The sequence below is a fragment of the Bos indicus genome, chromosome 25, assembly GCF_029378745.1.
Source record: "Bos indicus isolate NIAB-ARS_2022 breed Sahiwal x Tharparkar chromosome 25, NIAB-ARS_B.indTharparkar_mat_pri_1.0, whole genome shotgun sequence".
Lineage (NCBI taxonomy): Eukaryota > Metazoa > Chordata > Mammalia > Artiodactyla > Bovidae > Bos > Bos indicus.
In genome coordinates, this window is record NC_091784.1 from 24072200 (window position 1) to 25225632 (window position 1153433).

Genomic DNA, 1153433 nt, shown 5'->3' on the forward strand with positions numbered 1-1153433 from the left:
ATTGGGCCTGTCTTCAATCCATGATTCATGGTTCCATTCATACTATGCTATTTAATTATTGTAGTCCTGCAATATATTTTAATTATTTGGTAGAACTAGTTGTTGATCTCATGTTAGATTTCTTTTTAAAATGTCCTCCAAGATTACATTTTAACATTTTTATGCCATTCTGCACTAAAAAAAAACTCATTGGAATGTTATTAATACTTGGCTGTTACTTGAGTTTGGAAAGCAATATGGTAGTTTTCTTAAGGGCTTTAGTGTTAGACAATCCAACCCTCCTACTAATTGGCTGTTTTGACTTTAGTCAGTTACTTAACATCTCTAAGCATCGGCTCTCCCCATTGAACAACAAGAATAATGAAAGCATCTGTCATTGTAAGGGATGTAAGGCTAATCACTACATTGTTTCTACACATTAATTTGTTGTAAGTTTACATTTTCACAGTATTTTTAGCTTTCTTATCCAGGGTTATGATCCATACCTTCACTTTATAAGGTTTATTTATTCATAACTAGGAATAAAATTTTATAAATAACACCTTTTGGAGGGAATAAAATTTATTCATATATCTGTTTTTATTTGGTTGAAGTTCTTTTTGAATAGAATTTCTTTTTTTCTTTCTGTTTTTCTAGTGGTGTGTGGTAATATGATTTATTTTTAAATATTTACCTTGCATCTGTCCTTTGTATTCATTTAAAAATTAATTATATGTTTTATGTATTAAACATTAAGTAACATATAGATGACTAATAAGCATATAAAAAGATGCTCTATTTCATAAGTCATCAGGGAAATTCAAATTTAAAAAACAATAAATACCATTACACATCTATTAAAATAGCCAAAATCCAGAATACTGACAACCCTAAATGTTGGTGAAGATGTAGAGTACTAGGAACTCTCATTCATTGCTGGTGGAAATTCGAAATGGTACCAGCCACTTTGGAAGACAATTTGGAGGTTTCTTACAAAATTAAGGGCATCCCTGGTGGCTTAGATGGTGAAGAATCTCCCTGCAATATTGGAAGACTCAGGTTTGATCCCTGGGTCGGGAAGATACCCTGAAGAAGGAAATGTCAATCCACTTTAGTATTCCTCTGTCCTACAGAATTCCATGGATATAGGAGTCCATGGGGTCACAAAGAATCAGAAAAGACTGAGCAAAACACTCTCATTAGTTATCTATTTTATACATAGTATCAATAATATATGTATGTTAATCCCAATCTCTTAATTCATCCCACCTGCCTCCCCTCCCCCTTGGTATCATACGTTTGTTCTCTACGTCTGTGCCTCTATTTCTGCTTTGCAAATAAGATCATCTACACCATTTTTCTAGATTCCACATATATATGATATTTGCTTTTCTCTTTCTAACTTATATCACTCTTTATGACAGTCTCTAGGTCCATCCTGCCTTCCTTTTTGACATATCAGTGGGGGAATTAATAGACCATGAGGGACTGCCAGAGTTTGTCTGGTAATGCCAGCTTTCAGCCCTTGGAGACATCTGGGCCCATATGAAATTGTAGTACTTTCTTCTAGGGTTCAGAGAAGGCAATGGCAACCCACTCCAGGACTCTTGCCTGGAAAATCCCATGGATGGAGGAGCCTGGTAGGCTGCAGTCCATGGGGTCACTAAGAGTTGGACACGAGTGAGCGACTTCACTTTCACTTTTCACTTTCATGCATTGGAGAAGGAAATGGCAACCCAGTCCAGTGTTCTTGCCTGGAGATTCCCAGGGACGATGGAGCCTGGTGGGCTGCCGTCTATGGGGTCGAACAGAGTCGGACACAACTGAATCGATTTAGCAGCAGCAGCAGCTTCCAGGGTTGGGAAGATTCCATTAGCCCCATGGTGCAGCCACTCCCAGCAAGAGAAGAGGGGAGCTTGATCATCCCTGTTATCTCTTTGACCAAGCAATCCAGGGTGAGCTTCCGGGTCACGCTGAGATGATTTGGCTGTTTGCATCCAAGCAATAGATTATGTAGCATACACCATTATTTGACAGTAGAAAGTATACAGCAGGGTGATACAGAAATGCAGCAAGCTAACCAGGAAGAAAGATATGATAATAAATCAGCAAATCTACTTCAGACTGATCTTCACCAGATTTGCAAGTCATATTCATCTGATAAAGGTCTGATATGGTACTCCAAAATATCCTTCAAAACTACAGTTAAAAATAGAAAATACAGTGACAATTATATACAATTTCGCTTTTCATTTATTGAGAATAATGACTCTCCACACCTGCAATGTGTTATTTGCAGAGAAGTGCTTGCAAACATCAGCTGGAAACCTTTTCTTGTGGCTTATGGTTTAGAACAACAATTATATGTTTTTTAAAATTCAGCATAAAATTTAGAATTCTAAACATCCGTTCATAAAAGGAGTTTCTGTCTTGTTGATGCCTTACAACATAGTAAAACTCTGTTCTGAAGTTGACTTATTTTTTTCTTTCATAAATAATTTAAGGTAAATCTGCATTTTATATCACAAATTAAATGGGGACAAGTCAACACTTGTCTTAATGTTATAAAGATTGTAGCATGATCTTTATAGAATGCTGCTTAATAATACAGACCTATAAGGAACCAATTTTTTCAAAAAGAAGACACATGTATAAATGCTGAAATGATTAAAAGTCCCTAAGGATTTACAGTAGTATATTTATTTACGAGAGGGGTCCATGAATCAAGGGCTTTCCTGGTGGCCCAGCAGTAAAGCATTTGCCTGCAAATGCTGGAGACACAGGTTTGATCCCTGGGTTGGGAAGATCCCCTGGAGAAGGAAATGGCAACCCACTCCAGTATTATTGCCTGGGAAATCCCATGGGGAGAGAAGCTTGGCAGGCTATAGTCCACAGCAGGTCACAAAAGTCGGATTTGACTTGGTGACTAAACCACCACCACCACGAGTCAAAAAGAGGTTGGAAAAAGCTGATGTAATGGTAACAGCTCTCACATTTTTATTTGGGTAAGTTACTTAACCTTTCCAAAACTCAGTTTTACTCATCTTTAACTTATATGCAGAGTACATCCTGTGAAATGCTGGGCTGGATGAAGCACAAGCTGAAATCAAGGTTGCTGGGGAGAAATATCAATAACCTCAGATATGCAGATGACACCACCCTTATGGCAGAAAGTGAAGAAGAACTAGAGAGCCTCTTGCTGAAAGTGAAAGAGGAGAGTGAAAAAGCTGGCTTAAAATTCAGCATTCAAAAAACTAAGATCATGGCATCCGGTCCCATCACTTCACAGCAACTTGAAGGGGAAACAATGGAAACAGTGACTATTTCTGGGGGGGCTCCAAAATCACCGCAGATGTTGACTGCAGCCATAAAATTAAAAGATGCTTGCTCTTTGGAAGAAAAGCTATGACCAACCAAGCTACTGCTGCTGCTGCTAAGTCACTTCAGTCGTGTCTGACTCTGTGCGACCCCATAGATGGCAGCCTACCAGGCTCCCTGGTCCCTGGGATTCTCCAGGCAAGAACACTGGAGTGGGTTGCCATTTCCTTTTCCAATGCATGAAAGTGAAAAGTGAAAGTGAAGTCACTCAGTTGTGTTGGACTCTTAGTGACCCCATGGACTGCAGCCCACCAGGCTCCTCCGTCCATGGGATTTTCCAGGCAAGAGTACTGGAGTAGGGTGCCATTGCCTTCTCCGACCTAGACAGCATATTAAAAAGCAGAGACATTACTTTGCTGACAAAGGTCTGTCTAGTCAAAGCTATGGTTTTTCCAGTAGCCATGTATGGATGTGAGAGTTGGATTATAAAGAAAGCTGAGCGTCAAAGAATTGATGCTTTTGAACTGTGGTGTTGGAGAAGACTCTTGAGAGTCCCTTGGACTGCAAGGAGATCAAACCAGTCCATCCTAAAGGAAATCAGTCCTGAGTATTCATTGGAAGGACTGATGCTGAAGCTGAAACTCCAATACTTAGGCCACCTGATGCAAAGAACTGACTCATTTGAAAAGACCCTGATGCTGAGAAAGATCGAAGGCAGGAGGAGAAGGGCACGACAGAGGATGAGATGGTTGGATGGTATCAGTGACTTGATGGACATGAGTTTGAGTAAGCTCCAAGAGTTGGTGATTGACAGGGAGCCTGGCATGCTGCAGTCCATGGGGTCACAAAGTGTTGGACATGACTGAGCTACTGAACTGAAGTTGAGAAAGTGGCATCTACTTCACAGGTTTTTTTTTTTTTTTTAACTTTTCATTTATTATTGGAGTATAGCTGATTGACAATGTTGTGATAGTTGGTAGACAGCAAAGATACTCAGACATACCTATACATATATCTATTCTCAATTACATAAAATATGTGAAGTGCTTGGTACAGAGTATGTTCTCATTAAATGGTAGTTATTATTAATTGATCCATTCATTGAATATATTTATTGAATACCTACAATGTATCAGGCATAGGGTTACATATCAGAGTTAAAAGAATGGACAGAATGAAATCTCAACCTTGAAGTATTAGATTAAACTCTACAGCAGTGTGTAAAATATGATAATCAAGTATGACTTTCTAACTGATTAAGAAGGTGAGATATTCTCTCTATATCTGTATTAGTACTAGAGACTAATACTTACATGGAATGCTTCCTATGCACTTGGAACTGTTTAATGCTTTGCTTTCATTGTCATTTAATACTTATGACAAACCTACAAAGCATTTACTATTACTGTCATAATATCCCTTGCACAGACGAAGAAAACTAAAACCCAGGAAGATTAATTAATGAATGAAGGGTCAAGCTGGGCACTGACTGCTGGGAGTTTGGCTTCAGAGCCCTAACATTTAACCACTACACATTAGCCTGGGAGTACCTTAAGGGCTAAGAAAATTGATTCACAGGGTTTGGATTATGGACGTGATTGAGGAACAAGGCTCTAAAGTGTGGAGTGAGGTTGGTCTGGTTGAAATAACTGATTAAGCAGTTGACTGTGGCTGAAAGGTCAGGACAGGATGGAAGGAGTCTGAGAAGGAGAAGTGACACTGATGATATAATAGCATTTTAGGGGAAAGACAAAGAGAAATTACACTAAGAGAGGACAAGTAGGATGGAAAGCAGAAAGAAGAGGCTCTCAAGAGAGTAAGAGCAAGATAAGCCAAGTAATGTGAGCAAATAGCAAGTGGCATGTGGAATTTTTCCAAAAGGTTGACCCAGGGTGTCAGAAACATAATGGTAGTCCTATCTTCACATTGGAAATTTGATCCGGAGTTGTCAGGGGCAGGTACAATTAGAAGTGTTTTCCTTGGGATGATGCTCTGGTACTAAAAAGAAATTCAGTGAATTCCTCCTAAGGTGAGTCCTGTAGAAACCACTGGTTTCTGCAGAAGATGGTGAACCAGATCTATCTGAAAAGAGTTTATTTGGATAGATGAGGTGTCATTTTCCTCATAGAACAGGACTGTGACATCCCAGGATCTCACTTCTGATCATCTGAAAAATTAAGACAATGTGTAAGAGGACTAGCCCAGAGAGCAAATGGGATCATCAACTTGACAAATAGGGGCGCCCTTTTAAAGGAGAATTATTTAGTTTCAGGTATACAGTGAAGAGATTCAGGTACATGTACATATATATGTACATAATATTGTTTTATATATATATATATATAGAGAGAGAGAGAGCGTGCTCGAGAGAGAGAGAGAGAAGGAAAAGGCAACCCACTCCAGTATTCTTGCCTGAAGAATCCCATGGACAGAGAAGCCTCACAGGCTACAGTCCATGGGGTCACAAGAGTCGGACATGACTTAGTGACTAAACCATCACCATACATACTTACATATGTGTTGTCATATATATATGTATGTTGTTGTTGTTTAGTCACTCAGTGGTGTCCAACTCTTTTACAATCCCATGGACTGTAGCCTGTCAGCTTCCTCTGTCCTTGGGATTTCCTAGGCAAGAATACTAGAGCAGGTTGTCATTTCCTTTTCCAGAGATCTTCCCAACAAAAGGATTAAACCCATGTCTCCTGCATTGGCAGGTGGATTCTTTACCACTGAGCCACCAGGGAAGCCTATATATACAAAATATTGAGTATAGTTTCTTATGCTGTACAGTAGGTTCTTGTTGGTTATCTATATAACTATACATCTTGTTAGTTATATATAGTAATATGTATATGTTCACCTCAAGCTCCTAATATCCCGCCCCCCACCCCCCAATTCCCCTTTGGTAACCGTAAGTTTGTTTTCTATGTATGTGGCTCTATTTCTGTTTTGTAGATAATTTCATTTGTATCTTTCTTAGATTTCACATGTAAGCGATATCATACAACGTTTGTCTTTCTCTTACTTCACTTAGTGCAATAATCTCTAGGAGGCCGCCCAAGATGGCGGAGGAATCGCAAGGGAGCACCACTTTCTCCCCCACAAATACGTCAGAAGAGTATCTACACGTGGAGCAACTTCCACAAAACAACTTCTGAACGCTGGTGGAGGACCGTAGATACCCAGAAAGGCAACCCAATCTCCTCGAAATGAGGTAGGACAAAAGATGAAGACGCAAAGAGAGACAAAGAATTCAGGGAAGGAGATCCCTCCTGGGGAGGGAGTAGTGAAGGAGAAGTTTCCTCACAATAGGAAACCCTCTCACAGGTTGGGCCAGTGGGGAGTTTTGGAATCTTAGAGGGCAGCATAAACAGAAAAAAAAAAAAAAAAAAAATCACCACAGAATTCGCACCAAATGGCAATTACCAGTGGAGAAGCGGCTCACACGCTCACATCCGCCGGCAGTGAGTGTGTGCTGGGTGCGGAGGCGCGGGCTTCGTCCTTGGTCCTTAGGGTAAGGACCGGAGTTGAATGCCCTGAGGACACTCTGAGGGGACGAACATGACATAGCAACTCAAACCGTGCAAACGCCAGAGAGACAAAGTTTATCTCTAGGTCCATCCATTTTTGCTGCAAATGGCAGAATTTCATTATTTTCTATGGCTGAGTAATACTCTGTTGTATATTTGTATCACATATTTTTTATCCACTCATCTGCTGAGGGACAGTCAGTTGCTTCCATGTTTTGACTATTGTAAATAGTGCTGCTGTGAACATTGGGGTGCCTGTATCTTTTTGAATTATAATTTTCTCCAGATGTATGCCCAGGGGTGGGATTGCAGGATCATTTGGTAACTCTATTTTTAGTTTTTTGAGGAACCTGCATACTGTTCTCCATAGTGGCTATACCAATTTACAATCCCACTAACAGTATAGGAGAGTTCCCTTTTCCCCACACCCTCAAGGAGAGTCATTTTAAAACTCAGTGGATGAGAGGCATGAGCACGGCCACTTGTGTGCTATCTGAGCTGAGATGAACAAGGCTGGACTTGGCGGGTCATATTATTCATGTGATTATAGTCACCTGAGTCAGGATATGTGGTCTCTTTTCACTCAGTGCTGGGGTCTTTGGCAGACACCCCAAGTTAAAGTTTTATAGCCATTGAAAATAACATATTTGTGAGGAAACCTTTTGAAAGCTCAAACTGGTTTAAGTCCAAAAAACGTGGGAGGGGGGTTTCTGGACTCACCAGCAAAGTCTATTATGTCAGCTAGTTTTTATGCAAGACTGGATCCAGGGCTTTAGATAACACAGTCAGATCTTTCTCCTTCTCTTTCTCCCTTCCTTCTTCTTCCTTTCTTCCCCCCACTCCCCCACCCCCCCGGATTCTTTCAGTTTTAGACAGTCTCTTTCCCATTGGCTATGAAATAGATATGTGTAGCTTTAGAATCACGCAGTCCATAGTATCTGAGATCTTGAAGTGAAGGAAAGAATATCCCTTTTCCAGCGTCCATGGGGGCTCTGATGGGTCACCAGCCCACTTCCGGAACAATCACTGTGTTTGGTGAGATAAGGTATACTGACTGGAGAGCTGAGGTCAAGAAAGGCAGGGCCCCGGTTTTCACAAGCCTGGGAGTTGGCGAGAGGTCATCCTCAAGAGTATGGGGCAAGGAACTTGCCGATATTGGGCTGAAATCTGCCTTTGTTTCCTCTAAGCAGGCATTACCCAAAGTGTGGTCTATGGGCCACCAGCATCAGCATCACCAGGGAGCCTGAAGATTTCTGAGCTCCAACTGAGACGCACTGAATCAGGAATCCCGTTTTAATAGTCTTTCATGTGCTTTTGTGTGTGCTCAATTTTGAAAATCATTTTCCGTTTGGCGAGTCCCTTACACATTCTCTAGATCAACTTTCTTTCTTCAGTCATGTTGTGAAATGTGGTCAGAGTCTGGGGAAGGCATCACTCATACATCCTTGGGTCCCTGATGATCGAGTCAGCAAAGCCCCAGGAGCCCCTCATGCAGAAGCCATCTTCCATCCGAGAAACACCCCTTACTAAATATTTTATCCTTTCATCTTGGTGGCTGAGAAAGAGCAGGGTGTTTTAGTATTCTTGTCTGGTAACAGATATCACTTAGAAATCCATTTTATAATCATTTAAACTGGTTTGCTTTGGGTCTATTTACATAATTCCGTGAGATGCATGGAAAGAGAGCCAGTGTGTTATTTTTCTGCAGCCAAAGACATGGAAAAAGCACTTTCTAAGGTAATTACCACTTCAGTGCTCCCCACACAGTTAGAGGGCACTGTGCAGAAGTATGCCTTCTGGGTCCAGGGCCACCGAAGTGTGGAAAGAATGTACTTTCTCCCTGGGAAGGGGAAGCAACACACTTAGTATGAAGCCTCTTTTACTTATCGGGGTAATCTGCACAAGGTTAAGGAGCTGTGGCTTCCGGAGCGTGGGTGTGGGGGTGGGGAGATCTCATCTCAGAACAAACAAGGCACTTTCAAGACCTTTGAGGTGTAGTGCACCGGGGGAGGAGGACACTTGACCTCCTGCCTGCAGGACTGGAAATGCAAGTCACTCCTGCAGAGGATTACATCAGAGTTTAATCTTTCAGTTGATGCCAATGGGGACTATTTTTTAAGATTAATTTTTATTGGAGTATAGTTGCTTTATAATGTTGTATTAGCTTCTACTGTGCAGCAAAGGGAATCAGCTATATGTATCCATACGTGGATACATATGTGTGTTAAGTCACTTCAGTCATGTTCGACTCTTTGCAACCCTATGGACTGTAGCCCAGCAGGCTCCTCTGTCCATGGGATTCTCCAAGCAAGAGACCTGACCCAGGGATCTTCCTGACCCAGGGATCAAACCGCGTCTCATGTCTCCTGCATTAGCTGGCAGAGTCTTTACCACTAGCGCCACCTGGCAAGCCCTATATGTATACGTATACACCCTCTTTTTGGGATTTCCTTCCCATTTAGGTCACACGTTGAGTAGAGTTCCATGTGCTATTCAGTAGTTCCTCATTATCTATTTATTGTTATTGATTTTAGTTATCTATTTTATCCTCAGTATCAGTAGTGTATATATGTCAATTCTGATCTCTCATTTCCTTCCACCTCACCCCTCTTTCCTCCTTGGTATCCATACATTTGTTGTTCTCTCTGTCTGTGTCTATAGATGATCTTATTTGCAAAGCAATAGAGTCAATGGTGAAGACAATGGCACCCCACTCCAGTACTCTTGCCTGGAAAATCCCATGGATGGAGGAGCCTGGTGGGTTGCAGTCCATGGGGTCTCTAAGAGTCGGACACGACTGAGTGACTTCATTTTCACTTTTCACTTTCATGCATTGGAGAAGGAAATGGCAACCCACTCCAGTGTTCTTGCCTGGAGAATCCCAGGGATGGGGGAGCCTGGTGGGCTGCTGTCTATGGGGTCGCAAGAGTTGAACACAACTGAAGCGACTTAGCAGCAGCAGCAGAGTCAATGGAGACATTTTAATGGGAAAGAAACCTTGCTTTCTCAGACATTAGTTGTATTTGAGAAGCTTGTGTTTGTCACATGAAGGCTTACAAATAAGGAAGGATCCTTGAATTTTCTCAAGGAGTGATCAGTAGAGGAATATCAGGAATATCCTGACTGACTCTGTCTTCCATCCCCCAGGACTGTGTTTTTGGATTCATTCAGGCTTTAGATCTCCCCCAACTCCACCTCTAGCCTTTTCTGTTGTCCCATGAGGCAGATTTTGACATTTCTCTGGTGGCTTCCAGTTGCTGATATCCTAACTCTAGTCTTCAAAAAACCCAATTGGGGTATCCTGTTCATATCCCATTAGCATCTTGAACAATGCATGCATTGTATATCTGGTACCTTTTGTTATGCCCCTACTGTATACCTGAGAACTATCAGATACCAGTGATCCAAGGATGAATGAGATCTTTACCCTCACTTTACCCTCATGGAGCTCCAGGAATAGGCTCATTTCAATTTTGTGGTCTGGAAACTAATGACTTGGAGGGATTCTGGGGTGCTATGGAGCTAAAGCAGAGTTTGTAATCTGAGGCCTCTGGACCTTCAAGGGATCTATGGATAGAACTCAGGTACACATAGAGAAGGGGCTTCCCTGGTGGCTCAGAGGTAAAGAACATGCCTGTAATGCAGGCAACATGGGTTCAATCCTTGAGCAAGGGAGATCCCCTGGAGAAGGAAATGGCAACCCATTCTAGTACTGTTGCCTGGGAAATCCCATGGATAGAAGAGCCTCGCCTCGTAGGCTATAGTCCGTTGGGTCACAAAAGAATTGGAAATGACTTAGCGACTAAACAATAACACACAGCGATGGGGAAAATGACATCTTTGTGTTCTTATGACCTTTCTTGATGACCTTGTTTCTCTCTATGGTTGCATTCCATTTCCAAACAAGGATTCACAATTCCACCTATAGATCAGCTCTGTGTCCTCCTAGGGCTATCTTACATTAACTATGGGGCTAATTGTCAGGATACTGGGCTTTTATCAAAATGCCATCCCACCTCACCACCCTCTTCTCACTGCAAATGCTACCATACTAGCTTCTTACTGTCCCCTTCCTCCTATCTTCTAATCCGATCAATAATTTCAGTGCTTCTTGTTGGTTTATTTTTGCTCATACTCTGAGGTCAGCGTTGCCCATGAAATGTTGAATAAAATTTTATCTCACAAGATCATTGGCTTAGTATCAACTCACTCTTGTTCCCAGGGCTGTTTTCCTTGTTCTTTAGATCCATGTGAAAGTCGCTCAAGCTGAGTTCTCCAAGCCAGAATACTGAAGTGGGTAGCTGTTCCCTTCTCCAGGGGATTTTCCCAACCCACGGATCGAACCTAGGTCTCCTGCACTGCAGGCGGATTCTTTACCAGCTGAGCCACCAGGGAAACCCATGCCTACTACAGTTTGAAGCACAGGCCTCAAAAGGACCCTTCTAGACCTGCTCTAGCTTATGTGCCTGACTTACAGAACCTGTTTCTCCATCTTTATGCTGTCTCCAAAAACCAACTTCTATGTAGACTCACTTGATCCAAATCCTAGCTCTGAATCTTCCTAGCTGTGTAGCACTGGGCCAGTTGTAACTTAACTTCTCAGAGTTTCATTTTCCTAATCTATATTCATAGTACATACTACCTGAGTTCTGTGGATTAAATGAGATAATGCCTAGTCAGTCTTCATGATGTATTAGTTATAATCATTGTATTTTTCTTTATAATTGTGAATAAGAAAGATTGCCTGACATATCAGTAAACAAAGGATGTTGCTTCCATCAAGCCATCACATTACAGCGGCCCCAGTAGTGAGCCCTGACGGAATTCAGAATAGAAACAGGATGCCCACCATCAAGTCATCAGCCACTGCAGCTACCCCCAACAATGCATCCTGAGGAGAATCAGGATGCGAAAACACAGGAGTCTAGCCCCAGAGAGCTAAGATGCATATCAAAGGAGTGATTTCTATGAGCTCAGACTCTTGGATCTTTCCATACATAGAAAAGCACTATATTCCTTTACTTGAGATACCTGGTTTTCTTTAATTAATAGTAATATTTTGATGTTCCTACTACCTGGTCTTTGTTGCAAAAGCTTCTGTATATCCTGGCTCCTCCCTTACCTCTTTGGAAGCAGTTTCTTACAAACCCAGAGTTAAGTACAAACTCTTAACTTTCTTCCTGGAGTTAAGTACAAAGTTTTGTCCAACAAATAAAGCATTACTCGCAAGTGTTAGACTGTGCTGTTTTTTTTTGTTTTTTTGTTTTTTGCATCAACATAATCATTATTAGGGCTTCCCAGGTGGCACAGTGGTAAAGAATCTGCCTGCCAATGGAGGAGACACAAAAGATGTGGGTTCTATCTCTGGGTTGGGAAAATCCCCTGGAGAAGGAGATGGCAGCCCACTCTAGTATTCTTGCCTAGAGAATCCCTTGGACAGAGGAGCCTGGCAGACTACAGTCTGCCATGGGGTCACAAAGAGTCAGACATGACTGAGCAACTAACACACACACACACACACATATGCAATCATTATTATTGGTTTTACATATCATAGTTAATGATCTGAGAATATTGGGCAAAAATATTAGAATATTAGTAACACAGAAAATAATAAAATATTATTAGAACATTCAGTTCAGTTCAGTTCAGTCACTCAGTCTTGTCCGACTCTTTGCGACTCCATGAATCGCAGTACGCCAGGCCTCCCTGTCCATCACCAATTCCCAGAGTTCACTCAGACTCACGTCCATCGAGCCAGTGATGCTATCCAGCCATCTCATCCTCTGACGTCCCCTTCTCCTCCTGCCCCCAATCCCTCCCAGCATCAGAGTCTTTTCCAATGAGTCAAGTCTTTGCATGAGGTGGCCAAAGTACTGGAGTTTCAGCTTTAGCATCATTCCTTCCAAAGAAATCCCAGGGCTGATCTCCTTCAGAATGGACTGGTTGGATCTCCTTGCAGTCCAAGGGACTCTCAAGAGTCTTCTCCAACACCACAGTTCAAAAACATTAATTCTTTGGCACTCAGCCTTCTTCACAGTCCAAGTCTCACATCCATACATGACCACAGGAAAAACCATAGCCTTGACTAGATGGACCTTTGTTGGCAAAGTAATGTCTCTGCTTTTGAATATTAGTAACTCAGTATTAGTAACTAATGTTAGAATATTAGTAACTCAGAAAAATAATAGAACATTAGTACTTCTACTTTAGGGGCAGCCCACAGATTCTTACCTCTTTTGCTTCCATTCTCTTGGGTTCACCGTTCTTCACTGCTAGGTAGTCAGTGTCTTACAAACTGTTGTTTCATATATTATGTACATTTTTAGTTGTTTTTGGTAGGAGAATAAATGTGGTCCCTGGTATTCCATTTTGGCCAAAAGTTGAGGTCTATGCAGTTTTTTTTTTTTTCACTTTGATGTTAAAAAAAGAGTCTCAAAAGGTCATTACATTTCAGTTCTCATGGATGAATGTATTTCTATTTTAATGGCTACTTAATGTACCAAAACTATAATAATATGCATATTACTATTACTGTGTGAGCTCTAACTGTGCATCAGATACTGTGCAGAACACTTTACATATGAGGACCTATTTGTAGAATTGGACAAGAATCCAGCCTGGACTTAGGGTTGTGGCTGTCAGACATCCAAGGATGTCGAGTGTTGCTAAGAGACAGGAGCCAACTCATATTTGAAATCCCCATGACTCTGTTAAGTATTGGGCTTCCCAAGTGGCTCAGTGGTAAAAAATGAGCCTGCCAATGCAGAAGCCGCAGGAGATGCAGGTTTGATTCCTGGGTTGGGAAGATCCTTTGGAGGAGGAAATTTGTCTTTTTAAAAACTTAGTTTACGCTCTCCTTTGACTTTAAAAAGTTTTTAATTTTATTTAGTCAAAACAGTAAATCTTCCTTTATGGGCTTTGCCTAAAAAGTCATTCTGGATTCTGAGATTACAAACATAGTTTCCTGGATTTTCAGGTAGTATCTCAATAGCTTTACTTTTCACAATGTATTTTTTCTATCTGGGATCTATAGTTATATGTAGTGTGTGTGTATGATGAGAATTTAAATTTCTTTCTAAAGAAGAAATGACATTGTCCCAATACCATGAATTGAGTACAAAGTATCACCTTTAACTCAAACTGAATTTCCATATAAACATGGATCTGTTTGAAACACTGTTGAATTTTACTGATTTTTTTAAAAAACAATATCAAGTTGTCTTAATTATTAGAGCTGTGTGATAAAGACTCTACACATGGACATCACCAGATGGTTAACACCAAAATCAGATTGATTATATTCTTTGCAGCCAAAGATGGAGAAGCTCTGTACAGTCAGCAAAAATAAGACCGGGAGCTGACTGTGGCTCAGATCATGAACTCCTTATTGCCAAATTCAGACTTAAATTGAAGAAAGTAGGGAAAACCACTAGACCATTCAGGTATGACCTAAATCAAATCCCTTATGATTATACAGTGGAAGTGAGAAATAGATTTAAGGAACTAGATCTGAGAGACAGAGTGCCTGATGAACTACGGACGATGGCTCCTGACATTGTACAGGGGACAGGGATCAAGACCATCCCCATGGAAAAGAAATGCAAAAAAGCAAAATGGCTGTCGGAGGAAGCCTTACGAATAGCTGTGAAAAGAAGAGAAGTGAAAAGCAAAGGAGAAAAGGAAAGATATAAGCATCTGAATGCAGAGTTCCAAAGAATAGCAAGGAGAGATAAGAAAGCCTTCCTCAGCTATCAATGCAAGGAAACAGAGGAAAACAACAGAATGGGAAAGACTAGAGATCTCTTCAAGAAAATTAGAGATACCAAGGGAACATTTCATGCAAAGATGGGCTCAATAAAGGACAGAAATGGTATGGACCTAACAAAAGCAGAAGATATTAAGAAGAGGTGGCAAGAATACACAGAAGAACTGTACAAAAAAGATCTTCACGACCAAGATAACCATGATGGTGTGATCACTCACCTAGAGCCAGACATCCTGGAATGTGAAGTCAGGTGGGCCTTAGAAAGCATCACCACGACAAAGCTAGTGGAGGTGATGGAATTCCAGTTGAGCTATTTCAAATCCTGAAAGATGATTCTGTGAAAGTGCTCACTCAATATGCCAGCAAATTTGGAAAACTCAGCAGTGACCATAGGACTGGAAAAGGTCAGTTTTCATTCTAATCCCAAAGAAAGGCAATGTCAAAGAATGCTCAAACTACCACACAATTGGACTCATCTCACACGCTAGTAAAGTAATGCTCAAATTCTGCAAGCCAGTCTTTAGCAATACGTGAACCCTGAACTTCCAGATGTTCAAGCTGGTTTTAGAAAAGGCAGAGAAACCAGAGATAAAATTGCCAACATCCGCTGGATCATGGAAAAAGCAAGAGAGTTCCAGAAAAACATCTACTTCTGCTTTATTGACTATGCCAAAGCCTTTGACTGTGTGGATCACAATAAACTGTGGAAAATTCTGAAAGAGACGGGAATACCAGACCACCTGACCTGCCTCTTGAGAAACCTATATGCAGGTCAGGAAGCAAGAGTTAGAACTGGTCATGGAACAACAGACTGGTTCCAAATAGGAAAAGGAGTACATCAAGGCTGTATATTGTCACCCTGCTTATTTAACTTCTATGCAGAGTACATCATGAGAAATGCTGGGCTGGAAGAAGCACAAGCTGGAATCAAGATTGCCGGGAGAAATATCAATAACCTCAGATATGCAGATGACACCACCGTTATGGCAGAAAGTGAAGAGGAACTAAAAAGCCTCTTGATGAAAGTGAAAGAGGAGAGTGAAAAAGTTGGCATAAAGCTCAACATTCAGAAAATGAAGATCATGGCATCTGGTCCCACCACTTCACGGGAAATAGATGGGGAAACAGTGGAAACAGTGTCAGACTTTATTTTTTGGGGCTCTAAAATCACTGCAGATGAAATTAATTTTAATTTCACGAAATCACAGCCATGAAATTAAAAGACGCTTACTCCTTGGAAGGAAAGTTATGACCAACCTAGATAGCATATTCAAAAGCAGAGATATTACTTTGCCAATGTCTGTCTAGTCAAGGCTATGGTTTGTCCAGTGGTCATGTATGGATGTAAGAGATGGACTGTGAAGAAAGCTGAGCACTGAAGAATTGATGCTTTTGAACTGTGGTGTTAGAGAAGACTCTTGAGAGTCCCTTGGACTGCAAGGAGATCCAACCAGACCATTCTAAAGGAGATCAGTCCTGGGTGTTCATTGGAAGGACTGATGCTAAAGCTGAAACTCCAATATTTTGGCCACCTCATGCGAAGAGTTGACTCATTGGAAAAGACCCTGATGCTGGGAGGGATTGAGGGCAGGAGGAGAAGGGGAAGACAGAGGATGAGATGGCTGGATGGCATTACTGACTCAATGGACATGAGTTTGAGTAAACTCTGGGAATTGGTGACAGACAGGGAGGCCTGACGTGCTGCAATTCATGGGGGTCACATAGTTGGACACGCCTGAGCGACTGAACTGAACTAGTTAGTCCCATGTCAGTTGCCACTCATCATTTAAGTATGGTGAACTGCATGTGTGAAGGTATAAAATCATGAAGGATCATAATGTGATCAAGGTATCATTAAATACTGTATTATTGCAAGAGTATAAACTGTGAAAAAGTGAGAAAGTGAGGCTAGAGAAATAGGTAGATCTTGAAGTAATTCGTGTTCCATGCTAAGGAGTTTGGAGAGTCATTGAAGGGTGAATCTTGAGGCCAATATGGTTAATTTGTCTTATAGTCACTTGGGCAATGATGAGAGATTAGGTTCTAGGTCTTAGGTTTTGAGATTTAAACACAAGGAAGGGGAGAAAGGCATTAGGAAAGCCCTGGAGAAATCACAGATCCAAGCAAGCACAATACTATTGGCTACATTTTGTCATTCTGTACAGCACAATGGTTTCCTCCAGATAATAAATAATTATAACTACAACAATAGAATTAAAAGGCATCATTCATGGATAAGGAAGTTGTGGTACATATGTAAAATGGAATATTAATCAGCCATAAAAAAGAAATGCACTTGACTCAGTTCTAATAAAGTGGATGAACCTAGAGCCTGTTATACAGAGGAAGTTAAAAAGAGAAAAATATTGTATTGTTATTCAGTCATTAAATCATGTCCAACTCTTTGTGATCCCAAGAACTGCAGCATGCCAGGCTTCTTTGTCCTTCCCTATCCCCCTGAGTTTGCTCAAGCTCATGCCCATTGAGTCAGTGATGCCATTGTAATATATTAACACATATATATGGGATCTAGAAAGATGGTACTGATGAACCCATCTGCAGGGCAGCAGTGGAGACACAGGCATAGAGAACAGACTTGTGGACACAGCGGGGGAAGGAGAGGGTGGGATGAATTGAGAGAGTAGCGTGGAAACATATACATTATCAAATGTAAATAATATAACGGGTGGAAATTTTCTGTATGACACACGGAACTCAAATCCGGTGCTCTATGACAATGTAGACGGGTGGGAGAGGGGTGAGATGGGGTGGGAGGGGGTCAAGAGGGAAGAGACATATGTATATCTATGGTTATTTTGATATACAGTAGAAATCAACACAATATTGTTTCAGACGCAGGCAAGGAGGCAGAATGTACTTGGGGATGAAGGTGGAAAGCAGCCCGAAGGAGAGGTATGCTAGTGTCTAGGAGCATCATGGAGAGTTGGACCAAAAAGAAGGCTGAGCACTAAAGAGCTGATGCTTTCAAACTGTGGTGTTGGAGAAGACTCTTGAGAGTTCCTCAGACACCAAGGAGATCAAGCCAGTCAATACTAAAGGAAATCAACCCTGAATGTTCATTGGAAGGACTGATGCTGAAGCTGATGCTCCAATACTTTGGCCACCTAATGTGAAGAACTGACTCATTGAAAAAGATCCTGATGCTGGGAAAGACTGAGGGCAAGAGGAGAAGGGGGCGGCAGAGGATGAGATGGTTAGATAGCATCACTGACTCAGCGGACAAGAGTTCAAACAAACTCAAAGAGATAGTGAGGGACAGAGGAGCCTGGCGTGCTGCAGTTTAGGGGGTCACAGAGTCAGGCATGACTTAGCAACTGAACAAAAACAGCACAACATTATAAATCTATTATCCTCCAGTTAAAAATAAGTAAACTTAAATTTAAAAAAATTTTAAAAGGCATCATACATTAAGCACTAACTATACACCAGATATATATTCACAACCTTAATCTCTACATTACTTTGATAACAACTGAGGTTCAAAGAAGTTAGTACTACTAAATCATGGGATTAGAACCTAGATTTATCTGATTCTGTCCTGAACTTCTTCACTATCTCACCTCTCCAGCAGCAAGCAGGCTTACATCCAAGCATTTCCCAAACATATATAACAAAGATTTCTCCTCATATCCCCTGTGAAAAAAGTTTGAAAATAAATTCAAAATTCACCTGCCTGAAGAAAGAGGTATACTCAATTTTTTAATTTTAGGCTCCTTCTGTATTTCTGAAGACTCTAGCACACTTGAGAAGTTGTAATTTGATATCTCATTGAAAATTATCTTTTTCTATCCTGCCTCTTTTAAGGCTTGTACATGTATCCGGTCTCTTGACTGACTCACTCTTTTTTTGTTGTTGTTATTGATGACTCACTCTTTTTTGATGGAGACTAACTTACTAGATTCCATAATATTTAAAGTAAACCAACCAACCTAATCTCTAAGATACAATATTACCTTTCCTGAGCTTTCTTCCATGAACTCTCCTAGCTCCTTTCCTTCTCCACCCATCCTACTAGCATGAAAATCTACTTCTAGGAAATTATTTGCTATTAGAAACTTAATTTACAGGGTCTGTTTTCCTCCATGAATCAGCAAAATGCCTGGTAGAAGAGATTAAAATAAGGCTTGCCAATAAATTCAGGAGATCTCAGAGTACTAGCCAAAGTGGAAGGCAGCTTTCCAAGATGATTTGTGATTGAGATATAAAGCCAGAGGCATAAAGCCCATCCCATCCAGTATTTCCTCTTCCTGAAGGACCATTGCACCCACCTCACAGAAATGGAATTGAGGAGCTATTTTTGAGCTATGTACTCCTGCCCTATGCCACATTGATAAGATGGATACCTGACCTTAAATGGAGCTTGCGTGTGTGCTAAGTTGCATCTAAGTGCATGCTAAGTGGTGTCTGACTCTTTGCAACCCCATGGACTGTAGCCCACCAGGCTTCCCTGTCCATGAGATTCTTCAGGCAAGAATACTGGAGTGGGATGCCATGCCCTCCTCCTGGGGATCTTCTGGACCCAGGGATCAGACCCATGTCTCTTATGTCTCCTGTGTTAGCAGGCGGGTTCTTTACCACTAACTTCACTTGGAAAGCCCATTCTTCCTGCCAGGAACTTGGAATTGGATTTAGAATTGTAATTTAATCTTTGCTGGTCATTTTGAAACAAGAATATGCAAATTTGGGAGCTGTTGGGCAGCTACATTTGGCCATTTGCTCTCTAAGTCAGCCAAAGATAGTCTTCGAGGGGGAATAAAGTGGACATATGGAAGCAGAGATGAAAGGCCATCTGGCCTCAGAAAGGGTGTGAGGAAGGGAGAGAAGGAGTAAGGTGGGGAACAAGAGGTATATGGGGAGGATGAGGGTGAGGGAAGGAGAGAGAGACAGCCCCTTGTTGGGAGGTTTGGCTGTACTCTCTAGCCTTCAGTTCCAAGCCATACTCCTGCATTATTTTCATTTCCCTTTTTTGGTTGGAGATAACAGAAGGAACCTTGATTAAGACACACTTGCTCTTTGGCTCATCTCCAATTGTGGTGTAACAAAACAACAGAAGCCAGTGAGCATGCTGGGCCAACAGGTGGACCTGCATGGGTGGAAGTGACACAAAGGAGCTTACCTCGAACTGCTGACGTCAGCCCAGGAAAACGCAGATCGACTTCGTAGAAAGAACGTGTTGGGAAGTCCCCTCACCCTCAGCAGAAAGGAGCAGCATCTGCGGCTTCGTCAGAACTGCAGGTAGATGGTCCAGTGGGAGAGAGGAATCAGGACTGGCACTAGATGCTTCCATTTTTGGTGGGGTGGTTAATCCAGAAGATAAGCAAAATGGGCAAAACAGGAAGTCAAAGTAACTTAGCGATCTGGTACCACGATTCAGGAGAATGATTACTTAGAGGGTCTGAGCGAAAGAAGCAGGAAGATCTAACAGGTGCACCTTAAGTGATGCTTAAAAGCCTACATATGCTTTTACAGGAGGGATTCAATTATAATCCCCTGAATTATTGTTTCTAGAGGGATGTTGTATGATGTTTCATAGAAAGTACCTTCTGTTGTCTAAAGGAAAGACTTGCTTTTAGACCAAACTCTAAATGGAAAGTGGGCGTCCCTGGTGGCTCACATGGTAAAGAATCCACCTGGGTTCAATCCCTGGGTTGGGAAGATCCCCTGGAGGAGGGCATGGCAATCTACTCCAGTATTCTTGTCTGGAAAATCCCCATGGACAGAGGAGCCTGGTGGGCTACAGTCCACTGGGTTGAAAAGAGTCACACAACTGAGCGACTAAGCACAAGCTAAATGGGAAGTACTTCCTTTTCTTTCTCCAAAAGGAGTCTTCATAGAACTGCATCAAGGTTCACAGAATACTGTTCATAGCAAGAGAATTCATCTAGTAAAGTGATTAAGCTCAGAGATCTTTTTCTTCCTTTTTTTCACTTACATGTGCAGAGATCTTTTATGAGAATTAAATAGATTTATATAAGATAAATTTTGGCCACTGCTAATGCTGCTACTGGGATTTCCCTTGTGGCTCACTGGTAAAGAACCTGTCTGCCAAGCAGGAGATATGGGTTTGATCTCTAGGCCCAGAAAATCCTCTGGAGAAGGAAATGGCAACCCATTCCAGTATTCTTGCCTGAGAAATCCCATGGATAGAGGGGCCTGGCAGGGCATAGTCCATGGAGTTGCAAAAAAATCAGACATGACTTTTTGACTAAACAACCACAATAGCTACTACTACTGCTATTACTAACGTTATATGCTTGTGGAACATAGCTAGTACTCAATGCCTATTCTTTCCTTTTACAGCAAAAAGAAACTTCTCATTTTTTCTTGTTCTCTTTAATCCAGCTTTGCAGCTGGCCACACAGAGATGCTGTCTTTTTGTTTTGTTTTGTTTTGTTTTTTATAGCTGTTCAGACACAAATTTATTTCAAACAGATAATTGGCAAGCAAAATTAATTACAAGTTAGAATGAGACGGTCCCAGTGCTTTAAAACATTAATATAGCAGTATTTTACAGTTGCTCAATTATGGTTAGCAAAATTAAGTCTGGAGTACAGCTGAAAATTACTGCTTATAAGCCCAGAAAGTCAAGATTCCTCGGGTGCTGAAGTCCCCTGCTATAATTTAGTAAGCACAATTCAAAGGTTGTGTGCATATCCAAAGGCCATGACCTCCAAAGGAACAAGAACTTCTATATTGAACATGCAGAAACAACAACAACAAAGTCCATTTGTACAGAATGTCTTTTGTTTTTATAACCACTGAGAATGATGTTGTTGTGGTGTGCCCTGAAAAATGCCCTCTTCTGTGGAGAGCCTCCAGCAGGGGACACCTGGAGAGGAATCCCTGCCACAGAGTCAGAGCTGAAGAGAGTTTTTAGACACATATTCATCTCATTTACTGACCACTCCCCTGGAGCGAGAACATTCTCCCTCCCAGGGCTGGTCATCCCAGCAATGGATGACTTTGATTATTTCCACTGGCTTGAAACACATTTCAACTGGGGTTTGAATCTTTAGGCTCTGGAACCACACAGGGTAGATGTAATTTCTTCCTCACAACAGAAGCCAGTTCATGGATGTTCCGTGTGTCTACCGTCTGTGCTTGCCTGCTCTGTTCTTTCAACCGTTCCATGTCTTATATGATTTTTAGACTCTAACATTCTGCTCACTCTTTGCTGGGCTTGCTCCAGTGTAACCAGTGTCTCTTTAGAAAGATATGTCATTTAAAATTGGACAACTACTTTCTGAGTTTCTCAGAAGGTGCAGAACAGGTAGGATTCTATCACACCCTTAATCTAGATCCCACATTATTTCTATGAATGCAATCTAAGTTTGAATTAGCTTGTTTTTTCTTTTCCCTCCTTTGAAGTCACATAACATGCTGGTTCAAAGAAAACCCTGAAGTACTTTTCACATAAAATATTACACTTTCTCTCATTCCTGTGCAGAAGATCTTTTGAACCCACACTTATTAACCTATTTATTTCTATTATAAATGGATTTCTTTGTGTGTCACCCAAGAGTCTGTTCTAAGTTTTATGGAACAGATCCAATGACTCTCTGCTGCTCATTGTATTGTTGCTATTTAGTTGCTAAATCGTGTCCCACTGTCTTGCTACCCCATGGACTGTAGCCTGCTAGGCTCCTCTGTCCTTGGGATTTCTCAGGCAAGATTACTGGAGTGGGTTGCGATTGCCTTCTCCAGGGGAACTTCCTGATCCAGGGATCAAACTCACGTCTCTTGCATTGGCAGGTGGGTTCTCTATTACACGTTTTATGGAACACATCCAATGATTCTCTGTTGCTTATAGGATACTATATATAATTCCCTTGAATAATGTAAACTTTGTCTCATGACTTGAATTCTGGCATCAAGACATAAAACTCCCCTTCTTCCTACACTTTAGCTGTTTTGAACTACAAGCAGGTCACCAAACATATACTTTGTCACATCTCTGGGTCATTGGATTTGCTATTTCTTCTGCGTAGAATGTCTTTATGTCCCATGTGTGCCTGGTGAATGCTGTTGGGGAGAAAAAAATTTCCCTTCTTCCCTTCTAGGTTCTTTGAGTGGTTTAACAATTAAATTGACATAGAACAGATGAACAGCAGAAAAACAAATTTAATTTTGTACATACAGGAGCCTCATCAAGACATGAGAGGCTCCCTAGCAATCAGGTAATTACGTTTTATATGCCATCATGAGCTAAGGAGAAGGGGATAGGGATCTGGGCTCCCAAAGGGAAGGAAACACAGGAACAAAACACAGGAAGATGAGAAGGATAGATGTTTGGGAAACAAATGTTTGCCATGCAGATATGTCTTTTTGGCATAAAAATTTATCTTTGGTATTTTTAGGCAGTCAGTTCAGTTCAGTTGCTCAGTCGTGTCTGACTCTTTGCGACCTCATGAATCACAGCATGCCAGGCCTCCCTGTCCATCACCAACTCCTGTAGTTCACCCAAACTCATGTGCATCGAGTCGGTGATGCCATCCAGCCATCTTATCCTCTGTTATCCCCTGCTCTTCCTGCCCCCAATCCCTCCCAGCATCAGGGTCTTTTCCAATGAGTCAACTCTTCTCATCAGGTGGCCAAACTATTGGAGTTTCAGCCTCAGCATCAGTCCTTCCGATGAACACCCAGGACTGATCTCCTTTAGAATGGACTGGTTGGATCTCCTTGTAGTCCAAGGCACTCTCAAGAGTCTTCTCTGACACCACAGTTCAAAAGCATCAATTCTTCAGCGCTCAGCTTTCTTTTTAGTCCAACTCTCACATCCATACACGATCACTGGAAAAACCATAGCCTTGACTAGATGGACCTTTGTTGACAAAGTAATATCTCTGCTTTTGAATATGCTATCTAGGTTGGTCATAACTTTCCTTCCAAGGAGTAAGCGTCTTTTAATTTCATGGCTGCAATCACCATCTGCAGTGATTTTGGAGCCCCCAAAAATAAAGTCTGACACTGGTTCCACTGTTTCCCCATCTATTTCCCCATCTATTTCTATGAAGTGATGGGACTAGATACCATGATCTTAGTTTTCTGAATGTTGAGCTTTAAGCCAACTTTTTCACTCTCCTCTTTCACTTTCATCAAGAGGCTTTTTAGTTCCTCTTCACTTTCTGTTTAGGCAGTCAAGGAGAGATTTAAAAAATCTCTTCCTAGGTCTATTGGGTCTTGATTGTCTTTTGTTCAAAATAATCCATGTCTCAAAGCAGCCTGCCCTGAACTCCATCAATTTCTATTCATCCTTAAAAATCTAGAACAAGTGTCACCACCTTCAGAAAGTCTTCCATGATTTTACCATCTACTCCTCCAAGGAAAGCATATAATGTAGTGGCTTTCCCTCTGCCATACACTTAAGATCACAGTTTGATACCTGTGTTAGTGAAAGCTGTTTTCCTACATTTTTGCATTTCCAGAAATGATCTATTACATCAAGTGCTTTATTTTGTTCCAGTCATAGAACTAAGGACTTGACAGGCACTACCACTTTGGGGTATATCCCTGTAGTGGGTGCCATTGTTGAGCCACCATATTCCTGTGTCCACATGGCTTCTGACTGAAAGCATCCATGACTCTCTGCTTGAGGGCTTTTACTCATCTCAGGAGGATGCTTGGCCAGTGTTATTTAGGGGAGCCTCATTGAAGTGTCAGAGGGTTAACACCCTGGAGCAGCTCTCAATCAGTAATGCACAGCAGTTGGTGGGGATATGTCCAAGCTCCTTGGCTCTTGGGAGGGACAACTCTGGTGAAAGTTCTGCTTCATCCGCCAGAGGTCCCCAGAAGGACTGAGCACCAGTTGCAGCAGTAACCTGCTCGCTAATGTACCTCATGTTTGCTGCCCCCCATTCCTGTCTCATTGCCCTATTGCCTTACCTGTGTTTGCTGCTGTCACCTCTCAAACTTGTTCGTTGTTCAGTTGCTAAGTCATGGACTCTTCACAACCCCATGGACTCTCCAGGCTCCTCTGTCCTCCACTATCTTCTGGAGTTTGTTCAGATTCATGTCCATTGAGTCAGTGATGCTATCTAACCATCTCATCCTCTGCCGCCCCCTTCTCTTTTTGCATGCCAATATGACTCTTGGGGTCTACTTTGGAGGAAACCTAAAGTAAAGTGATTCATTTGCCATATGAAGAAACTGAGGCTGGCACAGATTAAATAACTTACTCAAGTCATCTTTCTAGTAAGCAGCAGAGTCATAATTAAAGTTCAACTATGTTGAGAGCCCAATCATTATCTCTCCAGAGACCTGGGAGGAGAAAGGATCTGCAAAGCTGGATCTCAGAGCTATCGTCAATGGAAGGCATTCACTGGCTTGAATCCTGACAAGACTAGCCATTTCTGCCTTTATCCACTACCTGAAAATGAGCCAGTGCACAAGCCTCCGAAGGGCAGTAAAGTGACACTGAATAATTGAATTCTGAACAAGCCAGACTAATGCAAATATCTGACAAATTGATTTAATTGCATTCACATACAATAAAGTTGAGCTCTAAAAGGTCAGCTAGAAAATGGGGAAGGACCCCTGGGAGCTTCCAGGGAGAGGCTGAGTTTAATACGCATTCATCACATTTTATCATCTAATTAGTCTGCACAATGCCCAACCGATAGACGGAGACCGAAACCAGTGTATTGATCGATTATTTGCTTGGCATCTATCATATCACCTTAAGGCTGTCCCTGATACAGGCAGGCAGAAGTTATTTAGTGGCTCAGCAAAAAATGGTTTTGTGTTGAAGAAATTGTTTTTCTATAAGGGATTTGAGGATCCCAAAACATTTTACTCAGGCACGGAAGCTGCCTTAGACGGTTACTATTCAATAGTTTGCTACAAAGGCAGCCACTGGAAACCAACATTCTCTCACATCCTGCTTTCTGAAGAATGAATATTTATAAATCGTGTAGTACAGAGAAGCCTTTTAGGCTGTAAAATATTTAATTCAGGTAATTAACTAGTATCAACCTTGCATGGAAATACCTGGGCAGAGAAAATGTTCTGGGGAAGTTAATGCGAAGCCAATTTTATTCCATTGTAAATAAAAGTAAGGATTTCAATCAAACAATTTGCATGGTGAGTCAGGTAACATGCTGGCTCTGTTTTGCTCTTTGCAAGGATGCTAAAACTTAGGTTGATTCAGGACTTGAGATGTGGGATTGTGCCTAAGATGTAGTAAAGTGATGCTTTAAAAAAAAAATTTTTTTTTATTGGAGTTTAGTTGATTTACAAAGTTGTGTTAGTTTCTACTGTACAAAGTGAATCGGTTATATATATAATCAGTTATACACACACACACACACACACATCCACTCTTTTTAAGATTCTTTTCCCATATAGGAGTATTGAGTATTGAGTATAGAGTATTGAGAAGGGTTCCCTGTGCTGTACAGTAGGTCCTTATTAGTTACCTGTTTTATAGGTGCTGTGCTTAGTTGTTCAGTCATGTCTGACTCTTTGTGACCCCATGGACTGTAGCCAGCCAGGCTCCTCTGTCCATGGGATTTTCCAGGCAAGAATACTAAAGTGGGTTGCCATGCCTTCTTCCAGGGGATCTTCCCAACAGGGATCAAGCCCAGGTATCCTGCATTGTAGGTGGATTCTTTACCATCTGAGTCACCAGGGAAGCCCAAGAATACTGGAGTGGGTAGCCTATCCCTTTCTTTAGGAGAGCTTCTCAATCCAGGAATTGAACCGGGGTCTCCTGCATTGCAGGCAGATTCTTTACCAGTTGAGCTACCGAGGAAGCCTGATTTTATAGGCAGTAGTATGTACATGCCAATCCCAATCTCCCAGTTTATGCCCCCCAACCCCAGCTTCCCCTCTGGTTTGTTTTCTGCATCTGTGCCTCTATTTCTGTTTTGTAAATAAGCTCATTTGTACCATTTCCTTTTAGATTCCATGTGTAAGCAATACCATATGATACCTGTCTTTCTCTGTATGACTCAGCCATAAAAAAGAATGAAATAATGCCATTTTCAGCAACATGGATGGATCTAGATATTGTCATACTGAGTGAAGTAAAGCAATGATTCAATTGTTTCTTTCTTGTGCCTTTTGGGAAGGCAGTTCATTGTTATTTTGCTCAGCCTTAGTTACCTCATCAATAAAATTGAGGTGAGTCAGTGAGGTGAATGTGAAATGCGATTATGTATGCAAAAACCTCTTTGAGCTGAACTTCTGTATAAATGTGAACTATTGTGGGTAGAGGGGTACCCTAAAGCTCTAGTGCTAATTTATTACTATATAAGAAGTTTTCTTCAAGCTGACCTTGTATTCTGTATCTTCCTGTTTACTATCAAACTTCTCTGAGAGTTTTTTTGTATTTACCATCCCTACCTTGAAACCATCCATTCCCACCTCAACCTCCTGATACTGAGTTTCCACTTCCATCTCTGCCACTGCACTCACCAGGGTTGATTTTCATGTAACTAAGTCCAATGTCAACTTTTACAACCTTATCTTATAAAACTCTCAGCTTGATTGGAGACACTTTTTGCCTTTTCAATAGTCCTCATTTTATTTTCCATTTGCTTCTCAAGTATCTACTTCTCATTTTCTTTTGTAGGATCCTCCATCATTTTTTATTCCAAAGAGTTTATTCCAAGGAGTTCTGTCTTAGCTCACTTCTCTTCTATGAAACTTCTCCAGGCTTCCACCTAATTTTATCACTTAAATTATCATCAATAAGCTGATGACCCCAAGCTCTACAGCTTTTTCCTGCCTACTTCTTTTTTCTTAACTCATGACCTTTCTCAGACTTCATCATCTCTCTTTTGCATGGATTCATTAGTTTTCTCAATGGTTTTCCTGTTTCCAGTCTTGAGCAAACTCCTGCTCCCTACATCCTTCCTGCTTCCTCATCTTCTGCAGTGTTTCTTGTTTGAGCCAAAATGATCTTTCTAAAATACAAATCTAGACTCTCCAAAATCTTTTATATATTTAAAGCATTTTTATCCATTCTCTTGGGTAAAACCAACAGTAAACAAAAATAAAGAAAAGCAATAAATAGAATTCTGTATTCAATAAAACTAGGAAAGATTTGCAGCTCCAAATTACAACATATGAAGAATATCGTTAAATTGGTCCAAAATAAAAACTGTACATCTAGAGCAGATACACCTCTAGAGGTTTCAGTCATCATTCAGAGTTCTCCAAGTATATGTGCCAAATATTGTTGTCTGTAAAGATGAGGCCATTCAAATGTCACACACTGGTGGGGGGCGATTTAGAAATTATGAAGACATGTAATATTTACAAGAGAGGAGGAGAGATGGAAAGAGAAGAAAAATAAACATTAAATCATAAGATGAAAACTTGGAAGATACGCCATACAAGGTACTCAAGCCTGTACATCACTACAAGCTAAATAGAACAATCTCTCCCAACACACCCAGGCAGAGATACCACCTAAAGGAGGGGAGAAATTTGATAGAAGGGAAACAAGGCTAAATAACACAATTGGTAAGAAAGTATTCTAAGACAGAATACCTAACTCTGTGTGACCAGCTGCCATAGCTCACCCTTCCAGCCTGTCCTCCAAACCATTCTTTGTTTCAGAGCTTTTCTAGAAACATGTGATTCTCATTAAAAGATAAAGAAAATTTAGAAAATAAAATACAAGGCAAATGTGAAATAAGGCCTAGAATAATTATGTAGCAATTTAGGGGAAGCTTATATAAACACTTCTCTATTAAGTAAAAAAAAAAATTTTTTTTTAATCAAGTAACAGATACAAAGGCTCAGAGAAGACATATTAAGACAGAGAAGGGAAAAAGTAAACTTAGAAGAGCCTAAGAAAAAATGGAGGAGAAAAATAAACCCATAAAGTAAATAAAATGCATGGTGCTGTGTACTGTGCTTAGTCTCTCAGTCGTGTCCAACTCTTTGCGACCCCATGGACTGTAGCCCGCCAGGCTCCTCTGTCCATGGGGATCCTCCAGGTGAGAATACTGGAGTGGGTTGCCATGCCCGCCTCCAGGGGATCTTCCCAACCCAGAAATCAAATCCAGGTTTCCCACATTGCAGGCTGATTACCATCTGAGCCACCAGGGAAGCAATGGTGGGAAGCATCACCAAGAAGAGCTAACATTTCTAAAAATACAGTTAGGAACATAAACAAGCTTGATAAGTGAATACAATGGAGTAAAAAGAACAAAGAGTTTGAAAGGTTTGGAAGCCAAAAACACTGCAATGTATATGTAATTGGCAGCCCTGATTAAAGAGAACACAGCAAATGTAACAACAACAACAAAACTATAATATTATAGAAAAAAACTTCCCTGAATAAAGGATAATCTACATTTGAAAATTAGAAGGACACAACGCCAACTAAGAAGCACTGATATCAAATGACCAACATACATTCCAGTGACATTGGACATGAGGATGGAGAAAAAATCCTTTAAGCATTAAGGAGAAGAAGAAAAAACCCTAGTAACTGAGAAGAGATGAGCTACTTTTATCAGCCTTCTGGCATAAGATTAGACAGTCATATTTTAGAACTTTCAAATGGAAAGATGTAGAACTCATGAAAAACAGTCACCATGTTTGATGATAAAATCCAGGGCCATTTAGAACTTTCACTAAATAAGGCTGATTAAAAGGGAAATTGTATAAGGAGTATGAACAAATCATATAAAATAAAAGAACAATAACAATAATAAAAAAAGGATTTTTCATCTTTAAAAAAATGTATATAATCCACTGAAAAGTTCTAGAAATAATGGCTAACTCATATTTCATAAAATGCAAGCATTTTTCATTTTGGGTGAACAGGCTTTCTGAAACTCTTATGAAAGTTTAAAGGTTTATAATACTCTCTTTTTAAAGTTATTGTTCACATATATATGTATATATGCATACATATATCCCTGCCCTCTTGAATCTCCCTCCACCTCCCTGCCATTCCATCCATCTAAGTTATCTAGCTCACCAGGCTGAGCTTCCTGTGCTATACAGCTACTTCCCACTAGCTATCTATTTCACATATGGTAGTGTGTATATGTCAGTGTTATTCTCTCAATTTATCCTACCCTTTCCTTCACACACTTGTCCACAAGTCCATCCTCTATGCCTGGATCTCTATTCTTGCCCTGCAAATAGGTTCATCAGTATTATTTTTTCTAAATTCAATATATATGCATTAATATATGACACTTGTTTTTCTCTTTCTGACTTACTTTACTCTGTATGACTGACTCTATATTCATCTACATCACTACAAATGACCCAACTTCATTCCTTTTTATGACTGAGTAATATTCTACTGTGTATATGTACCACATCTTCTTTATCCACTCATCTGTCAATGGACATTTACATGGATGGGTGGTTGCTTCCATGTCCTGGCTATTGTAAGTAGTGCCACAATGAACATGGGATACATATGTCTTTTTTGAATTATGGTTTTCCCAGAGTATATGCCCAGTAGTGGGATTGCTACCAATATGCTATCATACTGCTACCAATATAGTAGTTTTAGTTCTAGATTTTTAAGGAACCTCCATACTGTTCTTCATAGATTTTCCTAATTTAACCATGTTAAGTGTTCAGGTTTATTCTATTCTTAACACATATGTGTTAATTTAACACATGATGTCATAGAATATACATATCTAATATATATATAATTATCATATAACCAACATATGTTGCATGTTATAACACTTGTATGATATCACTAATATATTATGTTAATTTAGCATAATTCAACATGCAGCCAATAGTGCTACATTAACACATATGTGAATTAACACAGTTTAACATATTGTAACATATATATGTATTCAACCCATGTTAATTACATAAGCGATGTATTAATTAGAGAGAGAGTCTGTGTGTTTACATGTGTGTGCATTTGTATCTCCTTTTTTCTTATGTAAGTGGTAGTATTGTATACATACATTTTAACAACTTGCTTTTTCACTTAGCAGTGTAACCTGGAGAACACACCACATACACAGTTTTGAGGAGGAAAAGTTGTAAAATTCTTGCTCAAATTTGAATGCAATAGAAGGATAATTTCTAGATATACAAGGTGAGGGAAGTATTTTACTAAAATCAAAGCAATAAATAAATTCCACAAAAAATTTACCAATCTAATGTACTGATGAATTAAAGAAAGTAAATCTTGCTGCTAAGTCACTTCAGTCGTGTCTGACTCTGTGCGACCCCATAGACGGCAGCCCACCAGGCTCCTCCGTCCCCGGGATTCTCCAGGCAAGAACACTGGAGTGGGGTGCCATTGCCTTCTCTGAAGTAAATCTTAGAGAAGGAAATTTGAGGCTAAAAGGATTGGCAGAAAGTGATGGAATCAATTGAACATAGAGTTAAGACATAATTGTTGTCAACTAACAGCATACCAATGTGAACAAACCTTAAAAGATTCCCTTGACAAAACAGTATCACTTTGAAAATAAAAACTCGAGCTTAAGTTTTCAGATAATAACTAACTGGGAGAAAGAAGGGAGAGTAATAAAAACAAAGTATGCTCTTTTTCTCATCTGCAGATACCATGTATTCTTGATTTTAATAACTGAAAAAATGAATATTCAGTTTTTAAAAGTGAGCCATGAGTATACTTTCTAAGTTGCTAATGAGAGGGTGGGCCACAGAGAGTTTCCTGGGAGATGTGCAGGACTGATGAGCAGCAGCAGCCATTTTGCAGCTCATAGGTTATTGATCTGCTGCCTCCAGTCCTTGGTTTGAGATAAGACTTCTCCTGAATCTTCCTTCATTCCTGTGTTATATGTGTGTCCATGATGAAGTGAGGTCAGAGAGCTCATGAGATCTAGCCTGTGATAGCCTTTGTGGACTTAGCATTAAACATGAACAGAATAGTCTTCCAGAAATTGTTTAATGACTTCGGCTGTGTACGATTAGATTGTGTGTGTGTGTATGTGTATTCTAGTGGTGCTTTTTCCATTGAATCCTGACTGATATCCACACCCACACTGATACATGTTTATACTGTTTATTTAGGAATATAAACATATTTGGAAGATGCTAATTAATTCTATGCTTGACTCTGCCATTCATCTTGTGTAATATTGGACAAATTCCTTACTCTGTTAATCTCGGCTTCCTCATCTGTAATATGGTGGACTGGTACTGCTAATTTCTAAATGTATAGTGTTTTTTTTCAAGCTGCAGTTTAAGATCCACTGACAAATTGTGAAATCAATGGAGTAGTGGGTGGAAACCAGAATCATAAATAAAAGTAAATGGAATAGAATGCTGCTGCTGCTGCTGCTGCTAAGTCGCTTCAGTCGTGTCCGACTCTGTGCGACCCCATAGATGGCAGCCCACTAGGCTCCTCTGTCCCTGGGATTCTCCAGGAAAGAACACTGGAGTGGGTTGCCATTTCCTTCTCCAATGCATGAAAGTGAAAATTGAAAGTGAAGTTGTTCAGTCCTGCCCGACTCTTAGCGACCCCATGGTCTGGAGCCTACCAGGCTCCTCCGTCCATGGGATTTTCCAGGCAAGAGTACTGGAATCAGGTGCCATTGCCTTCTCCGAAATGGAATAGAATAGAAAATGTCAAAGTGCTTAACACATAGGAAGAGTAACATTTTTATTTCAGGTGGATAGATAGACATGTGTGTGTGTGTTGTAATGTAGAATGTGTTTCTTACAGGGAGTCAGGTTAGAAAAGCTTGAAAAATGTTTACTTTTGTAATGATCAAGTAGATTATGTCTCAGAGCTAAAACTATGTGTTCACTCTTGTCTGCACAGTACCAATACGTGGAAAACCATAGATTATAATCTGCAGCTCTGGTGTCTGGCTATTATATTTCCTCTGTCTTTGTTTTCCTCAGCTTTCTATTGTTTGAATATATGCATGAACCGCACAGAATTTTATGTCTGAATTACTTATAAACAATAAAACTTTAAGAAGTAAATAAAATCAGGTTTCTGGCTTTTCTGAAAAATTCAGAATGTCTATAATATTAGGCAGATTCTTGTTTGACAACAATCAGCTGGAAATGAGTAGAGATTTCTCCCCTATACAGGGGCATGTGTTTTAAAATGGATGTTTGATGTATTATTATTTATATACAGTGAGGCCAATTGATTAGGAGAGAATGGTCATTGAAAGATAGCTTTCTACACATAGAGGAGGGGGTATTCCACGCCATGCCACTGGGTAGGGGGCACACAGGGAGGTACCAGGGTTGATAGCAGACAGAGCAAGTGGGAAGAAAACATGAGTCAGAACCTTATCATGGTATCTGCAGGCAAAGACAAGGCAAGGCAAATCAAGATAAGCAGGTATAGGAATAGCCAGTGTGAATACTTTCAAGGGTCTCTGGGACTGTCCTAGATGTCTAGCATCTGGTCCTGGGGTGATTAGAATTGCAGGGCACTAGTGGTTCAGAACGTAAGACCATTTTGAAGGACACGGTTTGGAGGTGTGAGCTCTGGATTGGTTGGTTTGCATATGAAAGGCATGCTGTTGGGCAAATCCTTTACTATCTTTAGGAATTGACTAGCCCAGGGAAATGTCAGCCAGCTCCAGTATTCTTGCCTGGAAAATTCCGTGAACAGAGGAGCTTAGCAGGTGACAGTCCATGGAGTCACGAGGAGTCGGAAACGACTGAACGACTGAGCACACAGGCAAACTACTTCTAATAGGATCTCCCAAGATGTCGAAGCATCAGAAATATGGAAAATAGAAGGGCATGATCAATACAACATGTAGGTTATAGTTTGCCCTAGTCCCCAGCTGGCCATTCATTTGTTATGTGCATTTGAGTCTGGAGTCCCTAGTTTGGTCAATTATTTCCCACTGGTATAGTGGTGAAGAATATTTTTTTTGCCTAGGATTTAGCTACCTGTTTTTCAGTTACAGACTGTGAATAGCAGAGACCCTAGAAGTACAAGGTAGTTGTCTGGAGTAGGAAGTAACACTGCAGAACATGAAGCAATGGCATACCAGCTACATGGCTCATCTCTCAGGGCTGATGGATTTGGGTTGATGGCGGAGACACAACATCTCTTTAACTTCCTGACTGGCAAGGGATCCACTGCCAATGAGGCAGAATTTTCTGGCTGGATTATCAACAGGGTTCAAAGTCCTCTGGGCAATAATTGTCCTTGGTCAATGCCATCCAAAACAGTAGTCTTGGTTTGTTTTTACATTTCTAGATTGGGACCAGCACTTAGGATCGTCTCTCCCACCAATGTTGGTACCTTTGGCGAAAAAGTCAGCATTTTAGGACTTCATTCACCAGGAGGACAATATGTCAAAGAGTCACCTCCTCTCACAAGCCTCACTGCACTTTGCAGTGATGGTCCTAGATCTTGATTAACATAACTAAAAAATGCTCTTCTTTTTGATTCTTATTCAGTTTAAGTTAGTGATGAATCTTTTTTTTTTTTTTTTTCTATTATGCACACAAGGTCTGGCATCAGAAGGACCTGGGTTCAAACTCCAGTATTATCACTTTAGATTGTGTGATATTGCAATGTACTTCACTTCTTTTAGTCCGTTCAGCTATTAAGTTGGAATAATATTATCTATTTAGGTCTTTGTTAGGGGTTTAGCTGCAACTCAACTAAAGCACTTAGAACCCTTTTGGATACAAAATAAATGCTCATGTGTGAAAAGCAGAGACATCACTTTGCCAACAAAGGTCTGTATAGTCAAAGCTATGGTTTCTCCAGTAGTCAGGTCGGATGTGAGAGTTGGACCGTAAAGAAGGCTGAGCACCAAAGAATTGATGCTTTCAAACTTTGGTGCTGGAGAAGACTCTTGAGAGTTCCTTGGACTGCAGAGAGATCAAACCAGTCAATTCTAAAGGAAATCAACCCTGAATATTCATTGGAAGGACTAATGCTGAAGCTAAAGCTCCAATACTTTGGCCACCTGATCCGAAGAGCCCACTCTTTGGAAAAGACTTTGATGCTGGAAAAGATTGAAGGTAGGAGGAGAAAGGGATGACAGAGGAAGAGATGGTTGAATGGCATCAACAATTCAATGGACATGAGTTTGGGCGAACTCTGGGAGATAGTGAAGGACAGGGAAGTCTGGTGTGCTGCAGTCCTTGGGGTCGCAAAGAGTCGGACACGACTGAATGATTGAACAACAACATAATGGCCATTATTTTACTTTTATCCATAAAATATACTATACCAGGCAGGGTGCTGGTGCCACAGAGACGAGACGGCATGGTCTCTGTCGTAAGAAAATACAATTCACTGTAGGAAATACTGTAGCATGGAAAGGTATGGAGTCTACATGAAGGCTCTATTCTTGGGAAGGTGTGGAGTATAACAGGGAAGGCATCAAAGAGCAGGGTCAAGAGTAGGACAGGGTGCATGTGGTCCCTGGGGCATGAAATATAAGGAGTCACTTACCTGATTTTGAGCGCCTCTAAATTTTGTGTCCTGGGTACCTCTCTCGCCTCATCTGACTCCTGGCCCTACTAAAGATGAGATGCTATTAGAAGTAGACTTTCAAGCATAAGCAGGTGATGCCAGAGGAATATCCAAAGCAAAGAGGGAGGTAGCTATAAAAGCATAAAGCAAGGAAATAAAATAGTAGATACACGTCATTCACCATGAATGAAACATCATGTGGCCATCAGGAAGAGTGGCCATCAGGAAGAGAAATGAGGCTGCTAAGGTAGGTTCAGTTCAGTTCAGTCGCTCAGTCGTGTCCAACTCTTTGCGACCCATGGACTGCAGCACACCAGGCCTCCCTGTTCATCAGCAACTCCCAAAGCTTGCTCAAACTCATGTCCATCGAGTTGGTGATGCCATCCAACAATCTCATCCTCTATTGTCCCCTTCTCCTCCCACCTTCAATCTTTCCCAGCATCAGGGTCTTTTCAAATGAGTCAGTTCTTCACATCAGGTGGCCCAAGGATTGGAGTTTCAGCATCAGCATCACTCCTTCTGATGAATATTCAGGGTAGATTTCCTTTAGGATGGACTGGTTGGATCTCCTTGCAGTCCAAGGGACTCTCAAGAATCTTCTCCAACACCACAGTTCAAAAGCATCAGTTCTTTGGCTGTCAGCTTTCTTTATAGTCCAACTCTCACATCCATAAATGACTACTGGAAAAACCATAGCTTTGACTATATGGACCTTTGTTGGTAAAGTAATGTCTCTGCCTTTTAATATGCTGTTTAGGTTGGTCATAATTTTCTTCCAAGGAGATAGGGGTCAGAAAATAATGACCGTTTCTAGGCACTCAAAGGAACTTGGCATTTATCCTTGGCAATGAGGAAGCTCTGGAAATTACTTAATAATACACTTAATAAGAAACGTGCAGGGCCCAAAGAAAAAGAAATATAAATATCTTTGAGAGGCATCAAAGAAGTCCTGAATGAATGGAGAAACATAGAGTTATCTTTGCATTCCTGAGATCATCGAGACTCATTGTAAACTCTCTAAAGTATATTATCATCCAACTCTTCTTTCCATCCGATTCGACAGCACCTAAGGACTTTCTACTTAGCCTGACCCAGTCAAGTAAGGGATGATGTCAATCAGTAAAAAGTGAAACCTCCCATTTCACCACTAACTTCTAAACCTGCCTGCAAGAGTGATAATACTGGTGGAATTCCAGAGTAATGAAGGGGTAAGGGCAAAACTGGGCACCTCCTTGGCCCCTTCTCCATTTGGCTGGTAATATAAATGCCTGGTATATTTATATGAGACTATATAGTGGGGAGGGAGTTTAATACTGAATGATATTGGTCATGTCATCACTTCAGTACCTGGAAACTTACAGCTGTAATTAGTTTGCCTTAAGAAAGATAAAGAAATCGAGCATTTCTGGCTTTATATATTGAGATGTTCTTACCTGCTATCCATGAAAAATCAATAATCCTTTTTAAAAATCTACACGGACCCTAAAATTTAAAGGCAACTATGTGGAATGAGGTTTGTGACATTGTACAGGAGACAGGGATCAAGACCATCCCCATGGAAAAGAAATGCAAAAAAGCAAAATGGCGGTCTGGGGACGCCTTACAAATAGCTGTGAAAAGAAGAGAAGCGAAAAGCAAAGGAGAAAAGGAAAGATATAAACATCTGAATGCAGAGTTCCAAAGAAGAGCAAGAAGACAGATGAAAGCCTTCTTCAGCGATCATTGCAAAGAAATAGAGGAAAACAACAGAATGGGAAAGACTAGGGATCTCTTCAAAAAAATCAGAGATACCAAAGGAACATTTCATGTAAAGATGAGCTCGATAAAGGACAGAAATGGTATGGACCTAACAGAAGCAGAAGATATTAAGAAGAGATGGCAAGAATACACAGAAGAACTGTACAAAAAAGATCTTCATGACCCAGATAATCACGATAGTATGATCACTGACCTAGAGCCAGACATCCTGGAATGTGAAGTCAAGTGGGCCTTAGAAAGCATCACTTTCTAACAAAGCTAGTGGAGGTGATGGAATTCCAGTTGAGCTATTCCAAATCCTGAAAGATGATGCCGTGAAAGTGCTGCACTCAATATGCCAGCAAATTTGGAAAACTCAGCAGTGGCCACAGGACTGGAAAAGGTCAGTTTTCATTCCAATCCCAAAGAAAGGAAATGCCAAAGAATGCTCAAACTACCACACAATTGCACTCATCTCACACGCTAGTAAAATAATGCTCAAAATTCTCCAAGCCAGGCTTCAGCAATATGTGAACCGTGAACTTCCAGATGTTCAAGCTGGTTTTAGAAAAGGCAGAGGAACCAGAGATCAAATTGCCAACATCTGCTGGATCATAGAAAAAGCAAGAGAGTTCCAGAAAAACATCTATTTCTGCTTTATTGACTATGCCAAAGCCTTTGACTGTGTGGATCACAATGAACTGTGGAAAATTCTGAAAGAGATGGGAATACCAGACCACCTGACCTGCCTCTTGAGAAATCTGTATGCAGGTCAGGAAGCAACAGTCAGAACTGGACATGGAACAACAGACTGGTTCCAAATAGGAAAAGGAGTACGTCAAGGCTGTATATTGTCACCCTGCTTATTTAACTTATATGCAGAGTACATCATGAGAAATGCTGGGCTGGAAGAAACACAAGCTGGAATCAAGATTGCCGGGAGAAATATCAAGAACCTCAGATATGCAGATGACACCACCCTATGGCAGAAAGTGAAGAGGAACTCAAAAGCCTCTTGATGAAAGTGAAAGTGGAGAGTGAAAAAGTTGGCTTAAAGCTCAACATTCAGAAAACGAAGATCATGGCTTCCGGTCCCACAACTTCATGGGAAATAGATGGGGAAACAATGGAAACAGTGTCAGACTTTATTTTTCTGGGCTCCAAAATCACTACAGATGGTGACTGCAGCCATGAAATTAAAAGACGCTTACTCCTTGGAAGGAAAGTTATGACCAACCTAGATAGCATATTCAAAAGCAGAGACATTACTTTGCCAACAAAGGTTTGTCTAGTCAAGGCTATGGTTTTTCCAGTAGTCATGTATGGATGTGAGAGTTGGACTGTGAAGAAGGCTGAGCGCTGAAGAATTGATGCTTTTGAACTGTGGTGTTGGAGAAGACTCTTGAGAGTCCCTTGGACTTCAAGGAGATCCAACCAGTCCATTCTGAAGGAGATCAGCCCTGGGATTTCTTTGGAAGGAATGATGCTAAAGCTGAAACTCCAGTACTTTGTCCACCTCATGCAAAGAGTTGACTCATTGGAAAAGACTGTGATGCTGGGAGGGATTGGGGGCAGGAGGAGAAGGGGACGGCAGAGGATGAGATGGCTGGATGGCATCACTGACTCGATGGACGTGAGTCTGGGTGAACTCCGGGAGTTGGTGATGGACAGGGAGGCCTGGCGTGCTGCGATTCATGGGGTCACAAAGAGTTGGACACGACTGAGAGACTGATCTGATTTGATCTGATGTCAGTCAACTATTTGCAGCAATATTGTGCATAACAAACTATTCCACAGTATACAGGCTTAGAACACCCAGCGTTTATTTCATGCTTATTCATCCATGATTTTTTTTTTTTTTTTTTTTTTAAGATTTGCTAGGTTAGACTCCATGCTTTGAACATCAGCATTTAGGCTGGGCTAGGTGACTTCACTTTCACTTTTCACTTTCATACATTGGAGAAGGAAATGGCAACCCACTCCAGTGTTCTTGCCTGGAGAATCCCAGGGATGGCAGAGCCTGGTGGGCTGCTGTCTATGGGGTCCCACAGAGTCAGACATGACTGAAGCGACTTAGCAGCAGCAGAGCCCATAGATGTGTCTCTTCATTCATTTTTGTTATTAATTAATTTTTATTGCAGTATAGTTACTTTACAATGTTGTGTTTGCTTCTATAGCACAGCAAAGTGAATCAGACATACATATACATGTACGCCCTCTCTCTTGGGATTCCCTCCCATTTAGGTCACCATCCTGCACTAAGTAGAGTTTCCTGCACTGTACAGTGTGTTGCCATCAGTTGTGTACTTTATACTTAGCATCAATAGTGTATATATGTCAGTCCCAATCTCCTAATTCCTCCCACCTAACTCCTTTCCCCCTTGGTATCCATACATTTGTTCTCTAAGTCTGTGTCTCTATTTCTGCTTTGCAAATGCTGGTAAAGAATCCGCCTGCAGTGCAGGAGACCTGGCTTCAATCCCTGGGTTGGGAAGATCCCCTGGAGAAGGGAACGGCTACCCACTCTGGTATTCTAGTATTCTGGCATGGAGAATTCCATGGACTATGTAGTCCATGGGGTTGCAAAGAGTCAGATATGACTGAGTGACTTTCACTTCACTTCATACCATTTTTTTTAGATTCTACATATATGTATTAATATATGGTATTTGTTTCCTCATTCTTTTTGGATTCTCCACTTTCTAAGGCACGCTCTTCTTGGAGTGGGTCACATAAGGGAAAGAGGACAATAGAAACCCATGGAGCTTCTTCAGGTCTGGAACTGTAATATACATTTGTGAGGTTAAACCAATCACATGGCCAATACTCAAGGGAGTATGTTGGACAATAACCACAGTCACACAAGAGGACAGTTGAGTTTGCTTGTGACTCAAGTGATAAAACCTCCTTAGCATGCATGTTCTTTGCATCTGAGTTATTTCTAAGAGTGGTATCAATCTAACTTACAGGCTTATTTGGAAACCCCGGTAAGTGCAGAAGTGTTCTATGAAAGCATGGCCTTCCCTGGTGGCTCAGAGATAAAGAATCTGCCTGTCAATGTAGGAGACAAGGACCAATCTTTGGTCTGGGAAGATCCCACATGCTGCAGAGAAACTAAGCCCATGCACCACAACTATTGAGTCCATGTGCTGAAACCCCTGAAGCCTGTGTGCCTGAGAGCCCATGCTCTGCAACAAGAGAAGCCATTGCAGTGAGAAGCCCAAACACCACAGCTAGGGAGTAGCCCCCGCTCGCCGCAACTAGAGAAGCCCACGGAGCAATGAAGACCATGTACAGCCAAAAATAAATAAATAATTTAAAAAATGTCTTTAAAAGTCAAAGCACTTAAAATGTCCTCTTCATAATTGTTAAAATGGAGATGATAAAACTCAGACGTGGCTGTGAGTCTTCAGCCCGTGCTTCCTAGTTAGACGTGAATTTTTTGTGGGATGGCTCCAGGGTCAGCCTGAGGCTGGCGCAGACCACACAGACCGCTGATGCTGACCCTTGAGTTTTAGGCTGGCAGAAAGACGACCGTTGTGGGGTGCACATTCTAAAAAAGGTATGCCGAATCTCTTCTAGCTTTTAGTATTTGTCTGTTTCTGGTTTTTAACCTGTCCTCCATTGCAATGGAGAAAAGCCAGAACTCTACATTCTTTTTTCATAGAAAGCTCACATGTTAGTCCAAAATGAACAATGTAGGCTAACCATCCTTCTGTTGGTTTAGATCTTGCTGACAATTTCCCAACCCCATTGCTGACAGGTGTACTCTAACGTCTGCACGATGGATAGGAGAAAATTACTTGCAAATATATAAGAATGAATCTGGGCTTGGAAATCAGGATGCTTGGCTTCCAGGGCTGGCATCGCCACTTTTCCTTCTGTTTCCTCATCTATAAAATGGAGATAATAATAACTGCCCTACTTTCTCACATGGTGGCTGTGAAGACAAAATGAGAAAAGCACGTTGCAAAATAAGAAACGCTATTCAAATGCAAGACAGTTTTAGATTCTTCAATTCCTCTCTGAATTAATAATAGCCCCTCACATTTGTACAATGCTCTTCTCATTTTTCAAAGAGCTTCCACTAGCATTACTGAATTTTGTCTGAATCACAGTCCTAAATTTCTCAGGGGAGGAAACAGAGGCTGAGAACAGTCTCATGGCTTATGTAGGGGTCATCCAGTGGGTAACAGGATTGTGTTGTGCTTAGTTGCTCAGTCGTGTTGAACTTTGCGCCTCCATGGACTATAGCCTGCAAGTCTCCTCTGTCCGTGGGATTCTCCAGGCAAAAATACTGGAGCGGGTTGCCATACCCTCCTCCAGGGGATCTTCCCAACCCAGGGATCAAACCCAGGTCTCCCACATTGCAGGTGGATTCTTTACTGTCTGAGACATCAGGGAAGCTCAAGAATATTGGAGTGGGTAGCCTATCACTTCTCCAGGGGATCTTCCTGACCCAGGAATTGAAACGGGGTCTCCTGCTTTGCAGGCAGGTTCTTTACCAGCTGAGCTACCGGGAAGCCCAACAGGGCTGGGAGAGCAGCTTGTTTCCCCAGCGCCATTCCTATACTTGGTTCATTGGAATCTACTGCTTCAGCTTCTCCATCAAAGCCCTTGGAAGCCCACCTGAAAAAAATGCCTATGAAGACAATGCTTCAGTTGGCTGAGGGCAGTCAGGGTGGGAAACCGCCCCCTGGGAATGTGAGTTAGGGCTAGCAAGACTAACTCCAGAGCCTGTCCAGTACTGGGCAACACTGATAGGCCTTGTGGTCTAACCCCCAGGTCACTGACGGGTTCTAGATTAATCTCATTTCACCAGCTGCTTCTTTTAAGAATGATAGAAAGATGGCTACAAGGTCAGATACCCAACGGAGATTTCTTGAATTTCCTATAGTGTTGGGAAAGATCCTCCAGGACACAGAGCTATCTACTTACTTAACATGGAAGGAAATACAGAGATCTTTCTATTCCAAAGTGCTCATTCTGTAGCTAGAACACAGAGGGTTACAGAAGAGTAGAAGCTTGCTCTTGGTTTGAGAATGAGTTTGGCATTCTTACAGATCTTGGGATATATTTTCTGATTTGCCACTTACTTATTGAAGAGCTGGTGAAGCAGAGCAAGATCCTGTGTGTCCCCCCCTGCCCCCATGTCCTCTGCTTGCCTATTGCCTGTAGAAAACTTTAGCCAAAGAATAAGTTTAATCAGGGAAATGAGAACATACAAAAACAGAGGCAAACAGTCAAGGAGACCAAATAATAATAATGTAGTCATTAAGCATAGTCAAGGACATTTAGTTCCTTCTCAAGGGCAATAGATAATATTCTGAGCCATATCTTGTGAGCTGTCTTACAGATAGTGAAACCCCCACCAGGTGGAAGAGGGTAACTACATGATGACCAGACTGTACCCATGTCATCAGATCAGACCAGATCAGATCAGTCGCTCAGTTGTGTCCGACTCTTTGCGATCCAATGAATCGCACCAGGCCTCCCTGTCCATCACCAACTCCCGGAGTTCACTCAGACTCACGTCCATTGAGTCAGTGATGCCATCCAGCCATCTCATCCTCTGTCGTCCCCTTCTCCTCTTGCCCCCAATCCCTCCCAGTATCAGAGTCTTTTCCAGTGAGTCAACTCTTCGCATGAGGTGGCCAAAGTACTGCAGTTTCAGCTTTAGCATCATTCCTTCCAAAGAAATCCCAGGGCTGATCTCCTTCAGAATGGACTGGTTGGATCTCCTTGCAGTCCGGGGACTCTCAAGAGTCTCCTCCAACACCACATTTCAAAAGCATCAATTCTTTGGCGCTCAGTCTTCTTCACAGTCCAACTCTCACATCCATACATGACCACAGGAAAAACCATAGCCTTGACTAGACGGACCTTTGTTGGCAAAGTAATGTCTCTGCTTTTGAATATGCTGTCTAGGTTGGTCATAACTTTCCTTCCAAGTAGTAAGCGTCTTTTAATTTCATGGCTGCAGTCACTATCTGCAGTTATTTTGGAGCCCAGAAAAATAAAGTCTGACACTGTTTCCACTGTTTCCCCATCTATTTCCCATGAAGTGATGGGACTGGATGCCATGATCTTCATTTTCTGAATATTGAGCTTTAAGCCAACTTTTTCACTCTCCACTTTCACTTTCATCAAGAGGCTTTTTAGTTCCTCTTCACTTTCTGCCATAAGGGTGGTCTCATCTGCATATCTGAGGTTATTGATATTTCTCCCAGCAATCTTGATTCCAGTTTGTGTTGCTTCCAGTCCAGCATTTCTCATGATGTACTCTGCATATAAGTTAAATAAGCAGGGTGACAATATACAGCCTTGACGAACTCCTTTTCCTATTTGGAACCAGTCTGTTCTTCCATGTCCAGTTCTAGCTGTTGCTTCCTGACCTGCATACAGATTTCTCAAGAGGCAGATCAGGTGTTCTGGTATTCCCATCTCTTTCAGAATTTTCCACAGTTTATTGTGATCCACACAGTCAAAGGCTTTGGCATAGTCAATAAAGCAGAAATAGATGTTTTTCTGGAACTCTCTTGCTTTTTCCATGATCCAGCAGATGTTGGCAATTTTATCTCTGGTTCCTCTGCCCTTTCTAAAACCAGCTTGAACATCAGGAAGTTCACAGTTCACATATTGCTGAAGCCTGGCTTGGAGAATTTTGAGTATTACTTTACTAGCGTGTGAGATGAGTGCAATTGTGCGGTAGTTTGAGCATTCTTTGGCATTTCCTTTCTTTGGGATTGGAATGAAAACTGACCTTTTCCAGTCCTGCGGCCACTGCTCAGTTTTCCAAATTTGCTGGCATATTGAGTGCAGCACTTTCACAGCATCATCTTTCAGGATTTGGAATAGCTCAACCGGAATTCCATCACCTCCACTAGCTTTGTTCGTAGTGATGCTTTCTAAGGCCCACTTAACTTCACATTCCAGGATGTCTGGCTCTAGGTCAGTGAGCACACCATCGTGATTATCTGGGTCATGAAGATCTTTTTTGTACAGTTCTTCTGTGTATTCTTGCCACCTCTTCTTAATATTTTCTGCTTCTGTTAGGTCCATACAATTTCTGTCCCTTATCAAGCCCATCTTTGCCTGAAATATTCCTTTGGTATCTCTGATTTTCTTGAAGAGATCCCTAGTCTTTCCCATTCTGTTGTTTTCCTCTATTTCTTTGCATTGATTGCTGAAGAAGGCTTTCTTCTCTTTTCTTGCTATTCTTTGGAACTCTGCATTCAGATGTTTATATCTTTCCTTTTCTCCTTTGCTTTTAGCTTCTCTTCTTTTCACAGCTATTTGTAAGGCGTCCCCAGACAGCCATTTTGCTTTTTTGCATTTCTTTTCCATGGGGATGGTCTTGATCCCTGTCTCCTGTACAATATCACGAACCTCATTTCATAGTTCATCAGGCACTCTATCTATCAGATCTAGGCCCTTAAATCTATTTCTCACTTCCACTGTATAATCATAAGGGATTTGATTTAGGTCATACCTGAATGTTCTAGTGGTTTTCCCTACTTTCTTCAATTTAAGTCTGAATTTGGCAATAAGGAGTTCATGGTCTGAGCCACAGTCAGCTCCTGGTCTTGTTTTTGCTGACTGTATAGAGCTTCTTCATCTTTGGCTGCAAAGAATATAATCAATCTGATTTCAGTGTTGACCATCTGGTGATGTCCATGTATAGAGTCTTCTCTTGTGTTGTTGGAAGAGGGTGTTTGTTATGACCAGTGCATTTTCTTGGCAAAACTCTATTAGTCTTTGCCCTGCTTCATTCCATATTCCAAGGCCAAATTTGCCTGTTACTCCAGGTGTTTCTTGACTTCCTACTTTTGCATTCCAGTCCCCTATAATGAAAAGGACATCTTTTTTGGGTGTTAGTTCTAAAAGGTCTTGTAGGTCTTCATAGAACCATTCAGCTTCTTCAGCATTACTGGTTGGGGCATAGACTTGGATTACTGTGATATTGAATGGTTTGCCTTGGAATCGAACAGAGATCATTCTGTCGTTTTAGAAATTGCATTCAAGTACTGCATTTCGGACTCTTTTGTTGACCATGATGGCCACTCCATTTCTTCTGAGGGATTCCTGCCCGCAGTAGTAGATATAATGGTCATCTGAGTTAAATTCACCCATTCCAGTCCATTTCAGTTCGCTGATTCCTAGAATGTCGACATTCACTCTTGCCATCTCTTGTTTGACCACTTCCAATTTGCCTTGATTCATGGACCTGACATTCCAGGTTCCTATGCAATATTGCTCTTACAGCATCGGACCTTGCGTCTATCACCAGTCACATCCACAGCTGGGTATTCTTTTTGCTTTGGCTCCATCCCCTCATTCTTTCTGGAGTTATTTTCCACTGATCTCCAGTAGCATATTGGGCACCTACTGACCGGGGGAGTTTCTCTTTCAGTATCCTATCGTTTTGCCTTTTCATACTGTTCATGGGTTCTCAAGGCAAGAATACTGAAGTGGTTTGCCATTCCCTTCTCCAGTGGACCACACCCATGTCATAGGCTGCCACAATTCTGAGAACTGGCCTCAAAGACATGGAGACAAGCCAACCCTGGAACTGAAGATTAACTGTACCTAAAACAACCAAAACGATGCTGATGACCAATTTGAAAATGACTGTCAGAGCTGTCTGTGCTATTTTTCTGCGTGTAGTCCCCCTTAACTTCTGTCTATAAAAGCTCTTGCCCCACTGGCTGGCTGCGGTAGAGGAGGGGAGTCAGCGTTTAGTCAGACGTCTACCAACCTCCCTCCCCCAGTAGTCGATGTCTGAAATAAAGCCAACTTTCCTTTCCACCAATCTGGCCTGTTTATTGGTTTTGAGCAGTGAGCAGTTGGACCCCTCACACTCTTTTGGTAATGCTGGGATGGAAGGACTAAATGAGATAAACATATTTAAAACACAGAGCATATGATGGGCACTGCAACTATAGTAGAGTCTGTTAGCCAATGTGCTTGATTGCAAACAATGGAACTCCCTGTAGCTAGTGAAATGGGATGTTATTTTCTTTTTTTTAATTAATTAATTTATTTTAATTGGAGGCTAATTACTTTACAATATTGTGGTGGTTTTTGCCATACATCGAGATGAATTAACCACAGGTGTACATGTGTCCCCCCATCCTGAACCCCCGTCCCACCTCCCTCCCCAACCCATCCCTCTGGGTTGTCCCAGAGCACTGACTTTGGGTGCCCTGCTTCATGCATCGAACTTGCACTGGTCATCTGTTTTACATATGGTAATATACGTGTTTCAATGCTATTCTCTCAAACCATCCCACCCTCCCCTTCTCCCACATAGTCCAAAAGTCGTTTCTTTACAGCTGTGTCTCTTTTGCTGCCTTGCATATAGGGTCATCGTTACTATCCTAAATTCCATATATATGCATTAATATACTGTATTGGTGTTTCTCTTTCTGACTTACTTCACTCTGTTTAATAGGCTCCAGTTTCATACACCTCATTAGAACTGACTTAAATGTGTTCTTTTTTTAATAGCTGAGTAATATTCCATTGTGTATATGTACCACAACTTCCTTATCCATTTGTCTGCCCATGGACATCGAGGTTGCTTCCATGTCCTAGCTATTGTAAATAGTGCTGCAATGAATGTTGGGGTACATGTGTCTCTTTCAGTTCTGGTTTCCTCAGTATGTATGGCCGGCAGTGGGATTGCTGGGTCATATGGCAGTTCTATTTCCAGTTTTTTAAGAAATCTCTACACTGTTCTCCACAGTGGCTGTACCCACCAACAGTGTAAGGGGGTTCCCTTTTCTCCACACCCTCTCCAGCATTTATTGTTTGTAGACTTTTTGATGGCAGCCTTTCTGACTGGAATGAGATGGTACCTTATTGTGGTTTTGATTTGCATTTTTCTGATAAAATGAGTGATGTTGAGCATCTTTTCATGTGCTTGTTAGCCATCTGTCTGTCTTTGGAGAAATGTCTGTTTACTTCTTTGGCCCACCTTTTTGATTGATACTTATTTTTCTTGTATTGACCTGCATGAGCTGCTTGTATATTTTAGAGATTAATTCTTTGTCAGTTGTTTTATTTGCTATTATTTTCTCCCATTCTGAAGGCTGCCTTTTCACTTTGCTTATAGTTTCCTTTGTTGTGCAAAAGCTTTTAAGTTTAATTAGGCTCCATTTGTTTATTTTTGTTTTTATTTCCATTACTCTGAGAGGTGGGTCATAGAGGATCTTGCTGTGATTTATGTCAGAGTGTCCTGCCTATGTTTTCCTGTAAGAGTTTTATAGTTTCTGATCTTACATTTATTTAATCCATTTTGAGTTTATTTTGTGTATGCTATTAGAAAGTGTTCTAGTTTCATTCTTTTATAGGTGATTGACCAGTTTCCCCAGCACTACTTGTTGAAGAGATTGTCTTTTCTCCATTGTATATTTTTGCCTCCTTTGTCAGAGATAAGGTGTCCATAGGTGCATGGATTTATCTCTGGGCTTTCTGTTTTGTTCCATTGATCTGTATTTCTGTCTTTGTGCCAGTACCATACTGTCTTGATGACTGTAGCTTTGTATATAGTCTGAAGTCAGGAAGGTTGATTCCTCCAGTTCCACTCTTCTTTCTCAAGGTTGCTTTGGCTAGTTGAGGTTTTTTGTATTTTCAGAGAAATTGCAAAGTTCTTTGTTCCACTTCTGTGAAAAATACTTTTCGTAGCTTGATAGGGATTGCATTGAATCTATGGATTGCTTTGGGTAGTATACTCATTTTCATTATATTGATTCTTCCAATCCACAAACATGGTGTATTTCTCCATCTATTTGTGTCATCTTTGATTTCTTTCATCAGTGTATTATAGTTTCTATATATAGGGCAACAAGTACCTCCTTCTCAGAATCTTCAAGAGGCTTGAATCAAAGTTGGGAAGTACACAGATGGGAACAAAGTTCATCCACATCCTGACCAGGGTTGCCCTGGTGGCTCAGTGATAAAGGCTCTGCCTGCTAATGCAGGAGATGTGGGTTTGATCCCTGACCCAGAAAGATCTAAACCCATGTGCCACAACTACTGAGCCTGTGCTCCAGAACCCTGGAGCTGCAACTACTGAGTCCACATGTCCTGCTCCATTGAGAAGTTCCTGTCCTGCAACTAGAGTGTAGTCCTCACTCACCGCAACTAAAGAAAAGCCCAAGAAGCAGTGCACAGCCAAAAATTAAATAAATAATTTTTTAAAGTTATTGTCTTATTAAAAAATTCCCTCATCATAAGAAGAATTTTCATATGTGATGGAGAATTTAAGAAATAATCACTAAGGTTTCCCTTGCTTTTCTCTGTCCCTGTCGCTTTATATGTACCCCAACTGTTGCTGACTCACGCATAGGGCTCCAGACTCCCAAACTGTTTCCTTATATCATATTTTCCCCTCCAGCCTGTCTCTGAACTGGCCCAGTTAAGCTCATTAAAGGCATTTACCAGCTTGTGTCTTTCCTGGCATCAGCTCCTCACTTGCACAGCTCTCATACCACCATCACTAACCAAACAATATACTGCAAGCATTTTTCCATGTCATTAATTTTTCTTTTGCAACATGATTTTTAATAGCTACATAGTACCCACAGTGTAGATGCATAAAATGTATTTAACCAACTCCAAATTGTGCACTAATGTTATTGTCTGTTTTTTTTTTTCCCCTTGATATCACAAATGTTCAGCAATGAAAACTCTGCAAAAATCACTTTGCATACTTATGGTTATTTCTAGAGGTCAGTTTTTTAGAAATAGAAGTACTGAGACAAATGATCTTTAAAAACTCTTAATAGGTACTGCCCACTTGGCCCCCAGAAATGTAGTGTAAGGTTTTATATTCCCAACCACTGTGGCAACCTCATCTTTGCTTCTGCCCTTGCAAACATTGGGTATTATCATTCTTTAATCTCTACTAATTATATAGATGAAAAATGTTTCTCATTATTATTTTAGTGCAAACTTCTTTGATTATTAGTGATATTAAATATTTATTTTAATTGTATTTTTTTATTAGCAGAAGTTTGTAATTTTTATGTAGTCAACTTCATTAATGTGTAAAGCTGATCTCACCATTTCCCCTCCTAAGACTTCATCCAAGCACTGTGTTCATTATATCAGATGCTATGTGATGGGTAGTGTTGATCAGCACAAATCTGTTTAAACAGAATAAGGAAATGTATTAGACTGAATAACAGGAAGATGAAAAGATATATGATCATAGTGTCTTTAAAAGGGTATATGTACTTGAACATATTGTGTGTGTATGTGTGTGTGTGTGTGTGTGAGCACGCGCACCCTCACCCAGTAGAGTTAATGGACAGAACTTGCTGGCACAAAGAACATGCCTTAGTCAACAGGATATTTAGATCTGTAGAGATGATAAGGAGAAAGACATGGTATACTTTTAATATTCTGGGGTCCGAGTTAAAGAATTCGGGTGGAATTTGAGAGATGTTTGTGCATAGCACGATACCTTAAATCCTGTGGGCAAGGTTTGAATGTAAATCAAAGGATGCATACATCCTGTCTTCCTGGGTTTGGCATCTGCTTTTTGTTTCTCCTGCTGGATCGAAGATGTAAAGCCATTAATAGTGCAAGAAAATAATACAGTCTTTTTTTAGTTGTCAATACTTATTTACTTTTTTAATTTGTTTCTATTACACTGATTTATAATATTATGTAAAATTTAAGTGTACATCATTGTATTTCTATCCATACTTCTGTAACGTGGTACAACAGGCTCACCACTCAAAATCCGTTTTCCATACATCACCATGCTACTGGCCCCTTTTATCTATTTCTCCCTCCCCCCAACCTCTTCCCATCTGATAACCATAACTCTGTTCTATGTATCTCTACATGTTTGGTTTGTTCATTTCGATTTTATTAGTTTTTTATATTTCACATATGAGTGAAGTCATGAGGTATTTGTCTTTCTCTGTCTGATTTATTTCATTTAGCATAACACCCTCAAGCTCCATTCATGTTGTCATAAGTGGCAAGATTTCATGTTGCTTATGTCTGAGTGGTATTTCATTGTATATACATACAGTATATATACATATATGTATCCATACACATATATGTAAAACTTCTTTTTTGTTTTTTTAGAGTACAATCAAAGCTTTACAATGTTGTGATAGTTTGTACTATACAATGAAGTGAGTCACCTTTATGCACACATATATCCCCTCCTTCTTGAGCCTTCCTCCCACCCCTCCATCCCACCCCTCTAGGTCATCACAGAGCCCCGAGCTGAGCTCCCTATGCTGTAGAGCAACTTCCCACTAGCTATCTATTTTACACATGGTACTGTACATATGTCAATGCTCCTCTCCCAGTTTGTCCCACCTTCCCCTTCCCCACATTGTCCACACACCAATTCTCTATGTCTGCATCTCTATTCCTGTCCTGCAGATAGGTTCATCTGTACCATTCTTCTAGATTCCATATATATGTGTTAATATATGATATTTGTTTTTCTCTTTCTGACTTACTTCACTCTGTATGACAGATTCTGGGTTCATTCACATCACTACAAATGACCCAATTTCATTCCTTTTTATGGCTAAGTAATATTCCATTGTGTCAGGAAGCATTCAACAGGAGGCTTCCTGTGTGCTCTTTTGGGTCTGTCATGAATCCTCTGCTCCTTATTAATTCCTGAATATTCAAACCGCTCCTGGGGCTGAAGGATGCATGCATTTCCTTCGTTAGTTTTTCCATACAGTGATAAGTAACTATTTACAACCCTCTTCCTTTTTATGAACCATACAGTAAAAGTGATTATTTACAACCCTCTCTCTTTGATATGGATTGCTTTATATTTCCTTGATAATTTGTAAGTCTGCACTTTTGATCTTTATCTCTGCTGAACAAAGCTACCTTGTAAGACAGTATATATACCCACACTACGTTGAATAAAACACCCTTGTTCCATCAGAGCTTGGGTCCCCGTGTCTTTCTTTCTTTTTCTCTCTCTTTCTTTCTCTCAGGCTAATTCTTTGGAGTGCAGAAGCCCGCTGAGCTCACTTTCTTGCCCGGGCTTGCAAGACCCTCGTGAGAGGGCACCTTATGCCTACGTGAAGCAGTGCAAGCCCCGTGTCAAGGGCTTTATTGGTTTTCTGTGTAAACCAAGGAATATCAGCCTCTTTCTCTTTCTCTTTTACTTTCTTATCATTGACTCTGGACCACCAGGTTCTGGTCCATTAAAGGACCTCAACACCATTGTATATATATATACCACATCTTCTTTATCCATTCATCTTTCAGTGGACATTTAGGTTGCTTCTATGTCCCAGCTGTACATAACATCTTTATCTATTCAAATATTTTTAAGTTTTTTCAATATCTTAGTTATTGTAAATAATGCCTTGATGAACACGGGAGTGTAGATATCTCTTGGGATTAGTATTTTTTTTGGGGGGGGGATAAATATGTAGAAGTAGGATAGCTGAGTCATATGGTATTATTGTTCTTAATTTTTTGAGGAACCTTTATTTCACAGTGGCTGTACCAATTTACATTCCCACCAACAATGTGTGAATGTCCCCTTTTCTCCACACCCTTGACAGCACTTAATATTTCTTGTCTTTTTGGTAATGGCCATTCTGACAGTGTGAGGTGATATCTTGCTGTATAATTAGTGATGTTAAACATATTTTCATGTGCCTGTTGGCCACCTGTATGTCTTCTTTGGAAAATATCTATTAAGCTCCTCTGCCCAATTTTAATCAGGTTGTTTTTTGTTCCATCCACGGGATTTTCTAGGCAAGAATACTGGAGTGGGTTGCCATTTCCTCCTCAAGGGTATCTTCCCAACCCAGGGATCAAACCTGCATCTATTGCGTCTCCTTTATTGGCAGGCAGATTCTTTACCACTCGTGCCACTTTGCAAATATCTTTTCTCATTCAGTAGGTTGTAGTTTTGTTTTATTGATGATTTCCTTTGCTGTGAAGAGGGTTTTTAGTGTAATTCCTTCTGTTTATTTTTCTTTTGTTTCCCTTGCCTGGTGGTATGTACACAGAAAGATATTGCTAAGACTGGTGTCAAAGAGCATACTGCCTGTGCTTTCTTGTAGATGTTTTATGGTTTCAGGTCTTGCATTCAAATCTTTAAAACACTCTGAATTAATTTTTGTGTATGGTGTGAGATAGTGATCTAGGTTCTCTCTTTTTTTTTTTTTTTTTTTGAGTGTGGCTGTCCAGGTTTCCCAACACCTTTTGTCAAAGAGACTGTTTTTTCTCCATTATGTATTCTTTGTTCCTTTGTAGTAAATTAATTGTCCATATATGTGTGGATTTGTTTCTCAGCTCTCAATTCTGTTCCATTGATCTACTGATCTGTTTTTCTGCCAATATCATCATATTTTTATTATTATGTCTTTATAGTATAGTTTGAAATCAGGGAGTGTGATACCCCCAACTTTGTTTTTTTTCTCAGAAGTGCTTTCACTATTCAGGGTCTTTTGGGGCTCCAGATAAATTTTAGACATTTTTGTTATATTTCTGTGAAAAATGTCCTTGGGATTTTGATGGGGATTGCACTGAATCTGTAGAATTTGCTTTAGTTAATAAAACACTTTGATAATGTTGATTTTTACAATCCATGAGCACAGAATATCTTTCCATTTTGTGTGTGTCTTCTTCAATTTCTTTCAACAATTTCTTAGAGTTTTCAGTGTAAATGTGTTTCATCTCCTTGGTTAAATTTATTCCAAGGTATGTGTGTGTGTGTGTGTGATTTTAAACAGGTTACTTTTTTGGTTTCTCTTTCTGCTAGCTCACTGTTACTGCATAGAAATACAACAGAGTTTTATACATTGATTTGAACTCTGAAACTTTATTATATTCATTTATGATTTTTATCACTGATTTTATTTATTTATTTAAATTTTATTTTATTTTTAAACTTTACATAATTGTATTAGCTTTGCCAAATATCAAAATGAATCCACCACAGGTATACATGTGTTCCCCATCCTGAACCCTCCTCCCTCCTCCCTCCCCATACCATCCCTCTGGGTCGTCCCACTGCACTAGCCCCAAGCATCCAGTATCGTGCATTGAACCTGGACTGGCATCTCATTTCATACATGATATTTTACATGTTTCAATGCCATTCTCCCAAAACTTCCCACCCTCTCCCTCTCCCACAGAGTCCATAAGACTGTTCTATACATCAGTGTCTCTTTTGCTGTCTCGTACACAGGGTTATTGTTACCATCTTTCTAAATTCCATATATATGCGTTAGTATACTGTATTGGTGTTTTTCTTTCTGGCTTACTTCACTCTGTATAATAGGCTCCAGTTTCATCCACCTCATTAGAACTGATTCAAATGTATTCTTTTTAATGGCTGAGTAATACTCCATTGTGTATATGTACCATAGCTTTCTTATCCATTCATCTGCTGATGGACATCTAGGTTGCTTCCATGTCCTGGCTATTATAAACAGTGCTGTGATGAACATTGGGGTACACGTGTCTCCTTCCCTTCTGGTTTCCTCAGTGTTTATGCCCAGCAGTGGGATTGCTGGATCATAAGGCAGTTCTATTTCCAGTTTTTTAAGGAATCTCCACACTGTTCTCCATAGTGGCTGTACTAGTTTGCATTCCCACCAACAGTGTAAGAGGGTTCCCTTTTCTCCACACCCTCTCCAGCATTTATTATTTGTAGACTTTTGGATTGCAGCCATTCTGACTGGTGTGAGATGGTACCTCATTGTGGTTTTGATTTGCATTTCTCTGATAATGAGTGATGTTGAGCATTTTTTCATGTGTTTGTTAGCCATCTGTATGTCTTCTCTGGAGAAATGTCTATTTAGTTCTTTGGCCCATTTTTTGATTGAGTCATTTATTTTTCTGGAGTTGAGCTGTAGGAGTTGCTTGTATATTTTTGAGATTAGTTGTTTGTCAGTTGCTTCATTTGCTATTATTTTCTCCCATTCTGAAGGCTGTCTTTTCACCTTGCTAATAGTTTCCTTTGATGTGCAGAAGCTTTTAAGGTTAATTAGGTCCCATTTACGATTTTTAATAAGTTTTGTTTTGGGTGGAGTCTTTAGAGTTTTCTACATATGAAATCAAGTCATCTGCAAATGACAGTTTTACTTCTTTGTTTCCTATTTAGATATCTTTTATTTCTTTTTCTTGTTTAATTGCTCTGGCTAGGACTTCCCATATTATGTGAAATAGGAGTAGTGAGAGTGAGCATACTTGTCTTGTTCCTGATCTTAGGAAGATAGCTTTCAGGTTTTCACCATGGAATGTGATGTTAGCTGTGGGTTTGTGATATTCAGCCTTTGTTATGTTGAGGTATGTCCCTCTATATCCATTTTATTGAGAGTTGTTTTTTTTTTTATCATAAATGAGTGCTGAATTTTTGTCAAATGTTTTTTCTGCATCTACTGAAATTATCACATTCCTCTGTTAATGTGGTATGTTTCATTGATTGATTTCCAGATGTTGAATCATTTTTTCATCATTGGAATAACTCGATGATGGTGAATAGTGTATTCTTTTGATGTATTGCTGAACCCAATTTGCTAATACTTTGTTGAGGATTTTTCATCTATGTTCACCAGATATATTGACCTGTAATTTTGTTGTTGTTGTTGTTGTCTTTATCTGGTTTTGGCATCAGGGTGACTTTGGCCTTATAAAATGAACTAGAAGGTGTTCCTTTCTCTTCAAATTTTTTGAATAGTTTGGAAAAGTTAAGTATTACATCTTCTTTGAGAAATCACCTGTGAAGCCATCTAATTTTGAATGTTTTTTTGGGGGAATTTTTTTTGATTACAGCTTCAATCTCTGTACTGGTGACTGGTCTATTTAGATTTTCTGAAAATTATACAATATTGAAGAACAGAAGGTTTTTCTAATCTTTGTGTAAACAATGTCTAAAGAAAAAAGCTATAAATAACCAGAAATTTCTGAAGGAAAAAGCTTCATGTGTAAAATTGAAAACTAAACACTAATCTGGGGAAAATATTTACAACAAACCTGAAAAATAGTGAAGTTTATAAATATATATATAAATAGCACCCCTAAAACAATAAGAAAAGCATAAAGATCTCAACAGAAATATGAACATAAGATGTGAATAAACAATTATCTAAAAGAAACCCAGAGATAATAAACATGAAAAACTGCTCTGCTTTGCTGGTATTAAAACAACTGCAAATTTAAGCAAAGAAATAACATTTTATAGCCATAATATTAACTGTAAAGTAGTATGATATAGAATTTGCATAATTATAGGCTTGTTTTAAAAAAGACACCCATGTTGACAGTGATTAGCTTTGAGTTGTGGATTATAGGTAATTTACCTTTGTCTCTTTTCTAATATTAATTTAAAATTTTTCTATAATAAACATTAATTGTTGTGAAAATAAGAAGACCAGTTATGCATGTATTTATTCACTTTTTTAGTGATAATATCCAGTGCTGACATGGTTGTATGGAAATAGGAGTATAAATAAGTTCAACATTTCTGGAAAGTGATTTGTCAGGAAAGAAACTTCCAAAATCTGCATAGCTTCAAATTGACAATTCTGCTTTATTAAACTTATATTAAAATATATGAAGGGCATGAATATATAGTAACAAGAGTATTCATTACAGTACAGGTATTTGTGGTTAATAATTGTGACAACTTGTATGTTTAAGAAGGCAGGACTGGAATATAATTACAGAGTAATTGGCACTGCTCTGAAGGATGTTATTCGAAGTGTCTCAAAAAAGTGAGTCATGCTTGAATAAATTTTAGAAACATCATGTTAAACAAAGTTAAATATTTTCTTTAGTTGTAGGATTTTCAGAGACTTTAATAGCAAATGTGCATTATAACAATTCAAATAGGCAGTATTTTCCAAACATTTTCTTCTCAATGTACCTATTAGAATCTTTTAGAACAACCTGCAGAGAACTGCAGTTTTTGAAACATTGTCATGTAGAGCCCTTCCAATGCTGTTGTAGGAAAGCACTTCATTACATGGAAGTGTATAAACAATACATGTGAGTGCATGCTCAGTTGTTCAGTCATGTCCAACTCCTTGTGACCTCATGGACGATAGCCCATCAGGCTCCTCTGTACATTGGATCTTTCAGGGAAGAATACTGGAGTAGGTTGGCATTTCTTACTCAGGGGATCTTCCTGACCCAGGGATCAAATCCATGCCTCCTGCTTTAGCAGGTGGATTCTATACCACTGTGCCACCTGGGAAGCATATACAATACACACAAAATGATAAAACAGTGTACAGAAAGGTACACATAATGTGATCCCTCTTGAGAAACCTGTATGCAGGTCAAGCAGCAACAGTCGGAACTGGACGTGAAACAACAGACTGGTTCCAAATAGGAAAAGGAGTTCGTCAAGGCTGTATACTGTCACCCTGCTTATTTAACTTATACACAGAGTACATCATGAGAAACGCTGGGCTGGAAGAAGCACAAGCTGGAGTCAAGATTGCCAGGAGAAATATCAATAACCTCAGACAAGCAGATGACACCACCCTTATGGCAGAAAGTGAAGAACTAAAGAGCCTCTTGATGAAAGTCAAGAGGAGAGTGAAAAGGTTGGCTTAAAGCTCAACATTCAGAAAACTAAAATCATGGCATCCAGTCCCATCACTTCATGGCAAATAGATGGGGAAACAATGGAAACAGTGGCTGACTTTGTTTTTGGGGAGCTCCAGAATTACTGCAGATGGTGATTGCAGCCATGTAATTAAAAGACACTTACTCCTTTGGAAGGAAAGTTATGACCAACCTAAATAGCATATTCAAAGGCAAAGACATTACTTTGCCAACAAAGGTCCGTCTAGTCAAGGCTACGGTTTTTCCAGTAGTCATGTATGGATGTGAGAGTTGGACTATAAAGAAAGCTGAGCGCTGAAGAATTGATGCTTTTGAACTGTGGTGTTGCAGAAGACTCTTGAGAGTCCCTTGGACTGCAAGGAGATCCAACCAGTCCATTCTGAAGGAGATCAATCCTGGGTGTTCATTGGAAGGACTGATGTTGAAGCTGAAACTCCAATACTTTGGCCACCTGATGATGCAAAGAGCTCACTCATTGGAAAAGACCCTGATGCTGGGAAAGATTGAGGGCAGGAGGAGAAGGGGACGACAGAGGATGAGATGGTTGGATGGCATCACCGACTCAATGGACATGGGTTTGGGTAGCCTCTGGGAGTTGCTGATGGACAGGGAGGCCTGGCGTGCTGCGGTTTATGGGATTGCAAAGAGTGGGACATGACTGAATGACTGAACTGGAACTGGATGAATGTACTGAAAAGAAACTGGACAAAAAAGCTCACAACAGCAAAGTATTAACAGTGGTTGAAAAAGTGTTAGTCACTAGGTTGTGTCTGACCTTTGTGACCCCATGGACTGTAGCTTGCCAGGCTCCGAAAGTGGTTACATCTGGGTAATGGAAAATGGGTGATTTTTATTTTTCTCTTTGCTTATACCCATTTAATAATATTTCACAATGAATATGCTGAAATAAATGATAAAAGTTATAAAAATTATGTAAAAGAATATGCAATATATTGTTCACAATGTGTTCTGTAGGGAAAGGAGATTGCAAAGCAGTTTGTCCGTTATAGTTTCTTTTTTAAAATACTTCCATGTGTGGGTAGCTGTGCAGAGAGAGAGGAAATGTACCAAGATATTAACAGTTATAATCTTAGGGTTATAGCTGAGGTTACACATAATTTTATGGAGTCACATACTCCTTCCTTGTTTGTCTCCCCTCCTTGAGAATGTGGCTTAAACCTCTCGGTTCTGTAAGGGAGAGAGTCTCCAGAGTGGAGTGCAAATATTCCAAGGAGAGTGTGAGATAATATATTGGGTGGGAAATATTAGACCATATATTTATTTTTTTCATCCTTTAAAGGTTTATATTTCTGTGTTCAGTAATGTACATATTAATAACAAATTAGCACATTAGTACATGTATGAAGTTTATGTTGTGGTTATTTCTCAGTCACTAAGTCATCTCCAACTCTTTGCCACCCCATGGACTGGCGGCTTCTCTGTCCTTCACTATCTCCTAGAGTTTGCTTAAACTCATGTCCATTGAGTTGGTGATGCTATCTAATCATCTCATCCTCTGCTGCCCTCTTCTCCTTTTGCCTTCAATCTTTCCCAGCATCAAGGTCTTTTCCAATGAGTCGGCTCTTATAAGGTGGCCAAGGTATCAGAGCTTCAGATTCACCATCAGTCCTTCCACTGAATATTCAGAGTTAATTTCCTTCAGGATTGACTGGCTTGATTTCCTTGCAGTCCAAGGGACTCTCAAGAGTCTTCTCCAGAACTCAATTCTTCGGTGAACATCATTTCTTTGGTGCTCAGCCTTCTTTATTGTCCAGCTGCCTCCCCATGCATGACTATTGGAAAAACCATAGAAGTTTATAGATATGTGTATGTATGTCACATACATTTCTATGGAGTTTCATGATTTTAAAATGTTGACTGTATTGCTAAGGTTAAGTTACCAAAACCCTGACATGTGACATCAACAAGTACACTGTCAGTCTTCTAAATGGTACTCTCCTGATGACTTGGGCACAGGTTCAGTGATATAATGGTTAACTCTGAATTTGTTGACCATGAAATCTGATGATCCCAGCTTTCCACTCTGTTCAGATTCCAAGGTCCCTCCTGCTGTTCTCAGGAAATGCGAAAGGGCATTATATTGATATGGTAGCTGGTAATTCTAAACAGCAAGTACTTCTGGCTCTCCACAAGGGCTTCCCTTGTGGCTCAGCTGGTAAAGAATCCACCTGCAATGGGAGAGACCTAGGTTCCGTCCCTGAGTTGGGAAGATCCCTGGAGAAGGGAAAGTCTACCCACTCTAGTTCTCTGGCCTGGAGAATTCCATAGATGGTATAGTCCGTGGGGTGGCAAACAGTCGGACTTGACTGAGCAACTTCAAATAAAAAAAGAAATCTCCACCTTCTGGATGCCTGATACTTGCTCTTCTTAGCCCCATTGAGTGGAGCCATGTGAACAATTCTGGCCAGTGAGATATGATTTTTAGAGTCATGTGTCACTCAGTACAAACATTTGATTACTATTGTGAGACTCTTCTGCAATGTTTGATATTGTGGGGGGCTCCATCATTCTGAGTCCTAAAGAGAAAACAAGATGACAGAGAGCAGAGCCCCCAGATGAGTGAGTGAGAAATAAGCCCTAAGTGTCCATTGATGGATGAATGGATAAAGAAGAGGTGATACACATATACAATGAAATATTACCCAGTCAAAGATAAGAAGGAAATACTGCCATTTGCAACCATATGGATGAACTAGACATCATGGTCTGTAGAATAAGGCAGACACAGAAAGATACATACCATATAATCTCACTTATATGTGGAATCTAGAAACTTTGAACTCATAGAACCAGAGAGTAGAATGGTGGTTGCCAGGGGCTGTGGGGTGGGGAAAATAAGGAGATATTGGTCAAAGGGTACAAACTTTCAGTTATATTAATAAGATAAGTAATTTCTGAGGATGTAACATACAGCACGGTGACTACAGTTAACAATACTGTATTGTATAATATTTTGCTAAGAGAGTTAACCTTAAATGTTCTCATCAAAAAACCAAAAACAAGATAATTATATAAGGTGATAGATGTGTTAGCTTGATTGTAGTAATCACTTCACAATGTATACATATATTAGATCGTTATGTTACATCCCTTATATATGCACACTTTTTGTCAGTTATACCTCAATAAAGCTGGAAAAAGAGAAATAAGCCCTTATCTGTTTATGTCCCTGAAGTTTGAGGGCATACCTGTTACTATAGCACTATATAATCTATGCTGATTTTGAGATCAAAGTTCACCAGAAAACCCCAAGTATGTTCTGCTGCTGCTACTGCTAAGTCGCTTCAGTCATGTGCGACTCCGTGCGACCCCATAGACGGCAGCCCACCAGGCTCCCCCGTCCCTGGGATTCTCCAGGCAAGAACACTGGAGTGGGTTGCCATTTCCTTCTCCAATGCATGAAAGTGAAAAGTGAAAGTGAAGTCGCTCAGTCATGTCCTGACTCTTAGCGACCCCATGGACTGCAACCCACCAGGCTCCTCCATCCATGGGATTTTCCAGGCAAGAATACTGGAGTGGCTTGCCATGCCCTTCTCTAGGGGATTGTCCCAACCAAGGGATCAAACCCCAGTCTCCTTTGGCTTCTGCATTGGCAGGCATATTAGGCAGATTCTTTACGGCTGAGCAACCAGGGAAGCCCCCTTTGTATAATTAAGGGTTACTTTTTGTGACCTTCTAAAGGCATTCTTTGACTGCGTGGATCACAATAAACTGTGGAAAATTCTGAAAGAGATGGGAATACCAGACCACCTGACCTGCCTCTTGAGAAACCTACACGCAGGTCAGGAAGCAACAGTTAGAACTGGACATGGAACAACAGACTGGTTCCAAATAGGAAAAGGAGTACGTCAAGGCTGTATATTGTCACCTTGCTTATTTAACTTATACACAGAGTACATCATGAGAAACACTGGGCTGGAAGAAGCACAAGCTGGAATCAAGATTGCTGGGAGAAATATCAATAACCTCAGCTATGCAGATGACACCACCCTATGGCAGAAAGTGAAGAGGAACTCAAAAGCCTCTTGATGAAAGTGAAAGAGGAGAGTGAACAAGTTGGCTTAAAGCTCAACATTCAGAAAACGAAGATCATGGCATCTGGTCCCATCACTTCATGGGAAATAGATGGGGAAACAGTGGAAACAGTGTCAGACTTTATTTTTTGGGGCTCCAAAATCACTGCAGATGGTGATTGCAGCCATGAAATTAAAAGACGCTTACTCCTTGGAAGAAAAGTTATGACCAACCTAAATAGCATATTGAAAAGCAGAGACATTACTTTGCCAACAAAGGTCCATCTAGTCAAGGCTATGGTTTTTCCTGTGGTCATGTATGGATGCGAGAGTTGAACTGTGAAGAAAGCTGAGCACCAAAGAATTGATGTTTTTGAACTGTGGTGTTGGAGAAGACTCTTGAGAGTCCCTTGGACTGCAAGGAGATCCAACCAGTCCATTCTGAAGGAGATCAGCCCTGGGATTTCTTTGGAAGGAATGATGCTAAAGCTGAAACTCCAGTACTTTGGCCACCTCATGCCAAGAGTTGACTCATTGGAAAAGACTCTGATGCTGGGAGGGATTGGGGGTAGGAGGAAAGGGGACGACAGAGGATGAGATGGCTGGATGGCATCACTGACTCGATGGACGTGAGTCTGAGTGAACTCCGGGAGTTGGTGATGCACAGGGAGGCCTGGCGTGCTGCGATTCTTGGGGTTGCAAAGAGTCAAACACAACTGAGCGACTGAACTGAACTGAATACCTATTTCCACAATGGATCTTCCCTAAGCTCCTTTCCTAATTCTTATCTGGTGGTTAAGCGATAACAGTAGAGTCATAGTTGATGCAGGAGTGAGATTTTAAAGTCAGTGAACAGAAAACAAAATAAAATAGTTCGTTCTTAAAAATCTTTTCATTGGGTTTTACAGTTTTCCAAAAGTGCTGTTTGCAGATCCAAAGACACCTGAAAATTCCTCAAATTGCTTTTAAAGAATAGTCCACATGATTTTCTCTGTACAATCCTGCACATATGCATAAATATTAACATACACAGACATCTTAAATATGTAATAAAGGATATATGACTATCTACATGCACTAGAATATAGAGGGGCAAATGCTTGCACCATGAGAGGACTGAGGGCAACTGAGGTTGATGGGTGAACAGTGGATTAATGTCATCTATTTTACTCTCACTTCCATACATCAGCTTATGGAGTGCCTGATGGGCAGAACATCCTGCATTATTAAAGTTTCTTTTTCCCCTTTGGCTACCCCCACAACATATTTGAATTTTCAGATGTTAAGTGCATGGCTGTTTCAGTTATGCTATGCTTCCTAATTATAGCATTTGATTCACTTCTTTCTCTTCTATACATTGTTGATTGACTTTTCCCATTTATGGAAAGCAAAGCTAATGTACCCATCCAACCATTGGTTACTGAAGAGGAAGATTTCCTATTTTAGCCAAATGGATGCTTGTTCACCCCCAGAATAGCAGACAGGCCACACTCTGCATTCAGCCTCTACTGTCCCTTTTCTGACACCTGATTTCTGAAGAGCAGGGACCCAGGCAAAAGAGGTTGACTTTTGAACTAGAATTTCACTTCGCTTTTCCAGCTTTCTCTTCAGTTTTCTCCCTGCTCTGTGCCCTGGCACTTGCATCACCCACTTTTCCTTATGTGCAACTCCTGATTTTGTAAGCCCAATGGGAAGCACCAGCAAGAGACAGGAAGGTGGGATGAGACAGATATCTACCCCTCCCCACTTTGCTCAGCCTGCAGATGGTTAGAGATTGGGCTCTTCTCTGGAGATCTCTCCCCGGCTCTCACTAGGTCTCCTTACATGCTCCCTCTCCTTACTGTTTCACACTCAAGATGCTAATGGCTTCTTGCTAATAGTAGTCTTTTTTTCTTTAAAGCAGAGAAAGGCTTATTGCAAGGGCCAAGCAATGAGAATAGGTGGCTTGTGCTCAGAAGACCTGAACTCCACTAATACTGGTCTTAAACTGTCATATCACCCTCATTAATTTCCCTTATCTCTGCCCACTACTTTCTAAGTGGTCACTTCTGTAAATTCTCATTTACCTCTTCGGAATACATTATATTTCTTGCTAGAATCTCAACCCTTATAGACTTGTGGGAACAAAGGTATCACAGGAAGTTGAAGCTACATGAATCTTCAATGAAACCAGTTTCCATGGGGAAAAAATACCTGCCTGTTTTATTCAAAATTATTTAGCAATTTAAAATGTAAAGGCATGTCAGGAACCATACAATGAATTGCCATGAATCTAAAGAAATTAAAGTATCAATATTGGTGAAATCTTGTTATTTTAAATCCTCTGAAGTATATTCCCATGGTGTTTTCAAGCTGAAAATCCAGGTCAGGACCTGCCTTGCTCCCAGGAGGACAGATTTCAAGGTGAAATATACCATCTGGGGTGTTTTGAAAAGTAAATGTTGAACTTGTGTGTGAGTGTGTCAGTGTGTTTGTCTCTGAGGGATAAATATTTGAAGTAGGCTATCAGGAATGATATACTGACCAAGCTGAATTCTATTTAAGCAATTGTTCTTTTCTGAGTCACCGGATGTACATGGAGAGTGCCAGCTTTGGAATGGGGCAGGCCTGCATCTAAATCTTGACTGTTTTATTCATTCGTTCTGTGAACTTCAAGGAGCCTTTGCAAGGGAATCTCCTGGATATAGAGATCCATTCTTTATGGGAAAACATGACCAAGATGGAATAGTATATATGGTGTATTATGGTGTGTAAGGGAGCATTCATTGTACACAGGGATTATTGTTAAGCAGGGGAGATAGGTATACAGGCTGATAAAAATAACGCAAGGTTACGTGCTGTAAAGGTGGTGGGATCTTAAGAGCTAGATCATTAAGGTTGCTGTCAAGGGAACAGAGGAAAGAATCTTGGAACCACATTTCTCAGCTCTCTTATCATGCAGATGAGGACATGGATCATACTACTGTACAGGTTCGTTCTAGCTCAGCCTGACTCCTGACTCCCACTTTGACCTCTCCACTGCATTGCCTCTTAGGTGATTCCTGCTCCAAGTGGCAGTTTTATTCTAGGTTAACTAGATCTCAGTACAGTTTCATTATTTTCCCCTTTCAGAATTTAGAAAGAGACACATTGGGAAGCCAGATAGGCAGACAGATTTGCAGTTAGTATTGCCATGTCAAGACATTTTTCATGCTCTTCTGATCATGAAGGCTTGGTCTCTGTGTGCTGGTGCCAAATCGAATCTTAGAGACAGAGTTTTGGGTGAAGTAGAAAAGAATAGCTTTATTGCTTTGCCAGACAAAGGGGGACACAGTGGGCTTGTGCCCTCAAAACTGTGTGTCCCAACCCAGGAGAGTCTGATGAGGAGTTTCATAGCCATAGTTTAAAGGTGGGGTTTAGGGTATGTGCAGGGCCTCCACTCCTTTAATCTGATCTCAGGTAATCTCTTGATGAGCTTCTCTGATTCCTTTAATCTGGCCTCAGGTGGTCTTCTCTGGAATGAAGAATGCTGACATCTTCCATTTATGGGGAGGGAGCATGCTCCTCTATGAAGAGCTAAAGGATATTTTTACATGTATCCCTTAAGGCAAACCAGGACCCTGCCCAGAGCCTGCACTATTGTTTCTTGGCTCCTCCTCTCTTGTCTCTGCATCCCCTCCCTCCTCTGATTAGCAACTGTTTGGATCTGCCCTTTAGAACTCAGGGAAGGTCAGGGAGGCCGAAAGGAAAAGCTCCTGTGCCCAGGAACCCCACAAGGTCCTGCTTGGTTTCATTTCCACTCACCGATTACAGTAGACAAAGATATAGATTCTGGAATGCTTCTGAAGGACTCTCCCTTTGACCTAATTCATGTCAAGCTATTCTGAGTACTCTTTCTCACTGGAACTTGCCCTTGGGCTCTGTCCTGGGTGCCTTTAGCCCAGCTATAGGGAGAAGAAAGTAGGGAAAACCACTAGACCATTCAGGTATGACCTAAATATAATCCCTTATGAATATACAGTGGAAGTGAGAAATAGAATTAAGGGACTAGATCTGATAGACAGAGTGCCTAATGAACTATGGAATGAGGTTCATGACATTGTACAGGGGACAGAGATCAAGACCATCCCCATGGAAAAGAAATGCAAAAAAGCACAATGGCTGTCTGAGGAGGCCTTACAAATAGCTGTGAAAAGAAGAGAAGCGAAAAGCAAAGGAGAAAAGGAAAGATATAAACATCTGAATGCAGAGTTCCAAAGAATAGCAAGGAGAGATAAGAAAGCCTTCCTCAGCAATCAATGCAAAGAAATAGAGGAAAACAACAGAATGGGAAAGACTAGGGATCTCTTCAAAAATATTAGAGATACCAAGGGAACGTTTTGCACAAAGATGGGCTCGATAAAGGACAGAAATGGTATGGACCTAACAGAAGCAGAAGATATTAAGAAGAGGTGGCAAGAATACACAGAAGAACTGTACAAAAAAGATCTTCACGACCCAGATAATCATGATGGTGTGATCACTCACCTACAGCCAGACATCCTGGAATGTGAAGTCAAGTGAGCCTTAGAAAGCATCACTACGAACAAAGCTAGTGGAGGTGATGGAATTCCAGTGGAGCTATTTCAAATCCTGAAAGATAATGCTGTGAAAGTGCTGCACTCAATATGCCAGCAAATTTGGAAAACTCAGCAGTGGCCATAGGACTGGAAAAGGTCAGTTTTCATCCCAATCCCAAAGAAAGGCAATGCCAAAGAATGCTCAAATTACCACACAATTGCACTCATCTCACATGCTAGTAAAGTAATGCTCAAAATTCTCCAAGCCAGTCTTCAGCAATACGTGAACTGTGAACTTCCAGATGTTCAAGCTGGTTTTAGAAAAGGCAGAGGAACCAGAGATCAAATTGCCAACATCCTCTGGATCATCAAAAAAGCAAGAGAGTTCCAGAAAAACATCTATTTCTGCTTTATTGACTATGCCAAAGCTTTTAACTGTGTGGATCACAATAAACTGTGGAAAATTCTGAAAGAGATGGGAATACCAGACCACCTGACCTGCCTCTTGAGAAACCTATTTGCAGGTCAGGAAGCAACAGTTAGAACTGGTCATGGAACAACAGACTGGTTACAAATAGGAAAAGGAGCACATCAAGGCTGTATATTGTCACCTTGCTTATTTAACTTATATGCAGAGTACATCATGAGAAACACTGGGCTGGAAGAAGCACAAGCTGGAATCAAGATTGCTGGGAGAAATATCAATAACCTTAGATATGCAGATGACACCACCGTTATGGCAGAAAGTGAAGAGGAACTCAAAAGCCTCTTGATGAAAGTGAAAGAGGAGAGTGAAAAAGTTGGCTGAAAGCTCAACATTCGGAAAATGAAGATCACGGCATGTGGTCTCATCACTTCATGGGAAATGGATGGGGAAACAGTGGAAACAGTGTCAGACTTTATTTTTTGGGGCTCCAAAATCACTGCAGATGGTAATTGCAGCCATGAAATTAAAAGATGCTTACTCCTTGGGAGGAAAGTTATGACCAACCTCGACAGCATATTCAAAAGCAGAGACATTATTTTACCAACAAAGGTCCATCTAGTCAAGGCTATGGTTTTTCCAGTAGTCATGTATGGATGTGAGAGTTGGACTGTGAAGAAAGCTGAGCGCCGAAGAGTTGATGCTTTTGAACTGTGGTGTTGGAGAAGACTCTTGAGAGTCCCCTGGACTGCAAGGAGATCCAACTAGTCCATCCTAAAGGAGACCAATCCTGGGTATTCATTGGAAGGAATGGTGCTAAAGCCAAAACTCCGATACTTTGGCCACCTCATGCGAAGAGTTAACTCATTGGAAAGACTCTGATGCTGGGAGGGATTGGGGGCAGGAGGGGAAGGGGAAGACAGAGGATGAGATGGCTGGATGGCATCACTGACTCGATGGACATGAGTTTGAGTAAACTCTGGCAGTTGGTGATGGACAGGGAGGCCTGCAGTGCTGCCATTCATGGGGTCACAAAGAGTTGGAGATGACTGAGTGATTGAACTGAACTGAACTGAATAGGGAGAAGTCTGCTGGGACAATTTAGTGGAAAATCCCCCACCCTTGATACCTGATCAAATCTATCATCCTCCACTCTTCATATCTTGTCACTCTTGCCTGCAGCAAAAATCCTATCAAGTCAGTTTAGCCAGAATATCCCTAGCCCTGATTTTTCTTTGTAATAATTTTTCACCCACTGACTCCTGCCCTGATCCTTAGCTATAAATCTACTTGTCCTTGTTGTATTCAGATTTGAGTCTCATCTCTCTCCCCTCTACAGCCTCCATTGCAGTAGTCCCCTGAAAATATCTGACTTACAGTTTTTAATGTGTCATAACACAATTTTTTCTTTAGTACTACTACCTGGGATTGAACTCCAGGTGTGCATAATCTCTGCATATTATTCTTCTTATCTGCAAAATGAAAATAATAATGAGAACTACCTGTTGTGTTAGAATTAAATAAAGAGTCTTTATGTGTTGTGTAAGAATTAAAGAAGTGAGATATATAGATATATATCTATGTTTATAACCTATATCTATATCCATATGACAATGCCTGGGTTATAGTAACACTCAATTCTTTTTAGCTGTTACTATTTCCTACAGTAGGATGTAAGCTCCTAAAAGTAACTTTTGGTCACTTTGTTTTACTACAATATCTCCAGTGCTCAGGAAAGATCCAGGCACACAGTAAACTTTCAACAACACTTATTGACTGAATAAATGAATGAATGGGATCTCCGATTTCCATTTTGGAAGGCGCTTCCAAAGGTTTTCACTTTGCCTGAGGTGACAGAACAAAGCTATATCCTTTCCTCTATCTAATCAGCAACAGCAAATTAAGGATAAAGAGTATTTTAAGATACACTCAATCATTCATTCATTTGACAAATATCTAATTGTAGCAAGTGATAGAGCTAAAAAGATAACTAAGATCTGAGGAAGGGCATAGAAAGATTGCATGCCATGTATAGATGATTTCAAGAGTCATCTTATTATTTCTGTTGCATTAAGGATACCACATTGATTGGCAAGAGGTGAAGTTGGAGAAGAAGACAAGGATGATATCATGGATGACTTTACAAAAAGTCTTAGATTGGCTTCCACAGAAGCAGTACTTGAGGACAGGATTTAGCTGCAAGTGACTGATTTAGAAGCAATGCTAGGAAAATCTGATAAGAGAATGGTTGGAGCAGGGTAGAGAAGAGGGAGAAGCCATCTGTGGTATCCAGTGTCCAAGATGACCCCAGCAATTCTCCACTACCTGGTATCCTTTTTTTGCTATCCCCTCTCACATTGTACCAAGACTGATCTGTGTGACCAGTAGCTTCTAGCAGAAGTGATGGCATGGCCCTTCTGAGATTAGGTTTATGTTTTGGGTGCTCTCTCATTTACTTACCAGCTCCCTCCTTCTGTGGATCATTCGATTTGTGAGAAGAGAGCTGCCATGTCTTGTGAACAGCCCTACAGAGAGGCCCATCTGGCAAGGAACTGAGGCCTTCTGCCAACAACCATGTGAGTGATCTTGGAAGCGTGCTCTCTACCCCCATCAGACAACTACAGCACCAGCTGACAGCTTGACTACAGCCAGGTAAGCTGCTCCCAGATTCCTGACCCTCAGATAATGTATGAGATAAATATCTGTTGTTTTAAACCATTAATTTAGGGGGAGGGGTTGTTAGGCACAAGTATACCAAGTAGGTTTGTGACATCAGGCAAAGTCCTAGACGTAACTCAATCCTGCAGAGGAGCTCTGGAGTGTAAGTTACACCTCAAAGTTGGCCTTTACTTGAAGCAAGGAAGTTGGGTTTCCCTACTCTTGTTTCAGTCAGTTGATAAATTTCCCTGACACTTCTGACTCTCTCAACCTGTGGGCACAGAGGTTCCATTCATGCAGGGACAATCCTCCAGGGAGAGTCTAAGCTATGGCCTTGAGGAGCAAAGCCTATAGAAGCTGGTAGAAGGGCTAGGTACTTAGAAAGCAGAAGAGAGTCAAGGGGAGCTGGGCTAAGCCCTGACAGTGTCCAGTATAGGACCATTCCTGACCTTGAACTCTGCCCTGTCGGTGATAAGAAGCCATCACAGACTATAACACAAGGACATGATATAATTTATCTTCTGTTTTGGCTCTTATCACACTGGCAGCTAAAGAGAAGGTGGCATTATGAAACTGTCATTTAAAGATTTAGGGCAGAGATACCAAAGATGGGAAGACAGTGATGAACACAAGAAACATTTGGAGGCAATGTCAGCAAGGAAAGTGATGGAGAATTAGGGCAAAGAGGGAGGAATTATGGACGCCTGGACGCCTTCCAGGCTGTGAAATTCAGAGGGGGAGAGGAAGGCAGCAAATTTAAGTAGTAGAGAAAGACTTTGAGCTTTTGAGCTTTCAGCTTTTTTGCCTGCCCTCCCCCACCCCTGCCCCTTTTAGCATTCATATTTATTAAATATCTACTTCAAGAATGCTTTGAGGGGGACTTCCCTGGTGATCCAGTGGTTAAAACTTCGCCTTCCAATGCAGGGGTTTCAAGTTCGATCTCATGCCTCAGAGCCAAAAAACCAAAACATAAAACAGAAACAATACTGTAACAGATTCAATAAAGACTTTAAAAATGGTCCACATTAAAAAAAAGAAAAAGATGCTGTGAGAATTATAGTAGTGATCTAGGCAGTTTTCTCTGTCCTGAATTCAAGGCAGGATCAGAGATATAAACTAATAATTATAATGCTGCATGACAAGGACTACAGTTTTGGAAAATAAGTTTCCTAATCGATTTTTTTTCAACAAAGGTTAAATACAACTCAATAGAGAACGACTAATGTTTTTCAATAAACAGTTCTGGACCAATGAGATGTTTATATGCAAAATAAAGAATCAAAACAAATCTGGGTTTCTTAGGTCATCTTTATTATTTTTTCCTGTATTAATTTTTGCATATGAGGTTCCTAATGACACATGAATCAATTGATACAGACCAGGGAACCCTTGATTATATATTTCTAGATCTATTCTACATTGATCTGTAAATTTCTTTCTATCTTATCTGGGCTTTAAAAGTCTTTTTTTTTTTTTAGGTTTTTTTTTTTTTTTTTAGTTTTTATTTTATTTTGGAGTATAATTGAGTATTGTGTTAGTTTCAGGTGTACAGCTGTATACATATACATATACATATGCATATGTATACATATGCATATGTATATGTATGTATAACTGAATTATACAATTATACTTTTTCAACTTCTTTTCCCATTTATATTATGACAGAATAATGAGCAGAGTTCCCTGTGTTATAAAGCAGGTTCTTGTCAGTTATTTATTTTAGATACAGAAATGTATCTAAATACATTTAGTCCCAAACTCCCAATGTATCCCTGACCCCCACTCTTCCCCACTGGTAACCAGAGTTTGTTCTCTAAGTCTGTCTGTTTCTATTTTATAAATAAGTTCATTAGTATAATTAAAAAAATATTCCACATATAAGCAATATCGTATATTTGTCTTTCTTTTCTGACTTACTTCACTTAGTATGATAATCTCCAGGTCCATCCCCGTTGCTGCACATGGCATTATCTCATTCTTTTTAATAGCTGCGTGATATTCCATTGTGAGTATGTATCACATCTTCTTTATTTATTCATCTGTCAATGGACATTTGGGTTGCTTCCATGTCTTGACTATTATAAACAGCACTTCAATGAACATTGGGGTGCACATATCCTTTCAACCATGATTTTCTCCAGATATATGCCCAAGAATGAGATTGCTGAGTCATATGGTAGCTCTATTTCAAGTTTTTTAAGAAATCTTGTACTGTTCTCCATAGTGACTATACTATATCCCCACCAACAGTGTAGGAGGGTTCCCTTTTCTCCACACCCTCTTCAGCATTTATTGCTTATAGGATTTTTGATGATGGCCACTGTGACTGGTGTGAAGTGATCTCATTTGTAGGTTTGATTTGCATTTTTCTAGTAGTTAGCAGTGATGAACATCTTTTCATGTGGCTCTCAGCCACTTGTATGTCTTCTTTGGAGAAACATCTATTTAGGTCTTCTGCCTATTTTTGGTTTGGTCTTTTTTGGGGGGGTTGATATTGAGCTGCATGAGCTGTTTGTAAATTTTGGAGATTAAGCTCTTGTTAGTTGCATCCTTTGCAATTATTTTCTTCTGTTTTTGTTGGTTGTCTTTTGTTTTGTTTACAGTTTCTTTTGCTGTACTTTTGAGTTTAATTCAGTCAGTTCAGTTCAGTTCAGTCGCTCCGTCGTGTCCGACTCTTTGCGACCCAATGAATCGCAGCACGCCAGACCTCCCTGTCCATCACCAACTCCAGGAGTTCACTCAAACTCACATCCATCGAGTTGGTGATGCCATCCAGCCATCTCATCCTCTGTCATCCCCTTCTGCTCCTTGCCCCCAATCCCTCCCAGCATCAGAGTCTTTTCCAATGAGTCAACTCTTCGTATGAGGTGGCCAAAGTACTGGAGTTTCAGCTTTAGCATCATTCCTTCCAAAGAACACCCAGGGCTGATCTCCTCTAGAATGGACTGGTTGAGTTTAATTAGGTCCCATTTATTTCTTTATGCTTTTATTTCCATTACTCTAGAAGACAACTCAAAAAAGATATTTTTGTGATTTATGTCAAAGAGTGTTCTGCCTATGTTTTCCTCTAAGAGTTTTAGAGTATCCAGTCTTACATTTAGATCTTCAATCCATTTTGAGTTTATTTTTGTGTGTGGTGTTAAAGAATGTTATAATTTCATTTTTTACATGTAGCTGTCTAGTTTCCCAGCACCATTTATTGAAGAGATGTATTTTCTCTATTATATCATCTTGCCTCTTTTGTCACAAATTAATTGACCATAGGTTCATGGGTTTATTTCTGGGGTTTATATCCTATTCCATTGATCTGTATTTCTTTTTTTTGGTGCCAGTACCATACTGCTTTAATGGCTGTGGTTTTGTAGTATAGTCTGAAGTCAGGAAGCCTGATTCCTCCAGCTTTGTTTTTCTTTCTCAAGATTGCTTTGGATATTTGGTGGTCTTTTCTGTCTCCATGCAAATTGAAAAATTTTTTGTTGTATTTCTCTGAAAAGTGTCATTGGTAATTTGATGGAGATTTCTTTGACTCTGTAGATTGCCTTCAGCAGTATAGTCACTATGAAAATATTGATTCCTTTAACTCAAAAACATGGTATATGTTTCCATCTGTTGGTGTCATATTTAATTTCTTCTAACAGCATCTTCTAGCTTTTGTAGTAAAGGTCTTTGAACACAGACACAAAAATCCTCAACAAAATAGTAATACTAGCGTACTGAATCCAGCAATACATTTAAAGGCTCATATACCATGATCAAGCAAGATTTATCCAAGGGATGCAAGGAGTTTTCAGTATCTACAAATCAATCAGTGTGATATACCACATCAAAAAATTGAATTATAAAAACCATACGATCATGTCAGTAGATGCAGAAAAAGCTTTTGGCAAAATTCAACACAACTCTCCAGAAAGTGGGTACAGAGGGTATCTACCCCAACATAATAAAGACCGTATGTGACAAACCTCCAGCTAACATCATACTCAATGGTGAAAAACTTAAAGCATTTCCGCTAAGATTAGGAACAAGACAACGATGTCCACTCTTGCCACTTTTGTTCAATATAGTTTTGGAAGTCTTAGCCACAACAATCAAAGAAGAAAAAGAAATAAATCCACACTGAAAATGAAGAAATGAAACTGTCACTGTTTACAGATGACATGACACTATAAATTAAGTCCCCTACATGTGAAAGAATTCCATTCTGAGAGCACATTCATAAGTCCAATTGGTTTGTAAGTCAAACAAAGTTAGCCTAGACACCCAACTAACACAATCTATTCCATAGTACTGTACTATAATAGATTTACAGGAGTACAGTAGTACCAGCTACATCACCATTGCTTCCAGACATTCTGCACTTGGCATAAAGATACTATACTGCTGTACTCCATAGAGTACTGTACAGTAAAGTACATAAGAGCACAGCCACTTGTAGAGGATGCACATGAGCTAACTTACATGATTAGACATGCAAACACATGTTCACATCATTGAAAGGTTCTTATGTAGGGGAATTGCTGCACATAGAAAACCCTAAAGATACTACCAGGAAGCTACTGGTAATCATCAATGAATTCAGTAATGTTGCAGGATACAAAATTAATACACAGAAATTCATTGCATTTCTACATGTTAACATCAAAAGATCAAAAGAAAGAATCCAATTTACCATTGCATCAAAAAGAATAAAATACCTAGAAATAAACCTACCTAATGAGGCAAAAGATTTGTACTCTGAAAACTGTGAGACTGATGAAAATAGTTTTATTTTCATCATTTCTCCATTTTAAACTAAACTTCTTTGTTTCTTTCATCCTCTCTGTTTTCCTACTTAGTTTTTCTCTTTTTTCTTGTGCTGCTTCTTTCATTTCCATCTTTCTTTTCCCCATTAATTCCCTAGGTCTTTTAATATCTTGGGTAAAAGTTTCTCTGTGCCCTGCCTCTGTTTCTGTCTTCCCTGCCCTCCCACTATTTCTGTGTTACTTAACCCTGTGGTACTGGTAGAAAGCTTCTCTACTAGATAAAACTGTGCCTGTGTCTGCACTGATATTTTCTGTGTTGGTTGGTTCCCCTGAGAGGATGGTGCCTGAAATGCAGAATTTGATGTTCAGTGACACTGCCTGTGGGGCTCATGGTGTCCTGTGTCTTGGGTGTGCAAATGACAAGGTGTTTGAGTTTCAGAGAACTGTCACTCCTACGTAGACATGCATGGTTCATAGTGATCACCATTAATAATCGGTTTTTCCAGTTTCAAGTCCCCCTTGATTTTCAGGGGTGTGCTTCTGCTCGTAGAAGCAAGCCAGATGCTCTTCCTTGTAATTGTCCTGAGGAAGCAGGCAATGGGTTTGGCAAAAAATACTGCTGAAACTAACAGGATCCCTAACATGATCCCTACTTCGTTCTTGTTCCTTAGAGTGGCCTTAAATGTCCCAATGTCCCTCTCCTTCCTACTTCTTCCTTGCTAAGTTTTCCCCCACAATGTCCCAGCTATTTATACAAGATGGTGAGTAAAGTTGGCAAGATTGAACCCAACACAGGCTCAGAGGTGAAGATGCCTTTAATCCCCACTCCTTTAATTGCCTCCAGTCTTTTTTTTTTAAAGTCGCAGTGATTTCAGTTTTGTTTTGTTCTTTTTGGCTGAACCACATGGCAGGCAGGATCTTAGTTCCCTGACTGGGGATTGAACCCATGCCTCCTGCTGTGGAAGCATGAAATCTTAACCTCTGGGCCACCAGGGAAGTCCCCTATCTTCCATCTTGAAATGACTTCTAAAAGCTACATGGGTAAAATACCATTTACAACTAATTCTGCTTGTTACTTGGTTGCTATTTAGGTCCAGATCTCAGTTTCCTCCCTTTTCCCTTTCCTCAGTCACAAAGGCTTGATTTTTCTCTTGTGGGTTTGATAAAGCAAAACCAAGAAGTTTATCTTCCTGCCACAGGTAGTAAATAACAGCAGATGCTACTTTGGACTAAAAGTATTCTTATTATAAATGTATGGAGATTCCTTAAAAAACTAGGAATAGAATTTATCATACAACCCAGCAAACCCACTACTGGGCATATACCCTGAGGAAACAAGAATTGAAAAAGACACTTGTACCTCAGTGTTCATTGCAGCACTATGTACAATAGCTAGGACATGGAAGCAACCTAGATGAATGGATAAAGATGGCAGGTGAATGGATAAAGATGGCAGATGAATGGATAAAGATGGCAGATGAATGGGTAAAGATGGCAGATGAATGAATAAAGAAGTTGTGGTACATATACACAATGGAATATTACTCAGCTATAAAAAGGAATGCATTTGAGTCAGTTCTAATGAAGTGGATGAACCTAGAGCCTATTTTAAAGAGTGAAGTAAGTCAGAAAGAGGAAGACAAATATCATATATTAACACATATATATGGAATCTAGAAAGATAGTACCAATGAGCCTATGGGCAGGGCAGTAAAGGAGACACAGACATAAAGAACAGACTTTTGGACACAGTGGGAGAAGTAGAGGGTGGGATGATTTGAGAGAGTAGCACTGAAACATATACAATACTGTATGTAAAATAGATATCCAGTGGGAGTTTGACGTATGATGCAGGGAACCCAAAGTTGGTGCTCTGTGACAACCTGGAAGGATGGGGTGGAGCAGGAGGTGGGAGGGTCACATGTATGCCTGTGGCTAATTCATGTTGATGTATGGCAGAGGCCACCACAGTATTGTAAACTAACTATCTTCCAATTAAAATAAATAATTTTTTTTAAAGGAATCATTGCAAACATCTTAAGATAGGCTCGGGTTTAGGATAAACTTGGCAAACCGGTAGTTTCCTTTCTACATCATCCTACCGGTGCCTCTGCGGCTCAGTCTGGGATCAGAGGGTGACTGAGCAGGCAGACTGTGCTGCTCAACTGGTGACCCAAATAGTGCTCTCTAACTCACAATGTAGAGAAGTTAACAATTTCTTTGAGCCATGTTTAAAAGTGAACACAAAGGTGGCCTCTGGGTCACTTGTTCATTGGTCAGTCTCAGTATGTGGTACAAGTGAGGTGGGGTGGTGAGATCAGCTTTTGGTTGGCCTTCAGGAAGCAAGGAAAGTTGCCTGATGCTATTTTAAACAATAGGTGATGTCACTGTGGTCAAAAAAAGCTTGCTCTTAAGTTTGCTAAATTACAAAGGTGTCAAGCATATCTCCTTAGTCTGCATTTTTGCTTATCATTGAGACTTTAATATGTCTGAGCCACCAGGGAAGCTACTCTCCTGTAATTTCTATTTGGCCCCTCTTCAAATATACTTCCCCTTTTTCATAATGCTTTATTCTTTCCAAAGTTTACTCACTCACATGACTGAAAGCTGATGCTATCTATTAGATGATACTTCAGCCTGAGTTGGTATCAGGTTCAGACTTCAGGATTTTATTATCTACAGTAGATCCCGGTCAGGGTGTGTCCGCTAAATTTAAAGACTTAGAGAGACAAATCATCTGCCTTATTGCACTTCTAAGATACAATGGTGATCTAAGGATAAAATTACCGCAATAGGCAATTCAGTTAAAAACACTGTGTGTGGGAGACAGATATGTATCAGCCACCAGTCCATCACAATTCTGAATTCTAGCCAGGCAAATGTCAGTTCCTTGCACTCAGTCTTGTACTTTGGGGGTGGCTTCCCTGGTGACTCAGACAGTAAAGAATCTGCCTGCTACGTGGGAGACCTGAGTTTGATCCCTGGGTCAGGGAGATCCCCTGGAGAAGTGAATGGCTTGTACATCGGGAGTTGTTCTGCATGGCTCTGGTATTCATATTTTGAGCTTCTGTTTCTACACTTTGAGTCAGTCTTCTGTGTTTTTCTTTTCTCAGCTTTATAGAGATATAATTCACATATAATATTTTGTAAGTTTAAGGTATGTAAAGTAATGATTTGATATACGATATACTGCAAAATGATTACTCAATAAGGTTAACACATCCATCACCTCACATAGCTACAGTTTTTGTGTGTGCAATGAGAGCTTTTAAGATCCACTCTTTTAGCAACTTCCAAATGTGCAGTGCTTCCCTGGTGGCTCAGCTGGTAAAGAATTTACCTGCAATGTGGGAGACCTGGGTTTGACCCCTGGGTTGGGAAGATCCCCTGGAGAAGGGCAAGGCTATCCACTCCAGTATTCTGGCCTGGAGAATTCCATAGACTGTATGTAGTCCATGGGGTCGCAAAGAGTCAGACACGACTGAGCGACTTTCACTTTCTTTCAAATGGGCAGTACAGTGTCATTAACTATGCTATGCATTATATCCCCAGGAGTTACTCATCTTAAAACTGGAATTTTGTACGCTTTGACCCCTACCTTCACCCATTCCCCACCCCCACCCACCTACTTCCATCTTTGCCAACCACCAATCTGCTCTCTACTTCTGAATATTAAAAAATTTTTTTTAGATTCCACTTATAAGTGAGATAGGGGCTTCTTCTGTGTCTCAATGGTAAAGAATCTGCCTGCAATGCAGGAGACACGGGTTTAATCCCTGGGTTGGGAAGATCCTCCGGAGAAGAAAATGGCAACTCAGTCTTGTATTCTTGCCTGGGAAATTCCATGGACAGAGTTGCTGGCGGACTATGGTCCGTGGAGTCGCAAAAGTCGGACACAACAACAATGAACAACAACAAAATAAATGAGATCATGCAGCATCTGTCTTTCTCTGTCAAGCTTATTTCACTTGCTATAATGCACTCAAGTTTCATCCATGTTGTCACAAATAGCAGGATTTCCTTCTTTTTATGGCTGAGTAAATGTGTGTGTGTGTTCACATTTTCTTTACCCATTAATTTATCAATGGACACTTAGGTTGTCTCCATGTCTTAACTATTATAAATAATGCTGCACTGAACATGGGGTAGAGATATCTCTTCACAATAGTGATTTCGTTTCCTTTGGATATATACCCAGAAGTGAAACTGCAGGATCTTATGGTAGCTCTATTTTCAGTTGTTTTTTTTTTTTTTTTTTTGAACCCCCCCATACTGTTTTTCCATGCTGCTGCTGCTGCTGCTAAGTCACTTCAGTCGTGTCCGACTCTGTGCGACCCCATAGATGGCAGCCCACCAGGCTCCTCTGTCCCTGGGATTCTCCAGGCAAGAACACTGGAGGGGGTTGCCATTTCCTTCTCCAATGCATGAAAGTGAAAAGTGAAGGTGAAGTCGCTCAGTCGTGTCCGACCCTCAGCGACCCCATGGACTGCAGCCCACCAGGCTCCTCCATCCATTGAATTTTTCCAGGCAAGAGTATTGGAGTGGGGTGCCATTGCCTTCTCCGTTTGAACAGACAGTTCTCCAAAAATGCATGCAAACAGCCAACACACGCATTAAAAGTTGCCCGGTGTTACTACTCATAAGAAAATGCCGACCCAAACCACAATGAGACATCACTGTATACCTGTTAGAATAGCTATTATCAAAAAGATGAGCGTTAACAAGTGTTGGCATGGATATGGAGAAGACTGAACCCTGTACACTGTTGATGGAAAGATAAAATGGTAATTTGGAAAACAGTATGGAGTTTCCTTAAAAAATTAAAAATTGACTTATCAGATAATCTGGCAATCTCACTTCTGGGTATATATCCAAAAGAATTCAAAGCAGAATTTTAAACAGATATTAGCAGACCCATGTTCATCACAGTTATTGATGATAGTCAGGAAGTGGAAGCAGCTCAGATGTTCATAGAGAGGTGAATGGATAAAGAAAATGCAGAATATCTGTACAATGGAATATCACAGAGCCTTTAAAAAGGGAAATTCTCTCACATGCTATAGTATGAAGGAGCCTTAAGGACATTATGCAAAGTGAAATAACCCAGTCATGAACAAAAACTGTATGATTCTTCCCATACACATTATCTGACATCCTCAAAATCATAGATACAGAAGGCAGAAAGGTGATTGCTATGGACTTGAGGAGGGGAAATTCATGGTTGATAAGTATTTCAGTTTTGCAAGATGAAAACGTTTTAGAGCTCTGTTGTACAGCAATATGATCTGTACACTTAAAAATGGTTAAGATGGTAAATTTATTGTTTTTTGTTTAAACCACAGTAAAAAATAACATAGCCATTTAAGTTTTGTCATGATCTATGGGTCAAGAATTCAGGCAAGGCACAGCTAGAGATCTCTAGCAATTGTAGTCAGATATCAGCATGATGCTATGGGGCTTCTCAGGGGTGCCAGTGGTTAAGAACCTGCCTGCCAATTGCAGGAGACATAAGAGACGTGGGTTTGATCCCTGGGTTGGGAAGATCTCCTGGAGAAGGAAATGGCAACCCACTATCGTATTTTGCCTGAAAATTTGCCTGAAAAATTTCACAGAGAGAGTCTGGCAAGCTACAGTCCAAAGTGTTGCAAAGAATCGGACACAGCTGAACATGAGCCTGAGTCAGCAGTCACACCGCATTACTTCTGCCACACTGTTTGTTACACGTGAGTTACCAGTCTGCCTTGATTCAAGAAAAAGGGCCACAGATCCAACCTCTGAATGGAAAGATTGTCCAAGAATATACATTTATATATATAAGCATATGTAAAATGTAAGATATATGAATATATCTTAGGACTATCTTAAAACTGATATATTATCTAAGCTTTAAACACATGATATCACCACCCAAATTAGAAGATAGAATATTTTACTAAAAACTGATAGACAGTGAGCTGTGCAGAAGATAATTCTCAGCTCAGGAACCTGAACGATTCTCTGTTTAGATATCCAAGTGACGGCATCCGGTCCCATCACTTCATGGCAAATAGATGGGGAAACAATGGAAACAGTGACAGACTTTATTTTCTTGATCTCCAAAATCACTGCAGATGGTTGACTGCAGCCATGAAATTAAAAGATGCTTGCTCCTTGGAAGAAAAGCAATGACAAACCTATACAGTGTATTAAAAAGCAGAGGCATTATTTTGCCTACAAAGGTCTGTATAGTCAAAGCTATGGTTTTTCCTGTAGTCATGTATGAATGTGAGAGTTGGACCATAAAGAAAGCTGAGTGCCAAAGAATTGATGCTTTTGAACTGTGATGTTGGAGAAGACTCTTGAGAGTCCCTTGGACTGCAAGGAGATCAAACCAGTCCATCCTAAAGGAGATTGGTCCTAGCTGTTCATTGGAAGGACTGAAGCTAAATCTGAAGCTCCAATACTTTGGCCACCTGATGTGAAGAACTGACTCATTAGGAAAGACCCTGATGCTGGGAAAGATTGAAGGGAGGAGGAGAAGGGGACAACAGAGGATGAGATGGTTGGATGGCATCACTGACTCAATGGACATGAGTTTCAGCAAGCTCCAAGAGTTGGTGATAGACAGGGAATCCTGGCCGTGCTGCAGTCCATGGGGTTGCCGAGTTGGACATGACTGAGTGACTGAACTGAACTGAGATAGCCAAAGGACTATCCCAAGATTGGAAGGCATTTTTTTTACAAATGGCCAGATTGTAAATATTTTAGGCTTTGTGGGCCATATGGTCTCTGTCGTAAGTCCTTAACTCTGCTCTTACAGTACAAACCCAGCATAGACCAAACATAAATGATTGTGACTGTGTTTCAATAAAACTTTATCTATAAAAACAGGCAGTGGGCCAAATTTGGCCCACAGATGGTAGTTTTCTGACTCCCTGGACTAGACCACGGTTGTTTACTATGCTCCTGACTAGCCATGGAGAAGGCAGTACTCAGGGACAGATACCTAAAAGTGATGCTGACATTGACATATCTGGCATTAGGTATCTTTAGACTCTTTCTCTCCTGACCTCTGATGGGGGCTGGGAGTCTGAAGCTACTCATAAGTTTCCCTTAATGATGAAAGTGCCAGCTGGGAGTTCACATAAAAATTCATTTACATAAAAATACAACTTCTTTTGGCACATTCAAAGATGCAGCAATGCAGATTCTCTATGAAAGCACAGTGATTGGTCAGTCTTTGCTTGTGGACAGCAAAGCCAGGCCTATCAGCAGGTCCTTCATGAATTTTTTGGAAGTCATCCTTAACAGAGAGAATGAAACAAATTCACGTCTGGGGTTTTAATTCTGGGGACAAAGATTTTGTTAGATTAAGGAGATTCCTCCATCTCTAGAGATAGTCAGGGAAACCAGAAAATTATCAGAAGAGCAACTTTCAATGAGGACCAAATTGGAAACCCAGCATTAAGATTTAAGGTACAATAAAAGCTGATAGGAAGATTAGGCTACCTCATTATCAGAAGAAGAACATCAGAGGAATCAGTGATCTCTGACTCAGGACCTAATTCATCATATATCCCTTTATGGCCAGTGCTTTAGCCAGGTCTTGCCCTTTCTGGTTAGGAATCTGTGTTAGTACAAAGGAGAGAGAATAGCATTTGACTTAATGTCATGGTCTTTTGTCTGTTGTATTAGAACTTCCACGTTGAATCAGTTCCATTTATTTATATGGTCTCTGGAACTGTGTTTTAAGAGAATAAGTGTTCTCTTTTATTTATGATTCTACTCAAAGGCTAAACTGTAATGTGAAACAGCTATCATGTCACCGAATGGTTGCACATTATTTTGGCTCAGAGTTACATTTTCTCTCTTTCTCTCTCTCTTTTTTTTTTGGAATTTCTATCTAGGAACATATGGATGGGATTGCTGCCGTGTTAGAAGCCAGTCTTCCTGCTACAGTCCTCTCTGCCTTTCTCTTCTATTCCTTTTATGTCTTGTAACCACAGGGATTTGCCCATACAGGGGTTTGATCATGACTGTGACTGTCCAGCATGCAGACAAAGATCAACTATTGATACCAGTGATACATTTCAAAGACTCAAAAATGTATTGAGCTTCTGAAGATGGGTAATGACTTCTAGATGTGGGAAGAGAGAAAAGACTCAGTGTTACAAAGTGCACAGGTGATCTGTTTTCAAAGTCTGTTCTAGTAACAGACTTACTAGCAAGTGTGTGTGCCATTCATCAGCTTATCTAATCTCTCTGAAACTCAATTTCTTTACCTGTAAAATGGAGGTGATTATGTATACTACAACAGGGCTCTTGTGAAGACTGCTTTTAATAAAATGAAGTGCTTGATGCAGTGCCATGCACAATGTATTTCCTCAGTGAATACTGTGATAGATATGATTAATATTTAGTGTCTATTCATTTCTTCCTCCCATCCAGATCTCTATGGGGCTGTGTACTTGATGCTCCATTAAAGTTGTGTTTTGCCAAATGACTTGCTTTGGCTTGAGGAATATAGATGGAAATGATAGCATATGAATTGTGAGCCTGGGCTCATCTTTAAGAGCATTATATGTTTCTGCTTGCTCCTCAGGTAGCCTCTATTCTTCCCAGGTAGCCTGGGCCCCAGAAGTGGGAGCAGAGCTATGTCAGATGAGTTGAGCCAGACCTGAAATCTAGAACTAGATTCTAGAAGTAGATTCTACACTAGAGTGCAGCTGAAGACAACTGAACTCCAGCTGACCTGCAGACACATGAGTGAGAAATAATTACCTATTAAGGTATTCCATTAATATTTTATAGTTGTATGTTATGCAGAAATAGCTAACTGCTGCAACCAAGAACAGATTAATCAAACACACAATGAGCCCTCAGCCCAGGCATGAGATACTCCACAAAGCTTGTTCTTGTTCTCAAATTCACTTTGACAGGAACTCATTCTATTATCTTTGAGTCACGCATTTTATCTATCTGACTCTGGTTTCTTCTAATGTGAGGATATCGTACTCATTTTAGATGGCCTGATATAGTAGCGACTTTAGCTACAAACTTTCCATATCTATAGAATTACTGTGCTATGAACATAGACTCATCTGTAGTATTTGTTCAGAAACAAGAACACTGAATGGGGCTATGATTGAAATCAGCAAAATAACAAAAGACATGGATGAATCGAACAGGGTCTAGTTCCTAAATTCCTGGCACAGCGTAGATTCTGAGAGATTTGGAAGAATGAGACTTAAGGCCAATGACAAGAGCTAATTTTGTAACTGAAAGAAACTTTTGGAACTCCTTACAAAGTTATCTCAAATTGTAAACTTTTAGCTTCAAGAATGTTAAGAGTTCTGGGATTATGAATGAATTCTGCCAGCTAACACAGTGTATTTTTTTTTTTAATGAAATACTTGTCAACATGTAAAAATGGGAGAGTTTATATAAGAATCCGTGTACATAAAAGTTTGAATAACTTTGAAATATACGAAGATCTGGCAATGCAGACCCTGTATTAAAGCTCAGGAAAAAACATTTGGAGCTAAATAAGAGTTTAGTTTTTTTGATAGAACTTAAACTTTCTCTTTCACTTCAGTAACCCCCTGATCTGCATCACTTGTTTGCCCAAAAGTCCTTTGAGTTTACAATCCTTGGTTTTTATAAACTCAATGACTGAACCTAAATAAATATAAATAATTTAATATATAAAAATGCTTATTAATAGTTTCAGATTGCTGTCATGAAAAGTAACTGAATCCTTCCCCAAGGATCTTTCTGTCTCCATCTTAAAGCAACTCAGAGACTTATTTTTCTATATGCTTAAGAGAAATAACGTTAGTTGAGAGTCTTCTTTCAATTGTTGAAACTACTTTCAATGGGCAATTTCAAGTAAAAAACTGAGCCTATTTTATATACTACCTTGTTCTTTCTCCTCTATTCCATGCTTTGGTAAATGGTACCATTGCCCACAAAGTACAAACGCCTCAAGTCAATGGTCTCCAAAATTTAGCTCTGTCTTCCTCTTCAATCTTAGCTCTTACTACCCTTTAACCCATACAGTGTGTCATGATCACTCTGACACAGTCGTCAAAACAAACTCTTCATATGCATGATTATTTCTTTCTTTCTGGTTTCCTTGCCTCCTTCCTTCTACCTTCTACTGCTATCCAGAAAACTTCTACTCATATATGAAATCTCAGCTCAACAATTACCTTTTCCTTGAAGTCTTTTCTGGTTCTCCATAGCCATAAGTCTGATTTAATTGTATCACTCCCTCCTCACTGCTCCCACAGCTATTTCTAATTTTGTCTGTTAGAAGATTTACTCTGATGCCCATAATTAGTTGTTTCTCTGCCGTGTTATTGACTTCTGGAGGATACGTTTAGGTTTCATTAATTGTTGTAGCTCCACCATCCACCACAGTGCTGGAAGTGACGTAGGTGACAGTAAATGGTTGCTTAAATAAGGGATGAATGAATATAAATGGATCTTTCTGTGTTCCCTCAGTGAGGTAAGACCCAGAAAATAATATGGGGATCTTAGCAGAGGCTTACAAATACCAATGTTCATTTCGTCCTGTCCCATTAAACAGTCTAGCTGACCCCCACCCACACAGCTAAGCCTCTGTTGTTCTTTCTTGGATCTTTAACTGTCTTAAGTTTTACTTTCCATTTTCTGCTGCTCACTTCATTTTTTTTTAATCTTTAATTTTTTGAAACTTTTTATTTAGCTTTAGGGTATAACCGATTAACAATGTTGTGGTAGTTTCAGGTGGAAAGTGAAGGGACTCAGCCGTACATATGGATGTATTCATTCTCCCCCAGATTCCCCTCCCATCCAGGCTGCTGCATAACACTGAGCAGAGTTCCCTGTGCTATACAGTAGGTCCTTGTTGGTTATCCATTTTAAATATATCTGCTATTCATTTTAGATTCTCCACTTAACTCTAACTTTCCAATCTGGAATTGTTGGGGGAGCTTTCAAATATTAATGATTAGATTTCATCCACAAAGATTTTGATGTAACCGGTCTAGCAGAAGATTGGGTATTGGTGTAGCCAAGGTTGAGAATTTCTATTCTAGGTCTTGAGTTGGTACTTAATTCCATAAACCAAGAAGTTATCCTCACATTTTCAATGGCTCTGTAGTTTCCAGCTTGTTCAAGTCAATACTAACTAGCTTCCCTTCATGAAAGAGGAACTGATCTCCAGTGGCCTTGGCCTGCATCAGCTGGAAGCAGCATTCTTGTTCCTGGCCAGATACTGAGGTCGGGCAGTGACTGTGAGGGTGCTAGAGCTGTGGTCAGCAACAAGGTCCTGGCCCTTTGGCTTTGAAGGAATGAATTCCCATAAAGAGGGAAAGTGGTGAAATAAGAAAAGTGTTTATTAGGAGGAAAAGAGTACAGTGGGTGTGGATAGACACATGGCAGAGACTCCTGCCTTCATGGCAGTTTAAATCACTTATATGGGGCATTTCTTCTGGGTTTCCTTTGGCCAATCATTTTGATTTGCCTGGTTCTCAGTCCATATTTGATTTATCTCAGAATCCTCCCATGGGTGTGTGCCAATCTCTCGGCCAAGATGGATTCCAGGGAAGAGGCCTATGGTTAGCTTGACATCACTCCCTCTTTGACCTTCAAAGGGCTTTTATAGTTGGGAAGGTCTCCTTGGCTTTGAGAATGAGAACTATGTGGTGTCTTGCCTTTCATCTGGGCAGGGCTTAACCTCTGGATGCGAGAGTTGGACTGTGAAGAAAGCTGAGTGCCGAAGAATTGATGCTTTTGAATTGTGGTGTTGGAGAAGACTCTTGAGAGTCCCTTGGACTGCAAGGAGATCCAACCAGTCCATTCTGAAGGAGATCAGCCCTGGGTGTTCTTTGGAAGGAATGATGTTAAAGCTGAAACTCCAGTACTTTGGCCACCTCATGGGAAGAGTTGACTCATTGGAAAAGACTCTGATGCTGGGAGGGATTGGGGGCAGGAGGAAAAGGGGACAACAGAGGATGAGATGTCTGGATGGCATCACCCACTCAATGGACGTGAGTTTGAGTGAACTCCAGGAGATGGTGATGGACAGGGAGGCCTGGCGTGCTGCAATTTATCGGGTCACAAAGAGTCAGACACAACTGAGCGACTAAACTGAACTGAACTAACCTCTCCTGTTATCCTGCTGTTACAGAGTTTCCATCCACAGGGGGTGAACTCCAGCTGTTAGTTCTGGGGCTCATCTAGGTCCTGCCTCAGAATCAGATGTGGGAGTTAAAACTAAAACATTCTTATGGTCTCTTCATGATCCTTTAGTTATTCATGTTACTTTTTTGATTTATAAAATAAACTTGGCCTCTGTGGGAATGTAAGCATCTCTTCATGCCTGTTTTTCCTTTCTCCTCTATTTTGGTTCTGGGACATGGAAGCCATGGTTCTGATTTCAGGTGGCTTGAAGCAGGCCTTTGGTTCCCGGCCAGACATTGAGGTCAAGTTGCAGCAGTGAGAACACCAAATCCTAGCCACTAGACCACTGGTCAGTGACAATGCCCTGGCTCTTCAGTTCTGCAGAGAATTCCCACAGATACTGGAAGTTGTGAAACAAGTAAAGTACGTATTAGGAGGAAAAAAGAGTACGGTATGTGTGGACAGACACAAGGGCAGGCTCAGAGAAAGAGTCGCACCCTCATGGGGGTTTGCATCACTTACATGGGGCATTTCTTCCTGGTTTTCCTTTGACCAGACATTCTGATTTGCCTGGTTCGCAGTCCATATGTAGTACATCTCAGGATCCTTCCCTGTGTGCACACACATCTCTTAGCCAAGACGGATTCCCTTGAAGAGGTCTGTGGGTAGCTTGGCATCAGTTAGCATCATTCCCCTTTTGACCTCTGAGGTACCTTCCTGTGCATACGTAGTAGGGGAGGTCTCTTGACTTCAAGACTTAGAAAAATGTGTGGTGTCTTGTCTTCTATCTGGATAGAACCCAGCCTCCTCTCTCAATTGTCCTGCAGGGGATGAATCTCCAATTGCTTTACCTTGGGGGCTCATCTACCTCTTGCTTCAGTTCTGTTGTCCCTTCTGGCTTTTCTCTCAACATTTGCCTCATTTCACTGAAAAACAGGAACCTTTCCCTCAACATCAAGCTAATATGGTGAGAGAGTTTTTAGTATCCAGCTTGTAAGCCAGGATGAATCTTGAAATCAGCTCTCTGTTGGAATATAATCAGCATGATCCAGCCCAAATCCAGCTGGAAACTTAACCAGCAGCATCATTATTATTTTTCATTGTTATTACTATGGTAATGCTTCTAGAGGTGCATCAGACACCATGGGAGACTGCAATAGAGGCTGTGGTCCTGTCAGTCTGGCCATTCTGAGGATTTTAAAGATGTCTTGAGTGAACTCAGGAAGATGGAATTCAGAGTATAATATGGATGGAACTCAGAGTATAATAAACCATTTCCAGCTTTTGTTTCTGAACAGAAAATATCAATGAGGAGGCTGAAAGCAAGAATGTGACTTCTTGAGATGCCCAGTTAACACCCATAGAGCATCTGAAACCCCAGAGGAATCTGGCTTGGTTCCATAGAATGAGCCAGAGATCCTAGTCTATGGCATAGTGTCTGGAGCCAAATTGAAGCGGCACCGTGGGAGTTTGGGAACAATCCCAGGAACTTGGCAGCCTGAGCAAACTCAATGACCTTCTTGAAACTGACAGCTCACTCTGGCTGTTCATCCCTCTCTTCTCAGTCTTCTATCTCCCTTGCACTTGCAAAGCTGGAAAGGACAGTTTGAAAATTTATTGTCTGGATGTAAGACCCCCAGATTGCATTCTTATTGGGCCCAACCCAAGTGGAGAAAACACTACAAATGCTACTCTGGGTCAAGAATACTAAGTCAACTCATAGGGGAGATTGGGGCTGAAACGTTCTACAGTTATCTATTTTTTGAAAATCTTTTCACAGGGGTCATGTGTTCCATGGACTGTAGCCAGGTTCCTCTGTCCGTGGGATTTTACAAGCAAGAATACTGGAATGAGTTGCCATTTCCTCCTCCAGGAGATCTTCCCAACCCAGGGACTGAACCTCTTGCATCTCCTGCATTGGCAGGCGGATTCTTTACCACTGAGCCATCTGGAAGCCTAAGTTTGGTAAAATTGGGTTACTAGTAAAGGGTACCAGAATATGCCACCTCAAAATATGCCTCTTTGGCATATGGATTATTTTGAGCTAAAGGCCATTTAGAGCCAGCAGATGCAAGGAAAGCTCTAAAAACAGGGTACAAATTTTCCTTTTGTAAAGGAAATTTCCATTTACAAAGGAAATTTCCATTTGTAGAGAGGGCTCTCATTCTCCTACTAAGAAGAGGAGATGTTAAAACAACTCATCCTTGGAGATGGCGCCAACTTAATTTGCATGACAGATCTTATCAAACAAGCCTTGTTTGCTGTGCTTTCCCTGATCACCTTCCCATCTCTTCTTCTCAGGAGCTCCAAACTTTCTCCTTTGTTTAGCTTAAGATAGTATAAAGCCCAAATTCCAACCACCCCTTTGCACTATTCATCACTGGGTGCCTCCAACAATGCCCCTGTTAGTAAATCTCTCTTTGTTTTTCTCTTGTTGATCTGCCTTTTGCCAATTTAATTTATAGGGTTCCAGCCAGAGAACCTAAGATGGGTAGGGAAAATGTGTGTGCTTCCTCTGGATCCCACCTCCTCTATACTATCAAGGATTAGAGCTGCATTTGTGTTCTCATAATTCCCCAGGGTTAAAATGTAAAGTTCTACTATTTACAGTAGCTAGGACATAGAAGCAACCTAGATGTCCATCAACAGATGAATGGATAAAGAAGATGTGGTACATCTATACAATGGAATATTACTCAGCCATAAAAAAGAATGAATTTGAGTCAGCTCTAGGAAGATGGGTGAACTCAGAGCCCGTTATACAGAGTTAAGCAAGTCAGAAAGATAAAAATAAATATAGTATATTAACACATACATATGGAATGTAGAAAAATGGCCTTGGTGAACCTACTTGCAGAGAAGGAATGGAGATGCAGGTATAGAGAATAGACTGTGGACACAGTACAGGGAAGACAGAGTGGGATAAATGGAGAAAGTATCATCCATGTATATACACTGCTGCTGCCGAGTCGCTTCAGTCATGTCCGACTCTGTGCGACCCCATAGACGGCAGCCCACCAGGCTCCCCCGTCCCTGGGATTCTCCAGGCAAGAACACTGAAGTGGGTTGCCATTTCCTTCTCCAATGCATGAAAGTGAAAAGTGAAAGTGAAGTCGTTTAGTCGTGTCTGACTCTTCACGACCCCATGGACTGCAGCCTACCAGGCTCGGTATTTTCCAGGCAAGAGTACCATGTGTAAAATAGATAGCTGGTGAGAAGTTGCTATATAACACAGGGAGCCCAGCCTGGCACTCTGTGATGACTTAGAGAGATGGGGTGGGTGCAGGGGAGGGAGGTGACATATGTATAATTATGGCTGATTTGTGTTGTTGTATGGCAGAAATCAACACAACATTGTAAAGTAATTTTCCTCCAATTAAAACATGAATAAATAAAATGGAAATTTCTTAGAAATTGTAGAATAGTCCAAAGCCAGAGGAGGTGGAGAAGCCAAAAGCCATCCTGTAGATCAATGTCCAAAAATGTAAGGTGAGGCATTAGTAAGTTGCTTTATTTAGCAAGGAGTTCAGAGGCAAAGAAATGAAAGTAAGTGCAAACAGTTAAGAATTGCACTAGATTCTAAATTCCTCCATAGCAAGGAATGTGTATTGTTTGCCATTGTGTTCCCAGGCCCTGGTGCAGTGCCTGGAAAATTTATTTATGTAACGACTAACTTAATGATCAGTGGTTTTAAAAGGAAAGGGGTTAGAAGTTAAGAGAAACATTATCTCCTGTTCGTGACTTTCTAAGTGAGCTGGCTGAAGCTTATTCAGTGGTTGTTTTGACTGTACTTCAAGGGCTCAGAGTGGAGCAAAAACATTCAATTTTTTTTCATCTCCTGCTGGTTTTCAGGTACTATGCAAGGCATGAGTGATGTAAAAATAAAAAAAAGACACTGTGTTTTCCCCTGAGAAGCTCAAAGTGTCACAAAATAAATGACATTCTCACCCTCCATTTAATGATAAGTAGTTTTCCGTGTAAAGAGAAGGAGAAAGAATTCCAAGTAGATAGACTCTTACATGCTAGTGATCTGGGGTGGCCTTGGCTTGCAGTGACTTGAAGCAGATTTTGGTTTCCGGCCAGAGATTGAGGCCAGGTCGTGGTGGTGAGGGCACCAAATCCTAACCACTAGAGCAGTGATTAGAGACATAGCCCTGACCCCTTGGCTTTGGAGAAAAGAATTCTCACAGAGACAAAAAGCAGTGAAACAAGTAAACCGTTTATTAGGAGGAAAAAAGAGTATATAGTTCATGTGGATAAACACAGAGCTGGGCTCAGAGAGGGAGTTGCTAAGTTGCACCCTCGTGGCATTTGAATTTCATGGGACATTTCCTCAGGTTTTCTTTCGGTCAGTCATTTCATTTGCCTGGTTCTGAGTCTGTATTTGGTATATCTCAGGTTCCTCCCTGTGTTCGTTTGCATCTCTTATCCAAGAGATGGATTCTAGTGAAGAGGTTTATGGGTACGTTGACATCACTTACTATGAGGTGATGCCCATTTTAGTTTTGACCCTCAAAGAGCCTTTCTTCATGTGTCTAGGTGGGGTGGCCTCCTTAACTTCAAGGATGAGGAGTATGTGGTCCTTCATCTCTTATTTGAGCAGGGCTCAGACTCTTCCATCCTCCTCCTTTTATGGAGTTTCTGTCACAGGGAAGAAACTGTTCAGCCTGGGGTCCATCTGTCTCCTGCCCTAGGGACCCAGCTGTAACCTTCCTAAGGTAATTGCATGGAGTTAAGAGTATAAGATGTGTAGGAGAAAGTGGTGATGATGTTTGTAAAGTAGTTTAAATTAATGGTGATGAACAGACATTAATGGATTTTAAGTAATCTTAAGTTTTTTTAAGAAATACTCTGTGTACATGTACGGAGAATGAAATGAAAAGGTTGACACTGCAGACAGAAAGACCAATTGTGAAACAGAGTCCCATAGGAAAAGATGAGACCAAGAACTGACATCCAGAGATGACAGGGAGCAAGACATAAGACAAAATTTGATAGCAGTTTAGGAGTTGAAATCGAGAACATTTGGTGACCATCTAGACGTGGAAGAAATCAAAGCTTACCATGACATTTCTAACTTTGGAAATTAAGTGGATGGTGATGTTATTAGTTCAAGTTCAGAATGTAAGAAGGTGAGTACTTTATTAAGACAATGAGTTCATTTTGTTACATTAGTGGTTAAATACCTGTAGACATCCGCATGGACTTGTCCTGTGTGAGTCTGGAGCTCAGTGGAGTGGGCAGGCATTGGCTTCCTTGGGACTCGGACTTTTTCTAAGTACATTGCTCCATGAAGGAGAAAATTACTCCTGGACTTTGTTCAGCTGCCCCTAAATTGACATTTACTCTCCTCATGAATATCCTCCAATTTTCCCTTAGTTAAATCCCCCAGTTTTTGTTTTTTTTCTATAAATTGAGGTTTGAATTATAGACTCAAACTCCGAGTTCTCATTCTATTTGTCAAGGGCCGTCTTAGGCTTACCATCTTTTTCATACCCTTCATCCAGAGGCAGTTCCTGACTCTATACTACTCAACAGTTATCCACTGCTCAAATTTGTTCTCTCTCCTTTCTCTCTTCTCAATAACTCCTCAGCTGCCATATTTTGACTGCTTCCCCAGTCACTGAACTAATAAGACTTTCCAAGGTCACCAAAGAACTCCTAGTTGCTAAATGTAATGTTATTGTTGTTGCTAAATCACTCAGTCATGTCTGACTCTTTGCACCTGCCTGGACTGCAGCACACCAGACTTCCCTGTCCATCACCATCTCCTGGAGCCTGCTCAAACTCATGTCCATTGAGTCAGTCAGCCATTTCATCTTCTGATATCCCCTTCTCCTCCTGTCTTCAGTCTTCCCCAGCATCAGTGTCTTTTCCAATGAGTCAGTTCTTCGCATCATATGGCCAAAGTATTTGAGCCTCAGCTTCGGCATCAGTCCTTCTAATGAATATTCAGGATTGATTTCCTTTAGGATTGACTGGTTTGATCTCCTTGATCAAAAGTCTTCTCAACAAGTCTTCTGCAACACCACAGTCCAAAAGCATCAATTCTTCAGGCTCAGCCTTCTTTATCATCCAATGCTCACATCCACATGTGACTACTGGAAAAACCATAGCTTTGACTATAAGGACCTTAATCGTCAAAGTGATGTCTCTGGTTTTTAATACACTCTTTAGGTTTGTCATAGCTGTTCCTTCTAGGTGCAAACATCTTTTAATTTCATGGCTGCAGTCACCATCTGCAGTGATTTTGGAGCCCAAGAAAATGAAATCTGACACTGTTTCCACATTTTCCCCATCAATTTGCCATGAAGTGATAGGACTGGATGCCATGATGTTTGTTTTTTGAATGTTGAGTTTTAAGCCAGCTTTTTCACTCTCCTCTTTTACCTTCATCAAGAGGCTCTTTAGTTCCCCTTCACTTTCTGGCATTAAAGTGGTATCATCTGCATATCTGAGGCTGTTGACATTTTTCCTGGCAATCTTGATTCCAGCTTGTGATTCATCCAGCTCAGCATTTCACGTGATGTACTCTGCATATAAGTTAAATAAGCAAGGTGATAATGTACAGCCTTGTTGTACTCTTTTCCCAATTTTGAACCAGTCTGTTGTTCCATGTCCAGTTCTAACTGTTGCTTCTTGTTTTGCATACGTTTCTCAGGAGGCAGGTAATGTGGTCTGGTATTTCCATCTCATTAAGAGTATTCCACAGGTTTTTGTGATCCACACATTCTTTTCTATATTATAAATATAATGCAAGCATTAGAAAAGTCATAGTAGAGTTGATTTTTCTAGATTGGGGGATATTAGGGAGAGGCCAAGAAAAGATGGATGGTTTTTTATTTTATCCCTCAAACCTACTTATTAGGATACAAGCCAGGTTGTGTGAAGGAGGCAATACTACCTCAGTCTCACTCTTGGTTACCACAAGAGGAAGAGTTTTATAAAATATGACATTATTATCCAGTTAACAGTTGCTTAAACCAGCATTGAAAGTTTCCTGAATTGAGTCAATCAAAGTGGATCCTTGAGGACTTGGAGCTGAGATCATAATAGTGAAAGTGAAAGTCGCTCAGTTGTGTCCGACTCTTTGCGACCCCATGGGCTATATAGTCCATGAATTCTCCAGGCAAGAATACTGGAGTGGGTAGCCTTTCCTTTCTCCAGGGGATCTTCTGGACCCAGGTCTCCTGTATTGCAGGTGGATTCTTTACCATCTGAGTCACCAGGGAAAGCCAAGGAGACCAAGGAATATTAGAGAGACCATAATTTTCTGGTCTAAATAGGCAACTTCATTGAATCAAAGAAATGCTCATTTAGGATAATATATTGGTGACCTGTTTTCTGCTATATGAACTGGAAAACAGAAATGGAAGGGTGGACTGTGACTTTAAAAACAACCTCCTGTATATAAATGCCAACTAAAAATTGACGCAGGTGGCAGAGTGGTAAAGAATCCACCTGCCAATGCAGGAGTCACAAGAGATTTGGGTTTGATCACTGGGTCAGGAAGATCCTCTGGAATAGGAAATGGCAACCCTCTCCAGTATTCTTGCCTAGAAAATTCCTTTACAGAGGACACTGGTGGGCTACAGACCATGAAGTCACAAAGAGTCGGACATGATTGAGCATACACACACAACAATAACATCTACCTCTATTAGGATTAAATCATGAGCTCCTGCAGCTTCCAACCTGCAATACACCCTGAAAGGAATTCAGAGTGTTCAGGGGTAAGGCACTCTGTATTCTGGGAAAAATCAGCAGAATAGGACTTCAGATAGATATTTTCAGAAGATTTTATGAGCCCAATTCTTACAGTTCTTCATGTCCAGATGAGCAGTAAAATTATGAATGGCGACGTCTGCTCCTTGTGGCTAGCAATAACCTTTATGAGACTAGCAGCAGCCTTCTGCAGAAATGTATGTTTGATTACATGTAACTGCCTCACCAAACTCAAATATATACTGACATTTCCCCCACCTCTTCAGAGTAGTTTCTTAGGGCTATCTAAAATGCTATTTCCCAGGCTATAGTCCTCATTTAAGTGCCCCCAAAAGCTTAATTCACAGCTCTTACATTGTTCTTTTTTTTTAAATCAACACAGAGGAGGAGAGGAGAGGGATACAGAGAGAGAGTTATAACAATGTGTGTGCTGGGTCTAGCTGCTGTTTTGTTCTCAGTGGCTGTAGGATTCCCTAACACCATTATGGAAAACTCTCTTTTTCAAATAAGCTAGATTGATTATGAACATATAATTGTATATTTTTGATCAGACAATACAATTCTGTAGCTTTGTTTTTTTTAATTAAGCAATATAATTTAGCCAATTTTCCAGGTCAATAAATATAAATCTACAAGGGCTGTATTTTATTTTTTATAAACATACCATAATTCATTTAACAAGTTCTTTTTTTTTTTCTAAGTAGTATTAAGTTTTCCAATATGCTCATTCCCACAATGAACATCATTGAATATAATTTAAAAAATATTTGCACAATTATCTTCTTTCCATAAACTCTTTGAAGTCAGATTGCTGGCAAAAAAAGATATTTTCATTGAAAATTATTTACACAATGTCATACTTCCCTCCCCCAAATTATATTACTTTGCACTTATTTTAAAAGTGATTGTGAGATACTGTTTTTCCAAAATTATTACCAACACTAGATTTTGTAAATAGCTTCAGTATTTGTAATCTGGTGGAAAAGTTCATGTTACATTTTAAACTTTAAATTTATATGATCACCAATGAAAACGGACATCACATGACTATCAGTGATTGGTATTTCTTATTTTGTGAGTTACCTTTTGACCAGTTTTGATTTGGGGGTTTATAGTTTAATGTTGATTTGTAAGCAATCTTTACATATCAGAACTCTGTTATCTAAGTTGCAACATTTTTCCAGCTTTGTAATTTTTTTCCTTTGATTTTTGATCTTGTATTTATATATACTGAAAGAGTGAAGGTATTTTTAAAGCCTCTGTAGTCAAATTTCTCAACATTTAATCTTTTCCTGGATTTCCTGCTTATGAAATGAAAGGCAATAGCTTTCACCCATATTTTATTCTGGGACTTTTATTTTTTATTTTTCAAATATTTGAACCACCCTAGTTTCTAACTTTTTGGGTTTTCCACCCACAGCCATTTGTCCCTGGAATTCTTTCATTCTATCTCTATAATATCTTTGGAATGTATCCCCTTGTTCCACCTCCAACTTCCTTACATTGGCCAAGAACTCATTATTTTTGGCCTACATTATTGCAACAATCTCTTAACTAGTCTCCTTGCTTCCAACCTGAGAATTCTAAAATTCAATCCCAGATGTTGGCAGAGCAGTTTTTCAAAAGCACTCCTGGGGGACTTCCAGGAAAGATTTTGATTTGAGCATAGTCATTTTTTTTTTCCTGCAAAATTTCCATGGAAGATGCTAGCTGAAGCAGTTTGAACTACTCTACAATTTTCAGAGTGCAACTCTGGCCATATTTTTTAGTTTCTCAGAATTAGATTAAAATCCCACTAGGATCCCATGCTTCAGAAAAATAGGAGGTTTGGTGTTGACTTGTATTGCATCTTCTGACTTAAGACCTAAAACACTGCTGACCATTTGAGGAGCCCTCAGAGCAAGAGGGATTTCTGAGTTTAATAATATCCCCTCCATGACAAAGAAATCTACCAAATATTTGTGAACTCCTTTGCATTTCCAAGCTTTCTGCAGTTAGGTTTGAGGCATGTGACTGGTTTTTGTCAACAGGCTGTGAAGAAATGTGAGACGTGTCATGTCCAATGAGAAGCTGAAAGAGCCAACATACGGTTACTCTATTTTATTTTTTCCCTTTGCCATAAAATTGTCCAGATAGAAGCACTTTATTCATCCCGTGACCGATCATAAAGATGATGTGGGTTAGAACTGCAGTTAACTCACACTGAACTTGAAATAGGAGTAAGGATCAAATCACTGAGATTTTGACATCTTTTCCTTCTGAAGCATAACCATATTTCTAAGAGACCATGGCAGAAACCGTAGGTCCTCTTAAAGCGTAAGCTCTGAACAAAGCTCTGTCTAGGATCTCAGTTTTATCCTTGAGATGATCTTTACCCTGAGGCCATTTCTTTTATTGAGATCTTTCTGCTGTCTTGACAGTCTAGGAATGAGAAATAGTTTTGTTTTTTAATTTAGGTGTCCTGGCTCCTTTGTATTGGATTGGCCAAGAACTTCACTCGAGTTTTTCCATATAATGTAACAGAAAAATCCAAACGAACTTTTTTTGGCCAACCCAATATTTCCTCCAAATTGTTGTTGAAATTGAAAACTGGAGAGTTCCTTTTTTGGATCATCTCTTTCCGTTTGCACTTTATTGTGTGTAGCTAAATAAAATCAACCAGTAGTTTCAACATTCTTCCTGGGACTCTTCTTAGCTGAAACTATAAATTTATTACATATAGTACAGTGTCACTTCTGTATTGTTAATCAAAGAATTCACAGACAAGCTCAGATTCAAAACAGGAGGAAATGGATTGGAGAAGGTGTCAAAGAATTTGTGGTTATCTTTCATTTGCCATAATTCTCTGGCCACAAATACATTCCTCTCACATGAAAAACACACTTACTCCCTTCTAACACCTCCCAAGTCCCACCTCATTATGGCATTGACTCAAATTCCAAGTTGTCATTTAAATCATGTCCTGGTATAGATGAGACTCTTTGAATTTGGTCATGAGTATGTTTTCTCTTGACCTGAAGACCCACACATTAAAAAACTAAGCTATCTCCTAAATTTACTACCATGCAATAGAAAGACACAAAAGACACTAAAAGTGGTGAAATTGGGGTCACACAGCAGTTGTTTGTTTAAAGCAGTTCTGAAATACATCCAGGAAGGCATTGTTGGTACCTTGATTTGGGCCCAAGCTTTACTTCCCAGTAATGGTTTTTGTGATGGACAGGGAGGCCTGGCGTGCTGCAATTCATGGGGTTGCAAAGAGTCGGACACAACTGAGCAACTGAACGGAATGGAATGGTTTTCCACCCTTATGGCAGAAAGCAAAGAAGAACTAAAGAGCCTCTTCATGAAAGTGAAAAAGGAGAGTAAAAAAGTTGGCTTAAAACTCAACATTCAGAAAACTAAGATCCTGGCATCCAGTCTCATCACTTCATGGCAAATAGATGGAGAAATAATGGAAACAGTGAGAGACTTTATTTTCTTGGGCTCCAATATCATTGCAGATGGTGACTGCAGCCATGAAATTAAAAGAAGCTTGCTCCTTGGAAGAAAAGCTATGACCAACCCAGACAGCATATTAAAAATTTTATGGAGACATTACTTTGCCAACAAAGGTCCATCTAGTCAAAGCTATGGTTTTTTTCAGTACTCATGTATGGATGTGAGAGTTGGACTATAAAGAAAGCTGAGTGCCAAAGAATTGATGCTTTTGCACTGTGGTGTTGGAGAAGACTCTTGAGAGTCCCTTGGTCTGCAAGGAAATCCAACCAGTCCATCCTAAAGGAAATCAGTCCTGAATATTCATTAGAAGGACTGATGCTAAAGCTGAAACTCCAATACTTTGGCCACCTGATGCAAAGAACTGACTCATTTGAAAAGACCCTGATACTGGGAAAGATTGAAGGGAGGAGAAAGGGACAATAGAGGATGAGATGGTTGGATGACATCACCAACTCAATGGACATGAGTTTGAGTAAGCTCGGGAGTTGGAGATGGACAGGGAATCCTGGCATGCTGCAGTCCATGGGGTTGCAAAGAGTTGGACACAACTAAGTGACTGAACTGAATTGAATGATTTTCCATGGTTCTTGGTTATACCATCTAAGACCATTCCTTTCCATAAGAAATCGATCAGGTATGCAATTGAGTAGACTTCTCAGTCTTCTCCTGGAAAGTTGAAGACTCATAATTTTAAGCTATTTCGGTCCCTTTTGTAAGTTGCCAGTACTTCCACAAATTTAATTATCTTAAATATTATGTGAGTTTCCTATAAATTGTACTAGGCTTTGCTCCGTTAGACAAAAACAACATTCACAGGTCTCTTCATGATGGGCTCTCTTTGGCTTCATTTAAGAGTCACAGTGCTGTGAAACAACATTTTAAAGATGTTTAGAAGCCTTTTTGTTTAGTTGAGAATCTGCAAGACATACCTGTACATGTTTCCTTATTATTAGCAAAGGATCTGGGTCTCATCCTTGAGATGATCTTTACCTTGAGGTCATTTCTTGTATTGAGACCATTTTGCTGTCTTGAGACTTGGAGTGAGAAACAGTTTTATTGAACCTATGGGTCCTGGCTCACTTATATTTCCTCTAAATTATTATTGAAATTGAAAGCTAAACAAGTTCACCTTTTTCCATTTGTCGTTTTTTTTTATACATAGCTGAAGAAAATCAACTGGCAGTTTCAACATTATTCCTGGAAATCTGTTTTCCACATTACCCCAGGCAACGATGTTGTCATACTTTTCACCATTAAAAAGAATATATATCCTTTTCACTCCAGTCTCTAATAACAAGTTCTTTACTTGCCTTCAAGGAGTCAACTTCACAAAGACTCCGTGAGGCTCTTCTAGTTCTTATCTACATCTCAGTCCAAAAGACAATGTCACGTGTCTTAGTGAGGTTGTTGTTGTTGTTGTTGTTTTTTTCTGGTGATGGTGTTGTTAATGACAACACCCCATTGCAAGTATCAATGTAGGATCTGATCTTTAGTTGTTCTGTTACCAACCACTACAAATCTTTCAGGCATAAAACAAAAACAAGCTTATTATGATCATAATTATTTGGATATGGGGTTCAATTAAGGTAAAACAGGTACCATTATTATTTGTCTCTGCTGTAAATACAGAAATAGATAATTAATGAAATTCTTCTGCCCTTACTCATAGTAATATGTGGGGCAGAAAACTTTTAGTCCATAAGTTTGGGGATAAAGACGTAGAGATCTTAGGCTTTGAATGGGACTTTCAGGCAGCCCTCTTCAGAGAGTGTGTGTATATATAGAAGGAAAGGAACTGAATATCCATGAAAAGAAGGTGGATTGTGGAGCATAGTTTTATATTTACAATATTTGCTGTTTCTTCCTTGGAGCGGATTCTACTTTTCCATTCCATTGATACCTGATAGACCATATAACTTTCCTTGGCCATGAAATACAAGTAGAATTGAGGTGTGCCATTGTGCACAGGAATTTTACTGTTACCTTAGAATCCTTGCCTTCTATCTCTTCCCTCTGCTTTGAGAGTGGTCACTGACTCGATGGACGTGAGTCTCAGTGAACTCCGGGAGTTGGTGATGGACAGAGAGGCCTGGCGTGCTGCAACTCATGGGGTCGCAAAGATCGGACACGACTGAGTGACTGATCTGATCTGATCTGTCCTTGATGAGTGTTGCTTCTTTGGCCTTGGACCTGGAGTGAAAAAAATGTACAGCAGCTGATTCATGATGGACATGTAATGTGAGCTAGAAATCAACCTTTGTTGTTGGAAGCCATTGAAATTTTGGGACCACTTGTTATTGCAGCATTACTGAACCTAAGGTGACTCATATTGGAGAAAGAAATAGCAACCACTCTACTATTCTTGCCTGAGAAATCCCATGGTCAGAGGAGCCTGGTGGGCTACAGACCATGGGGGTCACAAAAGTTGGATGCAGCTTAGTGACTAAACCACTGTCACCATTTTTAAATTAGTTAATAAATATTTTTGAAATTTATAAGATTTAATTTCTAATGCAGTAAATATTGATAGATATAACCCACACAAGCAAAACTCTGAGGTCCTCAATAATTTTTGAGTGTAAAGGGATCCTGGGGGCTTCACAGGTGGCTCAGTGGTAAAGAATCTGCAAATGCAGGAGACACAGGAGACTCAGGTTCGATTCCTGAGTCAAGAATATCCTTGGAAGGAGGAAATGACAACGCATTCCAGTATTCTTGCCAGAAAAATCCCATGCACAAAGAGTCTGGCAGGCTACAGTCCATGAGGTTGAAAAGAGTAAGACACAACTGAGTGACTGAACACATAAGCATGCTGACTCATACATTGACCCTCTAGCTCTCTTTTCTGTTGCAGCAATCATAGAGACTGCCTCCCTGCCATGATTCCCTGTGTAACTGTGGGGAGAAAAGACCTATGTGGACTTTCATCAAATTTGTAATAGAAACAATAACTCAACATTTTTTTCCGTTAGCCTCTGAGATATCAGAAGGTGAAGGTAAAGATGTTAGTCATTCAGTTGTGTCCGACTCTCCAGGACCACATGGACTGTAGCCCACTAGGCTCTTCTCTCCATGGAATTCTCCAGGCAAAAATACTGGAGTGAGTTGCCATTCTCTTCTCCAAGTGATCTTCCTGACCCAGGGATTGAACCCTAGGTCTTCCACATTGCTGCCAGATTCTTTACCAGTTGAACCACCAGAGATATGAAAATTATGCTTTTAAAAAACTGCAATATAAACAAGCCTATTCTGACTAATACAATTTTTTTCTGAGTACTGATCCTATTTTGAAATATTTGATATTTGTTCATTGTGGATTTTTGCACTAATTTTGATTTAAAATACTGCATTAAAATAATGTTCATCTTGATTACTGAGTTTTGGGGAGCACCCTTAAATTTTACTCTGATGTGAGTGTCTCACTTTCTTCTCCTTAATCATGGCTCTGCCCTGAGGTGATGCAGATGAATACAATTTTATTCTTGAAGATTATGTGACTTGACCTTATCATCTATTATTACCACAAAGCTTTAAGTCTTGAGACATTCTGGCCAGAGTGTTACAGCATTATTAGAAGCATAAAGGCATGGGATTTTATAGACAGAGATCATCTTGGGGATAAAATATCCTAATCTTTCTGTTGGAGAAAAGGAAACTGAAACTTAAAGGGATAAAATAATTTGACCAACACATAGTTGATAAATTATAGATCTTGTATCCAAACTTATTATCTTTTGCCTCAAGTTTAGCATTCATTTTGCTACAATAAAAAAAGCTAACTGATTCTAGATCCTTTTATTCACAAAAAGAAATCATCTCCTTGTTAAATTTCATTTGGGTGTTCTGGGATAAAATGTTGAGAAATAATAAAAATCTGCAGTTCCTTTCCTATAACTCCAGAGTGTGATTTTACTTCAGTTTAGTCTATAAATTGACATGGATTATGAGGTTGTATGGTATTTAGCTTTATGATAATTACCTATTTGAATAGCTGATAAGAGTTAATTTATCCTGAAGACAACTAGAAATAAAAGAATAATTGGGTTATAAAATTAAAGCAATAACATCTGTAGTTTCTACTACATTGAGCATATTTGATGTAGAGAATATTTCAATTAGGCTGAAAAAAACCTGTGAATGCTTTTTCATCCTTATATTCTTCTTCAAAGATAAAAAGGCCTAGGACACTCAAAAAATAATCAAAACCAGGAAACTTTCTTAGCCTCTGGATAGTTCACATTTCTTTAGAGAAAAGTATCTACTCTTGACCTCAAGTACTTTTACACGACCTGTCATTACTGAAGTGAAATACATGGTCAGCTTTCTGTAAGTTTAGTTTAGTATGAATGGGCACTTTCTGCATGATTGATGGCTTTACTTAAATCAGATAGTCATGGATTCCAATCAGTTCCATTGATAACTCTCTGTGACTTTGGGTAAGTTATTTAACCTCTCTGAGACTCAGCTTTCTTACCTATATTCACTCATGACTTTAAAAAATATTGAACTATAGTTGATTTACAATATTGTGTTAGCTTCATGCATATAGCAAAGTGATTCAGTTATATATATGTACATATATATATAAATGACATATATTGATTATTATATATATAAAACATAATATATATATATTTTCAGATTCTTTTCCATTATAGGTTATTATAAGATATTGAATATAGATTCCTGTGCTGTATGATATATCGTTGTTGCTTTTTTATATATAATAATATGCATCTGTTAATCCCATACTCCTAATTTATCCCTCCCCACTCTTTCCCTTTGGTAACCATAAATTTATTTTTCATGTCTGAGTCTGTTTCTGTTTTATAAATAAGTTCATTTTAATCTTTTTTAGATTCTACATTTAAGTGATAACATACATTTGTCTTTTCAGTGTGGCTTACTTCACTTAGTATGATAATCTCTAAGACTGTCCATGTTGCTACAAATATATATACATATATATATATACACACACACATATATATATATTTAAATTCATATATGTATATATGGACTTACTGGGTGCACTATTGGCAAAAAACCCACTTGTCACTGCATGAGTCATAAGAGACATGGGTTCAATCCCTGGGTTGGGAGGATCCTGCGGAGGAGGGCACGACAATCCACTCCAGTATTCTTGCCTGGAGAATTCCATGAACAGCAGAGCTTGGTGGGCTATAGTCCATAGGGTCGCAAAGAGTTGGACATGACAAAAGTGACTTAGCATGCACATGTATGTGTGTGTGTGTGTGTGTGTGTGTATATGTGTGTGTGTGTGTGTATCAGTTCAGTCGCTCAGTCATGTCCAACTCTTTGCAACCCCATGGACTGCAGCACACCAGGCATCCCTGTCCATCACCAACTCTTGGAGCTTACTCAGACTCATGTCCATCGAGTCGGTGATGCCATCCAACCATCTCATCCTCTATCGTTCCCTTCTCCTCCCGCCTTCAATCTTTCCCAGCATCAGAGTTTTTTCCAATGAGTCAGTTCTTCACATGAGGTGGCCAACGTATTGGAGTTTCAGCTTTAGTATCAGTCCTTCTAATGAATATTCAGGACTGATTTTCTTTAGGATTGACTGGTTGGATCTCCTTGCAGCCCAAGGGACTCTCAAGAGTCTTCTCCAACACCACAGTGCAAAAGCATCAATTCTTTGGTGTTCAGCTTTTTTTATAGTCCAACTCTCACATCAACACATGACTACTGGAAAAACCATAGCTTTGACTAGACAGACCTTTGTTGGCAAAGTAATGTCTCTGCTTTTTAATATGCTGTCTAGATTGGTCATAGCTTTTCTTCCAAGGAGCAAGTGTCTTTTAATTTCATGGCTGCAGTCACCATCTGCAATGATTTTGGAGCCCAAGATAATAAAGTCTGTCACTGTTTCCATTGTTTCCGCATCTATTTGCTATGAAGGGATGGGAGCAGATGCCATGATCTTAGTTTTCTGAATGTTGAGTTTTAAGCCAACTTTTTCACTCTCCTCTTACACTTTCATAGAGAGGCTCTTTAGTTCTTCTTTGCTTTCTACCATAAGGGTGGTATCATCTGCATATCTGAAGTGATTGATATTTCTCCCGGCAATCTTGATTCCAGCTTGTGTTTCTATATATACACATGCAAATGTATGTATGTTTATACACATAAATATGTGTGTATGTGTATATATATGTATACACACACACATACCACATCTTTTTTAATCTATTTATCTGTTGATGAACACTTGTTTTCTTTCATGTCTTGGCTATTGTAAATAATGCTACTGTGAACATTGGTGTGCATGTATCTGCTTGTGAGACTGGGTTAGGAAGGGACTAAGTATCCCAGGTCACACTCTTTTATTCCTCAAGCTAGCTCAGGGATCATCTGAAACAGGTGACTAAGTAGAATGGCATGTCCTGAAAAGCATGAATGGTTTGGTATGACTCAAACACAGACGCTCCCACATGGGGCTTCCCTGGTAGCTCAGATGGTGAAAAATCTGCCTGCAGTGCAGGAGACCCAGGTTTGATCCCTGGGTCGGGAAGATCCCCTGCAGAAGGGAATGGCAACCCACTCCAGTATTCTTGCCTTGGAGAATTCCATGAAAAGAGGATCCTGGAAGGCTACAGTCCATGGGGTTGCAAAGAATTGGACATGACTGAGCGACTCTCACTTAAACACAGAAACCACAAACATGTTGTGCGGTAAAATGAGCTCACAGAGTAATCTGGGGAAAAGTGAATGTAGGGGAAAGATCAGAGGAGGCATATTTGTTATTCTAAGGGGTTTTGTTATTCTAAGGGTTATATTCTAAGGATATAAACCAGTGGATGGTAGAGAATATTAGCAATGTCAACGTGTTGAAATGTTAGAAAGGTTTACCCATTGGTGGTGAGAGAGATTACAAAAAGAGTAGGCATGGTTGACATTTTCTTTGAATGACAGTTTTCATCTGATAAGGTTTCTCTATAGTATTGCCTAAGATAAGCTGAGGGTCAAGTAATCTACTCAAGTCCCCTGAGAATGCAAGGAAAGACTTTCTATTCTCAAATAGAATCCTGGAGAAGGCTGTCACAGTGGTTGGCATCTCCATTCCCCTTTTTGTGATTGTAATTAGGAAGTACTTGGATTCCAAGGATCGGATTGGATTACCTGTAAAGACAACTTTTAGCTTCATAAAAACTACTTCCCTTAAATTTCTTCTCATTCAACTACCATGACTGAATTTGCAATTTTCGGGATGTAAAACCCATTAGGTTCCCTAGATAAAAGTGAAGCATTCCCGTTCCCTGACTATTTACAGTAACAAACACTCTTTGGTCCTTTATAACCTCTTTTGAAAGCTCCTGTCTATGTTTGCTACGTTGTCTGTTTTTTGCTCCAACACAAAATCAAATTGGCCAGACAGTTTTATATGGTTTTGATGAAGAACTTCCAGTATCAGACTCATCACATAGAATCTACCTTCAGAGGAGCTACGTTGTGGGCTAATGCCTGAGAGCATAGCATATATTAATAATACAGCCACTGGTGACTAGCATTTTGCCTAGTAACACAGAACTTTTCTAAAATGACCCATAAACACACAAACTATTCCTGCATATAATGTCTTCCTCATCTTTTCCTGCTCCCCAGAGTCTGTGCATGAAAGAGAATACTGTCTTAAAATGCAATAACTTTCTGTGACACTTTATTATCCTAATAGCCATAAAATTACCAAATACTGCATCTTCTATTTTTCTGCATGGTAGCTAGGGAAACAAATTCATGTGCACATCTTGCTTCAGAAAACAAAACGGACTAAAGGTCAGAAGTTACCCTTTTGTTTTAGTTTGTCACTGTTTCATTTGGGATTTACCCTGTTTTCATTCTCTCCATTTCTGACCCACAGCATCGAAATGTAAAGATGGTCAATAACTAGAACTGGAAAAATTCAGATGTCTTAGAGGATATGCAGAAAAGGGCTAACATCTTTAATCTCCCTGGAAGGAGGGTTTGGGGGTTCACACATTCTGTATTCCCATTTTTAACAACCCATGTTGATACCAAATTGAAATTACCAGGACTTAATCACTCTTAAAAGCTCTTAATGGATCCCCATTGCCTTTAAGAGTATTCTGGACTCAGTCAGTCTTTTCAGTTTCAGCTCTTTCAACCATGAGCCATTTGACCTCAACCCTTGATTACTTATACTTTCAACACCCATGTGATTTCATGCCCATAGACCTTTCTACCATCCATTCCTTCTGCTTGAGATGCTCTTCAACTTAGTTCTTTAAAGCTAGACCAAAAGCAGAAACATCACTTTGCTGATAAAAGTTCATATAATCAAAGCTGTGGTTTTTCCAGTTGTCATGTACAGATGTGAGAGTTGAACCATGAAGAAGATTGAGCACTGAAGAACTGATACTTTTGAACTGAGGTGCTGGAAAAGATTCTTGAGAGTCCCTTGGACTGCAAGGAGATCAAACCAGTCAATCCTAAAGGAAACCCACCCTGACTATTCATCGGCAAGACTGATGATGAAGCTGAAGCTCCAATACTTTGGCTGCCTAATAGGAAGAGCCAACCTATTGAAAAAGACCTTGATGCTGAGAAAGATTGGCGATAGGAGAAGGGTGTGACAGAGGATAGGATGGTTGGATGGTATCACTGACTCAATGGACATGAGTTTGAACAAACTCCAGGAGACAGTGAAGGACAGGGAAGCCTGGGGTGCTGCAGTCTACGGGGTCACGAGGAGTTAAACATGACTTAGTGACTGAACAACAATGAATAAACTCTGTAGGCTAGGAGTTATTTACCTACAGTGTCAAGCCCAGTGTTTGATGCATAATAGACGCTCAATAAATGTTTATTTACTGGCTGCCTGATTCAGGTCAAAAATTCTTTCTCCAGAGATAAACCCACGCACCTATGGTCACCTAATCTATGACAAAGGAGGCAAAAATGTACAGTGGAGAAAAGACAATCTGTTTGATAAATGGTGCTGGGAAAACTGTACAGCCGCTTGTAAAAGAATGAAACTAGAATACTCCCTAACACCATACACAAAAATAAACTCAAAATGGATTAAAAACCTAAATGTAAGGCCAGACACTACAAAACTCTTCAAGGGAAACGTAGGCAGAACACTCTTTGACATAAATCAGACCAAGGCCTTTTTTGATCCACAACCTAGAGTAATAAAAATAAAAACAAAAATAAACAAATGGAACCTAATTAAACTTAAACATTTCTGCCCTAGCAAAATAAACCAAAAATAAAATGAAAAGACAACCCTCAGAATGGGAGAAAATATTTGTAAATGAAGGAAATGACAAGGGAATAGCCTCCAAAATATATAAACAGCTCATGTAGTTTAGTATCAAGAAAAACCTAATCAAAAAATGGTTGAATGACCTACATAGACATCTCTCTAAAAACATACAGGTGGTCAACAAACACATGAAAAGATGCTCAGCATCACTAATTAGAGAAATGCAATTCAAAACTACAATGAGATATCGCCTCACACCAATCAGAGTGGCCATCGTCAAAAAGTCTACAAATAATAAATGCAGAAAAGGTGGGATTGTAAATTCCACACTGTGGTGTGAATGTAAATTGATACAGCCACTATGGAGAACAGTATGGAGGTTCCTTAAAAAACTAAAAGTAGAGCCCAGCAATCCAACTCCTGGGCATATAGCTGAAGAAAATCATAATTCAAAAGGATGCATGCACCCTGATGTTCATTGCAGCACTATTGAAATAGTTAGGACTTGGAAGCAGCCTAAATGTCCATCAACAAAGGAATGGATAAAGAAAATATGAAACATGTAAAATATCATGTATGAAACGAGATGCCAGTCCAGGTTTGATGCACGATACTGGATGCTTGGGGCTGGTGCACTGGGACGACCCAGAGGGATGGTGTGGGGAGGGAGGAGGGAGGAGGGTTCAGGATGGGGAGCACGTGTATACCTGTGGCGGATTCATTTTTATATTTGGCAAAACTAATACAATTATGTAAAGTTTAAAAATAAAATAAAATTAAAAAAAAAGAAGATATGATAATGTGATAATATGCAATATTACTCAGCCATGGAAAAGAACAAAATAGTGCCATTTGCAGAGACATGGATGGACCTAGAGACTGTTATACAGACTGAAGTAAGTCAGAAAGAGAAAGACAAATATCATATAATATCACTTATATGTGGAATTGAGGAAAATAGTACAGATGAACTTATTAGCAACACAGAAATAGAGTCATAGATGTAGAGAACGAACTTATGGTTACCAAGTGGGGGAATGGGAGAGATGGGACGAATTGGGAGATTGGGACTGACTGACATACATTACTATGTATAAAGTAAATGACTAATGAAAACCTACTTCAATGATCTGTGGTGACCTAAAAGGGGAGGAAATCTAAAAAAAAGAGTGAATATATGTATGTGTATAACTGATTCACTTTGCTGTGCAGCAGAAACTAACACAACATTCTAAAGCAACTATATTCCAATGACAATTTAAAAAATTATCTCTTTCTTCCTGAATTATGCCTTTTGACAATCTTTCTGTGAGTGCCCAGAAGGGCCTATGAAAAAGTGAAAGTGAAAATCTCTCACTTGTGTCTGACTCTTTGTGACCCCATGGACTGTAGCCTGCCAGGCTCCTTTGTCCATGGAAACCTCCAGGCCAGAATACTGGAGTGGGTAGCTGTTCCTTTCTTCAGGGGATCTTCCCAAGCCAAGGATACAACCCAAGTCTCCCACACTGCAGGCAGATTCTTTACCATATGAGCCATCAGGGAAGCCCAAGAATACTGGAGTGGGTAGCCTATCCCTTCTCCAGCGGATCTTCCTGACCCAGGAATTGAACCAGGGTTCATTGCTCTCCTCCAGGTGATCTTTCCCACTCAGGGATCGAACTGAAGTCTCCTGCTTTGCAGGTGAATTCTTTTACCGGATGAGTTACAAAGGAAGGATCTACAGGCAGTATTTAATTTAATCATTGATATTTGAAAATGCATTTATTTTTCCTTTACATTTAGCCAAGTATGAAATTATAGGTTATGGTTATTTTCCCCTCAGCACTGAAGATACATTACTCCATTGTTTTCTGGCATTAATGGTTGTGGATGAGAAGTCTGCTGACAATGTAATTGTCATTTCCTTGTGGGTAATCTATTTCTGCTGGTAACTTAAAGGCCAATATTTCTTGATGTCCTTAAATTTCCCTACAATGTATTTGGATGAACATTCATTTTCACATAGTTTACTTGGATTTGGTGCATTTTTCAGCAAATCCAGAAAATTCTCAGCCATCATCTTTTTAAATATTTCTACTCTGCTATTCACTTTATTCTATACTTAAAATTTTTCTGTTAGATGTATTTTAGTTACTACCAATTTATTCTCTATGTTTCTTAATTATTGTTCAATGAAAAAATATTTTTGTCTGTCTGCATCTTACAGTACTCTAGTAGTACTTTCAATTCACCAATTCTTGCTAGTTATATCAGTCTAGAGTTTATGTCGGGGCTTCCCTGGTGGCTCAGGGATAAAGAATCTGCCTGCAGCACAGGAGACTTGGGTTCAGTCCCTGAGCCAGAAAGATCACCTGGAGAAGGGCATGGCAAACCACTCCTGTAATCTTGCCTGGAGATTTCCATAGACAGAGGGGCCTGTCTGCAGTTCATGGGATAGCAGAGTCAGACATGACTGAGTGATTAACACTTTCACTTTCACACACACACACATATATCCCACATATTCTTTTTTTCTGTTTAAAATTCAGACTTTTAATGGCGACAAATACAAAGCCTTACTATGAAAAAAGTAAGGGTATAAATCCAGTTTGAGGAAAAGACTTGAACTTGCTTAAGAGCATATAGTGTTTTAAAATAATCTTTGGAAATTCAGAATTGCCATTTCCAAGTGACTATAAAATCCAGATTCATACAAATGTCAAGTTACGACCTACCTTTCCAATTTGTCTAGTGAAGTGTGGTAAACAAAATACTTTATTTTAATGTACTTGTGTTTATTCATATTTTACTTTATATTTAGTAATTTCTCTATATTGGTTAAGAAATGCCTCACTACCTAGAGAGACTGTCTTCTATACTGATCCTAAAAGATTGAATAGCTTTGCCTTGTACATTTTTAGACTGTTTCTAATTTTGTATATATGGTGAAAAGCTAAATCAAATTTATTTTCTTGCAGTTTCACATGTGTGTGTGTCCATGTGTGTCTGTATGTGTGCACCAATAAAACTGTTCATCTCATGCACTATGGTGCACCCCAACTCATCTGTTTTCCCCCAACAGTGTACTGGAACCTGTCCTCTTGAAACCTAGACTTTTGCAAAGGCTCTTTTATCTGTGGGTGATTATCTAAGACGGTGTTTACTGGGGGCTCATGGGCTGCAACGGAGAGGGGCTGGAGCCAATTCACAGCCCACAGCAGGTCCATAGCCAGGACCAAGGTCTACCTGCACATTAGCCCACACACGTGGGTACGGCTCCTCTCAGGTCCTATATGATGCTGGATCTCGCAGCTCCATGAAGATACTTCTGGCCATGGATGGCTACTGCATCTTTGTTGTTGTTTGGGAGAGAGGGGGACAAAAATGAGGGGCTTCTTATGCCACCATGATGCTGATAGCACCCTCTGAAAAATTATTTTAACATTAACTTCAGGTTATTCTATTTTTTGCTTATTGTTATTTTTATTAATCACCACTCTGTTGGTTGTTCGTTGCAGACTCTATAGGATCTCTTTCTTAATATTAGACCTCACTGAATACTTCATTATTCTGTATTATTGTCTCATCTGCAGTGAAAAGCTTTTATTTCCCCTCCTCTTTTTCTCTGTGTTCACTCCTCTCTGCTTGCAGGTTTGCAGCTGGCTCTCCACAACCCCCGATCCAGAACCGGGTTTTCTGTGGTTGAATTAAGGTACATGTTGATCATACTGGACTAACACAGATGCCTCTACTGAGCCACTGGGCTGCTTATCCAAATTTTGGAGAGAGGCTGTGTTTACTCCCTCCTGACTGCCTCACTCTCTCATTGTAGTAAGTCTCAGCTTTTTCAGCTTTCTTTCAGAGGTGGGAAAAGAGAGTCTATCTCCTGCACCGAAGCAGTAATCTTGGCTCTTGTCCCCTTCCTGTTGTGGGGAATGTTTAGTCTCCATCTTCTCACAGGAGCCAAACCCCCACCTGCCTTTTGACTGCTCCAGGATCCCCTATACTACCTTCCATTTCTGCTCTACAGATAATGATTCTTGACTGGTTTTGGATTGGGGTGACACAGACTGGAGGGTAAGTCTGTGGTTAATTTTGAGGTTATAGGAGAGGTTGATTTTTCGCTCTCACTCTCATGGGATACAAGTAAGGAAACTTTGCTCTAATTACTGTAGAAAATCATCTCATTGTGATGAAGACTCATCTCGGGCCCAGGAAGAGCATTCATATTAGGGCAACGTGTCAGATATACGTGGGCTTCCCTGGCGGCTCAGATGGTAAACAGTCCAGCTGCAATGGAGGAGACCTTGGGTCGGGAAGATCCCCTGAAGAAGGGAATGTCTACCCACTCCAGTATTCTTGCCAGAGAATTCCAGGGACAGAGGAGCCTGGCGGGCTACAGTCCATGGGGTCATGAAAAGTGACTAACATTTTCACTTTTAGATATATGAATATATCCTTAAAATTCTTGTTTTTATATCTTATATGAAAGCACATCTTCACTAATTACTTTTTGTAAAACCTAAGATTCTTTTTGTTTGTTTATCTTTGACTGTGTCAGGCCTTCACTGCTGTGTGCAGTCTTTCTCTAGTTGCAGTGAGCAGGGCAACTCTCTAGTTGCGGTGCACGGGCCTCTCATTGCAGTGGCTTCTCTTGCTGTGGAGCACAGGCTCTGGGCCACGCCGGCTCCGTAGTTGCTGCTCATGGACTCTAGAGCTGGGGCTCAGTAGCTGTGGCACATGGGCTAAGTTGCTCCACGGCACGTGGAATCTTCCCTGACCACAGATTGAACCCACATCCCCTGCATTGGCAGGTGGACTCCTATCCACTGTACCACCAAGGAAGTTCACTAATTACTTTCTACATTTTCTCATTTGTTGCCATGTGTTTGGAATAGCAGTAGAGCTTTAAGACACATACCTTATAATTCTCCCTTGACCAGAAGTCAAGCTATACATTTTTAACTCCACTCCCTGGGGTGCAACCGCCCAGATTCCCCTCAGAACCAAGGCATTTATTCCTCAGCTTCTGGGAATGTTGGCTGGGGATGGCTCACAGCTGAGTCACTCTGCCAGAATTGTTTTCTGCTGAAGGGAGCTGCCTTGCCGGAAGTTACGGCCTTTCGTCAGCAGCTGTGAAATTCCAGTGACTAGTCAAGTGGATGAAGCACACCGGCTGGCTTCCTTGCTTCAATTCAGGGTAACAATAAAAGGCCATCCCCCATCCAGAGCTCCCTGTGGGAATGAGCTCAGTCCTTTGCTGCAATTGCATTGTTGCTCAATTTCTTCTTTTGGTCAATCTTGCTTCACTCACTCTTTCACAGGTGCTAATTCCAAGAGCACCTCTAATAGACCTCCATCTCAGTAGTCTGTGTCTTTGAGGAACTTTATTTAAGACACTGAGGTTTCCCTGGTGGCCCAGTGGGTGAGGAATCCACCTACAATGCAGGAGATGTGGGTTCATCCCTAGGTCGGGAAGATCCCCTGGAGAAGGAAATGGCAACCCTCTCCAGTATCCTTGACTGGGAAATTCCATGAGCACAGAAGCCTGGCAGGCTACAGTCCATGGTGTTGCAAGAGAGTTGGACATGACTTAGTGACTAAACAACAATTTAAGACACTACTCTATGGGTGGAGCGGAGAAGGCAATGGCACCCCACTCCAATACTCTTGCCTGGAAAATCCCATGGGCGGAGGATCCTGGTAGGCTGCAGTCCATGGGGTCGCTAAGAGTTGGACATGACTGAGCGACTTCACTTTCACTTTTCACTTTCATGCACTGGAGAAGGAAATGGCAACCCACTCCAGTGTTCTTGCCTGGAGAATCCCAGGGACGGGGGAGCCTGGTGAGCTGCCGTCTATGGGGTCGCACAGAGTTGGACACGACTGAGGCGACTTAGCAGCAGCAGCAGCAGCAGCAGCAGCAGCTATGGGTGGAGAGCATCTAGGTCTCCCTAAGGGTCTCATCCAGCTGCTTTCTCATAGGAGACATTCAGGAACATGTGTGGAATAAATCCATGAATAAAAGCAAAGTCATTCAAATTTGACCTGCTCAGCTTTCCCAAGTTACATAATTTTTTTTCTAATTTTACTAACAGAACTTGGACCTTCAAAGTCTGAAAAATTATTCTTGGGCCTAGGTAAGATAACATTCACTTACTCTGCAAGTTTCTGTTTTAATTGAACTTTAATGTTGCCTGGATGAACCTAGCACGGTTGACACTTTTGTAATACATTGGACGATGAATTACTCCCACACACGGTATTAATATAGGAGGTGGAGGCAGATAGCAGCGTGATCAAGAACTGAGCATGAGCTATAAATTGAAGTCAGGCAGTAGAAAGGAATGGTAATGTTGGAGAATAGTAATAACGGTCACTCTTTTTTAAATGTCTCCAGGATTGGGACAGCATCATGGCTTTATCTCCCAGAAAGCTGACTCAAAACTCTGATGGGGATTCTCCTTTCAGTAGCAGCAATTAAGATCCTCCAGACAGGGCTTCCATGGTGGTCCAGTGGTTAAGAATCCACCTGCCAATGCAAGGGACACTAGTTCAGTCCTTGGTCCGGGAAGATCCCACATGCTGTGTGGCAACTAAGCCCACGAGCCCCAAATACTGAGCCTGCGCTCTGGAGTCCGTGAGCTGCAACTACTGAGTCCAAGTGCAGCGACTCCTGAAACCCGCATGCCCTAGAGCCCGTGCTAAGTAACAAGAGAAGACACCGCAATGAGCAGCCCACATACCGCGACTAGAGAGTAGCCCCTGCTCTCTGTCACTACAGACAGCAAATATAACAGTGAAAATCCAGTAGCCAAAATAAATGAGTCAATATTTTTTTAAAAAGACCCCCCAGGCAACTTTCATTTCAGAGGGCACATTGAGTCTACTTGCTGTAGGGAGCACACAGGCAGTGACGGAAAGACCTGCTCCTTGGAGAAAGTGTGGTGTGAGGGCTATAAGGCGTTTCATAAATGTGTTGTCAGGTGCCTGAGGGTTCTCTATGAGGATCCTTAAAAGGTACATTGTCATGCTGGCACTAATTATTTATTTATTTAATTTAAAAATTTTTTATTAATTAATTTATTTTTTTTTTACTTTACAATATTGTATTGGTTTTGCCATACATCAACATCCGCCATGGGTGTACACGTGTTCCCCATCCTGAACCCCCCTCCCGCCTCCCTCCCCATCCCATCCCTCTGGGTCATCCCAGTGCACCAGCCGCAAGCTTCCTGTATCTTGCATCGAACCTGGACTGGTGATTCGTTTCTTGTGCTTGGTCATCCACCAATGGTGGGCCCTGTTATTGAACCATCCTGTGTCCTATTTCCCAGTCATCTTTTTCAAAGCCCCATCTTCCCTTCAGGTATGCCCACATCTCACTCAGCCCACGTTCTCAAAGTGGATTCTGGTTTCTTTTTGAAAATCATGGCGATCCTATTTCTCTTGCAATTATTTGTTTCAGAAACACAGATTTAAGTACGCTAGCATTCCTGGTGACTTCACAGTGTAGGGTAGGCTTAAGATTGCCAGGATGACTTTTCTCTTTTGTGGTTGGGGTAAGGTTTTTTCCCCTCCTCTCTCATGCACACAATTCAAAAGAGGGGAAGCAATTTCCCTCGTTGCCTGTAGTGTCCGTGAAGGAAGCCGCCTTCTGCACATACAGGAAGCCGTCTTGTGTTTATGCAGGAAATCACCTTGTGTTCGTGCAGGAAGCCATTTTGTCACCACGTGGAAGCTAATGTGAGTCCACATACATATAAAAGCAGCCAACAAAATCTCAAAAATAAACAGAGTCCTAATTGTACTTACTATGGGTCTTGCCTCCCCCGACTTAATGATGTATGAGATAATACATTTTCTTATTGTTTAAACACATTGAGTTGAGGCCACTTATTACTTATAGGAAATACCATCTTTAACTGACACATACTCTTATGATCAAGTACTGTCTTTGCATGTGGTTTATAATTTCATTGACACCAAGTAATCACTGGTGCCAATTAAAGGAAGCACCTACCTTTAACGATCTAGGGAAGGCTAGGCTGCCAGTAGACTGGCATTTCTGATGTCAAGGGAAGAATAATGACTTCTGGTTGAAGTTGACTGTTTGACAAAATTCCCTCTCCCAAATACCTCCATAAAATGTTACTACAGGAATGAAAATAACATCTCGATATTCAATGACAAGAGAATATAAAAGAGAATCATCAGAAGAATGATTTCATCTAATTTCTGGAAGATGGATAAGATATGAAGAATTGAAAACCGGTGAAGCAGAATCCAGAAAGCCACAGCCCAGCATAAGTAGAGGAAGGAGATTTAAATGAGGAGGGAGCCAGTATGTCTTTCCACATATTTAAGGGTCCCTAATGGCACCCCACTCCAGTACTCTTGCCTGGAAAATCCCATGGATGGAGGAGCCTGGTAGGCTGCAGTCCATGGGGTCGCTAAGAGTCGGGCACGACTGAGCAACTTCACTTTCACTTTTCACTTTCATGCATTGGAGAAGGAAATGGCAACCCACTCCGGTGTTCTTGCCTGGAGAATCCCAGGGACGGGGGAGCCTGGTGGGCTGCCGTCTATGGGGTCGCACAGAGTCAGACACGACTGAAGCGACTTAGCAGCAGTAGCAGCAAACTATGAAATATGAGGTATAAAAGAGGGTAAAGATTACCATCATAGTGGTAGAAAACAAAGTGATTAATGAAATGGGTAACCATCAAGGACCTACTATACAGCACACGGAACTCTTTTCAGTGTTACGTGGCAGCCTGGATGAGAGGGGTATTTGGGGGAGAATGGATACTTGTATATGCATGACTGAGTCCCTTGGCTGTTCACCTGAAACTGTCACAACATTGTTAATCGACTATGCGTGCGTGCTCAGTCACTTCAGTCATGTCCAACTCTTTGTGACCCTGTGGACAGTAGCCCACCAGGCTCCTCTGTCCATGGGATTCTCCAGGAAAGAATACTGGAGTGGATTGCCTTTTCATTTTCCAAGGGATCTTCCCAACCTGGGGACTGAACCCTCGTCTCCTGCATCTCCTGCATTGCAGACTGGTTCTTTACTACTGAGCCACCTAGGAAACTGCCTAATTGACAATGCCCCAATATAAAATGTAAAAGTTCATTTAAAAAAGTCTATATACGAAACAGTGAAATCCACTTCACTCTGGAAGACATAATTCTTGGAAGCTTGGCTTCTATTCCAATACTTTTAAAAAGGAGTATTCTCGTCTAGAGAAACTGGAAAGCTCCAGAGAAATGTCTTTTACGTTTGATCATTTAGCGACTCACCAGGTTAGGATTTACTTGCCTCCTGGTCTCACTTAGAGCAAATTGGCAAAATGAGCAAAATCCACTTATGCCACAGGAACCTCATCAAGTTTAACTGACTTGTTCTTGAGCTTACAGAGCTCAAAGTCTTCAAATGAGAGAATTTCCCACATTAAAAGGGGCAGACACACAACATGATTCTGGAGGGAACAGGAATCTTGCAAAGAACAGGAGGGAGCATACCCAGACTCTAAGGTACGTCCTCAGAGAGATTTAAGAAAATATTAAAAGAAGCATTGGGTTAGGGATAAACACATACCAAGAAAATGGAATAAACACAGACCAAGAAATTTTCTCCCAGATAGTAAAGATATATTTGTCAGAGTAGAAAATAATTCAATCGAAAAGTTGGAAAAATGATCTGGGAAATATCTCAGAAGTAGAATGGTAAAACACAGAGGTGGAAAAAAAAAAAAAAAAAAAAACCCAAACCCTCAGATCAGCACAGGAGCCCTGAACATCTGACCAAGAGATGAATGATAGGGAAGAGTAGCAATGAAGTAATGAGCAAATTTGAAACACAAACAAAAAGACAGCTTTATACTACTCACCAACAACTTGAGACATTAGGAACTTTTGACTTTTGGGGGGAAAACCAATTCAGTTTAGGATTCAGTACATAACTAAAGTATCAATAAAGAAAATGGTAGAATAAAGACATTATCAGACACATGAGGCTCAGGCGGTGTTCTCCAGGGAAACAGGAGGACTTGATAGAATGCCAAATTTGTGGAAGAGGTTGAACAAAATTTAAAATATGCCAAAAGTAATTAGTTCCAAAAAAATTGAACTCCAGATGAAAAGTCATACAAGAAAGAAGATTTAATCATAGAAATGCTGTGTTGTGAGCCATGTTTGCTAAGTTGCTTCAGTTGTGTCTGACTCTGTGCGACCCCATAGTCAGCAGCCCACCAGGCTTCCCCGTCCCTGGGATTCTCCAGGCAAGAATACTGGAGTGGGTTGCCATTTCCTTCTCCAATGCATGAAAGTGAAAAGTGAAAGGGAAGTTGCTCAGTTGTGTCCGACTCTTAGCGACTCCATGACCTGCAGCCTACCAGGCTCCTCCATCCATGGGATTTTCTAGGCAAGAGTACTGGAGTGGGGTGCCATTGCCTTCTCCAAGTCATGTTTAAACACTCATAATAATGAAATCACTATTGATTTTCAATTTTCAGAATCAATCTACTGATAAAGTTCAGAGGACTAATCACCATTGTAGAACCAAATGTAAGTACTGTAAATATGGCATTATAAAAGTAACAATTCAGAAGAAGTTGGGGAAATAGACATGGAAACAGAACTGATACTCTATATTCTCACATGAGGAAGTAGGAAGTAAAAATATACTGTTTTGATGAAATAAAAAAATAAAAATTAAAAAAATAACTTAAAAATTAATAAACAAACAAGATGACATAATTTTGCATCTTCTGGTTTTTGTATTCCTTTAGAACTATTTTGTCAGAAATAAAAGCAAAGATTCCTTTTCGTAATCCAAAGACATTTTGATGAGAGAAGACTTTGGCTTCTAATGTTGTTAAAAGAAAATTTTGATTTGTCATCATGGAAGCAATAACATATGACTTTCATTGTCACAGGCTAATGCAAAAATGAGAGAGGTGAGCGTAACAGATAAAAGATAATTTTGAATCAAATGAAGGCCACATAGCATCATCATGAGCTTTACAAAAATAAATTTTGCAGTGATTTCACACTAAGAATCAGAGAGACACTGCTAAAAGGAAGAGAAACTTGTCTATAGTAATTTATATCCTGTTCACTTAATAGGTGCTGATTTACCACAATATTAAACATATTACCATCTCATTAAACTGACGTTAAAAAATTAGCTTTATTAACTTTGTGGTTTTGCTACATTGAATGTGCAATTTTTTAATGTTGTGTAATGGCAAAGCATTTTAGCTTCATTTGGGGAACTAAGGAAAGATCCATGTGAGTGGCTGTGGAGTCTCATTTCCTTGCGACTGTCCCCTCTGCTAATATAGCAATGAGTTGATTTGGCAGGTTTGAATTAGCTCAGTGGCAGAATAAGTTGAGACCAGAATTAGGCTACTCCTTTCCCACAAGGTCAGTTCTTTAACCACAGGCTCCATTGTTTCAGAGTTGCCTAGATCCTTGCTACCCACGATGTGATCTGTGGACCTGCAGAATTGGCACCCCACTCCAGTACTCTTGCCTGGTAAATCCCATGGACAGAGGAGCCTGGTAGGCTATAGTCCATGGGGTCGCTAAGAGTTGGACACGACTGAGCGAATTCACTTTCACTTTTCACTTTCATGCGTTGGAGAAGGAAATGGCAACCCACCCCAGTGTTCTTGCCTGGAGAATCCCAAGGACGGGGGAGCCTTGCTGGGCTGCCGTGTCTGGGGTCGCACAGAGTCAGACACGACTGCCGCGACTTAGCAGCAGCAGAAGCAGCAGGGGATTTTAAGCTTAGTAGAATCTTGGCCCTCACCCCAGATCTACTGACTCAGAGTCTGCATTGTAATAGGATCCCCATCTGATTCACAACCACATTAATATCTGGAAGGCATGGACACTGCTGTTTCCCTATTACCATAGGAAAGTAGAGTCAAGTAGAGGATTCCATCTCCATGGAATCCTCACCTATGATGCTTCCGGCCCATCTCTGCTCAGTCTGAACATCAGCCCTCCTTGAGGACAAGCAGAGCTCAGTGGACCACATGTACTCTTGCTACTGAGTCAAAACTTGTTCTTCTCAACACAAGACTGGCCAATAAGTTGGGAGATGGATGAGTCATTGGGGCAAGGAATAACAACCGTATTTGAAAAGACAGCAGACTGAGAAGATGGCAGGCAGACATCCTAGAGAACCGCCTTACCTCAGTCAGAATTCAGGCTTCTTTTATACTAAAATGGGGAGGAGAGTGGTTGTTTGTTGCAAACTTCTTGGGGCAGGAATCTTTTGTTCCTGCACCTGTTCAGGTAGGTCAGTTCATGATGTTCCTGAAACCTCCAGCAAGACAAGTGTTGTTCTGTTCTACAACTTTTTATCTCTCTTTTATGAATGGGGAAGTGTTATGCCCTTAAAGGTCAGAGCCTTGAGAATGGACTATCCTGTATATCTCAAGTTATAGGCAGTGTTTTTAATTCAAAGCAAAAGCAATAGAATAAAAAGGTTAAAGTGAAAGAAAAAGATCTAATGTGGAGTTAGATTCCCTATTACACTCTGTTACTTCTCTACTTGTGTCTCTTAAACCCTCTAGATGTTGGGAAGCCCGCACTTCCCAACACTGAGTGGGAAGTGCTTTCATCTGCCCAGATTCCTGATCTGTAAATAAGAACAGTAATAACAATTTTCTCATAGAATTGTTGTGAGGCTTACATGGGATAACCCATATAAAGCACTCCCTGCACAGAGTAACATCTCAATAAATGTGATTATAATTATTAGCTATTATCAAAGAGTCCCAGGTGATAATATCAGCAGGAAAAGGCTCATACATTAATGGTCTCCAGCCCCAGCTGTCATCAGGTTCATTTCCTTCATCAATAGCTCATTACTTGATTGTCAAGTCACAGACGCTATAAGCCACACACCATCACACTGAATAATAGCAATTATTGCAAGTCTCATGTGTAAAGCACTGCATAAGCCAGTATTCCTTTAATCCTGAGAGGGGTTTGTCTACTGGGGATGGTGGTGGTGAGAAGCAAACCCTCACCCTCAGAGTCCAGTTAGTCTCATGAGCTTCCAAACCATCCTGCCCTGGGTCCCTGTGTTTTACAGAATCAGAGCAGCTCTTTTCCTTTTGTTCTTCTTGTGCTCATTTGTTGATGCACTGCCTTCAGCTGGGCATGTGCCCACAGGTGCTGTGGACACAATCCCAGTGCTGAGAAAGACCTTTACCCTACTCCCACCTCCGCCTCTCAAATTGGAGCATTGGAACTGAATGAAACCCCCTCCAATGAGAACCTCTTCCTGAGATGACCCCTTCCCCTGGTAGATCCTCCATCCCCCCCACAGGTTTCCAGAAGGCCCTGTCTATCACTGAGGTAGGAGATAGATGGGCTCCTGGGCTGGACAGCTGGTGTTTGTCAAGTGGAGTAAAATTCAAGCTTTGTTCTCACCCAGATACTCCAGGGACAAAGCTAATGGCAGAAGCTGAGCTCTGCTGAAGTAAAGAGATAAGATGACTACTCCTAAGGTCAAGGAAGACCTTTCCTGTCTGCACATGCTCAGGAAGCCTTCTAGGGGGTCAAAAATGGAAGGGGTGCTACCCCATAATAGGTGTGGATATGAACCCACAGGGCTCTGGGTTGGGGTCCATCTTAGCAGAAGTCGTGCTCGCATCTTGGGGAGGGTCCTAGGAGCAGTCAGGAGAGAATAAAGAAACAAGATAATTGGCCAAAGGTAAACAAAGACCCGGAAGGACGTCCTATGTAAGTGATTTAAATCGCCTCCTTACTGAGCTCCTCCTGTTTATAGAGGATGCCCATACACCTTCTCACTGGGTGTGTGTCTCTGCCTCGATTCTGACTTACATATATAAACTGCTTCTCTGTGTGTGCTGTCCCACACATCGTGCTGTCTTTAATAATAAGTTTTGTGCCTCTTTTTATTGTTTTTGCCTCTGTGAAACATTCTTGCTTTCAGTGGGGGCAACAGCCAGGGGAAATTTTCTTCTAGCCTCTAGCCCCTGGTGGTCTAGGATTCCTGGTTTTCCTTCCGGCAACCCAGGTTCAATTCCTGGGGAAGGAACCAAGAGCTCTCATAAGGACTGCTCATTGTTGTCTCTCCAAATAATCATGACTGCATAAACACCTCCCCATCTTGTCTGAAACCCAGGAATGACCGGGGTTAATGTCCATATGGGGTCTCTCTACACTTGAAATGACCAATTCCATTGAGTCTAGAAAACACACAGGAAGATAGGAACATGGCTCTTACTTTTGAAAGACCACAATGTGACAGTGAGATTTGACATATACTCAGGAGGGCATTCCCGAGACCAGTGGACAGGAAATGATAGATTGGAAACCACTGCTATGATCCTCGCACTTCCTATGTGAAAGGGACACCATGCTGACCAATGTCATCACATTTAATTCCTCAAATGAGTATTTGTTTAACAGATGAAAGTGGCTTGCCCAGGCTAAGTAGCTAAGCTGGGATGAACTTGTATTTATTTTACTCCAAAATCTGCAGGCTTTCCATTACATTATATGACTTTATATGATGCAATCTGCTTATGGGCAGTAGTAAATTCCCTGTCATGGAGAGCATTCAAGCAGGGGCTGGAGGCTGGAAGGCTTGGCCAACCATCCTCAGGCTTGGAATGAAGTCAAAGGGCAACTAAGGATCAGAGTGTGGAGTAGTTCCTAGAGCAACACCATAAAGCAAGTGGTCTGGAATAAGGTTATCAATTTCAAACAAGGCAAGAGAATAAGGAAGAACAAAGCATAAAGTATAAAGTAGCCAGAAGCACAGGAAACTGATATATTACAGGATGCATTGCAGAGATGAAGAAAGGTCCAGAGCTGAAAACCGAGTGCCTAGACTAAAATCTATCCATAAACATGTCTTGTTTGGTCTTCAAGCATGAATTCCCATTTAGTTAATCATCAAAATCCAAAAATTGGTAGATTTACCCACAAGTCCAGATTTCAAGACTTCTCTTGAACAGTGGGAAGACCTGGGTTTCCCCCGTGGTCCAATGGTTAAGAATCTGCCTTGCAGTGCAGGGGACATCAATTTGATCCCTGGTCTTGGAGTATCCCTCATGCCTCAGGGCAACTAAGTCTATGCACCACAACTACAGAGCCTGTGCTCTGGAGCCCATGAGCCACAACCACCGAGCCCACGTGTAGGAACTATTGAAGCTGGCATGCTCTAGAACCCATGCTCGGCAGCAAGAGAAGCTACTGCAGTGAGAAGCCCATGTGCCACAACTGGAGAAAGCTCACATGCAGCAACAAAGACCCAGAGCAAACAAAAATAGATAAATGAATGAATAGATAAATACTTTTTTAAAAATTGGGAAGATCTGGCAATTCTGACCACACATTTCTATATGGCAACAGCTGAGTGGCCGCTGGTTCTATAAAGCAAGGCACATACTCTCTGATACCCAGGCTCCCACCACCTTAGAGTGCCCTATGTCTTTCTATATTTATTTGTTTGCATCATCTGCTTAGACCTGAAAATAACCAAAGCAAGTTCTGTGTTCTACTGCCGTGTAGCAGTTCAGCTTAGAAAGAGATAGGCTGCCTTAGTGGCACATCTCAGAGACTCACTTTCTCTTCATGACTCCCAGAAGGAAAGACAAGCCATTAGGATGTTGGCACTGACACAAGAGGGCTTCCCGGGTGGCGCTAGTGGTAAAGAACCTATCTGCCAATGCAGGAGACATAAGAGACAGTTCAATCCCTGAGTTGGGAAGCTCCCCTGAAGGAGCAAATGGCAACCCACTCCAATATTCTTGCCTGGAGAATCCCATGGACAGAGGAGCCTGGCAGGCTACAGTCCATCGAGTCACAAAGAGTTGGGACACGACTGAAATGACTTAGCATGCATACACGGATACAAAAACAATTACTAAAGCATGTTCCAAACAGTAAGCTATGCCAGTCACTGAGGGATGGAAAAGTGGATAAGTTAAAATATGGAAGAAACCAAGATAGGCAAGAACTAGAGCATGCATACTTCTAGCACCACTGCCTAAGGACAGCATCGATATCCTAGTGAGAAGATACCAATAGTTATCATTAAAATTGTGCTTTGAGTATCCTTGATTTCTATGGGGATTCAAGAGAGAGAGAGATGGGGCAGTGTCAGACTTTATTTTTTTTGGCTCCAAAATCACTACAGATGGTGACTGCAGCCATGAAATTAAAAGACACTTACTCCTTGGAAGAAAAGTTATGACCAACCTAGATAGCATATTGAAAAGCAGAGACATTACTTTGCCAACAAAGGTCTGTCTCGTCAAGGCTATGGTTTTTCCAGTGGTCATGTATGGATGTGAGAGTTGGCCTGTGAAGAAAGCTGAGTGCCGAAGAATTGATGCTTTTGAACTGTGGTGTTGGAGAAGACTCTCGAGAGTCCCTTGGACTGCAAGGAGATCCAACCAGTCCATTCTGAAGGAGATCAGCCCTGGGATTTCTTTGGAAGGAATGATGCTAAAGCTGAAACTCGGTACTTTGGCCACTTCATGTGAAGAGTTGACTCATTGGAAAAGACTCTGATGCTGGGAGTGATTGGGGGCAGGAGGAGAAGGGGACGACAGATGATGAGATGGCTGGATGGCATCACTGACTCAATGGACGTGAGTCTGAGTGAACTCCGGGAGTTGGTGATGGACAGGGAGGCCTGGCGTGCTGCAGTTCATGGGGTCACAAAGAGTCGGACATGACTGAGCGACTGAACTGAACTGAACTGAAACTGCATGTAATGTTCTCTACAGCATGGATTCAGTTATTCTTTTTATAAGATTTATTTATTTTGGGGGCTGTGGTGAGTCTTTATTGCTGCACGTAGGCTTTCTCTAGTTGTGGTGAGTGGGGGCTTCTCTTGGTTGCGGTGTACGGGTTTCTCATTGCAGAGGCTTCTCTTGTTGCAGAGCACAGGCTCTAGGTGCAGGGGGCTTAGTAGTTGCGGCTCTAGAGTTCGAGCTTAGTAATTGTTTCCCACAAGCTTAGTTCCCCCGTGGCATATGGGATCTTCCCAGACCAGGAATTGAGCCAGCGTCCCTTGCATTGCGAGGTAGATTCTTAACAACTGGACAACCAGGGAAGCCCAGCTTCAGTTATTTTCAACTAATTTGTTTTATCAAATCTTTATCAAAATGATTTAAAAAAAAAACGTCCAGATTTTGGTAAGATGTTGTACCTAAGGCAACTTAGTGGCCAGATGGACTGAGAAGCAGCTCCAATGTTAGGGCAGCCTCTTTGCTTACAAGCAATAAAAATCGATACTAGCAAACAAAAACAAGAGTGTTTTATTGGAGGTATATTGAAATAGATGAGTCCAATCATTTTTAGTTATTGTGTCATTCTGTATAAGATCTTAACTCCATAGAGGGAGCTTGACAATTAGTCCTACTTATGTCAAAGGAAACCAGATTGTACACTAGCATGTAAGCTTCATGAAGTGAAAAGTGAGAAGACACTGACTATTAATTATGAATCCATATTTTCAGCACCAAGGACAGTGCTTGAAACAAAGTAGATGCTCAGTGAATATTTGTGAAATGAACCAGTGAAGGAATGACAGTATTTCACTCTGACTAGGGTAAGATAAAACATTTGGGAAAAAAGTCCCTAATACAGTGGGGAAGAGATAATTTTTCCAAAAGGAAATCAGGGTAATATTATCAAAAGACAATTGAATGGGTGCTGGGCAGCCAATAGAGTTGGGGGTATGTAAAGAAATGCTTTTAATTTCCAAGCAAGGTTTATATATAACATGGGAAACTTCAGATATCTCCCAGTATTTCACATTTCAGCATAGTAACAGAAAAATCAGGGTTAAATACATCTAAATCCATCCTCGTTTTCATGTACACACAATAGTAGCCAGATTTGAGGTGCTATTGACTGCTGACCCAAAGCCTCATGCCCTGCTGTTCCAGTTCTGATAGGGAAGGCCATATGCTAGTGCCAGCCTGGCCCCAAGTGAGTTCCCCGAGATGCAGGCACATCTCCTCCAAGAACATGCCATATGTACAAGATGCTGTTCCAAGGAGAAGCAAATTTGCACATCCCACTCAAAGAGGGAATGGAAAGGATGGGTGTGAGGAGCCCCCAGATTTTCTGTGCTTCCTCTGAGGTACTTTAGGAAGGAGTACATGGCTCATTTCAAAGAATCAACGAAAGAATACCACCTGGGGGGTAGGAAATGGTCAAGAAGGCTCAGATAAGAAGCAGCTTTAGGGTTGACAATGAAGCAATCTCGCTTTCTTAAATCGATCTGACTGATCATTGTTTTATGGCCCAACATACTCAATTTGCCAGCTGGTCATATATAATTTAGCTCTTAATTATAAGTTGTCTTGTGAGGTCCTCAGAATGCTTAATATGTGAGCCTCATTCTGACAGCTGGAACAAGGCTCAGAGATTCCTTCAGAACATTCCTTTCAACATTAGTGGGTTTGCTTTCTAGCCTCTGTTTCAGCTGTAAGTCGGAGACCTTAGTGTATTTCTATTACTTAGGTTGGAAGCATCGGTGCTGAGTATTAGGATGTTTTGTTTGGAGAAGGAGGGGGAACAGACTAGAGAGATCTGAGGGCTCATGGACCTAATCTAACAATGTGCATTTTTTCAGCCCCCCTAAGATTAACTTTTTAAAATGTTATTTTCAAATTTTATAAAATTAAGAAGCTTTACATACAAATCTAGATTTTTAATTGGTCTTTGTGTGTGTTAGTCACTCAGGCATGTCTGATGCTTTGCAACCCCAGGGACTGTAGTTCTGCCAGGCTCCTCTGCCCATGCAATTCTCCAGACAGGAATACTGGAGTAGGGAGCCATTTCCTTATCCAGGGAATCTTCCTGACCCAGGGATTAAACTGGGGTCTCCTGCATTGCAGGCAGATTCTTTAGCATCTGAGCCACCAGAGGCATGTAGAGTCTTGTGATAGCAGGCCAGATCTCTCGGGAGGGACAGAAGAGGAGCTGAACTGAGTGGTGGTAGCTCCCCTTGGATTGGACCTGAGCTTGGTCATAACAGCTTGGTCATAACACAGGTGTGTGTCTCTGTATACATGTGGTGATGGGGCTATGTAGGTATATGAGTTTGCAACCCACATTTACATCTTTATTTCTAATTGAGTGTGAAGGAAGTGAAAGTCACTCAGTCATGTCCAACTGTTTGTGACCCCATGGACTGTAGCCTGCCAGGCTCCTCTGTCCATGGAATACTTCAGGCCAGAACCAGAGTGGGTTTTCTTCCTTCTCCAGGGGATCTTCCCAATCCAGGGATTGAACCCAGGTCTCCTGCTTTGCAGGTGGATTCTTTAGCATCTGAGCCCCCAGGGAAGTCCTGGATCTTGAATTACTGAAAGTCTGTTCTCTGCCTCTTTGGATATGGCTAATGACTATTATGGGCTTCCCAGGTGGCGCAGTAGTAAAAGAATCCTCCTGCCAGTGCAGGAGATGCAGGTTCAATCCCCGGGTCAAAAAGATCCCCTGGAGCAGGAAATGGCAACCCACTTCACTATTCTTGCCTGGGAAATCCCATGGACAGGCTACAGTCCATGGGGTGGCAAAAGAGTCGAACATGACTGACAGACTGACCACACACACAGGGCATCACACAGTACAGCTTTCTAGAAGGAATCACCAGGCTTGCTGGCTGGCAGGACAGAACAGGTCATCTTAGGCTCCCAGTGAGAGCTGGGGTTTTTTTTTTTTTTCTTGGAATTCTAAGAAAAACTCTTAGGTACTATGTGATTCCTTGTAGATATGCTTGGCGAGTGAGTCAAGAAGGTACAGAGACGGCGCTCCTGTACTATTTTCTACATCTTTCCTTGCTGAGACAACTCCTGCCTGAGACTGTCTCCTTCCACATATCTAATGGACACAATACTGTTTATCTTTTACACTCTGGGAGCATTTCAGGAAAGAAATAGTGGAGATAGACTCCATCAAGAAGGACTGTGTCCTCTCTTATGAGATACAAGGAATGTCTTTGGTCTCCCCAAAGGACAAAGGATGATGGCTTACTTGCTTCAACACTTAGGACATAAGCAGAGTGGAGTTAGGGTGAGTGAGACCAAGTCTGAGACCCAGGAAGGACTGGAAAGGGGATTCTAGAAGATAAAATTCTCTTCAAGCAAAAGAGAGAAAGGAAAGGAAATATACACAAACATTGTAGCATCAGATGCATTTGAGGAGCAATGAATAGCTCAGAGTGGTTGGGTCACAGGCGGAAATGGGAGAAGCAGCTGGGGCATGAGACTGGAAAGTTCTGTAGGGAGTTTACAGTTTATTCTGGGAAAAAATGTGATTCCCAGGAGGTTTATTATATATGAGAATAATCATCTAACTGTATTCGACAAAGATAACTAGCAAACGTATTGGATATAGTTACTAGAATAAATTCCTCCTGGCTAGAACCAAGAGAGACACAATGATTGTAATGATGCTATCTAGCTCCAGATGATAAACCTTGAAGGAAGGCAGTGACAGTGGGGATACAGGAATGAGGGCAGATCTGCAAGGAATTTGTGGAGTAAAAACCAATAGCTTGGTGAGCAACTAAATGAAGAAGCAGGAGGAATGTCAGTAATGACTTTGGGTGTTTGGCTTAGTGAGAACAGTGACTTCACTCCAAGAGACAGAACACCCAGCTGAAAGAATAATTTTTGACCTTGAAGTCTGAAATCTTTGTATTTCACCCAAAATAAACATTGTCTGTGAGTGAATGCCCTCTGATTGCATGAATTTGCTTGACCAAACATTTACTAAGACCTCATGCTCATCTATGGATGTGAGAGTTGGACCATTAAGAAAGCTAAGTGCAGAAGAATTGATGCTTTTGAACTGTGGTGTTGGAGAAGGCTCTTGAGAGTCCCTTGGACTGCAAGGAGATCCAACCAGTCAGTCCTTAAGGAAATCAGTGCTGAATATTCATTGGAAGGACGGATGCTGAAGCTGAAGCTCCAATACTTTGGCCACCTGATGGGAAGAGCTAACTCATTAGAAAAGACCCTGATGCTGGGAAAGATTGAAGGCGGGAGGAGAAAGGGGCGACAGAGGATGAGCTGGTTGGATGTCATCACCAACTCAATGGACATGAGTTTAAGCAAGCTCTGGGTGTTGGTGGTGGACAGGGAAGCCTGGAGTGCTGCAGTTCATGGGGTCATGAAGAGTCAGACATGACTGAGAGACTGAGAAACAACAACCATATTCTGGGAACTGAAAACAGGGATTGTGTCAGGGGTAAAGGTCAAAACAATCTTTTGTTTTGTTTTTTCAAGAAAATCTTTGGACTTGAATATTTTGTCTCTCTCCCTCTCTTCCAATGGAGCCAGCAAGGATATTTCGTCTTCCCTTCTAAAGAAACATGAGAGCATCCACAACAATTAAAAAGAAATAACAGCATTGTTTTCTGAAGATCAATTTCAAGCCCTGTTATAGCAGGGCGAAATTCCTTCTACTTCCAATAACTTGGGGGTAACCCAGGAAAGACAGCAAGGAGATGAGTCAATTATGAGCAAAGTCAGTCAAGAAAGACCACGCAAGATTAGCAAAGGTCATAGTTGTGAGTGGGAAATTACCAGGTTGGCCAAAATTTTCATTTGGGTTTTCCTGTAATATCATACCAAAGTTTGTGGCCAACAGGATACTTCTATTTTGTTGCAAGCAGCTTGGACCCAGGGGAATGTGGGAATCTTTGGAATCACTGGGAGGGACAGAGTGAGACAATGGGGGATCAATACTTAATTGGCAGATTGGCTTCATTGCTGCTGGCAGTCCTGCTCCAGGACACCCTGGCAAGGTGTCTTGGGCTTACTGGGATGTGGTTGTCATACTGTCTTGGGGAGGGCAATTCCTCCTCCCCACAGTTTCCTGGAAACTGCTGGAATTTCTTTTGCTTCCAGCAGAATTTAACAAGCCAGGGAGGTTTTCACTCTGTTGCTTTTTCTGCATCTCTTTTCTTGTTCAGGTGCCAGCGGGCCCTCATCCTTCCTTCTAGGATTCCAAGCTGTAGCTCCTCAGAAGGCTGATATAACGGTTCTCAGCCTCAGAATAGAAGACCCACTTTCTGATAATCTCTCTGGTGTATACTCACCTTGCTGACTCTTCTTTCCCCTCTTAGCAACCCTGGTATAAAGACCTGCAGCATCTGTCAGCATCTTCCCCAGGAAGATCTTTCCTTGAACCTCCTTTCCTCTCTGCCTCTTCACTCTCTGCTTGGGCTGCCCCATTAAGTTGTGTGCTTTCAGCTAATGGCTCTATATAAGAATACTCCAAAAATAGTCATTTCCAGCCTCAACTTCTTGTCTGAATTCTGGCCCAGCTCCCCCCGTTCATGCATTCATTCAGAAAGTGTTCGTTGACCATATGCCAGATCTTGCCATAGGCACTGGACATATGACAAGAAGGACATGATCTTCATGGAAACTTCATCCTTTAAAAATTTTTTCTAATTTATTTAATTTATTTTTGGCGCCACTGGGTCTTCATTGCTGCAACTGGGCTTTCTCTAGTTGCAGTGATCAGGGGCTCCTCTCTAATTATGGTGCACTGGCTTCTCATTGGTGGCTTCTCTTGTTTCAGAGCATGGGCTCAGTAGTTGTGGTGCAAGGGCTTAGTTGTCCCATGACGTGTGGGATTTTTAGTTCCTGGACCAGGGATTGAACCCTTGTTTCCTGCATTGGAGGCAGTTTCTTAACACTGGACCACCAGGAAAGTCCCGTCCTTGCTCTTCTAGCTGTCTGTTAGATGTTTAGGCTTTTGTGTTCCTCAAACCCCTCCCGGGGAGGATATATTCTCTTTGTTCATCCAACCTGTCCTTCTTCTGGGCAGACTTCTGTTAAGGGCATCACGATCTCCTCGTCGTCTGGGGTTGAGCCTCGTCTTCACTCTTCACTCCTCTCTCTGTTAACCTCATATCGAATCTGTTGCCCAGCTTTGTTGATTCTGCCTCCTCATTTCCTTAATTTGATTCTTCCACTCCTTGACCACCTCTGGCACCTTAGTTAAGCTTGCTTCCTTCTTTACCTGTGTAGCTTCTTGGCTGCTTTCAAAGCTTCTGATCTCCCCCTACCCGCCACCTCTCCATACATACACACACACACACACACACACTCAAAATTGTTGCAGACCCTCTTGTTATTTAATGACCATCCATGACTCCCCATTACCTTGAAATAAAACCCATGGGCATGGACTCTCAGCTGCATGATCTGCTCCTAGCCTGCCTTTTGGAATATATTTGCAAGTAGCCTTTAGCAGAGCTTCCCTGGAAGAAGGAAAAATAGGAGAGTAGAGGAAAGAGGGAAACAGGAAGAAGATGAGATTTAGGGACATTGGGAACAATGAATTGAGTGTCTACAATGTGCATCAGTTCAGTTCAGTTCAGTCACTCAGTTGTGTCCGACTCTTTGCAATCCCATGAATCGCAGCACGCCAGGCCTCCCTGTCCATCACCAACTCCTGGAGCACAGCAGTGTGCTAAAGGCTGTATATACAATAGCCGCCACCACATCCATGGGGGATTCTTTCCAAGATCCCCAGTAGACGCCTGGAATGTGGAGAGTACTGAACTTTATACCCAAGGGTTTGAACCCTGAACACAAGCACCGCCATACTGGGACAGTCCATCTGATAACAGAGGCAGCTATTAAGTATCCAGCAGGCAGGATCTCTGGATAAAGGAGTGATTCATGTCACAGGCGGGACAGCAGAACAGGCAGATTTCATCACACTGTTCAGAACAGTGTGCAATTTAAAACTTGTGAATTGTTTATTTCTGAAATTTTCCATTTAGTATTTTTGGGCTGCAGTTGCCCACAGGTAACTGAAGCCACTAATAAGTGGGGGAGGACCTGCTGTATACCAGGCTATTTAATGATCCTCCCAAAGGGGCAGATAGGTTTCCTCTTTTTAAACTTGAAGTTTTGTTGTTTCACAATGTTATTTTAATTTCTACTGTACCACAGACTGATTCTGTTATACATATAAGGGACAGATTTCTTAAGATATCCCAATGAAATATAAGGAAAGAGAAATTCCAAGAGTTTAGACAATTTATCCAAGGTAAGTGAGATAATAACAGCTAACATGCACCAAGAATTTAAAAGGGTCAAGCACTGCCAAGAGTTTTGCCAACATTAACTCCAAGAGGTAGGTGTCTATAGGAGTCCCATTTTACAGATGATGAAACTGAGGCACAGAGAGGTATGACATGCTGGGTCCAAGGCCACCTAGCCCTTATGTGGTGCAGCCAAAAAAACTTTCAACCTATGTTCAAAAAAAGGGGGGGGGCAATTTAATACACACTGAACTCTTTTATAGGAGCAGCAAAGGGAATTACATTGCTGGATATAAAAAGAAGCCTCTTATAATCCCCTTTCCACCTTTTTTCTAAGAGTTCACACATCATAACGTGGATGATACGTATAGTTTCTCCCCTATTCTCCCCAAACTCCCCATTGCTATCCCCTCTTTTCCTCCTTCCATCTCAGATCTCTTTTTGCAAGGAAGTAGCTCTGTTCCTTTTAAAATAAAAATTCATCAAGCCGTTCTTCAGTTCAGTTCAGTTCAGTCGCTCAGTCGTGTCCGACTCTTTGCAACCCCATGAATTGCAGCACGCCAGGCCTCCCTGTCCATCACCAACTCCCAGAGTCCACCCAAACTCATGTGCATCAACTCGGTGATGCCATCCAGCCATCTCATCCTCTGTCGTCCCCTTCTCCTCCTGCCCCCAATCCCTCCCAGCATCAGAGTCTTTTCCAATGAGTCAACTCTTCACATGAGGTGGCCAAAGTACTGGAGTTTCAGCTTTAGCATCAGTCCTTCCAATGAACACCCAGGACTGATCTCCTTTAGAATGGACTGGTTGGATTTCCTTGCAGTCCAAAGGACTCTCAAGAGTCTTCTCCAACACCACAGTTCAAAAGCATCAATTCTTTGGCACTCAGCTTTCTTCATAGTCTAACTTTCACATCCATACATGACCACTGGAAAAACCATAGCCTTGACGAGACGGACCTTTGTTGGCAAAGTAATGTCTCTGCTTTTGAATATGCTATCTAGGTTGGTCATAACTTTCTGTCCAAGGAGTAAGCGTCTTTTAATTTCATGGCTACAAGCTGTTCTTGGCTTTATTCAATTCTCCTCTCTACACCAACTGCCCCAAACCAATGGCCCAGAGGTTGTATTCAGCCACCTGCATGTTTTTGTTTGGCTAACGCGATTTAAAAAATAATTTTAGGTTAACACTGAAAAATTGGTGGCTTTCCCACTGACTTCCAAATTTCTGGCTTGACTTTGCCTCATTTCCAAAAGATTGAGCAAGAGTAGGGCTACATCCCTGGCTACCCAGTCACACACTCTCCTATCTGTCTCATCCCCACCATTAACCCCGCTTGTCTCCTCATCCCTGAATCTTGGTTCTATCCATGCTTGTTTCTAGGTGTCCTTAAAAATAAGAACATTGAAAGGCAGAGTGACACATTGACACATTGCATGTGTCAAGACCCCATATTTTACTTTGAATGTGAACAGTAAGCATCCACGTTTGAAGATTAAAAAGGAAGGAAGTAGATCAAGGGTCTTTGGAAAAAACACTACACTTCTGGGTTCTCACTCATCTAAATATTCCTGTTGGCACTTGAGTTTATGATCTCTAGATCAGACTGACAGAACAAAAAGACCCCCTCTCACCTACCCAGGTCCAGACCAAATGAGCAACCAAAAACCCAGCTGATCAGACAAATATAGAAAGCACCTTCTGAGGTGAGATGGAAGGAGATGATTTGTGGGTTAAAGATTAATATTTCCAGCCATTCTAGTTGCAACTTTCAATCTCCCTTACATTGCAACAAACAAACAAACAAACAAACCCCTTCCTAACAGAAATCTCCAGCTGTTAAGTGTTCTAGATGTTATTTGAATTTAAATAAAATGACTCCTTTGGCAACTATCTGGCAGCCCACAGCTTTTACGACATATTTTCTGATACAAACTGTTTTACAAAGAACTTGTATCTTTTTACTACCAAGCATTACATTCTGAATGGAAAACTTAATAAGATTTTCAGTGGCGATTTTAAGAGGATCTATGGTAGGACTTAACAACAACTGTGATCTATTCTTTTTAGTGCAAGTGTAAAGACCTGAGAGAAATAGTATTTTTGATTTGACTTTATGGTCCCCCAAGTTGTGTTCCAGTTAAATTAAAGTTTAAAAATTGGTGCTGGGGAAAGAACGAAGGTTTTGGACTCAAACTTTGATTAGAATGCCACTGTTACTCACTTATGAACTATTGCACTTTGGGCAAGTTGCTTAACTAATTTGTGCTTCGGTTTTCTCATCTGTTAAAGGCAGAAATCCCTCTGTATAGGATTGTTACATCATAGCTTTGTGGTCCAGGGCCTGGGACATAGTAGATGGCCTAAATGCTTTAAGTTATATGTGACAGTAGCTCAACTCAAGCCAGCTTAAGCAAAATGAGAATTTCTTGGCTTACCTAACTGAAAAGTTCAAGCGTGAATTGACTTCAGGCATAGCTGGATCCAGGAGCTTAAGCAATGCCATCAGGACTCAGTCTCTCTCCATCTGGGGCACAGTTTTCTTTAGTGTTTGGCTTTATTTTTCACTGAGTCCAGCAGACCAGCTGGTTATTTTTTGAAGGAAGCAGCACAGAGCTCTGAAGGAATATGGACTGAGATGTGGAAAGTATACTTGACAGCCCTCTTTGGGCACGGCAAATTTAGTATGGGCACCATGGTTTTCTTGTGGGATGTCCTAGGGCATGGCACTGACATTGACATTCAGGGCCAACATAAGGATCCAAGACATTGAGTCTACATCAAAGCCACATGTAATAGGCAGATCCAAGATTATAATTTCTGTTTGACAGATAAAAAAACTGAAGCTCTGTATTATTGAGTCCTGCCCCCAGGCCACAGGTGCAAGCCTTGTACCAAGGCCACAGAAGCAGAGCCCAGAACCAAGGACACCTCCAAAGCTGACTGAGCCCTTCTGTAACCATTGCCCCAAAGCCCCCTGATCATCATTAACAAGCTTCCTGACTCCAAATTCGGCAAAAATGCCCACCTTGGTAGTCACCGTATAGTGCCCTAGTGAAAGTGAAAGTCGCTTAGGCATGTCCAGCTCTTTGTGACCCCATAAACTATACAGTCCACGGACTTCTCCAGGCCAGAATACTGGAGTGGGTACCTTTCCCTTCTCTGGGGATCTTCCCAACCCAGGAATTAAACCAAGGTCTCCTGCATTGCAGGTGGATTCTTTACCAACTGAGCTACAAGGGATGCCCTAACCAATCACCTAATGTCAACCTTCCAGCAGGAATTTTGTTTGTCTTGAGGCTCTAAAAATTGGCTACTAACCCACGAAAACTGTCGACTCTCCCTGGTCTGTCAGGAGGTCGGCCCACTGTGCTCTCAGTGTTCACATGATCTCTGCTCCTCGTTCTTAATAAACTCACTCCCTTCTAAAATGCTCTGCATCTGGAAATTCTCTTCTAACCTGTGCTCGGACTGCCTCAACATTTATTAGCCTCTTACTGTTGCTACACCAAATTACCACAAACTTAGTGGCTTAAAATGATGCAAAGTAAGTTCAAAATGTATCTTATGGGGCTAAAATCAAAGTGTTAGCATAGCTGCTCTCTTTCCGAGGGTCAGGAAGAGAATTTGTTTCCTTGCTATTTCCAGCTTGTAAAGGTGACCCTCCCTTTCATCTTCAAAGCCAAAAGCACAGCATCTTCAAATCTCCTTGACTCTGTCCCTGACCTTTCTGCCTCCTTGTTTCCTATATGAGGATTTTTGTTATATAGGCCCACCCAGGTAATCCAGGAAAATCTTCCCATCTCAAAATCCAAAATTAATGACATTTGCAAAATCCTCTTTGCCCTGTAGGGTAACATATTTACAAGTTTCAGAGATTAAGACATGGACATCTTGGAGGACACAATTATTCAGCGACCACAGGCCTATGAAGGTCAAACCCCCCTGGTCACTCCTTAAGTTAATAGCTGAGTTGTTACTAAAACTGAGGTTAATGGTTCTAAATTAAGACACAACATGTGAGAATTCTGGCTCCATGGCAGAGTAGCTGTTTGGCCTCAGTCATATTTCTCCGAGGCTTTGTGTTCTCATCTATAAAATGGGGATAGTGTTATTAAATAATTTTAAATGAGACACTATTCAAAAGTATCCAGCACAGCATCTGACATGGAGCAGAAAGTAGTGATGGTCAGCATTCCTGCTACTCTACTCTTAATGGACTTGAATGAGCAGATGCTCTTGAACATTTGGCTCAGGGAAAACAGAAAGACAAGTGGCACGGTGGGGTGCAAAGAGCGTGGGATTGGAGTCTGCCTTGTGACCATAAAGAACTTGAACTTCTCTGAGTTCCAGTTCCTTATTAACACACGAAGACAATAGGTCCTTCTCTCACAGAATAAAGTGGAGGATGCCTACATGATGCTTGGCATCCTCAGGCAATATGCCGCTCTTTGTCACTGCCTTCCTTTTCTTTTCCTTCTCAGTTTAACTTTTTCCCTTTTTCTTTTCTCTCTCTTCTGTCCTTCTTTCTCCCATTTTCTCTTCCTCCCTCCATCCTGCTCTGATTTCCTTCCCTTCTTCCTTACCTCTCTCCTCTCTCCCTGGAGTTGCTCATTCTTGAGATGTCCATTTAAGGGCAGTTGATCAATTTCAGGGACTTGTGGTATCCGCTCTTGGTCTCCCCTCCCAACCTGTTTCTTCCATTCATCAGTTTCTTAGCTGTGCAATCTAAATGCTAATGATCCCTGCCTAACCTGCTCTTTATCACCCTCTACTGATAAACAGAACACCCCCTAGAAGAATTGCAGGGAAGCAAACAGGAGCTACGCTCCCCTCCCCCACCTTTTTGTCTAGGATGTGGGCTTGAAACCGTATGATCTTTTTGAAACTTCTAACAGTCCAGAAAGGCAGGGGAGCCCTTCATCAGGAGTCCCCCCGAGCATCTTCCTCCCCAGCAGAGTCCTATCTATCAAGCTGCCCGATGCCCACACAGATGCCCTCATTCCCTTTCACGCACTGGTGGTTTTCAGTCGGATATTGAAAGTGCAATATGCTTGCCAGTAATGATGTCTTATTGGAGTGTAAAGATTTTCCCATTTCACTGCTTTATCCTGAATTTAAAGTGTTTTGAAATTCACTTACATCGGAGAGGACCAGCAGCTCGTTTGCTGTGAATAAACTGGGGGCTTCTAAGGCGTTATCTCTGAAATGGGAGATGGGATAGGTTACTGCTCTCCGGTGGACTGGGCAGAATCAATGGCAGAGTTTTTCCATCATGAGAACCAGGCAGCTTTTTTTTTTTGCTCTCAAGTGCTGGTCCAGGGTGTGAGGGCGCTCTGCCCTTGTCTTTTGAAACTATTCAATTGAAGCTTGTCTAAGGTGTTGAGTTGGAAGATCACTTTACTCTTGAATACTTGCTTGGAAAATCAGTAAACTCTTAAAGCAAATGCAGAGACTGACATCGAAAAGGGGCTGGTGGCTGTGGTAGTTATTATTATTGCTGTTGTTGTGTTGTCTGGTTGTTAAGTTCTGTGACTCTTTTCAGCCCACGGACTGCAGCCCACTAGGCTCCTCTGTCCATAGGATTTGCCAGGCAAGGCTAATGGAGTGGGTTGCCATTTCCTTCTCCAGGGGGTCTTCCTGACCCAGAGATCAAACATGAGTCTCCTGCATTGGCAGGCAATTCTTTACTGCTAGCCACCAGGGAAACCCATTATTGTTGTTACTGCATTCACTGAATGCTCTGGACTCTGCACCAGGCAGTCTGCTAAGGGCATCACAGGAGTTATCCTCATTAAGCCTCTTAACAACCACTGAGATTGTTGGGATACCACCCAATCTGGCGGGCCAGACAGATACCCCAGGGAAGCTTCTTGCCATCTAGTATCAAGGTCATGGCCACATGAGTCTGTGGAGAATAAACCAGGGTAACTCTCACACTGGTTGCCTTGGTTGCTTAGATTTACTGATGCATTGCACTGTCCTACCATGACCAGCGTGTGAAGAGGCATGCCTGATACTCCAGACACAGGGGTGTGTCAGCCACAGTGTGTGACCTGGCATCAGTCATTCCATCGGCACCTCGCTTCCCTCCTCTCTGAAACTGGATAATAGTGCTCCCAGCTTACGGGGTTGTATGGGGATTCCCTGATCACTGTGTGTAGAGCACCTGGCATGCACTGAAGACTGTATTTCTTTTTTAAAAAAAATTAAATTTACTCATTTTTAATTGAAGGATAATTGCTTTACAATATTGTGGTGCTTTCCGCCCAACATCAACGCGGATCAGCCATAGGTCTACCCATGTCCCCTCCCTCTCAAACCTCCTTCCCACCTCCCTCCCCACCGCCCCTCTAGGTTGTTATAGAGCTTCGGTTTGAGTTCCCTGAGTCAAACAACATATCCCCCTTGGCTATCTATTTTACATATGGTAGTGTCTATGTTTCCATGTTACTCTCTCCATACACCCCAACCTCTCCTTCCTCCCCCACCTTGTGTCCATAATTCTGTTCTCTATGTCTGTGTCTGCATTGCTGCTGCTGCTGCTAAGTCACTTCAGTCGTGTCCAACTCTGTGTGACCCCATAGACGGCAGACCACCAGGCTCCCCCATCCCTGGGATTCTCCAGGCAAGAACACTGGAGTGGGTTGCCATTTCCTTCTCCAATGCATGAAAGTGAAAAGTGAAAGTGAATTCGTGTTCGACTCTTAGCGACCCCATGGACTGAAGCCTGCCAGGCTCCTCCGCCCATGGGATTTTCCAGGCAAGAGTACTGGAGTGGGGTGCCATTGCCTTCTCCAGTATCTGCATTGCTTCCCTGCAAATAGGTTCGTAAGTAACTTCTTTCTAGATTCCATGTAATGTAATGTGTAATGTGAAAGTTGCTCAGTTGTGTCCAGCTCTTTGGGATCCCATGGGTTATACAGTCCATGGAACTCTCCAGTCCAGAATTCAGGAGTGGGTAGCCTTTCCCTTCTCTAGGGTATCTTCCCAACCCAGGGATCAAACCCAGGTCTCCCGAATTGCAGGAGGATTCTTTACCAGCTGAGCCACAAGGGAAGTTTCATATTCAGGGACTTCCCTTGTGGCTCAGCTGGTAAATAATCCTTCTGCAATGCATATAACTATTTCTTAACTGAAACCTTTAAATTCTGCTTCACCTTTTCAGGCCAGGTGAAGTTCTACATTGTTCCTCACAGGTCTGGGTGGGTCATCGCTATGTTCCAGATGATAAGCAACAGAACATGGGGCTCTAAGTTGGCTCTAAAGCCAACTTTTCCTCTTCTATTTCCTGTCCTTTCCAAAGGGCCTGGTGTGGGAAGGTTGTGGTAGTATAGGGAGGCCAACTTCTTCTTGGTTTGTCTGAGCCTTTGCAGGGGTTAGCATCCCAAGTCCTAGGTTCAGGGAGCCCTCTCCAGTTTCAGACAAACCAGGAGGAAGTAAGATGTGCTGACACTGGGCTTTGGGGAGGATGAGTGTATGACTGGAGACTGTATTTGTTTGCTAGGGTCACCATAACAAAACACCAGGGACTAGGCTCAAAGAACAGAAATTTGTTTCTCACAGTTCTGGATGCTGGAAGTCAGGTCTACGTGTCAGTGAGATTGGGTTCTCCTGAAGCCTTTCTGCTCTGTGGTTGGAGATGTAAGTCCCCTTGTGGGGTCTTTAAGGGTCACTCCAACACAGCCGTGGAAATTATACTTGGTTAGGCATAGGAAATTAGATTTATTATACTGATGTGTGCTAGTGAGGCAGGAGGCAGATGGGCCCCCCTCCACCCAGGGTAAAACAATTGGAAATTCATTCTCTATTGACTGAAACTCCAAGACAAGAATCTCAGGGCAATTAAAGGAGGAGGCTGGAGCCTGCACTGACCACATATTTCTTGTTCCAGAAGTCAGTAGACCTCCCCAACCACATATGTGCAGAAAAGGCTCCTTGGAGGCCAAAGGGGAGTCATGACAAGGAATGTTTTACCCATAGGCCTTTGTGGTAGAACCCATCTTGGCTAAGAGATGCATGTGCATGTGAGAGGATCCTGAGAAACACCAAATATCGGCCACGAACCAAGCAAATCAAAATGAATGGCCGAAGAAAATCCAGAAGAAATACCACATAAAAGTAATTCAAACTACCATGAGGATGGAACTCAGCAATGCTCCCTCTGAGTCTGTCGTGTGTCTATCCACATGTGCTGTACTCTTTTTCCTCCTAATAAATACTTGACTTGCTTCACTAATTTTCATCTTTGTGGAAATTCTTTTCTGCAGAGCTGAAGGGCCAGGGCCCTTGTCATTGATCACTGGTCTAGTGACTAGGATCTGGTGCTTTTACCGCCACAACCCAGCCCGTCTCTGGCAGGGAACCCAGGTCCTCCTCCAAGCCATTGCAGGCCGAGGTCACTGGAGATCACTAGAAGGGGAGTCGTGGCATAACATACAGGAGGATACATGGGAGGAGAGTCCAGGGAGTAGGTTGGGGATGCCAAGGAGGGGCGGGGACCTGTAGGAAGTACCTTGACTGGGAGTCGGGGTGGAGTTACAGAAGCATGAGGGAGGTTCACTGGTGCATTTGAACATCACTAGGTCACACTCAGGTTTCCCTGGTGGCTCTGATAGTAAAGAATCTACTTGTAATGCAGAAGACTCCTTGGGAAAGATCCCCCAGAGAAGAGAATGGCTGTCCACTCCAGTTTTCTTGCCTGAGGAATCCTGTGGATAGAGGAGCCTTGCGGGTTATGGTCCATGGGATCACATAGAGTTGGACATGACTGAGCGACTAACACAACGCTACTACTAGGCTACTCAAAGGAGGGCGAGAAGAGGAGCTTATGACACGAAACAACCTTATCACACTGATGCAGCTGGTCACCTGGGCAGGGACTCACAGGCTGTTTATGGGGACGGGGAGGCATCAGGAGAATTAAGTTTTAAAAATGTACTATACACACCTTGGCTTGCAGATGGCTGTCTTCTGGCTGTGTCCTCACACAACCTTTTTCTCTGTCTGCAGGCATCCTTGGTGTCTCTTCCTCTTCTTAAAACGGCATGGATCATATTGATGAGAGGCCTGCCCTTATGACCTCATTTAATCTTCATTATGTCTATCAAGGTTCTATCTCCAGACTCACACAGGGGGTTAAGGCTTCAACATATGAAACTGGAGCGAGCACAGTTCTCTCCATAATAGCATCTGTGAATTTTTTAAATTCGTTAATTAATTTTTGTCTGTGCCGGGTCCTCACTGCTGCGTGCAGGCCTTCTCTAGTTGCAGCCAGCGGGCTGCTCTTCATTGCAGCGTATGGAATTCTCATTGCAGGAGTGGCTTCTCCTGTTGTGGTGCATGGGGTTGAGGGCATGCAGGCTTTGGTGATTGCAGTTCCGGGGATCTATAGCACAGGCTCAGCAGTTGTGGTGCATGGGCTGAGCTGTCCCACGGCATGTGGAATCTTACCTGATCAGAGGTTGAACCCGTGTCCCCTGCTCCCCCCTCGCTGACAGGTGGGTTCTTAACCTCTGGACCAGCAGAGAAGTTCTGTGAGTTTTAATGCAAAGGCTTTTCAGAGCATCCATTCCTGCATCGGGAACTCAAGGCAACTGAAAATGTTGCAGAAAGGGGGACCCCCTCCAGGGCCCAAGAATCTCTTGTCCCACATTAAGAAATGAATTGTCCGAGGAGACACCATGCTGACCAAGCAAGAGACTTTATTGGGAAGGGGCGCCTGGGTGAAGAGCAGTAAGGTAAGGGAACCCAGGAGAACTGTTCGACCACGTGGCTGGCAGTCCCTGGTTTTTTGTTGATGGAATTAGTTTCCAGGTCCTATGTGGCCAATCATTCTGAATCAGGGTCTTTCCTGGTGGTGCACGCATTGTTCAACCAACATGGATTCTAGCAAGGAGATTCTGGGAGGCTGGAAGGACATGTGACATTTTGTTTTGACTTTTCCCAAATTATTCTGATTGGTGGTGGCTTGTTAGTTCCATATTCCTTACCAGGACCTCCTGTCATAAAACAACTCATGCTAATCACTGCTGTGCTACTTGACCAGGATGGGAGGTTTCAGTCAGTGTTTCTTCTAACAAAAGTGCTCTCTGCACATTGGTGCTCTGTTACTTCCCTGTTGCTGGCCTTTGTAGCACATGCAGTGATCTTTAATTGGAGGGCATATCTCAATACCAAACGAGCAACAAGTGGAATTTTGATGATGAGTTCAGATCCCCTGAGGGTTTCCCAGGTGCTGCAGTGATAAAGAACCCACCTGCTAGTGCAGGGGACACAAGACATGCAAGAGACTTGGGTTTGATCATTGGGCTGGGAAGATCCCCTGGAGGAGGAAATGGCAACCCATTCCAGTATTCTTACCTGGAAAATTCCATGGACAGAGGAGACTGGTGGGCTACAGTCCATGGGGACACAGAGTCAGACCATGACTGAGCATACACACATACACATACATACATGAGATCCACTGACTCCAATGTTTCTAAAGCAGAAATAAGGCCTCTCCCAACCTTTCCTTGCTCCAGGCCCTACACAGTTTCCAACTGCACCAGGAGCAGCATCACAGATCCTCAGCTCCTAGATGCGCTGTGCCATCCACCTGTCTCTCTGACCTCATCTCATCCACTCCATGATGCTGCTCCTCTGCTCTGGCTGGTCACACTGGTTTCCTCTTCTTTCCTTGAAAATGCTTAACTGGTCTCTCTCAGGGGACATTTGCATTGGCTGTTCCTTCTGCTCAGAACTCTGTTCCCCATATCATTCCCTGGCACCCCCTTCATTCTTCAGAACTCCACCTCTTTTGTGTTCTGTCCATTAAATTCCATTGTTGGGGGTTGTGGGGGAGGCTCCTCTCATGCATCCAACGAGCCAATCTACGGACATCGTCTTAGGGTCCAACAGTTCCACCCAATTCCAACACTATCTACCTGGATACAGTCAGATTCCACAGACTAAGGGCTCAGTCCTACTGTCCCCCAAAACTTCAGATGCCAGTCACAAGTCCAGGTTGTTACCTGTACTTCTGACAAACTGGCTGGAAATCAGAGGTTCCCACAACCCCCTCCTCAGGTTCAGTTAATTTGCCAGAGTGACTGATACAACTCAGAGAAATATTTCATGTATTAGATTACTGGTTTATTACAAAGGATTTAACTCAGGAACAGCCAGATGGAAGAGATGCACAGGGCAAGGTTTAGAAAAGGGGTGCAGAGTTTCCATGCTCTCTACAAACACTTTCCCCAAATCTCCATGTGTTCACCAACCTGGAAGTTCTCTGAACCTAGTCCTTTTGGGGTTTTACGAAGGCTTCATTACCGAGGTATGATTGATTATATCATGTTACTGAGTCCAAGCTCACTCTGTTCACTGCATGACAGGCTAGTTAACCCAGGCCAGTCAACCTGAGAGACAGGTGCGAAGGCAAGGAATGTGACTTTATTCAGAAAGTCTGCTGACTGAGAAGATGGAAGACTAATGTCTCAAAATAACCATCTTATTGGGGTCTGGATGCCAGGTTCTTTTATAGAACAGAGAGGGGAGAGGTGAGGAAGTAAAGTAAAAAACCCATTAATCTTGCAAATATCTCCTGAAATGGCTAGCCTTGGGGACTGGATGTGTTCATTTCTTCATTCCTGCAGCCATCCATGGGTGGACAGGGTCCTGAAAAAAGACATTTGGATTTGATATTCAGGCAGAGGGGCAGGGTTGCCCAAGGCAGGCCATTACATGTAAATAGTATCCTTTCAGTAAACAAAAACAATGGGAAGCAAAAGTGAAAGTGAAAGAAACAGATTCAACATGGAGTCAGTTCTTCCTTATCACCATCATGGGCCATGGCTGATTGAACTAATCTTCAGCCCCTTTCCCATCCCTGGGAGGTCAAGCAGTGGGACTGTAAATTCTAACTCTCTAATACAGCTTGTTTCCCCTGGCAACCAGGCCACAGTCTTAGGTGTAGTCCAGAAGTCACCTCATTAACATAAAAATAGACACTTTATCACTCTCCAAACTAGGAAATTCCTAGGGTTTTGAGAACTGCCAGCAGGATTGTGGACGAAGACCAAATACGTATTTGTTATTACAAATCACAGCATTGTACCACTCAAGTGCCACCTCTTTTGAATGGCCTTCCCTCTGTGTCTTAGCCATATTTCCCACCAAATTTAAATTATTCCGTCACTTGTAGGTGGTGGGAGAGATCAGGTGGGTCTGTTCATCTGTTATCTATTTATTGGGATCCTCATTATTTATGAGGGAATGGAGAATCAACAGTAAATAAGACAGATCTTCTCTTCCCCAAAGAACTTACAATTTGGAGTAGGGAGGAAGACAATAAACATAAATGTCCAAATATAATCATCTCTGGTTAGATGGATGCTTTGAAAAAGCAGCATGTAGACTATCAGTCCTTCTGGAAAACTGCTGGAGTAATCCGTATGGCCTAAACATTTATTTCTAAGATTCCACTTGAGTACATGGTTAGGATGTTCATCTTGGGTTGGTTTTCAAACCAACATGTAGTGCTCTGTGTACAAGTTGAAGAATTTTCAGGCATATGGTAGAATGAGAGGAGAATAAAGTTTATCAGAGTGGGAGATGCTGTTAGAACAGCAGACCAGCTCAAGGGAGAGTCAACCCCTTTCTCGGGCTAGTAGCCAATTTTTATAGCTTCAAGACAGAGAAAGTTCCACTGGAATTTGGCATTAGGTGATTGGTTAGGATGCTATCAGCTTCCCAGTTGGCACTAGTGGTAAAGATCCTGCCTCATGATGCAGGAGACATAAGAGACATGGGTTTGATCCCTGGGTCGGGAAGATTCTCCAGAGAAGGGCACGGCAACCCAGGGTAATAGGGTGGGTATTTTACCTAATATGGGGTCAGGGAACTGGCCAGTTTTGATCCAGAGGCTCATGGCAACAGTTGTTATGGGGCTTGGTCAGTTCCAGAGAATTTTATCCCGTGACCTTGGTACAGGGTTCCACACCGGTGACCTTGGTATAGGGCTCCATGGAATCTGCATACAACTTTCCATATGGGAATCTGGCTCTGGCTCTGTGTTTGCATGCTTGATCTTTCTGATCTTGTATAGTTACAGATTATAGTGATCTTAAGAAGGGTGAAGGCAGGAAAGTTTCCGTGTGCACAAGAAAAGGAAGGGTGAGTTTTGACAATGGTGTATTCATCCCATATCTAACACTGAGGATGGATCTGTTAACTTGAAAAATAGTCACAACCCAAAAGTTGAGAGTTAAAATTTATTTGGTAGGAATTTTTAAGACTTCAAGCCTTGGACACAGCAGCTCAACTAACACTGAGAGAACTGCTCTGAGGAGATGAGGGGGAGGAACCAGGTTATATAGAAGTTTTGCAACAAAAGGCAGGTAGTCTGAAGATCAAAAGATTATTTTTAATGAAAGAAAAGTAGATACCCCAAGTTAAGGAATATAGCACTTTTCTATGTATGGGAAGATGCAAGAGGCTCACTGAAATCCTCCCTTTGATAAGCACCTCTGCTGTCTGGGGCCAGCATCCTGTGTTTTTCACATCCTGAGCTTCCTCAGGGCTCATCATAGGGAGTGGCAGTAGTGGGGCTGTTAGATGGTAGGTATTCTTTTCTCCCTGAGTGCCCTCAGGAATCGGGAGCATCACATTGGAGGGCTGCCATCACCGATGACTATGACATCCTTGTTTACTGATGTGGCAGTAGATACTCCATTTCTCAGATCCCTCTACATATGAAGAAAATTTTGTAACAGCTGGAAGAGTACTCTTCTCCAAAGGACTCCTGGGTCTCAACTGGCTATAAACTTGCTATAGACTCAGTGTCTGTGTCCTGTCCACATTCATAATGTTGAAATGATGGTATTTAGAGGTGGGGCCTTTGGGAGATACTTAGGTTCAGATGGTGGGATTTGTTGCTGTTGTTTAGTCACTAAGTCATGCCCTACTCTTTGAGACCGCATGGACTGTAGCCCGCCAGGATCCTCTGTCCATGGGATTTCCCAGGTAAGAATATTGGGGTGGGTTGCCATTTCCTTCCCCAAGGGATCTTTCTCGGCCAGGGATTGAACCCAATGTCTCCTGCATTGGCAGGCGGATTCTTTACAACTGAGCCACCAGGGAAGCCCTATGATCCCTTATAAAGGGAGCTCAGCTCAGCTCTCTCTCTTCTCCCCACTGTATGAGGATGCAGTGAGAAAGCAGCTGATTGCAAGCCAGGAAGAGAGCCCTCACAAGAACCCAAGCATTGCTGACATCCTGAGCTCAGTCTTCCAGCCCCTACACCTGTGAGAAAAGAAACTTCTGTTGTTGAAGCCATCTAAACTACAGTATTTTGTTATGACAGTCAGAAGAGATTAAGAGCTCAAATCAGCAAATATTAACCGAGTGTCATAGGGCAATATGCCAGGCCTGGGGGACATAAAATAAAAAGGTCTTTGCCTTCGAAGAGCTCATAGTTCAGTGGTGGAGACTGAAATTTAGATTGCACTACAGACAAAAAATGCTTTCAAGTGACCTCCACTTAGTCTTTTTCCAGGGATTCTTGACACTTTCTCATTTCTTTTGTAAAACCTTGTAGGGGGCTGAACTATGTCTTACTCCAATACCTACGAATGTGGCCTGATTTGAAAACAAGGTCTTGGTAGATATAATTAAGTGTTAAAAATGTGATCATACTAGATTTAGGGTGGATTCTAAATCCAATGATTGGTGTCCTTATGAAAGGAGAGGGAGATTTGACACACACTCAGAGGAGAAAACCACATAAGGAGGGAGGTAGAGATTGGAATGAGTCCTCTACAAGTCAAGGAACCAGAGGATATCCAGAGCCACAGGAGGTCAGAAAGAGGCATGGTATGTTCTCCTCCAGAAGGAAACAACCCTGCCAATACTTTGATTTTGAACTTCTCCAGGACAGTGAGAGAGTAAGTTTCCATTGTTTAAAGGCATCAACTTTCTCAATCTCAGATGTGCAGATGACACCACTCTAGTAACAGAAAGCAAAGAGGAACTAAAGAGCCTGTTGATGAAGGTGAAAGAGGAGAATGAAAACAGCTGGCTTAAAACTCAACATTCGAAAAGTGAAGACTATGGCATCCCATCACTTTATGGCAAATAGAAGGGGAAAAAGTGGAAGCAGTGACAGATTTTATTTTCTTGGACTCCCAATTCACTGTGGATGGTGACTGCAGCCCTAAAATTAAAAGATGCTTGCTCCTTGGAAGAAAAGCTATGACAAACCTAGGTAGCATATTAAAAAGCAGAAACATCACTTTGTCAGCAAAGGTCTGTGTAGTCAAAGCTAAGGTTTTTCCAGTAGTCGTGAATGGATGTGACAATTGGACCATAAAGAAGGCTGAGCCCTGAAAAATTGATGCTTTTGAATTGTGGTGCTGGAGAAGACTCTTAAGAATCCCTTGGACTGCAAGGAGATCAAACCAGTCAATCCTAAAAGAATCAACCCTGAATATTAATTGAGAGGACTGATGCTGAAACTGAAGCTCCAGTACTTTGGCCACCTGATGGGAAGAGCCATTTCATTGGAAAAGACCCTGATGCTGGGAAAGACTGAAGGCAGGAGGAGAAGGGCGCGACAGAGGATGAGTTGGTTGGATGGCATCACCGACTCGATGGACATGAGTTTGAGCAAACTCTGGGAGATAGTGAAGGCCATGGAAATGTGGCATAATGCAGTCCATGGGGTTGCAAAGAGTCAGACACGACTTAGCGACTGAACAAAAACAACTCTGTAGAGCTTTGTCAAGGTTATCTCCTGTTTGTTGGAGGATTGAATGAGCTTAAATGTATAAAGATACTAGAATAGTGCCAGGCAGGTGGTGAGTGCTCAGTGAGTACCAGCTATCAGCATTGGGTGATTTGCTCATTCTACAGTTTTTTACTGAGTATCACTTTATGGCCAGCGCTCTGATTCTACCTCAATTTTGCATTGAAAGGTTTCAGTAGATTACATGTTCATGTCCACCCACCCCTCCACATTCATATGCTGAAATTCTAATCCCTCATGTGATGGTGTTGGTGAAACGGAGCAGGACTCTATGGTTCTTGCCCCTCATGTCCTCTGCCTCCTTTTTATCTGTGGGAGAACTTTGGCCAAAGAATGGATTTGATCAGAGAAGTGAGAAAAGTGCAGAAACAAAGGACACCAAATAATAATAAGGCAGTCATTAAGCATCGTCAAGGACCTTTAGTTCCTTCTCAAGGGCAATAGATAATATTCTGTGCCATTCGCAGTGAGCTGTCTTTTAGATACTGAAACCCCACCCCACCCCACCCCCAAGTTCAAGAAGTTAACGACATGATGACCAGATTGTAGCTAGCCATGACATAAGCTGCCACAATTCTGAGAATCAGCCTCAAGGAAATGGGAACAAACTGACCATGGAACTGAAGATTTACTCGACTTGAGAGTCAAGATGCTGCTGGTCAGACCACCAATGACTAATTTCAAGATGACTGTCGGAGCTGACTATATTGTTTCTACAAGTAGGCCCCTCCTTCATCCAATAAAAGCTCTTGCTCACTGATCATCAGTGTGTGTGTGTGTGTGTGTGTGTGTGTTTGGTGGGGGAAGTGGGGGTCAGCTTTCAGATAGGTGTTCACTCCCACCCCCCACCCCAGCCTCCTGGTTGCCAGTATCCAAAATAAAGCAACCTTTCCTTTGCACTAACCTGGCCTCTGTATTGGCTTTTGAGCACCTAGCAACTGGACACCACTTTTGGTTACACTGGGAAGAATGGAGGCTTTGGAAGGGAAAGAGGTCATGAGAGTGGAGCCGTCATGAATGGGGTTACTGTCCTATAAGAAGGACCCCAGAGAGCTCTCTTGCCCTCCTTCTGCCATGTGAAGACACAAGGAGAAGTTTACCTCCCAGAAGAGGGTCGTCATCAGAACTGGCATCCTGATCTCAGACACCCAGCCTCTAGAACTGTGAGAAATAAATTTCTTTTATGTATAAGCCACCCAGTCTGTGGACCTTTGTTCTATCAGCCTGAACGAACACAGAGGTTTTATGTTCAGTGTGTTATTGGGCATTACCTTGCACGTGAACTACATTCCCAAGGTGCCTTTAGTCTGAAACAAATGTTTGACATCCATAATGACCCAAGATGTCAAAGAGAAAGTGTTAACAGCTCAGTCATGTCCAACTCTTTGACTCCCCATGGACTGTAGAGTGATTAGCCATTTCCACCTCTTCCTGACCCCAGGGATCGAACCCACGTCCCCTGCATTGCAGGCAGATTCTTTACTGTCTGAGCCACCAAAGATCTCAAAGAGAATAGAAATATTGCATGTTTATAAACACATTTTTTTTTCATATAATTGGAAAAAAGAGTAAATTCCTGGAACATAGAAAACAAAGAATCATCCTTAAGTTGACCATCCATGCTTAGCCACTATTTACATTTTAATGTCTTTTCTTCTGGGCATTTTTTATGCATAGTTTTTTGTTAACATAATTATATCCATTCCCTATATACAATTTTTATCTGTGTTTTTTTCAGTGTCTATTATATCACAAGCATTTTCCATATTATACAGACTTTCACAAGCATTTTCCATATTATACAGACTTTATGAACTTTGCATTTTTACAGTTCCATAATGTTTCATGCTAGGATTATGACATAGATTAGTTAATGAAACATTTAAATTAAAAAAGAATTCTCACTGTACTTACGCTGTTGTGCCGATAATCTTGGTGCATACATCCACCCCTTCTCAGTTCCCAATCCACCACCAGTATTTCCCGTGACTTCATGAAGCGATACACTCCATTGTGTAATTACTGGATCAAACGGTGTGACCATTTTAAGGCACTGGATATGCATTTACAAATCACTCTCTTAAAAAAAGGCTGGGCCAATTTACACTCTGATCTGCAATGTTAAGAAAATACCCATTTTGCCACACTTGTGTTAATATACCTATTAACATTTTAAAAGACCAGCTAATTTAAAAAGCATAAAATGTGATTGTTTTTATTTGCATGGCTTTGATTAGTAGTGATATTGAACATTTCCCCATGTTTTTTAAACAGTAACGTTTTGTCTCCGGGGAAATGTTTGTTTAAGCCATCTCCCCATTCATCCATAGTATCTCTGTTTCTCTTAAAGATTTGTATTAATCCAAATGTATAGGTACATGGTTCCTTTTGCTTATATCTGCTTCAAATGTGTTTCCCTGTTTGTTGTTTTCCTTTTAAGTTTGATTAGTTTTTTTTATGGGCAGAAGATTTAAATTTTTTGTAACCACATCTACCCATCTTTTCCTTTGTGATTTTTTAAACTCTTTTCTAAATCTAGACACTCCACTTTGCAGAAGGTGATAAGTATTCGTTTTTCTTATAATTTATTTATACTTTGATTAAAAAATAGCTCTTTGATCTATTTGGAATTTGTTTTATTGCATAACATTGAAGACACTTTTCACATAATCATTTGTCCCAATACAAATTATTCAATACCCTTATTTTTCCTCTCTTTATTATATACTGAATTCTCCCATATAGTGGAGTATAATCTAAGCTATCTGTTATGTCTTGTTGAACCGTTGTACCACATTGTTTAAATGACTGTATTTGCAAAGTCTGTTTAAATATCTGTTAATGCTGGTACTAGGGTGGTTCAGGTTAAGGAGAGATATCTGGAATAAAGTATCTTTTCTCTTTCTCCTGCCTCATAGCAAGAAACCTGTCAGAAGACAAGCAACGGTGACATGACATTACCATGTAGTAGTAGTTTAGTCTCTAAGTCGTGGCCGACTCTTGCGACCCCGTGGACTGTAGCCCGCCAGGCTCCTCTGTCCATGGGATTTTCCAGGCAAGAGTACTGGAGTGCGGTGCCATTTCCTTCTCCAGGGGATCTTCCCGACCCAGGAATCGAACCCAGGAATCGAACCCAGGTTTCCTGAATTGCAGGCAGATACTTTACTGACTGAGCTATGAGGGAAGCCTGACATCACCATAAAACAAAGAATAATGCTAATCCCAGCAAATGTGTCCACCTTAAATGATTTTTGGATCTTTTGTTATTTCAACTTTATTGAGGTGTATTTCCTATACAGTTATAAGATTTTAAAAGTGAGACAGCAAAAGAGACACTGATGTATAGAACAGTCTTATGGACTCTGTGGGAGAGGGAGAGGGTGGGAAGATTTGGGAGAATGGCATTGAAACATGTAAAATATCATGTAAGAAACGAGTTGCCAGTCCAGGTTCGATGCACGATACTGGATGCTTGGGGCTAGTGCACTGGGACGACCCAGAGGGATGGTATGGGGAGGGAGGAGGGAGGAGGGTTCAGGATGGGGAACACGTGTATACCTGTGGCGGATTCATTTTGATATTTGGCAAAACTAATACAATTATGTAAAATTTAAAAATAAAATAAAATCAGAAAAAAACAAACAAACAAAAAAAACAAACAAAAAAAATAAAGTGTACATCATGGTATTTTGATACACATTTACATTTTGAAAGGATTTCCCTGACGTAGTTAATTAACACATTCATTACTTCACATATTTTTCTTTTTTCTTTTTTTTCGGTGAGAACATTTAAGTTTTGTTCTCTTAGCAAATTTCAGTTATACAATACAGTGTTTTCAACTCTAGTCACCATGTAATTCATTTTCTAACTGAAATTTTGCACTCTTTTACCAACTTCTCCCCATTTCTCCTATCCCCAGCTTTTGGCAACCAGATTTCTAATCTATGAGTTTGACTTCTTTTTTTTAGATTTTACATATAATGATACCTGTAGTATTTGTCTTTGGCTTGTTTTACTTAGCATAATGCCCTCAAGTTCCTCCCAATTTATAAAAAATGGTGAGACTTCCTTCTTTCTCAGGGTTGAACAATATTCCATTGTATAAATATACCACATCTTTATCCATCCATCCTTTGACAGACAGATCATTTTCATATCTTGGCTATTGTGAATAATGCTGCCATGAACATGTGAATGCAGATACCTCTTTGAGACAGTGATTTCATTTCCTTTGGATGCATACCGAGAAGTGGAATGGCTGGTAGCTCTCTTTTTAATTTTTTGAGGAACCTCTGTACTGTTTTCCATGGTGGCATTTTACATTCCAACCGACAGTACACAAGGGTTCCCTTTTCTCCACATTCTCATCAACATTTGGTATCCCTTGCCTTCTTGAGGACAGCCATCCAAATAGGTGAGAAGGGATCTCTCACAGTGGTTACTTTGCATTTCCCTGATGACTAGTGATGTTCAGCATCTTTTCATGGGCCTGTTGACCATGTTAATCTGATGTCTGAAGGTCATTTGTGTCTAGCTCTCCTCTGTGGTCCACCCTGACACCTGCTCTTGTTACTCCAAGTTGGGACTAGGAGTTGAGAGAGGATGGACTTCCTGGAGGGGCTTCCCAGGTGGCGCAGTGGTAAAGAATCTGCCTGCAAATGCAGGAGACACAAGAGACAAAAGAGACATGAGTTCGACCCCTGGGTTGGGAAGATCCCCTGGAGAAGGAAATGGCAACCCACTGCAGTATTCTTGCCCAGGAAATCCTATAGACAGAGGAGCCTGGTGGGCTACAGTCCATGGGATCGCAAGGAGGACTGAGCACGCACACAGGAGCTTCCTGGAGGCAAGTTTTATTCTCATCCTCCCCACGTGCAGCTCTGTAGGTCCTCGAGCATCCAGAGCTCAGTCCTTCACTGACTTTTCTTCCGTTTTCCTCTACCTTGTCAACTACAAATGGGCACCTGCCTCTCCTCTGCAAGGGTTAAACCATGTGCTGCTGCAGCTGCTGATTTTTAACACCCCTGAAAGGAGTTCAGGGTGGAGGGTAGAAATGAGACACTCTGTGCTCAGCCAGGGTAGGGGCTGGGGGGCTGGAACTGGCAGGACAGATCTTCAGATAATTAGATACTTTTAGGAGCCAATTTTATGAGCCCAATTCTTGTATCTCCTTATATCTAGAAAAGCACTGAAACCCTTTATGGTGATAACTGTTTCTTGTGACTAGCGGAAAGGTTCATGAGAAGAGCAGAAACCTTCTGGGAAAATAAGATCACATGTACTCTCCCTTCACCAAAATCACATATATACTAACCTTTCCCCCAAGCCTCCTTGAGCAGTTTCTCAGAACTATCTGAAGTATTGTTTCCTGGGCTGCCGTCCTCATTTTTTAAAAAAGTATGTATTGATTTATTCAGCTGCACTGGGTCTTAGTTGCAGCACGTGGGGTCTTCATTATACTCTTCATTATACCATGTGGAATTTCTCGTCGTGGCATTGTGGCTTAGTTGTCCAGTGGCATGTGGGATCTCAATTCTGGTTATGTGGGATTGAACCAGTGTCCTCTGCATTTGAAGGTGGATTCTTAACCACTGGACCACGAGTGAAGTCCCTGAAGTCCTCATTTTGCGCCCAATAAAACTTAATTTGCAACACTCACCATGTGCATTTTTTAAAATCGACAACCTGAATCTCCTCCTTCCCCTCCAGCCTGACACAAACATCTTGCCATCACAGGCATCCACTGATTTGCCTTTTTTTCTCAGAGGATTGCATTTCTCCTGATATTAGCCAGGTGCCCCTCCCAAGGTGAAAACCTTATCCTTAAATCCTTGGAATACATCTTTGTCTACTCTCTTTCAGACCTGATGATTTTCATATTTTGCTACTTCTAATTTTCCTCACGTACTCTCAGGTGCTTTGCTATACAGAGTGGGGGATGGGAAGAGCTAAATTAGAGGGATATAGAACATATGATAGGAAAGGGGGACCAAGGAGCTGTTCCAGAAGAAAACCTTCTCAGTCATCTGAGTGGAACTCCGCGTGTCTCAGAAGTTTAAAGGAGCAATATTCAATACACATGCTGCCTACGACACTCAGGCAGGAACCTCTAGCAGACAGGGCAAGCAGATCACAGGAAATTAACACTCCACCACGTCTGCAGGCCAGCCCAGACGTGTCATCCTCTCATCTAGCTATAGGAGTTGATATTCTCTGTGTAGCAGTTTGAAAATGAATTCAGATTCTGAAAGGAGCATGTTTTCAAAATTCATCAGAACGAGTCCATGAAAGATCTGAGCAGATCACACCACTATGGATCAGGTATCAGCAAAGGTGACAGGTGTAATAAAAATATTCAGGCAGGATTTATTCTTTCACTTAGTTAGTCATTCGTTCAGTCATGCAACAAATGCTTATCAAATTCCTACTCTATGCCAGGTATTTTTCTCATCCTAGGAACTTGAGATCCAGGGGTGAAATCAACCTGGTCTCCTGGCGGACGCATTCTAGCCAAATCAAATGGAGGAGACAGGTAACATAATGCATTCTTTCTCCTTCTATCTTTTACTTTTCAACCTTCTGCATTAATGCTTATAAATGAAATGTGGAAATCAATTCTGGTGGCAGTTTACCGGTAATCAGTAGAGGTACTTTCCACACAGGCAATGCTGCTGGAAGCGATGTGGTGAATATGTATTGTGACTCTTATAAATATGTTTCTGCTCAGCACTGCCTCTTGAAAAGGAGTGATTTTACACCCACTGAGCTATTTTGCCGATATAACAACCGAAAGACAGATAACAGTTTTGCCCACATGCGATCAGGGAAATGGGAGACGTCCAAGGGGGATTCTTTTTAAAATTATTTTTACTGTTCTTATTAAAAATTTTTTTCTTTTTAAATTAATTAAGTTTGTTTGGCTATACTAGGCCTTCTTCATTGCTATGCAGAGACTTTCTCTAGTTGTGGTGAGTAGGGGCTACTTTCAAGTCGCTTCTCATTGTTCGTGAGCTTCTCATGGGCTTCTCATTTTGGCGGTTTCTCTTCTTATTGAGCACAGGTTCTAGGCACGTGGGCTTCGGTAATTCTGGTGCTGAGGCTTAGTTGTTCTGTGGCATGTGGAATCTCCTCGCACCAGGGACCGAACTCCAGTCCCCTGCACTGGCCGGTAGAGGTTTTAGCCACTGGACTACCAGAGAAATCCCAAGGGGAAGTCTTGTCTTGTGGAGCCACTCAAAATATCAAGTTGTTTGAAAAACAAAGAAAAAAATTTTTTTCCTTTCCCCAAGAGGTTAAAAAGGGAGGGGGAAAAAAACCTAACGTTCAAACAAGGAAGATTCAAGATTAGTTATAGATACTTTGTGGGCTTAACTGAGAGTTGGGAAATTCTTAATTATAAGTTACAATCTCTTGACTTCTTTATTTGATTTGGCAAATCCATACTTAGCCATGGCTTATTATCGGCCTCACACAGTGTTTGGGGTAGAATGCACTCTAAATGAGTTTCTTTCGTTATTTATTTATTTTTTTTAACAAACACTGTGACAGATTCTGGAGATATAAGATATTGCCATTAACCTTGCTGCTGCTGCTAAGTCACGTCAGTCGTGTCCGACTCTGTGCGACCCCATAGACGGCAGCCCACCAGGCTCCCCGGTCCCTGGGATTCTCCAGGCAAGGATACTGGGCCATTTCCTTCTCCAATGCATGAAAGTGAAAAGTGAAAGTGAAGTCGCTCAGTTGTGTCCGACTCTTAGCGATCCCATGGATTGCAGCCCACCAGGCTCCTCCGTCCGTGGGATTTTCCAGGCAAGAGTACTGGAGTGGAGTGCCATTGCCTTCTCCCACCATTAACCTTAAGGAGATCATAATTTAGGGTGGAAAACAGTTTCGTGAACAGCTAACTCTAATGTAATAGTGACCAAAGCCTGTTGAACTCTTACTATATTCCAGGCACCAGGCTCAAAACTTATTGCCTGCTACTGCCTTTAAATCTTATAACAATCCTATGAAATGGGCACTAATGTCTTTTTAGGTTAATGATGAGGACACAAATGCTGAGACAGGTTCACAATGTTATGAACTGTGATTGGAACCCAGATCTTTGGGATTCAAATATCCACTTGCTTGCGTACCTAGCTGCCTGGCCTCTCTTGCCTTCTCTGTGGCCTTGCAGATGTGAGTGATGTATCTAGAAGGCAGGACAGGGAAGGCTGCTGGTTCTCCTGGAGAAGGGTCTAGAAAATGTTCACAGGGAAAATGCATTTCACTTGGCATCTTGAATGTTTCAAGCGCAGGTGAGCTGAGTGATTTGGCACGCCATTAATTGAGATAAACGACATGGGACACTGGACATGGTATCACCTCATTTTGCTGGTCTGGTTTTGTCCTGATGACCACATCCGGGAACCTGTAAGCTCATCCATCTCATCAGGCACTTCAGTGTCTGAGTTGAGAGAACTTGGCCCCTCCTTCCAGCTCCTCTTCCCTGACCAGCGACTGAGGCTGTCTCCCTGACAGTCTGGCTTTCCTCCCTGTCTGGATGCCTTCCCCATCTCCCTTTCTATTGTGACTTCACACAGGGCTGTGCTGACTTTGGGCTGAGCTACCACTTCTGTTATTGACACAACCTCACTGGAAAATCTGCCCTGTCTTCTAGGCTTTCTCTCTTCATCTGTAACCAACTCTCACTCTGCACTCCCCTCAGTGTGGATTCCAGCGCAGTGGTTCTGTCAAGTCCCAGCTAATGGCCTTTTCATTCCCCTTCTATCATGCAGCTCACCCCACTTCAGGCTTTAGGAAAAAGGCTACAGCACCACTCTCAGAGCTGGGCAAGAGGGATCCCCGTGCTATGGAGGCCCCATTCTGGTTCCTGTCTGCCTACCTCCCCTCCCCGCACCACACACACACACACACACACAGAGTATGAAAAACTGTCACAAGGTCCTATGGTAGAGCACAGGGAACCACATTTCATATCCTGTGATAAACCACAGCAGAGAAGTATATGAAAAAGGATGTATATATATATATGTATCTACAACTGAGTCACTTTGCTGTACAGAAATAATTGATACAACATTGTAGATCAACTATAATCAACAACAGCAACAACAAATTAACATGCCAAAGAACATACGTATCCGGAGAGAGTGCTTTCCTAGACCATACTCTGCTCGTCAGAATCCTGCATTTCCTGGTTCAAATGGCCCCATGCTCACATTCAAGGCCTGTTTGGGAGTTTTTCTGTGTCTGTGTTTCAGAGGCTGGGCTGTGTGGGTTTGTGCCTTTTGAGGCCCGAGGGCTGTTTGAAGCAGAGTGTGGATGGTCTTGGACATGCAGGCTAGGGGATCCACAGGCTTATACGAGAGGATGTGGTGTAGAACAGAGCTGAGAGAGGGCCCAGGGCTCAGAGTTGGCTTTTACCATACATGGAATGGGTTTGAGAATTCTGCATGAGAACTTGGCCTTGAGGTTGTTATGAAGGTAGAGTGTATTTTATTTAGGTTTTCTTTTTGTAACAGTTTAGCATGTGGTATAAGGGTCTTATGTTTTTACTCTTGCTCTTGACTCTTGTAAATGTTAGAGATGGGCTCACATTGTACAGTTATCTTTCATAAAGGAGCCAAATCTGGTAAATTTTATTTTCTCCCAGGGAGAGGTGTTTCATGGTGTATGTCTTGCCAACATGAAGATACTAGTTCTGGGCACAGCCACAAGATGCCAGATGGTACCCAGGTACCAAATGCTAATCATTGATGGATTGTACCATTTAGAGCCTAGAGAATCCTCAGTGCTTTCTATGTGGCCCTGCAGTAGCTCATGAGACATGGAAAAGATTTACTGCCTTGTTTAAACAGAAAGGGGGCTTCCCAGGTGACTCAATGCTAAAGAACCTGCCTGCCAATGCAGGAGATGTGGGTTCGATCCCTGGGTCAGAAAGATCCTCTAGAGAAGAAAATTACAACCCATTCCAATATTCTTGCCTGGGAAATCCCATGGACAGAGGAGCCTTGTGGGCTATAGTCCATGGTGTCAAAAAGAGCTGGATGTGACTTAGTGACTAAACAACAACGTGGTAAGCCATACATCTTCATATATAACTTATATGAGCCATGTTTTATGAAATATTATTGGGTATGATATCGTTCTTTCTTCACTCAACTTCTTGGAAATAAGCCAAATAGAGGTCATACATACATAGTTTTTATTACATTGCTTCTGTTAAGAGATCTTGTAGTAGTTATACACTGCTGTGTAAGAAATTGCCCCCCCACCACCCGCCACCCCAAACTCAACAGCTTAAAATAGCAGCATGTAGAAATTGGGGTGTGGCTTAGGTGGGTCCTCTGGCTGAGCATCTCTCATGAGACTATAGTCAAGGTGTGGTCAGGGCTTCACCGTGAGGCTCAAAAAGGGGGAAAGGAGTCCTCTTTCAAGCTCACTCATCTGGCTGTTGGTGAGATTCACATGCTCACTGGCTGTGGGACTGAGGCTGTGCTCAATTTCTGCCACATGAGTCTCTCCACAGGGCAGTTCACAACAGGGTAACTTGCTTCAGCAGAGGAAGATGAGAATAAAGCTAGAGAAAGGAAAGTGTCAGCAAGACAGAAGTCATCATGTTTTCTTGGAGGTGACTATGGAATACAGAATTATAAGACATTCCCCTGGTGTACACATCCTGTATGACCCAGGAGTGCAAATATGATGGGATGGTACTCCCATGATTCTATTACATCATATGGCCAAAAGGGTCTTGCAGATATAATTAAGGTCTCAGATCAGTTGACTTAAAGATAGGGAGATTATCCAGGTGGAACTGACCTAATCACATGAGATCTTTAGAAGGGTAGATACCACATGTATATTTAAGGAGGCTGGTCTCAAGGTCAGAGATGAGGGAAGTAGGAGATTCAAGCACAAGAAGGATTAGACATGCTCTCACTGACTTGAAGATGGAAGAGGCTAGGTGGTGAGGAATGCCGGGGCCCCTGGCAGCTGAGAAGAGCCCACAGATGATAGCTAGCAGGGGAACAGGAACCTCAGTTCTACAATCACAAGAACTGAATTCTGCCAACAGCAAGAATGAGCTTGCAGGTAGATTTTCCTCCAGAATCTGTAGACAAGGACTCAGCCTGACTGACAACTTGATTTCAAACTCATGGCACTTAGAGCAGAGAACCCAGCTAACCTATACCCAGAGTCCTGGCCATGAAAGAAAGTGAGAGTGAAGGTGAAGTCGCTCAGTCGTGTCCAACTCTTTGCGACCCCATGGACTATAGCCTACCAGGCTCCTCAGTCTACAGAATTTTCCAGGCAAGCATACTGGAGTGGGTTGTCATTTCCTTCTCCAGGGGATCCTACCAGCCCAGGGATCGAACCAGGGTCTCCTGCACTGCAGGCAGACGCTTTACCGTCTGAGCCACCAGGGAGGCCCTGAAAGAGTGAGGTAATAAATGTGTGTGGCTTTAAGCTTCTCTCTGTGGTGATTTGTTGTGCCCTGTTGTAGTCTGGACTGTATCTCCTTCTACCCTCAGATTCACATCTGAAAGCCCTAACCACGGCCCTGCCCCCTGCCCTTGAAGGTAAGGCCAATAAGGAAGTAACTGAGGTTGAATAAAGTCATAGGGTGGGACCCTCATCCAATAGGGTTAGTGTCCTTAAAAGAAGAAACACCAGGGAGCTGGCTCACTCTTTCCATACACACTCACCAGAGGAAAGGCCATGAAGGGATGCAGTGAGAAGGTGGCCATCTGTGAGCCAGAAAGGGAGCTGTCAGCAGAAACCAGATTGGCTTGGACCTGATCTTGGTCTTCTAGGCACCAGAACTGTGGGAAAATAAAGGTCTGTTGTTCAAGCCAGTCATCTGTGGTATTTTTTTATACAGCCAAAGCTGACTAATGCATGCAAATATAGGAAACCTACTTTCCTTCACTGTTGCTACTTTATTCATTAAAGGTAAGCCACTAGATTGAGCCTACACTTGGGAAGAGGGGTTCTACAGAGTGTGACACCAGGTAGTGGGGATTCTTGGGTGCCACCTTTCATGTCTGTCACAGATTTAACATAAATACAACAAAACAAAAATATCATTTAGCACATATGCCAGACATCAAGTAGGTGAACTGCTGTCATGGATAGCAATGCTGAGACTACTGGGGGTAATTCCAGTCCTAAACACAATGTACTCCTTGTCCAGTTGTGGCATTTTTCTATTCCCCAAGTGGGCATGGCAAATCATGGGGCATCTTGCTCCTCTGTTTATCTGGGTGGCAATGTGGCACAGAGGTACTTGACATATGATAAATTCAAGTCCCAATGCTACTCCTCACTAAGTATGTGGTCTTGAGCAAATTGCTTATATATTCTGAACCTTTGTTTTCTAGCATGTAAAATGGGCATAAAAAAGAGTACTTGACCCAGAACATCATTATGAGGAATAACTATGTTGCTGCTTGCAGATTTAGAGCACAGGGCCCAGCACATAGTAAATGATTAAAATTTTTATTTATGTTAACAAAATTTAATCTGAGTAAATTTTAAAGATCTTGTTGGCTTTATTCAACAATTCACAAATTGGACAGCATCCAATCTAGCAGATGGAAAGAAGCTCCAAAGAGCTGTACAAGGCAAGGGATTTTATAGGCAAAATGAGCAAGGAAGTTGGATAAGACAAAGAGGCACTTGGTTATTGCAAGATTACTTTCCTACTTGGAATGGCAGGGGTTTATCAGGAGATGACCTAGCTAATTCTCATCATGTGATTCCTGAGTAGCTGGTTTAAGATTCCACTTCTGGGAGAACTAATACGTTAGCTGAGTCTAGGTTTGTTGATGTGGGGCTTAGTACAAGTGACTCCATTTTGGGCCTGTTGTCTTGTCTATTATTATCATTATTATTTTGGCTGCTCTGGGTCTTCTTTGAGGCATGCCAGCTTTCTCTAGTTGCAGCACATGGAGACTTCTCTACTTGTGGCACGAAGGCTTGTTTAGTTTTGAAGCATGGGCACTTCGCCTCTAGAGTGTGTGGACTCAGTGGTTGGGGCACATGGGCTTAACTGCCCCTGTCATGTGAGATCTTAGTTCCTGAACTAGGGATCCAATCAGCATCCCCTGCTTTGGAAGGCAGATTCTTAATCACTAGACCACCAGAGAAGTCTCAACATCTGGTATTAATGTCATTATCAGGAAGGTCTCCTGGACTACCTAAAATGCCACAGACTTGTGATGATGTCTGCCTTTCACTGGAGCAAAGAGTTGATCATGTTCATAGATATTATTTCATTTAATGACATTGGTATTTATTATCCCCAACTTACAAATAGCAAAATTATTAACCCCTAAGGAGGCTGAACAGTATCCCACAGCAATTTAGCGATGAAGTCAGGATTCAAACTGAGGTTCCATGACTCTGAATCCCGTTGCTTCCCACTCCACCATGCTGTCTTTATTGATGTCCTGGGTTTCATGGGGCTCCAGATTTCAGTACCAGCAGGTCACATTAAAGAGCTCATTCTCTTTAATGGAGAGTACTTTTGGCCCAAGCAGAGGTTTTTCTTTATCTAGGATTCCCAGGTCATCAGGACAACTGAAATTATTTACCTTTTTTTTTTCTTTGTAGCCTTCCTCACTTCTCCTTTTTATAATCTATTATCTCAAAAAGCCTGGCCTGCTATGAGGATTCCACACAGCTCTCTGGGAGAACATGCGAGTGGTTGGAAGTCAAATTCTCCAGGTCTTTCCCTGCCTGGCCTTACCTACAGTCCTGGGACGCTGCATCTGAGGCTGAATGTGGGGGTGAGGGAGGTTGCTGTTGTTGTTCAGCTGCTAAGTCTCATCCGACCCTTTGTGACCCCACGGACTGCAGCCTGCCAGGATCCTGTCCTTCACTATCTCCTGTAGTTTGCTCAGATTCATGTCCATTACATCGGTGATGCCATCTAAGCATCTCAACCTCTGCCCCTTCTCTTTTTGCCTTTAATCTTTCCCAGCATCAGGGTCTTTTCCAATGAGGTGGGGCGGGGGAGGGCTGGGTCTAAATTCCTCCACCCCCATCGGTGCCGCTGGGCCTCTGGGGGCACTGTAGGGATGCAGTCCATTAAGGAATTAGCTTGGTGCTAATGCTTTCCACTGAGAAGAGCTATTCTACTGGGACCTCCTGAGGGGTAGCTGAAAGTGCTTCATTCCTATTCATTCTATTCTCTGCATTCCCTGATTTAATGAGGTCTTTACTTCTGCCTTTAAAGAGAGTTTTCATCCCTGTGGAGTCTGGCTGTTAGCTGGAATTTGAATACAGAAAGGAGCTTGGAAAGAAGGGGTGAGAAAGACCAGAAGGGTAACCCCACACACACTGAGAAGGAGCTGGCTCTCCTGGCTCCCCATCTTTGGTAGGCCCCACCTCTACCTTTCCCCAAATTCCAAATTTGGGGTCTCAAAGACCTCCCACCTCCTGAATGAACGTGCCCCAGTACCGGGGAGACTTCCTCTGGGGCAGAGAGTTTATTAATAGTCTCCACCCCCAGACTGTTAGGGAGCATAATGAATTCATATTCTCAGAAAATAGAGCCAACACAATAACTGGGCCTCTGACTGCCTCCCTCATCCTTGTTCCTTCCCAGGCTCTGTTGCTAGCAATCAGACACCCCTCACTGGACTGAGAGTTCCAGGAGATCCCTAGTTGCCCACAGAGTATTCAAGGCAGAACTTCTGGAATATGGAATTTCACTCAATGTTTAATCCACTCAAGCAACAGGGCTTCTGGCTTGATTGACCTCCCAATAATACTGTTAAATGCTCTAGACTCACCTTTATTTATTTATTTTTAAAAATATTTATGCATTTGTTTATTTGACTATTGGGTCTTTCTTGCAGCCTGTGGTATCTTTGTCCCATCATGAGAGATCTTTCCTTGAGGCGCATGGACTCTCTTTTTGCAGCACACAGGCTCCAGAGCACCCAGGCTCAGTGGTAGTGGCTCATGGGCTTAGTTGCTCTGCTACATGTGGGATCTTAGTTTCCTTCAGATCAGATCAGATCAGATCACTCGCTCAGTCATGTCCGACTCTTTGCGACCCCATGAATCACAGCACGCCAGGCCTGCCTGTCCATCACCAACTCCTGGAGTTCACTCAGACTCACGTCCATCGAGTCAGTGATGCCATCCAGCCATCTCGTCCTCTGCCGTCCCCTTCTCCTGCCCCCAATCCCTCCCAGCATCAGTCTTTTCCAATGAGTCAGCTCTTTGCATCAGGTGGCCAAAGTATTGGAGTTTCAGCTTCAACATCAGTCCTTCCAATGAACACTCAGGACTGATCTCCTCTAGGATGGACTGGTTGGATCTCCTTGCAGTCCAAGGATGTCAAGGGTCTTCAACACCGCAGTTCAAAAGCTTAGGTGCTTAGGTACTCAGAAACTGAGTAGCAAGGAGAAGTAAACCAAGATATGGCATGATGGAAGACTGGAGCACCACCGTGAACTCAGGCTGACCCTGACACTCTCCAAGAGGGACAGGCTGACACTCTGCAAGAGAGTGACAAAGTGATTCGGATTCCTCTATCAGCTAGTGTTTGAAGTCAGGCAACCGTAGGCAGTGGTATTATTGGAAAACAGTTCCTTCTTGACATCACCTGCCATCATCTGAAGCTAAGTGTGGCTCTTCGCTTTAGCACTTTAGTACACTGGAATCTTGAAGGCAGCTTTTGAAATTTCAAATGCATGTTCTCCATAATGAGAACTACTGGCCAAAAGAGAATAGGATTTAGAGCTTGGTGGATGCTGTGAAAGTGCTGCACTCAATATGCCAGCAAATTTGGAAAACTCAGCAGTGGCCACAGGACTGGAAAAGGTCAGTTTTCATTCCAATCCCAAAGAAAGGCAATGCCAAAGAATGCTCAAACTACCGCACAATTGCACTCATCTCACACGCTAGTAAAGTCATGCTCAAAATTCTCCAAGCCAGGCTTCAGCAATATGTGAACCGTGAACTTCCTGATGTTCAAGCTGGTTTTAGAAAAGGCAGAGGAACCAGAGATGAAATTGCCAACATCCGCTGGATCATGGAAAAAGCAAGAGAGTTCCAAAAAAACATCTATTTCTGCTTTGTTGACTATGCCAAAGCCTTTGACTGTGTGAATCACAATAAACTGTGGAAAATTCTGAAAGAGATGGGAATACCAGACCACCTGATCTGCCTCTTGAGGAATTTGTATGCAGGTCAGGAAGCAACAGTTAGAACTGGACATGGAACAACAGACTGGTTCCAAATAGGAAAAGGATTTTGTCAAGGCTGTATATTGTCACCCTACTTATTTAACTTCTATGCAGAGTACATCATGAGAAATGCTGGGCTGGAAGAAGCACAAGCTGGAATCAAGATTGCCGAGAGAAATATCAATAACCTCAGATATACAGATGACACCACCCTTATGGCAGAAAGTGAAGAGGAACTAAAAAGCCTCTTGATGAAAGTGAAAGAGGAGAGTGAAAAAGTTGGCTCAAAGCTCAACATTCAGAAAATGAAGATCATGGCATCTGGTCCCATCACTTCATGGCAAATAGATGGGGAAATATATGGGGAAACAGTGGAAACAGTGTCAGACTTTATTTTTTTTTGGCTCCAAAATCACTGCAGATGGTGACTGCAGCCAACTGAGTGCTCCTTACTTGCAAGGAGTAAGTAAAAGACACTTACTCCTTGGAAGGAAAGTTATGACCAGCCTAGATAGCATATTCAAAAGCAGAGACATTACTTGGCCAAGAAAGGTCCATCTAGTCAAGGCTATGGTTTTTCCTGTGGTCATGTATGGATGTGAGAGTTGGACTGTGAAGAAGGCTGAGCACCGAAGAATTGATGCTTTTGAACTGTGGTGTTGGAGAAGACTCTTGAGAGTCCCTTGGACTGCAAGGAGATCCAACCAGTCCATTCCGAAGGAGATCAGCCCTGGGATTTCTTTGGAGGGAATGATGCTGAAGCTGAAACTCCAGTACTTTGACTCATTAGAAAAGACCCTGATGCTGGGAGGAATTGGGGGCAGGAGGAAAAGGGGACGCCAGAGGATGAGATGGCTGGATGGCATCACTGACTCGATGGATGTGAATCTGGGTGAACTCTGGGAGTTGGTGATGGACAGGGAGGCCTGGCGTGCTGCTATTCATGGGGTTGCAAAGAGTCGGACACGACTGAGCGACTGAACTGGAACTGAACTGATGGCAATCAGATTGAAGGTACCAGCTCTGGCTTGGGAAAGGAATATGAAGCAGAAGAAGAAAGCAAACCTAATCACAGACTAGGCCAACCTATACCAGTTTCTTGACATTTCTCAGGTCTACCAGTCGTAGACTGGTACATCTACATACATCTACCTGGATGTATTGGGGACTGACATTTTGTTAACACCACTCTTCCCATTAAAATTACATCTGTAATAATATTCTCTGACATAAAACCATTCCAGGAGTCTCCTTTAAATTGTTACAATAAGAGGACACTATAGACCTGAGATGCGTAGAAGAAAAAATGGGCCGTTGAAGAGCCTTCTTTTTGAGTGCAATGGGCCAAGTGCCTTCTTTTTAGAGTTAACTAGGAAAGAAAACCATCTGAAAACAAACCCTGCAGACGATGGTGATGTGCAGAGAGAGGATTGAGCCTGGAATGTGGTACAGGAGGTAAGCAATGCTAATGGCCAAACAATAATCCATTAGCTTGCAGAGTTGAGCAACTGTTGGGTTTGCTATCAACCATATCCAAGTGAGAGCCCTTCAGGGATACGCAGTGGCTGTCAGTCCTCGGAATAAAGCTGTGTGAGGCTGCTGATGTCTTTGGCTGGTTTCAATGAGCAGATGTTGCCTAACACAGCTCAGCTTCATTTCCATAGAAGCAGCCCATGCCTGTCCCAGGCAGCCTCTGAGCAAGAGTCTTTGCTTCCCCAGAAGCGGTGCCTTGGTTCTAGGTGAGGATGGAGGAGGGTGCAGGGACTGTTCCTAAAACCAATTTTTTTGGTGGAGGGGGGAACAAACTTACCACTTAACCCTATACTTTTCTCATGGCTAACGTGTTGTCCCTCACAGTCCTGCTTTTTGCTGGGAGAGTACAAATAATCTTATGTCTATTTATGCAGAATATTTATCAAATGTCTACTTTGGAAAAGGACTATTTTAGGCATGGAGGATGGAAGTGTGAGCACAATAGATAAGCTTCTGCCATCAGAGGGCTAATAGTCTAGTGGGAGAGAGCAAAGAGCCAAGGATAACTATAAATAAATAAATATCCTGCATGTGTGTGTGTTTAGTCATGTCCAAATCTTTGTGACCCCATGGACTGTAGCCTTCCAGACTCCTCTGTCCATGGGATTTCCCAGGCAAGAATATAGGGTGGGTTGCCATTTCCTCCTCTAGGGAATCTACCCAACCCAGGGATCAAAGACACGTCTCCTGTGTCTCCTGCATTGGCAGACCACTGAACCACCTGGGCATGGAAACATAAAAGCTGTGAGGAAAACATGGGTGACCTGAGGATCACCCAGGTCAGGTGACCTGACCTGAAGTCAGCAAAGGGAAGAATGAAAAAAATAGATTAATTGGATTCGATCAAAATGAAGAGCTTTTATGCTGCCAAGGAAGTGATACAGTGGAAAAGACCAAACAATTTTCCTTTTTTTAAAGAGAGGGCCAATGATCTGAATAGATATTTCTCCAAAGAAAATATACAAGGGACCAATAAACACATGAAAAGTAATTCAACATCATTAGCCTTTAGTCAAATGCAATTAAAACTGTTTTAAGATACTACTTCACACCTACTCATCTGTAATAAAAAAGACAGATGTTAAGCATAAGTAAAATATGACAAGCCAAAGCCTCCATACATTACTGCTGAGAATGTCTTTCATATTCTCAGTTCCTCCATATTAAACACAGAGTCAGCTATGACCCAGCAGATCCAACTCCTTTATATATACTCAAGAGAAATGAAAACATGTGTCCACACAAACACCTTATGTGAATGGTCATAGCAGTGCTGTTGTAGTAGTCAAAAAGTGAAAACAACCCAGATGTCCATCGACCGATGAACAGATGAATTAAATTTGGTCTATTCATAAAATGGAATATTACTTGGCAATAAAAATTAATCAAGTACTGATACATTCTGCAATATGGATAAACCTTGAAAACATTATGCTGAGTGAAACAGGCTGCTCACAAATGCTTCCATTGTTTGATTCCATCTATGTGAAATGTTCAGAAGGGCAAAACAAATGAGCCAGAAAGTAGATTAATGTTTGCCTAGGGGGCTTCCCTGGTGGCTCAGATGGTAAAGAATCCACCTGCAATGCAGAAGACCATTCTGGAACCTAAATCTAAACACAAGTGTCTGTACTAAAGACAGAAGAGAAGACATAGACACAGTGGAGAAGGCCATGTACAAATAAAAGCAGAGGTTGAAGTTATATATTTGCAATCCAAGGAATACCTGGAGGTGCCAGAAACTGAAAGAGGCAAGAAAAAATCAGAGTGGGGCCCAACCAACACCTTGATTTCTGACTTCTGGCCTCCAGATCTATGAAATAATACTTTTTTGTGTGTTAAGCCATGCAGTTTATTACAGCAGCCACAGGAAACCAATATGGTACTTATGAATAGTTACACTATGAATAAATAAATATTGACCAATTGAGGATGTTAGCAGCAAATGCCACAAAGAGGCAGAGGAAGAAAGGAAGGACTGTAGTCAAAATTTTTGGCACCTGTTGGTCTTCCCTCGTGCCTCAGATGGTAAAGAACCTGCCTGCAGTGCAGGAGACCCAGGTTCCATCCCTGGGTTGGGAAGATCTCTTGGAGAAGGGAGTGGCTACTCACTCCAGTATCCTTGCCTGGAGAATTCCAGGGACAGAGGAAGCCGGTGGGCTACGGTTCATAGGGTCGCAAAAATTTGGGCACAACTGAACCATACTCACAGAAAACTAGTCAATCTAATCACACTAGGGCCACAGCCTTGTCTAACTCAATGAAATTAAGGCATGCCCGTGGGGCAACCCAAGACGGGCGGGTCATAGTGGAGAGATTTGACAGAATGTGGTCCACTAGAGAAGGGAATGGCAAACCACTTCAGTATTCTTGCCTTGAGAACCCCATGAACAGAATGAAAAGGCAAAATGATAGGATACTGAAAGAGAAACTCCCCAGGTCAGTAGGTGCCCAATATGCTACTGGAGATCAGTGGAGAAATAACTCCAAAAGAATGAAGGGATGGAGCCAAAGCAAAAACAATACCCAGCTGTGGATGTGACTGGTGATAGAAGCAAGGTCCGATGCTGTAAAGAGCAATATTGCATAGGAACCCGGAATGTCAGGTCCATGAATCAAGGCAAATTGGATGAGGTCAAACAAGAGATGGGGCAAGAGTGAATGTCGACATTCTAGGAATCAGCGAACTGAAATGGACTGGAATGGGTGAATTTAACTCAGATGACCATTATATCTACTACTGCGGGCAGGAATCCCTCAGAAGAAATGGAGTGGCCATCATGGTCAACAAGAGTCTGAAATGCAGTACTTGGATGCAATCTCAAAAACGACAGAATGATCTCTGTTCATTTTCAAGGCAAACCATTAAATATCACAGTAATCCAAGTCTATGCCCCAACCACTAACACTGAAGAAGCTGAAGTTGAACGGTTCTATGAAGACCTACAAGACCTTTTAGAACTAACACCCAAAAAGATGTCCTTTTCATTATAGGGGACTGGAATGCAAAAGTAGGAAGTCAAGAAACACCTGGAGTAACAGGCAAATTTGGCCTTGGAATACGGAATGAAGCAGGGCAAAGACTAATAGAGTTTTGCCAAGAAAATGCACTGGTCATAACAAACACCCACTTCCAACAACACAAGAGAAGACTCTATACATGGACATCACCAGATGGTCAACACCGAAATCAGATTGATTATATTCTTTGCAGCCAAAGATGGAGAAGCTCTATACAGTCAGCAAAAACAAGACCAGGAGCTGACTGTGGCTCAGACCATGAACTCCTTATTGCCAAATTCAGACTTAAACTGAAGAAAGTAGGGAAAACCACTAGACCATTCAGGTATGACCTAAATCAAATCCCTTATGATTATACAGTGGAAGTGAGAAATACATTTAAGGGCCTAGATCTGATAGATAGAGTGCCTGATGAACTATGGAATGAGGTTCGTGTCATTGTACAGGAGACAGGGATCAAGACCATTCCCATAGAAAAGAAATGCAAAAAAGCAAAATGGCTGTCTGGGCAGGTCTTACAAATAGCTGTGAAAAGAAGAGAAGCAAAAAGCAAAGGAGAAAAGGAAAGATATAAACATCTGAATGCAGAGTTCCAAAGAATAGCAAAAAGAGATAAGAAAGCTTTCCTCAGCGATCAATGCAAAGAAATAGAGGAAAACAACAGAATGGGAAAGACTAGGGATCTCTTCAAGAAAATCAGAGATACCAAAGGAACATTTCATGCAAAGATGAGCTCGATAAAGGACAGAAATGGTATGGACCTAACAGAAGCAGAAGATATTAAGAAGAGATGGCAAGAATACACAGAAGAACTGTACAAAAAAGATCTTCACGACCCAGATAATCACGATGGTGTGATCACTGACCTAGAGCCAGACATCCTGGAATGTGAAGTCAAGTGGGCCTTAGAAAGCATCACTACGAACAAAGCTAGTGGAGGTGATGGAATTCCGGTTGAGCTATTCCAAATCCTGAAAGATGATGCTGTGAAAGTGCTGCACTCAATATGCCAGCAAATTTGGAAAACTGAGCAGTGGCCGCAGGACTGGAAAAGGTCAGTTTTCATTCCTATCCCAAAGAAAGGCAATGCCAAAGAATGCTCAAACTACCGCACAATTGCACTCATCTCACACGCTAGTAAAGTAATACTCAAAATTCTCCAAGCCAGGCTTCAGCAATATGTGAACTGTGAACTTCCTGATGTTCAAGCTGGTTTTAGAAAAGGCAGAGGAACCAGAGATAAAATTGCCAACATCCGCTGGATCATGGAAAAAGCAAGAGAGTTCCAGAAAAACATCTATTTCTGCTTTATTGACTATGCCAAAGCCTTTGACTGTGTGGATTACAATAAACTGTGGAAAATTCTGAAAGAGATGGGAATACCAGAACACCTGATCTGCCTCTTGAGAAATCTGTATGCAGGTCAGGAAGCAACAGCTAGAACTGGACATGGAAGAACAGACTGGTTCCAAATAGGAAAAGGAGTACGTCAAGGCTGTATATTGTCACCCTGTTTATTTAACTTATATGCAGAGTACATCATGAGAAACGCTGGGCTGGAAGAAACACAAGCTGGAATCAAGATTGCCGAGAGAAATATCAATAACCTCAGATATGCAGATGACACCACCCTTATGGCAGAAAGTGAAGAGGAACTAAAAAGCCTCTCGATGAAAGTGAAAGTGCAGAGTGAAAAACTTGGCTTAAAGCTCAACGTTCAGAAAACGAAGGTCATGGCTTCCGGTCCCACAACTTCATGGGAAATAGATGGGGAAACAGTGGAAACAGTGTCAGACTTTATTTTTCTCGGCTCCAAAATCACTACAGATGGTGACTGCAGCCATGGAATTAAAAGACGCTTATTCCTTGGAAGGAAAGTTATGACCAACCTAGATAGCATGTTCAAAAGCAGAGACATTACTTTGCCAACAAAGGTCCATCTAGTCAAGGCTATGGTTTTTCCTGTGGTCATGTATGGATGCGAGAGTTGGACTGTGAAGAAGGCTGAGCACCGAAGAATTGATGCTTTTGAACTGTGGTGTTGGAGAAGACTCTTGAGAGTCCCTTGGACTGCAAGGAGTTCCAACCAGTCCATTCTGAAGGAGATCAGCCCTGGGATTTCTTTGGAAGGAATGATGCTAAAGCTGAAACTCCAGTACTTTGGCCACCTCATGTGAAGAGTTGACTTATTGGAAAAGACTCTGATACTGGGAGGGATTGGGGGCAGGAGGAGAAGGGGACGACGGAGGATGAGATGGCTGGATGGCATCACTGACTCGATGGACGTGAGTCTGGGTGAACTCCGGGAGTTGGTGATGGACAGGGAGGCCTGGTGTGCTGTGATTCATGGGGTCACAAAGAGTCGGACACGACTGAGCGACTGATCTGATCTGATCTGATCTGAACAGCTAACAATTTCACTTTCATACACAAGACATTGTCTTGATACTTTCACAGCCATTAACTTCCTACATGATGGAACCAATCAGGATGATTAATTGTATGGGTTTTGAAGTTAGAGTCAAGTTCTGCTCCCACCACGTATTTAATATGTGATACCAAGCAGTGAATGTCATCTGTATGTACCTCAGTTCTTCTATCTGTAAAATAGGAAACATCATAGCCTCTAAGATGGTCGTGAAGAATAATGAGAAGTAGAGCTAATATTTGAGACAAGTTATTTCTTTGATTAAACAAATGGGCTTTCTTGGTGGCTAGTGGTAAAGAATCCACCTGCCAATGCAGGAGATGCGGGTTCAGTTCCTGAGTCGGGAAGATCCCCCGGCGAAGGAAATGGCAACCCACTTCAGTATTCTTGCCTGGGAAATCCCATAGACAGAGAGGAGACTAGCAGGAGTCCATGCTGTCGCAAAGAGTTGGACATGACTGAGCAACTAAAGAACAAAAAGAGTCTCAAAGGACATATGCTCCTACAGAAAGATGAGCTCTAGATAGACATTGCTCCCAGGATTTAGTTATAGATTTTCAGCAGTCTGATTACGACTTGCCTAGGCAGGGTTTTTTTCATATTTGTTTTATTTGCTGACCTTCTTGAGTCTATAAACGTATGTCTTTCACCACATTTGGCAAGTTTTCAGTCACTATTTCTTTAAATTATTTTTTCTGCTCTATTCTTTCTACACTGTTTCAGCAACCCTAAAAAACCCATATAGTAGATCTTTCAATTACCCCCAACAGATCTCTGTACATTTTTTTCTAGTATTTTTTGTTTCTTAATTTTTTATAATCTCTATCGACCTCTCTTCAAGTTTACTTTTACTGACTCTTTCCTATGTCATCTCCATTCTGTTATTAATGCCATCCAATAAATTTTAATTTCAGATACTATGGTTTTAGTTTTACAATTTCCAACCAATCCTTTTTCATATGTTCAGTTTCTCTTTTGAGTTATCCTATATTTTCATTCATTATGAGCATACTTTCCTTTACCTGTGGAGCTTATTCATACCATTTTAGAGTTTTTTTTTTTAGAAAGGGTCTCATTTTCTTTATTCTGCATATGTTGAATAGCTCAGAGTTGTATTCTGAACATTGTAAATGCTGTGATTTCAGTTATATTTTTCCAAAGATTATTAATGTATACAGCCTGCATTAATCTGGTTAGGTAGGTGGCAACTCCAATCTCAGTTTTCATAATGTATATTTAGCTGGGCTATTTGTAGCCCATACATTTGTGCCATGCATCAGCCTGGAACAGAATCTCTATACAGAATTTAGGGTTCTTCTTCTCTGATTCTCTCCTTTTATGAAGATTCCCTCCATTGGTCTTCAGCAGTCATAGTCGCTCCAGTTTCCATCCCTTTGTTCCTTAGACCAGAAAATTGGGTTTTCTATGGTTTTAGATTCCCTAAATTATGATTGGAGTGTGCTATCAGAGCAAAGCCTTCATCCTCAATGGGAAGCTCACTTTATCATGATTGTTCCTTCCAAGTTTTGACTCTCCTCCAAAATCTCTTGCCTTTCTTTATGCTCTAGAGCATTTAGGTGGTTGTCTTGTGGGTATTTTGTCCTGAGTTTATAGCTGTTTTCTGTAGGAGCATCAGTCTACTGAAACTTATTCCTTCATCCTTGAGGTAGAATCTTGCATTTAGCAGTAGATGAAGAATGTAAGAAGCACTTAGATAATGCCTGGCATAAGGTAACCCTGAACAATAATCACTGTTTCTTATTTTTATTCAAACACTGTGTAAGATTAGTATTATTATTCCCATGGTGCAGATTAAGAGTGAGGGCTCAGAGAAGTTAAGATACTTACCCAGCGTCTTATAGCTAGTAATTGGAGCTTTATCAAAAGGAATGAATCTCAATTTGACATTTTTGGCTAGATATTTTCATTCCTCTTCTCTCTTGAATCTTGAATAACCTTGAATATCTAAGCTTCATTGATTTCCATCTGTAAATGGAGATTCATAATTGTGTTCCTGAACTCCTGCTGCTACTTTTCATTAGGAGAAATGGGCTTGAAGAAGTTACTGAAGAGTGGCAGATTCAGGTTCACCTTGAGAGCAGATACGATAAATAACCACAATGTCTATTTCAGTGAGGATGAGAAAAGGACTCATGAAATCACAAAACCTCTACTAGGCTACTGCAGAGACACTCAACTCCTCTCTTTATTAACCATGCATTAATAGCATTGATCAGTGATTTTTCCTTGGAATCTCAGTTTCTTCACCTGCGAATTGGGTATAATAATTCCTAATCCTCCAACTGGGAAAGAATTCAGTGAGAAAGCTGACTTTCCCATGTACGACTATGTCCATCACAAATGGCAGGGTAGATTTAAGTTAGCAGAATTGGAACAGTGGCTCCATATGTAGTCCAACATGTAGTGGTCATGTATGGATGTGAGAGTTGGACTGTGAAGAAGGCTGAGCACTGAAGAATTGATGCTTTTGAACTGTGGTGTAGGAGAAGACTCTTGAGAGTCCCTTGGACTCTTGGAGACCCAACCAGTCCATTCTAAAGGAGATCAGCCCTGGGATTTCTTTGGAAGGAATGATGCTAAAGCTGAAACTCCAGTACTTTGGCCACCTCATGTGAAGAGTTGACTCATTGGAAAAGACTCTGATGCTGGGAGGGATTGGGGGCAGGAGGAGAAGGGGACGACAGAGGATGAGATGGCTGGATGGCAGCACTGACTCGATGGACATGAGTTTGAGTGAACTCCGGGAGTTAGTGATGGACAGGGAGGCCTGGCGTGCTGCGATTCATGGGGTCGCAAAGAGTTGGACACAACTGAGCGACTGAACTGAACTGAACTGAACTGATGTAGTCCAAAGAGAGAGAAAATGAAAGTAAGTGGCACAGAAGAGACAATTAGTTGTTCTTGGAGTTTTCCCATGATACACTTTTCCTTTTCAGATGATGGGCTGAGGCTTCCACTTGCTGGGGAGGCCAGTCCTCAACAACATTCATCCTCCTCATGGCCACATACCACCACTCTTTCCCTCTGGTGGCTTCAGGCTTTGGAAAACGATTAGGTAACAGAGAAGACCTCATACAGCTTCTGGGGAAGTGGATTCTTCTTATTACTTGATGCTTCATTTTTATTTGTAATTTTCTTATCCTTGTCCTCATCCCAGGAGAGGGAGAATCCTCTCACGTGCTGTAGTACTAAATTCTTGCAATGGAACGATGGAACAAGTGATAAGAAGTAGAATTTGTAATTCCCCAGTCTCTCTTGGGATGGGTTTGAATAAACAAAACTATTTGTTTCAATCTTTTAGACTTATATTTGGAAATATTGGTTCATCTAAGGTTTATCACATTGGTTTTATTATCCCCATTTAACACATAAGGAAACCGAGAGGCAGAGATGGTGTTACTTGTGCCAGATTCCACAGCTTCTTAGTGTAGAGCTGGTATTCAATGACATTAAGGGCCTATGGAAGAGTGAATATAGCTGGAGGAACACCATTTCTTTAAACTGTCTCTGGCTTTTACCTCTAATTTTATAGTTGCAGTCCAGATTAGAGACTGAATCCTGTATTTTCTCAAAGGTTTTACTTTTTTTTTTTTTTTTGCATTGGCACTTGGAGAATGAGAACCCAGTGCATGTGTCCATTTCAATTTAGAGATTGCATTTACATGTCTGTGGATGATGCAAGAATAGGTTTATACTAAACTGTACATTTCAGGTCTGTTTACACTCTTCATTTTACTTCTGGCACCTAGCTCTTTTTTCCTACTATATCACAGCTGTCTCCTTTCCAGCACAGTTCTTTACTGTCTTCTATATGCCCAGGAACCACATAAAAAAGACAAAGAGCAGCACGTGTAGTCAGTGTCCTCTGAAAGTTGAAGTGAAATCCCCAGAGATGAAATCTCAGCTCTCCAAATGAGCCCACCTCTTCCCCAACCTGGCTCTGCTAAAGAAGGATTTGTCTGGGAAGGGCTCTGAGTCCGTGTCTGTTTGCTGACAGCTGTCCAAATGTAAGAGGTATTATGCATTTGGAGAATGAAGTTATTTGGCTGAATTGATGGTGCGTGACCATGAGTGGCAGATGTCTATTTTTTGTGCTGGGCATTACACCCTCACTTCTTTTGGTTTCCAAAGCAAGCATGATAGAGAGAGATGATTTTGAGGTAAAAACCAATTCTCTTTATGGAAAGAATAATATTATTCCAGCATGTGAAGGTTCTGCTATGAGGGTCTCTCCAGCCCTGAAGCTAGTTCATGTGTTCTGCTTTCTCTGAAAACCTTAGTGACTTTTTTCCTTGACTTCTTCATCCACTGGAATCCAGAGGGCCATTGGCACTGAAGGATCCTCCTTTCAAGCTTCATCTTCTCTAAGTTTTTCATATGGGTCCTGCTCAAAGTGGAAACTACCCTTTATTTATTTAGGCCTGTAATATCTGTTCTAGCTTTATTCAGGTCGAGTGCCCGGGCCATCTGATAGATTCTTCTGGATGGAGTTGTATCCAGGGGCTGTAAATCCGTGCTCAGTAGCTCAGTCATGTCTGACTGTTTGCCACTCATGGACTGTAGCCCACTAGGCTCCTCTGTCCATGGGATTTTCCTGGCAAGAATATTGGAGTGCATTGCCATTTACTCCTCCAGGGGATCTTCCTGACCCAGAGATCGAATCTGTGTCTCCTGCATCTCCTGCATTGGCAATCGTATTCTTTACCACTGAGTTACTTGGGAATCCATCCAGGGACCATTGGACATCAAATGCCATTTCAATCTTATCATCAGGACATGTGTCCCATAATCAGCTCATAAGTTCCAACAAGTGGGGTTACAATATATGGTCAAGGGTATTGCTTACAGGGTTTCCCTCTTTCCTGTAAAGCCCCAAGTTCACATCTTGAAGTTCCATCAGTAAGATAAAAATGTCCCAACATGCTCAGGTGATGAGAAGGTCAGAGATGTTCAGAGCAGACTTGCTGCTGGTCTCACAGAAGCATAAAGGAGGGGGTATGACCTTCACCATGTATGACCTCTGCTCATTAGAAAACATGTCCCAGTCCCTACCCTTTACTTTGACCACACATGATTAGCATTTATCCCTTCTGAGGAAGAATGAGGTTGAGGGTAGGAGAAAGTGTCTGCCCTAGTTTCTTTATAGGAACAAGCATTTAACCCTTACACTTTGCCCTCTTTTCTCAAATTCTCATCGCTCTCATCAAAGGAATGTAAAAATAGGATTGAAATCCACATTTGCAATAGAACTAGGAGAGAATTCCATCCATGGGCAGGAGAGATAAGGAGCTTCTTCTAGAATACAAAAGAAATCAGTGTGGAAGGGCACACTGTTGTGTTCTGCTCGGTCACGTCCAACCCTTTGCAACCTCATGGACTGTTGTCCACCAGTTTCCTCTGTCCATGGAGTTGTCCAGGTAAGAGTACTGGAGTGGGTTGCTATTTTCTCCTCCAGGGGATCTTCCTGACCCAGGGATGGAACCCGTGTCTCTTGTATCTCCTGCATTGGTAGGTGGATTCTTTATCTCTAGTGTCACCTGGGAAGCCAATTCTCCTTCTTAAAATTACAGTAGAAAATGAATAAAACTCATCCGTCATCTGCTAGCTTGGAAAAGGCTGGAAGGCATCTGAGACCACTGGACTCTAAATCCCTTTTCAATACTGTTGAACTTTGAAGGGTTGGAAGGTCCCAGAGACTGAATGGAGATCCAGCTGTTACCGTGTGTGCGTGGGATAAAGACAGGCCAACTAGAAGATGTCAAATTCTAGGTGATTGCTAGGTTAGAAAGTTGCAGAGAATATTAGTATGATGCCTGGGTGATTGGACTGCATAGCTGTTAGTATGTCTTCCTAGCCTGAGAATATGTGACTGTGTGAATTAAATCAAAATTAATTCACTCTATTTCAAGTTCTCTGTTGCTCTATAGATTTTGATCAACTGCCCCAAGGGAATGAAATGGAATATACACCTGAAACATGCTTTCAGAGAGAGTGACAAATTGACATGCTGTAATTCAACAAATTACATATATTTGAACACCTACTGTATAGCAGGTCATGGGACTCCAAAGATAAAGAATAAAGCATCATATTTTAGAGGGGCTCACAGTTACATGGAGAAGAAAGACATTTAGTGTAGGATATCATGTGATTGGGCTTCCCTATTGGCTCAGACAGTAAAGAATCTGCCTGCAATGAGGGAGACTCGGGTTCAATCCCTGGGTTGGGAAGATCTCCTAGAGAAGGGAATGGCTACCCACTCCAGTATTCTTGCCTGGAGAATTCCAAGGACAGTGCATTGAACCTGGATTGGTGACTCATTTCATATATGATATTATACGTATTTCAATGCCATTCTCCCAAATCATCCCACCCTCTCCTTCTCCCACAGAGTCCAAAAGACTGTTCTATACATCAGTGTCTCTTTTGCGGTCTCGTATGCAGGGTTATTGTTACCATCTTTCTAAATTCCATATATATGCGTTAGTATACTGTATTGGTGTTTTTCTTTCTGGCTTACTTCACTCTGTAAAATAGGCTCCAGTTTCATCCACCTCAGTGCTTGGAAACACAGATGAAGGGTAATTAACTTGCATCACAGAAAGCTAGAGAGAAGAGATGACTTTTTTTTCTGGGCATTGAGTATTCACTCATGATATTAACTCATCAGACATTATGAGAAGAGAGAAAATAAAGTAATATGATTGAAGCATGCAGTTAGGGAAGGGAATTGTCTGTCATCAAAGTGAAAAGACTGAATGAAGCCAGGTTTGTCTGCCACTTCCTTCATTCTGCTGGAAATGAGAAGCCATTAAATTCACCTCTTAGAAACTCCATTCTGCAACAGAATCAAAATGGATTGAAGACTTCTAAGCAACATGGTAGAGAGAGGACATCAGAGATCTCTACCCTCCAGTTCAAACATATAGAAGTGATTAATAAAATGCTTTGAAAGTATAAAACTATACAGATGTGCTACAAATGAGCAAAAATAAACAACAAAAATACCTCTCTCCCTAATTCAGCTCAGAACTGAATCCAGAATTCCATTGCATGCTGTTGGTGGTTTCTTCATTCTGTTTCTAAGTGATGACCACCAAAGATTTCAAAAAACTCGAAAGCATTCAAATCTTAGTAAATTAATGGATCCCTAGAACTTATTCATCTTGCATAACTGAAACTGCATGCCCTTGATCAGCATTTTCCCATTTAACGCACAGCACCTTGACTATAGTTAACAATACTATATTAGAACCTGAAAGGGAAAAGAAGCTGAAAAGAATAAATGTATGTATAACTGAATCACTGTGCGGCACACCTGAAACCAGCACAGTACTGTAAATCACCCATACTTCAAATTAAAACAAACTTTTAAGGTACTTAGATACTTGAAATTTGCTAAGGGAGTAGATCTTAGGTGCTTTTGTTTGTTTGTTTTTGTTTTTTTTGTGGGGGAAGGGGCATACTGACAAGGGATCTAACCCATGCCCCCTGCAGGGAAAGCCCTAACCAGTGAATTGCCAGGGAATTTCAGACCTTAAGTGTTCTTGCCATTAAAAAAAAGAAGAAGAAAATGGTAACTATGTGAGGTGATGGATAATTGTGGTGATTATACACAATGTTGTCATTGTTTAGTTGCCAAGTCATGTCAGACTCTTCCTGACCCCACGGACTGCAGCACGCCAGGCTGCTCTGTCCCTCACCATCTCCCGGAGTTTGCCCAAGTTCATGTGCACTGAATCAGTGATACCATCCACAATGCACATATATATATATATATATATATATTAAAACGTCAACCAGTACTTTTTAAACAATTTTTATCTGTCAGTTATACCTTAGTAAAACTGGAAAGGCAACTAAAAGGAATAGCAATTTTAACCACTCTCTTTTCCATGCAGATCTGAGGCAGATTAATAGATCTTTTCATGTACTTTGCTTTGAGATTCTTAAAGCAAAAATGTTGTATGATTCTAAGACAGAGATTCCTAACCATTTTCTATGCCATGGGCCCCTTTAGGAGTTTGGTAAAACCTGTAGACTCCTTCTCAAAATAATGCTTTTTAAGTACATAAAATGAAATACATAAAGGAAGTTAATTATATTGAAATACAGTTACCAACATACAAAGAGAACCCCAAATCTGTAATATGGTAATATATGTGCTTTTAACACATATATTTAACATATTAAATAAAAAAGAACCAGTACTGAGCCCAGGTCTCCCACATTGCAGGTGAATTCTTTACCAGCTGAGCCACCAGAGAAGCCCGGTAGTAGGTCTAATAACTCATCTTATTATTTTTTATATTTAAAAATATTTATTTACTTATTTGGCTGTGTAGGGTCTAGTTGCAGTACACGAGATCTTCACTCTTGACTGCATCACGCGGAATCTTTGATTGCAGCACGCCGACACTTACGTGCGGCATACGGGACCTAGTTTCCTGATCACGGACCAAACCTGGGCCTCCTCCATTGGGAACGCAGAGTCTTAGCCACTGGAACTCCAGGAATGTCCCTCATAACTCATTTTCAAGTGAGGAAGAACATCAGCGATATTTCTATGTATCTGCAACAACAGTAATATGACATGAAAATCTCTAACATTTATTAATGACACAGTCACGGATACAAATAAGAGTTATATTCAGAATTCAAATTTACAGCTTTCATTTGAAAATCAAGTCCCACACAAGGCTTCTATGAAACCATTTCCAGTGTTGGCCAGATTTTGTGTCCCTGTTAGTGGGGGAGGATAACCAATGATCATGTGAATACTTAGCAGAAGGAAGGCGCTCAAAAAATATTTATCAATGAATGAATAACTAAATGATTGAATAGAGCTGATGTACCTGAGAAACAAAAGTAAGCATTCTTCCCTCCTACCCACACTTCCTTATCCGTCCTTCTCCTTCTTTCTTCTCATCCTCACTCATACATGCATGTACTCACTGCACTGATGTTTACTGAGCAGCTTCTATGTCCTTGCTGTTGTTCAGTCACTAAGTCATGTCCGACTCTTTGCAACCCCACGGACTGTAGCACACCAGGCTTCCCTGTCCTTCACTATTTCCTGAAGTTCACTCAAACTCATGTCCATTGAGTCACTGATGCTATCTAACCATCTCATCCTCTGCTGCCTCCTCCTTTCGCTTTCAATCTTTCCAAGCATCAGAGTCTTTTCCAATGAGACAGTTCTTCACATTGGGTGGCCAAAGTATTGGAGCTTCAGCTTCAGCAACAGTCCTTCCAGTGAATATCCAGGACTGATTTCCTTTAGGATTGACTGATTTGATCTCCTTGCTGTCCAAGGGACTCTCAAGAGTCTTCTCCAGCACCACAGTTTGAAAGCATCAATTCTTTGGCATTCAGCCTTCTTTATGGTCCAACTCTCATATCCGTACATAATTATGGAAAAACCATAGCTTTGACCATACAGACCTTTATTGGCAAAGTGATGTCTTTGGTTTTTAATACTAGGATTTGTGGATAACACTGAATGAACTAGAAATGAATTTGGTTCTAAGATACATAGCCTGGGAGGATGTGATGGGAACACAGAAAAACCTCATTCATGTTCAGCATGTGGCCATTTTTTTATTGATTGCCTATCTTTTCCTTAAGATTTCCTATAAGACCTGGGACATCACCAAGGGAAATTTCAAAGTTGGCAATAATGAAATAGCAGTCAGGTTGCAGTCTCTGAAAAAGAAACTTGTCACACACAGGGCTTGTTCAAACCATGCAATTTCCAAAGCTGAATTTGGAAGAAGTAGGTCAGTTTGCAGAGTTAGCTGTCATAAGATTCTGCAAACAGCTGCCTTAGCTGGAACCTGTGTTAGCTTGGGAAAAAATCACAGATGGGACCTCTTTAAAATATGCCATAGAGTGGTGCTTGCTGTTGAATTTTCTAAAGTTTGTTTTATGAGATGTTTCCGTACTGATTTATTGAGAAATAGGTCACTTCTTCCACAAAATTTGCTAACATCTGATTGGAAGTGCAAACTCTCTTCTAAATGCTACCACAAAACTTTCAGTGGGCTTCCCTGGTGGCTCAGTGGTAAAGAATCTGTGTTCCAATGCAGAAGATGCAGGAGTTCTGAGTTTAGTCCCTGGGTTGGAAAGATCCTCTGGAGAAGGAAATGGCACCCACTCCAGTATTCTTGCCCTGCGAAATCTCATGGACAGAAGATCCTGGTGGGCTACAGTCCATGGGATCACAAAGAGTAGGACACGACTGAGTTATTAATCAACAGCAACAACAACTTTCAATAACCCCACTTACAACCCCATTGAAACCCCAAATTTTCAATAAACTCTGGCAAACTTTCAACCCGCTCTGCTGTGGGTTGGTGACGACCGCTACACAAGCACAGATGTGGTGCTTGGTTGATTGTAAGGGAAACCTTGCCTCCTTTCACAGTGGTCAACTGGCCTGCCAAGTGAATGTTCACGGGAGAAGAAAGAATCCTGCCTATTTTCCATTTTCTTGGTGAAGAAGTCCATGATCTAGAACAGAGGTTGGCAAACTATGGCCCAAGGGCCACTGCCTGTTTTTGTAAATAAAGTTTTATTGGAATATGGCCACACCCATTCATTTGCAAATTGTCTGTGCCTGCTTTTATGCTATTACAAAAGACTTGAGTGGTTGTGACAGATACTCTAATGCCTGCAAACCTAAAATATTTACTATCTGGTCTATTGTAGAAAAAACTTGCCAACCCTTGTTTTAGATCAACAGTTCAGATGTGTCCTGTTGCTCATGAGATGGCTGGAATTTCCAGGATATGTTGGGAAAGTTGCAAGGCAATCATATGGGCTGACTTAATTCAAACTTGCTTCTCCTTTTCCAGTCTTAAGCCCTGTAAACATGCTAGAGGGCATCAAAGTCTGCTCCATCTAAAGAGGAAGTATTTTTATTTTGTATAGGTATAGGTGATGTAAGAAAGGTCCATAAATAACTATAACACAAAAATCAAAGTAGCAAAAGAGATACAGAGAAAGGTACTCTGGGAGCTCAGTGTGGGAAAAACTACTTTAGACCTTGGCGAACAGAAAAAGCTTTACCAGGTTTAAAAAAACAAAACAAAACATATTCAATCCAGGCTTTGAAGCATGAATAAAATCTAAACAAGAACCTTACGAAAGGGATCAGAATCACAGATCACAGATGATCTGTGAGAATTTGGGAAAATCACCCAATCTCTAGGGTCCTGTACATCTATCAATACATCCAATAAGGATTTATTAATTTTCTACCAAGTCACAGGCATGGAATTATGAAGATCCAGAAACAGTGGTCCAATTCCTCTCTCTTTTCTTTAAGTGTTCAAGGTCTTGCTAAAAATGACCCAAGGAGGACACAAAGAGGAGTACAAAGGAAAGTTAAGGAAGACGGCAAATATACGCTCCAAACTTGAAGAAATTTCTCCTAGAGTTAAAGAAATTAGGACTAGATTAAAGGATGTGTGCCAGTTAATTTTATGTGTCAACAGGACTGGCAATGAGATGCCTGGATTGCTGGTTAAACATTATTTCTGGATGTGTTTGTGAGGGTCTCTGGAAGAGATTATCATTTGAAAACAGTACACTGAATAAAGAAGGTCTGTTCTCACCAATAAAGGTGGGCATCACCCAATTTGCTGATGTTCCAAATAAAGCAAAAAGACAGAGGAAGGATGAATCTCTCTTTTCTTGAGCTGGGACATCCATCTTCTCCTGCCCTCAGCCATCAGAGCTGGTTCTTAGGCTTTCAGACTTTGGGACTTACCCTAGCAGCTCCCCTGTTCTAGGTCTTAGGACTCCGAATTCCACCACCAGTGTTCCTAGTTCTCCAGTTTGCAGAGAGTATATCATGGAACTTCTCGGCCTTCATAATCATGTGAACCAATTCTCATACACTAAATCTCTTACATATCTATATGCATCCTATCAGTTCTGTTTTTCCAGAGAAGCCTGACTATTACAGAAAGGCAGCAAAAGTCATAAGAAGAGACTTGGAAAGTTAGAAGGACATGGCACTGCTCTTTAAATCTGGAGAAGAGCTGTCCAAGGAAGGATAAATCATGGTATGTCAGGGAAAAACTAAGTATGGATTTATCAGTCAAGAAGCTGCTGCTTCCATGGTCAAAGATAGTAACATCCAGTGGGAAGCTGAAAGACACAAGACTTTTCCATGACACAGTATGATTTCCCCAATCTAGGTAGCAGCACAACTGGGAGGGTCAATGGAATCGCTGTGCCTACTTGAAGCAGTGGTGAAGATTCATAGACTGTAAAAAAGATGACAGGTGCCCAGCTCAGTAGCCTTACCAAACACAAAGTAAATCAGAGACCTTCTATAGCACCTAGATTCTCATCCAGTCTGTACAGTCTGTTAGATCCTGTAACTGATAAGGAAAAAAATCATGATGCTATTGAAGCATCCAGATGGACAGGAGAGAACTTAAGGAGATGGTTCACACAATCTTTCAGAAATATTAGGCAAGGATCAAAATATCTTCTATCAAGCCTAAAAAATAATAATAATAATAAAAAAACAACCTGAGACTCATAGAAAGATATTTCAACAGAAAAGAGGAAAGAAAATATAGGATTCAAAAGAAGATATTTTTAGGAAAAAAAAAAGGAAGCACATTTTAGATAACATGTACTTTCCACTCTCTGTGAAGTGAAAGGAGAAAGATAGGATGATATCACAGCAGTCTGTGATGAAATTTTAGGCTGAGATAAAGAGAAAATACAAGAAAGCCAATAATGACAGTGTAGACTTTTAAATGACATTAGAAAACTAAATCTGTGTGACAAGACACAAAACTTAGGAAGCTCTAGAAGGCAAAATACAAGAAAAGGGAAGGAAAGCCACGAGAAAGACTGTCGCAGCTTATGGGATGGAGATTCACGACATAAAGAATTGGTCCTTGGGAGAAAGAGAGCGAATACGTGTTATATAATAATCAAAGACAAAATTGAAAACAGCCCTCCTGAACAGAAGAAAGAACCAAACCCACTGATGTCCAGGTTCCAGCTAGTTGTGGGCAAATGTAACAGAAGAAAAAAAAAAAAAATGAACCCTGAGCTATCTTTTATTTTAAAGGATAAAGAAAGAATTCTATAAGCATAATGACTATATGAAAAGCATTACCTACAAAGGCAATACCCATTACCTACAAAGGGTATTAGGCTGGCAGTATTTTTTTTTTTAATGTGTCCCTCGTGTTCCCTTTTCCCTTTCTCATTCTTGAAAAGGAAGAAATCTTTCCAGGCTCAGGAGTTCATAAAAACACCACCTTAAAAGCTCTTGTTTTCACTGTTTACCCTTACGTATCTAAATCCCCTCCAATCCTTCACCCATCTACCCATCATTTCTTCACCCATCCATCCACCAAATATTTATTGAGCACCTACTCTGCACCAATTATTCTTCTAGACACTGCAGTTATATCAGCAGACAGAAGAAACCAAGCTCTTACTCATGTGGAACTTATTTCCTAGTAGGGGAAAAAAATCATTAACAAATATGCTATGGAAGAGAAGAAGAGTGGTCTCAAGGAAGAGAGTGGAGGGGAGGTAAATTGCTCTTCCCCAAGTTGTTGGCATTTGCACAGAAGCCCAAATGAACTGAACAAAAACCCAGGCAGATATCCCGGGGAAGAAGGAACCATAAGTACAAATGACGTGAGCTGAAAATGGGCTTGTTGGAGAGTTTGAAGAAGAGCAAGAGGTGTGCTTGGCTGAAGCAGTGTATGAGAGGGGAGAGTGGTTAGGATGGGAACTCAGACACATAGGTGGATGGGGTTTGACTACTAGGGCTCTGAGACAATGGTTAGGAGTTTGAATTTTTTATACAAATAAGATGAGAACCATCTACAGCATTTTGAGCAGGAGGGACATGATCTGACTTACACTTTAAAAAAAAAAATTAAAACCAATTTTTATTGGAGTACAGCTGTTTTACAATGTTGTGTTAGCTTCTACTGTACAGCAAAGTGAATTAGCTATATATATACCCATACCTCTTCCCATTTAGATCAAGCTTTCTTGGTGGCACAGATGGTAAAGAATCTGCCTGCAATGCAGGAGACTTGGGTTTGATCCCCGGGTTGGGAAATTCAAGGATCTTCCCCTCAGAGAAGGGAATGGATTCCCACTTTCCTGGAGAATTCCATGCAGAGGAGCCTGGAAGGCTACTGTCCATGAGGTCGCAAAGAATTGGACATGAATGAATGACTAACACACTTTTCCATTTAGATCACCACAGAGCACTGAGCAGAGTTCCTGTGCTATATGGTTGATTCTCGTTAGTTATCTATTTTATACATAATAATGTATATATGTCAATCCCAATCTTCCAATCTGTCTCTCCTCACCGGGCTCTCCTTGGTATCCATATGTTTGTTTTGTATGTCTGTGTCTCTATTTCCGCTTTGCAAATTAGTTCATTTATACCAGTTTTCTAGATTCCACATATATGTGTTAATATTCAATATTTTTATATCGACAAATATACAAGGTCTTTCTGAGTTACTTCACAAAGCAATCTCTGTGGCTTCTGTTTGCAAGATAGACTATGGGAGATGGCAAGGGAAGGTGCAGGGAGACCCTCAGGGAGCCATTGAAGAAGCCCAAGTCAGGGAGAATGATGGATTGGAACTGATAAGATCTTCCCAAACTTCCAACAAAGGGCAAGCTGCAGCTGTCCTGTCAAATTCTGTTTGTATTCAGTTCCTTTCCTCAGGAAGCACTATCCTCTGAAGTGACTGCTTCTTCCTAAACCCACTGCCAGCTTCCACACACCTCTGACCTGAAATGCTACATGTAAAGCAGCAGTTGCTGTCACATGTTGCTCTCAGACTCTTACTACTTCACCCCTCGTGCCTTTCTCATGGAGACAGCACCTCCACAAGTTCCATCCACTTCCACTCTCTCAGACTGAATGTGGGGATGTGTTGGGCAGTCCTTGAAGGAGGGTTGACCAGTTCTCTATGGTTACAGCCACCTCGTATCTGAGCCAAGGGAAGTATTGGACTGTTGAAAAGTTGTTTTGCTTTCTTCTGGTGCCCTTGGCTTTCATGAATCAACATAAACAGAAACCCAAGCAAGTCTTAATCTTCATTCATTTAGATCCATCTGGGCTTCCCCAGTGGCTCAGATGGTAAAGAATCTGCCTGCCAATGCAAGAAATGTGGGTTCAGTCCCTGGGTCAGGAAGATCCCCTGGAGAAGGGAATGGCTGTCTACTCCAATATTCTTGTCTGGAGAATTCTATGGACAGAAAAGCCTGGCAGGGTACAGTCCAGGGAGTCACAAAGAGTTGGACACAACTGAGTGACTAACACACTTCGGCCCATAGATCCATTTACTCTGTAACTGAATTAAATTCTCCCCAGATTTACACATTAAAGATTTTGTCAGTTTTGTTCATTTATTTTTGCTGTAAATATTCATCTTTAGTGTCTTTGTCATGTTTAGACAGAGATTATACCTAAAGTTGTTAACCATTGGCCATATTAAAATAGATATTACCAACATTGTACTTAACAGTATAAAGTATAAAGTAAGATGCCCTTCCACTGCAGTCAAGGGCAAGACAAGAATGGTAGTAATTATCACTATTATAGGCATTTCCACAAAAGAATAAATTTTCAAAACAAGAATTGGATGAAACATGACTAGTTAATTAGGGAACACAGTTCGTACCATGTAGTCCACTAAAGTTACAACAAAATCTCCATTTTAAACACAGTAAATCTCTTACATATTAATGAGTTTCATTCCAACAGTGTGTTTGTTAAGTCCAATTTGTTTATAAGTCCAATGAAGTTAGCCTAAGTATCCAACTAACACTGTCGGCATATAGTACTATAGTGTAGTAAGTTTATAATACTTTTCACACAAATAGTACCTAAAAACAAACACAAAAAATAAAGAAAACATTTTTAACCTTATTGTACATTATCTTGAAAAGTACAGTAGTATAGTACAACAGCTGGCACTTCTTAGAAGTACCAGCTATATGACTGCTTCTTTTATACTTGCTTCCAAACATCCTGGGCTTGTATTATGGTACCCTGATGCTGGGAAAGATTGAAGGCAGGAGGAGAAGGGGACAACAGAGGATGAGATGGTTGGATGGCATCACCAACTCAGTGGGCGTGAGTTTGAGCAAGCTCCGGGAGATTGTGGAGGACAGCCTGGCGTGCTGCAGTCCATGGGGTGGCAAAGAGTTAGACATGACTGAGTGACTGAACATAAATACAGTGCTGTATAGTAAAGTACACAGAAGCTCAACCACACACATGTCAAAGTATGCCAGATGCATGCACTAATTTATGTGATCAGATGTGTGAATGCATGTTTGCATCTTAGAAAGTTCAAAACCTGAAGGTTTGTATGTAGGGGACTTGCTGTACATACACAGAGAAAAAAGCTATTGTTTAGGCCAGAAACACACACTTGCTTTGCTGTAAAGATGGACTGTTCCTTTATATTGCACTATTTTGTTTGCTTGTTGAATATCAGTCAAAACTTCAAAGTCAAGGTTTGGATGATAGGGGAGAACAAGAAATAGCTGAGTATATAGAATGAAGAACAAATAAGGAAATGTTTAGGTCTGGTTTTGTCAACTTTGAGTTGGCATTTTTAGCTTATAATTACAAAAATAGAAAGCACCACACTTTAAATTCTTGTAGGACAAAAAACAATTGTAAACCTAAAACTCTCTAGATCCACAATTATCTTTTTTTTTCCAATGGGCTCTACGTTTACAATGCATCTTTGAAACTTTTACAATGTGTTTTTAAAAAATAATTCAGTTATAGAAAAACATACTGTACACTGCTCTAGAGCTTCTTGCCAACTTAATAAAACAAGAAAAGAGAAAGTATCAGTCTATATATTGGAAAGGCAGAAAAAGTTAAATTTACTAAGATAAACTAATTTAAACAATTTACTAATTTAAACGATACAAAAGTCTACCTTGAAAACCCATGAAAATTAATTTAAAACCTATTGGGATTAATATGAAAGCTCAGTAATGTGGCCAAATACAAGAGAAATAATATAAAATTAGCAACGTTTAATATGCCTTTAGAAAGTGAGAAAATTGAATGGATCAAAAGGTGCCATTCATATAAAGATCTAAAAATAAAATGTCTAGGTTTAAACTTAAAATAGAAGAGTGGCATTCTTATGAAAAATTAACTTGGCTATGGGACGTGAAAAAAGACTTAAAAATAAAGACAGCCAAATAATGAAAAGACCTATCAAGTTTTTGGAGAGAAGATGGAATTTCATAAAGATTTCTGATTTCCTGAAATTAATCTGAAGTTTAAGGATAGCCCAATACAAATACCAAAATAGTTTTTAAAAGCAAGGAGGATGACAAAATAACAGCACATTTCTTAGAAGACATAAAATCATAGCAAAGAATATTTTGAAAAGAAATACAATGTGATACATGTATGTATTTAAACATGTTATGAAGGCATAATCTACTGGAATTGTGTCATTCACACAAAGACCAACAGATCTTTGAAACAGAACAGAAAACAAAGACATAGATTTAAGTACAAATAACTATGTATTATACAGGTTTATTGGCATTTTAAATAAGTAAAAAGATGATAAACTTTCAGTAAATTTCTCTAAAGCAATTGATTAACTATTTGCAAACAAAGTTTAAATTCCCATTTAACACTATACACCAAAAAAAAAAAAAATCTCCAATAGGTTAAGAAATTAAATGGGAAAAGTAAACATAACATGATGTGAAAGAAATGTTAGTAAACATGTAATGTAAAATTTAGTTAGAGATGACTTTCCTAAATGGGCTTTCCTGGTGGCTCAGCAATAAAGAATCCGCCTGCCAACGCAGGAGATTCAGGTTTGATCCCTGGGATGGGAAGATCCCCTGGAGAAGGAAATGGCAAACCACTCCAGTATCCTTGCCTGCCAAATCCTGTGGACAGAGGAGCCTGGTTGGCTACAGCCCATGGAGTCACAAAAGAGTCAGACAGGACTTACTGACTAAACAACAACAAATAACCTTCTTTGAAAGCGATTCAGTTGTTGGACACATAAGTCAGGTATGATAAACTTGACCCAGTATCTAGATTTGGTGATTACAGTTAAGGATTTTTTTCTTGGATCCACCAGATTTTGTCCCTGTTTAGCCCTGTGCACCGATTGTGTGTGCTTAGTCACTTCAGTTGTGCTGACTCTTTGTGCCCTATTGACTGAAGCCTTCCAGGTTCCTCTGTCCATGGGATTCTCCAGGCAAGAATACTGAGTAGGTTACCATACCCTCCTCCAGGGAATCTTCCCGACCCAGGGATCCAACCCACGTCTCCTGTGTCTTCTGCATCACAGAGGCAGATTCTTTACAGCTGAGCCATTGGGGAAGCCCAGAAACACCTGCACTTACTATAAAAACTAGAGGATTTGTTTCACCAAAACTTAAAAAACAGTGGCACCACTTTGGTGCAATTTATAACAGAATGCAACACAAAACAGAGGTATCGGAGGGAAATTGGATAGATATGTTTTCAGTCAGGCTAGGCTAGAAGATGCTATAGTAACAAATGATCCCAAATCTCAGTGACTTATAACCACAAATGTTTATTTCTGGCTTTCGTTGTATGTCCATCACTGCTAGCTGCAGTCTTGCAGCACTGCATCTTCACCCAGAGTCAGGCTAACAGAGCAGCTTCTGTTGGGGTCAGTCCATGCAGCATGCATGGCTAAGAGAAAAGCAGCATGGTAAACCACACGGTCTTTTAAAGCTTGCATTTGGAAGAATCACTTCTGCTTACATTTCAGCGACCCAAGTTAGTCATATGACAAAGGCTGATGTCTTTGGAATGAGGATGCACAGCCCTCCCACGAGGAGAGGCATGTATAGGAGGGCACAGGAACATGGGTGGATCGGTAACACTAACGCAGCCTCTTTCCTAAAGACTACTTTGCTGCTCTGGAACTCACAGAAACCTAGGCACTTCTGGTCCATTTGGAAAAGTGCTTTACATCCTGCTTGCTCTTCCCTACCTAAGGTGAGCGCTCAGCCAGTGGAGCAGATGTTGGCTGCCGAGGTGGCGCCAGAGCCCACTGTGATGGACAGCTCCTGTGTTTTGTTTACTCTTCCAGGCAGGGTGATAAATTCTCCTTCTAATCAGGTTCGGTGTTTCTCCCTCTCAGATGCACCAGCCCTGCTAATGAATGATTCACGGAAGTTAGCAGCTCAGACAGAGCAGGCGGCACCCTGCTCTGCCTTTGTTATGCAAAGTCATGCCCTCACTATCTCCCAAACACAAAATCGAGTTCCCAGAGTATGGCGTGGATAGATGATGGAGTGTACAACAGCCTCGGGTAATTTGTTCACAGTAATTCAGGCCAGTATATTCTGTCAAGTCCTCTGCTGAATACATTTGGCTTAACTTGCTGAGGGAGACTGGCACTTGGAGAGAACCTTTTGAGGTTGACCACTGTCAGTAAATAAAGTCCCGAGATTTCCCAAGCTGTCAGTCCAAGGAATCTGATGGAGCTAGTGCTCTGAGCCTTGTCACTGGGTCCTGAGAGAGCTCCAACTGTTGGAGGAATCTCAGGAACCAGGTCCAAGGGAACCCTGTCCTTGACTGTCCCCATCACCATAGCTTGAGAGAAATTAAATTGAACAAAGAACGGAGATTTTCTTTTCCTTTTCAAAATTCACATTAAAACCAAGACCAGTGAAAAACAAGTAAAGGAAGAGGTTCTCAAACCATCGCACTTTCCACTGGATGTATTCTTGAAGTTACTTTCCAAACTTGTGTATTAAAAATAGGGCAAGCTTTACTCAGCCATAAAAAAGAACAGAATAATGCCATTTGCAACAACGTGGATACAAGCAGAGGTTATCACACTAAGCAAAGAAAATAAGTCAAGAAGAGAAAGACAAATACCATGTGATATCACTTATATATGGAATTTAACACAACACAAATGAACATATTTATGAAAAAGAAACAGACTCACGGACATAAGAACAAACCTGTGGTTGCCAAAGGGAAGAGGGCTGGGGAGGAAAGGAGTGGGAGATTGGGGTTAGTAGATGCAAACTACTATATATATATAAAATGAACTATTATAGATTATATTATTATATATAAAATGAAGAGTTACTGACTAGAGGAGGGAGAGGAGGTAGAAGATGGTAGAACTGAAATATCAGTGATAGGAGACAGAGGACAAGCTGCAGACTCATGCCTGACACTGATGGAATGCACATTCACATCTTTGAAAGCCCAGAACTTGAAGTTTTGTAAGTTGGAGACTTACTGTAGCACAATCTGCCATCTACAAGCTGGCGGCCCAGGGAAGCTGTTGGTGTAGTTCCAGTACAAACCCGAACCGGGGGAGCAAGGTCATAAAGGCTTGGTCAGAGTCCGAAAAGGCCTAAGAAACAGGAGCGGTGATGGCTGAGGGGAGGGGAAGACGGATGGCTCAGCTCAGCACAGGGCGGATTTAGCCTTCTTCCTTCACCTTTTCGTTCTGCTCAGGCCCTAAGCAGATTGGAAGATGCGCACCTGCCTTGGTGAAGGCAGCTCTTCTCCACTCTACTGAATCAAATGCTAATCTCTTCTGGAAACACCTTCACAGACACACCCAGAAGTAACATTTTACCTCTGTCTGCGCATCTCTTAGCCTGTCAAATTGATACGTAAAACTAACCATGGCAAAGCCATTTTCTCTCTGGAGTCTAGCTGCTGTCTTGCTGGTGTGACTGGGAAGGAGGGAATAGGATCCTTTTTGGGAGGCCCTAGACAATGAACTCTTATTTTTACCCTCTCCCCAACCCCACCTCCAGACTAGGGAACTGCTTTTCTTTGCTGAGCCTGAGAATACCCAAGATATTGATTTTGTAAAGAAAATCCAAGACAAGAAGACAAATTTGGTAACTGATTTTTCCACTCTGTTGCCTCTCTCCTCTGAACCAACAAGCGTAGATCCAACTTCTATGAATGAAGGGAAAGATGAATGGAGGAATATGTATGGACCAGGCACATAAGGAAACAGGATATTTCAGGAAACTCATGTACAACTGAATCTCATACTGAATTATGTGTATGTCGCTCAGTCACGTCTGACACTTTGCAGCCCCATGAACCATAGCCCACCAGGTTCCTCTGTCCATGGAATTTTCCAGGCAAGAATACCAGAGTGAGTTGCCCTTTCCTTCTCCAGGGCATCTTCCCGACGCAGGGATCAAACTGGTGTCTCTTTTGTTTCCTGCATTGCCAGGCGGATTCTTTACCGCTTGGGCCACCTGGGAAACCCCCATAATGAACTAGAAAACATCAAAGAACCAAGGCCGCCATGCTCTGGTTCTCTGGTCAGAGTCCCGGAGGCTTCTCATTTCTGCTCTTCTCGGTGAGTCTGATTCACTTTCCTTTCTTAAGACTGGTTTCTTATTCCTGCTCATACATAATCACCAATAGCTGCCCCAATACAGCACCCGCAGTTCTGGGATTACATGACCTTTCTGTAGAGAATCCATGGTAAATGACCTATAGCTCTTGACCCCAGTTCCAAACATATGTGAGAAAGCAACTTAGTACAACCATTTGGGACAAGCTTGATTACCTATAGTTTAAGGAACTGGAAGCCCCATTTAAGGAACGGACTTCCCTGGAGTCTCAGCTTGTAAAAAATCTGCCTGCAATGTGGGAGACCTGGGTTCAGTCCCTGGGTTGGGAAGATCCCCTGGATAAGGGAATGGCTACTCACTCTAGTATTCTGGCCTGGGGTTGCAAGGAGTTGGGCACGACTTTCACTCGCTCATAAGGAACTGGAAGCGCATGGCACAAATAGAACTCTGGGACCAGGGCTTTTTGGTGAGCACAGTTCTTAGAGAGGGAGGCATGGATTGGCTAGGCACTCAAAAGAACATCCACCACAATTCCTCACTGAATAAATGGCACATGAATGCTATCATTATCATAGACAATGATTCTGTTATAGTAGCAGGCTACAAGGTTGATTCATGGGCAACGTAAGGAAGAACATGATCTTTGACATTCAGTGACCTAGTTGTGAATCTAGCCCCTCCAGACAGTAATTGAACAACCTTTTCTTTTTAAAAAAATTAGAAATACTTATTTAATTTTTTAATGTTTATTTTTATTTATTTGACCATGCCGCATCTTATTTGTGGCACGTGGGATCTTTGATCTTAGCTGTGACATGCAGGATTTCTAGCTGCAGCAAGTGAATTCTTAGTTGCAGTGCGTGGGATCTAGTTCCCCAACCAGGGCTTAAACCCAGGCTGTCTGCATTGGGAGTGCGGAGTCTTAGCCTCTGGACCACTGCTAGCCAAGTTTCTTAGGAACATTTATTACAAAATAAAGTTATTTCTAACGAATTAAACTTTACAACTAAAAGTAATACATTTACACAACCGACTGAAAATTTAATTTTCTTTTCTTACCATGGTGCCCTTAGTACTAACAATGAACAACATTTTCTCAGATGCAGCCTGGTGAGTTTCTTCCTGTGAAAATGGAAGCGAAAGTGAACAGCTCACAGGGAATTATGAGAAAGAAGCCGATTCAGTTCCGTGAAAGAACACAGAATTTGAAATCAGAGAACGCTAGCTGTGACTGTTAAGTATTCACTAAGTCTTTCTGGGCCTTCTAGGCAAAATAGTGAGGAAGTGGTGAAAACAATAACAAAGTCACCGTACAGCACAGATGCTAAGAGAAGAGACTTTCGCATCAGAATGTGCTAAGCTGAAGTTTGCTTCTGCCTTTCCACAGCTCTGTGCCCCATCTTCACTGGGAGCTTTTAAACTGTCCCGCCTGGAAATCTAACCTTTTTCCAAGAAGCTTTCTTGGATCACTGCCCTAGTTCGGGCCTTCATCATTTTTTTAAGAATTTAATTTTTATATTAGGATATAGCTTCTTTACAAGGACTGAGTGACTAACACACACACACACGCACACAAACACTTGTGCAGAGTTGGACACGACTAAAGCAACTTAGCACAATGCACAATAAAATACACCAGCTGTTTGTGTACCTATATCCCCTCCCTCGTGGATCTCCCTTCCTACCATCCCATCCCACCCATCTCAGTCACCACAGAGCACCCAGCGGACTTCCCTGTGCCATACTGCAGGTGCCCACTAGCTGTTTTACACATGGCAGTGCATATACCTCAGTCCCGATCTATCAATTCATCCCATCTCTCCTCCCTGACCTGGGCCCACACGCCTGTTCTTTTCATCTGTGTCTCTATTCTTGCCCTGAAAATAGGTTCATCTGTACCATTTTTCTTGATTTCTACATTTTTCTCTTTCTGACTTACTTCACTCTGCATGACAGACTCTAGGTCCATCTATGTTTCTGCAAATAACCCAGTATTGTTCCTTTTATATAGTTGAATAATATTCCATTGTATATTTGTACCACATCTTCTTTATCCATTCCTCTGTAGATGGTTGTTCCATATATTGCTTATTATGAATAGTGCTTCAGTGAACATTGGGGTGTGTGTGTCTTTTTGAATGGTTCCAACACGTTTCTGATTGATCTTTTTTTGTCTCCAGGTATCCTGAGAATCACTTGATCCCATGTATGACTTACAGATCTCAGAATACCTGTTACTTATTTATAAGCCTCTAGTGATTTCTTCCCAATTCAAGGATAAAATCAAAATGTCGTCACTTTCATGCAAATTCCTCCGAATCTCATCCATTCATCTTCCTTTATCTCCCTTCCTTCCTTTATTCCCGCTCTCCTTTCTTTCTTTACCCCACCCCCCGCCTCATCCATCTGCCTCTTTTTCTAGTGGCAGACTGTCTAGATACAGTCTTATCACAATTACCCACAAGCATGTGTGTGTATTTAAGGCAGATATATACAAAATACAAAGTGAAAATTCCCTTTCTCATTCTTCTACCCACACACCCAAATTGCCACCCTTGAGGTAGCCCTTGATATCAGTCTGATGTATAGTCTTCCAATTATTCTACATGTATTATGTATATCTCTCTGTATCAGCATCTAAAGCTATACCCACAGCTGTGTCTATGTCATCTACATTTGAATCTATATGTATAATATATAATGAGTGTTTGTGCATTATTTTAAAAATAAGTTTGCCTTTGTTTGACTTTCTTTTAACAGAAATAGTATCATGCTATATGTTGATACATCATATTACTGCAACTTACTTTTCCACTTAACAATATGTGCTGAGGATATTTCCGGATAAACATTTATAAATTTACTGCCATTGTTTAACAGCTCCATAGCGTTCACACTATCATTTAAGTGTTCTGCTACTGCTGTTTACAGACAGTCCCTGATTTAACAATGGCTTGATTTATGATTTTTCTACCTTATGATGGTACTAAGGCAATGGGCATTCAACAGAAACTGTACTCTGAATTTTGCTCTTTTCCTGGGCTAGCCAGATGTGACATGGTGCGCTCCCTGATGCTGGGCAGTGGCAGCTGCAGCTCCCAGACAGCCAGGTGACCAAAGGGTAAACAACCCACACACTTAAAGTCATTGTGGACCCAGATAACCATTCTGCTTTCCACCTTCAGTACAGTAGTCAATAAATTACATGAGATAGTCAACACTTTTTATAACACAGGCATTGTGGTAGATGCTTTTGCCCAACTGCAGGCTAATGTAAGTGTTCTGAGCACATTTAAGACAAGGTAGGCTAAGGTGTGATGTCCAGTTGTTGTTTGACTACTCAGTGGTACCTGACTCTTTGAGACCACATAGACTGCAGCATGCCAGGCTTCCCTGTCCTTCACCATCTCCTGGAGTTTGCTCAAACTCATGTCCATTGAGTTGGTGATGTCGTCCCACCATCTCATCCTCTGTCCTTCTATCTCCTCCTGCCTTCAATCTTTCCCAGCATCAGGGTCTTTTCCAATGAGTCAGTTCTTCCCATCAGGAGGCCCAAGTATTGGAGCTTTGTCTTCAGCATCAGTCCTTCCAGTGAATAATCAGGACTGATTTCCTTTAGGATTGACTGGTTGGATCTCCTTGCAGTCCAAGGGACTCTCAAGAGTCTTCTCCAACACCATAGTTCAAAAGCATCAATTCTTTGGTGCTCACCCTTCTTTATGGTTCAACTCTCATATCTGTACATGATTACTGGAAAAACCATAGCTTTGACTATGTGGGCCTTTGTTAGTAAAGTGATGTCTCTGCTTTTTAATATGCTGTCTAGGTTTGTCAAAGCTTTTCTTCTTAGGAACAAGTGTCATTTAATTTCATGGCTGCAGTTACCATCTGCAGTAACTTTGGAGACCAAGAAAATAAAGTCTGTCACTGTTTCCACTGTTTACCCTTCTATTTGCCAGGAAGTAATGGGATCAGATGTCATGATCTTAGATTTTTAAATGTTGAATTTTAAGCCAGCATTTTCACTCTCCTCTTTCACCTTCAGCAAGAAACTCTTTAGTTCCTCTTTGCTTTCTGCCATAAGGGTGGTGTCATCTGCATATCTGAGGTTATTGATATTTCTCCCGGCAATCTTGATTCCATCTTGTGCTTCATCCAGTCCAGAATTTTGCATGGTCAGTAGGTTAACTGTATTAAATGCATATTTGACTTGCAGCATTTTCAATTTGTGGCTCATGTGCTCAATTGTGCCTAACTCCTTGCGATCCCATGGACTATAGCCCACCAGGCTTCTCCGTCCATGGAATTTTCCAGGCAAGAATACTGAAGTGGGTGGTCATTTCCTCCTCCAGGGGATCTTCTGGACCCAGGAATGGAACCCGAGTCTCTTGTGTCTCCTGTACTGGCTGCAGATTCTTTACCACTGAGCCACATGGGAAGCCATATTCAACTTACTATGGGTATATGGGCTTCCCGGGTGGTACAGTGGTAAAGAATCTGCTTGCCAATGCAAGAGGTACAAGAGACATGTGTTCAGTTCCTGGGTTGGGAAAATTCCCTGAGGAGGAAATGGCAACACACTTCAGTATTCTTGCTTGAAAAATTCCATGAATGGAGGAGCCTGGCAGGCTGTAGTCCATGGAATCACAGAGTCACACCCGACTGAGCAAGCATAAACAGCCACATATATGGGTATCAGAAAGTAAACCTTGGAAGCTGAGGAAGATCTATATTTTCTTCCTCTCCAATTATATGTACCACTCTGCATCCATGAGTTTACAAAGGATATCCATCCAAATCTCTTGGTAGGGAGTCAGATGCATTTCTTTTTTTAAAAAATTAATATACTATTGCATTACTTTCTAGAAAAGTTTTATCAGATTGATTTTCTGTCAACATTGTATGGAAATGTTTGTCCACAGGCACTTAATATTGCCTAAACTTTCCTATTTCACTGTGGAAAAAACCCATGAAATATTGTTATTTTGTTTTACATTTTATTGGTTACTCATAAGATTAAACATTGTTTTGTTTGCATTTCTCCTTTTTGTGCATTGCCTGTTTATATTATTTGCCTAGTTTTCTATTGTTTTAGTATTTATATCTTATTGCTTTTGGAGAAATCTCTATATATTTGGATATCAAGCCTTTGGTTAATTTTTTTCAGCATTCTTGGGACATATAACATCATGTAGGTTTAAGATGTCCAATGAGTTAATTTGATACACTTACATGCTTCAAAATGATTACCACCATGGCACTAGCTAACACTTCCATCACGGGGCTTCCCAGATGGCACAGTGGTAAAGAACCCCCTTGCTGACACGTGAGACAAGGATTCCAACCTTGGATTGGGAAGATCCCATGGAGGAGGAAATGGTAGCCCACTCCAGTATCCTTGCCTGGAGAATCCCACGGACAGAGGAGCCTAAAGGGCTGTAGTCCATGGAATATCAAAGCATAAGACACAGCTGAGCACATATGCACAAAGCACATACCAGACACACATTGTGATAGGTATAGCTTTTTAAACTTTTTTTAAAATACATACTCTACTTTTATTTATTTATTTAGCATACACTCTTTTTCTTTTTTGGGGTGCATCACGCAGCATGTAGGATCTTAGTTCCCTGACCAGAGAATGAACCCACTTGCCTTGTATTGAAAGAATGGAGTCTTAACCATTGGACTGCCAGGGAAGTGCCAGATTGTAGCTTTTTTTTTTAAGATTGATTATTATTATTTTTTTTGCTGGGTCCTCCTTCCTGCACAAGGGCCTTCTCTATTTTTGGTGTGCTTATTTCTGTTTGCAGCGGCTTCTCTTGTGGAGCATGGGCTCTAGGGCCCACAGACTTCAGTAGCTGCAGTTCTCTGGCTCCGTGCCCAGCAGCACGTGGAAACTTCCTGGATCAGGGGTGGAACCCACGACCCCTGCATTGGCAAGCGGACTCTCAACAACTGGACTACCAGGGAAGTCCAGGCTGCATCTTTTAAGGAGGCTTTCCTGGAGCTTTGATATCATGGAAAGGAGTTACTCTCTGGGATGCTATGAACTGTAGCCCGCCAGGCTCCTCTGTCCATGGGATTCTCCAGGCAAAAATACTGGAGTGGGTTGCCATGCCCTCCTCCAGGGGATCTTCCAGACCCAAGTGGATCAAACCCACTTCTCTTTGTCTCCTGTATTGGCAGGCAGGTTCTTTACCACTAACACCACCCGAGAAGCCCCTACTGAGAGAATAACTTAAACCCTCACCCATGCCCGGAGGCCTCCTCAGTAACTCTGCCTCAGCCCCTTTCCTGCTGCCGGAGGCTAGGGGAAGCTTATGCTCACCCCTGGAAGAGATTCAGGTCTTTTCATAATTTTATAATTGGCCCAAATGTACTAATAATCACAGAAAGAAGACAGAAAATTTCCCGGATCATCTCAATCTAGGCCTGCCTCTCAAATCCTCATGTCCAAGGACTCAGCCCTTGCCAAGATGACTGAGGCAGCAGGAATTGTTCACTTTTGGGCCAACTCCACTCAAACGTGGGAGCACAGGGCCTTCTGGATGGCCACTGCAGGATACCCACACGATGGTCCAGCATCAGGGACTTCACAGTGTCTGGGTTCTTTCGCATGTGATGTCGCTGCCCAGGGAGTTTAGGATGTGCCGGTCAATCTCCTTACTGGTCAATTTCTTATCGCGTGTTTAAAAAAATAAACATAGACTCCGGTTGCACCCAGGACCACATGGCTGCCTATTTATCATTGGACTTCACACCACAGCTTTTTGTTTCTCTCTTTTTTTTTTTAATGGAGTATAGTTGATTTACATTGTTGTGTTAATTTCTGCTGTACAGCAGAGTGGTTCATTTATATGTATATATGCATTTTTATAGTCTTTTCCATTCTGGTTTCTCATAGGATATTGAATATAGTTCCCAGTGCTATACAGTAGGACCTTGTTGTTTATCCATCCTACGTATAATAGTTTACATCTGCGAATCCCAAACAGCTTTCTGTTTCTGAATCTGCCTCAGGCTCTAGACTGTGAGCTCCTTTAAGGCAGGGATAATATCTTATGGAGCTTTCCAGGTGGTGCTAGAGGTAAAGAACATGCCTGCCAATGCAGGAGACATAAGAGACAAGAAGAGAGTTTGATCCTTGGGTCAGGAAGATCCCCTGGAGGAAGGCATGGCAACCCACTCCAGTATTCTTCCCTGGAGAATTCCATGGACAGAGGAGCCTGGTGGGCTAGAGTCCAAAGGTCGCAAGGAGTCAGACACGACAGAAATGACTTAGCACACATGCAATACCTTCTGTGTCTTTACTTACTTAGCTTTAAAGTCTTTATTGAATTTGCTACAATATTGTTTCTGTTTTATGTTTTGGTGTTTTGGTCACGAGGCCTATGGCATCTTAGCTCCCTGACCAGAGATCGAACCCACACCCCCTGCATTTGAAGGTGAAGTCTTAACCACTGGACCACCAGGGAAGTCCCCTCTTCTGTACTTCTAAATTTTCTTGTCCTGCTTTCCAGGGCTGAACACAGAGCCTGGCGCAAAGTAAGTGCATTACCGCAATAACCTTTATCTAAATGGATTGAATAATTACCCTTGTCACACCTCCCCTCAACATTATCCTCTTCACATAAAGCTTTTTTTAACCCCAGTCTCTCCTCCTGCAATTTTCCCTTGCTCCTCTACCACCCCACGATGCCCCTGTATAATTTCGTTATCTCAATATATGCCCCATTGTCTGCGTGACCCTCATGTCTGTCTCCATTAGTGTCTTTTACATTCAATCAGATATCTGCACCAGCATAAGAGGCTCCTCGTAGCTTGATCAGCGAGCAATGGATCAGACAGCTGAATGGTTGATTTAATTGGCATGAAATAACTAAGCCATCTGTTCCATGGAGTTGATCTTTTAAGTGTTACTCTCTTGTCTGCACTGAAATGTCTTGGCCACTTGGAGAGACCATGCATTTCAGATGGCAGGTCACAAAAAGTGATTGCTTTAAGACAGAGAGCAACCGTTTAAGGGAAATTGAAGAATTTTATGGTGCTATCTTTTTTCCTGCTCTTTCTTTATAGCACTTGTTAGTACCTGTTATATTACATTTTCACTTATCTCTCTCTTGCAGTAGAGGCTAAGCACCAAGAGGGCAGGGACTCTGTCCTTTATGCTACCTGCTGACACCAGGGCCTGAAAGACACGCCCTACCTTGAGTTGAGCACCAATGAGGTATGCTTAGCTCCTTCTTGGGTTAATTCTGTGTGACTTGGTGTTGCAAAGGTCCACTGGAATACCAGGTAGATGGAAAAGGGTGCAGAGGCCAACTCGGGAAGGAGTCTAAAGTCTAACTTGGCAAGTTCAATGCCTACATGTGTGTGCTGAGTCCCTCAGTCGTGTCTGACTCTTTGAGACCTGATGAACTGACTCTTTGAGACCTGATGACAGGCTCCTCTGTCCCTGGGATTCTCCAGGCAGGAATATTGGAACAGGTTGCCATTTCCTCCTCCAGGGGATCGTCCCAACCCAGGGATTGAAACTGCTCCTCTTAAGTCTCCTGCATAAGCAGACAGATTCCTTGCCACTAGTACCACCCGGGAAGCCCAATATGTGTCTATAGCAAGCTTGACTTTTGTTCCGGGTGGTGTGGGGTTGGGGATTCCTGGGTGGCTTCCCAGGTAGAACCCGCCTGCCAGTGCAGGAGACATAAGAGACAAGCGTTTAATCCCTGGATTGGGAAGATCCCCTGGAGGAGGAAATGACAACCCACTGCTGTATTCTGTGAGGTTCAATGAGTCTAATCTGCAGGAATAAGGAAGAGGCAGTAAACAGTGATGAGCTGTGGCAACATATTGACATACAGCGTGGGAACATCCTTTAATCTTTCTGAACCTAGATACACTCATTTGTACAATAGGGATAGTATTCGCCACCTTGAATTGATGATACTTATGATGATTAAATGAGATAACGTTCATGAAATAATGGTCATCACTTGTCACACTTACTACACGACAGGTAATATTTTAAGGGCTTCTGTATATTGACTCACAATAACCCTCTTGTTTAGGATCTGTTATTACTTCCAGCTTATCCAGATGGGGAAACTAAGGCAAAGAGGGGTGCTCAAATTCTCCTAGATAGAAAGTGGTAGAGCTATATCTATCTATATTGGTATCTACTATATTGATAGCTATCCATCTATCTATCTATCTATCTACCTATCTTAACTTGTCTTATTCCCTCCTTCCCTCCTATCTATCTATTCATCTACCTACCTACCTACCTCGAGGGCACACTAAGAATCTGATTCAACCATTACAGCGGACAAATATATAGAGAAACCAGAATGAGGAGATGATGGACACATTTCAATCACTCTAATAGACAAATACACACAGCGAGAACACACTAATATCCCAGATCTACTTCAGCCATTGTAATACATGAACACACAGAGACAATGCACTGATCTGCATTTGCACTCGAGACTTTAATCTCTCCTCTACACAGCACCCCCAAGGGATCCTGTTAAAAACTATGCCATGGTGAAGCCAAGAGTTCAGGTGAGCCCAGCAGTGTCACTTAGGCCTGGCTGTATTTCTTGAGTAAGAGGATCAGAAGGTACATCGGCCCCCTAAACATCTGGGGATCAGATGCTAAGAAATCTGAATTTAGTTGCCAGCTAGGGGCACTCACTGCTGGAAAATGACAGCTTCCATTGCCTGGAAATTTTGAGAACTCCCTATCAGGAGAGAACTTGAATTCAGGCAAAATTCTTTTTTTTTCAGGGACAGCTGGGTCATCAACATCCTCGCAGAATTTATCCAGATTCACTCTTCAGGAAATGCTGTTTGGTTAAAGCCTTTAAATGGTATCCTCTTGGATGAAGTTCCAAGTCCCTCTCATTGCACACTAGTCCTGGCAAGAGCTGGTTCCTTCTCCTCATTCACTATGTTCCAACCCCCTTTCCATTTTTGAAAGCATCATGCTCCTCCCTGCTCCTGGGCCTTTGTACATTCTGTTCCATTTGCCAGAGTCTCATTATAGCCCTGGCTTAATTAACTCTCATTCTCCCCTCAGCTATCAACCTAAATGTTTTTTCTTCTGGGAAACTTATCCAAGCCTCTAAAAGAAAGATTGTCTTTAAGAAAACTTTTCTGGTTAGTACCCTATAGTTTTTCTTCATGGTATTGAAAAATATTTATTCATTCCTTTGGCTTCCCTGATAGCTCAGTTGGTAAAGAATCCGCCTCCAATGCAGGAGACCCCAGTTCAATTCCTGGGTCAGGAAGATCTGCTGGAGAATAGATAGGGTACCCACTCCAGAATTCTTGGGCTTCCCTTGTGGCTCAGCTGGTAAAGATTCCATCTGCAATGTGGGAGATCTGGGTTTGATCCCTGGGTTGGGAAGATACCCTGGAGAAGGAAAAGGCTACCCACTCCAGTATTCTGGCCTGGAGAATTCCATGGACTGTATAGTCCATGGGGACACAAAGGGTCAGACACGACTGAGCAACTTTCACTTCACTTGTGTATTTATAATTTGCTTCCACCACTAGCCTGTAATCTCCATGAAAGTAAAAGCAATTTTAGAGTATGTTTTCTTTGCTATTATTTCTCTAGTGTTTAACACAGCCCCTGGAATTCAGAAGATACATTTGTAAAATGTATGAATGAATCTTTAGAACATGCTGATTCAAGTTAAAACTATTTATCAGTGAAAGTGGAGAATGCAATCCAACTTAACCCATTGCCTGGATCATAGTGCTGCTGCTGCTGCTAAGTCGCTTCAGTCGTGTCTGACTCTATGCAACCCCATAGACGGGCAGCCCACCAGGATCCACTGTCCCTGGGATTCTCCAGGCAAGAACACTGGAGTGGGTTGCCATTTCCTTCTCCAATGCATGAAAGTGGAAAGTGAAAGTGAAGTTGCTCAGTTGTGTCCAACTCTTCACAACCCCATGGACTGCAGCCTACCAGGTTCCTATGGGATTTTCCAGGCAAGAGTACTGGAGTGGGGTGCCATTGCCTTCTCTGTGATCATAGTGGGGGAATCAATAAATATTTGTTTACCAACTGGCAACTGTATCAGTAGAAGGAGGTAATGAGAGATATTGCCCAAACAGGCTTATTGTCCTTAGCATCTCCTTTCCAGTCCATCAATTCACCACAGGCATTCCACCTGCATCCTATGGCCCTCTGGGATGCTTTCCAAATTCTGCCTCCAGAACCCACTTACTTGGTTTCATTTCCTCTCTATTGCAGATTATCTGCTGTAGCTCCCATTCTGTCTCTTGGAATGCTTGGTGACCCTATGATTCTACTTACTGCTCTCTCCTTTTGCTTCATCCTCAGCCACTGGAAACAGGCCCATTTTCCTCTGGGATTCCTTTTGAGATATCAGTTTTTCCTCTGTGTTTTGAAGCCCTGTATGAGTCTCATTTTCTCTCAAGCTCAACAGGTCTTTAGAGACAGTCCAGGCCAGAGCATTTGAACAACATCCCAGGAGATGAATTCATATGGTCATTCCCGCTGTGATTAATATTGCTATTTCAGACACTTAACTGGTCCATGAATTAACTTATAAAACCAGAAAATAGAGTGGTTTGCATTATAACTACACGATCAGGCCAAGCACCAAAGCCAGGCTTCGATTCCTGACCAGATGGGCCATTTGTGGATCAGTTACTTTGGCCATTGGCCACTCCAGGCATTGGCTGGTTGTCACCCTCCAATTGGCCAAGTGTGATGTAGCTTCATTTCTCAGCAAGGTCTCGACTGTGGGAAGAATTTGGAAGTGGCGGGGAAAGCAGTGGTGCTGGGTTCTTGGCACATGGGGTAGAGTCAGGGCTCCTATCCTACATAGCCTCACAGCAGTTCCTCCTAGATATATGGGCTGCCGGGCAGGAACAATGGACTTCATGAAAATGTGACTCCCATTCCCAAGCTTCAGCTGAAATCACCTCTCTATTCAAAAAATATGTTTCTATTTCTGCAGTTTGGACCAAATGCACAGAAGAATCTGATGTGAACTCCTAGGGTGGAGGTCTTCAAACTTGCTTGCATATTAGTACCAACTGAGTTCCAATATGACTAATATAACTGAGTTCTAAAAGCCCTGGTGCCCAGCTCCACTCTCAGTCAATTTTAAAAGGCTGTAGGCATCAGTATTTTTAAATCACAAGGATTCCTTTACACACTAAAGTAGTACAACCACTGATCTATTCAGTGCTTCACAAACTTGAATATGCAGAAGAATCATCTGTAGGATGTGTTTTAATAAAAACAGACTTCCAAGACCCAACCCCAGAAATTTGTATTCAGTATTTCTAGGGTTGGGCTGAGAATATGCATTTCAAACAAGTTCCCCAGTAATGCTGTTGCTGTCTTTCCACAAACCATACACTGAGTAGCTCTGTTCTTTGCTATTCTGCCTGTACTCCATGGAGCAGCAGCCTTAGCATCATACAGGAGCTTGTTAGAAATTAAAAATCTGAAGTCCATCCAAGACCTGTTATATCAGAGCTTATATTTTTAAAAGGGCTCTAGGGAATATGTACGTACATAGGATTGGAAACCATCACTATGTAGAGAGTGCAAACGTGCGGCATCCTGGCCAAATTTTGCTGGCAGATGGATATTTCCTGGATTGCATGGTATTTTTTGGAATTTAGAATTGATTGACAAACTTAAAAGTTGGGGTTTTTTTACCTCTCTTGAAAAATTGGAAGATGAGAACCACTGGGGCTCCATTCTCACATGATGACGACTGGAAACAAACTACGCGTGCTCCCAGCTCCCACGAAACCACTTTCACTGAGGCTGTCTGCCTCGTCCCTGCAGGCGTTTCTGTTTGCAGCTCTTGGTTCATGCCCTCAACTCTCCACTTCTTCTCTAGTTAAGAATTACTGCTCCTAAGCATTTCATCTTGAGCCAGCCCATTTTATCTCTTTGCACCTCCCTTGATTCATCTGTAAAATGGCTAAATAGCACCTACTCAGGATTCTGCTATTCAGTGGAACTGGAGATCGTGGTTTGAGCTCTGGATGTCTGTTTTGCACACAAGTTGTTTCCCAGAGTTCTATTCTCCAAGTATGGTCCTTTGATCAGAAGCACTCACATTGGTCTCTGGGAGGCAGCAGTCAGTGGTGGTGTGAAGTGAGATCTTAATTCTCTGCCCAGGAATTGAACTTGGGTAGCCTGGATGAGAGCCAGGAATCCTAGCCACCAGACCAGTAAGAGCTAGAGGCTATAAGCTATTATCCCTGGATCTTTGCCCCCAGTGAAAAGAGTATTTCTCACAGAGGCATAAACTGTAAATGCAGGTACAAAGCTTATTATTAGAGACATAGTGGGACAGCATTCAGAGAAATGGTTTGTTTAGTAAAAGATAGAAGCAAGGCAGAGATGCTCACCCAGAGGGAAAGGGTGTGGGTGTCCCTGCTAGTGAGGAGGAGTGCAGTAAAGAGGTGGTTAAGTCATTCATGTAGGTTGGTTCTTCCAGGTCTTTGTCTTCCTTCAGGCCAATTATCTGGTTTCTTTTTCCACACCTGACTTACCCTGGGACCCCTGCTCTGGGGTGCACACGTACCTCTCAGCCAAGATGGATGTCAAAGTGAAGGCTTCTGGGAGGAGCAAGAGTCATTATGGTTTGGCATTCTCCCCTGAATTTTGACCCACAAGGAGCCTTTCTGCACATGTGTAGTGTTTCCCTTGTCCCAAAACAGGGGGGGATAGAGATCCTTCAATCCTTTACTCAAATAGGGTCTTGCCCCTCTTTGTCTTTGCCATGACTATTACCTTGACTATTGCCATGGCTATCACCTTAAGGTGTTTACAAGAGACAAACACTGGCTATTTATCCTGTTGCTTTTGTCACTTCCATTTCAAGAGGCAAACAGGAGGCTGATTGTAAATGCCTTAACTGAAGCCTACCTATCTCTTGTCTCAGAAAATGCAACAGTTGTGAGTATCCAAGGTGAAGCCCACTTCTTCATACCCATGAAATTGAAACAGGAGGCCATTTGGGCTTCCTGGGTGGTACTAGTGGTAAATGCTAGTGGTAGAGCTGCCTGCCAATGCAGGAGAAATAAGAGATGTGGGTTTGATCTCTGAGTCGGGAAGAACACCCGGAGGAGGGCATGGAGAATTCCATGGACAGAGGAGCCTGGTAGGCTATAGTCCATAGGATTGCAAAGAGTCAGACACAACTGAAATGACTTAGCACATAACCTATCTCCTACATCATCACCACCTGAAAGTGTTTGTCACTCAGTTGTGTCCAGCTCTTTGCAACCCCATGGACTGTAGCCTGTCCATGGAATTCTTCAGTCAAGAAAACTAGAGTGGCTTGCCATTTCCTCCTCTAGGGAATCTTCCCAACCCAGGAATTGAACCTAAGTCTCCTGCATTGCAAGCAGATTGTTTTACCATCTGAGTCACCAGGGAAGCCCCAATACCACTTGGGAGCTTGATAAAAATATAATTTTTCAGGCTTAACCTGCGACCTAAATGCTTAGTGAATTACCTAAATTGCTTAATAGGTGTTTCCGAGGCAAGGTGGAACTTTGTGTGAATTTCACCAGGATCAAAAGTCCATTATGATCTCCATAATTTTTGTGAAGGTTCAATCAAGACTTGTGGGTGGAAGTCAGAAAGAGAAAAACAGTTATTGTATGTTAACACTTATACATGGACTCTAGAAAAACAGTACTGATGAACCTATTTGCAGGGCTTGCGGGCACAGCAAGGGAAGGGGAGGGTGACACACATTGAGAGAGAAGCACTGACATATACACACTCTCACGTGTGAAATAGACAGCTAGCGAGAAGTTGCTGTATAGCACAGGGAGCTCCGCTCGGTGCTCTGTGATGCTGGGAAGGAGGAGTGGGAGGCAGGAGTAAGAGGGAGGGGATACATGTGTACATAGAGCTGATTCACATTGCCATACAGCAGAAACTAACACAACATGGTAAAGCAATTATATTCCAAATCTTAAAATAAATTAGTTAATTCAAAAAAAAAAAAGAATTGTGGCTGGATGAAGTTCTGCAACTGAGAGAGACCAAGGGGAAAGGTCAGGATGTGTAGGATGGAGCTTGCACATCTCTTTTCCTCTGGAATTCTGACATGTCTACCTGGCGGCTCACCTATGATCTCATCCTAAGCCAATGAGCTAGGCTGAGACCTGGTATCTGGATAGTCTACAGTGAACCTGGGCATTCACAGGCTCATAGAACAGGTGGCTCCTACTCTCACCACATTGGCCCAATCCAGATAAAGCTTCTCTTGCCTTGGTTTCCCCAGGACACAAGAGCTGACTGGACAGCTCTCCAGCCAGTGCCATTGCCACCTCTCTGTCCTGACTTTTGGTCCTGCCTGCTGCCTGGGCTCCCATGATTTCACCATATTCACTGAATTGGGCTCCTCAGATCATTCTCAGCCTAACCTGGAATTGCTGCCAGTACATTTGGATCAGCTGTATGGTGAGGTCAGTTTCCTTGATGCCCCCTTCTCTCTCTGTCAACACTGGCTGAGCTCCTGGAGTCCCAGGATGCCTACGACCAGATCCTGCCTGAGTAAACAGCAGAGACTTAGAATCATAAAACTTCTTTGTCTTGATTGGAAATACAACGTGCATTGGAAAATCAGTGAAAGGGAGAGCTGGGAGACAAGATATTTTCCTAAAGGTGATGATGGATATGTATTGGGATGTATTGCAGAAGAATTCCTTGGAAACTCTTGGTCCAATCATTTTTAAAGAGTGAGGCAGCAAGAATGACTCAGCCATCTGGGATTCATTTGGTCTAATATTGATGGAAACAGAACTGGATGATGTAATTTTTCAGAATTATTTCTAAGCAGAGGAATCAATCAATAATGATAGTAGTAACATTGATAATAATAGCAGCAGCATTTTTTGAGTGACAGACATCATTCTAGGTAGTTTAAATACATTATCTCAGGAGTCTGCAAAATTCTGCTATAAAGGGCTAGACAGTAATTATTTTAGGTTTTGTGGGCTATGTGCTCCCTATCACAACTCAAGTCTGCCTTGGAGCACAAAAGCAGCCCTAGGTAATATGTAAATAAATGGGTGTGCTGTGTTCTAATAAAACTTTATTTAAAAAAAAACAACGTATGGTTGGCCAATTTGCAACATAAGCTATAGGATGCTAACTCCTTATGCATTATCTCATTGACCCAAATGATACTGGGAAGCAGGTACTGTTACTCTTCCCCATTTTACAGATAAAGAAACTGAATCCGAGAGAGATGAAGTAACTTGCACGAGATCCCAGAGCAGTAAGTGGTAAATTTAGGGCTGAAACTATCTACTGAAAAAATGCACAACCCAGAAGTTGAGAATTATATTTTATTTGGTGGACTTTCTGAGGACTTCTCTGAGGAGCTGCTCCACAGAGGTAAGGAAGGAGCCAGGATACATAGGGGGTTTTGTAACAGAGACCAGGTACTAGTTGGAACTTCAATAGATGACTGTTAATTAAGAAAACCAGATTATTTCTTGCTAATGAATTCTCTGCTTTTTCTTTGTATGGGAAGACACAGGAGTCTGGGCTCATTGAAATCATTCCTTTCATATGCACCTTAGGTATCTAGGGCCAGTATCCTGTTCTTTTCCATCCTGAGTCCCCTCAGGGCGCACTGTTGAGGGTAGCTGGAGTGCCTGCTGGCTTGATGGCTGCAGCATCTTCTGTTTGCTGATATGGCAGGCAACATTTTCATCCACACAACTAAGGACTTCATACAAGATAGTGTCTCAGTTCAGTTCAGTTCAGTTCAGTCACTCAGTTGTGTCTGACTTTTTGCGACCCCATGAATTGCAGCATGCCAGGCCTCCCTGTCCATCACCAACTCCCGGAGTTTATTCAAACTCATGTCCATTGAGTCGGTGATGCCATCCAACCATCTCATCCTCTGTCGTCCCCTTCTCCTCCTGCCCCCAATCCCTCCCAGCATCAGGGTCTTTTCCAATGAGTCAACTCTTCCCATGAGGTGGCCAAAGTATTGGAGTTTCAGCTTTAGCATCAGTCCTTCCAATGACTACCTAGGACTTATTTCCTTTAGGATGGACTGTTTGGATCTCCTTGCAGTCCAAGGGACTCTCAAGAGTCTTCTCCAACACCACAGTTCAAAAGCATCAATTCTTCGGCACTCAGCTTTCTTCACAGAAAGCTTCTCACATCCATACATGACCACAGGAAAAACCATAGCCTTGACTAGACGAACCTTTGTTGGCAAAGTAATGTCTCTGCTTTTGAATATGCTATCTAGGTTGGTCATAACTTTCCTTCCAAGGAGTAAGTGTCTTTTAATTTCATGGCTGCAGTCACCATCTGCAGTGATTTTGGAGCCCAAAAAAATAAAGTCTGACACTGTTTCTACTGTTTCCCCATCTATTTCCCATGAAGTGATGGGACCAGATGCCATGATCTTCGTTTTCTGAATGTTGACCTTTAAGCCAACTTTTTCACTCTCCTCTTTCACTTTCATCAAGAGGCTTTTTAGTTCCTCCTCACTTTCTTCCATAAGGGTGGTTTCATCTGCATATCTGAGGTTATTGATATTTCTCCTGGCAATCTTGATTCCAGCTTGTGCTTCTTCCAGCCCAGTGTTTCTCACGATGTACTCTGCATACAAGTTAAATAAGCACGGTGACAATATACAGCCTTGACGTACTCCTTTTCCTATTTGGAACCAGTCTGTTGTTCCATGTCCAGTTCTAACTGCTTCCTGACCTGCATATAGGTTTCTCAAGAGGCAGGTCAGGTGGTCTGGTATTCCCATCTCTTTCAGAATTTTCCACAGTTTACTGTGATCCACACAGTCAAAGGCTTTGGCATAGTCAATAAAGCAAAATAGATGTTTTTCTGGAACTCTCTTGCTTTTTCGATGATCCAGCGGATGTTGGCAATTTGATCTGGTTTTAGAAAAGGCAGAAGATAGTGTCTAGGTAAGCTTTCCTTCCCAGGGAAGTTTCATCATTAGGCTCCCCACACCCCAGATTCAGTTTTTTAATTATGTAACAATTTTTAGGCAGCCTCAACATATCTATCATGGTGCATCTATTTACTTAACTATTAGGACAACTCTGTAAAGTAGCAGTGTTTTCCCCACTTAGTACCTGAGTTCCCAGAGGATAAAGTAGAATACTCAAGGTCCATTCTTCATGAGAAGTTGAGCTTGAAGTTAGATTCTGATTCTCAGTCTCTCTAAGTTCAATGATCTTCCCTCCAGACCTGCTGCTTCTAGATTTTAAAAATCTTTCATAATTTTTAATTTATCAAAGTGGCACGTGTCTATTGTTCAAGAACTAGAACAATTATAAAGATAGTGACAAAGAAACACTCATTATTTCTCAACCCTAAATAATCTCTGTTATCAATCTGATGCTTCTTTCCCCATCTTGATCCAAGCTCCTTCTACATAAATGTCATACTAAATAAAATATTTTGTGTATTTTTACTAATCACGTAAGATTGACAGCAATTTTTTGAATTATTATCTTAACAAAATTATAATTTTAATAATTGAATTTTTTCATTATAGAATGTAGCATAGTTTCAACAATTTAGATACTTCCTATTTTTTTCTATCATAAATGATTTGATCAAATTCTGTATATAAATCTCTCTCTGAATTTCCAGTTATTTCCCCAGGATAAATTCCTAGAAGAAGAATGATTGCTCCAAAGGGTATCGATTATTTTAAAAATTCTTTATACATAATTCCAGATTGGATTTGTAAGAAATTTGTGCTAATTCTCATTCCCCTCAGTAGGTCAGTTATACTGAATCCCAAATAAACAACTGATTTTTAAAAATTTGATTATTTTGTGAATTAAAATGTTAAAAGTTTTACTTTGATTTTTATTACATAGTAGGACTTTGAGTATGGATGTGAGAGTTGGACTGTGAAGAAAGCTGAGCACCAAAGAATTGATGGTTTTGAACTGTGGTGTTGGAGAAGACTCTTGAGAGTCCCTTGGACTGCAAGGAGATCCAACCAGTCCATTCCGAAGGAGATCAGCCCTGGGATTTCTTTGGAAGGAATGATGCTAAAGCTGAAACTCCAGAACTTCGGCCACCTCATGCGAAGAGTTGATTCATTGGAAAAGACTCTGATGCTGGGAGGGATTGGGGGCAGGAGGAGAAGGGGATGACAGAGGTTGAGATGGCTGGATGGCATCACCGACTCAATGGACATGAGTTTGAGTGAACTCTGGGAGTTGATGATGGACCGGGAGGCCTGGTGTGCTGTGATTCATGGAGTCGCAGAGTCGGACACGACTGAGTGACTGAACTGACTGACTGACTGAGGAGTTTGAGATTTTTCTTATGGATTTGTCAGAGTCCTTTATTTATCAAAGACATTACTAGTTCTTTTTCTGGCAAATATTATTCCTAGATTTTCATTTACCTTTAAAAGGAAAATACACTCATCCCCATTTACTTGTCATCTTATGCATAGAAAAGGATATTCTGATCATTAGCATTCAACCCATCTAACAGCATGAGTACTAACAAGAGCAAATACTTCGTCTCTGAGTAGGATTTGCCAGGTGGCTAGAAATCCCGAGCAGAGTCTTAGCCATGACTTCTAGTACAGACTCTGCTATGGATTGCAAACATGCTGGGCTGTGCTTTCGCACCTTCAGGGTAGAAATCAGCCCAAACAGGAGGCAGCCAGGAAATACATAGAGGATCTTTTGAGGTTGACTGTAAGACTTGAGCAAAGGGCTGTCTTTGTTTTCTGTGCAGCCACCAGGCACTGAGTTCCTCACCATCCTTATCCAAATAAGTATAAGGAGGTAAAAAACAATGTAACAAAGACTTTATTTAGAAGACTATGAAGTCAAAGACAGATAAGAGCTTCATTTTCATGCTCTTTGGTAAATTTAGAGAAAAGAGAAATGATTTGAGGGCTGACATTCTCTCTCTTCAATCCTAAAGCATATTTCATTTTGAGAAAAAATAATCCTTCATGTCAGGTAAATCCTTTCTTTGGAAACAGTAACATTTCTATGTATTAGAATGGGCTATGGAATGTTTCTCAAACTGGGTGCTACTGACATCTGGGGCCAAATAATTATTTGTTGTTGGGAACTAAAGAATAAATTAGTGAGTGAATAAATGAGTGAATGATTCAACAGTCTCCATTTAAATATTTGGAGGATTACGATATGAGAAATTCAATTACCCCCCTCCCTCCCAAAACCCATTGGCCCATAGGGCTGAATTAACAACAGGGAGAAAGATATTGGAATCAGGGTAAGAAATTTTTGTCATAATATAACTATGCAAAAATGGAATGGTCTAGTTCCAGAATTAATGAGCTTGTGTTCACTGGAGGCATTCAAGGAGAGACTGGGTTGTTCTTAGGATCTTGTAAAGACATTCATACAAAAGAGGAAGGATTCAAAGTTTAAGTGTTCTCTCATCCCTGAAATCCTATAAATCTGTGTTTCTTTCTGTCTTTCTTTTTTAATGTTTCCTATTCAGGTAGTATTTCCACTTAAGGAACTTATTTCTTTTAAAATAGAAGATAAACTTTTTTGGAGTGCTCACACACTGCATAAGCTGGTTCTCTGGGGCTTCACAGAGAAAGCAGGCTTTAAAGAAGTTGAATTAGAGATTTTCTGCAAAAATTAGCCCAGTTTCACTAGCCTAGAACTGGAAGATTTTTCATGGTCTCTTTCAGATAGCTTATGATTGAAAATGGGCAGTGGAGTTAATTGAGGAGGGTTGGGGAGGGCGCAAAATGCTTGTACAGGGGTCATGCACCACTGGGCAGTTTCCATAATCAGGGCTACAGATCTTAGTTGAAATTCCAGGCCTACCCTGAACTGAGATCTAGTTTTCTGAAACCCTGAATCTTCTGAAGGGTTGGATCTTCCCACTACAAGTCATGGGTTAACAGAAGGCACTGGTCAGCAGGACCTATGTTTCCGCAAAGGGCATAGGTCAGCAAAGGACCTAAGTGAATAGGGGCCAAGAGTCAGGGTCATCAGAAGTCATAGTTCTGCAGGATCCATGGAACAATAGAAGCAAAGTGTCAACAGAAGCCATGGGTCAGGAAGAACTGCGGATCTATAGAAACCGAGAGTTGGCAAGAGTCATGAGTCAGCAGAGGCCATAGGTCAATAGGAGATAGGGTTCAATAGGAGCTTTTATCCATCAGGACCATGGGTCAGTAGGACCTATTGTCAGTAGGAAGCATACATCAGCCAGAGAGAGTCAGCAGTAGGTAGTGGGAGCAGAGGCTAAAAGACACACAGAAAGAGACCAGCACCAGACTTGGAAGCTGCTGCTGATGCCATAGATGGTGGAAAGCCATGATTAAGCAAAGGCTACAGAGTAACAAGAAGTTGAGGAGAGAGTGCGTATGTGTTGTCACTTCAGTCATGTCCTTTACATAAAGGTCATAAGACTCTTTATGACCCTGTGGACTATAGCCCACTTGGCTTCTCTGTCTATGGGATTCTCCAGGCAAGAATAGTGGAGTGGGTTGCTATGCCCTCCTCTAGGGAATCTTCCCAAACCAGGGATCAAACACACATCTCCTGTGGCTCCTTTCATTGCAGGCAGATTCTTTACCACTGAGCACCAGGGAAGCCCATGAGTAGAGAGTACTTAGCAGTAATAGTATAGATTAAGTACAGAGTATAAGTAATTCACCATCATAGAGGGTAGGAAGCAACATGTTTCTGAGCATGTGTCAAGATAACTTAGGGTTTACAAGAGTATTAAAATCCTGAATGATCTAATCCTGAATGACATTCTAGTCTCTGTGAGAACTGGGAGTGTAGCAAATGAGATTCTTGTCTATCCTAATTTCCCAGGTGTTCTTATCATAAACCCACACTGTAAATAATCTTTTTAGGTTCAATGTCTAAAATGTGGAATTCTTGAGATACAGTAGACAAGGTTGCTTTTTTAGGGTTCTTGATATATATTGCTAACCTACTTTTCAAAAATCTTGTAATTAAAGTACTTATAAAAGTGTCTCCTCAGAGTTTTAAGGGATACTAAAAACTATTAGTGTTGCTATCTGTCAGGAAGAATTTCCAGTACAAAAATTTCAGATAGATGTTTGATGTATAGAGCAAGAGGGCAACAGTGATTGATACTTTTTATTCTGTTTTTCTCTACCATACAAGTCAGTACTGTTTGGAGTCTCAAGGGAAAGAATCCAATCAAGTAAAAATGGCTTGAATCAATAAAATAATTAAAAAGGGCAGGTAACTTGGGAGTTTGCAATGTAGTATGGTGGATTTCAGGTATGATCTGATCCAGGAGTTTGATGTGAATCAGGACAAACATGTCTATGCTTCATCTTTCACCTCAGCTCTGGTGGTTGAAAGCTCAGATTAGCCAGGTCAGGTCCATGTTACATGCCTGTTCTTGGAGGCAGATGTTATGGGAGTTATCAACTGATGTCCCTCTACTCCAATTTATGACCTAGGAGAGTTAATGGAGATGGTGTAGGCAAGTCAAAACAGATGTCAACAAAGCCCATAATATGGACATGGAGGCTTCAGGACACACTTCAACTAGATAAAAGCTGCTTTTGAAAATGTTCAGAATGATCTGGACATAATAACATGAATTATTTCCATTGAAATAACTGAAATAACATCAGTTATTTCCACTTTATACATCTTCTAGAATCTGGGTTTTAATTTTTTTTAAGCAAACTTTGATTATGTTGATTATAGTCATTTTTTTTTTAATTATTGATTTTTTGGCTATACTGGGTCTTCATTGCTGCACATGGAGTTTCTCTAGTTGCAGAATAGGGGCTGCTCTCGTGGTGTATAGGCTTTCCATAGCAGTGGCTTCTCTTGTTGCGGAGCATGGGCTCTAGGGCTTGTGGGCTTCAGTAGCTGTGCCTGTACTGGCCCAGTTGCCCCGTAGCATGCGGAATCTTCCTGGACCATATACTGAACCCGTGTCCCCTGCATTAGCAGATGGATTCTTAACCATTGGGCCATCAGGGAAGTCCTAGGCTATATTTTCCAATGTTACAGTGTTACTGGCTGGGGAAAGAGGGAATGTACTTGCCTGTTACATCTAAGATGTGGAGTCAACAGAGATGAAAATCTAAACTTGCAACAGCCATAGGACCATTGATTTATTTGTTCATTTTTGGCTGCATGCACAGCTTGCAGGGTCTTAGCTCCCCAACCAGGGATCGAACCTTGGCCCATGACAGTGAAATCATGGAGTCCTAACCACAGCACTGCCAGGGAATTCACTAACCATCATTTTAAACAGCAAAACAGTCTGTTATTTTTGGATGATGGAAAGGCTGATAAAAGCCCTTCTACACAAGGAACTTTCTGTTGAGAGCAGCCTGAGTCCTCTTCAGTCCCCACCCCTTCGTTGTGGCATACTGGACGAAGGGGCATGGTTTTGATTTAATTTGAGTCCTTCTAATACCTCACTATGCAAAAAGAAGGGTCCCCAGACGCTCAGGAAATTTGAAGTCATCCCTCCTCCTTACTTGTTCTTCCCCTGCATAAAGACATTTCCAGATTATCACATGCTCCTGAAAATGCACTTCCTTGTATGTAAAGCCTGCTAACAGTTCCCCCGGGAAGTGTTTGAACACATAATGAGAGCCCAGGCTCCCGGTGTCAGAGCGCTGATAGAGAGGATTCTCTTCCGGAGCCAATGTTCCACCAGGCCGCCCTGGGGAGCAGTTGGTGTTAACTTCAGGCTGCTATGGTGGGGAAACCACTTTCCATAAAAACTCAGTCCTCTCTTTCCTGATGGCCCCAACTCTGGGGTGAAAAATTGAGTCTTCCACAGGCTGCTCATAATTTGCCTTCTTACCTGTCCCAGAGAATCTGCCTCTAAGAAGATCTAAATCTGTCCTCACAGGCCACATCATTTGGTGGGGAACACAGAGGCATAATTGAGCAGTGATGACACAGTTTGAGAAGTACCAATTTTAAGAATAATCAAAATGCTAGAGTACCTTAGAGGTAGAAAGAAGAAAATTTGCCCAGGAGATCTGGAAAACTTAGAAGAAGAGGAAGCATTCAAATTTAGTCTTGAAAGAACAGGAGTTAAGTGGAAATGAGAGTGAATAATGATAATAATAATAATATAACATTTTTGAACACTCAGTGTGTGTCAGTTACTGTTCTATGTGCTTTATATTTTTTTTATAATTGTATTTATTTATTTATTTTTGGCTGTTCTGGGTCTTCGTTGCTGCAAAGACTTTCTCTAGTTGCGGCGAGCAGGGGCTACTCTCTAGCTGCTTCTCACTGCGGGGGCTTCTCTTGTTGCAGACAGTGGAACAGGGCCTCTAGGGCGCACTGGCTTCAGAAGTTGTGGCTCCTGGGCTCTAGAGCACAGGCTCAATAGTTGTGGCCCAGGGGCTTAGTTGCCCCGAGGCATATGGGATCCTTCCCAATCAGGAATCAAACTGTCTCCTGCATTGGTAGGTAGACTCTTCAGAACTGAGCCACCAGAGAAGCCCCTCTATGTACATTATATCAGGGGTCCCCGGTGTCTGGGCCGCAGACTGGTACATGCTATCAGATTGGTGGCAGCATTAGATTAGAAATAAAGTGCACGATAAAGGTAATGCACTTGAGTCATCCGAAAACATCCCCCTCTACCTTCAGTCCATGGAAAAATTGTCTTCCACGAAATTGGTCTCTGGTGCTAAAAAAAAAAAAATCACTGCTTTGTCTGTATTATGCATATGCTATTTACATGTATTAACTCATTTAATCCTCGTAACAACCATATGAAGTAGGTGTTAATATTATTACCATTTTTAAGATAAAGGAGACTGAAGCCCAAGAAGTTATTTGCCTAAGAGTGAGCTCAGTTACTTCAGTTGTGTCCAACTCTTTGCGACCCCATGGGCTGTATCCCGCCAGGCTCCTCTGTCCACGGGATTCTCCAGGCTAGAATACTGGAGTGGGTTGCCATGCCCTCCTCCAGGGGATCCTCCCCACCCAGGGCTCATACCAGCATCTCTTACGTCTCCTGCATTGGCAGGCAGGTTCTTTACCACTAGTGCCACCTGGGAAGCCCTATTTGCCTAAAGTCACACTGAAATGCTAAGCGGCAGACCTGAGATTCCAACCTAGGCATTTTGGCTCTAGAGCCTGTGTTTTTAGCCTCTTTGCCATACTACCCAAAAGAGCATAGCATCAGTGTCATCAAAGGCATGGATGTATGGTGGTGGTTTAGAAAGATGTCCAACTCTTTGATATTTCTTCCTGCAAGTGGTGGTGTCTAACCCCCCTCTCCTTGAGTCTGAGCTGGATTTAGTGACTTGCTTCTAAAGAATACAAGAAAACAGAAGTGATCACATGTGGCTTCAAAGACTAGGTTATTAAAAGCACAGTGACTACATCCTCACTCTCTCTGTCTCAGATAACTGGCTCTGAGGAAAGCCAGCTTACATGTTGTAAGGATGCTCAAGAAGCCCTCTGGAGAAATGCATATGGTGAGGATACGAAGTATCTGGCCAATAGGCAGAAAGGACCTGAGGCCATCTGCCAACTGTGATGTGAGTGAGTTTGAAAACAGATTCTCTGGTATCCCTTAAACCTTCAGGGACCGTGGCCTCAGCTGACATCTTAAATGTAACCTGGTGAGAGATCCTGAATCAGAACCACTCAACTAAGCTGCTCTGAATTCCTGACCCATAGATACTGTTAGAAGATAAATGTGTGCTGTTTTAAACTGCTAAGTGTTGGGGGAATTTGTTACACAGCACATAACCACTACTAGCCTGAGAATGTTTTCTATCTTCAGTGTATATGGGCAGTTGATATTTTGGAACTGAAGCTCAGAGTTTATAGAGAATTGACAAGAAGGAGTGAAACTTTTAGGATAAATGATAAAGCCCAACAGCCATTCCACAAGCTCAAGTTCACAGAGCCCACTTTCCAAAAGCAACTCTTCCCATCTCCAATCCTGAGCCCTCTGAAACCCAGCCAGAAAATGCTTCCATTTCCATGACTCCTTGTTCTTGCTACTATATGTCTTTCATTATGCTATTCCTTGTTGTGCTACCAGCTGTGGACATGCCTTTCTTCCCAACTAGATGGCAAGCTCCTGGTATGGTCAACTCATATTTTATTCATCATCCTCTTTGCACACAACCCTTTGGTCACTGCCGTGTACATGTTTCGGGGATGAATGCTCCCATTCTGAAGCCATGTGGCTTCCATTCAAAACCAGTCAACCTGCTTTGTTGTCTTGGCTTGGAGTACAATGTCCATGAGTGGGATAGACTCACGGAGACTGAAAAGACAAATTAAAGTATCAGTAAGTATTCTGGACGTTTTCACCATAGTGATGTGAAATTTTTCATACCTATATACACCATGGATAATTTATACTAAAACTTTCAAGTTGGGCCAGTGGAGACAGGACAATAAACCAGGGATATATGGGCTTCCTTGGTGCCTCAGATTGTAAAGAATCTGCCTGTGATGCAGGAGACCAGATTTGATCCCTGGGTTGAGAAGATCCTCAGGGATCTTCTCCAGTATTCTTGCCTGAAGAATTCCAGGGAATGGCTATCCTCTCCAGTATTCCTGCCTGAAGAATTCCATGGAGAGAGAAGCCTGGTGGGCTACAGTGCATGGGGTCTCAAAATTTCAGATACACAAGGTACTCTTACAGGCAAGAAAGGCTGGCCACCAAGGGTGATGCATCTCAATATAAATTAAAGTTTTAATGTAACATTTGAATGAATTCCTCTTTTCTGCCTTATTCTCCACTGTGTGCTCAGTTCCTACACACAGAATATGTTTGATAAATATTTGCTGAATGAAAGAATGCTGATGTTGAGAATAAGTAAGAATCATTACATCTAAGTTCTCCAGGCTGTTCCTACAGATAAAGAGTTTGGTCTCATTTAAGAGGATGTTTAAGGATAAAGTACATTATCCAATCACCTGAGGCTAAGGGAAGTCATGTCATAGATACACACCTAATGTAAGCAGGCAGGCAAGTGTTGTCAGAACTCCAGGACACTAGGGAGGGGTTCGGGAAAACAAACAAAAAATAAGAGCACTGAAGAATTGATGTTTTTGGACTATAGTGTTGGAGAAGACTCTTGAGAATTCCTCAGACAGCAGGGAGATCCAACCAGTCCATCCTAAAGGAAATCGATCCTGAATAGTCATTGGAAGGACTGATGCTGAAGCTGAAAATCCAATACTTTGGCCACCTGATGAGAAGAACTGACTCATTTGAAAAGACCCCGATGCTGGGAAAGATTGAGGGCAGGAGGAGAAGGGGATGACAGAGGATCAGATGGTTGGATGGCATCACTGACTCAATGGACATGGGTTTGAGTAAACTCCAGGAGTTGGTGATGGATAGGGAGGCCTGGCGGGTTGCAGTCCATGGGGTTGCAAAGAGTCAGACACAACTGAGCGACTGAACTGAACTGATTAGGAGAACCCAACCATATCAGTTTTTATAGAAGACATTTGCTGTTTTTGTTGTTGATGTTGTTAGTTTATTTGTTTTAAGCTATCTATTATTTTCTTCTTCTTTAATAATAGACCCCTGAGTTCCATCATCATTTGCTGACTCTTGGTCCACGAGACTTGAATGGAATTAAAGTGTCTCTACCCCACCATCCTAGCCCAGATCTGACCAATAGAAGCTCTGTGTTTTCTTGGTAATAATGATTGGTTCATGAATGGGCATGTGACCTAGTTGGAGCCAATGAGAATCAATAAGACTTTAGGAGCTGCTCCTGGAAGAGAATTTGCCCTCTTTTCTGCTATACTTGAGCCTGAGAGGAATTGGCTTTAGAAATGCTGGTCTCCATCTTGCCTGCCGCTAAGTGGTAGAACTAGAGAATGAAGCTAAGGGAGCGGCCGTCAGAGATAGTAAGAAACAGATTCAAATGACACAACTTCAAACTATTGAGGAGGCCGTATCCCAATTTCATCTTTGAGCTCTTAAGTTGCATATATGAACCTTTTTTATCTTAAGACACCTTGAGTTTAGTTTTCTGTCACTTGCCCCATTAAGATGCCTGACCAAAGGGTCTGTTTTTAGATGCCAGACACAGGCTCAAGGCATCAAGTCAGTCTCCACTTATTGCTAACCTTACTTCTGTCACTTAAAGAGAAAGGGTTTTTTTTTTTTTTCTTTCTGTATTCACCTGTGTAAGTCTAACATTTTTTACAAATGGTTAAGCAATTGTCTTCAAATTATTATCACCACAAATATGAAATACTTCTTTATCACATTTTAAACTTCCATGTAATTTTCTTTGATCTATTTCTAGACTCTAGTTTGTTCCATTGATCTGTGTATTCCTTTGTCATCAATTTGCTGTTTTATAATTTAGCTTTATAGTACATGTTAGAATCTACTGAATCTCATTACCCTTCCCCCCCTCCCCACCAAAGTTTTATTCTTTGTTTCTGGCATGATATTGTTATAGATGAGGATTAGAAATTTATCATCAAAGTCTAAAGAAGTTCCATTGGGATTAAGATTAGAAATAATTGGAGATAACTGAGTCTTTCCCTTCAGGTTTCTGGGAGTATGTTTTCATTTATTCAAGTCTTTGCACTCATTGTTGTTCAGTTGCTAAGTCGTGTCCAACTCTTTGTGACCCCATGGACTGCAAACCAGGTTCCTCTGTCTCTTACCATCTCCCAGACCTCTAAGTAAAATTTTATAACTTAGTCTCATTAAAAAACAGACTATTCTTCTAAAGTTCAAGTCACTCAACTCTGATCTCCTATCCCCTCCACATCGCATTCATCTAATGTCATTCTGGACTTTGTTATTTATTTCACTTTTTCCGCAGTTTTACTGAGATACAGCTGACATACAGTTCTGCATAAGTTTAAGATATACAGCATAATCACTTGACTTATATGTATTGTGAAATAATTACCATAGTACATCAACACCCATCATCTCTTACAGATAGAAAAAGAAAGAAATGCTTTTTTCCCCTTGTGATGAGAACTCTTAGGATCTACTCTCTTAACAACGTTCAGATACACCACATGACAGTCTTCGCTACAGTCTTCATGTTGCAGGTTATACCCCAAGTACTTATTTTTCTTATAACTGGAAGTTTGTACCTTTTGACTGCCTTCTACTCATTTAATTCTTGGCACACATTCTTCCTTTCCATCCCAGCCCTAGCCAGCATTTCTGAGCTGGTTTTAGTGGTTTTGCCGTGCATGTCAGGTCTATGATTTCTTCATCTCTAATACCCTTCCCCTCCTCTCCATCTCAGCCATCTATTCTGACCAAAGCACCCTCCACCTTGTCATCACTTCCAACTCTTCCACTCTAAAAATTCCTAATTTGAGCATGCACACCTCCTATCCTTCCAATTCACTTCCTCACGTATTTTTATTACTACTCTTCCTGCACTTCTTAGGTGCCTCTAGTTCAGTGTTTCCTAGATCTCTCATTCAAGAAAAGCACCATGTGACTTAGTTGAGTGTAAAGAATTTAATATGAAAAAGTATTAATGAGTATCAAAGAACTGAAAAGGCTAACCTCTCTCATTTTCAGGAATAGCTGCAGGAAGCAGATAATATCACTAAAAGAGAAAACAAAGAGAAGATGCTGGGATTGCTAAAACACAGAAGCTTGGAGGAGGGGTCCCCTGGTGCTAGGTCCCAGATCTCTGAGGAGGGGGAACTGGTTGGCAGAGACTGCTGTCTTTGAGAGGGTGCCCTGAAGCCAGGTCTGAGAGTGTTGGAAAAGCTGCAAACTGGCTTCAGCTGCTGCTTCAGGAAGGAAGTGTCACTGCCAATATGAAGAAGCATTGCTGGGGTGATGGTCAGAGGAACAATAGGCATACAGGTACGAGCAAATCCCTTCTCCCACCTCCAGCCTTGCAATCACCTTCTAGATCTCCCTTTCTTCCTCTCTGTCCTCTCTCTCTCTCTTTCTGTCTATCTGTTGGTACTGGCTAATAGAAAGCCAGTTGGCCATGCTGAAATGTCACTTGCAGAGTACCAAAGCCAGCTCGAGGTGAGCTAGAAGCTGAAACAATAGCTTAATAATTGAAACAACTCTTTTACTTTCTTCCTATCCATCATTCCCACCTGTCTTCACTTCCTTGTCTGTCCAGCTTCAGATTAATTATAAGCCTTTCAGTTACTCTCTGGCTGATATCATAAACTCATTTGTTCCAAACAAGCAGATTGGTAGCACTGATTACCCACCCAATACCACCCGTACATCTCACTATATTTCTCTAGACAACTTGTTTGTCTACACTCTGCAAAGATTGCTTTAAATCTTTCTCCAGTCTTCTCAAACTTCAACCTCCTTTCCTCTTTTGCTAGTTTCTGCTTCAGTGATGGAAACTGCCTCTCAGCTCTGAGAACAAGTCAGTGTCTGCACCAGCCTTCTCTCCCTCTTTCCTCTCACAGTGAGAAAGGTGATATTTCCCTGAATAAGGCCAGCTTCCGCTTCTGTTCTCTGGATCCCATCCCTTTCTTTTTTTGGAATCTTTAAGATTCACCTATCCCCACTCCATTCTGTATCTTCATTCGGTTCCTCTGTACCAGGTTCTTGTCTTTGGCTCTTTATGTATTTTAATTTCAGTCACTATTTTTTGAAAAAATTACATCCAGCAGAATGGTATAGCCACTTTAGAAACAGCTTGGCAGTTTATGATAAAATGGAACATACAGTGATCAGCAATACCATGTCTGGGGATTTACCCAAGACAAAGGAAAACTTATGATCACACCAAAACCTGCCTGTGAATGTTTATTGTGGCTTTCTTCATAATTCTCAAAACCTGGAAATGATGCAAATGCCCTCTAAGTAGTGAATGGATAAAGAAACAGTGGTACATCCATGTAATGGGTTACTGCTGCTGCTGCTAAGTCACTTCAGTCGTGTCCAACTCTGTGCAACCCCATGGACAGCAGCCCACCAGGCTCCCCCGTCCCCAGGATTCTCCAGGCAAGAATACTGGAGTGGGTTGCCATTTCCTTCTCCAATGCATGAAAGGGAAAAGGGAACATGAAGTCACTCACTACTCAGTAATAAAAAGGAATGAACTGTTGGTATCAACAACAGCACTGATGAATCGGAAGTATTTTGCTAAGTGAAAGAAGACAGACTCAGAAAGGGACACACTATTTGATTCCATTTGTATGACATTTTAGAAAATCATAAGGACAGTAAACAGATCAATAATTATCAACAGGAATTACTTTGAAATTTAAGTACAGAAGACTCTTTTATTTTAAAAAAAAAACCTCACAGAAGACTCTTGTGAATCTCAGCCTCTCTTGCAAACTATAGCTAATATCGTTTTGACTTTCACAATCAGTTCAGTTCAGTTCAGTTGCTCAGTCGTGTCCGACTCTCTGTGACTCCATGAATCGCAGCACGCCAGGCCTCCCTGTCCATCACCAACTCCCAGAGTTCACTCAGACTCACATCCATTGAGTCGGTGATGCCATCCAGCCATCTCATCCTCTGTCGTCCCCTTCTCCTCCTGCCCCCAATCCCTCCCAGTATCAGAGTCTTTCCCAATGAGTCAAGTCTTTGCATGAGGTGGCCAAAGTACTGGAGTTTCAGCTTTAGCATCATTCCTTCCAAAGAAATCCCAGGACTGATCTCCTTTAGAATGGACTGGTTGGATCTCCTTGCAGTCCAGGGACTCTCAAGAGTCTTCTTCAATGCCACTTTCACAATAAATTTTATCAAAAACCATTTTTCCCCCATTACTTTTCTTTCCACAGGCTCCTCAACCAACTTCACCTTTGCTTTCATGTTGTTAAATCCATTGAGCATTTCTTTACAATCATCTTTCTCAACCTTGCTCAGCAACATCCCCTAAGGAGTTGAAACTCCCCTCTCCATTTACCTTTTGGAAGACTCTTCTGGCCTAGACAGTGCCAAGGCAGACATTATACTGAGTCAGTGTACAGTTGGCCCAGTATCTAGCATAGTTCATGCCAGGGACTAGGAAGGACGCAGAGAATGTTTCTGAAAAGTAGCTTTGGGACAGGTAGCTAGAAAAAATGCTAGCTGGTGCTATATTAGGTTTTCAGAAAAATTCTGTATCTCACCTGCTTTGCACTCGATAATGTTTCCCCATACATACCTTCCTGTCATTTATCCTGTACAACTGGAGAACAAGACGAACTGTGACTGCACAAAAATTAACAAGGGCCTTCTATTTATTTAATTTTTGCCCCTCTCCATCCTTTTCCTAGAAGGATGAACTTCTTTTATTGAACCTTGAAGGCGACGTCTTTTCCTCCCTGGAGCAGGTTCAGATTCTGGATTTATTGCACGTTCTGTGTATCTTCGTTGATTGATTGGTGCTGAACCGCCGAGCAGCAACATTACTAATTATCCTTAGAATGTAATGTGGTTGAAGAGTCATTAAGGACTCTCTAAATTTGGAAAGTGTCCACTGCCAAACAAAGGGACTCTTTTCTCGCCTCAGCCATGGGGAGGATGCACAGTCAGGTCCCTGGGGCCCTCTTTAACTCAACTTGGGCTTCATTTATGTTCCAGCAACTCCACTAAAGCAGGACATACCCCTAATTTTGCCCAGTCACAAAAACGAAGCAGCATTCTGCTGAAAGGCCAACAGTTTATTTTTATTTTTTCTTTAGTAAGAACTTGGTAGACTTTTCCTCCTTGGGGGGCATGGGGCTGCTATAGGCCAAGTAGATGGAATTGGCTTAATCATGAAGCAGAGCCAATGGGATCTGAGGGGCCCATGTATTTCCTCCATCAGCCTGTCTCTGATGCCTAAAATTCTGCTGTAGAGTATATAGTAAGTATATTATGAAATTACGAAAGTGTGACCCAGTAAAAACAAATTAAGAAGGAGGAAAAACACATTAAACTTAGATCATGTATGCAAAATACTCAGTACAGTGTCATAACAGAAGCATAACAAGTACTCAATGAATAGTAGCTTTTATTTTTTCTATTACTCATAATTGCTGGAGCATTCATTAAGTAGAATTTTTGTAGTACATCTACTTGGTGTTAGAATACTATGATAGATGTTAGGGTTATAGGGATTGCCATAATCCCTGCTGTCAAAGGCTCTGTGATCCAGGTAATTAAACCCTTAGATAAACAATTAGAATTCAATATTGTAAATGCTTTCTACATTAGGGGTACTGAGTACTACATAGGGAGCAGCTAGCTATGCATACGGTTAGATGCTGTTTAGAAGAGATGAGTCAGGAAGAACATTTAGGTGCCATGCCAGTTGAAGAATGAGGGAAAGGTATTCTGAACTAATGAGACCATATAGAAAGGTAAGGTGACATTAAAACAACAACAGAATAATGTGGGACTTTGATCAGTGTGTTCAGAGCATAGGTTTCATGGAGAGGTATGGAAAGATGTGGAACTAGAAAAAAATATCCTAAAGAAATGCTGCTGCTAAGTCACCTCAGTCGTATTTGGCTCTGTGCGACCCCACAGACGGCAGCCCACCAGGCTCCCCCATCCCTGGGATTCTCCATGCAAGAACACTGAAGTGCTTGCCATTTCCTTCTCCAATGCATGAAAGTGAAAAGTGAAAGTGAAGTTGCTCAGTTGTGTCCGACTCTTAGCGACCCCATGGACTGCAGCCTACCAGGCTCCTCTATCCATGGGATTTTCCAGGCAAGAGTACTAGAGTGGGGTGCCATTGCCTTCTCCAAAGAAATGCTATGCTTAGGTAAATGGACTTAGTCCTATAAGAAACACAGGATCAAGTGTTGATTTTAAGCAGGAATACAATAAAATGTACTGTTAAAAAGATTCTTGATTAAAAATGAAGAACAGGATTCTGGAAACTATGGCCTGTGGACTGAATCCAGTCCCTCATCTTTTTATTTTATGGCTCAGCTAAGAGTGGGTTTCTTTGCATGTTTAGATGATTGAAAATCAATCAAAATAAGATTTCATGCCATACGAAAATTCTATGAAATTCAAATTTCAGTGTCCATAAATAAAGTTTTAGTGGAATACAGTCATGCCCACTTGTTCATGCCTTGTGCTAAATATTAATAATAGAGATCATTTACATCAGTGGTCTGATGGCAACTGGTTAAAGGATGTAGATTAGAACAGAGATAAAACAGAAGGGACGGCTTCCCTGGTGGTACAGTGGTTAAGAATCCACCTGCCAATGGAGGGGAAACAAGTTTGATCCCTGGCCTGGGAAGATCCTATGTGCCATGGAGCAACTAAGCCCTTGTACTAAGCTCATGCACCTAGACCCTGTTCTCCACAGCAAGGGAAGCCACTGTAATGAGTAGTCCATGCACTGCAATGAAGACCAGTGCAGCCTAAACTAAACAAATAAAAACAGAGCCCAGGGGACTCAGTGCAAAGGTGTGAGGGAGAAGTTTCTTCCTCTGTGTTTCTCAAACCTGAAGAATGTACAGTTTCCCTTACAAACTTCTCCGGGAGTTCTAGTGTCACTTATTTTTATTCAAATGTAAATTAAATATTTACAAACAGGCATTTTGGTAAACATTTTTTACTCTTTTAGTTCTTATGGTATTATAAAACAAAGAAAAAACTGGAAAAAATTAAACAAAACTGTAAGAACCATGCATTTCACAACCACAGATTTAATTTGATGTGAGAGAGGATAGCTTTCTGCTGCAACAAGCTTGCTGCTTTGAGGCCCAGGGCCAGTCCCCAGATTCGCCTGAGTGTGACTGCAGGTGTCTACTGCCATACGTGGTGATGATTTAATTCTCTCACAAGCTTCTCTGGGTGCGAATTCTTCAGAAAACTTTATTCATACAGAATGAGGGCTTGGCAAAACTGTCTACAAAGAATCAGATGATAAATATTTTGGGCTAGCAGGCCCCTGTTGCAGCTACTCAATGCTGCTGTTATGGCTTGAAAGCACTCACAGATAATACATAAATGAATGAGTGTATATGTGTTCCAATAAGACTTTATTGACAAAGCCAACAGTGGGCCAGAACTGGTCTGTGGGCTATTATAGTTTGGTAAAGCAATGGCACTCCACTCCAGTACTCTTGCCTGGAAAATCCCATGGACGGAGGAGCCTGGTGGGCTGCAGTCCATGGGGTCTCGAAGAGTCGGACACGACTGAGCGACTTCACTTTCACTTTCATGCACTGGAGAAGGAAATGGCAACCCACTCCAGTGTTCTTGCCTGGAGAAGCCCAGGGACGGGGGAGCCTGGTGGGCCGCCGTCTATGGGGTCGCACAGAGTCAGACACCACTGAAGCGACTTAGCAGCAGCAATCTTTATTCTAGATCATGGACTTCCACCAGGAAAGTGGAAAATTGGTACTATTTCTCTTCAGCTGTGGATGTATACTTGACAGGCCAAGAGACCATGTAAACAGAGGAGTCACCACTACAACCACTACTACAGCCAACCATAAAATTTACTTACAAAAACAGGCAATAGGCTGGATTTTGCCCACAAACCATGACTTGTCAACTCTGGATATAGAAAAGTGTGAGATAACCGGAACCTCTTTCCCTAACATCTGTATCCAAACCAGCCCACAGCAAGAATGATTACATTGCCACTTTCCTTGTCCCAGTGTGTGGTTTCTACACAAAGCCCCTCAACTTTAAGAGACTTCAGAGATGTTTGCAAGTCATAACCATTTGGTTCTCACTGGGACATCCAGAAGGCCCAGGTAATTATGGACTTTGCCCATTAGCCACCAGAGACTAATGCTTACTAACAGAGTCTGAGCACCATAATGTTACAATTCTGAAACTTCAAAATGCAGTTAGAAAGGAGATTTGGAGAAAATCTTTTTAATTTGGTACCTAACTTTCTTCCCACACTGCAAGGCATTTGGGATCAGAGAACTGATTCTTTTTATGAAGTCCTTCTATATATAGAATCACATCCTACCTTTATCTTACATCCTGACACACCAGAGAATTAATCTTATTATTATCATTATGTTTTAATTATAGACAAAGAATACATTTTGAAAGAGGACCAGGAAATACTATAATTTGGATAAGAAATGGTCTCCTTTAATAGCCTGTTACAAGGAAAGAAAATTTTGTCAAACATTTTCCTTACCTGGCTACTCCTCTCTATCCAAAATAGTAAATTCAGGGCAAAAAAAAAAAAAAAAAGAGGGATAAAATCCAATTACTGTTTCTGGGTTTAAACTTCTTATCCTGGTGAATAAATGGATAACTATTTACCAACCAGAGGTTGAGTTCTCCAGTGGGACTTCAGGCATGTTTTTCCAGGTATTCTTGACGAACTGGATTCCATTGCTCATAACCATACTTACTCATGACAGACTTTAAGCTGGGCACTAGTAAACTAGCATGGAAGATGAGCAGGAGCTTGCCCAAAAGAGATGGCATTGATGTGAGGATCACCAAGAAGTATTACCTTTAATGACATGCTTAGGGCTTCCCTGATAGCTCAGTTGGTAAAGAATCCACCTGCAATGCAGGAGACCTCGATTTGATTCCTAGGTTGGAAAGATCCGCTGGAGAAGGGATAGGCTACCCACTCCAATATTCTTGGGCTTCCCTTGTGGCTCAGCTGGTAAAGAATCTGCCTGCAGTGTGGGAGACCTGGGTTCAATTCCTGGGTTGGGAAGATCCCTTGGAGAAAGGAAATGCTACCCATTCCAGTATTCTGGCTTGGAGAATTTCATGGACTGTACAGTCCATGGGGTTGCATAGAGTCAGACACGACTGAGGAACTTTCACTATTGTGTGCCAAACGTTAGCTAAGTGGTCTACGATTTCTCTGATAATACTAATGACAACTCTAGTAGAGACTATTTTACTTTTACGGATAAGAAAATTGAGATAGTAGAGGTTAAATAACTTGCCCAAGGACAGTCAGTGTTAAGTGATGAGTCCGAGTTTATCTTGATTTGCCCTAGTCTCTGAGCTTCTCTACTGACTCGTAAAGTAGATAAACATCCAAACAGGCAAGTTCACGACATCCCATCAAGCTGAAATGTGGAAGGGCTGGAGAGGAGGCTCTGGAAGCGTGAAACTTGTCAGGGTGGTGGGCTACGTTTAGAGTACTAAGGAAGAAATTGATCAGGTCACGTGACTTATGGGTAGGACCCAAGCAAAAGCCAGCTTCTGAGCCTAGTGGTGCGCTCGGCTAAAAATCCCATTTTAAATGACTCTGGACTACCTTGGAGAAATCAACAACAATCGACCAGGTTTTCCTTCTAAAGATCTCCATGGCTGACTCCCTCACCTCGTTCAAATCTTTTTTTCAAGCATCATCTTCACCAGCAGAGCTACCCAACTGTCTTACTTCAATTGAAACCTGCCCCTCCTCTCACCATCACTCTGATCTCAGTTATCCTGCCCTCTGTGTTTTTTTTTTTTTTTGGTGTTGTTGTTATGGAACTGTTTTCACCTTCCAAAAGATGTTACTGTATAACTTACTCATTCATTATGTATGTTGCTTATTCTTATTGCTTATTACTTGAATCCTTCCTTTAGAATCTGAAGTCACTAAGAGGAAAGATTTCTATTTTCACTAACATATCCCAGATTCCTAGAAGAATGCCTCATGTACAGTAGGTGTTCAACAACTATTTGTTAAACTAATGAATGAGTAGATAATTGCTTAAAACACAAGCCAAAGATATAAGCTTGGCCTGAATGATTTTGATGGCCCATCCCAGCCTTGGCATTCTGCTCCCATGTCCAAAAAAAATCATCCTTCCACTTGGGATTCTGGGGTATTGGAAGGCAAATTCTCACCTGTCCAGATACTTGATTTAGATCTCACTGGGACTGTGCTTTTGAACCTGGATTAAGTCTACGTGTTTGGTCTACTGTGCTCATCTTCATTCAGGTCCTGTGCTCTCCTGACATGGGCAGTTAAAAAAGAGAATTTAGTGCATACAGCAAATATTCCCCACATCTCAAAGGCAGGCAGAACAAACTCTGAGATCTGAGCTGGAAATATTTTTTTAAAAATTCATGGGAGTGTCTTTGAGTTTGAATTAACATAATTATAAAATTTACAGGCATCCAGTGTGCTTTTTATAAGTCTTCTATAACAGATGTGTCAAATATCTAGTTTTGAAAGGACTTCATAATTCAGTTACAATTTCCTCTGGGTTAAATATTGAAGTCTGAGAGTTGGGGAGCGGGGAGGAGCAAGAATAATACATTCCTTGACATGCCATCTGAATGTGAGATGAATGCACTCTGTATTAAAGGCTTCCTGTTTTTCTTTTCTCATTATGTTGAGTCATACCCCCTTACCAGGGTGAGGAACACTCCCCTCTCTTTGAAAGTTGAAACTAACTTTTCAATTCTTTCAGGAGCACATTTGGGTTTCCATCAGGCTTCCTTTCCATTTCAACTGCAGGGAATGGAAAAGATGGAAGGTACCAAAATGTATACCTTTGTAACTCAATAGTGATAAAGTTGAGAACCTTGATTTGACAATTGATGTCAGTGAACAAATTTAGTGTTATTTGTTTGTGTTTTCATTCTTTTTTATGCATATTCCTTTGGTTTCTAAAGCCAAAAAAAATATTGTCAGTTCATTCTTGATTATTCCCTCTATCCTGCTTCCTTCCCTGGCTGTCATTTAGTCATCAAGTTCTACCAGTTTACCCCTAAATATTTCTTAAACCCATCCACGTCTTTCCATCTTCACTACAGCTGCCTTGATTATAGCTACTGTATTGTTCTTCTGCTAAGGTCCCAAATCTTGAATAAAGCCTGTAAATAAGGTGATCAATTTATCCAGTTTAGTTTGGGACTGTCTTAGTTTTGAAACAGAAAGTCCATATGCCAGGACCCACCCCCACCCTTCAATCCTGGCCAAACGGAACAGAACCCTACCTGTAAGTCTTTGAAACTCTCTGCTTGCTTTGTTTGCTCTGCCCCTCGACCTGCTTCCAGTTACTTGAACTTAACCATGTTCTTTCCTACCTCAAGACCTTCACACAGGTTGGTTTTCCTCCTGGATTGCTTTTCCAGTTGCTTCTTGCCTGGTTAACTCATTCTCTTTCACCAGACATTGGCTTAAATGTCAAAACTTCAAAAGCCTCTCATGATACAGCACCCAGACTCACATTAATTTTTGATCTTGCTGTAACCTCTCATTGGAGTTTTTACTTTTCCTTCTTACCACTTTCAATTTGTAGTTATATTTTCACCTGATAATTATATGTTTAAAGAAGCACTTCCTCATCCAAAATTCAGCTCCTCCAAGGCAGAGGACATATCTCTTTATACAGCTGTTTTTTCTCCCAACAGCTAGTCCAAGACCTGGCAAGTATTAAGCACTCTGTAAATACATCTTCAGTAAATTTACTTTCTCTGTAGTTTCCATTTCCCCTTGATTAAACTTGCAAGACCTTTGTCTATCCTTCCTCCACCAACTTCTGCTTCCTTTCCATCCTGTTTCTTGCCTCTCTTTCCTTGCCTTTTCTTTCTGTGTAGAAACAACTCTTGGGATTCATTTTTAAAGAATATTTACTTACTTATTTGACTGCATCGGGTCTTGGCTGGGGCAGTGGGATCTTTGTTGCCCAGTGTGGGATCTTTTGTTGTGGCACATGAACTCTTAGTTGTGCGAGCAGGCTTACATGCTCCAAGGCTTGTGGGTTCTTAGTTCCCCGCCCAAGGATCAAACCCATGTCCCCTGCTTTGCAAGGCAGAGTCTAAACCACTGTACCATCAAGGAAGTCCCTGGAATTACTTTTTAATTCTCCTGTTTTTCTGCTCTTCAGTAAGTTCTGCTTGTATTAATATGTTTTCCTTCCTCTAAAATTTTTCCTTCAGTATTCTCTTTATTTTCTGAGCTCTCAGGCCCACTTGCTCCCACTCTTTTCCTCCCTCTCGATTTAGCTACACTGAGTCGGCACTTTTCCTGTAGAGACTGAAGTAGTGAACTTTGTCACTCCGGCTGCACAGCTTGTTTTCTCCATGTGATATGCCCTTCATTTGCTGATCTAACAGGTATTGAATGGATACCTCCCCATCTTGTCTACTCAACTACTAATTCTGTAAGACCTGGCTCAGCTATACCTTGTCTATAATGCTTTTCTTCCACCCCCAGAGAGCTAATCCATGTTTTTGTGCCACAAGAGTACCCTGAGTAGACATCCATTATAGGACTGATGCTGCATTGTAACGGATACACTACCTTCCTCACTGAACTCTGAGCTCCACGATGATAGCGTCTGACCTCTGTGTCTCTTTTTAAAAAATATTGATTTTTTTTTTTTTAAGTTGGCTCTGCCGGAGCTTAGCTGTGACATGTGGGATCTTTAGATTTATTTATTTACTTGTTTATTTATTTATTTTTTGCTGTGCTGGGTCTTCGTTGCTGCGCAAGGTTTTTTCTAGTTGCAGAGAGTGGGGGCTACACTCTAGTTGCGGTGGGTGGGCTTCTTATTGTGGTTTGCGGTGCCTTCTCTTGTTGCAGAACAGGAGTTCTAGGGTGTGCAGCTCCCAGCCTCTAGAATACAGGCTCATTAGATGTGGTGGGTGGGCTCAGTTGCTTCTGAGCACGTGGGATCTTTGCAGGAAAAATACTGGAGTGGGTTGCTATTTCCTTCTCCAGAGAATTTTCCCAACCCAAGGATGAAACATGTGTCTCCTGCATTGGGACTTTATCACTGAGCCACCAGGGAAGCCCCTCTGTGTCTTTTTTGGGGATGGTTTAGATTCTGGAGGAAAGAAATCTACAAAATTAGCATAGCTCTATCTACAGTCTCAGGCCCCTAATAAAGAAAGAGAGCCTCTAAAAAGTAAGTACCGGAGAAGGCAGTGGCAACTCACTCCAGTACTCTTGCCTGGAAAATCCCATGGACGGAGAAGCATGGTAGGCTGCAGTCCATGGGGTCTCGAAGAGTCGGAAAAGACTGAGCAACTTCACTTTCACTTTTCACTTTCATGCATTGGAGAAGGAAATGGAAACCTATTCCAGTATTCTTGCCTGGAGAATCCCAGGGACAGGCGAGCCTGGTGGGCTGCCATCTATGGGGTTGCATAGACCCCTAAGTCAACTTAAGTGACTTAGCAGCAGCAGCAGCAGCAGCAAAAAGTAAGTACAGTCAGTCAATAGGAAAAGAGACAGGAAAAAAAAATTGGTCATAGACTATGTACATTTTCAACCTTATTAGATAATGCCAAAGGAAATCTCTTCATTTCAGGTGAGAAAGAAAAAAAGAGAGGCAAATACAAATATAAGTTTGATGTAGATAAGAGAGATCTTGAGAAAACTCACATTGGATGGGTTTGGTCCCCACAAAACATGGTTTTGTAGGGTTTGGAGGTGGTAATGGAATATGTACCTTGATCAGAGTAGAATAGGTTTGAAGTCCTTTAAGAATGTGTTATGTAGTCAACCAGGGAAAAGTTAAGGATGTTAGAGCTACCAAAGGACCTAGCAGATAAACAGCCAATAACTCTTGTGACTTTGTTAAGTGTTGCCTGACATTCTAGATATTGAAGGGGTGGTGAGTGGCATACTCCGGATGTGTAATGGGCAGGGGTAACAGAAATCCATGGAGGCAAGGGCATGGGGGATGCTCATGAGAACCAGGGAAGTGGCTGACCCTGGGCTGAAACATGTGAGATCAGAGAGCTGTGAGATTGGAGCTTCTGGGCTTGACAGACTGTTCCAGGGGGAAAGAGAGGCAAAGAGGTAGAAGGAGAAGTTGTGACCAATGGGGTTGATTTCAGAATTCATACTAAGTTGTAGGGTAGGTCAACATAGGGCTTTCCTGGTGGCTTAGATGGTAAGAAATCTGCCTGCAGTGCCAGAGACCTAGGTTTGATCCTGGGAAGGTCAACATAAGGGTTACATCTTCTCGCCAGCCAATAGCATGCTTTTACTCCATTTGTTAGAAATGAAATAAACGTTTGTGTGTGTGCATACTCAGTTGTATCTGACTCTGCGACCTCACAGACTGCAGCCTGCCAGGCTCCTCTGTCCATGGGATTACCCAGCAAGAATACTGGAGTGGGTTGCCATTTCCTCCTCCAGGCGATCTTCTTGACCCAAGGATTGAACCTGGATCTCCTGCATTGGCAGGTGAATTCTTTACCACTGAGCCACCTGGGAAGCTGGAAATAAACAAGAAATAAGATGGAAATAAGATAAGATGTTAAAAGAATAAAACTGGTTCAAGGGTTTATCTATCAAACCCAATACTAGGTACTATTCAGGTAATATTGTTGTTGTTCAGTCACTAAATCATTGTCCAACTCTTTGCAACCCCATGGACTGCAGCATGCCAGGCTTCCCTGTCCTCCACTATGGCCTGGAGTTTGTATCTTACCTACACTATTCCTGTCTTCTGGTTATAATCAGGACAGCCCTGGGACCGAGAGCTACTATGGTTCATTTAGCAGTGGAACAGATTTCAGCATAATTGTTTTAGCTTACAGGTGAGGCTTTGTTCATGGGCAGCAGAGAGACAGGGTCCCCTCCTCTTATATGTACTATTCAAACACAAACTTTTTGAACCTTATTTGGAATACAGAGGGATAAGATTCTCTATACATTTTTATAGGAATATAAAAATCTAACAAGAATAATTTTTAGGAATTTCCCTGGTGGTTCAGTGGTTAAGATTTTGCCTTCCAATGCAGGATGTGGTCAGGGAGCTAAGATTCCGCATGCTTCATGGTCAAAAAACCCAAAATGTAAAACAGAAGCAACATTATAACTAATTTAGTAATGGTCTGCATTAAAAATCTTTTTTTGTAAAAAAAAGCAGAATGATTTTTAAATACATAGGTCTTGAAGGAACAGATTTGCAAACACATATTTCTTTTCCTTGAGAAAATCTCTATCCTTGTATATATCTATGCTTTCTGGGAGAAAACACACAGATCTTGGTGTTCTTTTCCTTCAAACAAGATAAAAGAGTCAAAATAGTTAATCTTACATGCTTCAAGTGGTAACAAAAAATCAGCACAAGCTGGTATAGGGGGAAATATAGATAGTAGAGCCAAAGTAGAGGATTCTCCCAGTGGGTTCCCATAATGATGCTCTTAGGGGAGGAAAGACTCAGAGCAATACAAAGATCCAAGGTGTGGCCAGGCCTGCAAATGACTCAGGTAGTATGAAGGTGATGGTCACGTCTCAAGAGGAGGTCAAGGAATCACAGCCAACAGACTATGGATATAGTGGCCCTGAGGATAATATAGCAGAATAAGAAATAAAGGTATAGGAGCCAAAGGCCTAGGTTTGAAACTTCAGCAACTAAGATGATGATGATGTCTTCAATACAAAAAAAGATGCAGAAGGAAAAGGAAACATACACTGTGAAGGGATTGGGTAAGATGAGCCTGCTTGAGACTGTAAAGAGATGGCTTCTTGAACTGCAGGTACGGAAGTTGGGGAAATCAGAGGGAAAACGGCCACTTTGACCCTCTTCAAATTCTGGTTCAACAGATGTCTAAGATCCATCTTGACTTTCTTAAGACGGAATGTTAGTCCCTTTGTTTCCTTATTTGTACATTTGGAAAATCAGTTTCTAAAGCACCCATCGTGGCGACTGACAGGGAGGCACTATGGTAATAACTTGACAGCTGCAAGACTTTTGGTCTTCAGTTCAGTTCAGCTCAGTCTCTCAGTCGTGTCTGACTCTTTGTGACCCCATGGACTTCAGCATTCCAGGCTTCCCTGTCCATCACCAACTCCCAGAGCCTACTCTAACTCATGTCCATCGAGTTGGCAATGCCATCCAACCATCTCATCCTCTGCCGTCCCCTTCTCCTTCTGCCTTCAATCTTTCCCAGCATCAGGGTCTTTTCTGATGAGTCAGTTCTTCGCATCAGGTGGCCAAAGTATTGGAGCTTCAGCATCAGTCCTTCCAATGAATATTCAGGAAAGATTTCCTTTATGATTGACTGGTTGGATCTCCTTGAAGTCCAAGGGACTCTCTAGAGTCTTCTCCAACACCATAGTTCAAAAGCATCAATTCTTCGGCCCTCAGCTTTTTTTATAGTTCAACTCTCACATCCATGCATGACTACTGGAAAAACCATATTAGGTCTTGGATGTCCTCAGTCAGCAATCCCCAACCTTTTTGACATCAGAGACTGATTTCATGGAAGGCAACTTTAGCCCTGAACCAGGGGTGGCAGGGGATGGTTTGGGGATGATTTGAGTGTATCGTGTTTATTGTGCACTTTATTTCTAATTTAATGCTGTCACTCATCTGAGCAGAGGTGCCAGGCTGTGGCCTGGAGGTTGGGGACCCCTGCTCAAATACACACTTACCATTTGTTTCCTCTACCTCTGCACTTCCATGAGGAACAGTAACAGTTTTAAAGATTTTAAATCACTTTGTGAGTTTCCACGCATATGCCAAGTCAATGCTCAGTGGTCAGCTGGTTCATTCACCATCTACCAAGTTCAGCATCCAATTCCATGCGTGAGTTCAGTTCATGCTCCCGCCAAGCTACCTCATGTACGAATTCACAATTGTTACATCTCAGAATCATTTAAAAATAGTCTTAAATTTTAAGTACTGAACATGTAAAGCAACAGGGGACTGGTGTTTAACAATATTTGCATATAAACTCATTTCTAACCCATTCTGTAGGTCTCATGCCATTAGTCAATGTCTCCATAGGCTCTTCAAACATGAATTCATCATGTTTTATTAGCTTCTGCTGTAACTGTGGCTCCCGAGGGGTTACACTAGGGAAAAGATACTTAATCATGTCTTTGAACTTTGAACTTTCTGGTAAATAAACCCCCCAAAACCCTGTCTTTAACCAAATTAGTTTCATTTCTGGGAAAGAACAGATCTGGGATTGACTTGTTGGTTCTCAAAGATTAACACAGAGTAGCATTTATATTGAATTTTAGATTAAATGATTTTACTAGAGCCTCTAAAAAAATAGCACTTTTTATCAGGTCAGACAAACAGCTCTGCTTCTGAAATGCCAGCACTGCCTCTAGGGTGAATTCTTTGTGTGCAGTGTCTCTCCTTTTTTTTTTTTTTTTTTTGTCCCCACCTCCGCTTCCCAGATGAGAAGCTCTTATGCGCCTTAGGCTGTGGGAGCTACTGTGTGGCTGGTTCCAGGGATGCCATTCACATTTGTGTCTGCCCATATGAATCTCCACCATGGTTAGATGTTCAGGGGTCAGAGAGAAAAGTTGTTTTCAGTTATGTCAATAGATAAACCACTTAAATAAAGCTTCCTAAGTGACTGACACCTACCCAGGTGGCTCAGTGGTAAAGAATCTACCTGCCAATGCAGGAGATGCAGGAGACACAGGTTTGAGCCCTGGATTGGGAAGATCCCCTGGAGGAGGGCATGGCAACCACTCTACTGCCTGGAGAAACCCATGGACAGAGGAGCCTGGTGGGCTACAGTCTATGGGGTCCCAAAGAGTTGGATATGACTGAGCAACTCAGCACATGTCCAACTCTTTGGGACCCCATAGACTATAGCCTAGTATCCCCTGTCCATGGGATTCTCCCGGCAAGAATACTGGAGTAGGTTTCCATGTCCTCCTCCAAGGGATCTTCCCCACCCAGGGAAGACTTGAACCCAAGTCTCCTGTGTCTTCTGAATTGCAGGCAGATTCTTTACCGCTGAGCCATTAGAGAAGCCCGCATGCATGAAAGTGGCTAAAGGAAGAATTCCTAGAAGCAGGGCCTGAGATGACCCTGGTAGAAATGAATTACTGGGAGAGTGCTTTCTGGAGAGGGGGTGTGAAGGAAGCAGGACAAAACTGGAGAAGAAAACTAAGCAAAGTTGGGGTCTCAGCTGGAGACCAACTTTAGCCCAATACCCTGGAAATGTTGGTCCACTTTGAGGCCAGGCGGTCAGCCTTTGATACAGCCTTTGGCCACTGACTGTCACCTGGTCTGGAGTAACTTCCCAGGCCAGGCAGCTCCATTTTAGCAATGAATATGCACAGCAGCTGAGGGGTGCACACCCTACCAGTGAGGGGGAACTGGGCAGGACAGCAGCAGCATCCTCTATACTTTCAGGGGTGGGAAGGTAGGGAAAATTAGAAAAGCAGGAAAGAAAGGCTTTCTGAATAAACAGCTTAAAGCTGAGATCAGAAGGGTAAGATTTAGGATAAGTAAGAGACTTGGAGGGGAGAAGGCAATGGCACCCCACTCCAGCACTCTTGCCTGGAAAATCCCATGGACGGAGGAGCCTGGCAGGCCACAGTCCATGGGGTCACTAAGAGTCGGACATGACCCAGCGACTTCACTTTCACTTTTCACTTTCATGCACTGGAGAAGGAAATGGCAACCCACTCCAGTGTTCTTGCCTGGAGAATCCCAGGGATGGGGGAGCCTTGTGGGCTGCTGTCTATGGGGTCGCACAGAGTCGGACATGACTGAAGCGACTTAGCAGCAGCAGCAGCAGCAAGAGACTTGGAGGAGGAGGAGGAGCAAGGAGAAGGGTGTCCCAGGTTGAAGAAATAGCATATGGAGTGGCCCCAAGGCAGAGAAGAAGACGTTGGCCTCCTTTTCTCTCTTTCAAGATGGTTTGGCCTCTGGATTCTGAGTTTAATAAAGGAATAGAGTTCCCATAAGGCAACAGCAGAATAGGCAACCGTTTTTGTACTTTGGAGTCTGAAAAAGACCCAACGAAGGCCAAAATCTGGGTTTATAAGGGCAAAGGGTCTTCTGCTCTCAACGGTGTAATGTGGTCCATCCCTCCCAGGTAGGACATCCTAAGTGCCATCCTCAATTGACTTATGGCATCTCAAACAATGGTGATACATAGACAGAGATAGATAATAGACAGGTGGATGGATGGATGGATAGATAGGAAGGAAACAGGGAGTTAAAATACATTTTTTTTAGCATATGGATTCTGATGTATCAAAAGCAACACCCCCCTATGAAATGAAACACCTGAAGTGTCCAGTGAAACTTAAGGTACAGGGAGGAATTAACCCTTGGGTTTCCTCAGTGTCTCAGAATGAGATTTTTTTTTTTGATGAGCTATTGTCAGTCAGCTGGAGTCAAGCAAGGCAGGTGCCCTCAAGGACAACTTGTTGGGGAGAAGAACTTCAATTTTGTTTGCAGGTAAAAGATGCCAAATAAATACTTACTGGGTAGTGAGCAAATAAACTATTGAGGCCTCACCTCTGACCAGCCACTCTAAAGACAAGCTGAAAGGAGAAGAAACAAAGATAAAAAGAATAGCAAAAAGAGATTAAGATAAGCTTGCTGCTAAGTCGTGGCAGTCATGTCTGACTCTGTGCGACCCCATAGATGGCAGCCCACCAGGCTCCCCGGTCCTTGAGATTCTCCAGGCAAGAACACTGGAGTGGGTTGCCATTTCCTTCTCCAAAGATAAGCTTAAAAAGCTACAAATTTTTAAATGAGATAAAAGAATTTCAATTAAAGACTGACTTGAGGACTGACATATACCAAGATCCTTAAATACGTAAAAACAAAACAAAAGACCAACAATTCTGTGTTTCAAAAAAAATTGATTCAAACAATAAGGACTTGCACTATAGCACAGGGAAGTTTATTCAATACCTCATAATAATCTATAATGGAAAAGAATCTGAAAATTGAGTGTATATAATATATATAAAACTGAATTGCTTTTTTTGTACACTTGGAACTAACAGAACATTGTAAATCAAGTATACTTTTTTAAAAAAATTAATGCATAATAATGCTAGAAAACTAGAAAGGCAGGCAGCTGGAGGACATTTTGAAGAAATCTAGAAGAAGAAAAGCAGATGGATCTGATTGATGAAAATGGATCATGGGAAGTTGTAGCCCAAAATGCTGGAAGGAAGAGGCATCATTCTCATAGGAGTCATTTAAAAGCGCCAATGATGAAGGTGAAAGAGGAGAGTGAAAAAGCTGGCTTAAAACTCAACATTCAAACAATGAAGATCATGGATATCCAGTCTCATCACTTTATGGCAGATAGATGGGGAAAAAGTGAAAACAGTGACAGGTTTCATTTTCTTGGGCTCCAAAATCACTGTGGATGGTGACTGCAGCCACAAAATTAAAAGATGCTTGCTCCTCGGAAGAAAAACTATGACAAACCTGGGCAGTGTATTGAAAAGCAGAGACATCAATTTGCCAACAAAGGTCCCTATAGTCAAATCTGTGGTTTGTCCAGTAGTCTGTGAGACTTGGACCATAAAGAAGGCTGAGCGCTGAAGAACTGATGCTGTTGAACTGTGGTGTTGGAGAAGACCCTTGAGAGTCCCTTGGTCTGCAAGGAGATCAAGCCTGTCAATCCTAAAGGAAATCAACCCTGAATATTAATTGGAAGGACTGATGCTGAAACTCCAATACTTTGGTCAGCTGATGCAAAGAGCCAACTTATTGAAAAAGACCCTGATGCTGGGAAAGATTGAGGGCAAGAGGAGAAGAGGGCAATGAGGATGAGATGGTTGGATGGCATCACTGACTCAATGGACATGAGTTTGAGCAAACTCAGGGAGAGAATGAAGGACAGAGAAGCCTGATGTGCTGAAGTTCATGGGGTCTCAAAGAGTTGGACATGACTTAGCAACTGAACAACAAAAAAAGCTCCAAGCTCCTAGTCCACAAATATAAAGCACAAGGATGAGATACAGCACAAGCATTAAGGTAATTCGTACATTAATTATAGTCCAGCTCCTCCCACATGGTCTGTTTCCCTGACTTCACAGTCTTCCACTCAGTCTCTCCTTTGCTCACTTTATTATAGCCTTGTTGAACTTTATGTCCCTTTAATATGTGAAGTGTGTTCCCACCTCAGTGCCTTTGCAAGTGCTGTTTCCTTTGTCTGGAACAAATATCTCTAGACCTTCTCATAGTTGGCTCCTCTTTATTATTCAGATCTTTACCCACACTTCAGGATTTCAAAGAATTCTCTGATCACAATATCTGTATTAGATTCCAACCCTAGACAGCCACTCTGTCACATCGTCTTGTTTCCATTCCTTCACAATGTATATTATTCTCTGAAATTGTCTTCCTCATTTATTTGTTTATTACCATCTGAGGGCAGGGGCCTTATCTACTTTGTTTTGTATGCATAGTACCTGGAGTACTAAAACAATTTGGTACTTGTGTCGGTTAGCTTTTGCTGTATAACAATCTACTCCAAAACTTAATGGCTTTAAATAATAACGCTCACCTACCACTGAACCATCATCCTGTTTCTCAGCTGTTGAGTTTACCATTAAGAGTTCCTCACCTTTTTAAAGGAGTTTTAGTGAAAACAAAACAACAAACAAGAAACCTATAAAAACTCTTTATTCAGTTCATGATTTGGATCAGCCAGGCAGTTCTTCTCTGTGTGAGCTCAGCTCATCTCTGCTGGACTCTTTCAAGCATCCATGGTCAGCTGTGGATTGGCTGCTGGTTGGATAATCAAGGGAAGTCTTTTCTCACATGCTTAATGTCTAACAGGCCATTGATCAGAGTCATAAAGGCAAATGGGCCACATGTCTCTTCTTATAGCCTCTTGGGCTTCTTCCCAGGGCTGTTGCTTTTGATATCTCAGAATTCATATGTAAAAGAATGTATTTTTAACTGTCTGGCCTTTCATCTATCTTCTTTACAAGAGCAGCAAGAGAGAATAAGCCCCAGTGTTCAAGAGATTTTCAAGTCTCTCTTTCAGGTCACTTTTTTAACAATCCTACTGAACAAAGCAAGTCACGTGGCCAAGCCCAGATTCAATGGGGTGGAGAACTTGAGCCCAGCTCATGCCCAGGGGGAGTTCCAAAGTCACATTGCAAAGGTGCATGGGGACAGAGATAGGCAGAATTTCTAACTGTTGTTGTTGTTGTTTTTTACTCTGGTCATATTGTTAAATAAATAAATGTTGAATACATTTGATATAAAGGACTGAAGCCAAGAAGTCTGAGTAGCTGGATGCCATCTCTTTTCTCTGACCTCTTCCCAAATATATATAGCAGATAACTTGTGGCCCCCACTTAAAAATCCAAGCTGTGCACTCTAAAGAAAGTGTCTCACTCATGTAGAGATGCCTCCTTATTTGAGTATAAGATCATGAATGGGAAGCAAAGCAGAGTTCTAGAAAACTCTGGAACACATTAGCTACCTAGTGGAAAAAGAAAGGCAAGGCAACCTTTCTCAACAAAAATACAGCAAAATAACCCACTGCTAAAGTCAAGTCCTCCTTTTTCTGACTTGCTATCCATAGCCTACTGACTCCTTGTCAACAACCCTTAAATATGGTTTTCCAGTTCTCACACCCCACCTACTAGTACAGAATCATCAAGGGAGACGTTTTCAGGGGAACAGATCTATACAAATGCAAATGAAATGGTCATTACTTAATAGCCAGATCTTTCTTCCTAAGCACAAATCAACAATCAAGGGTCAACAAACATGAGAGGAAAAGAAGTCACATGTGTGAGAAATGTTAAAATTCACAAATAAAATAATTGTGCTTTTAGGAAATAAAGATCTTGCAGGAAACAACAGTTTAAAAAACATTAACAAAGGACTCCAGTGAGATTGGAAAGATGGCACACACATAAGTCATAACAGACTGCTGCTGCGAAAAAGGAGCAATCAGAACAAAAATGAGTACCTGGTAATTAAAAATATGTTTGGCACTAAAAATATGTTGAAGAGGAGAATGACTATGTTTAACAACCATGTCAATGATCTGATGATAAAGTCAGTGGAATCTCTCAGACCTGAGCCAAAAGCCAAATAATGGAATGCATGCAAGAAATATGTATGGAATGTATGAAAGAAATGTAATCCTAATGGAAATCAGCCATGAATATTCATTGGAAAGACTGTTGCTGAAGCTAAATCACCAGTACTTTGGCCACCTGACGCGAAGAGCCAACTCATTAGAAAAGACCCTGACACTGGGAAAGATTTGAAGGCAAAAGGAGAAGGAAGCAGCGGAGGATGAGATGGTTAGATAGCAATGCCAAATTAATGGACACGAATTTGAGCAAACTCCGGGAGATAGCAGAGGACAGAGGAGCCTGACATGCTGCAGTCTATGAGGCCGCAAAAAGTCAGACACAACTTAACGACTGAACAACCAACAGTGAAACACCCAACTGCATGGGTGTCTGCTATTTCTTTTATTGGGATTCTGAAGACAGAGAACAGAGGCAATAAAAAGAAGGAAAAATGAAATGTTCTATTAGAAAATAATCTCCCTGAGACAGGCTGGGGAGGTCCCTTGGGCCTCTTTTATAAAAGTACTACTCTGTTAATGACCAAAATACTGGAGTTTCGGCTACAGCATCAGTCCTTCCAATGAGTATTCAGGGTTGATTTCCCTTAATATTGACTGGTTTGATCTCCCTGCTGTCCAAGGGGCTCTCAGGAGTCTTCTCCAGCACCAGAGTTTGAAGGCATCAGTTCTTCGGCGCTTAGCCTTATTTACGATCTGGCTCTCACAACCGTGCATGACCACTGGGAAGACTGTAGCTTTGTTATATGGACCTTTGTTGGCAGAGTAATGTCTCTGCTTTTCAACACACTATCTAGGTTTATCACAGCTTTCCTGCCAAGAAGCAATCATCTGATTTCATGGCTTCAGTCACCATTCGCAGTGTTTTTAGAGCCCAAGAAGAGGAAATCTGTCACTACTTCCACATTTTCCCCCTTTATTTGCTGTGAAGTGGGCTTCCCTGGTGGCTCAGAGGATAAAGTGTTTGCCTACAGTGCAGGAGACCCGGGTTCTATCCCTGGGTTGGGAAGATCCCCTGGAGAAGGAAATGGCAACCCACTCCAGTATTCTTGCCTAAAGAATCCCATGGATGGAGGAGCTTGGCAGGCTACAGTCCACGGGGTCGCAAAGAGTCAGACACGACTGAGCGACTTCACACACACAGTGGGGCTGAATGCCATGATCTAAGTTTTTTTTTTTTTTTTTAATAGTTTTAAGCGAGCTTTTGGAAAGATTGAGGCAGAAGGAGAAGAGGGCATAAGAGGATGAGATGGCTGGATGGCATCACTGATGCAATGGGCATGAACTTGGGCAAACTTCTGGAGATGGTTACAGACAGAGAGGCCTGATGTGCTGCAGTCCATGGGGCTGCAAAGAGTTGGACATGACTGGGTGACTGAACAGCAACAACAACCCCATTAATGAGAGCTCTGCACTTGTTACCAAATCACCTCCCAAAGGCAGAGCTTCTGAGTATCATCACATTGGGTGTGAGGATTTAACAGACAAGTTTTAAGAGGACACAACATTCAAACCACAGCAATGGGGCCACAGAGAACGGTACAATTCATCTTGCTTTGAGCATCTGGGTGCACAACAAAGAAGAGATATTTTCACTTATACTTGCAATCTAAAAAGAAATGATGCCAGTCCAGGTTTGATGCACGATACTGGATGCTTGGGGCTAGAGCGCTGGGATGACCCAGAGGGATGGTATGGGGAGGGAGGAGGGAGGAGGGTTCAGGATGGGGAACACATGTATGCCTGTGGCGGATTCATTTTGATATTTGGCAAAACTAATACAATTATGTAAAGTTTAAAAATAAAATAAAATTAAAAAATAAAAAGAAATGATACAAATGAACTTATTTACAAAACAGAAAGACTCACAGACTTAGAGAATAATGCTGGAGTGGGGGCAGGGGGAAGGATGGGGGAAGGGATAGTTAGGAAGTTTGGAACCCACATGTACACACTGCTATAGTTAAAACAGATAACCAACAAGGACCTACTGTACTGCACATGGAACTCTGCTCAATGTTATGTGCCAGCCTGGATGGAAGGGGAGTTTGGGGGAGAATGGGTACATATATATATTATGGCTGAGTCCCTTTGCTGTTGACCTGAAACTATCACAGCATTGTTAATTGATTACATTCCAATATAAAATAAAAAAAAAATTTAAGGAAGAGAGCCATTTCTGTTCCACTCCAAAGGGTAAATGGGAATCTCTCACTGATCCAAGAGAGGCAAGGCATTTCAGGCAGAGGAAACAGTGTATGATCAAAAATGAAAAGGTTTGGAATTACCTGGCATATTTAGAAAAAGGGATTAATAATCTAGCTTGCTGAAAATTTAAGATACATGGAAGCAGGTGAATAAAAATGAAGTTGAAGAGATAGTCTGGTGCCATATTGTAAAGAATTCACATGTAAGGCTTTTATACCTTACAGTACATATAATTGGAAACTCTTGAAGGATTTTATATAGCAGAGTGACATAATCACAACCTACTTCATTCTGAGTTATGATGGTAGAAATACAATGACTTCTGATTAGCCATTCCAGACAGATGTAAAACTCAAGAGGAGATGGAGAATTTCAGTAGCACTGGGAATTAGGAATATTATACAGCGACCTGCTGCAAAACAGGAAGACTACCCAGGAGTCAAACCTTTAAAGCCCATAAGTATAATGGTGGTACCATCAGTGAAAAAACATTTCAAGAAATCTCAAAAACTTGGACTTTCTTCCTTCAGAGCCTCGTATGGAAACTGTTGACTAGAGTATTCAGAGCCTTTGAACGCCCTTACACAGCATCAGTTGTGATATAAAATCTGCATTTGCAAAGAAATGAGCTGTGGAGTGGCCATGGTAAAGATTGTAGATTTTTAGTCATAAATGCAGAAATAGTCTATTAGGGAATAAATTCTAAATACTGTAGAGGACAATGAGGGAGTAGCACTAAAATATCCCTCTTTAGAACACCAGAATATTTAATAACAATTGGCTTTTTCAACTAGAAAGTTTAATGATAATTGGCTATATTAAACTAAAAAGTTGGCCAAAGGCTGCACATCAAATAACTCTCCAGCATTAGAAAAGAAAGAAGGAATAGATCACATTGCAATCTGATGGGCACTCAGGGGAACTAAGGAGGAAATTTATACGTGTAGCAAAGAGGAAAAGCTATAAATTTCTTGTTCCTTGATGAATAAGCAGAAATAGAAATATGAACAATGTATATCTCAGCCATTTAGCTTAGCCTTATTTTTTTCAAGATTATACAGCATGAGGACAGAAATGTTAAGATCAAGAGTCAGAGGAAGGGTCTTTAAAAGAGTACATACCCTGCAAACTATCAGTTGTGTCTGTATTCTAAATAAAATTTCAGGAAATTGTTTGCTTCTATCAACCAATAAACAAAAAATTATACAGTAAATGGAGAGATTTAGATGAAAAGGGAGGTTGAAGTATAATAAATAGAAATAGATAAAGGAAATATTTTGAAAAGGATGAATTTCCCTCAAGATTAAATGAAGCTTAGAAACAATAAAAAATAGAATTTCTGCTCCTGGGAATGAAAACAATAATGTTGAAACCATTCTTGGGGAATTCTCTCTGAAAGAAGGACATGAGGAAAAAGATAAAATGAGTGAGGAGATTCCAGAAATGGAAGAGATTTCCACTATAAGAATGGCTGCCATATCTGATGGAGAGAACAGAGAAAACAGGGAAAATAATATTTAAAGATATGAAAGAAAAACTTTCTTGAAGTCAAAAAGAGCCCCAATCATCAAAAGCACACATCCTATACTAGGCAAAAGTAATAAAGCAGAGGGCTTCCCTGGTGGCTCAGACAGTAAAGAATCTGCCTACAATTCTGGAGACCCAGGTTTGATCCCTTCGCTGGGAAGATGCCCCAGAGAAAGGAATGACTACCCATTCCAGTATTCTTTCCTGGAGAATTTCATGGACAGGGGAGCCTAGCAGGCTACAGTCCATGGGGTCACAAAGAGTTGTCATGACTGAGCAGCTAACACTTTCAATAAGAAAAAATATTACCATAACATATATTGAGAAAGTTTTTAAATTTAAAGAATAAATAAAATTTTCTAGGTATCTAGGAAGAACGAGAAAAAAAGGGTCATGTTGCATTAAACCACTCATCTGCAATTTTGGAATGGAATGAAATTATGTCTTTAGATTGGGATGAGGGGCAAAATTATGTGAGATAAACATTCTATAGTCAAACAAGCTCCTCCCATTCATGAGTGAAAACAAAAAGAAAAAGAAACATTTGCATTCATGTGCAAGGTCTCAAAAATACATTATATACTATCCCATTTAGTAACAATTCTATAAACATAGTTGAAAGATGAGTCAGAAAATAATATTATCAACACACTAAATAGACACATGATTAATATTAATACTGAAGAAGGAGCTCCATAAACCCAATTAATAAACAGATAAAGGATAGAAATAAACAATATACTTAGAAATAAATATAGATAACCAGTAGGCAAAGACATTAGAATTCATTAATTTAAAATGAAATTGACAATGGAACACCCTCCTCAATCATCATATTGAGAAGAAGAATAATGCTGATAATATTGTGTGAAGGAAAAGCACATGAAAATAGGTACTTGTAAAATCATAGGGAGAGCTTTCAGGATCTGAAAGATAATTATAGCTCTCTGAATCCAAATCTCTCCACAGTCATCAGTCATCTCCCTCCAATAAGTATAATCAGGAAGAAGAACAGACAGAACTACATATAACCAAGACTTTGGCATTACAAGAAGATAAAGACTACCATAACCTTTAAATTATCTGTATGTTAATAAAAAAAAAAAAATCAAATTCCAACCCAGTTCCACCACTACTGAAAGTCTTTAGGAGAATGGAAGATTAGAAGGTTTAAGAGACTTGATGAAAAGGAGGAGAGAGTCATGGGGGAGTCATATGAAACACAGATAAAATCATCCTCCAAAATAAGTTCAGTACTAAATGCTAAAATACTAAATACAGGTCTCAGACTTGGTGGTTCTGAGCATTGGCCATAAGCAAGTAGCTTGAAAGTGAAAGGCTCTGGGTAGAATGGACACATTATATGTATAGCTGAGCCTCTTCACTGTTCACCTGAAACTTCACAACATTGTTTATTAATCAGCTATACTCCAATACAAAATGAAAAGTTTAAAAATAAAAAAAAAGAAAGTGAAAGGCTCTGGAGGTGTCAGCCATGAAAGCACTGCTTTTATGGGAGAATCAGAAATTTGGAAAAGAGGTAATACTCCTTAAAGATGTGGCAATGAAGGAACAATGAAGTAAAGAAACTAGAAAGGAATAGCAAGGATCTTCTATATATGAAAAAGAAACAAAATATATTTCTTATTTCCCAGTAACATTATTGGTTAAAGAAACTGCACTTAATTATTTATACTGACAGAAGTAGATTCTCTAAAACTTGGAATTCTGTCCATAAAATATGTAGGAACAGGAAATTTTTTTCATTAAACTATAAGAATAAAACAGAAAAAGTGAATCATAACATTTCAGTTAATAAAATTTTAACATCTCAGTTAATCAAAATTTTCTCCTCCTTTCTTCCAAACACATGGAGAAAAACTATAGCATAACACTCCACATTTAATTATTTTAAACAAGCATTGAAAATGTTTTTAAAAAACACCTAGAATTAGAAACCCAAATACTAAGAAGAGAAATGGACATAGCATAGAAAGAAATAAAGAGAAATTGGATCAAACTTAAGGGAAAAAAAGTATCTCAAGAAATGAAGATTAAAATCAAAGGTGTCTTGCAAGAATGCGTTTAAATGTGAAAATTTAATGAAAACATTGAAAAGAGGCAGTAAATCAACAAACAGTTGAAATGGAAGATAGGCCAAGAAGGTCCAAACTACACACAATTGGAGATTCTGGGGTTTGGGAGTAGGGTAGAAAAAATTGGGGATTTTTTCCAGGCAAGAGTACTAAAGTGGGTTGCCATTTTCTTCTCCAAGAAAAAAAAAAATAACTGAATAGAACTAGTAATTCAAGAAAAGTTTCTGGAATAAATTGAAAACTTAAACATTCATTTTGAATGGTACCACAGTGGTCTTGGGAAAACTGACTTGGAACAATCAATTCTAAGCCAATCCTAGTAAAATGATTAAAATTCAGAGACAAAGAAAAAATCCTTTGGGTTCCTAGGCAGAAAATAAAAATCAAATTTATTTATAAGAATAAGAAAACTAGATTGGCATCAGACTTTTTAAAAGCAACAAATTCAAAGGAACAAGCTATCTCAAGGAAAGAAAGTGCTGACCAAAGGTTTTATATCCAGCAAGCTGTCCTTCGTGTGTCTAGGCTGTAGAGTAATAAAAACTGTTGAGGCAGTTTCTTCCCCAACCCTACAGGGCAATTTGGCAACATCCAAAGAACTTTTCCATTGTCAAGACAGGAAGAGGGGTAGTAGGGGGCAGAGTAATAAATAAAGTGCTACCGATATCTATTTGTTAGAGGCCTGAAAAGCTAATAAACTTCTTACTATGTGCAGAACAGTCCTACATAACAAAGACTTCAGTTCAGTTCAGTCACTCAGTCATGTCCGACTCTTTGTGACCCCATGAATCGCAGCACGCAGGCCTCCCTGTCCATCACCAACTCCCGGAGTTCACTCAAAGTCAACGTCCATCGAGTCAGTGATACCATCCAGCCATCTCATCCTCTGTCATCCCCTTTCCTCCTGCCCCCAATCCCTCCCAGCATCAGAGTCTTTTCCAATGAGTCAGCTCTTGGCATGAGGTGGCCAAAGTATTGGAGTTTCAGCTTCAGCATCATTCCCTCCAAAGAAATCCCAGGGCTGATCTCCTTTAGAATGGACTGGTTGGATGTCCTTGTAGTCCAAGGGACTCTCAAGGGTCTTCTCCAACACCACAGTTCAAAAGCATAAATTCTTCAGTGCTCAGCCTTCTTCACAGTCTAACTCTCACATCCATACATGACTACTGGAAAAATCATAGCCTTGACTAGATGGACCTTTGTTGGCAAAGCAATGTCTCTGCTTTTGAATATGCTATCTAGGTTGGCCATAACTTTCCTTCCAAGGAGTAAGCATCTTTTAATTTCATGGCTGCAATCACCATCTGCAGTGATTTTGGAGCCCAAAAATATAAAGTCTGACACTGTTTCCACTGTTTCCCCATCTATTTCCCATAAAGTGATGGGACCGGATGCCATGATATTCGTTTTCTGAATGTTGAGCTTTAAGTCAACTTACCCAGCCCAAAACAATAAAATTTTCAGGTTGAGAACCTATACTATAGATAAGTTTTGAATATGCAAGAATTCAGGAAATATTGTACCCTTGTACCCATTCTGAATAATCTATTTGAACATGAACTTCAGTCAAGCAAAAGATAACTGGGAAAATTTAGGCAAAAGGGTTAATTGTGAACATTTAGTATTTTAAATTGCATTTAATAAATATATTAAATATATTTAAATGTAATAATATATAATTATAATATATTTAACTGCAAAAAGACTAAAACAAGGGAAGGGATACATGTGAAAAAACAGTATGTAAATGTCATGTATTCTTATAATGTAGACAAATGCAATTATGAATGTGGATGTTCTACATATTCAAAAATAAAATTTAATCATCATAATGGAAAAAGCAAAGCCTAAATTGAATGTAAAAAGAGACACATGAACTCTCTCTCTCTTTTTTTTTTTTTTTGCAAATTTAAGACAATCAACTATAGAGGAAAATAGTAGTGGATGTAACTTTTGCATACAGTACTTTTACTATGGGCTTCCCAAGTGTTACCTGTTGCAGGAGATATAAGAGACTCAGGCTCAATGCCTGGGTTGGGAAGATCCCCTGGAGGAAGGCATGGCAACCCACTCCAGTAATCTTGTCTTGAGAACATGGACACAGAAGGCTGGCGGGCTACAGTCTGTAGGGTTCCAAAGAGTTGGACACAACTGAAGCTACTTAGCAGGCACTTTTACTATAGACCATCTATCTAAGAAACAAAATCCTACAAATTAATCACAAACATTTTATTATTAGATATGCTTTCCATAGTACCTGGTTGTGGCAATTCTGAAACTCTGTTTTGTGTGATGCCAGACTGTGCAGAAGAGTAAGTGTGTTGATGTTCTGGGAGCCACGGTTCTCACTGGGGTGTATGGAACAGCAAAGAAGAACTTGGTAGGATTAGATTGGAATTTGAGGGAGTATCAGTATCAACTCATGATTTCTAATGTACAAATAAATATAAAAATTTCATACTCTGGCAACTGAAAAGACCTAAAAGCAATGACATCTCAGTGATAACAAATAAACCCAGAGCCCAGATCTTAGTTTCCAGTCCCCACCAAAGAAGACCAGGAATCCTTGGAGGAAGTACTAATTACAGGACTAGAACATGGAAGAACTTGGAAAATCTTATTGTGCCAAAAGGTAAGCAAGTACTGAAAAAACAAAAAAAAAGTTACAAGGATTTATCAAAAGGACACATGATTCTACTTAAAGGGGATGCCACTGGACAGATCTGGGGAAAACTGAGTACCAAAATAAGTAAGGATTTAAATGTTTTATAACCCACAGGCCTCAGGGCAACTAAGCCTGAGTGCCACAACAATTGAGCCTATGCTCACAGCCCAGCAGCCACAGCTACTGAGCCCAAAAGCTGCAACAAATGAAGCCCTTTGCCCTTTAGAGCCCCTGCTCCACAAGAGAAGCCAGCACACCACAGCTAGAGAGTAGCCCCAGCTCAGCCCAGCTAGAGGAAAGCCTGTGCAGTGACAAAGACCCAGCACAGCCAAAAGTGAATAAACAAATCACTTTTAAAAGGTCTCCTAAATCTTTGTGACAAAATGAATTTGATAAGTAATATTATTTTTTTGTAGAATCCTATTTTTATTTGTGTACAAAAAAAAAGAGACCAGTGGCAATCAAACTGTTAACAATTGTTACTTAAAGCAAGTCTATACTCTGGGATAAATTAGGTTCTGAAAGGATATTGTAAGCCCATATGTTTTCAACTCCAAAGTAACTAAGACAGATTTAAACTTGTGATCCCCACCGCGTTTCTGCCTAACAGGAACGTGAATCAATTTCTTTGAAGCTTGAAAAGCAGGCATATTCTTCTCCCTCTTACACGTATATTTTCCAACAGATTTATTTTCCCCAAATAGATAAATTTTGTCTTCCTTGGAAATCTGTTAAGGCAGGTATTTGTCTCTTCCTGCATAATCTTTGCAGGTGTCATACATCAGTCTTTAGCAATTTGAAGTCCACGTGTGCCAGTTAGCCACTCACATGGATGGTGTCTTGATTCAGATATGCTTTCAGCCCTGGTGGGAAAAATCTGTGACACAAAAGAGTCAGGAATGGCCTGTTAAGACCTACTTTGCCCTTTAATTATCCATATCAAGTCTTGTCAACAATGAACACTAGGCGGATGGATAGCTGACTTCTTTCTCTCACTCAGTCAAATAGCTTTGCTCGCTCTTAAATATTTTTTAATTGGAGGATAATTGCTTTAGGATGTTATGTTGGTTTCTGCTATACAACAACGTGAATCAGCCATAAATGCACACACACACACATATATATATATATGCCTTCCTAGGTAGCACCGTTGGTAAAAGAATCCGCCTGCCAATGCAGAAAATACAAGAGATGCAGGTTCAATCCCAGGGTCAGGAAGATCCCCTAGAGGAGGAAATGGCAACCCATTTTAGTAGTCTTGTCTGGAGAATCCCACAGACAGAGGAGCTTGGTGGGCTACAGACCATGGGGTCGCAAAGAGTTGGACACAACTGAGCGTGTGCACGTGTGTGCGCGTGACACACACACACACACATACCCTCCTTCTTGAGCCTCCGGTCCATTCCCTACCCCCCTACCATAATCCCACCCCTATAGGTCATCACAGAGCACCAGGCTGGCCTCCCTGTGCTATATAGCAGCTTCCCACTAGCTAGCTATTTTACACATGGTATGGAGGAGCCTTGTAGCCTGCAGTCCATGGGGTCGCTAAGAGTCGGACACGACTGAGCAACTTCACTTTCACTTTTCACTTGCATGCATTGGAGAAGGAAATGGCAACCCACTCCAGAGTTCTTGCCTGGAGAATCCCAGGGACGGGGGAGCCTTGTGAGCTGCCGTCTTTGGGGTCACGCAGAGTCGGACACGACTGAAGCGACTTAGCAGCATCAGCAGTGTATGTACATTAATGTAACTTTCTCAGTTTGACCCAGCCTTTCCTTCCCTCACTGTGTCCACATATCCCTTCTCTATATCTGAGTCTCTATTCCTGTCCTGTAAAAAGGTTCATAAGTACCATTTTTCTCGGTTCCATACATAGCGTTAATATACAATATTTGTTTTTCTCTTTCTGACTTAACTTCACTCTTCTTGATGGATACACTGGGTTTCATAGTCACGGTTCTCTTCTTGCACAATTCATTCTCACTTCAAAATCACTCACACTCTCAATTCATGCCATGCACACAGACCACCTTCTTCCTTCTCTTGCTTTTTATTTCCAGAAATCTCTTTTATTCTTTTCTAATCATGTGCCCTTTCTTAGCAACTTTTTCAATATCCCTGCTGCTGGTTTTCTATTTATCAGATACGATGGTTTCAATAATATTTGTAAACCATCTCCACACCAAGTCAAAGCATGGGAAGTACAGTGTAGGCTGAGAGGTACCATGAGGATCAGGGTAAACAGGATCACATCATCAGCCAGCGGTAGACTTGCTTTCGTGGTATCTACTGAGAATTTTTAAGTTCAGTATTTGTTAATAGAGAAGCTTCCAATTACATCTGCCTTCTTGGATTTATTTTTTGCTAAATTCACTACCATGTATTCATATTTCACTTTGTAATTACAAAACCAGAAAACAATAGAACATGAAGATGTGTTTTAATTGTGTTATTTACTGGTGGGCTGAATGAATTGCATTTTGGTACATGTCTATAGTCTTATGAAAAATGTGTTGGGTTTGTTTACTTGTTTGGATCTAAACATGGCTGGAGAATCCTTTGTGTCCAGAGCAACAACCAATCATTGTTTTTTATATAAAAGCAGACTATATTTAATTGGGTACTCTGCCAGGTTCTGGTCCCTAGTTAGAAGTTCAAACCCTGTGGAACAATGTATTCCAGAAAACCAAGAGTCAAATTGAAATACCTCAAGTATAGGGAATATAAAAGGACTGGAATGAATAATTGAAGTTCAACATAGTATGCATTGAGAATATGTGATTATATAGACAAAGATGGAAAATACATGTAATAGCAAAGAAGATATATTTTTAAAATATTGATTTAGCAATGATAAGTCCAAAATCTCAAAGTTTAAATGAGGAATTGGTTGACAGAGAGGTTGAGAGGAGCTGAGAATAAAAGCGGGATAATTTATTTTACATTAGCGATGTGATAGTTAATTTTATGGTCCAACCTGACTGGCCGCAGGGTGCCCAGATATTTTCTCAAACGTTATTCTGGGTATTCCCATAGGGGTGTTTCTGGATGAGACTAACATGTGAATCAGTAGAATAAATGAAGCAGATTGCCCTCCCTAATCCAGGCCTTCTCCAATCAGTTGAAAGCCTTAATAAAGCAAAAAGGCTGATGCTTTCTTGAATAAGGGGGTATTGTTCCTGGCTTTGCTGGTAAAGAATCTGCCTGCAATGCAGGAGACCTTGGTTCAATTCCTGGGTTGGGAAGATCACCTGGAGAAGGGTTAGGCTACCCACTCCAGTATTCTTGGGCTTCCCTTGTGGCTCAGCTGGTAAAGAATCCACCTGCAATGTGGGAGACCTGGGTTCCATCCCAGGGTTGGGAAGATCCCCTGGAGGAGGGACAGGCTATCCACTCCAGTATTCTGTCCTGGAGAAATTCCATGTCCATGGGGTTGCAAAGAGTCAGACACGACTGAGTTAGTTTAATTTTCATTTCATGTTACAAATAGGTTTGGAAAATAGATATATATTTTAAATATATAAATAAATATTTAAAATATATATCTATGACATGTATTTATATATCTCTACTTATAAAAATAACCTCAGATATGCAGATGACACCACCCTTATGGCAGAAAGTGAAGAGGAACTAAAGAGCCTCTTGATGAAAGTTAAAGAGAAGAGTGAAAAAGTTGGCTTAAAGCTCAACATTCAAAAAACTAAGATCATGGCATCCGGTCCCATCACTCATGGCAAATAGATGGGGAAACAGTGGAAACAGTGGCTGACTTTATTTTGGGGGACTCCAAAATCACTGCAGATGGTGATTGCAGCCATGAAATGAAAAGACATTTACTCCTTGGAAGGAAAGTTATGACCAACCTAGGCAGTATATTAAAAAGCAGAGACATTACTTTGCCAACAAAGGTCTGTCTAGTCAAGGCTGTGGTTTTTCCAGTGGTCATGTATGGATATGAGAATTGGACTATAAAGAAAGCTGAGCGCTGAAGAATTGATGCTTTTAAACTGTGGTATTGGAGAAGACTCTGAGAGTCCCTTGGACTGCAAAGAGATTCAACCAGTCCATTCTAAAGGAGACCAGTCCTGGGTGTTCATTGGAGGAACTGATGTTGAAGCTGAAACTCCAATACTTTGGTCACCTGATGCGAAGAGCTGACTCATTTGAAAAGACCCTGATGCTGGGAAAGATTGATGGCAGGAGGATAAGGGGACAGCAGAGGATGAGATGGTTGGATGGCATCACTGACTCAATGGACATGGGTTTGGGTAGACTCCTGCAGTTGGTGATGGACAGGGAGGCCTGGTGTGCTGAGGTTCATGGGGTCACAAAGAGTTGGACATGACTGAGTGACTGAACTGAATTTGTAAAAAACATATATAAATATATATTTATCTCTATTTGTAAAAAAAAAAATATATATATATATATATGTATATGTATATAAATGGGTTTCCCTGGTGGCTCAGCAGTAAAGAATCCACCTGCAGTATAGGAGATGCAGGAGATGCAGTTTTGATTCCTGGATCAGGAAGATATCCTGGAGAAGGAAATGGTAACCTAACCTATTCCACTATTCTTGCCTGGAGAATCCCATGGACAGAGGAGCCTGGCAGGCTACAGTCCATAGGGTCACAAAGGGTCAGACGTGACTGAAAGGACTGAGCATGCACACACACGTGTGTGTTTGTGTATATATATATATATATAAATTATATTCATACATATCTCTATACAAATAGAGATAGATACACACATGCACACATACACACACATGTACATATATAGATAGGTGAGCCTGGAGCATCTTGGAGTGGTCAGAAAGAAGTAAGGAAATGTCAAACAACAGCAATGAGCAAATGTGAGAGCAAGCACAAAGGACATAGGACGTCAACATGAAAGAACTCCCAGTGACTAAAGTTGGAACATTTTCAACAACAAAATAAATTACAGTTATATAGAATTATACTGATTGTGTAGATCAAAGACTAAAATAAATGACCATGAGTTCATACTGATGTAAGTAAACAACTGAATAAACAAACAAATGGAAGTAAAAGGATAAGTCTTCCATAGATGAAAATTCCAATTAATAAAGATTAAAAAAAATGAGAGAAATAGAAAATCAACATTATAACCACCACAGTAATAACCGCTGCAGGTAACAGCCAGTGCTGAATGCTAAAATTAGTGGATGAAACTTTAAAGAGAAAAAGGATATTTGCATAACCTCAAATATCTCCCCCCAAATAATTATTAATTATTGTGCTGGTTTTAACATATGTTTGCATAATCTTTGACAGTCCTCCATCCAGGAAGTGAAACTTAATTGCTCTTCTTTTGAGCATGGCCTGGACTGTCACTCACTTCTAAAACAGAGTCTAGAAAGAGAAAGAAAATGACTTTACAGCAGAGAATCTGGCAGACACCACGTGAATCTCGTTTGCAAGATAACTATCACCAGGAAGTCATGGTGCTGTCCTGTACCCTTGATGGGGTGTGATAAGGAGAGTGCTTTACTTTTGTGGTCTTCTTCTTCCAAAGCCATAATCCCAAACTGATCATGAGACAAAAAACATCCCAAATCAAGGGGCATTCTACATAAGACCCATCTGTGCTAAGTCACTTCAGTTTGTCCGACTCTTTGTGACTCTGTGGACTATAGCCCACCAGGCTCCTCTGCCCAGGGCATTCTCCAGGCAAGAATACTGGTGAGTGGGTTGCCATGCCCTCCTCCAAGGGATCTTTCTGACCCAGGGATCGAACCCTCATCTCTTCTGTCTCCTGCATTGGCAGGCGAGTTCTTTACCACTAGTGCCGCCTGGGAAGCCCAATACCCATCTGGTGTTCTTCAAAAGTGTTAAGGTCATCAAAGACAAGAGAAGATTGAGAAATTTCTTCGGTGTTGGCTCACAGCCTCCAAAGATCCCCTGGGGTGAAATTTGAAACTAATGCCATTACACAGAGGGTAAGGAGGGACCAGAGACAGAGGCAGCCACTCCAGATTGGTGGTGTATTAAGCAAGGAAATTTACAAGGACTGTCTGGAGTGGCCACAGTGTGAGTAAATCTTTACACCTGCCCTCTAGAATCTTAAAGGTTTATATAGAGAACCTAACTGGGCTTAGTTATGTATACCCTCCAGACAGCCTCAGCAACACATTCCTCTCTGGAGGCTGCGTCCTTGAAAAAGGCTCCAACTGTGGGAACAGTGAGCAGAACATACATTTCAAGGACAAGGATGAGGGTGAGGAGCCTTCAGTCGCCAGAGTCCAGCTCCAGGGTCACCAGTGGTCACAACGCCTCAATGACCTCCTTCAATGCACAGACCAGAAGAGACGAAGCAGATGTGACAATAAAATGCAACACAATTGGCTACTGGAACAGGAAAAGAATATTAGTGGGAAAATAGCAAAATACAAATAAAACATGCGGTTTAGTTGGTAGTGTTGTAGCAAGGTTAGCTTCTCTGTTTTGACACAGGAACCCTGTTTCATGTAAGTTGCAGCCTTAGGGGAAGCTGCATTAAGGGTATGAGGGAACTCGGTGCTATCTTGATGCCCATCTGTAATTCTGAAATTATTGTAAAATAAAAAGGTTTTTAAAAACGCAGTGAGTTCATCGGAAATGAGTTCACCGACAACAGTCATTACTTTCTCCTACATGAGTCATGTTTTATGGCTTCTCATAATTATGGAAAATGTATTTTGCACATTTCAACATTCATGCACATGTAAATATTTACCTTTCACATAGGTAAAGACATACTCTCTTATAAAAATTACTTCACAGCTAGGGACTTCTTTTCTTTGTACACGGAAGGGCAAGAAAATACACAAGCTCAAGCCTGTCACTTATGATGGAGATCAGATTATAAAGTCACATGTATTTATACTTGCAATATTCCTACTTGAGAATTCATCTTAGTTTAATATCAACAAACCTAAGCTCCTTGATTAGTTCATAAGGTTGTCATGGCTTTCTTAGCAGCATATGGAAAGACTTTATATCATAGTACCTGAATAAACAAAATAATTTTCAGACTAAGAAATTTATTTTAAATTTTCTATTTAATTAAAAAATCTGATGATTTTACATACAAAGAAATAGAAACACAGACATAGAGAACAAATGTATGGATGACAAGGGGGAAAGCAGGGTGGATGGGATAAACTGGAAGATTGAGATTTGACATATATACACCATTGATACTATGTATAAATAGATAACTAGCGAAAACCTGTGTATAGCACAGAGAACTATTCAGTGCTCTGTGGTGATCAATCCAAAAGAGACGGGATATATGTATACATATAGCTGATTCACTTTGCTGTGCAGGAGAAATGAACACACCATTGTAAAGCAACTATACTCCAATAAAATTTTTCTTTAAATTTATTTCTTAAAGGGAGACTAGTTTTTCAGATTCCACATTTTCTTTTCTTTGCTCAAAGAGCAAAATTTATGTCATTTTGATTCCATAACTCCATGTGAAACTTAGAAATAACTTATTAAGATATACAAAATCCATATCTATACAGATCCTATTGGGATTTTGCTTGAAAATACTTGGAATTTATTGACTAATGGTAAGAAATTTTATCTTTACAGTGCTGCATTTGCATTTGTTTCATAAATGAACAAATGAAATGTGTACGTTTGTTTATGCACACATGTCTATGCCTGTTGTAAGTTAAATTGTATCTCCCCAAAAGATATTTTGAAGTTCTACCCTTTGGTACCTGAGAATGGGAACTTATTTGGAAATAAGACTTTTGTAGATTTAAGTAAGTTAAAATGGAAGTTATCAGGGTGGGCCCTAAGCATGACTGGTGTCCCTGTAAGAAGAGGAAAGTGCCATATGAAGACAGAGACACACAGGAAGAAGACCATGTGGCGACAGAGGCAGAGATCAGAGTGATGTGGCTGCAAGCCAAGGAGAGCCAAGGGTGGATGGCCACCACCAGACGCAAAGAAGCAGCAAGGAAGGATTCTGGTGAGAGTCTCAGAGGGAGCATGGCCCTGCTGACAAGTTGATTTCAGACTTCCAGGCTCCAGAACTGTGAGAGAATAAACTGCATCTTAAGACACATAGCTTGTAGTACTTTGTTATGGAAGCCCTAGGAAACTAAGAGGGCTTCCTTCCCAGGTGGCTCAGTGGTAAAGAATCCACCTGCCAATGTGGGAGATGCAGGAGATCCCTGATTTGGGAAGACGCCCTGGAGAGGGGAATGGCAACCCACTCCAGTACCATTTCCTGGAAAATCTCATTGTCAGAGGAACCTGGTGGGCTACAGTCCATGGGGTTGCAAAGAGTCGGACATGACTGAGGGACTGAGCATGCATGCAGGAGACTAATACAATGCCCTTGTGAATAGCTGTAGAATTTTCTCTATAAAGGACTTGCTTGCCTTTTATCAAGTTTATTTCTAAGTACTAAATGGATTTTTATTGTGGTTATGAATAGTGAGTGAGTGAAAGTCACTCAGTCATGTCCAACTCTTTGCAACCCCATAGATTGTAGCCTGCCAGGCTCCTCTGTCCATGGAATTCTTCAGGCAAGAATACTGGAGCGGGTAGACTCTCCCTTCTTCAGGGCATCTTTCCAATCAGGGGATTGAACCCAAGTCTCCAGCATTGTGGGCAGATTCTTTACCATCTGAACCACCAGGGAAGCCCAAGAATGCTAGCCTATCCCTTCCTCGGGGATCTTCCTGACTCAGGAATCGAACTGGGGTCTCCTGCATTCCAGGCAGATTCTTTAGCAGATGAGCGACCAAGGAAGCTATATTCTCTTAAAATTTTATTTTCTAATTGTATCCAGATTATATATCAGAATGCTATTACTCTTGGTATTTTGAATTTTATTCAGCAATCTTGCCAAAGTCTTCCGTTTGTAGATTTCCATATAGTTTTTTTTTTTTTTTTTTTGCTAACGAACACATAGTATGCAAATAATGATCATTTGTTTTTGGTTTCCCACCTCTTGTGTTTTTTTTATTATTCTTTCTTGTCTTACTGCATTCACTTAGAACCCCAATTTAAGGTTCAATAGGATCTGTGACGTCAGGCATACTTGTCTTACTCCTGTTGTTAAAGGTTCAGCTCTAATATTTTGTCATGTCTCATTATAATGTTTGCTATAGGTTTTTGGCAGATAAGGGAAAAAACTTCCTTTCTCTTAGGGAAGTTACCTTCAATTTAGTTTGCTAAGTGTATGATAATGAATGAAGTGGGTGAGGTGTTGCATGTGCTAAAAATAAACTTGTTTTACCTGGCTTAATTCAATTTTCCCTTTATACTTGGACTTAAATGTCATTTCTTCTTTGAAGGCTTCCCTGTTGCCTGTATACTAGTTGTTGTTGTTTAGTTGCTAAGTTGCGTCTGACTCTTTTGTGACCCCGTGGACTGTAGCTCACCAGGCTTCTCTGTCTCCATGGGATTTCCTAGGCAAGAATACTGGAATGAGTTGCCATTTCCTTCTCCAGAGGATCTTCCTGACCCAGGGGTTGAACCCGCATCTCCTGCATTCCAGATCAATGCTTTACTGCTGAGCCACCATGGAAGCCCATATACTAATTCAGTTCAGTTCAGTTCAGTTGCTCAGTTGTGTCCGACTCTCTGCGACCCCATGAATCGCAGCACGCCAGGCCTCTCTGTCCATCACCAACTCCCAGAGTTCACTCAGACTCACGTCCATCGAGTCAGTGATGCCATCCAGTCATCTCATCCTCTGTCGTCCCCTTCTCCTCCTGCCTTCTAATATACTAATTAGGAATCTCCAACAATGTGTTCCATAATATCTTGTGTTTTTTCTCTTTTAAATGCCTAACTTTATTAAACCGGCTTGTGTAATTGTTTCTGCCTTCATGAGAACAGGGACGCTGCTTTCTGCTTCACTGTTTTATCCTCCATGTCTAATCCGGGACCCAGACTGCTAGTCTCTTCAAAATGACAACGGAAAGAATGACTAAATGAATGAAACAAAAGGAGAGCAAGAGACTATAAAATTGAACAAAGCAGAATTAGCTGTCAAAACAGTCACCCAAAGATTTGTGTAGAGTATATGTCAATAAAGTTACAGATGTCTAATAAGAGATATAAAAGAAGATTGAATAGAGATTCGCTTTCTACATTTCTGGGTGAGAGAACTCCAACATTCTGGGTTTATTATGTGACATTGGCATTTCAAATTGTTGGGAAATAGCTAGTGCTAGGAAAGTGAAGAAAAAAGTAAAGTTAGATCCTCATGTAAGACTTCAATAAATTTAAGATGGTTTAAACATTTAAATGTAGAAAATAAACCAAAAAATGTACTAGAAGAAAATGTACATTTACATATGTTGGGGACATGGTTTTCCACCAAAGGTAGAAACTACAGAGGAAATAACAGAGAGATTGTGCATATAAAAATGAAAAACTTAAATAATTAAAAACGCTAAAAAGCAATTTACTGATAAAGGCAAACTGATAATTTAATAATTGAAAATATATGAAAGATGAAAAATCTGATATCCTTACTAATTAGAGGCTTTTATCAGTGATTAAAATTATTTATTAAAATGATTTATCATTTTAATCAGTAAGAAATAGCAACTAGGCAATGAAAGTGAAAGTTGTTTCTCAGTTGTGTCTGATTCCTTGCCACCCCTGCCAGGCTCCTCTGTTCTTGGACTTCTCCAGGGAAGAGTACTGGAGTGGGTTGCCATTCCCTTCTCCTGGGGATCTTCCCGACCCAGGGATTGAATCTGGGTCTCCTGAATCGCAGGCAGATTCTTTACCACTGAGCCACCAGGGAAGCCCAATAGAAAGTTTATAAAAACAAACACCTTCTTCACAAGAGTGTGCTCAGACTCAATATGAACATGCATGGGGCTAAAAGCATGTCCCCACTGGATGGAGTTCTTGGTTATTCTGCTGGATCTGGGGAAGAGGGGGTGGGGAAGGATGCTGGTATTGATCTTGGAGAGACACAACACGAAGTACAGGAGAGAACACAGAAAAACAATGTATTGCTGGGCAGAAATACACACCCAGAGAGAAAGGGTATGGGCATCCTCTCTAATGAGGAGGAGCACAGTAAGTCTGAAGCCAAGCAGAAATATCCACCTGGAGACGAGTGCAGGCCTCCGGAATGGGGAAGTGCAGTAAAGGGATGAGGTATGATTTAAATCACTTATATGGGCTTCTCCGGTGGCTCAGATGATAAGAATCTGCCTACAGTGGAGGAGACCGGGGTTCGATCCTCTGGAGAAGGAAATGGCAACCCACTCTGGTGTTCTTGCCTGAAGAATTCCATGGACAGGAGGAGCTTGGTGGGCAACCATGAGGTTGCAAAGAGTCGACACGATTGCACAAGTTTCACTCAGTCACAAATCACTGATACAGGACAGTCCTTCTGGGTCTTTGTTTACCTTTGGCCAATTATCTTGTTTGTTTCCTCACACCTGACTTGTCCTTCGACCCTTCCCATGATATATGCACAACTTTTTGCTAAGATGGATCCCGCTGCAGAGGCCTATGGGTGTATGTCCACACTTACTATGGGGTGGTACCCCTGCCCTTTTGATCCTTGACGAGCCTTCCTGTGCACAGGGAAGTCTTCTTGACCTCAAGAGTGGTCATCTTATCTCTTTACTTTAGCAAATCTCAGCTTCTACCACTAAAGCTAATCTTAGGAGTGTCCTAGATGTGTCTGGGTGAGAACAAAACTTCAGTTTTACTCCACTTGGCAAACATCAGCTGTCTAGCCCAGCAGCCCATCTATCTCCTACCTCAGTATGACTCCAGGGAGAACGCTGATCATTATGGCTATACCTCTCTTTTCCTTCCCTATGTCTTCTGAACTTTCCCGGCTGCTTACTTGATGCAGTGGTCAGAGGACCAGGGCTGCAATGACAGGGGTGAGAAGTAGCGATGATTCATAAGCAAAAAACTGTAACTATATTTTTAACCTTATGTCAGAATTTCTAAGGGCCTGATAAGGTAGGCTGTGCCTTCACCCCACTCAGCCAAATTGAAATTAATAGTAAGTAGAAGGCATTGGCAAGCCACTCCAGTACTCTTGCCTTGAAAATCCCATGGACGGAGAAGCCTGGTAGGCTGCAGTCCATGGGGTGGTGAAGAGTCGGACATGACTGAGCGACTTCACTTTCACTTTTCACTTTCATGCATTGGAGGAGGAAATGGCAACCCACTCCATTGTTCTTGCCTGGAGAATCCCAGGGACGGGGGAGCCTGGTGGGCTTCCGTCTATGGGGTCGCACAGAGTCGGACACGACTGAAGCGACTTAGCAGCAGCAGCAGCACAGCTATACTAGGGCTTCCAAGGTGGCACTAGTGGCAAAAACCCACCAGCTAATGCAGGAGACATGAGATGAGGGTTCCGTCCCTGAGTTGGGAAGATCCCCTGCAGGAGGGCATGGCAACCCACTCCAGTTTTCTTGCCTGGAGAAGCCCATGTACAGAGGAGCCTGGTGGGTTGCAAAGAGTCAGACATGAGTGAAGCGAGTTAGCATACAGGCATGTAGCTATACTCTCTGGGGAGAAAGACAGCCTGCTAGCTCTGTGCCTGTATAAGTATCACTTATCTGAACAGAAGTGGAACTGAAAGAGAGGCATTTGCTAGACCAGTATTGCTGCCTTCAATCCAGACCAGAGCAGTGGCTGAAACTACAGTCCCTTCCAAATGTGGAAAAGTTTGGGTAAAAATGGAAAAGGAAAAGGAAAAAAAAGTAGCTGAGGGAAAGAGAATGAGTGGGTAGCCTATAATGAAGGAAATCTAGTATTATTACATTAACACCTCCAATGGCTGAGGGCAAGAGATGCTATTGTCTCTTAGCCTGATGATACCAGATTCCTGAAAGGCTGAAGCCATATATTGCCGACATGATTTGTGCTTTTGGGACGCGATGGAACGCGATAAGATTGAAAGGAAGCCTGAAAACCTGAGTGGACTGGTCCTGGGAGGCTTTTTCATACCATCTGATGACAGTTCTTAATGACAGAGTGGGATTCTAGTAATGTGTCCATATTTTTTTACCTTTATGACTGTTTAGCTAGAAGAGATCCTCATTAGAAAACCAGGGGATGGACTGAGATACTGTGAGTCATAAAAGAAATATAAGGGACTTCCCTGGTGGTTCAGTGGTTGATACTTCACCTTCCAATGCAGGTCATTCGGGTTCAAACCTTGGTTGGGGAGATAAGAACCTACATACCTTTCGGTCAAAAAACCAAAATGGAAGCAATACTGTAACAAATTCAAATAAAGATTTTTTTAAAAAGGTCCACATCAAAAAAATCTTAAATGTATTTAATTCCCACCCTGGTTCCAGACACAGAGTTCCTCAAATCCTGGGAATCTTCATGACAATACCAAGCAATAAAGCTGCCATTTGTTGCGTTAGTGAGGTGACTTTTGGAAAGGCTGTAGGTAGCCTAAGGATGGAGCTTGGTTGCCAGGGGAACAAACCATGTGCACAGAGCATTGGAACTTTCAGTCCCTGCCCCACCCTCCCAACCCTTCCAGCCTCTTGGGGGGCGTGGTTGGGGGGAGAGGAACTGGAGGCTGAATCAATCGCCAATGGCCAATGACTTAATCAGTCCAGACTGTAAAGCACTGAGGATGCTCAGCTGCTAAGTTGTGTCCAACTCTTTGTGACCCCGTGGACTGTGGCCTTCCAGGCTCCTCGGTCCATAAGCCTCCATAAAAACTCAAAAAGGCAGGTCTGGAGAGCTTCCAGGTTGGTAAACCTGGGAAGAATGGAACACGCAGAGAGCAGGGAAGCTCGGTGCTCTTGCCCCTGGCCTTGCCCTGAGCATCTCTTCACGTGGCTGTTCCTGACTGTAGGATTGTATCCTAATAAACTGGTAACCTAGTCAGTCAAATGTTTGTCTGAGTTCTGTGAGCCTTTCTAGCAAACTAGGCTTCCCTGGTGACTCAGATGGTAAAGAATCTGCCGGCAATGCAGGAGATCTGGGTTCGATCCCTAGGTTGGGAAGATCCCCTGGACAAGGGAATGGCAACCCCACTCCAGTATTCTTGCCTGGAGAATCTCATGGACAGAGGAGACTGGTGGCCTACAGTCCATGGGGTCCCAAAAAGTCAGACAAGATTGAGCGACTAATGCTTCTAACAAATTAATTGAACCTGAGGAGGGGTCTTTGGGAACCTCTGACTTATAGCCAGTGGGTCAGAAGCACTGAACAGCCTGAATTTGTGATTGGCATCTGCAGTGGGGTAGGTCTTGTGGGGCTAAGCCCTTCATCTGTGGAATCTGAAGGCATCTCCAGCCAGATGTTGTCAGAATTAGTTGAGTTACAGGGCACCCAGCTGGTGTCACACGAATTTCCTGTTGATGTGGGAACTGCCCCCCACGCCTCTCCCCCTCAGAAAAACTTACACACATTGGAATTGGTACAAGGACCTATTTACAAACCATAAAGTCTTAGCTTGGGTTAACACAATAAAGTACCACAGAGCAGGTAACTTAACAGAAATGTATTTTCTTACAGTTCTGGGGGCTAGAAGTCTGAGATCTGGGTGCCGGCACCGTCAGGTTCTAGTGAGGACTCTCTTCCTGGCTTGCAGAAGGTCTCCTTCTTCTTGTGTCCTCAGATGGTGGGGAGTTTGCATGTGTGTGAAGACACTGAGAGGTATGGCTTTGACTTCTTATGAGGCCACATGCACGCATGCTAAGTCGCTTCTTCAGTCGTGTCCGACTCTTTGCAACCCCATGGACTGTAATACGCCAGGCTCCTCTGTCCATGGGATTCTCCAGGCAAGGATACTGGAGCGGGTTGCCACGCCCTCCTCCAGGGGATCTTCCTGACCCTGGAATCGAACCTGCATCTCTCAACTCTCCTGCACTGGCAAACGGGTTCCTTACCACCCGTGCCACCTGGGAAGCCACACAATCCTATCCAGTTGGGGTTCTACCAGTATGACCGTGCTTAAACCTTACTTTCTAAAGACCTTGTCTCTGGATATAGCCACACTGAGGGTTCGGGCTACAACATATAAATTTGGGGGTAACACAATTCAAACCACAGCAATAAATTTATTATTTCAGTTCTTCCTCATTTGACTCTCTTGCTCTTCTTCTGGCTTCCTGAGTTGAACACGTAGCTCATTTCCTTTTAATCTTTCTTCTTTTTGGATAAGTATATTGAAGATATAATCTTTCTTATAAGTATTGCTGAATTCCATCCACCAGATTTTGTCATGTAACACTTTCAGCTCTAAGTATTTCCTGATTTTCCATGGGAGATCCTTTTCAATGCAAGGTCCTATAAATTTGTAACCATTATTATGATTTTTTAACCTTTTGCTTTTTTTTACAAGAATATAACGCTCCTTTTTGGTACTATGTTGCTTTTGACTGGAGTTTTACCTCTGGATTTCTATAGGTATCCTTTTTGTTGACAGGTAAAAGGCAAAACAGGGAAATACATTTTCTATATATGAAGTAAAGCTTCTGTTTACACCGCTGGACAGTGTAGACTTCTAATTTGTTACTCATCCACCTCTAAGGGAATTTTAATATTGGCTTGTGGAAGTCATTTTGGTCAACAGCAGAGAATATTCATAATATGTATGTTTTCATCAGTCAGATAGTCCAGGCTGTACTGTATTCACAACCAACCCCCAGGTCCCAGGAGCTGAAAACAGGCAAGGTTTATATTTCATTCATGCTACAAGTGATCATGCTATGGTTTTTCCAGTAGTCACATATGGATGTGAGAGTTGGACAATAAAGAAGGCTGAGTGCTGACGAATTGGCGCTTTTGAATTGTGGTGCTAGAGAAGACTCTTGAGAGTCCCTTGGACTGCAAGGAGATCAAGCCAGTCAAACCTAAAGAAAATCAATCTTGAATATTCATTGGAAGGACTGATGATGAACCTCCAATACTTTGACCATGTGATGCGAAGAGCTGACTCATTGGGAAAAAACCCTGATGCTGGGAAAGATTGAAGGCCGAAGGATGACGGGGTGGCAGAGGAGGAGACAGATGGTTAGATACTCACTGACTCAATAGTCAGGAATGTGAGCAAACTCCGGGAGATGCTGAAGGACAAAGGGAGTCTGGAGTAATGCAGTCCATGGGGTTGCAAAGAGCAGGACACGACTTAGTGATTGAGGAACAAGAGATCAGGGGCTGGATCTTTACTGTCTTTGCTCAGTGTGGAAGACTGAGTAGATGGTGGCAAAGAGGGCCTCAAGCCCCCTCTTGCACAACTGCCAGGCAGGAAAATCACTCCTACCTGGAAATCTCCCACTGGCTGCCAAAGCTTCTCCCTGAAGAGGCTCTGTCACTTCCTCTTGTTTCATTAGCCAATGTGGCACAGAGTCACACCTGACTTCAAGAGGCTGAGAAAACCCACCCCTCCTGTGGCCCACAGAGAACCAATAGTTGATAAATGGAAGTGATGGCACCATACTCTTATCCACTCCATTTATTGTCTTTTCAGAGCTGACTGTTGCATTTTGTTTGTTGTTGATGTTTAAAAACTCCCTCAGTGAGTTAAAGATCCTTCTGGTCAATTTCTTTTTCTTTTATTTTTTTAAAAACAAACCAAACCAAAGTTGGCCAGAGTTAGTTTCTATTGCTTATAAAAGCCCAAAAAACTATCAAAAGCACTGGACTTGGCATTATCAATGCAGCTGATCAGCTTAAGAAAGTGAACTCCAGCTGACACATTTGGCTGAATTTGAAGGAAGAATGTACACACAGAGAAAAACGTGATTTGAAAGGATACATGCATACCAGTGTTCTCTGCAGTAATGTTTACAATAGCCAAGACAAGTGAAAGTTGCTCAGTCATGTTCGACTCTTTGCGACCCCATCGACTATACAGTCCATAGAATTCTCCAGCAAGAATAGTGTAGTGGGTAGCCTTTCCCTTCTCCAGGGGATCTTCCCAACCCAGGGATCAAAGTCAGGCCTCCCACATTGCAGGTGGATTCTTTACCAGCTGAGCCACCACAGAAGCCCAAGACAAGGAAGCCACCTAAATGTCTAAGAGACGAATGGATAAAGAAAATGTGGTACATTTATACAATAGAATATCACTCAGCCATTAAAAAGAATGGAATGCCATTTACAGCAACATGGATGGGCCTGCTGCTGCTGCTGCTAAGTTGCTTCAGTCGTGTCCGATTCTGTGCAACCCCATAGCTCCCTGTCCCTGGGATCCTCCAGGCAAGAATACTGAAGTGGGCCTAGAGATTGTCATTCTAAATGAAGTTAAGTCACAGAGAAAGACAAATATCATATGATATTGCTTATACGCAGTATCTAAAAAATGATATAAGTGAACTTATTTACAAAACAGAAACAGACTCACAGACTTAGAAAACATATTTATGGTTACTGAGGGGAAGGGTGACGGGGCATAGATTGGGAGTTTAGGACTGACATGTACACACTGCTATATTTAAAATAGATAACCAACAAGGACTTACTATATAGCACAGGAAACTCTGCTTAATACCTTGTAATAACCTAAATGGGAAAATTTTTGAAAAAGAATAAAGCGAAGTCGCTTAGTCATGTCTGACTCTTTGCGACCCCATGGACTATAGTCTTGTCGGCTCCTCCATCCATAGGATTTCCCAGGCAAGAATACTGGAGTGGGTTGCCATTTCCTTCTCCAGGGGATTGTCCCAACTGAGGGACTGAACCTGGGTCTCCCGCATTGCAGGCAGACTTTTTACCATCTGAGCCACCAGGGAGGCCTATAGATACATGTATATGTATAACTGAATCACTTTGCTGTACATCTGAAACTAACACAACATTGTTAATCAACTATGCTAATTTACAATAAAAATAAAAAAAGAAAAGGTACACACATTTTTTGAGAATAAGGTTTTAATAGGAAAAGAAGCCTGACATGGATGAGCCAATATTTATATCCAAATGATCATTGGTAGTTACCACATGCAGGCTGGGAGCCAGGTATTTTTGCATATGCTCTGTATGCCAGTTTGATTCTCTATTAAAACCATTTGGAGTGAGTCTAATTGTCCATAATTTATATATGCAGAAAATGGGGCTCATGGAGGTGAAATGACCTGTCCGAGAGTCACTTAGCTAGCAAATGACAGCTTTAACTCTATTGTCTGGTCACATAGAGATGAAACAAGGATTCAGTGTGCATGTCTGAATGGTAGGTGCTGTTTGGTTTGGCAATGAATGTGAGATATGTAAAAGGAGGAAGGGCACTCTGAGTGCAAAGGTTAAGAGGTTGGAACTTATTAGTCTGGGAGTGAGAGGAGGGGTTCTGAGTCACAGAGCATCTGCAGAGCTCTGTCTCAGAAACACTGTTGCCTAAGATGGATAGAAACAGGCTCCTGAGGCTCACAGGAGGCCTGGAGAGCAGTTGGAGGAATATTGCAAACACTTGGATAGGCCTGAATGAGCATGGGTGTTGGCAGTGGAAACAGGAAAAAAAAAAAAAAATTCTATCTGGTCTCCAGATCTACTGGGAATTGCTGAATGAAGGCTGAGTTCTCCCTATGTAGATAGCTTCTGCTTTTTATCACAGGTTTTTCAAGAACTCACTCCCAGAAAAGCTGGATCAAGACTAGAAAAAAAATAGACAGCTGCCTAAGTGAGAAACCTACAAACCTCCTCTGTCCCCCAAATCAGCTCCTCCCATCCGCTGGGGGACCTATTGTCTTACTAGTGGCGCTCTCTTCCTCCAAGAGTCTTTCATTAAAATGTGACTGTTTGGGGACAAGAGGGAAAAGGGATCCCAGGAAATTTCCTCATTAGCATCATCCAGGCAAGTAACATAAATGTAGGGTGGCAATCTGGGTGCCTCATGAAGAAGAGGGCATCCATGCCCCTCCTATAGAGGGATTCTCAGCTCTGGCTGAGGGACCCAAAACTGCTGGATCTGCTATTTCAACAGAAACCACATGTCCAGATTTTGGGGGGTGGAAGGCCCTTTATGCTTAAATATTGCAGCTAGTTGAAATTTCTTCACATCACTGTGCGAGCCACATTCGGCTTTGTTGGTCACCAGTGTGATACCTCTGAGTTAAATTTTAACATCCTTTTATCAAAACCTTTCCAAACGAGAAAGCACATATTTAGTGAAACTAGATGCCTAGCAGGTTCATTTGGATTGCTGACGGCAGATGTAAAAGTTTGGGAACGTGTATTACAGGGCAGCCCTGGACCACATGCTGAGCATCCCTTTGGAGGCTGGTATCTGGGCCGTGGAAGGGAGACGGGGGCACAGCAGCAGCAGTATTTGCTGCCACCGGGGCCTCCCAGTGGGAAGAGGGATGGATCAAGCCTGTGGTTTCTCCTAGCTCTGGTTGGCTTCTTCCCATTAACATTACAGTAATACAGTCCTGTGGTGTTTGAAAAAAGCATCAGTAGTTACACGGAATGATTTACAGGACACCAGACTCTGCATTTCAGAGGTCTCTCGTGTACCATAAAAATATATATATTATAAAGGAATAATCTTTATCTGAACTAAAGCTGTAGTGAAGGAAACTCGTGTCCAGCTGAGAGCAGCAGTGAGCTTTTGTTCACTCAGGGAAAAGTCCGCGTTCTTCATCTTATTTGATTAACATTTTCTTCCCCTCTCTGGCACTAGGTATCTGGTTAATATTTAGACACTATATACATTTTCTTTCAACTGTTGTTCCTATTATGTGATCAAACAAAACCCGGGGATGTCAACCAGATCAGCCGCCAGGTGAAAACAGACAGACCCGCCAGGCACCCAGCTGTGGCTGGCGGGGTGAATGGGATCCCGAGAGCTGGCCCCTGGGAGATACTGTTCGCGGGTGTGTGCAGAGCCAACCCTGTCCCCAGGACTCCGAGTTCACTAGAGCTACTCCGTTAATGACTCTGCCTCATCTTCCCTTTGCAGACTCCGATTTCCCCCACCTCCGGGAAGCAAGTCTAGTTTTGAATCTTCCAAAGCCTTTTGATGTTTACCATTACCTCCCCTGGAGAGGGACGTGAGGGGTGGAAATTTCGCTGAAAAGAATGTACTTAAAAAAATTCAGTGAAGCGATGCATAGACACCCTGCAATCCAACTTGCCTCTGCTTATAAGGTGTTTAGAGCGATAATGGTCACAGTCTATTTCAGTCCAGGGAAATCTAACTCCTTTAGTGGCAACGCCTCCAAGGGGCGCAGGTGTACCTGTGGTTAAGGGTGTGGATGAGGGAACAGACTCATCTTTTGGAGCAGAATGCGCAGTCACCCGGTGGCGGGGAAGGACGCGAAAGCTCTAGGGGTAGAGAAACCTGGGGGTTTGTGTCAACGCTCCACCCGTCAGGAGCTTCAAGATAAGATGGGGAGAATGGAAAGATGGAAGTTGGAATGAGAGAGCAGTTATGAAGAAACCACTCCTGGACTAAAGGCAGGAGGCTATCCAGGGTGAGAGACGGGCGGGTCGGGGGATGGGCCGAGTTTGCTCGGAGTCCCAGGGGAAAAGGGGAAGCGAGAGGTCGCTGCCCTCGGGTCCCCCAGCTCGCAGGTGAGCAGCACCGGCGGCGGGCGTCCGGCTCTACGTCCCTCAAAAGTACCGGGAGAGGAATGGAGAACCCGGCGTCCCCGGCTCCCAGGGGAGGGGAAGCACGCGGGGCGGGGCGGAGAACACCTCCAGCGAGTGCGTGCGGCGCGCGGGGTTGGGGGCGCGATCTCCGCCTCCCCGGGTGCCCCAGCCCGAGCGCACGCCCGCGCGCCCGCGCCCCCCTCCACAGGCGCGCGCGAGGCGCACTCCCCCTTCCCTCGGCGGCGCGGGGCGCGCGCCCGGCCCCCTCCGCGTCTCTCCGCTCTCCCGGCAGAAAGTTAGCAGCGGGGAAGGAACTCGGGGCTGCCACAGCGCGCGGCGGCGGCGGCAGAAGCTGGAGCGGGAGCCGCGGCGGAGCCGGGGAAGCGGGGGCGCTGCAGACGGAGCAGGTGCAGCCGGCGGGTCCGCGCGCCCCCCTCGGTCCCCTTGCCAGAGACTGAGGGGGGTGGTGGGGGGCCCCCCGGACGCCGCGAGGAGAGCGGGGAGGGGGGGGCCATGCGGCCGGGCTCCCCCCCGGCGCAGCGGGACAGCGGCCAGGGCCGGGGGCGCAGCGGCGTCGCTTCATGCAGCCGGGGCGGCTGGGCAGCGGCGGCGGCGGCGGCGGCGGCGGCGGGGGCGGCGGCTGAAACCATGTCCGGGCAGCACCGGGGGCCGCCGCCGCCGCCGCCGCCGCCGCCGCGAGCCGGGAGCCGCGATGGCCCCGTGGCCCGCACCTCCTCCGCCTCCGCCTCCGCCTCCGTCTCTCGCCGCGCCGCCGCCGCCCGGCGTCTCGGCTAAGGGCCCGCCGGCGCGCAAGCTGCTTTTCATGTGCACCTTGTCCCTGTCCGTCACCTACCTGTGCTACAGCCTCCTGGGCGGCTCGGGCTCCCTGCAATTCCCCCTGGCGCTGCAGGAGCCGCCGGGCGCCGCCGAGCCCCCGCCACCCTCGCTGCCGCCTCCCCCCGTGCGCCTCGGCGCCCCCTCGCAGCCGCCCGCGCCGCCGCCGCCGCCGCCGGACAACGCGAGCCGCGGGGAGCCGCCCGAGCCCCCCAGGCAGCCCGCCGCCCCCGGGGCCGACGGCTGGGGACTGGCGAGCGGCAGCGGGGGCGCCCGGGACGCCTGGCTCCGGACCCCGCTGACCCCCGGCGAGATGGTCACGGCGCAGAGCGCGCTGGTGGAGAGGGAAGCGCCGGAGTCCAGCACCACGGACGAGGAGCTCGCAGGCCGGAGGGCAGCCAACGGGAGCGGCAACGCCGCCAGCACCCCCGACTACGGCGAGAAGAAGCTGCCCCAGGCGCTGATCATCGGGGTCAAGAAAGGAGGGACCCGCGCGCTGCTGGAGGCAATCCGAGTGCACCCGGACGTGCGGGCGGTGGGCGTAGAGCCGCACTTCTTCGACAGGAACTACGAGAAGGGGCTGGAGTGGTACAGGTAGGACCCCGGGCTCGGCGGATGGGATGGGCGCGTGGGGACAGACCCACTCGGGAAACAGCCGCTCCCTCTGCCCTTGGGGATCCGGGCAGCGTTCCGAGAGCCGTGAGCCCCCGAGGGCTCTGCGCATCCTGGCGGGGCAGCCTGGGGGGGAACGGCGGGCAGGGCTGGAGGTTCGCCAGGGATCACTTTATTCCAGGGCGAGGAGAGAGGGGTCCCCTTGCTCTGCCTGCCTCAGACTCCTCGTCCAGGGAGCTGTTTTCGGAATCTGCCTAGTTCCGAGTCTGGGAATCCCCAGCCCTCGTGTCCGCGGGGTGTTTCCTAAGCCAGGCTCTTGCGGGGCGGTGCGCTTCTGTGTTGGGGACGCCGAGGAATGGAGCTGGACAAGCCGGATTGACTAAAGGGCTTTGGGATTTCCTGGAATCTCTCAAGATCGCCCTCAAACGCATTTGCGTGGCTGGAATCCAACTTCAGTGTTTTCAGTTTAGAGCAGAATGAACCGGGAACAGTTAACAAGATGATGCTGGGAGTTTGGGCTTTCTCGTAAAGACTAAGGATGCCCCCCATCTCCAGAACTTTCCGTCCCTCTTGGGCTGCTTGAACCCCGGGTTAATTTTGCATCAGGAGCATCTGTGTCTACATGACAGTTGATGCCCTAGGAGTTTTCATGCCCTGCACCTGTGCCCTTTCTAACCCGTGCCTCATTGCAACAGATTGGAGCTTGTGTCTAGTGAGTTGTTTGTTCATCTCCCTCCTTTCCCACCCTCTGCCAGCAGCGAGGGAAGGGAGAAGTAGTAAGTTAAGTGCAGGTAAAATAAATTAATCGACCAGCGTTCTCCCCTGCCCTTCCCTCTTTCCTTTTCTTTTTTTTTTCTTAATGATTCTGGAAAACAGATCTGGATGGCTGGCTGCATCTCGGTTGCATCTCAGTAATTAATTGCAATTGTCAACCAGAAACACAGGCTTTGTCAGCTAAGTGATGTTATCATATTAACAGAGCCAATAGGTAAAATAAGGATTGTTTCCTGACAGGTCGCCTTCTTGTAGAAGAGATGTGCTTTTTAAGTTTAAATTACAGGCTGGGGAAGTTTTAGAAATAACTTTGGAAATATATAATGTGTGTATTGTGATTGATTTCTTCCCCTTTTAAAAATATGCCTTATGCTTTCAAAGCTTGAGAGAAGTACACTTAGGCATAAACATTCCAGCACATTAAACTGAAACAGCAAATGTGTCTGTTCATGTCTTGTCTGTTTCAACAGAGAGAACTAATTGCAATGTTTTAGGAGGCTTCAAACAGTCCCTTTCTATCAAAACATAAAACAGCAAATGCCTAATTTAACTGGAAAATCAGTATTTATAACATCACAAGCCATGGCTTCCAGTTTGCAATTATAATTAAAAAGGTGTTAGGATGATTAATGCAACAACAGCAAAATAAAAAAAAGGGGTATGATGTCTGGGAAGGTTTCAGTTGTTAAATTGTTGGTTGTAGGAATGTTCAGGTTTCTGCTGTGGGGTAACGGTGGCTCTAAGGGGGTAACCATGGCTTTTTCCAATTCTAATTTTAGAGCTGTATATCTTGTGAGAAGTGTCAAATGCCCTTTGGGGGAGAGGGAGGAATAAAGATCAAATCTTTCCAACATGTGTTTCAGTTGCTCTGTGGCAGCTGGAAATGGAAAAGGAGGTGTTTTATTCAGATGACTTAAAATAAAGTTGATGAATGGTGTAATGTGGACTGCATGTCACGAGGTCCCATTGTAGGGTCGGGAGCATTCTCTGAATGAAAAGATAGATGATGCTGACAGATGCCACATTCTTTTACACTGCAGCTGGGAAAAGGAGGTGTGTAAATTGCCTCGCTCATAGGACATGGCTGTTGAAGATCTTATTCCAACATGTGGTACCCTCAGCCATCACGGGTGGTATTTGGGACTCCGCATCCCATAGGACTAAGAGATGCAAATGGAACTAGATTCACCCGATCCTCACTTAAGAGGACCATGTGCTATCTCTGTATCTTCCATCTGCTGCCCCAGCATCACACCCAGGGTAAGTCCTTATTACACTTAGTGAAGCTGATGGCAGTTACTGCAGGAGAATCTTATCTAACATCGAAGCGTCGTTTTCCACCCAAATCTGGATGTTGAGAAGACTCCCAGAAACCTTTCAGATCCTAGGATAGCTCTCCAGCCTTAACAGATTCAGCCTTGCTTTGAGGGCATTTTAGGGATTTCTGTTGACTCCATCCCTTTAGCTCCCCTCTCTCTTCATGGGTTTCCCAGGTGGCTCAGTGGTAAAGAATCCACCTGGCAATGTGGGAGATGTGGGTTCGGTCCCTGAGTTGGGAAGATCTCTTGGAGGAGGAAATGGTAACTCACTCCAGTATTCTTGCCTGCAAAATTCCATGGACAGCGGAGCCTGGCAGGCTACAGTCCATGGGGTTGCAAAGAGTTGGACACAGCTGAGTACACACTCACACTCACTCTCTCTCTCTCCCTCCCATATGCCAAGAGGGGATGGCATCCTCACCGTATTGTAGAAGGGACGCAGTGGCATTGATTCAAACCAGTAACAGAAACCCTTCTTCCTGGTTCCCTGGTTCCAGTCTTTTAAATGGTGGCATCTCTACTTAAATGGTTATAGTACCTCCCCGTTAAATGGTTATAGTATGGTATGTGTTTTATCTGAAATCTTACTCTACTGTTTGCCTGAATGGAGATTCACAGGTTAATTAAAGGTTTTGATCCCCTTTTCCCATTATTTGTTTTCCTGTTCTTTTCAATGTGCTTCCCAGTAGCCTACTGATTCTGCAAGTGATTCCGGTGGTTGTGATGTCAGCGAGAGGGAGAGCAAGAAGAAACTGGGGCTGCTCTCGGCAGAGCTGGCGAGAGTTTTGTCGCATTTAACTAAGCAGCCCGGGTTTTATTTCCTCCGTGTCACTCCAGTTATGTCTAAATCCGGGTTTTGCTTTCGCCTATGCTGTGGATCTACTGTGATTTAAAAACACGTTTGAGATTAGAACGTGTGCATCAGATTTGCAGGGCAAGATAGGCTGATGGATTAGGATGTGTGTTAAAGCTATGGAACAGCAAGCCTCACTTGGTGGATTGACACAGGCCAGTGATTAATAAATGGGGGTAGATCAAACACCCCCTCCCCCGAAAGTAAAAGGACAAAGCTACGATATGCTTTTCAATAGGAGCTGATACATACTGTCTGGGCAGACACCTTACAGTCCTCTAAGGGGTGCGGCCTTGTGGCAAGCCAAGTGGCTGCCATTGCAGAACTCATCAAAGTGAATTCGATGACATGAGCCGTGGTCTATCTTGTAGATCACAGACTGTCCAGTGACTGACTACTTGGCTTTGGAAGCCTCTCAGCTGTAGGGCAATGGGAAGTGACCCTCCATGGGGTCAAGATGTCTCCACTGTCAGCAGTTATGACACACGTCCTGTTGGCTGGAGGGAAATAGCCTGGGGAAGCAGGTTCAGTAGTTTTGCTTGCGCTACCGAGAGGAGCGTAGTCCACAGCATCGTTCAGATGAGGTGTTTAGAGAGAGAAGGAAGGACGGCTGTGTAAGGCACTGGCATGAATTGAACATGTGTTATCATGGCAGTTCACGCTTTATAGACGTGTAATCACATCTAGGTGGCATGATGAGACTGTGAGCAAATGAGCAGCCTTTCTGCTTTACAGTTGGCCCTCAGATGGGAAAACAATTTGCTCGAGGTTGCTTAGCCGTTCAGGGGTTGAGCTGAGATTTGAAGCTGCAGTTGTCCAAAGGCTGGTAGGTAGAGTGCTAGCAAAATCTTTTCCTTCCTTCCTTCTTTCATTCATTTAATGATACTTACAATGATACATTTAATGATACAGACATTTAATAATACTTACCCTGTTTCCAATACTGTTTTAGGTGTTGGGGATACAAGGGTGAACAAGACAGATGAAGCACCTCTTCTCCTGGAACTGACATTTTAGTGGGGGTGGGAGTGGGGAAAGGGGAGACAGCAAATGAACAGGTCTTTCTGCTTACTCTTTTAATGTGGCTACTGGAAAATTTGAAATTACACGTGTGCCTCCTGCTGTATTTATTTCCATCCTGTAGAGCAGCGCTGTTTAAACTTTAAATGCACACAAATCACCTGGGGGTATTGTTAACATGCAGGTTCTGATTCCATAGGTTAGGGGAGGGACCTGAGAGTGTGAATTTCAAATTTCCAAAGTGATACTGATTCTGCGGATTTCTGGACCTCTCTTTGAGTAGCAGGGGCATAGAAAGTAATGAGCGTGCGTGCGTGCGTGTGTGTGTGCGTGTGTGTGTGTACGTGTTATCAATGATGAGGGAAAAACTCTCTGGAGGTCGTATAAGTATCGTGAATGAGTAAGATCCTCCCATGTGAAGACCTGAGTGGAGAGGTTGCCAAGCAGAGGGAAGAGCAAGTGCAAAGGCCCTGAGGTAGAAACAAACCTCATGGCTTCTCAAAGTATTCTTTTCAAAGCATTCTACAGTGTTTGTAACTGAGTAAAACTGGGTTCAATACTCGGCTTTGCAACTTACTAGTTGAATGATCTGGGTTGGATAACTGACTTAAATATCACTCAGCTTCAGTTTACCTGAGAGTAATTCCTTCCTTGCAGGGTTGTTTGGAGGAATAAGTGAAATAATAAAAGTGAATATATATTCTAAAACAATGAATATCCCTTCACAGCTGCCATAACATTAACTGGAGGCTTTTATTGGGGATGTTTTTGGGAAAAGACTAATAATGATGGGCTTTGCAGTCTACATCTGCTTAACCTTTTAAATCAAGGGTCACTCATCAGATGCCTTCAGGGCTCATGTGGGTAATACACTGGAGTGAAATAGACTAGGTGGGGAGAAACTGGGCCACAGACGCTCTGTCCAAAAGGGCAGCCGCTGTTCTGTTCCAGCCACGCCTTTTCCGTTTGCAAATGTGGCATCAGAGGAACTCTGTCTTCCACTTGGGAAGAGAAACTGCAAATCTGGGTTTTGATGGAAGTGGCCTGGTTTTTAACGTTGGCAGCAGATTGAGATTTCTTAAAAGTGCCATGTGGGCCAGCACTGTGGGACAAGCAAAACACATCTGTGGGCTGGTTACAGCCAGCTGGCTACTGGTTAGTGACCTTTGGTTTAAACTCATTTCTGAAAGTAACTGGCATACCAGTACCCTCTGCAGTTGCCAGAATTGTGGCTTAAGTGCGCTCTTTCAATTTAGATGTTTTCCCCCTTAACCAATTTTGCAACAGCATGAGGGAAGTCTCTCAGATATATTGTAACAACAACAACAAAGGAAGCTGGATATAAACAGGAGCCTGAAGCAGAAAAAGACAATTACAAATAAATTTCCCTTTTGTTCCCAGCAAACATTTTCTTGAGGGCGGGAAAATTCTCAGTTGTTCACTGCTTAATCAGGAGTGCCTGTATTTGATCCATGTGATCAGTTGCACCAGTAAAACAGATTCTGGTCCTGTGAACAGAGTCCTGTGAAGAATAAGAGTTAGACTTAAGACTAACTCTTAAGTAAAGACTTAAGAGTTAGAAAAATTGGGTTCTAGGTCCTTCTTTGCCACACACTTATTTTATTGGATATCAGTTTTCTTAATAGCTTCTTCCTTTCTCCTTCTTTTCTTCCTCCCTCTCCTTTCTTCCTTCCTTCTCTGTTGTTTACATGATGCATGCATGCTCAGTTGCGTCCGACTCTTTGTGACCCCCATGGATTGTAGCCCACCAGGCTCTTCTGTTCATAGTATTTCCCAGTAAAGAATTCCAGAGTAGGTTTCCATTTCCTTCTCCAGAGGATCTTCCCGACCCCGGGATTGAACCCACCTCTCCTGTGTCTCCTGCATTGGCAGGTAGATTCTTTACCACTGAGCCACCAGAGAAGCCCACTTACATGATGAGACTTTATAATCTCCATAAGGTCCATTCAGTCACTAACATATTTTGGTTCTAGAGCAAACTTGTATTGGACTCTTTGGAGGAAAGAAGCTAGTCGGCTAGAAGCAATGTACTTTAGAATGTGTATTTGTATCTCTGAACCGGTCATACAGCATCCTCACTGTAAGACCTTGGATGAATTAATATCACCAAGCCTCAATGTCTTCATCTGCAGAATGGGCTCAATAGTATTTCCTTCCAAGGGAATGATGTGAGAATGAAATGAAATGACATTCAAAGTGCCCTACACAGGTTATGACATATTTTCCTTTCCCCTTCTTTCCGCTCTCTCTCCCATTTTCCTTCCTCTTTTTGCTTTTCTTCTTCATTTTCCTTCCATTCCTTCCTTTTATCCTTCCCTTTAGGGCCCAGAAGGCCCTAAAGAGATGCTGTAATGCATTTTTCATTTGAACATAGCCTTTTATTTCAAGATTATGTCTGAATGAGGGATTTCCAACCCTGAAGCATCTCTTAAGTAGTTCTCCAGAGAATAATCAAAACCAGATTCCAGAATTTAGTCTGTTGTAACTTGAGCTGAAGGAGAAGAGTCTGATTTCAGGAGGCAAGTGAAGCCAAAATTCTCCCATAAAGGAGATGGGACAGGGAGCTGGTGAGGCTCTCTGGGTTGGCCCGCTGACATTTTTATCTATGATAGAAATGGATGCCACTTGCCCCGATAGGTACAGAGGAGTTTAGGATGCCAAGGCCATGTTTGTCTTTAGTTTTTCAGCAGAGTTGAAAGCTTTTGAGAATGCAGGATGGTTCAGACAGACCCCGCAGAACTCCCTGTCTTGAGATTTGGCAGTTTTCACTAGGGAGTTCTCCAGCCATCACGTCATGATTTATTTATTTTTATTTTTGTAAATCATGCCAGTCATTTTTACTTTTAAATTGAGTCAGAAGAGAAGCTGTGAGACTTCAGGTGAATGAGGGATTGCTAGGGTTGTACAGTAGAAAGTTTTAAAGGTTTTGGTTTTGCATAATGGATGGTATCTCTGGAACTGATGGAACCATCACCCTATTAAAGTAATTTCTTGATTCTATTGGTTTCTGCGGTTTAACAAGATCTTCTATAACTGTCTTGGGAATTTCAATCTGAAATTATAATTCACGGAGGGAGCCCTTCTGCCTATCTTGCCATTAATTAAAAGCAGGAGGTTGATTTTTAACACACGCTAGTTAGGATCGCTTTCCTTTAAAACACTTTTTTACTTTCAACCTTTATTTAAGAATGTATAAAGCACATATGCAGGAAAACAAATCAGCACATGCATTAGGCCTTATTTTTTTGGTTATAAGTGGTAGAAATTGAGCTTAAACTATTGTAAATCAAGAAAGGTAATTATTGATTTATTCCTTAGAAAGTCTAAGGGGTAATGGCTTCAGGAAGAGTTGAATCCAGGTCTCTGTTTCTTTCTGGTCTTTTCTGCTGTACCCGCTTCGTTCTCAGGTTATCTCACTACACCTTAAGCAAGACAGTAAGCAGCAACCCTAGACAAGCAATTTTTGGTTTATCAATTCTTTCGGAAAACTTTTTTTCTTAAGGGTTTCTGTAAGAAATTGCTGGAGATGCTGTTGACCCAGATTGGATCATGTACCCATTCCTAAACAATCTGTGTGGTGCTCTCTTCAGGCCTGGGGGATGTAGCCACCCCTTTGGCTTGGGGTGGTGATGGGAGTAGGGAAGGAGGCTTATTCCCATTGCAACCATAGGGAAGAGTTTCCCCATAAAGAATGAGATATTCAAGGATTCTATTGATAAAAGAATTAGGGACCACTGTGAAGAAAGCTGAGCGCCGAAGAATTGATGCTTTTGAACTGTGGTGTTGGGGAAGACTCTTGAGAGTCCCTTGGACTGCAAGGAGATCCAACCAGTCCATTCTGAAGGAGATCAGCCCTGGGATTTCTTTGGAAGGAATGATGCTAAAGCTGAAACTCCAGTACTTTGGCCACCTCATGCGAAGAGTTGACTCATTGGAAAAGACTCTGATGCTGGGAGAGATTGGGGGCAAGAGGAGAAGGGGACGACAGAGGATGAGATGGCTGGATGGCATCACTGACTCGATGGATGTGAGTCTGAGTGAACTCTGGGAGTTGGTGATGGACAGGGAGGCCTGGTGTGCTGTGATTCATGGGGTCGCAAAGAGTCGGACACGACTGAGTGACTGAACTGTACTAACACCACATATACAGTAAACATCTGAAGATCCACTCTGGGAAAGGTGTATGATCTCTCCCACTTTTTTAGGTCAGAAAGAGGTACAAGTGTTTAGTTTGAGGAGGTTGAGTGTACTTGTTAGTTCAGTTATTTATTCATTAAACATGTATTAAATGTCAGCTATGTGTCAGACATAAATCAGTCATAGCCAGTGATCTGAAAGAACTCAAGTGGAGAAATGGACAATTAAGCGATTACATTACAAGGTAAAGTCCTGACAAAGTGCCATTTATTCTAGGAGTGGAAGGATGGTTTGATCTTGGGAAACCTAAAAAATTGTGTGGTTTATTCTTCATACTTTTCACTTAGAGAAAAATCTTATTTATTTTGTGGATGCTAAACAGTCTGGTAAAGCTAAGTGTTTATTCCTGATTTTTAGAACATTTGCTGATAAAATCAGATCATACCCAAAGCCAGCATCGTATTTAATGGTGTAACACTAGAAATATCACCGTTAAATCCAGAACAAGACCAGAATGCCAATTATCATCATTGCTATTTACCATTGCTCAGGAATAAATAGATAATCCAGTGAGGTGAAAAAGAATAAGAATGGAGAAGATAGAATTATCACCTGTTGCTAGTAGTTTAACCTCTTTTTGGAAGACCTAAGATAAGCAATCCCCACTCCCATGCGTAAAACTATTAGAAATAATAGTGAAATTCTTTAAGGTGACTGGTAAGGAAATTACTATGCAAAATCTATAGTTTTCCTATATGTCCATGCCAAGCATTTTGAAAATATAATGAGAGAAAATATCCTATTTATAGAACCAAGCAAAGAGACAAAATAACCAGGAATAAATTTAGCAAAACTTGCAAAGGACTTGCAAGAACAAAATTTTAATACTTTAGGGAGGGGTGTCAGAGAAGAAAACAGTGACTAGAAGGAGTCCTCTTTCTCTGGGACAGCACTTCTTCCTTTTCCTTCCCACCCACTTTTGATTGGCTATCTTTGCTACTAGAGGTGTGTCAGGTGTGTTTGAGAGTAGTCTGAAGATATTGTTTCTATGAACATAGCCAAAATGTCGTACTTCAAAGACAAGATTCCCTTACTTTCTACCTTTTATTGAACTGAGGGGAGGATTGTAAGATAACTACTACTGTTCAGGTTCATAAACAGTGTTAGAATTCCTCATAGGGGGCTGGTACTGACTGCTTTATATCCCAGACTGAAGGGACTTCACTCGTAACTCAGTGGTAAAGAATCCAGCTGCCAATGCAAGAGACATGGTTTCTCATGTTGAGGTTTGACAGAAAACAGCAAAATTCTGTAAAGCAATTTTCCTTTGGTAAAAAATCAATAAGTTAAAAAAAAAAAAAGAGATCCCTAGATTGGGAACATCCCCTGGAGAAGGAAATGGCAACCCACTCCAGTATACTTTTTTGGGAAGTTCTATGGACAGAGGAGGTTGGTGGGATTGCAAAAATCGGATACAACTTAGTGATTAAACCACAGCAAGAATCATTCCTAGTGTAGATTAACTGTTGAATTGATGTAAATGAGTGAGTTTAGGTGCACTCCTGTTGTTACAAAGCAGCACCAAAAAATGAATCGCAGCCAAGTGATGGTTATTTAATGAAACGGAGAGGTGACGATTTAAGCGTTGGACCTGAATGAATCATAGTAGCAATATGTAAGAATGCCAGTGGTGGACACATGTTGTGGGTGCCAGGCTCTGCCCCAAGCCATGGTTTCAATCATTCCAAGAACCTGGTGAGACAGCTACTGGGATCAGTCACGTTGTACAGGTCAGGAAACCAAGGCACAGAGAAGTCAAGGAACTTGGTCAAGATGTGCAGTTGGGATTCAGACCTAGGTGTTTGGCTCCAAACACACAGCATTTCTTTTCATTTGTCCCCAAGCTGTCTTCCACTGGAAGGGTGGTCTTCCAGCTTCCTGGGAGTGAACAGTAAATGCTGGTATTTCTGTGCTGGAAGCTTTTGGTTTCCCATATGTGCATGGCCTGCCTACTGGACAGGCTGACTGTGGGGTTTTGCCCCCAAAACGGACTGTGGAAATGTCTCCTTTTCTCTTCTGGGACCAAGTTCATTCTCACTTCAGGGCATTTTATTTAAAAAAATTTTTTTAATGTAATTATTTTGACTGTGCCACGTCTTCGATGGTTTGAGGACTGTTTTTCTTTAGCTGTGGCAAGCAGGGGCTACTCTCTAGTTGAGTGCATGGGCTTCTCGTGGCGGTGGCATCTCTTGTTTCGAAGCACCAACTCTAGGGCCCCCAGGCTTCAGGAGTTGAGGCTCGAGGGCTCAAGAGCACAGGCTCAGTAGTTGTGGTGCCTGGGCTTAGTTGCTCCATGACATGAGGGATCTTCACGGATCAGGGATCAAACCCGTATCTTCCGCATTGGCAAGTGGATTCTTTACTACTGAGCCCCCAGGGAAGCTCCAGGACATTTTAATTCTCTCTTCTGGGAATTCTCTGCCCCCCACTGCCCTCCGCCCCCCCCAATCCCACTACTACAATGCAGGTATCTGGTTATCTGTCCTTCAGATCTTGGCTCACATTTCAGATTCCCCCAAAGACCTCTCCACACTACCTAATTTAAAGACCTTTTTCCACTTCTGAGCTTGTTCCACTGTTCTATTTTCTTCAGAGGATGTATTACTCTCCCAAATCATCCTAATGACTTCACTCTCCCTCCCAGAAGATCAAGTGCATGGGAGCAGGGTCTTGTCCCACCTGATTTCGCCAGGGTACTGAGCCAGAAGCAGTACTTGGCACAGGTAGGCACTTCATGACGGTGGCGTATTCATCACTAATTCTGAATCAGTGACAGTTTATTGAATGAAAGGGGTACCTTCTCTGTGCCATTTTCTTACAAAACTCCAGGCTTCTGCAAAGAAATCACACACTCACACTCCTTGGGAACTCTGGCTAAGAATTGTTTTCAGTTCTTTCAAGTACTATTTTTGCAAGACTATTTTGGGTACAAGAAAGAGAAACCCACTCAAACAAGCTGTGTGGGCTAGACAGTCTCCCCAAAAGGTCCTGCCGGCACACCACGTTACCTGATTTATCCTTCACGGCAGCTTCATGAAGTAGGTACCGTCTTATCCCAGTGTTACAAAATCAAGAGAATGAGACTTCAGTAGGGCAGTGACAGTCACGGGGTCACACCGCAGGCCTTCCCAAGCCATGGTTAACAGGTGGCCTTTGGTTCCTGGCCTTTGTTGCTATAGTTGCCAAAGTTTTAGGAGAGCCTGGATTATTCCTGATAGGCTGTTATGCTCAGGAGTAGTTGGTATTATCTTTCTCTAAATGCATGATCAAAATGACATCGTTGCCATTTAATCAAACAGTGAAGTGGAGGCTGTGTTTGATTTGTTTCACACGATAGGTGTAAATCCACCCTTCTGCCTCCAGGTTAAGGCCTCAGCAAAGGGTTGGAGATTTGGAGCTGAGGACATGTGAGTCATTTCCTCAGTCTGAGTGCCTTTATCCTAGGGCCGCTTGCCTGTTTGGAGCTCTGTGATATTTAGGAAAGAAAGCTGAACCTAAAATCAGAAATTAAAGATTGGAGTCTGAGTGCTGTGTCTACCTTGCTTTGGGTGCCTAGAGAGTATTTAGCCTTTGAGCCTTTGTTTTCTCATCTCTAAAATGGGAACATCCGTTTCTGATAAGCCCCGAGTGATTTTGCAAGGGCAGAATCATGGTGATGTGCTTGCATCTGCTTTGTCCATCTCCTGTAGTTGTTGTTAATCCACACACATTTCCATGAACTCCCCCAGGTAATTGTTTTTCTGGAATGTTGCACTCCAGGGAGTCCCTGAAATACAGGACAGGTACTCTTATCATAAAGTTAGATTAAGAAGTTTAATTTACAGAAACTATTATATACCATGGATATCAAACATTGTGAGGGCAGACTGCATGAAGATCCAGAGAATTCCTGGAGAACCTCTGTCTGCATAATTCTTTTACCTGACTCATGACCACTGAGGCATCTTTCTTTCACACTGAGAGAACATAAAAAGCCATAGAGCACATGTGCTTTTAAGGATTGCCCTGGAGTGGATGAGCTCTGGGAGTGACCAGGAGATTCTCTCGTTTTGCTCCCAAATGGCTTGTCATCCCTTCTTCCTATGCACCCTCTCTGCATTTACCAGATAGGCATAGTAATGTCCCACCTTCTGGCTGCCTGACTAGCCTACTTTCTAAGCTGTGGAAGGCACGATAACACATCCTCCCAATAACTACATCCTGATCTCCAAAACCTGTGATCATGCTGCATCACATGGCAAAGAAGAATTAAGGTTGCAGATGGAATTATGGTTGCTCAACAGCTAAACCTGAGGGGGGAGATTATCCTGGGTTATCTGGATGAGCCCCCATGTAATCACAGGAGTCCTTTCAAATGGATGAGGGGGCAGAAGAGAGAGATTTAGAGGGATGGCTGCACAGGAGGGACTCAGCCCTCTGTTGCTGGCTTTGAAGATAGAAGGGGCCAGGAGCCAAGGAATTCAGGCCGCTTCCAGAAGCTACAACAAAGGCCAGGAAATGGGTTCTTCCTTGGAAGATCCAGTAGGAATACAGCCCCCTTGACACTTTGATTGTAGCCCACGGAGACCCATTTTAGACTTCTGACTTCCAGGGCATGCCACCAATTAGTTTGGGGTCATTTGTTACAGCAGCAAAACACTCTTCCCAGAGCTCTCTAGAAGCCACCATCTTGTTCCTTTTCTTCCCTTTCCTTTTCCTCTTTTTCTGGAAAATATCACCTCTGAGGCTCTTGAGGTATCTTGCCAAACAGCAGCATAGACATCACCATTGGCAGTTTGCAGATGGTCACTGTACTAGTTGGGCTTCGCAGGTGATGCCGTGGTAATGAATCTGCCTGCCAATGCAGGAGCTGCAGGTTCTGTCCCTGGGTTGGGAACATCCCCTGGAGAAGGAAATGGCAACTCACTCCAGTATTCTTGCCTGGAGAGTTCCACGGACAGAAGAGCCTGGCAGGCTACAGTCCAAGGGGTCACAAAGAGTCAGACACAGCCGAACATGCATACACACACTGTACTAGTTAGGGGAAGAACTGAACTGTTGCAGCAAAGAGATCCCAACCTGTAGTGGCTTTACATAAGATAGATGATTTTCCTCTGAAATTCAGTATTCAAATTGAATATTCAATATTCAAATTGAAATGTCAATATTCAGAGTTTGTAGCAATCAGTGCTGCCTGAGACCAGCCTCTCAGAAGGAACACAAGCTGAAAACTATGAGTTCAGGTGTGTGGGCGTGTATGTTTGAGTAGCAGCACCCCCTGGGTACTCCAGTCTGGACTGCTGGGGTTATCATGCTCAGGAAGACCAATCAGAGACTCAAGTTCCATTCTTTCCATCTTGTTGCTCTACCATCCCCTGGGGAGCTTGTTAGAAATGCAGAACCCCAGATTCCACCCCAGACTTTCTGAAGCAGAATTGACTATTTTTAAAAAGATTTGTTTATCTGTTTTTGGCCGTGCTGGGTCTTCATTACTGCCTGCAGCTTTCTCTAGGTGTGGTGAGTGGCTGGCTGTTCTTTGTTGTGTTGCTTGGGCTTCTCACTGCTGTGGCTTCTCTTTTTGCAGGGCTTGGGGCTCTAGGCACATGGGCTTCAGTAGTTGTAGCGCGTGGGTTCAGTAGTTGTGGCTCTCGGGCTCTAGAGCTGGATCTCAGTAGTTGTTTCGCATGGGCTTAGTTCCTCCAAGGCATGTGGGATGCTCCTGGGTCAAGGATCAAACCCATGTCCCTTGCATCGCAAGATAGATTCTTACTCACTGGACCACCAGAGAAGCCCCAGAATTTACATTTTAAGAAGACACTTGGGGAATTATTTTGCACAAAGTTTGAAGAAGGTTGCTTTATAGTAAACCTGTTCAACTTTCAGCACTGTGGACATTTGGGATCAGGAAAGTCTTTGTGGTGGAGGGCTGTCCTATGCATTGTAGGATGTTTTGCAACCCCTCTGACTGCTGCCCGTCCCAGCTGCCAGTAGTTAACTCCTCACCCCACCCCCCCACCATCTGAACAGCCAAAAATATCTCCAAACATTGCCTGGTGTCCCTGGGGAGCAAAATTGCCTGTGGTTGACTGAGAACCCCTGCCTTAAAGGATTTTTCTCCTAGGTTCAGAGCTGATACTCTACCCCATTTCAGTTCTGTTCTGTTCAGTCGCTCAGTCATGTCCGACTCTTTGCGACCCCATGAATCACAGCACGCTAGGCCTCCCTGTCCATCACCAACTCCCGGAGCTCACTCAAACTCATGTCCATCGAGTCGGTGATGCCATCCAGCCATCTCATCCTCTGTCATCCCCTTCTCCTCCTGCCCCCAATCCCTCCCAGCATCAGGGTCTTTTCCAATGAGTCAACTCTTCGCATAAGATGGCCAAAGTATTGGAGTTTCAGCTTCAACATCGGTCCTTCCAATGAACACCCAGGACTGATCTCCTTTAGGATGGACTGGTTGAACCTCCTTGCAGTCCAAGGGGCTCTCAAGAGTCTTCTCCTTCCAGCAAATAGTCTGGCAAAGAGGACAAAGTGCAGGAAGTAATTTCCTCTTTAGCAAGTGGAGTAAATAACACTTATGACTTCTGCTCTTTCTCTTGGTGAGAATTCCACTACAGGACCACATCGAACTGCAGGGGATTCCAGGACCGATATGAATGTTTCTGTGTCCAAGAAGGAGGGGAGAATGAGTCTGGGGTCATCTGCTAAAGTATCTGCTAAAGTAACTAACACAAGGATGTGGTCATACTTGACCTCTTTTTATTATCTTCCATCCAGAAGGGAATCCAGTTGGAAGGACGAAATAAATTGAGTGGGCATAATGCTTTTTGCTGGGCTTCCTAGGTGGTGCTAGTGGTAAAGAACCTTCCCCCCCTGCCCCCCTCCAATGCAGGAGATGTAAGAGACATGGGTTCGATCCCTGGGTTGGGAGGATCCCCTGGAGGAGGAAATGGCAACCCACTCCAGGATTCTTGCCTGGAGAATCCCATAACAGAGGAGCCTGGCAGCCTGCAGTCCACAGAATTGCAGTCAGATACAACTGAAGCAACTTAGCACACATGCAGTGCTTTTTGTGTGGAACATAGAACTATTTTAAGAGGTCACAGGATATTTTAGAAGGACACATAAAATGTACCTGATTTTCTACTTCTATTAAGAATTTGATATTTTCTAAACATCAGTCTTAAGTTTTATTGCCATAAAAATGTACTTACTTATATTGATTTTTATATTAAAAATAATAATTTTCTTCTGTATTTGTAAAGACTATGTTATTATGATAAATGTATTTGATCAGATGAAGATATATGTATGTACACACACCTGTGTTTGTATACATAGGTAGCTGTCTACCTATCTATCTACATATCTGTCAGTCTGCCTTGGTACCACACACAGCTCTTGCCCAGTAGACTTCTAGCCTTGTTTCTGCTAACACTCTTTTTTATTTTTTAAATTAATTAATTTATTTTAATTGGAGGCTAATTACTTTACAGTATTGTGGTAGTTTTTTGCCATACATTGACATGAATCAGCCACGTGTGTACATATATCCCCCTGTCCTAAACCCCCCTCCCACCTCCCTCCCCATCTCATCCCTCTGGGTCGTCCCAGTGCACTGGCTTTGAGTACCCTGTTTCATGCATCAAACTTGGACTGGTCATCTGTTTCACATGTGGTAATATACACGTTTCAATGCTATTCTGTCAAATAATCCCACCCTTGCCTTCTTCCACAGAGTCTAAAAGGCTGTTCTTTATATCTGTGTCTCTTTTGCTGTCTTGCACATAGGGTCATCATTGCTGCTGCTAAGTCACTTCAGTCGTATCTGACTCTGTGTGATCCCATAGACGGCAGCCCACCAGGCTCCCCCATCCCTGGGATTCTCCAGGCAAGAACACTGGAGTGGGTTGCCATTTCCTTCTCCAATGCATGAAAGTGAAAAGTGAAAGGGAAGTTGCTCAGTCATGTCCGACTCTTCAGGACCCCATGGACTGCAGCCCACCAGGCTCCTCTGTCCATGGGATTTGCCAGGCAGGAGGACTGGAGTGGGGTGCCATTGCCTTCTCCAAGGGTCATCATTACCATCTTTCTAAATTCCATATATATGTGTTAATATACTGTATTGGTAACACTGTTTTTTCAAATTAATTAGTTAATTTATTTTTGGCTCATCGGCTTTTCATTGCTGTGCACAGGCTTTCTCTAGCTGTGGCGAGCAGGGGCTCCTCTCTAGTTGTGATGTGTGGGCTTATTATTGTGGTGGTTTCTTTTGTTGCAGAGCCCGGGCTCTGGGGTGTGTGGGCCTCAGTATTATGCCCTTTGGACTGATTTGACCCTCAGCATGTGGGATCTTAGTTTTCTGACCAGGGATCGAACCTGTTTCCCCTGCATTGCAAAGTGGATTCTTAACCACTGGCCCACCAGGGAAGTCCCTCTGCTAATGCCCTTGACCTCTGTAGTCTGCTCTTCACATTGACTAGAGTAAGTGATGCTTTTAGGACATAAAGCAGACCACATCATTCTCCTACTTCATATTTTCCAATGGCTTTTTATCAACCGAAAAGAAAATTCTAAGTCCTGATCATGATTTATAAAGCCCTAAAGAACCTGATCCCTGCCCACCTCTTTACCTACAGTCAAGAGCCTTCTTGTCTTTGCTTCTTTGCCTGAATCATACTTATCTCCTCACTTTGTATGTGCTGCAAGAAGCCAAACGTTGCCTGTCATGGAGCCTTTGCATTTGTTGCCTCCTCCACTGTAATGCTTTTTCCTTAGATAACTGCATAGTTTACATTTGCCCTTCATTTGGGCCTCTGGTAAACTATCTCTCCTCAATATGACTGTATCTTGAACTACCTGTACTTACCAGGGCTTCCCTGGTAGCTTGGCTGATAAAGAATCTGCAATGCAGGAGACCCTGGTTCAGTTCCTGGGTTAGGAAGATCCCCTGGAGAAGGGGTAGGCTACCCACTTCAGTATTCTTGAGCTTCCCTGGTGGCTCAGCTGGTAAAGAATCTGCCTGCAATGTGGGAGACCTGGGTTCAGTCCCTGGGTTGGGAAGATACCCTGGAGAAGGGAATGGCTACCCACTTTGCTCTTCTGGCCTGGAGAGTTCCATGGACTATACAGTCCATGGAGTTGCAAAGAGTCAGACATGACTGAGCGAATTTCACTTTCACTTTTCACCTGGACTGACTTTGTGGACTCCTCGTGGTAAGAGCTCCAGTCATTGGAAAGTGCTGATAAACCACTGTCATCATTAACATTTTCTTAATTCCATAGTTATTTTGATCCTGCCCAGATTTCTGTTTTCTTGTTGTTGTTTAGTCGCTAAGTCGTGTCTGACTCTTCACGACCCCATGAATTGCAGTACAACCAGGCTTCCGTGTCCTTCACTATCTCCTGGGGTTTGCTCAAACTCATGTCCATTGAGTCTGGTTTCTTAATTTCTTGGTTTCTAATTCTGCCATCCTGGAGGGAAGATCTCGTTCTGATCAAAATGAGCATGACAAAAAAACAAAAAAAAAAAACAAAAAACCAGGACGGTGCTGGGGTCCATTTAAAAGGTGTTTATGGAACTGTCAGCTATTCCTGCTATTTACGTACCCCACCACTAGGTGGTGGTCATGTGACACAGACTGATCTCAAAGCAAGGCTTTTCTTGAGTTAAAACATGGCGTGACTTCAGGTTGCTTCCAAAGTGGGCTAATCCCACGTATTTTGCCCCTGCAAAATAAGAGACTTTATAAAAGGCTTACATTCAGTAAACAATAAACAGGCAAAACAGATGTTTAGAGAATGTTTAAAACAAACAAACTCAAACACAGTTGGCTATCTTTTTTCTCTACCCACTTCTTAGCCAATTTTTAAGATTTGTTTTTGGATACAAAGAGTATATTGCCAGGTGGCATTTTTCTTTCCTTACTAGCGATGAATATCTGAATATGGACAAACAAAATGAACATACCATGTTTCCATAAATATTTAAGACATTTAATGTTATAAATTATTGTAGTAATGTATATGCCAGGTGTTAAATAGATTATTACCCATTTAGACTCTAAAAATTGCATGGTGATCTCAGCCAACAAAAACCCCATAACCTTACCCGGAACCACTGATTTTCTTATTTAGAATAAGAGTTTTATTTTCGGTACTCACTGGTTCTCATTCATGTATGAATTGCTGTGTGAGAGTCTTCTTTGAGTTTACCTTCAACTCTTGACATTGATGCTCCTAGATATCTTGGGATTATGTCTGTTTCTAGTCTCTTTTCCTTTCCTCCACGAGGAGGAAGAAACTGTTCCCATCATAATATATTAGAGCATGTTTAAAGAAAATCTTTCCCAGTGGTTAGAAGTGTAGCCGTGGAACTCTGTTGGTTAGGGTTGTCCTGGTTATAATATGCATAAATTCCACATAGTATCTGAACCAAGCATGAACCAAAAAGGAATTTAACGGTTTATATGTTTGAGAAGTCCTGGGTGGGAATGGCCTAAAAAGGTGGAAGTGAAAGTGTTAGTAGCTTGCTGCTGCTGCTGCTGCTAAGTCGCTTCAGTCGTGTCCGACTCTGTGCAACCCCATAGACAGGAGCCCACCAGGCTCCCCTGTCCCTGGGATTCTCCAGGCAAGAACACTGGAGTGGGTTGCCATTTCCTTCTCCAATGCATGAAAGTGAAAAGTGAAAGTGAAGTCGCTCAGTCGTGTCCGACTCTTAGCGACCCCATGGACTGCAGCCCACCAGGCCCCTCCGTCCATGGGATTTTCCAGGCAAGAGTACTGGAGTGGGGTGCCATTGCTTTCTCCGTTAGTAGCTTAGTTGTGTCCAATTCTTTGTGACTCCATGGACTGTATCCTGCCAGGCTTCTCTGTCCATGGAATTCTCCAGGCCAGAATACTGGAAAGTGAAAGTGAAAGTTGCTCAGTTGTGGCCCACTCTTTGTGACCCCATGGACTGTAGCCCACTAGGCTCCTCTGTCCATGGGATTCTCCAGGCCAGAATACTGGAGTGGGTAGCCATTCCCTTCTCCAGGGGATCTTCCTGATCCAGGGATTGAACCTGAGTCTCCAGCATTGCAGGCAGATTCTTTATCATCTGAGCCACCAGGGAAGCCCGGGAACGGCCTAAGTCGGGCTTAAACAGTGTCAGCAAATCTGTCGTTTTTGAATTTAAAAATGTTTCTTGACTGTGCTGTGTGGCATGTGGGATCTTAGTCCCCTGACCAAGGATCAAACCTGTACCCCCTGCAGTGGAAGCTCAGAGTCTTAACTGCTGGGGAAGTCCCAGCAGATGTCTCATTTTTGGATTCCACTGCCTCTGAGGTAGCTGGTTGCTTTCTGAAAATCTGTCCCTTGTGCATGGCAATGGGTGCCAGCCCAGTCTTCTCAGCCCAAATGCAGTAGGAAAATGCGCCATCTTTGTCCCAAAAGTGTCTGCTGATGCCTCATTCCCCCTTATGGGGTCGCACACAGACATCCTGCCACCAGCCCTTGTTGTCAGAGGGGGTGTGAGGCTTGAGGTACGTGCCTCTTTGGAGCAGAGGCGGGCTGCTTCTCCTGGGGGCACGGAGGATGAGACGCGGGCATTTTCCCAAAGCAGAACCAGGATACGGTTATCAAGGAAAGGAAATGGATGCTGGTGCCAAAACAACAGATGTCTGTTTCAAGATTCTTCTGTTCAGACATAATCTTTTGCCGAAGCACAACAGAATAAAACAGATACAGTGAGTGTTCCGCTGCCTTGCGTGGGGTTGGGGGGCCTGGGTCCTCGTCTGTGTCTTTCCACCAAGGTGGGCACAGTGTGACTCCAAAGCTCCCTCTGTGGCTCACTGCTTGAAGATTCCACTGCTCCTTTTAAAAATAATTTTTATTGGAATATAGTTGATTTGCAGTGTTTTAGTTCCAGGTGTACAGCAAAGTGAAGCAGTTATACATACACATATATCCACTTTATTTTAGATTTGTTTTCTGTATAGGCCATTACAGAGTATTGAGTAGAGTTGCCTAGGTTATACAGGGGATCCTTATGGGTTATCTATGTTATCTTCTTTAACATAGAAAGAAAGGAAGGAAGGGAAGGGGAGAAGAGAGAGAGGGAGGGAAGGCAAGACAGGACACTTGTCGAGTGTTGGTACCTATGATGTGTGACAGCCTGAAAAAAACATCTCAAGAACCTGCTCCTCAGAAATCACTAATTATTTATTTAGAATATTTTCTATTTCCATCATTTCCTTAGCAACCTCTAGCAGCTGCCTGGGAAAATTTAAAGGGATTGTATATCTTACAAGAAAATTCTTCAAATAGCAAGTGAAATCGTTTCATCACATGAAGTCTTCCTGCCCAGATTCCCTTCAAGTCGAGAGGGAGAAATGATTTGGCATTTCATCAGCCTTCATGTAACAACTTGATAGCCCAGAATTTCTAGAACAACCCTGATTCTGTGTCATTTTTCCTCTTTGCAGTTAAGGTAAGGCCGGTGTTAGAGAATTAAGTGTGATTTAATTTTTTACGCTTTTGAAAGACTTATGAAAATAAACCTACATTCTAGGGAAAAACGTTTTTGGGTCAAATCTAGGGTCGTGGTGTTTTGTTTAAAAATAGGTACCTTGTGTATTGTCTGGGGTTTTTCGTTAGCACAAAGTGATGTTTCCCCCTGAGGTCCATCTCCTATCCTCTGTGGGAATGGAAGTCTAGCTGTTTCCTTATTCACACCCCACACTCAGCAAAGAAAGCCACAGAACACTTCCCTGTAAGGGTTTGCCTGCTGGTTCTTGCCTGGAGAATCCCATGGACAGAGGAGTCTGGCAGGCCATAGTCCATGGGGTTGCAAAGAGTCAGACACGACAGCGACTAACACACACTGCTGGAGGTAAAAGAGACGGATGAATTAGGAAGAGCCATAAATACATCCAGCCTCCGTTAGCCTTTCCACCTAACAGAGTGTATTTGAACCCTTGTTTTCAGAGGGTCCAGGTTCTCAGCTCTGGAAGAGTCCAGATTCCTTGTGATTTGAGAGTCTGAAGACCTCTTCAAAATTCTTAGTTTGGAAAAAGGCAGAATTTTAAGACGGATAGATTAGGTGGGAAGTGAACCTTTGTGATTTCTCCTTTCTGGCAACTGTGCTTTTGCAAATTATACATTCTTTAATAACAACTGTTAACTTCCTTGGAGTGCTTATAGGATTAAAGGAGAACCCCAGCGCCTGCATGTCCCTCTTATTTAATCCTCACAGCAATCCCTGTCGAGCTGGGGTGCCTGATATTAGGTGAACACTAAGGCACAGAGAGGTGAAGAACGATACCCTAAGATACACACGTCAATAGCGATGTGAGCAGGATGCCAACATAGGCATTTAGGGCGTGCTCTTTTGGCCAGAAGGCTGTGATACTGAGAGAGTGTTCCATCCACAGTCCAGCTGTCTCTTATTCCTGTCGGCAGACAGAGTCGGAAGCCACTTCCGCTGTTGAATTCTGCATGCCTGCATCTTAGAGAACAGCTCCCGTTGTCGCATTTCAAGGCTGTTTGGGAGAATAAACCCTCATCTCCTGATACCGTGAAAGACTGTTGATAGTGTCTGCCTACTGGAGTTTGGTTAAAGGTCTCAGCACTTGGGATAACTTCAGAGAGAGGTATTGATTTTCCAGGCCCTGCTGTGAGCTGGCAGCTTCAGACACCCCGTGACTCAGCTACCCCTTCCCTGGGGCAGAAGAAGTATGAGATTTGCCCTGGGTTGTATATTTTTTTAAAAAGAAAGGGAAGGGGAAAAAAAATCCTTCGGTCTTGGCTATTTCAAAGCTGCATGAGGGAGGGAAGGCGTCTCTTTGCCTGCATTTTGCTTAGGAGTATTTCCCACCTGCCGCTCTGGTTACGGGATGTCTCTTCAGGGAGGGGCTGGTGGCAGAGGCTGTTTTGCTCAGGAACATTGTGGTCACGGTCTTGTTTCTGATGAAGAGAGTCTCCCTCCAACCCCCCGCCCCCAGGTTCACAGCTGCCTTTGGCAAAGTGTTTTCATGAACAGTACTTAGGCTGGCACTTTGGTAATCACATCACCGCTTGTTATAAATCTCTGTGACATGAATACTCCTAGTCTTTATAAAAGTGCAAGGTGACTGGTGTGGAGTAGAAGACCTTCCTAATCCTTGCTCCTCCTTAAGCCCAGCTTTATTAATATTTCTTTTTTCAAGGGAAATACTTTATTTCATATATTTATTTTCTGTTTTTAAATTCAGTGTGTAATTTGAGGAATATTCCTTTACAACGCTGTGATGGTTTCTGCTGTACAGCAACTCGAGTCGGTTGTAATCGTGTGTATATATCCATCTCAAGCCTCCCCAGCCCCCACCCTGTCTCCCACCCCGCCCTCTAGGTCTTCACCGAGCTCCAGGCTGGGCTCCCTGTGCTGCATAGCAGCTTCCCACTAGTTCTCTAGTTTGTGCGTGGTAGTATGTATATGTCAATGCTGCTGTCTCGATTCCAGCTTTATGTCTTGTTCCACTGCCCACACTTCATGGACCACGCCTATGGGATTGCCTCTCCACCTGCTGCTCCTGGAGCTTTGCCCTTCTTTGAAGTTGGCGGGGACATTACAGTGCCATTGACTGAACGGGTGTTATTCCCACCAAGAACACTCTCTTCCCAAACAACAGACTGCATGACCACCCTATGACCACCTGTTCTTATCCCCATTTTACACATGAGAAAGCTCACGTAGGGGAAGTGAAATAACTTGTCCAGGGTCACCCTGATGCAATCATGGGTTGGTCTGAATCCCAGGGTCTCACTATCAGATTCTATATTATGGTCATTGTTGCTCCCCCCCAACCAATTCATGTGTTAAAACCCCAAGACCTCAGAATATGACCCTGTTTGGAGATAGGGTCTTTTCAAGAGGTAATTAAGACAAATTGGGGTCATTAGGGTGAACCCTAATCCAATATGACTAGTGTCCTTATAAGAAAAGGCAATCTGAGACACAGTAGGGTTTCACTTAAATTAATGTTATTTTGGTAAAGTCAATTAGAAAGTCCTGAAAGCATAAAAAGCCTATTACCCAGAGATAACTGTGGCTAATAATTTAGTGTCTGTTTTTCATACATTTTACAGTACTTACAAAGTATATATGAATCATTTTACTTCAAAAATGTGTTTTTTAAATATTATTTCCTCTTTTCACCTAAATGTGTATCATGAATGTTTTCCTGTGTCCAAAATCCACTTCGACAATAGTTATAGCAGTGTTATGAGCACAAAAGTAATATAGACAATGGGCCACCCCAAAGTTAGGGCCTGACCACACCCAAGTTACAGAAATATATTTCAGATAAGGAGCGACACCAAAGAGGTACCGCAGGACAACAGTAGCAATGGCAAAAATGATAAGAAGGTGGTATGGATATATCTTCGTAATGTGGGGATGGTAGGGTGCTTTTAAATCAAGATTTAAAAAAGAAAATGACAACCCAGAATCCATAAAGGGGAAGATGGATGGATTTGCACATAGAAAATGTAATATTCATGTACGGAAAAAGAATCACTAACAGAGTGTATTAGTTTGCCAGGTCTGCCGTAGGAAAATGCCATACACCGAGGAGCTTAAACAGCAGAAGTGGGTTTTCTCACGGAGCTGGAGCCTGGAAGTCCAAGATCAAGGTGTCAGCAGGGTTGGTTTCTTCTCAGGCCTGTCTCTCTGCCTTGTAGTTGTCTTTTCTTCCCTGTGTTTTCACATGGTCTTCCCTCCGTGTATCTGTGTCCAGATTTCCTTTTCTTATAAGGACATTAGATATATTGGATTACGACTCCCCCTAATGACCCCATTTTGCCTTAATTATCTCTTGAAAGATGCTATCTCTGGGACTCCCCTGGTGGTCCATTGGTTAAGGATCTGCCTTGCAATGCAGGAGACTTGGCTTCCATCCCTGTTCAGGGAACCAAGCGCCACATGCCTCAGGGCCTCTAAGCCGCCATGCCCTAATAGAGAGTCCATGTGCTAACTGGAGTCTGTCTGCTGCAGTGAAAGATCCCGCATGATGCAGCTAAGACCTGATGCAACCAAATAAATATTTTTTTTAAAAAAAGAAAGACCTATTTCACGGGTATACCCGTGGCGGATTCATTTTGATGTTTGGCAAAACTAATACAATATTGTAAAGTTTAAAAATAAAATAAAATTAAAAAAAATAAATAAAAACAAAGTAAACAACAAAAAAAGAAAGACCTATTTCCAAATAGGGTCATATTCTGGAGTTTTAGGGGTTAGGATTTCAACACATGAATGTGGGCTGGGGGATGTAGTTCAATCCAGTGAAGTGAAGAGCCTGGAGGACACATCTGCAAACAGAGTCTACGGGCTTCCTCTCCCTGTGAGCTGCTTGGGCACCCTGCCACTTCTGCTGTCCCTATTCTTCCTGAACTACCAGGACTCGGTGCCAACCCCACCTCCAGCCCATAGGCAGTCACATCCTTTCTTTAGATATGTGACTATTTTCAGTCCCGTTGCATCAGGTCCTGAGACTCCGAAACCCCTACCTGGGGACTTCATATATCTCTGCTTGCCTCCAGGAAGAGATGCAATTAATGTTTAATTCTTAGAGGCCAATCTTGAAAAAAAAAAACACTTTATGATAAAAGTAACATGACCTGGTTTTTAGAAGGAAAAAAACCCACTAACACATAAATGAAAGTAAAGCCAAAGACTTTTCTTTTCCCCAGCACTCACATCTTGCTTTCTGCAATGCCAGCTTCATTCCCAGATGGGCACCATTGCTTACCGATGACTTTCTTTACTTCTTTTTGAGTGATTCACACAGGATAGAGGAAGATGTGGAGACTGATATAGTCTGCTGACACTGATGGCATGTCCTTGATACTGCTAGGACGGCCAAAAATCTGGACTGAGTTAACAGTTACCCCATGGCAGCTCACCGTCTTCTAGGCTAAGTATTTCATCCTTACGGGACCCTGTGAGGTGATCCTCTTATTATCCCATTTTTCAGATGAACATCCTCTGGCTTAGAGATCTTGAGTAACTTACAGTCACAGAGTGAGGAAATGATTAAGCCAGACCTTTTGGCTTCATAGCCTGCATTTGCACTAGCAATCTCACCGGATTGTGAACACCCTTCCACGACACTCTATAGAGGTTGAGTTTGGTGTTTTGTAGTCTTGACGTTGTATGTTCTCAGTAGGGTTATATGATGATATATAATTAACCTCCCCACTCTTTGTGAGCATCTCTGTCACTTCCACCCTTTGCTTTTACAAACAAGGCTGTGGAGGATACCCTTCTGCTCTTGAATGTGTGCATCTGTAGAGAAAATAGAAGGATGATGTACTTTTAAAATTTTGATACACTTTGATATATTTTGATAAGCTGTCAGGTGGCGATCTTATTTCTAAGTTCTTGGGAGAGACCTCCATGTCATCCCCAAGTAATGTTACAGATTTAGTAAAAATCAGCCCCCTTTGTGCCCCAGGCATCTTGATAAAAAGCTTTTAATAGTAAGGATGGTGATTCCATGTACCATTTCCATGAGATGAAGGAAAATAGGCAGTTTGAATATGTTTATCCTTATTGGATGATCTTATTTAGAGTTTAGTTTCCATTATCAAAATAATAATCAATACTCCTTTCCCTTCTGCATGAAAGGGGGAAAAAGTAAATACTTCCTTTCTCTCTTTGAACTGTGGCAGAATCTTTTTTTTTTTTCCTCTCTCAGTCTTGAGGATTCATAGGGAGGGCAAAAATTCCTTTTTTTTTTTAACTTTTCCCAAGCGAATTTAAGTGGAGGGACAGGATTGCTTTAGCTGTAAAGCAAGGTTAGATTTTCAAGGTGGTGGTTAGTGACAGGTGGGGGAGCCCTCAATGTGTCAGGTAGGCAAAGCCACTGTCCTTCTGTTGGTGACCTGCCCTGGGCAGGTGTAAGGGGGAGTTCCATGGGCAAAAGTCTGCCCCAGAGCCCCCTGAGAAGTCCAGTTGGGCACCTGTTGGCATTGTGCATCACTCAGAGAGCAAATCTCAAGATAGGCATTATGTGAGTGGCAATGGGATGAACCTCTGAAAGATTCTTTCTGGGTAAGACCAGAACTGAATACTTCCACTGGAGTCTGGGGCCCAGGGATTTAGAAGGTTCACATAGTGGGATGGTGGTGGTGGATTTCATTAAAATCCAACAAATGCATTTATGTGCCCATTACTGTGACCAGATGTGTTTCCGTGGAGGGTGCTTCCACAGTCTCATTCATCCACATCATCTTTTATGGAGGCACTCCTTGACATAAAACGCCCAATTTCTGTGTAAGAATTTTCCTTTCACTGTCTAGCTATAAAAGAGACTGGTATTCGTCTCTCAATTTTTGCTGGGCACGTGACAATCTGAAATAAAAACCATGTTTCCTGGCCTTCCTTCTGCTTGATGTGGCTGACAAGGTTAAGTTCGTGCCAGTGGGATTTGCGAGCAGATCCTGGGTATGACTTCAGAGGAAGGTCCTTACAAGGATGCTCTTTGCTGTGGATGAAAATGCGAATGTAAGAGTTGAAGTTGAGCAGAAATTTGGCCCCATGTGGGGAGAGCATCATCTTGAGGATGAAGAACCAGGAGGACTGGAGGAGCCTGATGGAAACCTCTGGATAAGACAGAGATACCCTTCGGTATTGCTTCAGTCATGCTATATTGGGTTTTAATTGCTCTTGGATAAACTTCATAGTAATGGATACGTCTGCCTTCTGCATTCCAGGCATTGTTTTAAGTGTTTTAGGGAGATTGTCTTATGAATCTTTATTATTGTCCATATTTTACTGATGAGGAAATTGAAACTTAAAGAAAGACTGTGAATGTTATGTCTAAGGTGACACACCTTGTCTTTCTGTGGGCCCGGGATTTTAACTTGTTTGACTCCACTCTCTCTCCTTTTAATCTGCGTGCTTTCCAGAAATGGTTCCAGGCATCTCTCATTCCGTATTGATTGCCTCTCAGTGAGCCAGGTACTGTGCTTGGGGCTAGAGACACACAGGTAAGTGCAAGCAGTCAATTCTTGGGCTTGTGGTACTTGTCTTCCAGTGGAGAAGAAAGGTGTAATCAACCAAGGTAAATAAAATGAGAAGGGACTTCCTGGTATTTCAGTGACTCCCAGTGAAGGGGGTCTGGGTTCGATTCCTGGTCAGGGAACTAGATACCACGTGCTGCAACACAAGTAAGAGTTTGCATGCCACAACCAAAGGTCCCATGGGCTGCAGTGAAGATCGAAGATCCTGTGTGCTGCAACTAAGACTCAGCGCAGCCAAATAAATAAATATTCAAAAAATTAAAATTATGAGCAGGATGAGTACTATGCAAGACCAGTATCCAGTACTGTAAAAAGTATCCAGTACTGTAAAAGACAGTAACGAAGGGAGTGCAGTTTGAGCATTTACTAAGAGCTGTAACCTATTAGAGGTTTGGAGAGTTGGTCTCTCTATGAGACATCTATACATAGATATTAAAGTGGAGTTAGATACATGTAGCTTGAGCTCAGAGGAGAGGGCAGGGCTAGAAGGTATAACTTTGCGAGTTATCAACATAAAGGTGAAAGTTGAAAGCACGGTCAATGATGATTGCGCCAGCATATGGTGGCTAGAAAGGAAGGCTTAGAAATTTGGTGCAGAACAAATAAAGATGAACTTGTAAAAGAAAGAAAAGTGCAAGGGAACTATAGGAAAGCAAATGCATCCGTATCTTGGCAATTGTAAATAGTACTGCTGTGAACATTGGAGTATATGCTTCGAATGACTGTTTTTGTGGTTTTTGTATATATACCCAGGAGCAGAATGGTTGGATCATATAGTAGTTTTATTTTTAGTGTTTGGAGGAACTTTCATACTGTCTTCCATGGTGGCTGCACCAACTCACATTCCAACCAACAGTGTACACGTGTTTCCTTTTCTCCACATCCTTGCCAACATTCATTGCATGTAGACTTTTTCCTGATAGCCATTTGACAGTATGAGGTGATATCTCATTATTATTTTAATTTGCATTTCTGTAATAATTAGTGATATTGAGTGTCTTTTCATGTGCTTGTTAGCCATTCATATGTCTTCTTTGGAAAAATGTCTATTCAGGTCTTCTGCCCATTTGGGGGGATTTTTTTTATTTTTATTTTTGTTGAACTGTATGAGCTACTTGTCTGTTTTGGATATTAACCCCTTGTCCATTTTACCATTTGAAAATATTTTCTTCTAGTCTGTAAGTCAGTGTTGCTTCAATAAAAAGAAAGCAAATGCAGTTTTGGCACTAAGGGTTTTAAAAAGGGAGGCATGATCTACTATGTTGAATGTCACTAAGACATTTTCTAAATTGAAGTCTGAAAAATATCCGTTTGATTTACTCTTAAAGCTTGAAGAAAAGTTGACTTTTTAAGACGTGTCATAGCATTCTGAGAGCTAAGAGATGCCAGATCCAACATCAAAGATATCTCTAAAGGTTCAGAAAGATAGAAATGGGTCAGCATTGAGTGTTAGTTCTTGGGAACATGGGAGGCGGGTGTGAGGAAAATGAGTCTCTTGTTTAACGAATGTTTAAGGCAACTGGTTCTTTGCCAAGTGCTGTAGATGCCAGGGAAATGGTAAACAGTGAGACACTTTCATCCTTCTGGACCTCATGGTCTAGGTGGGAAGACAGACAAGCAAATGCCAGTCACAATTTAGGTTAATAAGTACAGAATGTGGCAGTCTGGGTGCTTTTGTCTATAAGAGAAAAATTCTAATGAACAGTGACTTAGGATATTTAGATTTCACTTAGTAAAAAATCCAGGGGTGCGGTCCGAGGATAGAGTCAGCAGTTCACCAGGCTGTAAAGGGTTCAGGCTGTTGATGTCCTTTCATGCTGCCATGGTAGCCTGTTGGATTTTGAACCATGGGTTGTTACAGCATGATCCGAAGATGGCTTCAGCTTTAGGTATTCTCACCTGAGAGTTTGCAAAGATGGGAGGGAGGAAAAGTGTGAAAAAGGCTATTTCTCCAGCTAGCTCCTGCCTTTCATTATGGAGAAAATGCCTTCTAGAAGAATCTAGTGTATTTTCTTTATACCCACTGGCCACAAGTGGGTCCTAGTCATTTATTCTAAAAAATTCTGTTCATCACTGCTATCTGCCAGGCACATTTGAAGGTAAAGCAAGGGAAGTGACTCTTAAGCTGAGAAGTAAGGGACCTGTAGGGGTTAGCCATTTAAGCTAAAGGCCAATGGTGAGGGAAGTGTTTGGGGCATGAGGAACAGTATGCAGAGGCTTGGAGGAGAGAGAAGATGTGATAGATACACATCTGATGGTGACAGGATGCTATTCTTATCTTTAAATGTGACTTCAGTGTGGATTACTACAGACTGGGGCTTGGGAACTGTAACCGCAGTCTAACTGTGGTGATCCCTGAGGCACCCTTATATTCTGAATTGAGGGTTGCCTTGAAGAACTACCTTATTTGGGCTATCTTATTCGGGCTAGCCTTAATCTTTTTTTGCACCCCCTACCCCAGTGGCACATGTCTGCATAGCAGTGAGATATACCCTTCTTTCACTGAAAGGAATATTTTTCACAAATCTCATCCAAATGAATTAGCATTCCCATCTCACCTGACTCAGGAACAAATTTCTGTGCTTACACCTGGGTTGACCATGTGCAGTTGACCGCTGCCTTGAACATCAAAGCCAGTCAGTGTCTTTTTCTGCAGACAGCCCTGGAGAGGCTGTTTCTGGCCACTGCCTGCTCCATGTTCACAGTGACGCTGTTGAATTACAGCTGACATTCTGTGTAAAGTGTACGACTGCTCAGTGCAAGAGGCAAGTGGGAGAGAAGGAGGGAGGGCGTTGTGAAGAGAGGTGAGAGGGGTCAAAAACGCTTTATAATTTTTACTTAGACATTTGTCCTGGAGCCTCTTTTTTTCCCTCTCATTCTCTGCAAAAGTACTGGGTGGATTTGTTTTATGATTCAAATGCATATTTACAGTGAAAGTTTTCCTTCTCTTGACAAGAAATGTCAGGCTGGGAGGAAGGCCTGTTGGGGAGCCCTTGTGTGTCTTCTTGCTCTTGTCTGACCAGGTTGCCTTAATGCACCCAGTTTTCTTCCATGCTAAGAAAAAAGGCTCTTTGTTGTCAGCATTGTGTTTTGGCAGTGTGTAGCTTGTTTGGGAAATTCAAGTTTATTAGTTAACTGTCTGGGGAATTTCTCCTGGGAGTGGGCTGACATAACCAGATTTTTCAGAGAATAAAGCTGACCAACTAACTCCACCCTAAAATTAGCCTGCCACCTTGTGCATCCCACAATGCAAATTGTTTTTATTGAAACTTGTAGACCTCTGTCAGCTCTTGGAGGGTACAAAAGCTAGGACATAAAGTACATCTTCATATCTCTGAGACTCCATGTGAAGGGTCATCTGGTCTACCAAGCTACAAGGCGACGATATATGTTCCCACTTGCCAACCCTTTATTAAAACTATTTTGTTTATGTCCAGTTCACAGAATGCCCAATGAATGCCTCGTGTTCCTTTTCTTTTGGTTCATTTTGCTTTGCTTTTCAGCTCATGAGGAATGATGCCGGCCTTCTGGGAAATTACTTTGGTCTTTCAGACAATCCCCAGCAAGAGCATGTGGATATACAGTGACTTGGGAAAGGTCACAGTATTTTAACAAGTGATTTAAAGTGGTTTTGGGGAGAGAGAATTAAGGTGCTGGGTGTTTAGACTGCGTTGGAAATAGGAGCAGTCAGGTAACGTGTGCTTTGGAGCCAACAGCTTGGCTGTGAGTATGAGCTGTGTGACCTTGAATGAATTACTGAACTGGTTTGCAAGTCAGTTTCTTCATCTGTAAAATGGGGATATTAATAGTATATACTTTATGGGTTAGTTATAAGGATTAAATGAGATACACATACAGAGCTCTAGAAAAGAAATACAATAAAGCAAAGTGGATAATGTGAGCATTTTTAAAAATGAGAAGTCAGTTATCTATCAGTCTAGACAAATGAATCCAGGTGCCTTGGGTATTTTTTTTTTTAAATACCAGTTGTTCTCCTTAAGCATCTGTTTCTTTTCACAAATCCTTACTGGATTGCACTAAAAAACCAAGCAGCTGTATTTGTCTAATATTGGATAATTACTGTATAACTGTCTGCTCTCTCTAGTGCTTTGCAAATTGCTGGGAAAACACAAGTAAATCACAAGGTTTGAAAAGAGTGGTATAAATTTGACCAATACACTCTTTGAAAATCATATGTAGTCAACTTGAGTTTGGCTCCAAATTTTCACAGTAGCATCCAAAAGGATGGGTTTGTCCATCTGTCTAACAATTTTGTACCTCTTGTTCCCAAAATAGAATTGGTGAGGTTGAAATGCTTTTTTTCCCTTCAACCTACAAGTGATGTCACTCTTCCAGAGTTAGCACATTGGTCTTCATATCTTGTTATTCACATCTCATCTGAGTGGCAATAGGAAGGGTGGCTTAAAAAAATTTTTTTTATTATAGTGGCTTAACAGAGTCGTGTTAGTTTCTGCTGTACAGCAAAGTGAATCAGTTATATGTCTACATATATCCCCTCTGTTTAAGATTTCCTTGCCATTTAGGTCATGACAGAGCCCTGACTAGAGTTCGTTGTGCTATACAGCAGGTTCTCATTAATTATCTCTTTTATATGCAGTACTCTATATATGTCGGTCTCAATCTCCCAACTCATCCCACCTCCCCATTCCACCTTGGTAGCCATAAGTTTGTTCTCTACATCTATGTCTCTATTTCTGCTTGGCAAATAAGTTCATCTCTACTATTTTTCTAGATTCCACCTATAAATCAGAAAGAGAAAACCAAATATGGTAGAATATCACTTATATGCGGAAGGGTGGCTTTAAGTCTTATCACCAGTCATTTCCATCAGCAAGGATCTCTTCCAAGCAGAGTAAACCTCTACATCACTTACTTAAATAGAAATCCCAGAGCTGCCATTGTTTCTCCCAACAGAAGAGAATCATTATGAGTTCAGGGTCGCATCTCTACTTGAGAAAGATTTGGAAAATGAAGAAATGGAATTCATACAGAAAAGCTGCCTTTTCCTCGTTTCGTATTTGGCAATGTTATTAGCCACATGCCTGACGGGGGTACCACTGAGGTGAAGCAGGAGATTTTAAATAGCATCACTAATGATTATGCTTCCAAACTAAAGCCCCTTCCCCATACTCTTTTTTTCCAGGTAACTAGGTTTTCCAACAGTGCAGTCATCACCTGAACCTGAATTAGCGCTGACTATCAAATTCCTCATCTGGTTCGAAGAGAGGTCAGGTCATTGGCCACTTCATTGCCTCATTATGAATTAAAACAAAGTTGAACTGGGTTCAACTGAGTTCTTGGACATTTTAAAATTTATTAACCTCAGAAGGATATTTGGTGGCCGAAACCTCTAGTTATAAAGTGAAAGTTCTGTCCAATTTTTTGTGACTATATATTAAAGATAACCTTTTTCTATCTCTTTCTCTCTCTTTATAAGATATCAGGCATTTTTGATACTTTCTTTCCTTCTCATTCTTCATTTCTACTTATTTCCCTTTTCCCCTCCCTTCCTTCCTTACTTCTTTTTTTGTTTTTTAAAGAAACAACACTTATGTGTACACTTCGATACAGAATGCTTTAATTTCTGAACTGCTATCATTTGATTTTTCCTGTGAACCTTCTCATAGGACCATGCTGCTTGCCCCAGTGCTTTGGCATGTAGCATTTCTGAAAGGATTTTTTTACAGGAGGATGTCACAGGTGACCTCCTTCATTTATTGTTACCATTGACTCATTTTTAGGGGCATCTTAAAACTCTTAACTTACTTACCAAAACCTCACTTGAAAATAGCCTGTGTTTTCCTGCATCTTAACATAATAATTGTTCATTATAGGAAATTTAGAAAATATCAAAAGCATGTAGGGAAAAACAGAGAAAAATTCCCTTCACCCATAATATTACTACCCAGAGGATGTTTATTTTCTGTGCATGTATATGCATATATATTTGATTGTTGGTATTTTTTGTCAAATTTGGGATTATCCTCTATAGTTTTTAACTTATTTCCCCCCCACTTAAATATAGAATGTTGACATATTTTCATGCAAGAAAATTCTGTTACTACAGTGGTTTTCAATTTTGTTTTTACTGTATCCTGCAGTGGGCTTCCCTGCTGGCTCATCTGGTAAAGAATCCTCCTGCAGTGTGGGAGAACTGGGTTCAACCCCTGGGTTGCCTGCAGCAAGAGATACATTTCATATAATGACCTAGAATAAACACACATGCATTTCAAAAAATTCATAAAACCATAGTGAAACGTTGTGTGGTGCACTCTGATATGCTTCTATTTAAAAAGCTGTCCATGGGAGGACTTCCCTGGTGGTCCAGTGGTTAAGAATCTGCCTTGCAATGTAGGGGATGCGAGTTCAATCCTTGGTCAGGGAACTAAGATTCCATATACCCTGGAGCAGCTAAGCCTGTGTGCTACAGCTACGGAGCCTATGTGCCAAAACTAAGACCCAACACAACCAAATAAGTAAATATTTTTTAAAAAGCTGTCCATGGCCCACGAAAACTGGTTTCATGTCTCATTAGGGGTTTGTGACCCACGGTTTGCAAACTACTCCTTTACTGCATGAATTTTATTGGCTGTGTCGTGTTCATTGTATGGTATGAGTGTATCATAATGTATTTAACTCATGTCCTATAGGCAGACATTCATTCACCTTGTTTCCAGTCTTTCCCTGGTCCTACAACATTGCAGTGAGTAAATGGTACAGAAACACACACACACACACACACACACACACACACACACACACACTTTCTGAGGACAAGTTCCAGGGCATACATGGACATATGATTACTGGGTCAAAAGGTGAGCAAGTGAGCATGATTTTAAAGCTTTCTGTACACATTGCTGAATTTCCCTCCAGGAAGCTTATATAAATATTTACACTCTCGCCAGCTGTGTATGGGGATGCCCAGTTCTCCCTGCCATCACCCATAAAAATGAAATTCTTTGAGTTCACTTAGAATCTGAATCACAGATGAAATTCACAGAGCATTCAATGGTGAGGGGAGAAATGTTTTTGGCAGTGATCGAGGTCTGCTCTATGACTGAAGATTGCTATTGTGTCTAAATTGTATATGTTAATGTCCCGTGCAGCATGCTCTGCAGGTGAGGTTTAGTATGTATATTTTCTTGTGTGCCTCCAAAAAGAAGTGTGTATTTTAAACATTGTAGAGTGCTCTTTAGATTCTATAGACCTTCCCATCGTCCTTGGCCATGGGCCCTCTGCTTCTTTCAGAAAGAATATAGATGCAGTAACCATGTGTCATACCATCTTCAGGACAGACTTCATTGCACGTGTGCCTGCTCTCTCTTGGTCTAGTTATATTTCTTTGTTGTCCTTACTTTTGAGTTTGATTGTAGAATCTCTGTAAGAACAGGTATATGCCCTTGTTAAGAGCAACACTACTCTGTGTTCCATTCAAAGGAATAGTTGTCCAGCAAAAAGGCATGTGCAAGTTACTTTATTTTTAATCGCAATAGATTGAGAACCACCACTCAGTCCCAATAGATTAAGAACCACCATTCAATCGCAATAGATTGAGTAGATTATGGCTTATCCGCAGAAGGGATACAATGTAGTTGTTAAAAAGAATGAGACAGCGCCGTGCATACAGGCATGGAACAGTCTCCAAGATCTATGGTTGATGAAAAAGAACAGGCTGCAGAGAAGTGTTTAGTGTAAATCCTTGACACTGTGCACTGTCCTGTGAGTGTATTACTTCAATCAAAATAGATAATGGAAAAAAAATAAAGATTAGCAAGTCTCTAAGATATTTTGCAAAACTGTTTGTCAGAAAAACACACCACCTCGACTGTCTAATGTTGACACTGGTGTTTCTGATTGAGAATTTTTTTAAAGTCTATTTTATTGACGGATAGTTGATTTATAATGTTGTGTGTTAATTTCCACTATACAGCAGAGTGATTCAGTTATGCACATGTGTATATTCCTTTTTGTATTCATTTCTGTTATGGTTCATCACAGAATATGGAGCATTCATCACAGAATATGGAGCACAGATCCTTGTGCTGTACAGCGGGGCCTTGTTTATCCAGTCTGTGCCTCCTCACCCCAGCTTCCCACTCTATCCCACCCCGATCCTTTCTTCCCCTGGGAATTTTGAGCTGAGTCCTCCCAGGGTGGTGGAAATCTACTGGGGTTCAAGTAGACACTTGGAAGGAATTAACCCCATTTCCCCGAATGCCCGTCCATGACCACCCTATGCACACCCAGGGAGAACCTGCGTCATTCAGGCAGACTTAATCCATTTAGAGCGAGCCTTTTCAAAGCTGAATTATGCCAGTTGGTACACCTCATGACTAGAATTATGATCTGCTTCTGGGGTTGCTGATCATTCAAGTGTTTTATGGAAAAGTGAAACTGACAAAAAGCACATGTGCATGCCCAGACACCAAGGCACACACTTTAAAATGAAAAAGTCAGTATTTATGACTTCAGTGCTATGGGCCTTGTGGAAATACGGGGGTGAGCTTAAAGGGAGGAGGTTTGGCTTCACGTGAAGACGCTGAGAATCTGTGTTATACACTTTACACCATTTATCACCTGAATTTAACTATTCTTTTATTCTGATTGGGTTTTCAGCAGATTTTTCTTTAAAATGTGTGTTTCCATGTTACTCTTTCCATATACCCCATCCTCTTCTTCCCCCCACCCCTCCTAGCAGATTTATAGTCAGGTTTTAGCATCATTCTGACCCAGGCTTAAATCTCAGGGTTGCCCAGTCCCAGCTGTGTGACCTTGGGCTAGTTTCTTGGCTTCTCTGAACTTTATTTTTTGATCTTACAAAGTGAAAAGTATAATACTTCTGTCATAGGACTGTTGATTGGGTTCAGTTGTGTCTGACACTTTGCGACCCCATGGACTGTAGCCTACCAGGTTCCTCCATCCGTGGGATTTTCCAGGAAAGAGTTCTGGAGTGGGTTGCCATTTCCTTCTCCAGGGGATCTTCCCGATCTAGAGATTGAACCTGGGTCTCCCACATTGTAGGCAGACGCTTTACCATCTGAGCCAAAATTATATCAAGTCCCTACTCTGATGCTGTCCCTTAGTAGAGCCTGGTTAATTGAAGGCTGCTTCTTGTTTTTATGTTGTTCTGGGAAAAGAGGCCTCTTGTTTACAAGGTGTTCGTGGGAACTGAGAAGGTCTCTGGGACAGGGACTTCCCTGGTGGTCCAGTGGTTAAGACTCCTAGCTTCCCCTGCAGGGGGCAGGGGTTCCATCCCCGGTTGGGGAGCTAAGATACCTGCATACCACATGGCCTGGCCAAAAAACACAAAACCTCATTAGGATGCATATGTTGAATGTGTGCAGTTTTGTGTATTAACTGCATCTGAATAAAGCTTATAAAAAAAGGTCTTTGGGCTGTGCAGGACTGGAAGGCCCACAGCAACAACCCCTTAGAAATAAGGACTCAGAGACTCAGTGGGAAAGTGGCTGTACAAATCAAGATTCCAGAAGAATCTTCAGTGTTTGTGTCTCCTGTTTCTCATCAATGATAGCTAAAACCTTAAAATGTTTTAGTACTGTGGATTTGGGGGGTCATGAAAATCCACAGGATTGGAGAGACAGGGCATGACCAAGGAGCCAAGCTGGGAGAATTCAGTAGGGAAATTAGGAGTTTTTTCCTGGGATACTCTCCTGAAAAAGAAATGAAACACAGACAAAGATAAATATATTAATATGATGTCACATATATATGGAGTCTGGAAAATAATACAAATGAACTTATTTATAAAACAAAAGTGGACTCACAGACATAGGAAAAAAAAAATTATGGTTACCAAAGGGAAAGTGGGGGAGAAGGGATGAATTAGGAGTATGGGATTAATAGATACATAGCACTATAAATAAAATAGATTAACAACAAGGATATACTGTATAGCACAGGGAACTATATTCAATATATTATAATAACCTATAGTGGAAAATAACCTGAAAAAAAATACACACACGTATGTATATATATTTATATATGTCATGTCATGTCATCCGGTCCCATCACTTCATGGCAAATAGATGGAAAAACAGTGGAAACAGTGGCAGACTTTATTTTTTTGGGCTCCAAAATCACTGCAGATGGTGACTACAGCCATGAAATTAAAAGACACTTACTCCTTGGCAAGAAAGTTATGACCAGCCTAGATAGCATATTAAAAAGCAGAGACATTACTTTGCCAAAAAAGGTCTGTCTAGTCAAAGCTATGGTTTTTCCAGTGGTCATGTATGGATGTGAGAGTTGGACTATTAAGAAAGCTGAGTGCCCAAGAATTGATGCTTTTGAACTGTGGTGTTGGAGAAGACTCTTGAGAGTCCCTTGGACTGCAAAGAGATCCAACCAGTCCATCCTAAAGGAGATCAGTCCTGAGTGTTCATTGGAAGGACTGATGCTGAAGCTGAAACTCCAGTACTTTAGCCACCTGATGTGAAGAGCTGACTCATTTGAAAAGACCTTGAGGCTGGGAAAGGTTGAGGGCAGGAGGAGAAGGGGACGACAGAGGATGAGATGGTTGGATGGCATCACTGACTCAAAGGACGTGAGTTTGAGTAAACTCTAGGAGTTGGTGATGGACAGGGAGGCCTGGTGTGCTGCAGTCATGGGGTTGCAAAGAGTTGGACACGACTGAGCGACTGAACTGAACTGATAGATATATATATCATATATATATATATATATATATATCATATGTCATATGATATATATCATATGTCATATGTATATAAAACTGAATAACCTTGCTGTATACCTGAAACTAACACAATATTGTAACTCAACTACAGCAGTGGTGGTTTAGTTTCTCAGTCATGTCCGACTCTTTGTGACTCAGTGGAGTGTGGCCCACCAGCCTCCTCTGTCCATGGGGTTTCCCAGGCAAGAATAGTGGAGTAGGTTGCCATTTCCTTCTCCAGGGATCTTCCTGATCCAGGGATCAAACCCACGTCTCCTGAATTGCAGGCGGATTCTTTATCACTGAGCCACCAGGGAAAAGGTGCACCTGTTCTAAAAGCAATCATTGCTATCTCCAGCCATACTACGCTGAATATGCCTGATCTTGTCTGATCTTGGAAGCTAAGAAGAGTGTGGCCTGGTTAGTACTTGGGTGGGATACCAGCTGGGAATACTGAGTGCTGTAGGCTTGTTTAAAAAACAAACTATTGCATAAAACTTTGATTCATTAATTGTCAATGCTCCTTCAGATTATATGGATTACAGAAGAGATCAAGTATAATTGAAGGTGTGTCAACTCTGAAACTATGACTGTTTTTATTTCTAGGACCATGCCTTTCCATCCTTTAAAAAATTGTTGTGATAAAATAAAAATAACATAAACTTAAAAAAAAAAAAAAAAAGAAATGGGACACAGTGTTTGGAAAATGTCCCAGACATCTCATGGTGTGAAAGCCTGTGGTTTTCTCTACTGCCCACAACTTCCACATGTTTGCATATTGAAGCCTCTAAAATACTGGTCTTGCCATCAGATCCATAACTCACTTCCATCATTTTGATTCGAGAGATGCAGAAGACATAGAATAGATGCAAGTTCTGTCCTGGTGCCCAGATTCTCATCCTCTTTAGATGAAATGTACTTTGGTTTAACAATACCACTTGGGCAGGCAGGAAAGTGATAGAGAGGAAGTTATTTTTTGCGATTTCAATCCCAAAGACAGATTTCCAAGTACAAAGTGGTAGAGTCTTGTATTGTGAGAGACTTGAAGCCTCAGATTCTCGTGAGAGACTTGAAGCCTCAGATTCTCACTCATTTCCTTCCCCTCCTTGTTGTCATGGGGACTTCTTTTCCCTGAGTTATTACATCTTGCACTTCAGCAAAAATTTTATTGCTTCGGGACCATCGAGTCTCGGGTGGGACATTTTTCACTGGTCATGGTGTAATACACAGAGGTAATTTCTTTTAAATGACTTTTCTTGAAGTGGTTTTCAATGAATTGAGAAGGGTTAAGAGTATAAATGGAGGCCTGAATTTCCAGCATCAGGTCCAGGCGTGGAGTGTATCCCCTCCGCTTTGCCAGAGCCTTCGAGGTGGGTGTGCAGTGGTCTTGGTGGTGCAGAAATAGGCAGAAATCCGTTTGATTCTCTTGTTTGACCACAAAAAAAGCATTATTCAATGCTATAATCTGTTTTAGTCTCTCCCAGATCACTTCTGAAAGTTTTATTTCTGAAGTGGAGTGTTTTCATCAAAAGGGAATAGTCAGGATTTCCCAAAGGTGGAGGTTAGTCATTATACTGGGGAAACAGTTAGACAAAGCAATCTCGATGGATGAGTGCATGCTGGAGTCTTCAATGATGCCCTGGGTGTTGCACTGGCAGCCTCTGATTTTTATCTATTTTCTTTGTCTTTTGAGGAGCTTGTATACATGGTATTTTCTTTCCTGTTGTTACTTTGAGCCCAAACAGTGAGAGATTTGACATTTGAACAGTTCTTGGCTTGTTTTCTTCTTGTTTCTTTTTCCTCCTTTCCTGCCTCTCCCTTCCTCTTCCCCTTCCCTTCCTCCCTTCCTTGCTTCTTCCCCTTCTCCCTCCTCCCTCCCTCCTGTTCTCCCTCCCTTCCTGAGTTGGGGGATCTCCAAAACCACTTTCCTGTTTGGTGGTTTGCAAGCAGGACTCACAGAACTCAGAAAAGCTGTTATTCTCAGAGTCCTGAAAGGATGCATGTTAAAATCAGCAAAGGACAAAGACACAGAGGGCAGAGTCCAGGAGAAACCAGACCCAGGCTTCCATATGTGTCCTCCCAGTGGAGCCGCACAGACAGCACGAATTCTCCCAGCAACAGTGACAGATGTGCTAAGTGGTGCCAACCAGGGATGCTCACCGAGGCTTGCTGTCCAGGAATCGTGCTGGGGACCTGTCACCTAGGCCTGGAGTGCCTGTGCATAGACCATAGCTACTCAGCCTCCAAGATCCGCCCCTCCAAAGATCCAGCTGATTTGGCATGGCCCACACAAAAACAGCTGTTCACTGTACATCACAGTGTTAGCATAAACTGGCATGTTCCAATGTCTCAGTTATACAGACCCTTCTCAGGTGGGGTATTTATTCCAAGGGTTCAGAGTTTACCTCCCAGGGCATGGTCAAGGGTCAGGCTTTTCTTTGGAGTGTGCAGGGTTTGGGGCCTGCAAACCTCCTGAGTTAACCCTTTAATGCACTCCCATCCCAGCACGGACTGTAGGTCAGGCAAGTGTAAGCTTCTGGGGAAAATAAAGATGCTTTCTTCCATTACACGCAAACCTGAAGACTTGCTTGGAGGCTGTTAGGAGGTTTGCTTTGGTCACTTTGCTGTCCCACAGTGAGCAGGCCATTTGGTTAGAGTCTATTATGGGAGGATAACACTTTTCATAATGTTTGCAAAGGAGCACTTCCATCATATTGCTGCATTTCCACGTGGCCTCGCCTGATCCAAGATTGGGGTAGAAACACTGCAAAACCCACAAGGCCTGCTAGAGATGGCCTGCCCTCTTTTAGGATCCAGGGAATAAGTGGCAGTCAAAGCAACTGGATCAGGCTTTCCAGTTTTGAAACTTATGTCTTTAAAACAAATATTCTAAAGAAAATATTGTAGCTTTTCCCTCTCCTTTCCTTTCTCTCACTGCCTTCCCTGCCCGCCCACCCCCCCCCCCCCCCCCAGCTCCTCAAACCCAGGACAGCAGATGAACATCAGGAGAGATTGCCGAACAGGTGGTACTTTTGGGAGGCAGTTTACATCAGCTACCTTTTTACATTGGATGAATTCTGTCAACACATGTCTGCTCCAACAAATGGATATTCTCATTCTGATGACTCATTTGGTGAACTGCATTGATATGCCATCTCTTGGGCTGATCCTTGTAACCCTGCCACCCAAACAGTAGGAAATGAATGATTATTTTTGTGCTAACAAGCACTGGAGAACAACAAGCTTTTTTTCCCCTTGGCTATTCACACTGGTACCCATTGACCTTCATCTGGCATTCTGAATGGCACAGTGGATGGGTAGAGCCTGAGTGACCCCATGGGGCTCTTGACACCCTGAAGAGGCATTAAGAAATGGGTTTTGGCAATAGGGTCATGCAGTCTTGGCTGATGGAATAACAATCCCCAAAGCATCCCACTGCATGAATAAGATCAGTTAGATTTCTGGAAGGAGGCAAGGTTGTGTGGGTTATTGGAGGCTATGCATTTTACTTGTCGATCTTGCTCTTGATGCTTCCTAGCCGTGGGACTTGGGATGTGTCATCTAATCCTTCAGGCTGTCTGTTTCCTCGTCAATTACAGCAGGGTAACAATAGTAACTATTTTACTGGATAGTTATGCTGATTTGCAGGGTAGAGCTAGTAAGACTTTCCACCAGGAAAGCCTTGGCTGCTTAGTACATAGCCATGTGAGAAATAGATTTGGGGGCCTGGATCTGATAGATAGAGTGCCTGATGAACTATGGAATGAGGTTCGTGACATTGTAAAGGAGACAGGGATCAAGACCATTCCCATGGAAAAGAAATGCAAAAAAGCAAAATGGCTGTCTGGGGAGGGCTTACAAATAGCTGTGAAAAGAAGAGAAGCGAAAAGCAAAGGAGAAAAGGAAAGATATAAACATCTGAATGCAGAGTTCCAAAGAATAGCAAGAAGAGATAAGAAAGCCTTCTTCAGCGATTAATGCAAAGAAATAGAGGAAAACAACAGAATGGGAAAGACTAGGGATCTCTTCAAGAAAATCAGAGATACCAAAGGAACATTTCATGCAAAGATGAGCTCGATAAAGGACAGAAATGGTATGGACCTAACAGAAGCAGAAAATATTAAGATGAGGTGGCAAGAATGCACAGAAGAACTGTACAAAAAAGATCTTCACGACCCAGATAATCACGATGGTGTGATCACTCACCTAGAGCCAGACATCATGGAATGTGAAGTCAAGTGGGCCTTAGAAAGCATCACTATGAACAAAGCTAATGGAGGTGATGGAATTCCAGTTGAGCTATTCCAAATCCTGAAAGATGATGCTGTGAAAGTGCTGCACTCAATATGCCAGCAAATTTGGAAAACTCAGCAGTGGCCACAGGACTGGAAAAGGTCAGTTTTCATTCCAATCCCAAAGAAAGGCAATGCCAAAGAATGCTCAAACTACCATACAATTGCACTCATCTCACACACTAGTAAAGTCATGCTCAAAATTCTCCAAGCCAGGCTTCAGCAATATGTGAACCGTGAACTTCCTGATGTTCAAGCTGGTTTTAGAAAAGGCAGAGGAACCAGAGATCAAATTGCCAACATCTGCTGGATCATAGAAAAAGCAAGAGAGTTCCAGAAAAACATCTATTTCTGCTTTGTTGACTATGCCAAAGCCTTTGACTGTGTGGATCACAATAAACTGTGGAAAATTCTGAAAGAGATAGGAATATCAGACCACCTGATCTGCCTCTTGAGAAATTTGTATGCAGGTCAGGAAGCAACAGTTAGAACTGGACATGGAACAACAGACTGGTTCCAAATAGGAAAAGGAGTTCGTCAAGGCTGTATATTGTCACCCTGTTTATTTAACTTATATGCAGAGTACATCATGAGAAACGCTGGACTGGAAGAAACACAAACTGGAGTCAAGATTGCCGGGAGAAATATCAATAACCTCAGATATGCAGATGACACCACCCTATGGCAGAAAGTGAAGAGGAACTCAAAAGCCTCTTGATGAAAGTGAAAGTGGAGAGTGAAAAAGTTGGCTTAAAGCTCAACATTCAGAAAACAAAGATCATGGCATCCGGTCCCGCCACTTCATGGGAAATAGATGGGGAAACAGTGGAAATAGTGTCAGACTTTATTTTTCTGGGCTCCAAAATCACTGCAGATGGTGACTGCAGCCATGAAATTAAAAGACGCTTACTCCTTGGAAGGAAAGTTATGACCAACCTAGATAGCATATTCAAAAGCAGAGACATTACTTTGCCAACAAAGGTCCGTCTAGTCAAGGCTGTGGTTTTTCCTGTGGTCATGTATGGATGTGAGAGTTGGACTGTGAAGAAGGCTGAGCGCCGAAGAATTGATGCTTTTGAACTGTGGTGTTGGAGAAGACTCTTGAGAGTCCCTTGGACTGCAAGGAGATCCAACCAATCCATTCTGAAGGAGATCAGCCCTGGGATTTCTTTGGAAGGAATGATGCTAAAGCTGAAACTCCAGTACTTTGGCCACTTCATGCGAAGAGTTGACTCATTGGAAAAGACTCTGATGCTGGGAGGGATTGGGGGCAGGAGGAGAAGGGGACGACGGAGGATGAGATGGCTGGATGGCATCACTGACTCGATGGACATGATTCTGAGTGAACTCCAGGAATTGGTGATGGACAGGGAGGCCTGGCATGCTGCGATTCATGGGGTCGCAGAGTCGGACACGACTGAGCGACTGATCTGATCTAATCTGATCTGATGTAACAAGGACTTTGTTGCCAGCATCAGTAGTAGTAGTAAAGATGTTACATTCTGCTACTAAACTGATACTGAGGTAAGGATTTCTGTATTTACCTTCTAGATTTATAGGTGAAAGATGCCTTCCCAATAAGACAGTCTCTGAGATCCATCCCATGGAGGGGATTTCTAGAGTCTAGACTTCCTCTTCCTCCAAGGTATGGGGAACTGGAAACAGTGGATGATATATTTTAGAGGTTATCAAGATGGATGCACACACATTTTATTATTTTAGAAGTGCCAGTACATTGGTGATGTAAGATACTCTTTAGTGTCTTTGGCTATTGTACCTCTGAGTAATCTTGACTCCATACATCTTGAGCCTGGGCCCAAGTAACTGAGTTTGTTACATATTCTCTTTTCATCTTAGGGCATGGTACAAGGAGCTCACTGGGAGCCATCTGTCCGCCAGGAAACTCCCATGCGCGAGGCGACACTGGATGGCCCCTGTGCTTGGACTTGTTTCCTCAGGTCCGTGATCCTCAAGCCTGGTCCTGTAGCAATGAGGTAGTGAGTGAGACTTTCTAAAATGACTCCGTTCTCTAGGATCCTGAAGAAGCTACATGAGAATTTATCTCCAGCCTAGGCTCTAGGACTAAAATTCCTGGTATTAGAAAAAAAAGCAATGCTGGAAGTTGGTTGGCTTGGATTGTGGCCTCTGTCCTCTCCCCATTTTTTTTTTGGTATGAATTTTTGGGAAAATTGGGGAAAAAATAACTTCCCATCAGACTCAGTTTCCCTTTCTGAAAAATGGTGGGGAAGCAGAGGAGACTAAACTGGTTAATAGGTGAGTACAAAAGTCTGGCTTGGTCCTTTGAGCTTAAAAGCACGTGGCAGTGGCATATGATGGGTGTGTGGAGGCTGCCTGGGTTCCAGGCTTAGAGGCTGCTCACTGACCGTGTGATCTTAGATTACAGAACCTTTCTGAGCCTCTGTTTCTTCCTTTTAAAAATTTGGATAGCCATAGTATCTATCTCATATTCATAGGTAAAGTTTCTATAAGGACTAAATGGGTTAAATGAAAGTGCTTGAAAGTGAAAGTCACTCAGTCGTGTCTGACTCTTTGCAACACTTGGACTATACAGTCCATGGGATTCTCCAGGCCAGAATACTGGAATGGGTAGCCTTTCCCTTCTCCAGAGGATCTTCCCAACCCAGGGATTGAACCCAGGTCTCCCGCATTGCGGGTGGATTCTTTACCAACTGAGCAATCAGGGAAGCCTTGAATGGGTTAAATGAATGTAATGTGCTTAGAATGGTACTTGGCGTCCCTAGTGTTGCTGCATAGGTGATGGATATATTATAATTGTTATTATATGAGGGTGTATTGGAGAAGGCAATGGCACCCCACTCCAGTACTCTTGCCTGGGAAATCCCATGGGCAGAGGAGCCTGGTAGGCTGCAGTCCATGGGGTCGCTAAGAGTCGGACACGACTGAGCGACTTCACTTTCACTTTTCACTTTCATGCATTGGAGAAGGAAATGGCAACCCACTCCAGAGTTCTTGCCTGGAGAATCCCAGGGACTGGGGAGCCTGGTGGGCTGCCGTCTATGGGTTTGCACAGAGTCGGACACGACTGAAGTGACTTAGCAGCAGCATGAGGGTGTATTATTATTATATGAAGGTTAAATTCGCTCCTACAAAGGATCGTGCTCTCTGTATTATAAACATTTTTAAAAACATGGCTCTCTTGGTCTGTCTTTATAGATATTTATTTACTAAAAGAAAGCACAGTCATGTGATCATGAACAGCTGACCCTTAGCCTCAGTGCAGGGATCAATCACATGGGGACTGCGGAGGGGGAAGATTTCAGGCTCCATCCATCCAGTGGCACAACCCTCACTCTCGCTGGCCCTTCACTGCATGTGCACTGTGGACTCTGTGTTGCCAGAGCCTCCAAAATCACAAATATGAATTTTCATATGAAATCTCCCGGCTTTTTAGATTGTTAGTGAAGTGAAGTCGCTCAGTTGTGTCCGACTCTTTGCAACCCCATGGACTGTAGCCTACCAGGCTCTTCCATCCATGAGAATCTCCAGGCAAGAATACTGAAGTGGGTTGCCATTTCCTTCTCCAGGGGATTTTCCCAACCCAGGGATTGAACCTGGGTCTCCTGCATTGTAGGCAGACGCTTTACCATCTGAGCTACCAGGGAAGCCATTTAGAATTTAGATTGTTACCAAAGTGTAAAATTGCATGATGAGGCAAACGCACCCAGCTGTGCAGGACTCCTGGCTTTGATCTCAAATCTCAGTGGCCCACCTCCTCATTTGTGGGAATGAGGACCCAGGGCCCCAGAGGAGTGTGGCATAAATGGGTGTGTAGACTTGGCAGGTTTAGGACCAGAAACCAGGTTCTAACTCCCACCTATATTGATTGTGTGCTTGTGTTCCAGGCACTATATGAGATGCTGGAGTACAGTGGAGCCCAAGGAGACATAGTTTCTCTTCCTTAGGGAATTTACAAGGTGGTGGAGCCACAAACAAGCCGACAATCCCAGGCCTTTCTGATTCTTCTAGGAGGCTGCAGCTAGTGTAATGAGCAGCCCCGTGTGATCTGGACAGGTGAGCTAGTGAATTCAGGTGACCCTTCCTATGTGACACAAACATATCCCACCATAAATCTCTGGGGGAGAGAGAGAGTGCTAGAAGCCAAAGGGAGCACCTGTTGGTGTGGATTTCAGGCTTTATAATGGGAATGATGAAGGGACTAGTAGCTTCATTGGCCCAGTCGAGTTTTCTTCTATTTCTTACATTATTCTCCCTGGGACATTCATGCCAGGCTATGGAAGGCTGACCTTACCAGGAGTCCTGTCTACTGTGGAGTGTGCTTCGTGAATTCTGAGTCAGGCTTTGATCTAGAAAACCCTTGGCAATGTAACTGATTTCCTAGGATATTGCAGTGAATACACTTTGTGTCCTCTGTGTATGTTGTTCAATGCACAGTGGGGTCCATGCATGGAAGGGCATTGCCTTTAGTCACTTACACTCTTGTGGAAGAAGTCTCATCCTAACCTCGGGTAAGAGGCCGACACAGTCTACCTGCTTGAACATTTAAGCCACCAGCCCTCCAGGGTCTAGTAGTGAACAGGATTCCCCTGCTATCTGAAAGTAGAGCATGAAACCTTTTTGTAAACTGAAGTGGTGTGAGGCGAAGAAGCAAGTTACCTTAGGACACATTCTGCTTGTTGATGCACAAAATCAATTAAGGTAAAGCACAGGTGTTCATGGACACAGTTCAGAGCCATGGCGGTTTGAGGCTGAGATGCTGAGTGTGGTTCCCGGGGAAGGCGGTTGGTGGTGCCTCCTCACTGCAGGGGATGATTTCTGCCTCTATAATGGCTGAACTTGCAGTAAAACAAACCCTGGATGGTATTTTTGCTTTTTACCTTTTTTCATAACAGTGAAAAATCCTCTTAGAATTTCTTTCAGTTAGCATAAATAGGTAACTTTTGTTGTTTTGCAGTTGCTAAGTTGTGTCCAACTCTTTGCGATACCAGTGTATCGGTCTTTTGTAAAAGCAAGGTGACATAAAGCAAATTTTTGAAAATGCTGCTGCTGCTAAGTCGCTTCAGTCGTGTCCAACTCTATGCGACCCCATCGACAGCAGCCCACCAGGCTCCTCTGTCCCTGGGCTTCTCCAGGCAAGAACACTGGAGTGGGTTGCCATTTCCTTCTCCAATGCATGAAAGTGAAAAGTGAAAGTGAAGTCACTCAGTCGTGTCCAACTCCTAGGGACCCCATGGACTGCAGCCCACCAGGCTCCTCCGTCCATGGGATTTTCCAGGCAAGAGTACTGGAGTGGGTTGCCATTGCCTTCTGAAAATGAGGGATGCCTATATGTTTGTAAGTCAGAGCTCCGTATTTTGCAAGTGACATCATCCTTCCCCAAGAAAGGAATTGATTTGTTTAACTAAGTGAAAAATCTAGCATCCTGCAGTGGTTTCAGGCACAGCTGCATCCAGGGATTCAAAACCATCCAGGCCCTGTCTGTCTCTACTTCCTTGCTCTGCTCTGTGCTGGCTTCGTTCTGAGACAGGCCTCCTTCATGGGGTGGCTGCCAATAGTTCCAGGCTTACTTTCAGATGGCCCTCCCACAGTGGAAGAGAGGGAATGTGGCTTTCTCAAGAAGATTCAGCAGAGGTTCCAAAGGTGGTTCTCATTGGCTCTGATGGGTAACATACACATCCCTGAACCAATCACTATAAACCTAATGGCACAGACCAGGTGTCCTGCCATCCCTGGAGCTGGGCTGGAGGCATCCTGCCCTGAACAACACAGACCAAGAGGAAGCAGGGCTGTTCCCCAAACGAAAGTTGGGGTACTAATTACTAGAGATTGCAGAATAAAACCTAGGCAGAGAGGCTTTAATGGGTCAAAGTCTTTGCCTAAAATCTTTATGTAACAGTTGAATTTTTTTTATTATTATTAATCATTAAGTTCCATTCCAGTTTGCAATGATTCTTAGGAAACATTCTCCATCTGTCTGAGTGCAGGTTGTATCCCTTCCTGCCTCAGAGTGGCCTCTGAGATACCACCTTCCTGTGGTGTCTGAGCAGTTGCTGCTGCTGCTAAGTCGCTTCAGTCGTGTCCAACTCTGTGCAACCCCATAGACAGCAGACCACCAGGTTCTGCCGTCCGTGGGATTCTCCAGGCACGAACACTGGAGTGGGTTGCCATTTCCTTCTCCAATGCATGAAAGTGAAAAGTGAAAGTGAAGTCGCTCAGTCGTGTCCGACTCTTAGCGACCCCATGGACTGCAGCCTACCAGGCTCCTCCATCCATAAGATTTTACAGGCAAGAGTACTGGAGTGGGAAAGGATATTTCCAAAGCTGTATTCAGGTTTTCCAGAGAAACAGAACCAATAGTATTCGATCTCTCTCTCTCTCTAACTACGCCTGTTTGTTGTTGTTCAGTCACTAAGTCGTGTTCGACTCTGCGACCCCGTGGAATGCAACATGCCAGGCAACTCTGTCCTCCACTATCTCCTGGAGATTGCTCAAACTCATGTCCATTGAGTAGGTGTTGCTATCTAACCATCTCATCGTCTTCCACCCTCTTCTCCTTTTGCCTTCGATCTTTCCCAGCATCAGAGTCTTTTCCAATGAGTCAGCTGTTCGCATCAGGTGGCCACAGTATTGGAATTTCAGCTTCAGCATTAGTCCTTCCAATGAATATTCAGGGCTGATTTCCTTTAGAATCTTCTGATCGGTAGTCAGACATATTATCCATTGCACCACTGCCCCCCTGCTGATTTCCTTTAGGATGGACTGATTTGATCTCCTTGCTGTCCAAGGGATTCTCAAGAGTCTTCTCCAGCACCACACTTCAAAAGCATCAATTCTTCGGTGCTCAGCCTTCTTTTTAAAGAAGACTGAATGCATGCCTCTACCTCTATCTATCTGTGTCTGGAGTTGGGCTGGAGTAATCTCTATCTGTACCTGTATCTGTGTCTCTACATCACTTATAGGAAGATGTTAATTTATTATAGGAATTGGTTCATGTGATTACAGAGGTCAAGAAGTCTCATGATGTGCCACCTCCAAGTCAGAGAACCAGGAAAGCTGGTGGTGCGTAATTCATTCCGAGTCTGAAGGCCCAAGAAGCAGGAGTGTCAGTGTCTGAGAGCAGGAGAAGGTGGGCATCCCAGCTCAAGCCTAGAGCAGATTTGCCCTCCATCTTTTTTTCTTTAAAGCGGAGTTGTTGGTTTTTCTTTTTTTTAAATTATTTGTTTTTGGCTGCACTGGGTCTTTTTCCGTTGCGACGAGCAGGGGCTCCTCTCTACTTGTGGTGCATGGGCTTCTCGTTGTGTGGCTTCTCTTGTTCTGGAGCACAGGCTCCAGGTGCCTGGCTTCGGTGGTTGTGGTTCCTGGGCTTTAGAGTGCAAGCTCAGTAATCGTGACACTCAGGCTTAGTCACTCCATGGCATGTGGAATCCTCCCAGACCAGGGATTGAACCCATGTCCCCTGCACTGGCAGGCGAACTCCCAACCACTGGACCACCAGGGAAGTCCATTTCCTCCATCTTTTTGTTCTTTTCAGGCTCTCAAAAGGATAGATGATACCCTCCCACCCTGGTGAGAGTGGCTTCTCTTGGCTCAGTTCTAGTGATTCAAATACTTGTCTTTTTTGGAAACACACTCAGACACATCCAGAAATCATGTTGTACTGGCTATCTGGGCATCCCTTTGCCCAAACAAGTTGATGCTTAACATGAACCATCACAAAGGCGGAGTGAGAAGCCTGGTTGGAGTGACGATCCAAAATGATGTTAGAACCTGTCTTTGAAGATGTGATCACTCTTGGTCATCTTGTCCCTGCAGAGTGACCTTGGCCCCTTAAATATTGGATGTGGTTCATTTGAAGTGAGAAAAGAAAGCAGGCCACAGGAAGTTGCTTATTAGTGTCTGAAGCAAAATTCACTGTGTGGATTTAGGACAGTTGCTGTGAGATCACGTGTTGTATAGCATATATAAAATTCCTGGCACCCACTGGATGTTCAGTAAAGGTTCTCAGATTTCCTTGAATCTATCCTGTCCCCTGTTACCCTTAGGATCACTAGGAATAGAGCATTGCAAATTAAACTGTCACAGTAGTACTTTTACATTTAGAATTTAAAAATTTTTGTATTTATTGGAAAGAGCATTCTTATGCTTGAACATTTATCATCCGTCAGTCTCCTGCGTTCAAACATCAGTAAAAAAAACAAATGAACTAAATTGGCCCGTGGACTCCTTAACATTTCCTATTCAGTGTGACCCGTCTAAGCCACCCTCAGTTTGCAATGTCTTTCTCTTGCATGTTCCTTGCGGTATAGTTCTTATTTCACCCAGGCGGTTGCCCTGGCAGCATTTCTTAAAGAGCACTCCATCCTTGTCCCCAGAACTTTTTTTGCAGGCTGCTGTTGGTTTTGACGCACAGGCTCGGGAAGTGACAATATGTGATGATAACTGTGACACACATTTTAATTTCAGATAGGTTAAAATGTGAATTAAAAATACACATTTTAGGATTAATGAACTGTGGTAGTTTGCCCAGCTTCCTCTGCTCCTCCCAGCTTTGCTAATTGCAGCACTGGGGCAGCAAAATGTCATCTAATTGCCCATAGAATCATGTCCCCTTTTCTGATGTGGTTCAGAAAGTGTGTGGGTAACTTCTGCGTTCCGCTCATCCTCTTTCTCCTACATGAAATCTCCCCAGCTGACAGCAAGCAAACTCAGTCTGCCGCAGCTAAGCATCTATGGCCATAAAGTCAACTCTCGCCTCTTTCCCCATCGCTCATTATGTGCCAGGCACACCAGCCTTCTCCCTGTTCATTACACAGCCCAGGCTTCTTTCTAACTGGGGGCCCTGGCCTTTGTTCTCTCCTGTATCAGTGGTTCTCAACAAGGGGTGTGATGGCCCTTCCTTTGGGGAAAGGAGCGGGGACATTTTTTGCTACCCCAGTGACTACACCGGGGACCCTATAGAGATTGGGTGGGTGGTATACAGTAAAGTGAGTCGGCTGTATGTTTACATAGATTCCCCTCTGTTCTGGATTTCCTGCAGTTTAGGTCACTGCAGAGCATTGAGTAGAGTTCCCAGCCCTACACAGTCGGTTCTCATTAGTTAACTCTTGTATACAACATTGTAAAGCAACTACGCTACAATAAAAAAAAGTTACAATGAGTTCTCAGGGGGCCCAGGTGCTTTTACTGTTATTATTTTTTAAGAATTTCTTGTGCAGCAAGGATCTACTGTAAAGCACAGGAAACAGGGAATTCTACTCAGTATTTTATAATAATTTATAAGAGAATCTGAAAAAGAATATATATATATGCATAGATTCAGATATATATACACATATGTATGTATATACACATGATATGTGTGTGTATACACATATGTATGTGTTTGTATGTGTGTGTGTATATATATACACACACATGAATCACTTTCTGTACACCTGAAACTAACACACATTGTAAATCAGCTTGTCAATATGTATTTGTGTGTGTGTGCGTGCGCACGCTCAGTTGTGTCTGACTCTTTGTGACCCTGTGGACTATAGCCCTCCAGGTGCCTCTGAACATGGAATTTTCCAAGCAAGAATACTGGAATGGGTTGCCATTTCCTTCTCCAGAGGATCTTCCTGACCCAGGGATCGAACCCGCATTTCTTTTGTCTCCTGCATTGGCAGATGGATTCTTTATCACTGCACCCACTGGGGAAGCAAAAGAAATTTAATATAACTAAAAAAAAAAAAGATATTGGGTGGGGTCAGGGTGCTAAGTGTCCTGCAGTGGTCAGGACAGACCCACACAAGGAAAACGATCCCACGCAAATGCCAATAGCACTCCCTTCGAGGAAGCCTGACGTCAGCGGCGTTTGCCCTTGACTTTTCTTGGCTCTCTCTCCCTTGTCACTCAGTCGCAGAATGGATAGTATCTTCTAGAAGTGTTGAGAGCACAGCCTACCTGCCTGCCTTGGCTGTAGCCCTGCTCCTTCCAGCCCGGGTCACTTTCTGTCATACCGCTTGGTTTATTCCCACTGCAGTAATTGTCAAAGCTTGAGATTATCTTTTTTGTTTACCTGATTATTGTTATTTTCCTTGTAGTATAGTTGACTTACAAAATTACATTAGTCTCAACTGTACAGTATAGGGACTGAAGATTTTGTGGATTATGCTCCATATAATGTTGACTATATTCCCTGTGCTGTCCATTACATCTTTGTAAATTATTTTATACCTCGTGGTTTGTCCTTCGTGATCCCCTTCATCTGTGATGCCCCTCCCCCATACCCTTCTCCCCTCTGTAGTCACTAGTTTGTTCTCAGTATTTGTGGGTCTGTTTCTCTTTTGTTATATTTGTTTTTATTTTTAGATTCCATATGTAATTGAAAACGTACAGTGTTTATCTTTCTCTGACATTTCCCTAAGCACAGTATCCTCCATGTCCATTTATGTTGCTGCAAATGGTAAAAATTCATCCCTCTTTTTATGGCTGAGTGTATGCACACACACACACACACACACACACACACACACACACACACACACACACATACACACACCACATCATCTTTATTCACTCATCTGTTGATGGACATGTCACTCAGGTTGCTTCCATGGCGGTTCTTCAAAAAATTAAAAACAGAACTACTGTGTGATCCAGCAATTTAACAAATATCACTCTTAGGTATTTAGCCAGAGAAAATGAAAACACTGATAGGAAAAGATCAGCGTTATTACTTAATTAATTTTGGTTGGTGTCCTTCCACTAGCATATGCGTTGAGAGCAAGGCTCTCACCTGTTTTGTTGATTGCTGTGTCCTCAGCGTCCAGAACAGAACCTCATTCTTACGTGTTTATTGAATAAGTGAACAAATGAACAAAGTCTCAGAATTGTCTGCTAATTACCTCAAGCTTCCAATTAGATAGGGAGCTGCTTTTAACTTGCCCACTTTCCCTGTCTCCTTTTTGGTGAATGACACAGTTAAAAAAAGAAAAGAAGCGACTCAAAAGCCTCGCCAATAGTTAGTTGGCTGTCGTAGTGACCTGCCATTCCTGTTTCTGTTTTCTAAGGAACAGTGTCGTTGCTCATCACTGTCAAAGTGAATTGGATGGGTGATGTCTTAAGCTGATTGCTTCCTGAAAAGTGCTTTATGGCCCACGACTCCCTGGATGTCTCTATTTGGGATGGCAGGACGTGGGGAGGATTATGATGTTGGTCATTGAAAGATGTCTTTTCCACTTAAGCGTTCTTTGAGATTTCCAGTGTGAGTTCACAGACCTTTTGATTACAGGGGAGCAAAGATGCATTGGCCTCTTCCTGTGGTTGAGGTGACTAAAGTATCAGCACCTCTTCCTTCAGAAAGGAAGAGAGGAGACTCAGGAGAGACTGTTTAACTAGTGCTCCGGGCTCCTTCTAAGCCAACGACACATTTCTGCCAGTTCCCATAAGATAAATACTTGGCTGCTCTGAACAGGTCGAGCCTGTTAGATGGAATGAGCCTCAAAGATATTAGGTTCTGAGTGACTCTTTTGCAAGAGGGTGAATTTAACTTGGTTAAGGTGGGATACATAGTTAGAGCCACAGTTGGAAACCAGGTATTCTGGTTGTGGCTCCCTTCCTGTAAAGAAGGCTTGTTGATGTCATGGTCGCTGATTTTAAGCCATGCACAATGAAAGGATGATTTAAAGAATGAGAATTCCTTTGTGGTGAGCACATAGCTCAGTTGGTAAAGAATCCGCCTGCAATGCAGGAGACCCTGGTTCGATTCCTGGGTTAGGAAGATCCACTGGAGAAGGTATAGGCTACCCACTCCAGTATTCTTGGGCTTCCCCTGTGGCTCAGCTGGCAAAGAATCTGCCTGCAATGAGGGAGACCTGGGTTAGATTCCTGGGTTCGGAAGATCCCCTGGACAAGGGAAGGGGTACCCTTCTAGTATTCTGGCCTGGAGAATTCCATGGACTATAGTCTATGGGGTTGCAAAGAGTCAGACACGACTGAGCGACCTTCACTTCACTTCAGGCACTCTCCATGCCATTTTCTCAAGCTAACCCACCAACCTACGAGGGTGCTACTGTGTTAACCCTGGTATAGATGAGGAATCCAGCTCAGAGGGGTGGGGTGACTTGTCTGAGGTCACAGTGCCAGAGCCAGGGACTCGCATGTTCCTTGCTCTCACAAACCCACATTTTTCTTTTAAAGTAAAATTGATTTACAATGTTGTGTTAATTTCTGTTGTACAGTGAAGTGACTCAGTTATACACACATATACATCCTTTTTTGTGTTCTTTTCCATTATGGTTCATCACAGGATATTAAATGTAGTCCCTATGCTATACAATAGGACCTCGTTGTTGGTCTATTTTATATATAATAGCCAAACCCACTGTTCCTAATTGCTATACTGGGTAGGGTTTCCTTCCCTCTTATTATTTACTTTTTAATCTCTGCTCAGATCCAGGGAAAGAGAGAGTATATGAGTGGAGAGAGTTGAAAGATATGGTGAGAGTTTCTCATTATTGAGCCTATCACAGATTTTTAGTTTCTGTCTTGAGTCAGTCCCTATTACATTTCTGATTATACTATACAGTTTGTGTGTGTGTGTGTGTGTGTGTGTGTGTGTGTGTGTGTGTAGTTTCCTTTTGTGAAAAATATTTGAGGAGATTTCTATTTTTGAATCGTTTGTCTTCTTTCCTTCTCTTGCAGGACTTTAGCAAATGTTGCAGAATTCATTATACACAGACATTTTTCCATCCCATTTTGCATTTGAACATCAGAGATGGATCATAAATTGTTTTTTTTCTTTACTTTAAATGATGTACTCCAAAAAAAAAAAATGATGTACTCCTCCTCAGTCTTTTTTGTTTTGTTTTTGTATAAAAGAAAACATGTACCTTGCCAAGATTTGATTTTAAGTACCAGCTCTCCATTTCCTTAAAAGGTGCATTCCAGAAAGAAGAGGAGGGGGAAGGCAGTGAGCCAAGATGGGTAGGATTATATGTAGCTGAACAGATACTTTGAGGGCACTACTTCTTAATGAACTGGATTGAACTTCATGTTCGGTAAGCTTAAAAAATAAAGAGAGGCTGTTGTATCATCTTTCTTTGAAATAATAGTTAAAAACAATGCTCTGTGGCTTATAGCACCCTCTTACCAGTATTATTTCATTTAATTGGTTCAAAATCATTCCGTGAGGTTTGTTCTTGCTAAGAATGTGCCTGGCCCTGTGCTTGGTGCTGCCATGTGAGGAAGCACATTTATTGCTCTCAAGGGGTTTCTGATGTAGTAGAGAGGCATGGATCCCTGGAGGAGGGCATGGCAACCCACTCCAGAGGAGCTTGATGGCCTATGGTCCATAGGGTCGCAAAGAGTCAGACACGACGGCAGCATCTTAGCACAGCACAGCACGGCAGAGAGAGGCATGGGTACATATGAAAGAGGTCTCTGAAACATAGATCATATACTGGCCATCACTTTCAGTGGAAAATGACAGAAACCAACTGCAAAGGAGAATTTATTTGCTCACATAGCCAACAAAATCCAGAGAATATAGGTAAATATTCAGATAGCAAAATCTAATGCACAAATGACCCCCTCTCCATCCCACCCAGTCCTTTGGTTTTACTTTCTGACATGTTTATTTGTTTATGGACAAGCTCTCTGCAGAGCAGCAAAGATGGTCCTGGTAGCTCCATGGGTTCATCTTACTGGCTTAAGTCCCCTGGGTAGTAAAGGGAAAATGTCTTTCCTAATATTTCCAACAAATGTTTCAGTGTTGATTCTCACTGGACCCACTTGGGTCTTACGTTTACTCTCAAGCAACTGTGGGGAATCAGGGCAAAGTCTTTTCTTATTGACCAGCTTTGAAACATGGGCAACCTCGTATTCCCCAAGGAGCGGGGTCAGCCACATCAGGAGAAGATGACAGAGCGGGATGGTTTCCAGAGGAAAATGTAGGGGGCTGTTGGAAGAGTAAGGGGGGATGAATTCCAGGCAAACAGAAGCAACAGAGATCTCACTTCCCAGTGTTTCAAAGACGTTTGTATTGTCTTCAGGAGCATGAGGCTATTTCCATGATTAGCTGCTTTTGGCTTTTCTTTCCTGTCTCTGTGTGCAGGGCATGGCTTAATCCATGATTAAACCTTAGCATCTTCCTTCCTCGGTCTCTGCTTTCTACCTTCTCAAATGTGAGTGCTTCATGGCTTCGTTGGTCACATATCCAAAGAGGGATTTCAGATTGTTTATCTCTAGCTTTGATATTTGTGACACATGTGTGCCTCTGATTTCTAATGCTTGTCTTGAACTACCCTCCAGTTAGGTTTACATTCACATCAAACTCCCCATGTTACACACCCAGCATATCCACAGTTCCATGGAATCCCACTGGGCTTCCCCAAATCCCAAGTCGTTGAAGGTGTCAGGGGTCCACAATACCCAGTTATCACCTTAGCATTCCAGACAGTTAACTATTATGGTCTGCTCCAGTAACAGGACAGTTATAGGAAGCCTTGCATATTTCAGCAAGGAAGAAGCGATGGAGCTGTCTGATGATAAACACATGGGCTTCCAGGGCCAGTACACTTGCCTTTGAATCTTGGCTGTTGAATCCATCCTCTTGTCTGTGTGACCTTGGGTGAGTTATTGGACTTTTCTTTCTCAGTTTGCTCATCCATAAAAATAGGGATAATAATAGTAACTACTTAAGAGTGATGTGTGAATCAAATGAATTATACATATAAAGCGATCAGAAGAGTGTTATCACATAATCATTTTAAAACGTTAGATATTTATTTTGGGCACAAGGTGAAGAGTAAATCAATTAATCAATCAGCATATCAGAAAAGTCAATATTTTGTAAGACAGTTAATCTTTTTTTGTTTGTTTGATGGGTCTTATACTCGTTTCCTTTGACTCTCACATGCAGTTCTACCTCCTTCTTCTCTAGCTACTCAGAATGAGTCTAGAACATGGTAGCTTTGCAGATTTTTCCCATCATTTGTGTAATCCCATCCCATTATTCCCTTCTCCAGTTTAGGTAGTCCAAATTCTAGACTAAATGTCTAGTTGACATTTTCTAGGCCTTTGACCATCCTCTCTATTCCATTCTGGATCACCTCAGTTTTGTCAACATTCTTCTTCAAAAGAAATGTTCAGAAATAAATTCAATATTCCATCTACTGTCTAAAATGCCTGTTTTAGAAGGCTCATCTTCTTTGTTCTTTATACTCTACCTCCTTTAACCCACTAATGTAATTTGACATTGAATTTATTTTTTAAAAATTATCTATATCACAAAGTTGACTAAAAATGAGCCTGTGGTCAACTAGGATTCCCAGTAGACATTTCCGTTTGTCCCAATTTTGACCAGATATCTTTATTTAACCATTTTTTCTAATTTAAGTATAGTTGACTAACAATGCAATGTTAGTTTTAGGTATGCAGCAAAATGACTCAGTCACACACACACACATTCTTTTTCAGGTTCTTTTCCATTGTAGGTAATTATAAGATACTGAATATAGTTCTGTGCTATACAGTATGTCCTGGTTATTTTATCTGTTTTATATATGGTAGTGTGTATATGTTAATCTCAAGCTCCTGATTTATCCCTCCCCCTCCTTTTCCCTTTGGTAACCATAAGATTGTTTTCCATGTCTGTGAGTCTGTTTTGTACATAAGTTCATTTGTATCATTTTTTAAAGATTATATCTGTAAGTGATATGGTGGCTCAGACAGTAAAGAATCTGCCTGCAATGCAGGAGTTTGATTCCTGGGTTGGGAAGATTCCCTGGAGGAGGGAATAGCTCCGCACTGCAGTATTATTGCCTGGGAAATCCCATGAACAGAGAAGCCTGGCAGTCTACAGTCCATGGGATCACAGAGAGTTGGACATGACTGAGTGACTAAGCATAAGTGATATCATATATTTGTTCTTCTCTGCCTGACTTTGCTTAGTATGATAATCTCTGTGTCCATCCATGTTGCTGCAAATGGCATTGTTTCTTTTTTATGGCTGAGTAATATTCCATTATATATGCCACATCTTTATCCATTCCTCTGTCAGTGGACATTAGGTTGCTTCCATGTCTTGGCTATTCTAAATAGTGCTGCTGTGAACATTGGGGTGAATGTATCTGTTCAAATTAGAATTTTCTTCAGATATATGCCCAGGAATTGGGTTGCAGGATCATATGGTAACTCTGTTTTTAGCTTTTTAAGGAATTTCCATAGTTCTTTTCAATGTACATTTGGACCAACAGTGTAGGAGGGTTCCTTTTCCTTTTTCTTCACACCCCAGATATTTTTTATAGTTGTATTTTTAGTGGGTGTAGGGATTTGCCTGAAATTTAATTCTGTCATCCAGCACACTGGGTAATAAAGCAAGCTTGGTGTGAAATACAAAATTAATAAATGGCATATATGAGAGAGAAAAGGTTCAGGTGCATATAGTAGGAATGTCCCAAATAACAGTGACTTAAAATAAGACATAAAAGAAATCCCAGAGTTGAGCTTGCTGTAGCATAGTCTATAGATTCTCCATGGCCATCAGGGACTCAGGCTCCTTTAAACAGGTGTTTCTCTGTCTTTAACATGCTGCATCAGAGTTCAAGACAGCTGCTGCGACTCTAGCCATTGCATTCATACTCTAAGTGGGAGGAATAGAGGAGAGAAAATATGGGACACATTTCTTCCTTTTATAGGAGTCTTCCTGGAAATCTTGAGGAACACTTCTCATTGGCCAGGACATAATCACATGGCCATGTCTAGTTGCAAGGGAGGCTGGGAAATAGTCTTTTGGCTAAGGAGCTATGTACCCAAATAAAAACGAGAATTCTATTACTAAAAGTGGAAGAAAGACTAAAGGGCAATGGACAGTTTTGGCCACAGATATGTTGTTGATAACATCTTGAGCAAGGTCATGTATTGCACAACCAGAGACCTTCCCGAATATGACTCTGAGTAGATGATCACTCCATCAGCATTCTGAAAGGGTTGTTCTTAGACCATATCCAATTTGTTAGAGATGCTTATTAAAGATGCAGAATCCTGGGCCATGTCCTATATTTTTATACACATTAAATATTTTATTACGCCCTTAAAAATCAATTTTATTGAAGTATACTTTACAGTTAATACAGTTCACAAAATGCAAGTGTTAAATTGTCATGTTTTGATGAATATATACAGTCACGTGTACCATCAAGGTATAAAACATTTATATCACCCCGAAAGTTTCCTTGTGTTCCTTTGCTGTCCCCTCCTAAGAAATATAATTCATGTCAGCTTTATGTTTGCCTTGCCTAGAATTTTATATAAAAAGACTATATAGTACATAGTTATTTGTACACCATTAAAATTTGATATGCAGTGATCTACGTGATTTCAGTGAAAAGAAGTTCTGACTTAACTATTGTTTCATCTTAGTCTGGTGTCTATAGGATCATTGGACAATTTGTCAGGTATTATATTTGACAAATTTTGAGACATAAATCTCCACTGTATACTGGCTTTCCCTTTCCTTTTAATCCAATTAAGTAATCCTCTAGGTCTTAATGTAGATTTCACTTCCACTGAAAAGTCTTCTTCATTCCTCTTGTCATGCATCAGATATGCCTGTTCTATACACTTCACTGCTTCATGGATTTAACCTGTTGATTCTAAGCTTACTCTAAGTCTGCTCTAATTAGACAGTGAGCTTCTTAAGGGCAGTGCCTATTCCTTGCTCACCATTGAATCCCCAGTGCCTACTTTTTGTGACAATACCTTTTGTTTTTTTCAAGTGATTAAATGAACACAAAACGGTGTTACAAGTGCAATAATTTGATGTAAAGTGCTATAGGTTTATATGGCTGAGGAGGTTCAGAGAATGACTTGTAGAAATTGTCATCTGGACCTTGAAGGAAATTTTCTAGGCAAAGAATGGGATGAGAGCAGCCTGAGTAAAGCAGTCCGTGTGCACAGAAGGCATGGAGTTATGAGTGAATGTGAGGTGCTTGAAGAGGAAAGAAGAGTTACAAGTGATCAGAGCATGAGATGTATAGAAATTGAGGAGGGGATCAAGCTGTGAACCAAAAGTTGGTGTTAACCATTGGGCTTCCCTGTTGGCTCAGGTGGTAAAGAATCCACCTGCAATGCAGGAGACCTGGGTTTGATCCCTTGGTTGGGAGGATCTCCTGGAGAAAGGAATGGCTACCCACTCCAATATTCTTGTCTGGAGAATTTCATGGACAAAGGAGCTTGGTGGGCTACAGTCCATGGAATCTAAAAGAGTCGGACATGACTGAGTGACTAATACTTATTAAAATAATCCTAAAAGAGGGATAACCTCAGATATGCAGATGACACCACCCTTATGGCAGAAAGTGAAGAGGAACTAAAAAGCCTCTTGATGAAAGTGAAAGTGCAGAGTGAAAAAGTTGGCTTAAAGCTCAACACTCAGAAAACTAAGATTATGACATCTGGTCCCATCACTTCATGGGAAATAGATGGGGGAACAGTGGAAACTGTGTCAGACTTTATTTTTGGGGGCTCCAAAATCACTGCAGATGGTGACTGCAGCCATGAAATTAAGATGCTTACTCCTTGGAAGGAAAGTTGTGACCAACCTAGATAGCATATTCAAAAGCAGAGACATTACTTTGCCAACAAAGGTCTGTCTAGTCAAGGCTATGGTTTTTCCTGTGGTCATGTATGGATGTGAGAGTTGGACTTAGAAGAAGGCTGAGCGCCAAAGAATTGATGGTTTTGAACTGTGGTTTTGGAGAAGACTCTTGAGAGTCCCTTGGACTGCAAGGAAATCCAACCAGTCCATTCTGAAGGAGATCAGCCCTGGGATTTCTTTGGAAGGAATGATACTAAAGCTGAAACTCCAGTACTTTGGCCACCTCATGCAAAGAGTTGACTCATTGGAAAAGACTCTGATGCTGGGAGGGATTGGGGGCAGGAGGAGAAGGGGACGACAGAGGACGAGATGGCTGGATGGCATCACCAACTCGATGGATGTGAGTCTGAGTGAACTCAGACTTGGTGATGGACAGGGAGTTGGTGATGGACAGGGAGGCCTGGCGTGCTGTGATTCATGGGGTTGCAAAGAGTCGGACACGACTGAGCCACTGAACTGAACTGAAAAGAGGGAGAGAAGCATATCTTTGACATGGGAAACACCCTGGGCGTTATTCTTGACACTCATGTAAGTCCTCTTTCCATTGATTTCTGGCCAAGTAGAGGCTTGTGAACATGATAGTCAGAGACAGCCTTGAGTGCTAGTCCTGAAGGTAAAACTAGAAATCTGTTTCAGCACCATGCTTGTGGACAGCACCTATTGGAAAGTTGAGCTTTTGCTGCCTTCTACAGGTCAAGATCGGAGAAGGCAATGGCACCCCACTCCAGTACTCTTGCCTGGAAAATTCCATGGATGGAGGAGCCTGGTGGGCTGCAGTCCATGGGGTCGCTAAGAGTCGGACACGACTGAGCGACTTCACTTTCACTTTTCACTTGCATGCATTGGAGAAGGAAATGGCAACCCACTCCAGTGTTCTTGCCTGGAGAAGCCCAGGGATGGGGGAGCCTGATGGGCTGCTGTCTCTGGGGTCGCACAGAGTCGGACACGACTGAAGCAACTTAGCAGCAACAGGTCAAGATGGGGGCTTCCCTGGTGGCTCAGGGGTAAAGAGTGGCCAATGCAGGAGCCACGGATTTGATCCCTGGGTTTGGAAGAGCCTCTGGAGAAAGAAATAGCCACCCACTCTAGAATTCTTGCCAGGGAAATCCCATGGACAGAGGAGCCTGGCAGGCTACAGTCCATAGGGTCACAAGGGAGTCAGACATGCCTGAGCAACTAAACAGTAACAGGCCAAGAGGCCAAGATATTTAACATGTCTGCATGTCTCCATGCAGGACATGGGACAGGATAAGCCCCTAAACCTGTGGTCCAGAGCATTTATGCTTCCAAATAAAAAGTAACAAGTACCTTGTTGGCCCAGGGATATTGCATTTCCCCATAGAATTCTCATTACTCAGGTAGATGTCATTTTTGCTGCTCTTTTACAGAGAACTGAGGCACACAGAGAAGAGATGGGTGGCAGGTCTAGGACTCAAGCTTGGGTCTTCCTGACACCAGTATCTGTGCTCTGGGCCACTACACCTGTCTTCCAGCCAGCACTAAAAGAGTCTTGTGGAACTCTCCAACTTCCGTCCGATGCCCAGGCATGGGTCTCTTCTCAGTGGGGCACCAGCTTTGTAGATACTTCATAGTTGGAATCTTGCTTGAGCCAGCTCAGTAATAGCCAGGAGTGGTGGAAGGCAAGAGGGTTTGTCCTAGCTTGCTTCCTCCTGAGTTTGAAAGGATGCTCACAGATAAATGTGTCAGCTGGCAAGCAGGTGTATGCATCTTAATGTTCTAGCGATTGCACCTGTAAAAGGGAAGTTAGTGAAATTCAGGAATTAAGTCCCTTTCTCTCTCTCTTGCCAGTAGGAGTCTTTGAAGCTCCAGTGGAAAAAACCTTGGCTGCTATCTCACTAATCTCATTTGTAATTATGCTTCCTTAATGATGGTCTGGGTTCTGGTCAGTGGGAGGTCAAGTTCCAAGTCTGTGGGAGGGATGTGTTGAGTTCTCCCCAGAGAACTCCTGGCTCTGCTTGGATGGGTGTGCTTACATATGGCATAAGCATTTCTTTCTTAATGGTTGCATGCCACTCCTCCTCGCTTTAAAATGAGCCCATACTGTGCCCCATTAGCTGAAATTGACATGATGGTTATTTTCAATGCCGTTTCTTTAAAGAACTGTCTTGCTGAGCCTTGCTTGCTTTTCCCTCGTGCTAAGTGGAATGAAGAACCCCTGGGAGAGTGTGGTGGCAGTTTTTCACAAGCTGCAGAGCCCGGCTTCTTCCTTCCCACCCTCACATCTACAGCTCAGAGAGCATCACACATTATACAGACATTAAGGATTCCTCTCTCAAGGCAGAATCCTCTGGAAATCTCAGAATCAAAAAGCTCCATGATAAAAATGCATGAAGCAATATCCTTATTGGTAAACCTACATATCCAGCTGAGATACTGCCCATGATAATGCAATTTTCTATGCAAAAAGGGTTTATCTCCATCCAAATATTATTCCACATCATTATTCATTCTGAGGAAGTGATTGCTGTCCTAGGTTAACTGATTGAACTTTTGGAACCAAAGCGTCAAGCTTATCTTACTGTCTATTGCCTGACTTCTCAAGAATTGCCATTAGGTTTGTAGGAATGAATAAATGTACACTCCATTAGGAAATATTAAACTTTTTATATTGGTTTAGGATAAAAACAGGATTAAAGGAGGGCATTTGTAAGGTTCAGTACAGCATGAAATTGAAATTTTTTTGGTATATGAAATGTACAATATGAATAGTTCTTCCCATTTTCTGGGGTGGGGGGCAGATTATAGACAGTGGACAAACCGCTGCCAAATTCACCTGTAGATGCTAACACGGGGGAAGCAGGAAAGCCCATCTTGGTATTTCCTGAGTCTGTGTCTATTAATGATCAGATTCTTAAACAACAGTGACAGCAACAACGATAATTACACCAATAAAGCATCACTCAAGTTTAAATACATGTCAGGCACTGTCTTCATGCTTGTCTTATCTGTAAGCCGTTTTTTAGAGTGATTAAGAAGCTGAAAGAAGCCTGCTTTGGTTTTGAATTCATGTTCTGTCTCTTAATGTCTGAGTTTCAACAGGCTGCTATTCTCTCTCTCTGTCAGTTTCCCATTTTTAAAAGGGTTAATCACAACTTTGTATTGCATGAGGTCGTTAAAAGAATTAAATTACGTAACATGGGTCTAGAAACACAAGAGGCTGTAAACAAATGTTGATAGTTTATTATTGTTATTGTTACTGCTGTTATTATTATGATATTTTAGTGGCTCTTCAGAAAACTTTAGACATTATTAGTTCCGTTTTCCAGTTGCTGACATTAAGGCTGATAGTGTAGAAATGGGTTATTTTCCGAAGAAGCTGAGAGAATAAACACGTGCTATTCTGGTTTGCTGTTGCCATATAACTGACTCACAGAATTTTGTACTGTGTGACAGGAGGCGGTTTATTAGGCTCGTGGATTCTGTGAGGAAGGAACACACCATGCCCAAGGTTGGCGTGTCTCTGCTTCACAGTGCCTGGGGCCTTAGCTGGGCGAACCTGAATAGCTTGGTGCTGGAATCCTCTGAAGGCGTCTTAATTCATTTTTCTGGGGCCTGGGCTGGTATGTCACAAAGGCTGGGCTCAGCTGGGATGGTTGATTACGATGCCATCATGTGGACTTCCTCACAGCATGGTGACCTCAGAGCAGTCAGACTCCTCACACTTCTGCTCAGGGCTCCCAGAGTGGGCCCTCTAGTGACAGGTAGAAGCCTCAAGGACTTCCCAGGTGGTACTAGTGGCAAAGAAGCTGCCTGCCAATGCAAGGGACTCAAGAGACATAGGTTCGATATCTGAGTCAGGAAGATCCCCTGGAGTAGGAAATGGCAACCCACTCCAGGATCTTGGCTGGAAAATCCTATGGGCAGAGGAACCCAGTGGGCTACAGTCCATGGGGTCGCAGAGTCGAATACGACTGAGCAACTAAGCACACACAGAGAAGCCTCCTGGTCTTTAATGAGGAAGTCACATAGCATCATCTTGTTATCCAGGGGTCAAAGGTGATGAGCCCACCTGCATTGACTTCCCTTTTCCATGAAACAAGTGTCATAGGCTTTGCGGCAGGCTCACTTCGCAGTGTTTTTTAGCCACCATACATGCTCTTGGGACTTGATGTTACCTTTGTGTCTGGATGTAGACTATTACTTGCTTCAGCTAATATGGTGTAGCTCTTGGACAGCTCAGACTATTCAGTGCTTGAGGAACTTTCTCAGTACTCGTGAGCCCAGCCCTCGGCGGTGTTGCCATCTTGGAAACTCTTTGCATTCACGCATGCACAGTTTCTCTTCTATGAGGATTTCGGTTGCCACTCACCTGTACTGCCTCGTATGTGTGTGTGTGTGTGTTCATCATTCCAGCCTATTACTTCATTCTCCTTTTCGCCTCTTTCCTTCTAATTCTTTCTTTCCAGTGGATTCAATTAGTTCTCTTTGCTGCTTTAGCAATAATGCAGTTCCCTCTGCAGCATTCGAATGAACCTCTCTCATTATTTCATTGAGATTGTTGTTATGTTTGAAAACTTGAGGGCAGGGCAGGCAGGAAGAGAGGAATGTTAATTTGCAGGGAGTCCCTGTTGTGTGGTGGGAAGGCCGCTGAAGAGGAGCCAAGAGGCTGCCACTTGATGTGCCTGCGATACAGAAAGAATTGATGAAAGATGCTTAAAGCCGCCCCTGCGCCCCTGCCTCTTGTGTCTGCACATGCCGAGATTCAGGACCTTACAGGAAGGTGTCACGCGGGTCCTGGCCAGAGCCTGGTTTGAAATGGCTCATCACCATCTCTGCCCACTTGAGAAGAGGGCTTTTCCTGGAAAGTGTGTTTGGATGCTGGTGGATGCACGTGTGCTAACGTGTCGGTGTGCCTGGCTTCATTCATTTTCCGCTCTGTGCTCTCCAGTCATGGAGATGTCCGTTCATTGTGGCCATCACTGGGCAAAGGCAGGATGTGGCAGAGACCAAGCTGAGGATCCTTGTAATCTGACTCACAGAATGTCAGAGAACGTTACACAAAGCCAGGAATTAAGCTCCGGGAGCGCCGGAGTGACGTTGATTATGTAGGAATGACATGGAAATAATTACAAAACGCTCTGGGTTTTTGTTAGGAATCTGTGTTTCGAGTCCCCTTTCAGGAGTTTGAAATGTCATCAGTTAGCTGAATAGTGTGCACAGACCTGCATTTCATTCGTGCTTCACACTGGGCTAAACAGGAATCATATTTGTTACTAGACTGAAGAGCCTCTTAGTGGAAAAAAACATGAACTTGTGGGGAGTAGGCAGGACTAGATTTCAATCTAATTGCCTTTCATGTTTTCCACTGCTCTTTGGCTTACTCGCAGTGGTAGTATTTGTGGGGAATGAGGATTAGACTGTTTGCTGGGAGGTTGGAGTGAGAAAAGATGGGTCTGCTGCCATTGGTGGTTGAAAGGAAGTCCCTAAGTTGTTATGCATTCGATTGTTAAAAAAAAAATGGCTTCCCCACTGTGTTTCTGTGGCTCGTGTAAGTTTTAAATCTGCTCTACTGCTTCCATTTCCTTTTATTTTCTTTTTTATCCTAAGATTTAATCTGGGGTTGTCTGGAAGCTTCCAAGCCAGGGAGCAGTTCAGACCAGCTTCGGGAAATGCAGGTGGAGATTGGACTAGGAAGGGCCATCCCAGTTCCTTTTACTCTGTGAATAAATATGTCATGAAAAGAGAACTTTCATGAAAGACTCTGAGGGTCACAGTCACTAATTATGCAGACTAATTATCAAATCAAGGTGTTGGGCTCTTCTCCAGAATCATTCAGCCCACTCTAGATATATTTCACATTTGCAAATGACCAGCCGAATGGGCCAATTGAATACTATTATTAATAACCTGGAGACGTAAAATAGAGATGCTTTGAGGGGCGTGCAGATATGTGTACTTGGACAAGAAAGGCCATTCTGCACATGAAAAATGAGATCTTAGAGTTGGGCAAGAATGAGAGAAAAGTTTAGCAATTAATCACATTGGTTATAATGAGAGGAAATCAACCTGATAAAAGGATTTGTCTGAATGGATTATATGGAAATTTAAAAGAAGGAGGAGAAAAGCAACAAAGGGCATTGCTGGCTTGGGAATTGGGCTCTTTCAGAATCCTCAATCAATTCTGCATTTCCTCAAGAGCCACGTGAAACAAGGCTCTCTCTTCATTGTCTGAGATTAACCACTAACTGCAAACCATACATTAAATGAAGTATCGAGTGTTTGTCTTCCAAAAATACACTTGAAGGCTGTTTATTTCCCCGATAGGTCTTCTATGATGCATTTAGGTGCCATATTGCTAAATACATACTGTACTTTCATATCTGCACCAACTCCGCTCCAACTGCCTTACTTAGGGAGCAGCTGTGCGGGGGCCACACAATTACAGATAGAGTTTTTCTCATAAACCGTTTAATTGTTTGCTTCTGGAAACAATTAGACTGACGGTATTATAGAGTGAGTGTCGTATTGCAGCCGGCAATCCTCTTTATGAGTTTTCTTAGCAAAATACCATGTTGACATATGCCAGGCTTGCAGAGAAGATTCACTTATATGATGGCCTGACCTCCAAGGCAATAGGGCTCGGGAGACATTTCCCCAGAAGGATGGCACTGCGGAGAGGAAGTCAGCCCGGAAACAAGTGTTGTCCTGGCACGGGTTGCTTCTGATCAGGCTGGCACTGGCTGTGGACACCTTACCTCCTCGGCTGCAGCGGACAGGGGGTGGGGAACCCTGAATCTCATGAATAGCGCAGAGGGTGACTCAAGGCATTTGTCCAGACCAGCAGGCTTTCACAGAGATGTGGAGGTTTGCAAAGCCCCAGTAGGTAAGGTGCTTTGGGAAGGAGTCAAGTGTTGGAACCTTAGTTTTACAGGCCAGGTCTCATGACAGCAGTGCTCAGTGGGCAGCATGGCCTCACAGGCTCTTCTCCCCACGGTGCTGCTGCCTTTCCGTTGGGTGTTTGGTTAGGCAGCTTTGCGTTCTGTGCTTTTCCTGCACAATGATCTTATTTAATCCTCAGAAGCACTTCATGAGTTTGTCTTGTTATTATCATGTCTGTTTGACAGATGAGGAAACTGAGGTTTAGTGAGTTAAGTGGTTTTCCCAAGGTCACTTAGTGATGATAAGAGACAAGTCCTCGTCTCAATCTTAAATCTGTCATCAGGTTCTAAACCCCAGACTCTCAACAGCTATAATATACGGCTTCCTAGAGAACACTTTAATAAGGACAAGAGATTTCTTATTCCCAGTGGTTGTTTTGTGTTATTTTGTTTTGCCACAAAGGCCAGTTAAAAGCACCAAAGAAGTGGGTTCTACTCATTCAATTGATTATTTCCTCCCTTAGTAATCATTTTATTCATATTATTCAGCATCTACAATGTTCCAGATACAGTGGTGGACATAAATCTATAGCAATGTCTTCATGAAGCTTTCTAAAGGAGGTGGATGGGAGACATAAAAAACACAGGTAAACAAAAATATAGGCAAAGCAAATTTTATTCAGTGAGAATTACTAACAAGCACAACAGTGTAATCATTATTGACTTTGTTGTGGTTCTTAAGATTGGGGTGATTGAGAAAAGCTTTTCAAAGGAGGTTTCATCTGAATTGAAGCCTGAATCATAAGAAGGAGCTCATCTTGGAAAGAGCTACAGAAAGAACAAGTTCAAAGTCCCTGGTAAGGGAATGAGTGTGGTGAATTTGAGGGACTTAAATAAAGCCAGTGTCTGGACTAATCCTTGACAATTGTTCCTAAGGTCTTGGTGAGGAGCCTTCATTTATACTCCATTCATCCATCCATTCACCCACCCACCCATGCAGTCATCCATCTACTCACTCACCCACCCAGTCGTCCATCCAGCCAGCCAGTCATCCATCCCGCCAGCCAGTCATCCATCCCATCCTCCCAGCCAGCCAGCCAGTCAGTCATCCAGCCTGCTACCCATCCATCCAATCAATATTCATGCAGATTTACTCTACAATGAGCCCCATCGCTAGCAGAGCCAGAGAGATGGGTAAGACATGATTCTTGCCTTTAAGAAGTTTCTGTGCTATTGAGAAAGACAGAAATTAATATAAACAATGTGAAAAGTGTGTACACCACATAATGTTCAGTGTACTAAGGGAGTCCTAAAGATGCAGTGATGAACTCTGCCAGGAGTGTCAGAGAAGACGTCACTGAAGAGGTGACATCCCTGCTTTGGAGGAAAAGGGGTTTTCCCAGGTAGAAAAGGAGTAAGAAGAAAGTGCATATACGAAGATGCAAAGGTGGGTAAACCATGGCACCCATTCAGTCAGTTCAGTTCAGTTGCTCAGTTGTGTCTGACTCTTTGCAACCCCATGGAATGCAGCATGCCAGGCTTCCCTGTCCATCACCAACTCCCAGAGCTTGCTCAAACTCACATCCATCGATTCGGTGATGCCATCCAACCATCTCATCCTCTGTCATCCCCTTCTCCTCCTGCCTTCAATATTTCCCAGCATCAGGGACTTTTCCAAGGAGTCAATTCTTCGCATCAGGTGGCCCAAGTATTGGAGTTTCAGCTTCAGCATCAGTCCTTGCAGTGAATATTCAGGACTGATTTCCTTTAGGACTGATTTCCTTAGGAGATGATGGAGTGAGACTGTGCTGTGTGGGGAGGTGAGGACACTTTTGTATTCTGGGTCAGAAGTTATAAAATGAAAGTCACAGGTTACACTTGACCTGCCGCTCTGCTTCGTTCAGCCTGGATGGAGATTTTCAAAAGTAAATCTCATTTCCCAGTTTTAGTTAGGAGATTCATACACAGATCTCCAGACTTCTAGCTTCTCTTGGAAAATTCAGAAAATCCAGCAATGCTGAGTCCACCTTGGGATGACCGTCCAGTCAAGGCTGCTCTTTTCCTCTGGGGCACACACCCTCCACACTGCATCAGTCCTGCCCTCCCAAACGGTGTCCCCACATTGAAGCTGAATATCAGTTTTCTTTTATCATCACACTTGCACTGGTGTTTGTCTGAGAAGAAAGAGGAAAGTAAAATATTTCCTTTCCTTATGTCTCTATTAAAAAGCAGGAAAACAAAAGCTAGACTGAGAGGTCTGTCTCTTTCAAGAAAAGAGAGGGAGAAAACATATTTCTTTGTGGAAGTGGAGAATATTCTTTCATCTTTAATATGCAAACAAAGTATGTCAGTGTGGAAAGGATACAGCTCTGGGTGGCATAGATACACACACACACACACCCCTGCTTGTTTCTTTCTCTTTTTTTAACTTTTTATTTTCTGTTGGAGTATAGCCGATTAACAAACAATGTTGTGTTGGTTTCAAGTGAACAGCGAGCGAAGGGATTCAGCCATACAAATACGTGTATCCATTCTCCCTCAAATGCCCGCATGTTTCTTTCCTTTATGTTACCTCTTTGCTCTTGAAAGACATTTGAGTCTGTAACCCTTACTGTAGGAGCCACGGGATCTTGGAAGAATTTTAAGCAGAAAAGTGACACAGATGTGGTTGGAACCGTGATTTAGTAAAATCACTCTGGTTGTTGATGATGATGGTTTTACAGTTGGAGGCGAAGATGCTGGACAAATCTACAAATAGAAAGGGTGTTCCAACTCTCTAGTTGAAGGTGGGTCTGAATGAGAGTAAGGAAGCAAGCTACAGGAAGAATTGAGAGCGAGGGCAAGATGAGAGACTGAGATGGAACCTGTAAGGGATGAGTCACATAGCAACCAGTTGTACCCCTTCTCCTTCTCTCATTTCACCCCAAAGGAGATCTCAGGTCTTCAGATTCAGTAGTGACCACAACCTTCCTGTGGAGGCAGAGAGACCTGCAGCCTCTCAAAACCTACGCTCTCTCCCTGTAGTGAAGCAGTTTTGTTAATAAAGATGATCTTTAGTGAAACAGATATCACTGGTGCTGGTGCAGAAAGATAAGGAAAGATAAAGATTGGAGTGGAAAACACTGTTTATTTTTTTTTTTAAACAAAGACCTAACAACGTAGCACAGCAAAGAAGCGAAACTGCTTTGATGGTATCTTTTCTGCACCTGATGGTGAAAGTCTGTGAAACTTCATGTTTCATTGAAACAAGTGGAGCAAAAAATTCATTAGAATAGCTCCTTCAACTCTTGTCCCGAAAGTATGTCTAATCTATTTAATAAGGTCAAGAATAACCTGAGGGTAGCTACCTAGCCATATGTTTCCTATGTTAGTTTAGCAAACCCTTACCTGTGTTTACAGTTTAATCAAATCGTTTTCCTGTATATTCAGAGTTGTCATGTAAGATTGAACAGCTTGTGCCCTGCACAACTCTAGGAGGACATTTCACCTAGAACCCAATGTAAATGAAGCTCACTGGATGTATGCCCTGTTCAACCCCACAGGACTATACTAAGCGGCCCTGTTAGATTAAATTAATTCCAATACAACACTGTTTTGACTTCTGTATCTTTGTTGCATGTTTGAAGATGGGAAGTACGACTCCTCCAACTTCATTTGAAACCTGGCTTCAAATATCAAACACTTACGGGCTTGAGACCTTGGGCAAGACCTTTAACTACCTTGCACCTTACGTGCCTTACCTTTAAATGAGATACAGGTATGATACCTACCTTCATCCTAGGCTCTGGGGCCTGACTGCCTGGGTTTGCACCTTTCTGCCACCTTCTGGTTGAGGGACTTTGACAAAACTTGCTTAAACTCTCTGTGCTGTCATTTTATCGTTCATAAGATAAGAAGATAGTAGCGCATGTACATCATAGAATTATCAAGGATTAAATGAGTGAATATATGTAAAGTGTGCAGGAGGGCGCTGCCCATAGTAAGTGTTATAAAGGCCAGGTCTCGCTATGGTAAACGCTTGATGCTGTATCTGGTCTATAGTAATAGCACAATGAAGATGATTATTTTAACTCTGAGAGCAAAATATTGCTTGTTTTGTTGGCTTAGGACCTTATATCCTCCCTTGAACTTGCCCCTGGCTCTGTAGGGCCTTGGGAAGACCTCAGGGACTGATACTTAGTAGGTGTTAAGTTAGTTGGATGACTGATACATGCCAGGTAGTTGCTAAGTCACGTCTGGCTCTTCTGTGACCCCATGGACTGTAGCCTGTCAGGCTCCTCTGTCTGTGGGATTTCCCAGGCAAGAATACTGGAGTGGGTTGCCATTTCCTCCTCCAGGGAATCTTCCTGACCCAGGGGTTGAACCTGCATCTCCTGTGTCTTCTGCTTTGACAGGCAGATTCTTTACCGCTGAGCCACCTGGGAAGGTACATCAGCCTTGCCGATCGGGTTTTGAAAAGACTAGAATGAAGTAATCCCAGTTCAAGCCATTGAAGCGGGAGATCATAAGAGTTTCTTTTCCCAAAAGAATAGTAGTAGAGTCCTACTCTGTATAAAAATATATTTAATTTCATACTTTAAAGGTTTTTTTCCTTACATATGGGATCTAAAAAAGAAATAATACAAGTGAACACATTTACAAAAGAGAAAGAGACTCACAGACTTAGAGAACAAACTTATGGTTGCCAGGGCTGGGGGTAAGGAAGGATAGGGAGAAGGGATAGTTAGGGAGTTTGGAATCACCATGTACACACTGCTATATTTAAAACAGATAACCAACAAGGACCTTTTGTATAGCACAGCGAACTCTGCTTAATGTTATGTGGCAGCCTAGATGAGAGGGGAGTTTGGGGGAGAATGGATACATGTCCATGTATGGCAGAGTCCCTCTGCCGTGCACCAGGAACTATCACAGGATTGTTAACTGGCTGTACTCCAATATAAAAAAAAATAGTTAAAAAAAGAAATTAAGACACACACAAATTTATTTTTATACTTTAAAGTTATACTTTAATTAATTAATTTGCCATTTATACTTTAAAATTTATCGATTGCCATTTTTTGCATCTTTTAAAAAACAGACTTTTTAAGAGCAACTTTATATTCACAGCAAAATTGAGGCGGCACAGAGATTTCCCTTCCCACACGTGCATTGCCTCCCCCATTGTCAGCACCCCCAACCGGAATGGTACCTTTGTTACAGCCTCAGTGTAGTGGTACCTTTGTTGTCATCTGCAGCGACACATCATGGTTACCAAAGTCCGTAGGCTGTCATTCATGATGCTGTACATTCTGTGGGTTTGGACAAATTTTGAACCACATGAATCAGACATTATAATATTGTATAATATCTTTTCACTGCCCCCCAACTCCTCCGGGCACTGCCTAGTCACCTCTCTGTCCCCAACCCTTTGCAACCCCTGATCTTCTTTTTACTGCCTTCGTAGTTTTGCCTTTTCTAGAATGTCATACAGTATATAGCCTTTCCATATTGGCTCCTTTTATTTAATAACATGCATTTAAGGTTCCTCCGTGTCTTTTCATGGCTTGATAGCTCATTTCTTGTTGCGCGCTGAATAATATTCCATTGTCTGGAGGAACCACAGTTTATCTATTCACCCACTGAAGGGCGTCTTGGTTACACCCAAGTTTTGGCAGCTGTGGGGAAGGCTGCTTTGAATATCTATGTGAAGGTTTTGTGTGGACATTTGTTTTCAACTCCACTGAGTAAATAAATGCCAAGGAGCACCATTGCTGGATCCTCTGCCGGGAGGATGTTTAACTTTGTAAGAAACTGCCAAACCATCTTCCAAAGGGACTGTAGCACTCTGTATTCCCACTAGCCGTGGATGAAACTCTCTTTGTTGCTCCACATCCTTGCAAGCATTTGGTGGTGTCAGTGTGCGCCATCCTGATAGGTGTGTGGTGGTCTCTCTGTTTCTTTAATTCACATTTCCTTCATGACATATGACATGGATCATCCTTTTTTTAAACTTAGTTTTAATTGGAGGATAATTGCTTCACAGCTTGGATAAGTATACTTATGTCCCCTCCTTCCCATCCACCCCCATCCTGCCCCTCTAGGTCATCACAGAACACCGGGCTGAGATCCCTGTGTTATGCAGCAGGTGGGACATTCTTTTGAATTGAGTTTTCTATCTAACCATTACACTTGTGTCCTATGTTATGGGATTCCTTCTTTGCATTTCCTAAAGTGCTTGATTTAAGGGGCATCTCAGACTCCTCAGCCTTTCTCCATAGACACTAAGATGGAGACGTCTGGGTGTGCGTATCTATTCAGGTGGAGAAAAGGAGAAGCAAAACCATGGGGGAGTCAAGGACTGAACCTGTCTTGTTGAGTTTCCAGCCCCTATTATGCTGTTGAGAACACTGAAAATTCAGAATAAAAGTTTAATATGTATGCTCCCAGTGGAGACCTTGAAGGTAGCATCTGTTCTGCAGAGATAATCTAAGCCACATACAGTCCCTGCACTCTGTCTCCCCTGCCCCTCCCCTGAGCCCCCAGAATAACTTGCAGCCTTTCCATGATGTCAGGAAAAGACTCTCTGGGCCCCAGATGGACTAGGAGAGATATATGGACTTTTCCATGGTGGAGAAACCCCAAACGAACTTTTTGGCCACTGCAACACAGTCTTCCTTGGAGAACCTTCCTCACATCTTCCCCAGTTCTATCCATCCTGAGTGAGCACAGAATAAGGAATTCTGAACAGAGTAGGCACTTCCCTACTCTTTCTCACCCTTTTCAACAGTGTCTGTGCTCTAATCATTGTATCATTCCAATCCTATACCAGTATAGATCTTATCATCGATCCTGTTTGTAATATTTCTGATTATAGATGTTAATAAAGGTCTCTGCCTCGCAGATCGTGAAAGTGAAAATGAAAGTGTAGTCGCTCAGTCATGTCCGACTCTTTGAGACCTCATGGACTGTAGACCACCAGGCTCCTCTGTCCATGAAATTCTCCAGGCAAGAATACTGGGGTGGGTAGCTGTTCCCTTCTCCAGGGGATCTTCCCAACCCAGGGATTGAACCCAGGTCTCCTGCATTGCAGGCAGATTCTTTATTGTCTGAGCCACCAGGTGAATGCTGGTGGATGCTAGCAGATCGTATTTGCCATCAATACCTGTGCTCAGACTGCCATTGCCTGGTAGATTTTACCCATCATCAGCATTCTTCGAGGGCACCCAGTCTTATCTCTTCCTCTGTCCTTGGCTCAAGCCTGCTTCTCTCAAATTTCTTCTTTCCATGTGGGCAAAACTACCAGGGTCCTTAAGAGGGTCTGGATCAAACATGGGCCTAGCTTTCCTCTTTTATGTGAACTTCAGAAGGGATCATTCATTTGCTCATCCTCCATCCCCTCCCACCTTAGCCAGGAAGGCTTCAGGCACCTGTACAGAGCTTTTTATGCTGTATGAAGGCAGATAAAGTGGGTGGTTTGCATGCTAATAGTTGGTTGTCTGGCTCCAAATAGTTGTAGCCAGAGAGGAAGAGGGGCCTTTAGTATAAACAAGGTGCTGCAAAAGGTCAGCATGGTTCAGAGACGATGCTTAGGAAGAGGAAACCAGGGGCTAAATAAGGTCAAACAGTTAACTAGCAGATGATCAGAGCATTGTTCACTGAAGAATTCACTAAGATGCAACAGATGGTATTTGGGAAGCGCCTGCCTTGCACCGGGTACTGTGTTAGGTGCTTTGTATGGACTATCTCATTTGATTTTCCCAGTAGCCTTTTTATTTGTTCATTCAACAGTGTCTGCCGTGTTCTAGGCACAGCGCAAAGTCTGAGGATGCTAAGATGAGCAGGAAAACATGGCCCGTGTCTTATAGGTTACAGTCTAGTTGTGCGAATCAATATTAATGAACTAACCACATAGACACTGAGAACAGGTGTTAGGCAAAGAGAGGGCCATGCCTGAGCTGGCGACAGGAGCTACACACTCAGAATAGGCCTTTGATGGAAAGTTGGGGAGTGATTGGTCAACTGAGATCTGGAGGCAAAGGTTTGGTGGCTGAAGAGGGGAGGGAGGGAAAGATTCCCTTAGTAGAGGAAACAGACATGGAGCAAAAGTGATAAGCTGGAGGAATGGAAACCATTGGAAATAGCAGATGGGCGTTTCCCTCATTTATAAATAGGAAAACTTAGGCTTCGATTCAGAAAGCCGCCTAAGGTGATGTAAATTAAAGAGACTTGTACTCCCTGCTAGGCAACTGTGTTTGTCAGCTTGGGCCACCCTAATGAAATGTTGCATACCATGGGGGCTTCAAGAGCAGAAGCATATTTTTTTCATAGTATTGGAGGTTGGAAGCCCAAGATCAAGGTACGGACAGGATCGGTTTCTCCTGAGGTCTGTCTCCTTGCAGTCGGTCACCTTCTCTCTGTGGGCTCACATGGTTGTCCCTTGGTCTCTGTGTGCCTGTGAATGTCTGTCTCTCTGTGTCCTAATCTTTTCTTCTTAGAAGGACTTCAGTCTTATTGGATTGGGGACCCACCCTAATCACCCCATTCTAACTTAATTATGTCTTTAAAGTCCCTGTAACCCAGTACAGTTATATTCTGGTAACTAGGGGCCAGAGCTTCAGCCTGATGAGAATTTTTGTAGGATGCATGCTCGTGTGCTAAGTTGCTTCAGCAGAAGCTAAGTCTCTTCTGACTCTTTGCGACCCTATGGATTGTTGCCCACAAGGCTGCTTTGTCCATGGGATTCTCCAGGCAAGAATACTGGACTGGGTTGCCATGCTCTCTTCCAGGGGAATCTTCCTGGCCCAGGGATGGAACCCATGTCTCTTTCATGTCTCCCACATTGGCAGGCGGGCTCTTTACCACTAGTGCCACCTGGGAAGCCCCTTTTGTGTGTATGGGGCACAATTCAGCCCATCATAGTGAGCCTCCCCTGAAGAGAGGGCTTAGGATAGTCTGTGAAAGTGGGCTGTAGAGGTGGTGCTGATTCAGGGATAAGATGGACGAACTCCAGAACCTCCCAGATATGGGGCTTGGGACAGGAAGCCAAGCCAGACAGGGCAGGGGGTTTTATGGCTTGCCAGGGTGATTGGATGCACGCAGAGTGTTCTCCAGACTAGATAGCAGAGTCAGAGAGAGGCAGGTCAGAGCCCAGGTAAAGTTCGGGTCCTAGGGAAAGCAGGGCCTAGAGAGGCTCTCTCTGGTGACTTTCCTGCAGTCCGTCTCGCTCAGCAGGTCATCACCGCGCATTCTTCTGCAGTCATCGTTTAAGTCAGATGGCCCCGCACCTTCCTTGTTCAACAGAACCTTTTGCCGCGATGGAGATGTTCTCTGTGCGCTCAGACATAGTGATCACCAGTTCCCTGTGCCTGCTGAGCCCTTGAAATGTGTCTAGTGAATGGGATTGACACTTTTAACTTAGCTTAATGAATTTAAATTTAATTTTTTTTTTTAACCTTGATGGGATCTTAGGGATTGAACTCAGGTTCTCAGCAGTGAGAGCACAAAGTCCTAACCACTGAACCACCAGGGAATTCCCTAAATTTGAATTAAACTTTAACAAAAACAGACATATGGATGGCAAATGGTCATCTGAAAATATACTAAACATTATTACTTACAAGGAAAATGCAAATGTAAATACATGATAAGTTGTGTTATTTTTTTGTTTGTGGAGCAAAAGATGCATTAAAGTTCATTTTGGGGGCTATGGAAAAAGATTTAAAAGGTCCCGTGTGTCTAGTGGCTACCATATTGGATACCTCAGACAGTGCAGCCTGGATCTGAACTGAGTGGTGGATCATCCAAGAAGAAGTTGGGGTCTTGGGGTCTCCATGAACCAGGGCTGGGGTGGTTCCTGAGAGCTGCCTGTGTTGCATAGAGCGGTTTGTCCATATCTGCTTGACATGGAAACTGAGCCGAAAGGCTGAAGGGAACCGGCTCCGGGGAGATTGCTCTCTGGTATCTTAAATAAAGGGCAGAGTTTACTTATTCATTCAATAAATATCTCTTAAGTGCCTACCCTGTGCCTCTGTTCTAGCATCACCGCTGTGCTCCACTGGCGTAATCGTTATTACCTAATTAGACTATTTACTGAGTGGTTGCCATGTGCCAGCTACTCATGCTTTATATATATTAATTTAATCCACACAGCAATCCTCTGAGGTAGCTATTATCCATATACCTTTTAAAAATTTTTATTTATTTATTTTAATTGAAGGATCATTACTTTACAATATTGTAACATCTTTGGCATACCCAGAGCCTGTTATACAGAGTGAAGTAGTCAGAAAGAGAAAGACAAATACTGTATATTAACACATATAGATGAATCTAGAAGGATAGTACCAACAATCCTACGTGCAAGGCAGCAAAGGAGACAGAGAGCTAAAGAACAGACTTCTGGACTCAGTGGGAGAAGGAGAGGGTGGGATGATTTGAGAGAATAACACTGAAGCGTGTACATTACCGTATGTACAGTGAGGTAACTATTCTCTTTCTCATTTTATAGTCAAGGAGAGTGGAGCTCAGAGAGGTTGACTGACTTGCCCAGGTCATTGGAAGAGGCAGGATGGGAGCCCGGGTCGGTCTGACTCTGGAGTCCACACTCATAATCACTGTCCTCTTTTGGAAGGTCTGATTGGAGAGCGGGTGCAGGGGAGGGGTGAAGGCCAGGGCGTATTCCACAAAGAATAAGACAAGGAGCACGTCTGATTGGCTGTAGAGATGCTGCCGCTTGCAAGATGAGCTGGAGTGAGGAGGATGCTGTGGGCATGGCATCTGCAGGTGTCTGCCGAGGGATTTAACTCAAGCAAAAGCCTGGGAAAAGACGATGGTGAAATGCAGAGTTTGTTCTGCATTTTCATAAACCTATAAGGTTGTGAAATACATGGTGGGGATAGGAACAGACACTCAGGTGCCCAAGATGCAGAGGGGATGGGGAAAGTTGAGGAGCTGGTCTCCTGTACCTGCTTCTCATCACTTCCTACACCCTTACCTCTCTGGCAGCCACACCTTATCCATCTTAGAGCAACAGCAAGCTCAGGTAGCCAAGCTACCTCCTAAGAAGGCTGCTCTGACCTCAGGCAAGGTCATCCAAGGCCCAGGAGTTATGGGAGGAAACTTCAGATTTAAAGGAGAAACTTGCCCTTGGGGACATTACAGCACTTGTGATCTCCAAGGCTGTTTTGCTTTCTGCTCAGCTGCTTCTGCAGGGTGGAAGACAGCCCAGGCAATAGGAAATGCCATCTGATAGCAGCCTCCCAGCTTTCCTCCCCACAGGCTTCAGCCAGTTGTGAGGATGAACTCGACAAAGGTAAACCCAGACCAGGCCCTCGGGGGTCCAGAACAGATATTCTGCTGTCATCTCTGATTGAGCATCACATTTTTCATGCATTTATCAATTATCTGTCAAGTACCAGGCACTGTGATGGGCTCTGGGATACAGGCACGGACAGGACAGACAAGGTCAAGGTCAAATATTGGAAGGATGAGAAGTTAGCTAGATGAGGGGATGTGCTTGGGAGAGGAACTTGGGGTCTTGCAGGCAGAGGGAAGGAACATATTCAGAGTTCTGAAGAGTGCATTCAGGAGACAGAAAAAAAGTCACTTTGTCAAGATCTTAAAATGGCAGAATTTACTTATTCACTCCATAAACATTTCTTAAATGCCTCCTCTTTGTCTCGAAGGGGCCAGAAGTAGGGCTGCAGAGACGGAGGGAGAAGGTCAAACAGTGAAGGGCTTCCTAAACTAGGGCGGTAAACATATTGTATTTTATGTTGAAGGCAGTGACGAGCCACTGAAGATTTCTAAGCAAAGAAGTGACTTGTTCAGATTTGAATGTTTGGAGAAATCACTCTGGCTGTGTGGGCTTAGAGATGGATGAGATAGGCCAAGGAAGGATACAGGAAGAGCAGTTAGAAAGTGTGTCTAGGTAATGGCCTGGATCGCATTAGAGAGACAAGCAGGGATGGAGAGAAATGGATAAAGTCAGGAAATAGGAGGCAGATTCTAAAGGACTCGTGAAGGAGAGCACAGATTCCAGGCTGACTACAGGCTCGGGCGGAAGGTGGTCCTGGGCAGTGATGCAGGGATGGGAAGGATGCAGGGAACACAGAAGGATGAGCAGGTGTGTGGGGGAAGATGATGAATTCTCTTGGGGACGTGTTGGGACATCGAAGGGAGGTGCCCATGAGCAATCAGACTGTGAGCCCAGAAGTTGATCTGGGCTGGAGTTGATTTGCAGAGCTGCCAAAGAAGGGGAGGGTGAGAAAGGGTGGGTTAGTCCCTACTTGGAACAGGCACTTTGATTGAAGTCGTCTCCTTTAAAATCCGTACTATAACCCCATTTTACAGGTGAGAAAACAGAGGCACATCAGGCTAAGACCCATACATGGCTCTGTATCCAAGCCAAGATTCGAATGGCACCCTTTGTGTGTGTTTTCCCCAAGAAGCGTTCCTGTCATCACTTTTGCTTGTGCCAGCCCGTGTTTGAAAATATCACAGTTGCCTTTGCCAACTTGGCGCATATCACTGGCTTCCTTCTACGGGCCATCGAGTGTTGACGGCCCCTAGAAAGGGATGGCACACTGATACCAGGAACTTGGGACTTAAATCGGTGCTAGCTGGATGGATTGGAAAGCGCAGGGAGAATAGAGTAGCCACGAGCGGTGAAAGCAAGATGTAGCAAGTTCTTTTTTGCACCCTGCCATATGGGCGGCTGCCGTGGCCATGAACGTAGATCTTGGTAAAATCACTTTCCGACTGAAGAACCCGAGATCAGAACGTATTTCCACTCGACGCTGTGTGTGCATGAACTTGCTGCGGAATTATTTGAGGTAAGAGTAACCTTGCAAAAGGCCACCTTCTGATCCTGCCAGTTCTTTCCTTTACCCGGAAAAAAGCTGAGACATAAAAGAAGAGAAATAGCTTAAGGGGAAGAGATGGAAGAGGGAGAAGAAATAAATAGCAGCGATGGGTAGCACAGCCATGTCTGTGGAGCACTTGGCTGTCGGAGCGTGACAGGGTGGGATCGTGAGAAACAGTCTGTGAAATAGCAGAGGACAAGGCCACAGGCACTGGGCTTCCAGAGGCCACCGTCATCTTATTAAAAGTTATGTTTTAATCCTTGGAAGCAGACGTGTGTGTGTGTGTAAAGGAGACAAGTCCTGGTGTGAAATTCTGTTCCACCATTTATTTTAATGGCTTGCCTGTAGCTCAGCTGGTAAAGAATCTGCCTGCAATGTGGAGACCTGGGTTCGATCCCTGGGTTAGGAAGATCCCCTGGAGAAGTGGTAGGCTACCCACGCCAGTATTCTGGCCTGGAGAATTCCATGGACTGTATAGTCTTTGGGGTCGGGACGAGTTTGCAAAGAGTCATTTATTCTGAAAGATGCTTCTGTTTAATGTGCTGAGGCATTGGGGAAAATCCAGGAATGCCACCCAGATGGTGTTTCCAAGGGACTCTGGTTGTCAAGACCCATTCGTGAGGAGCTGGTTGCCTTTGACATTGTTAGATTTGAGCTGGGACAGAAAATGCTGATTTCCCAAAGGTCCCTGAAATAAGGGCCAACGCAGATGGGGTTTAGAGCTGGAATCAGAGCACATGGTGATGGAGGTCTAGTCACTAAGTTGTGTCCGACTCTTGTGACCTCATGGACTGTATAGCCTGCCAGGCTCTTCTGTCCGTGCGATTCTCCAGGCAAGAATACTGGAGCGGGGTGCCATTTCCTTCTCCAAGGGATCTTCCCAACCCAGGGATTGAACTCGTGTCTCCTGCAGCCCCTGCACTGGCAGGCGGATTCTTTACCACTGAGCCACCAGGGACATCCTAGAGCACATGGGTGGGATTCTAAATCAGATCCAAAGAGAGGCTGTTGTTGCTTTGATAGATTCTTCTGTGAGTAGGATTCAGGACTGGAACATCTTAACTTGAAGGGCCGTGACAGTCTTCAAGTCCCTTTTAGATCCTGCCTTGGCTCTTGGCTTCTCTTCATCTCTGTAAATTTGCTCCGCTTGTCCAGAGGGCACATCCTCGTTGGCTTAACCAAGTATTGTTGCCCCCTAGTGGATGGAACCCTCTATAGCAAGCCTCCTGGTAATGGGCCAACCTGTGGATCTATCTTCTTAAAAGTAGAGTACCCCTTCTAGACTCATCAGTGACCAACTCAGACAAACCCTGTTACTTTGCTGAGTGCACCATGATGGAAGGGGGGAGTTGGATGTAGCTAAACCATGACTGAATGGCCCCAGGCACACTCTCTTGTGAGAAAAGGTGGCTCAGAGTTACCAGACTGGGTAACAGATTGATGTGTTATTCAGCTGCTGTGCTTAGAAAATGGGACCAGAAGAACACATGCGTTGAGTAGCAAGTCAAGAATCCCAGGATGATGCAAAGACCCTCCCAGGCTTATCTGGACTGTTCTCTCAGGGTGGTGGGTATATCTCTGAACTTGAATCAAATGGCAGGGTTCAGAAATAGGCACCGCTGCTTCATAGCTGTGTGGTCTTGGGGAGTTCAGCGAATCAGTCAGAGCCTCACGTCTCTTGCACTGTGAGCTGGAAGAACGTCAGAACCCACCCCCAGGGTTGTGAGGATGAGGTGGGAAGACGGTGCCTGCCATCGCTCCTGGTATCCAGACTCACATCCTCTCTTTAGTGTGCCGACAGTCGAGGTCACTTACAAGTGACCTTTCAGTGTGGAATGAATTGTCATGAGTGTGTCCACCCAGGGGCATAACATGTGTAAAGATTTTTAGTAATTGTGGATAAAAAAGCTTGGCAGACTGTGGCCAAACTCTGGATCAGTGTCTGGAGTGGAGAGATATAGATGGTAGTAGCAGTAACAGTTCTGTTTATCTTTCTTACTCATCATTTAACCCATTTTTTCCCATATCATGGGGCTTCCCCGGTGGCTCAGAGAGTAAACAGTCTGCCTGCAGTGCAGGAGTCCTGGGTTCAAGGTTAGGAAGATCCCCTGGAGAAGGGAATGGCTACCCACTCTGTATTCTTGCCTGGAGAGTTTCATGGACTGAGGAGCCTGGTGGGCTACAGTCCATGGGATTGCGAAGAGTCACACACAACTGAGCAAGTAACACTTTCACTTTTTTCTCTGTATCATATATTTGTCATTCCACCTATCAGTCATTGTGGACACACACATCATGTTTTTCACCAAGAAATAGTTATTGAATGCCTGTGATGTGCCAGGCACTGGGAATCCAGTGACTAAGAAAATGAACCCCCTGACTTCATAGAGCTTACATGTGGAGTGCAATGATGATGCAAACGATGATCCATAAAAGCAGACTCATTGCGAACAGGGACACTGTGGTGAGCTTCTCTGTGGATCACCTCCTCTGTCCTCGCAGCATCTCTTACAGGTCTTGTCATCCCATTTTAAAGATAAGGAAGGTAGGGCTCTGCAGTGTGTGTAGGGGGATCAATTTCACCAGGCAGCCACAGCCAGTCTGGGGCAGAGCCTCCTGACTCCAAATCCTGCCTATTATGGACTTCTCCATCATGTAACTTCCCGGCGGAAGGAAGAAATATGAAATGACAGAAAAAAGGAGAAAGTTTTCAAAATAAAAGTTTGTAAATCAACCCTAAGAAGTTCCGTGAATGGCAAAGGAGGAAAAAATAGCGCACTCCGTTACTTTTATTTTCATTGCTGGCTTTAAATTCCCATAGCGCACTTTCTCCGAGTGGTTCAGGTCATTTCAGCTTCTCCTAACGCCAGGCAAATATGTATCCTTACAGATAATATAATGCCATGGTCAAGTGCGTAGTCTTATTCCACTTTAACATTAGCTTTGCATTCTCCATGACTCTCGTCCTTTCTTGTTGGATGAGTCCAGGGACCACAAAGCAAATGCCCAGTAGGAACGAAGAGGTGTCAAAATGAGTGAAGGGAGCCTGGTGGGGATGCTGGGGGCCTGAGAGTGAACCACTCTCCAGGGGGCAGCCACCACTCTACTCCGTCCATTCCCAGCCAGGGGTGGTGCTCAGGGTGCTCAATATTGTCAGTGCTTCTAGTTGAAGAAAAACACCATGAAACATTTCTGTATAGTATTATGTGCTGTGTTTAGTTGCTCAGTCATATCCAACTCTTTGTGACCCAGTGGACTGTAGCCCGCCAGGCTCCTCTGTCCATGGGGATTCTCCAGGCAAGAATACTGGAGTGGATTACAATGCCCTCCTCCAGGGGATCTTCCTGACCCAGGGATTGAACCCATGTCTTTTTATTTATTTTTTTTAATATAAATTTATTTATTTTAATTGGAGGTTAATTATTTTATAATATTGTATTGGTTTTACCATACATCAACATGAATCCACCACAGGTATACACGTGTTCCCCATCCTGAAACCCCCTCCTACTTCCCTCCCCATACCATCCCTCTGGGTCATTCCAGTGCACCAGCCCCAGGCATCCAGTATCATGCATCGAACCTGGACTGGTGATTCGTTTCATATATGATGCTATGCATGTTTCAATGCCATTCTCCCAAATCATTCCACAGAGTCCAAAAGACTGTTGTATACATCTGTGTCTCTTTTGCTGTCTCACATACAGGGTTATCATTACCATCTTTCTAAATTCCATATATATGCGTTACTATACTGTATTGGTGTTTTTCTTTCTGGCTTACTTCACTCTGTACAATAGGCTCCAGATTCCTTAAAAAACTGAAAATAGAACTGCCTTATGACCCAGCAATCCCACTGCTGGGCAAACACACTGAGGAATCCGGAATTGAAAGAGACACGTGTACCCCAGTGTTCATCATAGCACTGTTTATAATAGCCAGGACATGGAAGCAACCTAGATGTCCATCAGCAGATGAATGGATAATAAAGCTGTGGTACATATACACAATGGAGTATTACCCAGCCATTAAAAAGAATACATTTGAATCAGTTCAAATGAGGTGGATGAAACTGGACCCATGTCTCTTTTGTCTCCCGCACTGCAGGTGGATTCTTTGCCCTTTGAGCCATCGGGAAAGCCCATCTGTGTACTCTCCTGAACTTAAATTTTAATTCAGTTTCAACAAAAAGAAGCAAAATCTATACTGTGGGCCAAGCTACACACACCTGGGGGCCAGGGCATTTTGGGTCATAGGCTGAGAGGTTTCGATCTCTGGGTTACTACACACTGGCGGTGGAACAATGATGGCTGCTTTCCTCAAAGTACCTACTTTGTGCCTGAGTACTTAACAATGCCTGGCTCATTGCAAATGCTCAATAAACACTTCTCAGTGAAGACAGGAACTCAGAGACGTTAAGTCACACATGTAGGGCTGCACAGCTTGTAAGTGATGAACCTCCCACTCAGACTCTTGTTGGCTGGTCTTTTTAGTTTCTTATGGAGTCTGAGCAGATCTGTGCCTTCACCATGAGGGTATATGGACAAATAGAATCACATCCGTGTCACTGTGGACCTCACAGTAGAGATTAGACATTTAAAGCTTAAGGTCCGGCTTTCCCATTTTATAAGGGAGGAAGCAGAGACACAGGTGATGACGGGACCAGGCCCATGTCACAGATGGGAGGTGGAGTCGGTTGCAGAACTAGGTTTTTGAAGCCTATGCTTTTTCTTTTTTAAATCAATTTATTTTTAATTGAAGGATAATTGCTTTACAGTATTGTGCTGATTTCTACCATAAAGCACCATGAATCAGCCATAGGTAGACGTATGTCTCCTCTCTCTGGAACCTCCCTTCCACCCTTCCCACCCGTCTAGGTTGTTACAGAGCCTCAGCTGGAGTTCCCTGGGTCATACAGCGAATTCCCCTTGACTGTCTGTTTTACATACGGCAGTGTATATGTTTCCATGCTACTCTCTCTGTTCACCCCACCTTCCCCTTCCTCCCCCTGCTCGTGTCCGTAAGTCTGTTCCCTGTGTCTGTGTCTCCATTGCCGCCCTGCAAATAGGTTCATCAGTATCATCTTTCTAGATTCCACATATATGCATTAATATATGATATTTATTTTTCTTTTTCTGACTTACTTCACTCTGGGTAACAGGCTCTAAGTTCATCCACCTCATTAGAACAAACTCAAATACATACATTTTTTATAGCTGAGTAATACTCCATTGTGTATACATGCCACAGCTTCCTTATCCATTCATCTGCCAATGGACATCTAGGTTGCTTCCATGTCCTAGCTGTTGTAATAGTGCCGCAATGAACATTGGGGTACGTGTGTTTTTTTCAATTTTGGTTTCCTCAGAGTATATGCCTAGTAGTGGGATCGCTGGCTCATATGGTAGTTTTGGAAAAGGAAATGGCAACCCACTCCAGTATGCTTGCCTGGGAAATCCCATAGACAGAGGAGCCTGGAGGGCTACAGTCCATGGGGTTGCAAACTGAAGCTACTTTGCGCGCATGCATGGTAGTTTTATTCCTAGTTTTTAAAGGAATCTCCATACTGTCTCCCATAGTGACTGTATCAATTTACATTCCCGCCAACAGTGCAAGAAGGTTTCCTTTTCTCCACATCCTCTCCAGCGTTTATTGTTTGTGGATTTCTTGACGATGGCCATTCTGACCAGTGTGAGGTGATATCTCATTGTAATTTTGATGTACCCTTCTCCAGTAATGAGTGATGTTGAACATCTTTTCATTAGCCATCTCTATGCCTTTTCATTTTGTGTTGGGGTATAGCCGGTTAACAATGTTGTGATAGTCTCAGGTGAACAGCCAAGGCACTCAACCAGTGGCTACTCACATGTAGCCATTCTCCCCCAAACTCCCCTCCCGTCCCAAAGCCTACACTTTTCCTAAAACTCTAAACTTTAGGCTTTCCTGTCTTTTTTTTCCCCATGCACATCTCAGTCAACAGAGATGAAATCATACTGTATATACATGTACACACACACACACACACACAAACACACACACACACACATATATGGGTTTCCCTGGTGGCTCAGTGGTTAAGAACCCACCTGCCAATGAAGGAGATGTGGGTTTGATCCCTGGGTTGGGAAGGTCCTGTGGAGAAGGAAATGGCCACCCACTTCAGCATCCTTGCCTGGGAAATCCCATGGACAGAGGAGCCTGGAGGGTTACAGTCCATGGGGTCACAAAAGAATTCCAACAATTAGTGGACAAAACACCATATATGTGTCTATCTATCTACCGATAGATATATAAATAGATATACACCTATATATTATATATATAAATAGATACACACACACACATATATATATATATATGTATAACTTTCCTGTGGATCATACCCTTCCAGTGTCATTTATTCTTTTCCAGTCATCATAGCACTGCTGTTTACTTGAAAGAGGAGTATGTCTCCTGGGGAAATCAGACTGATCCCATGGCCCCAGGAGGGTAGCTCTGTTACCTCTCTCTCTGTTTTTCTGGTTTCGTGAACAAACACAGTGATCAGAAGACCAAATCCTGAGTGATAGGAATTCAGGGCAGGGGGTCCCACTGGGCGCGAGCAGACCAGGAGTTGACAAGCCAGAATGTTGCTGGAGGGAGCGGATGAGACATTTTGCAGACTGGATGTGAAGTGGAACCTGGCCTGCCAGCCCGGTGAGACATTTGCTTGGTTTAGCTCTCAGGGTTTGAAGACTATTTTGAATCCATGTCTAATATTTTAAAATTGGAGTTTTCACATAAAAATTTGGGTTTCTGTCTTCTTAAAAAATCATGAACAGTGGACAACATGTGGCCCACATTCTTACCCAGTCGTGGCCTGCTGGTGATGAGTGGTGGCAATCTCTCCAGATGGTTAGGTGCTCTTTGTTTTTGCCACATTCCCCACCACTCCCTATGGTGATCTCTGGCCCATTTCATTTACCAGTGTGCTCTTTTGGGCTCCTATAGCCATTTGAATCTCTGATCCCAGGTTGAAATCTCTGTTGAAATCTCTGTTGAAATCTCTGAATGTTCTGTTGGGTCAGAACACAAAAGGGGCGTTCCTTCTCACCTGGCATCAGCGTGGACTGACAGCGAAAACCAGCAAGAATCAGAGCACTAGCTCTTCCCAAGCAAGTAATAACTCTCAGGAACCAAGCAAGTCCTGGCAGAATCATTTCACTTCAAGATTCATTTCCATTTTGCCTGCATCTGGCATAAGATCTCTGTGCGTGAGTCTGTGTGCCTGTGTATCTCTGTATGGTTTTGAGTGTGTGTGTGTGTGAGAGAGAGCATGAACTAAGTCATATCCAACTTTTTGCAACCCTACGAACAGTAGCCTGCCAGGTTCCTCTGTCCATGGGATTCTCCAGGCAAGAGTACTGGAGTACCGGGTTGCCATGCCCTGCTCTAGGGGATCTTCCAGACCCAGGGATTTGAACCTGTGTCTCCAGCGGCTCCTGCATTGCGAATGGATTCTCTACTGCAGAGCTGCCAGGAAAGCCCCCTGTGTGCATACACACCTGCATTTATTCTGTGCATGCACATGTCATGCTGGTTTGATCCTTGTCATGTGTGTTTCAATCTTTCAGATTACTCTGTGGTTATCCCTGCAGTCTTCAGCACTGACTTGAAGGCTTGGTGAAGTGACTTTTTGCTATTTGATGCAGGGACGTCCAGGCATCTTCTGGCTCATGGCATGACCCCTTAGTGCCTGGTGATCTTGGCATTTTGCCTATTGTTCCCCTCTCTCAATCATTTTCCATTTGTGATGCTCTGAAATCTGGAGCAGTCTCCTTGAGATGCGGGCATTCAGCAGGTGGTACCAATCAAAGCTTTGTCCCTCTGTTCCGCCACCACTGCCCTCCTATGGAAAGGATTTGAAAAGGAAACCTTGACTTTCAGATTGATTTTTAAATCAGCATGTATTTAACTGTTGATGCTTGAAGTACAGGCTGGATTATATTCTTCCAACAAGCAAACAACATTCTAATTGATTCCACTCCTAGATCATGAAAGGGGCCATCTGTGGGTAATTCCTCACTAGCCTGGGGACAAACCTAACATTTACAAGGTTATTGACAACTGTGGGGGGCAGGGAGAAGACTCCAATGCAGTTACAGATGGCCTTCTTTCTCCTCTCCCCAGTCCTTTTGATGCAGACTCCGTTCTGCCTCTAATTCTCTGTCTAGTTCCACTGCCATATTTTTGTCATTACTCTATAAGTTTTTTTTTTTGGCCCCACTTCTAAAAGCAAAACACAGACAAGGTAGTATTATTTGATTGTTTATGTAGTGGGGTTTCCGGTAAAGATGATGAGACAGCATTGACTATTAAAATGGAACTTAGGAATTTCAGGATTCATCATTGCCTCCCACCTCATGAAGATTGTTCTTTCTTCTTAGAGATGTCTGGAATCTAAAGTGGTTTTGCCAAGAGATGAGTAAAAGCCCTTGCTCTGCCATCAGGGCTTCCTGGAGTGTGAGAAAGACAATGTATGCTTGTTTCACTTGCGTAATGATGGCCTTGAAGATGGTAAGTGAATAGCTAACATATATTGATTGCTCCCTACATCTCTACATTTTGCTGTGTGCTTTCCCTGATCGTCTCTTGCAGTCCTCACAACTACAGAGGGAGTTGGTTCTGTTATCGTCCCTAGTTTATGAATCAAGAGACCAGAGGTGCAATCAAGGCACAGAGAGGTTAGGTAACCTCTCTCAGACCACATAGTGTGGAAGGTGGTGTTTGGATTTGAGCTCTGCCTATTCTCTTTAAGTGGAACACACCTTTATACTATAGCCTGTGTTGATACCTTTCATCTCGCTACCGTTTCCTGATACTTTGCTCTCCATTAGTTGAAGATCGGAGAAGGCAATGACACCTCACTCCAGTACTCTTGCCTGGAAAATCCCATGGACGGAGGAGCCTGATGGGCTGCAGTCCATGGGGTCGCTAAGAGTCGAACACGACTGAGCGACTTCACTTTCACTTTTCACTTTCCTGCATTGGAGAAGGAAATGGCAACCCACTCCAGTGTTCTTGCCTGGAGAATCCCAGGGACAGGGGAGCCTGGTGGGCTGCCGTCTCTGGGGTTGCACAGAGTCGGACACGACTGAAGCGACTTAGCAGCAGCAGCAGCAGTTGAAGATCAGTGGAGGCTGAATGTTGCAATTTATGAAGCTTAGTTTGCAGGACCTTTGGAGTCAGCCCCACAAGATGATATTAACAATTGAAGTGAAAAAATTCAGTCCTTTTCATATATCTGGGAGAGTTCTAAGTGCTTTGAATGCGTTTTCAGATTGGCCTGCATGGTGACTTTGAGCGCTGAGTATGAAGTCACCGACTGTGAGCCTATAGTCAGGATTTGAACCAGGATAGATAGTTAAGATTAAATTTGTGGAGTCTGTCTGCAGAACCTACCAGATAGCCCATGATATTGTAACTTTCTTCTCTGCTCTCCCCCATTCATTGGCCTCTACTGCAGCCCCAGGATGGTTCCCTGCTATTGGTTTAACGTGCTTGGTGATTTCCTACCACGGGACCTTTGCACGTTCTTTTCTCACTGCTTGGCACACCTTTCCTCTTCTCTGCTTAGCAAACTATTCTTTAGCACCTGGTTCAGATGTTATCCTCAAAAGCTTTCCTCATCTTCTAGGGGAAAAAATCTAGTTGCTTCTTCCTTCTTCCTCCCAGGGAAGCCCAGTGTCTCAGACTCTTATTAGCCTCCTTACGCTGTGTTATAATTTATATAGCTCACACAGTTGTAAATTCTTGGAGGTGGAAATTATGAGGTATGTATCTCACTAGAATATGCAGTTTCTATTTATCATTGTCTCCCCAGCCCCTGCTCCAACATCCAGTACACAGTAGGTGCTCAGTAAATATTTGCTGAGTGAGTAAATGAGTCCTTCTCTTGCTGGCTCCCAGCTTGGAACACAGCAGCAGTCATATTAAGCACTTCTGATAAGTCCCTTGTGTTAGGTGCTTGATTAGGCTTTCCAGATAAACAGACCTGGGTCTCCTACATTGTGGACAGATTCTGTACCATACGAGCCACTGCAGTTTTGGATGAGACAAACAGAACCAATAGGGCCTTTATAGATGCATGTAAGGGGAGACTTATTTTAAGAACTGGCTCTCATGTATGTCAACTGAAAAAAAAATGCATGACCTAAAAGTTGAGAGTTATGTTTTATTTGTCAGACAAAACTGAGGACTTAAGCCTGGGACACAGCATCTCAATTGCTCTGAGAGACTGCTTCTGAAGAGGCAAGGGCGTGGGGGCAGCATAAATATGAGATTTTGCAGCAAAGATCAGGAAGTTGGAACATCAAAAGATTACTGTTAATCAAAGAAAACCAGAACTCACCAGTTAAGGAATTTAGCACTTTTCTATGTATGGGAAGGTGCAAAGTCTGGGCTCATTGAAATCATCCCTTTGATACGCACTTCAGCTCTCTGGGGTCAGTATCCTGTGCTTTTCATCTTGAGTCTCCTTAGGGTGCACTGTCAGGGGTGGCTGCAGTTTCTGACTGCTAGATGGGGGTGCAAACCCTGCCTGCATCCTGAGTTCAGGGTGGCTATAATGTGATGGCTCAATGGCTACATCATCCTTTGTTTACTGATTTTTAGTTCACACATGTTTATGGAGACTAGGCAGTCCCAGGATTTGCCACTTGCAAGGTAGACAACCAAGAAAGCAGGGGCCATAATTCAGTCTGAGTCTGAAGACCCTGGAACCAGGAGCTCTGATACCTGAGGACAGGAGATGGGTGTCCCAGCTCAAGAAGAGAGAATTCACCCTTTGTCTAACCTTTATGTAGATTCCCTGGTGGCTCAAATGGTAAAGAATCTGCCTGCAATATGTGAGACCAGGGTTTGGTCCCTCAGTCGGAAAGATCCCCTGGAGATGGGAATGACAACCCACCCCAATATTCTTGCCTGGAGAATTCCATGGACAGAGGAGCTGGTAGCCTACTTTCCCTGGGGTTACAAAGACTCAGAGGCAACTGAGTGACTAACAGTTTCATTTTCTATTCTTCTTGGTCTCTTCAAGACCATCAACTAGCTGGACGATGCCTTTCCACTTTGATGAGGGTGGATCTTCTTTACTCAAGCTACTGATTTGGTCTGTTCCAAAAACACCGTCCTAGACGCACCCAGAAACAATGCTTTACCAACTGTCTGGGCCTTCCTTCGTCCAGTTGAGTTGGCACATGAAATTAACCATCACAGTACTCCATGCGTTTTTAATGATGGTTTTCCATCATTCTGCTCCCTCTCTTCCTTGTTATCTTCTGGCTTCAAATCGCATATAGTGGAAGATGGAATGATGTTTCTAGTCTGGGGGTTGATAAACTTTTTCTGTAAAGGGACAGATAGTAAGTTTTCTAGGCTCTGCAGACTGTGCAGTCTCTGTTACAACCACTCAGTTCTGCTGTTGTAGCATGAAATGAAACTCTGCTGACAAAACATGGGAGCAGGCTAGATGTGGTACAGGGCTGGAGTTCACTGATCCCCGATCCGGAGTATTCTTGTCATGACAAATACTGTAAGGTGGCACTTGGGTGTCTCTTATCACAGACAAGATTAGCTTAGGTGCCTAAGCCACCGATGTGAAGAGCCAGCTCATTGGAGAAGACCCTGATGCTGGGAAAGATTGAAGGCAAAAGGATGACATGGTTGGATGGCATCACCGACTCAGTGAACATGAGTTTGAACAAACTCCAGGAGATAGTGAAGGACAGGGAAGCCTGGCGTGCTGCAGTTCATGGGATTGCAAAGAGTCGGACACGACTTACTGACTGAACAACAAGACCTTGAAGAAAAGATTATGCGCTCGATGTCATGTATGCATCACTCTGAATACATCACTTCTATACCATTTAGGTATCGTTTTACCAGAGGTTATGTTGGAAAGGACTTACTTATGCTTTGGAGTCAACTGTTTTGGATTCTGCATTTGAGCCGTGTGGTCCTGGGTGAATTACTGAGCCTCTGTGATCCTCACTTTTGTCAATTCTGTTAGTTCAATCCTCATCCTTACTTTGTAGGGTTCTAACGGGCAGAAAATATTTAGTGTGTTTCAGGCACATAACAGAGTTTGAGTAAGTACTAGTTACTTTGTCTTCTTGCAGACTTTTATCCAAAAGCTCAACCTTTCAACCGAAACATGGAAATGTACACTGTGAAAGCCAGCGGAGCCCAGGGAGGCCCCGGTGTCTTTGGAATTCTAGAAGGAGTGTTTGAAAAGTGAGAGACATTTCAGTCTGAGGAATTCATCGTTTCTAACTGTCTCACCATTCTTTTGGAGAGAGAGTGAGAACATTTTGACATTTTCAGTTTCACACCTGTAATGTTACAAGTCTAATGCAAGCCTAGGATTCAAAGGAGGCTGTGACGTCAGAGGACACAAAAAAGGGCAGCGGCAGGGTAAGCGGTCAGCAGACCAGGGCAGAGACGCTGTGCTCAGCTCCTCAAGGCAGGTAGATCTGATACCTACAAGATATTAAAGGGACTCTTATGAAATGATCTGGGGCCAGAAGGAGTAAGAATTGAGACTCTCCATCAGGAAGAAGAGACTGGATTAACCCACCATAATATGTCTATGCACACCACACACCAAAAGTTTACACTTTCTGCAACTACTCGCATATGGTGTAGGGCAATTAAATGTCACACAGAGAACTGTCAGTTTCCGCATCTGCCCACATTTCCCCAGTTCTGTTCCCAGATAGCATCTCTGCAAATGTTCAAAAATGTCTCTGTTTGGTCCAAGCTGATTTCCAGGCTTCTTAGCGTCAATATCTTCATGATTTATACCACTGAGCTTTGGTGATCTTTTATATCTTGTGGCCATGACCTGGCCCCTCCCCAAGGCAGATAGAAATGCTACTTCTGGTCCAGACCCACAGCATTTTGTTTATAATACCCTAGAAAATTTCTCTGGTAGCTCAGATGGTAAAGAGTCTGCCTGCAATGCGGGAGACTCTGGTTCAATCCCAGGGTCAGGAAGATCCCCTGGAGAAGGAAATGGAAACTCATTCCAGTATTCTTGCCTGGGAAATCCCACGGACAGAGGAGCCTGGTAGGCTACAGTCTATGAGGTCGCAAAGAATTGGACACAACTGAGCGACTAACACTTTCACTTTCAAGGAACACTTACAACGTGGTATTGACTTTAGTTGTGAATTTGTCTCCCTAAGAGATTAAAAGCTCCTTGAAGACAGGGACCATATCTTATTAATTCTCTCAGCTTGAGGACCTAGCATGGTAGCAGGTGCTTAATAAAAGCCTGATACATATGCTGAATTTGTAAATAGGAAATTATTTATAAATGTGGAGATGTGTGCAAGTTGATATACTGAAAATGTCTAGGAAATACTGGCAGTCTGCAAAGTAAAAGTTTTGTGATGACTTCAAAGTCGAGTGGTCCAGGCTTCTAAACCAGCCCTGCTAATAAGTCTTTGATGAATCTCAGAGCATCTTGGTGAGGAGGAAAATGACTCAAAACCTGTTGTGATTGGCTTGATTGCTGGCAGCACTGTGATTCCAAATATCAGTCTTATAGGGTGTTTTTCATGGGAGCCCTAGAGAAAGGAGCCACTTTTTAAGGAGCACACCAGGATCTGAAGGTTTTGACACTGTGGACTAGTAATAGGTAAGAAGAAGGTTTGATCCAGGGTGATTGGAGGGCAAGGTGAACAGGTTAAAGGAGTCACTTTGGGAAGTGATTCAAGCTCACTGGGTGAACTCATAAATTAGAATAAGCAGCCACAGGGAGAGCCCTTTGGATAGCTTCTCAGCTTGGATGTTAGCCAACATCCACTGGCTGTCCCCTATGTGCCAGGCTCTCATTCAGTTGGTTCAAGACCTTCGGAGATAAGCACTACCAGGGTTTTCATTTCCCAGTTGGGAAAATCAAGGTTCAAAAGATTAAGCAACTCTCCCAAAGACAGAGGTAGAGCGTTGAAGGGACTAAGATTCAAACTCAGGCCTCCCACTTGCAAGAAACAGTCTCTTCCCTTGCTGTGGCCATGATGGTTTTGACTATGCAGCCTGAAGGCAAGTTTCCAGACTGAGTTTCGCTTCTAGCTCTGTTGCTTGTAAGCTGTGTGACTTTGGACAGTGGCTTAACCTCTCTGTGTCTCTAATGCCTCCTCTGTAAAGTGAAGATTAATGATACTTTCCTACTTCATTATGAGAAGTAAATGATGTAATACATGTCAAGTGCCAAGAATGGTGTCTGACATACAGAGGGCACTGCGCAAGCATTTACTATTATTATGGAGGACTGCTTCTTCCATGTGCACACAATACTTACTTGATCTATTTGTTGTGTAGTTTTGCATTCATCTTCCTGATGGGCCAGTTGGCTGACAGTAGAGTCTGTTTGCATATCACAATGTGCTTTTCACCCACCATCCCTTTCCTGGGCAGCACTGACTTTCCAGGGACACGCAAACCTTTGCTGCATAATACCCTGGCTCATAGCTTAAAAATCTGGTGTCTTTATTATTTTTCTTCTGCAAGACAGTACATCCCAGAGATCTCTCTTTTAGCGCTGATGAAATAGGATGTTATTTACGCAGGGACCTTGGTGGCTAAGCTGCTGTTGCACCCACCATGTTTGTGTGTCGTTTGCGAACTGGCAGATTGATTCATCAAGGATTCCAGAAGCACATTTTATTCTGTTATTCTGCGAAGGCCTTGGCCACCCTGTCTGTTTGATATACTGGAGGATGGCTTTGCTATGGGCCCCCAGTTCACGGGATGTCAATACTGAAGATTCTAGAGAATGGATCTGGACAATGAGTATAGCTGGTGTGTGTCTGCAGGATGAGTAGCTGTTGCCTGGTTCTTGCCCTCCCACAAAAGAAGGCAGCACATGACTGCAGAGTGTTATGTGGCTGAAAGGACACTGATTCTGTCATTAAAAAACATCACAGCTTGTTAGATGGTTCAGTGGGAAAAAGTGCTTTTTACACCAGTTCAGTCATCTTACCTGCCTCCTTGCTGACCTTGTCTGGCTATTTGTTAGGTGCAAAATCAACTCTAAAGTCTGCAGCATGGCACATAAAGCCTTTGCAGTCCCAGGGACGCCATCTCCAGCTGTATCCAGAAAGCCACCCTTTTTCACCACATCTACCCTGGTGGCTCAGCGGTAAAGAATCTGCCCGCTAGTGCAGCAGCCACTGGAGATGTGGGTTTGATCCCTGGGTCAGGTAGATCCCCTAGAGGAGGAAATGGCACACCACTCCAGTATTCTCGCCTGGGAAATCCCACGGATATAGGAGCCTCGTGGGCTGCAGCCCATGCGGTCACAGAGAGTCATACATAACTGAGCACACATGCATACAGGCACCCACCCATGGTCACTTGCCATTGAATTTTTGGACTTATCTGCAGATATTTTATACTCATTTATAGCTCTTGCCTTTGCATATTCTCTTTCTTTTGTATGGAATGCCCTTCTTCATTTTTCCAATGGCAAACTCCTGCTTATCCTTTGAAACCCAGATGTGATAACTCTCCCTTTGCAGAAGCCCTCTGCAAGATCCATAAACCAAATTACTTGCCCTCTTTTCACCTGCCACACTCTTCTCTGACATGATAATGGATTCACTTACTTTTTGTTCCATCTCTCTACCAGTTCATGGGGCTTCCTGGGTGGCACTAGTGGTAAATAATCCGCCTGCCAATGCAGGAGATGAAAGAAACACAGGTTCGATCCCTGGGTTGGAAAGATGCCCTGGAGTAGGAAGTGGCAACCACTCTAGTATTTTCGCCTGGAAAATTCCATGGACAGAGGAGCCTGGTGGGCCATAGCCCATGGGGCTGCAAAGAGTTGGACACAACTGAACACCTAAGCACCCCAGTTCATATTCCTCAATGGCAGAGGCCATTTATCTTTGAATTCCTGGCATAATCCTAGCCTTATGCTTATTAGAGAAATGAAAGATGAGTTCATGGTACCTTATGATCCAGCAGTGCCACTCTGGGGCATATATCTAGAGAAAACCATAATTTTAATGATACATGCCCCTCAGGTCTTCCCAGGTGGCGGGGTGGTAAAGAATCTTCCTACCAGTGCAAGAGATGCAGGAGACTGGGGTTTGATCCCTGGATCGAGAAGATCCCCTGGAGGAGGAGATGGTAGCCCACTCCAATATTCTTGCCTGGAGAATCCCATGGACAGAGGAGCCTGACAGGCTACAGTCCATGGGGTTGAAAAGAGTTGGACACGACCGAGTAACTGAGCACGCACATGTCTTCATTGCTGTGTGTGGGCTTTCTCTAGTTGCATCCAGCAGGGCTACTGTTCATTACGGTGCATGGGCTTCTCCTTGTTTCAGACCACTGACTCTAGGCGCCAGGGCTCAGCTGCTCTGTGGCATGTGGGATCTCCCCAGACCAGGGATTGAATCCATGCCCCCTACATTGCCAGGTGGATTCTTAACCACTGTACCACTGGGGAAGTTCACGTTTTCCTTATTTTAGTTTGTGTCCCTCTGGATCAGGGCCATCCTGCACCCTTCCTCTCTGAAAACCATTATGTATCTATGATGTACCTTTGTAGTGTGGGGCAGAATTCTCTGTTGACACAAGCACCTTGGTCTCCACGTTGGCGGGTTGAACTCACATGGCAATGGACGCAACTGATACTTAGCATTACCTGTCCCTGCTTTGTCTGTTTTGTTTGTTTCTTGAATCCGTTACGCAAAACCTGCCAATACCCTTCACACCTCCATGGCTTTGCCAGGATTCAGTAATCACTGGTTTTTCCCCCCAGCAAATATTTATTGTTTGCCTTCTGTGTCAGGCACTGCTCCAGGCAATAGGGATACAGCAGAAAGTACAACCGTGTGTAGTGGATCCATTGTATACATCATTAAATGAAAATATTATGAAGAGAAGATGAGATACTGTGGAGAACAGTGGAGGTGATAGAAGAAGCCTGGCAGATATTTGGGGGAAGAACATTGCAGGAAGAGGAATCAGCAGGTGCAAAGGCCCTGAGGAGGAAGAGGGCTTGATGGATTTCATCACAGAGGCAGATCGCGTAGGGGATGGAAGATCAGTGGAGAGACTCTGACTTTTATTCTGAGTGAGGTGGGAATACACTGGTGAGTTTCAAATGGAGAAACATGATTAACTTCATGTTTTCACGTCATTACTCTTGCTCTTGTGTTGAGGACAGACTGTATGGGCCCAAAGGTGGAAAGAGAGACTAGTTAGAAGGCTGCACAGTCATCTATGTGAGAGATTTTCTTCTTGGCATCACCAGAAGTTCTCCAGGGACTTTGGCCACATGGCTTGGGACAGTCAGTCCTGAGCCTGTCTAGTCTGCATGGTCGGTGGCTGGATTCCTGAGCTCAAAACCCAGTGTCCTGTCTCCTGCCCTCCCTTTGAGGCTTGGACCTCCTGCCCTGAGTTTTCTGCTCTTACATCCTTTTTGACTCAAATACAGCAGGAATGAGAAATATTTAAAGATCTGATTAACATTTTTAAAAAGCTTTTTACTTTGTATTGGGTTATGGCTGATTAAAGGTCTGTAGAGTCAAAGCTATGGTTTTTCCAGTAGTCATATATGGATGTGAGAGTTGGACCATAAAGAAAGCTGAGCCCTGAAGAATGGATACTTTGGAACTGTGGTGTTGGAGAAGACTCTTGAGAGTCCCTTGGATTGCAAGGAGATCCAACCAGTCCATCCTAAAGGAAATCAGTCCTGACTATTCATTGGAAGGACTGATGCTGAAGCTCCAATATTTTGGCCACCTGATATAAGGGCTGACCCATTAGAAAAGCCCCTGATGTTGGGAAAGATTGAAGGCGGGAAGAAAAGGGGATGACAGAAGATGAGATGGTTGGATGGCATCATCGACTCAATGGACATGAATTTGAGCAAGCTCCGGGAGTTGATGATGGACAGGGAGGCCTGGCGTGCTGCAGTCCATGGGAGCTCAAAGAGTCAGACATGACTGAGCGACTGAATTGAACTGATAGCTGATTAACAAGGTTGTGATAGTTTCAAGTGAACAGCAAAGGGACTCAGCCATACACATACATGTATCCATTCTTCCCCAAAGCCCCCCTCCCATCCAGACTGGCAATACTGAGTAGAGTTTCGTGTGCCATATAGTAGGTCCTTGTTGGTTGTCCATTTTAAATATAGCAGTGTGTACATATCCATCCCACATTTAAATCAGTAGATTTTGAATGAAGCACGTTACCCACCGTAATGTGGGTGGGCTTCATCAGATCAGTTTAATCAATCTCTGTCTCCGTCTTCAGTTCCATCTCTGTGTCCATCTCCGTTTCTCTTGTGTTCTCTGTCTGTACTATGTCTGGGATTCCCAGGTGACACAGTGGTAAAGAATCTGCCTGCCAATGCAGAGATGCAGGAGACTTGGGTTGGATTCCTGAATTGGGAAGATACCCTGGAGTAGGAAATGGCAACCCACTCCAGTGTTCTTGCCTGGAAAATACCATGGATAAAGGAGCCTGGTGGGCTACAGTCCATGCGGTTGCAGAGAGTCAGACAGGACTGAGTGAGCACGGCATGGCACCATCTGTGTCTATATAAATGTACGTCTCTCTCTTTCTTTATATATCTCTCCTATTGTTTTCCTTTCTCTGCAGAACTCTGACTAATACAGCTGTGATTAGCCTGGCTTGAGTCCTGGTCCTTCCCCTGAGACAATGACTTTCTCGGTGGGAATAGAACCCACTAGTTGGCCTAGCCTGTGGCTATTCATTCAACTCCTGTTGGCTGTGGGTAGAGTTATTAATAGATCCACCCAAATGACCAGAGTACCAAGGATGGGAGAGGGATGGGTCACCAAAATTATTTTACAGGAAGTAAAATAAACGGAGGCTGGAAAGAAAGAAAACAAGGCAGAGAACACAAGTCCACCACTGGAGCTAACATTATTCCCTTTTACAGATCTGTTAACAAGCTCAGAGAGCTTAAGTGTCTTGATCTGAGTCAAACAGGATGTTGGTGATTGAGTAGGATCCATGCCTATGGGGCCTGACCTTAAAGTCTATATTCTTTCCTCTGTACAGATCATTTCATTAATTAATTTACTTATTCATTCATCAGGCAATCAACCACCCAAACAGCCCACATTAAGCTAATATTTACTTGTTGCTTGGGCTTCCCTGATAGCTCAGTTGGTGAAGAATCCCCCTGCAATGCAGGAGACCCTGGTTTGATTCCTGGGTTGTAAAGACCCCCTGGAGAAGGGGTAGGCGTACCACTGAAGTGGGTACACTCCAGTATTCTTGGGCTTCCCTGGTGGCTCAGCAGGTAAAGAATCCACCTGCAATGCAGGAGACCTGGGTTTGATCCCTGGGTTGGGAAGATCCCCTGGAGAAGGGAAAGGCTACCCACTCCAGTATTCTGGCCTGGAGAATTCTAAGGACCCTACCCATGGGGTTGCAAAAAGTCAGCTCTGTTGACAGGCATAGACTGTGCTGGACCCTGAGGAATTCAAACCATCTGACCTTAAAATTATCCCTTATAAGAGAAGAAACTACGTCCTGTGCTAGAGACCATTTTTCAGATATTCTGAGCAAGATCCGCTTTTCTTGAGCTTCTCAGAGCAGGGGCATTCAAATCCAGATTGGTCCTCAGAGATGAGTACACATTCTTTTTCCACCAAGTTCACTCATTTTCAATTCACCGCATGAAGTCAGACAGAGAACAATAATAACAACAGCAACACCCACCGCAGCTTACAAGAGAGAGGTCTTCCTGATGGCTCAGAGGAAGATGTACAGCGCCCGTGCACAGAGCTGGCTCTGCATCTTGGCGGCTGAGGATTTATGGCTCGGGTGTCGCCAAAGGAGGGGTCCATTTCCACTCCTTTCCTCCCGAGGTCCCCGGGTTGGTTATTGCTCCATTTCTTCTTTATGTGAGTGATGAGGGTGTCCTAGGAGGCAAGCGAGCCTACGAGTGTGAACAGTTGTTTCATGAATTTATTGTTTCTTCACTGTTTGATTCACTCTCCTGCCTGCCCCGGTGAATGAGTTCTGCTGTGAGAGCAGCCCTGGCCTTGCTGCTTCTAGAACCTGCCACGTTCACTCCTGCCTCTGGGCCTTTGTTCTTGCCTTTGTCTGATGTGCCCTCCCTGTTACTGTGTGTGCATACTCAATCACTCAGTCATGTCTGACTCTTTGCAAACCTAAGGTCCATAACCCACCATGCTCCTCTGTCCATGGGATTCTCCCAGCAAGAATACTGGATTGGGTTGCCATTTCCTCTTCCAGGGGATCTTCCTCACCCAGGGATCAAACCCTCTTCTCTCGTGGCTCCTGCATTGGCAGGCAGGCTCTTTAGTACTGAGCCACCTGGAAAGCCCCCTGTTACTGTACATCGGTTCAAAAACTGCTCTTCCCATATGGCCAAGCTGTAATAATAGTGATCACGGTCCCTTTTGACATTCAGGGAGCATTTTATAGTTTGTAAAACTATAAAATATACCTCCTCCTTTTAGAGAGGAGGTAGATCACAGTACTTCAGAGCCTGGTTTTTGGAACCCAGCTGCATCTGTGCTTGCTCAGTTGCTTCAGTCGTCCAATTCTTTGGGACTCCATAGATCACAGCCAGCCAGGCTCCTCTGTCCATGGGGTTCTCCAGGCAAGAATACTGGTGTGGGTTGTTAGGGCCTCTTCCAGGAGATCTTCCTGACCCAGGGATTGAACCTGTGTCTCCTGCATTGGCAGGTGGGTTCTTTTACCTCTGGCACCACCTGGGAAGCTGTCTGTGTTCAAATCCCAGCTTAGCCTTTGCAGGGTAGATAAGCTTGGGTCACCTACTCTCTTCACCTTGGTTTTAGCATCAATAAAGCATGTACATTCATAGGGGGCTCCTGTGGAGAGAAATTTCAGCTAATCCACTTAAATCATAGGGTAAACCCTAAATAAATGAGAATGATTATTTTTATTGTATTATGTAGTCATCTTAAAAGACCAGAAAAGCAGAGAATTGGCACGGTTGCTAGAAACTCCAGATCTGCCACTAATGAACATGACCGTGGACAAGTTTTCTGTAAAATAGGGATGATGATGTTTCCTCTTCCAACCACATGCTCACTCAGAGCATTGTTGTGAAGGTCAAATGGGATGTTGCCTGGAAAGCATTGACCCCAGTCTCTGGCATTTAGTAAATGTCTAATGAACACAATCATTTTTAAAAAATTATTTTTTATTGAAGGATAATTATTTTACATAATTTTGCTGTTTTCTGTCAAACCTCAACATGAATCAGCCATAGGTATACATATATCCCCTCCCTCTTGAACCTCTCTCCTATCTCCCATCCCTCTAGATTGATACAGAGCCCCTGTTTGAGTTTCCTGAGCCATTCAGCAAATTCCCATTGGCTATCTATTTTACATATGGTAATGTAAGTTTCCATGTTACTCTTTCCATACATCTCACCCTCTCCTTCCCTCTCCCCATGTCCATAAGTCTGTTCTCTGTCTGTTTCTCCATTGTTGCCCTGTAAATAAACTATTTAGTACCGTTTTTCTAGATTCCGTATATATGTGTTAGAATATGGTATTTATCTTTCTTTTTCTGACTCACTTCACTCTGTATAATAGGTTCTAGGTTCATCCATCTCATTAGAACTGACTCAAATGTGTTCCTTTTTATGGCTGAGTAGTCTGAGTGAACTCCGGGAGTTAGTGATGGACAGGGAGGCCTGGTGTGCTGCAATTCATTGGGTGGCAAAGAGTCAGACATGACTGAGCGACTGAACTGAACTGAACTGAATATTCCATTGTATATATATACCACAACTTCTTTATCCACTCATCTGTTGATGGACATCTAGGTTGCTTCCATGTTGCAGCTATTGAACAGTGGGATACATGCGTCTCTTTCAATTTTGGTTTCCTCAGGGTATATGCCTAGGAGTGGGATTGCTGGGTCATATGGTGATTTTATTCCTAGTTTTTTAAGGAATCTCCATACCGTCTTCCATAGTGGCTATATCAACTTACATTCCCACCAACAGTGCAAGAGTGTTCCCTTTTCTCCACACCCTTTCCAGCATTTATTGTTTGTAGACTTTGATGAGGGCAATTCTGACTGGTGTGAAGTGATATTTCATTGAAGTTTTGGTTTGCATTTCTTATTTTGGAAATTAATCCTTTGTTAGTTGTTTCATTTGCTATTATTTTCTCCCATTCTGAGGGTTGTCTTTTCACCCTGCTTATAGTTTCCTTTGCTGTGCAAAAGCTTGTAAGTTAATCAGGTCCCACTTGTTTACTTTTGTTTTTATTTCCATTACTCTAGGAGGTGGGTCATAGAGGATCTTGCTTTGATTTATGTCATTGAGTGTTCTGCCTATGTTTTCCTCTAAGAGTTTTATAGTTTCTGGTCTTACATTTAGGTCTTTAATCCATTTTATCTTTGTGTATGGTGTTAGGAAGTGTTCTAATTTCATTCTTTTACATGTTGCTGTCCAGTTTTCCCAGCACCATTTATTGAAGAGGCTGTCTTTGCCCCATTGTATATTCTTGCCTCCTTTGTCAAAAATAAGGTACCCATAGGTGTATGGGTTTATTTCTGGGCTTTCTATATTGTTCCACTGGTCTATATGTCTGTTTTTGTGCTAGTACCATACTGTCTTGATGACTGTAGCTTTGTAGTATAACCTGAAGTCAGGAAGGTTGATTTCTCTAGCTCCATTCTTCTTTCTCAAGACTGCTTTGGCTATTTGGGGTCTTTTGTGTTTCCATGTGAATTATGAAATTTTTTGTTCTAGTTCTGTGGAAAATGTCATTGGTAATTTGATAGGGATTGCATTAAATCTGTAGATTGCATTTGGTAGTATAGTCATTTTCACAATATTGATTCTTCCTACCCAGGAACATGGAATATCTTTCCATCTGTTTATGTCATCTTTGATTTCTTTCATTCAGTTAAGTTCAGTTGCTCAGTCATGTCCTACTCTTTGCGACCCCATGAATCGCAGCACGCCAGGCCTCCCTGTCCATCACCAACTCCTGAAGTTCACCCAAACTCATGTGCATCGAGTCGGTGATGTCATCCAGCCATCTCACCCTCTGTCGTCCCCTTCTCCTCCTGCCTCCAATCCCTCCCAGCATCAGGGTCTTTTCCAATGAGTCAACTCTTCACATGAGGCGGCCAAAGTATTGGAGTTTCAGCTTTAGCATCATTCCTTCCAATGAACACCCAGGACTGATCTCCTTTAGGATAGACTGGTTGGATCTCCTTGCAGCCCTAGGAACTCTCAAGAGTCTTCTCCAACACCACAGTTCAAAAGCATCAATTCTTCGGCGCTCAGGTTTACTCACAGTCCAACTCTCACATCCATACATGACCACTGGAAAAACCATAGCATTGACTAGATGGACCTTTGTTGGCAAAGTAATGTCTCTGCTTTTTAATATGCTATCTATGTTGGTCAAAACTTTCCTTCCAAGGAGTAAGCGTGTTTTAATTTCATGGCTGTAGTCACCATCTGCAGTGATTTTGGAGCCCCCCAAAATAAAGTCTGGCACTGTTTCCACTGTTTCCCCATCTATTTCCCATGAAGTGATGGGACCAGATGCCATGATCTTCATTTTCTGAGTGTTGAGCTTTGAGCCAACTTTTTCACTCTCTGCTTTCACTTTCATCAAGAGGCTTTTTAGTTCCTCTTCACTTTCTGTGATAAGGGTGGTGTCATCTGCATATCTGAGGTTATTGATATTTCTCCCAGCAATCTTGATTCCAGCTTGTGCTTCTTCCAGCCCAGTGTTTCTCATGATGTATTCTGCATATAAGTTAAATAAGCAGGGTGACAATATTACAGCCTTGACGTACTCCTTTTCCCATTTGGAACCAGTCTGTTGTTCCATGTCCAGTTCTAACTGTTGCTTCCTGACCTGCATATAGGTTCCTCAAGAGGCAGATAAGGTGATCTGGTATTCCCATCTCTTTTGTCTCCTTAGGTAAGTTTATTCCTAGATATTTAATTCTTTTTGTTGCAGTGGTGAATGGGATTGATTCCTTAATTGCTCTTTCTGATTTTTCATTGTTAGTATATAGAAATGCAAGTGATTTCTGTGTATTGATTTTGTATCCTTCAACTTTGCTTAATCCACTGATTAGCTCTAGTAATTTTCTGTTACTATCTTTAGTGTTTTCTATGTACAGTATCATGTCATCTGCAAACAGTGAGAGCTTTACTTCTCTTCCAATCTGTATTCCTTTTATTTCTTTTTCTTCTCTGATTGCTGTAGCTAGGACTTCCAGAACTATGTTGAATAATAGTGGTGAAAGTCGACCCCATTGTCTTGTTCCTGATCTTAGGGGGAATGCTTTCAGTTTTTCACCTTTGAGAATAATGTTTTTTATAGGCTTCTCATATATGGCCTTTACTATGTTGAGGTAGGTTCCTTCTATGCCCATTTTTTGATGAGTTTTAATCATAAATGGGTGCTGAATTTTGTCAAAGGCTTTTTCTGCGTCTATTGAGATGATCATATGGTTTTTATCTTTCAATTTGTTAATATGGTGTATCACATTGATTGATTTGCATATGTTGAAGAATCCTTGCATTCCTGGAGTAAACCCAACTTGATCATGGTGTATGAGCTTTTTGATGTGTTGCTGAATTCTGTTTGCTAAAATTTTGTTGAGGATTTTTGCATCTATGTTCATCAGTGACATTGGTCTGTAGTTTTCTTTTTTTGTGTTGTTTTTGTCTGGTTTTGGTATCAGGGTGATGATGGCCTTGTAGAATGAGTTTGGAAGTGTTTCTTCCTCTGCAATTTTTGAAAGAGTTTTAGAAGGCTAGGCATTAGCTCTTCTCTAAATGTTTGATAGATTTCTCCTATGAAGTCATCTTGTCCTGGGCTTTTGTTTTTTGGGAGATTTTTGATCACAGCTTCAATTTCAGTGCTTGTAATTGTGTTGTTCATAATTTATATTTCTTCCTGGTTCAGTCTTGGAATATTGAACTTTTCTAAGAATCTGTCCATTTCTTCCAGATTATCTATTTTATTGCCATATAGTTGTTCATAATAGTCTCTTATAATCCTTTGTATTTCTGCCTTGTCTGTTGTAACCTCTCCTTTTTCATTTCTTATTTTGTTGATTTGATTCTTCTCTCTTGTTTTCTTGATGAGTCTGGCTAAAGGTTTGTCAATTTTGTTTATCTTCTCAAAGAACCAGCTTTTAGTTTTATTAATCTTAACTATTGTTTCTCCCATCTCTTTTTCATTTATTTCTGCTCGGGTCTTTATGATTTCTTTCCTTCTGCTAATTTTTGGGTGTTCTTCTTTTTCCAGTTGTTTTAGGTGTAAAGTTAGGTTTGTCCATTCAATGTTTTTCTTGTTTCTTGAGGTAGGATTGTACTGCTATAAATTTCCCTCTTAGAACTGCTTTTGAGGCATACCATTGGTTTTGAGTTGTTGTGTTTTCATTGTCATTTGTTTCTAGAAATTTTTTAATTTTCCTTTTGATTTCTTCAGTAACCTGTTTAGAAACGTGTTGTTTAATCTCCATGTGTTTGTGTTTCTTACAGTTTTTTTTTTTTCCTGTAATTGATATCTAGTCTCATAGCGTTGTGGTTGGAGAAGGTGCTTGATACAATTTCAGTTTTCTTAAATTTACTGAGGTTTAATTTGTGACCCAAGATGTGGTCTGTCTTGGATAATGTTCCATGTGAACTTGAGAAGAAGGCGTATTCTTCTGCATTTGGGTGAAATGTCCTGAAGATATCAATGAGATCCATCTCATCTAATGTATCATTTAAGACTTGTGTTTCCTTATTAATTTTCTGTTTTGATGATCTGTCCATTGGTGTGGGTGGTGTGTTAAAGTCTCCTACTATTACTGTGTTACTGTCAGTTTCTCCTTTTATGTCTGTTAGTGTTTGTCTTATGTATTGAGGGGCCCCTATGTTGGGTGCATAGATATTTACAGTTGTTATGTCTTCTTGGATTGATCCCTTGATCATTATGTAGTGTCTTTCCTTACCTCTTGTATCTTCTTTATTTTAAGGTCAATTTTGTCTGATATGAGGATTGCTACTCTAGCTTTGTTTTGCTTCCCATTTGCATGGAATATATTTTTCCATCCTCTCACTTTCAGTCTATATGTGTCTTTAGGTCTGAAGTGGGTTTCTTGTAGACGGCATATATATGGGTCTTGTTTTTGTATCCTTTCAGCCAGTCTGTGTCTTTTTTTTTTTTTTTTTTCAGTCTGTGTCTTTTGGTTGGAGCATTTAATCCATTTACATTTAAAGTAATTATGAGGGATAGTATGGGGAGGGAGGAGGGGTCAGGATGGGGAACACATGTATACCTGTGGCAGATTCATTTTGGTATATGGCAAAACCAATACAATATTGTAAAGTTAAAAAAAATCTCTTAAAAAATAAATTTAAAAATTAAAAAAAAGTAATTATTGATATATATGTTCCTATTGCCATTTTCCTACTTGTTTGGGGTTGATTTTGTAGATCTTTTTTCTTCTGTTGTATTTCTTTACTATATAAGTCCGTTTAACATTTGTTGTAAAGCTGGTTTGGTGGTACTAAATTCTCTTTTTCTTTTCTGAAAAGCTGTTTATTTCTCCATCAATTTTGAATGAGATCCTTGCTGGGTACAGTAATCTTGGTTGTAGATTTTTCCCTTTTAGTACTTTAAATATATCCTGCCATTCCCTTCAGCAGTTTCTGCTGAAAGAACAGCTGTTAAGTGTATGGGGTTTCCCTTGTATGTTACTTGTTGCTTCTCCCTTTCTGCTTTTAATATTCTTTCTTTGTGTTTAGTCTTTGTTAGTTTGATTAATCTGTGTTTTGGTGTGTTTCTCCTTGAATTTATCCTGTATGGGACTCTTTGTGTCTCTTGGACTTGATTGACTATTTCCTTTTCCATGTTGGGGAAATTTTCAACTATAATCTCTTCAAAAATTTTCTCATACCCTTTCTTTTTCTCTTCTTCTTTTGGGACCCCTAACTTTCGAATGTTGGTGCATTTGATATGGTCCCAGAGGTCTCTGAGACTATCCTCAGCTCTATTTATTCTTGTTACTTTATTCTGCTCTTCAGAAGTTACTTCCACCATTTTATCTTCCAGCTCACTGATTCGTTTTTATGCTTAAGATATTCTGCTATTGATTCCTCCTAGAGTATTTTTAATTTCAGTAATTGGGCACAATCATTTTGAGCAATTACTGTGTACCTTCAAACATTTCATGACTATGTTAAATAAGCATGATCTGTGTGGTGTCATCTTAAAAATGACTTTATTTGTGCATTGTTTTGTTTCTTTAGATTTAGTCAGTGGAGGCATCCCTGGTAGCTCAGTTGGTAAAGAATCCACCTGCAGTGCAGGTGACCCTGGTTCATTTCCTGGGTTGGGAAGATCTGCTGGAGAAGGGATAGGCTACCCACTCCAGTAGCCTACTCCACTCTTGGGCTGCCCTTGTGGCTCAGTGGGTAAAGAATCTGCCTGCAGTGTGGGAAACCTGGGTTTGATCCCTGGATTGAGAAGATCCCCTGAAGAAGGGAAAGGCTACCCACTCCAGTATTCTGGCCTGGAGAATTCCATAGACTGTATAGTCCATGGGGTCACAAAGAATCGGACAGGACTGAGTGACTTTCACTTTTACTTTCAGGCAGTGGGGCTAGTTCTGTGGCTGCCTCTGGATGAAAATTCTGAAAGGCCCTACTGACTTTCTGGTACCTCTTCAGTAATTGAAGGTCCTACAGCCCCTGTGGAAATCCCAGGTGGTGCTAGTGGTAAACAACCTGCCTGCCAAATGCATGAGACATAAGAGACACATGTTCGACCCCTGGGTCAGGAAGATCCCCTGGAGGAGGACATGGTAACCTATTCCAGTATTCTTGCTTGGAGAATCCCATGGTTAGAGGAGCCTGGCAGGCTACAGTTCATGGGGTCGAAAAGAGTCAGACATGACTGAAGCGAATTAGCACGTATGCACGCTGCCTCCATAAGTTGCACAACTGAGCTGCATGCACATCAGTAACTAAAGTATCCAATACAGTGCAATTGCTGACATCTTGAACTTGCTTTCTGGGGTTTGCTACATGCAAGGCAGCTGACTGTCATGAAAGTGGGGTGGCCAACCTCTAGCTCCTTGCTCATCATTTTGGTCAGTTTCTGCCTTCTCCGGGGTTGGCAAGGGCCCCAGGGGGAGGCAGGAGGATGACCGGGATTGTTGTGAGCTGGTATTGTTCCTTTCTGGAACTGGTGGATGTTTCAAGCAGTCTTTTCCTCTCACAGTTGCTTTAAGGGTTTCTTTAGAGATTCCTGTACACATATCCATTCCTCATTGCTGAAGCCTTCTCACCAGCAATTCTCTGGATGGCAGTAACTGCATCTCTATTTCTGCATTGTCACCTACAGCTTCTTCTTCCACCCTTAAGAAGGCAGGTTCTTAATTCCATCCTTTTTCCACTGAGTTTCCATTTTTTCTTCCAGGTAGTTCTCTTGAACGGAACCTTCTCTCGTGGCATCCATCTGAGCTGCAGACATGTGAATTTCCTCACAAACTCCTTTTTTTCTTTCTCTACCCTGGTGGAATGGGGCCTGTTACTATCTTCATTGACAGAGGCAGAACCTGAGCTATTGGGCATGCACATAACTTCTTCAGGAGTTCACATCTAGCCAGTGATGAAGTCAAGATCTTAATCCAGATCCTGTGACCCCACAGCCCAAAGTTTGGACCACCTGAGTCATACTTTCAACTTAAAAAGTTAGTGTTATTGTTTTCCTTTATTGTCTAAGAAAAGATGCCTAAAGATTATGTACAATTCTTTTTCTTCTTGTATGTATTTTTTGGTGGCTTTTTTGTGGGGGAGGGTAATGAGGCTGACGCTTACTCCTTGGAAGGAAAATTATGACCAACCTAGAGAGTATATTAAAAAGCAGAGACATTACTTTGCCAACAAAGGTCTGTCTGGTCAAGGCTATGGTTTTTCCAGTGGTCATGTATGGATGTGAGAGTTGGACTGTGAAGAAGGCTGAGCACCGAAGAATTGATGGTTTTGAACTGTGGTGTTGGAGAAGACTCTTGAGAGTCCCTTGGACTGCAAGGAGATCCAACCAGTCCATTCTAAAGGAGATCAGTCCTGGGATTTCTTTGGAAGGAATGATGCTAAAGCTGAAACTCCAATGCTTTGGCTGCCTCATGCGAAGAGTTGACTCATTGGAAAAGACACTGATGCTGGGAGGGATTGGGGGCAGGAGGAGAAGGGGATGACAGAGGATGAGATGGCTGGATGGCATCACTGACTCGATGGACATGAGGTTGAGTGAACTCCAGGAGTTGGTGATGGTCAGGGAGGCCTGGCATGCTTAGATTCATGGGGTCACAAAGAGTCAGACATGACTGAGTGACTGAACTGAACTGAACTGAATGAGGCTGAAAAAAGTTCTATTCATCTTCAATTAGTGGTCTCCTTCCCTCCTGCTTCTCCCTCCAAAAAGACCTCACTATACAGAAAAACAGAACCAAATTCAACCACCAGACAGAAACCCCCTTGTCTTTTGCTGATGTCTGTTGGTCCAGCATCCTGGAACTAGACCCTTGGTCTCAGTGGTTCCCAGTTCCCTTCTCAGGGGCTCTCTCTGTGCCTCTTGCCCTTTCTGTGTGTTTCACACCAGTTCTCTCCAGCTCACACTTAGGTTTTTCTCCACTGTCACATATTAATAGTCTAGTTTTTGATTCAGTTTATAAGGAGAACATGTTACACTCCCTCAGTTTATATGGCATACCCTCTGTATCTGTGTACATATATATCTACTGTGCCAGGATTATTTCAAAGCCAAATTGATTAAGAAAGTGCTAGACTGTTAAGGAAGGATGAGCCTTGTCACTGCTTGGCTAGTTCATTGTTCTTGAATAAAAATGTTGGATAATCAAGTGCAAGCAAATCAAATATCAGCTAGTTTTTTGTTAATGTTCTAACCTCATTTAAAATCAATGAGATTTTATTAAATTAGAAGATCAAATAGGTGAAAATAAAATTGACCCATATATTTTTGCAAACATGAGTTTATGAAATCAAACTGCCAGTCTTATTGGCTTAGCAGTTTAAAAATATTTTTCATAGATTTAGTTCTCTTGTGGTAATAGCTTGTCTGTTTCAATGGTATTGGGTCTCTTGTCAGATGCTTTCATTGTCATCAGCATTTTCTCTCTCCACTTAACACAAAGAAAATGTAATCCACCCCTCATCTTACTGCTTTCTTTACAAAAAGAGGAAGATTGAGAGCTATTTAGCCAATTTCTTATATCAGAGGAATCCTGTTCTTTTTTTTCTTCTTCATATTTTGTAGGCTGCAAATACATCTGAAGATGTAATTGTTGGTGAAAGGATTGTTTTTCAATTTTCCACTGTGTTTCTTTCCACCAATCTAATTATCTCTTTAACTCACCGTGGCTTTTATTTATAGCTTGTGACTTCTCTTCCAAACCTTCTAAGACTTTCCAGAATGGTTCTGTTTTTTAAAGCTACTATGGATTGCCCGTATTTCTAGTTTTGGCAGTTAGAATCACGGAGATTTGGCTTGACTGCCCTCGGTTTTAACATCAACCATTGTCGGTGGTTGTCACTGAAAATCACATCACTGCTTTCCACCAGAGTTTTGGCAATCAAGCCAATTCTAGGTTTTTTTCCTGCCTTTGGCAAGATGACAGTTTCCTGATTTCCAGACATTGGAGCCTTTTTGAAGCTGCAACTGCTTTCAGGGAGAAACTTATTCTGTTGAAGGGTAGGGCGAGATGAGAGTGAAAAATACGGTTAATAAAAGAATTTGTGGTAATTCAGACATGGAGGTGACTTTTTTTTTCTACACTCAGAAGAAAGATATGTGTGAACATTTTTGTTGTTAGTGAAATATACCTAACATCAAATTTGCCATTTTTAAAAGTCTCATTCAAAGGCATTAAGTCCATTCACAATGCTATACAACCATCACTATATCCATTTTCAGAACTTATATAGATATCAGAGATTTTGAACTACTTGGATGACCAAGTTTGTTGAACACCTTTAAGGCACTTTTTGTATCATTATGTATTTCTTATTTATTCTTTAAAATATATTTTTTTATAATTGCCAAGATATGGAAGAAACCTAAGTGTCCATCAACAGATGAATGGATAAAGAAGACATAGTATATATACACTATGGAGAACTGCTAGCCATGAAAATAATGAAATTTTGCCATTTGCAACAACATGGATGGCCTTGGATGGAATTACGCTAACTGAAGTAAGTCAGAGAGAGAAAGATGAATACTGTATGATATCGCTTAATATATGGAACCTAAAAATATAACAAATGAGTGAATATAAAAAAAGAAACAGTCTCACAGAGAAGTAACTAGTGGTTACCAGTGAGGAGAGGGGAAGAGGGATGGATAATATAGAGCTAGGGGTTTAAGAGGTACAAACTAATATGTATAAAATAAGTCATAAGGATATGTTGTAAAACATGTGGACTATAGCCAATATTTTATAATAACTATACATGGAGGATAACCTTTAAAAATTGTGAGACTTTATTGTACACCTGTAACTTATATAATATTGTACATCAACTATCCTTCAGTATTTTTTTTATTTACTCATTTAACATGTATCTATTGAGTGTTTTTGCTAATGTAGGCTTCATTATAGTGTTAGAGTGATAACTAGAAAGACACAAGGCTCATAGATTAGTGAGTTGGCTGGAGTGATTTACATCTCATTTACTTAATACACACATATTAGTACGTTATCCTTTTCAGAAAAATAAGCCAGTCTCCTTACTTTGATCTCTATTGCTAGCATTCTCTCAAACTCCATCCCAGTAATGTATTTGGATTATATTAGTCTAGTCTTTTTTTCTCCATAGATATTGTACTCTCTAGCCCTGTTTCATGGCTGTTTAAACAGAAATGCTATTATATTGTGTGTATGGCTGAACAAGTTGCTTTCCCCCCCCCAGTTTTATTAAACTATAATTGACATACAGCACTGTGTAAATTTAAGGTGTACAGTGTAATGACTTGGTTTACATACATCATGAAATGATGATCACAGTAAGTTTAATTAATATCCACTGGCTCATATAGATATTAAAAAAAGAAAAAATGTTTTTTCTTCTCTTGGGATGAGAACTCCTGGAATCTACTCACTTAACAACTTTTAAATACACCATTGTTGTAGTTTAGTTGTTAAGTCGAATGCTACCTCTTTGGGTTCTCATGGTCTGTAGTCTGCCAGGCTCCTCTGTCCATGGGATTTCCCAGGCAAGAATACTGGAGTGGGTTGCCCTTTCCTTCTCCAGGGGATCTTCCCAACCCAGGGATTAAACCTGCGTTTCCTGCATTGGGAGGTGGATTCTTTACCACTGAGCCACCAGGGAAGCTCTATACAGCAGTGTTAGCTATTATCATCCTACTGCATATTGTATCCCTAATGCTTATTTATCTTTTAACTGGAAGTTTGTATAAAAGTACAAATTTATTTATATTTTTTCACCACGCTGTGCAGCACATGGGATCTTAGTTCCCTGAACAGGAATTGAACCCTTGCCCCCTGTGCTGGAAGCGAGGATTCTTTACCATTGAACTGCAAACCCAGAAGTACAAACCCAGAAGTTTGTACTTCTTGACCACCTACAATTTGCTCCTTTCTCCACTTTCCTCTTTCACTTTTATCAAGAGGCTCTTTAGTTGGAAAACTCAGCAGTGTCCACAGGACTGGAAAAGGTCAGTTTTCATTCCAATCCCAAAGAAAGGCAATGCCAAAGAATGTTCAAACTACCATACAATTGCACTCATCTCACACACCAGCAAAGTAATGCTCAAAATTCTCCAAGCTAGGCTTCAACAGTATGTGAACTGTGAACTTCCAGATGCTCAAGCTGGATTTAGAAAAGGCAGAGGAACCAGAGATCAAATTGCCAACATCTGTTGGATCATTGAAATAGCAAGAGAGTTCCAGAAAAAAATCTACTTCTGCTTTATTGACTATGCCAAAGCCTTTGACTGTGTGGATCAAAACAAACTGGAAAATTCTTAAAGAGATGGGAATACCACATCACCTTACCTGCCTCCTGAGAAATCTGTATGCAGGTCAGGAAGCAACAGTTAGAATCAGACATGGAACAACAGACCGGTTCCAAATCAGAAAAGGAGTGCCTTAAGGCTGTATATTGTCACTCTGCTTATTTAACTTCTATACAGAGTACATCACACGAAATGCTGGGCTGGATGAAGCACAAGCTTCACAAGCACATCCAAGCACAATCAAGGTTGCTGGGAGAAATATCAGTAACCTCCGATACACAGATGACACCATCCCTATGGCAGAAAGCGAAGAAGAACTAAAGAGCCTCTTGATGAAAGTGAAAGAGGAGAGTGAAGAAGTTGGCTTAAAGCTCAACATTCAGAAAACGAAGATCATGGCATCTGGTCCCATCACTTCATGGGAAATAGATGGGGAAACAATGGAAACAGTGACAGACATTATTTTGGGGGGGTCCAAAATCACTGCAGATGGTGATTGCAGCCATGAAATTAAAAGACACTTGCTCCTTGGAAGAAAAGCTATGACCAACCTAGATAGCATATTAAAAAGCAGAGACATTACTTTGCCAACAAAGGTCTGTCTAGTCAAGGCTATGGTTTTTCCAGTAGTCATGTATGGATGTGAGAGTTGGACTATAAAGAAAGCCAAGTGCTGAGGAATTGATGCTTTTGAACTATGGTGTTGGAGAAGACTCTTGAGACTCTCTTGGACTGCAAGGAGATGAAACCAGTCCATCCTAAAGAAAATCAGTCCTGAATATTCGTTGGAAGGACTGATAAGCTGAAACTCCAATACTTTGGCCATCTGATGCAAAGAACTGACTCGTTGGAAAAGATCGTGATGCTGGGAAAGCTGAGGGCAGAAGGGGATGACAGACGATGAGATGGTTGGATGGCATCACTGACTTGATGGACATGAGTTTGAGCAGGCTCCAGGAGTTGGTGATAGACATGGAAGCCTGGCATGTTTCAGTCCATGGGGTCACAAAGAGTCGGACACGACTGAGTGACTGAACTGAATTGAACTGATTTCTTGGGAATGAATCCAAAATTATTATATGTAAGCTTCAAACAAATGCTAGTTGAGTCCTTACCTCATGGTGGGATCAGTGAGCTAATATCTCCATCTCTCTGCCTCATTTGATCTTAACAACCATCTTGGATCGGAGGAAGGGGTAGGTGTTGGACACCACCCTCATTTTGTATTTGAGAAAATGGAGAGTCAGAGAGTTCAGGTGTTTTGTTGAAAGTCACACAGCTGGTAAGTAGAGTCACAACATCCTTCGGTCCCTGACCTTGACACATGGATGGCGACCATTTCACCAAGCTGCCTCTGACCGCTTGTTAATTCAGAGATTCAGAAAGAATTTGTTTCTAATGAGTTCAATAATTGGGCCAGGCATCATGTGGTCACACATACAAATATAACATTGTAATTATGGTGAGTGTGTTTCACCAGAGAGGTCCATTGTTCTGTGAGAGGGCTTTGATCTGGTCCAACCTTCCTTCTGTCAGCTTCCCTGGGAAAATGATAATGAGTTGAACTTGAAGGACATAGAGAAATTAACCAAGTAAAGAAGAAGAGAAGAGAATTCTGGGCAGAGGGAGCAACATGCACGACAATTGTAATCGGAGGGAGAGCACAGAGCTTTGAGAAACCCAAGACTCTGGTATGACTTCTGGCACACAGATACAAAGAGGGGAAGTGGGTGAGGCAAGTGGGGAGGGATGGGGTTCCTGCAGGCAGGGCCCAGGGCTAGTGATGCCAGATATGGTTTGTGGTCCTTATTCTGAGAATACTAGGGAACCATCAAATTATTCTAAGCAGGAAGTGTGGTGTTTGTATTTCTACAAGATGTCAGGTGTACTAAGAACATATTGAACACAGATCAGAGTGGATGGTGGAGGTTGTTGCATTATTTGGAGAAATGTTGGTGGCTTGGATAAAGCTGCTGGTGGTGGAGATGCGAGAGAAGTGAATTGGTTTCACAGTTGCTGTTAAACAGGTAGAATCAGCAGGTCTTGGAGCTGCATTGAATTTGCGCAGGGAGGGAGGGAGAAAGAATATGAGTGAGTAATGTTTCTAGGTTTTCTGGCTTGGGCAGCTAAATGGGAGGTGGTGATAGCTGAGGGAGGGTAGACAGGAAAATAGCAAGACTTGGGGAGAAAGATCAGGAAGTTGGTATTAATGTGCAGAGTTTTGAGTGTTGGGTAGTTGATTTCTGAAGGGCCCTCCAGCTTCATAGTCTGATGGTTGAGGAGTCATGAACATATTCTCAGGCATCAGACATGGACTTGAGCCCATGCTCTGAAATTTCTGGCAGCTTCGAGTCTGTCCCCTGAGCCTCACTCAGTCTCCTTTTGGGTCAAAGGGCTACTATCCATACCTGCCCTAAGGCACTGAGAGGATTAAATAAAAAATGTGTGTGAAGCAGTTAATGCAATGTTCTGCAGATGGTAAGTACTCAATCTACATAGATCTTTATCATTATCACCATTGTTAGTATTCTGAAATGATTTGTAACTAAATACTGGAGGACCTCTAGGCAGGATAGATAATTCTTTACTTTTTCAGTATGTACCAATTAAACCTTCTTCCTGACTTTAACATTGGACTCCTTGAACAATACGATCTTGTCCCACGTAAAGGACATTGTATTACAAATAAATCAGGCAAACAGTCGCCTTTGAATGTGTGTTGTACAAGAGCCACAATACATAATTGTAAAGGTCATGGGTGTCAGTTTTTAATTTAATTTTTTCCTTTAATAGTTCAGATCAAATTCTTGATTACATGAAGTTATCCAAAAAGAAAAAAAAAAAAAAAAAACCCCGTAATTTCAGAGGCTGGTTTCTGTCTTGAGTGACAGCCACATGACTCCTGTAAGAGGATGCTCTCAGCAGAATGAATGGGAAAAATTACTTTTATGAATGCCACATTCTCCTGGGAAGATCCCGCCTCTGACATGTATCAAGAAGGAGCTGCCAGATTATTCTCTTCTCCATGCTTTCTGAATTAAAAGCAATTCAAACACTGCTGGTTGAGGTTGAAACTTCGAGGCTGTTAAAAATGTCACATAAAATATGAAGGTGCCCATTGGAATAGGGTAATTTTCCTTCTAGAATTCGCATAGGTAAAGCCATCTGATTTTCAGAGAGTGTAATATAGTTTCACTAAATAAATATATGCCAAAGCTTCTATGTCTTATCTCTGTTTGAAAGAAATATCTTTTATAAGAAGAAAAATATTGGGTGTTTGGAGAACAGATGTTAGCAATGGTGTAAGTATTGCCTGAGTCTTAGATGGAAAAATAGAACAACATGCATTCAAAATCAGAGGTGGGGAAGGGATTGTGCCCAGACTTTATTCACCTTGCAGATGTGTTTGGCCCGTGTGAGGATTGAAAAGACATTCTTTGGTAGCAACAGTGGAGTGAAACTGAGCGTCCCCCTTTGGCTGGCTTGTATTCACTGTCTTCTGTACCCCGTTTTCTTACCTGCCTGACCCTTCAGGAATTTGACTCTGAAACCCTTCCCTATGTCTATTCTTTTAAGCCTGGGATATGCCACCCCTAGGAGTACCTGGTACTGTATGGGTTTCATGGATAATTTCAAAATAATATGGTGCATCTTCTTGGCATGTTGATTTTACAACATGATATGGAGGAAGTATCTTAATATTAAGACAAAATATGGAATAGGTTTGAACATTTGCATGATTTTCTTTGTTAAAAAAATAATATTTAAGACTTCAAAGAACCATCAAGTTTGTGACTGAAAGGGTTGACTCCTGAATCTATTGTTCATTCTCCTTAGGCCATAAAGGACACTTATTTGGAAAAGTTTGGGATGCGTTATCCTAGTCATGGAATTAGAGCTGGAAGTGGCCTTGAAAATTTTAACAGTTAGGGTTCTTGGCTGCATGCGACAGAAACCCAACTTACTGCCTCAAGCAAAAGAGGGAATTTATTGGCTTGCAAAACTGAAAAGTCCAAGTTGGATGTGATTATATCCAGGTTCTCAGAAATATGTCATCATAAGGCAGTCTCTATGAATAATCTATTTATTCTCTCTTTCTATCCAGCTATCATTTGTGTATTGTCTGTCTGTGGCTCCTTCTGTCATCTCTTGTCTATCTGTCTGTCATCATCATCATTTCTGCTTTTCTCTGTTTTTTCTTTATTCTTGGGCAGAATCTCACAGTGTGATAGCAATGCTAAGGATTGTGTTCAAAAGTTATCAATATCAATGGCAATTTTGGCCTTTTTGTCACATAATTCCATCAAAAAGCTATCCTACAGATGAATGGACAAAGATGATGTGGTTTATATATATATATGTGTGTGTTTTATATATATATATATATGTATACATATACATATATATGTGGTATGTATATATATTTATGTATATGTGTGTAAATATATATATTTTTTTTGTGTGTGTGTGTGTGTATGTAGCCTGGTGGGCTACAGTCCATAGAGTCACTAAGAGTCAGAGACGACTGAGCAACTGAGCACGCATGCACTGTATTTCCATGTATATGTATATTAGAATCATTGCATCAATTCCCACAAAAGTAACATATTTGATTTTGTTTGGAACTGCATCAAATCTATGGTCTGATTTGTAGGAGAAGTGGCAACTTTACTCTTTCAATCCGTGAATGTGGTATATTCTCCCATCTCTTCAAATGTCTTAATTTACCTCAGTAATGTTTTCTAATTTTCTGTGTACAGGTTATGCACATCTTTTGCTAGGTTTGGCCCTAAGTATTTGCTGATACTGCAAATGGTATGTTTAATAAAGTTTTTCATTTTCTAATCATTTGTTACTAATATATAGAGATACAGTAGATTTTTTGGATATTGTCCAAAGTCTGTTTCATTTCTTGTAATTTGTATATTCTTTTGGATTTCTAATGTATATGAACCAGTGAACTGTGAATAAGACCGTTTTATTTCATTTTCTTGTCTTACGGCACTTTATCTCCTACATATTGTTGGATTACAGTGGGGATAGCAAGTTCTTCGGAGAAGGCAATGGCACCCCACTCCAATACTCTTGCCTGGAAAGTCCCATGGACAGAGGAGCCTGGTAGGCTGCAGTCCATGTGGTCGCTAAGAGTCGGACACGACTGAGTGACTTCACTTTCACTTTTCACTTTCATGTATTGGAGAAGGAAATGGCAACCCACTCCAGTATTCTTGCCTGGAGAATGCCAGGGACCGGAAAGCCTGGTGGGCTGCGGTCTATGGGGTCGCACAGAGTCAGACACGACTGAAGCGACTTAGCAGCAGCAGCAGCAGCAGCAAGTTCTTGTTTCTTATTTCAGAGAGGAAACTTTCAACATCTCACATTTAATTATAATTGCTGTAGGGTTTTTAAGTTGTTCTTTATTAGATAAAGGAAATATATCAGTACTTTGCTTATAAATAATCATGAGTGGGTATTGTATCTCAGGAAAAGGTTTTTATACATCTGTTATGATTTTCCTTTTTTTCTGTTAATGTGGTGAGTTGCATTGATTTTTAAAAAACATATTGAGATATATTATTATGTTAATTAGTTGGATACATGTGATAATTTTTATTTAATATATTTACATCCGTGCCTGTTAGATTGCTTTGTAATGTTCCTGTCTTGTACTTGTAATGCTAGATTTCCGTATTTGTTTAAGGTTGCTGCTGCTGCTGCTGCTAAGTCACTTCAGTCGTGTCCGACTCTGTGTGACCCCATAGACGGCAGCCACCAGGCTCCCCCATCCCTGGGATTCTCCAGGCAAGCACACTTGAGTGGGTTGCCATTTCTTTCTCCAATGCATGAAAGTAATGCTAGCCAAAAAAGTTCTGGAGAAGGCAACGGCAACCCACTCCAGTACTCTTGCCTGGAAAATCCCATGGACAGAGGAGCCTGGTAGGCTGCAGTCCATGGGGTCCCTGAGTTGGACATGACTGAGCGACTTCACTTTCACTCTTCTCACAGTCATGCATTGGAGAAGGAAATGGCAACCCACTCCAGTGTTCTTGCCTGGAGAATCCCAGGGACGGGGGAGCCTGATGGGCTGCCGTCTATGGGGTCCCACAGAGTCGGACATGACTGAAGTGACTTAGCAGAAGCAGCAGCCTAAAAAGTTGGCATGTACTCCTGATTTTTTGTTTGTTTGTTTTTTCTTTTTCTTTTTATTTTCAGTAAGGTTTTGTGTGATATGTTAATTATATAGATGATTGTAAGAATTCACTGATGCATCTATCAGGACGTGAAGATTTCTGTATTTGGAAGTTTTAATTTCTATTTAACTTCCTAATTGATATAGAACTATTCAGGTTTACCATATCTTCTTGAATCTGTGAACATTAGTAATACAATAGCCAGTTATTTTACTGGCAACCAACTCCAATATTCTTGCCAGAAGAATCCTCATAGACAGAGGACAATGGTGGGCTACAGTCCATGAAGTCAAAAAGAATCAGACACAACTGAATGACTAACACTTTCACTTTACTATCAAAACTAAGTTTATTTGGGACTAGCCAGATCAGATCAGATCAGATCAGTCACTCAGTCGTGTCTGACTCTTTGCGACCCCATGAATTGAAGCACACCAGGCCTCCCTGTCCATCACCAACTCCCGGAGTTCACTGAGACTCAAATCCATCGAGTCAGTGATGCCATCCAGCCATCTCATCCTCCGTCGTCCCCTTCTCCTCTTGCCCCCAATCCCTCCCAGCATCAGAGTCTTTTCCAATGAGTCAACTCTTCGCATGAGGTGGCCAAAGTACTGGAGTTTCAGCTTTAGCATCATTCTTTCCAAAGAAATCCCAGGGCTGATCTCCTTCAGAATGGACTGGTTGGATCTCTTTGCAGTCCAAGGGACTCTCAAGAGTCTTCTCCAACACCACAGTTCAAAAGCATCAATTCTTCAGCCCTCAGCCTTCTTCACAGTCCAACTCTCACATCCATACATGACCACAGGAAAAACCATAGCCTTGACTAGATGAACCTTTGTTGGCAAAGTAATGTCTCTGCTTTTGAATATGCTATCTAGGTTGGTCATAGCTTTCCTTCCAAGGAGTAAGCATCTTTTAATTTCATGGCTGCAGTCACCATCTGTAGTGATTTTGGAGCCCAGAAAAATAAAGTCTGGCACTGTTTCCACTGTTTCCCCATCTATTTCCCATGAAGTGATGGGACTGGATGCCATGATCTTAGTTTTCTGAATGTTGAGCTTTAAGCCAACTTTTTCACTCTCCACTTTCACTTTCATCAAGAGGCTTTTTAGTTCCTCTTCACTTTCTGCCATAAGGGTGGTGTCATCTGCATATCTGAGGTTATTGAGATTTCTCCCGGCAATCTTGATTCCAGCTTGTGTTTCTTCCAGTACAGGGTTTCTCATGATGTACTTTGCATATAAATTAAATAAACAGGGTGACAATATACAGCTTTGATGAACTCCTTTTCCTATTTGGGACCAGTCTGTTGTTCCATGTCCAGTTCTAACTGTTGCTTCCTGACCTGCATACAAATTTCTCAAGAGGCAGATCAGGTGGTCTGGTATTCCCATCTCTTTCAGAATTTTCCACAGTTTATTGTAATCCACACAGTCAAAGGCTTTGGCATAGTCAGTAAAGCAGAAATAGATGCTTTTCTGGAACTCTCTTGCTTTTTCCATGATCCAGCAGATGTTGGCAATTTGATCTCTGGTTCTTCTGCCTTTTCTAAAACCAGCTTGAACATCAGGAAGTTCACGGTTCACATATTGCTGAAGCCTGGCTTGGAGAATTTTGAGCATGACTTTACTAGCGTGTGAGATGAGTGCAATTGTGCGGTAGTTTGAGAAAGGCATTGCCTTTCTTTGGGATTGGAATGAAAACTGACCTTTTCCAGTCCTGTGGCCACTGCTGAGTTTTCCAAATTTGCTGGCATATTGAGTGCAGCACTTTCACAGCATCATCTTTCAGGATTTGGAATAGCTCAACTGGATTCCATCACCTCCACTAGCTTTGTGCGTAGTGATGCTTTCTAAGGCCCACTTAACTTCCCATTCCAGGATGTCTGGCTCTAGGTCAGTGATCACACCATCGTGATTATCTGGGTCATGAAGATCTTTTTTGTACAGTTCTTCTGTGTATTCTTGCCATTTCTTCTTAATATCTTCTGCTTCTGTTAGGTCCATACCATTTCTGTCCTTTATCGAGCCCATCTTTGCATGAAATGTTCCTTTGGTATCTCTGATTTTCTTGAAGAGACCTCTAGTCTTTCCCATTCTGTTGTTTTCCTCTATTTCTTTGCATTGATTGCTGAAGAAGGCTTTCTTATCTCTTCTTGCTATTCTTTGGAACTCTGCATTCAGATGTTTATATCTTTCCTTTTCTCCTTTGCTTTTCGCTTCTCTTCTTTTCCCAGCTATTTGTAAGGCCTCTCCAGACAGCCATTTTGCTTTTTTGCATTTCTTTTCCACGGGGATGGTCTTGATCCCTGTCTCCTGTACAATGTCACGAACCTCATTCCATAGTTCATCAGGCATTCTATCTATCAGATCTAGGCCCTTAAATCTATTTCTCACTTCCATTGTATAATCATAAGGGATTTGATTTAGGTCATACCTGAATGGTCTAGTGGTTTTCCCTACTTTCTTCAATTTAAGTCTGAATTTGACAGTAAGGAGTTCATGGTCAGAGGGTGTGCTTCCTGCTGGATAGTAAAGTAGGCAGCATCTTCTTGTAGGAAATGTGTGTTGCATGCGTGTATGCATAAGTCTCTTCCTGTTTGAAGTAATTGTCAATGTATGGCTGGGTATGAGAACTTTCCCTCCAGGCCTGTTTGGTCTCTAATTTTAGCTGCATGAGTGCTAAGTTGCTGCAGTTGTGTCAGACTCTGACCCTCTGGACTGTAGCCCGCCAGGCTCCTCTGTCCATAGTATTCTCCAGGCAAGAATACTGGAGTGAGTTGCCATGCCCTTCTCTAGGGGATCTTCCCAACCCAGGTATCTGGCCACCTCTGTTACATCTCCTGCTTTGGCAGGCGGATTCTTTTCCATTAGTACCATGTGGGAAGTCCCCAATTTTAGCTGAGGACTTTTTAATTAATGTCACAGACTTGTTTTCAAATTTTTGTTGTTCTAGGAGTGTTTTCATTAATCTGAATTCTCAAAGTGTTCTTAACATTCTCACAATCTCTTTTAAACGTCTGTAGGATTTTTAATGCTGTTGCTGTTTTTTGCTTTTTTATGGAGGTATAATTGACTTACAGTATTATGTTAGTTTCCGTTGTACACGTAGTGATTCAGAATTTTTATGGATTAAATTTCATTTAAAGTTATTATAAATACTGGCTGTATTCCCTGTGCTGTACAATATATCCATGTAGATAATTTATTTTACCTCTTAATCCTCTATCCCATCTTATCGTGCTTTCTTTCCCTCTCCACATGTATATATGAAATTCTATATATAATATATAGACATATATATAATATATGACTTCCCTGGTGGCTCAGATGATTAAGAATCGGCCTCCAATGCAGAAGACCTGGGTTCAGTCCCTGGGTCAGGAAGATCCCCTGGAGGAGGAAATGGCAACTCACTCCAGTATTCTTGCCTGGGATAATATATATGGATATGTGGATATGGATATATATATATATGAAATTATATATATTTATATATGTATATATGGAAATGGATTATATGTATATCAGTGTATATATGGAATTATATATATACACACTACATCTTCTTTACCCACTCATCTGTTAGTGGACACTTAAATCATTTTCATATCTTGATGTCTTATGAATAATGTTGCTATGAACATTGGGGGTTTATGTATCTTTTCAAACCAGTGGCTTTGTTTGTTCAGACATATGTATATATATAGGAGTGGAATTGCTAGATCATATGGTAGTTCTATTTTTAGTTATTTGAAGAACCTCCATACTGTTTCCATAGAGGCTGCACCAATTTATGTTTCCTCCCAACGGTGTACAGGGGTTCCCTTTTTATCACATCCTTGCCAGCATTTGTTATTTGTAGAATTTTTGATGATAGCCATTTTGACAGCTGTGAGGTGACATCTCATTGCAGTTTTGATTTGCATATCTCTGATTATTAGTGATTGAAGTTGAGCATCTTTTCATGTGACTGTTGGTCTTCTGTACATCTTTTTGGAAAAATGTCTATTCTGGTCTTCTACCCATTTTTAAAGAATGAGTTATTTGTTTGATATTGAGTTGTATGAACTATTTATATATTTTGGACAGTAACCCCTCATTGGTCATATTATTTGAAAATATTTTCTTCCATTCAACAACTTGTCTTTTTGTTTTATTGATGGTTTCCTTTGCTGTGCAAAATCTTTTAATTAGGTCCCATTTGTTTATTTTGGTTTTACTTCTTTTGCCTTAGGAGACTGATTTTTTTGTGACTTGATGCTCCTTTTGCTCTTGATATTGTAATTTATGCTCTTACTCTTTTTTCTTGACTGTCTGTTAGGTGTTTATGAACTTGCATGGGTTTTTTTGGTTTGTTTTCGAAGAACTACCTTCTTTGATTTTCTCTATTTTAGTATTAAATTTGCTTTTATTATTTAGTTTCTTCTGTTTCAGTTTACTTTTTAAAAATTTTTTGAACTAAATTATAGATTATTGTTTTCAGCTTTTCTTCTTCTCTAGTAGGTGCATTTAAGGTTATAAATTTCCCTCCAATTACAGCATGAGCTGCATTCTACCAATTTTATTTTTATTAAGATTCAGAGGAAACTATTTTCTAATTTCTATGTTAATAAGTTCTTTCACCATGGTTATTTACAGATATATTGCTTAGTCCTTAAACATTTCTAATTTCCTAGATTTTATTTAATTATTGATTTTTTGCTGAATTCTAATGTAGTCAAACATTATACTCAAATTATATTTGCTTGGACTTACTTTATGATCCAGAATATGATAAATTTTAATAAACACATGCATTTGAAAATTTTTTGTTTTATTATGTCATTGTTAAGTGAAGCATTCTGTATATTTCATTTAGGTAACTAGTGTTAGTCATGATAAGATTTAAAAACTTTTTTCTGGTGTTTTGCTTTGCTTGTTTTACTATTTACTGTTAGTTACTGAAAAAGTTTGTTAAAGTCTTATATTGTATTTATGTGTTTGTTTTTTCTTCTTTTAGGCATATATTTTTTGCTTTATATATTTGGTGTTATGCTATTTGTTGCAGACTAATTTAAAATGTTTGTGTCTTCTGGGAGGATTGGTCATTTTATTTGTATGAGATATACTTCTTTATCTTTAGTTACATCTCTTGCTTTAAAGTCTACCTTGCCTTTTATAACTATAGCTACATCAAGATTTAGTGTTTGCAAGATGTAAGTTTTTCCAGCCCTTTACAGTCAGCCTTTATGTGTTCTTATATTAAAAGTATGTCTCATAAAATCAGTGTATAGTTTTTTATTTTAATTCAGCATACCTTAAAGAAGTGCATTTAAACTGTTTATATTTAATTTAATTACTGAGATGCTGTTTTTACATAAATATTTAATTTTAATTTTCCCAGTGTTTTATATTTCTTTCTCTTTCTATGTTTGATTACTTTTTCATTAGCTCAACATTTTACAAAAATATCACATTTGCCCCTTCTGTTAGTTTATGGATTCCCTAGGGGTTAAACATGAATCTTTGAATTGTTAATAGCCTAATATTAATCAGTTCACAAATAATACTAGGATTATGGAATACTTTAAGTTCTTCTACCCCTCTAGCCTTTATGTTATTGTTGTCATGTATTTGAATTCTGGCCCAGCAGGAAAGAATCCTTCTGCAATGCAGGAAACCCAAGTTCCATCCCTGGGTCATGAAGATCTGGAGGAGGTAATGGCAACCCACTCCAGTATCCTTGCCTGAAAAATCCCATGGACAGGGGTTGGACACAACTGAGCAAGTGAATCATATGACATATACTACAAAACTTTATACTTACTGTACATGTTTCAGTAAGTTAATTCTCATATTTAAACTTTAAAATTCCTTTCTACATTTCTTGTTTCTGTGTGAAATTATTTTCCTTCTTCCTGAATAATTTCTTATAGTATTTTCTTGGTGAAGGTTTGTTGGCACTAAGTTTTCTGAAGTATTGTATGTTTGGAAATATTTTTATTTCACCTTTATTCAGTTAATCCATTTCACTTATTTCACTTAATTCTTTAGTGGAGAATGTTCTCCCTAAGTATAAAATTTTAGGTTGATGGTTGTTTCCTTCTCTACTTTCAAGGTGGCATTCTACTGTGTTTGGTTTTCATTGTTTTATTTGAAAATCAGTTGCTCGTCTAAAGTTTACTCCTTTGAAGATGTACCCTCAACTGCATGCTTTGAGATTTTCTATTTCTTTCATTTGGAGTCATTTAAATATGAGATATGTAGGTGTAGTTTTCTTTGTTGGTGTCCTTTGTATCACTTCTTTAATGGCTTCAATGCCATTCATCAGTTTTAGAAAATTCTGAGTTATTACCTATTCAAATATTGATCTGGGCCTGTTCTTTCTATTTTGCTCTTTGAGATCTCAAATACAATACATGGTAATCATTTTTGTAGGCCTCCCAGGAGGCTCAGTGGTAAAGAATCCACCTGCCTTTGCAGAAGCCATGGGAAATATAGGTTCAATCCCTGGTTGAGAAGATCCCCTGGAGGAGGAAACAGCAACCCATTCCAGGTTGCCTAGAAAATCCCATGGACAGCAGAGCCTGGCAGGCTACAGTCCATGGGGTAGCAAAGAGTTGGACACGACTGAGCATGTAGATATAGACATAGATAGATCTTTCATTTTCTTTTATGTACTTCTCACCTCGTTTTGCTTTTTGTGCTTTATTTTGAGTATTTCTACTCATGTGTCTTTCAGCTCTCTTCACTTATGTCCCATCTGCCATTTAACCTGCCCTCTGTGTTCTAAATTTCAGTTATTGTAGTTTTCAGCTCTAGAATTCCCATTTTACTTTTTAAAATATATTTCAGTTATTTGGTCAACTTGTCTAACATCTATTTTATTGGGCATTCTGATCACAGTTTAAAATCTGAGTCTTATAACTCCAATAACTAAGTCACTAGTGGGTTTCTTTTTATCGCTTAGTTATTTCTCATGGATACTACTTTTTGATACATCTGGTGATTTCAGTTTAATGTTGGTTATTATGGATGTCAAATTGTAGAATTTCTGGATGGTGTTCCTGCTCTTCAAAGAAGATTCACCTTTTTCTTTAGCAGACAGCAGAGGACAGATCATCTCATACCATCATGGTTAGAGCTGACTTGAAGTTGGATTGAATTCTTTATAAGGCCCCATCTACCTTTTGCTCAACCTTAATCCTAGGGTCCCGACTTAGAGCTTATCACATTTCATAGAACTGGTCCCCTTGGCAGATCTTCAAATCTAATTTTTGTCTCTCTAGCACTGTGAGACTGTCAAAACCCCTTTTTATCTCTTTTAGTTTGGCTTCTTAACCTTCTTTTCTGTGACATTTATAGATAAATGCCTCAGGAAGAAAACTGATACTGAGTATGGGTCTCAGATCTCTGCTCTTTCCTTCTGTCTCTGATCTTTGCTCCTCAAGTTCTGGCTAACTTGGCAACCCTCAACTCCAGCTTATTTTGACCAGAGCCCTGTGCAATTACCTGTATCTTTTTTGGTTTCTATCCCTTGTTAACCTACTTATCCTTTCTGCTTCCTAACTTGTGGCAAGAACTGACAGACGTCCTGTCAACATCAGCGTTCAGAAAGTTGGGCTCACCTCAGTGAGCTTTCCTTTTCACTGGGTCTGGATTTTAAATTTTGGCTTCCACAGAAACTCTGATGCTTTCAAGCAAATGACTTTTGATATGTTACTGATTTCTTTTTTATCATCGTTCTTGGTGGGAATGTTGGTCTCTTACAAGCTCCTATGGTGTAGAAGACACTGGATGCTTTGAATTTGATATTATACTCAGATGTCCTGCCTTTGGTTTAATAGTACTGGTCAATATGAGCTCATTGCTGCCACTGAGCAACCAATTATGGCATTGCGAAAATGAACTATGTATTATAAATGACTAGCATTTTGGAGTTTATAGTGGTTCCCATTCATTACCAGTTTTTATTTTCATTGCAATATTATAAAATGAGAATCATTTTCTTCATTCTGTAAATGAGGTAACGTCTTTTAGGAGTGATGAAATGGTTTATTCAGGATCATACAGTGAAAAAGTACATTGTTTGGACTCAAAACAAAGCCATCTACGTAGCAAATTTTTCTCCTTCATCTTCGTTACTTTTCTTGAAAGAAGATTCTAGATAAGGAAGAATGCCCAAGTATTGGTATTTATTTGTTTCCTTAATCTCAGGCAATATAATATGATGAACTGGTTCTCAGACTCTGATGCTGAGATCCATATTCAAATTTAAAATATTTCATTAAGTTATGATATGATTCTTTGCAAGTTACTTTTTTAATCTCCTAACTTTGTCATCTTTAAAGTATGGATAATAAATTGTGCCTTATTTTCAGGTAAGTTAGGAATGGCAAAAGAACTAACACATGTGGGGACCTTGGAAAACCATGTACCATCCAACACGAGCTGTTATTAGGTGTTATATTTAATATTTAATACTAATGTTAGTATTGTTTTTCCTGTTGTTGTGACTGGTGCTTCTTGACCATTCCCAGTGCTCCCTACATTTTCATTTTCTTCCAAGTCTTCCCCTGTAATAGTCAATGATAGGTTTGCAGAGATCCAAAAGTACTGCTCAAAAACCATTCAGATGCTTGCATTTTATTGCCAGTGACAACTATGCTTTGTTGTCGATGGGTAGAACCATGAATAACAGCCAGAATCCTAGATTCCTAGAAAACAGTGTTACTCAAACTGTAAATTTCTTTATGCAAGGCGGGAGAAACCACAGGCCCTCGAGGATATTGGCTGGAACAAGGGATTTCCTGTTTTGTCATCTTTTGGCTGCTGTCTGAAGGCCACGTCATTCTCTGTTGGGGAAGCTGTCCATTGCGTCCCATATCCTGTCATCACAGAAGTGACAGAGGGTGTGTGACATCCTGGGATAAAGGAGAGGTTTTTGATATAATTGCATGGTGAGCTTGGGCTAGATGGAAGGGACAGGGACATCAGCCTGCCATTTTGTGCCAGAGTGGGACTAGTGATGTAAACCATCAAATTCAAGGGAGAGTTCAAAACTCTTTCAATTCCAACACAGAAGAGGCACACAGTCCAGCTTTTTTTAATCTCTGACAATGCAGACAGTGGTCACAGAGCTCCTAGAAGAAGTGAGTCTTGGTGTTGAGTGCATCTCCAAATATGGAAGCATGGATATGATAATGTATAAGTCAGTTTATACTGAGACATGCTGCAGTAACAAACTGCCCCAAAGTCCCTGGCTTAACAACCACCAAGATTTATTTCTCACACTTCATGTCCATTTTGGGTCTCCTGTAATTATGCTACATAACTTATTTGCTCTAGAATTCAGGCTAAGAGAGCTGCTGTATCAATAGTTTTATGGCAGAGAGATAAGAGGACATAGCAGCTGAATGCTGTAGGTACAAGTGACTTAAAGTTTAAGTGTTTATGTGAAACTTCCACTTTTATTTTATTGGCCAAAGAAAGTCACACAGACAGTTTTGACATCAGTGGTGTTAGTTGCTCAGTCGTGTCCACTCTTTGTGACCCCATGGACTGTAGCCCACCAGGGTCCTCTGTCCATGAAATTCTCTAGTCAAGAATACTAGAGTCCCTTCTCCAGGGGATCTTCCCAACCTGGGGATCAAACCCCAGTGTCCCACATTGTAGGCAGATTCTTTACCATCTGAGCCACCAGGGAAGCCCAACATCAGTGAGGTGGAGAAAAATAAGCCTTCCACAGGAGAAGCAGTGAAAACTGAGCAATCATATAATCTACAAGGACACATTCACCCACAAAAAAGGGGACTGGATGCCCCAGGATGGCTTGAGTGGAGGAATCTGATCATTGACTGCTGGCATTTGGGAAGCGCTGAGCCATATAAGGTTCTGAAGCATCCCGATGTTTGCCTCCAGTCCTCTCTTGGAGCCGTGATTGTGTATGATATAGTCTCATGCGGAGACCTGTATACATCAGGAATGCTCACCTGTCTTACTCCTTCACCATTTCCCTGGACATTGAGTTGAGATTGTTGATTCCATAGCACAGGTATTAACATATGTGACCTCTTGAATGAGCCAATAAAGGCTTTCTGGAAGAATCCAAGTATAATCTTGGTGGTGGTATATATGAAACAGAGAGGTCCTGTGCAATTTGAATACCCCAGTTGTAGGAGTCTCTTCAATGAGGATACGTTGCCATTTTAGTTTTCACAGAGCAGGCTGGAGCCACAATTTTCCTGAGCTTTACCTTTTTTTTTTTTTGTAGCTGCAGTCTTGAAGTGAGATGATGATGGTGTTATAAGTGGTTTCCATGCCACCCACATTCAGAGCCTCATTGTTACTTTAAAGTACCATTTCTTTTTAAAACTCTCTGCCTTTCAAAGGTTCTTTCTCTGCTGGCTGGATTTTGTAGGGCTTGCCCTCATAGTGAGCTCTTACTCATTCTTTTCTGTTAATATACCAAAAAAAAAAAATGTCCCCAGTTAAATATTTATCACAAGTCTTATATAACCTTCAGAGACAAAAGATAAACTGGAAGGAAACAAAATTTAAATTACCTTTGATTCTGTGACCCAGAGATAACCATTGTTCTTGTTTTAGTGGCTAACCTTTCAGACTTTTGTCCGTGAATCATCACCAACAACACAAATCATATTACCTGCATTATATGTGGACGCTGACAGCGCAAGCTGGCCTCATTGCTCATATCTTGGTGGTCTTAGGCAGGTTATTCCAACTCTCCAAATGCATTTCTTCAGCTGTAAAGTGGTGGTTTTACTTTCTCATATGGTTGTTAGGATTGAGTGAATTATTCTGTTACAAAGTTCTTAGAATACCTCCTAACATATTAAATTCTTAATGTTGACAGGTACATTTTTTCTGGATAGTCTACATATTATTATATTTCTATATCCATATATCTATAGTCATACCATCCTTTTTGATGAAATAATTGTTACAATAGCACTGTATAACATGGTTCTTTTAATCAATTTTATATGGTAGAATATTCAGAATGCTTTCAGTATTTTATTGTTATTGAAAAATATACCCTCAAATATTTAACTAGGAGAAATCCTTAGAATTTGGGTTACTGGGCCCAATACATGACCAGTTGTACACTTTCTGCTATAAATTCCCCGGTACTTTCTCATTTGCCCGAAGCCTCTGAGTCCACTATAGCTATGAATTCATACAGCTTTAGTATTTTTCCTAATGATACTTATCAGATAAATGGGAACAACTGCTACATTTTAATACAGATTTATTTTAATTCTAGTCAAATTGAGTGTGTAAAACATACACTCAATTTAGTATGTTTTGTTAGAAATTTTTTATCAAATTTCTTTGTTAGAAATTTTTTGGCCTTTTTGTGGGAATCTCACCACTTATTTAAATCTCTTGTCCATTTTTCTATTGGTTAGTCATACGTCTCTCTCTCAGTCTTTTTCCCACTCTCTCTCTTCCCTTCTTTCTCTCTCTGATAGAAATAATTTTCCTAATTTTAAGTGCAATATGCATCATTGGAATATCAAAATATATAAAGAGGAAAAATGAAATTTCCCTTGAAACTATACCCTAAGGCAGTTTTTCTATACAGTTTGGTATCTGTCTTTCAGGTGTCTGTCTTGCTATTGGTTCTCAACGTTTAGTGTGCATTTAGAATGTCTTGGAGGGCTTGTTCAAACACTGATTTCTGCATCTCATTTCTGAAGTTTATGATTCAGTAGGTGTGGGGTATGGAGAAGGCAATGGCACCCCACTCCAGTACTCTTGCCTGGAAAATCCCATGGACGGAGGAGCCTGATGGGCTGCAGTCCATGGGGTCGCTAAGAGTCGAACACGACTGAGCGACTTCACTTTCACTTTTCACTTTCATGCATTGGAGAAGGAAATGGCAACCCACTCCAGTGTTCTTGCCTGGAGAATCCCAGGGACGGGGGAGCCTGGTGGGCTGCCGTCTATGGGGTCGCACAGAGTCGGACACGACTGAAGCGACTTAGCAGCAGCAGCAGGTGTGGGGTAAGGCCTGAGCACTGACATTTCAGACAAACTCTCAGGTGATGCTGATGATGCTGGCCTGGGGAACCACAAATTGAGAACAGTTGTTGTATAGACACGCAGGCAAGATGACCATACTGCTCAGTAACTTCCTGTCTTTTGCCCAGCTTATCACAGATCGTATTCATGTAGTTCTGACTGACCAGTGTATGTAACAAAACACACCTTATTCCGTTGTGTTGATGTAGCCTAATTTGATATCAGAGGCATTTACGTTGTGGTACTTTTATTATTATGATAGCAATGCATCAAAAATCCATGTTCCTATTTGTCTGGATACTGTATTTGTGCAGGCCTTTCTATAGGACAATTTCTGTGAAATGGAATTGCTGCTAAATGGGCATGTTCATATAAAATTTGATACATTTTCATTACTCTCCAGAAAAGTCATACCAAAATTTATTTTAGCTTCCTGGCACAAGAGTTTCCGCAGAGTATGATCACTCCTTGCCAGTCAAAGGAGAAACAAATTACATTTCACTTTTTATATGATTTCTTTTGTGTTTATGATGTGACACATTTAAAATGTTTATTGGTCATTAGCATGTTTTCTTTTGGACATCATCGTTGTCCCTTTTTATTCTTACTGTTTTATGAAAGCTAGTCATTTAATCGTAGGGAGTGTTCTTTGGAAGGAATGATGCTAAAGCTGAAACTCCAGTACTTTGGCCACCTCATGTGAAGAGTTGACTCATTGGGAAAGACTCTGATGCTGGGAGGGATTGGGGGCAGGAGGAGAAGGGGACGACAGAGGATGAGATGGCTGGATGGCATCACCGACTCGATGGACGTGGGTTTGGGTGAACTCCAGGAGTTGGTGATGGACAGGGAGGCCTGGCGTGCTGCAATTCATGGGGTTGCAAAGAGTCGGACACGACTGAACTGAACTGAACTGAACTGAGTCAGCTTTTAGGGTTGCAGATATTTTACCCTTCTGTCATATAATTTTATTCGCTTTTTTGATGAAGACAAAATTTAACTTGTCTTACATTTTATGTGTATTTCTTTTACATTGTATACTTTTCATAATCTGATATTCTTTGTTATTTAGTTAGCATGTAATTTTTACTCAGTTACTACATACTACAAGCTTCCCAAGGCACTAGGGCTAATTAGTTAAAAACCTTGCCATTTGGGTGCGTGCTTGTGTACATGCTAAGTCGCTCAGCTGTGTCCCGCTCTTTTTCCATTGTGTCTGACTCTTTGCAACCCCATGGGCTTAGCCTGCCAGACTACTCTGTCCATGGGATTTTCCAGGCAAGAAAACTGGAGTGGGTTGCCATGCCGTCCTCCAGGGGATCTTGCCAACTTAGGAATTGTTATGTCTCCTGCAGTGGCAGGTGAGGTCTTTTAACACTAGCGCCACCTGGGAACCCCCATTCTAAATAGTAAACAAAATAATAACTGATATAAGATTTAAATTTTCTTCTGTTTATTTTTATAATTTATTTTTAAATTGTTTATTCATTTATAAGTTACCTTGTCTTTTATCTAAATTTAGGTATTAAAAATATTCTTCTTTTTCTACTTATCTGAAATATCTTTAGGGCACACTTAACATATATATTTGGGTCATTTTCTTTCTTTTTTTTAATTTCATTCCATTGATCTACCTCTGTTATGGTCTTAGAAATAATTTTGTTGTTGTTGTTATTGTATATTTTATTTGCTAAGACTGCACCTTTTCCGCTGAGTCTTTTGCACTGTTTTTTGGACTATTCTGATCTTCTTTTGCTTGCTGATAATTTTTAGAATCATGTTATCAAGTTTCAAGTAAAATCGCTTTTGGATTTCAGTCAGTGGTATTAAATGTGTAGATTAATGTTTAAGGACTTAACACCAATCGATACAGTATTGAGTCGTCTTATCTAAGAACCTGGCTTGTATAACAGTATATTCTATTCACTTTATGTTTTCCATCAAAGGATAAGTATTTTTCACCTGAGTTGTGTGCATTTTTCTATAAAGTTATTTCAAGATGTTTTACATTTTTTGTTGCTCTTCTGAATGCGGTGATCAGGTATTATGTTTTTTAACTGGATATTATTGCCATATGGAGAAGCTAGTGGATTTTAAGTTATATGTATAATTTAATCTATAATAACTTAATGATATGTATTGCGGACCCCCAACTGAACAATTATAGTAAGTTTAGTGGAATCTGGATTTTTAAGTGGTATGAATGATCCAACAATAGTATTATAGTTACTTCTTCCTTTCCAAAATTTATCTGTTGCTTTGTCTTATACTTTCACATTGCCCCAAATTCCCAGAATGATGTGAAAGTAAAACTTGAGACAATTTCCTTTCCCTGTTCTTGGCTGTATCGAGAGTTCCTCCCTTGTACCACCGTTAGGCGTGATGGAGCCAGCGTTTCTCAAGCCCTCAGTGTTTTGCAGGCGTTGTATTGTGCTGGAGGTCTGGGGAATTTTACATGCAGATGTTTTCCGCACTCAATTCATGAGTTTGGTTCTTTTATGACATGCCTTACCCACAGGGGAGGATTTTATTTTTATATTTTTAATTCATTCCTTATTTTATCGAGTTCTCTTACAGACTTTATTTTTTTCTTTCTTGAAAGGTAAACAAGGGCTTCATTTCCTTGGTCAGTTTCAGTCAAGAGAATTTCTTTTTTGTTGCTTTAACAAGGGAGTTTCAGTTTACTAGTCTATACAGTCTCCTGGTTACAACAGTGTTTCATCAAAACTGCATACAGCTGGCTGTTCTTATCTGCAGCTTCCATATCCTCAGATGGGGAAAGATTGGGTGGGTAGGAGAGGGATCCAGAAAGTTCAGAAAGCACAGCTTTTATTTGCTTTGATGTGTATCAATAGTGGGGGTCCTAGAACCAACTCAAGTATCAAGGTGTGTCCAGATGGAGCTGTATTTTCACTTTTTTCCTATGATTAAAAAACAAGCCCTTCCATTTTGTAGTTTTTGGGTTCCTTCTGTTTGTGCCTCTGGTTTCTCTTCTTCCTCTGTCTTGCTCTCTCGGTTTCCCTGTCCCTTCTCCAGAGGCAGACTAGCCTCTGGCTGTGAATTCCAGCTCTGTTTCTAAGCCTTATAATCCTAAGCAGATACCTAGGTTATTAAGGCTTCGGTTTCCTCGTCTGTGATTGGTTGATCGCGCAGTGTCTGACTCTTTGCAACCCTGTGAACTGTAGCCCACCAGGCTCCTCTGTCCATGGGATTTTCCAGGCAAGAGTACTGGAGTGGGTTGCCATTGCCTTGTCTATAGAATGTAGCTTATAAAAAGTGTCTGCCTCATCAGTATGAAGTGAGGACCGACTGTATCATTCTGGCTGTGGTCAGATAGTTTCTATCCCATCGGTCCTGTGTTCTCCCTCAGGGTCTCTATTTTGCATCACTGTCATCAACATATCTATAGGAATCACTATGAAAGTCATTTCTAATTAGTTTTATCTCCTTTCCTTTTTCTTGTGCATTCAGAAAGAGCTTCTTCAATTTGTTTTGCTCAACAAGGTGCTGACGTTTCCTGTATTGTCAATGCAGCTCTTTAGCCCCTTTAATGTTTTAATTCTGCAAACCATTATTTCTTTTCTGGAATTAATTCCCTAACTCTATCAGCATTCTCTTTTATTTTTCCTGCAGTAAATTGCCTTATTATTTCTTCTTATTTTACAAGGTCTGTGTTTTCTGTGATTTCCTTGAGAGCGAAAAGCAGATGGTATCTAAAATTTCCCAAGCAGTTTTTCTTGAAAATATGATCCTCCTCTGCTTGTTGTATGTTATGTTTAAATCCTCCTTCAAAGTTCCACATTCTTTTCATAAGCTTCTTGTGGTGGTGGAGGTGGTACTCATTCTCTTTTAAATTTGTCCTCGAATGTGGACAGTCATGTTCCAGCTTGTTATTTGCTCCAAAGTTTCACAACATTTTTCCAGGGTTTTCTTCTGTTTGCCCTTATGTCCTCTGGGATGCTTATCTTTGATCACGTAACATGAATAATGAACTGAAATAATGCATTAAATGAGTTTCATTCATTGACTAATGCTTGCTGCTGCATGCTAAGTCACTTCGGTCATGTTCGACTCTTTGCGACTCTATGGACTGTAGCCTGCCGGGCTCCTCTATCTATGGGATTCTCCAGGCAAGGATACTGGAGTGGGTTGCCATGCCCTCCTCCAGGGGATCTTCCCGATCCAGAGATCGAACCCCAGTCTCTTAACATCTCCTGTGTTGGCAGGTGGGTTCTTTACCACTAGCACCACCGGGGAAGCCCAATGCTTGCTGCTGCTGCTGCTGCTAAGTCACTTCAGTCGTGTCCGACTCTGTGCGACCCCATAGACGGCAGCCCACCAGGCTCCCCCATCCCTGGGATTCTCCAGGCTAGAACACTGGAGTGGATTGCCATTTCCTTCTCACAATGCTTCCTACTAGCACTTAATAATTATTAGTTACTGTTATTGTCATAGTGTTTTCTCAAGCTGGAGAAGAGGATGATCAAAGTTGGCATCAGAAGGTCAAAGAGACCACAGACTCAGATAGGATGCAAAGGGCCTCTGGGGACTGAGGCAGTCCAGTCAGCAACTTCTCCGTTAAAATTCTGGTGCCTCTGTCTGTCTGATGGCTGGATGGCAAGGTGGTATGACTGCATTAAGCTCCTTTTGTGATGCTACTTACTGGTTACTGATTTGGGGCTTCCTATCCTAAGAGGACCCGTATGGGATGCTATTCAATTTGCCTCAAATTATATCTTGCTACCAATACTTTCCAGAAAGGAGCTTGTCTGTGGTCATTTATTTTGGTGTCCTTGTGTCTACAGTGTATATCATCTTACTTTTAAAAAAAGTATTGACAAGTCAGTGGCACCCTTTGCTAGATTCATTATCTGGACAAAATCCCCTCTTTATGATGCTTCTCTGGTCAGTTCTTCTGTGTGTGTGAGTGCGTGTCCACAGTGGAGACAGGACATTAGTTCCATCCTTCCAGTTCTGTTTCCCCTACATGTCTTCACATGTCATAAAGTGTCAGCTCACCTGTCAGAGTCACATCCACTTCGTCCCTGCATTGATCGCACACACTTGAAAGTTATCACACTCAAGTTTAGCTGTTTCTTTAAATGTTTGTCCTCTTCTAAGACCATGAGCTTCTGTTGAATGAACACTATTATCTGTTTGCTCAGTTGCGTCTGAATCTTTGTGACCCCATGGACTGCAGCACACCAGGCTTCCCTGTCCTTCACCAACTCCTGGAGCCTGCTCAAACTCAGGTCCCTTGAGTCAGTGATGCCATCCAACCGTCTCATCCTCTGTCGTCCCCTTCTCCTCCTGCCTTCAATCTTTCCTAGCATCAGGGTCTTTTCTAATGAGTCAACTATTTGCATCAGGTGGCCAAAGTATTGGAGCTTCAGCTTCAGCATCAGTCCTTCCAATGAATATTTAGGACTGATTTCCTTTAGGATGGACTGGTTGGATCTCCTTGCAGTGCAAGGGACTCTTAAGAGTCTTCTCAAAGACAATTCAAAAACATTAATTCTTCGGCACTCAGCTTTCTTTATCATCCAACTCTAACATCCATATATTACTACTGAAAACACCATAGCTTTGACCAGACAGACCTTTGTCGTCAAATAATGTCTCTGCTTTTTAATACACTAGCTAGGTTTGTCATAGCTTTTCTTCCAAGGAGCAAGTGTCTTTTAATTTCGTGGCTGCAGTCACCATCTGCAGTGATTTTGGAACCCAGGAAAAACAGTCAGTCACTTTTTCCATTGTTTCCCCATCTATTTGCCATGAAGTGATCAGACCCAATGCCATGATCTTCATTTTTTGAACGTTGAGTTTTAAGCCAGCTTTTCACTCTCCTCTTTCATCTTCATCAAGAGGCTCTTTAGCTCCTCTTCACTTTCTCCCATAAGGGTGGTATCATCTGCATATCAGGTTATTGATATTTCTCCCTGAAGTCTTGATTCTAGCCTTTGCTTCATCTAGCCTGGCATTTTGTATGATGTACTCTGCATATAAGTTAAATAAGCAGGGTGACAATATATATCCTTGATGTACTCCTTTCCCAATTTGGAACCAGTCTGTTGTTCCATGTCCAGTTCTGTTACTTCTTGACCTGCGTACAAGTTTCTCAGGAGGCAGGTAAGGTGGTCTGGTATTCCCATCTCTTTAAGAATTTTCCAAACTTTGTTGTGATCCACACAGTCAAAAGTTTTAGCATAGTCAAAAAAGCAGAAGTAGTTGTTTTTCTGGAATTCTTTTGCTTTTTCTGTGATCCAACGAATGTTGGCAATTTAATCTCTGGTTCCTTTGCCTTTTCTAAATCCAGCTAGAACATCTGGAAATTCTCCATTCATGTACTGTTGAAGCCTAGTTTGGAGAATTTTGAGCATTACTTTGCTAGCATGTGAAATGAGTGCAATTGTGCAGTACTTTGAAGATTCTTTTGCATTGACCTTCTTTGGGATTGGAATGAAAATTAACCTTTTCCAGTCCTGTGACCACTGCTGAGTTTTCCAAATTTGCTGATATATTGAGTGCAGCATTTAACAGCATCATCTTTTAGGATTTGAAATACCTCAGCTGGAATTCCATCATCTCCACTAGCTTTGTTTGTAGTGATGCTTCCTAAGACGCACTTGACTTCACACTCCAAGATGTCTGGCTCTAGGTGAGTAATTACACCATTGTGATTATCTGGGTCATGAAGATCTTTTTTGTGTGGTTCTTCTGTGTATTCTTGCCACTGCTTCTTAATATCTTCTGCTTCTCTTAGGTCCATACCATTTCTGTCCTTTATTGTGCCCATCTTTGCGTGAAATGTTCCTTTGTTATTTCTAATTTTCTTGAAATTTCTCTAGTCTTTCCCATTCTATTGTTTTCCTCCATTTTTTTATATTGTTCATTGTGGAAGGCTTCTTGTCTCTCTTTGCTATTCTTTGGAATATTCTACTCTGCATTCACATGGACATATCTTTCCTTTTCTCCTTTGCCTTTTGCTTCTCTTCTCTCAGCTATTTGTAAAGCCTCCTCAGACAACTGTTTTGCCTTTTTGCATTTCTTTCTCTTGGGGATGGTTTTGATCACCACCTCCTGCAAAATGAGTGAGTGGAGACTTGTCACTCATTAAAAAAAAATCGAACTTTTTATTCTGAGATGATCGTGAATTCACAGACAATAGTAAGAAATAATAGGGAGAGATCGCACCTGACACTTAATGCAGTTTTCCTGAATGGAAGCTTGGTAACATGTTGCCAGTGAAAAGTGAAAGTGTTAGTCGCTCAGTCATTTTCGACTCTTTGTGACCCCATGGACTGTAGCCTGCCAGGCTCCTCTGTCCATAGGACTTCCCAGGCAAGAATACTGGAGTGGATTGCCATTTCCTCCTCCAGGGGATCTTCCAGATCCAGGTATCAAACTCGGGTCTCCTACATTGCAGGTAGATATACTTTACGATGTGAGCCACCAGGGACTATAATACAATATCCCATCCGAGATACTGACATTGATGAAATCCGTTGATCTTAGTTAGATTTACTGTTCCACTTGAACTCATTCACGTGTGTGTGTGTATTCATAGGTGCATAAATGTTTAGTTGTGTGCAGTTTTATTTCATGTACAGATTTGTGAGTCCACAGCCAAAAGATAGCGGAGCTCCTAGCAACACAAGAGTTCCCTCATGTTGCCCGGTTACGGACACACCCAGTCCCCTCCTGCACCACTCCCCACAATGCCCTGGCAGCTCCTGGTCTCTTCTCTACTTCTAGAACTTTGTCATTGCAGGCATGTTATATAAATGGAAGCATGCTGCATGTAACCTTTTGAGGTTGGCTTGTTTTCACTTCACGTAATTCCCTGGAGATTCATCCAAATTGTTGCATATATTAATAATTTATTCCTTTTTTATTGCTCAGCAGTATTCCATGGTATGGCTATAACTCAATTTGTTTGACTGTTCATCTGTTTAAAGACTTCTGGGCTGTTTACAGTTAGACATAAAGCTGCTGTGAACATTCATGTACAGGTTTTTGTGTGAATATAAGTTTCCGTTTCTCTGGCCTCACTGTCCAAGAGTGCAATTGCTGAACCATATGGTAGGGACATGATTAGTATTATAAGAAACTGTCAAACTGTTGTCCAGAGTGGTACCATTTTACATCCCTAGCAGTGATGTATGAGTGATCCAGTGTCTCTGCATGTTCGCCAACATTTGAGTCATTTCTCTTTTTTAAGATAGATGTGTGGTGACACCTCATTGTGGCTTTGATTTGCATTTCTCTGATGGTTAATGATGTCGATTATCTTTTCATGTGCTTATTTGCTATAATGAAATGAAATTCCAGTTCATGCCTTGTGCATATTTTCTAACTGAATTGCTTGATTTTTAATGCTGAGTTTTGAAAGTTCTTTATAAATTCTAGATTTTTAGACCTTTGTCAGATAAGTGATTTGCATATATTTTCTTCTAGTCTGTAGACTGTCTTTTTATCTTCTTGCTAGGGTCTTCTGCAGAGCAAAAGTTGTAATTTTGAAAAGATGAAGTTTATCAAAATTTTCTTTTATGAATCGGGTTTTTGGTGCCTAAGAGATCCTTTGTCTAACCTAGATCTCAAAGGAATTCTTTGTCTAAGCCTCAAAGATTTTTTTCTTACCTTTATTCTTAAAGTGTTATAATTTTACACTTAAGTCCATGATCCACTTTGAGTTAACTTTCCTCTAAGGTTTCAGGTTTTGGTCCATTTTCAGGTTTTTGCCTATACAAACTGTCTGATTGCTCCAACATCATTTGTTGAAAAGACTTCTTTCCTTCTTTGAATTGCTTTTGCACTTTAGACAAGAATCAATTGGATGTATTTCTTTTTGCATCTATTTCTGAGTTTTCTATTATGTTTATTGACCTGTGTGTCTCACCTTTTACTAATACACACTGTCCTGATTACTATAGTAAACCTTAAAGTGAGCAATTCCTCCTCCTATATTTTTATTTTTGAAATTGTTTTAAATATTTCAGTGCTTGTGTTTTGTCAAATAAATTTGCCAAACAAATAGAGTGTATTTGTCTACTTCTACAAAACCCTTGTGTGGGTTTTGACAGGAATTCATTAAATATACAAATCAACTAGTGGGATTTGACATGTTTACTATGTAGAATCTTCCAATTCCTGAACATGATATGCCTCTTCATTTATTTAGATGTTCTTTGATTACTTTTTTTAGTATTTTGTAATTTTTGGCATACAAATCCTGTGCATGTCTTCTTAAATTTATAATCCAGTGTTTTATTTTCTTTGGAGAAGTTGTGAATGATACTATATTTTAAATTTTGGTTTATACACATTCATGGTTAGTATGAACAGTCAATTGATTTTTGTGTGATGATTTTGTATCTTACAAACGTGTGGAACACATTTATTAGTTCTGGAAGTTTTTTGGAGGTAGATTGCCTGGGATTTTCTATGTTGACAGTCATGTCTGCACAAAGGGGTTGTTTTATTTTTCCCCAATTTAGTTAGCTTTTATTTTTATTTCCTTGCCATTTTGCAGTGGCTAGACCTTCTGGTACTATGTCATATGAGAGTGTTGAGAGTGGACATCTTGCCTTGTTTCTGATAATAGTGAAAAAACATGTATTTCTCTCAGCAGTTATGATGTTAGCTATGGTTTTTTGTAGATGATATTTAGCAAGTTGATCTAGTTCCCCTCTATTTCTAACTTGCTGACAGTTTTATAATGAATGGTGTTGTTTTAGTTGCTAAGTTGTGTTCGACTCTTGCCATCCTTGGGTTGGGAAGATCCTCTGGAGGAGGGAATGGCAACCCACTCCAGTTTGCTTGCCTGGAGAATTCCATGGATGGAGGAACCTGGCGGGCTAACAGTCTGTGGGGTCGAAAAGAGTTGTACACAACTGAGCAATTAACACTTTTACTTTTTAACTTTTTCACTTGCAAGCCCATGGACCATATCCTGCCAGGCTCCTCTGTCTGTGGGATTTCCCAGAAAGAATACTGGAGTGGGTTGCCATGTCCTTCTCCAGGGGATCTTGCTTACCCAGGGATGGAACCTGCATCTTCTGCATTGGCAGGCAGATTCTTTACCACTGAGCCAGCAGGGTTGCATTTTGTTGAATGATTTTTTTACATTTATTTTTTCATCCTCCTTTTGTTGTTATGATGAATTATACTGTTTGACTTTTTTTTCTGATTGATTTTTGAATTGACCTTGCACACCTGAAGTAAATTCCACTTGGTCATGGTGTATAATTCTTTTTATATGTTGTCAAATTAGTTATTATTTTTAAAGCATTTTTGCATCTAAATTCATGAGAAATATTGATCTGTGTTTTTCTATTTGGTATTATCTTTACCTTTTTTAAAAAAGATAGTCCTGGCTTCATGAAGTGATTTGAAAAGTGGCTCTTCCTCTTCTATTTTTGAAAAGAGATTATGTACAGTTAGCATTTTATTCTTGAAATGTTTGTTAGAATTCTCCAGTAAAGGCATCTGCATCTGGAGATTTCCTCCTCTGGTAGTGATAAAATTATGTATCCAATGTCTTTAAAGGTTACAGGACTATTCAAACTTTCTGTTTCGTCTTCATTGATTTTAGTAGTTTGTGGTTTTTGAAGAATTGTCCATTTCTTCTACATTGTTAAGTTTATGAATGTAATGTTGTATGTTGTTGTTCCTTATTATCTTTTTAATGTTCCTAAGATCTATAGTGGAATCCCCAGTTTCATTTGTGATATTGTTGACTTGTATCTTCTCTATTTTTATTTTTGTCAGTTTTTCTTGTGCTTTACCAATTTTATGGATTTTTTTCCCCCAGGGAAACAGTTTTTTGTTTCATTGATTTCTCCAGTTTTCTTATTTTAGTTTTGTTGACTTTTGCTCTTACATTTATTATAGCTTTCTTCTGCTTGCGTTAGGTTTATTCTGCCTTTTTTGTAGTTTCCTGAGGTAGAAGTTTAGCCTTTTGATTTGTTATTTTCCCATTTTTCTAGAGTAAGCATATAATACTATAGATTTGTGCTCTGCATTAGCGGCATCCCAAATATTTTGATATATTTTTATTTAGTTATATATAATTTCTTTTTCCTTTGAGGATTTCTTTTGGACTCATAAATTATTAGAAGCATGTTGTGTATTTCCCAAATGTTTAGAGACTTTACCTGTTATCTTTCTATTATCACTTTTTAGTTTGATTCTATTGTGGTCAAAGAAAATTCTTTGTATGATTTCAGTTCTTTAATTTGTTGAGATTTATTTTATGTCAGACTGTGGTCTATCTTGGAAGAATATATATTCTCATTAAATAAATCTATGTATCTAGTGAATATATATATATATATATATATATATATATATATATATCTCAGAATATATATGCATTCTGCTTTGTTGGATGGAATGTGTTTTATGTGTTCGCTGGACCTGTTGGCTGATTCTGTTCAGAACTTCCATTTCTTTGCTGATTTTCTGTCTAGTAATTCTGTCATTTGCTGAGATTGGAGTGTTAATGCGGCCAACTCTTACTGCAGATTTGTCTGTTTCTCCTTTTAAAAAAACTGTCTTTATTTTTTGAGGCTTTGTTGTTTGGTGAATGCACATTTAGAATCATTCTCATTCATTTTTGTATTTCTAATACAGTGCCCGCATATAATATAGGCTTTCAGCAGATATTCCCCAAATGACTTAGCAAGTTAAAATTAAATAATTACATGAGTGAAAGATGGAAAATACTTTACTTTCTCAAGCTGTGATTTTTTCCCCCTTGGTTGTATAAATTATGCATTATATAGTTTTCAATTAAGTCTTATTCCTCATTTATGTTTTTTAATGTTGATTCAAAAATTGTTAAGTTTGAGAAGGATCACAACTCAGTTGAAAGAGCATGGGCTTTTGGGTGAGACAAATTTGATTTTAAATATCTGCTGTGTGATCAAACAGATAATTTAGCTTCTTTAATTTTCAGCCTCTTAGTTGAAAAATGAAAATGATGGCACTTTGTCAATTAGGCAACTGTTGGTGACAGTAGACAGAACTGCTGGCCTAAATAACAACAAAGAATTGGTTTATTTAACAGAAAACTTAAGAAGTAACTCATCCCAGGTGTGCCTTGACCAGTCTTAGCTTCATTTTCTCATTAGAGAATCTAGCTATATTTTTTTGTGATTTTCTGTAATTGTGGTCCTCAGTGGCAGTTTTACCTTCAGAGTGCCTTCCCTCTTGGTAGTGTATATAACTTCCAGTGTACCAGATGTCACAGGTTCTCACCTTCCCATCACAGTTTACATAGACAAGGTGACCATCTCCTTGGGCAGCTCCAATAGGAACTCCTTCACAAGGCCCCCAGACATGTTCTTGCTTCTCATTGGCTTTCACTAGATCACATGACCGTTCCTGAACCAATTACCACCGACTAGTGACGGAGAAGGCAATGGCTCCCCACTGCAGCACTCTTGCCTGGCAAATCCCATGGGCGGAGGAGCCTGGTAGGCTGAAGTCCATGGGGTCTCTAGGAGTCGGACACGACTGAATGTCTTCACTTTCATTTTTCACTTTCATGCATTGGAGAAGGAAATGGCAACCCACTCCAGTATTCTTGCCTGGAGGATCCCAGGGATGGGGGAGCCTGGTGGGCTGCCGTCTAGGGGGTCGCACAGAGTTGGACACGACTGAAGCGACTTAGCAGCAGCAGCAGCATTGAAAGTGAAAGTCGCTCAGTCGAGTCCAACTCTTTGCGATCCAAGGGTGGTGTCAGTCCCTGTAGAACCACTTGGCTGAAAATAGGGGGTCTTTCCGGGTCTTAAGTGGAAAGTGAATGCAGGAGAGGAAGACAAATGCATGTCTATTGTAGTTGCCAATATTTCAAGTTTGCTGTGAGGGTTGGAAGTAATATGCAGAGGGTACCCTTTGTAGTGCTTGGCATTATTCATTACCTGTCAAGCAACCCTGAATATTATGATGATGATCATTGCTAGTAGGGATTAGGAGGGCTTTCCTGATGGCTCACATGGTTAAGAATCCACCTGAAGTGCAGGAGACCTGGGTTCGATCCCTGGGTTGGGAAGATCCCCTGGAGAAGGAAATGGCAACCCACTCCAGCATTCTTGCCTGGAGAATTCCATGGACAGGCTATAGTCTATGAGATCACAAAGAGTTTGACACGACTGAGTGACAAACACAGGTTCACAGGAATATTAGTCAATGTCTCTAGGAAGTTCTTAGAAAACAGTACTGGAGGGATGCTGGAAATATAAGTTGAGTCCTGAAAGTGTTTCAACCAAAAATAACACTAACTCCTGAGATCTGCTGAGCTCTAACCACAGTGGACTCTTAAATGATCTTGTCTGTGATCTAGCCTCCTTCAAACCACTCTCCATGGTGCCTCCAAATTCCTAACCTGTAAATCTCATCAAATTATTTTCCTGGTCAAATCTTCAGATGACCCTCATTATCTACAACAGTGGTTTTCAGACTTCATTTGAATATGAATCACATGGAATGTTTTAAAATTTCAGTTTTTGATTCAATCAGTAATAGTAAGCTCCCAGGTTATGTTGGTGTTGATAATGCTGCTCTGAGGATGCCTTTTGAGAAAGCAGGTGTGTAGAACAAACACGGTGTGGCAAAGACTCTCAATAATCTGACCTCACCTACATCCCTAACCTCATCTCCCGTCATGTCCTAGCCTGCACTCCACACTGCAGCAGCCTTGCCTGAATGCTGCAGGTATTTGAATCCTATTGAGTTTTTTCATCCTATTGACCTACCCTTTCTTTTGCCTAGAAACTGCATCCCCTCTGCCATCTTCCTTTCCAAGTCTTTCTATTGCCTAATAATCTTCCAGTCTTTTGCTGAAAAGTTTATTTGACATGACTTTTCATGTCTGATTACAAGATTATCCCATGGATTCTCATAGTTTCTTCTGGCATCTCTCCTCCTATAGAAATACTATTTTCTTGATAATAGAAAGGGCTGCTTTTTGTTTGTTTTTAGTTAGTAAAAAAAAAAAAAAAAACCAGTTTATATGTGCTGGAGGCTGTGTTAAACACTTTCTGTGTATTATCATATTCAGTCTCATTTAATCCTCGCGTCTACTCCTTGACAGTAGGTACTTCTCAATGTCTCTGATCAGAACTCCCAACTGCAAAGGACAAAGTCCATAGACTCAATTTAGTTGACCTTGAAAAAGCAGGATTTTCCTGGTTCATATCACTGAAATTCCTGGTGGTAGGTATGGTTACATTTATGGTTCATCCCACAGACTGGATAAACAATATTTATTCTACAGCTATCTGATGAAGAATTCATGTACACAATATATAAAGAATGCCAACCTTTTTTACAATGCAGATACACACCTTAAAATGAGCAAAAGGCTTGAACATACACTTTGTAAAAGATGTACAGATAGCCAATAAGTGGATGGAAAAGGTGTTCAATATTGTTACTCAACAAGGAATACAAATTCCGACCACAATGAATTACCGTTTTACGACCACTAGAATAGCAAAAACAAAACAGAAACCTAAGTTGGCAAAACAAGTGTTAGGATCTGGAGCAGCTGCTGGAACATTACATTGCTTGCTGGAGAAAGTATCAGATGTTACAACCATTTAGGGAACTGTTTGTTAATTTCTTATAAAGTTAGGCATCAATTTACCCAGTGACCCAGAAATTCCCCTCTTGGATATTTACCCAGAGAAATATAATCATGTGGCCACAAAAAGGTTTGCCCAGACATTCTCACAGCAGCTATATTCACGATAGCCTATCTCTGGATATAACCCAGATGTCCATCACTGGGGAAAAGGATAGATAAACTGTGGATATGCAGAGGAAATGGAATATATCCCACTCAACAATAATGACAAGGCAAGCAACTAATATACATGACAACATGAATATGGCTCAAAAAACATGATATTGAGCAGAGGAAGCCAGGCATGAAAGATACATGTATGAAAATATTTATTCATAGTCATAGAAATAAGAAGCAGTTGTTTCTAGGGGACTGACCTGAAAGAGGCCTAAAGGGACTTCCTGGGGTGATGGAAGTGTTCTATGTCTTGTTCCCAGTGGAGTGTATTTGGAAGAACACAATTGTCCAAACCCATCAAGCTAAACACTTAAGAACTGTACCTTATCCTATGAAAACTCTAATTCATAGAACAATTATGTAATACAGTGGAAAATTAAACAAAGAGAAAAACTTGTGAGACAGACAGAAACAATATTCTCACTGTCACCATTTTTGTTTTATGGTAAAGACAAATTTGAAATCATTTCACATCATGCATAAGTTCCCTTAACTAGTACATGGTGTGCAAAGATGCCAGAAGCTACACAGGAACCACCCTGTTAACCATCTTTCTGGCATCTACCACAAAATCTGGGGTGTAGCAGGAGTACAGTGAATGGTTTGTAATTTGCAATGAGCACTGGTGTCGTCGTTCCTTTACCCGGGTCACAAATTCAGAAAGGTACGAGAAACAAGCGCTTCCCCAGTGGCTCAGCGGCAAAGAATCCACCTGCAATGCAGGAGTCGCAGGAGGCACAGGTTCAGTCCTTGGGTTGTGAAGATCCCCTGGAGGAAGGCATGGCAACCCACTCCAGATCCTACCTAGAGAATCCAATGGACCATGGACAGAGGAGCCTGGTGGGCTACAGTCCATAGAGTCACAAAGAGTCGGACACGACTGAAGCAACTTAGCACACACACAGGCATGAGAAATATAGATGTGTGCAACTGCTAGGATTGGTGCAAAGACTGGTCTTTACACCTCCAGTCCAGGAATAGTTCATTTGTTCTGTGAGGGAAATGTGCCTAGGACAGTTGAACATGCAGGACTTGATGGATGGAGCCTGATGGTGGAGAGACCACGATGACCATTCATTGATGTATCTGGGTCCATGTATGGATGGTTACATGGCAAATCTGAACCACATTACCTGTTTCACTGTTCTGGAATGGGAAATGAGAAATAAGAGCATTTATCTCCTTGAGAGAAGAGTGCTCAGTGATTTTTCTGCATCATGGAATGTGTCATTTTGCTTAAACATACCTCTGTGTTCCCCATTTTTTAAAAGAGCGCCTTTATTTATTTTTAATATGTTTACCTATTTATTTTATATTTTTTGGCCACACTGCACAGTATGTGGGATCTTGGTTCCCCAACCAGGGATCAAACCCACACCCCCTGCATTGGAAGCATGGAGTCTTATCCACCAGGAAAGCCCCTGTTCCTCATTGTTGAAGCATGAATGCCATCCACACAAGGCTGTCTAGAGTTTTGGGGGCCCTCCATATGCAATTATGGGGAAGGCCCCCCTTTGAGCAAAATGGAAACTAAACTATATTTCAAATTAAAAAGAAAATGACCATCTGAACATGTTGTAGGTTTTCTCCAAGATCTTGGACTGGCCCTAAGCATCTGCAGACTTAACCAAAGCTTCTGCCTCATTGGCTTCAAGGTAAAATGGACTCGGTGCTTAAGGATTTTCCCATAATCTGCTTCCTTCCTGTCTCATTCAGTGCGTCCCCTTAGAGCTCGTATCTCCACCTCACCACCCAGCTCCAGCCTCATGGAACTCCCACTCCTCCCTGAGTTTACTAAGCTGTTGGTTTTCAACATCCATTTGAAACTCAATGTTCCATTTCTATAAAAAATAATTTGTAAGACCCCCTGAAATGAAATACATAGATATTGTAACCCATCCACATGGATAATTAAAAAATCAGTATTACCTAATTGTAATATAAAGGAGAAATAAAAATGAAAAGAATTTATTATACAGTAATATACATACCACTGTATAAATGCTTGTTCATGACTTTACCAAAAGGCTAAATATATACTTATGATTTTCTATCCTCCCCTTTCTTTTCCCCACTGCCCTGCAGGGCTTGGTGCCTTTAATGTTGGGAAGCATTCCATGAAACCATTTACAACTCTGCTCTTAGCATGCCCTATACCTTCTCTCTGGACTGCCTTTCCCCCACTGTATTATCTTTTAAAATCCTCCAGAATCAAGGCTCAGATGGTGACCCTCATCTCACCCCCTCCAGAGCTTTCCATTGATAGCTGACTGCTCCAGCGGTGATCAATACCATGGCCCTCTGTACCTCTGACATCCATCCAGACTTGTGGTTTGCTCTGACTGTATCTTAACCTTCCCCCTGATGTCCAAGCTGATTAATATTATTAATCATTTATATCCAAAGTTAGAGATAATGACAGATTTATAGGACTTCAGGCAGAGATAAAGTTAGACAGTGGCTCTATTTATGAAGCCAGAGGCTGGAACAAAAAGGTAAGGAGGAGAAGCAAGAGGATGAATCTCTCTTAAGCTAATTTTGGAGTCAGCCCATCCTTGCCTGTGAAAGATGTTTGAATCTCAGCTTCTTCTTTTACCAGCAGTGCAATTTTGGTCGGGTTACTTAACCTCTACGAACTCGTTTCCTCATCTGCAAATGCTACTGAGTTTACGGTCATAGTTACTGTTGGCTGGATGACAGGCCAATAAATCAAGACATGAGATGTTGGGGCAAGGAAGAGCAACCTTGTTCAGAAAGCCAGCAGACTGAGAAAATGGTTTAGTAGAGTTGTAAGGAACCTCTTCTCCAAGTTATAATTCAGGCTTGTTTTATATTAAGAGGAGGGGCATGGTTAGTTGCTTCAAACTTCTTGGCATTGGAATCCTTTGTTCTTGCAGATGTCCAAGTAGGTCCAGTCATAAGGTTTCTACAAACCTCCAACAATAAACATGTTATTTTCTATTCTGCAACTTTTTATTTCTGAATGGATAAGTGTAATACCTTTAAAGCCCAGAGCCTTGAGAATGGCCTATATTGTATGTTTCAGGCTATCGGTGATGTTCTTAACTTGTAAAAGCAGTAAGAATATAAAGGTTACAATGAAACAGATCTAATATGGAGTCATATTTGTTCTGCCTTATTACACAAAGTAAGGTTAATAACAGTACCTATCACATAGGGTTGTTGAGAGAATGAAGTGAGGGATGCTTGCAAAATTCTCACAGGAGGACCAGCACTTAGATGGAATTCAGATGCTATAATTTCAGAGTATCCATAGCCCCCATGTGAGTGAAGTGAAGTCTCTCAGTCATGTCCTACTCTTTGCGACCCCATGGCCTGTGGCCTACCAGGCTTCTTGGTCCATGGGATTTTCCATGGACCCAATATTCCTGGATAAACTAATACAAGAGTTGGCAATTTTTTTCTGTGAAGTGCCAGATAATAAATATTTTAGGGTTTGCTGTCATGCAGCGTCTGCCACAACTGATCAGCTCTGCTGTTGTAGTGTGAAAGGAGCCATAGACAATATATAAATAAATAAAACTTTATTTGCAGTGACAGACAGGAGGGTGGATATGGTCCATGGACTATGGTTTTCTAATCCCTGTACTAAGGCATGGGCTAACAGGATGGTCTGTACCCAGAGGGAGGGCAGTATCAGACAGCAGTTAAAAGCCTGGACTGGAACTTCCCCAGTGGTCCAGTGGCTAGGACTCTGCGTTCCCAGTGCCGGGGCCCAGGTTCCATCCCTGGTTGGGGAAATAGGTCCCGCAGGCCACAGCTAAAGATCTTGCATGTCTCAATGAAGATCGAAGATCCTGCATGTTGCAACTAAGACCTGGGGCAGCCAAATAAATAAAAATAAAAACCTGGACTATGTATATTTGTCTTTTATTTTTTTTTTTAATGACAATAGGAACACACTTTATAATCTGTTCTATACCCTATTTTCTTTTTATTTATCAACATATGGAGGACATATTGTAAATATATAAATGTATTTATGCATATTCATTTTTATTGCCTACAATAATTTATTATTAGGGATGAACCATCGTTTATTTGGCTTTTCCTCTGCTGCTGGAGATAGAGCTCCAGTTTTGCTTATTATGGTTTATAATTATGCATTTGTGATGCTATGAATACATTTTTCTGGTGAGACTGGTGGATGAAGGCTGGAATTAGTGTGTATTGCCCAGCTGATGCCTGGAACTTGGGAGTCATAAAGACCCTTGCCTTGGTTACTCACTACCATCTTGGAGGAAGTCAGTTGACTTTTCCTGGCCAACATTTCTCCACCAGGGAAACATGGACCCATCAGTATTGGGGGGACATATGACTTCATGTTTATAAGATGTCACAGAACCTGCAGAGTAAATGTTCTTCCAGTCCAAGGTATCTAGGTTGCAAGCGTATTTTTTGACTTACATATGATTTAGTTTGGCCAAGGAGAGAGCAGGCTTATTTCCTTTGAGACATGTCAGTTCTGTATCAAGAAGTAGATAATAAACAATGCTGCTCTAAAGATCTTCAATAAAGAAATGAGAAAGTTAGAAAATACAGGCGAGAGAGAAAAGAACTTGCTGGGTGTTTGCATTTAGCCACCACGTGATGCTGTAAAAGCTCCCAGTCTGGCATCTGATTGTTAAGTCTTGATTTCTTTCTGTTTTCACTCCCACATTCTACCTTTGTCTTTCTCATCCAGAGCTGTTCTCAGGGGTGGTGATGCTTGAAGACAGGCTGTGCTGGCATCGGGGCTGTGAAGAGGGCACAGATTAGAGGATGGAAGTCAGACTTACCTCCATCAATGAGTCACTTCAGAGAACTATGCAGGGTGTGAACTGGACAGGCGTATAGACAGGGGATCCCTACAGGACTCAAGACTCTGCACGGCCTGCATAAGAGGCAGGAGGACTGAGGCAGTGAGGAGAAGTCAGAGAAGATCGGCCCAGGGTCACCCAGGCCCCAGCTGTTGGTAGGACCATTATCTTCCCAGGAGAATGTGGCTTAAGAAACATGGTAAGGTTGATCCATTGGTGGGGGCTCCAAGTCTTTCCTGGTGGCTGAGACAGTAAAGAATCTGCCCGAAATGCGGGAGACCCGGGTTCATTCCCTTGGTCGAAAAGATCCCCTGGAGATGGGAATGGCAACCCACTCCAGTCAGTATTCTTGCCTGGAGAATGCCTTGGACAGAGGAGCCTGGCTGGCCTATAGTCCATGGTTCCCAAAGAGTCAGATACGACTGAGTGACTAACGCTTGCACTTTCCAGAGTCTGCAGTCCTGCAGAGTTGGGAAGAACCAGAAAACACATCACACACACACACACACGCACACACGTGAACAGTGTGTTCTCACACAAAAGGTTTTCCTCCATCAACCCACTGGAGTCTGGGCCTTCTCTTTTATATGACATCCAAGAGTTTCCACAGGGGGTCATGGTCCCACTGAGACCTGGGAAGTTTCTGGTGATGAATGTGTGTTCTGTAGAGAGGCATATTTCCAGAAATGAAATGCGCTAAAAGATCACGAGTCTCCCCCTGGAAGTCTTGTGTCCATTCCTTCTTAATTCTAATGGCATCATCAGAGTTACTTCTGCCTGTGAAAATGCATGGCCCATCTGTTTTATGCTGGTGACTCTACGGTCATTCATCCATGGAATCCAGTCATCACTCACAGAGCTGCGGTCCTGGATGTAATTTCAGCTCCCCTGGACACATGCTCTGGGGGTGCTCTGAAAGAATGTGAGTTCTCATTCATAACTTGAAGCTTCTTACTAATGGGAGAGATGTTTTTCATTCATGCTATAGATCGGCTGTAGAACAGACAGGTCAAGGGATTCAATATTCATCACAAAGTCTGATCCTGACCTGGAGTCCTGAGGACATGCCCACTGTGTAAGAAGGATTTGAGTTATCTTCCTCTTCCTGCTGAATGTTTAGATCCCTAGAAGTGTACCATCCTCACATCTCACGTGATGATTCTGACCTCATGTGCAGAGAGACAGATGGTCCAGGCCCTGAGTTTGATTCACTGAGAGTTGCTTATTGACCTTCTGTGTCATCTCTTGCCTGCTTATTTTTGATATACCTTCCTCTGGAGAAGGCAGATCTGGGTTCAAATACCTGTTCTGCTATTTAGGAGCTGAAAGAATTTAGACAAGTTAGGAAACCTCTTTTTTTAACTGATTTTTTAATTCACTTGCCTGAAGATTTCCTCAGGACTAAGGCACATAGATGAAATTACTGAAGAAATATTTATCATTTTAGCATTTTGATGCGTATTGTCTTTTTCCATCCAGAAAACTCCTATCAATATATAATATCAATATATAAACTTAGCAGCAGAGTGTGAAAAGTATTCTACTTTCTTTTTCTTCTACCAAACTCAGGGTTATAATTATTTTTGTTCTTTCTTCAAAATGATAGATAAACAGTGTTTTATTATTCAGTCTTGTACCTTTAAATTTTTTAGTGGTACTAAATCTATTATTACGTTTCTGAGTATGGCATTTACAGTTTGGGGAGGGGTGGATAGCCTATTTTTTCTAATGCATTTTCCTTTTATTGATTTATAAGAACTCTTTACATAGTACTACTCTTGGCTCTGTATCTGCCTGATCAGCTGTAAGTGGTTTTTCCTTGACTGTCATTTCCTTTGGAAGGCTACTTGCTAGCTTATAGGTGATTTTTATTTTTATCTGATTAAATCCGTCAATCTTTTAAATATGATTTCTTTCTTTGTAATTGCTTTTAGAAGCATACTTTCACTTCTGCAGTCACAGTTGGGGAGCTTTGCATACTTGGTATTTCTTCTCTAATTGGATGAATCTGAAGCTTCACAGTCTGGCTTCCTAAATCTACTTGTATTGTTTTTTGTCCTCCCCTGCATTCCTGGTACATGATACATCTAGGTCCCCTCTTTTCTTTGGAGCTTCTGTAGGTCAGAGGACTGTCCCCCAGCCATTCCCAGACCTTCTTCGAGGGGCGTGGTCTCTTGGCCCTTGGATGATGAAAGGGCTGTCTGTATAAACTTCTCAGCAGCAGGGATAGCTTTATGGTTGGTTATGCAGCCTGTATACTTTCTCAGGTCCACGTGCATAGGAAGACCTGTGTTTGGTTTAATGCTCTGCCATCACCACTTTAACATTTTTGAACATGGTTGGATCTATATTTTAGTTTTCACTGGGCCCTGCAAGTTATGCAGCTTGTCCTCCTTAAGAATTCTGCCACTGACATCTCAGTTCAGATGTTTCTTTGTTGGGGGCTGACCTGTTCATTGCTGAGTCATTAGCAGCATCTCTGGCCTCTACCTATTAGATGCCAGTGGTGACACCTCCCTCCCACTTATGACACCAAATACATCTCCAGGCACTGCCAAGTGTTCACTCAGGGGCAAAGTCATCCCCTGCTATGAACCACTGGGCTAGAGAGAGCCCTTCATTCCCCACCAGTGTGCCTGTGACTCTATACTTGTTCCTCCACTGGGGGAGGGGGAAGTGGGCCTGGTGGTTTCCCCTAGGTTCCTGCTTTCACTTCCCTAACAACAAGCTGCTTTCTCAGGAAGACTTGCATTTCAGATCCCAGTTTCTTTGTGACATTTAGTCCTATCCCTGCTTTGTCGAAAAAGGATTCCTAGAAATTTTCACCAGTGGTCCTATTTGTGCCCTTGATTCTTTCAGCCCAGGGAATTCTTTCTCTTCAAAGGATGCGCTTACATGTTGTACTTTCTGCCTCCTGATTTCCCTCAGGGCTTATGTTTCCAGAATTCAAAGGCCTAAACTTTTCAAAGGCAAAAGCAGGAGAAGACTCCATGCTTCTCTCTGATTAACCACCCCTTGACAATGACCATTACCTGTCCAAAAGGAAGAAGGGCCACAGGTAAAAGGAAACACAGGAATGAGGTGTGAACCTCATTACACAACTCTTCCCGATCTAAATTTTCCTTTAACCATTTGAGATGATTTATTATATATTGGATTAGTAAGACTTTCAGGAAATCTCCTTTAAGGCTACTATTTATTTCTTTATGTACTTTTGCTTTTTCAGTTTTTAAAAATAATTTTATTTATTTACTTATTTTTGGCTGTACTGGATCTTCGATACTGCACAGGCTTCTTTCTAGTTGCATACATGGGCTTCTCATTGCAGTGTTTCGTTTGTTGTGAAGCCCTTGGACTTCAGTAGCTTTGGCATGTGAACTCAGTAGTTGCGGTTCCCGGGCTCTGGCGCACAGGCTCAACAGTTGTGGCACACAGGCGGCTTAGTTGTTCCATGACATGTGGACCAAAGATTGAACCTATGTCTCCTGTGTTGGCGGGTGGATCCTTTACCACTGAGCCACCAGGGAAGCCTGCTTGCTCAGTTTTTGTTTAAATTAGAAAATAATCGGATTTATACACAGTCTAGAAAACAATAGAAGCCTTGAATAGAAGACCTTGCAGTCCCTTTGGGAAGGAACAAGGGTGGCATGAAGTGGCACTGTTCCTGGTAACAGAGTGTGGGTGGCCTGGTGGTGTCTTGGGAGCCCTGGGAGAAACAGGGCTGAGTGGAGAGTGAAACTCACTAAGTTTGGGTGGGGCTGGGAGGGCCCTGGATAAGCCAAACATCCCTGCACAGCAGACAATAGCAGAGAGGCCTGTTGATGAGGTGGCCTAGCTCAGACATACTCAGGACCCTTCCAAGGAGAGCCCAGGCCTGGCCTGCATACTTTGTGAGCAAATCCAGTCTTCCCATGTCCTATCCACAGTCAGATGTGGGACACTGCCAACTTGACAGTGATGGGGACCCTGACACAGCCCCACCTTCTGCAGCTCTGCAGACACGCCCATTATAGATGAGGAGCCTGTTGATCTGCTGAATAACTGCATCACCACCATCAGCCTGGTGTTGTCCTGAGACACAGCTCTGACTTCAAAGGACATCTGCAGAACTTGTGCCCACCGTGGTGACCACCAGATTCTTGAACACATAGCTGGCCACACAGCTTCTCCAGGAGCTGCTCAGCAAGCACCAATGGTTTTTCCTCCTCCTCGGGTATCAGGGCACACTGGACTCTGAGCGAAGGGACCTAGGTCAGAGCAGTAATGATGGATGACAAAGGGCATATGGTCCTTCTTGTCTGATGACAAAGATTAGAGCATCCCAATGACAATTGTTTATGCTGGTGATTTTGGTTCTCTTGATGGTGATGCCCAGGGGGGTTCAAATGTTGTTTCCATGGTGATGATATCCAGGCTGTGGGACTGGTGGTTCCATCCCAGAGCAGCAACTCTAATGGAGATTTTTGCTCATACTTACACTTCAGAGTGTATCCTCCCCAGCCTGACTGTCCCAGGGAGGCGCTCCCCACATCCTTTATCCTCTTGTTCCCTCTCTGTTGTCTGGAAAAGGACCTGTGCTTTACTTTAACTGAGGAAGCGTTCTCTTTATAGTGTCAGCTTCTGCATGTACATCACTAGAAGCAGTCCCAGCAACCTCACTGGTTTTATGCTAAACAGCTCGTTCTGCCCTCTTCATGTAACACAAAATGTGTTTTATTCCCTAGGGGTCTCATCAAGCACAGTCTACATCAGAGTGTCAGAGTTTAGAGCCAAAAATAATTATTTTTAAACTTTAAATACCTACTGGGATTTCTTCTACCTTACCTGCAAAATCTATGACATACAGGTTTCATATACAATATAATATGTGTGTGTGTGTATATACATACATACATACATACATACATATATATTTTGCAAAGAGTCGGACACGACTGAGCGACTGAACTGAACTGACATATATATATGTATGCATGTGTGCATACTAAGTCTCTTCAGTCGTGTCCGACTCTTTGCGACCCTGTGGACTATAGCCCACCAGGCTTCTCTGTCCATGGGATTCTCCAGGCAAGAATGCTGGAGTGGTTGCCATGCCTTCTCCAGGGGATCTTCCTGACCTAGGGATCAAACCCGCATCTCTTATGTCTCTTGCATTGGTAGGTGGGTTCTTTACCACTAACTCCACCTAGGAAGCCCCAAATATGAGTGCGTGTGTGTGTGTGTGTATGTAAATATATAATATAAATCTCTTTATATATATTATATATATAGAGAGAGAGACAGACAATGTGTGTTTGATAGAGAGGGAGACAGAGACATTGCCTTTCTGATGGGAATGTAAGCAGGATCATATGTTTCTATGGTGTTCCAGGCATATGCTGGATATTTTCACATAGCACTCACAAGAGCTATTTAAGGGAGCTGTAATTATGTTCACTTTATAGTCGGGGAGACTGATATAATCTGGAAGAGACTTGAGCACTTTTTATTAATACTGATGGAAAGAAGCTGGTTGAGGTAGAATGATTGAAAGCAGAGAAGATTCTAAGAAGGCAGGGGTAGGATGTGCCATGGGAACCAGAGCATGAGTGAAGCAGGGTATAGGTGAGATTGTAGTCACACAGGTAGGAAGTTGAATGCATTTGCTCCTGACTCTTGTTGGAGTGTGCAGTAGGAGTGAATGTCATCATGAAGAGGGATGGAAAGCGTAGTGGGGGATATTTGGAGATCTGAAAAAAAGTAGAAATATACGTTAAGGAGAGTGGAAATGCAAGTTACTCAGAACTGTAGCAGAATTCCTAGGCCGAGGGTCCAGTGAGGGTTGGCAGTGATCATAAGTTGATAGTGAATGCATTCTGCCCAGTTGTGTAGTTTTCTCCAGTACCTCTCAGATGCTCAGGGACTTGAATTGTGTATCATTTTGCTATGGCTGTCATAACAAAGTACCTTAGGTGAGGTGGCTGAAATAACAGACATTTAGTTCTAATAGTCCTGAAGACTAGAAGTCCAAGGCCAAGGTGTTGGCAGGGTGGTTTTGTCTGAGGGTCTCTTTCCTTGACTTATAGATGGATATCTTTTCTCTCTTTTAATATAGTCTTTCTTGTGTGTCTGCGTCCTAGCTCCTCTTCTTTTAAGGACACCAGTCAGATTGGATTGGACCTACCTCCAGGATCTCAGTTTACCTCTCTCTCTAAAGACGCTTCTCCAAATACAGTCACATTCTGAAGTGCTGGGGTTTAAGATTTCAACATGAATTTTGGGAGGAACACTGTTCAGACTATGATACATGGAAAAGGGGAGACTATGGTTCATTTGGGGCTGGGATTTTTGTCTTGGTGAATGTAGGGAAATGAGAAGGGCCAGGGTAGTAAGGATATTATCAAGAAAATTGCAGAAATAAGACCCAGGACTGTGGAACTAGAGAGAGAGATGAAAGTATGAGGGAGTGGCACAAAAAGAAAGGGAAGATAGTACAAGAACCAGAGACAAAATGTCTTGATAAAGCCAAAGGGGGTCACGAAGGAAGCAGTTGAATAGGCAAGTTGGAGGGATGGGTAAGCCATTGTAGAGTGGGGTGATTGTGTTAGTGATTTCAATACCTTCCATGGTATATAATTTCTCTCAGCCATTTGTCTCTTTATAAAGCATAGACATGCTTGCCCTTTTCAAGCCTTCCACACTATGCACCCTTCAAGACAGTGATGATCCATGATTTTAGCTCCCACCTTAGTGAAAGCTGCATCTCTTGTGATGCCTTTATTTGCAGGTAACAGGAGATCATTCATATCAGGCTAAGGAAAAATGAAAGGGAGATTTATTATAAGGATTCAAAGATGTAATGTGGAACTTAATAAGAGATAGAGCTAGACCTCTTGGGAGGCTAGAATCCGAAATTGGAAACTCAGCAGGAATGAGGCACCAGAACCACGAGTTAGAAAGCCACTGAGATCCAAGGTAGCTGCTCTCTCAGTCTCTTTCTTGAAGCCACACATTGAGCCACACGGCCCCACAGACTGGCTTGCTTCTGATCATAAGTGTGGGGTCAGCCTCACAACTGTCTGAGCGCTTGTGTCTCCTCTATTCAAGCAATAATCAGGGAGTGATGGCCATCCAGGCCCTGTTTCCACCCCCGCCCCTGCCATGATTGTCTAAGACAGACATAGACATCATTCAAGTGGAGTCTGGGTATCCAAAACATGAACTGACAGTTAGGAAATCAACTGCAGTTCCTCAAATCCCTTTGAAGATTTTTCTTTGAAACTTACTATTAATTGTCATTGTAAAAAAAAAAAAAAAAACATAAAATATGCTCTTCATCTAAAAGCAGACTTTTTGTTTCTATCTGGGTTGAACTCTTTTACTGAAGGAATCAGATTTAAACAACTAAAGTTTTTAGAACAAAGACCTCTGAAGATGCATGTAGTCTATTTTGATTTCTCCCCTGTATCAGGTAACTTTAAAGTTTTAAAATTAATCTGCGAGCACCACTTTCAAGAGTAAATCTGCCCTACGACGTGCCGGGTTGACTGGTGACTTTCATCTCATTTCATCTTCACAGTACTTTGCTGTGAAGTTATTAACCTCCATTTAACGGATGAGGGAACTCATTGCAACCCTCAGAGCTTGCCATCAGTAGAGCTGGCTTTTCAACCAAGTATTGTCTTCAGAAGCTGAGGATTCAGAGAAGCTTTGTCACTGGTTAGTTTTGTGAACTTGGATAAGTAATTAACCTCCCTGAACACTGGTTTTCTCTTCTTGAAGGCGGATCATAGGAATGAAAATGTAAAGTTGACGGGATTTTTTCATGCACTTGAGGGTGCCTGTGGGGGTCTTCAGGGCAGGGTGGGTGGGCGGTGAATAAACAGCATCCCTCTCTTTTGGCCTGAGTTCTGAATAAAGACCAAGGAGTGTCAGATGAGGGCAGTCATGGGGCATTTGTGGACGGGTAAAGGGGGAGACAGATGGATGCCTCGCTTTTCCTCACACTTGTGTCTTTCTGTGTTATTTCTTCTTCTTCTTTTTGATTTCTTTTCTTTTTTCATTTTTATTTTTAATCCTTTCTCAGTAAATGCCCACCCCCTGTCTTCTGACCTGCTGATATAAAAAACTCATTGAGTCAGTCTTGAATCCTTCTTCTGTTTCACCTTCTACCTTCAATCCATCAGCAAGTTCTGTCTTTTTATCTCTCAAATATATCCTGCATCGGTCCACATGTCTACAGCCCACTGCTGATTCACTGGTCCAGCCCACCTCCATCTCTCATCCTGCATACGGCAATGGGCTTCTATCCAGGCTCCCCACTTCCTGCTTTTCATGTCATTTTTCACACAGTCACGTTTCAGAAAGTGTCAGTGCCCAGGGTAAGCACTCAGTAGCTTCCTGTGCACTTAGGATTAACTCTGAAGTCTGTAGTATGGCCTTCAGGACTCCACCAAACATGGCCCCGGTATTTCTCCAGCCTGTGTTCTGCCTCCTTCTCCCTTGTCCCCTCTCTGTGTCGGCCACTCTGACTTTTCACATCCTTCTTCTGGCCTTGGCTCTGGCTAGACCTTGAGTACCTTCCTCTGATCATCCTATGTTTGGCTGCGTTTCTTCATTTTGATTTTCTTTCAAATGGCACCTCCTCAGACAAGTGTCCCCACATCACCCCCATCAAGAGTGTCTTCCATGATAGGGACGTTTACTCATCACTCTTTGAAATAATCACATGTCCTCATTTGCTCACTTATCTAAGCATCTAGATTGTAAATTCCACAAGGGCATGGGCCTTTTCTGACATGTACATTGCAACATCTCCAAGGACAGAATCATATCTGGCATATTAGGGGCACAGTTAATTATCTGCTAAATGAATACATGCGTGGATCCATGAATGAAGAAATGGTTAGGATTCATCTTAGTGACTCTCTGCAGTTACATACATCTTTTTCTCTTAGGTCTTTCTTTGGAGCCCTGTGAGAATGATCTCTATCAGGGCCTGTTCTTTCTCCATCTGTAATAATCAGGGTTGATTCTCACATCTTCAGGAATTATCTTGGCTGAAAGTCTTCATCATCAATCCATAATAAAGCACATGAATGCATGCTAAGTCACTTCAGTTGTGTCTGACTCTGTGCAACCATATGGACTGTAGCCTGCCAGCCTCCTTTGTCCAAGGGACTCTTCAGAAAAGAATACTGGAGTGGGTTGCCATGCCCTCCTCCAGGGGATCTTCCAGACCCAGGGATCGAATCCACGTCTCTTACATCTAACCTCCGTTGGCAGGCAGGACCTGGGAAGCCCATAATAAACCATGTTGGTTTGCAAATACATCAAGCAGCAAAGGCAAGACTAATGCCATGAACACAGAGAATCCCTAGGTTGACTGAGAGGCCTGCTGGCTGAGAGCATCAAAGTGAATGCTGTTTGGGAGGGTATGGGAGGTTGTGCCAGTCTCTGCTGTACAGCACAGTGACACACACACACACACACACACACACACACACACACACACACACACATTCTTTTCCAATGTGGTCTATCCCACAAGATCGGATATAGTTCCCTGTGCTATATAGTAGGGCCTTGTTGTCTGCCCATTCTATAATTAATAGTTTGCAGCTAACAACCCCAGACTCCCATCGCCCCCTCTCCCCACACCTTTGGCAAGCACAAGTCTGTTCTCTCCGTGAGTCTGTTTCTGTTTTATAGGTAGGTTCTTTTATACCTTATTTTAGAGTCCACATATAAAGGATATTATACGGTATTTACCTTTCCCTTTCTGACTTCCTTCACTTGATAATGTCTAGTTGCATCTATGTTGTTGCACATGGCCTTATTTCGTTCTTTGTAATGGCTGAGTAGTGTTCCAATGTCTACACATGCTGCATCTTCTTTATAGATTTATCTATCAGATCAGATCAGATCAGATCAGTCGCTCAGTCATGTCTGACTCTTTGAGACCCCATGAATCGCAGCACGCCAGGCCTCCCTGTCCATCACCAGCTCCCGGAGTTCACTGAGACTCACATCCATCGAGTCAGTGATGCCATCCAGCCATCTCATCCTCTGTCGTCCCCTTCTCCTCTTGCCCCCCATCCCTCCCAGCATCAGAGTCTTTTCCAATGAGTCAACTCTTCCCATGAGGTGGCCAAAGTACTAGAGTTTCAGCTTTAGCATCATTCCTTCCAAAGAACACCCAGGGCTGATCTCCTTCAGAATGGACTGGTTGGATCTCCTTGCAGTCCAAGGGACTCTCAAGAGTCTTCTCCAACACCACAGTTCAAAAGCATCAATTCTTCGGCACTCAGCCTTCTTCACAGTTCAACTCTCACATCCATACATGACCACAGGAGAAACCATAGCCTTGACTAGACGCACGTTTGTTGGCAAAGTAATGTCTCTGCTTTTGAATATGCTATCTAGGTTGGTCATAACTTTTCTTCCAAGGAGTAAGTGTCTTTTAATTTCATGGCTGCAGTCACCATCTGTAGTGATTTTGGAGCCCAGAAAAATAAAGTCTGACACTGTTTCCATTGTTTCCCCATCTATTTCCCATCAAGTGATGGGACCAGATGCCATGATCTTCGTTTTCTGAATGTTGAGCTTTGAGCCAACTTTTTCACTCTCCACTTTCACTTTCATCAAGAGGCTTTTGAGTTCCTCTTCACTTTCTGCCATAAGGGTGGTGTCATCTGCATATCTGAGGTTATTGAGATTTCTCTCGGCAATCTTGATTCCAGCTTGTGTTTCTTCCAGTCCAGCGTTTCTCATGATGTACTCTGCATAGAAGTTAAATAAACAGGGTGACAATATACAGCCTTGACAAACTCCTTTTCCTATTTGGAACCAGTCTGTTGTTTCATGTCCAGTTCTAACTGTTGCTTCCTGACCTGCATACATACAAATTTCTCAAGAGGCAGATCAGGTGGTCTGGTATTCCCATCTCTTTCAGAATTTTCCACAGTTTATTGTGATCCACACAGTCAAAGGCTTTGGCATAGTCAGTAAAGCAGAAATAGATGTTTTTCTGGAACTCTCTTGCTTTTTCCATGATCTAGCGGATGTTGGCGATTTGATCTCTGGTTCCTCTGTCTTTTCTAATAGATGGCCATTTAAGTTGTTTCATGTTTTGACTATTGTGAATGTTTTGGCTGTTATGAACATGGGAGTGCATATATTGTATTGAATTATAGTTTTGTCTGGGTATATACCCAGGTGTGGGATTGGCGGGTCATATGGTAATTCTGTTTTTAGTTTTCTGAAGGGCATTCACGCTGTTTTCCATTAGTGGCTGCACAAACTTACATTCCCACCAACAGTGTAGGAGAGTTCTCTTTTCTGTCCACCCTGTCCAGCATTTGTTATTTGTAGGTTTTTTAGTATTGGCCATTCTGTTTTTTAGTATTGGCCATTCTGTCAGGTATGAGGTGGTACCTCATTGTAGTTTTGACTTGCATTTCTCTAATAAGTAGCGATGTGGACCATCTTTCTCCAAAGAAGCTTCTTTCTCCAAAGAAGGCATACAAAAACTTCTGCCCAGTTTTTGACTGGGTTGTTTGTCTCTCTCCCCACTTCTGTTCATCTTGGTATTGTGCTCATTTTAAGGTAATTGAAGAGCATATAATGGCGGGGACTTTATATTTTCCCTGTAATTTTGCTGACTTTGCCATTTTAGCAAAAAATAATTTATTCTAATGTGATTTGCATTGCATAAAATTATAATAAATGTTTTTAAAAACAAGGTACTGTATATTTATGAAATCGCTGTATTTATATGAGGAAAAATTTTAAATGTATTGGCATGTATTTTCCACAAACACTTATATGCAAAGCTATATACTCTGCAGCTTTGACATTAACATATATTATTTGCATAAACCATAAACAGTGGGCAATTTCTTTGTCAAACAAAAAGTACTGATTACCTTAGAAAGGATATTAATATCTTTTCTTTATCCATATTTTTAAAATTTTGCTGACTGTATTTTGATGATCATCCATCTTGTGTGATAGCACAATCTGTAGCAAAGACTCTCTCAGTATTTTCCAAAACAAAAAAATAAGAAACAGGAAAGGCAGCAGCTTCTGCCTGTGAATGGTCTATGATACAGTAATTTTGACTGATAGCAGAGAGCCTTTCTTCAGTTGAAGTTCACAGCTGTTAGACCCTTGCAAACGCAAGGTGGACATCTGATTGACAGAGGGGTACTGGTAAATATATTTTCAAATTAAATTTCATGTTTATTTTCTGTCATCCTTAATAGCTGTCCAGTTGGAATTTTGGTCCACTGAAACTAGCTAGTTTCCTTTGGGGGGGAAAAAAAAAAGGTTGTTCAAATAACTCTTTGTGTGTTTCCCCTTAATGGCTTGGGATCTTTGGGACTAATTTCAACTGAATTGATAGAAAGGAATAAAACTGAGATTGCATCTTCCCAAACTTGGGATTCCATTTATGTGTGAACAAGTGAGTTGGCTGATGCTGATGGTAAAAAAGGAAGGAACGGTAATCTTGGAGTCAAACAGATTAGGATTTCATTGACGCATCTGAGATCAAACTATTTAATTGCTCTAAACCATTGCTCATCATACTGTGGACTGTGGTGAGGATTAAATGAGTTGATCCATACAAGGAGCTTCGAAGAGTGCTTTATACACAGGATACACTCCATAACTTTACCTGATGTTATTATTATTACCACTGTGACTATACGTGTTGGAGATAATGATGCCTGCAACATAGACTTGTATGGAAATTAAACAAGATCAAGTGCCTGACACGTAGTGGAAACTCAGTGCATGAGGGTTTCTACCTCTCCCCTGAGGACAGACCCCCTCACCCCCACCGCATAAGGACTCACATAATATAAACCCTGAAGAACAGCTGAGACTCGGCCAGCATGAGTGTTGTTTGGGTTATTTACAGAGGATTATTGGATGAAAATGCAGAATTTGGAATCCAAGGAAATTAATAGAGTCACCAAGCATGTCCCTGTCACGGAAGATATTCTAGCCTCACACACTGGGGTTTTCTCTACCTCCAGGGTAAAGATGCTCTGGGTGAACTTGGAGGCTTTCCAAGTACTCATCCATTCGTAACTAACTTTTTGGAGTGTGCTGTGTGCTAGGTCTGATGAAATTAATACAGTATGAGATGCTTTCTGCCTGGTAGGAAATACTAATTGGCAACTTGGAAAAAAAAATGACAAAGGTATTTTTCCAGGGTCCATGAGAATTTGGAGAATGGGAATGCCTATATATAAGCTGAAGGTGTTTGTATTCTGTAACCCACCACTTCCCCTGTTAAATATAACCCAGAGGAATGGTTCTCAAAGTGTGGTCCCTGGACCAGCAATGTCTGCCTCCCCAGGGAACTTGTTAAAAGTGCACTTTTCAGGCTTCCCTTGTGGCTCAGCTGGGTAAAGAATCTGCTTGCAATGCAGGAGACCTGTGTTCGATCCCTGGGTTGGGAAGCTCCCCTGGAGAAGGGAACGGCTACCCACTCCAGTATTCTGGCCTGGAGAATTCCATGGACTGTATAGTCCATGGGGTTGCAGAGTCGGACATGACTGAGTGACTTTCACTTTCACCAAACGTGGGTTGTCTTGCTCGTGTGTGTTAAAGCCAATCTACTAACACTGGGTTGTGGTGAAGGGGCGTGGAGCATTTATTGCTTGGTGCCAAGCAAGGAGAATGGGCAGCTCATGCTCAAAAGACCCACATTCCCCATTGGCTTTTGGGGATGACATTTTAAAGAAGGATGTTGGTGGTGGGAGTGGTGGCTGCAGGCTGCGTGATCAGTTCAGGCACAGTTCTCTGATTGTTGGATCAAGGTCAAAGTTTCAATCATCATCAATTTTATGGTTCCGACCAGTCTGAGGTCTGTGTTCTTGCAATCAGCAGTTTTCATCTGGACGGGGTCTGCTTCCTATAAAAACAACTTGGGAATGTGTCTCTGGTCTTTATCTACATCTTTCAGGGACCAGTGAGTTCTGTGATTCTGCCATGTGTGAGATTTATAGTCTAATGTATTACTAGTTTTCCAGACCAACAGCTATTCTTTGTTTCTACATTTTCACATTCCTAATCTTTAAAACTCCAGTACTTGGGCCACCTCATGTGAAGAGTTGACTCATTGGAAAAGACCCTGATGCTGGGAGGGACTGGGGGGCAGGAGGAGAAGGGAATGACAGAGGATGAGATCGCTGGATGGCATCACTGACTCGATGGACATGAGTTTGGGTGAACTCCGGGAGATGGTGATGGACAGGGAGGCCTGGCATGCTGCGATTCATGGGGTCACAAAGAATCTGACACGACTGAGTGACTGCATTGAACTGAACTGAACTGAATCTTTAACTCTTGAGTCAGCCTTTTGAAACTTAAGGGAGATCTGGAGACTAAACCAAAAGCCCTTTCCTTCAAAGGACAGGGACACAGGGGCTTGTGTACTGTTTTAATTCTCGAGCTTCATCTCAGATTTATTGAATCTGGGGGAGGGTCCCAGAAGCCTTTGTTTTAAGAAGCCGTCCAGATGATGCTGGTGGATTCAAATTTGAGAACTACTAGACTAGAGAGACTTTGGAATTGAAGCACAAAGGATGAGAGGATGTTGGAACTGGAAATGATCCAAATGAGCATCACCATCATTATGATACATTCCTATGAAATCATACAATTCAGCACTGAGCAAAACCAGACCCTGCAAAGATTGAATCTCAAAAACAATGCTGAGGAGAACAGGCTTGTAGTTGCCAAGGGTGGAGAGTGTGGGAGTGGGAAGGCTTGGGAGTCTGGGATTAGCGGATGCAGACTATTGTATGTATAGAATGGATAAACAGCAAAGTCCTACTGGATAGCACAGGGAATTATATTCGATATCCTGTGATAAACCATAATGGAAAAGAGTATGAAAAAGAATATAAATGTGTATAACTGAATCACTGCAGAGATTAACAACATTGGAAATCAAATGCAATAAAATTTGAAACAAAAAAATGTTGCAAGAGGGAAAAAAAAGCAAGTTTCCTAAGAATCCAGATAGTATATCACCACTACTTATATACTTATAATTTTAAAATTTGCAAGAATAATTATATGTGTGTATAGTTACATATAGTTTAGGGATTTTTGTTTAGTCTCTGAGTCGCGTCTGATTCTTTTGCAACCCCATGGACTGTAGCCCACCAGGCTCCTCTCTCTGTAAGATTTCCCAATCAAGAACACTGGAGTGGGTTGCCATTTCCTACTCCAGGGGATCTTCCTAACCCAGAATTTGAACCTGCATCTCCTGCTTGACAGGCGGATTTTTTTTACCACTGAGCCTCTGGGGAAGCCCTCAGGGATGAATGCATATGTAGAAAAATTAGGGGATGGGGTAAGGAATGTGATTGGAAAAGCTACATGAACAATTTAATCACTATTAACAAGGTTTTATTTCTTAAGCTGACTGATAGGCATGTTGGTTTTTGTTAAATTATTATTTATGTTTGAATGTCTAAAATGTACCATCATCAACTAATTTAAAAAAAAGAGAAGCTTTCTGTATATCTGGAATCTAGAAAAATGGTGCTGATGAATCTATTTGCAAGGCAAGAATAGAGACGCAGATGTAGAGAGTGGACTTGTGGACACAGGAGGAGAATGGTGGGGAGGATGAATTGAGAAAGTCGCACTGACGTATGTACATTACCATGTGTGAAACGGATAGTTGGTGGAAAGCTGCTGTATAGCACAGGAGCTCAGCTTGGTGCTCTGTGACGACATAGAGGGGTGGGATGGGAGTGGGGGTGGGAGGGAGGCTCAAGAAGGAGGGGATATATGGACACACAGAGCTGATTCATGTTGTTGTACAGCAGAAACTAATGCAACATTGTAAAGCAATTATACTCCAATTAAAGAATAAATTAAAAAATACCACAGTACCATTTCCATAACATCCAGAATAAGAAATACTTGGGTGTAAATGTAACAAAATAAGTGCAAAACCTGTACGAGGAAAACTACAAAACTCTCATGAATGAAAATTTAAAAAGAACGAAATCAGTGTAACAATAGTCCATGTTTATGGATAGGAAGACTCAATGGGAGAAAAAAAAAGTTTTCCTAAAATATATCTCTTTGTCCCCAGGGCAAATTCCCCTTTCCCCACCTTTGTTGGAACATGAAAACTTCCAGCTACTTGCTAAACATTTCTTACCGGAGGAATCGCTGGGCCAGCATCGCCTTGCTATATGAGTCAGTTCAATTCTGTGCACGAACCAGAGGGCAGCTTGTCTATTTTTTTCTGGATTCATATTTGTAGACTCTATATATTTCAAAGTATTGTCTCACACATTTCATCCTGAAAATAACTCTGCAAGTGAGTGTGGCTGTTATTATTCCTCAGTTGACAGATGATGAAAAAAATCAAATGAGCCAACATTTATTGAGCATTATTTATTGCCATCTCAGAAGAGAAGTGCTTTATGCACATTTTCTCATGTAGCCATTAGAGTGACCCCATTTGATGGATGAAGAAACTGAGGTTTGGAGAGGTTTAAAGGAACTTGTTCAAGTCCAGAATGTGCAGAACCAGAAGTCAAAATGCGATCTTTATGAAGGTAAAATCTTGTGTCAATGACTGTTCTGTGATATTAAAAGAACAATGTGGTTTCCCAACCAGCCCAAGACTGATAGGGTTTGAAATAAATCTACACACTGTCAATTACGTTAAAGGGTGGTCCATGCTGTTTTTCTTTTTGTTTTAACCTCCTGTGTAAGTCGGGTTTCTTGATTGCAAGTAATAAAAATTGATGCTGGCTCATGTAAACAGAAGAGAACTTAGTGGGAAAACATCAAGAGAAATGAAAAAGAAGACTTGAAGAAATGGAAATGGATGGAAGGATATTCTGGCGGCTGGGCAGCAAAAACCACAACTGTGCTCAGGCTAGGAGGAAGGAAGAGCGAGTCTCCTCTTCTGGGAGGGAGTCATCCTGAATTCCTTTCCTCCCAAACCTACAAAATAAGAGAGAATAATCTGTTCCTCCTTGCTACCACCGGCCCCCACCAAAACAAACAAGCAAAGAAAAACACAGGAAGCTATTAGGAAGAGGTAAATGGATGCTGGCAATGCAGTCAGGGTGGCAGACACGCAGACGGGAAGTTCATATCCCTAAGCAGGCAGTCACATTAAACAAGGGAAGAAATAAATAAATACATCTTTGTTGCCTGCCATCCCCCAATGGGTAATTAAAATGATGCCACTGCTGTTTTTTGCTACATTCAAAAGTGTTTTAATTTGTATTTAGCCAGAGGCTTTCCGGCAACAGGAACATTTTTACAAATCTAACAAATAATTATAAATAAATAAAGTCTCCACTTCTGCTATTTGGGGGAAGGTTTCCTTCAGGTAACACATTTATAAATCCACCTGGTTGACAATATGGAGCTAAAATAACAGTAGAGCTTGAACTGGTTGCTTAAGTGACAGTTGAAATGGTGTATTTGTCAGCATACAAATGAAAATCAACATCACGCAGGGAGGTAATCTAGTCCCAAAGGCACCGTGGACTATAAACGCTAAATTACAATAGACCTAGAATATAACCTTGCATAATTCTTGAATAAAGGGTTCGAGGAACAGAAAACCCAAGGTAGCGAGAATTCAGATGAAAGAAAGGCTGCGCAATTTATAGTTAAGGTGACTTCGAGACTATTGATTTGGTCTTTAAGTGCACCCCCAAATGTATCTCAGAGCTATTTTTCAGTAACACTGGGTACAATAATAATGAGAAAGAGGATTTAGAGTGGAGTAGCTATGTGGTTATGTGCTCATGGCCCCTCTTGGGGACCTCAGATCTTCTCCACTTAGTATGGGTTGATGCCAATCTTGATGGATTTTCTAATCTTCAGTTCATGGATGATTACAGATGGAGCTTGGGAGATACTATATTTTCTTCTTGAACAGCTGACCTTATTTGGGGAACTGAGGCCAACTAAGATCTTTCCCCTGCAGAATGTTAGCAAATCAGAGAACTCGTTGGATGCCACACAGTTCGTTCATGTTCAAATGAGACATATATGAACTCCGAATATGAAATGTACCCATATCCTGCTTTCCTTTCACTCTGAATGAACAATGTCTTAAGTAGACAAGCTGGGGCTCTGTGTGGCCTCAGGAGAAGGAGTTTTTCAATAAGGAAGAAATCTATGAGGTTCAGTTTCTAGACATTTTCCAGGAAATGATGTAACCTTGTTCTTGAAAGTGTCTGCGGCAGGGGAGAGCAAAGGAAGGGAAGAGTTTATCTTTTGCAAAATATGCCTAAGTTATTAAAAAAACAAATGCCTTTGGGTAGGGGAGGGCTCCATCTGAAGGGAGTGTGTGTATGTTCCAAGGAGGATTTCCAGGCTTCCCAGGTGGCACAGTGATAAAGCATCCACTTGCCAATGCAGGAGGCATAGGTTTGCATCCCTGGGTCAGGAAGATCCTGGAGTAGGAAATGGCAACCCACTCCAGTATTCTTACCTGGAGAATTCCATGGACAGAGGAGCCTGGCGGGCTACAGTCCATGGGGTCGCAAAGAGTCGGACACGATTGAGTGACTGAGCTCACACAAGCAGGATAGCCCATTCAGTGCGTGGTGTATGCAAGGGTTGATTCCTTAAATATAACAGATTCATTGCAGAAATAATCTATGTGTATCATATTTTCAGTGCAATAATGGATGTCACACTTTAAGAAGTCCTGTTTTAAGTGAAACGCTTCTTTGAGAACTTAAAGAATCACTTTTGTTGAAGAGAGGCAGTATAGTGTCATGGGGAAGAGCATGGTTGGTGGAGCTAGTTGCCCGGTTGGAATCCCAACACCGCAGTTCCCTAGATGGAATGAAGGGTGCTTTGGACTCCCAGCTGCTAAATGGGAATGCCAAGAATACATTTGAATAGTGTATGGTAAGTGTTCCGTGTATATCAACTGCTGGTACTGTGACTTAACGGCATCAAGTTTGCTAAAAGCTGTCTCAGCTTTAGTGGACATATACTGCAGGCTTCTTATCTTATGCAGTCTTCCCAGGAGTACTTCCCTGACTGATTCATTCTCTTTATCGCTCTTCTCGTTCATTCAACATTTACTGTTACCTGCTATTTGTCAGACACATGTAGCTGGTTTTAACAAAAGGAGAAGATGATAGTTTCAGCTCTCAGGGAACTCACAGTTTAATGGCAGAAAACCAATGAGTCCGTGATGGTGAATCATATTGCAGGGTGTGCCTCCATCTCTCTGTGTACTGGTAAAATGTCCTCAGCGTGCCGTTCACTCCAGAATCTCTGGATAATCATCCAGTACTCTCGGTTGGCTGTTGAAGAGCTGTGATGCCCTGTTTGCTCATGGTCCTTCTTTAGAACACCAGTACCTTCTGTGTCTTTTTATGGAGCCTCCCATTTCTGAGCACTATACTGGATTTGGTTTTTCCCAGAGAAGCTGGAATAGATCCAGATCCAGAGCTGACCCTGAATCATAAGTCACTGGATACCTTCAAAATCAGATCAGTGCTCAACCAGTAAAATACCTAAGCCCTTTTGGGGTCACTTTTCTGCCACTAATACCAACAAGAAATGAAGAATCCCTTGAGGGATGGGGAGGTACCACCAGAGAATTCGGATGTGATTTCCCTTCCCTGCCACTAGGTGTCACTGCTCTACATAAATAAAGTGGAACCAGATTGGCCTTGGCGCTGTGAAATTTGACCGTCGGTTAAGGGGGTATGGCAGGTTTAGGTACATCCTCGCTTTGAGGTTGTCAAGTAACTTAATGGCTGGCTACCAGACAGGAACCAATCCTGCACAAAAAGCCTTGGAAAATTAAAGTATCTGACACATGTAAATCCAGCACTCTGTGAATATCCTCTTTGGTATTGATCCTTTAAAAACAGATCTTCAAAGATTAACTTCTTGGAACAAAGATAATGACTTAATGGAATATATTATTTATGTATCTGTTTGGAAATATCTGGGTGGATCAAGACATCATACAGACAAGAAAGGAAATCTCACAAAACAAGACTCTTTGTCCTTCTACCATGGCCTTCTTCTCATGAGAGACAAAAGGATAAAAAAAAATAACATTCCCTTTTAGACCCTCCCCCCCCCACTTCCTCTAGTTTTAAATATTTTTTTCCCAGAATTTTGTACCTTAGGACAATTAGTAGTAGTTCCTCAGCAGTTATGAGGGGTTTTTAGCAAAATTAAAACACCTCCCTCTCATGTCCCATCTGCCACCCACCCCCCACAGATGCAAATGCACAGAATTATTGTTATTATGTTTAGCTTAATTTTAAAAAACTTTTTGTTTTGTATTGGATTACAGCTGATTAACAATGTTGTGATAATTTCAGGTGAACAGCTAAGGGACTTAACCACACATATACATGTATCCATTCTCCCCCCAAATCTCCTTCCGTTTGGGCTGCCACATAACTTTGAGCAGAGTTCCCTGTGCTATACAGTAGGTCCTTGTTGATTATACATTTTAAATATAGCAGTTAGCACATGTCCATCCCAAACTCCCTATCTATCCATTTTCCCCATCCTTCCCCCCAGCAACCATAAGTTCATTCTCCAAGTTGGTGAGTCTCTTTGTGTTTTGCAAGTAAGCTCATTTCTATCATTTCTTTTCAGACTCCACATATGAGGGATGTCATGCGATATTTCTCCTTCTCTGTCTGACTCATTTCACTCAGTGTGATAGTCTCTAGGCCCATGCACAAAATTACTGATTCAATGATCTCTGACATTCGAGAGATCCTTCCATGGTTACTTATATGATGTTTTTTTCTGGGAAGAAGCTATTATGCTCTATTCTAATGTTTATTAAAATACAGTGACCTTGAAGAACAACCATTGTGGTCAGTGCCCATCGCTACTGTTTTGTCTGTGATGAGTTGGCAGAGTGAGGATTTAGAATGCCAACCTTTATCGCTCTTCTTGTTCAATAAATGCCAACCGTAGGAAGTCCTAGACAAGGTTTTCTGTCCTTGTCCTGTCCCCTAATTTTATTGACAAAGAAATGATCACAAAAGCCAACCAGTACTTTGAGCTTTATGTGCCTTGAGGATCCTAGGCTGAGTTTTAGGGCAGGTCTAGTCCTTTACAAGGAAAAGGCAAACACTACTAATTAAAAGTAGAAAAGTATAGGAAGAGAAGAAGCTAAACCTGGCATATTTTCCGTATGAAATATTTGTCATATAAGACATTGCTTCAGTCCAGAATGAAATGGTTGAGTTACACTGTCTATGGTGTGCTGGTCAACAGAAACCAGAATGTCCTTTTGGTTGCTATCTTTTTACAGCAACATAAGATGTCTTGATTGTCCCTTTCATCCTGATAACTCATTGGAATATGAGGGGTGTAAGGGAGACAGTTAAGAAAAGACTCTTGTCCAGAATTCCTTAAATATATGAAAAATCTTTGTGGGAAGCCCTCTGTTGCAAATATTGGACCGAAAGGTTTGGTTATTACAACAGAAATTTCCAACTGGCTTAGTATTCCTCTTGCCATTTTGAGAAGCAATCGTCTATGACCCAGAAGTCTCCCTACATGGTATGGTTCTGTCAAGTCAGCATGACATCTCAACTGTTCCATTAGAGTGTTTTGATAGGTTACATTAAATAACTTTCATATTTTATTTTACTCCCCAATATCAAATACATTGTTGGTCATCATGTAGCTTCTAGCCTAGCCAGTGCCTTCGTGTAAATAGTTCTCAGATGCTATCACATTGTAATGATAAAGATAATGGAATGTCAGCTTCCTCGAAGAGAAAAGTGCTTTTTTTCCATAAAGGGCATTTTTAAATGGGTCATTAACTCATTTTATGAGTACCTTAATGCTTTGAGCACGGTGAGGAAATAATGTATCAACCTACTGAGGCCAAAATTGATTCAGAAAAGGATTTCATCACCTAGGGAATATCCTCTTATTTTAGATACTACACACCCTAATGTCCTGGATCAAATAAACAATGCAGAGTTTTTATGGTTACAGGCAGCACCCATGTAAATATTACACACGGGTGAGCTTGTGGTGCTGCTCCCAATCCATAGGCCATCCGTGGCCAAGCAGGCGTTCTGTCCTAGACAGAAGAGTCTAATCGTTTGCCAAATAAAACCCACTGTTTACTTCTCCTAACATTTTATTCCTTCACATTTAATTTGAGACCAGGGTTACTCCCGGGTAGCATCTTGTATCTTTAGATTAGCTTTCACAAGTGGGTCTGAATCGTCCTCTCGTCTGTGAGTTTCTCATGAAGGTGGCGTAGTGCTCATTAGGACCTGCCTTAGTGGGTGATAAGCAGAACATGCATGCAATGTGTTTTTCCCATTCTTACAGCTGAAAGTATAGTCTTAAACCCAGAGCTGTAATGAAGAGGCTCAGGATTATCCATAGATAAGAGTTCTAAACACATTCTGATGGAGGCTTATAATCAGTACAAATTGTAACGGCCGTAGAAGGAATTGTTCTACAGATGGCTTTATTCTGAGTACTCAGGACCATCTGGCACTTTGGGGCTGAGCCCAGCCCCACCACTATAAGAAACCATATTTGTGATGCGTTGGCACAAGTACGGAAGTCAATGGCTCCTTGACATTTTGGAGTCTTCGTCATATGGTAGGTTCAGCTTCAGACCATGCCCTTTTCTAGTGGGCAGGGAAGTGGCTCAGATGAGGTTGGGTTTTGTTGAAGGAAAGGTCACCTCCAGGAGTCTTGAGGCTTTGGCTTAAGTTTGGGGGTTGCATATGGCGCTGTGAAGCACTTCTTTTAGGCTGAGTAAAATACTTGCAGTATTGATGTAGAAATCTCACAATTTCACACCCAAAGAGCTGAGTTTATGTTAAAGTAAGTTTGGATAATGGATACACTGAAACAATGTGGGCTTTTTCTTCTCTACTTTAAAAACACTTTGAACAACTTGATATCTGTATGTATCATACTGTACTGTAGCTTTTTTTTTTTCCTTCTCACGCTTACCCTAGTATGAGCTGGGATATTTTCGAAGGCAGAAACTGTGTCTTTTTCATCTTTTTATTCCCAGAATATAGGACCTGGATGGGCACATTTTGGATACCCTGTAAGTTCATTGAATTGAGTCCTGAAAACCTTCTTTGTGACTTTGCTTTATTAAACCTCTTTAAATTAGGAAGTCATTGAATTATGATTCTACCACCAGAATTCTAGGAATCAGAATCTGCAGGGACCAAGGACTATTTTGTACTCAAGAGGCTTAGTGCCATTTTGTAAATATACCTTATCGTATAGGTGTTCTCAGGCTTCCCGGGTGGCGCTAATGGTAAAGAACCTGCCTGCCACTGCAGGAGACAAAAGAGACCTGGGTTCAGTCTCTGGGTCAGGAAGATCCCCTGGAGGAGGGCATGGCAATCCACTCCAGTATCCTTGACTGGGAAATCCCGTGGACAGAGGAGCTTGGTGGGCTATAGTCCTTGGGGTCGCAAAGAGTCAGACACAACTGGAGCAACTGAACACGCATGTACACATAGGTGTTCTATTAGTATTTCCTGAGAAAATAAGTACTTTTGAATGTACTAGCTCCACTATTTACCAGCTGTAGTACCTGGAGCAAGTTATTCTGTTTCTAAAGCCTTAGTTTCTTCATCTAGAAAATGATGCTGATCATAGTATCTACCAGGTACTTCCTGAGTTGTCTAGTGGTTAAGACACCATGCTTCCCCTGCAGGGGGCACAGGTTCAACCTCTGGTTGGAGAACTAAAATCCTGCATGCCAAATGATGCGGCCAAAAATAAATAAATTAATTAAATTAAAAAAATCTTTCAGAATAGTATCTATCTATGAGGTAGTGGAGTTCCTGAAATTAGCATATGAAGAGATGAGCAGCAGGAGTCATAACTATCAGCCGTTGGCTAAGTCTTGATGAGAAGGATGGAGGCCTCTCTGCACTTCCCTAGCAGAACTTTCATTCCATCGTCTTCTTGGAAAGTGAATGGTTGTCCTCAGTACCCCCAAATTTAGTGGATTAAAACAACAAGTTATCATTATCTCTCAGAGTTCTGTGCATTGATTTGCCTTAGCTGGTCAGTTCTCATTTTGGTCTCTGAAGCAGCTCCTCTAAAATAATTGATAACAGAAAACTGGATTTGCCTCTTGGTGGATGTCAAGCCAGTAGACACAACCAAGCCAAAGATTGCAAGAAGGAAGGATTTGTTTCTTGCAGCAAGTAAGGAGGACTCAGGGATCTTTCCCCAAACAGTGTCTCATCAACAGTAAAATTAGGGAAGTTTTAAGGGATGAGTACATGCATATTCAGGGTTTCCCTGTTGGCTCAGTGATAAAGAACCTGTCTGCCAATGCAGCAGGAGCAGGAGATGTGGGCTCAATCCCTGGGCTGGGAAGATCCCTTGGAGAAGAAAATGGCAGCCCACTCCAGTATTCTTGCTTGGGAAATCCCATAAACAGAGAAGCCTAGTGGGCTTCAGTCCATAGAGTTGCAAAGAGTTGGACAAAGAGTTGAACTGAACATGTGCATGCATATTCATGAAGGAATTTTGAGCAGAAGAGAATTCAGCATAGATTTGGGGCAAGGGTCAACAGAACCCAAGCTTTACTTGGTAAAAGTCAGGAGGGTCAACAACGTCATTGCATCCTCCACTTGGGGTGGAGCCTTAGGTCCTGCAGAACTCAAAGGTGTATTCCTATGTGGATCCCCGTCAGGAGAAACTAGGACCCTATGTTGTCTGACTGCCACTTCCCTGTTCTTTCATTTCCTTGTTCCCTTCAGATCAGTGATTACTGAGATTTATTCAAGGGCAAGCATCGTGGCCAAGCTTAGATCACAAAATGGCTTAGAACAAGACGGGTTCTCTTACGTCAAGAAAGCCATTCCTGGTTCTCATTCTCCAGATCAGATCAGATCAGTCGCTCAGTCATGTCCGACTCTTTGCGACCCCATGAATCACAGCACACCAGGCCTCTCAGACCATCACCAACTCCCAGAGTTCACTGAGACTCACGTCCATCAAGTCAGTGATGCCATCCAGCCATCTCATCCTCTGTCGTCCCCTTCTCCTCCTGCCCCCAATCCCTCCCAGCATCAGAGTCTTTTCCAATGAGTCAACTCTTCACATGAGGTGGTCAAAGTACTGGAGTTTCAGCTTTAGCATCATTCCTTCCTAAGAAATCCCAGGGCTGATCTCCTTCAGAATGGACTGATTGGATCTCCTTGCGGTCCAAGGGACTCTCAAGAGTCTTCTCCAACACCACAGTTCAAAAGCATCAAATCTTTGGCACTCAGCCTTCTTCACAGTCCAACTCTCACATCCATACATGACCACAGGAAAAACCATAGCCTTGACTAGACGGACCTTTGTTGGCAAAGTAATGTCTCTGTTTTTGAATATGCTATCTAGGTTGGTCATAACTTTCCTTCCAAGGAGTAAGCGTCTTTTAATTTCATGGCTGCAGTCACCATCTGTAGTGATTTTGGAGCCCAGAAAAATAAAGTCTGACACTGTTTCCACTGTTTCCCTGTCTATTTCCCATGAAGTGATGGGACCAGATGCCATGATCTTCATTTTCTGAATGTTGAGCTTTGAGCCAACTTTTTCACTCTCCACTTTCACTTTCATTAAGAGGCTTTTTAGTTCCTCTTCACTTTCTGCCATAAGGGTGGTGTCATGTGCATATCTGAGGTTATTGAGATTTCTCCTGGCAATCTTGATTCCAGCTTGTGTTTCTTCCAGTCCAGCGTTTCTCATGATGTACTCTGCATAGAAGTTAAATAAACAGGGTGACAATATACAGCCTTGACAAACTCCTTTTCCTATTTGGAACCAGTCTGTTGTTCCATGTCCAGTTCTAACTGTTGCTTCCTGACCTGCATACAAATTTCTCAAGAGGCAGATCAGGTGGTCTGGTATTCCCATCTCTTTCAGAATTTTCCACAGTTTATTGTGATCCACACAGTCAAAGGCTTTGGCATAGTCAATAAAGCAGAAATAGATGTTTTTCTGGAACTCTCTTGCTTTTTCCATGATCCAGCGGATGTTGGCAATTGGATCTCTGGTTCCTCTGCCTTTTCGAAAACCAGCTTGAACATCAGGAAGTTCACGGTTCACATATTGCTGAAGCCTGGCTTGGAGAATTTTGAGCATTACTTTACTAGTGTGTGAGATGAGTGCAATTATGCAGTAGTTTGAGTGTTCTTTGGCATTGCCTTTCTTTGGGATTGGAATGAAAACTGACCTTTTCCAGTCCTGTGGCCACTGCTGAGTTTTCCAAATGTGCTGGCATATTGAGTGCAGCACTTTCACAGCATCATCTTTCAGGATTTGGAATAGCTCAACTGGAATTCCATCACCTCCACTACCTTTGTGCGTAGTGATGCTTTCTAAGGCCCACTTGACTTCACATTCCAGGATGTCTGGCTCTAGGTCAGTGATCACACCATCGTGATTATCTGGGTCATGAAGATCTTTTTTGTACAGTTCTTCTGTGTATTCTTGCCATCTCTTCTTAATATCTTCTGCTTCTATTAGATCCATACCATTTCTGTCCTTTATCGAGCCCATCTTTGCATGAAATGTTCCTTTGGTATCTCTGATTTTTTGAAGAGATCCTTAGTCTTTCCCATTCTGTTGTTTTCCTCTATTTCTTTGCATTGATCGCTGAAGAAGGCTTTCTTATCTCTTCTTGCTATTCTTTGGAACTCTGCATTCAGATGTTTATATCTTTCCTTTTCTCCTTTGCTTTTCACTTCTCTTCTTTTCACAGCTATTTGTAAGGCCTCTCCAGACAGCCATTTTGCTTTTTTGCATTTCTTTTCCATGGGGATGGTCTTGATCCCTGTCTCCTGTACAATGTCACAAATCTCATTCCATAGTTCATCAGGCACTCTTATCTATCAGATCTGACAGAATGTGGTCCACTGGAGAAGAGAATGGCAAACCACTTCAGTATTCTTGCCTTGAGAACCCCATGAACAGTATGAAAAGGCAACATGATAGGATATTGAAAGAGAAACTCCCCAGGTCAGTAGGTGCCCAATATGCTACTGGAGATCAGTGGAGAAATAACTCCAGAAAGAATGAAGGGATGGAGCCAAAGCAAAAACAATACCCAGCTGTGGATGTGACTGGTGATAGAAGCAAGGTCCGATTCTGTAAAGAGCAATATTGCATAGGAAACTGGAATGTCAGGTCCACGAATCAAGGCAAATTGGAAGTGGTCAAACAAGAGATGGCAAGAGTGAATGTCGACATTCTAGGAATCAGCGAACTCAAATGGACTGGAATGGGTGAATTTAACTCAGATGACCATTATATCTACTACTGCGGGCAGGAATCCCTCAGAAGAAATGGAGTGGCCATCATGGTCAACAAAAGAGTCCGAAATGCAGTACTTGGATGCAATCTCAAAAACGACAGAATGATCTCTGTTGGTTTCCAAGGCAAACCAATCAGTTTCACGGTAATCCAAGTCTATGCCCCAACCAGTAACGCTGAAGAAGCTGAAGTTGAATGGCTCTATGAAGACCTACAAGACCTTTTAGAACTAACACCCAAAAAAGATGTCCTTTTCATTATCGGGGACTGGAATGCAAAAGTAGGAAGTCAAGAAACACCTGGAGTAACAGGCAAATTTGGCCTTGGAATATGGAATGAAGCAGGGCAAAGACTAATAGAGTTTTGCCAAGAAAATGCACTGGTCATAACAAACACCCTCTTCCAACAACACGAGAGAAGACTCTATACATGGACATCACCAGATGGTCAACACCAAAATCAGATTGATTATATTCTTTGCAGCCAAAGATGGAGAAGCTCTATACAGTCAGGAAAAACAAGACCAGGAGCTGACTGTGGCTCAGACCATGAACTCCTTATTGCCAAATTCAGACTTAAACTGAAGAAAGTAGGGAAAACCACTAGACCATTCTTTCTCCAGGGACCCCTAACCTATCTGCTTACATGGTGGCTTCTGAAGATTTGTCTGGGGTCACTTACTTTGCCTCATGTGAAAAGTTGACTCATTGGAAAAGACTCTGATGCTGGGAGGGATTGGGGGCAGGAGGAGAAGGGGATGACAGAGGAGGAGATGGCTGGATGGCATCACTGACTCGATGGACGTGAGTCTGGGTGAACTCCGGGAGTTGGTGATGGACAGGGAGGCCTGGCGTGCTGTGATTCATGGGGTCACAAAGAGTTGGACACGACTGAGCAACTGAACTGAACTGAACTTATTTTGTTGGCAGTTGGTACTTACTGGCTGTCAGTTGGGAGCTCTCTGCCAGATCTCCTATACACGTCCTCTCCATAAGGCTTGGAATTTTTATGACTGTCTCAAGAAAGTAGTCCGTTTCCAGGACAGTTAATTTCTTGTAGTTGTTGTTTAGTCCTCAGTCATGTCTTAACTCTTTGCGACCCCATGGACTATAGCCTGCTAGGCTTCTCTGTCCATGGGATTCTTCAGGCAAGAATACTGGAGTGGGTTGCCATTTTCTCCTCCAGGGCATCTTCCCAACCCAGGGATTGAACCTATGTCTCCTGCACTGGCAGGAGGATTCTTTACCCCTGAGCTACCCAGGAAGCCCAAGAATACACCTACAGGATTGTTAAAATGCTAATTTCTAACAGGGAACAGTCCTAAGAGGAAGCATTCCAAGAAAATTCAGGATTTCTCTGACCTAGTCTTAGACCTGCATCACTTCCATGGTATTCTGTTTGTCAAAACTAAATCCCAGGGTAAGCCCAGATTTGAGTAAAGGAAGCTACATCTGGGTATGAATACCAGGAGACATGCTTTTCTGGGGGAAGGAGGGGTAGGAGATTATCTTTTGAGATGAGCTACCAAAGTGAGCTCAGCTCCTCTGGCAGACAGTCTGGAAATAAACATTGTGGGGGGATTTGTCAGATGATTCTCTACCTTTAACTACTATAATCAACTTCAGTCCTTCAGTCACAGCTATTAACGAGTCCTGTTACTTATACAGCAGCAGCCTGCGGCATCGTGTGCAGGATTCTTTGATTATCATGCAAGTCTTGGACTGCATTATCATTTGAAGAATGGGGATTGCTTGATGCAAGGTGATCAGCTGTGACACTGCTTGAATTTCATTCTAATGGGTTTTGAACGTCTTCTCCTCTCAAGTTGGCCTAGCTTCCTGAAGTTTGTATCCTAGGTTCTTGAAACAGTATTTCCCTCCAATTTAAGTTTTATGTTGGTATCCCTGAGCTTATCTGCAGCAAGAAGCCTCATCTCCACTCTGGCCCATCATTAATTATTAATTAATTATTAATTATTCTCCCTATATGTGTTTCTTTCTAATACCATGGCGTCCATCCTCCTAGACGGCTTTCTCTTCTCTTGCAAAGGTATATTTTATAGTTTTGTTGCTTATTAAACCAAGTTAGGATCATTTGTTCATTCAACTAAACATCCATGTTTATTGGTTCAGAAATGATTTGCTGAGTGCCGGTAGGTCTGAAGTTTTATTTCTTTTTTTAAACAACATATCTCAACCATTCTTCTGCATCAATACATATAGTTGTCCTCACACTGTTCAGTTGCTGAATAAGATTGTTCATTTAGCCCTTCCTTTAACGATGGTCACATAGTATTTCCATTTTTTTTTTTTTTTTTTTTTGATATAAACAATCCAACAATGATCTTTTTTAAACATGTACCTCTGGGCACACACACACATTTTTTTTTTTCTGTAAGATGGAGTCTAAGAAGTAGAAATTCTGGGTCAAGGGTCAAAAAGAAAGCCTAGTTACAATTTTGATGAAATGATGCTAAAAATTTGACTCTCCAAGTGGCTGTGCCAAGGAATAGCATGTAATAATGATAGTGATTCCCTGTGCTCTGACAACATTGGATACTATATTTCTCTCTCTTTAATTTTTGCCAGTCTGAAGGCTGAAAATGCCATCTCACTGTTTATTTTGTCCTTTGTTATGAGTTTAGTCTTTTGAATTTAATGCACATTTGTTTCTCTTTGCCTTTAAATGACCAGTTCTGGCCTTTGCCTATTTTTCTGCTGGGTTGTTTTCATCTTGGTGATTTCTATTATGCTCTTTTTATGTTCCTGACGGTATTTGAAAATGTCCCCTGCAAGGAACATGGAACCGGATTCACAGTAACTTTAGGGGATAGGGGCTGAATGTCCTTATGCAACAAGAAGCCTAGAGGTGTACAGCTGTTGCCTTTTGCTCTGTGGCTCAGTCTTGTCAGTAGTAGGGTCTCTTGGTTTTTTGTTTTTTTGTGTGTGATTTGTTTTTTTCTTCTTGATCACAAAACATGAGTGCTAGTAGCATCTGTCCTTTTTATCAGAAAGCTACAGCTTTCCTCGAATCTGCAAGGGAGTTTATAATGGCTGGAGTGAAGACAGGAAGAGTCAAAAGACATTGATAAGGAGTTGGGTTAACGCACCAACAGTGCCTACCACGTTGGTATTAACACCTCCTGTTATTTGCCATTTAAGTCACATTTCCCCATTTGTCATCAGTTTGGAAATACTTAATGAAGTTTCCAGTATCTTTTGGCTCACAGGAATTTACATTTTTTTAAATGTTTTCTTTAGCTCCAGAATTTTTCTTTGGTTCTTTTGTGTGTGTATGTGATTTCTAACTCTTTGTTGAACTTCTTGTATTTTCCTGATTTCACTGACTTGCCTGTGTTCTCTTGTAGCTTGGTGAGCATCTTTAAAATAATTACTCTAAATTCTTTGTTCCTGTGCTCAGTAGTAGCTCAGTCATGTCCAACTCTTTGCAACCCCATGGACTATAGCCTGACAGGCTACAGTGTCCATGGAATTTTCCAGGCAAGAATAATGGAGTGGATTGCCATTTCCTAGTCCAGGGATCTTCCTGACCCAGAAATTGAACCCATGTCTCTTGCGTCTCCCGCACTGGTAGGCAGATTCTTTAACACTAGTGCCACCTGGGAAGCCCTTCTTTGTGCACAGATGGCTGTTTCTTTGGGGTCAGTTGCTGGATGAGATGGTTACCGGCTGGTATCACTGACTCAATGGACATGAGTTTGAGCAAACTCTGGGAGACAGTGAAGGACAGGGAAGCCTGGCATGCTAGGTTCATGGGGTGGCAAAGAGTCAGACACGACTGAGGGACTGAAAAACAACTGGAAATCTATTGTGTTCTATTGGTGGTATCATGTTCCTTGATTTTCCATGCACCTTGCTTCTCTGTGCATTTGAATGAGCACTTCTTCCTTCCAGACTTTATGGATTGGCTTCTGTGGGGAAAGACCTTCATCTGTGACTGAGCACATGGGCATGGGCTGGGTAGAACATATGGTGGTGCTTGTTCTGGTGGAACAGCTTCATTTCTGGGGTGAGCAGTGGCAACTGGGGCTCTGGCTCCAGAGCCATGGACTGCAGGCAGCTCTACTAGCTGGGGTCAGGCTTGGTGCCGGCCAAGATTTCAGGGCTCTCCTCAGGGAAGGCGCAGGCATCTGAAGTGTGGCAAGGGTTGCTGAAATCCTCTGTGGCAGAGGAGGTTGCTGGAGTCTTGCCGCTCTCCTTTTCCCCCATGGGGTGGAATTGTGTCCAAGGAGATCCCTTTTGATACTGGGATGACAGCCAGGGAATGAAATAATACAAGTAAAATGCTTTCTTCACTTTTCTGCACAGTCATCCTCTTTTTGTGCTTCTTGGCTGGGTTGCTACCATTTCTTAATTATACTCCAGAGCTCTTCCAGGAGGGTTTTTGTTGGTGGGTACTTGTTAAATTGGGCTTTCCTAGTGGTTCACGTGGTAAAGAATCCACCTGCAATGCAGGAAATGCGGGTTTAATCCCTGGGTCGGGAAGATCCCCTGCAAGAGGGTATGCATGGCAACCCACTCCAGTATTCTTGCCTGGTAAATCGTATGGACAGAGGAGCCTGGTGGGCTACAGTCCATGGGGTTGTGAAATATTTGAACACGACTTAGCGAGCGACACTTAACAACAAACAAATGACAACACTTGTTAAATCACCATTTTTGTTGGGGGACCTCCTAGCCCCCCATCTTGCCAGTGTCGCTCTCTGGTTAGTGAGTTTCTCACACCATAATCAAACTTTCCATTGGTTTCTATGTTGTCCATTCTGTTCCACTCATTCATCTCTCTCCCAGAACCATATTCTTTTAGTTACTACAGCTTCTCGTATGTGCTGATACGAATGCCCAGAGTGGCAAATACCTTTGCCTATTCCAACCGCCTCTTAATACCAGATTTCTATCTTGGCATATTCTCTATTTGCTTCTCTAGATAAATTTTACAAGCAGTGTATTAAGTTTCATTTACACTCACATTTTTTTCCATGGGATTGCATTGAAATGATATTCAATAAAATAAGTAAAATAAAAGATTAATACTTAACCTTTTAAGTATTTTAACGTACTTCAGTAAAATCATGTAATTTTTTTTCACCCCATAGTTGATTTTACTATTGTTGTTATGGAAGCCTGGTGTGCTGCAGTCCATGGGGTCACAAGGGGTCAGACGTGACTGAGCGACGGAATAACAACAATGCGTATAATTAGGTATTCCATACTGCTCTCATTATAATTCAGATCTCTTCCCATTGTAAATTTGTATTGGTGTTGAGGACAGCTATTGATTTTTTTGCTGGCACTTTATAATGTTCTTATTAATTTAAAAAATTAAGTTGATTTTAGCAGATTTTTTCCCCCTTAGATCACATATTAAAACACATGCAAAAGAGGACAATTTGTGGTTTTCTTGATAATTTTAACTCCTCTGAGGTTTTTTCCCCCTTTTTTACTAAGTGCAATGTCTATAATATCCCAAAGAATTTTGAATAATAACAGTGGTAATAACCTTTTGAATGTAATCCTTCATCTTAATTGAAATGCCTATATTGTTTCACTCCTAAGTGTGGCGTTTCTGATAGATTTCTGCTGGATATCCTTTATCAGGTGAAATCAAATCTCCTTCCATTTCTAGCTTGCTGTGAATTTTTCCGGGGAATTTAAATAGATATTTATCGAAGTTATTGGTGTGTTTCAAGATGATCAGATGGAGTTTCTTCTTTATTTCATGAAAGTATTTAATTTCATCTCCTAATGATGGATCATCATAGTATTCCTGAGAAATCTCTTACTTGATCCTGTTATATTATTGCTGAAGAAATGGATAGATTAAGACCACTGATCTTTGTTTTAATTTTTGGCATTTATATTTATGTATTAAATTGGTTTGTTCTTTTTGTTTCTGGTGAAATACAGGTTGGTTTCTGTATCAGTTTTATGTTTGTCTTTGAGAATGGCTTGCAAAGCTTTCTGTCTTTTTCAACGTTCTAAAATTGTCCCAATGAAGTACAGGTTATTTGCTATGAGAATGCTGGTAGGACTCATCCATAAAACTATCTAGGTCTGGTGATTGGGGAGTGTCATTTTGCTGACTTTTAATTTTTAAAAATGTATCTTTGGTGTTTTGAAAAGGCTTTTGAATTGATTTTGGTAAGCTAACCATCCTTAGTAATAAAATGGGCTTCCTTGGCTGCTTAGCGGTAAGAATCTGCCTGCAAAGCAGGAGATGTGAGTTTGATCCTGGGTTAGGAAGATCCACCTAAGAGAGGTCTTAGGAGGAGGAAATGGCAACCCACTCCAGTATCCTTGCCTGGAGAATCCCATGGACAGAGGAGCCTGGTGGGCGACAGTCCATGGGTCTCAAAAGTATTGGACCTGACTTAACAACTGAACAAAAAAAAAAAAAAAAAAAAGATTGAGTCTGAATTTTCAGATTTATGGATATAAGTTTATATATAGTTTACATATATATAGTAATATCCCTTACATGTTTAGTTATATACCCTTGATCATTCTTGAAGTTGTTCTCTGTGTTCTCTTCCTTGATCTGTCTTGCTAGAAGTTTATTTTATTGCTCTTTTTACAGAGTTGACTTTTAGTTGTATAACTGCAGTCTCCTATTTTTCTTTAGTTTTCTATTTCATTTATTCCAACTTTTATATTTATTCATTATTTCTTTTTACTCCTTCATTTTTAAAAATATTTGTCTATTTTAATTGATTGATGATTGGTTTACAATATTGGCTTGCTTTCTGTCATACATCAGCATGAATCAACCATAGGTGTACATATATCCTCTCCCTCGTGAATCTTCCTCCCACCTCCCACCCATTCCCACCCCTCTAGGTTATTACAGAGCCCCACTTTGACTTCCTTGAGTCATACAGCAAATTCCCATTGAATACTTATTTGCATATGTTAGTGTATATGCATCCATGCTACGCTCTCCATTTATCTTACCCTCTCCCTCTCCCCCGCCACCCTTGTCCATACATCTGTTCTCTATGTCTGCATCTCCATTTATTATTGTTTTTGTTTATCTTTTCCAGCTTTCCCAGTTGAGTGTTTAGTTCATTTATTTCCAGTCTTGTTTCTTTTCTAATACAAGCGTTTACTGTTATAGATTTCCCTCAGTGCTGCAATATTCCATCATTTAGATACAAAGCATTCTAGCTGTTCACTTCTTTCTTTTTACATTTTTTAATCTTTAATTGGAGAATAATGGCTTTATAATGTCGCACTGGTTTCTGCTGTACAGCAGTGTGAATCAGCCGTGTGTATACATATGTCCCCTCCTTGAGCCTCCCTCCCCCTCCATCCCATCCCGCCCCTCTAAGTCATCACAGAGCCCCAGGCTGAGCTCCCTGTGTCACACAGCAGCTTCCCTCTAGCTGTTTTACACATGGAGATGTGTATATTTCAGTGCTGTCTCCATTTGTCCCAACTTCTCCTCCCCCACTGTGTCCACAAATCTGTCCTCTACATCTGTGTCTCTACTCCTGCCCTACAAATAGGTTCAGCAGTACCTTTTTTCTAGACTCCATGCTGCTGCTGCTGCTAAGTCGCTTCAGTCGTGTCCGACTCTGTGCGACCCCACAGATGGCAGCCCACCAGGCTCCCACATCCCTGGGATTCTCCAGGCAAGAACACTGGAGTGGGTTGCCATTTCCTTCTCCAATGCATGAAAGTGAAAAGTGAAAGTGAAGTTGCTCAGTCGTGTCCGACTCTTAGCGACCTCATGGATTGCAGCCTGCCAGGCTCCTCCGTCCATGGGATTTTCCAGGCAAGAGTACTGGAGTGGGGTGCCATTGCCTTCTCCATTCTAGACTCCATATATATGTGTTAATATACAATATTTGTTTTTCTCTTCTTGATTTACTTCACTCTGTATAACAGGCTCTAGGTTCAACCACCTCGGTTCAGCTGACTCAGATTCATTCCTTTTCATGACTGAGTAATATTCTACCACATATGTGTACGACTTCTTTATCCATTCTACTAAGCAGACTATAGTTTCAGTTTAGGATTTCTGTTTAACCCAAGAGTTATTCTGAAATCAGTGTCCAGTATCAAAACAGATAGTTTGGTGATAATGTTATTTAGTCTTTGTCTGTTTGTTAATAATTTCTAAAAGTACCACTTTAATTCCCCTATGCACCTTTAATAGTTTGGGCTTTTTTTGAATTTGAGATTTTGTTTATGGCCTGAGAAAAACATTAGAAGTTTTGGTAAGTTTATTTTTAAAGGATGTATGTCTTCTGGGTACAAAGTATAAGTGTAAAGTTCAGACCTGCATGCAGTTGACCCTTGAACAGCATCGGTGTGAATGATGCAGGCCCACTTACACATGGATTTTTTTCAATAAGTGCATTCTACATTACTACACGATCTGTGGTTAGTTGAATGCATGAATGTGGAAACTTGGATATACAGGGCCAGTGGTAAACTTATATGCAGATTTTTACTGTGGGGAAGATCAGTGTCCCAAGTCCCCATATTGCTCAAGGGCCAACTGTACTTACATACATCCTCGCTGCCTTACAACATAGTCGCTCATTTGTGTCTGACTCTCTGTGACCACATGGACTGCAGCCCACCAGGCTCCTCTGTCCATGGGATTTTCCAGGCAAGAATACTGGAAAGTGAAGTTGCTCAGTCATGTCCGACTCTTTGCAACCCAGTGGACTGTAGCCCGCCAGGCTCCTCTGTCCATGGGATTCTCCAGGCAAGAATACTGGAGCGGGTTGCCATTTCCTTCTCCAAAAGTGAAGTGAAAAGTCACTCATGCGACCCCCATGGACTATACAGACCACGAAATTCTCCAGGTCAGAATACTGGAGTGGGTAACTGTTCCCTTCTCCAGGGGATCTTCCCAACCCAGGGATCGAACCCAGGTCTCCCACATTGCAGGTGGATTCTTTACCAGCTGAGCCACAAGGGAAGCCCAAGAATACTGGGGTGGGTTGCTATCTCCTCCTCCAGAGAATCTTCCCTACCCAGGGACTGAACCCGCATCTGTTATGTCTCCTGCGTTGGCAGGTGGATTCTTTACTACTAGTGCCACCTGGGAAGTCCATTTACATACGTGAAGTTTGGTGGTTTAGTCACCAAGTCCTGTCTGACTCTTGCAACCCCATAGATTGTAGCCCACCAGGCTCCTCTGTCCATGGGATTATCAGGCAAGAATACTGGAGTGGATTGCCATTTCCTTCTCCATAACATATTAAGATATGCGTATAAATACTATAGTTTTTATTAAACTAAGATTGTGAGAGCTGGACCATAAAGAAGGCAGAGCACCAAAGAATTAATGCCTTTGAACTGTGGTGCTGGAGAAGATTCCTGAGAGTCCCTTGGACAGCAAGGGAATCAAACCAGTCGATCTTAAGGGAAATCAACCCTGAGTATTCATTGGAAGGACTAATGCTGAAGCTGAAGGTCCAGTATTTTGGCCACCTGATGCAAACAGCTGACTCATTGGAAAAGTCCATGATGCTGGGAAGTATTGAGGGCAGAAGGAGAAGAGGGCATCAGAGGATGCTATGGCTAGATGGCATCACCAAGGCCATGGACACGAACTTGGGCAAACTCCAGGAGATGGTGAGGGACAAGGAGGCCTGGCACGCTGCAGTCCACGGGATCACAAAAAGTTGGACACGGCTGGGCAACTGAACAACAATAACAACAATGATAACTAATAGAAAATAATTTGGAGAAGAGTCCAAATCATATATACATACACGCAAGCGTTTATATGAACATATCTCTGTTTACCCAGACTTGTTAACTTGATATCCTTTCTGTATTTTTCTTTTGATCTATGAAAATCAGAGCAGGAAAAGTAATCTCTCCTTGGCATGCCAAATGATTTTCGTATATTTATGTTGAAGTCCTTTTGTTTGATGCATAACTTTCCTCGACTTCTGTAGCTTCTTACCTGATCATCTTTTATTAATAAAATACCTTCCTCTGTCTCTGATGATGTCTCTTATCTTGAATTCTATTTTTTCCCTCTGATATTTAAATTACTCATCCATTTTCTTTTTTTCTATTTAGCTGACATTTTGCCCTTTTATTTTATTTTCAATCTTTTTGAGTTACTTTGTTTCAGGAGTGTTTCTTGTCAGGAGCATCTATGTATATATTTTTAAAAATTCTCCTTATGGCATCAGAAATTCAAAAATTCTATATCAGTTGGAAAAAAACCTCACATCTTGACTGCCTTGAGAAATCCTACTCAGCCTTTGAGATGATATTCAAATATCACCTCCCATATGAACCCTTTCTAGAAGTTCTTAGCCCTGAGTATAAGTGGATTTCTCCTTTCTATTTCTGTCACTTTATTACATTTAAGTTCTAGCTCAACTAACTTTCTCTAGGATTCATGAACAAGAAAACAAAATTCTTATTTTCTTGGATATTTCAATTTTTTTTTCAATTGTAAAAACAATTACAAATGTTATTCTTGGTTCAACACCCCCTGCAGAGACCTAGGGTCTCCAGAGTATTCAGAGGCTATATGCCTCCTGCATGCAGAAGGATTTCAAAGTGAAGAAAGAAAAGGAAATTTCATGTAGAGGCACCAAGGCAGGAAAGAACGAGGCCTGTTTGGCACTTTACTAGCAGGTCATTTGGGACTTTACTGTTTTTCTATTAAGGATGGAAAAAGAATTGGTGGTAGGTGAGGATGAAGAAGGTATAGTGTTTCATGTGGAAATCCTCTTTCGCTGCAAAAGGAGATGCTGAGTCTGTTGGCCCATTACAAAGTCTTTGGACTCAGCTTGGACCTTCTACCTAGTAATTTCCCATTTAACTCCTAGAGTTGGAGAGCTGGTAATCCTTGGACTCTTAAAGAACAGGAACTTAACTCAGAGAAATCCCTCAAGGAATATTTTTCCAAGGAAACTGGAAGGTGGCTGAGGATTGTGGCTCTCATAAATAATGCCACACATTCCCCTTTTTCTGCCGTATCCCTGCTAGCACTTGATTGCATTGGGGATTTCTAATATATGCTCGCTTTTCCACACAGGTGCCTGGCAGGTTGGGTGCTCTGCCCCTTTTATTTCATGTTTATTATTTGCTCACTATCCTTGATTCCATGCAGAAGGGCAAGTTGCACGTGACCGTTTTCCATTGTTCCGCTGTCTGTGAGCGTGGATGCTCGTGTGATTGTAGACTGCGCTGACTGAGGAAAGAGCCTCCCATTTCTCCTCTGCTACTGAGAGCCAGCTTCTTGTCTTTGCTGCATGCGCTCCATAATTCCCATCACTGTTATTTTTTGTGGTTACTCTTGAAACTGCCATATCCCCTTCCCACCTCCCCATATCCCAGTGACCCAGAGGTAGTTGAAACTCAGTTTCCTCTGAAAGAAAGCTTTGGAGCATAGTTAGTGGGGCACAGTCAGAGGACTTGGGCAGACAGTCTCTGTTGCTTCAATAGAAGGGAGTGGGGTTGAGTGGGAGAACTGTGGGGTATGGACAGGCAGATCAGGAGCTAGCGTGCTTGAAACACTCACGCTAGACCTAGTCAATAACCAAGAATTTTATCATAGGTTGATACTGCTTCCAAAAGGTACTGTTCAGTTTGGTTTTGATGGTGACATACAATCTCTTATAATAAATAGCTACTGACACTTCAGAAAGGTTATTAAAAGGTCTGGCCTTGATGATATAATAACAATGGTGGGCAGTTAGGGACCATGGACTGCGTGTTTTCGTCTATACATTTTACAAACTCGTGAATGATCCACGGCAGTGGTGTCAGGTGAGTTCTGTGTTACCGGATTTTATAGATGAGGATGGTCACAGACTCACCCACAGCCGGGTAAATAGATGATGGAGCTGGGATTTGAATCAGTGCTGCTAAGGTCAGATGAAAAAACCAGCAGGGCCTCTCGTGACAAAGAGGCTCTTACTTCCCTTGAGTTTCGGGCGTCCCAGGTGGCTCAGGGGTAAAGAACTTGCCTGCCGGTGCAGGAGACGTGAGTTTGACCCCTGGGTCGGGAAGATCCGCTGGAGGAGGAAATGGCAACCCACTCCAGTATTCTTGCCTGGGAAATCCCATGGACAGAGGCACCTGGCAGGCTACAGTCCACGGGATCACAAAGAGTCGGACACGACTTAGCGACTGAACAACAGAAACAATCCCTTTAGTTTCACTTTTTTCTCTTTGAATCCTCTTTGTCCATCTCTTTTCTGAATCCTTTCCCTCAGAAAGTCCTTACGTACTCCTGGCCTTGACTTCTTACTCCACCAAACTCTTTCTGAATTATGATCACCTCTTTCTGCTCCCCTGAATCTGTATGTTGACTGTCCCATGTTGACATCCACAGGCTACACGTTTCCCTAACTGTAGTGACACATATATGCTGGGTGCTCCTGTCTGGATGATTCACAAATCCCCAGCTCAACATTTTGGTAACTCTTTTGATTAATGAAATTTCTTCATAGAAACTTGAAATCCATGCTAGGTGCCTCCACTGCCTAACCACCCCAGCATATAAGGAAGGACAGCAAACTCATTGTCCACTTGATATCCACTGTACCCCCCTTCCATTCATTTTCCATAGCAAAGCGAGAATGAGTTCTGTTTTGAAAGCAATGAAGGCAGATGTTGTTACTCCTTAGTTCAAGTCCTAAGTAGTCTCCATCACTTTTAAGAACCTATCAGACATAGAACACAGCAATTTGTTGAGCATCGGTTCTCTGTATCATCACAACTCTATGAAGTAGTTATTGTTATTTACCCTCATTATACTTCCCTGGTGGCTCAGATGGTAAAGCGTCTGTCTGCAATGCAGGAGACTGGGGTTCGATCCCTGGGTCGGGAAGATCCCCTGGAGAAGGAAATGGCAATCTACTCCTGTACTACTGCCTAGAAAATCCCATGGACAGAGGAGCCTCGTAGGCTACACTCCATGGGGTCGCAAAGAGTCGGACACGACTGAGTGACTTCACTTTCACTTTCACCCTCATTATACGGATGAGGGCATGAGGTGCAGAGAGGTTTATTTTCCAGGGTCGTAGAGATAGTAAGTGATGGAGCAGAGATTCAAATTCAGGTGGTGTGAATCTAGAGACCATTCTTAGCCATTAGCCTTTGCTGCCAATTTCCTCCAATGGCACATCCCCCACGACCCTACCTGAGATGTTCAGACTCTTCCCCAGTTTTTTGGCCAAAGTGACCAGAAGACTGGTTCCTGGAAAGAGGAGACAGGGGACTCAGCAACCAGCCAGGCAGGTAGCCCAGGGGTATAGAGTGAGAGTAAGAAATAAATAAATGCCAGCTCTTCAAGGTGCTGCTGCTGCTGCTGATGGAGATGGTGATGATGTCCATGCTAATATACTGGCACATTTTGGGGCTCAATGCACTTTGGTGAATGATGGGATGAAATTGTTCAGATGCCATAATGTGAAAACCAAGAATAGGCTTCCATGCCATCCATAAAGGGCTTCCCTGATAGCTCAGCTGGTAAAAGAATCTGCCTGCAAGGCAGGAGACCCCGGTACAATTCCTGGGTCAGAAATTCCCCTAGAGAAGGGATAGGCTACCCGCTCCAGTATTCTTGGGCTTTCCTGGTGGCTCAGACGGTAAAGAATCCATCTGCAATGAGGGAGATCTGGGTTTGATCCCTGAGTTGGCAAGATCCCCTGGAGGAGAACATGGCAACCCACTGCAGTGTTCTTTCCTGGAGAATCCCATGGACAAAGGAGCCTGACTGAGCGAGTGAGCACAGCACAGCACCATCCATAAAAGTCATACATTGCTCTGGACATAAGTCTACGTATCAGTAGGGACTGAATCAAGAAGAAATGCGCAGTATGTGTTATGTGGCAGGTATTTTGCTATGGGAAGAGCAAAATAACATGATCATTGGGCAAGACTAAAGACAATAATTCTGATGGAAGTGGAATGCTCAGATCATTACAAATTTGTCTATAGCAACAGCTTCTGCATCTGAGCTGTATTAATTACATTACAATAGCTCAGTTTCCGCTATTCCTTTTCTTTATTTAAAAAGAACTTCTGTGGTTTTTGTAGGATTGACTCTATAATCATCAATTTGTGAGGTATGTGATGAGTAAACAATATTGCATTACAGTTCTCAATGGAGGAAAAACTATCAAATCCTGGGCTATACATGTAAAGCTGGGAATATGTCAGAATCATTTAGTTCAGCTTGGGGCTGATTTTATGAAGCAGAAAGAACACAGGGTATGATTTTAGTCTAAATATTTGGACGATCCTCAAATCATCAGCCTTTTGCTCTGGGAGTACAGTCTGAAGGTCTAACAGCACTCTAATTTGTGGCTTTTAAAATTTTTATTTCTTGAATTATGCTGTAGAAGTCATAGTGTACTTGAATTTTGACACATGTAAAGATTTATGTAACCACCAGCACAGTCAGGATTCAGAATAGTTCTGTAACAACCCCCCCCCCCAAATATTTCTTGTCCCATTCTCTGCCAACTCCTACCACTGATAGATCTGTTCTCTGTCATGAAGTTCAATCTTTTTGAGAATATCCTATCAATGGAACCATGCCTATGTGACCTTCATTGGTCTAGTGGTATAATGTCTTCGAGAGCCATCCAAGTCTGTGTGTATTTATTCTTCATTCTCTTTATTGCAGACAGATGGAGTCCCCTCTTCAAAATATTTGTTTGGTTTCCCCCTTCCCCTTCCAAAATATTCAGAGAAGGCAATGGCACCCCACTCCAGTACTCTTGCCTGGAAAATCCCATGGGCGGAGGAGCCTGGTAGGCTGCAGTCCATGGGGTCGCGAAGAGTCGGACACGACTGAGCGACTTCACTTTCACTTTTCACTTTCCTGCATCGGAGAAGGAAATGGCAACCCACTCCAGTGTTCTTGCCTGGAGAATCCCAGGGACGGTGGGCTGCCGTCCATGGGGTCGCACAGAGTCAGACACGACTGAAGTGACTTAGCAGCAGCAGTAGCAGTTCCAAAATATTTGTTGAAGTCCTATTCCCTAGTACCTCTGAACGCAACGTTTGGAAATAAGATCCTTGCAGATATAGTTAGTTAAGATGAGGTCATTGCAAAGTAGGGTGGGTCCTTAACCTCTTGTGACTGGTGTCCTTATATAAAGAAAAGGAAGGCACAGAGAACACACAGGGAGAAGACAGCCAGGGGGAGAAGTGATACTGCCACAAGTCCAGGAACTCCAGGGCCACCAGAAGCTAGGAACGGGCAAAGACAAATTCCTTCCCTACAGGGATCAGAGGGAGTTAGACCCTCCAGTGGCATCTTGATTTAGACTTACCGTCTCCAGAACTATGAGATGATAATTTCTGTTGTTTTAAGGCATCCAATTCATGATACTTTATTCAGTTCAGTTCAGTTCAGTTCAGTCGCTCAGTCGTGTCTGACTCTTTGAGACCCCATGAATCGCAGTATGCCAGGCCTCCCTGTCCATCACCAACTCCTGGAGTTCACCCAGACTCACATACATCGAGTCAGTGATGCCATCCAGCCATTTCATCCTCTGTCGTCCCCTTGTCCTCTTGCCCCCAATCCCTCTCACCATCAGGATCTTTTCCAATGAGTCAACTCTTCGCATGAGGTGACCAAAGTATTGGAGTTTCGGCCTCATCATCAGTCCTTCCAGTGAATACCCAGGACTGGTCTCCTTTAGGATGGACTGGTTGGATCTCCTTGCAGTCCAAGGGACACTCAAGAGTCTTCTCCAACACCACAGTTCAAAAGCATCAATTCTTCGGCGCTCAGCTTTCTTCACAGTCCAACTCTCACATCCATACATGACCACTGGAAAAACCATAGCCTGGACTAGACGGACCTTTGTTGGCAAAGTAATGTCTCTGCTTTTCAATATGCTGTCTAGGTTGGTCATAACTTTCCTTCCAAGGAGTAAGCGTCTTTTAATTTCATGGCTGCAATCACTATCTGCAGTGATTTTGGAGCCCCCCAAAAATAGAGTCTGATACTGTTTCCCCGTCTATTTCCCATGAAGTGATGGGACCAGATGCCATGATCTTTGTTTTCTGAATGTTGAGCTTTAAGCCAACTTTTTCACTCTCCTCTTTCACTTTCATCAAGAGGCTTTTTAGTTCCTCTTCACTTTCTGCCATAAGGGTGGTGTCATCTGCATATCTGAGGTTGTTGATATTTCTCCTGGCAATCTTGATTCCAGCTTGTGCTTCTTCCAGCCCAGCGTTTCTCATGATGTACTCTGTATATAAGTTAAATAAGCAGGGTGACAATATACAGCCTTGACAACTGTTGCTTCCTGACCTGCATATAGGTTTCTCAAGAGGCAGATCAGGTGGTCTGGTATTCCCATCTCTTTCAGAATTTTCCACATTACAACAGGAATAATACAAGTAGAAAATGTGGCTTTTTGAATTGCTAAATATTCCTTAAAGTCTCTGTCATCTAAGGTTGTAAGTAACAGAAGATATACCTAGAAAGCATAAGGGCAACTACAGTGGAAAGATATGGGGTAGCTTGTGGGATTAAAGATCACATTGAATAAAAAGACTGCAGAAAGACTGGGAACCCAGCCAGTTCTGGGGCCTGGGTATAGGAACAAATTGCATTTCTTGTTGATAATATTAAACAGTCTCCATTCCAATGGTTTGAGAGTCAAGTCCATTTCCCTTATTGCTAGTAAACTCGAACATCTGTTCAAATATTTATCTGCTATTTATAGTTCTTCATTTATGAATTTCTTATGTATCTTTCCCCCCATTTAAAAAATGGGTAGTCTTTGCTTTTTCTTTAAAAAAGTCTGTTGTAAGAGCTCTGAAATATTATGGATTTCAATGTCCTGTCTCTGTCATATATGATGGCAATAATTTGTCCTTGAATCTGACCTTGCAACTTTCTTTACAGAGTCTTTGGTCTAACAGACGTTTTGAATTTATCACAAGGTCAGATCAATCATCTTTTTCCTTTATTCTTTCTCTTGTTTACAGCTTAATATTTTTCCATCCCAGGATTATAAAAGTATTATACTTTATTTTCCTCTAATCTAGCTTTTAATGCTCAAGTCTTTAATGCATCTGCAGTTTCTATTTTGTTTCAGCCACATCACTCGTCATGTGGGTTTGTAGCTCCCTGGCCAGAGATCAAACCCAAACCCCCTGCGTTGAAAGCGTTGCTGCCAAAATCTTGGCTTTCTCTGCCCACCAAAGTGGAATAAAAAATATGGAGACAGAGTTTGGAGGAAATAGAAAGGTGGCTTTAATCCTCAGCTGGCAGCGGGGGAGGACACAGTAGGCTCCTGTCTCAAGAACTCTGCTGGCCCTTCCACGAGGAGCATGAAAACTGAGTGTTAGTGGTTCAGTCGTGTCTGACTCTGTGACCCCATGGACTGTAGCCCGCCAGGCTCCTCTGTCCATGGGATTCTCCAGGCAAGATTACTGGAGTGGGTAGCCATTCCCTTCTTCAGGGGATCTTCCCGACCCAGGAATCGAACCTGGGTCTCCTGCATTGCAAGCTGATTCTTTACCCTCTGAGCCACCAGGGATCTAGGGGCTTATATAAGATGAAGGCTTGAAGTCAGGAGTCGATGATGAGGAACAACAGTGTAAGGATCTTGAACTCTTTCTCTGAGTTGTTTTCAAGCATAGTCATAGTCTGGCATCAGGTAACCCAGTAATTGAGTCTGGCAGTCCTGTAGCAGGGTAGTTGGGTCCCTGTCTTCAGTGTATTGTCCCGAGGCCTTCTTTCTATAATGCCCAAAGAGAAAAACTACTCGGGGTGGTCTGCAAAGAGAGTGCTGTAAGGTGAACACCAGATACAGGGTATAATTAGCATAGAGGCAAAGCATAATAGGTGCAAAATGTAGCTCATGCAGAGCTAGGGGCCCCAAAGCAAACTTAGTTATGGATTACGGATTAGGAAAAGTTAAAGTGAAAACTGGGAGTGGTCAGACTTGCTCACTGTTATCTTCTTTGTTCTTAGGAAAGAAAAGAAAAACTCTTTCCTCTTTTTCCCTTTTCACTGCAAAAGAAGCTCGGAGTCTTAACCGTTGGACCTCCAGGGAAGTTCCATCTGCAGTTTAATTGTGTGTGTGTAATGTGAAGGATGAATATCAGTAAAAGTTTTTCAAACGTGTAGTCAGTTATGCCAACCCCAGTTTTGAAGTCAGTTCTATGAGCTTTCTCTGATTTTCAATGTCACCCTTCATGGCTCACAAACTTTCCTTCAAGTCATGATTGTATTTCTGGACTCTCTTCTGTTTTGCTAATCTATTTTTATGTCAATAACACACTTCTTGGGGCTTCCCTGGTGGCTCAGAAGGTAAAGAACCTGCCTGCAGTGCAGGAGACCTGGGTGTGATCCCTAGGTCGGGAAGATCCCCTGAAGGGAATGGCTACCCACTCTAGTATTCTTGCCTGGAGAATTCCATGGACAGAGGAGCCTGGCGGGCTACAGTCCATGGGATCGCAGAGTCAGACATGACTGAGCGACAAACACTCTCACTTTCAATGCACTTATTAAATTACTTTGGCTTTCTCATGTGTTCTGGTTGCACACAGAGCATGTGTCCACCACTTTTTTTTTTCTTTTACAGAATTTTTGTGATTTATAAAAATATTTCCTTTAAAAATAGGTTGTCAATTTTGATTAAAATACTATGGATAATTTAATTTATAGGGGACTGAAGTTGTACATACTTTAAGAGGAAGATTATAAGTATTTGCGTTATTGAGTTATTCAGATCTTCTTTAAGATACTTCTAGAAATTTACAGTTTTCTTTATATTTGTCTTGCTTAGTTTTTCCCGTATATCTCATTTGTTTGGAGAAGATCCATCTTACCATTAATCTTATTAATTCGCTGTTGTTTGTGTACAGAACAGGAAAAAACTCTTGTATATTTATAAAGTATCTGACCATCTAATAAGATTGTTTTATTAGTTTGAATGGGGTTTTGTTTTTTTTTGGTTGCCGTTCCTCATTTAACAAGGCAGGTCAATCCTATCTACTACTAATAATGACTCTCACCTTTTCTCTTCCAATATTTCATTTCCTTTACAGGTCTTACTGCTTTCATTCAAACTCTAGAATAACATTATAGCAAATATGATGTCAGGAATTTTGTCTTTCCTGTGTCAACTAAAAAAAAATATGCATGACCTAAAAGTTGAGAATTATGTTTTATTTGGCAGACTTTCTGAAAAGTTCCCTGGTAGCTCAGCTGGTGAAGACTCTGCCTGCAATGTGGGAGACCTGGGTTTGATCGCTGGGTTGGGAAGATCCCCTGGAGAAGGGAACAGCTACCCACTCCAGTATTCTGGCCTGGAGAATTCCAGGGACTATATAGTCCATGCGGTCCACAAAGAGTCGAACGTGACTGAGTAACTTTCACTTCACTCACTGAAAAGTTCATCCTGGGAGTAGCCCCTGACATAGCTCTGAGGGGCAGCTCCAAAGAGGTAAGGGAGGAGCCGGTTTATATAGGAGTTTTTGCAACAAAAAATCAGGTAGTCAAAATATCAAAAGAAAACCCAATATCTCAAGTTAAGGAATTCAGTATGTTTCTATATATGGGAGAATGGGACGACAGAGGATGAGATGGCTGGATGGCATCACTGACTTGATGGACGTGAGTCTGAGTGAACTCCGGGAGTTGGTGATGGACAGGGAAGCCTGGCGTGCTGCGATTCATGGGGTCGCAAAGAGTCGGACACGACTGAGCGACTGAACTGAACTGAACTGAACTGATACATGGGAAGATGCAGGAGTCTAGGCTCATTGAAGTGATTCCTTTGGTGCCCACCTTAGCTATCTTGGGCCAGTATCCTATTCTTTCCCATCCTGAGTCCCCTCAGGGTACACTGTTGGGGGTGGGTGCAGTGACTGAGGGCTTGACGGTGGGCACAGCCTGAGTTCCCTCAGGCTCATCACGTCACAGTGATGCCTATGGTGTCTTGATGGCTCCAGCATCCTTTGTTTACTGATATGGCAGGCAACGTTTTTCACTGACACTTGACTGGCCTCGAGATTTTAGTTCCATGACCAGGGATCAAATCAGTGCCCCCTGCAGTGGAAACGTGGGGCCCTAACCCCTAGACTGCCAGGGAATCCCCAAGAATATTTTTTTAATGTTGACATTTTTTACAGACTTTTGGTAGATATACTTTCTTGAGTTGGGAAGGACTTTTCTGAGAATTTCCATAACAAAATAAAGGCTGAAATTTATGAAATGCTTTTCTACTGTCTGTATAAATAATCAACTACATTTGCTCTTAAGCTGTAATGTAGTGAATGATATGAATAGAAGCCCTAAATCTCATCAGTTTTTTGTCTTTTAACGTGCCTGGTAATTTTTTGTTGAAAGTTGGACATGATATATTGGGTAGTAGGAACAAACTGAGGTGGGCTTCCCTAATAGCTCAGGTGGTAAAGAATCCACCCGCAGTGCGGGAGACCTGGGTTCGATCCCTGGGTTGGCAAGAACCCCTGGAGGAGGGCATGGAAACCCACTCCAGTGTTCTTGTCTGGAGAATCCCCATGCACAGAGGAGCCTGGCGGGCTACAGTCCATGGGGTTGCAAAGAGGCGGTCATGACTAAGCGACTAAGCACAACACGGCACAGGAACTGAGGTGAATAGGCCCTTAGCGTGAAGTTTTATGTTAATGTGGCTACGGGCTGGGCTGTGTTTAACGTTGCTATAGGTGTCAGGGACTTCAGAGTCCAGGAGTGCGGGAATGCCCTTCTCCCAGATGGGATAAAACTCAAATACAGCTTCATCCCCAGGAAATTCTCATATGTTATGCACATGCCCTGGACACACTTGGGCTTCCCAGGGGACATAGTGGTAGAGAATTCATCTGCCATTGCAGGAGACGCCAAAGATGTGGGCTTGATCTCTGGGTCGGGAAGATCCCCTGGAGGAGCAAATGGCAACCTGCTCTAGTATTCTTGCCTGGAAAACCCCATGGCCAGAGGAGCCTGGCAGGCTACAGTCCATGGGGTCACAAATAGTTAGACACAACTGAGTGACTGAGAGTATATATATATACACACACACACATACACTGGACACATTCTACCGTGGTTAGGTCCACTTCTTCCCCCCCTGTTTGAACCACAAACTGATTTTTCTCAGCTCCTCACTGTAAGATGCTCTTTGGGTTTCCGGTAGTATTATATACTCTGTGGTATACTAAAAAAGAAATGTGTGTTTGTTCTCAGATCCTGGTACAGAGCTCTAAAAATCCTTGGAATTTACTCTCCTTTGTGTGCTAATGAGATAATTCCTGGCAGGGGCCCCCTGGAGAGCATCATGATGGAGACTGGTCACCAGAAAGACCAGGTTGTGATTATAGGAGCTTTCAGCCCCACACTCCAACCTCGGGAGAGGGAAGCAGGGCTGGAGATTGAGTTACCAGGGGTCAATCATGGCTGTGTAATGAAGCCTCCAAAACACCCTTAAACATACATGGTGTTCAGAGAGCTTTTGGGTTAATGGGTGCACTGGGGCACTGGGAGGGTGTCACCCCAAAACTGGGCATGGAAACCTCACCCCCATACCTTGCTCTGCACATCGTTTCACTTGGCTGTTCATGAGCTGTATCCTTTATAATGTTTATTTATTTATTTTTGATTGTGCCGGGTCTTTGTTGCTGTGCGCAGTCTTTCTCTAGTTGCAGCAAGTGGGGGCCACTCTCCGTTGCAGTGTGTGGTCTTCTTCCTGCAGTGGCTTCTCTTGTTGCGGGGCACTGGCTCTAGAGCAAGGCCTCGGCAGTTGTGGTGCACAGGCTTTAGGTGCTTCTTGGAATCTTCCTGGACCAGGGATCAAACCCATGTCCCCTGCCTTGGCAGGTGAATTCCCATCCACTGTACCACCAGGGAGGTCCTGTCCTTTGAAATAAACTGATAAAAGGTAAGCAATAGTGTCTTCTTGAGTTCTGTGACTTGTTCTAGCAAGTTATAGATTCTAAGAAGGCAGTCATAGGAACCATCAAATTTGTATTTGGCTGGCAAAAGTGTGGGTAGCCCGAGCACCCCATTTGTGGCCCACATGGAGCTGTCTTGTTGGCCTAAGCCCATGACTCTGTTGAGGCTACACTAACTCTGGGTAGTTAGTGTCAGAGTTAAGTTGCATTTTTGGACACCCAGTTGGTGTCAAAGAATCAGAGACTCCCTAAGACTGGAGTCCCCAGGAATCTCTCACTCTCACACGAGTCCATACCTGGTGAATTTGTCAAAATCACCATGTAAGTGTTCCTACCATTGCTCCAGACAAGCAGATCTTGACCATAACTCTGTTGACTCACCTGTCCATTACAAGGAGGTTTGCCTTATGACTTCACTTCTCTGATAGATCCAAGAGAAGTCATTGATTTTTCACTTGTTCAACTTTTTCTTCTTGGACAGATGGGTGTGATGACTTCCAAGGTCCCATCATGCCCATCACTTTCATTATATGCTGAAACTAAAGCCAGAAGTCTCCTCATTGTTTGAATGAATCCTCCATGGCCACAGTGTTCTTCCATTCACTTCTGGAGAGGATTGCCCCAGAGTGTGCTTTTCTGCCCACGAGTGGGGCTTTCAGTTCAGTTCAGTCACTCAGTTGTGTCCGACTCTTTGCGACCCCATGAATCGCAGCATGCCAGGCCTCCCTGTCCATCACCAACTCCCGGAGTTCACTCAGACTCACGTCCATTGAGTCAGTGATGCCATCCAGCCATCTCATCCTCTGTCATCCCCTTCTTCTCCTGCCCCCAATCCCTCCCAGCATCAGAGTTGCTAAGTCACTTCAGTCATGTCTGACTCTCTGCACCCCCATGGACTGTAGCCCACCAGGCTCCTCTCTCCATGGGATTTCCCAAGCAAGAGTAATGGAGTGCATTGCCATTGCCTCCTCCAGGGGATCTTCCCAACCCAGGGATCAAACCTGCATCTCTATGTTTCCTGCATTGGCAGGCAAGTTCTTTACCACTAGCGCCACCTGGGAAACCCACTTAGGCTAGGCTGTTGTTTTCCATTGGTCTGTGTATCCTGTTTGTACAAGTTTGCCATCAGGAATCATGGAATGAGTTAAGAATAAGAAGCTTCCTTCCTTTTAAATTCTAGGGCTTTTTATTGTATCTTAAAGGTTTGGGAAGCCTGTGAAAAGCTTGTGTCAGTGTCTTTTTCATTTACTCATGTTTTTATTTTTTTATTTTCACTTTTAGCACTGATGAATACACACAACTTAAACACACATGCATACATATGCTGCTGCTGCTGCTAAGTCGCTTCAGTCGTGTCCGACTCTGTGCGACCCCATAGACGGCAGCCCACCAGGCTCCCCCGTCCCTGGGATTCTCCAGGCAAGAACACTGGAGTGGGTTGCCATTTCCTTCTCCAATGCATGAAAGTGAAAAGTGAAAGTGAAGTCGCTCAGTCATGTCCGACTCTTAGCGACCCCATGGACTGCAGCCTACCAGGCTCCTCTGTCTGTGGGATTTGCCAGCCAAGAGTACTGGAGTGGGGTGCCATTGCCTTCTCTGTGCATACATATATCTACTGCTATATAAAAAGAGTCATGGCATGAAAACGTTTTGTTATGGAATCCTTAATTTACATGTAATCTTTTGTTTCTTCCTCTTTTGCTTTTTTTTTTTTTTTAATTTCCACTTTCCTTAGCAACTCATTCTCTGACCCTCATTCTGTAACCAATATTTACAGCCTGCTAAGTACATTTCCAGAACTTTCTTTGTATTTATAAAATATACAAATAGATATATATGCGGACACACACACAGGGAATTGTTTTGGTGATTGTTTTGCAAAATCAGAATACACTTATGTGTGCTTCTCTGTGTCTTGCTATTTCTTCTATCAGTATATTTTGTATCGATCTGTACTGATTGAACACGGGTCTCCTGAATTGCAGGCAGATTCTTTACCATCTGAGCCATTACGGAAGCCCCTGATACATTCTGTAGATTGCCCCAAATCAGCTGATAAAAATCTAACTCACTTTTTCTATGACTCTACAAGTTTCCATGTAGGTCATTCACTTTCTCCCCTGCTTTTTTCTTCTACAAATAATTCTGCATTAACAACCCCAACATATATCCTGGGTACTGGTACTTTCATTTCTATTTGATAGACTCCCAGGAGTGGGATTTCTGAGCTGAGAGGTATGTGTGTTTTTAATTTTAATAGCTACTTCCAAATTGCTTTCACCAGTTCCTCCTTTTGAGTAGTTTTTTGACAGCAATTCCAATGTCTTTGATAATTACTAGTCTATTCGAGTTTTCCACCTCTTCTTGAGTCAGTTTCAGGAAATGATATTTTCCCAAGGAGTCATTCATTTTTCATGGATTTTCAGGATTGTTATAAATTTTACATAGTGCTTTCATATCATTTTAAAAATTCTCCCCCACCTCTGTAGACCTCTGAATGATATCTTCTCTTTATTTGTCTGGCAGCTCTGAATGTTACTCCCTAGTTTTTCAACTTGGAAATATCCCTGGGGACTTACATCTTTTTGTACTTGTTCATTTTATGTTTGGAAGGTGTCAAGCACTCTTTTCTCTGAAACACAGTCATTTCCTGCAATTTGGGGACTATTCCAGCATTTTCCCCAAGAGATCAGTCAGAATTCCTCGCTTTTTTGAACTTACTCTTTTAAAAATGTGTTTTTCGGCATTGCTTGGAATTTTGGAGAAAAAAGACACTTGTTCTAAAATCACACATGAATTCCATCTCTATGTGTATTTCTAATGGATTGGCAGTTTTAACAAAAGTTTGTTGAGACAGATAGTGCAGATACAGTGGAATTATTTGCAAGCTTCTAAAAAGAATAGTGGCAAACAAGAAGTAATTAAATAAGGGCACAGTCTCTCAGGGCTTCCTAGGTGGCGCCAGAAGTAAAGAAGCCACCAGTGCAGAAGCTGTAAGAAAGGTAGGTTTGATGGGTTCCTGGGTCGGGAAGATCCCCTGGAGAAGGGAATGGCAAACCCACTCCAGTATTCTTGCCTGGAGAATCCCATGGACAGAGGAACCCGGGCTACAGGCCACTGGGGTTGCAGAAGAGTCAGACAGGACTGAAGCAACTGAGCATTTGTGCACGCATACTCTGTCAAGCTAGTTCATGTCCCTTGTCTTGTTTAATTTTCATAACTGTACTGTACAGTAGCTATATAATGTCCATTTTATAGCTGAGAAAACCAAGGGCTCAGAGAGGTAGAAGATTTGCCTTGTAAGTATAGGGTCAGGACAAAATCAGTTTCATAATCAGTTTTTCTGATGTGCCTTACAAATGCTTTCCTCTAAGCAGCTGCATTGTTTTTTTCTGATAACATTTAACAACCTAAAAGACAAAACACAAAGCTGAACTACCTGGCTTCTGCTATGAATACCTGCCCTTATGAATGCCCACCATTTTTTGAGCACTATGTTTTCATAATATCCCGTGATATAAATCTTATCTTGTCCAGGTAGTATTAACAACAACAACAACAAAAAAAACAATAACAAAACAAGCAAGCAACCTCCCTGTACATACCCCCAAATTATAAAGGTTATGGAGCTCTGGCTAGGAGCTGAGAATAAAGACCAAACTATTTATTTCTTATTATATCACAATATCACAATAGCTATGAATGCTTTTGAAACATTACTTGGTATGTGTATTCAAGAGTTTCTCTAGAGTACTTCTCTGAAAGTAGCATTTCTGGTTCGTTGGGTATTTGCATCCTCAACTTCAGAGAATAATGTCAAACTGCTTTTCAAAGTGATCCTGTCCATTTTTACTCCCAGCAGCAGTGTATGAGAGTTCCTGTTATTTCATGTTGCTTATTCTTGATATTGTTTGAATTTTTCTTCTTTGCCAAAAATGTGTAGTGGTAGTTTATTGCACTTTCGTTAGACATTTCCCTAATTCTAGTGGAATTGGGAACTATGTTTTTGGTTATTTAGATGTTTTTCCTTCTTGTATCTTGCTCATTTTTCTCTTATGTAGCCTGTTTTCTTATTATACTATATCCAGATGTGAATCCTTTGTTTGTTTTATGTGTTTGGAGTGTATTTTTCACCGTGTGGCTTGACTTTTCTCTTTCCTAATGATGTTTTATGAGAAACAGAACTTATTAATTTTAATTCCATCAGAAGTTTTTATTGTTTATTTTTATAAGTTGAACGTCTTAGTTTTTATTGAAGTGTCTCTGTCCACTAAGATAGCATGGAGGTATTCTCTTACATGATCCCCTAAAAGTCTTGTAATTTTGACCAGTTGGATATGTATTTTCAAAATAGTCTATCCTACTTTAAAAGATCAAGCCGTCCACTAAAATTAAACATCACTTTGATTTTACAGACAAGTGCCATAGGGTGCATTTGGAAAGATATATTTAAGCTAGATAGAGGTTTAAAAATCTCTTTCCTTTTAAAGTCACCTGAACATAGAAACTTTGTGCATAAAATTTTCCTCCAGTGCTTCCTCGTTTTATGCAGGATCTCCAATGTTTGGGCTCATGCGTTAGTCTCCTCCAGCTGCCGAAACATAATACCATAGACTGGGGGGCTTAGACAGTACCTATTTATTTTCTCACACTTCTTGAGTCTAGAAGTCCAAGATTAAGGTGTCAGCAGGGTTGACTTTATCTGGAGGCCTCTCCTTGGCTTGAGGGCTTTCCTGGTGGCTCACATGGTAAAGAATCTGCTTGCAATGCAGGAGACCCGAGTTCCATCCCTGGGCTGGGAAGATCCCCTGGAGAAGGGAACCCATTCCAGTATTCTTGCCAGGAGAATTTCATGGACATAGGAGCCTGGCGAGCTACGGTCTGTGGGGTCACAAAGAGTCGCATACGACTGGGCGTCTAACACAACAACAACTCCTTGGCTTGCAGAGGGCAGTCGTCTTGCTTCCTTTTCACATGGTCATCCCTCTGTGCAGGACACTCCCCCGTGTCTCTCTGAGTGTCCTAATCTCTTCTTATAAAAACACCTGTCACATTGAATCCAGGTCTACCTGATGACCTCATTTCAATGGAATCATCTCTCCCAAGGCCTTAACTTCAAATTCAGCCACATCATGAAGTATTGAGGCTAGGGCTTCAACATATGAATTTTGAGGGGACAAGATTCAGTCCATAACAGAGCCTAATGATCTGAAATTTCTTATGTGTCATCCATTGATGTGAGCTCACTTGTACTTCTAAGTAATTCACAGATCTCTCTCAAGGGCTAGAGACTTGCCTTGTGCTTAGAGGGCTTATTCTTCTATATTAAAGATAACATTTATTGCAGAGGAGGCAGTAAGGTTTATTCTTCCATGCACTGGGATCTTGCAGAGGAATTTTAATGGTCAGAACATCCATCTCATTGGTTTCTCTGAGCCGTATATTCCTGCTTTATGAATATTTAGGGATTTCTGGTTCCCTGGAAGGCTCACTTATCCATTTCACAGAGAAGGAATGGACCTATTCTTACCCGACCACAGAGTCACAGGCAACATATCCAACTCAGGCTGTATTTTCTCTGTTAGAGTTAAAACAAACTTTAAAATAAAACCCATCCTTCAAATCCTGCCTTCCACCAGGAGTAAAGAAGACTTGTCAAACCCTAAACTTTATGTCCAGCCTGGATTCTGGGGCCCAGGTTATAGAGCCCTGGAGTGCTTTAGGGAAATCCACAAAGGCTTAAGGAGGATTCACAGAGGATAATCACGGGACAGGGTTAGGGTGAACGAGGGTGATGGGGCCATTAACAACCTTATTGATGGAGGAGTCCACAGTCTGCTGATCCTATAGCACCCTCTGTGTGGCTTTAGGATCTTGGGCTAGTAGTATTGACTCCTTTTTTTGAAAAATATATTATTTATTTATTTGGCTGCACTGGGTCTTAGTTGCAGACTGACAGTCCTTGATCTTTGCTGCAGCATATGGGATCTAGTTTCTCAAGGGATTGAACCCGGGCCCCCTGCATTGGGAGCGTGGAGTGTTGGTTACTGGACCAGCAGGAAAGTCTCCTCGGACTGACTTCTTTCATGTAACCAAACATGTCCTGCTGCAGTGCAGTCCCTCTGCTTTAGATTTGTGTATCATCCATCTTCACCTTTAGCAGTTACATGTGGGTGCATGCCCGTGCGCACGCACGTGCACACACACACACACACACACACACACACACAACTCAATGCACACAGGCCTACTGATGCATTTTCTATGGGGCTTTTAATCCCTAGGACTCAGCCAGTATCTCTTTCACTAGCCACAGGCCCTGGCAGATATTAGATGCTCAGTAAATCTAGACTGAGTGAATGCTGAGATCATTTATAGTCACAGTTAAGAACTAGCAAGTCAGTGGGATCTTGCTTAAGAACATTGGGAGTGAGGTTGGGAGAGCTGAGTGGGTCGCTACTCACCCATATCCAAGAATGTTGCTTAAACCTTGCAGAGCATGACCTGCAACAGGAGCTTGGTAAGTATCTTTTGGGCCTCAGTTTACTCAGCTGTAAAATATAGCAAAGGGTCAGACATGACTGAGTCACTAACACTTTCACTTTTTCAAAATGTACACACAGAAATGTAGACAGACAGATAGGTATGTAGATTTAGGTTTGTATGTATCTCCTTCAGCGTGTTTTTGGTATGCACGCTCTGTCTCTCAGTCATGTCTGACTCTTTGGCAACTCCATGGATGGTCGCCCACCAAGCTCCTCTGTCCGAGGGATTTTCCAGGTGAGAACACTGAAGTGGGTTGACACACCCTCCTCCAGGGGCTCTTCCCCACTCAGGGATCAAACCCATGTCTCCTGAGTCTCCTTGCATTGGCGGGTGGATTCTTTTCCACTGAGCCACCTGGGAAGCCTGTGTTCTTGTGAGATGTCAGAAGAATAAAGCAGTAAAGATCCTCGGATGGTTTGTATCGGATGCACAGGAATTAGCTAGATCAGAATCTACAATCGTATCCTTGTCTTGTTGCTCCTGTTGCCTCTGCCCCCAGCTTGAATGAAGTATGGGTGCTGCCAGGATGGAGAACTCCAGGACCACTTTCTTGGGAGTCCTGAAAAAGAGAATGGAACAGACTTACAACTTGGGCGGCCGCAATGACTTTTATGCCAAGAGGCATAGAAGTTTTATTTTTTTTCTTACAAATTGAAGATTCATTGTAAGATACTAAATCCGGATGGAACAGCAGGCATCTCAACCAGCTCCTCTCTTTGTCTCACCCCTCCCCTCTGTAGGAGGCTGTGGCCCTGACAACAGATGTCCCTCTGTCAGCCTGTAGCAGATGCCCAGTGGCACCTTGACACAGAGCGACAGCCTGCTGGGTCATCTCAAAAGAAAAAGAACTGCAACCCCTATTTAGGTTGGAGAGGAAAAGACTTCATCAACAGAAACCAGTTGGTGAGCCCTCATTTTGAAAAGGTTCAGAATTCAAACCAACAGAAGAAAACCCAAGCATTTCATCCAGAGGCTAAAACTCTTTGTAAGTCATTTCCTTAAGGAGCAAGTGCTGTGGTATTATCTGCTTTAAAAACTGGTTAGGAGTCAAGAGAAACAGGGATTGCCCTTGTCAACCGTGGTCATCGGCTGCCCCCCTGCCACGTTCCTTGCAGGTATGTTGTGGATAAGGTGGTTAATAAACACTGCATCTGCCTGGAAGAGAAAGCAAGATGAAAAGATCTCTGTGTAGACAGACCCTCCGGTAGAATGATGCCCATTCCTGGAACTTCTTTGTGCCTCAGCCTCTAAGAATCCCTGTGGCATCAAAGTGCCTCTGTCTGTGTGTGTCTGTATTTGTGCTTATGTGTCTCTCCGTGTGTGAGTGTTTCCACTGTACCTTTGGCATTCTGATTTTATGAACTCATTGAATGTAAGAATAATAGCAGTAATTACTGAAAGTTCCTAGGGTACCAGAAAGGAGCTCAGTGAAAGATGGCTTTAGAGACAGCCATCTGCTCCTGGGGAGCAGGCGGGGCTTGTATTGAGTCCCAGCACCAGGGGCCAGGCTGGTGATTGGTTCTCCATGGAGAAACAGCACGGATGGTACAAGTTCACAGATTCCCCTTGAGCAGAAGAGAGTCTGGGCTGTGAAATAATATCCGTCTCCGAACAAGTGGAGAAGGATGGATTGTGACAACTTTCCCCTGCATGTGGGGATGGTCAGAATGGCCTGGGAGATTTGGGGGGGGTGAAGATGCTGAAGGCTGACCTCCCTCACCTGTGGATTTGATCTTAGTGCCGCCACTTGTAAACTCTGGGGCTTTGGGCAAGTTCTTTGACTGTGAGTCTTGGTTGGCCAAAAAGTTGTTTGGGTCTTTCCATAGCATCTTATGGACAAGGCTGAATGAAGTTTTTGGCCAATCTGGTAGTTACAAGGGAGGGCTCAGGAGTTGAGTGGCTGATTCCGGAGTATCTGCAGGACCTTGGGTGTACATCTCAGATCTGCAAAGGTTATCCTCTTTAACAACAGAAGCAGCAATACTGTGCTTATTTATTGAGCTGTTACCCGTTCAGAGCCCACAGTCAGCTTGTGTCATCCTCATAGCGACTCTAATAGTGCATGCATGCTAATTCTCGTCAGCTGTGTCTGACTCTATGACCCGAGGACTATAGGCCTCCCCCTACCCAGGTTCCTCTGTTCATGGGATTCTCCAGGCAAGAATACTGGAGTGGATTGCCATGCACTCCTCCAGGGGATCTTCCTGACCCAGGGATCGAATCCATGTCACTCACGTATCCTGCACTGGCCCGTGGGTTCTTTACCGCTAGCCCCACCTGGGAAGCCTGAGTGTAAGAGTTGGTAGTGTTATTAACCCCTTCATTCTAGGGAATTCTTAGATTCTTAGGGAATCTAAGACACAGAATAACTTGTCTCTGGGAGTGACTGGCATTTAATAGATTCCAGACTCTGTGTTACGCTTTTTATATCTGTATGTTAGTTGCTCAGTCTTGTCCGACTCTCTGCAACCCATGGACTGTAGCCCGCCAGGTTCATCTGTCCATGGGCTTCTCCAGGCAAGAATACTGGAGTGGGTTGCCATGCCCCCTTCCAAGGGATCTTCCCGACCCAGGGGTCAAACCCAGGTCTCCTGCTTTGAAGGCACCATCTGAGCCACCAGGAATTATTCAAGCTTTTTGTATGTGTAATTTAATTCTGAGAATATCTCTGTTGTTATCTTGATATAAATGTATTGTTATCTCAGTTTTAGAGCGGAAGAAGATAAAGCTCAGCGAAGTTAAGTAACTTGGCCATGACTGCACAGGATCCGGATTCATATCTTGGTCTGTCTCACTCTAAAGCTTCAGATCTTCTTGCCATGTTCATCTCCATCTTTGGAATATGAACAGGCGGAAGTCCCAGGCCATCCAATCTGTTATCGCACTCACATCAGGGCCTGGAAGGATGAATGACATTAGATCAGAGTGGAAGATTGTTCAGGGTAAACGCGTGGGTTCAGTCTCCATGGGCATCAGTTCTGTCCTTGCCAGTAGCTATTTGCTTTTCTCTGATGAGCCTTGTGGTACTTCTAGCACCTGGCTGGGCCTTTCCCATACTTCCTTCTCTCTTTCCCTTCTTTTCTCCTCTCCTTTCCTCTGTCCCTCCACCCCTCTTTCAAGTCCTCCTCTACCCCTCTCTACTTCTCTCCTTCCCTCCCTCCATCCCTTCATCCCTCTTGAATCTATTCATTCACCACCCCTTAGCCTCCCTCCAGGGTCCCTCCCTCCATTCCTCCATTTCTCCCTCCATTCATCTCTCCCTCCATTTATCCGTCTCTGGCTCTCCCTTTGTTTATCCATTCATCCATCCATCGTCCCTTCCTCCCTCCTTCCCTTATGTGCCAGCTACCATAGTAGGTATTATGAACACAACAGTCAACAGACAAAATTACCTGCAGTCATTGGAATTTACATTTTATTAGGGAGAGATCCCGGAGAAGGCAAAGGCACCCCACTCCAGTACTCTTGCCTAGAAAATCCATGGACGGAGGAGTCTGGAAGGCTGCAGTCCATGGGGTCGCTAAGAGTCAGACATGACTGAGAGGCTTCACTTTCACTTTTCACTTTCATGCATTGGAGAAGGAAATGGCAACCCACTCCGGTATTCTTGCCTGGAGAATCCCAGGGACAGAGGAGCCTAATGGGCTGCTGTCTATGGGGTTGCACAGAGTCGGACATGACTGAAGCAACTTAGCAGCAGCAGTAGCAGCGGGGAGAGATCCACCATATCCAATATAGGATAATTAATTATAAACTGTGTTAAATAATGAGGAATGTTGTGGGGAAAATGGTGCAAGAGGGTAGGGAGGGGAATGTGGAATTTCAGGCAGTGTGGAGAGTGAGGGGCTCCCTAAGAAGGTGGCATTTGAGTAAAGAGAGGAAATTGAACCAAATGATGTCTTCAGAAGGAAACTTACAGACAGAGGAACAGCAAGTGATGAAACCCTGAGGTAGAAACATCAGAGGAAAAATGTAAATATAGTCAAATGAGCATGTGGCTGGGCTGGAGCAGGTCAGGGAGGGCCTTTTTGAACATGGTGAGGACTCTGACCTTTGGTCTGAGTTGTGGGATCTATCTGTCAGAAGACATTAAGCAGAGGGGATCCATCATCTGACTCCACTTGAATAGGAACGTATGGTTTTGGTTTTTAATTTTTAAAACTTGAAGTATGCTTGATTGACAGCGTTGTGTTAGTCTGAGGTGTGCAGTACAGTGATTCATTTGTATACATTTATTTATATTTATTTAAACATATTGAATATGTGTATATATATTTGTGCGTTAGTGTGGACTGTAGCCCACCAGGCTTCTCAATCCAGGGCATTTCCCAGGCAAGGATACTGGAATGGGTTGCCATTCCCTTCTCCAGGGATCTTCCTGACCCAGGGATCAAACCCAGGTCTCCTGCATTACAGGAAGATTCTTTACTGCTGAGCCACCAGGGTGCTGAGATTCATGGGGTCGCAAAGAGTCATGACTGAGCGACTGATCTGATCTGATATATATATATACACACGTATATATACACATGTATATATACACACACACATATGTATATACATAACACACACACACACACACATATATATATATCAATACATATGGGCTTCCCTGGTGGCTCAGTGATGAAGAATCTGCCGCAATTCAGGAGCTGCAGGTTCAATCCCTGGGTCGGGAAGATCCCCACGGGAGGGAATGGCAACCCGCTCCAGTATTCTTGCCTTTGAAATCCCATGGACCGAGGAGCCTGGCGGGCTACACGTGAGGTCGCAAAGAGTCGGACATGACTGAGCAAGTAGACAACAACAATATATAAATATATATACTTTTCCAGACCTTTTCCCAGTATAGTTTATTGCAGACTATTGCATATAGTTCCCTGTGCTGTGCAGTAGGGCCGTGTTGGTTGTCTGTTTTCTATATAGTGGTGTATTCATGTTGCTGCCATCACTTCATTCTAACCGAGTAGACTGGAGAGAGTCTAGTGCAGAGACAGGAAGCCTTCAGGATCCTACTGCAGCACACAGACAGGAGCGGATGGCGTCTGTGCCGAGATGGTGGGGGGGGAAGTGGTCAGGTTTCAGCTGTATTTTAAGGGAGAGGTGATAAGATGTGACTATGAGGTAGGCTGATGCCTCTAACTCTTGCACATCTCTCCTGGATGCTCTAGGTCTTGGAATCCAATTGTTTGGGAGGCTGTTGCTTGCGGTAGCAATAAACAGGAAATCAGAGAACTTCGGTAGGATATAGTGTCAAAGGCTGTGTTACTTTGGATCTTCCCAAGGAGAAGAAGGGGCTTCCCAGGTGGCTCAGTGGATAAAGCCAATGCAGGAGATGTAAGAGATGCAGGTTCGATCCCTGGGTCAGGAAGATCCCCTGGAGAAGGAATCTCAGGTTTCCCAGGATCTAAATTGGGGAAGGAAATCCATTTGGGAGTGAAAAAGTCAGAGCCACATGTCAGGAGCTTCATAGAGTGAAGAGTGAGAATAGGATGACAAGGAAGAAGGATAATAAGGAATAATGACATATATGTGGAACCTAAAATATTACATAAATGAACTTATCTGTGAAACAGACACACAGACAACAGAGGACAGACTTCTGGTTGCCATCATGGTTGGGGGTGTGGGAAGGATGGATGGAGAGTTGGGACTAGCAGGAGCGAACTATTATATCGAGAATGGATAAACAAGAAGACCCTACTGTACAATACAGGGGATTTTACTCAATATCCTATGATAAACTGTACCGGAAAAGAATATGTAAAAGAATGTATGTGTATGTATAACTGAATCACTGTGCTGAACAGCAGAAATTAACAACATTGTGAATCAACTACACTCCAACAAAATAAAATTTTAAAAACAGCATATATCGTGCCTAGGACCAGGGACTCTAGGTGTACCTTACTTAATCCTTGCAACAACCCTACAAACTAGTGACTGTTACCAGCTCTCTTTTTCCTGGAAATTAATTAACACAAATAGTGAGTCCTGAATCCAGACTCATACAGTGGAGACTATTGTGTTAACCATTCTGTGAAGAAATGAGGACAACTGTCATTCCTCCTTCCTGGGTGCTGGCAAGCAGGGTGTAGATGGATTTTTTTTTTTTTTGGCTAAGGGTCCAGGATCAGGCCAGACAATTGTCATCATGCCCCCTTTCTGCTCAAAACTCTCTGATAAAAATTGGCTCCCAGACCTCGATAAGATCGCATAGCCATGCTGGGACATGACCCATGTCTATCTTGCCTCCCTTTCTTTGCAGAGCTTTACTCTTATGGGCTCTCCATTAATGTTTCCTGAATAAATTATTCAACAGTTAAAAAGTGATGGAGAGACTTTCCTGATGGTCCAGTGGTTAAGAATCCACCTGCTAATGCAGGGGACACCGGTCCAATCCCTGATCTGGAAAGATCCCACATGCCATGGGCCAGTTAAGCCCCTGCACGGCAACTACTGAGCCCAGGTGCCTCGGAACCCATGCTCCGCAACAAGAGAAACCACTGAAATGAGAAGCCCACACACGCAATGAAGAGTAGCCCCCACCCCGCCATTTGCCGCAACTATAGAAAGCCCGTGTGCAGCAACGAAGACCCAGTGCAGCCAAGTAAATAAATAAAGAAACAAATACATGGATTTTCTTTTAAGTGATGGACTAAACACATGCATACAAGCTGCCTCTTGAATTCCAGCAATGGTCAGCTTATGGGCTCAAGCCGATGAGAAGGGCTTTTGCTAAAATTATCCCTTGTCTCCCAGGATTAGCAAATAGAAACAAGCAACTTCATTCAGACGTTTGCGGAGTGCCCTGGGGTGGCCATGGCTACTCACAGTTCCCTGTATTTCAGTGAACTTTTCAGAGCATAGCACATCATCCCAAATTTAGTGGCTTGAAAGGGTCATTATTTTATTATTTTCTCTGATTCTGTGGCTGGTGGGAGTGGTTCTTCTACTTATGGGTCAATGCCACCTGATGTCTGCAGTCAGATGGCAACCCACCAGATACTGCCTCTTTAGGATGGTCCCATCCATGCCTGATGATTGGCTTTGTATCAGCCAGGGTGATGGGCATGACTCAGCCATGAGTCATGTTCAGTGAGCTGAGACAGAAGTGAGTATCTTCTCCAGCAAGTTTAGTGAGCCTGGAGGTTCATAGTGATCAAGGGGCTCCCAAAGCAGTGAGAGAGTGAATTCCAGTGTTCAAGTGCTTTTCCGCTTCTGCTAGTATCACATTTGCTAAAGTCCCACTGACCACATGGGCAAGGTCAAATTCAAGGTGCAAATCAAAAATTACACCTCTTGATGAGAGGAGCTGCAAAGTCATATCGGGAAGGGGACCTTCTGTAAGGGTGGGAGACATTTGTGGCCATTTTTCTAATGTTCTACGTATGTCCCGCTGGATCCCACTATCTAAAGAATTCTTTTTGCCAATATCATCTCCTACTACTGGACCCTGTTTTTCATCTTCCCCATGCCATCATTTGAAGTTGCTGGCTTTGCCCCAGATCTGCATCTGAGCCTCTTGTTCCATTCAAGTTTCAAATATGTGGACATTGGCTCAGAGTAGACTGTGCTTTGCCCGTGGACTTGGCTTTTGTGAAGTCCTGACTGTTCGTGATTGTGGGCTGTTGCTTCAGCTTCCTTCTGCCCATCTGTCCATCCATGCTTCCATGCATACACACATCTGTCTTTTCTTCCTTTCTCTCTTTCATCCATCCATCAATCAATGCATCCATACTTCAGTGTTTCCCTCCTGCTTTCCTTCCTCCCCTTCCTTCCTTCTTTCCTTCCCTCCATCCATTCATCCATGTATCCATGCATCCATCCATATGTCAGTACTTCCTTCCTTCCTTCCATTCATCAATCCATCTATCCATCTTCCCTATCTTCCTTCCATTCATCTATTTATCCCTCCATCTGTTCATCATCCATCCATACACGCATTTGGTACTATTGATTCCTCTTTAAGAGTTGTGTAGACTTCTCTCTAAGTGCCTTGATTGACAGGTGAGATGATGTGTACAGTAGTAGCCAAACCAAGTGAAATAATATGGGAGCATCAAGGAGAGACTAATTCTATCCTGATTGAACAATCCCCTAGCACCCCACAGTGTCCCTTTCTTAATGCTCATCTGATATGTTTTTCTGCTGTTTTCCCTGCTGAACTAAAATTTCTTCGAATAAAAGGACTGTATTTGTCTAATTTACTGTCATATCCTTACCCCCAGCACAATATTTGCAAAGAGGACACATTTCATAAACACTGAATTGAGTTGAATTGAAAGCTACAGAGAAAGAGATAACATTTGCTTTGGGCTCCAAACAGTAGCAAATGACATTTAAACCACAGCAACTGTGTGAGTAGCTGGGGTTATTCTCATTTTATAAGTGAGGAAACAGGTCTGGGGGTTAAGTGATTTGCTCCAGATGACGCAGATGGTAGAGGAATGGAGCCAGGCTCTGGTCCTAGAGACTACATGATGCATTCTGCTGACAAATTACTGTCAAAAGCAGGAGAAAAAACACATGAAGAGAGATCCACGGTCTCTTTTATTGATGGCTCACCTGTAATAGTCAACAGATCCTTTCCATATTTCTAATTTCCACCATGTTCTTCACCCATCCATCAGCTCATTCATCCATCAATTCATTCATCTTTCTAGCCATCCATTCTACATCCATCTATCCATCCAGCCAGCAAATGTTTAATGAACTCCTGACTTCTTTTTATTCATAGCTGAATCCCCAGAAGCTAGAAATGTACCTGGACTGTCATCAATAGTCCATTAGTACTTGTTGAATGAACATTCCAGGCAGTTGGAAAGCAGTATAAGCATAGGAATCATGAGAGCGTGGACTCTGGAGCCAATTGGCTTGAAACCCTAGTTGTATGACCTTGTGCAAGTTATTCAGCTTCTGTCTCAGCTTACTCACTCATTCAAGGGGTTAATGATTGTGCCTACCTCCTGGGATTATTGAAAGGATAAAGGTCATTCTCTCTTTCTCTCTCACACACTACCTCTTGACCACTGTACCCCCCCATCCCCCCATAGTTTTATTGCTTTATCATCACTCAGAAAATGGGATACAGTGTTCATCAAAAAAAAAGACAAGGTCACTGCTGTCATGAAACCTACATTTTGGTGAATTACTCAGGTAACCATCTGGCAAACAACCAGGTAACCAAAGCAAGTCCAGATAAGCAGACTCACAGTGTTACTTTTCCCTGAATTTGTCCCCTTGTCCCTGACATTGATTCTTAGATACCCAGGTAGATGGGGGCCTTGCTACTTTTCCCCTTGGCTTCTTTTGAGGAGGGAGGGGACACTGCTCCTTCTGTATGGATTATTCATGGCACTGATGAGAATGCCAAGCAGTCTCCTGGTGTCTGTGTGCCCAGTTCAGTCTGCTTGCTGAGTGCTGACTCTGAGCCCCATCTCTTCCCCAGACACAGACAGACGTATCCTGTGTGGAGTGGCTGGAATAAATTTCTGGTGATTCCTGGGTAACTTGCAGCTGCTAAGCCTGGTATGAGGGTTAGGGACTGTGTGAATGTTAAGATGTGACTGTGGGCTTCAGCCCTGTTGCCTACTCTTGTGATTGCTCAGGAGCCCAGAAGTGGAAATTTCCAGCATCCCTAAGTGTGATTGGGTTGCAGGAACCTGAGGATGGGGGAGACTTAGCCATGGAGGTGTAGCGCATGCAATCTGTGAAGGTTACTACCACGTGTGTGATCAGCATACTCAGGGTCATGAGCTCCAGGGGCCCTGGGCACTAATTCTTACCCCGGACTCCCTGCTTCCCTGTAGATTGATGGATACAGAGAAAATGCCCAAATAACAGGCACATTCAGATCTGAGGCTGTAACTCAGGAAAGGCTGCTACTTTGGGGCTGAAGTTCCTTTTCTCCTGCAAAAGTTTCTGAAACGCAGACTCAGAAACTTAAGAATTTCAGAATTGGAAGGGATGTAAAATTTTCCCAATGAAACTCAAATACCACTTGACCTAAAGTCCCTTCTGATGAGACCTCCAACATCTCTTTGCTTACTTATCAACCACACTAAGTTCACAACCATTTCTAGAAAGAAACCTGCTATTTTGGCCTCTGTAACTTCTGACATACCATTTTTGCATCCGGGACTGCTGTTTCAATGGAGAGTCATTTAGCTGTAGGTGTCACAAAGACTTAAGCAAGAAGAAATATATCTATTGATTCCTGTAATAAAGGTCCATGGATAGATCTAGCTTCAGGTACGGTTAGATTCAGGGCATAAATAATGCTAACAGGACCAGCCTTTGGCTGTGCTTCTTGTGAATGGCTCCATTCCCAGGATCTGCTGTTTTACTTGGCAGCTTCTAGATTCTCTGCTTTAGGTTGCAGAATGGTTCCAGCTGCTGCAAATCTCATATTCTTATAGCACCGAATGAGTGGAACCCAAACCTCTCTTGCCTTCATCCTCAGCCACTGTCTCCTTGTCTCTTATTACCTCTGATTAGACAAAAACATGGGATATACTGACTGGCCTGAAACTTCAGGAGTCTTGGTTGAGATTAGTCTACTCAGTCAGCAGTGATAAGAATGGAGAAGGGGTGGTTTCCCAGAGGAAATTTATGTGTTTTTACTAGAAGGAGAAAAGAAGGATGGAACTTGGGCTGGAGACACAGTTCTTTTTTTTTTTTTTTTGGCCATATTTTTTTCTGCCTAGAGAATGGCCACTTTAGTTCACTATCTTCTTTTCAGGCTGAAATAATTACTTTAACTTCTGTGCTTTCATAGGTCTTCAGAGCAGACTTCCCTATGTTATACTTCGGTTGTGCTTTTGTGTGCTGTCTCCTCCACCAGGCTTTGAGACCCATCAAGGGATCTATGGTGCCTTATTCATGTTGAGCTAATTCACCCATATGACTTTGAGTTAGGTAGACAGTTGGGATTAGTAAATGTTTATTGAATGAAAGGATGATATTCTAGATAGAACTTTAATTTTGCAGCCTGAGTCCTCATGATTAAATTTAAAAACTTCTGCCTAATCTTTTCTGTTGTGGAGCCATCCCATGCCTAGTAAAAATTGCTCATCTTATTCAAAGACTGCACTAGTGTTCCCACAAATTCATGTCCACCCCAAACCTGTAAATCTGATCCTATTATGAAACAGGACTTTTGCACATGTAATTAGTTAACATGAGGTCATATCTGGGCTTCCCAGGTGGCTCAGTGGTAAAGAATCCTCCTGCCAGTGCAGAAGACAGAGGTTTGATCCCTGGGTCAGGAAGATCCCCTGGAGAAGGAAATGACAACCCACTCTAGTATCCTTGCCTGGAAAATTCCATGGACAGAGCAGCCTGGTGGGCTACAGTCCATGGGGTCACAAAGAGTCGGATATGACTGAGCACACACACACACATACTGGACTAAAGTGAGCCTTAAACTGAAGACTGGCTTCTTATAAGAAGAGCTCTAGGGACACAGGGCCAGAAGGGAGAATGCCACAGAGTGCTTGTTGTTGCCCAGTCACTGAGTTGTGTCCAGCTGTTGCAGCCCCATGGACTGCAGCACACCAGCCTTCCCTGTCCTTCACTATTTCCCAGAGTTTGCACAAACTCATGTCCATTGAATCAGTGATACCATCCAACCATCTCATCCTCTGTTGCCCCCTTCTCCTCCTGCCTTCTATCTTTCTTGCTTTTCAGACTCATTGGAAAAGCATCAGGGTCTTTTCCAATGAGTTGACTTTTCACATCAGGTGGCCAAAGTGTTGGAGCTTCAGCTTCAGCATCAGTCCTTCCAATGAATAATCAGGGTGATTCCTTTTAGGATCGACTGGTTTTCATCTCCTTGTTGTCCACAGGACTCTCAAGAGTCTTCTCCAACACCACAGTTTGAAAGCATCAATTTTTCGGCGCTCAGCCTTCTTTATGGCCCAGCTCTCACATCTGTACATGACTACTGGAGGAACCACAGAGCCAGGGGCAGAAATTGGAGAGATGCAGCTATAAGTAAAGGAACCCCAAGGATTAGCAGCGATTGCCAGAAACCAGAAAGTCAGGACAGATGCTTCCCCAGAGCCTGCAGAGGGAATGGAGCCCAGCTGACACCTCGGTTTCAGACTCCTAGCTTCCAGAACTGTGAAAGAATAAATTCCTGTTGTTTTGAGCCACTCAGTTTGTGAAGCTTTGTTACGACAGCCCTGGGATCCAGTACTGATGATTCTTGCTATCGAGAATAGCAAGATTGCTTATGCAAGCCTGCAGCTTGTCTTTGTTCATTAATTCACTCATTTCTTCCTCACATGTTTATCAGATATGACTATATTCTGGGCGCTGCAGATGTGATGATGGCCAAGTCAGGGCCTGAATGGTCAGGATCTTTTTGGCAAGGGAACAGGCACATGGGCATCCCACGTATCAGCCTTATTCTATGATGTGTCTCCCAGAGGGGTATCTTCCATAGAACTTGTTGCATCTTGGTTAATGTGCTAAATCCGGACTCAGAAAGACCTAACTGATAGCCAAGCTCCACTGCTCAGCAGATGTATGATCTTGGGCAAATATTCACCTAACCCATGTCACTCTCAATTTCCTTTTTCAGTTGGGGATCACATGGAGTTGTGATGAGAATGGAAAGAGTTGTTGCATGTCAAGTGTTCATACCATCACCTGGCCCAAATCTGTTGCTGTTTTTATACCTTCTTGAAAATTTGAAAATAATGATCGTGCAACTCCAAGTCTTTTCCTCTGTTTGTTAATCATTCTTAGTTTCTTCAGCCACAAAGGATGTGATTTGATGTCCCCATTGCCTCCCTGGTTACATTTATTCCAGAGATGCTCAAGAGTGCTAATATCTAAGAGTTGATAGCATATTAAAAAGCAGAGACATTACTTTGCCAACAAAGGTCCATCTAGTCAAGGCCATGGTTTTTCCAGTAGTCATGTATGGATGTGAGAGTTGGACTGTGAAGAAAGCTGAGTGCAGAAGAATTGATGCTTTTGAACTGTGGTACTGGAGAAGACTCTTGAGAATCCCTTGGATTGTAAGGAGATCCAACCAGTCCATTCTAAAGGAGATGAGTCCTGGGTGTTCTTTGGAAGGACTGATGCTAAAGCTGAAACTCTAGTACTTTGGCCACCTCATGTGAAGAGTTGACTCATTGGAAAAGACTCTGATGCTGGGAGGATTGGGGGCAGGAGGAGAAAGGGACGACAGAGGATGAAATGGCTGGATGGCATCACCGACTCAATGGACATGAGTTTGAGTGAGCTCCAGGAGTTGGTGATGGACAGGGAGGCCTGACGTGCTGCAATTCATGGGGTCACAAAGAGTCAGACACGACTGAGCGACTGAACTGAACTGAACTGAAGAGTTGTTGCTTAGTTGCTTAGTCATGTCCAACTCTTTTGTGACTCCATGGACTGTAGCCTACCAGACTCCTCTGTCCATGGGATTCTCCAGGTAAGAATACTGGAGTGGGTTGCTGTTTCCTTCTCCAGGGGATCTTGCGACCCAGGGATTGAACCCACATCTCCTGCATTGACAAACGGATTCTTTACCACTGAGCCACCAGGGAAGCTCAATATGTAGGAGAGCAACATTCAATCCTATAACGCAAAGCAGAGTGGAACATAAATATCACCTCCCTTTCTCTAGACCTTGACTTTGAGTGATGCAACCAAAAGTGATCTGACTGCCCTTTGGGAACCACATCACACTGCTGACTCATATTGAGCTTATAGGTAATGAATACCAGCCAGGTGCATTCACACCTGCTTCCCCATTCAGAGCTTGTCCAGATGGTTGTTGGACCCAGAGGGCAGGACCTTGCATTGATCTCTGATATATTTCATGCTGTGTAATTCAGTCTTCACACTAGCTGGTGAAGGTCTTCTGGGAACCAATTTCCTTTATGTAGCATATTGCCTATGTGGTAAAGTCCCAACTTTGTATCACATGCAGATTTTTATTAGCCTTTATTCAAGCCCTTGATAAAAATGTTGACTATTGGGCCACAGGCTGAGGCCACCCTCCCTTCTGGCTAAGTGGTGAGGACTCTACTCTGGCATTATCTTGGGGCCCCTCGTGGTGGCTTCAGAAAGGGCACCCGAATCAGCCATCTTCTGCTTTGAAAGAGCACTGCTGCTCTTTTCTGGCTATTACTTTCAGAAGAACCTCAGGCAAGGATCCTATCCTAGGAGGATGGGTGACTTGCTGCCTCAAGCATCTAAGCCGAATTCCCTGGGGTGACTCTAGGCACAGTGGCTCTTAGTAGACCTTCCCCAGTGTCTCATTGGTAAAGAATCCGCCTGCAATGCAGGAGACGCCAGTTCGATCCCTGGGTGAGCAAGATCCCCTGTAGGAGGAAATGGCAACCCACTCCAGTATTCTTGCCTGGGAAATCCCATGGACAGAGGAGCCTGGCAGGCTACAGTTCATAGGATTGGAAAAGAGTTGGACATGACTTAGCAACCGGACCACAAGAGGTCCAATTAGTTCTCAAAGATTTCAGAAACTTCTTCCAGGTTAACTGGTGTGTCTTTGGATGAGCAGTGAATCCTCACTTTTGGCAGTTGTTGGAGAATAGTAATCATAAATATACCTCCTCACTTAGATTCAGCACTTACTTTGGGGCAGGTACCATGCACTGACTGACTTAATCCTTTGAACAGAATTTTGATGTGAACATTACTTGGTACATGTGGAAATTGAGTCTAAAAAGGGTTGAAAAGCAGTCTAAGGTCATGTGGCTACTAACGGGTCCTTTTTGCTCACCTGGTCATGTCTGACTCTCTGCAACCCCGTGGACTGTAACCCACCAAGCTCCTTTGTCTGTGGAATTTTCCAGGTAAGAATACTGGAGCAGGTTGTCATTTCCTCCTCTAGGGGATCTTCCTGACTGAGGGGTCTAACCCATGTCTGTTGCATCTCCTGCATCAGCAGTTGGATTCTTTACTGCTAGTGTCACCTGGGAAGCCCTATGATTACTCAAACCCAGGTCTCTCTTCCCTGAGACTCTGGCTTACACCCGGCTCCTCTCTTAGCATCAGGTGACTTTTCTGTGTATAGCTCAGAGGGATCAGTTCAGTTCAGTTCAGTTGCTCAGTCATGTCTGACTCTGCCACCCCATGGACTGCAGCATGCCAGGCTTCCCTGTTCATCACCAACTCCCAGAACTTGCCCAAACTCATGTTCATCGAGTCAGTGATGCCATCCAACCATCTCATTCTCTGTCATCCCCTTCTCCTCCTGCCTTCAGTCAAATTCTGAGGGATGCTTGTGTAATTAACCAGTTAATGAAATATATTTGCTTCTTGAGACTCAGTTTCGTGTGGTCAGGGATCATGTCTTCTCGGCTGCCTTTCCTCCCCTACAGCCTAGCACCCTGCCCCCCTCACGTGGCTAACAACTCGGTAAATATTTGTTTAATGAACTAAGGGCTCCAGACACAAATGCACTGGAAACCACTTCAGTAGACTGGAAGGTAAATTTGATTTAAGGTTTATTTCTTTTGACATGCAACCATCTCTGGGCACCGTTCCCTGAGTCCCAAATGGGTGTAAATCCTTTCCTCCCAGAGTGTTGAGAATTAATTAAGGTTGGTGACACCCTTTCAAATTCCTTACAATGTATAGCTGCTTTCATCTGGCTAAGTGCAAGGCAGCATTATGGGGCCATTAGTGGGCCCTGTGCTAATGGGTGTTTGTCAACCTCCTCCCCTTCCTGTGCGTCCCCCAGTAATTGCTAAATAACTCACAGAGCGCTTGGGTTGCTAAATTAATAGATGAAATAATAGAGTGAAAATAGGAACAGGCGTGTGGAATGAATAGAGACGTCCTGATACGGAGGTTTGCTCTGCTTGGATGTCTCTTAAACAAAGAGCATGATTCGAGTTAGGATTTCAAGAATGAATTTTTATAGACTTTGGGCTAGCTCAGTGGTTTTGAGAGAGGAGGCAGTGGCTGTATTTGATGGGTGGTCTCCTCTAGTTCTGCCTGAAGTCCTGTGGAATGAGGGCCGTTTGTCTTCTTCGGCTCTGATTTCAGTGCAGATGGCTGGCCCGTCAAGAAGGTAAGTGAGAAGAACCAGCTGGCTTCTAGAGCAGGAGCAAAGCAGTGACTGGAAGACGCCTTTGGGGCAATGATTGAAAACAAGCAGGAAATGCACAGAGGTGCTCCTCTAGTGGGAAAGAGAAATAAATAGGAACAGCCAAAGTCAGGGGACAGGGGTGAGGACCAGTTCATTTCATGAAAGCCCCTGGCAGCCAAATTTGTCTAAGCCCTTTCACTTCATGGGGCTTCCCTGGTGGCTCAGCTGGTGAAGAAGTCGCCTGCGATGTGGGAGGCCTGGATTCAATCCCTGGGTTGGGAAGATCCCCTGGAGAAGGGAAAGGCTACCCACCCCAGTATTCTGGCCTGGAAAATTGCATGGACTGTAGAGTCCATAGGGTCGCACGGAGTCGGACACGACTGAGCGACTTTCACTTTTCACTTTATGACCAAGACTTTTCACTCCTTTTTGTGTGTTTTCATATCCTTTCATCTGTCAGTACAAATTAAAACACATTTTGGAGTAAGGAACTTAACTGAAACTTGACTCTTTAGAGAGTCAAAGTTAAAAAAAAGTAAACTGAAAAAGGAGTCAGCATATAGAACATTATGGGAATGTATTTGAGATTTGTTCAGTGTTTATTAGACATGTAAAATTATGATGAAATTGGCCTTCGACAAATCAGTTTTGTTTTGTTTTCTTAGTCTTTAGGTGTCAGAGACTGAGAGCAAAGAATAGATGGATGAATGGATAGACACCCGAAAGGGAATGGAATTTTGGGGTGATCTGAGTCCAGATGAAGTGGTTTTTTGGGTGTAGAAGAGGAGGAGATCTTTCTTGGTATCCAGCACCCAGACAGGAGTCTCCTGGGCCTTGTTATGCACGTGGGGCTCTTTTGTTATGTAGGAAGGACTTGTTGTGGCTGGTAGAAGCTTCATCTTTGGCCTCAGGAGGGTGGCCTCCCGGCTTCCTAGGTGGTCTTCACTGGGTTGCCCTCCTGGGCTTCACTGGGTTGATGAAGGACTAGCCAGAGAAGGGGACTGTGAACCAGAGAATGGTGATCCCCAGGGTGGGGGCTGTGAGTGCAACAGCAAAGTCAAGGGCACTTGGAACGAGACAGATTTGAGTTTGAATCTAATCTCTGTCTCTTCATAGCAGTAAGATTTTTGGATGCAGAACTTCACCTGTTCATTCTCCAGTTTTCTTATCTGCAAAATGGGGCTAAAACGGCACATAAGGAACAGATTCTTAGGTGAAAATGTTTAATTGCTTATGTTAAAAATGTATTTCCATCTTGGAACACTGTCAGGAATCAATATAGGATAGCAGTGATGGCTATTTAGTACCTTTGGTGTTATTGAAATTATAATGGAATAAAAATGGTAACAACAAAATGGCAGAGGGTCAGAGCCCCACTGAAGATTTAAAGGTGTAACCAAACAAAGGTGAGACCCAGTTAGACAGTGTCCAGATAGTAAGCATGGGCTCAGACTAGCTCTTTGACATCTCCGGGTGTTCAGGATCAGATTTCAAATACAATAGTTCCCTAATGCAGGAATACTCCTTAATATTATTGTTTAAGTGACTTTATTATTTCTCATAGTGTATAGTGAAGAATTTAACCTTGCCTACACTTACTCCTTGGAAGGAAAGTTATGACCAACTTAGGTAGCATATTCAAAAGCAGAGACATTACTTTGCCAACAAAGGTTCGTCTAGTCAAGGCTATGGTTTTTCCTGTGGTCATGTATGGATGTGAGAGTTGGACTGTGAAGAAGGCTGAGTGCCAAAGAATTGATGCTTTTGAACTGTGGTGTTGGAGAAGACTCTTGAGAGTCCCTTGGACTGCAAGGAGATCCAACCAGTCCATTCTGAAGGAGATCAGCCCTGGGATTTCTTTGGAAGGAATGATGCTGAAGCTGAAACTCCAGTTCTTTGGCCACCTCATGCAAAGAGCTGACTCATTGGAAAAGACTCTGATGCTGGGAGGGATTGGGGGCAGGAGGAGAAGGGGACAACAGAGGATGAGATGGCTGGATGGCATCACTGACTCGATGGACGTGAGTCTGAGTGAACTCCGGGAGTTGGTGATGGACAGGGAGGCCTGGCGTGCTGCGATTCATGGGGTCGCAAAGAGTCAGACAGGACTGAGTGACTGAACTGAACTGAACTGAACTGAGGAAGTCTAGTCTTGATTTTTTTTTTTTTTTTTTTTTTGACTCCTAGGAGGTGATCTAATGGAATGTGTTTGGGTCTTCCCTGGTGGCTCAGATGGTAAAGCGTCTGTCTAAAATGTGGTAGACCCGGGTTCGATTCCTGGGTTGGGAAGATCCCCTGGAGGAGGAAATGGCAATCCACTCTAGAACTATTGCCTGGAAAATCTCATGGACAGAGGAGCCCGGTAGGCTACAGTCCATGGGGTTGCAAAGAGTCGGACACAACTGAGCGACTTCAGTTTGGGTCACACAGGATGATATAACAATATGATTTAGGATGAGGGATGATCACACATGAGGATCAGCCATGCCAGAAAGACCAACAGTGTGATGTGGTGTGGGATGGAGGCTTTGGGTCGTACCCAGTGGAGATGGGAGACAGATGAGTGGCATGGGCCATTAGTCATGCTTGCATAATGGAACCACCAAAAAACTGGACATTGAGGCTAAGGGAATGTTCTTGGTTGACAGTATGCCATGAGGGCTGTTGCACATGGATGCCCCCAGAGTAATGTGTCCTTATTCTGTGGAGAGAAAACAATGGAAGGTTCCCTTTTTGTCCTTTTCCTGGACTCTGGCCTTGGCATCTCTTCTGATTGACTGATCCTAGTTTGTATCCTTTCCCTGTATCATCTGTAACCATGGGCATTCCAGCTTTCAGTAAGTGTGAGGTTTTTCTAGTCAATTATCCAACGTTAGGCTGGTGGTAGCTGACTCATTTGAAAAGACCCTGATGCTGGGAAAGATTGAGGGCAGAAGGAGAAGGGGGCGACAGAGGATGAGATGGTTGGATGGCATCACCGACTCAATGGACATGGGTTTGGGTAAACTCTGGGAGTTGGTGATGGACAGGGAGGCCTGGTGTGCTGCAGTTCATGGGGTGGCAAAGAGTTGGACACGACTGAGTGACTGAACTGAACTGAACTGAGGCTGTGATAGGTTTATTTGTTTTTATTTTCTTTGGTTGTTTTTTGCCTTTTTTAAAAAAAAATTTCATCAATAACTCAATTTATTTAAAAGAATAGGAATAATTACATACGCCAATTGACATTACCAAACAATTTTAGAGTAATTAGCTCTAGACCAAGGAATAAAAGAAACATTGTTAATTAGCCCCTATGTGTCTGTGTATTTTCTCTCCCCTTTTGAAATCACAAGCAAACAAAAGAACTAGATACTATAGTGAAAATACAATCACAGTTTCTCGCAAATACAATTAAAAGTGTGCATGACCTGGTGATAACTGAAGCCCAGCAAGCTGGCAAACACAGTTGATAGCACAAGTGAGAGCAGTCTTGGGGACCATGCCCTCAAACTTTGCAGTTGGCCTGAACCCTCACATGTAATAAGCTTAAATACATCCATGATGCCATCATTAAGAGAGTTGCTGTTTTATTCTGGTGAACATCTTTATACATGTGAATATTTGCAAACCTTGTACATACTCACAGTAATATAATTTTAAGAATGTTTTACCCTAAACAGTTCTCCACCTTATTAAATATTCTTCAAAACAGAACATTTAAGGACAATGTAATATCCCATAGGTATCTTGTAATGTAGTTAATCCTTACCTAGTTGTCATGTATTTAAGTTATTTACAGTTTTCACTAATTATTATTCATATTTTAATTGATTCTGGGATGAGCATCCTTGTAATTAGTCCTCCACACAGATGCATGGTTATATCCTTAGGATACATTGCTAGAAGTGCAGTTGTTGGGCTGCCTTCATTCTGCCAAGCTCCCTTTGGCTGGGTGGGGCTGGCCTGGGGTGCCAACATCTGGACAGGAGCAGTACATGGTTCCTGGAGCTCTAGAACCTTGGAGCTCTAGAACAACTGAATTCTCAGACCTCAGCAAACCCAGTGACCCGGAGGGCTTGTTCATGTTGAGTACAAGTCACACTGACTGTGCACTGTATTTTATGACCATTTATAAGAAAAGTTATTCAGATTCAGAGTCTGAATCTGGTCTCTAACAGTGGTTTTTAGGGGCAATTTTAATGGAAAGTTCTACTTTTTGAGTAGAGTCAGCCAATTAACCTTTTGCTTCTTAATGATTTGCTTTTATTTTTCTCATTGGTGGAATTTTATTTTTATTTTTTAGTTGGTCAAACATTCTTATGTTATACCGTTTTATTTCTATTTATTTATAACATTTAAAAACTGTACATTTCCATGTACAGTTATGACAAAATATTGCTTATATTCCCTTGATGTACGATCCATCCTTGAGCCTATCTTACACCAACAGTCTGTACCTCCCACTCCCCTCAGTTCAGTTCACTTCAGTCGCTCAGTCGTGTCTGACTCTTTGCGACCGCATGAATCGCAGCACGCCAGGCCTCCCTGTCCATCACCAACTCCCGTACTCCTGTATTAATGTTTTGTTTTTAGTATCTTAAGGTTGTTTTGGCTTCGCAAACCTAAGTCTCCCTGGGGAGACAGAGGCAGTTACTTTCTGTCCCTTACTGTCGTTGGTGTGAATATGCATAGAGTAAACTCAGTCATGGTAGTGGCTTGTGTCTCATCTGCTTCAGGGCTCAGATGGCAGCCCAGGACTGAGGCCTGTCCCTTGATGGAATACACCTTTAAGAAACTTTCCTCCATCCTTGCTTTGTCAAGTTAGTTGCTGTGTGCTATGTGCTAAGTCGCTTCAGTCGTGCCCAACTCTTTGGGACTCCGTGGACTGTAGCCCGCCAGTCTGCTGTGTCCATGGGATTCTCCAGGCAAGAATACTGGAGTGGGGTGCCATATCCTTCTCCCAGTTAGTTGTTAGCATCCCATGAAAAGTTTCTGAAGCGTGGAGTCCAGCTACTGAAAGGAATGAGCTTGGGAAACTCTCCCTCCATCTAACTCTAGGTTGCAGAAGTTTATGTTCCTGAAATTTCATTTCAGTTCTGGGAGAGAAGGTGAATGAACAAAGAGGGAAAAGCGGAGAGCTATGCCAACTTCACATCAGGCAGTTTTCGGCTGCTTTTTCTCTAGACCATTAGTTTATTGATGGTGGGTTGTCTTTCCAGCAAATCTCTTTTGATTGCAACTGTATAATGAAGACGTGTTTTAGTGTCCTCCTAGCTCCAGGGGAAACTCACCAGGGGTCCTTTCATTTCCACTGAAGTATCAATGCCGAGGCTGATTCATCTTGATTTTTAGAGCCATCATTCCATCTTGAGGGTTTATGACTACTCTGAGCCATTGTAAAGGGGATTTGTCCGTGTGAGGTGATTCAGATGGTGCTAAGCCAAGTCTTGGGATAGAGACAGGTTTCTTTTTATTCAGGATGCTGGCTGCTGTCCTTACCAGATGTCCAGGAGAAGAGTCATTAACATGGTGAGGCCTAGTGCTCACTTGGATGATAGAAGGCAGACATGGGCTTCAGCTTTTATCTCCAAAGAGCCTCCAGATCCAGGTACCCTAGCTTCTTGCCCTGATCCATGACACCAGGCCAGTGTTGACCTTCAGGAGGGTTCTGGAGAATGCCTGGATCCTGTTTGATGCCAAACCCAGCCTCTATAAGCTGGCACTGAAATAAATCTCAGAGGCAGAGTTTTGGGTGTGGTCTTCCTTTGTGGCTCAGAAGGTAAAGAATCCACCTGCAATGTGGGAGATGTGGGTTTGATCCCTGGATTGAGAAGATCGCCTGGAGAAGTGAATGGCTACCTGCTCCAGTATTCTTGCCTGGAGAATTCCATGGACAGAGGAGCCTGGTGGGCTATAGTCCATGGGGTCAAAAAGAGTCGGACATGACTGAGCCCACCAGGCTCCTCTGTTGGCGCTCAGCCTTCTTCACAGTCCAATTCTCACATCCATACATGACCACTGGAAAAACCATAGACTTGACTAGACGCACCTTTGTTGGCAAAGTAATGTCTCTGCATTTGAATATGCTATCTAGGTTGGTCATAACTTTCCTTCCAAGGAGTAAGCGTCTTTTAATTTCATGACTGCGGTCACAATCTGCAGTGATTTTGGAGCCCAGAAAAATAAAGTCTGACACTGTTTCCACTGTTTCCCCATCTATTTCCCATGAAGTGATGGGACCAGATGCCATGATCTTAGTTTTCTGAATGTTGAGTTTTAAGCCAGCTTTTTCACGCTCCTCCTTCACTTTCATCAAGAGGCTCTTTAGTTCTTCACTTTCTGCCATAAGGGCAGTGCATCTACATATCTGAGGTTATTGATATTTCTCCCAGCAGTCTTGATTCCAGCTTGTGCTTCATCTAGTCTGGCATTTCACATGATGTACTCTGCATATAAGTTAAATAAGTAAGGTGATATATACAGCCTTGACATACTCCTTTCCCAATTTGAAACCAGTCCATTGTTCCATGTCTAGTTCTAACTGTTGCTTCTTGACCTGCATACAGATTTCTCAGGAGGCAGGTAAGGTGGTCTGGTATTCCCATTTCCTTAAGAATTTTCCACAGTCTGTTGTGATCCACACAGTCAAAGACTTTAGCATAGTAAATGAAGCAGAAGTAGATGTTCTTCTGGAATTCTCTTGCTTTTTCTATGATCCAGCAGATGTTGGCAATTTGATCTCTGGTTCCTCTGCCTTTTCTAAGTCCAGCCTGAACATCTGGAAATTCTCAGTTCATGAACTGTTGAAGCCTAGCTTGGAGAATTGTGAACATTACTTTGCTAGGTGTGAGATGAGTGCAGGTGTGCGTTAGTTTGCACAAGGCTTCTCCAAGGGCACTGAACAACTGCCCCAGGGCTGCACTATTGTTTCCTGACTGCTCCTCCTTGTCTCTGCAGCTGTGCCCTTCCCGGATTAGACGGCTGTTTGAACCTGCTTTTTGAGACTCAGGGAAGGGGACACAGACAGGCATCTGTGCTCAGGAGCCCCATGGGGTCCTGCTTGGTTTCATTTTCACTTTCCTGGCTTCCACTCAGGAGAGAAGAGTTCCCCCTATTCTCTCATATCTGCAAGATTATTCCTCTTATATTCCAGTGGAGTTGGCTTCTGTAGGTACCCTGACCATATTCTAACCCTTATGCGTCTTCTCCGCTACTTCTCCCCAGCCTGTGGGACTTTTTTGTGGCAGAAGGAAACCTCATTCTCACAGATCAGTGAGCATATTCTTCTATGTCTATTGTTTAGCACGGGATTTTGGGTTTTTGAAACTCAAAGGACATAGGCTCTTGAAACTCAGAAAGCCTTTTTTTCTCAAGACTGTAGTCCTTGCCTTGAGCTTCAAAGGAATGTTTTGAACCTCAAAGGCCAAACTGACTCTCTCCTTGGATCTCTGCTAAGAAAAATAAAAAAAAACCCTACAGGGAAGACAGTGAGCATAGAATGTTCTAGATATTGAAAGGGTAACAGGAAATACCAGGAACCATAAAAATTCAAATAAAATTTACATCAGCTTCTATTACACAATCCTCAGTTCCAAATTCATTCAAATAAGAAGAGACTCAGAATCCAAATTCAGGTCAGCATTTGCAAAAAAGTAGTCCTTTAGTTTGTGTGAACTTCAGTGTGTTCTGAATCTTGTTCAAGGAAAGTAATGTAAAGAGACTAGAGTGATGAGTAACCATTGTCGAGTTTACCCAGGAAGTCAACTGAGCATTTTATTTACATTTTAAATATTTAATTTTATTTTTTATCGGCTATCTGCATGCCAAGGGCTGACTCATTTAAGAAGACCCTGATACTGGGAAACACTGAGGGCATGAGGAGAAGGGGGTGACAGAGGATGAGATGGTAGGATGGCATCACCAACTCAGTGGACACAAGTTTGAAAAACTCCGGGTGATATGAAGGCGCAGGGGAGCCTAGTGTGCTGCAGTTGGGGTCGCAAAGAGTCGGACATGACTTAGCGACTGAACAACAGTCTGCACGAAATCTTAATTGTGGCACACAGCATCTTCATCGAGGTGCATGGCACTAGTTTCCCCGTGGCATGTTGGATCTCAGTTCCCCAACCAGGGATCAAAGCCCCATCCCCTGCTTTGTAAGGTGGATTCTTAACACTGGACCATCAGGGAAATCCCTCAAATGAGCATTTTAGATCCACCATCATATTTTCACAGCAATCCTTTAAGTGTTATTGTTCCCATTTTATGAATGGGAAAACTGAGGTTAATTTTTATGGATGGGAAAAGAGAGATCAGTTACATGCTTAGTTAATGATGGAACTAAAAATCAAAACTATTGAGAGCCATATTTTTAAGTCATGTGAAAAGAAGTGGAGGGAATGAAGGAGGGTCAATACTTGAGGAAAGTTGAAAGGAAAAAAAAGAGAAATTGAAGGGCTCTCAGTGCAAGGTTGTTGTACCTGTGTCTCTCTTTACCAGGAGTGCTCTTCCCTCATATCTTTTAAGGGTGGGTTCTTTCATTATTCAAGTTTCAGAATGAAATATTATAGAGATCATTATCGATCACCAAGCTAATCACCCACCATGTACACACATGCATACACCTGCTAGAACATATTTTGGTGACTTCTCTTTTGAGCTTCCCTGGTGGCTCAGATGGTAAAGAATCTGCCAGCAGTGCAAGAGACCCAGGTTGGATCCCTGGGTTGGGAAGATCCCCTGGAGAAGGGAATGGCTACCCACTCCAGTATTCTTGCTTGGAGAACCCCATGGACAGAGGAACCTGGCGGGCTACAGTCCTCAGGATCGCAAAGAGTCAGACAGGACTGAGCGACTAACACTTCACTTCACTTCTGGTGGCTCGAGTGGCTAAGAATCTGCCCGCCAGTTCAGGAGACTCAGGTTTGATCCCTGGATCTGAAAAATCCCCTGGAGAAGGAAATAGCAACCCTCTCCAGTATTCTTGCCTTGCCAAAGAACCTAGTGGGGCTACAGACCTTGGGATGGCAAAAGAGTTGAACACAACTGAGCAACTAAACAACAAAATTTTAGATTTTAAAGAGCTTTACCTCCTCTGGAATCATCTTTTCATTTATTGATGTTCATATGTGTCTGCTGTCTGTCTCCCCTTTCTAGGCCCTCTGGAGCACAGGTATTTTGTGGCCCCTTGTTTATCCCTGGTATTTAGAATAGTGCAGGGCTCAGGAAAGCCTGCTCGATAAATGTATTTGAACGAGTTTGGTTGAGTGAGAAGGAGTGATCAGAAAGACAAGGATGAGAAAAGCCCCATCTTGCATATCTCTAAACCACATTTCCGAATAAAAATGACAAAATTAACCACTCATTACTTTTCAACCCGGACATCAGAAGCTGCTTAGGAAGGTCTGGCTGGCTTGCTTTGGCGCTGCCTCTTTAAGAGAGGATCAGAGAGCACCTTTTAATGTTTAGCTTCATTTGTTTATCAAAGACAGTGGAGCCTTTGTCCTGTCTCACAGCTGGGATTTGGCAGGATGGGAACTTCCTTGGTCTTGAACTTCAGAGGAGCCACATGTAGCTAAAACAGTAGCTTTTCAACTCTGAAATAATCCAGGAATGTGAAAATTCTGTGAAGACACTCTTAAGAGGAGGTAGAATTGGAAATTTCAAATTAGCTGGTTTCTGAAGCCCTTTATGAAGCTCGGAAGACAAGCTTCAGCCCATTTCACAAATTAACGCTTCTTTGGAGAATTTAAAGTAAACCTGCCCTTGGGTTCTTCCCACTAAACACTTCATGGGTATCATGGAAGGAGGGCATCTTAAAGTCAGCTGCTCTAGCTCCTTCTTCTAGGTTTTGTCCTTAAACTTGACTTATTTGGGTGCCAACGTCACAGATTTTTTTCATATCCAAGCACCACCTGCAGTTACTATAGGAAATTATATGTATAATATTATTTTATGTTATATATGTAATATAGACATGTATCACCCATATATGTGTAAATATCTGTGCATTTACTTGTGCACATATCTAACACTTACTTGTGTGCATGCAGTGTTTTAATTCGTTTTAGTTGTGTCTAACTCTTTGCGATCCAATGGACTATATAGCCCGCCAGGCTCCTCTGTTCTTGGGATTCTCTAGGCAAGAATACTGGCGTGTGTTGCCATGCCTTCCTCCAGGGGATCTTCTGGATCCAAGGATTACACCCGAGTCTCTTACTTCTCCTGTATGGATGGGCGAGTTCTTTACCACTAGCGTCACCTGGGAGCATTTACTTAATATGTCTAATTATTTTGACTCTGCATTTAAATGAAGATTTTACATCATTTATATAAATAGAAAAGAAACCAAAGGTATCACTAACCTGAAGTAGAAGGGAATTATAAACATAATACAAGAGGAAAACAATATTATTAATGCTGTGCCTTTTAAAAATGAGAGATTAGTAAATATTAGGTGTGAAAGACATATGATTAATGATCATTAGACTTTCCTTGTTTAAAGTTATCAGAAGGAATGGAGGAAATTTGAGGAGTGTGTTTTCTGCTGTGTGTTTTAACAGTCGGCTGCTATATTTATGTATCCCTTAATAAGATCTGGAAAACCTCTGAAATAATCACTGTTTGCCCAGAACATCGGGAACCACTTCATTATTCAAATCTGTAGTCCTGTCTCTAACACATGGCCAAGTTATCATCAGACCCATCTTGATCATCTTCTCTGAAGGAAGCTCAGTTTTCTGATGAAGCCGGTTCCAAGATTTGTCTCTTTAGGGTGAGGAGGTCCTAGAACAATAGAGTCTGAGTGGAGTGACAAGCAATCAAGTCCTTTGGAACCTCTGAGAAGACAGGCTATTTCAGGCAGATGGAACAGCATTTAACAAGACAGAAGGAAAGAGACAGCATGACCTATTTTAGGGAAATCACAAGTAGTTGATTCAGTATGTCTGGATCCACATAAAATGCTGATGGGAAGGTGGTGAGAGGTGAGTTGGGGGGTGGGGGACAGACCAGACCCCCGGGAAGCAGCAAGCCAGGCTCCTAAACTTTTGACTTCAGCTTTGGCAGCAGCCAAGTGCTTGCTGCCACCTCTGCACTGGTATTTATGCATCCTGTTTGGGTGGCCACAGCATTCCCTTCTAGAAGAAGTCTATTTTTTCTGCATGCATATATTGATACATTTTAGGGGTGGGAGGGAGGGGTATGAGAGCTTCCAGCATTTTGTTTTGTATCATGGGATATGCAGGCTGAGGGAAAAGATGAGTTTCTGGAGCTCACAAAAGGGAATTTGTAAAAGATTGGGCAGCTCAAGAGAAAAAGTCTTTTGCAGGTAGAATTTCCATTAGGGCAATAACAGAGGTGACTGATGGGAGATTTGATGACATTTCTGCTCTCAAGGCAGAAGCAGCACTGTGACAGTGATGGGGCTCGTAGTGTTGATTTAGGAGTTGTGGGGATACCACCAAGGGGGTGGGGAGGTGATGAGGAAGGGGAAGCAACTGATTGGGGTGCATTAGTAAACCAGCTATCACACTGGGGGCCTAAAACTCAATCCTGTAAATGAGGTTTAAAAATGCCTCCAAATCGAGACTTCCCTGGTGGTCCAGTGGCTAAGACTTCTTCCAATGCAAGGGGCCTAGGGTTTGATCCTTGGTTGGGGAACTAAGATCCCACGTGCCACACAACCATAAAACCAAAATATAAAGCAGAAGCAGTATTGTAACAAAGTCTATAAAGACTTTAAAAATGGTTCACATAACAAAAATGCCCCTGAATCAGCCTTACCAAAGAGTGAGTAAATGGTGAAGGAAGGTCTGCTCAATTCCCAGGCATTTCCGATTTGTCACGGGCATGGGCAAAGCAGAATTCTGAAGCCTGGGACATCTTTCCCAGGAAGATGGAGGCTCTGACTGCTGAAAGTCTGAATGGACTACATGGACATGGTGGGGAGTTTGAGAGGGTGTGTGAGAGTCATCAGCACCTGCTACCTTGGTTTGGGACATTGTATCTGCTTTCTCAGCTTCCCGGGTGGCTCAGTGGTAAAGAACTCACTGGTCAATGCAGGAGATGCCAGAGATGTGGGTTTGATCCCTGTGTCAGGAAGATCCCCAGGAGAAGGAAGTGTCAACCCGCTCCAGTATTCTTGCCTGGAACATTCCATGGACAGAGAACCCTGGCAGGCTACAGTCTATGGGGTCACAAAGAGTTGGACACGGCTGAGCGCGCACACACACACACACACACACACACACCCCTACCTGCTTTCCCAGGAATCATGTTCAGTTTTCCACAGTGTGCTGTATGTTCTTAATATATTGAAAAGTTGAATCTGATTTGAGGATGTGACTGATTGCTGAGTGTAGCCTTCAACTGGGCTCCCCAGGGAGCTGATGCTGTCCAAGCAAATCTGCCTCATCTTGGACATACAGCGACCTTGGAGTCATGAGGTCTTTCTTACTTGCAGTGATGAAAACTTAATTTGAATTGGCTTAAGACCAAGAAAAACCGAACATACAGATCTTGGACTTGGAAAATCCAGGGAATGATCTTCACGGGCTTCTCAGGTGGCTCAGACAGTAAAGAATCTGCCAGCAATGCACGAGACCTGGTCTGCAGATCAGATCATCCCTGATCTGGGAAGATCCCCTGGAGAAGGGAATGACAGCCCACTCCAGTATTCTCGCCTAGAGAATTCCATGGACAGAGCAGCCTGGCAGACTACAGTCCATGGGTTCACAAAGAGTCAGACAGGACTGAGCGACTCACTCACATACACAGCTTGATTCTAGGAGCTCCAGTGACCTAGTCAGATTTTTGATATGTCTTTCCATCTCTTATCTCTGTCTTTCTCTGGGCTGATTCTGTTCTCTTATGATAATAAGATGATTTTCCACAAGCTTTTAAGTTTTCCTCCTGTCTTCCCACCCACTTCAGTGGTAAGAAGACTTATTTAATCTTTTTTTAACAATAAATTTCAAGACTGACTCACTCTGGCCCTGACTGGTCTTTGTGGGTCAAGTGTGCATCCTGGAAGCACACTGGGGTCAAGATGCTGTTTAGCTCTGATTGGACAAGGTGAGTTAACATGCCTGCCTACCCTTAGAGCTAAAGGTGGGCTAAATCCCACCCAAATCTCATGGACTTAGAAGTAGAAAAGGGGCTGTTCCCTGACATAAAGTGGATGCTATTGATAGTAAAGGAGTTGAATGGATGCTATTCAAGCGGAAATAAAAGCTTTCCTCTGCAACCAAGAAAAAGCAACCAGCAAGATCCTTGGAGACCTGGAAGCTCAGGCTCTAAGGACCTAATGCAAAACCAGCATCTTAGGCTACTATGCCCCCACCCTGGACCCAATTTTGTTAACTGTCCCCCTTCCTGAACTAGACATATGGCTTATCTGGCTGATAGATGAGGGTCTCTGGGTATCCACAGCACTGGATTTCTGTTGACTGCTCTAACCTTGAGCTACTGGCTTTATTGGCAGTATTTAACACAAATCTGTTTTCCATCCTTGTCAGATCTCACTTCAATATGTGCCACAGGAGAAGTTGAATGCTAAATCGATTTCTTTAATGGGGAGTGCTCTGCAGCGGATAGCAACCCTTCTGGAGATGCATTAGTCGGATTACAATTGAATCTTTTCTCACTGGCTTTTATGGACTTTCCTGTCTGCCAGAAGGGTGGAACTCTGATATCATTTGCCTAAATTTTCTTCTTTTATTTTAGACCAGAAATTAAGAAGGTCAGGGCTCCCACCTCCAGCCCCTAGGTCAGACGCTGGGTCTTCCAATCACTAGACTGACCAGAGAAGATTGAAATGTAGTAACCAGTGTCTTGAGATGGCAGGGAATGATGCGTGTAAAGTGTTTCTTAGCAACAAGGGGCTGGAATTGTGTGGTAAAGACTTGGGAATCTGGGAGTTGGCCTGCTTGCTTCTCTGTGGGATTTTTTGTTGCTGTGGTTGAGTTGCTCAGTCGAGTCCCACTCTTTGCGACTCCATGGGCTATAACCTGCCAGGCTCCTGTCGGGATTACCTAGACAGGAATACTGGTCTGGGTTGCCATTTCCTTTTCCAGGGAATCTTTCTGACCCAGGGTTGAACCCGTGTCTCCTGCATTGCAGGGGGATTTTTATCACTGAGCTACCTGGGAAATGCTTATGGGATTTTAGGGATTATTAATACTGTAGTTTGAGATCATTTGGTGGTTTTTGTAGAATATAGTTAAGCATGCTTATTTCTGTTTGATAGTGACCCATTCCATTTCCGTGTATAATAACAACTGTAATGGTCATTTTTGGGGTGAAGGGTATTATGTGCTGGGCTCTCTGCATTATCTCACTTAGCACTCACAACAACCCCATGACATGGGTCTTATTATCCCTCTCTGCTGATGACAGCATGGAAACCTACTTGTTCACCGCTTGCCTGAGGTCACACGACTAATATTATTGCTGAACACTGGGACCTGTGTTTATGTATCTTTGTTTGAGACTAAAAGCGTGTTCTTTTAAAAGCCATCCTAAAAGAACATGAGAAGCCATTGTACACTTGTCAAAGGTGGATATCATACTATCAGGACCCTGGAATGTGACACAGAGAAATAAAAACTGGAGGGTTCTGGCCAACATAAATCCTCTGTATTGGCCACACCCACCGTAGCAACTCAGGAGGAAGGACCATTTTTCCCCTAGATATATTTAGGATAAAAGACGTATTTCTAAAGTAGAGGAAATCTGGACCAGACTTATTGAAACATCAAGTGGATTCTTTCTCTGCCTGGAGAAAAACTCAGTGGTTTTTCCATCTTGGAATCCATAATTTATCTTGTTTTCTACCTTTCAAGATATGACCTCTCAGGGGACACCAAGGCAGCTTAACACAACTGCATGACTGAAAATGACTTACTGTCTCTGAGCCCTCTGTGTAATGGAATCAACATTACTAATTACATAAGTTAAATTATGAGGGTTAAATTCAGTAATGTACATTAGGGATTTCATCAAAGTCGATTGCTGCTATTCTTTTAAGGGCATTTACATTTTATTTTTATTGAGAAATAACTGGCATACATCAATGTGTACGTTGAAGGTATACAGCATGGTGGTTTGATTTACATATATTGTGAGATGTTTATCACAATAGGTTTAATTAACATCCATCGTCTCATATGGATACAATAAAGAAAAAAAATTCTTGTGATGAGAACTCTTAGGATCATATCTCTTAAGAACTTTCCTTTATATCATATAGGAGTGTTTTATTTTTAAAATGTTTTTATTTATTTGTTTGGCTGTACTGGATCTTAGTTGCAGCATGTAGGATCTAGTTCCCTAATCAGGGATCCAACCCAGGCCCTCTGCATTGGAGTCTTAGCCACTGGGCCACCGGGGAAGTCCCAGGAGTGTTTATTTTATTGACGTATAGTTGATTTACAATATCATATTAGTTTCAGGTGCACAACATAGTAATTCAACATTTAAAGACAATGCTCCATTAGACGGAGAAGGCACTGGTGACCCACTCCAGTACTCTTGCCTGGAAAATCCCATGGATGGAGGAGCCTGGTGGGCTGCAGTCTATGGGGTCGCGAAGAGTCGGACACGACTGAGCGTCTTCACTTTCACTTTGCACTTTCATGCATTGGAGAAGGAAATGGCAACCCACTCCAGGTCTCTTGCCTGGAAAATCCCAGGGACGGGGGAGCCTGGTGGGCTGCCATCTATGGGGTCCCACAGAGTCGGACATGACTGACGCAACTTGGCAGCACCAGCAGCAGCTCCGTTAAAAGTTATTATAAAATAAAGGCTCTAATTCCCTGTGCTGTATAATATTTAATATATCCTGTTGTCTGTCTCTTTTATACATAGTAGTTTGTATCTCTTAATCCCATACCTGTCTTCTCCTACTTTCCTCTCCCCACTGATAACCACTAGTTTGTTTTCTGTGTCAGTTCATTTCTGTTTTGCTATATGCATTCATGTGTTTTATTTTTTTTTTAGATTCCACATATAAATGATATATAGTGTTTATCTTTCTATATCTGACTTATTTCATTAATATCCTGCAGGTTTATCCACCCTGCTGCAAATGGCAGAATTTCATTCTTTATTATGGCTGAATAATATTCCACTATTTATATATAACAACATCTTCTTCATTCATCTGTCTGTTGATGGACATTTAGTTGTTTCCATGTCTTGGCTACTGTAAGTAGTGCCGCTTTGGCCATTGGAGTACATGTATCTTTTTTAATTAGTGGTTTTGTTTTTTCTATATATAAACTCGGAGAGGAATTTCTGGATCATATTAGTAGTTCCATTTTTATTCTTTTGAGCAACTTCCATAATGTTTTCCCTAGTTGCTGCACCCATTGACATTCCCATGAACAATGTATAAGGTTTTCATTTCTGACATCCTTGCCAACATTTGTTATTTGTATTCTTGTTAATGATAGCCATTCTGACAGGTGTGAGGTGGTATCTCATTTTGATTTACATTTCTCTAATAATTGGTGGTGTTGAGCATCTTTTCATGTACCTGTTATCTGCCTGTATGTCTTCTTTGGAAAAATGTTTATTCAGATCTGCCCATTTTTTTGATTGCGTTTTTTTTAATATTGAGTTGCATGATCTGTTTACATATTTTGGATATTAACCTCTTGTCAGTCTTATCATTTGCAAATATTTTCTTCTATTCTATAGGTTCTCTTTTTCTTTTATCGATGATTTCTTTTGCTGTGCAAAATCTTTTAAATTAGGTTCCACATTTTGTTTTTATTTCTTTTGCTTTAGGAGAACAAAGCCAAAAAATATTGCTATGATTTGTGCCAAAGAATGTTCTACCTATGTTCTCTTAGAGGAGTTTAATAGTTTTAGGTCTTCAATCCATTTTGAGTTTGTTTTTATATATGCTGTGAAGAAATGTTCTGATCTCATTATGTTTTACATGTAGCTGTCCAGTTTTCCAAGCACCATTTTTGAAGAGACTTTTTCCCCATGGTATATTCTTGCTTCTTTTGTCATAGATTAATTGGCCATAGGTGTATGGGTTTATTTCTCATCTTTCTGTTCTGTCCCATTGGTCTATATGTCTGTTTTTGTGCCAGTACTATCTGTTTTGATTACTGTAGCTTTGTAATATAGTCTGAAGTCTGAGAGAATGATATCTCTAGCTTTGTTCTTTCTTCTCAAAATTGCTTTGTCAATTCAGGGTCTTTTGTGGTTATGGATTTTAGGAGTATTTTATACAATCTGCCACTCTATGTCTTTTGATTGGAGCATTTAGTCCATTGATATTTAAAATAGTTATTGATAAGTATGTACGTACTCTCATTTTATTACTTGTTTTCCTGTTTTTTTTTTTTTTTTTGTAGTTCCTCTCTGTTCATTTCTTCTTTTCATTTCTTCCCTTGCATTCTGACTATTTTCTTTTGTAATATGCCTGTCTGTTTCTTTTCTTTTTTGTCTACTGTAGTTTATTGATTTGTGGTTACCATTGGAGTTCATGCATGTTGACCTATATCATCTTATTTTAAACTGACAGCAATTTAAGTTCAAACACGTTCTAAAATCTCTACACTTTTACTCCGCTCCCTCACATTTTTTAATGTTATATTTTATATCTTCATGTTATCCCTTAACTGTTTATTGTATTTATAATTGCTATTAGAATTTTTTTATTTTAATCTTCCTATTGCCTTATTTAAATCATTGATTACTACATATTTGTCCTTCCTAGTGGGGTTTTCCCCTTCCTATGGATTTTTGCTTCTTTTCCACTTAGAAAAAATCCTTTAACTGTTATTTTAGGATAGATTTAATATTGCTGAATTATTTTAGTTTTTGCTTGTCTGGGAAGTTCTTTCTCTCGCCTTCAATTCTAAACTATATTCTTGTTGGACCAAGTATCCTAAGTTGCAGGTTTTATCCCTTCAGCACTTTAAATATATCCCTTCTGGACTGTAAAGTTTCTGCAAAAATATCAACTGATAGCATTTTTGGGGGTTCCCTTGCATATGAAGGAGGAGAGAGAAAAACTCTTTGTTTTTCTCTTACTGTCTTTAGAATTTTCTGTATTCTGATGTTTTAATTATGATGTGTCTTGATGTGGGTCTGTTTGGTTTCATCTTTTTGTGACTCTGTGTCCTTCCTGTACCTGAATATCTGTCTCCTTCAGGTTGGGAATTTTCCAGCCCTAATTTCCTCAAATCATTTTGATCCCCTTCTCTTCTCCTTCTGGGACTCCTATAATGTGAATGTTGGCATGCTCATTATTATTCCAGAGATCTCTTAAACTGTTCTCATTTTTTTGAAATTTGTTTTTCTTTTTGCTATTCCATTTGGGTGATTTCCATTATTCTATCTTCCAGATCACTTTTGTGTTCTTCTGTATCACTTAGTCTGCTATTCAGTCCTTCTAGTGTTTTTTTATTTTGGTTATTGAATTCTTCATTTCTGGGGCATTTTTATATTTTCTAGGTCCTTGTTAAAAAATTCACTTTATTCATCTATTCTTTTCCCTATTTCAGGTAACATTCTTATTATGAATGTTTGGAATTCTTTATTTGATAAATTATTGATTTCTGTTTCATTATTTATTTTTCCAGGAATTTTCACTTGCTCTTTTAATTGAGACCAATTCCTCTACCTTCTCATTTTGCTTAACTCTGCCTCTAATTAGGAAGTGGAAATCTGCTCCAGTATTCTTACCTGGAAAATTTCATGCACAGAGGAACCTGGCAGACCACAGTCCATGGGGTCACAAAGAGTCAAACACAACTGAGCGACTGAGCACACGTGAATTTAGGTGAAGCAGTTTCCTAGTACCGTCTTGAAAGGGTGTTCTTGTGTGACAGCATCCCCATACATACTGTATTCCCAGTGCTTTCAGTGAGAAATCTGGATTTGATATGGACACAAGTCATGTCTTTCCCCAGAGTTTGCTGGCAGCTCTCACTTCTGGTGGAGTGAGGTTGGAGATGGAGAGGCTAGAACTGGAGTTGGGTATGAGACCGGGTTTCCCCTCTGCTCAGTGGCTGCTAGCGCCTTATTGGGGTGGGGTCTTATCTCAAGTTGCTGGAGCATAAGATTTGAGGGTTGGGCCCAAGGTGACTCTGTTCCCCTTAAGTGTGTGTCTTCTCCTCTCTGCCCAAGGTGACTCAGTTCTCCTAGAGTGTGTATTTTCTCCTCTCCCAGCACTGGGATCCTTGTTCCAGAGACAGGGAGCATAAAAGGAGGGTGGGGGTAAGGAGCTATATCAGCTCTCAGCTTGTGTCAGCCACAGACAGAGGTCTGAGCTGACTCTGTTGCATCCCTTGCTCTGCTTAGATGTAGCCCCGAGTCCAAATTCTCTTTGTCCCTCACAGCCAATCAGCCCCCACAGCTTCTGCCTCTCCTACTGTGTTGTGGAGCCACACTGCAGGACAGGTGGGGCCCACACTGCCCCTCGATGTGTATCAGGGCATGAGCTATGGCAGAGCAGCTGACATCAGAGAACTGGGCTGCTTCTGATGCCCTGTGTGAGTAAGTCCGTGTCCCGCCCAGGCTCTGCCCCAGGACCAGGTCACCTCTGTATCCATAGTTGAGTCTCCTCCCTGGTTGGTCATCTCAGATCCAGTGTTGCACTGTTGTGGGGCTGAAGGTTTTCCTTGGTTCCTGCTGGCGCATGGGTCCAGGCAGTTGTGGGAAACGAGTCAACCAGTCGTGAGGTTTCGGTTTGCCCTCTCGGCTCTGCTTGGGGCAGATGAGTGCACATACTTCTTACCGTGGAGTCCAGGCTTCCCACAGCCTTCCTGTTAGCCCCAGTGGTCCTCCAACCAGCCAAGAGGCCCCATCTCCCCCCGCTAGACCCCAGGAGGGAGGTACCAAATCATCTCCCTTTCCCTCTGAATGCCCTCCCCTGACCTGATTGCTTCTCTTCCCTTCTTACTGGATTCCGTGTGGATTTTTCTCACAGACTTGGTTATAGAGGAGTCGTTCTGCTAGTTTATAGTTCATTTTCAGTGAGAATTGTTCCACATTATAGATTTTATCTGATCTGTTCATGCGAGGCAGTGAGCTCCCCATCTTCCTACTCTCTGTCTTGATCAGTCCCTACTATTTCGCTGGGCCTCTGTTTTTACATCTCTCAAATGGAGAAACTGGATTATCTTCATTTCTAACCCATGACTGAGTCATATGAACATGGATGGGTCTGAATGAGAGAGGGAATGAGACAGAAAACAGATGTCTGGACAAGCTCGGAGAGGTCAGGAAGAAGGAGCAAGTTCAGTCTAGCTGGTAACACTTGATGTCATGAAGATCTGGCTAGAGACAAGAGAGGTAAGTGAAAGTGGCTGTTGGCACTCAGGAAGTCCAACAAGGAGTGATGGGGTGACATATCGGGCTAGCAGAATATGATGAACCTGTCATTGGATATTAGGGACTGAGCCAGACACTGTTCAGAGGTGGTGCTCTAGGGACAGTATATACAAGGTTGTGGTTGCAGGTAATGTCCTGAATACTATTGCTATGTGACAAACCATGACAAAACCTAGGGACATCCAATGACTATTTTATTAGGCTCACATGTCCTGTGAGTCAGGAATTTGGTGGGCTTATCTCTGCCCCTTGATGTCTGGGTTCTCATTTCAGAAGACTCAAGGGTGGGAATGACTCAGTGACTCACAGCAGGAACCATCTGCAGGCATCTCCACTTACATGTCTAGTGATGATGCTGGTTATACCTGGGCCCAGAGCTGGGATGTCAGGCAGAACATCTACAGGTGATAGCTCCCTGTGGTGTCTCCATGTGGGCAGTTCAGGCTCCCAAAGCCAGCATGGTGCTGGGGATTAAGACTAAGTGTCCCATGAGAGCAAGGCAGAAGTGCATGGTGTTTTTATTATCAAGCCTCAAAGTCACATAGTGTCACATACTCTAGGCTCAAGGGGAGGAAACACATGCCCGACTCTGTTGTGAGAGGGATGTCAGAGTGACAATGTCAGAAAAGTGTCATCCTTTTGGAATCTAATCTGCCACAGGTGTTTACAATCTAACGAAAGTATTGCAGTGTGAATATTAATAGCACAGGCTCTGGAGCCAGACTGCCTGGCTTCATATCCTGACCCTACCACGTACTAGCTGTGTGATGATGGGAAAGTCATTTAAACTTTCCCTGCTCCCGAGAAACGGGACTGCTAACAATATCTGTCTTATTGGATTATTGGGAAGGTTAAAAGAACTAAGAACAAGAAAAGTACTCAGAACAGAGCCTGGAATGTAGTGAACTAAAGGCAAGTGTTTACTGTTATTATCATCACTAAGAAGGCTTCCAAGGCAGGAACTCAGGCTTAGGGAACCAGCCAGGAACATTCAGAAACTCAAACCAAGAAACAAGTGTCAGGCTGACTGTTAGGAAGTAGGTGCTAATACAGTGTGGGACTAGAGCTGATTAACTGCTTCTTTTTTGGATCAGAACTGGGGTTACTGAGATGGGGTTTCTCTTTTAAGGGGAGGCAGGATATGGGGGCTAATGGCCCGTATAGGAGTGAGATTGGCCCCAGACACACAAAGAATACAGGGTCTGGTTCTGCCACATCTAATAAATGTCTGCCACCACCACACTTCTTTTCACCTTTCTCAGTGTAAGCCCCTTGATGTCTCATCTTACATCCAGGTAGAAGGCATGGATCTAAGCCATGTTAAATTATCAGCAGGTGACAGATGAAACAGGTCTAAACCATTGTGCTCAACACTTGTCCGAATCTGTGTTGGGGAATATATGAGTTGAAACAGAAGAGAGTGATTGGCTGATCAGCTTCCACCACTAGCTAAATGTACCCCCTGGATGTAAGTCAGAGTTCTTTGGTGGCAAGTGACAGAAACACAGTTCAGTCCAGCTTACGCTGAAAAAGGAATTTATTTGCTTGCTTAACTGACAAGTACAGGTAAAGATAACCTTGGTTTGATCCATGTGCTCAAAGATGTGGTTAGGAATCTTGTCTCACCATTTTCCAAAGTTTCTTTCCTTTTCTATTATTTTAAAAAATTTTGTCCCTATTCTCAGTTGGACTAAATCCATTCATTCTTTCATTCACCAAATTCTAGTGGCTCATTTGCACTAGGCATGTTGTAGGTGTTGGGGGTACAGCAGTGAGTGAGACGGTAAAGCCTTTGATCTCATGGACTTTATGTCCATAGGGGGAAAGATATAAATAAGTACGGTAAGTTCCCTACATACAAATATGTTCCATTCTGAGAGCATGTTTGTAAGGCCAGTTTGTTCGTAAATTCAACAAAATTAGCCTACGTACCCAACTAACACAATCAGCTGTGTAGTACTGTCCTGTAATAGGTTTATAAGACTTTTCACACAATACATGAAAAAACAAACACACAAAAAATGGAGAAAAACATTTTTAATCTTACAGCACAGTATCTTGAAAAGAATAGTGGTGCAGTACAACTGGCATCCAGGGGCTGACATCGAGTGAACAGGCAGGAAGAGTTACTGACTGGAGGAGGGAGAGGAGGTGGGAGAGAGTAGAGTGGAAAGATCGTCAGCAATAGGAGACAGAGGGCAAGCTGCAATTTCCCTCTCGCCTGAGGTTGATGGCACAGGTTCTGGTTCCTTGCTGAATTCAATTCTATCTACCCTCTTGAGAAAAAAAAAAATCCAATGATGTCTGGATAGTAGCTATTTTTTTCTCGTTATAGATGACACAACAGCACTAGTTTGCATTCTGAATGGCTTCTGCAACCTTTGTGTTCTATTTTACCTTTGAGTCCTGGGCCTCAAAAACTAACGATGCCTCCTCAAATAAAATTAACTTACGTGATTGGACATACAAACTTGCGTTCACATCTTTGAAAGTTCCCAACTTGAAAGTTTGTATGCAGGAGACTTATGGTAGACACATGAAAACGTGTGTATAATTGCAGTGAATGGTGTAATGGAGGCCATAAAGCTGGATATAGAGATAGAGAGTGAGTGTGCAGAGAATGATCCCAGAGCATCTCTCTGAGCTGGTGACCTGTAAGAAGGCTCACATACAGTGAGAGGGAGCCTACTATGTTCTGATGCAGGGAAAAGTGTTGTAGGCGGAAGGAACAGCACCTGCAAAGACTTTGCAGCAGAGATGACCTTGGTGTGTTTGAAGAGCTAAAAGGATGCTATTATGGCTGGGATTTAGTGACCAAAGGGAAAAGTCATGTGAGCACAAGTGAGAGAGGCAGATGGTTCAGGGATTGTGGCCATGAGGAGGAGTTTAGGTTTTAAGTGTAAGGAGAAGCCACTGGTGATTTTTAAAGTAGGGGAAATATTTGTTCTTATTCAACTTTGTAAAAGCTCACTGTTCCTGCTTTGTAGGGAATGTGGTGGCAAAGATTCTTGAGTTCAGGCTGACATCCTTTCCAGTTAGCAAACCCTCCAGACAAAGTCCCAGGGAGGGACCTCATTGGTCAGCCTTGGGTAACATGCAAATTCATTAGGCCGATCACTGTGGCCATGATGATGTGGTATTTTGAATTATCCCATACCCACTTCTGGAGCCCTGGCCATGGAGAATGAAAGGGTAATTCCCTAAATGAAAATTGTGGGTACACTTAGCAAATGGGGTGAGGAGTATTTGATAGGCAAAAGTGATAGACGTCCTGTGTGCCCCTCATGGAATTCCTGAGGTGTAGACATCCCATCTCTGAGCAAATTCAGTGATATCCAGGGAGTATCTCGCCATCACTCACCAGAGTAGCCACTAGGGAGTTGCTTGAATGGCAAGGCATTTCTTCCAGATTTTAAACTAGAGCAGTTTTCACCTGTATGAGTTCTTGTTCTACCTTCTGAAGCCTGTCAGGTGAGCCCAAATTCCATTCCATATAGCCCTTTTGAAGGGAATGGCAACATCTCAAATATTTATTTTTCTGCCCTAAATAACCACAGTTCATTCCTTTCTCTGCCTAGGTCACAGTTTCTTTACCATTCTGGATGCTTTCCTTGGGATGTCATCAGGTTTTCTGTAGGGAATATAGTGTCAAGGATGGACATTCTTAGGTTGATGCCTCGAGACATTTTTTTGCAAAATACTTTCCAATTACTGTACTTAAGTCAAGCGTCACAGCAGCTAAGTCAATTTGCACGTTCTCCCATTAGCTTATTAACAATCTGCTCATTAAACAACTACTGAGCGCCTGTGAAAGGGTGCTAGGAAACTTTTATGGCTTTTTCTCGGGGCCTCTCAGATGAACTCAAGGCAACCCTGAGCTCTCAAGGCACGAGCCTCGAGAATGTCCTAATGGAGAGGGGATTCCTAGTTTCGCAGGAGTCATTTCTTACTTGAAACCTGATTTAGGCTGACATAAAACAGTATGATATGCAAATGAAGTTGTTCCAGCTCTAAACAAAGAAGTCACTAGTCAATAAATATCAATATGGGGGAGACCAGTTGAACAAAAAGCAACCTGACCAGTGCAAGTTCAATGCATGGAGCAGGGCACCCAGGGCCGGTGCTCTGACAATCTGGAGGGATGGGGTTGGGGAGGGGGTTCAGGATGGAGGGAACACATGTATACCTATGGACGATTCATGTTGGTGTATGCTAAAAGCCATCACAATATTGTAAAGTAATTACCCTCCAATTAAAGTAATTTAAAAAAAGCAGAATGGGAGTTACTAGGAAGACATAGTCCTGGGGGTCTTTGGGTTCTTTGTAACATTTGTGATGTCTGGTCATGGATGGACCTCTCTTTTATTAACAGGAGCAAAGTTGTAGAAATATTTCTCCCATACCATCTTGTTTTCCTCTGGTGTGGCTTTCATTGTGTTTCATAGACATACATTTACTCAGCAAGCATCTGTTGAGTACCTATTGCATGCCAGGTACTGGACCGTAGGGCTGTAGAAAGGAGCAAATGCATCTCCTGGACTCTAGGATGGGAGACAGAGAAGAGAATCGGTAATGGCAAGGAAGTGGGATTGGAGGAGGAATTGGGAGATTGGGATTGACAAATATATACTACTGATACTATGAATAAAATAAATAACTAATAAGAACCTACTGTATAGGACAGGGAACTCTACTAAGTGCTCTGTGGTGACCTAAATGGGAAGGAAATCCAAAAAAGAGGGGATATATGTATATGTATGCCTGATTAACTTTCCTGTACAGTAGAAACTAACATAGCAGTGTAAAGCAACTATACTCCAATAAAACTTAATTTAGAATAAGAGTATATGCTAGTGGAAATCCTTCTAGGAGGTATCTGAGACTGGGGCTGTGAGAAGAAGGATGGATGAAGGAGTGTGTGTGTGTGTGTGTGTGTGTGTGTGTTTGTGCGCATGCACGCACGTGCGTGCGCTGGGCAGTGGGAACATTGTATACAAAGAAAGTCAGCAGGACCTGAGAGAACAGGGTGATGTGGGTTCAAATATGACTGGGAGGAAGAATAGCTGGGCAGTGGCCAGATATTAAGCTTGGCTGGTAGACAAGGATCAGATAATTTAGGTTTGGACATGGTATATGAGGGCAGTGGGGAATGATTGAGAGTTTCAATCATGGGCAGTGACATGATCGAGTTGTGTTTTAGAAAGATCATTCTGATGAATTTGTAGAGCATGGGCAGAGACTAGGGTGGTCAAGGGACCCATGACAGGAGAATGATGAGCAAGCAGTGGATTAGAGAAGGATGAAAACCCCAGCTGGGATGGTGGCTATTTTAGTCTGTTCAGGCTGCTACAAACAGCCTACTGCAAACTTAAGACTGGGTGGCTTAAGCAACAGAAATTTATTTCTCACAGCTCTGGAGGCTGAGGAGTCCAAGATCAAGGTGCTGGCTGATTCAGTGTCTGGTGAGAACTCTCTTTTTGGTTTGCTCACAACCACCTTCTTGCTGTCTCCTCTTAAGACAGAGAGACAGAGAGACAGAAAGAGATCATCTCTCATGCTGCTCTTCTTGTAAAGGACTAATGCTATTCATGAGGGCCCCACCCTCAACCTAATCACCTTCCAAACACCCCACCTCCAAACACCATCACACTGGGGATGAGGATTTAACATATGAATTTGGAGGGACACAGACAGTCCATTGCCTTTCCAGGCGGTGCTAATGGTAAAGAACCTGTCTGCCAATGCAGGAAATACAAGAGACACGGGTTAATCCCTAGTTTGGGAAGATTCCCCTGGAGGAGGGCATGGCCACCTACTCCAGTATTCTTGCCTGGAGAATCCCATGGACAGAGGAGCCTGGCAGGCTACAGTCCATAGGGTTGCCCAGAGTTAGACATGACTAAAGGGACTTTGCATGCATGTAAACATTCCATCCATAGCAATGGCTGAGATAAAGGGAAGGGAAAGGAAGGGAGATGGAGTAGATATAATATCAACAGCCCTGGGGAGTGATGAAGTGACTTATTTCACAGAATAGGAAGTGATGGGCTAGGCTCAGCCCCCGCCCCCTGTCCCTTGCCACCAACTCTTCTTAGCCCCACCCCTGACCAACAGAATCTCAGTCCCTGCTTAGAGATTCTCCTGGAATTGAAGCTAGTGTCATCTGATTCCAGGGCCCTTTTGCTTATGAAATCTGCCACCCAGCTATCTATGTAAATATTAAAAGAAGCTAAGACTAGGTTAGAGCGAAGTGAAGTGAGAAGAGTCCTGGGTGAGTCAACATAGTCAGGTTAAAATAGTGCTCCAGGGTTCTAATTAGCCTTCACACCCTCATTTTGCTCACTCTTTCAGTTTGGTTCAGTTGCTCAGTCATGTCCAGTTCTTTGCGACCCCATGGACTGCAGCATGCCAGGCTTCTCTGCAGATCACCAACTCCCAGATCTTGCTCAAACTCATGTCCATCGAGTCGGTGATGCCATCCGACCATTTCATCCTCTGTCCTCCTCTGCCCCTGCCTTCAGTCTTTCCCAGCATCAGGGTCTTTTCCAGTGAGTCAATTCTTTCATCAGGTGGCCAAAGTATTGGAACTTCAGCTTCAGTATCAGACCTTCCAATGAATATTCAGGACTTATTTCCTTTAGGATTGATTGGTTTGATCTCCTTTCAAGGGACTTGCAAGAGTCTATTCCAACACCACAGTTCAAAAGCATCAATTCTTTGGTGCTCAGTTTTCTTTATGGTCCAACTCTCACATCCATACATGACTACTGGAAAAACCATAGCTTTGACTGGACGGACCTTTGATGACAAAATAATGTTTCTGCTTTGTAATATGCTGTCTAGGTTTCTCCTAGCTTTTCTTCCAAGGAGCGAGGATCTTTTATTTCATGGCTGCAGTCACCATCTGCAGTGATTTTGGAGCCCAAGAAAATAGTCTGTCACTGTTTCCCCATCTATTTGCCATGAAGTGATGGGACCGGATACCATGGTCTTAGTTTTTGAGTGTTGAGTTTTAAGCCAGCTTTTTCACTCTCCTCTTTCACTTTCATCAAAAGGTTCTCTAGTTTCTCTTCACTTTCTGCCATAAGGGTGCTGTCAATTGCATATTTGAGGCTATTGATATTTCTCCCGGCAATCTTGATTCCGGCTTGTGCTTCCTCCAGCCCAGCGTTTCTCATGAAGTACTCTGCACATAAGTTAAATAAGCAGGGTGACAATATACAGCCTTGATGTACACCTTTCCCAATTTGGAACCAGTCCATGTTCCATGTCTGGTTCTAACCGTTGCTTCTTGAGTTGCATACAGAGTTCTCAGGAGGCAGGTAAGGTGGTCTGGTATTCCCATCTCTTTAAGAATTTTCCACAGTTTGTTGTGGTCTATTCAGTCAAAGGCTTTGGCATAGTCAATAAAGCAGAATAGATGTTTTTTCTGGAATTCTCTTGCTTTTTCTATGATCCAGTGGATGTTGGCAGTTTGGTTCCTCTGCCTTTTCTAAAACCAGCTTGAACATCTGGAAGTTCTCGGTTAATATACTGTTGAATCCTCAGTTGTGAATTTTGAGCTCACTCTTTGGGTTTTCTTAAATATTGGCCCATAGATACAGTTTGGGCAAAACATAGGCTGGTCAAACATGATTCCTATCCCAGAGTTACCTTTTGGTGGCTGTGTGACAACATTGTGCTGGCGATCTATGTGATTCCTCTGTGCTGTTTTCTTTACAGGGCTCTGATGAGGACTGAATTAGATGGGGATTGTGGTGTTGGTAGGTGAGGGCAGGTTGCTGGAGAGGTGTGCCTGTGTGTGTTTGCTCAGTCGTGTCTGAGTCTGCAGTCCCATGGACTATCGCCCGCCAGGCTTCTCTGTCCATGGGGTTTCCCAGACAGGAATACTTAAATGGGTTACCATTTCCTCCTCTGGGGGATCTTCCCAACCCAGGGATCAAACCTTCTCCTGATTCTCCTGCATTGCAGGCAGATTCTTTACCACTGAGCCACCAGGGAAGCCCAGGCTTCTTCCCTCCCCCTTCCTCCTGCCTGGGGAAGATACGAGGTGTGTTCCTGGAGAGGCTGTCTTGTTAATAGGACTCTGTGGCCAATGATATGTTCTTCAGACCAAGGTTTTGGATCTTTTTTTAGTTTATGTTCAGATTCTTTCCCTTTTCCTCCCTTCTTTCTCATTTCAGCAGAACTCTCGCTATGTGTGACAGCTGATACTCTGAAGATGACAAGGCACCACATTAGGGACAGAATGTGCTCAGGGAGTTTCATCTTGTGTGCCTGGTGTTTATCTGAGTCAGTCTGCAGGGAGACCAGGCAGTGTGCCACAGTGAGCCTGGGTCTCAGGCAGCCTCCAGCCTCAGCAGAAAGGGGACATTCACCCTGACTTCTGTTTCACCAAAGACTGCTGATTCTTCTTAAACATTTCCACTCTTTCTCATCATCCCCACAGTCCCCAGATTTTGTTTTTGTTGTTACGTTGCTAGGTCGTATCTCTTTTGTGACCCCATGGACTGTAGCCCACCAGGCTCCACTGTCCATAAGATTTCCCGAGCAAGAATACTGGAGTGGGTTGCCATTTCCTCCTCCAGGGGATCTTCCTGACCCAGGGATCAAACTGGTGTCTCCTGCTTTGGCATGTGGGTTCTTTATCACTGAGCCACCTGGGAAACTCCAGATTTTGTTTAGTTTCTATCAAGCTAATAACCTCTTGATTCATCTTCTGTGTCCAGTCATCCATCCTTGAACTCATTTTGCCTTTCAACTGATAATGATATTAGTAGTCCTGGTAGGACTCCAATAGTTAATATTTATTTTATGTGCCAGGCACAATTCTAAGCTATTTGCATGTATGAACTCATATACTCATCACGGCAAGTCTTTGTAAAACAGATCTGCTCATCCCTTTCTGCATTAATATGCGTGGCTCCCTAGGAGCTGGGGTGAGATTTTTCAAACTTCCCCAGCTTGCCCACCATCTTCATGGTTTTCTAATAGAAAAATATCACTGTGGATAGTAATCATGAATCTATCCTATGGTATAGAACCTGTGCCATGAGTTCCTCAAGTTTTTTCTCTAAATTAACTCCCTTTTGAAAGCAAATTTGCATAGATCGAAATCAAAGAAATGCATGGTGTCATTCAAATGCAGTGTCAGTTGCCATCCAGAGAAGGTAACCAAGAGAATAAATATCATGCAAGCAAAACTAAACAAAGTTGTTAGATCCTAGCTGGGGACTGTTGACAAGATTCCCTGCCTGAGGCTTGTGTTCTTTGTGTTACAAAGGGATGTGAACAAGAGTTAAATGTTAAAGATACAGCAACCCCAAACCAAGACTCTCCTTGATGTGAAACCAAGATGTCAATGAGGGGACTATCCTTATAAGACCAGTGTTCTTCAGTACTGTGTTCCTCTCTCTTCTAAAATCATCTCCTTGTCTCCTAAAGCGGTCCCTCATTTTGAAAAGTACTGCGTGACAAGCTCAAGCTCAGTGGGAGCCTCTTCTATTAGACTGTGTAAGTCTCTCTCCACTCCCAGCATAGTTTTCCCCTCCTAGTGACTCCAGTCGCACAATTTTTAAATTTCTTACTCTTTCTCATCTCTGCCTTTGCATCACTGTTCTCTGTCCCAGGAAGTCCTTCCAACTCCAGCTGGCCCATCACCACACATTTCCTCCAGATGTTTCTCCAGCGTTGCCTCCTCTCGAAGGTGTTTCCCAGATCTCAAAGGAGAATCGGCCCATCTTTTCTCTATTCCAAGTTTAAATGTGCCCCCTTCATTTCAGTGGTCCTAACATGGTGGAAGTTTCTGAGAGAGGCACACTGTTAGTTGGCTAACCCAACAGACATCATCACCTCATCTTCTAGAAACAGAAAAGCTCAAGCTTTTCAGCCTCGCCAGAACCTACAGGGGAAAGACCTGTGACCCAGTTCTATCTAATGAGATCTTAGGACAAGTCTGTTGAATGCCTTCTGGAAAGATGATCTGCTTCTTGATGGTTAAAGCAAGCCTGGGAGAAGGTTCCACCTGAAAGCTCCCTTCCTCCTTCTTCTGTTTTGTAGGCAAAGATGGTGCCTCCTTTGGGGGCAGCCTTGTGATGAGCACATAGAAATATGTATAGGAATAATAAGGCAGGAGTGCAAAGATACACATCAAATTGGGAGATCACAGGGCTAGTAGACCAACCATGGGGCTACCTACTTTCAATCTTATTGTTAAATAAATTAGGAATGTCCTCATGGTTTTAGCCACAATTAACTAGAAGTTCTATTACATGTAGTTGAAAAATCTCTAACAGAGTTTCTTTACTGATCTCCATCCCTGGCTGGATGTTGAGCAATTCTAAGATAGATACAGAGTGTTTATCTTTATAATCCCCTCACTCACATAGGGCTTGGAGCATGGTAGTGTTTATTACTTTTATTATCAATGAAAACAGCTGATAGTTATTCAAATTCTGTGTTTGTCTGGCTCCCAGAGCCAGCATCCTTCAGCCTATGGTATAATTCTGGTGGTTGATCAAAGTGAAATGAGTGAATAAATGAATGAATAACTTATCAGCAGGAAGATTTGCAGAAATTGGTTTCTATGCCAATTTCACTTCACAACTTTGTTAGAGTTTATATTAGGATTTAAAAGATGAGGCTCTGTTGTTTTTTTCTGTATTTTGTTTTTATTTTTTCCAACTTCATTTATTTGAACTCATGAAAATGTATATTCTTGAGCTTTTAGGGGGGCCATAAAGGGAGACAGATAGGGTGGATTCAGATCCTCTTATGTGCTAAGTGAGTTAGGTGTATGGACTAATGTAACATAGCAACACTGGGATGTAGCTCTTACCAAAGGAAGGGCAGATTTAGGAAGACTGAAGATGCAGCCTGTGGAACTCTGGATGTTTTGTTCTGCCTACTCTGTTGCCTGAATGATACCTGCTTCTTGTTTTTGTTTAGTCACTAAATCGTGTCTGACTTTTTTGGAACCCTGTGGGCTGTAGCCTGCCAGGCTCCTCTCTTCATGGGATTCTCCAGGTAAGAATACTGGAATGGGTTGCCATTTCCTTTTCCAGGGGATCTTTTTGACCAGGGGATCAAACCTGAATTTTCTGCTTAGCAAGCAGATTCTTTACCACTGAGCCATCTGGGAGGACCTTGTGATACCTTACTGTTGAATCGGATCCATTCTCCTTAGAAGACAGTACAGGGACCCCAAGGTTCATCCCTGGAGTGAACAAGCTGGGAGTGTGCCTCTGTGGTGTTAGGAGAGTCTCTTTGCTTCTTTGAGCCCATATGCATTCATTCTTCCATGGCTAGTAGTTTCTTTCCCTCCTCCCCTTCTGGATTCTGATGAAAAACCTGAGTTGGAGTTCTTCTCTGTCCCTAAACAGGAACTCATGTAACTCAGATTGGAACTTGAACCCATGGGTCTTTTAACTAATATCACACACCTGGTTTCAAGACTTAATGAAGCTCAGGTTCTTGATGACTTATCACAGAAAGAATTCAGAGAGACAAAGTGATAGATAAAAAGTGGATTTGTTCAGAGGGAAACACTCCGCAGACAGTGTGGGCCATTTCAGAAGGGTGAGAGTGGCCTCAAAATATGGGGTGGTTGGTTTTTATGGACTGGGTTATTTCATAGGCTGATGAGTGTGAGGATTATTCCAACTATTTCGGGGAAGGAGTAGGTATTTCCAGGAATTGGGCCACTGCCCACTTTTTGGTCTTTGATGGTCGGCTCAGAACTGTCATGGTGCCTTTGAGTGTGTCAATTAGCTGATATGTTACAGTGAACGTGTGATGAGGTCCAAGGTCCACTGCAAGTCAAACATTATGCTATCTTGGACCTAGTTGGTGCTAACCAGTTTTTGTCATGAAATTAAAAGATGCTTACCCCTTGGAAGGAAAGTTATGACCAACCTAGATAGCATATTAAAAAGCAGAGATATTACTTTGCCAACAAAGGTCCATCTAGTCAAGGCTATGGTTTTTTTCGGTGGTCATGTATGGATGTGAGAATTGGACTGTGAAGAAAGTTGAGCACCAAAGAACTGATGCTTTTGAACTGTGGTGTTGGAGAAGACTCTTGAGAGTCTCTTGGACTGCAAGGAGATCCAACCAGTCCATCCTAAAGGAGATCAGTCCTGGGTGTTCATTGGAAGGGCTGATGCTGAGGCTGAAACTCCAATACTTTGGCCACCTGATGCGAAGGGTTGACTCATTTGAAAAGACGCTGATGCTGGGAGGGATCGGGGGCAGGAGGAGAAGGGGACAACAGAGGATGAGATGGTTGGATGGCATCACTGACTTGTTGGACGTGAGTCTGAGTGATCTCCGGGAGTTGGTGATGGACAGGGAGGCCTGGCATGCTGTGATTCATGGTGTCGCAAAGAGTCGGACACGACTGAGTGACTGAACTGAACTGAACTGATGCGATGTCATTCTTTTAAAGACTGTGCCCTGCACCGTTTTCTCCTGTTTCAGTCACATTTCTCAATTTCTACCCTCAGGATGTTCACTGTGGCTCCATGGGGTCCCAGGGCCACAGACAATCATCTGAATGCAGCTCTCAGCATCTGCAGAAACTTAACCAACCCCATGGGAGCTAGCAGCGCAGTATCCCACCTCCAGCTCCAAGGTGTGGTAGGAAATGCTCAGCAGCATGCTTTCCTTTCCTTTCCCTTCCATTCATTTCTTTCCCTTTCTATTTCCTAGTCTCACACAGAAGAGCTGATTCAGCACCTCTCTTGCTAAACCAGCTAGCAGTATTCTTCTGCCCTTTCTGCCCTCAGTCTTTTCTTGTCCTCTGCCTCCTGCTGTCATTTTTTCCATTACAAAACTTCCCCTTAAACTGTTAGTCCATTCAGGAGCTTCCTTAGAATTTGGGAAAATGAGTTTAGCCTACAGGGATTAGAAGATGGGAAATACAAGCATATTAACATTGTTTTTATCTTATGCGTATGTCTACTATCTATTGGTTCTGTCACTGTGGCTTGATCTATATTCATCTCCGCAGCACATGTTTATGGTTATATGGTTTTCAGTTACGTTTCTTTTTTCTGCAAGTCTCTTGCCTTTTCTTTCTTCTCTCTCTTGGTCCTGCCCCAGTAAATGAGCTACTCAACTCAGTACTCATTGCTTAAAAGGGGAGGGAATCTGATAGGAAGAAAACCAGTGTTGCCTGCACCACACTTTCTTTGTGGCTTTTGTGTTCAGAAATTGAAGCAGGGATTTGGGATATGAAGTAGCATTAAGAGGAGAGAGTGGGCCTCCTCCTTACCATCCCAGAAAGAAAGTCACTTCCTTCAGCCCATCTAGGTGGAGAATAAGTGCCAAGCGGTGAGAGCGAGAGAGAGAGAGAGAGAGAGAGAGAGAGAGAGAGAGAGAGAGAGAGATCAATCTCTGGGTGGCAAAAAGAGGAGGCCACACCTCCTGAATGCATGCAGGGGAGACCATAAGACTCCACAGGAAAATGTCGATATGGAACTTCTAGGCAACTGAGGTCTCAGGCAGCTTTAAAAATATTTCAGGTGCTGAGTATGCTGCAGAAGTAGCAGAGAACCTCTGAGGCAGCAGGGCAGTGCTAAAACAGCCACACTGGTTGGATAGATCACTGGAGTCATCAGCATCTTATGCTCAAACTTCCAGCACTGCGGCTTTGAACCTCTTGGTCAGGGAAAGGCATCAGGAAGAACCTGGGATATCCCCCCAGCCCCCAGGTATACCCTGTATATATAATAAAGGCTTAGGGTCAGAACTGAAATTGCTTTACAGAAAGACAAAAATGATTGGTAGACACATAGACAAACATAGATATAGATATGCATGTGTATAGGTGTGTATTTGTCCTTCTATATATGAGTGTTATATGCACATCTGATTCTTCATTTAATTGTTAATCTGTAAGGATATGGACGAGCTTCCCTGGTGGCTCAACGGTAAAGAATCCAACTGCCGATGTGATGCAGAAGACACAGGTTTAATCCCTGGGTCAGGAAGACTCCCTGGAAAAGGGAATGGCAACCCATTCCAGTATTCTTGCCTGGAGAATTCCATGGACAGAGGAGCCTGGCCGGCTATAGTCCATGGGGTTGCAAAAGAGTCGGGCGCGACTTAACGCTAATCAATGAAAACAACAACAAAGGCTATGGATGTACATATGAATATGGTTATATCAAATCCCTCCAACTTCACATAGTCCTTTCTCAGGGCACCCCTTGTAGATCCATAGAGCTACTGACATCCTCTAATTACTAGAAGCAAAGAAGAGGACCGAGCACTCTTCCCCCCACGTCTCTGTATCTCATCATTCTCCCTTCCTCCTGGTGCTCTGTACTCTCATTTCTGTTTAGCTATCCCAAACCTCCTTCCATGCCTTAAGCATGCCGGACTCCCCCCACCCCCCATGCACAGCTTGCACACATGTTGTTACTTATGTCAAGATCTACTTTCATCCCTTCCTTATCCAATATGTAACACACTCTAATCCCTACACCTATTTGCCTGAATACTTTTTATGTATCTTTCAAGTATCAGTTGAGAGGTAATTTTGTAGGAAAATTCCTTTGACAGCTCCGTTCCAGCCCTACCATATATTCAGACTTCAATAGTTCTTAAAACACACTAAGATTTGATCAATATTGAGTGAATGAAAAAAAATCAACGTTAAGATGGATCAAAGAATAGATAAGTGAAAAAACGAAATGAATGGAAAGATGAGTGAGTGAAAGTCTGTATGGATGTACGGATGGATGAATGAGTGAATGATGTATGGTATTTCTGGCCTCTCACACCTTAGTGATATGTGTAGGTAAAGAATTCACTTCTCTTAATATCCTTGGGTCCAGAATATCGGTCAAGCATCTTCATGTCCTTCATCTTGGTGTCAAGGAGCTGAAATAACGGTAGAGGCATTTGATTTCTAAAAATCAAATCTTATTTTGAGCTGCCAGAGGTCAGAGCAGTAAGCCAGAGGCATAAGTCACCTTTTTTTTTGTTCTTATATATAAGCACTTGGCCATCCAAGCAGGGTACTTTCATTGACTTGTGGGAGAGAAGAAAGTTGCTTGGCTTCACAGATCCCCAGGGAAAACAGAATGACTAACGGAAGTCATTCATGACTTCATTCCTGTCTTCACTTGTCTGTGCCATCGGTCTTTGATGATAGCTTGGCAATTAAGGGAAAGAACTTTGGAATTTTAATCAAAGTGAGTTTGGATTCAGTTTTGCCCTTAGTAGCTGTGCATCCTTGGGAAGGTTATGTAGCTTCTCTGAGCCTCAGCCTTCTCCTGCCTAGTGTAGACTGCACTGTATTTAACTCTCAGGGTTTTTCCAAGCATTTGTTGCTGTGTTTAGCCTCTAAGTTGTGTCAGACTCCATTGACTGTAGCCCGCCAGGCTCCTCTGTCCATGGGCTTTCCCAGGCAAGAATACTGCGAGTGGGTTGCCATGCCCTCCTCCAGGGGATCTTCCTAACTCAGGGATCAAACCTGCATCTCCTACATTGGCAGGTGGATTCTTTACTGCTGAGCCACCAGGGAAGCCCATGGCTTAATAAATGTAAAGCCTATTGCACAGTGCCTGGTAAACAGGCAGTGCTCAATAAATGATAGCTCTTATTATAAACCCCCTAATTTATTAATTCTTCCTGTCATCCAACACGTATTGAACTCCTATTGACTGGCAGACCCTGAGCTGAGTAAAATGTGCTTCTTGCCTTTTGAGACCTCGCAGTCAGTCGAGGTTGACAGACACATGGGTCAATAATTAGAAACTCTGACAGATTTAATGGCAGAGTGTGGGAAGTGGTAGGACCAGGAAAAGAATGAATCACCTCTCTGTGGGGGAGATGGGGAGCGTGGCTGGGGATGGCTAAGAAATTCTGGCCTAATAATGTTGGGAAGGGAATGTGGAATGATAAAATGTTTTAAGCTGGGAAGTGATATGATTTTGGTTTTTCCTCTAAAACTTCCTTGGTGGCATAAGGAAGGATGAAATAAAATAAAGGCAGATGGGGCTGCAGAAAAGTAGATAGAGCGACAGGTGTTAAATGGACCAGCTGTGAAATGAGAAGGGTCTGCATTAAGGAAGGGGGTGGTGCAAAGGTGGGGACATATTGTTAAGTAGCGTCAGTCATGTCCAATCCTTTGTGACCTTATGGACTATAAGCCTGCCCATGGGGCTCCTCTGTCCATGGGATCCTCTGGGCAAGAATACTAGAGTGGGTTGTCATGCCCTCCTCCAGGACATCTTCCCAACCCAGGGATCGAACTCACATCTCTTAAGGTCTCCTGCAGAGAGGGATCTTTACCACTAGCGCCACCTGCGAAGCCCAGGGACAGATTGGAGGCTCTAATACTGGTCTTCACTAAGACTGGTCCTTGGGGCAGCAGCACCTACAAGACCTGGGAGCTTGTTAGGAATGCACTCAGGACTTTCCAGGTGGTCCACTGGTTAAGACTCTGTGCTTCCACTGCAGGGGCACTGGTTTGATCCAGGATCAGGAAACTAAGATTCCCCCTGCCACTCAACAACAACAAAAAAAACAAAACCCTGAAGTACATACTTTCAGGCTCAAACTGAGGCTTCATGCCAGCAAGATTTCCGGCTGATTCATAGATAGACCCACTAGGATATGGTGACCACCTGGGTGTGGTGTGAAAGGGCTATAACTAATTAGGAGTTAGGGTGTCCACATAATTGAGCACACATATGTACTCGATTCTGCTTTTTTAGAAATGGAAGAAGCTTATATTTCTCATTAATGATATTTTCTCCTTCATATTGATTTAGAATTCGAGCTCCGAAAAGGGACATCCATGGTTTCTCCTTGAATTCATTGGGTTCACTTACACATCTTTGCACATCGGGGCAGATTTTGTTTTCTTTATCACCAGAGCCAAAGCTAAGTGTTTATGGCTGAGTTATAAATCCCCAGAACATGGATTTCCTTCTAGAAGTGCTGACTCAACCTTAACTTTAGCAGTGCAAATGGTGCCACAATAAAATGTATATATCAAAGTTGTGGCGACTATAAAGGTCTTTGAAAATCGAGTTGACATTGCAGTATGTTTCCTCGAGATAAGGTGAGGATTTATGTTCATAAATAGAATTGTGAAGCCTGAGAAGCATAATTGCCAATTTGGGGTGTTGAGACTTGGGGATCTTTTGTCCTTGAGTCTCACTGAAGACTTCCTTCTCTTTGTGTGGAAGGCAGTCTCAGTTTTTAGCTTTTAATCTGGCTTTGTATAAATAGATGGAGAAGCAGTTCTGAGGACCCCGCTGGTAAGTTCCTTCCTGCAAAGTTCCTTTTCAAGCCAGTTCCATTCAGCCAAACATTATTTTTGAAGTCCTACCCTGTGCCAGACCCTGTACCCAGAATATGAAATGAATGAGAAATTCTGACTTCAGTGAACTCACAGTCTATCTCTTCATCCCCCTGGGGGCGGGGGTAGACTTTCAGGGATTCATTCATTCAACAAATATATTTTAAGTGATTATTATGTGCCGGGAAGTAATCCTAGGGTGCTGGGGTTACAGCCATAAACATGACAAAATCACAGTCTTCAGAGAGGTTGTATTCCAGTGGGGAAGACAGTGAAACAAGTAAACAGACAAATATGAAATATAACGTTAATACTATGATAATATTATTATATAAATACTGAAGCAGAGGGATCCTGTGGGATCACAGTAAAAAAAACAACACACATTTATACCTGCCGCAGAAAATCAGGAAATGAGAAGAGAGGGAAGGCCCTGCAAGAGCACTTCCACAGCTAGTTGTTCACTGAGCAACTGCGTGGAGGTGTGAAAACACAGGACATGTTACGTGATGGTGTCGGGGACGTGTGTTTGGGCATAGCTCCCGACGAAGGTAAAATCAAATCGATTCCTAATGAACTGCCAAAAGTGTTCGATTTCAGGCTCTAGAAAAACACAGTAAGATGCCTGTCTTCATAAAGGGTCTGCTGGTGACTGTGTGGAAGATGGCAGACGGGTTAAACCAAGACCGTACTGGAGAGGTGGAGAAGCTGGACCTGGGGACTGGTTCTAGCAGACAGGAGGGAAGTTTGGTGAGCAGAGGATGGTTCTGGGGGTGCAGGCAGGGAGGGGAGTGAGTGAAAAGTGTCTGGGGTGGACATGGTACCTACTCGCCCAGATTAAAAGTAATGTTGGCCTAGCCCTTCTGGTCATTTGCTCTGAAGCCTATAGTTTTCTCTCTCGCCTCCTTTTCTTTTCTTCTTCCTTCCTTCCTCCCCACCTCTTTCTTTCTCTTTATTTTTGTCTTTCTCTCTCTTTCTCTCTTTCTAGAAGAGGTACTTACATACTTGTTTATTGTCTGGTATAGTTCATGACGGAGAAGGCAATGGCACCCCATTCCAGTACTCTTGCCTGGCAAATCCCATGGATGGAGGAGTCTGGTAGGCTGCAGTCTATGGGGTCGCGGAGAGTTGGACACGACCGAACGACTTCAGTTTCACTTTTCACTTTCATGCATTGGAGAAGGAAATGGCAACTCACTCCAGTGTTCTTGCCTGGAGAATCCCAGGGACGGGTGAGCCTGGTGGGCTGCTGTCTCTGGGGTCACACAGAATCGGACATGAAGGTTCTTTGTAGGGTTCCAGGCACCATCTCTTCCTGTTCATGTCCAGGAACCATCTCTTCGTGTTCTTTAATGTCACACACACACCATTTCTGGCTAGTTTTGTATCTCCCACCATGAGAAAAAAAAAGAAGCGATGCTGTGATTTCATTCACTAACATCATGGCACTTCAGAAAGTGCTTCTTTGGAAACAATATACTGGCTCCCCATGGCTATGCAGGACCCTAATAGCATTTTCACCTAATTGTATTGATTTATAATTGACTTAAAATATTGTACTAGTTTCAGGTGTACAGCATAGTCAGTCAACATTTTTATAGGTTATAATCTAGTAAAAAATATTATAAAACCTCATCTCTGGCTGATTTCTGAAAGATGTCCTCACAAGCAGGGACTAAAGAAAACTGAAGTTCATCAATGACCCAAAGCCTGGGCCACCAGCCACCACCACAGCACACAGTGTGCTGAGTTGAAGGGACAGTGCAGAGAAGGATCTGTGATGCCCTTATCCCCATAGTCAATATTTACACTCCTCCCAGGGCTGGATCACGACGGTTCCGTCAGCACGCGGCCCTGGAAACACACACACCACGCACATGTTCTGCATTGCAAAGCGCGTCTTTTTAATATTGATCCCTCCAAACCCAACAGGCCTCATTGATTTTCCCAGGACCTGGAAGAAAGGCTGTGATAAGCCAAAGACGCATACAGCTTCATCAGCTCGAAGGACATGACTTATTTTTCTCTTCCTTGAACTTTGCTTGGCTTCCTGAGGAGATAACTTATTTTTATTTCGCTCTTTCTTTCTTTCTTTTTGTATCAGCCTGTATTAAAGTCTTCTATAAATAACCTTGGAGGCACACAAAACAGATTCATTTAATTTTCCTTTAGTTATCCTAAGTCGGAACAGATGTGTGTTTGTGATAGAAGAGGGGAGGAGGAGGATGAATCATACATGTGGGGAGAGAGATGAGAAACCGGCTGGCATCTGTGCCGGAACATCTGACTGACTTTAGGAGGTCGGCAAACAATGTGGGCTCAGCCTGGCTGGGGCTGCTTGGACCTGGTGACATTCGCCACTGCTGTGTCCCTGGGAAGCTGAGATACCAGGTGACAGGGCAGGGATGAGGTCAAGTTTATAGGGTGATGTGTTTTATGGCTTCGCTTGGCTGTAGTGCTAAATCACCATTCATTATTTTATTTTAATTTATTTACTTTATATACTTTTTTGGCCACACCAAGAGGCAGGCACCAGGCTTCTCTGGTGGCTCAGACGGTAAAGAATCTGGGACACATGAACACCTGTGGCTGATTCATGTTGATGTGTGGTAAAAACCATCACAATATTGTAAAGTAATTAGGCTCCAATTAAAATAAATAAATAGATTAAAAAAAAAAAAAAGAATCTGCCTGCAATGCAGGAGACCCAGGTTCCATCCCTGGGTTGGGAAGATCCTCTGGAGAAGGGAATGGCAACCCACTACAATATTCTTGCCTGAAAAGTCCCCATGGACAGAGAAGCCTGGCAGGCTACAGTCTGTGGGCCTTATGAAAGTGAAAGCGTTAGTCACTAAAAGTTGGTGTCCGACTGCAATCCCATGGACTGCAGCATGCCAGGCTTCCCTGTCCTTCACTCTCTCCCTGAGTTTGGTCAAACTCATGTCCACTGAGTCAGTGATGCCATACAACCATCTCATCCTCTATCATCCCCTTCTCCTCCTGCCTTCAATGTTTCCCAGCATCAGGGTCTTTTCCAGTGAGTCAGTTCTTCACATCAGGTGGCCAAAGTATTAGAGCTTCAGCTTCAGCATCAGTCCTTCCAATGAATATTCCTTCCAATGATTTCCTTTAGAATGGACTGGTTTGATCTCCTTGCAGTCCAAGGGGTTCTCGAGAGTCTGCTCCAGCACCACAATTTGAAAACATCAATTAATTAAATTATTTTTAATGTTTGTTTATTTAGCTATATCAGGTCCTAGTTGTAGCACATGGGCTCAATAGTTGCGGCATGCAGGCTTAGTTACTCAGCAGTATGTGGAATCCTAGTTCCCCAACCAGGAATTGAACCCATATCTCCTGCATTGGAAGGCAGATTCCCAACCACTGGACCACCAGGGAAGTCTCCTAGTTTATTTTTTATTTATTTTTTTGGCTGCACCATGCGGCGTGTGAGATCTTCTCTGACCACAGATCGAACCCATGCCCTCTGCACTGGAAGTATGGGAGTCTTAAGCACTGGACTGCCAGGGAAGTCTCCTTTCTTTCTTATATGCTTGAGAGAGATGGATGGAGGAGGCAAGGGATGGCAGGCCTGCAGTCAGAAATACAGCTTTGGGATTCATAGATTCTGGAGGTTGGTTGGTTAATCATCAGGGCATGAATGAGGGTATGCTGTTTGCTGGGCCTTGTGCTGGAAGCTGGGGCTCTGTGAGGTGCGTTCCCAAGCCTCATGGGTGAAGCAGCCCACCCTAAGGTGAAGGCATATATCCTTTGTGTTGCCCATGAGGAATTCCTGAGTGTCACATCCCAGGCAGGAGGCTACTGGGCCATCAGGAAAATGAGCCAGGGTGAGGATAAGCCCTCTAGGTCAAGAAAGAAGGGAGACAGCATCAGCTCTTCTCTACCAGTGTCCAGGGGGCCTGTCTCACCCCAGCATGATGGAGTATAATACTCAATGCCAGGAGTGTGTTGTCATTTAAGTTTCGGGAACCACAGTACAGCAGGTATGGAAAAGATCGGGAGAGGTGTAAAGGGGTGAATTCTTAGAAGAGACCTGCAAGCCCCCAGGAAGGCATCAGAGTCCAACCACGTCATCTTGGGAGACAGACTGCGGTGCCCTTTTCGGAAAGGGTTAAAGAGAGGAAGCTGAGACAAAAGTCCATTTGGCCAGTGTGGTGACATTGTGGAGATGCTCCAGTCCATGACACTGGCTGAGGCTGACAGCGTTATCATCAGGATTTCAGCAGGGTGTGGGTTAAAAAAGAGAATTCGAATTCCCACCAAGTCACTGGAAATCCTGTTGGCCAGCAGATCCTGGATCAGTAAGTCTGGGGTGGGGCCCGAGATTCTGCATTTCTGGCATGCTCCTAGGTGGTCTGCAGGCCACGCTTTGAGAACTGAAGGAGCAGAGGAGCCTTATCAGGCTGTGTCCAGCTGGAGAGCATCAGGGAACACAGCCTGCTATCTGCAGATGGGCATGTCACCTGAGAAGCTGGAATGTTTAACCAAGACTCAGTATGTTTCTACCTACTGTACCTCATCCAACTCTCCAAACAGCTGGCTAGGTTTTATCAGGGGCCTCTTTGAACTAATGTGCAAAGTGAGACCAAGTAATTTAGTTGCCTCATTTGACAGGGTCCCTTAGCTGGTGAGGGTCAGTGCAAGTTCAGATCTCAAGAGGTGTGTGGATGTGTCAGTCAGACACAGCTGATGCAGCAATGGCTTGGGTCCTGTCTCTTCTATTTAGCACTTCTGGGACCCTGAGGCCATCACTTCTCAGCCTTGAGAGTCTCATCTGTAAACTGGGCTCTTACTTGGCTTAAAGCAGTGGTCCTCAACCTTTTGGGCGCTAGGAACCGATTTCGTGGAAGACAATTTTTCCACAGACTAGGGGTTGGGGGGCTGGTTTCAGGAAGATTCAAGAGCATTACATTTATCGTGCACTTTATTTCTAATCTAATGCCACCACTGATCTGACTCCAATGCTGGTCTATGGCAGGGCTTCCCAGGTGGCACTAGTGGTAAAGAAGTCGCCTGTCAATATAGTCGACTTTACTGGTGGTAAAGAAGATGCAGGTGTGATCCCTGGGTTAGGAAGATCCCCTGGAGGAGGGCATGGAAACCCACTCCAGTACTCATGCCTGGAGAATCCCATGGACCGAGGAGCCTGGGGGACTGTAGCCCACCAGGCTACAGTTTTTGCAACTTTGTAGGGTTGCAAAGAATCAGACACAATTGAAGTGAGTTAGCACGCAAGCACGCACACACTTGGAGGTTGGGGACCCCTGGATTAAAAGACGCAAACCACATAAAGGACTTTTGCACAGGACTTATACACTAGAAACCTAAGCTGTTGCACAAGGATTGGCAATCTTTTCCTGAAAAAGGTCTGATAGTAAATATTTTAGGCTTACCGGCCCGAGATCTCTGTGCAGTTAGTCAGCCCTGCTGTTTTATCATGAAAGCAACACAAGCCATACGTAAACAAACAGATTTGGCCATTTTCCAGGAAAATTATATTTGCAGAAGCAGCCAGAATTGCCGCAGGCCATAGTTTGCTGACCCCTGGGATAGAACATTATTATAATATTCTTACTAAATAGAAGGCACAGCAGAGGTCCAGTGAGAAAGCCCAGGAAGAAGTTTAGATGAGGCTCTGGGCTGGAGATGGAGCTCTGTTGAGCTCACAAACAAATTGCAAATGATGCCCCAACTTGCCCATTCTGCATGGCTTATCTCACCAAAATAGAGAATAAAACAAAATAATTGTAGGAAACTTAATGCCTGGTAATAATATTGGACTCTTTGATAGTGGAGCTGTTAGAGCCAATGAATAGTGACTGTATTTTATTGTATTGAGAAATACAAAGACATTCCCTCTGAGGCCCCAGAAATTACAGAATGAATCTCCTTGAGACAGAGGAACCCAGACAGGTATTATCAGTCACAGGAGGCTGCTCCGTCCGGGCGCTTTCCATGCCCGATAGCTCCTTAAAGAATCACACAAGCCGAATTACTAGAAAACACCACCCTATTTATTTAGGGGGTGTGCAGAAATGGGGATTACCACGGTAGACTGGAAGGGGCAGTGGGAAGGTCTGAGTGCCCTGGAGATGGGTCTCTGGGCAGGTGGGGCATCTTAGGGCTATCTTAGGTGGAGCTTACCTGAGTGCTCTTTCCTCCCTTATCCCCATCTCCTATTTCCTGGTCCCTGGCAGAGTCCAGAGAAGGTGGACAGGGTTTGGTTTTGTTTTATATCTGTTTTATTCACCTCTCTGTCCCCAGGACTTTACATAAAGAAGGACTCAAAATAAATATACCAAGTAAGTGCATGAATGAGTGAGGGATAACCACCTGTCTAAATGCAGCAGGAAACAGGTAAAAGATGGGGCTTGGGAAAGCATGGTCTAGCCTTCTAAGGAGCCTAGAAAGGGGGTCTAGGTCTTGGCTAAGAGGGCTGTTGATTGAGAAGATCTCAGATCCAGCTCAGAAAGTAAGCACCAGTCAAGCAAAGAAGATAAGGCCCATCATCATCTTCCCTTGTGGCTCAGCCGGTAAAGAATCCACCTGCAATGTGGGAGACCTGGGTTCGATCCCTGGGTTGGGAAGATCCCCTGGAGAAGGGAAAGGCTACCTACTCCAGTATCCTGGTCTGAAGAATTCCAACCCTGTCCACCTTCTCTGGACTCTGCCAGGGACTGGGGAGCAGGAGATGAGGATAAGGGAGGGAAGAGAGCCCTTATCCCTTATAGGAAGGTAAGCTCCACCTAAGACAGCCCTAAGATGCTTTGTTCATTGCTGATCTCCTCTCCAGAATATTAGCTCCCAGTAACTAGGGACCAGGTGTTTCCTTCCTTGCTTGCTTCTTTCTTCTTCCCTCCCTCCCCCTCCCTGCTTCTTTCTCCCTTTCTCCCTCCTGCCCTCCCTCCCTCCTGCCCTTCCTTCCTTCCATTTCCAGGGCTCTTTATTCCTTTGCTAGGGATTTCCAGGATGCCCCAGTTCTCTAGGTCTACAACTTTCATCAAATTTAGAAACCTTTCAGCCACTATTTTTCCAAGTGTTTTTCTGTCCACCTGACTTTGGGAACTAAAATGACACGTATATTAGATTACTTGAAGTTGACCCTCAGGTCAGTGGTTTTTTTCTTGTACTTTTTCCCTCTCTGTGTTTCATTTTGGATTGTCTATTCCTATGCCTTCAAGTTCACTGATCTTTTCTTCACTGATATAAAATCTTCCATTAATCCACTCCAGTGTAATTTTGATCTTAGACATTGTAGTTTTCCTTGCTAGAAATGCGATTTATGTTTTTATGTCTTCCATGTCTCTATTAGATTTTTTGGATAGTTGAATATTTAAAACATTGTTTACCTGAGGGCTACCTAGTCCACAATATTGAGGGTAGACTCGCTGAGTTTTCCACCCAGTACTCCACAATCGTTTTCTGGTCTTGCTGATGGGATAGGCACTGTTTTGACCTTGATTGACATACGGGGCTCCAGCTAATCCTTTCAAAGGGTCCCCTCCATGACTTAGGTCTCTCGGCTTCTCACATGTATGTGCAGATTGGTAACTCAGCTAAACTCTGGTGTGAGTGCTCTTCAGGTGTGTTTTCTTTAGTATTGTGTCTCCACTGCCAAGCACAGGGCTTGGTACACAGTAAGTTTCAGTGAGCTTTTACCGAGTGGGTTCTGCATCTTATTAATTCTAAGTATTGCACTTTTTCCTTGGAAGGAAAGCCATGACAAATCTAGACAGCACATTAAAAAACAGAGACATCATTTTGCTGATAAAAGTCCGTATAGTCAAAGCTTTGGTTTTTCCAGTAGTCATGTGTGTGATGTGAGAGTTGGACCATAAAGAAGGCTGAATGCCAAAGAATTGATGATTTCCAACTGTGTTGGAGAAGACTCTTGAGAGTCCCTTGGACAGCAGGGAGATCAAACCAGTCCATCCTAAAGGAAGTCAACCCTGAATATTCATTGGAAGGACTTCTGCTGAAGCTGAAGTGAAGAGCTGGTCACCTGATGTGAAGAGCTGACTTATTGGAAAAGACCCAGATGCTGGGAGAGATTGAAGGCAGGAGGAGAAGGGGAAGCAGAGGATGAGATGGTTGGATGGCATCACCCACTCAAGGGACGTGCATTTGAGCAAACTCCGGGAGATAGGGAAGGACAGGAAAGCCTGGTGTGCTGGAGTCCACAGGATCTCAGAGCCGGACATGACTTGATGACTGAACAGCAGCGGCAACCACCGGGTGGGTTGCAGAGGGTGTCCTCATATGCCTGTGGCTGGGCTCAGCAGTCTGCAGGAGGATGTAGGATTTTCATCCAGTGGGGATGGAGGAGGAATGGCTGGGTAGGCTATTCATTGTTAAGGAGTCATACATTGGTTTTCTTCTCCGTGTCCCTTGTATTTTGATGTCAGTGATACAAAGGTAAATAAAATAGACAGACTTTCTAGATGGCGTGGTGCTAATGCAGGAGATGCAAGAGTTGCAGGTTCAATCCATGAGTCAGGAAGATTCCCGGGAGGAGGAAATGGCAAACCACTCCAGTATTCTTGCCTGGAAACTCCTATGGACAGAGGAGTGTAGAGGATGTGGCTGACAGCTCACATTCCCTACAACAGTTCTCTTGCACTTAAATGTATAAATAGAGCACCCGGGGTCTTGTTGAATGGCAGATGCTGATTCACTAGATCTGGGATGAGGGCCTGAGATTCTACTTTTCTAATAAATCCCCAGGTAATGCTCATCTCTTGGTCCATGAGCTTTGGTGAAAAGGGTTTTCAGAAAGGTGGGGAAGGTGATGTCATGAAGCCTTGAGGGATGAATCGAGTTTTGCGAGGTGGAGCAGAGATGAAAGGACTCCCATGCTGAGGGAGAGTGGTGTGCAGAGACATGGTGGGTAGTGCAGGTTCACGGCGATCCTGGGAGATGGCAGGAAGCTCAGCTCATCTGGCTCTTATCGGGATAGGACATGAGACAGAGAAGGTAGCCAGTCAGGGTGGTGAAGACTCTTGCACACTCTGCTGAGGGCTTTAGACCACCCTGTAAGGCTGAGGCAGGGAGCTGTGGAGTCTCTTCAGGAAGTAATCGAAAGGAGTATGTTTTACAAAGACCATTTCATTGACAGGCTGACGGTAACTTGTTTTTCCAATTATATATATATATATATATATATATTTTTTTTTTTTCTAATTAAAACACAGAGACAATTTCTTAAATCAGGGTCTCTTGATTTGGGCATTGTTGACATTATAGTTGTTTAGTTGCTAATTTGTGTCTGACTGTTATGCAGCCCCATGGACTGTGGCCTGCCAGCCTCCTCTGACCATGGGATTTCCCAAGTAAGAATACTGGAGTGGGTTGCCATTTCCTTCTGCAGGGGATCTTCCTGACTCAGGGACTGAACCTGTGTCTCCTGCATTTACAGGTGGATTCTTTACCACTGAGCCACTTGGAACTGTTGACATTTCAGCCAGATCACTCTTCCTTGTGAGGGCCATCTTGTGTGTTGCAGCATATTTATTTGCGTCTCTCCACGAGCTGCCAGGAACATCCTTTCACCTAGCTGTGACAACCAAGAATGATCCCAGATATTGTCAGATGTCCTCTGAGGTGCAAAATAGCCCACGGTTGAGAACCGCTGCTCTAAAGTACGGCATGTTTCATTCTTCTTTGTATTCTCCCCATGGAAACCTGGATCCTTCAAATATTCAGTAGCCCTGCAAGATGCCTGGAATAGGTTCTGTGAAGAGCACCACCTCTGAGCCAGATCGATCTGCTTTGCTGCTCTTCCAAAGACACAGCGAGGAGAGGAGAGCCTGGCCTGGAGTGAGAAGTGCATAATGCACCTGCTTCTCAATTCTGTTTTAAAAGTAACAGAATTATTGGTCTCTTCTCTCCATTTCTGGGCCCTTTCCTTCTTCTTTATGCAGGAGGAGTTGTCAAGGAAAATACAATCATGTCATGAAAATTTCAAGTCCTTAACGTCTGTGGATGTGTTTAGAGTTCTAAGGATACTTTTTAAGGTAACATAATGCCCAAAGTAGACCCCCACAGATGATATTGAACTTCTAGTAATTTCCTGTCCATTGTGATAACAGATCAGGCTGGCTGATTTTTACACAGCCTGAGCTGATGTCTCCTGATCTTTCTACCTTTACATTTTCCTGGTGATTATGCATAAACAGAATGCTCGGTTAGGGAATATTATTGTGAAAAACACAGATGAACAAAAAAAGCATATGCTTTCTCAGTACTTATTGTCTTGGAGTGTAGGGAGAGAGGCAGTGTAGCATGGCAGTTCTATAGTTTGTGCTCCAGCTTAAAATAGGCTAGGGTTCAAGTCAGAGTCCTGCTCCATTACTAAGATTTTGTTGTTGTTGTTGTTGTTAGTTGCTCAGTTGTGTCCAACTCTTTGCAACCCCAAGGACTGTAGCCGGGCAGGCTCCTCTGTCCATGGAATTCTCCAGGCAAGAATACTGGAGTCGGTAGCCATTCCTTTCTCCAGGGGATCTTCCCGACCCAGGGATAGAACCCAGGTCTCCTGCATTGCAATTACTAAGATTGGGTAAACTATTTAACCTCTCCAGGGCTTAGCTAGGTTCCTGACATGTTAACAAAAAGAAAGAAAAGTTATTAGTGTCGCTTTTTAGGGTAAACATCATAGTGATCTTTCCTTCCTTGAAGTAGGAAGGAGAAAAAGTGGAAATATCATTCATTCTGGGTCTGTTATCGGCCAGACAACCACTGAGCATGTGATCGCCTGATCAGAGGTGGAGAGGGGCACATCTCTTGGCAGCACATAGCTTGTCAGTAGCAGAAGAACTCAAATCGAGATGTTGAGTCCAAAACACACACTCCTTCAGCAGTATCGTGCTGTGTGCTGAGATATGGCCATGCTGGCTCAAGAAGGAAGCGGTAGGCTATTTGATGCTCCGTGGGGCATCAGAGTCTCTGAAATGCACATGTGTCAAGCTTACTGCATCCTTTGTTGTTGGTGTGTTGTTCTTTGAATCCATTCTTCAACACGGGTACTGCACCCATTCATTATTGGCCAATTTTGTGATCTTGGGCAGGTTAACCTACTTGAACTTCCAATTCCACATCTCTAAAAAGAGATAACAATGCCTCCTAGGTAGGGGTTAAATGAGCTGAGAAGATGCCCCGCTTGGTTCTGGCAGATAGTAGGGGCTCAGTAAACACGCAGCATATTATCACACTTTCTAATCACGCCAGGCTATGAACCAGATCGGGGAACCATAGATGGGCTGTGTAGACTGAATCTATATGGGTTACTCTCACATGTGCATTGGCGCGTCATGCGGGTGAGCTTATTGGACACATGTGAGTATCCTTACGTTGCCCAGACCCACAGACCAGCTTTGGGCATCCACTCCCCATCATTGTATAACTTAGCTTTAACCGTTGTTGTTCATGAGATCTAAATATTTGACATCTCTGGGTGAAAACAGACTTCTAATAATCTACAGCTATTTTCTTTTGCTGGCTAAGCCTCCAAGTAATGAACATCGCCTTTATTGATAAACCTCAGATGCCTTTCCAAAGATAAAACAAACAGGTAAGAAACAAACTTGTTCAGAGCAAAAAATATCCACAGAAAAGCCCTTTTGCCCTGGGCTGTAAATGTATTGATTCATCCCAAACATGCTGACTTTAAGATCTCCAAACCTTATGATCAAGTCAAAGCATCTTTTTGAGACAGATGGGTAGGAGCATTAACTGTGGACTGGGGAGCTGCCATCAACTTTTGCTTTGATCTTTCTGTGGGCAAATAATAATAGCAATTCAATTCAACACACGTTCATGGGCCAGTAACTTTATACCAGATGCTAATGATATAAATATGAATAGAATAGTCTTTCTCTTCTGGATAATAAAAATGTAATACAATGGTATGCTACCTCATGGTTTTGCTTGATCTATCCTGCAATACGTATCCAGTGGTTAAGATACGTGGCGGTCCAGTGGTTAAGAATCTACCTGCCAATGTAGGAGACATGGTTTCCGTCCTTGGTCCAGGAAGATCCCACATGCCTTGGGGCAACTAAACCTGTGTTCCACAACTATTGAGACCACCAGCCTAGAGCCCGTGCTTCACTACAAAAGAAGCCATTGCGATGAGAAGCCTGCACGCTGCAACTGGAGAGAAGCCCCCACTCTCCACAGCTAGAGAAAGCCTGCATGTAGCAATGAAGACTCAGTGCACAGGGAGCTCAGCTCAGTACTCTGTGATGACCTAGAGGAGTGGGATAGGGGAGATGGGAGGGAAGCTCAAGACGGAGGGGATATCTGTATACTTACTGCTGATTCACACTGTTGTACAACAGAAATCAAAACATTGTAAAGCAATTATCCTCCAATTAAAAAAAATAATTCTGTTTTGATATGTTAAGTGTGAGATGCCTAGTAGACAAATGGAGTGGCTGAGGACTCACTTGAATGTGTCAACCTGAGGTCAGAACATCAGTGACTTTGGGATGTCATTGGCAATCATTGGGTTTGCAGGTCATGGGACTTAGGCCATCATTTAGGGAGATGGTGTGGAGTGAGAAGTGGTCCAGGCCTGAGTCCTGGCAGATTCAACATGGTAAGAAGAATATGAGGACCAGGTTAGAAGAAAGAGTGGCCAGATGATTTGGGTGGGAGATTAGAAAAACTGGTGCCACCCACATTGAGAATGGATAGCATTCAAAATGATGGCATAGCCACTTGTGCCTGAAGGCTACTGGGGGGTGTGAGAAGGTGGGGCCCTAAAAGTGCCCTGTGGATTGTCAATCATTGTAGAGGAGTGATGAGGAAAGAATCCTTATTTGAGGGGGTTGAAAATTGAGAGGGAGGAAAGGAACTAAATTCAGTCAATAAATGTCTTCTGAGAAGCTTTGTTTTAAAAGAAACCCAAATAAAAGGGCCGGTTCCTTCTCACTATCAGTGAAATCAGGGGCTAAATATCTATAAGGCAAAGGGTGTGGATCAAAGTCTTCTGCTTCATGTAATTATGAGATCTGCTCCTCTTTCCACCTTGTCATTGTTTTCTTTTAATTTAAAAATGTTTATTAACGTATGGTTGATTTGGACTTCCCAGGTAGCTCTGCTGGTAAAGAATCTACCTGCAGTGCAGGAGATCCCAGTTCAATTCCTGGGTTGGGAAGTTCCCCTGGAGAAGGGATAAGCTATCCACTCCTGTATTCTTGGGCTTCCCTGGTGGCTCAGATGGTGAAGAATCTGGTTGCAATGTGGGAGACCTTGGTTCAATCCCTGGGCTGGGAAGATGCCCTGGAGGAGGGCATGGCAACCCACTCCAGTATTCTTGCCTGGAGAATCCCATGGACAGAGCAGCCTAGTGGGCAACAGTCCATGGGGTCGCAAAGAGTGGACATGACTGAGCGACTGAGCGCAGCACACAGCACATAGTTGATTTACATGGTTAGATTAGTTTCTGGTGTAGAGCAAAGTGATCCAGTTATGTATGTATATATATGTGTGTGTGTGTGTATCTGTTTCATATTCTTTGCCATTATGGTTATTACACAATGTTGAATATAGTTCTCTGTGCTATACAGGAGGACCTTGTTGTTTATCTCGTCTGTATATAATAGCATCTGCTAATCCCAAACTTCCAATCCATCCCTCCCCACAAGTCTATTTTTTAATATTTGTGAGACGGTTTTTGTTTTGTCAGTGAGTTCATTTGCGTCACATTTTAGATTCCACGTATAAATGATATCATATGGTATTTGTTTTTCTCTTTCTGACTTACTTCACTTAGTATGAGAATTTCTAGGTCCATCCATGATGCTACAAGTGGCATTAGTTCATTCTGTTTTAATGGCCAAGTAAAATTCATTGTATATATGCCATATTATCCATTCATCTGTTGATGGACATTTAGGGCGCCTCCACTGTGAATACTGCTGCTATGAACTTAGAGATGCATGCATCTTTTCGAATTATAGTTTCATCCAGCTGGTAAAGAATCCGCCTGCGATGCAGGAGACCTGGTTTGATTCCTGGGTCAGGAAGATCCCCTGGAAAAGAGATAGGCTACCCACTGCAGTATTCTTGGGCTTCCCTGGTGGTTCAGATGGTAAAGAATCAGCCTGCAATGTGGGAGACCTGGGTTCAATCCCTGGGTTGGGAAGATCCCATGGAGGAAGGCATGGCAACCCACTCCAGTATTCTTTTTTTTTTTTAATTTATTTATTTTAATTGGAGGCTAATTACTTTAGAATACGGAGGAGGCAATGGCACCCCACTCCAGTACTCTTGCCTGGAAAACCCCATGGACGGAGGAGCCTGGTAGGCTGCAGTCCATGGGGTCACTAAGAGTCGGACACAACTGAGCGACTTCACTTTCACTTTTCACTTTCATGCATTTGAGGAGGAAATGGCAACCCATTCCAGTGTTCTTGCCTGGAGAATCCCAGGGACGGGGGAGCCTGGTGGGCTGCCATCTACAGGGTCACACAAAGTCGGACACGACTGAAGTGACTTAGCAGCAGCAGCACTTTAGAATATTGTAGTGGTTTTGCCATACATTGACATGGATCAGCCATGGGTGTACATGTGTTCCCCGTCCTGAACTCCCTCCTACCTCCCTCCCCATCCCATCCCTCTGGGTCATCCCAGTGCACCAGCCCTGAGCACCCTGTCTCATGCATCAAACCTGGACTGGTGATCTGTTTCACATATGATAATATACATGTTTCAATGCTATTCTCTCCAATCATCCCACCCTTGCCTTCTCCCACAGAGTCCAAAAGACTGTTCTGTACACCTGTGTCTCTTTTGCTGTTTCGCATATAGGGTTATCGTTACCACTCCAGTATTCTTGCCTGTAGAATCCGCATGGACAGAGGAACCTGGCAGGCTACAGTCCATGAAGTCACAAAGAGACGGACATGACTGAGCGACCGAGCATAGCACATGCCCAGGAGTGGAACTGCTAGATCATATGGTAGCTCTATTTTTAGCTTTTTGAGGAAGCTCTATACTGTTCTTCATAGTAGCTGTATCAATTTACTTCCCCACCAATAGTGTGGGAGGGTTCCCTTTTCTTCACATGCTCTCCAGAATTTGCTGTTTGTAGGAAAGTCAATGAACCTTAGGCTTTGCTTTTACTACCCTAGACACTGCTGATGAATTTCCCTCTTCTCTCTAAAGTTTGACTCATATATGGCTACATGCAAGCCTATGCCTTTAGTTGTTGTATGGCTTCTTCTTCATGGCTTCTACCACCTTCTGTATTTGTGTTTTTGGTCTTTCTCTTATCTGCTAACTGGCTATGAATAAATAGTGCAACTCCTTATGAGAGAACTGTGTAGTCAACAAATATTTAACTGAGCAGTTCCTGTGGCCTGGCACCCTTCTGGTTATGCTGGATACCTGAGCATCCCTGCCATGGCAGAAATAACAGCTGCTAAGCACAGTGCTGGCAACCTGTCCTGGGCACCAGCAACATCGGCATCACAACAGAGGAGCTTGAGAGAAATACACATTCATGGCTACACGCTGACCTACTGAATTCCAATCTCAGAGCATGCATCCTCAAAAACTGTGTTTTAGCAAATTTTCTGGGTGATTCTTTTGTACATTAAGATTTAAGAGGCGATGCCGTATAGAATAGCTGCCCTCGGGCTAGGTCTCACCCTGGTCCACTCAGCTATGAAAGAAGGCCAAGGCCATCAGTCATTCTTCCTCTGAAGGGCCCATTGGAATGGCAGCATCTAGAATGTAATATAAACATTTTCGATAGAAACACGTTTCTGGATGACCATAGCAGCCACCCTTAAAAATTAGGTTTTCTGACTCCACTACATGGAGTTCACTGACTTTGTTTTTATTGTTCTTGGTTCTTCCATTTTTTTTTTCACTACTGTTGCACAAATCCATAAGCTGCATGAATTTCAACCAAGGCATTATGGGATGACACACTTCAGAATGAGTTAACTCTTCTCTGAAAGTTCTTTTGAGGAGGTGGCAGGGTTTTTTTTTTCTTTTTTTAAGAGCTTTTGGACTTAAGAGAGAAAGCTGATGTCAGTTGGAAGGTACAATACTCAAGGCTGTTTTCTGCCTTTGTATGAAACAGAGTTATTAAACGTCTTCTCCCAGGCAGGCTTGCCTGATTCTTTTCTGTTTCACTCTGTCCATGCTGGAATGCTCAGAGCTTGGCACTTCCAGAATTCTGATGCCTGAAACCTAAGGCATCTATCAAAGAGAAAGACAGTAATGGAAGAATGATAAGGAACGGATTTCTACAATACAATCAAGTTTGGGGTTTTTTTCTTTTTGAGAGTGAGACTTCAGATATGTTTCATTTACCTGCAACTTCTGCATCTGCATTTATTTTACTATGCACATGCATATATATATATGTATGTATATAAAATATGGGCTTCCCTGATGGCTCAATGGTGAAGAATCTGCCAGCAGTGCAGGTGACCAGGGTTAGATCCCTGGGTCAGAAAGAGCCCCTGGAGAAGGGAGTGGCAACCCACTCCAGTACTCTTGCCTGGCAAATCCCCATGGATGGAGGAGGTTGATGGGCTATATAGTCCATGGGGTCACAAAGAGTCAGACATGACTCTGTGTGTGTGTATGTATGTGTGTGTGTGAGAGAGAGAGAGAGCCCAGAATTCAGGAAATAAACATTGCTTACAGGTACAGTCACTATGGAAAACAGTATGGGAAACCCACCAAAAAAAAAAAAAATAGGACTACCATATGATCCACCAATTCCACTTCTGGGAGTATATCCAAAGGGAATGAAAACACTAATTCAAAAATATATCTTCACTCTCATGTTTATCTTTATTTACAATAGCCAAGCTATTTACATCTTTATTTAGGAACTTCATTTACAATAGCCAAGCCATGAGCCAACCTAAGTGGTTGATGGATGAATGAATAAAGGTGTGGTGAATATGTATGTAAATATATATATATATAGATGAACATTATTCAGCCTTAAAAATGAGGAATTCCTACAATTTGAGGCAACATGGATGATGGCATTTGAAGGTCTTATGCTAAGTGACCTAAGTTAGAGAAAGACAAATACTGTATGATATCACTTACATGTAGAATCTTAAAAAACAACAGTAATCAGGCTTGGTCCAGTGGTTAAGAATCCTATTGCCAATTCAGAATACCCAGGGTCAGTCCCCTCGCCAAGAAGATTCCACATGCAAGGGAGCAATCAAGCCCATGAGCCAACGTGATGCAACTACAGAAGCCCACACACCTTGAGCCAGTGCTCTGCAGCAAGAGAAGCCACCACAGTGAGAAGCTGGAGCCCCGCAAGGAAGAGTAGCCCCTGCTCACTGCAACTAGAGGAAGCTGAAGCCCAGCAATGAAGACCCACCACAGCCACTAGATAGAGAAATCTTTTAAACAAAATAGCGCTACAACACCTCATAGAAAGAGATCAGACTTGTGGTTATCAAAATTGGGGAGGGGGGATTGGAGGAGAGTGGTCAAAAGCTAGAGACTTTCAGTTATAGTAAGTACAGGGATGTATCTTATATGATGACTAGCCGATACTGCAGTATGATGTATAGGAGAGAGACTAAATCCTGAGAGTTCTCATCACAAGGAGAAAATTTCTTTCTTTTCTTTATATTGTATCTATCTCAGAAGATGGATTTTAGCTGTGATGTGGTAATCATTTCACAGTATCTGTTAATTAAACCATCATGTATACCTTAAACATATACAGTGATGCATGCCAATTATTTACCAGTAAAAATGGGAGAAGCAAAAAAGAACCACAAAACTTGGTTCCGGATGGATTTTAGCTGTGATGTGGTAATCATTTCACAGTATCTGTTAATTAAACCATCATGTATACCTTAAACATATACAGTGATGCATGCCAATTATTTACCAGTAAAAATGGGAGAAGCAAAAAAGAACCACAAAACTTGGTTCCGGGCCATGGTTCTCTCTCACTGTCTCCACAGAAGGATCTAATATGCTGGTCCAGCTTTCAGTCCCACTCATGAATTGATTGATTGATTTGTTTATTCAATAAGTACCTATTGATTGAACTGGGGCTTGAGGCATGGGTGGGGGCGGGGCTCCTCAGGCTACAGTATCCACATGCTTAAGTAGATCGCATTGGCTTTCCCTGCAACTTGACCCTGGGCACCCCCTCTGGAACATCTCGTCTATACTCCTGGCTCCAACTTTGCAATAATAGTGACTCAAAATGTTTCCTTTTAAAAGTTTCTCCTCTGAGCTTCAGACATCAATATCTAGATGCTTACTTGACATCTTCACTTGGCTATTTCACATTCATCTCACATTCAAAGTGCCCAGAGATGAAACTTATCACCTCCCCACACAACTTAGTTTTCTTCTAGTGTTTGTCTCAGTTAAATGACATGGCCAAGCTGTCTGGTTGTTCAATCCAAAATCTGAGAGCCCTCTCTAAAGTGTGTGCTTTTATTCCAAATAGTCTGTCACCAAGTTTTGTCAATTTTACCCATTAAGCATGTCTCTAATATATCCGCTTCCCTCCACTGACACCATTCTAGTTAAAGAGACTGTCCTCTCACACGGTAGGGATGACTATAGCCTTCCATCTGCCTCCTCGACCCTCTGAAGCTCTTGATCAGTTCATCCTCCACCCCAAATCCAGGGGACCTTGCAAAATCTAAAAGTGGTATTACCTGTGTTAACAACCTTTCAAGTACTTCCTACTGCTGCTGTTGTTTAGCTGCTAAGTTGTGACTGACTCTTTATGACCGAAGTACTGTAGCCCACCAGGGTCCTCTGTCCATGAAGTTTCCCAGGCAAGAATCCTGGAGTGGGTTGCCGTTTCAGTCTCAGGGGATCGTCCCAACCCAGGGATAGAACCTGTGTCTCCTGCTTGGCAGGAAGATCCTTTACCCCTGAGCCATCTGGGAAGCCCCATACTTCCCATTACCCTTAGGATGATCATTCTTATTTAATAGTAACTTGCACCCTTTCCCTCTTATAAAATGCAGTCCCTTCTCAGGTCTTACTTGAGGTGGACTTGCTTCTGGAAACAATCATGTGAATTCTGTGGTGCCCAGACCTGATGAGCAGTTGACCTATCTACCATCTTGGGTAATGAACACCAAGATCCCTGGTCTGGCAGGAGAGAAGGAATCTGGTGTTAATTTTGCATTGTGATTTGGACCCACCACTCTCTGACTCAGTTAGGACACTGATTTCAGGTGAGAGGAATCCATTTCTAACTTGTGTAGGAATTTACTGGAAGCATCCAGAGTGCCTAATAAATCCCAGGGGTGTCAAAAATTGAACCCAAACCTCAGGAGGACTAGGCTCAGAAACTAGACAGCTGTCAGAATGGGTGGGTGGGGAGGAAAGGTGAGCTCCCATCAGTCTCTCCAGAGCAGATGTCAGTTTCTCATGGGTGCAGGCCCACTGACCCGCCCAGAACAACGCACACTCATCAGTTTGGTTCCCCATCCTTTGATGAGATCAGGTGACTGTCCCAGCTGGGACCTGGGATCCAATAACCATAGGTTAGGAGGGTGGGGGTCAGAGACTGTTACCCCATCTGCGGAGGTGGCAGGTGGGGCTGCCAGAGAGGAAACTGGTCTGAGTAGAAATCTTGACATCAGGTGCTGCTTTGGCCTCGGCTTTCTCATCTTGAAAAGCTTTCTGAGCGCCTTGATCTCCTCCTGCTTGCTCCCTGCACAGAGAGCTCGAAGCCTGCTGTCACATTTCACCATGGCGCTCTTGAAACAGAAGCTGAATGCAGCCCAGACTCTGAAGACCTGGGGATTAAGCCGAGAAACCTTTTGTGCCATTTCCACAAAGAAGCTACAGATGCCCTAAGTACCAGTGAAGGGGAAGCTTCAACTGGGGAAACAGCGATATCAAACACTTGACTCTGTTCTCCTGTGAGGGGATTTCTGGTTTCAGTCAGCATGGATTTTTTTTTTTTTTTTGGCTTAGGGCAGAGTCCCCTATTAGCTCGAAAGATCGAAGGTTAAACAGCAGAAGCCGGCTGGGAGAATACAGCTGTGTCCTGGGAAGCCTGCTGTCCCACCATTCAGGACTCGGTGGGATATCTCATTCTGCTTCTTCACCCATCTCTCCCTCCACTTGCCATGTTGCTGGTCCCTGATCAGCTGAGTTCTGCTGGCTGTCTGCCTTTGCTTCTGTGCCAGGACCTGGGAGGAAACCAAATCTTCTCTGTATAGTAAATCCTACTCATCCTGCAGCCTTAGCTTATAGGGCGCTTCCTCTGTGAACTCTTTTTTTTAAAATCACTCCCAGCTCAGTGCTCTGTGATGACCTACATGGGTGGGATTGAGGGGGAGTGGGAGGGAGGTCCAAGAGGGAGGGGATATATGTGTACATATACCTGATTCACTTCGCTGTACAGCAGAAACTGACACAACATTGTCAAGCAGTTATGAGTGAGTGAATGATAGTCGCTCAGTCATGTCTGACTCTTTGCTTCCCATGGACTGTAGCCTGCCAGGCTTCTCTGTCACTGAAATTCTCCAGGCAAGAATACTGGCGTGGGTAGCCAGGCCCTTCTCCAGGGGATCTTCCCAACTGAGAGATGAAAGCAATTACACTCCAACAACAACAACAACAAAACTCTCTCGAGATATGGTTTACTAAAATTCACTTAAGTGTGCAACTCAATGGATTTTAGCAAATTTACATAGTGGTGCAACCATCACAGAGTTCTACTTAAAACGTTTCCTTATCCTCCAGAAAGATCTTTCATGCCCTTTGTAATGAATCCCCATTCCTACCCTCTACCCCAAGCAGCTACTAATCTACTTTCTGCTGCTTTAGATTTGCCTCTCTAAGAACTTCAGTCGCCCCCGGGCAGAGTCATTTCATCCTCCAGGCTCTTCACATCCTTTGTATGAACTTGTAAAATGGTCTGGTAATTGTTCATGTGTGTGTTTCTCCAAGTTGAGTTTAAATACCAAGCTCACTTCCTTATCCTGGGACTTAGCGGAAGACCTGCTAATGGTAGTCAAATAGATCAGTCTGTATGTGAGTGAGCCTGAGTTTATTGCTTGATCCGGGGAACACTTCATGCCATTTGTTTTTTAGAGTAGCATAACTAATGTATACTCAGCGTTTCCTGGGTGCCAGAAGCTCTGCTCAGTGTTTGCATTAACACTGCAACCTCATGATCCTTATCGAAACTTCACTTCAACGGAAGAAGTTTTTTCTCTTCTTGTTGTCATTTACGGAAACTGAGGAGACTGGGGCTGAGAAGCTCAGAGCTTTCAGATAGTCAGTGACAGAAAGAAAAGTGAAAGTGTTCATTGCTCAGTTGTATCCAACTCTTTGTGACCCCATGGATTGTAGCCTGCCAGGCTCCTCTGTCCCTGGGATTCTCCAGGCAAGAATACTGGAGTAAGTTAGTTGCTTTGCAAACCCTTAGACTGTAGCTCATCAGGCTCCTCTGTCCATGGGATTCTCCAGGCAAGAATACTGGAGTGGGTAGCCATTCCCTTCTCCAGGGGATCTTCCCGACTCAGGGATTGAACTCAGGTCTCCTGCATTGCAGGCAGATTCTTTACCATCTGAGCCACCAGGGAAGTCCACTGGAGTGAGTAGCCATTCCCTTCTCCAGGGGATCTTCCCGACCTAGGTATCGAACCAGGTCTTCTGCATCACAGGCAGATTCTTTAACACTGAGCCACAGGGCCAGACCTCCAACTTGGATTTGTTTAGCCAGTTAATCCATATCCTTAACCATCAAACTGCAGTGCCTCCCAGCTGCTGACAATGTGTCCACAAGAACACTAGGGGTTTCCTGGGGTCTCAGTAGGTCTGTACCTTTTAGACTTTACTTTGTGATTTGGTCAGTGGGTGCCCCCACTGCATAACAGGAGTGGGACCATTCAGAATTCTGTAAGGTCTTCAAATAATTTAATGAGAAGCCATTTGCTTTTCTTGCTCTGTTAACGACGTGTCTGCCTTCCCCACTGATTCCTTGCAGACGGTGGTCCAGTGGAATATGCAGTAATAATAACAAACCTAGCATTTGTAAAGCTTTTAAGAAAGAAAACTGCCTGTGCTCTTGCTGAAAAAAACCTGAGCTAGGCTATTTTGAATTTTGAAGGATTCATGTTCCCCATTTTGGAAATGTTGGAAGCAAAGAAAGATATGGGACGAGTCTGTGACATTTTTGACTTCCTAAGACCCATAGATTCTCTTACTAGTCAGGCAAGTGATAGCCAGACTGTCTGGCTGTGCCCTCTTTAGGGACTAGAGTTGACTTAACTGGGAAAATTCTCATAATAGCTTAGATCAGAGAACACAAATGCTTACATGCCAGCAATGATGTATAGAAATGAAGTGGGCTCAGAATGAGACAATAGAGAGTGGTGAGGATTGTGGAGGGAATGGCTTCTGTCTTTAGGGAACAGCTGTAACTCAGCCCCAGCTTACTTTTCTCCTATGTTTTTCCTGAGATTTTAAAGGAGCTAGAAGTCTGAATGTTGATTGAAAAGCACACAATTCCAGTATCCATTTACCTAGCAGTTCAGTAAATGCTTATTGAACATTAATTATGTGAGCATACTCATTGTGCTGAGGATATAGCTGAACAGAAGAGGCAAAGCCTTCGTCTTGCCTGGACAACTAGAAACACATAGGCAAATGATGGATCCTGTTTGCTGGTCGGATTTGGTCCACGGGCCAGTTTGTAACCTCTGGCTTTGGTGCTTGAGCCCCACTTGGTGGCATCACTGGAACACTAAGTTGCCTGTCCCTAGAACCTCTCTTTCCGCACGTCTCTACCTGATACAAGATCTGCAAAGTCCTAGGCTGGGAAATGCTGTTCTCCCTTCTTAGGATCTTATACTTTCTCTTTCTTTGTCTAGTGAATTAAAATTCTTTTGTTTGCAAGTGACAGAAACCCCTTCAAACTGGCTGAAGTAAAAAAAAGTGCTCAGTTAACTATAAAATCGAGATGTAATAGTGTGCTCAGGTATGGCTAGATCCAGCACCATTCAGCATGACTAGGTAAGAGGATGTCAGCAAAGACCTTCTCTCCCCATCTCTTTTCCTGGCTGCTGGTTTCAGCCTTAGCCTGAGTGAGTGAGTGAGTGAAGGCGCTCAGTCGTGTCCAACTCTTTTCGGCCCCATGGACTGTAGCCTACCAGGCTCTTCTGTCCATGGGATTTTCCAGGCAAGGGTACTGGAGTGGATTGCCATTTCCTTCTCCAGAGGATCTTCCTGACCCAGGGATCAAACCCTGGTCTCCCATATTGCAGGCAGGCACTTTACCGTCTGAGCCATCAGGGAAGCCAGGCTTAGCCTGGCCCTCCCTAAATATTGATAAAGATATATAAGTCACTCCAGGTTTTACATCCTGCCAACGTAAGAATCCCAGCAAATTGAAATGACCTCTCTTTTATTTTTTATTTTTGGTAGCTCCAGCAAACGTTTAGGTGCTGTCCCTCAATGGAAACTTGGATCATATGCCTACTCATGAACCAGTAACTGTGACCAAACTCCCACCAGCCAAGTCTTGATTACAAACCCATCCTTGGATTCAGAGTAGAGTCAGGCATGCTTAAGCCATCTAGACGGGCTATAGGGAGGATCTGGGGAGAAGAGATACTGGGGTATATACTAGATTCTAAACTCCATGTGGGAAGAAATTTGTTGTTGTTTAGTCACTCAGTCATGTTTGACTCTTTGCAACCCTGTGGACTGCAGGATGCAGACTTCCCTGTCCTTCACTATTTCCTGAAGTTTGCTCAAACTTGTGTCCATTGAGTTGGTGATGCCATCCAGCAATCACATCCTCTGTCTTCCGCTTCTCCTCCTGCCTTCAACCTTTCCCAACATCAGAGTCTTTTCCAATGAGTCGGCTCTTCACATCAGGTGACCAAAGTATTGGAGCTTCAGCATCCGTCCTTCCAATGAATATTGGGAAGAAATAGTTCCTGGCTTTTCCACCACTGTGTTTTCAGTGTTGAACAAAATGTCATATACAGAACCGGTGCTCAGTAAATGTTTGCTGAATAAAGCAGTATGTCTCCAGGACCTCATATGCATCTTCTATCATAAGTGCTGATCAAAGTGTTTTCGATTTGCTTTCCTAGGGGTCTACCTCCCTTGCTTCACCATGAATCCTGGGGGCTTATGTCTGAATCACCATTTATATTCCAGCTACCTAGCACCATGCCTGGCACCTGGCAGGCACTCCCTGAGTAATGAATGAAAATGGAAGAAAAAGGAATGTAAGTTCTTAGAGACCTCAAGTAGTGATAACAGTGTTAAGACAGATGATTATATCAATAGTTTGTGAAGTTGAGTGAGCAACAGAGGACAAAATTTGGGCAACCTTGGCCCACGGACAGAAGCCATCTGCTCGTGGACCCTCAGGGTGCATATTGTGAATGGAGTCCCCTTTCTGCACTGTTGAGGTTTAGGGCAGAGTTGCGGACATCTCAGCAAAACAGGCTGGGAGTGGACACAGTGGGAGAACTGAGTTGGCAGTAACTGTGCCCAAAGGAAGCTGGCATGCTCTCTAAGTAGCATGGTATTGTTGAATGAAGGACAGTGAGGGGGAGCATACATTGGGCACTAATGCTTGCCATGAATGGTGTAGAGTGGGGATCCCCAACCTCCGGGATCCAATGCTTGATGATCTGAGGTGGACCTGATATAATAATAATAGAAATATAGTGCACAATAAATGTAATGCATTTAAATCATCCCCAGACCATCCTTACCTCCTGGTCCCTTGAAAAATTGTCTTCTATGAAACAGGTCCCTGGTGCCAAAAAGGTTGGTAACCACAGGTGTAGAGCACTTTTACACATTTTGCAATAACCCCATGGGGTAGATACTATTACTATTAGTACTCTTTATATAGATGAAGACATGAACACTCAGAAAGATTAGATACTTGCCTGAAGTCATATTTGAATCCAGCTTCACAGCCTGTGCTGCTAATCCCTGGACTAAGGGATTTCCTGGGAGGTGGGGACCAGAAAGTAAAAGGAGAGGATGCTGAGAGAAGCTCTGCTCCTAAAGCAGACGTCATCAGGCTACTCATCCACACTGTGCTGTCAGGCAAGTAATTTCTCAAAATTTAATTTCATATTCTACAAAGTAGGGATAAAAAAAATTAAAAAATGAAGATCTCCTAATAGAAGAAAGAGGACCAAAGAAAACTTGAGAACTTAGATGTGGGAGACCTGAGCTCAGTTTCTGGCTTTGCTTAGTGGAGGGAAGAGCTTGGCATAGGAGTTGAGAGTCAGCATGGGCTCAGTTGTGCTGCAGTAACTAACAGTCAGCACCAGGGTCATGGGGGTAAGAAAAGGCCAAGTATTCTTCCTCACTTTTTTCGTGCCCGTCAGGGTTAGGCTGGAGCTCTGCTTCATGTCCTCTCACTCACATGTTGCCCGGTGGCCACCACCTGGAATATTTGTTTGATCACAGCAGAGAGAGAGTCGTGAATTGTACTCTGGCTGTCCAAGCTCTACCAATGGTGATATTCTTCCCTTTGCTCAAGTTGTATGGTCCAAAATAAGTCACGGGTCACACCTCTGAAGGGGCAGGAGTGTGAGTTTCCCATGTGTCTAGAAGGAGAGAACTGGAAACATGGTTCCCGTCTGAGTTCCAGAATCCCCGTGGGGCCTTGAAAACACCCCCTTCCACTGGATGGCCCTCATTTCCCCTTGCGTAAAATGAAGCTCATTGTTCAAAACTCTTGGAGGATTGACTGTCACCCACGCGGGGAAAAGGCTTTATAAAGTGCAAAGTTCGTGCTGGAGTAAGTGATTTTTTTCTTCTTTTTATTGCCTTCCCCTCCCACTGCTTTTTTCCCCCCCTACCAGCAGTGAAGGCCTGCTTTGTCTGTTCCCCACCTTACAAAGAAACAGTTCCCAAATGCTCCTTATCCTCTGCCTTAGGCCCCTGGCTTTTAAGTACTCAGGTGATACGTTATTTATGTCCTTGTAGGAACAGAGCCTAAAAATAAAGTACAACGCACCCACGATAACCATCCGATGTATTGACCCACTCATGAGTTTATCCTGGTGAGATTCAGATGCGTTCTTTATTCCCGAAAGCCAAAGCACCCTTGATGGGCAGTTACAGGGGCATTACCAGGGCCGTTTGGCAATAAAATGTGCCTGACTTCATTATGCAGGATGGAGATGAGAAATAACTGGTCTTAAATCACAGGCCAGCTGATCAGAATGCGTGTGGCCCCGGCATATGCAGATAGATTCTGTTTGGTGGGAAAGGATGCTGCAGAAAGGGAGGCTGTTATTCAGATGCAGGAGGATTCTCAGTTCTTTTGTTTAGCTCAGTGCCAAAAGGTAATTGATGTGGAACGTGTATCAAGCCAGATGGTTCTGCCTGGGAGCTGCCAGCACCCCTGGCTGCAGCTGCTCTGCCTTCGAGGCTTTCCGTTTCTGAGAGGTGTCAAGGCCAAGGCCACTTCGCTGCTTCCAATGGGTGGGTTGTGGGGGACACGATTCTACTGGATAGGACTTGGTTTCCAAAGGCTGTGTTTCCCTTGAGTGGAGATTTTTGAAAGGAGAGGAGCAGAACACCGTATTGAAAGTTCATTCCCCTGATCTCTGCCTGCCACCCTAAAATTTGCAGTGTTTGCACTCTGTAAAGCAGTTTTCTACCTAGTAATTCTTTGCTGATGTTCTATCTGCAGTGTTTAGCCTAGAGAAAGAATAGGAGTTGCTGTTTTTTGTGGCTGCTTCCTGCTGGGTCTAGTTAAGCCCTTTATACACTATATCTTGTAGCAACCTAACATTATCCTAGTGTGGGATGTTCCTCTTCCTATTTCGTGGGTGAGGAGCCTGAGATAAAGAGGGAAACAATAGCTGATAACCATATGTGATGGAGCAAATGCTCATTTGGAGCTGGACACTGTGCTTGGCACTTTTTAATTTTAATTTTTAAAATTTTTATTGAAGTATAGTTGATTGGTGGCTCAGCAGTAGTGAAAATACCTGGAACTCTTCTTATGAAACATCCCTTAAAGTAATATGTTATCTTCTGGAGCAGGCTTCCCCACTCAACAGTAAAGAATCTGCCTGCAGTGCAGGAGACACAGGTTTGATCCCTGGGTCAGGAAGATGCCCTGGAGAAGGAAATGGCAACCCACTCCAGTTTTCCTGCCTAGGAAATCCCATGGACAGAGGAGCCTGGCAGGCTACATTTCATGGGGTCACAAAAGAGTTGGATACGACTTAGCCACTGAACAACATATATATATATATATATATATATATATATATATATATATATATATATATATATATATCCCCACTCTTTTTTAGATTGTTTTCCCATATAGATCATTGCAGAGTATTGAGTAGAATTCCCTGTGCTGTACAGCAGGTCCTTATTAGTTATTTATTGATATTTTATAAATAGTAGTGTGATGAGTCAATCCCGATCTTCCAATTTATCTCCCGCTTTACCCTTTGGTAACCATACATTTATTTTCTACATCTGTGGCTCTGTTTCATAAATAAATGCATGATCCCACTTACCCCTCACGAAATCCTTCAGAGGTATGTATTGTTATGATCCCATTTTGTAGAAGAGGTGATTGAGGCCTAAGAAGCTGAAAGGACTTGATTATGATAGAAGGGACTTACTCCAAATAGAAAGGCAGAACTGGCCTTTCAACTTGGTGCAGTCTGGCTTCTACATCTAGACTCTTGCCACCATTCCACAGAGGTCGGTGAAATTTCAGAGCTGAGAAGTTTTCTGCAAAGTTGGGAATGGGGGCGGGGGATGGGAGAGCAGATCTCAGACAACGCGGATCCTTTTTCAAGTTCTCCTTCTCTCGGCTGTCAACTGCAGCAGGCAATCACAGCCTTTCTGTTTTATTCAGGGGCCTGTTTCCTGCACTCCTCATCCCGTTTTGCCAGAGAGGTTCCAGAGTGATTCACACCCACCAGCTCGCTCTGGCTCGTGCTGCTGTCTTCCCCTCCTGCTCTCCGACACCCAGCTCGTGGGCAATCTCATTAAACCGGCTTTAATTACTTATGTGAAGGCGCAGAGAGGGACCTCAGGTGCCCCTCCGCCGCAGCCGTTATTGATTGGCTTCTGAGACGTTCCTGTTAGACAGGGGATTAGAAGAGGTTAGTTTCCCTAATTCTCTAACACTCTTCCTGGTGATAATTGGTTCCCAGGTGAAGCCTTGAACAGAGGCGTCTTGCATTGGTTTTCCACCTTCAGTTGCATTCAAAGTGAGGGTTAGCACAGTTGGAAAAAAAAAAAAAATCCCTATTTCCCCTGTTTTCTGGGGCAGAGAAGAAATCTTAGATGCCGTGGTGAAGGTTGACCCTGCCCTAGGAATGTTCTGGCAGTTATCACGAGGTCATTTGTTGTCCAAGTTCATCTGCTCTTTCTTCCGATCACCTCAAGGAAGGTGAATCACACCTGGTTTTCTGTGTCTGTGACATCTTCACATTTGTTTTAGAAATGGCTGGGTGATTGCCGAGGTTCCTTCCAACCTTGAGACTCTGTGATAATTCCTGGCAGGAGGTGCTTGCCTTTGAGATAAATACTTTTTTGACTTGTTTCTAAGGGTCTGCTCCTTGTTTGGTTTTTGATGTTATTCTGCCCTCTGCAGACTTCTTCTACACATTCACAGGGTTAAGAGGAGGTGATCAGGCATATAAGTAGGATCTAGAAACTGTTACCCATTAAAATGATCAACTGAGGTTATTTATATGGGAAAAGACAAGACTCACTCAACCAGGCGGAGACAGAAGGCAGAGTCCTCAAAATATAGAGGCATTGGGGAATGGGAGAGGTGGTCGTGATTTCCAACATGGCGCCGGAGGATAAGATCTAGTCTAATGGAGAAAGAAGGGAGGTTGAGGGGGAGACTTTACCTTCTCATGAGAAAGAACATGGGTGCGTGTGTGTGTGTCCTAAGTTGCTTCAGTCGTGTCCAACTCTGTGCAACCCTGTGGACTGTAGCCCAACAGGCTCCTCTGTCCATGGGATTCTCCAGGCAAGAATACTGGAGTGGGTTGCCATGCCCTTCTCCAGGGAATCTTCCTCACCCAGGCATCAAACTTGGGTCTCTTAGATCTCCTGCATTGACAGGTGGGTTCTTTACCACTAATGCCACCTGGGAAGCCCATGAGAAAGAACATGAATGATCAACTGTTAGAAAAGATGGAGTCGACACTGCAGCCTGGTGGGCTTTCAATACTGGGAATGTTCGCTCTTTGCTCTTCTGCTGCTGGAGCCTTGAAGGAGGTACCCATGTAGGAGTCTGTGACTGGTGTTCTCCCAAGCCCTTGACAGTTGGTTGGGCATATTGGAGGAATGCCAAGGGCCAGGGCTTGTAAATTCCCATGCTGGTGAGGGCCAGGCAGGTAAATGAAGAGTCTGGATGTGGACTATGGCAGACTGAAGGACGTTTTCTTGCAATACCAAGCTCTAGTTGGTGGCAGCAATCTGGTGCTGTGGGGCCCATGGTGTTGGGTTTGGGGGGCTTTCTTTTTTTTCATATTTATTTTTTGGCTTTGTCAGGTCTTAGTTGTGGCATGTGGGATCTTTCACCACGGCTCAGGCTACTCTCTAGTTGTGGCACACGGGTTTGGTTGCCCTGTGGCACGTGGGATCCCAGTTCCCCGACCGGGGACGGAACCCCTATCCCCTGCAGGTGGATTCTGAACCCCTGGACCATCAGGAAAGGCCATTGGGGGCTTTTTTTAAAAGCCAGAAATAGAGACCTTTATGTGAAATCTCCCACATTAAAAAAATAAAGTCAAATTTAAAAACAATCTATGGCACCAACAAAGCACTGTGGGTACCAAGGTGTCATGACTTCTGATGAATAACTGAGGGAGCATCTCTGTCTGTCCCTGTTGATTAAGATAGTGATGTATTTCCTTGACGATGATACCATTCTGTGGATTTCTGGCTGGCTGAACCTTGAAATGTGATGAATAGTTCTTTTTGCACCTGGAGAAAGACTTTTATTCATGATCCACGAGTCCACTAATGATCCTCTGTGTTTGGTTCTGCCCTAGTAAACATTTTAATCAGTGATATGACGAGAACCTAGAAGGTATACTAATCAGATATACAGATGACACCAAGCCAGGTGTAATAGTTATTAGGAAGAATGATGAAATGACGACTCAGAACTCTCTCATCAAGTTGGAGAATGAGACACATTCTCTCTAAGAGCTAAGGCAGATGGCATCATCAACTCAATGGACAGGCGTTTGAGCAAACTCTGGGAGCTGGTGAAGGACAGGGAAGCCTGGTGTGCTCTAGCTCATGGGGTTGCAGTCAGACATGACTTAGCGACTGAGCAACAACAAGGCAGAGTCTGGTGTTTAGGTCTGAAATGTGAATTGCATTTCTCACCAATATGAATTTCTTCTCACCAAGTGAGAAGAAACGCCTGACTTGGAATGTGTCCACATAAAAGGGGTGAAAGGATCAGAGCTAGGGGGATTTGTTTGAGCACAAGATGAATATAACCAGTGATTTGATAAAGATAATAATAAAAAAAATGGGGCCAAAAATATACAGATCATCATCCATTGTTTAACTCTTACTAAGCACTTTCAGTAGTCCAGGAACATGCAGGGAATAAAGAGATGAATAAGGCCACCTCTCTGCGTTTGAGGCTTTCCCAGCAGCAGATTTGGGTATGTTACCATCCAGTGGGATAAATTCTACAGAGAAGATCCCTATAGAGGATTATGGGAATCTAGAATATACAGTGCCAGCTTTTCTAGTATTATGTAATTTCACATAGGAGGTAGATGACTTTTTGTTTTTAATTGAGGTGTAATTGACATATAACATTATACAGTCAGCCTTCTGTATCCACATTTTCCATATCCTAGGCTTAAACCAATGCAGAGCAAAATATTCAGAAAAAATTTCCGGATCATTCCAAAAAGTAGAGCTTGAATTTGCCACCCTGCCAACTTAATAGTATTTACATTATATTTACAATTATTTACATAGCATTTATGTTGCTATAGTGCCTGCGTGCTCAGTTGCTGAGCCATATCAGACTCTCTGCGACCCATGGACTGTAGCCCACCAGGTTCCTCTGTCCATGGGAGTTTCCAAGCAAGCATCCTGGAACAGGTTGCCATTTCTTCCTCCAGGGGATCTTCTTGACCCAGGCAAATTCTCTTGCATTGCATTGGCAGGAAGATTCTTTACCACTGAGCCACCTTGGAAGCCCGTGTTGCTTCAGGCATTACAAATAATCTGTAGATCATTTAAAATATACTGGAGATTGTGCATAGTTTATATGCAAATACTATGGCAGTTTATATAAGGGGTGTGAGCATTGGATTTTAATATCCTGGAGGGCTGGGGTCCTGGAACCACCCCTCTGCAAATAGAGAGTGACGACTGTATTATTTTTAGATGTACAACATAGCTACTTGATATTTGTAATACATGTCATAATGATTGCTACTATAAGTCTAGTTGACAGTCATTACCATATGTGGTTACAATTTTTTTTCTTGTGATGCAGACTTTTTACAGAATGGGGTTTTGAAGCACAATGAGGAGTTTTTCACATGAAAAATGGAGAGTACGGTTGTAAGAGTAGCAGTAGTAGATCCTTGTGCTTTTTGCCCCCAGTATTTGGCATGTGGCACTGAAATTATGGGAATCTCTCAGAGCTTGTGCTATTCGTGAAGTTAACCCAGCTCCAGCGTCTCAGGTGGAATGCATCTTCAGGGCATTCTGCTGGCCATCCAGGTTGGACTAATTAGGGACAAGGCGATACCTTTATGGGACTACTTTTTAGGTTAATAGGAAAGTTGAACATCTGTCTAGTTGGTTGCCAACAAGAGAGAAAATAGATTTAGAAGCTACCTGATCTGGGTGGTGAGTTTATAGAGGGTAAGAATAGAGTCAATATCAGGAAAAAAGATGAGCAGCAAGGAGAAATTCTGTCTAGTGCTATCATTTGGACCCTGTGCTGTGCTGTGCTCAGTCGCTTCAGCTGTGTCTGACTCTTTGTGACCTGTGGACTGTAGCCCTTGAGGCTCCTTTGTCCATGGGATTCTCCAGGCAGGAATGCTGGAGTTGGTTGCCATTTCCTTCTCTCTTGAACCCTGAGTGATTGAAAGTTGCTCAGTCATGGCTGACTCTTTGAGACCCTATGGACTATACAGTCCATGGAGTTCTCCAGGCCAGAATACTGGAGTGGGTAGCCTTTCCCTTCTCTAAGGGATCTTCCCAACACAGGGATCAAACCCAGGTCTCTCGCATTGCAGGTGGATTCTTTACCAGCTAGCCACAAGGAAAGCCCAAGAATACTGGAGAGGGTAGCCTAGCCCTTCTCCAGCAGATCTTTCTGACTCAGGAATCAAACCGGGGTCTCCTTCATTGCAAGTGTTCTCTTTGCCAACTGAGCTGTCAGGGAAGCCCCAGATCTAGTTAAACACGGACTGGTTAGTTAAACTAACGTTTCAATTCACTTTTACTTTTCTTATATGACTTTGAGTTGAATTATCTCTTCAATTTCAAAGTTGGGAAATCCTATATAATTTTATGTGCCCATGTGGAGAGAGAAGAGACTTTCTAGGCAGAAGAACAGTATGTATGAAACTCGGAGGCACAGGAAGCATTGTGCGCTCATGGAATCTGAGTGGTGTGTGTCACTGGGTTTGCAGCAGGTTCCGGTGGGCGATGCAGCTAGAAAGAAGTGATAGGCTAGATTATGGTGAGTCTTAAGGACCCCCCGGGCTACAGTCTGCCATGCTCTCTGGTCAGTACTGAGATGATAATTACAGCTTTACCTGGGCAGAGCTTGGATCTGTTGTGTGAGGCTTCTATGGTTATTGTTCAGGTTGTACAGAATCCTTCTACAGTCATTTGCTTGTTCTGTTCCCCAAGGAACACAGTGAAATTGGTGAGTGTGCCATTTTGTAAATTCAAAATTAGGAACAGAGAGATTGAGCAATTAAGATTATCTAGTAAAGAGGGCTTCTCTGGTGGCTCAGTGGTAAAGAATCTGCCTGCCAATGCAGGAGATGTGGGTTCGACTCCTGGGTTGGGAAGATCCCCTGGAGGAGAAAATGGCAATCCACTCCAGTATTCTTGGCTAGGAAATTCCATGGACAGAGAAACCTGGTGGGCTATAGTCCCTGGGGTCGTAGAGAGTCGGACGTGACTTAGCGACTGAACACGAACACGAGCATCTAGTGAAGAATCTCAGCTCTGCAGTATTGAGGGGCCCGTGGAGGGAATGAGCAGCCTTCTGGCCACAGGAGGCAGAAGGGGATGGGAAGGACGAAAGCATCACCTCAGCCTGGGTTTCCTGGGGGTAACCGATGTTTGGAAGCAGCTCTGGCCAAGTTTCCCAGCTTCAAAGATGCTTCTGCATTCAGATTGCCCTGCTGCTGCTGCTGCTGCTGCTGCTGCTGCTAAGTCGCTACAGTCGTGTCCGACTCTGTGCAGCCTCATAGACGGCAGCCCACCAGGTTCCTCTGTCCCTGGGATTCTCCAGGCAAGAATACTGGAGTGGGTTGCTATTTCCTTCTCCAATGCATGCATGCATGCTAAGTCACTTTAGTCGTGTTCGACTCTGTGCGACGCTATGGACAGCAGCCCACCAGGCTCCTCCGTCCACAGGATTCTCTAGGCAAGAATACTGGAGTGGGTTGCCATTTCCTTCTCCACTTCAGATTGCCCAAGCAAGTGTTGAAACTCACCAAGGTGGTCCCTTTGGACCTAAACCACAGATCTTTCCCTAAAGCTGAGAACACCATCAGCAGTAGTCGCCAATGAGGACAGATGGGCCCAGCAAGACAAGAAGCTCAGAGCAAACTGAAACTAAAAACATAATTCTGGACACACAGGAGGCCCAGGGAAGCTCTCAGAAGCAGCTGGGAGACAGTTGGAGGGCCTCAGGCCATAATAATTTGCCTCTGAAAGAAGAGCATAATCTCATTTTGTAGTCATGGGCTGATGAGGTTGGGGACTTATGAGTTACATATATTTCATTGTCTTTTTAGGGGAAAAAAAAAAAGAAGTGCACATCATCTGCCAGGGTTTCATGCATTCGTGTGTGAGGACCCAGGCAGGAGCCCGCACACCTATCTCTTGCTCAATGGAGCATATTGGAAAGATTGTTGTTGTGATACGGAGCTGGTACCTGTTCTTAAGAAACAGTCGTAAAATCCTCCCCAGGTTTTACCTACAGTATTAAAAATGAAAACAAAAAGAAAACCTTCTTTTAATTCCCAAGATGGACCAACCTCCTGCATGCCTGAAGGCCTCTGTACTTGGTATTTTCTCATCCTAGAATTCTCCTCCCTCTATTTTTCACATCTCCTGTCTACTTCTCCTTGTCCTTGAGACCACAGCTTAAATGTCACTATATCAGAGAAGGCTTCCCTGATTCCCTGGAGAAAGCAGATTTTTTTTTCTTCTTGTATTTGTTTTAATGTTGCTGTCTTGTTTTTCTTGAAAACCTTTCTCACTTTTGCAATTAACAAGGAATAGCAGGTAACTATTTGTTTATGCCCTCCCTGCCGGCTAAACTGGAAGTCTGCAGGGGTAACTACTGTGTCTTCTTGCTCAGAACTGTATCCTCGGAGTCTAATGTGATATCTGACACCTAATGAATGATCAGTGGTGATTTCAGGGACGCATCAAGTGGACCCTTCTGACTCTAAATCAGATATGTTTGCCACTGTGAATTGTTCGGCTTGTGAAACCTACATGCAGAGATCAGAAACACATACACCTCACTGGACCAAGTGGGACGGTGGTTTAGTGGGAGCTCACACCCTGACCAAAAAGGAGCAGATGCTTTAGCTGTTGTACGTTAGCCTTCCAAGCAACTGTGTGGACTCAATGTGGCTAGGACTTGCAATATTGTTTAGAAAGTTTTGAAGTTCTTGACTTTGTGGATTTCCTTCTAGTTTACTTTTCTGGCCATGCCACATGGCATGCAGGATCTTAGTTTCTCGACCAGGGATTGAACCCATGTCCCCTGCAGTGGAAGTGTGGAGTCTTAACCACTGGACCTCCAAGGAAGTCCAAGTTCTAATTTTTTAATGTTGACAACAATATTTTTTTTTAAAGTAGACACTATATTGATCAAAGTAGTCACAAGTAGGAACTGGCCTTTGGTCCTGTGGGGATTGGGTTTCCTTCTCTGGAGAAAAGCTCAGTATATATGCCTCTCTGCACTGCTCAGACTGCACTGGAGGAGAGAATTCTGTCCTCAGTAACATTAAAAAAAAAAAAGGTTTATTGAAAGCTACAGGTGAAAATGGGGCAGCCACATGATGAAGGGTCTAGATGCTGTGCCATGAAAGGAGCAGTTGTCCAAAATGGGAATATTTAATAGGACGATTTCACATAGCTTTGCTGCCCTGGTTCTCCCAGTTTGGTACCTAATTTACCAGATAAGAATCTAGACCCCAAAGTGCTACACGAGTTACAACCACAGCTACATGGGTGGTAGGTAGGTAATGAGACCAGTTATTAACAAATTCATTGATTCTTCTGCATCCACTTGGATGTGGGCCTTCTTCCAAGAGGACCCCTGAGGAGGTCATAGCTTTATTCCAATTACATGGCAATTTCCCAGCTATTCCGGGAACGGCTCTTTGAAAATTGCTATCAGAGTCTGAACATAAATTTTTAAATGTCCTCAATTGTGACAAATCTCCATATTTGATTTTTTGAAACAGCCAACAGTTATTTGGAGCTAAGTCGAATGAATTTGTCTGATGATTAAGCTTAACAGTACTGTTTTGGGAGCACTGTGATGTGCAATTAAGCTTTAACAAGAGCATGGTTGGAACAAGGCATGCTAAGATCAACTCCAGGGCTACTGGGGAGGAAGAAGGACACAGGACCAAGTGGGACCCCATTTGGTCGGGAGAGGATATAGGTTTTAGGGTGTGCTTACTTGCTTTCAAAATGCCCAAGATATCAAGTCCAAAAGGCAAAGTAGAATTAGACATGGTTCAAAAGCCCTGCTATGAGCAGAGATTTACAGAGAGAACCAGAAGGTTGGAATCAGATCTCACTGTGCCTTGGGCTGGGAGAGAACTCCTTTTTAGGCAAGTCTGCAAGTCTTGATTAGAAGCATGGAGAGCAGAGGCAATCCTCTAGGGAAGATTTATAAGAGCTCTAAACAAATATAGGAAGAGGGGTTTAGGAGAAAACTCCAGTTCTCTTGGGACAATGGAGCATAAGGTAGGTTGACCAGATGGACCAAAGAGCTGAACAAAGCCAAAGCTTTTCATTTTAATGAAGATTATACTCTTTATCAAGTCCTTTACTACCCAAATTATTTGCTTTCTGGCCCCCTCACCATCCTTATCTCCTGCTATTCTCCCCCTTGCCTTTTAAACTTCAACCAGAAAAACCAACCTGTGGCATCCATTCTGTTCTTTGAACACATCTACTTCATTTCTGTTGTGGAGCCTTTCTCTCACTCTTCTGACCATCCACAGGAAAGCAGTCTCCCTCCACCCCCTGTTCCTTTCAGTCCAATACCCTGTCTTGTGTCTTTCAGAGCATCTCTGTGTGTACTTGCATTGTTTATGGATTCCCTTTTTAATGATGCATCTTCCAGCCCTAGAATGGAATTCCTTGAGGGCAGGATCTTTGTTCTTTCATTTAGCTTCAGAGCGGTAACAATGCATGGTGCGCCATAGGTGTTGAATCATTGTTTACTGAATGAATCAGTAAACAAATAGCAGACTGGTCCAATGGACACCATTAGCCTATTCAAAATAATTCAGGATATACATAGAATCCCCCTGTGTAATGTTGTGCATGCTAAATTGCTTCAGTGTCCAGCTGTTTGCAATCCTGTGGACTGTATCCCTCCAGGCTCCTCTGTCCATGGGATTCTCCAGGCAAGAATACTACAGTGGTTTGCCATGCTCTCCTCCAAGGTATCTTCTTGACCTAGGGATCAAACCCGCGTCTCTTGTGTCTCCTGCATTGGCAGGTGGATTCTTTACCACTAGTGCCTGGGAATCCCCATGTGTAACTTGGTCCCATAATTATTTGGCAGCAAATTTTAGGTAGTGGGGACTGTTCCAGTGGATGAACTCCAAAACTCAGTAGTAGTATAGGACCTGAGGCCCCACACCTGGGAATTGGAGGAGAAGAAACAGGAGGTGATAGATTATTCATTACAAAGTGAACGATATAAAGTGGATCTTGAAAAACCTGGCCAATAGCAGAATTCTAGGAGGAAGGAAGTCAAGAACAAACGAACACATTCTGTATATTTTGGGGGCAATTAGTATCACAGGATTACAGTCACATGTCTTATTGTATTTGCTGCTCCGCGATGGCCTCAGGGAAAAGGGCCATCTGCTGTTCCATATCTTTGCTCAGATAGTACTGAAAGAGCTTTTCATCATCCCAGGCTGATTCATCCTTTGAATCATCTGTCTGTCCATAGAATTATTTCTGTGGAGAATATTTCATATTGAAATTTATGGTAACATGTGTTCTTTGCCCTGTCTCCTTTTTACCATAAACTCTATAGTTCCTGGAGAGTGTTTTCTTTCTTTAGCTTAAACATTAAATCAATAAACCAAGCAGTTCAGAAGACAAGCCACTTCATTAACACAAAACGGTAACAATAACCAGGACTATAACACTAATGATAAGGTCTGTAAAATGGAGCCCCTGCCAACCACCAGCCATCAACCATATTCTAAACACGGGGTATTCTTTTTTTTTGATTGAAGTATAATCAGTCCTGAATATTCATTGGAAGGACTGCTGCTGAAGCTGAAATTCCAATGCTTTGGCCACCTGATGTGAAGAACTGAGTCACTGGAAAATACCCTGATGCTGGGAAAGATTGAAGGCAAGAGGAGAAGGGGACGACAGAGGATGAGATGGTTGGATGGCATCACTGACTCGATGGACATGAGTTTGAGCAAGCTCCGGGAGTTGGTGATGGACAGGGAGGCCTGGTGTGCTGCAGTCCATGGGGTCGCAAAGAGTTGGACATGACTGAGTGACTGAACTGATAATTGATTTACAAAATTGTGTTAGCTTCAGGTGTACATCAAAGAGAGTCATGTGTGTGTGTATGTGTGTGTGTGTGTGTGTATAAAACTTTTCATTATAGACTATTATAAGATATTAAATATAATTCCCTAGCACTGGGAAATTGGCTAAAGAGTAAAAGAAGACTTTGTATAAAGATAATCCCTGGAAAGGGATATGGAGGGTTTTTCAAATGTTCCAACATGAAGGATGAATTAAATACATTAGGGTGCATCAAATCCAGGAAATACTGCACAGTTCTGAAGGCTATGAAGAACCATGAGGAACTGTCTCTGATGCCAATGGACAGTGGAGATTATAAAAATGTAGAGCCAGGGACTTTTCTAGTGCTCCAGTGATTGAGACTCCACATTGCCAAGGTAGGGTGTGTGAGTTCACACAGCAAACTGATAGGACTGTACAAAACGGTAAAAGTGGATTCGCTGTTTCATTCATTCCATCACTCATGCAACAAATATTGGGTGACATTAGGGCGGAAGAGTTGACTCACTGGAAAAGACTCTGATGCTGGGAGGGATTGGGGGCAGGAGGAGAAGGGGACGACAGAGGATGAGATGGCTGGATGGCATCACTGACTCAATGGACGTGAGTCTCAGTGAACTCCAGGAGTTGGTGATGGACAGGGAGGCCTGGCATGCTGCGATTCATGGGGTCGCAAAGAGTCGGACACGACTGAGCGAGTGAACTGAACTGAACTGAACTGAGGGCCTTTTGAGGCTATGGATGGCTTTTTTCTCCCTTATTCTATTTCCCCAGCTTTTAAATTTGGATGTGGCATTTTTATTTTTTAAAAAAGCCAAAACAAACAAAAAACTGAGGCTGATTACTTGTAAAAGCCAAATCATTCTTATAAAGTACTCCCAGTCAGGGTAGATGGCTGAATAGAATCCCAGACTCCATTAAGGATTCTGTTTTTAGCTCTGTTATCAAATTCTGATGTAAAACCAGCTACGACATAATCACAGTCATGAGCAACATTTGTGTTCCATTTTACAATTTTCCTGGGGCATTCATGAGCAATCTTATTTAATCCTCTACAACAACTCCGAGAGATGTTAAGAATTATTAGACTGGGTCAGACCTGTGGTCATTTCTGCTCTGTAGTTTGTTTATCCTTATCTGCGTGGTATTTTCCTACATCAGAGCTCCAACGTACTTTGTCCTTTTAGATATTTAACTCTAAATCCCTTTCAGATGATGCATAAAAACTTTCAATAAGCCTGGTGTCAGCAGAGGTGCCTGGGGAACCTTTCTTGATCTCAGAGCTTGGTGATTTCCCTCCTCCTTGGCTTCTATTCCCCACACACCCCCACCCCCTCCACCTCCACGTTGCTGTTCCAAAATGAAACAGTCTCCTTTAGAAGTTCCTTAATGTCGGGAGGTAGCATGGGGCTGAGAATATCCACAGAGAGACCCCAGCCATCAATAAAAGGCCTCCGAACCACATCGAGGTGTCAAGAAACCTTGGTCTCACTCTGAGCAGCTTTCCCCTTTCTCTCGGCAGCAATTTCGAGTGCAATTTCGCTCAGCTCAGTTCCTTGGTTTCTTTATTACACATTCATGCTTTTGAACAAGTTGGTTTAAAAAAAAAAAAGTTTAATTTCACTGGTTTAGTCTGCCTCTGTTATTCCTTGTGAAATGAACAGAATATTATAGACAGTGCCAAAATCTTGACGACCCCCTACACCCAATTCCAGTCCCCAGCTCATTTCCAAAGATGACTGCTGTTATCCATCTGGGGTGTCATTTATCGGGCCACCTGCTACTCCACTGCACACATACATATGTCAGCAAACAATGCACAATAGAGAGTATTGTTATTTTAGATATGTATATTTAGGATAATTACAACAAGCTAGTTATGTCATCTGGCACCTTGTTTACAGTATCTTTTGGATTTCTGTTTTAATCTGAAAATAATGTTGCTGTATAGTGAAGTGACTCAGCAATATGTATACATGTATCCCTCCTTCTTGGACTTCCCTCTCACCCACCCACGTCCCCCCCTCTCTAGGTCGTGTTAGAGCACCAAGCCGGCTTCCTGTGCTTTATAACAGATCCCCACTAACTCTCTATTATGCACTTCGTAATGTGTATATGTCCCATCCTAACCTCCCAGCTAGTCCCGCCCTCCGCTCCCCTTCTGTGTGCACACATCCATTCTCTACTTCTGCGTCTCTATTCCTGCCCTGCAAATAGTTCACCTATACCATTTTCCTAGCTTCCGTACTACCACTACTAAGTCGCTTCAGTCGTGTCCGACTCTTGTGACCCCATGGACTGCAGCCCACCAGGCTTCTCCATCCACGGGATTCTCCAGGCAAGAACACTGGAGTGGGTTGCCATTTCCTTCTCCAATGCATGAAAGTGAAAAGTGAAAGTGAAGTCGCTCAGTCGTGTCCAACTCTAGCAACCCCATGGACTGCAGCCCACCAGGCTCCTCCGTCCATGGGATTTTCCAGGCAAGAGTACTGGAGTGGGGTGCCATTGCCTTCTCCCTAGCTTCCATATGTATGTGTTAATATACAATAGTTTTTCTCTTTCTGACTAACTTCACTCTGCATGACAGACTCCAGGTCCATCCACATCTCTACAAGTGACCCATTTTTGTTCTTTTTTATGGCTGAGTAATATTCCATTGTGTATATGTACCACATCTTTATCCATTCATTTGTCGAAGGACATTTAGGTCACTACCATGTCCTGGCTGTTGTAAATGGTGCTGCTGTAGAAATGTTCACCTGTATTAACATGTTTCTCACTGTGACCTAATATCCCATGGATGACTGCATAGCTGAGTTTGTTGGCTCAGTCCTCTAACACTTGGGTAGCTGGGTTGCTCCCAGTTTTTGCTGTCATGAACATGTTGTAGTCAACTTCCCATCATCTTGCCTTCCTTTGCACTTGGGTAAGTGTTTCTCTAGGAATATACTGAGAAGATTTGTACGGCAAATGTAAGTATGTCTCAATTCTTAAAATATAATGCCCGAGTGCCTTCCAAAGCCGTCAAGACAATTTCTACTCCCGTCGAGTCCTTGCCAACATTTGAGATCACTGATTTGATTTTTATGCTCTCTCAAATTGATTCTCTCTTTGGTGCCATTGCACTTGATTTTTGAATCATAGTGAGTTTATATCATAGTTTCTAGCACTATCTTTGCTTACTGCCCGTTTTCCAGTCCCAGCTTCTCCATGTGGCCTTCATGCCCACCCTTAATTGCCCCTCCTTTGACCTCTATTCAGATACAGTCTTCCATCTTATGATCAGAATTATCCTAGGGTACTGATTAATTATTTACTCAGTTCATTTATTTACTTGTGACCCCATGGACTGTAGCCTGCCAGGCTCCTCTGTCCATGGAATTCTCCAGGCAAGAATGCTGGAGTGGGTAGTCATTCCCTTCTCCAGGGAATCTTCCCAACCCAGGGATTGAACCTGGATCTCCTGCATTGTAGGCAGATTCTTTACTGTTTGAGCCACAAGGGAAGCCCCATTTCACAGATATTATGTGAATAACAGGGATGTCCTTTCCCCAAGCACAGACACATTTGAAATGAAGTCATCATCTGTCTTACCCATGGCCTCTTTTTTTGCCAGATCCCATTTTCCCATCACTCCGAAAGGAAATCCAGGTCGTCTTTGCTTAATGCCACGAAGGGATTTAAACAGCATGTTTTGATGCCAGCCACTATTTCTGTTGCTCCAGAAACTCTCATTTCTTGTGCATTGATTTTGAAGGTGATGGTATAGACAGCCTGTCGAGGGAGTTTGCAGCATCCAGATGTTTCATCCTCATCCAGTTACCAGAGTTTTTGGGATTGTGAGATTACAAGGCAATGTTGGGGAAGACACGATGAACACCTGCCATGTAGATGGATCATATTGCACTGCATAGAGTCCTAGTTCCCAGTTGATCCTAACAGATTAATAACACATTCCCACTGCACTAACACATTCCCACTGCACTCTTGCTCTGTGAGGGCTCTGTCATGACCAGGTCTCAGAGAATGCAAGAGGGAGTTGAAATGGCTGAGGAAGGAAGAAGGATTAGTTCTGTTCTTGTGCTTCAGGCAACCACAATAATCCATTGTCCTCACTGGTATCTGAGCTATCATCCGACAGCATTCTTTCATTTCGCGAATTTTACTGAGCATCAGCCATGTATCAAGGGCTGTGCTAATCCTGGCGATGCAAAGATAACTGGGAGAAAAAGATGCTGCAGCAGCTGCTTTCAGGAAGGTGACAGTTTAGTGGCTGAGATGGACACTTATCAAATTTTATGAGCAAATGTGAAACTACAACTGTGTAAGTGAAATAAAAGAGAAAGGCATGGGGCTTAATAGCACCTGGAACAGGGAAGTTGACTTACCAAAGAGCTCAGGAAAGGCTTCTGGAAGGAAGTGCCCATTAAACTGAGAGTTCAATAGGCAAAGTGTTAGTGAAAGAGCTTTTCTAGTAGCAAGAAAAGCAGGTACAAAGGTCCTGGGGTGAGAAGGAATGATGACACCCAAAGAACTGATCAAGGACAGTGGAGGTGGAGCCAGGAGGAGAGGAAGCTTGGGGCAAGATGCATTTGGAAGTTGAGCAAATCCAAGGACTCTGGATTATGTTAAAGATTTGGGATTGTATCCTATGATCAATGGAAAGCTGTTGACAGGTATTAAGTAAGTGAATGTGTGGTGATAGCTTTCCTAGAGGCTCAGTGATAAACAATCCACGTGCCAGTGCAGGAGACTTGAGTTTGATCGATGGGTTGAGAAGATCTCCTGCAGGAAGAAATGGCAATCCTCTCCAGTCTTCTTGCCTGGGAAATCCCATGGACAGAGGAGACTGGTGGGCTAGAGTTCCTGGGGTCACAAAATAGGCAGGCACAACTTAGAAACTAGACGACAACAACAAATGTGTGGTGATGGGGGGATAAGCTAGTGACTCATTATGGATTTTCAGGAAATGACTGTTGCAATGTAGATAACAGAAATCGTATCATCTTATGCTTCTGAATAGAATCATTTGAAGACTCTTCCTTGCTTTCAGGATGGGATTCAAAATATTTAGCATTATTTTTAGGATTTTTCCCATGATGGCTAATGTCAGCTTTAAATCTGCAAATCAGGAAATGCTGCCTTATCCATCTCATGCTCAGCACTTAAAATGAGACAGCTACTGCTATGATAATGCTGGGTAACAAACAGTCCCCACATCTCAGGGGCTCACAGAAACGAGCATTTTTTGTTTTTTCTCCTTCATGAGTCTGGGAGTTGACTAAGACAGTTCTGTTTCATGCTCTGGACTGGCTACAGGTCTGGTCTACTTGTTCCTTATTCCGAGATGCATTAGCTACTTGGATCAGGCTTTTTCTATAATAAATCATGAGAGTATGAGAGGCCAAGTCAAACCACAGAAGCACATTTAAAGCCTCTGCACCTGTAATCTCTACTAATATTTCATTGCTAAAGCAAGCCAACCTCAATGCAGTGGGACATATAGTGTTTCTGGGGAATGCATGGAAAGAGAGGAGAATGAAGGAAGTTGCTTCCTTCTTATAGAAGAATAATGAGAAAATAATACAATTAACCACACTTGCTCTTACTTAATCATGGTGTATAGAGGTGGTTGAGGGTGGTATTTAAGAATTAAGGTTTAAAGTACAGCTTTGAATCCTGGCTTTGAAACTTCCTAGCTGTTTGAGTCTGGGCAAGTTATTCTCATTCATGCAAAAAAAAAAAAAAAATAAGATAACAGAATCTACTATCTACATCAGGAGGATTAATTTAGTTAAATATCATTTTATTGAAAACCAGACTTATTTTGAAATTTAGAATTATTTCAATTTTAGAAAGATCACATGATACATACTCCCTGTAATAAATATATAACATCCCCAGTGGGTTCTGGGGCAACAACTGATAACCAGAGTCTTGAATATTCTGCCATGAAATGTGATCATTCACACCAAGGGGAAAAACAAAAAGGATAAACATTTTTGTATCACATCAGCTCAGGTTTTGTCACAAAAATTAGTTATAAACGTATTTTGGTTTTCAGAGCATTTTGGATTTTAGGCTTGTGGGGGAAAAGGATAATGGCCAATGTTAGCTTTGAAACATGGCGTATCTGTGGGTGTCTGGATGTGTGCTGTGCTCTGCTCTTGAAGTTCCATTCAGGAACTGCCACTAGTGATCCAATAGTCAAGACCCCATGTTCCCAATGCGTGGTCTGGGAACATGGTCTGAGAACAATTCGTGGTCTGGTTTTGATCCCTGGTCAAGGAACTAGATCCCACATGCTGCAACTATAACCCAGAGCAGCCACACACACACACACAAAACAAACAAAAAAAACACCTCAAGTTTTAAAAAATGCCCTCCAGACCCCTGTTCATGGATAAACTCTAGTCCTGCCCTGATCCCAAACATCACCTCATTCTTTGAAGACCTGTTATCTCCCAACCTGGACATAATTTCTCCTGCTGCTGCCTTATCACTGCATTGAGCGCTTTACCCTCTTCTTCTAATTACTTGTATTGATTCTTGAGTTTAGGGATTGTGTAAAATTCCCGGCACTCCATAAATGTCCTCTAATTCAAATGGTATATACATCCATCACCTAATCCTTTCTCTCATACCGGATATCAATGACTGGTAGCAGTAGGCACCATTAACCATGATGGTTATCATTGCTAGTGTCTGTTGAGCATCGCAGGGTGTCAGCCACTGTGCTAGGTACTCATCAACTGACTTGATCTTCAGGTCTGTCTGTAGTGATGTTGTTATTAGGTCTGTTTTACAGGTGAAGAAACTGGAACAAAGAAAGATGTACGACTGCCAGTTATGAAAAGCCAGAGTCTGACAATGAGAGTATTGAGTTGACAATCAGCCCAAAGACTTTCCATGTCCAGATGGTATTTGTTACCCTCCCTGACTCACAACCACTGAGATACATTGCTTTTCAGAACAGGTATCACCTAGTGAGAGTTGTTTTTGAGAGAACAAATGAATCTTTCATGTGGACCTTTCTTCCATGGCATCCATGTGTTACAGCCAACCAGAGCCAGATAGAACTTAAAGAGGTGAAAGCAAGTTTTATTTAGGGACCATTGAATTAGGGGAAGAAACTTCAATATGAACTGGGCTCCATTCCCAACACAACAAAAGACAAGTAAGGATTTAGAGCCAAGAATCAAGGTGGAGGTTAGTGGATGGAAAAATCACTTGAGGAAACATCAGGGGGAAGTGCCATTCTGGCAAAACTGACTCAACAGGATTTTTACTGAAGACAAACTGGCGTAATAAGATGTCCAGGGGACATCCAATCAGATGTCAAAGGTGGGAGATTTTTGCTAAACTCTTTGTGCAGCATTCTTGCTAAGACTGGAGCCAAGGAGCCAAGGATAGAGCCCAAGATTAGGTCTTATCAACATGGAGCTGTGGGCAACTTGACCCAAATTTGGTCAAGGAAGGAATCTTGCGCATGGGGATGGTCATCAGAGTCTCCTTGAGTAACCCCAGAGAAACCAATGCCTTCTAGTGCGTATCCCTTTGGAGGACAATTCTAATGAAGAACTTTTTACAGCCTTACAAAGTACCTTTGTTTTACTGTTGCCAGTGAATTTGAGCTTCTTCCTATGTCATGAGAGAATTTGGAGACAAAGCGAAGATGTTAAGAAAGTCAAGTGAGAGTGTATTTAAGCAAGGATACGCTGTCAGAGGGAGAGCAGGCAGGCAAGCGAAGAGCCACTGCCCTAGATTTCTTTGCCAAGCTGGTTATGAAGGTCATAGAGAAGGGGTGGAATATTTACTGGGGAAGGAAGAGTTTGGGGATCATCTTCCCTGATTTTCATCCCAGCTCCATTTTCCCCAGGGGAGGAGGCATTTTTTTTTTACCTTACTTTGCTTAGATCAGAAGTGACATAGCATCAGTGCCTGATGAGTACTTCTTATCTAAAAGTCTAGTGTTATGGTAATGAGAGCGCAATGAGCAAAAGTTTATCCATATTTGGACACAGGAGATGCCTGCCTTTCCCACTTTTCTTCGTCCCCTATGCTACTTTGTCTCTTATCACCCAAAATGGGTGGTTTTCTGTCTGTCTGCAGGTTCCTGCTTCCCTTTGCCTGCCTGTGGCTATTTCCTTTAATCAAAGAAATAGGGAAGACAAAGGCTTTGTGCCCAAGAGTCCCACCGGGCCATGCACAGTGGCCGCCAAATAGGGAACACCTGGCCAATATTGATCATATGTTTAAATGAATAATTGATTAATTGGATGGATGGCCAAGTATGTGGATATATGAATGAATAAATGGATGGATGACCAGATGCATAAACGAATGAATGATGACTATCAAATTTCTTGGTTTGATGCTGTATGAATTCCACTACTCTTTGCCTGAAATGTTTGCTTTAAAACATTTTTTTCCTTATGTAAATACTTTTAAAAATTATATTGAAGTACCATTGATTCACAATACTATATTGGTTTCAGGTGTACAGCATAGTGTTCAATATTTTTATAGATTATACTCCATTTAAAGTTATTACAAAATAATTGGTTTATTTCCTTGTTCTGCCCAATATCCTTGTTGCTTGTCTACTTTACACATAATAGTTTGTATTTCTTCACCCCATACCCTGACCTTGCTCATTCCCCCTTTGATATGTTGATGTTTAACCCAGTTCTGTTGGGTCATTTCAAACTTATCCCGGTCAATGGTTGTTGAGGCATTGTAAGCCAAAGAAGGCTAAGATCCAGACTGACACCTTCAAGCTGCATTCCTGAGCCCAGCAGGTAAAAGGGCATGGACTTTGGAGTCAACAGTCCTGCTCAGCATGATGCATTGATCAGCTGAGCTCTGGTTCCTTCATCTGCAAGTAAGTGCAGTAAAACCCACCTCCTGGTGTTGTCTTGAAGATTAAGTAAAATCATACATGTGATGCTTCTTGACCCAAGCCCAGCTTGAGGAAAGGTCCTCCACCATGCCTGCTTTGATCACGCTTGCCATTATTACTGAAAACACGCCTATGGATCAACTCCTTTGCCCACCCCCACCCCCCAGGAGGCACTGCTTGTCCTGAGCAGCATGTGGACTCCAGCACAAGTTGCTTTTGTAGGAAGCTCGGATTCTATACAAGGGGCATCCCGTTGAGTCTTCTAATTAATCCCTCCCTCTGTAAGGTTGAAGCCCACCTGCTGCTAAGACAGAGGCCTTCCAGCATCACTTGGTTCTGAGTAGCACTGGAAGCTGAGAGGGGATTTAGGTTAGAGATTGATGTCAGTGGTTCATGTTCCTAGATAAGGCCTGAAGCAGTGAATATGCAGCAGACCAACTTGGAGCCACTGCCAGTCTTTCCAGGGGCAAAGCTGACTGTGCTTCAAGTCTCTGCTTATCCTAGGCAGGATCCACAGTGCTTAGACACCTCAGGTAACCCTGCATGTGAATCCCTGCTACATGCTGAGGGACATTGGCAAGACACTTAACCTCTCTGAGTTTTGGTTTCCTTACCTATGAAGTGGGGATAATAATACATTCCTGTGCCATGACGGTGATACGCAGCAATAGAACACTAGCCCGCTAATCCCAGGAATTGTCACATGGTACTACGCCCCTAATGGCCACTTATAAAAAGTTCAGTCTGCTTGGCGAGGCTATATGGGCTCTTGCTATATGAGTTCTACTTTCGATTCTAGTCTTCAGGTTGCAGGCTAACCTTGAAATTAGACCTTGAACTTGAGGTGGGAACTTGACATGCTGGCCCCATGGGCAGACATATCCACAAAGGAGATTCAGACATTTGATTGGCAGTTGGACAAGATCGTATCTTAAATCCTGGTGTGACTCTTTTCAAGCTTTTAACCCTCTCTCTTACTCAGTTTCTTCATTTGCAAAATGGAAATAATATTTGTACTTACCTCAAATGCTCTCATGAGGCTTTGATTGCAAAAGCATGGCAGGTACTCAACCCTGTGCCTGGCACACAAAAAGAGCTAAAATGTGTATTATTATTATTATCTGCATTTAAAAACTGTTATTCTCAGTCTCTTTTTCCCTGGCTGTGAGACTGAGGGCAGGCTATCCTGTGTATCAAAGCCTTCGCTTTTTCTTTAAAATGTTGTCAATAGTGAAAACTACCTCCTGGAGTGGTTGGGAGTTTAAATGTCTTCAGACAGTGGATTTGTTGCATGTGGTAAGCGTGTGGGGGATGTTTTCTTAAACTGCCCCATTTCCCTGCATCCCTGATATTCTTTGTGGCTTTCGTCCCTGGACCACTCACTTGTCATTAGGCACATGTCATCCCACATCTTTTTAATGCACCTTCATTAGGGCTTCCCTGCTGGCCCAGTGATAAAGATTCTGCCTACCAATGCAGGAGACATGGATTTGACCCTGGGTTGGGAAGATTCACTGGAGAAGGAAGTGGCAACTCACTCCAGGGTTCTTTCCTGGGAAATCCCATGTACAGAGGAGCCTGGTGGGCTACAGGCCAAGAGTCACACATGACTTAGTGACGAAACAACAACAATGCCATATCCTCTTAGTGCACTTGTCGTGCCTCTTTATGAATCATCTGAGCCCTGTGAGGTCTGGGGTCTTGTATGCCACTTGAAGGTGAGGGTGGGATGATTGGAGAGAATAGCACTGAAACATGTATATTACCATATGTGGAACAGATCGCCAGTCCAGGTTCGATGCATGAGACAGGGTGCTCAGGGCTGGTGTACTGGGATGACCCTGAGGGATGGGATGGGGAGGGAGGCGGGAGGGGGGTTCAGGATGGGGAACACATGTACACCTATGGCTGATTCATGTCAATGTATGGCAAAAACCACTACAATATTGTAAAGTAATTAGCCTCCAATTAAATCAATAAATAAATTTTAAAAATAAAATGAAGGTGAAGGAAAAACCAGCTTGAGTGATTTTAATATACAAATTGTATCCTGGCATGGTTTGCTGTAGCTAAGTTCTGGCTTTTCTCCCAGGATTGGAGAGATCAAGTAAGTTCCGCTTAGACCGTGTTGGGGAGCAGGTGGGGAGGCAGGCACCAAGGTGTTTGTGAAATGCTATTTATGGTTGGTCAGGAACCCAGACACCTGCTCATGGGTCCTCAGCTGACACTACAACAAGGCTCTGCCTTTCCTGTCCCCTGGACACTGACAGGCTGGCTTATTCGAACCCCTTTACCCCTTATTTCTTAGTAATAGAATGCACTATCTCACAGGAAATGAACCTCCCAGCTTCCTTCATTACCCAAAGAAGCCATGTAGATTCTGGTCAATGGGGTATAAACAAAAGTATCCAATGGAATTCCCAGGAAATTTTGTTTAAAGGGAGGGGCGCATCTCTTTTCACTGTTTCTTCCTTCCTGCTGGCTGAAATGTGGATGAAATGGATGGAGCATGTGACCATTTTAAGCCATGTCTTAGATGAGATTCTCCCATAAGAGTAGATTCTATCAGAAATTTCAGAGTGAGTTAATGTGCCGAGTGATCCCAGGAAACACTGATAGGGGATGGGAAAGTGAAACAGGAGGGAAGGAAGCTAGTGTATGGTGTGTCCATGAACCAATTATGCTGGGTCATCCTACTGGAAAACTCAGGGAAACTGGGAAGCACATGCATCAGAGGCCTTCTGCATGAACGGTGGGGGAGCTGGGGTATTAATACACCAACACCTGTCTGCCATTGATTGAGAATCTCAGACGCTTGCAGTCACGAACTGTTAGTGTGTTTGAAATATCGAATGCTTTTGGGATACAGAGGCACTGGCAACAACTGCTCTAGACCAAGAGGTTGAGTGAGCAAAGTCCAAGAAGGTGCCTTGTTTCCTGCTGATGGTGGTGCCATCACACCAGGCTTGGACAGCTGACCTCTAGAGTTTAGGTCAAAGAAAACCCTCTATCTTGTTTAAGCCATTGTTGGATTTTCAATCATTCACAGCCAAACCTAATACTAAATGATGCATTAAATAATGGTGATGATGATTAAGATGGTCATAAAGATAGCTACCACATATTGTTGTTCGGTTGCTAAATCATGTCTTACTCTTTGTGACCCCATGAACTGCAGCATGCCATACTTCCCTGTCCTTCACAATCTCTTGGAGTTTGCTCAAACTTGTGTCCGTTGAGTCAGTGATGTCATCCAACCATCTCATCCTCTGTCTTCCCCTTCTCCTCTTGCCGTCAATCTTTCCCAGCATCAGGATCTGTTTCAATGAGTCACCTCAATGAATTGGCTCTTCATGTCAGGTGGTGAAGCTTCAGCACCATATTACAGTCTGTTTGTTATTGTCGACTCAGTCCCTCCCCTCGCCACACAAAGTTATAAGGCCTTTTCTGACCTGTTTCATGCCCAGTACCTAGTAGGGTGTTTGATACCTAGCAAGCATTCCAAAAATATTTATTGAATGGAGGAATAACTGAGAAAAAATGAAAGGAAAAGTCAAGATTTCAATCCTGATCAGTCTGTTTCCAGTTCCCCAGCTCTTTTTTTTGTTTGTTTTATTTTAATATTTGTTTGGCTGTGCTGGGTCTTACTTGTGGCACATGGGATCTGTTTACTCAACCAGGAATCAAACCTAGTGGGAATGGGTTAGCCCCCGTACCACCAGGGAAGTCCCTCCAGTTCTTCAGGTTTTAGTCCCTGGGCTATGGCAAAAAGTTTAGAAATCTTATTCTATAAATGATTGAAGTATAATACCTGAGAGCCCGAGTCTTGGCACAGACAGAAACCTGGGATGGGATGAAGCTGTGAACGTGCTTATAAAATAGATCATTTTCATAAAAAGTCAACATGAGGAGCTGAGTCCGCGGCTCATAGCAAAGGACAGGATCAGCTCTTCTCCTAGGAAGTCTGTAAGGCCCAGGCCAGACCAGGTAATGGCTGGTCCCCATGAAAGGGACTCAGAACAAGGTATTTCTGGAAAGCCTAGTCCTTCCCTCCCTTGCCAGTCAAAGCTCCTCTTGTTGATCTGCTGAACCTGTGACCAGTTAACCTTGTAGGTACCCCTGGCCCCCCCTGCAGTTGTTCAAACACAGGCTGGTTGGCCAATGGTCATGGATGTTGTAGAGGGCCACGGCACTGACCCGAGAGACTAGACAAGACAAGCTCCACACACTGTCCTAAAGTTGTAATGAGCTTTGTCTGCAACTTCATAGCCTTCAGAATGCATTTCCAGTCCACCATGGGCAAACATCCTTTCTTTCTTCGTGCCAGTGTTCATTTACTGATGGTTTTCCCCTAGGAAACCCATACAAGCCTAGAGTTGTGAGCAATTGCCTTTGCTGTGAGCATTTACAATGCATTTCCCACTAGGAATCTTTACAATGGCTCTGTAAATAGATGAGTATGCAAAGTATATTTATCTCCTGTTCAGGCATCCCTCTAGTCCCTGGACTCAAAGAGTTTGCCCACAGGCTGTCTAGTGATAGAAATATTCCCAAGGAGCTGTTTTTTTTTTTTTTTTTTTCCTTCTAGTTTTATCAAGGAATAATTGACATACATCAGTGTGTAAGTTTCATGTGTAAGCATGATAATGGTTTGATTTACATATATTGTGAAATGATTACCATGGTAAGTTTAGTTAACATCCATCATCTCATATAGGTACACTAAAAAGAAAAAAAATACCAGTCTTCCTGGGATGAGAACTTGTAGTATATGTAGTCCTACACACAAGTGAGTTCCATTCTGAGAGCAAGATCTAGAGTCTGATTTGTTTGTAAGTACCGCCTGCAATGCAAGAGACATGGGTTTGATTCCCAGGTTGGGAAGATCCCCTGGAGGAGGACATGGCAACCCACTCCAATATTCTTGCTTTGAGAATCCCATGGGTAGAGGAGCCCAATGGGGTATAGTCCATAGTGTTGCAAAGAATTGAGCACAACTGAGCAACTAACACTTTCACACTTATTTACCTTATACGTGGAAATTTATACCTTTTGACTACCTTACTCCAATTTCCCCTCTTCCATCCCCTGCAGCTGTCTTTTTCTTTGAGTTTGGTGGTGGTTTTGTTTTTAGATTCTGCATATAAGTGAAGAACATAGAGTATTTGTCTTCTTCTGTCTGATTTTTTCACTCCCAGGGCACTTCTAATGAGATAATGTCATTTAATGTATTTATTCAACAGCACTTATTTGAGTGATTAGTATGTGTTAGGCACTGGATAGCAGAAGATGATACCAGCAGGAATAAGATGAGTGGGACTGTAATAATACCTTAGTTTAATAATAAACTTAGGTAATAATAAACTTAGTAATAAACTTAGTTTAATAATAAACTAAGTGGTACTATAGTTTGCAGTGTCTTGGGGGAAAACAGATGCAATTATATTAAAATGACATATGTACTTTAAGGTGTCGAATAAAGAAAAGTATAACCAAGTTCATCTGGAGGGGTTGGAGAAGCGGCAACCCACCTATGCTCCCCTAGCACTAAACTTTTTTCCACCCTTCACACAGTCCCATCCTTTTGTTCACATTTATGCCTCTGCCCAGATGCATTATCTTGTCTACTGTTCTTGACAAAATCTTATTCATATTTGGAGGCTGTGGCAGAACTGTGTTGGTAGTGTACCCAAAAGTTGCTCTCCTTTTCTCCATGTTTATCCAATCCTATCTGGGGAGAAAGGGCAACATTTCTGGGAGGTCAGGACATGGTGATAAAACTTGGTTGATCTAAGCCAGCATGGTAGCCCATTTGGTTAAGTAATTCGTCACACAGTACATTATATGTATTATTATTATTGATAGTGGTAGTAAAGGTTTCATTGCAACAACATACTTACTTGGAGGCATGGACAACAAAAATACTTCTTAGACTAATGCAGAGTTGGTCCAGTGACTGAGAAATATCATCCAGTGTGAGGGTTCTGCCTGGGTCTCCAATCTGCTTCCCTCTGGGATGGCTGGCTTGTTGCCTCACGGTCTTTTGATGCCCACCCCAAGTTGGAACATCACATTCTCTCAAAACCATGCTCATGGCATGAAGTAGAGACAGGTCACCTCCCTGTTTCCTTTTTCATGGAATAAAACTCTTCCTGGGGCTTCCCAGGTAGCACAGTGGTGAGGAATCCACCTGCCAATGCAGGAGATACAAGAGACACAAGTTCGATCATTGTTTGTTGGATCGTCAGGAAGATCCCCTGGAGTAGGAAATGGCAACCCACTCCAGTATTCTTGCCTGGGAAATTCCATAGACAGAGAAGCCTGGTGGGCTGTACAGTCCATAGGGTTGCAAAGAGTCGGACATGGCTAGGCAACTGAGCACACACACACAAGCACACCCAAACCCTTCCTAGAACCCAACAATGAAGTCTCCCTGGCCAGTTTCCCCACCCGACTCCCTCACCTTAGAACTAAGCGGCGTGAAGAGGAAATGGCAAGGCCAGAGTATGAAAGATTTTAATTTCCTGTGGATGCCTTCCAGGAGCAAGAGATAGTATGATTCAGTTCAGTTCAGTCGCTTAGTCGTGTCTGACTCCTTGTGACCCCATGAATCGCAGCACGCCAGGCTAAGTTTGTCTTAAAAAGTGAAAAAAAAAAAAAAAAAAAAAAAGGACAAGGGATCTGATTTAAGTGTGAGTTTGGTGGTGGATCTGGGTGAAACTGGAGACAAGGAGGCTATGGCAGTATTTCTGTAGAGAGACCATCAGAGCCCACATGGGGCTAGTGTTGGTGAGGATGGGAGGAGATCAGAGAATGAGGGGTCTGGAGTGTTCTGTGGTCAGAGCTGGCCAGGATTCCCAACACTGGCTCTCCTACAGATCTCCTCCTCCACCCTGACTCCTTTGGGGAGGAAACCCTCTTGTGCCTCAGTCATACTGCACCTTACCACCTTGAGCCCCTTCCCCTGCATCTTCTCTCAGAAAGGCCAGAAAAGGAAAGTAATTGACTCGATCTGGGGCGATAAGCATGTGACTGCAGGGATCTGTTTAATTAAATTTTATCTGCAGCTGCGTAGCCCATGAAAAATCAGCGAACCTTCCACAGCCCTCTTAACACCAGCACTTTATGTCGCCAAACAACTGCGTGAAGGAAGAGAGCTCGTCGTTTGGCTCAGTTCAGTGTTTTCTGGGAGCTGCTGTGAATTCTGAGATGCAGGTAGCTGTGGAGACAGATGGAGTCTATCGGAGCCGCCTTCTGTGTGCAGTCAGGCAGCATCACTGCAGGTGTGTTGGCTGTGGGCTAGACAGAGCACAGCCTGGTTCAAAGTCACAGTCCAGTTCTTTCTGCGAGGAATCTTTGCATGCCTACTATGTGCCAGGGCTTCCCAGGTGGCACTAGTGGTAAAGAATCCACCTGCCAATGCAAGAGATGTAAGAGATGCAGGTTCGATCCCTGGGTCAGGAAGATCCCCTGGAGAAGGGCATGGCAACCCACTCCAATATTCTTGCCTGAAAAATCCCATGGACAGAGGAGCCTGGTGGGCTATAGTTTGTTAGGTTGCAAAGAGTCAGACACAACTGAAGCTACTTAACACACATGTGCCAGGCACCATTCTGGACTCTGGGTACTCCACAGGGAGCAAGTCCTAGAGAGTCAAATTAGGGAGAGACCCCGAAAGAGACCATAGTCAATGTTCGGAATAATAACCACTCTGATGGGACATAAGCCATGGGCAGTCTTGGCTATCTTAGCTGCCAAACTACCTCCAAATTTAGTGGCTTCAGTGACAATCATGCTTTGGTTTATGATTCTGCAAATCGAGCAGAAGGCAGTTAGGAAGATTTTTCTTTGATCTGTGCGGCATCAGCTGAGCCAGCTTATTGGAGCTGCAGGAGATGCTTCTAAGATGGTCTCTCTCATAAGGCGGGCAGATCAGTGCTAGCTCTTCACTGGAGCTGACTGTAACCGGGCAGTGCCCTCCACATGGCTTCCATGATGTGTTTCCTGCCCCCAAGAAATAATAAAAATGAGACTTAATAATAACTACACAGGATATGGGCTTCTCTTGTGGCTCAGCTGGTAAAGAATCTGCCTGCAATGAGGGAGACGTGGGTTCGATCCCTGAGTTGGGAAGATCCCCTGGAGGAGGGAATGGCAATCCACTGCAGTATTCTGGCCTGGAGAATTCCATGGGATTGTAAAGACTTGGACAGGACTGAGCGGCTTTTGCTCACACAGTATATGGGCTTCCTAGGTGGTGGTAGCATTAAAGAACCCACTTGCCAATGCAGGAGACATAAACAGATGTCAGTTCATTCGCTGAGTCAGGAAGAGGAGGGCATGGCAACCCACTCCAGTGTTCTTGCCAGGAGAATCCCCATGGACAGAGGAGCCTGGGGGGCTACAGTCTGTAGGGTCGCAGAGAGTCGGACACGACTGAAGCACCTGAGCACGCAAGCAAACACACAGGATATGTTTCTTACCTAGGAGAAGGGCGATATGTCTGTGTACACTGCCTTTTTTCACTCAGCTTAGTCTTCATTCAAACCTAGGAGTCCAAAGCTATATTTTATTGAATTATTTGAGCAATCTGGTGAGATAAATGTCTATTATTAAAAAGGAATAAGTTGATTCACGGATTATGTGACTTACGTCTGGTCACACGGCAGTAAATGAAAGAGTTAGACGAAGAACTTGTTTTCTTTGACTTAAAAAGTTCGTGACATTAACTTTCTGGCTGTGCCTCCTCTGTGCTCCCAATTATATATGCATATTTGCTCGGTAAAGTGTGAAAGAGATTTGCAAGATATGATGGTAGTGCTATTTAGAAAATAAAACTCATTAGGCTTTGAGATAATTTGCAAGGTTATTGGTCACTAATTCTCTCTTTAGCCGGGTGTGATTGTAGTATGAGATTATAAAAAGAAGGTAATTACAGAAAAATGGCTCTTGAACACACTCAGTAGCATCTTCTGGTGTGGGTAGCTCTCGTGTACACCCAGGGAAGACAAAAGGTAGAGAATTATGAATTTTATTCCCAAATATCCAGGAAAAAAGGAGAGATTTTCCCCTCTGTTGCAAGTGTCGGAACTGGTGCAAGATGATGTCTGTCCTGGAAAATGTAGAGAGGGCCACAAAAACATGAACATGATGATGAGAAAGAAAAAAAAAAAACCCAGAAGAGCACAAATTTTAGAGCTCAGTACATGAGTTCAGTCTTAGCTCTACCAGTCACTGGGTTTTGATCTTGAACATATTGTGTATCCTTTTTTTTTGCCTCAGTGTTCTCATCTGTAAAGTGGACGTGATAAGAGTCTCTACCTATTTTCATCAGTCAACAGTTCATGCTAGCTTCCCATGAAAACAAAAAAGAAAAAAAGAAAAACAACAACAGAAAAAGAAAACAAACCCATATTGGTGCCTTCCCACAGTAAACATTTCTTCCTCGTACAGACTGATGAGGGTCTCATATCTTTCCAGGAGGGCTCTCCGCAAAGTAGTGATTCGGGGCTCCAGCTGTGCCCATCATCTGGTTCTACTGCTCTGGAATTCCTGGCCCTGAAATCCAGGCTGGAAAAACATGGGGAAGGCAATATGGACACTGAGTACCTCAGTTCAGTTCAGTCGCTCAGTGATGTCCAACTCTTTGTAACCCCATGAATCGCAGCACGCCAGGCCTCCCTGTCCATCACCAACTCCCGGAGTTCACTCAGACTCATGTCCATCGAGTCAGTGATGCCATCCAGCCATCTCATCCTCTGTCGTCCCCTTCTCCTCCTGCTCCCAATCCCTCCCAGCATCCGAGTCTTTTCCAATGAGTCAACTCTTCGCATGAGGTGGCCAAAGTACTGGAGTTTCAGCTTTAGCATCATTCCTTCCAAAGAAATCCCAGGGCCGATCTCCTTCAGAATGGACTGGTTGGATCTCCTTGCAGTCCAAGGGACTCTCAAGAGTCTTCTCCAACACCACAGTTCAAAAGCACCTCAGCCTGGAGCAAAACACATTGTCCTACTCCATTCAGAATGAGATGTGTGGCTGACCAAACCAAGGAGGGCTGGGAGATGTGGAGGAGGCGATGGTGAACCCTAAGAATGTCTCCCACGCTGTCTCACATGGTTGCTATGACTAAATCAGTTAACATGTGTACGACCACTTAGAACACTGTCCAGCATGGAATAAGCACTCAGTAGATACTGTGACTACTGCTGCTGCTGCTGCTAAGTCGCTTCAGTCGTGTCTGACTCTGTGCGACCCCATAGACGGCAGCCCACCAGGCTCTTCTGTCCCTGGGATTCTCCAGGAAAGAATACTGGAGTGGATTGCCATTTCCTTCTCCAATGCATTAAAGTGAAGAGTGAAAGTGAGGTCACTCAGTCGTGTCCGACTCCTAGCGACCTCGTGAACTGCAGCCTACCAGGCTCCTCCGTCCATGGGATTTTCCAGGCAAGAGTATTGGAGTGGGGTGCCTACAGCCGCTGTTATTCCTCAACCCTCCTCCTCCCACCTAAGATGCAGAGAAAAGTGTAGTTCTAGCAAAGCAGGGAGGATGCCAGGGAGAAATTCCGGGGCAGTGTTAACAAGAGGAGTAAAGATCAGGTGTGCTCTATAAAACAAATGTGGACTTCTGAACAAATGCAGAATCCCTCACTTGATATTACACTGGCGTCGTCCCTATACCCCAAGTTGTTAGCAAAGAGATGCAGCACAGTCTGAATCTTCAGCTGCCAGATTTCGTTCATGAAGCATGAAGCGGTGCCCTTCCCCAGGCAAGGCTGACCACGTCTGCCCTTCCTTGCCAGTTCAGGTTCTTCGTGCTCCTGCTTGTATGTCCATGCCTGTACAAGTTCACCTCTGCCAGCTTCTAGACTTTCTGTGTATGTGTGCTAAGTCGCTTCAGTTGTATCCAACTCTTTGCGACCTTATGGACTGTAGCCTGCTTGGCTCCTCTGTCCATGGGATTCTCCAGGCAAGAATATTGGAGTGGCTTACGATGCCCTCCTCCAGGGGATCTTCCCATCCCCGGGATCGAACCCAAGTTTCTTATATCTCGTGCATTGGCAGGTGGGTTCCTTACCACTAGCGCCACCCAGGAAGCCCCTAGACTTTCCACCCCCTCCTTAATTAGTGTCTGAGATGGACTCTCTGAAGTGCTGCCCCCTGTGGACAATCTTGGCATATTTTACAGCCCAGGAATATCAGGACTATTCCCACCATGTTCTGATAAAACAAACCTCAGCCAGTTATAGGTCCAGCTAGACCTCAGGCCTGCCCTTCTGACTTCCATCCAGGGATGCTGTTATTATCTCTGCCTGCCCTATGAATTTCCCTACCTGGACAGACTGAATATCTTCAATGATTCTGACACTCCAGTATGTACTCCCATAGGGATTTCATCAGCATTTTATTCTGGAAATCATCAAAGAGTTTAGTGCTGTAATGCTGGAGGCAATCATCCTTCCATTTTAGCCCTACATCCCCATCCTTTGCAGACCTGAGGTCTTTCAACTGAGTCAGGACAGCTGTGCTAGGGAGCTGCTGGCTGGTGGTGGTGGGGAGGAGCTGGTGAGGTGACTCGGTGGGCTTTGTAGACAGCATTTAAAGGATGCTCTTGAATATGGACCACTCAGCACGATTAAAGAACCTTGAGAAAAAAAATATGTCACACATCTCCTCATCATGAAATTATATACAGCATTGGGTACTTACCATGTGATAGATACTGTTTTAAGTGCTTGATGTGTTTTGAATGATACAGTGCTTATTGTAGCCCTATGATGCCCCATTTTGTGGAAGAGGAAAGTGAGGCATATTAAATACCTGTCCAGAATCCCACAGCTAGGAAATCGTAGAGTGGTTTTGATCACGGGCAACCTGATTCCAGAACCTGCACTCTTAATCCCTTGGGTTCTGCCACTCAGTAAGGATAATTAGTACAACACTTCTTACTCATTCCAGTTTCAGCCCAGAAGTAAATATTTCCCCTATTACTTCAATCCTCACATACCTGTCACCTCTCTGCCTGTCATTTTATGTAGCATTAGCTTATCAACATTACTTTGTGTTACCAGTTATCTTGATGATAATACATTATCACATGACATGATGTTCCGTATATATCACTTTCCTTAACCATTTATTAATTTTGTTTCAGTTATTCCACAAACATTTAAAAGTAGCTACTGTGTGCCGGGCCATAGGCTAAGCACTAATTAACATAAAAATGAATTGGGCAGAGTCTCTATTCTAAAGGCATTGACAGGGTCACCGGGGACATCATAACAGATAAAAGAATGTGGTGAATCCGTATTAAACACTAATTCCCCATCCTCCCTGCCCACTCCACCCCCAGCCCCTGGCAACTACCAATGTACTTTCTGACTCTATGAATTTGACTACTCTAGGTACCTCGTATAAGAGGAGTCAAACAGTGTTTATATATTGGAATGCATTTTTAAGGTTAACCTAACGTATGTCCTACAAACAGATTGCACTTCATTTTTTCTTCCTCCCTGTGCTGCACAGTAGGCTCTCACCAGTCATCTACTTCACATGAAGTACTGTACATGCTTCAATCCCGATCCCCAATGTTGGGAAGCCCAGTACAAAATAGCCGGTTGGAGGAAGTCCTTGGGAAAATGGCGAAGGGCCAGAAATACCCCGGCTTGATGTACCTGGGCAAAAAAACATCTCCTGCCTTTGGTTATGCCCAGCGCCAAGATTTAATAATAAATATTAAGGATGTTGCTTAAGAAAACAGGTTATGGTATAAGCTCATGGGTCACTTAGAGTGTGCTGTCCTTGAAATATTTTTATTGATTAGGTGTTAACCCCGTACGCGCTTTGCTGGCTGTATACTCTAAGCTCTTTGTTCCTACTTCTATAAAAAGGCTTGACTGCAGAAATAAACTTGTCAGTCCTTGCAAGAGACTGTCCAAGTGTCCTTCTTTCAGATTCGTTGCTTCCAAGTCCTGGGGAGAAAATCCCCAACACCCAATCCATCCCAACCCCTCCCCGCTTGATGTCCATAGGAAGGTGAAAAATCGGGGAGATAGGTGATGGTGAGAGTTGCACAATAATGAGAGTATACTTAGTGTCACTGAACTGCACAGTTAAAGATGGTGAAAACAGTATGTTTTATATGATGTACCTTTTCCTACAGTAAAATAAAAACATTCAAAAAGGGTGATAGGTTTAACTCAAGAGATATGTACCAAGTATTCTGTGTATGAAAGGGGTTGGAGAACTGGAGGCCGGAGGACCCCCACCCTGCATGTCTGGGAGGTCAGCTGCTCTTAGTGGAGGAGCCGGGGGGTGTGGCGGGATGCTATCTTGAGCATCCTGGATCCTCGGGGAGGCAAGTCCACTCATGAAGCTGTGAGCAGATGGACTCTGCTGCCTCCAGGGCTGGACTGCTTCCACACACTGATGTTAACAGTCAGGACAGGTAGTGTGAATTCCCAGCTTGGGATGTTTCATGCCCAAGAGTTATTGAGTCCACAGGCTTGTGCACTTCCTTCTGTGGATAACTCTGACCCTTGCGCTTAGGGGCTCCACCACGGTCTTGTGCAAAACTCTCCCTTGCAAATCCTTTCCTTTTCATCATGCCTGCATCTTCAAATATGTTGCTAACTGAAACATTTCCTCCTCACTCTCCACACCACGCTCACTTAGCTAGACTGACTTGAGGCATTTTATTCTTTATCCTGGATCATAATGAATAAAATACTGGCTTGGCCAAAAAGTTCATTCAGTTTTTTTTTCCATAAGATGCTATAGAAAAACCTGAATGAACTTTTTTGCCAACCCAATATTTACAGATATACTTGATTATGCTTCCCTGGTGGTCCGGTGGTAAAGAATTCACCTACCAGTGTAGAAGACGTGGATTTGATCCTGGGTTGGGGAGATCCCCTGGAGAAGGAAATGGCAACCTACTCCAGTATTCTTGCCCAGGAAACGCCATGGACAAAGGAGCCCAGTGGGCAACAGTCCATGGGATCGCAAGAGTTAGACACAACTTAGCAACTAAACAATAACAACAAATACTTGATTATAAGTGCTTCCCTTGTACATGTTATTTAATATTATGTCTTTATTTTGAAAAGTGGTAGCTAGCATTTCCTGAGTGCCTCCTGGGTACTATGGTACTATTCTAAGTGACCTGTCCAGAGGATCTCATGTAATCTTCATGTGTGCTCATACTAAGGCACTTCAGTCATGTCCAACTCTCTGCGACCTTGTGGACTATAGTCTGCCAGGTTCCTCTCTCTATGGGAATTCTTCAGGCAAGAATACTGGAGTGTGTTGCCATGCCCTTCTCCAGGGGATCTTCCTGATGCAGGGATTAAATCCGCATCTCTTCCATCTCCTGCATTTGCAGGGCAGGTTCTTTACCATGAGCACCACCTGGGAAGCCCCTTAATCTTCAAAGTTCTCTATTGAGATGGCAGGGTTATTATACCCATTTTACAGAGGAAGGAGCAAAGGTTGAGGGAAGCTAAGGGACATGTTCAGGGTCACACAAGGATCACATACTAGAGCTGGGTATTTGAATTTATGCAGTTGTGACTTAAGTGTCTGCATGCTTAACCACTGTGCTGTATGTCTCTTTACAGTGTGTGATAATGTTATAATTCTTCCCTACTAGAAGGCTGGTGGGACCAGTATATTTCTCAGGAATGAACCTATGAAACCATGCTCTGACTCCTGGCAGAGCTGAATGGAGTGGCTCTGTCAAGGCTGTACTCAGGTTCAAGCCATCTCCTCCCTGGGAGACTGTACCTTGTATCCCACCCACAGCCTTGGACCTGGGGTGCTCTGTAGCCGGCCACTGGATTCTCTGTCTTTCTGATAGCATGCGCCCCTGCAGGTATGGGCCACCGGCTGGGGCAGGTTGATGTTTGACGAGGGAATGACCACATGATGAATATCTGAAAGTTCCAGTGAAATTGCACATTGAGTAGAAGTGAGAATTACATCAGAGTGTCCTCCCGCTCTGCTCTGGGAAGGTGGAGATGGCTGGCAGGGAGATGGGGTTGCAACACACATCCTTGTCCAGTTCTTCCTGAATATGAAATGGTGCTGGTGGGCAGTGAAGGAGGGGAGAGATGTCCCTGGAGCATGTTGCCTGGAGCCCTGTAGAAGAAAAGCTCATGGGCCTCCAATTCTGAAATAAAGTGTCTGGCAGAAACAGACAGTACACTACCTAACTTTAAATCTGTTCAGAATGTTCTAGAACAGTGATTCTCGAATGTGGTTCCTGGACCTGCAACCTTAGCATTTACCAGGAGCTTGCTAGAAACAGCTTCTGGGCACCTCCCCAGACCTGCTGATTCAGAAACTCTAGGAATGAGTTCCAGAAATCTGAGCTATACAAGTCCTCTAGATGATTCTGGGGCAAGTTCAAGCATGAGGACTGCTGGTCCAGAGCAAGAAATATATTTTATAGTTATTTTAAAATCAGGCATTTGAAATAATATTTTACTTTTATGATATAAAAAGTAAAATATTCTTTTAGAAAAATTGTGTCGTTTAGTCACTAAGTCGTGTCAGACTCTTTGTGACTCCATGGGACTGTAGCCCACCAGGCTGTTCTGTCCATGAGATTTCCCAGGCAAGAATACTGGAGTGGGTTGCCATTTTCTTCTCCAGGGTATCTTTCCAACCCAGGAATCAAACCCATATCTCCTGCATTGGCAGGCAGATTCTTCATCACTAAGTCTCCAGGGAAGGCCTTTTAGAAAAAATAGGAATTGAAAAAGAAAACTTGCCCATCAATCTTATCTCTTAGTAGGAGATAACCATTATGAGTGTTTCTTTTGAGACTTTTCTTGATTCAGATCATAATAAGGGTATCACCAGTTTGCCCTAATTTCAGTGAGTTCATCTGAGAATCACCTCCTGGACTCAGGTGAGAAGGGAAAGAAGATAAGGTTGAGACATCTGACCCTGATAGGGTTGGGAGCCTCTGGGGGGAGTTTGTGGCTGTGAGCCTCTGTGCCTGCCCTGGGGGAGGCCTGGGGCCAGGGGAGGCTGCCCTAGAGGCAGTGACCGTCTGCTGCTCTAATCTGCCTGTGAATATGGTACATGCTTTATCATCCCTGTTAGATGGGATAAGATTTATGTCAGCTCAGAAATCATCCCAATGATCAAAATATGTGGCTGTCAGAAGGAAGAGAGATTAATCTCTCAGCGATTATAGAAGTGGGAGGCTCTTTCAGGGGATGGAGGCTGGATGGGGCAGATTTTAACAGGTTCGGGAAGCAATCCGACAATCAGAACTGGAAGGGTTGCCTGATGAAGTGGAGGGCTCATGGCATGAGACCTGAGGATGCTGGCGCCTGGGCAGTGTGCAGGTGCCCGGGGCCTGCAGGTGTGCTCTGTGTGGCTGGTGCCGCCCCAACATTTTAAAATCTAGAAATTTCCCAACTCTGGAAAAGCAAGATGTCTGGAAGCACAGTAGCCATCTCCTCTGCAGGCTGCCAGCAGCGGAAGATGGACAGGGACTGCCCTTCCAGATGAGGCTTGAACATTCCAATTCCCTGTCACCCCTACTCATCACTGAGGTTGAATAGCAGGTGTCAGTTATTTCATTTGTGTTCCATTGTCCTACGACAGAGGATGAGATGGTTGGATGGCATCACTGGCTCAATGGGCGTGAGTTTGAGCAAGCTCCTGGAGTTGGTAATGGACAGGAAGCCTGGTGTGCTGCTGTCCACGGGGTCACAAAGAGTCGGATACAACTGAGCGACTGAACTGAACTGTCCTACATACAGTCTCCTTCCTGTATTCCTATTAATGATAAACAGCATCAGGTTGTATTCAAAAGTATAGATTCCTAGGACCTACTGTACAGCACAGGGAACTACTCAGTATCTTATAATAATCTATAATGGGAAAGAATATAAAAAAGAATATATATATATATATGGCAACATTCTCCAATATTCTTGCCTGGAAAATCCCATGGACAGAGGAGCCTGGCAGGCAACAGTCCATGGGGTTACCGAGAGTTGGGTATGACTTTGCGACTAAACTACAACGGTGACAAGGTATAACTGAATCCCTTGTTGTATACTTGAAACTAACACAACATTCGGAGAAGGCAATGGCAAGCCACTCCAGTACTCTTGCCTAGAAAATCCCGTGGATGGAGGAGCCTGGTGGGCTGCAGTCCATGGGGTCGCTACGGAGTCGGTCGCGACTGAGCGACTTCACTTTCACTTTTCAGTTTCATGCAATGGAGGAGGAAATGGCAACCCACTCCAGTGTTCTTGCCTGGAGAATCCCAGGGACGGCAGAGCCTGGTGGGCTGCTGTCTATGGGGTCGCACAGAGTCGGACACGACTGAAGCGACTTAGCAGCAGCAGCAGCAGCAGCAGCAACACAACATTGTAAATGAACTATACTTCAGTAAAGAAAAATAAAGACTATGGAGTTTAAATCCCAATTGCTTGGGTTTAGGTCTTGCCTCTGCCCCTCACTGGCTGTGTTACTTTGTCTTACTTCTTTAACCCCACTGTGCATTGTATTTCCTCAACTTTAAAATTTGTAAAACAAGGTTGCTGTGAGGTATGAATGCGTTAATACAAGTGAGGGGCACGGAATAGTGCCTGGAGTTAGTCACTATCCAGCGAAGGCTAATGATGCCTGCCAGAGATCCCTGTTACCACCACCAGTCATCTTGTGTAGTATATACCTGCCATGCCAATGTTTGAATTGCTAATGACTGAGTTTGTGTTATTTTAATGCCTCTCTCATGCTCTCAGGTGGCCCCAAAGTGTTTGGAACCCAAAGCTTAGGGATGATTTCCTGTCCTGAATAGATAGGTGCTCAATATATGTTAGTTTCCTTTTCCCCTTGAATGAAGGGAAGGTTTTGGCCTTTGAATAATCATTTTATGTTTGAATTAGATATTAAAGAAGCTCATGGTTTAGTAATCCATACGCTAATCATCATAAATTCATTCTATCTATCCGTCCATCTATCCATCTGTCCATCCATCCATTCATATTTTCCCTTGACTTATTCACTCATTCATTCCTCAAAGGGTGACACCCTCTTTAGAAGCACTGGGAATACAAAAATTAATAACACCAAATCCTTCACTTGATGATGTTACAGTCTTCAAGAGAAATAAAATTGTTACCTATAACATACGAGACGTGATAAGGTGATATATCTGTTAGGAGCCTTCTCTAAACTCACAGCTGTTGCATAATTGCACTGTTCCTCAACACATGCAGTCTGTTTCCACGCATTGTTCTCATCCCTCCCACACAAACACCTCCTTCACCAAGACTAGACACTCTTGCAGGGGCTACTTTTTAGTAATACACTCTGTCAGGGGCCAATAGTGCAATTTGATGAGATTAGTAGTAAGGTCTCTCTCAGGAGAGAGGAACAGGCCACTTCAATGAGGGAAGGGAGCAAACCATCCACCTGTTTATTCCCCCATTCATCCCCTGTTATTCTTGTAGCATCATGGTCAAGAGTGAAGATTATGGAGCCTGATTGCCTGTGTTCATATCCTGGCACTGCTGCTTCCTAGCTTCATAGTTGACATGAAATTCCTGAGCCATTCACAGGCCTTGGTTTACTCAACCATAAAATGGGATAGTAAGAATACCTAAGCGGTTGTATTAGCTACCTATTGCTATGTAACAAGTTAGCCCAAAGCTTAGTGGTTTGAAAAGACAGCATTTATCATCATCTCATAGGGGCTTCCCAGGTGGCACTTGTGGTAAAGAATCCACCTGCCAAGGCAGGAGATGTAAGAGATGTGGGTTTGACCCCTGGGTCCAGTATATTCCCCTGGAGAAACACATGGCAATCCACTTCAGTATTCTTTCCTGGAGAATCTCATGGACAGAGGAGCCTGGAGAGCTAAAGTCCATAGGGTCACAAAGAGCTGGACACGACTGAAGTGACTTAGTGTGCATGCATGCGTCATCTCATGGTTTCTGTTGATCAAGAATCTAGGCATAGTGTTCCTGGGTGTCCTGCTTCTGGGCCACTCAAAGGTTGTCATCAAAGTGTGAGTAGGAGCTCCAGTTATTTTAAGGCTGGAGGTAGTCAACTTCCAGACTCACTCAAGAGGGTACTGTCAGGATTTAATTCCTTGAGGGTTGTTGCATCTGAGTTACGGTCTCAGGGCTGTTGGCCAGGAGCTTCCCTTGGTCCCTTGCTACATGAATCTCTGTGTAAGCAGCTCACAAAATGCCAGCCTGGTTCATCAAAGAGACCAAGTGAGAGGACAAGAGAAAAAAGAGTACCAACCGGACAGGTGCCCTAGTTGTTTGTAACCTAACCTCAGAGCTGACATCGCATCACTTCCGTGTATTCTCTACAATAGGAGTGAAGTCTCCCTGCCCAGCTCACACTCAAGGGAGGGGATTATACAGGGTGTGAATGTCAGGATGGGGGGATTCTTGAGAGTCATGTCTAAAGCTCCCATCACAGAGGTCATGAGGATTAAATGAGTCATGCATGGTAAGCGTTTTGATCAGTGGTCCCCAAACCTTTTGGCACCAGGGACCCATTTGATGCAAGACAGTTTTTTCATGGCCTGGGGGTTGGGGAGTGATTTGGGCATGATTCAAGTGCATTACATTTTTTGTGCACTTTATTTCTGTTATTACATCAGCTCCACCTCAGATCATCAGGCATTAGATCCTAGAGACTGAGGATCCTTGATTTAGAAGTGTCAGGGACATAGTTAAAAGCACTTAAAAACTCTTAGCGATTATTGTTACTAATATTATTATTTATGTCTTGTTTTTCCAGCAAATATTTATTAAGTTTTCTACTATATCGTCATCCTCTTCTTTGCTGTTGGGAGTTATTAGAAGGATCCCTAGGAGCAGATGAATTATAAGTGGGTCCTTCCTCAAAGAGCTCCTGCTCTACCATGGGAGGGATATTCATTTAAAAAGTAAAGACCACAGAGTAGAAAATGATTGTTGTATTGTCAGGGGAGAGCAGAGATGCAGCGCCGGAAGGCCCTGGATGTGCACAGGGATTAGCAGTTGTTCAGATTGGCTGGAAAGGAGGACAGTTGAAGGTTAGAAAATTAGGTTACTGCCAGTTTGTGACAGGCATTTGGAGTCCATTTCCTATGAGGTGGGAAGCCATGAAGGATTTTTAAACTGGGGAATGTTATAGGCATAAATGAATAGTCTGCAAAGGAGGGGACAAGACCAGAGGCTCTGAAGTTACCCATTTAAGTTCAGAAAAGAGATCATCTTTCTTGATTCTGAGAGTCCAATAGAAGAAAATCCAGTGCAAGAAAACCAACTGTTTCTTCTGTAAGGCCCTTCTCCATAAGGAGAACACCATTTTCTTCCTCCTAATCTGAGTCCTGCTTGGCTACTGGGAAATAATCCCAAGGACTCAGGGTTCATTGAGTCTGAACCTAGAGCTTAGTTCTGTGACCTCGGGCTTGCCATTGAACTTTCTGCATTTCACTTTCCTCATCTGACACTGGGATGATTTCTCTAACCTTGAATACTTTGACAATCACACACACATACACAAATGGCTACCCTTACGGAGTACTTTTTAAGAATGCAACAGTGTTGTAGGTTTCTATTATATCCGTTTTACAGATAAGAAAACTGAGACTTGAAAGGTTAATGACTTAGAGAGCAAAACCTCAGGCTATTTGATCTTGTAGCTCAAGTGCCTCTACTGTAGTGCCAGTGCCTAAGAACTTAAGAAATGGCCCTTCCCTCTCTGCAAACAAACTATCAGAAAAAAGGAGGAGACTTTACGTCTGTCTGAGGATTAGACGTACAAGACAGCTTTCTCATGACAGTGAGCAGGCAAGACTTACTTCAGCTTCTTGTTCAGGTCTGACCACAGAAGGTTCTTACGTATACTTATGACCTGATGGGAGGAGTTTAAGTTTTATATGTTCTCCATATTTCTCCATAATCTGTCTGTCTTCCTTTTCAAGAATTTACTTTTACGCGTGTCTGAGCTGTGTTTAATACCTTTTTGACAGTCATCAACTCATTCGTTGTGTTTTCTGACATTGGATTTTGGGAGACATAAGCTGGCCCTCTGTGGTCTCCAGGGCTGTTGGCCTCTGAAGCTGTTGTTAACTCCCCCTTGCAATGTCTCTGATAGCATTACAGGACACGGGGGCACTGAGCTACTGAGCCACTCTGCAGCACAGCATCTCAGGAAGGCCTCTGTTATAATATGAACATTATGTTGAAGTTGAAGCTCAGAAACTAAATGATGCAAGTTCCTCCAGAGGGGTCCTTTCATCCGATTTTGGAGATGGAAACATATCCTGTTGGAGAAGCCACCAAAGGAAGTTGCTTTATAGCTCAGGATAGATAAGAAACTCCCCTTTGGTAGTGACTGAGGACCATGCTTCAAGAGTATAGCATGAAATCTGTGATCTAAAGTCAACAGAGAACAGTGGTTATCTGTGAGAGGGAGAATTATAAGCAATTTTAATTTTCTTTGTGTATATATTTTTACACATTTTCTCTAATGAATGCATTATTTTATAATTTTTACAATAAGTCCAATTAGAAAAATGTCATTAAAATATGGTATACTTCCAGTCCTTTAATAACTTGTCATAGATCACTGACATTCAAAATCACAAAAGTGAGACTTCCTTGGTGGCCCAGTGGTTGGGCCTTTGCCTTCCAATGCATTGGTGTGGGTTTTATCCCCAGTTGGGGAGCCAAGATCCACCACGCCTCATGGCCAAAAGACCAAAGCATGTAACAGAAACAGTGTTGTAACAGAAACAGTGTTGTAACAAATTCAATGAAGACTTTAAAAATGATCCACATAAAAAAAAAATCTTAGAAAAAATTACAGAATCACATTAACGTGCCATAATGATTATTAATATTTGGGGATTTATGTATCCAAACCAAACTCTTATTTATTTATCTCCTCCCAAACCTCCTCCAATGCCGGCTTCCCCATCTTGGTAAATAGCCACTCCATTTGTCCTGTTGCTCAGGTCAAAAACCCTAGAATCATCTTGACTTCTGCTCTCACCAGTTACATGCAGTAACAAGTCAGCAAGTCTTGTCATCTCTATTTTTGAAAAATATCTTGATGAATTCTTCTTTTTACCATAAACACACTGGCCTAAGGCAGCATCATTTCTCATCTAGAGTATTGCAGTATCCTTTTTTTCTTTCTTTTTTTTGGCAGTGCCACACAGCATGAGGGAGCTTAGTTCCCTGACCAGGGCTCTAATCCATGCCCCCTGCAGCGGAAGTGTGTAGTTTTAACCACTGAATAGCCAGGGATTCCCTGCAGTAGCCTTCTCATCAGTTATCTCATCCTTCCTCTGAGTGGTGGAGAGATCATTAAATATTAAGTCCAAGCAGGTTCCTTCTCTGTCAAATCTCTCTGTGGCTTCTGATCTCACTCAGAATAAAATCCATATATAAAGTATTCTTCAAAAACATGATTTTAAAAAAAATGGCTAGTATGGCTAAATAATGTGATATGCCAGTAAATTTATTTACCCCATTGATAGACTTCTCCCCCACCTCCAGTTTTATGAACAGTGTACCATGATACATGTGAACAATGCCCTTCCTTTGCATCTCATAGGATTTATCTGATGGACTCTTTTTTTTTTTAAGTCTTTATTGAGTTCATTACAACATTGCTTCTGGTTTATGTTTTGGTTTACTGGCTGGGAGGCATGTGAGACTTTGGCTCCCTGACCAGGAATCAAACCCTCACCCCTACACTGGAAAGTGAAGTCTTAACCCTTGGACCACCAGGGAAGTCCCTAGGATGGATTGGAGGTGGTTACTAAATAAAAGGAACTAAAGAAAGGAAACTCTCCAGTTTTATCTGGGCATGAGGGAAGTTTGAATAATGCTGCCAGTTTAATTTCCAGAAACTTTGTCCCAGTTGATATTTCCACCAAATATGTATATGAGGACCTTGAAAACTATACCCTCAACAGCAATGCATTTTACAAATATTTCCTGTATCCCAACTTTATCATTTTAAACATTATGTCTGTCTTTAATGGCACTTTTATTTTATTACAAGTGGCTCATATATATTTTTCTTCTAACCATTATTGATCATGTGTGAGTTGTCTATTTGTATATCCTACTTTTATTTATGCAGGACTGTCAGTTTATCTTTTGACTGGCCTGATCTCTGAAACTCCAGGAAAGTTTTGGGGTCTCCTGTAAATCCAGATTTGGGAAGGAGCGGCTGGTTGGAGGCAGTGTGGAGTCTCATTTACACATGCAGTGTCTGAAATCAGAGGACTAGCTTTTAGCCGTGGCTCTCCTGTATCCTGGCTGTGTAAAGCTAGCCAGAGAGAGAATTCTCTGAAACTCTACCACCAGTAAAATGGGTCTAGGAAGAATGCCTGCCCATCTCCCAGAGCCCGAGTCAGCAAACTTTCTCTAAAAGACTAGACAGTAAACATTTTGGGCTTTTGTGGGCCATATTGTCTCGGTTACAATTTGGCTCTGCTACTGTGGTGCTGAAACAGCCAAAGACCACATGGAAATGAATGAACGTGACTGTGTTCCAATCAATTTTATTTATGGACATTAAGATTTGAATTTCATATAATTTTCACATTTCATGAAATCTCCTTTTTTAAATAAAATTACATAATAATGTAAAAACCATCTTTAGCTCATAGGTGGGATTTGTGCCATGGGTTACAGTTTTCTGACCCCTGTCCTAGTGAATTGGCTCCCTTATGGGCCAGCTGAATGAGAAAATATTTGTAAATAACTTCGCTTGTTGTCTGGCACAGACTAAGAGTTTAGCACATATAATTAATATTCTTATTACACTAATACAATTTTGTAATATATTATCAGAATTGTCATTTTAAAAATAGGGGCTCATTCTCATTTTACATACTTGTTGGAGCATGACTAAGGTGATCTAATTTGCCTGGACATCCTTGATACATCACAGATATTTAATGCTTTTGTTTCTCTTGCCCTGTGTAAATGCAAATAGCTTGTCACTGCTCCCCATTGCTTGCGGGGTGTTTCAGTAGACTGAAATCCTTTTAGTTCTCTGAACACACCGTGACCGTTTTCACCTTTCAATTCTCATCACCTTCTGTATATTAATCCTTTAAACATAGCCCAACTGGTTTCCTCTAAATTCTGAGACAATAAATAATACTAAAGGAGCCTTGGGACCTTAAGAGATCTTTATACGTTCAGCATTATATTCTCCAACCCAAAGTATTTTTGTTTTTATTTACTTCTTTACCTGTTTAATTGTTCTTCACTTTATTTTTTTTAATTTTTATTTTATACTGGAGCACAGTTGATAAAGTTATGTTAGTTTCAGTTGTACAGCAAAGTGATTCAGTTTTATGTGTGTGTATATATATATATATATATATGATTTTCTAAATTCTTTTCTCATTTAGGTTTTTACAGAATGTTGAGCAGAGTTACTTGTGCTCAAGGAGAATTTTGTTGGTTATCTGTTTTAAATATAACGGGGTATACATGTCAATAGTTCCCCCTATAGAATCACGTTCAAGTTGTCTGAATTTCCCTTGAATGAATTTGAGAAACCCATTCCACAATATTACCCTGTTACCATCACAGCAAGTTGCTGGCTTCTTCGGAATTGAAATCCTCAGTCCTATACTTGGCCTATAGAAGGAAAGAGAAAGGGTATTGTTTATTTTTCAACTAAAGCAGTAGCTGATGTTACAGTTGTTGACAGTCTAATTTAAACTCCCCTATGGAAGGCACATGGAAAGATGTTCAACATTGCTAATTATTAGAGAAAGGCAAATCAAAACAGTGAGATATCACCTCACACCATTCAAAATGGCCATCGTTAAAAAATCCACGAACAGTAAATGCTGGAGAGGGCATGGAGAGAAGGGAACACTCCTACATCGTTAGTGGGAATGTAAACTGGTACAGCCACTATGAAGAACAGTATGGACGTTCCTTAAAAAACTTAAAAAAAAAAAAAGAAAGAAAAACTAAAACTAGAGCTACAATATGACCCTGCAGTCTCACTCCTGGGCATATATCCAGAGAAAAATGTAATCTGAAAGGATACATGCACCCCAATGTTCATTGCAACACTATTTTCAATAGCCAAGACATGGAAGCAACCTAAAGGTCCATCAACAAAGGGATGGATAAAGAACATACAGTTACTGTATACAATGGAATATTACTCAGTCATTAAAAGAATGAAATAATGCCATTTGCAGCAACATGCATGGAACTAGAGGTTGTCATACTGAATGAGGTAATTCAGAAAGAGAAAGAAAGATATCTTATGATATCCCTTATATGTGGAATCTAAAAAGAAATGGTACAGATTGAACTTATTTGCAAAACAGAAGGGGACTTGCAGACTTAGAGAATGAATGTATGGTTCCCTTCAACATATGGATGAGGGGAAAGGATAGTTAGGGAGTGTGAGATGGACTTGTACACAGTGCTATATTTAAAATGGATAACCAACAAGGACCTACTGTGTAGCACAGAGAACTCTGCTAAATGTTATGTGGCAGCTGGATGGGAGAGGAGTTTGGGGCAGAATGGATACATGTATATGTATGGCTGAATCACTCTGCTCTGCATCTGAAACTGTCAACATAGTGAATTAGCTATTTTGTTGTTCAGTCGCTCAGTCCTGTCTGACTCTTTGCCACCCCATGGACTGCAGCACACCAGGCTTCCCTGTCCGTCACCATCTCCAGAAGCTTGCTCAAGCTCATGTCCATTGAGTAAGTGATGCTCTACCCCAGTGAACTGAAGTGAGTTGGTGAATTGGCTATACTCTGAAGTAAAATAAAAAGGCGGGGAAAAAAGGGCAAGAATGTGGTAGAGGAGAGTGAGGTTGCCCTTAAAATATCTGACCCACAATAGGCACTCCAGCTTGGAGGGTGTAACTAGTACTATTTCAGCCCAAACTGGCTTTGAATTAAAGATAGGGAAGGAGACTGCCGTGTAATATACAATAACCTGGGACAATGGCAGTTGGTTTTCCCAGTTTCAGAAATTCCAGCCATTAGAAGAGAGAACAGAGGCACTTTCTGGCAAGGGTCTGCAACTTTATCTATAAAGGGCCCAATAGTAAATATTTTAGTCTTTTCAGGCCATGTAGTCTCTGTTGGAACTATTCAACTCTGCCATTATAAATGCAAAAACGGTCATAAAATATATCTAATATGCATGGCTGTGTTACAATAAAACTTTATTACAAAAACTGATGGGTACTGGATTTGGCCTGGGTCCATAGTTCAACCTCTGAGATGGTTCATTTTATATGTCAGCTTGATCAGGTGCTGGGATGCCCAGATATTTGGTTAACCATTATTCTAGGTATGTCTGTGAGGGTGTGTCCAGGTGAGGTTAACTTTTGAATTGGTAGACTCAGGAAGGAAGATTGCCTTCTCCAAAATGGATGAGCTTTAACCAACCCACGGAAGGAAAGAATTGAACAGAAAGCTGAAAAAGAGAGAGAATCTGCTCTCTACCTGACAGTCCTCAAGCTGAAACACTGGTCTTCTTCTGCCTTTGGACTTGAACTGTAACTGACACCAACTGGCTATCCTGTTTCAATATAGACACAGGTGGTGCTAGTGGTAAAGAACCCACCTGTCAATGCAGGAGATGTAAGAAACGCAGGGTTTCTTCCTGGGTCAGGAAGATCCCGTCTGGAGGAGGGTATGGCAACCCACTCCAGTCTTCTTTCCTGGAGAATCCCATGGACAGAGGAGCCTGGCAGAATTCAGTCCATACGGTTGCAAAGAGTCAGACATGACTGAAGTGACTTAACACACACACACGTAGATATAAATGGGGTTCCCTGGTGGCTTAGAAGGAAAGAATTCACCTGCCAATGCAGGAGACACAGATCCCTGGGTCAGGAAGGTCTCCTGGAGAAGGAAATGGCAACCCACTCCAGTATTCTTGCCTGGGAAGTCCCATGGACAGAGCAGCCTGGCGGGCTACAGTCCATGGGGTCAAGGTTGCAAAGAGTTGGACATGACTTAGGGCCTCAACAACAATAACATAGATATAGATACACAGATGGAGATGAAGATGGAGATAGATAGTTCATAGATCATCTCTTTTGTTGCTCATGAGGGTGATCCTGAGTAAGTCAGACCTCAAGTCTTCAACTGAAAATGAGAATGAAAATCATTGTCTTCATTGTGAATGTTGTGCCAAAATTTATATTAACATGGACAAGTCTCAGCCTCCTCCTTCTCCTCCTCTTTCTTCTTCCTCTTATTCTTCTATTGACTGACTTCCTCAGGATTAGGAACAGAAAATACAGAGAAAGGCAGAAAGAAGCACAGCATGGCTCAGACGGGGCGGGGGAGAAGTCCTGAATGAGATGAGCTAGGACCTGAGGACCTGTGGACCTGATGTCATTTTGTTTGTGAGATGTTCTTTGATCCTCTTTCTCCTTCTGCGTCTGGATCAAGTTCCCCTCTTCTTGCTCTGGGAACCCCTGGTTACTTCCTGACCACATCATTTATTGCAGTATATTACACAGTGAGTTCCAAGAAGCCAGCCACTGCTCTACTCTCAATATGCCCAGCAAGGTGACCATCTCCCTGTCTTCCAATGCAGGGAGCATGACTTTGATCCCTGGTTTGGAGCTAAGATACTACATGCCTTGATGCCAAAAAGCCCAAACACATAAATAGAAGCAATATTGTAACAAATACATTAGAGACTGTAAAAGTGGAAAGAAAAACAACTTTTTTGTGGTTTCCTTAGGAAGGAATGGGCTTCCCTGATAGCTCAGTTGGTAAAGAATCAGCCTGCAATGCAGGAGACCCCGTTTCATTCCTGGGTGGGGAAGATCCGTTAGAGAAGGGATAGGCTACCCACTCCAGTATTCTTGGGCTTCCCTTGTGGCTCAGCTGGTAAGGAATCCGCCTGCAATGCAGGAGACCTGGGTTCAATCCCTGGGTTGGGAAGGTCCCTTGGAGAAGGGAAGGCTACCCGCCGCAGTATTCTGGCCTGGAGAATTCCATGGACTGTATAGTCCACGGGGTCGCAAGGAATCAAACACGTCTGAGCGACTTTCTCTTCACTAGGAAGGAACAAGCAAGTTATGGGAAGCAGGCTAAGCAGGTTTAGGATAGGCTAGTTTGAATAGTTTCCACATCCTCTGTGGCTAGCGATTGTCCCTGGTCACCTGGTACCTGGCCTTAGAGTGGTTAGAGCAGAGGGACAGAGGCCTGACAGGTGAGAGCCCAGAAAGGAGGAAGTGAGCTTCAGATTGCTTGGTTTGCATATGAAAGGCATGCTTTAGGCTGAATTGTTTGCTAATTCTAGGAATCAGTTACCCTGGGTGGAGCAATCCTTTCTAGTGCCAGCAAGGCCCCAATTTATCAAAACATCAAAATTCAAAAGAAAAACACATCAAAAAACAAGCTCAGTATGCCTACTCATACTTCAACCCTGAGCTCTAATCTTTTCTCCAGTTAGACTGTTAATCATACATAGTACATGATACATTTTCATCATATAGCTGATTTAATATGGGGTTATTAGAATAAGCATGTGTATCCCACATCGGACTATAAAGTAATTGGGCTGAAGTGCAGATGTATTTCTCTGTGTCATAATCTCAGTCTGGCACATAGTAGGCACTCAGTAAATACTTGTTAAATGAATATATGAGATTACCAACACTATCATTCTTCTCTTTTCTAGTTTGTTAAAATGTTCTTTGTTTTAGTAATTCCTTTCTTCTGCTTTTATTTACTGTATTTGTATCTATATCCATTCCCATATGCTGTTGTTATTGTTTAGTCTTATTGTTTAGTCGCTAAGTCGTGCTTGACTCTTTGCGACCTCATAGACTGCCACAGGCCAGGCTACCCTGCCCTTCACTATCTCCAGAAGTTTGCTCAAATTCGTGTCCACCGAGACGGTGATGCTACCTCACCATCTCCTCTTCTGCTGCCTGCTTCTCCTTTTGTCTTCAGTCTTGCCCAGCATCAGAACCTTTTCCAGCGAATCAGCTCTTCATATCAGGTGCCAAAGTATTAGAACTTCAGCTTCAGCATCAGTCCCTCCAATGAATATTCAGTGTTGTTTTCCTTTAGGATTGAGTGATTTGATTTTTTATTCACATAGAGTTTTGTAATACATTATTAAATCTGAAAAGCAGGTTACAAAAGCTCATGTGTAGCATGATCTTATTTGTCTAAATACACACACACATATAAATCTACACATAGAAAGTGAAAGTTAGTCACGCAGTCGTGTCCGACTCTTTGCGATCCCGTGGACTGTAGTCCACCAGGCTCCTCTGTCCATGGAATTCTCCAGGCAAGAGTACTGGAGTGGATTGCCATTTCCTTCTCCAGAGGGTCTTCCCAACCCAGGGATCAAACCCCGGGTCTCCTGCATTACAGACGTATTCTTTACCATCTGAGCTACTGCTGCTAAGTCACTTCAGTCGTGTTCGACTCTGTGCGACCCCATAGATGGCAGCCCACCAGGCTCCCCTGTCCCTGGGATTCTCCAGGCAAGAACACTGGAGTGGGTTGCCATTTCCTTCTCCAATGCATGACAGTGAAAAGTGAAAGTGAAGTTGCTTAGTCGTGTCTGACTCTTCACAACCCCATGGACTGCAGCCTACCAGGCTCCTCCATCCATGGGATTTTCCAGGCAAGAGTACTGGAGTGGGGTGCCATCGCCGTCTCCGATCTGAGCTACTAGGGAAGCCTAATAAATCTACACATACATATACACAAATACAATGTCTCTATGTGCCTGGAATGCTGTTCAATAAATGTTAATGATATTTAACTCTGCATTGTGAAAATTCAGATGGTAGTAATTTTATATAAATACACACATATAGATAGATTTAGATATAATCTCAGATTTTTTTAATTTGAATTTTCAACATTGAACTTTATCTGAATAGCAGTGTTACTTTTACTTTAAGTAAAAGAAATAAAAACTCTCTTAGGAGTTTTTAAAGCCTAAATAAATAGTAAGTGCTCAAAAATATTGGCTCGTTCTTCTCTTCCGCCAGCCTTGGAAATTATGCAGTAGCGTAGGGCTTGGTAAACTATCCCTAAAGGGCATAATGATAAATACTTTAGGCTACGCTGGCCAAACAGTCTTAGTAGCAATTACTCATCTCTGTAGTCACAGCCTTCAAGCAGCTATAGAGCACCCATCAATGAATAGATGTGGGTGTGTTTCCAATAAAACTTAATTCTGCATAAACAAGAAATGGCTTAGAGGTTGTAATCTGCCACTCTCTAAGTGGAGAATTCAGGGTGGGTGGCACTGTGGTGGTGATTATTCAGAGTAATTATTACAGGACAGAGAAGTTGGTTTCTATGACAGGGTCCCAGGCCCACTCAGGTAGGTCATAAATGCCCAGGGAGCAGAGAGCTTTCACCTGTGGCCTATTTAGAGTTGCTGTGTAGATAGGACTGGGTCTACGGTTTCCTCTGCCACCTCATCCTATAGGTAACCATGCCCTATCATTCAAGAAAGACTGAAATGGAGGGGCCAAGCCTCCACAGGGAAGCTGTTCCGAGGGTGTAGGCCCTGAAGGTAGGTAGTGCAGCCTCAAAGCTTGATTCCCTTAAGAGAACTACCCCATCTTAGAGCCTCAATTCCTTACAGACAAAATGGGGATATGACAGTAATTCCTATCACATAGGTGAATGGAACATGCTCTCCATGGTTGTGACATGTAATTAGTGCTCAGAAACTGGCCTCTGGTACCTTGAAATCTTATCAACAGCTGCAGTTATGTTCCATGGGGGATGTAGGAGATATTTCACAAGTGCATGCCAGCATGCATGTGTATATCCATACACACATGTACACATATGATGGGATTTCTATCCACGTACCCCATGGCCTTGTTTGTGCCTACACCCTCCACCTTCAGGAAAGTAAAAAGCATCTCACTTGGCCTAGGACACAGCTATGACTGCAGGAGGATGTTAGCGTGAGATGAACGAACCGTTCCATCTTCACCGTGTTCCCTGATCTTCACTTCCCGACTTCTTAATGTTCTTGGACAAATAGCCATCCCTGTGCCTTCCAGAAGCCCCAAGCAGGAGATCGGGTCATGATTGCTAAGAAGCCTTAGGTTGGAGGAATATCTGGTCACATGTGTGGGATCATCCTGACCCTCTGTTGCCTTGCCCTCTGCTCCCTTGTCATAAACAGGTGCCTGGCTTTACTTCCTGGGGCCAAAAGCCTCCCCAGCCACAGGTCTCTTATTAAAATAAAACTTCTCTGTTTCAAAACCTGTGTTCATTGCTGGAAGTCCTAGTCCTTAGTCTGCAATGATCGCTTGTCTATTCAGCAATTATTTATTGAATGGGCTTCCCAGGTGGCACAGTGGTAAAGAATCCACCTGCCAATGCAGGAGGTGCAGGAGATATGGGTTCCATCCCTGGGTTGGGAAGATGCCCTGGAGAAGGAAATGGCAACCCACTCCGGTATTCTTGCCTGGAAAATTCCATGGACAGAGGAGCCTGGCAGGCTGTGGCCCATGGGGCCACAAAGTGTTGGACACAACTGAGCGACTGAGCACACACACACATTTATTGAACACCAGGTAGGTGGAGCTTTTGAACTGTGGTGTTGGAGAAGACTCTTGAGAGTCCCTTGGACTGCAAGGAGATCCAACCAGTGCATTCTGAAGGAGATCAGCCCTGGGATTTCTTTGGAAGGAATGATGCTAAAGCTGAAACTCCAGTACTTTGGCCACTTCATGCGGAGAGTTGACTCATTGGAAAAGACTCTGATGCTGGGAGGGATTGGGGGCAGGAGGAGAAGGGGACAGCAGAGGATGAGATGGCTGCAGGGCATCACTGACTTGATGGATGTGAGTCTGGGTGAACTCCAGGAGTTGGTGATGGACAGGGGGGCCTGGCGTGCTGCGATTCATGGGGTCGCAAAGAGTTGGACACGACTGAGCAACTGAACTGAACTGAACTGAGGTGGCGCTATTCTAGGCCGTGTGGAGACAAGGGTGAAGGAAACAGGTAAAAACCCTGGAATGGAGCTTCCATTCCAGTGGAGGGAGGTAGTGGTGCTGCAATGGAGCAGGACCCTGTGGTCCTCGCCCCCCATGTCCTCTGCCTGCCTTTGGTCTATGGAAAAACTTTAGCCAAAGAATAAGTTTAATCAGGAAAGTGAGAAAATGCAGAAACAAAAGCAGTCTGACAGGACAAAGCAGTAATAGTCAGTAAGCAAAGTCATGGACCTTTAGTTCCTCTCAAGGGCTCTAGGTAATATTCTGAGCCATATCCTGTGAGCTGCCTTGTAGATACAGTCACGTCCAACTGTGCAACCCCATGGACTATAGCCCTCTGGGCTCCTCTATCCATGGGGATTCTCCAGGCAGAAATACTGGAGTGGTTGCCATGCCTTCCTTCAGGGGATCTTCCCAACTCAGGGATCAAACCCAGGTCTCCTACATTGCAGGTGGATTCTTTACCATCTGAACCACCAGGGGAGTCCATGAATACCGGAATGGGTAGCCTATCCCTTCTCCAGGGGGACCTTTCCAACCCAGAAATCGAACCGAGATCTCCTGCACTGCAGGCAGATTCTTTACCTGCTGAGCTACCAGGGAAGCCATATATCTATCTATATCTATCTATCTATCTGTTGGCCAACATGTTTGTTCAGATGTTCCCATAATATTTTTAGCTTTCCTGATGGCTCAGGGGTAAAGAATACACCTGCCATGGAGGGGACATACGAGACTCAGGTTCAATCCCTGGGTTGGGATGTTCCCTTGGAGTAGGAAATGGCAACTTGTGCCAGTATTCTTGCTTGGAAAATTCCACGGACTGAGGAGCCTGGCTGGCTGCCGTCCATGGGGTCACAAAGAGTCAGACATGACTGAGCACACAAACATACACATAACATCTTACAGAATATATATATATTCCTTTTTCTATTCTTTTCCATTATATTTTATTACAAGATATTGAATATAGCTCCCTGTGCTATGCAGTACATGCTTGCTGTTTATCTAGTCTCTATATAGTGGTGGGTATGTGCTTATCCCAAACCCCTAATTTATCCCTCCTCCCACGCCCCCCTTTGGTAACCACAGGTTTATTTTCTAGGTCTCTGAGTCTGTTTCTGTTTTGTAAATAATTCATTTGTACTATTTGTTAGAGATAAGTGATATCACATGGTATTTGTCTTTTCTGCCTCACTTCACTTACGATGATAATTCTAGGTCCGTCTATGTTGCTGCCAATGGCATTTTTCATTGTTTTTCATGGCTAATATTCTGTTGTATATGTGTACCACGTTTTCTTTATCCATTCATCTGTTGATGGACACTTAGGTTGCTTCCCTGTCTTGGCTACTGTAAACAGTGCTGCAGTGAATACTGAGTTGCATATATCTTTTGGAATTAGAGTTTTCATTTTTTTTCCAGATATAGGTCCAGGAGTGGGATTGCTGGATCACATGGTAGTTCTATTTTTAGTTTTTTAAGGAACCTCCCTACTATTTTCTGTAGTGGCTGCACCAGTTTATACTCTCATCAACAGGGTAGATAAGGGCCCTTTTCTCCATGCTCTCTCTAGTATTTATTATTTGTAGACTTTTTGATCTTGATCAGTGACTGACCAGTGTGAGCCCTCACCTCTTTCTTGATGCTGTAATTTGACTCATTCCCTTCTGAAAGATTTTCTTGTGGAAGGAAGGTGCTGCTGCTGTTGTCCAACTCTGTGCGACCCCATAGACGGCAGCCCACCAGGCTCCCCCGTCCCCGGGATTCTCCAGGCAAGAACACTGGAGTGGGTTGCCATTTCCTTCTCCAATGCATGAAAGTGAAAGTGAAAAAGTGAAGTCACTCGGTCGTGTCAGACTCTTGGTGACCCCATGGACTGCAGCCTACCAGGCTCCTCCGTCCATGGGACTTTCCAGGCAAGAGTATTGGAGTGGGGTGCCATTGCCTTCTCTGGAGGGAAGGTGGGACAGGGTTTAATCTGTCTGCCGGTCGATGGTTCTCAAATTTTAGCCTCCACCAGAATCACCCAGAGGGCTTGTGAAGACACAGATTGCCCGCCCCTCCTGCAGAGTCTCTGGTTCAGTAGGTAGAAGGGGGCCCAAGAACTCGCATTTCCAACAAGTTTCTGGGGAATGTAGATGGGTCTAGTCCAGCGTCACATGTTGAGAATCACTGTCCTAGAGTAAACTCACCAGACAAACAGGTGGGGAAAGAAAAACCTTCATTTCCACTACTGCAGGGGAGAAAGTCTAAAATTCGCACTGTGCTAGGCCCCCGACAGTTATGAGAGATGTGATGTGTTCACAAGGATGGGGACTGAAAAGCAGGAAATGCAGTTCTAATAAGATTAGGTCATTGTTGTCAGTTTCCAGAACAGAGAGTCTGCTATCTAGAGAAGTGCATTTGAGAGCTTAGTTCACCAATTTTTTTTTTTTTTTTAGTATTTATTTAGTTATTTGGCTGCGTCTGGCCGTGGTTGCGGCATGCAGGATCTTCAGTGTGCCCCATGGTCTCTCTAGTTTTGGCATGCAGGCTTAGTTGCTTCATGACTTGTGGGATCTTAGTTCTCTGACCTGAAATTGAACCCACATCCCCTGCATTGCATGGTCCGATTCTTAATCACTCGGCAGCAGGGGAGTTCCATCATTCCCTATTCTTAGTTCACAGAAAAGATAACCCAAGGTAAGTAAGCCCAGGGCAAATAGATTCCCACATCCTGTGGTTTGGGGCTATATAAGAAACAGATGTTTAAGACAAGTCTGAGAAAAGAACTTCCTGTGGTCTCCGGTTTATCAAGAAAAGGGGACAGTATATGCCTGAGGCAGGCAATGCTTTTTTGTTCGAGGGTTGCCTGAAGACCTTAATGCTTTACACTGCTTGAGTAAAAATCCTGGCTCTAACATTTATCAGCTGCGTGATTTGGGCAAGTTACTTAACCTTTCTAAACTCCTTCATTTTAAAACTATGGCTAGTGGGGGACTTCCCTGGGAGTCCAGTGGTTAAGACTCCAAGCTTCCACTGCAGGGGGCACGGATTCAATCCCTGGTCAGGGAACTAAGAGTCCACATGCTGTGCGGCATGGCCAAGAAATAAAAAATTGTATGGATAGTAAACTTGCCTCATTCATTCAGTACATATTAAGGCCTAACTAGTGTAGTGCTGCTGGGGTTCTAAAGAAAAGATGGGGTACCCAACAAGGTGCTTAAAATGTTTAACAAAAGGAGACATTCGTATTTTCTGCCCTCAAAGAGTTCAGGATTCAGGGAGGGAGATAGAAATTAAAGAATCAACAAATCAAGAAAATCAGCTGTAGGAAAGGTGCAGTGAAGAGAGGAGTATGTATTCTGAGAGTCCAGGCAGGGCAGTAGTCAGCTAGGGAGATAAAAGCTGAGAGCTTGAGCACAGCTCAGACAGAGAACTCAGGGACTAAGAGGCACAGAAAGGGAGAGAGCCTTGCACACACAGCAGCAGCAGGTGTGGGGACCTTGAGGTGGGAGGAAGCAAGGGGGATTTTGAGGAACTTAAAGAGAACCAGAGTGGCTGACACAGAGAGAGTGGGAGAAGCCTGAAACAGCAAGTCAGAAATTTTGATTCCCATCATAAGGAAACTGGGAAATCAATAAAACAACTTAGCTAATATGAGGGCCTAGGAATAGGGGGTCTGATTTGCATCTTGAAAGGATCAGTTTTGGGGTTTAAATATGATAACACATCCCTGTTTGTTATCCATATTACAGAAGCTACTTCATAGTAGGAATTGTTAAATAATAATGATAATGATGATAGTAATTATGATGATGGTGATGATGGTGATGGTGGCGATGGTGATGATGGTGGCATTGATGGTTATGGTGGTGATGGTGGCGATGGTGGCGATGGTGGTGATGATGGTGGTGATGGTGGCGATGATGGCCATGATGGCGATGGTGGCAATGGTAGCGATGGTGGCGATGGTGGCCATGATGGCGATGGTGGCAATGGTAGCGATGGTGGCGATGGTGGTGATGGTGATGATGGTGATGGTGATGATGGTGGTGATGGTGGCGATGGTGGCGGTGGCGATGGTGGTGATGGTGATGATGGTGGTGATGGTGGTGGTGGCGATGGTGGTGATGGTGATGGTGGTGAAGGTGGTGATGATGGTGATGGTGGTGATGGTGGTGGTGGTGAGGATGATGATGGGGATGATAATGATGATGGTAGTGTTAAAGTCTGGATGTTTGTACACCCCCTGGAGTTTATAAGTTGAAACTGTAACTCTCAAGGTGATGATAATAGAAGGTGGGGCCTTTGGAAGGGCATTAGTTCATGAGGGTAGAGCCTGCAGGAATAGGATTAGTGTTCTTATAAAATAAGTCTAGAATAACCACCTCATTCTTCCACCATATGGGTACACAATGAGAAGTCTGCATCCAAGAGAAGGTTCTAACCTGACCATGCTGGCACCCTGAACTTGGACTTCCAGCCTCCAGAACTGTGAGAAATAACTTTCTGGTTTTTTATAAGTCACCCAGTCTGTGATATTTTGTGACAGCAGCCCAAACAGTGTGGAACAGGTACCATCCAATGTTTCTTGAGCACCTCCGCTGCTCCAGGCAGCTTAGTATTAGAAGTAATAGAAGTAAAACAGGGTGATGGACAAGGGTAGTGACACCACCTGCCAGAACTGGGGAAGATGCCTTCTGGCCTTTTGTCCCTCTTTCTTTCTTTCTTTTATTTTTTTAGTATTTGTTTGGAAGCTTCCTGATGGGAGAGACTGACTGAGGGGGGAACTGGGTCTTGTTCTGATGGGCAGGGCCATGCTCAGTAAATCTTTATCAGTAAATCTTTGTATTAGTTTATTTATTTGGCTGCACATCAGGTCTTAGTTTGGCACTTGGGATCATCAGCCTTCGTTGCAGCATGCAATATCTTTAGTTGCGGCATGCAAACTCTTAGTTGCGGCATGCAAACTCTTAGTTGCGGCATGTGGGATCTAGTTCCCTGACCAGGGGTTGAGTCTGGGCCCCCTGCATTGGGAGCTCAGAGTCCTAACCACTGGACCACCAGGAAAGTGCATGGCCCTCTTTCTTTCTCAATCTCATTCTCAGACTCCATCGAGTTGCTTCCTAGAGCTATGATCTGGCGTTAAGAATCTGCTTCCATCTCTGCAACCAAGCCTCTGAAATAATGGACCATGCCCTTGTCCTGATTTAATATTTATAGCATGGCATAGGTCAGCACTCGGCACTCAGTGGGCCTCAGTACATATTAATAAAGATGAGTGACTGAATTTTTCACCACTTAATGCCACCTGGTGTTTCATCAGCAGGAGAGAAATGAGCAGTGGTGGCCAACACTGGGATGGTGGAGAATCTCAGGAAAGACCTCCCGCTGGTTTGCCTGAGGTGCATGTAGCTGCATAACCTGGTGTTCACACCAGTATCCAACTGGGAGGGCACTGGGGAGCCACCCATATGACCTTAAGTCTCAATTCCCTGCCTTATAAAGCAGGCACAGTGATTCTCATCTCATAAGGTGTCTTGGTTTGTGTTATCCAAGAAGCTGACCTGAGACAATAGCTCAAGTACAAATAGTGAATTTGGAAAATGATTCTAGGAGACAGAGGTAGGGAAGTGGGGAAGGGCAAGAAGACAGGGAAGACATCCAGTAATGGGTAAGTTACCACTGTGGGGTTTTAATTCCACTGGGAACTCTGGGGGTCTATGTTGAGCTTGAACTTCAGGACCATCCCACTCAAGGGGTGAGGGAGCTGGGGTATTTGTGCATTAACTCCCATCAGCCACTGGTTCTACTAGTGGGTCCCAGGAATACAGATTAGGACTGACAGTGTTTACTACGTGGGGGTCTCATTCAGTTCCCCAAACAAGACTCTCTCCTTGTGTGGCTGTTCACACATTCTTTTCCAACACTGATCTGAGTTTCTGGGTGTGTATGTGTGTGCTCAGTCACTCAATCAATGTCTGACTCTTTGTGGCTCTGTGGACTATAGCCTGCCAGGTTCCTCTGTTCATGGAATTTTCCAGGCAAGAATACTGACATGGGTTCCCATTCCTTACTCCAGGGGATCTTCCCATCCCAGGGATCAAACCTGCGTCTCTGCATATCCTGCCTTGGCAGGTGGATTCTTTACCACTAGCACCACCTGGCAAACCCAAGTTTCTGGGGATGGTTTCTTTAATCTCTCTTTTTTAAAATCTCTTTAATCCCTTTGTTAAGGGGTATATAACAAGGACTCAGTACATGTCTTTTGAATAAATTGTGATGATTAGAGATATGTATTAAAGTTCAGTGTAATGTCCAATAGTTAGAAGGCACTCCGTGATTTTTTTTTTCATTGTATCATACTTTATTTGCCCCATAAAAGAAAGCATCATCTCAGGGATTTGTTTGGACTTTGAGAAGGATTCGTAGCCCCTTGCTGACTTCCAGAAAGTTTGTATTCCTTAGTTACCTGGGTCTAGTGCTTCCCTGGTACCTCAGCTGGTAAAGAATCCACCTGCAAGGCGGGAGACCTGGGTTTAATCTCTGAGTTGGGAAGATCCCCTGGAGGAAGGAAAGGCTACCCACTCCAGTATCCTGGCCTGAAGAAGTCCATGGACTGTATAGTCCATGGGGTCGCAAAGAGCTGGACACGACTGAGCGACTTTCATACTTGTCTCCTGATACACGTTAATGCAGTGATTTGCAGTTTGCAGATGATTTTCTCAAGCTTCATATAATTCACACAAGAGCCCTGTGGTAGGTGACGGGTGGTGCTTTTCCTGTTGCTGTAGTATAAGCCAGCCCAACAGGCTTCCCTTGTGTTTCCAAGCAGAGCTGACGTGTCAGTCTAGATAAATTAATTTCTACTTGTTTACTTGCCTGGAATAGTGGAGGCATATGCCTGTGTGGATAGAGACAGGGTTAGGGGAAGCTGCTTGCCTTTCTCAAGAAATGCATCTTATCACTTCACTTTTACACCCAATGTCCTAGACATTATTATTTTCTCCAGTTTATATGAGGGCACTGAGACTTAGATAGGTGAATGGACTTTGCCAAGGTCCCACAGTAAACTTCTAGAACTTGACTTCATATCCTCATCTCTGCCCATACACCATAGATGCTATAAGCATCAAAATCCAAGGCTGCTAAATAGGTTACTGTAATTAATGTGATCAGGCACCAAGAACCCTTAACTCTCTTACAAGTAATAGTATACATTTTTTTGGTAATAAAAATTACCCCAAAAAAATGAACCATAAGGCTAAAATGTTAAAGAATGTGTGTGTGTGTGTTAAGAGTCATTTAGTTAAACATGACAGAAACGCAATTTGAAATGGTTTTAGGAAAAAAAATAAAAGATGTATAGGATCATTTAAGTGATTCAGGTATGGCTGGATCAAGGAGTTCAAGCAATACCATCAGATATCTGTCTCCTTCTGTTTTATTCTTAATTCTTACCAAGCCTTTCCTCAGTAAGGGCAAAGATGGGCATGAGCCTCTCCAGGGTTGACACACTACCAGACTGGACATCCCAGAGGAAAGTTGTGTGTGTCCCAATACAGTTTTAGTAAACATTCTGGGGTATACTAGGTGACCAGATTGGGTGATCTGGAGCCTGGGGTTGGAGCTGTTTCTGGTAAATCACCTGGTCTGACTTTATTAACAGTGACAGACTTTATTTTGGGGGGCTCCAAAATCACTGCAGATGGTGACGGCAGCCATGAAATTTAAGGACACTTGCTTATTGGAGGAAAAGTTATGACCAACTTAGACAGCATATTAAAAAGCAGAGACATTAATTTGCCAACAAAGGTCCATCTAGTCAAAGCTATGGTTTTTCCAGCAGTCATGTATGGATGTGAAAGTTGGACTATAAGGAAAGCTGAGTGCGGAAGAATTGATGCTTTTGAACTGTGGTGTTGGAGAAGACTCTTGAGAGTTCCTTGGACTGCAAGGAGATCCAACCAGTCAATCCTAAAGGAGATCAGTCCTGGGTGTTCATTGGAAGGACTGATGCTGAAGCTGAAGCTCCAATACTTTGGCTACCTCCTATGAAGCTGACTCGTTGGAAAAGACCCTGATGCTGGGAAAAATTGAAGGCGAGAGGAGAAGGGTACTGCAGAGAATGAGATGGTTGGATGGCATTACCGACTCAATGGACATAAGTTTGAGTAAACTCTGGGAGTTGGTGATGGACAGGGAGGCCTGGCGTGCTGCCATCCATGGGGTCGCAAAGAGTCAGACACGACTGAACAACTAAACTGAAACTGAACTTGGACTGATAATTTGGATGTGAAATTTCCCTCAACGTAAAATTTGTTTTATTTTTAGAAGAAAAAGAAAAGAGACATAGGCAGGCAAAAAAAAAAAAAAAAAAACCAACACTGTACTTGCACTGCAGGTAGAATGTTTGGAGTTTAAGGTGGACCAAGTCATCCCTTCACAATTTCTGTTGGCTTCACGAGGAAGGGGATCTTCCCTTTAAGTGTGATAACCAGGACAGCTATTGTGTTGGGGAGAGAAGCAAGAGAAGCCCTTCAAGCAGGAAGACCCTTCTAAACAAAGGTCTGGGCATGAGAAGAGGAGCAGTTTGTGTAGACACTATGGATAGGGTTTGACTTTACAGAAAGATGAGAACTAGTGTCTCTTAATTAAGCACCTACTATATACTCAGAGAAGGCAATGGCACCCCACTCCAGTACTCTTGCCTGGAAAATCCCATGGATGGAGGAGTCTGGTGGGCTGCAGTCCATGGGGTCGCTAGGAGTCAGGCACAGCTGAGCGACTTCACTTTCATTTTCATGCATTGGAGAAGGAAGTGGCAACCGACTCCAGTGTTCTTGCCTGGAGAATCCCAGGGACGGGGGAGCCTGGTGGGCTGCCGTATACGGGATTGCACAGAATTGGACACGACTGAAGCGACTTAGCAATAGCAATATACCCAGAAGGGCTTCCCTGGTGGCTTAGTGGTAAAGAATCCACCTGCAATGCAGGAGATCTGAGTTTGATCCCTGGGTCAGGAAGATCCCCTGGAGTAGGGCATGCCATTGCATATACTCTGGCATCAGAATGCTTGGATTTAACCCCAATTTTCTAACTGTGTGACCCTGGGCTAAATCTTAACTTGCCAGGTTCAGTCTCATATTCTGCAAAATGGGGGTAATAATACTCTTTCTGCAAGAATGAAAGCCAGTAACATCCCCAAAGTGCTTAGCATTGGGCTTGTGTCATATTAATGCTCAATCATTGTTCAACATAATTTTTATTTTACTTTTAAAAATATTTATTTTGGGCTGTGTTGGGTCTTTAATTGCAGCATGCAGGATCTTTGTTGCTATACATGGGCTTCTTTCTAGTGGAGGCACGCAGACTCCATACTTGTGGCTCAAGGGCTTAGTCGGCCCATGATGGAATCTTACTTGCTTGACCAGGGGTCAAATCCACATCCCCTGCACTGGTCAGCAGATTCTTAATCACTGGACCACCAGGGAAGTCTCTTGACATAATTTTTAATCTGCTCAGTGACATAAGAACACTCTGATTCCTTCTTCTGAGATGAAGGTAAGTTACTTATCTGGTATAACTTTCTCTGAATCCCAAGTTCATGGCCTTCTTGTTATCAGAAAGTTTTTTGTTGGAAGGAAATACAGTTAGATAGCTAAGGCAGGGTCATACTACATGGCATCTTCCCTTGTGCCTTTAAAAGAGGGATGCCCTCACCATTCTAAATCCATGTGAGCAGGGGATTTTGAGTCAAAAAAAACCTGCATTTACATCCCATTTCTACCCCTGTCCTGGTTCTGAGCCTCATAAGTTACTCTTTCAATGCATGTTTTAGGGTACGTGATATTTTCCAATATTACACTGTTAAGTTTCAAAGGGCAGATTTGAATTTTGGTCTTTTGATTCCAGAAAGGGGAAATCACAGTCTAGAATTTTTAACTTTAGGAGTCTCTAGAAATTCATGGGCTCACATGCCAAGGTAGCATATCCTCCCATCCCCTAAAGTCCTCAAGAATTCAGGTAGTTATTGAAAAACCATGGCTCCTCCCTGCCTGTCCAGATCTCCTGGCCTCATTTAGTCATTGGGCAAATATCTGAATATCCCATATGGTATTCTCTCAGAAGTAGAGGGAAGCCACTGATAAACAAGTGAGTCAGGAGATTTGGGGTTTCCCGGGGTCAAGGACAGCTTTTCCTGCCCAGGGCACCCATCTTAAGGGTAATCTCTATGGCAGGAAGGGGTGGCAAAAGTCTACTTGGGCATTTACATGCACAAATTCATTGACTTGGTTTGCATGGTTCTTTGATGTTTTGAAAGCTCTCACACATGTATTTGCACACCATTCTCCCAGTAACAACAACGACAATGGCTACCATTTATTGACTGTTTACTGTGTGAGTCTGGCTCTTTGCTCGAGTCCTGATGTCTATAGACCTACCACTTCAGAATTATTTCAGTGTCATCTTCTCAGGATGGCCTTCTCTGACGATCCTCTTTTAAATTGCCTGCATCCTTACCCCCATTGACATGACCAATCTCTGTCTTCTGTTTAATTTTTCTCACTAGCAATGACCTCTCGTTAGCGTAATATCCACTATACTTACTCATTTTCTTCTGTCTGAATGTAAGTTCCACGAGATCAGTGTTGTTTCTATTTTGATGACTGTCGGGTGCCCAGAACCAAGATGGGAAAGCAGCATAATGGATGAATGAATAAATTGAGCTTAATATTCACAGCATCTCTCTGAAAGTGAGTTTTATTATTACTCCAGTTTCTAGATGATGAGACTGAAGGTCAGGGGTGGTTTGCTTGCATTTTTGTTTCTGGTTAATTTGCCTCCAATATCTCAAAACAGGAGAGACCAGAGGCAGGACCCCAGCCCAGGGCTCTCTGGTTTCCAGTCCCCTGCTGTCTGAACAGCCACACGGAGGCAAACAAGTCAATTCAGAGCAGACCTGGTTGAGTCAGCACTGCTGTTTATGCTCCCCGTGTCCATAAAAATGTTGTTTTAGTCTTGACATGGATGCTTATGAATAAAATTTAGTCCTCATTCAAAAGCCTATTAGCCGAAGCCATTTGGCGTCCTGTTATAGCGTTCATTTTTATGGAGAGTAATGCACTGGCCAGGAGTGCCTCTTCCACCTTCGAACAGAACAGGCGCCTGGAAGGCGAGGCCTGGCAGTGCTCGCCTCTGATCATAAGACATTCCGGCCTGTTGCTGCAGCTTTCCTTCTGGGACCTGGGATGTAATTTTCAGATGGCAGTTTGTTTTGCCACCGCGTTACATCTCAGGCTTGGCAATTACATTTCATTAACAGGGAAACATAAGCCATAAATCATTGATCAGAAACAGGTTGTTAATCGGCTGGTTAAAGCATCTTGCCGGCTGGCAGGGCAAGGACGGTAGATTGATGGATGCCCAGATTCAGAACTTGCCCAGGTAGCCCATTAAAGCATTACTGCTAAATAATTTTCACTAATATTTATTAAGCTCGTTTACTATGTGCCTGTAAGCGGTGTATTCTCACAGCAACCCTAAAAGGACCATTCCTCTATTATAGATGAGGGAAATTGAATTTCCAAATGGTTAAATGGTTCGCTGCTATTCATACAAGTTGAAGGTGGCGGAGCTGGGATGTCCTCCAGGCTTTGGACCCTGAACCTTGTGCTGCTCTTAATGGCCACCTGCGTTTCTCCTCCCTAAACTTCACCTCTGGAGGGGAAAGAGAACCATGTTGGAAGCCAGCGGCCAAATGTCTGACTTGGCCAAGGCCCTCCACCCCAGTGGCAGTGCCTTTTTGTGAAACAGACCTACAGCAACCTTGAGGAGGTTGTAGGACAAACTCGGGATCTGCAAGATTGAATTTTAACCTGTGCCTCCAAGCCTCTGAAGCTGACCAGAGTGGCCTGGCTGCCGGCTAATTCATCTGACTTCGCCTCCACGCCTGACGTCCGTGAACAGAGTGGCGGCAGCTGGGCCCGTTCACATCCTATTAACCTTGTCTGTTGGAGTGACACCTGGCTGTGCTGAAGCCTTGGTTCCTGTAATTAGGAATGTAAACAACTCTGGCTTCCTCCAGTCAGCGCTGGCTCGGTGCCTGTCTCCAGCCCCCACCATCCTAGACTGTGCCTCTGGTAACCTGCCCCTCCCCCAAGCTGAGGCCATGTGGAATCCCCGATGCTTTTTAGTTTTGAGTCTAGTACTGACTTGTTGATCACCTACCCTGAACTAGAGGATTTCTGATGCACGACTAATTGAAGTGCACAGTGACCTCACCTGGGTTGTTTATACCCATTTTGTGGGTAGGAACATGGAGGTTTGGAGAGAGTGAAAATATGGTCTAAGGTGACACAGCTACTTAACCTCTTGGATGTTTTTCTTTTCAATCATTGAACATTCATAATATAGCTCATTGTTGTTATTGTACAGTCTGTGAGTTTGGACAAATTTATAATGACATATATTGACCATGGTAGTACCGTACGGAATAGTTTCACTATCTTAAAAATCCTCGGTACTCTGTCTGTTCATCTCCTTTGCCTCCCCCATCCCCAGCCCCTGGCAATCTCTGATTTTTTTACTGTCTCCATAGTTTTGTCTTTCCCAGGAAGTCATGTAGTTGGAATCCTACAGTATGTCACCTTTTTCGGATTTTGCTTCTTTCACTTAGTAAAATGCACTTAAGTTTCCTCCATGTCTTTTCATGGCTTGTTGGCTCATTTCTTTTTAAGAACTGAATAATATCCCATTGTCTGGATGGACCATAGCTTATTTATCCATTCACCTACCGAAGTACATCTTGGTGGCTTCCGACATTCAGCAATTGTGACAGAAGCTGCTGTAAACATCTGGGTGAAGGTCTTCGTGTAGACATAAGCTTTCAACTCATTTGGGAGAATACCAAGGGGTGTGACTGCTAGAGTGTGTGGTAAGAGTGGTTCCGTTTTGTAAGAAGCTGTTGGGACTGCCTTCCAGCATCACTGTACCGTTTGCATTCCCACTAGCTATGAATGAGACTTTCCACCGCTCCACATCCTGGTCGGCGTTGCGTGTTGTCTGTATTCTAGATTTGGGCCATTCTAAACTTTAACCCACATGCTTTGGCTCTAAATCCATTGAGCCCTCTAGTACGATAATAATACAATCTTACGGGATCCATGTGAAGATGAAACTACATCATACAAGTATGATGATAATGATAATACCTAACATTTGGCATGTGCCAGTCACTATGCTAAGTGATTTAATCCTCACAGCAACCTCATGACTCAGATGCTATTATTATCTCCATTTTGCAGATAAAGAAACAGCCGATGAGAGAGATTAAGTGTTGTGCTCAAGGATATAGAGGGAGTGCAGAGGCAGATTCAAACCCAAGTCTGCCTGACTGGGATCAGTGCCCTTAAGCACTGTGATACCCATTGCCTTATATGGCAATAGCCATTCAATAAAAATGTTCTGCCGACAGCACAGAGCAGGGCAGTTTCCATTCATTTTCGCAAAGGCTCTATTAGGATGCCAGTGTCTCCATAAAGCCTTGTAACTTTTGTTGTAAGGCGCTGCGGTCAGCTCACCCACACATGTCTGCAGAACTGTGTCCATGCCTGTGAAGAATAGGAAAACCTAGAGCATCACCCTCCTAATTACAGCCTCAGCATGCTCTCTGAATCCTCGGATCATCAATAACATTGATACCAACTAATTTAAACGCACTGAACCAGTGAGCTCGGGCTGCAGAGGTGTTTATGAGCAGGATACTAAGTAGATATTTTAACTAAGTGGAATATTTCTTGCTTCAATTAATGTGAAAGGTAGCAACTCAAAGGAAATATTAGGGGCATTAAGTTTTATATTGGTGCCATTTATTATATATGATATTTAACAGTTTTAATCACTTTATTTCCATGTTGACAGCTACTAAGAGGAAAAAAGAGCTTTCTGTGGTGATTGTGACCCAGGAATTACTGTCATGCTGAGAAAGATTATTATTAACCCTTGAGATGTTATAGATTTCTGAAGAAATACTGAGGATTTTATTACTGACATTCAAGGAGATCAAATGAGTGAATAGCAAAGAATGACTCCAAAAGAAACAAATTTCTTATACAGATGATTTTATTTGCAAAACAGAAATAGAGACACAGATGTAGAGAACAAATATATGAACACCAAGAGAGGAAAGGAGGGAGGGAGTGGAATTGAGAGATTTGGCCTATTATATATTATACTATGTATAGAATTATACACTATTATACTATGTACAAAATAGATAACTAATGAGAACCTGGGACTTCCCTGGTGATTCAGTGGTAAAGAATCTACCTGCCAATACAGGAGATGCATGTTTGATCCCCTGGAGAAGGAAATGGCAACCTGTTCCAGTATTCTTGCTTGGGAAACCCCACAGACAGAGGAGCCTGCTGGGCCACAGTCCATGGGATCGCACGAGTCGGACACAACTTAGCAACTGAGCAAGAGTAGTGAGAACCTAATTTTTTAGCTCAGGGAACCCTATTCAGTGCTCTATGGTGACCTGAATGGGGAGGATATCCAAAAAAGGGGGGATATATGTATAGCTGAATCAATTTGCTGTACAGCAGAAACTAACAAAACATTGTAAAGCAACTATACTTCAATAAAAATTAATGTAAAAATAAAAAAAATAAATTTCTTGAGAAAGGTAAATGAAGTAGAAGATGATTAACATTTATTGAACACCCAGGGTGTGCCAGTAATTTGATGGGCTAACTACATCCAGAGTTAAATCTCCTAGCAATCCTATAATTCTGGCTATAATGATGTCCATTACACAAAGGAACAAATGGAAAGACTAAGATGTTTGTTCAGTCATCAAAACTTTTGCACGGTTCTACTTCACCATGAGAATCCAGCGGTGAGTACTATGGCACACGCCCTGCCTCATGGGGCTTCTATTCTGCTAGGAGACAGATATTTATCTTTTGATTACGATTATTATAGGGAGACAAGTGCAGAGACAAGGAAAGAATGGAGGTGCCTTGAGAAGAGGATAAAGCGAACTTGATTTAGACCTTAGTCCAGGAAGGCTTCCTGGAGGAAGTGATGTCTAAACTGAGATCTAGATGATGATCAGTGCTAATCCAGGCAAAGGGGAGGTGGTGGTGGAAAAGGGATGGAAGAATGTTCCAGGTAGAAGAATATGTATCAAGGCACAGAGGGAGGGAAAAGCCACTAACTTCCCACAGATCATGCATGCTTCTAGTATGTGACAAAGCTAATATTTGAATCCAGGATTATCTGACTCTTTCTACTGAAACCAACAAAAAAGGGAATCTGTTATCTTGTTAGTCACGTAATCCTCAAAGGAAACATCCCAGTCGTTAGAGGTGAGCTGTGCTGAGCTGTGCTCCGCTGTGCTTAGTCGCTCAGTTATGTCTGACTCTTTGCAACCCCACAGACTGTAGCCCACGAGGCTTCTCTGTCCATAGGGATTCTCCAGGCAAGAATTCTGGAGTGGGTTACCATGCCCTCCTCCAGGGAATCTTCCCTGGGAGCTCCCAATTAGGACCATAGCAATCTGACTGTGACACCCACGGCCCCTGGTTAGAGTCAGCATCCTGTTGGGGCTTTGAGGCTAGGGGTGAGAAATGTTTTTGGTTACTTTCATGGCTTCTCGCAATAGGGATATAAAGTTTCCGGTTGATGTTTCTATAAGTTTTAAGCTGTGAGTAAGAGAAACCCTCAGGCACACTGGTTCAAGTGCTTATAAAATGTGGGGGGGGGGGGGGGGGGGGGGCGGGGATTTTGCTGCAGGGTTGGTGTGGCTGAGGGTAAAGCAGTGCCGCGAAGCCACTGTCGTTCTTTCTCCACTGCTCCGCCCTGCACTCTGTGTGCCCCATGATCGGGCAGGCCCTCCTCTCTGGGGTGTATACCTGGCTGCTGCCAGTGTGATAGGTCATACTTTCTGTTTCATTCAAGCTAGGCGATGTGGGCTGAGTGGGGACAAGAATCCAATGCTCTGAGTTCAAAAGGAAGCCCTGTAATCTGAGATTGCAGCTCCAGTTGGCCCGGCTTGGGTCAGCGGACCACCTTGGAGGCATCCTGCTGGGGAAGAGACTGCGTGCGATAACCTGATTGGCTGAGGCCTGGCTTAAGCGCTCCGCCCAGAGATGAGATGCACCGAGAGTTGCGGTAGGCTGGTTTCCCAAGGCGAGAATAGGGTGGTACTGAAATAACGTGGGGTGGCCCTTGGGCTCCATTGTGCGTTTACTTCACACCCTAACGATATCAATTCTGTCTTGAAATCCAAATGACACCTAGGAACAGCCTTTGCGGGGGCGCTGAAATGTAACCACAGCTGTTTCAGAAGCAGTGTGTGGGGCAAAACTAAAATTTAAGAGCTCGCATCTGCGCTGCACTGGTACCTACTGTGAGGCCACTGCACCTCCTTTAGCCACTCCAGGCTTCAGTTTCCCTGTTGGTAAAATGCAGTGTTGCCATTAGGACAAATGAGATACTGAATATAAAATGCCTAGTTTTTGGAACATATTACGCACTCACTAAATGTACAGATCCAGGTCGTTTTCTGGCTTTAGAATCCCTCTGTTCCTCTTTGTATATTGTTTTACTTAATTCTCTTAAGCTTTATAGTACATACGTCTTTTCCCTATTAGGATCTAATTACGTTTTAATTTTTATTCTACATTGTCTTGTTTGCTATTTTTAATCTTTTAAATTTATTTTTTCTATCTTATTGACAATGTCTACATATCTTACCATTTCATACAGTACTTTATGAAATGAGAATATTATATATGCTGTTTGTGAGTCACCATTTTTATCTTTGCAATACTGCCTTTGAGCTAATGTCTTCTGTTAGTAAATGCAGTTAACTTGATCCTACTTATTTATTTTTTAACCAATATTCATTTCTTTAATTATGTTATTTGTTTTTAATGCTGAGTCTAAAATTCACTATTATATGTTGTAATAAAGGCACCGGCAATCTAAACTGTACCCAAATGCCACAGCAACATCTAATAATATTACTTTATAGCCCTTTGCAATTAAAAATAATAATAATAAAAGTACTTTAACAGCAAAATCTTATTTTTGTTTTACAAAATCTCTGCCAGAAGGACAAGAAAGAATTAAGGCTTGGAGAACTACCCTCTCTTGCCTAAAATCACATAGCTGAATGGTTAAACCAGAACTGCCTTTCTGTTCTGTTGAGTCAGACTTCATAGTTCTTTCCACTTCAGCATGTGCTTTTTACCCAAGTACCACCTACCTATTGAATAAAGCCAAGTCCTTGGGAAATGAACTTCATTGTTTGTTTTTTTTTTTTCAATACGATTTACGTCCCATTAACAACTTTCCCAGAATGTTCTTCCTTAATCCCATTCATCAAAGACGGTGTAGTGTTCACAGCAGGCTAAGTGCATGTCAGGAATCACAGCAGATTATTTTGTGAATTGTACTATTTTCCTCCAGTTAATAAATAGTGCTTTTCCAGAAAACATGGCCCTGTGGACAGATTATGACCTTTGGAGTCAGAAAGAAAAACATTTATATCTTGGTTCAGTCAGCTCCATGGTAACCCAATTAATCAAGATGTTTTCTGCAAACAAGACAGCAGCCCAACATGAAGTGATTTAAGTAAATAGAGGAATCTGTTGATCTTTGTACTTGCAAAACCCAAAGTCATCGTTTGCTTCAGGTATGGCTGGATCCAGGGGCTCAAACTGTAGAATCAAGACTCTGTCTCTTGCCTTAGTTCTTAAAAATGCTTTCATCTATTCAGTTCAGTTCTTAGGTTGACATTGTCCACAGGGTAGTCTCTGGCAGCTCTAGCCTTATAGTTTACCAGCTCAGCTACCCAACTGGAAATAAATTTATGTTTTTCAATAAATCCAACAAAATTTTTAAATTTGCTCTAATAGAACTGACCCGAGTCCCATGCCTATTCCAATCACTGTGGCAAGGGGATGAAACGAAATAATTGTCTGTGCCTCAACCATGTGCCCATCCCTGGATAGACAAGGACTGAGAATGGGGGTGGATGATTTCTCCAAGAGAAATCAGAGTGCTAAAAGGAGAGAGCAGGCAGGGAGACACATCAGAATACTTACCACAGTCTTCAAACAAGTTATTTAAACTTGCTGGGTCTCCTCATTATAAGACAGGGATAATGACATGCACTGTTTTTTTTTTTGTGTGATTTTTTTTTTGATATTGAAAATATTTTACACATAGTAGGTGAACAGTCAATGTAAATTTTTCTCTCTTCTTCTGATGTTTCTCTTCCATTTGCCCTAACTCTACCAGGATTATGCATTTGAAACTGACTGTGTGGCACCTTGCTAGGAACCACATTTGCTTCAGTTGATTTGTTTGTCTTCCTTATAAAAAATGGTATATTTGTAGATAAGATGGACCAGGAGATAGTCAGTAGAAATAAGATACAGGAAATTTTCCCCTTGGCTGAGAACTAGCAGAGAAATGTGATTAGAGACTAGATAGGATTTGGGACCAAATGCCTTCTAATGATTAGTTATAGAAATTCTCTGCAGGCATTGGTGGTGACAACACTATCCCCTGATACCTTCATAGATTCTAAGAATCATCTATTTGTTTTATGGCTGTTTTGTATCCATCTTCTTCCACCAGAGGTCTGGGATAAGACTGAGGACAAGATAAAGTGTCAGGAGAGAGTTTTAGAGCTTCTGGGTATTTTGTGTGGTTTAAGTATCTGGATATATGCATATAATTTTAAATTATAACCTGGAATTTAACTATATTATTATTTCTTTACATTAGAAAATGTAATCTATCAAAAGTTTAATATACAGTATAAGATAATAGGTTCTGTTTTCTTTCAGAAAATAGACAGTTGTGTCAGCACTATTAAGTAAAACTCTGCTTTCATTACTGGAGATACATATATATATTATATTACTCATCACTGCCACCTTCCATCTATTTATTTCTTTGTTTCAATACCACATTATGCTAATTTCATAGTATCTTTTAGTATTAATACCTTACAAGGGAAGTCACTCCTCACTATTCTTCCTGACACATATTTTTGACTACTCTGGGAAATTTATTCTTCCATGTAAAAACTAGTATCATTTTATAAAATTAGCAAAAATTTGTTATCCAATTGTCATTCTATCCATGGGCATACTGTATCTTCCCATCTATTGATATGTATATTGATATTCTTAGATACAGTTTTATATTAATATATTTCTTTATATGAACCACATTCTTTGGGTTTAATGCATTTCTAAGTATTTCTCCTATCATGTTTATGATTTTTTAAAATTTTCATTTCTAGTTAGTGCTTGATTTAGAAAATGTATTGATTTTGTGTATTTGTCTTTGATTCAACCACCTTGTTGGATCAAAATGATTTATCAAGATGATAATCATATCACCATAGAGAAAAAAAATGCCCTCTTTTTATCCAGTAGTTCAGAAATTGTTTTTTTTTTTTTTTTGGTCTTATGGTATTATTTAAACATCAAAACCTGCAAAATAAATACTTATGATGCAAAATAAATCCTTACCTTGTCTTGATTTCAGTGAAGTTGTTTTTGAGTTTAAAAAGGGCAGTCATGGTTTCCCTGTGTCATTTCAAGTTCAGAACCAACAGTTCCATTAATCATTTCTCTGATGGCATGCTGAATTAACTAGAAATCTTTTGGTGGTGAATGGCAGAAACTGAACTAAAACTAGTTAAAAGAACATTTTAGATTTGTATAGCTGTAGAGTTCATATTGAACGGACCAAGGTTCTCACTAATGGCATCAGGAACTTTTCTCTCTCCCTCTCTTGTGTATTTTATTTTCCTCACTGGCTTCATGGTCACAATGACTCCTAGTAGCCTCAGATTTATGTCCCCTCAACTCAGCAAACCCAGTGAATATTTTTCTAATAGTTCCAACTCAAATCTTGAGTTAATTTGGTGATCAAGAGCCTAGAAACTAATCATTTCCTTTTTTTTTTTTCCAGGAGGATAAGACTGGCTGGGCATGCCTGGATCACGTTTCCATTGCTCTGCTTGATTTTATGACCCGACATGGGCTAAGAATGGTGTCATATGTGTATGGAGGGGGATGATGGCAAATGCTTTCCAAAGGAGAAATGAATTATTTTTCCTCAAAGAATGAGAAAAAGCAAAACAATAATTTCCATCAAGTGATTGATTATCCTAGTCTTCCTCTGGATATGTTCTCTCTTTTTTTACAAAAACCAATACTCTGTAACTAAACATTATATCAAACTGTACTGACCAGAGCACTGCAGATGCAGACTGTCATCTTCTTCTTTCCAGGTAGTATACTTCTGCAGTATAACCTAAGATTACTTCCCATTTTTGCTACCCACATCATATTTCTGATCAAAATGAGTTAGTGCTGCATACCTGATATCACAGGTGTGACTTACTTTCCTGGCCTTATCTACCAAAGTTCAGTAGCACATCTAGATATTATTAGAAATCAACTCCATTATAAAACACTCCAGATTATCAGAGTGTTTTTCTTTCCTGCTCCTGGCATTTAATTCATTTTTCTACTCTTCCCAGCCATTTGATGAATATTTATTTCCTCTGCATGTTCACAATCCAAATCTTTCTCCCCAAATTCTCTTTGTCTAGGATGTACTTTCTGCTCTTGTCCATTTGATGAATCCATAGTCAAACTCTGAAAACTAGCAAAATGCCCTACTGAAATGCCCTGCTAAGTTTTTTAAGATTTCTCTCTAAGCATCTATCACATTATGCTTTTGAAAGAATGCTCTGTAACATATTAAATGGCACAAGACTTTTTTTCCCTTAACAGTTATGATATAATTCACTTCTGAAGCTTCCTGGGCATATATTTCTTTCTTGCATAATGAAATTGCTTCTGCATCTGAGACTGTTTCTCCATTCTTACTTCAATATTGTGAATTCGCATTTTTCTCTTCTTTTGATTAGGTGAACAGATGGTTTTTCAGAAAACTATGTTTGGGATTGTATTCATCATTTCAAGTATTTTTCTTCTGTTCTGTAATCTAGTAATTTCTGTTTTTGTCTTTTTTAATTGCTGCCATCTGTTTTCCTTATACTTATTCTTTTTCTAGATCCTTAAGTATAATTTATTTTCCTGTGTATAGTTTAAAATTCATAACATTTAGAACTATGAGTTTTCCTCTGAGAACTACTTTAGACACATCCTAAGGACTTTCAAAAATTCATATTGAACTTTCTGTTTAAAATATAATTTCAGATAGTAATGTACTTGTCTCTTCTATCAGACTGCTCACGAGCAGGTTTGAACAGTCTGTAGGGCAACATGTGAACACAGAATCTAAAAAATGCTGTTCTAGTCTGTAGGTAAATTTGCAAAAGCAAAGGTTTGTATTATTGTCCGATCTGTTATCATGCTGGACATCAGCAACGCAGACTAGTGTGGAAAAGGTGACAAAGTCAGGCTAATGCGTCTTACAAGATACAGATACTCACTCTTAAGCAACACAGGAAGTTACTAGCTCATGTAACCAGGAAGTCCTGGGTGATGAAGGTATGGTAGGAATCAGGTTCCTAAATGAGGCCATCACTTAGCTCTTTCTCTCTCATATACTCACTTCAAGTTATAGCTAATTTTCCCTCATATCCCTGTATTGTGATAAGATGCTCTTCCTTAGAAGAGCCAAACATATGTTCTCCTCACAATTCACAAAGCTCAAAGAAAAGACATGTCCTAGGGGTCCAGAGAAAGTCCAGGATGGCCTAACTTGGGATATGTGCCATTCTTTTTTAAATTGAAATACAGTTAACTTACAATGTTGTGATTGTTTCTGGTATACAGCAAAGTGATTCAGTTATACATATATCTTATTTTTAATATTTTCCTCCATGATGGTTTGTCACAGGATATTAAATATAGTTTCCTGTGCTGTACAGTAGGATCTTGCTGTTTATCTTTTCTATATATAATAAGTTTGCATCTGCTAACCCCAAACTACCAATCTTTGTCTCCCCCAACCCCCACCCCCTTGGCAACCGTAAGTCTGTTCTCTATGTCTGTGAGTCTGTTTTTATTTCATAGATAAATTCATCTGTGTCATATTTTAGATTCCACATATAAGAAATATCATATGATATTTGTCTTTTTCTCTGTGTCTTACTTTGCTTACTGTGATCAATCTCTAGGTTCATCCATGTAGCTGCAATGGCATTATTTCATTCTTTTTTATAACTGAGTAGTATTCTATCCTATATATGTACTACGTCTTCTTTATCCATTCATCTGTTGATAAACATGTAGATTGTTTCCATGTCTTAGCTGTAAATAGCGCTGCTAAGAAGACTGGGGTACATGTCTATTTTCGAATTATAGTTTTCTCTAGATATATTCCAGGAGTGGGATTGTTTAATCATATGACAGTTCTATTTTCAGTTTTTTGAGGAACCTCCATACTGTTCTCCATAGTGATATGTGCCCATCCTTGATGGCATTTTCATGTCTAAGGTGAGGAAGGATCTTGTTGTCCATTCCTGGTTCCAGATGATATTTCTGAAATAAGAGAAGGAGGGTCGACCCCTATGAAAATAAAGAAGATTCATCAGGAATTGAAGGAGGGCATTCCTCAAAGGAATGGATGATGGGCAGATAAGATTCTCCAAAGACTAGTCCTTGGGAGGTCAGCCAGGCAGGGTTCAATGGGTATGTGGACTCTAGGGAGAGTCATAATTTAAAGACCCTGAATGCTACATTGGACATGTTTGGACTTTCAGACATATTACCCTGAGAAGGGCAGGGTATACGTACATGGCATTCAGTGGGGGAGTGGTTGAATCTAATCATGAGGAAACATCAGACAAACCCCAAATGAAGGAAAGTTCTATTTAAAAGACAAAAGGGGACTATATTTTTCAAAACATGTCAGAGTTATAAAAGATAGAGAAAGGTTGTGGAAACGTTACAGATTAATGTAATCTCTGATCCTTGACTAGGTCCTGTACTAAAGGGAATGGAAAAGCGATAAAGGACTCTACTGGGTCAATTGATAGTATTGGAATTTAGATGGTAGATTTGATAAAAAATATTGAATCAGTGTTAAATTTAGTGAAGAGGATAACTGTACTGTGGATGTATAAAAACACCTCTTATTGTTAGAAATAGACACTGAACTATTTAAAGGTCGAAGACCACAATTCATACAATGTACTCTAAAATTGGTGTGGAAAATATCAATCTGTGTGTCTGTGTGAATATTTATATAGAGCAGATGATAAGCCAAAAGAGACAAAATGGTAAAAATATGTGAATCTGAGTACAGGTGTTTTTTGTGCTGTTTTTATTTTTGCAGCTTCTAAATTTGAAAATACGTCCAAATAAAAGGTCTAAAAAATATTGGGATCTATCTTTCTCTAGGCAATAACAAAGTAATTGATATTTTTCAACAAGCTTGTGATATAATAAGATATGTTTTAAAACCCATTTTGAAAGACACTGCAATTAATATAAACTCGGCCCTGATTCAGAACGTGATTGATTTTATCCTGTTTGTGAAGATACCACACCATCCTCTTATTGGTTGTTTGAGGGCATTTTAAAGGCATTCAAGAAAGGGTTTTATGACTGCTTGCACCTACTGTGCCGTTTTTTTTCCAAGGCCCTGAAATGTTTTTTGAAGAGAGACTGCGCTGGTTACAGTGAGGAGGGCAGATTAGGATGGAAAAGACCTAGGGGTGTGGGGAGGTTGAGGGGGCTATTGGTAAGAGCTCAGCCAAGAAATAGTGAGGGGAGAGAAGAGGACGTCTCTGAGGGATATTTTGTTCCTTTTTCCCCCTTCATTTAATTATTATTTCAACTGTATAGCTGATTTACAGTGTTGGTTAGTTTCAGGTGTACACCAAAGTGATTCCATTTACATATATATAAATCTATCCTATTGCAGATTCTTTTCTATTGTAGGTTATTACAAGATAATGAATTTAGTTCCTTGTGCTATACAGTAAGTTCTTGTGGTTTATCTATTTTATATACAGCAATGTATATATGTTAATCCCAAACTCCGAATTTATCCCTTTCCAGCTCTTTCCCCTTTGGTAACCATAAGTTTGTCTCCTATGTCTGTGAGTCTATTTCTCATTTGTAACTAAGATCATTTTTATCATTTTTAAAAATTACACAAAGAGATATCATATGTTATTTGACTAGCTTTCCTCACTATGATAATCTGTAGGTCCATTCATGTTTGCTGCAAATGACATCACTTCATTCCTTTTTATAGCTGAGTCTCATTCCATTGTATATATGTACCACATCTTTATCTGTTCATCTGCTGATGGACATTTAGTTTGCTCCTGTGTCTTGACTATTATAAATAGTGCTTCTCTGAACATAGGGGTGCAGGTATATTTTCAAATTAGAATTTTCTCCAGATATTGGGCTATCCAAAAAGTTCATTAGGATTTTTTCCATAAGCTTTTACACAAAAACCCAAACAACCTTTTTGCCCAACCCAGTATATGCCCAGGAGTGGGATTGTAGGATCATACAGTAGCTCTATTTTTAGTTTTTGAAGGAACCTCCATACTGTTCTCCATAATGGCTGCATGAATTTACACTCCACCTGCAGTGTAAGAGGGCTTCTTTTTCTCTGAGGGATATCTTAAAGGAGGGTTTTCAGGACCTGGTAACTAACTGAACAAGGGGTCCTGGGCAAGAAAGATGAAAAAAAAAACAAGTGTCTGTTTTAGAATCTTGAGTGAATGATAGTGCCATTAACGGAATTGAAATGTAAGTAGAGGAGCAGGTGGATGGGATTCTAGAGCAGCATGGAAGAAACAGATTATTTTGGTGGAGTTTCCAGGTGCACGTGGGTAGTAAGGAATTGGAATCAGAGGTATAATGTTCAGAAGAAGAGTCAAAACTCCCTGTGAAGTTTGGGGGTCATTAAAGCCTTGCAAATGGCTGAGATTACTCAGGAAAAGTGGAGCATAGAAAAAAAGGGGGCAGGGTACTAACATAGGAACCTGTAAATGTTTTTTAAGGATAACTCTAGAGCACTTGGGACAATAAATAGTCACTACACTTAAAATGTATCTCATGAGACCAAGTAGGACAAAGTCAGGTAAAGGTCTAGTTTGTTTATTATAAGAAGTAAACCAGAAATATTGGAAAGGGTTAAGAGCTAAATCCCTTGCTGACCAGAAATCTGATCAGCTGACAAACCCAGAGGAATAGTATAAAAGTGGGTTTCAGTTCAGTTCAGTCACTCAGTTGTGTCCGACTCTTCATGACCCCATGAGCCGCAGCACGCCAGGCCTCCCTATCTATCACCAACTCCCGGGGTCCACCCAAATCCATGTCCATCGAGTCGGTGATGCCATCCAACCATCTCATCTTCTGTCACCCTCTTCTCCTCCTGCCCTCAATCTTTCCCAACATCAGGGTCTTTTCAAATGAGTCAGCTCTTCGTATCAGGTGGCCAAAGTACTGGAGTTTCAGCTTCACCATCAGTCCTTCCAATGAACACCCAGGACTGATCTCCTTTAGGATGGACTGGTTGGATCTCCTTGCAGTCCCAGGGACTCTCAAGAGCCTTCTCCAATACCAGTGGGATTAGATCTTAGGAAACATCCAGAAACAAGAGCTACTGAACAATTGAACTTTAGAAAGATTTGGATAATTTGGTGTTTCCAGATAAAGGACTTTGGATTCCCAGAAGTATCCTTAGAATTCCTTTCTTGAAAACAGTTCACAGGAGAAGGATAAATCAAGGCCTTTTACACAAATAATGTTTACATACTTGGCAGGCTCCCATCAGAAGAGATTTCTTTCTTGCTCCCATCAGACAAGACAGTAGATTGGTTAAGTCTCTATCATTTGAAAGAGACAGAAATCCAAGTCCAACTGACTTATAAGAATTTATTGACTCCCAGAGCTAACAACCAGGGATTATGTAATATGTTTTAAATTTGTTGACTCTGGAATCAGAGCTCCTGAATTAGAACCATTGATCTCCTATTTACTTAACTTGTCCAAACGCTTTTCTTATCAGTAAAACAGAGATAATTAGAGTTCCTTCATCACAGGGCTGTGGCGAGGGTTAACTGATTATACTAAGTCAATCTCTTAGAAGAAAGATTGACACAGTAACTGCTCACTAAGTGTTTGCTGATTTCTATCCAGGAATAACTAGCTTCAGGTATGGCTGGATCCTGGTGCTCAAACAATGCTCGTCATGAATCTCTCTCTCATTTTTGTGGACCAGCTCCTGTTGACTCTATTCTCAGGCAGTCTCTGCTGGGAGAAAGATGACCCCCAGAAACTGAAGGCTTGCATTCTACCAGTTTAGCAGTCCCATCAGGACAAATGCATCTTTTACTTAATATTTTCAGTAAAAGTTCCAAGGGTGGGATTTCACCTTCCAATGCAAGGGGTGTGGGTTTGATTCCAACATGCCTTGATGCTTCGTGATCAAAAAACCAAAACAGAAAATAGAAGCACTATTGTAACAAAATTCAACAAAGACTTTTAAAATAGTCCACATTAAAAAAAAAAATTTTTTTTTTTTTTAAAAAACCTTCCAAGGGTGACTTTCATTGGAATGACTTTGTAGTATGCCCACCCATGAACTGGTCACTATGAACAGTCGGATGAACTGCATCGATTGTGTCTCACTTTTGAAGCCACAGACTGTGTTTGATTCCTTTTCTTTCATGTTGGAGGTATTTTCAGCTTGGCATTTGATGGTGGGATGGAGTGAGGTAGACGAGTTACCTGGCACTGTAGCACAGGTGTAGACTTTCAACTAACAACGCTGTGTGTAGCTCCATGCCCTGTGCCCACGCCTTCTGCCTGGAACCTCCAAGCTCTGGGCTTCCAAGTTCCCTTGGAACAAATGTTCTTGCCTCTTTTTGATGCCTGCCAGTGAGGGTGCTCAGTTCCAACTTTTTTACATCCTGACACGTCAGTTTCCTCATCTACTCTTGTCCCCTTCCAGTTCTTTTTGTCCGTGTGTATTTCTATACATATTTAACAAACCTAGAAAGTAGGGTTTAGCGTATACTTACTGTCATTTTAATGGTCTTTCTAGAGGGAAAGGGGATAATGGGAGAATGGCATTGAAACATGTATAATATCATGTATGAAACTAGTTGCCAGTCCAGGTTTGATGCACGATACTGGATGCTTGGGGCTGGTGCACTGGGACGACCCAGAGGGATGGTATGGGGAGGGAGGAGGGAGGAGGGTTCAGGATGGGGAACACATGTATACCTGTGGCGGATTCATTTTGATATTTGGCAAAACTAATACAATTTTGTAAAGTTTAAAAATAAAATAAAATAAAAAGAGAAAAACTAAAAAAAAAAAAAGACAGGGCTTCTTGCTATCCTCATAAGTAAGGTTCTTGAGTATAATAGATCTCCATCAATAAGGTGTGTTGGGATAAATAGGAGATACAATGGATTATGTGTTCTTCCTGAACTGTAAGGGTACTTATTTCTCTACCATCGATTTGTAACACACCAGAGCCATGTGTTAAGAGCAGCTCATGAATGAACTGGTTATTAAGTACTTTACAAGGATGCTCTGGTAAGAACAGCATTTGGTAGAGAGATATTTACAAGGACTAGGATCACGTGTCCAATCCTGTCAGTCAGACATAAAGGTAAAAGAAATGAAATCTATAGGAAAATACAACCCAAAAAGCAGACACCTAACTTCTATGCTTCGTACTCAATTGCTCAGGCATGTCTGACTCTTTGCAACATTATGGACCGTTGCCGGCCAAGCTCCTTTGTCCATGGGATTCTCCAGGCAAGAATACTGGAGTGGGTACCAGGGGAATCTTCCTGACCCAGGACTGAGCCTGCGTCTCGTATGCATTGGCAGGCGGAGTCTTTACCATTAGTGCCACTGGGGACTTGTAGAAACAGGTATTTCTTAAGATAACTCAGGACTGATGTCTTCTGGGTTACCTGTAAGGAATAGTGTCCTCTGCATGCCAATACTCCAAGCTATTGTATGGCATATGAAGGTCAGTAGAACAAAGCATTCACTGGGGCTTGGTCCCCACTATTTAAATCATTTTGGTAAAAGGTGATGACTGCGAAAATGACAGAACATGTAACAGGGCTTTTGGCACCTGATACAGAATAAATTAAAATGCCTGTTCAAATTGATTTCATGATTAGTTTTTCAGATGCCTAAGTCTGTTGTTTACACCTAAACTAGGAAGATATTTCTGCAGGGTTTTTTTTTTTTTTCCCCCCATAAGCATCGGATCAGTGCTTATGGTTAATGTTCAAAGTTAACTCATTTTTATTATAACGCCTGTGGTTTTTGTATTTGTTGTTTAATATCCCAGTTCAGCTTCCCGTTTAATATCCTTTCTTTCAAGCATAAAATTTCCTTGCCTATGCTGAAATAGCATTTTAAAGGAAAAGGATTCCCTTCTGAAGGTACCTCTTTAGGGCTAAAAGCAAAGATCAGCCGTTAAAGGGAATGCAAAACTCTCCCTTTTAGGTTTGTCCTGCTGCTGCTGCTGCTAAGTCACTTCACTCTGTGCGACCCCATACACGGCAGCCCACCAGGCTCCCCTGTCCCTGGGATTCTCCAGGCAAGAACCCTGGAGTGGGTTGCCATTTCCTTCTCCAATGCGTGAAAGTGAAAAGTGAAAGTGAAGTCACTCGGTCGTGTCCGACTCTTCAGCAACCCCATGGACTGCAGCCTACCAGGCTCCTCCATCCATGGGATTTTCCAGGCAAAAGTACTGGAGTGGGGTGTCATTGCCTTCTCCAAGGTTTGTCCTAGAGCTGGTTAAGACCCACGTTGGGAGGAAGTACTCAGGGTGGTTTGGGAAATCAATGGAAAAGTGGAAAAGTGAAATTTCTTAATAGTACAGCCCATCCTGAAAACTGAGGTGACTTTGTTGTTGCTCAATAATATAATGAGTTTTATTTTGAGTGATGTTGGATTTAATGGCTAAATCAATATGTGTATTTAGCGTTGGGCTTTATTTCTGCGCTAAGTGACAGGAGATAAGCGGCCTTAGAGTGTGTTAATTGGTTTGTGTTTAGCATTTACGCTAATCAGCAGTAGCAGAGGTGCCCTGGGCCACTTCAGGCCTGGTAATAGGGTTTATCTAAACCAGGCTTTGTTTACATTATTGACTGGAGTTGAATTGCTCCCGTTTCTTACACACTTGAACATTAAGCTGGATTTGCAAGTATAGCTCAAGACCTTCAGCATTAGTAAGAATTAGCCTGATCTGGAACAAGGCAAACCAAATGAAAAGCAAGTAAATATCATGCCATCCCTGCCATAGGACTACCGTGAGGGGTGATGAAACCTAGAGAAGACTTAGCTGGGTAAAGAAACCTTTCAACCAGAGATCAGAGCTTCAGGGACTCCAGGTTAACCCAGGATTTCTCAACTTTGGTGCTATGACCATTTGATGCTGGATGATTCTTGGGTTGCGGGGACTGTTGTATGAATGGTAGGGTATTTATAAACATCCCTCGTCTCTATCCACCAGAATATAGAGCATCCCCTGCCCACGGTGGTGACAACTCAGAGTCTCCAGACATTGGAAGATGTTCCCTGGGAGCCAAAACCACACCCAGTTGAGAACCATTGGGTTAAATGAGGATTTAATACAACTTTGGTCTCTGCAGAGGCTGGGTATCTATATGTCAGTCTATCTATCTATCCATCTATCTGTCTGTTTATCTATCCATCTGTTTATCTATCTGTCTATCTATCTATCTGTATTGTGTGCTCAGTCATGTCTGACTCTTTGCAACCCCCTGGACTGTATAGCCTGCCAGGTTCCTCTGTCCATGGGATTCTCCAGGCAAGAATACTGGAGCAGATTGCCATTTCCTACTCCAGGAAATCTTTCCTACCCAGGAATCAGACCTGTGTCTCCTGCAATGGGAGGCAGAATCTTTACCACGAGCCACCTAGGAAGTACACCTTCTCTATTAGATGCTAGCATTTTAACAGCTTGGAGATTTTACATAATTATTTGGATTTGAGGGTTCTCTTGAAGTATGGGAAGATCTATGCTCATTTGCCTCATGACAATAACCTACAGAAGCCGATTACTAGCTGCCCCTTTTTAAAAAAGCATATATTCATGAGGCCCCCTCCTGCTTCTCTCAGGCTGCTTCCCCCTCATTTGCCCTGCACAGGTTCCTGGAAGTATTTGCTTTTATTACTTCTCCTTTAATTTTTGCAGAATCCAATCTTTGTTACCCTTGGGAAGATTCAAAGTCTGTTGGATCTGGATTCAGATTTGTAGTTTGACCAGTTACCAGCCTTGGGATTTCTGCGTCTCAGTTTCCATCTGTTGGCTGGTTTAGCCTCTGTACACATCTGCAAAATGGGAATGTTTCCAGGTACAATTTAGAGATGTTATGGAAGCAGTATCTGAAAGCGCCCTGGAACTTAAAACCCTGCTATCCCATCCCACTTTTTTCATGTCCCCACCAGTACTTACTTCTCAGAAGGTGTGCATGCATGAGACTAGGCCATCTCCTCTTTCTAATTTGCACTTTCAGGCAATGAAGACCAAAGCATCTATCCATCACATGACCGTGTCCTGCAGGAACTTCACACTTTGTTTTCATGAATTATGAATAGGGATGGAGGTTTATGAGGCCATATCCAGGGAAACTGCTTCACCATACTGCTTTTTTCGTTTCCCTCCAAGGACATAAACTTTAGGGACCCAAGGCATTTAGATATTGGGTTGCTATTGCAAAAAGAAAGAAAAAAAAAAAAAAAAAAAAGGAAAGGAAAAGAAGATAATAAAAGGGAAAAAGGAAGGAAGTCAAGAATTTGGTACATCCTGCTGATCAGGCTTAACTGGCATGTGTGAAGAACGTACTAGGTTCTAGAACCTTCCAGGTCCTAAGTAATTTCACACATACTGTCTCACTTAACTGCACTGTGATAGAATGTCAGTGCTTCCATCTTGTCTGGTGGTCAGAGAAACTGGGGAAGTTCCAAATTGGTCTTAATAACATGTCACTGACCTTCATTCAGTTCCTTAAACTAATGAAGTCTTGTCCTGTGCTCTTTGCTCATGCATCCTGACTCATGTGTTCTCCCATCCTCCAAAGCCTTTCGGTTCAGTTCAGTTGCTCAGTCGTGTCCTACTCTTTGCGACCACATGAACTGCAGCACGCCAGGCCTCCCTGTCCATCACCGACTCCCGGAGTTCACCCAAACTCATGTCCATCGAGTCAGTGATGCCATCCAGCCATCTCATCCTCTGTCGTCCCCTTCTCCTCCTGCCCCCAGTCCCTCCCACCATCAGAGTCTTTTCCAATGAGTCAACTCTTCGCATGAGATGGCCAAAGTATTGGAGTTTCAGCTTCAACATCAGTCTTTCCAATGAACACCCAGGACTGATTTCCTTTACAATGGACTGGTTGGATCTCCTTGCAGTCCAAGGGCAATGGCACCCCACTCCAGTGCTCTTGCCTGGAAAATCCCATGGACGGAGGAGCCTGGTGGGCTGCAGTCCATGGGGTCGCAAAGAGTTGGACACGACTGAGCGACTTCACTTTCAGTTTTCACTTTCACGCATTGGAGAAGGAAATGGCAACCCACTCCAGTGTCCTTGCCTGGAGAATCCCAGGGACGGCAGAGCCTGGTGGGCTGCTGTCTATGGGATCGCACAGAGTCAGACACGACTGAAGCGACTTAGTAGCAGCAGCAGCAGCAGTCCAAGGGACTCTCAAGAGTCTTTTCCAACACCACAGTTCAAAAGCATCAATTCTTTGGTGCTCAGCTTTCATTATAGTCCAACTCTCACATCCATACATGACCACTGGAAAAACCACAGCCTTGACTAGATGGACCTTTGTTGGCAAAATAATATCTCTGCTTTTGAATGTGCTATCTAGGTTGGTCATAACTTTCCTTCCAAGGAGTAAGTGTCTTTTAATTTAATGGCTGCAATCACCATCTGCAGTGATTTTGGAACCCCCCAAAATAAAGTCTGACACTGTTTCCACTGTTTCCCCATCTATTTCCCATGAAGTGATGGGACCAGATGCCATGATCTTCGTTTTCTGAATGTTGAACTTTGAGCCAACTTTTTCACTCTCCTTTTTCACTTTCATCAAGAGGCTTTTTAGTTCCTCTTCACTTTCTGCCATAAGGGTGGTGTCATCTGCATATCTGAGGTTATTGATATTTCTCCAGGCAATCTTGATTCCAGCTTGTGCTTCTTCCAGCCCAGCGTTTCTCATGATGTACTCTGCCTATAAGTTAAATAAGCCCGGTGACAATATACAGCTTTGACATACTCCTTTTCCTATTTGGAACCAGTCTGTTGTTCCATGTCCAGTTCTAACTGTTGCTTCCTGACCTGCATATAGGTTTCTCAAGAGGCAGGTCAGGTGGTCTGGTATTCCCATCTCTTTCAGAATTTTCCACAGTTTATTGTGATCCACATAGTCAAAGGATTTGGCATAGTCAATAAAGCAGAAATAGATGTTTTTCTGGAACTCTTGCTTTTTCCATGATCCAGTGGATGTTGCCAATTTGATTTCTGGTTCCTCTGCCTTTTCTAAAACCAGCTTGAACATCTGGGTGTTCACGGTTCACGTATTGCTGAAGCCTGGCTTGGAGAATTTTAAGCATTACTCTACTAGCGTGTGAGATGAGTGCAATTGTGCAGTAGTTTGAGCATTCTTTGGCATTGCCTTTCTTCGGGATTGGAATGAAAACTGACCTTTTCCAGTCCTGTGGCCACTGCTGAGTTTTCCAAATTTGCTGGCATATTGAGTGCAGCACTTTCACAGCTTTACTTGGTCACTTTTTTTTCTTCCTTCAGCTCTCTGCTCAAGTGTGAATTCCTCGGGAGAAGTCTCTTCCAATTACCTGATTCTGTTAGTTTATTTCATGGTGACTGGATCCTCATTTCAAGCATCTGTCACATTGTATATTTAAATGTATGTCTTTCTTTGATAAATATTTGTCTTCCCCAAGAGACTACAACTTCTATGAGATCAAAAACCCTATCTGATTTCTCACACCATTCTATCCTCGCTCCTAGCACAGAGCCTGAAACATATTAGGTGCTCAAAAAATGTTTGTTAAATAAATGAGCCCCTGGTGGCTCAGCAGTAAAGAATCTACCTGCAATGCAGGAGACTTAGGTTTGATCCCTGGGTCGGGAAAATCCCCAGGAGTAGGAAATGGCAACCTGCTCCAATATTCTTGCCTGGAAAATTCCATGGGCAGAGGAGCCTGGCAGGCTACAGTCCATGGGGTCACAAAGAGTCAGACACAATTTAGTAACTAAATAACAACAACAACAATCAACAAGTATCTGGCTAACAACCACAAAGGGGCGTTTCCCATTCAGCAATGATTCACATCCTTTGCCATCGGCTCCAGCCTCTGCCATGTGGCATCCTTGCTTGGATATGCGAGTATATGCAGCCTCTGCCATCTGAAATGTTCCAAATAAAGGAAAATGGCAGATTGTTCACCAGCTCTTACAACCTTCCACGCAGTAGCAATGTATTTCATTTCTAATCACATTGAATTGGCTAAAGGAAGTCACATGCTATGCCAACCCTTTCAGAGGTGGGAAACCCCTTTCCATGTTGCAAGAAGAATGCAGATGTGGCCAAAAACCAATTCAACTGTCTCAACTCTTGAGACTGGTATGAACTGAAGCCACTGACTTTGGGGCATCAGCCCTACAAAGACAGCCTTTCATTTTACCTTGATTTATCCTAACAGTATGGGCTGTGGATCCTCGCTTCTTAGGAAACCCACATTGTCTTTTGTTCTTTCACGTAACTGACATTTTCAGAAGCTGCATTCTGGGCCAAGTCTGAAATTGTTCAATAATGACCTAAAAATAATGAGACGTGGCCTCTGCCTTCAAGGGGCATAGACTAGAATGCTATTGCTGTTTAATCACAAAGTGTGTCTGACTCTTTTTTTTTTTAAATTTTTTTATTATTATTATTATTTTTTACTTTACAATATTGTATTGGTTTTGCCATACATCAACATGCATCCGCCCCGGGTGTACACGTGTTCCCCATCCTGAACCCCCCTCCCATCTCCCTCCCCATACCATCCTTCTGGGTCATCCCAGTGCACCAGCCCCAAGCTTCCTGTATCCTGCGTCAAACCTGGACGTCTGACTCTTTGCAATCCTATGGACTGTAACCCGCCAGGCTCCTCTGTCCATGGGATTTTCCAGGCAAGGATACTGGAGTGGATTGCCATTTCCTTCTCCCAAGACGACTTTAAGTGAAAGTTTTTGATATTTTTATAGTCTAAATGGCTTTACAATGTAAAAACTGCAATTTTAAAATATATTGGTATTTGTTAGGGTAGGGCTTTTTAAACTGAGGTTCAAGGAATACCTGGGAATCTGTGGATATACTCTGGGGTCTCTGTCATTTTTAAGTCTGAGAAATACTGGCCCAGGGGGATATTTCAGTTCAGTTCAGTTCAGTTCAGTCGCTCAGTGTGTCCGGCTCTTTGTGACCCCATCAATCACAGCACGCCAGGCCTCCCTGTCCATCACCAACTCCCGGAGTTCATTCAAACTCACGTCCATCGAGTTGGTGATGCCATCCAGCCATCTCATCCTCTGTCATCCCCTTGTCCTCCTGCCCCCAATCCCTCCCACCATCAGAGTCTTTTCCAATGAGTCAACTTTTCACATCAGGTGGCCAAAGTATTGGAGTTTCAGCTTTAGCATCATTCCTTCCAAAGAAATCCCAGGGCTGATCTCCTTCAGAATGGACTGGTTGGATCTCCTTGCAGTCCAAGGGACTCTCAAGAGTCTTCTCCAACACCACAGTTCTAAAGCATCAATTCTTCGGTGCTCAGCTTTCTTCACAGTCCAACTCTCACATCCATACATGACCACTGGAAAAACCAGTGACTAGACTGGTTTTTCAAAAACCTTGGCTAGACAGACCTTTGTTGGCAAAATAATGTCTCTGCTTTTTAATATGCTATCTAGGTTGGTCATAACTTTCCTTCCAAGGAATAAGCGTCTTTTAATTTCATGGCTGCAATCGCCATCTAAAGTGATTTTGGAGCCCAAAAAAATAAAGTCTGACACTTTCCACTGTTTCCCCATCTATTTGCCATGAAGCGATGGGACCAGATGCCATGATCTTAGTTTTCTGAATGTTGAGCTTTAAGCCAACTTTTTCACTCTCCTTTTTCACTTACATGAAATCAAATAAATGAAACCAAGTATGATTATTTCACAAAGACTCGTTATGTATAATCCTGTGGGGATGCTCAAGATGGAGCAACTAATTCTGCCCATGGGAACTCAAAGAAGCCTTCCTAGAGGAAGGATTATCTGAATTGAGTGTTGAAGAATAAGGCAGAATCACTGAGATAACTTGTTGGAAAGGAAGACGTGTTTGGGAGCTGATGGTCTGATTTCTAATCTGGGATTTACTGTTTATTAGCTTCATGATATTACACAATTATCCTAGTCTCTGGAGCCCCAAGTTTCCTCTTCTATAAGATGGGATGCCAGCAGTCTCTTTAATTTTGAATGCTTATCAGAGTGACCTGCCTGTACCAGACTCTCAGCTTTTAGTCCTGGCTTGGGAAGGAAAAAAGTCCAAGCATGAATATCAGCATGTGTGTGTGTCTGAGTCGCTCAGTCGTGTCTCAGTCTTTGTGACCCCATGGACTATAGCCCGTCAGGCTCCTCAGGCCATGGAATTCTCCAGGCAAGAATACTGGAGTGGGTTGCCATTTCCATCTCCAAGCATGTGTAGTGGCATCCAGTGAAGGCATGGCATAGCATACTTAGGAAATTGGAAGTAGTTTTCTGTGGCTGAGGAGTGCCAGTTCAGATTCCTCCAGCAGCCAGGCAGATGAGATATATAAATGAAAGTGGAGAATAAAGATTGATGGGATCTCTGGTACCCACCGTTACTGGAGAGCCCTAGTATGACTTGAAAGCATTTCAACCAAGCTGTTTAAAATACATGAACAGGGACAGTAAAACATGACTTCAGGCTGGGCTTGGCTGATGGACTGCCTAGTCACATTCTGACATGTGTTGGTGGGGGTGTGTGTGTGTATAGGAAATGTAGTTGGAATGGAGACCAAGCAGAGAGTATAATAGAAAGGAAAGTCAAATCTATGTTTTACTAATCTAGGACAGATATTGCATTGGCCAAAAAATTCGTTCAGGGTTTTTCATAAGAAGTTATAGAAAAACCTGAAGGAACTTTTTGGCCACCTCAATATTATCAGGCATATATCAGGTGGAGATATGAGTTACAGACATGAAGTCTACAGAGTCTAGGCTTCTTTTCCCATGTATTGCTCAAGCCAAGATGAATGACAACCACGCCAGGGCCAAACGGCCCTTGCAATTTCTGGCTAAGATTGAGAGGGCTGTAAAGTTGGAGAAGAGAGTAGATTCTATACCTGAAAAATCAATTAATGTCTCTTTAATGGTCATGAAGGAGATATGTACAAATTCCAAGTCAATCTCAAGAATTAATCAACCAAGGCAACAGGACCTGTGTCTCAGTAGATAAGCCCGCAGGGCGTGGTTTTCACAGGCAATCCTATTTTACCATAAAACAAGGAGGCAGGGATTCATGTCTTAACCTCCTCTCATGTGGCACGTGGGGAAAAGACTCCTGTCCAATGCATAAACTTGAGGAGCAGAGAGAGAAGCATATAATACACAACAGTAGCAAAAAAAAAAAAAGGAAGCTTTGTGTCTCATTCAATGAGCCAGAGCTTTGAATAAAGAGGGAAGATCAATGAATAAAAAAATCAAGGTTCAAGAAGGTGAGAAAACTTGGTTAGCAAAGTCTCTTCTAAGCAGAATTGAAGACTTCTTAAAATGTGTAATTCTACCGCTGTAATTTTTTATTCCTCACACACTGCTAATATTTTTCCATTGTTTATGAAAATGTCCGGATACACTAGCATAGATTTCATACATCACAACCTCTGTTGACATATCCCTGTTGGGAAGACAAGTGGAAGTCACACGAGACAGTGAAATGACGTTTCAAGGCTTGAAATAGTGCATTATAATTTTGCACTTGTCTCTTCGCCCACACTCCAGCATGTATAGAGGTCAGGCTACATTCTTTATATTCTCAGTGCCTGTTCAAGGGCCAGCAATTTAGCAGGTGTTTGATAAATGCTCATTGAATAAATACATCAGATAACAAATTCATAGGAAAGGTCCAAATGTATTTGAAGAGGTCAGAAAAAGGAGACCAGATCTTGGATTAGAACTCTTGTTAAAACATACAGGACAGGCTTCCCAGGTGGCACTAGCAATAAAGAATTCACTTACCAGTGTAGGAGATGCAGGAGACACGGCTTCAATCCCTGGATCAGGAAGATCCTCTAGAGTAGAAAATGGCAACCCGCTCCAGTGTTCTTGTCTGGAAAATTCTCGAGGAATTTTGGACAGAGGAGTCTGACAGGCTACAGTCCACAGGGTCACAAAAGAGTTGGACAAGACTTGGCGACTAAACAACAACAGCTCAACAATTGGAAGGTGAGGGATGGGGAAACTATGAGAGGCTGTTAGCATGGTGGTCGTTGCTAGGCAGTGGTCCACATTGGGTCAGACTGTCTCATGACAGATAACTTGAGAGACAGACTGCCAGGGTGCCTGCTTAACTAGTTGCTCCAGGAAAAGAATTGGAAAATAGGACATCAGTACTGTGTGTTGCGGAGAAGGCAATGGCACCCCACTCCAGTACTCTTGCCTGGAAAATCCCAGGGACGGGGGAGCCCGGTAGGCTGCCGTCCATGGGGTCGCACAGAGTCGGACACGACTGAAGCGACTTAGCTTAGCCTAGCTTACTATGTGTTGGTTGATATCGGCTGCAGGTGGTGATATATAGCATGAAAGTCATGAGCTAGAAAAAGACTGGCCAGGTTGCAGTCAGAAATAAGAGGCAGTTGAAATTCCAGAAATTATTTGCATAGTGATAGAACAGGAGGTGTGCAGATCGGGCAAAAGTAGAAGCACTTTTATGGCAGAGCTGTGTCAGAGCAAGACTTTCTGTTGAAGAGTTATTGCACAATGAAGGTCTTATGATACCAGGAAGATGCTTCTTCCTGTAAGCCATCAACCGCTTCACGGAGTTTATCTGAGATCAGAACTATGAGACCTTCTAGGTGGAAAGTATCCTCAGGCAACTGAATTTACAGTCCCTTGATGAATAAAGCTAGGATATAGATTTAGGTTTAGGATGTTTAGCTCTGAAGAGTGGAAGGAGGCAAGAGCCTTTAAAACAACAACAACAACAACAACAAACATTTGGAAGGAAAGGCAACTCCTGCAAATGGGTCTAAGGGAAGATTTAGAGCAGTCAGGGTTATGCTGATAAGGACTGTCAGGAAGGAGCGGAGAAGAACTTCCAACATGAATTTTCAGAAGTCAGATAGAAGCACCAGGATTCCAGAGTCCTTTTTCCAAAGTAGGGCAAGTTCGACTCCTGGATCAAAAAAGTAAACCAAAATGGTGCCTTGCACACATCTCCATCATAGAGCTGATCTCGCTGTGTTCCGTTTCGAAGCTCACTTGATATTTGAGCTCTCTAGATTGGATGCTGTTCGAGAGCAGGGCCGTCACTATTTCTGTCTCTGTGCCCGGTGACCAGCACAGGACCTAACCCAGAATCAGGAGACCACCTGAAGATTTCACAGATAGCGATGCAGTCAGGGGCCAGAGTTTGTATTTTGATCGGGCCGAGGAGCTGGGGGAATGGGCTTGGTCAGAACTGGCGGTAAGAACCGAGGAGACTAGATTCAGGACTCTCATTCATTCTTTCACTTATTCAGTCATTCAACAGACATTTTCTGTGCACCTGCTCAATGCCAGGCATGCTGCTACACTTTGGGAGTTTTGCGGTGAGCAAAAGAGACATTTTAATTGTGCTCAGAGCACTTACAGTCTAGGAGATTTTATTTTACACATGAGGAAACTGAGTCTTAGAGAGGCAATACGATTTTTCTAGAGTAACACAGACAGTTAATGATAAGGCTTCTGTGATGTCTCAGACAGTAAAGAATCTGCCTGCAATACAAGAGACCCGGGTTTGATCCCTGGGTCAGGAAGATCCCCTGGAGGAGGAAATGGCCACTCACTCTAGTATCCTTGCCTGGAGAATCGCATGAACAGAGGAGCCTGGTGTGCTGCAGTCCATGGGGTTGCAAAGAGTCGGACAGGACTGAGTGATTAACACTCAACACTCACACTCTCATTGACAAGGTCAGGAAAGGGCACAATTTCCTGACCCCACCCTCTATGTTTAAGCACCTGAGACTATGCCGAGGGCCACAGCCAGTGCAGGAGCCATATCTGGCCCTCACCAACATGGTGTGTCACGCACATAGCGTTTTACTTGGGAGACTTCAGGCAAACATCAGCTTTTCTAAGTTCTCTTGAAAATCAGATGATCTGGCAACATTGAACCATGCTTGCTGGTGGCGGAAAAATGGCAGGAGTGGAGTAGCAGAGAGTCGTTGGCTTTCGTTAAGTCGCCTCACCCTCATTACGCTTCACTTGGCCCAGCTCACCTGTTGGTGTCACCTGTCTGGCCTCTGCGGGCATGTCTTTGCAACGCCTGCTCCTCACGGGCACCTTTCATCTTGTCATCTGGATGCTGACGACTCTTGTGGCCCCATCCTGCACGTGGATGCTGCCAGCTACTCAATTTCTCTTTTTCATCTCTTTTCCCACCTTGCCCCTCAATCCCTATGTCTAAGCAATGATGGGAATGTCCAGGGGTCTTGTGCTGTTCACATCATTCCCCATCCCCCCACCCCTAGACCCCAAGCAGCAACATTGGTTTATGAGGAAGGGCACCATGATTTAGTATTTTTATATTCTAATCATTCTGGTCTCCCAAGTTCATTCATTATGTATGCAGAAATGGTAATACGCTGGTATTTTAATGCTCTTAAGCATACAATATTCTTATTAATCCAAGTGCCTTTTTTCAATCCATAATTGAATGGTTTACTTAATTATTGCTTTATGGTAACGGCGCTGCATTTCCATTTTTCTATAGGGTGCCTAATTTTAACAGGAGGGCACTCAGAATCAGGAGGGCTGGCTGTACTAATTGCCTTCATTATAAGAGTAGCTAGCATTCTGGCAACTTGGAGATAGCTAGCTATTTCCTGGGACTAGAATGAAGACACAGAGAAAGGGCGTGGGTCCCTCTGGCTCCCAGGGATCCAGCATGCCTCTTCTTAGCAAATCAGATCCCCGATCTGCAAAATGCAACCTCTTTTCCTTGGTGGTGACAGTTTGAACATTAACATGGATTGAGGGCTATTTATATCAGTTTGTACATTTAATCAGTTTTTTTGCAGTTTTCAGTGAGATGTGAACTCTCTCCCTGTCCGCGGCATTGGATCAAATCAGCTGAGACAGAGAATAATCAAGATTTATGATTCTCATTCTAAGTCCCATCACAGTCACTGCAATTGCTACTCGCCAGCTGTACCACCCCCATCCCCAGCCTGACTGACACCCACTTCAGTCTCTCTCCAGTGTGTGATTTAATGTCCATCTCGAAAACTGTCAAAACACTTCTGGTGCTCCAGATAACAGCTGTGCAGAGTCTATGCTCCCCCGACACCCCCCTCCAACTACACTCAGCTCCCACCAGACTTATCCTCCCAAAGTCTATGAATTCCTGAAGCCCAGGATGTGGGGAACTTCTGAGAAGGGATGTCAAGTCCAGAGAACACAGTGGCAGTCACCTTTGACAATTGGTAGTGGAATCAAAGCGGTGACTTGAGTCAAACTGGGATAATTTTATCTCACTTGATCTTGATCTGAGTGGAAGATTAAATGTGTATAACAGAGACAGTCCTGGCTTCTATTTAAGGAAGTACTGTCCCTTAGGGGGGCTCCATGAATTATAAACTCAGAGTCATTGGCACCCTTTGCTGTGTCTCCCTGGTTCAAGCAAGAATCAAAGTCCTGAGACAGAAGGAAGGCTCAGTCTGAGTGTTCCCATAGCCAAGCTATGGATGCCCAGAGAGGATGGGGCTGTGGGAGCCTTATGACTGAGGCCTGGCATTTCTAAGAACTTGAGCTTTCCTTAGAATCTTCTGGAGGGCTTGGTGAACACAGATCACTGCACCCCACCCCCCAGACTTTCAGGTTTGGGATGGGACCTGATGAATGGCATTTTTAAGGAGCTCCCATGAGACACTGTCACTGATGCTACTCTGAAGAATCACACAGGAGACAAGACAGGGGTTTAATCCCTGAATCAGGAATATACCCTGGAGAAGGAAATGGCAACCCTTTCCAGTATTCTTGCCTGGAGAATCCTGTGGACAGAAGAGCCTGGTGGGCTATAGTCCATGAGGTCAAAAAGAGTCAGACACGACTGAGCACACACACAGCACTCAATGTGTGGTTAATGGATCAGCATCATCGTCTGGAAGCTTGTTAGCAATATATCTCAAACCCCACCTAGACCTCCTAAACTAGAAGCTGGGTTTAGCTAGATCTTCAGATGATCTGTGTGTACTATACATTAAAGGGTAAAAAGCTCTAAGAACCCAATGGACTTCCCTGCTTGTTCAAATGATAAAGAATCTGCCCACAGTGCAGAAGAACCCAAAGTCTGAAACCCACATTCAGTTTCAGTTCAGTTGCTCAGTCATGTCTGACTCTTTGCAACCCCATGGACTGCAGCATGCCGGGTCTCCCTGTCCATCACCAACTCCCAGAGCTTCCTCAAACTCATGTTCATCATGTCGGTGATGCCATCAAACCATCTCATCCTCTGTCATCCCCTTCTCCTCCTGCCATTAATCTTTCCCAGCATCAGAGTGTTTTCCAGTGAGTCAGTTCTTCGCATCAGATGGCCAAAGTATTGGAGTTTCAGCTTCATCATCAGTCCTTCCAATGAATAGTCACAACTGATTTTCTTTAGGATGGACTGGTTGGATCTCCTTACAGTCCACGGGACTCAAGAGTTTTCTCCAACACCACAGTTCACAAACATCAGTTCTCTGGCACTCAGCTTTCTTTATAGTCCAACTGTCACATCCATACATGACTACTGGAAAAACCATAGCTTTGACTAGACAGACCTTTATTGGTAAAGTAATGTCTCTGCTTTTTATTATGCTGTCTAGGTTGGTCATAGCTTTTCTTCTAAGGAGCAAAAGTCTTTTAATTTCATGACTGCAGTCACCATCTGCAGTGATTTTGGAGCCCTCCAAAATAAAGTCTCTCACCATTTGCATTGTTTCCCCTTCTATTTCCCATGAAGTGATGGGACCAGATGCCATGATCTTAGGTTTCTGAATGTTGAGTTTTAAGCCAACTTTTTCACTCTCCTCTTTCGCTTTCATCAAGAGGCAGTTTAGTTCTTCACTTTCTGCCATAAGGGTGGTGTCATCTGCATATCTGAGGTTATTGATATTTCTCCCAGCAATCTTGATTCCAGCTTGTGCTTCATCGAGCCCAGCATTTTGCATGATGTACTCTGCATATAAGTTAAATAAGCAGGGTGACAATACACATCCTTGATGTACTCCTTTACTGATTTGGAACCAGTCTGTTGTTCCACGTCCAGTTCTAACTGTTGCTTGCTGATCTGCATACAGATTTCTCAGGAGGTAGGTAAAGTGGTCTCGTATTCCCATCTCTTTAAGAATTTTCCCACAGTTTGTTGTGGTCTACGCAGTTAAAGGCTTTTGTATAGGGAATAAGGCAGAAGTATATATTTTTCTAGAACTCTTTTGCTTTTTTAATGATCCAACGGATGTTGGCAATTTGATCTCTGGTTCCTCTGCCTTTTCTAAATCCAGCTTGAACATCTAGAAGTTCACAGTTCATGTACTGTTGAAGCCTGGCTTGGAGAATTTTGAGCATTACTTTGCTAGTGTGTGAGATGAGTGCAATTGTGCAGTAGTTTGAGCATTCTTTGGCATTGCCTTTCTTTGGGACTGGAATGAAAACTGACCTTTTCCAGCCCTGTGGCCACTGCTGAGTTTTTCAGATTTGCTGGCATATTGAGTGCAACACTTTTACAGCATCATCTTTTAGGATTTGCGATAGCTCAACTGGAATTCCATCACCTCCACTAGCTTTGTTCTAGTGATGTTCCTAATGAGACACAGTCCCGCCCATCAACAGAAAATTGGATTAAAGATTTACTGAACATGGCCCCGCCCATCAGAGCAAGACCAGTTTCCTCCTCAGTCAGTCTCTCCCGTCAGGATGCTGCCATAAGCATCTTATCCCTATCCATCAGAGGGCAGACAGAATGAAAACCACAATCACAGGAAAACTAACCAAACTGATCAATGGACCACAGCCTTGTCTAGCTCAATGAAATTATGAGCCATGGCGTGTAGGGCTACCCAAGACAGACGGGTCATGGCACAGAGTTCTGACAAAGTGTGGTCCACTGGAGAAGGGAATGGCAAACCACTTCAGTATTCTTGCCTTGAGAACCCCATGAACTGTATGAAAAGGCAAAAAGATAGGACACTGAAAGATGAACTCCCCAAGTTGGTAGGTGCCCAATATGCTACTGGAGATCAGTGGAGAAATAACTCCAGAAAGAATGAAGAGATGGAGCCAAAGCAAGAACAACACCCAGCTGTGGATCTGATGGGTGATGGAAGTAAAGTCTGATGCTGTAAGGAGCAATACTGCATAGGAATCTGAAATGTAGGTACATCAATCAAGGCAAATTGGAAGTGGTCAAATGGGAGATGGCAAGAGTGAACATCAACATTTTAGGAATCAGTGAACTAAAATGGACTGCTGCTGCTAAGTCACTTTAGTCGTGTCTGACTCTGTGCGACCATAGACGGCAGCCTTCTAAAATGGACTAGAATGGGTGAATTTAACTCAGATGACTGTTATATCTACTACTGTGGGCAAGAATCCCTTAGAAGAAATGGAATAGCCATTATAGTCAACAAAAGAGTCCAAAATGCAGTACTTGGATGCAATCTGAAAATCGACAGAATGATCTCTGTTCATTTCCAAGGAAAACCATTCAACATCACAGTAATCCAAGTCTATGCCCCCACCAGTAATGCTGAAGAAGCTGAAATTGAACAATTCTATGAAGACCTACAAGACCTTCTAGAACTAACACCCAAAAAAGATGTCCTCTTCATTATAGGGGACTGGAGTGCAAAAGTAGAAAGTCAAGAGCTACCTGGAATAACAGGCAAATTTGGCCTTGGAGTACAGAATGAAGCAGTAATAGAGTTTTGCCAAGAGAATGCACTGGTCATAGCAAACACCCTCTTCTATCAACACAAGAGAAGACTCTACACATGGACATCACCAGATGGTCAATACCGTAATCAGATTGATTATATTCTTTGCAACCAAAGATGGAGAAGCTCTATACAGTCAGCAAAAACAAGACTGGGAGCTGACTGTGTTTCAGATCATGAACTCCCTATTGCCAAATTCAGACTTAAATTGAAGAAAGTAGGGAAAACCACTAGACCATTTAGGTATGACCTAAATCAAATCCCTTATGATTATACTGTGCAAGTGAGAAATAGATTCAAGAGATTAGATCTGATAGACAGAGTGCCTGAAGAACTATGGACGGAGGTTCGTGACATTGTATAGGAGGTAGTTAGTAATCAAGACCATCCCCAAGAAAAAGAAATGTAAAATAGTTGTCTGAGGAGGCCTTACAAATAGCTGAGAAAAGAAGAGAGGCTAAAGGCAAAGGAGAAAAGGAAAGATATAAGCATCTGGTGCAGAGTTCCAAAGAATAGCAAGGAGAGATAAGAAAGGCTTCCTCAGCTGTCAATGCAAAGAAATAGAGGAAAACAATAGAACGGGAAAGACTAGAGATCTCGTCAAGAAAATCAGAGACACCAAGGGAACATTTCATGCAAAGATCAACACAATAAAGGACAGAAGTGGTATGGACCTAACAGAAGCAGAAGATATTAAGAAGAGGTGGCAAGCATACACAGAAGACTATACAAAAAATATCTTCATGACCCAGATAACCACGATGGAACCCATATTGCCTGCACCTAAATCCAGTCCCCTCAAGGTGTTGCCATCTTTGGTGAATTAGCATCTCTTTACCTCAGTTTTCACATCTGTAGGATGGGGATGATGAAGATGGCCCTTGCTTCATAAAGGACTAGGTTATAAAGCACTTGGAACAGTACCTCGTGTATTGCAAGCACTCATTAAATGTGATTGTTCTTATTTGAGTGCAGCTTTCAAACCTCAAAGAAGATCTTGTGGAAGGGCTTGAATATCCATCAGATGTACTTCTTGAAATCACCACAAACTTACACATTTATGAATTTAATCTCAGCATACTTGGAGAGCTGGGCCTTTCTTATTGTTCAGTTGCTTAGCCATGTCTGAATGTTTGTCACCCCATGGACTGCAGCACACCAGGCTCCTCTTCTCCACTGAGGCTTAGGAGAGGTTTAATGCTTGCTTGAGACTTCCCACGTGGCTCAGTGGTAAACAATCCATCTGCCAATGCAGGAAATGCAAGAGATGTGAGTTTCATCCCCGGGTCGGGAAGATCTCCTGAAGGAGGAAATGGCAACCCACTCCAGTATTCTTGCTTGGAAAATCCCATGGACAGGGAAGCCTGGCAGGCTACAGTCCACGGGGTCACAAAGAGCCAGAAATAACTGAGTGACTGAGCTTACACGCAGCAATACTTGCTTGAGTAGACACATCTGGTAAAACCAGGGGATGGACCTAAGTTCAATTATGCCTGACTCTTTGGTGTTAAACACATTACTCATCTAAGGGTATGGTTAGATTGTACCACACAGGAAAGGAATGATCTGGATAAGAAAGAGTCTTAATTTTGGACTAAATAGAGTGAATAAGGTAGCAGAATGAGTATGATTAAGGGGCTGCATTTTTTTTTTCTTTTTTAATTTAATTTAATTTTTTAACTTTACAATATTGTATTGGTTTTGCCATATATCAAAATGAATCCGCCACAGGTATACATGTGTTCCCCATCCTGAACCCTCCTCCATCCTCCCTCCCCATACCATCCCTCTAGGTCTTCGCTGTATTTTTAAACTCACTTTATAAATTGTGATGTGTGTGTGTGTGTATGTGTGTGTGCACTCAGTCATGGTTGACTCTTTGTGACCCCTTGGGTGGTAGCCCACCAGGCTCCTCTGTCCATGGTATTCTCCAGGCAAGAATACTGGAGTGGGTTGTATTCTCTTCTCCAGGGGATCTTCCCAAACCAGGGATTGAACCCACATCTCCCTAGGTCTCCTGCATTGCAGATTCTTTTACCACTGCGCTATCGGGGAAGAAAAAAAAAATGTGATAATTAAATAGAAAACTCTAACCGAAGCTTGTCTAGTTGTCAAGAAAAGCAAGCCCTCCAACTCTGTGTTGAATGCAGTATGATGGCCTGGTCCCTGTGCCAGTCTGAGGCGGAGGCTAACTTGGCAGCAACAGCAGTTTATAAAGATGCTACCCATTGTCTCCTGTTGGGACTCTTCACCCAGCTTTGGGGAAGATATTCATGGCACTGGACAGCTGTTAATACATGTGTTGATGCCATCTCTGGGCAAAAACCAAAGTGGTCTAGGCCAGACTTTATAATCCAGACATGAAACCATCTCAGCTCTGCATTAGACACAGGAGCCCCGAGCTACAGGCAGGAGACAGAGTGGGCAATGTGTGTGTACGAATGTGGACGTTGGCTTAGAGAATCAGCTTTGAGTCCTGAAACTCCGCAAATGTTAACTGTTGGGTGTCTTTTCATTGTTATTCTGATCTTGATGCAGTTACTCATTAATTCTGAGAACTTGAGCACATCCTTCTTGGCTTTGGAGATTCAGTTTCTTCACCTGGAACTTGGATGTGATGATATTCATTTCCAAGAATTGCCTTGAGGAAAAGATACGGGAGGTGATGATGTCATTGTAGCTCAGAGAGACGCGGGGGCGGGCCTGGCTTGGGGGCACCGCACCCTGCACTTATTTACTCAGCTGTGCTCTGTCTTAGTTGTGGCACGTGGGATCTACTTCCCTAACCAGGGATCAAACCTGGGCCCCCTACACTGGGTGCGAGGAGTGTTTCCCTGGACCACCAGGGAAGTCCCTGTGACCTGCAGTTAGAAGAGCCCCACTCTTGGTTTAACAGTCTGCTGTTGCCATTTTGACATTGTTAATAATTTTTGACAGAGGTCCCCACATTTTCCCTTTGCATTGGGCACTGCCAAGTAGGTAGCTGCCTCTGCCTTTGACAGTCCCCTGGTCTATCTCTGCCCCAGTCCTAAGAGAAGAAGGATGCTGGCCTGAAGGGACTGACCAGAGAGGAGCTCTTCCTGGTTGGGTGACCCTGTTTCCATGTCCAGAGTCCAAAGGCGTGATGATCCTCCCATTTGTCCTTTTTAGAAATCCGGATGCATCCTTCCTCACCCCTGCACCTTGGCTCACACTGTCCTCTTTGCCAAGTACACCTTTTCCCTGCCTGTCTGTCAAAATCAGATTCCTGGTCCTTCAAATCTCTTGTTCTTTATGAGATCAAGACCCTCCAAGCTTGAGAGCAGGTGATATGCTAGCATGGCCCGAGGGACATCTGGGGATCCAGACTTCCTTCAACACGAGAGCAACTGCATCTTATGTTCACGCAGCCAGGAGTGCCCAGGAACTAGCCCTGACCCCAGCCAGCCTCGGGTCACACCCGGTTCTGCCCCTTCAGTGACTCTGGGAAGTGTTTCACACACACTCCATCCCTTAGTCTCTTCATCTGTAAAAAGTAAATGATCCTAAAAGTACCCGTATTTGTAGGTTACTTATGAAGAGAAAACGAATCAATGAAAATAAAGCCCCTGAAGCAATACCTGCCTACGTGCACAGGAGGCCTGCTCTGGATATTCTAGAATTACCATGCTCTTCCACTCTGCATAACCTGATTAAGTCAGAGATCTTTAGAGTCAATCAGAACCAGTTTGCAGTTCTCCTGGGAACATGCCTGGGAGCTTCCCGGGCTCAAATGATAAAGAATCTGCCTGCCATGCAGAGGATCTGGGTTCCATCCCTGAATCGGGAAGATCCTTTGGAGAAGGGAATGGCTACCCACTCCAGCATTCTTGCCTGGAGAATTCCATGGACAGAGGAGCCTGGTGAGCTACAGTCCACGGGGTTGCAAAGAGTCAGACACAACTGAGCGACTAATACTTTCACTGGGAATGTGCTAGCTGTACAAACTGAAGCATAAATTGTTATATCCTATCTCATACCCTCAGTCATAGGATTCAAGAAGTAAGACCTGCCATCAGCACGAAGTAGTCCAATGTAATAGAATGAAGGTGGATTTTAGTCTTAGAAACCAGTGCTTGAGTACCATCTCTTATACTTATTAGCTATGTGAGGTTCCAAGTTATGAAAGCTCTGAACTTTCTTTTCTCTTTAAAAATGAGGATAACAGTACCATTTAAAGAGATGTCTGTGTGTGCTCACTCACGTCTGACTCTTTGCTACGCTATGGACTATAGCCCGCCAGGTTCCTCTGTCCATGGATTTTTCCAGGCAAGAATACTGAGTTGAGTTGACATTTCCTACTCCAGGGAATCTTCCTGACCTAGGGATCAAACCCAATTCTCCTGCACTGGGAGGCATATTCTTTACTGTCTGAGCCAGCAGGGAAGCCCATTTAAGAGATGCTCGCCCACTGCGGGGGTGGGACAATATGAGAGAATAGCATTGAAACATGTATATCCATATGTAAAATAGATGACCAGTGCAAGTTCGATGCATGAAGCAGGGCACTCAAAGCTGGTGCTCTGGGCCAACCCAGAGGGATGGGGTGGAGAGGGAGGTGGGAGGGGGGTTCAGCATGGGGGGGACACAGGTACACCCATGGCTGATTCATGTCAATGTATGGCAAAAACCACCACAATACTGTAATTAGCCTCCAATTAAAATAAATAAATTAATTCTTAAAAAATAAAGAGATGCTCTCCCACTGAAGAACACGAGCTGCAGAAGAGTAGAGAGTTGCCTGCTTTTTGTTCATTGCTGCCTCCCTTTGGGCCATGGCTTGTGCACAGGAAACGCAGAGTAAATATTTGTGAAGGAAAGGACTGTTGAGAGGGTGAAGTAATATGTTTTCTGCAAAGTGCCAAGCGTGGAGATGGGCACCTACACTGCAGACTTGGGAAGGTGACAGCTGTGGATATTATGAAGGCAGGTGGGTGGGAATACTGAGGGTCCAGCCAAGAGCTCCATTTGGAGCAGGACTGCCAGTCCCTGCTCCCTGCCCAGGTTTGCTGCTGGAATGGAGCAGAGGGATCTGATGCTGAGATGAGGGGCCGAGGAACCGAAGTATACACCCAGGCACATGGACCTCCCAGTAGAACCAGGGACAGGAGATGCGACAGATATCTACAGATATCTTGGCAGCTCCCAGCCATACAGCAGTAGGGGCAGTTCCAGCCCGATCCCCTCAGGCAGAGATGTCTCATTCATTTCTATCAGAAAAGGTTTAGAATTACCTATTCTGATAGAAATGAATGAATCATGGTCGGACTTCACTTACACAAGGAAGCTTGTATTCCAGCCAGGCGGGGAGCTGGGGAAAGCTTACTCCAATAACAGGCTGTACATAGGCAAACACTGATTATCATGACATCATTTCAGCTAGGCTAGTGTTAGATCCCCAGCAAGCAGAGAGAAGCAAATTGGTCCTGAATTAAAAAAAAAAAAAAAAAAAGGCAGGAAGAGTAATCATTTACAAAGCACGTCAATAGTGGACTCTTGGTCGAATCCCCCAGCAGCACAGGTGGATAGAGTGAGAAGTGGTTTGAACCTTGACTTGCTTTCTGACCCAAAGGAGCCTCATCATAAATTGGGAAAAAGTGGCTTGAGCTCTTGTAAAGGTGTTCTCTTTCATTCCCTGGAGGGTGTATATGAGGTGGTCGTGGTGTTCAGTCACTGACTCTTTGCAACCCCATGGACTGCAGCACACCAGGCTTCCCAGTCCTTTGCTAGCTCCCTGAGTTTGCTCACACTCGTACCTATTGAGTCAGTGATGCCATCCAACCATTTCATCCTCTGTTGTCCCCTCCTCCACTTGCTCTCCATCTTTCCCAGCATCAGGGTCTTTTCCAGTGAGTCTGCTTTTCACATCTGGTGGCCAAAATTTTGGAGCTTCAGCTTCAGCATCATTCCTTCCAATTAATATTCAGGGGTGATTTCCTTTAGGACTGATTGGTTTGATCTCCTTGCAGTCCAAGGGACTCTCAAGGGTTTCTCCAGCACCATAGTTCAAAAGCATCAGTTCTTCAGCACTCAGCCTTCTTTATGGTCCAACTCTCGCATCCATATAGGAGATGAGACCTGCTCATTAGGAGCTTGGAGAAAAGCTGCAAAGTCTAATGGAAAGAACACTGGCTTGGAGTTTGAAGCATGCTCCTTGGCATATAGGCTGGGCGATCGACCCCAGGCTCTCTGAGCCGTCACTCCCTCACCTCTAAAGAAAGCTGGTGAGAATCCCGGTGTAAGATGAGTATTACATGGACAAAGACAGGAGAAGGGGCTGGTAAGATAACGCTGCATACTGTCTTGCTTAATAAATATTCTCCCATCTTTGGCCCCACTGTCTAGAGTCCCAGGCTCCACAGTCAGATTTCGGCTCTAGGTGATCCCAGAAAAGACAGGGAGAGCTGCAGTAGATGACAGAGTCTCACCTTTTTGTCTACTCCCCAGGATCTTTCTGGAGTCCCTGCTGTCTGACTCTGGCTTCCACAGTTTCCAGGGAAGAGGGCAGCGTGAGGGAGGGACTGGCTGGAGGTCGTGATATGGATATCATGATATCAGGGGCAGGACTCTGCTGGGTGTTAAATGCAGATAGCCAGCCGCCAGGCAGCATTTAAGTCTGATGTATGCATGGAATGCCCAAATGACACCTTCAGCATCCTCAACTAAGCTGCATCGCTGCTCCATACATTCATCACCATCTACAGAGTCGTTTGACACCCATTTTTTGTACCCGACTTCAGCTGGTCCAAGAACACAAGAGGGATAAGTTGTAGATCCGGCTCTCATTCTGTGGGTCATACAGGAACAGACTAAATCAGTTTTTTTCTTGCCAATCCCCTCAATAATATCCCCAGGTTAACTTGTTCTCCATCCTGAATGCCTCCAAGGTGTTCTACGTCCTGGATCCCTATCCACAAGACATAATCTAACTTGTCCGCTTCGGCCCTGATACGTAATCCCCAAACTGGTGATGCTCCTTGAGGTGGGGGATGGAGGGACTCTCCATTAGGAGAAGCAATTTAAGAAAAAAAAAAAAAAAAGCAGAATTAGGCTTATCATCTGGCCAGATCTCTTAAGCCATTCCTATGCGAGACATTGTTATAATTGTTCCATGGAAAGTAGTTAACAAAGTCAAATTGCCATCCCCAGAAGCTAGCCATGGTGATGATAAGGTTGAATTAAGTCGGAACAAGTCATGAGTGGGTACCTTTTCAAAGGAAGGAAAACCAACTGCATCCATGTAACATGGAAAGAAAGAGTTTTCAGAGTAAACACAGAGGGGGCAGTTACCAAGTTGGTCTCTGTCTTCTTTCCTCACTTTTCCTTATCCATGTCTTTAGCTATGTACACAGACTGGCTAGTTAATATCTCCAACCCAGACACATCCTCAGTATTCCATATTTGTGTATCCAACTACCTGTTAACACTTCCTCTTAGGAGTTTCAGAATATTCCAAATCTGCTCCTCACAAATCCCTTCCTCAAGTCTGATTCTCTTTCAGAGGTTTCCCTCTGTTGGTGACGTCACCCGCATCCATTCAGTTGCACAAAATACAAGCTTGGGTCGTTTGCAGCATCTCTTTCTGCCTCAGTATCCCATACACAATTCATCACCAGCCTGTTGATTTTAGTTCCTAAAAGTATCTTGAGTCACTTTACTTCTCTTACTCCTGCCAGTACTTTAGTCCAAACTGCCATCTTCTTTCCTCAAAACTCTCAACAGTCTCCCAACTGGTCTTGTTGGATGTCAACTCTTCCTCGAGTGAGTCTCAGGGATGTTCCACAGTGCACACCTGACTCCATCATCTTGCCATTGACCTTGTCCTTATGTGCTTAGTTACTCAGTCGTGTCCAACTCTTTGCAACCCCATGGACTGTGGCCTGTTAGGCTCCTCTGTCCATGGGGATTCTCCAGGCAAGAATGCTGGGATGGGTTGCCCTGCCCTCTTCTAGGGGATCTTCCCAACCTAGGGATCAAGCCCAGGTGTCCCACATTGCAGGGAGATTCTACCATCTGAGCCACCAAGGAAGCCCAAGAATACTAGACTGGGTAGCCTATCCCTTTTCCAGGGGATCTCCCTGACCCAGGAATCAAACCAGGGTCTTCTGCATTGTAGGTGGATTCTTTACCAGCTGAGCTACCAGGGACTGGTACTCATCAGTGGTATCTCCTATGTCAGATGACAAAGATGAAGCTCTGGAGATGGAGGCAAAGTCAACAACCGCCCCCCCACCCCACCCCACCTCCCACTCCACTGAGCATGGGAACTGAGATTGGAGGAAGGGTCTTTTCTCAGGGTCAAATACAGAGCTTTTACTGGTCTTGGGGGAAATGGATACTGGCCAGGTAAAGACGACAGACAGTCCCCCTAAGGCAGTCCCTCAGGGAGAATTTCTCAAAGGGATAACTTCATAAGTGGTACATAATTTCATGACCCTATACAGGTGGACTGAAGTACTGATTCCAGCAAGAGACTGAGCGACCTGGAAGGTTTAGGGAAAAGCTTCAGCTAAATGGAATCAAAGCCTGTCTTCCCAGTTCATGGCAGCCCCATTAAGAGCACCGTAGCTAGTGAGGCTGAGGCATCTAACACATGGCCTGTTGCTAAAGCATTTCAGTTTGTGCAGCTAAACAGGACAGGGGAGGCTGGGGCTGACAGGAGTCTGGCATGGCTGGGTCACGCTGAACCTCTGTTGGCTTCTCTCTGCTCAAAAACCATCTGTTCCACAATGTTTTCTAGAATTGAATTGGGGTTTGATGTTACGCTGCCCAATCTGTAGGTCCTGGGAGGCAGCCTTGTGTTCTTAGGTCTTGTCTGAAAATGAGCTCATTAGCCCGTTGTTAATCTCCTGGCATCTTTCTCACCTGTATGTTTCTTCTTTCTTTATTGAGGTTCAACTTGTACTTCATCGTGAACGCCTCTTTATGGCACCGATTAAAGTGCTGCTGGAGATAGGAAAGCCAGACATACTTTCTTCCCTTCCCATCCGACGTCCGTGTTTCTCCAGAAACATTGAAAATAAAACCAAAAACCACCACCAACAAAAAAAGCCCAGGCCCCCTCTCTGTTTGTGCTCAGTCGCTCAGTTGTGACCGACTCTCTGCACCCCCATGGACTGTAGCGTGCCAGGCTCCTCTGTCCATGGAATTTTCCAGGCAAGAATACTGGAGTGGGTTGCCATTTCCTTCTCCAACCTCTCTGTTTAAAAGCCTGCAATTTTTGATGGGCTAAAATTTACCAACTGTCATGTGACACATGAAATTCTTTTTTCAAAAATATTTTTTTATTTACTTATTTGGCTGTGTTGGGTCTTAGTTGCGGCATGCAGCATCTTTCAATGCAGTTCACACATTCTCTAGTTGTGGCACGAGGGCTTAGTTTCTTGGCAGCATGTGGGATTTTAGTTCCACGACCAGGGATCAAACGCAGATCCCCTGCCTTGCAGGGCGGGGTTTTAACCACTGGACCACCAGGGAAGTCTTAACACATGAAATTCTTTGTAACATGACCTGCATCTTGTAGGGTGCCTTGGTTACAGGCACCATACTTACCTCTTGAACCATACAAGCCTTAAAAAGAATGCACTGGGGCAACCTCACGGAATGGAAGGCATAGCTGAACAAAGAGTCCTAAGAAAGGACTGGAACCAGAGCATCTCCAATATTCCAGAGAATAGCAGTTAAGACATAGTCTCTGCAAGAACCAGTGGATAGCACAAACCAGCACCATAACTTTTCCTTCAGCCCCTCCAGTCACAATTCAAATTCCTAGGAACTCCCCTTGCACTGGGTGACTTCTTAGTAGGGTTAACAATCAAAGGATCCTGTGTCCCTTGGGTGTAAAGAGCTGTGACCTAAGCTTCACCATCTTGATTAAGATGCCCATGCAAGAAGCATCCTTGCCCTGGGTCCTGTACCCCTCAGTGGAGAGGTCTCCACTTTAGCCCTTCTGCCACTGCATGTCTTCCCATGGGATAAGAAGACCATGGGGCAATGGCGCTTGCTCACCAGAGCTTGCACTTTCCTCCTGGATCATTCTCTTGGTAACAGAGAGCCTGGATTTCCTTGCCCAAGTTTTCTCTTCCCTGGATCTGTCTTCCTGAGGACACATTGCATACCAAAGCCAGAGGGAATGTAAAGCCAGTTGTGTACCAATTGTTAATGTGCAGGTTGCAACATGCCCACACATGTGCAAAAAGCCACTACAGCTCAGGGCTGGGGGTGGGGGGTGAGGGTGGGGGTTGGGGCACAGAGCTGGCAGGAGGAAGAAAATTGGGGGGCAGACTGAGGGCAGGGATCCAGAAGCCATAAGCCAGGCACCAGCTGTCCTCATGCTGTCATATTTTGGCAAGGGAGCCTGAGAAGTTAGAGGATTCTAAACGTGAACTTGGTCTTCCAGGTCATCATGAAGTCATCAAGAATAGTGCACAGTTTATAGGACACCGTAATGTGCTGTGCTTAGTCTCTCAGTTGTGTCCAACTCTTTGCGACCCCATGGACTGTAGCCCACCTGGCTCCTCTATCCATGTGGATCGTCCAGGCAGAAATGCTGGAGTGGGCTGCCATGAGATTGCTTTAAAACTTTCAAAGGCCTTGGCATACGGTATAGAGGTCTTGGTTTGTACTCTTACCCTGGGTTCTGCAATGTCACGGGCAGATTTGTTGAAGAGGATTAGGGATCTGATACCTAAGGTAAAGAATCTGCCTGCCAGAGCAGGAGACATAAATGACACGGCTTCGATCCCTGGGGGAGGAAGATCCCCTGGAGGAGGATACAGCAACCCACTCCGGTATTCTTGCCAGGGAAATCCCATGGACAAAGGAGCCTGGAAGGCTACAGTCCATAGGGTCGCAAAGAATAAGACATGACTGAAGCAACTCAGCACACAGGCACACACCTAAGAAAGAGGCACTAAGAATGTCCACAGGCTGCCGAGATCCTCTTTCGCACACTTGTATCGAATGATCCAGTCCCTGCAGACCCAGTTGTCCAGACCCTTAGCAGCTCCTACAAATACAGGACCTTCCCAATGGGTCTCTCTACTTCTACTCTTGCCCCTGGAGTCTTCTCAGCAGAGCAGCCAGAGGAATCTTTAAAACGTGTAACAGATCAAGCCACTGCTCTATTCAAAAGCCTCCAGGGACCCCCATCATTCAGGAAGAATCCAAAGTCCTTTTCATTTTCACAAAGCTTTACATGACCTGTCCCAGCATCTGTCTGCCCTCTGACCCCCAGTCCTCTTGCGGGTCTGCCCCAGTGTGCTGTTCTCATAGTTGCTGGGACTCAAGCTCAGCCCTGCATCAGGTCCTCTACACCTGATGTTCTAATGTCTGGAATGTTCTTCCCCTAATTGTCTCCATAGCTAGTTCTCCCAGCTCCTTCAGCTCTGTGTATATGGTACCTCCCTCCCAGCACAGCCACAGTTAGGTAACCCTAACTGATTTGGGGGACCCCATTTCTACACCAGCACTTCCCATCGCCTTTCTCTCCGGATAGCACTCACCATCACACTCTGCATTTTACTTGTTTGATTCTATCTTGGCCGTCCGTCTTCAGTTCAGTTGGTCAGTTGTGTCTGACTCTTTGCGACCCCATGGACTGCAGCACACCAGGCTTCCCTGTCCATCACCAACTCCCAGAGCCTACTCAAACTCAGGTCCGTCACATCTGTGATGCCGTCCAACCATCTCATCCTCTGTCATCCCTTGCTCCTGCCTTCAGTCTTTCCCAGCATCAGGGTCTTTTCCAATGAGTTGATTCTTCATATCACGTGGCCAAAGTATTGGAGCTTCAGCTTCAGCATCAGTCCTTCCAATGAATATTCAGGACTGATTTCCTTTAGAATTGATTTGTTGGATCTCCTTGCAGTCCAGGGGACTCTCAAGAGTCTTCTCCAACACCACAGTTCAAAAGCATCAATTCTTTGGTGCTCAGCTTCCTTCACAGTCCAACTCTCACATCCATACATGACTGGAAAAACCATAGCCTTGACTAGATGGACCTTTGTTGGCAAAGTAATGTTTCTGCTTTTGAATATGCTGTCTAGGTTGGTCATAACTTTCCTTCCGAGGAGTAAGCGTCTTTTAATTTCATGGCTGCAGTCACCATCTGCAGTCATTTTGGAGCCCAAAAAAATAAAGTCTGACACTGTTTCCACTGTGTCCCCATCTGTTTCCCATAGATGAGAAGTGGATGAGAAGTGATGAGACTGCATGTCATGATCTTAGTTTTCTGAATGTTGAGTTTCAAGTCAACTTTTTCACTGTCCTCTTTCACTTTCATCAAGAGGCTCTTTAGTTCTTTGCTTTCTGCCATAAGGGTGGTGTCATCTGCGTATCAGAGGTTATTGATATTTCTCCTGGTAATCTTGATTCCAGCTTGTGCTTCATCCAGCCCAGCATTTTGCATAATGTACTCTGCATATAAATTATATAAGCAGGGTGACAATACACATCCTTGATGTACTCCTTTCCTGATTTGGAACCAGTCTGTTCCATGCTTAGTTCTAACTCTTGCTTCTTGACCTGCATACAGATTTCTCAGGAGGCAGGTAAGGTGGTCTGGTATTCCCATCTGTTGAAGAATTGTTCATAGTTTATTGTGATCCACACAGTCAAAGGCTTTGGCATAGTCAATAAAGAAAAAGTAGATGTTTTTCTGGAACTCTCTTGCTTTTTTGATGATCCAGTAGATGTTGGCAATTTGATTTCTGGCTCCTCTGCCTTTTCTACCTCCAGCTTGATCATCTGGAAGTTCACGGTTCATGTACTGTTGAAGCCTGGCTTGGAAAATTTTGAGCATTACTTTGCTAGTGTGTGAGATGAGTGCAATTGTGTGGTAGTTTGAACATTTGTTAGCATTGCCTTTCTTTGGGATTGGAATGAAAACTGACCTTTTCCAGTCCCATGGGCACTGCTGAATTTGCCAGATTTGCTGGCATATTGAGTGCAGCACTTTCACAGCATCATCTTTTAGGATTTGCGATAGCTCAACTGGAATTCCATCACCTCCACTAGCTTTGTTCGTAGTGATGCTTCCTAAGGTCCACTTGACTTTGCAAATGTCTAGACAGACTAATGTCTAGACTGACTAAAACAGAAGCAACATGAAACCAGGGACCTTTTTTTTTTTTTTCCCCACTGTATATCCAGCACCAAAATGTTCTAGAGCTCAGAGGAGATACTGCAGATGTATTTTGAGTGAATAAATGAACGAATGAATGGGAATGTTTATGTCCGTGGCCCAGAGCTCCTGCTCATGGTCCCCTGTCTGCCTGGGATGCCTACCATCAACTTCTCACATGGCTCATCCTTCAAAACCTAACTCAGTGTTATCCTGGCTCTGTGGCATCTCTGCTTCCCCAGCCACCCCATCAGAATTTATTTTTTGGTAGCACCATCATACTTTACACACACTTCTATTATAATGCTTGCCATATTGAATTATTGTCTTGTTTTTTGTTTTTAAAATGTATATAAGAAGTACATGAATACATTCATTCACATTATTAAATATTCAAACAATATAGGTAAAGTGAAAGATCTTCTCTGTCCTACTCTAAATCTACCTTTCTTTCCCAGAAGGAATCTTGTCTGGGAATTTACATATGCACAAGAGGATAAAAATGTTAAGTCTTGTTTTGTGTATAGGTATGTGTGCTTTATTATAGGTGGGTTTTGGCATTTTCTATTCTTTGCAAAGTCACCATAAAATACTTTGGGTGACTGTCTGTTTTAAACCTGTATGCATTCCTCATTTAAAAAAAAAAACTCAATAAATTATATAGAGTGGTGACTTAGCTAGCCATTCCCCATCTTATGGGATATTTGGATGGTTTCTATTGTAACCATGCCGCAGTGAATGTACTCACGCAAGTGCATATGTATTCCTACAGACGAGACACCTAGAAGAGAAATAGAGGATTTGAAAAGAAGATAGATATTAACTTGATTATTCACCCTCTGAAAAGTCTATAAAGTTACACTTCCATGAAAGCAGACTATTTGCCGTATTTTTAATATTTGCATGTATCCTGGGAGAAAATGTCTCACGTTTTATTTCTCATTTCCCTGATTATTACCGAGGTTGAACTTGTTTGTGTATATTTATTGGAATTGAGTTTCTCTTCTTTTGTGACTTGTCTGCCCATATTCTTTGCCTGTTTTTCTTTCCTGTTATGGCCAATGTCTTTTTATGTGTGTGTTTGGCTCACTTGGCTGTGAGCTCCTTCAAAAGGTCATCACGATGTCTTACTTATCTCGATTTCCCCTTCCCAAACACACAGCTAGTGCTTAACGAATGCACACAGAATTGCATTATTAAAGCCCTAGGCATCACCCTCCATCACAGTTGTCATCATTACCATCACTTTCATCATCACCACTATTTATGTAGATTTCCTAGGTGCTAAGCTGTGTCTTGGAGAAGGCAATGGCACCCCACTCCAGTACTCTTGCCTGGAAAATCCATGGCCAGAGGAGCCTGGTAGGCTGCAGTCCATGTGGTCGCTAAGCGTTGGACACGACTGAGCGACTTCACTTTCACTTTTCACTTTCATGCATTGGAGAAGGAAATGGCAACCGACTCCAGTGTTCTTGCCTGGAGAATCACAGGGGTGGGGAATCCTGGTGGGCTGCCGTCTATGGGGTCGCACAGAGTCGGACACAACTGAAGTGACTTAGCAGCAGCAGCAGCAAGCTGTGTCTTGGGAGCTATGCATTCCTTGTCTCTAATCTTCATAACACTTCGGCCAACCAACTGATCATTGATACCTCTTTTTTATAGACAAGGCAACTGAGACACACACATTACATAGGCTACCCAAAGACACTCAGCTGTGGGGAGGTGGGACTATGGAGCAAATTCTTTTCAACCTGTTTACAAACCATGTGCAGTCTCCTTTTATAACAGTGATCCTCATCCTGTCTGTGCATTGAATCATCTGAACCACCTTCTAAATGATATCTGTATCCAATTCCAATCCCAGGTGAGGTGATTCAGAATCTCTGGGAATAGGTCTGGGGAAGTGACATTAAAAAAAAATCTGTAAATGATTTTGATGCATAGAAATGATTGAAAAGCATTGATCTACCTTGGAGGAGAGTCACCTTTTTCGTAAAGGGCTAGATAGTAAATATTTTTGATTTTGTGAGCCATGTAGTCTCTGTGGCAACTACTCAAAGACAAAAATAAATGAACATGACTGTGGTCCAATTAAAAGCTTATTTGCCAAAGGGGCAGTCACATTTGGCCAGGAGGCGGTAGTTTGCTGACCCTTGCTCTATATCATAATAACTTCAAGGAGCCTGGAATTTAATATTGTCCCACTCAGACCACAACTTCTGATGCCACTGATGACCATGGTAATCCTCAAGGTCAAAGGCATACGAATCCTTCCCCCAAATCAAGCAATTCTGCCTTGGTACACTGAGACCTTTGTCTGAGAATCTACATTTCAACAAGCCACTGGGATGATTTGATGTGGGCAGACTTTGTGGGTCCATACTGTAAGGATCCCAGATCTATTGAAGCGTGATGTTCCTGGCAAGTAGCAGAAGCTTGGCTGGAGAGGCAGAACTGGCTCTTCTTCACAAATCCTTTAAGATCATGGATAGACATTTGTGTGTCCCTGCCTGCCGTATGTTCCAGCATCCTGACTCCAAGGTTCTGGAACCTTTGATGCCCCAGCATCCAATCCTCCCAGTCTGAGCTGTTGGCAGAGAAGAAAGACATCCTTCTCCTTCTACTCTGAGATGAGTAAAAAAACCAAAGTCGTCTTCTATTTCAAAACATTGAAGAAGAACTGTTCAACCACCTACAGGATAAAACTGATGCTGGCATTTGTCAGGGTGTGTGTGTGTGTGTTTTAATAGTTCAGTGGTTAGAAAATGGAGCTTCAATTCTCCCATCATCAGCTTTAGAGCTATGTGGTGGGTGAATGCAATCATTTCTGTTTCCCGACCTCTTTAACATCCATTATTTCTCTGTTGTCCGCATCTAATAGTCTCAGTCCTTTTAGTTGTTGATGGCTTGGCGATTACCCGGGCTGCTGCTTTAGGATTACATCCAAATGCATCTGAACAGTTGAATTTACTTACTGCTTCCCTCCTAAAAGCTTTTTAGCATGATCCAGCTGGGATGGCTTCATTGGGAGAACCATTATTTGCAACCCTCTTTTTCGGGAGGTGGAAAGATATTTCCCCAAAGATGAAAGTGAACTCTGTCCATGGCAGATCTACAATATTACTTTTTCGCCTCTCTTCTTTTTTACATTCCATTTTCACAATTTTCCTCAGGAATGACTCCTCTCCGGGGAAATAGGAATGTTTTAAATTGCACAATTGAGTCAAATCAATATTTAGAGTGGTTTGGACTTTTTAAGCCCTTAGCTGGATTTGGGCAGTCTCATTTTATACCATAAAATCCCCTTTTCCCAAGTAACCTATAATATTAATATTGAACAGTATTCACAGCTTTCTAACACTCCCCAATTTCACTTAGCTATCAGCTAAGCAAATAGTGCCCGAGAGTTAAAAATTGGCTATTCTTCTTCTAAGGCATGTGTACTTTGATGTTAAAATGGTATTGCTGTGTGTTCCTGTATACATATCTATCTGTGCATGTTGTAGCTTTCAACAGTGTCATTAGACATAGAAACCACACCATGCAAACATCCTGCTCGCACAGGTTTGTAAAACAGCCGTGACCAATGCATACCATGTAAAACACCTTTGTGGTAGCTTATACAAGGAAGGGTTCAAACAAAATTATGTAGAGGACTCTGAACTATTTCATACAGGAAGATGGCACAGACGATAGTATTCAGAATGCCTCTTCTGGTAGAGTGTATTTGAGAGGCGATGTGTAATACTGGAAGGCTGACAATTCAAGGAGGCTCACCCCTGGGTTGAAATCCCAGCTGAAGAATCTGAAAAAGAATATAGGTAGATAAGTAGGTAGATAGATATGGGCTTCCCTGGTGGCTCTGATGTTTAAGAATCTGCCTGCAATGCAGGAGACCCAGGTTCGATCACTGGGTTGGGAAGATCCCCTGGAAAAGGGGTGGCTGCCAACTCTAATATTCTTGCCTGGAGAATTCCATGGACAGAGGAGGTTGGTGGGCTACAGTCCATGGGGTCGCAGAAGAGTCAGACACAACTTTATGACTAAACAACAACATGTATAGATAGAAACAATTGAATCACTGTGCTATGCACTTGAAACTAACACAGCATTGTGAGTCAACTGTACTTCAGTAAAATTTTTAAAAAATCAAAAAGAGCTTGGAAAGCAAAAAATAAACAAATAATGTATAAAAATCACCCAAAACTTAAATAAATAAATCCTAGCTGATGTGCTCTGGGATCCTGGGCCAGCTGCTTTCCTTCTCTGATGCTCAGTTACTTTGTTACATGATTGAAGTAAGAGAAGAATATTTTCCTCCTGGGGCTGGTTTGAGGAGTAGGAAGGTAACAGACACAGTTTCCTCATCTGAGGATTGTAACCACAATGTGGTGAGAAAAATGAAAGAAGATAGTCATCGTTACAACAGAACTCTGGGAATACACTACTCCCTGCCACACACACAGCAAATATGAATCTCTTTTATGAACTGCCTTGGTTACTAACACCCAGATCCCTGGTGGATCATATGGTAAAGAATCTGCCAGCAATGCAGGAGACTGGGGTTTGATCCCTGGGTTGAAAAGATCCCCTGGAGAAGGAAATGACAACCCATTCCAGTATTCTTGCCTGGAGAATCCCATGGACAGGGGAGCCTGGTGGGCTACAGTCCATGGAGTCACAAAGAGTTGGACATGACTGAGTGACTGAGCACGAGTAAGCTACTAACACTTCACTATTATTCAACTACCCCAGGTATAAAATTAGAAACTACACTTGAATTGTTTCATTCTCATCTGACCCCACCTCTTCTTCTTGCAGCCCCTCCCCAATGGTCACTTGATCACCACATTGTGCCAACTGACCTCCTTTAAGTAACTTACAAATTCTACCTCCTTATTTTCATCCTCTCTATTACTGACTCAATCCTGGCCGTATTACTTTTTGCTTGGATTAATGCAAGAATCACTTAACCAATTTCACTGTCTTTAGTTTGGTTGCTCTCATGATCTGTTACTAGTTCCGATTTATAGATCAAGAAGTTGAGAGCAGAGAAATTCAATGAGTAGCCCCAATTCACACAGCTAGTCAGTTGTGTTACAAGAAATCCAACCCAAGCAGTCCGGCCCTAAGATCTCTGCTCCTCTCTGCCTCGGAGTCCTGGGCACAGTGTATTAGTTGGATGAAGAAACCCAGCAAGACTTCCTGCATCTGGTAATTGCACCCCAAGTGAGTCCTGTTTCTTTCTCACCAGATGTTCCATCAGAGCTGCTCTAATTGTTACATGGACTCTGCAGGGGCTCCAAGGAGCAACCAAGCCATTCCACAGGAAGAAAGCAAGAGGAGGAGGAAAGGCAGAAATCAACAAATGAGTTCTGGGGCAGGAGGGAGGGGGAGACCCTCAAGGCATTATCACGTTCTATTCAGAGGCAGACCTGGACCACGTACAGAAAGGAGGAAGGCTGGACTGGAGATGGAGAAAGGAGTTTCAGAGCCATTTCAGCATTCCGCGATCCGAGATGCAGCCCAGTGGGTGGGGCTGGATATGGGAAATTTACAAATTGGGATGATGCTTGGAGGCTTCCCTGGTGGCTCAGTGGTGAAGAATCTGCCTGCAATGCCGGAGACACAAGTTCCATCCCTGGGTGGGGAAGATCCCCTGGAGGAGGGCGTGGCAATCCACTCCAGTATGCTTGCCTGGAGAATCCCATGAACAGAAGAGACTGGCAGGCTATAGTCTGTAAGATTGCAAAGAGTCAGACATGACTGAACACCCACACACACACATACACACACGATAAATGGATTCTAGTGGGAGCAGAGGGGCTGCTGGTTTGGAGCAAGATCCCAGGTAGACATGATGCTGTATGTAGCACCATAGGGACACATCATCCATGTCCCAGTGAAGCTGCAGGCAGGCGGAAGCAGCTGCTCCGGGCTTGCCCATGCTCCGTGGTCATCAGTGCTAGAGTGGCAGGAGAAACAAATGGAGGTACTTAAGTTCTGGGACAGGATTGCAGGCTGACCAGTCTGTGGATCTCAGTGTTCTGCAAGGCTGACAGTGGTCTCCCCAACCATGATTTTTGCAAAATCACACTGACAGCTTGTGTGGATGTGTAATTTGTATATCAAACTTCTCTAAAGGCTGTGGGTGTAGCGTTGAGGGCACGTCGGTGAGAGCCTGACATATTATGATCCTGGCACTTGCTTGCTCAGGGTCTACCTTGGCATTTCTGAGCCGTGTCTAGAAGATGTCAGTAGCTGTTACGAGAGATGAAAAAGACGGCAGAGGGGTGGCATCATGGTCCAAAGAATCAGCCAAAAATGACCTCTTCCCTTTCTGAATTTTGTAAATGCGGCATCATATCGCACTGTCTTCAAAATTCATAATGCGTCTCAGCATTAAAGCTATGCAGTAAAGAATGTGGTTTTAGTTTAATTTAGCATATTCTTGTCCAAATTTCTTTGACCAGAGTACTGTTTTTACTCAGAAGAGCCAGTAGCATTGCAAGCATTGTCCACACTGCCCTGCCCCAAGATTCAGTTCAGAAAATACTGATTTAGTTGAGTGCAGAAGTAGAACAGTAGAACTTGCAGAATGATGGAAAGTGTAGACTGTCCCTGTTGGATTTTACCCCATTGCCAGGATCTTCCCGTACTGGATGGTGAGCTCTGCTAATGCAGGCTTTGTGTCTAACATTTCACCACGGTGCCCTCCTAAACCTGTGAATGTTGCTTTTGTGTGTCTTGCCCTTTTCTTCAGGAACAAAGAAGTTCATCTGTGAATTTTCCATCTCTTGCAATGTTTTCATCTTCTTTTGCATGTCATCTTCTTATGACATCCCGATGGTCCTCTCACATTAATGATTATATTTTTGTCCACCGAAGATGACCTGTTCCTTTACCACGCCTAATGCACATTTTAATTCTCTGATGTTATTCTTGTTTTCCATCCATTCTAGCTTATCTGAAACAGTGCTTTCCATTGAAGTTATTTGTTTTATAGGTTTTGCTTTATTTCTTATTTCATTGAGTGTATAGTTTTGAAACCTTAAAGACAGCATAACACATTTTTGCTTTCAGAAATTTTCTTTTGTTGCCTAGAGTATGTCTTCTTCATGGGAATTTTCTGCTGGTGCTCCATGAGTGTGAATGCTGCATCTTTGTTTCTGGCTGTATAAGTTTTGGCTGCACTTAGAAGATAGTTTTTCATGAAAAGACAAGAAGAGTTCTTTTTCAAGCCTGTTGTTTCCCCAGGTTATGCTGTGTGGATTCATTTGTATTTCCCACATGGTACTTCTGGTTGTTCTTAGATTTTCTCTGCTTTCAGTGATACCACCCTGAGCTGAATTTCTGACGTCTTGGAAGACTTTTAGCCAATGTGGTTTTTTAAGACTCAAGAGGAATTTTCTATCTATGCTTTAAGCAGCGAAATGTGTCTGTGTAGTATGTATACACACACACACACACATACATACATACACACATGCATAGTTTATTTAACAAATGTTGTTAAGTTGCTAAGTCATGTCCAGCTCTTTGCAACCCAGTGGACTGTAGTACGCCAGGCTCCTCTATCCTTCACTGTCTCCCAGAATTTGTTCAAATTCATGTCCATTGAATTGTGATGCTATCTATCAATCTCATCATCTGTTGTCCCCTTCTCCTTTTGTCTTCAGTCTTTCCCAACATCAGGTCTTTTCCATTGAGTTGGCTATTTGCATCAGGTGGCCAAAGTATTGGAGCTTCAGCTTCAGCATCAGTCCTTCCAATGAATATTCAGGGCTGATTTCCTTTAGGATTGACTGGTTTGATCTCTTTGCAGTCCAAGGGAATCCCAAGAGTCTTCTCCGGCACCACAATTCAAAAGCATCAGTTCTTCAGTTCTCAACCTTCTTTATGGTCCAACTCTCACATCCATACATGACTACTGGGAAAACCATGAAGGTAAAAGTGTTAGTCACTCAGTCATGTCTGACTCTTTGAGACCCGATCCCCACCCCCAGACTATAGCCCACCAGGCTTCTCTGTGCATTGAATTCTCTAGGCAAGAATACTGAAGTGGGTAGCCATTCCCTTCTCCAGGAGATGTTCCTGACCCAGGGATCAAATCTGGGTCAGGCAGATTATTTATGCTATGGCTTCCCTGGTGTCTGAGGCACCAGGGAAGCCATAGCATTGACTATATGGACCTGTGTTGGCAAAATGATGTCTTTGCTTTTACACGTTGCTTACTGGGGTGGTCGGTCAGTCAGTCAGTTCAGTTGCTCAGTTGTGTCCAACTCTTTGCAACCCCATGGACTGCAGCATGCCAGGCTACCCTGTCCATCACCAACTCTCAAACTCATGTCCATTGAGTTGGTGATGCCATCCAACCATCTCATCCTCTGCTGTCCCCTTCTCCTCCTGCCTTCAATCTTTCCCAGCATCAGGGTCTTTTCAAATGAGTCAGCTCTTCGCATCAGGTGGCCAAAGTATTGGAGTTTCAGCTTCAACATCAGTCCTTCCAATGAACAGTAGGGTGGTACTGGACACTATTTCAAAGCCTTTTACATTTATTTAATCTGCACAGTAACCCTATGAGGTTGATAATCTTATTATCCCCACTTGACAGATGAGAAAACTGAGTCAGTATAATTTACCCAAGACCATACAGTTATTAAGTATTTGAGCCAGAATTCAAAGCTGAAGAAAGGGGCTCTGGAGTCTGTGCTTTTAACTACCATGATATGCTTCCTTTTCATTCCTTTCTTGAAAGAAAATGGAAAACACTTTCCACTGCCTTGGTTTTCTTGTCTCTTATTTCCTTTCCCATTTAAAAGAAGTAATGTGATAGCTGAGTTCTCCAACTGAGCATTGTAGTCCTGAATGAATACAGCAAGGGATGCACTGATTCGAGGGATAAAATGACAGCATCTACATGGGCACCTCCTGAAGTAGTTCTCATGCAGGGCAGGGAGCTTTCCTGCTTTTAGCTGATACAAGGCCCTGGGCCCTAAGTGTCTGTGACTGAGGAGTTGCTGCAAAAGGGCTTGGCCTTTTTTATCTGCAAATTTGCATTTGTTGTTGTGTTTTTCCATGAGTATCTCGGTGGGAAGTTGGTGAGGGTGAATCTAGCTTTTTGCCAACTGGTTTCTTTCCCTCCCTCAGGATCACCTTTTCACTGTATAAAACCCATACTCCTGATTGTGTGTGAACACACCCGCAAATGTGATGGCATGTGACATTGTAATCGGCACTAAGATGCAACATTAAATAACATTGCATCCCACTACAGGTGCTCCCCTGATGGCTCATTGATAAAGAATCTGCCTGCAATGCCGGAGACTTGCAGGAGCAGTGGGTTTGATCCCTGGGTTGGGAAGATCCCCTTTAGAATAAAATGGCAACCCACTCCAGTAGATTTGCCTGGGAAATCCCATGGACAGAGGAGTCGTGCAGGCTACAGTCCATGGGGTCTCAAAGAGTCAGACAGGACTGAGCGAGTAGACAACCACAACCCACCAAAAGAAAGTCACTCACTTTTCATTTTTGTTCCAGTTTGTCAGGAAGAGTATTGCCATGGGTGCTAATATGCCTTTCATGCCTCTCTGATATTTGCTAATATCTCCTATTGAACCAAGAGGAAGACTGGGGACCTTGGAAGATGATGGAATCCAGTTCAAACTTGAGAATTCTCTGGTTCTCATCGTCTTTAATTTTTATGCTTGCCTTTCATTTGTGACAGATGATTCTGGTCCTCCACTTGCAATAATCATAGAAAACTTTCCTTTATTACCTAACGGCAGCCAAGATTGTTTTAAAATGGATGGATTTAAAGAAAATCTTGGGGAAAAAATAGACTAATTTTTATAAGCCATGGCAAAAGTGATGAAAGTGGAATGCAAAAGCCTGCATCCTGGGAAAGATTGTTGTGGGACTGAGGCAAGGAAAAAGAAGGAGAATGGTGATAACTATTGGGAAAAGCATCTGGGGAAGGATGTAGTTGTGAATGTGTGTGTGTGTGTGTGTGTGTGTGTGTGTGTGTGTGTTGGAGGGGGACCTGTGTGCCTGTAGGGGTGTATGTGTGTGTATGCGCATGCCTGAGCATGTATTTAAAGGGGCACCTGTGTGTATGTGCATGAGTATGTTTTCTCATACCTTGAAATCACCCCCCATCAACCAGGTTGAATCAGGAAGATTGACTCTGCGTTTGTTTTCTCTTTATAAACAGAATTGACTACATCCATACACTCTAAATTACATAATAACATGAATTCTGCTTGTTTTTCTGGAAATGGTTATCAACAAAAGTTACTGTTGGTGGGAATGTAAATTGACACAGTCACTGTGGAAAACAGTATGGAGATTCCGTAAAAAACTAAGTACAGAACTACCATATGATCCAGCAATCACAATACTGGACATATACCCTGAGAAAACCACAATTCTAAAGGACATGTGTACCCCAATATTCATAGCAGCACTGTTTACAATAGCCAGGACGTGGAAATACCTAAATGTCCAACAACAGATAAATGGACAAAGAAGATGTGGTGCATAGACACAATGGAAATGTATTGCATGCATGTGTGCTCAGTCATGTCCTACCCTTTGCAACTCCATGGACTGTAGCCCACCAGGCTCCTCTGTCCATGGGATTCTCTAGGCAAGAATGCTGGAGTGTGTTGCCATTTCCGACTCCAGGGAACCTTCCCAACCCAGGGATCGAACACGTGTCTTGCATCTCCTGCATTGGCAGGTAGATTCTTTACCACTGGGCCACCTGGAATACTCTACAATGAAATATTACTCAGCAACTAAAAGGAACCCTGGTGGCTCAGACAGTAAAGCATCTGCCTACAATGCGGGAGACCTGGGTTCAATCCCTGGGTCAGGAAGATCTCCTGGAGAAGGCAATGGCAACCCACTCCAGTATTCTTGCCTGGAAAATCCCATGGATGGAGGAGCCTGGTAGGGCTACAGACCATGGGGTCACAAAGAGTCAGACAGGACTGAGCGACTTTCCTTTCCTTTCCTTTAAAAGGAATGGAATAGGGTCATTTGTGGATCGACCTAGAGCCTGTCATACAGAGAATGTAAGTCAGAAAGAGAAAAACAAATGTCATATATGAACACATACATATGGAATCTAGAAAATGGTACTGAGGAACCTATTTGCAGAGCAGGAATAGAGACCCAGATGTAGAGAATGGACTTCTGGACACAGGGAGGGAAGGAGAGGGTGGGATGGATTTGAAGATTGGGATTGACATCTATACACTACCACGTGTAGGACCGATAGCTATGGTAACCCGCTATAAAGCGCAGGAAGCTCATTGGTGCTCTGAGATGACCTAGAGAGGGTGGGATGGGGGTGGAGGGGAAGGGCTATATATATGCATGTGTATGGCTGATTCACTTTATTGTACAGAAGAAACTAACACAACATTGTAAAGCAATATACTCCAAAAAAAGTACTGAGTCATTTCCTTGTACCATGCCCTGTGCAAGATGCTATGGTTACATCAGGAAGTAAAATAGACAGGCTCCCAGCTAAGAGGTCAGAGAATTGCCTGCGACTGCCTACAGGCCCTCTTCCTCGCCAGGCTCCCTTGGTTAAGTGATTTGAACTCTTTGAGCCTTTGAGCATTCTCTTCCCCTCCATGTGGAAAGAGCCGAGACCTACCCCATATATCCACCCTGGTGATACATGAGATGAGAGGTACCAATACATTCTGCAAATTGTGGGGAAGTACGCTGGCAGTGTTCTCACCATGAGCCTTGCATTCTATATTTCCAACATGCCATTAAGAGAATCCTTGCCTTTCCAGCCCTAGCTCAGAAGCCTGCAAAAGATCCAGCTTCTCAGAAGACCTAATTGCCTGACTTGGACAATTCAGCTGGAAATGTCGGGGAGGGGGGACCCTCTCTGCAGCAGGGACCTGGGACGGAGGGGACCTTGCAGTTTGCAGGTCCTCGATCTCCTATGGGGAACAGTTACTTTTAAGGAGTCTGGCATCCTCGGTGTGTTCATCTAAAAAGGTATTGCAGATTAATAGAACGCAGCCCCTGAATTTTAATAATGAGCCCAACAAATATGCAGAGCTCTGGGGAGAATAATTGAAAGGAAATCATCTAAGTCAGACCGGGTTCACGAGAACCCATTTGCAAGCTATCTTCCAGTGGGGCGGGGATGGGAGAAAACTTCAGGTTAACAAGTTAATGACACCTGCCTACTGTACCTTTAATTACCCGGCAAACCTCAGGCAGAGACTGACAAGTGCTGGGGCCCTGTGTAGGTGGCCTAGGCCCCCTCCACACGGGTAACACAGCTGTCTTCCCACAAGCTTTCCTAACGAGGATGAACATTATTTCACAAAATCTTATCTACTTTCCCAGGCAAGTAAATCTATTCGTATTTTTCTCCTGGGGTATTTCCTTTAATTCAGTATTCTTGTGTTTATTTATTTATCTAGGAGGACACTGAGGCTTAAAGATATGAAATGACATGTCCAGGATCACTCAGACTGCAGTGGACAGATTTCTTTCTGTAGCCTCTTTTTTTTCCCTACCCCTCTCTTTCTGTTATCCATTTTCTCTTCCTTTCTCTCTTCTTCTTCCCATCCTTTCTTCTTTGCTTTCTTCTCTTCCTCTTTGCTTAAACAGATATAAATGAAATACCCATCCATGCTGGTCACAGCACTGCAGATGCTGAAATGGATAAGCTGTGCCATGTTTCTTTCACCTTCTATGTATTTACGCTGTTACTGGGGTAGACAGATGAGAAAGAAATAAAAATAATGTCAAGTAAGGGAGCATGTTAAATAAGTTCGGGGAAGGGTCAAGGTGATGGGGAGTGACAGCAAGGAAGTCTCATTCAAGCGGAGGTCCAGTGGAGGCCTCCCTATAAAGGCAGCATTTGTTCTGAGATATGAATAGGATAAAGGAATGCCCTCTGTGGAATCTGCCCAGCGAGAGTTCCAGGTGGAGGAAGCAGCAAGCACAAAGGTGCTTGTATTACTCTCCCTGGACTGCTGTAACAACAGGAAAAACAAAAACACAGACAAAGGGGCTTAAACAACATTGACTTCTTACAGTTTTGGAGGCTGGAAGTCCAAGATCAAGATGTTGGCCAGTTTGGTTCCTGGGCAAGACTCTCTTCTGAGCTTGCAGACAGCTGCCTTCTCATTGGAGATAGGAGGCTCTGCGTATCTTCCTCTTCTACTAAGGGCACACATTCCCTCCTGGGGGCACCACCCTCATGACCTCATCTACACCTAATAATCTCCCAAAGACCCCGTGTCCAAGAACCATCGCATGAAGGGTTGTGGCTTCTACATACGAATGTGGGGGAAAAGCAAACACTGAGCTATCACAGTGCTGGGTGGGGATGAGTTTGGTGTGTTTGAGGGATAGTGAGAAGGTCCGTTGGGACTGGGCCTGAATGAGCAATGGGGAGACTGGGGAGAGATGTTTTCAGAGAGGAGACAGCTGGGAGCAGATCGTGTCCAGCTTTGTAGGCCAAGGTAGAGAGACCGTCCATGTGCTGACAAGGAGCTGTGAGCCAGTGGGACAGGAATACCCTGTCCTCTGCCTCTTCCCCCTTCCCATTGCCTTGAGCTTGCTCACCCAGACTGGTGCTTTCCAAATGTTGCCAAAGTTTTCTGTCTGTTTTACACAATGTTCTTTTGGTGGGGAGGGGTAACATTTAAAAGTCAGGAGACTGTGTATATTATAAAAAAAAAAAAAAAAAAAACACGAGACCCAGAATTGTGACTTATTCTGAAAAAACTCAAAAGATCTGGTGACACTAGCAGTGTGCTCTCTGGTGACAGCAACTGGAGTGTGCAACTGTGAGGACCATGTGACTGGCACTTTGCTTTGGTCCCTGCTACTTCTGACGTTTCCTGAACCCTGAAACCAGATGATATTTCTGTGCCCTTCTTTGTACTCTGTGCTGCTTCTCTTCTTTGTAGGGACCTTTATCTCTGCAGATGATTTGATTTGAGGCTAGGACTTCTGATTTACTAAAAATATGCTCTGTCTACCTGCTTGAACTCTTTTCATCTTATATAACACAGGTTGTTAGCTGCCTTCAGATGATTCTGTGAGGTTTGTTGGAGAAAGTGAAGCAGACCACAAGACTGGATGCCTAGGCTCAAGTCCTAAGCCACTTGTTTGCTGTGGTAACTTGGGCAAGCCCTTTTCCCTCTATGGGCTTTATTCTCCCCATCTGTGAATGACACTATCTTGACATCCTTCCAGTTCTGCCATCTACGTGTATAATATATCATGGCAACATAAGACACACCCCTCAAACACCCACTTTCTCACAGAAGTGGACAGACTTATCTTTCTATGGTGGTCTTTGAGAGCAGGTGGAAATTTGAGGTTTCTCATTTAGGAAGTTTAAGTGAGATAAGTCATTTTCAATGTTCATCACAGCACTGAGATCAACTAATGAATGTTAACACTTGTTGCTTTATCATCCAGCATGAACCTCCCAAGTCATAGAAATATCTTGTAGAGGACAATAAATATATCTGCTTCAAGAATTTAGTAGCATCTTAGGAAAGAAGCAGACTTTGTGATGATGTAAGGGAACATGTCAATCCTAAAGGAAATCAACCTTGAATATTCATTGGGAGGATTGTTGCTGAACCTGAAGCTCCAGTACTTTGGCCACCTGATGCGAAGAGCTGACTCATTGGAAAAGACCCTGAGAAAGGGTCTAGGAAGGATTGACCAGATATATGCCGGGAAAGATTGAAGGCAAAGGGGGAAGAGAGCAGCAGAGGATGAAATGGTTGGATGGCATCTCTGACTCAATGGACATGAATTTAAATAAACTCTGGGAGATGGTGAAGGATAGGGAAGCCTGGTGTGCTGCAGTCCATGGGGTCACAAAGAGTTGGACTTGACAAGGTGACTGAACAGCAATGACAAAAGGGAACGTGGGTTATTCTTTCCCAGAAAGACCCAAATCGGACTTAGAGGGTGTGGTCCTAATCAATAAGGACAAGAAGATCTTGATTAGAGACTGCTATGTGTATGCCTATGCACCATTGGGGTCAGGCATGGACCTCTCTGGATCCAATTTACTTGCCTAGAGACTTGAAAATCAGAATCTTATATGTATATATGTTTTTCCCTATATATATATATATATATATATATATATATATATATAAATTCTTGTATGTTACTATTATTATTAGCATTTACTATGGATGTTTGGGCAAATATAACAGTATAGGTTAGGCTGTGTTGTAGTAATAATCACAACAGAAATATCAATAATTCAGAGTGTTTATTCCTCATTCAGAAAATATGTCTATCATGCATCAACTTGGGTGTATGCCCAACATGCGGTTCAGGGATGGAAGCTGATGGTGACATCTTAGAAACATAGATATCTGCTACCACAAAATCCAGCAAAGGGCAGTGTGTCAGGAGATTCCCTGGATATTATACGACATATGTCACTTCTTCCCACACTTCATTGGTCAAAGAAATTCATATAATCATGTCTGAGGGAGGATGAGTAGGTGAAGACATGCAATTCTGCTGTGTGTGCAGGGCAAGAGAAGCAAATATTTATGAAGGCTTTATCTTTGATCACAGAAAGGTGTTTGTTCTCCCGCTCAGCAGAGAATCTGGGCTCCCTAATATCTCATAGCTGGCCCCTGAAGTCATATGCATTCCCAACCCCTGGACTAGAGGTTCTCTAAGGACTTGATGAATATTAGGTTGCATCATTCTGTTTTGTTCCTGAGGTTGAATTCAGAGTCACTCAGCTTGGTTTTGCTACATCTCTGTTATCCTTTCTTAAATTGATGAGCTGGTCTTTTGGATCATTCAAGACTACCCTTTAAGGTGAATCACTAATAAGAGGGGCGGGGCTCCCAGCTTCTTGAGATCCAAGAAGATTTGAAGTTGGGCTGGCCCAGCCCCAACTTTCAGTTCTGGCATTGAGAAACTGTGTGGCTTCAGGTAGGTTATTTACCCTCTCTGAAACTCAGCTCCCAGTTACGATGGTAAAGGAGGTGATCATTGAAAAGCACCATACTTTGCCTAGCTCATAGCAGGCATGGGACCAATGATGGTGATGATTTAGGAGAAACTTGGGCACTGTCTTTGGGTCATGGTGATGGGGACTGGGGAGTGTGATGATTTGGGTGGTCCGGGGGCTGTCAGGGAAGTCTCAGTCTTAACTGCAGATCAATGGCAACAGCCTAGTTCCAGGGGTTACCTAAATTCCAAGTGTTACCTAAGTTCCAAGGGTTACCTAAGTTCTAGGGGTTTCCTACATTCCAGGGGTTACTGTTTTCTAGGGGTTACCTAAGTTCTAGAAGTGACCTGTGTTTTAGGGGTTACCTAAGTTCTAGAAGTGGCCTGTATTCTAGGGGTTACCTAAGTTCTAGGGGTTGGACATAAGGCTGTAAATACACCCCAAAACTTAAGGATTTGAAGAAAAACTTCCCATATAAGAAAATCCTCTGAGTTGTCACTGTCCCTTTACTAAACATCTTCTACTTTGTAGGGCCATTCGTTGAGGGTGCATATGGAGACTCTATTTCTTTCCTCTTCGGTGTCCTTGAATTGAATGCCATCCTAATATATTGTAATTCACAACAGTTGAATATGCACAGAAAGAAGTTACATGCTAAACATCTGATTGATTTGATTCATATAGACAGAAAGCATTACGGTTTGGGCCCAGAGTTCTAAAAAGCCTGGCTTGTCTATCTCCATGGTTCAGGCTCACTGGACATTTAATAAATATCTCCTAGGAGTGTAAACACAATACCTTACCGGACAGGATAGATTTACATCTTAATGTGTCCTCACCATTGAGAGAGATGGAGAAAGAGAAGAATATGCATCAAGATCTCTTACTTTTCAGAAGGATGGTAACTCTTACCTGTTTCAAGTGTGGAAAGTGGACTCAGGTTACCTACCATTGCAAGGGCCAAATGCCTCTCTTCCACAAATCTTTGCCAATTTCTATTAAGGGGCCAGGAAAGCTGGGCAGTTGAATGGTCAGAACTGAAGCCAATGAACCAAGCTGGAAATTTTTGAGAGCTAGTGATCAGGAAAGGGGTCATGTAAGAAGAATGGCTTATTGTTTAGTTGCTAAGTCATGTCTGACTCTTTGTGAACCCATGAACTGTATGTAGCCTGCCAGGCTCCTCTGTCCATGGGATTTCCCACGTAAGAATACTAGAGTGGGTTGCCATTTCCTTCTTCAGGGGATCTTCCCAACCCAGGAATCAAAGTCACATTTCCTGTTTGGCAGGCAAATTCTTTACCACTGAGCCACAAGGGGAGTCGCTATCTCCACCCAAATGAAATAGAAAGATAAGAATGGGATTCAAAGTGGATCAGCACCAGGTCATTATTTTAGAGGTGAAGACCCCATCAGAATCCAAAGTCTCCAGAAGGAGCCTGAGCTGAGGACAGAGAATGTGGTCATGGGTTCCATGAATGCATAGTGAGAAGGTCAAGTCTATGAGATGCTCCAACATCCATCTCAGGGCAACAAAACAGCATGTTCTTTATCCACATGTTTCTACTCTTTGAAGCTCAAGGCTCTTCTCTTATTCACTAAACTGAGTTTCTGCCAATGCCCTGCACCCAGTGCCCTAAAAAAATCACAAATATATATCCTTGTGTTTCACCCAATAATGAGCTGTGATACAGGCATTTATTGATTGATTGCTTTTTCTTAACTTTCATGATAACAAAGATCAGCTTATCAACTTGGCATTCTCAGCATGCATGTACTCACAGATGTCAAGTTCAATGTATGTGTTATGATTCAAATATAAGATGTGTTCCTGTTTACACTTAGCACTGCTGCTGCTGCTGCTGCTGCTGCTGCTAAGTCGCTTCAGTCGTGTCCAACTCTGTGTGACCCCATAGACGGCAGCCCACCAGGCTCCCCCATCCCTGGGATTCTCCAGGCAAGAACACTTGGGTTGCCATTTCCTTCTCCAATGCATGAAAGTGAAAAGTGAAAGTGAAGTCGCTCAGTCGTGTCCAACTCATAGCGATCCCATGGACTGCAGCCTACCAGGCTCCTCCATCCATGGGATTTTCCAGGCAAGAGTACTGGAGTGGGTTGCCATTGCCTTCTCTGACATTTAGCATTAAGTGTATTTTATTGCGTTGTTCACATTATGTTGTCATATTTAACCTTGAAGATTATCTTATGAAGTTGATATTATCCCTATTTGATAGATGGGAAAACCAAGGTTCATGAAGATCAAGTAATGTATCTTAGTCTGTCTGTCTCAAGAGGAGAGATGCAGAAGCCTAGAAACAAGCAGGGTCTCCATCGTATCATGGAGTGTCTCAGAGGAGAAGAGGGGGGCATCTCAGAGGGGGTCCAAGGTAGAGGGCACAGTCCTGCCCAGAAAGTATGAGAGAGAGTTAAACTAGAGAGGGATGGCAATCTGAGAAGTCCTTCCTGAGAAGGAGGCATTTAATCAGGTCCTGATGGAGGAGAAAACTGTACCATGAAAAGTGGGAGTCATACGTGTCATGGCAGGAAAATGGCCCTATTAGAGCTTTGAATTATAGAAATTCTCTGAGCTATATAATTTGGCTGTGTGATTTCTAGGAAGCTATCACACCTTTCTTTTTTTTTCAAATTAAAAAAAAGCAATTAAGATTTTTTTTTCATGTGGCTCATGTTTAAAGTCTATTGAATTTGTTACAGTGTTACTGCTTTTTCACCTTTTGGCTTTTTGGCCACGAGGCAGGTGGGATTTTAACTCCCCACCAGGGATCAAACCCTTACCCCCTACATTGGAGTGAAAGTGTTAATCGCTCAGTCGTATCCGATTCTTTGTGATCCCATGGACTGTAGCCCGCCAGGCTCCTCTGTCCACGGAATTCTCCAGGCAACATTACTGGAATGGATTGCCATTCCCTTCTCCAGGGGATCTTCCTGACCTGGGGATTGAACCCGGGTCTCCTGCAATGCAGGCAGATTCTTTACCATTTGAGCCACCAGGGAAGCCCCTGCATTGAAAGGGGATGTCTTAACCACTGAACCGTCAAGGAAGTCTCAACCACCACACCTTTCTGAAGCCCAGTTTCCTCATCTGTAGGGGAAAGGGGCCGTGTTATGGGCTGCATACGTGCCGGTTGCTGGTGTGTTATCTGGGCATTAGCTCAGAGCAACCCCTGGAGATTTTCCATTTGTCAAAGGAAGAGAAAGAAATCGGCTCCCAAGTGATGGTAGTATTTTTAGATGGTGTTGCGTCGCGCAGACCTTTCAGTCGGCTTAAATGTGGGCTTTGGGGAGGGTTGGCAATACAAGTCAGCTAAAGGGGTCAGCAGGAGCAGGCCCCTCAGCCATCAAACCTGGGGAGTGACAGCGCTCACAGGTGTAGCAGGAGGTGGACAGCTTGGTGGCGGCTTTGACTAAAAGGTCTTAATGGATTGCGGTGCTCTCCTGCTCTGTGATTACAGGATTCTTTCCTGTCCATCACGTCTCAGCCTCAGAGCAGCGCTGAAGAATTGCTGTATTTCTGCTTGGCCTTCTTGCTCCCAAAGGTAGAATCGGGGAGTGAGGGTGGGGCTGGAAATTGCTTCTCTTACATCGTCTGCTTCTGCTTTCTTCCACATGAAGGCAGATAATTCCAGAATCTTGGCTTTGGAAGCATCCTCATGGAATGTCTCACCCAGCCCCTTTTTGGTCCAGGTGGAGAAGCTTTGGCTCAGAGAAGGAGGGGGAATGAGGGAGGTCATAGAACCAGAACTGTAGAGCTGGACCCTGATGTTCTGACAATCAGGTCAAATGAACATGTGCCAGGGGAGCATCCTTTGACCCCCATCCATCATCTGGGTTCAGCCTACAAGGTAGGGAGCAAGTCGTGGGTCAGACCTTTTGGAGGGAGGTGGAAAGAGTGTGATGATTTCAAGTCAGGACTTTCAGGGAAGATCCTCAGACCAGCTTGTCCTGAGCCTCTAGTTTAAAGAATGAGCCATAGCCAGCCAGAACCTCAGAATGTGTAAAAAGGCAGCATTAGATAATCCAAAGGCAATGAAAGGCCTTGTCAAAGTGATGGGTTTGGGATGATGAATATTGGGGGTATTGGGGCTGTTTCTTTTCCTTCCTTTCCTGTCTCTCTTTTCTCCCCTCTTTCTCTTTCTCTTGAATACTATCCTTAAGGTGTGAGATCTGGCTTTCTTACAGAAAACTACCAGGCCAAAGAGGCAGAACTGTTTTCACAAATCATTATCTTAACAGTGAACTGGAGAGGATACTTTAGGTACCAATGTTGAAAAAATAGGCAAGGTGCTAAACATAGGTCAGAAAGGCTGGCTTCATTAACCAATCCCTTCATTCATTTACAGATTCATGAGCATGCCTCACTATATGATAGGCTCCCAGCTCTGTTCTTTACTATGTGAGGCAGGCAGAACACATAAATACTCCGGGCCTCAGCTGCAAAGATGGTGATGATGGGGATTCACCATTACTGGATTCTGATAGGATTAAATGAGTTAGTCTAGGAAGGCGAGGGCTTCCCAGGGGCTCAGTGGTAAAGAATCCACTTGCCAGTGCAGGAGACTTGAGCTCATTCCCTGGGTTGGGAAGATCCCCTGGAGAAGGAAATGGCAACCCACTCCAGTATTCTTGCCTGGGAAAGCCCATGGACAGAGGAGCCTGGAGGGCTACAGTCCATGGGGTCCCAAAAGAGTCAGACATGACTTAGCCACTAAACAATAAGAGGCAAGTGAAAATATTGCATTCTGAAATCCATAAAACACAAAGCTCTACTGTTATCATTGTTCTTTTACTTGTGATTGTGTTGACTGTTGTCAGAGCCCTGAGTCTGTGCAATAAGGTTTTCCTTATGGCCAATGTAGAGAAGCCCCGTCCTGCCCTCCATGGAAAGACTGAATGACTACTCAAACTCTATAACAGGTGCTAGGAGCCTGAATTTGACCTATGCTCTCCTATTGGAGTCTTGATAGGGGCTGTGGCTGGTGACCTGGGATAGACACCAATGACACAATGTTGGTGTTTAGTCCCTCAGTCGTGTCCGACTCTATGACCCCATGGACTGTAGCCCACCAGGCTCCTCTGTCCATGGGATTTTCCAGGCAAGATACTGGAATCTATCTCCTTTCTGGAATACCGGAATACACTTCCTTCTCCAGATCTTCCTGACCCAGAGATCAAACTGGGTCTCCTACTTGTCAGACAGACTCTTTACCACTGAGCCGCCTGGGAAGCCCAGTGACACATTAACTGGAAACTTTCCACCCGAGTAGACCCCATTTCTGCTCCGCAACAGCTGTTATCTGCCATGCTTGTTCTGAGAGTTTCCTGGTGGTCATTGAGTCATTGAAATTCATTCTCACCTGAGTACCTTGCTTCCTGCTCTCAGATTGCTCAGTTTGTACAGTCTTCAAACACTCAACATATTTGCACTGCCCTCTGCTTTTTTTTTTCCCCTTCATAGCAGACACTGCCAATCAATCATAACACTGACACTTGGCCATGACAGGCACTGGGACTCTTTCTCAACGTGGTTCTCTAATTAGCCACAAGGTGGAAGATATGGAAGGTAATGGCATATTTGTTATCTGAGATCCGGTATAACAACTGACACATATTGATTAAGCACCTGCTATGTGTTCAGCCTTCTAGCAGATACTGTATTGGAAACAAGGAGGCAATTTCTAATTCTCTTTGGTCTAGAAAAGTCCATAAGAGCAGAGTAGATTCAACACCCCCCCCCCACCCCCGCCTTGCAACTGATCAGACTGGATTTGTAATGAGCTGATCAGTCATTGATTACTGAGTGGGATTCTTTCTCCCTTCCCTTTGGCCTCTCGCTAACTGGAAGAATTCTCTAGTAGTCATGTAATGGTGTTTTCTACTCTACAATGAATCCTCGATGTTTCATAAAGATGTTCAGTAACACAAGTGCTATCATTGATTCTTGAGGGGCACCATTAAATTACATGTCCCCATCCTTTCAAGAGCCTGTTTTCTTCTCTGTTCTTATTTTCTGAGCACATTCTCTATTCATGGCAAAAGGCACACACACACCCACCGCCGTCCCATGGTGATGCGGTGTTTTGAACAGCTTTCTGTGTGGGAATTTGCCAAAGGTTTTTGTCTTTCTCCTTTTGGGGTCTAATTAAATTATTTCCACAGACTCCTTTAGCCAGATGCCTACTTGCCATGTCAAAAAACACTAATAAATTGGCTGAGCCTGACTGCAGATACGGCACTGTCTCTCTCTAATAAGAGGCGTTCATTGCACAATGTGTACTTAACTGCTGAGCCGTGTGGTGTGGCCCTGGCTCAGAGTGCACGCCTAGTCCATGGTAGAGAATACCCACACTCACTTTGTTCCAGGTCTCCACACCGCTCTTCCTTCTTCAAGCTCTCCTTGACCTCTGCCCACCGTCTTGGCTGCATACCAGCAGCTGGGAATAATTATGACCAGAGGGAGGGTGGATTTAAGGCTTCCTGGCCAGATCATTGGGAGCTTGGCATCCTTGTAACTTAACTTCATACCAGATTTTGGGTAGGACTTTTTCATTGTAAGTGATTGTAATTCATTGTAATTCTTAACACAATTAAGAAAGTCTGACCACATTGTTCTAAGCAACTAGGAGTTTGTTGGCTCAGAAATATGAAGACTGTAAGAGTCATTCTGGTTTCTAGTGCAGTTTGATCTCAGGCTCAAACAATGTCATCAAAACTGTTTCTCAGTTTCTCTTTCTTCTTCCATCTCAGGGCTCAGATCTCTGTGTGTGCTGCCTTTATTCTCTGACCAATTCTGATTTTATGGTGACAAGATGGAAGCGGTGGCTTGTCTCAAATTCTGTCAAGGTTCAGGTCCCATGGGAAAAAAAGGGCCATTTTCCCCCTTCTCTCAAAACTCTATAAAATTCTTGAGATTCACCCCTGTTTGGATTGGTTCACATCACACATTCATCCTTGAACAAATCACCCTGTGGCCAGGAGAGCGAACTTTCGTAGGCCGGCTCATGTGTTCTACCTTCTGGAGTTGATAATGGATTTCTCCTTGAATCACATGGACTGAAAGTGGGAGTCAGAGGTTAATGAACGTTGAGTGGCTAAAAGAGCATGTGTCTACTCTCCACCCATTAGATTTCTGTCTCAGAGCTGGATCCTCAAGTCCAAATCCCACTAAAATTCTCAGATCCAGTTCAGAGAAGTTACAAAACAACATAGGAATAAGATCTGGTTCAATTGCTGGATTCAATACTAATTTTCTGCTTAATGCCTCTGGAACTTAGTCTTCTCATCTTTAAAATGGGGATAGTAGTAGCTTTTTTTACATTGCTTAGCACAGGCATTTATGTACACTAAACTTTAACAAACGGGGGTCTGGCTTGGTCTTTCTATCTAGATTTCTATCATGATAACTTTCTTGATGCTGTCAGTCCAGTGAAGACCTACTTTACTCTTATCTATCGCTTTTTCTCTCCAAGGATGAGATTGTTATACCTGAACTTTGGCTATGTGCCTGCAAACTGTAAGTCTACTTGTTTTTTAACTTTTTGTATTTTATATTGGAGTTTTTCACTTTCATAGCTGATTAACAATGTGGTGGAGTTTCAGGTGAACAGCAGAGGGACTCAGTCATACACATACATGTATCCATTCTCCCCCAAACTCCCCTCCCACCCAGGCTGCCACATAACATTGAGCAGAGTTCCCTGTGGTATATAGTTGGTCCTTGTTGGTTATCCATTTTAAATATAGCAGTGTGTATATTTCGATTGTATGTTTCAATCTCAAAGTCCCTAACTATCCCTTCACCTTATCCTACTTTTTTTTTTGATACATACCTGCAATACTTGTCCAATCTCTGAATCATCTTCACTGCCATGCTTCATGCACTGTGGGTACTCCCCTACCCCATACTGAACCTTCCCATGAATTTATCAATACTCTCTGGAGTTTTCTCGTTAGTTAACTTCCTCTTATAGCTTAGAGATCTATCTGCATCACAGTAACATCTTCCCCAATCCTTTAAGTTCACTGACTAGCCTCTGGCTCTTCCCTGTGTGACCTAGCCATTTCCAGCTCACAAGCCCATGCTCAGCCCTGTTATGAGATGTGATAAGGAGAAAGTGAATGGGTGAGATGTTCACAGCACCATATTGAGTTGCATTGGAAAAGACATTAGAGGTCATCTGATTTGGCTTCACTCCTGTGGGAAAATTCCTAGTGGTGTGATTGGGGCCGGGTATAGAGAGGGTTGTTTGGAAGCCAGTTGTGAACCCCTAGTTCAGTTCAGGCACTCAGTCGTGTCCGACTCTTTGCAACCCCATGAACTGTAGCACGCCAGGCCTCCCTGTCCATCACCAACTCCCGGAGTCCACCCAAACCCATGTCCATTGAGTCAGTGATGCCATCCAGCCATCTCATCCTCTGTTGTCCCCTTCTCCTCTTGCCCCCAATCCCTCCCAGCATCAGAGTCTTTTCAAATGAGTCAGCTCTTCGCATCAAGTGGCCAAAGTATTGGAGTTTCAGCTTCAACATCAGTCCTTCCAATGAACACCCAGGACTGATCTCCTTTAGGATGGACTGGTTGAATCTCCTTGCAGTCCACGGGACTCTCAAGAGTCTTCTCCAACATCACAGTTCAAAAGCATCAATTCTTTGGTGCTCAGCTTTCTTCACAGTCCAACTCTCACATCCATACATGACCACTGAAAAACCATAGCCTTGACTAGACAGACCTTTGTTGGCAAAGTAATTTCTCTGCTTTTGAATATGCTCTCTAGGTTGGTCATAACTTTCCTTCCAAGGAGTAAGCGTCTTTTAATTTCATGTCTGCAATCACCATCTGCAGTTATTTTGGACCCCAACAGAACTGTGGCTGAGTAGTCAACCCCAGTAAATTAGAATATTCCATTAGCAATTGATACCCCATACTTCTACAGGAAAACAAAACACAATTAAGATTTACCTTATGGAGATAATGACCTTAAATTAGGTCTTATGGCTTCAATGAGGTTCAGTACTGAAACAAATAAGAAGCTAGGTGGATAAAGTACATGGGTAAGCCAGGGCTGCTGTTTACACACACATCAGGGTGATGCGGGCTGTGGTCCACAGACAATGCAGTCCTCTTTTTAAGAAACCAATCATTTCTCAGTTCCTGCCAGCAGTTGTCATACAGGAAGTTAAAACCAGTGTAGCCAAATCTCCCACTCTTTCAAGAGATGATGAAAATCTGGATTTTTTAACTAAACTCAATTTTTAGAAATTTCATTTATTATTTTTGGCTGCTCTGGTTCTTCATTGCTGCAAGTGGGCTTTCTCTAGTTGCAGCGAGTAGGGGTGACTCTTGGTTGCAGAGCACAGGCTCTAGGCACACAGGCTTCAGTAGTTATGACGCCAGGACCCAGATACTCCATGGCATGTTGGATCTTCCTGATCCAGGAATCGAACCCATGTCCCTTGAATTGGCAGGCAGATTCCCATCCATTGTACCACCAGGGAAGTTCCTAAACTCGGTTTTTAAATACTGGCTATTTTTAATCACTAGCCAAAAAAAAAAAAAATAGTTTCCAACACCTGTCTTGGTGTTTAGAGAAGGTCTTGAGGGTGCATAGAAGAGAATAGGAGACAGCCCAGATGTGGATGGGCCATGGACAGAGACCCAGAAGCAGGACTGAGCATCGTTTCAGGAGCCAGAGTGAGGCATGTGATGGCCTGGAGGGACTGAGGACTGACGGGAAGAACATGGGGTAAGAAGAGCTAAGTAAGAAAGAGACTTGAAGTCAGCCAGACTCGTTTAGATAGGATTCATGGGCTGTGGGGGATCCTTGTGTGTTAGCATCAGGATCTAGGGAATAAATCCAGCAGAGGATGTAAGTTAGGAAAGAGCAGGGAAAGCCTAGGAACAGAGATGACAGCCAGAATATATATATATATATTCCTATATACTTGGCTATTTATTCCATGGGCTTCCCAGATGGTACAGTGGTAAAGAATATGCCTGCCAATGCAGGAGATGTGGGTTTGATCCCTGAGTCGGGAAGATCCCCTGGAGTAGCCAACCCATTCCAGTATTCATTCCTGCAAAATTCCATGAACAGAGGAGTCTGGTGGGCTCCAGTCCACGGGGTCACAAAGAATCGGACAGGACACGACTGAGCTCTGAGCTGATTTATTCCATGCCCAGTGGTAAAGCGAACTTTAGGTTGAATTTAAAACGTGGTGTGTAAGTGCCTTTTTTTCCCCTTTTCCCTTGAGAAAATCTATAGGTAGTCTAAGTTCTTTTTGCACACCTCCCATTTGGTTACAAGATTATTAAAAAGATGAATATCCAGGGGTTGACATGTATTAAAATTATCAACTTACTGGCTTTTTAAAGGTTTCTTTTGCAAGTGAGAAATATAGCTACAAGTGACTATTGCAGAACTATCAAGAGTTTCATCCACTGATGCTTTTGCACCATTAGTAAAAAGACCAACACAGTGGGGGGAAAAATAACGTCTTAATGATGTTATGAAATTAGACTTGAAACATGTATAATATCATATGTGAAACGAATTGCCAGTCCAGGTTCGATGTATGATACAGGATGCTCGGGGCTGGTGCACTGGGATGACCCAGAGGGATGGTATGGGGTGGGAGGTGGGAGAGGGGTTCAGGATGGGGAACACATGTACACCCATGGCAGATTCATGTTGATGTATGGCAAAACCAATACAATATTATAAAGTAATTAGCCTCCAATTAAAATACATAAATTTATATTAAAACAAAAATAAATTAGACTTGATCTTGTGAATTCCCAGAAATGTCCTGGGGAACCCTAGAGTTCCATGAACCTCACCTTGAGTTTGGCTCTTCCCTATTGTGAGCTGAACTAGCCAATGTTTCCTTGGAGCCCCATTTTTATCTGAAAGAGTAACTGAGAAATAAACTCTGATTATTCAGAATTGGTTATCTGGATGACCTATCAAAACTGAACAAAATGAGCCCTTCGCTTAAAAGAAAACTACCGACAGTATTTGTTGTCAATAATAAAATTCATATTTTCTGGTAAAAGAAAAACAGTGCAATAAGATTGGATAGTCAGCGTAGACTAGACCACAAGGCAAGAAATAAAAAAGGAGGTGAGGGAAAAATTTTCCCATGGATTTCAACAGATCTTGAAGACCCCCAGTTTCTAAGTTCTACACACCAGCCTAGTTATAGGGAAGTGAAAGTGAAAGTTGCTCAGTTGTGTCCAGCTCTGGGACCCCATGGACTATATACAGTCCATGGAATTCTCCAGGCCAGAATACTGGATTGGGTAGCCGTTCCTTTCTCCAGGGGATCTTCCCAACCCAGGGATCGAACCCAGGTCTCCCACATTGCAGGTGGATTCTTTACCAGCTGAGCCACAATGAGCTGCTGGAGTGGGTAGCCTATCCCTTCTCTGGCAGATCTTCCTGACCCAGGAATCGAACACAGGTCTCCGTTGTAGGCAGATTCTTTACAAGCTGAGCTACCAGGGAAGCCCAGTTACAGGAGACCAAACGTAAATAGGATGCAGATCCCACCTTGAACTCCTGCTGCTACTGCTGCTAAGTCACTTCAGTCGTGTCCGACTCTGTGTGACCCCATAGACGGCAGCCCACCAGGCTCCCCCGTCCTTGGGATTCTCCAGGTAAGAACACTGGAGTGGGTTGCCATTTCCTTCTCCAATGCAGGAAAGTGAAAAGTGAAAGTGAAGTCGCTCAGTCGTGTCCGACCCTCAGCGACCCCATGGACTGCAGCCTACTAGGCTCCTCCATCCATGGGATTCTCCAGGCAAGAGTACTGGAGTGGGGTGCCATTGCCTTCTTTAACTCCTAGCCTCATACAAAGAAGCCCAGAGAGAAGTCAATTTGATACCAAGTGCTAAAAAAATGCTTTGCTCTAGCTTCTTCGTTATGGTGCAAAAGGGCAAAATAAGACAATAAAATAAGACAACCATATATATCTCATCTACATTAATAAAATATGTTTGTGTCCATTGTAAACAGCTGAGTGGAATTTAACAAAGTCTGGAGGGTGTGTTTGAGGTGACCTTCCTGAGGATACTATGTAACCACTGGAATTGAATGTTGGGTATAACATGCCAGGTCATTCAATCTCATAAAGAAGATAGAGGGTGGTCTCCACTATGAACCCTAAAATGCAAGATGCGAGGAAGACCCTCTCAATAGGATGTTTACTTGGATAGTGAGCTGCTTATGACAACCACCTTTGTGTGGGGCAATGGCAGAGACGTTGAAGGGTTCTCATGAACAATTTTAGAGAAGTGAGCAAATTGTGAGATACAGGAAATTGCACTTGCTCATCATATAAAACTTCCTTTTCTTACCCCTAAACCTCAAAGGTAATTTGTTAAAGGAGGTGGGGCAAAGGGTGTTCTTTCTGCAAGAGATAGGGAACATTTTAGCAGATGTGATCCTTGTGATGAACTGAATGTTTGTGTCCCCTTAAAATTCCCAGGTTGAAACTCTAATCCCAATGTGATGCCATTAGAATGTGGTGGTTGTTTTCAGTTGTTCAGTTATGTCTCATTCTTTGTGACCCCATGGACCACAGCATGCCAGGCTTCCCTGTCCTTCACTATCTCCTGGAGTTTGCTCAAACTCATGTCCCATGAGTCCATGATGCCATCCAACCGTCTCTTCCTCTTGTTGCCCCCTTCTTCTCCTGCCCTCGATCTTTCCCAGCATCAAAGTCTTTTCCATTGAGTTGTCTCTTCACATCAGGTGGCCAAAGTATTAGAGCTTGAGCATCAGTCCTTCCAATGAATGTTCAGAGTTGCAAGGTGGGGCCCTTGGGAAATTATTAGGGTAGAGCCCTCACAAATGAGATGAGTGCCCTTAAAAGAAGAGGACACGGACTTCCCTGGTGGTCCAGTGGTTAAGACTTTACCTTCCAATGCAGCAGATGTGGGTTTGATCCATGATCAGGGGGCTAAGGTCCTACATCCCTCTCGAACAGCAACAACAAAAAACAGAAAAAAAACAGAACATAAACAACAGAAGCAATGTTGTAACAAATTTGATAAAGATTTTAAAAAAATTTTTAAAAAGAAGAGAACAGAAGCTAGCTCACTGTCTTTCTACCATGTGGAGATAAAGTGAGAACTTGGCAGTCTGTGACCAGAGAGGTTTCTCACCAGGAGCCAATCATGCTGGCCTATGGATCTTGAACTTCTGGTCCATGAGAAATGGATTTCTGTTATTTATAAGCCACCCAGTCTATGACACTTTGTTAGAGCAGCACCAACTGAACAAGACAGTCCCCTGGAGAGGAAGAATATTATCATTGTGTCATTTTGTATTATCTTTGTTAACAGGAAATGAATCTCTCCTACATTAAAAATGAACTAAAGTGGAAACGTTTTCATCTCATTCTTCTTTGGTGCATTCAGGTTCTTCCCTTTTGTTCCTGGATCCTTCTGTCCTTTCTTGTCTCTTTCTTTCTACTTACTCACTGAACATCTGCAAGAAACCTGGGTGGGCTCCCAACAGAAAAATCTATCCCTCGGGTAAATGGAAATCTAGCCTATATGAGACTCGCCACCAGCAGCTGCAGTGTTTATGCATGTGAAAGGTTATAAACACAAGACTATCTGTACACGGGCATCAGTGCAGTGGGAGTACAGTGCTGAATTCCTCCTGCCTCACTGGCTCTGCAAAACTGCAAGGAATTTCTTGCTTCTCACTTAGGAATGAGAGTCTCACTCTAGAGTCTTCAACCTCAAACCTGTAAGTAGAATGAATTCCAGTAAAATTACTTGGGCATCAGGAGATTTAATGTAGTAAACAGTGGTAAAGTTGGTACTAAGGACCAGGGATGGTAGGAAGCTCCTTGTAAGCACATGGATCTGGGAGGTAGAGGGTATTGAGTAGCGTTTGACAGGTTGAAATACGGTTCTGATGGAATAGCTTGTCCTTCATTATCTCTATTAACTGACACTTCCCAACCACCCTGAAAATAACATAAAAGCTAAGTAAAAATCACAAGTTTTCTCTGAAGACATTATTTCCAGACTCTCTTAGTCCATTGGTGTTTCTGTAACAAAATGTTATAGACCAAGTGGCATATAGACAGCTGAAATTTATTTCACAGTTCTGGAGGCTGAGGAGTCTAAGATGAAGGTGCCAGCACACTTGGTATTTGGTAAAGACCTGCTTCCTAGACAGCCACCTGTCTTTTTGCTGTAACTTCATATTGTGGAAGGAGACAAGGAGCTTTCTCAGGCTGCTTTTATGAGGGCACTAATCCCTTTCATGAGGGCTCCACACTTCAGTTCAGTTCAGTTGCTCAGTCACGTCCAACTTTTTGTGACCCCATGGACTACAGCATGTCAGGCTTCCCTGTCCATCACCAACTCTCAGAGCTAGCTCAAACCCATTTCCATCAAGTCAGTGATGCCATCCAACCATCTCATCCTCTGTCATCCCCTTCTCCTTCTACCTTCAATCTTACCCAGCATCTTTTCTAATGAGTCAGTTCTTTGCATCAGGTGGCCAAAGTATTGGAGTTTCAGCTTCAGTATCAGTCCTTCCAATGAATATTCAGGACTGATTTCCTTTAGGATAGACTGGTTGGATCTCCTTGCAGTCCAAGGGACTCTCAAGAATCTTCTCCAACACCAAAGTTTGAAAGCATCAATTCTTCAGCACTCAGCTTTTATAGTCCAACTCTCACATCCATATATGACTACTGGAAAAACCATAGCTTTGACTAAATGGACCTTTGTTGGCAAAGTGATGTCTCTGCTTTTTAATATGCTGTCTAGGTTGGTCATAGCTTTTCTTCCAAGGAGCCAGCATCTTTTAATTTCATGGCAGCAGTCACCATCTGCAGTGATTTTGGAGCCCCCAAAAATAAAGTCTGTCACTGTTTCCATTGCTTCCACATCTATTTGCCATGAAGTGATGGGACCAGATGCCATGATCTTAGTTGTTTTTTTTTTTTTCCATTTTTTAAAAAATTTTATTTTATTTAACTTTACAATATTGTATTGGTTTTGCCATATATCAAAATGAATCTGCCACAGGTATACATGTGTTCCCCATCCTGAACCCTCCTCCCTCCTCCCTCCCCATACCATCCCTCTGGGTCGTCCCAGTGCACCAGCCCCAAGCATCCAGTATCGCGCATCGAACCTGGATTGGTGACTCGTTTCATACATGATATTATACATGTTTCAATGCCATTCTCCCAAATCATCCCACCCTCTCCCTCTCCCACAGAGTCCAAAAGACTGTTCTATACATCAGTGTCTCTTTTGCTGTCTCGTACACAGGGTTATTGTTACCATCTTTCTAAATTCCATATATATGCATCAGTATACTGTATTGGTGTTTTTCTTTCTGGCTTACTTCACTCTGTATAATAGGCTCCAGCTTCATCCACCTCATTAGAACTGATTCAAATGAATTCTTTTTAATGGCTGAGTAATACTCCATGGTGTATATGTACCACAGCTATCTTATCCATTCATGTTCTGATGGACATCTAGGTTGCTGCCATGTCCTGGCTATTATAAACAGTGCTGCGATGAACATTGGGGTACATGTGTCTCTTTCAATTCTGGTTTCCTCAGAGTGTATGCCCAGCAGTGGGATTGCTGGATCATAAGGCAGTTCTATTTCCAATTTTTTAAGGAATCTCCATACTGTTCTCCATAGTGGCTGTACTAGTTTTCATTCCCACCAACAGTGTAAGAGGGTTCCCTTTTCTCCACACCCTCCCCAGCATTTATTGCTTGTAGACTTTTGGATCGCAGCCATTCTGACTGGCATGAAATGGTACCTCATTGTGATTTTGATTTGCATTTCTCTGATAATGAGTGATGTTGAGCATCTTTTCATGTGTTTGTTAGCCATCTGTATGTCTTCTTTGGAGAAATGTCTATTTAGTTCTTTGGCCTATTTTTTGATTGGGTCATTTATTTTTCTGGAATTGAGCTGTAGGAGTTGCTTGTATATTTTTGAGATAAGTTGTTTGTCTTTTGCTTCATTTGCTATTATTTTCTCCCATTCTGAAGGCTGTCTTTTCACCTTGCTTATAGTTTCCTTTGTTGTGCAGAAGCTTTTAAGTTTAATTAGGTCCCATTTGTTTATTTTTGCTTTTATTTCCAATATTCTGGGAGGTGGGTCATAGAGGATCCTGCTGTGATATATGTCGGAGAGTGTTTTGCCTATGTTCTCCTCTAGGAGTTTTATAGTTTCTGGTCTTAGGTTTAGATCTTTAATCCATTTTGAGTTTATTTTTGTGTATGGTGTTAGAAAGTGTTCTAGTTTCATTCTTTTACAAGTGATTGACCAGTTTTCCCAGCACCACTTGTTAAAGAGATTGTCTTTAATCCATTGTATATTCTTGCCTCCTTTGTCAAAGATAAGGTGTCCATATGTGCGTGGATTTATCTCTGGGCTTTCTATTTTGTTCCATTAATCTATATTTCTGGCTTTGTGCCAGTACCATACTGTCTTGATGACTGTGGCTTTGTAGTAGAGCCTGAAGTCAGGCAGGTTGATTCCTCCAGTTCCATTCTTCTTTCTCAAGATCGCTTTGGCTATTCGAGGTTTTTTGTATTTCCATACAAATTGTGAAATTATTTGTTCTAGCTCTGTGAAGAATACCGTTGGTAGCTTGATAGGGATTGCATTGAATCTATAAATTGCTTTGGGTAGTATACTCATTTTCACTATTTATTCTTCCAATCCATGAACATGGTATATTTCTCCATCTAATGGTGTCCTCTTTGATTTCTTTCACCAGTGTTTTACAGTTTTCTATATATAGGTCTTTAGTTTCTTTAGGTAGATATATCCCTAAGTATTTTATTCTTTTCGTTGCAATGGTGAATGGAATTGTTTCCTTAATTTCTCTTTCTATTTTCTCATTATTAGTGTATAGGAATGCAAGGGATTTCTGTGTGTTGATTTTATATCCTGCAACTTTACTATAGTCATTGATTAGTTCTAGTAATTTTCTGGTGGAGTCTTTAGGGTTTTCTATGTAGAGGATCATGTCATCTGCAAACAGTGAGAGTTTTACTTCTTCTTTTCCAATTTGGATTCCTTTTATTTCTTTTTCTGCTCTGATTGCTGTGGCCAAAACTTCCAAAACTATGTTGAATAGTAATGGTGAAAGTGGGCACCCTTGTCTTGTTCCTGACTTTAGAGGAAATGCTTTCAATTTTTCACCATTGAGGATAATGTTTGCTGTGGGTTTGTCATATATAGCTTTTATTATGTTGGGGTATGTTTCTTCTATTCCTGCTTTCTGGAGAGTTTTTATCATAAATGGATGTTGAATTTTGTCAAAGGCTTTCTCTGCATCTATTGAGATAATCATATGGTTTTTATTTTTCAATTTGTTAATGTGGTGTATTACATTGAGTGATTTGTGGATATTGAAGAATCCTTGCATCCCTGGGATAAAGCCCACTTGGTCATGGTGTATGATCTTTTTAATGTGTTGTTGGTTTCTGATTGCTAGAATTTTGTTAAGGATTTTTGCATCTATGTTCATCAGTGATATTGGCCTGTAGTTTTCTTTTTTTGTGGGATCTTTGTCAGGTTTTGGTATTAGGGTGATGGTGGCCTCATAGAATGAGTTTGGAAGTTTACCTTCCTCTGCAATTTTCTGGAAGAGTTTGAGTAGGATAGGTGTTAGCTCTTCTCTAAATTTTTGGTAGAATTCAGCTGTGAAGCCGTCTGGACCTGGGCTTTTGTTTGCTGGAAGATTTCTGATTATGGTTTCAATTTCCGTGCTTGTGATGGGTCTGTTAAGATTTTCTATTTCTTCCTGGTCCAGTTTTGGAAAGTTGTACTTTTCTAAGAGTTTGTCCATTTCTTCCACGTTGTCCATTTTATTGGCATATAATTGCTGATAGTAGTCTCTTATGATCCTTTGTATTTCTGTGTTGTCTGTTGTGATCTCTCCATTTTCATTTCTAATTTTATTGATTTGATTTTTCTCCCTTTGTTTCTTGATGAGCCTGGCTAATGGTTTGTCAATTTTATTTATCCTTTCAAAGAACCAGCTTTTGGCTTTGTTGATTTTTGCTATGGTCTCTTTTGTTTCTTTTGCATTTATTTCTGCCCTAATTTTTAAGATTTCTTTCCTTCTACTAACCCTGAGGTTCTTCATTTCTTCCTTTTCTAGTTGCTTTAGGTGTAGAGTTAGATTATTTATTTGACTTTTTTCTTGTTTTTGAGGTATGCCTGTATTGCTATGAACTTTCCCCTTAGGACTGCTTTTACAGTGTCCCACAGGTTTTGGGTTATTGTGTTTTCATTTTCATTTGTTTCTATGCAAATTTTGATTTCTTTTCTGATTTCTTCTGTGATTTGTTGGTTATTCAGCAGCGTGTTGTTCAGCCTCCATATGTTGGGATTTTTAATAGTTTTTCTCCTGTAATTGAGATCTAATCTTACTGCATTGTGGTCAGAAAAGATGCTTGGAATGATTTCAATTTTTCTGAATTTACGAACGCTAGATTTATGGCCCAGGATGTGATCTATCCTGGAGAAGGTTCCATGTGCACTTGAGAAAAAAGGTGAAATTCATTGTTTTGGGATGAAATGTCCTATAGATATCAATTAGGTCTAACTGGTCTATTGTATCATTTAAAGTTTGTGTTTCCTTGTTAATTTTCTGTTTAGTTGATCTATCCATAGGTGTGAGTGGGGTTTTAAAGTCTCCCACTATTATTGTGTTATTGTTAATTTCTCCTTTTATACTTGTTAGTATTTGTCTTACATATTGTGGTGCTCCTATGTTGGGTGCATATATATTTATAATTGTTATATCTTCTTCTTGGATTGATCCTTTGATCATTATGTAGTGACTTTCTTTGTCTCTTTTCACAGCCTTTGTTTTAAAGTCTATTTTATCTGATATGAGTATTGCTACACCTGCTTTCTTTTGGTCCCTATTTGCATGGAAAATCTTTTTCCAGCCCTTCACTTTCAGTCTGTATGTGTCCCCTGTTTTGAGGTGGGTCTCTTGTAGACAATATATGTAGGGGTCTTGTTTTTGTATCCATTCAGCCAGTCTTTGTCTTTGGTTGGGGCATTCAACCCATTTACATTTAAGGTAATTATTGATAAGTATGATCCCATTGCCATTTACTTTATTGTTTTGGGTTCGAATTTATACACCCTTTTTGTGTTTCCTGTCTAGAGAATAGCCTTTTGTATTTGTTGGAGAGCTGGTTTGGTGGTGCTGAATTCTCTCAGCTTTTGCTTGTCTGTAAAGCTTTTGATTTCTCCTTCATATTTGAATGAGATCCTTGCTGGGTACAATAATCTGGGCTGTAGGTTATTTTCTTTCATCACTTTAAGTATGTCTTGCTATTCCCTCCTGGCTTGGAGAGTTTCTATTGAAAGCTCAGCTGTTATCCTTATGGGAATTCCCTTGTGTGTTATTTATTGTTTTTCCCTTGCTGCTTTTAATATTTGTTCTTTGTGTTTGATCTTTGTTAATTTGATTAATATGTGTCTTGGGGTGTTTCGCTTTGGGTTTATCCTGTTTGGGACTCTCTGGGTTTCTTGGACTTGAGTGATTATTTCCTTCCCCATTTTAGGGAAGTTTTCAACTATTATCTCCTCAAGTCTTTTCTCATGGTCTTTCTTTTTGTCTTCTTCTTCTGGGACCCCTATGATTCGAATGTTGTAGCGTTTAATATTGTCCTGGAGGTCTCTGAGATTGTCCTCATTTCTTTTAATTCGTTTTTCTTTTTTCCTCTCTGATTCATTTATTTCTACCATTCTATCTTCTAATTCACTAATCCTATCTTCTGCCTCTGTTATTCTACTATTTGTTGCCTCCAGAGTGTTTTTGATCTCATTTATTGCATTATTCATTATATACTGACTCTTTTTTATTTCTTCTAGGTCCTTGTTAAACCTTTCTTGCATCTTCTCAATCCTTGTCTCCAGGCTATTTATCTGTGATTCCATTTTGATTTCAAGATTTTGGATCAATTTCACTATCATTATTCAGAATTCTTTATCAGGTAGATTCCCTATCTCTTCCTCTTTTGTTTGGTTTGGTGGGCATTTATCCTGTTCCTTTACCTGCTGGGTATTCCTCTGTCTCTTCATCTTGTTTAAATTGCTGAGTTTGGGGTGTCCTTTCTGTAATCTGGCAGTTTGTGGAGTTCTCTTTATTGTGGCGTTTCCTCAATGTGTGTGGGTTTGTACAGGTGGCTTGTCAAGGTTTCTTGGTTAGGGAAGCTTGTGTCGGTGTTCTGGTGGGTGGAGCTGGATTTCTTCTCTCTGGAGTGCAATGAAGTGTCCAGTAATGAGTTATGAGATGCCTATGGTTTTGGGGTGACTTTGGGCAGCCTGTATATTGGAGCTCAGGGCTGTGTTCCTGTGTTGCTGGAGAATTTGCTTGGTATGTCTTGCCCTGGAACTTGTTGGCCCTTGTATGGTGCTTGGTTTCAGTGTCGGTATGGAGGCGTTTGATGAGCTCCTGTCAATTAATGTTCCCTGGAGTCAGGATTTGGACATAAGCCTCCTGCTTCCAGTTATTGGTCTTATTTTTACAGTAGTCTCAAAACTTCTTCTATACAGCACCATTGATAAAACATCTAGTTTAAAGATGAGAAGTTTCTCCACTGTGAGGGTCACCCAGAGAGGTTCACAGCGTTACATGGAAAAGAGAAGAGGGAGGAGGGAGTTAGAGGTGACCCGAATGAGATGAGGTGGAATCAATAGAGGAGAGAGCGGGCTAACCAGTAATCACTTCCTTATGTGCGCTCCACAACGGGGCCACTCAGAGATGTTCACGGAGTTATCATGATCTTAGTTTTTTGAATGTTGAGTTTTAAGCCAGCTTTTTCACTCTTCCTCTTTCACTTTCATCAAGAGGCTCTTTAGTTCTTCTTCACTTTCTGTCATAAGGATGGTGTCATCTGAGTGTCTAAGGTTATTGATACTTCTCCCGGCAATCTTGATTCCAGCTTGTGCTTCATCAAGCCTGGAATTTTACATGATGTACTCTGCATATAAGTTAAATAAATACAGGTCCACCCTTAGGACCTAATTACCTCACAAAGTTTTCACCTTCTATAGGATTTCAACATGTACTTTTCATTGTTTTTGTTCAGTCACTCTTTGCAACTCCATGGACTGTAACACCCAGGCTCCCCTGTCCTTCTCCATCTTCCAGAGCTTGTTCAAACTCATGTCCATTGAGTCAGTGATGCCATACAACCATCTCATCCTCTGTTATCCCCGTCTCCTTCTGCCTTCAATCTTTCCCAGCATCAGGGTCTTTTCTAAGGAGTTGGCTCTTTGCATCAGGTGGCTGAAGTAGTGGAGTTTCAGCTTCAGCATCAGACCTTCCACTCAATATTTAGGACTGATATCCTTGATGATTGACTGGTTTGATCTCATTGCAGTCCAAGGGACTCTCAAGAGCCTTCTCCAACACCACAGTTCAAAAGCACCAATTCTTTGGCACTCAGCCTTCTTTATGGTCCAACTCTTACAGCCGTACATGACTACTGAAAAAACCATAGCTTTGACTATGTGGACCTTTGTTAGCAAAGTGATGTCTCTGTTTTTTAATATGCTGTCTAGGTTGGTCATAGCTTTCCTTCCAAGGAGCAAGCATCTTTTAACTTCATGGCTGCAGTCGCCATCCACAGTGATTTTGGAGCCCAAGAAAATAAAGTCTGTCACTGTTTCCATTGACTCCCTGTCTATTTGCCATTGAAGTCTTGGGACCGGATGCTATGATCTTCGTTTTTTGAATGTTAAAATGGGATGTTTGAAAGGGACACAAATATTCAGTTCACAACACAAAGTCACCAGCCCCACTTCCAACCAAATTATTGCCTCTGAGTCCTAGAGAGAGGTTCTGGATCCACAGTGACTTATTGCCCCCAGTTGATAGTAAACAGTAATTCTAAGCACCAAAACAGTGGAGTCCTCCATGCTCCCTTTTCTGCTTGTTCCTGTCCCGGGGGTGGAGTGGAGTCGGGGGAGGTGAATGAAGGCAATTTAGAGTCAGAGAAATCTAAATTCAGTGTCTTTCTGCCACTAATTGACTTTATGACCCCAAGCACATTGTTTCCCGCCTCGCTGATTCTCAGTTTCCTCTTCAGTAAAATGGGAAGATGATACTGTCCTCCCAGGGTTGATGTGAGAGTTTTGTGCAATCAGGAAAAATTGCTGCTGGCACCACCCAGTCATAGGGAAGCTCAGTTTCTTCACTTCTCCTGAAAAGATACTGCAGAAGAGCAGATTCAGATTGTCCTTCCCTTTCAAGCACTCAAACCATGCACAACTTGGATGTACATAATTGTATGTCTGTTTCCCTAAACCTCCAACATGTTAGCCAGATGTGGATTTTTCTCCTCTTCCTCCTCACAACTCTCATTTAGTGGCCCTTACTGGGGAGGGACACTTCTGGTCAGTCAGCTTAGCTTAATTCAACTCTTTGAAGAAGGCACCACCACAGTCACCATTGATGACTATGATGCCATTAATCCTTACATGCCATCACTAAGATACTATTCATAGGATGCACAACAGTTTCATGTGTGATTTTATCATGGCATCAATTATATGGTGCACCCCAACTTCAATTTCAAAGATTTTAATATGTGAAAAGTGTATCTGAGAACCCACAAAATATTCTACCATTTTACAGTTGAGAGTACTGGGAATTATGGGGTTATTTTACCCAAGTTCATGTAACCAGAGTTTGAGACAAAATTTGAACCTACCCAATCTGACTCCAAGGGCCTTCCCTGTAGCTCAAATGGTAAAGAATCTGCCTGCAACACAGGAGACCCAGATTCAATCCCTGGGTCAGGAAGATCCTCTGGAGAAGGGAATGGCAGTCCACTCCAGTATTCTTGCCTGGAGAATCCCATGGACAGAGGAGCCTGGCAGGCTACAGTCTGTGGGATCACAAAGAGTCGGACACGACTGAGTGCCTAACACTGCTACTACTAATCTGACTCCAAAGCCCATGTGTTAATCACGTCACCAAACTGTCTCTTCCCATCAGCTGATGAATGAACATTTCAGCCAACCTCAGACCCAGCTTCAATTACATGCCTTTTGGGACTCAAGTGGTCACTTGACTCTCCTCAGTTTTGAAGGGAGGGAATGAAATAAAAGAGCAAGTACAAAATCCTGAAAATATATCGTCAAAAATTATGTACAATGCACAAGCTATAATTTGGCATTTTATAATATTGTTTTGCTCTCTGGAACCTAAATGACTTTTGATATGTAGGTGGATTGTTTGGCTTTTGTATGTTCAACTTCTGTGAGTGATTTTAAGGGTGTGTGGGTGTGTGCACATGTGCACTCACTTGTGACTGACTTATGTGACCCCACGAACTGTAGCCCACCAGGATCCACTGGCCCTGGAATTTTCTAGGCAAGAATACTGGACTGGAGTGGTTTGCCATTTCCTTCTTCAGATTTTAAGGGTATGTTATATATAAAAGTTGACAGGCTTCCCAGGTGGCTCATTGGTCAAGAATCTGCCTGCCAATGCAGGAGACACAGGAAATGTGGATTGGATCTCTGGGTCAGGAAGATCCCCTGGAGGAGGAAATGGCAACCACTCCAGTATTCTTGCATGGATATTCTCATGGACAGAAGAGCCTGGCAGGCTACAGTCCATGGGGTCACAAAGAGTCAGACAGAACTAAGTACGCATGCATGTGTAAAATTTGGCATCTTGGTATATTGTTTCCAAAAAGGGCTTCAATTCTCCATTCTTGCCTCTATGCACACCCTTTACAATGAGATGTTACAGGCTGTCCCATAAGGAGATGGAATCTGTTTCTGTACTTTTCTGGGCTGGACTTGTGCTTCATTTTAGTCAATAAAATGTGGTAGAAGGGGTAGCCTGCCCGTTCTGACTCAAGGGCTCAAGAAGTCTTCTAAGATTTGCTTTTCTTTTGGAACTGCTCCAACATGAGAGCAAATTCAGGACAGTCTGCTCAAGAGTAAAGATAGAAAGGAACAAAGCAAGTCATCCCAGTTGACATATTCCTAGACTAGCCAACCTGCAGCTGGCCTGCCAGCTAGCTGACTGCAGACTCTTAAACAAGCCCAGCTGAAATCAGATGAGCCTGAAACAGATGACCTGAGCTCAGTCTAGATGAGCAGAACTCCCCAGGCAACCCATCGACTCATGGGAAAAAGAAATGGTTTATTATTTAATGCCACTGAGTTTTCAGATTATTTGTTATGCAGCAATAGCTAGCTGATAAAATTCCTGCCTTACAGCTTTGCTAGCCAAACAAAACGATGGACTAACGCTTGACTAATGTAAAAATTGCCTGGGTGATCATTCACCCTGGAAGGATGCTGTACATTTACTTTGGCACTGAAAACTTCCCTATTGAAACAACTCCATTTTCTGTATATCCAGTTGCTATAGCAACCTGATACTTTTGTTCTCTGCTCTGGTCTTCCTGATCATATCACTTTGCAGTTAGTCAACATGATGTTGGAACCTTGGTTGTTATGGTAACCTGGGACCATTTTTTTAAAAAATGCATTCCATTGACATTGTTTTTGAGGAGACCTGCAATTTAGTCTTGTACTCGTCTGGAGAAACTTGTGGTACAGAGCAAAAAGCATTTCGGGAAATGCTCCTCTGGGGAGAAATTCTTCATTAAAGCCTCCTTCCAGAGCCCTCTGACATTCTGTGCTTTTATGGATTTTTCCTATTTAAATGCCTCTAAGAATTTTGGTGAATTGCATAGTATGTTTTAAAAAGTCCTAAAAGAGCCTGAATTGCTAATAGAAAACATGTGTAGCTGAATCGTCATTAATTATGCATGAAGCCCCATAGGCGTCCCTACACACAGCTCCACAAACCCTGGGGATGAAATTCTTTGTGATCTGGGGAGGAGGCACATGAAACAGAGATACATCAGCGGGATTAGATGAGGGGTGAGGGAGAACGGGGGTCAGGGAAGGGATGGAGAGAGAGAAGTCATGTGGTGAGGTGAGGGGGGCGTGGTTTGAGTGATGTGTCGGAAGAGAAGAGGGAGGCCAGACAGGGAGCCAGGAGTCAGGACGTCTGAGTCCAAAAACAGATTTCAGAGCAAAAAGAAACTATTTCTGAACTTAGAAATGTCTCCATTTCTGAGACCCTTGGGGGCACTTGCATTTTCTTCTTCTTTTTTTTTTTTTTTTTTTTGAGATTTTGCTACATTAAAACGTCATGAACTGTCAAAATGGTGATGAGTGGCGGCATTTATCAAATGTTTACATTTAAAGCTTTTGCTAAGGAAAATAAGATGCAAAATAGTCATACTCTTCACAAGATAATTAGAAGATTTATTTTTCAATGTGTTCCCTAGTAGTACACCAGAAACTGGTCCTAGGACTCAGGTTTAAAGCTCAGGATTTTCCAATACCAGGACTAGGGTGATGCAAGTGAAGCTTGAAGTGGGCAAAATTTCAGAAAAACTCACTGTCAGGATGGAGCCCCCTTCAGCTTGGTGCTTTAGGCACTTCATGGTTCTCACCCTCCTCTTTGCCCTCCTGGAATGCATCTTTTCTTTCAGTCATGCTAATGTGTCACCACTGCTGAATGCATGATCTCATTTGGAGCGTTCATCAGAAGCCCAATCAGAGATGTGTGACTTGGGCCAAATGCCCTCCCACCTTTTCCTCCGAGGGGCCCCACCTTGGCTGTCCTTGGTTTTGACATAACTGGAGGAAGGACCATCAAACCTGGAAGGATCATTTGAGAAAGTCAGCACAGAGTAATGTGGAAACCTCAGCACCAAAAGGAATGGATTCTGGATGCAGGTGGGCCAGCTACTTACTGTGTGACCTTATCTAAGTGCCTTTCGTTCTGGGGCTCAGTGTTTCCACCTCTCAGAAAATACTTGAATGGGCTATTTCTCAGGGCCATTCTGATTCTGACTGCCTAGGATTCTAGATGATGGGGGTGTTAGCTTTTGGAAGAGTGGTCTAGAAGATGGATGTTTCTTCTTCTACCTGCCAGGAAGAATCTTGGCTGATGAGCTGGTGGTGCCTTCAGTATGGGACATGGAACATCAGAATGTGTATCCACATCAAGCCAGTGGTCTCTAGAGCCCCTGCCATGGTTGGAAGGGGTATCTGTGTGATGCTGGCCTCAGACATTTAACATAGCACCCAAGAGATAATAAATCATTTTCTTGTCCATCAGAGGCAGTATAGTATACTGGCCAAGAGCAGTTTTATGAAACGGGGCAAAATACCACCACTTATCTCAGAGGCTTAAATGAGTTAATACATGCAAAGACTTAGAACAGTGTTCAGCACTTATTAATAGTTCTGCAATTATAAGATCTTATTAAAAGTTCTTTTGTAGGTTCTTACTATTTTGTTCATTTATGTATTCAACAGACATTTATGGAACTCTAAATCTATGCCAGACCCTGTGCTGAGGACTTTACATGAACTATTTTATTTTGTATTTTACAGCTGCCATTAGAAAGAGCTTAGTCCATTCTACAGGGAGAGTGGTTCCTGATGTCAACATCGAGGGTGGAATTTGTGTAGAGTCAAAAGTATTCTTGCAAACACTTGAGGATTATACAGATTTAGAGACTTACAATGCTTTTTGACTTTAGAACCTGTACTCTTAAAATCTAAATTATTTTTAAAGCATCATGCATACTCTGCTGCTGCTGCAGCTGCTAAGTCTCTTCAGTCGTGTCCGACTCTGTGTGACCCCATAGACGGCAGCCTACCAGGCTCCCCTGTCCCTGGGATTCTCCAGGCAAGAACACTGGAGTGGGTTGCCATTTCCTTCTCCAATGCATGAAAGTGAAAAGTGAAAGTGAAGTCGCTCAGTCATGTCTGACTCTTTACAACCCCATGGACTGCAGCCTACCAGGCTCCTCTGTCCATAGGATTTTCCAGGCAAGATTACTGGAGTAGACTACCATTGCCTTCTCCGCATACATACTCTAGGTATCATTATATTTCCTTAACAGTGTTCCAAAGAGATAAGGTGTTGTCAGGGTTGTGGTGCCCAAGATCCTGGGTGAGACAACTTCTGCCAGTTGTTACTTGTATCACCTGAGATGGATACTTAGATGCTTTCAGCCTGATTTCTTAGCTTTCTCTCCCTCTGAGCTGTCACAAGATAAAGTGTAACTATTTATGTTGTATGTGCTAATGTACTGTCTAGATATTATTATGAAAAATTATAGAAATTGGTAGGCAACTTGCATTAGTTTCTCGATTTTGATTCTTTTTACTGAATATTTCAGCAGTCTCCTCTCAGCCTTCTAGTTTCCAAACTAAATGCCCTTTGCTTAATGTGAAGTATCACTGCAGCCCCTCGCCCCTACTCCACCTCACTTCTCAGGACCCCCTAAGGGCAGGAAACTTGTGGCTTCTCCACATCTTCCAGAAATACTTATTTTTATTTATTTATTTATTTTTTTTGCTGTGCCCAGAAGCTTGTGGGATCTTAGTTCCCCAAACACAGGTTGAATCCGAGCCCTTGGCAATGAGAACCTAACCAGGGGATCCTAACCGCTGGACTACCAAGGATTTCTCTTCTATGAAACACTTTTGTTTTTGCCTCCCACAGATGAAATCTTTTGCTTAAAATCCCTCATCAGACACAACTCTCTGCCTGCCCAGTCTCAAACGGCTCCTTGTTCACTTTTGTGGCTGGAAAAGCTCAGACATTTCCGTCCTTCGTGGCAACGAGATAGGGGCCCCGTGGCACTTTCCGGATGCTGAGATGTAAATAGACATCTGTGGAGGCAGTTCCCAGAATGCTTTTGGTTTTTGATAAAGAGGACACTTAGGAAGGGTACTACCTCCTTCCCTCCTTCTTCCCATTTTGAACGTTGATGTGATGCCTGGAGCTGGGTAGCCATCTGACAAAGAGGCCACAAAGGTGAAAGCCAACTGGCTGAGAATGATGGGAGGAAATTAGAAAGAGGTGGGGTCCCTAAAAGCCATGGTTTATTAGCTGAATATCTTTTTTTATCATTCTTATTATATGAATTCTTGACATTTGGAATCAGAAAAAAAAAAAAAAAAAAGCTTTAGTTCCTAGACTTGGCATATAATGCCATTTGTAATGTGAGTATTCTCACTTTCTAATATTATCCCCTACCCGCTGTCCATCAACTACCATGTTCCTATATATTCTGCCAGCTGAGAGCTGACTCTGAGCTTCAAGCAAGAATGCGGAGCTTCTGAGTTCACTTGGAAGGATCCCTGTCTGTATTTCCTTTGTCTTACTAACTCTTATACTTTAAGATTCAAAAAGCATGTTACTACGTCCAGGAACCTTCTCCAGTTTATCTTTTTTCCCCAACTCTCTCCTTCACAGCATGGGCTGGCTGACGTCTGGGGAGACTGCCTATGACTAGCTTGTTTCTGCCCCCGGGTTTAAGATACTCTTAAAAAAAATTTTTTTTTTTAAATTGGAGTATAGTTGCTTTGCAATGTTGCGTTAGTTTCTGCTGTTCAGCAAATGAATCAGCCACGTATACATGTATCCACTTTTTTTTAGATTTTCTTGCTGTTCAGGTCACCACAGAGCACTGAGCAGAGTTCTCTGTGGTTTACAGTTAGTTCTCATCTGCTGTTGTTGTTGTTCAGTCGCTAAGTCATGTCTGATTCTTTGCAGCTTCATGGACTGTAGCACACTGGGCTCCTCTGCCTCCAGTCTCCCAGAGTTTGCTCAAATTCAGGTCCACTGAGGCAGTGATACTATCCAACCATCTTATCCTCTGTTGCCCCATCTCCTTTTGCCTTCAGTCTTTCCCAGCATCAGGGTCTTTTCCAGTGAGTCAGCTGTTTGCATATGATGGCCAAAGTATTAGAGCTTCAGCTTCAGCATCAGTCCTTCCAATGAATATTCAGGGTTGACTTCCATTAGGATTGACTGGTTTGATCTTGCTGTCCAGGGAACTCTCAACGGTATTCTCCAGCACCACAGTTTGAAAACATCAATTATTTGCACTCAGCCTTCTTTATGATCCAACTCTCACATCCATATGTAACTTCTGGGAAAACCATAGCTTTGACTATACAGACCTTTGTCAACAGGTGATGTCTCTGCTTTTTAATACACAGTCTAGGTTTGTCATAGTTTTCCTTCCAAGAAAGGAAAGGAGCAAGCATCTACTTTTTAGTTTTCTGGTTATCTATTTTATACATAGTATATATATATCTATCTATCTCTATATATATATGTACATACACACACACACACACACACACACACACACAGGCTTCCCTGGTAGCTCGGATGGTAAAGAATCCGCCTGCAATGTGGGAGATCAACCTGGGTTCGATCCATGGGTTGGGAAGATCCCCTGGAGGAGAGCATGGCAACCCACTCTAGTATTCTTGCCTGGAGAATCCCCATGGATAGAGGAGCCAGGCCGGCTGCAGTTCATGGAACAAAGGGTTGGACGTGACTGAGCGACAAAGCACAGCACATATACATGTCAATCCCAATCTTCCAATCCATCCCATGCCCTCTTATCTCGTTGGTATCCAGATGTTTGTTCTCTACATCTGTGTCTCTCTTTCTGCTTTGCAAATAAGTTCATCTATACCGTTTTTCTAGATTCCACATATATGCATTAATATATGATATTTGTTTTTCTCTTTCTAACTTACTTCATTTTATGTGACCATCTCTAGTTCCATTTAACATCTCTGCAGATGACATAATTTTGTTCCTTTGTATGGTTGAGTAATATTCCATTGTGTATATGTACCACATCTTCTTTATCCATTCCTCTGTTGATGGACATCTATGTTGCTTCCATGTCCTGGCTGTAGTAAATAGTGCTCAGTGAACATTGAGGTGGACACTCTATTCCAATCATTAACATGCTGTCTCCCCCATTGGCAGATAATAGTTCTCTGAGAACAAGGACACCATTGTATTTCTAGCACACAGTGCTATGCCTGATCAATGATAGATACTCAACAAAGGTTTGCTAAAAGAATGAATGAATATGTAGCACTGTTCATCCAATAAAACTTTAAAAAAGAATGAATCACTGAATACTTTCAATTGGAATTTGGTATTATCACTTATGAGTCTAACTGGAGACCTGCATGCCCCATCCTAGGTTGTGGTCTCGTGAAGTTTTATGCAAATATCCATGGACCTCTGGGAACATGGCAATGAAGTGGCCTGAAGTGGTTAGGAAACAATATACCATGAACCTCTGATACTTTTCTCAACTGATTGGGATATAAATGTGGTTGCAATTCATTTTTCCTAAATATATTGCCTAATACATTCCCAAAGGGCATCCTCAGGTTATTTCACACACTCGTTATTCATTGATGCCAGCTTGGATTTTCACCGCTGAAAAAGAATGTATTATCTTCTGCATTGTGGGACACTTCCTTTTTTGAGATAATTCTCTGTATCTTCAGTTTGGTGCCAACACTCCTCCCTGGGATGTCCACAAGGCTTAAATATTGTCATCTAGAAATTTAATAGTTCATCCCCAGCCTTTATTCTTGAATATAATCTATTTCTCCATCAGTGACCAAAAAAACCCCCTCTTTTCAACCTTTACTACTGGTCCCAGACCAGCCAGTTTTATGGATCTACTTTAAATGATAGTACCTTCTTAGAAATCTTGGTTGAATCAGAGGCTGTAGCTTGAGCCTGCAAGCTTTGTTACAGTACAATAGCACTCGCAAGTAGAGACCAAGATCAGGGACTGGCAGAGAGAAGTCTGTGCCTGTATCTGTGTGGATTTGCTAGGGAGAGAGAGGGGCAGCCCGGGAATCCAGTAGGGCACAGTGTTGAGGTTTACGTGGTTAGAACAGTGAGTCTGGCTTGAATGAACTTTCTCTACCCCAAAGATCACATTCTAATAGGCTAAAGGTGTTGGCATCAATGGGAGTACTGGATTGAGGAAGAGCATCTCAGGTTCACCCCTACTGTGAGAATGGCTGCAGTCAAGGCAGTGAGTTTGGAAGAAGTTACCCCACTGTGTGAGCCTGGTTAGGAACTAGGGAAGCATCGTGCTCAAAACACGGCCTTTGGAGTTAGATCCATTTTCAGTTTTTCCACTCACTCAGGTCAGTTCAGTTGCTCAGTCATGTCTGACTCTTTGTGACCCCATGGACTGCAGCACACCAGGCTTCCCTGTCCATCACTAATTCCAGGAGCTTACTCAAACTCATGTCCATGGAGTCAGTGATGCCATTCAACCATCTCATCCTCTGTCGTCCCCTTCTCCTCCTGCCTTCAGTCTTTTCCAGGATCAGGGTCTTTTCTAATAAGTCAGTTCTTCCCATCAGGTGGTCAGGGTATTGGAGTTTCAGCTTCAGCATCAGTCCTTTCAATGAATATTCAGGACTGATCTCCTTTAGGATAGACTGGTTGGATCTCCTTGTAGTCTAAGGGATTCTCAAGAGTCTTCTCCAACACCACAGTTCAAAAGCATCAATTCTTCAGCTCCCAGCTTTCTTTACAGTCCAACTCTCACATCCATACATGACTGATGGAAAAAACATAGCTTTGACTAAATGGACCTTTGTTGGCAAGTAGGTCTCTGCTTTTTAATATACTGTCTAGGTTGGTCATAGCTTTTCTTCCAAGAAACAAGCATCTTTTAATTTCATGGCTGCAGTCACCATCTGCAGTGATTTTGGAGCCACAAGAAAATAAAGTCTCTCACTGTTTCCATTGTTTCCCCATCTATTTGTGATGAAGTGATGGGACTGGATGCCGTGATCTTAGTTTTCTGAATGCTGAGTTTTAAGCCAACATGGATATAAAACTTCTCTCCAAGCAAAGTTTCCTTGTTTCTAAAATGGGCATAATGAGATTTTCCACATAAGATGCTGTGAGAATTAAATGAGTTATCAAGAAAGCATCTCAATCCAAGCAGTACTTGTTATTGAAATATGAGGATGGCCGGAGGCAGGAGTAGCCACTGCTTTTATAGGTTCATAGAATTGGAACTCTGTATTCCTTAGAAATTACTCAGAATGGTTAAGAATTCTTACACATTTCATTCTAGCCACACTGGCCATTTTGTGGTTTTCTGAGGCACACCTATCTCCCTACCACCACCGGTAAGTAGAGTCTGCCTCAGGGCCTTTGCATTACTACTGCCTCTTCTGGGGATACTTTCCCTCCATTGTTGCAGCAAGCTATTGCTGCATAACAAACTACCTAAAAACGTAATGCTGCGTAACAACCCTGATTTATATTTTCTTGTGTTTTGGTGGAGTGGCACCTGAGTGGTTCTTCTGCTCCTCTCACCTGGGATCATCCACGCAGCTGCAATCCTCTGATGGTCCTTGGTGACCTCACTGATTTGTCCAGCCGCTGGGGTACCTTGGTCTCCAGGAGGCTAGCCTGGACTTCTTTGCATCATGGTGGTCTCAGGCTTCCAAGAGGGTAAATGAAGGCAGGGCTGCAAGTATGACTTGTTCTGACCAATGGCAAGCCCAGATGCAAGGGGACATAGATGCCTCCTCTTGCTGGGAGGATCAGCAACATGGATGTTACAAAAGGATGTGGTCCCTGTGAGGCCTGATTGATGCAGGGCCACGATGATCACCCCCTGCAACCTCTGGTTGTCTGCATGGCTCTCTGCCCATTTCACTCAGCCTTTGCAGGAAGCTGGCCACCTTCATCCAATAAGCTGTAATGCCACCACATCCTGCCCACCACTGTCACTCTAGTCTTTATTTTGCTGTACTTACTTTCTGAGCACTTAACCACCTGCCACGTCTCACACGTTTATTTGTGTTGATTTGCTTGTCTGCCTCCCCTACTGACAGGAAACCAGGGCCTTCATCGGGTTTGTTCTCTGCTGTGCGTTCAGCACCCAGGCCGGGACCTGGCACATATCAGAGACTCCATGAATATTGGTTGCACACATGAATTTTCATTCAGCTGACATTTGTGTCTTTGAATGCCCCTCAGTGATGAACACTGTTTGCATCACTTGCTGGGGCAGGGGGGGAAACAAGAATAACTAGTGACCACATTTCCCTTGCAAAACTTGTTTGTGCTTTAATTTTTTTTTTTTTTAAAACAGATCCATGCACATGGCCCAAATCCTAGAAATGTGTATTTACTTTTCAGCGGTAGCGGGTTTTGTGCGTCTTATTGGAAAGGATTGGCTGTTCTGCTTTAGTAATGTGCAAAAGGATTGGGCTTTGGAGGGATTAAAATTATTTCCAGCCTTAAATGCGATCTATCTGAGCTGATGCATCTAGTCTTGAATATAGATTCCCAGACCAGAAAGATTATGAGACATTAAATCTATGTAAATTCAACTATTAATTTATGTTTGAACAAATTCAACAAGAGATTTGACTTAGGGGCTTACAAGCGAATAGATTTGGTCAGGAAACAGACATGTTGCTGTCTTTAACAACGATGCTGTATTCCCCTTGAAAATTCCACAGCTGAGTGCATCTCTAACAGGTCACAGTTGAGAGCCCAAGCAATTATGCCAGAATGTGTTAATAATAAAACAGGGAAACGACTATGTTTGTCTTGTATGAGGATGAAAGCAGCTGTTGGTACTAATTCGGAGAAATGATAGTGAAATTTGCAGCTCTGTGGCTTCTGGTGCCCGGAAGGATGCAACGAAGGGGTTTTCCTGGGAACGTCTCAGCCCCGGCATCTTCTCAGGCCCCTTGACCAGGACCGCGGGTGCTGCCGTCAACATATCACTCGGTGGCAGCGTTGGCAGCTGGAGTTCACAAAGGCTGCCTTGAGCAGGCGCCTGGGAAGTCAGAGACATAATAAATGAGATACCGCTACATGATCAACGGCAGCTGGGACTGGAGGAATAAACAGAATAATCTGGATTTACAGGCGCCACAGGGGGCTTTGGGCAGCATGCAAATTCACAAACTTAACAAACCTATCCTTTGAAAACTAAAGCCCTCTTTTGAAGCTGGCAGGCAAGGAGAACCAGTCCAGCCTGGGCTCTTGGATTCACAAAAGAGCAAATGCTGGCTGAACTAAAAGCCCCGTCACTTCCTGTGGTCTGATATGAATAACAGAAATGATGATAATGCAAGCAGCATTACCAACTCTTATAATCTATCAGGTACTTCATATTCCTGACACCATTTAAACATCACAATATCTTAGTATTTTAAGGTGAGTACTATTACTATGCCCATTAGACAGATGAGGAAACTGAGTCCAGAGAGGTTTTGTAATTGTCCAGAATCACCAGTAGCAGAGCTGGCGTTTGAATGCAGGTCTGTCTGTCTGGTTCCAGGACCTCCACTGTGATAGGCAAAGCAATTTATGTTCAGGTGGAGGGAAGAGAACTTCCTCTTAGTGCCTACATATCAAGCTCTGCCTCCTGCCTCTGTTGGGACTTTTATAGACAATATAGTCATCATAAAGGCTTTAGCACTAGAGTTGACTTTTTGGGTGAAGCTAATGATAATGACATCATGGAATCTACTGCTTTCTGAGCACCGTGTCAGGCATGTTTGGGGAGTTGATATTCATCCATTATCTCACTTAATCTTAATGATAACTATACTGAGAAATAAGTCCTATTGAGAGCTTGGTTTTAAAGATGAGGATACCAAAGGGCAGAGAATTCAAGTTCCTTTTGAGAAATTGGCAGAAGAGAAAATTGAACGTATCTACTTGACAGCCTCACTCCTCATATACTTGGAGAGCACCATCCACCATGGCCAAGAAGTCAGGGCAAAATAGCTCTTTCCTCCTTTTTGTCCTTCCCTCACCAACCAACATTTTCTGGAAACCTGTTTTTGTCTGCTTTTCTGCTAGGAACTGGGAACATGAGGAAAAAACCAAAATTATTCCCTGTCCCCAACTACTGATTGATTTTTGCTACTGCCTACTTATGGAATGAACGAATGAATGAGTATCTAATAGAAGCCCAAGGCCAGACAGAGCTGATAGCTAGAGTTTTAGAGATTTGAGTTAAGTTGGTTTGCTCTGAAAGCATGCCTGAGACCATGAGGGTTCCTTTGAGACCACAAGTGGTTCATTTGGATAGTTATTCTAGGAAACACTAGGAAGGGAGTAGGACAGAAGCAAAGAAAGCAAATAGCTAATCCATGATCAGGCAGGTGACCAGTGTGGGCAACGCAAGCATAGTTCCACAGGGAAACTCTGGGAGATACCATGGAGGACATATCAGGGCTCCTCCAACCAAAGATGAGGTTCACCATACCCGTCAGTCACCAATTGATGGCTTCTCCTGGAGGTATTAATTCTAAGCCACTTCCAGTCTGCCCCCTATGTGGCTGAGTGGGGTCCAGCAGCCAGAGGAAGACCTCAAGCAAAAAGTTGCAGGTGCTGGCAGCTGCATTCTGCCCAGTTAAGCATCTATGGAAACAATGAGATGAGAGGATATGGTTGGGTACCCACAGCATCCCTACAGCCTTGCCTGAGTGTCCAGGGCAAGTGTGTCTATGGACCCACACCTACCAGGTAGCATCACCTAAGAGCATATTGGAAATGTACAATCTCAGGCACCAACCCAGCCCTATTAAGTCAAAATATGGTGTTAAAATATCCCTAAATGATACATATACACATCAAAGTTTGGGAAGCAGTGGTTACAGGATTCTTTCCAAATATAGTCATTCATTCAGTAGACATTTATTGAGTATCTCAAGGGTGCCAAGCACTCCGCTAGGTGCAGAGGAGCCCAGGATGGATAAGTCCCAGTCTGGGCCCTTGAGGAGCTTATGAGGCATTGCAAATCCTGTGCACTAGGTCTGTTGATTAAAGTAAGTTCACGGTGTCATGGGAGGTCCACTCTGGGGCACACACTCTGCTTCCAAGGGAGGATGTGTCCAAACTGTGTCTTGGGGCCAGGAGGACCGATCCAGGTGAAAACAATCAGAAGAATGTCTGAGGGAGGGGAAATGCCATGAACCAAGAGTTGGGAGCCAAGAAGTGAACACCAAGTTGTTTAGGAACTGCCAGTAGAGGCAGACGCCGTTTAACTCAGAGGATGTATTCTTTGAAGTGGGAGGGAGGTAGAAACTAGCAGAACTCATATTCCATAGGGTCTGCATAGCATTGCCTTTAAGGAGATGAGTTCTGAGCATCCTGTTAATCACGCTATATTCCATTAACATTCTCTAAGCCTTGACATCACTGCAGTTGCTCTTCATGAAGTTTCATTTCCAGGCTTCAGAGATGGCTATGCTGTGTTCTGGGGTTTTCCATGTGGTGCTAGTGGTAAAGAACCTGCCTGTCAGTGCAAGAGGTATAAGAGACGCAGGTTTGATCCCTGGATTGGGAAGATCCCCCGGAGGAGGGCACGATAACCCACTCCAGTATTCTTGCCTGGCGAATCCCCATGGACAGAGGAGCCTGGTGGGCTACAGTCTATAATGTCACAGAGTCAGACACGACTGAAGTGACTTGGCACACATGCCGTGGTCCATCAGTTCTCAGTGCCTGGCTGATTTTTACCCTTTTTTTTTTTAATGATGACTTAAAGATGTCTTAACTTTCCCCTTCTGTCCCTGAGAAGCTCTTGTCCAACCTTTAGGATCATTTTAGCCATCCTGGTCAAGGGCACATGTGGTAGGATCACACAGACTGGGTTTTGAATCCAGACTGCATTCTCACTAGTCGTGTTTACTTGTGCAAGTTACCGAACCTCGCTGTGCTGCGGTTTCATCATTTGTAGATTAACACTTTGGTAGACATCACCAGTGCTCAACCATTATTTCCTGTTTCTCCTTCTGGGGCACTTCAAGCACCCTTGACATTAGGCATGGTCATGTGACTTGTTTGGACCAATGAAAAATGGCACATGCCACTTCTGCACAGAAGATTTTAAGAACAGTATGTGATTCTCCATCCTGTCCTACCCTGGAGTAGCAACACTGGAGCTTCATGTTAAAATTGTCTCTTCATTAGGTGGTGGAGTGTCTGACACCCTGGAGTCCTACGTGCTGACTTCACAATGCAACTCAGCCCCATCCCCTCAGTATTGCACAAGTTATATGAACAATACATCAATCTTGGTTATTTTAAGACACTGAAATCATGGCATTGGTGGTCACTACAGTATAACCTAACCTATTGTAAGGACAGAATGTGATAAGACTGTATACAGTGCCTGGCACAAAGGAAATGCTCAATAAATAGAAGCCATTACGCATGATGTTCAAGGCCAAGGTGAAAGGACATGGATTCAGTGATGCTCTCCCTCACCTGCTTCTGTTCCCTTGTCTGAGTAATTGCCTACTCTTCCTCTGCCCTCTGACCACACATCCTCTGTACCTCTGCAGCATGTAGAATCATGACAATTTGTTAGTTTCTCCCCAACAGCAACTCTTAGAATCTCCAACCCTCAAACACTATCTATTAATATTTCTATTATTTCTTCCCCAGCTGTAGGCACAGTGCATGGCACTCGAGTGGGTGTTTGGAAAAATGTATTAAACTGAGTGAGCTGCATTAATGTAAATATTTCTGATTTGAGCATCATAGACTTTTGTCCTCTTCCTGCCTTGATTTCATTATATTCATCAATTCTATAACATCTATCTCACGCACTTGAGTATTCAGTGCTATCCAGGCCAGGGGTTGGCACGCTTTTTCTGTAAGGGGCTGGATAATAAATATTTTAACTTTGAAGACCATAAGGTCTCTGTCACATTTTCCAACTTGGTTTTTGTGAAGTGAAACTGGCCTTAGGTGATACATAAGTGGATGGGTGTTGCTGTGTTCCAATAAAACTTTATTTGCAAAAGCAAGTGAAGGGCCAGATATGGCCCATGGTCAGCACTTGGCCAATTCTCTGATCTAGACAGATGGAGGCTTACATTCTTATATTCTAGTGCAGATAAGATAAAAATAAACCCATAGAGAGTTAAGTAAAGGCAACAGTTTCACATGTGACAAGTGCCCTGAATAAGAGAAAACCATTTGATGGTTGCTGGGAGGAGGTTAGAGGGCTAACTTGATTTGAAGTCAGGATAGCCTCTCTGAGGGAGCAAACATATAAGATGAGCTTGCAGATCTGGGGAAGAGAGAATTACAAAGAAATACAGAATTACAGAGGAGTGACAGTGCAAAGGTCCTGTGGCAGGAATAGACATTGTATATTGAGGAAGAGCAAAAGGACTAATAGCTCCTGGAGTGATGGCTTCCTGCCAAATTTAGACTTTGCCCTGATGGTCCAGTTTCCCTTGGCTTAGCTTCATTCCTTTGTTCCCGGCCAGATCCCCATGGGCAAGCGTCTATAATATCTGCCCCTATCCCCATCAGGCATTTCCTTTCTTAAGATGTTGGTGAGTGGTTATTATACTTCCCCTTTAGCCCTGCTTATCCAAACTAAGCAGACTTAATTTCTTTAATCCCTCTCTGTTGCTTCAGTGCCTCCAGCCAAGAGCTTTCTGTGGAGACTTTAGAGAATTTGTCTTTCTCAAGCCACCAGGGACCTTTAGAAATAGCCTTTCCACTGGAATTCACTTCCCCAGCCCTGCTTCCTTTTGCTTTGCTTTCTGAAGTCAAGTCTCAAACCTCACACCATAGTTAATCTCCCATTTCTTTCTCCTGCAAGATTATTGGGACTGAAGTATTTAATGCTCCCTGGTCTGAACAGGGATCTAGCTTCCATTACTTTTTTATCTCCTAAGATCCTCCTTTTGCCAATCAAAGGACCAGAGTTTGTCATAGTTTTCTTTGTTCTTTATAAATCCCCTGAGTCCTGGTTGTTAATGCCTTTGCTATGCTCCCTACAGACCCTGCATCTGAGTTACCTTCAGGAGGTAACTCTCATCTATTCAGTAGCTCACCCAGTGGGACACAGCTCCTGGCCTTCCAGATAGGACTCTTTGAATGAGAATCCTGTCTTCACTGGCTCCTCTCCCATTCAGCATCCTGGCATTTTCTGGAGGGAATTCAGTGAGGTGAAATGAGGCAAGGGTTTAGCTCCAGAAAAATTAGATTCAAGTCCTGACTCTTCCCTAGCAATTCTGTAATTGGGGCAAGTTATCTTCCCCCTGTCTGGAAACCTCCATTATCTCATCTCTTTCCATGGTTGGATGGCATCACCAACTCAATGGGCATGAGTTTGAGCAAGTTCCAGGAGATGGTGAAGGACAGGGAAGCCTGGTGTGCTGCAGTCCTTGGGGTCACAAAGAGTCAGACACAACTGAACAACAACAAAACTTGGGAACCATATCAGTAACACCCATCTCACAGGACTCTGTGAAGATGAGGTAGCATCTTGCCAAGTGATTTCATTTATTTATTCATTCAACAAACATTTATTGAGGGTATTGTATATACCAGACCCTGTGTAGGAATCCAGAGATTTAGCGGTGTTATAGATTACTGGTGAATAGTACCGGGCCCAGGTACTGTCTTTATGAGGCCTACACTCTGGGCAGAAATAATAATATCCTGCCATTTACTGAATGTTATTTTAACCACACATTGTGCTACATATGAATGATCTCATTAGTCCTTATGAAAAAGATATATATTAGTCCTAATTTAGACATCAGAAAATTGAGGCGAAAAAGCTATGCAACTAACCCCAGGTCAACAGATAATAGATTTCCAATCTGGTAAATCTTTGGGTTTCCTTCTTAGACATTTTCTCCCTCTTAAACTTAACCACTTATTAATATTTTGGATATTTTCTGAATTCATTTCTCTCATCATTTTCTAACAGTACAGAGCTTCATTGCACCTTTTAAAACTTCATCCTGCCCAAGAGTGTCCATTTCTTTTTGCCTTGTATCAAGCTAGGATTGCCTGTAGTTTGATTTTTTAATACCTTGGGGGTCCGATTTTGTTTCCTGGTGGTAATTTCTTTGATCCATTGCATTAAAAATGTAGTTTTTAACTCTCAATTTTGTAGCTTCCCTTTCTCTCCTTCCTGCCTGCCCAGTTTCTCATATGAACCTTTTCACAAACTGAGAAAATGAAGGTGGTTTCCCGCTTTCAACATTAATAATGACAGAAACTAGTCCACCTCCTTAAATGCTATGGGAATGGTGAATTTCCCTCTATGTATTTCTTGCTGTTGTATGTTGTGTTTGAAAAATTTTCACTTCTTATATAATTTTGCACTAAACAAATAGTTTTAAACGAAGAAAAATAAAATATTTAATGAAAAGAAAAAACAACCATTGGACCATAGCTTGGATTTGGGTCTTAGGTGGATCAACCTGCCTCTAAAACCATGTTCTTAACCAATAAAGTATGCTGCTCAATTATAGCGGAAAGAATGGTGAAATTCCAGATGCTGTAATTTATGGCTTTGTGCAGGTTAGGAAGTAAGTTTATTCTGGTTAAAACCTTGGAAGTTTGAGTATTCAGCACTGGTTTTATTTTATTTGGTCTTGCTTTTCTGGGGTAGAAGCAGAATCTTTTTAATTCTTATAATGATTGTTTAAAGCCTGTAGTTCATGTTCCAGATACTTCTTTTTTTTTTTTCCTTCAGAATTTCATATATGCCGATACAAAAGAATTCTTAGGGCATTTTAGATTGTATATCATATGTTAACCATGAAGACATTGATTAAAATTCCACAGGGTAGAGCAGAGGCCTTTAAAGTCACATAAAAGTTTTTAGTCTCACCCTCCAAAAAGCATACTTTATATATCTATTTAAAGGTAAATAAATACTTTAATGGGGATTTGTAAAACAAGAATATGAGAGATGACTTCTTCTTGGAGGGATCCAGAAAATCTCAACAAGGGGGTGATCCTTGGGTCTCAAAGAACACATGGGAGATTTGTAGCCATCTTCATAGCTGTCACTGATTGAACTCTTAGTTTACAGCTGTGATCTACTCGATGTTCTCCTAACCTTGGCACCTACATTTTGTAATACAGAGAAGTGACGCACATGGAGAGTTTCTGGTTAAGTCAAGTTAGGAATAGAGATCCATCCTCCTCTCTTCTGTGACCGATGTTTTGTCCATCTCTACCCACCTTTATGTCTCCTGTCAACTGAGACCCGGCTCTTTAAGCCAGCCTTATCCCAGGTGGCTCAGTGGTAAGGAATCTGCTTACCAATGCAGGAGATGTGGGTTTGATCCTGGGGTCAGGAAGATCCCCTGGAGAAGGAAATGGCAACCTGCTCCAGTATTCTTGCCTGGGAAATCCCATGGACAGAGGAGCTTGGTGGGCTACAGTCTATGGGGTCACAAAAGAGCTGGATACAACTTCACAACTTAAAAAACAAAATAGAATCTATCTTTGGTTATTTGAGGAACAGAACACTGATAGAAGCCTCAATGAAACCTCACAGCAGACAGGCAGTTGAGTGTAGTTGAGAGAGCAGCTGATGGAAAGGCAGACCAGTGCAGGTTCAAATCTCAGCTTTGCCAAGTACAAGCTTTCCAACTTCAGAATTATCAGCTCATCTCTCTGGCCCTCAATGTTCTCATCTGTAAAATGTGTTTATAAAACAGGTGGTGAACTTTCAATGGAATTTATCTGAGACGTGCCTGGAATGCTGACTCCCCCAGTTAATCCCAATGTCTGTTTCCTCACGTCACTCAGGGCCTCTGCTCAAATGTCACCCCCTCATTGAACCCTCCCTCTCGATACTCTATTTTATTTTTCTTTATAGTCCTTATAATTACAAACAAGTGCATCGTATTTATTTGCTTATCTTCTGTTGTCTGATGCACGCATTGGATCGTTGGCACCATGAGGGTAAGGATTGCCATCTGTTTTCCAAACATCTGGAACAATGCCTAACTCGTAGCCAAATGAATGACATGCAGGAAGCCCTTGACCTTTAAGAAATATGGGTTCCTTCCTTCACTTTTCTGTCTATCAAGTAATCTTGAGTTGCATCTTTGTGTTTTCTTCTCTGTGTTTTCTGACAACCTGGCCACAGTTGAGTTGGGTCTCAGGCATCTGCACATATTGGGCCAGATGCAGAGCAGCTGCTGCTGCTTCCTTCTCGCCCGCCTTCTTCACCCCCTGCTGTCATTGTCAAGCAAACAGTTTCTTGCTCCAGACCACCTCAATTGTACAGGGATGTTTTCCCAAACCTTTAACGTGGAACGTGTTGACTAACTGTTCTTTAAACACGTTGGGGGTTCCAGTTTCCACACCTGTTTATTTTGTGACACTTGGAAGGGCCAGGATCATGAAGGGTGTGCCAGCGTCTCTTTCACAGATGCCTGATGGGGCTCGAGCTTATGTGATTGACCATTCAAGTCAGTGGCAGGCATGATGCTGGCCATGCAGAGTGGGCACCTCTGAGGGGCTAGATGTATTTACTTACAATGAAATAGGATTTCAATCCCCTGGATTTGGTTAGAACAAGCCCCATGCTGCCCCCAGAGAGTTGCATAATGAGCCACCTGCTCACCAGGGACCCTTCCTTTCCCCATAAGGGACAAGCTGGTACCAGAATTGGGATTCAGCCGAACCCAGGCTCCCTAGGGGAACCAGGAACACCTGTCATCCTGCTGAGCCAATCCCAAATCCAAGACCTACCTATGCCTCTGGCTCCCTCACTCCCCAAATAAATGCTGCCCATTCGGTTTTACTGCTGAGGAACCAAGAGCCCAGAGCCCAGCACCATAAGAAGCAAGCCTGAACGAGGTTCTGCCCTCCCCTGAGAATGAGCAGGTCCGTGGTTGCCTTGACCTACTAAGTTGCCCATGTGACCAGCTGGAGAAATGGCTCAGTACCTGAGCAGTATCAGAGCAGTCTGGTGGTTTGGCACTCTCAGCAAGAACATGCAGGGCTCACCAGGGAACGTGATGGGCTGCCTCTCCCAGGACTTAGCGGAGTGCTCAGCACCCACATGGTGTTGACAAGAGATGTCCCCACCAAGACGACAGACTTCTTGTGGGGTGGCAGTGCATAGCCCTGGTCTTTGGGGACGTGCCCAGTCTACCTACAATGCCTAGCATTCAGAGAAATTTTATTTAGTGCGTGAGTGTTTAGCTTCAAGCCAGTGCCCCTGAATTCCATCTCCAAATCTGCCCTTTACTAGCTGTGTGACTCTGAGCAAACTGCTTAACCTCTCCAGCACACCTTCTGCATCGGTGATTGTGATGATCCCTGCCTCAGGGTATAATATAACTATTATGATGTAATATCATGCTAGCAGTAGTAGTAGCAGCAACAGCAGTAATGTCTATCCTACTGGGTTAGGTAGGATAACATGAGTCAACCCACAGGAAGTAATTAACACAGTTCCTGGTATGTGAAGTGCAAGTATTAGTCATTAGTCTCTCTGTCATGTCTGACTTTTTGTGACCCCATGGACTGTAGTCCGTCAGACTCCTCTGTCCATGGGATTTCCCAGACAAGAATACAAGAATGGGTTGCCATTTCCTTCTCCAGGGGATCTTCCCAACCCAGGGATTGAACCCAGGTCTCCAGCATTGTAGGCAGATTCTTTAACATCTGAACCACCAGGGAAGCCCTCCTGGCATATAGTAAATGCTAAATAAAAGTTACCTAATCGTGGTGGCTGCTGAATGTACTATCTGTTGGTTGACTGTGGTGGTGTTGGGTTGTGAGGGTGACTGGTTGAATAGAAAGGTATTTGATTGGTTGTTTATGTTGGTGGTTGATTGTGTTAGAAGTTGGTTGAGATGACTGACTAGCTTTGATGGTCTTTGGTTAACTATGGTTGTGGTTGATGGATTGTTGTGATTGTTTGCAATTTTGTCTAGTTGGTTGTAGTGGATGGTTGGTTGAGGAAGTGACCAACCGTGGTGATGGCTGGTTTTGTGCCATGATGTTTGGTTTGCTGTCATGATTGATTGGCTGTCAAGGTGTGTGGTTAGTTATGATGGTATTTGATGATGTTTGGGTTGTTTGGTTGTTAGTGGTATTGGCCGGCTGATTGTGCTGTGAATGGGAGGCTAGTGAGCTCATTCAACTCTAACTTCAGGTACAAAGCCCCAAACACATCCATGTCAGTTATGCTCAATGAATGAATGAGGGAGGAGTTTGCAGGACTTTCCTGGCGGCTCAGACGGTAAAGCATCTGCCTACAATGTGGGAGACCTGGGTTCAATCCCTGGGTTGGGAAGATCCCCTGGAGAAGGAAATGGTAACCTACTCCAGTATTCTTGCCTGGAAAATCCCATGGACGGAGAAGCCTGGTAGGCTACTGTCCATGGGGTTGCAAAGAGTCAGACACGACTGAGGGACTTCACTTTCACTTTAGAGTGTGAGGTCGTCACAGGGGGAGGCTGCACACTACAAACCAGCAGCTGTGATTGGGGCTTCAGATCAGATGGTGAATCGCACTTCATCCATCATGGGTGGGTGAGCAGGGATGCCATGCCTTCTCCAATTGGCCATCACATAGGCCTCTCACTTTCCCTGTTTCAGCTACTCTGGAGCAAAACTCTCTTTCTATTTGGGATCTCTACAAGCACCCCCAACCATAAATTATTCTTAAGCCATGTAGACTACATTTCATGTCAAACCATCCAAAAGACATCCTGTAAATCCACAAAATACATCCAGCTATTTTCTTCTGGTGTAGTCAAGACACACCAATAATGGAAGCTGAATTGTTTCTGAATGGGTCTGCCCTGAGGATCTGTCTTCTCTTGTTTGTTGCCTGCTTGGAGATTTCCTCCAGGGTTCCTGCGGAAGCTCCGTGTCTATGTGTGTAGTCTGTGTAAATGTGTGTGTGTGTGTGTGTGTGTGCAAGGACATGCACACCTGCACACACATGTCCCCAGAATTGGGAGTTTTTCTCAGCAGGTATAACAAAGTGGTCCTAGCCCCACTCTCCATCCTATAAGATCTTTATCCAAACCTCTCAGCACCTCTCAGAGAAGGTGAATATGAGGAAGCAACCTAAGGACCCCTAGAAATCAGAGCAGGACCGTCTGCATCTCCAGATGGTGCAGGTTGACTTCTTTCAGCTGAAAGGTGGAAGGGCAGCTCCCAGCGTGTGGCAGCTGAGAGCGGAGCAGGTACCACCTGTCAGACCTGACGGAAGGTGTATCCAGCCTGATTCTGCAAGCTGTTGTCAGGCCTGGTGGAGGGCGAGGGCTTGATGACCAAGCCAGAGAGGTTACGGTAGGTCTGTGAAAAGGGACAGCTCACCAAGTGTCATTGCAGAGAGTGTCTGAAGAGCAGCTAGAAGGACAAGGACTCTTGAAGGAAAGAGGCAAGGCTGCTCACGTATGCTGAATGCTTCCTTCATGCCAGGAAGTGGTCTGCTGGCTTTGACAATACGGGCGTGTTAATCCTAGAGGCCGGCCTCCCTGGTGGCTCACAGGTAAAGAGTCCGCCTGCCAATGCAGGAGACACGAGTTCAATCCCTGGTCCGGAAAGATCCCACATGCCACGGAGCAACTAAGCCCATGTGCCATAACTATTTCACCTGTGCTCTAGAGCCCGGAAACTGCAGCTACTGAGCCCACCTGCTGTAACTCCTGAAGCCCACTCCCTGTAGAGCCTGTGCCCTACGATGAGAGGCCACCACAATGAGAAACCCGCACACCACAACTGGAGAATAGCGCCCCCTTGCGGCAACTAGAGAAAAGCCTGTGCGGCAATGAAGACCCAGCACAGCCAAAAATAAATAAAAACCATTAAGAAAATCCTAGAGGCAGCATGTTTCAGGATCAGGCAGACCCCGGATAGGCCTTTTACAAGCTGTGTCACTGGAGGCCAGTTGTTTGGTCTCTCATAGTTTTATTTTCCACATGCAAAAAATTGGAACAATGATACTAGGAGATAAGATAGCACACGTGGGCTTTTGTGCCAGTGTGTTGGAGTTTGAATCCTGGATCCCCACGTTTGGACTGTGCAACTTGGAGCAAGTTGCCTAACCTCTCTGTGCTTCAGTTTCTCTGCAGACAAATAGCCCCACCTACTTGATAGGACCCTGTGAACCCTATGAGAAAAGGCACAGAGAACAGTTGGCCTAGTACCAGGCTCATTGTAAATATCCCCCCTCTCATTATTATTATTAATTCTACTTTCATAATTTTGTTAATAGTCCTTCCATGAAATTCTATCTGTGAGTAGCAGGCACACTGCCATCACTGAACGTCAGTCCCTTCTTTTTCTTTCTCCAAAATTTCACAACTCTCTTATGGATAATTTTACAGAAAATGAAACTGGGAGTTGGATTAGTTGAGAAACTTTTCCTAGATCACACAACTGGAACATGCAAAGAGCAAGACTTGCCTGGAAGCCATTTGCAGTTCCAGAGTTCTCCTTGAAAAGAAGAATTGAATAAATCACATGAAACCTCCCAGCATTTGGATGTTTATGGTCCTTTCATCCAGCCTGGAGGAGTCATTAATCATTGAGCTGTGTCCACGTTGGCCAGGATTCCCCAAGGTATATGGGCTGAAAGATATTGGGGATGATTGTTTATAAAGCCTTCAGGGTCCTACCTAGAGAACGGCCCATTCTTTTCATTCTGCAGAGGAACATGGAAAGGGCACATCTAATTTCCTCCAGGAGAAGGAGCATCCTCGAGAATCAGTAAAAGACACCCAAAATGCCAACATAAAGACGTAAAAGTGGCAAGATTCATAAAAGGAACCTGAGGGTCCTGCGCTGTCACACGGCATCCCTCCCCATGGAGAGCCCGGGGAGCCATGTGGAAGATTGGTACCACCATCCAAAGAGTGTGCAATCATAGTCGTAAGAGATCTTAATTTGGAGATGCCAGACCTCCAAGCAACAACAAAAAGAACCAGTCACACTGAAGAAGAATAGTGGAATGGTGCCAGAAAAAGCTAATGGATCCTCCGCCAGCCTGGGCCCCCTTCCCCTGGCCCTAAGAATGCATCAGGGAACTTGTGAGGGGCCTGTGTTAAAGATGAGGTCATAGAATGGAGTCAAGTCGCATTTATTAGGCTAGCTTCTAGAGTGAGCACGTGAGACTCACTCAACATCCAGAGTGAGCATTACCCTGGAGAATTCCTTATTACCCTTAAAGTACAGTCTATGAGGTTTTATTATACAACCCTGTAAAGTTTTTCTTAGACACATTAAAGTTTGAGAACCACGAAGCTAGACTGAAGAAAGAAGCAAAAGCAATGTCTATATGCAGATGTCTGCACATTTAAATCACTCTGCCTTCTGGGTAATTAACCAATTCCTAATAAAGAAGAGGAATAGATGGGAAATTATGAAGTGTGTGTGTGTTTTTTTTTTTTCCACTTGCAATGTTTCCCTTGATCTATGGTCATATTAAACCTCTATAACTTCAGTAGATGTTGTCAGGTGTGTTGTTGTGTGGATTAATCAACAGATATATTGAAAACATCTAGCATAGGATCTGGCACATAGAGATATTCAATGAATGTTTGCTGGATATAAATCATGCCTGGTCAGATCCACATACAGTTTTGTTTTTAAAGGAGCAGAGGACATGACCACCTGCTTCCAGCCTTTCCAAGGAGTATTTATTATTGAAGCCCATCTTTCATGTCCTTGGGCATCGGTTTCCTGACACCTTAGGTACACATGATGACCAGCCTTTGTTCCACTTTTGCTGCTGGGGACCCCTGTGCAAAGGACAAACTGAAGGAGGTGCTACTAAGCCACAGATATGGGTGCAAACGGAAGATAGCAAGTCCTAAGGAGATGCCAAAATGAAGTTAGTAATGGAATATTTGGGTTGCCACCCAAAAGAGTAACTGCAGTAATCCCAGCCAGTAATTCCAATATCAAGAAAAGGTAGGAAGGAAGAAGAGAAGGAATTAGTATTGATGAAGTTTCCATCATGTGCCAAGAATTTTATAGAATTCAAACCAAGGACTCCAAATCTAAGTGAGACCCAGGAAGCAAACATTTCAAGAATTCATTTTCAAGAAACATGTGTTGAGCATCTGCCATGTGCCAAGTACTGCTCTGGGTTTGGGGACACAGTCGTGAACAAAGAGATGAAAACCCCTGCCCTCATGGAGCTTAAATTCTACTGGAGGGTCACGTTAGACAGGACTTCCCTGATGTCTCAGTGGTAAAAGAATCCACCTACAATGGAAGAGGCGCAGAAGACATGGGTTCGATCCCTAGATCAGGAAGATCCCCTGGAGGAGGACATAGCAACCCACTCCAGTATTCTTGCCTACAAAATTCCATGGACAGAGAAGCCTGGTGGGCTACAGTCCACAAAGAGTTGGACACAACTGAAGTGACTTAGCAAGCACGCATGTTATAGAATTAGAAGTGATGGAGTAGTGGGAGGTCAAAGGTTTTGGATAAAATCTGGAAATGCTGAGTTGAGATCCTTGATGATTATTTACATGTTCTGAGCATCATTGCGTGGGGAAACCAGAGTCTTCTCAAAAAGACAACAGAATGGGGTAGGACATGAAATTATATTTTTGGACCTCTAGGTTCCTCCCTCCTCCTGAGGTATTATTGTTCAGGGATGTCTTTGTCTCGTCCTTGATCCTATTCATGGCTGCATATCCCTTGGCAGGAAAAAAAAAAAAAAAAAAACATGGTGGAGAATTGGCCATAAGAAGTTTCTCCACAGGACAATTCCCAGCTCTGTTTGGCTTACAGACTGAAGTGATGTGAATTGGATCAGCCAATAAGCATGGGGCTATCACTAGGAGACCGGCCACAACTAAGCAGTGTGACTCCCACTGCTCTTTGTTAATCACCATTACCCCAAGGCGTCTTATCTGATGATCATTAGGTCTAGTGGGGTAGAGGCTCTAGGTGCTGACTCTAGAACCTGTGATGGAAAGTGAAAGTGAAAAAGAGCTTCCCGGGTGGTTCAGTGCCTGCCAGTGCAGGAGATGCGGGTTCAATCCCTGGGTTGGGAAGATCCCCTGGAGAAGGAAATGGAAACCCACTCCAGTATTCTTGCCCGGGAAATCCCATGGACAGAGGAGCGGTGGGCTACAGTCCATGGGGTTGCAAAAGAGTCAGACATGACTTAGGGACTGAATAACAATTCAGTAGAGAAAGGAATGGGGTGTCCCTGAGTGTAAAGAGCAGAAACTATGGAGGGGCCAAGTAGATATCTGGGGCAAGAACATTCCTATCTATTATATCATGTCATTTTCACCACAATGGTACCCATAACACATTATCCTCCCCAGTGTTATGTGTGAAAAGGTGTGATTACTTAACACCGGGTGCTTGCTTCAAGCCCACAGAGTGGCAGCACATCTGGGACATGTCTGGTTACCCTCAGCCACAGATGCCCTCTCAGATGCTCCAGATCCATGCCCATGAGCAAGTGCCTTCTTGGTTCCCCAAGGCATCTAAACATGACTTAGCTGCCCTAGATGTTGAGGCGAGCAGGGCTCATTATGGTATGTTTGGGTCACCCATTTTCACCTTCCCTCCCACCTCTTCCCTAATAGCTCAGTTGGTAAAGAATCTGCCTGCAATGCAGGAGATTCCAGTTCGATTCCTGGGTTGGGAAGATCCCCTGAAGAAGGGAAAGGCTACCCACTCCAGTATTCTGGCCTGGAGAATTCCATGGACTGTAAAGTCCATGCGGTCACAAACATTCACTTCACTTCCACCTCTTTCCAATGCGTGGTGCAACCATACAACAAGGAGAAAACTTTTCCTCTCTGACTTTGAAAATGAATCCCCTTGCATTATTTTCATGCGTCATAAATCTCCCCAGCTGAACTGGAATCATCTGGACAGATCTTGAAAAAAAGGTACTTGAACCACCTCGTGGCATTGTGGAGAGCCTCGTTCTTCCCACAACTCCTGCATTAGCCTTCTCATTGTTACCCCCTTATTTCCTGCGAGCCTCTTAGTAGCTTTAGGGGCTATTTAAGGAGCTACAATTATCCCCATTTTGCAGATAGGGCAACGGGAGCTCCCCAGCTCAGTCAGGGCCAAAGGCAAGAGATAAGGGCTGGGTCTAACCAGCTTCCAGTTGTGTAAACAGCACCACCAAGATCAAGCTGCCATCTTTCTCCTTATATAGCCTCTCACTTCTATTTTCAAATTCCCCACATCTCCAGTCCATTTCCCCAACTGGAGCTTGAGTGGACTCTTCAAAGTCGACCCCCTTCAAGGCATCCTTTTACTTTAAGGGCTTTCTATTTGAAGTGGGAGATAGATGGGTCCCAGGCTGAGCCGCTCCATCCAGTCTGCTGCTCACCCTTGAGATAAGAGACCAGCAGGAGCAGAGCACTGACTAAGTCAGACAAAGTGATCATATTTTTCTCATTCATGTGGTCCATGGGATTTCTCAGCCCACATGCATGCGAAAAAGGTCCCCAGAGGAGGTAAGGGGCCAAAGGAGGGAGGAGCTGCCAGCCCGTACTGTGTCCTGCCAACCTCGTGGAAACATTCATGCTGGAATTCATCTTGGCTGAGAGATACACAGGAACACCAGGAAGGGTCTTTGAGTCAGGCCAGACATGGGCACAAGCAAGATGATTGGCCAAAGACAGCCCAGAAGACTGCCCCACATAGGCAATCCAACCCACTTCTACTGGGTACAGCGCTCTCTGAGTTCACCTGTGTGCTCTTCCACATGTTCTTTGCTTCTGTGTTTAGTCACTCAGTCGTGTCCGACTCTTTGTCACCCCATGGACTGTAGCCCACCAGGCTCCTCTGTCCATGGGGGTTCCCCAGGCAAGAATACTGGAATGGGTTGCCATGCCCTCCTCCAGGGGTTCTTCCCAACCTAGGGATCTAACCCAGGTCTCCCACACTGTGTGCAGATTCTTTACCAGCTGAGCCACCAGGGAAGCCATGAATACTGCAGTTGGTAGCCTATTCCCCCTCCAGGGGATCTTCCCAACCCAGGAGTCGAACCCAGGTCTCCTGCATTGCAGGGAAATTCTTTACCAGCTGAGCTACTAGCAAAGACCCTCTTTGCTTCTAATAAACGCTTTATCTGTTTCACAGTCTTGGGAATTTTTGCTGAATTCTTTCTTCAAAGAAGACAAGGACTGAGGTCTTGCTTCCAGTGGACTCGCCCCCCGCCCCCCCAAATCATAATGAAATCCAGACTCCTGGGCCCTAGCTGGACCCCACCTTCCCCTCCAGCCTTGTGTCACAACCCTTTCTCCTACTGGTTATGCTGTGGCCAGTTGGCTACTTTTTATATCCTTGACTCGGGGCCCAAACACGTTCTACCCCTTATACCTGGAATGCTACTGCCTCTGACTGTTCTTGGGCTTTGTTTTCTCTTCCTTTCAGTTCAGTTCAGTCGCTTAGTCATGTCTGACTCTTGTGACCCCATTTCTCTTCCTTTAGATCTCAACTGAAATGTGTCACCTTCGCAGGTAGGTTTCCTGACCCCTCCTTCATTAAAATTTATAATTTGTTAGTCCTTTATTTTGTGATGTGTTTACCTGTGTTTGTGGCACCCTATCACATCTGGAGAGTAGGTTCCATGGTGGCAAGAAGGTGGCTATCATCGCACTGCCCAGAATCTGGGTGGTGCTTAGTAAATACTTGTGGAATAAATGCATGAATTTAAACATATGGGTGAAATGAAGCATTATGTTGGTTACTTATATTATTAATCATTATGTCCCACTGTCTTCTTTTCTGTAGGATTCCTGGTTAATTGTCCTGATACTTTTTGTTTATATGCATAGTATTTAAGTATTGATGGTTTAGTCACTAAGTCGTGTCCGACTCTTGCAACCCCATGGACTGCAGCCTATTAGGCTCCTCGGTCTATGGATTTCCCAGGCAAGAATACTGGAGTGGGTTGCCATTTCCTTCTCCAGGGGACCTTCCCAACCCAGGGATCGAACCCAGGTTTCCTGCATTGCAGGCACTCTCCTGCATTTCAGGTGGATTTTTTTTTTTTTTACCGACTAAGCCACCAAGGAAGCCCATTTTAGGTATTGAAGTTCTTCAGTTAATGGTTATTGAATGGACGTGGGGATGGATGCATGCATGGATGGATAGAAAGATGGATATATACTTTTTACTTTGTGATCTCATAGATTTTTTTTCATTTTTTCATAACCAAATGACCAAGCTATATTATTTTTTAATTACTTAATTTATGGCTTCACCAAGCCTTAGTTGTGGCAGGTGAGATCTCCCTTGTGGCCTGCAGGATCCTTTGTTACGGTGTGCAGGCTCTTTGTTGCAGCACCCAGGCTTAGTTGCCCCAAGGCATGTGTGATCTTAGTTCCCCGACCAGGGATTGAACCTGCATCCTCTGCATTGGAAGGTGAATTCTTAACCAATGGACCACGAGGGACATCCCCAAGCTATATTCTTTCTGTGATTGCCCCTTTTCCTTTTTGCAATATTCTATCACCTTTTGAAATGTGTCTCAAGATTGTATTCTCCTAACAGTCAAGAGATTCTTCTGTGACCCCTACTGTAGGGGCTCTACCACAATACCAGGGTTTTTTGGAAAGTATTACCTTTTATGGATATCTGTTCCCTTCTTCCAAGGATATAAGTAGAACCAGTTGTGTAATACAAAAGCATATTGCATCTACAAGCTCTCTTAGTTTACATACAGTGGTTCAATTCACGGTGAATGGGTCAATATAACAATTCTGAAACTGGCCTATGATACTTGAAAGCCTAAAGTCATGCAAAAATCCACTTTCTATAATCTTGGCTCAGTCTCGCAAGGATTTTTCTGTCAAGAAGGCCTCCAAGGTATTTGACATCATCATCACCTACGATCCTGAGTTCTGATATTCCCTACCTGCTGGGGCATTTTTCACTGATCCTCCAGGCTCACAAATGGTGGTTCTTTGAATTCTCTGTGTTGCTGCAGGGAAAAGCCTCTGGGTTTCTTGAGGGTCCCACCACCATTCCTCTTTCTTTCTTTATCCCCTGCTGTTACCATTTTCTTCATATCTGTTTCCTCACATGGTAACAAATCAAGCAAAGCAAAATACCATTCCTAGAAACAGCTCTCCCTTGGGCAGCATGAGGCTCATTATCCCATTCAAGATCTGGTACATATGAAACAAATACATCGCACCTCCACCCGACAATCGCCATGCGTTATGTAGACCTGCCATCTCTGTTGTATAATGTTCGGTGATTTACTCTCTCTGGGTTTTTGCTCATTTGCTCCTGTTCTTTGTTACTAGATGTCAGAATCTGTTTCTGTTTGGGCCTGCTAATACAATAGGAGTTTATTTTATACTTACAACAGCAGTCAAGGGATTATAGATTACTGGGCGAGAGGAGAAAAGGTTTCCTCCACACAGTGATTCAGGAGCTCAGGCTCATAGAGGCTCTGACGCGGTAAACATGTAGCTGCTAAGACTAGTCTAGGATGTAAACATCCATCAGGCAGGAGAAGAAAGACCATGGACATCATGAGTGGGGAACTTTTATGGGGCAGACCTGACAGTGAATATATCACTTGAGCTTATATCCTCTTGGCCAGAACTCAATCATGTGACCACAGTTAACTGTCAGGGAAGCTGAGAAGTGTGCCCTAGTTATCTGCCCAGAAGAAAGAGAAAATGAGTTTGGGGCAGTAGCTAGCATAACTCTGCCACCCAAAGTTGGCTGTTTTTACGTAATTGCCTTGTTTAATCCTCACAATAGCAAAGAAATCTGATCATCACTATCATCAGTGAAGACACTGAGACCCAAGACATAAACTGCAAGAGAACACACCACTGTTACCGTTAATGTGTCGTAGGATCTAGATTTGAACTTAGATCTATGTGGTTCCACCTCAGTTTTCTTCTCAGGAATTACAGTACTTCTCTAAGAAAAAGATCCCACTCTGGCTGTCACTGAAATTGCCATGAGAGCTGTAATGGGGCGTAATCACCCCCCGCCATTGGCTTCATTGGATAGATAGACAGGAGTTACATTTGCCGTCTTGGTTGGGAAGTTCTTATCTACCTACCCTACCTCCTATATCCCCAGATGTCATCTCTGTAAATACATTGACTTTATTCCTTCAAAGAGTCTGTCTGGCTACTTTATTTGATCTCCATGAATGAGATTTTTGGTACATGATTAACCCAAACCTTCCAAGCTCTATTAATCTAATGCTATTTTATCAAACAATAAGTTCACCTAGTGACCATATCCTTTAAAATTCAATACCTTTGTGTGTTCTACATCCATTTGTGTATCCTATACTCTTTACCCCTGGAAACCAAATTTTAAAAATTGAGTTTTTATCACTAAAAGCTACATGAAGTATTTGAAAATAGATCAAATATAATACAGTGCCCACACCAATAGAGAGAAAGCCCAACTTTCATATAATGTGCACATTTGATAAATACATACACACACACAAACATATACTACAAACACAAAGCTAAATTGGAATGCTTTTAAACATATCATTTAGACCTTAAAGTGCTGTTAATGAGGGGTTTTTTTTTTATTTTTTTTAAAAATACATTTGACTATATTTAGAACTCCTCAAAGGAAGTATGAGTTTTATGACCTGACCACTAGGTGGATTGCTCATTAAGAGAAGTTGATTTAGATGAACTAGCTTCAGTTAAACCATCTGTAGACCTAAGCATTATCTTGTATGAAGGTGTCCCTTCTTCTGGTACCCAAACTGTAATCAGTCAGTCACCCTCCCTAAATATGTCAGGGACCAGACTGTCTTCATGAAAGCCTGAGAACCCAGACTTTCTCTCACTAACCCATTCCAGTCTCTACATGTCTCCAGGTTTAATGCTGTTTGTGATTGACTTGGTTGACAAAGGTCAATATGCCAGTAAGATGAAGTCTCCTTAGCCTCACTCTTTTGACTCTATAAATGACTGAAACATGACTGTTTTGGGGGCTGGGAGCACTTGTTAAATAATTAGCTGATCTCTTTTTTGAAAGCTCAGTCGGGGCTCATGGAGAACCCAGGACTCTGTTCTCAGAACTTCTCTCTGTTTTCACCACTCCCTTTATGAGCTCAGCCACTTTCAAAGCTTTAAGCATTTCCTGTATCCTGGTTTTCACCCGACAGCTCTCAATCCAGACATATTAATTCTTGGTTTGTAAATCCAACTGCCTCTTCAACATTCGCACTTGGATATCTAAGAAGCACTTCAAAATTAACACGTCTAAAAGCAAGTTCTTTGTTTCTCAACTCTTCAAACTCCGCTCCTCTTGAGTCTTCTTCCTCTTTTCAGAAAACCTTGGCTCTGCTCTTCCTTTTATTTAGGACAAGAATCTTAGAGCCATCCTTGGTTCTTCTCTTTCTTGCATGCCTTCAATTCAATCTATAAGCAAAGGCTGATGCTGTTGCTACATGTCCTCACAACTCTTTTGCCCAAGCCTCTATTGCCTTTCACTGTGATGATTTCCGTAGCCTCTTAATTGGTCTTCCTTCAGTACTTACCCCCAGAACCTCTTCCCAACACAGGAATCCCCATGATCTTCCCAATGTGTAAGGCTGACCAAGTCCTTCTCCTCCTCAAAGCCATCTACTGGCCCCTGCTTGCATGCATGTGTGCTAAGTTGCTTCAGTCATGTCCGACTCTTTGTGACTCTGTGGACTGTAGCCAACCAGGCTCCTCTGTCCACAGGATTCTCCAGGCAAGAACACTGGAGTGGGTTGCTGTGCCCTCCTCCAGGCTCCTCAGTTCAGTCCAGGTCAGTTCAGTTGCTCCGTTATGTCTGACTTTGGACTGCAGCGCGCCAGGCTTCCCTGTCCATCGTCAACTCCCAGAGCTTGCTCAAACTCCTGTCCATCAAGTCAGTGATGCCATCCAACCATCTCATCCTCTGTCACCCCCTTCTCCTCCTGCCTTCAGTCTTTCCCAGCATTAGGGTCTTTTCCAGTGAGTCAGTTCTTCACATCAGGTGGCCAAAGTATTGGAGTGAAGCTTCAGCATCAGTTCTTCCAGTGAATATTCAGGACTGATTTCCTTTAGGGTTGATTGGTTTGATCTCTTTGCAGTCCAAGATCCAGGCTCCTAGCTTACTCAAAATCCAAAGATCTTACAAAGGCCTTAAGGCTCTACATTATCTGGACCTCGCTGCTTTCCTGCCCTGATCCTCTCCCGCTCTTTCAATCTCACACTTCTTTTTAGTCACTCTGCCCCCTCCCTCCTTGAACACACCAGACACACGTTCACCCCAGAATTTTGCAAGGGCTGTTTCCTCTACCTTCCTCCATGTGGCTTACAACCAGGCTTCTTCTGTAACCCTATTCAGATCCTACCTCTGACCTTGTCTTATGCTCTAAGGCATCCCAGGTTGCACTCAGAGAATTGCCTCTATTGCATTGTATGTGGTTTGGGACTGTCACTCATTTGAATGATAAACTGAAGCCATCAGATGTTTTCTACCAGGACTTTGGATCTTTAGTGGGTTGGTATGTAAAAGGAGAAGAAGAGGAAGAGAAAGAACAAGGGAAGTCCCTGGCTGTTCAGTGGTTAGGCCTCGGGGCTTTCACTGACAAGGGACTGGGGTTTGATTCCTAGTCAAGGAACTAAAATCCCAGGGGCTCTGTGGTGAAGCCTAAAAAGAAGATTTTTGTTTTGAAGAAGGAGAGGAGATAAATAAGGAACAAAAGAAGAATTAAATGGAGAAAGGGAGACAGTTGAATCTGTCCCAAGCCTATGGTGATGCCTTGAAAAAAAAAAAAAACAACCTATAGATCAGGTCCTATAGCCTGTGTTCCCAAATTTCCCCATTTCCTACCATTTCCAAGCCTATTCACAAGCTATTCCTTATGAATCATCTCATACATACTTTGAGTAAATTCCTTATTTATGATAGCTAGCCAGAAACTTTTCCTGTTGAAAATAAGTGTTCTAAATGATGAACCAAAAAGTATACATATAACTTGAAGGAAAAGCCAAGAGTTGAATGTTGAAGGGTGTGAAGTTTAAATAACCCGAAGGGGCTTCATTCATGATCATGAAACTCAGACCAAGACTCTGTTTAGAACAGGGACAGTGCATTCAGCCCCTGCCTTTGGATAATTTCAGGAATATTATTAACAACAAACCAGTCCATCCTAAAGGAAATCAACCCTGAGTGGTCATTGGAAGGACTGATGGTGAAGTTGAAGCTCCAATATTTTGGCCACCTGATGCAAACAGCTGACTCATTGGAAAAGACCCTGATGCTGGGAAAGATTGAGGGCAAGAGGAGAAAGGGATGACAGAGGACAAGATGGTTGGATACCATCACCGATCAAGGGACATGAATTTGAGCAAGCTCTAGGAGATGGTGAAGGACAGGGAAGCCTGTTGTGCTGCAGTCCATGGGGTCGCAGAGTCGAATACGACTGAGTGAACAGCAACAACAACAATTAACAACAGTGAGGCCAGGTAAAAATCCAGACCGAAGACCTGCTCAGAAACAAGAAAAATGTAAGCGGAAAAGAATAGAACCAGATACCAGATAACTTTGTTCAGGTGCTTGTCCCCCAGTACAGATGTGGAGGGAGAGAGAGATCTCCTGGGAACTGTTCCCAAGCCTCTCTCCTGAACCTTTACTGTGTCATCTCCTCTGCTGGGGGCAGAAGGATTTGAAGTGCCCTGTGTGCAAGAACTTAGGCAAAGAAAGCCAGCAAGTATATTTCACGTCAGTGCTGCTCTCCTGCTGGTCGCTGCCGCTTTTGCCATTACAGCCCTTGATTATCTAAAATGTTCTTTTTTGTCTTCACAGTTTAGACTAGGTCACCGCTCTTCACCATCCCCCCAAACTCTCACGGGTTAGTTATTCCCTGCTCCGTGGTGCCTTGAATAGATCTTTGTCTACAGCAGCCCTCATCCCACGGAAGAATGAAAAGAGCCTAGTGTAGAGTCAGAAAGTTCTGGCTTCAAATCTCAGCCTGGTGGCATGTTGTTTGGATATCTTTGGGGGTTATTCTCTGAGCCTCATTTTTTAGTAAAATGGATAAAATCATAGAGCTTATTTTCCAGAATTAGAAATTAAATAATTTGTTGTAGAAATCACCAAGCATAGACCTACATCATAAAGCAAATGAAATAGATGCTTAATCATAATTAGCCTCCTCTTCTTACTTGTTTACATACGAAATGGAAACATTGATGGGGTTAAGGGAGCTGCCTTGTTGGAATCCTGCTCATTGTGTGACCTCCGACCAGTCATTGAACTCTCTCGAGCCTCAGTTTTCTTATCTGTAAAACAAGGATAAAAGTAATTTTCACTCCAGAGGATTGTTGTAAGGGTGAAATGGGTTTAATCTTGTAAAGCACTTGGAACTTACAGTAAGATCTCAATAAATAATAATACTGAACATTTGTTGGTATGAGTAAGTTTTAGGTATTATCAGGGATTTCCCAAATAGACTGTGAACTCCTTGATGACAGGGACCAGTAATATTGATCTTCATCTTCTAGGACTTAGCAGACCATCTAGTTATCAATGAGAAATTGCTTAGTAAATGAATGAATTGCTGGGTGATGAGCATTGGTACCCAGTGGGCCTCAGGCTTGGTGCACCAAGAGAAATCCTGCTTCCTTTCCCGACCCCACCCCTACGTTACCCCTCCTGCCCATACAAAAGAAACACAATAACTCACACTATGTGTGTGTGTGTGCACGTGTGTGCATGTGTGCGCACACACGCCCAGTCGTATCTGACTCTCTGCAACCCCATGGATTGTAGTCCACCAGATTCCTCTGTCCATGAAATTCTCCAGGCAGGAATACTGAAATGGGTTGCCATTTCCTACTTCAAGGGATCTTCCCGATCCAAGGATGGAACCCACGTCTCTTGCCTCTCCTGAATTGGCAGGCAGATTCTTTTCCACCGCACCACCAGGGAAGCCCTATGACAAAGACATAAACATGCTGAGGACTAAATTAAATGCGGGATGAAATCAGGATGATGACATCACAAGTAACCCCTAAAAGGAAAAAAATGTCATGCTCGTTCCATTCACTCTCTGGCAAAACGAACTGTGATTTACTCCCACAAATTACCAACTGTAAAATATTTACAACTAATTCCTTCTACCTTCCAGGGTGGCAGTGGCAAAGGGAGGCAGGCTGTTTAGGTAGTAAATGCGGAATGCAATTTCCATGTCAGTGGCCCTGTTTCCTGCAGCAACCTCAGGCGACAGCATCATTTATATCTTCCACGCACACAATCTTTTCTGCATGTGCATGAGTCTCAATTACAGGCAGTTGAGGTTTGTGTGGTAGGCATTATGCATTTATGAGCCAGAGCAAACATTAACTGGTGCTAGTAATTCGTTTCAGGGTAGAGGAAGAGAGGGGAGGGAGCAACTGGGCATGGTGCTGGTACCCTGGCAGTGGGTCACAGTTCTGGGAGGCAAAAATTGGCGGAGAACTGGGGGACAAATGCCCTGTCCCTTTGGAGACACCTCGCAGGCTTATCTCCTGGCATGTCCATCTCCCCACACCCCCAACCTGTGAGGTCAGTGTAGAAAGGTCCCAGGGCAGTCTTGGACTTTTTCTCATCTCTGTATATACTTTAGTGTATACCACCTGTATATGGCAACTTTTAAATGTTTCTCCAGATCTCTTCTGGACTCACTGCTTACCTGACATTTCCATCTGGATGTCTACAAAGCATCTCGAGGATAACATATCTGGTGCAGAGCTCCTGATCTCCCCCGACTCCATACCCAAATCTTCTCTCAGTTTTTGTTTAGGACTGTTGACTTGAAGTCACCTTGATACCTCCCTTCCCCTAACAATCCAAATATCATCCATCTACAAAATTCTATTAGCTCTTTCTTCCAAGGATGCCCAGACTCTTCCCACTGCATCACTCCCACCACCATCTCTTATCTGGCCTGCTGCAATCACTTCCTCAGAGCTACCCAGCTTCTGTATCCCTGCTTAGTCCCTTCCAATGCATCGGGTCACGTGGTCCTGGAAGATTACAATTCAGATCATGATAAGCTAAGTCGCTTCAGTCGTGTCCGACTCTGTGTGACCCCGTAGACGGCAGCCCACCAGGCTCCCCCGTCCCTGGGATTCTCCAGGCAAGAACACTGGAGTGGGTTGCCATTTCCTTCTCCAATGCAGGAAAGTGAAAAAGTGAAAGTGAAGTCACTCAGTTGTGTCCGACTCTTAGCGACCTCATGGACTGCAGCCTACCAGGCTCCTCCATCCATGGGAGTTTCCAGGCAAGAGTACCAGAGTGGGGTGCCATTGCCTTCTCTGTCAGATCATGATACTTCTGCATAAAAAACTTCAAGGACTTACTGTCACACTTAGAATGAAATTTCATCATTGGACCTCTCTGATCTCATCTTCTGCTGTGGTCTCCAGCCCCACTGGCCTCCATCTTGACTCTGTGCACACCAAGAACACTCCTACCCCAGGACCTCTGTGCTGTTTCCTGTGCTTAGAACAGGTTTCTCCCAGAGAGCTGCATGCTTTGTTTCTTTACTTCCCATATATATATATGGGACATTTCTACACTGGAGTGGGTAGCCTATCCCTTCTCTGGGGGATCTTCTAACCCAGGAATCGAACTGAAGTCTCCTGCATTGCAGACAGATTCTTTACCCGCTGAGCTCCCAGGGGATCTTCCCGACCCAAGGATCAAACCTGGGTGTCCTGCATTGCAGGCGGATGCTTTACCGTCTGAGCCACCAGGGAAGTCCTGTTTCTGCTCACTTATATCCAATCACATTCATCCTGCAAATAATTCTTTTCCCATCAATATTCCTTAATGCTCAAGGTTCACATGACACTCCACCTGTTCCTGGTGCCGCCAGGGGCACATGCATTCCTGGCAAAGACCTATTATAGCATCTGGACAGAGCAGGGTGTTAATCTTTTCTGGGAGCCTATTTTGGCATTTTCCCCAAGTTACTCAGAGTCTGATAAAGAAGACAAGGAAATACATACATGCCATATGGTGTGATGGGTCAATGGTAGAAACAGAGCAGGCAGCTGAGTCCAGAGCAGGGAGGTGTCTTATCATGTGTGAGCTGAGTCCTGAAGGATGGTTACCACCAGGGTGGTGGAAATGAAGAAGGTCAGCATGCACATCAGGAGTATTTAGAATCTGGACACATACAAAAGAAAAAAAATGAACCCCTGAGCTTTAATCCAAAAACATTCACTTTCGTTTTCCTTTTTGTGAAAATGAATTGGAAATTAGGTGAGGGGACAGGGTACTCTTACACAGTTTGTGTATGACCAAACAGTATGACCGTATGGACTGTAGCCCACCAGGCTCCTCATCCATGGGATACTCCAGGCAAGAATACTGGAGTGGGTTGCCAACTCCTTCTCCAGGGGATCTTCCCAGCCCAGGGATCAAATCTGCATCTCCTGTACTGCAAACAGACTGTTTACCACTGAGCTGTCAGGGAAGCCCCTACACATCATTTGAAAGCATGATTTGACATGAAGGCAATGTACTAGTATCTATGAAGACCTTTAGATTCAAACTCCCATGACCCAACAATCCAACTTCTGTAGGGCTGTTGTTAGGAAAATAAACAAGAACATCCAAAGAGAGGCATGTGCAGGGGTACTCACTGTAGCCTTATTTGTTGTTGTGGAAAATTGATGAAAATCCAAGACCCTGTACAGGGAAATGGCTAAGTAAACATATTTGGTTTGAATGTTGTGGTTTGCATATGCTACAGAAAGCAACATCCATTGAAAAATGGGATGTGAACTGATAAAGGACAACCTCAAGAAGTATTCTTGAGTAGAAAGCCCACATTTTAGAATGCTACATAGGGTGGGATGCTGTTTGTGTCAGCACACTCCCGTGTGTGTACATGCTCACCTGAAGACACCCAGCTCTGTGCAGGAGCGCTAAGCTATGAGACGAATGATGCACGAGGGTCAGGAGTGGCTGCAGGCAAATGGGGAGCTCTAGGGGGTGGAAAGCATCTATCCAGAAAGGAGGCAATGGTGTTAATATTTCTCAATTCAGCCATTTGGGTCTGGACAGGGAAACATTTGATTCCCTTGGAATCAGAGTAGCATACATATCCCAGCTCAAGGCACCCTGGTTTGCGGCTTGTTATCTGGTGGCTCAGATGGTAAAGAATCTGCCTGCAGTGCAGGAGACCTGGGTTCGATCCCCGAGTCCGGAAGATCCCCAGAGAAGGGAATGGCTACCCACTCCAGTATTCTTGCCTGGACAATTCCATGGACAGAGGAGCCTGGTGGGCTACCGTCCACAGGGTCACAAAGAGTCGGACAGGACCAAGCAACTAATACTTTCACAAGAACATATGGGGGGCTTCCCTGGTGGCTCAGTGGTAAAGAATCTGCCTGCCAGTGCAGCAGACATGAATTTGATCCCTGGTCTAGGAAGATCCCACATGCTGTGGGACAACTAACCCCATGTGCCACAGCTACTGAGCCTGTGCTCTGGAGCTCAGGAGCCGCAACTACTGAATCCTACATGCCCTGGAGCCCAAGCTCCACAATGAGAGGCCGCCGCAAAAAGAAGCCTGCGCACCGCAGCTAGAAAGCAGCCCCGGCCTGACACAACTAGGGAAAAGCCCGCGCCACAATGAAGACCCAGATGGCCAAAAAGAAATAAATACAATTATTTAAAAACAGAAGAACTTATGGGGGAGGGATAATTAGGAAGTTTGGAATGGACATGTACACACAGCTACATTTAAAATGGACAACCATCAAGGATCTACTATATAGGACATGGAAATCTGCTCAATGTTATGTGGCAGCCTAGATGTGAGGGGAGTTGGGGAGTGAATGGATACATGTATATATATGCCCGAGTCCCTTTGCTGCGCACCTGAATCTATCACAACTTTGTTAATTGTCTATTCCCCAAATCTAAATAAAAATTTTTGAAAAAGAATGTATCCAGAGAGGTTGACAAGTAAAAGGGAAGCCTGTTTCCCCAGGCAGCATACCAAGTGTGTGCTGAGCTCCAGAGTGGGACCAGAAATTCTGTAGATCAGGCAGAGTGAGTCCAAGCAGAAGATGAGATTCACAATCATCTGAGGGCAGTGCCATGTTTCGCTGGGATCTTTCAGCAAAAGCAGACTCTTACTTTGCTGGGACTATCGTGAGAGGATCTCGTAGATGCATAAAAAGAGAACAGCAAGGGAATATTTATTCCCCCTGAAAACATTCTCCAAAACTGGAGCTATCTTAACACATTGATATAATGACTGCCTGATCATGATAGATAGATATGAGAGGAAGAAGTTTGTAGGCAATTGATCAGACATGAAACGAAGGCTGTGACATTGTGTATGCCCCTCCTTGACCAGCCAGCAGCACAGATTCCACACCCTGGACCTGGATCGTCCCAAGATTCCCTCCCCCAGGTGCTAGAGCCTGGTGAGGACTCTTGAGTCCAGCCCCTGACAAGTCTGGCAAGCTGTGTAGAGCCTCAGTGAAGGAGGTTGGACTGTGGACGAGAGCAGGTATAAGCACTCAGCCTTTTCTACCTTCTCACTTTCCTGGGCGGCTCAGTGGTAAAGAATCCACCTGCCAATGCAGGCGATGTGGGAGATGCAAGAGACAAGGGTTTGATCCCTGAGTTGGGAATATCCATAGAGGAAGAAATGGCAACCCACTCCAGTATTCTTGCCTGCAAAATCCAACAGACAGAGGAGCCTGGTGGGTTATAGTCTGTGGGATCACAAAGGGTCAGACGCTACTGAGCAAATAAGCATGGACACATTAACTAGTGGTGAAGAGATGGAGGCCCACCTGCCACCAACTTAGCCCTTACTACACCTCCCTTGTCCCGCTGTGTGGATGCATGAAATGAGTGTATAGAGTGTAAGAATGCGAATGTGCCGATTCAGAGGGGCCATCCATTTATTCCCTGTAATTTATTAAGTACCTATTATATACCATGCTTTATGAAAGATAGATATAATACCTAGTGAACAAGACAAAGTTCTGCCATTGGAGAGTTCAATTTCAGATAGAAAGGCATCAGAAATCATGTGGACCAATAACAAGTAAAGTGGTTAATTCCAAATCTTGACCAACGCCACAAAGTGTGGAGAAGAAGAGAAAGCAGACAATGGGATAGAGAGTGACTTGGAGCAGGCTGGACTTTTGGTAGAATGATCAGAGAGCGCCTCTCTGAGAGATGAATTTTACGTGCTGTGTGATGTCACAAAAATTATAGCTGATGGACCAGACCTGCGTCATCCAATAGAAATTAGGTGATGATGGAATGTACTAGAGCTGTACTTCCAACACGGTAGCTATTGGCCATTTGTAGCTATTGAGCCCTTGAGATGTAGCTACTGTCCCTGAGAAATTAAATCTTTAATTCAATTTAATTTTAGTTAATTTACATTTAAATATTTCCATGTGACTCATGGCTTTCACAATAGCCCAAAGTCATGCATTTAATGTAAGACCTGAATGATGACAAGAAGCCAACTCTCCATTCTTACTCCCATCCTTTCTGCCTCCCTCTCTCTGAACCTCCCTCCCTTTCTTCCTTCCTCTTTTCCTTTATTCTCCCTTCTCATCTTTCCAACTGGGCTCTGTCTTTTCCTTCCTTCCTTTATCTCTTCCAATTCTTGGGCAAATATTTATTGTGACCCATGTCTCAATTCTCGGAGAAGGCGATGGCACCCCACTCCAGTACTCTTGCCTGGAAAATTCCATGGACAGAGAAGCCTGGTAGGCTGCAGTCCATGGGGTCGCAAAGAGTTGGATACAACTGAGTGACTTCACTTTCACTTTTCATTTTCATGCATTGGAGAGGGAAATGGCAACCCACTCTGGTGTTCTTGCCTGGAGAATCCCAGGGACGGGGGAGCCTGGCGGGCTTCCGTCTGTGGGGTCACACAGAATCAGACACAACTGAAGTGACTTAGCAGCAGCAGCAGTAGCATGTCTAAATTCTAGGCACTAAGTGAGATGCTGAGTGATTCAGCAATATACACGAGCGCCAGACTGTCTTCCTTCTTTGGAGCTTGCTGGTAAAGAATCCCCCTGAAATGCAGGAGACCTGGTCGACCTATGGGTGGCAAGATTCCCCTGGAGAAGGGAAAGGCTACCCACTCCAGTATTCTGGCCTGGAGAATTCCATGGGCTGTACAGTCCATGGGGTCAAAAAGAGTCAGACACGACTGAGTGACTTTTATTTCACTTTCCTTTAGGACAGACAGACCAAACACAAGAAAATGAACACATAAACAAGATAATGTCAGATAACAAGGAGCCCTAGGAAGTGAACAAAAGAGGCCAGTGTGAAGCAGAGTGATTTAGATGGTGCCTGGGTAAGGGGATTGCTCTCTGAGTTGGGGATGTTTGAGCCAAGACTTGAATAATGAGAAGGAGCCAGTAATGGGAAAAGTAGGGGTGTGGGGGGTGGGCGGTGGGGGAGAGAGAGAGAGAGAAACAGAAACACTCTGTAAGGGATGGGTGTGCATGAATATCTGATGATATAATATTACAGTCTTTGAGGCATTGTGTGTATGTTTGTGTATATCTTTCTAGGTGTGCACTGATCTTCTTTCCTATCTGTCATTTCTCCATCTGTTATATGATTGGATGGATGGGTTTGAAAATCTGTTTAGTATTTCATGCACTCCAAGCTGTGAAAGTCCGGTCTAAGTACAGGCCTGGTAGGGTGCACTGATTAATTAATGATTGTGCTGTGCATCATTGAAGCTAGAGATCTTGATTTGGGGATGCAACTTTATGAAGGACATATCTGAAGGACATTTGTGGAAGGTTCTTACCTGGGCAGTTTGTAGGACAGGAGGTCCTGCCATTCTGGCCAAACGTAGAGAAAAAGGGTTCCTGGGCTGCAGTCTCTCATCCCAGAGAATAGTTCCCTTCAACACTAGAGCTGGTGCCTGGCCGTGTGATGAAGCACCCTCTTCCCAGCACAATTCACACCTGTCAAGTATGGATGGATGCTTCTATCTTGATCGAGTTATTTACAAATGTCCATGGCCAGGCATGAGTTGACCTGAGCAACATTTCCACCAATAAAACATCGAGTGCTCTGACTGAGCCTTATCTCTCTAGCCGATCAGGTTCCTTGCACCAACAAGGAAGAGACGTGTACAAATTATTTACAAACACAAAGTTTGTTTTAAGGTGCACCTGAGGTAAACGTGAAATAACCTCACCGTTAGCACAAGTCCCAGGGATGGCATTCTCTGTGAATGCACAGTGAATAAACAGGGTTCATAAATAGAGCAACAGTAATTAACACTTGTACTGATCAGTTAATTCCTTCCAGGCACTGTGCTGAGCCTTCATTTGTTTGGGGGCTGCTGTAACAAAAGTACCATGGACTGGGTGGCTTAAGCATTTATTTCTTACAGTTCTGAAGGCTGGGAATTTCAAGATCAAGGTGTTGGCAGATTCACTGTCTGCTGAGGACCTCTTTCCAGGTTCAGAGAGGGCTATCTTTTTACTATGTACTTACCTGGCAGAAGTAGGGAGGGAGATTTCTGGGGTCTCTTTTACAAGGGCACTAATCCTATTCATGAGAACACCACCCTATGACCTAATCCCCTCTCAAAGGCCACACCCCCTAATTCCATCCCAATGGGTGTTAGGACTTAACATGTGATTTGGGCAGGGCACAAACACTCATTCTACTGCAGTATCATAAGCACGAGCTCTTTCGACTTGACGTGTTCTGGGATAGATCTTGCTTGGGATCCTCATCATCTGAGGAAATTGAGACTGGGGGTGGTTAAATAGGTTTCCCAAAGTCCTGTGTTTATTTTTATCATTTATTTATTTATTTGGCCACGCCATGCAGCATGTGGAATCTGATTTCCCAGACCGGGGATGGAACCTACATCCCCAGCATCCCTGCATTGGAAGTGTGGAGTCTTAACCACTGGACTGCCAGGGAAGTCTCAGCCCAAAGTCCTTTAGGGTGAGGATGGCAGAGCCAGGAAGAGAGCCAGGCAGGAGGGCTAAGATGTGCATAAATAAGGGTGAGAGAGGCAGACTCAGCCGGAGCAAGCAGGGCTTGGCTCAGCTGCAGGATGCTGGTGAGAAGGAAGCAGGGCTGGCAGAATCCCCGAGGCAGTGCTGAGCTGACACACAGCTGGGAGTGCAGTGTGAGGTGCAGAGAGCTGGAATGCCGCCTTCCCGAGAGGAGCCCTCTCCTGTCACCGTCTGTTAAATCGTGAGCACACGGTGCCCGGACAGACAATGCTGACATCTCTGTAATCATCAGTTAATCGTGGCACCTGCCCTTGGAAATGCTGAGCCCGGAGGAAAGAAGCTACAATAAAACAGCTGATAGAAGTTGGTGTGTGAGGTTCTGCGGCGGGCACTCTTTGAATGTGGGTGAGTAAAGTATCAGAGAAGTACATTCTGGGTGGAGTCCCCAGTCAGGGGCAGGTGAAGTGAGCCATAATCCTGTTCCTTTAAAATCAGGAAGCATCTTGCTTTTGAATCTCTGGAGTGAGGTGGGCCACTAACGAAAGAGGAAGGATTGGAGGGAGCCTTGTGGATAAGAAGACGCTGATGGAGCTGAGGTTGTCAGTAAGCAAGGCTTAGGTTTTAGAGCCCTGCTTCCCAAACTGTGGGCTCGGGAATTATTGCATAGGACCTTCACATCCCTAGAGATACCAAAAACTTAATCAATAAGTGTCAACTTAATCTAAAAACCCCATAGGCACGCACATAGCCAATTTAAAAAATGTAGATTCAGTGGTGAAGACTCTGTCACAAATTCATTTTAAGGGATTGTTGACTTCTTAGTTGCTTTTTGTCCATATGTGTTTTCTGAAATCAGGCCATATGAGCGATTCAGCTTCTGTCATATCGTGGTCTGTTGATGCTGAAGCCCAGTGGGTGAACTGGGAGGAGCCAGAGATGACAAGGAGAAATAAAAGCAAGCCTGTGATTCGTTCAGTTTGAGGCATGGGCCCTATAAACTGGCCAAGCTCTGTCTATCACTGAAGTTTCCCAAGTGCTTGGGCACCCTGGGATGGCACAGCAAATAAGATTTCTAGAAATTCCCTGGATTCTATGCCAAACAGAAGCTTTTCAGTGCTCTCAGAATGGGTCGTATTAATGCCCATTGAAGAAGTCAGTTTCTGTGAATCAAGGTCATCATATACAGATGGAAAAGACTCTTGCTGGGAGGGATTGGGGGCAGGAGGAAAAGGGGACAACAGAGGATGAGATGGCTGGATGGCATCACCAACTCGATGGATGTGAGTTTGAGTGAACTCTGGGAGTTGGCGATGGACAGGGAGGCCTGACATGCTGCAATTCATGGGGTCACAAAGAGTCGGACACGACTGAGCGACTGAACTGAACTGATATGTATCATGGAGTCTTCCCAGGTGGCTCAGTGGTGAAGAATCCACCTGCAATGCAGGAGATGCAGGTTCGATCCCTGAATCAAGAAGATCCCCTGGAGAAGGAAATGGCAACCCACTCCAGTTTGCTTGCCTGGGAGATCCCGTGGACAGGGGAGCCTGGCAGGCTACAGTCCATGGGGTCACAGAGTCAGCCACAACTTAGTGACTAAACAACAACAACACATGTATTAGGCAACCGATTATAGGTGTTTAGATTCAGAATTTAAGCAGGACTTGTCTCCTTCACTCACTCAACACACAGATTTGTTGGCATCTACCATGTGCTACGTTACACTAGCAGTAATAACAAGGGGGAACACTGACCAATATTTGTGCTGTGCTGGGCACCTTTTCCTGTGAATGAGGAAGAGGTGTTATTACACCCATTTGACAGATGATGAAACTGAGGATCAAAGACATGAAACATGTTGCTTAAAGCGAGTTATGATTCAGAGATGGAACCCCAAAGTTGAACACTGGGTCACCCGCCTTTGTCAGGATGAGCACCCGCTGATGAGCTTCTGAAGAAGGTGATCGTGGACCCTGGAATCAAGTCAACGCTCAGTCAATGATTCCCCTCTCTGAAACTCGTGAACCTCTGTGAATCCCAAGACGCAAGGATTGGCCTCCACAATCCAACACAGCCAATAGACTGTCTTTGCCATTTTAGAAGACGAAGACTTCTTCAGGACAAGATCTCGCTCTTCATTTTCTCTCTTGATCTCGGCACAGAGTTGGCAGAAGAAGTGGCCAAATTAATGAAATGGTATTCTGTCTTTTCTTTCATAAACCCTAACATATCTGTATCTGCCTGGCCCTAACTTTGAAAGCACAAGTATTCCTGAGGTCTGGGTATGCTCTTGTCTCCTACCATGGGGTTGCATGTCATTCAAACCTGGAACGCTTTCCTCTTTCTTCTCCAGTTAGTTACATTCTTTGCCTTTCCTCGCAGCCTAGGCTCCTCCTCCTCCTCCTTCCCCCACTCCTTCCCTTTCTCGTCTTTCTTTCTCTTTCTTCTCCTTTCTAATCACCTTCAGCCTTCCCTTCTCCTCTCTACCTGCTCTGCTCCCCTCTACCCACACTTTTTCTGTCAGCCCCTTCTCTCTCTTGGAGGCAGATGCAATTTTGTCTGAAAAGAGACTTCTGCCCACAACAGAGATGCTGCGTCTGAACCACAGGTCACTTTACAAAAATGGGAAACTCAGACTTCCCTGGCAGTCCAGTCACTGGGAATCTGCCTGCCCATGCAGGGGACACGGGTTCGACCCCTGGTCTGGGAAGATTCCACACTCTGCTGGGCAATTAAGCCTGTGCACCTAGAGCCTGAGGTTCACAAGAGACGCCACCGCAGTGAAAAGCCTGCGCCCCACAAGTGGAAAGGAATCCCCGCTTGTTGCAACTACAGAAATTCCGTGTGCAACAATGAAGACCTAGAGCTGCCAAAAATAATAAGTAAATAAATAATTTTTTTAAGTGGGAAATTCATGTGTGTCCCTCAAGGAACTCGTGGTCTGTTGCCAGGCAGGTATCATGCCCGCTTTATCATCACTGTATACTTGACATATTAAGCACCAGCAAAGCTGGATGTAATCAATGAGAGCATTTGTATTAGCAAAGCCCTTTCATGGTACAGGTCCAGAAACAGAAAAATCCCTGTCTTAAACCCATTTGGCAAGTTAGTTCTGAAGTCAGAGCTGTCACTCAGGATCCCTTCTTTCTCAGCTTCAGTTTGGCCCTTAGCCACATGGCCCCGGCAAAGGCTGCTTTTCTTGGGTCTTCTTTATAAGAAATGTGGTTTCCCAAGGGTTTGACTTTTCACCTTCAGGGATTTCAAGATTCCTAAAAGTTGACTTTGAAAAGCAGCATGAACTCCAACAGGATGAGGCAGAAAAGGGTCCAGCCCTGTGGTCCGGAGCAGGGTTTATTGTCTCTTGGACTCAGTTTCCACATCTCTGTAATGGGCTCAGGGATTCATATGGCACTGGTGAGCCTGAGCCAGCGTAATACGTGAAATTGCCTGGCTCAGTGCTGTGCAAGTAGCAGGTACCCAATTGACCCTCTAAGTTTCTTTCTTCATTGCAGAGGGGACAGCCCTGCCTCATGCCCTTGCTCTCACAACCATTCTCTTGAGTTACAGTTTATCAGGAGGGCTCAAAAAATATTGCTCATTTATGCACCATTTATCCCACTGGATAATGCATTTGGGAAAATGTGAGGTGCCTGTGTACATCTGATTCAGGCAAGCCAAAAGCAGGCTCAGCTGCTGACCCTACCAGAGAGAATGGACTCTTTACATCTTACATGGGTGATCACCTTGTCCCTCAGCGTCCATGATGCTGTCCATTTGCTTCAGTTGATGATACCCCAGAGAGAGATATCAGAAATTAAACGATGGAGTTTGATCTGGCAAGAATTTCTGGGGCTTCTGGCCTGGGTTTCTGTAACTCCCAGTGGTGAGTCAGTGACTGCCTACCTTTACAACACATATAATGAGGCTCAAAATCCAGCTTTGCCACCTACCAACAGTGTGACCTTGGGCCAGTCATGTAACGTTGCTGAGCCTCTGTTGTTTGGTGAAACATTGCTAGGCAGTAACTGAGAGCTTGGGCTAATGTGCAGGATGGACCTTGGATTTGAGTTGCAGTTCCACCTCTTGTGACTTTGGACTAACAAATCAATTTCACTGAGTCTCAGTTTCCTGACCTCTAAAGTAGGGAGGATAGTAGTACCTTTTTGAGAAAGTTGTTTTAAAAATTCACAACCAATGTATTGAGAACCTACTATCTGTGAGGCACTCTTTCAGATATTAACTCATATGCGTGGGTGCTAAGTCGCTTCAGTCGTTCAGAATCTGCAAACCTATGGACTGTAACCCTGCAGTTTCCTCTGTCTATGGGATTCTCCAGACAAGAATACTTGATTGGGTTACCATGACCTCCTCCAGGGGATCTTCCCAACCCAGGGATCAAACCTGTGTCTCTTACATCTCTGGCATTGGCAGGCAGGTTCTTTACCACTAGTCCCACTGGGGAAGCCTGTTAACTCATATCAGTTCAGTTCAGTTCAGTTGCTCAGTTGTGTCCGACTCTTTGCGACCCCATGAATCGCAGCACACCAGGCCTCCCTGTCCATCACCAACTCCCGGAGTTCACTCAGACTCACGTCCATCGAGTCAGTGATGCCATCCAGCCATCTCATCCTCTGTCATCCCCTTCTCCTCCTGCCCCCAATCTCTCCCAGCATCAGAGTCTTTTCCAATGAGTCAACTCTTCTCATGAGGTGGCCAAAGTAACCTTCCCCAAATCCCTAAGAAATAGGTATTATCAATATGATGGCTTTTTTTTTTTTCCAGATTATGCAATGGAGCCACAAAATATTAGATTAGTAATTTTCCCAGAGTCACACGGGTAATAACGTTACTGAACCAAACTTAGGTCCACTCGCCCACCCAAAATAAAACTGACCTACTGACACCAGGTGCTGGTTGTGGGGAAGGAAAATGCAATGCTTATTGCACAGCAGCACACAGGGAGTCCATGACAGCTAGAGCCCAAAACACCCAAGCTCCCAGAGAGGTTTCAGGAAAGCATTTCTAAAGGCCAAGAGAGGGAGGGCCATCACAGGGTATGTGATCCGATTGTGCACAATTCTCTGATTGATGGTAAAGTATCAGCCAATCAGATGGTGGCATCACAGGCGTTAACGTTACCAGGGCTTAGGCTCTGAGAAGCCAGGGGGGCTGTGTGCTCATGGTTATCTAGTACTGATAACTAGATAACTAGTATTGATAGTTAACATCTAATTTGGTGGGAGTTTTAGCATCTGTAAAACAACTCAGGAAATGTGCATCAGTTACTATTATCTAGGGACTTCAGAGAGGAGCTAAAACAAAGGATATGAGGAGGGTCTGTCCTGGGAAGGGTCTGCTCTGTCACAGTAAGTGAATCCAGATTCGGTTCATCTGGAGTCTGTGCTTTTTAAGCACCAGGCTGTGGAGCCCAGTGTCTGAAAGTGCTTGGAGACCTCGATCTGGTGTCAGAATTTGAACTCTCAGCCTCCAAACAGCACATACAGTAAATGGCATCTGATAACTACTGTGGGATCTCTGTTGTTAAAGCTGTTGTCCCAGATGGTGACCTGCATCCAGATGGGGTTTGTGCCCAGCCCAGTGCCCCCACCAGCAGAGCGGAGGTGGGGGAGCTTGGAGAGCGTGTTGGCTCGTGTCTCATAAACATTTGGGGCTGTGAGAGCAACTGCGTGATCTTGCGGGATGATTCTCGGCTTCAGGATGGTGTGTTGATGCCGATGTCACGGCTGCTCTGGGCACCCCAGATACTGTTAACAAGCCTTTCCAAGCACAGATGCAGTGTTTCCTCACCATATGGTCCATGCTGCAGTGCAGGGTGCCTCAGACGGGAGATGATGTGGAATTCAGAAATCCTGAACCCCATGCACCAGAAACCTACTTAGAGGAGCCCTCCAAACTGCCCCAGTTCTCCTGACTTCCAAGGATCATGTTTCCATTTGTATGTCATTCATTCATTTGTCCAACAACCACACATCATTATGGGGCAGCTTCCATGCAGTAGGGACTGTGTCAAGCACGGGGGATACACAGGTGAGTGAAACATTGCCCAAGTCTTCCAGAAACTGAGCTTAGCCACGGGGGCCATGGGAACCAACCATATTAGGATGTTTGTTGTTCAGTTGCTTAGTCGTGTCTGACTCTTTTGGGACCGCTGGGGCTGTAGTCCACCATGCTCCTCTGTCCCTGGGATTTTCCAGGCAAGAATACTAGAGTGGGTTGCCATTTCCTTCTCTCATTATTACATTATCCTAACCATATGATGACATTATTTTAAGCTGTGTAACACAGGAAGTTATCAGGGACCCTGGGAATTCAAAGGAGTTGAAAATCTTGGTGATGGAGTTAAAATTTATTTTTGCACATCAGTGTCTAAGCATTTTTTCTATTCAGGTGTGTGCTTAGTCACTCAGTCATGTCCGACTCTTTGTGAGTCTTTTGAACTGTAGCTTATGAGGCTTCTCTGTCCATGGAATTCTTCAGGCTAGAATCCTGGAGTGGGTTGCCATTTCCTCCTCCAGTAGATCTTCCTGACTCAGGGATCAAACCTGTGTCTCCTGTGTCTCTTCAGAAGGACTCCCCAGATAGGCAAAGGTCATGACCCACCTTCTCCTAGTGAAGGTGAAGAGACTCTGACATCCCTTCACCCTGCTTTTCTGGCAAGTGGATTGTGAACACGTGATGTAAATGTCCACCTCCAACTGGAACCTCCCTTGAATTTCAGGCTCTCGTATCCACTCCTCCATGTGAGTATCTCAGATTACAAGTCCAAAACCAGACTTGGTTTCTTCCCCTGAAACTGGCTTCTTTTCCAGTGTTCTCCACTTTGATAAACTACTAGTTAATCATCAGCTCAGGCCAACAGTCTTGGAGTCTTCTATGACACTCTCGCTTCACACACATCCCACCCATCCTAAAGGACTGTTGGCCCTACTTTTTAAAGACATCCCAACTCTGAACGCTACTTCCCAGGTTGCCCTCTCTACCTGCATCCCTGTACCCTCAACTCCGACCTGCCTTCCAGCAATGGCCTCTTAGCAGGCAGTCTTCCTTCTGCTCTTGCCACATACCTGTGTGTTCTCAGCAAAGCAGCTGGAGAAAGATCTCTGAAAATGTAAAGCTTATGTTCTCCTCTTTCATGTTCTCCAGTGGTTTCTCATCACATATGGAATAAAATCAAGTGTCTTGCCGGTGGCCCATAAGAACCAGCACCCCCAAACCTCATGGTCTTTTCCTCCACACCCCCTGACCTTTTCCTTACTTCCTTAGCTTTGCTCACTCCCCTCTGGCATGACTGGTCACCTCCCCATTCCTCAAGCACATAAAGATGTCAGAGCATGGGCATGGTGAAATGTCAGATCCAGTCAAAAAGAACTTACTTAATACCAGGAGAGAGAAGGAAAGTTGGGATGAAAAATTCCTGAGAAGGTAGAAGGAGATAATATTCAAAGCCCATGTGGGGAGGGGTTGGTCTTACATGTTAGAGAGCTGTCTCCTGTAGTTGTTTTTTTTATTTTTATTTTTTTAGGAAGAGGGAGGCTCTATTTCTAGATATAGAAATAGCTGGTATCTAGAAATACCTAGATAGATAGACAGACAGACAGATATCAAGAAATATCTAGCTATTTCTATGTAAAGAAATTGCTGCTGAATTAAGGACCCAGGTGAGTAGATTGGTGAGGAGATAAGGGCTGAGAATTGGTGAGATTAGGGCAGCAAAACCTATCACAACAAAGCCTTAGAACAGGAGCCTAATGGCTTACTCATCTATTCACTCAACAGATATTTACCGAGCACCTGCTATTTGCCAGGAGCTGGGGGTAGATGTTTGCTTGGCCATTAGCTTAGGAGCCAAGAATAAGCTCACCCAGTGAGACTTTGAAAAAGTATCTTCAGGTTCTGAGTCCGGTTCCTTCTTTGTAAAAGTGAAAAGTAATAATACCTGCTCTTTTGATCAAAATAGTTATTTATGTGATACTATAGAGAACCCTCCTTTCATCGGAGGTAGCAGTTATACTGGAAGCTCTGTGGGGGGAAAGGACCTTGTCTGTTGTCTTCACTAGTATATTGCCATTTATGGATTGAGCATTTATGGAATGAATGAATGAATATAACTGATTCAAAATCTTTTTTGGAAAGGGGGGACTGCTACTTCATTGATTTTGAGCATCTACTGGATACTTTGTTACTGGCAACAATTCCAGTATATCTCACACAACAATAGTTGTATCTTTTTTTTTTTTTTAATTGGAGTATAATTTCTTTACAACACTGTTAGCTTCTGAAGTGAATCAGCTACAAGTATACGTATATCCCCTCCCTCTTGGACCTTCCTCCCACCCCCATCTCACCCCTCTAGGGTCATCACAGAGCACTGAGCTGAGCTGCCTGTGCTGTATAGCTGCTTCCCACTAGCTAGCTATTTTACACATAACAGTGTATATACGTCAATTCCCATCTCCCAATTCATCCCACCTTCCCCTCCCCCCACCCCGTGTCCATATATCAGTCCTCTGTGTCTGTGTCACTATTTCTGCCCTGGAAATAGGTTCATCTGTACCATTTTTCTAGATTCCACAAATGAGACGGTTTTCCCATATGTGCCCCAAATGCAGGAACTCTCAAATGCCGGGTGGTATCTATCTGTAACATGACAATCGAAGCCATTTAGGCATCTCTGTTCCCCACTACTCTCTCTGTTGCCTTCTCTAGCCCCCTCCTCTCATGGCTGTTTCCATGGATCACTGAGCTAGGCACACACTTACTTCCCTATATACACACTGGCTTGAAAAATAAAAGTCGCTCAGTTGTGTCCAACTCTTTTCAACCCCATGGACTGTAGCCTGCCAGGCTCCTCTGTCCGTGGAATTCTCTAGGCAAGAATACTAGAGTGGGTTGCCACACCCTCCTCCAGGGGATCTTTTCAACCCAGGGATCGAACCCAGGTCTCCCGCTTTGCAGGCAGATTCTTTACTGTCTCAGCCATAAGGACTGGATACCGTTTTTTTGCATTGATCACTGAACTAGGCACACACTTACTCCCCTATATACATTGGCTTACAGGCTGGATACCATTTATCTCAGATGCTTCAGATAAAAAACTCAGGATCCACAAAGATCTTGACAGACTGCAGCAATTAGCTGAAGTGAAGGAGATGAATTTGAACGAGGTCAGTGTAAAGATAAACACTGAGCTCTAAGAAGTCAACAGCAGAGACCGGATGAGAAGAAAACCCTAGAAGCTAAAAAAAAAAAAAAAAAAAATGCAACAAAATAAAAGAGCAATGTATATATACTGAGGGGCAAAATTCTGAAAAGGCCATGTATTAAAAATATCTATCTTTAGTATTTTTTGCATCAACATTTATTTAGTATTTTTATACTATGACATGAGTTTCATAATAAAATAAGAGAATCTAATTGGAATAAAAGTGGGATATCAGTATATTCCTTCACCTCCAGCTAAACTAATAGCAGCTCCCCTGATCATGAAGTATGGTGATATGGGCTTGAATCAGAATATTCTTTTTTATTTTTCTACATCAATTCCTTAGTTTTCATGTTGTTCAACTTTTCCATTTGGTTAAACATAAATATTTTCTCCTTATTCTTCTCTAATAATTGCTGTCCCAATGATTGTGCACCCCTGGCTTAAGCTTTTAAAATTCTGGCATTCGTTGGACACTATTCAAAGTGATTCACCTGTATTATCTTCTCTACAATCCTATAAGAGAGGGACTTTCATTAACCCTGGGCTTCCCTGGTGGCTCGGACAGTAAAGACTCTGCCTGCAATGCAGGAGATCCAAGTTCACTCCTTAGGTCAGGATGATTCCACTGGAGAAGGGAATGGCTACCCACTCCAGTATTCTTGCCTGGAGAATTCCATGGACAGAGGAGCATGGGGGGCTACCGTCCATGGAGTCACAAAGAGTCAGTCACGAGTGAGTGACTAACACTTTCACTTATTAACTCTATTTTTTGGATGAGAAAATGGAGAGTCAGAGTGGTTTGTGAAAGTGAAAGTGGCTCAGTTGTATTTGACTCTTTGCGACCCCAGGGACTATACAGTTCATGGAATTCTCCAGGCCAGAATACTGGAGTGGGTAGGCTTTCCCTTCTCCAGGGGATCTTCCCAACCCAGGGGTCAAACCCAAGTCTCCTTCATTGTAGGCAGATTCTTTACCAGCTGAGCCACAAGGGAAGCCCAAGAATACTGGTTGGTTTAGTCACTTCATCAAGGTGATAAGGGTAGTCAGAACTCTGAAATCAGACAATTGACTCCCCCAAAACTATGTTCCTTAGCACTGCCCCTCCAAGCAACATAATTAAATCTGACGAAAACCAAAGAGGCACACAAATGTGACGACGTTCAAAATACTGGGGAGATGATGTCTGTTCGAGATGAGTATGATTACTTATGGCCAGAGCTATTGCTTTGATCTGAAAACTGCTCACTGCCCAATCATTATACCCAAACGACGTCAAACTCCATGTGAATATCTCTGCATTAGACAAGAGGCACATTCCTCTTGCCTAATAAAAGTGCTTGCCGAGAAAGCTCAAAACCCAGTAGCAATTAATTATTGACAGAGCATGTGAATTAGAGATAAAAGAAAAGTCATTCTTTCTCCACACAGGCGATAGTAAATAAATTTAATTATGGTAGGGAAGCTGAGGGATCTTCGTCTGTATTAAGTTTTATTAGCTGAGACATTTAAAAGCGTGTCATCATAACAAAGAGGTCTTGTGTAATCCTAAATGTACCACTTTGGTGCAAGGCTCAGGAGTGAACAGACTTAATGGAGTACATGGTGGCAGATGCCCTGCTGTACTAACAGGTATGCAACGGGTTTATCGTCAATTAACTTTGGTCCACATATGCCTGCAGCAAATTGACTGTATAATAGGATCTTGAGCCTCATTTTCTCACTGATAGACTGGCCACGTTGGTATTGGAGGACCAATAGCATCAAACTCCTTTAGTCCCTTGAAGCTCTCAAATAAGACAAGACCACTCCAAAGGTGAACAGGGATGGAGGGATGGATTTGAGAAGCAACCCTGGGAAGGAAACCAAGAGATATGGAACCTGGTGTGGGATCTATCGGGCTTCCCCAGTGGCTCAGTGGTAAAGAATCCACCTGCAATGCAGGAAACACAGGAGATGTGCGTTCGATCCCTGGGTTGGAAATATCCCCTGGAGGAGGCCATGGCAACCCACTCCAGTATTCTTGCCTGGAGAATCCCATGGACAGAGGGGACTGATGGGCTACAGTCCAGTGGGTCACAAAGAGTCAGACACAACTGCAGTGACTGAGCACACACATGTGGGACCTATCATGGCCTTACTGACCAAACTTGGGAGCCAAGAAGGAAGAAATCCCATGTATGAAACCAGATCTGTGCTAGATGTTGTCACACTGTAGGTCACACTATTGATATATGTCATTCATTTCATTCTCAGCTGAACTTGAGGTAAGTTTCAGAATTTTGAAGATGAAGATAATAAGGCTCAGGGATGTGATTCAACTTGCTGAAGTCACAAAACCTGCTTGATTCCCTGTCCTTGGGCTTCCTTTTCCTCATTTGCATAAAGACGCCTTTGGACTAGATTGGACAATTGTGTGTTTAGTTGCTCAGCCATATACGACTCACTTGCTACCCCATGGACTCCCCATCAGGCTCCTCTGTCCATGGGATTTCCCAAGCAAGAATACTCAAGTGGGTTGCCATTTCCTTCTCCAGGGAATCTTCCCAACCCAGGGATTGAACTCGAGTCTCCTGCATTTCAGGCAGATTCTTTACCACTGAACCACCACGGAAACCCTTTGACTAGGTTTGTTGTTGTTCAGTCACTCGGTCATATCCGACTCTTTGCAACCCCATGGACTACAGCACACCAGGCTTCCCTGTCCTTCACCATTTCCTGGAGCTTGCTCAAACTCATGTCCATTGAGTCAGCGATACCATCCAACCATCTCATCCTCTATTGTCCCCTTCTCCTCCTGCCTTCTATCTTTCCCAGCATCAAGGTCTTTTCCAGTGAGTCCACTCTTCACATCAGGTGGCCAAAGTATTGGAGCTTCAGCTTCAGCATCAGTCCTTCAAGTGAATATTCAGGGTTGATTTCCTTTAGGATTGACTGGTTTGATCTCCTTGCAGTCCAAGGGACTCTCAAGAGTCTCCAACACCACAGTTCGAAAGCACCAATTCTTTGGTGCCCAGCCTTCCTTATAGTCCAACTCTCACATCCATACGTGCTGCTGCTGCTAAGTCACTTCAGTCATGTCTGACTCTGTGCGACCCCATAGACAGCAGCCCACCAGGCTCTCCTGTCTCTGGGATCCTCCAGGCAAGAACACTGGAGTGGGTTGCCATTTCCTTCTCCAATGCATGAAAGTGAAAAGTGAAAGTGAAGTCGCTTAGTCGTGTCTGACACTTAGCGACCCCATGGACTGCAGCCCACCAGGCTCCTCCATCCATGGGATTTTCCAGGCAAGAGTACTGGAGTGGGGTGCCATCCCATAGCTTTGACTAGATGGGCCCTTTTAATCTAGATTCAGTTCAGCTCAGTTCAGTCGCTCAGTTGTGTCCGACTCTTCGAGACCCCATGAATCGCAGCATGCCAGGCCTCCCTGTCCATCACCAACTCCCGGAGTTCACTCAGACTCGTGTCCATCGAGTCAGTGATGCCATCCAGCCATCTCATCCTCTGTCATCCCCTTCTCCTCCTGCCCTCAATCTTTCCCAGCATCAGAGTCTTTTCCATGAGTCAGCTCTTCGCATCAGGTGGCCAAAGTATTGGAGTTTCAGCTTCAACATCAGTCCTTCCAATGAACAGTAGGGTGGTACTGGACACTATTTCAAAGCCTTTTACATTTATTTAATCTGCAGGTGGCCAGGGGTCAGCAAATGATATCTTAAAGGACCAGTTAGAAAATATGTTCAGATTTGCATGTGATATGGTCTCTGTTTGCAGTTATTCAACTCTGCCGATGTAGATGCAAAAAGCAGCCACAGACTTTACAGAAAGGAATGAATGGCCATGTTCCAATGACAATTTATTTATAAGCATTGAAATGTGAACCTACAATTTTCTTGTGCCACAAATGTTAGTCTTATTATTTTTGTTTTTCCCCCTTCCGAACTACAGTCCATGGGGTCACAAAGAGTAGGATATGACTGAGTGACTTTCACTTTCACTTCACTTTAAAGATGAGAAGTCATTCTTACCTGTGGGCCATACAAAAACAGGAGGCATATAGTAGTTTGCCCACCCTTAGGCTAGATCACCTTTGAGGTCTTGCTGAGCTCAAACACTTTCTGAAAGCCACTACAACAATCTATCCTTGATTTATTAAGCTTTTACACATGCCAGCTTCTGTGCTAAATGCTTTAAAAGCATTATCTCCTTTAATCCTTTTACAACCATGTGAAGTAGGTGCTATCATTATCTTTATTTCAGAGATTATAAAACTAATACACAGAGAAATTGAGAGTCCAACTAGGTTAAACATAACTGGCAAGAGATAGAGCTGCAATTTAAACGCCAGGTGTATAACATTCCCAAGAATGAATGCACAAGCTTTTTGCTGCCTTTTATGAAAATACTTTAATCAGAACTATAGTGGGACATATAGTCTAAAAAGGGCTTCACTGGTGGCTCAGATGGTAAAGAATCTGCCTGCAGTATAGAAGACCCATCTTCAATTTCTAGGGCAGAAAGATCTCCTGAAGAAGGGAATGGCTACCCACTCCAATATTTTTGCCTGGAGAATTCCATGGGTAGAGGAGCTCGGGGGTCTATAGTCCATGGGGTCGCAAAGAGTTGGACATGACTGAGCAAATAACACGTCTAAAAAGAACTTCCAAGTGTATATGAATTTTATTTGGTAGTTCTCCCCACTGAGCTGTTTATATCATATGTTTCATGGGACAAGTTCAGTTATTTCTGAATAGGAATAACCACTCTCTTGTTTTCCTCCTTCTTCTAGAAATGTGATGCCCAAGACTTTGGATGGGCAGTTAACCATGGAGAAGACGCCAAGTTACTTTGTGACAAACGAGGCTCCCAAGCGCATCCACTCCATGGCCAAGGACATCAAACTCATCGTGGTGGTGAGGAACCCTGTGACCAGGGCCATCTCTGACTACACCCAGACCCTGTCAAAGAAACCCGAGATCCCCACCTTCGAGGTGCTGGCCTTCAAAAATCGGACCCTAGGGCTGATCGACGCCTCCTGGAGTGCCATTCGAATAGGGATCTATGCTCTGCATCTGGAAAACTGGCTCCAGTATTTCCCCCTCTCTCAGATCCTCTTCGTCAGCGGTGAGCGACTCATAGTGGACCCCGCCGGGGAAATGGCCAAAGTACAGGATTTTCTAGGCCTCAAGCGTGTTGTGACTGAGAAACATTTCTATTTCAACAAAACCAAGGGGTTCCCTTGCTTAAAGAAGCCAGAAGACAGCAGTGCCCCCAGGTGCTTAGGCAAGAGCAAGGGTCGGACTCATCCTCGCATTGACCCGGATGTGATCCACAGACTGCGGAAGTTCTACAAACCCTTCAACATGATGTTTTACCAAATGACTGGTCAAGATTTCCAGTGGGAACAGGAAGAGGGTGACAAATGAGGCTCGCAATGTGGCGGCAAGGCTGGCGAGTTGCTAGGGAGGCTCCTGACCCAAGTCCTGAATCCCCCAGGGTCTGCAGCCTCAGCCTTGATGGGGTGCCGAGTAGATCTCCTCCTTTGTCCAGTCAGGATTGCTTCCAACGCTGTTGGCTTAGGCAGAGAGATGGATCCCCTGGCATGAGCATAGGGTACCAGGCCTGCCTGGGTAGCAGCATCTGGTTGACCAGGTGGCCACCAGAATCCACTGCTAATTCTTGTCTTCTGCTGGTTAATCTAGTCTGAAGACAGGATAAATAGCGGTCAAGGTCAGAGACAGTGCCGTGAATGTTTGTTTAAATGATAAGAAAGAAGGGAAGGTCTACTTTGGGCAGGGGCCTCTCACTTTAATTTGAGAAGCCTGAGTTCTAGCCCCACATCTGGCAAAGGCCCCTGCTCGATCAACCTCTGCTTTGGCATTTCGCCAGAATACTAATTGTGGCTGATTGCTCCAGGACTCCTAGGGAGCAAGACCCTCCCTCTTAAGGTGTCTCAAGGCTTCTCCTTAAGGTCTCATCCCACAACCTTTGACTTCCTCACTCCTCATCTGATGAAGGCAGAGACATGCACGTTCCTCACCAAAAAAAAAAAAAGCTGACATCCCTGGAAGCCTTCCTTCTAAGAGCCTTCAAAGGGCAGTTGGGTCCCTCTCTTCATGAGTATCCTGGGTGGTAAAGAAGCTTAGCCTAGGCCCTCCTTAGAATCAGGCTCACAGGACTGCTCTTAGAGCAAGGGAGTGGCAGCTGAGCCCAGAGCTCTGAGGTTGGGAAAGATGAATGCCATCTCTGGGAGTGAAAAAAGAAAACCAGTCTTCTTGGTGGGAGGTCTCCATCTCTGAGACCCTCAGCAGCATGGATCTGAGATGAGCTATTGGAGGGGCTCTGTCCTTTAGGGTCCCCAGTGGGGCAGGGCCCAGAGAGCTGGCATGTCTTTTGTTATTAATAACCTTTAGCAACCCAACCCACAGGGGGTTGATCACCATCTCTCTCTTTGTCCCACCATCTCCCCTTCGTGGTCATCTCATGCTTCGTTTGCTCGATTCAGAGATGGCACATATTGGGGCAGCAACAAGCAGACTGACTCCCTTTGTCAGACCCAGTGTCAGGGGGTGGGGGAGGGTAAGGGCTGCCTGCGGACACCCCCATCAAGGGCTGCTGCATCAGATGTCCCTTCGCATTAGTTTGATTCCATTAAAATGCAGCATTTGACATAAAACACTCTTCACAGATCTCCAGAACCAGGAACTGTTCTAGCAAAATTGGAAATATGTATGAGTGGGGGGAGGGAGTGAAATCTGTTCAACTGTTATTAAACTGTCATTTCTCCCGCTAACTGAAAACTGTGTTGTTATAAAGCTTAATGCAATCTGATTGATGGATTTTGATGGTGTGTTTGTATTGATTACCTCCATTCCCACCTCCACCCCCCTGAATTCTGGGAGTATCCCTTCTCTGGGATAGCCAGGACGACCCAGGTTATCCACTGTGCCAGGGAATTCTATCTGCAGGGCAGGATGATTCTTGAAACAGCACAAAGGAAGCAGTTCCTATAAAGGGTGCGGTGTCCTCCCCTCTTAACCCATCCTGCCAAGGAACAGACTGATGTGCAAGATTCAGAAACAATCTGACAATTTTTTTCCAGATTAAAACAATAGTTATTGAGTTGAAGGCAGCATATATCCCTTTACTACCAAAGTAAAAAAGGGTTTCCCTGATGGCTCAGCGGTAAAGAATCTGCCTGCCATGCCGGAGAGGCAGGTTCCATCCCTGGGTCAGGAAGATGCCCTGGAGAAGAGAATGGCTACCCACTCAAGTATTCTTGCCTGAAAAATTCTATGGACAGAGAAGGCCAGTGGGCTACAGTCCATGGGATCACAAGAGTCAGACATGACTTAGTGACTAAACCACCAAAGTAAACGAAGATACAAATAAAACTGTGCCACACGTACACATTCACACCTGTTTGAAAGAAGACAGGGCCTGCTTGATCAGAAGAATGTAGTGTGGGATGACTGATTTGGAGCCCTGTTTTATGAGCAAGGGCTTCCCGGGTGGCTCAGATAGTAAAGAAGCTGCCTGCAATGCAGGAGATGCAGTTTCCAGTCCCTGGGTCAGGAAGATCCCCCTGCAGTAGGGAATGGCAACCCACTCCAGTATTCTTGCCTGGAGAATTCCATGCACAGAGGAGCCTGGTGGGCGACAGTCCATGGGGTTGCAAAGAGTCCAACACAACTAAGTAACTAACGTCATAAGCAAAGCAAGGAGTGGCTCTGATTATGTATTAGAGGCAGCTGTGGGGGGTATTTTCAAGCTACAACGTCCTAAGGTGCACTGCAGAATTTTTAAAGGGTTGGAATCTCTCGGGTGGGGCCCAGACATCTACCCTTCCAAAACTAGTGTTATGAAGCTGGGATGGAGAATGAGGGAAGTCTCACGTGTGTATTTCTTCGTCCCTCTCATCCTCCTTCCTCCCCTGCGTTCATGCCTTTGCGGGGATCACTTCTGAATGAGGTGGTCCCTAGGATTGATGCCTTCCTTGGAGGACTAGGTCTCTTTTGGAGTTCAGTGACAACTAAGTAAGGGGCAATCTTATAACTTAGGAGGTCAAAGGAGCAGCTCATGGTAGGAAAATTTTAAAGATATTTTTCCATGAGCTAAGAATGACCAGTGGGCTTCCCCGGTGGCTCAGCAGTAAAGAATCTACCTGCCAATTCAGGAAACCCTGGATCAGGAAGATCCCCTAGAGAAGGAAATGGCAACCCACGCCCATATTCTTGCTTGGAAAGTCTCATGGAGAGAGGAGCCTTGCAGGCTACAATCCATAAGGTCACAAAGAGTCAAACATGACTGAGCCACTGTGCATGCATACACGCAAGAATGACCACTGCTCTAGCCTACTCCATCTCTTATATAGTGGATGATCACATATTAGCTCAGCCCCTCAGTCACACCACTGTCCATGTCCCACCTCCCTGGCTGTCTACCTGTCCCTATAAACTCAGAATATCAAGCCCTTAAAGCGTTAGTCTCTCAGTTGTGCCCAATGCTTTGTGACCCCATAGACTGTAGCCCACCAGGATCCTCTGTCCATGACATTCCCAAGGCAAGAATACTGGAGTGGGTTGCCATTTCCTCCTCGAGGGGAATCTTCCCAACTCAGGGATTGAATCCAGGTCTCTCACATTGCAGGCAGGTTCTTTACTGTCTGAGCCACCAAGGAAGCCCTCAAATGCTGCTTAAAAAAGAAACTTAGTGAGTATGCATCCTCACTTAGCTAGGAAAAGCAAATCCATCTTTTAAATGGTTAGCCCATGGTTAACAAGCCATTCTGACCTGGGAAATCAAAGTAGGAAACTCTCCCTAAGTATTTATCCCTCTTGCATAGAGCAGCAGGCTAAAGTTCTCTGGAGAACTAGGGCAGAGGCCTAAGCCTTGATATTTGGAGAATTTTTGTTTTAAGCATCTGTTTAGTGATATGGGTGAAAGCTCACGGTTCTGAAGAGAAATGCCAACTTGGCACGTTTAAGTTCTCTTTTCGGTAGTGTCTTCTCTAGCTTGATTCTTGTGACTTGGAGTGAGTCACCAAGCCACATCCCCTTCTTTGGTGGGGAAACTTGACCAAGGAATTGCTTCCTATCCAGCAAAGCTAAGTCAGCCTATTGAAAACGGTCTCAGGTTAGTGACACTTCCACCCTACTTAAACATGAGCATGGCAACTCACGGGAGGCTGAATTTTGTATTTGATTTCAATAAGCAAAGCATAAATTGTATTTAACATTCTATTCCCCTCCCTTCCCTCGAATGGATGATTCACAGCTCTGGAAAGGTGGCTGTGAGTGGTTCAGAGATGAGAAAGGGAGAATCCATCCTTCCAAACAGTGCAGCTGGCATTGTTCTCATGCTCATTGCTTTTTGCCCATAATAGTTTGTACCTGAAAGGTATGAATGCCTTGACCTTTTAACTGATACCGCCCAGCTCAAAACACAACAGCAATAATAACAAAAACATTCAGTAGCCCCATTTATCTTAAGACTATGGAAGCCCTCACTTCAGAGTTGGAAGGATGTGGCCATTTGATGGGAATTCCCTGTACCATGATGAGCCTCTCAGACCCAATTTTGGGACTTCCCAGGTGGTTGAGCAGCAGAGAATCCACCTACCAAACAGGAAACTCAGGTTCGATCCCTGGGTTGGGAAGATCCCCTGGATTAGGAAATGGCAGCCCACTCCAGTATCCTTGCCTGGGAAATCCCATGAACAGAGGGGTCTGGTAATCTACAGTCCTTGAGGTTGGAAAAAAGTTGGATACTACTTAGCAACTAAACAAGACCCAATTTTAAGTTCTGGAAAGAGTGGCCCTTTCAGTTCCATGGTACTGGGAGTCTTCATCTGAGTTTCACATCTTTAAAACTTCAGTCCCTTGGTTCTGCCATCTAGATCTTCCTGGTCTGACCTGCCCCTTCTCGTTTGCCCTTCCTCCACCTCCTTATTCACCATCCCACCCCCACAAAAAAAACTTCTGTCTCACTACTTTCAGAAGAGAGGTAGCCGGGTTTTATCCTTGCCTCTATCTTGGACAAGTAGCCTTCCCCATCTGAATTCTAGTTTTCCTATCTCAAAAATGGGCATATTGAATCCCTACTGGAATATCATCCAGAGTGACTGTGAGGGCCAAATTGAATCAATAGAGGGGAAGGTATTTGAAAAGAATAAAGTGCTTCCTAGGCAACAGTGGATAGTGATCGAAGTGATGATGATGATAATCATGAAGAAGATGGAGAATATGGAAGAGCAGGAGGAGGAAGAGAAAGGGGATTCCTGACAGCCCTTCTAGAACAAGTATTTCAAGGGTGTATCTTTACGTAGACCGGACAATTACAAGAATGCTAAGAGGAAGAGAACCACCACAGATTTTGCCGTAAGCTGAGGTCAAAAGAAAAAGACAAAAATCCTCTATAAATAGCTCAGAACTGGCTGAATTTCAGGCAATTAATTGAGAAACCGTCTCGCTACCCAGGTCAGGCCCCTTCTGCCATCACCCCATACCCAGATGGGGTCACCTCACTCTGGCCTTTCTCTTGCTCGTCACTCTAAAAGGTTCTTTTAGATGCTACAAGACTCCTAGGCTCATTCACAAAGGGCCACACAGATCCTTTTGAGATGGAAATGGGGGTGACATTTTCAAGCTTCCAAGCTATGAATTCTGTGCCTAGAACGCTGACTCCTAAGAGTTTACCTGGAAGATGAAGAAGGCTGAGAATCAGGGCAGGGGCTTGGGAGCAAGTCTCATAATAAAGTGGGCTTGGGAGACTTCCTCGGTTTCTTTGTGTAGCAAACTAGGGTGCTGGTGGGGGTAGATGAGCTCATGTGATTTCCAGGTTATCAAGGGGATGAGGATGTGTCATTTCCACATAGCAGAGATACTGGAAACCACTTATTTAAATTGTGAAAATACATTATTTCAAGGTAATACTAGTACATCATCCACCATCAGGGCAAAAAATAAAGGCCAAGAAAATGCATGAAATGTGAGTCCCAGAATGGAAGACGGCCAAGCATCCTGAGTGTCCCTGGATTCAGGAAACCAGTTGTGGTCCAGAGACAACCGTGTTTCATTTGGATTTTATTCCACAAATATGTGTAGAGTAACCAAGGGGCGGTTGATAGCAAAGCTGACTTGCCTTGACAGGGATCCCAGCCTAGTGTGGAAGATGGATACGGGAAAAATGAAATACATCGGTTTGCATTGTTACGAGGGGGCACACGGTGCTATGGAAACATGAAGTAGGGGCAGCGGTGATAACTAAGGCAAAGCAAAGACCACCAGGTTCATGGCATCTAAGACCCTCCTTGGCAGCATTTTGCCTCATCTCCAATCGTAAAACTATTCTTACGCTTTAGAGTTAGGCTAACACACTAAGAGGTAGACACTAACAAAATAAAGTGTAAAAAATACAAGATTGGATAATTAAGAAGGCTACAAGGCAGATATTGGCTAAGGTTGGGGGGCTAGGGGGAGAAAGAGAGAAGTACGCATGAGGATCATTGCTATCAAAGATAATCTTTCAGCAGAAGAAAAGTTGTGTATCTCTAAGTGACCATAACCAAGCCATTAATAGGGAACACAAGTCCTTCCAGAGACCCACCACCACCACCACCTAGGTATTGCCTAAGTCCAAGGTCAAATGGCACCCCTCTTTCCTTGGCTATTGGCTACTTGTTGATTCACATAGCAAGAAAGACTTCAAATCAGTAGAAATCCAACTTTTCCGAAAATGTGCAATAATAGTGAAAATGAAGACACACGCACTCACACATCTTAAGTTAGATACAGACTTGTCCTCTAGGTCGGGGATGACCAAGTCTTACCTTATAATGTGCAGATGGGAATTATGATGGCTTGGGAATTTAAGGGACATTCCCAAAGTTGCACATCAACGTAATGACTGCAGTAAGACCACAAGACAGGCTGCTGCACTGGTGGATTGCAGCAGAGAAGGTGTCAGCACAGCCTGTCCTAAAGAAAAGCAGGGAATGTTTCAAAGCGTATTTTCGTAATTTCTTCTCAAAGACCTCTCCTGGGCTTCAGCAGCTTTTCTTGAATAGCTCTGATTCCATCTAATCATTCTGGACCACTTGGAAAAGGATGATTTTAAAATGAATGACCAGTCAGTGCTCAGCCTTGAGGCCGTGAGTAGACAAGAGTTAGAACAGTCTGCGTGTTTTGGGGTCAGGAAGCTCTTCATCACAGCTTCTTTCTGGCTCTGAGTGGACCCATGACACCCTGCTGTTATGACATTTGTGGGATATACGTAGGGCTGAATGTGAGACAGAGTTCATTTGGGTTAACACCTCACTGGCCAGTCTTAAGCATCATGAATTCATTCCCCGCCCCTTGGTCCAAGATCAAACAAAGATCTAGGGATTTCCCCGGCAGCCCAGCAATTAAGACTTCACCTTCCAGTTCGTAGGGTGTGGGTTTGATCCCTGGTAGGGGAGCTAAGATCCTCCCTACCTTGGGACCAAAGAACCTAAACATAAAACCGAAGCAATATTGTAACAAGTTTGATGGCAACTTTAAGGAAAAACATGATCTGTATTCACAGTGACACCCAGAGCAGCTGATCCCTCTCTCAGCTGCCTGGCCCCAGGAAGTACTATCTAGCAGATGTCCTGGATGGCTCCTTCCTGGACAGCTTATTTCCCTAATTAATTTTTCATCCTTGGCTCTCATCTTCCAGCACCCTTATATCTCACTGTCTCTACTAAGAGAAGCCTTCCCTTACAGAGATGCCAGATTATCTATTCCATGTGCCTGGGGAACCTGGATCCTGGAGCTGCAGGACAGGTTATTCTGAGAAGAAAGGCAATAGAAAGTTAGGAAGAACCTTTAGGATTCTCTGAGAACTAGAATAAGGTAATGTGGGACTCCAGGTGCAGGCCAATAGAGAATGTGTCTCTATTTCTGGAGAAAATCTGGAGAGAATTCTTTGGAGAGAATTTGTGGGGAATCTTGTCTTAAGTCTTCACTTTATCGATGCAAAATTAAGGAGCATCCTGTCTCACTTGGGGCTTTCCAGATGGCATTAGTGGTAAAGAACCCACCTGCCAATGCAGGAGACATAAGAGATAAGGGTCCATTCCCTGAGTTGCGAAGATCCCCTGGAGGAGGAAATGGGCAACCCACTCCAGTATTCTTGCCTGGAGAATCCCATGGACAGAGGATGCTGGCGGGCTATGGTCCATAGGGTCGCAGAGTCAGACATGACTGAAGCAACTCAGCACGCATGCAAGCACTGTTTGACTTAGGGTAACAAAAGAGCCACTCTCCCAACCTGGATGTACTGACTTGTAGCCCAACGCACTTTCCACACCCTCACATCAGAGATTAAGGGGACCAACCAAGGGTACTAAAAGTAGCTTTGTCTAACAGATGGATCTCAGAAGTGGGTGCTTCTACAGAAATTAACAGGGAGACTTTTACAGGAAGCAAGGGTTGAGTTTGTGCTTGATTCTGAATGTGCCGCCACCTTGCCTTGTTGGAATGCAGTCCAACCTTTCTTAATGGTTTTGCCAAAGTCAGAGGCCCTACCTTCCAAGACACTAATGATGCAGGGGTGAGAGTGTTCTAGAGTTCTGCAAAGAACACACCTTTGTGTGGACCTAGACCTGCGTGTGTTTGACCAGTGCACACATCTTTCCACTGCTCTTTGTCAAGTCTGCATTTCATCTGTCAACCAGGAGAGGCACCTCTGGATAAGGAGCAAGATGAAGTCCCAAGGAAACCACAGGGAATCAACTTTACCTCAAATCCACTGAATTAGTCTCAAGAGGGAAGTTTTAGGCAGTGATAGTTGTTAAAGCAAACCAAGTTGCTATATAATGCAGGGAGCTCAGCACTCTGTGATGACCTAGAAGGGGTGGGTGGGGGAAGGGAGGGAGGCTCAAGAGGCAGGGGATATATGTGTAATTATGGCTGATTCACATTGCTGTATGGCAGAAACCAACACAACACTGTAAACATTAAAAACACAAAAATTTTTTAAAAACTAAAAAAAAGAAAACCAAGTAGGCTGTGAAATCCCCGCCACTTATTCCATTCCATCACTTACTTGGCAGGAATTTGTTTCATAGCTGTGCTAGCTGTTAAGAGAAAGGTTGTGAATAAGAAGTCTGGTGACCTATCCTCATGAAGCTTTAATAAGAAAAAGAGAAGCCCATCTGTCTGGAAAGATACAAAAGCCATCCAGTTAATAAGTGAGAAGGGCTAGAATGCCTTCCCAGGGGACATTAAGTTCTGGAATTTGATTATTAAGGGCCTCTGGGGCTATAGAAGATGTTGGCCACGTCCTTCCTTTAAGCTTCAACTCAAGAGAGGAGCTGGTATTAAGCTTTTTGGACATGTCTAACTTTTTTTTTTTTTTTTAAACTTTTCCCTGCCTGGAAGAAACACAAAATATCCTGGTAGAGAAAAGAGAATGAGAAGAGCTGGAATTGCAGAATTAGGTTAGAACCAGGTTGGAAAAATGACAAATGGCAGTTCTTGAAAGGTTAAAAGCCTCTCACTTCACATCCTGCACACCTTGAGAGTGGGTTCACCAAGGCAGAGGTGGGACAGGACAGAGGAGCCTTCACTCAGCTCTGTGCTGGATAAAAGGAGTTAGTCTTTTTTTCCCTAAAAAAATTCAAGAACCTCAATCCCCTTGGCAGACCCGCCTCTGCCATATCTTTACTAGCAACTTGATTACACCAGTGTCTGTGTAATAAAGGATATTTCCCCTTCAATGTACATGTCTTTAGGGGATGAGCTTTTGTTTCTAAGATCATGGGAACAGCCTTGGGAATGATAAAAATTTTTTAAAAACTCCAATAAATGGTATTTAAAAAAAAAAAAGTTGTGTGTGTTCTTTTTGATAACTCATGGAAAAAGCAATATTTAGCAATCACTTTGCTTCCTTCTATCCCAAGAGGAAAGAGCAAGTAACATTTGAGATGATGGCTATAAATTCCACTGTGGCTTCGACGATCAAAGGCAAGATTGTGTGATGAAGCAGGAGATAGCTTCTCTTCTGTCATTTCAGGAAGAAAAGATTTCTTCATTTTTATCCCAGTAGAAGGGCTTCTAAAGGGTGCTGGGGAGAGGATCTGCTTCTGGGAATGCTTGGGGGAAGGGCTCTGGAAATAAGGGCTTTCATTACTCTGGCCATCCTGCTGAGAGGAAAAGAAAAAGCAAAAAAAATAAATAAAATAAAATGAAATGGGAACTGTTTATGCCACAGGCAGCACATCTGAGCACTGAGTCTAAATCATAGACTCACAGACCAGTCCTCCAGCCAGGATGAATCCCATCATCTATATATTCTGCTCTGGAGCTCTTGGCAAAGAATGCAGATGGGGGGGTCTCTATAAATTCCTGGTTTCTAATCTCAGTTTTGTTACTCATTCCTTTATTTCTCCCTGGATAACTCTTTTCCCCCAGATCCCTTGTATTTGTTTCAGAGATTTCGACTTTGTTTCAAACTTTGTAATTCCTATCTATTCCCCTCCCCTGTGTTCGATTGGTCAAGAAAGTGGATGTCATGGAGAAAGTCAAGGTCATCTTTCTCTGCTTCTTCTTTGTCTTGCCTTCCCTCATCCATCAGATGGAAACAATTGTTCCTACCTCAAAGGAGAGAGTGAAGACTAAGAGATGACACAGTTAAGGGGCTTAAAAGAGGGACTGGCGGGAAGAAAGAGCTCAGTAAGCCAGCTATTATTATCATTATGATAGATTTCTTATTCTAAATTATAAATTGCTAGCTATGGTATGAATCCTTATTCCTCCACCCATGACTCATGTCTTACTTTTGCCTTGAATCCCTAACTCTTTTTCCATTGTTATTGTTCAATTTTTAAAAGTGTTTTTTTTTTTGCTTTGTTAATTTCATTTATTTATTTATTTAGTTTTTTGGCGGCTCCACGTGGCATGTGGGATATAGTTTCCTGACCAGGGTTTGAACCTGCACCCCCTGCAGTGGAAGCTTGGAGTCTTAACCAGTAGACCCCCAGGGAAGTTCCTTGGAATTCCCAGTTCTTAACCTCTGGGATCATGTAACTTATTCATTCACCCCCCTCTTCCCTGGTCTTTACATTTAATGTCAATCTAAAACAGATGGTCCCATCATTAATTTAAAGACGAAAACATTCTGTAACACTTTGAAGACCCCATACACCATCCCACCTTTGGAGCTGAAGTTTTGGAAAGTAGATTCTACCCTCTGCATTCTCTCACTTTCCTCTTCCCACACCCCTGACCTGAGCTCTGCTATCAGCTTCTGTTGTTGTTCAGTCGCCAAGTCGTGTCCGACTCTTTGCAACCCATAAAGAGCAAAAATAAAATTTGCAATTGCCAAATTTAGGGGGCATTTTCAACCTTTATCTACCCAACCTCTCTTTAACATTTGACACTGTTGATTACCCCTTCGTTCCATGAGCACTCCTGCTTTATCTGCCATATCATGTCTCTCAAACTTCGCCCACCTCTTTCTTTTTCCCCTTTGTAGATGCCTCCTCTTCTTTCTTTTTTTCCCCATCAATGGTGGAGGTTGCTATCCTTGGTCCATTTCTCATTATGTGGACGTTCTGCATGGTCTCATTTACTCCTATGGTTTCAAATATGTCATAAGTTAGCTCCCAAACCTATGGGGCCAATGGCCATAATTATTTTGATGACATTGTTGGTAGCTTATTCAACAACTATCTAGTCCCATTTTTCTTGATAACAGAACCCTGGTTTTGTTCTGGTACGACGTGACAATATACACATACAAAGTGGACCTCTTCCACAACACCAAGGACTGAACCATGACCAATATAAGCAATTATGCTCATTTAATTCCCCATTGCCAGGAGACTTGTGGCCAGTGAGAATTGAGCAGTGGACAGCTCAGGGCTTTTGAGAAATATAATCTCTAAAGATTAAAAAATAAAAAGTGGCCAGTGATAGGATGAGGAAGGATAGCAATTCATTTTTTTCTTCTTTTGACTGTTACTGTGAAAGGATGATAGATTTAGAGTTGTGGCAGCCATATTGTACCCGTGAGTACAAGCATAGCCAACATGAGGATGTTGGAGTAGGACTCAAGAAAAGAGCCTGGCTCTTTTTTGGTGTTACTGATCTACTGAATCATGCAACCCTGTAACTACCTACTTCCAAGCTTTTTGTCAAGTGACAGAAGAAACATCATTGGGGCTTGAGACACTTGTAGTTATAAATTTTTTTTTTTTGCATATTCAGTTCAGTTCAGTTGTTCAGTCGTGTCTGACTCTTTGCGACTCAATGGACTGCAGCATGCCAGGCCTGCCTGTCTATCACCAACTCCCGGAGTCTACCCAAACTCATGTCCATTGAGTTGGTGATGCCATCCAACCATCTCATCCTCTGTTGTCCCTTCCTCCTCCTGCCTTCAATCATTCCCAGCATCAGGGTCTTTTCAAATGAGTCAGCTCTTCACATCAGGTGGCCAAAGTATTGGAGTTTCAGCTTCAATATCAGTCCTTCCAATGAACACTCAGGACCAATCTCCTTTAGGATGGACTTGTTGGATCTCCTTGCAGTCCAAGGGACTCTCAAGAGTCTTCTCCAACACCACCATTCAAAAGCAGCAATTCTTCTAATTCCAAGTTAGAGGAATCCTATTAAATCCCAGTCAGGATGTCAACAACCCCCATTAGGGTAAACAACTCCCAAAATCTCTATCCTGAGTTAAGGACAAATATTGAGGATAGTGATAGTTAATGTATTTTGAGTAATTGTATATTCATCCCTCTAAACCTATAAGCAGTGTTCAGTAGCTGATCACTCATCTGTCCATACAGCACTCCTTATTTGGTGTCACATCACTGACTTTCTATGTTTTACCTCTACACTGCTGGCTGCTTTTCAAATTTACCTTCTGGTTCCTCATTTTCCAGGGTTTAGTCTTTCTTCATCTACATTTATTCCAGATGATCTCATATATTTTCATGGTTTTAAACACCATGCCTATGCTGGTGACTCTCAATCACACACTTTTAGCCCAGATCTCTCTATTTAACTCCAGATTCTTACATCAAACAAACCCTTGACTTGCCCATTTGGGGATTACAAAAAGTGTCTCAATCATAATGCACTCAAGTCAAATTCCAGATGTTTTAACCCAGCCACCTCCGTTCCCCCAATGTCTTTCCATCTGAGTAAATGGCTTCTTTGTCTTTCCAAGCCCCAAACTTATATTCATCCTCATTTTTCTCTTCCTTCTGTCCTTTGTATATACTTTAAAAGCAAGTATATCCAGAATTCAGCTGCTTCTCATCTCCTCCACTTAGGACTATCAGCTTTAGCAAATAATTGCATAAGACATATTTATACTCAAAATTTACATTTCCCTTATGGTCTTCTGAGGTCTTCTCATCAGTGGTCACCCCTACTCTAATTTAGTCCCTTTCTTATTTATAATCAGTTCTGAATCTGGAGCTATGTAAGCTGACAAGGGAAACTAATGATAACATCCTATTCCAGTAATTTGGCCACCTGAAGAGCTGACTCACTGGAAAAGACCCTGTTGATGGGAAAGACTCAAGGCAGGAGGAGAAGGGGACAATGGAGGATGAGATGGTTGGGTGGCATCACCGACTCACTGGACATAAGTTTAATCAAACTGGGGGAGATGGTGAAGGACAGGGAAGCCTGGCATGCTGCTGTCCATGGGGTCACAAAGGGCTGGACATGACTTAGCAACTGAACAACAACTAATAAACTACTCCTGCCTCTTATATTAGTCAGTCACCTCTTTTACTGGCAGTGACAGCATGACTCAAATGAGATGAGGGACTAAGGGGAACTTACTGGCTCATTGAACCTGAGATTTCTAAAAGGTGTTGGCTTAAGGTAGAGATTCAAGGGTTGAATAATATCAGTGAGTTTCATCTTTTTCAATCCTTTCTCCTTCACTCACTCTGTTTTCTGATATTTTGCCTTCACCTTCACAGATCTCTTCTAAGAGTCTTATTCTCAGAGTCTTTTCACATTATATTACTATGACTACTTACAGTCCAACCTACATAACACTTAACAATTCCCCAGAAAACATATTTTCCTAAGAACTCCATCAAAAATGGGTCACATGGCCACTCGGGAACCAATCACTGTGACCAAGGTCCTAAAGCACTCTCCTAGCCTGGCTTAAGTCCCACCTGGGGGACAAACAGAGCCAGCCCCCGGCCCTTATGACTTGGAAAACATAATTATTGAAAGGGGGGGGAATTATTCCAAAAGGAGATGCTGGCAAGTCGATAAAATGTTTTTCATGGTTCCCTATCGGTTTCTCATTTTCATGATAGATTCCAAGTTCCTCATTAGCACATAAAGATTTTTACAGTCTGTTCCCAAACCATCCCCTCCAGTCTCCTACTCGGCAACTACTGCGTGCTCAGTGGCCCTGCCACACTGGTCTGTCATCATCCCATACAGTTTCTGCGCTACCTGTACTTGCGATAGTTTCCCTACAACAATTCTTTCTTCTCCTACAAAATAGTATTCATGCATAAAGACCTGATGGAAATGTTCCTTCCATGAGTCCCTTGCTGAATTGGCTGTACCATCTTCTGCATTTTAAATACTCTACAATACCATGGAGACCCCATCACTTATTTCTCTGAGCCATCATTTGGGGGGATAGGGTAGGAATGTCTCATTCAGCTCTTCTCCACTGATGCTGCATCTTAGGATTGATACAGCAAAGATTGAACAAAGGGATGAATGAAGAGTGCAATGAATGAGTAAACATGTTATTTGCTGAGGAGAGCACCAGGAAAAGAGATTTCAGCCTTCATTTGAGTTTATTTGAGTGCACTCCTTGCTATATAATTATCTATTTCGGGGGGAGGCTTTTTATTGGAATATAATTGCTTTACAATGCTGTGTTCATTTCTGCTGTACAATGCAGTGAATCAATTATATGTATACATACATCTCTTCCCTCTGGGACCTCCCTCCCACACCCTTCGTCCTAACTCTCTAGGTCATCACAGAACACCAAGCTGAGCTCCGTGTGCTTTACAGCAGGTTACCACTTGCTATCTATTTTACACATGGTCCTGTGCGTGCATGCTAAGTCGCTGAAGTTGTGTACCACCTTTTGTGACCCTATGGATCGTAGCTCACCAGGTTTCTCTGTCCTTGGGATTCCCCAGGCAAGAATACTGGAGTGGGTTGCCATGTCCTCCTCCAGGGGATCTTCCCCACCCAGGGATCAAACTCATGTTTCTTAGGTCTCCTGCATTTGCAGGCCAGTTTTTTACCACTAGTGCCACCTGAGAAGCCTGGTGTATTTACGTCACGCCTGATCTTCCAGCTCGTCTCGTCCTCCCTTTTGCCCCCTGCATCCACATGTCCTTTTTCTACATCTCTCTTTCTGTTCCCATCCTGAAAACAGGTTTGTCTGTACCATTTTTCTAGATCCCGTGCATGTGTGTTAATATGCAATATTTGACTTTGAACAGGCCCGTTACCTTCTCTTAATCTCACTTTCCTATTGTTGCTTGTTTACCCACTGAGCATACCGCTCTCTTGTGAAGGGATGGAAAAAAGAAAGAGAAGAGCTGTGCACATCCCCACTGTGTATTTTGCCAGGTTGGGATGGGCATCTGATTTTTCCTCTGGAAAACATCATTAAGGACTCCAAAAGGTAAGGTAAACTGTCCAGACAGTTTTTATCTCTTTGGAGACAAGGCCTTGGAGACTCCAGACCTCAATCAATGTTCCTTTCAGCATGTTATCACCATGAATAAAAATCCCCACATTTATGTCTGACGAAATGCCATCTAGGTGGCTCAGTGGTAAAGAATCCACCTGCCAAAATGCAGGAGATGTGGGTCTGATCTTGGGGTCCAGAAGATCCCCTGGAGTAGGATATGGCAACCCACTCTGGTATTCTCGCCTGGGAAATGCCATGGACAGAGGAGCCAGGCGGGCTCCAGTCCTTGGCTTAGCAGCTGAAAATAAGCATGAGAGGCCATCTGTTCCCTTTATTTTAAACTAGCGTTCATTGAGCACTAGGTGTCAAGTACTGTTGCCGCCACCTGGGATGCTCTTTAGCCCGATGTCTGCATGACCCATGGCATCATTCCACCAGGTCTTTGTTCAAAGATCCCTATCTTAGAAAGACCATCCCTGACCACTCCATCTACAGTCAGAACCCCTCCGCCTTGGGGTTGTGTGCCTTTAACCTGTGTAACTTGTACACAGCACTTCTCAGTGCCTGCTGTTACATGACAGTGTGCATCACCATGATGCAGTTGATTGCTCACTCTCTGTCTCATCCACTGGAGCCTAACCCAGTGAGGGGTGGGGGGGTGGGGGGCGGCGTTGAAGGTGGGCAAAGACCCTCCTGGATGTGGTCTACCACTCTGTCCTGAGCTCCTGGAAATACAGGAGCACCTTGCATACAGTAAGCATTCAAAAAATATTCACCAAGCCAATGAAGACATATCTAGCACCTCACATAGATTATTGCACTTAACTTTACCTAACAACCCTAAGCTCATGCATGTTCGGTCACATCCAGCTCTTTGCGACGGGCACATTCCATGGACTATAGCCCACCTGGACTGTCCATGGAATTTTCCAGGCAAGAATATTGGAATGGGTTGTCATTCTCTACTTGAAACAACCCTATAAGGTAGGTAGTCATATCGTTCCATTTTATAGATGAGGAAGTTGGAGCCTGGAGGAGTTAAGAGGTCAATTTAAGATCATGTAACTAATAGGTGGCAGTGCCAGAATCCCACCCAGCGTCCAGTTGAGCATCTTCCTCTTTGGAGAATCTCTAGGCTTCTCTAGAAAAGCCAAAATGAGATTTTACATTCAAGTTCTTAGAGCAACATTTTCCCAGGCCAACCATTCTCTGTCACTGTGTGCACCCCAGAGGAAAGAGATTTACTGAGCTATGGCTGGACCAACACAGATGAGTTATGGGGCTGACTTCTTGTCTTCGCAGGTTATAAATTGTTTTCCCATCCACGGACTCAGATTTCAGTTATGATTCCCATTCTGCAGAGAAAGAAACAAAAGATAGAGAGGTTAAGTGATCCGCTGCAGAGGAAGTTTTCCAACTCTGTCTAGTTTCCTTTTCCCAGCTTGCCTCCGCAGGCAGTGAACAGCTTATAGCCACATAGGAAGCAGGCAGGAAGAACAGGAACTTACACCAAGACCTTCTGCCCCCCAGAACATGCAAGGCTATTGCTCATTTTTGCTAAAAAGGAACTTCCTCATAGTTCTCCAACTTGCCGAGTAAGGACCATTCCATTTGCAAAATCCCTCTTTAAAAAAAAATGGCTATTGTATTATTATATTTCATTCAAACAAAAAGACTATTCTTCACGGTTAACCAGTGTTACTAAGGATGACCTTGAGGAAAGCCTCCCCCAGATGACCTTACTCTAGTCATCCCCCTGTCCCCTTTGCATTCTTGATCTTACAAAGTACTTTGTGTACAGAAAGAATAAACAGAGCCCCCTTCCCCAGAGGGAAATGATAACATCTTCTCCCAGGTGATCTTATTAGACCATGGGGAGATGCCTCAAACGATCTGTCACTTAGGAAAACTACTGGACTTCACTAGCTTCTTTTCAAAATTGGTTTATTTCATAAGGAACCATTCTCCTACCAGATATCATCTGCCAATACAATATACTGTTCTAGGAACAAACATAGCAGCAATATTATACTATATAAAATTTAAAATTAATAACAATAATAATAAATGACATATATAGCATGATACTAACTCGTTTAAAGATGCTTGCTCCTTGGAAGAAAAGTTATGACCACCCTAGACAGCATATTAAAAAGCAGAGACATTACTTTGCCAACCAAGATCCGTCTAGTCAAAGCTTTGGTTTTCAGTAGTCATGTATGGATGTGAGAGTTGGACTATAAAGAAAGCTGAGTGCCCAAGAATTGATGCTTTTGAACTGTGGTGTTGGAGAAGACTCTTGAGAGTCCCTTGGACTGCAAGGAGATCCAACTAGTTCATCCTAAAGGAATTCAGTCCTGAATATTCATTGGAAGGACTGATGCTGAAGCTGAAACTTCAATACTCTCGCCACCTCATGGGAAGAACTGCCTCATTTGAAAAGACCCTGATGCTGGGAGGGGTTGGGGGCAGGAAGAGAAGGGGATGACAGAGGATGAGATGGCTGGATGGCATCGCTGACTCAATGGACATGAGTTTGAGTGAACCCTGGGAGTTGGTGATGGACAGGGAAGCCTGGAGTACTGCTGTCCATGGGGTCGCAAATAGTGGGACACGACTGAGCAACTGAATTGAACTGAACTCATTTCTCATCTCATTTATTCTTTTTTTAAATTTTTTTTTTTCTTGGATGTGTGGACCAGCTTTAAAGTCTTTATTGAATTTGTTACAATATTGCTTCTGTGGTTTATGTTTTAGTTTTTTGATCACAAGGTATGTGAGATCTTACTCCCCAACCAGGTATTGAACCCACACCCTCTGCATTGGAAGGCAAATTCTTAACCACTGGACTGAGAGGAAAGTCCCTCCTATTTCATTGATTAATTTTTTTTTTTTTTTTTTGCAAGGTACAAAGTTTCATTGATTCTTAAAACAGCATTGTAAGGTAGAAATTATTGACTTCATTTTACAGGTAATACAACTGAGGTATAAAGAGTTGAAGTTATTTTTCCAGAGATACAAAACTACTGTACACAGAACTACTATTTGAGCCCAAGCTTGTCTTTCTCTAAAAACTCATATTCTTAACTGCTACATTATACCATAGTGGATATTAAAATAGGAAAAAAATATTTTAAAAGAGTTGAGTTCACATTTCAAACACAATGTTAATGCTGAAGGAAGTTAATATTGCAGCCATAATATTTTCCTGGCAAAAATAAGTCATAAGTAAATACCCAGACATAAACCCAATACATTCAGTAAAAAAGTGTCATATTTAGCTATTTTTCTAACAACTGATATCCAAGAAATGAAAATATTCAGTGAAACACAGCTAACCAAAAGTCATATGAAAATAAAACTAAATGATCAGGAAACCTAATACGAGGCAGAACCTTTTGGACTGACATTCACTAGACTCCTAAACAACTGATTTCTATAATATCAAAAATTGAAGAAAAGTAATAAAAAGAATATTGGGAACATGGTTTTCTTGCACATTTATCCCGTGCAAATCACTCATCCTCAGACCAAATTCAGCTTGCAGAACCACTGTCTCTGGCCTACACAATTGCTTTGTTTATATACAGAATTGGAGTGCTCCTGGGAAGGGTATGTGTCCCTACTTCATCCCATTCCCCACTTGTCCTTAAAGTCTTGCTTTAGCCTGTTTTATGGTATGCATCTACCTCTAAAAGTTTCAGATTAACAACATAGAGGATTTTGAAGAAGCTACAGAATGAGTCTTCTAGACCTAAAACCCCTTAATATTTTTGTGACATTTACACTTTATAATATGAGCAGAAACAGTAATAACCAGAATCTTGAGAGCATCTTCCAATTTTTTTCCAAGAGTATATTCTCACTTATCTTATTTGCTGTTCACAGTATTCCTGTAAAGCACTGGTTCTTAAACTCAAGCATGCATAAGTACCTGAAAACTTACCAAGACACGAATATCTAGTCCACATCTCTGGAGATGCTTTTTCAGTAGTTTTCAGAAGGAGCATGAAATTCTGCATTTCTGACAAGCTTCCAGGGATATTGACACTGCAGATCCATGGACCAAACTTTTAGGAACAATCAGAAGAAAGACTTATCTCCCCCATTTCACAGATGTGGAAAGTGGTACTTACTTACAGAGAGTCTATAAAAGACACGGAGAGTCTCTATCTGAACTGAAAACAAAAGCAACTCCTTTCCCCACTGGCTGTGAGCAGAAGGCTCCAGAAAGAGACATCCAAGCAACTTCTTTAGTAAAATGTTTAACAAAATCTTTAGTAGATTTATTTCTGTCTTCCATCTCTCTTTGCAGCCCTGGGCTAGCTGGGCAGAAAGCGGAAGAGGTGAGCTAATGGGGGGTAATGAATATTCCTACAACCTCATTAAGGAAAGATGTGTCTGGCCTAATGAGAAAACAATTTTTCTTCTCTACTCCCTCTGCTAAGGTTAAGAACTCCCAAGGTCAAATCTAAGCCATCCCCAAACGGCCTTCCTACAACTTCCCCTTGATGTTGATTAAGGATAATTCATTACAGATTCAAATGGGAGATTGGCAGGGTGGGAGTGGTGGTGGAGGGAAAGATAGGCTTACATTCCAATGAATGAAAATAGCTAATTAAGCAATTTCTAAGTGTATTTATCTCTTTAGGGGATCCATGTCTCCCTCCATTTGGGCAACTGATTTCACATCACTGTAGTATTGTGGTGCCTGATTTTTTCAAAACCACTGAAAATTTTATCCACAAAATGAGGAAGTAGTGAACTATAAAATTGCTAATTATTTTCTAGTAAATTTATTTTTAAATAACTTTAGACATCAATTACAGGCACCATTAGGCACCATTAAGCCCTGGGTGTGTTTGCTAAACGAGGGCAGTGCATTGCTGGTTCTCTTCCCATATGTATGGCCTCATCCTTCAATTTCACCCTCCCCCCAAGTTCCCCTTCCCAAGCCCTCCTCCCAGATTCCAGCATTAGTATCATGAGCTGAAATTAAACTCCATAAATAATGGCAGATGGTTTCCATTTCAAGTGTCAGTGCTCAGTCAAGCCCCAGGTATCCTAGATGAAGTTTAGGTTAGGGGAAGATTTTAATTCTAATTGTCAGTTTAGGGTGTATTTCCTGGCCCAGTGTTTCTCTACGATTGCTGTGCATTAGAATCCCGTGGAGAACTTAAACCAAAAACACCTTTGTACCAGGGCTCCACTTCAGCTCAGTTACATTAGAACCTGTAGACATATGGCTGATTCATTTTGATATTTGGTAGAAACCAACACTGGAGAAGGGAATGGCAATCCACTCCAGTATTCTTGCCTGGAGAGTGCCAGGGATGGGGAGCCTGGTGGGCTGCAGTCCATGGGGTCACAAAGAGTAGGGCACGACTGAGCAACACACACACACACACACACACAGAAACCAACACAAGACTTTAAAGCAATCATCCTTCAATTAAAAATAAATAAATTTAAAGAAATGTGGGAAAAAAATGCTTTTAAACATTTATCCCAAGTGGGTCTATTGTGCAATGCGGATGACAGGACAGCCTGCACCCTCACCAACTGTAGACACACCTTCCAGACCAGAGAGGTAGACAGCACATTAATTTCTGCCTTCATCCGGTCTCATTTGCATTCAGTTGACTGGAGTTTAAGATTAAATAACAGGCCTGAACCATGATGCATTGCCTCAATTGGAACTGTGGGATCATCTCAGGTGAGTTTTGACCTGTCCATCCAATACAAGGCTTTCAGGGTTTTATACCTGTTTATATGCAGCAATCTTTTCACGGTGTATTTGAACATGCTCTGGGTTCAAACGGGCATATAGTTTAGACCCACCTTTCTTTGGCATCTTGGGCAGACCTTAAGTTTGACCTGTCAAACAAGGACAAAGAGCTGGTGTAAGGTTGCATGTGTCACTTCAAAGCAGAGTCCACACTCTGGTGTGATGTCCTTAGGTTCCTGGTTTGGCTTGGTCACTTCCTAACTGCATCATTTGGTCACTCTGGGACTCATCTCGTTTTAGTTACCCCATAAGATTGTTTGGAGGGTTAAATGAGTGAATATATGGAAAGACACTGGAGCACTGGAAGGGCTTGATCCATGGTGCGTGCATGCATGCTAAGTCTCTTCAGTAGGGTCCAACTCTGTAATCCTGGACTGTAGCCTGCCAGGCTCCTCTGTCCATGGGATTCTCCAGCCAAGAATATTAGAGTGGGTTGCCATGCCCTCCTCCAGTAGATCTTCCAAACCCAGGGTCAAACCCATGTCTCTTATGTCTCTTGCATTGGCAAATGCTTTACTGCTGAGCCACCAGGGAGGCCCCTCGATCCATGGTAGCATTTCTACAAAACAGAGAGGACACTGTCTAATCCACAGTAGGTATGTTTCTCCTCATTTTTGTGTTTCCACGGAAAAAGGAATGTTTGTTTAAAGCTTCCAACCTTTCAAGAAAGGATGTAAGGAGAGCTTCCACCCATCTTCCTTGTTCTTCCTCATGGGAGGTAGAGTAGTAAGTGTTGAGAGCATGCCATGTGCTGAGAAGTACTTGCCTATGGATTTAGTCACTGCTCACATGAATCTTGGATCTTGATCTCTTGGACCTGCCTGTTATTGGAGGAGGAGATAGCTCAGTTCCCCAGCATCTTTCCATTCAATCATGGAATGGAAAGCTCTGTGTCTGCTATACAGAACAACATCACCCCAAAACATCAGGAATAGAATTGGAAACCTCCACTCTAAGGTCAGTCTCAAACCATGCCCTCCCACTGTGGAGAGAAGCGGGTCAAGGAGGGACTTGGCTTTTCATAAAGCCGATGGCTGAGTTCTCACTTGACTACTAGTTTCTTTATTCTCTGTAGTCAGACCCTGGAGCAGGATTGAGCTGGGTCTTCAGTACCAGAATCCATCATAGCCGGTGGGTTCCATTTTCCTCTTCCTCTTGGTTTAATCTACATGACAGAGATTTTGTAAATAGGTCCTTCCAGTTAGGACGATCAGTTCTGCTGCCTCATATACTAGTGTTTTGTTCACACATCAGAGCCTATATGGACCCCCTCCTCCCCTCCATGCACAGTACATCTGCCTATGATGGCATGTTTATAAATACTCAAATCACATCCTCTTACCAAAATGGAGTACATGGAGTGGTAGACTCAAAAGAAGTGGATGGATGTTTATTATGTATTTTGTCCCCAGTGTTCAGTTGTCACTTGGCTTCTGCTGTTCGATGCCTTGTCTACTGAATTGAATTCCCACACAGTTACTCACACCTCTTAAGACATCGTATGCGGATCATCCACTATGATCTGTGAGGTCAACATGTCATCTCTTTTTGTCCCATCACCCAGACCCTGCTTCTCTCCAGACTTGTCCTCACTGCAGAAACACCAGTATTTCTTACATACAACCTCTCTTAGAAAGATCCTGGAAATTTAGTGAGACTTATCTGGGCTAAGCTGGATTGGGAATTCCTATATGTACAACTATAATGTTGAACTGGTTCTGAGCTCAGTGATGCCAGCAAGTGCTTAGAGCCAGCAAGATGATGTTGTAGAGAACTCTGCCCAGTAGAATCTGTATCCCAGGGCACATGCTCTGGAAGGAGAGGCCTGGAAGACTAATTGATTTTTTTTTTATTGTAACATTTTCTCTCATTGTGGTTGTTATTGTCATTCAGTTGCTAAGTTGTGTCTGACTTTGCAACCCCATGGACTGAAGCATGCCAGGCTTTCCCTGTCCGTCACTATCTCCCAGAGTTTGCTTGAACTCAAGTCCATTGAGTCGGTCATGCTATCCAACCATCTCAGTTTCTCCCCTTAACAGTTCCAAAATCAGTGTAATAACATTATGAGGAATTTGGGAAACAAAAGAAAATAAATCCCTTGCATGCCAACCTCTAACACAATCCATATTTTATTTTTGTGTCTTTTCTTTCCATTCTATGCTCAATACCTATGCAAGCTATTTTTACATTCACCATTATGGTTTTCTTCCCAAAATTCTACTGGATTCCTCTTATGGGTGTGGCTTTCCTTTAGCAGTGCAAAACCAAGGAAAACCCAGTATCTGGCCTTGACTAGCTCAAAATTAGTACAAGAAACAGACATATACACAGATCATTGCAAAGCAGGGAGGTAGCTGCATGCTGCTACTGCTGCTAAGTCACTTCAGTCGTGTCCAACTCTGTGTAACCCCATAGATGGCAGCCCACCAGGCTCCCCCATCAGGCAAGAACACTGGAGTGGGTTACCATTTTCTTCTCCAGTGTATGAAAGTGAAAAGTGAAAGTGAAGTCGCTCAGTCATGTCTGACTCTTAGCAACCCCATGGACTGCAGCCTACATCCATGGGATTTTCCAGGCAAGAGTACTGGAGTGGGTTGCCATTGCCTTCTCTGGTAGCTGCATGGACAGAGGTTAAATCTCATGTCTGAATATAGGTAATGAGTACAATGGCCTGATTCTTCTCTAATGCTTTAAAATCTATCAGACAGGTCTGGTGATGGAGGATCACATGGCAACCCTGTATAATACAAAGACCTCAAACTGGGTCAATTTGTTGCAATTCTATAATCAGAGGTTTCTCAGGGGGAGACATGGTGCTCTGACAAAAAGGAACTCATTGCTAACATTAAAAAAAAAAAAATCAAGAGTCTTCATATAAAAATCCAGATTTCTGGCTTCTTTTGAAAAGCAAATCATTCAACATCAGGCTCGCCTTCTCCTTTGGGGACATTTGTAATGAATGTGAGTGGGGGTTGCTCCATTCAGATGAGGCAAGCACTCCGGTTTGCTACAGTCCCACCTGAGCCATCCTGTGGGGACATCTCCAGCTTGGCCCATGGGGACAATTGAGTCTGTGATATGGACTCTCTGTTATTTCTCATATTAGAAAGCCATGTCTTCCCAGTGGTTTTCATGGCTCATCTTCCTCTCTGTCATCATCTATTCCTGCCTTGGCTTCACTCATATTGGCCTTCTCACTGTGTATCAAGCCAGTGTGCCCCAGTGCCCTGTTCATTCTGTCTTTGCTCTGTCTGGGATGCTCTTCACGCTGGTAACCACGGCCTCGCTCTTCTTCCTCCTTCAAGCTCAAAGGTTGCCTTCTTACTCATGGGGGAAGGAAACCCCATGGGGGCTTCCCTGGAGGCTCAGTGGTAAGGAACCCACCTGCCAATGCAGGAGACACAGGTTCTATCCCTGATCTGGGAAGATCCCAAGTGACCCAGAGCAATGGAGTCTGTATGCCACAACTGTTGAGCCTGTACTGTAGATCCCGGGAACTACAATGACTGAAGCCTGTGTGCCCTGGAGCTGGCGCTCCACACCAAGAGAAATCACTGCAATAAGAAGCCTGTACATGGCAACTAGAGAAAAGCTCAGGTAACATCTGAAGACCCAGTATAGCCAAAAACAAAACATTAAAATTGCCATGGGACTTGCTTCGTGGTCCAGTGGTTAAGACTTCGCCTTCCAATGAAGGGGATGCAGGTTCAATCCTGGTTGGGGGAACTAAGATCCCATGTACCTCACCACCAAAACACCAAAACATAAAACAAACAATATCATCACAAATTCAACAAAGACTTTAAAAAAGGTTCCACAACAACAACAACAAACAAAAAAAAAACTCAAAAACAAAAAATAAAATTTTCGCCATTCGCCCTGTACTTTTTAACTTTCCCTACCTCTTAACATAGTATTCAGATTATTCCTGTTACATTTATTGTACATTACCTTCCCCCCGCTAGAAAGGCAGGGATAAGACTGAATGCTCAGTGACTAGAAGGTGACCTAGGGCACAGCAGGTGTTTAGTCCATGTATTTTTCTGATATTTTAATTCTGGTAAATACACATAACATAAAATTTGTCATCCAGACTGTGTTTACACGTATAGTTCACTGGTATTAAATGCACTCATGATGTCACCCAAGAGTTATCACCCTCCATCTCTATAGCTCTTTTCAACTTGTAAAATTGAAACTCTGGGCCCATTAAATAGTAACTCCCCATCACCCACTTCCCCAAACTCTGGCAGCCACCATTCTACTTTCTGTCTCTAATGAGTTGGACTAGTCTATGTACCTCATACAAGTGGAATCACACAGTATTTTTCCACTTATGACTGGCTTATTTCATTTGGCATAATGTCCTCAAGGTCCCTCCATGTCGCAGCATATGACTCTTTTCTTTTTAAGCCTGGATAATATGCTATCGCATGTATAGAACACATTTTGCTTCTCTATTCATCCATCAGTGGATTGAGGTTGCTTCTTTGTTTCAGCTCCACTCATTTATGTTGAATACATAAATGATCCTTGATTGGACCTCTGGACTTAGAAGAACTCATTTCTGATCCTGGCTTCATCTCAGGAGCTTATTGACCTTATCATCTCACCAGACCACTCTTGGTTTCCTTATTGGTAATATTGGTTGGAGGCTTACAAATTAAACACAGAAAAAAATATATGAACATTTTTATGACCTCACTCATCCCTAAAGTCTGGACCAGTTAGGAGCAGTAAAGAATATGGGGTGTGAAGGGTCCATCCTCGGCACTAACATTCACTAGGTATTTCTCCTCTACCCTTCGACATGGAAGATTCCTCAGGGGACTAGAAAAGACCCAGGAATGGACCTGCAGGGATGACCTTTTAAGACCGAGAAGCTTTGACTAGCGAAGACTGGAAGGAGGAGTCAAGGTGTGACACAGGATGAGGTCTTGTGTTCTCTGGCTGAGAAAAGACTTGCTGGGGTTTATATCTCAGGGATGTGGATGCTCAGAGCATAAGCACAGTGAAGCATAAGGGGTGGAGGTGGGGCAATGGCTGAGATTGGTGGTCATTCCGATTGAGATGAGCCCCTTCAAGTGAGCTGACAAAGCTTGGACTTCTGCACTTTCATCTGGGCCTCTTTAGGGATATCGCTACACAGAATATAATAATGATGCCTCCTTCCCAGGGCTGCTCAGTTCAGTTCAGTCACTCAGTTGTGTCCGTCTCTTTGAGACCCCAGGGACTGCAATCCCAGGGCTGCTAATGTGTGTGAAAACATCTTTAGTTCAGTTTCCCTGTGTCGGCTGAGGTACCTAGAGGCAGATGGTAAAATCACCAATTTGATGACCTCTTTTTCTTGCACTCAGAGTTTTCGAGGCTACAAAATAATCATCGTGATGAGCAGAGCCATCACTGTTTAGAGCATTTGCCAGGTTTGAGCACTTCACTGAATGCTCTGCATGGCGATTTCAGGCCTTTGCAAGCCTAAGAGCTCAGTCCCATTAGTTTCCCAGTTGGGACTGGCCAGTTCTACAAAAATTGGTTTTGGTGGGGAGCTGTGAAAGGCTAGAGAAGAGGCTGGTTAGGTGACCCAGGGCTGCACTGTGAAGAAATTCAGACCAGGCAAGCCCTTCCCTGCCCACCTGGGGGTGGAGGTGAATGGATGTTTACTCTCCACGACTCAGTTCTTTCACTTTTAAACGGGAGACCATCTGGTTTCCCTCCTGGAGCTTTTGCAAGAACTGGATGCACCCAGTACAGGGTTTGGGCCAAAGCACATTATCCAAAGAAGCCAGTATTCTTCTCTTTCTCTTTGTTTCTTTTTTTAACTATTTGGTGGGGTCAGGTCTTATTTGCTGCATGTGGGATCTTTGTTGCTGGCTTCTCTCTAGTTGCAGTGTCTGGGCAAAAAGCATGTGGGCTCAGTAGTTGTGGCACAGGCTTTATTTGCCCTGCAGCATGGGGGAATCTTAGCTCCCTGACCAGGAATCAAACCCACATCCCCTGCCTTGGGAGGTGGAATCTCAACCACTGGACCCTCAGGGAAGTCCGCGTTTTTCTCCTTATCTTTTTTAAGGTCTCTGTTATGGGCTAAACTGTATCCCTTTCCGATTCATATGTAGAAGTTCTAATCCCCAGGACCTCACAAGGTGAGTGAACTTGGAGATGGGATCTTTAAAGAGGTGATTAAGGTAAATGAGGTCCTAAGGGACCTAATCCACTATGACCGGTGTCCTTAAAAGGAGGTGAGATTAGGACACAGACACTCAGGGAAAAGGCAGTCTGTGGCATTTTGCCTACGGCAGCCCTGGACGGTGAGCCCAGGGTGCCCTGGCAAAGAATCAGGGATGGGGAGCTTGAACAAGCAGGTTTGGTTTTCCTCTGGAGCCTCTCTCCTCGGCTCGCAGCTGGCCACTCTCCTGCTGCCTCTTTGTGGGGCTGTTTCTCTGTGTGCCTGCATCCTTCACGTCTTCTCTTCTTAAAAGGACATCTGTTGTATTGGATTTTATTTTATTTTTTGGCTGTCCTGGGTCTGCTGCTGTGTGGGGGGTTTCTCTAGCTTTAGCGAGTGAGGGTTACTCTCCAGTTCTCACTGCGGAGGCTTCTCTTGTTGGGGAACATGGGCTCTAGATCACAGGCTCAGAGGCTGCAGGGCCTAGGGTTAGTTTCCCTGCAGCGCATCGGATCTTTCCAAACCGTGGACTGAACCCGTGTCCCCTGAACTGCAAGGCAGATTCTCAACCTCTAGACCACCAGGGATGCCTTGTCATATTGGACTTTAACTTCATCACCTCTTTGTAGACACTATCTCCAAATACTGGGGCTTATGGGAGTAAGGACTTTAACATGGATTTTGAGGGAACATCATGTAACGTATGATGGGAAGCCTGTAACATAAACAGCACACTGTTACAGTCTATGAGTTACATGGATTAAGTAAATTAATTGAAGCCTGGCTGGGCTCAAAAACAAGAATGGCTGAAGGGTGAAGCTAATAGACTGCTCAGTGGTCATCCCCCAATGAGAAAATTCCACGGTCTTTCACACGACCTCCCACAGATTCACTGACCATGTCTGAAATTCCGTCCTCTGTGATGAAGGCTAGAGGATGAAGGAGAGACTGGGTAATTCACCTCCTGGACAACCAGCCCTAGGACCTGGGATTCACCTGCATGATCACCTGAATGGTGCTATAGATATAACACATTTGCGTGCATGCTAGTCGCTTCAGTTGTGTCTGATTCTTTGCCACCCCAAGGACTGTAGCCCACCAGGCTCCTGTGTCCACAGGATTCTCTAGGCAAGAACACTGGAGTGGGTTGCCATGCCCTTCTCCAGGGGATCTTCGACCCAAGGATCAAACCAGGGTCTCCTGCATTGCTGGTAGATTCTTTACCATCTGAGCCACCAGGAGAGCCCATAATCCATTCAGACAAAGGAAATGTCTGACATAGAGAGGCTTCTTGAAAATTTCCGTGAAATACTTATTAAAAATAAAGATTACCAGTTACACTCCCCAATTTCCATTCTCTGAGTTTGGAGTGAAACTCGGGGATTTCCTGCTATCTCTCTCTCTCTCTGCACTCCTCCCTTGCTGCATCTCTCTCTCTCACTCTCCCTGTCTTTCTATTCTCTCTCTGATGTCAGGCTATTCTGCTGTGCAGCCTAGGTTTGGGTGGGAAACCAGTGGATTTTATACACCAAAACTTACAATAAGGGATGCAGGGCCACCTCATAAGCTCCCTAGGTTATACACTGAACAAGCTGTACACAGGGACCCAGAGCAGAAGCCCTGAGTATCCCACCTCATCCATAGGGTCACCCTCAGGTACTCATCACTTTACAGTTTGCACTGCAACTGGCCTCCATCATTTCATAGCAGGGGACAGCATGGATGAGGAAGGCAAGGCCTGACTGGGATGATGTTGGGATGAAGGGTAGATTCAATTTCAGAGGCTAGCGCTGCAGGTGTAGAGGAGTTGTGGGGTCAGGAAACAGTTCTGCTGGATGTGCTTCCAAAAACCAAGAAGTGCCCCAAGTCAGACACTGTGAGAAAGGAAGGAAGGAGGGGAAAAAAAATCAAGAAATCAAAATGTGATTTCTTGGGGAAAGGCAAATAAAAAGTCCTGAAATCAGGGAAATCTGGGCTCCTATCTCAATCCTGACACTTTATAAGTTTATGACACCTAATGAGTTCACCCCACACTGAACCCGAGTTTTCTCATAGTCACATCTACCTCACATATTTGTGGAGAGGATTAAATGGGATTATGTCTACAATGCTCTTATAACAGACAAGTACTTGATAATTGTCAGTTATTATAGCAATAGTCAGTATTAAGCAGACTGGGGGACGAGCTTTGGCCATTGGTCTAATCAGCAGCATGACAGAGAGCATAACCTAGAAGTCCAGTTACATGTAGTGACCAATATTCGCCCAGTGGATTGTATAATACCTGGTGCAGACAGATGCCAACAAACTGACATGGGTGGGGAGATGCTGCCTTAAAGCCTGTCTCTATGCTTTGGTCCATGATAATGACTCCAGGTCCCAGTTGCCAACAATTAACGCTCATGCTGGTCAAGACTGTCTGAGATAGAGAAGGGAGAGCCTGGAGAGGGAGAAGAGATTTAATTCCATTGGGAGAGACTCTGGGAAACTGTCTTAAAATTGTCTGATCAGCTTCTTTCAAGGGCCCCCAGAAGGAAGTAGGGTTGAGTCCTTGAACCTGTCTTCATGGTCTCCAATCATGACTTCTTATAGCACTGCAGCAAATTCAAGTTTGGATTTTAGGAACATGATGCTGCCTCAGGACCCGTGCTGTTATCGTTGCTTGGAAATCACCTCCCCTACATGGCTCAGTTGGTAAAGAATCCACCAGCAGTGCAGGAGACCTGGGTTTGATCTCTGGGTTGGGAAGATCCCCTGGAGAAGGGAAAGGCTACCCACTCCAGTATTCTGGCCTAGAGAATTCCATGGACTATACCCATGGAGTAGCAAAGAGTAGGACACAACTGAGCAACTTTCAGTTCACTTTCTGCATGTTTGGGTGACTTACTTTCACTTCATTCAGATCTCTGGGACTTCTGAGGTGGCCCTAGTGGTAAGAAACTTGCCTGCCAACGCAGGAGATGTAAGAGACACAGGTTTGATCCCTGGTTGGGGAAGATCCCCTGGAGGAGAGCATGACAACACACTTCAGTATTCTTGCCTGGAGAATCCCATGGGCAGAGAAGCCTGGCGGGCTACAGTCCATAGGATTGCACAGAGTCGGACATGACTGAAGCGACTTAGCATGCACACATTCAGGTCTCTGCACAAATGTCATCTCAAGATCTCCCATCCTCTCTGTATAAAATAGCATTCTCCCTTATATTTTGCTTTTTATAATTTTACTTGTTTATTTAATTTTGGCCATGCTGGGTCTTTGTTACCATGTATGGGCTTTTTTCTTTCCAGTTTTGGCAAGTGGAGCTTGTGGTAAATGGTGTGTGGGCTTCTCATTGTGGTAGCTACTCTTGTTGCAGAGCATGGGATCTAGGGAAGCGGGTTTCAGTAGTTATGGAAAGTGGGTTCAGGAGCTTTGAGGTCAGGGCTCCAGAGCATAGGCTCAGTTGTGGCGCATAGGCTTAATTGCTTGAATAGCTGTGGGATCTTCCTAGACCAGGGATCGAATCAGTGTCTTCTGCCTTGGCAGGTGGATTCTTTACCACTGAGCCACCAAGAAAACCTGCCCCTTTATTTTATATCATTCACTCCACTTCATAAACTTATCCCTTCCTGACCCAATGGCTTTATGTCATGAACAGATGGGTTAACTGTCTCTCCCTCTAAAATGTAAAACTCATGAGGATAAGGACTTTTGTGTTCACCATTTAACCCACAGTAGCTTGTTAAATGGAAATTAAGGAATGAATGAGTGAGATTCCTGCTGTTTATGTTTTGCTACCTTCCAGCCACCCACAGATTATTATTGAGTCTTACAAAAGGGATAAGAAAAGCTTTGTGTATTCTTTCAGTATGTTTCCATTCATATAGATTTATTTAGTTTATAAAAATAATTTCCTATTGCATATACTGTTTGGTAGTTCACTTTTTCACTTATTGTATGTCATAAACTTTTTCCTGTAGCAATAAATAAAATTTTAATATAATCACAGTATATGGTTATCTGGATCCTTCATAGTTGACTCAGTCTCTTCTCAAGGAACATTTTTATTGTTTCCAGTTTTGCATCATTATAAATAAGACTGTGTCTAGATATAGATAATTCTATCTATTGCTATATAACAAATTATCCCCAAGTTTAGTAGCTTAAAACTACATTTCTGATCTCACAGTTTCTGTGGTCAGGAATCTGAGCATGTGCTGGGCCTCATAGACTTTAATCAAGGAACCCCTTGATTCTTTGGGGATTTGCTCTTATCTAAAGGCGTGACTGCAGCCATGAAATTAAAAGACACTTACTCCTTGGAAGAAAAGTTATGACCAACCTAGATAGCATATTGAAAAGTAGAGACATTACTTTGCCAACAAAGGTCCGTCTAGTCAAGGCTATGGTTTTTCCTGTGGTCATGTATGGATGTGAGAGTTGGACCGTGAAGAAAGCTGAACGCTGAAGAATTGATGCCTTTGAACTGTGGTGTTGGAGAAGACTCTTGAGAGTCCCTTGGACTGCAAGGAGATCCAACCAGTCCCATTCTGAAGGAGATCAGCCCTGGGATTTCTTTGGAAGGAATGATGCTAAAGCTGAAACTCCAGTACTTTGGCCACCTCATGTGAAGAGTTGACTCACTGGAAAAGACTCTGATGCTGGGAGGGATTTGGGGCAGGAGGAGAAGGGGACAACAGAGGATGAGATGGCTGGATGGCATCATTGACTCGATGGATGTGAGTCTGAGTGAACTCCGGGAGTTGGTGACGGACAGGGAGGCCTGGTGTGCTGAGATTCATGGGGTCGCAAAGAGTTGGACACGACTGAACAGCTGAACTGAACTGAACTGAAAGGCTTGACTGGGAAGGATCCACTTCTTACAGATGCATGTGGTTGTCGGCAGGACTCTGTTCTGAACAGGTTGGTGGTCTGAGTGTCTCAGGTCCTCACCATTGGCTGGAGGCCTCCCTCAGTCCTGTTTCATACTGACCTCTGCATAGGATAGTTCATAGCCTGGTAGTTTGCTTCATCAATGCAATCAAGAAAGCAAAAGGGAGAAGGGAGTGCCAGCAGGACAGACATCAGTCTTTGTAACTTTAACCACAGAAGACACAGCCCATCATTTTGCTATATTCTATTTGCTATAGAAGCAAGTGGCTAAGTGCAAGTGGCTAGAGGGGTGACACAGAGATGTAAATAGTAGAAGATAGAGTAATTCAGTGTCAGAAGCTGCCTACCATGGGTTGATATGAATATCTACACCCTTAGCTGGAGATATCTTCATCCGCATACATATCAATGTGCATGTTGCTTATTTGGAATGCATTTTCTAGGAGACTCATTAAGTTGGATTACACGTATGTTTACTGTGGGGTCAAGCGTTATGCATGTTTCCTAAGGCTTTTGATACTTAGCTCCTTGCCCATTTTCATTATTGTATGAGCACGCATTTTACCTCACACTCATCAGCAGTGGTTTTAATTCATCCCAAGTCAATGAGTGAAACATGGTTCATAATCATTTTTTGCTTTTTGTTTAACTGCTGTGAATCCAACATTCCATGTGTTTATTAAGTATTTTTTTTTCCTCCCAGGAACAGCTAGTTCATACCCTTTGCCCATTTTTCCCATCAGTAATTTCCTATCAATAATTTCTTATTGATTTGTAAGAGCTCTGCATATTTAAAATGTTACATAAATGGTAATGGAATAAACCTAAACATTAAAAAAAACGTAACTATCTTATTTCTGTTTATAAAACCTTTCTCACAGTTTGTAATTAGTCTTTCAGTTTTATGATATTTTGATATAAGTATTTTACTTAAAAATGTTTAAGGTAATCAAATCTGTCAATATATTCTTTTCTTTTTCCTTTTGAGTTACACTAAAAAGTCTTCCTATCTATGCCACATTTGGTTACCCAGAGTATCTTTCATTATTTTTAGTTTCCTTCCTTCCTTCTTTCCCTCCTCTCTTCCTTTGCTTGCAAAGTTACAATGCTCTAATCCACTTATTTATTTTGCTTAATATATTCAAGCAGCCATTCAATGTTTCCTTTCTGCTTGTCTTTCTTCTTCTTACTGTTATCATTTTTTAAAATGCATAGTGGATGGACCATATATAGAATAAGAGTCTTCCTTCTCTTGAGAATGGAAAATGCCATATTTATCATATTGTATGTATTCATATATATATTGATCTCTTCATGGGCCATCTTTGCTTTTTTCTTTGATCAAAGCATCCATTCTTGAACAAGTTCCATAATGCTTTAAAAAGTATATTAGTTTTATTAGTATTATAATCTATACATGTATTATTCATTAACATATCTTTACATTGTTATATGTAATGATTTCTTATTTGACCATAAAGAAGGCTGAGTGCTGAGGAACTGATGCTTTTAAGACTCTTGAGAGTCCCTTGGACTGCAAGGAGATCAAACCAAACCAGTCAATCTTAAAGGAAACCAACTCTGAATATTCATTGGAAGGACTGATGCTGAAGCTGAAGCTCCAGTACTTTGGCCACCTGATGCAAAGAACTGACTCACTGGAAAAGATTGAAGGCAGGAAGAGAAGGGGATGACAGAGGATGAGATGTTTGGATGGCATCACCAACTCAATGTACATGAGTTTGAGCAAGCTCTGGGAGATGGTGATGGACAGGGAAGCATGGTGTGCTGCAGCCCACAGGGTCACAAAGAGTCAGACATGACTGAGCGACTGAACAGCAACACATTATGTTAGTAAATTCGTTTATTAGTTTACACTTACATACATTCTTCTCACTGTTTATTAATATGTTTCTATCTGTTCCAGGAGGTTTGTTTTTAAAATTTAAAAATCACTTTGTTAAGATATGAAAAATTACTCAGATTTGGGTTGAAACTGTTTACACTCATAAGTTAGGAGAGTTAATAGTTTTAAAATATTATTCTGCCAGACAAAAACATAGTAAGTCTCAGTTTTTTCAGTCTACTTTTATGAACTCTCAGTAAATATTTGTAGCATTTTTTTTATTGATCTTGACGATTTTGTGTCCTCCTTGCAACAGTTATAACTACTATTTATATTTCTAGCATTGTAATATTGGGAAAATTACTTCCCCTTTCTGAGCTTCCTCTGCTAATGTTTGAACTGGACATGCTCAGCCCTGCCTCTCACAGATGCTGAGAGGGTTAAATGAGGTGGTAAATTTAAAACTCCCAGAGCAGTGCCCAACACACCAGGTGTTCAACTCATGATGCTAAGAGTCGGTGTTAATTTAAAAGAAACTGTAGAACAGCATTAGATAATCATGACCGTGTTAGACCACAAAGAAAATTCCTCTTACACATGACAACTGTCTATGCACCTGGTACAATTAGCCCATAAATCTTTTGAAGTGAGGCCACAGGACAGCAAACATCATCCAAGTTGGAATATTATGGTTTTGACTCTGTTTCTGTTATTGTTCAGTCCTGCTTTACACTTCCTGCCAGACCCATCCAAATACATCAAATGAAAGCTATTGGATTTCTTTTTAAAAATTTTATTTTTATTTATTTTTGGGGGCTGTACTGGGTCTTCGTTGCTGTGCAGGCTTTTCTCTAGTTGTGGAAGCAAGGACTACTCTCTAGTTGCAGTGCAAGGGCTTTTCATTGTGGGGCTTTTCTTGTTGCAGAGCATGAGCTCAGGCACATGGGATTCAGTAATCACAGCTCCTGGGATCTAGAATAAAGCCTCAATAATTGTGGCACTGTGAATTAATTGCTTTGTGGCATGTGGAATCTACGCAGACCCGGGATCCAACCCAGGTCTCTTGCATTGCAGGCGGATTCTTCATCACTGAGCTACCAGGGAAGCTCAAGCTATTGGATTTCTAACTGAATTGGAAATGTCTATCATGTTCTGCCATTAAGAATGATAGAGCCTGTTAAACAGAGTGAAGTCAGTCAGAAAGAGAAATACAAATATCGCATATTGATGCATATATATGGAATCTAGAAAGATGGTACTGATAAATTTATTTTCAGGGCTGCAATGGAGAAACAGACATAGAAAACAGACCTAAGGACATAGGGAGAGGGCAGGAGGGAGAAGGTGAGATGTATGGAAAGAGTAACATGGAAATTTATAATACCATATGTAAAATAGATGGCCAATGGGAATTTGTTGTATGACTCAAGGAACTCAAACAGAGGCTCAATGACAGTCCAGAAGGGTGGGGTGGGGAGGGGATTGGAAGGGAGTTTCCAGACAGAGGGGACATGGGTGTACCTATGGCTGATTCTTAATGTATGACAGAAAACCACAAAATTCTATAAAGCAAATATCCTTCAATTAAAAAAAAAAAAAGTGGCCAAAAAAAAGGAGAATGACTTGGATTAAGAATGATTCATGAATATATAAACACAGAGGTAAATGGATGCTGTTTACCTCCCCACTGTCTTAGTCATTGTTATTCTAACTCTGAGATGCTGTATGAAGGCTCTTTATAGGATAGTTCTCTAGGATAGCTTTACATGATGAATATATGGGTTGACTCCAGAGTGAGTCAACCCGTATATTCATCCAGTGATTCTATAGGATGCTTCTAGATGAGCCTCTAAATGATCCTTATGTGCACCCTCCCCATAGTACCATTTTTGAAGGCTAATGTGAAATTTCCACTGGGAGCTCCTCCAGCCTATTGTAGAAGATGACCTTTGGCAGATGGAAAAACAAGAGAAGAGAAATGGAGGGTTAACAGAGGGGTTTGGAGGAAAAGAAAGGGGGAAAAAGGAGGCATACGAGTGAGTAGTAGAGGAAGGAAGGGAGGTTGGTGGGAAGAAATGGGACTAACAAGTAGGGTGAAATGGGGTGGAGTGGAGGGAGGCGATTTGAAGGACCAACAGAAGAGAGATAGTTAGAAAGGGAATAGAATGGGAAGTCTTAGATGATTCAATTTCTGCAAAAAAAATCAGCGTGGAAAAGTCCCCAACAATACATTCTGTGACTAAGACATTATGCAGAGAGATGAGCTGGGGGCTGAAGGACAGAATTAATATAGTAAGTAATTCTATCCTTTTGGCAATGTCTTTTTGCATGAAATAATGATTTTATGTCTCACTTCTCTCCAGTCCGCACATTCTTCATAACAAACAGTTCCACAGTGCGTGACTATTTATGTTTCAAGGCAACAGCCTCGGCATAATGGACTATGCTCTGAATCTTTTTCTGCAAAGAAACCCAGGGCCACCTGGGAACCTGGGAGAGCTTTCCAATTGGGAAAAGTCCTGCTCCTGCTAACTAGAGGGGCTGGAGTTTAGAATCTGGAATCAGGCAGATCTTGGTTTAAGCCCTTCCAGTGCTTCTTACCTCTTACTTACCTTCACTGCATCTATTTTCTCATTTATAAATGGGGATGCTTAGGGGCTTCCCTGGATGTCCAGTGGTTAGGACTCTGCAATTCCAATTAAAGGGACGCAGGTTTCATTCCTAGTTGGGGAACTAGGATTCCCGCATCTCACATGGTCAACAAATAAAATACAAATGGAGGTGCTCATATCGGGCTTACACATGAAAGCATACAGCACAGTAACCTGAAGCACAGACAGGGTTCAAGGATGGTTGATTGGGAAAATATCAAATCTCCAATTTCTGTGCCTGGAAGAACACAAAGCTGGATGGTGAAATCCCAGTCCATGAGTACAGATAGAAGACATGGGTATGTCCCCACACCTCATATGAAAGCTTACCTGATTCATTCCACAATATTTAATACCTCCATTGTTCCAAGAATTGTGTTGTAGGGATGAGAAGATGAATGGACATGAAACGTATTTTGATCATTTTCATCTTATTACCTCTGTATGCTTTATGTGCATTATGCTAAACCAAGCAGTGGTGTTGCTAAGCATCCTATACTCACTTCCTATCATAGAAAGAAGACAAGTTGGTAACTATTGGGCCCATTTTACATATTAAAATTTCTCAAGTGTTCAGTTCAATCGCTCAGTCGTGTCCGACTTTTTGCGACCCCATGAATCGCAGCACGCCAGGCCTCCCTGACCATCACCAACTCCCGAAGTTCACTCAGACTCAAGTCTATCGAGTCAGTGATGCCATCCAGCCATCTCATCCTCTGGTGTCCCCTTCTCCTCCTGCCCCCAATCCCTCCCAGACTCAGAGTCTTTTCCAATGAGTCAACTCTTCGCATGAGGTGGCCAAAGTCCTGGAGTTTCAGCTTCAGCATCATTCCCTCCAAAGAAATCCTAGGGCTGATCTCCTTCAGAATGGACTGGTTGGATGTCCTTGCAGTCCAAGGGACTCTCAAGAGTCTTCTCCAACACCACAGTTCAAAAGCATCAATTCTTCGGCACTCAGCCTTCTTCACAGTCCAACCCTCACATCCATATATGACCACAGGAAAAACCATAGCCTTGACTAGATGAACCTTTGTTGGCAAACTAATGTCTCTGCTTTTGAATATGCTATCTAGGTTGGTCATAACTTTCCTTCCAAGGAGTAAGTGTCTTTTAATTTCATGGCTGCAATCACCATCTGCAGTGATTTTGGAGCCCCCAAAAATAAAGTCTGACACTACTTCCACTGTTTCCCCATCTATTTCCCATGAAGTGATGGGACCAGATGCCATGATCTTCGTTTTCTGAATGTTGAGCTTTAAGCCAAGTTTTTCACTCTCCACTTTCACTTCCATCAAGAGGCTTTTTAGTTCCTCTTCACTTTCTGCAATAAGGGTGGTGTCATCTGTATATCTGAGGTTATTGATATTTCTCCCGGCAATGTTGATTCCAGCTTGTGTTTCTTCCAGTCCAGCATTTCTCATGATGTACTCTGCATATAAGTTAAATAAGCAGGGTGACAATATACAGCCTTGACGTACTCCTTTTCCTATTTGGAACCAGTCTGTTGTTCCATGTCCAGTTCTAACTGTTGCTTCCTGACCTGCATACAGATTTCTCAAGAGGCAGATCAGGTGGTCTGGTATTCCCATCTCTTTCAGAATTTTCCACAGTTTATTGTGATCCACACAGTCAAAGGCTTTGGCATAGTGAATAAAGCAGAAATAGATGCTTTTCTGGAACTCTCTTGGTTTTTCCATGATCCAGCAGATGTTGGCCATTTGATGTCCGGTTCCTCTGCCTTTTCTAAAATCAGCTTGAACATTAGGAAGTTCATGGTTCACATATTGCTGAAGCCTGGCTTGGAGAATTTTGAGCATTACTTGACTAGCATGTGAGATGAGTGCAATGGTGTGGTAGTTTGAGCATTCTTTGGCATTGCCTTTCTTTGGGATTGGAATGAAAACTGCCCTTTTCCAGTCCTGTGGCCACTGCTGAGTTTTCCAAATTTGCTGGCATATTGAGTGCAGCACTTTCACAGCATCATCTTTTAGAATTTGAAATAGCTCAACTGGAATTCCATCACTTCCACTAGCTTTGTTCGTAGTGATGCTTTCTAAGGCCCACTGGACTTCACATTCCAGGATGTCTGGCTCTAGGTCAGTGATCACACCATCGTGATTATCTGGGTCGTGAAGATCTTTTTTGTACAGTTCTTCTGTGTATTCTTGCCACATCTTCTTAATATCTTCTGCTTCTATTAGGTCCATACCATTTCTGTCCTTTATCGAGCCCATCTTTGCATGAAATGTTCCCTTGGTATCTCTAATTTTCTTGAAGAGATCTCTAGTCTTTCCCATTCTGTTGTTTTCCTCTATTTGCATTGATCACTGAGGAAGGCTTTCTTATCTCTTCTTGCTATTCTTTGGAACTCTGCATTCAGATGGTTATATCTTTCCTTCTCTCCTTTGCTTTTTGCTTCTCTTCTTTTCACAGCTATTTGTAAGGCCTCCCCAGACAGCCATTTTGCTTCTCTACATTTCTTTTCCATGGGGGATGGTCTTGATCCCTGTCTCCTGTACAATGTCATGAACCTCAGTCCATAGTTCATCAGGCACTCTGTCTATTAGATCTAGGCCCTTAAATCTATTTCTCACTTCCACTGTAATATCATAAGGGATTTGACTTAGGTCATACCTGAATGGTCTAGTGGTTTTCCCTACTTTCTTCAGTTTAAGTCTGAATTTGGTAATAAGGAGTTCATAATCTGAGCCACAGTCACCTCCCGGTCTTGTTTTTGTTGACTGTATAGAGCTTCTCCATCTTTGGCTGCAAAGAACATAATCAATATGATTTTGGTGTTGACCATCTGGTGATGTCCATGTGTAGAGTCTTCTCTTGTGTTGTTGAAAAAGGGTGTTTGCTATGACCAGTGCATTTTCTTGGCAAAATTCTATTAGTCTTTGCCCTCCTTCATTCCGTATTCCAAGGCCAAATTTTCCTGTTACTCCAGGTGTTCCTTGACTTCCTACTTTTGCATTCCAGTCCCCTATAATGAAAAGGACATCTTTTTTGGGTGTTAGTTCTAAAACGTCTTGTAGGTCTTCATAGAACCGTTCAACTTCAGCTTCTTCAGCATTACTGGTTGGGGCATAGACTTGGATTACTGTGATATTGAATGGTTTGCCTTGGAAACGAACAGAGATCATTCTGTCCTTTTTGAGATTGCATCCAAGTACTGCATTTTGGACTCTTTTGTTGACCATGATGACCACTCCATTTCTTCTGAGGGATTCCTGCCCGCAGTAGTAGATATAATGGTCATCTGAGTTAAATTCACCCATTCCAGTCCATTTGAGTTTGCTGATTCCTAGAATGTCGACATTCACTCTTGCCATCTCTTGTTTGACCACTTCCAATTTGCCTTGATTCATGGACCTGACATTCCAGGTTCCTATGCAATATTGCGCTTTATAGCATCGGACCTTGCTTCTATCACCAGTCACATCCACAGCTGGGTATTCTTTTTGCTTTGGCTCCATCCCTTCATTCTTTCTGGAGTTATTTCTCCACTGATCTCCAGTAGCATATTAGGCACCTACTGACCTGGGGAGTTCCTCTTTCAGTATCCTATCATTTTGCCTTTTCATACTGTTCGTGGGGTTCTCAAGGCAAGAATACTGAAGTAGTTTGCCATTCCCTTCTCCAGTGGACCACATTCTGTCAGATGTCTCCACCATGACCCGCCCATCTTGAGTTGCCCCACAGGAATGGCTTAGTTTCATTGAGTTAGACAAGGCTATGGTCCTAGTGTGATTAGATTGACTAGTTTTCTGTGATTATGGTTTCAGTGTGTCTGCCCTCTGATGCCCTCTTGCAACACCTATTGTCTTAGTTTTTTTTCTCTTACCTTAGGCGTGGGGTATCTCTTCACGGCTGCTCCACCAAATCGCAGCCATTGCTCCTTACCTTGGACGAGGGGTATCTCCTCACTGCCACCCTTCCTAACCTTCAACGTGGACTAGCACCTCTAGGCCCTCCTGCGCCCGGGTAGCCACCACTCCTTGGACGTGGGGTTGGTCCTCCCGGCCGCCATCCCTGGCCTTGGGTGTGGGGTAGCTCCTCCAGGCCACCACCCCTGACCTCGGACTTGAGTAGCTCTTCTCTGCCGTTCCTGCGCCGTTGCAGCCTGGCACTCTCGGCTGCTGCCCCTGACCTCGGATGTGGGGTAACTCCTCTTGGCCACCGCCCTTTGGGCATGGGGTCCTCCCCGGCTTCTGCCCCTGACCTCGGACGTGGGGTAGTTCCTCTCGGCCGTGCTTACCGTGCTTAGTGCACCGGTCGCAGCCACCGAAATACTCCAGGGCCATACTGTGACATAACCAAGATTTAAACTTAGAACTTTATGAGACCATAGCCTGAATTCTCAACCTCTGGCTATATTTCCCTAAACCTTCGAGTTTCCCAGTGACGGAGGCAGACATGCAGATAAATACAGCAGAATGTGTTAAAAGCTCTGAGATCACTGTAAAAGTTTCAGGGGGATCAGAGACAATGGATTATTTTCTGAGTATCGGCTGCATAAGGTTGAATTATCCTAGGCTTTGGGGGATGGCTTGAGAGAGGTTTAAGTGTTTGATTTGAGTCCTGAAAAGTCAGCAGTTTTGGTGCCGAAACCCAGGACTGCGGCAAGGCACCCTCCTAACTCTCCCTTTCTTTCTATACTCAGAGACCTGGGAGCACAGCTACCTGCCTAGCTCACTTCTTGCCTGAGCTCCTAAGTTCCCTCTGGGGATGCCCTGTGCCTACGTGAGCGGTGCAAGTCTTGTTCTAAGGCTTTACTGGTGGCTTGCATACCTCCAGGCTTTCAGCTTCATTGATCTTCCCCTCTTCCTCTGACGACCTCCAGAATGGGGAACTCTTGCCATTCGACCGCTCTCCATGCAACACTCCACTCCCGCCGGCCCCTGAATCGAGGTAAGATCTGGACATATTCCAGCAGTACCCTAGAATACTGTCCTTTCTAGGTTTTCAGCCACTCTGTAATCGACAGTGGGGGACGCCTCACAGAGATCTCCTTACACACTCCTATTCTGACCACGGGTGATGATCCAGACTCACAAGAAGAGCCTCTATTTGCTTCCCAATCATGGGGTCTGGCCAATCTATTCCAAAAGACTCTCCCCTGGTCTGTGTCCTCAAAAATCTCAAACCGCTCTTACTCACTGAACTCAAGGCCAACCACCTACAGCGGCTTTGCATGCAAATCTGGCCTCAATACCATTTGGATAACCAAAACCACTGGCCTGAATTTGGCACATTTGATTTCAACATTCTCCAAGACCTCACCGACTTCCTCAAACAGAATGGTAAGTGCTTGGAGGTCTGTTATGCCCAAGCTTTTTGGGCTCTTCGAAGGAGACCTTCCTTATGCAAAAGCTGCTCCACTCACGAGGTTCTCATGCATCTTGCCTCCTAAACAAAAAGACCCCTCCTCCATACCTAGCAGCTGACCACGACCTTCTGCACCCCCTGAGTCTGAGCCCGCAGATGAACCCCTCGTACCACTCATGCCCTCACCTCCTCCCCCACCTCCTCCAGGCCTCTGACCTACATATCCTGATTCTCCCCCTGATGCTGGGGCCTCCTCTGAGCCACCCTCGACCCCCTCCCCACACTCCCCAAGACCCCCTTCCCCCTTCCTTCACTCCCTGACACACGATCACATACCCAACACATGTTTCCCTTGACAGAGGTCGCAGAACTGGAGGGCCACACTCCAGTCCATGTGCCATTTTCATTATCGGACATGAGCCAGATAGAGGAGAAATTGGGATCTGTCTCTGAAAACTCTAGCAAGTATAAAGAGGAATTCCTGAGGCTTACTCAGGCTTATCATCTCACATGGAGTGATACATACTATATCCTTAACGCCACTCTCACTCGTGCCGAGAAAGACCGCATCTGGCAAGCAGCTTGAGCCCATGCCGATTACTTACACACCCAGGACCGACATAATCCAGTCGCTGGTACCACATACTGCACCTCAATGGACATACCAGCCTGATGACCCTGGCACCTGGAGGCTCAGTCACACGATCACTTGCCTCGTTGAGGGCATGTAGAAAAACGCCCATGTCCATGTCAATTATGATAAGGTAAGAGAGGTCACTCAAGAATAAGATGAAAATCCTGCCTTGTTCCTGGCCCACCTCATGGAGGCTATCCAAAATTATACTAACTTAGATATCACTACTCCCACTGGGATCCTCTACCTCCAAGTCCAGTTTAATAGCCAGTCTGCTCCAGATATTAGACATAAACTCAGACAACTGGAGAAGGGACCTGAGACTCCCCAAAAGGACCTCCTAGAGGTGGCCTTCAAAGTATTTAATAACAGAGAAGATGAAGCCAAAAAGGAAAAAGACCGTAAAAGAAGGGCCAAGTATGCCTTTCTGGCAGCAGCGATAAGAGAACAGGATCAACCCAGCCAAAACCCTCCCTGACCTGGGCTTAAGACCCCTCCTGGACTCTCTTTCCGATGCAACCAACCAGGGCACTGGACAAAGGCATGCCCAAACCCACAGCCCCCCACCAAAGCCTGTCAGACCTGCAGCCAGTGGGAACACTGGAAGATGGACTGCCCACAGGGACACCCTGGTGCCCCTGGTGAGGTCCATGCTTCCCCTTGGACCCCCAGTCCAACCCTGCGAGAACTATTCCACTGATGGGGCCCAGGTTCCAGCCCTCTGGCCTGTGTCCCAGACATGAGTGGTGGCTGGGCAAAAGATCTGCTTTGTAGTAGACACTGGAGCCGCCTTCTCTCTCTTGACCTCCTTCTCTGATCTGACCCAAATATCTGAAGTAAAAATAAACGGAGTCTCTGGAGTCCTCATAAGACCTAAAATAAGTCCATTAGCCTGCACATTCATAAAATTGACCCTTATACACTCCTTCCTTATAATGCCCCAGTACCCAATCCCACTCCTGGGAAGGGATCTACTGTCCAAACTAAGGGTCTCCATTACTATACCTCCTCTCGACTCATCTCTATGCTCTGTATGCAGATGGCACCTGGATCCTCCCAGAACCCAGCTCCCAAACTTCCTCATGATCTACCGACCATGCATCCCAGGGTCTAGGAAATGGATTACCCCACCATAGCTGGTCACCATCCCCCTGTCCTAGTCACCCTAAAAGACCCATCGATAACAGTCACCCGACAATATGCTCTCACCCCAGAAACCCATAAAGGACTTAAATCCATCATCGTGTGCCTTCTCCAAGCTTCTATCTTAGTTCCCACCCATTCACCTCACAACACCCCTATCCTGGCAGTAAGGAAGGGAGATTCCTGGAGAGTGGTCCAAGATCTCCAAAAATTCAATGAAGCCACCGTACCCACATTCCCTGTGGTCCCCAGTCCCTATACCCTTCTGTCCTCCATTCCTCCCGCTGTGACCTTCTTTACAGTTCTAAACATTAAGGATGCCTTCTTTACCATCCTCCTTCAGCCCCGGTCTCAACCCCTTTTCGCCTTCACCTGTCAAGACCAAATCTCCCAGCAGCTGACATGGACCATTCTCCCCCAAGGATTCCGGGATAGTCCTCACTTCTTTGGAAAAGCCCTACAAAAGGACCTATAATTGCTTAACCTAGACCCCAATCACCTCCTTCAATATGTAGATGATTCATTTCGATATTTGGCAAAACTAATACAATTATGTAAAGTTTAAAAATAAAATAAAATTAAAAAAAATAAAAAAATAAAAACAATGAGGCAGGAAAAAAAAAATATATGTAGATGACCTCCTTCTCTGCAGTCCGACCTGAGAACTCTGTCTCCAACATACGGCCAAACTCCTTAATGCCTTAGGCTCCTGGGGTTACCAGGTGTCCCGATCCAAGGCTCAGGGGGCCCAGACAACCGTCACTTACTTGGGGCTCTCCTTGACACACCAGCAACAGACTATCCTGCCCGATAGGATCTGGGCCCTAATTGACTCTCCTCCTCCTTGGACAAAATGAGAGCTTCTGTCTCTCCTTGACCTCTTAAACTTTTTCCACATCTGGATTCCCAATTTCTCCCTCATGGCTAAGCCACTGTACAAAGCCACAAAGGGGCCCTTAGATGAACCCCTTTCCAGCCCCTCCTCACTGGCCTTTCCCATATGCTGACTCACACAGAGCCTCCTCCTAGTGCCAGCCCTCCACTTGCTGGAGCACACCCGGCCATTTTTCCTCTTTACTCATGTCAACCAAGGCCAAGCTCTGGGCCTCCTGCACCAACAGACTGGGAGCATTTGGGCTCTAATAGCATACTTATCGAAACAGCTTGACATGGTGACAAACAGGTGGCCCCCATGCTTACAAGCCATGGCCACCATTGCAGTCCTGGTACCTGAAGCTAATCAACTCTCTAGACATGGTCCCCTAATGGTCTGTTCCCCCCACACACTCTGAGATCTCCTGTCACACCAGGCTTTTCTCTCCCTTCCTCCATCTTGGGTACAGATCCTACGTGCTTTTCTACTTGACCCCCAGATCTCCTTCTCCCCTTGTACCCCACTCAACCCTGCCAGCCTATTGCCCACACCCTCTAACAGGAGCCAACCCACACACCACTGTAGCCAAACAGTTGACCTTACCCAAAACACCTTCCAACACCTAACAGATCAACATATCCTAGACCCTGATACGCCTAACTGGTTCAATGATGGTAGTTCCCAGAAGTCCCACCCTTTTCAGCAGGATATGCCATAATCCAAGGTGACCTCCACCTCATGCCCTAGACAGAGACCATAGAGGCCTTGCCCCTACCACCTCACACCACTTCACAACAGGCAGAATTAATAGTCCTCACTTGGGCTCTTGCCCTTGCCAAAGGCCTGCAAGTTGATATATACACTGGCTCTAAATATGCCTGCAACATACTCCATTCAAATGTTCTAATATGGAGAGAAAGGGGATACCTACCCCAAAAGGGTCACCTATCGTCAACTCTGACCTCATCCACAAGCTCCTAGAGGCTGCACTCCTACCTAAGAGAGCTGCCATCCTCCATTGCAGGGGACCCCAAAAGAGAGGCCCTATATCAACATACAACAATGCTTCAGATCAAAAAGCCAAAGAAGTAGCCCTAACCCATCCCTCCCTCCAATCCCCCACTGTCCTAACCCTAACCCTGACTGATTCACCCACAACCAAAGAAATTCTTCCCTATCTACACTCTCTCTTCCACCTCTCCACCAAGGTGCTCCAGTAGTTAATCCCAAACCACATCCACACATCACCTACAGATGGACAATATCTAGATGATCTCACCCAGTCCTGCCAGATCTGCCAATGCACTAACCCTAACTCTAACTTCAAACCCACACCCTTCCCTACTCATCAGATGTGAGGCAGCCTTCCAGCGGCAGATTGGCAAATAGACTTTACTCATATGCCGCTGGTTCGACAGATCAGCTATCTTCTGGTCATCATAGACACCTTCTCAGGATGGGTAGAAGCATTTCCCACAGCCAATAGAAGAGCCTGAACTGTAGCTTAAATTCTCACAGAAATCATCTCCAGATTTGGCCTACCCTCGTCCCTCCAGTCAGACAATGGCCCAGAATTCACTTCTAAGATCACACAACAGATTGTTCAATTCTTACAGATCCCCTGGAAGTTCCATATCCTGTACCACCCCCAACCTTCAGGAGAGGTGGAACTGATGAACAGGATACTCAAAGAAACCCTTACCAAATTAACCCTCGAAATCCACCTGGACTGGACCAAACTCCTACTTACTGCTCTTCTTAAAGTACAAGCCCTGCCAAGGAAGCTCTTCAAGCTGAGTCCCTTCGAGATCATGTACGGAAGGCCCATAGTCACACCTGGAGTTATCCCTGAACCTTCCATTCTCCTGACCACCCTCCACCCCACACTGTTGGCCAAACTCTGCAATGCACTCAGGAATCCTCAAGCCCCTTTGCCTCCCGTACAAATTGGAGACATGGTTATCTGTCTTATCTGAAAACCCCCAGAGTGGTCTAACTCCAAAATGACAGAGACCTTTCAAAATCATTCTCCTTACCCCCATTGCAGCCAAACTTGAGGGAACTGCCTTCTGGATACACCTCACGTGCCTCAAAAGGGCCACCATTGAACCCAAACCATTGTCCCCAAGTAACTCTTATCAAGTTTCCCTCACAGGGCCCACCTCTCTAAAAATCACTCGGAAACAACCTTTGCCGACCATCTAAGAGGACACTGAATGACCTGGACAACTCTCGGCCTACAGCTGTTCTTGACCCAGTTGTTACAGGACCTCTGGACTAGCGCCCCAGTGGGACTCTTCTTCGAGGACCTAACCACATTGATCTCCCAACTCTGGCTTCAGGGGATGTTCTATAACATAAGCCCAGATGAAATCAACTTCTATACTTTCATCCTCTGGATCATCTTACACCCTAATGAACATTCTTCTCTGCCTGTCTAAGGTCACCCCCAACCCCAAAGGCCCCTACCCCCACCTCAGCTGGGCCCTCCCCTTCTATGTTGCCGCAGCCATCCTCTTACCAATAGCCTTCGCCATAGGCCTAATAGCCACAACCGCTCAAACTTGGTCTCCCCCCACCCATGTCTTCCTCATCGCCTCCTATCTTACCGGCAGTGCCCTACTCCTGGGGTGCTATGCCTTCCATGCTATCCCTTAACACCACTCTCCCCCCAACATCTCTTAACATGCTCTTTCAGTTCTCCTTACTAATGTGCATTTCAATTGTTACCCCTCTCCCAACTAATCTCACCTGCACCAATTACTGGGTGTTTCAGGTTTCCAAAGACCAACAAGTCATCAATCAGACCATCCTACAAGGGTTACAAGTAACCCTTTATTTTGATGCATGTCAAATCATTAACCTCAGAAACACCTGGGGCTCCTGTGAGGGCCTCCAGTGGGAAAGGGATATGCTATCAACCCCAAATATCTGTGCTGAAAAGATCTCCAGTGGGGCTCCAATTCAGACTATGCAAGTAGTGAATCCCCTCACTATTTCTGCCCCTACTAGAGCTGTACCATGGCATATTCAGGATACCCAAGCTCCCCACTGGCCCATTTCAGACCAAAACTCAATTGTGTCACCAATCAATGTAATCCAGTAGCATATACCATTAAAGACCCTCACCATACACACTGGTTCTCTGGAGTCCAGGTAAGCATCCACATATTCGGGAGAGGCCAAGACCCGGACAAAAATTTGCCATTAAAAATATCATCCCCACCCCCCACCAAAGATCCAGGGTTATGGTACAGCCTGGGACCATCATGCCCTCAGCACCCCAGCATCACCCCCCCACCTCCGACTTCCCCTTCTTTTTCCTCCCCTAACACCCCACTCTCCTTATAGCAAATATGACCCATTCCTTGCTCAAGACAGCACGATCTAATATTACCCAGGACTGCTGGCTCTGCATCCCCTTACAAGGATGGGGCAATTCGGCCATTGGATACGTCATTACTGACTTAAATCGGTCCATGTTCACTTCCAATTCTACCTGCCTCTTCAATACCCAGATAAAATTGATAGGACGGGCCACTTGCATCAACACTACCAACTCTACCAATGACCTAACAGACCCCGTCCCCGGGGGAATGCAATAACACCTTAATAATTAACAGAACCACAGGGGCCCCAACAACACCCATTTTCTATGCCCCCGGGGAATCTTTAAAGTAATAGAGCCCACTGATACCCCCTGCCCTCTGGCAGTCCTGGTCCCAGACGTCAATATATACCCTGGAGATGAGACACCGCTCCCTGTCAGAACAGCCTACCCACATAGGACACGGTGGTCACCAACAGTGGCCCTAACCTTCCTAACAGTCTTGGGAGCAGGGAGGACAGCCCTGGGAGCAACCGCACTGGGAATATCACAGACTTCCCTAAACAGCCTAGATGAACAGATAGATAGACCAGGACTTCCAGGATGTCCAAAAGGCAGCCTCTCTCCCACAACAGATCAATTCCCTGGCTTCAGTGGTATTGCGTAACAGAAGGGCTTTAGACTTGTTAACAGCACAAGGTGGAACCTGTGTCTTCCTGTCAGAAGAATGCTGCTACTATGCCAATCAGTCAGGCATAGTAACTGAGACCCTAACTCAACCAATGGGCTAAACTAAGAGAAACCAGCTCATCCTTCTGGGGACAGTTGGGAGAATGGACCTGGCTAGCCCCACTTTTAGGGCCCCTAGTGTTCATCATCTTACTTCTCTTGTTCGGACCCTGTATGTTCAATCTCTTTCAGAGGTTCCTCCAAGACCTGGTTTGAGCCACCTCCTGGGACCAAGTTAAGACAGTGCTTCTCCTCCAAACCTTACCTCCTCGCTAGATAATAAGGATCTAGCGCCCTAGGCAATGGCACCCCACTCCAGTACTCTTGCTTGGAAAATCCCATGGATGGAGGAGCCTGGAAGGCTGCAGTCCATGGGGTCGCTGAGGGTCAGACACGACTGAATGACTTCACTTTCAATTTTCACTTTTCACTTTCATGCATTGGAGAAGGAAATGGCAACCCACTCCAGTGTTCTTGCCTGGAGAATCCCAAGGACGGGAGAGCCTGGTGGGCTGCCGTCTCTGGGGTCGCACAGAGTCGGACACGACTGAAGCGATTTAGCAGCAGCAGCAGCAGAGCCCTAGGGCGATCCTCTGCTCCAGAACCCAGACGATTGCCTCTGTTCAGCAGGAAGTAGCCAGAGAGACATGACGCCCCCGCTCCCATCTCTTTTATGACTTAAGGGTCTGGAATGAGGTACCCACTGGACCCAGAAGAGGAAATTTCAGAAAATCCCCTGAACTTACCCTGTATAACCACGCCCCCTTCCCACCCCGCGGGTGTAGCTTATTGCCACGTCAGTTAGAACTTTCCAACTGCCACGCCCGACTGAACTTTTCACGCTGCTCATACTTCTGCAAACCACTCCTTAAATAAGGGCTTCTCTGTCCCCTCGGGGCCTCAGTCAGGTCGCCAGGCCAACTGTCGCCCCTCCTTGCCTTAATAAAAGTAACCTGTCTCCGTTGAGATCATCTTCTAGCTCTTTATTTGCCTTGCCCCAAATGGCTCAAACGGTAAAGCATCTTTCTACAATGCGGGAGATCCGGGTTCGATCCCTGGGTTGGGAAGATCCCCTGGAGAAGGAAATGGCAATCCACTCCAGTACTATTGCCTGGAAAATCCCATGGACAGAGGAGCCTGGTAGGCTACAGTCCATGGGGTCGGACACGACTGAGTGACTTCACTTTCGCTTTCAAACTCTCTTACAACCAGGACTCTGCCACTTGGCCCTGACTTTCTGGGTGGAGAAAGTGGCCTTTTCATAGGCATGGTGATTTGAATATTCATCATCGGGGATGCCAGGGACTTCCCATGACTAAAGCAAGCGTTCTCCTTCAGAGAAAGGGCCAGAGATGGAGTGAGAGGGATCCAATAAAACTCTATTGTGGGGAAAGGGACGTCATCACCTGTCTGTCTGGAGAGTATGCACTCTGACTGTAAGGCAAGAGCTGCTGATGTGCATTATAAAAGGAGTGACATGAACCGACTGATGTTTGACAAAGGTAATTTCTCCTGAGTGAAGGGATGGCAGGTGATATCAATAGGCTGAAATGAAAGTCTAGGTAAGAAATAGTGAGATCCTGAATTAGGGCAATGAGATTGAAGAGCAGAGGATAAATTAGGGAGAGATTTATGAGGAAGACTCCATAATTATGGAAAAGGAAATGGCAACCCACTCCAGTATTCTTGCCTGGGAAATCCCGTGGATAGAGGAGCCTTGTGGGCTACAGCCCATGGGGTTGCAAAGAGTCGGACACAACTGAGCAACTAAAAACAACAACAGTAACAACTCCATAATTATGAGTCTGAGCGTATGTTGTAGAAGAAGGCAGAGGGAGGAGACGGGGGGTGGGCAGGGAGAATTCTAGAATGAATGGAGGAGCTGATTAGACATCTTGATCATGTTGTCCCCACCCATCAAGTCTGATTTGACATTTGTACATAGCCTGCCGAATTCACCAAAAGCCTTTCATTTAAAAAGCACAGCAGAAACATCTGAGTATTCCAGTTCAATGTCCTTTTGATCCAGAGGCAAATTTCATCAGCCAGGAGTCCCCAACATGGGATTTAAAGCATGGCTTAGCTGTTTGGCCTCTTTGATTTACTAAAACAGATCTCTAGACTTAAGTACCTGAGCCACCATCCTCTTTCCCAACCTCATGACTGTCTCCTAGGGAACTCACATCTTGCTCACCTCAGCATTGTAGGGTATCCAGAACAAGGGCAGAGGTTGTGATGATACCTCATCCCTGTTAGCCCGCTAAGATGCTCCCACAATCCATTAATCCAATGAATGTTTATGGAGCACTGATACGTTTTAAGGACTCTGCTGTGTGCTGGAGCAAAGGAAGACTCCCTGATGTCATAAATCTAACTTCTAAGAGGGGTGGGGAAGCTAGATGCTACTCATCTCAACATCACATGAAAACTCTAAGTGCTGAAATGCAGTGAAACACGGAGCTATGGGACTCCACATCATAAAGAGAAATCCCCCACTTAGTGAGAAAAGTGACAATTACACTGAAATCTGAGAGAAGAAATAGTATATTTAAGTAAAGGTGAGAAGAAGGAAAAGTGAAAGTATTAGTCACTTAGTCGTGTCTGACTCTTGGTGACCCTATGGACTGTAGCCTGCCAGGCTCCTCTGTCCGTGGGGTTCTCCAGACAAGAATACTGGAGTGGGTTGCCATTTCCTCCTCCAGTGGATTTTCCCCACTCAGATTGAACCTGGGTTTCCTGCATTGGCAGGCAGATTCTTTACCATCTGAGCCACCAGGGAAGAGGAAGGAAGACCTCTTCAGTTTAAGCCCACCTTTCCCAGTTATCAGAGAAAAACTTTACATAATGATTTTTGAGGCTCAAACTCTTACTCTAGGATCTAAAGTATTATTGTCCCTTGTTGCTAACAGTTCAGAATGACAGTTTTTGGCATAGCACTCCAGACCTCTCCCGTGCGCTGGACGTGAGCCCAGGCATGGCAATTAAGAGCCCCTGGCTTGGTGCCAGGCAGGTCCAACTTGAATTTAGACTCCATCTCTTACCAGCTGGGTGACTTTAGGCAAGTTTCAGACCCCTTCCTGTGCCTCTGTTCCCTGGCTGGTGAATGGAAACTGGAATAACTTGATTTCCTAGTGAGCTTTGAGAAATTAATGAGATAACGTGGAGAACTGACCCAGCGGGGAGCCTGCCATATAGAAAATACTCCATTGTGTTTTTTTTTTTTTTAATTGACCTGGACTTCTGGATTTGGCTCTAGGTCAATTTACTAAAATTTATCAGAAATCAAACTGTAAAGAAAAAAAAAATCAATTCGCTGATCGATTTGCCATTGTTACTTGATGCAGAGAGGCATCCTTAGGGGCACAAAATGGGAATGTAAGACAGAAATGTCCTCTACCTCTCACTCTAGCAACTGACCCTCTCTTGCTTCCTCTTCATAGCAAAGAACTCAAAGGAAATGTCTCAGTGATTCAGTGATGCCCCTTCTTCACTTTCATTTGAGATCCATCTCCTCCAATCTGGCCCCTGCCTTCAGGAGTCCCCCAGATGTTTCCTTTCCTTCACTAAGTACTCCTCTGGGCTAGGTCCAAGGAGTTCTTTCCATTCCTGGCTTGGCTTACTGCTTACAGGTTAACTGATGTGGACTATTGACCACTTTCTCTTTCTAGAAAAATTTTCTTTCTTTGGCTGATTTCTCATCACACTCCCCATCATGTTTCTCTGTCTTCTCTGACTCTCCTTGTCTGGTTCTTTCATTGTAATTACTTAGGGCGAGATCCCAGACCCTGTTTCTCCCACTGGCCTCCCTGCCTCCAGATGAGAACGTTCACACTCACAGCTTTCATTGTCATCTATTTGCTGATAACTCTGGAAGTTTGGGTTTCCCTGCTGACTCAGACAGTAAAGAATATGCCTGCAAAGCGGGAAACCCAGGTTCGATTCCTGGGTTGGGAAGATTCCCTTGGAGAAGGGAATGGATACCCACTCCACTATTCTTGCCTGGAGAATTCCATGGACAGAGGGGCCTGGTGGGCTACAGTTTATGGAGTCGCAAAGAGTCAGACACGACCAAGCAATGTACACTTTCACTTTTCTGGATGTTTATCATTCCAGCCCACATTTGTCCTCAGAGGTCCATTCCCAGATATCTGCTGGCTTTGGGGTCATCATCTAGATATTGCACATGGTCCCAAGTTTCCCCACAGCAACTCCAGGTTCCCAAACTGAATTCCCTCTGTGTTCATTTCCATCTAGAACATCCCATTCACCTGGACATTCACATCTAAAATCTCGGACTCATCTTTGACCTTACCCTCTTTCTCAGCATCTACATCCAAAGAATCAAGAAATCTTGCAGAATATCCTTCCAAACTTTGTCTCAGACATTTTCCCTTTTCTACAGAGAGCTGTCAAAAATGCAGATCTAATCATGTTGCTGCTTTCCTGCTTAGTTAGCATCCTTAATTCTTTTAAGATAAAGATCCACATCCTTAGCCTGGCTTGTAAGGCCCTGCATAACTGTACCGTGGTATTTCTCTCAGGTGGGTGTCATGCATTTCCTTTTTGCTTCCTAATCTCTAGCCACACTGCCCTTCTTTTACATCAACAACAATCCCAGTTTCTGCTGCTTTCTCGGTACAAAGTTCCCCCTGAGCATGCAGTCCTCTTGTGTATCTCCTACCCAACATCACTGGCTAATTCCCCGTCATCCTTTTAGGTATCAGGGTAAATATCACTTTCTCAGACTTTGTGTTTCTTAATTATGAGCTCACATTTTATTTTCCTGATGATAATTGTCACGTGAGTGTATGTTCCTCAGTTCTTCATCTCATCACAACAAAGATTTGGAACAATGGACATTAAAGCCCCCTCGGCGTGTCACAGCTCTCAGGTCTTGGATAGACCATGTTATAGCTCTCAGGTCTCAAAAGGACCATGTTATAGCTCTTATACAAATCAGTGTTACAGCTCTATTTTATTTAGAAGATAGCAGGAAAATCCATCTTTGAGGCATGAGGGCACATTGACCCAAAGACACGAGGAGAAGAGCACCCTAGCGCTCTGGAGAGAGAGAGAGCTAGCTTTGGCTCCTCTTTTTATATGTATCTCTCCCTGGGTCTGTCCTATATAAATTGGGCCAATCAGGAGTGTTGTTTGTTTTACCTGAGGTCCTCACTCCAGTCCTTGGACCTTCTTTCGTTCTCTTTTCACGGGCTTTTCCCTTCTTTGTCTTTTAGCCACCGCCATTTTGGACTCTTTTTTCCTATTTTACCTACCTAATGTAATAGCACCCCACTCCAGTACTCTTGCCTGGAAAATCCCATGGACGTAGGAGCCTGGTAGGCTGCAGTCCATGAGGTTGCTAAGAGTCTGACATGACTGAGTGACTTCACTTTCACTTTTCACTTTCATGCATTGGAGAAGGAAATGGCAACCCACTCCAGTGTTCTTGCCTGGAGAATCCCAGGGACAGAGGAGCCTGGTAGGAGGCCGTCTATGGGGTTGCACAGAGTCAGACACGACTGAAGTGACTTAGCAGCAATATAATTAATGGAGAAGGCAAATGCACCGCACTCCAGTACTCTTGCCTGGAACATCCCATGGATGGAGGAGCCTGGTAGGCTGCAGTCCATGGGGTCGAGAAGAGTCGGACATGACTGAGCGACTTCACTTTCACTTTTCACTTTCATGCATTGGAGAAGGAAATGGCAACCCAGTCCAGCGTTCTTGCCTGGAGAATCCCAGGGACGGGGGAACCTGGTGGGCTGCCGACTATGGGGTCGCACAGAGTCGGACACGACTGAAGCGACTTAACAGCAGCAGCAGCAACATAATTAAATTAGGAAATGAATGAAGAGTGGGTTAAAACCGCACTTTCTTTGTGGGCAAGGACCCTATTGGTCGTATTCACTGCAACGTGTTAAGGGTGTTGTGTAGTGCCTGGCACAATATCAGTACCCATTGAACAGCCTCTGAATAAATAGGCGAATGAACAAATAAGCCTGTATTTTTTATCACATTGTTTGTGAAAATGAAATAAGGAAGCGGAGATCCTGTGTAAACTGTAAAATATTGCATAAATCCCATTCATTTTCATCATGAAAGTCTTGAGCAGACAACTCCAATGCCAGAGCAACCAGCTATGAAGTTTGGGCTAATAGGAACAGGGCTCTCAACATGATCAAAGATGGCAAACTGAATCTTACATATTTTTAACAATGTGCAGAACCCAGATTTTGCCATGTGGGAATAAAGTCCCACTATCTAATTTCATAAGGTTCTTCCCTGATAGCCAGATTCTTGGGTCCCTCCCTTCTCCTTCCTTCATGTATCCATCCTACTGGATTCTAAAGAAATGGTTAAGGAAGATGTCCCTGACCATTCCCTTCCAATCTGGAAGTTATAATCTTCTTTTGCACCACCCTGATGACCCTCTGTGCATCCTTCTATGAGGACGTGTATCCAACTTGCCTATTTGCTTTTACATTTCAGTCTGTTCCCACTAATAATGAAATAATAGCTCTTTTATGGGAAAATAAAAATGTGCCATGTACTAAATGCTTCATGTTATCCTCAATTAATCTTTACAATAATCCTGTAGAGGTAAGTGAGCCAGTTTGTAGACGGGGAAACTGAGGCTTAGTGGCGTTAAATGCCTTGCTAACAGGTTCACATATTAACAGATACAGGAAAATTAGAATTTGACCTTGGATGGTTCCCTCTGATTCATCAGCATGTCGGCCAATGTCAACAAGGAGCTTTCTAGCAAACAAAACAAAGTCCTCATTTATAGAGTCTGACAATTTCTCTGGTGTAAATATTCACATCATAATGGATTTCAAGCCATCAATCAGCTCTTGCAAGCCAGTAGAAGCTGGCTCCATCATACCACTGATCTAACAAGAAATTACAAACTCTTTTTTTTTTTTTGAAAAAGTTATATACATTTATTTCTCTTCAAATAGCATTTTTCATTTTAAAAAACTGTATGTTCAATTCCAGATTCCTTAGCTTAGAGTAGCAGATCTGGAAGTGAAGTCCCCAGAGAAGGAAAAGCACCATTAGTATCACAGAATCACAGAGGAGAGTGTTGGAATTTTGGAATTGCAAATTCTCCCCGCCCCCCCCCCCTCCCCACACCCTTGCCCCACAACCCAGAGTTCCATTATCAGGAAGTCTGAGGTGGAGTCTGCTGCTAAGTCGATTCAGTTGCGTTGGACTCTGTGCGACCCCATAGATGGCAGCCCACTAGGCTCCTCTGTCCCTGGGATTCTCCAGGCAAGAATACTGGAGTGGGTTGCCATTTCCTTCTCCGATGGATGAAAGTGAAAAGTGAAAGTGAAGTCGCTCAGTCGTGCCGGACTCTTAGCCACCCCATGGACTGCAGCCTACCAGGCTCCTCCATCCATGGGATTTTCCAGGCAAGAGTACTGGAGTGGGTTGCCATCGCCTTCTCCGAGGTGGAGTCTAGAGTCTAGCAATCTGTGTTTTAACCAGCCCTCCAGGTGATTCTGATGCGTGCTTACCCTTTTGGCAGAGTACCAGCTCTACGCTGGCATGTTAAGTATGTGTTGAGTTGAACTGAGTGGATAACTGTTCAAAGAACATCAGCTCTAGAGCCAAGCTTAACCCTGAGGAGTCTTAGTTCTACCTTCAGGGAAGATGAAGGCAGTAAGGACCATTGAGTGGGGCTGATGTTTCTTTAAAGCCTTCTGACGATCCCCTCCTTCATATCTCAGCCCTACCTGCATCTTCAGCTTTCTGGGAAACTGAATTAGAAAGCATTTTTGTTGAGTAATTGCAACATAAGCAGTTCCTTCAAATCACTGGAGATTCTGAGTTCCTGAGTTCTATTTTATGACATCTTTGTCTAACCCAAGATCTCAGGTATCTTTTTCCTCTCTTGTTCTAGACATTTTAGTTTTATCTTTTACATTTTGGTTCATGATCTATTTTATTTTTCTGAATAATGTTAGATAAGGATGCATGTTCATTGTCCTCCACACTGATAACCTTAACATGAGGTGGGAAAGGCTGTATTTAGAGCAGGATTTGGGGATGCCAAGAGTTTAGCATTGCACATGGTAAGTTTGAGATGTCTCTTGGACATCTTAAGAGAAATACTGACTAAGCAGCCTGATTTATGAGTCTATAGATTAGGAGTGAATTCTGGGTCGAAGATACAACACTGAGAGTCACCAGAAATAGTCATGACATTGAATGAAACCAAGGGTTTGTGTGCAAATAGAGAAGAGGTCTGAGGACTGGGATTTTGATACTCCAATGTTAAGACGTTAAGAAAAGATGAGCATCTACAGAATAAACTGAAAAGGAGAACCAATGAGATGGGAGGAAACTCCAGAAAAGTCAAGTGAAGAAAGAACATCTGGTGAGTGGAATGAATGATGATGGGAAGTGCTCCTGAGAGTTCAGGTCTAATGAGCCCAATCATTTATACCAGGATTTGGTAATTTAGAGGTCACTACTGATTAAAAAAAAAAAAAAAAAAAGAGCAGTTTTTATGGAGCACATTTAAGAGAGAAAGAGAAGAGAAGAACTAGAGATAGAAAATGTAGAATACTATACATTTTACTGCCAAGGAGACAAAAGAAATAGGACAGAAGCTAGCAGTAGAAGGGGCATCAAAACTCTCATTTTTCTAATGGGAGAAATCACAACATATTCAGCTGTAAACACCATTTTCTCCCCCTTTCACTGAATGGTGTGTTTTATACCATTTCCTACAGCAGCCCTTTTCTCTTTCAACATTTTTGGCTCCTGAATCTCTCTCTGGCTTGAACTCTGAAAACATCTGGCTGAAAGCTCCTTTTTCTCTCCTGAGTCATTAAGTTGCAATAAGACCAGAAGCAGAAGGTAAAGCCTGGACTAGTGAGCATTCCTTTGTTGCCTTCTTACAAGTGACTGTATTTGGTCTATTTCCACCCATTGGTACCAGTTTTCAGAACATCATCCTTTAAGACCTCTATGACCTCCTTGACCACCCCGTCACCTCAGGGCCCTGGTTTCACTGTTTCCCAGGACTGTGTACTTATTCATCAGAGCACTATTGCAAGTTTGTTATTGCTTGCATGTGTGCTAAGTCGTTTCAGTCGTGTCTGACTCTTTGCGACCCCATGGACTGTGGCCCGCCAGTCTCCTCTGTCCATGGGATTCTCCAGGCGAGAGTACTGGAGTGGGTTGCCATGCCCTCCTCCAAGGCATCTTCCCGACCCAGGAATGGAAACCATATCTCCTATGTCTCCCGCATTGGCAGGTGAATCCTTCACCACTAGCACCACCTGGGAAGCTCCCCATATTACTAAATATTCAATATGACTGAATATTACATTTCAGTAATATGATGATTTAATTAAGTTCTAAATGGAAATCTTCATGTCAATATACTTCCTTCTCCAATCCCAGTTCCCTGGAACTCATTCAACCATCTTTTTCTATATACTTAGTGTGTGCCGGACTCATTAGGGTAACTGAGACAATTAAGATATAGTATTAATACCTGCCAATGAGGAACTCATATTTGATAAAAAGAGTTAAATATGAAAACCTAATTATAAACAATGTGTTGTTGTATTGGGGGATCCCAGAGATACCCAGGAATGACTACCCAGGCACATGAGAGAAGCAATTTAATTTATTGTATCAGAAAAATATATGAATATGGATTTTTAAAAGTATAAAAGAATAGAATAGACCATAAAAAAGCAACGGTCATTTGCTAAATCGTTTCTCCCATTTTTTATGCCATATCTTTATTTTTCAACTTTTCTATAGATTTTATTTTTTTAATTAAAATTTTTGAGATAATTATTGATTCACATACATTGTATGAGATATGGGAGATCCATTCAGTGTACACTTTAACCAGTTTCCCTAATAATAATGTTATATAAAACTGTAGTGTAATTTCACAAGCAAGTTATTGACGTTGATACAACCCACCAATCTTATTCCTCATTCAGATGTTCTTATTTTTACTTGTACTCATTTGTGTGGGTGTGGATGGTTAAATCTTTGTGTGTGCACATTTAGTTCTTTACAGTTTTATCACACTTGTTGGTTTGTGTATCCACCACCACAGTCAAGATGCTGAACAGCTCTGTTACCACAGGGATCCTTATTGTCCTTTCATAGTGACAGCACCCTACTCCAGTACTCTTGCCTGGAAAATCCCATGGACGGAGGAGCCTGGTAGGCTGCAGTCCATGACGTCGCTAAGAGTTGGACACAACTGAGCGACTTCACTTTCCCTTTTCACTTTCATGCATTGGAGAAGGAAATGGCAACCCACTCCAGTGTTCTTGCCTGGAGAATCCCAGGGATGGGGGAGCCTGGTGGCTGCCATCTATGGGGTCGCACAGAGTTAGACACGACTGAAACAACTTAGCAGTCACATCCACCTCCATCTTCCCTCCCCAACTCATTTTTTGTCTCCACTTTTAACCAGTATCATTCTTAGCTCTCTAGGTGGTAACCTCTATATTTTAAGATAATATTCTTATTGTATTATTTTTTATTTATCAACTTTATACTTTTTTTTGACCTCTCATTTTGTAGATGGTGAGTTGATTTTCTTGTGCCACCTAACATAAACTTTCTTCCCTCTTTTCTTTCTCCTAATATAGGTATATCACTTGTTGTTCAGTCACTCAGTCGTGTCCGACTCTTGGTGACCCCATGGACTGAAGCATGCCAGGCTTCCCTGCCCTTCACTATATCCCAGAGTTCTTGGTAATTCTACTAGTGCCTCCTGTTTGCTCAAACAGGTTATTTGAAACACCTCTTCTAGTTTGATGAACCATAGAGTGATTGTTGGGCTTCCCAGGTGGCTCAGTGGTAAAGTATCCACCGGCCAGTGCAGGAGATGCAGGGGATATGGGTTTGATCCCTGGGATGGAAAGATCCCCTGAAAGAGGAAATGGCAACCCACTCCAGTATTCTTGCCTGGGAAATCCCATGGGCAGAGGAGCCTGGTGGGCTACAGTCCATGGAATCATAAAGAGTTGGACACAACTGAGCAACTGAGCACACACATAGAGATTGTTAATTGTTTGGGCTAGAATTTGAAATCAAAGTCGGGGTTTTCTGGGAGGACTGGCGTGAGTAGAGTGACAGCAGCAATGGACATTCCAGAGGATGCTAAGTCAAGTAAAATGATGTACAGAAGGAGAGGAGTATTTCACACCTACAGTACACATGCCACCCACACTATATAGAACCCAAAGTCTAATTGTGAGTTTCCTGGTGAATTATCCACTGTGTGTGAACAGAGTAGGACCAGGAAATTAAAAAGGAGTTGATTAGAACAAGCCAACCCTGGACTTGTCTCCCATCTCTGTCACATATACAGTCTCATTAGTAAAAGTAAGAAGCCCAAAGTATTTTGCATTGAAATATATTTTCTCAGGGAGACGTGAAATATTTTAAAATGTCATAGCCTTTTTAGCTACTTTCATATTTTGGAAACCAAATAGAGAGAACTATTTTTCAATTAAGTCCTGTCTGGTGTAAATTTGTAAATGTAAAGGCTGCATGGAAAAATTATATTTTGCCAATCTTTGGTCTGAGAATTTGATTAAAGAACATCATATTGCTAAACTCTAAACTTTCCTTTTGTATAAGTTGCTATATATCAGATTTAATTTTAACCAACATTTCAGAGCATTTACTTAGAACCTGTCAGTATGCTGGGAATTCATACACACTCTAGAGCAGTGAAGATTTAATAAAACTCCGTGGTGGCACAAATGGTAAAGAATCTGCCTGCAATACAGGAGACCTGGGTTTGATCCCTGGATTGGGAAGAGCACCTGGAGGAGGGAATGGCTACTCACTCCAACATTCTTGCCTGGAGAATCCCATGGACAGAGAAGCCCTGGGGTCACCTAAAATTGGACACCATTGAGTGACTAATGCTTTCACTTTATTTTCACAAGGCAAGCATACAGTTGTTCCTCTGTGTCCATGAGGAATTGGTTCCAGGACCCCTGCAGATACCAAAATCTGGTGATTCTCAAGTCTCTTACATATAAAGGTAGACTACAGTCAGCCCCCTTTATCCACTGGTTCTGATCCAAGTCTGGTTGAATCTATGGAAGTGGAATCTGTGAATACAGGGGGCTGACTGTAATTATCATTCAGTGTAATAGATGCAGAGAGTGAAATTCAAAGAGCTTAAGTAACTTTCTTAATGTCATTTATGTAACAGCAGCAACCATTTATGTTTTTGGCCCTTACTGTGTGCCTTGCTCTTTGCCAGTTGATTCACCAGTATTATCTCTTTTTTGGAAAAAAAATATTTATTCGTTTACTTTTGCTGTACTGGGTCTTCGTTGCTGGGTGAGGACTTTAGATACAGCGAGCGGGTGCTACTCTCTATGGGTACTCTCTACTCTCTATGGGTACTCTCTACTCTCCCTGGGTGTACAGGCTTCTCATTGTGGTGGCTTCTCTTATTGCAAAGCGTGGTCTCTAGGGCCCTTGGGCTCAGTAGCTGCAGTTCCTGGGGTAGAGCACGGGCTCAGTATCTGTGTGCACGGGCTCAGTAACATCAAAGCACGTGGAATCTTCCCGGACTAGGGATCTAGCCCATGTCCTCCGCATTGGCAGATGGATTCTTAACAGCTGGACCACCAGGGAAGTTCTGACTGATATTATCTCTTTATCCTTACAGCATTCCTGATGGATAGACTTTATTTGCCCATTTTGTAAATGAAGAAATTGAGGTTCACTGACTTGGAGCATTATAAATCGTCCACACTTCTTGGATAGTTAAGCTAAGATTCTCATCTTAACTCAACCTAAAATCTTAACCAGCAGGCATGGAATCTATAAGACAAATCCACTTTCTTCATCACTAGTCCAGCTGCCCTCCCTCCATACCACCCTGATTTCTAGGACAAAAGATTCTTAGTGATTGCATCCCTTCCCCCCATTGAAAGGCATGTAATTATGCCTTCCAAAGTTGGAAAGAATAAATTGCTACAACTGAATTCTTCTTGAATATGCTTGTTAACGTCCCCTAACTGATGACAACCTCAATGGAAAAATCTGCATTTGAAATGATCACACTGCTCAGGAATCTCAGAAAATGCTAGAAGAAAAGGAAGGTTAGAAATCCAGCTACATGCTGGGCTCTAAGAGACACTGAAAATGTCTGCCTAAGCATATTTTGTAGAATACCAGAAATACAGATTCTTAAAATCAGAAGAACCTCAGCGGTCATCTGCTCTACTCCTTTCTTTTCCCACGGAGTAAGTTTTCTTTCTGTAACATTGCCAGCAAGAAGTCAAAAGAACCTGCTTGAATATATTCCCAAGTTCCTTGTTGCACAGAGTAGAATCCTGATGCTATAATTGCTGCTCATGTGTCCATATTTTTGTCTTCTGAACCTAAAAAGAAATTTGCGTATTTCACATTTTTATTTAGTCAATTCCATTTATTATACTCTTACTATGTATCTGAAAGATGTATGGGAAGGAAAGCTATGTAGATAGCTGGACAAGCATGCAAAAAGCCCTACAGCAAAAAGAAGAGCTTGTACTGCTTAAAGAAATGGGAAAAAAGCCCAGCATGACCGGGTAATAGATTATCTTAGAGAGAAGTTTAGTATTGGCTAAGCTGGGACATCTTGTGCCTTATAAGTGATAAGTTGCTCAGAAAGATAAGGACATATTGAAAGGTCAAGGAACAAATCTAAGGTGCCATCTCCTACATCTGTTGGTTTATTTCTGTTCTGTAAATAGGTTCATTTAAGAAATCAGTCCTGAATATTTATTGGAAGGACTGATGCTGAAGCTGAAACTCCAATACTTTGGCCACCTGATGTAGAGAACTGACTCACTGGAAAAGACCCTGATGCTGGGAAAGATTGAAGGCGGGAGGAGAAAGAGACAACAGAGGATGAGATGGTTGGATGGCATCACCAACTCAATAGACATGAGTTTGAACAAGCTCCGTGACTTAGTGATAGACAGGGAAGCCTGGTGTACTGCAGTCCTTGGGGTCACAAGGAGTTGGATACGACTGAGCGACTGAACTGAACTGACTGGTATAAGTGATATCATATGACATTTATTTTTCTCTGTCTGGCTTACTTCACTTAGTATGATAATCTCTAGGTTCATCCATGTTGGTGCAAATGGCATTATTTCATTCATTTTTATGGCTGAGAAATATTCCATTATATATATATGTACCACATCTTGTTTATCCTTTTCATCTGTCAGTGGACATTTAGGTCACTTCTATGTCTTAGCTATTTTAAGTGGTGCTGTTATGAACATTGGGGTGCATGTATCTTTTCAAATTACAGCTTTTTCTACATATATGCCCAGGAATGTTACCAAAGGGGAGGGATCAATTAGGAGTTTAGGATTAACATACACACATATGTTAACATATACTATAACATATATTCTATATAAATATATATATACACATAAAGTAGATAAACAACAAGGACCTACTATATAACACAAGGAACTGTACTAAATATTTTGTAATAACCTATAAGGGAAAAGAATCTGAGAAAGAATATACATATATGTGATATATAACTGAATCACTGTGCTGTATACCTAAAACTAAGACAACACTGTAAATCAACTATATCTCAGTAAAATAAATGAATGAATAGATAAATAAGTAAATAAATAAATGGCTACCCTTGGGCAAATAAGGGACAATTTGATCATCAAAATAAATCATTATAGAACAGATCCTAATCCATCCAGTGAAATACAAATCAGTAAGTCAACTCTGTCATAAGCTGATGAATAAATATCTACATTAACGCTAGAACAAAGGACAGCTCCTCCTTACAGAAAAGTACAGATAATAAATACAGAAGGGATGATGGATTTGGAAGATTATCAATGAATTATAAAATTTGGGGGTAAACGTTTCTGAGACATGAGATATTTATATACTTTCTCATAAGATGCTTATTAAATAAAGAAAAAAAAAAGGGAAAACAGAAACTTTATAGATAAACTTAGTGATACCATTTTAACCAGTCGATCCAAGTTAGCATTGCAGATTATGGACAACCTGAAATCGTGGGCCTCCTGCAGAGATGATGTGCTGACAGAAACGCAGCAACACTTCCGTGGAATTTTGACAAAAGTCTTAACCCAGATCCCGTCATGAGGCAACATGGGGCAAACTCAAAATCAGAGACAGTCTACAAAATAGAATGGCCTGCGCTCTTCAGAAATGTCAAGATCAAGCACAGAAAGGCATGGAACTGTTCTTGATTAAAGGAGATGGAAAAAGACCCAACAACTGAATCCCGCGCATGATTCTGGATTAGATCCTAGATTAAAAATTAGCTTAACAGGGTATATTGGGGGAATTGACAAGTTTGGAATATGGCTGAGGATTAGATAATACTGTTGGATCAGTGTTAATATTTTTAAAATTTATTCAGTTTTTAATTGAAGGATAATTGCTTTACAGAATTGTGTTGGTTTCTGCCAAACATCAACATATTTTTGATTTTGATAACTGGCCATGTAAGAGGATGTTTTCATTTTGAGAGATCCTGGAAAAGCACATCATTTCTCAGAACAGAAATAGTTCTATAGATATTTATTTATCTAACACCTGTCTAGATAGCTAGCTATCTTCTACCTATCTAGAGAAAATGTAATTCAAATAGGACAAAATGGAAATAATTGCTCTGAGTAAGAACCTGGGAGTTCATACAACTTTTCTGTAAATTTGAAATTCTACCAAAATATATAAAATCAAAAGTAGCTGGAGAGGTAAGGCAGAGTTAAACGCAGAGATCATGCAGGCCCTTGTTAATCATCTTATGGATCTAGGGTAAGAACATTTGGAAACTCTTGAAAGATGTTAATTTCAAGTCCATCAAGAGAAGATGCAAGAGGCCCTCCATCTGGGCAGGAGGTGATCCTGTCTGCCCATGGCAGGGGCATGGAAATGGTGATGAGCAGAGGGATTTAGGAGACTTCAGTCGGGACAGAAGAGGCTGGATGCTATGACTAATTGAGTGTGGGAAAAAGGCAGGGGAGAGAGTGTGCCTTGAGCAAGCGGGCGGATGGCTTCTCTCACTGAGTTGGAATAACAGGGTTGGCAGACTCCTCTGGATGTGTGACAGTTCGGCTCTGCCTTTCACAAAGAGGGGTAACTAGACCTGGGTGTACTTCTCCATGCTGTGTGCTGAAGTCTGACTCTTAGAGGCTGAGCATGTTTATTTTTCCCTTTTAGGGAGCTCATTTTCTTGTTTATCCAACCATGTATTGAATCCTCTTCATGAGTCTAAACCCTCTCCCTCAAATCACAGAAATCCCTACTCTACTCTGTGTCTCTACTACCACTATTTTGGAAAAAAAAATCTATCTTCTCTCTTCCAAATGTTCTAATTTCTTTATGCTAACTTTATCTCTCCCTGCTTCACATCCATCTTCACACTGGAAGGTAACAAGAAAAATAGACAAATTTGGTTATGTTTCCTTACCTTAGAAAGACCCCTAATTCCTGATGGAATTGGATCCAGACTTCTTATCTTGGAGTAAAAGACTTCAACCAGAACGTCCCCCTACTTTCCAATTATGCCCTCCTCCTTCTGTTCACTAAATCAGTAAGGCACATTACCTAAGAACACCCTAACGTATAACCACTGGACCCTTTATTCAAGTGTCATTTTTTAATCTGAGAATTTGCTTCAATATTTAGAAAATGTAATGACAAAATTCCCATGTTTGTAAGATTGTGATGAAGACTAAGTGAGGTGATGTTGGTATAGCACTTAGCACATAGCTTGTTTTTGTTCAGTCCCCAAGTCCTGTCCAACTCTTTGTGACCCCATGGACACACTAGACTCCCCTGTCCTCCACTATCTCCCAGAATTTGCTCAAATTCATGCCCATTGAGTCTGATGGTGCTATCCAACCATCTCAGATGCCCCCTTCTCTTTTTGTCTTCAATCTTTCCCAGCATCAGGGTTTTTTTCCAATGAGTCAGCCCTTCAACTCAGGTTGCCAAAGTATTGGAACTTCAGCATCAGTCCTTCCAATGAATATTTGGAGTTCATTTCTTTTAAGATTGACTGGCTTGATCTCCTTGCTGTCCAAGGGACTCTCAAGAGTCTTCTCCAGCACCACAGTTTGAAAGCCTTAATTCTTTGCACTCAGCCTTCTTTATGATCCATCTCTCACATCCAGTAGTATACATGATTACTGGAAAAACCAAAGCTTTGACTATATGGACCTTGTTGGCAAAGTGATGTCTCTGCTGTCTAGGTTTGTCATAGCTTTTCTTCCAAGGAGCAAGCCTCTTTTAATTTCATGGCTGCAATTACCATCTGCAGTGATTTTGGAGCCCAAGAAACAGGAAATTTCTTCATCATCAGGCAACGTTGTAGACTATCCAGAAGATATAAGTATACCTTTAGATTAGACAAACATACTGGATGGTAGAACTACTGCTGATCACATTATGATTTCCTTATCTGATGTGGAACCTGCTCTCATAGAATCTGTAGGAACTAAACTCAAGGCAGTAATTGCTGACACTGTTTCTACTGACTTGTCTATATCTGAAAAAGATGCAGCGAAGAACACCAGGGAGGAAACAGGAGATGAACTTATTCTGGAAGTTTTGGAAGTTTACAGAGATACAAGGAAGGAGTCTGAGGCTGAACTGACAAAAATTAACTTACCTGACACTGTGTTTGATCAGACACCTTCTTCTGTAATAGCCTGTTTCTCAATGTTTCCATTGTTTCTCCATCTATTTGCCATGAAGTGATGGGACCAGATGCCATGATCTTAATTTTTGAATGTTGAGGTTTAAGCCTGCCTTTTCGCTCTCTTCTTTCACTTTCATCAAGAGCCTCTTTAGTTCCTCTTCACTTTCTGCCTTTAGGGTAGTGTCATCTGCATATCTGAGGTTATTGATATTTCTCTCAACAAACTTGATTCCAGCTTGTGATTCATCCAGCCCAGCATTTTGCATAATGTACTCTGCATGTAATTTAAATAAACAGGGTGACAGCCTTGACATACTCCTTTCCCAGTTTGGAACCAGTTTGTTTTTACATGTCAGGTTCTAACTGTTGCTTCTTGACCTGCATACAGATTTCACAGGAGGTCAGGTGGTCTGGTATTCCCATCTCTTGAAGAATTTTCCACACTTTATTGTGATCCACACAGTCAAAGGCTTTCGAGTAGTCCATGAAGCAGAAGTAGATGTTTTTCTGGAATTCTCTTGCTTTTTCTATGATCCAATGGATGTTGGCCATTTGATCATTTGTTCTTCTACCTTTTCTAAACCAGCTTGAATATCTGGCAGTTTTCAGTTCACAAACTGTTGAACTGCCTGGCTTGAAGGACTTTGAGCATGACCTTGCTAGCATGTGAAATGAGTGCAATTTTGTAGTAGTTTGAACATTCTTGTGCATTACCCTTCTTTGGGATTGGAATGAAAACTAAACTTTTCCAGTCTTGTGGCCACTGCTGAGTTTTCTAGATTTGCTGGCATACTGAGTGCAGCACTTTCACAGCATCATCTTTTAGGATTTGAAATAGCTCAGCTGGAATTCCATCACCTCCACTAGCTTTGTTTGTTGTAATTGCTTCCTAAGTCCAATTTCACTTTACACTCCAGGATGTCTGGCTCTAGGGGAGTGACCATACTATCATGGTTATCTGGGTCATTAAGACCTTTTTTGTACAGTTCTTTTTTGTATTCCTGCCACCTCTTCTTAATCTCTTTTGCTTCTGTTAGGTTCTTGCTGTTTCTGTACTTTATTGTGCTCATCTTTGCATGAAATGTTCCCTTGGTATCTCTAATTTTCTTGAAGAGATCTCTCATATTTCCCAGTCTATTGTTTTCCTCTATTTCTTTGCAGTATTCACTTAAGAAAGCTTTTTTATCTCTCCCTGCTATTCTTTGGAACTCTGCATTCATCAGTTCAGTTCAGTCACTCATTCATGTTCCACTCTTTGTGACCCCATGCACTGCAGCACACCAGGCTTCCCTGTCCATTACCAACTACCAGAGCCTGCTCAAACTCATGTCCGTTGTGTCAGTGATGCCATCCAACCATCTCATCTTCTGCCATCTCCTTATCCTCTCTCCTTCAATCTTTCCCAGGTTCAGGGTCTTTTAAAACGAATCAGTTCTTTGCATCAGGCGGCCAAAGTATTGGAGTTTCTGACTTCAGCATCAGTCCCTTCCAATGAATATTCAGGACTGATTTCCTTTAGGATTGACTGGTTGGATCTCTTGGATCTCTTTAGAGTCCTAGTGACTCTAAAAAGTCTTCTCCACCACCACAGTTCAAAAGCATCAATTCTTTGGCTTTTCAATATGTCTTCTAGGTTGGTCATAGCTTTGCTTCAAGGAGTAAGCGTATTTTAATTTCATGCCTGCAGTCACCACCTGCAGTGATTTTGGATTCATTTTGTATTCATATGACCACACAATTCCACTACTGGGCATGTATCCTGAGAAAACCATAACTCAAAACGACACATGTACTCCAGTGTTCACTGCGGCACTCTTTACAATAGCCAGGACTTGGAAACAACCTAAATGTCCAATGACAAATGAGTGAATATAGATGATGTGATGCATATATACAGTGGAATATTACTCAGCCATGAAAAAGAATGAAATTGGGTGATTTGTAGTGACATAGAAGGACGTGGAGTCTGTCATACAGAGTTAAGTAAGTCAGAAAGAGAGGATGTGCTTTTTATTAGCTCTAAATTTTCCCTCCACATCTTCACTCAATTGCTTACTTATTCATCAAATATTTATTGAAAATGTATATAAGATACTTTATTTCTTGTCAGCTATATCTAGTTAGGAAGTTACACGTAATCTTGTCCCTGTGGAATGTATAATCTGGAAGGATAGACGGAAAACTTAAAAGACATTGTTGTGCTATATAATAAAGATGGTGCTAGGATAAATAAGCCACCGGCTTCCCTGATGGCTCAGACGGCAAAGAATCTGCCTGCAATGCAAGAGACCTGGGTTCGATCCCTGGGTCAGGTAGATCCCCCAGAGAAGGAAATGGCAATCCACTTCAGTATTCTTGCCTGGAGAATCCCATGGACAGAGGAGCTGGGTAGGCTATAGTCCATGGGGTTGCAAAGACTCGGACATAACTGAGTGACCAACAGTTTCACTTTCTTTCAGGATAAATAATTTTACTATGGATGAACATATGAAATATAATCTCCTTTTGAAAGGTAGGCTGGTACAGAAAAGGCCATTTGAGTGAGGAGACTGGTTTGGTAAAGTCACACAGAGGAAGACTGTTCCGTTATTCTTTGTACAGGGAGAACAAGGCTTGGGATCAAGAGACAGCATGGTGGCTTGAAGGAAGTAAAAGGGTTTCAGTGTGTCTGGGGGCATTGAAAGTGACATGACAGCAGGAAGAAGAAGCAAAGAAAAGTTGGATCATCAAAGGTCGTGTTTGCCATATTAAATTTCTGAAATATGCAGGATTCTCACTTATTAGCATTCTAATTCCTCACTAGCCTTCTGAATGTTCTCATACCCAAGGCATCAGAGCTGTAAGCCTATCCCATACGAGAACCCAGCATCTTTCACACCCTCTTATTTCCTCCCAAATGTCTCTGGCAGTTGCCGTGTCTGGGTTCCGTCCAGCTCTCCTGGAAGAAGACAGAAACACACACGTGTCTTCCAGCCCAGGCTCAGAACACGCCGTCTTCCTTTCAGAGAGCAGGGCTGCTTGAGACATTTCATTTTACAGTTCGTGGTTTGGGAGGGAAAATGTCACCCCAGAAGTGAGTGGGAAATGATTCACTTCTGGAGAGATGGAAATGTCAAGACAGATGGGTCAGGCCCCAAACTGAATTCCTGGACAATTCACCCAGAGAACCATCAAATCCAGCACCTTGTCCTGCCCAGCCTGTGCTTGGTGGTACAGATTTTCAAGCTGGCAAACGCTTACTGCTGGGATCTTTTTCACCTCCGAGCCCTTTCTCATGCTGCTTCCTCTGCCTGGCCCTTCTCCCGCGCTCTCACTGGAAGCCTCTTTCATATCCTTCACTTAAATGTCACCTCCCCGAAAGCCTTCCCTGAACCCAAGTTTGGCTCAGATGACCCTGCTCTGCGCTTCTGGAACATATTCTATATAACTTGATCAAAATACTCGTCATCCTATTTTACAATTTCTGTTCTATTTGTTTATGTTCTTCTCCTATCAAACCTGGATATTCATGACAGCTGGGTAAATATATATCTTATTTCCTATTTTTCTTTCTCAGCACCTAGAATAGTGCTTGGTAAGTTTTTTGATGAAGGAATATATGCATAAATAAGTCCTACAGTCTCCCCTTGTTAAGCTTGTTCCCCCAGGACTGCTTTCGTTTTTGAAGGCTTCAATGCCTCAAATAATTATATGTCAGGACTAGAGGCATCTTATAATAAGAATGTCAGTGATTCCCAAGTCTGGTTGGGAAGACACTTCCTTTGTGAGAAAGAACCAATCTATATCTGTATATAAGGAAGAGCAGAGGATAAAGTGCAGTCCAAATAGGCATAGGCTACACTGTCTTAAAAAAAATTTTTTTTTTATTTATCTGGCTGTGTTGGGTCTTCGATGGAGCACACAGAATCTTCACTGCCTTATGGGGGTGGGGGGAGAGCTTTCAATGTGGTGCATGGACTCTCTAGCTGAGGCCTGTGGGCTTAGTTACTAGCTGGCACATGGGATCTTAGTTCCCTGACCAGGGATCTAACCTGCATCCTCTGCATCGCAAGGTGAATACTTCACCACTGGACCACCAGGGAAGTCCCGAGGCTATGCTTTCTTTAGTGGGGGAGAGAGGGGAAAATTAAGGGTAGCTCAATAGGAATTCTATGTTATCTGCCACTTGAAGGATGCCTGCAGCCTGTATGCCATGCCAAAGAGGAACTAAGAGATGAGACATTCTGGTGTAGTCTGACCATCAGACCTTACTTTTTTAATACAGCATCGCCGGATGGACAGCCAAACAGTTTTCTGTTTGGTTACCTTTCCTACTGGGGAGCTCTCTACATGCCAAGGCTTGTCACTTGTCACTTATCTCAGGGCTTTTCAGTCTCAGCACTGTTGATATTTTGGGGTTGGATGATTTTGTTTTTAGTGCTTCTTGCCTTTACTTTGTGCTTAGAAAATTTATCTCTATACGTGCTTGCTTGCTAAGTTACTTTAGTCACGTCCCACTCTGTGCAACCCTGTGGACTGAAAGCCCGCCAGGCTCCTCTGTCCATGGGATTCTCCAGGCAAGAATACTGGAGTGGGTTGCCATGCTCCCCTCCAGGGGATCTTCCTGACCTGGGGATCTAACTTGTATCTCTTGTATCTCCTGCAAGTGGCAGGCAGAATCTTTACCATTGTGCCACCTGGGAAGCCCCAAACAATAATTAAGGAGGAGAAAAAGTAAGTTGCAGAAATGAAGTGAAGTGAAGTGAAGTGAAGTGAAGTGAAGTCGCTCAGTCGTGTCTGACTCTTTGCGACCCCATGGACACCAGACTCCTCTGTCCACGGGATTTTCTAGGCAAGAGTACTGGAGTGGGTTGCCATTTCCTTCTCCAGGGAACTTCCCAACCCAGGTCTCCCACACTGTAGACAGACGCTTTACCATCTGAGCCATCAGGGAAGTCAATATATATATATATATTTTTATAGTATATATATAATATATATATTATATATATATAAAACTTACTTTTATATAGTCTGCAACTTATATATATGTAATATATATATTCAACTTACATATATGTATTCAATTTACTTTTCCCCTCCTTATTTATTGCTTAATCTTTTACAAAATGAGGAAATTAACACTGATGCAACAAAATTGTACAAATCTTAGTCATCAGATTCCATCAATTATCCCCAGGTGTTTTTACAATAAGAAAATCCTTGATTGTACATGAAATCCAGTCTCCTTTACCAAGAATCATTTCTCGGTTTTTCTTTGCATTTCATGTCATTGACATTTTGAAGAGTACTTGTCCATTACTACCTAGAATGTCCTTGAACTTGGGTTTGTTTGATGTTTTCTTCATGGTAGACTCAGGCACTGTACTTTTGGGAGAAATGCCATCCAGGGGCCATTGTGTTCTCTTCAGTGCATCGTATTCAGAGGCACACGATGTCTGCTCATCTCCCTACTGGTGATGTTAACTTTGATCATGTGGCGAAGCCTGGGTCTGCCAGGTTTGTTCAGTGTAAAGTTCCTCTTTCTCCTTTTGCAATGGTGGCTATCTCATGGTGTATTATTTTTACCTAACATCTTATTACTCCTCTGAGCCGGATACGCTTTGTTGGAGGGGACTGCGCGATACATCACTGAATGTTTAGCAGCATCCTTGGTCTCTACTCTCTGAATGCTAGTGACACCACTCCCTTCCTAGACTGTGATAACCAAAATTGTCTTCAGACATTGCTTTATGTCCTCTGGGGATGGGAAAAATTGCACTTTGTTGAGAATCACTGACTTAGAGCCATCTTATCTATAGAATATGGGCATTATTACAGTGTTAAATCTATTGATTTTGATCACTTAGGATCCATTTTTCTTTTAAGTAAAACAAACAAAGCAAAGCAAAAAATCCAAAATAAACAAAGAAGTCACTACCCTCATTTTCCTTTTGTAACTACTTTTCACCCATTCTCCCAGAATATTTGGTTTAGGTGGGTCGATTACACCAAAGAAAACTATCTTTGAGGCACTAGAAAGCAGAATTCCAAAATCTGCTGGGGGCTCAGAAAAAAGAAAAATAAGGTGGAGGTCTTTCTTTTTGACCATCTTGTCAACATGAGGAAAAAGTTTGCCTGAAATAGGTCTAGTGCAGAAGAAAACAGTGCTGACAGTTAGATTCCTGGAGACATTGTCTGAGCCTTTGGATAAAGCTTTGCCCAAGGCTCAATCATTCCTGCACATTAAAAAAATTTTTTTTTAATTTAAATTTTTTTGGGGGTGGGGGACACGTGCCCAGGCTATGTGGGATCTTAGTTCCCTGACCTGGGATTGAACCCGCATTCCTTTCACTGGAAGCATGGAGTCATAACCACTGGATCACCAGGGAAGTCCCTTATTCCTGCACATTTTAAGAACTGTCTTTTGGCTGCAGTCCATTTGGATTGGCTTTCCACCACTTGCAACTGGAAAAATACCTGACTTTTTCCAGCTATGTTTTTCAACTTCTACTTCTTTCTCAGAGTAAAGAAAATGTGAATCTGGTCTCTTGCCAACTTTGCTGTTTTTTGAAAGTACATTGAAACAGGTGAACTTTCCAGGTCTGCGTTCCCTGACCCCTGGGCTTCCAACCATGTGTCTCCATTTCCCAAAATTCTCCCAGAATGGTCTTCGTAAAGCATAGAGATGCTGCCTCTTTCTATTTAATAGCCTTTCAGGGAACTTCCCTGGTGGTCCAGTGGTTAAGACTTTGCCTTCGGGGCTTCCCTGGTGGCTCGGTGGTAAAGAATCCACTGGTCAAGCCTTTGGGGCTTCTCTGGTGGCTCAGTGGTAAAGAATCCACTGGCCAATGCAGGATACATGGGTTTGATCCCTGATCTGGAGCAACTAAGCCTGTTTTCCACAACTGTTGAGCCTGTGCTCTAGAGCCCAGGAGCTGCAACTATGGAAGCCCGAGTGGCCTAGAGCCCTAGCTCTGCAACAGGGGGAGCCTCTGCAATGAAAAGCTGATGTATGGCAACTACAGAGTAGCCCCTTCTCGCTGTAACTAGAGAAATGCCCTTGCATCATCGAAGACCAAGCACAGCCAAAAATAAATAAATAAAATTATTTAAAAAAAAAACTTTCTCTTCCAATGCAGGGGGTACAGTTTTGATACCTGGTTGGGAGCCAAGATCCTGCATGCCTCGTGGTCAAAATATCAAAGGAAAAAAACAAAACTAAACATAAAACAGAACCAATATTGTAACAAATTCAATAAAGACTTTAAAAATGGTCCACATCAAGAAAGCTTTTTTAAAAAATAGCCTTTGAGAGCTCCTGTTATCTGGAAGATATGCACCCCTTCCCCCCACCTTACTCCACAGTGTGGCTCTCAGGACACTTACATTCTGACCCCAGGTGACACTGCGGTTTTTCAGGGTTGGCTGTGCTACATTTTCCTACAAGCTCCCAGAGCATCTCTGAGACCCCAGGGTCCAGCACAGGGCCAGGCACATGGAGGCCAGCAGTGAATGTGGGGACCAGAAGGATTGCAATGTTCTGTTCGCTGGAAGAAGTTGCTTCTCCACGGGCAGGTGATCAGTATCATACTGTTTGCTGAATGGATCCTCTTCAGTTAGATGCTAAACAGGAGCAGAGCTGGGGATTCCAGTGTCTGTCACCTGCACGGGATCCAGCCTCCACCGGCCAAAAGAGACCCCTAATTGGCCCTGCTCCCCACCCTAGTAAAGACCATCTGATGTCCAGTCTAGGAAACAAAGAGCTAAAACCCCGAGTGGTGTTTCCCAGCTCCTGTCTCTGTTGAATTCCAATAGCCCAGCTATTACCTCTGGGCCCCAAAACATCCTGTGAAAATCTCATTTACAGGACTTACCACTCGACACTGTGCTTATTTGATTATCCTTCTGTCTCGGACATCAAATTTTGCACTCCCCAGTGGCAAAGTACATATCTTATTATTTTCTGTTCAGTGCCTAGTTTGGTGTCTGGAACACAGCTCAATTATGCTCATTTGTGCTGTTTAAAAAATATCTAAAAGACGAACAGAATGTAATTTGGAAATAATAAAGAATACAGACTCTGGATACAAGCAGACTCAGAGTCAAGTCCTGACTACCTTACTCACTGGCTGTGTCATTATAGATGAGTTTCTTAGCTTCTTAGATTCTATTTTTCTGTTTTTAAAATGCAATGTGTATCTTGAAGGTCTGTTATGAGAATGAGGATGTGAATACTTGTGTGTGTGTGTGTGTGTGTGTGTATTCAAAAGGCATGGGGCTTTCCTGGAATTTGTGTTCCAATTGAGGGGTGCAAGTTCAATCCCCAGTCAGGGGGCTCAGATCCCACAAGCCAAAAAGCCAAAACATAAAGCAGAAGCAATATTGTAACAAATTCAATAGACTTTAAAAACGGTCCACATGAAAACAAAGTAAAAGGCATTTATATGCCTTCCTTAGGAGAAGGCAATGGCAACCCACTCCAGTACTCTTGCCTGGAAAATCCCATGGATGGAGAAGCCTGGTAGGCTGCAGTCCATGGGGTTGCTAGGAGTCAGACACAACTGAGCAAATTCACTTGCACTTTTCAATTTCATGCATTGGAGCAGGAAATGGCAACCCACTCCAGTGTTCTTGCCTGGAGAATCCCAAGGACGGACGGGGTAGCCTGGTGGGCAGCCGTCTCTGGGGTCGCACAGAGTCGGATACGACTGAAACGACTTAGCAGCGTGCCTTCCTTAGTTCTGGGCACAGAACACACACTATACACACTAAATTTTTTTCTTAATCACTATGTGCGAGGCATGGTATTGGCTGTTTTCATGTTTCTCATAAAAATATTATCACTCCTAGTCCCCACTCACAGAGGTAAGTGATCCAATTCCCGTTTTATAGAAGAAAATCTTCAGGGAGTCTCAAGTACAGGAAGGTAAAGAGGCCCCCATATTCACTTGCCCAGCAGGTAGAAAATTCAGGGCCTCAATGTGGGATGTTAAGGTAAAGTTGAGGTCTCTCTCCGCTCAACAGAATTTTCTAAAGTGGGCACTCACACTTCTGCAGGTGGATGAACTGACTTTATGGAGGTAATTTTTATTGTCATAATTATGCATTTATTTTGTGTCTTAGAAAAAATATATAACCAACCTATCAAACCAGTGGTTCATGAATCTTGGGTTTAGTGTGAGATTGAGGGAGACAGATAACTAAAAATGAAAAAAAAAGTTACTCACTTTAGGACAAATGGAGTAGATTATCATAATTGGATTTAACAATCAAGGACAAGGCTTTACCATGTATCAGCCCTATGACTTGTGACAAGTGACTTAAACTCTGTGCCTCTATTTTCTTCATATTAGAAATAGGGATGGGCAGTACTTTTCGTATGGGATTGTAGTGAATATGAAGTGAGTTAATACGTGGTAAGCTTGATGAGCATTCAATATGTGGCATTCATGTTCTATTAACATTTATATTACATAGTTAATTTAATTAATGTAATATTAATATTACAGAACAGATACTGTATAGTTAGGCTAAATCATACTGGGGATATGCAAGAAACAGCTGAAAATGGAGAACTACTGGGTTATAAGCTTCCAGTACTTTAACTGATAAAAAACAGTAGGAAAAGGGATAACCAAGAAAGTAGCTTAGCCCAGGGCATACAAACAGTGGGTACCCCAGTGTGGAAGAAGATATATTACCCCTTTAATAGCCTAAGGAGTGCCCTCTGGCAGAGGAAGTATTGGCTTCATAAAAGAATGCCAATGAAGCATCTCCACAGGGGCCCTGAAAAAAGTAAACAGAAGTGTTAGTCGTGAACCTATGGACTGTAGCCCTCCAGGCTCCTCTGTCCACAGAGTTCTCCAGGCAAGAATATACTGGAGTGGGTAGCCATTTCCTTCTCCAGGGGATCTTCCTGACCCAGGGACTGAACCCGGGTATCCTGCATTGCAGACAGATTCTTTACCATCTAAGTCACCAGAGAGTTGACTGCAAAGCTGTCTGTGTGGAACAAACCTGGCCAAGACTTTTTATAGCTTTACTTCTTTGTTTCCCATAGTAGGGCTTTTGCCTCAGACATGGGGCACTATTCTGGCTCTATTCTTGCCAGTTTAGTAAGTTACTCAACTTCTATTTATTTCAAGTCTCTAGATTTTTAAACTGGAATTAATAATTGTACCTCCTTGGTTGTGTCTAAAAAGAACTTAGCATCGAACCTAATATATGTCAGTAAGCTCTCAATCCATCTAATTTGTTATGGTTATTGTGGGTTTTACAATCATTGTTGTCATTAGGACAGGGAACATAAACTGTAATGAACAAGGGAGACAAAGATTCTTTCTCAACAGAATAAAAAGATACCCAATCAGTCAACTTTATGACTTACCTATATGTATGTATTTATGTGTGTGTGTGTACACATACACACACACATGTACATAGACGCACTGTTTATGGATACTCAGAGAAGGCAATGGCACCCCACTCCAGTACTCTTGCCTGGAAAATCCCATGGGCGGAGGAGCCTGGTAGGCTGCAGTCCATGGGGTCGCTAAGAGTTGGACATGACTGAGCGACTTCACTTTCACTCTTCACTTTCACTCTTCACTTTCATGCATTGGAGAAGGAAATGGCAACCCACTCCAGTGTTCTTGCCTGGAGAATCCCAGGGATGGGGGAGCCTGGTAGGCTACTGTCTCTGGGGTCACACAGAGTCGGACACAAAATATATTTTATATAATATGTTAAAAGGCAATAGAAATTAATATTTTGCTTTAAGAAAGTAAAGTTAAAAGTGTATATATATACATATAGTTGTGTTCAGTTGCTCAGTCCTGTCAGGCTCTTTGCAACCCCATGTACTACAGCATGGCAGACTCCCCTGTCCTTCACTATCTCCCAGAGATGTCCATTGAGTCAGTGATGCCATCCAACTATTTTATCCTTTGTTGTTCCCTTCTCTTCCTGCCCTCAATCTTTCCTAGCATCAGGGTCTTTTCCAATGATCAGCTCTTCACATCAGGTGGCCAAAATATTGGAGCTTCAGCTTCAGCATGAGTCCTTCCAGTGAATCTTCAGGATTGATTTTCTTTAGGATGGACTGGTTGGATCTCCTTGCAGTCCAAGGGACTCCCAAGAGTCTTATCCAGCACCACAGCTCAAAAGCATCAATTCTTAAGCACTCAGCCTTCTTTATGATCTAACAAACACATATATATGTACATACCTACATGCTGCTGCTGCTGCTGCTAAGTTGCTTCAGTCGTGTCTGACTCTGTGAGACTCCATAGACTGCAGCCCACCAGGCTCCCCCATCCCTGGGATTCTCCAGGCAAGAATACTGGAGTGGGTTGCCATTTCCTTCTCCAATATATGTCCTCAAAAAAAATTCTCTAAATGTAATCCAGAAAAAGAAAATATCTTTATGTACAAAGATTTTTCTCTAGACTGTTATCTGTAATAGCCTTTCTTCTTCTGCTCCCTCCCCCTTTCCCTCCTCTCTCCTCCCTTCCCTTCCCTCTCCCCTCCCCTCCTCTCTTCTCTCTTCTTTTTTTATTCATGAAATCCCTTAGACCCAGCTGATGTACTCCACACTCTGAACCACTGTGTGGAAAAGCCTTGAAAGAGAACATTGTATAAATCAGCTGATTTTGCCTTGGGGTGTACATGCCTTCCCTGTGTGTTAAGTAGGGAGAGATTTTATCTATGTTTTGAGGATTCCTGATGAGGATGTGACATCTGTGTCTGGGAATGCCATGTCTTGGGGAACTTATTTAGAAGTGAATTCTGAATTCAAGAACTAGTACGAGACAGGGGATCTATGTCTTGTTCCTCAGTCTAACACCAAATGTTTATATGACTTTGGTCATTATCCCCATATGGAAAATGAACCTTCAGTGCCAGGGTCCTGAGGCACATATTGTGAGTTAAGGTAAAGAAATCGTTAAGTGGATTAGAAAGTCAGAGAAGGATGGAATGGAGATCAGTAAGCTGAAAGGAAAAGGGAAATGATTTGGATGAACTACAAGAATGACTTATTAGTAAGGAGAAGGCTGAGTTGCTATAGTGGAGAAACTCCAAGCTCAAGTGTCTTAACAAAATGGAGTTTCATTTCTCTCTCATAGAACAGTCCAGGGGTACATGTGGCAGAAAGATTGAGCAGGTTGATGTGACATCCTCAACATGAAGCTTCCTTTTGTGGTTCAGATCAGCTTCTCCATTTTGCCCTCTCCCCATCTAAAAAGGAGGAGATCAGGGGAGCCAATTAGTCTAGCAGTGGCTAATTTACTGGCACATGACTACACATAGCTGCAAGGGAGTCTGGAAAATATGTCCAGCAGAAATGGCATTGTAGAACAGATTGGATAGTGGGAAACAACCAACAATCTGTTTCAAACAAAGCAATGAAGCAACACCTACAGCTGAAAGTTTCTGAGGCTTGTGCTCCAGTCTATTTCAAATGACCAGGAATCAATCACTTGGACAACACTTAGAGCTGCTGATGATAGAAATGATGATTATCATCATTTATGTGATGATGATAGAAAGTGATATTTAAGCATTTCATCTCCTGATGTTGTAATGAAAGATCCTACTCAGGAAACCTGAGATTCAGTCCCATTTCTAGAATTTATGGCCCCCAAATTTGGACACAAGGGTAGTGAATATCTTGTTATTTTGTTGATCTGAGTTTTACCTTCCTTCCTCCAGTAGCCTCAGTTTTTTCTTTGATAATGTTTCCTGCTTTGTTTGTAGAACATGTTCCACAAATCTTCGGACCCAGGGTTGGGAATGTGGTTTAGGCCTGACTCATTAGAGCATTTCACCAACACAGTGATTGATTTAGGGATGGGCATATGGCATCAGACTGGCAGGGCCATGAGACCTAATGCAGATAGTCTCAATGGAATTGTGAAAGAGATGCTCTTGTTCTGCTAGGGTTACTAAAAAGATAAAACTCAAACTCTGAGACATTAGTGATGGTCTGTGCCACTGTAGGAAAAGAATAGAGCTGAGAATGAAGCAGAGCTGAGAGATGAAGAGAGACCACAAATGACTTTATTGAAAGCCCCTGGATCCAGCCATGCCTGAAACTGTTAATCCTGAAATTAGTTTTATGAAGAAGAAATCTCAGTGTTGACTTTTGCCAGTATGAATGAAGAACTTGGAAAGAAAATAATCTTAATATATCACATTCCAAGTCCTTTGCTTTCTCTCCCATATCCTGGCTCCCAGACCTGGCTTCCTAGAATATCTAGAAAGCTTCTTCATAAAAAACACAGATTTTCTTAACACTTTTAATTCCACCAGTGTAAGAGCCCTAACAATCTATTTTTTAAAAGATTCCCAGGACTTTTTAACATGCAGTTAAATTAGAGACCATAGTTGTTATTATTATTATTAATATAACATAGTAATTAGTGTTATTCCATGCTGTTTACCCACTTGATTATTGTTGTGTGACTGGAAAATCACTGAACTCACTAGGGTCTTTTATATATTTATTTAAAAAATTTTAAATTGAGGTATAATTGATTTAAAATGTTATGTTAATTTCTGCTGTATAGGAAAGTGATTCATTTATAGATACATAAACATTCTTTAATGTATATATATATATATATATATATATATATATATATTTTTATCTTACTGCAGAAAGATTCTTTTTAAGTGATTTTCTTACCCTAAAATTTGCCATGATGACAGTAACGGGAATTGTCAGGGCCTCTTCTCTGTTCCATATTTGTGCATGTGTGTGCATTCACCCCCCACACACATATACATACACACACATAAATACATACACACACATGCACACATACATACACACATAGACAGACAGACACACACATACACACACTCCAAGAAATGCACCTCTGAGGCCTTGGCCCACTTTCCATAACAGACTCATGCTTCTCTAGCAAGCACTGACAGGCGTGAGCTGAGAAAGATACAGGCCCTGTTTGAAGCACAGTGATAAGAGAAACTGGGAGACAGGCTGGGGAGAAGAAACAGAAATATTGATCTCAGGAGCTGACAGGTTTTTACTGAAGGATCCAATGGTAGGAGAGGGTGAACCCAGATAGAAAAGTTTATACTTTACCTCTGCAAAATTCTACTGCAGCAGAATCTTGATTAAAAACATTTTCCTGTGTTCACCAGATCCCAGAACTCTAGCCTCCCCATCCCATTTCTGAAGGTGGCAACCCTTCGCGTTTGAGGGGCCAGGGATGCCTTGAGATGCAGTGTTCTGTCTCTGCCCTTTGTTGCCTGGGCTCCCAGTCCCCACTCTGAGTTTGGGGAATGATTGCCCCCTTGCAAGACCCAGGTCAAGCAGACCTTGTCTGGGAAAAGTGGTGTTCCAGGCAGCTCCTCCCTCCTCTGGGCTTCAAAGACATGGTCAAGGTCTAGTGACTCCTGCACTCCTGTGCTATCATGATTTGTCCACATCTTCCCCACCAAGAGAGGGCAATCACTGCATGCTTGGGACGAAGTCAGTGCTCAGTAATTTCTGACTGAATGAATTAACAGAAGAACTGAGTATAGGTCAAGTAAACAGGAGAGAATCTTTATCATTGCCATGGGATTGTAGACTGAAGATTGTTGTTCAGTCACTCAGTTATGTCTGACTCTTTGCGACCCCATGAACTGTAGCCCGTCAGGTACCTCTGTCCATGAGATTTCCCAGGCAAGAATACTGGAGTGGGTTGCTCTTTCTTTCTCCAGGGATCCCAACCCAGGGATCAAACCCATGTCTCTTGCTTGGCAGGCGGATTCTTTACCACTGAGCCACCTTGGGAGCCCCTAGACTGAATATATGTTGGTGGAAATCTGTTTAACCTGCATCATGCAAGCATCACCTTCTCAATGCATAATTTAATTTTTTGCATGGCCATTATTTTGAACAGCCACTAGGACAATGATTCTCAATCTTACATCTGCCCAAGAGTTATCTGGAGGATGGCTAAACACAGATTCCTGTAACCTACCTTTTCCACACAGAGATGCTAATTTGGTAGATCTAAAAGGGTATGAAATCTGTATTTCTAACAAGCTCCCAGGTGATGCTGACGCTGCTGGTCTGGGAATGGCATTTTGAGAACTACTGTACTGGAATAAATTACTCTAGTTCAGGCTCTTTGAAATGGGTAGACTTGTCGCCCCTGTACCAAATGTCTCTATAGCACTGCATCATTTGAATCCCCCTGCTGGCTTTTCCATCGTCTTGTTGCATTCTTACTCTGTGACACTAGATCGTGGATTCTTTCCATCATGTTGTGATTCTTCCTTGTAGTGCGACCTTGCATTATGCATGAAAGCTGGGACCCTTGCCTGCAGTAGATGGGTAAAACTTACTGAGAGCAGAGGCTAGGACTGTCAATGCTGGAGTCAGGGAAACAAGATCAATAACAGGATAATTAAGAAAAGGATGTGGGTTAAGTGGGGTTTCCTATGCTATACAGTAAGTTCTCAGTAGTTGTCTCTTTTATATGTATTATCAATAGTGTATTTGTGTCAATCTCAATCTCCCAGTTCCTCCCACCACAACCTCTTTCCCCTTGGGTATCCATATATTTGTTCTCTACATCTGTATCTCTATTTCTGCTTCGTGAATATGGTCATCTATACCATTCTTCTAGACTTAATACATTGTGTCAACCTGAATGGGAAGAAACTCCAAATGGGAGGGGATATATGAGGAGTGGCAGAGGATGAGATGGTTAGATGGCATCACCAACTCAATGGACACAAATTTGAGCAAACTCTGGGAGATGGTGAAGGGCAGGGAAGCCTGGCATGCTGCAGCCCAAGGGGACGCGAAGAGTTGGACATGACTTAGTGACTGAACAGCAGCAACATGGCTGATTCATTTTGCTGTACAGTAGAAAGTAACACAATATTGTAAATCAACTCTACTTCAATAAAAATTAATTTAAAAAAAACTGTGGGAAGAAAGCTGAGAACTCAAAATTTTATGTGGGTTGTGTCATGAAAGAAAAAACCTTTGGGGTGTTCCTTCACCCAATGTTTCTTGCCCGTGACTGCCTAGTAAGATCCCCAGGGGAGCTTTGATTACAAGCTGATACCCTGGCCCCACTTGAGACGAATGGCATCAGCTTCACTGGGGCCGGGAGCTCAAATATTATTATATTTTAAAGTTCCCCAGTGATTCCAGTAGGAAGCCAGCACTGACAATCTCTGCTGAGATTCCTCTATTTCCCAGGCCCCCATCACCCTCCAAACTTTAATCCTTGCCATTGGACTTCGTTTAGCCACATGTCTTTGCTGTACCTCTTTCACTCTGCCTTTCTTCTCACTGTGGATCCCACCTGCCTGACAGCCCCCAGTCTCCTTGCTTGGGTTGTCTTACTTCACATGCGGGTTCTGGGTAGGTTCCAGACACATGGAAGGAGCCTCCTGCCAAAACCAGCCACGCCAGCCTCTCCTTTTTTAACACTCTACCCCTTTACCCTACTTTCTGTCCAAAATAAGACTTGTGCATGCATGGATGCTAAGTCGCTTTAGTTGTGTCCGAATTTTTGTGACCCTATGGACTATAGTCCACCAGGCTCTTCTGTCCATGGGATTCTCCAGGCAAGAATACTGGAGGGAGTTGCCATTTTCTTCTCCAGGGGGTCTTCCTGCCCCTGGGATCAAACCTGGGTATCCTGCTTTGCAAGTGGATTCTTTACTGTCTGAGTCACCAGGAAAGCCCAAATAACACTTATTGCACTCTAAGAGTTATCTTATGCATTCATGTGTTTACTCATGAGACATGGATCTCTCTTCACTAGAGTGTATCACAAGGGCAGATCTTTTCTTTCCTCCACCCACTCTCAGTACCTGGGATGCCAGCACAGTGCCGGGCATGAAGGAGGTACAGAGTACCTCTGTGTTGAAAGGATTTATTTATTAATCCCAATGGTTATTTCCTTCACAGAAGTCTTGTGGGAAACCAAAATCTCAGTTTTTCCAGAGAAAATAAAAAAGGGAAGACCCTGCTAAAATCTCATCTCTTTCTTCTTCATATTGCCATGAAAAGGGACATAGCACAGGCTTCTCTACATTGGATGTTACAAAGGGTAACCTTACTTTTACCTCCTGAAGTCTGGCCTCCAGAATGTTTTGTTTTGCAAGTGCTTCCTTCTCTCCCACAGAGCAAGTTTGGACGTGAATAGCAAGTTTTGAAAGGCTTCTTTTACTTAAGATCCACTCGACTAGCATGAAGAAACTAAAAGAATAAGACGGAGGTCTATAAGAACATGTATGTGTGTGTACACAAGTACATGCTTACATATGTCTGTGCTAGATGTATTAAAAAGATTATGTATAAGAAAGAATGGTTTGGATAAATGAAAGAATTAATTATTTAAGTTCTGGTTCATTGTAAGAAATCAAATTATTACTGCCAGCTGCCCAAAGATGCATGGGAGAGTTGAGCAGAAATGAATCCTATTGGCCAGACCATAAGAAACCCCGTAAGTTAACCCAGAGTCATAAACTAACTATGCTGTTGTTTTGAGACACTGAGTTCTTGCAATGGCTTGTTACACAGTGAAAGCTAACTGATACATTATCTCAGACCTGGAATCCTTCATATGATGAATAATAGACTATGAGTATCAGTCGATTTGTGTTGGTTTTCTCTTCCTGCAAACACTATATCAAAGATTTAGTGGCTGAAAGCAACACACATTTCTCATCGTAGAGCTCTGTGAGCTGGGCATGACTTAGCTGCATCCCCTGCTCATAAAGATGCTTATAATGCTGCAGTCAGGGTATCAGCTGGGGCTTCAGTCAGCAAAGAACTGCCTCTGTTGGGTTACTGTGATTCCTTATGATTATGAGACTGGTTAGAAGGCAGTTAATTACCAGGGTTGCCTTCAGTTCCTAGAGGCCACTTTCAGTTCCTGGCATGAGAACCTCTCAACATTGGTGATTCACCACATAATAATTTTCTATTCAAAGCCAACAGGATATGAGAAAGAAAGAGAGAGACCTCCAGCAAGACGAACACTAAAATCTTAGTATATAATCACGTACACACCATCACATACATTTCAGCACCCTTGCCATATTCTAATGGTTCGAAGCAAGTCACAGTCTCACCTGCACTCAAGGGGAAGAGATTATACAAAGATGTGAACATCAGGAGGGAAGAATCATTGAGAACTATTCCTTATCATGTTAATCTCAGCATACCTTCCTGCAAGGGACTTCTGCTTCATTTACTCTTCACTGGACAAATGTTTATTGAGTGTTTTCTACATGGCAGGCACTTGGGATACAGCAGTAAAGCAAGCTCTAGGGAGGGGGTCATGCTGACAATGAGCAGTCATGGATGTCACCTTGAGGACTTCGGCTTTTATTCTGAGAAGGAGGAGGCATCATTGGAGCTTGGATCGCAGCAACAAGAGGCTGTTACTGAACTCAGGTTTGGCTGCTCGCCACTCAAAAGCCAGTAACTCAAGAGGCAAGTGTCAGTAGAAAGGAAAGGCACTTTAATCAGAAAAGCCAGCCATCTGGGAAGGAGGTGGACTCATGCCTAGAGACCAACTTCCATGATTCTGCTCAGCCAGGACACTTTTTAAAAAGAAAAAAAGTGGGCAAGAAGTTCAGTGAGTCATTGAGGCAGGAGGCTGGGATCTGCATCAGTCTTCAGTGCTTGCAGATTGGCTGACTCTCAGTCTCTCTCTTCTGATCTTATCTTGCCTGTGTGATCTGCCTGCAGGATTCCTTAGGGGGCTGATGGGGTAGAGAGGTAGTCATTCTTTAATTACTTAATCCTTCATTCTTCTTTTTATCTAGGAAAAGAATCCACAGGTTAGATAGACAAGGCATAGTATGCATTCAGAAGAGCATACTCATGAGTTAGGTTAAACAGATGGTGCTAGTGGTAAAGAACCCACTTCCCAATGCAAGGGACTTAAGAGAAGCGGGTTTGATCCCAGGGTGGGGAAGATCTCCTGGAGGAGGGCGTAGCAACCCATTCCAGTATTCTTGCCTGGAGAATTTCCTGGACAGATGAGCCTGGCAGGCAACAGTCCATGGGGTCACAAAGAGTCAGTCGGACAGGACTGAAGTGACTTAGCACACAAGCATGAATGCTTAGTGATCTCATTCCTGTAATTAAGTTATTTTAAGGTTAGAGGTCCATCCTAAAGGAGAGCAGTCCCGAGTGTTCATTGGAAGGACTGATGTTGAAGCTGAAATTCCAATACTTTGGCCACCTGATGCAAAGAGCTGACTCATTGGAGGGGACCCTGATGCTGGGAAAGATTGAAGATGGGAGGAGAAGGGGACAACAGAGGATGAGATGGTTAGATGGCATCACCGACTCAATGGACATGAGTTTGGGTAAACTCTGGGAGTTGGTGATGGACAGGGAGGCCTGGTGTGCTGCGGTCCATGGGGTCACACAGAGTCAGATACGACTGAGTGACTGAACTGAATTGAACTGAAAGTTAGAGGGGATTAGAAATGGGCAAACAGGAAGAGCTGCATTCATGGTGCTAAAAGTGCACAGTCATTTTTGGCTGAGATGGCTCTTCTTTGCTGTGCACAGGTGTTCCCTAGTTGTGGTGAACAGGGGCTACTCTTTGTGGTGCACAGACTTCTCAACGTGGTGGCTTCTTTTGTTGTAGAGCATGGGTTCTAGAACATGCAGGCTTCAGGAGCAGTGGCTCATGGGCTCTAAAACATGAACTTAGTTGCCCTGAGGTATATGGGATCTTCCCTGACCAGGGATTGAACCTGTGTCCCCTGCATTGATAGGCAGATTCTTAGCCACTCAACCACCAGGGAAGACCCTGCTCACAGTCTTTGATGTCAAGAGGATCTGGAATGGAACTGTATGGTCACTGCCTGAATAAGCTTTATTTTCTGGTCTGCAAAATGGGGGTAACAATGCTGAAATGCCAGGCTCGTTTGGGAAACAAACAAAAAATTAAATTAAAAGTCTTGTTGGAAAGAAACTGCTTAAAGGTGAAAGTGTTAGTCTACTCAGTCATGTCTGACTCTTTGCAATCCCATGGACAGTAGCTCTTCTGTCTGTGGGGTTCTCCAGGCAAGAATACTGCAGTGGATAGCCATTCCCTTCTCCAGGGAATCTTCCTGACCCAGGAAACGAACCCAGGTCTCCTGCATTGCAGGGAGATGCTTTACCATCTGAGCCACTGAATAATTTGGCCTTGTTCTGACTGTCTGTCTCTATTCCTTCCATTTGACTGTGATGATGAGAGCTTAGACTAATATAAGGAAAACCACAAACATGTTGGCAGTTTTTCCAGGTGGGGATGACCACTTCTCACCCCTACCACTTCTGCCCCAAGGGCACAGAATGCAAATCCAGCTGCAGCTTAATGGAGCTGCCACTCTACTCAGAGTAGTAGACTGCAACGTGTCAAAGAGGTCAAGTGGGGACATGAAAAATTACATAAAATAGAAGAAAGTCCGTGCTTGTCATCTGCTTTGGCCAGCACCACCAGCGCTAGTGGAAATGTCCCAGCCAATCCCTGTGTTCCAGACCAAAATGCTGAGTAAGCAAAATCTCTGTGCAGGCGGGAAAGACACTGAATTTACAATGAATTACTTGAGACCATACTTTTCTATGGCTCAGATTGTTACTGAGTCCAAGCTCACTCTGCTCGCTGCACCACAGCCCAGTGAATCTGAGAGACAAGGTATTGAGGCAAGGAAGTGACTTTAATCAGGGAGCCAGCAGACTGAGAAGATGGCAGCCTAGTGGTTCAAAATAACCATCATATTGGGGTCTGGATGTCAGCTTCTTATATTTATAGATCAGAGAGAAAGAAGTAATGAGGACTAAAGTCAAAAGGCAGAATAGAGAGGGAGATGCAGTGGGGAAGTAAAGTGAAAGAGTCTTCAGGCTTGCAAACATCTCCAAGGGAATGGCCCGTCTTCACAAGAGGTGTGTTAATCTCTTCTTTTCACAGGTGAGCAGGGACAAACTATCTCTCCACCAGCTGAACAAAGGCACTTTAGTTTACAGTCAAGCAGGGGCAGGGTCCTCCAGGCAAGCCACTAAGGATGATTATAATAATAAAAGCAGTGAAAAGCAAGTCAAAGAAACAGTTTCCAACATGGAGTCAGAATTGGCTTTCTCCCTGCAACAAGATGATAAAGAACGCACCTGCAATGTGGGAGACCTGGGTTTGATCCCTGGGTTGAGAAGATCCCCTGGAGATGGCAATGGCTACCCATTCCAGTATTCCTGCCTGGAGAATTCCGTGGACAGAGGAGACTGGCAGGCTACAGTCCACGAGCTCAAAGAGTCTGACATGACTGAGCGACTAACACTTTCACTTTTATGCTTTTCTACGTGCACCTGGTCCTTGACTGGTTACTTGACTTTTAAAAAGGCATAGGATACAAGGAAAAAAAAGTAAACCCTATTATCAACAAGAAGCATTTATGGAGCATCTTCTTGGGTCTGCTACTGTTCTAGCAATCTTCAGATCAGATCAGTAGCTCAGTCATGTCCAACTCTTTGCAACCCCATGAATCACAGCACACCAGGCCTCCCTGTCCATCAGCAACTCCCGGAGTTCACTCAGACTCATGTCCAACGAGTTGGTGATGCCATCCAGCCATCTCATCCTCTGTCATCCCCTCCTTTTGCCCCCAATCCCTCCCAGCATCAGAGTCTTTTCCAATGAGTCAACTCTTCGCATGAGGTGGCCAAAGTACTGGAGTTTCAGCTTCAGCATCATTCCTTCCAAAGAAATCCCAGGGCTGATCTCCTTCAGAATGGACTGGTTGGATCTCCTTGCAGTCCAAGGGACTCTCAAGAGCCTTCTCCAACACGACAGTTCAAAAGCATCAATTCTTTGGCACTCAGGCTTCTTCACAGTCCATCTTTCACATCCATACATGACCACAGGAAAAACCATAGCCTTGACTAGATGAACCTTTGTTGGCAAAGTAATGTCTCTGCTTTTGAATATGCTATCTAGGTTGGTCATAACTTTTCTTCCAAGGAGTAAGCGTCTTTTAATTTCATGGCTGCAGTCACCATCTGCAGTGATTTTGGAGCCCAGAAAAATAAAGTCTGACACTGTTTCTACTGTTTCCCCATCTATTTCCCATGAAGTGGTGGGACCGGATGCCATGATCTTTGTTTTCTGAATGTTGAGCTTCAAGCCAACCTTCTCACTCTCCACTTTCACCCTCATCATGAGGCTTTTCAGTTATTCTTCACTTTCTGCCATAAGGGTGGTGTCATCTGCATGTATGAAGTTATTGATATTTCTCCTGGCAATCTTGATTCCAGCTTGTGTATCTTCCAGTCCAGCGTTTCTCATGATGTACTCTGCATATAAGTTAAGTAAACAGGGTGACAATATACAGCCTTGACATACTCCATTTCCTATTGGAACCAGTCTGTTGTTCCATGTCCAGTTCTAACTGTTGCTTCCTGACCTGCATACAAATTTCTCAACAGGCAGATCAGGTGGTCTGGTATTCCCATGTCTTTCAGAATTTTCCACAGTTTATTGTGATCCACACAGTCAAAGGCTTTGGCATAGTCAATAAAACAGAAATAGATGTTTTTCTGGAACTCTCTTGCTTTTTCCATGATCCAGCGGATGTTGCCAATTTGATCTCTGGTTCCTCTGCCTTTTCTAAAACCAGCTTGAACATCAGGAAGTTCACGGTTCACATATTGCTGAAGCCTGGCTTGAAGAATTTTGAGCATTACTTTACTAGCGTGTGAGATGAGTACAATTGTGCAGTAGTTTGAGCATTCTTTGGCATTGCCTTTCTTTGGGATTGGAATGAAAACTGACCTTTTCCAGTCTTTTGGCCACTGCTGAGTTTTCCAAATTTGCTGGCATATTGAGTGCAGCACTTTCACAGCATCATCTTTCAGGATTTGGAATAGCTCAACTGGAATTCTATCACCTCCACTAGCTTTGTTCGTAATGATGCTTTCTAAGGCCCAATGGACTTCACATTCCAGGATGTCTGGCTCTAGGTGAGTGATCACACCATCGTGATTATCTGGGTCATGAAGCTCTTTTTTGTACAGTTCTTCTGTGTATTCTTGCCATCTCTTCTTAATATCTTCTGCTTCTGTTAGGTCCATACCATTTCTGTCCTTTATCGAGCTCATCTTTGCATGAAATATTCCTTTGGTATCTCTGATTTTCTTGAAGAGATCTCTAGTCTTTCCCATTCTGTTGTTTTCCTCTATTTCTTTGCATTGATTGCTGAAGAAGACTTTCTTATCTCTTCTTGCTATTCTTTGGAACTCTGCATTCAGATGTTTATATCTTTCCTTTTCTCCTTTGCTTTTCACTTCTCTTCTCTTCACAGCTATTTGTAAGGCCTCCCCAGACAGCCTTTTGGCTTTTTTGCATTTCTTTTCCATGGAGATGGTCTTCATCCCTGTCTCCTGTACAATATCATGAACCTCATTCCATAGTTCATCAGGCACTCTATCTATCAGATCTAGGCCCTTAAATGTATTTCTCACTTCCACTGTATAATCATAAGGGATTTGATTTAGGTTATACCTGAATGGTCTAGTGGTTTTCCCTACTTTCTTCAATTTAAGTCTGAATTTGGCAATAAGAAGTTCATGGTCTGAGCCACAGTCAGCTCCTGGTCTTGTTTTTGCTGACTGTATAGAGCTTCTCCATCTTTGGCTGCAAAGAATATACTTAATCTGATTTCGGTGTTGACCATCTGGTGATGTCCATGTATAGAGTCTTCTCTTGTGTTGTTGGAAGAGGGTGTTTGTTATGACCAGTACATTTTCTTGGCAAAACTCTGTTAGTCTTTGCCCTGCTTCATTCTGTATTTCAAGGCCAAATTTGCCTGTTACTCCAGGTGTTTCTTGACTTCCTACTTTTGCATTCCAGTCCCCTATAATGAAAAGGACATCTTTTTGGGGTGTTAATTCTAAAAGGTCTTGTAGGTCTTCATGGAACCATTCAACTTCAGCTTCTTCAGCATTACTGGTTCGGGCATAGACTTGGATTACTGTGATATTGAATGGTTTGCCTTGGAAACGAACAGAGATCATTCTGTCGTTTTTGAGATTGCATCCAAGTACTGCATTTCGGACTCTTTTGTTGACCCTGATGGCCACTCCATTTCTTCTGAGGGATTCCTGCCCGCAGTAGTAGATATAATGGTCATCTGAGTTAAATTCACCCATTCCAGTCCATTTCAGTTCGCTGATTCCTAGAATGTCGACATTCACTCTTGCCATCTCCTGTTTGACCGCTTCTAATTTGCCTTGATTCATGGACCTGACATTCCAGTTTCCTATGCAATATTGCTCTTTACAGCATCGGACCTTGCTTCTATCACCAGTCACATCCACAGCCTGGTATTCTTTTTGCTTTGGCTCCATCCCTTCATTCTTTCTGGAGTTATTTCTCCACTGATCTGCAGTAGCATATTAGGCACCTAACTGACCTGGGGAGTTTCTCTTTCAGTATCCTATCATTTTGCCTTTTCATACTGTTCATGGGGTTCTCAAGGCAAGAATACTGAAGTGGTTTGCCATTCCCTTCTCCAGTGGACCACATTCTGTCAGATCTCTCCACCATGACCCACCCGTCTTGGGTGGCCCCACGGGCATGGCTTAGTTTCATTGAGTTAGACAAGGCTGTGGTCCTAGTGTAATTAGATTGACTAGTTTTCTGTGAGTATGGTTTCAATGTGTTTGCCTTCTGATGCCCTCTTGCAACACCTACCGTCTTACTTGGGTTTCTCTTACCTTAGGCATGGGGTATCTCTTCACGGCTGCTCCAGCAAAGTGCAGCCATTGCTCCTTATCTTGGATGAGGGGTAGCTTCTCACCACTGCCCTTCCTGACCTTCAACGTGGGATAGCTCCTCTAGGCCCTCCTGCGCCCAGGCAGCCACCGCTCCTTAGACATGGGAACCTCATGGGAAAATAAAGATATGAAAAGAACCGGTCTAATCACTATCTTCATTGAGATTGCAAGAGAAAGGATAAAGGCTGCCACATCAATTGCTTGAGGGCAATTCTTACAAAGCAGACGTCTAGTAAATAAAACTCCAAGATTCCTGAGCTGTTGACAGAGCCCAAATTCTATTGAGTATCAGGTAGGAAAGGCAATGGCACCCCACTCCAGTACTCTTGCCTGGAGAATCCCATGGATTGAGGAGCCTAGTAGGCTGCAGTCCATGGGGTCGCTAAGAGTCGGACATGACTGAGCAACTTCACTTTCACTTTTCACTTTCATGCATTGGAGAAGGAAATGGCAACCTACTCCCGTATTCTTGCCTGGAGAATCCCAGGGACAGGTGAGCCTGGTGGGCTGCCGTCTATGGGGTCGCACAGAGTCGAACACTACTGAAGTGACTTAGCAGCAGTAGCAGCAGGAAGGAGTTAATTGGAAAATATTTTAGCTGTCATCTATAGGCTGCCAGTGACTGTCAGATCCATAGTTTCATTTCCTTTAATGATGTTGATTAGATTCACTATAGTCACAAAGAAAAGAAAGTTATAGAGAGAGGGCGGTAAGTCTAAGGATACAAGGAAAGCATAAGCAACAGTACACCCTGGTTTTGCTATTCTGTGATTACAAATGAGAGCACATTAGCATCAATGTCTGCAGAGAACAAGCTTGTGGTTGCCAGGGGGCAGGGAGGGAGGGAGGGTTGGACTGAGAGTCTGGGATTAGCAGATGCAAACCATTACGTATAGAATGGATAAACAAGGTCCTATCGTATTGGAGAAGGAAATGGCAACCTACTCCAGTGTTCTTGCCTGGAGAATCCCAGGGACAGGGGAGCCTGGTGGGCTGCCGTCTATGGGGTCGCACAGAGTCGGACACGACTGAAGCGACTTAGCAGCAGCATTGTATAACACAAGGAACCATATTCAAAATCTTGGGATAAACAATAATGGAAGAGAATATGAAAGACAATATATATATGGAAATGGCAACCCACTCTAGTATTCTTGCCTGGGAAATCTCATGGACAGAGGAGCCTGGTGGGCTACAGTCCATGGGGTCACAGAGTCAGACACAGACTTAGCAACTAAACAACAACATATATTTATAAAACTGAATCACTTTTGCTGTATGGCAGAAACGAACACAACATTGAATGTCAACTCAGTTCAGTTCAGTTCATTTCAGTCGCTGTCTGACTCTTTGCGACCCCATGAAACGCAGCACACCAGGCCTCCCTATCCATCACCAACTCCTAGAGTTTACCAAACCCATGTCCATTGAGTCGGTGATGTCATCCAACTATCTTATCCTCTGTCGTCCCCTTCTCCTCCTGCCCTAAATCTTTCCCAGCCTCAGGGTCTTTTCAAATGAGTCAGTTCTTCGCATCAGGTGGCCAAAGTATTGGAGTTTCAGCTTCAACAGCAGTCCTTCCAATGAACACCCAGGACTGATCTCCTTTAGGATGGACTGGTTGGATCTCCTTGCAGTCCAAGGGACTCTCAAGTGTCTTCTCTGACACCACAGTTCAAAAGCATCAATTCTTCGGTGCTCAGTTTTCTTTATAGTCCAAATCTCACATCCATACATAACTACTGGAAAAATTATAGCCTTGACTAGATGGACCTTTGTTGACAAAGTAATGTCCCTGCTTTTTAATATACTGTCTAGGTTGGTCATAACTTTCCTTCCAAGGAGTAAGTGTCTTTTAATTTCATGGCTGCAATCACCATCTGCAGTGACTTTGGAGCCCCCAAAAATAAACTCAGCCACTGTTTCCCCATCTATTTCCCATGAAGTAATGGGACCGGATGCCATGATCTTAGTTTTCTGAATGTTGAGCTTTAAGCCAAAATTTTCACTCTCCTCTTCCACTTTCATCAAGAGGCTCTTTAGTTCTTCTTCACTTTCTGCCTTCAGGATGGTCTCATCTGCATATCTGAGGTTATTGATATTTCTCCTGGCAATCTTGATTCCAGCTTGTGCTTCTTCCAGCCCAGCGTTACTCATGATGTACTCTGCATATACAGCCTTGACGTACTCCTTTTCCTATTTGGAACCAGTCTGTTGTTCCATGTCCAGTTCAACTGTTGTTTCCTGACCTGCATATAGGTTTCTCAAGAGGCAGGTCAGGTGGTCTGGTATTCCCATCTCTTTCAGAATTTTCCACAGTTGATTGTGATCCACACAGTCAAAGGCTTTGGCATAGTCAATAAAGCAGAAATAGACGTTTTTCTGGAACTCTCTTGCTTTTTCCATGATCCAGCAGATGTTGCCAATTTGATCTCTGGTTCCTCTGCCTTTTCTAAAACCAGCTTGAACATCAGGAAGTTCACGGTTCACGTATTGCTGAAGCCTGGCTTGGAGAATTTTGAGCATTACTTTACTAGTGTGTGAGATGAGTGCAATTGTGTGGTAGTTTGAGCATTCTTTGGCATTGACCTTCTTTGGGATTGGAATGAAAACTGACCTTTTCCAGTCCTGTGGCCACTGCTGAATTTTCCAAATTTGCTGACATATTGAGTGCAACGCTTTCACAGCATCATCTTTCAGGATTTGAAATAGCTCAACTGGAATGCCATCACCTCCACTAGCTTTGTTCGTAGTGATGCTTCCTAAGACCCACTTGACTTCACATTCCAGGATGTCTGGCTCTAGTTGGGTATGTCAACTAGACTTTGTTTAAAAAAACAATAACAAAAGCAACAACACCAACAAAACCCCACCATTGTCTAAATCTTTCTAACTCTAAGCCCTATCTAATATTTGGAAATTACTTTTTCCCATGACCTCCCTAACTGCAGAATTCAGGGAATTCATAGGGGAAAGAGAGTAAGGGTATAAAGAAAATCATATGAAGTTCATAACTGTTGAAGCAAAGTGATTGGTACATGGAGTTTCACTATATTAACTTCTCTGCTTTTGTATGTATTTGACTTTCTTTGAATAGGAGCAGGAAAGTATAAGATTATTGCTCCCTTTCCAATCCTTTTGTTAGTTCCTGTTATTCCTTTAAATCTCAGCTCCACTGTTACACTGTCAGGGGAGCTGCAATGGCCATTTGTCATTCTTTTTTGGCATCTGTAGAAGCCAGATACTTTTGTTTCCAGGATTTCTTTGAGCCAGAAAAGAGACATCATCTCACCAAACAAAAGTACGTGTCCCAGATTTCAAATTGAAAGAATCAGGACTCGTGTAGATTTAAGTCTATGATCTACCCAATATCCTCTGATTACATTTCTTGTCTATTTAATTTGGTCAGAGATGAAAGTGAAAGTGAAAGTCACTCAGCTGTGTCTGACTCTTTGTGATGTGTGATCCCATGGACTATGCAGACCATACAGGCCAGAATATTGGAGTGGGTAGCCACTCCCTTCTCCAGGGGATCTTCCCAACCCAGGGGTTGAACCCAGGTCTCCTGCATTGCAGGCAGATTCTTTACCAGCTGAGCCACAAGGGAAGCCCAAGAATAGTGGAGGGGGTAGCCCATCCCTTCTCCAGTGGATCTTCCTGACCCAGGAATCAAACTGGGGTCTCCTGCATTGCAGGTGGATTCTTTACCAACTGAGCTATCAGGGAAGCTTGTCATCGAAAATTTTACTTGGACAAAAAGCTTTCCCTTATTCCTAGGTTAGATCGCAATACTGTTAGAGATTTCCATAAAACCATGTGTTTATCTTGCACAGAACTGGACATTGATTTACCTGCATGCTTATTGAATTAGTATATGTGTCCCTAACCATAAAGTAAGCTTCTTGGGTGCAGGGATATGTCTGCTTTGTTTCACCTTGTAAGTGAATGAGAACAAGAGGAGGGGAAGAAGCATGTTGTATAGTGCTCATCCATAAAGAGTTATCATATCCTTTAAGGCACACGGAAGACCGCTCTGAATCTTGTTGTGGGGATGTGGGACCACATGACCAGTTACATTAAGTGGCTTGAGGCCAGGAGGGTTGGCCGCATCTTTCAGTCAGAGCCGTTAGTTGCCATGCCGCACTTTTCATTCTCTCTCTTTTTCTGTCTAGTGACCAATATGATAATGTGTTCCAAATGATGCCCTCCAAAGGAGCAGAGACTGTCAGCCCAAGTGTCTGAGTGACTATATGGAACAAAGACTCAGAGCTTGCTGTATTAAACATGGAGTTTAAGCAAAAAATAGAATAGCCTCTGTTATATTAAGCCACTGAGACGTGGACATATTGTCACTTCAGCATAACCTATCCTATCCTGACATAGGCATGCAGAAGAGAAAGGTAAATAACAACGTGATAGACCTGGAAGCCATTATGCCACGTGAAATAAGTCAGTCACAGAGGGACGGACACGGCATAATTCTGTGTACAGAAGAGGTCCAAAATAATCTAACATACAAGAGTAGCCAATGCAGTGGTGGTTACTGGGGGATAAGAGAGGAGGTATGAGAGGTTGTTGTTCAGAGGATATGAAGTTACAGTTAAACAAATCGGTGAGTTTCAGAAATCTACTGTATAACATAGTATCCCTAGTCAGTATTAAGGCTTCCCTGGTGGCTCAGCAGTAAAGAATCTGCCTGAAATGCAGGAGACGCAGGTTTGACTCCTAGGTTGGGAAGATCCCCTGGCGAAGGAAATGACAGCCCACTCCAGTATTCTTGCCTGGAAAATCTCATGGACAGAGGAGCCTGGAGGGCTACAATCCATGAGGTTGCAAAGAGTCAGACACAACTACACACACATACATAGTTAATAATAGACTATTGTACATTTCAAATTTTCTTGAGGGTAGACCTCATTCTGAATGATCTGACCACCAGAAACAGACAAACAACCCAAACAATCAAAAAAATAATAAAGGGAACTTTTAGAGGGGGTGGCTATTTTTATAACCTTGATTGCAGTGGTGGTAATACAACTGTATACCTCTGTCCAAACTCTTCAAAATGTACACATTAATTATGCACAGTTTTTTGTAGAGCAATGACAATTTTCCCAGTAAAGATGGGGGGGGGGGGGGAGGGGGAAAGAAACAGAAAAAAAAAAAAAGAGGAAGTGAAAAGAGGCATTTGTGAACAAAGAAGAAACAGGATAACAGAATCTAGTCTGGAGTAGACATATTCTTGGGTTTGTTGATGAATGTTTTGTTGGTTGAATCTCAACTCTGCCTCTTACTAGCTGCGTGATATTAGGTGTTGGTTAACCTTTCTGAATCTCAGTTCCTTCAGCTGAAAAGTGGGAGAAAAAAATGATACCAAATTTCAGGGGTTCACTGCATAGATTAAACTTAAATGAACTAATTCATATGTAAGCACATAACCTGGTGAGATGTCAGAGCTCCATGAATGTTGATCATGCAAGTGGGCGGAGAGAAGTCACAGGTGGTGCCAGACAGGAGCAGAGCTGGGAGAAGCCATAGCGTTAGAGGAGGTCTGATTGCTAGGCAGGTCCATGCTCAAATCTCCCAAGCCTACCATTGTACACTGTAATTTAGTAAATCATTTTGAGCAGTAGGGTGTTTGCTTATTCAATCAAGAGGTGGATTTATGCCTAATTCCAGCGGCTCCTCTGCAAAGTGCTATGAGCTTAGGAGGCTCCCCAGCTCAGAAGCCAGATTGCTGCATGGTGATTTATGTGATCTGGGAGGCTGGCCCCATAGACAGGAGCATAGGGCATAAATCTGAGGCTTGCAGGGAGCTCTGATTCAGCCTGGCACACCTTGGCACAGCACCAGCCCTGAGCCCCTTCTCACTTTACTGTGGGTGTTACAAAGGATGAGATCAAGGTCCAAGCTCAGAGGCTGCTTGGGTCTCATTCATTCAATCATTTATTCAACCAACAAGTATTGAGAACCTTCCTTGTGTCAGGTCCTGTGCTTGGTACTTGGGATGTAAGCGACTGAGCATTTATACAAGGTGCCTTGGGAGTGCAATATTGTGATTATAAGAAATACACATATTTGGTCATTCAGATGACCAACATGTGTTTCTCATATGTATTTACTTTTCACCCACAGTTCCTGGCTTACAGCTCCCAAAAGCCTTGGAATTTCCTGAGTGGCAAGAACAATGGGAGTATCTTTTATTATAATATTTGATCTCTTGTCCACAGTTGCTGAAAACACTTTAGAGCCATAAAGGTGAAATGAATGTTCATAATAAGCCCCTTTCCACCACAACTGAGTTTATGTCATGAAGGTGACTTTTGGAAAGCACCTGAGGTTGGGGGCTAGTTGCTAGGGGAACCAACTGTGAATAGAGGGTTAGAAGTTTCAGTCTACTCCCTGATTTCCGGGAAGGGAAATGGGTAAAGTGTTGAACCAGTCATCAATGGTCAATAAGTAAATCAATCATGTCTATATGATGGAGCCTCCATAGACACCCAAAAGGAGGGGTTCTGAGAGTCTCCATGTTGGGCAACCAGAACCCTTCCATGTGCTGGTCTCTAGTGACCTCAGTTGGTAGTAGCTTGAAGCAGGGTTTTGGTTTCTTGGCCAGAGATTCAAATCAGGCTGAGAGTACTGAACCCTAGCCTCTAGATCACCAGGAACAGTGACCAGTGACAAAGGCCCTGGCCTTTTGGCTTTGAAGAAAATGAATTTCCACAAAGAAATGGTGTACAAGTGAAGTGAACAAGTGAAATGTTTATTAGAAGGAAAAAGAGTACATGTGGATAGACACATGAGCAGACTTGGAGAGGGAGTCGTGCCCTCATGGTAGTCTAAATCACTTATATGGGGCATTTCTTCCAGGTTTCCTGTGACCAATCATCTTGCTTTGCCTGGCAAAGGACCCTCCCATGTGTTCATGAGCATCTCCTAGACAAGATGGATTCTAGCGAAGAGGCCTATGGGTTGACATCACTCCTTTTTTGACCTCCAAGGAGACTTTCTACATATGTAGATTCAGGAAGGGCTTCTTGACCTTGAGAATGAGAAATATGTGGTTTCCAAGTTTTATCTTAGAGAAGACTCTTGAGAGTCCCCTAGATGGCAAGGAGATCCAACCAGTCTATCCTAAAGGAAATCAACTCTGAATTCATTGGAAAGACTGATGCTGAAGCTGAAGCTCCAATACCTTGGCCACCTGATGCGAAGAGCTGACTCATTAGAAAAGACCCTGATACTGGGAAAGATTGAGGGAAAGAGGAGAAGGGGGTGACAGAGGATGAGATGGCTAGATGGCATCACTGACTCAATAGACATGAGTTTAAGCAAACTCCAGGAGATAATGAAAGACAGGGGAGCCTGGCGTGCTGCAGTCCATGGGGTTGCAAAGAGTCGGACACAACTTAGCAACTGAACAATGACAACAGCAACCTTTATCTGGGCGGGGCTCAGTTCCTCTGTTGCTCCTGCTATTTTGAAGTGTCTGTCCACAGAGGACAGGCTCTAGCTGCTCAGCCTGGGTCTCATCTATCTCCTGCCTCAGTGCCACTGTATCAAGTCCCCAAGTCCACGAGGACAGAGGCTCCTTTGTCTAGGACCTCGCCTTGTGTATCTATTCTTCTGGCTGTTGATTTCTATCATTTAATATCCTTTGTAATAATTCAATAATTTAGTGAGCAGTTGGGTTTCCTGAGTTCTGTGAGTCATTCTAGTAAATTAATGGAACTCAAGAAAGGGATCAATTACAGTGACAAGGCTGGGTTTTTGATTGGCATCTGAAGTTGAGGGTGGACTGGGGGATTGAGTCCTTAACCTGTAGAATCTGCTTCTGAACTTTTGTGTCACTCAGTAATGTCTGACTCTTTGAGACCCCATGGACTGTAGCCCACCAGGCTCCTCCTTCCATGGAATTCTGCAGGCAAGAATACTGGAGTGGTAGCCACTCCCTTCTCCAGGGAATCTTCCTGACCCAGGGAATGAACCTGGGTCTCCTGCATTGCAGGCAGATTCTTTACTGTCTGAGCCACCAGGGAATCTGCTTCTATCTCTGGGTAAATAGTGTCAGAATTGAGTTGAGTTGAATTCTTGGACACTCTGCTGGTTTCTGCTGGTATGAAGCCTGTGCATACATGTTGGAATTGGGTCCAGGAACTAAATTCAAGGTGGGGAAGTAAAAGTGAAAGTCACTCAGTCATGTCTGACTCTTTGTGACTCCATGGACTATACAGTCCATGGAATTATCCAGGCCAGAATTCTAGAGTGGGTAGGCATTCCCTTCTCCCGATCTTCCCAACCCAAGGATTGAACCTAGGTCTCCCACATTGCAGGTGGATTCTTTACCAGTTGAGCCACAAGGGAAGCCCAAGTTGGGGAAAGAGGCAGCATCTAAGCTAGTCTTGAACATGATGTTAGCTTTACAGAGGAGGGCTTTTTAACCTTAAACATGAATGAGACTTTTAGGAAGAAGGATTATCTTTTTCAAAAATCGAAGAAATGGGAGAGAGAAGTTAGAAAACTCTGGAGTGGTTAATCATTTGGTATGGTGGGGAGCGGCATAGATTGGAGGGGGTGGGTGGGAAGAGAAGATGCTGGAGAGATGGGCAGGGGTCTGACAGTAGAGACCTTTTCCAGCCAGGATAAAGGATTTTGGACTTCATCCAAAGAGAAATGGGAAGAGGGCACAAGATCGAATTTTTTCTCTACAAAGTTCCAGAGAATTTCTCTATGCAAAATTGACTGGAGGAGCCTAGAAGACCAGGTTGCATGGAGGAAACTCCAGGTGAGAGATGATGTGACCTGGATTAGCCAGTGACAAAGAGTTTACTGGTGTGACATAAAGCAGATAATAACTTACAGTGAGCTGGGCACCGTCCAAGTACAACTTAGCTGATTTCACTTCTACAAGTCTATTATAAGTGGCACTTGAGAAGTCGATGGCACCCCACTCCAGTACTCTTGCCTGGAAAATCCCATGGACAGAGGAGCCCGGTAGGCTACAGTCCATGGGGTCGCTCAGAGTCGGACAGGACTGAGTGACTTCACTTTCACTTTTCACTTTCATGCATTGGAGAAGGAAATGGCAACCCACTCTAGTATTCTTGCCTGGAGAATCCCAGGGACAGGGGAGCCTGGTGGGCTGCCGTCTATGGGGTCGCACAGAGTTGGACACGACTGAAGCGACTTAGCAGCAGCAGCAGTAAGTTCTTAGTAGTACTAGTAGTACTCACTAGTACTAGTAAGTTCTCTTTGCATAAGAATAGTGAGGCACAGAGAGGTTAAGTAATCCCCTTAAGATCATGAAGCTGTAAATGACAACCTGGGATTCAAACCCAGGCAGTTTAATTCCAAATCCATGCATTTAATTTATGTGCTTAGTTTAGATCTCCTTAAACCATGAGCTTTTCAGAAAATCGGAGTCCAAGCTCTGTTATTATTCATAGAACCTAGTATGGAGCCTGGCATCTTACCATTTGTCAAATGAATGACTGAACTGATGAATAGAACTTGACCAGCCAGGCTTTGCCTCCATGCCCTGCCTTTCCTAGCTGTGACCACTCCAGCAAGTTCTTTTCTCTTGCCAAGTTCAGTTCAGTCGCTCAGTCGTGTCTGACTCTTTGCAGCCCCATGGACTGCAGCACACCAGGCTTCCCTGTCCATCACCAACTCCTGGAGTTTGATCAAATGCATGTCCATTGAGTTGGTGATGCCAACCAACCATCTCACCCTCTGTCATCCCCTTCTCCTACTGCCTTCAATCTTTCCCAGCATCAGGGTCTTTTCTGATGAGTCAGTTCTTCGCATCAGGTGGCCAAAGTACTGGAGTTTCAGCATCAGCATTGGTCCTTCCAATGAACATTCAGGACTGATTTCCTTTAGGATTGACTGGTTGGATCTCCTTGCAGTCCAAGGGTCTCTCAAGAGCCTTCTGCAACACCACAGTTCAAAAGCATCAATTCTTTGGCACTCAGCCTTCTTTATGGTCCAACTCTCACATCCATACATGACTACAGGAAAAATCATAGCTTTGACTAGACAGACCTTTGTTGGTAAAGTAATGTCTCTGCTTTTTAATATGCTGTTTGGGTTGGTCATAGCTTTTCTTTCAAGGAACAAGTGTCTTTTAATTTCATGGCTGCAGTCACCATCTTCAGTGATTTTGGAGCCCAAGAAAATAAAGCTTTTCCCAGCTTTAATTAGGGAATGAAGTGATGACCTCTGGGGCTTTCTTTGATCATCCAGCCTGATAAGGAATGTGAAACATCTCATAGATGACTTGCCACCCTGCCAGTAGGTATTACAATCACTACTGCCCAAGCTAAGACCCCCATGTTGGAATTCTGGGGGGCATTTTTTTTTCTTTTTGTCCAGCAGCATGAGCCTCTTTTTCCTGGACATCATCAGGGCAAATTAATTACTGCTATCTGTATCTGGCACTGTGGCCACCCCTCTCTCCCTGACACCTGAGGCTCCTAGAAGCCCAAAGGAGGGGACTTCTTTCCTCCTGGAGGCGACTCCTTCTTCCTGACTTACTTCTTCTTTAATCTGTATATTATCATCAGCACAAAGCCCTCAGAATAACATCTGACAAATGACGCCTATTAAAAAAAAACAAAACGCATGCACTTCTCTTTCACCGCCTTCTAATTTGGAATAGCATTATAACTATGCATCGCTAGACAAGCAATATTATGTTAAGAACATGATAAAATACCAGCAGCTCTGTAATGGCACCAACCAAATGGTAATTTCTGCTTCAGAAATTGGTCATTTATTTTGCTGGTCTCTTCTTACGTTCAAATTAGATGAAGCTTAATATACTGTAAAATTGAATGTATTCTGTCCTTTTCAACAAATATGGCGTGTGTGAAAATGATTTATGGCTCATGGGAACCTCTAAAATGTTAAATAATCTCTTCTTTTGTGTGTTTCTTAAGTAAGTTATGGCCTGAGAGTTTAAACGCAGGCAAAGCAAAACTTTATTAAGCTCCAGGCCCTCGTTCTGTCATCAGGCTATGCTTAAAAAGGGGACTCTGGCCCTGCACACTTTACTTTGGACTGCAAGAACAGCCACATTAATTGCTACATTAATTTTCTTCTATTAGCTGTAATTGGGAGGGAAGCAAGTCTTCCCCAGTGAGTGTGATAATTTGCAACTTAGTTTTTAATAAAGCTGTGTTAAGACCATGGGTGCTTAGCACAGGTCACTTCTTTCAATGGGTGTTGAGCATACTGTCGCTTGCCAGCTGTGAGAATAGCAGCTTGTGATGTGCCTATGGAGGCAGAAGGTTGAGGAAGATGGGGGAGAGCTAAAAACTCCCCAGAGATAAGGGATAAGGGGACTTGCTCCCTCCTGGAAAATGCTTGACTTTTGCTTTCCCCTCCTGCCTTCCACCCTCCACAGCACTTCTCCAGTCCCAAGGGAAAACTTGAGATGCCCAGATTACTGGCCAGAGCCTAGCACTAGATGTCCAAGATGGTTGTTTTTGTCACAGGCCCACTTTATGACTGCACACAAGTCATCTGAACATTCTGAGCATTAGCTTTCTCGTCCATAAGATGCAGAGATTATAACAAGAACTGATTGTTTATCACATGTACCACTTGCCAGGCATTGTTCTAAATAATATTAATTCATTACATTGTCATGACAACACTAAGATGTTGATATCTTATCCCCTTGGTGCAGATGAAGAAACTGAGACACGGAGGCATTATGTGACTTCTTCCAGGTGACACAGTTAGTAAATGGAGGAGGCAGGATTTAATCTCAGGTGTTCTGACTCAAGCCTCCGCGTGCTTTAAACCTTGAGGCTAAGCTCTCCACACTTGCAAGAAAACTTAAGATAGATGGTGGATGTAACCAGACTTGCCATGTGTTCATTGTGAAGTCTTTCATTCAAATATTCATTTGATACTTGCTGTATGCCAGACACAGCTCCACATACTGTGAGGGGAGTGGAATATAGATGGATGAGAGGAAGGTCATAGTTTTTAACACACTTAAAATAGACCTAAAGCATTCTATGAGCATGAGCCTTCTTGCACTCACAAGCTAATTCCCGGTGACAATAGAACTTTCTGCCACTCAGATTTAGTGCGAAGTTCAGCTCCAGCAGTTGGAGAAGGGGAGGGAATTAATACCTGTCACAGCCCTGCCAGACATGTGCCAGTTTCTTTATTTATGTTATTTGGTTCATTCCCACAGCAGTCTAGCAAGGTATACTTCAATATCCGTATTTGACAGATAAAATAACCGGGGACTTGCCTGCAGTTACAAGACTTACCTATGATACTACAACTTCCTAATTAGCCTCCCAATTTCCATTGTTAGTCCAGCTTCACCCCAAAGCAGACATAGCCTAGCAGATTTCATCAGGAGCTAAAGGTCATGGTTAGCCTGGGGGGACAATGTTCCTAGGGAGGTTGGTTTTATGAAAGCCAGGGAAAATGTGGAAACCCAGGCAGGTTAGAGGTTGGGAGCAGAATAAACAAAACTGTGGTCGATAGAGGATTGTAGTCATTGCTGATGGAGAGTTCTATTGAGTCAGACCTGAATTTGAATTCTGGCTCTCTCAGACCTAGCTGGGTGATCTTGGACATGTTTCGCAAGTTCTCAGTTTCCCCATTTCTAACAAGTGTATGCTAAGAATGTTGACCTCTTCCTGTTGTGGTGAGAGTGTAATGAGTTGCTGTTTGAAACGAATGATCTTAGCTCAGTGCCCTGCAGAGAGAAAGTTTCTAATTAATGATTATCATGATTGTATTAGGAATTCTTGTTCAGGGGTCATTTTGAAGAAGAAAATTGCAATCAGGGCTGTCCTCAGTATAATTTGGCGATACTCACCCACACAATATTTCACTGGCTTTCTGCAGTTTATCAAATACTTATCAAGCCCTAGCTGACCAGGAAATGAAGACACAGACAGCAGCCCCAGATACGCTGATTCTCTTGGTCTGGGCTGGGACCCTGAACTTGTATACTTCTTCTTCAGGGATTGTATGATTGGGCAAATTTAAGAAACCCTGAACCTCATGGTGGTTCTCAACAATGTGTGTAAGAGTCACCTGGGGAGACTATTACACTATAGATTACTAATCCTCTCACCTTCAAGAAATTAAAGTTCAGGGTCTAGGACCCTAAAAACTGCTCGGTTTATGTGGGTTTTCTAATCACAGTCTCAATTGTCATCACACTGCCTTTGAATTGCTTATATATTGTGCACATCATGTCTGACTCTGTGTGACACTATGGACTGTAGCCTGCCAGGCTCCTCTGTCCCAGGGATTCTCCAGGCAAGAATACTGGAGTGGGTTGCCATTTCCTTCTCCAGGGGATCTTCCTGACCCAGGGATAAAACCCAAGTCTCCTGCGTCTCCTGCATTGGCAGGCAGGGTCTTTATCACTAGCACCTCCTGGGAAGCCTGCTTATATGCGTAGTCATGTCTGAATCATCAATGTCTAGTATGGGATGCATAATTCTCAACAAATACTGGTGGATCCATCTGTCCATCCACTGGTTTATTCATTCAACAAATGTGGCTTGAACACCCAAAATAGTCCAAAAATAATTTTTGGTGCTAAATTACAGAACAAAAGGATTTCTAAAATCAAAGTTCTTCCTTTGTAATTTGTAAAATCTTCTTGTTACCATTTGGAGAAGAAAATAGCTAGCCTTATCCCTCATATAATAACACTTTAAAAGAAGAAAGTTGTTTTCTGATAAGTTTGGGCAAGTTACTTAACTTCTCAAGACCTTGGCTTTCTGGTCAGGAAACATGATAATGCTTGGCATCCTGTTTTGAGGGTTAGCACTGACCCTTGTAGAGAACCTGGTACACAGTAGGAGCTTTAAAATGGTAGATATTAATCTTTATTAATGATAAATAGAAAATACTAAAACAGATAAATAGAAAATACCAGTGGGTTGTATCCAAAAGATAGTGTTAAGTGACCATGATTTTCTCTAATGTAATCTCCTGGGTGTATGGCCAGAAAATAACTCTTAATACAATACTGCAAGATCCAGTAAGTTCATTTTATACCCCTGTGATCTTTCTCTGATTTTGGAGTATCTTTCACCTTATTTGCTCATTTTCTTTCTAATATTAGGTTTCACGGTTTCCATTTGGGTTTTCAAATTTTCCTTTTAATGACTTCCTCTCTTCTTCCCTTATTGCTCTTCTCTGCTTCTTTTCTGAGCTTTTTCCCTCTTCATCTTCTACCTCTCCTATTCCTTACTGCTGCTGCTGCTGCTGCTAAGTCACTTCAGTCGTGTCCGACTCTGTGCTACCCCATAGATGGCAGCCCACCAGGCTCCGCCGTCCCTGGGATTCTCCAGGCAAGAACACTGGAGTGGGTTGCCATTTCCTTCTCCAATGCATGAAAGTGAAAAGTGAAAGTGAAGTCGCTCAGTCGTGTCTGACTCTTCGCGACCGCATGGACTGCAGCCTACCAGGCTCCTCCATCCATGGGATTTTCCAGGCAAGAGTGCTGGAGTGGGTTGGCATTGTGTTCTCCAATTCCTTACTACACCCTAGAAAATGTCTTTTTCTTTCTCTGACCCTCTGTCTTTTTTTTTTTTTTTTGGTCTCTGCCTTTCTTTCTCAGGGTTCCAAACAAGCTCTTTAATTCTTACTTATGAAAAGAGTGTTTCCTATTACTGATTTTTAGAGAAAAGTTGAATGTTTCATATTTCTGCAAACTTTTTTTTTTTTTTTTTAAAGAAAAGCTATCCCTTTACAAATAAATCAACTCACTATTTTCTTTTTTGTGTGTGTCCTCACAGGAAGGTAAATCATTCCCATGGACTGGCACTAACATCTATATATTTTCTACAGAGTGAAAGAGAACAGACGTCTTCCAGATGACTTGGTTCTGACACTTAACTCTTTCACTAAAACTAGCTTCAAGGCTTTGAGGATGTCATTTGACTTCTCTGGGCTTCACTTCCACATTTATAAGTAAGTGGGTTGTACCAAACATCTCTAAGGCACTTCACAGTACTAAAATTTCTGTGAGTCTAATTTCTGATTCATTTCCCATCGAAATGTGATTAAGTGCCAAATTTCATTAGCCTGACAAGCCTCACTAGGCATATGCAGAAGGTATTCAATTGCAAATAGAGGACAATTGACATTATATTTTTCAATTTTCTCTGGGTCTAACGCACATTGTTAGACATTGCTTTTCTTTTACCTCTGAAATGTATTTCTACAAAGTCCCAAAGGTCATGAGCAGGGTTTCTTGAGTCATGGGGAGTATTCTCAGGATGCTCTTTACCTGTAGGCAGAAAATTTCTTTTTCTAATCCTTGAAAATAGTTGTTAATGACTTCTAATTTTCCTAGCTTTCTTGGAGCCTAATTGAGAAAATTATAACATATTTAAAGTGTACAGTACAATGATTTGATATACATATATATGTAATGTGCTGTGTTTAGTCGTTCAGTTGTGTCCGACTCTTTGCAACCCCATGTACTGCAGCCTGCCAGCCTCCTTTGGGAATTCTCTAGGCAAGAATACTGGAGTGGGTTGCCACGCCCTGCTCCAGGGGATCTTCCCAACCCAGGGATCGAACCCAGGTCTCCCGAATTACAGGCAGATTCTTTACCAACTAAGCCAGGAGGGAAACCCTATACATGTAATTGTGTATCACTTAATCCTTTAGTAGCTTTATTATTTGCTTTTTAGAATCAAGCAACTCTTTCATTCTTTGATTCTTAATAACAGTTTCCTTTCATTTGGTATTTAGTAATGTTGAGAAAGTCCTGAACTCATGGAAATACTTTACTCATTCACCATAATACTAAGAAGTAGATAGATAAAGCATCTGGCCACCTACTAATAACTCTCATGCACCTAATTGTTATGTCTTCCTTCCCTGAATTTGTTCTAATTTGTCAATTATCCACTTGAAGTGTGACTCAGAATTGTCTTCAATTCTTTATCACATTACATCTCTGGTCTCCATATTTCTACAGTGCTCTAGACATATTTCAATTTATAAACATCTCTGCTTGTGGAGACATGTCATACTCAAATTGTCTGTTGAACTCCTCACTTACTCCTACCAACATTCTTCTTAAGTGATCAGTTTCAGGTCACTCCATTAGGATCTAATTTTCTCAACTTAGAAATACCCTGAATCACTCTCTATTTCTCCTTCTTGTAGAAGTTGCCACATTCTATCATTTGACCTCAGAACTATTTCTGGATTCAGAATCACCTTCTCTGTCTCCCTTGCCATGGTTATAACTCATGACATAATGCCCGGCTTTAATTTATGCAACTACCTTCCAACTCATGTCCATGCTTTTACTCTTGGTATCCTCTCAGCTTCCCTGGTGGCTCAGATGGTACAGAATCTATCTGCAGTGCAGGAGATCAGAGTTCAGTCCTTGGGTTGGGATGATCCCCTGGAGAAGGGAATGGCTACCCACTCCACTATTCTTGCCTGGAGAAATCCATGGACAGAGGAGCCTGGTGGGCTACCGCCAATGGAATCACAAAGAGTCGGACATGACTAAATGACTAGCACTTTCTCTTTCCCTTTTCACCTTCTTACATTCTCTCTTATGGAGAAGTTGTGTGTGCGTTCTGAGTCATGTCTGACTCTTTGTGACCCCATGGACTGTAACCAGCCAGGCTCCTCTGTCCATGGAATTGCCCAGGCAAGAATATTGGAGTGGGTTGCCATTTCCTCCTCCAGGGGATCTTCCTGACACAGGGGTCAAATACACATCTCCAGCATCTCCTACATTGGCAGGCAGATCTTTACCACTGAGCCACCTGGGAAGCCATTATGGAGAAATAATATTTCCAATTTGAAAACTTTCAGTGGTTTCCTATGGCTTTCATGTTGAAGCCTATACTCCTTGATATGCACACAAAGGTCTTCATAATCTATTTCTTTTATACTAACTTAATTTTCAAACACTGTTAGGGAGTGACGTTCTCTTTTTAATAGATGGCTAAGTTGAGAGAATGGAAGTTTATAGCTATTGGTTGACATCTTTTCCATTGTGTGGGGAAAGCTTAACTAGTAAAAAAGCCAAAATAGATGTAGGCAGGGCTATGAGTAGGAGGAGGGGAAGGGAGAGAATGTGCATAATGACATGCAGATTAAATATGTAGATTCAGCCATGGCTGGGGCTTCCTTAAACTTCTCAATTATGTAACAATAAGTTTTCTGAGGTATGTGATCATGTAGGTGTTCATTATAACCAAAAGGGATCAAGCTAATTCAAATTAATTTAATTCTTTTTTTAAATTTTAATTGGAGGCTAATTACAATATTTTGGTGGTTTTTGCCATACATTCACATGAATGATGCACCTCTAAATGTACTTAAAAAGAACTTGAGTTATCCCATCATGTCATCATTCAATAAAAATTTTTGAAGACCCCCAAGTAAGACTATGCTTAATCTTCCTCTCATTAACACAGTGAATCCAGAAACTTTTGTTATATTAAGATATGTATGTTTCAGGGAGTCCCAGTGGGACCACAACATTAGTAACAGCTTCTGTTTATTGAACACTGACTATATATTGGATTCTTTGGACCAATTACATCTAATCATTGTCAATCTCACGTGATGAACAGTTAAACCTATTTTGAATCTTGAAAAATAAAAATCTAAGAAGTATCTGGATGAGGCGATAAAATCAAACCCAAATTGTGTATGCATTTCAAATAAATAGTTATTACATCATAACACACTATTCAAACCATAAAGTGAAACTGTGAAAGAATAAAATATATGGAAGAATATGAAAGAATAAAATAAGACTGATTGATCTCCTACTATGCATTTGACATTGGTATTTCCATAGACATTAACTTATCTTATTTCATCTTTTTAAAATATCCTATAAAGTAGGTATTATCAACTGAAATGTACAAGTAATTGAACTGAGTAAGGACTAGGAAGTTCCAAAGTCAAAAAGGGGCTAATATTGGGATCCAAATTCATGAGTGTATGAAATCAAAGCTTACTTTTTTTTTTTTTTTGATTATTTGTGGTGTTGGGGAAGACTCTTGAGAGTTCCCCAGACTGCAAGGAGATCAAACAAGTCAATCCTAAAGGAAATCAATCCTGAATATTTATTGGAAGGACTGATGCTGAAGCTGAAGCTCCAACACTTTGGCCACCTGATGTGAAGAGCCAATTCATTGGAAAAGATCCTGACTGTGAAAAAGATTGAAGGCAGAAAGAGAAGGTGGTGGTAAAGGATGAGATGGTTAGATAACATCAACAACTTAACGAACATGAATTTGAGCAAACTCTGGGAGACAGTAGAGGACAGAAAAGCCTGGTGAGTTACAGTACATGGGGTCGCATAGAGTCACACATACCTTAGCAACTGAACAGTAACAAAAGTTGATTTCTTAAGGAAGGTAAAACCATACTGGCTAAATACTCAGAGAAATTTGGGTGCCATGAAATGTATGCCACTGGATTAAAATGGTAAGTGCATTTGTCATATCAAGGGGAAAGAGAACTGAAATGATTATTGAACTGGAGCCTATTATACAGAGTGAAGTAAGCCAGAAAGAAAAACACCAATACAGTATAATAACGCATATATATGGAATTTAGAAAGATGGTAACAATAACCCTGTATACGAGACAGCAAAAGAGACACTGATGTATAGAACAGTCTTTTGGACTCTGTGGGAGAGGGAGAGGGTGGGATGATTTGGGAGAATGGCATTGAAACATGCATAATATCATATATGAAACGAGTCGCCAGTCCAGGTTCGAGGCACGATACTGGATGCTTGGGGCTGGTGCACTGGGACGACCCAGAGGGATGATTCGGGGAGGGAGGAGGGAGGAGGGTTCAGGATGGGGAACACATGTATACCTGTGGTGGATTCATGTTGATATATGGCAAAACCAATACAATATTGTAAAGTTAAAAAATAAAATATTAAATAAATAAATAAAATGATTATTGAATCATCTTTAAAACAGCACGCCTCTGTTTTAAAGACTTGAGGTCCCTGTTTTTGAAATATAGATAGAGAACTTAATGACCTGAAAGCTTACTTGCAGCACTGAAATCTTACAGTTCTATTATATGTCAATTGTCCCATCAAATAAACTGGATCACTTTGCATTAGGTTTGATAGAAAGTGAGAAAGATTGAAAAAAAAAAAAGTAGCTTAAAAAATGGAAGTTTGGGAAATCTCTGGTGCTTCAGTGACTGGGACTTGGCACTTTCATTGCAGGGGCCCAGGTTCAGTTCCTGGTTGTGGGAACTAAGATCCCACAAGCTGCTTGGTGCAGCCGAAAAGAAACAATGAAGTTCCTCTCTCTCATATAAAATGAAGAGGAAGGCAATTCAAGGCTGGTATGGTGGCACCCCACTCTAGTACTCTTGCCTGGAAAATCCCATGGATGGAGGAGCCTGGTAGGCTGCAGTCCATGGGGTTGCTAAGAGTCGGACACGACTGAACAACTTCACTTTCCCTTTTAACTTTCATGCATTGGAGAAGGAAATGGCACCCCACTCCAGTGTTCTTGCCTGGAGAATCCCAGGGACGGGGGAGCCTGGTGGGCTGCCGTCTATGGAGTCGCACAGAGTCGGACACGACTGAAGCGACTTAGCAGCAGCAGTAGCAGCAGCATGGTACTTCTGTCCCACAAAATCTTCAGGGACCCAAGTCTCTTCCTCTTGCATATCCATTGTGACCCAAGATGGTGCCTAGATCTCCACGCAGCATATTTATGTTTCAAGCAGCAAATGGAAAAATGAGGGTAAATTATCACTCTATTTTAAGAAAGCTGCCACATGACACTGATACACCACATTCCATTAATTAGGACTTAGTCAAATGACCACACTTAATTGCAAAGAAAGCTGGGAAATTTAGTTTCCTTCTTCCATGTGATTGTGTTTCCATTACCAGTGAGGTGGGAGAAGAGAGAGTGGGGTCAACTATTGGCATTTACCACACACACTTGTTTGTATAGAATAGATCATTGAAACTAAGCAACATTTTTGCCAGAATGCAATATGTTAGATGATAGCCCAAAGGAAAGGGAAACTAAATTTCAGTTTTGTAAACAAATCCCATGAGAAATAAGTAATCCAAAAATTTTCAGTAACTAGTGATTCTTTTGGAGAAAGCAATGGCACCCCACTCCAGCACTCTTGCCTGGAAAATCCCATGGATGGAGGAGCCTGGTAGGCTGCAGTCCATGGGGTCGCTAAGAGTCGGATACGACTGAGTGACTTCACTTTCACTTTTCACTTTCATGCATTGAAGAAGGAAATGGCAACCCACTCCAGTGTTCTTGCCTGGAGAATCCCAGGGACGGTGGAGCCTGGTGGGCTGTCGTCTATGGGGTTGCACAGAGTCGGACACGACTGAAGTGACTTAGCAGCAGCAGCAGTGATTCTTTATTCTTCCCAAAGGAAGACAAACTTATTCACTTATCTTGGGCAAACTATTAATATTTCATTAAACCTCATAGTCCGTGTCCCTAAAACAAATAGCTACTTTCTCAGATTTTTGTGAGAACAAGGATGCGATTAGCGATTCCCTATGTTGAAGCTGAAACTCCAATACTTTGGCCACCTGATGCAAAGAGCTGACTCATTTGAAAAGACCCTGATGCTGGGAAAGATTGAGGGCAGGAGGAGAAGCGAGCAACAGAGGATGAGATGGTTGGATGGCATCACTGACTCAATGGACATAGGTTTGGGTAGACTCCGGCAGTTGGTGATGGATATGGAGGCCTGGTGTGCTGCGGTTCATGGGGTCTCAAAGAGTCGGACACAACTGAGCAACTGAATTGAACTGAACTGATACAGGCAAATTTGTTGTTACAGATTTGGTTTTTAGAATAAATATTATGCAGTTTTACTTCATAAAGAAGTTTGCAAACCTAGAAAGAAATAGTATAAAATAGGACCCTTTTGGTATGGCAATGGTATCAGGGTTCTCCAGAGAAACAGAACCGACAAGATAATAAATTAACTAATTAATTAATTGTAGGAATTGGCTCACATGCTCATAGAGTCTGAGAAGTCCCACAGTCCACCATTTGCAAGTTGGAAACCCAGGAAAGCTGGTGGTATAAGGTCTGGAATGGGAGCAAGGAGGGGGCAGAGGCTAGAACCAGTGATGTAAGTCTCTATCTGAATCTGAAAGCCTAAGAACCAAGAGCATCCCTGTCCCAGGGCAGGAGAAGAGAAGGTGGATGTCTCAGTTCAAGTAGAAGGAGAGAGAGCAAATTCACCCTTCATTCATATTTTATTCTATTTGGATCCTCATGAACTGGGTGATGCCCACTCACATTGGGGAGGGCCATCTGCTTTACTCAGTTCACCAGTTCTAATGCTAATCTCTTCTGGAAGCACCCTCACAGACACATCCAGAAATAATGCTTTACCAGCTATCAGGGCATCCCTTAGCCCAATCAAGTTGGCACATAAAATTAATCATTATAGCAACTCAATTTAAAAGGGCTTATGCTTTCTATAAGGGAAGTTAATTGATTAGTTATCATAATGATTTCAGGAAAGGTTGGATTCTGTTGTTCAAGTGATAATACTAGGATTTTCTGTTTGTTCTCATCTTTGATTTAATTCCTCCTCTACGGGTATAATTTTCATCCATGGTCTCCTCTTCTGGTGACAAAGATGAATCCAAGGGACACTATTTTTCAATTTTATCCATTCTGGAAGAAAGAAACTGTCTCTTTTTCAACCCACCCTGGAAATGTCAGTGGGGATATTTGGGGCTTATAGTGATACATGAACCAGCCACTAACTTGCCACTAGACAGAACAGGCTTACTGACAATGTCTGATTTATTAACATCTGATGGGTTTTGATTGAATTGGCTTCCCATTTCAACATCAGATCCTATAACCAGAGAAGATGTGAGACAAATAGTGCAACAGGTTGGACATAAAAATGAGTTTCTATACCCTTTTATAAATTGAGGACTCCGGGCTCTAGAGAAACTGCACAGATAATCTTTTTCTGACTCTCATTTTATGTATGAGCAGGACTGAAAGGTTAAGTGACTTGTCCAATGATATAGAGCTAGTTAGTGACAGATCCGGGGTGAAACCCATTTCTTTTGACTCCAGTTCAATGACTTTCCCACCGAATAGCTCTGACTCATTTTAAAGGATAACTAATCACACTCTGATTTGTGATAGACCTAACCAGTAGTCTCTTTTCCTTCTTTAAGACATGGATACTTTTCTCTCAAGTAGTTTTCCTTGTTTCTGATTTGGTGCATCACTTAGACTGCCAAAAACATGGGGCAGGAATCTAGTTCTATGAAAATCTATAGTGTTTTACTGGAACACTTAGCAATAATATATTTGGGAATCTCGTTTTTATTTCTTAGATCTGTAGCTTAAAAATTCCTCTAGAAAAATGTGTTTGTTCAAATGAGCATGAATTAAAATATATTTTTCCTCTTGAGAGATGCAAATACACTGAAGAACCATTAGCAAATATAGTGAAGCAATATAACCTTCATAACCTCACTACCCAGGAATGATTACTATTAATACATTGGTGTATAACGATATTGTGTAATGAATTACATTATAAATACTATTCTGTAACTTGCCTTTTCACTTAACAATATGTTGCAAACATTTTTCAAGTCAATAATTATGTAACCACATCATTAGTTGGAGTATAGCAAGTTTCATTATTTGAATAAATCCTTATTTATTTAACTATTCTCATGTTGTAATATTGCAAGAAAGGGGACACCTTCTAGGGCCAGGAAGTGGGCTCTTGACTAACACTCAGAAATGAATTATCTAAGGAGACATACATACTGAAAAAGCAAGAGACTGTATTGGAAAGGGAAGCCCCGGGGGAAGAGTAACAGGGTACGGGAACCCAGGAGAACTGCTCTGCCTTGTGGCTCCCAGTATCAGGGTTTATGGTAATGGGGTTAGTTTCTGCGTTTTCTCTGGCCAATCACCTTTCTTGGCTCATATTTTGTCTGACTCAGGCTCCTTCCTGATGGCACGTGCATCTCTCAGCCTAGATGGTTGCCAGGACATACCATCTCCTGCCCCTTCCTTTTGGCTTCTCCTGAATTTTTCAGGTTAGTTTTCAAGACTATGAACTGGTGTCTCCTTCCTTCTTTTTGCCCAAATTTTCCTGGTTAGTTTTTAGAACACAGTGAATGTGTTCACAGTAAAAATGCAAATTTACCTGCATAGGGAGTTAAAGAACACAGTGCTGTATTCTTTATCAGGACCTCCTATTACGAAACAACTCAAGCAAGGATTTATCATTGTGTCTGGCCAAGGTGGCAGTCTTGGTCAGCATTCCCTAACATTAAGACATTTCCTCTTTTTTTTTTTTTTTTTCTCACTATTATGAATAATACAATGATAAGTCTCCTGCAATGTATTTTTGGATATTTCAGCCAAGATCCTTCAATTTTAAGGAACAGAAGTCAATCATGGCTAGCTTGAAGGGATGAAGCCTTTGCTGGAATGATTTGTAACTTACAAATTTACAAACTTACAAATTTGCATCACAGACTAAATGACTAGACATCAGAAAGGAGATATATCTGGGAAACTCTGAAGATCGAAGTAGCAGGAAAGTCTATTGAGGCCATGGACATGAATCAACTTCAAATATTTTCTGACCTTGAATCACCTCCACTGAAGTCTAGGGAATAAAGTCCGTAAAGTTTCAGTTCAGTTCAGTCGCTCAGTCGTGTCCGATTCTTTGCGACTCCATGAATCGCAGCACACCAGGCCTCCCTGCCCATCACCAACTCCCAGAGTTCACTCAACTCACATCCATTGAGTCGGTGATGCCATCCAGCCCAGTTCACTCAACTCACATCCATTGAGTCGGTGATGCCATCCAGCCCAGTTCACTCAACTCACATCCATCGAGTCGGTGATGCCATCCAGCCCATCTCATCCTCTGTCATCCCCTTCTCCTCCTGCCGCCAATCCCACCCAGCATCAGACTCTTTTCCAATGAGTCAACTCTTTGCATGAGGTGGCCAAAGTACTGGAGTTTCAGCTTTAGCATCATTCCTTCCAAAGAAATCCCAGGGCTGATCTCCTTCAGAATGGACTGGTTGGATCTCCTTGCAGTCCAAAGGACTCTCAAGAGTCTTCTCCAACACCACAGTTCAAAAGCATCAATTCTTCAGTGCTCAGCTTTCTTCACAGTCCAACTCTCACATCCATACATGACCACTGGAAAAACCATAGCCTTGACTAGATGGACCTTTGTTGGCAAAGTAATGTCTCTGCTTTTGAAAAGTTTACTTTGCTCTAAATCCACCATTTGGCCAAAAGAGCACTTGGCATCTTTATTTACAGTCCTACCAAAATCACAAAGAGATAGAATCATTTCCCAAAGAAAAATTCAAGGATTCAAATTAGAAATAAAGGAAGAGATGCTGGACAACTGAAAATGACACCATAATACACCTGCCTGGATATTTCTTTGAGTAAATACCTAGAAATAAAAGTAATTAGGGGATATAGACTTATTTTTAAAATCTTCTAAATAATGCAAAAAAAAATTGCCTGTTGAAAAGCTAATAGAGAGAAAGTTATTACTCATAATAATAGGTTTAGTAATAGGTTGTTAGAAGAAATCCCAGAAGGCCTCTCTCAGTCGGCCTTTCCTGTTACATCTAAGAATTACCATCAAAAACAGAGTGAACATGAGTGGAATCATACACCAAAATCCATCACTCTTTGTTCTGTACAATATATAGCTAGTGCTCAAAGTAAGAGGTCCAAAAGAGAGGAGGGTGAATGCATTTATTTCTTTGTAAAAATAAAGCAAGAAAGAGAGAGGACTAAATGGAAACTTCTGAAATCAAATTCCTTTTTTAAAAAAGTACTTATCATTTTGGCTGTACGGGGTCTTTGCTGCTGAGCAGGGACTTTCTGTAGTTGTGGCGAGAAGGAGGTACTCTCCAGCTGTGGCGCAGCTGCGGTGGCTTCTCTTGCTGGGGAGCACGGGGCTCTAGGGCACCATGGGCTTTGGCAGGGGCATGGGCTTGGTCGTTGCAGATGTCAGACCCCAGAGCGAATGCACAGTCGTGACGCATGGGCTTAGTTGCCCCGTAGCAAGTGGAATCTTCCTGGACCAGGGATTGAATACATGTCCCCTGCATTAGCAGCCAGATTCATTACTATTGGACCACCAGGGAAGTCCTGAACTCAGATTCTTATGTTTAAATACAATCATGTAAAACTCAGGAGACAGTTCAGCATGACTGTTTAGAACAAAGGATTTGGGTCCAAATGTTATCTAGCTTTAATTCAGGCTCTTACTTTCAAGCTTCTTCATTTCAAACAACCATCTTAGTTTCAGTTTCCTCATTGGAAAAATATGTCTAGCAAACTATTGTGAAGATTAAAGGAAGTAATTCTTATACAGATTAGGACATTTAGGAGAGTGGTTGGATTACAGCAAGTGCTCAACTAATATTAGCTCTTACTTTTGTTACTAGTGGAGCGAAATGGCTTCAGTTCTTCCTAAAAGAATGCAAGGTTCTCTACTATTTCCCACCACTATCAGCAAATATTGGATTTGAAAAACTGTGCTAGAAAACTTATGGCTATGAAGAAATTGCTGGATGTTCTCCTAACACTTTGGAATAAATCTTACCTTTCCCATCTTCTCCTGGTTGATATTATGAGAGACATTTGACAGCCAACCTCCTTCCTTAGCAGATACATAACTGTACTTCATTTTTAATTAGTTTTTACTTATTAAACAGAAACAGACTCACAGACTTAGAGAACAAACTTATTGTTGTCGGGGAAAAATGGGGGGAAATGACAGGGAGTTTGGGATGGACAGGTACACACTGCTATATTTAAAATGGATAACCAACAAGGACCTACAATATCACACACGGAACTCTGCTCAAAGCCATGTGGCAGCCTGGATGGAAGCGGGGTTTGGGGAGAACAGATATATGCATACGTATGGCTGAGTCCCTTTGCTGTCCTACTGAGACTATCACTACAATGTTAATCAGCCATACTTCAATACAAAGTAAAAAGTTTAATAAAAAAATATTTTTAATGAAAGTAATTTGAAATAACATTGAAACAAATATCTATGTATCTGTGATGTTGCTCTAGAAGTAGAATATTAAACATTATCAGAATTTTGAGAGTCATCCCTGTTTCCCTTTCTGATCACATCCTCTTTTTTCTTTTTAGAGGCAAATGCTTCTCAGATTTTGTGTTATTCATTCCTTGCTTTACTTTATAGATTTTCCACAGAAGTATGCATTCCCAAACACTAGTTTTGCCTGGTTTAGATAATATACAAAGAATCATAGGTAAATCAGTCTTTTATAGCTTACTTTTTGTGCTTAAAAATTTTTTTTAAAGATCCATGCATGTGGCTTTGTAGTTCATTCATTCTGATTGCTGCATAGCATTCTACTATATAAATGCACCTTAATTTATTTATAATTCCTTTGAAGATGGGCACTTGGAATACTATTATTTTGTTATTACAAATGCTGCTGCTGTAAAACATTATTGAACTTGTTTCCCAGGACACACATGAAGAGTTTCTCTAGAATGTATACCCATGAATGGAATCACTTCCCTGATAATATGCATGCTTAACTCTATCATGTAAGTGATAGACCCTTTCCTAAGTGGATATAACAGTTTATACAGCCAAAACCCGTGAACAAGACATCTTATTGTACTACATCCTCAACATGCACTAGAATTTTAGACTTTTTCTTTCAATATTGCCAGTCTGATGAGATAAAATGGTGTCTCATTAAATTCTTTTCGTAAATATCTTTATCGAATTTGTTACAATACTCTTTCTGTTTTATGTTTTGGTCTTTTGGCCGCAAAGCATGTGGAATCTTAACTCCCTGACCAAGGATCGAACCTGCAGCCCCAGCACTGGACTGCCAGTTCAGTCGCTCAGTCATGTCTGACTCTTTGTGACCCCGTGGACTGCAGCACACCAGGCCTCCCAGTCCATCAACTCCCAGAGTTTACTCAGACCTGTGTCCATTGAGTCAGTGATGCTATCCAACCATCTCATCCTCTGTCGTCCCCTTCTTCTGCCTTCAATCTTTCCCAGCATCAGGGTCTCTTCAAATGAGTCAGTTCTTCGCATCAGCTGGCCAAAGACTGTCAGGTTAAGTCCCGTATCTCAATAAATTTTGTGATTAATAATGATGTTAACATATTACATTTGTGGGCTATTCATGTTTCCTTTCCTTTCAAAGTTCATTTTCTAGTGTGAGGTTTTCTTCCTTTTTCTTGTTGATTTGTAGAAGCTATGCAGTCTTCCTTGGTTATACATGTAGCAGAAATGTCTGCAGTTTTTTATTTAATTTTTTCACTTTCTTTATGGTAGGGAGGTGGTATTTGCAGACATGAAGAAGAACCTGAGCATCCAAATAGCTTCTGAGACAGAGTCTCCTGCAAGACCCTTGTGTGATCTTCTTTACTATCTGGATTCTTCTCTTATCCTTTGTGTCTAAGCTTTATCTTTCTCTCTGCAAAGAATGAATTGCAATCCTGAAAATCAGCCCACTTACCTGGAGCTTTGAACCTAAGAATCCGGTCCTACTTCTTGTGCTTCGATTATTGGCCTGAACCCTTTATTTTGTACAAAAGCCCAGAGCCCAGGTCTACTGCTTGCCTGACTTTGAGTATCCCAAATTCCAAGTATCTTACTTGCTGAACATAGATGAAGATTCCCACGATCCAAACACATAGGTGTGGGTAATCTGGACCTTCTCAAGTTGACCATGAGCTACCTATAGCTTGGACTCATGGTCATATAAATTTCTTTGAAATATATCTTTTGCCACTGTCTAAGCCTCATCTGAGTGCTGTGCTAAGTCGCTTCAGTCGTGTCCAACTCTGTGTGACCCCATGGACTGTAGCCCACCAGACTCCTCTGTCCATGGGACTCTCCAGGCAAGAGTACTGGAGTGGGTTGCCATTTCCTCTTCCAGGGGATCTTCCTGACCCCACTTACAAAACATGGTTGGCTCTTCACAGACAGAATGGCTGAAAAATTAAAGTGGTTTATTAACTCTATAAGTTATAGAATTATAACTATATAAGCCTATATATATATATGTATAATATATGTGAAAATATATTTAGTTCCCATTGTATACATGTAATGTATATATGTGTGTGTGTGTGTGTGTGTATGTGTATATGGAGATATGTATGTATGTGTATGTTATTGCTGATGCTCAGTTGCTAAGTCGTGACTGACTCTTCACCACTCCATAGATTGCAGCACACCAGGCTCCTCAGTCCTCCGCTATCTCCCAGAGTTTGCTCAAATTCATGTCCATTGAGTCGGTGATGCCACATAACCATCTCATCCTCTGCCACCCCTTCTCCTTCTGCCTTCACTCTTTCCCAGCATTAGGGTCTTTTCCAATGAGTGGGCTCTTCATATCAGGTAGCCAAAGTATTGGAGCTTCAGCATCAGTCCTTCCAATGTATATTGAGGGTTAATTTCCTTGAGGTTGACTGGCTTGATCTCCTTGCATTCCAAGGGACTCTCAAGAGTCTTCTCCAGCACCACAATTTGAAAGAATCAATTCTTCGGTGCTCAGCCTTTTTTGTGGTCCAACTCTCATATCCATACACAACTGCTGGAAAAATCATAGCTTTGATTACATGGACCTTTGTTGGCAAATGATGTCCAAGTTTGTCATAGCTTTCCTTCCAAGAAACAATTGTCTTTTAATTTCAGGGCTGCAGTCACCATCCAGAGAGGCCATCTATTTATATTTGTGTAACGTCTGTCCTTGTTTCAGAGTCCATTTCAATGTGGCAGGAATTGTAGAAGATAAGGCCATTAGGGAATTACAGGTGATGGCTCTACTGATTAGGCACCGTGTTGCTTCAAGATGGAGGACTAACCTACAAACCACACTTTAGTGCTTAGATGTTGCTTAGATTTGTAGCCAATTTAGGTAAAATATCTCAAATCACTTTGTGATTGGAGAGCAGCCAGGTGATAGTGAAACCTGATCTGTGGTTCCAAGAGAGATATCACAGGCTGCAGTTTAGTAATTAGAGATGTAAGATTTTTAAAATTACCAAAGTGGAAGAAACCATACAGTTTTAGCCTGGCTTCTAGATTGCAGTTGTCATAGAGAAGCTCAGAGAAGAAAAGTGGTCATGTTAGGAAGTGAAATTCAAACCCACGTACCTGAAAGTTTCAACTATTGTAATTTGAAGCTTGCTAATATCTGTATGTGCATATAATAAAGAAAAGATCATTTATTTCTTCAGTAATTCAGAGAATAAATGTATGCACCATCCTTTCTGTATGTTTCCACTTAATAACCAGCAATATTGTTGGTGGTTTAGTTGCTAATTCGCGTCCAACTCTTGCCACCTCGTGGACTGTAGCCTGCCAGGCTTCTCCGTCCATGGGATTCTCCAGGCAAGAATACTCAAGTGGGTTGCCATTTGAACATAAACACTGGCGTGAGGCTCCTTTGATTTTCTGAGCTTGGACTAAATTCCCTTCATCTCTCCCTCTGATCCTCTTTTGCTCTCCTTCAGGCCTCATCTGAAAGCACTTCCTCATGAAGGCCTTTGCTGGGCCCCTTGACCAGGGAGATTCACTTGCTTTATGCACACTTGGCATCATACATTTGTCCTCTCATAATCTTCATCATCCTTATGATCACTAGGTTATTATTTGTTCTTCCTTTGCAACTAGCAGAGACCAGGTCTGGCTTGCACACTACGGTATACCCAAGACACAGATCAGTGCCTAGAACATAGTAGGTGCTGAGTCAGTGTGTGTTGAATAAAACAATGGGTAAACGAAGGATGAAAAGCAAGTTAGTGCCAAGACTGAACATAGAAACTGAGTTTTCTCAGCAAAAGAGACACTGATGTATAGAACAGTCTTTTGGACTCTGTGGGAGAGGGCAAGGGTGGGATGACTTGGGAGAATGGCATTGAAACATGTACATTATCATATGTGAAACGGATTGCCAGTCCAGGTTTGATGCATGAGACAGGGTGCTCGGGGATGGTGCACTGGGATGACCCAGAGGGATGGGATGCAGAGGGAGGGGGGAGGGGGGTTCAGGATGGGGAACGCATGTACACCCGTGGCGAATTCATGTCAATGAATGGCAAAACCACTACAATATTGTAAAGTAATTAGCCTCCAATTAAAATAAATAAATTTATATTAAAAAAAAGAAACTGAGTCTTCTGATTTTCAGGATTAACACATTCTTGCTACCCCCTGTACTCATTTATTGACTATGCCAAAGCCTTTGACTGTGTGGATCACAATAAACTGTGGAAAATTCTGAAAGACATGGGAATATCAGACCACCTGATCTTCCTCTTGAGAAATCTGTATGCAGGTCAGGAAGCAACAGTTAGAACTGGACATGGAACAACAGACTGGTTCCAAATAGGAAAAGGAGTACATCAAGGCTGTATATTGTCACCCTGCTTATTTAACTTATATGCAGAGTACATCATGAGAAACGCTGGACTGGAAGAAACACAAGGTGGAATCAAGATTGCCAGGAGAAATATCAATAACCTCAGATATGCAGATGACACCACCCTTATGGCAGAAAGTGAAGAGGAACTAAAAAGCCTCTTGATGAAGGTGAAAGTGGAGAGTGAAAAAGTTGGCTTAAAGCTCAACATTCAGAAAACGAAGATCATGGCATCCGGTCCCATCACTTCATGGGAAATAGATGGGGAAACAGTGGAAACAGTGTCAGACTTCATTTTGGGGGGCTCCAAAATCACTGCAGATGATGACTGCAGCCATGAAATTAAAAGATGCTTACTCCTTGGAAGGAAAGTTATGACCCACCTAGATAGCATATTCAAAAGCAGAGACATTACTTTGCCAACAAAGGTCCGTCTACTCAAGGTTATGGTTTTTCCTGTGGTCATGTATGGATGTGAGAGTTGTACTGTGAAGAAGGCTGAGTGCCGAAGAATTGATGCATTTGAACTGTGGTGTTGGAGAAGACTCTTGAGAGTCCGTTGGACTGCAAGGAGATCCAACCAGTCCCATTCTGAAGGAGATCAGCCCTGGGATTTCTTTGGAGGGAATGATGCTAAAGCTGAAACTCCAGTACTTTGGCCACTTCATGCGAAGAGTTGACTCATTGGAAAAGACTCTAATGCTGGGAGGGATTGGGGGCAGGACGAGAAGGAGACGACAGAGGGTGAGATGGCTGGATGGCATCAATGACTCGATGGACATGAGTCTGAGTGAACTCCGGGAGTTGGTGATGGACAGGGAGGCCTGGTGTGCTGCGATTCATGGGGTTGCAAAGAGTCAGACACGACTGAGCGGCTGATCTGACTTGATACTCATTTCAGCCCCTAAACTCTATTTAGGGCGTCTGAGGTGACACTAGTGATGAAGAACCTGGCTGCCAATGTGGGAGACATAAGAGATGTGGGCATAGAGGAGGGCATGGCAACCCACTCCAGTACTCTTGCCTGGAGAATCCCATGGACAGAGGAGCCTGGCAGGCTACAGTCCATGGGATCGCAAAGAGTCAGACACGACTTAAGTGGCTTAGCACACACAGGCTCTATTTAGGGATGCTCAGAGGATGCCATTTCCTCACTTCCCATGTGAATAACTGCCCTTTCACAATGATTTTCTGGGAAAATTTCCCACATATTTTTTGCTTGCTTTGGGACATGCCCTATGCATGGATTGAGGAACAAGGGGTGTGAATGCCACTCGTAAAGTGCTTCTTCTTTAAGAGGACAAGATAGGATACACACTCTACAACCGGACTGCTTGGGTTCAAACCTCAACACCCTCATTTACTAGAGGGAGGAACTTGGGCAAGAGATTTAACTTCTCTCTGCCTCAGTTTCCTTATCTGTAAAGTGTAGATAATAACAGTGCCTATCTCATAGAGTTGCCACGAGAATCAAACAGTTAATATTTGTAAAGCAGCAGAATGATGGGTGTTCATGGTAAACACTACATAAATACTAGGTATTACTATTGCTTTTTGGTTTGCTTTTGTCTTTTACAAAAAAGTTATGGACAGAAATTTAATTCTGGGAAAGTGTGCTTACTCCAGTATGATTTTCTTTCTTTTTTTGTTCGGTTCAGTTCAGTCGCTCAGTCGTGTCCAACACTTTGCGACCGCATGGACTGCAGCACGCCAGGCCTCCCTGTCCTTCACCACCTCCCGGAGCCTGGTCAAACTCATGTCCATCGCATTGGTGATGCCATGCAACCATCTCATCCCCTGTCGTCCCGTTTTCCTCCCGCCTTCAAGCTTTCCGAGCATCAGGGTCTTTTCCAATGACTCAGTTCTTTGCATCAGGTGGCCAAAGTATTGGAGTTTCAGCTTCAGCATCAGTCCTTCCAATGAATGTTCAGGACTGATCTCCTTTAGGATGGACTGGTTGGATCTCCTTGCAGTCCAAGGGATTCTCAAGAGTCTTCTCCAACACCACAGTTCAAAAGCATCAATTCTTGGCGCTCAGCTTTCTTTATAGTCCAACTCTCATATCCATACATGACTACTGGAAAATCCATAGCTTTGACTAGACAGACCTTTGTTGGTAAAGTAATGTCTCTGCTTTTTAATAAGCTGTCTAGGTTGGTCATAACTTTTCTTCCAAGGAACAAATGTCTTTTAATTTCATGGCTGCAGTCACCATCTGCAGTGATTTTGGAGCCCAAAAAATAACATCAAGATCAATAATGTTTAAATGTATTCAACATCAATAATGTTCAAATGTATTAAACATTATTTTAAGTATAGTTGGTTTACAATGTCGTGTTAATTTCTGCTGTACAGCAAAGTGATTCAGTTATACACAGATTCATTCTTTTGCAGAGGCATGAGTCATTCCATTATGGTTTATCACAGGATATAGAATATGGTTCCCTGTGCTATAGACTAGGACCTTGTTGTTTATAAGTTTTCATCTGCTAATTCCAAACTCCCTAACCATCTCCCCTCATCCCCCACGCCTCCTTGACAATCACAAGTCTATTCTGTGTCTCTGAGTCTGTTACTTAGATAAGTTCATTTATATCATATTTTAGACTCCACATATAAGTGATATATGGTATGGTCTTTCAGACTCTCTCGATTCAGTATGATAATCTCCAAGTGCATCTGTGCTGCAAATAACATTATTTCATTCTCTTTTATGGCTGAGTAGTGTTACATTTTGTATATGTACCACATCTTTATCCATCCATCTGTGGATGGGCATCTAGGTTGCTCCCATGTCTTGACTACTGTCAATAGTCAAGACACCATTTTCTTGTGACAGTCAAGACACTGTGAATAGTGTAGCACCATTTTCTTGCCTTTTGTGCAGAGTTAAGGAAACCATGGCTGCCATAGTTTTGGTTAAGACATGTGTGTCTGTCTCCATCCTTACTGACTGCGTGATGCTGGCCAAATGCCTTATCCTCTCGAAATCTTGCTTTCCTCACCAGCAATAATAGCAGTAACAGCAGTAGTAATGCTCACCTCATAGCCTTCTGTAAGAGTTAAAACAGAAAGGAAATCACCCAATGCTTCCTAATACATGGGAGAACCTGAGGAATAGTTGCCTGTAGCAGTGGTACCCCCAAAATGGGCATAGCTCCCAACTTCTGGGCCAGTGATCCCTCTGCTGGCCCTTCTTCCAGGAACTGACCAGCCCTGGAAAACCAGTGTGCTTTCTTGATGCTAAAATGAAATACCTTCAACACTAAGACTGCATCTGTAGGCAACAAAGCTTGGCTAGTTTCCGGTTGATCTAACTTTTCAACAGGTGTTAAAAATTAACTGAGCATCTTACAAGGCATTTCATTATGCATCATGGGGGGAATAGTGATGGGTTTGATTTCCTCCTTCAGGTCAATTAAAAGGAAAAAGAGACTCAAATTTATCAAAGATCAAAAGAGGGTAAAATGGAAATTGCCCTTTCTGGACATATTATATAAATGGAATCATACAACGTATGTCTTTAACTTAACATTATGTTTCCAAGTTTCTTCCATGTTGCTGCACATATCAGTATTATGCTCCTTTTTATGATCAAATAGTATTTTGCTGTATGGACATACCATAGGTCTGCAAGTGGGATGGAGTTGAACTCTAACCAGACATAAGCAATGTTGTTGGGATGTTAGTAAAACTACTTTAAAGTTGGATGATTGTAATGCTTTCACAACTCAGAAAGTTTATTAAAACCTGTTAAATTATATACTTAACACCAATTAATTTTATAGTATGTAAGCCATACCTCAATAAAATTGCTAATAATAACAATTAAGTGCAAAGAGCACTCAGAGTCGGAAAATCATTTCTGGCTTTGGATATTAAGTAAGGCTTCCTGGAAGAGGTGATGGTTTGATACATCGTATTGGCACAAGTCCTAGATAACGTGGATCAGTGCCTGCTATAAGCCAATCATGTGTTACCCACTTAATTGCCAAGAAGACCCAGTTTTACAGATGAAGCCTGGGCTTCCCTGGTGGCTCAGAAGTAAAGAATTTGCCTGCTAATGCAGGAGAAGTGGGTTCAATCTCTGAGTCAGGAAGATCCCCTGGAAAAGAAAATGGCAACCCACTCCAGTATTCTTGACTGGAAAAATCTCATGGACAGAGGAGCTTGGTGGCCTACAGTCCTGGGGTAGCAAAAGAATCAGACAGGACTTAGCAACTAACAACAACAGCCTACATCTAGATGACAAGTGAGTTTTTCAGGGTTACCCAAGGAGTACTTGGGGGGATGAAGCCAGAGGCCACCTCTTGACAGCATCAAAGTCCATGCCTGGCACCTCTGTAGAATCCTGCCTCTGGCCTCAACTCCTAAATCTCTGGCTGGGAGTATGAGGATGCAGTGATTTTGTGAGCAATCTGTCATCATCTGGTTTCCTGAAAGATGACCTAATTTGCCACTATCTAACTGAATTCAAACATCACGGAGAGGCAACATAACAAACAAACCCTTCTAATCGTGCTGCTTAAGGCAAATGAATCGCTCAGATATGAAATCAGAATTGCGCTCTCAAAGTGCAGGAGAGCTGAAGGACGCATCATCTCATCGTACTATCATGTTGATTCCAATTACATCTTCACCTTCACCCTGACGATGTGACATTATACTTCTCGGTCACTGGCTGCAGAAGCGCCTATCCTTTTATTTCTCTCATTATATATGAGCCTTGTTGTACTTCATCGATCTCTGCAAATACTCTGCTGTTTACAATTTTGATAATCTCTGTGTAATCTGCAGAAGGAATTGGATTCCTACAAAGGCAGCTGAGTTTTCAGCATCACTGGGGTGAGGGGAAAGTGGGGGAGCTGAGGCTCGGAAAGTCTGCACCCCCTTGAAATGCAGGCTCTTTTTTATTCTCCAGTTAAAGCTGACCTTTTCTCTCAGGCTTGAAAGGTTAAGTCCTAATTTGTTTGGATACTGTAACAGAAAGGATATGGTTCCTTTAAATGAAGCAAGACTGTAAGAGTCACACCTTGCTGGCCCCTTAGGTTCCATCACTGCCTTGGCTGGTGATTATTTCATTCCAGAAAGTAAGGATGAAGAGGTTCTCATATCTTTTAAAAAAATCACTCTCTTATGGAAATACCACACACATGCACACACACACACACACACACACACACACACACACACACACCTCAGAGTCTATGGTTTATGCTACTTTTATATGATAATTTTCACACTTTTCCATCAGTGAAAGTACATGGAAAGGAACTTTACTGTCTTCTTATCTTGATTCTGCCACTTTCTAGCTGGGTAACTTTGGGCAAAGTAACTTCTCTGATTCTTAGTTGCCCCACACTTGAAATTCACATTATAAAGTTGTTATGAGGATACATTTGTAAATTTGTAAAATTCATTGTTGGCACAGAGTAAGCATTCAAGTTTGTTAGCTACATAAAAGGAGAGAAAAAAATGACACACGGATACTATCTTGCCAAAGCTTAGACGATGGGTGGAGGGTGGCCTTTTCAGATTATTCTCAGAAAAGTAATACCTTGAAAAGAAGGAAGTCATATCAAAGAGAATGACCTTGAGGCACAGAAGCTATAGGGCAGACTAGAGTTTGTAAGCTACGTCATCCCTCAAAACCGAGATTCCACCTGTGAGACCCAAGTGTTCAACGACAGTTGAATGGATTTTTACTCTTTTTAAAGAAGTGCAGGGGGTTATCTTACCATTTGTTCTTGTTGTGTTGTTCAGTCACTAAGTCATGTCCCACTCTTTATGACTCCATGCACTGCAGCACACCAGGCTTCCTTGTCCTCCACTATCTTCCAGAGTTTGCGCAGTCTTATGTCCACTGAGTTGGTGATGCCGTCTAACCATCTTATCCTCTGTCGCCCTCTTCTCCTCTTGCCTTCAATCTTTCAGCATCAAGGTCTTTTCCAATCATTCAGCGCTTTGCATCAGGTGGCTAAAGTACTGGAGCTTCATCTTCAGCATCAGCCCTTCCAATGAATCGTCAGGGTTGATTTCCTTTAGGATTGACTGGTTTGATCTCCTTGCAACCCAAGGGCTTCTCAAGAGCCTTCTTCAGTACCACAATTCGAAAGCATCAGTTCTTCAGCACTCAGCCTACAACTAAGCACAGCACAGCCTTCTTTATGATCCAATTCTCATCCGTACATGACTACTGGAAAAATCATAGCTTTGACTACATGGGTCTTTTGTTCTTATTCTAGTGACAGTTTTCAGATTAAAAAACCTGTAAGTTTTCAACACTAAGAAACTATTGAAAATAAATCTATTTCATAGAAATAACTAAAATAATAATATAATTCTTCAAGCATTGCTACAAAAGGATGTTGAAAAAAAAAAAAAAAAAAACCAATGCATTTAGGGAACAGTATGAAAAGATAGGAGCTTTTCTGGTGACTCAGCAGTAAAAGAACCTGCCTGCCAATGAAGGAGACACAGATTCAATCCCTGGGTCAGAAAGATCCCCTAGAGAAGGAAATGGCAAGCCACTCCAGTATTCTTGCCTGGGAAACCCCATGCACAGAGGAGCTTGGCGGGCTACAGTCCATGGAGTTACAAAGAATTGGACACAACTGAACAACTAACACTTTCACTCCTCTTTTTCACCAGTATGTGGGACCCAGGCGTCAGGAGTTCTTCCTTGATCAGGGCATCATGTTAACTTGTAAGATGGTCACATTCCCAGGTTGACAGCTAAGCTGGGGACTGTGTACCGCCATATGCACATATTTTGAGACGACACACCTCTTTCTACTGTTGCCTGTCTCCTTGTTCGCCAGCTTCAGGATGTAAGCTGTCAGGGGCTTGAGAATGGTAGCAAGGAAACCAGATGTGGATGAAGTCAGGTGCTGGGTATATGGCCCTCTCACAGAAGGTGGTCCGTGCAGCTCAGCTCATACAGAGCGAGAGCTACTCTGCTCCCTATGCCTATAGTAATTTGAGTAGCTGCCTTTTCCAAACCTCGTATTTGCAGGTTTGGCTCTGATTATGCATGAGCTTAGTCATTCAGTTGTATTCGACTCTGTCATCCCATGGACTGTAGCTCAACAGGCCTCTCTGTCCATGGGATTTGCCAGGCAAGGATACTGGAGTGGGTTGCCATTTTCTCCTCCAGGAGATCTTCCCGATCCAGGAATTGAACTGGTATCTCCTATATCTCCTGTATCTCCTGCATTGCAGGCAGATTCTTTACCTGCTGAGGCATATTGGCCCAGCTCAGTTCTCCAACTGAAAGTCTAAAGACACCTGATCTCAGTCCCACCTACCGATTGCCATGATTTGGCCCTTTAGTGGCTGGAAAGAAGCCTCTGTGATACTTGATTAGTGGTGGGTGCCTACTTGGCTGTGTGATCAGATCTGGGGTCTCAAACAACGTATGGTAGGAACTCTGCCACCCTAATGACTAGACTTTTCTTTTGCAGGAACTCTAACTTTCTTTTTGACTTTATCATGGTAGAAATAAATATGTTTCGATGGAAAACTTTGCCTTATATGTAGCATACTATTCCAGCTTGGGAGATATGGGCTCCTCCATGTACATGTTGTAGCACACAGACTTACTGTGTCCTTACAAACCGAGATCCACAAAGTTAAAACCAGTTTCACAGAGGGATGCTCTCATCCTTGTGCTTGCCTCCACATCATTTATATAGGTGATAAAACGTGTTCATTGTGGAAAACCAAGTGTACAGAATACAAACATTTCTAAAATCTTACAAACAGAAAGATTTGTAAATCCACAAACAGAAACTCTGTCAATATTTAGTATATTTCCCTATAGGGTCTAACCTTCCTCTCTCTACATGTAGATACAGATATAATAGACATAAGTATCTATATATATATACATAAGTATATATACATATACCCGCACACTTTTTGTTTTCGACACAATTAAGATTATAGAATATACAATATATCCTAGCTTACATTCAGATATTTTGCATAATAAAATATCATATGCATTACTTTGTGTTACTAAATATCCTCTGCAATGAGCTTTTAATGGCTTAATAATATTTCATTGTATGTCCATACCATAATTTATTTCACAAATCTCCTATTGTGAATATTTTTTAAATTTATCACTATTACAAATACTGCTGTGATAATATCACGTGTGCATTTCTGAATATTTTCTTTGGATAAATTCCTGGAAGCAGAATTACTAAGGGAGAGAATATAAACACTTGCATAAGCCTTTTGATATATCTTGCCAAATTACCCTCAAGAAAGGATAAAACAATTTATTCTCCTACCATCAGTGAATGTATTATCTCACCACACTCTTGACAACAAGAGGCGTTCCATATATAATCTCACTCTTTGTCAGTTTGATAGATGAATAATGGCATCTTGTTGTTGTTTTAATTTGCATGTATTTGATTACAAAATCAGATGATTCTTTTAACCTTATATGGTCCATATGTATTTCTTCATTTGTGAAGAGTCAGTTTATGTTCCTTCTTTTCTATTGGGTGTTCTTCATTTCTTTATTGATCCACAGAGTTTATTTACATATCAAATACATTAAAAAAACTTGTGATAAGGATGTGCAACCTGGATGGGAGGGTTGGTTTGCAGGAAAATGGATACCTGTGTATGAATGGCTGAGTCTATGGGCTGTAAATCTGAAACTATCACAACATTGTTAATTGGCTACATCCCAATTCAAAATAAAAAATTAAAGAATGTGCATAGAAAACAGGTTGGTGGAATAAACTCTAGCTCATCAGTAATCATTATTCCAACTCTGGACATCAGGATAAGCGGTACGAAGGAAGCTACTTATTCTGCTTGCCTCCCTCACCTGACCAGCTTCCACCCTTTTCTATCCTGCTCTGTGCCTCGAGGTTGGCCTCTATGCAGTGGATTCTTAGGATTCCCTTGCCTTCTGTTTTCCAGCTGGTTTTGGCAAATGAGCATCAGCAACGTTGGATCAGAGGGCAGGAGGCGAGAGGAGAATGGGTGTGTCCTCCCCAACCCTGCCTGCCTTGCTGTGGTTCTTGTAGAATCTGCCTTCCTCTGTGGTCACAGCTTCTGTCCATCAGCTTGGCCTTGATTCCACAGACCCGATTGATGATCTAAAACTCTTCCCTGGCCACTTTCAACCTCGTGGGTCAAGAGCCTCCTGCTGCTGGTGGAGCTTAGTCCTTTACCATGCCTTGTCAATTTCCTTCTCCCTGCCCACACGCTCTGCATGCTGCACCATAACTGAATTCTTTTCTGCTTTCTGCCACCACCCTGTCTCATATAAGACGTGCTTAACTTTTCATTAGAAATATTTCTTAATGTTCATTGCTTTCATTTTTCACAATAATCATGCATTCATTTTGTGATTAACTAAAAATCCTTGTTTTGGGGCTTACCTGGGGGCTCAGTGATAAAGAATCTGCCTGCCAATGCAGGAGACATGGGTTTGATCCCTGTTCTGGAAGATTCCACATGCCGTGTATCTACTAAGCCTGTGTACCACAACTACCGAGCCTGTACTCTAGAGCCAGGGTGTTGCAGCTACTGAGCCCACAGGCTGCAACTGCTGAAGTCCATGCACCTCGAGTCTGCTCTCCACAATAAGAAAGTCACTGCAATGAGAAGGCTGTGTATGGAAACTACAGAGTCGCCCCTGCTCTCTACAACTAGAGAAAAATCTATGCAGCAGCAAAGACCGAGCACAGTCAAAAATAGATTTAAAAAATAAAATTAAAATCATTGTTTTCCCTGGCCACTTGTATTTGCTTTTCTATGATTTGACAGACATTGCTATTTTTTCTGTTATTATTAGCCTCTTTATTTCAACATGGAAGTGTTCATTCACTAATGTAGATTTTTAGCCATTGCATATCATCTCTGTTTCCAGGAGAAGGGCATGGAAACCCACTCCAGTATTCTTGCCTAGAAAATCCCATGGACAGATGAGCCTGACGGGCTACAATCCGTGGGATTGCAAAAGAGCTGAAAATGACTTAGCAACTGAGCACACATCATCATCATCTCTGTTGCAAATGACCCTGAAACCTGTATTTGTCTTTTGACTCTGTTTAAAATTTGGTTTAATATGTAAACATCATAAAATTATACTCAGTCAAATGGCCTATATATCCTTCTGTAGTCCTTGTGTCAAAAGTAAAAGTGTTAGTCACGTAGTCATGTCTGACTCTTTGCAACCCCATGGACTGTAGCCCACCAGGTTCCTCTGTCCATGAAATTCTCCAGGAAGGAATACTGGACTGGGTAGCCATTCCCTTCTCCAGGGGATCTTCCCTACCCTGGGATCAAACCCAGGTCTCCTGCATCGCAGGCAGATTCTTTACCACCTGGGCTACCAGGAAAACTAGTCCTGTCCCAATTCATAAGGCTTTACTATCCTAAGAATTTGTAGGTGCCATTTCTTCAATTTTTTTTCTAATATTTCAACTTAGATTTCATTTATAAGTTGATTGATTTTCCAGTTGATGATAATTTTTGGCCATTATGAAGAATGTTGTTAAGAATGCTCCTGTGCAGTCTTGGTGTGGGTGTAGAATTTATTTTTTATATGATGTGAGGTAGGGGTTCAGACTCATTTATAGTCAGAAAATTTCAAGTCAATGTAATAAAAAAATATCACTCTGCTCTCAATAGTTTGGAGAAAATTGGAAATTTTAGCATATTCCTGGTAGGCATAAGGGACAAACTGTTGTCTCGAAGGTTACTGAAAGAAGTATAAATTTTTACACTCCTTTTGGAAAGTAAAATGGCAATATCTCTTGAAATTAAAAGTATACATTCTGTTCAACCCAGCCATTCCACGTCTGGGAATCTCACCTTAATAATAAAAACATCAATATATTAGGACACAGATACCAGGATATTTATAGCAGCATTACGTGGAGTGGCAAAAAATAAATGCCAATAACACAGAAAGAGGTGAGAAATCTGTATAATTCTGTTGAACATTTTGCAACTGCTTAAAAAAGTGAATTACAGGTGTAACAGAAGGGTTTCTATGAGGTAGTGTTGAGTAAGAAAAGAAAGGTATAGAAATGTGTTTATGATACTATTTTATTAAGCTAACAATGGCAAAAAAAGCTGTGTGTGTGTGTGTGTGTGTGTGTGTGTGTGTTTGTAAGTTTTCAAATAGTTACATGAAATAGAGAAATGCAGAGAAGAATTCACAGGTGTTTTGTTAGTGCAGATTATATGATTATGGGACTTGGGAGTGGGACAGAAAAGAACAATTCTAATAGAAAAATAGAACTCCCCATTCACTATATGATCCTTTTTGGTTTGCTACAGATATCTGCATATATACGCATAAGCAAATTAGTAAAAAGATTATATTTATATCTATTGACTTGTAAGATTGTCAAGCATGAAATTCAAGTTGCATAGTAACATATAAATAAACAGCAAAAAAAAAATTTCAATCATATACATATGATGATGTATAACTTAGAAGAAAAGTTGACACATTCTATCATGTCAAGGGTTGTGAGGGTAAAAAGGAGGAGAGATCAGAGAAGTGGGAAAGCGGAAATGACGATTGCATAGATACAATTTTGTATTGTATTGTTTCAATCAAAGTACTTGAATAATATGAAAAAGTTTAATGTATTTTTTAAAACATACACGTGGAAAAGAGAAAAAAGATGGATGGCCTATGATAGGGCTATGTCTCAGGTGAATAAGAAGGTAGATATTAACATGGCCCAAGGGAAACTGGGATGATCTCAGAGAGGAGGCTGTCTGAAACAGATCTTGGAGGAAGAGAACAAATTCCTCAGGTAGAGAAGTAAGGCATTTCACATAGAGCACAGAGTGTGAGCAAGGACAGTAAGATCTAAAAAACATCCCCTAAAAATTAAATGAGACTGGAGAGAAAGAAGTAATTTGGGACTCTATCATAGCATACAGAGACCTTGGGGTTTTACACTACAGCTCAATACATTTGAATCTCAAGACCATTGATATTTTGGGCCAGACGAGTCTGATGTAGGAAGTTCTAGGACGTTTAGCAGCACCTGGATCTCCATTCATTAGATGGTAGTGGCAGCACCCTGCCTCCGGTTGTGAAAACCAAGCGCATCTCCAGATGTTATTAAGTGTCACAATGGGGACAAAATGAGAATCACTGATACAGCTGATGGACTTCCCAAGTGGTGCTAGTAGTAAAGAACCCACCTGCCAATGCAGGAGACTTAAGAGACTTGAGTTGAATCCCTGGGTGGGGAAAATCCCCTGGAGGAGGGCGTGGCAACCCACTCCAGTTTATTTACCTGGAGAATCCCATGGACAGAGGAGCCTAGAAGGCTACAGTCCATGGGGTCACAAAGAGTCAGACACGACTCAAGTGAGAGAGCATGCACGCATGCACAATATAGCTGAAGTGACGTGAAAGTCGCTCAGTCACGTCAGACTCTTTGCGACCCCATGGACTGTACAGTCCATGGAATTCTCCAGGCCAGAATACTGGAGTGGATAGCCTTTCCCTTCTCCAGGGAATCTTCCCAACCCAGGGATCGAACTCAGGTCTCCTGCATTGCAGGCAGATTCTTTACCAGCTGAGCCACAAGGGAAGCGCTAAGCCTTAATATGGCATAGTTTTTAAAGGACTTGAGTAAACTGGATCCATACTGATTCATAGAGTAACCTTTCTGGTAGAAGATAGATTGGAAAGGGAGAGACTGGAGGCAGGGAGATGACTAAGGAGGATGCTGCAGTGATCCAGGTGAGAAAGGAGGACAGCTTGGATTAGGCACCAGGAGGATACTCTTCCCTCTACCTTCATCTCAAATCTACTGCCTCCTCTCCACCCCTACAGCTGTTATCCTGGTTCAGATCACCCTCTTAATTCCTCACCTTGTCTACTTGCCTCTAGTCTGTCCTCTTTCTTCCATCCATTCTCTATGCTGTTGCCAAAAGAACTCTCTATTTTTAAAAATAATTATTTATTTGTTTTTTGGCTGTGCTGTGTCTTTGTTCCTGTGCGTTTTTTTTTTGTTTGTTTGTTTTTTGTTTTTTCTAGTTGCGGCCAGCAGGGGCTGCTACACTCCAGCTGCGGTGAGTGGGTTTCTTATTGCGATGGCTTCTCTTGTTTTGGAGCACAGGCTCTAGGCTGTGCAGACTTCAGTAACTGTGGCACATGGGCTCAGTAGTTGCGACTCCCAGGCTCTAGAGCACAGGCTCAACAGTTGTGGGGCACGGGTTTAGCTACTACATGGCATGTGAGATTTTCCTGAATCGGGGATTGAACCCGTGTCTCCTTCATTGGCAGGTGGATACTTTACCACTGAGCCAGCAGGGTAGTTCACCAAATCTCTTCAAAGCAAACCCAAACATGTTCATTCTCATCTTGGGAATCTTACATGGCCCAACCACAGCAGGATCAAGAATCAGTGTGGAAAACAAGCCCCCTTTTGAGCTGGGCACTGCTCTGCCTACTTCCCTTGTCTCCTATTTGTCAATTTCTAGGTCATATCTCATGATGAGTGACTCGTAATCTCCTGAATGTATCTTACCTTCCTTAATGACTTCTTCTAAGCCCTTTTCTCCTCCCTTCTCATCTGTCAAGAGTTACCACAAAGTTTATCTTCTTTGAAAAGCCTTCTTCACCCTGCCTAGGATAGAGTTGAAGATTCCTTTTCTGGTTTTCAATTCTGTGATGTTTACCATGCTGTATCATAACATCCTGATCGTCTGTCCATCTACTCCACTTGCCTGTGAGCTCTTCCTGCTTTCTGGCTCATTTTCCAAACCCAGTGCCTAGGATATACTCAACACATTATTATTATTTTTGAAAAAGATGGAAAGGAGGAAAAAGAAGGATTCTCTAGGACAGAGTAGCACAAGCAGCAATTTGGCTACAGTAATTCAGAAATTGTGCAAGCAATTTAAAACGAGAAAGCTGGAAAAGTAGAGTCTCTCAAAAATGAATTGAATCAGTAAACTTACAGAAGAGATGCTTCAGGAATGGAGAAGGGTCCATGGAAGAAGGAAAAGAACTCTTGGCTGGCAGGATGTCTTATCTCAAAAGCTACAAAACTCGGATTGAATTTGGACTGTTTGACTCCAAATTGCTGCTGTATCAATGTAAGCAAATGACAATAAACAATATCATAGAAATATTGATTTCTGCTTTCTCTTGATATAGATGGCTGAATCAGAAATGAAATGTTTCCCAAAGTCAAGTAGACCAAATGGGTTGCCACACAGCTGGACTCCAGGTCCAGGGGCAGGCAGGAGTCAGACAGTCCCAGTATGGCAACACAGGATTGATGGAATTGTAGATACCACCTGTAGGCGGAGGTAGGTTTTTTTTCTTTTCTTTCTTTTTTTAAGCCAGCTTTTAGCCTTTATTACAAGTAGGGAGTAAGAGGCTACGTAAGAGGTTACGTGTGACTCATAGAATTCCAGTTTATTTTAATTTTCTTACTGAAATATAATTGCTTTACAATGTTGTGTTGGTTTCTGCTATACAACAACAAGAGTCAGTTATATGTATACATTTATCCCCTCGGAGATAGGGGTTTTATTTCCTTGAATGCCTGCATCCAGTGGCTAGACAATCAGGCTCGTTAAATGAGCCTGAGGACAGCAGGGAACTGATGTTCAAAGGAGAGCCCCTGCGAAGAGTTTTCTAAAGTTTTGGAATCCCTGCACAGGCGCACTGAGCAGCCCCTCTTCTCCAGAACTCTGGGTCACCCAGAGCAGCTGCTGGGACCCCGTCATCAGGCAGCCTGTGAACCGCCTCTGGCATGCTGGCCACTGAGTTCCAACTGCGCTCTAGGATAGCAAGCATTTGCTAAGGTGTGTCATGCACAGTGTTTTATGAATTAAAGAGAAGAGCGATAATGGCACTTTACTCTCAATTCCCTGAGAAAAGCTAATCAGCAACCAAACCTGGAATTGATTTTTCTTTGCTAGTTCAATACTTAATGTTACATGTTAAGCAACAGTATTTTACAATTCACTAGTCCTTCACTTACAGGGAATTAAGCAATAAAAATCCATTCCCCTCCCAAATGCCAAGAGGCAAGACTGTGCACTAATAAGTGAGTGAACCGATCGAGTGATTCAGTCAGCACATTGATTTCTTGTTTTTCCAAATACCAATTTCTTTGCTATATGTGGAAACTCCTTAATAGACTCCAAGAGATCTTTCTTCTCGTCTTCTGTAATTCTTTGCCCTGTTTCTTTTGTCCCCAAGCCTGAGGCTCAGGAACCTGCTGGGGTCCACGTGGCTAAAACTTTTGCAAACAAATGCACCGTTGCCAGAGATAGCTTGTGTCAGGGTATTTGTGAGCTGAGTTTATAAAAATTAAACAGGTAGAGGCAAAAAGGAACTTAATTTGGTCTTCACAGCACCCTGGTGAAATATACAGTATTATTTCATGATAATAATGTGATCTGTGTTTATAGATGAGGAGGATAAGCCACATGGAGGTTGTCAGCATCCTAAGGTTACCCAGGCACCCAGGTAGTGAGAGGATAAACTAGCATGTGTGTGTTCGTGCTGAGTTGTTTCACTCATGTCTGACTCTATGGACTATTGTCCACCAGGCTCCTCTGTCCATGGGATTCTCCAGGCAAAAATACTAGAGTGGGTTGCCATGCCCTCCTCCAAGGGGTCTCCCCCACCAGGGATGGAACCTGCATCTCTTAGGTCTCCTGCATTGCCAGGTGGGTTCTTTACCACTAGTGCCACCTGGGAAGCCCATGGATGAGCTGGAATTTGAGCTAAATGCTCTGACACAGGTCCTTGACCTTAACCTTGACACTATGCTTCCTCTCTGATCTTTACATATTCACATTCTATTCTGTAGAAAGATTTGCTGCTTTTGGTTAATTCCCATCCATCACAACTTATCTGTTGCAGGAGACCTGGGTTTGATCCCTGGGTTGGGAAAATCCCTTGGAGAAGGGAATGGCAACCCACTCCAGTATTCTTGACTGGAGAATCCCATGGACAGAGGAGGCTGGCAGGCTAAAGCCCATGGGGTCACAAAGAGTTGGACACGACTGAGCGACTAACACACACACACTGCATATCTGTTAAGAAAATGATAAATGGTAGGTGCTCAGTGGTCAGTTGTTGCTTAATACACTGAGAGCCTTCCACTGCCCTAATCATTCCTAATGTTGTATATGTTGCGTGGGGCAGAAAGAATGGAGCAGACTTGAAGAATGGAAAATGATGGCACTCAACTGCCTTTGAGACCACAGTTTATAAACTGCTGGTGTTCTATAGAGCTCTAAAAAGGGCTTATGCATTCTCCAGGACTTGACAGAGAAAGGCTTGCCTTGCACTGAAAGTTCAACAGAGACAGGTTAAGTGGCATCTTCACATTCTGCCCAATCCCAAGAAACACCTTGTCCTTGAACCAGGACATATTCCTGGTTAACTGGAAGAGCAATTACCTCCTAATTAAGTTTCATCCCAATACTTTGACCATCTATGCTAAGAGCCAACTCGTTGGAAAAGACACTAATGCTGGGAAAGATTGAGGGCTGGAGAAGAAGTGGGCAGTAGAGGATGAGATGGTTAGATAGCAACACCGACTCGACATGAATTTGAGCAAATTCCGGGAGATAGTGGAGGACAGGGAATCCTGATGTGCTGCAGTCCATGGGGTCACAAAGAGTCAGGCATGACTTATTGACTGAACAATAACAAACAGCAAATTTCATCATGAGGCTCTTAGGCCATTCCATCCTCAGGGCACAGGAAGAAGGCAGGGACTTATTTAAGAGACTTCAGAATCTTCTTGACTCAATCATGAAGGCCTCATTTGTCTACATTACTGGTTTTCAGCTGCGTCAGTAGAGTCCTAGGTAGGTTGTGACGGTACCTTAAATGGGCAGGTGAAGGAGCCCAGGAGAAACATAAGCAGTTGGTATTTTTCTTGCCTGCTAATGAACTTGTATTCCATTCATTACTATGATAATAAACAAAAAATATAAACAAAGCAGATACAAACAAAAATACCCAGCTCTACCATTATCAGTCAAAAACCCACCCATGTCAGCTACTTTTCTTTAAAAAATGAGGTGCCAGATGTTGGGCTAAATATTTATAAGCATTATATCAGTAATCTTCCCAGATCCCTTAGAACTCATCATTGAGAACTTAGAAATTATTGAATTAGGCAAAATTTCACATTAGCCGTGGACAGGATTTCTCCCTGACGTTATAGAAAATTACAAGTTGTGCATGCACAGTCCTGTCCAACTCTTTGTGACCCCCTGAACTGTAGCCTGCCAGGCTCTTCCATCCATGGAATTCTCCAGGCAAGAATACTGGAGTGGGTTGCCATTTCCTTCTGCAGGGGATCTTCCTGACCCAGGGATTCAACCTGCATCTCTTGCAGCTCTTGCATTGGCAACAAGATTCTTTACCACTGAGCCACCTGGGAAGCCCAAATATTTATAAGCATTATGTCAGTAATCTACCCAGATCCCTTAAGGGAAGTGCAATTTTACTTGTACTGTATTTTATATCTTGACTATACACCTGTATTTTACGGAGGAATTGCCCAAGTTCATACAGCCAGTAGTGGGCAGAATAAGGATCTGAACACAAGTCTGTCTGGCTCCCAGCCCCAGGATGTTAGCCACCTCGGTACATGGCTAAAGGGTACACCTTGTCCCCTATCCTTCTGCCTCCTGTTGACTCTTGCCTCCTCCACTCAGCTCCTCCCTGCAGCATAAATTAATTTTGACACGGAATTTCTGTTTCCTAAGGAACCAGCATCTGTGAGTATAGCCTAGTCATGCCCTGCACTGAAGCACTGAGTTGAGGGATAAGGCGGTTTTTCTCCTCACCCGTAGCAGAGAAAAGTTGAGGCTGGAAGGTTTCTGAATGAAAGACTGTCTTTAATTACTTGGAATATTTAATTTAATGTCTGGCTGCACCGGGTCTTCATTGCTTTGCGTGGGCTTTCTCCTCTTCCTTGTGGTCCACCCGGCTTCTCATGGCAGTGGCTTCTCTTGTTGCAGAGAAGACTCCAGACTCACAGACTCACAGACTCTAGAGAGCTCAGGTTTCAGTAGTTGTGGTGCACGGGCTTAGTTGCCCCCTAGCATTGTGGGAACTTCTGGACCAGAGATCAAGCCTGTGTCCCCTGCCCTGGCAGGGAGATGCTTAACCCCTGGACACCAGGGGAGTACTGCCTGGCATTCTTTTTTTTTCTGTACCCCTCATATGTACATTTGATTGGTTGCCTTCTATTCCCTGGTAGCTCAGATGGTGAAAAAGCCGCCTGCAATGCAAGAGACCTGAGTTTGAATCCTGGGTTGGGAAGATCCCCCGTAGAAGGAAACGGCAACCCACTCCAGTATTCTTGCCTGGAGAATTCCAGGGACAGAGGAGCCTGGCAGTCTACAGTCCAAGGGGTCGGACAAACAGTTGGACACGACTGAACGACTTTTACTTACTCTATTTGTTATTAAAGACTTTACCTCCTCCAGAAAGAAATGTAATTACACACACTTGCATGCACACATATATATCTAGAACAGAGCTGTTGTTATCATTTAGTTACTAAGTCATGTCTGACTCTTTTGCAACCCCAGCTAGACTGCGCAGCCAGCTAGACTCCTCAGTCCATTATATTTTTCAGGCAAGAATACAGGAGTGGGTTGCTTTTTTCTTCTCCAGGGGATCTTCCTGACCCAGGGATCCAACCCTAGTCTCCTGCATTGGTAGGCTGACTGTTTACCTCTGAGCCACCAGGGAAGCCCTGGAACAGGATATGATTCATTAAATAGCTGCTGGATGAGTGAATGAATGAATAAAAGAGTGAGCATACACAGTGAACATACAGATAATTCTCGCTGGTCTTTCCCTATAAAGCACCAACTTTAGGCATTTAAAAAAAGGGTAAATTTGCAACAAATGAAGTTTTAATCAGACTGCAAGAAAATTCATTAGTCTGGGAAAGAAAATGTTAACAGAGTAAACTTCATAAAGGCTTTCTCTTGAAATCACAACCAAAACAAAATAGCATGCAGAATGATGGGCTTGCCTTGGGGGCAAGGTAAGGTGGGCTAGTACAAGAGCTCTGGTCTCGAGTGTGCATGGGGTTAAAAGGCATGTTTCCAAGATTGCTCCCAGAAATTCTGATTTGGGGGTCTAACTCAGGATTTTTCTTTTAATTTAGCAATCTAATATATTCCATTTACTATGTCAAGTACTGTTCTAAGTACATACACAAATTGACTCATCTAATTTTCATAACAACCCTAAAAGGTAAGTGTTCCTGTTATTGTCATATAATGTGCACAAGTTACCTGAATGGTAATATAGGAACCAGGACTGAACACAGGCAAGAGTTATACTATGGTTCTGATGCACTGTCATTGGTGTCTGCTTCATGGTACCAGGACACTTTCGGAAGTTCCTTCAACTCCAGTTTAAATCAGCTTATAAGCAAAATTGCACTTCCCAGATGGTACAGTGGTAAAGAATCCACTTGCATTTCAGGAGGTGCAAGAGATGTGAGTTCGATCCCTGGGTTAGGAAGATCCTCTGGAGTAGGAAATGGCACCCTACTCCAGAGTTCTTGCTGAGAAAATACCATGGACAGAGGAGCCTGGCAGGCTGCCGTCCATGGGGTCACAAAGAGATGGACATGACTGAGTGACTGAGCACATGTCACACATAAGCAGAATATTTTACAAAGGAGTTTAGATAAGATATTTACAAATATCTTATGTAAAAGAAGTGATATGATGTAAATTGAAACCCAGCTCCCCACCCACAAGTAAGTAGTTTTACATAGAGAGTGAAGTGTACGTATAAAGAAGAGTGGAGGATAATATTGGAAAAGATGAGTAGGGATCAGATTATTGAAGAATTTGAGAGTCAGGACTTGAGTTAGTACTTAATTTAAAGGGTTAAAAGGACTTCCACTTTGGGGGATGTAAAGTAGATATTTCTTTTATTCCTCCCATGATCTACAACTAAAAGCCCAGACAGACTGGCTAGGTACCTCAGCTAGATGAAGTCCTAATTTTTGTTTTTATTTACACTTTTAAAATGATTCATGTATCCCAGATTTGGGATTGAAGCATCCAGCAACCGGGAAACATCTAGGGGTTTAGCCCCAACAAAAGCCCTCTCTCTAGTCAAAAACCTAGATCAAATCCCTTTATGATTATACAGTGGAGGTGATGAATAGATTCAAGGGATTCGAACTGGTAGACAGAGGGCCTGAAGCACTGCAGATGGAGGTTCATAACATTGCACAGGAGGCTGTGACCAAAACCATCCCAAAGGAAAAGAAATGCAAGAAGTCAAAATGGTTGTTTTAGGAGGCTTTACAAATAGCTGAGGAAATAACAGAAGTGAAAGGCAAGGGATAAAGGGAAAGATATCCAACTGAACTCAGAGTTCCAGAGAAGAGCAAGGAGAGATAAGAAAGCCTTACTAAGTGAACAATACAAAGAAATAAAGGAAAGCAATAGAATGGGACAGAATAGAGATCTCTCCAAGAAAATTAGAGATACCAAGGGAACATTTCATGTGAGGATGGGCGCCATGAAGGTCAGAAACAATAAGAACCTAACAGAAGCAAAAGAGATTAAGAAGAGGTGGCAAGAATACACAGAACTGTACAAAAAAGTCTTAATGACTTTGATAACCATGATGGTGTGGTCACTCACCTAGAGCCGAACATCCTGGAGTGTAAAGTCCAGTGAGCCTTAAGAAGCATTACTATGAACAAAGCTAGTGGAGGTGATGAAATTCCAGCTGAGCTAATTCAAATCCTAAAAGATGATGCTGTTAAAGTGCTGCACTCAATATGTCAGCAAATCTGGAAAGCTCAGCAGTGGCCACAGGACTGGAAAAGTTTAGTTTTCATTCCAATCTCAAAGAAGGACAAGGACAAAGAATGTTCAAATGACTGTACCATTTCACTCATTTCTCGTGCTAGCAAGGTAACTCTCAAAATCCTTCAAGTTAAGCTTCAATAGTACGTGAACCGAGAACTACCAGATGTATGAACTGGGTTTAGAAAAGGCAGAAAAATCAGAGACCAAATTGTCAACATTCATTGGATCATAGAGAAGGCAAGAGAATTTCAGAAAAACATCCACTTCTGCTTCATTGACCACACTAAAGCCTTTGACTATGTGGATCACAACAAGCTGTGGGAAATTCTAAAAGAGATGGGAATATGAGACCACATTATCTGTCTCCTGAGAAACCTGTATGCAGGTCAAAGAGCAACAGAATCAGACATAGAACAACAGACTAGTTCAAAATTGGGGAAAGGCCGTATATTGTCACCCTGCTTTTTAAACTTATATTCAGAGTCCATTAAGTAAAATGTTAGGGTGGATGAATCACAAGCCAGAATCAAGATTGCTGGGAGAAATATCAGCAATTTAGATATGCAGATGATACCACTCTAATGGCAGAAAGTGAAGAGGAACTAAAGAGTCTCTTGATGAGGGTGAATGGAGTGAAAAAGCAGGCTTGAAACTCAACATTCATAAAACAAAGATCATGGCACTTGGTCCCATTACTTCACAGCAAATAGAAGGGGGAAAAGTGGAAAGAGTGACAGATTTTGTTTTGGAGGGCTCCAAAATCACTGTGGACAGTGACTGCAGCCATGAAATTAAGTGACGCTTGCTCCTGGGAAGAAAAACTATGGCAAATCTCGATAGCATGTTAAAAAGCAGAGACATCACTTTGCCAACAAAGGTCTGTATAGTCAAAGCTATGGGTTTTATTGGGGCAGTCATGTACTGATGTGAGAGATGGACCATAAAGAAGGGTGAGCACTGAAGAATTGATGCTTTTGAACTGTGGTGTTGGAGAAGACTCTTGAGAGTCCCTTGGACAGCAAGGAGATCAAACCAATCAATCCTAAAGGAAATCAACCATGAATATTCATTGGAAGGACTGATGCTAAAGCTGAAGCTCCAGGATTTTGGTCACCTGATGGGAAGAGCTGACTCATTAGAAAAGACCCAGATGCTAGGAAAGATTGAAGGCAAAAGGAAAAATGGATGGCAAGGATGAGATGGTTAGATAACATCACTTATTCAATGGACACAAATTTGAGCAAACTCTGGGAGATAGTGGAGGACAGAGGAGCCTGGCATGCTGCAGTCCGTGGGGTTGCAAAGAGCTGGACATGACTTAGTGACTGAACAACAAAAAATACTTTTAGGACAAAGTAAGCATGGGTCAGAATCAGAGTCCAGCTTCTTGGATGATTGACCATGGCTCATCCAGGAAACTGCAGGGATCCTTAGTTTACTTACCTGAAAAATGGGAAGAGTGAGTCAAGTCTGACTTAGAGGAAGGTTCCAGGGTGTGGTAGAACAATACAGTCTTTACAGAGTCTAAGTCCTAAAACCTGGAAGAAAGAGGCCATGACTTGAATGAATTTCAGGGCTGATCTGAACTGAGGTGTTGGGGCAGGGGTCATGAAAGTGGACTTCAGCTTAAGAAGTGGAGGACTTGGAGGCTGAGGTTCCCAGCAGAGAGCTCTCTTCCTCAGGAGAAATTCTGGCTTCTCTGATTTATGGAGAAATGCAATATGGATGAGAGCAGCAGCACTCTGAGAGACAGTCTCAAGAGCAAGGCACTTATATATATATGTGTGTGTGTGTGTACACACACACACATATATATATATGTGTATATATACACACATATATATTTGAATGTGAATACCCACAAAATGGTCCACTCCAATTTGCAGAAGAGAAGAAAGTGGTAGACATGATGCCTCCTGATGGTCAAGGAAAGAGCCCTGTAAATGAATTGTTTTGGTTCAGTGAGTATAAAGGAGGAGGGGGAGAGATGGAGATGACTTGTTTTCTCCTCTAGGAACCACACCTGCCTTGTTCTTCCCTATGTCTGCAGTGTTAACTCAGTGAAAACCGCATGTTAGCTCAGTATAACCACTTGTCATCTTTAAGCTGGATGGGGTACTGATGAGCTGTGTGAAGTTGCATACATCTTTTAGTCTTTCAGATCCTCAGGTTGCACTATTGTCTAAAAGGATGTATATGTGTGCCGCCATCTATATAATATGGAAATACATGGACTTGGAGCTCAGAAGGGCTTGTATTAAGGTCCTGGCTTCAGGACCCTGGGCACAGTGTGGAGATGAGAGTTCCATGAAGTCAGGGACCATGTCATCTTCCTTTTCACCTACTGATTTCTAGCACCTGAAATAAGACTGCTGAGGTTAAATAAAAGAAAAAAAAGCACAATGTAAGAGCTGTGAGTTAAGTTTTATATGGGGCACAATGAGGACTATAGCCTGGGAGAGAGCACCTCAGATAGGTCTGAGAAACTGCTCCTAAGAGGTAAGGGAAGTTCAGCATATATGTGATTTTAGTGAAGAGGGAATGCATGTAATCAAGCACATATTTTTGCAGAAAGTTTCTGCTAAGTCATGAGAAGCAAACGTCCCCACAAAGGAATTTAGTGCTTTTCTATATATGAAGAGATGCAAGAACTGGACACATAAAATCAGCTCCTGAAGATAACTATCTGAAGATCTGCTCTGCCAGTTTTTTCCAGAGCACAAAAAGTGCCCTCATTCCTGATCTCCACTCTGAATTCCGTTCAGGGGGTGTTGCATGCCAGCAGCTGCAGCAGCATTGGATTTTAATCCTTGTAGAGGTAGATGGCAAGTGCCCATGGCAAGTGCCAATTTGTAGCTGACAAACCTTACCACTGAGTCAGTGCTCGGTAAACATTTCTGAATAAACACCTCTCCTCCTATCTGATTCCATCAGGCCTGTGCCTGGACCCCATGCTTCTCAGAATCCATATTCCAGTGGGAAAAGTTGGGCAATAAAAAATGAACATAAGTGTTGGTTAGTGATGAAAATTTTGACAATAGAACAGATGAGGTGAAAACTATACCTGTGTACATGTGGTTCTATGTGAGTGGATTCTATTTCAGACAAGGTGGGTCAGGGAATTCTCCTTGATAAGGTGACAAGCATTTGAGCAGTGACATGACTACTCCAAAGATGAGTTTCTTCTGAAAGTGTGGAACATGGGATTTATTTTGCTTTTAGGTTGTAGTGAGGATTAAATGAGGTGTTTAGTTCAAATGCACCTGACCAGGTGCCTGCAACATAGGAAACATTTAGGAAGTGACAGCTTGGGTTATTATTATTGTTAATAATGTTACTATTATGCTTATAAGTGCTCCATGCTTGTTATGATGGTCAGTGAAAACTGAGTCAGAATCAGTGTTGCTTCCACTAGAGTCTCAAGACAGCATATCTACAGGAAGAGAAGGAAGAGTTCAGGAATAAGAAAATTGGGTTTTTGGTGTTTTTTTGTTTTTTTTTTTCCCCACAGTCACAGAAGCATCTGCTGGAGGCTGAAATCTTAATTAACTCAGGTGGGAGTGTTCCTATTTCTAGGTTTTTCAACCTAGGATGTTCACGGAGCCAGCAGGGCTGCTGGCTGTGTGCCTTAGGGTAGCTGAATGAAGAGCCAGCAACCTCTCCAAGAGCAGGTCAAGCCTTGTGTGTGGTCTGAGGACCCTCTCTGTCTGGTCTTCCCCTAAGTATGGGATGAGGAGGCCGCCTCTGCCTTGCTCAGCCACTCCGTTCATTCTCCACAACCTGGATCCAGTTCAGTTTATTCCGTAATTGGCTTAGCCACCTAGAGAAACTATGCAAGCAGATGCCGGTGGTAAAGAGAATGGAGATATATGTTAGTAAGACTAATGATGAAAAAAAAAAAAGAGTCCAAGTCTTGGAAGTAGGCTTCTAGTCCAACAGCAGCCCTCTGCACACATTTTTCTTACAACTGGGAGAACAGGGCTATTTATTGCCTTGGCCAAGGCCACACAAGTAAATCCATGATGAACTAGGGGTCAGAAATTGGATCCATGTTTTTTGAATTGAGAGTCCTAAAATCCTCACGGATGATAATACAATTATTAGTCTGTATTTAAGTAGGAAGACAGAAATGACTTGAAGCATTTAAAACAGAAGGAATAAAATGGAGGGAATTATTTATGCAGACAAGAGATGCTGAGACCAAACATAAGATGATGAAGTGACCCAGAGATGAGATACAGCAGGATGTTGCTCCTAACTCTAGGCCAGAGAGGCAAAAAGAAGAGGTGGTGTCACCCGAATTTAGGGGCACATGGCAGAATCTAGAACCATGATGGATCTTCCTGGGAAGAGCAGAGCCATACAAGGTACATAGCTCCTGCCTCAGAAACCATCTACACAGAGCAGATATGGGGAAGCAACCTGCGTCTCCTTTCTCCACATCCCGCCAGTGCCTGGATTTGACCAAGCTGAATAGGAATTCAGCTGCATTAGAAGTGCAGAGGAGGAAAAATAACTTTCCACCTAACCTAGGTTCTTGACTGAGACACTTGCTGTAATACAAGACAGATTAAGAAGAGAACAAAAAGAAGTTTAATAACATGTATACATGGGAGATATCCGGAAAAATAGTAACTCCCCCAAATGGCTGTCAATAACAAATTGGCACTTGCCAAGAACATTTGCCATGAACAACGACAACAAGGACGTTTGCCATCTGCCTCTGCCGGAGATGGAACTCTGTGCGCCTGTGAGTGCCAACCTTCAACACCCCCAGAGGGGAATGTAGGGTGGAGAGTGAGGCACTCTGTGCTCCAGGGAAACTGGTGGAATAGGTTTTTAGATAGGTATTTTCAGGCACTGATTTCATGATCCCAATCCTTGTGTCTCTTCACATCTAGAAAATCACTAAATCCTTTCATGATGACATCAGCTCCACATGAAGAGCAGAAAACCCTTTGTAAAGTAAGTTTTTGATTGCACTTCACAAAATCACATATTGACCTTCCCCCCACTGCCTCTTTGGAGCAGGCTCTCAGAGCTATCTGAGGTGCTGTCATCCAGGCTGCAGTCCTCATTTTGCCCCCAATAAAACTTAACTCCCAACTCTCATGTCGTGCATCTTTTTAGTTGAAATGGCCAAAAGCCATCACCTTAAATACCAAAATATGATGCAGGCAAAAGAAAGGCCAGTTACGGGAGGTGACCAGGAAAAGCACAATAAACAAGGGAAAGATTGTTAATCAGATTTAATTTACTTCCTTCTTTATTGATAAGTTGCTAGAGATTTGATCATCTTCCTCTCCAGTGATACAGGAAAAAGAGACATTGAAAACAAGCAGGACCCTGAGGGGTTCCCAGCACAAATCCTCTCTGAGTCCCCTGTTTGTTCTTCGCAGGAAGTAAATTTCAGTCAGGGTCCTAGACCTTCCCTGAATTCCAAAGGGCAGATTCAAACAGCTGCTAATCAGGGAAGAGAGAGAGGGCAGAGAAGGGGGAGCATTCAGGAAACAGCAGTGCAGCCTTGGGGCAGGGCCCTGGTTCCTCAAGGAATATGAATGTTTGAGCTCTGCAGGAACTGAGACCCCCACCCAGGTGCTGAATGGAATGAGGATGTTGGCCCTCCTAACACCAATCTTCTGACCTTTGCCCCAATTCTAAGCTGAATTCTCCTCCACTTTTTCCTTTTCTTCCCTTCAAGTGTTAGTCACACAGTAGTGCCTGACTCTTTGCAACCCCATGGGCTATAGCCCACCAGGCTCCTCTCTCCATGGGATTTTCCAGGGAACGATACTACAGTGGTTTGCATTTCCTTCTCCAGGGGATCTTCCCAACTCAGGGATCGAACCCAGGTCTCCTGCATTGCAGGCTGACTCTTTACTGACTGAGCTACCAGGGAAGCCCATGCCCTTCCCTTAAAACTTCCTTAATTTTGCTGTCAGGGAGACACTGCTTTTGGAAAGAGCCCCAGTGTTCTCCTTTCTTGCTGCAAGTCATAATACATTTTTCCTTCTCCCACACTTTGGATTGATCGAGTCCATCAGCTTAACACCTACCAAGAGGCAAGCCCAGTTTTCAGGTAACAACACTCTTATAAATAGAAATTACCCTTATGAATGTAAATATCTTTTATAAAAGGGTAACTTTTACTTGGATTTTAGAGTTTTTCTACTGTCTTAAAAATAACCAGCTCAAAATAATTCTTATGCTAAAGAGGCATATTTTGGGGTGTCATACTCTGCTCATCTTCAGAAGCTAGGAAATGCAGCTGCATATAGGAAGTCCCCCCTGAAATGTAGAACAGAGCAAAGGATGGGCAAGAAACCCATCTAAGAATAAGCAAGCTCAGAACAGGCAACCTAACAATAATCACTACCTTCTATTGATCATGAGTTGTGTGTCAATACTGTGGAAAAGACAGCTGATACAGATACTGCAAGCTGGGTGACTGTGCACCAGTGCCTAATCAAATCTCAGAGACAAGAGTTTTGGTTGAAGTAGAAGAGAATATTGCTTTGCCAGGCAACGGGGAACACAGTCAGCTTGTGCCTCAAAAACTATGTGTCCCAACTTGGTGGGCGGGAGAGGGAGGAAGAGGTGAGGAGTTCTGTAGCAATGATTGATTCAAGGGCAGGTGATAAGGATCAGATTGTGTTCAGGGCTTGTATTATTTTGGTCTGGCCTCAGGTGATGTCCTGAGGAGCTTCTGTGGTTCCTTTAATCTGGCCTCAAGTGGTCTCCTGATCATCTCTGAAGACTGCTTCATCAAGTAGTTAGCATCTTCCATTTGTTGGGGGTTTTAGTTCTGCAGAAGAGGTCAAATATACTGTTATGTGTATCCCTTGACCTACAAACAAGATATGGGGACACAGAAAAATTTCTGTGTCCAGGAGCCCCACAGAGTTCTACAAGATTTTATTACTAAGACCAGTGATAGAATTCACTCACGCAATTTTCCTATTATATAAGCGCTAGCATCCTATTTTGCTTTAGAACACTAAGGCTAACAAGTCTAAGTGATTTTCCCGCAAATAGCACTGTTAGGTGTGTTCAGTCGTTCAGCCGCTCAGTCGTGTCTGACTCTTTGCGACCCCATGAATCGCAGCACGCCAGGCCTCCCTGTCCATCACCAACTCCCGGAGTTCACTCAGACTCATGTCCATTGAGTTGGTGATGCCATCCAGCCATCTCATCCTCTGTCGTCCCCTTCTCCTCCTACCCCCAATCCCTCCCAGCATCAGAGTCTTTTCCAATGAGTCAACTCTTCGCATGAGGTGGCCAAAGTATTGGAGTTTTAGCTTTAGCATCAGTCCTTCCAATGAACACCCAGGACTGATCTCCTTTAGAATGGATTGGTTAGATCTCCTTGAAGTCCAAGGGACTCCCAAGAGTCTTCTCCAACACCACAGTTCAGAAGCATCAATTCTTCGGTGCTCAGCTTTCTTCACAGTCTAACTCTCACATCCATTCGTGACTATGGGAAAAACCATACCCTTGACTAGACAGACCTTTGTTGACAAAGTGATGTCTCTGTTTTTGAATATGTTATCTAGGTTGGTCATAACTTTCCTTCCAAGGAGTAAGCGTCTTTTAATTTCATGGCTGCAGTCACCATCTGCAGTGATTTTGGAGCCCCCAAAAATAAAGTCTGACACTGTTTCCACTGTTTCCCCATCTGTTTCCCATGAAGTGATGGGACCAGATGCCATGATCTTCATTTTCTGAATGTTGGGCTTTAAGCCAACTTTTTCACTCTCTTCTTTCACTTTCATCAAGAGGCTTTTGAGTTCCTCTTCACTTTCTGCCATAAGGGTGGTGTCATCTGCATAGCTGAGGTTATTGATATTTCTCCCAGCAGTCTTGATTCCAGCTTCTGCTTCTTCCAGCCCAGCGTTTCTCATGATCTACTCTGCATAGAAGTTAAATAAGCAGGGTGACAATGTACAGCCTTGACGTACTCCTTTTCCTATTTGGAACCAGTCTGTTGTTCCATGTCCAGTTCTAACTGTTGCTTCCTGACCTGCATATAGGTTTTTCTAGAGGCAGGTCAGCTGGTGTTAGGGAAGGAAAAAAAAATTACTCTCTACCCTTTTTAGATTCCTCTAGCTGGTCAAATAATTAAATTGACATAAGATAGGTGAACAGAAGAAAAAATAAATTTGATTATGTATGTTCTGGAGGCCCATAAGAAAAATGAGACCAAGGGCAATTTACGTGATTGAGGTTTGTATGCCATCTGAAAGAAGAAAGGGGTAGCTGTTCAGAATGTTGACTAAAAAAGATACACAACGTGAGAGTTGTGAGTTAAGTTTCATTTGGGGGCAAAATGAGGACTGCAGCCTGGGAGACAGCATCTCAGCTAGCTCTGATAAACTGCTCCCAAGAGCTAGAGGGCAAAGGTCAATATATGTGATTTTGGTGAAGGGAGAGTTCACACAATCAAGCATTCATCTTACAAAAGGTTTCCTGCTAGTCACAAGGACCTGTTGGCTCATATGGTAAGAAATCTGCCTGTAATGCAGGAGACCTGGGGCCAATCCCTGGGTTGGAAAGGTCTCCTGGAAAGAGTATAGCTGCTACCCACTCCAGCATTCTTGCCTGGGAAATCCCATGGACAGAAGAGACTGGCAGGCTACAGTTCATGGGGTCGAAAAACAGTTGCAAATGACTGAGCAACTAACATTTTCACTTTCACTGTGATTAGCATTTTCATTTTCACTGTGATTAGCACATGAGGAGCTAATTACCATGAAGTGATTAATTGTTTTTCTAGATATGAGTACATGCAAGGGTAAGGATCATGAAATCAGTTTCTGAAAATATCTATCTAAAGACCTACTTCTCCAGTTTTGGTGGTGGTTTAGTCATTAAGTCACATCTCTTGCATTTCAGGCAGACTCTTTACTGTCTGAGCTAAATCCTTGATGTGCTCCAGTAAAACTGGAGAAAAAGTGCCTCATTCTCCAGCCTGCACTTCCTTCAGGACATGTCAAAGGTCAATAGCTTTAGCAGCACAGGATTCAATTTTCATAGAAACTGAAGTCGCTCAGTAGTGTCCGACTCTTTGCAACCCCATGTACTGTAGCCTATCAGGCTTCTCCATCCATGGGATTTTCCAGGCAAGAGTGCTGGAGTGGATTGCCATTTCCTTCTCCAGGGGATCTTCCCAATCCAGGAATCGAACCCTGGTCTCCCGCATTGCAGGCAGACACTTTACTATCTGAGCCACCAGGGAAGCCCAAATGGCAAATGCCCTTGGCAAGCACCAATTTGTAGTTGACAGGAATGGGAAGAAGGCAATTCAGATGGAGATTGCAGAGCAAATATTTGGTGAACAAATGTTTCCTGTTCCATGCAGAGACAGCGGGACTCAGAGAAGACTTTGGTTTTTCTGGCCCTGAGTTCTCCCTACTACACCTAACCCATATTCTTTATAGATTATCTCTGGTGATAGTGCTCTTGCTGGACCCAGCTCTTTATGTTAGTCCTTTTAGGTATTTACAGGGGAGGTAAAATGAAAGACTACCTCAGTTTTCTGTTTCTTAAAAAAAAAAAAAAAAAAGCCTAAAATAACCCTCATGCCAAAGAGACACATTTTGGGGCAGCAAATTTTGCTCCTCAATAATTCTGCCTTTGAAACTTCTCCAAGACTTCCCTAGTGGCTCAGACAGTAAAAGCGTCTACCTGCAATATTGGAGACCCGAGTTCGATCCCTGGGTCAGGAAGAGGGTGGTGTGGGGCTCCTAGGCACAGTAGCCTTACTGTGTTCCTCTTTTGTTGTAAGGAAGTTTCTAGCTTCCATGACTTGCCCTGAGTTCCAAACAGCAGGTTCAAACAGAGGTTAATCAGGGAAGGGAGGGGATACAGAGATAAGGGAGGAGCAGCCAAGAAACCATAGTGTTACTTGGGACAATGTTCTGATTCCACCTCAAGGAATACACACAACAATGCCTTTGAGCTCTTCTGCAGAACTAAAATCCCCAATAAATGAAGGATGAACAACACAAACTCATCAGGAGACCACCTGAGGCCAGATTAAAGGAATGGAGGCCCTGCACACACACTGATCCTTAGCAGCAACCCCTCCCTTGAGTCCTTGAACCATTGCTATAAAGTGAAAGTCATGTCCTACTCTTTGCCACCCCATGGATTGTACAGCCCATGGAATTCTCCAGGCCAGAATACTGGAATGGGTAGCCATTCCCTGTTCCCTTCTCCAGGGAATCTTCCCAAACCAGGGATTGAACCCAGGTCTCCCACATTGCAGGTGGATTCTTTACCAGCTAAGCCACCAGTGAAGCCCGTTACTATAAAGTGAAGTGAAGTGAAGTTGCTCAGTCGTGTCTGACTCTTTGTGACCTCATGGACTGTAGCCTACCAGGCTCCTCCATTCCTGGGATTCTCCAGGTAGGAATACTGGAGTGGGTCACCATTTCCTTCTCTAATTACTATAAAGCTCCTCACCAAATACCCCAGGTTGGGGCACGTCATTTTGAGGACCTGAGCCCACTGTATCTCTCTTTGCCTGGTAAAACAGTAGAGCTATTCTTTTCTACCTCACCCAAAACTCTGTCTCCAAGTTTTGACTCAGCACTGGTGTACAGTGGCTGAGTTTTTGGTGTTACTATGATGCAAGCGGTGCTTCCCTGGTGGCTCAGAGGTTAAAGCGTCTGCCTGGAATGAGGGAAACCAGGGTTCGATCCCTGGGTTGGGAAGATCCCCTGGAGAAAGAAATGGCAACCCACTGTAGTACTCCTGCCTGGAGAATCCCATAGACGGAGGAGCCTGGTAGGCTACAGTCCATGGGGTCGCAAAGAGTCGGACACGTCTGAGCAACTTCACTTTCACTTTCATGATGCAAGCAATCAGGTGTTTAATACGTCGTTAATGATTAGAGCGAACCATAATCCTAGGTTCTGAGGTCTGAAGAGAGGCAGTTGAGAAGATTTCTAGATGTCCAGCTTGAAACATCTTTAAATGGAGTGAGGCAGGGAGCGGCAAACTAATAGATCTTCCTAGATTTGGATTCAAAGGTACCTGGTGATCTTTTCTGAGCGGCCCAATATAGCAACACCCATGAAGATTATCTGTACGTGAACTATTGTGGTGATTTTTCTCGTTTATATCAAGTTGTTCCAGTTTGCTTTGCAAGGTTTCAGAAAAGAGGGTACTTATAGTTCTTGATTCCAAGTCAAAGGGGTGAGAAAAGAAATTGGAAACTTTATTTTGAAGAGTTGTATCCAAATACAGGAGAAAATTAGAAGGATTCAGTATCCAGTCTAGTTTACAGGTAGAAAACAGAACCTTAAAAGCCAGTACTAAGTACTAAAATCTAATATCCATACAGGTGAATACATAATTATTCTCTCTTTCCCTCATTTTTACCAAAGATAAGCAACTTAAGTGTAATTTGCTTACAAAAGAAGTTTCAAGAGATGGGAATACCAGACCACCTGACCTGCCTCTTGAGATATTTGTATGCAGGTCAGGAAGCAACAGTTAGGACTGGACATGGAACAACAGACTGGTTCCAAATAGGAAAAGGAGTATGCCAAGGCTGTATATTGTCACCCTGCTTATTTAACTTATATGCAGAGTACATCATGAGAAACGCTGGACTGGAAGAAACACAAGCTGGAATCAAGATTGCTGCGAGAAATCTCAATAACCTCAGATATGCAGATGACACCACTCTTATGGCAAAAAGTGAAGAGGAACTAAAAAGCCTCTTGATGAAAGTGAAAGAGGAGAGTGAAAAAGCTGGCTTAAAGCTCAACATTCAGAAAACGAAGATCATGGCATCTGGTCCCATCACTTCATGGCAAATAGATGGGAAAACAGTGGAAACAGTGTCAGACTTTATTTTGGGGGGCTCCAAAATCACTGCAGATGGTGATTGCAGCCATGAAATTAAAAGACTCTTACTCTTTGGAAGAAAAGTTATGACCAACCTAGATAGCATATTCAAAAGCAGAGACACTACTTTGCCAACAAAGGTCCATCTGGTCAAGGCTATGGTTTTTCCAGTGGTCAGGTATGGATGTGAGAGTTGGACTGTGAAGAAAGCTGGGTGCCAAAGAATTGATGCTTTTGAACTGTGGTGTTGGAAAAGACTCTTGAGAGTCCCTTGGACTGCAAGGAGATCCAACCAGTCCATTCTGAAGGAGATCAGCCCTGGGATTTCTTTGGAAGGAATGATGCTAAAGCTGAAACTCCAGTACTTTGGCCACCTCATGCGAAGAGTTGACTCATTGGAAAAGACTCTGATGCTGGGAGGGATTGGGGACAGGAGGAGAAGGGGCCGACAGAGGATGAGATGGCTGGATGGCATCACTGACTTGATGGATGTGAGTCTCAGTGAACTCCGGGAGTTGGTGATGGACAGAGAGGCCTGGTGTGCTGCAATTCATGGGGTCGCAAAGAGTCAGACACGACTGAGCAAAAGAAGTTTAGTTTCAAATAATTTAGACATTTTATTTACATCACATTAGTGATTGAACATATAGGCTCTTTAAATATGCTTTGTGGAATTTTTCATAAAGGATTTCAAATTGAAATTTTAAATACATCTTGAGGCAGGAAGCCAAGTCAAGAATCATGCATGAGAACCACCTGCAATACCTCTAAGTTTGCGGGAATTCCTCCCTTCTCTAGGTGCCTAAAATATCTTGAGGTTTCTGTACCTGCCAGGAAGTGACCTCCCTTATTCACCTGATAAGGCTGCTGGGAACCCTGTAAGAAAGCTACAAGGCTGTTTTTTAAAGGGCTTTTCTAGTTTGTTAAAGTTGTCTGGCCATATCTGAATCTATACAAAGAAAAGTGCAAGTGAAGAAAGTGCAAGTCGCTCAGTCACGTCCGACTCTGTGACGCCATGGACTGTAGCCTGCCCAGCTCCTCTGTCCATGGAATTCTCCAGGCCAGAATACTGGAGTGGGTAGCCATTCCCTTCTCCAGGGGATCTTCCAAACCCAGGAATCGAACCAGGCTCTGCTGCATTGCAGGTGGATTCTTTACCAACTGAGCTTCCAGGGAACCCATGTCTCTTGCAAATATTATATCCCTAAACTTTGGTAATGCAATCAGTATTTCTAATTGTGTTCTGTTATATAGAGAAGAGATTCTTACTGATTTGTGTAAATAAACATGTTATAAAAAATAAGAATACTCACTTGCAATACATACAAGTTTGCAAGTTCTGGGGGGATCAGGTAGGGAGAAAATTTTAAATGTATTAATTCTACTTATGGAGGTATAATTTACCAAATTCTTATAGTTTCATTAGTTTAAGAGGAAAGGCCTCTTTATATCAGGAAAACAAGAAAGTAAAGAATCAGAAATATTTAAAATAAATGTCATAAAGATTATAATCATCCTCTTTGTTCATTTAATCCTATGTAATTAATTCTTCTTCTTTTCTTAGAAGGTTTATGAAGCCATGCTTTTTTCCATTAGAATTATGTAAATTCTTACCCAGCTCAGTGGTATAGCTTAAAGGTTATCAAAAACTTTTATTCTAGAGTATTTATTAGATTTCTTTCCATGAAATTCTCTAAATATGAAACACATTTGCAGGAAGCTTTTGTAAAAGTGCCTGAGTTAAACAATAGTGAAAGTCGCTCAGTCGTCTCTGACACTTTGCCACTCCATGGACTATACAGTCCATGGAATTCTCCAGGCCAGAAAACTGGAGTGAGTAGCTATTTCCTTCTCCAGGGGATCTTCCCAACCTAGGGATCAAACCTAAGTCTCCCACATTGCAGGCAGATTCTTTACCAGCTGAGCCACAATAACTGTTGGCAAATGATGAAAGACTAAAAAATGTCCATTGTTAGAGCTTATTTCATAAGGAAGTATGGTTATTTTGTGATGTACAACATTTTAAGATAAAAATGATGAAAACTTTATGTTAAAACCTATCAGATTTTTAGGAATTTCATATAATTTCTAGAATAATTACATGCCTAAAAAATAAAAATATGAAAGTTTAGCATTACTTCTTAATTGACACAGCTTCCTGCATAATTCAACATACCATATATGTGTGATTAGGTTAATAATTTTGTTCTACGAGGGAAGAGAGAACACATTTTTGAGATTTTTCCAGGAGCACCATTGTTGTTGTTCAGTCACTAAATTGTGTCCCACTCTTTGCGATCCCATAAACTGCAGCAAGCCAGGCTTCCCCGTCCTTCACTATGTCCTGGAGTTTTCTCAAACTCATGTCCATTGAGTCAGTGATGCCATCCAACCATCTCATCCTCTGTCGTCCCCTTCTCCTCTTGCCCTCATTTTTCCCAGCATCAGGGTCTTTTCCATTGTCAGCCCTTTACATCAGGTGGCCAAAGTATTGGAGCTTCAGCTTCAGCATCAGTCCTTCCAATGAATACTCAGGACTGGTTTCCTTTAGGATTGACTGGTTTGATCTCCTTGCTGTCCAAGGGACTCTCAAAAGTTTTCTCCAGCACCACAGTTCTTAAGCATCAATTCTTCAGCACTCAGCCTTCTTTCTGGTCCAAATCTCACATCCATACATGACTCCTGGAAAAACCATAGTTTTCACTATATGGACCTTTGTCGGCAAAGTGAGGTCTTTGTTTTTTTAACACACTGTCTAGTTTTGTCACAGATTTCTTCCAACAAGCAGGTGTCTTTTGCCTTCATGGCTGCAGTCACCATCTGCAGTGCTTTTGGAGCTGAAGAAAATAAAATCTGTCACTGTTTCTACTTTTTCCCCTTCTCTTTGCCATGAAGTGATGGGAATGGATGCCATGATCTTACTTTTTTTTTTTTTTGAATGTTGAGTTTTAAGGCAGCTAATTTACTCTTATCTTTCACCTTCATCAAGAGGCTCTTTAGTTCCTCTTCACTTTCTGCTATTAAAGTAGCATCATCTGAATATCTGATGTTGTTGGTATTTTCTCCAGCAATCTTGATTCCAGCTTGTGAGTCATCCAGCCTAGCATTTTGCATGATACACTCTGTGTGTAAGTTAAATGGGAAAATCCTAAAATTACATTCAAGTCAAAAAGACTTTATTTAGAATTTTATTTTGAGGACTTTCTATCAGAACTATTGGGCTTCCCTGGTGGCTCAGACAGTAAAGAATCCACCTCTAATGTGCAAGACCTGGGTTCGATCCCTGGGTTTGGAAGATCCCCTGGAGCAGGGAATGGCTACCCACTTCAGTATTGTGGCCTGGAGAACTGCATGGACAGAGGAGCCTGCCAGGCTACAGTCCATGGGGTCACAAAGAGTCAGATACAACTGAGGGACTTATACTTCACACTATTTCACTTCATCAGAAATATCAAAAATTTTTAAACACTTGGTCAAATTGGTTTATAGGTGACTAAGTAAGTAAATGAAGTCACTCAGTTGTGTCCAACTCATTGTGACCCCACGGACTGTAGCCTTCCAGGCTGCTCTATCCACGGAATTTTCCAGGCAAGAGTACTGGAGTGGGTTGCCATTTCCTTCTCCAGAGGATCTTCCCAACCCAGGGATTGAACCCAGTTCTCCCACATTTTAGGCAGATGCTTTACTGACTATAAAACAATATTTACTTATTCATTTAACCGTGGTAACAATTAGAAACTTCACAGGTAAATACAGAAGGTCAAGTAATTATAAGTAAAACTTATCTCTTATAATAGAGAAGGTCAAGTTCTCTTTGGTAATTAAAAGACCTGATATAAACAACACAGGAAGTTACTTTGATAAAACACAAAATCTTTGGTTTTTAGACAGAGTTCTCAAAGAAAAATAAAAACAGTTTATAATCTCTTTATTAAGAGCAACCAAAGAAACTTGGTTCTTTTAGCAGATGAAAGAAATTGAATTCTTAGTTTTACATAAATACTCCATTGGTATTAAAGCTTAATTTAAAAAATGCTTATGTTAATTCCATTTTAGTCAACTTGACTATGCAAGATTTTCTCTTTTACTTTCTTTCTTCAACTTTTTATGTTTATAGTTTGTCCTTTTAGCAGATAGAAAACTCAGATTCTATTGAATAATTTTGCAGCAGCTTACTTTTGGTATTAAAACTCATTTACTTAATTAAGCTTATTTCAATTAGTCAGCATTACATTGTATAAAGCTCTTTTCTCAAGATTCCTTTCCCATACATCTTTATAATTTCTTTTACACACTCAGATTTTGTTGAATGCTTTCCTTCCTTTTAGCCTCTTTCTGAGACAAAATCATTTTTCCTTAAAAAAAAATGCATTTCTATTTTTTACTCCTTCTTTTACCAAAAATACATATTTTATTTTTCTTGCATATCAAGATGTTTCCCTTATTAAATTCAGTAGTTTTAATTGTATACATTCATTAGAATTCTTAACCCTTAAAAATCTTAATTTTTAGTAAAAGCTAAAAAGTAAGCAATTAAAAACTGACTTTTAATTTAGCATTTTGGCAGATTCATAAGTATTTTTAAAATAATTTCTAGGCACACATGTTTCTCATGGTACAATTTTTCCATAAAGCACAAGACATGTTCACTAACAAACACAAGTTTATCTTTAACCCAAACCCAAACCCTCTGTAATAAGAAGCCAAAAGCAGATTAACTTATTTTCCATAATTAGTGTCCAGTTAGGATTTGAAATAGCTCAATTGGAGTTCTATCACCCCACTAGTTTTGTTCCTAGTGATGCTTCCTAAGGGCCACTTGACTTCAAATTCCAGGATGTCTGGCTCTAGGTGAGTGATCACACCATTGTGGTTATCTGGGTTGTGAAGATCTTTATTGTATAGTTCTTCTGTGTATTCTTGCCACCTCTTATTAATATCTTCTGCTTCTCTTAGGTCCATATCATTTCTGTCCTTTATTGTGCCCATCTTTGCATGAACTGTTCCCTTGATATCTCTAATTTTCTTAAAGAGATCTCTAGTCTTCCCCATTCTACTGTTTTCCTCTATTTCCTTGCATTGATTAATGAGCAAGGCTTTCTTATCTCTCCTTGCTATTCTTTGGAACTCTGCATTCAAATAGGTATATCTTTCCTTTTCTCCTTTGCCTTTAGTGTCTCTTATTTTCTCAGCTATTTGTAAGGCCTCCTCAGACAACCATTTTGCCTTTTTGCGTTTCTTTTTCTTGGGGATGTTCTTGATCACTGCCTCCTGTACTATGTCATGAACCTCCGTCCATAGTTCTTCAGGCACTCTATCAGATCTAATCCCTTAAATCTATTTCTCACTTCCACTATATAATCATAAGGGATTTTATTTGGGTCATAGTGGTTTCCCCTACTTTCTTCAATTTAAGTCTGAATTTGGCAATAAGGAGTTCATGATCTGAACCACAGTCAGCTCCCAGTCTTGTTTTTGCTGACTGTATAGAGCTTCTTCATCTTTGGCTGCAAAGAATATAATCAATCTGATTTCAGTATTGACCATCTGGGAATGTCCATGTGTAGAATCTTTTCTTGTGTTGTTGGAAGAGGGTGTTTACTTTGACCAGTGTGCTCTCTTGGCAAAACTCTATTAGCCTTTGCCCTGCTTCATTCTGTATTCCAAGGCCAAATTTGCCTGTTACTCCAGGTATTCTTGACTTCCTACTTTGGCATTCCAGTCTCCTATAATGAAGTGACCTTTTTTTTGATGCTTTGAAAGTGCTGCAATCAATATGCCATGAAATTTGGAAAACTCAGCAATGGCCACAGGACCGGAAAAGGTCAGTTTCATCCCAATCCCAAAGAAAGACAATGACAAAGAATGCTCAAACTACTGCACAATTGCACTCATCAAACACGCTAGTAAAGTAATGCTCAAAATTCTCCAAACCAGGCTTCAACAGTATGTGAACCATGAACTTCTAGATGTCCAAGCTGGTTTTAGAAAAGGCAGAGGAACCAGAGATCAAATTGCCAACATCCATTGGATCATCAAAAAAGCGAGAGAGTTCCAGAAAAACATCTACTTTTGCTTTATTGACTATACCAAAGCCTTTGACTGTGTGGATCACGAAAAATTGTGGAAAATCAAGAGATGGGCATACCAGACCACCAGACCTATCTCCTGAGAAATCTGTATGCAGGTCGGGAAGCAACAGTTAGAACTGGACATGAACAACAGACTGGTTCCAAATAGGGAAAGGGGTATGTCAAGGCTGCATATTGTCACTCTGCTTATTTAATTTACAGACAGAGTACATCATGAGAAATGCTGGACTGGATGAAGCACAAGCTGGAATCAAGATTGCTGGGAGAAATATCAATAACCTCAGATATGCAGATGACATCATCTTATGGCAGAGAGCAAAGAAGCACTAAAGAGCCTCTTGATGAAAGTGAAAGAGAAGAATGAAAAAGTTGGCTTAAAACTCAACATTCATAAAACTAAGATCATGGCATCTGATCCCATCACTTCGTGGTAAATAGATGGGGAAACATTGGAAACAGTGACAGACTTAATTTTGGGGGATCCAAAATCACTGCAAATGGTGACTGCAGCCATGAAATTAAAAGACACTTGCTCCTTGGAAGAAAAGTTATGACCAACCTAGATAGCATATTGAAAAGTAGAGACATTACTTTGCCAACAAAGGTCTGTCTAGTCAAGCTATGGTTTTTCCAGTGGTCATGTATGGATGTGAGAGTTGGACTGTGAAGAAAGCTGGGTGCCAAAGAATTGATGCTTTTGAACTGTGATGTTGGAGAAGACTCTTGAGAATCCCTTGGACTGCAAGGAGATCCAACCAGTCCATTCTGAAGGAGATCAGCCCTGGGATTTCTTTGGAAGGAATGATGCTGAAGCTGAAACTCCAGTACTTTGGCCACCTCACGCGAAGAGTTGACTCATTGGAAAAGCCTCTGATGCTGGGAGGGATTGGGGACAGGAGGAGAAGGGGACGACAGAGGATGAGATGGCTGGATGGCATCACTGACTTGATGGACGTGAGTCTGAGTGAACTCCAGGAGTTGGTGATGGACAGGGAGGCCTGGCGTGCTGTGATTCACGGGGTCGCAAAGAGTCGGACACGACTGAGCGACTGAACTGAACTGAACTGAACTAGGAATACTTAATTTATAAGTGCTTAATTCTAAACTGATTAAATACAGCTCTTTTAAAATTAATTTTGGTTATACCATCCAGAGGCAGAAAAATATCACACATCTAAAAAGTACATATATCTGTCTCTATATATATATATACACACAAGCAGAAATATGCAAACAGATATCTTATAGCTTTTGTTATTGAGAAAAATTAGTCATGAGTTGAGTATAACATTTTAAAACTCACTAGCATTTCAAAGTTGATGGCTTTTTAGACCCTTTTGAGAATAAAAGCACTGACTTTTTTCCAGCTGGGCTAATTAGATCTGTTATTAAATACATTAAAACACTAGTTTTCTAGTAAGATAAATATTAATATATTTATAGATGAGAATGATCAGTCTCTTTGTTTTTACATATTTTATTAAGGTATCATTTACATACATTAAATTCAACTTTTTAACATTATTTTCTTATATTTGTACTTACAGGTGTCTAATCATTGGAATATAAATGTCCTGCTTGTAAGGATTATGTCCTTTAAAAATTAAAAAAAAAATGTATAATATCTTGTAGATTAAGAAAAAAAAAAAACAGCATAGGTGACTTCTTTCCCTATTTTCATTGCCTTTCAGCCTTTGCGGCTGAGATAGATTCTATCAAGGGATAGATTCTATATTTCTCCTCTTGAAAGTGGACTGATCTTGGGACTTGTTTTGGCTACTAGAATGTGACAGAAGAAATGCTATTTGAGTTCCAAGCCTAGGCCGAGAAAGATTTTGCAGTTTAAGTTCCCATTTTGGAACTCTGCCAGTCATCATTGAAAGCCTGGGCTAGGTTGCTGAAGGATGAAACCGTTAGAGATGAGCCATCTCAGCTGAGCCCACTGTAGGCCAGCAGCTCTTAGCGGACTTAATAGCTGACTACAGTTGCCTAAGAGAGTCCGAGGCCCCAAATGCCACCCCATTGATTGATCTCAGGCTAATTTGTCAATTCATGGTAACCAAAAGACTGCTGTTTAAGCCACTACATTTAGGGGAGGTTTGTTAGATAGCAAAAGCTAGCCAATACATGCCAGGTAGAGTCAGAAGAGTGTCGTGTCTGTCACATCATGTCACTTTACAAGGACAATGGTTTGAGTGGCAGCTCAGTCATTTATGCCTGTGTGACTTCAGGTAAGTCATTCCTGCTGTCTCCCTCCAAAATGTAACTTATCTCTCACATCTTGAAAAAGATGAAATCAATGCTGAGAGTAAACGGCAGGGGGCGTTGTAGGGGCTGCTGTGTTAAAGTTGATGACCTCCAAGCTTCTTTGAAAACTTGAGGATTTACAAAGACTACATAAATATAGGTCATTAGTATTTTCATTATGCAGAGAGTAGATGTATAATTAATATTGATGACACTATTGGAATAAAATTGCTAAGACCTGAAAATGAAGAGATCATTTTTTTCCTGGGGCCCAACCACAGTGTTTAGACTTGTGTCCAGGAAACATTTAGGAAAGTGTTATGACAAGATGATAAAACAGTCCATCCCACACATGGACACAAAAGTTCACATGGTCCTTCATTCTTGCTATGTTAAGAGACTGTCTAGAAGGCAAAATAAACAAGAAGAAAGTCTGTTTCTGACTCTGCTCTCACGATTCAGAGGGTAAGGAGCAAGCAAGGACTGAGAATTTCAAAGGGCAACTCTGATTTTAACACTTTGTCAAGCCCCTGAGGATTGACCCCAGTCATTAATAACACAACAATAGTTGTAGGAAGTGTAATCCTCCCATCACATGGTGTGGATTTAGCTTGATGAGTCAGCTTGCCATGGTGGGTGTGCTTCCCTAGAAAAATAAATGGACCCAAAGCCTTGAGTCCATTTGGTGCCGAGCCTCCCCAGTTCAGTTCCTTTTAATGAGTTTCTCTAACCTGTGCAAATGTGGCTGAGAAGTCAGAAAAGACAATCTGAGTCCTAGGGCACCCAATAATCTTGAGGATAATCATTGATTTGTTCCTGATATCTACATGATTAAGGGTATGAATGGCAGCAGCTAAGAGCCTGGGCTCTGGAACTAAACATCTTGAGGCAGAATTCCAGGTCTGCCCCTCCATGGCGGTGTGACTCTGGGCGAGGTATTTGACTTACCTGAGCTTACTATTTCATCTATAAAATAGGAATGATGATAAACTACTAACAACAACAAACTCCTTGGATTTTGGTGAGGATAAATATGTGAAAGCCACTTAGAATCACACAGGTGTAAGGACTCCATGCAGCCATGAAATTAAAAGACATTTGCTTCATGAAAGTAAAATTATGACAAAACTAGATAGCATATTACAAAGCAGAGACATTACTTTGCTGATGAAGGTCCACATAGTCAAATCTATGGTTTTTCCAGTAGTCACATACATATGTGAGAGTTGTACCATAAAGAAGTCTGAGAGCTGAAGAATCGATGCTTTTGAATTGTGGTGCAGGAGAAGGCTCTTTATAGTCCCTTTGACAGCAAGGAGATCAAATCAGTCAACCCGAAAGGAAATCAACCCTGAATATTCATTGCAAGGACTGACACTGAAGTTCCAATACTTTGGCTACCTGATGCGAAGAGCTGACTCATTGGAAAAGACCCTGAAACTGGAAAAGATTTAAGGCAAAAGGAGAAGGGGATGGCAGAGGATGAGATGGTCAGATAGCATCACCAACTCAATGGACGTGAGTTTGAACAAACTCCAGGGGGTAGTGAAGGACAGAGGAGCCTGTTGTGCTGCAGTCCATGGGGTCACAAAGAGTGGGACATTACTTAGCGAGTGAACAGCAAAGACGCCATTAATGTTTATTATTTTTATTTTTGCTGTACATTAAGGTTTCACTGCGTTCCAGATTCCATGATAGGAAGTAGACAGACCACGAGAAACCAAACGTAAAATGACCTGGCCCTCATAAAGTTCACATTCTTTAGGATAAGAATGCTCATTGACCAAGGAAATAATGGGATAAAATACTAGTTTTGGGGCTTCCATCATTAGCTCAGTTGGTAAAGAATCTGCCTGCAATGCAGGAGACTGGGGTTCTATTCCTGGGTTGGGAAGATCCCGTGGAGAAGGAAATGGCACTCCACTCCAGTACTCTTGCCTTGAGAATCCCATGGAGAGAGGAGTCTGGCAGGCTATGGTCCATGGGATCGCAAGAGCTGGACATGACTTAGCAACTAAACCACCAACCACCACCACTGATTCTAGAAGAGCAGTGAAGGAAAGCAATGGGGAGATGTGGAGGGCAGATGACAAGGACAGTCTTTAGCTGAGACCTGAGTGATGAGAAGAAGCCAGCCAGGGGCAGGTGGAGAAAGAGAGCTTAGGATAGAAGAACAAATGCAAGGTTCTGAAGCAGGGAGGAGAAGACACTGTCAAAGGAAAAATGAACACTATATAAATGAAGCTGAGGAAGAGATGAGCAGATTAGTAGGGTGCCAAGAAGTGGGCATGGAAGTTTGTGACAACATGGATGTATCTGGAGGACATGATGCTAAACGAAATAATCTGGACATGGGAAGACTAACACTACATTGTCTCACTTATGTGTGAAATCTAAAATGGCAGAGAGTAGTGTGGTGGTAGCCAGGGACTGGGGAAAGGGGGAAATATGGAGGTGAACGGTTGAATGGTGCAAGAAAAACAAATACTGGAAAGCTAACATATAGCAAGGTGTCTATAGCTAACAATAATGTATTATATACTTAAAATTTCTAAGAGAGTAGATCTTACGTTAAGCACTCTCACCACTAAAAAAATTAGTGGCAGTAACAATAATCACAATCATAATAATTAAGGGGACAGAAGGAACCCTTAGGAAGAGATGGATATGTTTATGGCTTTGATGGTGGTGATGGTTTCATGGGTGTGTACTTATCCCCAAACTCATTGATTTGTATGCAATGGTAAAAATATAAGAATAAAAACAAGCAAAATGTGGATAATTTTGTTTATTGAAGTGTAGTGCTTTACAATGTTTTGTTAAGTTCTGCTGTGCAGCAAAGTGATTCAGTTTTATATATATATATATATATATTTATATTTATATATATATATATATACACATACATTCTTTTTAAATATTCTTTTCCATTACGGTTTATCATAGGATATTTGAATATGGTTCCCCGTGCTATACAGTAGGACTTTGTTGTTTATCCAGCCCATATATAATAGCTTACATCCGCTAACTCCAGCCTTCTACTACATCCCCTCTTGTGATCCTCTCTCCCTTGGCAACCACAAGTGTGTTCTGGTTTATAGATAGGGACCTTTGTGTCATATTTCAGATTCCACATACAAGTGATATCATATAGTATTTTTCTTTCTCTTTTTGACTTAATTTAGTATGATAATCTCTAGATTCATCCATGATGCTGCAAATGATATTATTTCATTCTTTTTAAATGGCTGATGTGTGTGTGTGTGTGTGTGTGTGTGTGTGTGTAGAGTATTGCATATATGTGCCACATCTTCTTTATCCATTCATCTGTCGATAGACATTTATGTTGTTTCCATTTCTTGGTTATTGTGAATAGTGCTGCTATGAACATAGGGGTGCATGTATCTTTTTGAATTACATTTTTATCTGTATATATGCCCAAGAGTAGGAATGCTGGATCACATGGTAATTCTAATTTTAGTGTTATGAGGAACCTCCATAGTGACTGTACAAACACATTCCTAGGAGTGTTCCCTTTTCTAAAAATGTGGGTAAGTGCATAGTTTGAATATAATCTCTTCGAGTTACGTGTGCTTTTGTTTTATCTGCATTTGACTGTCTTTGTTGTTGTTCAGTCACTAAGTCATGTCCAATTCTTTTGGGACCCCATGGACTGTAGCCCACCAGGCTCCGCTGTTCATGGGATTTTCCAGGCAAGACTAGTGGAGTGGGTTGGCATTTCCTATGCCAGGGGGCCTTCCCAACACAGAGAGCAAACCAATGTCTCCAGCATTGGCAGGTGGAGTCTTTACCACTTTATCTGAGCCACCAGGGAAGCCCTTCCTGGGTTTAGAAGAGTTTAAATAACTTTTGCCAAATTATATAGTCCTCTGCTCTGTACCTTTAAGTCTAGAGTTTCTCTGATGCCTGTTCAGCTCTGTACCTCATCTCCCACTGATCCCCTCAGGTCTACCTGGTTTTTATGGCACATTTTCAGCTCTTCACTTCCCATTCTCTCTCACTTCTTCTAGATGGTTTACTATTTGAGCACTGGAAACTGAATATCTCAACTAGAAAGAACTAGTCTTAAAAATACTGACTCTCTCCAGCTTTTGTTCTTCTGAAATTGATTTCTAGTAACCGCCACCTATTGGTGCTTTGGGGATCAAAGGAAGACATAGTAACCATGTTAATGAAAACCCTTCAGGTATAAGGAGTACTTTACAGTATTGGGAGTTGTATAGTAAGGACATAGATGACCTAGGGGCAACATCCATAAGGAATGACTGTTCACACCACACAGGCATACATAATGGAAACATCACAGGCTACAGGGAACATGTGTCAAATGTTGTCAACTTGTGTCAAATGTTGAACATATGTCAACACTTGATCATGTGTCATTTGAATTTGAATATGTGTCAAATGTTGTCAAATGTGTGAAATTGTGTCAACTTTCTGACTTTATTTGTGAAAAGGAATTACAAATTGTATCCCAATATTCTAGCAACAGAAACTTACTACTGCTGAGTATGTGCCAGACATTATTCTACTGTACATTTATGGACTTTTTAAACCTTCCCCCCGACCCCAGGTACACAAGGCATGCAGAACTTCCATGACTAGGGATCGAACCCATGCCCCCTGCATTGGAAGTGCAGAGTCTTAACCACTGAACCACGGAGGGACGTTCCAACAAGGCAGGTATTATTATGTTCCCATTTCAGAAATGATGATGTTAAAGAATGAAAGAGTCAAATAAGGTCTCCAATGTTACAATGTTAGCAAGTGGCTAAACTGAAATTCAGCCTGGCATGCTGCAGTCCATGGGGTCGCAAAGAGTCAGACATGACTTAGAGACTGACAAAACCAGAAACTAAAATTCAAACCCACACTGTCCTGCCCCAGTTTACAAAAAAAAAAAAAGATCACTTGTTTTTAATTAGAGGATAATTACTTTACAAAACTGTGCGGGTTTCTGCCATACATCAACATGAATCAGCTGTAAGTATATACGTGTCTTCTCCCTCTTGAACCTCCCTCTGCAGGGAGCCCAAATCCTGTGCTCTGTGCCCCAGAACTTCTGTTTATAATGGATAAGCATGGCATTCGGTAAGTATAAAGAAGGCTGGGCGCCAAAGAATTGATGCTTTCAAATTGTGGTGCTGGAGAGTTCCTGAACAGTAAGGAGATCAAACTAGTCAAACCTAAAGGAAATCAGTCCTGAATATTCATTGGAAGGACTGATGCTGAAGCTCCAAAACTTTGGCCACCTGATATGAAGAGTCGACTCATTGGAAGAGACTCTGATGCTGGGAAATATTGAGGGCGGAGAAGCGGGTGGCGGAGAATGAGTTGGTTAGATAGCATCACTGACTCAATGGACATGAATCTGAGTAAATTCTAGAAGATAGTGGAGGAGAGAGGAGCCTGGCGTGCTGCAGTCCATGGGGTCACGAGAAGTCGGACACAACTTAGCAACTGAACAAAAGCAGGCTTAACATTCTTTGGAAACTATTTTCCCATTTCCAAGAGGAATTTCGATTTAGTCATGCTAACTATATGATAACTACGGTTTATTTTTGTTACCCTTCATAAAAAAAGATCTTTGTGATGTCAAGAACAGAGTACTCAGCAACACTTTTGATTAATCATTATTAACAATGATTGTCAATGGAGTTTGAGGTTATCTCATCACAGTATAATTTTGGAAGAAGCAATTTTTCAGGAATCTGTAAGTGTCATCTAGGTTCTCAGCAGTCTAGTGACTTGGTTTTGTCCAGAGAGATATTTTGAAATTTCCAACATCATGGACTATAGCTTTTAAACAACCTTCTATATGGGATTTCTCTTAACAGAAATAACTGAGTTGAGTTCAAGAGTATTTTATGGTAGCAATGAAAAAAATAGATCACCTCCCTTTGTTGTCATTTGAAATCACATTGTTTTGATTTAACAGGCCAGTGTCCAGGTTGCAGGGGGAGCACTTAGGTTTCTGGGATGCAGAGATGCAGGGAGATCTCACAGGATATACCCCTGACTAAAAGGGCATCCCACTTTTTCTGTGATAACCCAAAAGGATAGGCAGAAGAAGATAGAGGAGAGGAGCTCTAGAACAAAGGAGAGGTGTGTAGGAACTGAACATCCAGTGACAAGGGATGAAGTGCTGGGAAAAGAGGTTTCAAATAAGGAAGTTGCAGCTGGAGACTGGGAACTCAAAACTGATGCGCCAACCTGAGAAATCCAGATGAATTCATGCTAGATGAAAATTCACTTTTTAAACTAAAACAGTTGTACGTTACAAATTATTATTCACAGAGCAGTGAGCTGAACTTCCTGTGTTACAGCAGGTTTCCACTAGCTGTCTATTTTACACATGGAACTGTATATATGCCAACCCCAGTCTCCCAATTTGTCCCAACCTCCCCTCCAGCCCTTGTGCCCGTCAATGTCCACATATCCATTCTCTATGTCTGTGTTTCTATTCCTGCCCTGGGAATAGATTTATCTGCATCATTTTTCTAAATTCCACATATGTGCTTATGACAGTATTCTGAAAGAAGATGATGAAGGTGATGGGAATAATGGTAATGATTGTGATTGGTGGTGATGAGGGGATGATGGTGGTGGTGGCCATGATGTTTCTGATGTGATTATACCCTTATTCATGATGCTGGAAAAGATCAAGTTCCCTGAACTGTGTCCTGCCTCCGTATTTTTTTACACATTTCCCCCTTTTACTGGCTTCCTCTTGCTCATCCCTGCCTTTTTGTATGTCTGAAAAATGTCTTCCCACCCATTTTCTTCTCTCCATCTTCACTGTCATTTCCAAGTCTAATGTGCCATAATTTCTCACCTAAACGACTACCACTACTGCCCAACTGATCTCTCTGCTTCAAAGTTCGACTTCTTTTACCCTCAACCACCCTAAATCCATTCTCCACCTGGCAGTCAGAATGATCATGGGAAAGTATAAATCATATTTTGTTACTCCCTGTTTACCTTCATCTAGGAAAAAATATATGAAAAACTAACTTCTTAGCATTTCCTATAAAACCCTTCATGATGCGACCCAGCTCTGCAGCTTCGCTTTATGTTACTCTTTGACCTCTAAGCTCTAGCCACACTCTTATCTCTTCAGATCTTTGAACAATTCAAGTGTTTATCAACTTGTGTGCATGCTAAGTTGATTAAATCATGTCCGACTTTTTGAGATCCTGCCGGGTTCCTCTGTCCATGGGATTCTCCAGGCAAGAATACTGGAGTGCATTGCCACGCCCTCCTCCAGGGCATCTTCTAGACCCAGGGTTTGAACCTGCGTCTCTTACGTCTACCTGCACTGGCAGGCAGGTTTTGTTTTTGTTTTTTTTTAAATCACAAATGCCACCTGGAAAGCCCATTTATCATCTTAGGGATGTTTCAAAATAGCAACTTAGTTCTTTTCACTGCTCTAATCTCACAGCCTGCTGCACCACCTAGTCATTGCTAATATACACGCTTTGAATGAACAAAGTGACCAAAAAAGTAAATACTTTTTTTTTCTATCATCGATGTGTTTCACTGTTAAAGCTATTAGACCATATCTGACAGGAGATGATAATTTCTTGTTTTGATATATGTTTGTGTACTAGAATACAAACTTTTCAGTGTTGGAACCATGTCTCATTTATTTCTCCTTCCTCAAAACCAAGGACTGTCAGGCAAATAGCGTGTAGATTATTAGTACATGAAAAAATGAACGGAAGTCACACAGAGGGTCAGATGTGTCATTGTTAAAGATGATAATAATCAACAAGGCAACCCGATGTGGAGACAGTGTAGTTTGGAATGAACCTTAATTATTGAGTTGATGAATGCATTTGATTTTACCCTAGCATAGCCTCACTGTTTCCCTTGAAGGTACCTTGTGTATCCTCTCCCATCTGTTTCAAACTCTCCATATTTTCTCTCTGAACCCAAGGGACAGGCAGAGAAATGGCATTTTCTTTGCCAAGATCAATTTGAAGTCCTCAGCAGGATCTCACATTAATCACCTTCCTAGAGGCTCTCTCTTTCTGCTGGGAAAGACTACTGTGAAAGTCAAAGAGGCCAGGAACTTCATTGATTCCCATCTCACAGTATACAAATAGGTCCCCTTTATCTAGCTGTAGAGCTATATAGTCAAATATCCCTTAGTCAACCCTAGTCCTTTGAAGTGCTTGTGGGCCCCTTGACCCGGGACAACAAAAGCATGCAAATCTTGTCTCCAAGCTCAAGGAGATAAAGCCAATGTCACACATTTATTCCCCCATATGGGCCAATTAGCTTCCCTCTATTCAGTGAACCAAAGAAGCCCCCATGACTGAGTGTCTACTATGGAAAGAAAGTGTTGTGATAATCACAGAGAATGAGAAGATGAATGCCATAGTCTTTTCTCTGGAAAATGTAGTCATATCTTAGGGTGGCAGAAAAAGGAGTAAACGATCATAGCAAAATGGGCTCTGAGAGAAGGAAGGTATACAGGGGGATTTGGAATGAAAAAAGTGGGAGACTAGCTATACTCCACATTCAAAAAACTAAGATCATGTAGTGCTGCAGCCCATGGGGTTGCTAACAGTTGGACACGACTTAGCGACCAAACAACAACAACTATAATGGAAAGGAAGGAGATGGAGGGATTTGGGTAGGCACGTTGGTGATGGCTTGTCTTTGTACCGTGTTAGCTGGGGCTGCACCTGAAAGACTCTAAGGCCAGGGCCTGCGATCATCTGTTTGCTCATTTACTTACATGTCTGGGGTCGATACTGGCTATCAGCTGGGGGTCTCTTCCCACCATGGCTGGGTCCCACACTCCTAGAGGGAGACAGTAAGTCATGCAGTATCATTCTATTGATTGAAGGAGCCACAGAAATCTGTTTGTATTCAAATCAAGGGGCCATAGACCCAGTATTTTGATAGAGGGTTATCAATGTCACACTACATATGGAATTGTGTGTTAATTTTTTATTACTGCTGTAACAGTTTGTCACAAATGTGGCAGTTTAAAAGCGATACATCGTTAGTCTTATGTTCAATGCATTCCAGTAGAAATACAATGCAATCCACATAGGTAACTTAAATTTTCCTAATAACCATATTATTAGATGGGCGTTCAGACTGTGTAACTATGTTTGAAGCTCTTCTGATGGTAATCTCTAAAAGTCTAAATAATAAGATGATATCAGATCAGATCAGATCAGTCGTTCAGTCGTGTCCGACTCTTTGCGACCCCATGAACCGCAGCACGCCAGGCCTCCCTGTCCATCACCAACTCCCAGAGTTCACTCAGACTCATGTCCATCGAGTCAGTGATGCCATCCAGCCATCTCATCCTCTGTAGTCCCCTTCTCCTCTTGCCCCCAATCCCTCCCAGCATCAGAGTCTTTTCCAGTGAGTCAATTCTTTGCATGAGGTGGCCAAAGTACTGGAGTTTCAGCTTTAGCATCATTCCTTCCAAAGAAATCCCAGGGCTGATCTCCTTCAGAATGGATTGGTTGGATCTCCTTGCAGTCCAAGGGACTCTCAAGAGTCTTCTCCAACACCACAGTTCAAATGCATCAATTCTTTGGCACTCAGGCTTCTTCACAGTCCATCTCTCACATCCATACATGACCACAGGAAAAAACAGACAGAACTTTGTTGGCAAAATAATGTCTCTGCTTTTGAATATGCTATCTAGGTTGGTCATAACTTTCCTTCCAAGGAGTAAGCGTCTTTTAATTTAATGGCTGCAATCAACATCTGCAGTGATTTTGGAGCCCTCCAAAATAAAGCCTGACACTGTTTCCACTGTTTCCCCATCTATTTCCCATGAGGTGATGGGACCGGATGCGATGATCTTCGTTTTCTGAATGTTGAGCTTTAAGCCAACTTTTTCACTCTCGACTTTCACCTTCATCAAGAGGCTTTTTAGTTCCTCTTCACTTTCTGCCATAAGGGTGGTGTCATCTGCATATCTGAGGTTGTTGATATTTCTCCCGGCAACCTTGATTCCAGTTTGTGTTTCTTCCAGTCCAGCGTTTCTCATGATGTACTCTGCATATAAGTTAAATAAACAGGGTGCAAATATACAGCCTTGATGAACTCCTTTTCCTATTTGGAACCAGTCTGTTGTTCCATGTCCAGTTCTAACTGTTGCTTCCTGACCTGCATACACATTTCTCAAGAGGCAGATCAGATGGTCTGGTATTCCCATCTCTTTCAGAATTTTCCACAGTTTATTGTGATCCACACAGTCAAAGGCTTTGGCATAGTCAATAAAGCAGAAATAGATGTTTTTCTGGAACTCTCTTGCTTTTTCCATGATCCAGTGGATGTTGCCAATTTGATCTCTGGTTCCTCTGCCTTTTCTAAAACCAGCTTGAACATCTGGAAGTTCACGGTTCACATATTGCTGAAGCCTGGCTTGGAGAATTTTGAGCATTACTTTACTAGTGTGTGAGATGAGTGCAATTGTGCGATAGTTTGAGCATTCTTTGGCATTGCCTTTCTTTGGGATTGGAATGAAAACTGACCTTTTCCAGTCCTGTGGCCACTGCTGGGTTTTCGAAATTTGCTGGCATATTGAGTGCAGCACTTTCACAGCATCATCTTTCAGGATTTGAAATAGCTCAACTGGAATTCCATCACCTCCACTAGCTTTGTTCGTAGTGATGCTTTCTAAGGCCCACTTGACTTCACATTCCAGGATGTCTGGCTCTAGGTAAGTGATCACACCATCGTGATTATCTGGGTTGTGAAGATCTTTTTTGTACAGTTCTTCTGTGTATTCTTGCCATCTCTTCTTAATATCTTCTGCTTCTGTTAGGTCCATACCAAATGTCCAGACCTCACCTCCCAGAGAGAATTCAATTCTAACTTCTACATTCTTCTAACGAATCAGAAATAGGGTCAAGGGTGCAATAGAGGGAATAGTAAGCTATTGCAGGCAGACTTGCTGATCTTCAATCATTTGCCTTGAATTTTGCCACTCTTCCCAATTCTGCTCTCTATAGTAGCCAGCTGCCTTGGGAATAGATAATTGAATGCAATGGTATTGACTTGGTCCTAAAAAAAAAAATAAAATTTAATTCCTTCTTTCTTCCTCTGGTGCTGGTCACAATATCAGTTCCTGAAGGGTGGGTCCCCAGCAAGTTGATAGATGGACACAGCCTTCCTTTAATATCCTTCGTCTCCCTTATCAACTTTCCTACTGCTCCAGGGACCCCAAACAATGTCAACATAATTGATCCCACCCCAGGAAAAGATGAGTTCTAGATAGTCGAGTCCTTTTCCACACTCACAGCACAGAACATATGTCCTTTCCCTGAAAGTTCTTCCAATTCTAGCTACTTGAAAATTCCTGGCTCACACCTTCTTGACCTGAACACAAATGTTAATTCTCCCTGGGAATCCTTCTTCAGTATAGTTTTTGTTGATGTTCAGTCACTAAGTCATGTTCCTCTCTTTGTGGCTCCATGGACTGCAGTGCAGAGTTTGCTCAAACTCATGTCCATTGAGTCAGTGATGCTGTCGAACCATCTCATCCTCTGTTGCCCCCTTCTCCTCCTGCACTCAGTCTTTCCCAGCATCAGGAACTTTTCCAATGACTCACCTCTTCACATCAGTGGCCAAAGTTTTGGAGCTTCAGCTTCAGCATCAGTCCTTCCAATGAATACTTAGGACCAATTTCCTTTAGGATTGACTGATTTGATCTCCTTGCAGTCCAAGGGACTCTCAAGAGTCTTTTCCAACACCACAGTTCAGAAGCATCAATCTTTTGGCGCTCAGCTTTCTTTATGGTCCAACTCTCACATCCAAACATGACTACTGGAAAAACTATAGATTTGACTGTATGGACCTTTGTCAGCAAAGTGATGTCTCTGGTTTTTAATATGTTGTCTAGGTTGGTCATAGCTTTCCTTCCAAAGAGCAAGCCTCTTTTAATTTCACGGCTGCCATCACTGTCCACAGTGATTTTGGAGCCCAAGAAAATAAAATCTGTCACTGTTTCTACTTTTTCCCCTTATATTTGCCATGAGATAATGGGACCAGAAGTTATGATCTTTGTTATTTGAATGTTGAGCTAGAAGCCAGCTTTTTCACTCTCCTCTTTCACCCTCATCAAGAGGCTCTTTAGTTCCTCTTCACTTTCTGCCATTAGAGTTGTATCATTCGCATAACTGAGGTTGTTGATATTCCTCCCTATGACCTTGATTCCAGCTTGTGATTCATCCAATCTGGCATTTCACATGTACTGTGCATATGAGTTAAATAAACAGTGTGACAATATACAGCTTTGTCATACTCCTTTCCCAATTTTGAACCAGTCAGTTCAAAAAGGCATCTTGTTTAATGTCTTGGGGTCATTGATAATCAATCACTGTAGTGTTGCAAAAAATAGTCTAATCAAATTATCCACAATTTAAATGTTCATCAGATTGAAATATTAACTCCTTCTTGGAATATGGATCCTAGATAATTCTGACACTGTATTTTTCTTCATGAAATGATCATTCTTTTCATAGGGTTTCCTCTGGTTTTTATTGACTTCCTGGATGAATCAGACAGATGCGTACGATCTCACCCACTGTCCTTAAGTCTAATTACTGTGTCTTATCACTTCCTCTTTGGTACATATTTCCCTGCTTCTCCATTCAAACCAGTGCCTTAGTTCAGACTCCCAGCTTCACTTAGATCATCCCATTCACCTATCATCCTGTCCAAGTTTTCTAAAGCCCTGGAAAGCAGAGACTGCAATTTTCATGCAGGTACTTCAGCGTTGGAAGCAATTTGGGGAGAGTGAAAGAGGTGAGAGAGAAACCAGCAGATGAGGGCACTTGATAAGCTGGTCATCACTGTAGGCACCTCAAGCTTGGTCCAGCTGCAGCCTTCTGATGCATGTGTGCATGCTCAGCCATTTCTAACTCTTTTGACCCCAAGGACTGTAGCCTGCCAGGCTCCTCTCTCCATGGGATTTCCCAGGCAAGAATACTGGAGTGGGTTGCCATTTCCTTCTCCAGGGGATCTTCCCAACCCAGAAATTGAACCTGCATCTCTTGCATCTGCATTGCAGGCAATTTCTTTACCACTGAGCCACCAGGGAAACCCAAAGCCTTCTGAAGAGGTGATTAAAGTGTGACAAGAAATGATCCATCCAGGTGACAGAAGAGGGAACATTTATCATTTGACTTTCACCCTCCATGGGGCATTGGCTCCCATATATTTCCAGGGTAGAATCATACTTGAATGCCAGGATGGATGCTGCAGGCTGGCTAGCTTTGGCCACATAACAGATGTAGGGCAGAACATGAGAGATGTGGTAGAGCTGAGGTGAGGGGCTGTCAGGTTACACTTGCACTAAGTTGGCTGCCAAACCAAAGCCTCAAGTACAAGAGGGGGTGAGAGACATGAGACAGGACATGAGAAATGCCCAATATACCTCTTAACGGATCTTCTTGTTCCTATCCTAACCATTGTCACTCTAATACTTTCTCACCAGTTTCCATAAAGATCTCAAAAGTCCTAAATGTATTACCCTTCTGATTAAAGATTTGCACCACTCCTTATTGCTTTGTGGTTTCCTATCATAGTCAGCTGTTTTGCCTGGCCCTCATCCTTTCCTTTTTTTTTTTTTAAAAAAGTGTTATACCTTCATGCAAGTATAAATGGCATACAATAAACTGTATACATTCAAAGTGTATCATTTGATAAGTTTTGACTTGTGGATACACCTAAGAATCATTTAAGATCATGGATATATCCATCACCTCAAAAGTGTTTCCCCTGCCCTTTTTGTAATTACTCTCATCTACTCCTCCTCCTCTATGCAATTGACTGATCTTCTTTATATCACTCTAGATTATTTAATAGTTTGCATTTTGTAGAATTTATAAGTCGGGTTATACAATATGATATGGTTTTTTTGTTTTTGATCTGGTACTCTCAACTTGATCTAGTATTTCTTTAAGAATTCCTATTTCTCCCAAATTTAATCCATGACATTTGGATTGGATAGATCATACTTCCAGAAGACAGAGACAAGATCATGATCAAGGATGACCAATGGGAATACCATATTCTCTGGGTTCTGTTGATTGGCTAAAGAATGAGCCTGTGGCCTAACCTCTTGGACCAAAGCTAACAAGCATCAGACCCTGGTGTTTTCTTTGAACCATGGGTAAGGGGGTATCTGTGTGCAGTGGGATTCCTCAACCAGGAGGATGAAAGCCTGGGGCCACTGATGCTCACCCTTTTACCCCTAGGAGAGAGCCTGAGTGAAAATGAGAACAAAAACTGAACCAAAATATTTATGAAGAAAGTATGCCTTTGTTATCTATTTTATATATAGTAGTGTATGTATGTTAATCCCAAGATCCTGATTTATCCCTCCCCACCACATTTCCCCTTTGGTAACTGTAAGTTTGTTTTCGATATCTGTGAGTCTATTTCTGTTTTGTAAATAAGTTCATCTGCATCATTTAAAAAATTAGATTCTATGTATGAGCAATATCATATATTTCTCTTTCTCTGTCTGACTTACTTCTCTTAGTATGATAACCTCTAGGTCAGTTCCTGTTGCTACAAATAGAATCACTTTGCAGTACACCTGAAAGTAACATAATATTGTAAATCTACTATACACCAATTATGTGTAGATATAATTGGAGTATCAGTTCAGTTCAGTTCAGTTCATCCACTCAGTTGTGTCTGACTTTTTGCAACCCCATGGACTGCAACATGCCAGGCTTCCCTGTCCATTACCAACTCCCAGAGCTTACTCAAACCCATGTCCATTGAGTCGGTGATGCCATCCAATTGGAGTATAGTTGATTTAAACATATAGTTGGGAAGATCCCCTGGAGAAGGGAATGGCAACCCACTCCAGTATTCTTGCCTGGAGAATTCCATGGACAGAGATGCCTGGTGGACTACAGTTCATAGGATCACAAAGAGTCAGACATGACTGAAGCAACTTAGCACACACGCACACATCTATATGTATATGTGTGTATACATATATATGTGTATACATATATATATGTAGACACACACACACACACACATACACACACACACACATATATATATATATAGAGAGAGAGAGTTATAGAGAAGGAGAGATACCCAATGATATCATTTGAACATCTAGATCTAACCATGTCTAAATCCAGATATTCTGGATTTTTCAGTTACATATGCCAATATAATTTAGTTTATGCTTAAGCCAATTTTAATTGTATTTTGCCACTTGCAGCTGAAAGAACATGGCAAAGGAACAGCATAATCTTCTCTCCTTCCCTGTTTGTACTTAACCCTTCTCCTTTCCCTATCATGCCATTCATATTATTTGTATCAAAATCTTTGCCTGTTTTGAAGCACCCATGCAATTTTATGCCTCTGTTTCTCTGCACACACACACAGTTTCATCTTCCCACCAGAGATTCAACCCTGTGAGAGGAAAAACGTGTCTTTCTAGATGTTTTAATCCAGTTAGATATTGTATCATCCATTTGCTAACACAGTCAAATGCCCTATACATGCCAGGCACTGTGCTGGGTGATAGAGATCTATGTTGGACAATACCTACTTTCTCTGTCCTCATGGGAAGTCTATTCAGTTAAGGAAAATACTCACATATTCCTGGTTATTTTTTCCATTATAGATTTGATTTTATCTTGGAAAGCAATATAGGAACACATGGATGAACTTAAAAATCAAATGATTAGATGAAATGAAGTCAGATACTTTAGAAATAAATCTCCATCATTTCAAATTTATTTTCAACAAGGGAGAGTGCTTTCAGACTCATTCAGATGTGCAAAGAAGCTGGAATATATGGCTTGAAACTGAGCTTCTATCTCATACTGTGAACTCAAGTTTCCTTGATCTGGCTGAGCAATATTTTGCCTCTCTATGAAGTGTGGCTAGAAATGACTATTACAAGTCATATCACCATCCTGTGTGATATAATCACAACTTCTTGAAGAATATTGAAATTTTTGTGTGTGTTTGTTTTAATTATCAGCTTGATAAACATTGCGGCCAGTATCTGAATCTGACATTGGACCAGCTATGAAAAGATTAATCAGATGCCCCCTAATGACAAACATATAACTATTTTTCATTATAGCTAAAATCCGTGATTGAATCAGCTCTTGATTATCTGGCATATACCTAGGAACAGTTGGTTGATCCGATTGTAGACATCTTCTCTAAGGCTCAGAGGTTCTCTCATGTCAGATCCCTCCCCAATCCTACCTTCTTTAAAACTCAGACACAGAAGGTTGACTGTAAGCCTTTGGCTGAAAGACTAACATGGTATTTAAAAAGTAAAAGACTTTGGTCTCCTTTGTCCAACAAAGTTCAAATTTCCCCTACAGCAATAAACACCTTATCTGAGAAGTATGCAGTATGGGCTAAAGTCTTCAACCATGAAATTATATGACTCTACCTTGACCTCTGGTTTTCTCCAGTGAATCTCACTCATAGAATACAAACAGCAGCTCTGGGCTGTTTCTCTGATCCAACTGGTGAATTGTGTAAATCTCGAGGATTTCAGACTTCTATACAAAGGCATTCAGGTAACAGGGACATCTCTATCTGTCCTTATGTACCCTGTGCATGACTGAGCAGCCTCAGGGGCTCATGTTACATGATGTATGTATCTGACCACCGTTCTGTTCATGCCTCCAGCAGCTGAGGAAGAGCCAGGCTCCCACTAGACGTGAAAGCCAAGGTCTTTATTGCAGTAGTGAGTAGTGGCTGACAATATGCTGTGTTGAAGCACAATCTCCCTCCGTGCTTACAGCGATTAGTTGCTGTAATTAGGAATGGTTTTCAGCCAGCCTCTGGGATGTATTAACATATATTATAATGGCTTAGTACTCAAAGTGTGGTCCCTGGACCAGCGGTATCAGATTTATCTGGAGTTTATTACAGATGCCATTTTCCAGCCCTATCACTGACCTAATGAATCACAATCTTTGTTTTAACCAATCCCCAGGTGATTCGGGCATACATTAATGTTTGAGAAGCAATGCTGCAGTGGAGCTCTTTTATTCTTATTTCAAATCCTCGCACCTTAGTTCTGATAGTGCCCTGAATTCACTCTTTCTTTTGGGAGTCAACTCACTCTACCCTCAGGCCTATGGGTGAGGCAATCAGTGTGTCTCGTTCTCTGATCTCAGTGACTAGTTCAGGAATGAGCATGTGATAATTGAGGGCATAGGCATGCGGGCTGTGACAATTGTTTGAACTGCTGGGAGATGAGATACTACCTTCATTTTGTAGTTGACCATTGAAGGATGCAAGCCTGGAGCTGCCAAAGGCCACCTTGTAAAGCCTGATGATAAAACTACAATCAGAAGCCAAGAAGTGGGTAAATCTTCACACTATCACTTGGGGCCCTGGATCAAGTGTTGCCTGAAGATTCCACCTCTGTATTATCAGTAACACAAAACAGTGAATACCCCTAATGTTTTTGTTACAGTTACATCTATATCTATCTATCTGTCCATCTGTCTATCTGGAGATATACGTAAAGAGGCAATTATATAAAAGATATTTTATCTATTTGGCTAGCTAACTGGCTAGCCATATCTATCTAATGTAGATACAAAGATATGTCTATTTTTGTAGGTATATATGTATCTATCTAGAGATATGTATGTATATATATAAAGCAAAAACTATGAGATATATACTATATCTATTTGACTAGTTAGCTACCTATGTGTACCTCACATCTATTTATCTTTCTATCCATCTAGAAAATTTTATTTTAAGGTATTGGATCACATGATTGTGACGGGGTTGGGGGGGGGGGTTGGCAAATCTGAAGTCTATAGGGCCAGCTGGCAGCCTGGACATCAGGTAAAAGTGGATGTTGCAGTCTTGAGTTTGAAAGCTGAAACTCAGTCGAATTTCTCATATTTCAGTCTTGGAGGCAGAACATCTGTGTGCGTGTGCAGGGGGTAGGGTGGGTGCTAACCTTGATCTTTGCTCATAAGACCTTCAGCTGATTGGATGAGGCCCACCACATTATGGAGGCTAATCTGCTTTACCTACAGTCAACTGATTACAAATGTTAATCACATCTGAAAAATACCCTGACAGCAACATCTAGACTTATGTTTGACCAAACAACCAGTTATTATAATCTAGCCAAGTTGACACAAATTTAAATATCACACTTGGGTTTCTGAATCTTACAATTGAAAAGGTTGACATGGGGCTAATAATCCTTACGCTTGACTTGTACCCTTAACTGAACATGCATAACTGCAAACTGGCTTTGTGTCTTCTTAAAAAGGGCTGCCTTTGTTCAACAAAATTAGCAAAGCAGTTTAAGCCCAATTTTGTTCCATGAATCTAAAGAGTTTAGGGTTGGGAAAGACTTCAAAGTCTAACCAGAGTTTTCTAAATTTCAATTATTTTCTTAACACTTTAATGACTTTTCCCATAGTTACACCATCACATAAAATATCCATTCCTGTATGTATGGTGTTTTTCTTTAAATAAATATTATCCTTTACTAACATCATTTACTTTTAAAAGTAATATTTATATTGTTGTAGTTGTTGCTCAGTTGCTTGTCATTAAGTTGTGTCTGACTCTTTACAACCCCATGGAATACAACACAGCAGGCTGGCTTCCCTGTCCTTCACTATCTCTGGGAGTTTGCTCAAACGCATGTCCATTGAGTCATATGCAGACGATACCACTCTAATGGCAGAAAGTGAAGAGGAACTAAAAAGCTTCTCAATGAAGGTGAAAGAAGAGAGTGAAAATTCTGGCTTAAAATGCAACATTCAAAAAACTAAGATCATGGCATCCAGTCCTAATCTTTATATTACAGCCATAAATATAAATCCCACATCACTTACCTTAAATATATAAATGTTTGTGTGTGTGTGCATGCTCAGTTGTATCCGACTCTTTGTGACTCCTTGGACTGTAGCCCACTACGTTCTTCTGCCCATGGGATCTTTTAGGCAAGAATACTAGAGCTGGTTGCTATTTTCTACTCCAGGGGATCTTCCCAACCCAGGGATCAAACCCACATCTCCTAGGTCTCCTGCATTGCAGGCAGATTCTTTACCACTGAGCCATAAGGGAAGCATATATAAACGCTTACATAAATAATTATAATGAGGACAAAATCATGTTTAAAAAGTCTTGCAAGATACTATTACTTGCAAAAGAGTCTTCATCTAAGGATTTATTTCCTTTTTAAAAAGAGAGCTACAAAGCAAGCATTGGGTATTAAAGACAAATGAGATGTTCTCCTTGACAAAATTGGAATAATTGAAAGTAAATGAAAAAGGAATGACCTCTTCACTGCTTGATTTGCTGTTATTTAATTGTATGTATGTGTAACGTCTATGTTGCCAACTCTGGCATGCGCCCCACCCTTTGGAAATGCTAATTTCAGTCTAACATCAATTGCTCATTTATGACTACTATAACCTCAAGGCAGTGCATGTCCAGACTTCACTTAGAATTTTCCTGTGATGAGAAACCCATCACCCACCAAGGCAGATTCTGTCACTGGGTATAGGTATGAGTTTGAAAATGCTGCCTTTGCTGAGCTGAAACACCCCCTGTAGTTTCCATCGACTGACTTCACAGGGCTACCTCTCAGGAACATACAAACTCTGACCCAACTCCTACCTGAATTCTGCATGCCCGCCTTCCAGAGAGCTGTGATGGCTTTTATGGGAACTAGACTATTCCTCTGGCTGTTTCTCTATATTAGATGCTATATATATCTTTTCTGTATTAGTCAAGCCTCAGATCTGACTTCAAGCCCCAAAATATGGCTAGGTCAACAATTCTTTGGAACAGTGGAACAATATTTGAGTTCAAGAAAGATGGACATGCCCACTTGATTAATTTCAGCTCACACAACTTTCCTCTTCTCTCTATGTTCCAACCACACTGACTTTTTGTCTCTTTTTAACATGCCAGCTAGGGTATTTCCACTTCCTGTTCCTATTGTCTGGAAAGATACTTTTCAGTTCTTTTACACAACTTTCTTCTTATTAGTTAAATCTCATTTCAAATGTCATTTCCTTGGAGAGGTTTTCTTTAAATAACCAACATAGAGATGTTTGATCCCATGGGGATTTTTTTTTTTTTTTTTTTTACCCAATCCACACATAACTCTCCCAAATTACCTTGTTGGTTTACTTGGTTTTATCTAAAATGCAAGCTGCAAGATGGCAGGGAACTCACTGCTCTCTCTCTCATTCTTAGAAGAATGCTCATAATTCAGTTTCTATTTAGTAAGTATTTGTTCAATGCATAGATGAAATCAAGACATGGTGTTGCTATTTTTAAGTGTTTAAAACTTACTCTCTTACTCATTTACTTATTCATCTATACACTCTTTAATTCAAGGTATTTTTGAAATTGAGAGTAATATGTGTCTCCTTGAGTACTGCAGACTGTCTTGCCACTCTCGCCTGAATTCACTCAAGTTTGTCCATCTCACTTTTTAAGCTTTGGGCAACACTGAATCTTTTACACATAGTCTGACCCCATTACAGTAAGTGTACAGCCTTCCTTATTCTGGGTGGTTTACTTCTATTAAGAGAGTCTACAATCACATCAGGTTTTTTTGGCAGCTTCATCACTCTTGCACTACTTATAAGCTTAATGCACACACACACAAAGGTTGAGTTTTTAAATGTATGTTTCTGCTAAGCCAGATGACCTTGGGCACCTGGCTGCTTCATACAAATTTAAGGCCTTGCGTTCATCCTTGTTAAACTTCATCATATTGTCTGACAGGTATCTGTGTCATGCTGGCATATCCCGATCGATGACTTTATTTGGGTTCCAGCAGGCTGTGTTAAGAGGTGATTTGAGGAGTTGCTTCATTGCAAGCAAAGACTGAGTGACAACTGCATACAGTGAGTGCCTATTTCTCCACTAAATCCAGTATGGGCCTAAACCAAGTCAAGGAACAATTTGACAAAGTGGAATTATATATATATATATATATATATATATATATATATTTTTTTTTTTTTTTTTTTTTTTTTGGCTGTGCTAGTTCTTTGTTGCTGTGCAGGCTTTTCTCTCGTTGCAGCAAGTGGAGGCTACTCTCTAGCTGTGGTGCCCGGGCTTCTCATTGTGTTGGCTTCTCTTCTTGCGGAGCATCGGCACTAAGCCCCTTGGGCTTTGGTAGCTGGGGTACGTGGGCTCAATAGTTGCGACTCCCAGGCTCTAGAGCACAGACTCAACTGTTGTGGCTCGTGGGCTTAGTTGCTCTGTGACATGTGGGATCCTCCCAGATCAAGACTCAAACCCATGTCTCCTGCGTTGGCAGGTGGATTCTTAACCACTGAGCCACCAGGGAAGCCCTGGAAATATATATATATTTTTAAATCAGAGTAAAATAAGCATTGGTTATTTGGTAATTAATCACAGCAAAGCATAGTTGCCTAAAACGACAACTGACGATGTCTCACAGTTCTGAGGTTTGATCAGATGGTTCCTCTGCTTCGTGTGATGTTGATGGGGGCAGCACAGGCAAACTGGATCAAAACGGCCTCGTGCATGAGCAGGTGGTGTTGGATGATGTCTGCGTGTTCAGCTGGCACGTTGCCCTCTGTTCTCCTCCATGGGGGCCTCTCCACATGGCCCCTTGCCTTTCTTACAGCATGGCGCCTGAGCACCAAGGTCAGTATTCCAAGAGACATTGGCGGAGGCCACAGCACTCTTCAGGTCCAGCCTTAGAAGTTGCATGGCCCTCTCCCACCAAACTCCACTGGTCACAGGGTCAGCTCAGATTTTTCAGATGAAGAAATAAAGGCTCAGTGACAGGAATTTGCACACTTGACCCCTCAGAACTTTCGCTAGAAGAAGATGAGCTCTGAAATCCAAAAATCCAGGAAGCATGACAGTGTCAGGGTGCTGCTTTTGCATATATATATGTGTGTGTGTGTATATATATACACACACACACACACACACACACACATTTATGTAATACATTATTGGGCTTCGCAGGTGGCACTAGTGGTAAAGAACCCATCTGCCAATGCAGGAGATGTAATGAGACATGGGCTTAATCCCTGGGTCTGGAAGATCCCCTGGAAGAGGGCATGGCAACCCACCCTGGTATTGTTGCCTGGAGAATCTCATGGACAGAGGAGCCTGGCTGGCTACAGTCCATAGGGTTGCAAAGGGTCAGATGTGACCAAAGTGACTTAGCACACACATATAATTCGTGATTGGATTGGCCAAAAAGTTTGTTCAGGTTTTTCTATAACATCTTATGAAAAAGCGTAATTTTTTGGCTGACCCAGTGCAATATATATTACATATACACTTGACTTGTACTCTGCCTTTTTTATTTAAAAATTTTGTCATGAGCATTATTTGCTCTATGCCATGAACTATGTAACTGTTCCTTTACTTTAATGCCTTGTGCCACAATGTGCCCATCCCCAGATGCTGGACACTTAAGTTGTGTCTGATTTGTCACTGTCCCAACTTCCTTTGTTAAAAAAGGGCATATGGAATGAAAGGCAGGGCTGGAACTCTTAGAAAAAGGTCCAGCACACTCTACCCTATGGCCAAAATCGGTATCCCTCTGGTATGCAACTTACATTCATTTCCTCCCAAGACCACTAATATTTCCATTTCATTATGGCCTCAGGCTCAGTCTCAAGGTTCAAGATCTAGTCACCTAAACCTGAATGAAGACCCTTGGATTCGGTTCCTTGAATATAGTTCCTCAGATGATGAGGACTTTGAGCCAAAAGGACAACCAACCCATCTGATTTCACAAGTTCAGCTAAAACAGAACAACAAAAGCAGTGTGACTGAGAGGCTCGTGGTTGCCGCTGGTCCATAGCATTTCTGAAATCCACTGTGCACGTGGCCAGTTCTCCTTACTCTGCAGGCGGAGAACATATTTAAGATCCACTTCTGCTTCCTGGAATCATTCTCAGTTGCTTTTGAGTCTGGTCTCTGACCTCTGGAGTTTTCCTTCTGAGTAACTGTTTTCCTTTCCATTAGGTATTTTTATAGCTGAGTTGCTTGCTGTCGATGGCTCCCTATTTATAGAAATTTGGGAGCCCAGAGGTCTTTTTTTTCCTTTTGAATTGTCTCTGTCTCTTTAGTTCAAGTTGATGTCACTCCCATTAATGCAATTCTCTTTAAAACTTTGTTGTTTTCTATGAATCTTGTTGAGGTTCATACTATCAGACCAAAAAACAAAACAAAAAACAAACAAAAAAAAACCCTTCACAGATCTCTGTGGGAAAGATATCTCTCTACTTTGGGGTGTAGGCAAGACCTTGTAACAGCGTTATTTGAAGTTCTTTTCTCTAGTGATGAGGTCTGGGACATACCTCTTCACATTTTTCTGAGTCTTTAACAAAGAATGTTATAGCCAAACCTGTAACTTGATCTTGACCTGAGGCTATGCTTCAGTAACAGTATCCTAGATTTGATCTTTACCTGAAGTTGTTTTTTTTTTTTTTTTTTTTTAACTTAGGATTGATTGCATAGAGAACCTGAGAAATAGAAACAATTTTATTTTCTAAACATGTAAAGTCCAAATTTTCTCTAATTTCTGCTTGAATATTGACAATTTCTTTCCTTAGGTTATCTTCCCCCCTGACATACACACATACTTTATTATGGTGGGGAGGATACTCAGTCACTCAGTCGTGTCCAGCTCTTCGCAAATCTTTGGACTGTAGCCTGCCAGGCTCTGCTGTCCATGGGATTTTCCCAGGCAAGAATACTGAAGTGGGTTACCACTTCCTCCTCCAGGGGATCTTCCTGACCCAGGGATTGAATCCACATCTCCTGTGTCTCCTACATTGCAGGTGGGTTCTTTATCTGCTGAGCCATCAGGGAAGCCCATACTTTATTATAGGCAGCTGAAAAAAAAAGCCATTTGGTAATCTCAATACTATTCAGAAAACCATCTTAATCACATCCACAGGTTTATTAGGTGTATCTTCTGTCTGTCACCTTGCTACAGGGAAAGTGCTGCCAAATACTGCGCCATTACCTACCATGGGTCTCCCTTCTTCAAACCACCAATAACCATTTTCTCACCACATTTCCAGCCTCTATAAACTCTCTCCTCACTGCCCTTCAATTCATGCTGTCTTCCAATGCCAAGCCAGTGCCACACTTGTAGGTTTGTTTTTTTTTTTTTTGCATAGGACACAACTTTTGGTACTAAATTTTTTGTGTGTGTGAAAAACAGATGGTGACTGCAGCCATGAAATTAAAAGACGCTTACTCCTTGGAAGGAAAGTTATGACCAACCTAGATAGCATATTCAAAAGCAGAGACATTACTTTGCCAACAGAGGTCCGTCTAGTCAAGGCTATGGTTTTTCCTGTGGTCATGTATGGATGTGAGAGTTGGACTGTGAAGAAGGCTGAGTGCCGAAGAATTGTTGTTTTGAACTGTGGTGTTGGAGAAGACTCTTGAGAGTCCCTTGGACTGCAAGGAGATCCAACCAGTCCATTCTGAAGGAGATCAGCCCTGGGATTTCTTTGGAAGGAATGATGCTGAAGCTGAAACTCCAGTACTTTGGCCACCTCACGCGAAGAGTTGACTCATTGGAAAAGACTCTGATGCTGGGAGGGATTGGGGGCAAGAGGAGAAGGGGACGACAGAGGATGAGATGGCTGGATGGCATCACTGACTCGATGGACGTGACTCTGAGTGAACTCCAGGAGTTGGTGATGGACAGGGAGGCCTGGCGTGCTGCGATTCATGGGGTCGCAAAGAGTTGGACACGACTGAGTGACTGAACTGAACTGAGCTGTGTTAAATCTACTCTGAATTTTAGGTCTTGAAACAATAGCACTGTATTATTTTCATGACTTTGTGGGGGTTTGGTGGTGGTATTCTTGCTTCAGGTGGTATGACTGAGGTTTTGGGAAAGCTGAGATGACCTCATTCGCATGGCTGACACTTGGTGTCAGATACCACTTAGAACTGGGGTCTTGGTTTTCTTGCATCTGGGCCTCCTCATGGCTTATTTCCTCATAGCATAGTGACTGGGTTCCAAAAAGTCATGTTCCAGGAGATGAGGATGGAAGCTGATCTTTTAAAGCCTAAAATTAAATCGCCTTCTCCTGCCCATTGAGTTGGTCCAAGCAGGTCATGGGGAAACCCAGATTTAAGCAAAGAGAACATGGACTCCACCTCTTTCTTCATGAGTGAGTTGTGAGATCTCATGACAAAAGAGCATGTGGAATGAGACCTTGCTCCAACCATCTCTGGAAACACAACCTGCCTCCCTCATATAGCTCATGTCATGTCCTGGGTTCTGTTCTAAGCACTTGCAATGTAACAGTGAGTGCTTTAATCCTCAAAACCTTGTGAGATAGATTAATGCTATTATCACCATCATATAGCTGGGGAAATAGAGGCATGGAGAGGATCAATAATAAAAGACTTACAGAGGTAGAAAGTTGCACAGATAGGCATTGAATTCAGCAAATCTGTATTCTATGCAGGTGCCCTTAACTTCTACAGCCTTTGTATTATTCTACCCAGGCTGCCATAATAAAATAACATAGACTGAGTGGCTTAGATGACAGAATTTTTTTTTCTTAAAGTTCCAGATGTTGGGAAGTCCAAGATCAAGGTGCTGACCAATGTGGTTTCTGGTGAGAGCTCTCTTGCTTGCTGATGGCCTCCCTCTCACTTTGTCCTCACATACCAGAGACAGAGAGAACCCCGGCGTCTCCTCTCACAAGTGCACTAATTCTGTGGAATCAGAGCTCTTTCCTTATGACTTCATGTATGCATCTGTGCTTAGCCATTCAGTCGTGTCTGACTCTTTGCAACCCCGTGGACAATAGCCCACCGGGCTCTTCTATCCATGGGGCTTTTCAGGGAAGCATAATAGAGTGGTTTGCCATTTCCTACTCCAGAGGATCTTCTTGATCCAGAGATCAAACCCTTGTCTCCTGTGTCTCCTGCATTGCAAACAGATATTTTACCTGCTGAGTCATTGGGGAAGCCCCCTTATGACCTCATTTAACCTAAATTACCTCCATAAAGATACTGTCTCTAAATACAGTTGCACTGAAGATTAGGGCTTAAATATAAGAATTCTTGGGATACACAATTCTTTCTATATGCCCTTCTACCTATACTAACAAAAGAGCATTTTATCCCCAAGAGGTCAGTGCTCCCAGAGGGTGAAAGAAACTATCCATAAGGAGAACACACTTCTTATTACATTGTATTAATTTATTCATGTACTTATTCATCAGGTATTTCTTGAAAGTCTAAACACCCTGCATTGTTGTAGACATCGATAGTACTGATGAATATGCCAGAAAGGATTCTTGCTTGCAAGCAACTTACAATACATAATAGGAAAAATAGCTATTATGAATTTAAAATAATTGTTATTACAGTTTTCCCGTGTACTTCAAAGCCGCGTTAAAATGCACCACTATGCAAGCTTTAAATAATGGTGTGATTTGGGAATCTGGCCCAGAGTCCAAGAAATGGAAACATTTAACATTTAAAATAATGGTTTAAAAGACTGTACAAATGTCATGCCCTTTCTCCCTCGGCAAATGCCTTTCTTACAAACATCAAAGTCTGCTACTTCCCGCGTCATGGGAGCAATCAGGTGTTTGTCCATTTGAGCTTCCTTGACAACCAACAGAGGAAGTGGTCCCCACCCTCTCAGCCAAGGACAGGGTGACCAATGACCCATGGCAGCAAATGAGATATCCTGTCTTCATCCACTTCTTTTCATGACTTAAACTCCATTTCTTCCTGATTGTCCTTAGTACAAATTGCTTATGACTGTACTGATGGGTAGATTGCATTAAGTTTGACGATCCACAGAAGTCTTTCTTGGGGAAGTGATGTTTAAGAAGATGAAAAAAAAAAAAGTCATGAATTTGCTGAGCCTCCATGCAAAGTGCCATGTCAGTCATCTGTTTGGTCTCCATTTTAGTAAATGTGGGCAAAGCAAAAGCGATTATAGTATAGGCTGTGTTGTCAGAGGCTTGACTTGAATCCTCTCCCTGAACACAGTAGGCATGTGAGGTTAAAAACATTACTCAACCTCTCTGGGCTTGGTTTCATCTTCTATAAAATAGGAAACCACTGTGGACGTCAAGCAGGATGACGCTGAACAAACTGTTTTGCACAACAGAGCTTGGTGTCTTTGAATTGAAAGGAAGGTAGGGATTTGGAGAGAGAAACAAGCCTTTATCTACTGTGATGACGGCTATTGTGCAGAAAGGTTTAACTCAGCAGACACGGTTTGACCAAAACCAGTGTGTTACAGAGCTTTTCAAGACTGGTCCTTGATCAGTGCCTGGGAGATGACCTGTGAATATCCTTGAAATAGTCTGCCTGATAAGAGCATCTTTGGATATCTGAACTTTGGGTCATGCCTGGTTGTTTATACTAGCAATGTAATGTAGGGCAAATTATCAGTTTTTATGCCTGGAGCAAGATGTATCAATCTGACAATGAAATGTGGGGATGCTCCATCTTATGTAACTGACCCCTGACAAAAACCCTGCACACCAAAGCTTGTGTGAGCTTCTCTAGTTGGTAATACTTCACGAGTGTTGTCACATGTCATCACTGGGAGCATTAAGCTCTCTCCTTATGGAGAACACAAATGGAAGGACTCTACCCTACATATCTATCCCTTTTGCTGCCTTTAATATGCATCCTTTCACTGTCATGGGCTTCCCTTGTGGCTCAGCTGGTAAAGAATCCACCTGCCATGCAGGAGACCTGGGGGTTTGATCCCTGGCTTGGGAAGATCCCCTGGAGAAGGGAAGGCTACCCACTCCAGTATTCTGGTCTGGAGAATTCCGTGGACTGTATAGTCCACGGGGTCACTCACGACTGAGCGACTTTTACTTCACTATCATAAACCATAACTGTGAGTATAACAGCTTTTCTGAGTTTTCCTAGAGAATCCTGAAAACTGAGAGTAGTCTTGGGAACCTCCAACAGAGGCATGGTGCTGGGATCTTTATTTGTGGTGTCTCATTTAATTTGATATTCAATGCCACTAAGAGCTGAGCCTGATACGCACAGAGGTTGTCTTCCAAGATGAAACAGCAGGGCATGTTCACAACCCTAGTAAGTCTTCAGACAGAATTTGAAACCAGGACTCCCTGGTTTCAGAGAAATAAGTAGCTGGTGATTTCAAAATAGACTGAATCCATTTATGGGATAAACACACTGTGGTCAGGCACTGCTTACAACAATTCCTCTGGCCTGACTGTGTTTTCTTTCTATTAGAAGAAGGCACTTCCCTATGAGAAGAGTGGGGGGGCAGAGAGAAGTAAGTGGATAGGATACCAGAAATAAGACAGCATTCTTCCTCTCCATCACCACCCACTGAATCATCAATAAAGCCCTTCAGGGAACTAAAGAAGGAGCACCTAGGAGGCAGATCCATGTAGCGAGAATCTAGAAATCAAAACACAAGTCTCAAAGAATTTCTTGCTGATTTTTTTCTATTAAAATATTTATTTGGAGAAACAAAGCATATCCGTGTGCACTGATATTGAAAAGTCTCCAAGCTACACTGTTAGGAGAAGAAAGCAAGGTGAGGAAAGATGTATGGTACAAACTCTGTGAAATAAAGCAAACATACATATGTATCTGAGCATGGATTCTTAATGGCTTTTATATTTAATATCTGGATGCAGACATTTATATTTAATAAATATCTATATTTTATAGATATGACGTGTATATTATCTATATTAGTGAACAGTGAATAGTGAAAGTCGCTCAGTTGTGTCCAACGCTTTGCGACCCCATGGACTGTGCAGTCCCTGGAATTCTCCAGGCCAGAATACTGGAGTGGGTAGCTTTTCCCTTCTCCAGGGGATCTTCCCAACCCAGAGATCGAATCCAGGTCTCCCGCATGGCAGGCAGATTCTTCACCAGCTGAGCCACAAGGGAAGCCCAAGAATACCGGAGTGGGTGGCCTACCCCTTCTCCAGCGGATCTTCCCAACCCAGGAATCGAACCAAGGTCTCCTGCATTGCAGGCGGATTCTTTACCAACTGAGCTATGAGGGAAGCCCTATTATCTATAATACCTATGTATTTATATATCCAGAAATGGCAACCCACTCCAGTATTTTTGCCTAGAAAATCCCAGGATCCTGGCTGGCTATAGTCGAAAGGATTGTAAAGAATTAGACACAATGGCGCACACACACACACATCTCTGCATCTGTGTATCTACCACATATATATCTGTATATATGTATGTATAGTTTTGCTATATAATAATTTATGTTATATATATATATATATGTCATACATATAGCTCACTTGAATAACACAGGTTTGAGCTACACAGGGGTCCACTTATACACAGATTCTTTTCATTGAATACTTACTGCAGTACTGTGTGATCTGAACTTGGCTGAATCCAGGGATGCAGAACTTTGGATAAGAGGGCTGACTGTAAAGTTATATGTTGATTCTCAACTGCACAGGGGGATTGGAGCCCCTAACCATTACCTTGTTCAAGGGTCAAGTGTATCTTGTTTCTTGAAGGAGACAAGAGTACAGGGGGTAGTAAATTGCCTCTGGAAAGAGGATCTAAGAAGTCAGAGGTTGTTTTAATTACCTACTGCTGCTTTAACAAATCATCATTCAGAGGTTTAAAACAACACACTTTATCTTATAGTTCTCAATGTCAGAAGTCCTAAAATCAGTGGGGAGGGCTGCATTCTTTCCGAAAGCTCTAGGGTAGAACCTATGTACTTGCCTTTTCCATCTTCCAGAGGCTGCCTCATTGCTTTGCTCATGGCCCTGCCTCTCTCTACCTCTGTTTCTGTCATCACATCTCTTTTTCAGATTCTGATTGCCACCCTCCTTCTTCCTTCTGAAAAGGACCCTTATGTTTACACTGGATCCATCTGGATAATCCAGGAAAATCTTCCCAACTCAAAATCCTGAGCTTAATCACATCAGGAGAGCCCCACTTGCCATGAAAGGTGATGCATTCACAGGTTACAAGAAGCAAGATGTTGACTTCTCTTGGGAGGTCAACTGCAAGGGTCAATGGGAAACTTCATTGTCAGTGGATATAGTACTTTTAAGGGCTTCCCTGGTGGCTCAGAAAGTAAAAATCTGCCCGCAGTGCAGAAGACCTGAGCTCAGTCCCTGGGTCAGCCAGATTCCCTGGAGAAAGGAATGACTCCCTACTCCAGTATTCTTGCCTGGAGAATTCCATGGGCAGAGGAGCCTGGTGGGCTACAGTCCATGGGGTCGCAAAGACTCAGACACGACTGAGCAATTAACATACACATAGTACTTTTCAAATGCTTTGCCATGTGCAATATTATACTATGTATTCAAAATTTAAACTAATATTAATATTTGATAGGACAATTCCTATATACGATTATTTTTTTAAGTCAAAGATAATTTTTATACAGGTTAAATTAAGTCTCCTTTCCACCCCTGATGTTGAGGCTGAGCAGGACACCATGGGGCTCCTGGGCACAAGAGACTTTCTGTGTCTCCTATTTCCTGACCTTCCCTGAGTTCTAAAGGTTCACACAGTTGCTAATCAGGGAAGAGAGGGGATGCAGAGAAGGAGGAGGAGCAGTCAACAAACAGTAGAGCAGCCTTGGGGCAGGGTCCTGATATAAAAATATCTCTGAGGTCTCTGCAGAACTAAAACCCCCAGCAAATGGAAGATGTTAACTACTTAATGAAGCATTCCTCATTCCAGACAGAAGGTCACAGTTTGATAACCTGGAAAACCACAGCTCATCAAAAGACCACCTGAGGCCAGATTAAAGGAATTCAGGCCCTGCACACACCCTGATCCTTATCAGCAGCCCCTCCCTTGAGTTCTTAAACTACTGCGGTAAAACTCCTCACCAAGCCTCCTGCTCCCCCATCTCCTCTGTTGGGACACACAGTTTTGAGAGCGTGAGTTCACTGGTGTTCCCCCTTTGCTTGGCAGAGCAATAAAGCTAGTCTTTTCGACTACCTAAAACTCTGAGATTTGATTCGGCACTGGTTCACAGAGGCTACAATTTCCTCATCAATGTGTCCCAGCTCCTCCTTGGAAGCAGCCACTTTACTTTTCTCCCATCTATCATTCTGCTTTTTTTTTTTTTTTTGCAGTGGAAAAACATGGGGAGTCAAGAAGAGGCAGCCCTGGCTGGGAACAGTGTGTGTGTTGGGGGGTGTGTGGGGGGGTGGGGGTGGGTTGGGGGGTTGCTGTAAAATCTTCTGCTAGAATTGAGACCTGCTTCAGGGGCCTAAACCATCTTTTACAAATTCAGCCAATAGATATTTTTCCTGACTGCATGCCAAGTGTCATATTAGACCCTATAGTACAAACCAGATCATGCCCTCATGTGACTTCGGGCCTGAGGGTGAAGCAGGCGGGAACAGTGCAGCCGTGGCTAATTGGGAGGACCACATAGCCTAAGCAGGCACTGTACTTCTGTGTCTCAGCCTCCTCCCCTCCTGATGCAGCCGGGTGCTGGAGAAGGGAAGGGGAAGGAGAGATCTCCTTGGCTGCCAGCCTCTGGAACATCCTGTCCATCTTCCAGGAGGACACAGCCTTTCTACTGTGTACTGATGCCCAGGCTAGTGTTCCAAAAAATATCCTACAATCAGCCAAAGCATGATTTCCCTGGGAACCAGAGGGGCAAGAGGCCGGCAGCCCATCTGATATAAGGACCTCCCTGGGTGGTTTCCTAAGCAGCCCACAGCCATGAGTCAGCAGAACACAGAAGATACACAGTTCTCCGGCTTTCTCTCCTTCCCCCTGGGGAACCTGGGGCTAGGCTGATTCGTCTTAGTGTCTCCCATCGGGCCTGCAGCCGAGAGCCTCTGAGAGAAGGATTCCCCTAAGGCGGTGAACGCTGGTTGTCAAGGGCACTTACTCTTGGACTGGTACCTTGCACTGGAATTTTCAGAGGCTGCCTTTTTCTTTTATCTGGCTGTAAATTTTGAATCTTTAACAGCCTCAACTATTTTAGACACAAGCCCATAAGCCACAAAGGTCAGTCAATTTCAGGCCAAAAAGAAAAAAAGAAAAGAAAAGAGAAGGAAATGTAGAGACAGACCAAGGCACTAACAGCCGAGGGATAAATGCCCCCAAGGAAAAGCAAAAAGCTGCCCCTTGGGAGACAAAAGAAAACCTGGAGATAGACATACACATACCTGAGAGGATTGGGTCTTAACTGAAAATGATGTAGGCAAGAGTCAGAGACTAAGATACTCAGAGGCTTGGTGACACTGATATATCAAGTGCTTTGAGAGAAAGATGATCTGAGAGATGCAATTCTTTTCCAGGACAGTCCCGGATGCCTCTGGGATCCACTTTTTCCACGCTTCTTGTTTCCAGTCTGCAGACACTCCACTTTTCCTCAAAGCAGGAAAGACCTTTCCAGAATGGGGGTGTTAGGGGAACCACTGACTGAAAGCACCTGCCCTGGCCAGATGCCATTGTAAACACCTGCGTGAGTGACCTTAAATAGGAAGTTGTGGTGACGAACACAGAATTAACACGCTACCACCAAGTGGAAGAATTCAAGAACAGTCAAAAAGAGAGAAAACTCCAGTCCATATGTCCAAGCAATCTCCCAGAATCCTCCTCATGGAAATCCATCCTGGAAGCGATGCACACAGCCAGGATCCTGAGTCAGAACGATTGGCCAGGGTTGGAAATCAACCCAATTACCAGAGCACCCAAGACTGTGAGCCACGTGCCAGAGCAGTTCTCCTGCTCTCTCCTCCAGGAACCCCTTCCCGATAAAGTCTCTTCCTTGGCCAGCATGTGTGTCTCCCCGAAAAATTAATTTCTGTGTGATAGACAAGAGCCCACTCTTGGGCCTTGGAAGGAAAGCGCCCCCTTTCCTTCAACATGGAGACCCCACCCCATCTGCCACACTAATGAGCCGGGCTTCTCCCTTGCAGATCCCAGCAGGAAGCAGTTTAAAGATGACCCAAGGACCTCGGTATGCAGGAAGATATCTGTGTAGGGGAAACAGAGGCTGTGAATCAATCTCCATGGGGAATGTGTCCTTCCCCCAGTCACTTAGCAAAAGGCAGTGACTCTGGAACTGTAACCACAGAAGCATAAACTAGCAAAGCAAAATCCTCATCTGATCAAATCCTTTTGTTTTACAGCTGAGCCAAGTCTAGAAAGGCGAGGTGGCTCCCCTCACATCACAGATCCAGGGTGGGAACTAAATAGCCTTGGCCATGTTTTAGGGTCTCAGAATGGTGAGATTTTTTCCCTCTGCATCAAAATAGCATCTTACTCTGCTGTAAGGGAAAAAAAAAAAAAAAAAAACCCTGGATCCCAGCTTTCTGAAGCATTGTGAAGTCAATTGGGACCTATAAATGGCACTTTAAAAGGTGATCATAATTACTTCCATCGCTTTGATGGAGCACAAAGGGGGTTCCCCATAGCACACTCCCACAAAATCTTGGCACAAAAGGGATGAATATAGTACAATTTTGGTTTCTGGCTGGCAGTTAAAAGCCCTCATTTGGGAGTAGGATTTATTAAATATTGTAATCAGTTCAATGTCGACTGTTGAAACATTTGCTTTAATGGGCTTGTTAAATTTAGATTATGTTAAAAAGAAAAAGAGAGAGAAAGACGTTTCCCTGTCTCTGAACTCTTGGGCTGCCACATCATGATTGGGTATGTGTTAAAGAAATAGCTCCCAGCCGTGATAATTACCCCGATTGTGGGAGGAAGAGGATGGCATTTCTGAATGATTCAAGAGGACATTTCGTTTTGCAAACACACTCTTTTAATCAAAGGCTGTCTTTATTTTGGAAAGAGTAGCATAAACTCTTCTTCCTTCCATCTTTTCTTCTTTCCTTCTTTTATATCCTGAAAAATATTTTAGCTGACTTTAACTATATGAATAACATTGATAGCTAACATTTATTGATGGCTTACTGTGTGCCGGGCACCTTTCTAAGTATTTTATTTGTATTAACATTGTAAATCTCCTTCATGTGCTAGAAGGCAGATATGATGATGATACCATGTTACAGATGAGGAAAATGGAGGGACAGAGAGGTTAACCAAGGTGCCTAAGGTCACACAGCTGGAAAAAATAAAAGCGAAAGTGAAGTTGCTCAGTTGTGTCTGACTCTTTGCGACCCCATGGTATGTAGCCTGCCAGGCTCCTCCATCCATGGGATTTTCCAGGCAAGAATACTGGAGTGGGTTGCCATTTCCTTCTTCAGTAAGTGGCAAAGACAGGATTCAAAAAATCAAATTTTAAAAAGTTGATGCCCCTAGTTAACTACTATCTACACTGAACTTATATTCACTCTCCCAGTAAGTTAACATTTTTCATATAAAGGAAATGTTGCCTTTGATCACTAACCCAATCTTTGTCTCTTCTTCCCATACCCAAAGGTAGTAGTTACCATCAGCCTGGGAAGTATTTGTTATAAGTATACAAATAGAATCTCTCTGTGTCTTAAATTAATGCTATCATTCTGCATCATTCTTGAAAAATTTTTATTTCATTCAAAAATATCCCATTTCATAGCTCTATGCCATTTTATTCAATTTAATCTAACTATTCCCCTCCTAATAGATATTAAGTTGCTCCTACCTTTTCACTAAAGTAAGTTACGCTGCAGTGCATATGGGAGTGTGTCTCCAGGGCAGGTAGCAATCATGGAATCATTTAGAGCACTTCTGATTTTAAAAGGTATTGCCAAATTACTTTTGTAACAGCAGTACCTGAAAGTCACTGTTTCTTCATAGCCTCACCACTGTTTTTCATAATTTAAATGTTTTTTTTTTTTTAAGGCATTAATACTTGCCAATCTATGGGTAAAAATATGAGTACTTCTCCCTAACTTGCTATAGGAGTTAACCACCTCAGTCATATTGACTTTGTGCCTGCAGGTTTCACTCACACCCAGCTAAGACTACTAAAGTCCAGGTTCAGGGTTTTTTTTTGTTGTTGCTGTTCCCAAGAAAAGGTAGGAAAAATGGGATGTTAATTCTTATTCTCTACATTGAAGCCTGGGACTCAGGAGGTGAAGTACAGCTGTTGAGATTTCTAGGACAGATGGCCCCTTTCCTTCAAGATGAAAACTACATGTTTGTTTAGAAGTAAAAGCAAACACTTCCCCTCTGGTTTATCTGGGCTTCCCACGTGGCACTAGTGGTAAAGAACCTGCCCGTCAACGCAGGAGACAAGAGACACAGGTTTGATCCTTAGGTTGGAAAGATCTCCTGGACGAGGGCATGGTGACCCACTCCAGTATTCTTGCTTGGAGAATTCCTGTGGACAGAGGAACTAGGTGGGCTACAGTCCACAGGGTCTGCTTCTGCTGCTGCTAAGTTGCTTCAGTTGTGTCCGACTCTGTGCGACCCCGTAGACAGCAGCCTACCAGGCTCCTCCGTCCTTGGGATTCTCCAGGCAAGAACGATGGAGTGGGTTGCCATTTCCTTCTCCAACACATGAAAGTGAAAAGTGAAAGTGAAGTCGCTCAGCCGTGTCTGATTCTTCGCGACCTCATGAACTGCAGCTTACCAGGCTCCTCCATCCGTGGGATTTTCCAGACAAGAGTACTGGAGTGGGTTGCCATTGCCTTCTCTGGTTCATAGGGTCAAAAAGAGTCAAACAAGACTGAAGGCACTTAGCATGGATGCATGTACTGGTTTATTTATTCATTCCAATATCCACTTCTTAATTCAACAAATAATTGAGAGATTTCCTTGTGTAGGTGCAGTACAGGTGGTGGAGACACAAGGGTGAGCCAGATGAATGCTGTCCCCATCCCCACAGACCTTTGGGGACTTCCTTGGTGGTCCAGTGGTTAAGACTCTGCACTTTCAATGCAGAGGGCTTAGGTTCAATCCCTGGTTGGGGAACTAAGATGCCACATGCTGTGCGGCACAGCCAAAAATAAACAGACCCCCAAACCCACCCAAAAACAAAACAACAACAACAAAAAGAACCCACAGAGCTTCATATCTCTGTGATTGCCCAGTTCGTAGAATCAAAGGTCCACACTGGTCTTCCTTATTTCATACAAACTATTCTTCTCTTGAAGAATTTTTCACAGTTTATTGTGATCCACACAGTCAAAGGCTTTGGCATAGTCAATAAAGCAGAAATAGATGCTTTTCCGGAACTCTCTTGCTTTTTCTATGATCCAGCAGATGTTGGCAATTTGATTTCTGGTTCCTCTGCCTTTTCTCCAACCAGCTTGAACATCAGGAAGTTCATGGTTCACATATTGCTGAAGCCTGGCTTGGAGAATTTTGAGCATTACTTTACTAGCATGTGAGATGAGTGCAATTGTGCGGTAGTTTGAGCATTCTTTGGCATTGCCTTTCTTTGGGATTGGAATGAAAACTGACCTTTTCCAGTCCTGTGGCCACTGCTGAGTTTTCCAAATTTGCTGGCATATTGAGTGTAGCGCTTTCACAGCATCATCTTTCAGGATTTGGAATAGCTCAATTGGAATTCCATTACCTCCACTAGCTTTGTTTGTAGTGATGCTTTCTAAGGCCCACTTGACTTCACATTCCAGGATGTCTGGCTCTAGGTAAGTGATCACACCATCGTGATTATCTGGGTCGTGAAACTCTTTTTTGTACAGTTCTGTGTATTCTTGCCATCTCTTCTTAATATCTTCTGCTTCTGTTAGGTCCATACCATTTCTGTCCTTTATCGAGCTCATCTTTGCATGAAATGTTCCTTTGGTATCTCTGATTTTCTTGAAGAGATCCCTAGTGTTTCCCATTCTGTTGTTTTCCTCTATTTCTTTGCATTGATCACTGAAGAAGGCTTTCTTATCTCTTCTTACTATTCTTTGGAACTCTGCATTCAGTTGTTTATATCTTTCCTTTTCTCCTTTGCTTTTTGCTTCTCTTCTTTTCACAGCTATTTGTAAGGCCTCCCCAGACAGCCATTTTGCTTTTTTGCATTTCTTTTCCATGGGGATGGTCTTGATCCCTGTCTCCTGTACAATGCCACGAACCACATTCCATAGTTCATCAGGCACTCTATCTATCAGATCTAGGCCCTTAAATCTATTTCTCACTTCCACTATATAATCATAAGGGATTTGATTTAGGTCATACCTGAATGGTCTAGTGGTTTTCCCTATTTTCTTCAATTTCAGTCTGAATTTGGCAATAAGGAGTTCATGGTCTGAGCCACAGTCAGCTCCTGGTCTTGTTTTTGCTGACTGTATAGAGCTTCTCAATCTTTGGCTGCAAAGAATATAATCAATCTGATTTCGGTGTTGACCATCTAGTGATGTCCATGTATAGAGTCTTCTCTTGTGTTGTTGGAAGAGGGTGTTTGTTATGACCAGTGCATTTTCTTGGCAAAACTCTATTAGTCTTTGCCCTGCTTCATTCCATATTCCAAGGCCAAATTTTCCTGTTACTCCAGGTGTTTCTTGACTTCCTACTTTTGCATTCCAGTCCCCTATAATGAAAAGGACATCTTTTTTGGGTGTTAGTTCTAAAAGGTCTTATAGGTCTTCAGAGAACCGTTCAACTTCAGCTTCTTCAGTGTTACTGATTGGGGCATAGACTTGGATTACTGTGATATTGAATGGTTTTGTATGCAGGTCAGGAAGCAACAGTTAGAACTGGACATGGAACAACAGACTGGTTCCAAATAGGAAAAAGAGTTCGTCAAGGCTGTATATTGTCACCCTGTTTATTTAACTTATATGCAGAGTACATCATGAGAAATGCTGGACTGGAAGAAACACAAGCTGGAATGAAGACTGCCGGGAGAAATATCAATAACCTCAGATATGCAGATGACACCACCTTACAGCAGAAAGTGAAGAGGAACTAAAAAGCCTCTTGATGAAAGAGAAAGTGGAGAGTGAAAAAGCTGGCTTAAAGCTCAACATTCAGAAAACGAAGATCATGGCATCCGGTCCCACCACTTCATGGGAAATAGATGGGGAAACAGTGGAAACAGTGTCAGACTTTATTTTTCTGGGCTCCAAAATCAGTACAGATGGTGACTGCAGCCATGAAATTTAAAGACGCTTACTCCTTGGAAGGAAAGTTATGACCAACCTAGAAAGCATATTGAAAAGCAGAGACATTACTTTGCCAACAAAGGTCCGTCTAGTCAAGGCTATGGTTTTTCCTGTGGTCATGTATGGATGTGAGAATTGGACTGTGAAGAAAGCTGAGTGCTGAAGAATTGATGCTTTTGAACTGTGGTGTTGGAGAAGACTCTTGAGAGTCCCTTGGACTGCAAGGAGATCCAACCAGTCCATTCTGAAGGAGATCAGCCCTGGGATTTCTTTGGAAGGAATGATGCTGAAGCTGAAACTCCAGTACTTTGGCCACCTCATGCAAAGAGTTGACTCATTGGAAAAGACTCTGATGCTGGGAGGGATTGGGGGCAAGAGGAGAAGGGGACGACAGAGGATGAGATGGCTGGATGGCATCACTGACTCGATGGATGTGAGTCTGAGTGAACTTTGGGAGTTGGTGATGGACAGGGAGGCCTGGCGTGCTGTGATTCACGGGGTCGCAAAGAGTCAGACACGACTGAGGGAATGATCTGATCTGATCTGATCTGATCGCCTCCCTACTTCCCAAGAACTTCATCTTGAATTCTAGACCACATGGCAGGGCTCCACTCCTTTGCAAAGCACCCATTTCCCACCTCTGAGGGATGGAGAATGCCTCCCACTTCCATACCTGCTCTGAGAAATCTACAGAATATGTAAGAATTTGGGGAAACACTAAACACTGGATTAACTATTATTCTGCCAGGTCTGTTTAAACAGTTCAGGATAGATGAGTCCTCAACCCTGAAATGAAATATCCATCCTTTTATTAATTAGGAGACAGTTCTCTGTTTAACCTCTTTATTAAGGAAATCCTGTCATTTGTGACAACATGAATGAGTATGGGGACATTATGCTAAGTGATGTAAGCCAGACACAGAAGGACAAATACTATACGGTACCACTTAATATGATGAACCTGGGCTATCCACTGCCTTTTCCAGACCTGGTCTGAATTTCCCCTCATCCCATCCTCCGGGCCTGTGAACGTGTTTCTGGCTAATCTCTACTCACTGTCCTATTTTCATTCAAACTGACCCTATGTTGCTGAGCAACACACAATACCTCTTGCCTCAGCGCACAAGGGACAATGGTTTTTCAGATGAGGGCTTGAGAGGGTCAAGAGTGACTCCAAAACCAGAGATGTGGGCAACCCTTCAGAATGTGCCATTGTTCAGTAGGAAACAGAAAAGGATTTGCAACAGACAAAAAGAGAAGATATACCTTCTGTCAGGAGGGGATCACAAAACCATCCACAAAAATTTCTAGCCCAAAGCATTAACATGGACATCACAGACATGGTTTATGGAGCGAGACAGTGGGACATACTGAAAACAGAGTATGATAATTGAATGTCTATCAAGAAAAGAATATTCAGTTAAATGGTGGCATATACATATTTTCATGGGATATTATGCAACTAAATGACAAGAAATTGCAAAGAGATGTGTTTAGTATAACCTATTTAAAGCAAACATGGGTGATTTTCAAAGCATGTATTTATGTGTTTGCATGTATATACTCATGGAGACTGATGTGGAAGATCATCTTCCTTTTTAAACTTTCTTTTAAAATTTTTTACAATTTTCTCAGTGCTACAGAGGTGTCACTATTTCTGATGCCTCTCAGCAGACAGAATTGGGAAATATATGTGCATAACCCATGTATACACACTTAGCCATTATTATTTATCTCAGTCTATCTACACACACACACACACACACACACAATAGTTATACATAGTGTTCCAATGAATATTCAGAGCTGATATTTAGAGTGGACTGGTTGGATCTCCTTTCAGTCCAAGGGACTCTCAAGAGTCTTCTCCAACACCACAGTTCAAAAGCATCGATTCTTCAGCGCTCAGCTTTCTTTATAGTCCAGCTCTCAAATCCATACATGACTACTGGAAAAACCATAGCTTTGACTAGATGGACCTTTGTTGCCAAAGTAACGTCTCTGCTTTTTAATATGCTGTCTAGGTTGGTCATAACTGTTCTTCCAAGGAGCAAGCATCTTTTAATTTCATGGCTGCAGTCACCATCTGCAGTGATTTTGGAGCCCAGAAAAATAAAGTCTGTCACTGTTTCCATTGTTTCCCTATCTATTTGCTATAGAGTGGAGGGACCAAATGCCATGATCTTCGTTTTCTGAATGTTGAGTTTTAAGCCAACTTTTTCACTGTCCTCTTTCACTTTCATCAAGAGGCTCTTTAGTTCTTCACTTTCTGCTATAAGGGTGGTATCATCCACATATCTGAGGTTATTGGTATTTCTCACAGCAATCTAGATTCCACCTTGTGCTTCATTCAGCCAGCATTTTGCATGATGTACTCTGCATATAATTTAAATAAGCAAGGTGACAATATGCAGCCTTGACATACTCCTTTTCCTATTTGGAGCTGGTCTGTTGTTCCATGTCCAGTTCTAACTGTTGCTTCTTGGCCTGCATACAGATTTATCAGGAGGCAGGTCAGGTGGTCTGCTATTTCCATCTCTTGAAGAATTTTCAAGTTTGTTGTGATCTACACAGTCAAACGGAGAAGGCAATGGCAACCCACTCCAGTATTCTTGCCTGGAAAATCCCATGGATGGAGGGGCCTGGTGGGCTGCAGTCCATGGAGTCACTAGGAGTTGGACACGACTGAAAGACTTCACTTTATTTTTTCACTTTCATGCATTGGAGAAGGAAATGGCAACCCACTCCAGTGTTCTTGCCTGGAGAATCCCAGGGACGGAGAAGCCTGGTGGGCTGCCGTCTATGGGGTCGCACAGAGTAGGACACGACTGAAGCGACTTAGCAGCAGCAGCAACACAGTCAAAGGCTTAGGTGTAGTTAAAAAGCAGAAATAGATATTTTTCTGGAACTCTCTTGCTTTTTAGATGATCCAACGGATGTTGGCAATTTGATTTCTTGTTCTTCTGCTTTTTCTAAATCCAGCTTAAACATCTGGAAGTTCACAGTTCACGTACTGTTGAAGCCTGGCTTGGAGGATTTTGAGCATTACTTTGCTAGCATGTTAGATGAGTGCAATTGTGCGGTAGTTTGATCATTCTTTGGCACTGGAATGAAAACTGACCTTTTCCAGTCCTGTGGCCACTGCTGAGTTTTCCAAATCTGCTGGCATATTGAGTGCAGCACTTTCACAGCATCATCTTTTAGGATTTGAAATAGCTTAACTGGAATTCCATCACCTCCACTAGCTTTGTTTGTAGTGATGTTTCCTAAGGTCCACTTGACTTCACATTCCAGAATGTCTGGCTCTAGGTGAGTGATCACACCATTGTCGTTATCTGGGTCATGAACATCTTTTTTGTACAGTTCTTCTGTGTATGCTTGCCACCTTGTCTTAATATCTTCTGCTTCTGTTAGGTCCATACCATTTCTGTCCTTTATCAAGCCCATCTTTGCATGAAATGTTCCCTTGGTATTTCTCATTTTCTTGAAGAGATCTCTAGTCTTTCCCATTCTATTGCTTTTCTCTATTCTTTGCATTGATCACTGAACAAGGCTTTCTTATCTCTCCTTGCTATTCTTTGGAACTCTGCATTCAAATGAGTATATCTTTCCTTTTCTCCTTTGCCTTTAGCTTCTCTTCTCTTTTCAGCTATTTGTAAGGTCTCCTCAGACAACCATTTTGCCTTTTTGCTTTTGTTTTTCTTGGGGATGGTTTTGATCACTGCTTCCTGTACTATGTCATGAACCTTCATCCACAGTTCTTCAGGCACTCTGTCTATCAGATCTAATCCCTTGAATCTATTTCTCACTCCCACTGTATAATCGTAAGGGATTTGATTTGGGTCATACCTGAATGGTCTAGTGGTTTTCCCCACTTTATTCAATGTAAGTCTGAATTTGGCAATAAGGACTTCATGATCTGAGTCACAGTCAGCTCCCAGTCTTGTTTTTGCTGACTGCATAGAGCTTCTCCATCTTTGGCTGCAAAGAATATAATCAATCTGATTTCAGTACTGACCATCTGGTGATGTCCATGTGTAGAGTCTTCTCTTGTATTGTTGGAAGAGGGTGTTTGCTATAACCAGTGCATTCTCTTGGCCAAACTCTGTTAGCCTTTGCCCTGCTTCGTTCTGTACTCCAAAGCCAAATTTGCCTGTTACTCCAGGTATCTCTTGACTTCCTTCTTTTGCATTCCAGTCCCCTTTAATGAAAAGGACATCTTTTTTGGGTGTTAGTTCTAGAAGGTCTTGTAGGTCTTCATAGAATCGTTCAACTTCAGCTTCTTCAGCATTACTGGTTGGGGCATAGACTTGGATTACTGTGATATTGAATGGTTTGCCTTGGAAACTAACAGAGATCATTCTGTTGCTTTTGAGATTGCCCTCAAGTACTACATTTCAGACTCTTTTGTTGACTATGATGGCTACTCCATTTCTTCTAAGGGATTCTTGCCCCAGTAGTAGATATAGTGGTCATCTGAGTTAAATTCACCCATTCCAGTCCATTTTAGTTCACTGATTCCTAGAATGTTGATGTTCACTCTTGCCATCTCTTGTTTGACCACTTCCAATTTACCTTGATTCATGGACCTAAACTTCCAGGTCCCTATGCAATATTGTTCTTTACAGTATCGGACATTACTTCCATCATCAGTCACATCCACAACTGGGTGTTGTTTTTGCTATGGCTCCATCTCTTCGTTCTTTCTGGAGTTATTTCTCCACTGTTCTCCAGTAGCATTTTGGGCACCTACTGACCTGGGAAGTTTATCTTTCAGTGTCCTATCTTTTTGCCTTTTTGTGTTATTCATGGGGTTCTCAAGGCAAGAATACTGAAGTGGTTTGCCATTCCCTTCTCCAGTAGACCACGGTTTGTCAGAACTCTCCACAATGACCCATCTGTTTTGGGTGGCCCTACACGGCATGGCTCATGGTTTCATTGAATTAGACAAGGCTATAGTCCATGTGATCAGTTTGATTAGTTTTCTGTATTTGTGGTTTTCATTGTGTTTGCACTCTGATGGACAATGATAAGAAACTTATGGAAGCTTCCTGATGGGAGAGACTGACTGAGGGGGAAACTAGTCCTTGTTTTGATGGGCGGGGCCATGCTCAGTAAATCTTTAATCCAATTTTCTGTTAATGGACAGGGCTGTGTTCCCTCCCTGTTGTTTGACCTGAGGCCAAAGTATGGTGGAGGTGATGAAGATAATGGTGACCTCCTTCAAAAGGTCCCATGCATGCACTGCTGCACTCAGTGCCCCTGACCATGCACCAGGCCACCGCTGTACCAACCCATGCCTCCTCTGGAGATTCCTGGATGCTCACCAGCAAGTCTGGGTCGGTCTGTCTCTTGTGGGGTCACTGGTCCTTTATCCTGGGTCCTGGTGCACAGAAGGTTTTGTTTGTGCCCTCCAAGAGTCTGTTTCCCCAGTCCTGTGTAAGTTCTGGCAGCTCTATGGTAGGGTTAATGGCAACCTCCTCCAAGAGGGCTTATGCCATAACCAGGAGGTCTGCTGTACCCAGAGCCCCTGCCCCTGCAGCAGGCCACTGCTGAGGTGTACCTACACGGGAGACACTCAAACACTCAAGGGCAGGTGTGGCTCAGTCTCTGTGGAGACTGCACAAGGTTTTGTTTGAGCCCTCTGAGCATCTCAGGTGGATATGGGGTTTGATTCTGAATGAGATTGTGCCCCTCCTACCGTCTTGCTGGGGTTTCTCCTTTTCCCTTGGGGTATATTTTTGGTGGGATCCAACAGTCTCCTGTTGATGGTTATTCAGCAGTGAGTTGTAATTTTGGAGTTTTCTCATCTTAAGGACACTTAAGATGGTGGAATGAATCAGTTATTTATACACATATAGTTTTTTAGATTTCCTTCCCATTGAGATCCTCACAGAGCACAAAAGAGCTCTCTGTGCTATATAATAGGTCCTCATTAGTCATATACAGTAGGATATATATATCAGTCTCATTTGGGAATTAGCCAGCCAACAGGAGAGAGGACTGGAACAGGTGAAGACAAAAGACAAGTGCCATGAAAAATATCCAACCAAAGGCATACGGATTAGAGAAAGCAAATAGTATCCTGATTTGTTTTGGTTCCTGAACAGCTTTTTGGTCTATTTACAGTCAAGACATCTCCTTGGTATGTAACAAAGCTACTGAATATTTTATACTCTTTTCAGCAATATTTAATAGTGCATTGGGATTCTCTAATTTGGTAGAAAATGAAAACAAATTTGGATATTGAGCCTCTCCTATGCTGATTCAACCATGATTAATCTAGGTGAAAGATTGCAAACATAATCAGACCTCAAACTGACTGAGGGTCCTCAGCCTCAGTTCTATGGTAATTTGGGGCTAAATAGTTCTGTATTTGAAGGCTTTTGTGTACAGGATAGAATATTTAGCAGCATTCTTAATTGTCTTGGTCCACTAGATGAAAGAAACACCTCCTCCCCACCATGTGACAACCCACAAGGTCCAAATATTTCTGAAAGTCTCCTAGGGGTGAAGTAGCCCCTGATTAAGAACCACTGCTGTAGTGGGAAAGAACACTTTTGTCCTTATTTTGTGTGTGTGTGTGTGTGGAGGGGGGTGGTGTTCAGTCCCTCAGTCAAGTCCGATGCTTCATGACTCCATGGACTGTAGCCCACTAGGCTCCTCTGTCCATGGAATTTTCCAGGCAAGAATACTGGAGTGGGTTGCCATTTCTTTCTCCAGGGGTTCTTCTTGACCCAGGGATCAAACCAACATCTTTTGCATCTCCTGCATTGGCGGGCAGATTCTTTACCACTGAACCACCTGGGGAGAGCTTTGTCCTTATTAATAACTGATAAAATGGTATATGCTAGTTCTATTATTTGAAAAAATTGTGATGAATCTTTAAAAAAATATGAACAATTCACAGTTCTTGCAGTCATTAGATGACAACTAAGTAATCTGATGTAAGGTGTGAGTCAATACCATTCTAGGGAGATGTCTCTGGATTTTTCAAATATTCTAATGATGGATAAAGGAAATTGTCTCTTACTGTGTAATGCAGCTACCTTTGCAAACTGCTCTCTTATTTGTCTCCTAATACCTTATTAAATGGTAAAAAATATCCATCAGAGATAGCTTTTTCTGTTAACATACCAGTTTTTATATATAATGTATAATATTTGTGGTTTTAGGTCAGCATCCTTATTCTTGTGGAGTATACCTGAGTTGCCTTCTAAATACCAACTACATCAGTAAACTCTCCTTTGATTCCAACAAGCTGGCTTGTGCAAAATCCAGATTGGCTCACAGTACAGAAAATCAGCTGGGGTCTTCTTCAGGCATGGCCGAATCCAGGGGCTAAACAATATATCCAGAATTTGGTTTCTTTGCTGAACTTCCAGTTCCAGTATTATGTTGGTTTTATTCTCAAGCTCAATGACTCGAGCAAGCTCTCTTTGAGAAAGAAAGACAAATATAGCATCTCTTCTTCCGTTGCTATCAGTTTTAGTCCCAGTGTAGAAAAAGGACTTGCTTCACTGCCAGAAGCAAAAAGAATCTATTTTTTGCTTTGTCTTACTCTATTTAGGTCACCAGCCTATTCACACTCTTGTTCTTAAACCCATTGTGGCCGAGGGTTATGAGAAACATTGATTGACTTACATCTATTTTATGTTCTGTGGTGTGATAATTAATTTCATGTGTCATCGTAACTGGATTTTGTTTTGGGTGTGTCTGTGAGGGCACTGAGATTAGCACTTTAATCAGTGGGCTCAGTAAAGTAGATGGCCCTCCTCAGTGTGAGTGGGCATCATCCCATCCACTGAGGCCTGAATTGAACAAAAGGTGGAGAAAGAAGTGAGCACCCCTTTCCCCTACCTCATTACTTGAGTTGAAACATCTTATGTCTGCCTCTTGAGAAATTTGTATGCAGGTCAGGAAGCAACAGTTAGAACTGGACATGGAACGACAGACTGGTTCCAAATAGGAAAAGGAGTACGTCAAGGCTGTGTATTGTCACCTGTTTATTTAACTTATATGCAGAGTACATCATGAGAAATGCTGGACTGGAAGAAACACAAGCTGGATTCAAGATTGCCGGGGGAAATATCAATAACCTCAGATATGCAGATGACACCACCCTTATGGCAGAAAGTGAAGAGGAACTAAAAAGCCTCTTGATGAAGGTGAAAGTGGAGAGTGAAAAACTTGGCTTAAAGCTCAAAATTCAGAAAGTGAAGATCATGGCATCCAATCCCATCACTTCATGGGAAATAGATGGGGAAACAGTGGAAACAGTGTCAGACTTTATTTTTCTGGGCTCCAAAATCACTGCAGATGGTGACTGCAGCCATGAAATTAAAAGACTCTTACTCCTTGGAAGGAAAGTTATGACCAACCTAGATAGCATATTGAAAAGCAGAGACATTACTTTGCCAACAAAGGTCCATCTAGTCAAGGCTATGGTTTTTCCTGTGGTCATGTATGGATGTGAGAGTTGGACTGTGAAGAAGGCTGAGCGCCGAAGAATTGATGCCTTTGAACTGTGGTGTTGGAGAAAACTCTTGAGAGTCCCTTGGACTGCAAGGAGATCCAACCAGTCCATTCTGAGGGAGATCAGCCCTGGGATTTCTTTGGAAGGAATGATGCTAAAACTGAAACTCCAGTACTTTGGCCACCTCATGCAAAGAGTTGGCTCATTGGAAAAGACTCTGATGCTGGGAGGGATTGGAGGCAGGAGGAGAAGGGGAGGACAGAGGATGAGATGACTGGATGGCATCACTGACTCGATGGAAGTGAGTCTGGGTGAACTCTGGGAGTTGGTGATGGACAGGGAGGCCTGGCCTGCTGCGATTCATGGGGTTGCAAAGAGTCAGACACGACTGAGTAACTGAACTGAACTGATGTCATATTCTCCTGCCCTCAGACTGGGATTTATTCCATTAGCTCCCGTGGTTCTCAGGCTTTCAAATTTGGACTGGAGTTACACCACTAGCTTTCCTGTGTCTGCATCTTGCAGATGGCAGATCATGGGAATTCTCAGTCTCAATGAGCACATGAGCCAATTCCTCATAATAAATTTCTCTCTTTCTCTCTCCTTTTGTCTGTCTCTCTCCCTATCTCTGCATCTCTCTGTTTCACATGCACTAATGCACATATCAACTCTTTTTTTTTTTTTTGATGTGGACCATTTTAAAATTTTTTCTTGAATTTGTTGCAATATTGCTTCTGTTTTATGTTTTGACTTTCTGGCTGCTAGGAATATAGGATCTTAGCTCTCTAACCAGGGATTGAACACACACCCGCTTCATCAGAAGGCAAAATCTTAACCATGGGACCTCCAAGGAAGTCTCCACATTTCAGCTCTTGAAGCTGGAGTCTAGTTCACTAATCTTCCTATGACATCATATAGAAAAATTTTTAAAGATTGAATAGTGGGACAGCACTCATTTTATAAATGGAGAATATAGGTCTCAAGAACCTTGAGACAAAGCAATTACCTTAGTTAATAGGAGGGACCAAATACTAAAACCAAAATCTGGCTTTCAAGTTTAAGAAGATGTAATCTAAATTTCCAAGGTTCAGCAAGTAAAAGTGGAATAAAAATAAATAATAAATAAAAATAATAATAAAAGTGAAAAATATTTTCTTTATACATTCTTGGGGTCATTTGATCACATCTAGTGTTTCTTTTTAAACCTTACTTGAATGAAAGAGACCCTGCGATGATTGCTAAAAATATAGTTTCTCAGGTTCACCTTCCATGGGTTTAAATTTACAAGGAATGCCTGGAATGTGGCCCAGGACCCCAGTTCTTATAGAAGGCAAGTTTGTAGAATGTTGCACATACTGGTGGTTTTCTCAACCCAGATCACCTAAGCAGAACCACTGTGGGTGGGAACTGGCGTCATTTTTTGTAAGTTCCCTGCTGATTCCAACGTGCAGAAAGTTTGAGAATCAAATGTATTATATGGTGGATCATTAATTCTGGGAAACTTATTACAAATACAGAGGCCCAGGTCCTATTCTACAGCAACAAATCTGAGCTTATGTATTTATTCTTAGCGTTCTAGATTTTTATACACATTAAAGTTTGAGGAACATTGTTGCAGAGCCTTCCTACTAAGTGTGGTCCCCAACTATTAACATCAACATCATCTGGGAGCTTCTTAGAAATGCAGTATCTCAGGTCCCACCCCAGACCTATTGAATCAGGATCTGCATTTTACCAATAACCCCCATGATTTGCAGTTTAAAGTTTAAGATGCTCCATGATAGCCCTTGTTTTCCTTATCTCCAGCAGCAAGTTAAGCTCTTATGGGATGATACTATAAAATATTGATATCCAAAAAAAGTAAAAGTGAAAGTGTTTGTCTCTCAGACATGTTTGACTCTTTGCAACTCCATGGACTGTGACCCACCAGGCTCCTCTGTTCATGGGATTCTGCAGGCAAGAATATTGAGTGGGTTGCCATTACCTTCTCCAGGGGATCTTCCTGACCCAGAGATCAAACCCAAGTCTCCTGCCTTGTAAGCAGCTTCTTTACCCTCTGGGCCACCAGGGAAGCCCACTGGTGTCCAAGCCCCACTCCAAAATATTCTGACAAATTGGGCGGAAACTTGGGTAGGATCTTATTATTGATAATTTTTTAAAAGGTCCTTGCTATGCTAAGTCACTTCAGTCATGTCTGACTCTGTGCGACCCCATAGATGGCAGCCAACCAGGCTCCCCCGTCCCTGGGATTCTCCAGGCAAAAACCTTGGAGTGGGTTGCCATTTCCTACTCCAATGCATGGAAGTGAAAAGTGAAAGTGAAGTCGCTCAGTCATATCCGACTCTTAGTGACCCCATGGACTTCAGCCCACCAGGCTCCTCCGTCCATGGGATTTTCCAGGCAAGAGTACTGGAGTGGGGTGCCACTGCCTTCTCCGAAAAAGGTCCTTAGGTGATTCTAATGTGCAACCTGAGTTGAGAATCTCTGATAAAGAAAGGGTTTGCTCGCAGAGGGGCTAAAGTTAGATTTCATCTGCAACATTTATTACATCTGTAACCTTGGATAAGTTTACAGCTTTAGCTCCTAGTCTGTAAAATAGACATGTGTCAAAAATACTATTCCTGGACAAAGGATGCAAAGGAAGATGCTGATGTATTCCCTACCTGGTGTCTTAGTTTCTTGGAAGGTCTGTTCTGCATGGCAAATTGAAAAAAACACCTGCAGCCAAATGGAGCTGAGGAAATCAGAAGGTAAAAATTATTTTTTATTAAGTAAAACCCTGGCAAAGAGGATAACACATTCTATCCTGGCTTCTGTTTGTGCTTCAGTCCAATAAGCCCAGCTTTCTAAAAGAGAGCCTAGATAGACTGTTTTCTTCTCTGGATCCTGCAAGCTGTTTAAACACCAACTTTCCCTCCAGTAGGTAAATCAGATGGTTCTTTATGCAATGACAAGCTTGACTGCCAGTTTAGAAGGAAGTACTGTTCTTCCACAAACACTTTCTGAGTCTTTTTCCTCATTATGTGCACACAGCGATGAGGCCAACCATAGCAGTCTAATAGGCAAGGAAAACTTTTGGCTTTCAAGTTAGATTGTCGATAGGCATGTTTGATACGGCTGAATTTCTGACCTAATCAGCTGCCAGTGGTATCTCTGCTGAGCTCCCTCAGGGCATCAGAGCAAGCTGTATTTTACAATCTAACAGCTTAAACTGGCTCCAATATTAAGGAGCAAAGACTTGAAGAAAAAAAATAATGTTGGAGGAAGCTTGCATATGCAGAGAGGAACATTTGTGATGGTGGCAAGTGTGTTTGCACAGTATCTGCTCCTTGCCTGGAACCAAGCCAGAGACCCTGTGGTCATGCGAGTGGTGTTCTTGTGAACAGGTGCATCTGAATTCAAATGAAATCTTCAGGTCACTCAGCATTTGGTTATTTTACTGGAGAGCTCCCAATGGAAAACTTTTGCCAAAAGAGTGGCAGAAAACAAAACATGAGCTTATCAGTGTGTGCCTTGGTCATGCTTCAGCCCTGGTTAAGTATGAGCATCCATCTGAAGATGCTGTGATTTCAGCTGTATTTCATATAGGCGCAGAAGGGAGCATGTCAAGTACTTCTGTATTAGTAAGGATGCTTTCAAATGCAATTTACTGAACACCTAAACAAACACCTGGATTAAATAGAATTTTATGGGTTCACATTAAAAAAAAAAAAAAAGAAGTCTAGGGTCATTAGGTTTCAGTCACTGTTTGATCAGGATTCTTCTTCAATTTCTGTCACTCTCCAGGCTTGCCCACTCAACTTTGTCCTCATGACAGTCAAATAGCTGGAAACGGGTCTAGAATTCATACCAGATCCTGCCAAAGGTCCTCTTCCCAACCATACAAAATTCTGAGCTTCTCTCTGATCAGTAAAACTTAGCTTGCTTGTCTAACACTAAGGCAATCATGTCCATGGGATTGACATTAGGCTGATTAACCTAAGAGGAGAATAGATAAGTAGATAGGTCTAGAGTGAAGTCGCTCAGTAGTGTCCAACTCTTCACGACCCCATGGTCTGTAGCCTACTAGGCTCCTCCATCTGTGGTGTTTTCCAGGCAAGAGTACTGGAGTGGGGTCTCATTTCCTTCTCCAAAGAGGAGAATAATTCCACCCAAACCACATAGCTACTTCTTAATAAGATAAATGGATATTGGGGAAGAAGCTAACACTTCCTATGTAGTTATTTTCTCTCCAGGCCTTAACAGTTCTTTTTTTTTTTTTTTTTTTTTTTTTTTAATGAAGGAGAACTTGAGCAGATACAAACTAAATTCCAAAAGTACTTTAATGTGGCTTTTGCAGTATGTATAATCTCTTCTCAAAGTGAGATACATGGAAATCCAGGTAAATTTCTGAAGGTTATCTCAGGGTGGAATAAAGCTATTATGAAGTGTAGGAGGTTTGATCTGCTGTTCATTGGATGCCTTCTTTTTTAATTAGCTAATTAATTTGGGTACCTCAGATCTTAGTTGCACCCCATGATCTTCAGCACATGGGCTTAGTTGCTCCACAGCACATGGGATCTTAGTTTCCTGACCAGGGATGGAATCCCCATTCCCTGCACTGCAAGGCAGATTCGTAACCACTGGACCACCAGGGAAGTCCCCATTGGATGACTTCTGACAGAGTTGATGAGAGAGAGAGAGGTTGTGTGTCCAAAAGGGGAGGCAGCTATCCCTTGGATTTCTGTATTCTCTGTGTATTTTAGCTCCTGGCTCACAACATTTCTTCATAATCCAACTTGTTTTTATCATTCTCAGTGGCCAAAAAATTCATGTAATTAAGTCACTTCATTCTTTCACTTGCTGCTGCTGCTGCTGCTAAGTCGTTTCAGTCGTGTCCGACTCTGTGCAACCCCATAGACAGCAGCCCACCAGGCTCCCGCATCCCTGGGATTCTCCAGGCAAGACCACTGGAGTGGGTTGCCATTTCCTTCTCCAATGCGTGAAAGCGAAAAGTGAAAGTGAAGTCTCTCAGTCGTGTCCAACTCTTTGCGACCCCATGGACTGCAGCCTACCAGGCTCCTTCATCCATGGGATTTTCCAGGCAAGAGTACCGGAGTGGGCTGCCATCGCCTTCTCTGTCATTCTTTGACTTACTGTCCTCCAATAACCTTTCATTCTACCCTCTATCATTCACTCCAGGGTTCATAGTCCTGAACTTCGCACTGCCAGTAATGGTACCCCTTCTGCACATCTAAAACGTATTTAAAAGAACTCGATCTTAAATCATCACTGAATAGTTCTGTCCCCCTGTGCCAGGACCCTCGATGTAACAGCTCTTCCCTGCTCACAATCCTCCGATCCATTACCCCATTATCTTTCCACTGTTCATCAGTCTTCTCCTATCTTTGCTTGTCTCCTCATGTGGGTTAGATTTCATGACCCATTTTTAGAATTGCTCCCTTGAAAACATGGAAACTCCCTTCTCTCTCTTTCCTTGCATCTCATTCATTCAGATGACTAAATTCTTCTAACTAGCTAAATATTGCTGAGAAAAAACTGAGACAGACAGACCAACCAGTTCTGCTTAAAACTCATGACCACACACCTGACACGGATGCCCCACCCTTCTGCAGTGTGTCTCCAGTAAGACTTCTTCCTGTCTTCTAGAGAACTATTTCCTTTCTCTGCTCTCGTCACGCACTTCATTCTAATTCTCCATGCCTTCTATGTTATTCTCTCACAGTGTTAAGACTTCATGTGTTTTGGGAAAATAAAAGTCAATGGTGGAAATTTTTCATCACCTCATCACTAATCTACTCATGCTCTACTTAGACTTTCCTCCTGTAAAGATGGAGGAAATAGGGGGGAAGGCAGGTATGGGGAGTTAAAGTTTGATGGTATAGAGTTTCAGTTTGGGATGATAAAAAATTGGGGGAGATGAATGTTGGTAATGGTTTCATAACATTGTGAGTGTACCTAATACATTGAACTGTAAATTTTATTTTACTTATTTTTAATGGGCATACACAGAACAACTGTACAAAAAAGATCTTCACAACCCAGATAATCACAATGGTGTGATCACTGACCTAGAGCTAGACATCCTGGAATGTGAAGTCAAGTGGGCCTTAGAAAGCATCACTACGAACAAAGCTAGTGGAGGTGATGGCATTCCAGTTGAGTTATTTCAAATCCTAAAAGATGATGCTGTGAAAGTGCTGCACTCAATATGCCAGCAAATTTGGAAAACCCAGCAGTGGCCACAGGACTGGTAAAGGTCAGTTTTCATTCCAATCCCAAAGAAAGGCAATGCCAAAGAATGCTCAAACTACCACACAATTGCACTCATCTCACATGCTAGTAAAGCAATGCTCAAAATGCTCCAAGCCAGGCTTCAGCAATATGTGAACCATGAACTTCCTGATGTTCAAGCTGGTTTGAGAAAAGGCAGAGGAACCAGAGATCAAATTGCCAACATCTGCTGGATCATGGAAAAAGCAAGAGAGTTCCAGAAAAACATCTCTTTCTGCTTTATTGACTATGCCAAAGCCTTTGACTGTGTGGATCACAATAAACTGTGGAAAATTCTGAAAGAGATGGGAATATCAGACCACCTGACCTGCCTCTTGAGAAACCTATATGCAGGTCAGGAAGCAAAGTTAGAACTGGACATGGAACAACAGACTGGTTCCAAATAGGAAAAGGAGTACGTCAAGGCTGTATATTGTCACCCTGTTTATTTAACTTATATGCAGAGTACATCATGAGAAATGCTGGACTGGAAGAAAGACAAGCTGGAATCAAGATTGCCGGGAGAAATATCAATAACCTCAGATATGCAGATGACACCACCTTACAGCAGAAAGTGAAGAGGAACTAAAGAGCCTCTTGATGAAAGTGAAAGAGGAGAGTGAAAAAGTTGGCTTGAAGCTCAACATTCAGAAAACGAAGATCATGGCATCCGGTCCCATCACTTCATGGGAAATAGATGGGGAAACAGTGGAAACAGTGTCAGACTTTATTTTTGGGGGCTCCAAAATCACTGCAGATGGTGACTGCAGCCATGAAATTAAAAGACACTTACTCCTTGGAAGAAAAGTTATGACCAACATAGATAGATAGCATATTGAAAAGCAGAGACATTATTTTGCCAACAAAGGTTCGTCTAGTCAAAGCTATGGTTTTTCCTGTGGTCATGTATGGATGTGAGAGTTGGACTGTGAAGAAAGCTGAGCGCCGAAGAATTGATGCTTTTGAACTGTGATGTTGGAGAAGACTCCTGAGAGTCCCTTGGACTACAAGGAGATCCAACCAGTCCATTCTGAAGGAGATCAGCCCTGGGATTTCTTTGGCGGGAATGATGCTGAAGCTGAAACTACAGTACTTTGGCCACCTCATGCGAAGAGTTGGCTCATTAAAGCCTCTGATGCTGGGAGGGATTGGGGGCAGGAGGAGAAGGGGACGACAGAGGATGAGATGGCTGGATGGCATCACTGACTCGATGGACGTGAGTCTGGGCGGACTCTGGGAGTTGGTGATGGACAGGGAGGCCTGGCCTGCTGCAATTCATGGGGTCACAAAGAGTCAGACACAACTGAGTGACTGATCTGATCTGATCTGATCTGAGGACAACATTGGGGGAAAAAAATTAATTACCAAGGGTCAAGATGTCAATAACTGGAGAAGCAGAAAACAGACTTCCTGTAGCCTTTTGAAACTAGGAAAATGAACATTTATATTCTAAGTTCCTAAGGCAGCCAGAAATTGAGGGGACAAGACACCAGTGAGAAGTAAGCCTAAAACTGTGTGACACTTTCACCCCAAAGGCATTTTTCAGTTCAGAAACATCACAGGATAAGATTAAGAAACTTAATATAAGTTACATTAAGAGGCCTAGAATCTAAGCAAGGCTTTTGTTTTCAGGACCCTAAAAACACTCAGGAGTCTAGTAGGTACTCCTAAAGAGCTATACTCTGGGATTAAAGGTAGACTTTAGGAACTTACAAATTCTGATACCCAGTCTTAAATTACCTCAGTACCTGATTGGATTAAGGTGATCTATCTCAATCTGTTAGAGTAGCTAAACTAAATACTCTGGAGGAAAGTAACTTCATTTATAGACTCATAATTTTTCATGTGTAATGTCCAGCATACAAAAAAAAATTACCAAATAAATAAAGAGACACCAAACCAAAGAAAGAACTATGTAGAAACAGACCTATAGATGATTCAGATATTGGATCTTGGGGCACAGACATTAAAATAACTCAGTAGGTCAGTAGGTTTAATTGAATAGGCGAGAAGGTGGAGAATTTTACCAGAGAACTGAAATATATATTTTAATAGTTTTAAATTATAAATTGAAAAATAAGAAAGAAAATAAGCTAAGGTTAAGCATTCAATTGTTGTTGTTGCTTAGTCACTAACTCATGTCCAACTCTTTTCCAACCCCATGGAGTATAGCCTTCCATACTCTTTTGTTCATGGGATTTCTCAGGCAAGAATACTGGAGTGGGTTACCATTTCCTTCTCCAGGTGATCTGCCTGACCCAAGGATAGAACCTGAGTCTCCTGCATTGCAGGTAGATTCTTTACCACTGAGCCACCATGGAAGCCCTTAAGAATTCAATCTGTTGTTCAGTTACTCAGTCATGTCCAACTCTTTGTGATCCCATGGACTGAAGCACAACAGGCTTCCCTGTCCTTCACTATCTCCCAGTTTGCTCAAACTCATGTTCATTGAATCAATGATGCCATTCAACCATCTCATCCTCTGTCACACCTTTCTCCTCCTCCCCTTCAATCTTTCCCAACATCAGGGTCTTTTCCAATGAGCTGGCTCTTTGCATCAGGTGGCCAAGGTATTGGAGCTTCAACTTCAGCATCAGTCATCCTGATGAATATTCAGGGTTGATTTCCTTTAGGATTGACTGACTGGATCTCCTTGATGTCCAAGGGGACTCTCAAGAGTCTTCTCCAACACCAAAATTCAAAAGTATAAATTCCTTGATGCTCAGCCATCTTTATGGTCCAACTCTCATATCCATACATGACTATTGGAAAAACCATAGCTTTGATTATATGGACTTTTGTTGGCAAAGTGATGTCTCTGTTTTTTATTTCTCTGCCTAGGTTTTTCATAGTTTTTATTCCAAGGAGCAAACATTTTTAAACATTTTGTGCCTGCAGTCATCATCCACAGTGATTTTGGAGCCCAAGAAAATAAAGTCTGTCACTTTTTCCATTTTTTCCCTGTCTATTTGCCATGAAGTGATGGAATCAGATGCCATGATCTTAGTTTTGTGAATTCAATGGAAAGGTTTAATAATAGATCAGAACCAATGGAAGGAAAAAAATCATTGAACTATAAAATAGGACTTTATAAAAATCATACAGACTATATTAAGAGAGAAAAGGGGAATTCCCTGGCAATTTATGGCCTAGGACTCTGCACTTCCACTGTAGGAGGCATGGGTTCTATCCCTGGTGGGGGAACTAAGATCCCACATGCTCCACCACGGAGTAACAAAAAAAAAAAAAAAGGAGAGAAAAAGACTCAAAATAAAGAAAACAGCTGAAGAGACATATTGGGCAAAATGAAATGTTTTTAACATGTGTGTAATTGGAATCTCAGAAGGAGAAACGAGATCGAGACAGAAACACAAACTGAAATTAGAGAGAAAACAGATTATATATTTTTTTTTCCAAAATCAGTGAAACCAATAGATTCAGGAATCACTACAGACTCCAAGCAGGATAACAAAACAAACAAACATAAAACCCAAGCACATTGTAGAAAACTGCTCAAAAACAAATACAGAGAGAAAATTGTTAAAAGGAGCTAGCAGAGAGCATGGTGGGGAGGTTACATTAAAAGGAGGAACAGTAAAACGATGGTGTGAGTCCCAGCTGAAATGAAGGAATCCGGAAGCGAATATAATGATTTATTCTGAGTGTTGAAAGAAAAGAATTATAATCCTTATGAAAATGTCCTTTAAAAATGAAGGTGAAATAAAGACAGATCAAGCAAACAGAACCTGCAGATTCATCTCGAGAGCAGATCACACCAGAGACTGTAAGGTGTATAACGAAGGCATCTTATTCTGCTCTGGCTGCCATAACAGAATTCCACAGACTAAATGGCTTTAACCACAGAAATATATCTCTCACATTTCTTGAAGTTGGGAAGTTCAAGTTCAGGGTTCAAATTCTGGTCCACTCTCTTCCTAGCTTGCAGGTGGCTATCATCTTGTTTCCTCACGTGGCAGAGGAAGAAGCAAGTTCTCTTCTTTCTCTTCTTACAAGGGCAAGAATCGCATCATGAGGGCTCCACCCTCATGACCTAATTATATCCCCAAAGCCTCATCTCCAAGCACCATTGCATTGGGAGTTGGAATTTCAACATATAAATTTTGGGGAGACAGCAACACAGAGTCTTTAACAGACAGCTTCTGAAATGCTGGTAATGTTCTGCTTTATGATTTAAGAAGTTTTTTCACACAGGTATGTTCACTTTGTGTAAAATGTTTGATCTGCATGTCTATGATTTATGCTTTCTTCTGTGTAAGTTATACTTTTCTAAAATTTAAACTTTTTTACTTTATGTTGGAATATAGCCAGTTAACAATGTTGTGATAGTTTAAAGTGCATAGAAGGGTGACCCAGCTGTACATCTATCCATTCTTCCCCAAACTACACTCCCATTCAGGCTGACACATAATGGTTGAGCAGAGTTCCCTGTGTTATACAGGAGGTCCTTGTTGGTTATCCATTTTAAATATATCAGTGTGTACATATCCATTCCAAACTCCCTAATTATCCCTTCCTCCCACCCTTCCCTGCTACTAACCATAAGTTCATTCTCTAAGTCTGTGAGTCTGTTTCCGTTTTATAAATAAGTTCATTTGTATCATTTCCTTTTTAGATTCCACATATAAGGGATATCATACAACTTTTCTCTTTGTCTGACTTACTTCCCTTAGTATGACAGTCTCTAGGACCATCCATGTTGTTGCTAAGGGCATTATTTCATTCTTTTTAATGGCTGAGTAATAATTTAAGAAAAATATTTAATTTTAAATACATGACCCCCTTTCTATAACATCTTATTTCTCTACTTTTATGGCACAACGTCTTGCAAACGCTGTCTGTTCTTGATAGATCAACTTGCCCATGTCTCCTTTCCTTTTCATTTTATTCCAATCTAGTGTCTTTTCACAACTTCATTGATATAACTGAACAATCATCAATATCCTCCTCTCCACCACGTTGTCAAGTCCTGGGGTCCCCATCTTACTTTGTATTTAGGGAAAATTTGACATAGCTCACCTCCTTCTTGAGGCTGCTTCCTCTCTGAGCTGTTGTAACACTGCATTCTTCTGGTTTTCCTTCAGTCTCACTTTTCAGATTCCTTTCTGCATTCACAGTCCTCTGCTTGACCTCTAAATGTTAGGACACCTCAGAAACCTGTCCAGATAGTCCTTCCATTTCCAATCTACACTCTCTTCTACCTCCCCATCTTTAATTCATTTCTGAAAGTTGAGTTCCGGACACATCTCTTGGATTGTCTATATCAGGAAACAGCACACTTTCACTGCAAAGTTGCAGGTAGTAAATATTTTCAATTTTGCAGGCCACATGGTTTTTGTCTGAGCTTCCCCAGTGGCTCAGATGGTAAAGAATCAGCCTGAAATGCAGGAAGTCTGGGTTCGATCCCTGGATAGGAAAGATCCTCTGGAGGAGGGAATGGCAGCCCACTCCAGTATTCTTGCCTAGAGAATTCCTTGGACAGAGGAGTCAGACACAACTGAGTGACTAACACATACACATGGTTTTTGTTACAAATACTAAACTCTGTCATTCTAGCATAAAAGCAGCCATGGACAATACATGAATGAATAACGTGCCTGTATTTCAATAAAACTTTATTTACCAAAGCAGGTGGCAGGCAAGATTTGGCTTAGGGGCCCTATATACCACTGGTCATTAACCTATATGATACTCAGTCTTGCATTTCCATTGTTGTTGTTGTTTAGTCATTAAGTCATTAAGTTATGTTCAACTCTTTTCAACCCCGTGGACTGTAGCGCACCAGGCTCTTCTGTCCATAGAATTTCCCAGGCAAGAATACTGGAGTGCTGGAGTGGGTTGTCATTTCCTTTTCCACTTGAATTTTTAGCAGGTGATGTTAACATGCTTGAAGAATTCCTCTTTGTGATGGCAAAATGTATGTATCAGTCTGGCGAGGCAACAGTCTCAATACCTAGGTATTTGGTCAAACATTATTCTAGACATTTCCATGAAAGCGTTTTTAGATGAGATTAACATTTAAAGCTGTAGAATTTAAGTCAATCAAAGAACCCTCCAGAATGTGAGTGGGATTAAACCAATCAGTTGAAGATTTAAGTAAAAAGAAAAAAGAAAAGGGTTTTACCTCCCATGAGGAGGTAAAGGGAATTCTGCCAGTATGCCTGTAGACTCAAACTGCAACTTTCCCCTGAGTCTTCAGCCTGCAGCTCTACTCTGCAGCTTTTGGACTTTCCACCCTCAACTGTTGTGTAAGTGGGATACCTCCTTAAAGACTCCCTCTCCCCTTCTCATTTTCTTTCTCCCTTCCCCCTTCCTTCCTTCTATTTATCAATCTGTCTACCTACCTATCTCTCCATCCACCCTTGTCTCCATCTCCATCATCATTATGATCCAGGTCACCATTATCTGTCACCTACAGAATGTTGATAGCTAATTGATAATTCTCCCTTCACTCCCTCCTTCCTCAAGAGGTAAAAGTGGTGTTTATAATTTGCTGTTGTTTAGTTGCTAAGTTGTGTCCAATTCTTTGCAGCCTCATGAACTGTAGCCCGCCAGGCTTCTCTGTCCATGGAATTCCCCAGGCAAGAATACTGGAGTGGGTTACCACTTCCTTCTCCAGGGGATTTTCCCAACCCAGGGACTGAAGCTGCGTCTCCTGCATTGGTAGGTGGATTCTTTACCATTGAGCCACCAGGGAAGCCTGATGTTTGTAGAGATTGGATCACATTCTTCCCCTCTTTGAAATAAAGACTCAAAATAAAACTCACTGTCCTACCAAGGCTTGCTAGAGCATGGAGAAGGAAGATATGGGAAATGGGAGTACATTCAACACCCTACATGGGACAGCTATAACTTGGAGTCTTCATCTCCAAGTTATACAGCAGCATGGGTCCAGGTGTTAAAAGATCTTCTTTTTTTGAAAGAAAAGCCAGACATCTAGGGTTCCTTGGTATTTAAAATTTCTCAAACTCCTCATCTGGTTTTTCAAAGCTCTTTTAGGTTTTGTTTCTCTATCTTTCCAAACTCCTCTCTCTTCTCACCCCTATCTGCATTTCACCCTCCAGTCATGGGAATCTGACTCTGATTTTCAATATGCACCAGGAAGTTTCCCACCTTCAAGCCTTTGCATCTGGTGCTCCTTCTGCTCAGACTTCCCTCTACCTCCCATCCCTTTCTTCTCCTGGCTTAGATGGCAGTATGCACTCACTCCATGAAGCCTTCTTTGATATCACCACTTCAAGCTGAGGTAGTTGCCCCTTCATGGGAATACATGCTTCCCCATGATAGCTAGCATGTGTCATGCTACACTGAAATTATCTACTAGGGGGTTGTGGACTAACTCTCAAGTACATGGATGTCATCCTTGATCCTTTTTCGTTTTGTACAGGACTGGCCCTGAACATTATTGAGCCCTGCTCCTAAGTTTTGCCACGTTTACACCATGGCTTTCACCGCTGTCCATGGTGCTGACTTCCTTGCCCTGCCTGCCTCTAGCCAGCCTTCCTTACCAAAGCTAAAGTCTCATCTTTTGCTGCTATTCCCAGAAATGAGTCACTGTGTGGGGTTATCTGCTTGCTTACTTGACTTCTGAACTACTAGGGCCTGCTACAATCTACAGATGTGTGGAATTAAGTTTTTGCATTAACACCGGATTTTGCTTGCTTACTTGCACCTCTGAGGTCAGTGTTTGCAGCCAGATTGATTTCTCAGTACCTGCTCTAACCTACAGGGTAAATCTTCTGTCTAATCCCAGCCAGTGCATTTTCTCTGCTTCCTGCATAAACCACATGCTTATTCTCATACATTTCTCTACTGGACTTAATGTATGATCCTTGTCCTTACCCTGCAGAAAATAGTCCCTCACTTTTTTTTTTTTTCCTGCTAGAGGAAGGACTTCAAGTGGGAGAAATTTCAAGTTAGAGACAGACTTTATACTGCCTCAGTTGCTGTTGTTGTTTAGTCGCTGAGTAGTGTCCAACTCTTTGTGACCTCATGGACTGTAACCTGCAAGGTTCCTCTGTCCATGGGACTTCCTAGGTAAGAGTACTGGAGTCTGTTGCCATGTCCTCCACGAGGGGATCTTCCTGACCCAGGGATTGAATCCACATCTCCTACTTGTCAGAGACACCACTGAGCCACCTGGGAAGCCCATACTCCCTCAGACCTACATTTAACCCTAGCTTTATCAATGACTAGATATGCAAAGTTGAGCAAGCCACTAAATGCCTCTGAATCTTAGTTTTCTCATCTATAAAACAGGTACGGTAGTACATACTTCATAGTATTAAGATATTTAGAAAATGTAAGCTAATGTGTTTAAAAGTACTTAGTACTAGGTTATTCTTTATTAGTAGTAAATAACAGTGTACAGAGGCCTCACTCCTTGTCCAGTCTATGCTCGGCCCATCTGTCTCCCTGTGGTGCATTCTCTAGCCTCTCCTGCTTTCTCCTGACAGATGCTTTTGCTACTAATAAATCCTGCCTATGATATCACAGTTTGTTGCAGCAGCTGGCTCAGAATCGAGACATCAACACATGAATCAGACAGGATGAGAGGAGGAGAAGGAGGAGGAGGCTGAAGACAGAGGTTCCAACTACCTTGGTGACAAGGAACAGAAAGAGAGAACAAGAGATTATAATAAGATTTGGGGGTTTTGCTTTTCTGCTAACTTGGATGGATTTAAACTTTTCCTTGTGTTCACCACCCACTCAGGGTTAGGTAATTTGCTTCTGGGAGGGGCAGCCAACTGGGGATTTGGCAACCAAAAGAGAAAAGTTTCCAAGTGAGACCTGGCATCTGATATCCATAAAGAAGGCTGAGCACCAAAGAATTTGTGCTTTCAAGCTGTGGTGTCAGAGAAGACTCCTGAGAGTCCCTTGGACAGCAAGAAGATCCAACCAGTCAATCCTAAAGGACACCTACCCAGAATATTCATTGGAAGGACTGATGCTGAAGCTGAAGCTCCAATACTTTGGCCACCTGATGTAAAGAGCTGACTCATTGCAAAAGACCCTGATGCTGGGAAAGATTGAGGGCAAGAGGAGAAGGGGGCGACAGAGGATGACATGGTTAGATGGCATCACCAGTTCAACGGACATGAACTTGGGCAAACTCAAAGAGATGGTGAGGAATAAGGAGACCTGCTGTGGTGCAGTCCGTGGGGTGGCAACAAGTCAGATATGGCTTGGTGACTGAAAAACAACAATAATCTGATGTCCAGGCTGAAAAAGGAAGGGGGAAGAAAAGGAGAGAAGGAGAATGAAAAAAGGAAAGAAAGAGGGAAGGAAACCTTTCTGATACGCTTGTCTTGAACACATTTCTAGCATGACAGAAATGCACAATTTGGAATTAGTTCCATAAAATTTTATGTTCATAAGTTTGATTCCAAGTGTAACATTCAAGGTCATTCAAAACAGAGTCCCTTCTGAATTCTCATCTCCGGCCACCTCTCCCCAAATGTACCTAAAAAGATAATTGAGAGTTTATTAGCTGCCAGGTTCTCTGCCTGTACTCTCATTTAGTCTTATCAACAAACCTTTGGGATGGATCCTATGATCCGTCCTTATTTTTCAAACAATATAAATGATGCTCTGCCTCATTTTTAGGGGTCTAAATAATGCTCTGCCTCATTCTAGGGTCACAGATTTAGCATAAAGTTGAGCCAGGCAGCTGGATAACCAAGGCCAAGTTAATAATTATTCAATGACATTTTAAAAAAAGGATTAGTTATGTTTGAGTGTATGTGGATGTCACCTAATATATGTGAGGCTCTGCCATACATATATTGTATGGTACCACTCTGGGTACCATGGTGAATAGTACAGCTGGAGCGAGATTATAGAGCTCCTCCAGATCTAATAAGTAGCAAGCATCAGAACCAGAATCCCAACCCTGGTCTTCAACTCTCAAATTTATTTTTCTATTACACTCAGCTGCTTTCCAATTCACATGTCTTCATATTCAAAAAGGCTATTAACCTATCCCATCACTACCACCTGAGGCCTGAAAAGCAAAGCAAATGGAGTTAGCATCTTTGTATATAAGCATCGCTGAAGTTGGAACTCATCCATCCCAGGGAAATGCCATCCCCTGCCTTTCAAAGAGAAGACAAGTGGCTTTGCTCTCCTTCAAGGAGCAGCGAGCACTGGGTATATATAGACCAAAGAGCTGGCTCTGGCTCTGTGTGATCCTGACAAGGTGACTTCCTTTCTGGGGTCTTAATCTGTAAATTGAGGGGGGTTGTTGAGCTTCCAAGACCCTTCTAGCCTTCTTGGGATGGGATCTATTTACAGGAGTTACCCCCAAATAGACCTCAAAATTCTTAGAAGTTGGAAATTTAATAAAAAGAAATTCAGGAGAGAAGGTACAACTAATCGAAACAATTAAAAAAAATATTTCTCATTTTCTGCCTACCTATTAATATGTTGAATCTCACCCTCCAGTCTAATTAGTTGCTGGGTTCTCCTAAATGCTTTAAGACACAGAAGTCCAAGCTTTATCAGAAAAGAACAGTCATGGGCAATTATGTTGGTTCATTCCTGGAGCTCCACACAAGAGACTTGCACTTGAGAAAGACATCTTTCGGTTTTCCTTCCGTGTAATCTGAGTTTACTTGTTAAAAACTTGACCTCAGAAACCAGACAAGAAAGGTCTGTCTCTAATTTCTATTCCTTAACCTTTCTGGTCCTGTTTCTTCCTCTAAAATGGAGGTAATTACTGTACTTCCCTTCTTCAGTGTGACCCAACACATCCATGTCAAGTTTAGCTGCATACCTGAAAGACAGTGAGATGCTCAGCTGATCAAGAATGAAATCCACAGGGCCAAGAACTGCTTGAATTTCTCAGAATGTTACCATCCTGGCTTGAGTGGTAGAAACACAGGAAACTTGTCACCCATAAGTTGTGTCATTTACCACTTTGTACTGGGTACTTCCCAATTGCAGAGAGAGAGAGAGAGAGAGAGAGAGAGAAAGCATTTGAAAAATGTACGTGGTTGCAGAGCAAGCCAGTGGCCTCATTCTCCCTCCCTCCTGCCTGACCCTCCACTTTGATGGGTGCTGGGTTGCTTATGTAGGAATAATCCTGTGTTAGAATACATGCTCATTCCCAAAAGGGCTGGCAGAGAGCCTGATGCTTATAAATCTAGCTATACAATGCTCCCTTACCCCATACCCGAGCTTAAACTCCTTTGTTTACAAGCTCAGGGCTCCAGCAGAGATCTGACACTTGGAAGAGATGTGAGGATCTCCGAGAACCAGACCATATCACTTATTTATTACCCCCAACCATTATTGAAGAGTATTTAGCAAGCATATTTCCTGAAGGCCATTCTCCTTGTAAGAAACCCCATTGGTGATTTAATTAAGCTTACATAAATGCTAAATGGGATTCAACCAGAATGGGATATGCTGATTTGTGTGTGTTGAAATAAATTCCTTGTTCTGTTCTAATTGAATAGATTGAACACAGACTGTATTTGTTCTTATCCTGCAGCCACGTTCACGGGAGCGATAAATTGGAAATGTTATCTGGTTTGATATGCCAGTTTTTTGGAGAAAATCACTCTGCCAGTGGTGAGGGAATGGAGGAGCTAAAAAATCTTTGTTTTCAAAGTTATATGTCACAAGCCGAGGAGATTCAGCAAAAAATTATTTGTGGCTACTTGTAGCAAGGGTATGATGAAACAGGTATCTCAGATATAGCCAGTAATATTGAAAATTAAAATAATCTTATCGAAAAATAAATTGGAGATGTTAAAAGAGAACTTAAAAAATACCAGCATGCTTCATGCCTCCATTTAGGAATTACACATATGGATCAAATCTAAAGAAATAACTACAGCCTGGAAAGAAACTATACCCATGAAGATGTTCACTGTGGTGTTAGCTATAGCAGTGAACCCCAACCCCAGAAAAATTTTGCAACAAAACCAAAATAAGAAAGGATTACATCAGTAATAAAATGTTCTCAGTAGAATATTATGCAGGACCAAACATGATGATTACAATGACTATATGGAAGACTATGTAACATATAATAGTAAATTGAAAATAAAACTAAATATCCCATATACCACAAATAAGCTTAGCTTAAAAACATGCCATTCAGCATTAAATAACCAGAATAGGCAAATTACTAGTGACAGAAAGACAGACATCATGGTTATTAGGGGCTAGAGGAAATGGGAGAAGATGAAGCAACTGCTCATGGATATGGGGTTTCTTTCTGGAGGGATGAAAATGTTCTAAAACAGGATACTGGTGATGGTTGCACAACATTGTGAATGGGACATCCTTGAGTGTACACCTTAAAATGGTTACAAAGGGAATCATTATGTTTTGTGTACCTATCACACAAACACACACAAAAAGATGTGCCAAAGGAGAGAAGGATTCCAGCTGAATTTTCCTGTTTTTGAAATTGCCTGTTATGTTAGTATTACAGAAAAGCAGAATCAATATCAGAATCCAGCCAAGAATGCTGGGGGTCCTCCAACCTCCACACCCAGCCAGCATAGGGTGTAATATAGTATGGAATGTATACTTTAGAAAAGAAAAAAAAAAAAAAAAAAGGTTAATATTCTAAGCTTTCATTAAAAAAAAAAAAAAAAACTAGATAAAGAAGAGCAATTCAAACCTAAAACAGAAAGAAAGAAAGAATGAAAGTTGGAGCAGAAATTAGTAAAATTGAAAACAAAGAAATTGATAGAGAAAAATCAGTGAAATGAAAAGCCGATTTTTGGAAAGTTCAGTGAAACTGACAGACCTCTAGTTAGGGTAACCAAGAAACAGCAATGTGTTCCTCTCTCAGTTGTGTCTGACTCTTGTGACCCCATGGACTATAGCCCACCAGGTTCCTCTGTCCATTGAATTCTCCAGGCAAGAATATTGGAGTGGGTAGCCATTCCTTTCTCTGGGGGATCTTCCTGACCCTGGGCCTTCTGTAACCAAGAAAAAAAGCAGAGAAGACACAAATTACTAATATCAGAAATGAAAGGAGACATCACTACTGGTCCCAGCAACATTGAAAGGATAGTAAATAAATATTATGAATATCTCTGTGCCTCTAGATTAGATTAAATAAACTCCTTGAAAGACATAAACCACCAAAGCTCATGCAAAAAAAAAAAATAGATAATATAAATAGTCCTATATCTATAGATAAAATGAAGTTATTGTTGACAATCTCCTTAAAAAGAAAGTGAAGTGAATTCACTCAGTCATGTCCGACTCTTTGCGACCCCACGGACTGTAATGTACTGGGCTCCTCTGTCCATGGGATTTTCCAGGCAAGAATACTGGAGTGGGTTGTCATTTCCTTCTCCAGGGGAACTTCCCAACCCAGGGATCGAGTCCAGGTCTCCCGCATTGTAGGCAGATGCTTTCCTGTCTGAGCCACAATTCTACCAAGAATTTAAAAGAACAAATGATAGCTATTCTATGCAATACATTCCAAAAGATAAAAGTGGAGGGGACACTTCATAAATCATTCTATGAGGCCAGCATTAGCTTAATACAAAACCCAGGTAATGTCATTATCCAAAAGGAAAATTACATATCAGTATATCTCATGAATATAGAAGCAAAAGTCGTCAACAACACATTAGAAAACAGAATTCAACAAGGTAGGGAATGAGTTATATAGCATGACCAAGCAGAATTTATTCCGAGATTGCAAGAGAGGTTTAACATTGAAAATCAAGTAATGTAATCGATGATATCAACAGGTTAAAAAAAAGAACAGAAAAATCAAATAAAATAAATAGCATTTGACAAAATCCAACAACCCACTCATAATAAAAACTCAGAAAACAGGAATCCAAACTTGACTAAAAAATTATTTTAAAAAATCCTACAGCTAAAATGACACTTAATGGTGAGAAAGTAAATTCTTTTCCCTCAGATCATAAACTAGGAACTGATTTCCCCCGTCACCTCTCCTCTTCAACCATGTACTGGAAGTTCTGGCCAATGCAATCACACAAGAAAGGGAAATGAAATGTATAGGGAGGAAGAAATAAAACTATCTCTGTTTGCATATGACATGATTGTCTCAGAGAAACATCCCAAAGAATAAGCAGAAACAAAAACAAAAAAACTTCTGTAACTAATAAGCAGTTATAGCAAGGTTATAAGATATGAGATTAATACATAAAAGTCAATTTCCCTGGCTACCAAAAATTAATAATTGTAATTTGAAATAGAAAACAGAATACAATGCTGGTTCAACACCAAAAAGAAAGAAAAAAATCAAGGAGAGCTAAATAAATGGGATTCCATATTCATAATAAGGAGACTAAATATTGTTAAGATACCAATACTTCCCAACTTAATCTATGGATTCAAAGCAATCCCAATTTCATTTTGTAGATGTTGAAAAACTGATTCTAAAGTTTGTACGGAAAGGCAAGAGAGTCGTCAACACGGCACTGAAGAAGAACAGTCAGAGGACGGACACCACCTGACTTTAAAACCTACTATAAGTGTGCAGTAATCATGACACACATTACTGGTGAAAGTATAGAAAATGATCAACAGAATAGCATGGAGAACACAGAGATCGACCCATACAAATATAGCCAACTGATCTTTGACAAAGGGGCAAAAACAATTCAGTAGAGGAAGAATAGCCTTTCAAACAAATAATGCTGTAACATTTGGACATCTCCACGTTTAAAACATGTTTCACAAAAATTAATTTAAAATAGATCTTAAGTATAAATTGCCGATCACAAAATTTCCAGAAGGTAATATAGGAGAGAATCTAGGTGATCTTGAGATTGTTGATAAGTTTTTAGATACAACAAAAAAAATGGCACCCCACTCGAGTACACTTGCCTGGAAAATCCCATGGATGGAGGAACCTGGTAGGCTGCAGTCCATGGGGTCACTAAAGTCGGTCACGACTGAGCGACTTCACTTTCCCTTTTACTTTCATAGAAGAAAAACATGATAAGTGGGACCTTATTAAAATCAAAAACTTTTCTTTGTGAAAGACACTCTTAAGACAATGAAGAGACAAACCACAGGCTGGGAGAACATATCTGCAAAACACATATCTGATAAAGACTTTTATCCCAAATTTACAAAGAACTCTTAGAACCCAACATTAAGAAGAATAACAACCCAATTTTTAAAAAATGGGCAAAAGATCTGATATATACATCTTCATAAAACATACACAAGTGAAAAATAAGCATATGATAATATGTTCAACATCATATGTTAGGGGATCACAAATTAAGACAACAGTGAGGTATTACTACACAACTATTAGAATGATTAAAATCCCAAAAGGAAAAACAAACAAAAAAACCTGACAATACCAAATGCTGACAAAGATGCAGCGCAACAGGAAAGATTTTCATTGCTGATGAGAATGGTAACTGGTACAGTGACTTTGGAACACAGAATGGCATTTTCATACAAAGCTAAACATAGTCTTACCATATGATGCAGCAGTCACGCTCCTAGGTATTCACCCAAAATAGTTGAAAACTTATGTACACAGAAAACCCTGCACACAGCTTTATAGCAGCTTTATTTATAATCGCCCAAATCTGGAAGCAACCAAGATGCTCTTCAACAAGCGAATGAGCAATCCATGATATATCTGTATAAGAGAATATTATTCAGCAATAAAAAGAAGTAAGCTGTCAAGCCTTGAAAAGACTTAAATGAAAGAATCTTAAATACATTTTCTTGGTTGAAGAAACTAGTCTGGATATGATTCTAACAAGATAGCATTTTGGAAAAAGATAAAACAAGGAAATCAAACCAGTCAGTCCTAAAGGAAATCAGTCCTGAATATTCATTGGAAGGGCCGATGCTGAAACTGAAACTCCAATACTTCGGCCACCTGATGAGAACTTATTCATTGAAAAAGACCCTGATGCTGGGAAAGATTGAAGGCAAGAAGAGAAGGGGATGACAGAGAATGAGATGGTTGGATGGCATCACCAACTTGATTCTATTCTGTATGATACCATAATGGTAGGTACATGCATTTATCAAATCTCATAGAACTGTACAACAGAAAGAAAGAACCTTAAACTAAGGTAGTATTCTAAAGGAGATCAGCCCTGGGTATTCATTGGAAGGACTAATGCTAAAGTTCATACTCCAATACTTTGGCCACCTCATGGGAAGAGTTGACTCATTGGAAAAGACCCTGATGCTGGGAGGGATTGGGGGCAGGAGGAGAAGGGGACGACAGAGGATGAGATGGCTGGATGGCATCACTGACTCAATGAACATGAGTTTGAGTGAACTCCAGGAGTTGGTGATGGACAGGGAGGCCTGGCGTGCTGCGATTCATGGGGTCACAAAGAGTCAGACACGACTGAGCGACTGAACTGAACTGAACTGAATTGAACTGAAACTAAGGATTTTAGTAAATAATAATGTGTAGTAGTTGTAACAAATGCAACACACAAGTGCACAAAAGTGTTCATGGTAGGGGGATTGATGCTCTGAGATGGTGGCAGGGAGGCGAAGTGTGTATATGGAACCCTGTTCAATTTTCCTGTGAAACTAAAACTGTACTAAAAATGAAATCTATTAGTTTTTTTTTTTTTTTTTAAGTTTGTCATAAGTACTAAGATAATCCATAACTTATTCGTAGCCCATGATGTCATGAGGTAGGGGCTGAGAGACCTTGGAAATGAAACTGAGACCAGCTGGGACCTAGGACTCTGCAATGCTTGCACCTGGACCAACATCTTTTCAAGCAACACAGTACAAAGAAACTCTAAGGGACTAAAAATAACTGCATGCATGCAGCAATATTGGGGCAAATTATCAGCAACAAGACGCAAAATGACCAAAATCCCACCTGCCATTTCTGAGAAGCTGGGAGCAAAAACAGGGCTCTGTGTACATGCCCTGCGCACAGCACCACCAAAAGGGTGAGCAGACTGTGTAAGCCACCCCTCCGGTCTGACCTCTGGACCTGCCCCCCACCTCCCCCAGCTTGAGTGCCGCAAGTCCCAAATAAAGACTTGCTTGAATTTCTTGTCTGGCCTCATCAGTTTCTAACCATGAACCCTGGTTGTTACCAACAACTTCCTTCAAATTCATTAGTATTTCTGCTCAAAGATTTCATTTGATGACTGAATCATCATCATCTTTTTATAGTTTTTGTCACCTGCCAACCAAAGAGTTGCCGTTGTCATTGTGATCAACTTGGCTGTCAGTATACTGTTCAGACGGGCTACCTTATGGAGCAATGGATAAGCCTGCATTTCCGGAGTCTGTCTGTCTGCCCAACCTCTTGCTGAGCTTATGAGTATGTGTTTCAACAACTAATTCGGAGAACTGTTAGCACTCCCCTCGAAGACTGTTGTGAGGATGAAGTAAGCTAACCTCTGGTTCCTAGTAAGTGTTCAATAAATGTGAGCTACTGTTTTTCTTCTTTATATGTCTTACCAGCACTCACATCAAATAGGAGAAAGATAAAAGATTCCAGCTCAAAGTACTCTGGGGCTGTCAAAGTGTATAAAAGAGAAGCCAAGATAGGATGCTCGAAAGCTGTGGAAACCCTGCCCAGAGAGGGGGAAAAGGAGAAAAATGCAGGTCAAAACAATTTGAAATATTCTCTGCTCTTTATCTGGGTACCCAGTATAGTTCACTCCAAATCCCTTTCATAGTCCCCTTTTGTAAACTTGTCCCTAACTTTGTGCTTTCCTGGGCAAAAAACAGTGACGAAGTCTGAGACTTGACCTCTAACGTTCTCAGTGACCCCTGCCCTGAACCTCCCACTTCTTGAACCAGAACCGAGGAGGAATAAGAACCTCAACGCAGATTGCTTACTGTGCTGTCTTTTGATGTTTATATTTTGCTCCACATGCCTGGAGCCCATGGCAGGGAGAAATAATCCTTTCAGAAAATAAACAACACTGCTGTCTTACGCTCTGCTTGCTAGAAACTGTATATAGAACCTAGTTTCTTTACTTTGAAAAGCTCTGAGGAGTTTAACATACAGACTTTGCTTTTCCTTAAGTCTTAATATCATAGGATTGGAAAGGGACCCAAAGGGACTTTATCCTCACCATGTACCATGGTCCCCTCTGCAGACATGTTGCTGTGTTGGAGACTCGCTTGTGCTCTCAAGGTCCCTGGGGTAGCCCCAGGCACCGTGACACATTGTTAACTGAGGGTGAGCTTCCTGCAGACAGGTTGCTAAGCTCTCTCTTCCATCCTGGCTAGGTGGCCTTTGAAACCAAGCTCTGGTCCTTTCCATTGCATCTTCCCTAAGTAAAGGAAAAGAGCTGATCTTGTCAGTCTGTGTTATTTCTCTTACCCATGTTTATTGCTCATAACAATCCTTTCTTCACCCCCTTTCGACCTCTCCCCTCTTTCACTATTGAATTTCAAGCTCATCCTCAAGACATGCACTTTTTGATATTCGTGCCACCTCCTTAAACTGTAGCTCAAAAAGGAAGAAAGGCATCTGTTCAAATTGACATTTTCCATCTCAGCTCACTCATTGGAGAGTGACAGGCTGTAATTTGCCAACAGGTTCACATCCAAATGCATAGGTGAGTGCTAACATCATGGGATTTGTCTACCATTGCCATCGCTGGCTCACGCGTGCTGCATGAGAGGCCACGCTTAGTTCAGCAGATACTGCAGTGAAAAACAAGAGAAAAGAAAAAGGCTCTTTACTTCCTTAAGTTTCTTAATGGACCAAACACAGTGATGTTCTTAGGTCTGTTCAGAGGAACAGGTGGATGCATCAAGCCATACATCGGAATGTTACATTGGTCAGGAAAATCTTGTTTTCTTCTACTTATTCATTCTGGTGAAAACACACTTATTGAGGCTGTGAGTAAACTCAGGAGCTGGAAAACCAGGACTAGCTCCTGGCTCCAAAGACAATGAGCAGCCAGCAGTCCAAGACAAGATGTATTAATAGCTGGAAACCTAGCTCCTCTTGCTTCTTCTTCTTGTTGTTCAGCCCCTAAGTTGTGTCCAACTCTCTTCCACCCCATGGACTGCAGTGTGCCAGGCTTCCCTGTCTTTCTCTATCTCCTTGAGTTTGCTCAAACTTATGTCCGTTGTGTTGGTGATGCCATCCAAACACCTCATCCTCTGTCACCTGCTTCTCCTTCTGCCTTCAGTCTTTCCCAGCATCAGGGTCTTTTCCAATGAATCAGTTATTCGCCTCAGGTGACCAGAGTATTGGAGCTTCAGCTTCAGCATCAGTCCTTCCAATGAATATTCAGGGTTGATTTCCTTTAGAATCGACGGGTTTGATCTCCTTGCAGTCCAAGGGACTCTCAAGAGTCTTCTCCAGTACAAATCAAAAACATCAGTTCTTTGGCATTCAGCCTTCTTTTATGGTCCAACACTCACATCCGTACATGACTACTGGAAAAACCATAGCTCTGACAATATGGCGGAGAAGGCAATGGCACCCCACTCCAGTACTCTTGCCTGGAAAATCCCATGGACAGAGGAGCCTGGTGGGCTACAGTCCATGGGGTTGCTAAGAGTCGGACATGACTGAGCGACTTCACTTTCACTTTTCACTTTCATGCATTGGAGAAGGAAATGGCAACCCACTCCAGTGTTCTTGCCTGGAGAATCCCAGGGATGGCAGAACCTGGTGGGCTGCCGTCTATGCGGTCGCACAGAGTCAGGCACAACTGAAGTGACTTAGCAGCCGCAGCAGCAGCTGACTATATGGACCTCTATCAGCAAAGTGACATCTCTGCCTTTTAATATGCTGTCTAGATTTTTCATAGCTTTGCTTTCTGTGGTACTCCCCTATCTGTCAGGGAGCACCCTCAAGCCAGATCTGTGCTCGCTTGCTAATTTGTCAGTTGTCTGGCCAAGAAGGGACCATATTTACTTTGCTTTTTTCCTTTCCCTTCACTTCTGTTTCTTTGCTCTGTATTGCTTCTTGCATCTGTCTTCTTCCACCTGGATTCAATTATTTTCTTGCTAGGTTATAGTGTTTAGAGTTTCTTTCAGCAAGTATTCTCTCTGGTAGTAAATTCCCCTAGTTCTTGTATAGCTTTTAGCAGAGTTTATTTTGTAATTCTTTTGCCCATGATCCCACTTTCAGTAGGAGTTGTCACCCACAGGGGCTGTGCACACACCCATTTGGGAGGAATACCACAGTCTGGTTTCAGAGTTGCCGCTGCCAGAGATTCTGCAGTTCCTGGCTAGCTTTCACGTTTATTTTATATGTCTGTGTGAGGATTTAGAACTCAGGTTTATCATCTGCATCCCATGCACATTCATGGCCCCAACACTTCATCAGTAATTCATTTTCTCTCGGCAACCGGGGAATACGTTCACTTCTGGGCTTCACCGTGGGGCTGGAAGGTAATTTCTCCTACTCGTTTACAGACTTAGCATCTTTCCTGGCCCCCTAATGTATCCAAGGGTCCCCATTCCTGTTCCTTGCAGTGTACAGAGACTGTTCCCTGGACCACAGTTTCTCTGACAGCATCGACATTCCGCTTCAGAGGTACACATCCTCCTCTCCACTGAGCCCTGATGGTCCCTCGCCAGCTTTAGATTACCCGAGGACCACCTTTCTCGGCTTGGACAGCAGATTTTATCTTCTTTATTTGAAATTACTTTATCTAGAAATGTAATGGTTTCGAGTACAGGAAAACAGGGCTTTGCACGATGGTTTTGTTTTATTCTGTTCACCAGGAGACCTGCACTGACTTTCAATGCCTGCCTTCTGTCACCAGCTTTTTGTCACCATTTTTAAGCTTGTGACATCATCCAGGTGTGTGAGGGTAGGCTTTATGGATTCTTTTACCAGTCAGGATGCCAGGTCTCCATATGGATACCACATAGACTGACGGAATTGAGAGAATACTCTGGGTGTTACTTGTTAGAAGAACTGAGACCTGTGTGTGGCCTCTGAGCATATAATTGAGCGTTGACCTTTATGGATCCACCTGGTTCTGTGGGAAGCTACTCAAAAGAAGACAAAAGAAAATGGTGTGAAGATGTTGTGCATGAAGTAGAGTGTCCAGCATCTCTGGGTTGACCACCTCTAACACACTTTATTTCCCCGTTTGAGTGCACTGTTTCCTATAAAATCCATTGCCTCTCTTTCTTTATAAATAAGAAATTGGTTTTGTCATCCTTGTTTTTGGCAACCAGAAGAATGAGTCAGCCTCTTGGTCCAGAGGAAGAAGAAAACAGTTTCAGGAATCAATATTAGGGATTAATGCCTCAGCAGCCAATCTGAGGAAATATTCTTTTGATTAGAGGTGCCTTGAAAGGTCAATGGGCATAAAGTTACTGCCTTTGCCCTCTGCCAAACTGATTGGTCTATCTGGGATATTGATACAGGAATATTGCTCTGAAAGGACTGGCTAGTTTGGGTAACATAAGGAGATACTCACCACACAAGGCCAAGATGGGTAAGGAAAGAGGTTTCTGAACAGAGGATACAGCTTGGCAAAGGTTACACCTCGTTTCTCTGCAAGATATCTTGTCTGAAGCACAGGACCAAACAAAATCGTTTTACAGCCCTTTTTCCCTACAGGAGTCTATCGGATCCTTGATTCTTGGAGGAGAAAGGGTTTTGAGAGACACACTTACTGCACTGCACTGACATCCCAGTCTTTCCTCCAGACACCTTCCAGCCTGCAGAGGGAACGGATGTTTACTGAGTACTTAACTCTGCCAGGCAGGAGCTTGATCCTTTCTTGACACATCTGACAGAGTGATCTTTTTAAAAGTAGCATCCTATTTTTCTTTTTTCTCCGTTAAAGACTATTCAATCGGTATTTCCTTTGTGTTCAGAAAAATCTGACTTCTTATCCTGACCATCCAACTTCCTTCCTGACCCACTTGATCTGACTATTGTTTTCTTACATATGCTCACTACATTTCAGTTTCTTTTTTTTTTTCCCTTCCCATTAGTGGTAACAACGGAGAAGGCAATGGCACCCCACTCCAGTACTCTTGCCTGGAAAATCTCATGGGCGGAGGAGCCTGGTAGGCTACAGTCCATGGGGTTGCGAAGAGTTGGACACGACTGAGCAACTTCACTTTCACTTTTCACTTTCATGCACTGGAGAAGGAAATGGCAACCCACTCCAGTGTTCTTGCCTGGAGAATCCCAGGGACCGGGGAGCCTGGAGGGCTGCCGTCTATAGGGTCACACAGTCGGACACGACTGAAGCGACTTAGCAGCAGCAGTGGTAACAATACCTAGTAGATGTACCTTTTAACAATTTTTAAGTGGACACTTCAACTTTGTTGACTGTAGGCACAATGTCAAACAGCAGATCTCTGGAACTTAGCCATCTTGCATAACTGAAACTTTAACAACACCACATTTCCCCCTTCCCCAAGACGCTGACAATCACTTTCCTGCTCTTTTTTTTTGGCTGTGCTGGGTCTTTGTTGTGGAGTGCAGGCGTTTCTAGTCGTGTAGGTTCTGTAGGTGTGGCTTGCCAGCTTAGTTGCTCCGAGGCACGTGAGATTTAATTCCCTGACCAGGGAGCGATTCCAGCTCCCTTGCATTGGAAGGCAGAGTGTTTACCACTGGCCCATCAGGAACTCCCTATTCTGGTCTCTGCTTCTGTGAATTTGAGTGTTTAAGACATTTCAGGTAAGTAGAATCATGCAGCATTTCTCTTTTATGACTGGCTTATTTCACTTAGCATAATGTCCTCGAGGTTCATCCATGTTGTGGAATGTGGCAGGATTTCCTCCCTTTTGAAGGCTAATATTCCATTGTGAATATATAGTGTGTGTTTCTTGTTCATTCCTTTGTTGATGGACCTTAGGTTGCTTCCGCATCCTGGTTGTGATGCATCATGCTGCAGTGAACATGGGCATGCTACTGTCTCCTCGAGACCTGATTTCAATTCTTTTGGATAAATGCCTAGAAGTGGATTTGCTGGAGCCTATGGTATCCACCACCCCCAACTTTTGTGTGTGTGTGTGTTTTAAGGTGTTTTGTTTTCTGGGCTTCCCCAGTGGCTCAGTGGGAAAGAATCCGCTGCAATGCAAGAGATGCAGGAGATGAGGGTTTGATCCCTGGGTCAGCAAGTTCCCCCGGGGGAGGGCGTGGCAACCCACTCTAGTATTCTTGCCTGGACAGTCCCATGGACAGAGGAGCCTGGCGGGTTCAGAGGATTGCATAGGGTCAGACACGACTGAAGAGACTTCACACACATGCATCTGGTTTCCCCCAGTGGCAGACCATTTTGAATTCCCACCAACAGTGTACAAGGAATCCAATTTTCTCCATTTCCTTATCAACAGGATTTGAATAGACATTTCTCCAAAGAAGATGTAAAAATGACCAACGGGTGCGGGGAAAGGTGCTCAAAATCACTAATCATCAAGGAAATGCAAATCCAAAGCACAATGAGATTTCACCTCACACCTGTTAGGGTGGTGGATGGCTGTGATTTTTTTTCTTTCTGTTTCTTGACATTTCTCAACTTGTTCCCACTTTGGGGACTCCTTCCCTCTGTTCCTTTTGTGGGGGACACTTCTCCTGTAAGTCATTATCTGATTGACTCCTTCTAGCCTTTGGAATCTCAACTCAAACTTCATTTACTCAGAGAAGCTGGCTTATCAGAATAGCCCTTCTTGTCACCAATCGCTTCAGCTTGTTTATTAATATTTTCTTTATGGCTCTCAGCATTAGCTGCAGTTACTTTCTTCATTTATTTGTTTACCATCTTTCTCCCCCACTGTAACATTAGTGCTATTAACAACAGGGGAATTGACTGTCTTATGCATTACTGTATCTCCCATGCTTAGAGCCATTCCCATCATTAGTAAGCATAGTGGTTAAGAATGCGGCCTTATTTATAAAACAGCAGCATAGAAAACAAACTTATGGTTATCAAAGGGGAGTGGGGAGGTGAATAAATTGGGAGTATGGGATTCATGGATACATACTACCATACACAAATGAAATAAATACTTAGTGTATACTGCAGGAAACTATATTCAATATCTTATGATAAATGGTAATGGAAAAGAATACAAATAATATAAATATATACATATATATGTATAACCAAATCCCTTTGCTATAAATCTGAAACTAACACAATATTATAAATCAACTATACTTCAATTAACAAAAAATGACATGGTCTTCACAGCCACCTGTCCTGGGTTCAAATTGTGGACCTGCAGTTCATTGCTGGGGGACCTTTCTTCTGTTGCTAAACCTCTCTGCACCTCATTTTTCTCATTTCTAAAACGGTGATAATGATAGTAATTCTTATTTCATAGGGTTATTCTAAAGATCGAAAGAGCTAATACATATGAAGTGCTTTACACATTACCTGGTGTGTAGTAAGCACCCAATAAGTGCTAGTTATCATCCTTGATCACAACTGTGTTGAATGAAGGAATGAAAAAATTGGGCTTTTTTTTTTTTTCATATAGACTGTATTTCCTTCACATGGCAAATGTGTCTATATCCATTTTATAAGTGATGTTAAGAAAATAACCTGGGGGGACGTCCCTGGTGGTCCAGCGGAATCCACCTTCCAATGCAGGGGATGAGGGGTCGATTCCTGGTCAGGGAAGTAAGATCCCACATCCCATAGGGCTACTGAGCCCGCACGCCTCAACTAGAGAAGCCATGTGCCGTAACCTACAGAGCCTACGTGCACTGGAGCCCGTGTGCCATAACTGGAGAGGCCCCCGAGTGCTGCGACTAAGACCTGACACAGCCACAAATAAATAAATATTAAAATAAGAGACAAAGGAGATGACCTGTGTTTTCAGAGCGAGAATGCCATAGAAGTCTACCTGACTGCAAATTTCAGGCACTCATCTACTGCATCAAGCCCACTTTTCTATTGTTCTCCTCTCCTGCGTTGCCAACTGTCTTCATGTTGTGTCTTAGCCTTGCACCACGATCAATGACCTTGACACCTCAGTTTCCTACACTTCATTATCTGGTGTCAACTGTGTTTTGTCTTTGGCTCAGATGGTAAAGAATCTGCCTGCAATACAGGAGACCTGTGTTCGATCCCTGGGTCGGGAAGATCCCCTGGAGAAAGGAATGGTCCATTCCAGTATTCTTGCCTGGAGAATTCCATGGATAGAGGAGCCTGGTAAGCTACAGTCCATGGGGTTGTAAAGAGTCAGACACGACTGAGCAACTAACAATTTCATGTCACTTGCTGCTGTACAAGCATTTGCCACTCAGGCCTGTTAATCCCGGGCTCTTTTTGAGCACCTGATGACCCTCAACCAGGAGTAACAAAAGGAAATTTCACAGAGAGAAACACCTCCCCCTTGATCCTGACACCATCCCTTGCTATGTAAATTGAAAAAGTGGCAGTGATGCCTCTGGTCTCATTGTCTTGATTGGCTCTATCTTTACACTGAATTTTTCTGCCCAGCAAGGTGGCAAAAATGCCCCTACTGTTTTTGTAAAGCTGTCTTTCAACTCCACTTTCCTTGACTTCTGCATTTGAGATATAGTGGGAAGAATAAAAACAAACATTTCTCAAGGAAGATAAAGGCTTAATGCTTCCTATCAGCTTGTCGACTATGGTACAAGTTTTTAATCCAAGCTGTGTTCTATAATTCATGAACTCCAGTTCTGTCCTGTGTGCCAGCCTTGGGTCTGATAGATGTCATGGAAATTCAGACTTGAACTTCAGACTTTTCTGGAAGTTCTTGAGATAAACTTTGCTAATGTTTCACCATTTTCCCATGCAGAGCCCTTACATGCTCCAAACTTTGGTCTACTCATTGTGCGATTCAGCACCTTGAACTTGGCATATAGTAGATACTGAATACATAAACTCTAATTGGGAACAGTGTTGACCATTCTCTTACAGCTAAATTCTAGCCATTTGCAGATTTTAAATGAAGTGGTCCACAACACCGAATTCTTCCTGAATGCGTTATCAGGATATGAATTATGGATTAGCGCCTCCATCGTTTGTTCCACTCATCAGTCCATCTATAGCATTGGTGGTATGGTGGTGAGCATAGCTGCCTTCCATTATTCAATCAACAAATACTCACTGAGAACGTGCTATACACCACGCCCTGTGGTGGGCTCTAGAGGTACAACCAGTGAACAAAATATATTCGCAAGAGGAGATCAGGGTCTAGTGAGAAAACTGGTCAACAGGCAATTCTAATACAGAATGACACATCTAGAGTGTGAACCATGTATAAAGTAGTGCTGGCAAGCGTAGGGGCTCCCAGGACTGTGCCTGAACCACTGGGGGTTCATGACCCTTATTTACATCCTTACCATCTTCTTGGGACAAAGACGAGAAACCCAAACATCCTTGGGATCCTCATCTTTACTTGTTTTTAATGTACTTATTTTTAATTGAAGGATAACTGCTTTACAATATCATGTTGTTTTTTGCCATCCGTCAACAAGAATCAGCCATGGATATACATACATCCCATCCCTCTTGAACCTCCCTCATCCTTACTTTTTAGAGAATAAAAAATTTTTCAGACTCCCCCCAGAATGCTTTGCCAGGCCTGGCTCAGTTTTTCCCACAGATTCCTAGTTTGTTCTTCTTGTGTGTTTCAGCTCTTGGCTCCTCCCCACCCTTGGGCTGAGGTCTCTGAAGGAGCGGCAAGGAAACTCAGGATGATGGTTAATGGACACTGACGCCATCCATTCACCGGCAAAGTCTTTGTAACATGCTTTCTGTGGTCAGGCTGGCTGTAGAGCAGTCCCCTGTGTTTTGCTCATGCGCCTCATTGGTGAATGGCCAAGGTTTGACTTTTCTGAGTCACTGAGCAGGCTCACTGAGCAGCCTGGTACTGCTCAAATAAGTGAGAGGAAAAATGAACCACGATTCATTTCTATAGATTCTAAAGTGTGTCTGAATGTGCTCTGAGGGAAGGTGGAAGGGGCAAACAGAAGTCCAGGAGGGAGGGAGGGCAGAGGGACTTGAGGCTGTGAATGTAGCCACAGGGATCCCCAGGTAGGAGGTGAGCAAAGAAGGAGTTCCTAGAAGAAGACATGCTCAGTGACCCCAGGAAAGAAGGGCAGGCTGGGAGCACGGCCAAGGGAGCTGGGTAAGGACATCAAAGCACTCAGAGGTGACAGACAGACAGCTGGAGGCAGATCTTGGAACAGAAGTAACAGGATTTTTTTTAAAAAAGAAAGTAGCAATAAGTCATGCTCAAAGGAAAAAAGTAAATGAGAAAGCAGCAGCTGTGGGAAAGAGATCTTGGGACCATTCTTGCAATTCTCATTCTTTCTGTCGGAGACTCACGGACCAAGAGATGGCAGCTGTAAGTGAGCCAGGCCCAAGAGTGCTTCTTTGTAATTCCACCAGGGAAACTGTGTCAGAGCTCCACGCAGACCCACGAGGCCAGCTGACCAGCCAGGCGTCTCAGCCGCGGCCCCGCGGCAGCACCCTCCACCTCCCTGTCACTTCACTTCCTCATCACTGCCTTGCCTTCCACACGGACTTGGACTCCTGCTTCCCGGTCTCCCCCCACCCTCCAAGCCCTGCCTTCACTGAGCTGGGTTCAGCCAGCCAGCTAGTATATACTATGGACCAGGGGTCTGACTGTTCCAGCAGCTTCAGAGGTCTTTGCGTGTTATGTGAGAAAATGGCATTTCCACAGGGAAAAGGCCTATAATTTTTATAAGATTATCAAAGAGTTGCAGGATCCTCAATTCCCCTAGAAAGAACCAGTTGCTGTCCTAGGCCTCCATCTCTAACCCCTCTCCTTCAGTGACATCCACTTTCACCGTGGACTAGCCCAGCATCAACCCCATTGGCCCTACCTCTGAAACCATCACCTCTGACCTCCCTGCCCACAACATTTTGTCCAAATAGCTTCTTCACTTCTTTATGCCAATTCTGCTTCACCAGCAGGTTGAAAGCTCCTAAGCCTCTCCTCTCTCTCTTCTCCTGGTCTGGCTTCCTACCTCATTCAGTCTGGACCCCGAGGGCAGTCACTTCACCTCCTCCCCCAGCATCCTCACTGCCCTGTATTATCCTTTATGCAGACCTACAAATGCCCCTGAAAATACAGGATGGTGCCCCCACTTCCTAGTTCATAGAGAACACTATTCTTGTAGACCTGGGCCATCTCATCTTCTTATTTATCTTGGGAAAATCCTCCAAGATTTAGCCACTTGTCCTCAAATCCCCTTCCATGGTCCTCTAGCCATCCCTTTCTCAAGGAATGGCTTTGCCTTTTACAAGAAAAGATAGGTTTATAGGCATCAATTCTCTCAACTTCCTGCTCACTATGCTAATTGAGGCCTTCCTTTGACAGGTAAGAAACCGAGGATCAGAGGAGAAAAATGTTCTCCGACATATAGCCATAGCTAGCTAATGGCTTTGAGAATGTTCAACCTTCTCAAGCTGTCTAGAAATACTTCATTCTCTCTGTTTATTATGTTATTGTTATTAGTAGTAGTATTATTAATATAGTGGTAGTGGTAAGTAGTCTTTGTTATTTATTAAACCAACCCGTATTTATTGAGTAACTCCTATGAACCATGCCATAGAGTGTGGACACACTGCATAATAAAGCAGGGCGGCATGACTGGTGTGTTCATACAGGTGTATGGCTCAGAACAGGCAATGCATGCACCACATGCCTACACATGCTCTAACATGCTTGCATGCAAATACATACGCAGATGCACATGCCTGCAGAGGCACAGGCCAGCTGCAGACGTGGCTCCATGCACAGATGTGCGCGCACACGCGGCCACGCCCTGCTTTCCTCCAGATTTAACAGCTGCCGCCCGGTCTTTCAAACACTTCCGTCGCCGACCGGCGCACACCGTCTGTGAACGGAGAAGCACAAGGAGAAGCACAATGAACTGTGCTTACCAGGCCCATTAGTTCATCAGGCGCTCACTTAAGACGGTCACGCCACATTATAGCAAATGGCTTCTGGGCGCTGGGGACGGGCTCGATTTATTTTCTGAGAATTACCATCAGCCCAGATGGGAGGGTGCTGAGAGGCCGCATCCGTGGGCCTTTGGTCAGTGTCTCTGCCCTGTGCAGCTGCAAAATTAGTGGGGTTTATTTATGAGCCAGTTAGCCTTTCACCAGGTGCCAATTTGGCCCCTGGGATAATGAGATGGGTCTTTAGGGACCATCAGTCTCTCCCTCACAGCTGAGGGTGGCTCTGAGGAGCCCGGCCTTAAGTAGCTGGTGATGGAGTGCAGATGGGCTTCCGACTTCAATACACCCATTTGTTTTCCCAGGAGCTGAAATGCGCAGCCGCTTTTCCCTTCTTACCCCCAGCAGAGACCCTCCTCCTCGACTGACATATTTGCAGGTTGAGCAAGGCTCTGTCTCAGACGGCTGAGGAGTTGGTGAATCAGCTCTGCTGGGCATCCTTAGACAAGTGATCCAGGCTTTCTGAGCCCCCGTTTTCTCTCTTGGAAAATGAAGCCATACATTTGATGCATTTTAACACCAGCCGGGGACCTTTTCTGTGCCCAGAGCTGTGCTAGTTTCCAGGCTTGGGAAGCAGATCGGGGAGCAGAAGCAGGTGAAGTCTCTGTTTTCAAGAACGTTGTTAAAAAAACAAAACCAAACCAAATGTTAACAACAACAACTAAACCTCAGTGACTCTCCTGAACCCATAAGTCAGGCTAGGAAGCAGGCTCACGTGACAGAGGGCCATGTGTTGGTCCAGGGGCTTCAAGAGAGGGAAAACTGGCCAGGGTCTGAAGGTGAGCGGGTGTTTATCACAGAGGGCAGGGGGAGGGGCGAGTGTGCCCGGGAGAGGGAGCAGCTTGTGCAAAGGCTGGTGACTGGAAGGCGCTAGTGTCAGAGTAAAGGAAAGACAGGCAGGGGGACCAGCCCACCAAGGGGGATCTGGGAAGGCTGGGGGACAGTGGGTCCTCCAGGAGTTTGTACCAAGGACCTTGGTCTTTATCTTAGGCAAAATCTAAAGCTATCAAAGGCTGTAAGCAGAGGAAAAACTCGCTCCCATTTGCACTTTGAAGCGATCCCTCTGGCTATAGCTGGGGTACTAAACTGGAGGGGAGAGGATGCTGTAAGACTGAGTCAAAAGCAACTTGTGTGGAAATGATGGAAGCATGCCCTAGGATGGGAGCAGAAGACAACGTGAGAGGGGGTTGTTACATGATTCGCTGAGCAGAATCTGGGCAGTGAGGAGAGGAAGCCATCAGTGGCGACTCCGACATGTCCTGTTCAGAACCCCCGGAGCCACTTCAAGATGAAATGAACTCATGTGTGGCGAGTGTCTGGCACACCATAGGTGCCCAGTAAATGCCAGTTCTCGTCCCTCTGTGTTCACAAGCTCTCTGCCATTTGATTCCCACTGATTCTTTTGCAGACCTGGAGAACTGGGACTCTAATCCCTTTTACCTTCTAGAATGTTCTAACAGTATTATTATTTTGGCCACACTGTAGGACTTGTGGGATCTTAGTTCTCCAACCAGGGGTTGAACCTGGGCCATGGCAGTGAACGCTCCATGTCCTAACCACTGGACCAGCAGTGAATTCCATTCCCCAAAACTTACCATTTTCTAATTCAGCAATGGCATGGCAGCAGGTGGCTTTAGCTTGGTGGACCTGCCAGGGAGAAGCCGGGCACAGCTCGCTGCTGGGAGAAGTTCTGCTGGGAGGCTCCTTGGAGGGCTGTTCCTTGTCCTTATGTGTCTGCCCAGAAGAGCTGCTACTTCCTCAAGAAGGAAGGAAAACTTGACAGGTAGGTGAGGGAAGGCCACAGAAAACAGAATAATAGAGTTGGAAAAATCATGGAATTTGTGGACAGAGGTAACTGACCACTCCCACTCTAGGCTTTTATGATCATGAGTGAATCACTTAACCCCCCTATAGACCTCAGTTTTCTCATCTATAAAATGGGGTTAGTGATAGTTCCTACATTGGAGTTCCATTGTGAGAGTAAATGAGATTCTCTGGTGGGAGAAACAGTTTATAAAATACAATACAACAGGGAAATCGTCCATGTGTAAGTGGGCTGGTAGGGTGGCTCTGAATTCAGTCCATTTTGGGAACAAACCCAAATTCTACCACTTCTGTGTGATGGAGCAGGGAGGTGAGTCAGTAATTTCTCTGTATCTTACTTTCCTTGTCTACAAATACGCATTGTAGGATGTCACTAACAGAAGTGTTGTCAGAATTAAAAGGGAAAATGGTCTAGGTCTCTGACCTTATGAAAGTTATATTTCTAGAGAAATAGAGAGAGACAGAGAGGAATAAACATAAAAGTCCAAAGTCATTTTACAGAGTGATGTGTGCTCTGAAGAAAGTGAAACAGAGTTTGGAGAGAGAGTGACTGCCTTGGATGAGGTGTTCACAGGGTGTAGGGAGGGACTCCCTGTGACTATGTAGCCCAGACCTGAATGGTAAGCAAAGACAATGACTTGATAATCTGGGGAGATGATTCTAGGTCCTAGCTGCTCACTGGCATCACCTGGGGATCACCTCCAGCCCAGCTGAAATGCGGGCCTTGAGGAGTAAGCCTTGAACACATGCATTGTTTAATGCCCCTAGTGACTGATACATAAGGAAGGCTGGAAATGACTGAACAGATAAAATATGCAAGATGGTATAGCAAAGATGTATTTCCCAACATCTGGTAGCATCTTGTATTTGTCTTTTCGGCTTGTTGAGGCAAAATACCATGTCCTTGGGGATTTAATCAGTCGAAATGGATTTTCTCACAGTTCCGGAGGCTGGATGTCTAAGAGCAAAGTGCTGGCAGATTTGCTGCCTCTTGAGGCCTCTCTCCTTGGCTTACAGAGGGCAACCTTCTCATGGTGTCTCTACATGCTCTTCCCTTAGTCTGTGTTGTCTGCTTCCCGTAGGATCTCTGCTGCTGCTGTTAAGTCACTTCAGTCATGCCCAACTCTGTGCAACCCCATAGATGGCAGCCCACCATGCTCCTCTGTCCCTGGGATTCTCCAGGCAAGAATACTGGAGTGGGTTGCCATTTCCTTCTCCAATGCATGCATGCATGCTAAGTCTCTTCAGTCATGTCCAACTCTGTGCGACCCCAGGGACAGCAGCCCACCAGGCTCCTCTGTCACACAGGATTCTCTAGGCGAGAATACTGGAGTGGGTTGCCATTTCCTTCTCATTTCACCTTAATTATCTACGTAACAGCCCTGTCTTCAAATAGTCACATTTGAGGAATGGGGATTAGGATTTCATCATGTCAGTTGGGGCTGTGAGGTGCTCAGTTGTGTACAATTCTTTGCAGCCCCATGGACTATAGCCTGCCAGACTCCTCTGTCCATAGAATTCTCCAGGCAAGAATACTGGAGTGGATTGCCATTTCCTTCTCCAGGGCATCTTCCAACCCAGGGATCAAATCTGTGTCTCTTGGATCTCCTGCATTGCCAGGTGGGTTCTTCACCACTCATGTCCGATTCTTCATGACCCCAAGGGCTGCAGCATGCCAGGCCTCTCTGTCCCTCACCATCTCCTGGAGTTTGCCCAAGTTTATGTCCATTGCATCAGTGATGCCATCCAGCCATTCCATCCTCTGTCCCTCTCTTCTCCTTCTGCCTTCAATCTCTCCCAGCATTAAGATCTTTTCCAATGAGTTGGCTGTTCATAGCTGGTGACCAAAGTATTGGAGCTTCTCTTTCAGCATCAGTCCTTCTGATGAGTACTCAGGTTTGATTTCCTTTAAGATTGACAGATTTGATCTGCTTGCTGTCCAAGGGACTCTCAAGAGTCTTCTCCAGCATCATTGTTTGAAAGCATCAATTCTTCGGTGCTCTGCTTGTTTATGGTCCAGCTCTCACAACCATACATAACTACTGGAAAGACCATAGACTTTGTATACAGACCTTTGTAAGCAAAGTGATGTCTTTGTTTTTTAACACATTGTCTAGATTTGTCATAGCTTTCCTGTTAAGAAGCAATTGCCTTCTAATTTTATGGCTGCAGTCACCACCCGCTGTGATTTTAGAGCCCAAGAAGAGGAAATCTGTCACTGCTTCCACCTTTTCCCCCATCTATTTGCATGAAGTGATGGACCAGATGCCCTGATCTTAGTTTTTTTTTTTTTTTTAATATTTACTTTTAAGCTGGCTTTTTCACTCTCCTCCTTCACCCTCGTCAAGAAGTTCTTTAGTTCCTCTTTGCTTTCTGCCATTTGACTGGTACCATCCACATGTCTGAGGTTATTGATGTTTCTCCCGGCAATCTTGATTCCAGCTTGTAACTCATCGAGCCTGGCATTTCACATGATGTGCTCTGGGTATAAGTTACATAAACAGAGTGACAACAAGTGGCCTTGTCGCACTCCTTTCTCAATCCTGAGCCAGTCAGTTGTGGCACGTCAGGTTCTAACTTGAACCTGTTGCTTGTTGACCTGGATACAGGTTCTCAGGATACAGGTAAGATGATCTGGTATTCCCATCTCTTTAAGAGTTTTCCACAGTTTGTTATGATCCACACAGCCAAGGCTTTAGTGTAGTCGATGAAAAAGCCATAGATGTTTTTCTGGCATTCCCCTGCTTTCTCTATGATCCAGTGAATGCTGGCAATCTGACCTCTGATTTGTCTACCTTTTCTAAACCCAGCTTGGATATCTGGAATTTCTCAGTTCGTGTGACATTGAAGCCTAGCATGCAGAATTTTGAGCATAACCTTACTAGCAAGAGAGATGAATGCAATTGTTGGTGGTTAGAACATTCCTTAGTATTGCCCTTCTTGGGGATTGGGATAAGGATTGGCCTTTTCCAGTCCTGTGACCACTGCTAGGTTTTTCTAACTTGCTGACATACTGAGTGCAGCACTTTGATAGCATCATCTTTCAGGATTTTAAATAGCTCTGCTGGAATTCCATCACCTCCACTAGCTTTACTGACAGCAGAGCCTCCTAAGGTCCACTTGACTTCACACTCCAGGATGTCTGGCACTCACCAGACCTAATAGAAACAGAAAAGATAGAGAAGAAATGGAAAGAATACACTGGGGAAGGGGAGCATCATTCAGGCTACAATACACCTAATGGATGCAAGTTTCTTTCTTGACCCTACGCTTCCTATTGACTTTTTTTCCTATTGACTTTCTGGTCTCCCTGTTGTAACACTCTACACTCCCCTCTGTGTCGTCCTGAGCACACTCTTCACTATCGAATCATTGGTTTCTAGGAGATTGAGCTAAAAAGCTCCCAAATAAGGGCCTTGTTTAGAGCCCTTATTTCCCAGGTAGGGGCTGAGTGGTTAAAAGAGAAAATTTGCTCAATTCCTTACAGAAAAATGGCCCAGAAGTAGGTCAACACTCCAGTGCTGTTGCAGTCACTAGTTCTGTCCTCTCACCTTACACCCCAGCTCTGCTACTAAATTGTGTGACTTTGGGAAAGTTGGGCCATGACCTTGAATGATGCCTCTGACAAAAGGATGGTCGTGAGCAGTGCATGCCATAAGGAGAAGGCTTCCCACAGTAACTGGCACACAGTGTGTTTACTATTAAAATCCCTGCCATCATCAGTATTGTGCCTTGCAGTGGGTCCTTAAGCCATTCCTGGAGGAAGGACAGAGGTCCAGGTTTCTTTTTTATTATCTCTTTATTTTTGGCTGCAGTGAGTATTGGTTGCTGCATGCAGGCGTCCTCAAGTTGTGACAAGCGAGGGCCACTCTCTAGTTGCAGTGCGCGGGCTTCTTACTGCAGGGACTTCTTCTGTTGCAGGACCCAGGCTCTAGGGCGCACAGGCTTTGGTGGTTGCAGCACTCGGGCTCAGCAGTTGTAGCACACAGGCTTTAGTTGCCCCACGGCATACACAATCTTCACAGACCAGGGATTGAACCTGTGATCCCTGCATTGGCAGGTGGACTTTTAACCACTACACTACCAGGGAAGCCCCTCATTTCTTAAGGTCTCCAAGCCTGGTGCCCACTGTTGTGTGAGAATCCAGCTCTGGGTTGCAGAAAGGGTATGTTTAGGAGAGGATGAGCAAGGCAGAGGGGACAAGACATCAGGTGACCTCTTAGCTGCTACCTTCCCAGGGACAATGACCTTCACACTCCTTTACAAATTCTGCCTCTTGGCTATTGCCAGAACCCAGTTTGAACCACGGGTCATTATCATGTGAGATTTACACAGGAACCGGTGGGGTTCTCCTTGACCTCTTGCCTGACCTGCACTCTCCAAGACAGGTGGGAGGGGAAAGTTTCTGTAGCTCAGCGAGGCTGTGACATCAGGATTCAGCCATGTCTGCAGGACCCCTTCCTTCCTGAAGCTCTGGGAGCTTAATTATCAGGTCAGCAGGGAAAGGAGCTTACCTTGTTCAAAAGCCCCGGGAAGAGAAGATGACCTGCCTTTGTAAGCTTTTCTAATAAGATCTTTGGAGGGGAACTTCTGCCAAGCAGTGAACTCATACATGATGGCTGGGATTTTCAGGGATGAAGATGAAGAGTTAAGACACAGGATTTTCCAAAAATCACACTTTTAAGGTGAAAAAGAAATGAAACCTAACTTGCAAAGCAGGAGAAAATAAATGCATCTTTGTGTGTAGACCCTCTCTAAGTCCCTCCCAAGAATTGTCACTGATATCCTACCCCCTACCCCCACCCTTGGAGGTTGTATTGTAATTTCTGAGCCAGTTCTGAACAAAGACAAGAAGTCCAGTCATAGCCTCAATACAAAGAACTTGGTTTGAGCGAGGATTGTGCTGGAGAACTATGATTTAATCTGAAAGAGGTGGCACCGATGAATCTCAGTATTCCCTTCGTTTCCCACCAAGCCCAGTATCAATTGGATTTAGAGCTCAAATCACAAAGCTACTACCCCAAACCTCTCTCTGATTCTGCCAACTCCCTTTTTCCTAAAGGGTTTTATGTAATATATCTTCCACTCTCAGAATCAGACTTCTGTGGGCTACAAATAACAGAAAACTCAACAATGTGGCTTGAACCACAAAGATGTTTATTTTACTCTTAAATCCCAGTCCAGAGGTGAACAGTACTAAGGATAATTCCATACCTCAGACATACCACCCAAGACTGGAGCGTTTAATCTTTCTTCTCCACCCTCTTTGGCAATTGGGTTTGCATCTTTATGAGTGTTTCCTTGTGGTTATGAAATGGCTGTCACTGCTCCAGCCATTGCCTCTTCACACAAGAGCATCGAAGGAGGAAGCAAGGAGATGGGTAGCAGTAACAGAGTGTTCTCCCCAAAGTCCCCATCTCCTTTAACTTTAAATTTTTCACTGATATTTAACTGAAATCAACGAACAGTACATAAAACAAGAGTGTGCATTGGATGACTTTTCACGTAGTAAATCCAGACATGAGACACAGCACACAAACCATGATACAAAGTATCACCAGCATCTATAAGTACCCTTGGCTACTTTCCAATCTCAGCTGGTACCCGAGCTAAATCACTAATCTGACCTCAAACTCCATAGATGAGGTTTGAGGTTTGCCTCCCTTTAAAATCTTCATATAAATGGAATCCTGCAGTGTGTCCTTTCAGGCAGCTGTTTTCTTTTGCTATGACAAATTCATCTGCTTAGTTGAGAGCATATTTTGCTCACTGCCATTGCTGCATGGTGTTCCATTGCATAAATATATGAGAACATATTTATTCTGTTGTTTATAGTTATCTGAGTTGCTTCCAAGTTGTGTAGATCATGGATACTGCTGCTATGCCTCCCCACGTGGGTATTTTAGTGCCTATGTGTAAAATGCACGTGTGTTGGAATAACCTGAGAGTGGAGTAGCAGGGTAATAGGGATCTCCTTTGTCTTCCCATGGAAGAATGTCTCTCCCACAAGCCTCAGCAGCATCTCTGTTTCATTCAATTGGCTTACTACAGACTTGCCCTGAAACAATCCACCAGACTTGCCCTGAAACAATCCACCAGCCACAGATCACTCTGACTGGCTTAGAGATTTGATGCATTCCCTGGTGCTCAGGACTTTGCTACTTGATCACAGTGAGTCTTCTTGAAACCAAAAAGAAACAGGACTGATGTCAAGTGGGAACCATCACACTCTGCCACCTTCCCTTCATTATTCCCTCAGGTTCTTCTATGAATTGTGAATCTGTCTGAAGTCATATGGGTGTCACTGTCCTGGAATCTTTCCATTTACTTCACCTTGCCTGGAAGTGTGTTCTTTTTCCTATCACCATCTACCTGCCTCCCTCACCCAGGTTCTATCTCTGATTGTGTATTTTTCTGGAGCCATAACTGAGCTCTTCTTTGGCAGGAAGGCCTGAAGATGCTATACGGGAAAAATAATAAATATAGACTAACATCCTTTCACAAGGGCGATGTCTCAAGTTGCCAGTCTGCATTTCTATCTCATCAGTCCCTCTTCCGTTACTGAATTTTCTAGGAGCATCTCTTTCGAGATCTCAGTGGGGAAGATTTTTTTTAAGAACCGCAATTCTCTCTTGATATCGTCAGACTGAAAATTCCGAACAATCTACGGCTGATTCTAGGGCAGTTTTGAGTAGGTTAGCAGGGGATTTCCCCAGAGTTGGAATTCAGAGTAGTATTTTAGGAGAATCTTAACACTGCAATAAGGATGGATTGACATTGCATCAATTTCTATTCTCATTACAATAAAGGAATCAGTGTGGTATTAGAATTTTACTGCCTGCAATGTTTGGTGAATTACAGGGAGGTCTAATACAATTTCCCACACTATATTCTGTTTAGACTGGCAGGTTTCTCTGGGTGTTTCTCAATAGACAGATAAAGCACTAGACAGGGGATTAGCTCTCTTGGAAGCTAAGAGAGGAGGTGATAGGGGATGTCGGTAGCTTGTGGGGATGGATTCTGATGGAGGCACCCAGAGGGAGTGAAGCATTTACAGCATACAGAACACCAAAGACCCAGAGCATATTACAGGGTATGGCCCCACCCTGTGGAGAAACTCCCCATGGGCACCCAGGACAGTAACAGCTAGAAAAGAAAGACTAATGGATTGCCTCCTGGGACGACATCACAAGGAGAAATAAATCACACCAAATGCCTCTCTGAGGGAATCAGTCATCTTTTTTCTCCTGGAGAAAAACTTCAGATTCAGATTTAACACTCATATATCGGACAGCAGCAGCTCCAAGCCCTCTCTCGCTCACGCTTGTGCTCAGTTGCTCAGTCGTGCCTGACTTTGCGACCCCATGGACTGTAGCCCACCAGGTTCCCTTGGTCCATGGAATTTCCCAGGCAAGAATGCTGGAGCAGGTTGCCGTTTCCTACTCCAGGGGATCTTTCAGGCCCAGGGATCGAACCCACAAATCTTATGTACCCATGTTGGCAGGCAGGTTCTTTACCACTGCACTAACTTGGAAGCCCCTAAGCCCTCTCAGCACTCATTAAATCATCCCAGACTCCCACAGTTCTGTTGGATAAACTATCATCATTATCCTCCCTGTACTCAGCATTGTTTTAGAGAAGGTTTCCTGGAAACAGGCTCTGAGATGGAGAATTGCAGGCAGAAGGTTTACTTGGGGTTACTCTCTGGAGACATACCTGAGTGAAAGTGGAGATGGCGGGATTGGGTGGAAAAGGAAACTGACCTGCCACGTGGCTGCAGCTGATGACTCCGACACTCCCACAGGGAACTCAGGAATGGGATGTCCTTCAGAGTTATCCCTAACTGACACAAGGGAGCTGCTCCTTTGTGTCTGCACATCAGTCACTCATGGGCTGGGATCACCCCAGAGAAGGGGCATCATCTTGGCAAGGAAGTCAGATCCCTGGTGCAGAGGGCTGAGCCATTGACAGCCAATATTCCCAGCACCTGGTGAAAGAGTGCTAGCTCCAAATAGTATTTAGCAAAACATCACACTAGTCATCTGTGGGTCATCATCTCAATGATTTAGCATTGAATGAATCAGTTCAATGATTATCAATGATCATTATCATCATTATTATTTAGCAGAAGAGGCTCAGTAGAATTAAGCAACTTACCTAACTGGTAACTGGACTTTCAGTTCCTCTGGTTCCTAGCTCAGTGCTCTTTCTCTTGCCTGTCCACTTCCTTAGCCTCTCTTCACTTCTCTCAGGAGTGCAAATAAGGATGAAGGATGAAAGAATGATGAGGAATGGGTGACTCTCAATCAAGGAAATAGATACTCTGGTAGAAGGGGTCTAAGAAGACCTTCCCTTCAGTGAACACCAGTGAGCACTTGCATGTGCCAGGCATTATTCTGGTCCCTTTTATCATGGATTTCTTATTCTAGTCAAATAAGTTTATGTTCCTGAGATTTTAGAAATCCATGATAGAGAAAATCAAGAGTAGCTGAGATTGACTGAATGGATGTGAGGACTCCTTTGAGAAAATAAGAAAGGTCCTTATTGTCTGTACTAATTGGTGCTGTATTTATTTGGCTACAAATAACAGAAAACCCAACTGATAATAAGAAAGCTTATTCTTCTTCTTCTTTTTTTTTTTTGAAGCAGAGACATTACTTTGCCAACAAAGGTTCGTCTAGTCAAGGCTATGGTTTTTCCAGTGGTCATGTATGGATGTGAGAGTTGGACTGTGAAGAAGGCTGAGCACCGAAGAATTGATGCTTTTGAACTGTGGTATTGGAGAAGACTCTTGAGAGTCCCTTGGACTGCAAGGAGATCCACCCAGTCCATTCTGAAGGAGATCAGCCCTGGGATTTCTTTGGAAGGAATGATGCTAAAGCTGAAACTCCAGTACTTTGGCCACCTCATGTGAAGAGTTGACTCATTGGAAAAGACTCTGATGCTGGGAGGGATTGGGGGCAGGAGAAGGGGACGACAGAGGATGAGATGGTTGGATGGCATCACTGACTTGATGGACATGAATCTGGGTGAACTCCAGGAGTTGGTGATGGACAGGGAGGCCTGGCGTGCTGCGATTCATGGGGTCGCAAAGAGTTGGACATGACTGAATGACTGAACTGAGCTGAACTGAATGTGTATTTTACTGAACGTAAAAGAATATTGAAGAATGGAAAACTACCTTACAAGGTAGGCAGGCAGCTAGACAGAAATTCCTACACCATAGTGGATGACAGACAGACTTCTCTTCTCTCACTTCCACTCCAGACTGGAGTTTGGTTTCAACTGATGAGGGAAGAGTGATGTTAGCAGATGAAGTCAAGCCAGCCATCCAGTTAGTCCGTGGCATGTAGGTCCCCTTAAGGGCAGAGGATATGTTCTTTCATCAGAAACACAATGGCAATCATAGCTGAAAGTAATGAGATTTAGGCCTGTGTACTTCGGCCACCTGATGTGAAGGGCTGACTCATTTGAAAAGACCCTGATGCTGGGAAAGATTGAGGGCAGGAGAAGGGGATGCCAGAGGATGAGATGGTTGGATGGCATCACTGACTCAATGGATATGAATTTGGGTAAACTCCAAGAGTTGGTGATGGATAGGGAGGCCTGGTGTGCTGTGGTTCATGGGGTTGCAAAGAGTCAGATATGACTGAGTGACTGAACCGAACAGGTTTTACATATTGTCCCATCCTCTTAAGATAAAGACTCATTTCATGGTGATTTCCTGAGTTATGTGTCTACATGTAAAACACAGCCCTTGATCATCAACATGAATCAGTTTCCAGATTTGTGTACAGGATCCTTTTCATCAAATGGAAGATAAAATATTTATACATATCCCTGAAAAAGAAGCTTCCATTCAGTTCTCTTACTTTCATATTTTAGAAAAATATTTAATGTCATCAGTCCAGTTCAGTTGCTCGGTTGTGTCCGACTCTTTGCGACCCCATGGACTGATTTAATGTCGCAGGTAATATTTATATTAGGTTGAGTGAAAAATAAATACAGAATATATGTGGTATGATCCCAAGTTGTAAAGCTGGAGAAAAATAGACTAGAGTGTTAACAATTATGATCATTTTGGGGTTATGGGAGGAAGGGTGAATTTTACTTTCGCACTGACACTGCACTTCAGTTCCAACCCTGAGTAGTGATTAAGACTATGCCAAGGCTTAGATTTAATGTCTTAGTTCCACCACTTATTTAGATGAGTTACATAACCTCTATGAGCCTCTTTTTCCTTGCATGTAAAATCCAGACTTCTTTAATCTGCTTCTGCCACAGCGCAGTGGAGCATACCCACATAGGACTTCTGTGTACTTTTCCAGACTGTGTAGAAAATCATGCCCACAAAAAGACAGAAGAGATTCTTAGGGGGCTGACAGATGTGTGATCAAGATTCCACTAATTCTGGTCTCAGCAGATAGAAGAGAACATTAGAGGCCTGGAGATACCAGTTAAACTTCTTAGAAAATGCTCTGTATCTTTTCTGTCCAGCACATCAAAAAGTGTACAAGGAGATGGCAACTTACTAGACTACAGCCCAGGGAAGTGGGCCCTCAGAGAGTCAAGTCAGGCATTTATCAGCTGCCCACTGGACATGTTCACCTTAACATAGAGAAGGGCCTGTCCTTCTTTTAAGCCACTAGATCTTTCCATAAGTTAAGTATACAGAATGATTTGGCATATAGCTGTGCTAGTCTGTTCAGGCTGCCATAACAAAATACCATAGACTGGCATCCCTAGACAACAGAAATTTGGTTTTGCACAGATCTGGAGGGTAGAAATCCTAGGTCAAGATGCCTGTCCATTTGACTCCTGTCAAGAGCTCTGTTTCTAGAACAACAATATCATATATTAACACATATATATGGGATCTAGAAAAAATCGTACTGATTGACGTACTTGCAAGACAGGAATAGAGACACAACATAGAGAACAGTCTAATGGACACAGTGGGGGAAGGAGAGAGTGGGACGAACTGAGAGAGTAGCATTGTGATATATACACTACCATGTGTAAATAGTGTGGGAAGTTTGTAAAATAGCTAGTGCGAAGTTGCCATATAGCACAGGGAGCTCAACCTGGTGTTCTGTGATGACCTAGAGGAGTGGGATGGAGTGGGGGGAGGGAGGCTTACGAGGAAGGGGATGTATGTATACATACGGCCAATTCATGGTGTCACACAGCAGAAACCAGCACAACATTGTAAAGCAAGTATCCTCCAAATAAAAATAAGTAAAAACATAATTTTTAAAAGATCTCTCTGTTTTATAGATGGTTACCTGCTTGCTGTGTCCTCACATGATAGAGAGAGAAAAAAAGGAGAGAGGGGGACTTCCCTGGTGGTCCAGTGTCTAAGACTCCTCACTCCCAATGCAGGGGACCTGGGTTTGATCCCTGGTCCCAGAACTAGATCCCATATGCCACAACTAGGGTGGGCCTGCTGCAGAAGATCCCACATGTCACATCGAAGACTGAAGATCCTGTGTGCCACAACTGAGACCTGGCACAGCCAAAGAAATAAATGAATGTTTTTAAAAAGAAAGTGAAGGAAAGAGAGAGCAGGTGCTCTAGCATCTGAAACTATCATAAGAATCTTCAACGTATGAATTTTGGGGGGCACACAATTCAATCCATAGCAGTGACCTTAATCATCTGTAGGTCTTATTTTTCTCCAAAGAGAAATATTTCAAGAGATATCCTGAGAAGTGATCCAGCACCATATTCAAGCATCTGTGCTTTCTAACTCGATAACCCAACTGGATGTCCATAATATTCCTTATCAGTGCTCCAGGGGTTCCAGAGAGCTTTCACTAGGCCACCCTCATCATCAGCTAAGAATCCCAGATTCCACCAACAGGGAGCCAGCTCTGGTTGTGTATGACTGCTGTCTTTATATCAGAGGAGAGAGAATTCCTGTCTTAATGTTTTCAAAGGCAAGGAGTAGTCACACAGTCAGGTCATGAACCATGGGCAGTAATCCATTATCATCACGCTTAACTGTCAGATCATCAGATCACCAGCGGGCATTTTGGAGTCCATTATTATTTTATGGTCAGACGGGAGACTTCCTAAGACCCTTATGATAGTTTCAAAGACTTGGAAGGCTGATTCTTTGTGAAATAAAGCTGTGCTGATCAGTAACTTCACTGCTTTCTGAAACTCAAAGTCTCCCAGAAGATGCTTTACCTATTATGGCATTGGACAGCACTTGGCCACTTGGCCATCACTGACAGCAAAGAAGTCTGGGAGTGCATCTGGCTTTCCAGGATAAGAAGTGGGTTCTGCCAGCAAAATCAGCTGAGAATGGCTCTTGGGTATTCTACCAACATGTGACCGTGACTCTGAACAGCCCAGATGAAGAGGAAGATGTCAGAGGCAGGAGAGGGTAGGGTTGGGCATGAGGTGAATGACTCAGTCAATAAGGTTAGGATTTGGGATGGATTTCATTCTTATCAGGGAAATGCAGCAGGAAACGCAGAGGACCAGAACAAAGGCCACGGACAGGGTGCTACAGTTTGTTTCTTATATAGATGCCCAGGGGTTAGGGTCATGCTTCATGCCCCTCCCAGAAGAACAAGTTACAGCACTGGTTGAAGACCTTGTAAGGAATCTGGTTCAGCAGCATTGTTTGGTTGAGGGGGCGGGGAGCGTGGGGATGAGCTTCTTAAAAGATAACATACTTTCAAGGTGAAAAGACAGCCTTCAGAATGGGAGAAAATAATAGCAAATGAAGCAACTGACAAAGGATTAATCTCAAAAATATACAAGCAACTCCTGCAGCTCAATTTCAGAAAAATAAATGACCCAATCAAAAAATGGGCCAAAGAACTAAACAGACATTTCTCCAAAGAAGACATACAGATGGCTAAGAAACACATGAAAAGATGCTCAACATCACTCATTATCAGAGAAATGCAAATCAAAACCACAATGAGGTACCATTTCACACCAGTCAGAATGGCTGCAATCCAAAAGTCTACAAGCAATAAATGCTGGAGAGGGTGCGGAGAAAAGGGAACCCTCTTACACTGTTGGTGGGAATGCAAACTAGTACAGCCACTATGGAGAACAGTGTGGAGATTCCTTAAAAAACTAGAAATAGAACTGCCATACAAACCAGCAATCCCACTGCTGGGCATACACACAGAGGAAACCAGAATTGAAAGAGACACATGTACCCCAATGTTCATCGCAGCACTGTTTATAATAGCCAGGACATGGAAGCAACCTAGATGTCCGTCAGCAGATGAATGGATAAGAAAGCTGTGGTACATGTACACAATGGAGTATTACTCAGCCATTAAAAAGAATACATTTGAATCAGTTCTAATGAGGTGGATGAAACTGGAGCCTATTATACAGAGTGAAGTAAGCCAGAAAGAAAAACACCAATGCAGTATAATAACACATATATATGGAATTTAGAAAGATGGTAAAGATAACCCTGTATGCAAGACAGCAAAAGAGACACTGATGTATAGAACAGTCTTTTGGACTCTGGGGGAGAGAGCGAGGGTGGGATAATCTGGGAGAATGGCATTGAAACATGTATAAGATCATATAAGAAATGAATCACCAGTCCAGGTTCGATGCAGGATACAGGATGCTCGGGGCTGGTGCACTGGGATGACCCAGAGGGATGGGATGAGGAGGGAGGTGGGAGGGGGTTTCAGGATGGGGAACACATGTACACCTATGTCAGATTCATATCAATGTATGGCAAAACCAATACAATATTGTAAAGTAATTAGCCTCCAATTAAAGTAAATAAATTTATATTAAAAAAAAGATAACATACTTTGACCTCTTTGTCTATGTGTTCCATGGTCTTGCTTGAACAGTTTTCTCCAGTGACTGTTCACCATAGCCATAACAGTTCTATGTATTATCTGTAGTGACTTTTTTTTTTTTAACTTAAAAGTTTCATTTTACATTGGACTATAATTGATTTGGGCATCCTCTTTTCCTCAGTGGTAAAGAATTCACCTGCAATGCAGGAGATGCAGGAGACTGGGTTTGAGCCCTGGGTCAGGAAGACACCCTGGATGAGGTCAGGGTGGAAACCCTGGAAACCCACGGAAGTATCCTTGCCTGGAGAATCCCATGGAATGAGGAGCCTGGTGGGCTACAGTCCATAGGGTTGCAAAGAGGTGGACACGACTGAAGCGACTGAGCCGGCACGTACATCGTTGATTTACAGTGTTGCATTTATTTCAGGTTATAGCAAAGTGATTCAGTTGTACATACACATATATCTAATCTTTTTCAGATTCTTTTCCCATTTAGGTTATTATAGAACATTGAGCAGAGTTCCCTATGCTATACAGTAGGTCCTTGTTGCTTATCTATTTTAAATATAATAGTATGTATATGTCAACTCCAATATATTCCTCCATGCTACCTTTCCCATTTGGCAGCCATAAGTTTGTTTTCCATGTCTGTGAGTCTATTTGTTTTGTAAATAAGTTTATTTGTATTTTTTTTTTTTTTTTAGATTCTGCATGTAAGTGACATATTGTCTTTCTCTGTCTGAGCTACTTCACTCAGTATGACAATCTCTAGGTCCATCCATGTTGGTACAAATGGCATTATCTCATTCTTTTTTATGGCTGAGTACTATTTCATTTTATATATATGCCACATCTTCTTTATCCATTTTTCTCTCAATGGACATTTCAGTTGCTTCCATATCTTAACTATTACAAACAGCATTGCCATGAACATTGGGGTGAATGTATCCTTTCAAACCATAGTTTTCTCCAGATATATGCCCAGGAGTGGGATTACTGGATCATATGATCACTCATGAAATATGGTAACTCATATGATAAGCCATGAAATCAGAAGACCATTTCTTCTTGGCAGGAAAGCTATGACAAACCTAGACAGTGTGTTGAAAAGCAGAGGCATTGCTCTGCAGACAAAAGATATGTGTAGTCAAGGCTGTGGTCTTCCCAGTGGTCATGTACGGTTGCGAGAGCTGGACTGTAAAGAAAGCAGAGCACTAAAGAATTGATGCCTTTGAACTCTGGTGCTGAGAAGATTCCTGAAAGTCCCTTGGACAGCAAGGAGATCAAATCAGTCAATCTTAAGGGAAATCAACCCTGGAATACACATTGGAGGGACTGATGCTGAAGCTGAAGCTCCAGTATTTTGGTCACCTGATGAGAACAGCTGACTTATTGGAAAAGTCCCTGATGCTGGGAAAGATTGAGGGCAGAAGGAGAAGAGGGCGTCAGAGGATGAGATGGCTGGACGGCATCACCAATGCAATGGACATGAACTTGGGCAGCCTTCGGGAGTTGGTGAGGGCCTGGTGTGCTGCAGTCCATGGGGTCACAAAGAGTAGGACACGATTGAGTAACTGAACAACAACAACAGTGATAACTCTATTTTTAGTTTTTAAAGTAACCTCCATCTGTACCCCATCGTGGCTGTGTGTGTGTGTGCTAAGTTGCTTCAGTCATGTCAGGCTCTTTGTGACCCTATGGACTGTAGCCTGCCATGGTCCTCCGTCCATGGGATTCTTCAGGCATGAGTTGCCATGCCCTCCTCCAGGGGAATCTTCCTGACCCAGGGATTGAACCTGCGTCTCTTGTAGCCTGCATTGGCAGGCAGATTCTTTACCACTAGTGTTACCTGAGAAGACCCCAGAGGCTATATTTAAAAACTCTGCTTTTAGAAAATGTACTGAGAGGTAATGACTCATTATCACCCAATTCTCCTTAAAGCTATGCTTCCCCAACCCAACCACATCCCACTTTACTCCCCTTCTAAGAAGAGTAGACATTGACCAGATCTGGGATGAGGACAAGGTATAAATTGCCAATAAATTTCAATTCCCCTTAGAAGTGAGAAAGTAGCTTTGTATTTGTCCCATGAGTGCAAGTGTAATGATGAGGAAATAACTCTAGCTTCTGGCTACTAAGCATCACTTTTGTACTTGGAAAGTGATTTTTAACTCTTGGCAATGCACTGGAATTACCTGGGATATTTTATTTTAAAATTCTTATTGGAGTATAATTGATTTATAGTGTTAGTTTCAGGTGTACAGCATAGGGAGTCAGTTAACATAAACATATATTCATTCTTTTTCAGATTCTTTTCCCATATAGGTTATTACAGAATATTAAGTAGAGTTCCCTTTGCTATATAGTAGGTATTTATTATCCATTTTATATATAGCAGTGTGTGTATGTCAATCCCAAATTCCTAATTTATCCCTCCCCTGGTGGAATATTTTAAAAGAATAGAAGAGTCATACTCAAATTAGAATCTCTAGAGTGGTTCCAGACATCAATAAATTTTTGGAAGGTTCTCAGTGATTCTGGTGTTCAGAGAGGTTTGAGACTCACTGTTCTAGACAGTGTTTCTAAGACTTTATATACATGATCATTTTTAAATCTTACAGTGACCTGTTAAAGGAAAGTACCAATGTATCTCCATTCAGAGATGATGAACTGGGATCCAGAGAGATTAGGCAATCAGCTAGGGCTTTGCAGGTGGCGCTAGTGGTAAAGAATCTGCCTGCCATTGCAGGAGACATAAGAGATATGGATTCAATCCCTGGGTCAGGAAAATCCTCTGGAAGAGGACATGGCAACCCACTGTAGTATTCTTGCCTGGAAGATCCCATGGACAGTGGGGCCTGGTGAGCTACAGTTCTTAGGGTCACAAAGAGTCGGACACGACTAAAGTGACTTAGCAAGCGTAGGGGCCACAGAGTTCAGTGCTGAGACTCAAAGCCCGACTCTGTCTGGCTCCTGCACCCTACTCCATACCCCTTCACCAGTCTGCATCTACAGAAACAGGTTGCTCTGTCTGACAGCTGGGGTGAGGATGCAGCCAGCTTCGGCTGACGACACCCAAGATTGCTCCCAACTGGTGTTCCCCTGGCTTTGTCTGGGGAAACCTAATTGCTGCAATTGTGTTATAAAATCATCACTTTACCCACGCAAATGGGCCAGAGCGACCAGTTGTCTATTCCTGTGGTTGTCCCAGATTATTAAATGAGCAGCTGCCTCCAAATATGTTTGCAGCCGCCTAATTCAATGGCTGCGTGTACTTGCATATTCATGGCTCCCAACCCACAGCCCAGGCTTGCAGGACTCCTCCAACGGGACTCTAAAAGTTAATTTATCTTGACAGTTTAAATAAACACACTTCTCTTGGCTTTAGTGACTCCTCCAAATTTCAGTGGGTTCTTTGACAGAAAGGGAAGTCAGGGATGGAGGTGGGAGAGAGGCTCTCTGGTCTGGATCTCAAGGGCAAGTGTAGCAGAAGGAATAAACCATTGAGAGGGTGTGGAGAGAACCCCCAAAGGGTCTGGCACATGCATTCCAAACTCCACTTTGCTGATTTCAAGTGTTGAGACCTTAGACAAGCTATTTGATTGATTTAAACCCCATCTATAAAACGGGAATAACCAACTCATACCACAGGGTCATGGCTTCCCTGGTGGCTCAGCAGTAAAAAAAAAAAAAAAAAAATCTATCTGCCAATGCAGGCAATACAGGTTCGATCCCTGGGTGGAAAGATCCCTTGGAGAAGGAAATGGCAACCCACTCCAGTATCCTTGTCTGGAAATTCCATGGACAGAGGAGCCTGGCGGGCCACAGTCTATGAGATCGCAATAGAGTTGAACATGACTTAGTGACCAAACTCCAAAACAACAAAGCAGTGTTATAGAAAGAAGTTGATGAAACAAAGCAATGTCCATCATTCTTATTTTGCCTTCATGTACTTGCACCTCTAGGGTGAAGGGTTCCCTAATTTTCTCACTTTATATTGACCTTATTCTATTCTTAACTTGAATATCACTCATCCATGACCTTATGAAGCACCTCCTGAAAATCTCACCAACATTGTCTTTCCTAACACACATTAAAATAGTAGATAACTTTAGAGACTGATTGATCCCTCCATACACTACTTCAGTGGTACTCGTACTGCACTTGAGGGAAATCTGCATGGAAGAGGATATGGCCATAGCTGAGCACAGCACACAGGAGATAGTTGAGACTTACTTGTCTCATCCTCTTCTTTCCTCAATGTGAGGCTCACAGATGATGAAGATCTTAACATGGAAGAATTAATTGAAGGTCCCTGCCAAGTGCCCAGTGTGGGGGCCAAGGGCCAACTCAGCCACCAGAAGGGAACAGAGTCAGCTTTTCTGTTGGCAAAGGCTGACCACAACTGTGCCTCTCGCCCCTGGATGGAACAGCCATATGTCAACAGCATGGACTCCAGCCAGGCTGCTTGAGCTCAAGTCTCAGCTGTGCCAGGTATTAGCAAAGCCACCGTCAGCAGATATCTAATGCTCTGGGCCTCAGTGTCTCCATCTGCAAGATGGAGAGAAAGTTAGTTACATCATAGGGTAAGGATGAGAACATGTGTACACCTTCAAACGGTGCCTGGTACAGAGCAAGTACACATTAAAAGGGTTATTAGGACTTAAAGATATTTTTTAAATGCACAAGAGTGCACTTCAGTTTGTAGTCCATCTTGCCTTCCCTCTCCCTTGCTTCCTTCCTTGTTCCCTCTCTCCCTGTTTTCTTTCCTTCCTTCCTTCCCTTTCTTCTTTCCTTTCTTCCTTCTCTGCTTTCGTTTCTTTCTTTTCTTCCATCCTTTCCTCTCTCCTCCCCTCTTCCTCTCCCTAACCCCCTCTCTTCTCCTCTCTGTGCTTTCCTTCCCTCTGTCTCCCTTATTTCCTCCTCCTTCCCTGGATCCTGCCTTCTTCCCCCTCACACAGCAGTCCTCCTATCCCTCAGACACTCGTTCAAACTCTTCTATACATGATACATCTTAATATTCCCATTTCATATATGAAACTGAAGAGGCTGCAGCTTGGAGAAAATAAATGACTTGCACAGGTTCACATGACCAGTGTATGCCTGAGCCTGCATCTTTTCCCTGAATTGCACAGTAAAAATAATACAATCGTGGGGAAATTAAGATGGTTCCTCTGTGTGCCACCTAATGCATTGCATGTACCTCCAACACATACATCACTCTTGGAGATATTCTGAAACTGTGTCCATTAAGGGACAAGCTTTGCCTTTTGAATTAGAATCTCTTCTTGTATCTGAACTGCCTGTGAGAGCACAGACTGTAACAGGAGCGTGTCTTCTGGGGCCAGACTGCCTGGGTTTACCTCTGGCTCTTCCTCTTTTCAGCCATGAGATGCTAGGCTCATCCTTCCACATTCCTGATGCTCAGTCTTTGTATCTGGAAGATGGGGTTGTGAGGAATAAATGAGGCGGCACAGGAGAAGTGCTAGGGCCAGACCTGCTTAACACCAATAAATATTAATTATTATCACTGGGGCTTCCCCGATGGCTCAGCGGGTAAAGAATCCTCCTGCAATGCAGGAGACACAGGAGACACAGATTTAGGAAGATACCTGGGTCAGAAAGATCCCCTGGAGGAGGAAATGGCAACCCATTCCAGTATTCTTGCCTGGAAAATTCTATGGACAGAGAAGACTGGTGGGCTGCAGTCCGTGAGGACGCAGAGTCGGACACGACTGAACATGTGGCATGTCATTATTCTGAGTATTATAAGAAAGTGCAAAGCAGCTGTTCAAAGGCAGGGTGATGTTTAGAGCAGTAGTGGGATCCAGGCATTCCCCTCCATCAAAGAAATCTGTCTGCCTTCAAATCCACCTGCCACCTGTGGGCTGTGTGGCCTTGAGTAGGTTCTTAACCTCTCTGAGCCTCAGTTTTCTTATCTAGAAAAGGAGACTAATAGTATCTGCCTCAGGCTGGTTGTGAGGATTAAATAAAGTAACACAAGAGAAGCACGTAGGGCAGAGTCTGACACATGGTACATAGAAAATAGTCGTAAAGGTGGACTATTTTAATTACGCTGAGTTCCGCTTAATTACTTCCATTGCATGGATGACAGTTTGGGGGAGGGATGCACATTACCTATCTTTTTTTCTTTTTTAATCAGCAGCCTTATACTTACTTACTTATTACCTGGTGCTCCTTCTCTCTTTAGTAAACACACCTGGGGATGCTCCAGATGTTTGAAGCTGGCAGGATCATCACCCCCCCCCCTCAATCGGCAGCATCACCAGCTGAGCTCTCTGCTGGGGACTGCATTGCTCCACAGACCACAGGGAATGGGGAAGGGGGGTGGTCTGAGCTGGACTGGAGGAGAGCAAAGAATCACCACTGAGTGTCTGCCTTCCTTCTGTTTTTCCCCCGGGAGAATCATAAATCACCTCCCTTTACTGGTTCATCAGGCTCCCGTGGAAATTACTTTCACGGCCTGTATTTGAAATCCTGTATCTGTGTGGTTTAAGCTGGGAATTTTTTTTTCCACTCTGATAAATAGGGCACTTTAATAACATTCACAGCTCGACACAGAATTAGGGGAAAATACACCGGGCTCTCCAGGTGTCGGGTTCCTGACACTCTGAGATGGGATGTTGTCACAGTTCTTTCCTGGAGAGTGACTCAGGTGTATGTAGGAAGAAGTCTGTGTTTCTGTTCCAGCAGCGTCTGGGATAGCAGAACCGGGTGCTGAGTGTCAGGAAACAGAACTCCTGGAGGAAGGAAGGAACGGAAAGCAAGGAGGTAGGCAGGGTAAGGACCGAGGCTACTCCTATGTGGGCTCCTCCTGGAAGGTGTGCGACCCCACAGGAGACAGCCCGGACCCAGCGTCGTCCTTGAAGCTCTTCCTGCTTCATTCCGTCCATCTGTCTTTGCTGCCAGAGATAAGAGTGATGCAATGTTCCTCGGTCCTGTTCACCCTGACTTTCACTCTTTTTTTGTGAGTTTTGCCTTCTGATGTCTGCAGAGGTCTTTGACATTAACATGCGTGAGTTGGCTCCTGCTCTGTGCTAGGTTCTGGGGGAATAGAGAGATGAATGAGACACAGTCACTGCCCTTGAAGATCTTGCAAACCAGCAGGAAGACAGAGATCAGCAATAATGGTGGGTGCAGGCTGAGAGCCCACCTGGATCCTGGCACGGGGCTGAGCCTCACTCATTTATTGACTAATTGTTACTTGAATGCCAAGTGTAGGCCAAGACCTTTTTTTGTTTGTTTGTTTCCAGGGCCTGGAATAAATTAGTGAACCATGGTCCCCTACCTTCATGGGGTTTAGGTACTCCGTGGTGATGTTTAGGACAGACAAATAAGAAATAGACAACAAAGCATGTAATAAGTTCTGAAGGTAATAACTTGATAAAATGCAGAGTAAGGGGAAAGTGACATTTTATAGTGAGTAGCTCGGAGAAAGTCTCCCCAAATAATGAATGAAAGAGAACTGAGTGATGAAGTTAGCTGGGGGAAGAAGCTTCCAAACTGGGGATACAGCAAGTGTAAAGGCCCTGGGGCACGTTTGCATGGTCCAAGGAACACAGTCAGGAGGCTGAAGCAGAGAGAGGAAGGGGGTGGGAAATGAGACCTGAGAAGTCTTATGAACCCAGGGAAGGGCTTGGGATTTAATTCCTATGACAAAAAAAAAAAAAAAATGTTGGAAGATTTCAAATCAGAGGGGTCACATTAAGTTTTCAAAGAATTACGGTAGCTGCAGAGAGGGGAATGAACTGCAAGGATCGGGAAGTACAGAGAACTAGATAGGAGGTCTGGAGGGTCAGGCACTAGTCTTACTATTCCAAAGGCAGAAAAACTGAGGCTTGAAGCTAAAATTCATCTATGGTTTCAACTCTGTGCCTGTATGCATGCTACATCGTTTCAGTAATGTCTGACTTGTGTGACATGACCCTATGGACTGTAGCCCTCCAGGCTCTTCTGTCCATGGAATTCTCCAGGCAAGACTACTGCAGCAGGTTGCCATGCCCTACTCCAGGGGATCTTCCTGACCCAGGGATCGAACCTGTGTCTCCTGAGGTTCAATTCTTTACTGCTGAGCCACCAAGGAAGCCCAGTTTCAACCCTAGTAAGTGGGAAAATGAGAGGACAAAGCCAGGATGTTCTGATCCCCAGAATCTCTTCCACTAACGCCTGTGATCTATTATCTCCTTGATAACCAGAGTCAAAACCAGAATGTGATCTTTATTGAACATGGCTCAAATATTTCCACCTGGAGGTTCAGAGAGGGAGCAAACCACTGCTGGTGGGTGACTTCACACACAGGACAGTTTTCAAAGCGGAAGAGACAGTGTGTTGGCTCCTGAAGGAAAGGATGCACTTAGTTGGATAGAGAGAGAAGAGGACACCGGCTTGATAAGAAAGATAATGCAACCAAAGGCCTGGGAATGATAAAGGAAGGAATGACATGGTCCAGGAGGTAAAACTATCGGGAATCTCTCTAAGAGGTGTTCCAGGAGGCTTAACAGGTAGCTAGAACCAAACAGATGTAAAATGCTAAGCTGGAGAATTGTTGATTAGGAGTCATTGAATATCTTCAGCCTCCAAGTGGTGGAAAGAAGTTGATTCATTACAGAAGTGAGCCTTGGGGATCTTGAGAGTCTCACCAGAGAGTTGCGTTTCCATCACTCTGTCTCATCAAAGACCCACCAGGACAGGGCTAGAACATACCCAGTGTGGATTCCAAATGAACTTGGGAGTTTGGGACCAAGGTGGTATCATTAGTGGAAACAGGGAAGATAGATGAAAGAGATTGTTATATATAAAAGGATAAGGTGCTTGGTTTTAGACATAAAAGTTAGAGGAATTCAGTTTACCAGCACTGACAACATATGCAGTTGAGTAGGTCCAGTTCTTGGCACTTTTAATGATTGACACATTAAATACTCGTAATCACAGGAGGGAGGTTTTCTATTATTATTATTGTTTTACAGACGTGCAAAGGTTAAACAACCTCCCTGATGTCACACAGCTAGTGAACATCAGAGCCTGGATTTGAACCTGGGCAGTTTGGCTCCAGAGCCCATTCTTCAGACAACCAGGTTATAACATCATCCTGGTGAATGTCAATGACCAAACCAAAGATCTACAAATGACTGAGCCTCCCATATTGCTTGAGCTTGACAAAAGAAAATGACTCTCATTGTCCCCCAGACTTCCAATCATAGGGGCATGCTGAGGCATCTGAATTTACCTAGATCTAGTCAAGGCTATGGTTTTTCCAGTGGTCATGTATGGATGTGAGAGTTGGACTGTGAAGAAAGCTGAGCACCAAAGAATTGATACTTTTGAACTATGGTGTTGGAGAAGACTCTTTAGAGTCCCTTGGCCTCCGAGGAGATCCAGCCAGTCCATTCTAAAGGAGATCAGCCCTGGGTGTTCTTTGGAAGGAATGATGCTAAAGCTGAAACTCCAGTACTTTGGCCACCTCATGCGAAGAGTTGACTCATTGGGAAAGACTCTGATGCAGGGAGGGATTGGGGGCAGAAGAAGAAGGGGATGACAGAGGATGAGATGGCTGGATGACATCACCAACTCAATGGACATGAGTCTGAGTGAACTCTGGGAGTTGGTGGTGGACAGAGAAGCCTGGCATGCTGCGGTTCATGGGGTCGCAAAGAGTTGGACAAGACTGAGCGACTGAACTGAACTGAACTGATCTGATGTACGGCTAATAACCAGTAAACCTGGGGCACCTCCTAGCCCCCCCCCACCTGCCATGTTCCACCATTATCATGAGCACCCATCATTGCATCTGGCTCACCATCCCATTACTAGTGCCTATAAAAAACATCCTGGAATGTAATTACTGCTCAATAAATATCTGTTGAGAGGAAACGAAAGAAGGAAGAAGGACAGAAAGGACCAGATAGAGAGAGAATACACTAGTTCTGTGTGTTGAGGAGGAATAATATATATTTTTTTAATGTGGACCATTTTTAAAGGCTTTATCAAATTTGCTACAATGTCCCTTCTTTTTTATGTTGTTAGATTATTTTGGCCCTGAGGCATGTGGGATTTTAGTTTCTTGACCAAGGATCGTTCCTGCACCCCTTACACTGGAAAGGTGTAAGGTGAAGGTGAAGTCTGAACCACTGGAGCCCCAGCGAAGTCCCTTTATGTGTATTTTTAATAACCCAACATCCTGAAGACAATTTTTTAGAAGCCTATTCTGTCCCTCTTTGAGTTAGCAAAAAAAATCACGCACGTACACACACACACACACACACACACACACATACACTATTTGGTTAGCCTGTCAGACTTGCCATAGCCTTGGATTGGGCAGCTGGCAGGTCATAGGCTCAAGAACTTGATCCACGTTTGAGTACAATAGACTCAGAACTACTCGTTCAAATCATCTTCTCACAAATGAGGAGACTGGGGCCCAGCTGAGGCCCAGAGACAGAAGGTGACCTGGCTTTTACCCAGCAAGTGAGGTGTTAATCTCTCAGTCATGTCCAAGTCTTTGAGACCCCGTGGACTATAGCCCGCCAGGCTCTTCTGCCCATGGGATTCTCTAGGCAAGAATTTTGGAGTGGGTAGCCATTCCCTTCTCCAGGGGATCTTCCCGACCCAGGGATAGAAACTAGATCTCCCGCATTGCAGGCAGATTCTTTACAGTTTGAGCCATCATCCAGGAAGGGAGGGGCAGAGCTGCAGGTAGGACCCAGGTTTCCTAACTCCCAGGCTTTTTTTTTTTTTTTTTTCACATAATGGAGAGGATCAGGAGAAAAATCTTTCCCCTTTGCCCCTCCTCAGCCACCTCTGATCTTCCTGTGTACCTTACTCCCAGGAGTCAGAAAGGCACAGTGTCCAGCAGCCCTCAGAGACATCTCAGCCATCAAATCAGGACAGGGGAAGCCCTTGGCTGAGGCAGGGGCAGGGGAGGCTGGGGCCAGATGGCTGCTCACGATTCAGAAGTTGACATCCGCTCAGCCGCTTGCATGCTGCACTAAATCTCCACGTGAATGGACTGAAAATCACCCAGTTACTTTTCAGGAACAGCGGTTTAATAAGATTAGGTGGAGTTGAGAAGTTACATCTGAGGTATTGATACGAAAAGCTGAACATGCAGCTGAGAATTAGTGATGGAATTCTGAAATCAGCAAGGACCCAGAGTCCAAGCCCCTGGCTTTGGCCAGGTCAAGGCCAAATGTACTTCACTTAGAAGAAAAGCCAGTTGCCCTTCATATAGAAGACCTTGTCATCCTTGGAGACTAGTTATAGAATCACACCATTATTTATATTAGGAAGTGGTACTGGGTGTCATATCTTGTCTGTTAAGCTCTGAGTCCAAAAGTGTTTAGTGTGACTTGAATTTGAATCAAAGAGTGTCATAATATGAATATATTATGTCAGATGGAAGTTCATTAACCTGGGCTAATGAAAGGAGAAAACGGTGAGGATTTGTGTATGATCACAGCTGAGAACAGCACCCAGCTATGACATGGCCCAGTAGGGCATCCCAGGACTAAGGTTAACTCTGACTTCATCAGGTATTGGCATTTATGGATGTGCAGAAAGACTATGGGACAGCTCCCGGGAGACAGAAATCTAAGTGGCAATAGAAACACCTTATGTGAGTGGGATCTTGGTGAGAAAGGAACTGAAAGAATTCTCAAGTAGCTAAAGCATAGTGAGACTGAGGGATAGGGGTCTAAAGGACATCAAATAAGTGGGCAGAAGATAGATCTTTCCGAACCTTGAATTAAATAAAGAGTTTGAATTATATGCTAAGGACAAGGGGTAGTCGTTAGAGAGTTTTAGACAGCAAGTGAGTTGAATCAGTTTATATATCTTTTAAAGATTATTCTGGCTATAATTGGAAACTAGATTGCAAGAAGGGTGACAAATAATGGAAGCAGGTGACCATGTGGAAGGACATTGTAATAGTGCAAGATGGAGATGATATTAGCTTTTATGCTGGGGTCCAGCCCCAGCTGATCCAGGGTATTCGAAGCAGGGATGGCGTTGGCGAGGATCAGGATACAGTAGCTTCAATTAGATATTAATTAAAGATGTAAAGAGTAATAGAATGAGGATAGCTCAGTAGGAAAATCCAGTGGAGAAAAGAGGCTGAGTAGCTTGGTTTACGCGGGAGACCAATAAAACTTCAAGACAAGAAGCTTGCACCACTTACATAGGCCGCAGGCGTCCTTCCGTTCTCCCGAAGGAGAGGAGACACTGAGGCCTTCCCGGTCGGATCTTAGAAGCCCAGGCATAATTAGTAAGCATGGCGGATTCCGCGCTCCAGATGGAGACTCAGCCAGAGTAAGAGAGAGAGCAACATGGGGAGACCAGTATTTTGAGAAACTGATCCCAATTCTTTATTTTCCATGGTCTACTTTTATACACTGAGATGTTATGCAAAAGTCACGCGGGGTCAGCAGTCCTGACTTTTGTCAAAGTCAGGTGCTTCATACAAATGTATACAGAGGTCTTAGGGGTGTTACATCATCTTCTGGCCAGGGGGCCTGCTGACAATTTATGACCCTCTCCTTGTGACAGCGGTCAGTCAACCAGGACTCTTATTTCTCCAGGAGTGATTATTCTTAAAACAGATGCCACCCAAATAAAGTTACATTCCTATAGGGTGAGGGTGTAGTGGGTTTTAGTTAAGGAAAGAATTTACTTAGCCTGAGGTCTAACGTGATTAATATCAAAGGTTAATACTTATTTCTTCTATATATTCATTAATGTGTGTAAGGGCAGTGGATATGGAGACTTAGCAACAAACATTGGCTCAACAAATGAAAAACCCTTCACCAATACAATTTCTAATCAGCCCATTATACTTATGCTAATAGTTTTCTAACTTCTCTAAAAAACCTGTTTTTAGAGGGTTTAAAGCATCTCGTGCCTCTCACGGGTGGGAGGCTGTGAGCAATCACATGTGGCCGGACAAGCCTGTCAGGCAGGCTAGAGAACCTTCAGAGGAGTTTGTAGGTTAAAACACTCTTGTCGCGCCCAGGAGTTTTTATTAACTGGAGCTCTAAGTTAACTCCTTCTCCAAAAGAGGTGGTGGGGGACAGCCCCCCTAAAGTCAGAGGTGTAGGTGGGAGCACAAAGTAGTAAAGTAGGCAGGCTCTGGTTATGGGGGTAGATGCTCGAGGATTTCCAGGGGGACTCCTGAGGCTCGATCCCGCCTTTGCGTATGTCGAGCCTCTTTCCTCATGACCTTTGCCACGGGCGGAGTGCCTCACTCTGGCCCCCAACACTTTTACCAGGATGATGGATGTGGAGATGGAAAGAGGTGGATGGATGGATGGATGGATGGGTAGATGGATAGATGGGTGGACGGTTGACTGGATGGTTGGATAGATGGGTGGATGGGTAGATGAATAGATGGTTGGATGGATGTATAGATAGATGGATAATTCAATGACAAAGCATGCACAGTTTAGGCCCTTTGTCCTTGATTTCTTGCTGTTTGAACTCAGAGAGGATTAATTGGTTTTCTGTAAGAAGATCATTGACTATTTAAGCTTTTCTTAGTCAATACCAAACAAGTTTTAAAAAAAAGATAAAAAATAGGCCATTGGTGAATATAAAAAATAATTTCTGTGCTACCCTCAAGTTGTAGAAGAGACTGGAGTCCTTAAAGGAGAACAGCTGGCCTATGGACACACAGCCAGAGGAGACTGGGAGCTAAACTAGGGTCCCACTCTGCTGATCTCAGTTGCAGAGGTCCTTGCATCACTGCAGGTGGCTGTTGCCATGCTGCTGTGCATCCTTTCTCGCTAAGGAGGGACACCAGGACCATCTGTTACTGCCATTAATCATGGTGACACCATTCAAAGAAGCTGATGAAAGCCACCACCGTGCATGGTGCATCAAGGGAAGAGCTATACTGAGGAAAGAATTCACTGATGCACCACTCAGGAGCAAAGTGGGGCAGGGATGTGAAGGCTGCTGTTGCACAGATGCTTGAGTAAGTACCCACGAGCAGGAGGAAGATAAGAGAGGGGCGTGTCTAAATACATGAACGTCTACATCTAGAGACAGAGTGAAACCAAGGCATCCAGAATGAGAATTCCAAGGGAGGCTGTTTCAGGGGTCTGTGTATATCTAAGGTACTGGAAGGAGACAGGAGACTGGAGGTTAGAAAGCAAATGAATAAGTGAAAGAGACTGAGGTGCTCCCTATGGGCAGAGGGGGCCTATGAGCGGGTGTGGTACATGTGTGGATATGTTTGTGTGCATGCAGGTGGGTGTGCACCAGCTGTTGTGTGCATGTATGTTTATTTGTGTATCTGTGTAGGAGAGAAACATTTGAGAGCTCTCTCTGAAAATTCTCCTTTCAGAGGTACCTATGCACTTAAAGCAAAGAGGGATGGAGACACGATTTCTGGTTTTTGGACTTTAGGTCCACGTGGGCATGCGGTGGTTGCTGGGGCTAGTGAGGAGGGAGGAATCAGGATGGAAGAAGAGTCAGAAAAAGAAAGTGAGTCCAAGAGAGACAGAGAGTCAGAGAGGTAGAGAGAGGCGGCGGGGGAGTACCGCCCAGCACAGAGGCTGCCTGCAGCTTTTAGTGCCCCCATCACCCCAGGGGATCTGTGCTCTCCTGGCAAGGGTTTTAATCCTGAAAGCTGTGATTACCTTACCTGTTTTATGGTTGTCAGTCCTCCACACAACTAGAAATTGCTTAGGAAAACACCTCATTTTTTCCCCAAACTGCTAAAAGCAGCTCTTCTCTGTTTCTGCTTTCTCTTAAACGCAGTGTCGGAGAGGTAGATGGATACTCCACAGCCCATCTCAATTCTGCAGTGAGGTGGCCAGGCCTCCGGGTTATCCTGGGAAGGAGGGAGCAGGGAGGAGAGAGAGATTCCATTAGATCATGCCTCAGGTTGTTCAAGTGAAAAATGGAGCAAATAATAACAATACCTTTCTTGCCCTCACAGGTGACTCTGGAAGGGGAGAGTAAATCTCCAAGAGTTCCCCTGGAAGGCAGATTTTACAGAAGCTTTGGGGGAGGGTGCCGGGGAAGGAGAGGGCTGGTATGTTCAGAGATGGGGAGATATTTAGACTGGGGAGTCAGTGAATGTTTCAAGGAGGCACAAGTCAAAAGCTTTGAGTGAGGGTGGTTGGGCTGCCGAGCTGTGGGTCTGGTCCATCTGAGTCAGAAACTTCTTGCTGAGCTGAATTCCAATCAGAGCCACCTGTCTGGAATTGAACATCTGGTCCTGATCTTTTATATCATTTACCACTATATGAGATTGACTTGAGAAATATAGTGGCTTGATGACAACAGAAACAGCTACAAGAGCATGCACTGAGGGCATCCTAACAACTCACCCCCAGATAGAGGCAAATGCACCCAGAAAACATTTCTGGTGGGCTTCCAGTGTGCCCAGCACTGGGCTGGGTGCTGGGATACAGCAGGGAACACCAGGTCCTGCTCTCATAGGAATTAAAGGTGAGTGGGAAGAAATAGTTCAGAATTGGTCCAATACTTCAATGATGGAGGCAGTGATAAGAGATGTGTAGAAGAAACAGCAATGGATTTGATAGGTGGTAATTCCCTGGGGACATTGTGTACATTCATCAAGAAAGGTCTCTGAGGAAACATTTGGGATAAAATCTCAATGATGAGAGAGGAGATGTGGAAGCTTGAAAGTTACCATGAGAGCATAGATTTTTTCTAAGGGCAATCAGGAACCATTGAAAGGTTTGAGTAGGGAAGTGAAGGACTCTGGGTGCTAAGTAGAAATGGATTGAAGGAGGCTTGACAAGAGCAGAAGACAAAGGGACCAGTTAGGAGCCTACTGCGGCTGTCAAAGCATGGTGCCTTGGATTAGGGTGATAGTAATGGAGATGATGAAAGGTGGTTGTCTCCATATGCACCAGAGTGGCTAAAATTAAAGAGTAACATAACAAGTGATGGCAAAAAAAAGCAGAACAACTGGGACCCTCACATACTGCTGGTAGGAGTACGAACTGATGTAAATATTTAAAATATTACTTGAAGGTATCTTCTAGAGCTCAAGATACATCTATCTTCGGACCCAGAAATTGACTCCTGGGAATATGTGCAACAAGAAAGAGTGCTCATGTTCACATTCACAGAAAAATGCAAACAACAACAACAACATATAACAGCTTTATTCATGGAAACCCCAAACTGGAGAACCAAATGTCCATCAGCAGGAAAAGAAGTAAAAATCTACTGAATCACCCAACAACGTGCATGCAACTCACACAGATCATCATGAGCAAAAGAATGTCGGTTGCAAAAGAGTGCACGCTGTATGCATTTGTTAACATGTGAGTCAAGAAGAGGGGATATAGGTCAGCACAGTGGTCACCTTAGAAGAATATTCATTGGAAAGGGACATGGGGGAAACATCTCAGATGCAGGAAATGTGTATTTTGCAAATGGTAGCACAGGTGCATTCATATGTAAGAATGAGAGGAGTGTAATACTTATATACAATTTTGTGTGTAAATTGTATACACTATTTTTCATCCATATGTAAAAATGAAATGGAGTTTCATACTTATATTGTGAGTATAAGTTATATCCATATAAATGATAAAGTTAACAGAAATGAAGACTTGTTTTGGAGGTAGATCCAAACATCCAATAGAACCTGCTGATAGATTTGACATATGCTGAGAAAGAAAGAGATGAGTCAAGTATTTCTCTTGGGTTTCTGGCTTCATCAGTTGGGTAGATATTCAGGTGGGCAAGGAATGTTAACTAAGGATCTTGGCCATCATTTGCCATTTACAGTGGATACTGAGGGCTTCCCTGGTGGCTCAGAAGGTCATGAATCTGTCTGCAATGCAGGAGACCTGTGTTACACCCCTGGGTTGGGAAGACCCCCTAGTGAAGGGAATGGCTACCCACTCCAGAAATTCTGCCTGGAGAATCCCATGAACAAAGGGGTCTGGCAGGCTCCTGTAAGACTTGGACATGACTGAGCAACAAAGCAAGCAAGCAAATGGATACCAAGGTCTATATTCTTGGTTCACCCTCTTTATTCAGAGCATGAAGACCCAACTTAAGACTGAAATTACCCTGATTAACACACTTGTGTTTGGAATATAAGGGTGAGGGCTGCCAAAGAGTATATACTGGATCTCTAAGATTTGATTATCCCTGGGGAGCCTGGAGTGGAGTCAGCCAATGCAGTGAAGACAGGTAGGGCTGAACTCATTTTATGGAAATACCAAGCAATGACTGGACTATGAAGCCTCTGCTTTGGGGAAAAGAGTTGGGAGCTAGGCTGTGGACATTGGGGAGCACAGCTCTGGGTGTGCTGCAACTAAGAGATGTATAGAAACACATTGGGCCATTCACCTGTCTGTTTATCCACCAGTCTATGCTTCCACTCATCCATCCACCCATCTACCCCCATATATCCATTCATCCACCCATCCACCCACCCACCCACCCATGTACCCATCCACCCATCCATCTACCCAGCTACCCATTCATTCATTCTTCCACCCATTCTTCCATCTACCCACCCATATATCCTTCCACTCATTCATCCACTCACCCATCACCCATCTACCCTACATATATCCATCCATCCATCTACCCACTCACCCATCTATCCACCCACCCATCCATCTACCCATCCACCTATTCCACCTATTTATTCATTCCTCCACCCATCCATCCATGTACCCCCATCTGTTCCTCCACTCATTCATGCATTCACTCATCCACCTATCTACCCCCTCATCCCTTCCACCTATGCATCCACCCATCCATCCAGGACTTCTCAACACCTACTCTGCTATGTGCTGAGCATCGTGGATGCAGAGGACAAATAGGCAGACATGGGCCCTGCCTTCTTGGAGCGCAAAGACTAGTGAGATGAGAGGGAGTGACTAGTATCTTATTCTCAGGTCAACTCTTCATATAGAGAGAACCTTGTGGCTTCATTTACCTTGAAAACTCACCTTGGAGGCTCTTTGGACACAGCTGGCCCAGGTTGCTCTTAGCAATTAGAGGAAGAAGCAAGTTTAACCTCAGCAGGCAGGAGGAGCAGCTCTTAGCCTCAGGGGCTGTTCCTGCTTGGGTTGTCACCAATTACCTTAAGGATGGTCCCTAATCACACCCCTGGAGGCAGATAACACTGTGAGTGTGATCTCTGTCTGCTTATGAGAGATGCCTTTGCATTGTCCATCTGAGACCCGGCCAAAGAAGGGATAGCAATCCTCAATGGAAGCTATTATAAACTCAGATGAAAACTGCTCCTAGGATGATAAACAAATGGAAATGATGACAGCCCCCTGGGCCAGGCCAGTTTTCTCTGAAGCCTTCCTTCCCTGAGCTGTCTGGTGCAGTCTAACCAGTACTCACCACCCTATGGATGAAAACCAGAGGCTTTCCACCCAAATTTGGCACCAGCTTCGTTTTCATTCCTACTAAGAGTAATGACAAATGATAGTAATGATAATAACAAAAACAAGTTATTGAGGCCTTTCTACCATTAGTCACTTTATATTAGTTCTTTATACTTTAATATTACACTTATTGAAGGCCCAGTCTGAGTTGTTGGCACTATGAAACAACAGGAATGTAGACTTTTAAGTAATAATAGGATTAATTGAGTAATTGCTATGTGTCGGATGCCATGATAACTGTGTTACCTCTCCTGACTTTGCAGGACAACTGTTAGGTTTCATTAGTATCTCCATGATGCAAAGAAACTGAAGTCCAGAAAGGGTAAGTAACATGCCAAAGGCCACACGGCCAAAGATATGGCAGAGCAGGTGTTGAGCACAGCAACCTGGTATCAGAGCCTATGCAGCTAAACACTATGCTGTACTGCCAGGGGGTGCTAGTCTAGAATTTTCTCCTGAAGGGTTAACAAGCCAATGCCATTTTGTGCAGGAAGGCATTGCTATAGCAAGGCCTGGAATTTCACTAAGGAGTGTAATTCCACCCTGTGTAGATGGGACAGGTTCCTGGAAGATGCCTGAACTCTAGTCCTCTGCCTTTTGGGAAAGCACTCAGACATGATCACTTATAAAGGGAACCTATTGGTCCAAATCACCTCCCTTGCCTCCCCATCCTGTTAGGAAATGAAACTGATCAGCAGCTGGGACAGAGTGGATGGGTCACTGGCTAGCTGGTTAGTCCAAGGCAGGCTGCCCATGACAGTGATGTGAGCCTGGTCCAAATCCTGAGAAAGCTGGTATGTGGTGAATTTCCTTTCTGAAGAGGAACACTATACATTCATTTGCATTTTGCAACATGCAGACTGGGTTCACGCTCATTGGCTCATTGAATTTGAACCTTAAAAAAATAAGCTCTGACAAGCAAGAGAAGCAGAAACTGTAATCCCTAACTCTGGTGGGAGATACAGTTTCCGCACGACAGCTGAAGAAGGCAAGCTTTGGTGAGCTGGGGTCCTCTGTGAGCTCACGATCACACAGCCACACACAGTGGACCCAGTAATCTCTCTAGTCCAAGATCTGTGCTGCGAACCACCAGAAGCCCCTGTCTCCCGGCCCCAAACACCCTCTTGCTGTCAGACCCCATTCTCTGCATCCCTTTCCCACAGTGTCCTCGGGACTGTCACCAAGCAAGGCGCATAGTGGGGACTCAGCTACTGTTCACAGAATGAACGGCTGGGTGCATTTGCTGCCGTGAGACACACTTGTGACAATTGTGTGGCAGGACCACCTCCACACTCTAATTAGGATCCAGGAAAACGGAAAACTGTGCAGCTCTGAAGCTTGTACAAGTGGCCAGAAGTGACCTCCCTGAAGTCGCTCTAAAATCCTCTCTTCCTTCATTAATATTTCTTTTTCTTCTGAGAAACTTAGATCTAAGTTTTATCTTATCTATCCATTTATCTTATCTTATCTATCCATTATCTAACCTACACACTGCCTAATTAAATCCCCACTACAGCCACGGTACACCCATCGTATCATCCCCATTTTACACATGAGCAAACCAAGGGCCGGAGAGGTAAGTAGCTTGCTCAAATTCATCCAGTGGCAGAGCTGAAATTCTCATCATGATCTGACAGTTGCTAAAACCCAGCTGCCTGCAATGCAGGAGACCAGGGTTCGATCCCTGGGTCAGGAAGATTCCCTGGAGAAGGAGATGGCAACCCACCCCAGGATTCTTGCCTGGAGAATCCCATGGACAGAGGAGCCTGGTGGGTTACAGTCCGTGGGGTCACAAAGAGTCGTACACAACTGAGCGACTAACACTTTCACTTCACTTTCACCTTCTAACCAGCACTGATTTTCAGGGTGGTCTTCTTGAGATTGTTCAGAATAATCTCAGGGTGCTTATGCTGTCAGGGAACTGGACCATGCATAACTCCTCTCTCCTAAATGCTGCTGCTGCTAAGTTGCTTCAGTCGTGTCCGACTCCGTGCGACCCCATAGACGGCAGCCCACCAGGCTTCACCGTCCCTGGGATTCTCCAGGCAAGAACACTGGAGTGGGTTGCCATTTCCTTCTCCAGTGCATGAAAGTGAAAAGTGAAAGTGAAGTTGCTCAGCCGCGTCCGACTCTTTGTGACTCCATGGACTGCAGCCTACCAGGTTCCTCTGTCCATGAGGTTTTCCAGGCAAGAGTACTGGAGTGGGGTGCCATTGCCTTCTCCGTCTCTCCTAAATAAATCGTTGCCATTTCTAGTGAATCCTACCTTCCCCCACTCCCAATAAAGGAACAAACCAGCAGAGAGATCTTGCTTTGCTCGTCAAGAAGCTCCCGATTAGAAATCTAGTTAACAATTCATCTAAAAGAGGCAGAGTATTCCAAGCATATCCAGATTAATATTTATAGAGGGACTGCTTGCTCAGACCCAATTATTTTGAGGGCCTAGAAGCCAGGCACAAGTGGTGCGTAGAGTGAAGAAAGGGAATGAGGCTGCCAGGGGAAGCGGGCTCTGGGGACAATTGCCAAAATATAGTTGGGGGCAAAGCATGGGGTGGCGATGGGGGCTGGGCGTATCTGATAGAGTGAACAGGTGACTCACCGCAGGCACTTCTATTTACAGGTAGGCTCCGAGCTTCACCACAGCTTCCGCTGTACTCTTCAGCACAGAATGTAGGCAAAGCAGGTCTTTGCAGGGGTCACAAACCCAAAGGCTTACAGGGGCTGGGCAGAAGGGTAAATTCACTGATGGGCCAGATGGGGGCTGGGGCAGACTGGAGACCAGGTACCACCATACCCTGCCTTCAATCCATCCCACCAGTGGGAATGGGGACCCCTGCCAGATTTGGGGGTATAGCAAATTCAAATATAAATATGAAATTCCCATAACAACATTTGTAAATCACGAGAGGGCTAAGAAAACAAGTCTGTGTCATTTTGGGCCCACCTGCTGCCTTGTCATAACCTCTGGCCAGGAGGCTGGAATCCGAGATTAGTTCCACTAGCTTTGATTAAGTCCTGCTGTTTTTGCCTTATAGAATTCTTCCAGCACTGCCTTAAAACCAATCAATGGGTGATGATATTTCTCCAGATTCTAGTGGATCCAGCCCATTGCAAACCTGGAACCTAAAAGTTCCTGTTAAAAGTCCTAACCCAGCACTGGGAGGAGCAAGAAATAGCTATTATTTCCAACGCCTTCATGTCACGATCAGAACATTCTCTCTCTAGTCTCCTGGCTAATGATGCTCATTTCTGGATCTCTGATCTCTAAATCTCACCTCTCCTATTCATCTTCCACATAGCATCAGTGGGATCTTCAGGAAATGCAGATCTGATCATATCATTCGTCTGCCCTCTGAAGAGTATCCATTGCCTTCCTAAAAAGATCAGCCTCCTTAGAATCACAGTTAAGATCGTATGTAATCTGACCAGTGCTTAGCTCTCCTGCCTCATCTCCCCTGACCTTTAGCCTCGCATACCTTCATAGCTAGGGATCTTTGGAAGCGGCAGGAAGCGGGTCCCACTAACCATGGCAGAGATGGAACAATAACGACTGCTGTCACCTGACTGTAAGCTGCCACTGTCACATGCCTGCATCTCTGTTTCTCCACATGCCCGATTCAGGCTGTTCTCTTCTTGTTCTTCTTTTCTTTTTCTGGCTGCATTGCTCAGCTTGTGGGATTTTAGTTCCTCGACCAGGGACTGAAATCCGGGGCCACAGCTGTGAACGCATCGAGTCCTGACCACGGGACCGCCAGGGAAGTCGCAAGGTTGTTCTTAATATAATAGCCAAAGTGATCTTTTTAAGCTTGAATCAGTCAGTGCCTCACCCTTGTTTAAAATCCTCCAAGGACTCTTTCATTTCATTGAGAATAAAAATGAAACCTCCATCATGATTTGCAACAGTAGCTGACATTTATGGAGTGCTTATGTACCAGACCTTTTTCTAAGCAATTGACATGTATTAACATGCCACAACAACCTCGGGGGGGTAAGTTCTATTATTAACCCCGTTTAGCAGATGAAGTGAAGTGAAAGTCACTCAGTCATGTCCGACTCTTTGCCACACAATGGACTATACAGTCCATGGAAATCTCCAGGCCAGAATACTAGAATACTGGACTGGGTAGCCTTTCCCTTCTCCAGGGAACCTTCCCAACCCAGGGATCAAACCCAGGTCTCCTGAATTGCAGGTGGATTCTTTACCAACTGAGACACAAGCGAAGCCCACTGCCAAATAGAGAGGTTGAATAATGTGAACGACGACACACAGCTGGAAGGTGGTGACTTCAGCATGGTTGGGCCCACAGTCTCATCCTCTTCCCACACCATAATGCTGTCTGGGGTCGCCTAACCCTGTCCTTCTCATTCACCCTGCTCGAGTCTCGCTACTGTCATTAAGACTGTTTGTTTGTTTGTTTGTTTTAACTTTACAATATTGTATTGGTTTTGCCATATATCAACATGAATCTGCCACAGGTATACACGTGTTCCCCATCCTGAACCCTCCTCCCTCCTCCCTCCCCATTTGGGGCTGGTGCACTGAGACTGTTTTTCAAATGTGTTGCATTCAACCTCAGGGCCTTTTCTCCTGCTGCCCCACCTGCCTGCAACTTTCCTCCATCAGAACTCTGTGTGGCTTTGAGAAGGAGAAACATCGCATGATAGCCTTTATACTGGATGATTATACTGGATGATGTGAAAGGAAAGGAAAGCAAAGTGGCTCAGTCATGTTTGACTCTTTGCAACCCCATGGACTGTAGCCTACCACGCTTCTCTGTCCATGGGATTTTCCAGGCAAGAATACTGGAGTGGGTTGCCATTTCCTTCTCCAGGGGATCTTCCCAACCCAGGGATCGAACCTGGGTCTCCCGCATTATATCCTTTATAGGTGGAATCTAAAAAGAAATGATCCAAATGGATTTACTTACAAAATAGAAAGAGACCCGCAGACTTAGAGAATGAACTTACAGTTGCCTGTATGCACTGCTATACTTAAGATGGATAACCAATAAAGACCTTCTGTAGAGCACAGGGAACTCTGCTCAATGTCACATAGCAGCCTAGAGATGAGGGGAGTTTGGGGGAGAATGGATACATGTATATATATGACTGAGTTCCTTTGCTGTTCACCTGAACCTATCACAACATTGTTAATCGGCTACACCCCAACACAAAATAAAAAGGTTTTTTTAATACAGAGCGAAGTAAGTCAGGAAGAAAAATACCAATACAATATATTAATACATATATATGGAATTTAGAAAGATGGTAACAATGACCCTATATGCGAGACAGCAAAAGAGACACAGATGTAAAGAACAGACTGTTGGACTCTGTGGGAGAAGGCGAGGGTGAGATGATTTGAGAGAATAGCATTGAAACATGTATATTATCATACGTAAAATAGATCACCAGTCCAGCTTCGATGCATGAGGCAGGGTGCTCAGGGCCGGTGCACTGGGATGACCCTGAGAGATGGGATGGGGAGGGAGGTGGGAGGGGAGTTCTGGATGGGGAACACATGTACACCCATGGCTGATTCATGTGAATGTATGGCAAAAATCACCACAATATTGTAAAGTAATTAGCCTCCAATTAAAATTAAGTAAATAAATAAATGAGATCATGGCATCCAGTCCCATCACTTCATGGCAAGTAGAAGAGAGAAAAGTGGAATCAGTGACATATTTTCTTAGGTTTAAAAAAAAAAAATACAAAATGAATTGTGTAGTTTCCTGTATCACCTCTACCAATAAGTTTGCCATCTACCTAATCTAGTACTTTTCTCCTTTTCCATATTACTCCCCTAAACTGCATCTGTTTTCTCAAAGTACTAAATCAACAGGAAGGCAGGAGGGAAATGCTTGAAAAGAGCAGGGATGACAGAGTTTGGGAGGTTCTTATAACAGGAGCTCATAGGACTGTGTCAGGTCACCAGGGCAAATCAACTCACAATCTTTCCATCCTTGAAGCAAATTCCAAAGAGTTAGATTCCTTGTGCCATACCTGACCATTTACCTCGTACTTGGCTAAGGGAGAGCAGCCTATGTTGATTGGTAATCAGAGTGGTTGTCAGCCTGGATGGTACCCTGGTGTCAGTTTGGGGAAATGCCCTTGTTTGAGATAGGCACAGCTCTGTTCCCTTAGGCATGGTTGGTGAACAGAACCAGGGGTCGATTTCAGCCTCCAGTTCAGCCTTGGCCTGTACCTGTGTGCAGTACACAACCTGTTCAACCACATGTGGCTGCCTAGTCAGGATTGCCCAGAAGTTCAGTTCAGTTCAGTTCAGTTGCTCAGTCATATCCGACTCCTTGCGACCCCATGAATTGCAGCACGCCAGGCCTCCCTGTCCATCACCAACTCCCGGAGTTCACTCAGACTCACATCCATCGAGTCAGTGATGCCATCCAGCCATCTCATCCTCTGTTGTCCCCTTCTCCTCCTGCCCCCAATCCCTCCCAGCATCAGAGTCTTTTCCAATGAGTCAACTCTTCCCATGAGGTGGCCAAAGGACTGGAGTTTCAGCTTTAGCATCATTCCTTCCAAAGAAATCCCAGGGCTGATCTCCTTCAGAATGGACCGGTTGGATCTCCTCACGGTCCAAGGGACTCTCAAGAGTCTTCTCCAACACCACAGTTCAAAAGCATCAATTCTTTGTTGCTCAGCTTTCTTCACAGTCCAACTCTCACATCCATACGTGACTACGGGAAAAACCATAGCCTTGACTAGACAGACCTTTGTTGACAAAGTGATGTCTCTGCTTTTGAATATGCTATCTAGGTTGGTCATAACTTTCCTTCCAAGGAGTAAGCGTCTTTTAATTTCATGGCTGCAATCGCCGTCTGCAGTGATTTTGGAGCCCAAAAAAACAAAGTCTGACACTGTTTCCACTGTTTCCCCATCTTTTCCCATGAAGTGATGGGACCAGATGCCATGATCTTCGTTTTCTGAATGTTGAACTTTAAGCCAACTTTTTCACTCTCCTCTCTCACTTTCATCAAGAGGCTTTTTAGTTCCTCCACTTTCTGCCATAAGGATGGTATCATCTGCATATCTGAGGTTATTGATATTTCTCCCAGCAATCTTGATTCCAGCTTGTGTTTCTTCCAGCCCAGCATTTCTCATGATGTACTCTGCATAGAAGTTAAATAAACAGGGTGACAATATACAGCCTTGACATACTCCTTTTCCTATTTGGAACCAGTCTGTTGTTCCATGTCCAGTTCTAACTGTTGCTTCCTGACCTGCATATAGCTTTCTCAAGAGGCAGGTCAGGTGGTCTGGTATTCCCATGTCTTTCAGAATTTTCCACAGTTTATTGTGATCCACACAGTCAAAGGCTTTGGCATGTTATTCTGGAACTCTCTTGCTTTTTTGATGATCCAGCAGATGTTGGCAATTTGATCTCTGGTTCCTCTGCCTGTTCTAAAACCAGCTTGAACATCTGGAAGTTCACGGTTCACGTATTGCTGAAGCCTGGCTTCAGAATTTTGAGCATTACTTTACTAGTGTTTGAGATGAGTGCAATTGTGCAGTAGTTTGAGCATTCTTTGGCATTGCCTTTCTTTGGGATTGGAATGAAAACTGACCTTTTCCAGCCCTGTGGCCACTGCTGAGTTTTCCAAATGTGCTGGCATATTGAGTGCAGCACTTTCACAGCATCATCTTTCAGAATTTGAAATAGCTCAACTGGAATTCCATCACCTCCACTAGCTTTGTTCGTAGTGGAGGTGTTCGTAAGGCCCACTTGACTTCACATTCCAGGATGTCTGGCTCTAGGTGAGTGATTACACCATCGTGATTATCTGGGTCGTGAAGATCTTTTTTGTACAGTTCTTCTGTGTATTCTTGCCACCTCTTCTTAATATCTTCTGCTTCTGTTAGGTCCATACCATTTCTGTCCTTTATTCAGCCCATCTTTGCATGAAATGTTCCCTTGGTATTTCTAATTTTCTTGAAGAGATCTCTAGTCTTTCCCATTCTGTTGTTTTCCTCTATTTCTTTGCTTTGATCGCTGAGGAAGGCTTTCTTATCTCTCTTTGCTATTCTTTGGAACTCTGGGGAGCGGTAATTCCTTAAAATAGAATTAAGGACTGTCACTAAAGAATTGAGGGTCTGTGCTAACTGGCCAAATAGATAAATAAATAAATCCATTAATGTCTGCCAGCTCTTTACAACCAGTGTCTCTCAGCTCAGATTGTACATAGAGTCATCTGATGAGCTTTGTTGTTAGTGGCTCAGTCAAGTCCGATTCTGTGATTCCATGGGCTGTAGCCTGCTGGGCTCCTCTGTCCATGGAATTCTCCAGGCAAGAATACTGGAGTGGGTTCCCATTTCGTTCTCCAGGGGATCTTTCCAACTCAGCAATCAAACCTGGGTCTCCTGTATTTTAGGTGGTCTCTTTACTGACTGAACTACCAGGGAAATTTACCAATATTCAAATTCTAAAATACGTTCCAAAACCAATGAAATCAGTATCTCTGGGGGTGGCAACTGAGCATCAGTATTTTAAACCATCCTCAGTGATTCCAAATTGCTGCCAGGTTTGAAAACCACTGCTCTAACCTCTGCCTCCCCTGAAAGCTGTAGTTTCTCACCTGGACCTTAAGATATATTATTTCTATGCCCTCATTCAAATTGTCATTTTTTCTTAGGATGTTATATACAACACACACATGCTTGCCTTTGCTGTGATAAGTCCTGCTCAAAGCCTCAAGAAAACATACCTGATCTCCACTCACCGCACCCCATGCCTCTTCATCACTATACATTCCATAGCTCACTCTGTCATCAGAGCTTATGTTCTTTCCACTGGACCGTGAACTCCTGACAACATGGACAGGGCCAGATTCATTATAGACCTGCAGCATTGATGTCTAAGGGTAGGAGAAGGTAGATGTCCCAGCTCAAGACAAAAAGGAGCAAATCTGCCCATCCTCCACATTTATGTTCTATCCTCCTCTCAATGGATTGGACGATGCCCGCCTGCATGGGGGAGGGTGAGCTTTCCTCATCAACTCATTCCAGTGCTAATCACTTCTGGAAACACCCCCCTACACACACCCAGAAATAATGTTTTACTATTTGTCTGATCATCGCTTCATTCAGTCAAGTTGATACAAAAAACTATCACAACCTGGGTATTATTCTGGCCTGCATTGAACTGGTTTTTGATGTTGTTGTTGTTTGCTTTCTTTGTTTTTCTTTTGCTGTTTGGACTTTGGAAAATAAATGAGAGCCAGAGTGTCTTCCTGCTTGCAATAAAGACATCACCCACTGAGTCTAAGTTAAAATCCCTCTGTCATCTCTTCATTCCCTCTACTTCTCTAGATTTTTTTTCAGCTTCCCCTGTAGCCTAACTCATACCCTTAAAGAAGAAGAAGAAGAAGAAAAAAAAAAAAAAAAAAACTCTGACATTCTCTCTGCCTTTCATCCCCTCAAGGCTCAAGGACTTCTGCTCTCACCCAGCCTCACCCTGCCTTCCTGGAGAAAAGCAGCCAGGACTTGAATTAGCAGGATAGTCCGAAGAAAGGATTTTGACTTATCCGGGCAGGCAGCTTTTCCCTTGATGTGCTGAAGACAGATGAGGGATGGGTTTCATAAAGAGCTCCCGTCTCTGCTCAGTATCAGCAGCTGTTCCTAAGTCAACAGAGCAATGGTGTGTGTCTGTGCTGAAGAGAACAGAGGTTGCTTAAATTGTTTTCCATCCCCTCTGAAACCAATAAGTGCTACTCCATTGCTCAGCACAATTGACCTCCTGAATGGTGCCCCAGTGGGGTGTCAAATCAAATCTTAGTCCTGTCCAGCGCTGGCCCTGTGAGCTTCCAGGAAGAGGCAGGAGGCCAAGTGAGGAGAGGCTGGGGGTCCTCTTCCATTTGGCCTGTGCAGGGGGACTTGGCGATCCACTCTTCTCATTCTCTGGGAGAAAGGCCATCAGTATTAGCCAATATCTGAGTCTTAGCAATGCCTTCTAGAGGGTTTGAATGGCCACGAGCAATAATAAATGCCAGGTCTAAATTTATGATAAGGTTCAACAAGGCAGACAGTTGTCAGAAGGCATGAGGCTGATGAAATAATGGAAGAGGGGGTGGGTGGATTTATTTAATACTAAATCGTTAGTGAGGGTTATTCTACCCTGGAGAGATACCAGTGAGTAAGACAGAGAAGATCCCCACACTTAAGGGGCTGATATCCTAGACAGGGTCTCCCTTAGACTTACTCCATGAAAGCACACATTTATTTTTTTAATATTAATTGACTCAATGGACATGAATTTGAGTAAACTCCAATAGATAGTAAAGGATAGGAGAGCCTGGTGTGCTGCCGTCAATGGGATCGCAGAGAGTCGGATGTGACTTGGTGACTGAACAACAACAAAATGACTTTATTTGTTTGGCTGTTCTGGATCTTAGCTGCAGCACGTGGGATCTTTGTTGCCGCGTGCAGGATCTTCCTTGTGGCGTGCAGGATCTTTAGTTGTGGCATGCACACTCTTAGTTGCAGCATGTAAAATCTAGCTCCCTGAGCAGGGATCAAACCCAGGCTCCCTGCACTGGGAGTGCGGAATCTAAGCCACTGGACTACCAGTGAAGTCCCTGGAAATGCACACATCTTGAAAGATCAAGAAGAGCTTTAAAGAGATGCCATAGGACAAAAAAAAAATCCCAGTCTCTCCGAGGCCCTGAAGACGCCATGCTTCCCTTTCACACTACATGCTCTGGTCCAACAGAATCACCCGGGTGCAGACCAGCTCTGTGGATAGGAGGTCACCACGTCAGGGCTGTGAAGCTTCCTCTTGTCTTCTGTCTCCATCTGTTCACACCAGGCTGTGGAGCCTGGGGTCTCACATGCACTCATGATGACCTCTTTCACCTGGGAGATGTCCCAGAGGTAGCACAGATGGCTGATGAAGATTGCTAGTTGCTCAGTCGTGTCCGACTCTTTGCAACCCCATGGACTGTAGCCCACCAGGCTCCTCTGTCCATGGGATTCTCCAGGCAAGAACACTGGAGTGGGTAGCCTTTCCCTTCTCAAGGGGATCTTCCCAACTCAGCAATCAAGCATGGGTCTCCTGCATTGCAGGCGGATTCTTTACTGTCTGGGCCTCCAGGGAAGCTCAGACAGCACACCTCGGACTCAAATCCAATACGCTAGGTGCTCTGAAGAGGTGGCTAAGATCTCAGACTCTAAAGTCAGATTTTGGATTCCAGACCTGTCACCGACTCATGCATGGCCTTGGTCATGTTCTATACTCTCTGAGTTTCAAATTCTTCAACTAAAAATGAGGATATATATTCATCTCAAACTTCTAATTTATCACATTACTATGTATAAAGCAGATAACTAATAAAAAAAACTTACTCTATAGCACAGGGAACTCTACTCAATGCTCTGTAATGGCCCATATGAGAAAAGAATCTAAAAAAGAGTGGGTATATGTATAACTGATTCACTTTGCTGTATGCCTGAAACTAACATAACATTGTAAATCAACTAGCTTCCAATTTTTTTTTAAATAAGGATAATAGGAATAGTAATCCTTCAGAGTTGAGGTAAGGATTCAGTGAGATAACTCAGGTAAGAAGTAAATAAATGTTAGTTACTATAGTAATAAAAATTACTTTATTATGACTATTCACACATTTTAAATATTTTCGTTCAGGCATGACTAATATGCAATACATGCACAGATTTTTAAGTGTTTAGTGTGACATCAACCATGTTACCACCACCCGAAGAATACCTTATCACATCCTAGAAAGTTCTCTCATCCCTCCCCAAGAGGCAACCGCTTTTCGACATTTGTCATCATGCATTAGTTTTATCTGTCTTTGTAAGTCATAGAAATGGAATCACAGTATATTTCTGAGTGCAGATTTTTCTTCTTTTTCTCAACATTTTTTTAAGATTTGTGAATGTTGGGCTATGGACATGCTCTGTGGATCTGAAATTGGTTCCTTTTTACTGCTGAGGAGTGTTCAAGAATGACTTTATCACAATCCACGTCCCCATCCGGTCTGCCCAATGTGGGTGCACTGTTTCATTTTCTATCCCCAGCAGCAAGATGGTGTTCCAGTTGCTCATGCCCCTGACATGTGCTGCCGTCACTCTTTTTGAGTTTAGCTCCCCGTTTTATTAGTATTTGGTGCTTGAAATTGCTCATCTCGGCACTGTTATGGTCCTAGGCAGATGCCACCTTTGCCAAATATTTATTGTTGGGCCCAAGTATTTTTACTTCTTCCATCATCTTCAGTTCTTTCAGGACCTTCAAAATTGGAGGAAAGAAAATCATTCTGAAGTTGATGGTTTCAACACAAGGTACCCGCTTACTTTCATCTCTGAGTGGTTCCTCTCAAAAGCCATATCTGCAGGATGAAGGCATCACTAGCTTCTAGGCCAGATCTTCTACAAGAATCTATTCCAGTCTGGTTTGGGACTGCTATATCATCAAACCCACCTAAAATCCTGTAATGAGCAATGGTGGTGAAGATCTCTTAACTGAATGTGCCTTGAATCCATCCCTCCATCTATCTCATAACAGTGTCCCGATTTTCCTTTGTGACCCCCTACCCTCAGCCTTTAGTCCTTATAGTTAGATTCAAGTTGTCCCTACTCTCTGGTTCCAGATTTGCACCCATAATGCAATCTTGGTCTATCTGTGTCACACAACATGTCTCGTAGATGGATGTGTGATGAAGTCCAATGCCATGCACTCTTTTTGTCGGGGTTATTGAGAAAGAGACATTCTTCCCTGGGATTGTTAAATAGGTAGCATGGAAACTTGCAACTGCTGGACCAAACCTTCCAGCTCACAGGAGAGCCTACCCGAGAGAAAAAGCACAGCCAAGAGATGAGGAGAGTGGCAGTGTGTGAATCTTTGTAGGGCTCAGTGGTAAAGAATCCACCTGCCAATGCAGGAGATGCAGGAGACATGTGTTCAATCCCTGGGCTGGGAAAATTCCCTGGAGTAGAAAATGGCAATGCACCCCAGGATTCTTGCCTGAAAAATCCCATGGATGGAGGAGCCCAATGGAGGAGCCTGACGGGCTATAGTCCACGGGGTTGCAAAGAGTCAGACACAACTGAGCACATGCACACACACAACACGCAGCCTAATTAAGGTATAACTGACATAACAGAGTTGTACTGTTTAAATGTAAACTCTAATGAGTTTTAATGGGTGTATATACTGTCAAAACCATTATCAAAATCAAGTTAATGAACACAACCCTCATGCCCCGAAGTTTCTTTGAGCTATTTTGTAATCCCTCCCATCACATAACTCCCATCCCCAAGCAACCTGCTTTGTCACCAAAGATTAGTAAGTACTTTCTATAATTTAATGTAAAGATAATCGTACAGAATAGACTTTATGTTTCAGTCTGGCTTCTTTAACTCTGAATAATTAATATTCATCCATGTAATACATTTCATGACATTTTAGTCCTGAGTAGTATTCCACTGGAGAAGGCAATGGCACCCCACTCTAGTACTCTTGCCTGGAAAATTCCATGGATGGAGGAGCCTGGTAGGCTGCAGTCCATGGGGTCACTAAGAGTAGGACACAACTGAATGACTTCACTTTCACTTTTCACTTTCATGCATTGGAGAAGGAAATGGCAACCCACTCCAGTGTTCTTGCCTGGAGAATCCCAGGGACGGGGGAGCCTGGTGGGCTGCCGTCTATGCAGTCATACAGAGTCGGACATGACTAAAGTGACTTAGCATAGCATAGCATAGTATTCCACTGTATGACTATACCACCTTGTTTTTTAACCATTCACTTCCTGATGGGCATTTGGATAGTTTCCCATTGAGATCTATTATGAATAAAGCTGCCATGAATACTCATGCAAATGTCTTTTTGTAGAATTTGCCTTCATTTATTTGGGAAAATTCCTAGGGGTGGAATGACTGGTTGTAAAATAACTGAACACTTAACTTTCAAAGAAACTAACAAACTATTTGGCAAGTGGTTGTTCTTCTTATCATTTACATTCCTGCCACCAGAATGTGAAAGTCCTTCTTGCTTCACCTCCTTGCTGACACTTGGTGTGGACAGTCTTTTAATTTTTAGCCATTCCAATGATTGCATATCATTAGAGTTTTGATTTTAGTTTCTATAATGATTAATGAGGAACACATTCTTATAGGCCTATTTGCTATTTATATATCTTCTCTGGTGAAGTGTATGTCAAATACTTTGCCCATTACTTTGCTAGGTTGTTCATTTTCTTAGTATGGAATTATAAAAGTTCTTTATATATTCTGGATGCAAGTTTTTGTCAAATATGTGTTTTGAAAATATTCCCTTTTAGCTTCTGGCTTGCTTTTGATTTCTGTCTTTTAAAGAATAGCATTTTAAAATTTTAATAAGTTCTATTTTATTGATATTGTTTCTTTTATCATTTCTGGGTTGTGTGTGTGTGTGTGTGTGTGTGTGTGTGTGTGTGTGTATGTTTTATTAAAGAAATATTTGCCAGACTTAAGGTCACTGAGATTTTCTCCTGTGTTTTCCTTTAGAAGTTTTATATTTTGGCTCTTATATTTAGATCCGTAACTCATGAGTTAACTTTTGTATGTCATGAAGTATTGAGGTTCTTATTTATTATGTATTTCTATAGCTAATCAATTATTATTGAAAAGATTATTCTTTCTTCCAGGGAATTGTCTTAGAATCTTTGTGAAAAGTCAGTTGACAATATATGTATGTGTGTGTGGGCCTATGACCCCCTATTCTGTTCCACTGATACAAGTATATATTTACAAAACTGTATACTGCAGATGGTGACTGCAGCCATGAAATTAAAAGATGCTTACTCCTTGGAAGGAAAGTTATGACCAACCTAGACAGCATATTCAAAAGCAGAGACATTACTTTGCCAACAAAGGTCCGTCTAGTCAAGGCTATGGTTTTTCCTGTGGTCATGTATGGATGTGAGAGTTGGACTGTGAAGAAGGCTGAGCATAGAAGAATTGATGCTTTTGAAGTGTGGTGTTGGAGAAGACTCTTGAGAGTCCCTTGGACTGCAAGGAGATCCAACCAGTCCATTCTGAAGGAGATCAGCCCTGGGATTTCTTTGGAAGGAATGATGCTAAAGCTGAAACTCCAGTCCTTTGGCCACCTCATGGGAAGAGTTGACTCATTGGAAAAGACTCTGATGCTGGGAGGGATTGGGGGCAGGAGGAGAAGGGGACAACAGAGGATGAGATGGCTGGATGGCATCACTGACTCGATGGACGTGAGTCTGAGTGAACTCCGGGAGTTGGTGATGGACAGGGAGGCCTGGCGTGCTGCGATTCATGGGGTCACAAAGAGTCGGACACGACTGAGTGACTGAACTGAACTGAACTGATACTGCCTTGATTCCTCTGTGTAATCAGTGTTGAAATCAGATAGTGAAAGCTCTCCAACTCTGTTTCTCAAGTTTGCTTTGGTTATTTTAAATTCTTTGAGCTTCCATATAAAGCTTAGAATTAGCTTATCAATTACTAAAAGCAAAGAGCTTGCTGGGATTTTGATTGGAGTTTGAGGAAAATAAAAAACGCTGTGTTTTCTGAACTACAAACTCTGTATATCTTCCCGTTTTTAGGTCTTCTTTATTTTGTCAGTTTAAATTTTAGTGTACAGGTATTGAACGTCTTGTAGCAAAATTATTCCTATGTATTTCATTAAAAACTTGTTCTGATTGTTCACTACTAATATACAGAGATAACTGAGCTTATATCTTGCACCTTGTATATTACTTTAAGCCTTTTTGTCTGTGTTTTCCATTGGTCTCCAGTTCGTGTTATGCTCAATTGATCTGCTAAGCATTTGAATATTTCTTATTATTTGCCTCAGTCTCAGTGCCCTTGCATGCGTTCTTGGTCCTATTTCTCATGTCCTCATCATGACAGTCAAGTTCATCCTAAGTGCATCATTGGGAATGTGCTATAACACCCAATTTATCCCCCAAGAGACATCCTTCCCAAGATATTTTGCCATGTACTTTCAAGAGGACCAGCTCAGCTGCAGCAGATAAGTAGGTTTAGCACAATCTTTGTCCACACTCCAGTCATTCATCCATTCTTTAGACACATGTGACCCAGCAATTTGTATATCTGCTTCCCAGAATATTCCATCTAGAATGCATAGTTTGTGAAGCTCTGGATTTTGTCAGAATAAAGAAGCAAGCATTCCTCCACATTCTCTATGGCAATGATTAGGGGGAGGGCTTCCTAGTGTAGTGTGAATTATAGAAGCAACAAATCAAAGATCATTCAATACTAAAAATATACAGTTAGAAATGAAAGTGGGAGGAGGGGAGGCCCATTCACAATAGTCATAAAAACTATAAAATATCCATGAATAAATTTAGCAAGCACGACACTTATCTGAATAAAACTATAAAATTTTATTGAAGAGCATAAACCATGATCTGAATTAATAGAGAGACATAGCATGCTCCTGTTTGGGATGACTTTGTATCATAAAATATCCACCCTTTCCAAATTAATAAAACTATTTACTAAAATTTCCAGAATTTCTCATGTTTTCTGTTTTTTTTTTTGTTTTTTGTTTTTTGTTTTTTTGTTTTTTTACTATTTCTTAGAGGAATAGAGCAAAATAAGTTCACAAAAAATTTTGGATTTTTTAAAAGAGAAGAACAGAGAAGACGAAATTATGCTATTACCTATATAAAAACATACTCTAAAAATTCTCTAATCAAAACAGTATTGGTGTAATAATAGATACTGTAGTAGAAAGTAATCAAGAATATAGAATAGATCCTGGTATGCAAATAAACTTAATATATGACATAGATGATATTTTAATTAAATGAGAAAATAAAGATCCATTTAATTAAAGGTTTTGGCATAACAGATCCTCCCTCTATCTGTATCTAGGAAGATACAGAGCTTAATCCCTACTACACACGACCACAACATATGGAAATGAACTCCCAGTGGACAAAAGATGTAATGAAAATAATTCATACTAAAATATGAATACAAATTCAAGGAAAATATTTGTAAGATCTCAGGTTGAAAGGAAGCTTCTTAAATAACAGAAAATATTCCAAAACCACTATTGAAAAAATAAATGAAGGAAAAAGATATTATAAAAATCAAAGACTAATAATAAATTGAGAAAATGTATAAATTTGAAACATGGCAAATAAAGATTAGTGTTTATATACAGGGCTTCCCAGATGGTGCAAGTACCCAAAGAAGAATCCACCCACCAGTGTAAGAGATGTAAGAGACATGGGGTCGATCCCTGAGTCAGGAAGATCCCCTGGAGGAGGGCATGGCAGCCCACTCCAGTATTCGGCCCTGGAAAATGCAACGGACAGAGGAATCTGGCAGGCTATGGTCTACAGGGTCGCAAAGAGTCAGAAACTGGCTGAAGCGACTCAGCACGCATGCACATTCATACACAGGTGATTCAGAAATGTTTAGAAACAAACCAAGCATCTAAAAAATACAAAAAGCAAGGCCAAGTGATACCAATAGAGTATTACTGAAGGTAACCACAGATGCTCGATGACATCCAAGTCTCCACAGTTGAACTTTATACAAGCCTCTGTATCAGTAACATGAAGGCTAGAACAAGTCTTTCTGTGCGTTAAGTGGCCATTCATGCAATTGTTACAGGACCAGGCTCCTTCCATCTGCAACTGTGCCTATTGCTAGGGCTCAGGTCTCTGCCTTAGGGTGACAGTTGGAAGAAAAAGGATGAAGGATCATACATGGGAGTATTTCGAGGAACAGACCTGGAAGTGAAGAAGGACATTACTTCCTCTCACAATTCATTGGCCAGGACTCAGTCACATGACCCTAATGAATTGCAAGAAAGTCTGGAAAGTGTGGACACTTTTTGTGCTCCAGAAAAAGAGAAAATCGAATCTGATGATCAGCCAGAAGACTGCCATAATTCGGCGATTCACAAGAACAGGTATTAGTGGCCAATAGACATAGGATAATATCCTTGCATATATAGGTATTTGAGAAAAGTAAATTAACATACCACCTCTCATTCAATAGACTGAAAAAAATACAAGTGTTAACACGAAAGTATGGCAAAGATACGAGGAGAAGAGATTCTTTCATGTGTTTCTGCTATAAATAAGAAATGCTACAGTCTATTTGGGAGGCTGTCTGGCAATGTCTATTACACTTAAAAAAAATCACATGTAGCCTCCCAACCAGAAAGCCTACTTCAGGAAATCTATTCTGTAAATACAACTGTATACATGAATAAAAATATGGATGCAGAGATGTTATCAATGCATGTTTAAGATGACAAGTGCAGAAGTCAGAAACATCCTGAATGTTGAAGAATAAAGGAAGAGTTGAACAAAGTTCAGTATATTTATTCCATGAAGTAATATGAAGTTATTTTTTAAAAAAAGACTGAATTAGACTTACACATCATTCTAGAAGTATGTATACAATGTATTGTTAAGCAAGAAAAACAAAGAGCAAGAACTTATTTGAGTATTGCCTAATTTTGTAAAATAAACAACTTTTACAAAATATTGTTCTGTGTACAGGTTTGCATGTGATTGTGTGAGTAATGGCTGAGGTAGCCAAGAGATACTTCACAGAAACACACAAAATGATTAATAAATAAGATAAATGTCCTGAATTTTACGAGTTAAATCGTGCATCCATATATGCATTCAAATTATTGAGCCAAACACCTTGCTGGATATTATAGTGGTGAAGTGAAGTGAAGTGAAGGTCACTCAGTCATGTCCGACTCTGCAACCCCATGGACTATACAGTCCTCCAGGCTAGAACACTGGAGTGGGTAGACTTTCCTTTCTCCAGGGGATCTTCCCAACCCAGGGATCGAACCCAGGTCTCCTGCATACCAGGCAAATACAATGGACATGATATATACTTACCAGCAGCTTGCAGTCTGCTGTTATGTTGCTGCTGCTGCTAAGTCACGTCAGTTGTGTCCGACTCTGTGTGACCCCATAGATGGTACTCAACAGGCTCCTCTGTCCCTGGGATTCTCCAGGCAAGAATACTAGAGTGGGTTGCCATTTCCTTCTCCAATGCATGAAAGTAAAGTCGCTCAGTCATGTCCGACTCTTAGCGACCCCACGGACTGCAGCCTACCAAGTTAGGTGTGAGTAAATGAGCAAATGCAATAGTGTGAGAAATGCTTTAATGGGAAATTTTCAGAAGGGCAGTAGGGGGTCACTATTTATGCTCGTTTGAAAACAACAAGCACAGAGATATGTGACCTTGATCATAGGGAGTAGAAAATTTCTGGACTCCATTTCCCCATTTTTAATTGTGCTGCTGCTGCCAAGTCACTTCAGTCGTGTCCGACACTGTGCGACCCCACAGATGGCAGCCCACCGGGCTCCCCCATCCCTGGGATTCTCCAGGCAAGAACACTGGAGTGGGTTGCCATTTCCTTCTCCAATGCATGAAAGTGAAAGTGAAGTCGCTCAGTCGTGTCCGACTCTTCGCAACCTCATGGACTGCAGCCTACCAGGCTCCTCTGTCCATGGGATTTTCCAGGCAAGAGTACTGGAGTGGGGTGCTGTTGCCTTCTCCTTTAATTGTGCTAAACCCCCTCTAACGTACAGAGTTGATGTAAAGACTGATTGAAATAGTAATATAAATTGTTCCTGGAAAATGGTAGGTTCTTGGTGAAATAAGGTGCCTTTGACGTTCTCTCCTTGAATCACTCCCCTGTGCCTTTGCTTCAGATATTAGACAGGTTTCAGGTGTTGGAAAGGAAGCATTTTCCCCAAACCTACATGCACTTCACCTCTCAGGTTTCACTCTCTGAGAGTAAATGAGATAGCTTCTGTTACTGAACAGTATTTATTTCATTAGCTGTTGTTGTCACGTCATATATGCATTCAAGTTATTGAGCCAAACACCTTGCTGGATATTATAGTGGTGAAGTGAAGTGAAGGTCACTCAGTCATGTCCGACTCTGCAACCCCATGGACTATACAGTCCTCCAGGCTGACTCTTTTGTGACCCCATAGACTGTGGCCCGTCAGGTTCCTCTATCCATGGGATTCTCTAGGCAAGAATACTGGAGTGGGTTGCCATTTCCTTCTCCAGGGGATCTTCCCGACCCAGCGATCGGACCCATGTCTCCTGCATTCACAGGGAAATTCTTTGTCACTGAGCCACCAGGGAAGCCATTTATTTTATTAACCTTTTTTTTAATGTTTATGCTGCTGCTGCTAAGTCGCTTCAGTCGTGTCTGACTCCTAGCGACCCCATGGACTGCAGCCCACCAAGCTCCCCCGTCCCTGGGATTCTCCAGGCAAGAACACTAGAGTGGTTTGCCATTTCCTTCTCCAATGCATGAAAGTGAAAAGTGAAAGTGAAGTTGCTCAATCGTGTCCGACTCCTAGCGACCCCATGGACTGCAGCCCACCAGGCCCCTATGTCCATGGGATTTTCCAGGCAAGAGTACTGGAGTGGGGTGCCACTGCCTTCTCCAATGTTTATGCTACATTGAGTTATTTTCAGGTGTACAGCAACGTGATTCAGTTATGTACATATAGTGTGTGTGTGTGTGTGTGTTCTGTTTCTGATTCTTTTCCATTATAGGTTATTATAAGATATAGAATATAGTTTTCTGTGCTATTTTGTATGTAATAATGTGTGTTTGTTAATCTCAAACTCCTAATTTATTATATTTGAACAGTATTAGCCAAGAGATATGTCTAAATAGACCCAGTGTGTCTTTATGATGTAGAATACCTTCATGCCTGGCTCCTTGAAAATGCCCAAAGTAGTTCTCAGGTACCGGGATCGTGTTTGTCATGAGTGAGGCCCCAACAACTCACAGCCGCATCTAAAGATCTCCAAGATCATACCTGTAATGGCTTTTGTTAATTGTTCTACTTTTATTTGTATATTAAACATTTTTAATGGCAGACATTATTTATTAAGAATGGTAGTAGAAATTTGTTTTCATAGTATCCATATAATGTGGATATATCTTTCTGTGACCGTATCCTGGTTCTATTTTGAGAAGCCACTCTCCCCAATGCACCTGTCCTGTTGTTTTAATGGAAATGACTATAACCCCAGATATAAGGATGGTGGACATACGACCAAAATCTGGCAAGTCAGGGCATTTAATTCACAAGGAAACTCTGATGGGTTGAGAGCCAATAGACATCAGCTTCTGGGCTTCTGCTAGTTGTATTGTAAAAGAGAAGGATTCTGTTTACTAGGGTCTTCTGTAGCTTCCAGAACCCATCATGTAAAGAAAAGCATACCTAGGATTTTATGTGAAATCTCCCAGTGTTTTAATATTTGCAACTAATTCCATTTTTAAAAGAAGCCATATATATTCCAAACAGAACATATTTACAGGGATGATTGCAACCTTTTGTAAACGTTGGCATAGACATTTCAACAAGGCATGCCTGCAGATCAGCCCTCTGAACTGTTCATCCAGAGTGGTCTAAGAAGGGCAAATAAAGAGGATGACTGAGCATTTTATCCTGCTGTCCTCATAAGAGGAGTGGATCATAATAATTTTCTTTCTATTCATTCAGCAATAAAAGCAGCAGTGTTTACAACATCAGGTCTATGGTTAAACATACAGATCTGTATCCCATCTCAATTGGTTATCAGCTTTGTGATAGTGTTAATAATAGTATCTACCTCCTAAGGTTGTGGGAAGAGTTGGGTGGGGTAATTGGTCCTCAGGACTGCTTTATGATCTCTTTCCAGAAAGAGAATCACTGTGGAAAGAAGACAGGCTCCTCCGTCACTCATCATCTAAGCCATCGTAGCAGATCCTTTGATATTTCCCCCCACCTCTGGAAGCAGTTTCCAAATCTCTGCCTCCTTCTCAACTAATATGGTAGGTATCTCTTCTTCCTTATGTGTCTTTTTTTTTTTTTTTTTTAGTTTTTGGCCACACCACACAGCATGTAGGATCTTAGTTCCCCAACCAGAGATGGAACCTGAGTTCCCGGCAGTGACAGTGAAGACTTTTAATTACTCAACCATCAGGGAAGTCTCCTTTGTGCATCTTTTGCACAGACAAGAATCAAAACAATCTCTTTTCCATGGAACATCTCTTGGAAAATAAGAGATGTCCTATCTTTAGGGTTACTTGGGTTTAGACTTATCTTGGTTTTCTTATTTTTCTTTCTCTTTAAGAACAGTATCTCCTTTTAGCCCCTCTCTTTTTTTTAACCTCTCCATTTATATGTGGGCCTTTTGCTTCTCTTTTCTCTTTCCTTTTTCTCATCTCCACATCCTTGCTTTACACATTCTTTCCCCCCACATTTCACCCTTTCTTCCTATTTTTACATCTGTATAGTAAGAAAAAAGTAACTGAATCTTTATGGCTGTTTTAAGGTGTAGAAGAATACATTTAAGATTTCTAACATTGCCAGGATATAGCAGGCTCTTCTTCCTTCTCCTGTTCCTTTGAGCGTGTCCTCTTCTTTTCTTGCTCTTCTTTCCTCACTTAGCTCCTTGGCATCCGCCCTCTGCCTTCCAGCCCCACCTTTTTACTGTCAGGTTTGTATCAGCACCTTCTTTGCTCCTGCAGCTCAGTAAGGCAGCTCCCTTCATTCCAGCCACTAACAGCCCTTCCTCGGTTTTTATGTGCCCTTCCTCCATTTGAGATGCACAATGGTAACTTGTTATATTGTTAAGATGATTGACTACACACCACAAGCGAAAAAAGTCACATTTCATGAACTCCAGAAATTATCTTAATAAAGCATATTTGCTCTATGCACACTTTAATTACCTTTGTCAAAGGACTGTTTTAGATGCCAGAAGTAGGATTGCGTGGAAGTCATCAAGTAAAGTTCGGCTGGCTCTTAAAGTTCTCTCCAAGGTGCTGAAACTTGAACTCACTGGTTGTCTTCACTTAGTTCTCTTTGAGAGGGTGGACAGAAGATACTTATTCACAGACAAGCTTGACAGACACAGCTGCAATAGCATCGCACTTTGAAATTTTTGAATTATGTTGCCTGGAACTCATACCTTACTCCTATCATGTCATTTCTTGGTTCAAGAATTCTTAATGATTCTTTCCTACTGCAACAAGCTCCTACAGTGTTACCTTTGTGACAGCATGAAGTTCTGGCAAAGAGCATGGCTTTTGAAGTCATGCCTCCTCCATCACTAACTAGCTATGTGATCTTGGGAAGATTACTTAACCTCCTTGCATCTCTGAAAAATGAGAGTGAGTGGGAATAATGAATATCTACTCCATACGTTTTGTAAGGGTTAAACAAATCAATGTACATAAAAATGCTTAACAAAATCCTTGTTAGATATTAAGTGCCATAAAACAGTTAGCCAATAAAATCTTTCAAAATCAAATAATATGGACACAAGTTATCTCTCTAGGTGTAATGGGGTAGTGGAATTCACCCTGAACTCAATACCATCTATTATGTGGCAAATGTGCTAGGTACCACGCCTGTGTACCTCCAACAACTTAACGGGATAGATGTAATTATTATCTGCATGTTGCAGGTGAAGAAATAAGACACTGAAAGCTTACAATGTTACTTCAAATCATTCAGCCTAAGCAGTCTATTAATAGGTTTGCTTTTAGGTGCAAGTGAAAAAATAAAACTAAAACTGTTTGCAAAGAAGTGGAGGATTTATTGCTTTGGTAACTGGAAACTCCATATAGAGAATTTCTAGTTTCAGGCACAGTCGAACCAGGTGATTAAGTGATACAGTCTGGAATTTGTCTTTATTATTTCTTGGCCCCTATTTATTCTCTGTTAGTCTTATGCTGAAGTCGGCTCTCCCCACATGGTGGCAAAAAATGAAAAAAACCCTCACTTATTATCTTTTTAACATTTTAATCTCTTGTGTAGTTCCTTTTTATTCGTATGGTTATCTAAAGCTGATTTTCTGTACAGTTACTTTACTTGTAGCTGAGCCTATTTTATTCTTGTGATTTCTATTTAATTCATTAATTTTATAATAATGTTGTTTTGGCTTTCAATTTGTTTCCTGAAGTCTGCAATAGCCCTTTCATCTCATTCTGTTGTTCTATTATCTCAACCTTGAGCTTTCATATTATTGAAATCTTATTTTAATTAGTTTTTTCTATAGCCTGAAGTACTCTTCATGCAATTCTATGAGCTATGTTTTCTTTCCAACAGGTTTCTTCACCTATCTTTTGTGAGTCATATTGTATGCATCTCTATTTCTCTTTTAATTGCATTAGCAGACTTTCAGTGTTGCAATGCTTTATAAGCCTCTTGTTCATACTAACCCTGAGTGCTGTTTCAATGCTCTTCTATGAAGTATATATTAATATATAAGTGAATTGGCTTTGTCATTTTTGTTCTTTATCTGAAAACTGCATATCTTTCTGATGAGCAAGCTCTGAGTCTGGGCATTGGTTGTATACCCTTTTCCATAAACAAACCTTAGAAGAATATGAGATAAGGCAGAGAGAAGGTTTCGCTATAGAAATTGTTATATCTCCAAGGTTCCCCTCTCTCTTTCTCACTCTCTTTCTCTCTCCCCCTCTTTTTTTTTTCTCTCTCTCTCATCCTTATATTTCTATCTCTGTGTATCACTCATTAAATGCCCAAGATCTAGGTTTTCTCCCCTTAGTTGAAGTTATATGTCAATGCCTTGAGAATATTAATTTACACTTTGGATATTATGCCTAATTAGGTCTAAGGGAGCTGAAAAAAAGGCAGAACTTAATGGTTCCACTGGTTTCAGCAAAAACAGTTGTCTGGTAAGTAGCCAAAATTGAAAGCTGTTCTATAACTTTTAATGGGCAGCTCCTCAGGCCATATCTCCTTAAACTAGGAAGTATCAATAAGCACTTTATTGACTTCTCTCCTCCTTCCCAATACCCAGTACTTGTTTAGTGAATTCAAGCTGGGTTAGTCCGCTGCTCTTTGACAGAATATTCTGTTTCTTTTCCTCATTCTCATTTTTTAAGGTTTTAAGTTGGATCCCTTTCATTATAAAGTTGCTGCTAGCATTTTTTTTTTCCTGGCTTTTACCGTTTTTATAAATTTCATGAGTATTGGGGAGAATGTAAATGTGTGATTCAACTTGAGCTTGCTACATTTGCCCAGAAGCCCCATTAACTCCCTGAGGAAACTGATGTTCTAAGAGTTTGTAGTTCTGTAAAATACTCAGTAATTAAGTAACAGAAATAAGACTTACAGCCTGCTCTTTTATTTCTAGTTCTAGTGAGCTTTTCCTCTTGCCTACATTCTCTCAATGGATATTTTCTAATTCTACTGGGAATGGAAACAGAGAAAATAGCTTAAGCCACAGCATGAGGAAGGAAAGAAAAGCTCATTAAAATGACAAGGCTGTTTCACATATTTCATGAATTCATAGATTCATTCATTCAGATACATGTTACTGAGTTTCTCCCACAAACCAAAATCTCTGCTGGGTGTTGATACAAGGAGATGAGGGGAGTGAAAAGGGCAAGATAGACAAGACCCTTGTTCCTATGGAACTCCAGGCTAACAGGGGAGACAGAAAATAAACAAGAAAACACATAAAGTATACATTGTGACAAGCTCAATAAGACACCAAGCAAGTGAGGTGACAGAGAATAACTGGGTGTGAGAGGACAAGAATGCTACTTTACATGATGGAGACAGAGAAGGGGATTGGATATATTTTTATGGGGATTGGATATATTCTAAGATCTGAAGGATGAGAGAAGGACAATATAATAAAAAGTGGAAAAGAAAAAAAAATGATTCAAAATGTTGAGGCAGAAAAACTTTCGGAGCTGGGGAGGATTGGAATGGAGCCAGAGGTGGTTAGAGGGGCAGACAGAGAAAGGTGATATCAAAACAGTGGGTGGAATTCAGATTGAGCACACTGAATACACCAAAGGGTATGATCAATCATCAAGTCATCAAGTGGCTTCCTGAGGAAGCCCTCCTGTCTGAGAGAATTTTAAAAGAGGGAAGTTTAGGTGCTGGAGGTAATGGCTCTGGGGCTAAATGACCGTTACCTTCTCTCTCAGATGTGACAACTTCACAGCACTGAGTGAAGAGAGCTCAGTGTATTTATATGTTGTAAAGAGCTCAGAGATGAAAGGCACTAGAGGAAGCCAAGCCCGTGGCTATTCTAACATTTCGAGATGCCCGCCCTAGACTGTAATAGATTCCTCTGGCATTTTCTGCTTTCTGTCTGAACCTTGGGTAAGAATCATTTTTTTATTTCCCCAGTTACATCTCACTTGCCCGTGTCTTCCCACTTGGTAGGATGGATGTAAAGGTTAATTCCACATCTGTAACTTCAGGAAGGGCTTTCTTCCAGGCTGCCAACCTCTTTGATGATTTGTCTTGGCTGTGGTGTGATAGCATGTCACTTCTCTCCACTCACCCTTTGAAAACAGCCCATTTAAAGAAGGATGATTTGGGGTTAGAGTCAATAAAATCAGGTGGTAAGCAATTCTTCAGCATGTTCGGTCCTCAGCAGATTGGCTGGTGGCTGGAGAGCCATTTTTTTGATGACAAATGTCTCCTTTGCAGTGGAAGCCTGGGAGATGCTCTGTGGATGAGCATGCAAAAGCCTTGGGTAACTCAAAGATGCACCCAGACAAGAACCAAACCTGGACCATAAAGCCTTTTTTAAAAAGGTCTTCAGGGGACTCTTCTGTGGGGCTCTCCTGGGAGAATATGGGTTTCATCCAAAACTCTGTCTCTTTAGGCAAATAAAATATCATTTTGAGCCTTTGTTTACCCATCTATCAGTTCACTTCAGTTCAGTTCAGTCTTTCAGTCGTGTCCAACTCTTTGCAACACCATGAATCGCACCACGCCAGGCCTCCCTGTCCATCACCAACTCCCGGAGTTCACTCAAACTCATGTCCATCGAGTCGGTGATGCCATCCAGCCATCTCATCTTCTGTCGTCCCCTTCTCCTCCTGCCCCTAGTCCCTCCCAGCATCAGGGTCTTTTCCAATGAGTCAACTCTTCGCATGAAGTGGCCAAAATATTGGAGTTTCAGCTTCAGCATCAGTCCCTCCAATGAACACCCAGGACTGATCTCCTTTAGGATGGACTGGTTGGATCTCCTTGCAGTCCAAGGGACTCTCAAGAGTCTTCTCCAACACCACACTTCAAAAGCTTCAATTCTCCGGTGTTCAGCTTTCTTCACAGTCCAACTCTTGCATCTATACCTGACCACTGGAAAAACCATAGCCTTGAGTAGACAGATCTTTGTTGGCAAATTAATGTCTCTGCTTTTGAATATGCTGTCTAGGTTGGTCATAACTTTCCTTCCAAGGAGTAAGCGTCTTTTAATTTCATGGCTGCAATCACCATCTGCAGTGATTTTGGAGCCCCAAAAAATAAAGTCTGACACTGTTTCCACTGTTTCCCCATCTGTTTCCCATGAAATGATGGGACCAGATGCCATGATCTTAGTTTTCTGAATGTTGAGCTTTCTTTAAGTCAACTTTTTCACTCTCCTCTTTCACTTTCATCAAGAGGCTCTTTAGTTCCTCTTCACTTTCTTCCATAAGGGTAGTGTCATCTGCATATCTGAGGTTATTGATATTTCTCCCGGCAATCTTGATTCCAGCTTGTGTTTCTTCCAGTCCAGTGTTTCTCATGATGTACTCTGCATAGAAGTTAAATAAACAGGGTGACAATATACAGCCTTGACGAACTCCTTTTCCTATTTGGAACCAGTCTGTTGTTCCATGTCCAGTTCTAACTGTTGCTTCCTGACCTGCATATAGGTTTCTCAAGAGGCAGGTCAGGTGGTCTGATATTCCCATCTCTTTCAGAATTTTCCACAGTTTATTGTGATCCACACAGTCAAAGGCTTTTGCATAGTCAATAAAGCAGAAATAGATGTTTTTCTGGAACTCTCTTGCTTTTTCCATGATCCAGTGGATGTTGGCAATTTGATCTCTGGTTCCTCTGCCTTTTCTAAAACCAGCTTGAACATCTGCAAGTTCATGGTTCATGTATTGCTGAAGCCTGGCTTGGAGAATTTTGAGCATGACTTTACTAGTGTGTGAGATGAGTGCAATTGTGCGGTAGTTTGAGCATTTTTGGGCATTGCCTTTCTTTGGGATTGGAATGAAAACTGACCTCTTCCAGTCCTGTGGCCACTGCTGAGTTGGAGACTTCAGGAAGATATACGGAAGTAACCGGCACAGTACCTGTACATTCTTGGAGCCTCTCCCATTCCTCCCGTCATTCACCTTCATTCTGCCCCTCTTTTTGGCTTCTTCATCAGTCATTCATATATGATTCTATGGTCTCATCGGGAAATTTGATGTAGCTGTTAGAACGTAAACTCTGAAGTCACATCACTTGGGCTTGAGCCATGGTTCTGCCTTTTAAATTGCTCTTCAATTTTGTGCAAGTCATTTAAACTTTGTGTTTTCATTTAGCTACCCATTATGTGATGACAATATCTCACAGGGACTCCTGGCAGTCCAGGAGTATTTGTCCATTGGTCCCTCTCAGAGTAACAGAGGAAAGCCACTGGCATTAGTGAACTCACATGGATCCCTGATTCATGCATTTGTCCCCAGCCTATATTTCAAGGTAGAAGTAATAAGATAATATTGGCTAGATTTTGTTCATAGAGTTGAACAAAACATAAATAGATATTTTCACAGCCTCATGCTTAATAATAAGGCATTGCCCCACATAAGAAAAATAAGAAAAGTAATCATGTATATTCATAATATAAATGCTACATACTTATAATATTTCAAACAAATGTTTGATTATATGAGGCATATTGTGATATAAAAAATTAAAGTGGGCTGAAAAATGAGCCAGGCTTCCAAGCTGGCTCAGTGGTAAAGAATCTGTCTATCAGTGCAGGAGGTGAAGGAGACCTGGGCTTGATTCCTGGGTTGGGAAGATGCCCTGGAGAAGGAAATGGCAACCCACTCCAATATTCTTGTCTGGGGAATCCCATGGAAAGAGGAGACTAGAGAGCTACAGTTCATAGGGTCACAATGAGTTGGACACGACTGAGCATGCATGCATGCAGAATGAGCCCAGTACAGAAATATACAAACACACAAACACAATGATAATAGTTAGAAGAGGAACTGTATCAAAATATTAACATTATTTACTTATCTGTAGGTGCTTCATAGACGGAAGACTCCCAAATGCCTAGAGACTAAATCTAAATCCTCAGGCAGTATCAAACCATAGCCTGAAATGTCCTACCACATGGAGAAATGTCTTCTAAATTTTTTTTAAATCCTATGTTCTTTAAAGTACCACTGCATTAAAGAGTAGTATCTTTACATATCAGATTCAATATACAGGCAAAATTCTTTGCTGTGTGGCTGTTGCAAAAATTTCAGAACCCAGACCCCATAAATAAATCGGTATGAATTTTTTAAAGTGTTTTTTCCCCCCACATATTTCCAGTTACATCAACTATTTGAGAAATTTTACCATTTTTACTTCATAGCTTTCCACCTCCTTCATACTGACTCATGCTTCTGATCATCACAAATAGATCATTGTGGAGCAAAATCTAACTTTTCCTAAAAAGCTTGGAATGCAATATGTCCCGGGCTATAGCTGTCTACCTTCTGGCATCTTGGAACCTGCACTCAAAGATCATCTCCTCCATCAACACTTCATTCATCAGGGTAAGTAGGATGTGTTTGCTTCTCCTAAACCTTCAGTGCTGAAATAGATACATGAGTCATGTTGGGGGTGGGGGTGGAAAGGGAAGGGCCTTGACTGGTTTTGAAGACAGTTTTTAAACAAAAGGAGTGGGAAGGGCTGCCTGTATTTTAATTGTTATTAGTTAAGCTTCAAAGGTCCAGCTCTATGCATAGACAGTGGGTGTATGTTCCAACCTTCTTTGGGAAAGACTTACTTGCTGAGTGCAACTCAGTCCTTCCCTCTCAACCACATGTTGTAGCTTTGTGATTAAGAACACAGATGTTGGTGTCAGACAGACTTCAGTGTGAATATTGGCTCTGATACTCTGTGCATAATACAAAGATAATAACACCAGATTTACTGGTGCTTGTGGGGATATTTTAAACCTCAAAATCAAATAACGATGAAAGGTTTTCTTAAGAAATGATTCAATTTGCCTACAAATACATTTTAAAAAAATCATGCTTATGACACACGTGAAAAAATCTTTAAAAGATATTAGAGGACATAAAGTGTTACATAAACAAATGGAAAGGAATATTATTTTCTTGGGTTATAAATGAATATAAACTATTAATTATCTCTATATATTCAATATAATTTCATTAAAATGGACCAACAAGCTCATTTTTAAGCCAAAGAAATTGATATTAAAGTTTATATAAAAGTAAAAATGCTCAAGAACAGTAAGAACTTTGATGAGGATTAATGTTACCATATATATGTTATCATATATAATAAAATATTAAAAAACTACCATAATTAAAATAGTGTGTTTATAGCACACAGATAAATGGAGAGAAATAGAGAGTGTAAAAACTGAAACAAATATAAAGATGAATTTACAGAGATGATGATACAGGAATGCATTTTAGTGGGGGAAAATGTGAATTAATAAATTTTATTGAGAAATTTGGAAACCATATCACCTAGAGCCCTACTTCACTCCTTATAATGAATGTATTCTAGAAACAGCAAATATTTTAACTTAAAAATAAATCAGACAATGGAATATTATTCAATGGTATTAGAAAATGAATTAAACCATACAGAATGAAGAAAGGTTGACTCATCTAACATAAGGGAAAAGACAGTGATGCCTGTTTTTACCATTGTTATTCCAAATTGTTCTAGAAGTTTTGGAAATCAGGCAAGAAAAAGAAATAAGAATCATATAGATTTGAAAGAAAGAAGTAGAACTATTCTATTCACAGATGACACAATTCTATATGCAGAAAAATCAAAAGAATGCATACACACACAAAACTCACAAGAGTTAGGAAATGGATTCACCAAAGTTGCAGGGTATAATATTAACACAAAAATATAATTAATTGTCCCACCTTGCCTATAAAGGTCTGTATAGTCAAAGCTATGGTTTTTCCAGTAGTCATGTGTGAATGTGAGAGTTACTAAAGAAGGCTGAGCACCAAAGAATTTATGCTTTCAAACTGTGATGATGGATAAGACTTTTGAGAGCCCCTTGGACTGCAAGGAGACCAGACCAGCCCATCCTAAAGGAAATCAACCCTAAATATTCATTGGAAGGACTGATGCTGAAGCTGAAGCTCCAATACTTTGGCCACCTGATGCCAAGAGCTGACTCATTGGAAAAGACCCTGATGCTGGGAAAGATTGAAGGCAGGACGAGAAGAGGGTAGCAGACGAGACTCAATGGACATGAGCTTGAGCAAACTCAGGGAGATAGTGAAGGACAGGGAGGCCTGGTGTGCTGTAGTCCATGGGGTGGCAAAGAGTTAGACACGACTGAATGACTGAACTACAATAACAACAATAATACATCAACCATAATCAACAATCAAAAAAGGAAATTAAGAAAACTACCCCAGTTATGATAGTATCAAGAATAAAATACCTAGAAATAAATGTAATCAAGGAGGTGAAACCATTTCCAATGCTTACTCTCACATAAGAACCTCCTTGTTGTCGTCATCAATTGGCGGTTTCTTTTGCTCAGTCTAGCCACCAAGGAGCAGTCAAGACTGCCCAGATAATCTATCATGAAATAATGTCTATTTCTTTTATATCATGTTGCTTTCCCCCAGAAGATTTTATGCCAACCTGGCTTAGATGTTGATCTCCTAGTCATCCTTCAAAGCCAAAATCCAGTGTTTAGGTTCTGTGTATATCTTCCTGCTCACCACCTTAAGCAAAGCTACTAGCTGCCTCAGCCTATATTCAACATTTTCTTGAGCATAATTCTACTTAAAATTTCACACAGAGATCCCGTTGTGTGGTTATGAAATAATTATCGATGCATGCAGCTGTCTCCCATACTGTAGTGCTACATGGTGACTCCACAGAATTGTGCCAGCTATATTTACCTTCCTCACACTAACAGTGGCCTGGCAAAGAGAAGTGGTTGTTGAATACATGAGTAAAGAGAGAAAGGAAAGCAACAGTCAAGGGAAAGAAGCATAGAGAACATGCAGTTAAAGTTACCCGTTCGTCAGTTGGTGCCCAGGTGGGGGTTGAAGAGAGCCTTGTGTCAAAGTCTGTGGCTTTCTGGTTCCCATGGGCTGTACCATTTCAATCCAACTTTAAGCTAAAGCTTTTAAGGTCGGGTCTAACTCAGGCCTGAACCTACAGGGCAGATGAGTGCCCCTCAGAAAATCAGGCTGAATGTTCTGGGGAAATCAGGGCCTGACAGGCACTGCACATATTCTCCTTCTGCACACATCCTCCTAGGAGTGGGGATGGGAGGAGTGAGAATGATCTTTTTGCAGCACCGGGACAGCGGCCCTTTTGTCCAGTCTAGCCTATGTGGTAAACTAGGTCAAGAGAAGACCCCTTTTGAAAGAAAAGGAGAGGCTTGCCAAAAGCTCTGGAGAGGCAGGAAACTGCTAAGTCACAATTTGGGCGTAGGAGGTGTTTTTGACAAAGAAAAAAAAAATATTTGCGTCTATATTTGGGGCAGAAAGATTTTGAGAGAAAGACATAGAGTTACCAAAATAACCTGAGATTGATTCTGTGGAAAAGAGGCAGCAGGTGGGGGTGGGGAGAATGCTCCTTTGAAGCAGATATCTGCAATAAAAATGCAATTGGGGCTTTTATTTCCAAAATAGGCTGCTACCTGTCATGCTCCAGCTTTGTGAAAAACTCAGAGAAAATCTAAATTCCAGAGGGAAATCAGGTGATGTTCACTTAGCATTTTTTTTTTTTTTTTTTTGGTCAAATATATCAGATGTTGTGGCTGAAAATCATAACTTTAGTAGGTTTGTAGACTACAGGCCCCAGCTTGGGCACCGATGTGTACCCCAAACTTAGTACCCCCCTAGATGTTTCTCAAAAAGTTGGGACATGTTCCCTCAACCATTTGCCAGTGCTTTTGTGTTCAAAGGGTCAAAAGATGAGAAAGCATTTAATCTTTTGTTTACCGTGTGTACCTATGATGTGCCAGACACTTGGTGTTATATGTGCTGGAATCTCGTTTCACATTTTCAGCCATACTATGAGGCACATATCATTGTCATGCATTACAAATAAATAAACTAAGGCTCAGGGACATTAAGAAGATTTGTTTCAAGTTACCTCCTCCTAAGTTCATTGTTATCTTCAGAATCAGCACCTGGTCTCCAAAGGTAAGACATGCCACAGTCTTTGTTCTTCAATTGTATGGTATTAAGTGACAAAGAAGACTAAAAGCTGCTGTACATAATAGGATCTTCACTCAGGCTAGGCATGGTGATATACACACATGCACGCTACCTCTATACACGCACATATACTCCTGCATACACACATCTACAAATACAATGCATATATACTCATCGCTATTCGTTTCTTAAAGACGAGAACACAGAGCCTCACAGAGAACAGTGGGCCCACCCACGCTCATATACTCAGTAAGAAATGATCTGGGTTCAATTCCAGAATTATCTGATACCATGGTTTTTTCCATAGTATAGCTCCCAGAGATGGTGGAGTAGAGGTCAACTCTGCTTATTGCTGATTCAATGTCTCATCTTCCATTCTTTCTTATTAGCAGAACCCCAGCAACAGACTAGCTAATTTCCTTCCTATTGACCCTGTCCCTTTCCTGGATTCTTTGCTTCTCACTTGGATTATTGTAAGTATCTCTATGGAATACCCCAGACTCTAGTCACACCCTTTCTGATCCAGCCAGTTCCCAGGTTTATTCACGTATGTCACAACTAGTGGAAAAGTTTTAATGATGACTTGATAAAGTCCAAACTCTTTCACAATCAAACTCAAAGCCTCTTTTGTAGGCTCATTCTATCACTCATATTAATATAAATAATAACATACTCTGTCTCAGCCAGACTAAACCAGTCCTGTTCTGCCAGGTGCATCCTGAACTTTTTATTATCTTGTCATTCACTTTTGCTAAAAACTCTCAACACCGTACTTCCCACCTGTGCAGTCTTAGAGCCCTTTTAAGGTCTGGCCCTCAAGATGCCTTATCAAGTTTCTCTCTTTTTTTGGAAATCCAGTAAGAATATAATGGATTCATGATACTTAGACATAGATCAGATTCAGGTTGGTATTTTCATACATTGATTTTTGGTGAGGTGATTGATTAAATGTGTTATGTTTAGGTTCCACCTACTTTGTGAAAGATACGCTTAGGTACTGAGGATGCACATACAGTAAACACAAAGAAGGCTGAGCACTGAAGAATTGATGCTTTCGAACCGTGGTGCTGGAGAAGATCTTGAGAATCCCTTGGACAGCAAGGAGGTCAAACTAGTCAATCCTAAAGGAAATAAACCCTGAATATTCATTGGAAGGACTGATGCTGAAGCTGAAGCTCCAATACTTTGACCACCTGATGTGAAGAACTGACTCCTTAGAAAAGACCCTGATGCTGGGGAAGATTGAGGGCAGGAGGAGAAGGGGATGACAGAGGATGAGATGGTTGGATGGCATCATCGACTCAATGGGCATGAGTTTGAGCAAAATCCGGGAGATAGGGAAGGACAGGGAAGCGTGGGGTGCTGCAGTCCATATGGTCATAAAGACACAACTTAGTGCCTGGACAACAACAAGTTCATTGCCCTCAACGAACTTATTGAGAACCATTTCTCTGTGCGTCTTTGTCTGTCCCCCAACTCTTACACATAAATTAGCTAGAATGCAAAAGATTTCGGAGTGGAAACTTTTTCTTTTGACTAGATGATGAATTTCAAAGACAGATATGCATTACTCTGTGTGGTTATATTACTTGATTATAGTATTACTGTATTATATGTTATAATTATTAGTAGTTATTGTCATTGCTAATATTTTCTGATTTATAACTATGGGCCTTATATGTGACAAAGTGCTACACACTGCCATGCAATCCTAATAACTCTGAATATGAGAGCTATTACTTGCCTCATTTTACAGATGAAGGAAATGAGCACAGAGTATTTAAATGAATTATAAGGAGTAAGTAGTGGACGCAAGCTTTGAACTGGGCAGTGTGAACCAGACCCTGACCAAGTTCAATGTCCTTACTCCTGTATCAGGATACGGGCCTAGCACGTATTGAATAGTTGAGAGTATCAACTCTGGGACTTCCCTGGTGGTCTGGTGATTGAGACTTCACCTTCCAATGCAGGGGATGTAAGTTCGATCCCTGGTCAGGGAGCCAAGATCCCACATACCTCGAGGCCAAAAAATCAAAACATAAAACAATGCGCACTCATGGGTGGTTCATGTTGATGTATGGCAAAAAACCACCACAATATTGTAAAGAAATTATCCTCCAATTAAAATAAATAAATTAATTTAAATATTTTAAAAATAAAAAAAGCAATGTTTTAACAAATTCGATACAGACTTTGAAAATGGTCCACATCAAAATCTTATTTAAAAAAATGAGTATCAACTTTTGCATTACCCAGCCTGAGTTAAATCACTGAGTTTCTCCTTATTATCTCTGTGACCCCATTAGGAGTCAGTTTCCTTATGTGTAAAATTGGAATAAAGCTAATGTCTATCTTATAGGGTTTGGGGGAGGATCAAATACCTAAATATACATCAAGCATGTAGAATAGCACCTGGTAAAAATTTAGCGTTACTTTAGGCAGTAATAATGGTTAAGTAGAAGTTCAGGAAGCAACAGAGAATGAATGAAGACCTAGCCCAGGGTCCCATGTACAGTTTAAACTTAGCAGCAATAAATAAATCTCCAGCCCAGGGCCTAGAATACAACAAGGTGCACAGTAATTGTTTATTGATTGAACAGCTGTCTGTCAAAAGGTGGGAAGGGGCGGTGGGGGTGACGCCTGTGTGGAAACCCAGGATGAGTTTGCATCATGCTCTAAACATTTGATCTGACTCCAAAGGGTGATGGGTCCCCAGCCAGGAAGAATCCAATTTCAATATCTCAAATGGTACACACATCCTCCAGTCCATATCCTGAGCCCTGTAGCTCTAGACCCTGGAGTACAGTTGTCCTTGCAACACAGCTACTTCTGTGTCTAGACACTGGTGACACCATCCCTCCCCCCGATCTACTATATCCAGTTCTGAAAGCTGCAATTGCACCTCCTGAATGAAGAAGTTTATGAGATTAATAAAAGGATGTCAGTTTCACATGTATATTATCATATGTGAAACAGATCGCCAGTCCGGATTCGATTCATGAGACAAGGTACTCAGGGCTGGTGCACTGGGATGACCTAGAGGGATGGGATGGGGAGGGAGGTGGGCGGCAGGGGGCAGGGGGTTCAGGATGGGGAATACATGTACACCCATGGCTGATTCATGTCAATGTATGGCAAAACCACTACAATATTGTAATTAGCCTCCAATTAAAATAAATAAATTAAAAAATTAAATTAAATTTAAAAAATTTTTAAAGGATGTCAGTTTCAGAATGACATGCAGTATTTCTGTCTGAATCTGCACCCAGTAAGCTGACAGGTCATCCAGGCTATCCCTCTGCCTCCAAGCATGTCTTGCCCCTCTCCTTCCCCAGACAGAAGAGCGTCTCAGCTCTTCTTCTGATCTTGGAGAAACTGAGGCAGGTATGCTTTGTTCCAAGTTTCACTGAAAGAGAACCTGGAGCATTTTCTTTGCTGTGAAATGGCTCCAAAGCAGAAGGAGATGAAATTCTCTTTTAGATCTGAATTCTTCGGGGACAGGAAAGGAGAGGGATGGTGATTCTATTCCATCATCATTTTCCAACCCATTCCTTCATTTTCAAAGTCTTTAGACTGCTTATAAAAGCAAAGTCCTTAAGGGAAGAAGGACAGCTCTGGACCTCAAACAAACCCTGTAGTAATGAGGAGGTGGCATATGGCTTGGGACTTAGATGTCCTAATGTTCAAATCCCCAGCCAATTGCCTCTCTTGTAATAAGATGAAAAGACGGACGTGGGGAAGGTATACCCAACACAAAAGCATTGATATTGTCATTTTAAACCATCCCTGGATGTGTACTGGAAGGCTTTCCAGGTGGTGCTGGTGGTGAAGAACCCTCTTGCCAATGCAGGAGACATGAGAAACAGGCTCTATCCCTGGGTCGGGAAGGTCCCCTGGAGGAGGGCATGGTAATCCTCTCCAGTATTCTTGCCTGGAGAATCCCATGGACAGAGGGAAGGTGTACAGCTTATCACCCCAGATGCTTCAAAATAGCATTTCTAGGGATAGGACAGATATACCTATTGTTTTCACTCCAGTTGATTCAGAAGGTCGGCTGAAGCTGAGAATCATTTTTATCAGGATTTTGCTCCAAAGGACACTACAGACTTCCAGTGAACTGGATATTACAAGTAGCTCTAAGAGTCCAGCAGCCCAGCTTGTTGTTGTTCAGTCGCTCAGTTGTGTCCAACTCTTTTGCGACCCCATGGACTGTAACCCACCAGGCTCCACTGTCCATGGGATTTCCTTCTCCAGGGGATCTTCCTGATCCAAGGATCAAACCTGCGTCTCCTGCACTGGAAGGTGGATTATTTACCACTGAGCCACCAGGGAAGCCTGCAAACTGGCTTAGAAAAAGCCTAAACCTACAAGCATTAAATATGCTTAGGCAGCTACACAGGCCCATTTCTTGAGGGAGGCCCACAGTTTATCTCAGCCCACAATAGTAACCACAGGTAGTGTGAAGATAGAGAAAGAATCTCTCTCCGTGAAGACTTGATTTGAACTGTTTGAGTTGCCTTTCAGAGAGAGAGGATAGCTCCCATCAATCAGAAGGAAGTTCTAGGTCCATCATATTTGTCCTGACCACTCAAGAGAGGGAAATTACAGAGTTGAAAGAGAGAAGAGAAGACATCCTAAGGAAACCTCAGCTGATGAATGTAGAGCTAGAGCTCTGTCCCTGGGTCACATTCCTTGTCCAGTATTATGTCTCAGCACAGGACTAGCTCTTAGTAAGCATCCTTCAAATATTTGTTGAATGGAAAGACAAATGAAAGTTCTGCAAGTAACTTTATCTCTGCCCTGTCTCATTTTTATCAAATCTCTGTTCTAGTTTAGAGTTCATGAGGAAAGTCAAGTTTACTCTCAGATACCACGAAGCAGAAAGCATCCTACTTTCTGGCTGATGAAATTTTTGTTTTCTAAGATAGAGAAACTAACACCATGGAAAGAGTATACCTGGGTGGTGGACTAGACCACTTCACAAGTGCCCCACCACCTACCAGCCATGTGACTGATGAGTCACCTTACCTTGCTATGTCTCAGTTTCACCACCTGCAGATCACGGATAATAGCATGTAGCCCACAGGGCTACTGCAGGGGTTTCTGCTGTGTTCTCTGCTATGATTGACACGTGGTAGACACCCTATAAAAGGCAGCTGTTCAGAGAGTGTGACTCTGGCTGACTTTTAAGCCTTTGAGTATAGAAGAGGGTCCTAGCCAATCGTCGCTGTTCAGTTGTGAAGTCATAGTGTGACTGTCTCTCTTTCTGACTCTTTGTGACCCCATGGACTGCAGCACACCAGGCTCCCCCATCCTTCACTCTCTCTCTGAGTTTTCTCAGATTCATGTCCACTGAGCCAGTGTTACTATCTAACCATCACATCCTCTGCCACCCCTTTCTTTTGCCTTCAGTCTTTCCCAGCATCAGGGTCTTTTCCAATGAGTCAACTCTTCGCATCAGATGGCCAAAGTGTTGGAGATTCAGCATCAGCATAAGTCCTTCCAGTGAGTATTCAGGGTTGACTTCCTTTAAGATTGACTGGTTTGGGCTAACCAGTAGGGTTGGGCTTTTTGAAGCTTGATTGCCCCAAGGACTTGGGATGGTTTTGGTGTTCAGAACAGGTATCTTCTTGAGAGTGGATGTACACAGTGGAAAGAAAATGAGAGCTGGAAAAGCAGAGTGGGTCTAAATCCCTATTATGCTACTAGCCAGCAGTGTGACTTGGGCCACTGTCTCTCTTGGCCTCTCTTTCCTTATCTGCAGAAGGCAGGGGTCAAATTAAGTGATTTCTCACAGCCCATCCCAGAATTTATAATTTTATCTCTGCATTCATGAATGCCTTACCTGGCAGTACTACCTCAGGTGGTAAGAGCAACAAATGACAGTTATTTGGGGCTAGAAGACCACATCTGGGTATTTTTTAAGGGAAACTGCACTAGAAGTTACAGTGTGGAAATAAGATGGGTTAAGGTGATAGGTTGGTGGGTGTTTCTGAAGTTTTTTTGAAATCTGTTTTATAATTGCATTATAAATTTTATATCTTGTGTAACAGTAGAGGTAAAGATCAAGACCCACAATATCTAGAGCCCAAGAAGGGATCGGAGCAAGGAAAATTTGTGGGAAGGTGGAGGAGAATTTAGAACGGTTTTGATCCAAAGTGGAGTTCAAGTGGGATGATGGAAAGAGCATCACTGATTTGGCCTGAAAATAGGTGTCAAGTACAGTTCTAAGAGCTTCTCAGGTGGCGCTAGTGGTAGAGAACCCAAGTGCCAATGCAGGAGACATAAGAGACCCAGGTTCAATTCCTGAGTAGGGAAGATCCCCTGGAGGAGGGCATGGACATCCACTTCAGTATTCTTTCCTGAGAGAATCCCATGGACAGAGGAGCCTGGCAGGCTACAGTCCATAGGGTCACAAAGAGTCAGACATGACTGAAGTGACTTAGCATGCATGTACAGTTCGGAACTGGATGAATGGCAATGTTGATGGCAAGCCTTACAGTCACAGTAAAACTGTGTGACCTGGAATAAGCCACATTCCCTCTCAGAGTCTCAGATGCCTTATAAGCAAAATGAGAGTGGTGTGCAGACTAAATCAGAGCCATTTTTTTTCTTCTTCTTCTTCATAATAAAAGATATATGCCCAATGACCCAGCCCAAAGGGTGGACCTATACTTTGGTGACATCTCTCCCCCACTGAAGGTTTTTTCAAGGAAATAGGGTTATTTTTAGGACAGCCCTATCTGCTGAGTATGAGCCACCACAGAATGAGAGTGGAGACTTGACTTTTTAGCTGCACAATGGCTTTCAGTTCTCACTAAAAAAATCAAAATAAAAATAAGGAGAAAGGTACTTACCATATAGTTATAGATTTGAATCTGTTATAATTTATAGAAAGAGTAATTACATTGGAATCCATGGTGCTTGCAACATCTTTCCCCAAATGACAGTTACACACCAGGATGGAGAAGCTCTCGGCAAGAGGATCTCCTAAGGTCTAGCTCCTAGGGACACTGTGAGATGTCCTATTGGGTCAGTAATTCCCTCCAGGGTGTCTCATAGCTACTACACAGTGGCTTTAGGGCACAGTACTCAAGAAGGCAGGCCCTGGGGTCAGACTACCTGACAGTTCTATGACTATGAGCAAGCTTTTGTTGTTTAACCACTTAGTCATGTCCAACTCTTTGCAGCCCCATGGACTGCAGCATGCCAGGCTTCCCTGTCCTTCACCATCTCGCAGAGCTTGCTCAAACTCATGTCCATTGAGTCAGCAATACCATCCAACCATCTCATCCTCTGTCATCCCCTTTTCCTCCTGCCTTCAATCTTTCCCAGCATCAGGATCCTTTCTAATGAGTCAGCTATTTGCATCAGATGGCCAAAATGTTGGAGCTTCAGCTTCAGCAGCAGTCCTTCCAATGAATATTCAGGATTGATTTCCTTTAGGATTGACGGATTTGATCTCCTTGCAGTCCAAGGGACTCTCCAGAGTCTTTTCCAACACCACAGTTCAAAAGCTAGGTAATTACTTTGCTATGCCTCAGTTTTCTCATCTGTAAAGTAAGTACAATAATAACTAAGGATATGATGAGTATGTAATGTAATAATAAATGTCTAGAGCATGGTATATGATCAGTGCTCAGTGTTATCTAAGGTCACACAGGCACTATATTCTCCCCTTTCTTCATTCAGCAAGGATTTACCAGAGTTCTCTGTGAGTCAGTCGGTTTCATGTATTGAACACAAAGCAAGAAACAAGGTGCTTGGTTGATGTCTCCTGAGGCTTATCTTCTAGTAGAGAGACCAAAAAAAAGGGAGAAGGAGAAGAGAAGAAAGAGGAGGGAGAGGAAGAAGAGGTGGAGGAGGAGGGGGGAGGAGAAAGAGAAGAAGGAGAAGAAGAGGAAGGAGATCAAAGAATAAATCACAGAAATTCATATGGCACAGGTAATCTACCAGGCTTCAGCAATACATGAACCACGAACTTCCAGATGTTCAAGCCAGTTTTAGAAAAGGCAGAGAAACCAGAGATCAAATTGCCAACATCTGCTGGATCATCGAAAAAGCAAGAGAGTTCCAGAAAAAACATCTATTTCTGCTTTGTTGACTATGCCAAAGCCTTTGACTGTGTGGATCACAATAAACTGTGGAAAATTCTGAAAGAGATGGGAATACCAGACCACCTGATCTGCCTCTTGAGAAATTTGTATGCAGGTCAGGAAGCAACAGTTAGAACTGGACATGGAACAACAAACTGGTTCCAAATAGGAAAAGGAGTTCATCAAGGCTGTATATTGTCACCCTGTGTATTTAACTTATATGCAGAGTACATCATGAGAAATGCTGGACTGGAAGAAACAAGCTGGAATCAAGATTGCTGGGAGAAATCTCAATAACCTCAGATATGCAGATGACACCACCCTTACGGCAGAAAGTGAAGAGGAACTCAAAAGCCTCTTGATGAAAGTGAAAGTGGAGAGTGAAAAAGTTGGCTTAAAGCTCAACATTCAGAAAACGAAGATCAGGGCATCCGGTCCCATCACTTCATGGGAAATAGATGGGGAAACAGTGGAAACAGTGTCAGACTTTATTTCTTGGGGCTCCAAAATCACTGCAGATGGTGATTGCTGCCATGAAGTTAAAAGACACTTACTCCTTGGAAGAAAAGTTATGACCAACCTAGATAGCATGTTCAAAAGCAGAAACATTACTTTGCCAACAAAGGTCCATCTAGTCAAGGCTACGGTTTTTCCAGTGGTCATGTATGAATGTGAGAGTTGGCCTGTGAAGAAAGCTGAGTGCCAAAGAATTGATGCTTTTGAAGTGTGGTGTTGGAGAAGACTCTTGAGAGTACCTTGGACTGCAAGGAGATTCAACCAGTCCATTCTCAAGGAGATCAGCCCTGGAATTTTTTTGGAAGGAATGATGCTAAAGCTGAAACTCCAGTACTTTGGCCACCTCATGCAAAGACTTGACTCATTGGAAAAGACTCTGATGCTGGGAGGGATTGGTGGCAGGAGGAGAAGGGGACGACAGAGGATGAGATGGCTGGATGGCATCACTGACTTGATGGACGTGAGTCTGAGTGAACTCCAGGAGTTGGTGTTGGACAGGGAGGCCTGGGATGCTGTGATTCATGGGGTCACAAAAAGTCGGACACGACTGAGTGAACTGAACTGAACTGAATCTAATGAAAATAAAAGAGATATGATGAAATTAAATAGGGTGGATGGGAAATGTTACAGTGAATGACTAAGATGTGGAAACTTCATCTCCCTCATTTCTGTCCCCAAGCCAACAGTTCCCTCCCCTCTTCACTTCTTTTCCTTGAACCCCTGTCTTGTCATATATTTCTGTAGTGCTGTGTTGAACAAGCTGTGATTTAGTGATTCAGGTGTGAAACTTGAACTATGTGGCTTCACTAGGATTGGAAATTACAGTTTTAAGCTTTTTCATTGTTCCTTACTGTATCCCTGGACCATAAAGAAGCCTGAATGCCAAAGAATTGATGCTTTTGAACTGTGGTACTGGAGAAAACTCTTGAGACTGTCCTGGACAGCAAGAAGATCAAATCAGTCAATCCTAAAGGAAATCAACTCTAAATATTCATTGGAAGGACTGATCCTGAAGCTGAAGCTCCAATCCTTTGGCCCCCTGATGCAAAGAGCTGACTCATTGGAAAAGACCCTGAATGCTGGGAAAGATTGAAGGTAGAAGGAGAAGAGGGTGACAGAGGATGAGATGGTTGGATGGCATCACTGATTTAGTGGACATGAACTTGGGCAAACTCCAGAAAAGAGAAGGACAGGGAAGCCTGGCGTGCTGCAGTCCATGGGATCACAAAGAGTTTGGACACAACTTGGTGACTGAACAAAAGTATACCCCTTGGGGCTTCCCTGCTGACTCGATGGTAAGCAATCTGCCTGCAATGCAGGAGACTTGGGTTTGATCCCTGGGTCAGAAAGATCCCCTGAAGAAGGAAATGGCTACCCACTCCATTATTCTTCACTAGTAAATTCCATGGACAGAAGAGCCTGGCGGGATACACTCCATGGGGTCACAAAGAGATGGACACAACTTAGTGACTAAACAACAACCACAATATATCCCTTATCCTTAGGTCAATGCTTGTTGTAAAGTAGATACATATTCAATAAATATTCACTGAATGCATGTGTGAAAAGTCAGAGCCATGAATGACTTGCTGCTTCACACAGCTGGGAGAAATACTGATTCAGCCTCATGCAGTCTGCTCCCTTTAGAGTTCATATAAGGATTTACAGCCTTTGACAGTCTCAGCCACTTCTGGTTTTTGCACAACTGTACAAAGACTAAGAGAGAGTGCTGATAGTCTGAGAAGCCAGAATCCAATGTTACCTTTTTTTGTGACTTCTGTTAAAGAGCAGAGACATTACTTTGCCAACAAAAGTCTGTCTAGTCAAGGCTATGGTTTTTCCAGTGGTCATGTATGGATGTGAGAGTTGGACTATAAAGAAAGCTGAGCACCCAAGAGTTGATGCTTTTGAACTGTGGTGTTGGAGAAGACTCTTGAGAGTCCCTTGGACTGCAAGGAGATCCAACCAGTCCATCCTAAAGGAGATCAATCCTGGGTGTTCATTGGAAGGACTGATGTTGAAGCTGAAACTCCAGAACTTTGGCCACCTGATGTGAAGAGCTGACTCATTTGAAAAGACCCTGATGCTGGGAAAGATTGAGGTCAAGAGGAGAAGGGGACGACAGAGGATGAGATGGTTGGATGGTATCACCGACACTATGGACATGAGTTTGAGTGAACTCTGGGAGTTGGTGATGGACAGGGAGGCCTGGCGTGCTGTGGTTCATGGGGTCGCAAAGAGTTGGACACAACTGAGCGAATGAACTGAACTGAACTGATGAACTTGAGGAAGCCACATCACTCTAGACTTCTGTTTTCTCATTACTAAAATGAGAACTTTCCCAGCAAGTTCTCCTATTAGCAGAAATTAAGTCAGATATTAGATGTGAAAGAATGAATTGTAAATTCCTACCAAGTGCATGATATTATCATTACAATACAAGCAATTAGTGGCCACAAAGTAAAACTCCAGATCCTAAAGCAAATGTTTGATAAGGATCATCTCCAGCCTCCTTCAGGCCCTAAAGCCCTTAGATCTCCTTAATATCCACCCAGGTACTCCTCTTTTTGTCCTTAACTAAACATTGTAGGGACTTCTTGGGTATAAAAAGAACTATGAGCCTAGAGCTATGATAATATAACCAAAGTTTGCTGCAAATGAAAGAGCTAGAATTCAAGGCATTTAGAAGCTCAGAATAAACAGACTAATTGGAGGAATGAAATATCCATTAGTCTAAATGAATATTTCTATAAAGCTGCATGTTAGACATTGATAAAAAGAGATGATTAAATGCAGAATTAACCAAGATTAATTATTTTAATCAAGAGATTAATCACGATTATATCTTTACATTAGTTTACTCTGCTGATGTTTGCTCAGCAATCTGAGGGGAAATCTGTTCATTTATCACCTTCGTGTTTGAAAATCGGCCCATATTTTATACAGCCTCCCATCTACCATCATTAACCTCTTTGTAAACAGAAGCTCCTAAACAGATAAATAGTATTTGAGAAGAATGTGCATGGGGCCAAGAACACAGAGCTCCATGCCAGGGGTCTGGAGTCAAAGCTGAATTCTCCAAAACGTTTGAGGGATGGGCTGACAGAAGCGATGGGTAAAGTTTAGAGATGGTGGTTTGTATGAGCATGAGAAAGCACAGTAGCTGGTAGAAATGGAGCAGGAAAGGACTCTGGCTCTGGGAAACTAAAACAGCCCAGTGCCAAATGAGATATTAGGAAGTGTGAAGACAGATCTGGATCATGTAGCTCCTTGATACCTTCACATGTTCCTTCATCTCCAGGTCTTGACAGGTGAATTTGCTGATAACCATCCAAACTCGTTCTCTCTGGGGCTCCATATTCTTAGTGAAAAGTCCTAACATTTACTCAGTGTTCATACAAAAAAACTGGACTAATTCCTAATATGGGTGTCTGTACTACTTCCCCAACCAATCAGTATGTATGTTATATTTATATTGACATAGTTCATATATATTCATATATATACAATATTTACATATTCTTATATTAATGCATGCTATGTATACATACATATGTGAATATTATTATATATGCATATGCAATTGCTCTGTCTTAGATAACAATTCATCCTCTTCAATCATGGCTTGCATTTCTTACTTGGGTCATGCTGGCTGGATTGGAAACTGGTAGGAATCACTACTAAATTAATTAAATTTGAGAAAAATATGCCACATTGGACAACTCCTGTATTTTTTCTTCCAACAGAAGTTTATTAAATACTTGTTGTACATCACAGCTTCCCAGGTGGCTCAGTGGTAAAGAATCCACCTGCCAGTGCCTAAGACACAGGTTTGATCCCTGGTCCAGGAAGATCCCCTAGAGGAGGAAATGGCTCCCTATCCAGACAGAGGAGCCTGGCAGGCTACCATCCATGGATCACAAAGAGTCAGACATGACTTAAAGGCTGAACAACAACGTTGTATAGCAGGCTTTATGGTTTAACTGAGCAGTGCTTTTGATGGATATATTCTGTGGTTAACTCTTAATATAAAGTACTATCACCATATAAAGTACAATCTTAATTTATATTTTGCCAAAGAAAAACTGAGTCCTGGTGAGTTTAAATAACTGGAACAAAGTCTATAGGTAAATCTGGGGAGAATTGAGATCTTAACAATTATTGAGTCTTTTGATCCATGAACATGGTATACTTCACTATTTAAATCATCTTTAATTTCTTTCAATGATGTTTTGTGGTTTTCAGTGTGTAAGACTTGCATTTATTTTGTTAAATTTACTCACAAATACTTTATTTTTTTATACTATTTTGAATGGAATTGCTTTCTTAATTTCATTGAGATTGTCTTTTGTTGATATAAAGGAATTGCAGTAGATTTTTGTATATTAGTTTTGCATTCTGTGACCTTGCCAAACTTGCTCATTAGTTCTAGAAGTTTTGTGTGTTGTGGGTATTCCCTGAAATTCCCTACACATTGAACAACAACATGAACAACAAAAGGTATATAAATTGTCTTTAGATATCTATAACTCAACTTTACCTTGCCTTAAGCAGCTCCTGACTTACATAGTATCTAAAGGAGATCAGCCCTGGGTGTTCTTTGGAAGGAATGATGCTAAAGCTGAAACTCCAGTACTTTGGCCACCTCATGTGAAGAGTTGACTCATTGGAAAAGACTATGATGTTGAGAGGGATTGGGGGCAGGAGGAGAAGGGGATGACAGAGGATGAGATGGCTGGATGGCATCACTGACTCGATGGACATGAGTTTGAGTGAACTCCAGGAGATGGTGATGGACAGGGAGGCCTGACGTGCTGCGATTCATGGGGTTGCAAAGAGTTGGACACGACTGAGTGACTGAACTGAACTGAACTGAACTGAACTGAATGAAGTATCATTTTGTGCCCTTCAGAATCTGAAATCCTTCATTAACTCTCAGAGTTCATTCCCACTCCCAGAATGTTCTTATTCCCCAAAGACTTTCTCTCATTTGGGTTTGGTGCTTCCAGTCTGCATCTGGCAGCTTGGATCTTGGATCTGGCCCTCCCCATAGACTGAGGCTGAATGATTAAAGACGTGACAGGCAGCCAATTGGCAAGATGGGAAGAATGAAAATTAACATCCCCGAGAGCTGACTGTATACAAGTCACTATGCTGGACGTTTTCACGTGGTTTTTGATTCACTGATCATAACCACACTTAATGAATAGCAATTATTATTCCTGCTTAACAGACAAAAATTTTTCACATCTGATTTCAAGTCTGAGTTTCACAGAACTTAATTTGTCTATTAACAGAGAGTTAGTGTATGAAGGAGACTAGATATCAAACCATGTCTTCACTCAAAAGCTTTCTATACTACCTCTGAAAAATTACCTTTTCCATATCTATGGACACAATGTTGATTATCATAAAACTTCATTAGTGGGGCATTTTTAGATCCATTTTACAGATGAGGAAACCAAGGCTTGCGCAGAGTTATACAGTTACAGAGAACTCAGAACAGGATGTGAGCTCAAATATTTCTGATCTTTTCATGATACATTTTTGTTCAATGACTAAGTATGTGGAATCTGCAGTCAGACTTTCTGAGTTCTATTCTGTGCTCCACCAGTTTCTAAGTGGGTGACCTTAAACAAGTTGCTTAACATGGTATGATTATATTTTTCCTCAGTGGGGATAATTATAATACTTCCTTGTGAAGTTGTCCTGAGGATCAGTTGAGACTATATATAATGTACATATGGCAGGTAACATATAAGATGTTATTATTATGATTAAGAATAAATATATCCTTCCTTAGTTACTGGATTTCTAGGGAAGAAAATAAAGACTTTTCATGAAAAATTTCAACATAAACCTTTTTTTTTTTTTTTTTGGTGTATGTTCCCTTATCTCTTTCCTCTCACAAATAGGACTAGGTTGGGAGTTGTAGGAAGCCCTGTGTCAAGGTCTTGTTCTGCCACCAGAGCAGAATCAGTTGTGGGAACCTCCAAAGTCTTCTTTCTCTCTTTGGCATCCAGAAGTAGGCTTCCATGCTATGGGCATCGTGACACAGGTTTGTATTAATACTTAAAGCATTTCTACTCCAGGTTAGGATCTTGACATAGGTTTCCTTTCAATGCATGTTCTGCTAGGTAGGCTGGGTTCCAGATACTTTTCAGTTTCTCTACCAATCAGGAAAAATCTCAGAGACAGAGTTGGATAGTCAGTTCCTAAAGCTTTCACCAAGTTAGAAAACACATTAGCAATCATTTTTCTGACCCTCTGCTTCCTTATCATTAAAATAAGGAATAGCCAGGCTTACCAGGAAGCATGAATGAAATAATGTATATTATATGCTAAGACTGAGTGCTCCCTGTGGGAGAGAGCTGTAATATTCTGTGACAGCTCTGACTTGAGAATTAGGACACCTCACATAGTTCTCACATAGCTATGAATTTTCTGTGTGTTTTTATGTGAGCTGCTTGCCCTTGCTGGCTGACTTTTTTTTTTATATATATAATTAATGATTGGGATTTTATACATGCTTAATGTTTCTTCCCCCTCAATCTGCATAAGCAAATCCTCCATTCATCCATCACACATTTTTATTTAAGTACCTATCTACCACCAAGATCCTTGGTGGCTCAGTGGTAAAGAATCTGCTTGCAATACAGGAGACCCAGTTTCGATCCCTGGATTGGGAAGATCGCCTGGAGGAGGAAATGGAAACCCACTCCAGTACTCTTGCCTGGGAAATCCCATGGAGCCTGATAGGCTGCAGTTCATAGGGTTACAAAGAGTTGGACATAACTGAGCTACTAACACCACCCAAGAACTGATGATACCAGAATGAGTAAGATTGACCTAAAGGAACTCTATGCTCTTTGGATATGACCTATATGCATTATGGGAGCAAGGGAAAAAGGAAATAACTAACTGTTTTGAGAGGAGCTGGCCATGGCTCAGAAAGCAGTTCAGTTCAGTCAGAAAGCAGGTGATATCTAAAATGAGCCTTGATCTAGTATAGGGTGTCCAGTTGAGAAGGAAGTTCCCAAAGAAGATGCTTATGATTTTACTCCAGATTCTGCATAACTCAAATTGTGCTGTGATGGATCCAACCAGAAATGGAAAATTGCCATTATCTGAGGGACTTTTGGAAAATATTCTTTTAAAATTTTACTTATTTGTGGCCATGCTGTGTCTTTGTTGCTGTGCACAGGCTTTCTCTAGTTGCAGGACACGGGCTTCTCACTGTGGTGGCTTCTCTTGTTGCAGAGCACTAGCTCTGGGGTACAGAGGCTTCAGTAGTTGTGGTGTGCGGGCGTTATTGCCCTGCGGCAGGTGGAATCTTCCCAGACCAGGGATCAAACCCGTGTTCCCTGCATTGGATGGTTGATTCTTAACCACTGGGCTAACAGGGAAGTCCGTGGGTCCAAGTACATCCCCAAATAAGATCAGGGTTTGCCTCTCAGTTTCACTCCAAGTATCAGGTGGATTTGGTGTATTGATTCTAGCTTATGTGTCTAACATATAGCGAACCATAAGCCAATGTCTTAAGGAAAGACGTATAGGTCTGGGGATACGGAATAAGCAACCAATAAACATGCTCTTATGCTTTCAGCTAATTTTCTGGGATTCAAAGAAAGATTTGAGCTTCTCTGAGGCAGGGAAACCAATGTCCATTGCCCATTGGTAGGCCTGAGGGAGATTATGGCTCTAAGGCATCATGGGTCTTGAAATTCCTGCCAGGTTGGAGATGTGCTTACCTGACAGATGTCCTCCATACTGCTGAGAGTGGTGTTCTCCTAAGCGGTGGGGTGGTGGTGGTGCTGCTGCTGCTGAAACTGCAGTTGTCCCTAAGATGTACAAAAATTGTTCATTTATCTTGTTTGGCTGTCCCCCCAGTTTTGCCTGCATTTTTAACACTATAATTTTTCCTTACAGAGTTACTCTTTTTTATTTTTCCATTCAGTGCATGTAATTCAGTAGAGCTGATTCTATCTGTGGCCCGGGAACTCCATCTGTGGTTATGTGACCCAAGCCTGGTCAATCAGAAAACTGCATCCCTCTTGACAACAGTGATCACAGAATATCCCAGAATGCTCGCTAAAGTGGCTGGGAGAGAGGTATGCTCTTATAATAAGAATGATGGGAAGAAAAGAAGCAAGCCAGGGGTTTAGCCTGCTCTCAGGCACTGCGAAGGAAGAACTTGCCTGAGAATGCAAACAACACTGAGAAAACAAAACCGAGAGCAATCACTACCACTGCTGATGCTGTTTTAGCATTCATATGCACTTCTGCCCGAAGTTCTTGCCCACCTTGGACTTTGCAACTGTGTGAACCAATAAAGTTGCTTGAGGTTAGTTTTCTGTCCCTTGAATGTTGTTCCTGATTTAAACAATGATGTTCTTATTTTTGAAGCTCAGGGCATGGAAAGTCAAAGTGAAAGTGTTAGTTGCTTAGTCGTGTCCGACTGTTTGTGACCTCCTGGACTATGTAGCTCACCAAGCTCCTCTGTCTGTGGAATTCTCCAGGCAAGAATATTGGAGTCTGCAGCCATTCTCTTCTCCAGGAGATCTTCCCAACCCAGGGACTGAACCCAAGTCTCCTGCACTGCAGGTGGATTCTTTACCATCTGAGCCACCAGGCGAAGATCACTGGGGCATAGAAAGTGGGAGATAAGTGGGAGATACTTCTGATATGCATTTCCCTATTATCTCAAAGAATTTCTCTCTTCCCAGGATACTGGTCCAGCTTCACAATCCAGACAAACATTTTTCTCCATAGGACTTCCGAACCATTTTCCAACCTGTGGTTCCAGGGCTCCCTTGTCTATAGAATTCTCCTCCCACGACTTTTTTGCTGCTTCTTTTTAAAAATAACTCCCATCTGCTCGTCTGCCTCCTGCTCTTCCTTCTGTTTCCACATTTTTGAGCTTCCCGGTCGCTGTCCCTGGCCCTGAGAAAGCTTTGGAGATTACCTCTTAGACCCATTCCTCCCAGCTGGGCTTTCCTTCTGTCCAATTTTTAACTCTCCAAATCACAGGCTTCTCTTTCCTTGGCTCAAAGAATGACCCATCAAAAAAATTTGGCTGCATTTCTGAATTCACTCAAACTCTTTATAAAGCCATAGATTTCTAGACATAACTTTTCGACATCCTGACAATGAATGGCTAATCAGAGAACTTAGCCTACACAAATCATAAGGAGAGATGTATCTTTGTATTGGTTTAAGCTTGGAGAAAAGCTGAACTCCAAGGCTCTTAACTGATAGGAATTGGTTAAATCCAAACTATGATAATTCTGGATAATAGCTCAGATGGTAAAGAATTTGCCTGCATTGCAGGATACCTCAGTTCAGTACCTGAATTGGGAAGATCCCCTAGAGAAGAGAATGGCAACCTACTCCAGTATTCTTGCCCAGAAAATCTCATGAACAGAGGAGCCTGGCAGACTACAGTTCATGGGATCGATAAGAGTTGGGCATGACTGAGTGACTAACACTTTCAGTTTTTTCAAACTACAATAAAGACAATACTTACTGAAAATGTATTGTGAGTTATTTTGGGGGGGCTAAGCACTTCTACAGGCTTCCATTTCTTTTTCAGAAAGGTTTGCTAGGTATTATAATTACCTCCATTTTGAGGATGAGAAAAGTGAGGTAGAGAAAAGTTAAGAAATTTGCTCAAGGTCACACTGCTAATGGCAGTTATGGTATTCATCTGTGGGGTTCATCCAAATATGCTTGGATTTCTGCTTTTGTAGATACAAGGAATCATGGGACTTCCCTGCCCTGTGGAAATCGGTCTTCACCTTTCCCATCAGCAAAGACTTCAGATGGTGGCAGTTTCATCAGCCCGGTGAACACGACATATATGACACAGCATGTTGTTGTTAGTCGCCAAGTCATGTACAACCCTTTGCAATCCCAGATTCCACTGTCCATGGGATTTCCCAGGCAAGAATAATGGAGTGGGTAGTCATTCCCTTCTCTAGGGAATCTTCCTGATGCAGGGATTGAAACTGCATCTCCTGCATTGCAGGTGAATTCTTTACCACTGTGCCACCAGGCATGGAGGCTCCCAATGATGCTTAATGAATATATAAAAGAAGCAAGAAATAAAACTGTATTGCTTTGAGCCTCAAAAACGTGTGGCATTTTAAAAATTTCTGATCCATGACCTACACAATTTAACTGATATATTAGTAGAGTCACAATTGGAAGCTCTGATAATTTGGTTTCAAAGCCACACATTTAGCAATTCTCTCTTCTCTGTAAAATGTAGGAGAAACTGGGAACCCCAGAATGACTGAGCACCCCCTGGAAGTTTTCAGGATACAGCATCTCTGTAACATCCAGACTGTCTAGTCTCTCAGCAACAGAAGCTTTGTCCTTGTGAGCACAGATCTGAACACCATCCTCCACTGCTCTCTACTCACAGTTCCACCATTTTGGTAACAGAGCATTGTGTCTCCAGCTTTCCTGACTTTCTTCTTCCATTTCTATATTGTTGTTCAGTGGCTCAGTCCTGTCCAGCTCTTTGGGACCCCGTGGACTGCAGCACTCCAGGCTTCCCTGTCTTTCAGTATCTCCCATAGTTTGCTCAAACTCGTGTCCATTGAGTCAATGGTGCCATCCAACCATTTCATCCTTTGTTGCCCCCTTCTCCTCCTGTCCTCAATCTCTCCCAGCATTAGGGTATTTTCTAATGAGTTGGCTCTTCGCATCAGGTGGCCAAAATACAGGAGCTTCAGCTTCAGCATCAGTCCTTCCAATGAATATTTAGGTCTGATTTCCTTTAGGATTTACTGGTTTGATCTCCTTCCTGTCCAAGGGAATCTCAAGAGTCTTCTCCAGCACCACATTTTGAAAGCATCAGTTCTTTGGTGCTCGGTCTTCTTCATGGTCCAAAATCTGTACATGACTACTGGAAAAACCATAGACTATGGTTTGACTATGCAAACCTTTGTCAGCAAAGTGATGTCTCTGCTTCTTAATACACTGTCTAGGTTTGTCATAGCTTTTCTTCCAAGGAGCAAGTGTCTTTTAATTTCATGGCTGCTGTCACTGTCCACAGTGATTTTGGAGCCCAAGAAAATAAAGTCTGTCACTGTTTCTATTTTTGCCCCATCTATTTTCCCATAGTGTCTGGTGACCTGGGATGTCTCCTTATTCATGTGTGTGCTGTGCTTAGTCAGTCAGTCATGTCCAAGTCTTTGTGACCCCGTAGATGGTAGCTCCTCGGTCCATGGGGATTCTCCAAGCAAGAATACTGGAGTGGGTTGCCATGGCCCAGGGATCGAACCCAGGTCTCCCGTACTGCAGACAGATTCTTTATCATCTGAGCCACCAGGGAAGCCCTAGAATACTGGAGTGGGTAGTCTGTCCTTTCTCCAAGAAATCTTTCCAGCCCAGGAATCGAACCAGGGTCATGACTTTTCCTTTCTATCCTCTTTGCTTGTGCTGTTGCTTCAGAGGGTGACTTCTATAAACTGCACTCTCTCTCTATCTTGCATTTTAAGCTCCTAAAATTAATGTCTGCTTGGTTCAGGAAATTATGAGCCATGTTGCAGGCCATTTACCATAGATTTATAGATGAGGAAGTCTAGTGTTAATCCTGTTCCAATCATCTACCAAGAAGCCTGGGTAACCTGTAAACCAAACCTGTGTGTGTGTTAGCCACTCATTAGTGCCCAATTCTTTGCAACCCCATAGACTGTAGCCCACCAGGCTCCTCTGTTCATGGAATTCTCCAGATAAGAATACTGGAGTGGGTTGCCATTCCCTTCTCCAGGAGATCTTCCCAACCTAGGGATCTGCCTTGCAGGCACATTCTTTACTGTCTGAGATACTAGGGAAGAGGTCCATATAAAAAATTCTTCAACAAAATATATGTAAGTCAAGTCTATGCTACACAACTTACACAGAGCTACAAGCCAGTTATATCTAAATAAAACTGGAAAAAAATAATAATGAGAAAAAGTCTTTCAAAAGGAAGTTTGTGGGCGGTGTTAGAATTAATGAGACTTTCCACAATGGGGCAGCATCACCAGCAGGCATTTTGTTAGGCTTGTCCAGAACGTTGACCCTGCAGCAGCCAATGGCCCTCTTTTTCTTCTTTAGCTGGCCTTTACCTGCTCTTACGCCCCTTCCCCACCTCTGTGCATAGTCAGTAGACTGTTACCTGGCAGGCTGGACTCCATCCAGGGACCTGACTCTTCTGAAAATAAGTTTCAGTCTACAGAGGAGAAAGTCTGGCTTCCAAATTTGTTCTTGAAATGAACCTGATCTCTATGCTTCTAAAATTAAAATTTAATTACACAGATTCTACATGAATATCTTCTCCATGCAACAGATTACCAAAATAGAGATAATTCTAAAGTTCCTTTTGACCAAGAATCTAAAGCTGAAACTCAGCCTGTCTCATTCCTGGTGATAAACAGGTTGCCAGTTTTGTAAATGCTCTCTCCCTTTCTCTCTTATATATATGTGTGTGTGTGTGTGTGTGTCATGTCTGACTCTTTGCAGCCCTATGGACTACAGCCCACCAGGCTCCTGTGTCCATGGGATTCTCCAGGCGAGAATATTGGAGTGGATTGCCATGCCCTTCTCCAGAGGATCTTCCCGACCCAGGGATCGAACCTGTGTCTCTAATGTCTCCTACATTGGCAGGCGGGTTCTTTACCACTGGCAGTATTGGAGTCTAGTTGCTATTTCTTATGTCACTGCCCAACTCCACATCTTCACAGGTGGACCAACTCAAATATCAAATTTCCTACCAAGCTTTCCCTGTTTTCTCCAGCCAAGACTCATCTCTTCACCCTCTGAACTCTCACAGTCTCACCATCCTTCCCTAATCACTCTCTATAATGTATCTCAGTTCTCATTGTTTGAATTTTAGGGACCAAGTGAGCATAAGAGTTATACTTAAGGTGTTTGGAGTCAAGCAGTTCTGAATTTGAGTCTTCATTCTGCCAGTTAATTCTGTCTGATCTTATGGCTTTTTGTCACATTGTTTCTCAACAAGTCTAAAATATTTTATATTTTAAAAGAATTTTTATAGGCCTCCCCCAAAGTTATTTAACTTCCTGAACCTTTGATTCACAAAATTTGAATAACAGACCAACCACAGAGGTTGTGTAAGGCTTGGCTATTAAACTAAAGCACTTGGCATCAAGTTTGTGACAATAAATGGGGGCTATCTCCATTAGACATCTCTAGCATTATTTATTCAAGTGAATTACCATTTATTATGTTCTTTTCTAGTTTGATAATACAACTGTATAAAGAGGCAGAATGCCTCTTCTGGTTACAAAGCTAGTTACTTAAACTCTCTGTGCCATGGTTTTCTCACCAAAACCTTCATTTATCCCTGAGTTCACCACATATTGATTGAGTGCTTGTTCTGTGCCAAGGCCCAGTGTTTAAACCTGGGGGAAATAAAGAAGGACAAAATGACAGGCTACCATGTCATCATGGAACTTGCATTTTAATTGGGAAAATGGGAAAAAATCAAAATTCCACATAAATTGTAAAGCTATTCCTAAGATGAACACTTGAAAGAAAGATACATGGTATGTGATGGGGGAATTTGGCTTAAATAGGGAGTTCTGCTGGGAAAACTGAACTGAGTTCTGAAGTATTGGTGAGAGGTAAGTAGAGAAATAGAGGAATGAAGCTCAGGGAGACTTTGGTGAGAGCATATGCAAAGGCCCTGGGGTTGTGGAAGCATGTTGCTTGGGAAGGCCTCTCTGGCAAAATTGAGAGAGTGTGTCCTCCAAGATGAAACAGAACAGGTGGTCAAACGCACTCAGACTTTCCTTCAGGAAGTGTTCCTGGATAGGTAAAATGAAAATAAGAGGGGTCTTTGAGTCTCTCTTAGGGTAGAGGATAGGATCTAGCCCCTTTACATCTGTGGGTTGGAGAAAAATAATTCTGTACATTCCTGTTTTTTTTTTTTTAATATTATTTATTTATTTGGCTGTGCAGGGTCTTAGCTGTGGTATGCAGGATCTTCAGGACCCTTTTTAGTTTCGGCATGCAGAATCTTTAATTTCTGCACACAAACTCTTAGATGCAGCACGTGAGTTCTAGTTCCCTGACCAGGGATCAAACCTGGGCCCTCTTCATTGAGAATGCAGAGTCTTAGCCACTGGAGCACCAGGGAAGTCCCTGTGCATTCCTATATGATGGAAATCATGTTACTCCTGAGCCTCTCACAGGAGACACTAGTAAATATCTCTGTTGGGCAATGCTTCTCCCCTATCATGTAGAGTTTCATTTTCCTATTAGTGTGAGCATTTATTTTGATTTGTTCACAATAAAAGCTCATGAATTTGTATTCTATCCATTCAAGAATTTGTGATACTAAAAAGAGAAATTTAGTTGACATTTGGAAGCACGTAAGAAAGTTCTCAAGCCACTTTAGAAGCATTCAATTAGATGCAAACAATTACTAGGCTAATTATAAATCATTCCTACCTATTCATTAAAGCAGGTCCAAGATGCTAGTTAAAAGTAATAAAGCTGTATCTCTTTGCAAACAGTCTATAACTCAGGATGTTGCTAATTCAAATTAGCCTCCCCCTCAATCAAGAAAATTACTAAAGTGTGTTGGCTTGCTCTTTTTAAAATTAAATGGAACATCTTTTCTTCTGATTATATAAGTGCACCTACAATGTAATAAACTTAGAAAATTTAGAAGAAGGTAAGGGGAAAAAATTCACCCAGCTTGTCTATATATAATCATTCTAAGCACATCCATGTATTCCTTCCAATCTCTTCCTAAATATAATTCGACAAATCAATGGGTGAATAGAGGCATGGATAGGTGAATAGGTGGATAGTCAAACTGATGATCAATAGACACATGAACAGATATGCAGATTGATTTTCTAAAAATAGCAGTCATAATGTATTAGAGATTATTCATTCTCACCAATTATCCATGTATTCTTCCATATGTACATCTCTCCACTTTATTTATTTTGGCTGTGCCACAAGGCATGGGAGATCTAGTTCCCTGCCTAGGGACTGACCTTTGCATTGGAAGTGTGGAGTCTTAATCACTGAACCACCAAGGAAGTCCCTCTCTACTTTGTTTAAAGTTAGTTGGGACAGGAGACACCTGATAGAAAGAATGGGAGGGTACTGATGCACACCTTTCCCAGTCTGACATCAAAACTCCCTTTGCTATCAGCTCCATACTATCTCTGCCTCATTTGTCTTATGCTAGAAGTATCCCTGAGTCCCTGGTTTTCTCATCAAAGGAGAGCTATGTCATCTGGACCTGACTGGGACAAGAGTAAGAAGCAAACGTTTGCAGAATTAGGCCATTGAGATGCAAGAGTTGTTTATCAGTACAGCATGCCCCAGCCTATCCTGACTACAGACTCTGCATACACTGATGCATATTCTATTATTAGTCATTTTACATTATATCATAAGCAATCTCCTATGTCAATACATATTTCCTAAAATGTAATTTTAACGGCCTTGCAATATTCATTTATTCATTCATCATGTGGTTGTACCAGAATTTTTTTTTTTTTTACAGTTTTAGTTTCTGTGGTTTTTATTTTTACATGAGGATACATTCCTAGAAAATAATTTCTAAAATTGTAACTTTTTTTTTAAGTTTTTGATCTGTTCGACAGTGCCTTCCAGAAATCTGTGCAAGTTTCTCACGTAGTCTAAGGGAATGCTACTCTGATGGTATTCTTAACAAAACAGAGCATTAATATTTAAATAATCTTTGCCAACTTGATAGGTGACCATGACACTTCTTTTTAATTAAATATTTATTACCAATGAGGCTAGAACATCATATATCTGCCATAGGCTTCTGGTTTCCTTTGTGAATTACTATTTCTTCAGCCTGAGATTTCCTATCTCCATACCATCTTTATCTAGATAACTCCCACATATCTTTTTTAAGGCTCAGCTTAAAATCATTTCTTCCCAGAGACCATCACAGACTCATCCAAATAAAGTTGTTCCCTGTGCCATACCTCATGAATATCAATATTAATAACACTTTCTGTAAATATTTGTTTCAACATCTGACTTCATTGGCAGACAGGGGTCATTTCTGACTTACTTGTTCACTACTGTCATGGTGCTTGGCCATATGAGATGAGTGATACACGTTTGCTTAATAAATAGATTGACTGATAAAGATAATAGCTATACTTATGATATTAATAACAATTCCTTATGGAAAAAGGATGCAAAACTGATAAGTGATTATGAAGGTGAAAATTGCAAAGAGGATGGCACAATGGTGGAAATTGCTACAGCAGTGATCTTTATATGGATGAAGGTGTTTACATTAGTGATAAGGATCTGGTGAAAGAAAGTGTTAGTGGCTCAGTTGTGTCCCACTCTTTTGTAACCGTATGGACTGTAGTCCGCCAGGCTCCTCAGTCCATGGAATTCTCCAGGCAAGATACTGGAGTGAGTTGCCATTCCCTTCTCCGGGGGATCTTGCCAACCCAAGGATCAAATCCAAGTCTCCTGCATTGCACATAGATTTTTTATGATCTGAGCCATCAGGGAAGGATGTGATACTGATTTTCATCTTAATAGTGACCACTGTCATGGTGATGATAACGATGCTCCCCTGATGATAATGATAGTGTTGAAGCTGATAAGAATGATGGATGTGTTGATGGTGATTAAATCAATATTTGCCAAAGCTTATTGGGTGTTTTGTTTTTTTTAAAACCAATCTAAAGATCCCTTTGGTCTGCTATTATTTGGGGGTTTCCAGGTGGCACAGTGGTAAAGAATTCACCTGTCAATGCAGGAATCGCAAGAGACATCGGTTCAATCACTGGGTCAGGAAGATCCCCTGGAGTAGGAAATGGCAACCCAATTCAATATTCTTGCCTGGAAAACTCCATGAACAGAGAAGCCCGGTAGGCTACAGTCCATGGGATCACAGAGTCAGACGTGACTGAGCAGCAGGCATGGCACTGCTGCTATTATTTACTAGCTGAATGGCCTCAGGAAAGTACCACCTTATACATACCTCATGTCCTCATCTGTTAAACGATGGTGTTTTGCAGAAAGTTTTCACTTTCATCTCAGGTTCAAAGGATTTGTTAATCAAATAAGCCACTGGTTTTATATAAATAAATAATACAAATATTTATCAGAGAATTATCTAGCTTACTTTCAACATACTAACATTAAAAGAAAACAGAAAAAGAAAGAGCAGAGACTACATTACCAAATTGGGTTTTGACCAACATCCAGACTCAAACAGCGCTGGGAAGTCCCTGGAGTTCCATCTGGGAACTCCAGGCAGTGTCTGGGCTCCGTGGGTGAGACTTCAAAGATTGCTGTTCAGTTCAGTTCAGTCACTCAGTAGTGTCTGACTTTTTGTGACCCCATGGACTGCAGCATACCAGTCCTCCCTGACTATCGCCAACTCCCAGAGTTTACTCAAACTCTGGGAGTTGGCGATGTCCATTGAGTCAATGATGGACACAAATTGATATCACCATGAATCTGTGACCAAATTGCAAGCCTGGTTTTATGTTAATGCTGTTTATTTTGTCTTGTAAAACTTCAGTTCAGTTCAGTCACTCAGTCGGTCCAACTCTTTGCAGACCTCATGGACTGCAGCACGCCAGGCCTCCCTGTCCATTACCAATTCTTGGAGCTTACTCAAACTCATGTCCATTGAGTCAATGATGCCATCAAACCATCTCATCCTCTGTCATCCCCTTGTCCTCCTGCCTTCAATCTTTCCCAGCATCAGGGTCTTTTCAAATGAGTCATTTCTTCGCATCAGGTGGCCAAAGTATTGGAGTTTCAGCTTCAGCATCAGGCCTTCCAATGAATATTCAGGGCTGATTTCCTTTAGGGTGGACTGGTTGGATCTCCTTGTGGTCCAAGGGACTCTCAAGAGCCTTCTGCAACACCACAGTTCAAAAACATCAATTCTTCAGTGCTCAGCTTTCTTTATAGTCCAACTCTCACATCCATAGATAGCTACTGGAAAAACCATAGCTTTGACAAGATGGACGTTTGTTGGCAAAGTAATGTCTCTGATTTTTAATGTGCTGTCTACATTGGTCATAGCTTTTCTTCCAAGGAGCTGAGTGTCTTTTAATTTCATGGCTGCAGTCACCATTTGCAGTGATTTTGGAGCCCAAGAAAATAAAGTCTGACACTGTTTCCACTGTTTCCCCATCTATTTGCCATGAAGTGATGGGACCAGATGCCATGATCTGAGTTTTCTGAATGTTGAGCTTTAAACCAACTTTTCACTTTCTTCTTTCACTTTCATCAAGAGGCTCTTTAGTGCTTCTTCACTTTCTGCCATGATCTGCATATATGAGGTTATTGATATTTTTCCCAGCAATCTTGATTCCAGCTTGTGCTTCCTCCACCCCAGCGTTTCTCATGATGTACTCTGCACATAAGTTAAGTAAGCAGAGTGACAATATATAGCCTTGATGTACTCCTTTTCCTGTTTGGACCAGTCTGTTATTCCGTGTCCAGTTCTAACTGTTGCTTCCTGACCTGCATACAGATTTCTCAAGAGGCATGTCATATGGTCTGATATTTCCATCTCTTTCAGAATTTTCCACAGTTTATTGTGATCCACACACTCAAAGGCTTTGGCATAGTCAATAAAAAAGAAACAGATGTTTTTCTGGAACTCTCTTGCTTTTTTTGATGATCCAGCAGATGTTGGCAATTTGATCTCTGGTTCCTCTGCCTTTTCTAAAACCAGCTTGAACATCTGCAAGTTCACGGTTCACGTATTGCTGAAGCCTGGCTTGGAGAATTTTGAGCATTACTTTACCAGTGTGTGAGATGAGTGCAATTGTGTGGTAGTTGGAGCATTCTTTGGCATTGCCTTAAAACTTGGAATGTTGCTAAGCCTGGGGCTTTGTTTGCTAGGTGCCCCTCCTCCAGGGGCTCAAAAATCTCAAGATTCCTCCCCCATCTCATCTAAGATGCTGCAAGTCTTCCACTCACAGCAGGTAGTCATTCCCAGTCAGGGCAATGTCCAGGCATGTTAGAAGCAAGGTCAGAGGCCCGTTCTGCTTTGTCTCTGAAGCGTACACAAGACTATTTATTTAATTTCCCTAACAGGTGGTAATATTCTTTATTTATTTATTTATTTACTTTTTATTTTGTATTGGGGTATAGCCCATTGACAATGCTGTGATAGTTTCAGATGAACAGCTGTATATATACATGTATCCATTCTCCCGCAAACTCCCCTCCCATCCAGATTGTCACATAACACTGAGCAGAGCTCCATGTGCTGTACAGTTAAGTCATGGTTCATTCACTTTAAACACAGCAGTATGTACTTGTCGATCCCAAACTCCCTAAATATCCCTTCCCCCAGCCTTCCTCCTGGCAACGATAAGATCATTCTCTAAGTCTGTGAGTCTTTCTGTTTTATAAGTTCATTTGTATCATTTCTTTTTAGATTCCACATATAAGGAATCTTGTGATATTTCTCCTTCTCTGAATGACTTACTTCTCTCAGTATGACAATCTCTGCTGCTGCTGCTGCTGCTGCTGCTGCTGCTGCTAAGTCACTGCAGTCGGGTCCGACTCTGTGCGACCCATAGACGGCAGCCCACCAGGCTCCCCCGTCCCTGGGATTCTCCAGGCAAGAACACTGGAGTGGGTTGCCATTTCCTTCTCCAATGCATGAAAGTGAAAAGTAAAAGTGAAGTCGCTCAGTTGTGTCCAACTCTTTGTGACCCCGTGGACTGCAGCCCACCAGGCTCCTTCGTCCATGAGATTTTCCAGGCAAGAGTACTGGAGTGGGGTGCCGTTGCCTTCTCCGATGACAATTTCTAGCTCCATCCATATTGCTGAAAATGGCATTATTTCTTTCTTTTTAATGGCTGAGTAATACTCCATTGTATTTATGTACAATGTCTTTATCCTCTGTCAATGGACTTTAGTTTGCTTCCCCGTCTTGGCTATTATAAAGAATGCTTCCATGAACATTGGGCTGCCAAAGCTCGTTGGTTCATTTTCTTGGGATAATCCAAATTAAAAAGAGACAATTGGCCTTACAAAGATTTTTGGCAAACATGCCATATCCCTGGCCATGGGAACATGACCATGTCTCAGCCTGGACTTTATTCACATAGAGAGGTTTTATAAGATCCAAACTTAAGAAAGTTACATCAAAACACTCAGGGGACTTGCCTCAGGAGATTTGCCTCTGCCATGCAAGGCAATAATTCATTTCCCTCACCACCACCAAACCCATTGTCTCTCCATTTGGATAAAAGTCCTGGGTAAGACTTCAGCTTAGGAACAAGATCCTTGAAGAACAGAACCTACTACGTGACCATTGAAGGCAAGACCAGAAGTGGTAGATACATGCCATTGCATAGGAATGCAGACCTTGGAGTGTCTTGGGTTAAAATTGGCAAAGTTCACTGATAATGTCAGACGTTGAGTCATTTGTAAAAGCCACATTAAGGCTTTAAAATTTTAATCTAGGGATGATGAGAAAGAAAGGATAGATGCTGATATTTTAGTGGAACAGAAGACAGTTTGTGAAGAAATAGGGTGTATTAAGCTAAATAACTACTAACTAGCTACAATGACAGATAACCCCTTAGTAGTTCAGCACAATACATGTTTACTTAGCACTTTTAAAAAGATCAGTTTGCAATGGTGGGAGCTCTACTCTATCCAGTGACTCAGGGACCCAGTCTTCTTCCTTTGTTTCTGGCTATTGCATGGCTTCCAAGATCATCATGGCATGAGAAAAATGTGTGTAGGTGGCACATTGGTCCTTCAGCTTCAACTCTTAAGTGAAACCTATCTCTTCCACACACATTTTCTTACCTTGATCTAGTCATGTGGTCCTGCCTGACTGGCATGAGCGAGGAATCATAACCTTCCTGTGTTTCCAAGAAGGATGACAGGACCAGACATAGGTGAGTATAGTAGTGTTTACGCCATTGGGAATTGTCTGTAAGAAGTCTGGAACCAAGAAAACCAAGAATTATATTCTCAATATGACATTTGGTCCAAGGGAGTGCTTGAACTAAAATAAAAGGCAAACTTACTTATCCATCAAAGACTGACTGTCTTGTGTATATTAAAACAAGATGACCTTTCTTCCTTTAAAGAGCTAGGATTCAAGAAAAAGGCCATACACTGGTAAGTAATATGAGTCTCCACTTTAACCACTATTAACCATGAAAGAACCTACTAGTCAATTCCATGGCTTGGGACCCAGACCACAAATCCTTCTTAGGACATGAGCAGTCATTTAGAACATGCAGGTGAGGTTAGACCATTGGCCTTCTCTATTCTTTTTCGTCAAAAGAAGTTGGAGTGAGTTTCTGCTTCCAGCTATGATAGTAGTGGACTTACCTTCTAAAAGTAGCCAACTGTGAAACTAAACAAAATAAGTGAGGTAATGGTTTCAGAGATTGGAACATCCAGATGCAGATGCACAAGTCTACAATATCTGAAAGGAGGAAAATTAACCAGGCAAGTCCTACAATTGCCTTAGCTTTCCTTCAGGGGATAATTTCCCAACTGAAGAAGCAACTGTGGTCCAAGCAGAGAACATCAGTTGTACTGCATCAAGGAAGCAGATGATAACCTCTGGGGTAGCTGAAGCAGCTGGAATCTGTGACACAGATAAACAAAAGGGAGATATGAACAAGACAGCATCCCAGAAGTCTGCATGAGGGGTCCTCATGAGTTCTTAGCTAAAGACTAGACTGTACATATGCAGGGCGAGACAATGTGGGGCTTACAAAGTAGTGGCTACTACTGGGATGAAAGAAACAGAGAAACTGGAGGTCAAAATGTGACAGGATGTTAAAATTCCAGTTTGGTGAGAGAAGAGGTTTAATTCCCTAACAACGTGTTACTTACTCTGCTCCAGCCTTTTAGTAAGAAACACCAGAAAGTTCACAGCTTAAGAGTTATACCTAGAAAAGAAGACCTTTCTAAATCAGCCCTAACATCCCTATACTGATACACTAACAAAACTGCAGGGGAGAGAGTTTGCTCAACAGTGACCTGGCCCCTGCACTGGGACTCTGAGGGCCCCACAATCAGCTGCCCTAGGACCTGACTCCACCCACCAATGGGTTCAGAGGCATGGTCCTTACTCAACAGCAAGCTAGCATCAACTCTGGGGCCCAGCGGGCCTTGCTTCCATTCATGTCAGGACACAGCCTTGTCCACTAGCAGACAATATTCCTTAAATGAGGAAGAGCCTGGGAGTCAACTGGTACAGGGGGTAGGTCAGCCTACCAGCATACTGACAGTAACTGGGCCCACTGAAAAAGAAGGGTCTATACAACCCACGTAGGGGGCATCATTAGAGCATATGGTTCTGGTGACCAGAAGGGAACATCCTGCTGGTCCCCATAAGCCTAAGCTTGCATGTGTCTGACTCTGTAACCCCATGGACTGTAGCCCACCAGGCTCCTCTGTCCATGGGATTTCCCAGGAAAGAATACTGGAGTGGGTTGCCATTTCCTTCTCCAAAAGATCTTCCCAACCCAGGGATTGAACCCATGTCTTCTGCATCTCCTTCATTGGCAGGTGGATTCTTTACCACTAGCACCACCTAGGAAGTCCCAGGTTCCATAGGGTGTCTCCTGTATAAGGCCATTTCTCCAAGATTAAGAAATGAAACTGGCCTACTTAGTACATGGAAATAAAAGGAGAGAATTAGGTAAAATGAGCCAACAGATGGATATATTCAAAATGAAAGAATGAGATAAACCCCCAGATGAAGAACTAAGTGAAGTGAAGATAAGCAATCTGACAAAGAGTTCAAGGTAATGATCACTCAGAAGAAGGATAGATGAACATAGTGAGAAATGTAACAAATATTTAGACAATAAAGAGAAGACCCAATCAGACTACAATAACAGAAATAAAAAATATATTAGAATTAACAGAAAATTAGATGATACGGAAGAACAGATCAGCACACTGCAAAACAGAGTAGTGAAAATTACCCAGACTGAGCTTTGTATGGTGATAGAGAGTAACTAGATTTATTTCAGTGATTATTATGTATAGAGTATTAAAGTACTCTGCTATGCACCTGGAGCTAACTATAATTGTAGGTCATTTATATGTGTGTATTTGTGTGCACTCAGTCGTGTCTGACTCTTTGTAACCACATGGGCTGTAGCCCACCAGGCTCCTTTGCCCATGGGATTTTCCAGACAAGAATACAGGAGTGGCTTGCCATCTCCTTCTCTATAGGATCTTCCCAACCCAGGGATCGAACCCACGTCTCCTGCATTGTCGGGAGTATTCTTTACCACCACACCACCTGGGAAGCCTCGGTCTATTACAACTTGATAATAAAACTAAGAATAAAATTATTTGTATCTAAAAAATATGAAGAATTCTTACAACTCAATAATAAGAAGAGCTAGGTTTCAAAAAAGATGGGGGCAACAGATTTGAGCAGACATTTTACCTAAACAAAAAGCATAAACAGATGGAAAAATAAGCACAAGAAAAGGTCATTTGCCATTAAGGAAGTTCAAATTAAAGCCATAATAAGACAATATTATGTCCCTACTAGAATACTTAAAATTAAAAAGAGTAATCAGGCCCAATACTAGTAAAGATAGGAAGCAACTAGTAAAATTATATAACCCCTTTGGAAAACAATATGGTAGCTTCTTTAAAAGCTACATTTACATGCAATATATGGCCCAGCTATTTCACTCTTGTGTATTTATTCAAGAAAAACAAAAGCAAATATCCACACAACTTTGTAAATGAAAGTTTATAGGAACATTATTATAATAGTCAAGGACTGGAAATAACTCAAGTGTCTCTCAACAGGTTAATGAAAAACCAAATTGTGGTATATCAACACAATGGTATACTATTCAGTAATAACAAGTAACACATGGAAATAGATGAATCTCAAATCATTATGCTGAGTGAACAAAACCAGGTACATATTATATGACTGCATTTATTATTTATATATTAAATGCTCTATTTTATATTAAAGTATAGTTAACAGTGTTGCATTTCAGGTGTATAGAAAAGCGATTCAGTTATACCTAAAAATGTATCTATTCTTTTTCTTTTTTTTTATTTTATTTATTTTATTTATTTTTATTTTTTTTTAATTTTATTTTATTTTTAAACTTTACATAATTGTATTAATTTTGCCAAATATCAAAATGAATCCGCCACAGGTATACATGTGTTCCCCATCCTGAACCCTCCTCCCTCCTCCCTCCCCATACCATCCCTCTGGGTCGTCCCAGTGCACTAGCCCCAAGCATCCAGTATCGTGTATCGAACCTGGACTGGCAACTCGTTTCTTACATGATATTTTACATGTTTCAATGTCATTCTCCCAAATCTTCCCACCCTCTCCCTCTCCCACAGAGTCCATAAGACTGTTCTATACATCAGTGTCTCTTTTGCTGTCTCGTACACCGGGTTATTGTTACCATCTTCCTAAATTCCATATATATGCGTTAGTATACTGTATTTATGTTTTTCCTTCTGGCTTACTTCACTCTGTATAATAGGCTCCAGTTTCATCCACCTCATTAGAACTGATTCATATGTATTCTTTTTAATGGCTGAGTAATACTCCATTGTGTATATGTACCACGGCTTTCTTATCCGTTCATCTGCTGATGGACATCTAGGTTGCTTCCATGTCCTGGCTATTATAAACAGTGCTGCGATGAACATTGGGGTACACGTGTCTCTTTCCCTTCTGGTTTCCTCAGTGTGTATGCCCAGCAGTGGGATTGCTGGATCATAAGGCAGTTCTATTTCCAGTTTTTTAAGGAATCTCCACACTGTTCTCCATAGTGGCTGTACTAGTTTGCATTCCCACCAACAGTGTAAGAGAGTTCCCTTTTCTCCACACCCTCTCCAGCATTTATTATTTGTAGACTTTTGGATAGCAGCCATTCTGACTGGCGTGAAATGGTACCTCATAGTGGTTTTGATTTGCATTTCTCTGATAATGAGTGATGTTGAGCATCTTTTCATGTGTTTGTTAGCCATCTGTATGTCTTCTTTGGAGAAATGTCTATTTAGATCTTTGGCCCATTTTTTGATTGGGTCGTTTATTTTTCTGGAGTTGAGCTGTAGGAGTTGCTTGTATATTTTGGGATTAGTTGTTTGTCAGTTGCTTCATTTGCTATTATTTTCTCCCATTCTGAAGGCTGTCTTTTCACCTTGCTAATAGTTTCCTTTGATGTGCAGAAGCTTTTAAGGTTAATTAGGTCCCATTTGTTTATTTTTGCTTTTATTTCCAATATTCTGGGAGGTGGGTCATAGAGGATCCTCCTGTGATGTATGTCAGAGAGTGTTTTGCCTATGTTCTCCTCTAGGAGTTTTATAGTTTCTGGTCTTAGGTTTAGATCTTTAATCCATTTTGAGTTTATTTTTGTGTATGGTGTTAGAAAGTGGTCTAGTTTCACTCTTTTACAAGTGGTTGACCAGTTTTCCCAGCACCACTTGTTAAAGAGATTGTCTTTAATCCACTGTATATTCTTGCCTCCTTTGTCAAAGATAAGGTGTCCATATGTGCGTGGATTTATCTCTGGGCTTTCTATTTTATTCCATTGATCTATATTTCTGTCTTTGTGCCAGTACCATACTGTCTTGATAACTGTGGCTTTGTAGTAGAGCCTGAAGTCAGGTAGGTTGATTCCTCCAGTTCCATTCTTCTTTCTCAAGATCGCTTTGGCTATTCGAGGTTTTTTGTATTTCCATACAAATTGTGAAATTATTTGTTCTAGCTCTGTGAAGAATACTGTTGGTAGCTTGATAGGGATTGCGTTGAATCTATAAATTGCTTTGGGTAGTATACTCATTTTCACTATATTGATTCTTCCAATCCATGAACATGGTATATTTCTCCATCTATTAGTGTCCTCTTTGATTTCTTTCACCAGTGTTTTATAGTTTTCTATATATAGGTCTTTAGTTTCTTTAGGTAGATATATTCCTAAGTATTTTATTCTTTCCGTTGCAATGGTGAATGGAATTGTTTCCTTAATTTCTCTCTCTGTTTTCTCATTATTAGTGTATAGGAATGCAAGGGATTTCTGTGTGTTGATTTTATATCCTGCAACTTTACTATAGTCATTGATTATTTCTAGTAATTTTCTGGTGGATTCTTTAGGGTTTTCTATGTAGAGGATCATGTCATCTGCAAATAGTGAGAGTTTTACTTCTTCTTTTCCAATTTGGATTCCTTTTATTTCTTTTTCTGCTCTGATTGCTGTGGCCAAAACTTCCAAAACTATGTTGAATAGTAATGGTGAAAGTGGGCACCCTTGTCTTGTTCCTGATTTTAGAGGAAATGCTTTCAATTTTTCACCATTGAGGATAATGTTTGCTGTGGGTTTGTCATATATAGCTTTTATTATGTTGAGGTATGTTCCTTCTATTCCTGCTTTCTGGAGAGTTTTTATCATAAATGGATGTTGCATTTTGTCAAAGGCTTTCTCTGCATCTATTGAAATAATCATATGGTTTTTATTTTTCAATTTGTTAATGTGGTGTATTACATTGATTGATTTGCGGATATTGAAGAATCCTTGCATCCCTGGGATAAAGCCCACTTGATCATGGTGTATGATCTGTTTAATGTGCTGTTGGATTCTGATTGCTAGAATTTTGTTAAGGATTTTTGCATCTATGTTCATCAGTGATATTGGCCTGTAGTTTTCTTTTTTTGTGGCATCTTTGTCAGGTTTTGGTATTAGGGTGATGGTGGCCTCATAGAATGAGTTTGGAAGTTTACCTTCCTCTGCAATTTTTTGGAAGAGTTTGAGCAGGATAGGTGTCAGCTCTTCTCTAAATTTTTGGTAGAATTCAGCTGTGAAGCCGTCTGGACCGGGGCTTTTGTTTGCTGGAAGATTTTTGATTACAGTTTCAATTTCCATGCTTGTGATGGGTCTGTTAAGATTTTCTATTTCTTCCTGGTCCAGTTTTGGAAAGTTGTACTTTTCTAAGAATTTGTCCATTTCTTCCACGTTGTCCATTTTATTGGCATATGATTGTTGATAGTAGTCTCTTATGATCCTTTGTATTTCTGTGTTGTCTGTTGTGATCTCTCCATTTTCGTTTCTAATTTTGTTGATTTGATTTTTCTCCCTTTGTTTCTTGATGAGTCTGGCTAATGGTTTGTCAATTTTATTTATCCTTTCAAAGAACCAGCTTTTGGCTTTGTTGATTTTTGCTATGGTCTCTTTTGTTTCTTTTGCATTTATTTCTGCTCTAATTTTTAAGATTTCTTTCCTTCTACTAACCCTGGGGTTCTTCATTTCTTCCTTTTCTAGTTGCTTTAGGTGTAGAGTTAGGTTATTTATTTGACTTTTTTCTTGTTTCTTGAGGTGTGCCTGTATTGCTATGAACTTTCCCCTTAGGACTGCTTTTACCGTGTCCCACAGGTTTTGGGTTGTTGTGTTTTCATTTTCATTCATTTCTATGCAAATTTTGATTTCTTTTTTTATTTCTTCTGTGATTTGTTGGTTATTCATCAGCGTGTTGTTCAGCCTCCATATGTTGGAATTTTTAATGGTTTTTCTCCTGTAATTGAGATCTAATCTTACTGCATTGTGGTCAGAAAAAATGCTTGGGATGATTTCTATTTTTTTGAATTTACCAAGGCTAGCTTTATGGCCCAGGATGTGATCTATCCTGGAGAAGGTTCCATGTGCGCTTGAGAAAAAGGTGAAATTCATTGTTTTGGGATGAAATGTCCTATAGATATCAATTAGGTCTAACTGGTCTATTGTATCGTTTAAAGTTTGTGTTTCCTTGTTAATTTTCTGTTTAGTTGATCTATCCATAGGTGTAAGTGGGGTATTAAAGTCTCCCACTATTATTGTGTTATTGTTAATTTCTCCTTTCATACTTGTTAGCATTTGTCTTACGTATTGTGGTGCTCCCGTGTTGGGTGCATATATATTTATAATTGTTATATCTTCTTCTTGGATTGATCCTTTGATCATTATGTAGTGACCTTCTTTGTCTCTTTTCACAGCCTTTGTTTTAAAGTCTATTTTATCTGATATGAGTCTTGCTACTCCTGCTTTCTTTTGGTCCCTATTTGCATGGAAAATCTTTTTCCAGCCTTTCACTTTCAGTCTGTATGTGTCCCCTGTTTTGAGATGGGTCTCTTGTAGACAACATATGTAAGGGTCTTGTTTTTGTATCCATTCAGCCAGTCTTTGTCTTTTGGTTGGGGCATTCAACCCATTTACGTTTAAGGTAATTACTGATAAGTATGATCCCATTGCCATTTACTTTATTGTTTTGGGTTCGAGTTTATACACTGTTTTTGTGTTTCCTGTCTAGAGAATATCCTTTAGTATTTGTTGGAGAGCTGGTTTGGTGGTGCAGAATTCTCTCAGCTTTTGCTTGTCTGAAAAGCTTTTGATTTCTCCTTCATACTTGAATGAGATCCTTGCTGGGTACAATAATCTAGGCTGTAGGTTATTTTCTTTCATCATTTTAAGTATGTCTTGCCATTCCCTCCTGGCTTGAAGAGTTTCTATTGAAAGATCAGCTGTTATCCTTATGGGAATTCCCTTGTGTGTTATTTGTTGTTTTTCCCTTGCTGCTTTTAATATTTGTTCTTTGTGTTTGATCTTTGTTAATTTGATTAATATGTGTCTTGGGGTGTTTCTCCTTGGGTTTATCCTGTTTGGGACTCTCTGGGTTTCTTGGACTTGGGTGATTATTTCCTTCCCCATTTTAGGGAAGTTTTCCACTATTATCTTCTCAAGTATTTTCTCATGGTCTTTCTTTTTGTCTTCTTCTTCTGGAACCCCTATGATTCGAATGTTGTAGCGTTTAATATTGTCCTGGAGGTCTCTGAGATTGTCCTCATTTCTTTTAATTCGTTTTTCTTTTATCCTCTCTGATTCATTTATTTCTACCATTCTATCTTCTAATTCACTAATCCTATCTTCTGCCTCTGTTATTCTACTATTTGTTGCCTCCAGAGTGTTTTTGATCTCATTTATTGCATTATTCATTATATACTGACTCTTTTTTATTTCTTCTAGGTCCTTGTTAAACCTTTCTTGCATCTTCTCAGTCCTTGTCTCCAGGCTATTTATCTGTGATTCCATTTTAGTTTCAAGATTTTGGATCAATTTCACTATCATTATTCGGAATTCTTTATTAGGTAGATTCCCTATCTCTTCCTCTTTTGTTTGGTTTGGTGGGCATTTATCCTGTTCCTTTATCTGCTGAGTATTCCTCTGTCTCTTCATCTTGTTTAAATTGCTGAGTTTGGGGTGTCCTTTCTGTATTCTGGCAGTTTGTGGAGTTCTCTTTATTGTGGCATTTCCTCACTGTGTGTGGGTTTGTACAGGTGTCTTGTCAAGGTTTCCTGGTTAGGGAAGCTTGTGTCGGTGTTCTGGTGGGTGGAGTTGTATTTCTTCTCTCTGGAGTGCAATGAAATGTCCAGTAATGAATTATGAGATGTCTATAGTTTTGGGGTGACTTTGGGCAGCCTGTATCTTGAAGCTCAGGGCTGTGTTCCTTTGTTGCTGGAGAATTTGCTTGGTATGTCTTGCCCTGGAACTTATTGGCCCTTGTGTGGTGCTTGGTTTCAGTGTCGGTATGGAGGCATTTGATGAGCTCCTGTCAATTAATGTTCCTTGGAGTCAGGAGTTCCCTGGAGTCAGGGTTTGGACTTAAGTCTCCTGCTTCCGGTTATCGGTCTTATTTTTACAGTAGTTTCAAAACTTCTCCTTCTATACAGCACCATTGATAAAACATCTACATTAAAGATGAAAAGTTTCTCTATGGTGAGGGTCACTCAGAGAGGTTCCCAGGGTTACATGGAGAAGAGAAGAGGGAGGAGGGAGTTAGAGGTGACCCAAATGAGATGAGGTGAATCAATAATGGAGAGAGTGGGCTAGCCAGTAGTCACTTCCTTATGTGCACTCCACAACTGGACCACTCAGAGATGTTCACGGAGTTATACAGAGAAGAGAAGAAGGAGGAAGGTGACAGAGGTGGCCAGAAGGATAAAAGGGGGGAATGAAAAGGAGGGAGACAGATCCAGCCAGTAATCAGTTCCCTAAGTGTTCTCCACCGTCTGGAACACACAGAAATTCACAGAGTTGGGTAGAGTAGAGAGGGGTTAGGGAGGAGACACAGGCGACCTGGTGGAGAAAAAGGAGAGTCCAAAGGGAGAGAGAGCAGTCAAGCCAGTAATCTCGTTCCCTAGTGAAAAATGGGTCCTGAAGATTGGGTTCTTAAAGGTACAAAATTGGTAACAAATACATAAAAGCAAAAATTAAAAATCTAGAGTAGAGTTTGGAATTTCAAAAATACGATGTTAAAGAAAAGAAGAAGGAAAAGAAAGAGAGAAAAAACGAACAAACAAAAACAAACAAGGTCGCGAAAATTGTAAAGAAAGTACAGGTACAAAATTGATAACTAATATCAAAAAGCAAAAATTAAAAATCTAGAGTAGAGTTTGGAATTTCAAAAATACAATGTTAAAAAAAAAGAAGAAGAAAAATAAAGAGAGAAAACAAACAATCAAAAACAAACAATGTCACAAAAATTATAAAGAAAATACAGGTACAAAATTGATATCATTCAGATATACAATGTTATATAAAAGAAGAAGAGAAAGAAACAGAGAAGAAGAAAAAAAGAAGTCACAGAAATTATATAAAAAAAAACTATAGGTACAAAATTGATAACAAATACCAAAAAGCGAAAATTAAAAATCTAGAGTAGAGTTTGGAATTTCAAAAATACAATGTTAAAGAAGAAGAAAAAAAAAAAGGTCAAAAAATTATAAAATATATATATATGAAGTTTGCTGAAGAAGAAAAAAAATAGGGTCTCTCTCTTTTTTTTTTTTTTTTTTGCAAAGTAATAGGTTATAAAAGTGAAAATTAAAGGAACAATAGAGGACTTAAAAAAAAATTTTTTTTTAAATTAAAAAAAAAAAGGAAAGAATGATCGTAAAAATAATAAAAATATATCTAGGACTTTCTTGGTGTTGTTGTGGGTGTTGTGGGTTCAGTTCATTTTTGGCTAGTTCCTTGGTCAGACTTATATTTCTCAAGATCTATAGGCCCCTTCCTATGTAGTCCGTAGTAACCACAGGGTTTTGGTCTATTGCCTGTAGCTTCCAAGGCGTTTCCCTCTGTTATATCTTCTGTTTGCTAGTCTCTTCAGTATCTGGTTTCCACCCTGACACAAAGGGGACGGTGGAGGACACTTTTTTTTTTTTTTTTTTAGGCTTACTTGTTCAGTCGCGCTGAGGGGAGGGAGGGAGGAATGCTGCAAACAAATAACACTGGCATGGGCTCGCAGTGCCTCAGCCACCCTGGGTCTGCCCCCGCTCACGGCACGTGTAGCCACCCTGCCCACACTGCTCGGGCTCTAGGTTGTTATGCTGGGAACAATCCGAGGCTGGCCCTGGGTTGCATGCACCTCCCAGGTCCAAGCCGCTCAGGTTCAGGCACTCGGGTAGTCCTCAGAGGTGCAGACTCAGTTGGGCCTGCGTTTTGTGCTCTTCCCAGGTCCGAGCAGCTCAGGTGATGAGGTGTTTGGCGAGCGCCAATGCTGCGACTTATCGCCTCCCCGCCACTCGGTTATCTGGGTGTAAAACCAGCGCACCTTCTCAGGCAGATGTTGACCGTCCCGACCCCCAAGAAGTTTTAGTTAGCAAAGAAGCCTGCTTACAGTTTTATAGATAATGTCTCTCTGGGGCTGCGATTGCCCCCTTCCGGGTCTGGCTGCCTGTCACCAGAGGGGGAAGGTCTGCAGCCGGCTATCTCTGTTCAGTCCTTTGTTCCGTGCGCGGGCCTGGAGGTCTTAGGTTAGGGCTGGCTTTTCGCGTGGTAGATATCCCACAGTCTGGTTTGCTAACCCAAATTATTTCGCTCAGATAGCGCTCAGGGTATTTAGGCCAGATTCTTACTCTCAGCGATGCAGCCCGCGCCGCGCCTCCCTGCCCAGCCCCCGCTTGCTAATGGCGGATGCAGGCGTCTGCGCTGCTTCTCCGCTGGGGGAGTTACCGTAGGGCTCTCAATCTGCGAGTTTTAATTGTTTATTTATTTTTTCTCCCTGTTATGTTGCCCTCTGTGCTTCCAAAGCTCGGCACAGATTCGGCAGTGAGAAGGTTTCCTGGTGTTTGGAAACTTCTCTCTTTTTAAGATTCCCTTCCCGGGACAGAACTCCGTCCCTCCCTCTTTTGTCTCTTTTTTTGTCTTTAATATTTTTTCCTACCTCCTTTCGAAGAGTTGGGTTGCTTTTCTGGGTGCCTGATGTCCTCTGCCGGCATTCAGAAGTTGTTTTGTGGAATTTACTCGACATTTAAATGCTCTTTTGATGAATTTGTGGGGGAGAAAGTGTTCTCCCCGTCCTACTCCTCCGCCATCTTGGCTCCTCCCACCTATTCTTTTTCAAATTCTTTTCCCATTTAGAGAATTGTTGTTGGAGAATGCTGAGTAGAGTTTCCTGTGCTATAAGGTAGGCCCTTGTTGATTACATTTTAAACACAGCAGCGTGTACACATCAATCCCAAACTCCCTAACTATCCTTCCTTGCCCTTTTCCCCTTGGAGTAAGCATAAGTTCATTCTTTAAGTCTGTGAGTCTATTTTGTAAATAAGTTCAGTTGTATCATTTTTTAAAGTTTCCCCATAGAAGCAATATCATGCAGTATTTATCTCTCTCTGTCTGACTTATTTAGATGCTACAGAAAAAGCCAGGCAAAAAAATACATGCTGTATGATTCCACTTATTTACAGCTGCGTATGTGTGTGTTTAGTCGCTAAGTGGTGTCTGCCGTTTTGGGAGTCCGTGGGTTGCAGCACACCAGGCTTCCCTATCCTTCACTATCTCCCGGAGTTTGCTCAGATTCATGTCCATTGAGTGGGTGATGCTATCTAACCGTCTCATTCTCTGCCACCCTCTTCTCCTTTTGCCTTTATTTATAGCTACAGAATGCTATGGCCAGCTAAGCTCTAGGGACAGAAAGCAGACCAGTGGTTGCCTGAGGACATATTGGGAGAAGACAGTGACAAAAAGATGTGGTGAAATTACAACCCTCATCCTTTGCAACCACTTTGGAAAAAGATTTGGAGGTTTCTTATAAAGTTAAACATGTATTTCTCATCTGACCTAGCAATTCACAAGAGAAATCAAATTCTATGTTTCCTAAAAACCTTCCACATCAATATTTTATGGAAACATTTCTCATAATAACCAAGAACTAGAAACAACTAAATGTCTAGGTGAATGCATTAAAATACGTGATGTGTTTGTACATGACGTATTTTTAACCAATGTAAAAGAACAAATTACTGATACACAGACTAACATGAATGAAACTCCAAAATATTATGCTCAGTACATGATGTCAGATTAAAAAAAAAAAAACAGGGTTCCATTAATTCAAAGTCTTGGCAAAACTATAGTGAAAAAAGTCAAACCAGTGACTGCCTGGAATGTGAAGTTAGAGGAGATTTACTGCAAAGGCTCATAAGCAAGCAATCAGAAGTGAAAGAAGAACTCTGTATCTTTATTGGGATGTTGGTGACATAGTTCTACATATTTGCCAAATTCATAGAACTACTTAAAATACATGCATTTTGTTGTATGTTAATTGTATCTCAGTGATGCTGATTTTAAAATGAAGAGAATATAGGGAGTTTGGAAAGAAACGTGAAAGAGGACGAATCCCTGAGGCTTTCAAATTTGCTTCCCCTGCTACTTTACAAGAAACAGCAGGTGGCTTTTGCCAAATTGAGTTTATTTTTAGGCAAAGAGGTCACTGGTATACCCTTGGGGGTTATTTTCTGGCAGTAAGGATTTCCTTTTGCATTTTCTTTATAGCACAGAAAACAAAGGCCTTGGGAAAGAGTTTGGCTGCATAAAACTGTAAAGTGCTTTGTTTTTCCTGGGATGCATTCAGAACCAAATTTTAATATTATTTTCTCTTATTATGATGATTAGCACACAATCACAGGTGGCCTCTGTGATGATGGATAGAAGTGGAGGAGTCATATGCTGGGAATCTGAGGACTTGAGCTGCGTTCTCTGCACTGCCTCTTTGAGTACCTTTGGGACCCCAAGCAGACCACCTGCTTGCTTTGGGCCTTAATCCCCCCACTCAGTTGGGAAAAAGAGGGTCACTGAACCTCTACTGGACTAGAAAGTTATTGCCAGACTCAAATGAGAACATGTCTCTAAATACACTTAAAAAAAAAAAAAAACTATTTATTTGGCTACATAGGGTCTCAGTTGCCACAAATGAGATGTTCATTGCATCATGGAGGATCTTCTGTTGCTGCTCACAGATTCTTTAGTTGTGGCACAGGGCCTCCAGAAGGTGCTGGCTTCGTAGCTGTAGCTGGTGGGTTTAGTTGTTCCATGGTATGTGGGATCTTAGTTCCCTGATCAAGGATTGAACCTGCATCGCCTGCATTGCAAGGTGGATTCTCAACCACCGGACCACCAGGGAAGTTCCTGTAAATACAGTTTTGAATTAAAGCACAGAGTTGTGCTTAGTCACTCAGTTGTGTCCAACTCTTTGCGACTCCATAAACTGTAGCTCACCAGCCTCCTCTGTCCATGGGGATTGTCCAGGCAAGAATACTGGAGTGGGTTGCCATGCCCTTCTCCAGGGAATCTTTCCAACCCAGGGATCAAACCCAGGTCTCCCACCTTGCAGGTGGATTCTTTAGTAGGAATTCTACTAAATGTTTAATTTTAGAGAAGCAAGGGATGTACTTTGGCCAAACTTACACAGTCCAGGGGAAGAAGAGCACCCATACCTTGAGGTGGCTGGCTGTCTTAAGTCCCTAGAAATTGTAGTGAAGGATGGGCAATGCAGGTCTGTAGAAACAGAAGATCTTAATTTGTACTTTCCAAAATTCAAAGTTCCAAAAAACATGAACTGTGCGATTTGGGCCAAATAACTTAATCCTTTTTAGCCCATAAATCTCCATCTATAGAGTTTTAATGATTATATAGAAGTTTTATAAAAATAAATTGAAAAAAACTTCTGTGGAAACATAATATAGTGACTGAGAAATGTTTAATTTGTTAAATTTAATTTAGGTTAGATAGAACTTGAAATTTTTCCTCTTAAGTGTAATTATTAGCACTTCCATATTCGTCTATACAATCCTGGAAGACAGAGCAAAGCAACAGATGAGGTTCTGAAAATAATAAGGGTGATGAAGACAGTAATCACAATTATTACTATAAACATTTATTGAGAAAGTATTATTTATTGAGAAAGTATTATTTATTGAGAAAGTATTATGAGAAAGTATTAGTATAAACATTTATTGAGAAAGTATTATTGCTTTATCTGTGTATCTCAGTATTCTCAGTAACCCATGAGGTAGACACGATACATGATAATTTATCCTTATCTTACAAATGAAAGCCAGGCCCAGATTCACACAGGTAGTGCTGAGCTGGGCTTGAGGGTTTATTTTGTGCTAGTCACCAGTCTAAATGTACTGTTCAACTGCGCCATTGAAAAGATTCCTCCATAGCTCCAATTTTCACTATATGCAGCTCAGCGGCAATAAAATCATGCTGTTAAGAGATCCCAGAATGCGAGGCCTTGCTCTCTCTCTCCCAGGGAGCGGTTGATCTTCAGGTCTTGGGGCTTTTGTTACAACAAAATGCTTGTGCATCTCCAACAGCACCTGCAGCCAGCTGCTCATTTGGTGAAACAGTTTGTAGGTTCCAGAGCAGGTGGTTTTCAACCACCATTTATCAGCAAACATATCCATTGTACAGATGCACCTGCTGTTTCTCAGGACTCCTACGCGGAATCCTTTTAAAAAATGAAAGAACATTTTGCCAAGCAGAAAATTCTTCTGCCCTCATTTAGAGGTGTTACAGATTCACATTTTCCTAAGTGGGCTTTCACATGCAGGGGAGAAAGGAGAGCTTGACATTGGCAGACCCACCCAATAGAAAACTGGATATCAAGAAATGAGGGTAAGTGATTATTGAACACTTATTCCATGTCTAGCATTCTGTTAGATGTTTTCACTCAAGGACTTTCAGATGGTCCTCAAATCAACCACAGTGTAGGGTGTATTGGTCATGATTTTCAGTTATGGTATAATTTACCAATTAACCCTGAAATTTCAGTGGCTTCCCTCAACAACAGCTTATGTATCACTGAGGCTAAGAGTCCAGCTGACACCAGCAGGGAGCCCTGCTTCATGTAGTCACTCAGGGACCCAGGTTGATGGAAACTCATCATGTAGTCACTACAATTGTTGTGTCAGGGGAAGCAAGAACTGAAGAGATGCACATTGCCTCTTAAATGTCTCAGCAGCAAGCGATACCTCATATCCACGTGCAGTTTATTGGCCAGAATTAGTTAATTGTCCTGCCTGACCACAAGAAGCCTGGGAAATGGGTGGTGGGTGTGACAACATTGATACTTGGCAGTATATGTTTGCGACGCCTGTCCCTTCCCACAATTTACAGGGGAATAAACTATGAGTCGGAGAAGGCAATGGCAACCCAGTCTAGTACTCTTGCCTGGAAAATCCCATGGATGGAGGAGCCTGGTAGGCTGCAGTCCATGGGGTCGCTAAGAGTCGAACACGACTGAGCGACTTCACTTTCACTTTTCACTTTCATGCATTGGAGAAGGAAATGGCAACCCACTCCACTGTTCTTGCCTGGAGAATCCCAGGAACGGGGGAGCCTGGTGGGCTGCCATCTGTGGGGTTGCACAGAGTCGGACACGACTGAAGTGACTTAGCAGCAGCAGCAGCAGCAAACTATGAGTCAAAGAAATGATTTGACTTATTCAACATCCCACAGTTCTTCAACAGCAAAACGAGGTGTCAAAAATATGTCTTTTGAGCACCAATCAGTAATCATACAACTTCCTTACAAAGCTTCCTTGGAGTGCCATATTGAGAATCCTGATATTTCTAAGGACAGATCTTTGGGTGCTATTCAGGTATTGATCAGTATGGGGATGGTTGTGTAGCAGTCAATGTTAAGCTAGACAAGTAGAAGGAGAGTGTGTGTGTGTGCGTGCATATGTGTGCACGTGTGTGTGCATGTACACATATGTGCCCGTGTGGGTATTTGTATGTAACTGTGTTAGTCACTCAGTCATGTCCAACTCTTTGCTGTAGCCAACCAGACTCTGTAGCCAACCAGGCTCCTGTGTCCATGAAATTCTCCAGGGAAGAATACTAAAGTGGGTAGCCATTCCCTTTTCCAGGGGATTTTTCTTGACCCAGGGATTGAACCTGTGTCTCCTGCATTTTAGGCAGATTCTTTACTGCCTGAACCACCAGTGGGTATCTACATATACAGCATTCTAATGTGTGGCTATAAAATAATTAACAGTGTATTTATCTATTTGCCATACTACAATGGAACAGTATATCTCTAAAGGAAAGACTTGTATCTGATATATATGTAAGGAATTTGTTAAAAAACTGGCTAATGCGACTGTAGAAGGTAAACAGTCTGTAGCCTGCTGGTCTGTGTATAACGCTGTGGTCCGTCGTCTACTAAGCAGGTGGCTGGGAACGGTGGTTGGGAGTGGGCTAGAACCCATAAGCATGAGCTGGACCTCCAGCTGATGATGGATTGAAACCCATGCCCATTCTTGTTGCCTCTGTCCTTGGTCCTGAGGGTGTCCTGCAAAGCTAAGGCCCTTCCTCATGAGGCTAGACACACACGTCTAGCCTTGGGTTAGAGGTGAAGGAGAATCTAGGGGAAGGTAAAACAATGGAGGGCCAGGCTTCATTCAGCCAAGGAGGTGAGTCAGTAGATCAGCAACATCAGCTGCAAAATGGCTACTGTTCCCTTCACCATTCAAATCTCCCGAGAATCTTCATTACAGCCATTCTAATCCGAAATACGTAAGAAGGCAAATTCAGGGCTGTGAATTTCACTCTAGCCAAGTTGACACATTCAAGACCATACAAACCCCCTACCTCCTTGTCAGTGTGGCTGATCATCCTAGTATTGCTCAAGGGGGAGCATCATCAAGTACATGGGCTATTGGAGTACTTCTTATCATGTGTGACATTGAGCATGTTTAATATTTTTCAGTTTATATGAGCTCTTAATTTCATTTTTTGATTCCCCCAGTGTATGAACATCCAGTTGAATAGACTGTGCAGTTTGAAGAGCCCTAAAGAACCTTTTTTACTAAAAATGACTGAAATTATTCTTACAAGGATATTGTGGAATCAGTGCATATTCAGTTTATGGGAATGAATCAGAAATGTGTTCTTATCTTCAATCAAATACCTTCTGCTACAGTAATGCTAAAGTTGAGAAACCCTAGGCTAGAGAATATTTGTGTGATTTCTTTTTTTTTTTATTTTTAAACTTTACATAATTGTATTAGTTTTGCCAAATATCAAAATGAATCCACCACAGGTAAACATGTGTTCCCCATCCTGAACCCTCCTCCCTCCTCCCTCCCCATACCATCCCTCTGGGTCGTCCCAGTGCACTCTAGGAGACTACCATGTATGTGAATACCCAAAGTTCTACATAAAACTGAGAAGGTTCATATGCAGGCTGTCACTACATCATGAAACTATGAATCCATAGAAGGCATTGACTTATTCTTCCACAGATTGAGTCCTAAGAATTTACCTAAGAATCGCGATCAGGCCTCAGAAGCTGAGTGAACTGCACAGAGAGGGAGTTGCTATAACTTGTTGAGAAGCCGTTGTTGCTTTTTGAGGATGAGGCATTACAAAGTCCAGAATAAGATATGGGCCTGAGTCTTCAGAATCTTAACAGTGCATTCAACCAATATTATTTGGTCTTTTTTATTTTCTAGATTCAGAAAGCTTAGAAGGTTGGGAGATGATTGAGGTGAATGGTAGGAGGTGATGGACGAGAAGGAACAAAATTATTTCGTGTTTTGATGTTTACTATCTGATCCTGATTGGGAAGAAGGGTAAGGATAAGGGAAGTTGGGGGCTGCACAGTTGTGGGAAGTATCATGGCCTATAGCACTTTCTCTTCCTCCAAACCTTCCTCTGCATGTGGACACTGGATTTGCCTGGGGAGTTTCACACCAAAAAAGAATATTAAAGAAGAAGGAATTTAGAGATCATTTCACCTTCTGCTTCCCAAAATATAAGACAAACTACTGATGGCCCTTAGATGATTTCCTGATATGGCACAAAATGAAATTTTGAGAAAGCTGTTTGATGACAGTAGTCAAGAATTTTGACCTTCTTTTCCCTTCTGCCTTGAATGCTCTTCCCCAGATCTTTATGTGTTCATGAGTGCTAAGTCGCTTCAGTCATGTCCAACTCTGCGATCCTATGGACTACAGTTCACCAGGCTCCTCTGTCCATGGGATTCTCCAGGCAAAAATACTGGAGTGGGTTGGCATGCCCTCCTCCAGGGGATCTTCTCGACCCAGGGATTGGACCCACTTCTCTTCTGTCTCCTGTGTTGGCAGGCAGAAGCCTGCCACCTGGGACAGGTGGGACCTTTGTCCCCTTTGGGGACACTCGCACCACTTGGGACCTTTATAAGTTCTGCCTTCTCTCATCTTTCAGATTTTAGCTCAAAAACCTTCCCTGACCATCCATGCTAAAATGGTATATCAGGCACATACCTGTACACATCCTACTGGATTTCATTGCCCTGGTTCGTTTTCTTTGTAACCCTTCTCACCACCTGAAATCTTAGGACTTAATTAGTTATTTTATTGTCGTCATCTCTTCCCCGGCTTGGTGAGAACCAAGCACCATGGAGGTAGGTACCATCTTTGTTTTTCATAGTGTGGGTCTCCTGGACCGATAATCCTGCCTGGAACATAGTAGGAACGCATTTATAAACCTGTTGAAATTAATCACCCTTCAATCTTCCACTTAAGTCAGAGGGCATCTCAGTTTGGTGCACTCCTTGCAGATAAATTACAAGTTCTTTCTCAAAGCGTTATGGAGCTTACACTTCCAAGGCCACCACATTCAGTTTCCACATTCACAAGGCGGGGGCGATTTGGCAGAGAGAGTGAAAGGGAAGAATCAGGAAAGGGGAATGTAGGAGTCAAGGAGGCAGAGCAGAAGTCAGGGCAGTGGGGCTCTGCCAATATTGAGGAACCACCCGCAGGCTGCCCCAGGTGAGAGAGGTTTCCAGCTGCAGCGAAAGACCTTGAGTCAGTGAGGGCCCTGGCAAGTCCAGGCTTGCCTGCTGTCTTGCAAATCTCCCTGATCTTGAGGGCATGGGTGGGCGGAATGTTTGCTAACTGATTCTCAGTGTCTAATTGCCTCCCGTCTGGATCCAGAGACCTGCAATTTCCACCGACTGTGAGGAAGGCTTCCAGAGTAGAGAGGGAATTTTCCAACAGCAATGGCAGGCAGATGAAAAAATAAAATCCTTTCCCTTTGCAAAATGGCTTTTACCAGTATTCAGGGCTATTCATTAATTCAGAAGACAGGACTGCTGGCACAAGTAGCCTGGAGCCTGCTACACTGATTCCTATCAGTTGCAGTGGAAACTAGCAAGTGCCCTCGTGCAGTGAAGTAAGGAGTGAAGTATAGTCATCATCATGGAGACCTACTGGCTGCCATGTTGCCACTTATTCACATGTACATGTAGCCACATGCATGCTAATATGTACATAGCAACACATGTGTAAAATGTATCTTTTTTCAACTTTTAAACATATATTTTATTTATTTTTGGATGTGTCCAGTCTTAGCTGCGGCACGTGGGACCTTTATTGCATGATGCAGGCTTCTCTCTAGCTGTGGTGTGTGTGTTCCACAGTGCGTAAGCTCTGTAGTTGTGGTGGACAGGCTTAGTTACCCTGGGACATGTGGGAATATATTGGAAGGCTGATTCTTAATCACTGGACCACCAGGGAAATCCCTATCTTTTTTAAAACTGAGAGTATTCCAAGAAGGATTTGAAGTGTCTTATGCAAAAAAATACACATGATTACTAAAATGGGAATAAAATGAGGAAATTAGTTCTGAGCATCAGAAAAATCTATGCCAGTCATTTGTCTATTCTCCTGGACTAGCACCTTAGTGATAGCAAGCATTGTTCAAAGGAAGCAGTAGGGAGATAATGTCAACTTAAGTATCTTACGGGGCTTCCCTAGTAGCTCAGTTGGTAAAGAATTCACCTGCAGTGTGGGAGATCCTGGTTCAATTCCTGGGTAGGGAAGATCTGCTGGAGAAGGAATAGGCTACCCACTCTAGTATTCTTGGGCTTCCCTTGTGGCTCAGCTGGTAAAGAATCCGCTTGCAATGTGGGAGACCTGGGTTTGATCCCTGGGATGGGAAGATCCCCTGGAGAAGGGAAAGGCTGTGCACTCCAGTATTCTGGCCTGGAGAATTCTATGGACTGTGTAGTCCATGGGATTGTAAAGAGTCGGACATGACTGAGCAACTTTCACTTTCACTTTAAGTATCTGACAAACTTGATTTAGTTCCAAGTTCTCCAACTCATCCTTATGTAAATGACTCCATGTCTCTTAGCCTCCTTATCTTTAAACTGGGAATGCTTCTACTTACCTCATGCCTCAGAGAATTAAAGGAGTTAATGTAATGGACCAAATAGACATTCAGCAGCTGTAAATTTTCTTTATCTGATTTTCCTTCTATTTAAAACTTTTTTTTGTACTATGTTAAAGCATAATAAAACATCTATAGGTACTATGCGTAGGTTTCTTGACAAAGTTCCTGCTTTTAAGGAGGTTGATAGATCTCCATTAGTCTGCCGTTGTATGTCATTCGGTGTATCCTCTTGGAAGGACTAGTGGTAAATGATCACTTCCTGTGGACCAGGAACTTGGCATTTCACCATACATCCTCCCAACAGCACTGAGAGACAAACATTATAGCTATTGCACAGGAAAAAGAGAAAATCCAGACTCAGATTGGGAGAAAAGGCTTGCTTGGGATCCTGCAGCTGGTATGTTGTAGGAGAGGGAATTTAACTTACTGATTCTAAATCTCATGCTTCTATTTCCCCTCTGTGTCTCCTCCTTGCAAGTCTGTCTTAGCCAAATTATCTGCAAATAAGGTCTGCAGTGGTGTTTGCTAAATTTGCATTCTCTGGGTTGAGCCCAGCCTGTGGAGTGACTGAGTCCTCAGTAGCTAGTTTTGTTAGATAAAACAGCCTAACTTCTGACGCCAGACTTGTCCAGGGAAAATCTATAGCTTTTTCAACAGCTGTAAAATACTCACTAGGTGGTCCTTCTCCCCTGGTTCTTCTCTTTTATACCACTCAGGGAGCCTGCTCCTGCAGCATTGATGTTTATTTCATAATAGAATCCAGGTTTCCCAGAGAGATAAAGCCTCAAGGAACTATATCATAAGCCACCCCACATTTCTCCATCTCTTAGCTCAACTATAATGCAGAATAAATCTAGTAGTTTTGTTTATTAATAGCTGTCAATCAGAGTAGCAAGATGTCTATACTCTGAGTAGCTTCTAAGATCAGTTGAGAGCTACTGACTTGTAAGTCCTATTTCATAGTCATTCTAAACACCTACTTTCACTGAGAAAAATCATAGCTACTCTTTACTTTTTCTCTGTGTGTTTTCCTGTCTTTGTAGGTTTTTTTTTTTTTTTTACCTCTCTGTCTAAAGAGTCTCTTGATGACAGTGAAAGAGGAGGATGAAAAAGCTGGCTTAAAACTCAACATTCAAAAAACTAAGATCATGGCATCTGATCCCATCACTTCATGGCAAATAGATGGGGAAAAAGTGGAAACAGTGACAGATTTTATTTTCTTGGGTTCAAAAATCACTGCAGACAATGGCTGCAGCCATGAGGTTAAAAGACACTTGCTCCTTGGAAGAAAAGCTATGACAAACCTAGACAACATATTAAAAAGCAGAGACATCTCTTTGCCGACAAAGATCTGTGTGGTCAAAGCTATGGTTTTTCCAGTAGTCATGTAGGGATGTGAGAGCTGGACCATAAAGAAGGTTGAGCACCAAAGAAATGATGCTTTCAGACTGTGGTGCTGCAGAAGACTCTTGAGAGTCCCTTGGACAGCAAGGAGATCAAACCACTCAATCCTAAAGGAAATCAACCCTGAATATTCAATGGAAGGACTGATGCTGAAGCTGAAGCTCCAATCCTTTGGCCACTTGATGTGAAGAACCGACTCACCGGAAAAGACCCTGATGCTGGGAAAGATTGAGGACAGGAGGAGAAGGGGCAACAGAGGATGAGATGGTTAGATAGCAGCACTGACTCAATTGACGAGTCTGAGCAAGCTCCAGTAGATAATGAAGGACAGGAAGTCTAGATGGAGAAATCCATGGGGCTGCAACGTGTCAGACATGACTTAGCAACTGAACAACAATCTCTCTCTCTCCAAACTGCATAGTTGAATTGCTTGCTATGCATTATATGCATTTTATTTTGAGGAGAGCAGATACATGACAACATACCCTTGATTTTGAAATTTGACTATCTCAATCAGCTTTGGGGCTTCTTTTCTTCCACTTATTCCTCTATGTATTTCTGAGTGCTTCCTGCTGGATCCTCCACTTCTCCCATGCTCAGAACTCTACCTGAGGGGACCTCCGTCATATTTCCAATCTCACCCTCTTATATTCTGATGACTCTCTGATCTGAACTTTATCCCTGGATTCTAAGCTTAGGCGAGAACCCAGATACCTTGCTGCCTCCTAAGTAAGATGTACCCAACAAAGTTTAAACCCAGAAGTTTAACCCAGCACTTGGCATCCTTTCCCCAGCCCATCACCTCAAATGAAGTCTTCCTACTTCATCCCCAGGTTCCCAGGCTGGAAAATTAGGAACTACACTGACTTCTTTCATTCTTCCTGTGCAACCTATCAAAGCTCCAAGTTCTATAAATTTTTGCCTTCTAAAAATCTCTGGTATCCATATGTTTCCATTCCTAGTTTCCCAAAATTGTGATATAGCAGCTTAAGAGCTGATGTAAGAGCTATTTTTATAAGAGTCAGGATTTTGGGTTCCTTGACATAAAAATCTGAGGAATGGAGAGAATGAAGATGAATGTAGGAGAAAAAAATTGCTCTTGTAATTCTAGCTCTTCAGCATCTTGATTGTGTGATGTTCGCCTCTTTGGGTCTCAAGCTTCCTCATCCACACAATAGCAATAATATTACTTAATGCCTCTATAGCACTTATTGGTGCCAGGTATGTTGTAAGTGCTAGGTTTGGATTAACTCTTTAGCCCTAACAAGTGTCTGAGATAGGTAGTATTATTATCCCCGTTTTACAGATGTGTAAACTGAGGTTGCATAACTGTCCAAGTCCATTCAGCTTGTAAGCAACAGAGCTAGATTCTAGCCCTGATGCCCCAGAGTCCTTGACTTAACCACATTTTCCTCAGAGGCTGTTTGGAGGATTAAGTTCATGCGTATAAAGTGCTTAGCACAATGCTGGGTACACAGTAAGTGTCTGATAGCTAATTAACAAACACTGAAAAATAGATTTACAGTCTCACAAGGAACAGAGGGTTTGGGCAGTACAGTTCCATAAGAATTTCAGAGAACAAAGTAGCTTTGCTTATTGATTTTATTCCTGCAGAACCCATGGCTGATTAATCCCACACATCTCAGACTAACCTCAGAAATTTGATTCCTGCACCTGTTTACTAGTTCTTATGATGATCAAGCCCTCTCTTTTGGGGGGTAATTAACTGTCCCATATGGATTCAGCTGTCCTGGTCTCTTTCTTCCCCACTCCCTGAGTTTAGGGAGACTCCATCAATTAAATCTCAGGTTACTTAAGGATAACTAATGGGATATGAGTATGTGAGAGTATTTTGGCAGTTCATTGCTTCATTTTTGTATCCATCTATTCATTTACATATTCATTCAACAGAGATTGATCGACTGCTAACTCCACTCTAGCTAGGACTTTCCCTTTGTCCCTCTGTCCCTCTGGTAACCCCCAACAGTCCCCTTGAACTCTGTCTTTTGTTCCCATCTCAAATGTTATTAAAACTTGGTGTCACTACTCTGACATATGGAAGACATATTAAACTCTTTTTACTCATGAAGTGTATCCCAATGGCATGATACTATTTTTTTTTTAAGATCCTGCTGCTCCTAGTTTGAATTTATCTTTAAATTTCTAGATCCTTCTCTTCTTGTTTTTCATTCACTCTCCCATCACAGGAAGGCAATTCCCTGGAGCCAGGGCAGCTTTTCTTCCCATCCTTCCCTCACTCCCCCTTTTGTTATTCACAGTGGAGATCTGTGGTGCACTTTATGAAGGACACAGGATAATAACAAAATCGCTGATATTGCTAAAGATAGCTTTTAATGAATCTTGTTTCTGGGTATTATTGGAAGCATTTTCACTGGGTGAGACAGACCTTTTCAAGCTCCAAGAGTTTCACATTTGAAGACTTTACAGCGTTGGGAGAGTTGCTTAGTGTTGGCTTAAAAAAATATTTCCTTTGACAAGAACTAGATCTAACTTGTTAAACTGATTACTTTTTGTTTTTCTGGTTTTATTATTTAAAGAAAAGGCTGTACACTTTCCTGGATGCAAAAATAGCTGAGGTGCATTTCATTTTCTTTTCTTTTTTTCTTCCCTGGGCTGTTGACAGCCGTGCCGCTGAGTGCAGCAAAGAAGCCTGTTTTTTTTCATTAAAATTCAGTCTCCAAGTAGGCGCTGAAGCTTTGTTGGTGGTGCCTTGTCTCATTTATAGCGGATTCTGGTTGGTGGAGCTCTGCTTGTCCAGCCCTCTGATCTTTATGGAGATAAACTCAGTGGTTACCCTCTACCCATGTTGCCTGTAGAGGGTCAGCTGCTCTGACACCGTGACTCAGTGGAAGGAGAGCATCAACATGCCCCTTTATAGATGAACACTGAGGCTTGCTTATTCTTTATTTATTCAACAAATATTTATTGAAGACCAATGATGTGCTGGGCATCATTCTAGGCTCTGGCAAAATAGCAAGTGAAGAAAACAGACAGAAATCCCTGCCCATGAGGAGTTTAAGTTTTCACGGAGTGAGGCAGAAACTAAATGATAAATATGTGCTATGTAGCACATCTGATAGTGACAAGTGCTATAAAAAATAAATCAGAACATTGCATAGGAAGACTTAGGGGTTGGAGAATGGTCAAGGAAAGCCTCATTAAAATGACAGTTTTTTTTGTTACATTTTAAAAATTAATTTTTATTAAAGTATAGTTGATTGACAATATAGGGTTAGTTTCTGCTGTACAGCAAAGTGAATTCATTACACATAAACATATATTCACTCTTTTTTAGATTCTATTCTCATATAGGTCATTACAGAGTATGGGACTAAAGTTCCCTATGCTGTACAGTATGTCCTTATCAGTTATCTATTTTCTATATAGTAGTGTGTATGTGGGAGAAGGCAATGGCACCCCACTCCAGTACTCTTGCCTGGAAAATCCCATGGATGGAGGAGCCTGGTGGGCTGCAGTCCATGGGGTCGCTAAGAGTTGGACACGACTGAGGGACTTCACTTTCACTTTTCACTTTCATGCATTGGAGAAGGAAATGGCAACCCACTCCAGTGTTCTTGCCTGGAGAGTCCCAGGGACAGCAGAGCCTGGTGGGCTGCCGTCTATGGGGTCGCACAGAGTTGGACACGACTGAAGTGACTTAGCAGTAGAAGCAGTAGTAGTAGTGTAATGTGCCCATCTCAAGCTCCCAGTTTATCCCCCCCTGCCTTTCCTCCTTGGTAATCATAAGTCACCATCCATGACTCTATTTCTGTTTTGTAAACAGGCTCATTTGCACCGTTTTTTCAGATTCCGCATATAAGTGATATCATACGATACTTGTCCTTCTCTGTCTGACTTCACTCAGTATAACATTTCTCTGTCTGACTTCCTTCAGTATAACTTCACTCAGTATAACAATTCCATCCAAATGGGATAGTACAAAATAATTCCACTTGCAGCAAAATGACAGCACTTGAGTAAAGACTTGCTGGAAAGTGAGCGAGCTGGTGATATCTGGGTGGAGGGGAAGAGATTTTAGCAGAGGAAGCAATCATCGCAAAGGTCCCGGGACCAGCATATTTGGCTTGGTGTGTGGAATTTCAGCAAAGAGACCAGAGTGGCTGCAGACAGCTGAGCACGGCGGAAGGACCTAGGTGATGAGGTCAGGGAGCTGACCCAGGTCATGAGGGATTTGGGGGACCATTGTAAGTAGTTTGGCTTTTTTTGCTGGGAGAGTCAAGGAGGCATCAGGGGATTTTAATAGGAGTGGTAAGAGCTGACTCATATAGATTGCAACCAGGACACAGGTCTTTCCATTCTAAACCCTTTTCTGTTTTCCTTATTCTGATACTGCTTCCTCCTTCTCACATTTCAGTATCATTTTCTATTTCTCTTCCTGTCTGATCCATGAGACCATAACTCGTCAAAGAAGAAGGCTGAAACTTGATCTTCTGAGTATATTTCCTAGTTCTCATCTGATATAAGCACTCCACAAAGACTTATAAAATAGACCAATTTCTGTACCTGAGAAAAGAGAAGGACTAGCTTTATCAAAAAGAGACATTAAGATAAATTCTTTTCTATACCAAGAAAGAAAAAACAAGACATATACAACCATAAAGCAGAAGCATGACATTTCCTTTCAACACATTTCCTTTGAGTATTCACCTGCAGATGAAATTTAGATAAATAATAATCCCAGCATAATCATTTTATATTTGTCTTTAAGAATTTAATATTGGAACATAGCATTTTCCCTGCATTTCTATAGATCTTTGGTTGCTGCTGTTGTTCGATCGCTTGGTCATGTCTGACTCTGCGACCCCATGGACTGCAGCACGCCAGGCCTCCCTGTCCATCACCAACTCCCAGAGTCCACCCAAACCCATGTCCACTGAGTCGGTGATACCATCCAACCATCTCATCCTCTGTTGTCCCCTTCTCCCGCCTTCAATCTTTCCCAGCATGAGGGTCTTTTCCAGTGAGTCAGCTTTTCGCATCAGGTGGCCAAAGGATTGGGGTTTCAGCTTCAGCATCAGTCCTTCCAATGAATATTCATGACTGATTTCCTTTAGGATGAACTGGTTGGATCTCCTTGCAGTCCAAGGGACTCTCAAGAGTCTTCTCTAAAACCACAGTTAAAAACATCAATTCTTGGGCACTCAGCTTTCTTTATAGTCCAACTCTCACATCCATACATGACTACTAGAAAAACCATAGCCTTGATTAGATGGACCTTTGTTGGCAAAGTAACATCTCTGCTTTTTAATAAGCTACACAGAGGTCAATAATTTGTCCACAGTTTCAGTTAAGTAGGAGAAGAAGAGAGATCCTTGCCCACTTCTGCCAGACTCTTTCTCCCACACCACCTGGCAGCTCAGGTTCCTCACTGAGCTCCTGATTTAATGTGGGATGAGATGTATATAAGTATATATATAGATGTATATAAGATGTGATGTATATAAGTATAATGTACTTACAATGGGTTATCATAGATATATGCTAATGAACCAGAGGTAGCCTCCAAGAAAGAATAATTAAATCTATCATTGTTGATCAGAAAGAGTTTCACTAAAGAGTTAACCCTGGAAAGAGGAATTTTCCAAATACAGAAAGTATGAAAGGGCATTTCAGAAAAACAGAATATAATGTGCAAAATCCCAGAAGTAAGGAACAATAGAACATACACAGAAATGCCCAGAAATGTGCTGAGGAGGGCACAGAAGAGGCAGGGGATTAGGCTGGGGCTCAGGAGACAGACAACCAAAACAGACCTTCACCATCAAGAGTGATCTGGGCTCGGTGTTATAAGTCAGTCGACCTCAATCCTGGCTGCACATCAGGACTGCCTGGGCTTTAGTTTTATGTTGTATGGTTTGTCTTGTTAAATATGAACCACAATTCAATTGGATTAGAATCTCTGCAGGTGGGGCTCGGGTAATTCTAAGGTGCTGCCAAGTTTGAAAACTACTATTATAAGAGAAATTAACATACTGTCAAATGTAGAATAAAATTCACACCCTTTATAAGAAGCAGAAGGGGAGCTTCAGCATGGGATCAGTGATACGATCCCTCTTGGGGCTATGTGAAAGTGTATTGTGGGGGAGGCATATAACCACAAGTCAGAGGATCAGAGGAGATGAATTTGTGCTGGCTGCTATATCATAGGGGGAGGTTGCCTGGAACTGTGGTCTCCAAACTTTGCTGTATGTTAGAATAATCAGGGAGCCTTGGGAATGCCTATGACTGGGTATCACCCCCAGGCAATTAAATCAAATTCTCTAATGGAACCCAGACATCCCCCACTCTGGGTGAGCTGACTGTGTAGGCAAGTTTGAGAACCAGTGCTTTAGAAACTTGTAGACCAGCAGCATCAGTACAGCCTGAGTGCTTGTTGGAAATGCTGAGTCTCAGGCCCCACCCAGAGCTACTGAATCAGAATCTGTACTGTGACAAGATTCCACAGTGACTCATATGCACATTACAAGTCAAGACATGCTATTCTAGAGATATTTTAAAATATTAACAAGATTAGGTAGCTAAGCTTCACAAAATGATTGTGTGGCTTCTCAGGTGGCTCAGTAGTAAAGAATCTGCCTGCCAATATAGGAAATGCAGGAGACTCAGATTCGATACCTGGGTAGGGAGTATCCTGCAGAGGAGGAAATGGCAACTCACTCCAGTATTCTTTCCTGGAGAATCCCATGGACAGAGAAGCCTGGAGGGATACAGTCCATGGAGTTGCAAAGAGTCAGACACGACGGAGCACTCACAAATGATTCTGTATTTTAGGTATAGAATAGTATGTTAAATTCTCTTTAATCTGCAACTGTATGTTGGAATTGGTCACTTGCAGTCTGTGTTGCTTGATTGTTTACCTGCATGTCTTGACTTGTAATGTGCATATGAATCACTGTGGAATGCTGTATATGACTGGTTATATATATATTTTGTATTGTCTGTGTTTGTCTGATGCTGTGTAGGTCATGCCTGTCTATGTGTAGGAGCATATATGAGGTAGGCTGTTCTGTGTGTGTATGTGTTCAAGGGATTCTAACTGTGTGTGTGGAGCGGGGGGCGCGGGGTGGGGGTGCGTGTGTTCATGTTTGCCTTCAGAGTTTCTCTAGGTGGCGCCACTATATAGGCCAGCAATCCCCAACCTTTTTGGCACCAAGGCCCAGTTTTGTGGAAGACAAATTTTCCATAGACATGGTGGGGGGGATGATTTCAGGATGATTCAAGTGCATTATGTTTATTGTGCACTTTATTCCTATTGTTATTCCATCAGTTCCACCTCAGAGAATCAGGCATTAGATCCCGAAGACTGGGGACTCCAGCGATAGGCATTGTGGATGTGCTGATTCTGGATGGGGCTGTAAAATAAGTTGAACAGGCACACAGAGTATTGTAGCACCCACAGGTCATGGGATAATCAAAACTGTCCCTCTACACCCATTTCCAGATGCTTCCTGGAGGGTTGAGGATCACTGCATATGATAGAGTAGACTGGATATTTGTACGCAAATTCTCTCTAAGTGACTCTGTAGCAGAGTAAATCTTTGTGTGGAGCGTGTATTGGTGCGAGATAGCAATGACCTGTGTCTATGGAAAGAGCTCTTTGTGCCTGTGTGTGTGTGCATGCATGCACACATCCATCATTACATGTGCCTGTTCCTTTGTAGTCCTGAGCTTGGCCCAGATTATGGATAACAGACACACCGTGGGGTCATTTGGGCTCACACAAGTGCTCTCACCCTAGAGACCAGTGGCCACATGAAGCCAACCTCACAGGACCAGTCACACATCTGACAAACCTCACACAAAGTCATACAAATACACACACCACAGGTATCCTCCCCGTCCTTTTCCATGCACATCATATCAGACACAGCCAGGTACCAGCACACAGAGCGCTGCGTGCATTCACACCTGGATACTCAGACCCAGCCAGGGGAGCGTTTTGGAAGAGACCCCCAGAGGAACATGAACTTCAAGCAGATTCTACATAACAAGCCTCAAAGGGAAGCGTGGGTCTTGTTGTGCTGTGAGTGACCTTGAAAACATTGCTTCTAATCCTCTGTTTGGAAAACAGAAAGGGCTTTCGCTGAAGGATAGGACAAAGGGAGGTGTCAAGTAGCAGAGACTGGTGAGTGTCTACCCGAGAGAGGGAACCCCTGGATCCAGACATGAAACCTACCTTCCTTTCTCTCCCTGTGCCCAGCCTGCTCCCTTGACACACTCCAATTAATTCAGTCTTATTTTGTGTCACTTCTCATGTCTAAAAGTGTATCTCGGGAAGCCCAGATGAATCTTGCCCGTTCCTTATGGCTCTCTCCTGCACTAACAGCTCTGTTCTCTGAAGATGAGAATGCTATGAGCGCATTTCTTGATTTTTCTTTCACAAGAGGTTAAAATACCCAATTATCGTTACATTGACTATCCACCACTGGAAGAACAGATGTTCCAAAACAAGAAACAATCTCCCTATTTTTTATATTGAGTTTCAAAATAGCATGTCCCCAGCTGGATTGAAAGTTAAATAGATGTTGTTCACACACAAATATTCAGATTCATTCAAAAACCCAGACAAAGAAGCACACATAGACACTCTCAGAAACACTGCCTCTCAGTCCCTCCAACATGGGGTACAACCATAGACCCCATATACACAGGTAGGGCTCAGAGGCTTGTATTAATACATTGTAACAATGGCGTATAGAAACATACATCATCAGACCCAGGCACACATCTGCTGTGGACACGTCCATTTCCTGGGCCACTGAGGCTTTCACTTGAAGAATGGGAGGTCATAGAAAACCTACAGAATGGCCAGTCCACCGGTGAGAGTGGACGAGCATCATCTCCACGGTGACAGGTAATTTGGGTGTTTAAGAAAGTCAAACTTGAGTCCCAGTGGCAAAGAAGTAGAACCTATCAGAAGAGGGGGTTGCAACAAAGAGAGTAGGTTTTAAAACTTTTTTTTTTCCCTCTACCCTTTAAACAATTGTTTGTGAGCCTATCTGACTGAGGGGGCATGTTTTTTTCTTCCACAGTCTTTGTCTTAGCAATTGCTGATATTAATTTGTGGATACAATGAGAGCAAAGAGATACTTGGCCGTGGCAGTAAGTGCCTGGCTCTTGCTGGAAAAGCCTATCAGAGTCATTTTTTCCTGCTGAAAGCTGAGGGGCTGTGGTCAGCGCTGACTTCATTATACTTTCTCTTGGTTGGTTATTTATCAGAGAAAGGTCTGGCAGGACTGAACTGGGTAAATGCAGGAGAGAGGAGAGGGATATATCTTGGTAGAGAGACAGAGAAGAGGAGAGAGAAACACAAAATTATCATCCCTTCCCTTTTCCAAATGCCCCATAGGGAGTTGAGAACTAGGGAAGAGACAGAGCTTTGTAAGGAAAAAAAAAAAAAAAACAGAGGAAAAGAGAGTGGGGAAGAGACAATATGAGAGATGGAAAAGAGTCAGAGGGACAGAGAAAGTGAGAGAAAAGTCTCTGTGTATGAGAATTGCTTATGAGACAAACATAAGATGTTTGTGAAAAAGATCACAATATGAGACAGAGTGGAGATGGAGTTGGGTGTGTGTGTTGGGGGGAATGTTTGTGTGTGTGTGTGTGTGTGTGTGTGTGTTTATAGGCACATGTGCCCTTGCACAGGCAAGTCAGCCTTAGACTATAAGAGAGAGTAGGGAAAGAAGGGCAGGGAAAAATGCAAAAAAGAGCATGTACAAGTGAAGAGCGAAGACTAGAAATTCTGTGTGTTGGTACGAATGTGTCCATGAACATGAGACAGAGGGAGAGAGGCAGAGGTTTTCGATGATATTGTTTGAGCACTTGTATTCAGTCCTTCCTGAATCTAATATATTCTTGAATATGTCAATTATATGAATCAGTTGAATCCCTTTTTATTTGGGTTGGGTCCTGTTGTTGTTGAAGCTAGTTTGAACTGGCTTTTCTATCACTTCCATATAAAATGGTCCTGCTTAACATATGCCATGTTCTATTACAGAGCCACGCTTCTGCATAAGTTGTCATTGTTGTTTTTAACCTAGAATGTCTTTCCTGCCTTCTCTAATGGATGCATTGTTTTTTCATCTTTTAAGTGACAGTTCAAATGTCACCTCTTCAGTCAACCTTTCTTAGAATCTCCCAGAAAGTTACTTCCTCCTCCCTGTCCACCAGCCTCTTCAGCAAACCACTGATCCCAACTGGTACTAAATCTCCCACGCTGGATTGAGGCCAGAGTTATTCTCGTTTGCTTCTCTCACTCCATGAAACTAGTGCAATGTTTGCGGCATCATGAATCCAAATGCTTTCTTCTCCACTGCCTACTCCTCTTCCTGCTCCTCTCCTTCCTCCTCCTCCTTCTTCTTCTGAATGATTTTTACCTGAAGCACAGTGTCTAGATAAGAGTTACTGGAAAAAGAGGTAGCTTAAGAACATATTCACAACATCTGGCCATCACAGAGGATAGCCTAGCAGGCTGATGGGGAGCCTGGTTCACCTAAGTAAACACACTAATTATGAGACAGGCTGGGCCTGGGACCCCTTGCTGAAAGTGCTGCAATGGTTGCAACTGGACAAACGTCTCCTTTGGTAACACAATATGAAGAAACTGTAAGGGACTAAAGATAACTGCATGCATGAGCAGTTGGGGTAAATTATGGGCAAAAAGATACAAAAAGGCTAAGAAAAACCCAACTGCCACATCTGAAAAGACAGGAGAAAAAAACTGGGTATTGGGAGCAAAAGCAGGGTACTCTGCATGCCCTCTGCAGTCAACACCACAAAGCCACCTCTGCCTAAACCAGCCTGACCCCTGGGCACACCCTTACCCTCATCCCATATAAGGAACCAGCTCTCCCCACCTTGGGGAGTGAGCTAGGGAGACTGTTATTTGCTTTTGCCCCCTCCTGCAAGGGCAGGAGCCCTAGTAAAGCCTTGCCTGAATTTCTTGCCTGGCCTCTTGTTAATTTCTATTGATTGAGGAAGGCCAAGAACCTCAGTTAGGATCAATTAGAAGCTATATGACTCAGAAATCAGGGTCTCTGAGAACTTATGAGAAACAAAGAGAGTCTACAGGAAATTGTAACTTAAAATTTTCTGAAGCCCAATCAGCACACTTTAATCCCAATGCTGGTCTCGTGAGGAGCTGAGCCTTCAAAGCTGAGTCCTCCAGTTCCTGTGTCATTTTCTAGGACAGCAGTAATCAGACAGATCCTATCAGGGTCATTCTCGCAGAACTTCTTGCTCTAATAATAGTTCCTATTACTTGATTTTGGATTCAGATTTTGTTCTTCAGCCCCTGTGGTTTTTAGGATGTGTAATCCATCAAGATCTTGGACTTGATCTTTCCTCCTCTTTTCTTGGTCTGTGTCCAACTTGACCTACATCCCTGCAGGCTTAGAATGGGAAGTAAAACAAGAAAGTTACTGTCCTCAATAGCCATTGTCTACTTTGTCCATACCTTCTAGGGTAGATTTCAGAAATGAGTTAAAAAGTGTTTATGGATTCCTCTGTTAATGGACATCGTTGCTTCCATCTTTGCATGTGAAAGTCTCTCAGTCGTGCCCGACTCTGCAACTCCATGGACTGTAGCCTGCCAGGCTCCTCTGTCCATGGTATCTCCAGGCCAGAATTACTAGAGTGGGTAGCCGTTCCCTTCTCCAGGGAATCTTCCCAACCCAGGGATCGAACCCAGGTCTGACACACTGCAGGCAGATTCTTTACCATCTGAGCCACAAGGGAAGCCCTAGTGCTGCAGTGAACACTGAGGTGCATGTAATTGTTCAGATCTTGTTTTCTCTAGGTATATGCCCAGGAGTGGAATTTTGGGATCATATGGTAGCTCTCTTTTTAGGTTTTGTTTTTGTTTTTTGTGTTTTTTTGCAATTTATTTTTTAATTGGAAGAAAATAACTTTACGATGTTGTGTTGGTTTCTGCCATACAACAATGCAGTTCAGCCATAATTATACATATATGTCGCATCCCTCCCTCTCCTCCCCACACCCCATCCCTCTAGGTCATCACAGAACATGACATTGAGCTCCCTGTGTTATATAGCACCTTCTCACCAACTATCTGTTTCACACATGGTAGTGTGTATATTTGATGATACTCTCTCCATCCATCCCACTCTCTCTTTCCCTCACTGTGTCCACAAGTTCATTCTCTACATCTGTGTCTCCATTCCTTCCCCATGAATAGGTTCATCAATATCATTTTTCTAGATGCCATATATATGTGTTAATATATGATATTTGTTTTTCTCTTTCTGACTTACTTCATTCTATATAACAAACTCAATATTCAACCACCTCATTACAACTGACTCAAATTCATGCTTTTTCTTGGCTGAGTAATATTCCATTGTATATCTGTACCACATCTTCTTTATCCAGTTATCAGTTGATGGACATCTAGGTTGCCTTCATGTCCTAGCTATTGCAAATAGTGCTGTATTTTTAGTTTTTTAAGGAACCTCCATACTGTTCTCCATAGTGACTGCACCATTTCATTTCCACCAATAGTGTAGGACCTAAAGATGTTATACTAAGTGAAGTAAGTAGGACAGAGAAAGACAAATATCATATGATATCTCTTATAGGTGGAATCTACAAAAAAAGAGGTACAAATGAACTTATCTATAAAACTGAAACATTTCTATATGTAGAAAACAACCTTATCGGTATCAAAGGGTTAGGTGAAGGAAGGATAGATTGTGAGACTGGAATTGAAATATATACATCCACCAGGCTCCTCTGTCCATGGAATTCTCCAGGCAAGAATACTGGAATGGGTTGCCATTACCTTCTTCAGGGAATCTTCCTGACCTAGGGATCAAACCTGGGTCTCCTACATTGCAGGCAGATTCTTTACTGTCTGAGCCATCAGAGAAAAACCCTGAAATATATACACTGCTGCTGCTGCTTCTAAGTCACTTCAGTCGTGTCCAACTCTGTTCGACCCCAGAGACGGCAGCCCACCAGGCTCCCCCGTCCCTGGGATTCTCCAGGCAAGAACACTGGAGTGGGTTGCCATTTCCTTCTCCAATGCATGAAAGTGAAAAGTGAAGGTGAAGTCGCTCAGTGGTGTCTGACTCTTAGAGACCCCATGGGGTGCAGCCTACCAGGCTCCTCCATCCATGGGGTTTTCCAGGCAAGAGTACTGGAGTGGGTTGCCATTGCCTTCTCCGAATATATACACTACTATATTAAAATAGATAGCTAATAAGGACCTACTGTATAACACAGGGAATTCTACTCAATACTCTGTAATGACCTGTACAGGGAGAGAAGCTTAAGAAAGAGAGAGTGTGTGTATAACTGATTCACTTTGCTGTACAGAAGAAGCTAACACAATATTGTAAATCAACTTTACTATAATCAAAAATGTTTTAAAGTTGTTACAGAGTCAACATAAGGAAAAGTGCCCATCTGCCTTGGTGGCCACTTAAGGACCACATATGAGTCGAAGTTGAAAGGGAGACTCACTACATGAGTGATTAAAGAGAAAACCAATAATTGTAGAGAAATTGTCAGCATGGGAGGCTGAGATGCTTCAATCTCAGCAGCTCCTTTTTCTGCAAATCTTGATCTGTTTTGGTTTCTATCATGATTCCATAAGCCCCACCCTCCCTGAGCAATCTTGCCATTAAACGCAACACTTTTATTAGCAGTATTGAAGTGGCTCTGCTCTTTTAAACCAAGAGAACAGGACTGAAACTGCCAACAAGGAGAGCTTTGTTTAGATATTACTCTTCTGTTGGGAAGATAATGGTAGTTACGGCAATGGGACAGGTGGGAAGAGGCTAAACCCAGAGCCCAGTAAGGACTTACATAATTTTGCAGAATAAGATCTGGAGGAGACAGTTCATTTGCAAAGGCCAACTCTGGATTTTCTTCCAGATTTGTGACGCGTTGTGTCCCAAGGGTCCAAGAGTCTCCATCATCCCCTGAAATAGTGACAAGACCCAGTAGTGACAGAGCAGAGAGGAGGCAGACAGCCAAGAAACAGCTGAGTGTGCTGGGTGTGCTCAGGCGCTTGGTCCTGGCTGACACTCTGCGACCCCACAGGCTGCAGCCCGCCAGGCTCCTTTGCCCATGGGACTCTCCAGCCAAGGATACTGGAATGGGTTGCCATTTCCTTCTCCAGGGGATCTTCCCAAACAATGGATCAAACTCACGTCTCCTGCATCTCTTGCATCAGCAGGTGGATTGTTTACCACTACAGCACATGGGAAGCCCCAAGTAGCTAGTTAAAAGCCTATTAAAATCTTCTCATGGCATTTTTCTAATCCTGAAGTGGGGATAGTGAGTAGGAGATAGTTTAAGGCAAGAGATATTTAATTATCTTGATGGTGAAATTCACTGTTGAAGGGAGAACTGGACAGTGAGGCAGAGACCAAGGCAGAAAAAATGAATCTTATAATCTGAGCTAAAATGGATGAAATTAGGGACAGTGTAGGACTAACATGACTGGTCTGTTATTAGCAGGCAGCTGGGTTGCCTGGGGCCAAAGTTGTTCATAAAGGATATTATGGAAGCAGCGCAAAAGGTTCCCTGAGTCACCCAATTCTAGAGTCCAGTTGGGTAAACTTAATGTTGAGACTCATCCATTCAGAGGTCTCTGGCTCTTGTTTCAAAGACTAGGACAAAAATGAGCTTAGAGTGAAGAAAAGGGGAGTTGAGACACACTCTGGCTGACCAAGAAGGTTTTGAAAAGCTATTAATATAAGCAGGAGAAAGACAGCTCTATGTGTCTCAGCAAGCCTTGCCCTTTCTGGAAGATTCTAACAATTCTATAAGAGCTTCAGCTTTTTGTAATTAAAGCACCAACTATCAGAGCAAGAGTGCAGTCAGACATGCCCATCTGTGGCCAGGACCTGCCCTTTCCCATCTGGAAAACAGTGTTTCTGAGCCCAGAATGCATTTGGATGGATTAGTTTAACTTGCTAAACCTTGGTTCATGAGATTGTGCATTTGAATTTTATAATATGGTAAATTAATTTCTTAAGTTATTAGGAGAGGGAAATTCAATAGGATTAATTCTCCTGGTTCAAAAATAATCAGAGGTCACCATGGCAACGCACATCAATGGAGCAATACAAGTACACAATGAATGAAACATTTTCCTATGTTTGGCTGTTTATGCAAGGCCTCTCTCCTCTCTGCCCTGACGGCATTTGCATGGGTGCCTGAATCCCCCAGGGTTTCATAACTAATGAGTGTGGGTGGGGCGGTCATATCCAAGAGCCACAGAGATAGAAGTTGAAAGTCTCGCTTGGAAACACAGCTTCATCTGGCTTACGTCCTCATCTCCAGGGGATTAGAGGGTAAGGCTTGGAGAAAATACCAGCTATTTCTCAAAATTCACGAGAAGGCTATGGAAATGAAACCAGCAATGGCACAGCTTCAGATCATTTCCTGGATGCCAAATGCAACTCTTTGCAAATTGGAGAAACACAGGCTCAGAACTTGCGTAGAGGGATTTCAAGGTTGAGGGCTCCTGACTGGCTGATATGAGAAGACCAAGGGACACTGATCCCCTTTCTGGCCTGGACTGAGTTGGCACAGGAGAGGGTTTCTTTGGATCCTAAATTCTATTTTCATGAAAGGCAGTATGGCTGAGTGATTGAAAGCTTCTCCTCAAGAGTTAGCCAGTCTGGGTCCAGATAGTAGCTCCACCACTTCTAACCTTGGATAATTTGTGTCTCTGATGCTTGTTCTAATCACCTGTAAAATTGGGGTGTATGTGTGTGTTATCTGTGTAAAGTAGGGTAATATGTGTTCAGCTGATAAGGTGGTTGTGCATATTCTATTAAATAATAAATGCAAAACACTTAGCATGGTGTCAGACACATGGTAAGCAGTTTTTCTCCTTCAAACAGGAGTGTAAACTAAAGGGATTTCTCCCACTCTGGATCCAAACAAGAAGTATGATTGAGAAGAAACAGCTGGCCAATGCAAGTACAGCTCATACCTTCTACTCCATGTATAATTTACATATGGACTTCCCTGGTGGCTCAGTGGTAATGAATCCACTTGCAATGCAGGAAACTTGCAGGAGATGCAGGTTGGACCCCTGAGTTGGGAAGATCCTCTGGAGAAGGAAATGGCAACCTACTCCAGTATTCTTGCCTGGAAAATCCAATGGCCAGAGGAGCCAGTGGGCTACAGTTTGTGGGGTTGCAAAAGAGTCGGACATTAATGAGCAACTAAACAACAAAAGAATTGTAGTACTATTAGGAGATATGGTTTAGGTGTTATTCACACCTCAGAAACCTGGATTCCATATTTATGCATTAATATACATTATTTGTTTTTCTCTTTCTGACTTACTTCACTCTTTATAATAGACTCTATGTTCAGCCACCTCACTACAGTGGGCTTGAATTAATTCTTTTTTATGGCTGAGTAATATTCCATTGCATATACATACCACAACTTCTTTATCCATTCTTCTACGGATACACATCTAGGTTGATTCAATGTCCTGGCTATTGTAAATAATGCTGCTATGAACATTGTTGTACAGTGGAAACCAGCACAACATTGTAAAGCAATTATTCTCCAATTAAAAAAAAGAACCTGAAGAGTCTTTGCACCCCCGAACACACTCTGAATCATTAGAGTGATGCTTTGACAAGGCAAACTGCCACAGACACAGACAGACTGAGCTCAGAATGAGAAAGGGGGTCTTCCCCTGCCCTTGTCCCTTGCCCCATCTGAGCTGGCATCTTATTCTCATTCTGTGACTAGTCCTCCATAAAGATTTGGAGCATGTGAACAAAAAGTGGTGAGGCAACTAGAATCAATATGAAGAGCAATAGAAGGTCCTGAATTATATCTATCAATCAAGCAGTCATTCAATCAACAATCAACCAATGAGTTTGACTTGGCATATTTATTATGGCTCAAAGAATTGTCATGGAGAAACTGTAACACATAAGGGGAGGGGGACTTTAGAATCCCCCCCGCCTTTACTTGCTTGCCTCTACACACCTTCTTCTTGCTCTATCAGTTCAGTTCAGTTAAGTCCATACCCCTGCTCAAATCAGTAGAAGTTGGTATTCTGATCTATCTGTGGTTGCTTGTAAGCGGACTCATTGAGTCATAATAGGTACTGCCTGTACATAATACTCTTCTTTTTCCCATTCCTTTCTGCTGCTGCTGCTGCTAAGTCGCTCCAGTCGTGTCCGACTCTGTGCGACCCCAGAGACGGAAGCCCACCAGGCTCCCCCATCTTTGGGATTCCTCAGGCAAGAACACTGGAGTGGGTTGCCATTTCCTTCTCCAATGCATGAAAGTGAAAAGTGAAAGGGAAGTCGCTCAGTCGTGTCCCATGGACACAGCGACCCCATGGACTGCAGCCTACCAGGCTCCTCCATCCATAGGATTTTCCAGGCAAGAGTGCTGGAGTGGGGTTCCATTGCCTTCTCCATTCCCATTCCTTAGGTATTACATAAATTAAGATCAAGGGTCCCATTGACACCCTGTAATTCTCTCTTTCTGACTCAATATCAATGAATGGGCAAGTAGAATTAGGGCTGCTTCAGTGACCTGGCCATGTCTTTCATACAGAAGCTGTGTATGAAACATACTTGTGTATGTTCTCAAGGAACATACTTGAGTCCCTGCAAGTGCCTTTCACTGCTGCTGCTGCTGCTGAGTCACTTCAGTCGTGTCCGACTCTGTGCGACCCCATAGATGGCAGCCCACCAGGCTCCTCTGTCCCTGGGATTCTCCAGGCAAGAATACTGGGTTCCCATTTTCTTTTCCAAGGCATGCATGCATGTTAAGTCACTTCAGTCGTGTCTGACTCTGTGATCCCATAGATAGCAGCCCACCAGGCTCTGCTGTCCACAGGATTCTCTGGGCAAGAATACTGGAATGGGTTACCATTTCCTTCTCCAAGCCTTTCACTAGCCGAACTCAACTGGAAGAGAGTCTGGGTGATGCAGTGTGTAGGTTCAGCCTCTTGAGATTATCAGATGTAGCTTGGAGAGCTGAAGAATGGTTGGGAAGGACAGTTACAGAACAAACAGCAGAGAGTCTTACTAGAGACCATTGTCTTATTATTTAGATTTAGGGAAAGAAGGGTATGATGGTTAATTTGGTGTGTCAACTTGACTAAGGGATACACACATAGCTGGCAACATTATTTCTGGAGTGTCTGTGAGGGTGTTTCCAGAAAAGATCAGCATTTGAATCAGTAGATGAGAAAAGGTCAGCATTCTCAGTATAGATGGGCAACATTCAATCCGTTAAAACCCTACGGAACAAAAAGGCAGAGGAAGGGTGAATTTGCTCTTTGTTTGAGCTGGAACATCCATCTTCTCCTGACTTTGGACATTAGAGCTCCTAGTTCTTAAGATTTCTGACTCAGACTGAGGCTTACACCATCAATGCCCTAATTCTGGGACTCAGACTCAATTACACCACTGGCTTTCTTGGTTCTCCAGTTTGCAGACTGTGGGACTTAGCCTTCATAACCATATGAGCCAATTCCTAAAATAATTAATCTCCTATTAGTTCTGTTGAGAGTCCTTTGGACTGAAAAAAGATCAAACCAGTCAATCCTAGAGGAAATCAACCCTGAATATTCACTGAAAGGACTGATGCTGAAGCTGAAACTCCAGTACTTTGACCACCTGATGCGAAGAGCTGACTCATTAGAAAAGACCTTGATATTGCGAAAGATTGAAGGCAAGAGGAGAAGGGGATGACAGAGGATGAGATGGTTGGATGGCATCACTGAGTCAATGGACATGAGTTTGAGCAAGCTCTGGGAAATGGTGAAGGACAGGGAAGCTTGGCATGCTGCAGTCCATAGGGTCGCAAAGAGACGGACGTGACTGAGTGACTCAACAACAACAATATTGATTCTGTTCCTCTGGAGAACCTTGACTAATACAAAAGGACATGGTGTTGGGTTTGGAGAATCAAGGTCTTTATTAGGCTTTAAGTATCAGCTGAGAGGTCCAACTAAGACCTCTTTCAATAGAGCTCTGAATTAGGGGGGCAGGCCCTTGTGCAGATATTAAAAAATGCTGTTTTGATCACATTTATGCATCACTTCCTTAGTGATTTAATGGAGAAACTAGAGGGAATAACATGTTTATGTTTGAGCACCCTGAGTCCCTGATCATAAGCCATCATTAAACCTAGTTGTGTGTGTGTTAGTTGCTTCAGCCATGTCTGATTCATTGAGACCCTATGGCCTGTAGCCCACCAGGCTCCTCTGTCCATGGGATTTCTCAGAAAGAATACTGGAGTGTGTTGCCAGTTCAATGTCAACATAGTGGTTAGCCAGCCTGCTAGCTCTTTGGTAAGAGAGTGGGTTTTCCACTTACCAGTGGGTGATCCTGGAGAAGTCAACCTCTCAATAACTTACTTAACCTCTTTGAGCCTTACTTTCCTCATTTACAGAGTGGCAGTCTTCATTGCGCCAACCTCATATTGCTGCCATGAGAATCCAAATGAGGTAATGCGGGCAATATCTTAGGACAGTGCCTGATACAGTTGGTGCTTGGTAAACGGTGGGATGAGGTGGAAGAGGAGGAGGAGAAATAGGAGTAGGAATAAAAGAGAGAGCGAGAGAATCAGGCTGCTTAATTACATGTGGACCAAGGGATCGAGGCAAGACCAGTGGATTCAAGTTACAAAATGACAAGATTTGGTTTAACGTAAGGAGTTGGCTGCCAGTTCCTACCAGCTGTCTAGAAATGGGAAAGTAATGAGCTCCTTGTCACTGACGCTCATTTCAGTGGTAGCAGAGAGCTTCTTTGTTACAGGTGTGATGGTGGCACTTTCTGTACTGAATGGGAAACGAATTAAGGTAAGTTCTCAGTTCAGTTCTCCTGACATTTTTCCCATGAAGCTTGGAGCACCAGATTGAGACAAAACCTTTCCATAGGATGTTATGTCTTCCAGGGAAGGCCATTCTCTGAAGAGCCTAAATATTTTGGTTCTAGGGGGAAAAATAGTAAAAACTTGCTTCTCACAGGGCATTTCCCTGGAGGGCTTCAAAGAAGCAGCAGTCACTGTGAGTGACACTGTAGGCAGAGGCTGAGGAACTGGGAGAAAAGACAATGACAGCTCTTCAAGACACTGGGACTCTGAGAGCTCTGAAAGTGAAGGGGTGGAGAGAGACTCATTGGATTTGACACATGGAGCACTTTCTCACCCGTGTGTGTTGGTGAGGTTCCCTCCCACGGACAACCTCTTGCGAGGCTTTCTGACTTATGTTTGGAATAATTTGCAAGCTTTTCTTAACATTACTTAGGAAAGGGGCTCAGTGGACATCGTGTAAGCCACCTTCTCACCCAGGAAGCAGCCTAGACAGGGGTGGGAAGGAATTTATGATAATCACCCAGCTAATAGGCAGAAATTTGGAGGGGAAATAACAAAGGCTGGATGGCAGCTCAGTTCCATTCATGTAAAATAATCTAACATTTATTAAAGGGCTGCAAACACAAATAAAGAGACCAACGAAGCAACAAAAAGCCTCATAGTATAGTGATGAAAAGCAGAAGTGAGGAGATCAAAACATCTGGGTTCCAATCCCTGCTAACTGTGTGACCTTTGGCAAATCTCTGCTGCTGCTGCTGCTGCTAAGTTGCTTCAGTCATGTCCGACTCTGTGCAACCCCATAGACTGCAGCCTACCAGGCTCCACCGCCCCTGGGATTCTCCAGTCAAGAACACTGGAGCGGGTTGCCATTTCCTTCTCCAATGCATGAAAGTGAAAAGTGAAAGTGAAGTTGCTCAGTCGTGTCCGACTCTTTGACTCTTCTCGACCCCATGGACTGCAGCCTACCAGGCTCCTCCGTCCATGGGATTTTCCAGGCAAGAGTACTGGAGTGGGTTGCCATTGCCTTCTCCGTGGCAAATCTCTAAACCACCTCAATTTCCTCCTCTGGCAAGTGAGTGTAATAATAGCAACCCTTTCATGGGGTTGTTAAGGTAATTATATGAGTTAATATTTGCAGAACTCATAGAATAGTGCTTAGCACATAGTAAGTGCTGCATACGTGTTTTTTAAGTAAGTGCAAAAGATAAAGGATGAAGAGAGTCAGAAGAATATAATACAGGGAACCTGCAATGAATCTTTGGTGAAGTGAGACAAACAACCACTCAATAATGCTAAATTTCTCAAGGTTTTAAAATAAAGTGGAAACCCAGATATTTTTTCTGGGACTTAGTTTCTTTATCCAACAAACGGGTTTGTTGACTGTTGTATCTCAGCCTAGAATGAAGTTTATGGCAGGTTTGCAGTGAAATGAGTCAAGAAGCAGGACCCCCAGGACACGTCTCTTGCCCTTCTCATAAGAGTAGGCTAGATTTTTTTAGACACCTCATGGACTTTCTGTTCAAATATCATGGAAAGTTCTTTCCTGCCTCAGAGAATTGTGAGCCAGAATAATTATCAATAGCCACTCTAACCTGATGGTTCAGATGGTAAAGAACCTGCCTGTAATACAGGAGACCTGGGTTTGATCCCTGGGTTGGGAAGGTCCCCTGGAGAAGGGAATGACAACCTACTCCAGTATTCTTGCCTGGAGAATACCGTGGACAGGTGTTCTCCAGTGTGGCAGGCTACAGTCCATGGGGTCGCAAAGAATTGGATATGACTTACACTCTAAAAAGCATCTCTCAAGAGCTGAATGACTCAACACAATGTTTGTTTCTTATTCACTCTCATCTTGGTCCAGTTGAAGTCAGTGGAGGAGGGGGTGTCACTCCTTTGGATACCAAACTGCTGACAGAGGCTCTGCCATCTTCAGCTCATGACTCCGGAGGGATACATAAGCTGGTGACCCAAGGGGAACAGGGAGGAACACTGGGAGGGTTCTAAGGCCAGGCCTGGAAATGGTGAATCACTTCCACCTATATGCCATTGGCTAGGACTCAGTTATGTGGCCCTGACCCACCTTAGGGGATGGGAGACACAGTCCAATGATGTGCCCAGGAAAGAGAGACAAAACTCAGATATTGGTAATAACTAGTGTTCTCTGCCACAGAGTCTTTGCACACTCCCCCCTGCTCCATCATATCCTGCCTCCTCATCATTCAGCTCTAAACTTCCTTAAACAGAACTCCTGTAAATAGGTCCTCCCCACTGATCACTGCCAGGCATCCCTGGTAGCTCAGCTGGTAAAGAACCCACCTACCAATACAGGAGACATGGGTTTGATCTCTGGGTCTGAAAGATCCCCTGGAAAAGGAAATGGTAACCTGCTCCAGTATTCTTACCTGGGAAATCCCATGGACAGAGGAGGCTGAAGGACTATAGTCCATGGGGCCACAAAGAATCAGACATGACTGAGCATGTACATTGCACAGCTCACCACCACATTCTCTACCACTTCAGCTTCTGTCTTCGTAGCTCAAAGCACATTCTGAAATCATCTAATGTATTTGTTTATTGTCTGTCCTAGAGCTCTACCTCCTTTCAATCATGGGAGCAGGAACCTGGTGTCTTGTTTGCCGACATATTTGCAGCATCTACAAAAGTGCAGCTGAGTTCATGCATTCAGAGTTTATTCCAATCAAAGACAGCCAGAGCCCCTCTGTTTCTGCAGTGATCAAAGAGTTGCAGGGCAGGAATGGAGATGCAAATGTAAAGAATGGACTAGACAATGGACTTGTGGACACAGCATAGGAAGGAGAGGGTGGGACGAAGTGAGAAAGTAGCATTGAAACATATATATTCTGTTCAGTTCACTTCAGTCACTCAGTCATGTCCGACTCTTCTCAACCCCATGGACTGCAACACACCAGGCCTCCCTGTCCATCACCAACTCCCGGAGTTTACCCAAACTCATATTCATTGAGTCGGTGATGCCATCCAACCATCTCATTATCTGTCGTCCCCTTCTCCTCCTGCCTTCAATCTTTCCCAACATCAGGGTCTTTTCAAATAAGTCAGCTCTTCTCATCAGGTGGCCAAAGTATTGGAGTTTCACCTTCAGCATCAGTCCTTCCAATGAACACCCAGGACTGATCTCCTTTAGGATGGACTAGTTGGATCTCCTTGAAGTCCAAGGGACTCTCAAGAATCTTCTCCAACACCACAGTTCAAAAGCATCAATTCTTTGGCAATCAACTTTCTTTATAGTCCAAATCTCACATCCAAATGACTACTAGAAAAACCGTAGCCGTGACTAGATGGACATTTGTTGGCAAAGCAATGTCTCTGCTTTTTAATATGCTGTCTAGGTTGGTCATAACTTTGCTTCCAAGGAGCAAGCATCTTTTAATTTCATGGCTGCAGTCACCATCTACAGTGATTTTGGAGACCCCCAAAATAAAGTTTTAACCTATCTAAAATAGAGAGCTAGTGGGAAGTTACTGTATAACACAGAGAGCTCAACCCAAGGCTCTGTGACAACCTAGAGGGATGGGATGAGGGGGTGGAAGTGGGAGGGAGGTAAAAGAGGGAGGGGATATACGTATACATATGGCTGATTCACAATGCTGTACAACAGAAATGACCACAACTTTGTAAAGCAAGTATATGCCAATTTAGAAGAAAAGATTGAGCAGACCTCTTAGACCCCGTCTCTCTATTGCCCAGTGTCCTTTTATAGCTTAGATCTGCGTGCTGCAAGCTGACCATGGCAGCCAGTGGTGTCTGCTCTCCTGTTTCCTGAAGCCAGTCTTCCAGGCTGCATAATTCATCTGGTTTACAGCACAGTGCTTTCTTCTATCCGTTCTGTCATTCTGGAATCTGCACAGAGGGTTTTGAAATTTTTTTTTTTTCTATTTTAGGTCTACTTGTTAAGGATCAGGGAAAATGTCAGTGGAGAAGAACTCTAAAGGAGTTGGATGTGTGTGCGTGTGTGTGCATGCATGTGTGTGTCCACTCACAATGTTATATTGGAAAATGACTTATAGGGGTGAATGCAGTGATGAAGGCAAAATAAATCAATTATTTGTGGCTCTGAAACAAAGAAGCCCTGATTCCACAACAAGTCACTTTTATTTCTTGCTTAGGCTGTAGGTGGTTGGCCATGGATGGGCTGTGGCTCCGTTCCATGTGTCTTCCCATCTCAGGACCACCCAGGCTGAGGGAGCATCTGAGACCTGCCTTTCTTGTGGCAGATGGAAAGTTCCTACAAGAACTTGTAAAACTCTGGCTTGGTGCTGACGTCTGGCCACTTCTCACCTTCCATTGGCCAAAGCAAGGCATACCAAAACCCTTGTGTGGTGTTCTGAGGGCTATGAAGAGCTCCAGTACCATAATCCTTTATGTCTCAGCTCAGAAAGAATTCAGTGAGAAGCAAAGTTGATAGATAAAAAGGGATGTGTTAGAATAGGATGCTTGCAAGGCTTACAAGCAGGTAGGCAAAAGAGTGTTGTGTCTTGAGAATTTACGGCTACAGTTTTATAATCAAAGGAAAAGCGGGGAGGGAAGAAGACCTTCTTTTCTTTCTGGAGTAGATGTCATGCTTCCATCATCAGTTCCTCCTCCAGGAAAGAAAACACAGACCCAGGTTGGGCAGGGGAGTTTTCTTGCCCCTAT

At 42.6% G+C, this 1153433-nt stretch overlaps 1 protein-coding gene and 2 non-coding genes across 3 annotated transcripts; 2 read left to right on the plus strand and 1 right to left on the minus strand.

The window, feature by feature from the left end:
- The first annotated feature begins 270252 nt into the window (after positions 1–270252).
- Positions 270253–767074, plus strand: HS3ST4 (heparan sulfate-glucosamine 3-sulfotransferase 4). The gene is made up of 2 exons (XM_070779838.1): positions 270253–270968; positions 765033–767074. The coding sequence occupies exons 1-2, from the start codon at positions 270253–270255 to the stop codon at positions 765667–765669; spliced, it is 1353 nt and encodes a 450-aa protein (XP_070635939.1). The 3' UTR covers positions 765670–767074.
- On the minus strand, positions 316784–316855 carry TRNAC-ACA (transfer RNA cysteine (anticodon ACA)). Its single transcript has one exon. It is a non-coding gene; the product is annotated as a tRNA-Cys (tRNA).
- Positions 767075–964179: 197105 nt separating the features above from the next.
- Positions 964180–964252, plus strand: TRNAE-UUC (transfer RNA glutamic acid (anticodon UUC)). The gene has a single exon. It is a non-coding gene; the product is annotated as a tRNA-Glu (tRNA).
- The last annotated feature ends 189181 nt before the right edge of the window (positions 964253–1153433 follow it).

Coding starts and splice junctions, on each gene's coding strand:
- HS3ST4 (XM_070779838.1), top strand. CDS start 270,253: ATGGCCCCGTGGCCCGCACCTCCTCCGCCTCCGCCTCCGCCTCCGTCT. Junction 270,969..765,032: donor AAGGGGCTGGAGTGGTACAG/GTAGGACCCCGG, acceptor TCCTTCTTCTAG/AAATGTGATGCCCAAGACTT.